The sequence below is a fragment of the Triturus cristatus genome, chromosome 2_2, assembly GCF_964204655.1.
Source record: "Triturus cristatus chromosome 2_2, aTriCri1.1, whole genome shotgun sequence".
NCBI lineage: Eukaryota > Metazoa > Chordata > Amphibia > Caudata > Salamandridae > Triturus > Triturus cristatus.
This window is the reverse complement of record NC_140582.1, coordinates 1,248,257,082-1,249,319,584: the sequence shown is the minus strand read 5'-3', so window position 1 is coordinate 1,249,319,584 and position 1,062,503 is coordinate 1,248,257,082. Positions and strand designations below refer to the sequence as shown.

Here is a 1,062,503-nt window from a genome sequence, read left to right as displayed (position 1 = left end):
ACCCACGCCATAGCGCTCTTTCTCTCTGGTCTGAAAGCATCCATCCACCCAATAGCTCAACTCCAGTCTGCTCTGATGGCATCCACCCACACCTTAGTTTTCTTTCTCTCTGGTTTGAAAGCATCCATCCATCCAACCGTTGGCTCACCTCCTGTCTGCTCTGGTGACATCCATCCGTGCCTTAGCTCTCTCTGTACCTGGTATGAAAGCATCCATCCATCCATTCATCCACCCACTAGCTCAACTCCAGTCTGCTCTGATGGCATCCACCCACAACTTAGTTCTCTTTCTCTCTGTTCTAAAAACATTCATCCATCGGCTCACCTACTGTATCCACTGGTGACATCCATCTATGCCTTAGCTCTCTCTGTACTTGGTCTGAAAGCATCCATCTATCCTGTAGCTAACCTCCAGTCTGCTCGGATGGCATCCACCCACTCCTTAGCTCGCTTTCTCTCTGGGCTGAAAGAATCATCCATCCATTGGCTCACCTCCTTTCTGCCCTGGTGACATCCATCCATGCCTTAGGTCTCTCTGTACCTGGTCTGAAAACATCCATCCATCCATCCAACCATTGGCTCACCTCCTGTCTGCTCTGATGATATCCATCCACGCCTTAACTCTCTGTACCTGATCTGAGAGCATCCATCCATCCATCTATCCTCTAGCTCACCTCCAGTCTGCTCTGATGAATTTCACCCATGCCGCAGCTCTCTTTGAACCTGATCTGAAAGCATCCATCCATCCATCGCCTCACCTCCAGACTGCTCTGCTGTCATCCACCCACTAGCTCACTTCCAGTCTGCTCTGTTAGCATCCACCTAGCTCCCAGCTCACTAGCTTTGGCAGCATCCACCTAGCTCCCAGCTGTCTTCCAGCCAGCTCGGGTAGCATTGACTCAGCTCCCAGCTCTCTTCCAGCCAGCTCTGGCAGCATCTGTGAGAAAGTGCCATCTTTCTTGCATGGTATGCCCCCACTTTTTGCTAAATTGCTGAATGTACTTTGACTGAGTGTGCCCTAGACTCCTGCCAATCAGGTGCCCAGGGCCTATGTTCCCTCCCTAAAAACACAAAACACAAATTGGCAAACCCTGGCCACATGTCAGCCCCTGGTAAATGGTACCCTAGGTACCCAGGGCCTTGTGACCAGGGAAGGCCTCTAAGGGCTGCAGCACTCATTGTGTCACCCTTACAGGCCCTGTACCCTTACACACACACACTGCCCTTGCAGGCTGGGTGTCCGGGTACAAGACAAAACAAAGAGTCGACATGGCACACATCCCTGTGTGCCATGCCCACCACCTACACTGCCATGGCATACATCAGCCACCCCTCTAGCTGGGTGCCCTATGCCAATGGTGTGGGCACAGGAGCAGGAGTCCTGTGCCCCTACAGTACCTAGGTCCATTCCTGGGCACTGTAAGTGCAGTGCTGCCATTTAAGAGTACATGGTGCTGAGAGCTCGTCAAACACGAACTCCACAGCACCATAATGGCAACACTGAAGACTGAGAAGTTTGGTATCAAACTTCTCAGCACATTAAACCCACACTGATGCCAGTGTGGGATTTAATGTACCAAGCGCCCCAGAGGGCATCTTAGAGATGCTCCCTAAAACCTAACTTACAATCCACGTCTGTTCTGAGGCTGCCTAGGCTGCCACACAGCAGACATGTTGCTGGACCCCTGGGTAGGAGAGCCCCTGCTCTCCTGGGTCTGCAACAATGCACATCCTGGGCAAGGTGCTAAATCTCCTCCCCCAGGATGGGCAGGGGAAGCTTCAAAGGCATGCCGCCTCTGTGAGCTTCCCCAGGCCACTGCAACCCCCAACACTGGCAGGAAGCTTGGCCGGAAACCCCAAATAAGGACAGGGGATGTGCCAGCCTGCCAACCCCACCCCTCAGGTGGGGGAGGCGAGGTGAAGCACATCTCCGGGCTCTCCCCATCTTGAAGATGGGAAGCCCTGCCCAATCAGGACTAGGCTACTGCCCCCCTCCCACAGGAGAGAGGCAGGATAGGGGGTGTACCCACCCCAGGACAGGGACCCATTGGTCCCTGCCCTTCACCTACCTGTTACGCCCCTAAATCTAGTATTTACGGGCACTCTGAACCTTCCTTCCCCAGATTTCAGATTCCGAAATATGAAGAAGAGCTAGAAGAAAGTAGACCTGCCCTGCAGCTGCTAAGAAGAGGAAGACACCAACTGCTTTGGCCCCAGCCCTACCGGCCTGTCGACCCTCGAACCTGCTCCTGCTCCAACCCGGCATCTCTTGTGGCCAGCAACCTCACAAACACCGGAGGACCTGGCTACCTTTTGACTCTAAACCCCTGGGACTTCCATGAGTAGAGGCTCTACTCAAAATCAACTTCTAATCCCTGGCAGCAGCCCGGAACCGCGATCCCTTCACACTCTGCACCTGCCAAGCCTGGCCACACGGCGACTGTGACCCCGAGTCCGGCACCCAAGGACCTCCCTCGACACTCCTGAAGAAGCCTGCAGCCTCAGAACCAGGTGCCCCCCCAACCGCGATCAACAGAGGGTAAGATTTCCCGACACCAAAAGGCACCCCGGCACCTGGTGCCCCGCGGCCCCCTGTGCCCAATCCTGGGGTACCTACCTATCCTCCAACTACCCAACTTAACTCTGGAAGTGGTGGTGGCACCTGAAGAATCTTCGTCCCCGAGCTTGCAGTCTTTTTCTAAACCGGAGATTTCCCACTGAAATCAATTGAGCGCCCGAAGGCTCAAAAGCACCCTGCACCCAGCCGCCCGAGTGGCCCTGGCAGTGCAACCTCTACACCCATCTACTTCCCCACTTGCCCTGAGTAAGTGACCAGGAGCCCAGCTCCAACAGCCGCGTGGCCTGCTCGTCAGCAGCCACCAACCAAGGCCCCCCCACCTCTCATAGGATAACATTAGGCCTAACTCTCTCTGCACCCGGCCGCCCTTGTGCCGGTGAGGGTGAACCAACTGTACCTACCTGACCCTGGGAGACCCGTGAGTCTATGCCCAGAAACTTAACTCTGCCAGTCGAGTACTTACCTTTAAACCGATAACTCAATTTTCTCCATAGGGTAACATTGACTGGTTTTTCCTGAAATTTCTTGTACGTGTAGACTTTTCAAAACTTAAAATATTCACCAAAAGTCAGCCGAGAAACGAAAACGAAAAAACTCACCTACTATTAGGTGAGCTCGCAGTGCTGGATCTTGGTGCCCAGCACTGACTCTGAAAAATACTTACAACTGTACTTACCAGTAACCAAATTTTCTCCCATAGGAAATCATTGACTGTTTTTCTGTGAAATTTCTTCTAAGTGTCAATTTCTGCAAACTTTAAATATTCTTTAAAAATCGTATAATTTCTGAAAACGTAATTACTCACCTGTTTTGGATAAAGGTCCCAGTACTGAGTCTAGGCACCCAGTACTGGATTACTAAAGCAACAAGAACATACTATACCTGCAACTTGAATTTTCTGCCATAGGGAATCATTGACTGTTTTCTATGAAATATTTTCTAAGTGTCAACTTTTAAAATAGCAAAATATTGTCTAAAAATCATCACAGTAATTAAATCGACTTTTATCACTTGATTCCAAGTACTGACCCAGGACTGAATCTAGGATCCAGTCCTGGAAATCCAAAAGTAATCTGTTGCAAATAACTTGAAACTTCCATTGAGCTCAATGCATTATTGTGTTTAAAATTGTGTTGCCTATTGCAACCACTTGTAACTTTCTACAAAAGTCAATTGCATATTTCAAAAGTATCTATATAAAGCATCTCATTCTGAGAAAGTATATTTTAATACCTATTGTTGGTTTTAAAATAAAACAAGCATATATTTTTCATATATAAACCATTGGCCTAGAGGTCAGTTATTGAGTGTGTAAGACCATTTGCTGACTGTGTGCGTGCAACAAATGCTTTACACTGTCCTCTGATACTGCCTTACTGCTCGACCAAGCTACCACTTTAGAGAGTAAAGTTATATCTAACTTTAGCCTCTGCCAAACCTCTGGGGACTGTGGACTCTGTACACCCTGTACCTATTTGGGAACAGTATATACAGAACAGTAATAAATAACAAGCGCACTCCAATTTGTGAACATTGTATACTGTTGATCAAGGTCGTGGTGCTTAAGGGTTAATCCTTCTGAGAGCAAGGATACATGTAGAACAGTAAAAGCGCTGTCCTCCGTGGAGGGGCGTCCCCCTTTAGCACTCTGGCATATTGTTTGCACGTTTCATTGACTTACAAACAACTATTTGTAGTGGCTATAAATAAATTTTTATTTGTTTAGAATTGGACTTTATGTGTTTCCTTTAGTATTTTCAAAACAAATCATGTCATTTGACTGTAGTTAATCCAAACTTTTGTTGTCCACACTTTATTAACATCTTGCATCACTTCTGGATGTGTTACAATTTGTCATGAGCCCAATGCATTTCGGGCTGTAGCCCTTCTTCAGGGGAAAAATCTCTGAAAATAAAAAATGTTAGAAGTAATGTACTTGTCAGTCAAGGCACCGAGTTTAATCGATTATGGTTAAAATGATCTTTGAATGTTGTTAATGGCATTAGGTGCGCTGTGGAAAGTAAATGTGACTTAGTTGAAAGTGCAGAAGATAGTGTGGAAAAGTAACCAAGCTTGGTAGTGGTTAAATTAATCAACTGCGTTTTATCGCAACGTGCATCAATAAAAATAAAATTTGTGCTAAAAATCATACATGATATGAAATTAGGAATTGTCGTAACCGGAACAATACGACTCAGTTATACCGTAAAGTGCGCGTCTAGTATGTGAAATGAAAAAAAGGTGTGCGGTATTATAAGTGGAGACGTTATAATGCCTGGAAGGAAGACGGTGTAAAGACTGGTAATTAGAGCGATCGCCGTTAGCAGTCTACTTACTGTGTGTGTGGAAAACAACTTGTAGAAATAAATCATCTGTGGAACAGAAGAAAAGTTTTTGAAGACCGAGAAAGAGAAATCTGTTGAATACTAAAATGTACGTCTCTAAACTAATGAAAGCTTACCTAAGAGTTACGAACAGAATTCGAAAGCTGGTGAACGCCATGTAGACTTCTGTAGTATACGGAAGTAAAGAGGTGTGACTCTATATGCCTATGTCACCGCATCACGTGACCGTTAAACGTGTTTTTTTCAAACATAAACTGCTTAAATGTTTAAGAAGAAATGTTTACCCGAGTGTATAAATGGTAAAAGAAACTTTAGAGCAAATCTTGATAATGAGATATGACAAAAAAGGTCACGAATTGTGTAATGCGTAGATACGATATCTTAGAGATATTTGCTACGAATTCGAAAATAGATTAGAGAAAAATGTAAAGATGCATGGATATAAGGGTACCTGGAAAAATATAAAATCGCTGTTCGATATTTGTCAATGAGTCACGTGATCATAAAAATCGAAGATTTTGTAGTTCGAACTGTACAAGTCCTTAAAGATGCTGAATAATGGTGTGTCAGGAATCTGTATGCAGCAGCATAGCATTGTGGAGGTTAATGGAAATTAATAAAAAAGATCCAATAGGGGAATGTGTTTGGACATTGTCTAGAATCAAGTGTGAAAAAAGTGAAAAAAATGAAAAAAGTGACATAAATTACTTGAGTGTGGCAACTCGCTAAAAAAAAAAAAAATTTATAAATAAATCGTACAGTGTAATAAGTGACAGTGATTAACATCAACTGTCAACAAACAATTAATACTGTATATTCTCAAAGAAAGCAACTCAATTCAAGTTTTTCGTTGAGTCCATGAGGGCTGGTAGTGTTCATACGATAAATCCACGCTGTCTCCCGTTGTAGTAGGAATTTCGTATGATCTCGACCAGGAATGACTGTAGTTTGTTCCAGGACACAGAAAGGTAATTGACTGATGTTGTGCTTAAGTTCATTGAAGTGGACTGCCACTGGAGATTTAGTGTTGCTGGTACGAATGTTGCTCTTATGTTTATTAATGCGTATCCTCACTTTGCTTTCAGTTTCCCCGATATATGCTAGTCCACATGGGCATGTTAAAAGATATATCACGTTTGTGCTATTGCAATTTGCAGTCACTTTCAGTTTGATAGGAATCCCTGTGTGTGGGTGCCGAATGGTGTCTCCTTTAATGATGGCATTGCAATTCCCGCAGTTATAGCACGGTGAAGTGCCTTTGAATTTGCATGGCTTACTGACCGGGCTCTTCAAAATTTGTTGGAGATTACGGGTGCGTTGATACGCAAATCTAGGATGGAGTTCAAAAATACCATTGAAATCTGTTTCCGACTTTAGCATGGGCCATATTTTAAAATTATTTGTTTGATCCGAAAACTCTCAGTTGAAAATTTTGACACAGATGCCAATCTTTTGGTTTCATTTACTTTGTGTTTGGGTTAGGAGTAAATCTTTTCTGGTTTTGGTTTTTGCTTTGATTCTGGCTTCTTGCACGATTTTGAGAGGATATCCTCTATCCAGAAATTTATTAATACAAACATTTGCACTGTTTTCATATGTTTCTTCATTTGATGATATTCTTTTGAGTCGCAATAGCTGATAGTAGGGAAGGTGTTTTTATAATGAAGGCTGATGGAACGAAGAGAAATGAGGTAGATTGTTTCTGTCCGTACGTTTGGCATAGACCTCAGTCATCAGTTGTTTATTAGAAATCTTGAAAATGGTGTCTAGAAAGTTGATTTGCTGAGTGTTGATAGATGCTGTAAATTCAATTCTTTCATCTACTTCATTTAATTTAGCTACGGCTTGTAAAAGAGATTCTTCAGAGCCATTCCAAAGTACAAATATGTCATCAATATATCGTTTGTATGTTATTAAATGGTTTTGCCATATTTCTTGATTTAAAATGTCTAATTGAAAACGATACATGAAAAGATTCGGGTAGGTGGGGGCAGCACAATTGCCCATGGAAGTGCCCGATGACTGTATATAGAATTTGTCTTGCCATTTGAAGTACGAGTGATATAACGTAAAATGTAGTAATTCCATAAAAAATACTTTCAATTAAAGATCTTTCTCACTGGTGAGTAATATTGATTCAACGGCCATGATTCCCAGATTGTGAGGAATGGAAGTATACAAAGATTTGACATCGATGGTACATATAATCGTGTGATCAGTGATTTTGGATTTCAAACTTTCCAGTATGTTTAAAAAATCTGTAGTGTCCTTGATGTACGTGGGCATATTTTGTACCAATGGTTGTAGATGTCTATCCAGGTATTTACCAATTGGCTCATGGATGGAATTTACTGTAGACACAATGGGTCTGAACGGCGGTAATGTGGCATGCTTGTGTATTTTCGGAATCATATATAGGTAGGGGATTGCAGGATTCTTCTTTAAGAGATATATTCTTTGTCATCCTTTGTGATGGTGCCATTATCTACGTATTGGTTAAGAATATTTGTTAGGATGTTCTGAAATTCATTGGTGGGGTCAAAGTCGATAGGTGTGTATGTGTGGACGTCCTCTACATGTTGATTGACATGTTGATTGACATTTTGTAAGTAGTAGCTGGTGTCTAAAAACACCTATCGACTTTGACCCCACCAATGAATTTCAGAACATCCTAACAAATATTCTTAACCAATACGTAGATAATGGCACCATCACAAAGGACGAAAAAGAATATCTCTTAAAGAAGAATCCTGCAATCCCCTACCTGTATATGATTCCAAAAATACACAAGCATGCCACATTACCGCCGTTCAGACCCATTGTGTCTACAGTAAATTCCATCCATGAGCCAATTGGCAAATACCTGGATAGACATCTACAACCATTGGTACAAAATATGTCCACGTACATCAAGGACACTACAGATTTTTTAAACATACTGGAAAGTTTGAAACCCAAAATCACTGATCACACGATTTTATGTACCATTGATGTCAAATTTTTGTATACTTCCATTCCTCACAATCTGGGAATCATGGCCGTTGAATCAATATTACTCACCAGTGAGAAAGATCTTCCATTGAAAGTATTTTTAATGGAATTACTACATTTTACGTTAGATCACTCGTACTTCAAATGGCAAGACAAATTCTATATACAGTCATCGGGCACTTCAATGGGCAATTGTGCTGCCCCCACCTACGCAAATCTTTTCATGTATCGTTTTGAATTAGACAACATTTTAAATCAAGAAATATGGCAAAACCATCTAATAACATACAAACGATATATTGATGACATATTTGTACTTTGGAATGGCCCTGAAGAATCTCTTTTACAAGCCGAAGCTAAATTAAACGAAGTAGATGAAAGAATTGAATTTACAGCATCTATCAGCACTCAGCAAATCAACTTTCTAGACACCATTGTCAAGATTTCTAATAAACAACTGACGACTGAGGTCTATAACAAACCTACGGACAGAAACAATCTACTTCATTTCTCTTCGTTCCATCAGCCTTCATTAAAAAACACCTTCCATACTCTCAGCTATTGCGACTCAAAAGAATATCATCAAATGAAGAAACATGAAAGCAGTGCAAATGTTTGTATTAATAAATTTCTGGATAGAGGATATCCTCTCAAAATCGTGCAAGAAGCCAGAATCAAAGCACAAACCAAAACCAGAAAAGATTTACTCAAACCCAAACACAAAGTAAATGAAACCAAAAGATTGGCATCTGTGTCAAAATTTTCAACTGAGAGTTTTCGGATCAAACAAATAATTTTAAAATATTGGCCCATGCTAAAATCGGAAACAGATTTCAATGGTATTTTTTAACTCAATCCTAGATTTGCGTATCAACGCACCCGTAATCTCCAACAAATTTTGAAGAGCCCGGTCAGTGAGCCATGCACATTCAAAGGCACTTCACCGTGCTATAACTGCGGGAATTGCAATGCCATCATTAAAGGAGACACCATTCGGCACCCACACACAGGGATTCCTATCAAACTGAAAGTGACTGCGAATTGCAATAGCACAAACGTGATATATCTTTTAACATGCCCATGTGGACTAGCATATATCGGTAAAACTGAACGCAAAGTGAGGATACGCATTAATAAACATAAGAGCAACATTGTACCAGCAACACTAAATCTCCAGTGGCAGTCCACTTCAATGAACTTAAGCACAACATCAGTCAATTACCTTTCTGTGTCCTGGAACAAACTACAGTCATTCCTGGTCGAGATCATACGAAATTCCTACTACAACGGGAGACAGCGTGGATTTATCGTATGAACACTACCAGCCCTCATGGACTCAACGAAAAACTTGAATTGAGTTGCTTTCTTTGAGAATATACAGTATTAATTGTTTGTTGACAGTTGATGTTAATCACTGTCACTTATTACACTGTACGATTTATTTATAAAATTATTTTTTTTGTTTTGCGAGTTGCCACACTCGAGCAATTTATGTCCCTTTTTTCATTTTTTTCACTTTTTTCACACTTGATTCTAGACAATGTCCAAACACATTCCCCTATTGGATCTTTTTTTATTAATTTCCATTAACCTCTGCAATGCTATGCTGCATACAGGTTCCTGACACACCATTATTCAGCATCTTTAAGGACTTGTACAGTTCGAACTAAAAAATCTTCGATTTTTATGATCACGTGACTCATTGACAAATATCGAACAGCGATTTTATATTTTTCCAGGTACCCTTATATCCATGCATCTTTACATTTTTCTCTAATCTATTTTCGAATTCGTAGCAAATATCTCTAAGATATTGTATCTACGCATTACACAATTTGTGACCTTTTTTGTCATATCTTATTATCAAGATCTGCTCTAAAGTTTCTTTTACCATTTATACACTCGGGTAAACATTTCTTCTTAAACATTTAAGCAGTTTATGTTTGAAAAAAACACGTTTAACGGTCACGTGATGCGGTGACATAGGCATATAGAGTCACACCTCTTTACTTCCGTATACTACAGAAGTCTACATGGCGTTCACCAGCTTTCGAATTCTCTTCGTAACTCTTAGGTAAGCTTTCATTAGTTTAGAGACGTACATTTTAGTATTCAACAGATTTCTCTTTCTCTGTCTTCAAAAACTTTTCTTCTGTTCCACAGATGATTTATTTCTACAAGTTGTTCTCCACACACACAGTAAGTAGACTGCTAACGGCGATCGCTCTAATTACCAGTCTTTACACCATCTTCCTTCCAGGCATTATAACGTCTCCACTCATAATAACGCACGCCTTTTTTTTTATTTCACATGACGTGCACTTTACGGTATAACTGAGTCGTATTGTTCCGGTTATGACAATTCCTAATTTCATATCATGTATGATTTTTAGCACAAATTTTATTTTTATTGATGCACGTTGTGATAAAACGCAGTTGATTAATTTGACCACTACCAAGCTCGGTTACTTTTCCACACGGTCTTCTGCTCTTTCAACTAAGTCACATTTACTTTCCACAGCGCACCTAATGCCATTAACAACATTCAAAGATCATTTTAACCATAATCGATTAAACGCGGTGTCTTGACTGACAAGTACATTACTTCTAACATTTTTTATTTTCAGAGATTTTTTCCCCTGAAGAAGGGCTACAGCCCGAAATGCATTGGGCTCATGACAAATTGTAACACATCCAGAAGTGATGCAAGATGTTAATAAAGTGTGGACAACACAAGTTTGGATTACCTACAGTCAAATGACATGATTTGTTTTGAAAATACTAAAGGAAACACATAAAGTCCAGTTCTAAACAAATAAAACGTTTATACCCACTACAAATAGTTGTTTGTAAGTCAATGAAACGTGAAAACAATATGCCAGAGTGCTAAAGGGGGACGCCCCTCCACGGAGGACAGCGCTTTTACTGTTCAACAGTATATACAGGGCCACTTTCTCACATTGGAGGATCAGCGGTGGGATAGAAACTTGCATTTGTTGGACTACTTGGTTGCCATCTGATCACACGACAGAACTCTTAAAATTGCCATTAGAATTCTGATTGGTCTTTTCCAAAAACACTAAAAGTCTTGCTAGGGCCTTGCTTAAGTCCCATTAGAATTTTAGAAAAATAAAAGTCACTATAGTCAGGGTAGAGGTTTAGAACTGTCAGGTTAGAATGACTCAAACAAACCCAGCTATTAGTGAAAATAATAACATGGACCTGGTGGAGGAGCTCGACCTCACACCTTACTTGCACTTGTCTTTCAAGGAATTGAGGTCCTTAAGCAAACTTAAAAATACACCAATGGGCCTGCATCCAACCAAAGTAGGGCTCCAGGAGCTCTTGGCTGAGTGTGCTAAGGACCACCCATCTGAACATGGTGATGGCCAGTCAGATGAGGAAAGGGAAGAAGAGGAGGTGGATAATAACCCCCCCCCCCCACACTATTCCCTAGGGAGGAGAGGGCCCCCATACCCTTTAATCCAAGAATTAGCATCTGGGGACCTAGAGATCACACAGGTGACTCTGGTACCAGAGAGATCACTGGGGGGCCCACCAGTGAAGAGGACAGCCTTTTAGAAAGGCTGGCCAAAAGATTAGAGCTAGAGTCCAGGTTCCTGGCTCTAGAAAAAGAAAGGAGAGAGATGGGTTTAGCACCCATCAATGGTGGCAGCAATAATAAAAACAAGGATAGGGAGGAAACTTCTGACCTTAAAATCACCAAAGGGATTGTCCCTAAATTTGAGGAAGGTGATGACATCACCAAATGGTTCACAGCCTTTGAGGGGGCTTGTGAAATAAGAAGAGTAAAGAAACCTCTCTGGGGGGCACTCCTGTGGGAACTGTTCTCTGGTACCTGCAGAGACAGGCTTCTGACCCTCACTGGGCCAGAAGCAGGATCCTATGACCTCATGAGGAAAGCTCTGACTGAGGGATTTGGATTCACTACTGAGGAGTATAGAATTAGATTCAGGGGGGCTCACAAAACCCAGACCCAGTCCTGGACTGACTTTGTAGACTTCTCAGTAAAGACACTGGATGGTTGGTTAGCTGGACATGGTGTGCAGGATTCTACTGGATTGTACAATTTATTCATGAAGGAACATATATTAAGTAATTGCACAAATGAAAAGATGCATCAGCATTTGGTAGACCTAGGTCTAATTTCTCCCCAAAAATTAGGAAAGACGGCAGACCACTGGGTTAAGACTAGGGTGACAAGGACAGCCACTGGGGGTGACCAGAAGAAGGTGATCACAAAGCCTCCCCAGGGGAAAGGTGGTGAGAATCCCCAAGATAAAAAGTCTGAGTCTTCCAAAGGGCCCCAAAAACCTGTTCAGGTGGGTGGGACCCAAACTACTCCCTATGTGCCTCAACCCTATAGGGGGAAGAACTTTGATCCCTTAAAGGCCTGGTGTAATAACTGTAAGAGGTCAGGACACCTAACTGTAGATAAATCTTGCCCCCACAACAAAGCCCCTAAGGCACCCAGTACAGCTGGGGCAGCAAGTATACAGATGGGATCAGAAGTGTAACCTGAGCAAATCTGGGAACACACTGAAGCAAGTCTAGTCTCCCTGGGAGAAGTGGAGTCTGCCACTGCAGCTGTGTGGCCACCCAACTTAAAGAAATATTTACAGTACCCCTGGGTGAATGGAACTAGGGTAGAAGCTCTGAGGGATACAGGTGCCAGTGTCACTATGGTGAAAGACACACTGGTTTCCCCTGAGCAATATTTGATTGGGAAGTCTTACCCAGTCACCAACGCTGACCGTGTCACCACTAGTCATCCCATGGCCATGGTGACATTAGGCTGGGGGGGTGTTACTGGCTAGAAACAGGTAGTGGTCTCTCCAAAGTTGCCAGCTGCATGTCTGCTTGGAAATGATATGGAAACCTCAGCCTGGGATGAGCTTGAGCTAAAGGCCCATGCAGCCATGCTGGGCATCCCTGAATTGGTGTGTGTGCAAACCAGAGCACAGAGCAAGAGGAAGAGTGAAAAAATAGGTCTGTAGCCAGAAATAATGGCCCAACCAACCAAGAGAAACGGTAAGAAGACTAGGGAACCAGCTTCTGTACACCACAACATTCAGGACCCCTCTCCACAGGGAGAGGATTTGGATACCCCTGAGGGAACCGAGCCCATGGAGCTTGACCCTTACCAGGTTGAACTCTTGGGCCCAGGGGGACCCTCTGGGGAAGAGCTGTGCCAGGGTCAGCGAGACTGTCCCACTCTTGAAAGCCTGAGGCAGCAAGCTGTTTCAGAAGCAAAGGGAGATGTCAGTGGTACCCACAGAGCTTATTGGGAAGAGGGATTACTGTATGCTGAGGCAAGAAACCCCACTCCTGAAGCCACCAGGAGGGTGGTAGTACACCAGAAATACAGGGAGTTCCTCCTAACTTTGGCTCATGACATCCCCCTAGCTGGACATCTGGGGCAATCCAAAACTTGGGAAAGGCTAGTGAGTCACTTTTACTGGCCCCAGATGCACCAAAAGGTGAAGGAGTTTGTCAGCTCCTGTGTCACCTGTCAAGCCAGAGGCAAGACAGGTGGCCACCCAAAGGCCCCCCTCATCTCACTACCAGTGGTGGAGGTACCCTTTGAAAGGGTAGGAGTGGACATTGTGGGTCCACTTGAACCTCCCACAGCCTCAGGGAACACATTTATTCTAGTAGTAGTGGATCATGCTACTAGGTACCCTGAAGCAATTCCACTTAGGACTACTACAGCTCCTGCAGTAGCCAAGGCCCTCCTGGGTGTCTTCACCAGGGTAGGGTTTCCTAAGGAGGTGGTTTCAGACAGAGGTTCCAACTTCATGTCTGCTTACCTGACACACATGTGGAAGGAGTGTGGAGTGCAGTACAAGTTTACTACACCCTATTATCCAGCATTTACGAGGCACTTTGGTCCTTCCTGCTGCTCCTGATCGGCGGATTTCTTTGCCTGCCCCTGTTGCCCTGCTCCCTGCAGCCGTCCCGTTCTCCCGCCGCTGCGTGACAACCATCGCAGCCGCAGTGGGGAGACGGGACCACACGCCCCAGCAGCCCTAGCGGACACAATCACCTGGCCAATAGGAGCGCGCCAGGAGGCGTTTAAATTTTCGGCGCAGCTCCGGCAGAGCGGGTCAATTATCCAGCATTTACGAGGCACTTTGGTCCTTCCTGCTGCTCCTGATCGGCGGATTTCTTTGCCTGCCCCTGTTGCCCTGCTCCCTGCAGCCGTCCCGTTCTCCCGCCGCTGCGTGACAACCATCGCAGCCGCAGTAGGGAGACGGGACCACGCGCCCCAGCAGCCCTAGCGGACACAATCACCTGGCCAATAGGAGCGCGCCAGGAGGCGTTTAAATTTTCGGCGCAGCTCCGGCAGAGCGGGTCAATTATCCAGCATTTACGAGGCACTTTGGTCCTTCCTGCTGCTCCTGATCGGCGGATTTCTTTGCCTGCCCCTGTTGCCCTGCTCCCTGCAGCCGTCCTGTTCTCCCGCCGCTGCGTGACAACCATCGCAGCCGCAGTGGGGAGACGGGACCACACGCCCCAGCAGCCCTAGCGGACACAATCACCTGGCCAATAGGAGCGCGCCAGGAGGCGTTTAAATTTTCGGCGCTGCTCCGGCAGAGCGGGTCAATTATCCAGCATTTACGAGGCACTTTGGTCCTTCCTGCTGCTCCTGATCGGCGGATTTCTTTGCCTGCCCCTGTTGCCCTGCTCCCTGCAGCCGTCCCGTTCTCCCGCCGCTGCGTGACAACCATCGCAGCCGCAGTGGGGAGACGGGACCACACGCCCCAGCAGCCCTAGCGGACACAATCACCTGGCCAATAGGAGCGCGCCAGGAGGCGTTTAAATTTTCGCCGCTGCTCCCGCATCGCGGGACCGCGTGCGGGTAGCGCCGGGAGAAGCCCGGGACAAAGGCGGGACCGTCTGTGGCCGTCCGGGGCTGACAGAGGCTGGGCTGGGCCACCCCCTATGGTCTTCCGATTACATGGACTTGCTGTATAGGTAAGACTGGGTGGAAAATTAACTACTCGCGTTTGCGTCTGTGAGCTTTGGGTTTTCTATGAGGATGGGGAAAACTGTGCCTATTAGTGGACCCATCCGGCCTAATACCAGACAGAATACATCTACTAATACTCCTCTCCCAAGTCTAACAGCCATAGATCGCATGCTTCAGAAAACCATCGGGGTTGTTGCATCAGCAATAGAGAACACTGAAAGACGCCTCTCACTCCCTATTGGCTGTGCCCTTCCTGTATTGCCGGTTGATTCATCTACTACTATGGCTAATTCCTGCGATTCCATGTTGTTGACCTCCTATATTGGATTACCAGGCCCTCATAAAATTACTGAACCTTTAACAGTGACTCATATTGCACAATCTGATTTGTCGCCCAGGGTAAGCAGACTCTTGACCACACCGGTTCTTCAGGGACAGGACTCAAGTACAGAATTTCAACCACCTAATGACATTATTGATTTAGATGGTAATATTACTAATTCGTCGCCTAATGTTTCACAGTCGGCCACGACCCATGTTGCTATTTCACCGGTCAGAACTAGAGGGCAAAAGGCCAAAAGCAAGTTAAAGCACATCGAGAAAGATCAGTCTGCATATAAACATAGGGGTAAAACCCGCAGGAATTATCCTAAAAAGCCAGGCAACCTTTTTGGCCGTAAGGGGGAATTACCTGTAACTCAGTCAAATGCTCCTGATGTTCAGTGCAATGATATTGTACATATGGTTGGCAAGGATGGCTTTTGGGAAAAAATGGAAATTTTATTTTCGACACGCATAGGGCCTATTTTAGAGAAAATGTGTGATTTAGAAGTACGGATGGACTCCATTGAACAACACTTAACACAAATTCCCCACTTAATTAAGATTACCCAATCTTTACTGGTTACCCCGCAAACGGAACCCACTATAAATAAACCCGCATCTAGAGCTGATTCACACATGACTATGGGTGTTAAGGACAAATCAAGAGGTCCAGTTATCCATCATTTAGCCCCTAGTACTTTACCCCATAGCACCAACAATAATAGTTGTAATTTAACTGTTCAGGGAAATCACGAAGGGAATGGTATAGCTCCGCTGGAAAAAGTTGCCACCCCTATGGAAGGCACCGAGAAGCTAGGAGGCTCAATAACAGATCAGTCAAGGGGCACACGTCAATCTGAAGATTTCAAAAGTAATAATGTTCCTTCTGTCATGAATTTGCCACCCGAGTGCGGAGCATATGTCGCAGTTTTGTGTAATATCCCCAGATTACGGAAAGGGCAACTTGAAACAAATGTTTCTCTTAAAAACAAAACCCTTTATTGGTTAAGTAAAAATTGTGGGTTCTCAATCCTAGATGCAGACCAGATCTTGCTTACTCAAAGAGTGGGTTGGATAGGCCCTACATCTAAAGGTTTTGAAGGGGACTGTGTTATATTCAATTTTGGATCACCTTTTTGGGTTCATAAAGTTTTATCTAGAGCCCCCCCGCCTTCCAGTTGGGAAAATAATACTACCCTCTTGCCACTTGCCTATTTCTACAAATTCCCTGTTTTCAACAACTCAGTTTTTGGTCATAGGGTACCTCGCGTTAGGAACAAGTGGCTGCCTATGGAACCAGCTGCTAGTTCTGTGTTTTCCCCTTTACCACTCTATAATAGGTTCCAATGTCTGACACAAATGGAGGATAATGATTGACATGGAACTTTAATAGGTAATACAGTGGGAAATACAGATAAGGGGATTACGGTGAACCCTAACATATTTACGAGGCAAAGTGAAGTCATTATTAACCGTCAGGATCTTATTATGATGAATGGGTCACCGGTTATAAATGACTCTAGTGTGCCTGATATCTTAACAGCTAGCATACTTAGAGAGCCTATCACGAATATAGAAGTACCTACAAATAGGCATAATGATAAGATCGCCAAGATTCAAGAAGGGTATTCATTAACAACCTGGAACATCGCAGGTCTTGGAAATAAATTAGGTACTCCCTTCTCGCTGGATTTTATTAACCGTGGAAGTGACATAATTTGTTTCCAAGAAACATGGAGTACAGATTGCGTCACTGTTGAAGGTTATACCTCATATTGTGTTAATGTGACACCCTCTCCAATGGGAAGAGCCAAGGGTGGACTATTGTTGCTTATCTCAACTAAATTGATTGGATGTAAAATTATTTCTTATTCTTCCATTGACAGTTATAGTCAAGTTTTGCGCCTAACATTCCCTGTTGGAAAGGATCTGGTTCTAATTAATTTTTACAATAATAATTTTCGCAGGGATAGGGGAGCTTGCTTAGTTTCACTGGAAAAAGAATTGGATAAGGTATTAAATATTTCACCTAAGCTGACTGTTGTTGTGTGGGTAGGTGATTTTAATATCCAAGCTTGTCCCACCACATTTATTAATTCTTGTGGTTATATGAAGTCTTACTCAACCACCGCAGGGACTAAGGATGATATGCTACATTTTCCACATTGTGATTACGGCATGACTCTTAATGCTCTAATGGCCAAACTTGACCTTGAGCTATTGGATTGCACCGAGAGAAAGGGCCATATTAAATGCCCATCATTTACTGGCCGAGATGCAAACAGTAATATTGATCACATCTTATTAACTCGGAATAGTCCATATGTGGACCTTTGGATAACTGAACAGGTGGTTAGTGACCACAATAGTATTTCCATAGTCCTGTTGGCATGGGGAAACAAACTGACTAATAATGATTATACAATTACAGATATTTTCCCTATCAGGCCGAACGGTACGAGAATCAAATGGGATGGTGTAGACCCATATAAGATCCAATCGGTTGTGGTAAATAGCTGTAGAGACAGTATTAATTACTGTCTAAGGGATGAGGTTACCTCTGGTAAACTATGTATGGAATTTTCTAATATTAATAGGGTGGTAAGCGATATTTTAACTCGGAAATCCAAAGGCCCAAAACATGTTGGTAAGAAGTGGTTCAATTCTGAATGTACGGAGATATTAACTAACTTAAAGTTAGTTTTAAAGTCCAAGCCCCGTGACCAAATCTTAGTCCGTAAATTACGATATGCTTATAAACAAGCTGTCCTTGCCCATAAAAAGGCGATGAGAACAGATGCCTGGGATAAGCTAGGCTTCGCAAGTGACACCGGAAATGTAAAACTATTTTGGGAAATTATAAATAGTCCCTTTTTAAAGGATGATCATATCCCTGAGCTGACGTCCCATGTTAATTGCACGGAGTGGATAGAACATTTTTCTAATATTTTTAATCCAGATAAGGATTTTTTAGATCAGTTTTTATCAAATGATTCTATTTGGCCACTTATGCCATTAATGATTGGCGTCGATGAGGTGCGTGAAGGGATGGCAAATAGTAAAGGGGGCAAGGCACCAGGTCCGGATGGTGTCCCGATCGACTTATATAAAGCCGAAATAGATCTCTGGGCACCAATCCTGACAAGAATTTTCAATGCTGCATCCGAGGGGAATTTTCCAAAATCATGGGCTGAATCATTGATTGTCCCTCTACACAAGAAGGGATCACGATCTGAAGCAAGTAACTACCGCCCTATTTCATTGTTAGATTCTTCAATTAAAGTACTAAGTAGGATACTATTAAAAAGACTGGAGGACTGGGCTGCAGATTCAGATGTACTGACCCCAGTTCAATATGGGTTCAGGAAAGGCATTGGGACTATCGAGCAATGGCTTAATTTGGATTTGCTTATCAACAAATATACCACAGTGAAAGGAGGTAACTTGTTTTTATGCTTCGCTGACTTGAGCAGCGCATTTGATCTGGTGGACCACTCGCTCCTTTGGCCAGTACTGCTTGACCTTGGAGCACCGGAGGAGATTGTATTCTTTCTAGCAAGGCTATATGAAAAACTCTCTTGCAGTGTACGCTACGGGCCCACTGGCGAGCGAACTCCCTTCTTTACCGTGCGTAGAGGCATAAGGCAAGGATGTGTTATGGCACCCTTTTTATTCTCTCTCTTTATTAATCAAATTGCATCTATTTTAAACAATATCTCAGCCGACGCCCCCAAAATTGACAACATGGTCGTTTCAGTATTGTTATACGCGGACGACGCTGTCCTAATTTCCCGCACCCCTTTGGGTCTACAACGTCTCATCGACGCTTTTACTCATTTTATAAATGGCAGGAAATTGTTGATTAATAAATCTAAGACTTTCACAATGACATGCGGTAAAAATTTGAAGTCACTATGTTCCTTTTTCCTAGAAGGTTCAAAGATCCAAGCTGTTAAGACATTTTGCTATTTAGGTATTAATTTTGATGGCAACGGCAAATGGACTAATGAGCAAGTAAATATTGGACATAAAGTAAATAGGAATTCTAATGGTATTTTTCGTTTTGCAACGAAAATAGGGGACTATAGAATAAAGGACATGGTCACCATATATAATGCGAGATGCGTTTCTTCAGCTCTATATGGAGCTGGATTATGGGGTTATTCCTCTACCGCCCAACTCCAGATAAATGAAAACAGCTTCCTTAAACGACTGTTATGTGTCCCGGCTGCAGCTTCCACAGACTTGATTCATCAGGAAACTGGCCTCAATTATATTTCTGATCTGGCTGCAGTACGCCCCCTATTACTATGGCGTGCAATATGGCACAAAAAGGAAACTGCGTTCACACAGTCTGTAATTAAAGACTGCCTTAAGTTAGATCTATGTCATCGTATTCCGTGGTTAAATTATATTACTTCTTGGTATAATACTTTGTTTGGAATTAATATTCATTCAGAGTATATAATACCTCTTTCTAAGAAGGAAATTAAAGACACCTTTATATTGTACAAGATGGAAGAAAGAAGTCAACTACTTCGGTCTCAAAAAACTTCTGTATTTTATAGGCAGCTTAGCCTTAAGAGTGGGCTTCAGTCGTACTTGGTGGATGTGACTAATAAATCGCACCGTTTTGTTTTAGTACGTTTAAGACTAGGCATTGTACACCATCTAGTATCCTTCCCTGTAATAGGGGCAGGTTCTAATTCAAACTGCCCATGTGATAACGTTTCTAAACAAAGTTGTTGCCATTTCCTGCTATTTTGTAAATTTTATGTTTTCTTAAGGAAGTTTTATTTGAAACCTATCTTTTTAAAATATAATATCCGTTCAACAGCTGACGCTATGAACTTATTATGTTCCCTCCAAAGCCCAGACGTCTGCTTCTATGTTGCATCTTTTATTTTGAAATGTAGAGCTGCCAGGAAATCCATAATTTTATGATTTGAGAAACGTGTTCTATAATGGCTATCATGTATACGTGTATAAGTTACTATGAGTATATGGTGGTGCTCTAGATAGCCTCATGTTTCCACATGCCAACTCACACATAGTTGTAATAAACTAGTGTAAGGTTATCCTGTTACGCTTGAACTGGTGCATTAGTGTTACTATGGCATGGGGGTGTCTTTTACCATGTCATGGATTTCATATTTAGGCACACGTCACTTTATTTTTGGTATGGAATGATTCCTAGATCATGGAATTCTTGTTCCTTGAGTAACAATATACTAATGTAAATATGTATGCCTACATTTTGTACTATGCACATATCACTTTATTTGCAAGTGGAGTTTATAATTCGTTTGATTCTAAGTTTACCGTGCAACATCTAATAATCTATAAGCGACATTTGTCAGATTTTTTTTTTTTTGTTTTTACTAATGTGTATTTAAGTATGGTTCTTTATCAGTCCGTGCGAGATACTGGTCCCGGTTCAGTGATCTATCATTAGTCTGTAATTAAGTCAAATATATGTCATACATTTTTAATATGTATTATTATGTGTGTTCAGCTTATGTGGTTGTATTTATACTAACCGAATAAAAGCTTTTTGACTTGACTTGACTACTACACCCTACCACCCACAAACCAATGGCCTTGTTGAGAGATTCAACAAGACATTGAAAGGTATGATCATGGGTCTCCCTGAAAAACTCAAAAGGAGAAGGGATGTCCTATTACCATGCCTGCTTTTCACTTACAGGAAAGTACCACAGAAGGGAGTAGGTTTATCACCCTTTGAACTTCTGTTTGGTCATCCTGTAAGGGGACCACTTTGTCTTGTATAAGAGGGCTGGAAGAGGCCTCTTCAAGAGCCCAAACAAGACATAGTGGCCTAAGGTCCAGAATGGCTGAGTACATGGAAAAAGCATCCAAGAACCTTGAGGCCAGCCAGGAGCTCCAGAAGCACTGGTATGACCAAAAAGCTGCACTGGTTGAATTTCAACCTGGGCAACAGGTGCAGGTTTTGGAGCCAGTGGCACCAAGGGCCCTCCAAGATAAATGGAGTGGCCCTTACCCTATCCTAGAGAGAAAGAGTGAGGTCACCTATTTAGTTGACCTGGGCACTAGCAGGACACCCAAAAGGGTTATCTATGTGAACCGCCTTAAGCTCTACAATGACAGGGCTGACAGGGTGACTGATGAGGAACAGGAATCAGAGAGTGAACCTCTCCTTCACCTCCTCTCCTACAGCCCACAAGATGGGTCAGTAGATGGTGTGATCTTTTCAGACACCCTCTCTGCCCAACAGCTGACTGACTGCAAGCAAGTCTTGCAACAGTATGCTAGCCTCTTTTCCCTGACTCCTGGTCTGACGAACTGGTGTACCCATGATGTGGACACTGGTGACAGTGCACCTGTCAAGAACAAAATCTATCGCCAGTCAGACCAAGTCAAGGAAAGCATCAAAGCTGAGGTCAGCAAGATGCTGGAGTTAGGGGTCATTGAACCCTCTGAGAGCCCCTGGGCTAGCCCAGTGGTTCTGGTCCCCAAACCTCATCAACAAGCTGGAAAGAGAGAGATGAGGTTCTGTGTGGACTATAGAGGGCTCCACTCTGTCACCAAGACAGATGCTCACCCTATTCCAGGAGCAGATGAGCTGATAGATAAATTAGGGGCAGCCCAATTGCTCAGTACCTATGACTTAACTGCAGGGTACTAGCAGATTGGCATGGCCCCAGGAGCAAATGGAAAGACAGCATTCTCCACCCCTGATGGGCATTATCAGTTTACTGTAAAGCCCTTTGGGCTAAAGAATGCCCCTGCTACCTTCCAGAGGTTGGTGAACCATGTCTTGGCTGGGCTGGAATCCTTTAGTGCAGCTTATCTTGATGATATTGCTGTCTTTAGCTCCACCTGGCATGATCACCTGATCCACCTTGGGAAGGTTTTAGAGGCTCTGCAAAATGCAGGTCTCACTATCAAGGCACCCAAATGCCAGATAGGGCAGGGCACTGTGGTCTACTTGGGCCACCTTGTAGGTGGAGGCCAAGTACAACCCTTGCAACCCAAGATCCAGGCCATCATGGACTGGATAGCTCCAACCCAGACCCAAGTCAGGGCATTCCTTGGCTTGACTGGGTACTACAGGAGGTTTGTGAAGGGATATGGGTCCATTGTGACCCCCCTCACAGAACTCACCTCCAAGAAGATGCCCAAGAAGGTTAACTGGACAGTTAGTTGCGAAAAGGCTTTTGACACCCTGAAAGAAGCAATGTGCTCAGCACAATTCTAAAAGCTCCAGATTATGCCAAGCAGTTCATAGTGCAGACTGATGCCTCTGAGCTAGGGATAGGAGCGGTCCTATCCCAGACCAATGATGAAGGCCAAGACCAACCTGTTGCTTTTATAAGCAGGAGGCTACTCCCCAGAGAGCAGCGTTGGAGTGCCATTGAGAGGGGGGCCTTTGATGTGGTTTGGTCCCTGAAGAAGTTGAGGCCATACTTGTTTGGTACAAACTGACCACAGACCTCTCAGATGGCTAATGCAGATGAAAGGGGAAAATCCAAAACTACTAAGGTGGTCCATCTCCCTACAGGGAATGGACTTTGAAGTGGAACACAGACCAGGGACTGCCCATGCCAATGCAGATGGACTTTCCAGGTTCTTCCACTTAGACAATGAAGACTCCATAGGGCAAGCTTAGTCTCATCACCTTTCGTTTTGGGGGGGGGGGGGGGGGGGGGGGAGGGGTTGTGTGAAAAAGTGCCATCTTTCTTGCATGGTATGCCCCCACTTTTTGCTGAATTGCTGAATGTACTTTGACTGAGTGTGCCCTGGACTCCTGCCAATCAGGTGCCCAGGGCCTATGTTCCTTCCCTAAAAACACAAAACACAAATTGGCAAACCCTGGCCACATGTCAGCCCCTGGTTAATGGTACCCTAGGTACCCAGGGCCTTGTGACCAGGGAAGGCCTCTAAGGGCTGCAGCACTCATTGTGTCACCCTTAGAGGCCCTGTACCCTTACACACACACACTGCCCTTGCAGACTGGGTGTCCGGGTACAAGACAAAACAAAGAGTCGACATGGCACACATCCCTGTGTGCCATGCCCACCACCTACACTGCCATGGCATACATCAGCCACCCCTCTAGCTGGGTGCCCTATGCCAATGGTGTGGGCACAGGAGCAGGAGCCCTGTGCCCCTACAGTACCCAGGTCCATTTCTGGGCACTGTAAGTGCAGTGCTGCCATTTAAGAGTACATGGTGCTGAGAGCTCGTCAAACACGAACTCCACAGCACCATAATGGTAACACTGAAGACTGAGAAGATTGGTATCAAACTTCTCAGCACATTAAACCCACACTGATGCCAGTGTGGGATTTAATGTACCAAGCACCCCAGAGGGCATCTTAGAGATGCCCCCTAAAACCTAACCTACAATCCACGTCTGTTCTGAGGCTGCCTAGGCTGCCACACAGCAGACATGTTGCTGGACCCCTGGGTAGGAGAGCCCCTGCTTTCCTGGGTCTGCAACTATGCACATCCTGGGCGAGGTGCTAAATCTCCTCCCCGAGGATGGGCAGGGGGAAGCTTCAAAGGCCTCTGTGAGCTTCCCCAGGCCACTGCAACCCTCCACTCTGGCGCGAGGCTTGGCTGGAAACCCCAAATAAGGACAGGGGATGTGCCAGCCTGCCAACCCCACCCCTCAGGTGGGGGAGGCGAGGTGAAGCACATCTCCGGGCTCCCACCGTCTTGAAGATGGGAAGCCCTGCCCAATCAGGACTAGGCTATTGCCGCCCTCCCACAGGAGAGAGGCAGGATAGGGGATGTACCCACCCCAGGACAGGAACCCATTGGTCCCTGCCCTTCACCTACCTGTTACGCCCCTAAATCTAGTATTTACGGGCACCCTGAACCTTCCTTCCCCAGATTCCAGATTCCGAAATCCGAAGAAGAGCTAGAAGAAAGAAGACCTGCCCTGCAGCTGCTAAGAAGAAGAAGACAGCAACTGCTTTGGCCCCAGCCCTACCGTCCTGTCGACCCTCGAACCTGCTCCTGCTCCAACCCGGCATCTCTTGTGGCCAGCAACCTCACAAACCCCGGAGGACCTGGCTACCTTTTGACTCTAAACCCCTGGGACTCCCATGAGTAGAGGCTCTACTCAAAATCTACTTCTAATCCCTGGCAGCAGCCCGGAACCGCGAACCCTTCACACTCGGCACCCGCCAAGCCTGGCCTGTGCCGGAGTGAACAAAGACCACGAGGACGACCACACGGCGACTGTGACCCCGAGTCCGGCACCCAAGGACCTCCCTCAACACTCCTGAAGAAGCCTGCAGCCTCAGAACCAGGTGCCCCCCAACCGCGATCAAGAGAGGGTAAGATTTCCCGACACCAAAAGGCACCCCTGCACCCGGCGCCCCGCGGCCCCCTGTGCCCACTCCCAGGGTACCTACCTATCCTCCAACTACTCAACTTACCTCTCGAAGTGGTGGTGGCACCTGAAGAATCTTCAGTCTTTTTCTAAACCGGAGACTTCCCATTGAAATCAATTGAGCGCCCGAAGGCTCAAAAGCACCCTGCACCCAGCCGCCCGAGTGGCCCTGGCAGTGCAACATCTACACCTATCTACTTTTCCACATGCCCTGAGTAAGTAACCAGGAGCCCAGCTCCCACAGCCGCGTGGCCTGCTCGTCAGCAGCCACCAACCAAGGCCCCCCTATCCCTCATAGGATAACATTGGGCCTAACTCTCTCTGCAACCGGCCGCCCTTGTGCCGCTGAGGGTGAACCAACTGTACCTACCTGACCCTGGAAGACCCCTGAGTCTATGCCCAGAACCTTAACTCTGCCAGTCGAGTACTTACCTTTAAACCGATATCTCAATTTTCTCCATAGGGTAACATTGACTGTTTTTTCCTGAAATTTCTTCTACGTGTGGACTTTTCAAAACTTAAAATATTCACCAAAAATCAGCCGAGTAACAAAAACGAAAATACTCACCAGCTATTAGGTGAGCTCCCAGTGCTGGATCTTGGTGCCCAGCACTGACTATGAAAAATACTTACAACTGTACTTACCAGTAACCCAATTTTCTCCCATAGGAAATCATTGACTGTTTTTCTGTGAAATTTCTTCTATCAATTTCTGCAAACTTTAAATATTCTTTCAAAATCGTATAATTTCTGAAAACGTAATTACTTACCTGTTTTGGATAAAGGTCCCAGTACTGAGTCTAGGCACCCAGTACTGGATTACAAAAGTAACGAGAACATACTATACCTGCAACTTGAATTTTCTGCCATAGGGAATCATTGACTGTTTTCTATGAAATATTTTCTAAGTGTCAACTTTTAAAATAGCAAAATATTGTCTAAAAATCATCACAGTAATTAAATCGACTTTTATCACTTGATTCCAAGTACTGACCCAGGACTGAATCTAGGATCAGTCATGGAAATCCAAAAGTAATCTGTTGCAAATAACTTGAAACTTCCATTGAGCTCAATGTATTATTGTGTTTAAAATTGTGTTGCCTATTGCAACCACTTGTAACTTTCTACAAAAGTCAATTGCATATTGCAAAAGTATTTATATAAAGCATCTCATTCTGAGAAAGTATATTTTAATACCTATTGTTGGTTCTAAAATAAAACAAGCATATATTTTTCATATATAAACCATTGGCCTAGAGTTCAGTTATTGAGTGTGTGAGACCATTTGCTGACTGAGTGTGTGCAACAAATGCTTTACACTGTCCTCTGATACTGCCTTACTGCTCGACCAAGCTACCACTTTAGAGAGTATGGTTATATCTAACTTTAGCCTCTGCCAAATCTCTGGGGACTGTGGACTCTGTACACCCTGTACCTATTTGGGAACAGTATATACAGAGCCACTTTCTCACAGCATCCACCTAGCTCTCAATCAATCAATCAATCATGACATTTGTAAAGCGCACTACTCACCCATGAGGGTCTCAAGGCGCTGGGGGGGGTGGGGGGGTGCTGCTACTGCTCAAAGAGCCCGGTCTTGAGTAGCCTCCTGAAGGCAAGTAGGTCCTGGGATGGGGAAGGTGCTCCAGGTCTTGGCGGCGAGGTGGGAGAACGATCTGCCGCCGGAGGTCGTTCTTCGGATGCGGGGGACGGTGGTGAGAGCGAGGTTGGCGGAGCGAAGCTGGCGGTTCGGGGTGTAGAAGGTGAGTCGGCTGTTGAGGTATGCTGGTCCGGTGTCGTGGAGTGCCTTGTGTGCGTGGGTGAGGAGCTTGAAGGTGATCCTCTTGTTGACGGGGAGCCAGTGCAGGTCTCTCAGGTGGGGGGGTGATGTGGCTGTGTTGGGGGATGTCGAGGATCAGGCGGGCAGAGGCGTTCTGTATGCGTTGTAGTCCTTTCAGCAGTTTGGCCGGGGCTCCCGCGTAGAGGGCGTTTCCGTACTCCAGCCTGCTGCTGACGAGGGCCTGGGTGACCGTTCTTCTTGTGTTGGTGGGGATCCACCTGTAGATCTTGCGGAGCATGCGAAGGGTGTTAAAGCAGGAAGAGGAGACGGCGTTGACTTGTTTGGTCATGGAGAGCGTTGAGTCGAGGATGAACCCCAGGTTGTGTGCGTAGTCAGTGGGTGTCGGTGCTGCTCCCAGGGCGGTCGGCCACCAGGAGTTATCCCAGGCTGAGGGGGTGGAGCCGAGGATGAGGACCTCCGTATTGTCCGAGTTCAGCTTCAGACGGCTGTTCTTGTTCTTTATCCATTCGGCGACGGCTTTCATCCCTTCGTGGAGGTTGGTTTTGGCGGTGATGGGGTCCTTGGTGAGGGAGAGAATCAGCTGTGTGTCGTCAGTGTAGAAGATGATGTTGAGGTCGTGCAGTCTGGCGACGTGGGCGAGCGGGGCCGTGTAGATGTTGATGCTCTCTTCCAGCCAGCTCAGGTAGCATCCACCTAGCTCTCAGCTCTCTTCCAGCCAGCTCTGGTAGCGTCCACCTAGCTCCCAGCTCTCTTCCAGCCAGCTCTGGTAGCATCCACCTAGCTTTCAGCTCAGGTAGCATCCACTCAGCTCCCAGCTCTCTTCCAGTCAGCTTTGGCAGCATCCTCTCAGCTCCCAGCTCTCTTCCAGCCAGCTCTGGTAGCATTCACCTAGCTCCCAGCTCAGGTAGCATCCCCTCAGCTCCCAGCTCTCTTCCAGACAGTTCTGGTAGCATCCACCTAGCTCAAATAGAATTCACTCAGCTCCCAGCTCTCTTCCAGCCAGCTGTGCAAGCATCCACCAAGCTCCCAGCTCAAGAAGCATCCACCTAGCTCCCAGCTCTCTTCCAGCCAGCTCAGGTAGCGTCCCCTCAGCGCCCAGCTCTCTTCCAGCCAGCTCTGGTAGCATCCACCTAGCTCCCAGCTGAGGTAGCATCCACTCAGCGCCAGCTCTCTTCCAGCCAGCTCAGGTAGCATCCACCTAGCTCCCAGCTCTCTTCCAGCCAGCTCTGGTAGCATCTACCTAGTTCTCTTCCAGACAGCTCAGGTAGCACTCACTCAGCTCCCAGCTCTCTTCCAGCCAGCTCAGGTAGCATCCACCTAGTTCCCAGCTCACTTCCAGTCAGCTCTGGTAGCATCCACCTAGCTCCCAGCTCAGGTAGCATTCACTCAGCTCCCAGCTCTCTTCCAGCCAGCTGTGCTAGCATCCACCTAGCCCCAGCTCTCTTTCAGCCTGCTGTGCAAGCATCCACCAAGCCCAAGCTCTCCTCCAGCCAGCTGTGCAAGCATCCACCAAGCTCCCAGCTCAGGTAGCATCCACCAAGCTCCCAGCTCTATTCCAGCCAGCTCTGGTAGCATCCACCAAGCTCCCAGCTCAAGTAGCATCCACCTAGCTCCCAGCTCTCTTCCAGCCAGCTCAGGTAGCATCCACCAAGCTCCCAGCTCTCTTCCAGCCAGCTCTGGAAGCATCCACCTAGCTCCCAGCTCAAGTAGCATTCACTCAGCTCCCAGCTCTCTTCCAGCCAGCTCAGGTAGCATCCACCTAGCTCCGAGCTCTCTTCCAGCCAGCTCAGGTAGCATCCACCTAGCTCCCAGCTCAGGTAGCATTCACCAAGCTCCCAGCTCTCTTCCAGTCAGCTCTGGTAGCATCCACCTAGCTCCCAGCTCAGGTAGCATCCACCAAGCTCCCAGCTCTCTTCCAGCCAGCTCTGGTAGCATCCACCTAGCTCCCAGCTCAGGTAGCATTCACCAAGCTCCCAGCTCTCTTCCAGTCAGCTCTGGTAGCATCCACCTAGCTCCCAGCTCAGGTAGCATCCACCAAGCTCCCAGCTCTCTTCCAGCCAGCTCTGGTAGCATCCACCTAGCTCCCAGCTCAAGTAGCATTCACTCAGCTCCCAGCTCTCTTCCAGCCAGCTGTGTTAGCATCCACAATCTCCCAGCTCTCTTCCAGTCTCCAATTCTCAAATCTTATGGTGTTCTTGCTCACTGCACAATTAAATGAGGGAAGATTCTCTCAAATACTACCTCCCTCCGTGTCTCCTCATTTCCTTCTGCTTTCTCTCACTTTCTGTTTCACATCTCCAGCTTCCCTGCTCTCTCTCTCAGTCCATTTCCCTTCTCCACCTCATTCTTCCTGTGATTTCTCCCGCTGCCTATTTCCCATTTCTACCTCCATATGCCCTCTTGTGCTGTTTATTTCCCATCAACGCATACCTGCCACTCAGTCGGAATCTATTATTCTTTCTGCCCAAACCCATTACTATGTAGGTCTATGCCAGCATCTGTGATGGTCTCCTGTTCATTCCTCAGCCTATCTGAGCGTCTCTCTCCATGCTGGCCAGTGTCTCTCCAGCCTTATGGTGCCATCAAGCACTCTACAAACAACTTGACAGCCTCTGTCCATATCTCAAGCCCTGCATCTGTATGTCTCCCAATATTCTCTCTCGTAGTCTCTGCCTCGCTCTCTCTTTCATCTATTTCAACCTTTCTACCACTTCATCCCAGCCTCGGAGTCTCTCTTTCTGTCTCTACCACTCTATTTCAGTTCTTTCTCCATTCTAGCCATTCCCAATATTAGCCTTTCTCTGTGCCAAACTCTATCATAACAGTCTCTACATCCCACCCTCTATCTGTCCTCTGTCCTCTCTCTCTCTGCCTTTCTCTATTCTGGCCTTTCTTTTTTATAAAGGAAACACAAGGAGATGATGGACGGAGTGCTGAAACTTTTCAGACACCCCCCCCATCGTTTTTTAGCTCACTTCGCCACCCCAGTTCATTTTCTTTTTTATAATCTTGGCTTTGCACCCAGGTCCTGCAGCCAACCCCCACTATGAAAAGCAAGGACGCAGGGTCTGGAAAATGAGTACATCATAAAAAAACAATAAAATTCAAAGAGAAAAACCCCGTTAAAAACTGGGTTAGGATTCTGGGTCAAACAACAAAACCAATGAACTTCTCCAGTTATGGTTTGTAAGACACACAATGTACAATCCAGCTCACATCGCCCACCACCTTTAACTCGTGCTTGAGTGTGGGGGTTTGTACATGGGGCGCGTTGTGAGATGCAAACAAGAACAGGTGAGTTGGAGTGGTTTGTCTCTGAGTCAGAACTATAACTAAGTCTTTCCTAGTTTTTATTGATGCTCTGCGTTTTTCATAATAACCTTTCTTTCCAACGCCCACTGTGAATGTACCCCAGCCGTGCGCGACAGGTGTAGGTTACAGGTATTCACCTGTGGCGAGGCAGTGTGCATAAGCCCCTGCTGGCAGCCAAGTCCCACTATGCACAGCCACTGGCCATATGTCCGAAGTCATTGGGTTAGCCGCAGGGCTTGGCCACACCCAACCGTCCACGCACGCCCAACTCTGGCTGTGCCATAGTTTTCTTCCTCCCTCTTTCACTTGCGCTCTCTCTCCCTGGCTCTCTCCCACCTGCCTTTTTTCTAGGTCTGTGTCTCCCTTTCTCGCTACCATACACCTCCTGTCCAGTCTGGCGTAAATCCATTCAGTAGTGTTTGCTGGAGGTGCGAGTAAAAATTCTTATGGAAGCTAAAATGGGAAAACTTTTTATCCACTCCCTTAACTCTGGTCCCCTACACAGAACTGCCATGCTGGACTTTAGCCGACTATGCCAAATGAATGTCAAATTGGGTGCAGATCTGTCCATGGAGTCAAACGTTATAGGCAGAACAAAAAAGTCCTTTCCCTGAACCATGACTTCACAGAGGCCTCTACCACTGTGTAATATATATATATATATATATATATATATATATATATATATATATATATATATGTCCAGTGTCTGTCTTTATCGCTGCATGGATTCCAAACGTTGCCTCTCCTGTCTCTAGTACAGCCTCGGTCTCACTCTCTCTTCCTCCACCAGATCCTCCCTTTAGCTTTATTGATTCAGGGGTTCCCTCGTCTGTAGAGGGGCTGCGCGTGCCATGGTGCCACCGAGGGGATATGTGCGTTGCTCACCAGCTCGGTGAGGGTGTGTGAACCCGGTTTAAGCTGGCCCATTCAGCAGCAGGTGAGGCACTGTTTGGCTCTACAGGGACAAAGAAAGCCCATCGTACCACTGAAGGAAGTCTATCCAACCTTGTTCGCTGTCCGTCGCTTCCAGAGCCCAACGCAGCTTCCATACTCCAGGGCCATGGACCTCACTTTGCAGGAGTTTCCTGCTCCAGCGCATCACACTGAGCACGCATCCCACCCACACAGGACATCTTTCAAGAGTGCCTCAAAAGTGTGAAGGAAAAACAGCTCGAACTGTTCGGTAAATTGAACTGCCGCATCGAGGATTTGGACAAACATCCATCCATGTCGTTATTATGCCCTGTGGGGCCCGCCATCTTTGTGCAGCGGATCAGCTGTTTTCTGCATCCGGTTGCTCCCATTTCTTCCTTCTAGGCCTGAAAGTAAAAGCACGTGCTGTCAAGTCTCTGGGATACTTGAATTAAAGAGGAATTGCAACCATTGTACCACTGAGGCTCCTAAGAGTTGAGCAGCCCAGGCCGTTGTTTTGGGACTTTGGAGCAGAACTCAGCCTTCTTACCTCCCCAGGTCCTTCCTACTTGGTAGTTCCTAAAGATGCAAAGAAAATGAGACAACCTTCCATCGACATACGGGCTGCATTATGCAGACTGAGGTGCCGAAAGTTAAGAGGCGGGCACCTAAATTAGGATCTGGGGGGCAATTGAGGCAGAGAGTGACTTGACTGCCGATCCTGGAGGATACCAATGTTCTTATTGCAACACAGATACGAATAATCCTACCGGAGCCCAAGAACCTGGAATCCGGGCGCGTGCATAGACAGAGATACAATCGCAAATAGCGTTGGCCATCTTTATTGTGGCCAATCCCATCTAGAGTCCAATGGTCCACAGCAATGGTCACTTCGTAATGGGAACGCTTACATTACAGATAAATAAAAGGCCCTCTCTGCATGATCATATCTACAGGGCTTATTTGAATCCTGCTAACAGAGTCAACAAGGACTCACAAATGGTCAGCAGCAAGTAGTGATGGGAAGAATCATTACATTGCACCCGAAGATTCTCCCGAAGACGCGCACATGACCCAATGGAGGAAGCTTTCAGCAGGACACCCAGAGTAGCTGTTGCAGTATTGAAATGGAACCCCACAGAGCCTGTACAGAGACACAAGATAGGTTCCCTGCAACATCACCACCTCTAAAGCAAGAGCCCCCCCCCTTCCAGGACACAACTCTGACAGAGTACCGTCGGCGTTCAGAAGGACAAGGACAGGATAAAAAAGAGGGTTATTTCAACAATTCAAAATAGGACTGTGGGGCTATGAGATAAAAGTGAGGCATACAGGGCACCAGCCCTAAGACTCACTCTTCTCCCTGCACCCCTCAGTGGCTCTTAGTACCAAAACTCCCACCCGTTAACTTTCACAATGATCCTGACCAATCTCACATCACTTGTGAAAAGCTGCTCCAAATCTGCAGTCAATGCATTTAAGATCACCTATTCTCCGAATCTCTCAAAATACTCTCTGAAAAACTTTAACCACCAGATCCTGCGAGGATTTCCAGAAGCCCTATCCGCAGACGAATACCATTCCATTTAGAAAGCAACCCTCAAAATGGACCCCCTCCTCTTTATGCACAACACTGACCTATGGTCCAGCTCTTTACAAAAGAATCTGCATGTCTCCTTATTGTCTAACAACCCCTTAGGACATAAACGTAAATGTATACCAACCCACCACTTAAATGGTAACCATGCGAGTTTTATCTTTAAAAGCAGGAAAATCATGGTCCAAGCAAATGTAATGACCTTGGCTATGGTCGAGCAACTCTTTCTCTCTTTTCTCTATTCTTAATCCTCTTTCCTCTTACTCATGACTCTCCGCCTCTGGACAATACACCACAAACTCTGCTCACAGCCCCTTCAGTCCCTTCTCCAGTCAGTCCACTAATCAAATCGCTTCACCTCGGCCTCCTTCACTCTCTGGCCTCCCCATCACTAACAACATCCCCCTTCCTTCGAAGCTCATATACCCCACCCCTTTAACCAGAACTTCCCCAACATCATATCTTCCCCTTAACATTCCCCTCACCCATCCCTTATCTCATTTCTTCCCTGCCCTCCTAACTTTTAACTACCCACCCCCCCACTACCTTCCTCTTACATCATATCCCACTAGCTGGGTTATTGCCAGTCGCCATTGCTAGCTGTATCTCTTCCACTCTCACCGACCTCCCTCCACCTACCATTCAACCCACCTCCCGCCCTCTTTCCCAGCATTCTGACAACTCTCCCCCAACATCCCGATATTATCCGGGCAACCTGTCCCTTCACCCACACTGTGAAAACTCCCCCAACTACCGGGGATTAAGTAGCCAGCCTCCCTACCTTAGTACTCCCTCTACCTCACCTACCCTCCACCAATCTGCAGCTACCCATTACCGATAAATCACCCCTCCCCCTTCTCTCCCCCCCCCCCCATGCTGACTTCCTCTTTTCTCTACCACCATCACAACATCTAAATCACAAGCCTAGCTCAAGACTGACCTTGAAAGGTCAACACAAGCCCCCTACCTTCTCTCCAGTTCCAAATGAACCCCATCTCAGAACTCATCTCCACTTGATCCCATCTGACGAAGAATCAACATCCTAACAAAACCTTTTTCACTGCCGAATGATTCGCTTGCAAACCACAAATGTTGCCCACATCAGCATCGACACCCTTTTCTGAATAACAGCTCACAGAGACTGCGTATTCCCAGCGACAACCGCTCCCCAGGACCCAGTCAGGCAAACTCCTCCATCGATGAGAAAGAACTGCGCACTCTCACTGAAACCTACGAATATCCAAAATCCACCGACAAGAAGCCACACAACAAAGCTGAAGGCTACCTACCCTTTCAACCATGAACCACAGATCTCCCAACACCCCACACATGACCACCCACAATCACAAAAACTCCATCCAAGTGCCCATCTCACCCCGGGACACCCCTGTGCCCAAACAGACCAGCTCTTCTATCAGATGTCGGCTTCATAACTTCTGCTTGGCAGCTACGCACTGCCTTGAGATTTCAGAAACGATCACAAGGTTCACCCTGGACATCATGTTTCTCAATGAAACCTGGCTAAATGACTCCACAAACAGTATACTGAACCTTCTTTTGCCTCCCCTCTTTTCTCTGCTGCAGCCGGAAAGACAGACACAGTGGGAGTTTAGTGGCCATTCACAAAAACTCATTACATTGAAGACTCCTTCCCTTGAATCGTTTATTTCCTTCCATTGCATGTCTCTGAAAATCTCCTCCAGTAATTCCTTCCAGTCTCGTAGTAAACGTTAGTTACTGCCCTGTGGCGAGATTAGCACTTTTTAATCTGAAGAACGCATGGAGTTCATCGCTTCCCAATCAATTAGCTCTTGCAAATTATCTTCCTGGGTGACTTCAATCTTCACTAGGTTACCAACGGCAGCAAATTAATGGACACCTTCTCCTGCCTTATCAGCGACTATGATCTCCTGCAACGTTGCCAGACACCCACATACTGCAAGGCCTACACTCTGGATCCCACCCCTATAATCTGATGTCCTCATGCCATGAGGAATCCCATCACAGTGACCTTTACTTACATTACAACCTCTGGTGAACCAAAGAAGGAGAAAATCTGGTTTAAGGACAAAAGAAACATCAATATTAAGATCATTGCAAACAAGGCTCACTCGAAGCTCATCTCTCAAAGCCGCCTGCATGGAACCCTTGAAAGAGGAGTTTGTACCTCTCTAGAGCAGCAGGCCCAAGCCTTCTCTTGCTTGGTTCTCAAAAGACCTTTATGAGGAAATTAAAGGACCTAAGACAGCTTGAAAAAGAATGGAGACAACCAACTTCTCGCTGAGTTTGGTTAGGCTGAGAACCGTAAGAATAAGCTACAAAGACCTAATTTTCAGAGCTAAAGCCACACATACCAGATTATTATTATTTTTTTTTTTTTAGAGTTTTATATAGTGCGAACTAGACCCGAGACATTGGGTATCAGAGCGCTTTACACAGATCTCTTCTAGAACCAGCAAAGAACAGACCTAAACTTCTTTTTGAAGTGATCAAGCAGGCAAACAACCCTTCTTGTATAGCCACACCCATGTCCTCTGGGGCCAATTACTTTGTAGAGTTTTCTGACAAACAATAAAGGCCAGGAACATTTCCTTGTTAGCCACCTTTGACAATATAGCTGAGGATAATTTAATCTGAAAAACACAGTGGTCCTGGTCTTTTATTCTCCTACATTTCAGAGTATTTGAAGACCAATGCTAAAGTGAAACCATCAAACCACCTTTCTGATGCTATCCCTGCATCCATCAGCAAAGATCCTCCCCTGTTGGTCCACCCTGGTAAATTCTTCCCTTGAGCAAGGTACCTCCCCAAACGTTTGCCTAATCTCTCCTCTTTAAAAGCTGATCACTGGACACAGAAGTCCTACACAACTTCCGTCCAGTCTCCACCCTTCGCTTCTTTGGTAAGGTGAAAGCTGCGTAGCAAATAACCTCCGAGACGCTCCAATCTGGCTTCAGACAGGGTACAGCACCGATACGGCAAGTCTATAGATCGTTGATAGCTCACTCACAATCCGTGAATCTGGAAACTCAGGTCTTCTTGTTCTCCTCAAGCTCTAGACTGCCTGTGATACAGTTCATCAGTATTCTTTGATTAGCACCCGAGGAGTCAAATAGGCATTGAAGTGGTAGTTTTCGATTAGGTTATCTCCTATCTGACGTACCACTTATAACTAGTGAAAATTGGGAGCTCCGTCTACAACCAAGTCAGCCTGAAACAAAATGTTCCTCGACGCTTGAGCCTTTCACAAACCTTATTTAAACTCCTGATGGAGATACTTTGTGAGACCCTTAGGAACTCTGGGTCCGCTTCGACCTGTTTGCTGACAATACTCAGATCGACCGGACCGTTTCATCCCAGGGTGACATTACCCTTCTCTCCAACACCCTGGGAAGTATTCGAACATGGATGTCAACTCACCACCTTAAACTTAACCCCGCAAAATCAAACTTCCTTCTCATATATCAAAAGAAATTCAACCTATCTGAACAAGAATAGACAGAATCCCTCTCTGCCCTGGAATACCAACCTACAATTCTTCAGAACACCAGGTCGCTTGGCTTTATCCTGGACAGTCGGCTCAAACTCCAGAGTGAAATCACAGCCATGGCCTCGAACGCCTGGTTCGAACTAAGGCTTCTCCAGGGGATCAGGCAGCTCATTCCAGAACAGGACTCAAAATCAGTTCAGGAGCTGGTTCTCTCCAGACTAAAATATGGAAACTGGTTCTTATTGGGCATCCTGAAAGCACGCTACGCTCCGCTTACAGCAGCTGTATATGCTGTGGCCCCTGTTAATTTGGACACAAGAAAGTTGACCACGCCACTCCTGGTCTGCTCTTCTTTCCTGTTGAGGCAAAAGGTCAGTGCAAAGCTGCGACACCACAAACAGGGGCCTGCATTCCTCTCCACCCATCTAACTGGAAAATTGAAAATCTCAGGAGTAAAATATGGTTCAAGAAACGCACAATCTCTTCTCTGGAAACCTCCGACTTTCAAATGAGAGTGATACATAAACCAATCATTCTCGGAAGTGCCACGAGAATCTACAACTTCCTTCCTCTGACACTATATATGACCCATGCCATACTACCTTTAAAAAGGAACTTAAGACTCTCCGCTTTGAAAGGCACGTGAGCTAAAGCTGCGATGTTCCACGCACTCTTGAATGTCTGTTTGTCTCTTTTCCTGTGTTGTATCTCATATATATTCTTGCGATGATTGTTGGCAACTGTAGTCTTATAAAGTACTCAGCACAAAAATAAATAACTCTCTCCACCTTTGTGTGTCCTCCTTCTTCTCTGCCCGCCTCTGTCTTTCTCTCTCTTCAAAGTTATGCCTGTCGTTCTGTCTCTCCCCCAGCCTCAGACACACATCTGGGAGCTTTTATTGCACAAAATGCAGTGGTATAAAAAACCCCTATTTCACTGGAAACAATGAAATATGTTATTTAATTTTTCCAACTGAAATATGGGTTTTGTAAACATAATGATGCCACCGAAACCATTCACTAGGACTATAGGCAAGGTAATCTAAATTATGCAGCAAGTTTATCCAATTTATGTGGCAAAAGGGATCAATAATGCACATGTTCTCTACCAGTATTTGTATCAATTTGGCAAGTCCATAATTATAGGGAATAAGCTGCAGCCAAAGTGACATAATCCACTGGCCCTCCCCATTGGCTGCTATTTTATCAGCCATGTATTCATGAAAGGTAAACCCAAACACTGCAAATCCTCTTCCTCTATTGCATTACCATCCTCTCTCTCTCTTCCCCAGCCTGTCTCTCCCTCTCTCTTCCAATGTTTGTCTTCCCTTCCGTCTCTAGTACATCTTCATCTCTCTTGCTCTCTCTCTCCCTCACCCCTTCCATCTCTGGTCAAACCTCTCCCTGTCCTTCCCTCTCCCACCCTCAGTCTGTCTTCAGCCCCCTATAGAGATATATTCTAATCTCTCCCTGTCCAGTGTCTCTAGCCCAACCCCCATCTCTCTCCCAGCCGGTCTGTCTCCTGCCTCTCTAAAGAGATATATTCCAACCTCTCCCTGTCCAGTGTCTCTAGCCCAACCCCATCTCTCTCCCAGCCTATATGTCTCCTCTCTATAGAGAAATATTCCGACCTCTCCCTGTCCTGTGTCTCTAGCCCAACCCCCATCTCTCTCCCAGCCTGTCTGTCTGTCTGTAGAGGTTGGGCTAGAGCAACCTCCATCCCTCTCCCAGCCTTTGCCTGTCTCCCTCTCTATATAGATATATTCCAACCTCTGCCTGTTTTATGTCAATAGTCCAGCCTCTGCCTCTGCCGCTCTCTCTCTCACTGCACATTCCATCCTCTGCATGTTCTCTGTCTCTATTCCAGCCGCAATCTCTCTCTCTTTCTCTCTCTCTCTGCCTATCTCTCCTTCTCTCAATTCCATCCTGTGACTGCCCTTTTGTCTCCATTCAGCCTCGTCTCTCTCTCTTACGCTCTCGCCCCCTCCATCCCAATACAAAGCTCTAACTTTCTTTCCTTCCTCTCCCAGCCCATGTCTCGCTCCCCCTCTATGTAGCTATATTCCAACCTCTGCCTGTCCTATCTCTCTGTCCCACCCTCGGACAGCTCTTTGGCCACATCCTCATCTCTGTGGCTTCTCAATCATGTGCGTCCTTCTTCTCCAGACCTTGAGTTAACGTCTCAACCCTCTTGGCTGTCACTCTACCCATCCCCTCCTTCTAGCTCTATCTGCGCCTCAGCCTTTGTTCCTCAAACCTTTCTCTGTTTCTGTTCATGTCTGGCTCTCTTATGTCCCATTCCGATATCCCCTGCATTTCTACCACTGTCCTAAACATTTCTGTACCATTCCTGCCTCAGCCTCTATCCACCCTGTGGCCTTTCTTCCTCATAATGCGCATTACCCCAAAGGGGCATCTTAGCGCTGAATAAAGATGCTTATTGTTACTAAACTAAATGGTAGTCATTTTATTGAGTTGTCCCACCTGGATTTGAACCTGTGACCATGAGGTCAAACACAGGCCCCTACAATGGGCAGCTACAATGAACGCATTAGTCCCCTAAGCCAGCAGATCCTCAAACTGTTCTCTTCCTATTCATGTCTAGCCCTCTTACGTCCCATTCCTATGGCCTCAGCATTTATGCCACTGTCCTAAACATTTTCTGAACCATTCCTGCCCCAGCCTCTATCTGCCCCTTTTCCTTTCTTCCTCAAACTTTTCTATTTCTGTTCCTGTTCATGTCTAGCCCACGTATGTCCCATTCCTATAACCCCTGCATTTCTATCCCTGTCCCAAACCCTGCTTCTATGCCATGCCACCTATTTCCACCTTAGACCCCCACTGCCCTGGTGCCCTTCAGCCTCTCGGTCTGTCCTGACCTTCGCATTTCTACCTCAGACCTTTAGCGATGGTGTTTCTGGCACCTACCCCAAACCCATACGTCTGCCCTTACTCTACCTGTTCTGGTGCTCCGTCGGCCCCTCTGATTCTGCCCCAGTCATTTAGCCCCCCAAGTGTTCTGTTCTTTACCCCTGCCCCAATTCCCCTATATGTGCCCCAGCTCTGCCTGCTATGCAGCTATTTGGCCCATATCTGTCTTTGCTCCCTCTCCCAGCCCCTGCCCTAGTCTCTACTCCAGAGTCTCTGTCCTATGCTTTTACTCCTTTGCCAGGCACCTTGTGTCCCTGCCCTCTCGTACTGCCCTATCAGCTGCCCACTCCCTGCCAATTCTAAATAGTGCTTCTGTCCCTACCTCACGTTCTCTGCCCCACCTCTGCCCCTGCTCAAGCCCCTGTCGTATGTCTTGTACCATGGCTTCAGCCCCTGTCCTATGTCTTGTACCATGGCTCCTGCACCTGTCATCTGACAAGCCCTATGCTCCCTGCCCCATCTCAGATTCTGCTTCTGCCCCTACCCCGTGTTACTTGTGCCATCGCCGCCCTTACAACAGCTCCTGTCCTATGTCTTGCGCCATGGCTCCTGCACCTGTCCCAAGCCTCCAGTACCTATCCTCTGACCAGCCCTCCGCTCCCTGCTCCATCTCAGATTCAGCTTCTGCCCCTACCGTGTCCTTGACCGACCCTGACTTCAGCCCCTGCCCCCCACAACACGCTGCCGATCAAATGCCCTTACTCTAGTCACTGCTTGTGTCCCAACCCCACCGTACCCGTCCCGTGCTTCTGCCGCCTGGTCCACCCTTCACTCCCTCAGCTCCTGCTCGCAATGCCCTCTGCACCCTGTCTGAGCCCTGCTCCTGTCCCAATCAATGCCTCTGTCCCATGCTTGCCCTCACTCCAGTCCCTGCCCATGGCCCATGGCCCCTGTCCTTTTCCCCATGCCTCTTGTCCCTATCCATGCCCCCTGTCCCATGCCTGCCCTCAGTCCAGTCCCTGTCCCCTGTCCTTTTCCCCATGCCCCCTGTCCCTATCCATGCCCCCTGTCCCATGCCTGCCCTCAGTCCAGTCCCTGTCCCCTGTCCTTTTCCCCATGCCCCCTGTCCCTTTCCCCATGCCCCCTGTCCCATGCCTGCCCTCAGTCCAGTCCCTGTCCCCTGTCCTTTTCCCCATGCCCCCTGTCCCTATCCATGCCCCCTGTCCCATGCCTGCCCTCAGTCCAGTCCCTGTCCCCTGTCCTTTTCCCCATGCCCCCTGTCCCTTTCCCCATGCCTCCTGTCACTATCCATGCCTGCCCTCACTCGTCCCCTGTTCTTATCCCACCCCAGCACCAGCCTGCACCCTATCCGATCCCGGCTCCTGTCCCATCCCAGCCTTCACTCTAACCCCTGGTCCTGCCCCGCCCCTTGGATCCCATGCTCTCGGCCCCAGCCCCGAGGGTCTCACCGGCGGCTGCGGGGGTGCTCCGGGCTCCCTTCCCCTGTCCCGCTCTGCCCTGTCCCTGCCCTCTCGCCCCGCCCTCCTTCTAGCTCGGCGCCCCGCCTCTCTGTGTGTTTCCGCTGTTCCTTAGCAACCGCACCACGCGGTGACGTCAGCTCGAACCGTTCCTATGGCTGCAGAAGAAGCCGCGCGAGAGAGGCGAGCGCCGTGGACATAGTAAGCGGACCAGCAGCGAGTGGCGCCTCCCACTGCGGAGCCGCGCGCAGGGGCCGCCACCTTGTAGCGGAGTTCACATGTCCTGCAGTCTTCGAAAGTGCAGAACACGTATGAAGGAGTGAACAGCGAAAGACGCCATTGTTTAACATAAGAGTACTCACTGGAAACTAGTTTTCAGTCTGTGTGTTCGTCTGCATTTTAATGTACGTTTACACTACAAGTTAGTGCACAGATACTTTGTGAGATTTTGTGTTTTCTTAATATAATAAGATAACATATTTGCTCCGCTCCTTCGCTGCTATGGCTTTTAACCCGGACCGGTCCCAGCCGCTCCCAACTGGGGTCCCTTCACACTAAGACGGCCACCGCGAGTCAGCCGGCCTCAGCCCAGTCCGTCCTCTCTGTCTATGACGTGCGGCCCCGCCCCCTCCCCGCGAACGCTGAGCAAAGAACCGACGAAGGTAAAGCAGCGGCGAAGAGGCGGAGCCCGGCCGGTAACCACGGGGGAGCGCGGAGGTAAGCGACGTGCACATCTTACGGGTCGACATGCAGAAAAAGGCACAGCCTGGGGGTGCAGACAGGAGCACAGCATGGGAGTGCAGAGAGGGGCACAGCATGGGGGTGCAGACAGGAGCACAGCATGGGTGTGCAGACAGGGGCACAGCATGGGAGTGCAGAGAGGGGCACAGCATGGGGGTGCAGAGAGGAGCACAGCATGGGAGTGCAGAGAGGGGCACAGCATGGGGGTGCAGAGAGGAGCACAGCATGGGGGTGCAGACAGGAGCACAGCATGGGGTGCAGACAGGAGCACAGCATGGGGTGCAGACAGGAGCACAGCATGGGGGTGCAGGGAGGAGCATAGCACGGAGGTGCAGACAGGAGCACATTACGGAGTGCAGACAAAGGCACAGCATGGGGGTGCAGTGGGGAACACAGCATGGGGGTGCAGTGAGGAGCACAGCTGGGGGGTGCAGACAGGATCACAGCATGGGGTGCAGGGAGGAGCATAGCACGGAGGTGCAGGGAGGAGCACATTACGGGGTGCAGACAAAGGCACAGCATGGGGGTGCAGTGGGGAGCACAGCATGGGGGTGCAGAGAGGAGCACAGCATGGGGATACAGACAGGAGCACAGCATGGGGGTGCAGAGTGGAGCACACCATGGGGATACAGACGGGAGCACATCATGGGGGTGCAGACAGCGGCACAGCATGGGGGTGCAGACAAGGGCACAAAGTGGGGGTGCAGACAGGATCACAGAATAGGGGTGCAGTGAGGATCACAGCCTGGGGGTGCAGACGGGATCACAGCATGGGGGTGCAGTGAGGAGCACAGCATGGGGGTGCAGTGAGGAGCACAGCATGGAGGTGCAGACAGGAGCACAGCATGGGGGTGCAGACAGGAGCACAGCATGGGGTGCAGTGAGGGGCACAGCATGGGGGTGCAGACAATGGCACAAAGTGGGGGTGCAGACAGGATCACAGAATAGGGGTGCAGTGAGGATCACAGCCTGGGGGTGCAGACGGGATCACAGCATGGGGGTGCAGTGAGGAGCACAGCATGGGGGTGCAGTGAGGAGCACAGCATGGAGGTGCAGACAGCACAGCATGGGGGTGCAGTGGGGAGCACAGCCGCAGACAGGATCACAGCATGGGGGTGCAGACAGGAGCACAGCATGGGGTGCAGTGAAGAGCATAGCCTGGGGGTGCAGATAGGAGCACAGCATGGGGGTGCAGTGAGGAGCACAGCATGGGGGTGCAGTGAGGAGCACAGAATGGGGTGCAGTTGGGAGCACAGCATGGGGGTGCAGACAGGAGAACACCATGTAGTGTAGTTCCTATATCCCTGATTGGCTCTGCGCATTGGAATAATATACACTATTGATTTGACATAGGACTGAGGTCAGTATGTCTCTATCGAGTACATTAAACTCAATTACTTGTGTGTGCCAGCTAACTCAGAAGTCACTAGAAACTTCTCAAATATACAAGGGGTTAGTTTCTGACAACCGCATAAACATGACAACTTTGTTTCCCTTAGAGTCGGAACAATCTCAGAACCGTGGAAACAATAGATAACAGTTTCACTCAGTCAATCGTGCATGCTTCGTTTCTACAGAGTTGTACAGAAATAGAGAGACGGGCGTTTCAATAAAAGGGTTTATTGAACAGTCTTATTTCTCATACAAGAGATATGAACTGCTACAATCGTAAAACAGGCTGCGAAGTACACTATGTACAGAGTTAGCAGTAAGGTAAAATAATACTGCAATAGCATGGTTTGTAGCTATGACATATATAAATCAAAATACATACATAAATAACATAAGCTAAAATGTGAAACTCATCTGATGCTTCTAAATTGTTCTACCCCAGAGTACCTAACTTAAGCGCAGTACGAGGTTTGAAGTAGGTGCCATTTCTAAAGTATAGCTAGCTATATTTTAGTTTAGCCAAGAGTTGCCAAAAGTTTCTCTAAGTTCTAGTCTGCTCCATACCTTAGAATGTGCGAGGTTGGAATCTCTTTCCGGGACTTGATATCTAACACCCTGGAGCTGGATTCTCTGTGAGGAGGATGACAGCGTCTGGTCAGTGCATCAGGCTGGGACTCGATCTCCTTCCGAACTTGCTGTGGCGTATCGCAAGTAGGCAGTCGAGCTGGACCGTACCGGAACCGTGGTTTGCCAGGGCAAGTGCAGGTATATTTATACCTTGAAGGTGTTTAGGAATGCCTATATTGACGTAAAAGTCTGGCATCGGAACGTCATGAATGAACCCCTAAGGGATAGATGTTCATGCATAGTAAATGAGCTCTTGGAGAAATCAATATCTAAGCAAGGGAAATTCCTAAAGGCTTAAGAGTCTGCTTTTCCAAGAACTCGTCGTGACGTGGATGGACGGATGTAGGAGACCATGCCTGTATTTGGTTAGCATGGACAATGCCTAAATAAGGGCTGGGTTTTCTATGCCTAAATAAGGGCAATATGAATTGTACCTATATAAGGGCATAAATCGTGAAACCTATATAGGGAATCTTAATCTACACACAACACCCACTCCAGTTTCGTATGAACGACATTACTAAATCCTAATCATACTAAACATGTCTAAAAGAGAGTATCGCATGATAATCTAAAACATGCTAAAACATATCTAAAAACATATGTCCTAAAAATGCATTTACAAAAACCATTGCTATGCATAAGGTGCTGTACATATTATAAGCAATGTTTCATTCTAAGCATATGCGTGCATTGAAAATGCCAACAAGAATGAACCAGAAATATATACATATGATGAAATGGCTCGTTAATACAGAAGAAAAAGGGCCAAAACCATTTCATATCAGGTTAACACAAATCAATTGGTGATGTGACAAGGTGACATATTGTCCCTGGAAGATTCTCAAAGAATTCTGTTCTCTATGAATAGTTCTACTATAAGCAGATTGCTTGTGCCAAAAAATGAAAAAAATACAAATTTGTAGAAAAAAAATTAATCATAGGAAAAAGTTCCAAAGGTAGTCCCTTGTCTGAAAAGAACAAAGGCCAAATTCAAAGTCTCATCGGAACACTGTGTGCCTGAATCAAAAGTCAGTGTGTGGGCCTGGAGAAAACATGAAATCTTCTAATCCTGTAGACAAAAATTCGTCTACCGATGTAGGTGAAAGTTGGAATACCTTGTTTAGAAGATTAACTGCACATAGATGTGAACTATCGCCTTCATTATTGGTTGCATCAGCAATGTTCGAATCGGATGTTGTAGGAGAGTAGGATCTGCTTCACATGGGTACCCCCACTTTTTGCTGGTGTTTCACTGTTTTTCGACCTTAGTCTGGCTGTGGCCCTGCTAATCAGCACCCCAGCCTAGCTGCTTCCTCTCTAAAAAGTTTTCCATGTACATTAGGTACATTTTTAATAAGATTCTGGAGTGCCTTTTAAGCCCCCAGTATATGGTATACTATGTACCTAGGGCATAGGTACCTCAGAGGCCTACCAGGGGCTGAAGCATGTATTATGCCACCCCTGGGAAACACTCCAAAATGACACCACAGGTCTCCTACTGCAGCCTGGGTAAGGTGGTGCCTGCACCACTTACTGTGGTATATGCTACCTATATCACTACCATTGCTCATACATATAAAACCTATAAGTCACTCCTATGGCAGGCCTTAACAATCCTGAAGGCAGAGTGCTTGGTTTTTATGTGAGAGGGTGCCCCTACATGAGCAGAGCCCCTCTGCAGTGTTCGGAGTACCTCCTTTGATGCTGTTTTTGGTGCAGCCTGACCATATACTCTCAAGTGCATTATAACCTCGCGGTAAATGCTAACTTTGGACTGGCTGCACGGAAACATGTCGTGTTTGGTGTCAAACACTTTGGAATACTACCCCCGCCAGGTCTGGCAGCGGGGGTAGCATTCCACCCTTCTAGAGGGAGAGACATGTTCACACTGGTCTGCCCGGTAAAGACTTTCTGAAGCCCTGGCATCACAAAATGGATGCCACAGACACGGATCTGGCCTCCTGCTGCTGACCGAAACTCCGACAGGGGAGGCCTGGACAATAGGTTTCCTGTCTCAGGGAGGTGTAACCACCTCCCCAGACAGGCAGCTGTGTATTGGGGCTGGGCGGGAGCACTCTCTGGTGCTTTGAAGTCCTGCACTGGGGGCACACTTGGTGTCCCTGTGCATAGTCCAGTTCAAACCGGTTGCAGGGGCTACCTGCCCCTGCTCTGGCGCGAAACTGGACAAAGGTAATGGGTGTAACCACCCCTCTTTCCAAACCCTCCCAGTGGGTCCCTAGAGTATGTCCAACCCCCAAACTTAGTATAAGTACGGGAACCCAGTCCTTGAGACTTTAGATTACCCTGGACGAAACTCTGCAACATATATCCTGGACCTTCGACTTTCTATTTTTGCTAGAAGACTGAAGAAATCCCCCTTGGGGTCAAGGAGTGATTCCCCTGCTTGGCAGGCACCAAAGAAGCAACTGTCCGGTCCGCAACTCTGAAGCTCCCGCCGGACGCTGAAGACTTTGCATCCCCAGAGCTGGATTTCCAGACCTCCCCGAGGCTACCCCGTGTCCACAGCAAAGCTGAGGCCCGTGGGTGACGTGGAACCGTGACCCCTGGACACCGTGATCTTTTGCTGATCCATCATCTTCCTGGTCTTCCTCGAAATTGTGCTTTGGGCTCCGAGTAGCCCCAGCCTTGAGCACCTCCTGCACCGAAGATCTCTGGCCTCCACTCCACGAGTGACCCGTGGGCCAGTTTCAAGTGCGACCGCTCGAGGCTCCTTCACGATCGCTAGCCCGTTGGCTAGTGGGTCCCCATGAAGGCAACTCCTCTTCTGATTGGGCTTTCCTGGTTGCTCCAGACGTGCCCCGACTTACCCTCGCTGGGTGAGTCCCCAGACCTTGCTGGTCTGCACCGACGTCCTTTTTCTATTTCCATGTGACTTGCCGTTGCCAAGGCTTGTTGGGTCCAATCTGGTCGCCAACACCGCAGCACCCGACAGACTTCGTGGGAGAGCTCGAATCCAGCTCCTGGTCATCGTCGACGCCTCCTGGAACTCGTGGCTGAAGAGTCAAGACACCCGTCAACTCACCTGAAGCACCCGACATCTGTGGGCATTGGACTATCGTGCCCCTGGTCACTGGTAAGTGACCCAGACTCTGTCCCCTCTGCTTTCAGGTTCCTTCCATCCTAGATCCAGGCTTGGATCTCTTAGGACATTTCTCCTCTTCACTGCAGCAGCACTTCTTTGCCAGCTTCCATTGAAAACGACGCCACGACCCGACACCATTTGACACTTATGCACCTGGATTCCCTGGGTGAGGTAACTCGAGTACTCCGGTGTCCCCGTGGGTGTTGGCCCTAAACACCTCTAACTCCAAAAGGGTTTGCTTGTAGTCGTCCTCTAAGTGTCCATAAACTCTTAATTTCCAACCGCGACTTTCCCCATAGAAGTTAACGGCGATTCGCGGCTGTGTTCTCACACTGCATGCGTCCCGTCCCCCGTGGGTCCCCTGTGTCACTACCTTGGGTGGTTCCTTGTGGTCCAAGCACTTCTACAGGCTCTTGGCATTGTGTCTAGTTCAGGTGTGGTTCATATACCACTTTATTGATATATGGTTTGGTACGCCCCTAGAGCCCAAACGTGTATTTGTGCTTTTACTGTTGAATACTGACTTGTAACTTAAGTGCTTCGAACTCCAGCCTCATAAAGAGACTAGAGGGGTGTGTTTTATCTTAAATACATATATTTTGAATATATACCTGGTGTGATTGTCCTTTCATTTGATCATTCAAGAGGTTATAGACTGGTAAAACAAGCTGCTTTACATTCCTTCAAGACTTAGCCTGAAGGCTGCTCTCCATAGCTACCACTAGGATAGCTTTCAATAAAGGTTGTCTTTAACCTATCACCATAAGGGGTTGTTTGGACTGATACAAGGTGCGTACTAGATTTAGTGGACAGCATATATCAGGCCAACTTCTCACAGATGTTACCTGCGTGCCTGATGTTTCCTCACGTACCTCAGCAGTAGCAATTTGCGTCTGTGAGATCTCAATGAATGCCTTCATCAGGATTGGTAGCCGCTGGGGACAACACAGAGCATGGGCCGTTACCGGGTCCAGCAGAGTATCGATATCCGTAGGCATTACTGATTGGAGTGTTAGACAGATGTCTAGCACGCATTCTTCACCGCAGAGCAGGCAGCGTAGAACAGGTAAGATGCAATCTTGCCAGAGTGGTCTGAATGACAGAAACCATGTGGTGTTTAATTCTCGTAGACGAGGTAAACCCAAAATTTGGACGATGCGCTCACGACGCTTCATCTCCAATAGAGCTCTCTCTATGGTGAATTGGGCTTCGATGGTGAGTTGACTTGCCATATTGTAGCAGTAAGAGCAAAACTAGGATCCCTGCAACGAGTGCTAAAAGGAGTCCGCCAAACACAGAGTGCACAAAGTTTGGAAAAATTCTGAGGATTGCTTCAAAAGGTGCTAATAGTCCTGCTCACACGGTCTTAAATACATGTATAATACCGGTCGTATCAGACATGTTTAATATACGACCTAACATTTCTGAGAAATGTACAAGGCAGTTTGTATACAAAAGGGTATGTATCTCCGCAGAAGTCCTTGCAACTTGGAGATCATAGGTTTCTTTGGCCGAGGTCAGTGGCACTGTTTTTTGTAAAAGAATGGCTTTCATTCTGCTTAGAGTATCAATTCGTATAGAAGAGATGTTCAGTGAAGGCCACAAAGGCGACTCCCTGACTGTGTCTAGTTGTGGAAACAAGACTTGCATACAGCAAGTGACCCTGGATGTAACCGTAACTAGATATGGAATACCTGGCAACATGCCACAGCAGCTGTGATCATTCAACATAATAGAACTCCCATTAGAAAGTTGGCCAAAAATTGGATTAATCACTGCAGCCGGTGAACCTTGCAGGTGACAGGATAAGTTTGTAGTGGAACCATCACAGTAAATTAATACCCTGACAAAGGAGAGAACTGCTTAGTGTGTGTTCACAGTTTTCACCGCTTAGAAACACTTCACGTCCCCCACTCCAACATCTGTGTGTGTAAGGTAAATCCCATGATGTCTTGATGTATCCTTTACCCAACCTTTCATATTTGCCAACTGGTATATGTTTTAGGCAATATTGAAAATGGAAAGTTGTAACAGGCAGCGTAATCTTACCATGTATGATCCACTTAGTAGCTGGTTTTTCTGCCACCGTGAATGGTAATTTTTCCAGTTTTTCAATGCTCAGCATAGTGTAGTCTGCTCCCCTTTGCGCCAGTCTGATCTGTTTATCAGTGAGATTGAATTCTGAAAACAGTGACGTAGTATTGATTAAATGCCAAGGCACATAGCCTGCACGCAAGTTTTGTAGCGGCCAGCCCAAAAGAATGATAGAACGTAGCTGAGACTGACCATGTTGCAACATGACCAAGCCTTGTTCCATGATGTCTATGACAGAAGACACAATGCTGTCCAATGAATATATTCTGGACCACAGAGTTGTTAACCCATTGTCTATTACAGAGAGAGTTTACTCTAAATTAATACGATCAATTTCTCATATTCGTTCTACAGTCTCTGCTTTGGTAACCTTCTATTCTTCATTATAAGCAGCGTAGATACCGGCATATATGAAACGTTTCTGACGCGGTTTTCTTGGTCCTAGCAAGAATTCCCTAAGGTCTGCACCTTCTTGAAGTAAAGTTAGGTGTTGTTTTACATCCTTCAGTGTAGTTTTTTGTAGCCAATCAAGGTATAGTTTCCCTACACTGTATGTTGTTACTACCCCTGTATGCTGTCTTTGAACATAGCGTGGGTCTGCCCTATTGATAGTGAAACCCTGTGTTTTGTTCAGGAACAGATCTTGACAGTTATTCGTGTCTGTGGGCCAGAGCAACCATTTTTTCCATTCTGGATCTGATCTGTTGTGATGCAAAATATTATGTACGTCGACCTCCCCCTGTGTTTTGCTATTGCTTGCAGGTATAGGTATGGTCGGTGTGTTCATGTCTTTGATCCTGGCTAATCCAAGGCAAGACGTTTGCTGGACAGTGTCATTCAAAAACATAATTTGTTCAGGGATGATACAGGCTCTAAACAAAGCTTCTGCCCCCTGCACTTGCCAATCTTTTGTACCCCAGACAGTTTTTGTCTCAATGTTGTCTTTCCAAAAGTCGAAACCCTGTTTAGACAGTTGGGCAATAAAGGCTGCAGAATAAATCTGTTTCGTATTGGTTAACATATTTTTCGTTCCTGTCTTGTTCACATTTTTAAAGTAACATTTTTCTGGATTAGACAAATTATAGCCTGAAAATTATGGAAATTTAATTGCAAAAGTTTTTGGACTACCCTGTGGATGTGTAGGACAATGTTCCCATTGGTTATACATAAATACATTTCTAGGTGTTGCAGTTTTATGCAAGAAATGATGACCATAGTGGTTATAACAATACATTTGTTCATAGTCCGATGAACCCTCTAAATATTCATGATTTGTGAATACAGTTGACATCTCTAGATCAGACATCATGTTATTAACAGTCTCGAAGTCCCAATCATCAGAAAAGGTACTAGAGATAATAAAGTCACTTAATGAAATCTTAAATAAATGTGGAATCTTCAAAAGTTCCGACGGGCCAAAAATGTCATATTCGGTTTGGTCCCAAACTATACCATCATGTATAGGAACGGCCGTGATGTTCACTGCTGACAAGTCTCTTGCTTCACGATGGGATGATTTGTGTGGCTGGAGAAGTAAGTTCACTCTTTTACTTGCTGTGTCCACTTGAATATATCTGCCATTTAGCAGCATACCCAGAGTTAATGCCAGAGCTAACCAAAGTAGAAAGAAGAATATTCCCAAAGCAATCCATAGTTCAATCCATGGTGAAACCACATAAGTCTTTTTCAGGAGATGAAAACAATCTGTTGCTTGTTCTTTAAAAGTTCTTTGTGCTGGCATCGCTTCAGGTACGCTGGGATCCTCAGAAAACGTATCAAAGTTCATGAAATAGCCAGAGGCAGTTCTGTCAATGGTTGGAATTGCATCAGGATTTGTTGAATTCGCTGGAACCATTTGATCACTTGTTACTTCGATGTAGATGTGTATCAGGACGAACTGTTATTTGGGTTTCAAGAGGTATAAGTTCCATGGCATTGTTGCTTAGTACTTTACTTCTCGCTGTAGAATCTTCAAAGGTGATGAGTCTCTCAGTTTGAACCTCTTAGATTGTAGCTAGAGGAGTGCGTCTGCTCCATTGTCGGAGTCCACTTGGCCTACTGTTTAGTATTGGCCACATAGTGTGGTTTGATCAGGTCGATGGACACAAATATTTTCTCCTTTTTACCAGCAAGGGGCGGCAAAAGTACTGTTCTTGATCCGTGGATTGCTACGACAGGTACTGGTTGTCTGTAAGAAGGCCCAAATTCCTTCTTGTCCACGATCTTTTCTCTGACTAGATCACCAAGCTTTGGTATCCAGACAGGCTTTGCTGGGACGGCTGGTTTTTCCTCAGTGATGGTTGGCTTCAGGATCACGTTGCTTTGTTTTGTTCTTAGTTCATTTAAGTCCTTTAAAACAGCCAAACGATCTTTGATATCAAATTTCTTACTTTCCATCACTGTGCCTTGCATATCAAGGTCCGGTACCAACATTCTAGTTCCAAATAGAACTTCGTATAGAGTGACACCCCCTAGAGAACTTCTTGGCAAGTTATTAAGTGCGCGCTGGACCCCATAAAGGTGTTTGACCCACCCATCACCCAAACCTAATACCCTAGCTGTTGCAGACTGCTTTATGTCCCGTTTTTTCTTTCCACAACATAATTTCCCTCAGGATGGAATGGAGAAGAATACCGCAATGCTACACCCAAACGGGCCATGGCTTCTTTGTAAACTCGAGAGCTAAACGCAGGACCCTGGTCAGAATGTAGTGTGCCAATTGCGTAGGTGCCGATAAAGACTCGCAAATCTTTTATAACAGTTCGAGCATCAGCCGAGCACTGAGGCCACATCCATAGGAACCTAGAACACGAATCCACTGCGACCATGATGTACTTATAGTTACCATCCCTTTGTAAGGGACCGCAGTGGTCCAGGTAAACGCATGCTAATGGTTTATCTGAAATTAACAGGGGCGCCTGCGCAGGATGTTTCACAGTAGTTACTTTCATCTTCTGGCATATTTCGCAGTCCATTATCTCTGTTTTAATAACAATACTGTGGCGGAAACAACTGCATGGGCAGAGGCGATCCCTTCATGTGCTGCTAGGATTAGTCCTAATCTATGTTCCATGTTTGGTATTACCCTAACCCCCTCTCCAGGGATTCGAGCAAACAGAACATTGTTCGCATCAATTATATATGAGTATTTGAGTGGAAACTTTTTAGGTAACGCTGCACCGCTGCCTTTGCTTGAAGCATTGACAGCCAGCATTATTTCACTGTCTATTTTCGTTTTTGAGCCAGTGATTGCAGCTATGGAAGCCGTTTGCACAGCCCCCTTTGCGGCTTCATCAGCCAAAAAATTCCCTTCAACGTGAACGCCATCACGTTGATGACTCAGCGTGTGTATCACGTGAGTGTTTTGTAGTCCGTTTCGCAGCTGAACTACTTGTTCCCAAAGCATTTTATGCTCAATTGTGCCACCTTTCGCATCCTTGAAACCATTTTGAAGCCAATTCTGTAAATATTCATTATAAGATTGAACACAGTAAAAAGAATCGCACACTATGAGTGTGGGGAATTCGCGATCCGTGTTTTCAAGTTCCATCTTGAATGCTTGTAGTTCAGCTCGCTGAGCTGTACAATCTCTTAGAGATTGCGTTTTTGTGACCATTGGTCTGAATTTGCCATCGCGCATACGACCTTTAACGATTGTGCATGCTGCACTGTAAGCTTGCTTACTCTCCGTAGCGGGTTGTGAAGATCCGTCCGTATAAATTATATAAATTCGTACTGATCAAGAGGGAGAATTTCAGTAGGCAGAAGACATTCGTGTTCATATTGCAGGAATGCTTGTGTTTTTAAATAAGGATCAAAAACCTATTCAACATCAGTTGCAGCAAGAGAATTAACCCATTGTATCCATCTCGGATGTAAAGCTTTTGCATTTGGAATTGTAGCCTTTGTGACTGCCTCTAAGGCTGGTACAGGAGTCACGACCATCATGCGTTTCCCCTGTGCTAGGGCTCTTTCTTTTGATACAGCGGTTTGAACTGCTGTCAGAATCTTTTCTGTAGAAGTGAATTTCATTTCTGCTTGGGGATTTGTATGCAATTGGTACTTTTTCACCTTTGTTAAAAGTTAAGTAGGTGAATCCGCATTGACCTGGAATGATTCGGATCACTAAGTTGCGTACGTTTACGCGTGTTTGTAAGTGTTTTGTTGCTAACATGTCTACTTGAAGTGAACGCAGGATATCTAGTGTAGTGTAGTTCCTGTGTCCAATGTGTGATTTTAAAATCAGGTTTGATTAATTCGTAGAGAGGTTTAACCCTTTCTGCGTAGTTTAGAATGTACGTTCTTCCAAAATTTAGGAAACCTAGAATCGACTGTAAGTTCTTCAGCGTTTTTGGAGGTTGGAGCAGCGCACACTTTTCTAAAAAGTTAGCTGCCAGGCTTTTTCCTTCACTTGATAGTTCATATCCAAGGAAAAGGACGTTGGGCTGGGCAATTCTGGACTTTTTAAAGTTGAATTTGTAACCCTCAGAGGCGAAACCCAATATAACGGTGTTCACCCTGTTCAAGTGTCTGTCCAGGTCATCGTCTGTCAGATATATTTCATCGACATATGACAATGCCTCGTCATCATAAATTTGTAGTAACTCTGATACTCTTGCTGGAAATAACCCTGGGCTGTTTTTGAACCCCTGTGGGAGTCGGCAAAATTGACGCTGGGTCCCCATTATTGAGAAAGCGGTCAAATATCTACTTTCAGGTGCAATGTTTTGACAAAAGAAACCATATGAAATGTCTAATGTTGTTTTGTACTTTTTACGCACAATGTTATTCATTAATGCTGTACTGTGTGCATTTTGCAGTGCAAATGTTTTACATCACGAGTTTAGGTGTCTGTAATCCAAAATTAGACGATATGTATTGTCTGGTTTGGAAACAGGAAACAAAGGATTGTTCATTGATGAGGTACATGTTTCAATCACCCCCTTGTATTCAAGTTGATCTAAGATCTCCCTGACTGGTTTTTTAGATTCTTGCTTAACTGGGTACTGCCTTTGTGCAGTTGGTTGATTTTTTAACTGGATTTTGTGGTGAGGTGAGTCCTTATCCCATCCTACATGATTCTTGTATAATGCTGGGGCCTGGGCCACTGCCCATTTCCTGGCATAAGTATATTTTAAGCGTACTGGAACATCGTTAGAGAAGGCTGGCATTATGATGTCTTCGCCATGTGGGCACTCCCTGACAAATTCTGGTGGCCAGTCTTGTTCCGCTAGAAGTATATCATAACCCTTTGAAAGATGCTCCCAAATGAGTGCTTTCACTTTTCTTGGTATGTCTCCCTCCATCCGGAGTGTTATTTCATATAACCTATGCGGAGAACTAACCCTGGTGTCTGCAGTTTCAACTTGAATGTCCTCATTCATGTCCACTGTCTCCAGAAGCCCCTTCAGGTTCTGGCGAGCTACTGTAACTTCTGCTGTGCTGTCCAACATTGTCCAAACCCATTCTTTGTTCTTGAGTTGTGTTCTCAGAATCCTCGGCATATCTGATCTTCAGACCTGCTACCTTCTTCTTAAAGAATTGAGGTTTTTGTTTGTTTTTTTGAACGTGTTGATCGTCCTCTTCTTTTGGATGTCTGTGATGATATCTGAAAGGTACGAGAGGAACGTGTATCATTATCTTGATATCTGTCAGGTTTTCTTAAATTATCCCTATTCCTGAGGTTGTACCTCCTTTCAGAGGGCTCCTTCTGTGGAAGAGACCTACCTCGGGATTGAGAATGCTTCTCTTTGGAATGCTGTTTGCTATTTTCCCACTTCTTTTTAGAAGAGGTAGGAGTGTTTTTAGGGAAGACCTTATCAGGACTTTCAGACAGTTGTGGTTAAACTGGTTTCCCTCCCAAACTGTCTCTGCCTAATTCTTCATAGGATTTTTCAATTATTCTGGCTAGTTCTTGAGGTTGTTCTGTTACATCAAATTCCCTTAATTTCTGGCGGATCGCCACCGATGCTGCTTCTCCTTTAATATTAGATAATATTATTGTGGAGACCTGGTCGAAATTTTTCAGTAACTTCATACCTAAATTCAGAGCAGGCTCTGCCCCGTATTCGTTTTGAATTTGTTTCAGGACATCAGGTATTACCGCCATGGACGGTACACCATGTGTTTTCGTGTAGATTGCAGCAAAGACTGTGCCCCAAGTGGTGCAGTCTTCCAGATGTGGTGTGATCCTCCTCAGTAAACAGATTGTTAGGATTCTGTGTTTCTCATAAGGGCTGGTATTAGGAAATACTGCTTCGATTTGAGTAATTTTTTTAGCTATCCAGAATGGAATTTGTTCACGTTTTGTGGGCATTTTACCCATGACTGCATGTAAAGTCTGTGAAGTGATTTTTAGTGTATTCCCCTGATGAGGGGCTGGATTTTGAATGGTTAATGGTGGTTCGACTGTGAAAGTCCGCATGACATATTGAGCCAATTGTCTATAAACTTTGATTCGCTCCTTGAGTTGAGCAAGTAATTCTACGTCTGCTATTTCTTCAATGTCAGTATGAGGTGTGTAGCCGGCTAAAATCGGCCATGTTGCTCCTGGTCTACCTAGTGGACCGAGCCTGGTAATGTGATTGTAATGTTTTAGGGCGCCTTTAAACCAGAGCTCATGCTCCTGGTATGTGAGTGGAATTTCAATATCCTCAAAAGGAAGATATTCCTCCGGTGGATCATCTTCTTTGTAGAAGTGAAACAAGTGTGATTCTAGATTTGATTCAGGGAATACTATCCATGAATAGAATACCTCTGTCTGGTGAGATTCATGTGCCTCTATCACAAAAACTGCTCTACCACCTCTTGGTGTTAGACCATGTTTTATAAGTTTTAGAGTGATGGCTTTCCTTAAATTTGGATGGATGATTATAGCATCCTCGTCGATTTCTTGAAAACTTGTACGATTAAAAGCTGCTGTGACTTGGTCAGCCGCAGCTCCACCAGTATCGGTGTTTGTGCTGTTTTCGGTCATTGTTTAATGAAAGTTTCAGAGCAAGTTTCAAGGGAACTAAGATAAAGTGCACAATATTTTGGAACACTGTATCCTTCAACGTTGAACAAACCAAACAGCTAATACATAGGATTTTTGTCCTACTCAGCTATGGCGGATATTAACCCTACCCACTCCAGACGTCCTATGGAGTATTATGATTAGGGGTCTCTGAGAAAAGCACGACTGAGTTACTCCAGTATCTAGAGTTAAATTAGTGCCTTACCAAACATTGGGCGCCATGTAATGTAGTTCCTATATCCCTGATAGGCTTTGCGCATTGGAATAACATACACTATAGATTTAACATAGGACTGAGGTCAGTATGTCTCTATCGAGTATATTAAACTTAATTACTTGTGTGTGCCAGCTAACTCAGAGGTCACTAGAAACTTCTCGAATATACAAGAAGGGATTAGTTTCTGACAACTGCATAAACATGACCACTTTGTTTCCCTTAGAGTTGGAACAATCTCAGAACCGTGGAAACAATAGATAACAGTTTCACTCAGTCAATCATGCATGCTTCGTTTCTACAAAGCTGCACAGAAATAGAGAGACGGGCGTTTCAATAAAAAGGGTTTATTGGACAGTCTTATTTTTCATGCAAGAGATATGAATTGCTACAATCGTAAGACAGACTGCAAAGTACAATATGTACGAGGTTAGCAGTAAGATAAAATAATACTGCAATAGCATGGTTTGTAGCTATGACATATATTCATAAAATACATACATAAATAATATAGGCTAAAATGTGAATACTCATCTGATGCTTCTAAATAGTTCTACCCCAGTGTACCTAACCTAAGTGTAGTACGAGGTAAGAAGTAGGTGCTGTTTTCTAAAGTATAGCTAGCTATAGCTATAGTTTTGCCAAGAGTTGCCAAAAGTTTCTCTAAGTTCTAGTCAGCTCCATACCTTAGAATGTGCGAGGTTGGAATCTCTTTCCGGGACTTGATATCTAACACCCCGCAAGGGGAGTCAGAAACACTGGAGCTGGATTCTCTGCGAGGAGGATGACAGCGTCTGGTCAGTGCATCAGGCTGGGACTCGATCTCCTTCCGAATTTGCCGTGGTGAACCGCAAGTAGGCAGTCGAGCTGGACCGTACCAGAACCGTGGTTTGCCAGGGCAACTGCAGGCATATTTATACCTTGAAGGTGTTTAGGAATGCCTATATTGACGTAAAAGTCGGGCATCGGAACGTCATGAATGAACCCCTAAGGAATAGATGTTCATGCATAATAAATGAGTTCTTGGAGAAATCAATATCCAAGCAAGGGAAATTCCTAAAGGCTTAAGAGTCTGGTTTTCCAAGAACTCGTTGTGACGTGGATGGACGGATGTAGGAGATCATGCCTGTATTTGGTTAGCATGGACAATGCCTAAATAAGGGCAATATAAATTGTACCTTTATAAGGGCATAAATCGGGAAACCTATATACGGAATCTAAATCTGCACACAACAAGCATGGGGGTACAGACAAAGGCACAGCATGGGGTTGCAGAGAAGAGCACAGCATGGGGGTGCAGACAGGCGCACAGCATGGGAGTGCAGTGAAGAGCACATCATGGGGGTGCAGACAGAGGCACAGCATGGGTCTATGCAGTTGGTATATTTGTACAGGGATGGGTCCTTCTCTGCAGCAGGGGGTTGTACCCCATGATCTATGCAGTTAGTACATTAGTGCAGGGATGGGTCCTTCTCTACAGCAGGGGTTGGACAAGTGATCCATGCGGTTAGTACATTTGTGCCGGGATGGGTCCTTCTCTACAGAAGGGGTGTTGGACAAGTGATCCATGCGGCTAGTACATTTGTGCAGGGATGGGCCCTTCCCAGCAGGAGGGGGTTGGACCCCATGATCTATGTGGTTAGTACATTAATGCAGGTATGGGTCCTGCTATGCAGCAGGGGGTTGGACCCCATGATCTATGTGGTTAGTACATTAGTTCAGGGATGGGTCCTTCTCCGCAGCAGGGGCTTAGACAAGTGATCTATGCGGTTAGTACATTGTGTACAGGAAAGAGTCCTTCTCCGCAGGAGGGGGATGGACACCATGATCTATGTGGTTAGTACATTTGTGCAGGGATGGGTCCTTCTCCGCAGCAGGGGGTTGGACCCCATGATCTATGCGGTTAGTACATTAGTGCAGGGACGGTCCCTTCTCCGCAGCTGGGGGTTGGACCCCATGATCTGTGTAGTAGATTAGTCAAGCCATGAGGCCTTCACAGCACCTTGGGGTCGTACGCTGCGATCTTTGTGGCTAGCACATTTCTACAGAGATGGTTCTTTCTCTGCAGATGCTTGTTCAGAACCATAATCCAGAGGTTCCTTCTCATTCTTATATGTTCATATTATTTATTTTATGCTTCCGTCTTTCGCTTTGTGAGAATCATTCGTGGGTGGTGGAGTGCCCAGGTTCCTGAGAATCATTTGTGGGTGGTGGAGCGCCCAGGTTCCTGAGCATCATTCGTGGGTGGGGGAGTGCCCAGGTTCCTGAGCATCATTTGTGGGTGGTGGAGCGCCCAGGTTCCTGAGCATCATTTGTGGGTGGTGGAGCGCCCAGGTTCCTGAGCATCATTTGTGGGTGGTGGAGCGCCCAGGTTCCTGAGCATCATTTGTGGGTGGTGGAGCGCCCAGGTTCCTGAGCATCATTTGTGGGTGGTGGAGTGCCCAGGTTCCTGAGCATCATTCGTGGGTGGTGGAGCACCCAGGTTCCTGAGCATCATTTGTGGGTGGTGGAGCGCCCAGGTTCCTGAGCATCATTCGTGGGTGGTGGAGCGCCCAGGTTCCTGAGCATCATTTGTGGGTGGTGGAGCGCCCAGGTTCCTGAGCATCATTTGTGGGTGGTGGAGCGCCCAGGTTCCTGAGCCTCATTCGTGGGTGGTGGAGCGCCCAGGTTCCTGAGAATCATTTGTGGGTGGTGGAGCGCCCAGGTTCCTGAGCATCATTTGTGGGTGGTGGAGTGCCCAGGTTCCTGAGCATCATTCGTGGGTGGTGGAGTGCCCAGGTTCCTGAGCATCATTTGTGGGTGGTGGAGTGCCCAGGTTCCTGAGCATCATTTGTGGGTGGTGGAGTGCCCAGGTTCCTGAGCATCATTCGTGGGTGGTGGAGCGCCCAGGTTCCTGAGCATCATTTGTGGGTGGTGGAGTGCCCAGGTTCCTGAGTATCATTCGTGGGTGGTGGAGTGCCCAGGTTCCTGAGCATCATTTGTGGGTGGTGGAGTGCCCAGGTTCCTGAGCATCATTTGTGGGTGGTGTAGCGCCCAGGTTCCTGAGAATCATTTGTGGGTGGTGGAGCGCCCAGGTTCCTGAGCATCATTCGTGGGTGGGGGAGCGCCCAGGTTCCTGAGCATCATTCGTGGGTGGGGGAGTGCCCAGGTTCCTGAGCATCATTTGTGGGTGGTGGAGCGCCCAGGTTCCTGAGCATCATTTGTGGGTGGTGGAGCGCCCAGGTTCCTGAGCATCATTCGTGGGCGGGGGAGCGCCCAGGTTCCTGAGCATCATTCGTGGGTGGGGGAGCGCCCAGGTTCCTGAGAATCATTTGTGGGTGGTGGAGCGCCCAGGTTCCTGAGCATCATTCGTGGGTGGGGGAGCGCCCAGGTTCCTGAGAATCATTTGTGGGTGGTGGAGCGCCCAGGTTCCTGAGCATCATTCGTGGGTGGGGGAGCGCCCAGGTTCCTGAGCATCATTCGTGGGTGGGGGAGCGCCCAGGTTCCTGAGAATCATTTGTGGGTGGTGGAGCGCCCAGGTTCCTGAGCATCATTCGTGGGTGGGGGAGCGCCCAGGTTCCTGAGAATCATTTGTGGGTGGTGGAGCGCCCAGGTTCCTGAGCATCATTCGTGGGTGGTAGAGTGCCCAGGTTCCTGAGCATCATTTGTGGGTGGTGGAGTGCCCAGGTTCCTGAGCATCATTTGTGGGTGGTGGAGTGCCCAGGTTCCTGAGCATCATTCATGGGTGGTGGAGCGCCCAGGTTCCTGAGAATCATTTGTGGGTGGTGGAGCGCCCAGGTTCCTGAGCATCATTCGTGGGTGGGGGAGCGCCCAGGTTCCTGAGAATCATTTGTGGGTGGTGGAGCGCCCAGGTTCCTGAGCATCATTCGTGGGTGGGGGAGCGCCCAGGTTCCTGAGAATCATTTGTGGGTGGTGGAGCGCCCAGGTTCCTGAGCATCATTCGTGGGTGGGGGAGCGCCCAGGTTCCTGAGAATCATTTGTGGGTGGTGGAGCGCCCAGGTTCCTGAGCATCATTCGTGGGTGGGGGAGCGCCCAGGTTCCTGAGCATCATTCGTGGGTGGGGGAGCGCCCAGGTTCCTGAGAATCATTTGTGGGTGGTGGAGCGCCCAGGTTCCTGAGCATCATTCGTGGGTGGGGGAGCGCCCAGGTTCCTGAGAATCATTTGTGGGTGGTGGAGCGCCCAGGTTCCTGAGCATCATTCGTGGGTGGTAGAGTGCCCAGGTTCCTGAGCATCATTTGTGGGTGGTGGAGTGCCCAGGTTCCTGAGCATCATTTGTGGGTGGTGGAGTGCCCAGGTTCCTGAGCATCATTCATGGGTGGTGGAGCGCCCAGGTTCCTGAGCATCATTTGTGGGTGGTGGAGTGCCCAGGTTCCTGAGCATCATTCGTGGGTGGTGGAGTGCCCAGGTTCCTGAGAATCATTTGTGGGTGGTGGAGCGCCCAGGTTCCTGAGCATCATTCGTGGGTGGGGGAGCGCCCAGGTTCCTGAGAATCATTTGTGGGTGGTGGAGCGCCCAGGTTCCTGAGAATCATTTGTGGGTGGTGGAGCGCCCAGGTTCCTGAGCATCATTTGTGGGTGGGGGAGCGCCCAGGTTCCTGACTGGCTTGTTTTTCTCTTCCAGTTTGATCCCAAGATGTATCGCAAGGACAAGAGTATTCAGATCAAGAGCAGCGCCTCCGCTCTGTACAATAACCTGAGTGTGCTGCCCATCCTGGACAAGAACCTCACCTACTTCACCGTCGTCCACGGAAACACCGTGAACATGGTGAGCGCCTCAGGGGACGGCCTCAACTTCTCGCACCGCCAGCTGCAGTCCAAGGAGGGCAGCGTGGCGGTCAGCTCCTCCATGATCACCCAGGTGAGACTTTGGCCAGGGGCGGTGAATTAGTGGAGGCTTGGCGAGAGAGCCCTGGCGAGGATGTGGCAGGTACTGCCATGGCCAGAGATCCGAGACGAGGGTGTGCCAGGTACTGCCTTGACCAGGGAGCCATCACAAGGGTGTGCCAGGTACTGCCATGGCCAGGGAGCCCTGATGGTGTGCCAGGTACTGCCATGGCCAGGGAGCCCTGGCTAGGGTGTGTCGGGTACTGCCAGGTGCAGAGTGGAAGAATAACTCTAGGGGCCTGACTTGGAGTTGGGTGGCTATGAATGTTTTATATTATTTGTGAAGCCACATTCATCCGAAGGCTCATCTGTGCAGGGAGTGCAGAATTGACAGGAGAACCCAGAGGCTGAATGTCCTTAATCATACAGAAAATGGCATGGAGGGAATTCCACCAGTGGGTCCTTCACACTTGGCCTTTATTCCTGAGATTGTAGGATTTCTCACTAATACCACTGGATGCTGATTCTTGACAAGGACCTTGGAACTCAGCACAACACAAGTTCAGGTTTGAGGCACAAAGGCTGCCGCGTTCCAGCAGGGGATCGGGTTAGGATCTCCAGCTCCGGTGTGCATGGAACCTTGTGGAATGTGGGACTGACGAGGCATGAGGCACTGAACAGCTTGCCTGGTGTCCCAGCCATCTCTGGCTTCTGGTCCAAGTTCTCTGTTGAGGGGTCGTCCTCTTGCAGCGCAGCTAAAGCAGTGTGCCAGGGAAAGAATCCAGATGTTACATGAGCAATGTCAGCAAGGTTAATGAACATACTAAACGTGGAATACAAACAGGGAGACCCTCTGAAAGGCCGCTGGCTACGAGAAATGATTGATCTTTCATCATCAACGTGAAAGATGCTCCGGCTTCCCGTTACTATGTTGTGATCAAACGGGCAGGTGCAGTGGCAAGGAGTGCCCCAGAGGCGGGTAGGATCACGGGGTGAGTGCCCCAGAGGCTGGTAGGATCACTGGGTGGGTGCCCCAGAGGCTGGTAGGATCACGGGGTGGGTGCCCCAGAGGCTGGTAGGGTCACGGGGTGGGTGCCCCAGAGGCTGGTAGGGTCACGGGGTGGGTGCCCCAGAGGCTGGTAGGGTCACGGGGTGGGTGCCCCAGAGGCTGGTAGGGTCACGGGGTGGGTGCCCCAGAGGCTGGAAGGATCACGGGGTGGGTGCCCCAGAGGCTGGAAGGATCACGGGGTGGGTGCCCCAGAGGCTGGAAGGACCACGGGGTGGGTGCCCCAGAGGCTGGTAGGGTCACGGGGTGGGTGCCCCAGAGGCTGGTAGGGTCACGGGGTGGGTGCCCCAGAGGCTGGAAGGATCACGGGGTGGGTGCCCCAGAGGCTGGTAGGGTCACGGGGTGGGTACCCCAGAGGCTGGAAGGATCACGGGGTGGGTACCCCAGAGGCTGGAAGGATCACGGGGTGGGTGCCCCAGAGGCTGGTAGGATCACGGGGTGGGTGCCCCAGAGGCTGGTAGGATCATGGGGTGGGTGCCCCAGAGGCTGGTAGGGTCACGGGGTGGGTGCCCCAGAGGCTGGAAGGATCACGGGGTGGGTGCCCCAGAGGCTAGTAGGATCACAGGGTGGGTGCCCCAGAGGCTGGTAGGATCACGGGATGGGTGCCCCAGAGGCTGATAGGATCACAGGGTTGGTGCCCCAGAGGCTGGTATGATCACGGGGTGGGTGCTGGTATGATCACGGGGTTTGTGCCCCAGAGGCTGGTATGATCACGGGGTGGGTGCCCCAGAGGCTGGAAGGATCACTGGGTGGGTGCCCAAGAGGCTGGTAGGATCACGGGGTGGGTGACCCAGAGGCTGGTAGGATCACGGGGTGGGTGCCCCAGAGGCTGGTAGGATCATGGGGTGGGTGCCCCAGAGGCTGGTATGATCACGGGGTGGGTGCCCCAGAGGCTGGTAGGATCACGGGGTGGGTGCCCTCAAATGCTGGTATGATCACGGGGTGGGTGCCCCAGAGGCTGGTAGGGTCACGGGGTGGGTGCCCCAGAGGCTGGAAGGATCACGGGGTGGGTGCCCCAGAGGCTGGTAGGATCACAGGGTGGGTGCCCCAGAGGCTGGTAGGATCACGGGGTGGGTGCCCCAGAGGCTGATAGGATCACAGGGTTGGTGCCCCAGAGGCTGGTATGATCACGGGGTGGGTGCTGGTATGATCACGGGGTTGGTGCCCCAGAGGCTGGTATGATCACGGGGTGGGTGCCCCAGAGGCTGGAAGGATCACGGGGTGGGTGCCCAAGAGGCTGGTAGGATCACGGGGTGGGTGACCCAGAGGCTGGTATGATCACGGGGTGGGTGCCCCAGAGGCTGGTAGGATCACGGGGTGGGTGCCCCAGAGGCTGGTAGGATCACGGGATGGGTGCCCCAGAGGCTGGTAGGATCACGGGGTGGGTGCCCTCAGAGGCTGGTAGGATCACGGAGTGGGTGCCCTCAAATGCTGGTAGGATCACGGGGTGGGTGCCCCAGAGGCTGGTAGGGTCACGGGGTGGGTGCCCCAGAGGCTGGAAGGATCATGGGGTGGGTGCCCCAGAGGCTGGTAGGATCACAGGGTGGGTGCCCCAGAGGCTGGTAGGATCACGGGGTGGGTGCCCCAGAGGCTGGTAGGATCACGGGGTGGGTGCCCCAGAGGCTGGAAGGATCACGGGGTGGGTGCCCAAGAGGCTGGTAGGATCACGGGGTGGGTGACTCAGAGGCTGGTAGGATCACGGGGTGGGTGCCCCAGAGGCTGGTATGATCACGGGGTGGGTGTCCCAGAGGCTGGTAGGATCACGGGATGGGTGCCCCAGAGGCTGGTAGGATCACGGGGTGGGTGCCCCAGAGGCTGGTAGGATCACGGGGTGGGTGCCCTCAGAGGCTGGTAGGATCACGGGGTGGGTGCCCTCAAATGCTGGTAGGATCACGGGGTGGGTGCCCCAGAGGCTGGTATGATCACGGGGTGGGTGCCCCAGAGGCTGGTATGATCACGGGGTGGGTGCCCCAAAGGCTGGTAGGATCACGGGGTGGGTGACCCAGAGGCTGGTAGGATCACGGGGTGGGTGCCCCAGAGGCTGGTATGATCACGGGGTGGGTGCCCCAGAGGCTGGTAGGATCACGGGGTGGGTGCCCCAGAGGCTGGTAGGATCACGGGGTGGGTGCCCCAGAGGCTGGTATGATCACGGGGTGGGTGCCCCAGAGGCTGGTAGGATCACGGGATGGGTGCCCCAGAGGCTGGTAGGATCACGGGATGGGTGCCCCAGAGGCTGGTAGGATCACGGGGTGGGTGCCCCAGAGGCTGGTAGGATCACGGGGTGGGTGCCCTCAGAGGCTGGTAGGATCACGGGGTGGGTGCCCCAGAGGCTGGTAGGATCACGGGGTGGGTGCCCCAGAGGCTGGTAGGATCACGGGGTGGGTGCCCTCAGAGGCTGGTAGGATCACGGGGTGGGTGCCCTCAGAGGCTGGTAGGATCACGGGGTGAGTGCCCCAGAGGCTGGTAGGATCACGGGGTGGGTGCCCCAGAGGCTGGTAGGATCACGGGGTGGGTGCCCTCAGAGGCTGGTAGGATCACAGGGTGGGTGCCCCAGAGGCTGGTAGGATCACGGGGTGGGTGCCCCAGAGGCTGGTAGGATCACGGGGTGGGTGCCCCAGAGGCTGGTAGGATCACGGGGTGGGTGCCCCAGAGGCTGGTAGGATCACGGGGTGGGTGCCCTCAGAGGCTGGTAGGATCACGGGGTGGGTGCCCCAGAGGCTGGTAGGATCACGAGGTGGGTGCCCCAGAGGCTGGTAGGATCACGGGGTGGGTGCCCTCAGAGGCTGGTAGGATCACGGGGTGGGTGCCCCAAAGGCTGGTAGGATCACGGGGTGGGTGCCCCAGAGGCTGATAGGATCACGGGGTGGGTGCCCCAGAGGCTGGTAGGATCACGGGGTGGGTGCCCCAGAGGCTGGTAGGATCACGGGGTGGGTGCCCCAGAGGCTGGTAGGATCACGGATGGGCGCATTGGAGGCTCCTGGAGGGTACAGCTGCTTAGAGAAGAGGTCTGTGGCTGGTGGTGGTTTCACCTCTCCATTATCTGCAGGCCAGGCAGACTCAGGCCTTCAGGTCCCACATACAGGGGTTTCCTGCTTTCTACTGAAATAAGAAGGGTTCGAGTGGCTGATCTGCTCACCTGGATGCACGGGTTCAAACCCCCTCCTCAGCACTTGAGCAAAAGCAATGTGCACCAGCATCTGACTGCTTCACATCCCTGTGCCTTAAATGGAATGTGATGTACAAAACCCACTGTGCTTCCTAGTACTGCGCTAGTTGCGTGTTTCCACCTCCTCCCTGTCATATCCATCTATTTGGGATCAGTCCTCACGCTGCAGCGAGACGTATGTCCTCCTTGAAGCTCTCCGCTGCCGGTAGTAGGTACATCCATGGTATATGAATAGGTCTCTGGTGAGCTCCCGCCATCAGATCAAGAACTCACTAATGCGAAAGAGGTAAGGGAGGCGGGAGAGGGGGCTGGTCAGATCCTTGTCCATGCCATCAGATCAAGAACTCACGAATGCGACAGAGGTAAGAGAGGCGGGAGAGGGGGCTGGTCAGATCCTTGTCCATGCCATCAGATCAAGAACTCACTAATGCGAAAGAGGTAAGGGAGGCTGGAGAGGGGGCTGGTCATATCCTTGTCCATGCCATCAGATCAAGAACTCACTAATGCGAAAGAGGTAAGGGAGGCTGGAGAGGGGGCTGGTCAGATCCTTGTCCATGCCATCAGATCAAGAACTCACTAATGCGAAAGAGGTAAGGGAGGCGGGAGAGGGGGCTGGTCAGATCCTTGTCCATGCCATCAGATCAAGAACTCACGAATGCGACAGAGGTAAGGGAGGCGGGAGAGGCGGCTGGTCAGATCCTTGTCCATGCCATCAGATCAAGAACTCACTAATGCGAAAGAGGTAAGGGAGGCGGGAGAGGGGGCTGGTCAGATCCTTGTCCATGCCATCAGATCAAGAACTCACTAATGCGAAAGAGGTAAGGGAGGCGGGAGAGGGGGCTGGTCAGATCCTTGTCCATGCCATCAGATCAAGAACTCACTAATGCAACAGAGGTAAGGGAGGCGGGAGAGGGGGCTGGTCAGATCCTTGTCCACGCCATCAGATCAAGAACTCACTGATGCGAAAGAGGTAAGGGAGGCGGGAGAGGGGGCTGGTCAGATCCTTGTCCATGCCATCAGATCAAGAACTCACTAATGCGAAAGAGGTAAGGGAGGCTGGAGAGGGGGCTGGTCAGATCCTTGTCCATGCCATCAGATCAAGAACTCACTGATGCGAAAGAGGTAAGGGAGGCGGGAGAGGGAGCTGGTCAGATCCTTGTCCATGCCATCAGATCAAGAACTCACTAATGCGAAAGAGGTAAGGGAGGCTGGAGAGGGGGCTGGTCAGATCCTTGTCCATGCCATCAGATCAAGAACTCACTGATGCGAAAGAGGTAAGGGAGGCTGGAGAGGGGGCTGGTCAGATCCTTGTCCATGCCATCAGATCAAGAACTCACTGATGCGAAAGAGGTAAGGGAGGCTGGAGAGGGGGCTGGTCAGATCCTTGTCCATGCCATCAGATCAAGAACTCACGAATGCGACAGAGGTAAGGGAGGCGGGAGAGGGGGCTGGTCAGATCCTTGTCCATGCCATCAGATCAAGAACTCACGAATGCGACAGAGGTAAGGGAGGCTGGAGAGGGGGCTGGTCAGATCCTTGTCCATGCCATCAGATCAAGAACTCACGAATGCGACAGAGGTAAGGGAGGCGGGAGAGGGGGCTGGTCAGATCCTTGTCCATGCCATCAGATCAAGAACTCACGAATGCGACAGAGGTAAGGGAGGCGGGAGAGGGGGCTGGTCAGATCCTTGTCCATGCCATTAGATCAAGAACTCACAAATGCGAAAGAGGTAAGGGAGGCGGGAGAGGGGGCTGGTCAGATCCTTGTCCATGCCATCAGATCAAGAACTCACTAATGCGAAAGAGGTAAGGGAGGCGGGAGAGGGGGCTGGTCAGATCCTTGTCCATGCCATCAGATCAAGAACTCACTAATGCGAAAGAGGTAAGGGAGGCGGGAGAGGGGGCTGGTCAGATCCTTGTCCATGCCATCAGATCAAGAACTCACTAATGCGAAAGAGGTAAGGGAGGCTGGAGAGGGGGCTGGTCAGATCCTTGTCCATGCCATCAGATCAAGAACTCATGAATGCGACAGAGGTAAGGTAGGCGGAGAAGGGGCTGGGCAGATCCTTGTCCATGCCATCAGATCAAGAACTCATGAATGCGACAGAGGTAAGGTAGGCGGAGAAGGGGCTGGGCAGATCCTTGTCCATGCCATCAAGATTCTGGTGACACATCTCAGTCCTCTTTCGGCTGCTTTTGTGCTGGTGAATTCTGAGCATTCTTAATATTGTTTTTCACCTCATTCATTATTCCTCGATTACATGTCATGCTGCAGTGACCTCTCAACGCCTCGCACCCGGTCTGTGTTTATCTTGTGATGCAGTGTGGCTGTCACCCCTTCAGTGTGCTGACCCTCTCACTTACCTTACAGGCGTCCTGGTGCGTCCTGCCGTATCGAGTCCTGCTGGTGCTCACCTCCCAGAAGGGGATCCAGGTAGGGCCTGCTGCCAGTGTGCCCTCTGCAGTGAAAGAAAGACTTGATGGGGTGAAAAGGGATGAATGGCTAACCCCTGCTGTATCTGTCGCCTTTCTCATGTGCTCCTCTTTGGTGTGTGATCTTGGGCATAACAGACCAACTGACGAGTGGAAGTTCCGAGTAGTGACTGGATGGGGTGCGTGGGAGTGTGCGCTCTGTTTCTCAGCTGTGTGGACCATTATCTATGTCCCAGTCGATAGTTCAACAGTGAAGTTGTTCAATGCATTCAGTATTGACTGTTTCACCAAGTGTATATTCATGCTGTGATGTTAACTTCTCATGGTGAAAGGACCCTTAAAACAAAAACCTCCTGCCTGAAATCTGCTCTCACCTCAGTAATTTCCTATTTTGGAATCCGAGTGGTACTTTGCATCTTCTGCCCTCCCCACTGTGCACATGCCAACCTCCCTTCATGCTGGTTACCAACCAGGAAGTGTCCATCTCTGGCCTACGTCAGACCTGAGAATCTGCCATGGAGTGTTCGTCTCAGTGTGGCCCGTTCATGTCTTTGCAGCCATCAGTTTCTGTGCATCTCTGCACTTCATGCCCAAGAGTCCCCAAGTTTCTGTGCATCTCTGCACTTCATGCCTAAGAGTCCCCAAGTTTCTGTGCATCTCTGCACTTCATGCCCAAGAGTCCCCAAGTTTCTGTGCATCTCTCCACTTCATGCCTAAGAGTCCCCAAGTTTCTGTGCATCTCTCCACTTCATGCCTAAGAGTCCCCAAGTTTCTGTGCATCTCTGCACTTCATGCCCAAGAGTCCCCAAGTTTCTGTGCATCTCTCCACTTCATGCCTAAGAGTCCCCAAGTTTCTGTGCATCTCTCCACTTCATGCCTAAGAGTCCCCAAGTTTCTGTGCATCTCTGCACTTCATGCCCAAGATTCCCCAAGTTTCTGTGCATCTCTCCACTTCATGCCTAAGAGTCCCCAAGTTTCTGTGCATCTCTCCACTTCATGCCTAAGAGTCCCCAAGTTTCTGTGCATCTCTGCACTTCATGCCCAAGAGTCCCCAAGTTTCTGTGCATCTCTCGGCACCCTGTTTCATCTCTTGACACCCACCAGATGCTGTGCTCCTGTCTACGCTACGTCTTGCCAGGCCACACAGTAGCTACTGGGAATTCCTCCTCTGCACTTCACCTCTCGGCCTCAGCTAGATATGACGCATCTCTGTCCATCTCCTTTCATGTCTGGGTATCCATACGTCACTATGCATCTCTCCCCGCCTCGTTTCACGTCTGGGTATCCATACGTCACTGTGCATCTCTCCCCGCCTCGTTTCACGTCTGGGTATCCATACGTCACTGTGCATCTCTCCCCGCCTCGTTTCACGTCTGGGTATCCATACGTTACTGTGCATCTCTCCCCGCCTCGTTTCACGTCTGGGTATCCATACGTTACTGTGTGTGTGTCTACTGTGCTTTGTGTCCAGGGTTCACCGGGTACCATCTGCCCTCCACTCCATCCTTGGGAGTGCGTTGCTATGTAGCTCCTTTCTCTTTCTCCTGTGGAATGCAGCCAGCGGATGCTGAACACCGGAGGCAGCAGCTGCTTCTCTCAGTGTCTCTCGCTCTGAAAAGCCTCTGCCCTTCCGTGCATTCACTCTGCCGGGATATTCTGTCCAGCTTCGATCTTTCTCTATACACAACCCAAGCACACAAAGGCAATCACACACAGCTAAGAACATCACTCAGAATATCAAACGCACACCTTATTCTGTTTGGAAACATATTTACCATAAGACGCCCACACACAATAAAGAGCTTCTTCTGCCGTGAGCGCCGCGAGCTGCCATGAATGTATGTCACAAGCAGCGGCTTCCATCACACGTCGGCTCCCTCTTCTGCCGTGAGCGCCGCGAGCTGCCATGAATGCATGTTCCAAGCAGCGGCTTCCATCACACGTCGGCTCCTTCTTCTGCCGTGAGCGCCGCGAGCTGCCATGAATGCATGTCACAAGCAGCGGCTTCCATCACACGTCGGCTCCCTCTTCTGCCGTGAGCGCCGCGAGCTGCCATGGATGTATGTCACAAGCAGCGGCTTCCATCACACGTCGGCTCCCTCTTCTGCCGTGAGCGCCGCGAGCTGCCATGGATGTATGTCACAAGCAGCGGCTTCCATCACACGTCGGCTCCCTCTTCTGCCGTGAGCGCCGCGAGCTGCCATGGATGTATGTCACAAGCAGCGGCTTCCATCACACGTCGGCTCCTTCTTCTTGCGCGAGCGCCGCGAGCTGCCATGAATGTATGTCACAAGCAGCGGCTTCCATCACACGTCGGCTCCCTCTTCTTTGCTGGTGGGACCTCAGCCTTTAGAGCATTATATTCCATGTGTGGAACACTTACCATTCTTGGCACCCACCAACCGCTGCCCATCTTTTCATGTCACTTCATTTCTTGGTACCCACCTCCACTTCAATTAACTCCGAGCGGAAAATTATAGTCTGGATTTTGTGTTCTGATCTTTCTTTTAACACTTATGAGATTGTCCGGGCGCTTTCCTCCTGTTGCACACCTCTTTAACGGGTTACATTTCCCATCATTTACAATATACTGTCCGTCCTGCCAAGCAGCACGCATCAGGTGTTAGACTAACGCATTTCAGTGTGGTGCTCTGCATCACTGCGCTGACATGCATTGTCACGTATTATAGGTTTAGCGCCTGAGCTGTCACTCGAGCCGTTAGTGCTGCATGAAACTGTTAGTGGCAGCTGGCAGTGCACCATGGCATGCGCGCTCTACGACCACAGGCTTGGGGCTAAGCTGGCAGTGCGCCGTGGCGTGCATGCTTTGCGACCGCAGGCTTGGGTCTCACCTGGCAGTGCGCGATGGCATGCTCGCGCTGCGCCCATGGGCCCGGGGCTCAGCTGGCAGTGCGCCGTGGCATGTGCGTTGTGCGACAGCAGGCTTGGGGCTCAGCTGGCAGTGCACCGTGGCGTGTGCACTGCGCCCGCAGGCCTGGGGCTCAGCTGGCAGTGCACCATGGCATGCGCGCTCTACGGCCACAGGCTTGGGGCTAAGCTGGCAGTGCGCCGTGGCATGCGCGCTCTACGGCCACAGGCTTGGGTCTCAGCTGGCAGTGCGCCATGGCATGCGCGCTCTACGACCACAGGCTTGGGGCTCAGCTGGCAGTGCACTGCGCTCGCTGGCTTGGGGCACAGCTGGCTGCTGAACTAGTACCCTTCTACAATGTATCCTGCGAGAACTCAGATTTAGTTCTATAGCGTGGCTCATAGCCTGACGTCATGTCGAGGCAGTGTCCCATGTGCACTACCGAGACCGAGAGCCCAGTCAGGTTGTGTGATTCAACAGTCTAAGGTGCAGCAGGCATGACCTGTCCTTCTGCTGGAGTTTGTTTTGGGAGTGCGGCTGGCCTCTGGTTTGCGACAATCATGGCGCTCGCAGCGCTGCCTGTGCGCTCACAGCGCTGCCTGAGTACTTGCACCGGCCTCTGCGTCGTGGCTCAGCCGCAGTATTAAAATCGATGGGCGGGTGGCAAACCCTCACCTGCCACAGTGGCTCGCGGCCTGAGCCTGCCTCGCAGAGAGCTGCTTCAAAGTTGAAGTAAGTTTAGTGATACAGTGTGCAGGGCAGTAGCCACCCGAGAGTGTGTGTCAATTAGCAAATTCCTTTTTGGCAGCGTGCGATCAGGCAGCTGCCTGCAGTCAGTGGGTGCAGGTCGTACAGTGTGCCACATTACAACATATAGTTACTCACTGTACTATGGTGACACAGGTCAGCAGTGGCGGCTGGTGACATTTCAAAGTGGTAGGGCGAGCAAACCGGCTGTACAGAAACGCCCAGGCTGGTGCTGTTGAGGCAGGCTCCCTTTCTGCATGCACAATGCTCCCAAACCCTCCCGGATGTTTTAAAACCCACAAGTCTCCGGTGTACATAAAAAGGGTTACCTGTAGATCACCAAGTACTCTCTGGCTCAGGGAGGCCATGCCTGTCTTGCTCGGTGCGCTCCCTCCACGTGCGGCACAATGACGCACCGGCCTATGGTGTCCTCCTCGGACACTTAGTCCGAATCTATAACGAGTGAGTGTTGTTGCAGGACAGAAATGCGCGCGTGCTGTACAATATTTACTGTGGTTTTGATTTGCTCCCCAAATTAAGCAGCAACTGCTGCTCGAGACCCCAATGCTGTAATGTGGGGAAGTCCGCACCGGAAATCCTGATCTTTGGGTTCACAGTCAGAAAATATCCCATTGCACCTTCGTGTCTGCTGTAGAAATATTGGGGAGCCTGCAGCTGGCCAAACATTCGATATATTTCATTCACGATGTGATTATAAATATGAAATAGTACTTAGACATGTCAATGCAATAGAAATAGCCAGACTGGTTCATTTTGTTCCCCAATGGATTCAACACGATAACAGCAGGTGAATTAGAGAGGATAACATTATGGGATTAATCCGTCTGGTCAAGCTCTCACTGAAGTCACGTCTCCAAACTTGGGAAGGTCAACATCATGTTCCACAACATGGTGGAGGAAACAAACAGTAATCATTTATCAGGGCGCTTGTGGTGCAGACATTGTTATTTGCATGAGGCACTATGTAAGGGACCACACTTGGTGATGCAGCTGTCGTAGCGAAGATTTTCCTAATGATCAATTTGATTTGTGTTACAATTTCAAGCCATTCTTGCAGTTACTGGTATGTGCCACTTTACTCACACCCGGTCGCAGCCCGCATGACGGGCGGGTGGGGGGGTGGAAATGGGGTCATCGCGGGGTAGGGGGAGGTGGGAGGGGGTTAATGAAAGAAAATATAAAATAAAACTCACCGTCCCGCTTCTGGATGGGACCCGAGTCCACCTCCCGCCGTCCCCCGTTTTCCAATTCCGACCTGCAGCCCTTGTCGTCAAGGAAAGGCAGCCTCCCTCCCTCCCCTCCCCCAATCACAATGCTGCAATGGCAGCGTTGTGATTGGTGAGGCACAGCGGAGCGCGCCCCACCCGGGCCATTTTCTCTATGTAGGCTGCTGCACGCAGCAGCCTACATAGAGAACAAGCATTTACAATGCAATAGGTCTCGCAGTTTCATTGTTTTGAGTAAATGGGTTTGTAAATGACATTGTTTTTTATATTGTTTGTTGTAAAAATGTATTTAAATGATTGTAATGTAAAATGCAAATAGTGTTAAAATCTGTAAATGGAATGAGCGGCAGCAGCCAGGACGCAGATTAAGTTGCAGCAGTCACGAGCCCCGCCGGTGCTAGCAACACTAGAAGGGCCCAGGGAATTTAGGGGAAGCGAGAGCGGCGGAGCAGCCAGTAAAGAGGAGCAGCCGCTGCCAGGACGGCTCATCAGGGACTGACGCTCCCACTACCCTCTCTCTCCACCACAAACCACCAGCTCCTTCCTGCACGCGAGAATTCACCACAGCGGACCACCCTCCCCTCAGCCCGTGGCAAAGCGGACGGTGCAACTCAAATCTTAGAATGGCGGCTACGCTTTCCCAACAGGTCCTTTAACATCATCTCTGTCAATTGTGTTTTACGTAATCCAACCCTGATTGAAAGAAATCTGAATTATGCTGTTTCTGAGAAATAAGGCAACATTCTTTTGAAATGTGTCTTTAAAAAGCACTGTTTCTGTGTGACAAAAGTAGCCTAAAATGCACATACATGTGTGAGTGTTTTCAGTATAGACACATACATGCGTGCGCACACAAACATATGACATGTTTTGGTACTTTTATTACACACAATACAGTGGTGTCAACACAGATAATTCGCAGAACCTATGAAATACAGAGAACATTTCACGTGTCCCAGTGAAATATGGGTGTTGTCTTCATAATGGCATCTCTGACATTGCTCACTGTTTAATCAACAATACATTGGTGAGCGCGCAGCAGAAGGCGTGTCCAGGTACCGGCAGGGCTTCGCTGCGCTTTGCAGAGAGCAGCTTCGACAATCTCCTCCTCCTGCAGACAGGTTATTCTTTTTACAGCATAAAGGGTCTTTATTCTAAAATTCTACATTCTTAACTACACAATTAATTAGTGTCTGCTTCTTTTACAAAAGAGAGCCACAGTGGAGTCCAAGTATTTACTGCATCTTTTCAATAAACATCTCCTTCTTAAAAATACATTTTCTCAGGAAATGCACCTCATGCTACGCATGAAACATAAAAATGTATAATGTATAACATGTATCAATGTCCTATGTTGCCATTTCGGGCTCTGGCGACATTTACAAACCACGGGTCCTTCACCGTCAGGGTATGATGCCACCAGAAGCCCGCGGAGGGATTACTGGTCCATGGATAATTGTTTATCTTTTTCTTTTATTGAATTCCATAGGTGCCACCGTTACAGGAGAGGGCGAGCAGCTCCGTCCAGCGAGGTGACGAGTACACGAATTTGGGGTACAGAAGGTAGTGGGGTGAAGTGTGCCAGGGTGAGAGGGTGCCCCCTGCTCTGAGCGCCAGCTCCGCCGGCCCCCCTGTGTGTCCGGGCCCCTCAGGGAATAAAGAAGGCTCACCAGCCGGCCGCGTGCACTCCTCAGGGTGTGTTTGTGTGTTCAGGGGGAGTGTGCGGGATCACCTGTGGCAGAAGGCAGGCAAATACACTTACCAACCGTGCGACCGTTTAGAACACAGACTACACCCCCAATTTTACACACACAGATAAACGCAGACATGTATATACTCGCATGCATGCTCACGTTTACACAAGCACACATATGTAAAAAGGTATCAAAGCAAAATCCAATATTTTTCTTTTTGCACTACCAGACATTATAAGTCGTGGTGTTGTGCGTTTGCAGCCTGCTCCAGGGGGAACAGTGAAAACAAACCATCGCAGTACAGAGAGTCCATAGTGTTGTAGTTAAGGGCGCGCAGATAACAGAGAAGTTCAGAAACCCTACTTGGCTGCTTATTGATGGAAGAACGTATGAGGAAGCAAGATGAAACCCGGGCCGGGGGAGGCGAAGCCGGACCCATGAGGGGCCTGGGCCAAACACCGTCCGGGGGCGTGAAGCCCCTCTCTGGAAAAGAAATAGCCCGTAAGTGCGAGCCCCCGAATCGGGGGCCAAATGGAGGAGGGGGGGATAAATAGGGGCTTCTAGGCCCATGGAGAGACAAAGCAACACCCCCCCTTCTCACAGGGAGGCAGAAGAAGAATAGGGAGAAACCCTACCGTGACAGGGATGACGACGCTGGGAAGGAATTGGAATACGGCAGGGCTGGTTTCACGCCCTTTGTGACCGGGGGATTAGAGAGCCAGGACTGAAACAGCAGGCCAGACCGGGCTGCGTTTTTCACCTTCCAGCAGCGGTAACCGTCGTCGGGCTGGTGGGAGCAGTATAGGAAGAGCCTCCACCCCCGCCATATGCTCAAGCAGTGTTTTCTGGTGGGCTATCAGCCGGCGGGAGCAGTGGAAAGCGTGCCTACACCCCCGCCAAAGCAGCAGCGGCGGTTCGCCTGAAGTGGACCGCTTAGATTGGCAGCATTGCAAAGGCAGCGTGTACCGAGCCAGCACCTCCGCAAGACAATGGAAAACAACGGTGGAGCAGCGGGGCAAGCAGCAATCAACAGCCGGCCTGCGCGCTACACCAAGCTCCCGTGGAAAGTGAAAGAAGGCATCACCAGCCGCGTTGAGCCCGGGAAATTAAAGGGCCAGCGCATAACACAACTCGGCTCAGAAGAAGGAAGCATGAGCACAGTTTAAACTGCTAGCTTTCCTTTTCCTTGTGTGAAGTCACCGGCTGGAATACCCCTGTCCACCCCGTGCGCCTTTGAGCTCTGTGCGGGGACAGCGAGTCTACAGCGTGTCTTGCTCACGCTGCTTGCCCCCTGCCTGGCAGCAGAAGGCAACATGTCAGGAATAAGCAGCAGCGCGAACAAGTAACTTTTGGAAGTGGAACAAGGCGAGGAGAGAGAGGAGGGGGGCCATGCCCCCAACCACGACCGGCGCTTACACACGTTCGTCAAGGAGGGGTAAAAAACAGATGGCACACTGCACGCAATTAACTGCGAGCAAGTGGACGAAAACTGTAGGAGAAATTACACGGAGTTGAAGCCAATATACAGATTACTTTAAGTCTCGCTGAGACAGCGCACGCGCTGCCAAGGCGAGACCTAAAAAGGGAAAGTGGTTGGTCCTGCTTGAGGGCAGGTGGGGGGGGGGGGGGGGGAGTGGCTTGCCCACTGTTGTGGGTATTGACTGTTTCAGTGAGCAAGCCACTTCCCCCCTGCCCTCGAGCAGGACGGCCCACCACCAACCACGCAAGCCTGCTTTCTCGCCGTGCGAGTAGGCAGAAACATAAAATGGTAGTTATTACCATTTATGTTTCTGCCTTCTCGCACTGCGAGAAAGCAGTGCGGCGATGCCCCCACGCCCCAATGGGGGAGCCGCCACTGTGCACTCACCAAGTGCTTGCACTATGGGCGGAGCAACGGAGGTCTGACCTGCATTGGGGCGTGGGGGCGTCGCACCACTGCTTTCTCGCAGTGCTAAAAAAGCAGAAACATAAATGGTAATAACTACACTTTTATGTTTCTGCCTTCTCCCACAGCGAGAAAGCAGACGTGCCTGGTTGGGGGTGGGCGGTCCTGCTCGAGGGCAGGGGGGGGGGGAGTGGCTTGCCCACTGTTGTGGGTATTGACTGTTTGGTCACCTATCACAACGCTGCCCTTGCAGCATTGTGATTGGTGGAGGGGAGGGAGGGAGGCTGCCTTTCCTTGACAACGAGGGCTGCAGGTTGGAATTGGAAAACTGTGGATGGCGAGAGTCGGACTCGGGACCCATCCAGAAGCGGGACGGTAAGTTTTATTTTATATTTTTCTTTCATTAAACCCCTCCCGCCTCCCCCTCCCCCCCCCCGCGATGACCCCATTTCTTCCACCCCCCACCCACCCGTCATGCGGGCTGCGACCGGGTGTGAGTAAAGTGGCACATACCAGTAACTGCAAGAATGGCTTGAAGTTGTAACACAAATCAAATTGATCATTAGGAAAATCTTTGCTACGACAGCTGCATCACCAAGTGTGGCAATGGGGTCCCTTACATAGTGCCTCGTGCAAATAACAATGTCTGCACCACAAGCGCCCTGATAAATGATTACTGTTTGTTTCCTCCACCATGTTGTGGAACACGATGGTGAACTCCCCAAGTTTGAAGACGTGACTTCAGTGAGAGCTTGACCAGACGGATTAATCCCATAATGTTATCCTCTCTAATTCACCTGCTGTTATCGTGTTGAATCCATTGGGGAACAAAATGAACCAGTCTGGCTATTTCTATTGCATTGACATGTCTAAGTACTATTTCATATTTATAATCACATCGTGAATGAAATATATCGAATGTTTGGCCAGCTGCAGGCTCCCCAATATTTCTACAGCAGACACGAAGGTGCAATGGGATATTTTCTGACTATGAACCCAAAGATCAGGATTTCCGGTGCGGACTTCCCCACATTACAGCATTGGGGTCTCGAGCAGCAGTTGCTGCTTAATTTGGGGAGCAAATCAAAACCACAGTAAATATTGTACAGCACGCGCGCATTTCTGTCCTGCAACAACACTCACTCGTTATAGATTCTGACTAAGTATCCGAGGAGGACACCATAGGCCGGTGCGTCATTGTGCCGCACGTGGAGGGAGCGCACCGAGCAAGACAGGCATGGCCTCCCTGAGCCAGAGAGTACTAGGTGATCTACAGGTAACGCTCTTTATGTACACCGGAGACTTGTGGGTTTTAAAACATCCGGGAGGGTTTGGGAGCATTGTGCATGCAGAAAGGGAGCCTGCCTCAACAGCACCAGCCTGGGCGTTTCTGTACAGCCTGTTTGCTCGCCCTACCACTTTGAAAGGTCACCAGCCGCCACTGCGAGTGCAGGCAGCTGAGATGGATGCGTAACTGTTCATGTTTTTGGCGCCTCAGATTCCCTTCCTGTTGGGCTAGGCCACATGGACAGAGAGAGGCCCCGGAGTCCTGATACTCTCCAGATTGAGTACTGGAAGGGAGGGGCTTGCCAACACTATGCATCAGTGAGAGTGTTGTTGGGGGCTCATATCCTGGTTGGACCGGGTCGTACATGGCAGAGAGGCCCTGGAGTGATGCTCTAAGGAATGTGTCCCCATCCGCCTCTGATACTCTTAACTCGACACTGTGAAAGATCTGACTGAGCTGTTAGTGCTGGTCTTAGTGTGTTTTACTATTTAAAGTTTTGTCAAGTTGGGCAGGTGTTGTACTTGGTCTAACCTCTATGAACATATGGGCTTTAAAAGTATATTGTTTATTTTATAATGCAGATGACAATCTGTTGCATCCAGTAAGTATTTTTGTATTTAACTGCACAAGTCTTGATACGTGCTGAGAACTTGAATAAAGTCCTGCCTCTGAAAGACTTGTTCAATGTTTAATATCATGGTTACACATTTGTTTAACAGTACGATCAGGTTACCAGGGCACTAGGGTAGTGCCCTTCCATTTCCGGTGCTTTGCAGCAGTTTCAAGATCTTCTTGGCGTTTCTTGTTGCTCAGTTATGATATTTATATGTTTCCCTCATCTTCATTGCTTGATTTTGCTCGCAAGAAGGTGTCACTCATAGTCGAACTGTCCCTCATAATTGCACTGAAATGATGAAAATGTCACACATATCAATCTGAAACCTTGGGAGCTGTGGACTGTACATGTTTCAGGTGTTTGAGGACTGACCTTTGCCCTCACTATTCTTTCAAAAGTTGACTCATATCAGTATTCTTGGCTTTCACTAGGTACGTTTCTTGAGGCTGTGGGCGGAGTACTGCCTGGTACTGTGTTTAGATGGTCGGGAGGTAGGTCTGTTACTGAATGAAATAATGTCATTCTGTGTGTATGGTTTTCGAGCTGTGCAGAAGGCGATTGCTTGCTCTTTTTTCTCCGTTGTTCCATCCTGCTGATTCCTCTGCTTTTTGGTACAGTTCTTACTTGAAAAGCACTTGTTTTTCAACTTCCATAGATGTACGAGTCCGATGGTTCGATCATGGTCTATTGGCATGCGCTGGATGCTCTGGAGACACCGCCAGGTAGGTGTGAATTAGCCACAGTCTTACTGAAAGGAGTGATTTACAAACTAAAGTGTTGGATGGTGGATTTATGAGTGAAGTATGGAGCACGTCTGTGTAGTATCCTGTGTATCGCCACTGTCGTAGAACGTTGGTGTGCTTGTGCTCCTTGGAAGCCTCAGAGCAGTTTGAGAGAGGATGAAACCCTGATAAAGCATTTACAGGTAACGGTGTACCCAAGGGCCTAAGGAGTCCAACCAGAATTCACCATCCTCTACCAGAGCGGCTCCTGAGTCTTTGAGGAAGGTCCTCCCACAAGCCTTAACACCCTTCCATTGTATACCAATTGCCATCAACACCTCGCATCATAGAGTTTGAAAAAATCCTCTATGAAATGTCCAAAATTGAGTCCTGCACGGTATTGTCCCCTGTTTTCAGTTTAAAGGCTCGGACAGCAGCGACGCTGAAAATCTGAAGCCTTTATGGTGACTGCTGTCTTTCAACACAAGCTGATTTTCCTACTGCTACTTATTTTGAGCTCTCAGCGAAGGCAAACCTGCCTTTAGAATAAAGGAAGAGATCCCCTGTAAGAAAGTAGTGTTGGTTGGAGTTCATTTGACTTTCTTATCCTGGCTCAAGTGGAAGTGAGTGCAACTTAAATACATCTTGGACGGAGCAGATGTTACCAGACTCAGTGGCCACAGAAAGTGTGCATTGAAAACAGACAGACCTTTCTAGTTACCTGAATAGAGTATTTGAGTCTAAAGCTTCAGTGAACAGTTCGCACTCTGCCCTGAACGTCTCACTCCTATCGGATACTTTTGTTGTGGTTGTGGGAGGGTGGATGGTATGTTGGCTTGTTTTTGAGTTGTTGTCTTTTGGGGGTGCGGGCTGTGCTGATGTGCAGATCTGCTCTGTAGATGACAGACGGTGTATGCTGGGGGGTGAACTTTGTTTGGTGTTATACAGGTCTTCTTCAGATGACAGCGATTGTCTCGGTTGCTTAGTGTGATGTGATATTTACCTTGCCTAAGTTGCTGAGCCCATGACTGAGTAGGTGATCGTGGAAGCTCCATAAAAGTCCAGTGTTGCGCTGTGCACTCAGTCTCCGCCTCTCTTTTTCAGCTCAGGCAGTGTTTGCGCGAGGGATTGCTGCCGCGATGGGACGATACATCTGTGTTGGTGAGTACTTGTCATTTGTTTTTTTGTCACGTGTCAGGAAGGGAGTAGCACGGGTTGGTTCTTCATGGAGCTTAGTTATGAAATTGGAAGAGGTGTTGCTATGATTACTTACTGGTAATCCCCATTACTCTTAGTCCTACTCATCCTCGACCCGGTCATCACTAATGAGGTATTCCACTTGACAGGAAACAAAACAGGAAACGCTTTTAGGCTCCACCCACCCTCCCGTCAGGGGCTATAAGTACATAGCCAACAGAAAGCACTTGCTGACATACCAAGCAACAAAGGCCTGAACAGGGAGGGCGGGCGGGAAGCATGACTGGGTCGAGGACGGGTAGGACTAAGAGTAATGGGGATTACCGGTAAGTAATCATAGCATTACCTCTACGTCCCTCGTCCTCGACCCAGTCATCACTAACGAGGCATACCAAAGCAACCCCACAAGCAGGCCTTTGGTGAACCACACAGACAACAGAGACCGAACACAAAAGTGGAGTGCAGCAAGTGATAAAACTTTATTAAACACACAGAATCAGGGAGGGGGAACAGCTCCCACAGCACTTAACACACCACAACCAAAATTGGTCCGGTCAGACAAAGCACAATTCAGACGATAGTGCAGCACAAAAGTAGAATCAGAAGCCCAAGTCCCAGCACGACAGATCTCATCAAGGAAAACCCCATGAAAGGCAGCCCAGGAAGCAGAAACACCCCTAGTGGAACGGGCCTGAACCCCAGAAGGGCAAGGCATACCAGAGCCCGGATATGCCAGAGAAATGACAGCCTTGATCCAGCGACCCAGAGTAAGACGAGAGGCAGCCTTACGCCGACCAGCCAGACCAAAGGTCACACAGAGGGAGTCTGAAGAGCGAAACCCCGCAGAGCGGGTAACATAAACTGACAAAGCATGCCTCACATCCAGGGAGTGAAGCAACAGCTCAGCAGGTGAGGAAGGAGAAGGACAGAAAGAAGGAAGAATCAACTCCTGAGAGCAATGAAAACGAGAGCAAATCTTTGGAACAAACCCAGGATCCAAAGAAAGGACCACCGCGTCATCAAGGAAACGCAAAAAGGGAGGAGAACAAAGCAAGGCAGTGAGCTCACCCAACCGCCGAGCAGAAGTCACAGCAACCAAAAACGCCACCTTAAAAGAGAGGAACTTAAGGTCCACCGACTCCAAGGGCTCAAAAGGAGCGGACTGCAGAGCGCCCAAGACCAAAGAAAGATCCCAAGGAGGAACCGGAGAACGAGCAGAAGGAGATGACAGAGAGAAACTCTGGAACAACCGGGAAACCAACAACCCATCCGAAGACGGGAGCGAAGCTGGATCCAGGAAAGCCCGAACAGCAGTCCACTGCCCCTTCAGAGTAGACAAGGCATACTTCTTCCGAAATCCATCCAAGAAAAACTGAAGGATAGAAGCGATAGGGCAAGAGATAGGAGACAGACCAAGCCCCGAACACCAGGAGGAGAAAGAAGCCCAATGTTTTGAGTAGGAGGACAAAATGGACTTCCTATGGGAGCCCTGCATCACAGTGATGAGGTGGTCAGGCAAACCCAAGACCCCAAGAGAAACCCGTTCAACCTCCAGACCGCCAGGGTGAGAGGGACCAGGAGGGAGGGAGAGGGCGACCTCAGGGGAGATTGGTAGCGGGGTAGAATCCAAGGAGGACCCCCCGCCAGACTCAACAACAATGGGAACCAGGACCTCGGAGGCCAGTGAGGCAAGACAGTCACCACCCGGGCACCCACCCGCTGGACCGTCAGCAAGAAGGCCGGAATCAGGAGAAAGGCGTACAGGAGCCAAGTGGGCCACCGGAGAGACAACACCCCCACCCTCCAAGCACCCAACTCCAGAGTCCTGGAACAAAATAGGGGAAGCTGCACATCTGTCCTGGAGGCAAAGAAGTCCAGCTCGGGAGTCCCGAACCTCCGACAGAGAATCCTGAAAATCCTGAGGGAGAGACACAGGGTCAGAGAAGACGGAAACCTGCGACTCAAGGCATCCGCCACCACATTGTCCACACCCCGATATGCTGAGCAGCGATGGCCAGAAGATGACACTCCGCCCAACCCGCAATTGCACAGACCACCAGATTCAATGAAGGACTGCGAGTACTGCCCTGGTGGTTGATGTAAGCCACAGTTACTGAGTTGTCGGACCGCACCAGGACATTGCACACCAGCAGACGATCCTGGCAGAAACGAAGAGCATGGTCCACCGCAGACAGCTCCCTCCAATTGGAGGACCGGAAGGACTCCGACCGGAGCCAACGAGCCTGAACAGCCCACTGACCCAGAGTCGCCCCCCAACCAGACGCACTGGCATCCGTTGTCAACACCAACGGAGGCGGCAGGTGAATCCACATCCCCCTGGAGAGATTGGAGGAATCCAGCCACCACTGGAGAGCAGACACAACTTCCAGACACACTGGCACAGAGAAAGCATAGTCCCGAACCGGAAAGAGCACCTAACGTTGAAGATGCCACAGCAGAGGCCGAAGATGAACCCTGGCCCAAGGCACCGTGAAGACAGTTGCAGCCATATGACCCTGAACCTCGAGCCACTGAAGGAGGGGAGCTGCAGCCTGGGACAACAACCTTCGCAACAAGAACTGAAGGCGCAGAAGCCGGGAATCCGGAAGGAACACTTTGCCCAGGACTGAATCGAAGACGGCCCCTATGAAAGACCTCCGAGTGGCAGGAATCAGCTGGCATTTTGGAAAGTTCATGAGAAACCCATGCTGCTCTAGCGTACGAATGGTCAAGGACAGGTGCTGAGACAGGACCGCAGGGGAAGGAGCCTGGAGCAGCCAATCGTCCAAGTAAGGAAACAGCGACACACCCAGGAGGTGAAGACGGGCCACCAAGGGAGCCACCACCTTGGTGAACACGCGGGGAGCAGACCGGCGACCAAAAGGAAGAACACATAACTGCCAATGACGACCCTCCAGGCAGAAGTGCAGGAACCACTTATCCTCCAAAGCTACAGGCACATGAAGATAAGCGTCCTGGAGATCCAGCGTAGCCAACACCCAGCCGGCCTGAATCAAAGGTATCACCCGTTGCAAGGTCTCAATTTTGAAAGGGATCTTCCGGACAAACAAGTTCAGACTCCGGAGATTGACGACAATCCGAAAAACCCCTGTGACCTTCGGAACAAGAAAAACAACAGAATAGGTCCCCAGACCCCACTCCAACCGGGGTACAGGCACAATCGCCTTCTTCAAGAGTAAAGGGTGAACACCATCGATCAAAGATTGACGTCGAGACAGGTCCAAGGGCGACGGAGTCCGCACCACACCAGAGGAAGGAGGAAGGGACAGAAACTCAATCCGATACCCCCGGACCAGGATATCCAGCACCCACTGAACAGAGGTCGTCAGACGCCAAGCAGGAAGGAACAACCGCAGCCTCCCACCAACCTCTGGAGGAACACCAGCATGACCAACCCCGGGGGCAGCATAGTCAGGAACGCAGCGGACCCTGTCCAGCATCTCGGGGGGAGGGGGGGAGCCTTCTTCTGAAATTTCCGGGGAAAACCCCTACCAGCACCTTTTGGGCCCTTAAAGGAGGACTGCTGAAACCGGGAAGGCTGATGAAAAGTCTTGGCATGAGAGAAAGCAAAATCCTTACGAGAAGGCTTTCGACGGAAGGAAAAGGAATGCTTCCGCTCTTTGAACACCTTGTGAAGCTTATCCTCAAGAGAGTCTCCAAAGAGACGAGGGCCAGTAAAGGGCAACCGTAAAGCCATGGACCTCTGCGCGGCGTCCGTATTCCATTCCTTCAGCAACAAGTTCCAACAAGCGGCAATAGAGGAACCACAGGACAAGGCAGAAGCACGCACAGAATCGAAGGCAATGTCCGAGAGTAATTCGGCTTGATGTTCCATGGATTCCAGCAAGTCCGGGCTACTGCCTCCCTCCTGCATTGTGGAAAACAAAGTCTTAAAGTCAGTCAACAGTGATTGAGCGACATAAGCGCCATAGACACCAGAACAGATAGCAAGATGAGAGCCAGCATAAGACTTCCTCAACGCAGAGTCAATCTTCTTATCCACACCATCACGCAGAATATTATTATCCGCCATAGAAGGACGACCAACCAAACTTGTGACAATGGAATCCACATGCACCGACTCAGGAAACGATTCCTTCATGTCCTGCAAAGGATACAGTTTGGACATAAAGCGCGGCGTCATAATGTGATCCGGATCCTTCCATTCTTTCAAGAGGACATCCATCACAAAGGGATGGATAGGAAGAGAAGTAGTAACAGGCTTGCGAAATTGCGGCAGAACAGCATCCGAGGAAGTACTGGCCACAGCATAATCAGGAAACCCCATGTTCTCACGTACATGAGAAAGAAGGTGAGGCAACAACTCCTTGGAAACATATTTGCCTTTCAGATCCACCGCCCCCAAGGAAGAGGCATCGGAAGAATCCGAGGAAGAAATGTCCGAATAGAGACCACCCCAGCAGAACGACCCTCAAGAGACTGCTTGGAGGACTTCAGATCAGACAAAGTCTCCAAAATCAGGTGCTTCAATCTGCCGTCATCCAACCTGGCCCGCTTCACTGCAGGGGCAGAATCCCCACTGCCAGCAGGGGAAGAGGAAGAGGAAACAGGAGACATATGCTTTCGCTTCTTGTGATGTTTCCCCATCATGAACACCAAACACAGGACCCAGCGCACACAACCAACATAGGCAGGAACAGACCAGAATGCGACCCCCCTCTACATTTAAACAAAAACAAGCCGGAAACCGCCCTCAATCAACCGGCATGGCAAAACAGCTGAGCATAAACCAAAAGCGAGGTGGGAGGGGGCGTGGCCAATCCCCAAACTACAAAACACCACCCATCACGGCCGCCGAAGGCCGAAAATTCGTCAAGACTTCAGCGAGAAGGCCACGGAGCACCATGGAGCAGCAGAGCACCCGGAGCCCACCCGGGCGCACCACATCAGCAGCGGCACATAGGGAAGCAGAACAGAGCACTCGGAACCCAACCAGAGTGCTTCCAAAGACCCGCTGCACATGGAGCGCCAGGACCCCACCTCAGGCGCGCCACAAAGGCCGCGCCCGAGCGGCCTGAAAAGCAGCACATCGGAGCACTCTTAGCCCAACCCGAGTGCACCGAAAAAAGACTCGCCGCACACGGAGCGCCCGGACCCCACCCCGGGCGCTCCACAAAGTCCGCGTCTGAGCGGCACAACAAAGAAGCAGACCGGAGCACTCCGAGCACAATCTGAGTGCCCCGAAAAGACGCGCTACACAGGGAGCGTCCAGATCCCAACCCGGACGCTCCACAGAAAACGCCAAACACAGGACTCCTCAGGCAGCCCAAGGCAGGTTGAAAAGAGGACTCAAAGCCCCAAACCAGCTGCAGCGGTCGACAGGTGGGACCACGTTGCAAGGGAGGAGCAGCAGGGAAGGACTCACCCGACCATAGGACCCCAGGAAACCAGCGAAGCCCAGCAGAACCGGTAACCAGGAATCCAAAGGAAGCCAAGCAGTCCGACTCAAGTAGCTCCCACGAAGGTCCATGAGCACCCCCAGAGCCCAGCAGAGGAGGAAACTACAGGACAACACGAAAGGTAAGTGCCCAGCACCTACCTAAGCGTCCCCGTCGGGTCCACCGACAGGAAACAAAAACAGGATGTGCTTTCTGTTGGCTATGTACTTGTAGCCCGTGGCAGCAGGATGGGTGGAGCCTTAAAGCGTTTACTGTTTTGTTTCCTGTCAAGTGGAATACCTCATTAGTGATGACTCGGACGAGGGACGTAGAGGTAATGAGGTCTTTGCCACAGTCTGCAGTGAGAGATCTTCATTGCAAATGCTTCCCATTGGGTTAACGTAGATCCAGGGTGCTAAGAGTTTGGGGAGCACCTGACGTTCAGTCTAGTCCCATGATCAACTGGTGCATTTTCCCTGGTGAGAGAAGGCTTCGTGAAGGAGCTGCTCTCTTTGGGGACTGTTTCTTGGTAGTCGTTAGCACACTGTGTCCTGCTCATCACATCCACTTGAATCCAAAGACGTCACACTTGCCTTTTCAGTAGCAACGATGCATCTAGTTTAAGCAGTCACTTGAAAATTTCGAGTAAAGGCCACAGAAAAAAATCTCTCTTCGGTGTTTCTTCTTCTTCTTTCACTCTGTTTTCCAGTTGGCTCACCGAGTGGCCCTGCCAGGACTTTGTTCCCTCCCTCTTATTAATTTAGATGTTAGTGTGCTGGTGGAAGGGCTTTGGTTTCATAACTCTACTTTTATTTTTAATGCTTCTTCTATCAACAATGGTGTTGCAGTAAAATCGTAATTTTAAACTTCAGCTGCACCTTGCTCTTTGGTAATTCTTTTTAAGAAATGCCATCTGCTCGTAAAACAAGGATGGAAATCCTTTTGTATCTTTACTTATGAATGGATAGTTGCCTTGTTAATACAGAGAGCCTCGGAAGACTTAAGTGGCTCCGTTATTGTGAATGGACTTTGCCATACCGCTCAGTCCTGGAGAGCTGATTCTGGTGACCACCATCTTGAGAGCAGCACCTTTGTTGACTCTGTGCCAACTGATGCTTGGATTGTTGATCCCTGAGGATGTGAGCATGCACCTCGTCAGCCTCTGCGTTCCCCATGTATTAGGACTGTGATCCTAAAATCGGAGTGAGGGCACGAATGTCATGCAGCAAGATGACGACCCCGGCAGGTGGGAAGCTATAACCGCATGCGCTGCGCTAACCGAGCACAGTAGTGCAAGCGGAGAAAGAATAACGGCACCACCCCGTTATAAGCTAGATTTGTGAACCACCCTACAGTTTCTAAGTATTGCAAGTCTAGATAAAGCCATTGCCAGTTTAATGCAATCCACCATAGGCCATTTTAAGGCTGTTTCCATTTTTGCTCATTGTTGGGGGTGGTGAGCGAAAACACCTTAAAATCACCCATATTCTATTCAAATTACCATGGTTACCACCTCAATACTGAATATAATTCAGGCTCTGTTGCCTTGTCAATGCTAGTTTGGTGCAGGGAGGTCAGGGTGGACAAAGTTTACACACACCGCAAGCAAGGATCTGGCCTGGCCTGGCCTCGCTAAACGTTTATCACAGTAGCTTTTATTTTTTAATTTCAAACGTTTGTTGGAGTACATACAATTTGATGTATGTGTGGGACGTGAGTTAAAAAGTAGAAGCTTACTGTAAGCAGTGTTGTATGTGACTTGTTGCATGTGATGTACGGTTGTATGTGAGTTCATGGAAACCATTACTAAGAAACCATTTCAGCAAAACTGTTTAATGTACATTTTTAGGATGAATGGCATTTACCATTTCATAGAAACCAATTCATAGAATATCTTTTTTTTTTTTTAAGAAATTGCCTTTTGCGTGCTTATTTCTTACGGGAAATACAGAGGCTGCAGGTTTTACTTTCAGAAACAGTTTTGTCAGAGGTATTTATTTGAGTGTTTTGCTTCACTGGACATTAATTTTGGATTTACATCCTTTACATTGTCAAACAATTATTTTGGATGCTTTTAATTCACTAAGTCCTTACCACCTCTAAATCCCATCCATCCATGACCCCCTCAGAGCCCCAAAACAACATCCATTTCTACCCCATAAAAATCCCTCAGCGCACCTAAACTACGCCCATCATTGACTCATAAATTCCATCCATCTCTTAACCCTGAAAGTCCTTTCTGACACTAAGCTCCAACCATCCATGACCCATAAAACCAATCTTTACCCCTAAACTCCACCAATTACTGAACCCTAGAAACTCCCCGTAATGACTAAACCCCAGCAATCTCTAAAGCTTTTAAACATGTCACAACCCAAAAACTCCACCCGGCTTGGAATCCTTAAAAAAAAACCTTACCACTCCTAAACACCACCCATCCCTGAGCCCTAAAAAACTCCTCTCCACCACCAAACTCCACCTGTTCCTGAACCCTAAAAGCCCTTTGCCCCAGCTAAACTTTACCCCTTAGTATACCTTGCAAATCTTCACCAGTCCTAAACTCCACCCCTCAATGAACCCTAAAGCCCCTCAATACCCCTACACTCCATCCATCCCTGAGCTCTAAAATCCTGTCACGAATACTAAACTCCAATCTGTGAAATCTAAAAAATCTTCACCACCCTTAAACACCCGCTATTCAAGATCACTAAAAAACCTTCACCACCCTTAAACACCCGCTATTCCAGATCACTAAAAAACCTTCACCACCCTTAAACTCCACCCAACCGTGAACCTTTAAAAACCCCTCCTAACCTCTAATCCTCTTTCATCGCTAATGTAATTTTTGATTTTTCCTTAAAATTATCTTTCCTTTAAAATGTATCTTTTAATATTTGATTTATTTGTATTTCCTAAAATTTCTTTCCTTAGAATTAGCTTTCTAGGATCTTGTTTCCTCCAATGTGGTTTCTCATTTTTTCCATTAAATCACATACATCAGTGATGTACGGCAATTCCAGCAATGAGAAGGAATATGCTACTTACCAGTATGCATCTGTTCTTGGCATGTAGAGCTGCAGATCTACACACTTGTGCATAGATCGCCATCTGGTGTTGGGCCCGGATGTTTGCAGTTGTTTTTCCTTTTGGAAAGTCTTTGGAAGTCACGAGATCGGTGACTCCTCCTTTGGATCGTATTGCGCATGGACTTCGGCTCCATCCTCAGATTGTTTTTCGCCAGTAGGGAAATGATGGAGCTTAGTAAGAAACAGGAAAGATGCCCATGTGTGTTGTATCTAAATAAGATAAACTGGAACAGATAAATGTAGCCGGGGAGGCGGGTGGGCGTGTGTAGATCTGCAGCTCTACATGCCAAGAACAGATGCATACTGGTAAGTAGCATATTCCGTTCGAGGCATATGAGCTGCAGATTACACACTTGTGCATAGATTATATAGCAGTACCCACCCTTAGCGGCGACCACCCGTATCTGTTGCAGTGGTTTGAAATAATGTTTTGAGTACAGCCTGGCCCACACTAGCTTGTTGTTTAGTTTGCACATCTACACAATAGTGTTTGGTGAAAGTGTGCGGTGTTGACCATGTAGCTGCTTTGCAGATATCATCTAATGGGATGTTTCCTAGAAAAGCCATTGAAGCCCCTATTTTACGTGTAGAATGGGCTTTAGGGGGAACGGATAGTGTTCGTTTTGCTTTATGGTAGCAAATTTGAATACATTTGACAATCCACCTAGCTCTCCCCGACCTGGAGATGGGGTTGCCCTTGTGTGGTGGAGAGAAAGAGACAAACAGTTATTTGGTCTTACGGAAAGGTTGTGCTCTCTCGATGTAGTAGAGTAAGGCTTGTTTGACATCTAGTGTGTGTAGAGCTCTTTCTGCAATGGTTTGTGGTTACGAGAAGAATACTGGTAGCTCTACAGATTGGTTTAGGTGAAAAGGAGAAATGACTTTAGGGAGGAATTTTGGGTTGGTACGGAGAACAACTTTGTTATGGTGCATTTGTAGAAAAGGTTCTTGAATGGTAAATGCTTGTATCTCACTGACCCTTCTGAGGGAAGTGATGGCTACGAGAAAAGCGGTTTTCCACGTTAAAAATTGGAGTTCACATTTGTGTAGAGGTTCGAAAGGAGGTTCCATTAGTCTGGTGAGAACGATATTTAGGTTCCACACAGGTGAGGGTGGCACTCTGGGGGGAATTATTCTTTTAAGGCCTTCCATGAAGGCTTTAATGGCAGGTATTCTAAAGAGTGATAGATGTTGCTTGTTTTGTAGGTAAGCTGCTATAGCTGCGAGGTGCAGGCGAATGGACGTATAGGCTAGATTACACCTTTGTAGGTGGAGTAAGTAGCCTATGATGTGTTGAATGGAGACGTCTAGGGGATTGATGTTGTTGTTGTGACAATAGACAACAAAACGTTTCCACTTGGCGGCATAGCACGCTCTAGTGGTGGGTCGCCTAGTTTCCTTGATGACGTTCATACAGTCAGGGGGAAGATTTAGATAACCGAATTCTAGGATTTCAGGAGCCAGATCGCAAGGTTGAGCTGAGCTGGGTCCGGGTGTCTGATCTCTCCATGGTTCTGGGTTAAGAGGTGTGGAGAGAGGCGTAATTTTTGGTGCGGTACTACAGACAGTTCCAGCAGTGTGGTGTACCACGGTTGTCTGGTCCAAGTTAGAGCTACTAGGATTAGTGTGAGGGAGTGTTGCTGTAGTTTGCGCACCACTAGTGGGAGAGGCGGAAAAGCGTACGCAAATCTGCCTGACCAGTTCATCCATATCGCATTTCCCTTGGACAATGGGTGTGGATATCTGGATATCTGGCGGCGAAGCTTGGGCATTTGGTGTTTTCGTGGGTGGCGAAGAGGTCTATCTGTGGGTGCCCCCACATCAGAAAGTACGGGTGTAGAACTTGCGTGTGAAGTTCCCACTCGTGGATTTGTTGTGTTTGTCTGCTGAGCAGATCTGCCATAGTGTTTTGGACTCCTGGGACATGCTGAGATAGGAGAAAGATTTTCTGGAGTATGGCCCATCTCCATATGCTCTGTGCTAGCTGAGAGAGCTGTGGAGAGTGTGTGCCGCCTTGTTTTTGAATATAGTACATGACTGTCATGTTGTCTGTGCGGATTAGGACTGCCTTGCCTGAAATCTGTGTTTGAAAAGATTTTAGGGCTAAGAAGATCGCTAGTAACTCCAGATGGTTGATGTGGAGCAACTTTTGTTGAGGTGTCCATGTGCCCTGCACGGTGAGATGTAATAGATGAGCTCCCCAGCCGGAGAGCGATGCGTCTGTGGTTAGTACTATCTGGGGAACCGGGTCCAGGAACGGTCGACCTTTGGAAAGGTTTGTGGTGGTCCACCACTGCAGAGAGCGATGGGTACGGCCGTCTACCAACACCAGATCTGTTAATTGACCTTGGGCCTGGTTCCATTGGTGCGCTAAGCACTCTTGGAGGGGACGCATCTGGAGTCTTGCGTGAGGTACTATGAAGATGCAAGAGGCCATCATCCCTATTAGTTGCATAAACACTTGAGCTGGAAGGGAGTGTTGTGCCATGAATTTTGCGCGCTGAGCCTGAATGCTTGTAATCCTGTCAGCATTGGGGTAGGCTAGCGCTTTTGAGGTGTCTATGGTGGCACCGAGGTATTGTTTTATGTGGGATGGTTGTAGATGGGACTTCGCGTGGTTTACTGTGAAGCCCAGTTGGTGAAGTAGCTGGATAGAGGCATGCGTGTGTTGTACACACTGGTTGTATGAACTGGCTTTTATTAGCCAGTCGTCCAGGTATGGGAAGACATGGATGTGTTGTCTCCTGAGGTGTGCTGCCACTACTGCTAGGCACTTGGTGAATACACGTAGTGCTGTTGTGACTCCGAGCGTTGTGCACTGGAATGTGGAAATAAGCATCTTTTAGGTCTAAAGTGGTCCGGAAGTCGTTTGGGAAAGCAGTGAAAGTACCTGCTGAAGCGTTACCATGTGAAAATGGTCTGAGTGTATGTATTTGTTTAGGGGCCTGAGGTCTAGGATGGGCCGCAGAGTCTCGTCCCTTTTTGGTATGAGAAAATATAGGGAGTAGACCCCCATATTTCGTTGGTTGATAGGAATGTGTTCTATCACCCTTTTCTGTAGGAGTGAGAGTACCTCCTGCTTTAGTAGTGTTAGATGTTCTTTTGACATTGGGCGTTGTCTGGGTGGAATGTTTGGGGGGGTAGATATTAGTTCTAGGCAGTAGCCTGACCGAATTATTTGTGTTACCCATTTGTCTGAGGTGATGGTGGCCCAGACAGGGAGGAAATTATGGAGTCTGCCCCCGACTGGAGTGGGATGGTCTGGGGGAGTGGAGGGAAGTCATTGGGTAGGTTCGGTGGCAGAGCGGGTGGTGTTTGTCTTTCCTCTGCCTTTGTTATTTTTGCCCCTGTAGCCGCCTTTTTGGTAGCCCCTTGTAAAGGTGGACTGAGTAGGGGCTTTATATGAAGTGGAAGCGGTGTCGGAGGAGTAGCCTCTGGACGTGCTCCGAAAGGAAGAGCGGCGAAAGGAGCGCCTGGGAGGGTGTGATTGTAAAGCTCCCATGGATTTTGCCGTGTCTGTGTCCTTTTTCATCTTCTCTAGGGCCTCATCCACTTTTGGGCCAAACAGATGTTCCTGGTCAAAGGGATGGTTGAGGATGGAGGCCTGTACCTCCGGTTTAAAACCTGAGATCCTTAGCCAGGCATGGCGACGGAGGAGGACACTAGTATTGATGGCCCTGGAGGCTGTGTCTGCTGCATCTAGGGCACAACGTATGGAGGTGTTAGTAATGGTTTTGCCCTCCTGAATTAGCTCGTTGGCCCTAGGTTTGTATTTATCAGGGAGATGTTGCATTATGGCTTCTAATTCATCATAATGGGCCTTGTCGTACCTGGCTAGTAGCGCTTGTGTATTAGCGATACGCCATATGTTGGCAGCTTGGGATGCAGTACGCTTGCCTGATGCGTCCACACTGTGGAGGGTGTTGAAGCAGTTGGAGGTGACGGCGTTGACCTGTCGGTTAATGGTGAGGGATGTGTCAAGTACGATGCCAAGGTTATTGGCGTGGTCTGAGGGGGTCGGTGGGCTTTCGAGGGCGGTCGGCCACATGCTGAAGGGGTGGTTCCGAGGATGAGGACTTCTGTCTTCTCAGCGTTGAGCCTTAGGCAGCTGTTGGTCATGTAGACTGCGATGTCCTGCATTCCTTTCTGGAAGTTGAGTTTGGCGGTGGTGGCATCTGTGGTGAGAGAGAGGATGAGCTGGGTGTTGTCAGCGTAGGATACGATGGTGAGGCCGTGTTGGCGGACAATGGCGGCGAGGTGGGCCATGTAGATGTTGAAGAGGGTTGGGCTCAGTGATGACCCCTGCGGGACTCTGCAGGTGATTTTCGTGGGGTCGGAGAGAAAGGTGGTATTCTGATTATTTGGCTTCTTCCGGTGAGGAATGATCGGATCCAGTCTAGGGCTGTTCCTTGTATGCCGACATCGTGTAGTCAAGCGATGAGTGTGCGGTGGGAGACGGTGTCGAAAGCTGCTGATAGGTGGAGTAGGATGAGGGCTGCGGTATGGCTTTGGTCCAGGAGGGTGCGGATGTTGTCTGTGGCGGCGAGTAGGGCGGTCTCGGTGCAGTGGTTGCTTCGGAATCCGAATTGGGATGGGTCAAGGACGGCGTTGTCTTTGATGAATCGTGTCAGTTTCCTATTGACTGTTTTTCTGCAACGAAGGGGAGGAGCGAGATGGGCCGGTAGTTCTTGAGGTCGGTGGGGTCAGCTGTGGGCTTCTTGAGCAGGGGCCTGACTTCTGCGCATTTCCAGTCTGCTGGGAAGGTGCCTGTTTCGAAGGTGGTGTTGATGGTTCGTTGTAGTTCGGGTGCGATGGCGGTGGCGGCTCTGTGGTAGATGTGTGGAGAGCAGGGGTCAGTGGGGGCCCCTGAGTGGATGCCTTTGATGGTCGAGGCGGTGTCTTCAGCCGTGATTGGCATCCTGATGGAGATGGTTGGCTGGCTGATGTGTGTCTGGGGGGTGGGCCAGCTGTGGCGTCTGGTCGACAAAGTTGTCGTAGAGGTTTTTGATCTTGAGGTGGAAGTAGGTTCCAAGCTTATCGCAGAGGTCTTGGGACGGGGTGGTGTCTGTGGCTTAGATGCGGGGGTTGGTGAATTCCTGAATGACACTGAAGAGTTTCTTGGAGTTGGTGGAGATGGCAGGGATTTTCTGTTATGGATGAAAGTCCTCTTAGTGGTTCTGATTCGGTTGTGGTAGTCAGTCATGGCGTCCTTGTAGGTGGTGTAGTTTTCGGGTATCTTGGTGTTTCTCCAATTCTTCTCCAGGCGTCTACAGGTGTGTCTGGCTTCTTGGAGATCGGTGGTGAACCAGGCGGCTTTTCTGGGGCACTGTTAGTTGGGGTTGCATAGCTGGCGCAGTTGGAGATCTAAGTGTGGAGTTCTCTGGCTGCGACGTTGGCGTCGGATGCCGAGGTGTGGTTGTCTCGGGTGAGGGTGGAGTTGAGTTGCTCGTCGGTGACCTTGCTCCAGTTCCTTTATGGTGGGCATGGGGCTGGGTGCCTTTGGTTTGTCGCCGGTGAAGTGTACACAGTGGAGGTCGGTCCATGGGGGTTGCATTGTGTGACTGGAGAGAACGCTGTTTCCTGCAGCGAAGATGGGGTGGAGGGTGTGTCCTGCCCTGTGGGTTGGTGTCGTGACAAGTTGTTTAAGTCCGATGTTGGCGAGGTTGTCACGAAGGGTGGTGGAGTTGGGGTCGCTGAGGTTGCCGAGGTGGAAGCTCAGGTCTCGGATGAGTATGTAGTTCATTGAGGTGATGGTGTGGGGTGCGATGAGGTCGGTGATGGTGGCGGTGAAAGGGGGCCGTGGGGGTCTGTAGACGAGGTTTCCGCATTGTGTGGATTTGGGGCTGGTCTGGATCTGGAAGTGCAGGTGTTCAGCGGAGGGGAAAGTTTCGCTGGCGGTGGTGAGGCGGGGGGTGTTCTTGTGGGCGATGGCGAGGCCCCCTCCCGGGTGGTTGGGGCAGTCCTTCCTCTGGATCTTGTATCCGTCCGGGATGGCGGTGTTGATATCGGGTGCGTAGGCGACATTGGTCCAGGTCTCCGTGAAGAAGGCGATGTCGGGTGAGAGAGAGTCAAGTAGGTTCCAGATCTTCACGGCGTGTTTGTGTACCGAGCGGACGTTGAGGAGGATGCATCTTAGGGTGTCGCCGGTGCTGGCGTCGGTAGAGTTGGAGGCTGAGGTGGTGGTGAAGGTCTGGCGGCAGTGGAGGTAGGAGAACTGGCCATGGGTCATGTTTGATGAGGTCTGTTGGCAGTTTCTGAGTCTTCCGGGATTGAGTGTGGGGAGGGTGGCTGTGCTGTAGCGGAGGGTGGGCGAGATGCAGGGTCCCTGGCGCTGGTCGCGGTTGGGTCGTGGACGGGCACAGACGACCGTGCAGCGGCCACCAATAAGTAGGGGAGGGACGATCAGCTGGGAGGCGGGAATGGGCAAGGACAGGGGGGAGGGGCCGCAGGGGCAGCAGCGGCGGGAAGAGGGAAGCGGGAAAAGAACGGGCACAAAACCAAAATAAACAATTACAAAAGGGAAAAACAAAAACAGATACAATTCCCAAATACAATTCTCAACAATTGAACAATTAGACGCAGGGAGATGGAAACCGGCAGAGGCAGCAACAGGCAACACGCAGGGCAGACAGAGGCCTTGAACACCTCCCAGAAGGGGGCTGGGGGGCTCTGTGGCAGTGAAAGTAGAGCAGAGCTGCTGGGGAGAGAGCAGGCCAGTGACTGAGGGTCAGAGGTCTTACTGGCACTTCCCCGCAGCGGCCGCCATGAAGTAGGGGAGGGACGATCAGCTGGGAGGCGAGGACGGGCCGCAGGGGCAGCAGCGGCGGGAAGAGGGAAACGGGAAAAGAACGGGGACAAAACCAAAATAAACAATTACAAAAGGAAAAAACAAAAACAGATACAATTACCAAATACAATTCCCAACCCTTGAACATTTAGATGCAGGGAGATGGAAACCGGCAGAGGCAGCAACGGGCAACAAACTTGGCAGACAGCTGCCTTGAACACCTTCCAGGAGGTGAAAGTAGACCGGAGCTGCTGGGGCGAGAGGAGGCCAGTGACCGAGGGTCAGAGGTCTTACTCGCACTCCCCCGCAGCGGCCACCATTTAAGTAGGGGAGAGGGGAGGGACGATCAGCTGGGAGACAGGAACGGGTGAGGACGGGGGAGGGGCTGCAGGGGCAGCATCGGCAGGAAGCGGGAAAAGCACGGGCACAAAACCAAAATAAACAATTACAAAAGGGAAAAACAAAAACAGATACAATTACCAAATACAATTCCCAACAATTGAACAATTAGACGCAGGGAGACGGAAGCCGCCAGAGGCATCAACGGGCAACACACAGGGCAGACAGCGGCCTTGAACTCCTCCCAGGAGGAGGCCGGAGGGCTCTGCGGCAGTGAAAGTAGAGCGGAGCTGCTGGGGAGAGAGCAGGCCAGTGACCGAGGGTCAAAGGTCTTACAAATTGCTTTGTGTTGAAGGTTTATTTCTGTGTAAGTTAAATGCTTGTAGAATCTGCACATTTCTAATATTTGTTCTCTGAAATGAGTCCTAGTTTCTGTAAGAATGCTGGATGGAGTACAGTAGGACCTATGAAGACCAATTATCTGCACTAGGGCAGCACAGGCATCATTTTTTGCAGTGGGAGATAAATATTCCATGCCATGCTGCATGGGTGAGGGAGGTCTGCCTAGTGTCCTTAGATCGTTGTTCCATTTTTCCTGTAGGGGGCGCTGGCTGGTAGTGGTCCTCAAACTCCGTATGCTTTAGAGGCAAGGTGACCAGATTTGTACAACATGTTTACTACAGTTGGAAGATCTGGAGGTTGTAGTCAACTGAGTTTGGAGATGGCTGTTTTTAGTTTTTAAGCCAGTGCATTCCAGAAGAGTGTCTTGCACTCAAATTTCAGTTTTTTTATGGTTCCAAAGAGACATGAGGTTCAATTTAATCATTTTGCTCTCAAGTGTTAATCTAGTGTTAAGAGAGCTTGACTTTGCTTTCTTTAATTGCCTTAGAGTGTTCGGTTTAGAAGCAATGCTTAGTTGGTGTTGAGAGGATATGGGGTGGGGAGATTTAATCTTTTTCAATCATTACCAGGTTTGGGGTGTATGCCAGGGAACCAATGAGCTCCTTGGCAGATGAGACAGCGTCTTTGGTATTGAAAACCTCCCTGGTGTTTCTCCAGTGAGTTTTTTTAGAGAAATTCTATCTGCTTTGCCAAGCCAAATGAATTCTGAAATGATTTTAGAAAATGCTTGATAGGAGGTTAATTCTGGCAATAATCTTCATTTTTACTGTTTCACCTCTTCCCTACCATGATAGAACATTCAAGGACCTGGCTTCTAGCAGGTTTTCGATGTTCGATAGAATAACATTTTCATTATAATACTCTGTGATTTTGTTTTTAAAGCTGGATGTGAACCAGTCACCAAGGATTTTTATGTAAGAGACTTGCTCATGGGGGTCCACCCTGGAATCTTGGCTGAGTGGTATAGACAATTTAGAGGTAAGACCTCAGTTTTGTCCTTATTGAGAGTGTAGTATGGCGCCAGACGTTGCGGAGTACGGCTCGATGACCTGCACTAGAGCTGGAATGGAGGTTTGGACTTCACTGGTAAAAAGCAGAACATTGTCTGCTTAGGCTGCTGTTGTAAGGGCACCAGAGTGGAGGCATATGCGGATATGCCTGCGATGTTATGAGACAAATTGGCTTTGAGGAGTAGTACGATGGTGAGGGGACAGCCTTGTCCTCTGCCTTGGCTCAGCGGGAAACTGTTAGATAGGATGTTATTTACTCCGCTCGTGGCTACGGGTTGTTCGTTAAACCCCATTACCATTTGTATGTAGGATTGGCCAAGATCACATATTTTAGTGCGGAGCATAGGAAAATGGATGAGACTTTATCTAACGCCTTGACTGCATTCCGTGCCGTGGCGGGCACAGACGGGCTTGCCAGCGGCGCGTCTGCTGCACGACCGTGCAGCGGCCACCAATAAGTAGGGGAGGGACGATCAGCTGGGAGGCGGGAATGGGCAAGGACAGGGGGGAGGGGCCGCAGGGGCAGCAGCGGCGGGAAGAGGGAAGCGGGAAAAGAACGGGCACAAAACCAAAATAAACAATTACAAACGGGAAAAACAAAAACAGATACAATTCCCAAATACAATTCCCAACAATTGAACAATTAGACGCAGGGAGATGGAAACCGGCAGAGGCAGCAACAGGCAACACGCAGGGCAGACAGAGGCCTTGAACACCTCCCAGAAGGGGGCTGGGGGGCTCTGTGGCAGTGAAAGTAGAGCAGAGCTGCTGGGGAGAGAGCAGGCCAGTGACTGAGGGTCAGAGGTCTTACTGGCACTTCCCCGCAGCGGCCGCCATGAAGTAGGGGAGGGACGATCAGCTGGGAGGCGAGGACGGGCCGCAGGGGCAGCAGCGGCGGGAAGAGGGAAACGGGAAAAGAACGGGGACAAAACCAAAATAAACAATTACAAAAGGAAAAAACAAAAACAGATACAATTACCAAATACAATTCCCAACCCTTGAACATTTAGATGCAGGGAGATGGAAACCGGCAGAGGCAGCAACGGGCAACAAACTTGGCAGACAGCTGCCTTGAACACCTTCCAGGAGGTGAAAGTAGACCGGAGCTGCTGGGGCGAGAGGAGGCCAGTGACCGAGGGTCAGAGGTCTTACTCGCACTCCCCCGCAGCGGCCACCATTTAAGTAGGGGAGAGGGGAGGGACGATCAGCTGGGAGACAGGAACGGGTGAGGACGGGGGAGGGGCTGCAGGGGCAGCATCGGCAGGAAGAGGGAAGCGGGAAAAGCACGGGCACAAAACCAAAATAAACAATTACAAAAGGGAAAAACAAAAACAGATACAATTACCAAATACAATTCCCAACAATTGAACAATTAGACGCAGGGAGACGGAAGCCGCCAGAGGCATCAACGGGCAACACACAGGGCAGACAGCGGCCTTGAACTCCTCCCAGGAGGAGGCCGGAGGGCTCTGCGGCAGTGAAAGTAGAGCGGAGCTGCTGGGGAGAGAGCAGGCCAGTGACCGAGGGTCAAAGGTCTTACAAATTGCTTTGTGTTGAAGGTTTATTTCTGTATAAGTTAAATGCTTGTAGAATCTGCACATTTCTAATATTTGTTCTCTGAAATGAGTCCTAGTTTCTGTAAGAATGCTGGATGGAGTACAGTAGGACCTATGAAGACCAATTATCTGCACTAGGGCAGCACAGGCATCATTTTTTGCAGTGGGAGATAAATATTCCATGCCATGCTGCATGGGTGAGGGAGGTCTGCCTAGTGTCCTTAGATCGTTGTTCCATTTTTCCTGTAGGGGGCGCTGGCTGGTAGTGGTCCTCAAACTCCGTATGCTTTAGAGGCAAGGTGACCAGATTTGTACAACATGTTTACTACAGTTGGAAGATCTGGAGGTTGTAGTCAACTGAGTTTGGAGATGGCTGTTTTTAGTTTTTAAGCCAGTGCATTCCAGAAGAGTGTCTTGCACTCAAATTTCTGTTTTTTTATGGTTCCAAAGAGACATGAGGTTCAATTTAATCATTTTGCTCTCAAGTGTTAATCTAGTGTTAAGAGAGCTTGACTTTGCATTCTTTAATTGCCTTAGAGTGTTCGGTTTAGAAGCAATGCTTAGTTGGTGTTGAGAGGATATGGGGTGGGGAGATTTAATCTTTTTCAATCATTACCAGGTTTGGGGTGTATGCCAGGGAACCAATGAGCTCCTTGGCAGATGAGACAGCGTCTTTGGTATTGAAAACCTCCCTGGTGTTTCTCCAGTGAGTTTTTTTAGAGAAATTCTATCTGCTTTGCCAAGCCAAATGAATTCTGAAATGATTTTAGAAAATGCTTGATAGGAGGTTAATTCTGGCAATAATCTTCATTTTTACTGTTTCACCTCTTCCCTACCATGATAGAACATTCAAGGACCTGGCTTCTAGCAGGTTTTCGATGTTCGATAGAATAACATTTTCATTATAATACTCTGTGATTTTGTTTTTAAAGCTGGATGTGAACCAGTCACCAAGGATTTTTATGTAAGAGACTTGCTCATGGGGGTCCACCCTGGAATCTTGGCTGAGTGGTATAGACAATTTAGAGGTAAGACCTCAGTTTTGTCCTTATTGAGAGTGTAGTATGGCGCCAGACGTTGCGGAGTACGGCTCGATGACCTGCACTAGAGCTGGAATGGAAGTTTGGACTTCACTGGTAAAAAGCAGAACATTGTCTGCTTAGGCTGCTGTTGTAAGGGCACCAGAGTGGAGGCATATGCGGATATGCCTGCGATGTTATGAGACAAATTGGCTTTGAGGAGTAGTACGATGGTGAGGGGACAGCCTTGTCCTCTGCCTTGGCTCAGCGGGAAACTGTTAGATAGGATGTTATTTACTCCGCTCGTGGCTACGGGTTGTTCGTTAAACCCCATTACCATTTGTATGTAGGATTGGCCAAGATCACATATTTTAGTGCGGAGCATAGGAAAATGGATGAGACTTTATCTAACGCCTTGACTGCATTCTGTGCCAGGGCTGCTGCTGGGGAATGAATATATTCCACAGTGGCGGTTGAGTTAGGTCAGAGTTTCCATAGGAAGAGTCTTTTTTTGTTTCGCTAATAACTTTGTCTTTGTTTAAAGTATCTTCACAAAACTTTCCTAAACAAAGGTTCACATATCTCAGTTTCTTCCAGGAAAGTCTCAGGGTGGTCCATCAATCGGGGCCCCAATAAAAAAGTGGGGTCCCAAAACTTAGTTTTCCCAAGTTAATTCCCATAGAAAAACTAGGGAATTGATACAAAAATATTTGCTGAACTGAGTTACACCTACTTTGGCAGAAAGTTAGGACTTTCCTCCGAAAGAGTGTTTTTCATTATTTGGTTTAAATCCGTTCAGCTGTTTTTGAGAAATTGCTATTTAAAGAGGTGCTGCTCACGTTGTTATTCTCCGGGATTAACATCTACTTCGAGAAGGTGGGAAATGTGAGTTCGAAGCAGGTGCTGGGTGGGGTGGTGGGTTAGGGGAGGGAAGATAAGGGAAAAAAGGTATCCTGGTGTGGGGGAGCAATACATGCTCTCACCTTTCCGAAAAATGATCGGGCAGAGAATGGGACAGGGGCTTGACTGCAGCTAAAGTTTCAAGCAATTTTTACCAGATAGAATTTCTGGCCTGTAAAATTGCGTCCATTGTTCCAGCACCTTACAAATACCAGGCCTGTCGGAGGCCAGGCCAGATGGAGCGGTATACCAGGTGGTGATACTGCTCGGCCTGACTCAGAGTGAGAGGTATTTTCAAGCCCAATCATTGGGTTGTACTAAACTGGTATGTACGAGGTTGGTGTGTGCAACATGCCTGAATGAAGGCGATATGAGAAATTAATCCTAAGGCAAGAAAGTAAACATAAACCAGGAATTCCTAAATCCCTTCCCCAAACTCTCTCCAAAGGTCCTAAGAGGTCTGTGATGGCCACAAAAGAACAACTCCTGCCCCTTTCCTGTCCCCTTAGCAGTATAGGTTTACATTTTTGAGTGTTCTATTTCTGTAATATTAAAAGAAAATGACTTTCTAACTATTTCTGTAACAGCAAAGAAAATAACATAGCGTGTGTAGCTATAGATACCCGTGCTCTGCATGATACTGTCACCTAGTGTTGGGCTTGGGTGTTTGCCGTTTGTTTTTCTTCGAAGAAATCTTTCGATTCACAAGGTATAGTGACTCCTGTGTCTCTAATTGGGAGTGCACATAGGCTTTAGATCCACTATTAGATTGTTTTTTTCTGCCATCGTGTTCAGACATGTACCGTATTCGGAGAGTAGTAGCACCTACATCCGGACCGTTTCGACTCCCATTGTCACAGAACAATCTTCACAGATCCCGTTTCATCGTAGTTCAAAGAACTTCGACAATCGCACTCACATCGATGCCTTCCTCTGGGACCTTGGACCCTTCTTGAGGCCGAGCTCCCTTCGTCTCTGGTGCCCCCTCGATAAGAATGGCAGGTTGGGTGAAGCTAAGCTCCTGGACTAGATGGTGGCTTGCTAGCCTAGTTCTCGCCGGCCCTCGGTTACCGGGCCTCCTCTCGCTACCATCCAGAAGGGCCACCACAGGAAAGGGGTGCCCTGCTCGCAGGGGGCAGCCCCCACTTTTGGAGCCTGAAATGCCAGCTTTTGGGGCCGCGGCTCTGCCATTCCGAGACCTTTGCGAGCCCAGGCTGGAACCCGCTGGCTCACTCGCACGGCTGCGCCACTGACCCCATGGGTGGGGAGGAGCCGCTGCAGCTATGCCTACAACCCAGGGAGGCTGTTAAAGCTACTCTGCCACCCAGACACTGCAGGGACTGAGCAGAGACAGCGCCGCCCTGGGTCCATGATCTCTTCGTGCCCTTGTGAGGGACAGTGGCCTGGGTGGGATCCGGGGGGGGAGGCCTGAGATGAGCCACGTCACCTTCACTGCCTGATTCTGCCAATAAAAACTATGGTGCCCAACGCACCCTGAGCAGCTGTCCTGCCCGGCACCAATGGTTCCAAGGTGCCACAGGGTTTCCAATGGCCTACCTGCTCATTTGTAGGGGGGCATGGGCGCCTGCGACCTACATCTCCTACTTCTGTTGCTACTCAAGTGATAGAGATGAGGGGGCATAGACAGTCTTTCACGATTCTGGAAGCCACCTCCCCCACCCCCTTTTTTTTTTTGCCTGCCCGCTCAGCTGGCCAGATTAAATGGGCCACAGGTGCCCCCCTCATTGGAGTGTGGCGTGGTGGATGTTGTGGACTGCCTTCCTTTCCTTTGTGTGGGCTTGGTTGCCCCCTCCTGTGACATCTGAAGGACACTGTTACTGCAAGCCGTGCTTGTAGTAACAGTGCACGGGGTTTCAGAGGCCGGCATGCTTTACACCCTGAGGGATGTCACATCGCTGGCCCTGACCTGGTGGTGTGCTTGCCCTCCTCCTTCGAGATGCGAAAGGGGAGAAAATGCCTGGCCGACACACCTTGGATGTTCTGTCCCACCACGCTTGCACCACTCCCACCTCTGTTGAGTGCTTGCTGCCCCCAAGCCTCCCCCATTTTCTTTCCTGTAAGGCGCTGATCCTGGACTACCCCCGCCCTCCTGGGCACCCATTCAACATGTCGAAGTCTATAAGACAGCTCCTTTTCCACAGGTTGTGACAGGGAAGCAGTCTAAGTCAGGGAAAGACGAGGACCCCTCGTCAGAATCCGCCTAGGATGTCATCCTGAGCGAACTCTGAACACTCAAGAGCACGCACTCGGAGATGGGGGAAACCCGTCCAAGACCTCAGCTGACACGCAGAGTATTCGTCAAGACATCGCCTCTTTCATTGCCAGCTTGGCTACGCCTGAATCCCACTTAGACCAGATCAGTGACAATATTGAGGCCTCCGTTGATTGGAAACTGGACAACTGGCACCTCCAGTGGACATTTGTGGAGTTGGAGGACCGATCCTGGAGGGACAACGTTCGGATATCAGGGGTACCGGAAAAATAGAAGGGGACATCATTGGATTCCTGGCTGCTTCTTGCCAGAGACAAGGGGGGTATGCAGTTCCTATTAGGATTTGTATTTCTAATTACGTCAGACAAGTTAAAAAGTCAGCAGGGAGCATGACTCTTGAGAAACAAATGCCCTTACACACCTAGGTTGGTGTCATGCTTCATCATTGGGCTGCCGCTGTAATGCCCTTCCGACACTGGTGATGGCTCCAACTTCATATGCCTTCTCTTCTTCGATCCGCCACTTGCTGCAGGTGTGGCTCTATGGACGGTGTCATCGTCCTTCTCCTCTGGGACTGCCTTTTTGTGACGACCTATTGGTCCTCTATCACCATTACCATAGGGCCAACAGTTCCTCTCGCTGGGGCTCTGAAAGCTCATATTGCTCTTCTGCATGACTTCACCCAATGCCCTGCCATCATGCATCAACAGCCCAGATGGCTGGCCTCTGCCCTGGACACCGCCAAGAGCTGCATCCTGAGGCCACACGGCAGTTCCACCCCGGAGGACTGGTTACTTGAGTTACTTCAAGAGACTGCTTCCGAGTAGGTAATTGTCAGACTTACTGACCATTACAGTAGGTTCTTAGACACATGGAGACCCTGCCTTAACAATTCCAGTTTGACACCCCACTCCTCCACCCCAACCGGTTTGGTTTACCTTGCTTGGCTTTCCACACCATCAACTTGTCTCCCCGTACTCAATCTGGCCTACCCCATGTCTCCATCCCTGCCACTTACCTTACATTGCTCCCTTCTCCCTCACACAGTTGCAACCCTTTTCCTATGGCGCTCGGAGTATTGACTCTGCTTTCAACCGGTGCGTGGTTTAGACTTCCTGCCCTGCCTCATCTGACTTTTCAACCTGTCTCGATGAGGGCGGCTCGTGTAATCACTGCCCTACCCTATCACCCGCATCCATCAAACACAATGATACCCTGAAGAACTGTTGTTCAGTAGCCCCATCTTCCTTTCTTTCCACCTCTCTCTCCCAGACTGCTCTCAGAGACTGCTTTTATCCTACCCCCCTTCCCCATCTCTCCTCCCTCTCCTGTCTCCCCAGTCGATCACTCCTACTTCAGGCCTGATGGGTCCTTCTTGTTTCCTTTTGGCCCTTGATGCTTAGCCTTAATGTTGGAAAAGGACCCTTTGGCTAGGATCCGATCCCCTGTCTGGCCCCACACTCTTCCAGTGGTTCTCACATTGTTTTGTCATTGGATGTGATTCTGGGCCATATGTAGGAAGCCAAATTGCGGTCGCAAATGCTGAAATTCGCCGATTTTCAGCGTTTGCGATCGCAATTTGGGCAGTGTGCTATGTAGCACACAAAAACCCACATGCAAAATAAGGAATCGCAAAATTTGCGATTCCTTATTTTGCTAATGCATTTAAGGAATCCCAAATTGCGATTCCTTAAATGCAATGTAGGAAGCACCCAAGTTGTGCAATTTTGGCTTAAGGAATCGCAAATTACCACCAACTTCAGGTTGGTGGTAATTTGCGATTTCTTTGAAAAATGCACTTTGCATTTTCAAAGTGCCCTGTGGCGCACATACATGCCCTTAGCGCATGTATGTGCGCCACATGTGCACACATGTTTATTTCAGGGGTGCAAAAGGGTGTCCTATTGACACCCTTGCAACCTTGAAATTGCATTCTCAATTTGCGATTCTCTAATTGAGAATCGCAAATTGAGAATGTCTTCCTATTCATTCCTATGGGCCTTCTAGCCCATAGGAATGAATGGCAAGGTATTCCTTATTTGTAAATCTCAATTTGGGATTCGCAAATAAGGAATAGGTGGGAATCGCAAAATATTTTGCTAATCCTACCTACATTGCGTTTTGCAATTCTCTAATTGCGATTCCCTAAAAATTGCAATTAGAGAATCGCAAAACACGTTTTACCTACATATGGCCCTCTGTCATTAAGCACAGAGGTTATCTGGCTCATACCATGCATCATTCCTGCTTCTTTCAATAAAGAAAGTAACAAAAAAACGACAGGCCAGTGATGGAATGGACAACCTTCCAATATTTCCCACAGTACCACGCAAAGTTCCTCTGGACTAACCACCACAAGTCTGCAATCAATGCCTCTCCCATGTGACAGGTCTGCCTCACCTTTCAGCCAAAGCAGACCCTCCAATACGGACCTGAGTGGAGTTGCACCAGTGGAGTTGGAGAACGCAGAGATGGGAAGGAGACTGCAGTCCAACACCTTTAGTGAATGAGAAGTTAAGTTAACGGAAGAAGCAAGCCCTTCCAAAGCCCGATTGGTAAAGTCCACGTAAGCTGCAGCCCTCCTTCGAGCCGATGGTGTCATGGACTCTGGCATCGAAGGTGAAGCCAAAACCGACTCTAGACCTGCAACCGACCTCAGCACCGAAGCCCACATAGGCATCAAAGGCCACATCCGCACCAAAGGCCTCGACGTTGAAGACTCCGTCGACGCCAAAAGTGGCATCTATGGCTGGCTCTGGCCACTCCTGAGCAGCCATGCAGGAGAAATTGGACGTTTGTCAAAAACAGCTTTTCATCCATCCGAAAACTGGAAAAATCTCCTTGAAGCTACCACCAAAGTCGCGGGAGCCTCTGCCAAGGAAGAGGAAGTTATACTTTAGGGAACAAATTGCCTTGGAATCTACAAAGCATATTAGACATAGGGACGGAGCACTAGTCCCCTCCTTGCTCGACCTTCTCCCTCACCACTGCCTCCCTTACTGTCAGCATACACGCCATCCTTGCTCGACCTCCTCACTCACCACTGCCTCCCTCACTGCCAGCATACACGCCATCCTTGCTCGACCTCCTCCCTCACCACTGCCTCCCTTACTGTCAGCATACACGCCATCCTTGCTCGACCTCCTCACTCACCACTGCCTCCCTCACTGCCAACATACACGCCATCCTTGCTCGACCTCCTCCCTCACCACTGCCTCCCTCACTGCCAGCATACACGCCATCCTTGCTCGACCTCCTCCCTCACCACTGCCTCCCTCACTGCCAGCATACACGCCATCCTTGCTCGACCTCCTCCCTCACCACTGCCTCCCTCACTGCCAGCATACACGCCATCCTTGCTCGACCTCCTCCCTCACCACTGCCTCCCTCACTGCCAGCATACACGCCATCCTTGCTCGACCTCCTCCCTCACCACTGCCTCCCTCACTGCCAGCATACACGCCATCCTGGCTCGACCTCCTCCCTCACTGCCAGCATACACGCCATCCTTGCTCGACCTCCTCCCTCACTGCTAGCATACACGCCACTTCCTGCGGCTTCACCGAAGAGGTCACACTTCCTTCAGGGAGTGTAGCCCGAGGTATCCATTTGAACTATACAATACCCCTTTAATCCTGAATCTTTGAGAGAACCTGTGGGACACTATTTTTTTTTTTGGAAAACTCTTTTTATTGGCATTTGTAATAAAAACATTGCATACATTATCACGATTGGAAATGCAGTAGGTGTGGGCCCGTGAACAGGAGTGTACAGACACTTCATTTGTGGTTAGCGGAACTCGCAGGCCTAGGGTGTTATAATCCCCGCTTTGTCTCTGAGTTATAAACAGGCTACCGATGCCTGTGCCTGGGCCCAACCCACTAGTGTGCACTATGGACGCCGCACTATGCGGGGGCTAGTAAGTGTATCTATATCCCCTTTGTGGTATATCACGTAGGTCATAGCAGTGCAGCCACCTGGTAACTGTTAACAAACTGGGGGTATGTAAACTGGGGAGTGCACCATATCTTGAAGTAGAAGCAGTGTGAGTCTGGCGTCGGAAACCTGTGGGACACTATAATGTCGATTCGGAAGGTGATACAGACCCTGATCTGTACCTGGTAAAACCTCTACCCCCCCCCCCCCCCCCGAGACTACCTCGTACCACGATGTTATACATGGGGCAGCTACTTTTCATAAAGTACATTTGTACGTCATCCAGGAAGACAATGGCTTCCTGGTCAAAACACTTTCAAAGACCCAATGCGCTGCAGTTCCTTCTAATGCTGAAAGGGGTGTTTAAGACCGCGCACAAGACATTCAGTGAGCCAGTCAAGGCTCAAACCATCACCCCAGGGCCAACAATCTTCACCCAAAGATCCCACTACTTCCGTGGCCACGTTCCCTCGGACTCCATCGCGGTCTGGATGTCACAGAAACGCACCAAGGTACAGGGGATGCTCCACATCCTGACAAAGAGAGCAAAACGATAGATGCAGTGGACAAGGGGGTGGCAGTACAATCTACTACACACTGGAGGATTGCCATCTCAGTTGGCTGGTTCTACCGATACAACAGGGCACATTGGGATGACCCGGAGGAACTGTTCAGACTCATCCCGAAGAGTATAGGCAGGGTGGGCAAGAGTTGGTTACAAAGAGCAAGACCACCTCAAATGCCATCAAGACTGCAATCTCAGCATCTCCCCCGAGCATGACGCAGCCGACACTGTGGCAGGGGAGTTAATGCCAGCATCCTAGCCCTGTGTCTCTAGCTTTAAGCCAGAAGTACAGCAGCATCTGGTGAACCTGCTGCTCAAATGTTAACACTTATTCGAATGGGAGGTAGATCAGATGCTTGAAAACAGAACAACATCCCAGGGAGGAAGACAGATCCAGTTTTCCAGGTTTTCGTGTCAGCTGCGGACGCATTCTTGGTATTCTCGGCGAGTGAGAGCAGGCGCGAGGGGTGGAAGACGCTGCTGCTCCTCGCTGCTCGCTGCCCCCCATTGTTTCCACTACTTTCGCCCCGGCCCTTCGGTTTCCCAGACGGCTACTCAGACGTCGTGCAGAGACGCAGAGCTGCGGAGCCTTCATGCTAATCCTGCTCCTGGGGGATGTTTCCTGTGGCCCAGTAGCGGCAGTGGAGGAACGCGCCTGGGGGCAGAGTAAGGACTAAGGAGCACAGGCCGCTGAATTGAGCACTGAACTGAGCGCTGAATCGAACCAGGTCTTCAGAGGCACAGAGGTTGAAGGCAGTGGAGGAACGAGTCCGGATTGGAGTACGGAGTGCTGGCTGTGCTGGGCCCTGTGAGCTCAGAGCACAGAGCACTGAGCACTCTGAGCGCTGATCTGAACCACGGTCGAGCCCCAGGACTTCAGAGGCATTGGAGAAGTTGAACGTGAGCTGGGCAGCGTGCAGGAAAGAGAGAGCAGGTCGCGTTCGAGTTGGGTGGGATGAGAGCAAGTCGGGAGCGCGGACTCTGCTATCAGAGACCGTAGAGTGTTGTGCCCGGGTGCGCCGTGGAAGCGGCCCAACTACGTTGGGTGCAGCTGTGGTCCCCCCCCAGTGTGCCCTGCTCCTGATCTTGTTTCTGAAACTCCCCACCCTCCCCCATGCAAGCCAGGGGAAAAAACACGTACCTGTTGCCTCATATCCCAACCATCAGAGATTGGGCCACAGACAGAGGTCATTGGCGACCTACAGAGGGGTCAGTGTTGCCCTGCATGATTAGATATCCTTGGAGTTGCTCACTGGTGCAGTTGGGGCATAATTTGTGTTGCAATTGGTAAAAAATAAAACTATATTAAGAATTGGATCACAAATATTAAGAAATACCAGTCATGCGCTCAGGAAGGGAAAGATCATCGGCCCTCCCACAAGACAAACAAGGAAAGCCCAAGCGCTAAAAGGTACTAAGAAAAGTTAAAGCACAATCTAAAGAAGTGAACCAGACGTTAATCTCACCAATTGCACTGATGTTTGAAAAATCCTTAAATGTTCCACATAAATTTGACTATATGCAAGACCCGACTGGAGCTCTGATGTCAATCCACACGGAAACAGAAATATGAAATCTACAAACTCCTATTAAGCCAATTAGTAACTTGGATGTAAGTATGCAAACAGTTGGTCAAACCAGGAATTAGATAAGAACTCCCACATTGTGGACGTAGAGGGCAAAACGACAGACCAAATGACTAATTAAATTACCGACCTTGAATTATTAAATATAACATCATATTGCCAAATGGAACAAAACGATATGGATGTTTTGGAAACATCAAGGGTCGCGATGTCGCAAGAAGAGATGACCGGGAAAAACCGAACAACATCAACTAAGTTACCTATAGAGGTTAATGTCGAAATAAGAAAATAATTGTCCCAAGCGGGGACTTGATATACCGAAACCAGATCGTAGATCAAAATATAAGTGACAACATAGCTGAAATCACCCAGGAAACTCAAATTAGAATAAAAGGTTGCACTTTTTCCTCACCTGAGACAACCACGACGTCAGGAAATAATGGAGTCACAAACTCGGAAATAAAATGTCCAGCACAGGAAGAACAGGGAGATGAATCACTCAATCAACCACTTAAGCAACAAAAAATATTGACAAGTTATGATTATGATATAGGAACTATGGGAGAGACTATACAAGTTACAGGTGCAACTACAGGAAAAAAATTGGAAATTGCACATTTTGATAGTGCTAATAGCATTAGAAATAGCGAAATGTTACATAGTGGAAATGGCAGGAGCAAACACATTGATGTGGCCGGTCTAAAAGAATTACCAAAAACGCAAGAAAACTCTCGGATCATCCGAAAAAATTCCTTTTATGGTAAACATGAACTTCAGTGGGATCAAAAAACTAAAACCATAGAAAACCAGGATCTGGGGTCTATTTGGGATATTTTCTACCAAACTTCGTCATTAACTCTTGAAGCAATGACATTTCAGTCGAATAAAATGGACATTCAAATTGAATTATTGGGATCAATGGCAAATGCGGTGGCTGGAATAGATCATAAACTAGCTGAGCTAAACAGTTTGATAATTAGAGCCCAAACTGATGCATCTAAAACTTATTTTGATTGCACTTGTGCACCAATAATAAATAAACTAACAACAATACCGGATGTTATTAATGCCATACTGGAAGACGTCAAAGTGAGCCTTCAAATGAAACAGGATAAGAATACAGAGAATATAGAGAATACGTGTTCAATATTGGAAAATAATTTGGCGACGACGAAGGATTCATCCAGTGCTATAATAGATTTAGACGCCCATGATAAATTAAGCCCAACAATAACCCTGAATACGCAACGGGAGAAAAACAAGTTATCAGGAGGCGAACCATCGGGTCATCTTGTAGAAAAGCTAATTAAAGACCTAGAGGATAAAGAAGTGGACTTGACATCGTTTGAAATGACAAAAAGACATAGGAAAAAATTACGCAAAGCAAAAATCAAAGCTAAGATGGGGAACATAGTAACTACACACCCTCAAGAGGAAATTCCATCCATTATGGCTTGCAAAGAAAAATACAGTTTGGAGGAAACAACAGGTAACCAAAAAAATGACATAGGTAGAGACCAGTCTTCATCAGCAAAGATAATGAATTCTCAGTACTTCGACATTTTTGTGAAAAAAGGCAAACAATCGATCATTCAAAAAGCCCCGCAAAGAGACTTCCAAACAGGTATAGTTATGACAACAGACACCGTTAAACGATTACCTGACGACCCTGTAAAATAGGGGAAAAAAATACTATCATGGGAAACTCCATATAGTCAGCAGGGAAACTGGTGTGTAGAAAAAAAGACCAGTGAAGACATCCAAAGTGTATTGCTAAAAAACAAGGAACATGTAAAGAGTCCAGTAAATCTAAAGATCCGGTAGATCTCAAGATGAAGAACAAATAAATAGCAGCCGTTCAGCTCAAAGATCACTTCAAGGGGATCATAATACAGTCCCAAATCCAAGTTTGAACAGAATACAACAACCGAGCTACCAAGCTTTCTCAAACTGTGAACAACAGAATAAGAAACTTAACCTCAAATTTGTGAAACATATCGACATGATGGATCAAACAGAGGATAACACATACACATCGAAATGGGAACACCTCGTTATTGTTAGACGTGGCGAAAATAAACAAGTTATAAATCAGGACCAGCAAGTTTCCGAAGAAAACATTGAAAATGAATTACCAGCTAAAGAGTCGGTACAAATAATTTTGAAACCAGTATACGATTCCCGAGGTAAACAAGACACACTGAATAGAGGTAATGTTCTTTGCCTCTTTAAATCGATTCCATCATTAGCGAACGTGTCAACTAATGACATTGAATGTGTTGGATTCTTACAAAATACGGAATGTACCCAGCCATTAACTTCAATAACTGTACCAACTCCCTCTACAGCGGAACGGATCATGAACGAACAAGAAATCTTTCGTAGCTGGGGGATAATAATTAGCAAGCCTGCGCCAAAGGTATATCCAACTCCGCTGATTGAAGCAGAAAATCTAATATCAAGGGACAAAAGAAAAAAGGGTGCCCCAGTCTTCTCTATATTAAAAAATCCCATAGGAAAAACAGATCAAGATGTTGAAAAGCCATCGGTCGATAGTAAAGTAGGAAAGGCTAGAGGTATTAATGAGAAATGGATATCAATGGCTTTACATGAGAATCACGAACAATGACAAAATAAACAACAAAATACAATTGAAGAATTAAGGAAGGACAGCAAAAGAATAACTATGTGCTCATGGGATATAAATGGGATAAGTAAAAAGGTAAATAATGCTAAACTAAATGCAATATCTAATTCCTATCAGATCATTTTACTACTGGAAACAATGGCAACTGACCCCTTTACGTTACGGGGATACAAAGGATACTTTGAGCCTGCAATAAAGCAAAATAAACATGGTCGCCCTAGTGGTGGTTTAGCAATATTTATATCCATTGACCTGAAAGTGGAACACGAGCAGCTGGTTACAAATAATTGCAATGTCCAAACGGTAATGCTACGATATAAAACGAATGAACAAGAAAAATCCTTAATGCCGGTCAATATATATATTCCCCCTACACAGAATTCGAGGAAGAATATGTGTACTACTCTGATCAGTTTCCTACTGGAGCAAATGATGGATGATCCTTTTGTAGATTTTATATTTACGGGCGACTTTAACTTAAATCTGTTAGTACCTTTTATAAGAGACAACACTACACAGTCGCTAGATCAACAATGGCTTATTCCGGAGCAAACAATGGATACAATAATTAAGTCCAGCCAAAATAAATTAAGAATACATTTTGTCTCACTCGCGGGGCTCCCTCCCGCCGGACCAGCATCTGGCTACCATCGTGGTTATCCACAAGGAGGGCAGACCGCGGGACCGGGTTACATCCTACCGGCCTATCTCGCTTTTAAACGCGGAGCCTAAAATCCTCGCCAAGGTGCTCGCTAACCGGCTGGTCGGCGTGGTGGGCGATTTGGTCCACCAAGACCAGTCCGGCTTCATTCCCCATCACAATACGGCCCTTAATCTGCGGCGCTTGCACGGGGTGCTCGCGCGTGTTCCGTTCGTGCGGGAGCCGGCCATCTTGGCATCCCTGGACGCCACCATGGCGTTCGACACGCTCGAGTGGCCCTACATCTGGGCGATGTTGGCGAAATTCGGATTTGGCCCGGGATTCATCAGTTGGGTCAAATTGTTGTACTCGGACCCATTGGCACAGGTGGTGGTGAATGGTCGAGTCTCGGCCCCATTCGTGCTGGGACGGGGCACGCGACAGGGTTGCCCCCTGTCGCCGCTCCTTTTTGCATTGGCCCTGGACGGAGTGGCTGCGGTGGCACCCTTCTATCCGAGGTCTCCGTTGGACCCCCGAGTATGAGGACCGCGTGTCCCTCTACGCTGACGATATCCTTTTGTACCTAGCCTCCCCGCGCAAATCACTGATTGTCCTGGTCGATGTTCTGCGCTCCTTTGGCCGTAATTCTGGCCTTGTCATCAACTGGGCTAAATCCTGTGTCTATGTGCTTTCCGGGGAGGCTCCTGTCCTCCCTCGGGGCTGTCCGATCCAGATTGCCTCGCAGGGATTTCGATACCTGGGGGTCTATATCACGCTGGACCCGGTGGCCCGCTACGAGCGAAACTTGCTTCCCCCCCTCCAGCGCTTGAAGGAGGACGTCGCGCGCTGGCGGCGCTTGCCGCTTTCGCCGCTCGGCCGGGCGGCATTGTTCAAGATGATGTCATTGCCGCGCTTTTTGTATGCTCTCCAGAACACTATGGACTTGGTCCCGGCGCGCTACTTCCGTGAGGTGGAAAGCTTACAGCGCCGTCTGTTTTGGGACGGGAGGCCGCGTATAGCCCTGGCAAAATTGACGCTCCCGTGGTACGACGGAGGGATTGCCCTCCCGGATATTAAGCGGTATTACTGGGCCTCCCAGTTAGCTGCAATTAATCACGGCTTCTATGGGCCCGCCCTAAACCCGGCATTTGAAATGGACAAAATGCTCCTGCCCGGTGGCGACTACAATCGAGCGCTTTACACTAGCGTGCCCGATTCCCGCTTGACGGGACCCACGCATGTCATGGTGCGAGTATGGCACGCGGCTAATGCAGCTATGGGATGGAAGGACCGTTTGACCCGGGCGTCACCGTTGTATGCGTCGGAGAGGCTTGGTTCTTTGTGGACCTCGAAGGGCTTCGAGAGGTGGGACATGATAGGCATCAGTACAGTGGGAGATCTCTGGACGAGGGGAGGATTCAAGACATTCGAGACGCTGCAGGCGGAGTTTCAGCTGCAGGGCAGTGAATACTTTCGCTACCTGCAGGTCCGTCACGCACTGGGTTCCGTCTTCCCAGACGTGGCCTCCATCCCGGAGTCCTCCCCCCTGGAGGATAGAGTGCTAGATGGCCACGTTCCGGACAGCACGATCTCCCTCATTTATAAGAAATTGATAAATGACCGCTCGGGCTTACTGACTGGCCTCCGCGAGGCTTGGGTTGCCGATGGGCTGGAGTTGGACGACGAGGACTGGATTTCCGCGGTGGCCTCTCCGAAGGAGGTGGCCATCCCGGCTCGCCTTCGCTCCGTCCAGCTTAAGATACTCCACCGGGTGTATATGACGGGGCCAAGGCTTCAGCGTATGGGCTATGCCGAGGATGGATTGTGTAAGCGTGGGTGTGGTGCTTTGGCGACTTTTTTACACATTCTGTGGGAATGTCCGAGGGTGGAGCGATTCTGGCGTGGTGTGCATGAGGTCCTGCGAGCGGTTACACATGTCGCGCTGTTGCCTGAAGCGAGGAGATGCCTGCTGAATGTGTGGGAACCGACTGATTACTCGGTTCCGCAGACGCGATGGGTGACTCTGGGATATATGATAGCTAAACGTGACATTGCTCAGCTGTGGGGATCTCAGAGGCCCCCGGCGGTGTCGGCTTGGAAAGAACATATGGATTGGTGCATGTTCCGAGAAAAGGTGGTATATGTGGCGCGGGGTAAGCCTGGGGCATGGGTGAAGATATGGGGCCCCTGGAACGCCTACCGCGGGGGTATTTGCGAGCCGCCTTTGTTGCCTCCCGCGTCACCAGCTCCATCCCCATAGTTGACCCCCTCCCTCAGCCCTGGGCACATTGTTCTCCCAGTCCTGGATCAGTTTCCCTCCCCCCCTGGATTTCTTTAGATGGTTGGGGTTCCCCACTTGAGGAGCACATGTCGTCATTTTTGATCGTGGGTTGCCTTGCGGGTGTGGTTTTATGTTGTTGTGTTGTAGAAAACGAAACCGTATTGTGGGTTCAGAGTTATGTGGCCCACGTGGTTGATACCTCCTGCTTTATCGTCTATGCAAAGCCAAGTGCCTTATTAGTATGTATGTCATGTGCTTTTGTCACTTTAGCGGCCGGCCGGAAGGTTGTAGGCCCATACTTGTATATATTTGAGATTGCAATAAACGGTTTCAAAAAAAAAAAAAAAAAAAAAAAAAAAAGAATACATTTTGTGAAGGACATGGAAGCAATGGGATTACGAATACTAAATGGGAGATTCCAGATGGATTCACCACCAGCGTGGACGTTTTATACACATAACTCAAAGTCACGAATCGACTACACGATGGTATCATTGAACATCTTTAACAACTTTTCCTCGTATTACCTAAGGAAGGTGCCAGATAGTGATCATAGTCAGCAAATAATCACTACAACATTTTCAAGTATAAAACATCAATCGTATCTATCAACGCAAGGACAGATCGGAACTATCAATCCTAGGAAACTAATTTGGAAACCGCACAACAAAGAACACATCAATGAATTAGCACAAAAACTGGTTAAAGTATGCTTTGAAGTCAAAACCATGAGGTCCGCAATTGATCAATGGGTAAACTTCACACGTAAATCAGTCGAACCATACGATCCTTCATCCAAAACTGTGAATAGACAGGTAACCCAAATGAAAAAAAGGGAAATAAAAATTAATTTCACGCATACTGTACGAAAAATTAGACGGACTCGAAATAATCTCAGGAAAGAGTTAACCAAGTTTCCAAATAATAAAGAAATAACAACTAAATTTAAAATTACAAATCAAATTTTGAGGAAATTAATTTGGAATGAAAAAAACGTTTTTTGCTTGTAACCAAACAAATTCAAGGGAGTTCTGGAAAGTGATAAACGGACTAGTAAGACCGGACAAATCTGTTGTAGCATCTGTGTTAACCGAGACTAAATGGGTTAACTTTCTGATAAACCATCTAAATCCCGATGGGAAAATAAATAATAATTAATGTAACCACAAATGGTTGGAAACATTAAATCCAGAAAATGACAGTGAGATTGATACAACACAACAACAAGTATCTAAACTAAAAAAAAAAAATATGGGGCACCAGGGCCAAACGGCATCGTCTAATAACTCTGCAAGATACAGATGCTAAACTGTTTGCGGGGACAAACACATTCTCCCGCCTAATCAAACAGGATTTATTAAAGGTCTAGGAACAGCTACGAACATTTTAGCCCTATCTGTACTAATGGACAAAGCAATTTTAACAAAACAACCTTTGTATTTGTGCTTTGTCGACTTTAGATCGGCTTTTGATTGTGTGGATAGAGAACGCCTGTGGAAAAAATTACAAAAGCAAGGTATCCCAGACCCACTATTAAAGCTGATTCGACTCCTACATACCGATACTTGGGTCAGAGTGCGGATGGGGGATGGTCAGACATTAACTAACGAAATATCAACAACAGGAGAACTAAAGCAAGGGTGCGTATTGGCCCCATTACTTTTTAACCTGTTCTTAGCAGATCTAACAGATGGTAATAAACGAAACAAAGACTAAAGTTATGGTGATTACAAAAAATTCAAGGCTGAAACACAAATCTAAATGGTTTTTGGAAAAACGGCAATTAGAACAAGTAGAAACGTATAAATATTTGGGTGTCTTATTCAATGACAATGGAATTTTTCTTCCTCTAAAACTTGATATTTACAGAAAGCAAACGCCTTGACTGCTGCATTTAGGACTATACAGAAATCAATAAGCAATCTGACTTATCGCCCCTTCCTAAAGTCGATATCAGCAAAATTGCTGCCTACTTTAACATATGGTATTGAGGCTTTAAATGGAAAAGACGCAGTTATCATCAATAGCGCGGTCTCAAAAACCTTTAAAACCATTTTTCTCCTGCCTAATAACGCATCACAAGCTCAAGTAAGGCTGGAAGTTGGCCTAAATAACCAGCTGTATGCAAGAAAAGGACAAGCTATTAATGTATGGAACAGAATAAAAAACGACCATGACAATCTAATGTCCCAGTTACTATGGAAGGAAATAAGTGAAAATAGGAAATCATCGGCCTGGAAATATGTAAATGCAGCACTAGAAGAATTTGAGGTTAGGTCGATTTGAGAATCTACCATAACTCGGGAATCATTTCAAAAAGCTATTAAAAAAAACACAGATCATTTATCGCTGATAAGAGACAAAGACATATTTGTAAAAAGAAAACATGCATGGCCAATAATAAATGGGTTTTCAAATAAAGAAGGTACAGTAATACTTGGATACACCATGGTCGCTGAAAAATAAACACGTTTTTACTAAAGCACGATGTGGTGTATTAATGGGATTACGGCACTTCCCACCTTGGAAAAAAGTAGAAGAGGACACATTATGTAGGCTGTGTAAATCTGGGGAGGAGAATATTATGCATCTATTGTGTCTCTGTCCTGAATTGAAAAACGAAAGAATGAGTATACTTAAGAGACTATTTAACAGCCGAGGAGTAAGGACGTGTAGACAAGCAATGACACTATGTTTGTCTTCGGATGACATACTCGTGAACTCTGCATTGGTAACATTTTATTGAAAGTATGGAAAAAATTAGATGAGTATAATTTAAAATCTATAACCACCATATTTTAAAAATCTTGATGTAATGAATTTTATCAAATGTACTTTAGTCAAAAAATGTTATTGTATTTTATATATCTGTTGTTTTAAATGTATATAATGGACTATTATATGAATTTGTATTATTGTAAGATTTTAATTAATCAAACAATAAAGGATTAGTTACTTTTTTTTTTAGATGCTTGTAAAGCAAGACCGGTCACATTACTGGAGAGGGCAGTAAAATGACTTTCCTGGACTTTTTACGCCTCCTGTCAGCGGCAGAAACAACAATATCCCCAACAGTCAACACAGAGGTATTCAAGATGAAGTTACAGGGGGAGGGGCAAAGGAAGCTCGGCCAAACGGCGGACTCTTCCAAGCAGTGGCTCTTCCTCCCCCACGCCCCCCCTTAATCACACTACACCTGCCAGGGGAAACGACAGGGGTTTGTCCCGCGCTGAGAACAGATGTCCTCCCACCTCTGGATCCCCGCCATTATAAAACATGCTCTAGTAGCCTCCATTTCAGAAAGTGTGGCATTCACGTATAACCCTACTTAGACGATTCGCTGATCAAGAGTGAAAGCAACAGTGTCTCGCTTGCACCCACGTCACTATATCCCTCCTCCACAATTTGAGCCTCTCTATAAGTACCATTAAGTCCCACGTTCAGCCGCTTCAGATACAGCCCTTTCTGGGGGCTTTACTCAATACAGTCACCAGCAAGGCTCTCCCCAGTCAGGCACAGGTGAAGCGTTTCAGCAGATTTCTCTTTTTCAGCCAAGTTATCAACTAAAGGTCAAAACAGTTATGTGCCATCTCGGAATGATTGTGCCTTCCGTAGTTATAGTTCCCAAGCCACACTTCACATGCGTCCGCCCGCAGCAATGCCCGGCAGCACAATAGTCCCAAGCGGAGGGTCAGTGGGAGGACATAGTGTTGATATGGGCAAGTAGGTATCACTCTCTGCAGTCGTGGAACAGCAACAGTCTGTTGCAGGGCCAGCCCTACATACACCGTTACTGTGGGCGCCTTGCTCTTCGACTAGGGAGAGCATTTTCAGCAACTAACCATTCAGGGCATAAAGTCACCCCAACAAAGGCGCCTCCACATCACTTAACTCTAGCTTCTGGTCATTCAGCTAGCTCTCAAGGCTTCTGTCACCAGGTTCAGCACAAAGTAGTTTTAATAAAGACAGACCGCATTTCAGCCGTGTATCATCTTGAAAAGCAAGGCTGCACAGACTCTATGCAGCTCTCGGTGCTAGCACAAAGCATTTGGCATTGGACTCTTCACCTTCTGATATGCAGACCTGTTCAGGATGCAGCAACAAGTCCATGAGTGGGAACACCACCCACAAATCCTACTCCCATACTTCCACCATTAGGGGGCTTCCCGAGGTTGACCTCTTCGCCACACCGAATGCGAAATGCCAAAGCTTCACCTCCAGGTTCACACACCCACAGTCCATGGGCACTGCTTCATGGAGGAACTGCTCCGGGATCTTTGCCTATGCTTCGCCTCTTCTCCCGCTCCTTCTGTATGTGGTCAGATAGCTTTGGCAAACCTCCTTCACCCTCATCCTTGTGGCTCCCGCTTGGGCCAGGCGACCATGGTTCTCAACCTTTCTAGAGATGTCAGTCGTTCTCCATGAGAAGCTCCCCAACAGGCTGGACCTTCTCACGCAGAACCAGAACACCCCAACCCCAGGCAACTCAATCTAGCGCTCTGGTTCCTGAGGTCCTGGAGTTTGGCTATCTCACCTCCCTCAAGTGTGTCTATCCTCAAAGAAGCCCACAGGCTCACTACGCGGGCCTGCTACCCTGCCAAGGGGGAAAGGTTTGCTGCATTCCTAAGCACATAGACCTGCTTAAACCTGCAGCTCAGGATCTTATCTGCTACCGTCTTCATTTACAGGAATCAGGTCTAGCCTACAGTCCACACGCCTACACTCAGCCACTACTGCAGCCTACATGCAGAGGAGGAAACACTCTTCTTTATTCAAAATCCCTGTAGTCATGGCTTTCATGGAAGGATGCAAGCAATTTGTTCTACGCTGAGTACCCTCCGTCCCTGTCTGGAGCCTTAACGTCCTTACCAGTCTCATGGGCCTCCTATTCAAGCCCTACATGTATGCCCATTACAATTCCTTTCCTGTTTTCCTTGTCGCTAAACATCTTTAAAGTGTGTTAGCAAATTGCAAGGCCTCGCTCTGTAAGTCTTTCTTTCAAAGTTCATAACAGAATTGTTCTTAGAACCAACCCTAAATTCCTTCCTGCGGTGGTTTCTCCCTTCCTTCTCAATTAAACCATTGAGCTTCCGGTCTTCTTCCCACAGCTGGAGTCTCTGGCAGCGAGGGCCTTTCACACCCTTGAGGTCAAGCGTGTGCTCACATATTACAGCAATAGGACCAAACCATTTTGCAAAACTCAGCAACTTTTTCTTGCTTTTGCCAAACCAAACAAGGGGCCCGGGAATAGGCAGATGGAGTTCCAAATGTATTCAAACCTGCTTGATTATCGCTAAAAGACATTTGCCTCACCCACCCAGGCCTCATTGTCTCACAAAAAAGGAGCCACTGGTGCCTCCTTGGAAACATACCCATAGCCGACATTTGTAAGGCAGCTTCATGGTCAGCTCCGCACGTTTACTTGGCATTACAGTGAGGATGTCTTAGCACACCAACGCACAAGATGTGGCTAAGCTGTACTAAGAACTCTGCTTCAGTCTTCTGTGACGTCCTCCAGCTAAGCAGCAGTTAGGAGAGAGCTGCTTTACCGCCTCTGTAGAGCGAGTGTATCTACAGCCACACATGCTACGAATTGAATATGTTAAGTATCCTGTACGCATCTGTTCGTAGCATGTAGTGTTGTAGATTCACATGTGCCCACCCGCCTCCCTGGAAGACTTTCGCTGTTGCAAAGTACTTTTTTTTTTAACTTAAAGTCTGTATGCATATCTTTGTGCCTGGTAACCACACTTTCCTTTCTAAGGTTCCATCTTCACACTTATCTCATATGCGAAAAACAATCACAAAATGGCCGGTGCCCGTGCGCATCGCCAACTAAGAGGAGTCATCATACCTCGTGACTGGAAAGACTTCTTAGAAGAAACAACTGTTGCAAACATCCGAGCCCCACACTATGTGGCAGGAGTATGCAGAAGGTGTAAGTACAGCCACACGTGCTAGGGACAGAGGTGTACTAGTTAAGTTGTGTATACCTTCCGATGACTATCCGCAGGCCGCATATGGCATTCATCGAAAACAGCGTTACCTGGAGATTACTGTAGGACACCAGCCAACGAATGACTCTAGTGCTTGGATTGGAGCCTTCTGCAGGACAAGGTGATCTCAGAAGAGAGAACATAAAGGGCTCAACAACTTGCATTTGCTTAGAACTATAGCAGTGAGGGAAAGCATTGTTCAGTTTATATATGTTGGCTCCATGAAATATTCGACAGCATGAGTGTTATGAATGAGACCTGCTCCTTCTCGAGGTGGGACAGCAGTCACATGGCCATTTGTGTCTCTGAGACACTGTCTCAAGATCGGAGACTCATGGAATATGCGGGTTATACCCTTGACGGACACTCAAACCTTGGTGGCTCACACAGGTGCAAGTGACATTTCTGTCTTTAGTCTGCTGCAGAGTGCCAGCGATGTCTTGCAGTGCATGACTGGGTCTTTTTTGGGCATATCCTTGAATAATGCTGCTTTTGGAACCGTTCGGTGTGTCTTTCTTGACTCGCCTCATATGTGCTAGGACTCAATCAGTATACTGGCACATTATGAGTCTCAAGATCATTCCCCTGGAGATTTAGAATTTTTAAGGAGGGACATTTAATCTCAAAATCTGATTCTGAGGGTAATTCGTGGCCTTTTCGATGCTCCTGTTTCCAAGAAGCCAGCAGGATTGAGAGATTGCTTTGTCCCTTCACAGAGATGCCCTCTCCGCTTGTGGCCTTCCAGCTCTCGCTCTGACGAGTTTCCATCACACGATGAACTGATCGCCTCTTTCTCCTTTACTAGAAGCACGTAAAAAGCGACGCAATAATGCAGTGAAGTGGCTTGTTCTAGGCCAGAACGAGGAAGGGGTTTACCATCCTACTGTTGTAGTATCTAGTAATGCGTGCAGCGGGGGCCTCACCCACAGGTACTGGAATGCTGTTCATCACCCGTTAATATTATCAGATGCTTTTCAGACTTCTCTTTTATGAACACTAATGTTTGGCATTTGGTGATTGTTACGTTTTCCAAGAGTCACTAATCAATCGCGAGTCTCGTCATACGTTTCAAAAATAGGAAATCCATTGAGCTACTGCTGTGCCTTCTAAAGGAATTAAGATTTTAGAAACCAGTGCATTAGGTAAAGAGTTAATGTAGGACTTAGACTGCGGATATACCCTAGACGTGACTCTAAGGGAGGCCATGCCGTGCTGCCAGAGATACGAGGCTGCGAGAGCCAAGATAATTCAATCCTGGGCCACCAAGATATGTACTCTGAAGAGCTTCTGAGGGATGTTAAAGCTGGGTGCTGAGTGCTTACATGTCCTTGGTTTGCAGGGACCTCTTCGGGCCTGGTGCTGGTCTTTGACATCCCCAACAAGGGCACCAACATCACTCTGGCCGAGGTGCTGGCGGAGCACCGTGACCCCATCACAGACATCGCCTCCGAGAGCTGCGACATGAAGGTAGGTGAAAGCACCGCTTTACTTGGCAGGGACCAAACAATTTCTGGAACCCTACATTTCAGACCACTTTTTAAAGTATTATTTATTGATTGATTGGTTTTCAAGCCGAAGGCATCAGTTCCCAGGTACTCCATCATTCACATGTCGACATTGGCATTTGTCCCCTTGAGATGACCCTTTAACACACTTTCATTGAACTCTGTTTAATATTACATTCATTGGATTTTCCCATTTCTTTTTCCCATCTCACATCCCCTTGCTACCTAGTTAGAGCTCACCAGGTGTGTGTATCCTGCTCCCAGTCACAAATTGGAGCCATTACCATATCACCTCAAAAGTCCCTCCATGGCACCCAGTTAATAGTGATTTTCTGCAGGCACCCCCTCGCTGTGCGTCTCCATTCCATGGCCTGTGTGCTCCAGTCCATATTCATGGCCCGCTGGTACATAGTCAGGGGCGGCTGACTTCCCCGAACTCTTTACACTGTTTCTTCTCGCTACTATTAATGCTACTTTGAAAAACTGCTGCATACATTTTGGTGGTGTATAGTTTCCCCATATTCCTAATAACACTAAGTGAACATTAGGTTCATTTTATCTCCAGAGCAAACAAAAGGAGATGATGGACGGAGCGCTGAAACTTTTCAGACACTCACCCCAGTCACAGATCTGGGCTGAATCCAAGGGCCTTGGGGAAGACTTGAGTGCGTGCAGCTGAGACGCCGTGTAGGACCGTGCGGACAAGGTCCGGTGCTCACCACCTCTGGCCCTGACACAGCAAACACCAGGAGATGATGGACGGATCGCTGAAACTTTTCAGACACTCACCCCAGTCACAGATCTGGGCTGAATCCAAGGGCCTTGGGGAAGACTTGAGTGCGTGCAGCTGAGACGCCGTGTAGGACCGTGCGGACAAGGTCCGGTGCTCACCACCTCTGGCCCTGACACAGCAAATACCAGGAGATGATGGACTGAGCGCTGAAACTTCTCAGACACTCACCCCCAGTCACAGATCTTGGTTGAATCCATCATCGTTCTTTAGCTCACTTCCCCACCTCAGTTCAGACCCACCTATATGCAATTCAGTCTTGACCCTGTGCCTCATGGGAACAGTCCAGCCCGAACTGCCAAGCCATGTCTTCCCTGGACTGGAAACAAGCATCCTGGGACCGGTTTTGGGTCCCATTTTTAGCAGCCAGATTCTGGTGTAGTAAGTTCCGTTTAATATCTTTGGCTGCGCTCGCTGAAAGCCAGCTCTAATTCCCACTTCTCTGTGGCATTTACATGCCCCCTCCACTCAAGCTTCTTCCACCAATATCCCAATCATTTGCTCCCATTTGATTTTGAGGGTGTCATGCAGTCCTAGGCAGTTATTTATGAGTGTCCTACATATGAGCGAAATATCGTGCTTATAAAGGGGGCTTCCGACACCCTGTTTTCCACAGGTGATGCCTCTTGAAGTGTGTCTGTTAGTACATGTTTAATCTGAAGGTATTTCTGTCTCTGACTGTCCACTCATTCAAACTGGCTTTGTAGCTCTTCGTTGCCAAGAGTCCCTGGACTCCCCACACGTCCCCTAACTTGGAGGTGCCCAGAGGTCTCTGTTCCTGAAACCTTCCGGTCCTTTCAGCTTCACCAGTACCCTGAGTCCCATAATGTTGGCTCTAAAGCGAGCTTCCTGCCCCATCCATCCCCTGATTTGCCTTCTGCCACATTTTGATCAGTGTTGCTTTCAGGGAGGGGGGCTGTGACCACGGTCTCTTCCCACCTTCAACCCCATTGAGAACCCCCTTGGCTCCATCGCTCTGCTGTCGGCCGGAGCTGTGGGTTCCTTCTGTGAGGCAAACACCCACCAGCAGTTGAGCTGACCTCGCTCCCTCGCATGGGCTTCTGGTCAGGGACAATAACGCGACCATGGGGGCACCACCATGCCACAACAGTCATCTTGTCACACTGTACACTCTAAAAGTTGATATCTGGAACCCTCATATGGGGTGTTTTGTAGCATGGGTAGGAGTACGGTTACTGGAATCATCGTGTACAGTGCAGCGGTGCCTGGTACGGGGAGCAGGAGCTGTCTCCAGTGTCCCACATCTGTTTTATTGACCTCCAGAATTCTTACCAAGTTGTCACATAAAGTCTTTTGGATTTTGATATATATACCCAGGGCCACGGGAGTTATGCACTTCTGTGGCAATTTTAGCATAAATATGGATTTGCCCCAAAAGCCATTATTTGCTGCCTAATCTGCTGATTTTACCCCAAAAATGTTGTGTCTAGCTCAGACGCATCATGAGTTACACAAAATATGGCTAATCAGGTTGCTGCATCGCCGTAACGCTTTCTGCAGAGGTTGACTAGTCATCTTACGGTTGCTTATTGCTGCACTTGGGTGTTAAATTGGTATCAATTAAGGTGTCATATTTTCTCAGATACAATTACCAGGTGTAGAAATGAAAAAAGAATTAGGTAAAACTATCACAAAATGTGCTGCATTATAGAGCAAAATGTGCCTTTTATTGCAGCATAATTTAGTCAACCCTACCGCACGATTTGGTGCTGCTCTGCCACATGATTAAGTGGCCCTGCATATATCCCTGAATGTCTGAACCCATCCAGTGCCCACGTGCCCACTGGAGGCTGCCAGTACTATGAGGAAACACAACCGATGTGTGCCAGTTCATGGACACACATGAGTATTTCCCAAGCCTGTGCAGTATTTTAGAGTCTTGGTTGTTGCTCTTTCAGGGTCTACTAGACAGAGGAGCGGGTGATCTGCGAATAGAGAGGCCACATCTTCCCAGTCTGGGTCTGTCTGAGTCCTTGGATCAGGGCATCCTCTGTCACTCCGTTGCAAGCGGTTGTGTCGCCACCGTAAACAGGAGGGGGTAGAGAGGCAGCCCTGTCTATACCCAGGCCTAGATGAAACTTCCTCGACAGGGGAGCGTTAACTTGAGGCCTGATTTAGATCTCGGCGGACGGGTTACTCCATCACAACAGTGATAGATATCCCTTCGAAATATAAATCCCAATATATCCTATGGGATTGTTACTTCATCACAACCGTGACGGATATCCCGTCTTTAGAAATATACATTCCATTATATCCCATGGGATTGTTACTTCATCACAACCGTTACGGATATCCCGTCTTTAGAAATATAAATTCCATTATATCCCATGGGATTTATATTTTGGCGGACAGGCTATCCGTTACCGTTGTGATGGAGTAACCCATCCAAATGGGTTAGTGTGCAGTAGCCTGAGCTATGGCGGCTATTTTGAGTCGAATGCCTTTTCAGCACCCAGCGCCTGTAGCACGGCAGGGTCTCGTATTGTGTCCTCTCTCGCCAGGCATCCACGCAGGTGAGAGTGATACGTAGATCTCAACTGATCGATGGCTCTCAGTTTATTGATTACTTAGGAAAGGTGGTTTGCAAGAACCTTTGCCAATATTTTGGTCTCTATGTTGAGCAGAGGGATAGGTCTGTATAAGGTGCATTCGTCCGCTGGCCTTCCTTCTTGTGAATAAAGATTGTGGGGACTGTTCTATGGTGTAGTGGCAGGCTCTCCTCCCGCTTGGCATTATATCACATATGTATGATAGGAATACTACTCGTACATTTAAAGAAATCTCGCGGTAGGCCGTTAGGCCCAAGGGGTTTCCCACTCTTGCCTCTACAGTTTCTTCCATCTCTATTTTTTTGCCTAAAAACTCCCTGTCTCCCTGGAAAAGAAAACCGTTGGAATATCTGCTGCAAGAGCACTTTTCATTGTGGTTTGGTATAACTGTCTGTGAATTCTTGTGCTCTGTCCTCAGCAGAGTTTACCAGGCCGCTTGAGTATTTTTTCACGCTACTTGGCCCATGTCTAACTCTCTTCTCATTTTGCTAACCAAGCTAGAAGCTTCCCCTCTTTATTGACGACTTTCTGTAGCCGATGTTGCTTCACCCCAAGCAGTGGCCCTGCGTCCCCGTGGGCCGCATTGAAACATTAATTGCTGTGACCAAGGTGCTGGTGCACCGAAACGCGTAAGGCGAGAACAAAAAATCAGACACAATAAAGCTGGTGTGTCTTAACTATCTGCTGCTTAGTGCGCTTTCGAACAAGGACTAACAAGGACGAACAAGGCCCGGTGGCGAAAACGCGTTTGTGTTAGCTTACATCGATGGAATAAGCTGGAATAAACATTTACATTCCCTATGAGCCCAAGTGTGCAGCCTTGTTTGTCTTCTGACATCGGTTCCTGAAAGAAATACGTTGCGGAGCCACCTCTGCGAGCTGCTGCACCCGTGCTGTTAACAGCGGCGATTGGTAGGCGGTCCATGCTTTTGGATATATATATATATCCACACCAAGGTGTATTCGAAGAACGAGTGGGTGTATGAGTGTCTGTATGGATGATTTAGTGGGTGCGTGAGTGACTGTATAAGTGAGGGATTAAACGTGTTTTAGTGAATGCATGGCTGAATGACTAATCTATGTGAATGTCTGTATCAGTCTGTCAGTTGGTGTGTAAGTGGCTGCATGGGTTGGTGAGTAGCTACAAGTGTCTATATGGTTATTGATTGGTTGTCTGAGTACCTGTATGGGTGCCTGAGTGTCTGTGCTGGTGGGTGTGGGGGGGGTGTGACTCCCTGCATGAATGTGTGAGTGAATGATTCACTGGGTCTGCAAGGGGCTGTAAGCATGCTTTTCTCAGCCCCCGCTTGACGAATCACCCCGAAACTTTCAAGCCAGGAGCTGACCTGACCGCCCCATTCATTTTGAAAATTCGTGAAGATTCGTCAAACGATGCCAAAGATATTGGCAAATCAAAAAATGCTTTTCCTATGGAAACTAGGTCCTAACTATAGCTACCTACTGGCGACCACCAGTAGGTAATATATATTTGAATTAGTAATATGATTAAAATCTTACTTGACTTCCAAAGAAGCTGTTGACTCTGGGGAACCACCACCATCCCCCTCCCTTTCAAAATGATTCTACCACGGTCAGATGAATATTGAGCGAGGAAAGGCTGGATTTGGTCTCCCCCTGCCCCCCTCCCCCCCTCAGAAGCTAAAATATCTCCCCCTGAAAATCCCAAAGAAATTACAATTTGACATGGGAGCCCCTCAGGAACAAGCTTTTTCAGAGTCGTTTCTCCGGGGGGTCTTTATTCTATACATTGTTTTTTGTATATTTGCCGTTTCTACTGGAGCTGTCCTTACTGCTAGCTTTGCACGTGGCCGATGTTAAGTGACGTAAATATGTGTCGTGAAGATTCATCATAACAGTGAACTGAAGGAAGGAACCTGCGCCCCTCGGTCCCACCAATGCCATAACACAGATTGCATCAATGCAGCATTACCTTAAATGAATATACATCCTTGAAAATATTTAGTGCTCATCATAATCAGATATATGATTGGGTAGATGAACAAATTTCAAGACTTCAGAATATGAGGGCTGAACACTGACTTTAAATCTGCCTATTTGTGGGAAAAGGCGGCCCTCCCCAGCACCACCTATGTTTCCTGCCTCAGAAGAAATGTCTGTCCCACTCCCTCAAGGCTGACAGGGTGAAATAAGTTAACTGAAAGTGGTGCTCTGATGGGCGTGCCTTCATAGCCATGGCTGCATATTATATGACAGACATCATCTTTAAATGTTGGCTCTTAAGTAAGTAAACGTCTTCTAAATGTGCTTTAACAAGACATCTTTCCCTCGACCTAAGATAGTGGTTTTTTCAAAATACCCCTGAGTTTGCATGGCTTCCTTCCAGTGCTAAGAGGCCGCCTTGGTCTCTTTTCACAAAATGTACAGTGGTGAGGCTCTCTGTAGATACAGTGTTGGAAGAGTGTTTATGTGGCTTTCTAGGTCACCTGACTCCAGGAAACCCTAAGTTATTGTATGTTGTGAGTCGCTAAGACACAGTGCTGAGGGTTTTTTCTCTGACATCTGTCACTAACCCATTACAATCCTTGTTCCAGGATTGCGAAGCAGACCTGGTCACTGCTGACGACTCTGGGGTTCTGTGTGTCTGGAAGTCGGGAGAAGATTTCAAATTACTGAACAAGATTTCCGCATACGGGTAAGGCTCATCGTCCAAGGGCCAGAGTCCTTTCCTCAAAGCCTCTCTCTCTAGTCTTTGTTCTTAGTCTTTCATCAAATAGTTGACCCCAGTAAGCTTTCACTGTTTTTTCTATTTCTTTCACTCATCTCTGCCGGTGACTGACGCTTGGCGGCAATGTCTCGTGCAGGGTGTGCCTCTCTGCGGATGTGGTTGACAAGCAGGGGGCATTTCTGCACCAGTCTGTCAGATGCCTGTTAGTTTCGTTTTTAGTTTTTCGACCAAAAGATCCATAGGTTGCCAATCTGGTGGGAGCTTCAATAGAGTGGTTGAACTTTGGCCAGTTACACACTCTTGACAACGTCTTGGAGCATGACGTACGCAGGAGATAAGATGGAAGGAAGACACAGTAGTGTCAAAATATTCAGGCGTTAAGTTTGTTTTTTATAAGATGAAAGACAGTTAATAGTAACAAGGGCAATTATAGATAAGCTAGCATCTCTCATCTGTCACTTTCCAGACTATAGGTGGTCTGTGAATTGATCACGATCCTCGTAGGTAGGGAGGAGGGTGGTTTTGGTCCTAGAGACAGACAGACAGACGGACACACACAGGTAGTATAGCAGTGTACTCCTGTAATTACCGTATACTGTCTTGGTAGCAAATTCTACTCTCACTGGTTATTTGGGTGGGCTCAGAGACCCTAGGGAGTCATTTCATTCAAATACAGATGGGCAAACAAGAAGTGCCTCAGCAGGTGTGAATGAGCCATATAGTTAAATGAATGAAGTGTGAAACTGACCTCCACTCTGTGTACGACACATGGCACAAGTGAGGGGTGCTAGACCCTAAAGGGTCCGTATTTGGAGATCGCTCGTGAAGAGCTGTTGAGATGCCGGAGGCTTGCACCAAACATGCTGATAAGAGAGATTCAAGGTCTACATGTGTGTGTTGTGGAAGTGAGGAGCAAGGAACGGAGGATTCAGTATTGAAAATCTGCAGTACAGTATATGCAAACAAGGAGGGGGCATGTTCCAAGACACAGACCACCATCCACTTTTGCTCAGATACACCTGTGTAAGAGTGAAAGTAATTACCCTGAGCCACCTCCATTCCTCCCAAAGTAAGCAAATAAAGGACTGGCTTTGAGGTTGCTTGTATGCCAAGAACTACTCATCGCCAGGGAAAATATATGAGTAGAAGTTACTTTTAGGATACTGACAATTTAATGGAAAAGAAAAAGGCAGGGCAATGAGTTTGCCAGGCAAGCAGTGACTACCTTCATTAGAACCCTTACACCATAACATCCGGCGACTCAAGATTCCAGTGGAATCATGAGCAACAAGCAAATCATAAACAAACTAATCCCTGGTGAGCCAGAACTTCTGGCTTCTGTCCAGTTTCAGCCCCCTCTGAACCCCTTCTTCCCGGCCATGTCACTTTTACCTCCGGGTACAAACTTTTCTCTGGGAAGGTCATGTCCAGCGAGTCCTTGTCCTTTGCTTCCAGCTGCGGATTGTGTGTGTTTCCGCTTTGTGAAGGTACTAGACGTGGTGGACATGTCTTCACCAAGTTGGGCTGGAGGTTAGAGGGTTTGGTATGTTTCATGGTTGTAGATCCGTGATCGCTGCAGGAGTGGATCACCGGTCACCATACTGGACCCCACACAGCTCGCATCTGAGTAGCACAGAAGATAATCTTTAAAGAGGTGTGGGAGGCTTCACACAGATGTGTTTTCTTCTTTAGGGGTACCTGTGCATCAGTGAAGATGTGGAACGGAGTCATTGCGGCGGCGTATGGCAGTGGACAGATCCGTGTCTATGATGCTGCCACTGGGACAGTTCACGCAGAAGTCAATGCCCACGCACGCTGGATTTACGCTTTGGATATCGCACCAGATTCTGGAAAGGTAGGATGTGATAATCTCCTCTGCTGTGATTTTCTTTTGAGGTCTAGCCTACAGGCAGCTTTTAGCTGTTTGTTGTCGATGACCTATTGTTTATAACAACTTGTTTTGGGCAGCCCATAACTTAATATTGGTTGGCTTTCTTGTCAATCTCATTTGTTTGCTTTTTATTTGATGGCTTTCATTCCCTTTCTTATGATTTTTATCTCGTCTGGAGCATAGTTTCTTTCCCATCCTGTTTATTAGATGATTGCGTCCTTCCTCTGCTTCATTTTGGAAAACTACTTTTTTTTTGCTTTCAGCACACCCCAGGACTGTGTGTGTTTTTTATGTCTCCTCTTCCCCCGTGTGTCCTGCCCTTCCTGTTCTCTCTCTGTTGCTCTCCCTCACTCCAGCTTGTCCATTGCTTCTCAGCCCGCATTTGATTTTGCCAAAACTTGTCTTTCCAGGAGTTGCTAAATATTGTATCCAGTCCGCCTATAACATTCACTTAGACCAACAACTCATTGTCAGTGAAATTGCTCTTCCACCCCCGCAGCTGCACCATCAAGTGAGGCCCTCCTCCACCCACAGGTTATACCTGCGGCCTTATCCCTGGTGGTCCAGTGGACCTCTGTCTCCTTCTCTCGCTCCGCTTTTCCTCTCCGTTTTCACTCGTTTTTGTTTTTTTGCAGAGTTTTATATAGCGCAAACTTGACCCGAATCCAATCAGGTATCAGAGCGCTATACATAGCACCAGTTACGTTACGTTATATTCATTTTTTGTTAGGCACAGGGAGATTAAGTGATTTGCCCAGAATCACAGGATGTTTAGCGTCATTATCGAGACTCGAACCCAGTTCCCCAGGTCCGAGGTCGAGCGCCCTACCCGTTATGCCAACTCCTCTCCCCTTTTACCCTCATTTCAAGCTCTCTCTTCACTCTCCTATCTCTTCATCCACTTTCCCTGCACTTTCCTCCTTTATTCCCCTTTCATTCTACTCCTTTCCCTTTTTCAGACCGTTTTCCCCGCCGCTGCTGCCCCTGTAGGCCCTCCCCGCCAGCATGACCAGCGCGACTGGCCCAATCCAGTTCCCCTCCCGCTCCCGCCTCCCAGCTGTCCAGCCCTCCCCGACCCCTACTTAATGGCAGCCTCTGGTGCGCCAAAGGCAAGCCCGTCCGCGACCAGCGCCAGGAACCCTGGACCTCCGCACCGCCAAAGCTATGACCCAGCGGCACTCCACGCACTCCACCCAGGCCGCAACAACAACTGCAGGCTAGCATCACCAGCCGACACCCTCGGACCCCTCAGCTGTCGCCACTGCCGGCACACCTGCAGCACCACCAGGAACACCAACCCAGCACAACCCGCCCGCAAGAACACAACCGAACCGAAGACCCTGAATGCATCCTCCTCAACGCCAGATCACTCCACAGAAATCTGGGACCTCCTCGACAGCACCTGTCATAGCATTCTTCACCGAAACCTGGACCAACACCACCTCGGGACCGGACATCGCCATCGCCATTCCCCAAGGATACAAGATCTCCAGGAAGGACCACGCCACCTGCCCGGGAGGAGGAATCGCCATCGTCCACAAATCTACCCTCCGCCTGAGCACACTCCTCAACGAGCCCACAGACCTGATGGAACACCTTCACTTCAAGATACTGGCCAGCCCTACCACCACCCTCGGGGAACCCTCATCTACCGACCCCCTGGACCCTGCGGACCATTCGCCAACTCCATACTGGACATCATCTCCCCGCATGCCATCGCATCCACCAACTACACCCTGCTGGGAGACCTCAACTTCCACCTCGACAACCAACTGGACCCCAACCCCACATCCCTACTGGACAACCTCCACAACATTGGACTCCGCCAGATCGTGAGCGAACCAACGCACTCAGCAGGACACACCCTCGACCCCCTCTTCACAAGTGGAAACTCCATCACTTTCAACCACACCACCGAACTTCCATGGACAGACCACCGATGTGTCCACTTCACCTTCAGAACACCCACCATCCACAGACAGCAGCACCTGCTCCCACGAAGAAACTGGACCAAAATCACCGACGATCAGCTCACCTCCTCACTCAGCAACTTCACCCCAACCATCGCGGAAGACAAAGACCCCAACACCGCAGCCCGAACTCTGCACATATGGATCTCTGAGAACACCATAGCCCCTCAAGAAAAACAACAACACTTGCTCCAAGAAAGCCAGATGGTTTACCACTGACCTTCGAGAGTCCAGACACACGTGCCGCCGCCTCGAAAATGCCTGGAGGAACTCCAAATCCACAGAGGCACACAACGACTTCAGAGCCGCCACCAACGCCCTCCACCAACTCATCAGAAAAACAAGAAAAAAAAGCAATTGAAGACAGAATCGCCACACATGCGCACAACAGCAGAGAACTCTTGAGCATCATCAAGGAGTTCGCCCAACCCACCAGCGAGTCTACTGACATCCCTCCCTCACAAGACCTCTGCAACAAACTTAGCCCTTCTTCCACCTGAAAATCAAGAACATTTACGACAACTTTGACGAAGACAACCAACACACTGAACCCTCACCAGCCACCCCCGACACCCTGAAGCCAACGAATGACAACTGGACAGCCCTCACTACCAAAGACACACTGAAGACAATGAAGTCAATCCCCTCCGGGGCCCCCACAGACCCCTGCCCCCACCACATCTTCAACAGAGCCGCCGACACCATCGCACCCATGCTCCGCCACACCATCAACCGCTCCCTGAAGAATGCCTCGTTCTCCGACGACTGGAAACATGCCGAGATCAACCCCCTCCTGAAGAAGCCCTCGGCGGACCCCACCGACCTTAAGAACTACAGACCCATCTCCCTGCTCCCGTTCCCAGCGAAAGTCATTGAGAAAGCCATCAACAGCCAACTCGCCACCTTCATCGAAGAGCACAACATCCTCGACTCCTCTCAATCCGGCTTTAGAAAATACCACAGCGCTGAAACCGCCCTCCTCGCCGCGACAGATGACATCTGTTCCCTACTGGACAGAGGAGAAAGAGTAGCCCTCATCCTACTCGACCTCTCAGCGGCGTTCAACAGTCTCTCACCACACCCTAATACGCAGACTTCACGCCGCAGGGATCCGGGATAAGGCCCTCGACTGGATACACTCCTTCCTCTCCGGCAGAACGCAGTGGTTCAGACTCCCCCCTTTCCTCTCAGACCCTACACCAACCACCTGCGGAGTCCCCCAGGAGTCCTACCTCAGCCCCACGCTCTTCAACGTCTACATGGCTCCGCTCGCCCCCATCGTCAGAACCTACGGACTCAACATAGTGTCATACGCAGACGACACCCAACTCGGCCAGACACAACTTTCAAGAAGGTATGGAAGCCGTCGCCAAATGGATGAAAAGCAGCTGCCTACAACTCAACACCGACAAAACAGAAGTACTCATCATGGGCCCAAACCCCGACACCTGGAACGACACCTGGTGGCCCCCTGCCCTCGGAAGCCCATTCACCCCCACGGACCACGCACGGAACCTTGGAATCATCCTGGACTCCGAGCTCAAAATGGAGCCCCAGATAAACTCCGTTGCATCCTCCTGCTTCCACACCCTCTGCCTCCTACGTAAGACCTTCAAATGGATCCCCCTTGGGCACAGAGAGACCGTCACTCACGCCCCCGTCACCAGCAGACTCGACTACGGCAACGCACTCAACGCCGGAATAAACAAAAACCTCACCCGCAAGCTACAAAACATCCAGAACGCCGCCGCAAGACTGGTCCTCAACCTGCCAAGACACTGCCACATCTCCCAGCACCTACTCACACTCCACTGGCTCCCCATCGAGGCTAGAATCACCTTCAAGGTGCTCACCCACGCACAAAAGGCCCTCTACGACACCGGACCAGCATACCTGAACAGCGCACTCAAATTCCATGCACCCCAAAGGACCCTATGATCAGCCCAGCTCTCCTACGCCGTGGTCCCCCGCACCAGAAAGACCAGATTGGGAGGCCGCTCCTTCTGGTACGCCCATCCGCTCAACCTCAGACAGACATCGCTAACCATCTTCACGAGAAACCTCAAAACCTGGCTCTTCGACAGACCCCCTCCTTGATGTACTGGCACCTGCACCCCCCCTAGCGCCTTGAGACCCTTATGGGTGAATAGTCACGCTTAACAAACACCTGACAAGCCTTGGACCTGTCACCTTACTGTTGTTGTACTGCTTGTACCTCTCCGGTCAAACTGTGTGTTTGTTGGACAACATAAATGTCAGGATTTTGCCAGACTGTTTCCATGCACACCCTCAAGATGTGTTGGCCCATGTCCCTGATAACTCACAGTGCACAATCTGCACCCCAACCTTACAGGGTAACAAATGTGTGTGAAACCTCCGAACATGACAACCCTGATCCCCAAGGAAATCGTGGTAACAGATCTAGAACCCTTTCGTTTGCACTCTTATACATAACCAAAGATATACGCAAGAAGTACTCAGCAAGGCGTTTCAGTATTTAACCCAGATCTTTTGACTGGAAGTGAATGCATGATTTATTCAGCATTCCGTCCATCATTTGTTTGCGAATCACTTTTCGCCCTAATTGGGATGGGTATGCCCAGACGTGGGTCCCTTGCTCACTTTGCCACTGGATTCAAGCTAGCCTGGTTAATGAGGGGTAATACCCCGAAACCGGACCCAGGATGCTTGTTTCTGATCCAGGGAGTACCCGGCTTGGCGGTTCGGGCTGGACTGTTCCCATGAGCCACAGGGTCAAGACTGATTTGCATATAGCTGGGTCCAAATTGGGGTAGCGTAGTGAGCAGAAGAACGATGGATTTAGCCCAGATCTTTTGACTGAGGGTGAATGCATGATTTATTCAGCATTCCGTCCATCATTTGTTTGCGTATCAATATTTATTTAAGCACTGTGATTCTTGTATAAAATACGTATGCTGAAATAATCAATACAGTGAAATAGAGTAGCGTAATTAGCATTATGAGAATAGTGAAAAAGATTAACAATTCCACCAATGTGCTAAAGCAGTGAATATATGAATACTGTGTATAGTGTACTCGTACCTAGCACACTCTAACCTACTTTGGCCTAGGGCGGGTGATATGCCAAATCCCTGCCAGGTGGTCTAACTTCCCCATAACCTGCGGGCCAGTGTCATCAGGCTGTCCGTCTTCGTGTAGAGCTGGGTCAGTTGAGTACTCCTCTGATCTAAACAAGGAAGTGGTTCTGTATATATAATAAACAGCATTCGTTTGACCATGTCGAAACCCAAGTCAGGCCGCAATTGTTTACTCTAGTTCGATAGGTTTGTCACCTACCAGACAATAACATAAATGACATTTGCGCAGTGAACTTTATCCCTTGTACTGACAACAAAAATAGTCGCAGCACTCCATAGAAGTTATATGTTCTTTGCGATTTTAGTCTAATAAGTCGTATTCAGGAAGTGTTCGATCTAAGCTTATTTATTGTCAAGTTCCTCCAAAAAAATCACTTTGGTACATCCAGCATCATATGGTATAGCCAACATGTGTTTTGTCACATGTATGACCTCTTCAGGGCTCCTATTGTGATCTACCTCAAAGTTCCAATAGAAATTCTATGCAGGTAGTTGGCCAAGTCCCCAGTAATATCTTCATGAAGTAAGTTGCCTCTGCTATATGAATAGCCAAAAACCACACGTATTTATGCCTTCATGCCTTAAATGATGATATCGGGAATGTCAGGGTCCTGATCTAATCTGTGAGTACGGGAGATATGATAAAGTCCCGAGTCCCCGCACAGAATCATGGAAGCAAACACACAACAAGGCAAAAACACCAAGGTCCAGATGAAGTACAGCAGAACAGTGTGGCAGACATCTGAGACATTCGCTCCCCAGGGCAGGGACAGTCAGCAGAATCAATGAGCCAGACTTAGGTGATGTGTCCCTATCTTAGATCCAGACACTATTCCACAGTGAGATAGGAGTAGGGCTTGAAGACACCACCAAACTCCAAGTCAGAAAGGGTTCAGCAGTAAGAGAAGCACAAGCTTAGGAGACTCCACCTTTCCCAGGGGCTACAGCGTAAAGGGAGTACTGTTATGAGATGACGTGGTCCCAACATCAGAACAATTCACTGGCATAAGACAGGAGCAGGCCTAGGACCCCCCTCCCCTTTTTGTGATCCAGAAAAGAAGCTGTAATAAGATAGGAGTAGGCCTAGGACACCCCCTTTTGTGAGATCCAGAAAATAAGCAGTAATAAGATTGGAGCAGGCCTAGGACACCCCCTTTTGTGAGATCCAGAAAATAAGCAGTAATACGATAGGAGCAGGCCTAGGACACCACCCCTTTTGTGTGACCCAGAAACATCACTGATATCCAGAAAAAGAGCAACCATAAGAGAGACCCATGCTTAGGTGACAGCAGCCTCCCCTAAAATACAGAAAGAGAGCTGGTGTAAAAGACCCATGCTTAGGGGGCACTAACTCCCCTGAAATCCAGAAAAAGAGCAGCTGTAAGAGACCCATGCTTAGGAGGCACTAACCTCCCTGAGATCAAGAAAAAGAGCAGCTGTAAGAGAGACCCGTGCTTAGGAGGCACTAACCTCCCTGAGATCAAGAAAAAGAGCAGCTGTAAGAGACCCATGCTTAGGGGGCACTAACTCCCCTGAAATCCAGAAAAAGAGCAGCTGTAAGAGACCCATGCTTAGGAGGCACTAACCTCCCTGAAATCAAGAAAAAGAGCAGCTGTAAGAGGCCCATACTTAGGAGGCACCAGCCTGCCCTAAAATCCAGAAAAAGAGCAGCTGTAAGAGGCCCATACTTAGGGGGCACTAACCTCCCTGAGATCAAGAAAAAGAGCAGCCATAAGAGAGACCCATGCTTAGGAGGCACCAGCCTCCACTAAAATCCAGAAAAAGAGCAGCTGTAAGAGAGACCCGTGCTTTTGAAGGACTAACTTAGCTGAAATCCAGAAAAAGAGAAGCTGTAAGAGAGACCCATGCTTCGGAGGCACCAGCCTGGCCTAAAATCCAGGAAAAGAGCAGCTGTAAGAGGCCCATGCTTATGAGGGACTAACCTCCCTGAAAACAAGAAAAAGAGCAGCTGTAAGAGACCCATGGTTAGGAGGCACCAGCCTCCCCTGAAATCCAGAAAAAGAGTAGCTGTAAGAGGCCCATATTTAGGGGGCACTAACCTCCCTGGAATCAAGAAAAAGAGCAGCCATAGGAGAGACCCATGCTTAGAAGGGACCAGCCTCCACTAAAATCCAGAAAAAGAGCAGCCATAACAGAGACCCAGGCTTAGGAGGCTCTAACCTCCCTGAAATCCAGAAAGAAAGCAGTTGAAAGGGAGACCCATGCTTATGAGAGACTAACCTTGCTGAAATCCAGAAAAAGAGCAGCCATAAGAGAGACCGATGCTTAGGAGGCCCTAACATCCCTGAAATCCAGAAAAAGAGCAGCTGTATGAAAGACCCATGCTTAGGAGTGTCTCCAGCTTCCCCTAAAATCTAGAAAAAGAGCAGCTGTAAGAGAGACCCATGCTTAGGAGGCACCAGCCTGCCCTAAAATCCAGAAAAAGAGCAGCCATAAGAGACCCATGCTTAGGAGGCACCAGGCTGCCCTAAAATTCAGTAAAAGAGCAGCCATATGAGAAACCCATGCTTTGGAGGCACCCATCTCCCCTAAAATCTAGAAAAGGAGCAGCTGTAAGAGAGACCCATGCTTAGGAGACACTAACCTCTCTGAAATCCCGATAAAAGCAGCCATAAGAGAAATCCATGCTTTGGAGGCACCCATCTCCCCTAAAATCTAGAAAAGGAGCAGCTGTAAGAGAGACCCATGCTTAGGTGACGCCAGCCTCCCCTAAAACACAGAAAGAGAGCAGCTGTAAAAGACCCATGCTTAGGGGGCACTAACCTCCCTGAAACCCAGAAAGAGCAGCTGCAAGAGAGACCCATTCTTAGGAGGCACTAACCTCCCTGAAATCAAGAAAAGAGCAGCTGTAAGAGACCCATGCTTAGGAGGCACCAGCCTCCCCTTAAATCCAGAAAAAGAGCAGCTGTAAGAGGCCCATACTTAGGGGGCACTAACCTCCCTGAGATCAAGAAAAAGAGCAGCCATAAGAGAGACCCATGCTTAGGAGGCACTAACCTCCCTGAAATCAAGAAAAAGAGCAGCTGTAAGAGACCCATGCTTAGGAGGCACCAGCCTCCTCTTAAATCTAGAAAAGGAGCAGCTGTGAGAGACCCATGCTTAGGTGACGCCAGCCTCCCCTAAAACACAGAAAGAGAGCAGCTGTAAAAGACCCATGCTTAGGGGGCACTAACCTCCCTGAAACCCAGAAAGAGCAGCTGCAAGAGAGACCCATTCTTAGGAGGCACTAACCTCCCTGAAATCAAGAAAAAGAGCAGCTGTAAGAGACCCATGCTTAGGAGGCACCAGCCTCCCCTTAAATCCAGAAGAAGAGCAGCTGTAAGAGGCCCATACTTAGGGGGCACTTACCTCCCTGAGATCAAGAAAAAGAGCAGCCATAAGAGAGACCCATGCTTAGGAGGCACCAGCCTCCCCTTAAATCCAGAAGAAGAGCAGCTGTAAGAGGCCCATACTTAGGGGGCACTAACCTCCCTGAGATCAAGAAAAAGAGCAGCCATAGGAGAGACCCATGCTTAGAAGGGACCAGCCTCCACTAAAATCCAGAAAAAGAGCAGCTGTAAGAGACCCATGGTTAGGAGGCACCAGCCTCCCCTGAAATCCAGAAAAAGAGTAGCTGTAAGAGGCCCATACTTAGGGGGCACTAACCTCCCTGGAATCAAGAAAAAGAGCAGCCATAGGAGAGACCCATGCTTAGGAGGCACCAGCCTCCTCTTAAATCTAGAAAAGGAGCAGCTGTAAGAGAGACCCATGCTTAGGTGACGCCAGCCTCCCCTAAAACACAGAAAGAGAGCAGCTGTAAAAGACCCATGCTTAGGGGTCACTAACCTCCCTGAAACCCAGAAAGAGCAGCTGCAAGAGAGACCCATTCTTAGGAGGCACTAACCTCCCTGAAATCAAGAAAAAGAGCAGCTGTAAGAGACCCATGCTTAGAAGGGACCAGCCTCCACTAAAATCCAGAAAAAGAGCAGCTGTAAGAGACCCATACTTAGGGGGCACTAACCTCCCTGAGATCAAGAAAAAGAGCAGCTGTAAGAGACCCGTGCTTAGGAGGCACCAGCCTCCTCTTAAATCCAGAAAAAGAGCAGCTGTAAGAGGCCCATACTTAGGGGGCACTAACCTCCCTGAATTCAAGAAAAAGAGCAGCCATAGGAGAGACCCATGCTTAGAAGGGACCAGCCTCCACTAAAATCCAGAAAAAGAGCAGCCATAACAGAGACCCAGGCTTAGGAGGCTCTAACCTCCCTGAAATCCAAAAAGAAAGCAGTTGAAAGGGAGACCCATGCTTATGAGAGACTAACCTTGCTGAAATCCAGAAAAAGAGCAGCCATAAGAGAGACCGATGCTTAGGAGGCCCTAACATCCCTGAAATCCAGAAAGAGAGCAGCTGTATGAAAGACCCATGCTTAGGAGTGTCTCCAGCTTCCCCTAAAATCCAGAAAAAGAGCAGCTGTAAGAGAGACCCATGCTTAGAAGGCACCAGCCTGCCCTAAAATTCAGTAAAAGAGCAGCCATAAGAGAAACCCATGCTTTGGAGGCACCCATCTCCCCTAAAATCTAGAAAAGGAGCAGCTGTAAGAGAGACCCATGCTTAGGTGACGCCAGCCTCCCCATAAACACAGAAAGAGAGCAGCTGTAAAAGACCCATGCTTAGGGGGCACTAACCTCCCTGAAACCCAGAAAGAGCAGCTGCAAGAGAGACCCATTCTTAGGAGGCACTAACCTCCCTGAAATCAAGAAAAGAGCAGCTGTAAGAGACCCATGCTTAGGAGGCACCAGCCTCCCCTTAAATCCAGAAAAAGAGCAGCTGTAAGAGAGGCCCATACTTAGGGGGCACTAACCTCCCTGAGATCAAGAAAAAGAGCAGCCATAAGAGAGACCCATGCTTAGGAGGCACTAACCTCCCTGAAATCAAGAAAAAGAGCAGCTGTAAGAGACCCATGCTTAGGAGGCACCAGCCTCCCCTTAAATCCAGAAAAAGAGCAGCTGTAAGAGGCCCATACTTAGGGGGCACTAACCTCCCTGAGATCAAGAAAAAGAGCAGCCATAAGAGAGACCCATGCTTAGGAGGCACTAACCTCCCTGAAATCAAGAAAAAGAGCAGCTGTAAGAGACCCATGCTTAGGAGGCACCAGCCTCCTCTTAAATCCAGAAAAAGAGCAGCTGTAAGAGGCCCATGCTTATGAGGGACTAACCTCCCTGAAAACAAGAAAAAGAGCAGCTGTAAGAGACCCATGGTTAGGAGGCACCAGCCTCCCCTGAAATCCAGAAAAAGAGTAGCTGTAAGAGGCCCATACTTAGGGGGCACTAACCTCCCTGGAATCAAGAAAAAGAGCAGCCATAGGAGAGACCCATGCTTAGAAGGGACCAGCCTCCACTAAAATCCAGAAAAAGAGCAGCCATAACAGAGACCCAGGCTTAGGAGGCTCTAACCTCCCTGAAATCCAGAAAGAAAGCAGTTGAAAGGGAGACCCATGCTTATGAGAGACTAACCTTGCTGAAATCCAGAAAAAGAGCAGCCATAAGAGAGACCGATGCTTAGGAGGCCCTAACATCCCTGAAATCCAGAAAGAGAGCAGCTGTATGAAAGACCCATGCTTAGGAGTGTCTCCAGCATCCCCTAAAATCCAGAAAAATAGCAGCTGTAAGAGAGACCCATGCTTAGGAGGCACCAGCCTGCCCTAAAATCCAGAAAAAGAGCAGCCATAAGAGACCCATGCTTAGAAGGCACCAGGCTGCCCTAAAATTCAGTAAAAGAGCAGCCATATGAGAAACCCATGCTTTGGAGGCACCCATCTCCCCTAAAATCTAGAAAAGGAGCAGCTGTAAGAGAGACCCATGCTTAGGAGACACTAACCTCTCTGAAATCCCGATAAAAGCAGCCATAAGAGAAATCCATGCTTTGGAGGCACCCATCTCCCCTAAAATCTAGAAAAGGAGCAGCTGTAAGAGAGACCCATGCTTAGGTGACGCCAGCCTCCCCTAAAACACAGAAAGAGAGCAGCTGTAAAAGACCCATGCTTAGGAGGCACTAACCTCCCTGAAACCCAGAAAGAGCAGCTGCAAGAGAGACCCATTCTTAGGAGGCACTAACCTCCCTGAAATCAAGAAAAAGAGCAGCTGTAAGAGACCCATGCTTAGGAGGCACCAGCCTCCCATTAAATCCAGAAAAAGAGCAGCTGTAAGAGGCCCATACTTAGGGGGCACTAACCTCCCTGAGATCAAGAAAAAGAGCAGCCATAAGAGAGACCCATGCTTAGGAGGCACTAACCTCTCTGAAATCCAGAAAAAGAGCAGCTGTAAGAGGCCCATACTTAGGGGGCACTAACCCCCCTGGAATCAAGAAAAAGAGCAGCCATAGGAGAGACCCATGCTTAGAAGGGGCCAGCCTCCACTAAAATCCAGAAAAAGAGCAGCTGTAAGAGACCCATACTTAGGAGGCACCAGCCTGCCCTAAAATCCAGAAAAAGAGCAGCCATAAGAGACCCATGCTTAGAAGGCACCAGCCTGCTCTAAAATTCAGTAAAAGAGCAGCCATATGAGAAACCCATGCTTTGGAGGCACCCATCTCCCCTAAAATCTAGAAAAGGAGCAGCTGTAAGAGAGACCCATGCTTAGGAGACACTAACCTCTCTGAAATCCCGATAAAAGCAGCCATAAGAGAAATCCATGCTTTGGAGGCACCCATCTCCCCTAAAATCTAGAAAAGGAGCAGCTGTAAGAGAGACCCATGCTTAGGTGACGCCAGCCTCCCCTAAAATACATAAAGAGAGCAGCTGTAAAAGACCCATGCTTAGGGGGCACTAACCTCCCTGAAACCCAGAAAGAGCAGCTGCAAGAGAGACCCATTCTTAGGAGGCACTAACCTCCCTGAAATCAAGAAAAAGAGCAGCTGTAAGAGACCCATGCTTAGGAGGCACCAGCCTCCCCTTAAATCCAGAAAAAGAGCAGCTGTAAGAGGCCCATACTTAGGGGGCACTAACCTCCCTGAGATCAAGAAAAAGAGCAGCCATAAGAGAGACCCATGCTTAGGAGGCACTAACCTCTCTGAAATCCAGAAAAAGAGCAGCTGTAAGAGGCCATACTTAGGGGGCACTAACCTCCCTGGAATCAAGAAAAAGAGCAGCTGTAAGAGACCCATGCTTAGGAGGCACTAACCTCTCTGAAATCCAGAAAAAGAGCAGCTGTAAGAGGCCCATACTTAGGGGGCACTAACCTCCCTGGAATCAAGAAAAAGAGCAGCCATAGGAGAGACCCATGCTTAGAAGGGACCAGCCTCCACTAAAATCCAGAAAAAGAGCAGCTGTAAGAGACCCATACTTAGGAGGCACTAACCTCTCTGAAATCCCGATAAAAGCAGCCATAAGAGAAATCCATGCTTTGGAGGCACCCATCTCCCCTAAAATCTAGAAAAGGAGCAGCTGTAAGAGAGACCCATGCTTAGGTGACGCCAGCCTCCCCTAAAACACAGAAAGAGTGCAGCTGTAAAAGACCCATGCTTAGGGGGCACTAACCTCCCTGAAACCCAGAAAGAGCAGCTGCAAGAGAGACCCATTCTTAGGAGGCACTAACCTCCCTGAAATCAAGAAAAAGAGCAGCTGTAAGAGACCCATGCTTAGGAGGCACCAGCCTCCCCTTAAATCCAGAAAAAGAGCAGCTGTAAGAGGCCCATACTTAGGGGGCACTAACCTCCTTGAAAACAAGAAAAAGAGCAGCCATAGGAGAGACCCATGCTTAGGAGGCACTAACCTATCTGAAATCCAGAAAAAGAGCAGCTGTAAGAGACCCATGCTTAGGAGGCACCAGCCTCCTCTTAAATCCAGAAAAAGAGCAGCTGTAAGAGGCCCATGCTTATGAGGGACTAACCTCCATGAAAACAAGAAAAAGAGCAGCTGTAAGAGACCCATGCTTAGGAGGCACCAGCCTCCCCTTAAATCCAGAAAAAGAGCAGCTGTAAGAGGCCCATACTTAGGGGGCACTAACCTCCCTGAGATCAAGAAAAAGAGCAGCCATAAGAGAGACCCATGCTTAGGAGGCACTAACCTCTCTGAAATCCAGAAAAAGAGCAGCTGTAAGAGGCCCATACTTAGGGGGCACTAACCCCCCTGGAATCAAGAAAAAGAGCAGCCATAGGAGAGACCCATGCTTAGAAGGGGCCAGGCTCCACTAAAATCCAGAAAAAGAGCAGCTGTAAGAGACCCATACTTAGGAGGCACCAGCCTGCCCTAAAATCCAGAAAAAGAGCAGCCATAAGAGACCCATGCTTAGAAGGCACCAGCCTGCTCTAAAATTCAGTAAAAGAGCAGCCATATGAGAAACCCATGCTTTGGAGGCACCCATCTCCCCTAAAATCTAGAAAAGGAGCAGCTGTAAGAGAGACCCATGCTTAGGAGACACTAACCTCTCTGAAATCCCGATAAAAGCAGCCATAAGAGAAATCCATGCTTTGGAGGCACCCATCTCCCCTAAAATCTAGAAAAGGAGCAGCTGTAAGAGAGACCCATGCTTAGGTGACGCCAGCCTCCCCTAAAATACATAAAGAGAGCAGCTGTAAAAGACCCATGCTTAGGGGGCACTAACCTCCCTGAAACCCAGAAAGAGCAGCTGCAAGAGAGACCCATTCTTAGGAGGCACTAACCTCCCTGAAATCAAGAAAAAGAGCAGCTGTAAGAGACCCATGCTTAGGAGGCACCAGCCTCCCCTTAAATCCAGAAAAAGAGCAGCTGTAAGAGGCCCATACTTAGGGGGCACTAACCTCCCTGAGATCAAGAAAAAGAGCAGCCATAAGAGAGACCCATGCTTAGGAGGCACTAACCTCTCTGAAATCCAGAAAAAGAGCAGCTGTAAGAGGCCATACTTAGGGGGCACTAACCTCCCTGGAATCAAGAAAAAGAGCAGCTGTAAGAGACCCATGCTTAGGAGGCACTAACCTCTCTGAAATCCAGAAAAAGAGCAGCTGTAAGAGGCCCATACTTAGGGGGCACTAACCTCCCTGGAATCAAGAAAAAGAGCAGCCATAGGAGAGACCCATGCTTAGAAGGGACCAGCCTCCACTAAAATCCAGAAAAAGAGCAGCTGTAAGAGACCCATACTTAGGAGGCACTAACCTCTCTGAAATCCCGATAAAAGCAGCCATAAGAGAAATCCATGCTTTGGAGGCACCCATCTCCCCTAAAATCTAGAAAAGGAGCAGCTGTAAGAGAGACCCATGCTTAGGTGACGCCAGCCTCCCCTAAAACACAGAAAGAGTGCAGCTGTAAAAGACCCATGCTTAGGGGGCACTAACCTCCCTGAAACCCAGAAAGAGCAGCTGCAAGAGAGACCCATTCTTAGGAGGCACTAACCTCCCTGAAATCAAGAAAAAGAGCAGCTGTAAGAGACCCATGCTTAGGAGGCACCAGCCTCCCCTTAAATCCAGAAAAAGAGCAGCTGTAAGAGGCCCATACTTAGGGGGCACTAACCTCCTTGAAAACAAGAAAAAGAGCAGCCATAGGAGAGACCCATGCTTAGGAGGCACTAACCTATCTGAAATCCAGAAAAAGAGCAGCTGTAAGAGACCCATGCTTAGGAGGCACCAGCCTCCTCTTAAATCCAGAAAAAGAGCAGCTGTAAGAGGCCCATGCTTATGAGGGACTAACCTCCATGAAAACAAGAAAAAGAGCAGCTGTAAGAGACCCATGGTTAGGAGGCACCAGCCTCCCCTGAAATCCAGAAAAAGAGCAGCTGTAAGAGGCCCATACTTAGGGGGCACTAACCTCCCTGAGATCAAGAAAAAGAGCAGCCATAAGAGAGACCCATGCTTAGGAGGCACTAACCTCTCTGAAATCCAGAAAAAGAGCAGCTGTAAGAGGCCCATACTTAGGGGGCACTAACCTCCCTGGAATCAAGAAAAAGAGCAGCTGTAAGAGACCCATGCTTAGGAGGCACTAACCTCTCTGAAATCCAGAAAAAGAGCAGCTGTAAGAGGCCCATACTTAGGGGGCACTAACCTCCCTGGAATCAAGAAAAAGAGCAGCCATAGGAGAGACCCATGCTTAGAAGGGACCAGCCTCCACTAAAATCCAGAAAAAGAGCAGCTGTAAGAGACCCATACTTAGGAGGCACTAACCTCTCTGAAATCCCGATAAAAGCAGCCATAAGAGAAATCCATGCTTTGGAGGCACCCATCTCCCCTAAAATCTAGAAAAGGAGCAGCTGTAAGAGACCCATACTTAGGGGGCACTAACCTCCCTGAGATCAAGAAAAAGAGCAGCCATAGGAGAGACCCATGCTTAGAAGGGACCAGCCTCCACTAAAATCCAGAAAAAGAGCAGCTGTAAGAGACCCATACTTAGGGGGCACTAACCTCCCTGAGATCAAGAAAAAGAGCAGCCATAGGAGAGACCCATGCTTAGAAGGGACCAGCCTCCACTAAAATCCAGAAAAAGAGCAGTCATAACAGAGACCCAGGCTTAGGAGGCTCTAACCTCCCTGAAATCCAGAAAGAAAGCAGTTGAAAGGGAGACCCATGCTTATGAGAGACTAACCTTGCTGAAATCCAGAAAAAGAGCAGCCATAAGATAGACCGATGCTTAGGAGGCCCTAACATCCCTGAAATCCAGAAAAAAAACAGCCACAAGAGACCCATGCTTAGGAGTGTCTCCAGCTCCCCCTAAAATCCAGAAAAAGAGCAGCTGTAAGAGAGACCCATGCTTAGGAGGCACCAGCCTGCCCTAAAATCCAGAAAAAGAGCAGCCATAAGAGACCCATGCTTAGAAGGCACCAGCCTGCCCTAAAATTCAGTAAAAGAGCAGCCATATGAGAAACCCATGCTTTGGAGGCACCCATCTCCCCTAAAATCTAGAAAAGGAGCAGCTGTAAGAGAGACCCATGCTTAGGTGACGCCAGCCTCCCCTAAAACACAGAAAGAGAGCAGCTGTAAAAGACCCATGCTTAGGAGGCACTAACCTCCCTGAAACCCAGAAAGAGCAGCTGCAAGAGAGACCCATTCTTAGGAGGCACTAACCTCCCTGAAATCAAGAAAAAGAGCAGCTGTAAGAGACCCATGCTTAGGAGGCACCAGCCTCCCCTTAAATCCAGAAAAAGAGCAGCTGTAAGAGGCCCATACTTAGGGGGCACTAACCTCCCTGAGATCAAGAAAAAGAGCAGCCATAAGAGAGACCCATGCTTAGGAGGCACTAACCTCTCTGAAATCCAGAAAAAGAGCAGCTGTAAGAGGCCCATACTTAGGGGGCACTAACCCCCCTGGAATCAAGAAAAAGAGCAGCCATAGGAGAGACCCATGCTTAGAAGGGGCCAGGCTCCACTAAAATCCAGAAAAAGAGCAGCTGTAAGAGACCCATACTTAGGAGGCACCAGCCTGCCCTAAAATCCAGAAAAAGAGCAGCCATAAGAGACCCATGCTTAGAAGGCACCAGCCTGCTCTAAAATTCAGTAAAAGAGCAGCCATATGAGAAACCCATGCTTTGGAGGCACCCATCTCCCCTAAAATCTAGAAAAGGAGCAGCTGTAAGAGAGACCCATGCTTAGGAGACACTAACCTCTCTGAAATCCCGATAAAAGCAGCCATAAGAGAAATCCATGCTTTGGAGGCACCCATCTCCCCTAAAATCTAGAAAAGGAGCAGCTGTAAGAGAGACCCATGCTTAGGTGACGCCAGCCTCCCCTAAAATACATAAAGAGAGCAGCTGTAAAAGACCCATGCTTAGGGGGCACTAACCTCCCTGAAACCCAGAAAGAGCAGCTGCAAGAGAGACCCATTCTTAGGAGGCACTAACCTCCCTGAAATCAAGAAAAAGAGCAGCTGTAAGAGACCCATGCTTAGGAGGCACCAGCCTCCCCTTAAATCCAGAAAAAGAGCAGCTGTAAGAGGCCCATACTTAGGGGGCACTAACCTCCCTGAGATCAAGAAAAAGAGCAGCCATAAGAGAGACCCATGCTTAGGAGGCACTAACCTCTCTGAAATCCAGAAAAAGAGCAGCTGTAAGAGGCCATACTTAGGGGGCACTAACCTCCCTGGAATCAAGAAAAAGAGCAGCTGTAAGAGACCCATGCTTAGGAGGCACTAACCTCTCTGAAATCCAGAAAAAGAGCAGCTGTAAGAGGCCCATACTTAGGGGGCACTAACCTCCCTGGAATCAAGAAAAAGAGCAGCCATAGGAGAGACCCATGCTTAGAAGGGACCAGCCTCCACTAAAATCCAGAAAAAGAGCAGCTGTAAGAGACCCATACTTAGGAGGCACTAACCTCTCTGAAATCCCGATAAAAGCAGCCATAAGAGAAATCCATGCTTTGGAGGCACCCATCTCCCCTAAAATCTAGAAAAGGAGCAGCTGTAAGAGAGACCCATGCTTAGGTGACGCCAGCCTCCCCTAAAACACAGAAAGAGAGCAGCTGTAAAAGACCCATGCTTAGGGGGCACTAACCTCCCTGAAACCCAGAAAGAGCAGCTGCAAGAGAGACCCATTCTTAGGAGGCACTAACCTCCCTGAAATCAAGAAAAAGAGCAGCTGTAAGAGACCCATGCTTAGGAGGCACCAGCCTCCCCTTAAATCCAGAAAAAGAGCAGCTGTAAGAGGCCCATACTTAGGGGGCACTAACCTCCTTGAAAACAAGAAAAAGAGCAGCCATAGGAGAGACCCATGCTTAGGAGGCACTAACCTATCTGAAATCCAGAAAAAGAGCAGCTGTAAGAGACCCATGCTTAGGAGGCACCAGCCTCTTCTTAAATCCAGAAAAAGAGCAGCTGTAAGAGGCCCATGCTTATGAGGGACTAACCTCTATGAAAACAAGAAAAAGAGCAGCTGTAAGAGACCCATGGTTAGGAGGCACCAGCCTCCCCTGAAATCCAGAAAAAGAGCAGCTGTAAGAGGCCCATACTTAGGGGGCACTAACCTCCCTGAGATCAAGAAAAAGAGCAGCCATAAGAGAGACCCATGCTTAGGAGGCACTAACCTCTCTGAAATCCAGAAAAAGAGCAGCTGTAAGAGGCCCATACTTAGGGGGCACTAACCTCCCTGGAATCAAGAAAAAGAGCAGCTGTAAGAGACCCATGCTTAGGAGGCACTAACCTCTCTGAAATCCAGAAAAAGAGCAGCTGTAAGAGGCCCATACTTAGGGGGCACTAACCTCCCTGGAATCAAGAAAAAGAGCAGCCATAGGAGAGACCCATGCTTAGAAGGGACCAGCCTCCACTAAAATCCAGAAAAAGAGCAGCTGTAAGAGACCCATACTTAGGAGGCACTAACCTCTCTGAAATCCCGATAAAAGCAGCCATAAGAGAAATCCATGCTTTGGAGGCACCCATCTCCCCTAAAATCTAGAAAAGGAGCAGCTGTAAGAGACCCATACTTAGGGGGCACTAACCTCCCTGAGATCAAGAAAAAGAGCAGCCATAGGAGAGACCCATGCTTAGAAGGGACCAGCCTCCACTAAAATCCAGAAAAAGAGTAGCTGTAAGAGACCCATACTTAGGGGGCACTAACCTCCCTGAGATCAAGAAAAAGAGCAGCCATAGGAGAGACCCATGCTTAGAAGGGACCAGCCTCCACTAAAATCCAGAAAAAGAGCAGTCATAACAGAGACCCAGGCTTAGGAGGCTCTAACCTCCCTGAAATCCAGAAAGAAAGCAGTTGAAAGGGAGACCCATGCTTATGAGAGACTAACCTTGCTGAAATCCAGAAAAAGAGCAGCCATAAGATAGACCGATGCTTAGGAGGCCCTAACATCCCTGAAATCCAGAAAAAAAACAGCCACAAGAGACCCATGCTTAGGAGTGTCTCCAGCTCCCCCTAAAATCCAGAAAAAGAGCAGCTGTAAGAGAGACCCATGCTTAGGAGGCACCAGCCTGCCCTAAAATCCAGAAAAAGAGCAGCCATAAGAGACCCATGCTTAGAAGGCACCAGCCTGCCCTAAAATTCAGTAAAAGAGCAGCCATATGAGAAACCCATGCTTTGGAGGCACCCATCTCCCCTAAAATCTAGAAAAGGAGCAGCTGTAAGAGAGACCCATGCTTAGGAGACACTAACCTCTCTGAAATCCCGATAAAAGCAGCCATAAGAGAAATCCATGCTTTGGAGGCACCCATCTCCCCTAAAATCTAGAAAAGGAGCAGCTGTAAGAGAGACCCATGCTTAGGTGACGCCAGCCTCCCCTAAAACACAGAAAGAGAGCAGCTGTAAAAGACCCATGCTTAGGAGGCACTAACCTCCCTGAAACCCAGAAAGAGCAGCTGCAAGAGAGACCCATTCTTAGGAGGCACTAACCTCCCTGAAATCAAGAAAAAGAGCAGCTGTAAGAGACCCATGCTTAGGAGGCACCAGCCTCCCCTTAAATCCAGAAAAAGAGCAGCTGTAAGAGGCCCATACTTAGGGGGCACTAACCTCCCTGAGATCAAGAAAAAGAGCAGCCATAAGAGAGACCCATGCTTAGGAGGCACTAACCTCTCTGAAATCCAGAAAAAGAGCAGCTGTAAGAGGCCCATACTTAGGGGGCACTAACCCCCCTGGAATCAAGAAAAAGAGCAGCCATAGGAGAGACCCATGCTTAGAAGGGACCAGCCTCCACTAAAATCCAGAAAAAGAGCAGCTGTAAGAGACCCATACTTAGGAGGCACCAGCCTGCCCTAAAATCCAGAAAAAGAGCAGCCATAAGAGACCCATGCTTAGAAGGCACCAGCCTGCTCTAAAATTCAGTAAAAGAGCAGCCATATGAGAAACCCATGCTTTGGAGGCACCCATCTCCCCTAAAATCTAGAAAAGGAGCAGCTGTAAGAGAGACCCATGCTTAGGAGACACTAACCTCTCTGAAATCCCGATAAAAGCAGCCATAAGAGAAATCCATGCTTTGGAGGCACCCATCTCCCCTAAAATCTAGAAAAGGAGCAGCTGTAAGAGAGACCCATGCTTAGGTGACGCCAGCCTCCCCTAAAATACATAAAGAGAGCAGCTGTAAAAGACCCATGCTTAGGGGGCACTAACCTCCCTGAAACCCAGAAAGAGCAGCTGCAAGAGAGACCCATTCTTAGGAGGCACTAACCTCCCTGAAATCAAGAAAAGAGCAGCTGTAAGAGACCCATGCTTAGGAGGCACCAGCCTCCCCTTAAATCCAGAAAAAGAGCAGCTGTAAGGGGCCCATACTTAGGGGGCACTAACCTCCCTGAGATCAAGAAAAAGAGCAGCCATAAGAGAGACCCATGCTTAGAAGGGACCAGCCTCCACTAAAATCCAGAAAACGAGCAGCTGTAAGAGACCTGTTGGACATGGCCCATCTGGCATGTCCGCCCCTGAAGTTTTTATGGTATATGTAACCTGGGGATGGTGATTCCCCCTCTGAGTGAGTGTGAGGAGAGAGCGACCCACCCTTCCATAGGAATACATGGGGAATGGATGAGTCCTCGGTAGTTCCCGGTGCGTAGGGTGTGCCGGGTCAAGTCTGGTATGTATGAACTCGTGAGGTTGAATGCTGCGCAACGGTATATGAGGTATGAGTGTGTCTAGTGTAGAAGCCCCCCTTTTGGAAGTTGGCATATTTGTGGAATATGTGCCTGGCGTATGATTGGCCGGGGCTGGCTGGTGAGCCTGGCCCCCAGGATCTGGGAGGGTCTGCCCGGTGGTGAATGGAGTGTTTAGCATACTGATGTGAGGGGAGGAGTGAGCCTGGGTCTGCTTGTGGATTGACTGGCTGGTTTGAGTGTCATGAATGAGGCTGGGTTTTCCCCAGACACTGCTGGCTCCACCCCCTGGGGTGCGGCTGATGTTCCTAGCCTGGCCAGTGTAAAGAATCCCCCACAACCAGTTCCAGCTGGTTCTCCCCCTGCCTGCCCCTTCAGACCAAGAATGTGTGTATAAAAAGGGTGCTGTGACACTCTGGACTTGTTCTTGTTCTGACTTGAATCTGCCAGGGGCGTGCTGCTGCTGGGGCCCAGGGGAAGGTTTGCCTCCCTGGGCCCTGCCCAGCCCCTGGTTGCCATGGATACCTGGAAGACCTCTTTGCTGGGAGCTTTTTGCTCCATTCCTTTATGCCTCCAGGACTTTATTGACCTAGCGCCTGGATAGCGCTATCTTCTCCCCCAGGAAGGAGGAACATGTGGGCCTTGGCAGCGCTGGGCTGCGATCTCCGCCGAGGGAATCCCGACGTAGGGATTCCCCCCGTGATGCTGGTCTCGCGGGTGCCCACCCCGCTGTCTTTGAGCTAATTGTATGCAGGTGCCCACCCTGCGTCTTCATTGCTGTGGTATCACTAATGCGGGTGCCCACCCCGCTCATGGTTGTTCTATTGCGGGTGCCCACCCCGCGATCATTGAAGGAGAAATCACCGCCGCGGCCCGAGCTTCAGTTCAAAACCGCCGCCGAGTCCGCGGCCCGCCTGGTTGTGGGCGGGGCCGCGGGACGGAAGCGGAAGTGCCGCCATTGTGACGGGAGGCGGCCACCGGGAGCTTGCGAGGCTCCACTGAGAAGTTCCGGCCCGGAGAGGAACGGAGTCCCCGGAGAACGGCCCGGTGAGTACATACGGGCTGGGGGACTCCACACAGGTGCTGGGGGTGCGGGGGCAGTGCTCACAAGCCCCGGGAGGCTCCGACGGTGGAGGCATTATTTCTCGAGCCGGTGAGGCTCTGGGGGACATTGTTCTTTGGTGCTGAGTAAGAGCCCCGAGAAGGCTCCAACGACGGGGCGATCTTTGAAAGAGCCCAGCGAGGCTCCACCCACAAGGGGCACCAGTTGTTTCTTTACGGAGCGGCCCCAGATGGCAGCGGGTCGCTCCCCCTTTGCCCCCCAGTAACGTTTAGGGCCACGAAGGCCCTAGGGGGCATTCCGATTGTTTTATAGCCCAGAGAGGGCTACAGAGGCACGCCGGTGCCTGAGTTCGTTCCACAGCTGCCCAGCACTTAGTGGGCAGCTGCCACGTTTAGGTTGTGCCCCTCTGAGTTTTGGACTGGGCCTCCTGCGCAGTCTTGCCCCTGACTTTGCTGGACACAGGGCGTCTTAGCCTGGACAAGGCCAGTTGGCCTGGGGACTGCCACAGGTGGTGGCATATGAGTTCTGGCGCAATTGTTCCTTGCTCTACACCTCTGAAGGTGTTCATACATCATGTGTAACGTTCTATTACCCCTACAGGTATGGTGATACTTAGGTGGTTGTTTGCTTTCTCCTAGTACAGGTAGTGCTAGTGAGGTCCTGATTCCCTGCGCAATATTTCTCCTAAGGTGGTTAGGGTTGCGTAGGTGGTACTTTCCAATACCAGTAGTTACCGGTTGTGGCTACATGTTATTTTGTGCTACTGTGATATTATTCCTATGTTCTAAGTGCTAATTTCTACAAAGTGCTGATTCCGGACAGTGGTCCATGTGGCCCTGTCCCCTGTATATATAATCCCTTGTAAATTCTCCCCGTGCCTGTGGGCACCTTGTAAAGTGTGTGTCTTTATTTAATGTGTGGTGTATAATACAGAGGCTATTTTTATACAATACCTTGTGTAGAGTTTCCTTTGTGGTGGGCCTGGGGTGTTGTTGCTGGGTGCGTGCGCAAATGCTTCACATGTCCTCCGAGATAGGCCTGGCTGCCCGCGCCGCGTTACCTAGAGGGCGAGCAGGGGTCGACCTTTCATAGGAGTGGTGGTCTCTGACTGGCTGGGGCGCCAGCCCTGGCCGTCCGGGGGCCCCATTTCCTACAAGACCCATACTTAGGGTGTACTAACCTCCCTGAGATCAAGAAAAAGAGCAGCCATAGGAGAGACCCATGCTTAGAAGGGACCAGCCTCCACTAAAATCCAGAAAAAGAGCAGCCATAACAGAGACCCAGGCTTAGGAGGCTCTAACCTCCCTGAAATCTAGAAAGAAAGCAGTTGAAAGGGAGACCCATGCTTATGAGAGACTAACCTTGCTGAAATCCAGAAAAAGAGCAGCCATAAGAGAGACCGATGCTTAGGAGGCCCTAACATCCCTGAAATCCAGAAAAAGAGCAGCTGTATGAAAGACCCATGCTTAGGAGTGTCTCCAGCTTCCCCTAAAATCCAGAAAAAGAGCAGCTGTAAGAGAGACCCATGCTTAGAAGGCACCAGCCTGCCCTAAAATTCAGTAAAAGAGCAGCCATATGAGAAACCCATGCTTTGGAGGCACCCATCTCCCCTAAAATCTAGAAAAGGAGCAGCTGTAAGAGAGACCCATGCTTAGGAGACACTAACCTCTCTGAAATCCCGATAAAAGCAGCCATAAGAGAAATCCATGCTTTGGAGGCACCCATCTCCCCTAAAATCTAGAAAAGGAGCAGCTGTAAGAGAGACCCATGCTTAGGTGACGCCAGCCTCCCCTAAAACACAGAAAGAGAGCAGCTGTAAAAGACCCATGCTTAGGGGGCACTAACCTCCCTGAAACCCAGAAAGAGCAGCTGCAAGAGAGACCCATTCTTAGGAGGCACTAACCTCCCTGAAATCAAGAAAAAGAGCAGCTGTAAGAGACCCATGCTTAGGAGGCACCAGCCTCCCCTTAAATCCAGAAAAAGAGCAGCTGTAAGAGGCCCATACTTAGGGGGCACTAACCTCCCTGAGATCAAGAAAAAGAGCAGCCATAAGAGAGACCCATGCTTAGGAGGCACTAACCTCTCTGAAATCCAGAAAAAGAGCAGCTGTAAGAGGCCCATACTTAGGGGGCACTAACCTCCCTGGAATCAAGAAAAAGAGCAGCCATAGGAGAGACCCATGCTTAGAAGGGACCAGCCTCCACTAAAATCCAGAAAAAGAGCAGCTGTAAGAGACCCATACTTAGGAGGCACCAGCCTGCCCTAAAATCCAGAAAAAGAGCAGCCATAAGAGACCCATGCTTAGAAGGCACCAGCCTGCTCTAAAATTCAGTAAAAGAGCAGCCATATGAGAAACCCATGCTTTGGAGGCACCCATCTCCCCTAAAATCTAGAAAAGGAGCAGCTGTAAGAGAGACCCATGCTTAGGAGACACTAACCTCTCTGAAATCCCGATAAAAGCAGCCATAAGAGAAATCCATGCTTTGGAGGCACCCATCTCCCCTAAAATCTAGAAAAGGAGCAGCTGTAAGAGAGACCCATGCTTAGGTGACGCCAGCCTCCCCTAAAATACAGAAAGAGAGCAGCTGTAAAAGACCCATGCTTAGGGGGCACTAACCTCCCTGAAACCCAGAAAGAGCAGCTGCAAGAGAGACCCATTCTTAGGAGGCACTAACCTCCCTGGAATCAAGAAAAGAGCAGCTGTAAGAGACCCATGCTTAGGAGGCACCAGCCTCCCCTTAAATCCAGAAAAAGAGCAGCTGTAAGAGACCCATACTTAGGGGGCACTAACCTCCCTGAGATCAAGAAAAAGAGCAGCCATAGGAGAGACCCATGCTTAGAAGGGACCAGCCTCCACTAAAATCCAGAAAAAGAGCAGCCATAACAGAGACCCAGGCTTAGGAGGCTCTAACCTCCCTGAAATCCAGAAAGAAAGCAGTTGAAAGGGAGACCCATGCTTATGAGAGACTAACCTTGCTGAAATCCAGAAAAAGAGCAGCCATAAGAGAGACCGATGCTTAGGAGGCCCTAACATCCCTGAAATCCAGAAAAAGAGCAGCTGTATGAAAGACCCATGCTTAGGAGTGTCTCCAGCTTCCCCTAAAATCCAGAAAAAGAGCAGCTGTAAGAGAGACCCATGCTTAGGAGGCACCAGCCTGCCCTAAAATCCAGAAAAAGAGCAGCCATAAGAGACCCATGCTTAGAAGGCACCAGCCTGCCCTAAAATTCAGTAAAAGAGCAGACATATGAGAAACCCATGCTTTGGAGGCACCCATCTCCCCTAAAATCTAGAAAAGGAGCAGCTGTAAGAGAGACCCATGCTTAGGAGACACTAACCTCTCTGAAATCCCGATAAAAGCAGCCATAAGAGAAATCCATGCTTTGGAGGCACCCATCTCCCCTAAAATCTAGAAAAGGAGCAGCTGTAAGAGAGACCCATGCTTAGGTGACGCCAGCCTCCCCTAAAACACAGAAAGAGAGCAGCTGTAAAAGACCCATGCTTAGGGGGCACTAACCTCCCTGAAACCCAGAAAGAGCAGCTGCAAGAGAGACCCATTCTTAGGAGGCACTAACCTCCCTGAAATCAAGAAAAAGAGCAGCTGTAAGAGACCCATGCTTAGGAGGCACCAGCCTCCCCTTAAATCCAGAAAAAGAGCAGCTGTAAGAGGCCCATACTTAGGGGGCACTAACCTCCCTGAGATCAAGAAAAAGAGCAGCCATAAGAGAGACCCATGCTTAGGAGGCACTAACCTCTCTGAAATCCAGAAAAAGAGCAGCTGTAAGAGGCCCATACTTAGGGGGCACTAACCTCCCTGGAATCAAGAAAAAGAGCAGCTGTAAGAGACCCATGCTTAGGAGGCACTAACCTCTCTGAAATCCAGAAAAAGAGCAGCTGTAAGAGGCCCATACTTAGGGGGCACTAACCTCCCTGGAATCAAGAAAAAGAGCAGCCATAGGAGAGACCCATGCTTAGAAGGGACCAGCCTCCACTAAAATCCAGAAAAAGAGCAGCTGTAAGAGACCCATACTTAGGAGGCACTAGCCTGCTCTAAAATTCAGTAAAAGAGCAGCCATATGAGAAACCCATGCTTTGGAGGCACCCATCTCCCCTAAAATCTAGAAAAGGAGCAGCTGTAAGTGAGACCCATGCTTAGGAGACACTAACCTCTCTGAAATCCCGATAAAAGCAGCCATAAGAGAAATCCATGCTTTGGAGGCACCCATCTCCCCTAAAATGTAGAAAAGGAGCAGCTGTAAGAGAGACCCATGCTTAGATGACGCCAGCCTCCCCTAAAATACAGAAAGAGAGCAGCTGTAAAAGACCCATGCTTAGGGGGCACTAACCTCCCTGAAACCCAGAAAGAGCAGCTGCAAGAGAGACCCATTCTTAGGAGGCACTAACCTCCCTGAAATCAAGAAAAGAGCAGCTGTAAGAGACCCATGCTTAGGAGGCACCAGCCTCCCCTTAAATCCAGAAAAAGAGCAGCTGTAAGAGGCCCATACTTAGGGGGCACTAACCTCCCTGAGATCAAGAAAAAGAGCAGCCATAAGAGAGACCCATGCTTAGAAGGGACCAGCCTCCACTAAAATCCAGAAAAAGAGCAGCTGTAAGAGACCCATACTTAGGGGGCACTAACCTCCCTGAGATCAAGAAAAAGAGCAGCCATAGGAGAGACCCATGCTTAGAAGGGACCAGCCTCCACTAAAATCCAGAAAAAGAGCAGCCATAACAGAGACCCAGGCTTAGGAGGCTCTAACCTCCCTGAAATCCAGAAAGAAAGCAGTTGAAAGGGAGACCCATGCTTATGAGAGACTAACCTTGCTTAAATCCAGAAAAAGAGCAGCCATAAGAGAGACCGATGCTTAGGAGTCCCTAACATCCCTGAAATCCAGAAAAAGAGCAGCTGTATGAAAGACCCATGCTTAGGAGTGTCTCCAGCTTCCCCTAAAATCCAGAAAAAGAGCAGCTGTAAGAGAGACCCATGCTTAGGAGGCACCAGCCTGCCCTAAAATCCAGAAAAAGAGCAGCCATAAGAGACCCATGCTTAGAAGGCACCAGCCTGCCCTAAAATTCAGTAAAAGAGCAGCCATATGAGAAACCCATGCTTTGGAGGCACCCATCTCCCCTAAAATCTAGAAAAGGAGCAGCTGTAAGAGAGACCCATGCTTAGGAGACACTAACCTCTCTGAAATCCCGATAAAAGCAGCCATAAGAGAAATCCATGCTTTGGAGGCACCCATCTCCCCTAAAATCTAGAAAAGGAGCAGCTGTAAGAGAGACCCATGCTTAGGTGACGCCAGCCTCCCCTAAAAAACAGAAAGAGAGCAGCTGTAAAAGACCCATGCTTAGGGGGCACTAACCTCCCTGAAACCCAGAAAGAGCAGCTGCAAGAGAGACCCCTTCTTAGGAGGCACTAACCTCCCTGAAATCAAGAAAAAGAGCAGCTGTAAGAGACCCGTGCTTAGGAGGCACCAGCCTCCCCTTAAATCCAGAAAAAGAGCAGCTGTAAGAGGCCCATACTTAGGGGGCACTAACCTCCCTGAGATCAAGAAAAAGAGCAGCCATAAGAGAGACCCATGCTTAGGAGGCACTAACCTCTCTGAAATCCAGAAAAAGAGCAGCTGTAAGAGGCCCATACTTAGGGGGCACTAACCTCCCTGGAATCAAGAAAAAGAGCAGCTGTAAGAGACCCATGCTTAGAAGGCACTAACCTCTCTGAAATCCAGAAAAAGAGCAGCTGTAAGAGGCCCATACTTAGGGGGCACTAACCTCCCTGGAATCAAGAAAAAGAGCAGCCATAGGAGAGACCCATGCTTGGAAGGGACCAGCCTCCACTAAAATCCAGAAAAAGAGCAGCTGTAAGAGACCCATGCTTAGGAGGCACCAGCCTCCCCTTAAATCCAGAAAAAGAGCAGCTGTAAGAGGCCCATACTTAGGGGGCACTAACCTCCCTGACATCAAGAAAAAGAGCAGCCATAAGAGAGACCCATGCTTAGGAGGCACTAACCTCCCTGAAATCAAGAAAAAGAGCAGCTGTAAGAGGCCCATACTTAGGGGGCACTAACCTCCCTGACATCAAGAAAAAGAGCAGCCATAAGAGAGACCCATGCTTAGGAGGCACTAACCTCCCTGAAATCAAGAAAAAGAGCAGCCATAAGAGAGACCCATGCTTAGGAGGCACCAGCCTCCTCTTAAATCCAGAAAAAGAGCAGCTGTAAGAGGCCCATGCTTATGAGGGACTAACCTCCCTGAAAACAAGAAAAAGAGCAGCTGTAAGAGACCCATGGTTAGGAGGCACCAGCCTCCCCTGAAATCCAGAAAAAGAGCAGCTGTAAGAGGCCCATACTTAGGGGGCACTAACCTCCCTGGAATCCAGAAAAAGAGCAGCTGTAAGAGGCCCATACTTAGGAGGCACTAACCTCTCTGAAATCCAGAAAAAGAGCAGCTGTAAGAGGCCCATAATTAGGGGGCACTAACCTCCCTGGAATCAAGAAAAAGAGCAGCCATAGGAGAGACCCATGCTTAGAAGGGACCAGCCTCCACTAAAATCCAGAAAAAGAGCAGCCATAACAGAGACCCAGGCTTAGGAGGCTCTAACCTCCCTGAAATCCAGAAAGAAAGCAGTTGAAAGGGAGACCCATGCTTATGAGAGACTAACCTTGCTGAAATCCAGAAAAAGAGCAGCCATAAGAGAGACCGATGCTTAGGAGGCCCTAATATCCCTGAAATCCAGAAAAAGAGCAGCTGTATGAAAGACCCATGCTTAGGAGTGTCTCCAGCTTCCCCTAAAATCTAGAAAAAGAGCAGCTGTAAGAGAGACCCATGCTTAGGAGGCACCAGCCTGCCCTAAAATCCAGAAAAAGAGCAGCCATAAGAGACCCATGCTTAGAAGGCACCAGGCTGCCCTAAAATTCAGTAAAAGAGCAGCCATATGAGAAACCCATGCTTTGGAGGCACCCATCTCCCCTAAAATCTAGAAAAGGAGCAGCTGTAAGAGAGACCCATTGTTGGAAGGCGGACCCCGAGGAGTCGGCGAGACCACCAAGGGGGGCCCTCACACTGTACGAAGTAGCCGAGCGCTGCCGAGAAGTCTCCTGAGAGATCCTTCTCCTATCACGTACTAGCACAGTAACACCACCACACAGGACTCAAGGAGGTTGTCTCAAGACAAGCAATTCTTTATCAGCAATAAAAAGGTTACGAGGTCAATATTTACACGAAGGGATCGAGGGATCCACCAAAAGTCTCAGTGTCTCTTTGGAAGGGTAGGGGTAGCGGGACAGTCTTTGGCAGGAGTGCGGTACGAGGGTACCTGGGGCCCAGTTCTTCTCCTCAAGCTGGAGGACCTCCGGATCTCGGAGGGGTCGAGCCGCGACGGCGTCAGCAGGGCTCCGGCGTACAGTTCGTGGAGAGCCGCGATCCAATCAGCAGGGCTCTCAAGATGGTTTCTGCTCAGCTCGAGCCGCGACGTCGTCAGCAGGGCTCCGAGGGAGGTTTCAGCGAGGTTGGGCCGCGACAGCGTCAGCAGGGCTCCGATGTTCCAGGTGGTTTCAAAGTGTTCACAAGAAGGAGCCGCGACGCAGTCAGCAGGGCTCGTGATGGTTCCGACAAGAGTTCTTCTCCGTAGGGTCAGCCGCGATTCAATCAGCAGGGCTCTCGACTCCGGGATACAACTGCCGATCTGTGGCGGGGTCGCCCCAGATATAGGTCTGGAGCCCTTTGATGTTCGGACCCAGGCGCCCGGGGGTGGCGGACAGGCCGGGTGGAGGTGGCCAGACGCCCAGCAGGAGAGGCGCCAGGCCCAAGGGAGTTGCAGGGCGATCACACCTCGAGAGGGGAGGACAGTTGGGGGTCCCATCGATACTGTCCTCCGCCGGGGGCGATGAATGGTTCCTGCGCACCCCCTGGCCAGTTCGTGGTGCCCCGATGTCGGGGCTTCGCTGGGGTCGAGGCCGGGTTGAGCGGGGCCGCGCTGGCTGGCGCACAGAGTCACGTGGATGCCAACAAGATGGCGGAGCCATGAGAGGTATGCGACCCCGTGCAGCTCAGGATGAAGGGCCTCGGTGCAGTTCAGAAGGGTGGCCCGTGAAGGCCGGGGCGGGGAACGGGCACAATCCCCGGGGGTAAGGACCATGCCACGAGGCCGGGTCCAACAGGCATCCCTCCCAGCCGAAGGCATGGAGAGTCACCCATCTCCTTGGGGATTCTCCTCGTCAAGGCGGAAGAAGCGGGACAAGCCGTCGGCGTTGGCGTGGTCATTGCCGGGCCGGTGTTCAACGTCAAGTCCATCCCTTGTAGCGAGATGGACCATCGCAGCAGCTTGGGGTTCTCGCCCCGCATTTGCATTAACCACCGCAGGGGCCGGTGGTCGGTCTGGACCCGGAAGTGGGTACCGAAGAGGTAGGGCCGGAGCTTCTTGAGGGCCCACACTACAGCGAAGGCCTCACGCTCGATGGTGCTCCATCGTTGCTCCCGGGGCAGTAGCCGTCGGCTGATGAAGGCCACTGGTCGGTCGGGCCCCTTTTCATCGGCCTGGGACAGGACGGTCCCGATCCCATACTCGGAGGCGTCCGTCTGCACCACGAACTCCCTATTGTAGTCAGGGGCCTGCAGCACCGGGGCAGTACACATGGCTGTCTTTAGGGCGTCGAAGGCTGCTTGGCAGCGGGGTGTCCAGTGCACCTTCTTGGGCTGCTTTTTGGACGTTAGCTCTGTGAGGGGGCCAACAATGCTCCCATAGTCCCGGATAAACCGCCGGTAGTATCCGGTGAGACCCAGGAAGGCCCGGACAGCGGTCTGGGTAGTGGGGGGTTCCCAGGCCTGGATGGCATCTATTTTCGGTTGGAGAGGGGCCACCTGCCCGCTCCCTACTTGATGGCCCAGGTAGGTCACGGATCCGTGGCCGATCTGGCATTTGCTGGCCTTGATTGTGAGCCCTGCCCGCTGGAGGGCGGCCAGGACGGCTTTAATGTGAAGGAGGTGCTCTGCCCAGTTGTTGCTGTACACGGCAATGTCATCTAGGTAGGCCGCGCTGAAGGCCTCAAGCCTGGCCAAAACCTTGTTCACCAGTCTTTGGAAAGTGGCCGGGGCGTTCTTCATTCCGAAGGGCATCACCCGAAAGTGGTAATGCCCATCCGGGGTCGAAAAGGCGGATCTTTCTTGGGCGCCGGGGGTGAGCTGGATCTGCCAGTACCCGGCGGTGAGGTCCAGCGTGCTCAAGTAGCGAGCGGCCCCTAAGCGGTCGATGAGTTCGTCGGCCCGGGGTATAGGGTGGGCGTCCGTGTTGGTCACTGCATTCAGGGCTCGGTAGTCCACGCAGAATCGTAACTCCGGGGGGTGGCCGGGAGCTGCGGCCTTTGGCACCAGGACGACAGGGCTGGCCCACGGGCTGTCGGAGGGTTCGATGACCCCCAGAGCCAGCATCTTCGTTACTTCGGCCTGGATGCATACCCGCACTCGGTCGGGTACCCGGTAGGCTCTGTGTCGCACGGGGGGGCTCTCCCCGGTATCGACGTCGTGGACGCACCAGTGGGTCACCCCCGGGGTGAGGGAGAAGAGGGCTGCGTAGTCCTGCAGCAGTTGCTGGCAGTCGTTGCGCTGTTCCGGAGTCAGGGAAGAGGCGAGTTGGACACCTTTGATTGATCCATCATGGACGTTGGACTGCAAGAGGTCGGGCAGGGGCTCGGAGTCGTCCTCGCCCCCCTCGTCGGTCGCCAGTAGCAGGCTCAGTTCGGTCCGGGCAAAGTGGGGTTTTAGCCTGTTAGCATGTAGGACCCGGAGGGGGTTCCGGGGGGACTCCAGGTCGACCAGGTAGGTGACGGGACTTTTCCTCTCCACCACCTTGAAGGGCCCGGTCCACTTGTCCTGGATGGCGCCGGGTTCAACCGGGGCCATGACCCATACTTTCTGACCTGACTCGAATTCTATGGTAGAGGAGTTCCGATCGTACCACCGCTTCATGTCCTCCTGGCTGGCCTCGAGGTTGGCTTCGGCCATGGCTCGGAACTTGCGGGTCTGGTTTCGGAGGGTCAGGAGGTATCGGTAGACGTCAGGAGGGGTGCCTTGGGGCTTCGTCTCCCAGCCCTCCTTGACCAGGCTGAGCGGTCCGCGGACCGGGTGTCCGTACAATAGTTCAAACGGGCTGAACCCCAGGGACTTCTGCGGGACCTCCCGATAGGCAAACAGGAGGCACGGCAGCAGGACATCCCATCTCCGCCTGATGGGCTCTTCCAGGCCCTGGATCATTCCCTTTAGTGTTCTGTTGAACCGCTCAACCAGTCCGTTCCCCTGAGGGTGATAGGGGGTCGTGAACTTGTATGTGACCCCGCACTGCTGCCACAGGGACCGCATGTGCCTGGAAATAAAGTTCGTGCCTCTGTCACTCACCACTTCGCGGGGAAATCCCACTCGGGAGAAGATCCCCATTAAGGCCCGGCCTACCACGGGGGCCGTTATAGTTCTTAGCGGGACCGCCTCCGGGTACCTGGTGGCGTGGTCCACGAGGACCAGGATGAAGCGGTGGCCCAGGGCGGTCTGGGGGTCCAGGGGCCCCACGATATCGATTCCGACCCGTTCGAACGGGGTGCTGACGGCTGGAAAGGGTTGGAGGGGGGCCTTGACCCGACCCCCCGTCTTCCCGCTGGCTTGGCAGGTCTGGCAGGACCGGCAGTGGTTGTCCACGTCTCTCCGCATCCGGGGCCAGTAGAAGTGGGTCACCAGACGGCTGTACGTTTTGTCTTGCCCCAAGTGTCCGGCGAGGGGCACATCATGTGCCAGGTTGAGCAGGAACTCCCGGAAGCGGAGGGGAACCACCAACACTCGGCTGGCCCCGAGTTCTGCCACTTTTTGCTCACTGTATAGCAGGCCCTCGGCCCAGTAGACCCAGTGGGTGCCGGTCTGGTCCCCGTTGGTTTGGGCGGACGCTTGCTGGCGGACCCCTTCGAGAGTGGGGCAGGACTGCTGCTCTTGTTGGAACTGCTCCCGGGTGGGGCCCCCTTCGTGTCGCCATTGTGTCAGCTCTGGTAGGGCGCACGGGGGAACCATCTCTTCGGGGGAGGATTCACTAGGTCCAGGGTCGGTGTCCGCCTCCCCCTCGCTGCTGGCGGGAGGGGGTGCGAGCCCCTCGGGCTGGGCGGCCCCGGAGGCCGAGGATGAGCGGGGGGCCCGGGCGGTCATGGACCGGGTGATGGCGCAGGCCCAGTCAGATAGTCCCAGCATTCGGAGGTGCTCTCGTTGCTCTACTTGAGCCCAGGGGGAACTCTCCAAGTCGTTCCCCAGGAGGCAGTCGACGGGGGCGTCGTCGCGTACCGTCACCTTCAGCAGGCCCGTCACCCCTCCCCACTCGAAGGGGACCAGGGCCATCTGGCACAGGCTTTCGCTGTTGTCGGCCGTCCGGACGGGGCACAGCACATTCGGTAGGATCTGTTCGGGGGTCACCAGGTGGCAGCGGACAGCGGTGACACTGGCGCCGGTGTCACGAAGGGCTTCGGCCCGTTGTCCATTGACCGTGACCTGCTGCCGGTACTTCTGGGTGTTGCTTGGGATGGGGGTGCAGGGCACCATCTCGCGGCTACCCAGGCAGACCAGGGACATGGCTGCCGGCTCCCATTCAGTGGTCCCTCGGTTGAGGGTCTCCTCTTCCTCTTCTTCTCCTCCCAGGGCGGCGGCCCGCCGGCCCCGTTTCTTCGGCTCAGGGGGCAGACCGGATCGCTGGCATAGTGTCCGGTTTGTTGGCAGCCGTAGCACGTTACTGGTGGCCGTGGTCCGGATCTGGCCGGGGGCGCCCCCCTTCGGGCTAGGCTCGGGGAAAGTTGTAGCTGCGGTGGCCCTCGAGGGGGGCTCCGGCGGGAGGGTCTCGGTTCCTGTTCGGCCCTCCCCCGCGTTGGCGGGGGGGCCCGGTGGGGTTCCTCTGGTACTCCCCCATTGAGTTCCGGGGGACCCGGGAGTTGACCCATCGATTGGCCTCGACGGCGAGTTTTCGCGGGTCGGTCATTTTGCTGTCGAGGAGGTGCTGTCTCAGTTCCACGAAGCAATTGTTGGAGAGATGTTCCCACACGATGAGGTCGACCAGCTGCCCGTAGGTGGTTACTTTGCTACCTTTGATCCACCCTTCTAGGGCCCGACTGAAAAAGTCCACATACTCCACCCAGGTGGTACCCGGGATTTTCTTGCAGTCTCTGAACCGCTGGCGGTACATTTCCGCGGTTAGCCCGTAGCGGGTGAGCAGGGCCTCCTTCATGTGATCGTAGGAGGTCATCACCTCCTCCGGCAGCTGGAGCAGTGTGTCTCGACCCTCACTCAGGAACCGCCCCCACAGGCCCGCGCCCCAGTCTTTTCGGGGCACCCGATGAGAGGTCATGGCCACCTCGTAGGCCTTGAACCATTGTTGGATGTCGTCATTCTTGTAGTACTCCTTGACGACCTCTTTCGGGATATGTACCTTGGTCTCGGAAGGCGGTAGAGGGTCTCTAGTACTGGGGGCGTTGGTCCCTCCGTTCTTGGCCTTGATTTCGAGCTCCTTGAGACTGCGCTCGTGCTCAAGGGTCAGTTTCTTTTCCTCCAACTCCCGGTGTCGTCTCTTCTCCTCTATCTCCTCTTGAAGCCGTAGCTGCTCTAGGGCCAGTTTCTTTTCCGCCAGCTGGAGTTCGTCGTCCAGCCGCAGTCGTGCGAGCTCTAGCTCGTGGTTCTGGACCTTCTCCCGCTCTCGTATTTCTTCTTCGGAGAGGCCAGTTTCTAGGCTCTTTCTTCCTCCGGTTGCCGGAGTCAGTGCGGTTGATGTGGTCTCAGTCAGGGGCAAGGGACCCTCTTCCTGGGAGGGGCCCGCCCCGGCCTCCAGCCATGTCTTCAGAGCTTTCTGCATGTCTTCTTTGGTACCTAGGCCGGTGGTTGCAATGCCTTTGTCTTTGCAGAACTGTTTTAACTCTTTGTGCGTATATTCTTCCAGCCGTTCGGGCTGGAACTCCATTGTCGCGTTGTTTTCCTGGCTGCTCATGATTACTGTACGTTTGGATGGGTAGCTAGTGGGTACTGGCTGGTACGTACTGCGTTCGGCTCGGATCCCGTCGCTGGCCACCAAATGTTGGAAGGCGGACCCCGAGGAGTCGGCGAGACCACCAAGGGGGGCCCTCACACTGTACGAAGTAGCCGAGCGCTGCCGAGAAGTCTCCTGAGAGATCCTTTTCCTATCACGTACTAGCACAGTAACACCACCACACAGGACTCAAGGAGGTTGTCTCAAGACAAGCAATTCTTTATCAGCAATAAAAAGGTTACGAGGTCAATATTTACACGAAGGGATCGAGGGATCCACCAAAAGTCTCAGTGTCTCTTTGGAAGGGTAGGGGTAGCGGGACAGTCTTTGGCAGGAGTGCGGTACGAGGGTACCTAGGGCCCAGTTCTTATCCTCAAGCTGGAGGACCTCCGGATCTCGGAGGGGTCGAGCCGCGACGGCGTCAGCAGGGCTCCGGCGTACAGTTCGTGGAGAGCCGCGATCCAATCAGCAGGGCTCTCAAGATGGTTTCTGCTCAGCTCGAGCCGCGACGTCGTCAGCAGGGCTCCGAGGGAGGTTTCAGCGAGGTTGGGCCGCGACAGCGTCAGCAGGGCTCCGATGTTCCAGGTGGTTTCAAAGTGTTCACAAGAAGGAGCCGCGACGCAGTCAGCAGGGCTCGTGATGGTTCCGACAAGAGTTCTTCTCCGTAGGGTCAGCCGCGATTCAATCAGCAGGGCTCTCGACTCCGGGATACAACTGCCAATCTGTGGCGGGGTCGCCCCAGATATAGGTCTGGAGCCCTTTGATGTCCGGACCCAGGCGCCCGGGGGGGGGGCGGAGAGGCCGGGTGGAGGTGGCCAGACGCCCAGCAGGAGAGGCGCCAGGCCCAAGGGAGTTGCAGGGCGATCACACCTCGAGAGGGGAGGACAGTTGGGGGTCCCATCGATACTGTCCTCCGCCGGGGGCGATGAATGGTTCCTGCGGCACCCCCTGGCCAGTTCGTGGTGCCCCGATGTCGGGGCTTCGCTGGGGTCGAGGCCGGGTTGAGCGGGGCCGCGCTGGCTGGCGCACAGAGTCACGTGGATGCCAACAAGATGGCGGAGCCACGAGAGGTATGCGACCTCGTGCAGCTCAGGATGAAGGGCCTCGGTGCAGTTCAGAAGGGTGGCCCGTGAAGGCCGGGGCGGGGAACGGGCACAATCCCCGGGGGTAAGGACCACGCCACGAGGCCGGGTCCAACACCCATGCTTAGGAGACACTAACCTCTCTGAAATCCCGATAAAAGCAGCCATAAGAGAAATCCATGCTTTGGAGGCACCCATCTCCCCTAAAACCTAGAAACGGAGCAGCTGTAAGAGAGACCCATGCTTAGGTGACGCCAGCCTCCCCTAAAACACAGAAAGAGAGCAGCTGAAAAAAAGACCCATGCTTAGGGGGCACTAACCTCCCTGAAACCCAGAAAGAGCAGCTGCAAGAGAGACCCATTCTTAGGAGGCACTAACCTCCCTGAAATCAAGAAAAAGAGCAGCTGTAAGAGACCCATGCTTAGGAGGCACCAGCCTCCCCTTAAATCCAGAAAAAAGCAGCTGTAAGAGGCCCATACTTAGGGGGCACTAACCTCCCTGAGATCAAGAAAAAGAGCAGCCATAGGAGAGACCCATGCTTAGAAGGGACTAACCTCTCTGAAATCCAGAAAAAGAGCAGCCATAGGAGAGACCCATGCTTAGAAGGGACCAGCCTCCACTAAAATCCAGAAAAAGAGCAGCCATAACAGAGACCCAGGCTTAGGAGGCTCTAACCTCCCTGAAATCCAGAAAGAAAGCAGTTGAAAGGGAGACCCATGCTTATGAGAGACTAACCTTGCTGAAATCCAGAAAAAGAGCAGCCATAAGAGAGACCGATGCTTAGGAGGCCCTAACATCCCTGAAATCCAGAAAGAGAGCAGCTGTATGAAAGACCCATGCTTAGGAGTGTCTCCAGCTTCCCCTAAAATCCAGAAAAAGAGCAGCTGTAAGAGAGACCCATGCTTAGGAGGCACCAGCCTGCCCTAAAATCCAGAAAAAGAGCAGCTGTAAGAGACCCATACTTAGGGGGCACTAACCTCCCTGAGATCAAGAAAAAGAGCAGCCATAAGAGAGACCCATGCTTAGGAGGGACCAGCCTCCCCTGAAATCCAGAAAAAGAGCAGCTGTAAGAGAGACCCATGCTTAGGAGGCACCAGCCTGCCCTAAAATCCAGAAAAAGAGCAGCTGTAAGAGAGACCCATGCTTAGGAGGCACCAGCCTGCCCTAAAATCCAGAAAAAGAGCAGCTGTAAGAGACCCATACTTAGGGGGCACTAACCTCCCTGAGATCAAGAAAAAGAGCAGCCATAAGAGAGACCCATGCTTAGGAGGCACTAACCTCTCTGAAATCCAGAAAAAGAGCTGCTGTAGGAGATACCCATGCTTAGGAGGGTCTCCAGCTTCCCCTAAAATCCAGAAGAGGGGCAGCTATGATAGGGACATATTTGGAAGCAAACAGCCTCCCCAAAATCCAGAAAAAGCACAGTGAGGTAGGAGCAAGCACTTAAAACACCTTCATCCTGGCTACAATGAGAGACATAAGCAAACTGGACGCCCCCTTACTAGGATCCCGAAAATAGTATTTTGTCCGATGTGAGACAGAACCCCCCTTAGAGGTGGCAGTAAGAGTATGGAGTCTGGCATGACAGACTGACTTCTTCAGTGATGGCAGTAATGCCATGGAGCCTGGCGAGAGATAGACACCTTCAGCGTAGACCTGCCTGGCAGTAGCAATGTCTACACTGTCAGCATTTTTTTATTTTATGTATTTATTTATACATATTTATATAGCGCAGACATTACCCTAAGTGGCCAGAGCGCTTTACTAGGGAAATGTTTTGTGATATGGAAGTTACAGGTGGTTTAAGATATACCATGCAAATTAGATAATTACAAACGATTAAACATATAACAATGTAAATCATTACATAAAACAGAATGTACCAAAGCCATAAACAGGAGGAGGTGGTATACAGAGAGCATAGAGGTACATATGGCCGTAAAAAGGGTGAGGTAGTATACAGCTGTAGAAAGGTTGAGGTAGGCTACAGCCGTAGAAAGGTTGAGGTAGTATACAGAGTGCACAGAGGTACATATGGTCGTACAAAGGTTGAGGTAGTATACAGAGTGCACAGAGGTACATATGGCTATAGAAAGGTTGAGGTAGTATACAGAGCTTCCAGTGTTACATATGTCCGTAAAAAGGTTGAGGTACTATACAGCCATAAACAGGGTTGAGGTAGTATACAGCGGTAACAAAGTTCAGGTAGGATACACCTGTAGAAAGGCAGGGGTAGTATACAGAGTGCACAGAGGTACATATAGCCGTAGAAATGTTGAGGTGGTATACAGCCGTAGAAAGGTTGTTAGTATACAGCTGCAGAAATGTTGAGGTAGTATACAGATGTAGAAAGGTTGAGGTAGTATACAGCCGTAGAATGGTTGAGGTAGTATACAGCCATAGAAAGGTTGAGGCAGTACACAGCCATGGAAAGATTGAGGTAGTATACAGATGTAGCAATGTTGAGGTGGTATACAGCCTTAGAAAGGTTGAGTTAGTATACAGCTGCAGAAATGTTGAGGTAGTATACAGATGTAGAAAGGTTGAGGTAGTATACAGCCGTAGAATGGTTGAGGTAGTATACAGCTGCAGAAATGTTGAGGTAGTATACAGATGTAGAATGGTTGAGGTAGTATACAGCTGCAGAAATGTTGAGGTAGTATACAGCTGCAGAAATGTTGAGGTAGTATACAGATGTAGAATGGTTGAGGTAGTATACAGCTGCAGAAATGTTGAGGTAGTATACAGATGTAGCAATGTTGAGGTGGTATACAGCCGTAGAAAGGTTGAGGCAGTACACAGCCATGGAAAGATTGAGGTAGCATAGGGGTCTGTGCCAAGAGTTGATTACAGAGTTTTAACTAAAGTACCGTTGGAAGAGGAAGGCTTTTAGGTCCGTTTTGAAAGTAGTCAGCGAGGTAGCAGTGCTCACAATTTGGAGTTACTGAATTCCAGATTCTGGTTGTGCTTCCTGAGAAGGATTGTGCCATCAGCCGTTCCCTTTTAAAGGACGGGGGTTCAAGGAGCATTGCTTTGGCGTTCCGGTGTGGAGCCTCCCGATAGCTTGAGTGTGTCCACCAGGTAACGGAGAGAGGATAAGTGCAGGGCTTTATGGGTGAGGCAGGCCGTCTTGTAGATAGCCCTCGCCTCATTTGGCAACCATCGGAGGGTGATCAGCATGAGGGTGATCTGGTCATTTCTTTTGGCCCTGTAGACGAACCGTACTGACAATTGTAGAATGATTTTCAAGGGGATGAAATGGTTTTTGGAGAGATCCGCTAGGAGAGAGTTACAAATACATACTCTATTCTGGAGAGCGCCAGTGCCCGAGCGAGAGACTGAAGATCATGTTCTGAGACAGACGCCTTCAGGGATTGCAGAAAAATCTGAAGTGAAAATTACTCTCTTAGATTTCATTAACTCCATGGAGCCTGGCACTAGAGGTGGGCACCTTCAGAGATAAGAACATGGAGTGCGGCGTGAGAGACCGACCCCCTTCACAGAGGAAAGTAACATTATGGGGTCTAGCTTGAGAGAGGACCTCTCCCTTGAATGAAACAGCCACATTTAGAGGTTGTAATAACAGTGTGGAGTCAGCCATGAAAGAGACAAACAAATAAGAGTATGGAGTGTGCTGTGTGAGACTGACACCTTCAGGGATGGCAGTAATAGCCGGGGATCTGTCACCAGAGACCAGTCCCTTCAAAGATGGCAGTAACAGCAGGGGATCTGTCACCGGAGACCAGTCCCTTCAAAGATGGCAGTAACAGCAGGGGATCTGCCATCGGAGACCAGTTCCTTCAAAGATGGCAGTAACAGCAGGGGATCTGTCACCGGAGACCAGTCCCTTCAAAGATGGCAGTAACAGCAGGGGATCTGCCATCGGAGACCTGTCCCTTCAAAGATGGCAGTAACAGCAGGGGATCTGCCATCGGAGACCAGTCCCTTCAAAGATGGCAGTAACAGCAGGGGATCTGTCACCGGAGACCAGTCCCTTCAAAGATGGCAGTAACAGCAGGGGATCTGCCATCAGAGACCAGTCCCTTCAAAGATGGCAGTAACAGCGTTGAATCGGCCATCAGAGACCAGTCCCTTCAAAGATGGCAGTAACAGCAGGGGATCTGCCATCAGAGACCAGTCCCTTCAAAGATGGCAGTAACAGCAGGGGATCTGTCACCGGAGACCAGTCCCTTCAAAGATGGCAGTAACAGCAGGGGATCTGCCATCAGAGACCAGTCCCTTCAAAGATGGCAGTAACAGCGTTGAATCGGCCATCAGAGACCAGTCCCTTCAAAGATGGCAGTAACAGCAGGGGATCTGCCATCGGAGACCAGTTCCTTCAAAGATGGCAGTAACAGCAGGGGATCTGTCACAGGAGACCAGTCCCTTCAAAGATGGCAGTAACAGCAGGGGATGTGTCATCAGAGACCAGTCCCATCAAAGATGGCAGTAACAGCAGGGGATCTGCCATCAGAGACCAGTCCCTTCAAAGATGGCAGTAACAGCAGGGGATCTACCATCAGAGACCAGTCCCTTCAAAGATGGCAGTAACAGCAGGGGATCTGCCATCAGAGACCAGTCCCTTCAAAGATGGCAGTAACAGCAGGGGATCTGTCACCGGAGACCAGTCCCTTCAAAGATGGCAGTAACAGCAGGGGATCTGCCATCGGAGACCTGTCCCTTCAAAGATGGCAGTAACAGCAGGGGATCTGCCATCGGAGACCAGTCCCTTCAAAGATGGCAGTAACAGCAGGGGATCTGTCACCGGAGACCAGTCCCTTCAAAGATGGCAGTAACAGCAGGGGATCTGCCATCAGAGACCAGTCCCTTCAAAGATGGCAGTAACAGCGTTGAATCGGCCATCAGAGACCAGTCCCTTCAAAGATGGCAGTAACAGCAGGGGATCTGCCATCGGAGACCAGTTCCTTCAAAGATGGCAGTAACAGCAGGGGATCTGTCACAGGAGACCAGTCCCTTCAAAGATGGCAGTAACAGCAGGGGATCTGTCACCGGAAACCAGTCCCTTCAAAGATGGCAGTAACAGCAGGGGATGTGTCATCAGAGACCAGTCCCATCAAAGATGGCAGTAACAGCAGGGGATCTGCCATCAGAGACCAGTCCCTTCAAAGATGGCAGTAACAGCAGGGGATCTACCATCAGAGACCAGTCCCTTCAAAGATGGCAGTAACAGCAGGGGATCTGCCATCAGAGACCAGTCCCTTCAAAGATGGCAGTAACAGCAGGGGATCTGCCATCAGAGACCAGTCCCTTCAAAGATGGCAGTAACAGCAGGGGATCTGCCATCAGAGACCAGTCCCTTCAAAGATGGCAGTAACAGCAGGGGATCTGCCATCGGAGACCAGTTCCTTCAAAGATGGCAGTAACAGCAGGGGATCTGCCATCAGAGACCAGTCCCTTCAAAGATGGCAGTAACAGCAGGGGATCTGCCATCAGAGACCAGTCCCTTCAAAGATGGCAGTAACAGCAGGGGATGTGTCACCAAAGAACAGTCCCTTCAAAGATGGCAGTAACAGCAGGGGATGTGTCATCAGAGACCAGCGCAAACACAAGGAGATGATGGACGAATCGCTGAAACATTTCAGACACTCGCCCCCAGTCACAGATCTGGGTTGAATCCATCATCGTTCTTTAGCTCACTCTGCCACCCCAGTTCAGACATGGCCATATGCAAATCAGTCTTGACCCTGTGCCTCATGGGAACAGTCGAGCCCGAACTGCCAAGCCATGTCTTCCCTGGACCGGAAACAACCATCCTGGGACAGGTTTCTGGGTAACACCCTTCATCAGCCAGGCTAGCTTGAATCCAGTGGCAAAGTGAGCACGGGACCCACGTCTGGGCATACCCTGCCAACCTAAGGTGGGTCAAGACTGATTTGCATATGGCTGGGTTCAAACTGGAATGGCATGGTGAGCAAACAAATGATAGATTTAGGCCCAGATCTCTGTACTGGGGTGGATGTATGACATTGTTCTGCATTCTGTCCATCAATTGTTCTTTTTGCAAACATCAGAGACCAGCGTCGAATCTGTCACCATAGAGCAGTCCCTTTAAAGATGGCAGTGACAGCATGGAATCTGTCATCAGAAGCCAGCCCCTTTAAGGAGGACAGTAACAGCATGGAGTATGTCATGAGAGAGAAAACGTCGGAGATGGCATATATAATGTTGCTTTTTTTTTCTTTCTTGCCACTTCTTAAGATGTTCCTCTTTGTTTTTCTTGGTGCAGTTGCTGTCTGGAGCCGAGGACTCATTCGTACAGATCTGGAAGCTCAGTCGGAGCCCGGAGACGAACACCATTGAGGTACCTTGGGTCTTCACGTACACACTGGTGGGGCGGTGAGGGGGCTGATTGAAATATGAATGGTTGTCCATCCTCTTCCCATCATTTCAAACTCTTGAGGACTACATCACCAGGGAGGGTTCGTGGGGCATCCGCGGAATCTCATCTGTCCGATATCATTCCATCTGTGAATATTCCCCGTTCTTTCTTTAGTCATATAATTCACATAAATGAAATAAAACAGAGTAGAAGAGAACTCTCATAATTTGGGCCATGGGTAGCTCCGTGGTCCCACTTGGTCCCTGTGTCTTCACAGCCTGATGATGTTTCCTTGGTCCTGCCCCGCATCCCCCAACTCTTCTTGCCCAGAGATGGGCTTTTCTTTGCCTCTTCAGGAGATTGGCCCAGCCTGTGGTTTTAGCTTTCACTGCAGTTTGCTCGGTGTCCCGGGGGCTCTGACAGGTCACTCTCTAGGGGGTTGGGTGGTCTCCAAGCATCGTACCAAACCGATGAAGAGCCGTCTTTCGAATTATCGCTTGGATCACAGTTTAAAATTCATAGATCTCTGCAAAGTAAGAGGGACGCTGTACCCTGCACATACCTAGCGGCGCTGTCACCTCTGCTCTTCGGGCCCTCCATCGTAAGGTTGTCACCGTTGATGTAAAAACATATACCAGTGATACTGCCGGTGACGTATGTTGCAGGACTCCATCCGCAGCCAATCAGCACACCTTATAAACATTTAAACATTTGTGGAATGGAACAGAGCAACTAAGCTCAAACTCTCAAAGCAGCCCTCAAGGAGCTTTCTCACATTAAAAGGTTTGTTAAAAAAAAAAAAAAAGTGCAGGTAGTGAATTTTCCAAGAAGTTGACTAAAAAGCCATAGGTTTTGTAGAAAAGTATGAATTGGGGCTCCAGAAATATGCTTCCATTAAGAACAGCTTCAAGAGGAGGACATCAACAAATTTTTCTGCAGCTCAGTTTCCCAAATAATTTGGCTAAAATCCCAATTTTCCGATGTCTGACGTCTCCATGCCTCCTATATGTTTCGTATAAAGCATCTCTCTGTACGCCTGCCTCCCTCCTTCCTCGACACCTTCCAAGCAGATCGTGGTTGATGAACGAACATGCCCCCCAGGGCAGCGGGCGGGCCTTCAAACATCTGTCGACGATTCTCCACCCCCATGACAGCACAGGGGTGACCCCTCAAGGGTCAGGAGAAGGAAGAGTAGAAACAGCGAGAAGTGAACACCAGCGTGGCCTCTGTAAGGAAGGAAACGATGTCCCATCAGGAATCGATCATTACAAGTCATCACTAAAACATCAGCTTGAAATCATTTCCAAGCCCACACACGTTTGCCTACAATTCTATCTTTTGTATGAAGGTACACTGATGCTAGACTTTTATTGTGTGACTGCATCAGTGGCTGTCCTGCAGCATCTTTGCCCACGACTGCCCTCCTATCTGCCCTCCTCTCCCCTCAGACTCCACTCTGCATTTCTTTGTGTGTAAATAAAATATTGAAAAAAACTTTTCATTATTCCAAAGCTAAAAGTAGGCGCTGTCAGTGCTTATTTTTTTGTGGCCTGATTATTCCAGTGTCTTGCTAGAAAACCTTTATTAACTCGGGATTCAGAACTGATTGTTGCCTTTTCATCCACATGACTCGCATGCAAAGCCGCGTCCCCCTGAAGTATGGGAAGATGATGTACTTTACATTAATGACTTTAATCAGAGGTTTTTTTCTGTTTTGCGGTTGTGCCATATATTTTGCTGCTACAGAGTTGGAGGAGACTGTGTTTTCAGTGACATAACACATTTTCTAGAAAAACAGGTAAAATATACAAGAGCGGCAGTCTGTGCTACCCAAATGTGTCTCTAGGTACCACCATCTGTCCGTTTTAGGGTTGCTGCAGTGAAAGCATTATATGCATGCATTCTCTAAACGCCAGAAAAACACCTTCTCTGACAGATATTCACAGGCTGAAATGCATAAACACCGAACAATACAATGCATAAAAACTGAGAACACTTCAATAGACTCTTTATTTCCCAAAAATAGACACTGCAAACAGAAAACGCAATAAATATCATGTCGGGCGCCCGTGTTTAAAAAGTACCACACCTGTTCTATTGAACAAGAAACAGTACACATATTCTCTGTGGCACCCTCGTGTACATGTCACCACATCATTACAGGCAATCGAGTCAAGCGACATACTGGCATCACTAGTTGTGTGGGCACAGGGCTCCGGCTGCAGCCAGTGTGCCAGTGCAGAGTCTTGCATCACTAGTTGTGTGGGCACAGGGCTCTGGCTGCAGCCAGTGTGCCAGCGCAGAGTCTTGCATCGCTAGTTGTGTGGGCACAGAGCTCCGGCTGCAGCCAGTGTGCCAGTGCAGAGTCTTACATCACTAGTTGTGTGGGCACAGAGCTCCGGCTGCAGCCAGTGTAGAGAGAATCTTGCATCACTAGTTGTGTGGGCACAGGGCTCCGGCTGCAGCCAGTGTGCCAGTGCAGAGAGAGTCTTGCATCATTAGTTGTGTGGGCACAGGGCTCCGGCTGCAGCCAGTGTGCCAGTGCAGAGAGAGAGTCTTGCATCACTAGTTGTGTGTGGGCACAGGGCTCCGGCTGCAGCCAGTGTGCCAGTGCAGAGTCTTGCATCACTAGTTGTGTGGGCACAGGGCTCCGGCTGCAGCCAATGTGCCAGCGCAGAGAGTCTTGCATCCCTAGTTTTGTGGGCACAGGGCTCCGGCTGCAGCCAGTGTGCCAGTGCAGAGTCTTGCATCACTAGTTGTGTGGGCACAGGGCTCCGGCTGCAGCCAGTGTGCCAGTGCAGAGAGAGTCTTGCATCACTAGTTGTGTGGGCACAGAGCTCCGGCTGCAGCCAGTGTGCCAGTGCAGAGAGAGTCTTGCATCACTAGTTGTGTGGGCACAGGGCTCCGGCTGCAGCCAGTGTGCCAGTGCAGAGAGAGTCTTGCATCACTAGTTGTGTGTGGGCACAGGGCTCCAGCTGCAGCCAGTGTGCCAGTGCAGAGAGAGTCTTGCATCACTAGTTGTGTGGGCACATGGCTCCGGCTGCAGCCAGTCTGCCAGTGCAGAGTCTTGCATCACTAGTTGTGTGGGCACAGAGCTCCGGCTGCAGCCAGTGTGCCAGTGCAGACTCTTGCATCACTAGTTGTGTGGGCACAGGGCTCCGGCTGCTGCCAGTGTGCCAGCGCAGAGAGAGTCTTGCATCACTAGTTGTGTGGGCACAGGGCTGCGGCTTTAGCCAGTGTATGGTCTTGCATCACTAGTTGTGTGGGCACAGGGCTCCGGCTGCAGCCAGTGTGCCAGTGCAGAGTCTTGCATCACTAGTTGTGTGTGGGCACAGGGCTCCAGCTACAGCCAGTGTGCCAGCACAGAGAGAGTCTTGCATCACTAGTTGTGTGTGGGCACAGGGCTCTGGCTGCTGCCAGTATGCCAGTGCAGAGAGATTCTTGCATCACTAGTTGTGTGGGCACAGGGCTCTGGCTGCAGCCAGTGTGCTGGTGCAGAGAGAGTCTTGCATCACTAGTTGTGTGGGCAAAGGGCTCCGGCTGCAGCCAGCGTGCCGGTGCAAAGAGTCTTGCATCACTAGTTGTGGGGCACAGGGCTCTGGCTGCAGCCAGTGTGCCAGTGCAGAGAGAGTCCTGCATCACTAGTTGTGTGGGCACAGGGCTCCGGCTGCAGCCAGTGTGCCAGTGCATAGAGAGTCTTGCCTCACTGGTTGTGTGGGCACAGGGCTCCGGCTTCAGCCAGTGTGCCAGCGCAGAGAGTATTGCATCACTAGTTGTGTGGGCACAGGGCTCCGGCTGCAGCCAGTGTGCCAGTGCAGAGAGAGTCTTGCATCACTAGTTGTGTGGGCACAGGGCTCCGGCTGCAGCCAGCTTGCCAGTGCAGAGAGAGTCTTGCATCACTAGTTGTGTGTGGGCACAGGGCTCCGGCTGCAGCCAGTGTGCCAGTGCAGAGTCTTGCATCACTAGTTGTGTGGGCACAGGGCTCCGGCTGCAGCCAGTGTGCCAGTGCAGAGAGTCGTGCATCACTAGTTGTGTGTGGGCACAGGGCTCCGGCTGCAGCCAGTGTGCCAGTGCAGAGAGAGTCTTGCATCACTAGTTGTGTGGGCACAGGGCTCCGGCTGCAGCCAGCTTGCCAGTGCAGAGAGAGTCTTCCATCACTAGTTGTGTGGGCACAGGGCTCCGGCTGCAGCCAGTGTGCCAGCGCAGAGAGAGTCTTGCATCACTAGTTGTGTGGGCACAGGGCTGCGGCTTTAGCCAGTGTAGAGTCTTGCATCACTAGTTGTGTGGGCACAGGGCTCCGGCTGCAGCCAGTGTGCCAGTGCAGAGTCTTGCATCACTAGTTGTGTGTGGGCACAGGGCTCCAGCTACAGCCAGTGTGCCAGCACAGAGAGAGTCTTGCATCACTAGTTGTGTGTGGGCACAGGGCTCTGGCTGCTGCCAGTGTGCCAGTGCAGAGAGATTTTTGCATTTTGCATCACTAGTTGTGTGGGCACAGGTCTCCGGCTGCAGCCAGTGTGCCAGCACAGAGAGAGTCTTGCATCACTAGTTGTGTGTGGGCAAAGGGCTCCGGCTGCAGCCAGCGTGCCGGTGCAAAGAGTCTTGCATCACTAGTTGTGGGGCACAGGGCTCTGGCTGCAGCCAGTGTGCCAGTGCAGAGAGAGTCCTGCATCACTAGTTGTGTGGGCACAGGGCTCCGGCTGCAGCCAGTGTGCCAGTGCATAGAGAGTCTTGCCTCACTGGTTGTGTGGGCACAGGACTCCGGCTGCAGCCAGTGTGCCAGCGCAGAGTGTATTGCATCACTAGTTGTGTGGGCACAGGGCTCCGGCTGCAGCCAGTGTGCCAGTGCAGAGAGAGTCTTGCATCACTAGTTGTGTGGGCACAGGGCTCCGGCTGCAGCCAGTGTGCCAGTGCAGACAGAGTCTTGCATCACTAGTTGTGTGTGGGCACAGGGCTCCGGCTGCAGCCAGTGTGCCAGTGCAGAGTCTTGCATCACTAGGTGTGTGGGCACAGGGCTCCGGCTGCAGCCAGTGTGCCAGTGCAGAGAGTCGTGCATCACTAGTTGTGTGTGGGCACAGGGCTCCGGCTGCAGCCAGTGTAGAGAGAGTCTTGCATCACTAGTTGTGTGGGCACAGGGCTCCGGCTGCAGCCAGCTTGCCAGTGCAGAGAGAGTCTTCCATCACTAGTTGTGTGGGCACAGGGCTCCGGCTGCAGCCAGTGTGCCAGCACAGAGAGAGTCTTGCATCACTAGTTGTGTGGGCACAGGGCTCCGGCTGCAGCCAGTGTGCCAGTCTTGCATCACTAGTTGTGTGGGCACAGAGCTCCGGCTGCAGCCAGTGTGCCAGTGCAGAGTCTTGCATCACTAGTTGTGTGGGCACAGGGCTCCGTCTGCAGCCAGTGTGCCAGTGCACAGAGAGTCTTGCATCACTAGTTGTGTGGGCACAGGGCTCCGGCTGCAGCCAGTGTGCCTGTGCAGAGACTTGCATCACTAGTTGTGTGGGCACAGGACTCCGGCAGCAGCCAGTGTAGAGTCTTGCATCACTAGTTGTGTGGGCACAGGGCTCCGGCTGCAGCCAGTGTGCCAGTTCAGAGTCTTGCATCACTAGATGTGTGGGCACAGGGCTCCGGCTGCAGCCAGTTTGCTGGTGCAGAGAGAGTCTTGCATCACTCGTTGTGTGGGCACAGGGCTCTGGCTGTGACTCTGCAGTGTGCCAGTGCAGAGAGAGTCTTGTATCACTAGTTGTGTGGGCAAAGAGCTCCGGCTGCAGCCAGTGTGCCAGTGCAGAGAGAGTCTTGCATCACTAGTTATGTGGGCACAGGGCCCCGGCTGCAGCCAGTGTACTGGTGCAGAGAGAGTCTTGCATCACTAGTTGTGTGGGCACAGGGCTCTGGCTGCAGCCAGTGTGCCAGTGCAGAGAGAGTCCTCCATCACTAGTTGTTTGGGCAAAGAGCTCCGGGTGCAGCCAGTGTGCCAGTGCAAAGAGAGTCTTGCATCACTAGTTGTGTGGGCACAGGGCTCCGGCTGCAGTCAGTGTGCCAGTGCAGAGAGTCTTGCATCACTAGTTGTGTGGGCACAGGGCTGCGGCTTTAGCCAGTGTAGAGTCTTGCATCACTAGTTGTGTGGGCACAGGGCTCCGGCTGCAGCCAGTGTGCCAGTGCAGAGTCTTGCATCACTAGTTGTGTGTGGGCACAGGGCTCCAGCTACAGCCAGTGTGCCAGCACAGAGAGAGTCTTGCATCACTAGTTGTGTGTGGGCACAGGGCTCTGGCTGCTGCCAGTGTGCCAGTGCAGAGAGATTTTTGCATCACTAGTTGTGTGGGTACAGGTCTCCGGCTGCAGCCAGTGTGCTGGTGCAGAGAGAGTCTTGCATCACTAGTTGTGTGGGCAAAGGGCTCCGGCTGCAGCCAGTGTGCCAGTCTTGCATCACTAGTTGTGTGGGCACAGAGCTCCGGCTGCAGCCAGTGTGCCAGTGCAGAGTCTTGCATCACTAGTTGTGTGGGCACAGGGCTCCGTCTGCAGCCAGTGTGCCAGTGCACAGAGAGTCTTGCATCACTAGTTGTGTGGGCACAGGGCTCCGGCTGCAGCCAGTGTGCCTGTGCAGAGACTTGCATCACTAGTTGTGTGGGCACAGGACTCCGGCAGCAGCCAGTGTAGAGTCTTGCATCACTAGTTGTGTGGGCACAGGGCTCCGGCTGCAGCCAGTGTGCCAGTTCAGAGTCTTGCATCACTAGATGTGTGGGCACAGGGCTCCGGCTGCAGCCAGTTTGCTGGTGCAGAGAGAGTCTTGCATCACTCGTTGTGTGGGCACAGGGCTCTGGCTGTGACTCTGCAGTGTGCCAGTGCAGAGAGAGTCTTGTATCACTAGTTGTGTGGGCAAAGAGCTCCGGCTGCAGCCAGTGTGCCAGTGCAGAGAGAGTCTTGCATCACTAGTTATGTGGGCACAGGGCCCCGGCTGCAGCCAGTGTACTGGTGCAGAGAGAGTCTTGCATCACTAGTTGTGTGGGCACAGGGCTCTGGCTGCAGCCAGTGTGCCAGTGCAGAGAGAGTCCTCCATCACTAGTTGTGTGGGCACAGGGCTCCGGCTGCAGTCAGTGTGCCAGTGCAGAGAGTCTTGCATCACTAGTTGTGTGGGCACAGGGCTGCGGCTTTAGCCAGTGTAGAGTCTTGCATCACTAGTTGTGTGGGCACAGGGCTCCGGCTGCAGCCAGTGTGCCAGTGCAGAGTCTTGCATCACTAGTTGTGTGTGGGCACAGGGCTCCAGCTACAGCCAGTGTGCCAGCACAGAGAGAGTCTTGCATCACTAGTTGTGTGTGGGCACAGGGCTCTGGCTGCTGCCAGTGTGCCAGTGCAGAGAGATTTTTGCATCACTAGTTGTGTGGGCACAGGTCTCCGGCTGCAGCCAGTGTGCTGGTGCAGAGAGAGTCTTGCATCACTAGTTGTGTGGGCAAAGGGCTCCGGCTGCAGCCAGCGTGCCGGTGCAGAGTCTTGCATCACTAGTTGTGGGGCACAGGGCTCTGGCTGCAGCCAGTGTGCCAGTGCAGAGAGAGTCCTGCATCACTAGTTGTGTGGGCACAGGGCTCTGGCTGCAGCCAGTGTGCCAGTGCATAGAGAGTCTTGCCTCACTGGTTGTGTGGGCACAGGACTCCGGCTGCAGCCAGTGTGCCAGCGCAGAGAGTATTGCATCACTAGTTGTGTGGGCACAGGGCTCCGGCTGCAGCCAGTGTGCCAGTGCAGAGAGAGTCTTGCATCACTAGTTGTGTGGGCACAGGGCTCCGGCTGCAGCCAGTGTGCCAGTGCAGAGAGAGTCTTGCATCACTAGTTGTGTGGGCACAGGGCTCCGGCTGCAGCCAGTGTGCCAGTGCAGAGAGAGTCTTGCATCACTAGTTGTGTGTGGGCACAGGGCTCCGGCTGCAGCCAGTGTGCCAGTGCAGAGTCTTGCATCACTAGTTGTGTGGGCACAGGGCTCCGGCTGCAGCCAGTGTGCCAGTGCAGAGAGTCGTGCATCACTAGTTGTGTGTGGGCACAGGGCTCCGGCTGCAGCCAGTGTAGAGAGAGTCTTGCATCACTAGTTGTGTGGGCACAGGGCTCCGGCTGCAGCCAGCTTGCCAGTGCAGAGAGAGTCTTCCATCACTAGTTGTGTGGGCACAGGGCTCCGGCTGCAGCCAGTGTGCCAGCGCAGAGAGAGTCTTGCATCACTAGCTGTGTGGGCACAGGGCTCCGGCTGCAGTCAGTGTGCCAGTGCAGAGAGTCTTGCATCACTAGTTGTGTGGGCACAGAGCTCCGGCTGCAGCCAGTGTGCCAGTGCAGAGAGAGTCTTGCATCACTAGTTGTGTGGGATAGGGCTCTGGCTGCAGCCAGTGTGCCAGCGCAGAGAGAGTCTTGCATCACTAGTTGTGTGGGCACAGGGCTCCGGCTGCAGTCAGTGTGCCAGTACAGAGAGTCTTGCATCACTAGTTGTGTGGGCACAGAGCTCCGGCTGCAGCCAGTGTGCCAGTGCAGAAAGAGTCTTGCATCACTAGTTGTGTGGGCACAGGGCTCCGGCTGCAGCCAGTGTGCCAGTGCAGAGTCTTGCATCACTAGTTGTGTGTGGGCACAGGGCTCCAGCTACAGCCAGTGTGCCAGCACAGAGAGAGTCTTGCATCACTAGTTGTTTGGGCACAGAGCTCCAGCTGCAGCCAGTGTGCCAGCGCAGAGAGAGTCTTGCATCACTAGTTGTGTGGGCACAGGGCTCCGGCTGCAGCCAGTGTGCCAGCGCAGAGAGGGTCTTGCATCACTAGTTGTGTGGGCACAGGGCTCCGGCTGCAGCCAGTGTGCCAGCGCAGAGAGAGTCTTGCATCACTAGTTGTGTGTGGGCACAGGGCTCCGGCTGCAGCCAGTGTGCTGGTGCAGAGAGAGTCTTGCATCACTAGTTGTGTGGGCACAGGGCTCCGGCTGCAGCCAGTGTGCCAGTGCAGAGAGAGTCTTGCATCACTAGTTGTGTGGGCACAGGGCTCTGGCTGCAGCCAGTGTTCCAGTGCAGAGTCTTGCATCACTAGTTGTGTGGGCACAGGGCTCTGGCTGCAGCCAGTGTGCCAGTGCAGAGAGAGTCCTCCATCACTAGTTGTTTGGGCACAGAGCCCCGGCTGCAGCCAGTGTGCCAGTGCAGAGAGAGTCTTGCATTACTAGTTGTGTGGGCACAGGGCTCCGGCAAGTGTGCTGGTACAGAGAGAGTCCTGCATCACTAGTTGTGTGGGCACAGGGCTCCAGCTGCAGCCAGTGTGCCAAAGCAGAGTCTTGCATCACTAGTTGTGTGGGCACAGGGCTCCGGCTGCAGCCAGTGTGCCAGTGCAGAGAGAGCCTTACTGTCAGCGAAGACATCCAAGCTGCAGATCAATATATATACTTTATCGTGGTATAGGTTTCTGAGGGCGCCAGCTGCTGAATCTGTGTTACTATTTTAGAGATGGGATTGTCCAGCTTGGGAGTCAGTTCTTAAGTTCCATGGTTGAGAGGTTGTAGCAGACTCCTTCTCTAGTCAGTTTGTTGGTGCTGTGACTTCACAAAAGTGCTTTTCCAAAGCCAGTCCTGCATATTAAACCTTTCTCCTGCCCTCTCTGTCTTTTTTTTCCCTAGATTGAACACTGCCATTCAGAGTGTGTAACTGATGCTCAGATCAGCGGCTCTCGCTTCTGTGACCCGGAAGGAAACGCCTTTGCCGTGACCGGATATGACCTCAGTGAAATCATCCGATACATCCAGGTTTAGGGGCCTTGCAGTAGACTTTCTCCAAAGTACAAATGACTTTGAAACACAATTGAGTTCAGCATTAGGTGGGAAAAGGGGCTGCGTGAATGTGCAACTCTAGGAGGCGGACGTCAGAGCTGCTGGGCGACTTCAACAAAAGAGCAAGTCTGCGGCACAACCAACAGGGTGTGAAGGACTCAAGGCACCAAGGAATGTCCACGATAAGTGGACGCAGCCTGCAAGGCAAAGTGAAAAAGATGTCCTCGTCCTCAAAACATGGTCCGCAGCGAAGCTCAAGAAAGGCGGTCACTCCAAGACTAACTGCGTGGCCCATTGTCTCCTGATGCTCAGTGAGACTGAGTGATCCATCGTTGACTGAGTTGAGGAGCCTGGAGCGAGCCCCGGGGTCCTTTGCTGCAGCTGTTAGAGTCTCAGATGTGATTGACTTCTGGGCCATGATGGTGTGGCCTGTGAAGTGTTTGCCGTGTTCTTTCGTCTGGGTTTCTCTCTTGCTTTCCTTGAGTGATATTTATTGAGGTGCCGTACCACTGATGGTTTCCCTTCCTCGCTGTCTCCTGCGCGCTGATGTATTTGTTTCTGGGTAACCCACTCCCACATTTTGCTTTATTCTGGTGTTTGAATTTGTACCCAGTTGGTGACTTTAAATTGTGGCTCCAATTCTTTCAACCCCCTAAGCTGTCATACAAGCAGTAGTATTTGTGAAGTTAGAATAGATTAGAGGGGCAGCTCCATCTCTGCCTGCAGTCCCCAAAGCCAATAGAAGGCCAACTTCTCAGGACCTTGCCTCAGACAGTGCTTGGACCTTTGTCTGTACAGACTGCGCTTAACTAGATATCTGCATCTCGGAACAAGCCCTTGGTCCAGCAGGACAGATGGAATTTGTTGGTGGAGCCAAAGGATCTTTGGCGAGCTCCGCTTGTACTTCTCCTTTGATGAACCCCACAGTCCGCTGCTCCACGCGTCCCGCGCCCACCTCCAGGCTGTCCTGCTCAGGTCCCATTAGAGAGACTTGTGAACGCACACATCGGAACTCAGCACTTGTCCTTTGCATCTTCCACTGCACCACCGATGGAGCAGCGTCTAATCTGCAGGTTCCAGTCCTGGTGGTCGCACTCATCCTCCCGACGTCAACTGAATGCGTAGCATTGAGTACTAGCACCACCTGGTACCAGAGCTCATGGGAAAGAGCTACCATTCCTACCGTAGTCCAAAAACCCAAGTCCTGGTTATTTTATTGACACTGGTGTGAACCGCACTGCCCTGTCAGGTAGTGGAATTCAAAGTGCTTAGTACTTCCTGTTGTTATAAATCTTCTCCCTTTAACAGAGTCTCAAAGCTCGCACTGGGTGGCTGTAGTATGGGAAAGGTTGGGTGAGTCACAAAGCCGACGGTCTTACTCAATGGAAACCATGCCACACCTGTGCCCTAAACTGCGATGCCATCGCGAGATCCTGCCCCTTCAGTAGCCTGGAGTAGAACTGGTGGCAACTGTGGGACGTCTTTCCCTCAGTGGAAGGCATGAATGTAAAGAGTGACCCACTCTGGAGACATTGCATGCCATCCGCTTATCTCAAAGTCCCTTGCGGGTGACGACGCTTGTAAACAAGCCAGGGGTATCCTTTCAGCTTCCATAAGAGCAGCTTCGCTAGCCTGTGGCTTCTCATCTAACAGTGAAGGCACAGTGTCTGATGCAGGACCGACTGAAGGCCCAAGGTACCTCTGACAGGATGTTTTCTCTCACCACACAAGCTTTACAGTATGCCAGTGTCTCCATACAGTGCTGGCGCGTGGTCTGTCTACACATGTGAGCAGAGTCGCTAAACAGGCTGCACACTACCTTTTCTCTCCTCCTCATCTGCATGCACAACAGAATGAAATTCGAAAGAGAATTCTGCCACAGGAGATATGCGTCTTGCTCTCCGAGGGTGCCAGAGAGACCCTCCGAGAAAGGCGTTGGTTACTATTCCTGATAGTTCCTTGTCCAGAAAGGTTTGTTGGTGTCCAGGAGATGACACCGTTTCTGGTCACTAATGCTCAGTTGCAGGGCACAGTCAGTGCACTGAAACTCTGAGTACACTGGGCTCAGGGTTGGGGACAGCGGCTACCTAGTGCCCCAGTGCACTCAACGGGCCTCCGCATGTGGTCAGAAGTTGCGGTGGGGGCTGTATCTCCACAACTGATGTCAAGAGTCTCTGACGGCACTTGGGGGAACCCACCAGAGAGTGTAGCGTATCATTGGTTACTAGCCTTGTCAGGGGAGCTTACCCAGTGCTTTAAACTGCAACATTTCCACAAAGGCTACAGCTTGGACTGAGTCCCAACAGTTCTGGCAGTAGCGCGCCCTCCCTCTCTCAGCCAATGAGATGAGTCCAAAACCAAATCCAGATTTCCTTGGACTCCAGGGACTGCTGTAGAGGTGAGTGCAGGCACCATCTGGCAATAGAGGACAGAGTAAGCTCTTCAGCGTTGGATGGCGATGGGCCGGCACCTTGACCCAGATGGTGCTGAAGGTTCCTGGGCACCTGGGATGAGCATCCGTCTTAGTGACGGGGTTGAGCCCTTGTTATTCCCAACAGAAGTGCAGGTCAGTCGATCCTTACTGTGGCGTGAGAACCACTGGCCAGGCCAAAGACTTTAGTCCCACATCTAACTACCACCTTTTTATGCTCATCTGAATATTTCCTGACATTCTGTGACCAGTATCAATGTTATGGACTGACCGGATTGAACGATGGGTTCAGAGGAATACTGGTCACAGTGAGCCGCTCTTCCTTGTGTTTTGCCAGTGGGGCTGGTGTCGGATCTGAAGCAAGTCAGGGAAGGGCTCCCCACCATCCCTGACCTCTCCAATGGATGCAATCAAACGCTGCCTCCGGAGGTTCCGGCCTATTCCAGTGGAACACTCTAAGCACATCCGTGCTGCCACCTAAGTCCGCTAGACACGGATGTCTGAAATGTTCTTTCAAACTTTGCTGGTGCCGTTCCATTGGTCCTCAAGAGACCAGGAACAGACTGGCTTCAGGATCATACTGTTCCTTTATCCATCACCTCCTGGCTGGCAGGAAAGCCATCTTTGCTTTTGTTGTAAGGTGGCCCATATTTCTATGGAGGTGGGTGGGCACATCGCCCGCCACTTCATGGGCAGGTGTCTAGGGTTGTCCTTCCAATCTTCCTTTACAGTTCTATAGGGCCACATAGCACTTCCCTCGTGAGGGGTTCTTCTGAAGCCCTCATTGTTTTCAGGGTCTTGTTGAACTTTTCCATAAAACCATTGATCAGGGGGTGGTAAGAAGTTGAAAACTGATATGTAATACCCTCTACACGCCACGTGGCCTTTACGTAGGACAGGAAGTTTGTGCCCCTATTACAAAGCACAATCCAACTGAATTTTCCAATGAGTTCCTAGCTTCCATAGGGGTAAATACTTGTTGAATACACTTTTTGCCAGAGGTTGTGGGAGGCTGTCGGATACCAACAGCGTCAATCACCACTATTTCAAAAGGGTGCCCACATCTGGTAACAGTACAATCGGTGCCCTGGTCTTACTGCCTGTTCTAGCTTCAGCACAGAATGATCTCATAGTAATCCCCAGGGTCACTCTTTCCCCTTCAGGAAACCCTCCCTCACCTTAGCAGAGGAGAAAGAGAGGAACTAGTCGGTTACCTCCACTGTCTCCGAAGTATCGTCTTCGGGTAATATACCGACAGAAGACGCCCTATTTTATTGATGACGTGCGTGTATGTATGCATTGGTGTTAGTGGAGCTCGAACGCTGCGGAGTGCTGAACAGGGGGACATGGGCTTCCCCAAGATACAATCCTCAGGGGAAAGTTCAGGGTGCTTGCCAGGTCAGAGGTGGGTCTGCATCTTTTTTCTGAATTGTAGAGTTGGAGCTGATGTCAGTAGGGATGCTGTTCCAGATGATGGGAGCATGAAGAGAGAAGGCTTGCCTTCTGGCTTTTACCTTCTTGCAGTGTTGTCTCCAGTCTGGTGATATTGGGCTAGTTTAGCTCTTCTTGTCAGTCCCATCGTAAGTGCGGATGTTGCAGTATCTTTACTAGTACATCCTGTGGCTTATTGTGTTGCAAAATCCAAAAGATATTGAATGTAAACCATCAGATTTCCATTAAAATTATGTTAGAGTGAGTTCTACAGCATTTTATTTATATCGCCATCCATAAAGTTAAAAAGAAAGGCGACATGTTCCTGCATTCAGCTTCTTACCTATTCGCTCAGGCATCGAAAACTGGTGAAACGCGCCAACTTAGGTTATCGGTGAGTAGTTCTAAAATGCGAAAGTTCAGGAAACCAACTCAAGTCATTAGCTGCCAGCATTCACAATTGAAAACACTGTTTTTATTAAAAGAAAGGTTAGGTTTGTTACCAGGTTGGGCCCAGGGGCTTCTTTGTCTGGCAACAGCTCTAGAGCACTGCCCGTCAGTGCCAAGTGATTCCACTTCCATTCAGGAAGGGACAATGCTAGCATCAAGATGGCATTCCAGGCACAACCGAGGTGGACGGAGAGGAACCGAAAGACGTTGAAGCCAGCCCATGATACTACAAAGTAAAAGTTAGATACCTAGGAACCTTACTATGAACGCCACCATCTCAGAAGTAGGAGAGGGGGGCGGTGAGGAATCGGGGAGGGGGGTGTATACACCATAAATATAGTTCTTGAAGGTAGGTAACTGTTTCTTCTGATAGATACTTCTTCCTGCACATTTCACATCCTACAAATTTGCCCCAAAGCAGTAGTGCCTGACCCACCTGGCAATGACGCTTGGCAAATGTATATATTGAAGGCGTGACTACCAGGAAAAATATCGCCCACAGGATTCCTGGTCAGGGCAGTAGAAGCCGCCACGGCTCTGTTAGCCCGTGCATAGCGTATTCTTCAATGGTGAAGGCATAGCAGATCTTAATGCAGTTTAGAACACTGAAGTGTTGGGAGCTCCATTGAAAACAATGGAGTGCTTCGGGCTTCTAATGTCCAGATCTGAAAGAGACACGTTAGTGATAGATTCCTTACCTTCGAATATCCCCTGGCGTCAGACTGGATCTGGAAAGTTTTTCGTCAGCAGTACCCCTGCGCATCGGTAGGCGTCGTCGTGCGGCTACAGGTACGTTGCTGGCGTCGGAGCTACTTAGATGCGCCCACGCGCGCTGACGTCAGTTCTTTCTTTTTCCGCGTCAGCAAGTGCAGATCCGAGAGAGAGCGGTACTCCTAGTCATATTTTTGACTTGTTTTCTGAGACTTGTTTCTCTTGTTTCTCGAGTACTTGACTTCTGGTGCAGTAGGGATGCCCGGGTCTCAGTCCTGTAGGGACTGCCGTCAGAACATGTCAGCGGAGGACCCGCATGTCGTGTGTGTCTTCTGCTTCGGGCACGTCCATCACCCCGAGATGTGCCCCAGTTGTCGGGCCATGGCGCCGAAGACCTTAGGAGCGTTCCCGACAGTTCTTTGTGACCCGGCAATTGCTCCGCGCCACTCAAGGTCACGCGCCCGTGGGCGGTCGAGGGGCCGGTTGCGGTGCCTACACCATCACTTGTAGCTTCGGGGTCAGGTAAGTCGAAGCGCCATACCAGGTCGAAGACGCGGCCTCGCTCTTTGCCTACCCTTCACCGGTCACGGTGGAGGGGGGCGGGTGGTCACTCCCCCGCGGCTCTGGTGGAGCCTCTATTGTTGCCTGCATCCTACCCGCCTTCTCCGGGGCCGTACGCGACTCCGGAAGGAATACAAGTGTTCCTATCAGCTATGGGCCGTTTATTTGCCCCTTCGGGTCCCTCCGGAGCGCCTTTGGGTGGTTCTGCCCCTGTGCAACCGCTTTTGGCCCTGGCAACGCCGGCAAGATACCCTGGGACACCGTTGGCTCCGGCCCTGGCCCCGCCGTTGGCTCCTGGCCTCGGACCCGCCGTTGGCTCCTGGCCTCGGACCCGCCGATGGCTCCTGGCCTCGGACCCGCCGATGGCTCCTGGCCTCAGGCGCCGCTGCTGGCTTCAGCGCCTATTGTCTAAAAATTCCTAGCCCGGGAGAGGACATTTTCTCAATTTCCCAGGCCTCCTCATTCTTCTCGGCCTCTCAAACAGCCGACGGCCAGCGGCAATGAGTGGGAGGGGTCTAGGGACCCTCTCGCAGATCAGTGTGGGGATGCGCCACACTAGGATGCCAATGTGGAGGATCTGAGCGATCTGGAGTTTATCTCCACGCCCCGGTACACTTGCCTCTTTCTCCGTGGCTATGGAGCAGGATGGCACATTTTCTGGGGTGTTGCGCAGGGCGGCTGAGGCTCTTAACCTCAAACTCCCTACGGTGTCTCTCAAGACCAATCTCCTGACTGAGGTGATTCGGCCAGAGGCCTCCTGCACGGAGCCGCTGGTGCCCTTTAATCAAGCACTTACAGACTTCCTCTGGGCGCCTGGTCCGCGCCTTCCACAGGTGAGTGGCAGCAGCGGTGGGAAGGGGCGGTCCTGCTGAGTGGCAGCAGCGGTGGGAAGGGGCGGGCCTGCTGAGTGGCAGCAGCGGTGGGAAGGGGCGGTTCTGCTGAGTGGCAGCAGCGGTGTGAAGGCGCGGGCCTGCTGAGTGGCAGCAGTGGTGGGAAGGAGCAGGGCCTGCTGAGTGGCAGCAGCGGTAGGAAGGAGCAGGGCCTGCTGAGTGGCAGCAGCGGTAGGAAGGGGGGGCTGCTGAGTAGCAGCAGCGGTGGGAAGGAGCAGAGCCTGCTGAGTGGAAGCAGTGGTGGGAAGGGGCGGGGCCTGCTTAGTGGAAGCAGTGGTGGGAAGGGGAGGGGCCTGCTGAGTGGCAGCAGCGGTGGGAAGAGGCAGGGCCTGCTGAGTGGCAGCAGTGGGTGGAAGGGGCGGGGCCTGCTGAGTGGAAGCAGTGGTGGGAAGGGTTAATCCCAGCTGGACGTGATGTGAGGAGGAGATGACAACCGGAGGATTTGTCTCCGAAAAACGTTATAGTTTCCTTTTCATTTCTTTTGTGTATGTAATTGTATTTATGTGCTTTTTAAAAATGCATTAAACATTTTTCCCGCCCCTCTAAATCGGGGGACTTTCCAGCCGCCACTGCAAAGCATTTAAGTATCTGACTCCTGGACCTAAGTAATTGCCACCCTAAAGACAGTCTTCAGGGTCACAGGAACAAATGTGCATTGGTTTGAAAAATAATACCATGAAGAAAGTCAGAACCAAATTTAAGTCCTACTGTGGAACAACAAAAGACATCAGCAGAAAAACATACTGCAGACCTTGTAGGAAAGAAGCCAGCAGGGGTTACCTAAACAAGTAAAGCATATAAAGGCAGACAGTGTGGCCTAGTGGCCCTTCATGGTTGAATTCTCCAAACCCTGTTGAGCGAGGGAAAGAGGAAAGCACAGGATGTCAGATAGACCATCCAGTGAAGACACTCTTGGTGGTAAGTTTCTAGACAGTGAAGAGGGCGCCTGCTTCCCCTCGCTGTCGGCTACAAGCCCTTTACTGGCACCTCTCAATCTCCACGCATGCAGGCGACGCATCGCGCTTTTAGTTGGAGGGCCTGACCAGCCTGCTCTGGATGCATATCTGCTTTGTCTGGGTGAAGATGGGACGCTGAATCCAGAGGTCAAACCGAACACTTTATCAAAGCCTCCTCGCTCAATCTAGGGTGATGACAATCGGCTGTGCACCACCCTCTCACCTTCAGGAGAACCTTTGTGATCAGCGGAATCTGAGAACATGCAAAAAGCAGGCCCTATGATTGCCACTCAGCAGGCATGCCCACACTAGCATGTGGTGCAGAACAGAGGCAATGCAGGAAAGCCACAGCCACAAAAAGCTGTAGTGTTGCCCAAAAGAGCCTGCACAACGTGCCTGAAATGGCAGGAAGAAGTCCCTTTGGTGCTAGGAAAAGAACCCCAACACATTGATTCCTTGTTCCAATGGGGAACACAGGCCTGATATCATCAACTTCTCCAGACGAGCACCCCAATGGAGGCCTGTGACTACAAGACTCCAGGAGTGACCCAAGTGGGGCTGGAGGTGCACAGCCACTATTCGATGGATGTGGTGCTTCTAAGGACACTGGCTGTGGTGCTTCCAATGGCACTGGTCATGGTGCGTCCAATTGGACGTGCTGCGTCCAATGGCACTGGAGATGGTGCTTCCAATGGCTCTGGCCGTGGTGCTTCCAATGGCGCTGGCCGTGGTGCTTCCAATGGCACTGGACATGGTGCTTCCAATAGCACTGGACGTGGTGAGTCTAATGGCACTGGAGATCGTGCTTCCAATGGCGCTGGCCGTGGTGCTTCCAATGGCGCTGGCCATGGTGCTTCCAAATGCAGTGGACGTGGTGCTTCCAATGGAACTGGACGTGGTGCTTCCAATGGCACTGGATGTGGTGCATCTAATGGCACTGGAGATGGTGCTTCCAATAGCACTGGACGTGGTGCGTCTAATGGCACTGGACTTGGTACGTCTAATGGCACTGGAAGCGGTGCCTCCAATGGCACTGAACGTGGTGCGTCTAATGGCACTGAACATGGTGCATCTAATCGCACTGGCCGTGGTGCTTCCAATGGCACTGGACGTGGTTGCGCTCCAATGGCACGAGATGTGGTGCTTCCAATGGCACAAGACGTGGTGCATCCAATGGCACTTATGTTTTCAATGGCACTGGACGTGGTGCATCTAATGGCACCAGACGCGGTGCATCTAATGGCACCAGACGCGGTGCTTTCAATGGCACTGGCTGTGGTGCTTCCAATGGCACTGGCTGTGGTGCTTCCAATGGCAGTCGACATGGTGCATCTAATGGCACCAGACGCGGTGCTTCCAATGGCACTGGCTGTGGTGCTTCCAATGGCACTGGCTGTGGTGCTTCCAATGGCAGTGGACGTGGTGCATCTAATGGCACCAGACGCGGTGCTTCCAATGGCACTGGACGTGGTGCTTCCGATGGGACTGGAGGTGTTGCGTCCAATGGCACTGGACATGGTACATCTAATGGCACTGGAGATGGTGCTTTCAATGGCACTGGCTGTGGTGCTTCCAATGGCAGTCGACATGGTGCATCTAATGGCACCAGACGCGGTGCTTCCAATGGCACTGGCTGTGGTGCTTCCAATGGCACTGGCTGTGGTGCTTCCAATGGCAGTGGACGTGGTGCATCTAATGGCACTGGACATGCTGCGTCCAATGGCACTGGACATTCTGCTTCCAGTGGCACTGGACATGCTGCTTCCAATGGCACTGGACATGCGTCCATTGGCTCTGGACGTCGTGCTTCTAATGGCACTGCACATACGGCTTCCAATGACATTGGACATGCTGCGTCCAATGGCACTGGACTCGCTGCTTCCAATGGCACTGGACATGCTGCGTCCAATGGCACTGGACGTGGTGCTTCCAATAGCACTGGACACAATGCTTCCAATGGCACTGGACATGGTGCTTCCAATGGCACTGGACGTGGTGCTTCCAAGGGCACTGGACATGGTGCTTCCAGTGGCACTGGACATGCCTAAGATGTGCAAGTGTGGGACTCATCTCTAATGCCAATGCATCTTTGACTGCCATGTTGTTGCAGCATGTTGTGCTTCTGGTTCTGGCGGTGCAAGCTGATCCTCGCCTTCGGATGGGTCTCTTGAAGGTCTAGTTGGTAGTTATGGAGTACCATGACTAGGACTTGTAGGATGACCTTGGTCTCATAAGCAATGCTTTAAAGGCAGACGCTGGATCCTATTGCTCATCGTCCGACGTGAGCGAACCTTTTGCCTCCACTTGGGCAACACACTTCATTATTTGCTTTCTTTTATGTTTATCCCCTTACATTTTCTTCCTAGTGATACCAAAATGGTTTGCCAGGGTCAAGATGGGCATGGTGTGGTACTGTGTACAGGTGCCTACACAGTAACAAGGCATTACATTACATCATAGGTGGTTGTGAAAGTTAAAGACCCACCACTGGAAAGATGCTGTGCCTACTGTGAAATGAAAGGAGGCTGAATGCTTGACCACCTTACACCGCTCCAGCACAGGTTACAACGCTCCAGCACAGGTTACAACGCTCCAGCACAGGTTACACCGCTCCAGCACAGGTTACACTGCTCTACCACAGCTGCCACTGCTCCAGCACAGCTTACACTGCTCCAGCACAGCTTACACTGCTCTACCACAGCTGCCACTGCTCCAGCACAGCTTATAGTGCTCCTACACAGCTTACCCTGCTCCACCATAGCTTACTCAGGTGCTCCAGTACAGGTTACACTGCTTCAGCACAGGTTACACTGCTCTACCACAGCTGCCACTGCTCCAGCACAGGTTACACTGCTCTACCACAGCTGCCACTGCTCCAGCACAGCTTATAGTGCTCCTACACAGCTATTCCTGCTCCACCATAGCTTACTCTGCCTCAGCACAGGTTACACTGCTCCACCATAGCTTACTCTGTGCTCCAGTACAGGTTGCACTGCTTCAGCACAGGTTACACCGCTCCAGCACAGGTTACACCGCTCCAGCACAGCTTACACCGCTCCAGCACAGGTTATACTGCTCTACCACAGCTGCCACTGCTCCAGCACAGGTTACACTGCTCCAGCACAGCTTACACTGCTCCAGCACAGGTTACACTGCTACAGCCCAGGTTACACTGCTCTACCACAGCTGCCACTGCTCCAGCACAGCTTATAGTGCTCCTACACAGCTTACCCTGCTCCACCATAGCTTACTCTGCCTCAGCACGGGTTACACTGCTCCACCATAGCTTACTCTGTGCTCCAGCACGGGTTACACTGCTTCAGCACAGGTTACACCGCTCCAGCACAGCTTACACTGCTCTACCACAGCTGCCACTGCTCCAGCACAGGTTACACTGCTCCAGCACAGCTTATAGTGCTCCTACACAGCTAACCCTGCTCCACCATAGCTTACTCTGCCTCAGCACAGGTTACACTGCTCCACCATAGCTTACTCTGTGCTCCAGTACAGGTTGCACTGCTTCAGCACAGGTTAGAGTGCTCCACCGTAGCTTACTCTGCTCCAGCGTAGCTTGCACTGCTCCAGTACAGGTTACACTGCTTCAGCACAGGTTACTTAGATCAGCGCAGCTTGCACTGTTCCAGCACAGGTTACACTGCTTCAGCACAGGTTACAGTGCTCCACCATAGCTTACTCTGCTCCAGCGTAGCTTGCACTGCTCCAGTACAGGTTACGCTGCTTCAGCGCAGGTTACACTGCTCCACTACAGCTTACTCAGATCAGTGCAGCTTGCACTGCTCCAGTACGAATTACACTGTTCCAGCACAGGTTGCACTGCTTCAGCACAGGTTACACTGCTTCAGCACAGGTTACTCAGATCAGCACAGGTTACACTGTTCCAGCACAGGTTGCACTGCTTCAGCACAGGTTACACTGCTTCAGCACAGGTTACACTGCTTCAGCACAGGTTACACTGTTCCAGCACAGGTTACACTGCTTCAGCACAGGTTACAGTGCTCCACCATAGCTTGCTCTGCTCCAGCGTAGCTTGCACTGCTCCAGTACAGGTTACGCTGCTTCAGCGCAGGTTACACTGCTCCACTACAGCTTACTCAGATCAGTGCAGCTTGCACTGCTCCAGTACGAATTACACTGTTCCAGCACAGGTTGCACTGCTTCAGCACAGGTTACACTGCTTCAGCACAGGTTACTCAGATCAGCACAGGTTACACTGTTCCAGCACAGGTTGCACTGCTTCAGCACAGGTTACACTGCTTCAGCACAGGTTACTCAGATCAGCACAGGTTACACTGTTCCAGCACAGGTTACACTGCTTCAGCACAGGTTACTCAGATCAGCACAGGTTACACTGTTCCAGCACAGGTTACACTGCTTCAGCACAGGTTACAGTGCTCCACCATAGCTTGCTCTGCTCCAGCGTAGCTTGCACTGCTCCAGTACAGGTTACGCTGCTTCAGCGCAGGTTACTCAGATCAGCACAGGTTACACTGTTCCAGCACAGGTTGCACTGCTTCAGCACAGGTTACACTGCTTCAGCACAGGTTACTCAGATCAGCACAGGTTACACTGTTCCAGCACAGGTTACACTGCTTCAGCACAGGTTACTCAGATCAGCACAGGTTACACTGTTCCAGCACAGGTTACACTGCTTCAGCACAGGTTACAGTGCTCCACCATAGCTTGCTCTGCTCCAGCGTAGCTTGCACTGCTCCAGTACAGGTTACACTGTTTTAGCACAGGTTACTCTGATCAGCGCAGCTTGCACTGCTCCAGCACAGCTTGCACTGCTCCAGCACAGCTTGCACTGCTCCAGCACAGCTTGCACTGCTCCAGCACAGCTTGCACTGCTCCAGCACAGCTTGCACTGCTCCAGCACACGTTTGTTGTTTTCCCCTCCAGGTGTATGAGGCTAACTCTTCCGAGCATGCCTCTGCCGCAAGAATTACTACTTTCAATCACCCTTGAAAAAGTGACTGCTCTATTCATCTGTTCTGAAGATGAATAAAAACCTCCCTCTGCAAATGGAGCAGGTATCCTGAAGGCTTATTGTAGGAATCCTCATTTGTTTTAATAGTAACTATCCAATGGCCGGGAGGCTAAGACCTCTCCGTCAGCTGCGTTATGGTGGCGTGGTTACCGGATGGAGACTTGGCTTCAGAAGAGCAGCTGCTGAGCCTCTCGCTCCTGGTCACTGGCCCTACTGATGCTGGTCAGTCTCTTTGTGCCAGTTCCACTCTGATGGTTACTGTGCCAATGATCCTTTACATTTTCCGCCTGGAGTGGACTCGTTTGTTGCAGACTCTCAGGCAGGGCAGGGTTTCAACTCCTTCATCAGCAAGTGCCAAACAAATCCTTGACACCACGGACACCTTCGGTGTTGCCAGGTCCCCTTGTTGCCTAATAATCTGTGATCAACTTATACAACAGAGTTGGCAAACCAGATGCCAATCTTTAGCAGCTTCTTTACGTATCACTTACAAATCTCTTGATATAAAGCTTCACGTCGAGCTTGATATGGCCGTCATTCGAATGGAGAAGGCCTGACATATCAGCAATGCAGCAGGTGGGCTACTTATCACTTGACCAAAGCGCGAGGCCAGCCCTTTCGCCACCACCTTGGCTTTTCTATTCAATAGACGGATGGATAGGTCTACAAGATCTACACTCCTCGGTGGTCTACTCTACCCATTTTATAACTGAGAACTATTGTTGCTCTTCTGAGTTCCCTAGTAAAACTGCCCACCCTCTGCACCTCTCAGGGGTTCCCCTATCTTGTCTCTTGTATACCTAGAGAATTCTGTGAGAAGCCATTGGGCGAGGGGATCGTCCCGCTTCAAATCTGCTTGATTTCTTCCATTAATCCCACCAGCTGCATGGGCAGCCCAACGAGTGCTCCAGTGCCTACTTCTAAGACTGGGATAGGTACATCCTCTACAAACTCCTCCAGGCAGGCTCCTGGCTCCCGGCGCCACAAGTAGAGTAATACACTAAGGAAATCTTCAAAGGCCCGGGCGATATTCGCTGCCGAGTCCACCACCCCCTGCCTGATGTGGTGATTTTGTGAACCCATCTTTGTCCCTCCTCTCTTCTGATCAATTTCCCTGCCTTGTTGCCTATCCTGTAGTTTGAGTTACTTACTTCTATGGTGTGCCTTCACCTCCTGCTCAACCAGTTTTCGGCACTTCTCTTTGGTCAAGGCACTACACTCCTTGCTCTCTAGAACTCCCAACAAGTTGTTTGTTGACTGTTCATCATCCTTCCAGTCTCTGCATTTAATTATCTCTTTTACAATGCAACACTTGAATCCTTCCTTCTCACTGCTTGAATTAATCAATAACTTTTAGCTTCCACAATAAAAAAACAAAGCATGAAAGACCAATGAGGCTACACCAAACTTCATAGACCATGCATAATTAAGTGATGATTTTATAAAACCAATTTAGATTTATTTTTGAATGAATATGAATTCAACTGACTGAGGCACAACATGGCTTATGGATGAGTTCCTGAATATGCAGAGGCTGCAAATACAGATGTTTCCAGGACATCAGATTATGGGCTTCCAAAACCACAACTTTGATCCCTATGCAGAACAAGTTACGTACCTTTGGTAAAGCACTTTCTGGTTACAATTCCTCACCTTCTGAAAACTCCCCAGATGTCAGACTTGATCCGGAAACTTTTCAGCAGTACCTCTGCACACCAGTAGGTGGCACCGTGTGGCTCTTCACCAACGCCGTTGTGCTCTAGCAATGATGTGCGGAGCCTACATAGGTGCAACTCCAATGCACTGATGTCCTTTAATTTCAAGAGTGTCCGTGCCCCGAGGCGCAGAGGCCCAAAAACAAATTGGTGTGACCAGTGGACAGACTCCTAGACTTGGGACCTTATTAACTGATAGAGTATAAGCAGAGAACGGGGAGGACGGGAGGGTCGGTGAAGAATCCGCAGCCAGAGCACCACAGAATAGAAGGTATCTTGCTCTCCTGATAGAGCTTCCTAGCCGCAGAATCCTCACCTTTTGAATAGATACTAAAGCTGAACCTATTTGGAGGCGGGCCTGTGGATAGGCTCAAACCAGAAAGTCCTGCAGGACCGAGCGGGCAAAATGCGCTTTTCGGTTAACCTAACAGCCCAGACATTGGTGCTTTGTGAACGTAAGGCGAGATGCCCAAGTAACCGCCTGGCAAATATCCGGGACAGGGAAGACTTGTGCCAACGCAGTGGAAGCTGCTTTGGCCCTGGTAGAGTGAATATGCAGTCCTTCCGGAGGCCGCTTCATAGCCAGCGCATAGCGGTTCTTAAATCACAGCATGAGGCAGTGGGAAATGGTTCTCTTCTGCAGAACTCGGTCTTCTTTCGCTCAAGAGACCCTCACAACGAGTTGATCATTCTCCCAGTGTTCTTTGGCATCATCGATGTAGAAGCTTAGCGCTCTTTTGGGATTCAATCGATGGAGCCTCTCCTCTTCTTTGGAGGGGACAGGTGGAGCATAAACGCCAGCAAGGTGATATTCTGGCTGACGAGGAAAGACTTCATAGTTTTAAGTAGGAAGGATGACCTTGTCTAGGAAGATGCTGATGTTTGGCAGTTTAAAGAGCTTGAATCTTGCTTATGCCGCACCAATGTTATGGCGTCAAGGAACACTGTCTTGGGCTACAAGGAGTAGCTGGGAAGCATCTCGAAGAGAGTGAACATCAGAAATCTAAGGACCAAGTAAAGGTCTCACTGTGGCATGACACCGGGAGAGGGAGGACACAAATGTAAACCTTTCAAAAAGTGCATAGCAACCAGAGGCAAACAAGGCGAGCGGATCTGGCAAATGCAAAAAAGGTGCGAGAGCTCAAAGTTACCCTTTAACTGTGCCTTGCTGGGCTATGGATAAAACAAATAGACTACCAGATATTCTAGTCTGGAGGGGGTCTATCTGCAAAGTACAGCACAAAGCCACAAATGTGTACAAATGACAGGCATATTCACACGCCTGGCTGTCAAGATAACATCAACCACCTCTGGAATATTCCAAATTGGAACTACCCGCGACTTCTCCGACTTAACTATGGCACGGCCATGGAACGCCTCGCATGCAATATCACGAGCTGGATAGCTTTGCCTTTATCAATGGCTGGTCGTGCCTCCCTGATAAAAATGGTGGTACTCCCGCAATTCTTATATTTATTTCTGAATATTCCATACCATCCCGGGCAACATTTCTTCGCCTCACTAAGAACAGAGGTGCTGAGATAATTTTGGGGAGGTAAGCAACCCCGCTTGCAATGGACAGTCCTCATGAGACCATACGCGCAGGGTGAGTTTGATATACCAGACTTTGAACTATATTTTGAATGTGCGCAAGCGCACTATGCTTATTTCTGGATGTACCCCCCACGTTGCATGCCCCAAATTGCGGCCGAGAATTGGCTGGCTGACCCGATCCTGCTAAGTGGGATGATTCATGAGCCCACTCCTGCCAGAAACGTGCCACCCACCCTCTCACAAGTACAGTAACCGTGTGGCATAAAATCGGGCGTCGTCTTAACGCCACACTCATCTATTTGCCGCTACTGCCTCTCTCCTATCATCCCCAGATGCCATTACTACAAGAAACGGGGTTTCATAAACATTGTGCCCGACTGAATATTACTACATGGGGAGAGCTCTTCATACACGGGAAGTTTTGCTCAGCTGCGCAATTCTTCCGGCTGACGAATCACACTCCGCTAGACACATTTTTATATTTATGGTTACAACAGGGAATGCGGACCGTTATCCCGGGGTTTCCCCTGGAACCGGAGCCCCTAGCGCCGTTACATCGCATGCCGAGTGCTCATGGCCCCGGGCACATGGTATCTACTTTATATCATAATAAACGTCTCCAACAGCCGGAGCTTACGCATGCGGCACTGCAACACTGGTCCACAGACTTGGGTACTGACTTAACACTTGAACAATGAAGATACTGCTGTATGCAAGTTGCACGCATTTCCGCCAGTTGTAGATTGCGTATTATTCACTTACGATACATACAACGTATATATTGCATGCCCACGAAGCTATATAGATTCAACCTGAGAGACACAGATAACTGTGGTAGCCCAGGGGCCGGCTTTCTGCACCTGGCGTGGGAATGCCCACAGGTTTCGGAATACTGGGTGAAGGTCTTTGAGGCACTCACACAAAGGACATCCGATGCCATTGAATGTAGTCCACTCCTGGCACTGCTGGGGTATACTGAGCGGCTTCCAAGGTCCTATCGCCGTTTTGTCACACTTGCATTATTGTTAGCAAAACGTAGAGTCGCGTGCAGATGGGGTAGGGGACGTGCCCCCAAATTCAAAGACTGGATAGATGATTTGATATATAGTCAAGACCAGGGAGCCATCTATGCGGAATCGTTACCTCGCAAATCTCGACCCAAGGACATATGGGGACCCCTTAAACAATACCTCCTACAACACTACTGAAAACACTACATGAGGCGAAAGGTAGATCCTGCTGCAATGACCACTGGGAACTAAGCTAAAGGATGTTGTAGCGGCTAATGAGGTGGGAGGAAAAGTGTAGCTGCTATGCTTTATCTCCGCTGGGTGGGGGGAGCTCACGGAGATATAAGATGTGGGTCTTGTGTGGGGAGCTGGGGATATTGGTCACGTGATGAGCTTCCCTTCCTGAACAACACTAATTTGGATATTTATGTGGACCACTGGAGTAGACATGTGAGATGTACTTAACACTGGACCAGAGAAATGTACGATGGCCGTCGACCTAACTACTATGTGAATATGATGCATGTACTATGTGAAATGTGTCACTGCTGTATATTACTCCAGCCTGTACCATTTGCAGATGTGCTGCATAGAATGTCTGTTGTCTCTTGTTCTCCATGACTAAAACCCAATAAACACAGTTATAAAAAAAAAAAAAAAAAACACCTCTGGAATAAGGTCAACGGTGTTCAGCTGTCGCCGCACAATCTCCAAGCATGAAGGCGAAGACTGCAAAGGCCAAGGTGCAGAACGCTGTATTGTTGCTGCAACATTAGATCTTTCTGGGGCAGCCTGATCGGAGGACAGATGCTAAAGCCCAGGAATTCTGGACACCATACTCGCCGTGCCCACCCTGTAGCCATAAGAAGTCTTTGGCATGGTCGGTCCTAATCTTCTTGAGAGCTTAGGGCAGAAGTGGTATTGGCAGACATGCATACAGGAGGCCTGAGTTCCACTCAAGGTGGAACGTAAATTTGAGTGGGTGACAGATTGGAAACTTCCAATGCCCAGATCTGTTGACATTGCGCATTCTTTGCGGTGGCTGCTGGTCTAGCCAAGGTTCTCCCCATTTGGCACAGGGTCTGTGACCCCTCCCCCCACCCTGCTTGTTGCAATAACACATGGCAGTGGTGTTGTGCATGAGCACCTGTATGCTCCCCTCAGCCTCTCCTTAATGGATGGAAGGAAGGCTTTCAATGCCAAGCAGATGGACCTCAGCTTCTGAAGGATGATATGAAACTGAAACTCTGCCGGAGACCCCAGACATCTGATCTCCACCTCTCCCAGATAGTCACCCCATCCAAGAAGCGATGCATCAGTCACCACTGTCAGCTCTGGGTGGGGAAGGGAAAGTGTCATTGTGCACCACTGCAGATCTTTTGCAGTCTCCTCCAAAATCTGAATGCAGTTGGAGATGCCTTCTTGATGTTGGGCATACAGACTTCAGATCGCACTACAGAGCCCGCATATGCCGCCTGTCGTGCTTGACCAGCAGGTTGCAGCAGGCCATCAGTCCCAGCAGCCTCAGAGTTGACCTCACTGAAATCCAGGACCGAGGCTGAAACGTTGGAATCATAGTCTGAATGTCGTGGACTCTCTTCCCCGGGGGAAAGGCATAAAACCAAACCAAGTCCAGAATGGCTCCGAGGAGTCTGCATGAATTTGGCACGTGGTAGTGGACACAAATTATGACAGCAGATTCGCTGTAATATGAAGGTGGTTGGAAACTGCTTGGGCAAGACCACCTTTAACAGCCAGTCGTTGAGGTAGTGGAAGACTGGCACCCCTGACCTCCGAAGGTGCTGCCACCACCCTTTTGTAAACACCGGAGTGGCACTAGTGAAACCAAAAGGGAGCAGAGCAAACTGAAAATGCTCCTGACCCACTAAGTCCCGCAGATAGTGACGGTAGGCTGCAGGACTATGAATGGAAACAGACTTCCTGCAGATCCAACACCACCTTCCAGTCTTGATGGCAGACAAGACCTGGGCCAGTGTAAGCATTCTGAATTTTTCCTTCCGGAGCAAGGCGTAAAGAACGCGCTGGTCCAAAACAGCCAAAGGCCTTGGTCCTTTATGGGCAGCAAACAAGTAGCAGGAATAACAACCACCCTCTTGATAACACCTTTGACCAAAAGGGCTTGCACTTCTTGCTGAAAAACAGAGATAGTGCTCCGTGAGTCGCTTAGGGAAGGTTGAAGGTGTAGCGGCGTGGAAAAGAAATGTAGGGCATAGCCCTTCCGAACAATCTCCAGGACCCTTAGACCTGCCCACCTGGCAAGAATCATCAGACCCTGCCTCCCACAGAGTGGTTGTGCTCTGCTAGAGGTATGCTAAAGGGGTTTGGTATGTGGGTCTGCAAGGAGGGGGTGGAAAGGGCGATCAGTGGACCTTGGCCGTGGAGTGGGCACTACAGCCGCTAATCTGCTTTGCGCCTTGTGGAGGTTGGATGAGTTGGTGGGACTCTCTTCGTCAGCTGTTGTGCAGCGAGTGCAGATCCTTCTTTTCCATTCCTCTGTTGCTGAGACCTACGCCTCGCGGCCCCCGCTCCGCGGGGGCCGCTCGCAGACCAGGTCAATTTGCAGTCTTGTGTAGCTGGACCAACACCATAGTGCCTGGAAGCACCAACGCGGCTAAGTCGAGCCAGCATCTCATCAGAGGACGTGAGGCGGGACTGCGAGGACCAGCAGGCAGCGCGGCGCTGATCGGCCGCAGCTGGTCCTCTTCCCGCCCCTCCACCGGTCAAATACACCTTGCCGAGTGAGCTGCCTGGGACTCTCTTCGTCAGCTGTTGTGCAGCGAGTGCAGATCCTTCTTTTCCATTCCTCTGTTGCTGAGACCTACGCCTCGCGGCCCCCGCTCCGCGGGTGCCGCTCGCAGACCAGGTCAATTTGCAGTCTTGTGTAGCTGGACCAACACCATAGTGCCTGGAAGCACCAACGCGGCTAAGTCGAGCCAGCATCTCATCAGAGGACGTGAGGCGGGACTGCGAGGACCAGCAGGCAGCGCGGCGCTGATCGGCCGCAGCTGGTCCTCTTCCCGCCCCTCCACCGGTCAAATACACCTTGCCGAGTGAGCTGCCTGGGACTCTCTTCGTCAGCTGTTGTGCAGCGAGTGCAGATCCTTCTTTTCCATTCCTCTGTTGCTGAGACCTACGCCTCGCGGCCCCCGCTCCGCGGGTGCCGCTCGCAGACCAGGTCAATTTGCAGTCTTGTGTAGCTGGACCAACACCATAGTGCCTGGAAGCACCAACGCGGCTAAGTCGAGCCAGCATCTCATCAGAGGACGTGAGGCGGGACTGCGAGGACCAGCAGGCAGCGCGGCGCTGATCGGCCGCAGCTGGTCCTCTTCCCGCCCCTCCACCGGTCAAATACACCTTGCCGAGTGAGCTGCCTGGGACTCTCTTCGTCAGCTGTTGTGCAGCGAGTGCAGATCCTTCTTTTCCATTCCTCTGTTGCTGAGACCTACGCCTCGCGGCCCCCGCTCCGCGGGTGCCGCTCGCAGACCAGGTCAATTTGCAGTCTTGTGTAGCTGGACCAACACCATAGTGCCTGGAAGCACCAACGCGGCTAAGTCGAGCCAGCATCTCATCAGAGGACGTGAGGCGGGACTGCGAGGACCAGCAGGCAGCGCGGCGCTGATCGGCCGCAGCTGGTCCTCTTCCCGCCCCTCCACCGGTCAAATACACCTTGCCGAGTGAGCTGCCTGGGACTCTCTTCGTCAGCTGTTGTGCAGCGAGTGCAGATCCTTCTTTTCCATTCCTCTGTTGCTGAGACCTACGCCTCGCGGCCCCCGCTCCGCGGGTGCCGCTCGCAGACCAGGTCAATTTGCAGTCTTGTGTAGCTGGACCAACACCATAGTGCCTGGAAGCACCAACGCGGCTAAGTCGAGCCAGCATCTCATCAGAGGACGTGAGGCGGGACTGCGAGGACCAGCAGGCAGCGCGGCGCTGATCGGCCGCAGCTGGTCCTCTTCCCGCCCCTCCACCGGTCAAATACACCTTGCCGAGTGAGCTGCCTGGGACTCTCTTCGTCAGCTGTTGTGCAGCGAGTGCAGATCCTTCTTTTCCATTCCTCTGTTGCTGAGACCTACGCCTCGCGGCCCCCGCTCCGCGGGTGCCGCTCGCAGACCAGGTCAATTTGCAGTCTTGTGTAGCTGGACCAACACCATAGTGCCTGGAAGCACCAACGCGGCTAAGTCGAGCCAGCATCTCATCAGAGGACGTGAGGCGGGACTGCGAGGACCAGCAGGCAGCGCGGCGCTGATCGGCCGCAGATGGTCCTCTTCCCGCCCCTCCACCGGTCAAATACACCTTGCCGAGTGAGCTGCCTGGGACTCTCTTCGTCAGCTGTTGTGCAGCGAGTGCAGATCCTTCTTTTCCATTCCTCTGTTGCTGAGACCTACGCCTCGCGGCCCCCGCTCCGCGGGTGCCGCTCGCAGACCAGGTCAATTTGCAGTCTTGTGTAGCTGGACCAACACCATAGTGCCTGGAAGCACCAACGCGGCTAAGTCGAGCCAGCATCTCATCAGAGGACGTGAGGCGGGACTGCGAGGACCAGCAGGCAGCGCGGCGCTGATCGGCCGCAGCTGGTCCTCTTCCCGCCCCTCCACCGGTCAAATACACCTTGCCGAGTGAGCTGCCTGGGACTCTCTTCGTCAGCTGTTGTGCAGCGAGTGCAGATCCTTCTTTTCCATTCCTCTGTTGCTGAGACCTACGCCTCGCGGCCCCCGCTCCGCGGGTGCCGCTCGCAGACCAGGTCAATTTGCAGTCTTGTGTAGCTGGACCAACACCATAGTGCCTGGAAGCACCAACGCGGCTAAGTCGAGCCAGCATCTCATCAGAGGACGTGAGGCGGGACTGCGAGGACCAGCAGGCAGCGCGGCGCTGATCGGCCGCAGCTGGTCCTCTTCCCGCCCCTCCACCGGTCAAATACACCTTGCCGAGTGAGCTGCCTGGGACTCTCTTCGTCAGCTGTTGTGCAGCGAGTGCAGATCCTTCTTTTCCATTCCTCTGTTGCTGAGACCTACGCCTCGCGGCCCCCGCTCCGCGGGTGCCGCTCGCAGACCAGGTCAATTTGCAGTCTTGTGTAGCTGGACCAACACCATAGTGCCTGGAAGCACCAACGCGGCTAAGTCGAGCCAGCATCTCATCAGAGGACGTGAGGCGGGACTGCGAGGACCAGCAGGCAGCGCGGCGCTGATCGGCCGCAGCTGGTCCTCTTCCCGCCCCTCCACCGGTCAAATACACCTTGCCGAGTGAGCTGCCTGGGACTCTCTTCGTCAGCTGTTGTGCAGCGAGTGCAGATCCTTCTTTTCCATTCCTCTGTTGCTGAGACCTACGCCTCGCGGCCCCCGCTCCGCGGGTGCCGCTCGCAGACCAGGTCAATTTGCAGTCTTGTGTAGCTGGACCAACACCATAGTGCCTGGAAGCACCAACGCGGCTAAGTCGAGCCAGCATCTCATCAGAGGACGTGAGGCGGGACTGCGAGGACCAGCAGGCAGCGCGGCGCTGATCGGCCGCAGCTGGTCCTCTTCCCGCCCCTCCACCGGTCAAATACACCTTGCCGAGTGAGCTGCCTGGGACTCTCTTCGTCAGCTGTTGTGCAGCGAGTGCAGATCCTTCTTTTCCATTCCTCTGTTGCTGAGACCTACGCCTCGCGGCCCCCGCTCCGCGGGTGCCGCTCGCAGACCAGGTCAATTTGCAGTCTTGTGTAGCTGGACCAACACCATAGTGCCTGGAAGCACCAACGCGGCTAAGTCGAGCCAGCATCTCATCAGAGGACGTGAGGCGGGACTGCGAGGACCAGCAGGCAGCGCGGCGCTGATCGGCCGCAGCTGGTCCTCTTCCCGCCCCTTCACTTGCCCTTCTATATATTTTTTGCTGTAACAACGCGCACGCGGGACGCGCGCGGGGCGACTACCGGGGCGAAGACCGGGCAAAGAGCGGGCCGTTTAAGGCCGTTCAAGGACGGCAGAGGACGGCCATGGCCCAGAACTTTTGTGACTTCACCCCTGAAAACCAATACCCAAGATGTCGACCATACGCAACAGAACACGAAGTTGCGCGAAAAAAGCTACGGCGGTAGCTCAGGTGACTGGTCCTATTGATCTCTTTATTTCACGCGTACATGAGACTATTGACCAAAGTATTGTTTTATTGGAAAAAAGAGTCTCTATGGACCTTGATAACGCTAGGCGTTCATCCCTGGGCCCTTTGGCAAAGGCTAAATCTCCTGTTCCGCAGAATGTGAATAATTGTTCATTATCTATAACCCTGCCCACTAATCATGTCTCGACTGTACCGAATACTGTAGATCTATCGGTTGCCCCACCATACTCGGATCTGTCTTTTGAAGACCTGGAGGTCACACCAGATCTCGAAATCTGTCAGTCACCTGACAAAGTGGAGCCGAGTCTGAGTGGGCATAAGGATGCGGAAACAGTTTCTGTACCTATTGCTCCACGGGGAAGGGCTTCTAACCCCCATAAGGCCATATTGAAGGGCAAAAGTAAAGTAAAAGCCCCAGCTAGGAATCATAATTTGATCTCCCCTACCCCACAATTGACATCAGGTATCCCGTGCTGGGTGCAAAATATGGTAATAGACTTACAACAAGACCTAGAAGCCACTTTAGCAGCTCAAATTAAGCCTTTAATTTCTAAAGTGGATAGGCTTACTTCTCTAATACACTCCAAATGGCCACAAAAAAAGCAGGTACATGTGCCTGTCCAGTCACAAGGGACCATAGAATCAACCCCTGAATGTCCAACGAGCACTCAGGCCCCCAAAGGTGTATTAAATAAGGCTCAAGGTACTACAGTCCATGGGAACCCAGTTATACTCCCTAAGCCGCAAACAGGGAATATTCCCGCTCAACCAATATCTGCTCAGATTACAAAGGGGAATACTCCTGTCCAGGCGATTCAACATCCTGTTGTTGTTGCTAATATTGCTACCCCCACTATCCAAGCTAAAGAAGTAGCAGGGAAACCTAACTCAACTTCTGCACCTCCCATTATAAACAAACCTGATGGGCCCAAACTAAAGCAGACACGTTTTAGGTCCATAAACCTACCACCAGAGGTTTCCCCTTTTGTAGTCGTGCTGACGGCGGTTCCCCCATTGAAGGAGGGAGTAAAAGAATCGTTTACCGAGCTTAGGAACAAATGTGCTCAATGGCTCCATTTACATAAACCCCTACCTAACAACATGAACGGTGAAATTCTTACCGTGCGTAGAGGGGATTGGGTGGGCAGAAGTAAGAAATCAATAGCAGGGGACGTAATAACTGTTAATTTTAGGGATGTAGGGGCAGCAAGTTACGTGTGTAATGCACCCAACAGCGGTCCTGCGACCCAAATTAACTCACTTCCCCTGTCTTATTTTCTATCAAAGCCTGTACGACCTAACACTCCCTGCCCCACTTTTCAAAGCAACAGTGGACCTGGATATTTTCCACAGCAACCTGCTAAATCTTGGTTGCAACCACCTTATCCGCCCCCTTTTTTCCCACATCATGTTAATTTACAGCAGCAGCCCCCAAATGCCCCACCTTTTCCTATGCATCAAGCAAAAGCCCATTGGCAACACCCTTTTCATTTTCCGCCACCTTTACCCCAGCCAGTTTACCAATGGCCGCAATCTTTTCAGCCACCCCAATTGGATAAATATTCTTGGCAACAAATGTGGCAGGACCCGCCCCACTCTCAAGACCTCATGTCCTCGCAATTCGCCCACCCAAATAGATATGCCGTGCTAGATGAGGTAGATTGACTCAGCTCACTAGAAGCATTGGATCTAAACAACCCTAATTTTGAGATGGAGTATTCTTCTTTTTCCCTGGCCAAGCCCCCAGTTGTACCCCACGAATCTATTGCATTGTCATTATTAAGACCTTCCCAGCACATAGGCAATCAGGGTAGCCTGGATATCTGTACAACTACTGCAAGCCCTAGCCTAAGTTCGGTTACCATCCTTCGGGAAGAGGGTCCTGCTTTATTATCACCAGTAAACCAGCAGGAGTTATCTGTTGCTGGTAATGCTGGGAAACCAGCAGGAATCTCTCTTATTTCCTGGAATATTGCTGGTCTTACTAGTAAATTGGGTACACCCTTTTGGACCAGCTTTTTGGGCGAGGGTTTTGATTTAATTTTATTACAGGAAACTTGGTGTCCAGACCCTATTAATATTGAAGGGTATGTATCTTTTTGTCTCAGAGCAACCAAATCTAATTCGGGTAGGGCTAAGGGAGGCCTTTTATTGTTAGTGTCAACTAAGCTGCGTGACTGTACGGTCAAATATAGTACAACCGTGGGGACGCACAGCCAAGTTATAAGGGTGGAATGCAGAATGAACATTGATTTAGTTATTGTTAACTTCTATAACAACATTTTTGACGCAACCAGGGGGGATATTTTACTGCCTTTAGAAAAGGAAATCATTAAAGCTCTAGATATCTCGAAAAGAAAGGCTGAGGTGGTATGGGCTGGGGATTTTAATTTGCAGCCTTGCCATCTATCTAACGGGAATATCTGTGGCTTTGATGTAGCATTAAATAGCCATTGGAGAGATCAGGGGGGGAAGGAGGATTCCCCCCATTTCCAACACTGCAGTTACGGTTCTACCCTAAATAATATGCTAGCTATGCTAGATATGACCCTGTTAAACTGCAATGTTAACAACCGGGCAATAACATGCCCTACATTCACGGGCAGAGATGCAGGTTCATTTATTGATCATATCTTGTTGTCTAGCAGTGGAGACTACACTGATTTATATGTGAATGAAGAAAGTCTCAGTGACCATAATAGCCTACGTGTTACCCTCTTGGGGCATGGCACCTCAACAGTTTCAGGTGGTAAATGTACAACCGATATAGTGCCTACTAGACCAAAGGGCCTTAGGGTTAAATGGACCGGTGTAAATTCCAAAGTTAAGCAGAAGGAGGTTGTCACCCAATGCAAGAATCAAATTAGTTATTGTCTGGATGATGACAGTGATTCTGGCTGTTTAATAGAATGTTTTGTATCTTTGAACATTATTATTGAGGGTATCTTCACTAAGACCCCGGCAGCCAATAGTGGTCAAAAACAGGGGTGGTTTGATAAGACATGTATCGTCGCCCTCCGCAACCTAAAGAATGCGCTAGGCACCAAACCTCGTGTTAAGAATGTGATACAACACCTCAGGGCTAGTTATAAATTAGCCATTATTAAAAGGAAAAGGGTATTACAGTCTGAGGCGTGGGACAAGCTGAGGGAGGCTGCTGAAACTAAAAACAGTAAACTCTATTGGGAAACGATTAATAGTCCGTTTCTCAGTAGAGAAAATGTTCCAGAACTGACCTCATACGTGGCTTGTAGCGACTGGGTTAATCATTTTTCCAAAATATTTAACCCTGGAGGATCAACTTCTGAGTTACCTCCACCAGATATAAACCCATGGTTGCCCCTTTCGTTGGCTATAACATTGGAAGAATGTCAGGAAGCAATTTCTTTGAGTAAAGGAGGCAAGGCACCTGGCCCCGATGGGGTCCCGCTGGATTTATATAAAGATGAAACAGCGTTATGGGCTCCCATTTTGACAAGGATTTTTAATTGTGCGGCTGAAAATGAATTCCCTTCTACCTGGGGTCAATCGATCATCATTCCTTTACATAAGAAGGGCGATAAGTCAGAGGCCTCTAATTATCGCCCAATTTCATTACTGGATGCTTCTGTAAAGGTGATGAGCAGGATTTTGCTGAAGAGGCTAGAAGACTGGGCAACTGATTTTAACATCTTAACTAAAGTCCAATACGGTTTCCGCAAAGGTCTGGGTACACTGGACCAATGCGTAAATCTAGACCTTTTAATCAGTAAATATACTGTGGCCAAAAGTGGCAACCTCTTTTTATGTTTTGCTGATTTGAGCAGCGCTTTTGATTTGGTTAACCATAGTATTCTTTGGGAGGTTCTGCTTGATGCAGGGGCACCAAGGGAAATAGTGTATTTTTTAGCCAGATTATACGAAAAACTTTCATGTAAAGTCCGCTATGGCACCCTTGGCGAATGTACCCCGTTCTTTAAAGTGTCTCGGGGCATTCGTCAGGGTTGTGTTTTAGCCCCGCTTTTATTTTCCCTTTTTATTAATGGTGTAGACCGATCCTTGACCAACATTTTAGCAGATGCCCCCCTGATTGGTGGTAAACCTGTTCCGCTGTTACTTTATGCGGATGACGCTGTTCTTTTATCTCGAACACAGTTGGGCCTACAGCGCCTTATTGATAATTTCACGCAGTTTATACAAGCTAGGCAGCTTCGTGTGAATAAAACTAAGACATACGTAATGTCATGTGGTCAGGCAGCCAAGCAGGTAAAACATACTTTCTTTCTAGATAAGGAAAAACTGACCTCTGTTAAATCTTTTTGTTATCTGGGAATAACATACAGTAATAGTGGGTCCTGGAATGCGGAATTTGATGCCGTAAAAATAAAAATGTTACGGTCCACTAGTAGTATTTTTCGTTTTGCCTCTAAACTTGGCTCACGAAGCATCTATGATATGATGAACATATATAACGTATGTTGTGCTTCCTCTGCTCTGTATGGGGCAGGGGTATGGGGTCACTGTGAGGGTATTTCCCTGCAGAAGGAGGAAAACAAGTTCTTAAGGAGGTTATTATGTGTTCCCCCTTCCGCCTCCATACAGTTGATCCATGACGAAGTTGGGATCGAGTACATCTCTGACTTAGCAGCAGTTCGGCCACTTTTATTGTGGCGATCTATTTGGGCTAAACCGGAGACCCGATTCACTCAGGATATTATCCTTGACTGTATAGGTTTGGATCATTCCTCACGGGTATTATGGTTAAGATACATCCATCATTGGTATCTACTTTTGTTCAACATTAATGTGTTCCGTGAGCCGGAAAAGGTTGTATCCATTTCAAAAAAAGAAATTAAGATAACGTTCCTTAATTTTCGTAAGGCTGAGCGAGACAAAGCTGTTGGAAATCTTGCTACTTTGAAATTTTACAAAGATTTAAATTTAGCTTCTGGACTACAATCCTATCTTGTATTTGTGACCCGCCCTTCCCACCAGTATGTATTAACACGGGTCAGATTGGGTATAGTACACCACTTGGTTGCTTTTCCAATCACAAAGACTAGTTCAAACACACCTTGTCCGTGTGACGGTACTTCTCGTCAGAGTAGTTGCCATTTTTTACTTTTTTGTAAATTTTATCAGTATTTTAGGCTTAAATACCTTAAACCAATTTTTATTAAATACAACATTTGTACCACACAAACAGCATTGATATTTTTATCTTTACTAGTGAACGAGGAGATTTGTTTCTTCTTGGCTACTTTTATTTTAAAATGTACAGCTGCCAGGAAAAGTATTGTACTGTAATGTTGTTTACTGACCAGTCTGTACTTGTGTTATACAGCTGCCAGGGTTTATTCATGATGAAATTAATGTTATTATCCCTGTCTGTATACATATGTTTTATTTCTCTTTGAATTTCATACCAATGTCTGTATTAAGGTATTTATGCAGTGCCCCACAGTATAGAATGATTATTTAATAATTTTAATATACAGTTCCCAGTAAAGGCCTAGTAAGTAATTTCTACTGACTCCCAGTTAGTCTATGTAAGAACGTCGTACATTTTATAAAAACATGTTGATCTATAGAGGCATGATTACTTTTCACTTGCTGCACTTTAGCTTTTTCCATTTTTTAGGAAAGATTATTTGGTGATTTTAATGTTTCAATTGTGTTTTTGCTTGTATGATTTGTATGTACAAATCGAATAAAAAGCTTTTGAACGAACGAACGAGTTGGTGGTATGGTGCGACTCTGCTGAAGCCGCGAAAATTGATGTAGGGCTGATGTGGCTGCCGAGGTGGGGCAGACAAGCCAAGGGAGCATATCACGGCACTGCTCTACTTGAACTGCTCCAGAGCCGAGTCTGCCTTGTCTCCAAAAAGGTAGGTACGTCGACCAAGATGTCCATGAGGGATGACTGAACATCGCCTGAAAATCAGACAGGCCGCAGCTACGCGTGGCAGTGAATAGCGGCACTGGTGCCAGTGGCCCGCACGAGGAAATTAGTAGTGTCCAAGCCACTATGAATTGTAAACTTGGCCGCGTCACGACCATCTTGTAAGGCCTGGACAAGGATAGGTGGAAGGTCTTCAGGGACCCATAGGTGGACTTGAGCCATCAATTTCCAAAATGCATGGGAATAGCGCTCCAGCAGGCACTCACTGATCGGAGCAACAAGCTGGTGGATGAGAAGACTTCTTTCCAGAATGTTTCCACCCGTTTTGACTCTTGAGTCTGAGGGAGTAGTACGGAATGTGTTTGGGTTAGTCTGACTTGCAGATCCCTGCACCACAAAGCATCCAGGAGAGAGGAGATAAAAACGCAGGAACTTCCGGGGCTGGGCGGTGGCGTTGGGCAATGTGGCGATTGATTGGGGGGTCAGAGCAAGTTTGACCCATACTACCAACAAATTATCTATAAGAACCTCGTTAAAAGGCATGAAGGACAGTGGCCTTGTTAGACCTTTTGCCGCCTGGGTCGGTCCCGGTGATTGCCACCCTAAACTGGCTCCAGGTAAGAGCTGGGGGGGGGGGAGATCCCTGCGTTTGCTGCCCCGCGACAGCCACAGCTAAAACCGGGGGTAGGCCACCACCCCCAAAACCCCAGAACTTGTGCTGCCTAGGGCGGACTGCTCCCCGCTCTCCCTTGCTACGCTACTGAAGAGGGGCTCAGTGGACGTTTGCTCCGGCTCTCCTAAGTGGCAGGTGTAGGGGTTGGGAGGATACCAACTCAGGGTAGGTATAAAGAACACTGGTCTCCTGCAGGTCATCATTCCAACTCTCCTTGTCAAAGGTTGGCTAGTCTCATCACCCACATCTTCATCTTTCTCCAAATCTGGGCCGAACAGGGAATGTAGGGTGTGTTGGAGGCCGATCTAGCAGGAGAAGCAGGCCTCTACAGCAGTCAAGTGCAGCATTGGTTGCGCTCAGACCGGCTCGGCATCAGAAACGACAATTTGGACCTCATCTTCGGGCGATGAAGTTGGTCTCAAAGTACCGGGAACAGGCATAGACTGTGGTATCAGAAGTGGAGGAGAGACTGGAGCCAGAGGCGGCCCCGTAAGTAGCTCGGAAGGTCCAGATGGTGCTGAACGCATACCTGCCAGCGGTAATTCAGATGGAGAATCTGTCGGCTCCATGGGGCCCTCAAGCGCACCAGAGGAAGTCCGCAAGAATCAAAAGAGTTGGAAAATGGTCTCACAGAACTCTATCTGTTTAGGAGTAGCAGGCAGCCCTGTAAACTCAGGTTGTACCGGAACAAGTTGCAGGATCAGCTCTGAAGTCGAATGGCTTTGAGAGAGAGATCGAGATGTATGGCGCCACCACAGAGCCATCTCAGGAAAGTGTGAGTGGCGGGAAGGGGCTGAGTCTCATTAAACTTTCTTGTGCTTTTCCTTTGACTTATGCGAAGACTTTGAGCGAGATGAAGACCGACTTCTGGAACGACTCCTGCAACTTCTGGATCTCGAACGGGACCAGAACCGAACTTTCGACTTTGACTGGTCTGGTCGCTGAGTCTTCCGGTGCTTGGAGATATATTGTTTCAACTTGCAGTCTTGTATGGTGCAGTGACTGTAGGCTTTAAAGTTGCGGCTCGACCACAGGCAGATCTGATGAGGATTGATCACAGACATTTGCTTGCAACAGTCCTTACAGGGCTTAAAACCTGTCATTTAGGGAGATGACGTCCCTTTCACACAGTAAAACAAATTTTTGATCGAGGTAAGGAGCTCAAAGAGATGAGAGGTAGCTCTGTATCCATGTCTGGTGGAAGAGTGGCGCCTCTCTAGGCCCTGCACATCATTTGCGGAATGGCGCCACCTACCAAGAGGCACTACTGAAAGGTTTATGGATCCAGTCGAAAGGTGAGGAATCTGTGGGTAGAGGTATCTAGCAGAAATACTTGAATCAAAAGAAACAATCATCAGAGCCTTCTCTTCTACGTCTCATTGTGCCACTCAAGAACTTTACAAAGAAAACACAGGGAGTCATAAACCACATTACAAAATATGTTTATTAAAGGTTAGATGGTGAAATACTGAAGGGTGATTGTTTAACACATAATACATTTGACTTTGTTACAGGTCACAGTGGTTTTGAAATGTTCCATACAAACAGGGTATCAGATCCTGATTGCAAGAAGCCCTTAAGTTTATAAAGTGAACTGGTTTAGTCTGTTGTTGTAAGTAAAGGTTGTGCATGGCAAGGTCCTCAACAGAGCACGCTATAAAAGTGTAAAAGAACTGAGCAGTTCACCATAGCTCCCACCCCTCCCCCATATACACTGCAAATACGCCCACATACGTACAAACACACATACACCACTGTCACCACACGGAACATGCCGCATTAGAAAGGACAGTGGAGGCACGCCAAGGAGTGGTGCACTAAGGAAACGTGAGGTACGACGAAGCACCTGAACCATTCGACTCCCTCAATTGCTCCACCTCCTCCAGTAGGGGGCGATGCCCGTCCTCCCCCCACTCATTACAACAAGGGGACTTTTAGCCACGTTGCCTATTGTTGCCTTCAGTAATATCTTGAATAAATATATAGATGTTTCAAGACCCCTTAAGATGTCCTCAAAAACAGTCATGCCATAACATTTTAGAAGAATTCACCAAGATTGTAAACGTGACATTTCTGCCATGGAGGAGAATCAAAAACAGATCCAAGCTGAAAGAGCCGGACTGGATGAAGGCTCTTCCTTAACGTCTGGAGCTGCATGGGACTGCTGGGGTTAATCGACAAGGCTTATACACGAAGCTACAGATGAGTGTCGGCTAACCTGGCACTGAGCACCTTTGCAGCTGCAACGAGAGCTTCTGCCTCAGTTCAAGATCTCGATCAAGCCCAGTTGTAAACTACATCTCTAAAAGATGCTCCGCATCCAAGGCACGAGAGAGAAAGCCATCAGTTTAGGAAAGCCAGAGTGCAAAGATGTAATGTGAACGGGGTGAGAGGTGGCTGACAGCATGGATCTGGAAAGCTGAGGGTGTAAGGATGTAATGTGAACGGGGAGATAAGTAGGTAGCGGACACAGCATGGATCTGGAAAGCTGAGGGTGTAAGGATGTAATGTGAACGGGGAGAGAGGTAGCGGACACAGCATGGATCTGGAAAGCTGAGGGTGTAAGGATGTAATGTGAACGGGGTGAGAGGTAGCGGACACAGCATGGATCTGGAAAGCTGAGGGTGTAAGGATGTAATGTGAACGGGGAGATAAGTAGGTAGCGGACACAGCATGGATCTGGAAAGCTGAGGGTGTAAGGATGTAATGTGAACGGGGTGAGAGGTAGCGGACACAGCATGGATCTGGAAAGCTGAGGGTGTAAGGATGTAATGTGAACGGGGAGATAAGTAGGTAGCGGACACAGCATGGATCTGGAAAGCTGAGGGTGTAAGGATGTAATGTGAACGGGGAGAGAGGTAGCGGACACAGCATGGATCTGGAAAGCTGAGGGTGTAAGGATGTAATGTGAACGGGGTGAGAGGTAGTGGACACAGCATGGATCTGGAAAGCTGAGGGTGTAAGGATGTAATGTGAACGGGGAGATAAGTAGGTAGCGGACACAGCATGGATCTGGAAAGCTGAGCGTGTAAGGATGTAATGTGAACGGGGAGATAAGTAGGTAGCGGACACAGCATGGATCTGGAAAGCTGAGGGTGTAAGGATGTAATGTGAACGGGGTGAGAGGTAGCGGACACAGCATGGATCTGGAAAGCTGAGGGTGTAAGGATGTAATGTGACCGGGGAGAGAGGTAGCGGACACAGCATGGATCTGGAAAGCTGAGGGTGTAAGGATGTAATGTGAACGGGGCGAGAGGTAGCAGACAGCATGGATCTGGAAAGCTGAGGGTGTAAGGATGTAATGTGAATGTGCGAGAGGTAGCTGACACAGCATGGATCTGGAAAGCTGAGGGTGTAAGGATGTAATATGAATGTGCGAGAGGTAGCTGACAGCATGGATCTGGAAAGCTGAGGGTGTAAGGATGTAATGTGAATGTGCCAGAGGTAGCTGACACAGCATGGATCTGGAAAGCTGAGGGTGTCTTTCACAGGAAGCATGTGCACAAGGATGGACAGGTGACCAGACGACGGACCTGGAGATCTTTAACCATAATCTCCTTTTCTCAAACCTAATTGTGCTTTCTTCTGTTAGCACTATGAGATCTCCTCTCACCCTCATGGTTGAACCCTTTCTTGCTACAACCTGGGATATTACCTCATGCAGGAAATCAGGGAAGAGGGACTGTGCTACTGGGTTTTTTCACGGTAAGGAAGGTTTCTTTTTAAAACTACACTTTCTCCAATTTTCCATCTCTCATTTTACTGTGGCTTTTAAATGGGTTTTTGGGAGAATTATATCAAACTGGTAGCGCTTTTTGTATAGAAATCACACCCAAACTAGCTGGCATTTTAATTTACGTTCTTGAGTAAACATTGGATTGAATTCAGGTCTGATGATCATTCTTTGGTATACATTTTGATTTGTCTGATGTTTGATGTCATGCATGGTCACGGTAGGAGGAGGGAAGGGATCTCTCACAGCACCCATCCCTGATTTTGTACACATTGCAGTCTGTTTCCTTTGCAGTACTGCACCTGAATGACAAATATCGACCCAACGTTTGCGCAGGTGTGGTCAATTTGTGGAGAACAGCTATTGTCTCCCATGGGTCCCTCGTCTAGATTAGTATCTCTTGGGTTAGTTGACCAATATTCTTCAGAGAAAGGAGATTAGAGTACAAGCAGCTATGATGCAAAAGAAACTGGAGCTTTGCCTTACTCTGTGCTCACCAACTAGGGTGCACAGGAAGGCAACAGGCCTAAAACACTTACGGACAATCGTACTGAAAGGGTGGTAGCACCAAATCCAGCACCAGTAAATACATCGTGCACCCAAGCAAGAAATCCATCTGGTGGGCAGAGTAAAAGGGGCTAACGTTGGTAAAACAGCTGAAGTGGCGCACTAAGAAGCCCGTCATCTCCCTACCACAGTCTGACACTTCCTACGGGGTGGAAATGAATATGCGCGGTGGAAAGAAGATCATTATGAGGCAAACAAATTCAGTTTAATCAGGAGATGTTTAAATAGGATCTTACATTTTGAGAAGTGACAGACAGCTGGGTAACCCTGTTCTCCTGACAGTCTTAGGTATTGTAATTGCCTGACAGTCAAACTTACAGAAAGATTTACGAAACGAGGACTAGACAATGGTATGACCCCCAGAGTGCGAACGACTCCAGTAGATTAAAAACAATGACTTAATAGTGAAAGACAGCCCATGCTCCAAACAGAGGCCCTCCATGGACTATGGATGCAAGAATACACTCCAAAGAGCAGCAACCAGAAACCAAGCTCATTCAACTGCATGCAATTCAGGAAAACGCAATTCATCAAATCCGGACCGAAAAATGTAATTCATTGCATCCACAATACAAATACCACAGGCTGAGCCAATCAAAGTCTAACCAACAGCCCAAACCACAGCAGATCCCTCCCAAAGCTTTAAGGGATCCCTCAGTGCACTCATAGCCTCCTAATATCGAACACACAAGATAAACCGTAGCAGAACCATCTAAAAATCTTAAGCGGTTCCTTAATGGAATTGGCGATCAGAGCCTCTCAGCATGAAAGCAGCAAGGTAAACCCCCAGCAGAAGCATTCCACAACCTTACGTGGTTCCTTAATTCAATCCGAACCCTCCAGCATGAAAGCAGCAAGGTAAATCCCCAGCAGAACCGTCCTAAAACCATATGCGATTCCTTAATGCAATCAGAGCCCCCTAACATCAAACCCGCAGGGTAAACCTCAGCAGACCCCATTCTAAACCGCAAGAGACATACCTACGAGATCCAGAAAAGCAGAGACTTGCCTTATGAACTCGGAACAGAGACACATTCTCTGAGCCTACAAATAAATTCAGTATATCTCTTAAAATGCGGAACAGGAAGATGCAGATAGCAAAGTCTGGAACTGCAAGGGACCCGTCTTCTGAATCTAGACTCAGAAGGGCAACGTCTTTTGAAATGAAATTTAACAAGGTCTTTTTAGCAAGCCCTAACTGCGATCTACCAGGAATACAAGAGCACAACTCCAAATAAATAGAACATGAAGAGAAATAATCCCATGCACCCAGAAACCAAAGGCCTCTTAAACCTAATCTTTGTACAAAAGTATCCCTCTCTTCATCCCAAATAATAAGATTTTGTATGTAACAACCACCTCCATGTTCTCTTGACTCGGGACCAGCCATCGCCATCTTTAGAAATGCAGAATCCCAAACCAGAAGCTGTTCACAGCTAATTCATAAAAACAGTGAGCACAGTTTGCACTACTTGGTGCAGGCAACATCACCACCCTCCTGAATAGCAACAAAGAGCACTGCAAGTGGTTCAAATAGCCCCCGCCACCGCTTGAAGGGAGAAAGAATAGTCAAAGAGATCTTTGAGACCAGACCCTACACGGCGTGTCACAAGTCCTCAGATCCCTCTGCGTAGGCTCCATATGAATGTCCAAGCCCACTCTCCATCTCCCTCATATTACAGAAGAGCACGTTAAATATAGCTCCTCATGAGAGACAGGCCGAGGGTACTTACCCCGGGCACCCATTCACAGCTTATCTAGGTCCTGTCACCTTGCAGAATTACTCCACACACGCCTTAAACTCAAGCAGCCGAAGAGCCCACACTCCTGTGTGAGTTGTAGAACAAGAACAGGGAAGGAATGGACCAGGGAGGACCCTTCTCGCGTACTGTCCACCTGCTGAAAAGGCACCGTGAGGTCAACAAGGAGTTAAAGCGGAGGAGCCAAGGTTAGTTTTGTAAACTTGAAACTGGAGAACATTACTGTAAACCTCGGATAGATACAAAGATGGGGTATTTAAGGATTGCCTTGCGAAAGGTGCAGGCAGCGAGTGGCTCAAATGAAGCCCGCAAGCATCCCCAGCACACTCATAACGCACACAAGGAATGCATTCATCTGCTGTAGGGCCCCTGCAGTGGTTTGTGTCTGTGTTTTGGCATTTTGCTAAGAGAGCCCCCTCATATAGCTAACATGGAAAGGGCACTCATGCTACAAGTAACGTGTGTGATGTGCAGAGAGTAGAGCTATAAACGTAGCACCGGGCATATTATCTGCACTGGAGCATCTTAGCAGGTGCCCCTTGACCAGACTCGGAGATCCTACTCAACCTCCACATTCTTCAGAGTCCTTTTACTTCATGAGGAAGGAATCACTCAACACTGTGAGTATCCCCTTTCTTCAGAGGAAATGTAGCAAACTGGACACGAGTCCCTGTCCACGTAAAACTGGAGATCCATCTTGGAACGGGCAATGCAGGCAACCCTTAGATGTTGTGTTCACAGCTTGAAGTGCAGGGCTAGTGATAGAGGACAGCCATTCTGTCCACCCATCTTCACATTGTGCTTTCCGTGGATTAAACATAGTGATGCGAGCCATAATGCTATTAACGTGTGGCAAATGGGGCACATACCGCTCCATTAGCCAGTTAAATAATGACATGCTTTAACTGGAAGCTTCCGAGCAGCCCTTTCTGAGAAGAAACGCTGACCACGTCTTGGTTCTGTATGCTGTGGTGACACCCTGCTAACAAGGCAGGCATATCTAACCAATTGTTGAGCAAGGCTCATCATCCAGCCGTTTTCCCACTCCTACATCACATCACACCAGCGAGCGGAAGCTCTGGGTGTCAGGATCGACTCTGCGTCACATTAGTACACTTGGAAAGAAGGTGGTGTGAAATCACTTCCAAACCTTCCCCATTGACTGTAAGCGCAGCCACATGACTCGGCCAATTGAGCATGATGAATCTCCGCCATCAGTCCAAAGATTCCGCCACCTTTTCCATTGTGACCGACCCAGGTCAGCAAAGGCACAAGCAACTCTCAACGCAGAAAAAGCCAAAGCTGAGCATCGATTCATCTCTCCATTCAGGGAATCTTCACCACATCCACGCACTATGATCCACACTCACGACACGTGGGGCGAAGACGAAGATGGCCGCCAGAAGCACCACTTGCTCTTGTTGTGCTGCTTGTGAAGGATCTCTTCCTCCCGCTCACGCTCCTTCTTGGAGCGCAGGTAGCGGTCTTCCTCCTTCAGGTACCAGACCGGAGGCCAGCGGTACTTCTCGAAGTGACTTTTGTTTTCTGCAATGGAGAACACAAATTGGAAGTAGTTAGCAGAGGGAATCTAACAGGAAAATCAGCAAAGAGTGCACGGAAAACAAGGACCACCATGTTCTCAACATTCTATTTGCGGCCGCAGCAGCCTTCCCAGATTGCATTTGTTGTATAATACGCTGCGAGCAAGGATCGTAGCTCCTAGAGGCGGGCTAGCAAGAGAATGCACGCGCAAGAGCAGAGCCAGGAGCCATGCGAACACAAGCCAATCCCACAAAAGAAGAATGTTTTCCAAGATGTTTTCTAAGACCCTAGTCATACGCCAAGATTGCCTCTCACTCACAACCCCACACATTTATCTGTGTAGAAACACGCTCTCTCACCCACTCTTTCTTACTCACCCTCTTTCAGTCTTATAGTTTTCTTTATCTATCTTAGACTCATTCTCTTCTCCGCCCCACTGCGTTTTAGACTCAGCATCTCTCTTACTTTCTTTCTCTCTCCCTAGCTTTCTTTCTCTTTCTGCTCCTTTTTTTTCTCCTCCTGCAAATCAGTAAGAGGTTTCAAAGAATCAAAAAAACATACTACAACTTACCAAGTAAGCTTCTACTCTTAGGAAGTAGCGCTTTAGATTCACACGATCTGCATATTCCTACCATCTAATGTGTGGCTTGGACGTTTGCTAATTGTCTTTCCTCAAATAAGTGTTTCGAGTCACGAGATATAGGGAGACTTCTCCCTTAGACAGCAATGCTCATGGGCACCGACTACATGTTAAATTGTTTCTTGCAGTGGGGAGAGTAGCATGGAGTGGTCAGAGTACGGTGCACATGAATACGGCAAGAAAGATTTTAACTGATTACAGATATCTTGTATTTCTTGGAGACATATTAATCTTCCAGGGAGGAGCACAGGTGCATGTGACTCTACACTACACCGTACAAACAGATGCTTACAGGGTAAGTAACATTTTCCATTGGTAGCCTGTGTTGCTATAGATTCAAATGCTCTGCACAGACTGTAAGGAAAATGCTACTTACCAGTATGCATCTGTTCTTGACATGTAGGGCTGCAGATTCGTATACTTTTGCATAGATCGCCATCTGGTGTTGGGCTCGGATGTTTGCACTTTGTTTTTGTCTTGGAAGAAGTCTTTGTAGTCACGAGGTAGGTGACTCCTCCCTAGGACGATAGCGCGCATGGGCATCGACTCCATCCTTAGATTGTTTTTGCCACGAAGGGTTAAGATGGAGTAGTAAGAAGTAGAAAGAGGTGTCCATGTGTAATATATCGAAGTAAGATAGCCCTGCAACAGATGGAGGTATCCGGGGAGGCGGGTGTGCGTATACGAATCTGCAGTTCTACATGCCAAGAACAGGCGCATACTGGTAAGGAGCATTTTCCGTCTGAGGCATATGAGCTGCAGATCGTATACTTTCGCATAGACTATACAGAAGTTACCTCCTTAGCGGTGGCTACCTGTATCTGTTGCAGTGGTTTGAAAAAGTGTTCTTAATACAGCCTGGCCCACACTAGCTTGTCGTTTTGCCTGCACATCTACACAATAGTGTTTTGTGAAGTTGTGTGGTGTAGCCCACGTTGCTGCTTCGCAGATGTCATCTAGGGGAATGTTCCCTAAGAATGCCATGGAAGCCCCTAGTTTGCGTGTGGAATGAGCTCTCGGGGGAATGGTTAGTGTGCGTTTGGCTTTGATATAGCATATTTAGATGCATTTAACAATCCACCTTGCAATTCCTGCCTTTGAGATGGGATTGCATTTATGAGGTGGGGAGAAAGCCACAAAGAGTTGTTTGGTCTTTCTAAAGGATTTTGTTCTTTCAATGTAGTAGAGTATCGCTCTTTTTACATCTAACGTGTGAAAAGCCTGTTCTGCTACTGAGTCTGGTTGAGGGAAAAACACTGGGAGTTCTACAGACTGGGTAAGGTGGAAAGCAGATTAGGTAGAAATGTAGGGTTAGTCCTAAGAACCACTTTGTTATGATGGATTTGTAAAAATGGTTCTTGTATGGTTCACTAATTCTTCTGTGATGCAATAGCAACCAAAAAAGCTACCTTCCAAGTGAGGAACTGTAGTTCGCATTTGTGGAGAGGTTCAAAAGGAGGACCCATGAGTCTGGTAAGGACCACGTTTAGGTTCCATACTGGAGAGGGTGAGACTCTGGGTGGAATTATTCTCTTAAATCCTTCCATTAAAGCTTTGATAGCGGGCACTCGAAACAAAGACAAATGTACTCTGTTTTGGAGATAGGCTGCTATGCAGCTAGATGTAGCCTAATAGATGAATATGCTAGGTTACATTGTTGTAGATGCAAGAGGTAGCAGATAATGTTTTGAATAGAAGCATCTAGTGGATTGATTTTGTTGTTTGTGCAATAAATGGCAAATCGTTTCCATTTTGCTGCATAGTATGCTCTAGCCTCTTTCAGGATATTCATACAGTATGGCGGAAGATTTAGGTAGTCAAACTCTAAGACCTCAGGTGCCAGATCGCAAGGTTTAGTTGATTGGGATCTGGATGTTTTATCTCTCCATGGTTCTGAGTGAGAAGCTTGGGTGAGAGATGTAGTTTTTGATGAGGAACTACTGATAGTTCCAGTAAGGTTGTCAACCATGGTTGTCGGGCCCATGTTGGAGCAACCAGTATCATTGTGAGGGAATTCTGTGTGAGTTGTTGAACCACTAACGGAATGAGTGGGAGAGGCGGAAAAGCGTAAGCAAATTTGCCGGACCAGTTTATCCATAGAGCACTGCCTTTGGACAACGGGTGTGGATATCTGGATGCGAAGGTTGGGCATTTTGTGGTTTGATGTGTGGCCAACAGATCTATTTCTGGGTGGCCCCATTTGTGAAAGAATGGAAGAAGGAACTTGAGGATGAAGTTCCCATTCGTGGATCTGCTGTGTTTGACGACTGAGCAGATCTGCTATCTGATTGTGTACACCTGGGAGGTGTTCTGCAGGGAGATGCATGTTTTGCGGAGTGGCCCGTCTCCATATGCTCTGAGCTAGGTGTCAAAGCTGCGGAGAGTGTGTTCCCCCCTGTTTCTGTATGTAGTACATCGCTGTCATGTCTGTACGGACCAGGACAGCTTCGCCTAGGAGGTGGAGTTGAAAAGATTTCAATGCTAGGAAGATTGCTAACAATTACAGGTAGTTTATGTGGAATAGTCTTTGTTGGGGGGTCCACATGCCCTGGATGGTATGGGTTTGAAGATGAGCTCCCCAGCCGGTGAGCGATGCTTCTGCTGTTAGCACTGTCTGTGGAACTGGGTCGTGGAACGGCCGCCCTTTGGAAAGGTTTTGTGTGTTCCACCACTGCAGAGAGCGATGGGTGTAGTCGTCCACCAACACCAGATCTGTCAGCTGACCTTGAGCCTGGTTCCACTGACGTACCAAACATTCCTGTAAGGGACGTATTTGGAGTCTCGCATAAGGGACGAGGAGAATGCAGGAGGCCATCATCCCGATTAACTGCATGAACACTCGTGCTGGTAGTGAGTGTTGAGGCTGGAATTTTTGGATTAGATCCTGTGTGGCGCTTATCCTGGCTGGAGTGGGATATGCTAGAGCTTTTGAAGTGTCTATTGTAGCCCCTAGGTATTGTTGTATGCTGGACGGTTGGAGATGGGATTTGGCGAGGTTTACTGTGAATCCAAAGCTGTGAAGCAGTTGAATTGTGTTGTGTGTGTGAAATGCACACAGCTGCTGTGTGATTTGGCTTTTATGGGCCAGTCGCCCAGGTAAGGGAAGATATGGATATGCGGTCTTCTTAAGTGGGTTGCAACTCCTGCGAGGCATTTGGTGAAGACTCTGGGTGCTGTGGTTACCCCGAATGGGAGGACTTTGAATTGGTAGTGTTGACCGTCCACCACAAACCTGAGATATTTCATGTAAGCGGGGTGAATGGGAAAATGGAAGTGGCGTCTTTTAGATACAGAATGAAGAGAAAGTCGCCCTGTTGAAGTAGTGGGAGCACCTGTTGGGAGAGTGACCATGTAAAAGTGGTCTGACTGAATGTAGAGGTTTAGGGGTCTGAGGTCCAGTATGGGCCTGAGGGAGCCGTCCTTTTTTGGGATTAGGTAATACAGGGAGTAAACCCTTTGGCCTTGATGAGACGAGGGGACTGGTTCTATTGCATGTTTTTGTAATAGAGAGAGAACCTCTTGTTTGAGAAGTGTTAGATGTTCCGAGGACATGGGACGCTGTCTGGGAGGAATGTTTGGGGGGGTAGATGTAAGTTCCAGGCAATACCCATACTGGATAATTTGTCTTACCCACTTGTCTGTTGTGATGCAATTCCAGACAGGTAGGAACTGTAAGAGACGTCCCCCGACAGGAGTGGGATGATCGGGGGGGGGGGGGGGGGAAGTACAGAGAAGTCACTGTTTAGTGGTGGTGGGGAGGGTCCGGCATTGTTGCCACAACCTCTCCCTTTATTATTGTTGCCTCTGTAGCCACCACAAAAGTATGCTTTCAGGGAGGTCTGAGTGGGGCTCTTGTAAGGAGGAGGAGAGATGTTCTGAATGCATGGTTTTGGAGCTGGCTCTCTAGAAGGAGCGGCGAAAAGAGCCTCTAGGTGAAGGAAACTGTAAGGTCCCCATAGACTTAGCAATTTCGGTATCCTTCTTTATCTTTTCTAGGGATGTGTCCACTGCAGGACCGAAAAGATGTTTCTGATCAAACGGTTGATTTAAAATGGCAGTTTGAACCTCCTGCTTGAATCCAGAAACACCGAGCCAAGCGTGTCTACGCAACAAGACGCTAGTGTTAATTGCGCGAGATGCGGTATCGGCCGCATCGAGCACCTATTTGATTGAACTGTTGGTAATAAGTTTGTCCTCCTGAATAAGGTGTTGGCTTTTTGTTTGTACTGGTGAGAAAGGTGTTCCATGAGCTTCTCAAGCCCGTCGTAGTGAGCTCTGTCGTACCTGGCCAATAAAGCTTGTGCATTTGCGATCCGCCAATGGTTTGCAGCCTGCGACGCAATACGTTTCCCGGATGCGTCAATTAATTTGGATTCCTTATAGGAAGGGGGGTGTGTCGCCTGTACTCTGAGTTTGCACGCTTTCGTGCGGTATTTACCACAAGGGAATCCAAGGGAATCTGACCTTTGATGTAAATTGGGTCATTGGGAGCTGCCTTGTATTTTTTATCCACCCTAGGATCGAGAACCCTGGTTCCGACTGGGTCCTTAAAAACTTCTGGGGCGTGTTTTAACAAGCCTTTTAACATTGGAAGGGTGCTTGTTGATTTTTGCGAGGGTGCGAAGGTTTCCAGCAAAACATCTCCATCTAATGGGTCGGAATGTAAGGGGACCCCGTGGTATTGGGCAGCCCTGTTGATTAGTTGCGTGAACCCAGTGTTGTCATATGGTGGTGATGGCTTAGATGGATAGAGATCCGGATTATTATGTGGGTCGGGATCTGTATTGTAGTCACCCCAAGTGTCTACGTCATGTGGGATGTTATGTCAATCATCATCCCCATGTGGGTCTATATCTCTACCTGGGTCATCCTCACTATCTGATGGTGGAGGTGAAAAGATAGGTTGTGGGGAGTGTGGTGGATAAATCAATAGATGTGGATTAACTGGAGGGGGAGAAGGAGGTGGGGTCGTTTTAGTGCCCATGACCTGTTTGAGAGGTATAGCATGTTCTTCTGCAGTGTCCAGTTTCCTCTTTTTCAGAGGCTTGGCGACTAGTTTGCCTGTGTTTGGATCAATAAACAGTTTTTTGCTTTGGATCTGCCAAATCAGGTGCAGGCTGCGTGGGCAAAATGCCTTTGTTTGGTGTCGAAGATTTTGGGTCCGAACCTTCTTTTGAGGGAGCTTGTGAGGCTTTCCGTGGGGTCTTAGTCTCTTTAGGTTTTTGCGGCACCGAAACTTTTTTCGGCTCAGACTTTTTTTGGAGTCAAGCCTTTTTCGGCTCCGAAGATTTCTTCGGTTCCGAGTGTTTGTACTTGCTATGCTTCGATACCGAGGGCTCTGGCATTGAGGCTGTCTTCGGCGTGGACAAGTGTTTGACTTGTTGCTTTGGTGCCGAGGAGGACTTTCCGGTGTCGGAATGGAGTTGGCACGAGCCCGAGTCGGAAGGGTTATGTTTAGGTTTCATAGCCGGCCCGAGGGCGGGGCGCGTCTGAAGCATGTTGCCGGTGTCAACCCGAGCCATAGGGCGATGGTGTTACCGGAGCCTTCGGTTTATTTTTCGGGAGGGGGGTTTCAGTACTCACAGACTGCTGAGCCGGGGTGACTGTCTCCTCATCGGCATCTGAGTCGTCGGTCTCGGAGACGTGTTCATCACCTGAATCGAAGCGCTTCCGCAAGACATTTCGTGACATCGAGCCCAATGATCATGGATGGTTTTCTTCAACCTGAACGATGCACAGGCCTTGCAATTTTTATCTTCGTGCTCTGGGGAGAGGCAGAGATTGCACACCTCGTGCAAGTCTGTGTGTGGGAACTTAGCACCACACCCGGGGTATTTTTTGAAAGGAGTACTTTCCATTGACTGCAAGCGTGGTCGGCGCGGAGAGGCCCAACGGCCCGCGTCGAAGATAGAGGTTGAGGAGTTTGTTTCAAGATGCACGTCGAAAGGGAACCCGATCGAGACAATACCGTCGAGTGGAGAGGGATTGCGTATCGATGGGGATTCGAAACCAATATCGACCCTTGAGCGCAGCAATTCACATCTGAACCCGATGGCGGAAAAAAACAATCTAAGGATGGAATCAAAGCCCATGCGCACTATCGTCAGAGGGAGGAATCACCTACCTCGTGACTACAAAGACTTCTTCCAAGACAAAAAAAAAGTGCAAACATCCGAGCCTAACACTAGATGGCGATCTATGCAATAGTATACGATCTGCAGCTCATATGCCTCGAACAGTAGTATTCCCCTACCAGCACAGGCTACTGTGAGGATGATTCCGATGTCTGAAATAAGGTCCTTTGGACCACCTGTACATCTATAGCCTGTTGTCTAGCTAGAATATCACACAATAGTGCTTAGTGAACGTGGGTGGCATTTGTGAGAAGTTGGCCTGGTATATGCTGTCCACTAGTTATAGTGGGCACCTTGTACCAGTCCAAACAACCCTTATTGATGAATAGGTTTAAAGACAACCTTTATTGAAAGCTATCCTAGTGGTATTTATGGAGAGCAGCCTTCAGGCTAAGTCTTGAAGGAGTGTAAAGCAGCTTGGTTTACCAGGTATAACCTCTTGAATCACTAAATTAAAGGAGAACCACACAAGGTATATATAAAATATACGTATTTATTTCTAAACACTCACTACTAATCTCTTTATGAGATTAGAGTCCAAGATACATAATAATACAGTTCTAAAATGACAATAAGTAGCACAATATACACTGCGCCCCGGGGGGGACCACACCATATACTAAGAAAGTTGTATAAGAACCACGACTTGACTAGACCCAGTGCCTAGAGCATGTAGAATCGCTGGGATCCCAAGGAACCACCCAAGGTAGTGACACAGGAGACCCACGGGAGACGCGTGCAGTGTGAGAACACAGGCGCGAGCCCCGTACTATTCTCTGGGAAAGTCGCGGTTGGAATTTTAGAAGTTAAGGACACTTAGGAGAGGACTTTGAGCAAACCCCTTTAGACTTAGGGGGTTCTAGGGCCAACACCCACGGGAGCACCGGAGTACTCGAGTGACCTCACCCAGGGAAGCCGGGCGCATAGGTGTCAAATGGTGTCGGTAATCTTCGTTGATTTCAATGGCGATCTGCTGCAAAGTGCTGCTGCTGGGAAGAAGAAAAGTGTCCTGGATCGAAGATCAGACGAACCTGAAAGCAGAGGGGACAGAGTCTGGGTCACTTACCAGTGACCAGGGACACGATAGACGAATGCCCACCGATGTTGGGTGTTTCAGGTGCTAAGAGGTATGGCTTGAGTCTGCAGCCACGTGGTGTCGACTACGACCAGGAGCTGGATTCAAGCTGTCCCACGAAAAATGTTGAGTGCTGCGGTGTCGGTGCTCGGATTGAACCCAACAAGCCTTGGCAACAGCAACCCATGCAGGAAGAGAAAAGATGCTTCGTTGCGGACCAGCAAGGTCCTGGGGACTCCCCAAGCGATGGAGAGTCAGGGCACGTCTGGAGCAACCAGGGAAGCCCAATTAAAGTTAGAGTTGCCTTCACAGGGACCCACCAGTCGACAGACCAGGGATCGCGAAGGGACCTCAAGAGGAATCACACAATACCAGCCCACGTGACACTAGGTGAGTATAGGCCAGTAATCTTCAGTGGAGACACTGCTCGGGGTGTGGACTACAAGTAGCCCAAAGCACAGCCTCAAGGATCGACGAGAAGCATATGCACTTGCAAATGTGCACAGTGTCCAGGGGTTCCGGTTTCACGGCCCCCATGAGAGCTACGGGTCTCAGCTTTGCTGGGACCTCGGGTCGGCCTCTGGGAAGTCTGGGAACCCACCTCCTGTGTTGCAAATTCTTCGGAGTCCGGCAGGAGCTTCGGAGATGCAAACCAGTCAGATGCGTCTTAGGTGCCTGCCTTGCAGGGGAGTAACTCCTTTACTCCAAGGGAGATTCTTCAGTCATCTAGCACCTTGTAGATCGTCGAAGTTCCAGGATTATGTGTCAGAGTTTCATCCAGGTAAATCTAAAGTCATGTAGCCAGGGGTTCCTATCTTTTACCCAAGGAAGGAGTGGGACAAACTCTAGGGACCCACCTATGGGAGGGTCAGGAAAGAGGGGTGGCTATACCCATTTCCTTTGTCCAGTTTCGTGCCAGAGCAGGGGCTGGTAGCCCCTGCAACTGGTTTGAGCTGGACTATGCACAGGGGCAACAAATGTGCCCCCAGGGCAGACTTCAAAGCACTCTTGGAGTGCATCCACCCAGCCCCAATACACTAAAGCCTGTCTGGGAGGTGGTTACACCTCCCTGTGACAGGAAACCTATTGTCCAGGCCTCCCCTGCCGGAGTTACATCCAGCAGCAGGAGGGCAGACTTGTGTCTCTGGCTGGCAGCATTAATTTTGTGATGCCAGGGTCTGTTAAGCTGGTGCCGGGTCTCTCCCTCTAGAAGGGTGGGATCATATGATTCCAAGGTGTTTGACACCAAACACGACATGTTTCCATGCAGCCATTCCAAAGTTAGCATTTACCATTTGGTTATAATGCACTTAAGAGTATATGGTCTGGCTGCATCACAAACAACCCCAGAATAAAGGTTCCGAAAGCTGCAAAGGGGCTCTGCTCATGCATGGGCACCCTCTCACATGAAACCCAGCACCGTCTTCAGGTTTGGTAAGGCCTGTCATAGGGGTGACTGATCGGTTTACATGTGCAGTGATATGGAGAGATATAGTGAACCTATATCTCAGTAAGGGGTGCATGCACCACCTTAACCAGGCTGCAGGAGCAGATCTGTGATGTCATTTTGGAAGGCTTCCCAGGGGTGGCATAATACATGCTGCAGCCCCTAAGAGGCCCCTGGGGTACCCATGCCCGGAGAACATAGTATACCATATACTAGGGACTTATAAGGGTACCCCAGAATCCAATCTGGAGTGTATCTAAAGTACTGGTAATCAATTTAGAGAGGAAGCAGCTAGACTGGGGTCCTGGTTAGCAGAGCCCCATACAAAACTAAAGTTAAAAAACAGTGAAACATCAGCAAAAAGTGGGGGTAACCATAAGAAGCAGATCCTACTCTCCTACAGCATTTACCAAGTAGCTTCTTTCCATATGTCAGCTAGGGGAATATTTCCCAGGAAGGACATATTTGCAGCATTCTTCCATATAGACTGTGCCTTGAGTGTGACAGGGAGAGTTTAATTGGTCTTGACCATCCATCTAGCAATGTCAACTTCAGACATAGGGTGGCCCCTTTACAGTTTTCCAAAAGCTACAAATAGCTGATGGTCTTTTTTACGGAAAGACTTGGTTCTCTCTATGGAATAAATGAGGGCACATTTAACATCTAGGGTGCGGAGAGGTCTCTGCAACCTAGTCTGGTTGAGGGAAGACGTCTGGGAGCTCTGCGGGTTAGTTGAGGTGGAAAGGGCAAACCATCTTAGGGCCAAACTTAGGATTGAGCCTCAGCATTACACGGTCCTTGTGAATCGGAAAGAAGTATTCTCGTATCGTGAGGCTTTGCAACTCCCTAATGCGTCTAAGGCCATCTGCCAGGAGAGGGACTGGAGGGGGCAAGAGTCCAATGGCTCAAAAGGGGACCTAAAGTCTAGTGAGGACTATGTTAAGATTACTTATTGGGGTGAGTGACCCTTTTGAGATCCTCCATGAAGGCTTTAACCACGTGTATGCGGAAGAAAGAGGAAAGTAACCATGCAAGCTGCAATGGCTGCTAGGTGAAACTGTATGGCTGTGTAGGCTAGACCTGACTTTTGGAGATGTAACAAGCAGAGGATGATATCCTGGACTGCAGGTTTAAATAAATGCATGCCTTTGGGAATGCAGCAATGGTCAAAACCTTTCCCCTTTGCAGGCTCGTGTGGTTGGTGAGCCAGATTCTCGTAAGATGTCCCTTCACTTCTGAGGTAGACACCAGTATGCAAACTCAAGGATCTCGGTGCCGAATCACTACATTGAGCTGCTTGGGGTCTGGTTCTCTGATCTACCCTTTGTTCCGGGTGGGATGTTGTGGTCTTTTGGGCACCTTCTCATGTGGAATGACTTGACATCTTGAGGAGAGCTGAAGACAAAGCCTGACTGGCGCTGGAGGGGGCTACGAGGATTTCGGTTTGAGAGGTTTGGCGCATCTTCCACACCACAAAGGGAAGGAGCAGGAGAGGTGGAAAGTTTAAGCAAGCATCCCTGAAGAGTTCAGCCATAGTGCGTTGTCCTTGGACTATGGTTTCCTGGAGGCGAAGCTTGGTCACTTTGTGTTCTTGGGGGGTGATAAAGAGCTGTATGTGTGGAGTGTCCCCCTAGTGTTGGAAGTAGTGGAGCAGGACCTGTGGGTGGAGTTCCCACTCGTGCACTTGTTGATGCGTTCTGCTTAGCAGACCCGCCAGGTCGTTGTCCACCCCGGGAGGTACTTAGTCATCAAGTGAATGTGGTTGCGGAGCCAAATGGTTTGCAGCGAGAGGGAGGGAAAGGAAGTTCTGCCCTGATTTTGTGGGTATAACATTGCAGTCATGTTGTTAGTCCTGACTAAGACTACCTTGCCATAAATGAGTGTAAGGAGGGCTTTGAGAGCAAGACGAATCCCTACGAGCTTGAGGTAGTTGATGTGGTTGCCTGCTGGTGAGATCCACCCTCCCTGTACAGTGGTCTGATTGAGAGGAGTGCTCCAATGGACTTCAGAAGCATCCATGGTAACGGTGTCTTGTGCAACGGTGTCCTAAAAGGCCTGCCCGGCAACAGATTGTTGCTGTTCTACCACCTCAAAGAGCGATTCATGCTAGCTTTTATCGACACTAGATCCTTCATGTGACCCCCCTCTTGTGACCACTGTGGTGATTAGCACTGCTGCAGCAGACATGTCAAGTTGTGCTTGGAGCACAATGGCCGTACATAAAGCTATCATGTCCAGGGGGCACGTGACCGTTCTAATTGTGAGATGACAGTGAGGCTGAAAAAGAGATATGAGCTGGTGGAAAGCTGAGACTTAGGGGGACTGGGATGGACTTTACCTGTTACCCAACTGAGAACCCCCCGGATCAAACGGTGCCTCATAGGGGTCAGTAGAGTGAAAGGAGCTCCCTTTCCATAAGAGGAGCGAGGGGAAGCCTACTGAGTGTATGGAGGTGGTGGTAGTGGAGGAGGAGGAGGATGTGCAGATCGGAGAAGGCTGGGGGCCCTGTCCATGTGTCTCTTGTGCTTGATAGCTGGGGGAGGCTCCAAAGCCAGCTGTTCCTCAGCGGTCAGGTTCTTTTCTGAGGCAATGTCTCTGTGAGGCTGGGAAGCAGCTTTGTGGAGTTGTTCCCAGTATGAGCAGGTATAAAGAGTTATTTCTGCCTCACTGCCAGCTCCTCCTGGAGCCTCTGGAGCGTGGACTGTTCTGAGCTCATGTGGATGGCATTTTTGGGTCCACTGACTCTTCGCATCCAAGAGTGGCATGGGTGCTGATTGCAGTGGCTTCAGAACCAGAGCTGGTTTAGGACCAGGCATCGAAGAGGCCCTCAGCTTCCAGGGGGACCTAGGCTCATGCAACATCTTTGTGTTCATCAGCAGAGAAGTGTTGGTGCCCGTGAGTGGAAGTATTATTGGCTCTGAATTCGTAGGCCGGAGCCAACCAGAGCTTGAAGGTGCTGGCGCCTGGAAAGCTGAGGCTTTTGGGGGGGGGTTTGACACTGGACCCCTTGGCAGTGGTGCTCTACCTCCACCCACGGCCGTTTGGGAGACCTGGTGAGTGTTTTGGTGCAGACAATACTCACAGTCCTGGGTAAAGTCTTAGTCTGGGGTCTGGAAGGCAAGCAGGTGGTGGAAGCTTCTTGTCCTCAGGGTCTGAAGAGAAAACCACCTCTGGCTGACAGCTGCTAGAGTGGCATGCCCAGCGGACCTGCTCCATCACCTTCCTCGACATTGGGCGAGTGATGTTCCCCAAAGGTATCGTGTGTGTCATCTCATCAGAGGCTGCTGCTGTACCTTCTGACAGCCCCACCTTTTATCCCGCTGGTAACGAATTCTGCTTTGAACTGAAAAAAAGGCATGTCTTACACGAGATGTCCTCATGGTCAGGATATAAGGAGAGGTTAAACAACCTGTGGTGGTCGGTCCACGGTGGATTGACAGGGCACTGCGGACAATACTGAAAAGGAGTTCTTTAAATCACTCTGGATACATGAAGTCCTGAGAAGAGGGGTGCACAGCCCTGAGAAGGGTGTATGGCCCTACAGGTTAGGCGCTGATGATTGGTTGGTGCCCGAGATACGACGTCCAGAGAACGTAGGCAGTAGACTTTCTTCTACTGAAATAAAATTTTAAATGACCAGTTGGGCTCGACGAATAGCAAGATGCGTCACCAAACTCAGAGCCCAGTCGGTACACGTACATGTTCGACAATCTAAAAACAAACCAACATGGGGAGAGGAGTTGACCTAACGGCTAGGGCGGTCGGCCTCGAATCTGGTGAACTGGGTTCGAGTCTCGGTAACGACACTGAACATCCTGTAATTCTGGGGAAATCACTTAATCTCTCTGTGCCTAACAAAAATGAATGTGTCCTCATGTAATGCAACTAGTGCTATGTAAAGCGCTCTGATATCCAATTCGGGTCCAGTTCACTCTATAAAAACTCTGTAAAACGAAAAAAAGCATGGAGTCGCCTGTGCGCTGCCATCTAGGGGCCGCATGATTCAAAAGACTTCTTTGAAGAGAAACAACTTGAAAAACATCAGAGCCCAACACTAGATGGTAGGAGTGTGCGCAGCATCTGTACGTAGGGCAACACATCCCTGCAGTGATGTTAGCGAGATGACTGGAAAGGGCATCTCTAACAGGAGAAGCATAACGCGCCCAACACTGCTTCTTTCTGTGATACACGTGCAAGCAGCCCAAGATGCGGGGGTCGGGGGCGCCGTGGCTACAGAAGAGAACCGGCTGGCAAGTGCAACAGCCTTTTTTGCATTTTGAGTAACCCATAATCATAATGCAAAAGGCTTGCTCAGATCTTGTTCAAGCCTTTAGTGCCTACTTCATCGCTAGTATTTACACATACAGTGCAAGTTAAGCCATTGTGGTCACCATGTCTTTATGTTCCTTTATTGGGGCAGAGGCTTGTACAGACTTGTCTAAAGCATGAGATGACATCCATCAATGAGGGTGTCTAAAGAACCCACGGCAAAGTGACAATTGTTCAGTTGAAACAAGGATTAGAATTTGCAGGGGACTGTGGTCCTGTACTGCACAGGGTGTGTGTGCTGCCACAGGGTGTGTGTGCTGCCGGCTTCTCAGACAACATATCTCGATAAGAGGCAAAAGGCTAAGATGCCCAACTACACTTGGTCTTAGGTTGAAGATTCTCCGAACAAATGAAGGGGCAAAAGAATCTATTCCCACTTTGTATATCATGGTAATTCAGACTACTTTCACTGTTTCTGAAACACGCCCTCCTCCCTTGCTACAGGAATCTGACCCTAATAAGCACACAAAATCTCACCCTCTACAACATGTGATCTACAACATCTTGCAAACTTTCAACTGCTGAACCTGTATGCTTTTGTCGAGAGTAGTTCTTCGCTGTGAAGTTTCACATAAGACAGTAAAAAGGAGAGACAAATGGAGGATGGTGGAAGCCATTTGGAATAAGAACTTAAGACCATTTACTTATTTGGTAGTGTTGTGTATCGAGCCGTCCTGCAAGAATGAAAGTGGAAGCAGCCATCTTGAATGAGTACTCTAGGAATTCCAAGACCAAGAGAAAGGTTGCTCTGTTAATGTTCGGCTAAATCCAGCCTCAGTCTTTGGTTTTACACAGTGAACATATCAGAACATGCACATGTTAAACAGCAGATTATGTATGTTAAAGGCTGCTGCTGTTGCCGTATATTTCAAGATGAAAAATCAAACCCAAAATACCTGAACAAACCCAGCAGCCTCTTAGCCAAAGGAAGTCTCTTGATCTGCCTCCAAATGGCATTTTATAAGGAAATAAAGGCAAACAGAATGCAGCTGCTGCAGAGCATGTCTCTTGCTGAAGAAAACAGAAGAACCTTTCTCTTTTAGGTTTATGTGATAGACTCTGTTAATACAGGTTCAAGGTCCTGGGAAAAGTAATGGAATGGGAACAGTCGTGCAAATGGCAGTAACAAGGTCACCTCTTACTTCCAGCAGCTGCCAGTGCAACAGAGGTCTCACTCTTATTCTAAACTAATGGGCACAAGAGGAAAGACCTCACTGCTATAGCAGATAAGGATTATACTACTTATACAGTAAGCATCTATTTGCAGCGTGTAGTGCTGCAGATTCACGTGCTCTGCACACTCCTGCCATCTGCGGTTGGGCTCGGACTTTACAACTTGCTTTTCTCGTCGAAGTCTTGCTGACATGACCTCGATATGCCTCTTTGAGTGAATGCGCATGCTTAACGGCTCATTGTTCGATTGTTCATTTTTTCCAACCATTATGTCGAGTGAGGATGGAGCTAGTGAAGATATTGAAAGGCTAAACCATATGTGTAAGGTTAATAAATAAAAAAAATGAAAATATGTTCATATCTGAATATATAATGTATATACATGAGAATCTGACACCAGTGAATGCCTGCTGAGGAGGTGGGAGGGCATATGTTAATCTTCTGCACTACATGCTACAAAGGGATTCTTACAGGGTAAGTAAACTCCGTTCGTAGCATGTGTTGCTATGCATTTTATTATTCATCGCACAATTCCTGCTTCGCAAACTGCATTTCCCTTTCTAGGGTTGGACGAAGCAACAAACTGTTGTGTTTTCCTAAAGGGTTTAGTCCTATCAATGTAATACAAAAGAGCTCTTAACATCCAGCGTGTGAAGTGCTCTTTCTGCAACTCTCTCTGGGTTTGGGGAAGAAAAAAAAAACACACAGGGAGGTCAAGTGTCAGGTGTAAGTGAAAAAGCGAGACAACTTTTGGGAGGAGCTTTGCATTTGTCCGCAGTTGGATCTTAACTTGGATAACCTGAAAGTAAGGTTCTTCTACGGTACAAGCATGTACCTCACTAACCCTTCTCAGTGAGGTGAAAGCCACTAGGAAAACAACCTTCCATGACAGGTACTGCAGTGGGCAGGAGTGTAGTGGTTTGCAAGGCGTGAACATTAGTCTTACAAGTACCACATTTAAATTCCATGATGGCACCTGTGGAGGTGCTATTCTTCTATGCCCTTCCATGAACGTCTTGATGACCGGTGTACGGCAAAGGCATTGGTGCTTACGATTTTGCAGGTATGCTGCAGTTGCAGCAAGGTGCACTCGTATGGAAGTATATGCTAGGCTTGATTGCTGCACGTGTAGCAAATAACATACTATTTGTTGTATTGTGGGAGCACAAGTGTTCAAGTGCTGGGCCATACAGTAATGTACAAACCTTTTCCATTTCGCTGCGTAACAAGCTCCAGTTGTTGAACGCCTCGCCTCTTTAAGAATGTCCATATACTCTGGAGGCAGCTGTGAGTATCCAAACTCTATGACTTTAGGAGCCAAGTTGCGAGGTGGAGTTGTTTAGGTTTGGGATGACTGAACCTGGCGTTGCTGTGAGTGAGAAGGACTAGGGTGTTGGGAAGCCTCTTGTTAGGTACTAGGGATAGTTCCACAAGTGTGGCGTATCAGGGTTGTCGCGCCTAGGTGGGAGCCACTAGGATCATCTTGAGAAATGTCGGTCTGAGTTTCCTGACAAGATAAGGAATGAGAGTGGGAGGCGGAAAAGCATAGGTAAATATTCCTGACCATTTCATCCACAGTGCATTGCCTAGGCACTGTTGGTGGTAGTGCCCAGAGGTGAAACTTTGGCATTTTGAGCTTTCTGTGGTGGTAAACAGGACCACATCCTGCGTCCCCAACACTGGAAATAGCACTGAAGGACTCGAGGGTGGAGTTCCCGCTGAGCAGGTTTGTCACAGAATTGTCTATTCCTACCAGATATTCAGCTAGAAGGTGGAAGTTATGGCAAAGAGCCCAATGCCAAATCTCCTGAACTAAGCAAGACAGTTGTGTTGAATGGTGCCTCTGTTTTGGTATGTAGGACATTGCCGTCATGTTTGTTCTTAGGAGGACAACTTTTCGAGTTACATTGGTCTTGAAGGCTTTTAGAGCTAGCTGAATCGCTATCAGTTCTAGCACGTTGATGTGTAGTGTCTAGTTGGGGATTGGTCTAAGAACCCTGGACCAACATGCCTTTTATATGCGTCACCCACCCTATAATTGGAGTATCTGTGGTGAATTTCACTTGCAGGTTCGGGTCCAAAAATGGTTTGCCCTTGAGGATATTATCTGTGCTCCACCATAGCAATGATCGATGGACTGTGGGCAGAATCAACACTAGATCCTCAAAAACGCCCTCTGCTTGTGACTACTGAGATGATCGACATTCCTGTAGTGGGCACATCTGAAGACTGGTCTGTGGTACAGTTGCTACACAATAAGCCATCATGCCTGCAGGCCTTTCTGTCTGCTTGAACTCTATCAGCCAACTGTCCAAGTATGGGAAGACATGGATGTTGTGTCTTCTCAAGTAGGCTGCTACAACTGCCAGGGATTTGGTGAAGACTCGAGGTGCTGTAACCCTGAAAAGCAACACCTTGAGCTGGTAATGGCGTCCACTTACCACACACTGGAGATAAAGGCGGTTTGCTGGATGAATGGGGATGTGAAAGTAAGCGTCCTTCGAGTCAAGTGAATGTGAGAGGATTTATAGAGCGCACAGTTACTCATGAGTGCCCCTGCGCTATACGGTCTGTGAAAAGAAGCAGACACAGAGATTTTGCCATAAAGTCACCTTCTTGAAGCAGAAGGATCTCCCCCTGTAGTGTTACTATGTGGAAGTGTTCTGACAATATGTAATGATGGAGTAGGCCGAGATCTAGTCTTGGTCTCAGTGTACTGTCCTTTTTGGGGATCAAGTAGTATAGGCAATACACAGCTGTGCCGAGGTTTCTATTTGGAACTGGTTCTTCAGCACCTGTTGACAACAAGGCTTTTACCTCCTCCTTGAGAAGGTGAAGATGTTGAGGGTCTGTCTGCGTGGTGGAATGTTCTGGGGGTGAGAAGTGAGTTCTAAACAGTATACATGCTGAACGATGGAGAGCACCCATTGGTCGGATGTTATTTCCAGCCATAGGTGGAACTGCTGCAGGCTTCCCCCGAAGGGTGTTGTGTGATCGGGGGGAAGTTGTGGTGAGTCATTGTTTAGAGGTAGAGGCTCCCTTTCCGGGAGTACCGTTACCTCTACCTTTTTGGCTAGCCCCTTTGTATCTTCCTCTAAAGTAGCCACTAGCACTCTGCTGGTGGTATGCTTGAAGTTGCTTTTGGTAAAACTGAGTGTCAGTGTTGAAAGTTTTGGCTGCACCCCTGCCCTGAAAACTGCAAAAGGACTGCTAATTAGGTGCTGCTGAATGCAGTGCCCCCATAGATTTTGCAGTTACTGTAACTTTGTTCTATTTTTTCCAGAGTATCTATCTCTGGGCCAAAGAGGTGTTCGCCATCAAAAGCTACGTTTAAGAGGTGTTGCTGAACCTCGAGTTTAAATTCCGAGATGTGCAGCCAAGTATGTCTGCATAGCATAATGGAGGAATTAATTCCTCGAAGAGCGGTATCCTGGGTGCACCCAATAGTAGGATTTGTTTACCCTCAGAAAATAATTCTTCAGCTCTTTGCTTATATTGTTCTGGGAGATGTTGTACCAGCTCCTCCATGTCATCCCAGCGAGCCCTGTTATAAAGAGACAGCAGGCCTACTGAATTGGCTATGTGCCAATGACTGGTATGTCCTACGCCACACGTTTTCCTGCCGCATCTATACATTTACTCTTCTGCAGGAGGAGTGTCACCTGTAGTTTGGGAGACTATCCTTTTCCTAGCTGTTGTAACCACTAGGGAATCAGTCATAGGGTGTCCCGTAATGTAGAGAGGAGCGCTGGAAGAAGGCTTGTATTTGCGCTCTACTGGAGGCGTTAATACCCTTGCCTTAACTGTTTTTTTACATATCTCAGTAGAGATCCTGAGCATTCATCCTATCATAGAAACAGAACGCTCAGTCTTGAAGAGCGTTTCTACCAAGAAATCACCTCCTCTGTGGTGTGCATTTGGACTTTATGATAGTTAGCTGCACGCTTTAAAAAACTATGGTATGATGTGGTGTCATGTGGTGGTGATGCCTTGACTGGGGCGTGGATACCAATATCAGTGTCTGGAGGAACAACATCATATGCACCCCAAAGTTCTGGACTACCTGGGGCACTCTCTGAAAGTCATCATCATGAGTGTGATGTGTAGGGCTCCCTGTGTCTATGTCACCTATGTGTGTGACAATGGTGACATGATTGCGGTGATGTGTGAAGTGGCATAGGGCTAGTTGCCTTATGTTCCATCACCTTTTTCTTTGGAGGAGCCTGAGACTAAATAGTGCCCTGCTGCGTCAGTTTATGGCTTGGTTTTTACGATAAATGTTCCGACTCCAAAGGCCTTTTTCTGACAATTAGTCCATGGAGGTTTTCAGACATTGCCCCCTGAATCAGTGTTGACTGCCTCATGGGCTTTCTTATGTGGCAATTCAGAAGGGGTTTTTGTGGTCTGATGCTCCTGTGGGTCCGATCCACTTGCTGGCCTCAGTGCCGATGTTTTTTTTGGGTGCTGGATTCGATGACGTGTGCTCTGTATGTTTAATCAACATTCAAGATTCCTGGCTGCGGGAGGTTGCAACACTAGTTGGCTTTCAGAAATGGGACCTAATTGGTGTCACTCGCTTGGGAGATGTGCAGAAGGGTGAGCACTTGTCCTCCTTCCAAGAGCTGAAGCAAACATATTCCCTGCAACCCACCCAATTCTACAAATACCTCCAATTGCGACATGCCCTTGCCCTCCACATTCCCGACCACACGTAAGTCCCGGAGTTTAGTCCTATGGAAGCTAAGCTCCTCATGGGGAACCTAAGGAGGGGAGAAAAATCCCAAATCTAACGATCACTGATAAAGACCACCCCATCCACACTAGAATCCCTTAGGACCGGATGGGAACAATGGGTCGGCCATATAGAGGAGGAAGACTGGAGAGATGCATTGATGGCCCCTACGGTATTAACCATATCGGGCCAGGCTCTGCCTCATTAAAATTTACTACCTTCATTGCGCATATCATACTCCTGTGAGGCTTCATAAAGCGGGCTTCCTCCCATCCCCAAAATGCCCACATTGTGAGGCAGAACCAGCTGATTTTTACCATATGGTCTGGTCCTGCGCCATCCTTTCCAAATACTGGTTGTCGATAGTAGTGGAATTGAGTGACATACTGGGTTGGATGGACCTCCTTAGTGCGCCTCCCCTTCTCCTGGGGGCGATGGATGGGTTGGATGGTTCCTGTACTTACAAGTTACTCCTTCAGACAGCCACATTTGTGGCCAAAAGAGACATTTCAGCGGCGTAGAAAGACTCAGCAGCTCCCTCTCCTGCAAAATGGCACAAGGGAGGGGACTGTTTATGAGGCATGACACGGCCTGGCCAAACATGGACGAATATGGGGCAAATGGTTGGTCCTGTTGGGCTGATAGGTCACAGACGATGGTTGGGAGGGCTGGGTACCACTCTAGATTTTATCCGTTCCTGGGCCAGACGGCGAAATGTTCTATGAATGTGCAGAAATGTCTAATATGTCACAGTGATGCTCTGTTCGGTTTATCGCTTATAAAATTCAAGTTTTTGCTAGACTGAGGAGGTGTGCAGCGTAATGGCTTGACCGGTGTCGGCTGTGCAGGCATAGATGGCTTTGTTGGCAAGGAGTACTCATTTGGCTTCGAAGACTGTGCACAACCTTCCATTTTGTTCCCGAGTCCAATTAGGATTGACTATGCTTTTGTCCTGTCTTGGCTCCAAAGGGAGCTCTCAGTGTCTGAAACTAGGGCGCGCCACAGCGGTGTTGGCAGTAACGGTGTTGTGTTTGTGTGGGCCTGGTGACCCTGGGTACTCAGGGCCCTTGGAGTTGTCTTCATCCTGGACCCAGTCCTCATAGTTGTAGGGTCGTCTAGGAGTTCCAGAGGTGGCCGCAATGGTTCATTCTGCTTCTCCTCCTTGCGCTGATGATACTAATCAGAGGCGACAGTGCCATACTGCACAAGACGGTGCCACCTTCGGTACTTTCTTCTTCCTTACCACCTACGCCAATGTGTTCTTCCTCTGGGGAGAATTCTGCCTCCATCTCCATGGTGAGAGCTAGACGTTGGTCACTTCAAGAGCAAACAGTTTTCTTGCTTTTGGACAGGTTACAGACCATGCAATCCTGTTTGTTATGTTCCGGCAACAGGCAACGGTTGGAGAAGTTCTGTTGCTCTGAGTATGCGTGCGTTGTCCTGCACTGAGGGAAGTTTTGAAAGACTGTCTTTTTTACCTTTTATCACCTGGAGCCGAGCATTTTTGGCAGCGTGGAGGAAGGAGCATGCTCGAGGCAGCCACCTCCATACAAAGAAGATCACCGGATACAAAGTCGACGTCCTGAGCCAAGTATCACTGTACGGTTTTGATTCCGTTCCGCCTAAGTCGTCAGGGCTCCAAAGTTGCATGGAGCTCCAGCGCCATCTGTCCAAATCCGATTGCGGAAAAAATCATACTAACAATGGAGCCGTTAAGCATGCACATTCACTTTAAGAGGAGGAGTATCGCCATCACGGCAGCAACAAACACTTCAATGAGAAAAACAAATTGTAAAGTCCGAGCCAAACACTAGCTGGCAGGAGTGTGCATAACATGTGTATCTACAACGAACGCATGCTATGAATGAGCCCTGCACAGCTGACATCAAGTACTTCTGTGCACAAACTACCCTACCCTCTGCAGACCCCCCTGTTAATATAGCACGTACAGTGGCAACAGTCCAGCCCAATGGCTGGAAATATAACAGAGCCCTGGACTGGCATAATCAGTCAGCGTTGCCTTATTTCATTCCACTCCTAGGCCCCAGCTCTCTGTTTACCACAAATAGGTAGGCTTGCCAAAGCAAGGAAGGGAGGCTCTAATACAAGACCAGGGGCTCAATTATGAGGAGTCTACATTACTAACTCTAGGAGCAAAGATGAAACAGTGTACAGAACATGGATGAAAAGAAAAACACATCACAATACAAATAAACTGCAGTCAGCAGTCTAGTGTCCTGTTGGCTTCATTACCAAAACACTAATAAGTAGCCATCTTTAAGTATTACCATCCCTGCAGAGCACCAATCCTCCACTTCTGTGTTGCTCTGGCAGAGAAGTATTATGTGCAGACTATCCAGTTTTAGGTTTAAACATATAATAACTGATAAAACCTCACAGAAAGGGAAACCGTCCCCATCATTGTAAACATATTAACACTGATAGGAAAGGAAAGTGAGGGTGAATGAGTCATTTTTAGATCTCGCCTAGGCAGCGCTCGTGCTGGGACTTCGAGACATGCTGTATTCAGGATATGGGAATAAAGCTCCGCCTACTTTCCGCCCATCTTTTTAATGGGATCCTGTCCCTGTCCTTTGTAAATGTGGCTTTTCATTGGTGATTAGGCTTAGTAGTCCCTCTTTAGCACCACTTTGTCTCTTCTTGTAACCTCCCCTGAGGACAACCCTGTTACATGTGTTATTACGCCCTGGGTTTTAATTACAGCCTCAAGGCACTATTTTCTTAAAGACCTTCAGACAGGACACTCACTTGGCCCTAAACTAGGTTGGCAGGGGTTACTTTACTCGCTAGCACATATCAAATTTATATTAGACCCTCTATAAATTTCCCTTCATCAGCTCCACAAAGAGTACAACCTTGTCCGGAATTAATATAAGAATTCTTTTGTCACATTTCAAAGCTACTAATTGTACATATGGACATAGCTATTTGAATGTACAAGTGGTACTGTCCTTGATGCAGTGTGTAGGGTGGATGTCCCATATCTTCCACAGGGTGCAGTAACATATGTGACCAAAAGTTTATGATGCTCACTAGGGACCTCTAGGATCAGCTTCCGGTACTGCACCTAGACATGCAGTGTTGGTGCCTTGCTCACTCGGGACCTCTAGAAGCAGCATGTGGTACTGCACCTAGACAAGCAGTGCTGGTGCCTTGCTCACTAGGGAACTCTAGGAGCAGCTTGTGGTACTGCACCTAGACATACAGTGCTGGTACCTTGCTCACTCGGGACCTCTAGAAGCAGCTTGTGGTACTGCACCTAGACAAGCAGTGCCGGTGCCTTGCTCACTAGGGACCTCTAGGTGCAGCATGCGGTACTGCACCTAGACAAGCAGTGCTGGTGCCTTGCTCACTAGGGAACTCTAGGAGCAGCTTGTGGTACTGCACATAGACATGCAGTGCTGGTGCCTTGCTCACTAGGGACCTCTAGGAGCAGCTTGCGGTACTGCACCTAGACAAGCAGTGCTGGTGCCTTGCTCACTCGGGACCTCTAGGTGCAGCATGCGGTACTGCACCTAGACAAGCAGTGCTGGTGCCTTGCTCACTAGGGACCTCTAGGAGCAGCTTGTGGTACTGCACCTAGACATGCAGTGCTGGTGCCTTGCTCACTCGGGACCTCTAGAAGCAGCTTGTGGTACTGCACCTAGACATACAGTGCTGGTACCTTGCTCACTCGGGACCTCTAGAAGCAGCTTGTGGTACTGCACCTAGACAAGCAGTGCCGGTGCCTTGCTCACTAGGGACCTCTAGGTGCAGCATGCGGTACTGCACCTAGACAAGCAGTGCTGGTGCCTTGCTCACTAGGGAACTCTAGGAGCAGCTTGTGGTACTGCACCTAGACATGCAGTGCTGGTGCCTTGCTCACTAGGGACCTCTAGGAGCAGCTTGTGGTACTGCACCTAGACAAGCAGTGCTGGTGCCTTGCTCACTCGGGACCTCTAGGAGCAGCTTGCGGTACTGCACCTAGACATGCAGTGCTGGTGCTTTTCTAACTAGGGACCTCTAGGAGCAGCTTGCGGTCCTGCACATAGACATGCAGTGCTGGTGCCTTGCTCACTAGGGACCTCTAGGAGCAGCTTGCGGTACTGCACCTAGACATGCAGTGCTGGTGCCTTGCTCACTAGGGACCTCTAGGAGCAACTTGCGGTACTGCACCTAGACATGCAGGGCTGGTGCCTTGCTCACTCAGGACCTCTAGGAGCAGCTTGCGGTACTGCTTCTAGACATGCAGTGCTGGGGCCTTGATCACTAGAGACCTCTAGAAGCAGCATGTGGTACTGCACCTAGACATGCAGTGCTGGTGCCTTGCTCACTAGGGACCTCTAGTAGCAGCTTGCGGTACTGCAACTAGAGAAGCAATGCTGGTACCTTGCTCACTAGGGACCTCTACGAGCAGCTTGCGGTACTGCATGTACATTTCCCTTCATCAGCTCCACAGAGTACAACCTAATCTGGAACTAATATCATAATAATAATACAGCCATTTATAGAGCGCGAACAGCTACCTCCAACAGAGGTGTCCCGGCACTATAGCAAAAGGTAGCACACGTGGGTCAAGCAAAATAGCCAATTGCCCATGAAGGGCTAGTCTAGGCTAAACAGTCATGTTTTTGCTGCTTTCCTGAATTGAGCTTCGGAGACAATCTGGCGAAAAGCATTAGGCAGTGAGTTCCAGAACATGGACACTCCGACAGTGAAAGATCTGCCACCCATCCGCGCTTTCCAAACACGTGGGGTGCAAAGCAGGTTCTGAGAATTAGACCTCAATGCACAAGTCTGCTGGTAGGCGAAAGTCGTCGTTTCAGGTAGCTGGGGCAAATACCATGGATAGACCGGAAGGCTAGGGTTAAGGCCTTAAATTGGATTTGTTTAGCCACCCTCAACCAGTGCAATTCCCTGATATGCGGAAAGATGTGATGACGAAATAAAACACGTCTAATCAGTCTCGCAGCCGCATTTTGAACCATCTGAACCATTTGATAATTCTTTTGTCACATTTCAAAGCTATTAATTGTATATCTGGACATAGCTATTTTAATGTACTTGTGGTACTGTCTTGCATGCAATGCATTATGGGTAGGGTGGATTTACCAGATCTTCCGCAAGGTGCAGTAACATATGTGACCAAAAGTTTATAATGCTCACTAGGGACCTCTAGGAGCAGCTTGTGGTACTGCACCTAGATAAGCAGTGCTGGTGCCTTGCTCACTAGGGACCTCTAGGAGCAGCTTGTGGTACTGCACCTAGACAAGCAGTGCTGGTGCCTTGCTCACTAGGGAACTCTAGGAGCAGCTTGCGGTACTGCACCTAGACATGCAGTGCTGGTGCCTTGCTCACTAGGGACCTCTAGGAGCAGCTAGCGGTACTGCACCGCTCCCTTCTATGGATGTCATTGTTACACTGCACCTTGTGGTGTCATTACCTCTATACCTCTCCCTCCTAAGGATGATATTGTTACACAGATATCCAACCCGTCTTAGGGTGTCGTCATTACAGATATCCTGATCTCCTACTTGGGTGTTACATGTACACCTATCCTGCTCTCCGTTTATGAAACAATGGGGCACAATGACAGACACGTCCACCCCATCTCTTCAGGTCTTCTTACCTGGCGTCATGTACTTCATCTCTCTGGGGTATTTTCGGCAGACGCTATTGTAGTTGGTGCAGATGTAGTGCAGGCACCAATCTGCCAGCTGCTTGGCATTATGGAACTGGAAGGGAGAAAGAGGCCAAGAATCAGCAGGGTACCCTAAGCACAGCCACCCAACACATCATGCCTCTCCACAAGGTCTCTCCTTACCTATCACTCCATTTACCCACCACCCATCCCACCATCTCACCCATCACTCCACCTCACCCGCCACCCATCACTCCACCTCACCCGCCACCCATCACTCCACCTCACCCGCCACCCATCACTCCACCTCACCCGCCACCCATCACTCCACCTCACCCGCCACCCATCACTCCACCTCACCCGCCACCCATCACTCCACCTCACCCGCCACCCATCACTCCACCTCACCCGCCACCCATCACTCCATCTCACCCGCCACCCATCACTCCATCTCACCCGCCACACATCACTCCATCTCACCCGCCACCCTTCACTTCATCTCACCCGCCACCCATCACTCCATCTCACCCGCCATCCATCACTCCATCTCACTCGCCATCCATCACTCCATCTCACCCGCCATCCATCACTCCATCTCACCCGCCACCCATCACTCCATCTCACCCGCCACCCATCACTTCATCTCACCCGCCACCCATCACTTCATCTCACCCGCCACCCATCACTCCATCTCACCCGCCATCCATCACTCCATCTCACTCGCCATCCATCACTCCATCTCACCCGCCATCCATCACTCCATTTCACAGTTATCACCCAGACTCGTACTCCATGCAGTGCAGGTATCAACCAGACTCTATTCCATGGAAAAGCAGGTATCAGCCAAACTATAACCCAAGGGACTGCAGGCATCACCCAGACTCTAACCCAAGGGACTGCAGGCATCACCCAGACTCTAACCCAAGGGACTGCAGGTATCACCCCGACGCTAACCCAAGGGACTGCAGGCATCACCCAGACTCTAACCCAAGGGAATGTAGGTATCGCCCAGACTCTAACCCAAGACACTGCAGGTATCACCCAGACTCCTACTCCATGGACTGCAGGTATCACCGAAACTCTAACCCAAGACAGTACTGGTATCACCCAGACTCTTACTCCATGCAGTGCAGATATCACTCAGAGTCTAACCCAAGGGACTGTAGGTATCGTCCAGACTCTAACCCAAGACACTGCAGGTATCACATAGACTCTAACCCAAGGGACTTCAGGTATCACCCAGACTCCTACTCAATGCACTGCAGGGATCACCCAGACTGCTACTCCATGCAGTGCAGGTATCACCCAGGCTCTAACCAAAGGGGCAACAGGAATCACCTAGAGTCTAACCCAAGAGACTGCAGGTATCACCCAGACTCCTACTCCATGAACTGCAGGTATCACCCAGATTACTACTCCATAGACTGCAGGTATCACATAGACTATAACCCAAGACAATGCTGGTATGACCCAGACTCCTACTCCATGCACTGCAGGTATGACCCAGACTCCTACTCCATGCACTGCAGGTATCACCCAGACTCCAGCTCCAGGCACTGCAGGTATCACCCAGACTCCAGCTCCATGCACTGCAGGTATCACCCAGACTCCTGCTCCAGGCACTGCAGGTATCACCCAGACTAACCCAAGGGACTGCAGGTATCACCCAGATTCTAACCCAAGACACTGCAGGGTATCACCCAGACTCTAACCAAAGGGACTGCAGGTATCACCCAGACTCCTACTCCATGCACTGCAGGTATCACCCAGAATCCAGCTCCAGGCACTGCAATTATCAACGATCAATGTTTATTCAAGTTCCATGTCTGTATGGACTCTTAGTACGACCCACACCCTGCTCAAGTGTATTTATCTCCAAAGTGCCTAGTCGCCGCACTCACTGAGACAACCCTGCACCAATGGCTTTGGCTCACCAGCCTACACAGTGCACTTGGTGAGACAGTCGGACACTGGACGTACCACACCGGGGAAGACAGGCCAACCTAACATTCCACCACTGGTCTGTCAAAATGAACTGTACATACTACACATAAGGGGACATCCCACACTAACATCTCATTTCTGGTCCCTCTCAGTGCGCAGAGTGAGACAGCCCGCTCTAACGTCCCATCTCTGGTCCCTCTCAGTGCGCAGAGTGAGACAACCCACTCTAACGTCCCATCTCTGACCCCTCTCAGTGCGCAGAGTGAGACAACCCACTCTAACGCCCCATCTCTGACCCCTCTCAGTGCGCAGTGAGACAACCCACTCTAACGTCCCATCTCTGACCCCTCTCAGTGCGCAGTGAGACAACCCACTCTAACGTCTCATCTTTGACCCCTCTCAGTGCGCAGTGAGACAACCCACTCGAACGTCCCATCTCTGACCCCTCTCAGTGAGCAGTGAGACAACCCACTCTAACGTCCCATCTCTGACCCCTCTCAGTGCGCAGAGCGAGACAGCCCGCTCTAACGTCCCATCTCTGGTCCCTCTCAGTGCGCAGAGTGAGACAACCCACTCCAACGTCCCATCTCTGGTCCCTCTCAGTGCGCAGAGTGAGACAACCCACTCTAACGTCCCATCTCTGATCCCTCTCAGTGCGCAGAGTGAGACAACCCACTCTAACGTCCCATCTCTGGTCCCTCTCAGTGCGCAGTGAGACACAGCAGGCTAAGAAGCCATAAAGGACAGAGGTCCAGGGGCCGTATTATACAAAGTGCTCCGGGGGCGCAACGGGCATGTGCACCCACTTTGCGCACCCCGGGGAACTTTGGTATTATATATAGGGCCGCAGATGATTATACAGCCCTTTCTGTAATTCAGATAGCACTGGGGCACATGAAGTGCCAGCGCTATCACTAGAGGGTGTTCCCTCATTAGCATGGGGGCATGGCCCCATGCAAATATGGGAACCTCTTTGCCTCTGTGCAGTATTATAGACACGGGCGCAGAGGCAAAGTAGTTGTCAGGATATGCACTGACAGCGTGCCACCACCAAGGTGGCGCACTTTCAGTGCGCCACCTGATGGCAGCCCTCTAAAGAGGGGAGAAGGGGGTTCTATGGACCCCCAGACATCCCCTTGCAGGCAGGTGTAGTCACTCACTGCCCCTGCCTGCAAGAAGTGCATGTTGGCTGACGCCTACACAGCGAAACACGGACCAGCCTGAAGCAGCCACTCAGTATTCCACTTGAATGCACTGCCCTCAGGGCAGCACAACTTTGCTACTGCCCTGGGGGCAGCACATTCAACATAATACAGTACACTCTTCGTGTTAGCACAGAGTGCAGTGGTGACAAGGAGAGTGCGCCGTATTGTATAATAAGGCCCCAGGTCTACATCCAGGCCTGCGCAGCAGGCAGCTACGAAGGTATAACAGGGGTTAAGAAGCCATAAAAGCCAGAGGTCCAGGTGTTCACGCAGGCCTGTGCAGCAGGCTGCTGCGAACGCATAACAGGGTGTAAGAAGCCACCCAGAGCAGAGGTCCAGGTGTACACGCAGCTCTGCGCATCAGGCAGCTGCGAAGGTATAAGAGGGTTTAAGAAGCCATAAAAGCCATAGGTCCAGGTGTACACGCAGGCCTGCGCAGCAGGCAGCTGCAAAGGTATAAGAGGGTTTAAGAAGCCATAAAAGCCATAGGTCCAGGTGTACACGCAGGCCTGCGCAGCAGGCAGCTGCGAAGGTATAAGAGGGTTTAAGAAGCCATAAAAGCCATAGGTCCAGGTGTATGCAGGAGCCTGCACAGCAGGCAGCTGCAAAGGTATAAGAGGGTTTAAGAAGCCATAAAAGCCAGAGGTCCAGGTGTACACGCAGGCCTGCGCAGCAGGCAGCTGCGAAGGTATAAGAGGGTTTAAGAAGCCATAAAAGCCAGAGGTCCAGGTGTACACGCAGGCCTGCGCATCAGGCAGCTGCGAAGGTATAAGAGGGTTTAAGAAGCCATAAAAGCCAGAGGTCCAGGTGTACACGCAAGCCTGCACAGCAGGCAGCTGCAAAGGTATAAGAGGGTTTAAGAAGCCATAAAAGGCATAGGTCCAGGTGTACACGCAGCTCTGCGCATCAGGCAGCTGCGAAGGTATAACAGGGGTTAAGAAGCCATAAAAGCCAGAGGTCCAGGTGTACACGCAGCTCTGCACATCAGGCAGCTGCGAAGGTATAAGAGGGTTTAAGAAGCCATAAAAGCCAGAGGTCCAGGTGTACACGCAAGCCTGCACAGCAGGCAGCTGCAAAGGTATAAGAGGGTTTAAGAAGCCATAAAAGCCAGAGGTCCAGGTGTACACGCAGGCCTGCGCAGCAGGCAGCTGCGAAGGTATAAGAGGGTTTAAGAAGCCATAAAAGCCAGAGGTCCAGGTGTACACGCAGGCCTGCGCATCAGGCAGCTGCGAAGGTATAAGAGGGTTTAAGAAGCCATAAAAGCCAGAGGTCCAGGTGTACACGCAAGCCTGCACAGCAGGCAGCTGCAAAGGTATAAGAGGGTTTAAGAAGCCATAAAAGGCATAGGTCCAGGTGTACACGCAGCTCTGCGCATCAGGCAGCTGCGAAGGTATAACAGGGGTTAAGAAGCCATAAAAGCCAGAGGTCCAGGTGTACACGCAGCTCTGCGCATCAGGCAGCTGCGAAGGTATAAGAGGGTTTAAGAAGCCATAAAAGGCATAGGTCCAGGTGTACACGCAGGCCTGCGCACCAGGCAGCTGCGAAGGTATAAGAGGGTTTAAGAAGCCATAAAAGCCAGAGGTCCAGGTGTACACGCAGCTCTGCGCAGCAGGCAGCTGCGAACGCATAACAGGGTGTAAGAAGCCACCCAGAGCAGAGGTCCAGGTGTACACGCAGGCCTGTGCAGCAGGCAGCTGCGAACGCATAACAGGGTGTAAGAAGCCACCCAGAGCAGAGGTCCAGGTGTACACGCAGCTCTGCGCATCAGGCAGCTGCGAAGGTATAAGAGGGTTTAAGAAGCCATAAAAGCCAGAGGTCCAGGTGTACACGCAGGCCTGTGCAGCAGGCAGCTGCGAACACATAACAGGGGGTTAAGAAGCCATAAAAGCCAGAGGTCCAGGTGTACACGCAGGCCTGCGCAACAGGCAGCTACAAAGGTATAACAGGGGTTAAGAAGCCATAAAAGCCAGAGGTCCAGGTGTACACGCAGGCCTGCGCATCAGGCAGCTACAAAGGTATAACAGGGGTTAAGAAGCCATAAAAGCCAGAGGTCCAGGTGTACACGCAGCTCTGCGCAGCAGGCAGCTACGAAGGTATAAGAGGGTTTAAGAAGCCATAAAAGCCAGAGGTCCAGGTGTACACGCAGCTCTGCGCAGCAGGCAGCTGCGAACGCATAACAGGGTGTAAGAAGCCACCCAGAGCAGAGGTCCAGGTGTACACGCAGGCCTGCGCAGCAGGCAGCTGCAAAGGTATAACAGGGGTTAAGAAGCCATAAAAGCCAGAGGTCCAGGTGTACACGCAGGCCTGCGCATCAGGCAGCTGCGAAGGTATAAGAGGGTTTAAGAAGCCATAAAAGCCAGAGGTCCAGGTGTACACGCAGGCCTGCGCATCAGGCAGCTGCGAAGGTATAAGAGGGTTTAAGAAGCCATAAAAGCCAGAGGTCCAGGTGTACACGCAAGCCTGCACAGCAGGCAGCTGCAAAGGTATAAGAGGGTTTAAGAAGCCATAAAAGGCATAGGTCCAGGTGTACACGCAGGCCTGCGCATCAGGCAGCTGCGAAGGTATAACAGGGGTTAAGAAGCCATAAAAGCCAGAGGTCCAGGTGTACACGCAGCTCTGCGCATCAGGCAGCTGCGAAGGTATAAGAGGGTTTAAGAAGCCATAAAAGCCAGAGGTCCAGGTGTACACGCAGCTCTGCGCATCAGGCAGCTGCGAAGGTATAAGAGGGTTTAAGAAGCCATAAAAGCCAGAGGTCCAGGTGTACACGCAGCTCTGCGCATCAGGCAGCTGCGAAGGTATAAGAGGGTTTAAGAAGCCATAAAAGCCAGAGGTCCAGGTGTACACGCAAGCCTGCACAGCAGGCAGCTGCAAAGGTATAAGAGGGTTCAAGAAGCCATAAAAGCCAGAGGTCCAGGTGTACACGCAGGCCTGCGCAGCAGGCAGCTGCAAAGGTATAAGAGGGTTTAAGAAGCCATAAAAGGCATAGGTCCAGGTGTACACGCAGGCCTGCGCAGCAGGCAGCTGCAAAGGTATAAGAGGGTTTAAGAAGCCATAAAAGGCATAGGTCCAGGTGTACACGCAGGCCTGCGCATCAGGCAGCTGCGAAGGTATAAGAGGGTTTAAGAAGCCATAAAAGCCAGAGGTCCAGGTGTACACGCAAGCCTGCACAGCAGGCAGCTGCAAAGGTATAAGAGGGTTTAAGAAGCCATAAAAGCCAGAGGTCCAGGTGTACACGCAGGCCTGCGCAGCAGGCAGCTGCAAAGGTATAAGAGGGTTTAAGAAGCCATAAAAGGCATAGGTCCAGGTGTACACGCAGGCCTGCGCAGCAGGCAGCTGCAAAGGTATAAGAGGGTTTAAGAAGCCATAAAAGCCAGATGTCCAGGTGTATGCAGGAGCCTGCGCAGCAGGCACCTGCGAACACATAACAGGGTGTAAGAAGCCACACAGAGCAGAGGTCCAGGTGTACACGCAGGCCGCACATGCACTAGACACTTTTACACTTCACGGACACATTGGACCCTGGCCTGATTACAAAAGGCACTTTACTGTTTTACTGCAGTCTTGTTACAGCAAGGACATCATCTCTGGCCTGCCTCGTGCACGTATGTAAGCCATTGCAGAAGCCTGAAAGCAGCTCATGAGAGACCTAATGCTCCCTTTCAATCAGAAAAGGGAGGGGCCTTAATGAACAAGTTACTTTCCTTTGGTAACGATATATCTGTAAGAGACATACATTAGTTATGGATTCCTCACCTTAGATTTACCCCCAGGCGTCAGACTGGATCTGAGAATTTTTCTTTAGCAGTACCTCTGTGCGTCGATAGGTGGTGTTGGTCGACTCCGCGTTCGTCGTTGGCGCCGTGGTTGCCGGAATGACGTTGCGGTATCTACTTAGACGCCTCCCCTGCGCGCTGACATCAGTTCTTCACACGACATTCCATGGCAGAAGCGCAGAACCATGCAAGGTACTGACCACTGGTGCATGAAAAGTAGGGCCCTGAAAAGGCAGTCCCTTACCCGTAGAAGTCAGTTCGCAGAACGGGGAGGATGGGTGGGGTGGTGTGGAACACATAACTAATATATGTCTCTTAAAGATATATCATTATCGAAGTTAAGTAACTTGTTCATCTGAAAGAGACTATTAGTTAAGGATGCCTCACCTTAGAATAGATACCCCAGCAATACCAACCCCAGAGGAGGGTCTTCAAACTAAGTTCACACCAGAAAGTCCTGGAGAACTTAACAGCCAAAGAAGCCATCTCTCCAGACTCGGCGGTCCAGGCAGTAGAAAACGTGTGCAATGATGCCCACGCAGCTGCCTGGCAGATGTCATGAAGGGGGACTCCACGCGCCAAAGCAGTAGAGGCTGCCGTCGCCCTGGAGAAATGGGTGCGCAACCCCACTGGAGGTTCTTTTTTCTCTAAGGAATAGCAAATTTTGATGCAAAGAATGACCCATAGAGAGATGGTCCGTTTTTGCACGGTCCAACCTTTCTTGGCGCCCACATAGCCAACAAAGAGCTGGTCATCCACCCGGAATTGCTTTGGGCTTTCCAGATAGAATGAAAGCGCACGTTTTGGATCCAGACGGTGGAGCCTCTCTTTCTCTTTAGAAGGATACGTGGGCAGGAAGGTGGGCACTGTGATGGTCTGTCCTATGTGGAAAGAAGTAACCACTTTGGGAAAGAAAGAAGGCCTACAGCGAAGGACAACCTTGTCCGGATGAACAGCCAGGAAAGGAGGTTTGGAAGAAAGAGCCTGAAGCTCACTCATCCTGCGAGCAGTGGTGATGGCAATCAAAAAGGCAGTTTTAAGTGTCAGAAGTCTGAGAGGACAGTTATGTAGCGGCTCGAAAGGAGCGCACAACAGATAGGTCAGAACCAAGTTCAAGTCCCACTGGGGCATTACGAAAGGAATTGGGGGAAACAAGTGAGTAATGTCCTTAAAGAAGCGATTTACAATAGGGGACTTGAAAAGAGAAGGCTGGTCAGGAAGCCGCAGAAAGGCTGAAATGGCCAAGACACAGCTTTTTAGAGTGCCCAGAGCAGAGCCCTGCTGGGCCAAAGAAAGAATGAAGAGGAGAACCTCGGAAAGAGGGGCAGAAATGGGATTAATAGCCTTTGCTGTGCACCATGCCACAAACTTGTTCCATCTACAGGCGAATACCATTTTGGTGGAGGGACGTCTGGCTGCTAAGAAAGCGTTACAGACTTCAGGAGGAAGGTCGAAAGCTGTCAACTGCTGCCGCTCAATCTCCACGCAAGGAGGAAGAGGCTGGACAGGTTGGGGTGGAGGACCGTCCCCTGCTGCTGCGACAGAAGATCCTCCTGAAGAGGCAGTCGGATCGGAGGATGAATGGCCATGTACAAGAGCTCGGGATACCAGACTCTTCGTGTCCAGTCCGGAGCCACAAGAATGACTTGGGCCTGGTCGCTCTTGATCTTCTTCAGCACTATGGGCAGAAGTGGTATAGGCGGAAAGGCATACAACAGACCGTAACTTCACTCGCGACGAAAAGTGTCGACCTAGCGAGTGCTGCCTTGGAAACTCCAACACGCAGAACTGATGATATTGCGCATTCTCTTTGGTGGAGAATAGATCTAACCAACGCTCTCCCCACTGCTGAAAGAGACCTTGCACCACCTCTGAGGGAAGATGTCATTCGTGATCCATCATGAACCGGCGGCTGAGTTTGTCCGCCATAGCATTCAAAGAACCTGCCAGGTGTTGAACCACCAGGGACATGCTCCGATGATCCTGCCATTTCAAGAGACGAAGTGCCTCCTGACATAGGGTCCACGGCCCCACCCCGCCCTGTTTGTTGCAGTACCACATGGCGGTGGTGTTGTCCCTGAACACCTGCACTACTCTCCCTTTGACAGAAGGAAGGATTGCCTTCAGGGCAAGAAGGATTGCCCGAAGCTCCAGAAGGATGATGTGGAGTCTGGGCTCGGCCGGAGACCAGAGGCCTCTCATCTCCACCTCTTCCATGTGGCCGCCCCGACCCAGAAGTGATGCATCTTTTACCACTGTGAACTCTAGCTGGGGAAGGCAGAGGGACCTGCCGTTAACCCAATCCCAGTTCGTTAGCCACCACTGCAATTGATGTGCAGTGACCTCTGAGATCTGGATGCAATTGGAAAGATTCCCCGGATGCTGTGCCCACTGGAACTTCAGGTCCCACTGCAGAGCCCGCATATGCCACCTGGCATTGTCCACCAGCAGGACGCAGGAGGCCATGAGGTCCAGCAGCCTCAGGATCATTCTGACAGAAACCCGGGACAGAGGCTGTAAGATCGCAATCATCGCCCGAATATCCTGGACTCGCTGCTCGTTAGGATAAGCCCCAAACTACGCAGTGTCCAGAACCGCTCCGATGAAAAGGAGTGCCTGAGAGGGAATCAGGTACGACTTTGGCACGTTAATGGTGAACCCCAACGAATGCAGGAGGTCGGCCATCGTCTGGAGGTGGGAGATGACTGCCTGGGGCAATCCCGCCTTCAACAGCCAGTCATCGAGATAGGGGAAGACTGGAACCCCTGATCTGCACAGATGAGCTGCTACCACCGCAATCACCCGAGGGGCGCTGGTAAGGCCAATGGGAGCACGGTAAACTGAAAGTGCTTGTGGCCTACTGTGAACCGTAGGTAACGCCTATGAGCCGGCAGGACAGGGATGTGAAAATAGTCGTCCTGCAAGTCCAACACTACCATCCAGTCACCAGGGTTGAGGGCAGACAGGACCTGAGCCAATGTCAACATTTTGAACTTTTCCTTCCAGAGGACGCAGTTGACGTTCCTGATATCCAAAATAGAACGCAGGCCTCTGTCCTTCTTTGGCACCAGAAAGTAGTGGGAATAACAACAACAACCTACTTCTGGGGTAGGAACTCGCTCAATGGTTCCCTTGGCTAAGAGAGCTGTAACTTCCTGTTGGAGAAGGGCCAAGTGATCCTCCGACATGCGATGGGATTGAGGTGGCATGGATGGAGGTGTAGGCTCGAAGGGGAGGGAGTAGCCCCTTCGGACTATCTGCAAAACTCACCTGTCCGACATGATGTTGAGCCAGTGGGGGGAGGTGATGGCGAATCCTGCCGCCCACTGGCGAATGGTGGCCCTGAAAGGTTGGACTAGGAGGGCTTGGAGGCTGCTGCAGAGGGGGCACTGGTGGACTGGCCTGCCCGCTGGCCCTAAGACCCACGATGTGGGTCCCACGTCCCCGGCCATACAGAGGCTGAACAGCTTTCGCAGGCCAGTGGCTCTGGGCGGAACGCAGCGGGGCACCCCTTCTGTAGCCACGAAAGGGGCGAAAAGCAGACTGCACGGGGCGAGAGGTGGAAGGGAGGCCCAAGGACCTGGCCGTAGGCCTGGAGTCCTTAAAGTGCTCAAGCGTGTTGTCTGCTTTGTCGCCAAACAAGCGACGGCCATCAGAGGGCATGTCCAAAAGTGTAGCTTGGACATCACCCGAAAAACCAGTGGACCTCAGCCAGGCATAGCATCTCAGGGCTACTGACGTTGAAATCATCCTGCCCAGTGAGTCGGCGGTGTCCAGCCCACATATTATGGCGAACTTCGCTGCGTCTCTGCCTTCAGCAACTGTACGGAGAGCACGGCCCGGCCTCCTCCGGGCACTGTGGCAGCACCTGCGCGACTGTGTCCCACACCGAGTGGGAGTAACAGCCCAAGAGACATGCAGTGTTCACAGACTGCAGTCCTAAGCTTGAGGAAGAATACATCTACTTCCCAAGGTGGCCCACCTTCTTGGATTCCCTATCAGGAGGTGCGTTAGGGAATGCGCCCTTGGAAGTAGAGGCTTGGACCACCAAGCTCTCAGAGGTAGGGTGTTGGGAGAGGAAAATGGGGTCGGCCGGGCCGGGCGGTGGCATCGGGCAATCATTATATCCATAGGAGCCCCGTGTTTAGCTTAGACCAAGTGCCCAAAAGGATGTCTGTGAGGGACCTTATTTAACGGCAGCAGGGGCTCTGAAGAGGCCGCTGCCGGTTGAAGCACCTCAGTCAGGAGGTTAGTCCTAACCGCCACTGTAGGAAGCTCAAGGTTTAAGGCCTCTGCCGCCCTACGTAAATCCACTGCGTGCCATGCACCCTCGTCTGTAGCCACGGTAGGGGGAGAGAGCATGCCAAGGTCTGGAGAAGTGTCCAGACCACTGGCCTCACCCAACTTATCCCTCCAGTCCGGTTCTTCCAAATGGTCTGCCAAAGGGTCCCCAGACCCCCTCCCAGTCCTCCTCACCCTCCTCTGGTAGCCACTCAGGGCGATAGGGAACACCAGGGAAGAACAGGGGTACATTTTACCGGGCGAAGTCAGTCTGGCTCCTGGTCCACATCTAGGGGGAGGCTGGGGTCGACGTTGGCTGGGGACACAACCAGCGTCGGAGGGGGCGGAAGTGTAGCCACTGAATTCGGTGCCTGATGTTGACCAGCGCCGATCGGATCCAGGCCTGGATCCCTTGGGGGCCTGCGGTGCCAGAGCCCCCAGCAGAGTCCGCGGGGCCCGAAGGTACGCCGGCGGAGTCGGGCTTCCCAAAAATAGAGTGGAGGGCTTCGTAAAAGCTACGAAGTTGGGCTGGGGTCGCCCCGGGTCCCGGAAAGGGAGGGAAGCTCGTAGCCGACCCACAGGCTCTGCGGGTGGAGCCAGATGACTACCATCCGCATCCCGACTCGTGTCGGCCGACAGACGGGGAGAACGCGAAGAGCAACGGTGCTTCTTTGCCTTCTTTTTGTGCTTCGACTTACCTGAAGACAAAGACCTCGACGAGAAGTTGTGGTGATGGCTCTGTGAGCGGTCTCGCGACCTCCCTTTTGACCGGGATTTCGTGCAGCGCAGAGCGGACTGCCGGGGATCCAGAAGCTTTTGGGACCGCTCCCGCAAAGACTTCAGGGCCATGACCCGGCAGTCGGAGTACGACTTCGGGTCGTGGTCGAGCTCCAGGCACAAGAGGCACACATGATGGGGTCCCTCACCGACATCAGCTTGTTGCAGGAGCCACAAGGTTTGAAGCCGGTCTGCCGAGATGACATCCATGTGCAGCAGGAGTCGAAGGACTCAAAAAAAGAAGTTCACTAAAGTTGCAAAAAGAGAGTCAAATAGTGACTCGAGGTACCGCTCTCTACGGATATACGCTAGCTGGAGCGGAAAAAGAAAGAACTGACGTCAGCGCGCAGGGGCGGAGTCTAAGTAGATACCGCGACGTCATTCCAGCAACCACGATGCCAACGACGAATGCGGAGTTGACCGACGCCACCTACCGATGCGCAGGGGTACAGCTGAAGAAATATTCTCCGGATCCAGTCTGACGCCTGGGGGTAATTCTAAGGTGAGGAATCCATAACTAATAGTCTCTTTCAGATATCAAAATCTAACCCACAATCCAATTCATACCCTTTTTTTATTTGAAAGGTTTCATATAGCGCTAACAAGACCCGTCTGGGTAGAAGAGCGCTGTACAGCAAAGCAGGTAGGTTAAGGTGATACAGGAGAAAATAAAAGAAATAAGCGGATACAACAGATGCACACTGCAAACACCTCTTATTTCTACTGACACTCCGTCGCCTGCCCCCACTCTAGAAAGCATTGTTAAAGATACACCTGTTGGCACCCTGGGGCCTTTGGCACCCCAGGATGTGAACCTCAGTCCCCAGGCACACACACATCTTGCATGGGCTCCCTCTTCATCTGGGTTTGTCGATGGGCGGTGATGCTGGGGGCGTTAATGATGGTGGTGGCGGTAATGGTGGTGGTGATGGTAGAATGTAGATGTAGAATATGATCAGAGCAGTTAGACCCATCACTTACATCTGGGTTTTGGACGGTATTATGTCTGCATTTGAGATTACAAGGTCCTGAAAGTCACGTTCTCGAAGACATACTCGATGTTATATTGATCTCTTCACACAAGGGCGTGGGTGGGAGGTGTTGGTAGTGTGCATGTGGAATGAGATTATAGCACGCTGAGGCTTAAAGCACGGTCAGGTATGTCAAGTGGTACTGGGCCTAGGACTACATTATGTCTGCATTTGAGATTAGAAGGCTGTCAAAAGGGTGATGTGTTGAAATTGTTTAACAAAACTGTTAGCACTTGCAAAGGTTGCGAGTTCAGAGGTTGGAAAGCTGTCAGCTGAGAGTAGAAATTGAGTAGTGAGAAGGTCCACTCCTTCCTGAGCAAGGATTGTGTTCATGCCCCTCCCTTGGCAGAGACCTCGAGGCACTCACAGCGTGTGGTACAACTGCCTCCCTGCTGTGTCTTCCTGGGAGATGCTCCCTGCTGTTACCTCTGGTCCTAAACTGAAGCGTTCTTTTGGGACAGGACTACCAGACTTCTGTGGCCAGCAAGCAGAGGGTTGACTTGGAGCTGAGCTGAAGAGGCGAGCTTGGTCTTACAATATTGTGGTATCTGAGACTTCCCACATTGCATTTCCCCCTGTAGTACTTTGTAGGTGTTTGTCTAATGCGCTACGTGTCTTACCTGAGCCATGTCTAGGTAGATTAGCACCTGTCCATCGATGTCCACCCCCTGGACATAGGCCCTGAGGAGCTCGTCCACTGCGTGCTGCTCTGGAAAAGAAAATCAGGGTTAGGGCAGAAAGAAACCTATGGCCGCATCACAAGACAAGTGTGCCTGGTGCTACCACACGACCTAGACGGTCATTTAAGGCAGTGCTTGAGGAAAACACTTCTTACCACAGCAGAGGCTCGAGGTGGTAGTGTTTGACAAGAAGGTCTGTGCATATTTGATGTGTGGCATATGGTGGTGGCGGTGGTGGTCCATTCTCCTTTTTTGGGCTGCTATGCTTTCGTGCTGCATTATTGGAATGTGATGATGTTGTGTAGCACTGCAGTTGAGTGGCCTTCTGTTTTAACTCTTCTGTGGTGCAGCATGCTGTGTTATTACGTTGCTTTAAGTGTCTCATTGTATATTGTTCTGTTGTGCACTTTACAAACATCAACAAACCCTGCTATTTTCCAGTCCAAATGATACATGCATGGATAATCCTTTGACTTACGTGGGCCTGACCCCAACCCTAAGTCACAAGCCCACAGCTGAAGTTAAGGGACATGGCAGATGCAGCGCTCTCTTTAAAACCCCACAATGGATGGTGATTTCCAAATGCATCTTTATGCTAAAAATGATTTAAAAGATCGCCCAGTATCTTACACAGAATGCCCTCGAAACCGTTCAAATGGCTGTAGTCGTTTCTGGATTCCATTATTGCAACTCAGCCTATCTTGGTCTGACTGGCACGCTTACACCCAGACTACAAGTTATTCAAAACCAAGCAGCTTGCAAAATTCACCACCTCCCATGGAGTTCATGTTAGTTGAGTATTGAACGTCTTACACTGACTTCCTATAGAGCATTGTAGGAAGCTGGCTCTGTATACACTGTACCAAAGTGAGGTACAGTGTGCACAGAGTCCAGTGGAACCCCAAAGGTAGGCAGAGGTAAAATTAAATAGTACCTCACTCTGTATTTGTGGTAGTGTGGTCGAGCAGTAAGGCAGTATCAGAGGGCAGTGTTAAGCATTTGTTGCACTCACTCAGGTAGCAAATAATTCACACACTAAAAGACTGAACTGCAGACCAGTTGTTTTTGTATAAAAATATTATTTTAGTTATTTTATTTCCTAGAACCAAGCAAACCTGGCACAAGTAAGTAAGTAATTTGCAGTAAATGTAGTTTATAAACAGTTTGAATTGTAATTGTATATGCACTTTGTTTTGACTTCCAGGATGGTTGCAGATTAATGCAATACTTTGTAAATACAGTACACAGACTTGAATGGGATTTTCAGTAAAATACCAGGTAAATTACTTTTTAGATTACTTTGTTTACTCAGAGTAGTATACCTGGACTCTACTCTGGGACATTTCCTGTAAACAGGTAAGTAAAATCGTTTTGGTCAAATAGTACAATTTTAAAGAATTTCTTTAGAGTTTCAAACTCCACACTTGGAAACTTTTCAAAGAAAAACAGTCAATGTTATCCTTTGGAGGAAAATAAGTGTTATCGGTATTCGGTAGTGGGAGTTGAGGTTCTGGAGGTAGACTCAGGGGTCCACCATGGTCACGGATGCACTCTTGTTACGCCCTCAGCGGCACTAGGGCGGCCGGGTGCAGATTGCTGAGGCCCAATGTTATCCCATGGGGACAGGAGGCCTCCGGTTGGTGGCGGGGGAGAGAGGGCCTCCGTTTGGTGGCTGCTGGCCACAAGGTTGTGGGAGCCAAGCTCCTGGTGTTAGGCTCAGGGCAAAAGGGGATCCTGTTTATCACAAAAAGTGCACCCGCAGCGTCCCATGGGCGGTAGGGTGCAGGGTGCTGTTTTGGCATTGTGTGCCCTCTTGTTTTCAATGGGGATTTTCGGTTTTCAGCTTGCAGTCTCGGACCAGGAAGACTTCCGGGAGGAACCAACAGCTGGACAGGTAGGGTGGAGGTCTTGGAGACGTAGGTGCACCTCGGGTTCTCTTCTCCAGGGCGCAGTGTGGCTGGATGCAGGGGTGTCTTTTGAGGTCGGATTTAACATTAACGGGCCACTCGCGGTTGGGAGGGTCTTCGTGCAGAGGCTACAGGCAACTTTGGGGATTCCTGGAGGGGTCAACGCACAGTGGACTCGGACTCTGGAGTGCTGGGGGACCTTGCTGGGACCGGTGGGCCACTTGAACTCGGGCCATAGGCGACAGGTGCAGTGGTGGTTCCAGGCGTCAGGTTTCTTTTTCCTCAGCAGGCTCGGAGTCTTTGTTTGGTGTTTCTTCTGTAAAGAGCTGCTGTTCACAGGAGATCGTGTCTTTGTTGAAGGCAGACAGTCCTCCCAGGGGTTCTAGAGACTGCTGGCAGCAGGACAAGGCGATTTTTTGGCGCAGGATCTCTGGAAAATGCAGACCGGCCGGTAGGGCTGGGGACAAGTCAGTTGTTGTCTGCAGTCTCCTCTGCTGAGCATCTTCTTTAGTCCTTTTTCTTCTTAGGATGCGGGAATCTGCTTTCTTGGCTGCCCCCTAAATACTGTATTTAGGGGGTGTTTTAGGGGTCTCGAGGTCAGTAGCCAATGGGCTACTGACCTGAGGGAGTGAGCACAATCCCTAATCCTGATTGGGGAGTGCCTGCCATCTGCAAGATGGCAGGCACTGAAGAGTGGGCTTCACCTTGCCTCCCCCACCTGAGGGGTGGAGTTGGCCGAGGTGGGCACACCTTCTGGGCTGGCTAGTTTTTAGGTCGAGCCTGGAACAGCGCATGCGCTGTTGCTCGACTTTTAGTAAAGGGGATCTCGAATGTGCTACCCAGGCATTTGCTGGCTGGCTACAAGCTTGAGTGCACGCGCGGCCATCTGCCTTTCCTGCGTTTCCTTTGTTGTCATGGGTAATTAAGCGCCTCTCTCCGGGCACCCTTTCATGTCATAAAGCTGGCTCCTATCTTGACATAAATGGCAACATTAACGTAACGTTCGTAAAACCCAGAACCAATGTTTTAACATATAAAATGATTTACTTTTATCATGCTGATTAGTATTATATTAGCCAACAACATTAATTTAGTTGAAGGACACTGTTCTCCTAAGGACAACTGCTGTATTCTCCACATTCCAAGATGGCCGCCAAATGCTCATTTTTACCGAGGACATACCCATGCGAGCTAGGGCTGCTGATTCGTGTTCTGCTTTTATGACGCTGAACTGGAGGAGCATTTCAATATTTTTTACTTGACACTTATGAAAGGAGCAAGTACTGCACTTTCACCTGCTGCCGCGGTAGGAGTCCCCGAAGCAATACACTGCCCACCGCAGCAAAAAATGTTTACGCCGCGCTGCTGCCAACCACGGATCTGCTTCCGGACCTTTGAACAAACTCTTCCGGTGCTAGGGCTGGTACAGCAGCGAGTGTGCTAGACCTATTCCTACTATAAAAGACTGAACCGCTCCTGGTATACCATAGACATAAACATAGGACACTTTCTTTCGGAACTTTTCTAGAAATAAAGAAGGATATATTTCCCTTAGAATGACGACTTCTATCTAGTACAAGTAGTAATTCATTGTTAGATCTCCGAGATCCAATCTGAAAGGGGGAACATGTCAAATCGATATGTTTACCAAAGACAGGAAACGTGTAGTGAATTTGCTGGTTCATCATGCACATGGAAGAAGAACGCCAAAGCAGGGTTGTGAAAAGCGAGTGCTGACTTTATATGATTAACTAGGACGCCATGGAGCCCTTCAAAAAGGGCATTTCAACAGGCCGATATATTTTGCAGCAATAGGATGTATAAATATTTGCAAGCAGCTTGTTGTGTCTGCTGTTACTAGTTGTAGAAGTAGGTGCTAACCAAGAACAGTGGACGTTGCTTTTCAGGATGTAAAATGCACCAGACACCAATAACAGTAACAGTAAGGTTTCCATTATTTAGAAAAGAAAACATCAGTGTTCACAGTTGCAGCGATTAGGATTTGTTACAATCTTTCATGAAAGTAGTCTCGTTTAAAAAAAATAATTATTCTCTGTTCATAAGCTCAATATTGATAATGTTCTGATAACTCCTGGTACCATAACGTTGGACTTTCGAGTGGCTACAGGCAGCGACACTCGCAATATATTCTCCGAGTCCTGGAAGGCACGCTGTGGTACTACCGCTTCAGAATGGGGAGATGCGACGACAATATTGCCGCCATCTTACAGTTCCTAGTCACATGTATTACTGTTGAAGACTAATACCCAATTGGGCTAATTTCCCAGTGTATCATGGCCGCCTCCTAGTGTAGTGTGTTTGTGGAATTCACGTTTATTTTACTGATTTTCTAAATCCGTAGCTGTGCACCTTGGAGAGTCTGGGTTTGGCTGCAAGGAACAGTCGCCATGGGCAAGAGAAGGAACGACAAGTAATTAATAGCCTGACCAAGAAGCAGAAGCAACATCTAATAGAGTTCGGAGAGCAGCACCCCTTTTATGACAAGTGTCTTACCATCTTTTAGAGACTTGAGATTTTTCCTAACTGTTCGCGTAGTGTTTTTAGGTCGAGCCTAGAACAGCGCATGCGCTGTTGCTCGACTTTTAGTAAAGGGGGATCTTGAAAGTGCTACCCAGGCATTTGCTGGCTGGCTACAAGCTTACGTACGAGTGCACGCGCGGCCATCTGCCTTTCCTGCCTTTCCTTTGTTGTCATGGGTAATTAAGCGTCTCTCTCCGGGCATTCTCATGTCATCGCTCATTACCTCTTCTGCCCTCCACCGCCCTTGGCTGATTTATCCCAGTTTTTTTAAAGACATACTTTTAAAACTTCCATTACTACCCTGGTTACAGAATATTAATTGCAATTTAATAAAATTAAATAGCAAGACAAATGCACGATTATAAGCAATTTCACACTGGCAACATCCAGCGCTACGCTGCTAGAAAAGCACTGCTACTTGCAGTATAAGGCTTCTCGCTGGACTCCTCCCAGCCCCGAGTTCGTCTGCATGAAGCTACTTCATTGTATTCAGTGCATATGATTAGCCTCGGCGAGAGCAGCACCCCACTGAGAAAACCCCATTTTACATGTCTGAGAGCATCCGCTTCCACGACAATATGTCTATTTAATGCCACTGCATAACAGGCTGAATTATATGCTGCGCACTGCCAGTTCAGATAGGCTATGCTCTTAAGGTATTACCGCAGATTCCCCTTCAGCCGTGCATTATTATTATGCCATCACATTGAAGAGACCCCTTGAATATCTAACTTTCCACTACAGGGGATGCAAAGACGCGCTCCTGCTATGCAATTCAGATCAGACGACACGTGAAATTCAGGAGATTGCCCGTCATAGCGTTTGAAGCTCTGTTGGTATGAAGGAGAGGGAGAGAGGTCAAACGGATCTTTGTTTAAACTACCACCTTTACTACAGGTTTGATTATTTATATTTCAAACGTAGAATCTAACTTCTTACTAGGTGGAAAAATGCTGCCAGCATTTCCACAATTATTGGAGATCCATACTTTTTTTTTTATAAGCGCCTAATACCGCATTTCTGCAGTTTTCGGCACTTTAAATGGCCGGTGCTACTAATACTAACTTTAATGCTACAGAGTTTAGCGACCTCGGAATCAGTCTTGCCGGACTGAAACTGATAGCCTACAGATCACTGCACTTCCATCCTCCCACCTTGGAAACCGATGGGTGCAAGGCTAGCGGATGTATGCATTAAAGTGGCTCAAGACAAGTTTGCTCAATGCAGCGATTTGAAATGAATAAAGTACGAGGAATGGAGCATGTGAAGCATGTGACGTGTACTAACTGAACACCCATCTCGGCAACACTGGCAAGGACATTTAGTGCATGCGCACTTGCTTTACCTTAAGAGAAACTATCCCCCACCTCCCACCCACCACACAGCACCACAACACAGTCATTTTCACACTCTGCAATGTAGTGCAGGAAACCCTAATGCCTCCACTTCATGGAAGAATCCGCCCCTCCAGAAAAGCCTACTTCCACTACCAAGTTAAACCACAACAATCCAGTGGCCTCCTGAAGCAGGACCTGTAGAGGCGAACTGACTGCGGCTGGCATGCAGCGGCCATCCGACTCCAATGCTGCCAATCGGCCCCATATTTCCACCCAGTTCCAAGCTTTCCTGCGTGGCTGATTGCTTCACAGATTTTAGAGACCTCACTTCAGATACATATGGTTTATAAGCATTGGCAAAGCTAATGGCATGGCTTGCATTTGGAGTTCTTGCAGCAGTGCAGAAATTGTGCGCTGGAAAATGAACAATGCTGTATTCTATAGCCAATGCGCCCATGCCAAGGAATTCAGTGTGTGATGATTCAGAACTTGAGGATGCAAATCGTACCTCATGTACTGCGACTGCAAGCATTGCACAAGAGACTGAAAGATACAAGAAACAGTCAGTGACATTTAGTGAGAGCTAAACTCCCTGGGAAGAGCCAACGCTCACTCTATGTAGGTTTTGCTTGACAAAAGAGCTGCCAAACCTACATAAATAGCATGTATGCAAAGGGTGAAAAATTAAGATTTATCAGCCACCTGCTATCTAGAACACATACAGATAATGTGCACTTGATAAACATTAAATATATTATAAACGGGGATGGATCCAACTTTACCTCAATTTTTTCTGTACATTGTGGTTTTTTTTCAAAATCCCACATTTTATGAAAACACCGACATTGCCACAAGTCGTTGACCCACATATTAACAGAACGTTTTTACGCAGGCGAATTGTGCTTTGCCAGTTTTGGAAATATGACACTTAACACATTGCAGGCTACCACAGAAATGGAATCATGGCAAGATCATTTTGAAAGTGGCTGTACCAGGAATAGAAAGTGCAACTCCTTTCACATAACATAAGGACCCTCCCCTATTCACAGTAAAACCCTAAAGCCTCCTAAGAGGAAGGGTGTATGGAATAGTTCCAAAGCAAATTGGAACGAGTTCTTACAATAGTGTATGTTGGCCCTAGGGGTCCTAGAAATACGATTGGAGTGAAGTAGCATTTTCGGCTACAACAGTAAGACAACAAGCATTGGCATAGCTAATAGGTCTCGCCTTTGGGACCTTATAAGTGTTTAGTTATCCAGCACAATATCCTTGGTGCAACAACATCAAGTGTTACATGGCTAAACACTTATAAGGTTTAAAGGTGAGACCTATTGGCTATGCCAATGCTTGTTCCTGCCTGTCTTCCTGCCAAAAAGGAGAGGAGATGGGAAAGGGGCCTGCTCCTGATAGCAGGAGAGGCTGTGGGTCGCATTACAAAGGCTGCCAGGCCTTTGAAGCTCCCCTGCCACAGATCTAAAAGGACAAGAACTAACGGCGGACTCCAAGTGTCGCACTTCTTTGTTGTGTTCCCCAAAAAAATATATAAGAGTGTAATTCTAATAGGTGTGCATCAAAATGCTCTTGTATCCGCCGTTAATGGACACAGACTGCCAAGCAGATAGAAAAATTCAGAAAAGATTGGAGCAGTGCACCACCAAATAATCAATTACAGTCACACCAAATGGTCTATTTTCTTTCCATAGAAGAAGTCTTTATTGTAATTATCCAACCATTAAAATGGAAAACGTCTCAGCCAACGCGTTTCGTTCAAAGAATTGAACTTCGTCAGGGCGTACTAGAGAATATGTCTTAATCCCACAGTAGGTCCACTGTTTATATCGTGGGTAGTCCGTCTCGAAATAAAGAGCCTATAACGTGGACATGGTGTTTCCAGGTAAATTCATAATATCTGGTGTGTCTGGTGTACAAGAGAATGCCTCCTTGATAAGGGCACTACAATAATTTCACGAGCCTGCGACAGTCCGCGTTCCTTCCTCAAAACGCCTCCGGGTGTATAGTCGCATCCAAGATGACTGTTCCTGACCTGGGGAGATGTGAACACTTTTGCCCAGGAAAGGCTTTGTTTCTGGGCTCAGGAAGCGAAGGCTCCCACCCTAGGGGTCCAGAAACATGTCTCGTGGTGGCAGGCTGGTGTGTACCAGTCAGGGAACCCACCAGAGGCTGGTCGTTTTTCAGGGGGGATCTCAAAGATGCTCTCTGTGTGCATTTTTCATTAAATCCCACACTGGCATCAGTGTGGGTTTAATGTGCTGAGAAGTTTGATACCAAATTTCCCAGTCTTCAGTGTAGCCATTATGGTGTTGTGGAGCTCGTAATGACAAGCTCCCAGCACCATACACTCTTAATGGCAGCACTGCACTTACAATGTCTAAGAATGGACTTAGACACTGTATGGGTACAGGGCTCATGCACCTGTACCCTCACCACTGGCATAGGGCACCCAGCTAGAGGAGTGACTGATCTATGTCAGGGCACTGGGTTGTAGCGTCGACTCTTTACTTTGTTCTGCACCAAAACACGCAGCCTGCAAAGGCAGTGTGTGTGTGTGTAAAGGTACAGGGCCTCTAAGGGTGGCACAATAAGTGCTGCAGCCCTTAGAGGTCACAGTGCCCTGCATACCTGTGGTACCATTTACCAAGGGCTAACCTGTGGCCAGAGATGCCAATTCGGTTAGTTTTGGGGTAAGAACACAGGCCCTGGGAACCTGATTGGCAGGGACCCAGGGCACATCAATTGAAAGTGCAATAGTAGTCTGGCAAAAAGTCAGGGGGTTACTGCAACAGAAACCCACTTTCCTACAAGCATTGAATAAAAATTCAAAGTCTGTTGCCTTACCCTTCAGGCCGCAAAGGGCATTGGCGCCCAAATCATAACTAAAAGATTTTAGAAATACATTCCCACTAGGGAGCTTCGCTCCTCATTCGCCAATTGCCCGTGTATTCCCAAATTCAGTAAAAAACGAATTGGATGACGCAGTATCTCAGATCAGGCTCCAGCTCTCTGGAATTATCTGCCCTTACACCTGTGCATGGAACCGACAAAAGACTTTTCAGGAGCATTTTAAAGACGGGGCTCTTAAAAAAAACAAAAAGACTACGATGAGTTACTCTATTGCCTGTGACTGCCGTTGCCCCAAGAAACCAATGGTGAACGTGTGCTATATGAAAATCTTTAACATAGAACAATCAACCATTTACCACTGTCTAAGGTGGTAAACTAGCGACGGTCTGGCTCTTCAACTACTTAAGATGTCCAAAACTGTGACAGAGAGGCTGATGGACTCACTTTGAAAGATGGGTACTCCATCACAAGCATGATAGATATCGCGTCTGCCTTATACAGACGAGTATTCCATCACAAACATGACATGTATGGCGTCTGCCTTTATATGGACGGGTACTGCATCACAAACATGCCAGATATCATGTCTGCCTTATACAGAAAGGCACTCCACCACAAACGTGAGAGATATCGAGTCTGCCTTATACGGACAGGTACTCCATCACAAACATGACCGATATCGCATCTGCCTTATACGGATGGGTATTCCATCACAAACATGTTAGATATCATGTCTGCTTTATACGGACGGGTATTCCATCACAAACATGACCGATATCGCATCTGCCTTATACGGATGGGTATTCCATCACAAACATGTTAGATATCATGTCTGCCTTATACGGATGGGTACTCCATCACATGCGTGTCAGATATCTCGTCAGCCATATTACAAGGGCCACAGGATATAATGCAATTCTAATAAGGCAGATGGGATAAGCTTTCCACTTGTGACTGAGCAACTCCTTCACCACACTCTAAAACAAGCCCCCAGTCTTGACTTGGCGCTCACAGTGCTCGCTTTATGTGATACACCCCCTCATTCTTGGCGTTCAACATCTCATGCCTGATTTGAGTGCAAGGTGAACCAGGGGTGCATCAGGGGTACTGGCAATGATGGACTGTGGGCCAGCCAGCTATCCAATCAGAGCCAACTGAGTAAGAGTGTAATCCAGGCCTGTGTCAAGAAGGCTCAGGTGAGCTGATCGATACCATGGTCCCGTCCCTCTAGGTCTTCTACAAGTGATGTGGCACACAAAGGAGATTAGAGTGGGAGGGCCAATCGCTGCAGGGTCCTGAGTTTCCTTCCCTAACCTATTCGCGCTCTTCCTGAAGAAAATGCCCTTTCACATAAACCTTGCCTTAAACCCAGTGGGCCCAGGGAGGAGACTGAAGCTGCAGCTCTTTCAGGCCCTGCAGCTGCTTGTATTTTTGTATTTGTGTCAGTCTCTGTGGCTTATGGTGGTTTGGAGTGGAACTGTACAGAGCCTGACGCTGATCGCTTACACAATGATCTCTACAGACAGGCCACCACCCACTCATCACCGGTCAAGGCACAGATGTCTAAGTCTGCTTTTCTGCAGGATCTTTGTAGAAGGTGGCAGAAGCAAACGGTGGATCAACCAGTCAAGGTACAGAGTGCCAAAGATAGCTTCTCAGCAGGACCTCTGGAGACGATGGCAGAGGCCTCCACTGGTTAAACTCTGGTCAAGGTATAGAGCACCCAAGAAGAGCTCTTCTGTAGGACCTTTGTAGAAAGTGGCAGAGCCCTCCACCGACTCAACACCGGTCAAGGTACAGAATGCCCAGGAGAGATTCTCTGCAGGATCTTTGTAGAAGGTGGCAGAGCCCTCCACCAGCTCAAAACCGGTTAAGGTACAGAGTGCCCAAGACAGCTACTCAGAAGGACCTTTGGAGAAGATGGCAGAAGCCTCCAATGGTTCAACGCCAGTCAAGGTACAGAGCACTCAAGAAGAGCTCATCTGTACAACCTTTGTGGAAAGTGGCAGAGCCCTCCACCGGTTCAAAACCGGTCAAGATACGGAGTGCCCAAGAGAGCTTCTCTGCAGGACCTTTGTAGAAGGTGGGAGAGCCCTCCACCGGATCAACCCCAGTCAAGTTACAGAGTGCCCAAGTGCCCAAGACAGCTTCTCTGCAGGACCTTTATAGAAGGTGGCACAGGCCTCCACCGGTTCAACTTCAGTTAAGGTAAAGAGTGCCTAAGACAGCTTCTCTGCAGGACGTTTGTAGAAGTTGACAGAGGCCTTCACCAGCTCAACCCCAGTGAAAGCACGAGCGCCCAAGACAGCTTCTCTGCAGGGCCTTTGTAGAAGGTGGCACAGGCCTCCACCGGTTCAACTTCAGTTAAGGTAAAGAGTGCCTAAGACAGCTTCTCTGCAGGGCCTTTGTAGAAGGTAGCAGATGGGACTAGGAGAGAGGCTGACAGATGATGCTGCCCGCACTCTCCAACCTCAGCTCTAACCTTTAACTACCGTTTTGTCATAACATCCATCACAGAAATGTTTCACGTGTGACATTCCACTGACTAAGTAAGTTTTCATTCTAGGAGATTAGGATACAGTGGATAACCCCTTCCTCAGGACAGATCCTGGCATGTTTTCCCAAAAGATCTAATTTCCTTGTGTTCAGGGCAACAATGTCACGGCAGCAGTAAATCCCTTCTTACAGCACGAGAATCAGCAGTGTGGCATTCTGATGACACCGCTGGCGTAGCTGGGATCCGGGCGCGTGAAACAAGAGACAGATTTCAGCAGTTTTCGGAAGTGTTCCCAGGATTTGAAGTAGGCCTTACTGCAAAGGCGATACAGTGATGTTTTTAACACAGACAATAAACAGATACAATCACGCTGCACTATCACAGTACGTACGTTACAATGCTAAAAGACATTACGCAACATCTGTGATGAAACAGTGGATGCACAGGACAATATTCTCTGGGTTTGACAAGCTATGCTGTTCTAAACCGCATGTGGCTGTGAGGATCTGAACTCTCTATGGTAAGCAGGTAACTAACTCTCACATCAGGACCATTCTAACAGGCCCCATACGTCTCTTTGGAGGCTCTGGTCATTAGCACCTTAAAGTATTGACAACAAGCCATGAAACCTATTCACTCGTTGGCGGCATTGGCAGCTTATGTAAGAGGTGCCATGAGGGGGTGGTACAGAAGAGAGGTCCTCGGTGGTGCTTCTACGGGGGCTCAAGGTGCCATGAGTCAGGTGGGCGTGGAGTGATACAGCTGGGTTCATTGGTGGTGCTTCTATGAGGGGTACAAGCATGAGAGAACAGAATTTACAGTGATCTGGTGCCAGGGCAGCATATACCCCACCGCAATGTGAAAGCTTGAGCCAGAGTCGATGACGAGAATTTATATCAGCCATGGAAAGGAAAATGCTACTTACACAGTATGCATCTGTTCTTGGCATGTAGAGCTGTAGAATCTCATGCTTATGCATAGATCTCCATCTAGTGTTGGGCCCAAATGATTGCACTTTGTTTTTCATCAAATAAGTCTTCCTAGTCACGAGGTAGGTGACTCCTCCTTTTGGTGATAGTGCGCATGGTCATCGACTCCATCTTCAGATTGTTTTCCCGCAGAGGGTGAGAGAATGGAGTAGTAGTAAAGAATAGAGATGTCCATGTGTATGTATGAATAGTAACAAGAGAACTACAGCAGTTATAGGTACCTGGGGAGGTGGGTGGGCGCATGAGATTCTACAGCTCTAAATACCAAGAAAAGATGCATACTGGGTAAGTAGCATTTTCCATTCGAGGCATGTGAGCTGTAGATCACATGCTCTGCATAGACTATACAGCAGTATCCCGAAGCGGTGACTATCCTTTAACTGTTGGGGTTGTCTGAAATAACGTTTTAAGTACTGCTTGGCCAACATTAGCCTGTCGTCTTGCTAACATCTACACAATAGTGTTTGGTGAATGTGTGTGGTGCGGACCATGTTGCAGCTTTGCAGATATCAAGTCAAGTCAAGTCAAGAATACTTTATTCGGTTTAAAAGACAAAAACCATGAAAGCTACAACATCAAGTTACAGTAATAAATTATACACATAGAATATAAAAAGGAGAAGGGTCTAAGTTAAAATACATCAAAAACCCAGTGTTTTCCTAAGTTTAAAAACATTTTTTAAAAAGCTTAAAACTACGGTAATGGTAAGAACAGTGTCCATTCTCTGAAGTTCTAAAAAAGCTAGACGATATTTATTGATTTTCCATTCTTTGAGGAGTGGAGTAATGTATGACCTACGTGGTATGGTATAAAATTTACAAAAGAATAAAATGTGGATGTCTGACTGGGGTGAGGAATCATCACACGGACATAAAGACAAATTTGGCAACCAAGAATTCATTACTGGGAAGGACAAAAGTCTAAAAACGTTAGTCAATCTAAAACGGGTCAGGATAAAACGATCATAATTTGACATCGGCAATGTTAAGTATGGCTGCACATTATTACTAGATAGCAGAGGAAAATGCAAAGATACAGTCTTTTTCTTCATTTCCACTTGCCTTCTATTTTCCATAAGATATTCCAGGGATAACCTAGACAAAAAGTTCCTGGATACACCATCCATTGAAAGTGGGTCTTCAAAATATTGTAGGCAACCAATTTTACCGAAGAATGATTTGACGTAATTTAGCCATTCTAAACGACCCACGTTTTCCAGTTTTAAAACATCCTGAAGGATGGCCCGATTCATGGTACACTCATTAGTTGTCCAGATCCTATGCCACAAAAGAATAGGTTGGATTCTGATTAAATCAGATATATAGGTTAGGCCAAGTTCAATGTGGCAAATATAGGTCGCGACACTTTGGGGGACTGTCAGGACGTGCCTCAAGAACCTATTCTCAACTTTCTGGATTAAATCAATATTAGAGTAGCCCCAGAGACCTGAGCCATACATAGCAACCGATGTACATGTAGCGTTATAAATTGTTAAAATTTCTTTAATCGGTTTCTTTCCCAGTTTATTAATAAAATTCTTTAAGGCCATTATGGTTTTTTGGAACAAGAGGGTTCTGGCCTTTACCGCATGAGACCACGCCCCATTTTCGTGAAACAGAACACCAAGATAAGGGAAAGTAGAAGTAAATTCCAGGGGAACATTATTCAAAAACATCCTTTTTGTATGCTTACCAGGTTTTTTACCACAATTCATTGAGAAGGTTTTACTACAATTAACTTTTAAATCTAAGCTAGACATAAAAATCTCAAAAGATTGTATCAAGCTTTGTAGTGCCATGGGAGTGCGAGCCATTAGGACTGCGTCATCCGCATACAGGAGCGCGGGGACAGACCTCCCCCCAATCCTAGGCATGTCCCCGCACCCCCGCAGAAGGTGACGCTCAAGACCATTAATATACACCAGGAATAAGAAGGGGGCCAGGACGCATCCCTGGCGCACGCCCCGGCCCACCTGGAATCTCCTGGTGCATTGGCCCCCATTGCCATAGCGAACCGAAGCTGTGGCACCTGAATAAAGATCTTTCAGAAAGCAAACAATAGGATCTTCCACACCTATCTCTTTTAAAATTGCCCATAGTTTAACGTGGGATACACAATCAAACGCCGACGAAAGGTCGACGAACGTAAGGTACAGACACTCACCCTTTATCCTCAAATACTTTGATTGTATAATCATTAGGTTTAGGCACTGTTCAATAGTGCCGATACCCTTTTGGAATCCATATTGTAGGTCACTCATTATATCATTCTCCACTGCCCAACTGTGTAGTCTAGCCAGGATAATTCTCCCAAGGATTTTAACAGATGAGTCCAATGGGGAGATTGGTCTATAACAGGCACAGCATTGTCTGTCTCCCTTCTTGTAGATAGGTACAATGACCGAGGTGAACCAGGACGGGTTTAAGCCCCTAGCCAGAGCTGCGTTGAAAAGTTGCACCAGCATGGGACCCCAGAGCTCAATGTTTCCTTTGTACAAGTCAGCAGGGATCCCATCAGGCCCTGCAGCTTTGCCGCCCTTCATTGCATTCAGGCCCATGTTAACTTCCTCCAGGGTTACTACCAATTTTTCAACCCCGTCACCTATATGGTCCCCAATGACAGGATTAGTAGTATGGGGATTATCTTGCGGGCTATAAAGACTAGAGAAATGCGCCACCCAATCCTCCTCAGTAATAGCAATCTCTATACGCGCTTTAGTATTATCGTAAAGGAAAGGAGTATTAACGGCCCTCCAGAATGCAGATGCATCCTTCTGTTGTGATGTTTCACATAGCACTTCCAGGGCCTCCTTTTTTATGTCCATTTTCCTATTTTTTAAGGCTTCATTATATTTTTTCCTGCAGCCTCTTATTTCAATAGGGTTACGTGGTATTCTGTGAATGGCTCTTTTCAGGATAGTTAAAGATCTAGTACAAGCGTTATCGAACCAGCTTCTCTTACCCTTTACCCTGTTATTTGCCTCCACCCACAAATGGATAGTGGAGGCTATTGTATTAAAGTGTTCAATTATCAGGTCACTGCTGGATTTATCATCTAAGCAGATGGCAAAACCGCCAGGGCAAGCGTTCAATAGCTTGTCTAAGAACCTTTCCGGGACAACCTTGTCCCATTTTAAATTGTACCCATTTTGTCTACCGAGGACCACGTCTGAAGCTATATGTGTAGGGGCACAGCCTCTTGCCGATCAGGAAAAAGATTTTCGGCCAGCATAATCTGAGGCAAATGATCACTTACTGGCAGGTCCATAATACTGGACTTAATGAATTTATGGCTGCAGCTATATGAAGCAATAATGAAGTCAATGGTAGACAATGCACCTTTACCGATAAATGTAGGCACGAAAGTGGTGGGTTTTTGGGCAATTTCATTTACGAATCCTAAGTCATACATAAACAGTATATCATTTAGTAAATCCCCAGTCAGAGAATGTTCAAAATGAGTTAAATTAGATTCCTGCTCTATCGTTAACCCGCATAGACCCTGTTTACCTTTAATGCAGAGTTTACAATTAAAATCCCCCCCCAAACAAACATAACTTCTCTATCGGTTTTGTCTATTTCATAATGTATGTCCTCCCTCAGCATTGCTAGGACGCTGGGGATTTCTTTCCTTGGTATATTATTATAAAAATTAATAACGACGAAATTGAGTCCCTTCTTGTTCCTTAAAATAATTAATTGATAAAAACTTGATTTTGGGGAAAACCAGATCCCATCATATTTAAGCTGGTTAGAGACAAAGGTTAATAGACCACCCTTAGCTCTTCCATGGGTACCCCCCACAGCCGGGGTAAAGAAACTTCTATACCCATTAATATTCACTGAGTCTAAAGACCAGGTTTCCTGAAGAGCCAGGATGTCATGACCGTCTATGATAGTACCCCAGGATGGGTTATTGATTTTCTCCCTAAGACCTGCCACATTCCAAAATAGGAATGCGCAGGTTTTCCTAATTACTTTGATTACTTTGATAGTGGAGAAGTGTAGCTCACTGGTTAGAGGAGGCATACCCTGAAGCAGAGGTCAGACCCGGGACCAGGGTTCAATTCCCGACGCGGCAGGGTCCGGAGCCCAATTGTCCATGGACTCGATAATTCTCGCTTCGGTGCCCACTCTAAGCACGAGTTCACACTATGCAGCTCTGGGCAACAAGCTTGCTTAATCTCCACAACGGCCCCCCCGCGGCGGGATGCCTGGCTTTCACCTTGGGGATGCCCAGTATGGGTTATCTCACAGGGAAAAACCAGGACGGGTTCCCAATGCAAGCGCCAAGATGCCCAAGGGTAAGTTGAGCGCTATATAAGAACACATAATAATAATAATAATAATTCCCCGATTACTTGGAGCACCATAGGCCCTTGCCTCCTCAAATTGGTTATGGCAGGGGCCTCCCATAAATCCCCCATCATTTGGGTTAAGTGTGTATAAGGCCTTATGGCTATTCTCATAGCTGACCTTCCTCTTATTAGCGTAGGTCATACTATGGATAGTTTGTACATACATAGTATCCTCAGTATAATGTAGTGACCCCTGTTCATTGGTGTTCTCCTGGATTTTATCGTAATGTACACCTAAACTAGTAGATAGATTATTGCGGGCAACTTTCTTGCGTCAATCCACACATTCTAGACCAGAGAAAACATCAAACCGGTTTTGAGTTGGTAGGTTATAGGCAGGCAAGGCAGTGCCTCTGTTTTCCCACGAGTAGTTATTCAGGCCTCTAGTGGGAGAATAGGGCTGTCTGAAATGACGATTAAATGAGCCACATGGTTGTGCAGAAAATGTTCGACTGTGGCCATAATGATTAAATACAGGCCTATTAACAGTCTGCCATCTATCCTCCTGGTTTGACCGATGTTGAGCTGGTACGTATGGGTAGAAATATTTAAGATAGTGTGTCGAGATGGTATCACTACTACTATGGTCATACCAATCCCCAATGTGTCTGACTGCTCTATGGTCTTTAAAGTTTACGATAATTACGTCCCCTTTTTTGTCTTTGGGACGCAACCCTACCCATTCACAACGCCTAACATGCAGTATTTCCCCGTTAATATAGGCGGGCAAAGGTCTATTCTTACGCAACCAATAAATAACTTTATTCCGAAGGCCTTGATAGTCTTCCCTGATCTCAGTACGGAGCTCAGGGACGCCAGCTAATACAATTGCATAAGGGGCAGCTTCCGGAAGAAGGTCCACTATGTTGTGGGATTGCCAGTTTTTATTGAGGTTATTTCTAAACCCACTATCCTTAATAGGCGGATTGTCCATATTTTGTAGTGAGACTAATTTTGGATCTAGAGTCAGGTTGTCTGTCGTGTTATCAGTTGCTTTACTTTGTGCAATTTTTTTCGTTAATGAAGGCGTTGTTAACACTTTGGTTGGTGGAGGACAGGATGGCAGTTGTCCAGTCTGAGTAGATGTTATGGTAATGGGATGGCTTAGTGGGCCAGAAATAGTGTTAATCGGTGCTTTGGCAGGTAAGTTGCTATTATTTTAGCCTGTCACCAGGCCAGAAAGTGCAAGGGTGTTGTCTGCAAGCTTTTTCTCAATAGAGTCCAAATGCGTGTTAGTTGTCAAAATGTTCTCCAGGAGAGGCTGAATTAGAGGCTGAATTTGAGATTTTACCCTGTGTTCAATTTTAACCAAAGTGTCTCTCTCACTAGTAGAGCAGTAATTAGTCTCTAAGGGCATCATATGAGGGGTCAATTGATCCATCGCCTCCCTCAGGATAGGAGTTATGATCTTCTGCAGGTTCTCAGTTAACCATTTTAAAGTTAGTCCTCCCTTACTTTTCTGACAATTAGTCCCTATAGATTCCTCATTAAATGAAATTAGGGGCGAGGCAGTTGAAAAACTGAGCAGATTTGGAGAGCCTTCATCAACGCTGCTAGCACAAAAGCTCAGTAAAGATTCGCAAGCTTTGACGGGCGTATTTAAGGGGGAATCTGCTACACAAAGATTGTCCGGGGCTTCCCCTGTAAATTCCTCTAGTTCAGAATTATGTGATATAATAGGAACTAATGGTAAATTATTTGAATTAAACATGGAAAGTGACGCCGTCCCCAATTGCCCCAAATCGGCGCTTCTTCCCAGGAATAACTGCGTTGGGGGACAGCTTTTATAATTAGAAGTTACTAGCCTTTTTTGAGCATGCTTCCCCCTATGTCTGCGTTTTACTTTTTTATATTTTCTAGTCGATTTAGCAGATAACGGGGCATGCTCTAAAACGACCCTAGGGTTAACTGGCAGACCAGCATGCCTTTCATTGTGCACCTGAGCAGAAGTCACACCAACTTTATTTACTCCACAAGTAGAATTACTGGCCACCGACAGAAGGGATACTTCTTCAGGCAGCATAATGGGGCTCCCTTTGCCCAAAGAGGCCCTCCTGTCATTATTAATCTTGTTGACCTTTTTGATAAGGTAATTATCCATTGGGCCCATCCCATGCAATAACTTGTCGCCTTTACCTTTAGTCATCGGGCCAACTTGTTTGCAGGCCACTGATACAGATACAGTTCAGAAACACTGTAGTTCAAGGAAGACAGCACACCCACTAGTCCCGCAAAGAGTCAACACAGGTAACCCCTTCAAGTAACAAAACGTGAAACGTGGACTTACAGGCAGCCTCGAAGGTATAGGTCATACGGCGACAGAGTCTCTGGCCCAGACCAGGCCTCCTCAGACCTCTGAGGGCCACAGAGGGCCCGCCCTTTGTCCGGGCTTCGTCTGGCGCGTCCCGCTCGCGTACCGCGAAGCGGTTGCCGTCAGGACTTAAATAGGGCGTCACAATACTGTGGCAAGTGGGCGGGGAGAAGCACAGGTGCAGCAACGCACGGTCTCCTGGGAATCGGAGTCCCGTGTAGTGCCTTCTCCCCACGTTGGTGTGGCCACACGCGGCAACTAACGGCAAGCGGAGCCCCTCCTAGGGCGACAGCACAGCAGGCAACAACAGCGACCAGGTAGGTGTGGGAGCGAAGCGGGACCCGCGCCAGCGGGTTCCGCGAGGTGTTTTCTGCGTTCTGTGGCAAGTGGGCGGGGAGAAGCACAGGTGCAGCAACGCACGGGCTCCTGGGGATCGGAGTCCCGTGTAGTGCCTTCTCCCCACGTTGGTGTGGCCACACGCGGCAACTAACGGCAAGCGGAGCCCCTCCTAGGGCGACAGCACAGCAGGCAACAACAGCGACCAGGTAGGTGTGGGAGCGAAGCGGGACCCGCGCCAGCGGGTTCCGCGAGGTGTTTTCTGCGTTCTGTGGCAAGTGGGCGGGGAGAAGCACAGGTGCAGCAACGCACGGGCTCCTGGGAATCGGAGTCCCATGTAGTGCCTTCTTCCCACGTTGGTGTGGCCACACGCGGCAACTAACGGCAAGCGGAGCCCCTCCTAGGGCGACAGCACAGCAGGCAACAACAGCGACCAGGTAGGTGTGGGAGCGAAGCGGGACCCGCGCCAGCGGGTTCCGCGAGGTGTTTTCTGCGTTCTGTGGCAAGTGGGCGGGGAGAAGCACAGGTGCAGCAACGCACGGGCCCCTGGGAATCGGAGTCCCGTGTAGTGCCTTCTCCCCACGTTGGTGTGGCCACACGCGACAACTAACGGCAAGCGGAGCCCCTCCTAGGGCGACAGCACAGCAGGCAACAACAGCGACCAGGTAGGTGTCAGTGAGGTATCAGTAATAGGAATATTCCCTATAAGGCCATAGTAGCCCCTAGTTTACGAGTGGAATGTGCTCTGTACTGTAAGAGTCCTTTTGGCTTTTTGATAACAAATCTGAATACATTTGATAATCCACCTAGCAATTCCTGATTTGGAACTAGGATTGCCTTTGTGAGGTGGCGCAAAAGCTACAAAGAGTTGTTTGGTTTTACGAAATGACTTTGCTCTTTCAGTGTAATACAAACGAGCTCTCCTGACATCTAAGGTATGTAAAGCTCGCTCTGCAACAGAGTCCGGTTGAGGGAAAAATACAGGTAATTCAACCGACTGACTGATGTGAAATGCAGATACAACCTTAGGTAGGAATTTAGGGTTGGTACGAAGAACCACTTTATCTTTATGTAACTGGAAGAAGGGTTCTTCTATGGTTAGTGCCTGTAGTTCGCCTACTCTCCTTAATGAAGTAATTGCAATGAGGAAAGCTGTTTTCCAAGTAAGGAATTGTGGTTCACATTTATGCATAGGTTCAAATGGCGGACCCATGAGCCTTGTGAGAACTATGTTCAGATTCCATACTGGGGCAGGGGGAAGTCTTGGTGGTATCACTCTTTTTAGCCCTTCCATAAATGCTTTGGTGATGGGCACTCGAAATAGTGATAAATGTTGCCTATTTTGAAGGTAAGCCCCTATAGCAGCAAGATGCAGCCTAATGGATGTATATGCCGATGCCGACTGCTGCAAATGCAACAGGTAGCATAGTATGTTCTGAATAGAAGCATAATGAGGGTTGATGTGTACATAGCTGTCATGTTGTCGGTTCGGACCAACACAGCTTTGCCAGAGAGGTGATCTTGAAAGGCTTTGAAAGCTAGAAAGACTGCCAGGAGCTCTACATGATTGATGTGGAGCACATTTTGCTGTTGAGTCCACAACCCTTGTACTGTGTGTTGTTAAAGATGAGCTCCTCAGCCAGTTAGGGACGTGTCCGCTGTTAACACGGTCTGCGGAATTGGGTCTATGAACGGCCGTCCTTTTGATAGGTTTTGTGTGTTCCACCACTGCAGAGAGCGATGAGTACGGCCGCTTACCAACACTAGATCGGTTAATAGACCTTGAGACCGATCCCACTGACTGGCTAAACACTCTTGAAGTGGACGCATGTGTAATCTGGCATGGGAAACAATCATGGTACAAGATGCCATCATTCCCAGCAGCTGCATGAACACTCAAGCTGGAAGTAACTGAGTGGGTTGAAATTTGAGTGCCTGAATGTTTCAAATTCTGGCTGCATTGAGATACACTAGAGCCTTTTCAGTATCTATGGTGGCTCCTAGGTAATCTTTAACCTTGTTTGGCTGAAGGTGTGATTTTAGCTGACTGAGAACCATAGCTGCTTGCGACACTGCTGATAGGTGCTGGCTTTGATGAGCCAGTCGTCCAGATAGGGAAAGACGTGTATGCTTGGTCTTCTGCTTTGCGCAGCTACGACCGCCAGACATTTTGTGAAGACTCTGGGGGCAGTGGTGACTCCGAATGGGAGCACTTTGAATTGGTAGTGCTGACCTGCTACCACAAACCTGAGAAATTAGCGGTGAGCCGGAAGGATGGGGATATGAAAGTAGGCATCCTTTAAATCTACAGTCCAGTAGAAAGAAAATTGCCTTTTTGCAGGAGAGGCAGTATTTGCTGCAGTGTTACCATGTGGAAGTGGTCTGACTGTATGTAAAGCTTGAGTTCTCTGAGATCCAATATGGGTCTGAGAAAGCCGCCTTTTTTCTCTTTTTTTAAGATTTCAACAAGACCTTTACTGACTGTTTGCAAAGTTGCCACAGCAGGGTGCCTACATCCCAGCAGGCCGGCACTGCGTCCCGTTTGAGTTCACATCGGAGGGGGTATGGGAAGAATGACAGCAAGCCGCCTACAACCCATCGGGCCGGCCGCGTAAGGAGGGCATGCAAGTTAGTCAGCCAACTATTCAGGTCTCTAACAAACATAAATATCCCGAAAACGTGAAAAAGCCACAGTTCTCTTGCCACTGGTCTTCATCTGGGTCGACCATCACTGCCACATTCCCCCGCGATGTGCCACCCTCCCACTCCACCGCCGCTCCCATACCCACAGATTGCACAGCACCAGACAGACCGCCTCCTCCAACATCTCATGAGTCTACCTCTTCTCCGTGTCCCTATCCCTCCCGGCTGCCCTCCTCCTCCGGTAGCTGGACTGAGCTTATGTCATCAGTATCAGTATGTTTCAGGAGGTAAGTTTGCAGAGGGGCCCAAATGTCCTGTGGGCGAGTTGTAGGTGGCATAAGTATGAAGCTGGTCTTGAAAGTGTATAAGATCGTTCAACCACTCCTTAAATTTTGGAGCTCTTCCTGTCCCTCAACGGCATGCAATTCGTCTTTTTGCTAACAGAAGGGCCAGAGAAGTGTATTTTCGGATCTTAACAGGCAATTGCTCAGTGTACCCCAAGAGCGCCACAAGGGGGGGTATCAGGCACGTGCACCCCGGTCATCTCGTCCAATGCGCTAAAGGCCTCCCTCCAGTATTTTCGGATCAGTGGGCCATCCCAGGCCAGGTGTCCAAACCCCGCACCCTCCGCTCCGCATCGGTCACAGCGGTTGGTGTCACGCAGCCGGGGGCGGTGCAGTCGGGCAGGTGTATAATAAAGTTGGTGTAGATATCTATAATGTATGAGTCGTAATCAGCTGTTAGCCGAGATTTCGCCAGTCTGCCGACAGCAGAAGGACCACTGTTCTTCCGTGAGAGGGTGTCCCATGTCTTCATCCCACCTGTTCTTGGCCGGGGCGGGCGGGGTCCCTCTCCCTCTGTGTAGTGGTGTATAATTGTGGGACTACATGCTCTGGGGAATCCTGTTGTAGTAGGACGTGCAGGGGTACCATGATGGGCGGTTTGAGTGGGAAGCAAGGCGCGAGGGCACGAACATCCTGTCTGAGTCGCACATAGTAGAAGCGTTCCAGCGGGGTGGGGGAGGAGGCTCCCAAAAACTCTTCAATGGTGCATAAAGTCCCTTGTGTGTACAGTTGACCCCAAGTGAGCTGAGAGAGCTTCCGTAACATCCAACAGCATCACCCCTCCTGTGTAACAGTTATATTGTGCCGTCCCCGCAGAGGTGCCAAAGGTGAGCATAATAAGGGGCTCTGGAGCTTTTGCGCCAGGTCCCGCCAAGCGCGAGAGGTGCATTGGACAGTAGTGGATGCCAGGTGTCTAGGTACCGTGGGGGCGCTCAAATATGCTGAATAAGGAGTGGGAGCCATATGCCCATCTACCACTGCCAGATGAGGCATGTATGGGGGGGTGTATCCAGTAGGCCGCAAAGTGAGCCTGAGCGCAGATAAAATATAATTGAATGTCAGAGACCTCCAGACCTCCAGCGTCAAAGGGACGTGAGAGGACCTCCCAAGCCCGTCTGGGCCGATTGTACACCGTTAATAAGGATCCGTGCCTGCAGGCCTGAGTACAGCAGGTTGATCCAGGCCAGAAAGGGGGGGGAACCCCATTCGCTGCAGCGCGAATGCAAGGTAGTCCCATTCCAGGGAATCAAACGCCTTAGTGGCGTCAAGGAATATTGCTGCGGCGTTTTTCTCCGGATCCATGTCCTGCAGTAGCGTGAACAGTGTGCACAAGTTGTGGGAGGTGCCTCTAGTAGGTACAAAGCCCGACTGGTCTGGGAGGACCAATGCGGTCATCAGGGGGCTGATACGGTTGGCAATTAATTTGGCTAGGATTTTCGCATCCACGTTTATTAAGGAGAGGGGCCTGTACGAATCACAATACTTAGCATCTTTACCTGGCATAGGTATGGAGATAATGTGTGCTTCTCGCATAGAGGGGGTAAGAACGCCAGACTCCCTAGCCTCTTCGAATACGTGTCGCAAGATCGGGATGAGCAGGTGATGAAAGGTTTTATAGAATTCCGCCGGGAGGCCTTCCGGCCCCGGGGCCTTCCCAGATGATAGCTGCATTATAGCGGTTACCATCTCATCATCCTCGTAATGTCGTAAAAGAAATTTCTGTTGGCCATCCCCCAACCACGCAATCGCTGTGTCCTCAAAAAAGGACAGTAGAGTGGTCTCTTTGAGTCTTATACAGACATTTATAAAAGCTTCGGAAGGTTGCCACTATATCCGCCGTATCCCTATGGATCTGATCATCCTCATCCTCAATTTCTAGAACTGTATTCGAGAACCGCAGGGGCCAGAATTAGGCATGCCAACGCCCTACCCGGCCTGTCTCCCGCTCCATACTGGCGTGCCCTAGAGTACTTTCCCCTGAATTTACACTCACTTTCCGCAGTGTCCTGGTACTCATCCAGTGTACTCCTAAACTGTGCCTACAGCTCGGGCGTCGGGTTGTCTGTAGTTGTGTTTCGATATGTTTGAGATCGCCCTCAAGCCTACGCAGTCTGGCCCTGATGTCTTTCAGGATTCCCCCGCTCTTGGCAATGCACAGGCCGCGAATGGTTACTTTAAATGCCTCCCAAATCGTGGAGTAGTGCACGACCGAGTTTTCGTTGCGCGGGAAAAAGTCTATGATCTCCTGTTCAAGCTCTTGTTTAAAGACTGAGTCAAGCAGGTAAAGTGGATTCAGGCGCCAGTTCAAAAATGGAGAGCTTTCATGCGTAGTGGTAAGAATGATGAGCACCGGGGAATGATAGGAGTAAGTGCGAGGGCGATGGAGGGTGTGTGTCAGCCACGGGATAAGCCCTTTAGTGATAAGCCACATGTCAATTCTGGACCAGGAGGCCCGAGCAGTGGTGAAGCAGGTCCCTTCCCTCTGTAACGGGTGCATATGTCGCCACGCATCAACAAGCTCATGATCAGCAACAATCATTTTTGAAAGTAGATTGGGATGTGGACCAGTGGTGTGGTTGCGAGTGTGAGCGGTCGAGAGCGGGCTCAATGGTGACATTTAGGCTCCACACACTTGCTATGGGGAGGAGACCTATTTCCAGGATTTCCCCCCAGAGTAGTCTGAAAAATTCTGGGTCATCGGAGTTGGGCCCATAGCAGGAGACAAATGTGAAAGTCTGTGTGGCTAATCTGCCCCAGGCAATGGAGTATTGACCCTGCTTGTCTACCAGAGACCCTATAGGAGGGTATGGGAGAGTTTTCCTCACGAGCATGCACGTGCCTCGGGCATACGATGAGTAGGAAGAGAAGCGGACATAGCTGGCCCAGCGTGATGCAAATGTAGGGGTAGCGCTAGGATTAAAATGTATTTCCTGCAGCATCGCGCAGTGTATATTGTGACGGTCTAGATAAGCTAGGATGTGTCGGCGCTTGCGTGGTTCTCCCAGTCCCCGTACGTTCCATGTGAGGAACCGGTATGCTGGATGAGTCGGGGGATCAGTCACGGCGGCAGACATGGTAATACATATTCATCAGCAATGTGTGTCGAGTGGCAGTCGCATAACGGTTTCGCAAACAGGAACTGATGACCAGTGGCTTGTGGCAAGTCGTTAAACTGTACGGTTCTGTGGCAAGAAGTGAACTTCCCCCTCCCCCCTCCCACATCAGCAGCCCAATCCTGCCGTGGTCCCCTTCCCTCTCTCCCACCCCACATTTCAGTGTCCCGAGAGACACCATAACTTCCTTCAAAACAATAAGACTGAGGGAGAAGATCAAACAACCAAACCATTTCTACCCCAGCAGGAATATACTAACAGTAGTTAGGGTTCACCTAATGGGTGGGTTCCAGAGGGCAACCAAGGCCTCCTCGCAGGAGCGAGGGCGTTCGTGCAACATGAGAAGGTCAGCTCGTGCCAGTTCATATATTAAGTCTATGGCTTAATGGGTGACCAATGCGAGGATATAGGTGTTCTTCAGGATAAAGTCATTACCAGCTTGCAGGTCACAATAATGGGACAGAGAACTTACCAAGTCCGTCCCGTCCAGGACATTGTAGTCTCAGCAGCGCTGGGGGGAGGGGGGAGCGCGCCCCAGGAGTCCATACATACCATCCCGTTCAGTGTGTGTGTCGCAGGTCTTCCCCTCCGCGCCCATCGACTATGACAAAGAGGATGCATCCAGGAAAGGGCATGTCGTGACGGCAAATTCCTGTCCACTCTACAATGATTAGTGCAGGGCCGGTGCTGCATGTCTTCACTCTATGTCGGAGGCGCCGCCGTGTTCTTCCAGGGGGTGGGGAGGAGAGGCGTGGGCCGCCGGCTGCTTTGGCAAGCTTTTAAGAAAGTCCTGTGCCTGTTGTGGGGTATTGAAAAATACCCGTTTCCCAGAGTGTGTGATTTTGAGCCGTGCCGGGAAAAGCATAGCGTAGGGCAGATTGAGCTGCTGCAGTTTCTTTTTGACAGGGATAAACTTTCTCCTCTGCTCCTGCACTGCCATGGTAAAATCAGGGTGGAGAGAGATGTCCATACCTTCAAAACGGAGCAGCCCATGTTCTCTGGACAGGCGGAGGGCAGTGTCGTGGTTCCGATAATTTAGTATCTGGGCTATTATCGGCCGGGGAGTGGCACCTAGGACAGGTCGTGCAAAAAGGGAGCGATGCGCCCGCTCCGCCACCAAGACCGTCGAGAAGGCCTCCCTTCCAAACAGCGTTATAAGGAGACGCTCAACAAAGTCCTCCATTCGCCCTGTAGCTGTCGTCTCGGATACGTCAAGGATTCGAATGTTGTTGCGGCGAGAACGGGATTCCAAATCCTCATTCTTGGCTGCTATTACCTTGAGGACCCTCTCCATGTCCGATGTTCGGGACGTGGTAGCAGTGGCAGTGTCCTCTAGGTCCGAGATATGGAGCTCTGCTTCCATCAGCCGGACTTCATGTTTGTCTACCCTATGCGTGACTCTGTCCAGCCTTGCATTCATGGAATCCATCTTGGATTCGATGGAGGTCAAGCTGGACTGCATGATGAGCAGGAGTTCCTTTAAATCTGCAGTGGAGGGGGGTTGGGGTTCCGCGTGGTCATCCTCCTGATCTGCCTGTGAGCGGGTGGCCTTTCGTGCTTCAAAATTCAGCTTTGGTTGGTGTCCGTCCGGCTTCCCCATCTTCAAGGGCTGGGATGCGTGATATTGTACCGAAGCAAAAGGGATGGGGTCCGTCCGTGATAGCCGGGTCAGTCACTTTCACGCCGCCCTGAGTGTATTGCGTGTAATGATTCTCTACGTGGGGCTCAGTTCATGAGTAGACCACTAGGTCCAGAGCAGCAAGAAGGTACGGCGTCTCAGCAGCGTCCTGCCTAGAGGGATTTCCACAGCAGCAAGGCCTATGTCCAGCCTACACCGGCAGCCGCGTGCTCCCAACAGCAGCGTCGTTCAATTCAGCCCCCAGCTCAATCAAGGCCTCATGTGAAATCCCAACAGATGGGGGGGGGGGGGGGAGGTGAGGGGGAGTGGGGGGCGGGGAAGGGAGAGTCGGCATATAGCCTCCAGCCCCCCAGCGGCGATAATGCAAGTTTGGCCGCACTGCGTGGCAGCGGGGAGAGACCTCCTCAGGCGAGCACACCCAGGCTTATATGGGTCCTGCACTTCCTTAAAGCCCTCTCAGAGGGCAAAAAGCGTTACAACAAACAAATGATGGACGGAATGCTGACAATGCATACATTCTCCCCCAGTCAAGAGATCTGGGTTAAATCCATCGTTCTTTTGCCCACTACACCACCCCAGTTCAGACATGGCCATATGCAAATCAGTCTTGACCCTGTGCCTCATGGGAACAGTCCAGCCCGAACTGCCAAGCCATGTCTTCCCTGGACCGGAATCAAGCATCCTAGGACCGGTTTCTGGCTATCAGCCGTCATCAGCCAGGATAGCTTGACTCCAGTGGCGTAGTGAGCACGGGTCCCACGTCTGGGAATACCCATCCCACTTAGGGCGAAAAGCGTTACAACAAACAAATGATGGACGGAATGCTGACAATGCATACATTCTCCCCCAGTCAAGAGATCTGGGTTAAATCCATCGTTCTTTTGCCCACTACACCACCCCAGTTCAGACATGGCCATATGCAAATCAGTCTTGACCCTGTGCCTCATGGGAACAGTCCAGCCCGAACTGCCAAGCCATGTCTTCCCTGGACCGGAATCAAGCATCCTAGGACCGGTTTCTGGCTATCAGCCGTCATCAGCCAGGATAGCTTGACTCCAGTGGCGTAGTGAGCACGGGTCCCACGTCTGGGAATACCCATCCCACTTAGGGCGAAAAGCGTTACAACAAACAAATGATGGACGGAATGCTGACAATGCATACATTCTCCCCCAGTCAAGAGATCTGGGTTAAATCCATCGTTCTTTTGCCCACTACACCACCCCAGTTCAGACATGGCCATATGCAAATCAGTCTTGACCCTGTGCCTCATGGGAACAGTCCAGCCCGAACTGCCAAGCCATGTCTTCCCTGGACCGGAATCAAGCATCCTAGGACCGGTTTCTGGCTATCAGCCGTCATCAGCCAGGATAGCTTGACTCCAGTGGCGTAGTGAGCACGGGTCCCACGTCTGGGAATACCCATCCCACTTAGGGCGAAAAGCGTTACAACAAACAAATGATGGACGGAATGCTGACAATGCATACATTCTCCCCCAGTCAAGAGATCTGGGTTAAATCCATCGTTCTTTTGCCCACTACACCACCCCAGTTCAGACATGGCCATATGCAAATCAGTCTTGACCCTGTGCCTCATGGGAACAGTCCAGCCCGAACTGCCAAGCCATGTCTTCCCTGGACCGGAATCAAGCATCCTAGGACCGGTTTCTGGCTATCAGCCGTCATCAGCCAGGATAGCTTGACTCCAGTGGCGTAGTGAGCACGGGTCCCACGTCTGGGAATACCCATCCCACTTAGGGCGAAAAGCGTTACAACAAACAAATGATGGACGGAATGCTGACAATGCATACATTCTCCCCCAGTCAAGAGATCTGGGTTAAATCCATCGTTCTTTTGCCCACTACACCACCCCAGTTCAGACATGGCCATATGCAAATCAGTCTTGACCCTGTGCCTCATGGGAACAGTCCAGCCCGAACTGCCAAGCCATGTCTTCCCTGGACCGGAATCAAGCATCCTAGGACCGGTTTCTGGCTATCAGCCGTCATCAGCCAGGATAGCTTGACTCCAGTGGCGTAGTGAGCACGGGTCCCACGTCTGGGAATACCCATCCCACTTAGGGCGAAAAGCGTTACAACAAACAAATGATGGACGGAATGCTGACAATGCATACATTCTCCCCCAGTCAAGAGATCTGGGTTAAATCCATCGTTCTTTTGCCCACTACACCACCCCAGTTCAGACATGGCCATATGCAAATCAGTCTTGACCCTGTGCCTCATGGGAACAGTCCAGCCCGAACTGCCAAGCCATGTCTTCCCTGGACCGGAATCAAGCATCCTAGGACCGGTTTCTGGCTATCAGCCGTCATCAGCCAGGATAGCTTGACTCCAGTGGCGTAGTGAGCACGGGTCCCACGTCTGGGAATACCCATCCCACTTAGGGCGAAAAGCGTTACAACAAACAAATGATGGACGGAATGCTGACAATGCATACATTCTCCCCCAGTCAAGAGATCTGGGTTAAATCCATCGTTCTTTTGCCCACTACACCACCCCAGTTCAGACATGGCCATATGCAAATCAGTCTTGACCCTGTGCCTCATGGGAACAGTCCAGCCCGAACTGCCAAGCCATGTCTTCCCTGGACCGGAATCAAGCATCCTAGGACCGGTTTCTGGCTATCAGCCGTCATCAGCCAGGATAGCTTGACTCCAGTGGCGTAGTGAGCACGGGTCCCACGTCTGGGAATACCCATCCCACTTAGGGCGAAAAGCGTTACAACAAACAAATGATGGACGGAATGCTGACAATGCATACATTCTCCCCCAGTCAAGAGATCTGGGTTAAATCCATCGTTCTTTTGCCCACTACACCACCCCAGTTCAGACATGGCCATATGCAAATCAGTCTTGACCCTGTGCCTCATGGGAACAGTCCAGCCCGAACTGCCAAGCCATGTCTTCCCTGGACCGGAATCAAGCATCCTAGGACCGGTTTCTGGCTATCAGCCGTCATCAGCCAGGATAGCTTGACTCCAGTGGCGTAGTGAGCACGGGTCCCACGTCTGGGAATACCCATCCCACTTAGGGCGAAAAGCGTTACAACAAACAAATGATGGACGGAATGCTGACAATGCATACATTCTCCCCCAGTCAAGAGATCTGGGTTAAATCCATCGTTCTTTTGCCCACTACACCACCCCAGTTCAGACATGGCCATATGCAAATCAGTCTTGACCCTGTGCCTCATGGGAACAGTCCAGCCCGAACTGCCAAGCCATGTCTTCCCTGGACCGGAATCAAGCATCCTAGGACCGGTTTCTGGCTATCAGCCGTCATCAGCCAGGATAGCTTGACTCCAGTGGCGTAGTGAGCACGGGTCCCACGTCTGGGAATACCCATCCCACTTAGGGCGAAAAGCGTTACAACAAACAAATGATGGACGGAATGCTGACAATGCATACATTCTCCCCCAGTCAAGAGATCTGGGTTAAATCCATCGTTCTTTTGCCCACTACACCACCCCAGTTCAGACATGGCCATATGCAAATCAGTCTTGACCCTGTGCCTCATGGGAACAGTCCAGCCCGAACTGCCAAGCCATGTCTTCCCTGGACCGGAATCAAGCATCCTAGGACCGGTTTCTGGCTATCAGCCGTCATCAGCCAGGATAGCTTGACTCCAGTGGCGTAGTGAGCACGGGTCCCACGTCTGGGAATACCCATCCCACTTAGGGCGAAAAGCGTTACAACAAACAAATGATGGACGGAATGCTGACAATGCATACATTCTCCCCCAGTCAAGAGATCTGGGTTAAATCCATCGTTCTTTTGCCCACTACACCACCCCAGTTCAGACATGGCCATATGCAAATCAGTCTTGACCCTGTGCCTCATGGGAACAGTCCAGCCCGAACTGCCAAGCCATGTCTTCCCTGGACCGGAATCAAGCATCCTAGGACCGGTTTCTGGCTATCAGCCGTCATCAGCCAGGATAGCTTGACTCCAGTGGCGTAGTGAGCACGGGTCCCACGTCTGGGAATACCCATCCCACTTAGGGCGAAAAGCGTTACAACAAACAAATGATGGACGGAATGCTGACAATGCATACATTCTCCCCCAGTCAAGAGATCTGGGTTAAATCCATCGTTCTTTTGCCCACTACACCACCCCAGTTCAGACATGGCCATATGCAAATCAGTCTTGACCCTGTGCCTCATGGGAACAGTCCAGCCCGAACTGCCAAGCCATGTCTTCCCTGGACCGGAATCAAGCATCCTAGGACCGGTTTCTGGCTATCAGCCGTCATCAGCCAGGATAGCTTGACTCCAGTGGCGTAGTGAGCACGGGTCCCACGTCTGGGAATACCCATCCCACTTAGGGCGAAAAGCGTTACAACAAACAAATGATGGACGGAATGCTGACAATGCATACATTCTCCCCCAGTCAAGAGATCTGGGTTAAATCCATCGTTCTTTTGCCCACTACACCACCCCAGTTCAGACATGGCCATATGCAAATCAGTCTTGACCCTGTGCCTCATGGGAACAGTCCAGCCCGAACTGCCAAGCCATGTCTTCCCTGGACCGGAATCAAGCATCCTAGGACCGGTTTCTGGCTATCAGCCGTCATCAGCCAGGATAGCTTGACTCCAGTGGCGTAGTGAGCACGGGTCCCACGTCTGGGAATACCCATCCCACTTAGGGCGAAAAGCGTTACAACAAACAAATGATGGACGGAATGCTGACAATGCATACATTCTCCCCCAGTCAAGAGATCTGGGTTAAATCCATCGTTCTTTTGCCCACTACACCACCCCAGTTCAGACATGGCCATATGCAAATCAGTCTTGACCCTGTGCCTCATGGGAACAGTCCAGCCCGAACTGCCAAGCCATGTCTTCCCTGGACCGGAATCAAGCATCCTAGGACCGGTTTCTGGCTATCAGCCGTCATCAGCCAGGATAGCTTGACTCCAGTGGCGTAGTGAGCACGGGTCCCACGTCTGGGAATACCCATCCCACTTAGGGCGAAAAGCGTTACAACAAACAAATGATGGACGGAATGCTGACAATGCATACATTCTCCCCCAGTCAAGAGATCTGGGTTAAATCCATCGTTCTTTTGCCCACTACACCACCCCAGTTCAGACATGGCCATATGCAAATCAGTCTTGACCCTGTGCCTCATGGGAACAGTCCAGCCCGAACTGCCAAGCCATGTCTTCCCTGGACCGGAATCAAGCATCCTAGGACCGGTTTCTGGCTATCAGCCGTCATCAGCCAGGATAGCTTGACTCCAGTGGCGTAGTGAGCACGGGTCCCACGTCTGGGAATACCCATCCCACTTAGGGCGAAAAGCGTTACAACAAACAAATGATGGACGGAATGCTGACAATGCATACATTCTCCCCCAGTCAAGAGATCTGGGTTAAATCCATCGTTCTTTTGCCCACTACACCACCCCAGTTCAGACATGGCCATATGCAAATCAGTCTTGACCCTGTGCCTCATGGGAACAGTCCAGCCCGAACTGCCAAGCCATGTCTTCCCTGGACCGGAATCAAGCATCCTAGGACCGGTTTCTGGCTATCAGCCGTCATCAGCCAGGATAGCTTGACTCCAGTGGGCAGGCCAGTCGTAAGGAGGGGGGTGTCCTCAGGAGCCAGGCCCAGGCTTCCCAGTCCGCAACGCCACAATGGAAGCTCCCCTTCAGTGCTCCCGCAGCGATGCCAGCAAGGATCCCCTGTCGGGCAGTGCGAGAATCGGGACTTAGGTGTTTCCTGCAGGGGTCCAGCAGCGCTACTTTCGCCGCCTCCCCAGGGCGCTCCACCGGCCCGCCGGCAGCCCGTGGATTTCTCTAGGCTGCAGGGGGGGGAGGGGTGTCACAGCCATCGTCACAGTGCGCTGCCTCCGCGCCTCTGCACCGGACCCTCTCCCCCTGCCTATTATGGGCAGGTTCCGTCCCGCTCTCTTCACTCCACGCCGGGCAGCCCAGGGGGTCCTTTCCTTCCCCGAGACCGCGCACTGCCACAGCGCGCATCTTACCGGGGCCTCCCTCGCTGCATTCTCCTCCCGTCCCGATGGTGTCACAGGCTTCGGGCAGGAGCGCAAACTCGAACAGGGGCGTCAGACAGCAGTTGCACCTTCCGGACGCCGCAATCAACACCTTCCTCGCAGCAGTCAGACTCCGCCTGCGCCCTCCTTCAGCCAGCAATCTGCCGCGGTCGCCGCCATCTTGCGGATCCCCACTCCGGGTTCAGGTAAAGGATCTCCGGTTTACCGCTGCGTCTGTGCAGTCATGTCGGCTCCAGCACAATGCCGCACCCCCTCTCAAGCCTTCCCAGTGCTCTGCTGTCGTTTTCAGCAAGAGAGGACGCAGATGCCAGGCGGATGGTGGCCCGAACAGCAAGAGCCTCATGCGAGTGTGGCCATCTTGCTTGGCGCCCTCTAGCGCCCCCAAAGCCGTCCTTCTTTGGAATCAGAAAGTAAAAGGAGGACCAGCCCCACCCCTGATGTTGAAGTGGTACGGGCTCTATGACTTGTTTTAGTAGCAAGGATTATACTTCCTGTCTGAGAAGGTCTAGGTGATCTGGTGGAAGTCTGTGCGACTTTGGAGGAATGCTTGGAGGAGTATTGATGAACTCCAGGTAGTAACCAGAATGAATAATTTGGAGAACCCATTTGTCTGTTGTTATGGACTACCACTTTGGTAGAAATTGTGACAGTCTTCCCCCCAAACTGTTAAGTGGTCAGTGGGAACTATGGGCAAGTCACTGTTTTGTATTAGATGGCGAGGTACATGTATTGGAACCTCTACCTCGGCCCCTGCCGTTGTTTCCTCTGTAATTGCCTCGATAGAAACCCTTGAAACCCAAGGGTTAATCACTGCAATTGTAGGTGGACGCACCTGAGGAAGTAGTTTTAGATCCTGTTCGATCAAAGGAGTGACGAAAGGAACCACGCCCTTGTGGAGACTGAAGTGCTCCAATGGATTAGGCCACTTCGATATCCTTCTTCATTTTATCCAAGGAAGTGTCTACTGCAGGCCCAAAAAGGTTTTCCTTGTCAAAAGGTGTTTAGTATGAAAGTTTGAACTTCCGGTTTAAACCCCGATATGCGCAGCCAGGCGTCTTAAAAGAACGCTAGTGTTCGCCGCTCTGACAGCTGTATCCGCAGCATCTTGGGGGCATCTCATTTGGTTGTTAGAAATTAACTGCCCCTCACGAACCAGGTCTTTTATTTGTGGTCCTGAGGGAGATACTGGAGGAGTAGTTCCATTTCATCCAGGTGTGCGCGGTCATAGCGCGCTAGCAACGCCTGTGTATTAGAAATACGCCAGAAAATTAGCAGCCTGGGAAGCTATTCTTTTCCCTGAAGCATCCAGTAGTTTTGATTCTTTATCTGGTGGTGGTCCATCTCCATTAGTTTTGGAGTTTTCCCTTTCCCTTGCATAAGAAACTACAAGTGAATCTAACGGTAGCTGACCCTTTATGTAGACTGGATCTGATGGGGCAGGTTTGTATTTTTAATCTACCCTCGGGGTAAGGATACGTGCCCTAACAGGATCCTTAGAGATGTTGTCTACATGTCTGGTCATGCCTTTTAACATGGGCAACATGTGTGTGGACCTTTGTGTGTTTTGTAGAGTCTCGAAGAGAAAGTCCTCTACAAGGGATTCTCGGTGTAGTGGGACTCCATGGTAAGTAGCAGCCCTACTTAACAACTCTACAAATCCTACACTGTCATCAGGTGGAGAGGGTTTGGTAGGATATATGTCACGGTCGTTATCAGTGGGGGACTCAGTGTTATAGTCATCCCACATGTCTCTAGGCTGGTCGTCGTCATTATTATATCCATCCCCATCATCCTGATTATCAGGTGTGTGTGGTGGTGAGTGCTCAGGTGAAGTTGGCACAGGTGTAGTCTGGGGTAAAGAAGGTGAAGAAAGAGCAAGAGGAGGAGGGGAAGGATTAGTCCCAACAGTTCTCTTCTTCAATCGTATATGGTATTCCTCTTCTGTAGTAGCACCTCTTTTTAAAGTCACTTTTGTGGTGATCTGACCAGTCTTTCGGTGTATAACCAGAACTTTTTTGTTTCGGATCCGCTTTTTCGGTCGCATCACCGAAAGCGTGCTTTTTTGGTGACTTCGGCGTCTGTGTGTTTCGGCTCTGAATGCTTCGGTGCCAATGATTTCTTGGCCGGGGTTTTCAGATCCAAAGTTTGTTTTGGTGCCAACGGAGAATGTTCAGTGCCAGACTTTTTCTTCGGCTCCGAAGTTTTCGACTCGGTGCCCGATTTGGCATGGAGCTTTTCAGAGCCGGAAGGCATTTTCCTATGCTTCGGTGCCGAGCCCGAAGGCGTGGCTTCAGAAGCTTGTTCTCGGCGCCCACCAGAGCCTGAGGGCAAAGGTTGGTGCGGAGCCTTCTTCTGCGATGGCAGTGAAAGGTGGGGAGAGGTAGGGGCTGTACTCACGGTACGTTGTATCCGAGTGATGTCTTCATCCTCTTTGGAGCCATCTTCGGAAACAAAGACGTCTTCCGGTTCTTCATCAGCTTTGATGGGCTCATCGCCTTCCTCCTCGCCCGAATGAGGTCCAGAACGGAACTTGCTTGTTGTCTCTGCATGTCCCGCCATCGGGCCTGACGATCGCGAAGTTTCTTTTTGGAGCGGAAAGCTCAGCACACGTCGCAGTGGTCTTCTCTGTGGTCAGGTGACAAACACTCGATATTTTGCGTGGTACCGAGGACAGAACTTGAAAGGAGTATGGAATACACGCCGAGAAGGAACGACGTCAAACCTGAGCGCAGTGAGATGCTTTCGAACCCGATGGCGGAAAAAAACAATATGAAGATGGAGACGATGACCATGCGCACTATCACCTAAGGGAGGAGTCCCCTACCTCGTGACAAGGGAAAACTTCTCAAAAAACAAAAGGAGGGAGAGGATCACTCTTATTCCCCCTGGAAATACTAGTAGAAACAACAAAAGAGTGATTGTTCAATAACTAGGAAAAAATTGCCAATAAAACAGCGTGGGAAAACAAATTTATTTTATAAAAGAACCCTCACTCACCAACCTGGTTGGTGACATGCTTCATCATAGGGTTCCCACCAGAGAGCCTCCCTGGTGTGCTTCAACGCCTGAGTTACAGCGGAGCAGGTTTTTGTTGGGGAGAGTGGTTGTATAAAGAGGTGCAAGTATTAAAAGGTGGCTTGTTTTAACCAAAAAACGATTTATTCCAGGCAAACCATCAACCGTTTAAAAGCAAGTGAAACGGACCTAGACTGGCTGGTTAGGATAGCCAGAGTTGTCCGATTTAAAATAAGTGGAAAGAAATGGTCAACATGTTTCAGCTTATTATTGCGGATTCGCTAAGCATTCTTCAGGACCAGGGGAGATTCCACAGCGGTATGTGCACGCTAAGGCACACCCTAACCTGTGGAACCGTGCAAGTGGTGAAACTGACGGTTCTACCAATGTGGCCTCCTGGGATTTCCTAGGCCACTGAACTCTGCAAAAGAAACAAACAGGACACACATAAAATTATAAATGTGAGGCGAAGGTCGACTGTTGTACACACATTCGTTTGGTGCAGAATAATTTGATAATCTCGTGCTGTGATTGGGGAAAAGTGAAATTTAAAATTGTACCACTGGTGCCCCTAACTCAGGCACTCATGTGCAGTGTTTAACAACCACTCCAGATTTGAATTTATCAAGGAGGGGTCCAACTACAGGGAAAAGCCTGTGATTTATATTGCCATTTAATTATAGACAATGTCAAGCATTGGTTTGCTAAATGGTGCCTTTGACCCGTACAGCGCTCGTAAAAGCGTACTCGTGGATAAAAGCACTTAGCATACAACCGATGCGCTAGCGATGTCTGGCAAGCGCTCGGGCATGTGCACATGCATGATAGAACTTTAAAAACAACAAGTAGCGTGGAAATAATGATCGGCTTACTAAAAAATGATATGCGTTTTACTTCATGGGTCCGTGAGGGGGGATCAATGTGCTATAGTATCTGAAACAAGGGATATGAGAGAATCAGGGACAGCAATTCAGACCCGATGATGGTTATTAGTCAGTCCCTGAACCCTAACTACACTTACTTCCATGCTCACACACTCCCGCGGGAAACCTCACGCTGTCCTCCTCGGCCCGAATATTACCGAGTATCGGCAAACCCGGATATAAGAAGCTGGTTCTCAATCACGTGACACCTGGACGGCGCGTGTGTCGTATTGCGTTTGGTTCACGTTTTGGCAAAACAACTAGAACGCGCCCCATAGAGGGCTACTGAAAAACTTGAATTGTTTACTCGGAAGACAATCGTGTGTACGGAGGCTTAGATAAATTGGTCTAGATTCTTGGTCATCTAGATCATTATAACAATGATCATGTTGGGGTGCATATCAATACAAATGGAACTCCCAGACCCATTACTAAACATTAGTATCATTAAGTCCTGTGTGGTGTGTGGACAAACGATAAATCCACCGCTGTTCCTTTTCGAAGAGTGACTGCTGTGTGTTTAGTTTCTCAATGATTTTCCGCACAACGCATTTGTAAACACCGTGGTACGATTTGTTGCCGCAAGAACAGCACAAAGCTTACTGACCACTTCTTACTTTTGAATCATACCACTAATGATTTGAGGTGGACCATCATTGAGAAGCTTAGACCAGGTCCAAACACACAGCAGTCACTCTTCGAAAAGGAACAGCGGTGGATTTATCGTTTGTCCACACACCACACAGGACTTAATGATAATATTCCTTGGGGCACTGTCCTCAAACGCTAAAGATGTTATCCAGTTTTTAACTTTGAATACTAGCCATCAAGCCTCTGATAGTACTGAAATGTTGCCCATCAGTTATTGGTTCATAATGTTAAGAAATGGGTCTGGGAGTTCCATTTGTATTGAAATGCACCCCAACATGATCATTGTTATAATTATCTAGATGACCAAGAATCTAGACCAATATATCTGGTTCATAATCGACACAGGCTGATTACATATAATCCTAACCGCCCCAATGTAATTGGTTTTAAGTTTGGGAATAACTCCTCTTAGCCTCCGTACACACGATTGTCTTCCGAGTAGACAATTAAAGTTTTTTCAACAGCTCTCTATGGGGCGCGTTCTAGTTGTTTTGCTAAGGGTGGTCCAATACATCTGGCTCATAATCGACACAGGCTGATTACATATAATCCTAACCGCCCCAATGTAATGGGTTTTAAATTTGGGAATAATAACTCTAAGCCTCCGTATACACGATTGTCTCCCGAGTAAACAATTAAAGTTTTTCAATAGCCCTCTATTCGGCGCGTTCTAGTTGCTCTGCCAAAACGTGAACCAAACGCAATACGTCACCCGCGCCGTCCAGGTGTCACGTGATTGAGAACCAGCTTCTTATATCCGGGTTTACCGATACTCGGTAATATTCGGGCCGAGGAGGACAGCGTGAGGTTTCCCGCGGGAATGTGTGAGCATGGAAGTAAGTGTAGTTAGGGTTCAGGGACTGACTAATAACCAACATCAGGTCTGAATTGCTGTCCCCGATTCTCTCATATCCCTTGTTTCAGATACTATAGCACATTGATCCCCCCTCCCGGACGCATGAAGTAAAATGCATATCATTTTTTAGTAAGCCGATCATTATTTCCATGCTACTGTTGTTGTTTTTAGAGTTCTATCATGCATGTGCACATGCCCGAGCGCCTGCCAGACATCGCTAGCGCATCGGTTGTATACTAAGTGCTTTTATCCATGAGTACGCTTTTACGAGCGCTGTACAGGTCAAAGGCACCATTTAGCAAACAAATGCTTGACATTGTCTATAATTAAATGGCAATATAAATCACAGGCTTTGCCCTGTAGTTGGACCCCTCCTTGATAAATTCAAATCTGGAGTGGTTGTTAAACACTGCACATGAGTGCCTGAGTTAGGGGCACCAGTGGTACAATTTTAAATTTCACTTTTCCCCAATCACAGCACGAGATTATCAAATTATTCTGCACCAAACGAATGTGTGTACAACAGTCGACCATCGCCTCACATTTATAATTTTATGTGTGTCCTGTTTGTTTCTTTTGCAGAGTTCAGTGGCCTAGGAAATCCCAGGAGGCCACATTGGTAGAACTGTAAGTTTTACCACTAGCACGGTTCCACAGGTTAGGGTGCGCCTTAGCGTGCGCATACCGCCGTGGAATCTCCCCTGGTCCTGAAGAATGCTTAGCGAATCCGCAATAATAAGCTGAAACATGTTGACCATTTCTTTCCACTTATTTTAAATCGGACAACTCTGGTTATCCTAACCAGCCAATCTAGGTCCGTTTCACTTGCTTTTAAACGGTTGTTGGTTTGCCTGGAATAAATCGTTTTTTGGTTAAAACCAGCCACCTTTTAATACTTGAACCACTTTTCACAACCACTCTCCCCAACAAAAACCTGCTCCGCTGTAACTCAGGCGTTGAAGCACACCAGGGAGGCACTCGGCCTCTCTGGTGGGAACCCTATGATGAAGCATGTCACCAACCAGGTTGGTGAGTGAGGGTTCTTTTATAAAATAAATTTGTTTTCCCACGCTGTTTTATTGGCTATTTTTTCCTACTTATTTAACAATCACTCTTTTGTTGTTTCTACTAAGGGAAAACTTCTTCCACAAAAACAAGTGCAAACATCCGGACCCAACACTAGATACGATCTTATGCAAAGCATGTGATCTACAGCTCACATGCCTCAAACATATCGATATGTTTCGGCAACAGTTTCATCTATGTTTCTTACCACTCTAATGCTGTACTTTTTTATGGAAAATAGGCGAACTCATGTTCTCTGGTGAATAAAGTAAATAGCAGGGAAGAGTTTCTAAATATTATACTCATTTCCCTCTAAACAGAGTTTTGTTAACTGATATGCATGAGCTTATTGTATTTCAAAGTAGTGGTGCATAGATTGGTGCACCTATAGATAGTTGACAATGTCCCCGAGGTAATCATACCAAACGTTCTCGGGCAAGTTGTAAATACCGCATAGTATGCATACAGCCCTCAAAATAATGATGACGAATGGGATGGATAAGAAGACCTGCTTATAATAACTCGTCTCATTAAATAATTCTTTCCCATTCGTCTCAGTTGTTTAGACCTCTTTTATGGGTGTCAAATTTGGACATGTAGTATTGTTCTCTTTTTAGGTCTCGCCTGACCCAGCGCATGCGCTGGTCTGGCGAGACTTATTGAGAGGGCTCCAAAAAGTGCTACCAGGCAGCCTAGACCTACAGTTCATGTGCGCGGGCGCGCGCGCCGCGCTTTACCACAATTATTTTCACTTTCGTGGCCGCACGGCCGCTTTGCATAGCCAATAGGTCTCACTTTTGGGACCTTATAAGTATTTAGTTATGCAACTGTTGCATGGCTAAACACTTATAAGGTCCCAAAGGCGAGACCTATTGGCTATGCCAATGCTTGTTTTTCCTGTTAGTTTCTGCATCTCCCCCCTGGCTCTTACCTGTATTTGTTCTAAAATCGCCCATTTAAAGTCTTCTATCGTATGGTTCATAGTTAACCAATGTTCTACCAGGGGAGCATTTTTACGTTTGTTGCGAATTGCCGACTTGTGCTCATTCAGCCTGACACATCTCTCTGGAGGTTTCCCCCACATAACCCTTGCCGCAGGGACAAATGATAAGGAGCATGCTTGGTCAAACTTTTTTCCCTGGGAATAGTGCTCTGTATTAATTAAACAACGCACATAATAGTATCTAGTTCTATTTCATACTGGGAACCAATCCGTATTAATCATATGTAATAATATTCGCTCATGAGAATAGTTATAAGCTCAGTGTACCGCCTATATTTTCAACCCATGGCAAATAGTTCAGTTCCTCACTAATAATACGATGTGTATTGTCTTTTTGTAGATCAAAAGAGATCACCTGGTAATAGAGAAAATTAATTCAACTAAATGAAAATAGTTGCTCCTTGCACTTAATGGATTTTGAAATTATAATTGCCAATAAGAGTCTGAATGGATCGTGCACCAAAAGGTGAGTCCAACAATACAATAGGTATTATTGGCTGCATTTAGCTGATACGGGGTAGTGAAGATCCTGTTTTACTTTCTCATGCCCTATTCGCCATGCCCTATGGTTATCCCATAATATACTTTGATACATTTTCTGTTAAGTAAGTACTTTGGATTATTAATCAGTATATATATTATCCCAGACACAACAATTGGTTTCTAATTTAAGGTGGTTGCCTTCATTCCAGAACCCTAAGCATGCCACGATTAATAAGTGGCTGTGAAAAGGTGTTATAAGTGGAGGACGTCATTACGACTCCACTCATCAAGATAGATTGCATCATCTTAATCGATACCAAATCTGCCCAATAGAAAGCTATGGTTCTTCTTTGGGTGCGGTCTAAATAATTTTTCTAAGAGCATTCCCCTGGAAGTTAGTCGAGGGTTTATTAGTGCAGCAACGGAAAATCGGGAGAATTGGACCAATGATTATTTGTTTCTTAGGTGTTTGAATAAAATATTTAGATGTGTTTTATAAATGTAAAGTGATTATGAGATTGTAAACACGTTAGGTGTTAAATGCAGAACACTCTTATGTAAAGTTACCCATATGCAACCGCATTTAAATCTTTTAATTGTATTAATAATTGAAAACTGTTTCTTTAATTGCTTGGTATGAGGAGTTATTAAACATAGAAATAGTTAATGTAGGAAGTCCTTCTAGATTGAGCGACTGCAAATACAAAGTTAATAGATCATTTTTCTGTTTATTCTAGAGTGATCATAGTTAAATAAATCAATAATTGTCCTGACAAAGGTGATGATAATTTGATTGTTTCACCGAAGCGCCGAGTCAACGGATATATTCAATTGAGAATATTATGCCCAAAGGAACATTATTCTTATTGATTCTTTCATTTTTTGGCCTTTTTAAATGATCAAGAGAATTTTATGAATTTATTACCTGTGTTATGTTTGTGGATACCTTTTGATGTATATAGTTGTAAAGTGTAAATATGTCTATCCATTGTTTTTCTAAAGTGAAAATGGAATAATAAAAAAAATATGTAAATAAAAAAAATAATAAAGTAAAAGTTGATCACAGATCTAAATGTATTTGCCTCTCTTTTTGGCCTAAGGACTGCATTCGTTTTTAGGTTGATACTAAGCAGGATGTTATTTGTTTTATCATAGTTGATTTTAATAATTTGCTCTGGTAATGATTTATAGACCTTTATTGCTGATTGAGTTCCACTCCTTCCGATTATTCAAATGTACAATTCAGGTGATATTGAAAAGGGAATCTCATGTTATTATTAGTATAAATACAGCCCGTCCCTTTTCTTTGGATTGGGGGGTGACTCCTCTGAGTTTTTGGTAGCTATGAGAATCAGGTCTGTTCCTGGTTGTCTGGCTTTTTCCGGTACCTTTTCTAGCACAGGAATTGGAGGAAAAGTGTATGCAAATTTCCCTGACCAGTTTAGCAACAGGGCATTCCCTTTTGATAAGTGGTGTTGAGAAGTGGAGGTGAAGAATTGGCCTTTCTTATTCTCCACTGTTGCAAATAGGTCTATCACGCAGGTGTTCACTATGTTTCTTCCCACCGGTAGGATGGATTTTGCTCTTTTCTTATCCATTTCTGGAAAATTGTTCATCAGTTCTTCGATGTCGTCCCACTGTTGGTGGCTATACCGGTTGAGGAGGGCACTGGAGTTTGCAATGCGCCATTGCGTTGCTGCCTCTTTCTCTCCACCATATCTATTCTTTTACTTTCTCTCTCTGGAGGAGTGAGCGTTGCTCTTTCTTCCTTCTGTGTTGACAATGATGGAGTCTGCCACTGTGTTCCTCTGAACGTAATTAGGGTCTTATGTGGAGGGTTTGTATCTTTTCTCAGCCCTTGGGGTTACCCCCTTTTCTGAGGGAGGCTCCTTGAAAGCCTCCTAGCCCTGATCCAGAATGCTTGGTAGCATTGGGAGGTATTGTGTCCCCTTGGTGGATGGTGTTAAAGTCTCTAGGAGGAAGCAGGAGTTTCCTTTCTCCTTCTCTAAGAGGACTCTGAAGGTATCAGCTGCTCTCTTGACGAGGCTGTTGTAGATGGCTATGTCGTCTGGTGGTGAAGCCTTTGAGGGATAGCTACAGACCTCTTCTTCAGGGCTTTCTCTGTCGAGGTTGTTCCACTCTTCCTTGAAGTTCCTTGTGGCTTCCTCCTCTTCTGAAATGTCTAGTTCCTCCTTTACATCCTTCTTGTGAGGTTTGCCGGAGCTTCGAGGGTACCCTCTTCTTCTTCGGCCTCTCTAACGCCTCCTTTCATTGAAGGAGTGCCCCCATTTCTGCCTCCAGGTGTCTTTTCTTCTCCACCTCGAGGGCCCTTTCGGGGTCTGAAGCCGGGGAGATCTTTTTGGGTGTGGTGGATTCTGCCTCTGAAGGTATTGGTTTGTCCTTCGCGGCCTCTTGTCCGGCACCTGTCTTCGTCAATGTCGACGTTCTTCCCTCATCAGTATGGGATCCGTGGGGTTCTTTCAGCTGTGGCAGACCCTCAGTCGTCGTTTTTTTTACACCTGGGCTACCTTTTGTGATTTGTTTACGAGGCCCTTGGTATCTGACGGGTGAGGGGTTTTTGTTACGTTGTCAGTTTTCTTCTCTACGTCCTTCACTCTCTTTTTCATGATACACCTCCTTTTGGCATTCCCTTCGAGGATCTCAAAGTCCGACCCTCAGTGTGTCAATTCTGCGGTCACCCCTTGTTCGTCTTCATCGCTTGAGAGGCCAGAGTCCCTCAGCGATACCTGTTGTTTCTGACCGACTAGCATGGCTGCATGTTGGTCCTCCCTCTGCTTTCGACAGGCCTTGAGAGACTTCGACACAAATACAGCAAAGGCCTTGCAGAACTTATCCTAGTGATTCCTTGGCAGGCAGAGGTTACAGACGTCGTGTGGATCGTGTTGTGCAAATTTGAAAGGGCATTTCCCATGGCTCCTACCTTGCCTTATTTCGGTCCATCTGCATCGTTGAGGAGGAGAATACACATGTGTCATACGGCATGCATGTCTGTCAGAAGGGACATGTACGTCAGTGCTGTGGCATGCGCGTCTCTCAATGGGAAGATGTACGCGAGTGCTGTGGCGAATGAGTCTGTCAGCAGGAGAATTAAAATGAGCGATGTAGCTTGAGCATCTGTAGGATGCACGTGTGCACTGCGGCACAAGCGACTGGCAGTATGAGGAAGCACGTGTGATGCGCAATGAGTCAGCAAAGAAACGCACATGAGTGCTGAATTATGCGCATCTGTCAGTAGGAAGCCAGTGAGTCCTGCAGCATGCACGTGTGTCAGAAAAAGGATACACGCGAGTGCTGCGCCATGAGCTTCTGGTAGTAGGAGGATACATCTGAGTGTTGCGACATAAGCGTATGAGTATGATGCATATATGTGCTGCACCATGCACGTATGGAAGTAGGACGATGTACGTGAGCGCTGCAGCATGAGTGCCTGTCAACAGAAGTATCCATGCGAGTGCTGCAACATGAGCATCTGTCAGTAGGAGGATGCACGTGAGTGCTGCGGCATGAGCTTCTCGCAGTAAGAGGATGCACGTGAGTGCTGCGGCATGAGCTTCTCGCAGTAAGAGGATGCACGTGAGTGCTGCGGCATGAGCTTCTCGCAGTAAGAGGATGCACGTGAGTGCTGCGGCATGAGCTTCTCGCAGTAAGAGGATGCACGTGAGTGCTGCGGCATGAGCTTCTCCCAGTAAGAGGATGCGCGTGAGTGCTGCGGCATGAGCTTCTCGCGGTAAGAGGATGCACATGAGTGCTGCGGCATGAGCTTCTCGCGGTAAGAGGATGCACATGAGTGCTGCGGCATGAGCTTCTCGCAGTAAGAGGATGCACGTGAGTGCTGCGGCATGAGCTTCTCGCAGTAAGAGGATGCACGCGAGTGCTGCGGCATGAGCTTCTCGCAGTAAGAGGATGCATGTGTGCTGCGGCATGAGCTTCTTTCAGAAAGAGAATGCATGCGAGTGCTGCGGCATGAGATTTTCACAGTAAGAGGATGCATGTGAGTGCTGCGGCATGAGCTTCTGGCGGTAAGAGGATGCATGTGAGTGCTGCGGCATGAGCGTGTAAGTATGATGCATGTGAGTGCTGCGGCATGAGCTTCCCACATTAAGAGGATGCATGTGAGTGCTGCGGCATGAGCTTCTGGCGGTAAGAGGATGCATGTGAGTGCTGCGGCATGAGCTTCTGGCGGTAAGAGGATGCATGTGAGTGCTGCGGCATGAGCTTCTCGCGGAAAGAGGATGCTTGTGAGTGCTGCGGCATGAGCTTCTCGCAGTAAGAAGATGCATGTGGGTGCTGCGGCATGAGCTTCTCGCGGTAAGAGGATGCATGTGAGTGCTGCGGCATGAACTTCTCGCAGTGAGAGGATGCATGTGAGTGCTGCGGCATGAGATTCTCGCAGTAAGAGGATGCATGTGAGTGCTGCAGCATGAGATTCTCGCAGTAAGAGGATTCACATGTGAATGCTGCAACATGGGCGTGTAAGTACGATGCATGTGGGTGCTGGGCTTGAGTGTCTGGCAGTAGGAGAATGCATGTGTGCTGCAGCATGAGCTTCCAGCAGAAGCAGGATGCTTGTGAGTGCTGTCCCATGAGTGTGTAAGTATGATGCATACGTGTGCTGCGGCATGAGCATTTGTCATTAGGAGGATGCATGTGAGTTCTGTCACATGATCGTTTCAGCAGGAGGATGCACATCTGTGATACAGCATGAGCTTCTGGCAGTAGGATGCACGCGAGTTCTGGCAGTAGAAGGATGTATGTGAGTGCTGTCACATGAGCGTTTCAGTAGGATGCATGTGTGTGCTGTAGCATGAGCATCTGTCAGTAAGAGGATGCATGAGCTTCTGGCTGAAGGATGCACGCAGGTGCTGTCATGAGCGTGTAAATACGATGCATGTGTGTGCTGCAGCATAGCATCAATCAGTAGGAAGATGCATGTGTGTGCTGTGGTGTGTCAGCAGGAGGATGCATTTGTTTGCTGTGGCATGGCGTCTGTCAGCTGGAGGATGCTTGTGTGTGCTGTGGCGTGGCATCTGTCAGCTGGAGCATGCATGTGTGTGCTATGGCAATGGCGTCTGTCAGTAGGTGGACGCATGTGTGTGCTGCAGCATGAGCTTCTCGCAGTAAGAGGATGCATGAGCTTCTGGCTGAAGGATGCACGCAGGTGCTGTCATATGAGCGTGTAAATACGATGCATGTGTGTGCTGCAGCATAGCATCAGTCAGTAGGAGGATGCATGTGTGTGCTGTGGCATGGTGTCTGTCAGCAGGAAGATGCATGTGTGTTGTGGCGTGGTGTCTGTCAGCAGGAGGATGCATGTGTGTGCTGCAGCATGAGCTTCTGGTAGAAGGATGATGCACACGTGATGAAGAAGGAGTGTCTGACACTAAGAGAACTTGAGTGCATGCAGATAAACGAGACTACCTGAGAGTATCTCCTTGGTTATCCATTCAGGGGAGCACAACTACCAGTCTTTACTCATTCTGAGGGCAATCACGGCTTGGAGACATGAAGCGCTTGCGGAATGAACATGCATGGACACTCACCTGTCAGCGCTTGTAGCCGTGGCAGGCACAGCCGGTTGGTCAGGATCAGCATCTCCATGGCATCCAGAGTGGCCGCAGGTGTGAAGAGCCCCAAGTACAGGTACTCCAGAACAGCACGCAGGCACGAGCAGCTAGTGCCGGGGAGCAAGACCTGGCAAGAGTGAGGAGTAAGATGGTTACGGAGACTTTCTCTACCACACTGTACATATTACTACCGGGAGCAGCTGTAGTGCCGAGATGGAGACGGCTAATCAACGCAGCGCTTGTGGCTTCTGGGTCTTGAAAAGTAAGTCAATAAGAAAATGTATATACAAATACGCATACATATTTGTATATACATTTTCTAATTTCAGCTTTCCTGTACTGTGGCAATAAACTCGAATTTGATCTTACCCTATAGTAATAAATGTTTGAAGTTAAGTTGCCCCAAAAAACACACATATATATATCTATATCTATATATATATATATATATCTATATATAGATATATAGATATATATATATATCTATATCTATAGCTATATATATATATCAGCATGCTCTCGCAGATTTAGATGAATCTCTCCAACAAATGCGAGTGAAGACCCGTAAATAGTGCGAAATTAATTATTTATTTATCACCAGATATGTCCATGACGCGTTTCGGCTGACAACGCAGCCTTGATCACATTATATACACACACATACATACACAATTTTTATTTATTTATTAATGTAATAGCAGTGAAAATAAGCGGGGTTTAAAGACAAATGTTATTTGGGGCAACTTAAGTTCAAACATTTATTACTATAGGGTAAGGTCAAATTCGAGTTTATTGCCACAGTACAGGAAAGCTGAAAGTAACAAATATTTCTTGCCTCACAGGTTGCAAATAACTACTTAACATAGGGAAGCAACTATTCCCAAGGTCACAACATCTCTTCAATGTTTATAGTAAGACTGGGGAGTGTAAAAGCTCAGACATCCCCCCTGAAGAATGCCCCTGAATTTACGTTGCTGCCAATTGAACCGCCCGCATCATGGCTTTAGGTAAATACACAAGGAAAAATGCCAAGGAAAAAATCATATATGCAGATGTTCAGAGTACAATGTGCCATTTATTACAATGTTTAGGTTGAGTCTGGGCAGTGCATGCGCAGCTATGCGAGGCATGCTGTATTCGGGTACGGACTTGAAGATCTGCCCACTCTCCACCCATCTTTTCAATTGGTTCCTGTTACTGTACTTTCTAAATGCTGGCTTCTGATTCGTTAATAGGCTTGTTAGTCCCTCCTTAGTAACGCCTTGTCTGCATTGTAACCTCCCATGAGGACTGGATTTCTTCCTTGTGAGCACGGTTTTCTTTCATTCTTTGTGTCCTAATGCAGAGGCGCCATGCTTTCCTGCAGCAGCTTTAAGACGTGCGGGAGGCACCTTTAGGTTCGAGAACAGCGGCCGCTCAGATCTGTTGTGATGCGCGTCTGCCGAAATGAACACAAAGTCACTAATGGCGCCCGCAGTTCGCAGCCCCTCATCCCCGTCCCGCCCCCGGGCGCATCGCTTTGGGTTCAGCAGGGTGCTAGTTTTGAGATCCGCGCCACGGGCGCCTGCTTTCACATGAACACGGGCGCCTGCTTTCACATGAACACGGCGGTGCTTCCTTTGGGACCGTGCCTTTGTTTTGTGCGAGTCCAACTGCCTTTTCACATTTTCACCAGCACGATGCACAGCGCGCTTTCCTATGTTTTTTGGGCTTTAGCTGCATGAACACCCATGACTCTGCACCTTTATTTCTTATTAACGCGCCCATATGCTTAACAAGCATTTGCAATGCAATACGTCTCGCATTTGCGAGGGTTTCAGCTATTGCCATTGTAAATGACAATGCCTTTTATTCATATATTGGTTTTTAAAACAAACTAAAGGCATTGTCATTCACAATGACAATAGCTTTAAATCTCACAAATGCTTGCCCCATTAGATTGCAAATGCTTGTTGAAGGATGGGAAGGGGTCTTTATCAAAGCTTCGCTGTTAGAAAAGGTAGACGGACCGGGAGGGTCGGCCGGGGTCAGGAGGAGAGGTCTCCGGGGAGAGCCGTCTCCAGCGATCGTACAGACAAGCAACTTCCCCCCCACAGACAGATATCACACACGGATAAGGTTCAGCGTTCTTTATAAGCACTTATTTAAGGTACGGTTGAATGGTACAAGGAGGTCTGGACTCAGGGGTCCCCTCGATTAGAGTCTCGCAAGGTAGGGAAGGGGGTAGCGGGGCAGTCTATTTACCAATCAGGTAGTTCTGATGAGATGATGATGAGCTCACAATCCTCGAGCTTGGTGGTTAGGTGGTACGGGCCGCGGCAGCGCCAGCAGGTCCCGGTGTGGATGGTCGATACAACGGGCCGCGGCAGCGCCAGCAGGTCCCCGGAAGATATACGGTCCGCGGCAGCGCCAGCAGGTCCCGGTGAGGATGGTCGTTACAACGGGCCGCGGCAGCGCCAGCAGGTCCCCGGGAGATATACGGTCCGCGGCAGCGCCAGCAGGTCCCGGTGAGGATGGTCGTTACAACGGGCCGCGGCAGCGCCAGCAGGTCCCAGGAAGATGACTGTTGCAGAAGGCCGCGGCAGCGCCAGCAGGCAGGACGATGGTTCACAAGAGCGGGCTACGGCAGCGCCAGTAGACCGTCAAGGTTGAGTTCACTCGGTGTCTCTCGACTCCAGGATACAACTGCCTTCCTGCTCCGGAGCTGCCTCAGTTATAGGGCTGGTGCCCTTTGATGTCCGGACCCTCGCACTTGGAGGTCGGAGGGTCCGGGATGAAGGTGTCCAGACACACAGCAGGGGGTGGAGCCAGTGCCTGGGGGAGCTGGGGGCGATCGGCACCTGGCGGGGGAGAGCCCTTGACAGTTCGTTCTCCCATTGACTTGCCAAGTGGTCCGCTCACCTCCTGGGTGGATGGTGGTGCCGGGATGTCGGGGCCGGCCAGGCCCGGGGTTAGGGTCGAGGGGAGGCCATGCGGCCGCGTGGTGCAGGGCCCCAGATGGCGGCTTGACCCGGCCGGGGAAGCCGGTGGGGCTGGACCCCGTGATGAGTAGGGGTCCGAGGGCAGAGGGTCCGTCGGGAGACGGAGTACAGGTGCTTGTCGTGGGGATATGCCAGGTGGGCCGGAGTTCGGGCCCTGTCGAGCGGGGAGGGAGCAAGCCGTCTGTGAGGCCTGTCCAACATGCGTCCCCCCCAGCTGAAGGCGGGGAGAGTCACCCATCTCCTTGGGGACTCTCTTCGTCGAGGCGGAAAAAGCGGGACAGGCCATCCGCGTTGGCGTGGTCTTGGCCTGGTCGGTGCTCCACGGTGAAGTCCATTCCCTGCAGGGAAATGGACCAGCGCAAGAGTTTTGGGTTTTCCCCCCGCATCTGCATCAGCCATTGCAGGGGTCGATGGTCGGTTTGTACCCGGAAGTGGGTACCGAAGAGATAGGGTCGGAGCTTTTTGAGGGCCCACACTACTGCAAATGCCTCCCTCTCGATGGTGCTCCAACGCTGTTCTCGGGCCAGGAGACGTCGACTGATGAAGGCCACCGGCTGGTCATGACCTTCGGGGTTCAACTGAGAGAGGACGGCTCCGATGCCGTGGTCGGAGGCGTCTGTCTGCACCACAAATTCCCGACTGTAATCGGGGGCCTGGAGCACCGGGGCGGTGCACAGGGCGGCCTTCAGCTCCTCGAAGGCCGCTTGACAATCAGGAGTCCAGTTGACCCGCTTCGGTTGGTTCTTGGATGTGAGACCCGTGAGGGGCCCCACGATGCTGCCGTAGTCCTTCACGAACCGCCGGTAGTAGCCGGTGAGCCCCAGGAAGGCTCGGACTTCGGTCTGGGTGACGGGGGGCTGCCAGGACTGGATGGCAGCAATCTTAAGTTGTAGTGGGGCCACCAGCCCGCTCCCCACTTGGTGCCCAAGGTAGGTCACAGACCCTTGGCCAATCTGGCACTTGCCGGCCTTAATGGTGAGGCCGGCCCGCTGGAGGGCGTGTAGGACCTCCTGGAGGTGACGGAGGTGGTCGGACCAGTGGCGGCTGTATACAGCGATATCGTCCAGGTAGGCAGCGCTGAATTCTTCAAGTCCCGCCAAGACCTGGTTCACAAGGCGTTGGAACGTGGCGGGGGCATTCTTCATGCCAAAGGGCATGACCTTAAATTGATAGTGGCCATCGGGAGTAGAGAAGGCTGACCGTTCCTGAGCCCTGGGTGTGAGGCCGATCTGCCAGTAGCCCGCCGTTAGGTCGAAGATACTAAGGTAGCGGGCGGCACCCAGCCGGTCGATCAGCTCGTCTGCTCGGGGGATGGGATGAGCGTCGGTCCGGGTGACAGCGTTCAAGCCCCGGTAGTCGACGCAGAATCTCAGTTCAGGGGCGGAGCCGGGGGCAGCGGCCTTGGGAACTAATACGACCGGACTGGCCCAGGGACTGTCCGAGGGCTCGATGACCCCGATCGTGAGCATCTTGGCCACTTCCTCCTGTATGCAGGCCCGTACCCGATCTGGTACGCGGTAGGCCCGGTGCCGGACAGGGGGACTGTCCCCGGTGTCTACGTCGTGCAGACACCAGGGGGTGACCCCGGGGGTGAGGGAGAACAGGGCAGCGAACTGCAGCAGGAGGTCCCGGCAGTCCTGGCGTTGCTCCGAAGTGAGGGCGTCAGAGAGCCGGACCCCGTCCACGGAGCCGTCCTTCTCCTGAGTCTTCAGGAGATCCGGGAGGGGCTCGGAGTCTTCTTCCGTGCCACTGTCTGTAGCCATCAAGAGGCTTAGTTCGGATCGCACAAAGTGTGGTTTGAGCCGGTTGGTGTGGAGGACCCGAAGGGGGTTCCGGGAAGACCCCATGTCGATGAGGTAAGTGACGGGGCTTTTGCGCTCGACCACTTTGAAGGGCCCCGTCCACTTATCCTGCAAGGCACATGGTTCGGTGGGGGACATCACCCATACTTGCTGCCCAGGCTCGAATTCAACGGAGGAGGCATTGTGATCATACCACCTCTTCATGTCCTCCTGGCTGGCCTCGAGGTTCGCCTTGGCCATCTCCCTGAAGCGCCGGGTCTGGTTTCGTAAGGCCAGGATGTATTTGAAGACGTCTGGAGGGGTCGTGAGGGGGGCCATCTCCCAACCTTCCTTGACTAGGCTGAGGGGCCCTCGCACAGGGTGCCCGTAGAGGAGTTCAAAGGGGCTAAAACCGAGGGACTTCTGGGGAACTTCTCGGTAGGCGAAGAGGAGGCACGGGAGCAGTACATCCCACTGGCGACGGAGAGGCTCTTCCAATCCCCCAATCATCCCTTTGAGAGTGCGGTTAAAACGCTCCACTAGTCCGTTCCCTTGGGGGTGATAGGGGGTCGTGAATCTGTAGGTGACCCCGCATTGTTGCCAGAGGGACTTCATGTATTTGGATATGAAATTCGTACCTCGGTCGCTGACGACTTCTCGGGGGAAGCCTACCCGGGAGAAGATCCCCATCAGGGCCCGGCCAACCACCGGAGCGGTCACTGTCCGTAGGGGCACCGCCTCGGGGTAGCGGGTGGCATGGTCCACTAGTACCAAGATGAACCTGTGTCCTTGCGCCGTGCGGGGGTCCAGAGGTCCCACAATGTCTATCCCCACCCTCTCGAACGGGGTGGTGACCACAGGGAAGGGTTGCAGAGGGGCTTTCAGCTTCCGACCACTCTTCCCGCTGGCTTGGCACGTGGGGCAAGATCGGCAGTGGTTCAGGACGTCATTCCTCATTTTCGGCCAGAAAAAGTGGGTCACCAGGCGACTGTACGTTTTGTCCTGGCCCAGGTGTCCAGCCAGGGGGACGTCGTGGGCCAGGTTGAGCAGAAAGTCTCGGAAGCGGAGCGGTACCACCAGAACTCGACCGGCCCCCAGCTCGGCGATTCTTTGCTCGCTGTAGAGCAGGTCGTTATCCCAGTAGACCCAGTGGGTTCCGGTGGTGTCCCCGGCGTTTTGGGTGCTGGCTTGTTGGCGGAGTCCCTCGAGGGAGGGACAGGTCTTTTGTTCCTGGCGGAACTGTTCTTGGGTGGGCCCCCCTTCTTGCCGCCACTGAGCCAGATCCGGAAGGTCCTGGTGTTGCGCGTCTTCTTCGGTAGTCGGGTCCGGGAGGTCGGACTCGCCGTTGTCCTCTACGGGGGCAACCGGGGGCGGAGGTGCTGGCCATTCGGTTTCTTCTGATCGGGGGGCGGCACGGGCGGCCATGGATCGGGTGGTTACGCAGGCCCAGTCCGGGAGGCCCAGCATCCCCAAGTGCTCTCTTCTCTCGACGGTGGCCCACGGGGAACTCTCGAGGTCATTCCCCAGGAGGCAGTCCACGGGGGCATCGTCCCGGACCGTCACCTTCAGTAGGCCGGAGACCCCTCCCCATTCAAACGGGACGCAGGCCATCTTACACATGCTCTCAGAGTTATCCGCCGAGCGGACGGGGCAGAGAATGTTCGGCAGGATCTGCTCGGGCTTTACCAGGTGACAGCGGACGGCCGTCACGCTGGCGCCGGTGTCACGCAAGGCCTCGGCTCTCTGTCCATTAATGGTCACCTACTGACCGTATTTTCTGGTGTTGGCGGGTAGGGGAGCCCGCGGAACCATGTCTCTTCCCCCTAAGCATGCCAGGACCATGGCGGCCGGTTCCCACCCTTGCTGGGCCGGCTCATACTCTTCGGGTCCCTCCGATGATTGCTCTTCCCCGAGGGCAGCGGCAGCTACCTGGCGGGGCTTGGGTGTTTGGTTCTGCGGGCAGCTCGGGTCATTGGCGTAGTGGCCGACTCGCTGGCATCGGTGGCACGTGACGTTGGCCCGGAACCCAGGACGCAACGGGGGGTTGCTCCGGCCGGCCGGAGGCGGGGTGCTGGCCACGGGGGTTGCCGGCAAGGCGTCTCTCCCTCGCCCCTGGCCTCCTCCTCCACCCCGAGGACGGTGCTGGCTTTGGTTGCTTCGATTCTGCTCGTGTGGCCCTCTCCGGCCCACTCGGGTGCTTTCCCATCGGTCAGCTTCGGCGGCGAGCTGCCGGGGGTCAGTCAGCTTACTGTCGAGTAGGTGCTGCCTGAGCTCGACGAAACAGTTGTTTGACAGGTGCTCCCATACCATAAGGTTGAAGAGTTGTTCGTAGGTGGTGACCTGACTTCCCTTGATCCAACCCTCGAAGGCCCGGCTGAAATAGTTCACGTATTCTACCCAAGTTGTACCTGGGATCCGGGTGCAGTCTCGGAACCTCTGGCGGTACATCTCGGGCGTGAGGCCGTAGCGGGCGAGGAGGGCAGCCTTCATGTGGTCGTAGGACGACATTTGGTGATCGGGGAGCTGTAGTAGGGCATCGCGACCCTCGTTGATAAATCTCCCCCAAAGTCCGGCTCCCCAATCACTCCGGTCGATCCGGTGGGAGGTCATTGCGATCTCATAGGCTTTAAACCACTGTTGTATGTCGTCTTCTCGGACATACTCGCGGACCACATCCTTGGGGATGTGAACTTTTTTCTCAATTGGCCCCGGGGTGTGTGGTCGCTCAGGCACCCCCAGTTCCTTATTCTGTTTGCGCAGTTCTATTTCCGCCAGTCGGCGCTCGTGCTCGAGCGTTATTTTTTTCTCTTCCAGCTCTCTCTGTCTCTGCTTTTCTTCTCGTTCCTCTCGAAGCCGCATATGCTCGAGGTTGAGTTTCTGTTCAGCTAACTTGAGTTCCCCATCCATCTTGAGTCGTGCCATCTCTAATTCGTGTAATCTGACTCTGTCTCTTTCTCGTATCTCCTCCTGCGAGAGGCCCGTTCCCCGTTCCTCGGGAGCCGTGGCGTTCCCCTCTGGTGTGATGCTGTTTTGGTCTGGTGTGACGCTGCTTTGGTCGGAGGGTCCTGCGACCCCAGTTTCTGTCCATGACTCAAGAGCGCGCTTTAGATCATCCTTGGTACTCAGGCCGATGGTAGCAATGCCAAGTTCTATGCAAAATTGTCTCAGTTCGCGGTGGTTGTATTCTTCTAATTTCTCCATTTGGAACTTCTCGGTGGAGCTGCTATCTTTGGTCGACATCGTGTTTTGTCGTGGGGTGAGCTACTCTCTGTACGATTACGCGTTGATTCGGATCGCGCCGCTGGCCACCAATGTTAGAAAAGGTAGACGGACCGGGAGGGTCGGCCGGGGTCAGGAGGAGAGGTCTCCGGGGAGAGCCGTCTCCAGCGATCGTACAGACAAGTAACTTCCCCCCCACAGACAGATATCACACACGGATAAGGTTCAGCGTTCTTTATAAGCACTTATTTAAGGTACGGTTGAATGGTACAAGGAGGTCTGGACTCAGGGGTCCCCTCGATTAGAGTCTCGCAAGGTAGGGAAGGGGGTAGCGGGGCAGTCTATTTACCAATCAGGTAGTTCTGATGAGATGATGATGAGCTCACAATCCTCGAGCTTGGTGGTTAGGTGGTACGGGCCGCGGCAGCGCCAGCAGGTCCCGGTGTGGATGGTCGATACAACGGGCCGCGGCAGCGCCAGCAGGTCCCCGGAAGATATACGGTCCGCGGCAGCGCCAGCAGGTCCCGGTGAGGATGGTCGTTACAACGGGCCGCGGCAGCGCCAGCAGGTCCCCGGGAGATATACGGTCCGCGGCAGCGCCAGCAGGTCCCGGTGAGGATGGTCGTTACAACGGGCCGCGGCAGCGCCAGCAGGTCCCAGGAAGATGACTGTTGCAGAAGGCCGCGGCAGCGCCAGCAGGCAGGACGATGGTTCACAAGAGCGGGCTACGGCAGCGCCAGTAGACCGTCAAGGTTGAGTTCACTCGGTGTCTCTCGACTCCAGGATACAACTGCCTTCCTGCTCCGGAGCTGCCTCAGTTATAGGGCTGGTGCCCTTTGATGTCCGGACCCTCGCACTTGGAGGTCGGAGGGTCCGGGATGAAGGTGTCCAGACACCCAGCAGGGGGTGGAGCCAGTGCCTGGGGGAGCTGGGGGCGATCGGCACCTGGCGGGGGAGAGCCCTTGACAGTTCGTTCTCCCATTGACTTGCCAAGTGGTCCGCTCACCTCCTGGGTGGATGGTGGTGCCGGGATGTCGGGGCCGGCCAGGCCCGGGGTTAGGGTCGAGGGGAGGCCATGCGGCCGCGTGGTGCAGGGCCCCAGATGGCGGCTTGACCCGGCCGGGGAAGCCGGTGGGGCTGGACCCCGTGATGAGTAGGGGTCCGAGGGCAGAGGGTCCGTCGGGAGACGGAGTACAGGTGCTTGTCGTGGGGATATGCCAGGTGGGCCGGAGTTCGGGCCCTGTCGAGCGGGGAGGGAGCAAGCCGTCTGTGAGGCCTGTCCAACATTCGCCTAGCAAGCGGTGGCCCCCTCTCCACACTCAGCAATGAACAGTGGAAATAAACAGCCTATTTCACACTTCGCACATACATGCACACACCCACACACACTCAAGCACACGTGCACAGACACACATACGTGCACACACACACAGGCAGTCGCGCGCGCGCGCACACACACAGGCGCGCACACCCACAAATTTACACATGCACCCTAAAAACTAGAGTTAAAGTGTCATCAATTGAACAATTTGAAAACCACTGCAGTTACACAGCTATAGTAGAAGAGCAAACCACAATTTTTTTGGACCACGTTAGTTATTTGTAGAAATAATGTTAATTTGTATGGTGAAAGACAACCAAAACTTGCCTTTCATAGAGTCTCTTGATATGCTGCGCCCAGTGCCCGCGTGGACGTGACCCGATCCACACACCCTTCGAGGGAGCACAGGTGTGTGTGTGGGCGCAGGTCACGCACCTCTCTCCATGTGCCCGGGCACTCGTGGGCATCACCCACTGCACAAGGTCACCGACACTGAGGAGCGAGACCAGGCAAAGCCCTGAAGGAGACAGGAACTACTAGAAAGGTTCTGCAGGTAGAGTCTATCTCACCCACTGCCCATCTCTACCTCCTCACCCCCTGCCCATTTATATCCTTCACCCCCTGCTCATCTCTACCCCTCACCCCCTGCATATCAAACTCACCCCCTGCCCATCTCTACCCCTCACCCCCTGCTCATCTCTACCCCTCGCCCATCTCTACCCTCACTCCCTGTCCATCTCTACCCCTCACCCCCTGCCCATCTCTGCCCCTCACCCCAACCCATCTCTCTAACCCTCACCCCTGCCCATCTATACCCCCCTCACCCCCTGCCCATCTATATCCCCCTCACCCCCTGCTCATCTTTCCCTCACACCTTGCCCATCTATACCCCTCACCCCCTGCCCATCTATACCCCTCACCCCCTGCCCATCTCTACCCCTCACCCCCCTGCCCATCTCTACCACTCACCCCCCTGCCCATCTCTACCCCTCCCCCCCAGCCCGTCTCTACTCCTCACCCCCAGCCCGTCTCTACCCCTCACTCCCTGCCCGTCTCTACCCATCACCCCCTGCCCGTCTCTACCCATCACCCCCTGCCCGTCTCTACCCATCACCCCCTGCCCGTCTCTACCCCTCACTCCCTGCCCGTCTCTACCCCTCACTCCCTGCCCGTCTCTACCCCTCACTCCCTGCCTGTGTCTTCCCCTTACTCCCTGCCCGTCTCTACCCCTCACCCCCAGCTCATGTCTCTACCCCTCACCCCCAGCTCATGTCTCTACCCCTCACCCCCAGCTCATGTCTCTACCCCTCACCCCCGGCCCATCTCTAACCCTCACCCCTTGCACCATCTCTACCCCTCACCCCCTGCCCATCTCTATCACTCACCCCCTGCTCATCTCTATCCCTCACCCCCTGCCCATCTCTATCCCACTTCACCCCCTGCCTATCTCTACCCCTCACCCCCTGCCCATCCCTACCCCTTACCCTTCTCTACCCCTCACTCCTCACCCCCGCCCATGTCTACCCCTCACCCCGTGCATATCTCTACCCCTCCCCCCTGCTCTACTCTACCCCTCACCCCCTGCCCTTCTTTACCCCTCACTCCCTGCCCTTCTTTACCCCCCACTCCCTGCCCTTCTTTACCCCTCACTCCCTGCCCATCTCTACCCCTCACTCCCTGCCCGTCTCTACCCCTCACTCCTCACTCCCTGCCCGTCTGTACGCCTCACTCCCTGCCCGTCTTTACGCCTCACTCCCTGCCCGTCTGTACGCCTCACTCCTTGCCCGTCTGTACGCCTCACTACCCTGCCCGTCTGTACGCCTCACTACCCTGCCCGTCTGTACGCCTCACTACCCTGCCCGTCTGTACGCCTCACTACCCTGCCCGTCTGTACGCCTCACTCCCTGCCCGTCTGTATGCCTCACTCCCTGCCCGTCTCTACGCCTCACTCCCTGCCCGTCTCTACCCCTCACCCCCTGCCCATCTCAAACCCTCACCCCTTCCCCATCCCAACCCCTCACCCCCTACCCATCTCTACCCCTCGCCCCCTGCCCATCTCTACCCCTCGCCCCCTGCCTGTCTCTACCTCTCACCCCTGCCCATTTATATCCCTCACCCCTCTCTACCCCTCACCCCCTGCCCATCTACACCCCTCACCCCCTGCTCATCTCTACCCCTCACCCCCTGCTCATCTATATCTCCCTCACCCCCTGCCCATCTCTACCCCTCACCCCCCTGCCCATCTCTACCCCTCACCCCCAGCCCATCTCTACCCCTCACCCCCAGCCCATCTCTACCCCTCACCCCCAGCCCATCTCTACCCCTCACCCCCAGCCCATCTCTACCCCTCACCCCCAGCCCATCTCTACCCCTCACCCCCAGCCCATCTCTACCCCTCACCCCCAGCCCATCTCTACCCCTCATCCCCAGCCAATCTCTACCCCTCACCCCCTGCTCATCTATATCCCCCTCACCCCCTGCCCATCTCTACCCCTCACCCCCTGCCCATCTCTACCCCTCACCCCCCTGCCCATCTCTACCCCTCACCCCCCTGCCCTTCTTTACCCCTAACTCCCTGCCCTTCTTTACCCCTCACTCCCTGCCCGTCTCTACGCCTCACTCCCTGCCCGTCTCTACGCCTCACTCCCTGCCCGTCTCTACGCCTCACTCCCTGCCCGTCTCTACGCCTCACTCCCTGCCCGTCTCTACGCCTCACTCCCTGCCCGTCTCTACGCCTCACTCCCTGCCCGTCTCTACGCCTCACTCCCTGTCCGTCTCTACGCCTCACTCCCTGTCCGTCTCTACGCCTCACTCCCTGTCCGTCTCTACGCCTCACTCCCTGTCCGTCTCTACGCCTCACTCCCTGTCCGTCTCTACGCCTCACTCCCTGTCCGTCTCTACGCCTCACTCCCTGTCCGTCTCTACGCCTCACTCCCTGTCCGTCTCTACGCCTCACTCCCTGCCCATCTCTACCCCTCACCCCCAGCCCATCTCTACCCCTCACCCCAGCCCATCTCAACCCCTCACCCCCAGCCCATCTCAACCCCTCACCCCTTCCCCATCCCAACCCCTCACCCCCTGCCCATCTCTACCCCTCGCCCCCTGCCCATCTCTACCCCTCGCCCCCTGCCTGTCAGTGTCTACACCCCTCGCCCCCTGCCTGTCTACACCCCTCACCCCCTGCTCATCTCTACCTCTCACCCCTGCCCATTTATATCCCTCACCCCTCTCTACCCCTCACCCCCTGCTCATCTACACCCCTCACCCCCTGCTCATCTCTACCCCTCGCCCCCTGCCCATCTCTACCCCTCGCCCCCTGCCTGTCTACACCCCTCACCCCCTGCTCATCTCTACCTCTCACCCCTGCCCATTTATATCCCTCACCCCTCTCTACCCCTCACCCCCTGCCTGTCTCAACCCTTCACCCCATGCTCATCTCTACCCCTCACCCCCTGCCCATTTATATCCCTCACCCCCTGCCCATCTCTACCCCTCACCCCCTGCCCATCTCTACCCCTCACCCCCTGCTCATCCCTACCCCTCACCCCCTGCTCATCCCTATCCCTCACCCCCTGCTCATCCCTACCCCTCACCCCCTGCTCATCTATATCCCCCTCACCCCCTGCTCATCTATATCCCCCTCACCCCCTGCTCATCTATATCCCCCTCACCCCCTGCTCATCTATATCCCCCCTCACCCCCTGCTCATCTATATCCCCCTCACCCCCAGACCATCTCTACCCTTCACCCCCTGATCATCTCTACCCCTCACCCCCTGCCCATTTATATCCCTCACCTCTTGCCCATGTCTACCCCTCACCCCCTGCTCATCTCTACCCCTCACCCCCTGCTTATCTCTACCTCTCATCCCCTGCTCATCTCTATCCCTCATCCCTTGCCCATATCTCCCCCTCACCCCTTGCCCAACTCTATCCCTCACCTCCTGCCTACGTCTACCCCTCACCCCCTGCCCATCTCTGCCCCTCACCCCCTGCCCCTCACCCCCTGCCCATCTCTGCCCCTCACACCCTGCCCATCTCTGACCCTCACCCCCTACCCATCTCTGCCCCTCACCCCCTGCTCATCTCTGACACTCACCCCCTGCTCATCTCTGCCCCTCACACCCTGCCTATCGCTACTCCTCAAGCCTTGCCCATCTCTACCCCTCACCCCCTGCCCATCACTATCCCTCACCCCCTGCCCATCACTATCCCTCAACCCTGCCCATCCCTATCCCTCACCCCTCACCCTCTGCCCACCCCATCCCCCTGACCCACTGCCCATCCCTAACCCGTCACCCCCTGCTCATCCCTACCCCTCACCACCTGCTCATCCCTACCCCTCACCCCCTACTCATGTCTCTATCCCTCACCGCCTACTCATGTCTCTATCCCTCACCCCCTACTCATGTCTCTATCCCTCACCCCCTGCCCATCCCTATCACCTTCACCCCCTGCCCATCTCTACCCCTCACCCCCTGCCCAATCCTACCCATCACCCCCTGCCCATCCCTACCCCTCATCCCTTGCCCATCTGTACCCCTCACCCCATGCCCATCTCTACCCCTCACCCCTTTCCATCTTTACCCCTCACTCCCTGCCCATGTCTCTACCCCTATCCCCCTCACCCCCTTCTCATCCCTACCCCTCACCCTCTACTCGTGTCTCTACCCCTCACCCCCTGCTCATCCCTACCCTTCAACCCCTGCTCATCCCTACCCCCTCACACCCTGCCCATTTCAACCCCTCACCCCCTGCTCATGTCTACCCCTCATCCCCTACTCATGTGTCTACCCCTCACCCCCTGCCCAGCTCTATCACTTTCACCTCCTGCCCATCTCTACCCCCCCTCACCCCCTGCCCATCCCTAACCCTCACCCCCTGCCCACCTCTACCCCATTACCCCCTGCCCACATCTACCCCTCACTCCCTGCCCACCTCTACCCCTCACCCCTTGTCCACCTCTACCCCTCATCCCCACCCATCACTACCCCTCAACCCCGCCCATCTCTACCCCTCGCCCCCTGTCCATCTCTAACCCTCAACCCCGCCAGTCTCTACCCCCGCCCGTCTCTACCCCTCACTCCCTGCCCGTCTCTACCCATCACTCCCTGCCCGTCTCTACCCACCACTCCCTGCCTGTCTCTACCCATCACCCCCTGCCCATCTCTACCCCTCACCCCCTGCCCATCTCTACCCCTCACCCCCTGCCCATCTCTACCCCTCACCCCCTGCCCATCTCTACCCCTCACCCCCTGCTCATCCCTACCCCTCACCCCCTGCTCATCCCTACCCCTCACCCCCTGCTCATCCCTACCCCTCACCCCTGCTCATCTATATCCCCCTCACCCCCTGCTCATCTATATCCCCCTCACCCCCAGACCATCTCTACCCTTCACCCCCTGATCATCTCTACCCCTCACCCCCTGCCCATTTATATCCCTCACCTCTTGCCCATGTCTACCCCTCACCCCCTGCCCATGTCTACCCCTCACCCCCTGCTCATCTCTACCCCTCACCCCTGCTTATCTCTACCTCTCATCCCCTGCTCATCTCTATCCCTCATCCCTTGCCCATATCTCCCCCTCACCCCTTGCCCAACTCTATCCCTCACCTCCTGCCCATGTCTACCCCTCACCCCCTGTCCATCTCTGCCCCTCACCCCCTGCCCATCTCTGCCCCTCACCCCCTGCCCATCTCTGCCCCTCACCCCCTACCCATCTCTGACCCTCACACCCTGCCCATCTCTGACCCTCACCCCCTACCCATCTCTGCCCCTCACAACCTGCCCATCCCTGCCCCTCACCCCCTGCTCATCTCTGCCCCTCACCCCCTGCTCATCTCTGCCCCTCACCCCCTGCCTATCGCTACTCCTCAAGCCTTGCCCATCTCTACCCCTCACTCCCTGCCCATCTCTACCCCTCACCCCCTGCCCATCACTATCCCTCACCCCCTGCCCATCACTATCCCTCACCCCCTGCCCATCACTATCCTTCACCCCCTGCCCATCCCTATCCCTCACCCCCTGCCCATCCCTATCCCTCACCCCCTCACCCTCTGCCCACCCCATCCCCCTCACCCACTGCCCATCCCTAACCCGTCACCCCCTGCTCATCCCTACCCCTCACCACCTGCTCATCCCTACCCCTCACCCCCTACTCATGTCTCTATCCCTCACCCCCTACTCATGTCTCTATCCCTCACCCCCTGCCCATCCCCATCACCTTCACCCCCTGCCCATCTCTACCCCTCACCCCCTGCCCAATCCTACCCATCACCCCCTGCCCATCCCTACCCCTCATCCCTTGCCCATCTGTACCCCTCACCCCCTGCCCATCTCTACCCCTCACCCCTTTCCATCTTTACCCCTCACTCCCTGCCCATGTCTCTACCCCTATCCCCCTCACCCCCTTCTCATCCCTACCCCTCACCCTCTACTCGTGTCTCTACCCCTCACCCCCTGCCTACCCCTCACCCCCTGCCCACCCCTATCCCCCTCACCCCCTGCTCATCCCTACCCTTCAACCCCTGCTCATCCCTACCCCTCACCCCGTGCCCATCTCAACCCCTCACCCCCTGCTCATTTCTACCCCTCATCCCCTACTCATGTGTCTACCCCTCACCCCCTGCCCAGCTCTATCACTTTCACCTCCTGCCCATCTCTACCCCCCCTCATCCCCTGCCCATCCCTAACCCTCACCACCTGCCCGTCTCTACCCCTCACTCCCTGCCCGTCTCTACCCCTCACTCCCTGTCCGTCTCTACCCCTCACTACCTGTCCGTCTCTACCCCTCACCCCCTGCCCGTCTCTACCCCTCACCCCCTGCCCGTCTCTACCCCTCACCCCCTGCCCGTCTCTACCCCTCACCCCCTGCCCGTCTCTACCCCTCACCCCCTGCCCGTCTCTATCCCTCACCCCCTGCCCGTCTCTACCCCTCACCCCCTGCCCGTCTCTACCTCTCACCCCCTGCCCATCTCTACCTCTCACCCCCTGCCCATCTCTACCCCTCACCCCCTGCCCATCTCTACCCCTCACCCCGGCTCATGTCTCTACCCCTCACCCCGGCTCATGTCTCTACCCCTCACCCCTTGCCCATCTCTATCCCTCACCCCTTGCCCATCTCTATCCCTCACCCCTTGCCCATCTCTATCCCTCACCCCCACCCATGTCTATCCCTCACCCCCACCCATGTCTACCCCTCACCCCCTGCTTATCTCTACCCCTCACCTGTCTCTACCCCTCACTCCCTGGCAGTGTCTACCCCTCAACCCCTGCCCATCTCTACACCTCCCCCCCTGTCCATCTCTACCCCTCACCCCCTGCCCATCTCAACCCCTCACCTCCTGCCCATCTCTACCCCTCACCTCCTGCCCATCTCTACCCCTCACCTCCTGCCCATCTGTACCCCTCACCCCCTGCCCATGTCTCTACCCCTCACCCCCTGCCCATGTCTCTACCCCTCACCCCGGCTCATGTCTCTACCCCTCACCCCTTGCCCATCTCTACCCCTTGCCCATCTCTACCCCTCACCCCCTGCCCGTCTCTACCCCTCACCCCCTGCCCGTCTCTACCCCTCACCCCCTGCCCGTCTCTACCCCTCACCCCCTGCCCGTCTCTACCCCTCACCCCCGGCTCATGTCTCTACCCCTCATCCCCAGCTCATGTCTCTACCCCTCACCCCCAGCTCATGTCTCTACCCCTCACCCCCGGCCCATCTCTACCCCTCACGCCTTGCCCATCTCTACCCCTCACCCCCTGCCCATCTCTACCTCTCACCCCCTGCTCATCTTTATCCCTCACCCCCTGCCCATCTCTATCCCACTTCACCCCCTGCCTATCTCTACTCCTCAACCCCTGCCCATCCCTGCCCCTTACTGTTAGAAGGCGACCTCAGAGGGGCCCGGAGGGGGCCCTGACTGCCCTGAGACCCACCCTCGAGGTATCGTAGCCGGGCACTGGCGGGAGACTCCTCAGGGGAGGAATCTCGTATCTAGGATCGTACACTCGGCACCGCACGACAGATAGACACCACACGAGGAGATCTTAAGAGCAAATCTTTATCAGATCGGAGTGGTAAGATCTTTATGATCAGCAAGGCAAAATATATACAAGTTGGAGGGGGTTAGCGGGACAGTCTTTTTGGGGGTATGGATCAAATGCAGGTGCGGATCCGGCGCACAGCTCACAATCCTCGAGCTGGGGGATACGCTTGTCGTCGTGGGGTCCGGCGGGACCAAGGGAGTCTGTGGGCGCTGCGAGATACTCAGCAGGCTCGGGTACAAGTTCGGAGGTCTTACGATCTTCGGGGAGCCGCGAGTCACTCAGCAGGGCTCAAGCACAAGTTCGGAGGTCTTACGATCTTCAGGGAGCTGCGAGTCACTCAGCAGGGCTCAAGCACAAGTTCGGAGGTCTTACGATCTTCAGGGAGCCGCGAGTCACTCAGCAGGGCTCAAGCACAAGTTCGGAGGTCTTACGATCTTCAGGGAGCCGCGAGTCACTCAGCAGGGCTCATGTGTTTCCAAGGCGAATCTGCCGGACAGTCCCAGAGCACCCCTTGTTATAGGGCGACTCCTCTTTGATGTCCGGAGTCGGTGCAGGCAGGGGTCTTGTCACCTGGGGGTCGCTTGCTGGGGGTTTCCTGCCATTGTCCTTTGATCCTTTCAGGGCCGGGTCGGGAGGAGCCCCAGACACCCAGCAGGCGTGGCGCCAGCCCTCGGGGAGGCCGGCGGGTCGATCGAAACCCATCTTTCCAGGGAAGCGCAGAGGTGTGAAGGAAACTGCTCCTCCCTTTCTCATCCCAAGGGGAGCGCGATGTCCTCCAGCCGGAGTGGCGCCTGTAGGCTAGGGTTGCACTGGGGCCGGGCTGCCATCTTGGGGCATGAAGTGGGCACGCGGGCCCGGGGTGGCCGAAGGAGGAAGGCCACGGACGGGGGAAGTCCGGGTCGGGTGTGTGTGTTCTGGTGTGAAGGATCGGCTAGGCCAGGGGCTCGGGGCTGGTGTGAGGTGCAGGGGTCAGGTCTGACTATGTTACGAGGGCCGGGTCTAACACGCGTCCCCCCCAGCTGAAAGCCGGAGAGAACTACCCATCTTCTTGGGGGTTCTCTTCGCTGAGGCAGAAGAATCGGGAGAGGCCATCGGCGTTGGCGTGGTCCGTACCAGGGCGATGTTCCACGGTGAAATCCATCCCCTGGAGGGAGATTGACCACCGCAGAAGCTTGGGGTTTTCTCCTCGCATCTGCATGAGCCATCGCAAGGGGCGATGGTCGGTCTGGACCCTGAAATGGGTGCCGAACAGGTAAGGGCGTAGTTTCTTGAGGGCCCAGACTACGGCGAACGCCTCGCGCTCGATGGTACTCCATCTCTGTTCCCGGGGCAACAGCCTTCGGCTGAGGAAGGCCACGGGCTGGTCTAGACCCTGGTCATTTACTTGGGAGAGGACGACCCCGATGCCATGCTCGGAGGCATCAGTTTGTACTACAAACTCTTTGGAGTAGTCGGGGGCCTGGAGGACGGGGGCCGTACACATGGCCGTTTTCAGGGCATTGAACGCCTCTTGGCAGGCAGGGGACCACTGTACCTTCTTGGGCTGCTTCTTGGACGCGAGTCCCGTGAGGGGACCGACCAGGGTGCCGTAATTCCGGATGAATCTCCGATAGTAGCCCGTGAGGCCCAGAAAGGCTCGGACCTCTGTTTGGGTAGTGGGGGGTTCCCAGGCTAGGATGGCGTCGATTTTGGGCTGTAGAGGGGCGACCTGCCCGCTTCCGACCTGGTGCCCCAGGTAGGTTACCGAACCTTGTCCAATCTGGCATTTACTGGCTTTCACGGTAGGGCGGTCAGCACCCTCCGGAGGTGCTGGAGGTGCTCACTCCATTCGGAACTAAAAACTGCGATATCGTCGAGATATGCAGCGCTGAATTTTTCCAGCCCGGCCAGGACTCTATTTACCAGTCGCTGGAAGGTGGCCGGGGCATTTTTCATCCCGAAGGGCATTACGCGAAAGCGATAGTGCCCATCCGGGGTGGAGAAGGCGGACCGCTCCTTGGCTCCCTCTGTGAGCGCAATTTGCCAGTAGCCGCAGGTGAGATCAAAGGTGCTGAGGAACCGAGCAGCTCCGAGCCGGTCAATGAGCTCGTCGGCTCGGGGAATGGGGTGGGCATCGGCTCGGGTGACCTCTTTGAGTCCCCGGTAGTCCACGCAAAAGCGGAGTTCCGGGGCGACCCCGGGGGCTGCTGCTTTTGGGACCAGGACCACGGGGCTGGACCAGGGGCTGTCTGAGGGTTCGATCACGCCTAGGGTCAACATTTTTGAGACTTCGGCTTGGATACAGGACCGGACCCGATCAGGGACTCGGTAGGCTCGGTGTCTCACTGGCGGGCTGTCCCCGGTATCCACATCATGGACACACCAGTCGGTGACCTTGGGGACCAGGGAGAAAAGGTCCGGAAACTGCCCTAGGAGCTGGCGGCAATCCTCACGTTGCTGGGGAGTGAGAGACGGCGAGAGGTTCACTCCCTCTACGGAGCCGTCTTTCTCCTTGGTGCACAGAAGATCAGGGAGAGGATCTGACTCTTCTTCGGACCCGTCGTCAGTGGCCAGTAGGAGGCTCAGCTCTGTCCGCACAAAGTGGGGCTTGAGGCGGTTCACGTGGAGGACCCGGAGGGGGTCCCGGGGTGACTGGACGTCTACCAAGTACCAAGTCTACCAAGTACGTGACCGGGCTCTTCCGCTCAACTACTTTGAAGGGCCCGGTCCATTTATCCTGGAGAGCGCAGGGTTTCACGGGGGCCATGACCCACACCAGCTGGCCCGGCTGAAACTCGACTAGCGCGGCGTTCTGGTCGTACCAGCGCTTCATCTCCTCCTGACTCGCCTCCAGATTGGCCTCTGCCATTTCCCGGAACCTCCTAGTCTGATTGCGGAGGGTCAGGACGTAACGGAACACGTCTCGGGGGGGTGCCGGGAAAGGCGGAGGTTGGGACTTCGGGGGACTAGCCTGGGGCTCTCTCTGCCCTCCCTGGTTTCCCCCCCCTCTCTGGCGGGGTGGTCCCTGACTGGCTCGGGGGTACTCCCCTACAGGGCCCCGGGAGACCCGGGTGTTGGTCCAACGATCCGCCTCGACAGCCAGCTTTCTCGGGTCCGTGAGCTTGCTGTCGAGCAGGTGCTGGCGTAGTTCCACAAAGCAGTTGGCAGCCAGGTGTTCCCATAACATAAGGTCGGTTAGTTCTTCCAGGGTGGTTACCTTGCTGCCCTTGATCCACCCATCGAAGGCGCGGCTGAAGAAATTCACATATTCCACCCAGGTGGTACCCGGGATCTTCCTGCAGTCCCGGAACCGCTGGCGGTACATCTCCGGGGTGAGGCCGTACCTTGTGAGGAGGGCCGCTTTCATGTGTTCATAGGAGGTCTGCATGGAGGTGGGTAGGTCGAGCAGGGTGTCTCTTCCTTCGCTCAGGAACCGTCCCCATAACCCAGCCCCCCAATCCTTCTGCGGGACCCGATGGGAGGTCATGGCGACCTCGTAGGCCCGAAACCACTGCTGAATGTCATCATTTTTGTAATATTCCTTGACCACATCCTTGGGGATGTGGACCTTCTGCTCCGTCGGGGCGGCCGCCTCCCGGTTCCCCGGGGGCCGCGCTTCTTCGCTTCTTGCTTTCGGTTCTATTTCCTTTAAGCTGCGTTCATGTTCTAGTTGAAGTCTCCTTCCCTCATGTTCTCGTTGGAGTTTCTTCTCTTCTAGTTCTCCTTGTACTCGCAACTGTTCTACTGCTAGCTTCTTCTCCGCTAATTTCAACTCGCCTTCAATTTTGAGTTTGGCTAATTCGAGCTCGTGATGGCGACTTTTTTCTCTGTCTGCGAGTTCCTCCGGGGATAGGCCCCCGTCTGGTATGAAGCCTCGCACCTGGTTGCTGCTGCGTTCTCCTTGGGAGGGTCCAGCTTCGTTGTGGGGCTCCACCGCTCCTTCTGGGCGGGAGGCTCCAGAATCCACCCAAGCTTGCAGTGCCTTTTGCATATCTTCTTTAGTGTTGAGACCAGTGGTAGCGATTCTGAGTTCCTTACAGAACTGCTTTAGTTCTCTGTGAGTGTACTCTTCCAGCTGTTCCACCTGGAACTCGGTACTGGCGTCGTCTTCTACGAGAACTACGGCGTTTCCTTCTGCCATCTTTGTCGGTAGTGCGTCAGTGTCAAGAATTCCTGTCATACAAGGGAAACACGCCCTTATGTAAACAGGAGAGCTGTTACATAACTCAAGGAAAACACGCCCTTATGTAAACAGGAGAGCTGTTACATAACTCAAGGGAAACACGCCCTTATGTAAACAGGAGAGCTGTTACATAACTCAAGGAAACACGCCCTTATGTAAACAGGAGAGCTGTTACATAACTCAAGGAAAACACGCCCTATAAAGGGAGGAACCGGGAGGTACAACGCTGTCGGATATTGTGTTCACACCGACGTACCTGCTTCGTGAAGAGCAGTGTTCCGGAGTGGTGCTCCAGTAAGGCAAGAACGGAGGTAGGTCGAGTCGTTACTCCCTGGGCCGTGTCTTGCCCCATCGTCACCTGTGAAGGACCCGGAAGCTCTACCGGTCAACCATTGAGCTTCGCTTTTTGACTCGGCTGAGTCCAAGCGCAGTGGCGCTTTTGCTGGTTGGAGTCGTAACTCCCAGCCCGACCAGAGACACAGGGACTGCCAGCTGTAACGCACACCAGGAGGTGTTTGCCGCGTTACAGACTCGGAAGTCCACAGGATCGATCGAGCGGCTGCTCTCGGTTCAGTCTTCTTGCTTGTGATTGGGGTATCGGTGACGCATCACCAGGAGGTGACTCCGCGTCCCGGTGCAGTCTGAGGAAGAGGTTGAGCGGCTGCTCCCTTCAGGTAGAGACCCCGGCTGGGTGTTTCCCTGACTCCTCGATTCTCCCCAACACTCTTCGTGCCCCTCACAGCCTACCGATTGGCATTGTCGGCCATTTCATTTCTGCCCTCTGTTGGCATACGCCGGGACCGGCGTATATGCAGAGGACGGTTAGGACCATCCGTGCTGTGGGCTGGTAACGTACTTAGCCTGGAGGATTCCAGTGACTATAACTTTTGTTTATTCTTTGTATTATATTTGCCTTCATTAAAACAACTAACCCTTCACTAGTGGTTGCGTCCTCATTGTCGTGTCTGTTAAACGATCCTGAGACGTTCAGGGCGTTACAAAATATCCGACCTTATTAACACTAACTGTCTCCCGGTCGATAACAGACATGGCAACACTTGATGATGTGCTGGCTGCTTTAGCGGCCATGCAAGTTGAAGTGGCTGCCTCTAGGCAAGAAACAGCCGATGTAAAAGCCAGACTGGATGCTATCCAATTGGACCCGCTCACGCCCAGCACCTCCCTCACGAATCAGACCCCTGCGGTAGTAGTGGAAATGCCGGTAGCCATCCCCTTGGCGACACCAGAGAGGTACAGTGGGGATCCTAACACAGTGCAGGTATTCCTCACACAAGTGGCGCTACATTTATCGTGCAAACCAAAGGCGTTCCCCACGAGTCAGGCTCGTGTGGCTTTCCTTATATCCTATTTGGCTGGAAACGCGGCACAATGGGCCGTACCTCTGGTGAGCAGGGACGACCCCCTCTTATGTGATTGGGGTGCTTTTCGCGAGGAATTCCTGAAGGTATTCGACAGAAGGGCTGACTCGTACACGGCGGACCGTGAAATGCTTGAGTTGAGACAGGGATCCAACGACCTGGTGCAGTATCTCAACGCGTTCCGAAGGCTGGTTGCGGAAACCAAGTGGCCTGTTGCTAAACAGACGGCGCTCTTCCATCAAGGGCTGTGCCATGAGCTCAAGGACGCCGTGGCTCATATTGACCCTCAACCCAAGACATGTGAGGGCCTTATCAACCTGGTATTACGGCTGGAACATAGGCTAAGTGAAAGAAAGGGGGATCATGGGAGAAAAGGAAAATCCCTTCCATCCTATGTGACGGTGGGAAGTCCTGAAACTTCCACCGCATCCAAGGGAGAACCCATGGACATCGGCGCAATACGAGCGAGCCTCACAGCCACGGAGAAAGAGTCACGCCGTAAACTAGGATTGTGCCTATATTGTGGCAAAAAAGGCCACTACGTACGTGAATGCCCTGCCAAACCGAAGACGTCACGTTATCGGGCCAACCGGTCGGTAACAGCCGTGGTGGACATACCGGCGGAAAACTAGAGGACTCCAAGACCAGAGAAGGGGCATCTCGGAGTCACTCATCCATCCCTTCACTTTCCAACTCGGTCACTAAGGGACAACGACACCTGTTTATCACGGTGCACGTGGGAGTGCATGACCAGTGGATACCCGTTGTGGCCATGGTGGATTCAGGGGCCACTGGCATGTTTATGGACCACAACGAGGCATGCAGGCTAGGGCTAGTGCTTCTTCCCAAAGCTGTACCCGAAGACGTCTATGCTGTAGACGGAAGGCGATTGGTGACGGGGCCCATCGGGCAGCACACGGGGGTCCTTCCGATGAGATATGGGTGGAACCATTTGGAACAAATCGATTTTAACATCATCCGAGCGCCCCAATATGGCGTCATATTGGGATTGCCGTGGCTACAGAAACACAACCCCTTTGTGGATTGGCCAACACATCGCATCGAAATGACGTCACCGTATTGCATCCTGCATTGTGGAATAAGAACGGAATCCCTTGACGCAGATGAGAGCGGAAGTCAGACGGTGGCTACAGCGGCAGAAAAAGATGTGGCTCTCCCCCAGGCTTATCACAGTTTTGAGGATGTATTTGATGAGGTGAAGGCGGAAGTGCTACCACCACATAGACAGTTTGACTGCCAGATCGACCTGGTGCCAGGGGCCAGCGTTCCCAGCGGCAGGCTGTATGCCCTGACGGAGCCTGAAAACGTGCATCTCCGGGGGTACCTGGATAAACTCCTCAAGCTAGGATTCATCCGCCCGTCCAAGTCTCCGGCCGCCTCGCCACTCTTCTTCATCCCGAAGGCTAATGGGGAGCTGAGAGCCTGTGTGGACTTTAGGGCATTGAATGCGATAACCATAAAAAATCGGTACCCCTTGCCTCTCATCAGCGTACTTCTGGAACAGGTCAAGAAAGCTCGTATCTACACCAAGTTGGATTTGAAAGGGGCATACCATCTGGTGCGCATGAGGGACGGAGACGAGTGGAAGACCGCCTTTAAGACCAGGTTCGGCCTTTTTGAGTACCTTGTCATGCCGTTCGGTCTGTGCAACGCCCCGGCAGCCTTTCAGTACTTTTTGAATGAGGTATTCAGAGAGGAGTTGGATATCTACGTGGTCGTATATATCGACGACATCCTCATCTATTCGTCCAGTGAGGAGGAGCACGTACACCACGTCAAAGCTGTGCTCCAAAAGCTGAGGGAAAACATGCTGTTTTGTAAACTTAGCAAGTGTGACTTCCACGTCACATCCGTGGAATTCCTCGGAGTGATGCCGAGTCCAGAGGGACAGGAGATGGCAGAACGAAAGATCAAGGCGGTGAAAGAATGGCCGGTGCCCCAATGCGTGAAGGACGTCCAAAGTTTCATTGGCTTCGCCAACTTTTACAGGCGGTTCATAGATGGATTTTCAGGAGTGGTGGCCCCAATCACACAGCTACTGAGGAAGTCCAAGGAGTTTGTCTGGTCCCCTGAAGCGAACAAAGCCTTTGAGGCCCTGAAAAGCGCCTTTGGTAAGGCGCCGGTGTTGGCTCACCCCGATCCGGATCTCCCCTACGTGGTGGAAGCGGACGCGTCGGATGTGGCGCTGGGGGCTATCTTGTCCCAACGCAACCACGACACAGGGGTGCTTCATCCCGTTGCGTACATGTCCCGCTGAAGGACGGGATACCCCTGAAGGGCAGGTGCCTATTGATACCCACGCCTAGGCTAAGGAAACAAGCATTCATCTGGTGCCATGACTCTCCATGCGCAGGTCATTTGGGCTTTGAAAAAACGGTGGCTAGCATGGGACGGCATTTCTGGTGGCCAACCATGAGAGTGGATGTCAGGAGGTGGGGACAGGAGTGTCCTACGTGTGCTACCATGAAGGCCGACCATGGCCGAACCCGAGGGCTCTTACATCCACTTCCAACCCCGGATAGACCATGGGATAGCATATCACTGGACTTCGTGGTGGGCCTACCGGTAGACCAGGGGATGACGGCAATACTGGTGGTGGTGGATTACTTGACGAAAATGGGGCACTTCATCCCCTGCAAGAGAGTCCCTACGGCCGGGGAATTGGCGTCACTACTGCTAAAGAATGTGGTACGACTGCATGGATTACCTGGGGTGATCGTGTCGGACCGGGGGTCGCAGTTTACTGCGCAATTCTGGAAGACTTGGTGCACTGCGCTGCATGTTAAGACCGCCCTGTCCACCAGCTACCACCCTCAAACGGACGGCCAAACCGAGCGCCTGAACCAAACGCTCAAACAGTATCTGCGATGTTTTGTGGACCAGGGCAGGGAAGAATGGGTCGACTTGCTATGGGTTGCAGAGATAGCCTATAACAACGCCACTCACAGCTCCACACAGTCATCTCCGTTCTATAGCAACTATGGCCAACATCCCAGGTTCTTGCCATTTCTACATCCGTTCAGAGAGGACAGGATTCCCGCCACAGCGGACAGGGTGGCACACATAAAAGACACATTGATGCGCTCAAGGGCTGTCCTAATAGAGGCCAAGAGAAGATACAAGGCTGCGGCAGATAGGAAGAGAAGGCCCGGGCCACTGTACCGCACTGGAGACTACGTCTGGATATCCACAAGAAACATGAGGTTTCGAAAGAACAGTGTGTTCCATCCCAAGTACATGGGCCCCTATCGAATTACCAAGTGTATGGGTCCCGTGAAGGTGTGCTTGCCCCAGTCATTGCGGATACACCCGGTCTTTCATGTATCATTGCTCAAACCAGCACCCTCCAAGCCGTCTGGGACACCTCTGCCGGTATGCGTGGAGTCGGAGGTGGAGTATGAAGTGTCGGGCATACGGGCGTCCAAATGGCGCAGGGGGAAGCTGTGGTACCTGGTTGCGTGGAAAGGCTATGGCCCGGAGGAGCATTCATGGGAACCGGCTGAAGGGGTTCATGCTCCGCGCTTGGTCTCCTTGTTTCATCGGCGTTTTCCTGCCAGCGCTGGACCCGTGGGGAGCCGCTGAGAGGGAGGATGTACTGTCAAGAATTCCTGTCATACAAGGGAAACACGCCCTTATGTAAACAGGAGAGCTGTTACATAACTCAAGGAAAACACGCCCTTATGTAAACAGGAGAGCTGTTACATAACTCAAGGGAAACACGCCCTTATGTAAACAGGAGAGCTGTTACATAACTCAAGGAAAACACGCCCTATAAAGGGAGGAACCGGGAGGTACAACGCTGTCGGATATTGTGTTCACACCGACGTACCTGCTTCGTGAAGAGCAGTGTTCCGGAGTGGTGCTCCAGTAAGGCAAGAACGGAGGTAGGTCGAGTCGTTACTCCCTGGGCCGTGTCTTGCCCCATCGTCACCTGTGAAGGACCCGGAAGCTCTACCGGTCAACCATTGAGCTTCGCTTTTTGACTCGGCTGAGTCCAAGCGCAGTGGCGCTTTTGCTGGTTGGAGTCGTAACTCCCAGCCCGACCAGAGACACAGGGACTGCCAGCTGTAACGCACACCAGGAGGTGTTTGCCGCGTTACAGACTCGGAAGTCCACAGGATCGATCGAGCGGCTGCTCTCGGTTCAGTCTTCTTGCTTGTGATTGGGGTATCGGTGACGCATCACCAGGAGGTGACTCCGCGTCCCAGTGCAGTCTGAGGAAGAGGTTGAGCGGCTGCTCCCTTCAGGTAGAGACCCCGGCTGGGTGTTTCCCTGACTCCTCGATTCTCCCCAACACTCTTCGTGCCCCTCACAGCCTACCGATTGGCATTGTCGGCCATTTCATTTCTGCCCTCTGTTGGCATACGCCGGGACCGGCGTATATGCAGAGGACGGTTAGGACCATCCGTGCTGTGGGCTGGTAACGTACTTAGCCTGGAGGATTCCAGTGACTATAACTTTTGTTTATTCTTTGTATTATATTTGCCTTCATTAAAACAACTAACCCTTCACTAGTGGTTGCGTCCTCATTGTCGTGTCTGTTAAACGATCCTGAGACGTTCAGGGCGTTACAGTCAGCCGTTCACGGTACGATCTCTAGATTATAGGCCCGAATCCCGTCGCTTGCCACCAATGTTAGAAGGCGACCTCAGAGGGGCCCGGAGGGGGCCCTGACTGCCCTGAGACCCACTGTTGGACAGGCCACACGAAGGGCTTGCGCCCTCCCCGCATGACAGGGCCCAAGCCCCGGCCTCCCAGGCGCGGCCCACGAGAATCACCCGCACCCCGTCTCCCGACGGAACTCCTGCCCTCGGACCTCCCTGTAGCACGGGCCCAAGCCACCCCCGGCTCCCTCGGCCGGGTCAAGCCGCCATCTTGGGCCCTGCGCCACGAGGCCGCGTGGCCTCCCCCTGACCCTAACCCTGGGCCTGGCCGGCCCCGACATCCCGGCACCACCATCCACCCAGGAGGTGAGCGGATCACTTGGCAGGTCAATGGGAGGACGAAGTGCCAAGGACTCTCCCCCGCCAGGTGACGATCGCCTCCAGCTCCCCCAGGCACCGGCTCCACCCCCCGCTGGGTGTCTGGACACCTTCATCCCGGACCCTCCGACCCCCAAGTGCGAGGGTCCGGACATCAAAGGGCACCTGCCCTATAACTGGAGCAGCTGCGGAGCAGGAAGGCAGTTGTATCCTGGAGTCGAGAGACACCGAGAGAACTCAGCCTTGACGGACTACTGGCGCTGCCGTAGCCCTATCTTGTGATCTATCGTCCTGCCTGCTGGCACTGCCGCGGCCTTCTGCAACATCCATCCTCGTCGGGACCTGCTGGCGCTGCCGCGGCCCGTTGTAACGACCATCTTCACCGGGACCTGCTGGCGCTGCCGCGGACCGTACATCGACCATCATCTCTGGGACCTGCTGGCGCTGCCGCGGCCCGTGTATCGACCATCTTCACTGGGACCTGCTGGCGCTGCCGCGGCCCGTACCAGCTAGACCACCTAAGCTCGAGGATTGTGAGCTACCCACCATACCACCTCCCCTTTCCCATCTTGAGAGACTTGAATCGAGGGGACCCCTGAGTCCAGACCTCCTTGTACCTTTTCATCGTACCTTAAGAAGTGCTTATAAAGAACGCTAACTCATCTCCTTGTGTGGTGTATATCTGTGGGGGGGAAGTTATTTGTCTGTACGATCGCTGGAGACGGCTCTCCCCGGAGACCTCTCCCCTTGTCCTCGGCCCACCCTCCCGGTCCGTCTAACACCCACCCTCGAGGTATCGTAGCCGGGCACTGGCGGGAGACTCCTCAGGGGAGGAATCTCGTATCTAGGATCGTACACTCGGCATCGCACGACAGATAGACACCACACGAGGAGTTCTTAAGAGCAAATCTTTATCAGATCGGAGTGGTAAGATCTTTATGATCAGCAAGGCAAAATATATACAAGTAGAGCACGGGCTCACAAAGTCTTGGAGGGGGTTTAGGGGGTAGCGGGACAGTCTTTTTGGGGGTATGGATCAAATGCAGGTGCGTATCCGGCGCACAGCTCACAATCCTCGAGCTGGGGGATACGCTTGTCGTCGTGGGGTCCGGCGGGACCAAGGGAGTCTGTGGGCGCTGCGAGATACTCAGCAGGCTCGGGTACAAGTTCGGAGGTCTTACGATCTTCAGGGAGCCGCGAGTCACTCAGCAGGGCTCAAGCACAAGTTCGGAGGTCTTACGATCTTCAGGGAGCCGCGAGTCACTCAGCAGGGCTCATGTGTTTCCAAGGCGAATCTGCCGGACAGTCCCAGAGCACCCCTTGTTATAGGGCGACTCCTCTTTGATGTCCGGAGTCGGTGCAGGCAGGGGTCTTGTCACCTGGGGGTCGCTTGTGGGGGGTTTCCTGCCATTGTCCTTTGATCCTTTCAGGGCCGGGTCGGGAGGAGCCCCAGACACCCAGCAGGCGTGGAGCCAGCCCTCGGGGAGGCCGGCGGGTCGATCGAAACCCATCTTCCCAGGGAAGCGCAGAGGTGTGAGGGAAACTGCTCCTCCCTTTCTCATCCCAAGGGGAGCGCGATGTCCTCCAGCCGGAGTGGCGCCTGTAGGCTAGGGTCGCGCTGGGGCCGGGCGGCCATCTTGGGGCATGAAGTGGGCACGCGGGCCCGGGGTGGCCGAAGGAGGAAGGCCACGGACGGGGGAAGTCCGGGTCGGGTGTGTGTGTTCTGGTGGGAAGGATCGGCTAGGCCAGGGGCTCGGGGCTGGTGTGAGGTGCAGGGGTCAGGTCTGACTATGTTACGAGGGCCGGGTCTAACACTTACCCTTCTCTACCCCTCACTCCTCACCCCCGCCCATGTCTACCCCTCACCCCCTGCTTATCTCTACCCCTCACCCCCTGCTCTACTCTACCCCTCACCCCCTGCCCTTCTTTACCCCTCACTCCCTGCCCTTCTTTACCCCTCACTCCCTGCCCGTCTCTACCCCTCACTCCCTGCCCGTCTCTACCCCTCACTCCCTGCCCGACTCTACCCCTCACTCCCTGCCCGTCTCTACCCCTCACTCCCTGCCCGTCTCTACCCCTCACTCCCTGCCCGTCTCTACCCCTCATTCCCTGCCCGTCTCTACCCCTCACTCCCTGCCCGTCTCTACCCCTCACTCCCTGCCCGTCTCTACCCCTCACTCCCTGCCCGTCTCTACCCCTCACTCCCCGCCTGCCTCTACGCCTCACTCCCCGCCCGCCTCTACGCCTCACTCCCCGCCCGCCTCTACGCCTCACTCCCCGCCCGTCTCTACGCCTCACTCCCCGCCCATCTCTACGCCTCACTCCCCGCCCATCTCTACGCCTCACTCCCTGCCCGTCTCTACGCCTCACTCCCTGTCCGTCTCTACGCCTCACTCCCTGCCCGTCTCTACGCCTCACTCCCTGCCCTTCTCTACCCCTCACTCCCTGCCCGTCTCTACCCCTCACTCCCTGCCCGTCTCTACCCCTCACTCCCTGCCCGTCTCTACCCCTCACTCCCTGCCAGTCTCTACCCCTCACTCCCCGCCCGTCTCTACCCCTCACTCCCCGCCCGCCTCTACGCCTCACTCCCCGCCCGCCTCTACGCCTCACTCCCCGCCCGCCTCTACGCCTCACTCCCCGCCCGTCTCTACGCCTCACTCCCCGCCCGTCTCTACGCCTCACTCCCCGCCCGTCTCTACGCCTCACTCCCTGCCCGTCTCTACGCCTCACTCCCTGCCCGTCTCTACGCCTCACTCCCTGCCCGTCTCTACGCCTCACTCCCTGCCCGTCTCTACGCCTCACTCCCTGCCCGTCTCTACGCCTCACTCCCTGCCCGTCTCTACGCCTCACTCCCTGCCCGTCTCTACGCCTCACTCCCTGTTTGTCTCTACCCCTTAACTCCTTGTCTTTCACTCCCTGCCCGTCTCTACCCCTCACCACGTGCCCATCTCTACCCCTCACCCCCGGATCATGTCTCTATCCCTCACCCCCTGCCTAACTCTACCACTCACCCCCTGCCCATCCCTACCCCTTACCATTCTCTACCCCTCACCCCCTGCTTGTCTCTACCCCTCACCCCCTGCCCGTCTCTACCCCTCACCCCCTGCCCATCTCTACCCCTCACGCCCTGCCCGTCTCTACCCCTCACGCCCTGCCCGTCTCTACCCCTCACGCCCTGCCCGTCTCTACCCCTCACGCCCTGCCCATCTCTACCCCTCACGCCCTGCCCGTCTCTACCCCTCACGCCCTGCCCGTCTCTACCCCTCACGCCCTGCCCGTCTCTACCCCTCACACCCTGCCCGTCTCTACCCCTCACGCCCTGCCCGTCTCTACCCCTCACGCCCTGCCCGTCTCTACCCCTCACGCCCTGCCCGTCTCTACCCCTCACGCCCTGCCCGTCTCTACCCCTCACTTCCTGCCCGTCTCTACTCCTTAACTCCTTGTCCATATCTAACCCTCACGTCCTACCCACCTCTATCCCCCTCAATCCTCCCCACCTCTATCCACCTCACCCCCTGCCCATCTCTATGCCCCCTCACTACCTGCCCATCTCCACCCTTCACTCCTTGCCCAGCTCTACCACTCACTCCCTGTCCATATCTATCCATCACTGCCTGCCCATCTCTCTCCCTCACTGCCTGCCCATCTCCACCCCTCACCCCCTGCCCATCCTCACCCCCTCATCTCCATCCCCCACACCCTGATCATCTCCACCCCTCAATTCCTGCCCATCTCCACCCGTCACCCCGCCCATCTCCACCCCTCACTTCCTGCCCATCTCTACCCCTCACTCCCTGCCCATCTCTACCCCTCACTCCCTGCCCATCTCTACCCCTCACTCCCTGCCCATCTCTACCCCTCACTCCCTGCCCATCTCCACCCCTCACTCCCTGCCCATCTCCACCCCTCACTCCCTGCCCATCTCCACCCGTCACCTCGCCCTTCTCTACCCCTCACTTCCTCTCCATCTGTATCCCTCACTCCCTGCACACCTCCACCCCTCACTTGCCTCCCACCTGTACCCCTCACCCCCTGCCCACCTTTACCCGTCAGTCGCTTCCCATCTCTACCCCTCACTTGCCTCCCCCACCTCTACCCCTCACCCCATGCCCACAACTACTAACCACTCACTTCCCACCTCTACCCCTCACTCCCTGCCCACCTCTACCCGTCACTCGCTTCCCACCTCTACCCCTCACCCCCTGCCCACCTCCCCTCACTTGCCTCCCACCTCTACCCCTCACCTCCTGCTCACCTCTACCCCACACTCGCTTACCACCTCTGCCCTTCACTCTCTGCCCCTACCCTTCGTTGGCCTCTACCTCCAGCAGCTCTTGTTAGCGGCCTCACCACCCCTGGGTCTGGTGGGCTCCCTGGGCCCAGCACACTGTCAGCTTGTACTGGTTTTCTGTGGCAGGCTGAGATTACAGCCCCGTCTTCCCTCAACAAGTTAAGATTTTCCATTTTATACATTTAAAAAAAAATCCCCTTGCTGGGCCGCCTGCCAACGTTGAGTAAATAAGGCGGCTTAAACTCGGCCAGGGCCTCAGGGCCCGAGTTCCAGGCTTCGCTTCTCCTTCCCTCCATGAGGGAGGGTCCGGGGCTGGGTGGCGGTGCCAGGCCGTTCAGGGCCCCGAACTGCAGCTGCAACTTTGTACAAACCTCAGAAGTGCAACATACAACCTGGAGGGAACCAGGTGGTACTCAGGAAGAGACTCCTGGGCTGGGGTGAAGTCAGTCACATATATGCCAGTGCCACTGTAAGGCTAGCAGTGTCAGAGAAGTCAGTCACGTGCCAGCCTGTGACAGACTCGAGGGGTTGGGAAGGGTCAGTCACACTCTGAAGAAACACAGTAGGACTGAGTTAAGCCTCCGTGTACACAGGCTCAGGCGGTCGGCAGCATCAGCCGACGGACCGGGGCCACCGAAAGACAAGTAGAGCTGGAAGGCTAAGCCACACTCTGAACATCCAGTGGGGCTGGGATAGAGTCAGTTGTTGGTCCAGACAGGCTAGTGTGGTTGAAGGGCCGTGGGCCTAGCGCAGTTGGCCGACAGGCTGGAGCCATTGAACGGCCACTAGGGCTGGTGTCCAAGGAGTCAGACAAGTCTCACTGCGCCCTCCTCTGGCCTCGCCCTATCAAGGAATACTCCAAATACCTCGGAATGCAGCCCGGCCTTCTTCCGGCAGCAGGAAAAAGCTTGAAACGGGGAATTGTATTCATTTAGAGAGTCTGGCAGGTGGTGAGGGGTAGAGATGGGCAGGGGGTGAGGGGTAGAGAAGGGCAGGGGGTGAGGGGTAGAGAAGGGCAGGGGGTGAGGGGTAGAGAAGGGCAGGGGGTGAGGGGTAGAGGTGGGGTGAGGGGTAGAGGTGGGCAGGGGGTGACGGGTAGAGATGGGCAGGGGGTGACGGGTAGAGATGGGCAGGGGGTGACGGGTAGAGATGGGCAGGGGGTGACGGGTAGAGATGGGCAGGGGGTGACGGGTAGAGATGGGCAGGGGGTGAGGGGTAGAGATGGGCAGGGGGTGAGGGGTAGAGATGGGCAGGGGGTGATGGGTAGAGATGGGCAGGGGGTGAGGGGTAGAGATGGGCAGGGGGTGAGGGGTAGAGAAGGGCAGGGGGTGAGGGGTAGAGAAGGGCAGGGGGTGAGGGGTAGAGAAGGGCAGGGGGTGAGGGGTAGAGAAGGGCAGGGGGTGAGGGGTAGAGATGGGCAGGGGGTGACGGGTAGAGATGGGCAGGGAGTGACGGGTAGGGATGGGCAGGGGCTGAGGGATAGGGATGGGCAAGGGATAGGGATGGGCAGGGGGTGAGGAGTAGGGATGGGCAGGGGGTGCTGGGTAGGGATGGGCAGGGGGTGCGGGTAGGGATGGGCAGGGGGTGCGGGGTAGGGATGGGCAGGGGGTGCGGGGTAGAGATGGGCAGGGGGTGACGGGTAGAGATGGGCAGGGGGTGACGGGTAGAGATGGGCAGGGGGTGACGGGTAGAGATGGGCAGGGGGTGTGAGGTAGAGATGGGCAGGGGGTGAGGGGTAGAGATGGGCAGGGGGTGAGGGGTAGAGATGGGCAGGGGGTGATGGGTAGAGATGGGCAGGGGGTGAGGGGTAGAGAAGGGCAGGGGGTGAGGGGTAGAGAAGGGCAGGGGGTGACGGGTAGAGGTGGGCAGGGGGTGACGGGTAGAGATGGGCAGGGGGTGACGGGTAGAGATGGGCAGGGGGTGACGGGCAAAGATGGGCAGGGGGTGAGGGGCAAAGATGGGCAGGGGGTGAGGGGTAGAGATGGGCAGGGGGTGAGGGGTAGAGAAGGGCAGGGGGTGAGGGGTAGAGAAGGGCAGGGGGTGAGGGGTAGAGATGGGCAGGGGGTGACGGGTAGAGATGGGCAGGGGGTGACGGGTAGAGATGGGCAGGGGGTGAGGGGTAGGGATGGGCAGGGGCTGAGGGATAGGGATGGGCAGGGGGTAGGGATGGGCAGGGGGTGAGGGGTAGGGATGGGCAGGGGGTGCGGGGTAGGGATGGGCAGGGGGTGCGGGGTAGGAATGGGCAGGGGGTGCGGGGTAGGAATGGGCAGGGGGTGCGGGGTAGGAATGGGCAGGGGGTGCGGGGTAGAGAAGGGCAGGGGGTGAGGGGTAGAGATGGGCAGGGGGTGCGGGTAGAGAAGGGCAGGGGGTGAGGGGTAGAGAAGAGCAGGGTGTGAGGGGTAGAGGTGGGCAGGGTAGAGGTGGGGAGGGGGCGAGGGGTAGAGATGGGCAGGGGGCGAGGGGTAGAGATGGGCAGGGGATGAGGGGTAGAGAAGGGCAGGGGGTGAGGGGTAGAGATGGGCAGGGGGTGAGGGGTAGAGAAGAGCAGGGGGTGAGGTGTAGAGAAGGGCAGGGGTGAGGGGTAGAGAAGGGCAGGGGTGAGGGGTAGAGAAGGGCAGGGGTGAGGGGTAGAGAAGGGAAGGGGTGAGGGGTAGAGGTGGGCAGGGGCAAGGGGTAGAGATGGGCAGGGGGTGCGGGTAGATAAGGGCAGGGGTAGAGATGGGCAGGGTCTCAGGGGTAGAGATGGACAGGGAGTGAGGGCTAGAAGTGGGTAGCGTGTGCGGGGTAGGGATGGCAAGGGGATGGGTAGAGATGAGCTTGGAATTTTCATTGACTATGTGAAAGTCAACTGTTTTCTTATTTGAAGGATATTGGATTGCACTTCCTTCGGCAGAACATGGATTAAAGTGTGTTAGAAGGGCTAGCCCCAGGGGAGGACAGAATCTGTGCTGGACCACCCTGTGCCCACCCTTCCGGGAGAAATAGCCGAGCACCGGTCGGAGACCCCCTTCAGGACTGGGCCTCACACCTAGGATCGTACACGCTGCTTCAGCACCAGGTAACACAGAGACACCACACCGTAGATTCTGGAATACGTATGCTTTATCTAGCAAAATCAGGATCTTTATGATCCGCAGGAGTATGTACAAGTAGAGCAAGGGCTCACAAAGTCTCGGTTGGGGTAGGGGTAGCGGGACAGTCTTAGGATCTGGGTGAATGCGGAAGCGTATCCGGCGCACAGCTCTCAATCCTCGAGCCGGGGGATACGAGATGATCTTTGGGGTCCAGCCGGACCGGAATGTGTCTTGAGTGTGTCCGCTCTGCAGGACTCGAGTCCGGGTGTCGGAGGTCGGACAATCTTCCAGGAGCCGCGAGTCACTCAGAAGGGCTCAGAGTTCTCTAGGGTGCAAGGTGAGCCGCGCCCACGTCAGCAGGCTCGGATGTCGTTAGGCAGAAGTCCGTCTCTGCCAGGTAGAGCCGCGACGCTGTCTGCAGGGCTCACCAAGGTTCCAAGAATTCCGTAGGATGTTGTGGGGATGTTCTTCAGCCGCGACCACGTCAGCAGGGCTCGTTCGTTCCAGGATTCAACTGCCGAGTGTCCCAGGGAGCCCCTTGTTATAGGTCAACTCCTCTTTGATGTCCGGAGTCCTCACGGGCAGGGGTCTTAACGCCTGGGGGTCGTTTGTTGGGGGTTCCTGCCACGCGGCCCTTTGATCCTTTCAAAGCGGGGTCGGGAGGGATCTCAGACACGCAGCAGGCGTGGAGCCAGCCCTCAGGGTGGCCGGAGGGCGATCGAAACCATCTCTTGGGAGGAGGCCAGGTGTGAATGAAAACTACTCCTCCCTCCCCTGCTCACCAGGAGCTCTCTCTCCCCCCAGCCGGCATGGCGCGACTAGGCCGGGGTTGCGCTTGGGTCGAGGCGGCCATCGGGGGTTCTGGGCCGGGTACTGGAGGCCGCGAGGCCGAGGGAATGGGAATGGGAAGGGTGCCTGGTGTCGGGAAGATGGAGGGGAGGACAGGGGTAACCCCGGGTTCCGGGTCGGGGAGGCTACGCTAGTCAGTGTAGTGTGGGGTGTAGGGGGTAGCCTGGTGTCGCTACGGGTCTGAATGGGCCACGCCATGAGGCCGGGTCCAACCAAGTGGACTTGAAATCGTCTATTGTTGGACTAAACATCGACTTTTTCATACAATTTGAGTGCTTGGATTATCCCACTGATGCGGTTCCGTTAAGGGAAGGGGCGCGGCCGCAATTAAAGTGAAAGTGCAGCATGGGACAGTTAAAAATAAATCAAAATAAAGTAATTTTTTTTTTAAAAACATGAGGCCATGTTCAGCGCCGCAAATAAACCAAAGGCACGGACGCCAGTGTATGAGTGTGGCGTGCCGTGGTATGGAAAAAAAAGAATTTTAAGCATTGCGGGAGAGAGTGTCCTGCCAGGTAGGAGAAAACCCATTTAAGCAAATAGTGCTCGAAGGCTGTACTTAAAGCCTAGCGAGTAACAACACATGTAACAGGGGGTGTCCTCATGGGAGGTTACAAAATGAGACAAGGCGGTACTGAGGAGGTACTACTAAGCCTATTGAACGATGAAGGGCCACAGTTTCCAAAGGACAATGACACAAGCCAATTAAAAATGTGAGCAGAGAGTGGGCGGATCTTCAAGTCCATACCTGAATAAAGCATACCCCGCAGAGCAGTGCATGCGCTGCCCAGGCTCGACCTAAACATGTGATCATGTATCTGTTTTTCTGCATCTGCACAGAAATCTTCAAGTAAAAACAGATGTGAGAACTCAATGATTTCAGGACACATTGCAGGGATTTTGTGCTAGTAGCACATCAAAATCGCCACATTGTCAGCTCAAGCTTTAATCCTCTCAAGATATATAATAAGACTAGACAACTCATCTAAGAGTATACTGGATCCAACTAGAATGAGACCACAAGGCCAGAAACTTGTTCTAAGAGCATAGTGGATCAAGATAAGATGATGTTGATACCAGAAAATGTGTGTAAACACCTACTAGATCCAGATCCAGATAAGATGAAATGATGGGGCCAGAGGAGGCTGAATCCAGACAAGATTAGATGATGCAGCTAGTGGAGACTGGATCCGGATAAAGTGAGACAATGCAGCCAGAGGAGGCTGAATCCAGATAAGATTAGATGATGGAGCTAGTGGAGGCTGGATCCAGATAAAATGAGACGATGCAGCTAGAGGAGGCTTGTTAGACCCGGCCCTCGTAACATAGTCAGACCTGACCCCTGCACCTCACACCAGCCCCGAGCCCCTGGCCTGGCCGATCCTTCCCACCAGAACACACACACCCGACCCGGACTTCCCCCGTCCGTAGGCCTTCCTCCTTCGGCCACCCCGGGCCCGCGTGCCCACTTCATGCACCAAGATGGCCGCCGGCCCCAGCGCGACCCTAGCCTACAGGCGCCACTCCGGCTGGAGGACATCGCGCTCCCCTTGGGAGGAGCAGTTTCCATCACACCTCTGCGCTTCCCTGGGAAGGTGGGTTTCGATCGACCCGCCAGCCTCCCCGAGGGCTGGCTCCACGCCTGCTGGGTGTCTGGGGCTCCTCCCGACCCGGCCCTGAAAGGATCAAAGGACAATGGCAGGAAACCCCCCAACAAGCGACCCCCAGGTGACAAGACCCCTGCCTGCACAGACTCCGGACATCAAAGAGGAGTCGCCCTATAACAAGGGGTGCCCTGGGACTGTCCGGCAGATTCGCCTTGGAAACACCTGAGCCCTGCTGAGTGACTCGCGGCTCCCTGAAGATCGTAAGACCTCCGAACTTGTGCTTGAGCCCTGCTGAGTGACTCGCGGCTCCCTGAAGATCGTAAGACCTCCGAACTTGTGCTTGAGCCCTGCTGAGTGACTCGCGGCTCCCTGAAGATCGTAAGACCTCCGAACTTGTGCTTGAGCCCTGCTGAGTGACTCGCGGCTCCCCGAAGATCGTAAGACCTCTGAACTTGTGCTTGCGCCCTGCTGAGTGACTCGCGGCTCCCTGAAGATCGTAAGACCTCCGAACTTGTGCTTGAGCCCTGCTGAGTGACTCGCGGCTCCCTGAAGATCGTAAGACCTCCGAACTTGTACTCGAGCCTGCTGAGTATCTCGCAGCGCCCCCAGACTCCCTTGGTCCCGCCGGACCCCACGACGACAAGCGTAACCCCCAGCTCGAGGATTGTGAGCTGTGCGCCAAATACGCTCCTGCATTTGATCCATTCCCCGAGAGACTGTCCCGCTACCTCCTAACCCCGCTCCAAGACTTTGTGAGCCCGCGCATATTGCCTTGCTGATCATAAAGATCTTACCACTCCGATCTGATAAAGATTTGCTCTTAAGAACTCTCGGTGTGGTGTCTCTTTGTCGTGTGGTGCCGAGTGTACGATCCTAGATACGAGATTCCTCCCTGTTAGACGGACCGGGAGGGTCGGCCGAGGACAAGGGGAGAGGTCTCCGGGGAGAGCCGTCTCCAGCGATCGTACAGATGAATAACTTCCCCCCCACAGATATACACCACACAAGGATAAGATTTAGCGTTCTTTATAGGTGATTTCTTAAGGTACGATGAAATGGTACAAGGAGGTCTGGACTCAGGGGTCCCCTCGATTCGAGTCTCTTGGTTTGGGGAAAGGGGGTAGCGGGACAGTCTGGTTACCAGTCTGGTAGCTGAGATGGTATGGTGGATAGCTCACAATCCTCGAGCTCGGTGTTCTAGCTTGGACGGGCCGCGGCAGCGCCAGCAGGTCCCGGTGAAGATGGTCGTTACACGGTCCGCGGCAGCGCCAGCAGGTCCCGGTGAAGATGGTCGTTACACGGTCCGCGGCAGCGCCAGCAGGTCCCGGTGAAGATGGTCGTTACACGGTCCGCGGCAGCGCCAGCAGGTCCCGGTGAAGATGGTCGTTACACGGTCCGCGGCAGCGCCAGCAGGTCCCGGTGAAGATGGTCGTTACACGGTCCGCGGCAGCGCCAGCAGGTCCCGGTGAAGATGGTCGTTACACGGTCCGCGGCAGCGCCAGCAGGTCCCGATGAGGATGGATGTTGCAGAAGGCCGCGGCAGCGCCAGCAGGCAGGACGATAGTTCACAAAGCAGGGCTACGGCAGCGCCAGTAGTCCGTCAAGGCTGACTTCTCTCGGTGTCTCTCGACTCCAGGATACAACTGCCTTACTGCTCTGGAGCTGCCCTAGTTATAGGTCTGGCGCCCTTTGATGTCCGGACCCTCGCACTTGGAGGTCGGGGGGTCCGGGATGAGGGAGTCCAGACACCCAGCAGGGGGTGGAGCCAGCGCCTGGGGGAGCTGGAGGGTGATCGGCACCTGGCGGGGGAGAGCCCTCGACGCTTCTTTCTCCCATTGACCTGCCAAGTGGTCCGTTCATCTCCTGGGTGGATGGTGGTGCCGGGATGTCGGGGCCGGCCAGGCCCAGGGTTAGGGTCGGGCTGAGGCCACGCGGCCTCGTGGCGCAGTGTCCAAGATGGCGGCTGATCCGGCCGGGGGAGCCGGTAGTGGTTCGGCCCCATGATACATGGATGTCCGGGGGCAGGAGTTCCGTTGGGAGACGGGGTTTGGGCCCTTGGGGGTAACACCTGGGAGTCCGGGGTTTGGGCCCTGTCGTGCGGGGAGGGAGCAAGCCCTTCATGTGGCCTGTCCAACATGCGTCCCCCCCAGCTGAAGGCGGGGAGAGTCACCCATCCTCTTGGGGACTCTCCTCGTCGAGGCGGAAAAAGCGTGACAGGCCATCTGCGTTGGCGTGGTCTTGGCCCGGTCGATGTTCCACAGTGAAGTCCATTCCCTGCAGGGAGATGGACCAGCGCAATAGTTTTGGGTTTTCCCCCCGCATCTGCATTAGCCACTGCAGGGGTCGATCTGTTTGCACCCGGAAGTGGGTACCGAAGAGATAGGGCCGGAGCTTTTTGAGGGCCCACACCACTGCGAAGGCCTCCCTCTCGATTGTGCTCCAGCGCTGTTCTCGGGCCAGGAGGCGTCTGCTGATGAAGGCCACCGGCTGGTCAAGACCCTCGGGGTTCAGCTGGGAAAGAACCGCCCCGATGCCGTGGTCGGAGGCGTCCGTTTGTACAATGAATTCCCGACTGTAATCGGGGGCCTGGAGCACAGGGGCGGTGCACAGGGCGGCCTTCAGCTTCTCGAAGGCCGCTTGACAGTCGGGGGTCCAGTTAATCTTCTTCGGGTGGTTTTTGGACGTGAGACCCGTGAGGGGCCCCACAATGCTGCCATAGTCCCTCACGAACCGCCGGTAGTAGCCGGTGAGTCCCAAGAAGGCTCGGACCTCGGTCTGCGTGACGGGGGGTTGCCAGGACTGGATGGCAGCAATTTTGAGTTGCAGAGGGGCCACCAGACCGCTTCCCACCTGGTGTCCGAGGTAGGTCACGGACCCTTGACCAATTTGGCACTTGCCGGCCTTAATCGTGAGGCCGGCCCGCTGGAGGGCCTGCAGGACCTCTTGGAGGTGGTGGAGGTGGTCGGACCAGTGGCGGCTGTACACAGCGATATCGTCCAGGTAGGCGGCGCTGAACTCTTCGAGCCCCGCCAAGACCTGGTTCACTAGACGTTGAAAAGTAGCTGGGGCATTCTTCATGCCGAAGGGCATGACCTTGAAGTGGTAGTGGCCATCGGGGGTAGAAAAGGCGGACCGTTCCTGGGCCCGGGGTGTGAGACCGATCTGCCAGTAGCCCGCTGTCAGGTCGAAGATGCTGAGGTAGCGGGCGGCCCCCAGGTGGTCGATCAATTCATCCGCTCGGGGGATAGGATGAGCGTCGGTCCGGGTGACAGCGTTCAAGCCCCGATAGTCGACGCAGAATCGGAGTTCAGGAGTGGTGCCGGGGGCAGTGGCTTTGGGGACCAGCACGACCGGGCTGGCCCAGGGGCTGTCCGAGGGCTCGATGACCCCGAGCGTGAGCATCTTGGATACTTCCTCTTGGATGCAGGCCCGCACCCGATCTGGCACACGGTAGGCCCGGTGTCGGATAGGGGGACTGTCCCCGGTGTCCACGTCGTGCAAGCACCGAGGGGTGATCCCTGGGGTGAGGGAAAACAGTGTAGCAAACTGCAGCAGGAGGTCCCGGCAGCCCTGGCGTTGCTCTGGGGTGAGGGCATCGGAGAGCCGGACCCCGTCCACGGAACCGTCGTTCTCCTGGGTCTTCAGGAGATCAGGGAGGGGCTCGGAGTCTTCTTCCGCCCCACTGTCTGTAGCCATCAGGAGGCTGAGTTCCGAGCGCACAAAGTGGGGTTTGAGTCTGTTGGTGTGGAGGACCCGGAGGGGGTTCCGGGGGGACTCCATGTCGATGAGGTAGGTGACGGGGCTCTTGCGTTCGACCACTTTGAAGGGCCCCGTCCAGTTATCTTGCAAGGCACATGGTTCGGTGGGGGACATCACCCACACTTGTTGACCAGGTTCGAATTCGATGGAGGAGGCATTCTGATCGTACCATTTTTTCATGTCCTCCTGACTGGCCTCGAGGTTCGCTTTTGCCATTTCCCTGAAGCGCCGGGTCTGATTGCATAGTGCCAGGAGGTACTTGAAGACGTCTGGAGGGGTCTTTAGGGGGGCCATCTCCCAACCTTCTTTGACTAGGCTGAGGGGCCCTCGCACAGGGTGCCCGTACAGGAGTTCGAAAGGGCTAAAGCCGAGGGACTTCTGGGGAACTTCTCGATAGGCGAAGAGGAGGCACGGGAGTAGTACATCCCACTGGCGACGGAGGGGCTCTTCCAATCCCCCAATCATCCCCTTGAGTGTGCGGTTGAATCGCTCAACTAGTCCGTTCCCTTGAGGGTGATAGGGGGTCGTGAATCGGTAGGTGACCCCGCACTGTTGCCAGAGGGACTTCATATATTTCGAGATAAAGTTTGTGCCTCGGTCGCTGACGACTTCTCGGGGGAAGCCCACCCGGGAGAAGATCCCCATTAGGGCCCGGCCGACCACCGGAGCTGTTACAGTTCGCAGGGGCACAGCCTCGGGGTAGCGGGTGGCGTGGTCCACCAGTACCAGGATGAACCGATGTCCTTGTGCTGTGCGGGGGTCCAGGGGCCCCACAATGTCTATTCCTACCCTCTCGAACGGGGTGGTGACCACCGGGAAGGGTTGCAGAGGGGCTTTGAGCTTACGGCCGCTCTTCCCGCTGGCCTGGCACGTGGGGCAGGACCGGCAGTGGTTGAGGACGTCATTCCGCATCTTCGGCCAGAAAAAGTGGGTCACCAGGCGACTGTAGGTTTTGTCCTGGCCCAGGTGTCCAGCCAGGGGAACATCGTGGGCCAAAGTTAGTAGGAAGTCTCTGAAACGGAGGGGCACCACCAGCACTCGACTGGCCCCTAACTCCGCGATTCTTTGTTCACTGTATAGCAGGTCGTTATCCCAATAGACCCAATGGGTTCCGGTGGAGTCCCCTGCGCTCTGGGCGCTGGCTTGCTGGCGGAGTCCCTCGAGGGAGGGGCAGGTCTTCTGTTCCTGGCGGAACTGTTCCTGGGTGGGCCCCCCTTCTTGACGCCACTGAGCCAGGCCGGGAAGGTCCTGGGGCTGGGCGACCCCTTCGGGCGTTGGCTCTGGGGGGTCGGTATAGTCGTTGTCCTCTACTGGAGCGACCGGGGGAGGAGGTGCTGGCCATTCTGGTTCTTCTGGTCGGGGGACGGCACGGGCGGCCATGGACCGGGTGGTTACGCAGGCCCAGTCCGGGAGGCCCAGCATCCCCAGGTGCTCTCTTCTTTCGACGGCGGCCCACGGGGAACTCTCAAGGTCATTCCCCAGGAGACAGTCCACGGGGGCATCATCCCGGACCGTCACCTTCAACATGCCGGAGACCCCTCCCCATTCGAAGGGGACGCAGGCCATCCGACACAGACTTTCGGAATTGTCGGCTGAGCGGACGGGGCAGAGAATGTTCGGCAGGATCTGCTCTGGTTTCACCAGGTGACAGCGGACGGCCGTCACACTGGCCCCTGTGTCACGTAGGGCTTCGGCCCGGCGCCCATTAATGTTCACCCACTGGCCATATTTCCGAGTGTTGGCGGGTAGGGGAGCCCGCGGGACCATGTCCTTTCCCCCTAGGCACGCTAGAACCATGGCGGCCGGTTCCCACTCTTGTTGTGCCTGCTCATATTCTTCCTGTTCCTCGGAGATTTGTTCTCCCCCCAGGGCGGCGGCAGCTACCTGGCGGGGCTTTGGCGTTTGGTTCTGCGGGCAGCTCGGGTCATTGGCGTAGTGGCCGACTCGCTGGCATCGGTGACACGTGACGTTGGCTCGGAACCCCGGGCGCATCGGGGGGTTGCCCCGGCCGGCCGGGGGCGGGGTGCTGGCCGCGGGAGTGGCCGGGATGGTGTCTCTCCCTCGCCCCTGGCCTCCTCCTCCTCCTCGGGGACGGTGCTGACCTTGGTTGTTTCGGTTTTGCTCGTGTGGCCCTCTCCGGCCCACTCGGGTGCTTTCCCACCGGTCAGCTTCGGCGGCGAGTTGCCGTGGGTCAGTCAATTTACTGTCGAGGAGGTGCTGCCTGAGCTCGACGAAGCAGTTGTTGGACAGGTGCTCCCACACCATAAGATTAAAGAGTTGCTCGTAGGTCGTTACGTGGCTTCCCTTGATCCAACCCTCGAAGGCTCGGCTGAAATAGTTGACGTATTCCACCCAAGTTGTACCCGGGATCCGGGTGCAGTCTCGGAACCTCTGGCGGTACATTTCGGGTGTGAGCCCATATCGGGTGAGGAGGGCAGCCTTCATGTGGTCATAAGATGACATCTGATGATCTGGGAGCTGCAGTAGGGCATCGCGGCCTTCGTTGACGAACCTCCCCCATAGGCCGGCTCCCCAGTCACTCCGATCGATCCGGTGGGAGGTCATGGCGATCTCGTAGGCTTTGAACCACTGTTGTATGTCGTCCTCTCGGACATACTCTCGGACAACATCCTTGGGGATGTGGACTTTCTTCTCGGCTGCCCCCGGGGTGTGCGGTCGCTCAGGCACCCCCGGTTCTTTATTCTGTTTCCGAAGTTCTATTTCCGCCAGTTTGCGCTCGTGTTCGAATGTTAGTCTTTTTTCTTCGAGCTCTCTCTGCCTCTGTTTTTCTTCCCGTTCTTCTCGGAGCCGCAGATGTTCTAGATTTAGTTTTTGCTCGGCTAACTTTAGTTCACCGTCCATCTTGAGTCGTGCCATTTCCAACTCATGTAATCTGGTTCTTTCTCTTTCTTGGATCTCTTCCTGCGAGAGGCCCGTTCCTCGCTCCTCGGGAGCTGTGGCGTTCCTCTCTGGTGCTACACCGTTTTGGTCGGGGGATCCGGCGGCCCCGGTTTCCGCCCATGACTCAAGGGCGTGCTTCAAATCGTCTTTGGTACTCAGGCCGGTGGTAGCAATGCCTAGTTCCATGCAGAATTGTTTAAGTTCGCGATGGCTATACTCTTCCAATTTATCCATCTGGAATTTCTCGGTGGAACCGCTCTTTGGTTGACATCGTGGTTTTGTCGTGGGGTGAGCTACTCTCTGTACGATTACGCGTTGATTCGGATCGCGCCGCTGGCCACCAATGTTAGACGGACCGGGAGGGTCGGCCGAGGACAAGGGGAGAGGTCTCCGGGGAGAGCCGTCTCCAGCGATCGTACAGATGAATAACTTCCCCCCCACAGATATACACCACACAAGGATAAGATTTAGCGTTCTTTATAGGTGATTTCTTAAGGTACGATGAAATGGTACAAGGAGGTCTGGACTCAGGGGTCCCCTCGATTCGAGTCTCTTGGTTTGGGGAAAGGGGGTAGCGGGACAGTCTGGTTACCAGTCTGGTAGCTGAGATGGTATGGTGGATAGCTCACAATCCTCGAGCTCGGTGTTCTAGCTTGGACGGGCCACGGCAGCGCCAGCAGGTCCCGGTGAAGATGGTCGTTACACGGTCCGCGGCAGCGCCAGCAGGTCCCGGTGAAGATGGTCGTTACACGGTCCGCGGCAGCGCCAGCAGGTCCCGGTGAAGATGGTCGTTACACGGTCCGCGGCAGCGCCAGCAGGTCCCGGTGAAGATGGTCGTTACACGGTCCGCGGCAGCGCCAGCAGGTCCCGGTGAAGATGGTCGTTACACGGTCCGCGGCAGCAGGTCCCGGTGAAGATGGTCGTTACACGGTCCGCGGCAGCGCCAGCAGGTCCCGATGAGGATGGATGTTGCAGAAGGCCGCGGCAGCGCCAGCAGGCAGGACGATAGTTCACAAAGCAGGGCTACGGCAGCGCCAGTAGTCCGTCAAGGCTGACTTCTCTCGGTGTCTCTCGACTCCAGGATACAACTGCCTTCCTGCTCTGGAGCTGCCCTAGTTATAGGTCTGGCGCCCTTTGATGTCCGGACCCTCGCACTTGGAGGTCGGGGGGTCCGGGATGAGGGAGTCCAGACACCCAGCAGGGGGTGGAGCCAGCGCCTGGGGGAGCTGGAGGGTGATCGGCACCTGGCGGGGGAGAGCCCTCGACGCTTCTTTCTCCCATTGACCTGCCAAGTGGTCCGTTCATCTCCTGGGTGGATGGTGGTGCCGGGATGTCGGGGCCAGCCAGGCCCAGAGTTAGGGTCGGGCTGAGGCCACGCGGCCTCGTGGCGCAGTGTCCAAGATGGCGGCTGATCCGGCCGGGGGAGCCGGTAGTGGTTCGGCCCCATGATACATGGATGTCCGGGGGCAGGAGTTCCGTTGGGAGACGGGGTGCGGGTTGCCCTTGGGGGTAACACCTGGGAGTCCGGGGTTTGGGCCCTGTCGTGCGGGGAGGGAGCAAGCCCTTCATGTGGCCTGTCCAACACTCCCCTGAGGAGTCTCCCGCCAGTGCCCGGCTACGATACCTCGAGGGTTGGTCTCAGGACAGTCAGGGCCCCCTCCGGGCCCCTCTGAGGTCGCCTTCTAACATTGGTGGCAAGCGACGGGATTCGGGCCCATAAACTAGAGATCGTACCGTGAACGGCTGACGCACTACCGACAAAGATGGCAGAAGGAAACACCGCGGTTCTCGTAGAAGACGACGCCAGTACCATGTTCCAGGTGGAACAGCTGGAAGAGTACACTCACAGGGAACTAAAGCAATTCTGTAAGGAACTCAGAATCGCTACCACTGGTCTCAACACCAAAGAAGATATGCAAAAGGCACTGAAAGCTTGGGTGGATTCGGGAGCCCCCCGCCCAGAAGGAGCGGTGGAGCCCCACGACGAAGCAGGACCCTCCCAAGGAGAACGCAGCAGCAACCAGGTGCGAGGCTTCGTACCAGACGGGGGCCTATCCCCGGAGGAACTCGCAGACAGAGAAAAAAGTCGCCATCACGAGCTCGAATTAGCCAAACTCAAAATTGAGGGCGAGTTGAAATTAGCCGAGAAAAAGCTAGCAGTAGAACAGTTGCGAGTGCAAGGAGAACTGGAAGAGAAGAAACTCCAACGAGAACACGAGGGAAGGAAACTTCAACTAGAACATGAACGCAGTTTGAAGGAAATAGAACTGAAAGCAAGAAGCGAAGAAGCGCGGCCCCCGGGGAACCGGGAGGCGGCCGCCCCGACGGAACAGAAGGTCCACATCCCCAAGGATGTGGTCAAGGAATATTACAAGAATGATGACATTCAGCAGTGGTTTCGGGCCTACGAGGTCGCCATGACCTCCCACCGGGTCCCGCAGAAGGATTGGGGGGCTGGGTTATGGGGACGGTTCCTGAGCGAAGGAAGAGACACCCTGCTCGACCTACCCACCTCCATGCAGACCTCATATGAACACATGAAAGCGGCCCTCCTCACAAGGTACGGCCTCACCCCGGAGATGTACCGCCAGCGGTTCCGGGACTGCCGGAAGATCCCGGGTACCACCTGGGTGGAATATGTGAATTTCTTCAGCCGTGCCTTCGATGGGTGGATCAAGGGCAGCAAGGTAACCACCCTGGAAGAACTAACTGACCGTATGTTATGGGAACACCTGGCGGCCAACTGCTTTGTGGAACTACGCCAGCATCTGCTCGACAGCAAGCTCACGGACCCGAGAAAGCTGGCTGTCGAGGCGGATCGCTGGACCAACACCCGGGTCTCCCGGGGCCCTGTAGGAGAGTACCCCCGAGCCAGTCAGGGACCACCCCGCCAGAGAGGGGGGGGGAAACCAGGGAGGGCAGAGAGAGCCCCAGACTAGCCCCCCGAAGTCCCAACCTCCGCCTTTCCCGGCACCCCCACCAGCTGTATCCGGCCCCCCCCTGAGACGGGGGCACCGGGTAACCATCACTTGTTTCCGTTGCCAGAAGCCCGGGCATTACGCCAACGACCCTGAATGCCCCATGGCCCCACGCACCAACCAGGCAGCACCCCCCGCTAGACAGATAGCCAATGTAGCCCTGGGGGAGGAGGTTGAGGAGGCCGAGGAGTGGGAACCTGCCGCTATGGCCCTAGTGTCCTTAGGAGATAGAGAGATGGTCCCTGGGAGCCTCCTGCCCATTAACACAAAGAAATATGGGCAGCTCATCACGATCAATGGCCACCAAGTAGAAGCCCTCCGTGACACCGGGGCCAGTATCACCGGTGTCCTCAGCCATTTAGTCCACGAGGACCAGGTCCTCCCCAACGTATTTTGCCCTGTCATTTCAGCCGACAACACAGAAAGCTTATGTAAGGTAGACCTGGTACCTTTCGAGTGGGGAGGGGTGGTCGGTAAACTGAAGGTCGCAGTGAGAACATCCCAGCCCGTCGACTGTCTCCTGGGGAACGACTTAGAAAGTTCCCCCTGGGGGCAAGTTGAGCGCAAGACCCACCTAGGGATGATGGGCCTCCCTGAGTGGGTGTGCGCCACCACTCGATCCATGGCGGCTCGACTGACCCCCCTGAGGGACGTCGACGACGCCCCGACCCCTGAAGATGGGATGGTCCCGGCCGAGGGCCCCCACATCCCCCCACCAGAAGAGTCGCTCGCCAGTGACGAACCACCGCCTTCCGACTCCACCCCAGACACCGAGTTAGGCGATCTGCCCGAATTAGCACAGTGGCGCCACGAAGGGGGCCCCTCCCGAGAGGAGTTCTGCCGAGAGCAGGCTACCTGTCCCTCCCTGGTCGGGCCCCGGAAACAGGCAGAGGCCCAGGCCGCAGCCGACCAGACGGGGACACACCAGGTCTATTGGGACAATAACCTTCTGTACAGCGAACAGAAGTCGGTGGAGCTAGGGTCCGGCCGAGTGCTGGTGGTACCCCTACGCTTCCGAGACCTCCTCCTGGGCTTGGCCCACGACGTCCCCCTCGCAGGCCACTTGGGTCAGGACAAAACATACAGTCGCCTCGTGACTCACTTCTACTGGCCCAGAATGAAAGCGGATGTAGAAGCCCACTGCAAGTCCTGTCCCATGTGCCAGGCCAGTGGGAAGAGTGGAGGAAGGCGCAAGGCTCCCCTCCAGCCCTTCCCTGTCGTCAGTACCCCTTTTGAGCGGGTCGGGATCGACATTGTAGGACCTCTGGACCCCCCCAACTTCCCAGGGGCACCGGTTCATCCTCGTCCTGGTGGACCATGCCACCCGTTACCCTGAGGCCATCCCCCTGCGCACCGTCACGGCCCCCGTGGTGGGCCGGGCGCTGATGGGGATCTTCTCCCGCATGGGTTTTCCCCGCGAGGTCGTGAGCGACCGCGGTACCAACTTTATCTCCCGATACATGAGGTCCTTATGGCAACAGTGCGGGGTGTCCTACAAGTTCACCACCCCGTACCACCCCCAAGGAAACGGCCTGGTAGAGCGGTTTAACCGGACTCTGAAGGGGATGATCGCGGGCCTGGAAGAGCCCCTCCGGCGTAAGTGGGACCTCCTGCTCCCCTGCCTCCTATTCGCATACCGCGAAGTTCCCCAGAAATCCTTGGGTTTCAGCCCCTTCGAGCTACTCTACGGGCACCCCGTCAGGGGGCCCCTCAGCCTGGTCAAAGAAGTGTGGGAGGCGGCGCCCCGAGGCACCCCCCGAGACGTGTTCCGTTACGTCCTGACCCTCCGCAATCAGACTAGGAGGTTCCGGGAGATGGCAGAGGCCAATCTGGAGGCGAGTCAGGAGGAGATGAAGCGCTGGTATGACCAGAATGCCGCGCTAGTCGAGTTTCAGCCGGGCCAGCTGGTGTGGGTCATGGCCCCCGTGAAACCCTGCGCTCTCCAGGATAAATGGACTGGGCCCTTCAAAGTAGTTGAGCGAAAGAGCCCGGTCACGTACTTGGTAGACGTCCAGTCCCCCCGGGACCCCCTCCGGGTCCTCCACGTAAACCGCCTCAAGCCCCACTTTGTGCGGACAGAGCTGAGCCTCCTACTGGCCACTGACGACAGGTCCGAAGAAGAGTCAGATCCTCTCCCTGATCTTCTGTGCACCAAGGAGAAGGACGGCTCCGTAGAAGGAGTGAACCTCTCCCCGTCTCTCACTCCCCAGCAACGTGAGGATTGCCGCCAGCTCCTAGGGCAGTTTCCGGACCTTTTCTCCCTGGTCCCCAAGGTCACCGACTGGTGTGTCCATGATGTGGATACCGGGGACAGCCCACCAGTAAGACACCGAGCCTACCGAGTCCCCGACCGGGTCCGGTCCTGTATCCAAGCCGAAGTCTCGAAAATGTGGTCCTGGTCCCAAAAGCAGCCGCCCCCGGGGTCGCCCCGGAACTCCGCTTTTGCGTGGACTACCGGGGACTCAATGAGGTCACCCGAGCCGATGCCCACCCCATTCCCCGAGCCGACGAGCTCATTGACCGGCTCGGAGCCGCACGGTTCCTCAGCACCTTCGATCTCACCTGCGGCTACTGGCAAATTGCGCTCACAGAGGGAGCCAAGGAGCGGTCCGCCTTCTCCACCCCGGATGGGCACTATCGCTTTCGCGTAATGCCCTTCGGGATGAAAAATGCCCCGGCCACCTTCCAGCGACTGGTAAATAGAGTCATGGCCGGGCTGGAAAAATTCAGCGCTGCATATCTCGACGATATCGCAGTTTTTAGTTCCGAATGGAGCGAGCACCTCCAGAGGGTGCTAACCGCCCTACGCCAGGCGGGCCTCACCGTGAAAGCCAGCAAATGCCAGATTGGGCAAGGTTCGGTAACCTACCTGGGGCACCAGGTCGGAAGCGGGCAGGTCGCCCCTCTACAGCCCAAAATCAACGCCATCCTAGCCTGGGAACCTCCCACTACCCAAACAGAGGTCCGAGCCTTTCTGGGCCTCACGGGCTACTATCGGCGATTCATCCGGAATTACGGCAGCCTGGTCGGTCCCCTCACGGGGCTCACGTCCAAGCAGCAGCCCAAGAAGGTACAATGGTCCCCTGCCTGCCAAGAGGCGTTCAATGCCCTGAAAACGGCCATGCGTACGGCCCCTGTCCTCCAGGCCCCCGACTACTCCAAAGAGTTTGTGGTACAAACTGATGCCTCCGAGCATGGCATCGGGGCCGTCCTCTCACAAGTAAATGACCAGGGTCTGGACCAGCCCGTGGCCTTCCTCAGCCGAAGGCTGTTGCCCCGGGAACAGAGATGGAGTACCATCGAGCGCGAGGCGTTCGCAGTAGTCTGGGCCCTCAAGAAACTACGCCCTTACCTGTTCGGCACCCATTTCAGGGTCCAGACCGACCATCGCCCCTTGCGATGGCTCATGCAGATGCGAGGAGAAAACCCCAAGCTTCTGCGGTGGTCAATCTCCCTCCAGGGGATGGATTTCACCGTGGAACATCGCCCTGGTACGGATCACGCCAACGCCGATGGCCTCTCCCGATTTTTCCGCCTCAGCGAAGAGAACCCCCAAGAAGATGGGTAGTTCTCTCCGGCTTTCAGCTGGGGGGGCGCGTGTTAGACCCGGCCCTCGTAACATAGTCAGACCTGACCCCTGCACCTCACACCAGCCCCGAGCCCCTGGCCTGGCCGATCCTTCCCCACCCGAACACACACACCCGACCCGGACTTCCCCCGTCCGTAGGCCTTCCTCCTTCGGCCACCCCGGGCCCGCGTGCCCACTTTATGCACCAAGATGGCCGCCGGCCCCAGCGCGACCCTAGCCTACAGGCGCCACTCCGGCTGGAGGACATCGCGCCCCCCTTGGGATGAGAAGGGGAGGAGCAGTTTCCATCACACCTCTGCGCTTCCCTGGGAAGGTGGGTTTCGATCGACCCGCCAGCCTCCCCGAGGGCTGGCTCCACGCCTGCTGGGTGTCTGGGGCTCCTCCCGACCCGGCCCTCAAAGGACAATGGCAGGAAACCCCCAACAAGCGACCCCCAGGTGACAAGACCCCTGCCTGCACAGACTCCGGACATCAAACAGGAGTCGCCCTATAACAAGGGGTGCCCTGGGACTGTCCGGCAGATTCGCCTTGGAAACACCTGAGCCCTGCTGAGTGACTCGCGGCTCCCTGAAGATCGTAAGAACTCCGAACTTGTGCTTGAGCCCTGCTGAGTGACTCGCAGCTCCCTGAAGATCGTAAGACCTCCGAACTTGTGCTTGCGCCCTGCTGAGTGACTCGCGGCTCCCTGAAGATCGTAAGACCTCCGAACTTGTGCTTGAGCCCTGCTGAGTGACTCGCGGCTCCCTGAAGATCGTAAGACCTCCGAACTTGTACTCGAGCCTGCTGAGTATCTCGCAGCGCCCCCAGACTCCCTTGGTCCCGCCGGACCCCACGACGACAAGCGTAACCCCCAGCTCGAGGATTGTGAGCTGTGCGCCGGATACGCTCCTGCATTTGATCCATTCCCCCAAAGACTGTCCCGCTACCTCCTAACCCCCCTCCAAGACTTTGTGAGCCCGCGCTCTACTTGTATATATATTGCCTTGCTGATCATAAAGATCTTACCACTCCGATCTGATAAAGATTTGCTCTTAAGAACTCTCGGTGTGGTGTCTCTTTGTCGTGTGGTGCCGAGTGTACGATCCTAGATACGAGATTCCTCCCCTGAGGAGTCTCCCGCCAGTGCCCGGCTACGATACCTCGAGGGTTGGTCTCAGGACAGTCAGGGCCCCCTCCGGGCCCCTCTGAGGTCGCCTTCTAACAAGGCTGGATCCAGATAAAATGAGACGATGCAGCTAGTGGAGGCTGGATCAAGTTAAAATGAGATGATGCAGCTAGTGAAGGCTGGATCCAGATAAAATGAGACAATGCAGCTAGTGGAGGCTGGATCCAGATAAAAAGAGACGATGCGGCTAGTGGAGGCTTGATCCAGTGCAGCTAGTGGAGGCTGGATCCAGATAAAATGAGACGATGCAGCTAGTGGAGGCTGGATCCAGATAACATGAGACAATGCAGCTAGTGGAGGCTGGATCCAGATAAAATGAGACAATGCAGCTAGTGGAGGCTGGATCCAGATAAAATGAGACGATGCAGCTAGAGGAGGCAGGATCCAGATGAGATAGGATGATGCAGTTAGAGGATGAATTTAGAGAACCTGAAGGAAGTGACTCGATTAGGGCCACCCGGGTCACCACTGACCACCTCTCAGCCTTCCATACTAAATGAAGAGTCAGAGAAACAGTGGAGAATATACACCAATAATCATTTATTGCATACGCTCGAGGCCCCGTCTCCACAGTCTCAAGAGAGTGTTACTGAGGAACTGTAAGCATAAATATACATCATATGCATTGCGTGGTCAACTAACAACACGCCAACGAAGGAATTTTCCAAAACAAATGTGGATGAACAGCATAAAGACAGAAAAAAAGCTTCTACTCTCGTATCTTGCACAACTCAGAACACTTTCAAGGCCGTTCCTCCCAGGGCTGCGATCAAACTGCCAGACAGGGGGAGAGGGCCTTTACCAAGGGAAAGCTATGCCCTGGCACAGACAATTCTTCATTGCAGAAACAAAACTTAGCAAGGAGCATTTCTCGGAATTACACAGGATTAGTTTGGCTCAGTACATAAAATGCGAGCACCAGCGAGCATAATCCACCAACCTAAGATGATGTAGCTAGAGGAAGCTTAATTCAGGTAAGATGAGATGATGCAGCTAGAGGCGGGATCCAAAGAACATAAGATGATGCAGCTAGAGGAGGTGGGATCCAGATATTGTAAGATGATGCAGCTGGAGGAGGCAGGATCCAGATATTATAAGATGATGCAGCTGGAGGAGGCAGGATCCAGATATTATAAGATGATGCAGCTGGAGGAGGCAGGAACCAGATATTGTAAAATGATGCAGCTGGAGGAGGCAGGATCCAGAAATTGTAAGATGATGCAGCTAGAGGAGGCAGGATCCAGATATTGTAAGATGATGCAGCTAGAGGAGGCAGGATCCAGATATTGTAAGATGATGCAGCTAGAGGAGGCAGGATCCAGATATTGTAAGATGATGCAGCTAGAGGAGGCAGGATCCAGATATTGTAAGATGATGCAGCTAGAGGAGGCAGGATCCAGATATTGTAAGATGATGCAGCTGGAGGAGGCAGGATCCAGATATTGTAAGATGATGCAGCTGGAGGAGGCAGGATCCAGATATTGTAAGATGATGCAGCTGGAGGAGGCAGGATCCAGATATTATAAGATGATGCAGCTGGAGGAGGCAGGATCCAGATATTGTAAGATGATGCAGCTGGAGGAGGCAGGATCCAGATATTGTAAGATGATGCAGCTGGAGGAGGCAGGATCCAGATATTGTAAGATGATGCAGCTAGAGGAGGCAGGATCCAGATATTGTAAGATGATGCAGCTAGAGGAGGCAGGATCCAGATATTGTAAGATGATGCAGCTAGAGGAGGCAGGATCCAGATATTGTAAGATGATGCAGCTAGAGGAGGCAGGATTCAGATATTGTAAGATGATGCAGCTGGAGGAGGCAGGATCCAGATATTCTAAGATGATGATGCTAGAGGAGGCAGGATCCTGATATTGTAAGATGATGCAGCTAGAGGAGGCAGGATCCAGATATTCTAAGATGATGCAGCTGGAGGAGGCAGGATCCTGATATTGTAGGATGATGCAGCTGGAGGAGGCAGGATCCTGATACAATTAGATGATGCAGCTGGAGGAGGCAGGATCCAGATATTGTAAGATGATGCAGCTAGAGGAGGCAGGATCCTGATAACGCAAGATGATGCAGCTGGAGGAGGCAGGATGCAGATATTATAAGATGATGCAGCTGAAGGAGGCAGGATCCAGATATTGTAAGATGATGCAGCTGGAGGAGGCAGGATCCAGATATTGTAAGATTATGCAGCTGGAGGAGGCAGGAACCAGATATTGTAAAATGATGCAGCTGGAGGAGGCAGGATCCAGAAATTGTAAGATGATGCAGCTAGAGGAGGCAGGATCCAGATATTGTAAGATGATGCAGCTGGAGGAGGCAGGATCCAGATATTGTAAGATGATGCAGCTAGAGGAGGCAGGATCCAGATATTGTAAGATGATGCAGCTGGAGGAGGCAGGATCCAGATATTGTAAGATGATGCAGCTAGAGGAGGCAGGATCCAGATATTGTAAGATGATGCAGCTGGAGGAGGCAGGATCCAGATATTGTAAGAAGATGCAGCTAAATGAGGCAGGATTCAGATAAGATGGTGCAGTTAGTGGAGGCAGGATCCAGGTTACGCAAGATGATGCAGATAGAGGTAGCTGGATCAAGATAAAATTAGATGATGCAGATAAAGAAAGGATCCAGATAGGATGAGATAATGCAGCTAGAGGAGGATGGATCAAGATAAGATGGGTATGCAGACAGAATATGGAGTTGGAAATGTCGACCTACACAAATATCGAGTTGGAAATATAGTGACACAAATATTGACAGCAGGAATATCGTGGTCTAGAATATCGAATTTAAGGTAAGAAATATCGTTTTCAAAAATATAAAAATCATTAATATCGTTTGCAAAAATATTGTTGTTTAAAATACTGATTTTTTAAAAAGTTTTATGTATTTTAGTTTATATTTTAAATGTATGTGACGTATGTTTTTTGTATAAGTATTGTTTATGCTTTTTAATATATGTGTTCAATTTTCAGTAGTTATCAATTTTATTTTAATTACATTTTGCGTTTTCCAGTTCCGAAGCAGGCTGTGGGTTTACAGGGGAATAGGGTGGGAAGAAATTTTATTATAATAAATTAATGAATATTTTTTGTTTAATAATATTTATTTAATTGAGATTTAATAGTGTTAATTGTGGGAAGTAATTTATTTGTAATTAATTGGTTAATTAATATTAATTTATTGGTTATTATAGTAATTGTGTAAGTTTTTTTTAGGTGCAGGTTGTGGGGTTTATAGGGGTAAAGGGTGGGAAATTTTTGATTAATTAATAATTAGTTGTTAAATTATATTAATTAATTTATTGAAAATTAACTTTGGAAATTGTGTAATTAAATTTAGGTGCGGGTTGAGGGGTTACAGGGGTAAAGGGTGGGAAGTAATTTATGTTAATTTATTATTAATTAGTTGATCATTGATATTAATTAATTGGATATTATATATGGAAATTGTGTAAGTAATTTTCGGTGTGGGTTGTGGGTTTATAGGAGTAAAGGGTGGAAAGTAATTTATGTTTATTCAATTAATAATTTGTTGATCATTATTAGTAATTGATATTTAATTAGGGTATTTGTTTATATTTTTTGTGTGTGGGTTTTACTTTTATGGGGGTAAAGGGAGGGGAGTAAATTCATTTTACCCACTTTATAATTAGTTGTTAAATACTATTAGTTTTTTAATTGAACATAAATTTTAAATAAGTAATTCATTTTTTTACAGTTTAATTTTAGCTGTGCGTTGTGGGGATTATAGGCGTATGGAGTGGGAAGTTAATTTTTATGAGTTTTATTTGTTTTTGAATTAATATTTCTTTAATTGGCAATTAATTATGTTAATTATGGAAGTAATTTAAAAACTTTTTTAGATGTGGTTAGTGAATTGTGTGGTGTTTTAGAGTAGAAAATAAAAAAGTAAATTTATGTAATCATTAATGTTTGTTTCTAAATAATTTGTAATTAAAAATATTTATTTGTATGCTTTTTTAAATTGTATTTAATATAATATTTGTAGGTATTTGTCATATGTATTTAACATTATATGGTTTTAATTTGTGTTAACTATTAAATTGGTATTTTAATTTAACATTTATATCTTTTTAAATTTTCTTTGTTTTTAAATATTTTAGTTAATATTTTGTTTGTTCTTAATTTTGAAATGACTGTACTGAAAATATTAATTGATACTACTCCGCTATCCAACATCTTCCCTACTGTTATACTCACTGGAGTGGGAATAGTAATTTTTACCCCTCTACTATCCAGCACTTTCAATACTGTTGCACTCACTGGAGTGTGAATAGTAATTTTTACCCCTTTGCTATCCAACACTTTCCCTATTGTTGCACTGGCTGGAGTGGAAAATTTAAGTTTAAAGATATATATATATATATATCAACAGAAAGCCAAAGGCGTTTCCCCGTTTCTGGAACCCCAAGCCCTTCAGGGTGGCCTCGCTGCATGGGCACGGAGAAACCCACAATCACACACTGTAAGAACAAGATGCGAGACCCAATACCTTAGAATTGGCTTTATTTCAAAGTCTTTGAGCAGCGCCTGTTTCCCTTTTAGTCCAACGAGCAGGTCCGTGAGCAAGGCATCCAGCCGAAACGTTGGACTAAAAGGGAAACAGGCGCTGCTCAAAGACTTTGAAATAAAGCCAATTCTAAGGTATTGGGTCTCGCATCTTGTTCTTACAATATATATATATATATTCACTGAAAAAACCATAGGTTTCAGGGGTGTTATAGTTAGCTGGACTTTTCACTTGTACAAAACCATTGAAATTCCCCCGTTATAGTTAGTTCAGCTAACTATAACTCGCGCGCCCGCAATGCACTGCTGATGACGTCACATATTACATCACTCATGACATGGTCAGTGACATCACTCATGACATCACTGATGACATCTCAAATGACATCACTGATGACATCACTGATGACATCATCCAGTGAATGTGTGTTATTCTGAAAATTAAATATGTTTTATATATGTATATCTCAAGGTCGATGGAAGAATAAATGGGTATATAAGTGTCTAAATGGATGATTTGTTTTTGAAAAATTGATTGTGTAACTGACTGATTAAGTGTATCATAGTGAATACATGGCTTAGTGAGTAATGTTTAAATATGTAAATATCTGTATCAGTCTCTCACTTTGTGTATAAGTGGCTGCATGGGTTGGTGAGTAGCTACATGGGTGTCTATATAGGTTATTAGTTGGTTTTTTGAGTATCAGTCTGAGTGTCTGCATGGTTCGGTGGGGGTATTACGTAGTGCATAGGTGCATGAATGAGTGACTCACTGTTTGTATGTGTTGAACACAGTATGTGTGCAGGACTGTATGGGTGGATGAGTGTGTGTATGGGTGTGTTAGTGAGTGAATGACTGTCTCAATAGTGTCTTTATGAGTAACTACATATGTTTTAAACTAGTATATGTGACTATTGGTGTATATATGTGAGTATATGTGAGAGTGAGAGATTGAAAGAGTTCCTGTATGAATAAGTATGTGTTTCTATAAGTGATTGTTTAAAAGACTAAGTATGTGTAAGTTTCCGTAGAAGTAAGTGTGGTGGTGTGTGTATAACTGTATATGCAAGTAAATGTATGTTTGATTCTTTATTAGCATGAGTGACTATGTGTGTGAGTAACTCTATGGATGAGTGGCATTGTGTAACAGGATGTATAGGTGTATGAGTACATATGATGAGTGAGTACATGTATGAGTGACTGTATTGGACTGTTGGTGAATGAGTGGATGTGTATGTGGATCTTAGAATTACTGAAGAGGTTGTTGTAACTGGTATTGGTATGTCCATTGTTTTTTAAAATTTTAGTCTCTATTTTTGAATGTGTGTATCAAAGGTTATATTAGGGTAAGAGGAGGTCTGCCACTCTATCACAAGGATGATGTCATCAGTGATGTCATCAGTGATGTCATTTGAGATGTCATCAGTGATGTCATGAGTGATGTCACTGACCATGTCATGAGTGATGTAATATGTGACGTCATCAGCAGTGCATTGCGGGCGCGCGAGTTATAGTTAGCTGAACTAACTATAACGGGGGAATTTCAATGGTTTTGTACAAGTGAAAAGTCCAGCTAACTATAACACCCCTGAAACCTATGGTTTTTTCAGTGAATTTCTGAGGTTTTTTAAATGCTAATTCCTAACTATAACGTGCCTGAAACCTATGGTTTTTTCTGTTAATTTCAAAGGTTTTTTAAATGCTAATTTCTAACTATGCCTACAGAGATAGGACATGTGAAGAAAGAAGAAAAAATGCACAGAAAGAAACAAAAGAAGTGCAGAAAGAAGCAACAGAAGTCCTCAAATACGAAGATAAGTGCAGGAAGCAGGATAACGTGCAGAAAGAACAAAAAGAAGAGCAGAAAGAAGCCTTGTTGCAAAATCATCCTGTACCCTCAACTTTTTCAGACGGATACTGGTGGTAACTGAGTCTGACTAACCAGTCCTAGAGCCAGTGCTATGTTAAAAGACACTTAGAATACAGTGAAAACACCTACATACACTAGGGAACATTATGCGTTGGGGTCCCCCTGTGATTAGCCTTACCTCCTCTATAAGCCCCTATAATATTATAGGGCATGGGGATTAAAACTACCTCTTAAAACAGGCCACAGGGCGTTTTTGCACACGTTAACTCAGGCCCCGTCCCCTCCTTTCACCATTGTGTAAACACGCCCTGTGTCCGTTTTTAGTTGGGAGATTAAGTTCATTTGAGTCCTGAGGGTCCCTAGGGTCCAACTAGCCCACTAGGTACCTCCAGTAAGTGCCACAGAGCTGCGTTGCAGAGAGGTGTAAAAAGTGGCACGGCCTGGACCACCTCTCTGCAATGCAGCTCAGTGGCGCTTACTGGAAGCACTTGGTGGGCTAGTTAGCCCCCAGGGGCCCTCAGTATTGAAGGGAAATTATATCCCCAATTTAAAACGTGCCATGGTGCGTGTTTGCACACGTCACCTCAGGCCCCGTCCCCTCCCTTCACCACTGTGTAAACGCGCCCTGTGGCTGTTCTAAGTTGAGAGATTAAGTCCCCTTGAATCCTAAGGGTCCCTAGGGTCACACTAGACCACTAGGTACCTCCAGTAAGCGCCACAGAGCTGCGTTGCAGAGAGGTGTAAAAAGGGGCTTGGCCTCAGAACACCTGTCTGCAGCGCAGCTCCCTGGCGCATACTGGAGATGCCTGTTGGGGGCGCGTTTGCAGAGTGCTGCATGGAGAGGGCATGGCCTCCGGCACGATGCCAGTCTTTTATTTATTTTATTTTTTTAAGAAGGGGGGCTGTGTGGTTCCCCTTCTTATTCTAATTTATTGGCCCTGATGACCCCATCCCCCAGGGCCTGTCTCCTAATTATATTTTTTTGACCCCAATCCCCAGGGCCGGCCACTGTTTTTTATTATTTTTAAAAAATATATATTTATAGACACACCTAGGACATGCTGGACAAACCGTACGTACCTATCACCATGACGATTTGCGTGATATTCATTAAAAGGCGACTATGCATGCAATTAATCCACGTGGAATGTATTTACACCACTAGTGAAGCTCTGACATGTCTGATGCTCTACCGTGCCTAATCCCGGTAGACACCCTTGTCGTTTATTTATACAAACATGGGTAGCTATTGACGGGCACATTTAATACACATGCACACCAAGCCATTCAAAGGGGATTCGACAAAAATTCGACCAAAACTATGCAAGAAACCCCCCTCACAGTTAATAAAACACACATCCACTGCCGGATGTGTAATACTTTTTATTTTACTCTCTGGAAAGGGGACGAACATCACTTGCGAGTCACAGCGCGCTCCTGACAGAGCCCAATGCTGTGTTACACCCACCATTGCCTGCCGAGTGCCACACACCTCTGTATTGTATTCCACTAGCTAGTGCATATGCTATGACACTCTCTAGCCCATGTGCACTGTAACACCACCCCGTGAAAATGTCATGCCACACTTGTCTTCGCACGGGTTATATTGCCCCATCTAACGTGCCTTCCTCGATGCCTATGTTATAACGCACAGTGCTATGCCATACATATTACAATTTGGGATCCATATCTTTGTCACAGTGCATATGCAACGTTACACTCCCCAGCACATATTTTATATTACAACTTTAGAGACTAGTTAGGTTACACAACACTGCCCTGTGCATATTACACTCCAAGGCGCATATCGCATAGCACGCGCTGGTGCCTGTGCTATCTCGCGCTCTCCAATGAATCTGTCATTGCGCACAATGTATTGCATATTATATTTCACGCCTGGTTCATCTTATATCACACTTTTTGGTGCATAGTTTATACCATACACTATATCTAGTTTTCATTTTCAATCGTGCTCTCAGGACTATGTTCTATATAACACTGTGTTCACCTACCCTTTTCACGGGCATTACATTTTGCGATAGGGGGTGGAGGGTCAGGGGGTGTTTTTGCCAAGTGAGCCCGGAGTCACAGTCACTAACGTCTTCTTCTTCCTGAATAAAAGTGAGATTATGCTGCATACTTGTTCATATTTTAAGTAGTTTGCACAGACACAATGTTTTAAAAACAATAAAGTTTCTAATACCCGCCTTCTCTGAACAGTTAGCTTGCTGCCCCATCCCCCTCCTCCCTATCCTCTGTTGTGTGAATCCATGGACTAGCCTCCTCCCTCCTGCCATGCATGGTCTGATGTGCTGCCACTGCCCTCAATTTAGTATGATGTACCAGTCCACTCCTCCTGCCCTCCATTGCCCAATTCTATGCCCCATCATTGACCTCCTGCTTAAACTCTGTGCTTAGCTTGCTGCCCCTATTCTCCTTCCCCCTGCCCTCCGATGTCTTTGTGCATGCCCCTGCTCCATCCTTTTTGCCCACCATGTCCCATGGACCTGCCACTCCTATCTACTCTGAGTGTTCTGTTGAGCTGCCACTCCCCTCCCACCTGCCTAGCATTGTCAGATGACTGTAACCTGTCCCTGCCACCTCCACCCTGCCTGTCCACATGCCATGCCTCTATCCTCTTCCTCCTGTCCTACATGGTCCATTGTACTGCCACACCCTTCTGCCCTCCCTGGTCTGTTGTGCTGCAACTGCTCCTCCTGCCTGCCCCGTGTGGTCTGTTGTGAGGCCCCTTCCCCTGAACTTTCTTGTCTGTGCACAGGTCCTGACCCTCCCTTCTATCCTCCATCGTCCTTTGTGCATGCCCCTGCACCCTCCTTCTTGCCCATCATAGCCATTGTGCTGCCACTAACCCTCCCACTTGCCATGCATGGTCTTCTGTGCTGCCATGGCCCCTCCCACCTTCCCTGTGTGGTCAGTTAGCTGCCCCTGACCCCCTCCCACCTTCCCTCCATGGTCTGTGTGTATGCCATCACAGTCTCACTGTTGCTCTTCATGTTGTGTCTTGCTTCTAGTGCCCATCCTGCCTGACCTCCATGGCTATCTTGCTGCTCCTGCCCTGCCCCCTTGCCCCCAGCCCTCTGTTTACATGTGCAGACCCCTACTCCCTCCCTCCTGGCTTGTCTGTTCCATTGTAATGCCCCTGATCCGTCCCTCCTGCCCTTTATGGTCTGTTATGCTGCAGCCTTCTCTCCTGTCTGTCCATTATGGTCAGCTAGCTACCATTGCCTCTTGCCCCTCTGTTCTCTGTTGTCCATGTGCATGGTCCTGTCCCCTCCCTCTTGCTTTCTATGGATTGTTGTGCTGCACTCCCGTCCTGCATGCCCTGTGTGGTGTATTGTGCTGCTGCAAACCCTGATGCCTGCCCTGCAGGGTCAGTTTGGTGCACCTCTCCATGTCTCTCCTGTCCTCTGTTATCCAAGTCCATGTCCCTATCCCATTTCCTTCCATGATCCAATGTACCATACTTGCGAACATTTTGAACTTGGTAAGAGGGAGATTTTGAAAAAAAACTGGGGTATTGATTTTCCCCTTTGAGTTACATTGAAAAAGAGGATATTGTAGACAGGAGACAGATCAAATAAAGCCCATTTGAGCTTAAAAACATTGGACGTTTCCTGGCTGAATCGGGTCTGTTGGCATGTATGGTTGTACTACCATTGCCTCTTCCTTCTGCCCACAATGGTCTATTACATTGCCACAGCCTTGAAGGAGGGTAGATTTTGTATCACAGGGGGCCCCTGGCCCGTTCTGTCCACACCTGAAGTATGAGACCCTTGTCCTTGCCCTGCCAGCCGCATTTGTAGGCCGTATTAAATTGACCAGCGGGTCCTGTGTTGCTATATAATTATCCTGAGACATCCTTACCACTCAGCCAGCATAAAACCCCTGTGTAGGCCCTTCTGTTCAATATGTAGGCCTCTTTGTTAAATTGACCATAGCTCTGCAATTTTAGTGTATAGCAGTCTGAAGGCAGGTCTGCGAGGCCTTCTGCTCCAAACTAGTAGCCCCCACCCTACCCGAGTGCTCCGTGCTCGGTATCAAAGTTCAACATCCCCCTGAAGCTGTCGACATACAGTAGGCTGCATCCTGGACTGGTACTTGCTTCCTGGGCAGGTTTCCCGCTTTTAAGGAAGTGGCAACCGCAGAGCGTCAAGTTAGGAGAACTGAGGAGATTTTATACATGAATATATTGAATTCCTGTACAATACCCATTATTTTCTGCTTGCTCTATGGAACTTACGATAAGCGATTGGCCTGAGAGACTGACCTTTTCACCCAGTCCATTGTCAGCATTAAGTGGGTAAATGACGAAATGTCTGGTAAAATCTGCAGACGAAGCTTTTGGGTAGCATACGTAGGTAGATGTAGCGTGCAAAGGAGCCCACAAAATGATATAAAAAGGGAGCACCCACAGATATCGACGGACAACCTCGCCGTCTGTATGTAGGTTAACAGGCTGTGCAGGTTTTCCCCAAGAACTGGGAGCTCTTGTCTTCCTTTGCTTAAAATGTCTTGCTCTGCTTTGCTTGAAGTATCTTATTCTATTTTACCTATATGAAATGTCATGTTATGTTTAACCATTGTTCTCTTTACTTTTGCATTTAAAAGATGTTGTATTGTAATTGCAGGAATGCTTGCTCTAAGAGTAAATGTGAGTGTCCCTAGGTAACATTTTCCTTGGTGTAACTTGTTTCTCATGATGCATTTATAGATGTGTTTTCTCTCTCTCTCTGTCAGTCCATTAATTGAGATACAGAGAATATCATGACAGCTGTATGATTATCTGGATTCTGTATTTTGTACTTTATGTCTCTATTCTGCGGTTTCTTTGAAGTTGCATCTTCTCATTAAACTGCCATTGTATTCTGCCTCCAATTCCATGTCTCATATGTCTGTTTTCTTCATTTTTGGAGCAAGCGTTCCTAGGCACCCCGGCTCAAATTAAGGTGCCCCTTTTGTCCCTGACTCACTCTCCTGCTCAGTTCTGTGGTGGCTCCCGGGGCTCTGGGGACCGCCCCTAGCTTCCTTGACCCGTAATAGATCTTCCCTCCAACAGCCTCTCTTGCAAGTCCTGTATGGTTGGTTTGTTGCCCCTGCCCCCCTTTCCACTGCCCTCCATAGTCTGTTGTGCTTCCACGGCCCTTCCTGCCTGCTCAGTGTGGTTAAATTGTTGCCTTTGCACCCTCATACCTGCCTTCAATTTTCAGAGTCCGTGCCCCTGGCCTCTGCCTCTCAACAGTATCCTAATGAACAACTAGATTGCTAACATTCTATATTTATTACAAAAGTGTGGAACGCCTGACATCATCTTGATGTAATCAAAACTGTAATACCTAGAGCATTCCTTTAGAAATTGCATATATGAGAGGGTCTTATTGGCATCAAAATTATGGTTAGTGCTCTAAAACACTAAAATAAGGACATATTTTCTGAGTTTTCAAATAGCGACAAAGCACTTTTAAATTATTTGTTATCTTTATGTTTTTTTATCTAGTTGACAACTTGATTAAATGTTGCACTTAGGGGAGAGGATGTGGTGTTACTTCCAGAACTGCAGACTTTGCAACTGGGGAACCAGGTTGAAGTTTCTGCTTCAGCTCGACATTCTGTGATTCTGGTCAAATAACTTAGTCTCCCCATGTCTACAACCAAAATGAATTTGTTCTTGTGTGATGTAACCAATGCTCATGTAAAGCACTCCAATACCTGACAAGTCTGCACTATATAACACTGCAAAAACACAAAATAATAAGTGTTTTGCACACTTCTGTCATTGGGCTATATTTGGGCTATATCTGGGTGATTTTGGGCTACATTTGGGCTCTTTTGTCTCCGGTGGCCATCTTGGGAGATTTATTTGTTATGAAGTTTCCTAATTTCCTCATGTACTGCAGTCTCCTCAGTCGGAAATGCTTTCAGTTTTTTACTTTGATTCAATCATGAAGGTATTCAGATATGTCACACATTTGCCATGAATTCTGAATGTTAGCACTCTAGTTGCTCATTAGATCACTGTAGTAAAACTACTGTTCACCATGGAAGTCTGCTCCTGGTATTAAAAGTGCATGTTTCAGTCTGCATGTCAGAATTTTTTAATGAAATAGAAGAGGATTTGAGAAGTCACTCAAAATGTGCCCTCATTTTCTTTCTTCAGCATTAATCATAATTTCTATGGCAAAATGAACCCCCTCATTGTGTTCCTTTTTATATTAAATGTTTTAAGTGTTACCAGTTTATTCCAATCAAGATGGCTTCAGGTGTGCCATACTTTTGTCATAATGAAGACAGTAAGTGCTCTAGTTGTTTTTAAGAACATTCTTGGACATTCTGTCATTGGGCTATACTTGGGCTACATCTGGGTGATATTTGGGCTACATTTGGGCTCTTTTGTCTCTGGTGGCCATCTTGGGAGACTTATTTGTTATGAAGTTTCCTAATTTCCTCATTTACTGCAGTCTCCTCAGTAGGAAATACTTTCAGTTTTTTACTTTGATTCCATCAAGAAGGCATTCAAATGTGTCACACATTTGCCATAAAATCAGAATGTTAGCACTCTTTTTGCTCATTAGATCACTGTAGTAAAGCTACTGCTCACCAGGGAAAACTGCTGCTGGTATTGAAAGTGCATGTTTCAGTCTGCATGTCAGGATTTGAGAAGTCACTCAAAATGTGCCCTAATTTTTCTTTCTGCAGCACTAATCATACTTTTTATGGAAAAATGAACCCCCTCATTTTGTTCCTTTTTAAATTAAATGTTTTAAGAGTTACCACTTTAATCCAAGCAAGATGGCTTCAGGTGTGCCATACATTTATCATAAGTAGGACGGTTAGCGCTCTAGTAGTTCTTTGGAACACTCTGGAAAGCTGCAGTAGAACACAAAGGAATCAACTGACAGTCTCTGCCCTTGTTGGATGTACATGTTTTACTGAGAATGTCAGACTTCATTCTCACATGACTGAGAAAGATAATGTGAATTTACAGAAAATAAGCTCTCAGTTTAGCTTATAGATCACCTTCCAAACCTCTGTGGTAAAAGCATGAGAAAATATTTTTCTCTCAATCATGATATCCCAGCAGAAGGCTTTTTCACATGGTGAAATCACCTTAGAACATACCACAATTCCTAAAATGAGTATGGTACCATCAACAAATGATTTATAATGTAACTAAAGTCTTAAAATCTTCTATTAACTGCAATGCTTTTTAATGAGGTGCTATCATGTATATTGGTCCCAAGATGGCTGCCAACACTTCTTGGATGAAGTGCTGACAGCCAATCAGATCTCAGGATGAGATGTGTGGTTAGGCTCCGCCCACATATATATATTGATTTAAATGCTATTTTCTCAGGAACTACTGAACAGATTTACACCAGACCTACAAAAGGCACTTCCTTGACCTGAGGACTACCTCTCTGCCAAATTTCAAGTAACTCTGTTCAGCCGTTCGGGCTGTAGCTGTGTCTAAAGGTCCTATGGAAAAATGCATGGGAAAAATGCGTTTTGGGACCCCCCTTTTTTCTCAGCCCCCGCTTGACGAATCCCCCCGAGACTTTCAGGGTAGGAGCGGAGCGTAGCGCCCCACCTATTTTGAAAATTTCGCGAGGATTCATCGACCGGCGCCAAAGTTATTCCAAATAGAATGTTGCGGATTTCCTATGGAAACAGGGTCCTAACTATAACTATCTACTGGCGACCGCCAGTAGATAATATATATATATATATATATATATATATATACACACACACACACACACACTTTGAGCGTGTCGCTTAATCCAAAGCCACTTTCTACGGGAGCCACGTGGCGGGGTAGCAAACCCCAAATATTCAAAACAAAGCCTGTAAGTGCGGCCGGATCCTTCTCTGCTCCAACCAAAAAAAACACAGTGCTGCAGCTCCAATAAATCAGCATGTTTATTTCACAGCACGGATGTGGGCGTGAACTTGGATGGGGGTCTCAGACCTGTAGCTTCTCTCTCCAAGACCCCCATCCAAGTTCACACCCACATCCCCAGCATGGTCCACAGTGAGGTACTTACATTTGAAAAAGCGGTCCTGAAGGAAGCGAACCAACTTGAGAAGAGGAGTTCATACAACAACTTACCTAACAACCTCAGAAGATCCAACTCTACCCTCAAGGAGGACAACAGCATCACTATAAAACCAGCAGACAAGGGGGGAGCCACAGTGATTAGGAACACCAGCGACAATGAGCGTGAATGCCTCGGACATCTGGATAACACAAAATACTACAAAAAAAATGGACACCGATCCGACGGAATCTCTCCTCACCCACATCAAGATCCTAGTGAACGAAGCTCTGACCGAGGGTTGGATCTCCACCCACGAAGCAGCCTTCCTTGTAAACACCACACCCAAAATACCATATTTCTATCTTCTTCCAAAGATACACACAGGCATTGTCCCACCACCTTGACGCCCTATTGTTGCGGGCTTCGGATCACTCCTATAACCTCTGGGCCAGTTCAGCGACTTCTTTCTGCGACCCTTGGTCCAAACGATGCCCGATTACCTGAAGGACACCAGCGATCTCCTGAACCTAATCAATGATATCAATGATGACAACATTGAAGAAATCAATTTCCTGCTAACCCTTGATGTTGAGGCGTTCCATACAAATACTCCCCAAGATGCCACCATTGACGGTTGTAGAGAACCTTCTACGGGAAGCTGACATCCCCACATCTGTGGACATCATTCTGGAATGCATAACCATTGCCTTGAAAAACAATTTCTTCATGTACAGGACTACCATCTACCACCAAGTACACGGCACCTCTATGTGGAGAACAATTGCGCCGAGTCTGGCGGGGATGTCTATGGCCCATTTCGAGTCCCTCTACATCTTCACGGACTCCAACCCTTTTCAAAAAATATCCTTATGTGGAAACAGTACATCAATGATATCATCATCTTCTGGAAAGGCCTGTAAGAGAGCTGTTCAACCTTCCATGACTGGATTAACGGGCTTAACCCCTACCTACGCTTCACCAAAACACAATCAAGCACGAAGTGCCTTTCCTTGACTTGTTGATTACCCTGGAAATGGACACTTGCATACCAGGACATACAAGAAGGAAACAGACTGCAACAGCTTCCTTTCCTTCGATAGCCACCACCCAAGGCCCTAAAAGAGACCCTACCATATTGCCAGTTTTTGAGGATCCGGCGGAATTGCAGTTCCATCACTGATTTTGATCGCAAGCAACTACTCTCACTTCTAACCTGAGAGAGAGGAATTACCCAGTGAATGCCATAAACAAGGCAAGAAAAAAAGTTAGAAACAACCACCGCCAGGGCCTACTGGAGACCAAGGAATACCAGAGTGATGACGTTATGACCTGTGTGATGACATTCACCCCCTTGTCCAACTAGGTCAAGAACATCATCTTGCGGAACTGGAGAATCTTAAACTCCGATTCTCTCAACATAGCCAAACCCAGGTTTGCATTAAAAAACCCACAAACTTAAGGGACCACCTGGTGAACACATAACCTCGTCCATGTAAAAAACTGACAGACACCACCCTGTGGAATCCACCACCTTTCACTAGACACTACCCCTGCGGTAATTGCAACGCATGTTCCTCCAACAAGCATACTAAGAAACTACAACTTGGGGACTTTGTATGGGAACAACGCCAACACACAAATTGGAATTCCAGAAATTGTGTGTACCTTATCTCCTGCCCATGTGACCTCTTCTAGGTGGGTATGACCACCAGACCTATTAAGACCAGGATCAGTGAACACAAAAACACAATACGGTGTGGACGCACGGCCACAAGAATGTGCAACCATTTAATTGAAAAAAGACTCCGTTGCCGACATAAAATGGACAATCCTTGAAGCAAATTCAACTTGGAACAACACCACGCTCCTGAGATGTGAACAACGTTGGGTACACTGCCTTCAGACAAACACTAGGGGTCTGAACGATGAGATTCCGTGGGCAGAACTCTGAGGTCTATCGGGCCTAGGCGCACCTGATGCGAGGGTGCCCTTCTAACCCTGAGGGGGCCTGCTTACATGACTGGAGTCCCGACGACCCCTCTGGAGACTCTATTATGTTGGCTCCGACATAAGATTACAATTGTCGCTTACACCATTCTCTGATCACCCACACCATTTACTTGGAAAATAGCCTCACCATATCCCACCCATACACGTGTCCCATACACCCGGGGCCGTGATCATGTACCCCCGGGCTACATCTCATGGACAGGGGCCATACAGATCAAGTCGGGCCCCACACTTCACTTAACAACATGATGCTGCAATTTTCACCACTGTTGTGTTTGTATCTTCCACTGCTAGTGCATATCCTTGTCTTGTAAAAGCCCTCCCCACTAGAGAGCTTTCTTATATACTCTTCAAAGAGGGCACCATGCATCTTCACCTGTGAGTGCATAATCGTGTCTTGCAAGAGCCCTCCCCACTGGAGAGCCCTAATATATCTTCTTCATATAGGGCACCATGTTGCTCCACGAACTTTTTTGCACTATGTGTCTTTATTTCACCACTTCTTTGTACGGGTTACACCACTCCAAATTGGCGCCTGTACAACTAGACCTCTTCAAAGGCACTCTAAGATGGCGCCCGTGCATGGGCACCACCGCGCTCCTCCACGCACCCGGAAGATGAGGTCCCAGAACTATATCATACGGCGGCGATGAGAAGGCCGGTAATATGCAGGCAGACGTGTTAAGGGGTAGGTGCTGACAGGTAATGCACCCAACGGCAACCGTAAGTACTAGAAGGATGATCAGACTTTCAACTACGATCGGGCCGTGCTCATATCCCATGTATTACTTTTGAGCGGCCATGACAACATTGTCTCCTTTCCGCATGTATCTTCTCATTTCAGCCAGTTACGGTGCAGGCGATTACACGTCCTAGCCAATGGAGCAACTAATTACTCCAGACTAGGGAAGAACTACTGCTGCATGCCTTGATACTGGTTTCTTTTGATAGTTCTGCACCCCTATGTCGCATTTTACGAATTAATGCACTTAGAATAGTAGTCATATCGTAATCTACATGTATTCATTATTACACCATCATTGTGAGTCCCTGGACATAGGAGATGATTTTATTTATCAGTCGAGTTTGCGCTCTACCACTAGCGCCCGGCTTAAACCACACAGTGTTCCGCTATGCCACCACCATGACCAGAATTTACTCTACCCCCTGACTTGCGCACCAAAGATGGGGTAGTACTACAAATGTATCCCACTCTGGAGTTGGTCGCTAATGTTATGTTGTCTGTCTGGGTTGTTGATCAGTGTACTTCCTTTGAATGAAAACAATTCAGATATGTGATGCACTCTACTGTCTGCCCACTGAGAGGATTATATGGACGTCCACTGTGTGCTTTTGTTTTCCAAATTTTCTCTTCTTATATTCCTAGGTTGCAACAGGAGCGGCCAATCAATAGAGCTGTAGCCACCTTGTACTTGTCCACAAGGGTGGTCTGCTCCTTTTGAGCAGGGTTCTTGACCCACTCACGGTCTTTTCTGACCCACTTGTAACTCACTTCATTAGTCCTGAAGGAGGGCCACGGATCGTTTTAACCACTTAGACGGCGTAAAACATGTTGACTTAATAGTTACTGCGGCACATTATGCCCCATCGGTAACACACGACCTACGGGTTTTTTAACCTGGCAAGGGAATCTGCATATTAAACTTATTTCACCCTGTTATCCCTTAGCTAGTTTTATCATTCACTCACTCACGCATTTGTTCTCTCAGAACCCTTTATCTCACACCCTCACTTATCATATGGCAGTACCAAAAAAAGATCTCTACCAAAGCGCCCTTCGGGAGACCCTTGCAGCGCTGGCCCGACGAGGAGCAATCACCCTATGATGAAGCATGACATCCTTCAGGGTGTGTGAGGGCATCAAGAGACAAGACTTGCGCTTGCCTCTAGCCTGCGGGGTGCATACCTAGGCCCTTATTTGATTCCTCTTTTTTTTTCTTTGTTGTGGGTGACTATTTCGCCCAACCCTGGAACAGTAACCCAGTTTGAATTAAGACTAACAAAGGGAGCACGGGTACTGGACCATAATTAGCTCCTAATCCCCCCCTTCTCTCTTGATACATACCCCCATTTTTTGCCTGGTGCTAAGCTGTATTTGACTAGTCTGACTGGGATCCTGCTAATCAGAACCCCAGCCTATCTGCTTTCTCCTCAAATTGTTGTGTTCAGTACTTGGGTACATCCCAGATTGGATACCGAGGAACCCTTATAAGTCCCTAGTATATTGTACTAAGGTACCAAGGGCATAGGTACCCCAGAGGTCTCCCATGGGCTGAAGCATGTATTAAGCCACCCATGAGAGACCATTCAGAATGGAACTACAGGCCTGCCATTGCAGCCTGTGTAAGCTGGTGCTAGCGCCACTTACTAAAGATAAAGGTTTCCTACATCTAGGGTCACTGCACTTAAAACCTATAAGTCACCCCTATAGCAGTCCTTTCCAATCCCGAAGGCAGGGTGCTTGGTTCTAATTGAGAGGGTGCCTGTGCATGAGCAGGGCACCCCTGCAGCCTACGGAGTCCATTCGCCCAGGTTGTCAGTGAAGCAGCCATATACTATATAGAGGGGAACCGCGTATTTACACGATGAACATCTCGAAAACAGCTGCAATGAATCCCATCATGTTTGGTATCAAGCATGTCGGAATCATACACCCACATGTGAGGTATGATTCCAAGCACTGGAAGAGCTCTCCTAGGCTCTCAGTGTTCCTGTTACCAGTCTTCTTGACCCAGACAGAACAAAATGGTTGCTGACGACCAGAGAGACAATTCTGCGCTCCTGCTGCTGAACCAAGCTCGAGCAGGGGAAGGCAGAACAATAGGCATCCTATCACAGGGAGGTGTGACCACCTCCCAGACAGAATGTAGTGTATGGGGGGGGGGGGGAGGGCTTGCCAGCGCCACTCAATCTGTATGAGGGGCACATTTGGTGTCTCTATGCATAGTTCACTTCAAACCTGTCCTGGGAGCTGTTGGCTCCCGCTCTGGCACAAAACTGGACAAAGGACATGGGATATCCTGAGCTCCTCGGAAATCCAAAGGTTCTGCAACACAGGTGGTGGTTTTCCACAGCTCCCGAGGCCTGCCCTGCCCTCTCACCAAGTTTGAGGCCAGTATCCCTTGTGGGGATTGCAATAACCGAACCCCTGTGCACTATGTCAACTTGAGGCTGCAAAGGCTTGTTGACTTTTTTTCTAAGAAGATCTTTGGGCTCCAAGTAGCCCAAATCTCAAGCACCTCCAGTGCCCAGAATCTTTAGCCACACTGCATCATGTGCATCATGGCCTGAATCTTTTGTTGAGCTGCTTGGGCTGCTTGAGGTGACTCCAGTCTGTGGGTCCACTTGAGGGTCACTGTTGTTTCTTTTGGGCTCCCCTGATTGCTCGGGGCCTGCCCTGACTCCCTTGCTTTTGGTGAGTCCCCTGGACCGTGCTGGTCTTGATGTTGCGCCTTCATTTTTTGCGTTGATTGCATTTGCCATGGCTTGTTGGTTCTCCCGCTGGACACCAACCCCTTACAATTTGACATCCTTCATGGGACAGCTCATGCACAGCTCCTAGTCCTCGTCAGCATCGCCTGGTCCTCACAGCTGCAGAGTCAAGGTCATCGCCATCCATCCTGCAACACCCGAAATCGGAGGGCATTCGTCTTCCAAGTCTCCTGATCACCCCTGAGTGACATAGACTCTGTCCTATCTGCTTGCAGGTACCGCTCATCTAGAATCCATCCTCAGATTACACCAGACACTTTCTCCTTCTTCAGCAGCAGCACTTTTCTGAAGTCCTCCACTGGGTTCGACTGCAGTTTCTGACACCACTTCACACGTATGCACCCGGCTTTCCATGTGGAGGTAACATGGGTACTAGGGTAGCCACGAGTGGGGTGGCTCTCCAACCTTTTATCTTCCACTGGGTTTCTTCAGGGCCAACTGGGAAGGGTTCTCAATCATAAAAAATCCAACCGCGACTTACACGTAGAGTTGTACAGAGCAGGCAGTCGTGTTCCCACACTGCACTTGCTCTCCGAGGGGGTCCTAATCTATTCACCTTGGGTATTTCCTTGGGTCCCCAGCACTTCTACGTCCTCTCGACACTGTCTTGATCCGAGTCATGGTTCTTATACCACTTAGAGAGCTGCTAAGGTTGTCTAAGGTCTCCTAAGTCACCATAAGGGTTGTCTGGACTGGTGCAAGGTGTCCACTTACATAAGTGTACATCATATACCAGGCCTGCCTCTCACAATGGTGTGCAGCAGTTGGCATTCAAGCCTGCATTGTTTTACCAGATAAATCTTGGTGTTGATTAATTGAAAAACCATCACTAATACTAGGCACATATAATATAAGCTTACAATAAGTAAGTTCTACCGAACTTAGGGTTGGGTAGTAAAGGGTATAGCACACCCTTTCTCCAACCTCAGAGAGTTTAGTTCCCACTAGGTTAGGTAGGTGCAACACCACACTTGGTATATCTTCCAAAGGTGATGGCCCTAGCAGCTCTCCAGGACAATGGAGTGGACCACACACCATACTTGAACAAAAGGGTGAGGTCACTTATCTGGTGGACCTTGGCACTCCCAGAAGTCCCCATAGGGTACTTCATGTAAACGGGCTAAAACCTTTTGTTGACAGGGCTTATATGGGCTTGCTCATGGCAACTAAGGAGGGACAGGAGGAAGAGAGTGATTCTGTCCCTGATATTCTCTCACAAAATCCTGATGATGGATCAGTTGAGGGAGTAGCCTTGGCAGGCAGCCTCACTGATGAGCAGCAGATCGATTGCAGGAAGGTGCTTAACCAATTCTGGCATATGTTCTCTCTGACTCCAAGTCAAACCACCTGTTGTATCCATGAAGTGGACACAGGTGAGAGTTTACCTGTCAAGAATAAAATCTCCAGACAGACTGACCATGTCCGAGATTGCATCAGGACAGAAGTCCAAAAGATGCTGGAGTTGGAGTGATTCAGCCCTCAGGCTGCCCGTGGGCTAGCCCAATAGTCATAGTACCTAAACCTCACACCAAGGGTGAAAAAAGACACATGAGGTTTTGCGTAGACTACAGGGGACTCGATGCAGTCAATAGGACTGATGCTCACCCAATCCCTAGGGAAGATGAGCTTATTGACACTTTGGCACCAGCCAAGTTCTTAAGTACATTTGACCTTACTGTTGGCTATTGGCAAATCAGACTAGCTGAAGATGCCAAACCAAAAACAGCATGTTCAACCCCTAGTGGGCATTATCACTTTATTGTAATGCCCTTTGGCTTGAAAAGCGCACCTGCCACATTCCAAAGGTTGGTGCATAAAGTTCTCACAGCCCTGGAAATCTATAGTGCAGCATATCTAGATGATGCAACTGTCTTTAGCTCCACATGGGGGGGGGGGGGGATCACCTGGTCCACCTGAAGAATGTTTTGGAGACTCTGCAGAAAGCAGGCCTCACTATCAAGGCTACAAAGTGCCAGATAGGGCAGAATAAGGTTGTGTACTTGGGCCACCTGGTAGGTGGAGGCCCAGTTCAACCACTACAGAGCAAAATTCAGAACATAATGGAATGGCTTGCTCCAACGACCCTGACTGGGTAATACAGAAGATTTGTCAAAGGGTATGGGTCCGTAGTGACTCCCTTGAATGATCTTACATCAAAGACAATGCCCAAGTAAGTTCAGTGGACAGTGAGCTGTCAGAAGGTGTTGGACCCGGCCTCGCAGAACGGCCCGCCGTGCACCCGCACCACCGAAACCTGGTACCTGCCGCCCCAACCACCCGGCCCAGCCGGTCCTTCCTACCAGAACACCCACACCCGGCCCGGACATCCCCGTCCATGGCCTCTCTCCTTTCGGCCACCCCGGGCCCGCAGGCCCACTTCATGCGTCAAGATGGCCGCCCGGCCCCAGCGCGACCCTGGCCTAGAGGCGCCACTCCGGCTGGAGGACATCACACTTCCCGGGGGATGAGAGAGGGAGGAGCAGTTTCTATCGCACCTCTGGACTCCCCTGGGACGATGGGTTTCGATCGGCCCTCCGGCCTCCCTGAGAGCTGGCTCCACGCCTGCTGGGTGTCTGGGACTCCTCCCGGCCCGGCCCTGAACGAGATCAAAAGACAATAGCAGGAAACCCCGACAAGCGACCCCCAGGTGACAAGACCCCTGCCTCGACCGACCCCGGACATCAAAGAGGGGTCGACCTATAACAGGGGGTGCGTCGGGTCGGTCCAGAGATTCGACGCTGGAACAACGTAAGCCTGCTGAGTGACTCGCGGCTCCTGAATGATCGTAACATCTCTGAACTTGCGCCTAAGCCTGCTGAGTGACTCGCGGCCCCTGGAAGATCGTACCACCTCTGAACCTGTGCCTAAGCCTGCTGAGTGACTCGCGGCTCCTGGAAGATCGTACCACCTCTGAACCTGCGCCTAAGCCTGCTGAGTGACTCGCGGCTCCTGAAAGATCGTAACATCTCTGAACTTGCGCCTAAGCCTGCTGAGTGACTCGCGGCTCCTTGAAGATCGGACACCCCTGAACCTGTACCTGAGCCCGCTGAGTGACTCGCGGCTCCCCCAGACTCTCCCGGTCCCGCCGGACCCCGACTACGACCCCGTATCCCCCGGCTCGAGGGTTGTGAGCTGTGCGCCGGGTACGTCCCTGCTTGAACTTTTGCCAAAGACTGTCCCGCTACCCCCCTACCTTTCCGAGACTCTTGAACCCGTGAATACCTTGTACATATTTGCCGTGATAACCTACTTGATAAAGATTGTTTCTGAGAACAACCGGTGTGATTACTCTGTGTCGTGTGGCGCCAGAAGTACGATCCTAGCTGCGAGATTCCTCCCCCTGGGGAGTCTCCCGCCAGTGCCCGGCTACGATACTTTGAGGGTGGGTCTCAGGGTAGTCAGGACCCCCTTTCCGGGCTCCTCTGAGGTCGCCGTCTAACATTGGTGGCAAGCGACGGGATTCGGGCCCATCACCTAGAGATCGTACCGTGAACAACGGACGCACCACCGACAAGGATGGCAGAAGGAAGCGCCATGAGCCCCGCAGAAACCAACGCCAACAGGGTGTTCCAGGTGGAGCATCTAGAGGAATATACACACAAGGAGCTGAAGCAGTTTTGCAAGGAACTTAAAATCGCTACCACTGGTCTCAACACAAAGGAAGATTTGCAGAAAGCACTGAAAACCTGGGTGGAGACCGGAGCCTCCCGCCCGGAAAGCACGGGGGAGCGCCCCGACGAAACCGAACCTCCCCAAAGTGAAAGCAGCAGCAATCAGGTGCGAGGAGGTGTACCAGACGGGGGCTTCTCCCCAGAAGAACTCGCGGACAGAGAGAGAAGCCGCAATCATGAACTAGAGCTGGCCAAACTCAAAATTGAGGGCGAGTTGAAGCTAGCGGAAAAAAAGCTAGCGGTAGAACAAATGCGTGTGCAAGGCGAACTGGAGGAGAAAAAGCTCCAACGAGAGCATGAAGGAAGGAAGCTCCAGCTGGAGCACGAACGCAGCTTAAAGGAACTCGAGCTCAAGGCCCGAAACGAGGAAGGGAGGCCCCCAAGTAACCGAGAGGCGGTCTCCCCAGCGGAACAGAGGGTCCACATCCCGAAGGATGTGGTCAAGGAATATTATAAAAACGATGACATTCAGCAATGGTTTCGGGCCTACGAGGTCGCCATGACCTCCCATCGGATCCCAGAGAAGGACTGGGGGGCGGGGTTGTGGGGGCGGTTTCTGAGCGAAGGAAGGGACACCCTGCTCGACCTACCCCTCTCCCTGCAGACCTCCTACAGCCACATGAAAGAGGCTCTCCTCACAAGATACGGCCTCACCCCAGAAATGTACCGTCAACGGTTCCGGGACTGCAGGAAGATCCCGGGCACCACATGGGTGGAATATGTAAACTTTTTCAGTCGGGCCTTCGATGGGTGGACCAAGGGCAGCAAGGTCACCACCCTGGCCGAACTCACTGATCTCATGTTGTGGGAACATCTAGCTGCGAACTGCTTCGTAGAACTACGTCAGCATCTGCTGGACAGTAAGCTCACAGATCCCCAGAAGCTGGCTGTGGAGGCCGACCGCTGGACCAACACCCGGGTCTCCCGGGGCATGGTAGGAGAGTACCCCCGAACCAGTCAGGGACCACCCCGCCAGAGAGGGGGAGGGAACCAGGGAGGGCCGAGAGAGTCCCAGCCTAGCCCCCCGAAGACACCACCTCCACCTTTCCCGGCACCCCCTCCACCAGTAACCGGGCCCCCTGGGAAACGGGGACACCGGGTGACCGTCACATGTTTTCGCTGCCAGAAACCCGGGCACTACGCCAATGACCCAGAGTGCCCCATGGCCCCCCAAGTCCCCCCGACGAGACAGATAGCCAACGTAGCCCTGGGGGAGGGAGTAGAGGAAGCCGAGGAGTGGGAACCCGCAGCAATGGCCCTAGTATCCCTGGGAGATAGGGAGATGATCCCTGGTAGCCTCCTCCCCTCCAACACCCAGAAGTATGGGCAACTTGTCAAAATCAATGGCCACCAAGTAGAGGCCCTGCGAGACACCGGGGCCAGTATCACCGGTGTCCTCAGGCACCTAGTCCCCGAAGAGCAGATCCTCCCCAACGTCTTTTGCCCTGTTATATCCGCAGACAATCGAGAGAGCATGTGCCAGGTAGCCCTGGTGCCATTTGAGTGGGGAGGGGTGATAGGCAAACTCAAGGTGGCCGTAAGAACCTCCCAGCCGGTCGACTGCCTTTTAGGGAACGACCTAGAGAGTTCCCCATGGAAGCACGTGGAGCGTAAGGCCCACTTGGGAATGATGGGACTCCCCGAGTGGGTGTGCGCCACCACCCGCTCTATGTCCGCCCGACTCACTCCCCAGAGGGAGGTCGAGAGCACCCCGATCGAAGAGATCAGAACAGTCCCCGCCGAGGGTCCTTCCGTCCCCCCCTCAGAAGGGTCCGTCGCTAGCGATGAACCCACACCATCCGACCCTGACCCAGTCCCTGAGTTAGGCGATCTACCCGAGTTGGCCCAATGGCGCCACGAGGGCGGACCCACTCGGGAAGAGTTTTGCAGGGAGCAAGCCACTTGTCCTTCCCTGGTCGGGCTGCGGCGCCAAGCCGAGGGCCAAGCCGCAGGGGACCAGACCGGGACGCACCGAATCTATTGGGAGAATAGCATCCTGTACAGTGAGCAGAAGTCGGTGGAGCTGGGATCGGGACGGGTACTGGTAGTACCCCTCCGCTTCCGAGATTTCCTCCTGGGTTTAGCCCACGACGTCCCCCTCGCCGGTCACCTGGGACAGGACAAGACGTACAACCGTCTTGTGACCCATTTTTACTGGCCTAAGATGAGAGCAGCAGTAGAGGCCCATTGCAAGTCCTGCCCCACGTGCCAGGCTAGTGGAAAGAGTGGAGGGAAACTCAAGGCTCCCCTCCAACCCTTCCCGGTCGTCAGTACCCCCTTCGAACGAGTCGGGATCGACATCGTGGGACCACTGGACCCCCCCACCTCCCAAGGCCACCGTTTTATCTTGGTCCTAGTGGACCACGCCACCCGATACCCAGAGGCTATCCCCCTGCGCACCATTACGGCCCCTGTGGTGGGCCGGGCCCTGATGGGGATCTTTTCCAGGGTGGGGTTTCCCCGCGAGGTCGTGAGCGATCGCGGCACTAATTTCATCTCAAAGTATATGACGTCCCTGTGGCAACAATGTGGGGTGTCCTATAAGTTCACTACCCCGTACCATCCCCAAGGAAACGGCCTAGTAGAAAGATTTAATAGGACTTTGAAAGGGATGATCACTGGCCTAGACGAACCCCTCCGGCGGAAGTGGGATGTCCTGCTCCCTTGCCTATTGTTCGCGTATAGAGAGGTCCCCCAGAAGTCCCTAGGATTCAGCCCGTTTGAGTTGCTCTATGGGCACCCCGTCCGAGGTCCCCTCAGTTTGGTAAAGGAAGAGTGGGAGGCGACACCCCAGACCACTCCCCGAGATGTGTTCCAATACGTCTTGGCCCTCCGGAACCAGACCAGGAAGTTCCGAGAACTGGCCGAGGCCAACCTAGAGGCGAGTCAAGAAGAGATGAAACGCTGGTACGACCAGAATGCCACTCTGGTTGAGTTCCAGCCGGGCCAGCAGGTGTGGGTCGTGGCCCCCGTGAAGCCTGGCGCCCTCCAGGACCGATGGACTGGGCCGTACAAGGTGGTGGAGCGAAAGAGTCCAGTTACGTACTTGGTGGACGTCCAGTCGCCACGGGACCCCCTCCGGGTCCTGCACGTGAACCGACTCAAGCCTCACTTCGTGCGGACAGAACTGAGCCTCCTGCTGGCCACCGATGACGGGGCCGAAGATGAGTCAGATCCCCTCCCGGACCTCCTGTGTGTCAAGGAGCAGGATGGCTCCGTGGAGGGAGTGAACCTTTCCCCAGCCCTCACTGCCCAACAACAAGCGGACTGCCGCCAGCTCCTAAGACAATTTGCCGACCTCTTCTCTCTGACCCCCCGGGTCACCAACTGGTGTGTTCATGACGTGAACACCGGGGACAGCCCGCCGGTGAGACACCGAGCCTACCGGGTTCCTGACCGGGTCCGGGCCTGCATTCAAGATGAAGTCTCGAAGATGCTGACCCTGGGGGTGATTGAGCCCTCTGACAGTCCCTGGGCCAGCCCCGTGGTCCTGGTCCCGAAGGCAGCGGCCCCCGGTGTCGCCCCCGAGCTCCGATTCTGCGTGGATTACCGGGGGCTCAATGATGTTACCCGAGCCGATGCCCACCCCATTCCACGAGCCGACGAACTCATTGACCGACTAGGGGCAGCTCGGTTCCTCAGCACATTCGACCTCACCTGCGGATACTGGCAGATTGCGCTCACCGAAGGGGCCAAGGAGCGGTCCGCTTTCTCCACCCCCGACGGGCACTACCGCTTCCGCGTGATGCCCTTCGGGATGAAAAATGCCCCGGCCACTTTCCAGCGACTGGTGAATAGGGTCCTGGCCGGGTTGGAACAGTTCAGCGCGGCATATCTAGACGATATCGCCGTCTTCAGTTCGGAGTGGAGTGGGCATCTCCAGCACCTCCGGAGGGTGCTAACCGCCCTGCGCCAGGCAGGCCTCACAATAAAAGCTAGCAAGTGCCAGATCGGACAAAGCTCCGTAGTCTACCTGGGGCACCGGGTCGGGAGCGGCCAGGTAGCCCCTCTACAACCAAAGATCGACGCCATCCTGGCCTGGGAACCACCAATCACCCAGACGGAGGTCCGAGCCTTCCTGGGACTCACAGGATACTACCGACGCTTCATTCGGGGATATGGCAGCCTGGTCGGCCCTCTCACCGAACTCACATCTAAAAAACAGCCAACGAAGGTGCAGTGGACGGCTGCCTGCCAGGAGGCTTTCGATGCTCTAAAAAAGGCCATGTGCACTGCTCCCGTCCTCCGGGCCCCCGACTATGCCAAGGAGTTCCTAGTCCAGACCGATGCCTCCGAACATGGCATTGGGGCCGTCCTGTCCCAAGTGAATGACCAAGGCCTAGACCAGCCCGTCGCCTTCCTCAGTCGGCGGCTGCTGCCCCGAGAGCAGAGGTGGAGCACCATAGAGCGCGAAGCCTTTGCCGTGGTCTGGGCACTCAAGAAGCTACGACCCTACCTGTTCGGCACGCATTTCAGAGTCCAAACTGACCATCGGCCCTTGCGGTGGCTCATGCAGATGCGAGGAGAAAACCCCAAGCTACTGCGGTGGTCAATCTCCCTCCAGGGGATGGATTTCACCGTAGAACACCGCCCTGGTATGGACCACGCCAACGCTGACGGCCTCTCCCGGTTCTTCCGCCTCAGCGAAGAGAACCCCCCAAGATGATGGGCAGTTCTCTCCGGCTTTCAGCTGGGGGGGACGCGTGTTGGACCCGGCCTCGCAGAACGGCCCGCCGTGCACCCGCACCACCGAAACCTGGTACCTGCCGCCCCAACCACCCGGCCCAGCCGGTCCTTCCTACCAGAACACCCACACCCGGCCCGGACATCCCCGTCCATGGCCTCTCTCCTTTCGGCCACCCCGGGCCCGCAGGCCCACTTCATGCGTCAAGATGGCCGCCCGGCCCCAGCGCGACCCTGGCCTAGAGGCGCCACTCCGGCTGGAGGACATCACACTTCCCGGGGGATGAGAGAGGGAGGAGCAGTTTCTATCGCACCTCTGGACTCCCCTGGGACGATGGGTTTCGATCGGCCCTCCGGCCTCCCTGAGAGCTGGCTCCACGCCTGCTGGGTGTCTGGGACTCCTCCCGGCCCGGCCCTGAACGAGATCAAAAGACAATAGCAGGAAACCCCGACAAGCGACCCCCAGGTGACAAGACCCCTGCCTCGACCGACCCCGGACATCAAAGAGGGGTCGACCTATAACAGGGGGTGCGTCGGGTCGGTCCAGAGATTCGACGCTGGAACAACGTAAGCCTGCTGAGTGACTCGCGGCTCCTGAATGATCGTAACATCTCTGAACTTGCGCCTAAGCCTGCTGAGTGACTCGCGGCCCCTGGAAGATCGTACCACCTCTGAACCTGTGCCTAAGCCTGCTGAGTGACTCGCGGCTCCTGGAAGATCGTACCACCTCTGAACCTGCGCCTAAGCCTGCTGAGTGACTCGCGGCTCCTGAAAGATCGTAACATCTCTGAACTTGCGCCTAAGCCTGCTGAGTGACTCGCGGCTCCTTGAAGATCGGACACCCCTGAACCTGTACCTGAGCCCGCTGAGTGACTCGCGGCTCCCCCAGACTCTCCCGGTCCCGCCGGACCCCGACTACGACCCCGTATCCCCCGGCTCGAGGGTTGTGAGCTGTGCGCCGGGTACGTCCCTGCTTGAACTTTTGCCAAAGACTGTCCCGCTACCCCCCTACCTTTCCGAGACTCTTGAACCCGTGAATACCTTGTACATATTTGCCGTGATAACCTACTTGATAAAGATTGTTTCTGAGAACAACCGGTGTGATTACTCTGTGTCGTGTGGCGCCAGAAGTACGATCCTAGCTGCGAGATTCCTCCCCCTGGGGAGTCTCCCGCCAGTGCCCGGCTACGATACTTTGAGGGTGGGTCTCAGGGTAGTCAGGACCCCCTTTCCGGGCTCCTCTGAGGTCGCCGTCTAACAGAAGGCATTTGATTACCTTAAGCAGGCCATGTGCACTGCTCCCATTCTGCAAAGCACTGACTACTCTAAAACATTCATTGTCCAAACAGATGCATCTGAGTTGGGGGTTGGGGTTGTGTTGTCACAACTTAATGCAGAGGGCCAGGATCAACCAGTAGCTTTTATCAGCAGAATGTTGACACCCGGGGAGAAAGGGGCTGCTATAGAGAGGGACACCTTTGCTGTGGTCTGGGCCCTGAAGAAGCTACAGCCATACTTGTTTGGCACTCACTTCATTGTTCAGACAGACCATAAGCCCCTTGTATGGCTTAAACAGATGAGGAGTGAAAACCCCAGACTTACCTGGGTGTGGGTCCCTAGATTCGTTGTGGGATAAGATTCATATCAGATAACACTGCTCTCCTACAGTCTGTGCACTCTGGACTTCGTTTGGGCCTGACTTAGTCTCCCTTCCAGTCTGTTGCCTGTGCATCATACAGGAACCTTCCAATGCCTGTGAAGCATCAAAGACACTTGAAGGAATCTCCCTTGGAGTGAAGGAGTCACTCCCCTGAATTCGCAGGCCCCCCAATTGGTCTGCTGATCCTGAGCTCCTCCAGACTCCGTGGGCTCTGCAACACAGGTGGTGGTTTTCCACAGCTCCTGAGGCCTGCCCTGCACTCTCACCAAGTTTGAGGCCAGTATCCCTCGTGGGGGTTGCAATAACCAAACCCCTGTGAAGCGCGACAACTTGTAGTTGCAAAGGCTTGTTGACTTCTTTCCAAGACGATCTTCGGGCTCCAAGTAGTCCCACTCTCGAGCACCTCCAGTGACCAGAATCTTAAGCCACACCGCATCTTGTGCATCGGGGCCTGCATCTTTTGGTGAGCTGCTTGAGGTCCTCTCGCGACTCTAGTGCTTCCAGCCTGTGGGTCCACTTGAGGGTCACCATTGTTTATTTTGGGCTCCCCTGACTGCTCTGGGCCTGCCCTGACTCCCCTGCTTTTGGGGAGTCCCCTGGACCTTGCTGGTCCCGACTTTGCTCATTCATTTCCTGCATTGGTTGCATTTGCCAAGGATTGTTGGTGCTCCCGCTGGACACCGACCCCTCATCATTCAACATCCTTCGCGGGACAGCTTGTGCACGGCTCTTGGTCCTCTTCAGCATCGCCTGGTTCTCACAGCTGCAGAGTCAAGGTCATCGTCATCCATCCTGCAACACCCGACATCTGAGGGCATTCGTCTTCCAAGTCTCCTTGTCACCCCTGAGGGACAGAGACTCGGTCTCCTCTGCTTGCAGGTACCACTAATCTAGAATCCATCCTCGGATTCCCCCAGACACTTTCTCCTTTCCTGAAGTCCTCCATTGGGTTCGACGGCGGTTTCTGACACCACTTCACATGTATGCACCTGGCTTCTAGGCTATCCACGGGTAGGGTGGCTCTCCAACCTTCTGCCTTTCACAGGGTTTCTTCAGGGTCCACTGGAAAGGGTCTTTAATCTTGCTAAATACAACCGCGACTTACACATACGAGTTGTATGGAGAACGCAGTTGTGTTCCCACACTGCACACGCTATCCGTGGGGTCCTTATCTACTCACCTTAGGTCCCCAGCACTTCTCTGTCCTCTCGACCCTGTCTTGATTCAAGTCATGGTTCTTACACCGCTCTCTTAGTATATGGTTTGCCTCCCACCCCCCGGGGGTATTTCGTGCTGTTTACTGTGTTTCTTTGCTAAAGTATTGTGTGCATTGTGCATATCTCCAGGTTGGAGATATTTCTGTGTGTTAGAGAGTATTATATAATGAATACATATTTTTATAAATACTTTGTGTGGTTCTTTTTCACTTAATCTATATTATAAAATTGCATTCTGGAAAACAAGCTGCTTTACGCTGCTTCTGGACTAAGCCTGAAGGCTGCTCTCCACATCTACCACTTAGAGAGCTTTCTAAGGTTGTCTAAGACCTCTTAAATCACCATAAGGGTTGTCTGGACAGGTGCAGGGTGTCCACTTACATATGTGTACATCACATTCAAGGCCAGCCTCTCACAAGACTGGATCCAGATAAGATGAGACGATGCTGCTACAGGAGGCTGGATCCAGATAAAATGAGATGATACAGCTTGAGGCAGCAGCATCCAGATGAGCTGAGATGATGGAGCTAGAGGAGGCTGGATTCAGAAAAGATGAGATAATGCAGCTAGAAGGGGCAGGATCCAGATAAGATGATTCAGCTAGAGGATGCTGGATCTAGTAGAGATGAGATGATGCAGCTAGAGGAGGCTGGATCCAGATGAGATGAGACGATGCAGTTAGAGGAGGATCGATCCAGATGAGATGAGAGGATGCAGTTCGAGGATGCTGGATCCAGATGAGATGAGACGATGCAGCTAGAGGATGATGGATCCAGATGAGATGAGACAATGCAGCTAGAGGATGATGGATCCAGATGAGATGAGACGATGCAGCTAGAGGATGATGGATCCAGATGAGATGAGACGATGCAGTTAGAGGAGGCTGGATCCAGATGAGATGAGATGATGCAGCTAGAGAAGGATGGATCCAGATAAGATGAGATGATGCAGCTAGAGGATGCTGGATCCAAATAGGATGAGACGATGCAGCTAGTACAGGCTGAATCCAGATAAGATGAGAAGCTGCAGCTAGAGGAGACTGGATGCAGTTAAGATGAGACAAAGCTGCTAGAGGAGGCTAGATGCAGATAAGATAAGATGATGCAGCTTGAGGAGACTGGATCCAGATAAGACAGGATGATTTAGCTAGAAGAGGGAGAATCCAGATAAAAAGATGATGCAACTTAGAGGTAGGATCCAGATAAAATATGAAGACTGGATTCCGGAAGTTACCAGTTTTCTGGAATTATCAAACAGTAAGGAGTTCAAGCCTTCAATTTGATCTTGCGCCTCCCTGGGTAGTTTTTGGAGGGAGATAAAAAAAAAAATGGAAGCCTTTTATCTTGGATATTTTTTTTTTTAAAACAAATTTTCTATTAGGTTATCTCACAATATATAGGGGTCGCAGCCGCACCTTGGCCACAGCGATGTAGGTTTAAATCATATCAATAACCATATTTCTAACAAATAACAACACCTACCAAACATGTAGGTGTCAAACCATAAACTTACAGACAGGTTCCGGTCTCCAAATTTGTACCAGCGGTGCAATCATCATAGTGTGCCACATTAATATACTACTTACACATGTTTTAAAAACTCTCATTGGGGATATACCGATACAGAAAAACACAACAAGACAATTCTCAGGGGTAGATTCAGGGAGGGGGTGGGGGTGGGGGGGGGAAGGTCAATACCGCAATAATCCGCCCATGTGGTCCATATTTTGCAGTGTTTAGCGGGGCATCCACGGGCCTCGAAAACGGCGATCTCAGCCTCCATACATTTGTGCAGTTCAGTTTTCCATTTACGCAGGGTCGGGGGTGATGTTGCCTTCCACATTTTGGCTATATCTCTTTTGGCCACTGCGAGAGCTAAAAACAAGAGGTGTTGTTTATACCTATACCCTCCTATATCATCCGTGGAATGTAACAAGAAAAGGCGGGGGTTGAGCAGGAGATCCCAGGACAGCACCTCATGGAGACACGAGCGAATTCGGCGCCAAAATGGCTGTAACGCTGAGCAGCTCCACACCGTGTGTAGGAAGGTCCCCTCCTCCCCACCACACCTCAGGCATACAGGGGACTGAATAACCCCCCATTCGCTATAGACGTACCCTAGTGTAATATGCGAGGTGTAGATATTTAAATTGGATAAGCCGAAAGCGCATGGACACGGCTGCACCCCTAGGGCTGGCGATGGCTTCAGCCCAATCATCGTCAGTGAGGTCAGGTATGTCTGCTTGCCAAGCAAGCCTGGTCTTGTCCAGTGTGGTGGGTGAATGGGTTGTCAGTGTCTGATAGACCTGTTTGATCTTGTGAGGTCCTAGATCCCCTGTAAGCAGTCACCCCTCCAATGGTTGAAACTCAGGGAGGGATTCTAATGTGTGGATCTGGGGACGAAGTGCGTGTCGGAGCTGAAGGAACTTATAGAATTGTGTTTTGTATAAATCAAAATCGGTTTGTAATTGCTGAAAAGATTTCATGGTGGTGCTGAGCATTAAATCGCCAAGAGTCGAAATCCCGACACGGTCCCACCCTTTGAACCACGTTAATGATGTTACGGAGCGGAGATATGTGCCCTGCCATAAGGGGGTCATTTGAGTAAGCGTCCCCTTCCATCCCATCTGTCGGGTCTTGGAGCGCCAGAGCTGTATCACCACTCTGCCGGTGATCGAGGCGAACTGTGCTGTATAATAAATGACGGAGTGGGACCTGATCCATAGCAGAATGTTCTGCTGAATATGCAGGATCCGTGGGGGAGCAGTACCACCGTTTGTTTATTACCATCATATGGGACGCTACATAATAGGCATAAACATCCGCTGCGGCGATCCCGCCGCAATATGTGGATTGTATACATGTGCGGAGCGCCACTCTGACCGCCCCACCGTTCCACATGAATTTATTTTGTATGGCTGCTACTTGTGCAAACCATGTACGCGGAATGGGGAATGGGTAATTCTGGAGACGATATAAAATACGGGGCAGTGATACCATTTAAAAATGGCTGAGCGCCCGTACAGAGAAAGAGGGAGAGAGGACCACACAGAGGTTTCGTTAGGAAGACTAGCTGTCAAAGGGGAGATATTATGAGCCCAGGAGACTTTTGGACAATGGGAAATATATATGCCAAGATACTTGAAGCCCTCCGTCGCCCGGGAAAGCTGCGATGCCCAGGTGTCGCGTCCTTGATGTCCGCACACCGGAAAGAAATAGATTTGGCGGGGTTGGCATGGAGGCCCGAGGTACCTCCAAAAACCCTAAGGATTTCAAGTATACGAGGGCCCGAGTTCCAAGGATTGGTCATGAAAAAGAGGACATCGTCCGCATACAAAGCTATACGGTCAGAACACGACTGGGACCAGTTGAACCCCCGAAGGACCGGATCGCTCCGAACCCACACCACCAGGGGCTTTATCGCAAGAGCAAACCCTGTCTGGTGCCCCGCTGGATAAAAAGGGGCTGTGAATGGTGACCCGCATCTCGGACCGACGCGGTCAGTTCCGTATATAACAATGGCACATAGGCCATGAAACGAGGCCCCAAGTTTATTGCCTCAAGGAGCTGAAATAGATACACCCAACTCAGGGAGTCAAACGCCTTATCTATGTCGGCAAGAAGCAAAGCAGCTGTCCGACCCAACGTCGGGGCTGCTGCCATGGCATTGTGTACCCATCTGATATTATGTCGAGTAGCCCTGTGTGGCATAAAACCTGATTGATCTGGGTGGATCAAGTCACTAATGCAGCTGCGCAGGCGATCAGCCAACACCTTCCCCAGCAATTTTGGTTCAAAATGTATGAGGGAGATGGAGCGGTACGAGGACGGGTCCTCCGGAAGCCGGCCCGGCTTATGAAACAGTACAATTTCCGCATGCCGCCAGTCCCTAGGCAAGATGGTAGACTTCACAGCCTCTTGTATTGTAGCCAATAGATGGGGCCCCAGCGTGTGTATATTGGGCCTGAGGAATTCCATTGGGAACCTGTTGGGCCCGGGATGGAGGGCATTAAGGGCCCCAGTGAGTTCTTCCGTGGTGATGGGAGCGTCCAGTTGTTCCCGGAGGTGATCCGGGAGCCGACGGGGAGGGGTATCCACCAAGAACTCTGCGATCAGCTCCGGTGAAATTTGTTCATGCCTAGTATAGAGTGCAGTAAAGTGTCTGGCGAATTCTGCAGCGACACCCTGTGGTGTCGTGTGGAAGGACCCATCGGTGCCACGAATGGCGGGGACTACTGCCGGAGACACATCTGCTCTGAAAAGTCTATAGAGCATCTTACTGAACTTATCGCCCCAGTGATAAATTCGGTGTTGGGAAGCCTCCCATATCTCTTTTGCTTCTCACCCATGAGGTGCTGCCGAAGGTCCCGCTGCGCCTGCAGTAGGTTCCGGCGAAGAACTGGACAAGGGTCAGTATTGAGTTGCAAAGCCAGTGTCGCTTGACGTGTCTCTAGAGCCTCCAACTGCTCCCGCCGCGCCCACTTTTCATTCGTGCGGTAACTGATCTCAACCCCGCGAACCGTCGGTTTTAGGGCTTCCCATAGAGTGGTCCGAGAGGGAGCTGTGGGGCCGTTCTCCTCCAAGTATGTGTTAACTGCGGTGTGCAGCATATCTTGGTATGCCGGGTCCCGAAGGTGCCATGGTGACATCCGCCACCAGAAGTGGGGTTTACTGGAGAGAGTATGAAAATGTAATCGCAGCGGTGAGCGATCAGAAAGCCCCTGGGGCATATGAGTTATATGAGAGAATCTGTGCAAGTGTATCCGAGGAGCGAAGAAATAGTCTAGCTGCGATTGTGAGCCATGTACCGTGGAGCGATAGGTAAAGTTAAGTTCGAAACGATGATATTCGCGCCATATGTCAGCCCACCCCAGGGTACTGACCAGGGTATGCAATTTTGTCTGGCCTGGTAGGGGTGCACTGACCGGACTGCGCGGACGATCCAGTGGACCCATGGTGTCATTCCAGTCGCCCCCCAACAATGTCAAATTCTCATGCCCCATGTTGCGACTAGTTTGTCAATAAATGCAGTCCCTAATGGAGGGGGCGCATATATACTGCCTATGGTGATCCGCTCCCCTGATAACGTGCATGTAACGAAAAGGAATCTGCCACCCAAATCCCCCTGATGTGTAATGTATTGGAAGGGGACCCTACAATGGATGAGAATAGCCACCCCCATGGATCCACGAACAAAGCCGGCGTGATACACATGATAAAAGCCAAATCGAGCTAGACAGGGCGTCTTGGTGCCTAATAAATGGTTTTCCTGTAAAAATAGGATATCGGCCCCATACCTTTTGGCCTGGCGTAAGATTGCGCCCCGTTTCACCTTGTTAACAAGGCCCCTGACGTTCAAAGATACCATGGTTAGATCCCCAACCGAAGTAGCCTCACCTGACACTAACACCCCTTAGGGTAACAAACACATCAAAAGGAGGATGGAGAGCATGACCTGTCTGTGGAAAAAAACATAGTACAACAAACACAACAAAACCAAATTCCCATAAAACCCCCCACCCGACACTGCCCAGAAATAGGAGTATCTTGTCGCGGTGTGTAATGTGGAGACTCCCAACTGGGATACCTCCCGCACCCACACCAATGAATCCCTTCCCACCCTATAAACATACCCAACAAGGGGGGGCACTAAATCTGTGGCCTTGCAACCCCATGGCCATTCCCCACACACTCCCAGCAGAGACTGAGAATAAAAGGTTACTATATAACCCAGCCCCCAAGTCAACTTGCATTTAAGAGGAGAAAATCCCTCTTCTGGATCATCGCCCAGGGAAGGCCAATAGGAAAGAGTCACTATATAGACCAACCCCAAGTCAACTTGCAATTAAGATGTACACACGTCATCAAGGTGGCCGCTCCGAGCTTGCCGATCTTCTGCTGGACCCAGAGCCACGTCTTTTTTGGGATTTATTGCGCCTCGGGCGGCGAGTGCGAGAGCAGCGAGAGGAATCCGAGTCCACTACAGGCAGAGAGTTAGGTCTTAGCTGTGGGCGTTCATCAGTCCATGCAAAAACAGCCTCAGGGGTATCAAAGAAAAAGGATTTGGAGTTGTAAATCACCCACATCCTGGCTGAATATAGCAACATGTATTGCATGTTCAGCTCGCGTAGCCTGCGCTTCGCAGACATGAAGGATTGGCGCTGTTGATGAACCAGGCACGTATAGTGTGGGAACACCATGATGGGGTAGGAATCATACTGGAGGCCATCCTTATGTGTTCTGGCGAACCGCAAGATCGCATCACGGTCAGCATAGTTCAGAATCTTGGCGATGACCGGCCTTGGGGCCGCCCCTGAGTCAAAGCTCGATTGGCTCGTTCCACTACAAAGGACGTTGACAGGAGATCCTTTGGCAAGATGTCCGGGAGTCATTTGGCGATGAAGGTGGTCATCGATCTATCTTCGCATCCCTCCCGCAGGCCCACAAAGCGTAGATTGTTGCGCCATGCGCGTCCCTCCGCCTCCTCCTGCCAGGAGAATCGCACTGTCGGGTGTAGCAGGGCAACCATCTCCTCCCGTGGCCCCTGCAGCAGCTGTCGTAAATTGATCAATGGTGCCCTGTTTGGGGCCAGCACCCACGGGACCGCCCTTGCCCATCTCCAGTGGACCCAGGTGCGAGAAGAGACAGCGACACGGTGGAGGATCCGACCCCGGTCTTTAGCCCAGCAGCGTCAATAAAGATGAATTCCCACACAGCCCCCAAGGCGACCCGCCGGTCAGGAGATAGTGTTGGCCCCAATCGTTGAGCGCGCTATGATGGCACACGTACTCTGATCTCCTCCCCACCGAGCCACACCACTAGCTGCAGGAGCAAGACCCCGGGGGTCCACATCCAGCAGGCGAACGCCGGCTGCACTCACCAGTAGGGGGAAAGGATCAGCACGCCGGTCTCTGTGCCTCAATATGTCCCAGGCCCGGCTGAAGTCCTCCAGGGCCTCACACAGTGCCGGTCACCCCTGTAGGAGAGTGGCATCGACTGCATAGTTGCCCCAACTTTTTGCTGATGTTTTGACTGTTTTTTACTCTAGCCAGGCTGTGGCCCTGCTATCCAGGACCAAGCCTATCTGCTTCCTCTCTAAACTGATGTGAGTACCCTAGGTACATCCCAATTGGATACTGAGGACACCCTATAAGCCCCTTGTAGATGGTACCCTAGGTACCCAGGACGTGGGTCCCTCAGAGGTCTACCAGGGGCTGCAGCACTTATTGCGCCACCCCTGGGACAGCCATACAAACTGACACCACCAGACCACTACTGTAGTCTGGGTAAGATGGTGCTTGCACCCCTTACAGGGATATAGGTATCCTGTATCCCACTTAATACAACACATATATCCTCATAGGTCACCCCTAAGGCAGGCCTTGCTAATCCTACAAGGCAGGGTGATGAGATATGTGTGAGGGGTACCCCTACCTGAGTAGAGCCCCTCTGCAACCTTCGTAAAACTATTACTGGGTTGTTTGTAGTGCAGCCATACCATATACTCTTAACCGCATTATAAGTAATCGCGATAGCGTGATAACTCGAGAATGGCTACACAGAACCATATCGTGTTTGGTGTCAAACATGTAGGAATCATACCCCCAATCCAGCCATGGGAGTGAGGGCATGATTCCCCCCTGCTAGAGAGGCGATTTGGGAAAAGCGGCAGAATTTAGACACCAATTTGAAAGTGCACACGTAGTACAAAATGGATGCTACCCGCCACCCACACGACTCTGGCTGCCTGTTGCTGGGCAGAACTTCAGCCACGGCAGCTGGACAATAGGGATCTTGTTGCAGGGAGGTGCTCCCACCTCCCCAGACAGATTATGTGGATTGGAACTGGGTGGGTGCACCATAGGATGTCTTTCAGACCTGCACGTAGGCTTCTCCAGTACCTACTTCTGCATACACCGCCTCAAACCGGTTCAGGGGCATCCTGTCCCCGGCCCAGGCGGAAAACCACACAAAGGGGAGAGGGTGTAGCCACCCTTTCCCGCCTGAACTCTCATTGGTGGGCTCTGATCTGGACACTCCCCTAATCTTTGGATAAAGGTGAATACAGGGTCCCCAGAGCCTCAGATTTTTCTTGGACTTTATAGACTTGAACTTCGACTGACTTGCTGCCGCACAGCTGAATGAAGAAATCTCCCTTGGGGTAAAGGAGTTACCCCCCTGCTTGGCAGGCACCTGAAACACTGCAAGTGACCCGGTTGGAACTTCGCTGCTCCTACGGACATCGACGACTCTTTCCTACCTTGAGGTGGGCTTCCACGCATCCCAGAGGCCAGTGAGCGTGCACAGCAAAGCTCAGCACCGTGGACCCCGTGGGTGCCGAGATCCCCAATACCCCAGGACACCGGCCACCTCTTGCACAGCACACGAACCCGACGAGTGGGGAAGTTGTGCTTTGGCCCATTATTGAGCCAACCTCTCAGCATCATCTGTGCCAAAGATCGACGCCCTTGCCCGCTCCGGCGACCCGTGGGCGCATCTTTACGCACGCCAAATTGATGCCTCCCGCGGTCCCTTGTCTCTCGACTGGTGGGCCCTGGCGGAGGTCAATCTTTACTTCCAAGAGTTCCCCTGGTTGCTCCAGGCCTGCTCTTCAGTCTCCTCGCTGGAGACCTCGCTCAGACCTTGAGGGTCTGCACCAGTAGCTGTTTTGTGATTCTTGCGTGGGTTGCGGTTGCCAAGGCTTAGTGGATCCAATCCAGACACTAACACCGCAGCAACCCTCATCCTTCGTGGGACAGTCGCCCTCCAGAAGCTGGCCTTCCTTGAAGCCTCCTGGACCCCATGGCTGACGATCCAAGCTACCCACCTTCCACATGTAAGCACCCGACATTGAAGGGCTCTTTCTCCTGAGCCCCCTGGTCACTGTGCCGTGACCCAGACTCTGTCCCCTCTGCTTTCAGGTCCTTCTCTTCAAGATATACATCTTCAATCTTCACGACATCGACGACGCTTCTTGCTAGAAGCGGCTCTTCACGTTTTGCCATTGAAAATCAGCCCGCGACCCGACATCGAAAACGACCTGGGGCAGGTAACAGTGGTACCTCGGTACTCTCGTGGGTGTGGCCCCTTCAAAAGCTTAACTCTAAAGTCTTGAACTTGAACTCCTGCTAGAAGTGTTTTAAATCTTGTAAAATTCAACCACGACATTCTCCATAGGCTTTAATAGAGATCCCGACAGTAGCTTACACCACTGCACGCGTCTCCCGTGGGTCCCCTTCCTCACTACCTTGGGTGGTTTCACAAGGGGCCAGCGACCCGAAATGCCCTAGGCATAGTCTGTAGAATTGTCGTGGTTCTTATACCACTGTTTAGGTCTCGCCTGGCTATCGCGTAAGCGAGCGCTCAGCGAGACTTATGTAGGGGCTTCAGAAAATGCCCCCAAAGGCGTCCCAGGCGGATCGGGTGGCGGTTACGCGCACAACCACGCGCATTCCATTTGCCACCAGATACTTCCTACGCGTGCGCCGCCTCACGCATTCAGAGGGATTTAGTAAGGGGCACAAGACCTTAGGAATGCGGTTTATGGCCAGTGCATGTGAGGCATTCAAGCGCTAAGCTGGCATCGGACTTGAAAGCAGCAGACTGCTTTCGCCAGCGCGCGCTCCGCCTCACTTCCTGCATCCCCTCTTACAACAATTAACTTTCGTTATAACTCACACCCCATATGCTCGTTCCCTCCCACCCTTCCTTTGATGTCCGCTTTTCTTGTTGTTTACAAACCACGCCATACACTGCTGCACGCCGCACACTGCTGCACGCCGCACACTACTGCACGCCGCACACTACTGCACGCCGCACACTACTGCACGCCACACTGTGATGAGGTCGCTGTTTCGGCCGTAGCCGATACACCCAACATGGCCGCCGAGGCGGCCACAACAGGAAGAAATAGCAGCGGTCTAGCGGGGGCGGCGCCTGCCGCCGGAATCGTAAAAACGGAAGAAGAGGAGGGTCGAGGCTCTCGAGGAGAACGCCGGTGTACGGACGAGACGCGGAGCCCGGAGGAAGAGAAGACAGCGACGGAAGCGCCATCCTCGAGCGAGGACGCCCTGCAGGACGTGCTGGAAGGAGGCCACGCAGAGAAAAAAACCACGGGGACAGGGGACGCCCTCCCCTTCAAGGCGAAAGAGACCGGTCCTCCAACAGAAGAGAAGAAGGCGGGTTCTCCCCATACCACGGCCCTGGAGGGTCGTGGAGACAGGCAAGTGGCCTTTACTCCCTCCTTTTTAATTAAGAAGTGGTGGGCGGGTCGGAGGGCCACAACCGACGGAGCACCATAAAGGACCCTCACCCTAGGCACGGCACAGCTAGGGACACTGGTGGCGGTGTGCACAACCCTACCCCTTTGTATACCAATAGACAAGTGACTAAAAGCTCCTTTTATTTCTCTGTCTTTTCCCTTATTTTGTCCCGACTGATCTCCCGGAGCTGCTTTACCTCGGTTGCCACAGTCCAGGACCAAGAAGTGAAGACAGAGATGACCGACCCTCAAAAACAGAATGACATTTGTATTTTCCTTAGCCTCCACGCTACTTGTTTGTTTTCTTTGTTTTTCCAACCCAAAACTTTATTGGTCGCTGACAATAAAACAAAGAAAAGTAACTCGCCAAACAGTCCTACCGCCCCTATTTTCTCCAGCAGGGACAAAAGGGGAGGGAAGGGACCGACCCAGCAGGGCGACATTCTTACACACACACTGCTGCACGCGCCACACTGCTGCACGCGCCACACTGCTGCACGCTGCACGACACTGCTGCACGCTGCACGACACTGCTGCACGCTGCACGACACTGCTGCACGCGCCACACTGCTGCACGCTGCACGACACTGCTGCACGCTGCACGACACTGCTGCACGCTGCACGACACTGCTGCACGCTGCACGACACTGCTGCACGCTGCACGACACTGCTGCACGCTGCACGCCACACACCGCTGCACGCTGCACGCCACACACCGCTGCACGCCACACACCGCTGCACGCCACACACCGCTGCACGCCACACACCGCTGCACGCCACACACCGCTGCACGCCACACACCGCTGCACGCCACACACCGCTGCACGCCACACACCGCTGCACTCCACACACCGCTGCACTCCACACACCGCTGCACTCCACACACCGCTGCACTCCACACACCGCTGCACTCCACACACCGCTGCACTCCACACACCGCTGCACTCCACACACTGCTTTTATGCGAGTTTATGCTACTGACATTGTAAATGACAATGCCTTTTATTTGTTTTAAAACCAAAACATAAATAAAAGGCATTGTAATTTTACAATGCCAATAGCTCAAACTCTTATAAATGCGAGACCTATTGCATTGCAAATGCTTGTTTGATATATGGTTTGGTCCCCCCCCTGGGGCCCTATGATTCCAGTGCTATTTATTGTAACTATCAATGCTTGTTTGAATTGTATCATTACCTCCAGCCTCATAAAGAGACTAGTGGGATTATTCTTAGAATAAATACATATATTTTATATATATATACACCTGTGTGGACTACTCTTTCATTTGGTTATTCAAGAGGTTATCTATGGTAAAACAATAAGCTTAACACTCCTTCAAGACTTAGGCTGAAGGCTGCTCTCCACAGCTACCACTAGGATAGCTTTCTTTAAAGGTTGTCTTTTAACCCATCACCTTAAGAGTCGAATTGGACTGGTGCAAGGTGTCCCCTATAACTAGTGGACAGCATATGCCAGGCCAACTTCTCACATTGGTGTGCAGCGGTTGGATTCAAGCTTGCCATTGTTTTACCAGATAACAAATTGAATTTCTAAAGTGAAAGCCACTTGGTACTAAAGGTACATATAAATTTAAGCTTAGAATACAATAAGTTCTACTGAACTTAAGAGTTGTGTGTAGAGGGCTTAGCACACCTTGACTACAACTCAAGAAAGGGTTCAGTAGGCCACACCTAGTGTAGGTAGATACACCAGTACCACTACACTAGAAATGTCTTTAGGTTCAGGAACCCATAAGGCCCTGGAAGGACCACAGAGGGTCCCAGTCAACAGGTATGACAACCTCTCTTTTGCTGAGCTTAGGGAGATGTGCACTACTAGACAACTGAAGACAAACAAAAGGTGCCAACACTCAGCGTCTCAGGGAAATCCTGCTTATTGCAGACTTCAAGCAGACTCTAGTGTCTGAGGGGGTAGACAGGTTGGGTGGGTATCCCACAGAAGAGGACACCCAGGTGGTGGACTCTGATGAGGACCAGGAAGAGGAAGTTGAACTTGACCTGGATGAACCAGACCACTCACAACATGGAGGTGATGGCCTAAGAGGCACTCCCTCCATCACTAATGGGAAAGTGGTGGATCCAAACAGAAGGAACAGATCCCCCTCAGAGGAGTCTAACCATTCTGGGAGATCCAAAAGGACCTCTGCCTCTTCTCAGAGAAGAGAATTCTCCCAAGAGAGGAAATGTAGATTGATCCAGTTTGAGCAAGCCAAGCTTCAGCTCAGAAGAGAAGAGTTAGCATTAGACAGGGAGTCCCTGGAGCTTCAGAAAGCTTTAAGTAAATGGGGCCTAGAGACCCCTGGTTGCAGTAATAATACCCCTAGAGTTAGAGAGAAAGCTCCTGACAATAGGAACCTGCATAAGATTGTGCCCCCCTATCAGACAGGGGATGGCATCCATAAGTGGATCACTGCACTTGAGAGGGCCTGTAAAGTAAGTTCAGAGGGTCCCAGTAGAGCAGTGGGCAGCAATCTTATGGCTCTCCTTTGCAGACAAAGGTAGAGACAAGCTCCTCTCTGTAAGAGAAGAGGATGCAGATGATTATTATATCTTGAGAGATGCTTTGATAGATGGGTTTGGTCTAACCACTGATCAATACAGGTTAAAGTTCAGAGATACCCAAAAAGCACAGAATCAAGATTGGGTAGACTTTGTAGATTGTGCTACTAAGGCTCTGGAAGGTTGGTTAACTGGCAGTAAAGTAAATGATTACCAAGGATTATACAATCTCATCATGAGGGAGCAGATCCTTAATAATTGTCAGAATCAGCTATTGCATCAGCACCTGGTGGACTCAGATCTGACCTCTTCCCAAGAATTGGGAAAGAAGGCAGACAAGTGGGTCAGAACCAGGATCAAGCAAAAGGTCCAGCCCTTGGGGGGTGCAACTAAAAAGGAAGATGCCAAAAACTCTGAAAAGGGAAAAGACCAGCAGTATTGAAACAGGCCCCCAAAAATCAGCATCTGATAACTCCCAATCCAACAAAGCTAAGCAGCCAAGGAAGCCATGGTGTAAAATCTGTAAACAGAAAACCCATTGGACTTCAGACTGTAATAAGGCCAAAGACACCACAAGTACCACTACACCTGCCCTTAAGGCATCTGTTCCCCCTAGTCCAGGTATAGGTGGTGGTACACAGAACAAGGGTATAGTAGGGTTGACCCTGGGATCTGGAGAGGACTCTGGCCTAGTCAGAATGCCTACTCAGGCTGTATTGGTTTGTGATGGGGACCTGTCCCTATTTGTGAGTCCCAGTGGTCTGGGCAAATACAAGCAACAGCCTAGAATAAATGGAAGGGAGTCTCTAGCTTACAGGGACACAGGGGCTAGTGTCACCATGGTGACTAAGGACCTTGTGGACCCTAGCCAGACCATACTTGGAGAAACTTACCAAGTGACCAATGCAAGCAATGCAAGTAATAACCATGCTCTGTGAGTTGTTAACTTCTCTTGGGGAGGGGTAACTGGCCTAAAGAAGGTTGTGGTGAGTGCAGAACTACCAGTAGAATGTTTGCTAGGGAATGATTTGGAGACCTCAGCATGGGCTGAGGTGGAGCTGACTACCCATGAAGCGATGCTGGGTATCCCTGCAGAAGTGTTTGCCCTGAGAAGGTCAAAAGCTAAGCTGACAGAATCTGAACAGGCCTTGGATCCTGGAAAAATGGACCAAGGACCTTCCAAGAGAAGGAGTAGCAGGGGTAAGGCAGTGCCTTCCCCCCAGAATAAGTCTGAAGAGACTCTTACAGCAGAAGAGGATCTGACACCTGAAGAAGGAACTGTCCCAGATGAACTTGAGCCTGATCAGGTTGAGTTCTTGGGGACAGGGGGACCTTCTAGGGCAGACTTGAGCCTGGAGCAGCAGAGCTGCCCCACTCTTGAACCCCTCAGACAGCAGGCTGCTACTGAGGCTGCTGGGAATGCTAGTGGAACCCATAAGATATATTGGGATGATGGACTCCTTTACTCTGAGGGTCGAGACCCCAAGCCTGGTGCAGCCAGGAGGTTGGTCATACCTCAGAAGTTTAGGGGTTTCCTACTCACACTGGCCCATGATATTCCCTTAGCAGGACACCTAGGCCAAAATAAGACATGGGACAGAATTGTCCCTCACTTTCATTGGCCTCAAATGCGTGAGGACTGTAAGTTTCTGTAGCTCTTGCATTACCTGCCAGGCCAGTGGCAAGGTAGGTAAATCCACAAAGGCCCCCCTGATACCACTACCTGTGGTGGGGGTTCCATTTGAACGGGTAGGGATTGACATTGTTGGTGCCCTTGACCCACCAACAGCATCTGGGCACAGGTTTATTCTGGTGGTAGTGGATCATGCCACCAGATACCCAGAAGCTATTCCCCTTAGGACCATCACAGCACCTGTGGTGGCAAGGGCCCTCCTGGGAATCTTTTCCAGGGTGGATTTCCCTAAGGAGGTTTTGTCTGACCGAGGTACAAACTTTATGAGTAGCTACCTCAAAGCAATGTGGAAGGAGTGTGGTGTCAACTACAGTTTCACCACACAGAGATTTAACAAAACCCTAAAGGGTATGATCAAAGGGCTCCCAGAAAAGCTTAGGCGAAAATGGGATGTTCTTCTGCCCTGCCTTCTCTTTGCATACAGGAAGGTGCCACAGAAGGGGGTTGGTTACAGCCCTTTTGAACTTTTGTTTGGTCACCCTGTCAGAGGGCCACTCTGTCTAGTGAAGGAGGGATGGTAGTTACCTCTCAAACCCCCTAAACAGGATATTGTGGACTATGTACTTGGTCTCCGCTCCCGGATGGCTGAGTATATGAAGAAGGCGACAACAAACCTTGAGGCAAGTCAGGAATTGCAAAAAGCCTGGCATGACCAAAAGGCTGTACTGGTGGTGTACCAGCCAGGACAGAAGTTATGGGTGTTGGAGCCAGTGGCCCCAGCAGCCCTCCAAGACAAATGGAATGGACCCCATACCATATTGGAAAAGAAGGGCGAGGTCACCTACTTGGTGGACCTTGGCACTCCCAGAAGTCCCCACAGGGTACTTCATGTAAACAGACTGAAACCATATGTGGACAGGTCTGACAAGGGCTTGCTAATGGCAACGGATGAGGGACAGGAGGAGAGTGACCCTCTCCCAGACCTGCTCTCTCACAACCCTGATGATGGGTCAGTAGATTGTGTAGCCTTGGCAGGCAGCCTCACTGCCCAGCAACAGTCTGACTGCAGACAAGTTCTCCAGTCATTCAGGCATATGTTTTCACTGACTCCAAGTCAGACCACCTGGTGCACTCATGAAGTGGACACTGGGGACAGTCTGCCTGTGAAGAATAAGCTCTACAGGCAACCTGACCATGTCAGGGACTGCATAAGGACAGAAGTCCAAAAGATGTTGGAATTGGGAGTCATTGAGCCCTCAGACAGCCCTTGGGCTAGCCCCGTAGTCCTGGTACCCAAACCTCACACCCAAGGCGGCAAGAGAGAGATGAGGTTCTGTGTAGACTACAGAGGACTCAATGCAGTCACTAGGACTGATACACATCCCATTCCCAGAGCAGATGAGCTCATAGATAAATTGGCCTCAGCCAAATATCTGAGCACATTTGATCTGACAGCTGGCTACTGGCAGATAAGGTTAGCTGAATATGCAAAAGCCAAAACTGCATTTCCTACCCCTGGTGGGCATTATCAATTTATTGTAATGCCCTTTGGTTTGAAAAATGCACCTGCCACTTTTCAAAGGTTGGTGAACCAAGTCCTCTCAGGCCTGGATGACTTTAGTGCAGCATAGCTAGATGATATTGCTGTCTTCAGCTCCACTTGGGAAGATCACCTGATCCACCTGAGGAAAGTTTTGAAAGCCCTGCAAAAGGCAGGACTCACTATCAAGGCTACTAAGTGCCAGATAGGGCAGAGTCAGGTTGTGTACCTGGGCCACCTTGTAGGTGGAGGCCAGGTTCAACCACTACAGAGCAAAATTCAGACCATCATGGACTGGGTTGCTCCAACCACCCAGCCTCAGGTCCGAGCTTTCTTAGGCCTGACTGGTTATTACAGAAGATTTGTCAAGGGATATGGTTCCATTGTGACCTCCTTAAATGACTTAACCTCTAAGAGGATGCCCAAGAAAGTTCAGTGGACTGTCAGCTGTCAGAAAGCTTTTGATGACCTAAAACAGGCAATGTGCTCTGCTCCAGTGCTCCAAAGCCCCAACTACTCCAAAGAATTCATAGTTCAAACTGATGCTTCTGAGGTGGGGGTAGGTGCTGTATTATCACAACTGAATGAAGAGGGCCAGGATCAACCAGTAGCTTTTATTAGCAGAAGGTTGACCCCCAGAGAGAAACGTTGGTCAGCTATAGAGAGGGAGGCCTTTGCTGTGGTCTGGGCCTTGAAGAAGCTGAGGCCATACTTGTTTGGCACTCACTTCATTTTTCAAACCGACCCTAAGCCCCTCCTATGGCTAAAACAGATGAAGGGTGAAAACCCCAAACTACTCAGGTGGTCCATTTCTCTACAGGGGATGGACTATACAGTGGAACATAGACCTGGGAGCAACCATGCCAATGTAGATGGCCTCTCCAGATATTTCCACTTAGAACATGAAGACTCAACTGGTCAAGGTTAGTTTAATGTCCCTGCGTTTGAGGGGGGGGGGTTATGTAGGAGAGTGGCATCGACTACATAGTTCCCCCCAACTTTTTACTGATGTTTTGACTGTTTTTTTACTCTAGCCAGGCTGTGGCCCTGCTATCCAGGACCCCAGCCTATCTGCTTCCTCTCTAAACTGATGTGAGAACCCTAGGTACATCCCAATTGGATACTGAGGACACCCTATCAGCCCCTTGTAGATGGTACCCTAGGTACCCAGGGCATGGGTCCCTCAGAGGCCTACCAGGGGCTGCAGCACTTATTGTGCCACCCCTGGGACAGCCATACAAACTGACACCACCAGACCACTACTGTAGTCTGGGTAAGGTGGTGCTTGCACCCCTTACAGGGATATAGGTATCCTGTATCCCACTTAATAGAACACATATATCCTCATAGATCACCCCTAAGGCAGGCCTTGCTAATCCTACAAGGCAGGGTGCTGAGATATGTGTGAGGGGTACCCCTACCTGAGTAGGGCCCCTCTGCAACCTTCGTAAAACTATTACTGGGTTGTTTGTAGTGCAGCCATACCATATACTCTTAACCGCATTATAAGTAATCGCGATAGCGTGATAACTCGAGAATGGCTACACAGAACCATATCGTGTTTGGTGTCAAACATGTAGGAATCATACCCCCAATCCAGCCATGGGAGTGAGGGCATGATTCCCCCCTGCTAGAGGGGCGATATGGGAAAAGCGGCAGAATTTAGACACCAATTTAAAAGTGCACACGTAGTACAAAATGGATGCTACCTGCCACCCACACGACTCTGGCTGCCTGTTGCTGGGCAGAACTCCAGCCACGGCAGCTGGACAATAGGGATCTTGTTGCAGGGAGGTGCTCCCACCTCCCCAGACAGACTATGTGGATTGGAACTGGGTGGGTGCACCATAGGATGTCTTTCAGACCTGCACGTAGGCTTCTCCAGTACCTACTTCTGCATACATCGCCTCAAACCGGTTCAGGGGCATCCTGTCCCCTGCCCAGGCGGGAAACCACACAAAGGGGAGAGGGTGTAGCCACCCTTTCCCGCCTGAACTCTCATTGGTGGGCTCTGATCTGGACACTCCCCTAATCTTTGGCTAAAGGTGAATACAGGGTCCCCAGAGCCTCAGATTATTCTTGGACTTTACAGACTTGAACTTCGACTTGCTGCCGCACAGCTGAATGAAGAAATCTCCCTTGGGGTAAAGGAGTTACCCCCCTGCTTGGCAGGCACCTGAAACACTGCAAGTGACCCGGTTGGAACTTCGCTGCTCCTACCGACATCGACGACACTTTCCTACCTTGAGGTGGGGCTCCAAGCATCTCAGAGGTCAGTGAGTGTGCACAGCAAAGCTCAGCTCCGTGGACCCCGTGGGTGCCGAGATCCCCAATACCCCAGGACATCGGCCACCTCTTGCACAGCACACAAACCCGACGAGTGGGGAAGTTGTGCTTTGGCCCATTATTGAGCCAACCGCTCAGCATCATCTGTGCTAAAGATCGACGCCCTAGCCCGCTCCGGCGACCCGTGGGCGCATTTTTACGCACGCCAAATTGCTGCCTCCCACGGTCCCTTGTCTCTCGAGTGGTGGGCCCTGGCGGAGGTCAATCTTCACTTCCAAGAGTTCCCCTGGTTGCTCCAGGCCTGCTCTTCAGTCTCCTCGCTGGAGACCTCGCTCAGACCTTGTGGGTCTGCACCAGTAGCTGTTTTGTGATTCTTGCGTGGATTGCGGTTGCCAAGGCTTAGTGGATCCAATCCACTAACACCGCAGCGACCCTCATCCTTCGTGGGACAGTCGCCCTCCAGAAGCTGGCCTTCCTTGAAGCCTCCTGGACCCCGTGGCAGACGATCCAAGCTACCAGTCTTCAACCTGGAAGCACCCGACATTGAAGGGCTCTTTCTCCTGAGCCCCCTGGGCACTGTGCCGTGACCCAGACTCTGTCCCCTCTGCTTTCAGGTCCTTCTCTTCAAGATCTACATCTTCAATCTTCACGACATCGACGACGCTTCTTGCTAGCAGCGGTTCTTCACATTTTGCCATTGAAAATCAGCCCGCGACCAGACATCGAAAACGACCTATGCACCCGGCTTCCCTGGGGCAGGTAACAGTGGTACCTCGGTACTCTCGTGGGAGTGGGCCCTTCAAAAGCTTAACTCTAAACTCTTGAACTTGAACTCCTGCTAGAAATGTTTTAAATCTTGTAAAATTCAACCGCGACATTCTCCATAGGCTTTAATGGAGATCCCGACAGTAGCTTACACCACTGCACGTGTCTCTCGTGTGTCCCCTTTCTCACTACCTTGGGTGGTTTCACAAGGGGCCAGCGACCCTAAATGCCCTAGGCATTGTCTGTAGAATTGTTGTGGTTCTTATACCACTTTTTTGATATATGGTTTGGTCCCCCCCTGGGGCCCTATGATTCCAGTGCTATTTATTGTAACTATCAATGCTTGTTTGAATTGTATCATTACCTCCAGCCTCATAAAGAGACTAGTGGGATTATTCTTAGAATAAATACATATATTTTATATATATACCTGTGTGGACTACTCTTTCATTTGGTTATTCAAGAGGTTATCTATGGTAAAACAATAAGCTTAACACTCCTTCAAGACTTAGGCTGAAGGCTGCTCTCCACAGCTACCACTAGGATAGCTTTCTTTAAAGGTTGTCTTTTAACCTATCACCTTAAGAGTCGAATTGGACTGGTGCAAGGTGTCCCCTATAACTAGTGGGCAGCATATGCCAGGCCAACTTCTCACATTGGTGTGCAGCGGTTGGATTCAAGCTTGCCATTGTTTTACCAGATAACAAATTGAATTTCTAAAGTGAAAGCCACTTGGTACTAAAGGTACATATAAATTTAAGCTTAGAATACAATAAGTTCTACTGAACTTAAGAGTTGTGTGTAGAGGGCTTAGCACACCTTGACTACAACTCAAGAAAGGGTTCAGTAGGCCACACCTAGTGTAGGTAGATACACCAGTACCACTACACTAGAAATGTCTTTAGGTTCAGGAACCCATAAGGCCCTGGAAGGACCACAGAGGGTCCCAGTCAACAGGTATGACAACCTCTCTTTTGCTGAGCTTAGGGAGATGTGCACTACTAGACAACTGAAGACAAACAAAAGGTGCCAACACTCAGCGTCTCAGGGAAATCCTGCTTATTGCAGACTTCAAGCAGACTCTAGTGTCTGAGGGGGTAGACAGGTTGGGTGGGTATCCCACAGAAGAGGACACCCAGGTGGTGGACTCTGATGAGGACCAGGAAGAGGAAGTTGAACTTGACCTGGATGAACCAGACCACTCACAACATGGAGGTGATGGCCTAAGAGGCACTCCCTCCATCACTAATGGGAAAGTGGTGGATCCAAACAGAAGGAACAGATCCCCCTGAGAGGAGTCTAACCATTCTGGGAGATCCAAAAGGACCTCTGCCTCTTCTCAGAGAAGAGAATTCTCCCAAGAGAGGAAATGTAGATTGATCCAGTTTGAGCAAGCCAAGCTTCAGCTCAGAAGAGAAGAGTTAGCATTAGACAGGGAGTCCCTGGAGCTTCAGAAAGCTTTAAGTAAATGGGGCCTAGAGACCCCTGGTTGCAGTAATAATACCCCTAGAGTTAGAGAGAAAGCTCCTGACAATAGGAACCTGCATAAGATTGTGCCCCCCTATCAGACAGGGGATGGCATCCATAAGTGGATAACTGCACTTGAGAGGGCCTGTAAAGTAAGTTCAGAGGGTCCCAGTAGAGCAGTGGGCAGCAATCTTATGGCTCTCCTTTGCAGACAAAGGTAGAGACAAGCTCCTCTCTGTAAGAGAAGAGGATGCAGATGATTATTATATCTTGAGAGATGCTTTGATAGATGGGTTTGGTCTAACCACTGATCAATACAGGTTAAAGTTCAGAGATACCCAAAAAGCACAGAATCAAGATTGGGTAGACTTTGTAGATTGTGCTACTAAGGCTCTGGAAGGTTGGTTAACTGGCAGTAAAGTAAATGATTACCAAGGATTATACAATCTCATCATGAGGGAGCAGATCCTTAATAATTGTCAGAATCAGCTATTGCATCAGCACCTGGTGGACTCAGATCTGACCTCTTCCCAAGAATTGGGAAAGAAGGCAGACAAGTGGGTCAGAACCAGGATCAAGCAAAAGGTCCAGCCCTTGGGGGGTGCAACTAAAAAGGAAGATGCCAAAAACTCTGAAAAGGGAAAAGACCAGCAGTATTGAAACAGGCCCCCAAAAATCAGCATCTGATAACTCCCAATCCAACAAAGCTAAGCAGCCAAGGAAGCCATGGTGTAAAATCTGTAAACAGAAAACCCATTGGACTTCAGACTGTAATAAGGCCAAAGACACCACAAGTACCACTACACCTGCCCTTAAGGCATCTGTTCCCCCTAGTCCAGCTATAGGTGGTGGTACACAGAACAAGGGTATAGTAGGGTTGACCCTGGGATCTGGAGAGGACTCTGGCCTAGTCAGAATGCCTACTCAGGCTGTATTGGTTTGTGATGGGGACCTGTCCCTATTTGTGAGTCCCAGTGGTCTGGGAAAATACAAGCAACAGCCTAGAATAAATGGAAGGGAGTCTCTAGCTTACAGGGACACAGGGGCTAGTGTCACCATGGTGACTAAGGACCTTGTGGACCCTAGCCAGACCATATTTGGAGAAACTTACCAAGTGACCAATGCAAGCAATGCAAGTAATAACCATGCTCTGGGAGTTGTTAACTTCTCTTGGGGAGGGGTAACTGGCCTAAAGAAGGTTGTGGTGAGTGCAGAACTACCAGTAGAATGTTTGCTAGGGAATGATTTGGAGACCTCGGCATGGGCTGAGGAGGAGCTGACTACCCATGCAGCGATGCTGGGTATCCCTGCAGAAGTGTTTGCCCTGAGAAGGTCAAAAGCTAAGCTGACAGAATCTGAACAGGCCTTGGATCCTGGAAAAATGGACCAAGGACCTTCCAAGAGAAGGAGTAGCAGGGGTAAGGCAGTGCCTTCCCCCCAGAATAAGTCTGAAGAGACTCTTACAGCAGAAGAGGATCTGACACCTGAAGAAGGAACTGTCCCAGATGAACTTGAGCCTGATCAGGTTGAGTTCTTGGGGACAGGGGGACCTTCTAGGGCAGACTTGAGCCTGGAGCAGCAGAGCTGCCCCACTCTTGAACCCCTCAGACAGCAGGCTGCTACTGAGGCTGCTGGGAATGCTAGTGGAACCCATAAGATATATTGGGATGATGGACTCCTTTACTCTGAGGGTCAAGACCCCAAGCCTGGTGCAGCCAGGAGGTTGGTCATACCTCAGAAGTTTAGGGGTTTCCTACTCACACTGGCCCATGATATTCCCTTAGCAGGACACCTAGGCCAAAATAAGACATGGGACAGAATTGTCCCTCACTTTCATTGGCCTCAAATGCGTGAGGACTGTAAGTTTCTGTAGCTCTTGCATTACCTGCCAGGCCAGTGGCAAGGTAGGTAAATCCACAAAGGCCCCCCTGATACCACTACCTGTGGTGGGGGTTCCATTTGAACGGGTAGGGATTGACATTGTTGGTGCCCTTGACCCACCAACAGCATCTGGGCACAGGTTTATTCTGGTGGTAGTGGATCATGCCACCAGATACCCAGAAGCTATTCCCCTTAGGACCATCACAGCACCTGTGGTGGCAAGGGCCCTCCTGGGAATCTTTTCCAGGGTGGGTTTCCCTAAGGAGGTTTTGTCTGACCGAGGTACAAACTTTATGAGTAGCTACCTCAAAGCAATGTGGAAGGAGTGTGGTGTCAACTACAGTTTCACCACTCCTTATCATCCTCAATGCAATGGGCTTGTTGAGAGATTTAACAAAACCCTAAAGGGTATGATCAAAGGGCTCCCAGAAAAGCTTAGGCGAAAATGGGATGTTCTTCTGCCCTGCCTTCTCTTTGCATACAGGAAGGTGCCACAGAAGGGGGTTGGTTACAGCCCTTTTGAACTTTTGTTTGGTCACCCTGTCAGAGGGCCACTCTGTCTAGTGAAGGAGGGATGGTAGTTACCTCTCAAACCCCCTAAACAGGATATTGTGGACTATGTACTTGGTCTCCGCTCCCGGATGGCTGAGTATATGAAGAAGGCGATAACAAACCTTGAGGCAAGTCAGGAATTGCAAAAAGCCTGGCATGACCAAAAGGCTGTACTGGTGGTGTACCAGCCAGGACAGAAGGTATGGGTGTTGGAGCCAGTGGCCCCAGCAGCCCTCCAAGACAAATGGAATGGACCCCATACCATATTGGAAAAGAAGGGCGAGGTCACCTACTTGGTGGACCTTGGCACTCCCAGAAGTCCCCACAGGGTACTTCATGTAAACAGACTGAAACCATATGTGGACAGGTCTGACAAGGGCTTGCTAATGGCAACGGATGAGGGACAGGAGGAGAGTGACCCTCTCCCAGACCTGCTCTCTCACAACCCTGATGATGGGTCAGTAGATTGTGTAGCCTTGGCAGGCAGCCTCACTGCCCAGCAACAGTCTGACTGCAGACAAGTTCTCCAGTCATTCAGGCATATGTTTTCATTGACTCCAAGTCAGACCACCTGGTGCACTCATGAAGTGGACACTGGGGACAGTCTGCCTGTGAAGAATAAGCTCTACAGGCAACCTGACCATGTCAGGGACTGCATAAGGACAGAAGTCCAAAAGATGTTGGAATTGGGAGTCATTGAGCCCTCAGACAGCCCTTGGGCTAGCCCCGTAGTCCTGGTACCCAAACCTCACACCCAAGGCGGCAAGAGAGAGATGAGGTTCTGTGTAGACTACAGAGGACTCAATGCAGTCACTAGGACTGATACACATCCCATTCCCAGAGCAGATGAGCTCATAGATAAATTGGCCTCAGCCAAATATCTGAGCACATTTGATCTGACAGCAGGCTACTGGCAGATAAGGTTAGCTGAATATGCAAAAGCCAAAACTGCATTTCCTACCCCTGGTGGGCATTATCAATTTATTGTAATGCCCTTTGGTTTGAAAAATGCACCTGCCACTTTTCAAAGGTTGGTGAACCAAGTCCTCTCAGGCCTGGATGACTTTAGTGCAGCATAGCTAGATGATATTGCTGTCTTCAGCTCCACTTGGGAAGATCACCTGATCCACCTGAGGAAAGTTTTGAAAGCCCTGCAAAAGGCAGGACTCACTATCAAGGCTACTAAGTGCCAGATAGGGCAGAGTCAGGTTGTGTACCTGGGCCACCTTGTAGGTGGAGGCCAGGTTCAACCACTACAGAGCAAAATTCAGACCATCATGGACTGGGTTGCTCCAACCACCCAGCCTCAGGTCCGAGCTTTCTTAGGCCTGACTGGTTATTACAGAAGATTTGTCAAGGGATATGGTTCCATTGTGACCTCCTTAAATGACTTAACCTCTAAGAGGATGCCCAAGAAAGTTCAGTGGACTGTCAGCTGTCAGAAAGCTTTTGATGACCTAAAACAGGCAATGTGCTCTGCTCCAGTGCTCCAAAGCCCCAACTACTCCAAAGAATTCATAGTTCAAACTGATGCTTCTGAGGTGGGGGTAGGTGCTGTATTATCACAACTGAATGAAGAGGGCCAGGATCAACCAGTAGCTTTTATTAGCAGAAGGTTGACCCCCAGAGAGAAACGTTGGTCAGCTATAGAGAGGGAGGCCTTTGCTGTGGTCTGGGCCTTGAAGAAGCTGAGGCCATACTTGTTTGGCACTCACTTCATTGTTCAAACCGACCCTAAGCCCCTCCTATGGCTAAAACAGATGAAGGGTGAAAACCCCAAACTACTCAGGTGGTCCATTTCTCTACAGGGGATGGACTATACAGTGGAACATAGACCTGGGAGCAACCATGCCAATGTAGATGGCCTCTCCAGATATTTCCACTTAGAACATGAAGACTCAACTGGTCAAGGTTAGTTTAATGTCCCTGCGTTTGAGGGGGGGGGGGGTTATGTAGGAGAGTGGCATCGACTACATAGTTCCCCCCAACTTTTTACTGATGTTTTGACTGTTTTTTTACTCTAGCCAGGCTATGGCCCTGCTATCCAGGACCCCAGCCTATCTGCTTCCTCTCTAAACTGATGTGAGATGCCTAGGTACATCCCAATTGGATACTGAGGACACCCTATCAGCCCCTTGTAGATGGTACCCTAGGTACCCAGGGCATGGGTCCCTCAGAGGCCTACCAGGGGCTGCAGCACTTAGTTTGTATGGCTGTCCCAGGGGTGGCACAATGACACCACCAGACCACTACTGTAGTCTGGGTAAGGTGGTGCTTGCACCCCTTACAGGGATATAGGTATCCTGTATCCCACTTAATAGAACACATATATCCTCATAGGTCACCCCTAAGGCAGGCCTTGCTAATCCTACAAGGCAGGGTGCTGAGATATGTGTGAGGGGTACCCCTACCTGAGTAGGGCCCCTCTGCAACCTTCGTAAAACTATTACTGGGTTGTTTGTAGTGCAGCCATACCATATACTCTTAACCGCATTATAAGTAATCGCGATAGCGTGATAACTCGAGAATGGCTACACAGAACCATATCGTGTTTGGTGTCAAACATGTAGGAATCATACCCCCAATCCAGCCATGGGAGTGAGGGCATGATTCCCCCCTGCTAGAGGGGCGATATGGGAAAAGCGGCAGAATTTAGACACCAATTTAAAAGTGCACACGTAGTACAAAATGGATGCTACCTGCCACCCACACGACTCTGGCTGCCTGTTGCTGGGCAGAACTCCAGCCACGGCAGCTGGACAATAGGGATCTTGTTGCAGGGAGGTGCTCCCACCTCCCCAGACAGACTATGTGGATTGGAACTGGGTGGGTGCACCATAGGATGTCTTTCAGACCTGCACGTAGGCTTCTCCAGTACCTACTTCTGCATACATCGCCTCAAACCGGTTCAGGGGCATCCTGTCCCCTGCCCAGGCGGGAAACCACACAAAGGGGAGAGGGTGTAGCCACCCTTTCCCGCCTGAACTCTCATTGGTGGGCTCTGATCTGGACACTCCCCTAATCTTTGGCTAAAGGTGAATACAGGGTCCCCAGTGCTAAAGATCGACGCCATAGCCCGCTCCGGCGACCCGTGGGCGCATTTTTACGCACGCCAAATTGCTGCCTCCCACGGTCCCTTGTCTCTCGACTGGTGGGCCCTGGCGGAGGTCAATCTTCACTTCCAAGAGTTCACCTGGTTGCTCCAGGCCTGCTCTTCAGTCTCCTCGCTGGAGACCTCGCTCAGACCTTGTGGGTCTGCACCAGTAGCTGTTTTGTGATTCTTGCATGGATTGCGGTTGCCAAGGCTTAGTGGATCCAATCCACTAACACCGCAGCGACCCTCATCCTTCGTGGGACAGTCGCCCTCCAGAAGCTGGCCTTCCTTGAAGCCTCCTGGACCCCGTGGCAGACGATCCAAGCTACCCGTCTTCAACCTGGAAGCACCCGACATTGAAGGGCTCTTTCTCCTGAGCCCCCTGGGCACTGTGCCGTGACCCAGACTCTGTCCCCTCTGCTTTCAGGTCCTTCTCTTCAAGATCTACATCTTCAATCTTCACGACATCGACGACGCTTCTTGCTAGCAGCGGTTCTTCACATTTTGCCATTGAAAATTAGCCCGCGACCCGACATCGAAAACGACCTATGCACCCGGCTTCCCTGGGGCAGGTAACAGTGGTACCTCGGTACTCTCGTGGGAGTGGGCCCTTCAAAAGCTTAACTCTAAACTCTTGAACTTGAACTCCTGCTAGAAATGTTTTAAATCTTGTAAAATTCAACCGCGACATTCTCCATAGGCTTTAATGGAGATCCCGACAGTAGCTTACACCACTGCACGTGTCTCTCGTGTGTCCCCTTTCTCACTACCTTGGGTGGTTTCACAAGGGGCCAGCGACCCTAAATGCCCTAGGCATTGTCTGTAGAATTGTTGTGGTTCTTATACCACTTTTTTGATATATGGTTTGGTCCCCCCCTGGGGCCCTATGATTCCAGTGCTATTTATTGTAACTATCAATGCTTGTTTGAATTGTATCATTACCTCCAGCCTCATAAAGAGACTAGTGGGATTATTCTTAGAATAAATACATATATTTTATATATATACCTGTGTGGACTACTCTTTCATTTGGTTATTCAAGAGGTTATCTATGGTAAAACAATAAGCTTAACACTCCTTCAAGACTTAGCCTGAAGGCTGCTCTCCACAGCTACCACTAGGATAGCTTTCTTTAAAGGTTGTCTTTTAACCTATCACCTTAAGAGTCGAATTGGACTGGTGCAAGGTGTCCCCTATAACTAGCGGACAGCATATGCCAGGCCAACTTCTCACAACCTCCCACCAGGGAGGCCTCACATGGGCCCAGCAACAGAGCAGGAAAACCAGCGAGGGCCCTCTCAAATCACCACTGGCACTTGTGCATCACGTGCCTAGGGCAGCCGGTGCAACAAAGAGGCCGCCGTCCCCACCGCTGAAATCAGTGGGCAGTCCGGGGAAGGCCCGACGCGCTCCCAGGCACCGGCAATCACAATGCTGGCCGTCGCAGGGAAGGGAATCCCAAGGATCGGAGAAGAAGGAGTGGGGTTGGGGAGGGCTGAAGCAGCAGTCACGAGGCGTCACAGGGAGCAGGGAGCAGGGCGCGAGCCTCCCGCTCACCTCTTGAGGCCGCGACCCGGCTCCAGCGCCGTGCCGCACCAGCCGTGTGTGGTCCAATCTGCCAGGGCACGCCACCCCCACCGATCGAGCCGCAGCAGGATAACCTAGAGGGCGCCAGTTAGCCCATGGTCCTCTCCGGTGTGTCTCTGCCCTCCGGGACCCGGACAGACTCCAGGGATCCGCTAACCCCATGTACTCCGCCCGCGCGGGGAAGATGGCGGCCCTGAGAAGAAGGGGGGGAGGGAACCAGCGTCGCCTCCTTTGTTCAGGCTCTCCGGCGCCGGCTTCCACAAGTGGCACAGGGCGCCCGGCAGCGGACCTCGTCGCTACCCCCTTCGGCTCCGGGCGACAGCCCCCGCGGCTATAACCCACAGGCTCCGGTCGGGCTGCTGCGAAAAAAGCATGCCATAGTGCGCCAGGCGGGGATGTCAGGAATCAGCAGCCACAGCGCAGCTCACCGTCTCATCGGAAGTAGTGTCGCGGTACCAGAACGTAGGGGCAGCCGTAACATCGATGTGAGACGTCTCTGGGCAGGATCAAGGTAGGATTTTGGGCGGATTATGGCGTGGATGGACGGAGCTCGATCAGGCTACGTCCACCATGTTGGCCTGCCTCTTGGCTACTATTTCGATTAATGTGGCTACATTGAAACCTCTATTGAACCATTCACTCAAAGCCCCAGTATATAATTCAGCATGTTGTAAACCTATACACTAATAATATTATTGATGATCACAGTGGGTCTAAACTTTTCAGTAAGCACAGGCATCTTGGTTGGTGGGCAGAGAATGGAAATGAGACCCCACATGAGTTTCGAAAAAGAGAAGAAACACACGAGCCATATTAATGCAACACTTCCAGGAACTAGCAGGGAGTTGTCAGACCACTTCTTGCGCCCAAGCCCCGTACTCCACCCCTGATGCTCCAGCTCAGCATGGTGTTCTCAGCTTCCTTTGGAATTTAAGGCTCAGGACTTACTGCCTACTACCCGCAGAACCACCTCATTTGTTCAGCTCCTCTCTAAAGCCCAGGCTCAGTACTCTGCTCTTGATGCCTTTAGTCCAGCAGGGTGCTCTCAGCCCTCTTCCCATGCCCACGGCTCAGTACTTTCTCCCCTATTGCCCCCAGTCCAGCAGGGTGGTCTCACAGCCCTCTTCCCATGCCCACAGCTCAGTACTGTCTGCCCTCCTGCCCCCAGTCCAGTAGGGTGCTCTCAGCCCTCTTCCCATGCCCAAGGCTCAATTCTCTTTGCCCTGCTGCCCTCAGTCCAGCAGGTTGTTGCCCTTTTCATGAGCCTAAGGATCTGTAATCTCTCCTCTGCTGCCCCAAGTCCAGCAGGGAACTCTTAGCTCTCTTCCCGTGCCCAAAGCTCGGTACTCTCTCCCAAGCTGTCCACAGTCCAGCAGGGAGCTCTCTTCCCAAGCTCAAAGCTCAGTACTCTCTCCCCTGATGCCCCATTCCAGCAGGGAGCTCTCAGGCCTCTTCAAATGTCCAAGGCACAGTATTCTCTCCCCTGCTGCCATCTGTTTAGCAAGGTATTGCCTTTTTCATGAGCCCAAGGCTCTGTACTCTCTCCCCTGCTGTCCCAAGTCCAGCAGGGTGCTCTCAGCCCTTTTCCTGTGCCCAAGGCTTAGTATCTCTCCCCTATTGCCCTCAGTCCAGCAGCTTAATATCAGCCTTCTTCCCATGCTGCCCAAAGCTCAGTACTTTCTTCCTTGCTTCCCCCAGTCCAACAGGGTGCTCTCAGCTCTCTTCCCGTGCCCAAAGCTCAGTACTCTCTCCCATGACCCCCGTTATCTCCACTTCCAGAAACTTCTCAAGACCTGGCTATTCCAACAATCAGCCTCATAAACAGAAGCTACAACCTCTGTCTAGACTCTAGCGCTGGGATGCCCTTGGGTAGCTATGTGATCTACAAATGCTAAATAATAATAATAATGATGCCCCCAGTCCAGCATGGTTCTCTCAGCCCTCTTTCCGTGCTCAAGGCTCAGTACTGTCTCCCCTGCTTCCCCCAGTCCACCAGGGTGCTCTCAGCCCTCTTCCCGTGCCCAAGGCTCAGTACTCTCTCCCCTGCTGCCCCCAGTCCAGCAGGGTGCTCTCAGCTCTCTTCCCTTGCCCACGGCTCAGTACTGTCTCCCCTGCTTCCCCCAGTCCACCAGGGTGCTCTCGCCCTCTTCCCATGCCCAAGGCTCAGTACTCTCTCCCCTGATTCCCCCAAGTCCAGCAGGGTGCTCTCAGCTCTCAGCCCTCTTCCCTTGCCCAAGGCTCAGGACTCACTCCCCTGCTGCCCCCAGTCCAGCAGGGTGCTCTCAGCTCTCAGCCCTCTTCCCTTGCCCAAGGCTCAGGACTCACTCCCCTGCTGCCCCCAGTCCAGCAGGGTGCTCTCAGCTCTCAGCCCTCTTCCCTTGCCCAAGGCTCAGGACTCACTCCCCTGCTGCCCCCAGTCCAGCAGGGTGCTCTCAGCTCTCAGCCCTCTTCCCGTGCTCAAGGCTCAGTACTCACTCCCCTGCTGCCCCCAGTCCAGCAGGGTGCTCTCAGCTCTCTTCCCGTGCTCAAGGCTCAGTACTCTCTCCCCTGCTGCCCCCAGTCCAGCAGGGTGCTCTCAGCTCTCAGCCCTCTTCCCTTGCCCAAGGCTCAGTACTCACTGCCCTGCTGCCCCAAGTCCAGCAGGGTGCTCTCAGACCTCTTTCCGTGCTCAAGGCTCAGTACTCACTCCCCTGCTGCCCCCAGTCCAGCAAGGTGCTCTCAGTCCTCTTCCCGTGCCCAAGGCTCGGTACTCTCTCCCCTCCTGCTCCCAGTCTGACAGGGTGCTTTGAGCTCTCTTGCCCGAGCCCAAGCCTCAGGACTCTCTCCAGGGCGTCCCCCAGTGCAAAAGGGTGCCCTCAGCTCACTTTCCATGTCCAAGGCTCAAAGCCCTCTTCCCGAGCACAAGGCTCGGTACTCTCCCCCTGCTGCCCCCAGTCCAGCAGGGTGCTCTCAGCTCTATTCCCAAATACAAGGCTCAGTACTCTCTCCCCTGCTGCCCTCTGTTTAGCAGGGTATTGCCCTTTTCACAAGCCCAAGGCTCGGTAATCTCTCCCCTGTTGCCCCAGTCCAACAGAGCGCTCTCAGCCCTCTTCCAAAGCACAAGGCTCAGTACTCTCTCTCCCATGCCCAAGGCTCGGTACTCTCCCCCCTGCTGCCCCAGTCCAGCAGGGTGCTCTCAGCCTTCTTCCCATACCCAAGGCTCAGTACTCTCCCCTCCGCTGCCTCTAGTCCAGCAGGGTGCTCTCAGCCCTCTTCCCATGCCCAAGGCTTGGTACTCTGTCGCCCCTCCTGCCCTCAGTCCAACAGGGTGCTTTGAGTTCTCGCTTACCCGAGTCCAAGCTTCAGGACCCTCTCCCCAGCATCTCCCAGTGCAAAAGAGTGCTCTCAGCTAACTTTCCGTGCCCAAGGCTCGGTACTCACCCCCCTGCTGCCCCCAGTCCAACAGGGTGCTTTCAGCACACTTCCAGAGTCCAAGGCTCAGTACTCTTTTCCCTCTGTTTAGCAGGGTATTGCCCTTTTCACAAGCCCAAGGCTTGGTACTCTCTTCCCAACTGCTCCCAGTCCAGCAGGGTGCTTTCAGCACTCTTCCCGGGTCCAAGGCTCAGTACTGTCCCCCCAGCTGCCTTTAGTCCAGCAGGGTCCTCAAAGCCCTCTTCCCGAGCACAAGGCTCAGAATCTCTTAAGAATAAATCTGTTTCGTGGTTAAATAAACAGTGTGGGTTCCCTGTACAATTATCACATCAGATATTAACTACCAGGAGAGTCTCATGGATAGGGCACTCACGTAAAAACACTAAGGGGGACTGTGTCATAATAAACTTCAGTAGTCCATTCTTAGTTAATAATGCTCTATTAAGAGCTTCCTTGCTGCCACATACTGAGCAGGGTATTACTCTCCGCCCACTGGGATATTTTTATAGGCATCAAACAAAGCAATCTATTAATGATCCCTCTAGGGGCAGAGTATTCAGCACTGAAGGGCAGTTTCTCCATGGTGTTGCTACATTTAACCGTTTTCAACCTCTGAGTGACTTAGACTCAAATGATTGACTTGATTTTAATTGGGATCCTCCTATATCCATTACGGAAGCTCCCATTCTGACCATGGAGGAGGACCAGGGGGTAAATGAAATCCAATTATGTACGGGGGCTGAGGGCACCCTAAATGTTATGACTATAGAGAGGAATGTTAATGATGGAAATATGGATAGCTCAGCTGGAGTGCCATCCCAGCTTTTAGGTACGAGGGTCCTTAGCTGGAATATAGCCGGGCTTAACAGTAAAGCACAAGATCCCCTGTGGAGGGACTGCTTATTAGGTTGTGAAATTATTAGGCTACAAGAGACCTGGGACACGGAAAATACCTTTTTGTTGGATGGGTATTCTGCTTTCTGGTCAGCTGCGGTGGCCTCTTGTAGGGGGAGGGCAAAAGGCGGACTCTTAACCCTCATCTCATTGAAACTTGAGGGTACTTATAGTAAAGTGGAGACAGGATCGCCTTATTGCCTCGCAGTGGAAATTCAAACTAACTCAAACGGGAACTGGCTTATTGTCAATTTTTATAATTCTTTTGCTAAGAGTACGCCAAATGAACATTTAGTCAGTCTATATGATTTCTTGGAAACGTATAATGATAATAATAAGAATCCCTATTCGGTTATAGTGCTTGGTGATTTTAATGTTCAGCGTTGTTTAAGCAATTGTTTTGTGTGGGACAGTTTAGGTCCATCAAACCAAGAAAATACTCATTTTGAACATACCCCGCAGGGCATGTACCTAGAGGAGCTCCTCGCTGAAAATGCTTTGGTTTATCCCGCTAATCATACAGTTGATATCCCAACATACAAAGGAAGTGGCTTGGGCTCCACCATTGATTATATTTTTGTAAGTACAATTCTAGTAGACAGTGCGAGTCAGTACAAGGTCAATTGGTCTATTTATGGTGATCATAATCCTGTCCAGGTGACCTTGTCTGACGACTTAAGGAAAAGAGAACTTGACACTCTCGCTGCTGGAATTTTGGATGTAAGGCCCACTGACCAAACACGTCGTCTGAAATGGTGCCGAGTGGTACCAAAGGACTTCAATGAAAATTTGTTGGGAAAGGTTGGGGATGAAATGTCTACCTGTCTGAAAGACGGGATCACTGGCGATGAGGTCCTGGCAGCCTATGGCAAAATTTGTTCCCAGGTCAACAGTGACCTTAAAAAAGTATGGAAGGTGCAACCCATGAATGGGGAGAAATGGTTTGATCACAATTGCTCAATAGCCCAACGGGAGTTAATGAGAGCATTGAAAGCTGTGCCATCTGACAAAGCTGTACTTAGGAAAGCTTATAAAAAAGCTCAGAGTAAGCGTAAAAATGAAATCAGGAGGAAGCATGGAATGAACTTTTATCTATAGATGTAATTAAAAATAGTGCCAAATTTTGGTCCGTGGTCAATAAGCCTTTTTTTTCATGGCAAAAGTAATAATGAGCTTGACTGCGGCATTCAAGAAAAAAATGGTTTAGTCATTTTAAACAGGTGTATGATGGAGATGGGATAAGGGTGGCCCCGACACTAAACTTGGAGAGCTATACTTTGTCCTTTACAGAACTAGAAGTTACACAGGCCATCATGCAAATGACAAGTAATAAGGCTCCGGGACCCGATGGAGTCCCGGCAGACCAGAAGCTCTAGTAAAGGGGGACATAAAATGGTGTAAGGAAACTTTTATGCACATAGCTACTATGGATCGGGAAGGGAATGAGCTGGCAAAGGTAACTGTCAGGGCTCACCAGCTATGTAAAACAACACCATCCATGGAACCATACCTAGGATATGTCACAAATGCTAATCACCGTTTTTTATTGACTAGATTTAGACTAAATCAATTACATCTACTGTTTGGAGAAAAGAAAGGTTGGAAAAGGGTAGAGGATCTCGGCCCTTGTTCCTGTGATAATTTTTCACCACAGGATGTCACACACTTTCTTTTCTTCTGTGAGCACTTTATTGATATCAGGAAACGCTTCTTACTCCCAATTTTAAAAAACAAAGGCTTTGTGCAGGTGAGACCTGCTCTTCTCCACCTTCAAATGTTAACCGAGGTTTGGGAAACTTTTAACATTGCGAATTTTTTATCTGTTATTAGATTTCTGAGGAATTGAATTGTGTCCTCTTTTAAATGCTTTTAAAATGGAATTGTTTCTCTTTTTTAAATTGTATATTTAGCTGTTTTTATATGTTTTTAGGTGCTATCGATTATTCAAAATGAAACCTGTATTTTTTAAGTGTTTTTATTCATTATATTGTAGCATGCTTTTATGGTTTGCACTTAAACCGAATAAAGACTTTTGACTGACTGGCTCAGTACTCTCTCCCCTCCTGCCCTCAATCGAGCAGGGTGCTCTCAGCCCTCTTCCCATGCCCAGGGCTCAGTACTCCCTCCTTTGCCGCCCTCCATCCAGCAGGGAGCTCTCAGCCCTCTTCCTACTCTCTCCCATGCCCAAGGCTCGGTACTCTCCCCCCTGCTGCCACTAGTCCAGCAGGGTGCTCTCAGCTTTCTTCCCATGCCCAACGCTCAGTACAATCTACTTTGCTGTCCCCCGTCCAGCAGGGTGCTCTCAGCCCTCTTCCCGAGAACAAGGCTCAGTACTCTCACCCATGCCCAAGGCTCGGTACTCTCCGGCCTACTGTCCCCAGTCCAGCAGGGTGCTCCCAGCCCTCTTCCCATGCCCAAGGCTCAGTACTCTCTCCCCTGATGCCCCCAGTCCAGCAGGGTGCTCTCAGCCCTCTTCCCATGCCCAAGGCTCAGTACTCTCTACCCTGCTGCCCCCAGTCCAGCAGGGTGCTCTCAGCCCTCTTCCCAAGTCCAAGGCTCAGTACTCTCCCCCCCCCCCCTGCTGCCCCAGTCCAGCAAGGTGCTCTCAGCCCTCTCCCCGAGTCCAAGGCTCAGTACTCTCACCCATGCCCAAGGCTCGGTACTCTCTCCCCTGCTGCCCCCAGTCCAGCAGGGTGCTCTCAGGCCTCTTCCCGTGCCCACGCCTCAGAATTCTCTCCCCTGCTGCCTCTAGTCCAGAAGGGTTCTCTCAGCTTTCTTCCAATGCCAAACGCTCAGTACACTCTGCTTTGCTGCCCACAGTCCAGCAGGGTGCTCCCAGCCCTCTTCCCATGCCCAAGGCTCAGTACTCTCTCCCATGCTGTCCCCAGTCCAGCAGGGTGCTCCCAGGCCTCTTCCCAAGTCCAAGGCTCGGTACTCTCTCCCCCTACTGCCCCCAGTGCAGCAGGGTGCTCTCAGCCCTCTTCCCAAGTCCAAGGCTCAGTACTCTCTACCCTGCTGCCCCCAGTCCAGCAAGGTGATCTCAGCCCTCTCCCCGAGTCCAAGGCTCAGTACTCTCACCCATGCCCAAGGCTCGGTACTCTCTCCCCTGCTGCCCCCAGTCCAGCAGGGTGCTCTCAGGCCTCTTCCCGTGCCCACGCCTCAGAATTCTCTCCCCTGCTGCCTCTAGTCCAGAAGGGTTCTCTCAGATTTCTTCCAATGCCAAACGCTCAGTACACTCTGCTTTGCTGCCCCCCGTCCAGCAGGGTGCTCTCAGCCCTCTTCCCATGCCCAGGGCTCAGTACTCCCTCCTTTGCCGCCCTCCATCCAGCAGAGAGCTCTTAGCCCTCTTCGCGAGCACAAGGCTCAGTACTCTCTCCCATGCCCAAGGCTCGGTAATCTCCCCCCTGCTGTCCCCAGTCCACCAGGGTGCTCTCAGCCCTCTTCCCAAGTCCAAGGCTCAGTACTCTCTCCCCTGCTGCCCCCAGTCCAGCAGGGTGCTCTCAGCCCTCTTCCCGTGCCCAAGGCTCGGTACTCTCTCCCCTCCTACCACCAGTCTAGCAGGGTGCTCTCAGCCCTCTTCCCATGCCCAAGGCTTGGTACTCTGTCCCCCCTCCTGTCCCCAGTCCAACAGGGTGCTTTGAGCTCTCTTTTACCCGAGTCCAAGCCTCAGGACTCTCTCCCCAGCGGCCCCCAGTGCAAAAGAGTGCTCTCAGCTAACTTTGTGCCGAAGGCTCGGTACTCTTCCCCCATGCTGTCCTCAGTCCAACAGGGTGCTCCCAGCCCTCTTCCCATGTCCAAGGCTCAGTACTCTTCCCCCCCTACTGCCCCAGTCCAGCAAGGTGATCTCAGCCCTCTTCCCATGTCCAAGGCTCAGTACTCTCTCCCCTGCTGCCACTAGTCCAGCAGGGTGCTCTCAAGCCCTCTTCCCGAGCCCACTGCTCGGTACTCTCTCCCCTCCTGCCTCCAGTCTAGTAGGGTGCTCTCAGGCCTCTTCCCGTGCCCAAGCCTCAGAACTCTCTCCCCTGCTGCCTCTAGTCCAGAAGGGTTCTCTCAGCTTTCTTCCTATGCCCAACGCTCAGTACACTCTCCTTTGCTGCCCCCCCGTCCAGCAGGGTGCTCTTAGCCCTCTTCCCGAGCACAAGGCTCAGTACTCTCTCCCAAGCCCAAGGCTCGGTAATCTCCCCCCCTGCTGCCCACAGTCCAGCAGGGTGCTCCCAGCCCTCTTCCCATGCCCAAGGCTCAGTACCCTCTCCCCTGCTGCCCCCAGTCCAGCAGGGTGCTCTCAGCCCTCTTCCCAAGTCCAAAGCTCAGTACTGTCCCCCCAGCTGCCCCCAGTCCAGCAGGGTGCTCTCAGCTCTCTTCCCTTGCCCACGGCTCAGTACTGTCTCCCCTGCTTCCCCCAGTCCACCAGGGTGCTCTCGCCCTCTTCCCATGTCCAAGGCTCAGTACTCTCTCCCCTGATTCCCCCAAGTCCAGCAGGGTGCTCTCAGCTCTCAGCCCTCTTCCCTTGCCCAAGGCTCAGGACTCACTCCCCTGCTGCCCCCAGTCCAGCAGGGTGCTCTCAGCTCTCAGCCTTCTTCCCGTGCCCAAGGCTCAGTACTCTCTCCCCTGCTGCCCCCAGTCCAGCAGGGTGCTCTCAGCCCTCTTCCCGTGCCCAAGGCTCGGTACTCTCTCCCCTCCTGTCCCCAGTCCAACAGGGTGCTTTGAGCTCTTTTTTACCCGAGTCCAAGCCTCAGGACTGTCTCCCCAGTGGCCCCCAGTGCAAAAGAGTGCTCTCAGCTAACTTTCTGTGCCGAAGGCTCGGTACTCTTCACCCCTGCTGCCCTCAGTCCCACAGGGTGCTCCCAGCCCTCTTACCAAGTCCAAGGCTCAGTACCCTCTCCCCTGCTGCCCTCTGTTTAGCAGGGTGCTTTCAGCCCTCTTCCAGAGTCCAAGGCTCAGTACTGTCCCCCCAGCTGCCTTTAGCCCAGCAGGGTCCTCAAAGCCCTCTTCCCGAGCACAAGGATCAGTACTCTCTCCCCTCCTGCCCCCAGTTCAGCAGGGTGCTCTCAGCTCTCTTCCCATGCCCAAGGCTCGGTACTCTCCCCCCTGCTATCTCTCTGTTGAGCCCTCTGCTTCACAAGGCTGGCTGGGTCTTCCTGGCATTCCCAGCCATGAGCTCAGGGCAGCCCCTGCCTTTCCCAGCCCTCTGCGAGCCAAGCACCAAAGGCTCTGGCAGACAAGAGGGCACAGCTGGGTCTCTAACCTTTTGGGAGGGGGGGGGTGACATCTTGTGATAGAGATAAATCAGGACCAGAAGCAGCCAGCAGGACTCGACCCATATGGAGGGGGTTTCACGTCAGGGCAAAAGGGGCCCATACTGCATGTGCTCTGTCACCAAGGCCTAGACTGCTACACCTTGGACTGGCACTGCTGTGAGGAGGGCACTACACAGGGCCATTTATAGGCACTGCCTGGCACTTCTGTGAGGCAGGCACTACATAGGGCCATTTATAGGTACTGAGCGGCACTGCTATGAGGCGGGCACTGCACAGGGCCATTTATAGGCACTGACTGGCACTGCTGTGAGGAGGGCACTACACAGTCCATTTATAGGTCCTGAGCGACACTGCTGTGAGGCAGGCACTTCACAGGGACATTTATGTGCAATGACTGGCACTGCTGTGAGGAGGGTACTACACAGTACCATTTATAGGTATTGAGTGGCACTGCTCTGAGGCGGGGACTACACAGGGCCATTTATAGGTATTGAGTGGCACTGCTGTGAGGCGGGCACTTCACAGGGACATTTATAGGCAATGACTGGCATTGCTGTGAGGAGGGTACTACACAGTACCATTTATAGGTATTGAGTGGCACTGCTGTGAGGCGGGCACTACACAGGGCCATTTACAGGTATTTAGTGGCACTGCTGTGAAGCAGGTCGCTTCACAGGGACATTTATAGGCAATGACTGGCACTGCAGTGAGGAGGGCACTACACAGGTCCATTTATAGGCAATGACTGACACTGCTGTAAGGAGGGCACTACACAGGGCCATTTATAGGCACTGACTGGCACTGCTGTAAGGAGGGCACTACACAGGGCCATTTATAGGCACTGACTGGCACTGCTGTAAGGAGGGCATGACACAGGGACATTTACAGGCACTGACACTGCGGTGAGGAGGGCACAACACAAACATTGATAGACTACGACTGGCACTGCTGTGAGGAGGGTGCGACACAGGAACATTTATATGCACTGACTGGCACTGCTGGGAGGAGGGCACGACACAGACATTTATAGGCAATGAATGGTACTGCTGTGAGGAGAGCACGACACAGAGACATTTATAGGCACTGACACTGCTATGAGGAGAGCGCGACACAGGAACATTTATAGGCACTGACACTGCTATGAGGAGAGCGCGACACAGGAACATTTATATGCACTGACTGGCACTGCTGTGAGGAGAGCACGACACAGAGACATTTATAGGCACTGACACTGCTGTGAGGAGGGCACGACACAGAGACATTTATAGGCACTGACACTGCTGGGAGGAGGGCACGACACGGACATTTATAGGCAATGAATGGTACTGCTGTGAGGAGAGCACGACACAGAGACATTTATAGGCACTGACACTGCTGGGAGGAGGGCACGACACGGACATTTATAGGCAATGAATGGTACTGCTGTGAGGAGAGCACGACACAGAGACATTTATAGGCACTGACACTGCTGTGAGGAGGGCACGACACAGAGACATTTATAGGCACTGACACTGCTGTGAGGAGGGCGCGACACAGGAACATTATAGGCACTGACTGGCATTGCTGTGAGGAGAGCACGACACAGAGACATTTATAGGCACTGACACTGCTGTGAGGAGGGCACGACACAGTGACATTTATAGGCACTGACCCTGCTGGGAGGAGGGCACGACACGGACATTTATAGGCAATGAATGGTACTGCTGTGAGGAGAGCACGACACAGAGACATTTATAGGCACTGACACTGCTGGGAGGAGGGCACGACACAGAGACATTTATAGGCACTGACACTGCTGTGAGGAGGGCGCGACACAGGAACATTATAGGCACTGACTGGCATTGCTGTGAGGAGAGCACGACACAGAGACATTTATAGGCACTGACACTGCTGTGAGGAGGGCACGACACAGTGACATTTATAGGCACTGACCCTGCTGTGAGGAAGGCGCGACACAGGAACATTATAGGCACTGACTGGCATTGCTGTGAGGAGGGCACGACACAGGAACAATTAGAGACACTGTTATGCACTGCAGTGAGAAGGGCCACATATCCAAGCGACTATGCGTATTGTGAGTGGAGGAAAAACAGGTGTACACCTTCTGAGTTGGGTGTCTCTGGCACCATACATCCTGGGCTCCTATATTCCCCATGACTTCCCGGAGTTTTGCTGTCATTCGTGGTTTCGTGCCAGCACGGGGTGGGAACCTGTCAAGAACGGGGATTAAGACACAATTAAAATCCCCCATCCAAAGTAGTGGAACCTCCAGCTCCGAGACCAGGACCTCCTGCAGGGACTGAAAAAAGTCTGGGTCGTCCGTGTTTGGGGCATAGGTGTTCAGTATGGCCACATCCTTACCATCCACTTTAGCTCTAAGGTTAGATACCTCCCATGAATGTCAGCTTCCACATATTGGATGGCAAATGGGACCCCCGGGGCCACCCACACTAGGACTCCCCTGGCATATGTAGAAAATGAAGAGGGGAAAACCTGTCCCCCCGCCATTTTTTCCCCAATTTCTGAGCCCTGTCGTCTGTAAGGTGAGTTTCTTGGAGGCATTCTATCGAAATCTTATGTCCGCGAAGGGAGGACAGGACCCTATATCTCTTAGTGCATGTACCCAGCCCCCTCAGGTTCCAGCTCAGGAATTTATACCCCATGTGTCGTGAAGTGACCAACCCCTTTGTGTTGCGCGTCCCATGTAGCCACACCGGCCCTGTGCCCGAAATGCTATACATACGATGCCTAAAAAGAACCAACAACCCCCCCCTAAAAACACCCTCCCACTCCCAGGAGCAATTTACTGACAACAACGTAACATGCAGAAATGCCCTTCCCGTGCTAGTGCCAGGACGTGCACAGCCGACCCATGAGCCCAAACAGGCTGAACTACCCAACAAAAGGAGAAGAGAACCCCCTTCCCCCCCAAGTCCAACTCCCGGCTCAGACCAGCCACCTCATGGCATAATTCAAAGTCTTGGACTGCCTGAGTATGTACCCGGGGAACCCCCAAGGCAGAGTAACCGGCAAACCCCACCAAAGGCATGCCACAGCAGCTCAAATTCTGTAAGGAAGGCACCCAGATCCCAGTGAGGAAAGAATTGCTAGGCCTCTAAGGACCGGCCCCCTCCACCTCTCCCCCCAACAGTGGAAAAAAGAAAAAGGATATCAACTGCAGGGCGATGCCGTAGCGGATGCAGAAGGGTCCATGACTGTTTCTGGAATCACATGGGAAGTGGACAGGAGAGTCTCCGGCACCAAGCTCTCCACGGGAGTCCCTGCCACAGTCCCTGGGGGAGGGCCGTCCGAGTCAGAGGACTCCACTCGCAGGGCGCCGTCGTCTCCCACCGTGATCTGCTGTCTCTCTCCCGGAGCGTCAGGGACGGCCAGACTCCCGCGTCGGTCCCTGCGGCTTCCAGAAGGTCTAGTCCCCCAGGTTCGCCGGGATCCCCTCCGCTCGGATGGGGGGAGGGCATCCCCTCTGATCTCCAGCCACTCCCATCCCTCCTGTGGATATTCGAAGAAATGGGCATTCCCATTCGTGAGCACCTTGAGATTCGCAGGGTACAGGAGCATGTACTGTAGGTGGAGTTCACGCAGCTTCTGCTTGATGCCAAGAAAAGACTTCCGCTGTTCCTGCACCTGGCGGGTGTAATCCGGATAAATGGAGACCTTGGCGTTGTCGAAAGTGAGGTCAGGCGCTTCTCGCGCTGCTTGCAGGATACAGTCCTTGTCCCGATAGTTCAGGATTTTAGCAATGAGGGCCCTGGGGGGAGCCCCCGGCCTCTGCGGAGGGACCAGCGCCCTGTGAGCCCTCTCAACCACAAATACCTCTGACAGACCGGTGGGGCATAGCTTAGTACGCATCCAGTCCTCCAGGAAGCACTCCACATTACCCTGCTCCGAGTGCTCTGGAATGCCTAGGACTCTGATGTTACTTAGACGCGCCCGTCCCTCCGCCTCCTACGCACGTCGTTCCAGCGCTCCAGTAATGTTGGTGAGCTGGGAAACCTGATGCCTCAGGGTGGCCACCTCCCCCTGGAGCTGGACGATGTCAACTTCTGCTGTGGAGACCTTATCTGACACCTTCCGCAGATCTGCCCGTAGTAAAATTAACATCAATAGAGACAGTCTCAATTTGTTTTTCCAAGGCGGTGCAGGACCACTGTATCGCCTCCAGGAGCTTGGCTCAAGACGGCTCATTGGGGGTATCGCCCTCACCCTCTGGGCCCGTCTGACGAGTGATTCGCTGCGTGGCAAGGCGTTGTGTGGTGTACTGTGTGATGGTGTTGGGGTTGGAGGCAAGCGGCAGCTTGTCCCTGCCCATGATGGAGGACCCAGTGGAACGCCAGGCGTCCGCAAATGTAACGATCAGCTAACACAATGTCCCTTCACAGGGCGAACGAAAGCGGACTTACGTCCCTCCTCAGATGCCACCAGGAGCAAGGGGGGCCAGGTCAAGCGCGTTGCCGTCCAGATAAACCAGGGAGCCCAAGTACGCTACTCTCCCAGGAAGGGGTCGAGCGAGCGTCCAGCAGTGACCCCAGGGCTGCTCACCTCAAAGCCGGCACCAGCGCGAGGAAACCCGACCTGTTGTCCACTAGTGAGGGCCCCCACAGTTCTCCCAGGCCCCAGAGACGTCTCTGCAGTCTTCTCCAGACAGGCAACCAGTCCAACCGTAGTTGTCTTCAAGCAGGTAGGCCGTATGGGAGTTTCCAAGGGTGGTCGGGCACCTCCACGACCTCCGCAAGGGGCAGGCAGAGAGAGGGGCCCAGCCAGGCGTCGTCTCATACGTGACAGGAGTACGTTTCCTGGGGCATGGCAGCCCCCTCTTGCTCCCTGGAGGCCCACCCTTGTGTGATCCATCACTACGAGGTCATCTGCTGATTTCCTCATTATACTTCCCCCGCTCTTTTAAAGCTCCCTGGAGGCCCACCCTTGTGTGATCCATCACTACGAGGTCATCTGTTGGAGGCCCACCCTTGTGTGATCCATCACTACGAGGTCATCTGCTGATTTCCTCATTATACTTCCCCCGCTCTTTTAAAGCTCCCTGGAGGCCCACCCTTGTGTGATCCATCACTACGAGGTCATCTGCTGATTTCCTTATTATACTTCCCCCGCTCTTTTAATGCTCTCTGGAGGCCCACCCTTGTGTGACCCATCATTACGAGGTCCTCTGCTGATTTCCTTATTATACTTCCCCCCCCCCCCCTTCTCTCGAGTGCTCTTTGGAGGCCCACCCTTGTGTGATCCATCACTACAGTATCATCTGATGATTCCCTTATTATACTTCCCCCGCTCTTTTAAAGCTCCCTGGAAGCCCACCCTTGTATGATCCATCACTACGAGGTCATCTGCCGATTTCCTTATTATACTTCCCCCCGCTCTTTTAAAGCTCCCTGGAAGCCCACCCTTGTGTGATCCATCACTACGAGGTCATCTGCCGATTTCCTTATTATACTCCCCCCCCCCCCCGCTCTTTTAATGCTCTTTGGAGGCCCACCCTTGTATGATCCATCAGTACGAGGTCATCTGCTGGAGGCCCACCCTTGTGTGATCCATCACTACGAGGTCATCTGCTGATTTCCTTATTATACTCCCCCCCCCCCCCCCCCTCTTGAGTGCTCATTGGAGGCCCACCCTTGTGTGATCCATCACTACAGTATCATCTGATGATTCCCTTATTATACTTCCCCCGCTCTTTTAAAGCTCCCTGGAAGCCCACCCTTGTATGATCCATCACTACGAGGTCATCTGCCGATTTCCTTATTATATTTCCCCAGCTCTTTTAAAGCTCTTTGGAGGCCCACCCTTGTGTGATCCATCACTACAGTATCATCTGTGTACTGAAGAGTTGCCAATCTCACCGTGCCCAGTCTCGGTGGAGCTAGACTTGCCTGTTTCAGCGCTCCCCCATATCTGCGGTGTAGAGGTTGAATATTAGGGGGGCCAAGACGCAGCCCTGCTTCAGTCCGTTGTTGGTTTTGAATCTTGCTTGGTAAGACTTGCAGCTCTGACAGGCACTGCTGTGCCGGTCACCTCACACAGGGAGTTACAGCAGACACTCACATGCACTGCTGTGTAGAAGGTCACCTCACAGAGGATTATAGCAAACATTGACAGGCACTGCTGTGCAGGTCACACGCATACAGGGTTACAGCTAATACTGACCGGCATTGCTGTGCAGGTGGCCACCTCACACAGGGCAACCAGGCACCTCAGAGAGAGGGTTACAGCTTACACCAACATGAACTGCTATGCAGAAAGCCACCTCACACAGAGGGTTACAGAAGACACTTACATGGAACTGCTGTGCAGGTCACTTCACACAGGGGGTTACAGCTCACACTAACAGGCACTGCTGTGCTGAAGGTCACCTCACATAGAGGGTTACAGCTTACACTAACATGAACTGCTGTGCAGGTCACCTCACATAGAGGGTTACAGCAGACACTGATAGGCACTGCTGTGCAGGTCACGTAACACAGGGGGTGACAGCTAACACTAACAGGCACTGCTGTGCTGAAGGTCACCTCACATAGAGGGTTACAGCTTATACTAACATGAACTGCTGTGCAGGTCACCTCACATGGAAGGATACAGCAGACACCGACAGGCACGGCTTTGCCGGTCACCTTACACAGAGGGTTACAGCAGATTCTCACATGCGCTGCTGTATAGAAGGTCACCTCACATAGAGGATTAGAGCAAACGCTGACAGACACTGCTGTGTAGAAGGTCACCTCACATAGAGGGTTATGGCTTACACTAACAGGAACTGCTTTGCACGTCACCTCACATATGAGGTTACAGCTAATAGTGCTAATAGTGCACTGCTGTGTAGAAGGTCACCTCACAGAGGATTACAGCAAACACTGATAGGCACTGTTTTGCAGGTCACACACATACAAGGTTACAGCTAATACTGACCGGTATTGCTGTGCAGGTGGCCACTCCACACAGGGAGTTACAGCTTACACCAACAGGCACTGCTTTGCTGAAGGTCACAGCTCAGATAGAGGGTTAGAGCTTACAGTAACAGGAACTACTGTGCAGAAAGTCACCTCATGCAGAGGGTTACAGCAGACACTGACAGGCACTGCTGTGCAGAAGCTCCTCTCACATAGAGGGTTACACCTTACACTAATAGGAACTGCTGTGAAGGTCAACGCACATACGGGGTTACAGCTAATACTGACTGGCACTGCTGTGTAGGTGGTTACCTCACACGAAGTTACAGCAGACACTCACAGGCACTGCTATGTAGAAGGTCACTCTAACAGGAAGTGTAGTGCAGGTCACTCAATCAATCAGTACTTGAAAAGCACAGCTTATCACCTGTGAATTTGTCCAGGGGCTAAGTTACTGGGCTCAGTGGAAAAGCAAGCTCGGGTCTCTTCCTTAAGTTCACCAGCAAGGCAGGAGAAGGAACAGCCTCCTCCACTGTGGCTTCGGTGGATGCGAGGCGTCTGCGCGAGGGAGTCAGAGTGAATGTCTCTGGATGGCGGGTGGAAGTTCAGGCGGTGGTTCATGTATGCTGGTCCTTGGTTGTGGAGGGCTTTGTAGGTGTGTGTCAATATCTGAATTGGTATTTTTTCTGGATGAGGAGCCAGCAGAGGTTCCTAAAATGTGGAGTGATGTGGATCTGTTTGGGCAGGTTGAGGAGAAGTCTGGCCGCTGACTTCTGTACCGTCTGGAGTCTTCTCATGAGCTCAATTGTGTTTCCTGCGTACAGTGTGTTGCTGTGGTCCAGCTGGCTGATGATCAGGGGAAGCCATTTGAAGATTCTGCATGGCTTGCTGAGAGCGTGGAAGCAAGCGGAGGAGACTGCCTTGATCTGTCGTTTCATTGTGAGTTTGCTGTCCAGGATGATGTCGAGGTTGCGAGGGTTATCAGTCGGTTGGAAATAGGTCTAAGTTTGGTGTGCCACCAGGTGTCATTCTGGGGGGAGGAATGGTTGCCAAAGATCAGCATTTCGGTCTTGCGAATGTTGAGCTGTAGGAAGCTGGCCTTCATCCTGTCAGTGACATTCTTCATGCAGTAGTGGAAGCTGGTCTTGGTGGTGGTGGGGTCTGCTGAGAGCGATAGGATAAGCTGGTTATCATCGGCGTGGGATATGATGTTGAGATCGTTGGTCTGACGATGTCAGTTAGAGGTGCCATGTAGGTGTTGAAGAGGGTGGGGCTGAGGAATGAACCTTGAGGGATGCCGCAGACTGTGCCCTGAAGTTCCGAGGTGAAGGGAGGTAGGTGGATTCTGTGCGTTCGTCCTATGATGAACGAGGCGATTTATCTGAGTGGGTTTTCCTGGAACCCGATCTGGTGCAGTCTCTTAATGAGTGTGGTGGGATACAATGTAAAACGCTGCAGAGAGGTCAAGGAGGATCAGGACTGCCAATTCTCCCCTATCAATTAGGCTGCAGATGTGGTTGGTGGTGATCAGGGTGACCTCGGTGCTGAAGTTGGCACGGAAACCGGATTGGGAGGAATCTAGTACGTTGTTTCTCTCCAGGTGATTGGTGAGCTGCTGGTTGATGGCCTTCACCAGGACTTTGGTGTGGAAAGGGAGCAGCGAGATGGGTCGGTAGTTCTGGAGATCGCTCGGGTCGGTGGAGGGTTTCTTGAGGAGAGGTCTTACTTCTGTGCGTTTCCATGCATTAGTAAAGGTGGCTGTGGTGATGGATCCGTTGAGGATGGTGGTGAATTGGCGACTGATGTCTTTACTTCCTAGGCTGAAGAGGCGTGGGGTAAGGGGTCCTAAGGTGCTCCAGAGTAGGAAATTGAAGTGTTCCATGATCAGTGTGTTGTCTTCAGTGGTGGTGCAGCAGATTTTTTCTTTTTGGATGATGGCGATGCCCTTTTTGTGTTTGTTGGTGTGGTCCTGGTGTGTCATCTTCTAGCCACTGGGCGTTGCAGTGGCGGAGTAGGGGGTTGAGCCAGGTCTCTGTGATAAAGAGCAGGTCGGGGCGAGGGCGGAGATGGTGGCCCAGACTTGGGTGGCATGTTTGCAGACAGGTCCTCTGTTAAGCAGGAGGCTATGGAGAGGTTTAGGGTTGGTCTCGGTTGGCGAAGTGGGAGAGGCGTTGGTTGCTGTGAGGGTGGGAGGTCTAAAGTTGCAGGTGAAGAGACAGCTGTGGCAGGGGAATGGTCCTGCTGTAGACCGAGGAGATGCGAACTGGCAGTTGTTGCAGCATACGGGCTACAGGGCTCGAAGGTCTGCAGCAAAGTACCTGTGGGTGACCAGAAGGCCAGGGTTCCTGGCGCGGAGTGTGATCCAGGCACGGATTGACACAGACGTGCTTGCCTTTTGTGCCCCCACTGGGCAACCTTGGCGCGACTGCACCGGGGCCTACATTAAGTAGGTCTTGGGAGAGGGAGGCGGCAGTAAAAACAGCACAGGTCAGGAAGAGCGGGTGGTGGATAAACAAAAACATACAAGTGACAAAGAATAAAGGAAACGCAAGATAAAAAGAATGGGCAATCAGGTGCTAAACGTAATCAGGCACAATAAAGTACCAGTAGTAACTACAAGGTAAGCAGGCACAGCAACCAGGAAGAGGCGCTACTGCTGAGGGCAGCGAGGGGCAGCTGGCAATGGGCCAGGTCACCTTACATACAGGGTTACAGCTACTACTGACTGGCACTGCTGTGCAGATCAACCAACACAGGGGGTTACTGCTGACACTCATAGGCACTGCTGTGTAGAAAGGTCACCACGCACTGGGGCTTGCAGCAGACGCTGACAGGCACTGCTGTATAGACGCGAACTGGACACTGGCAGAGTCAGTGTTGAGCAGAAACCCTTGCCAATATGCGGGTTGGGCAGAAGGACTTGACCCACTGGGTTGAATGCGGAGGACAGGTCCAGTAGGGTGAGCCCTGGTCTGCCATGTCTGAGCACTTCAAGACTCCATCCGGTCAGTGGTCTAGAAGGGGGACCCGCATCCACCTACATCAAGGAACCATAAAAAAAGTTTGTGCTCTAGAGGCGCTGTCGAGCTCCTCACACCAAGAAGCATACTCCTCTTACCACTGCTCTGTAGGACCCCAGTGACCTTTGCAAGCAAAGGTGTGTGCAAACCTCGGTAAGCTTAAAAAGTCACAGGCCTTTCTCCTGACACCAACATTTCCATACAGGCTCTCGCCAAGTCTACATGGTTCAAACACATACCTCTGTTTTCTATAATCTGAACTCCCCTGTTTAAGCAGTACACTGTAATGGGCGCACTGAGGCCTTGTTTAAGCACTACACTTCAGCCAACGCACTTAGGCACTGCATTTCTTACAATCCGCAAGAAAACATTTGACAGAAGACTTATGTTGACACCCAGTGCTTCATTTCTGGAGAATTTTGAATTTCATTTTATTTGCATAGTTACTAAAAACCATTGCAATACTGAGCTTCAATTAAAATCATAAGAATATGATAAAATATGAAGGTGCGCATTTATTGTTCCCCAAAAGCATTAAAACATTTTAATACGTTTGGTCACTAACAGTAAAAAGACGCCTTGGTGCTGATGCTGTTCATTGCCAATGGAAGCAATGCAGTCAGTGCAGAGCTTGTTACCGAATCAGCCAATGCAATCGCTACAGTAAGGTACGTTTCGAAGCCGCGCACCACAATGAGGGCCTCCAGGCTCTACCGTCGTTGGAACAGCCTCTGTTCTTTAGTTGAATAGACTATGCTAGGCTCACTAGAATGTGAAGCTGCCGGCAGTTCTTAATGACTAGACCTGCGCAGAGTGGTTTCTGATAGGCAGGGCCGGACTGGGAAATGAAAGCAGCCCTGGCCAAATTTGCCAGAGCAGCCCCTGTCCGGCGCGTAGCGCGCGATCGCAGCGAGCGAGTCCGACCGCTACTAGGGGGTTTTGGGGGGTTCTCCTCCCAAGAAAGTTTTGGACAACAACAGACCAAAATGGTGAATTGTAAAGCACATTTTTCATTACATATTCAATTGTATCAACTTTCAAAGCACAGTAAATAGTAGATAATGACCTCAACCCCTTCGCAGCGGCGCAAATTCCGCCGCGACGCTGGGGGGGTGTGGGGTGAGCGCGGCGCCGCCATGCTCTTGACGGAACCACGCCGTCATGAGTCACGGGCGAGCTGTGCTCATGACGGCGTGGTTCCGTCACGACTCCGCCCACTCTTCATTTCGCCCGCACAGGCGGGGAATCAGCGACGCGTGGGCGGAGCGGCCGCAGCATGACGGAACCACTCCGTCATGAGCACACGCCGCCCGTGGCTCATTACGGCGTGGTTCCGTCAAGCGCACGCAAGGGGTTAAAGCGCACCAGGTTACCCATTGTGGTCCCCGGACCCACAAAAACTTCTGGCATGCCTGAGAATCTGTGCATTTTTGAAGGCCTCTACATGTTGGTGCACGCAGATAGAAACAATGCAGAGCTGCGGTGCAGTTGCGGTTGACATGCATGATTCGCTAATATTTAAATAAAAATATTACGAGGACTGCATGTCAGAGATTGCAAAATAGCTTGCTGTGCGTGCCAGAAGTTGTGCTCAAGTTGTAACTACGATGCACACGTTCCGAAAATTTCAATTGGAAACAACAGCAAATAAAAATGTGCAAGTATGTGTACAAAAAAGCGACCACAGCAGAAAAAACACCAATGCCACATGCTTTTGGGTTGTATATTGCTTTCAGTTGCATCAGTGCATACAAAAACCAAATCTTTAGATTAATTGTTATAGCAGGCCCCAGGAGCCATGGGTTCATTAGCTCTCAATACTTTTTCACTCTCTCACCACACTTCCACCCAGGAGGAATCGCGTTAGCACTCAGAGGCTGCAGAACATTGATCCTCTCCAGAGATCTGAAGGATCCGCCAGTCATCTTGAAAAAGGAGGACTGTCTCCCACATGAGGGAAGCTTATGTCTGGAGAAACTTTAAAGGGTGGTTTGTCATTCTCTTTCCTTGGAGAGATCCTATGAAACACAGTAGCATCAAATTCCTCATACGAGGAATTATTTATTTTCTCTGGGTTTAGATGCGAAGGTGGTATGTGTAGAACCATAGCACCCACCTTTAGAAAGGTTTTCACCTTTTTCTTATATTTTTTGCCCGAAGGGAATATGTTCTGATGTCACACGTGAAGTCTATTTTGATTTAGAAGCTTTCCTCATCAGGGGTGTGGTGGAGCAGTTTCATGTGTCCTGCGGTAGCAAAGCACCTCTGCTGCGTACCCCAATACTGATTGCCTAATACTGTAAACGAGGGCACAAGCTTGCACACCATTGTACAGTATTTACCAAAGACTTGGGCTCTAGGTGCAGGATCATTTTCAGGACAGTTGGAGCACAGTTTTGAGAAAGGAGCAGTCGCCTACAGTATTGCTCAGGTTCAGTTAGACATGAATAGGCCATCCGATAACATTAAACCAGAACTTGGGAGAAAGTATGGTGGGGGGGTTGTACAAAATTTACTGACAAGAGGATGCTCCCAGAGGTTTCGCTCCGAATCATTTAGTAGAAAGCCCTGGAACATGTGGAAGCTACCTTCTTAAAGGGCCAGACGTGTTTACGGCTATGTGACTGTCTCTAGTATAGAGTCTTTTTACATTGCAAGTTCTTGGAAGATGCAATCAACAACAGAAATGACATTTAAAGAGTACTCTTTTGAAGCCTGAAGAATAACAAAAAGAAAGAATTTGTCCCACTCAAAGCGAGGGATCACTGGAGAAGTCAATCACTATGTACTGATCGATCAATGGAGAAAGTGGTGAAGTGGCGGGTGACATGACTAGGACGCAAAGCTCAATTGTCAAAGGGGACTTGCACTTTGAGGACACATTTTTTTCTTCAAATTAACAGTGTTCATTATGGGGGACTCTTTTTTCAAGCCCAGTCTGTTATTGCTAGTTATGACCACACAACTTTGGGCTTCTCTGTTATTGTTTTGTCTACATATGACTAAGTGAATCACTAGTCCAGTTCTTTACATCACTCTTCTAATTAAAGCACCACTCAGCCCGTTTACAATGTTACTATCATCCACACTTTGCACATGCACATAGGTATGTATACAGACCTGTTTCCAAACACAGAATGTCCCAAATACGCTTAAAAGTGGAAGCACAAGCCATTTGTCTGTGATCCATGGAGATTCTGTTATCAGCACTTCTCCCTTTTTCCACAAGAGCAGTTCAAACATGAATGGGAAAAATATCCTAGTTTGCAAAAGTTTTCTATATAATTATGACTCTACCATATTTGCCACATAATACAACATCTGCTACATTATCTGACAATTTTAACTAATAAATTGTTTTTAGCCCAAACGGATCAAAAGTTACTAAAAAATGTGACTTGTGCTGCTGCGAAGTGGACGGCCCTTTGCAAAGGTTGACTGATCACCTTTCTCACTGCTGTAGTTGTATGTTACACTGGTACTAATAAGGCAAAATCTTTCCAGAGATTGATAGCATGTGTAAAAATGTCAAAACAATAAAGTGTCAGAAAATATACTGCATTACGTTGCAGCCTTTTTTTTGCTGCATAATTTAGTCCACACTGCGGTGTAATTTTGTCTTCTTTTGCTGCATAATTCCAGTGGCCCCGAAGCAGGCAGCACGTCTTAAAAGTGCTTGTGCATGAAGCAGAGAGAATGTGAAGTTTGTGAACTTAGTTTAGTGTGCGTGCAAATCCTGTATTGCCAATCACTGGTGTTCCAGCTACTACTGCTAAAACAAGGCCAATAGCGATACCAATGGGTGAGGCAGACTGGCCTCAAGGGCAGGGCCGGCTTTAGCGCTGGTGGTGCCCTGTGCAAGTGTTTGTTGGTGCCCCCTAATGACCACCTCCGCCACAGAGTCCCTCAATTTCACCCTTTAACAGTGCCCCTCAAGTCTCCATAACCACTCTCTTTCTCAGAAGCATTTAATTTGATTTACAGCACCACTCATACCAGTGTAGGGTTTCAGAGCACTTTACATCACTCAGACTACGCAGAGACCATCAATTATATATGTGTAAATCACTGTATAGGAAATGTTACATAAGACAAAGGACTAAAAGGTGTAGAAGTCACATGCCAACCATACTAGTGGGCAATATAGTTTAATAGTGATTGGTCTGGACAAACACGAACTCAGAATTTAAAACGTAATACCATGGTTGGGGGTTCTCTTTAATAATCAGAATTGATTTCTATCCAAATGAACACTTTTTGCAACATTAGAATAATCAAAGACTGGGGGGAAAAAGATCATGCTCTAATTTGTACCTTGCAGTTTGCATGCAGCTCTTAGATGACAATAGCTCACTGTTCTATGTTAGGATTTTAACTTCTAAACTACAAGCAACCAAAAATCTGTCTTTCAAAATCAGTACCCCCTTGACCTATTTACATTATTTGCACTTTGTGATCGGCATGGTACATGTTCTTTACAGCAGGCACATTAACTTTCTGCGCAACCTTTCCATGAATCAAAACTTCCGCTAGACAAAACTCTGATCTCTCTCTAGGAAGAACATTAATCAACGGAGTTATCATAACATTTCTATTGTTGCCGAAAATTACTGGCGGCCAGGAGGGAGGCAGCAAGCACTTTTAAAACCATAATATACTTGCCACCCAAAGTCAGCACCCGGTGCAAACACACCGGTCGCACCACCCTAGAGCTGGCACTTCAAGGGTCCAGTGACCTCAGTGACAGAGTCACTGTTGCTCTAGTCTAGGGTGTGCTACTTCAAGCCTGTCCCCAAGACTGGAGGGGAACTTCAGTATGGATTGTGGTGGACAGGTCTCCAAGGTTAATCCACACTTGCCCCCACTAGGGTAAACCTGCTGGTGGTAAGACACCGGGGCTTCTATGGCCCTGCGGGGCCTTCTTAGGCCTAGTATGGGAATGTGCTCCCTCAGGAGAGTGGTCTGGGGGACTGGTCATGAAGGCTGAACCTGGTGCCTCAGTTCCAAATCCACAAGCTCTGACCATAGTGCCACATCCTCGCCCACACAGAGAGAAACTCGCACTGCCTTCAGCTACAACCTAATTGTGCCCTGCTATAAATAGCTGGATGTGACTCAGTTCAAATTACGCACTAGACAAGAGCAATATGCTGCCTAAAAAACATAACTACATCCGGAAAAAAGCAAACACCCATAGGGAATGCAAGATTAAGTAAAGAATGTAAAATGTAAGCAGGAACAACATGGTTACCTTAATGCGTTTACACTCACTATTCAGAAATCAGTGAGTGCTTGTGCCTCAAAAGTTAAGGACATGACTACAGGGCCCGGAAGGGACCCGCTTCAATGTCCATTGCTTGTATCCTTACAAAACGCGAGCAGTGTGCTTTAAAGAGACCACATCCATGACCACCGAGCCGCGGAACGCATTTTGTTTTCCAATCCACCCATCAATCCGGCATTGCAGTATCTCCAGGAGTCTTGCACTTCCTCGTTCAGGGAAAAAAATACTGTTCAACGAAAAGATAAAACAAAAGTAGCGCTTCACTGGCAAACTCTGTATAGTGGCGCTAATGTGTTTGGGTGTGAATAAAATCAATCTGGCCGCTTGTGAACACTGTCTTGCTTTATTTAGTTATTTTTCATAGTTGAACCTTTTATTTCTCTCACTCCTGAGGCTGTACTTTGGAATAGAATAAAGTCAGAAAAAGACAACATTTGCAGCAAAAGTATTTTTCGTTTTTGGATCCATTTCACAGTGAAACAAATAAACGAAAGTGGGAAAGAGGGGGTGAGAAGTAGGCCAGCCCAGCCACCACCTCGCTCCCTGCTACAAGTGAACCGGGCCGGGGCCTCCTTGCCCCTTCCTTAGGCCCCGGCCCAGGTACGACGGCCCCAGACAGCGCCACCACTGCCACCAGTCACCCATACATCAGATCTGGCCACGGCCAGGAACAAATAGCACTCACCTGCAGACAGGGGGAATTAAATCACGGGGTGCCCTTCTCTTTCCCTGTTCCTGACGGTCTCCCTCGCCTCAGAGTCACGTCACGACCACGATGATGCTGTAGACGTGCGCAGCGTGACAGGCCTCGGTCAGACAGGCTTAATGTAAGCACTGTGTTCTGTTGTTGGGGCCGATTTGGACCGACCATGACTCACGGAGTCACGTCAGTCCAAATCAGGCCCAAACAACAGAACCGGCCCCCTGTCACAGAACCGGCCCCCACCCCGTCCAGCCTACCGGGGGAATGCCCGGGATCACCAGTCCGGGCCTGCTGGTAGGCCTGTCCTGAATCCCAGATGAAGCTTGATCTTATGGTGTCATTTTTTGCTCGAGTAATACAAGAAATCCTCCTAGTCTACAATGTAGTTGTGGCCCTCTTGGATGGAAGCATGCCAGAGCTGCTTGCCTCCTTCAGCGAATTCCCTTTGGTTGAAGGGGATTGTTAGCAGCCGTCTCCTTTCCTGCCACATCTCCTTACAGGTACAAGTAAGATGGAGATCTCCCTGGCTGTTTTTGCACAGGCTGCAAGGAGGTGGGGGTGATGCCCGCAGCCACGGTGGAAGGTTCTGAGTGCCACGCGAGCATGCCATGGCGAAGCTTTAGGAATTATATTTTCCATTATTTTGGATATCCCAAATTAAAGTATTTTTGAGGGGCTAAGATTTGATTGTTTTTCCAGGTCATCCCGGCATGAGATCTGGCAGAGAAGGAGGCTTCATCCTCCACCAGGGAGACTTGTTTTAGCGATTTCCAGACCAGCTTCTTAAAGGCTAAGTGATGGATTTGCGTATTCCAGAGGACAGAGAGCCCAGGTCTTGCCAGACCCTCCTGTAGATGGCTTCTTGCAGGGGACTTCTCCATCTGTTGGAGGTTTGAATTGTTTGGGGCCGATAGTCTGATCTTATTCCAGCAGATGTATGCGTCGTATCTGGCCCATGATGGCTTCAATAGGTCAACCTCCAACCTTGGTTGCACTGGGGAGGTGTAGTTTGGGAGGCAGAACATGGTTAAATATGCTTTGACTAGAGTTCTATCCAGTAGCTTGGCGTCTCTACCTCTCATTATTTCACTGCCATAGGTTATTGTGGGTAGAATTTTAGCCTGTGCTACTTTCAGGAGGGTGCTTGGTGTTGGAGCAGTTAGTTTTGATATCATTTTTTCATTTCAAAAGCTTTTATTTGGTTGGAAGAATACAACCATATAAGCAAGCAAACAATAAAACATTAAATAAAATTACATAGCATGTGAGAAAACCTTCTTTAAAATACACACTGTATTTTTATGTATGGATTTGACCATTTTCCATGCAAAGCAGAGAAGCCTTCAGAAATAAAGTGCAAATTTCGCATAAAAGGACAAAATGTACTAAAAAACCATACATGTAAAGTGCAAAGAGGTGAAAAGAAATAATATTAAAGTGCGATATGCATCTAAAACAGAGCTCAAGGTTTGTAGTACATGGAGAATTACTAACAGTACAGGATAAATGTGCAAAATACGCAGATCAACGGGAGCTATACAAGAACAATTATAGACTTCCTTATAAATACACATTTTAACACGTAAGTTGCGGTTGAAAAACAAATGTCAGGGCTTTCCAGAGTTGTTAATAACTTCAATGCAGATTTGGTGGACCGAACATTGTATTTTAAAAAGATGGGTTTAAGATAAAACCTCCTAAAATGACTATAAAATTTACAAAACAATAAAAAATGGCAGCAGCTTTGTTTCGAAACATTGTCGCAGGGGCACATATTATCGGATCTGATTTTCATATGGGGGAATGAAACCAAATGGTGGACAATCCCCAGCCTTATGCGCGTTAAAACAAAGCGATGAGAATTACGTGTGACAAAAGAAAGGTAGGCCTGGAAACCTTTTCTCAGATTCAAATCACTATAAAGTACAGTAGTTGTTAAATTTCTAGACTGCTTCTCTCTGGCCGCATTCTTGTATGAGAGAAACTTCGATTTTAAGTCTTTCTTAGGTATCAGTCCTGAAGCCTCAGGGTTCAGACGGATATTACAGTCGAATAAAAGATTAAACCAATAATAGATATAGCTCAGCCAGGGTATACATGATGAGTTATCAAGCCTCAAACAGTCTTTGATAATTGATTGCGTAAAAATCGTTTCGTTTTTAGACCAGATAGAGCGCCAAAGTAATAATGGGCGTAGTGCAGCCAGGTCCGAAACATGGTCTTTGCCTACTTCCTTGTGAATTAACAGAGTAGATGCTGATGGGGGAACACATAATAGTTTTTTAAAAAACGTATTTTCATCATTCTGTAGTGCATTCACACTATGGTGACCCCACACGCCCGCCCCGTATAGTGCCGATGAAATACACCTGGCGTTATAGATTGTCATCATTTCTTTTATCCTCCGCTGACCCAATTTAGCGGCAAATCTAAAAATACTATTGGTATTTCTACTAATCTTTGATCTAACATTTTCATCCTCTTGTATCCATTTCCCGTCTCCTGAAAATGTTATTCATAGGTAGCAAAACCATTTGACCGTTTCAATCTTGGCTTTATCAATATAAAAGGTGGTGGTGGTTGATTTGACTTTCCTACCACAAGCCATTGCAAAAGTCTTGGTCTTGTTAACTACCAATTTTCTATCGTTGATAAATGACACGAATCTATCTATAAGGCGTTGTAACCCTACCTGTGTTCTTGATAAAAGTACGGCGTCATCAGCGTACAAAAGAATTGGGGTTACGCTCCCATCTAGGATAGGGGCATCCGAGGGTAGCTTACATAAAATTGAGTCAATTTGATTAATAAATAGTGAAAATAAAAACGGTGCTAATACGCAACCCTGTCGGATGCCTCTTGCAACTTTAAAAAAAGGTGTGCTCTCACCCTGGGGGCCATAACCGACCTTACAAGATAATTGTGAATAGAGCCGCGCCAGGAAATAAACGCACTCCTTTGGAGCATCAAGTTCTAACAAAATGTCCCACAAAATGTCATGATCCACCAGATCAAAAGCACTGCTCAGGTCTGCGAAGCAGAGGAACAGGTTCCCTTCCTTGGCAACAGTGTATTTATTGACCAAAAGGTCGAGGTTAACGCACTGCTCCAAAGTACCCAGGCCTTTCCTGAAGCCATATTGTGCCTTTGATAAAATTGAATTGTCTATGGCCCATTTTTCTAGTCTTTTTAGCATTATTCTACTCAGAATTTTGATAGAGGAGTCCAGTAAAGAAATGGGGCGGTAGTTACTCGCCTCAGACTTAGAGCCTTTTTTAAAAAGAGGAATAATTAAAGACTGGCCCCATGAAATGGGCAACTGACCCTCTGCAGTTGCATTAAAAAATCTGGTTAAAAGGGGGGCCCACAAATGCGGTTCAGATTTATAGAGATCCAGCGGGACCCCGTCTGGGCCGGGGGCTTTACCTCCTTTGCTATTGTTTAATCCCTCATAAACCTCCTCATGGCTTATGTTCAACGGTAGCCTGGGCCAAGAAAGGTCCTTATCCAGTATTAAATCTAAAACAATCCCACCTGGATTAAAAAAATTTAAAAAATGTTCCATCCATGAATTACAGTCTACATGTGAAGATAACTCTGGGACTCTGTTATTTTTTAAAAAGGAGCTATTGATAGTCTCCCAATAAAGTTTGCTATTTTTTGTGTCTGCGGCTAAATTGAGGTTATCCCAAGCCTCTTCTTGAAGTTCTCTTTTCCTCTTGGCAAGGGATAGTTTATAATTAACTCTACAGCTTTTGACATTAGTGGAGTTACGAGGTTTGGCATTCAAAGCTACTTTTAGATCATGCAAAGCGCGAGTACAACTTTTATCGAACCAACCTGAATTCGTTTCTTTTCCCCCCTTATATTTCCTAGTCAATAAACTATCTATCATTTCATTAATCAAAAATACGCTATTTAATATAATATGTGAATTGACTTCCTCGCCAAGACAGTACTCTATTTCCTTGCTGCATTTATCCAGCAGCTCCTTGAGTAGTTTATGTGGGACGATCCTTGACCACCTGATCCTCATTCCATTTGGTCTTACAGCTTCAACAGAGTTCATGCAGTTGCTATCGTTTCTTAATTTATTACCCCAACAGTGCAACGATATAGAAATACTGTTATGGTCGCTCAATACTTGTTCGTTGACCCATAAATTAGAATAAGCAATGTTGTTGGAGAGCAAAATATGATCAATGTAAGTATTAGCTTCTCTTCCTGTAAAAGTAGGACAACTGACATTTTCTCTATTTTTTGTACAACTGAACATATCCAAATCGTGTTTTGCTATCATATTATTTAAGGCCATGCCATACGTACAATGTGGAAAATGTAAGTAGTCAGCATCCTGTTTATTTCCACTCTCCCTTCTTAACCCACACAAATCACTCATGGCAAACGTACATGGGCTTATGTTGAAATCGCCCACCCATAAAATAACCGACTGGTTGCCTAGGAGCTCCAATGCCCTCTCTAGTTCCATATCCAATGGGGTCAAGATTTTACCTCTCTCTGCGGTAAAAATGTTATTATAATAGTTAATCAGAACTAAATTTTTGCCTTTGTCAAACTCAAGACATAACACCTGAGAGTGGACATCCACTGAGATGCAGCTTCTAGTTTTACAGGAGTTGAGGTTAGTAGATATCAACAATAGAAGACCTCCCTTTGCCCTGCCAATAGTGGAGCTCACTGCATTCAAACAGTATGAGGAATATACCTCAATAAAAATAGACTCCTCTCTCCAGGTTTCTTGAAGGCATATTATGTCATAGCCTATGTTAATAAAATCTTTCCAAAAGGGGGTGTCCAGTTTCCTGTTTATGCCTGCTATATTCCATATATTACCATACACTGAGACCTACAACCAAATCGGGATTGGCGATTGTACTGCCATTTATCATATCTTCATTGGTTGCGGAATTAGAAGGAATAACATCCAAATTTCCATTCCTTTTAGTACAAGTAGATTTAAAACTGTCAGTTACGCTATCAGCTTCTACTGAAATTAATTCAAGAATATTAGATAACTGTACGATTTCTGCTGTATTAGGTGTGTGAAAGGTAACCTGGTTATCACAACACATCTCTCCCTTCTTATTATTAAGAGCTTCATTTATTATGGGGGTAAGAGGATTACTATCGAAAGCAGAGCCTTTAGCAGGAATGTGTCAATCAATGTCCTCCATGGATTCAAGAACTTTAAATCTATTATATGTGGGGATGGAAGAATTATAGCATGGTCTCGCCATATTTATAAGATTAGGATTCATTGGATAACTGGGTTCCAATAAATGTCTGTAAAAATAGCCTAACGGTAGTAGAGTAGTATTACATTCCCATGCAGAGGGTAACGGAGCATTTTTAAGAGTGTTTCTGGCCCAGGAGCAGGTTTTAAAGTTTATTACGACACAATCTCCCTCAAAAAATGTTCTAAGGGGACCTATCCAACTTACTCTTTGTGCTAATATAATCTGACTGGCCCCTTCCATAGGGAAGTTACATTTGTTGGCCAACCAGTGGAGCGTTTTATTCTTCAGTGTATCATTGTTATCCACTTGCCCATTTCTTAGCTTGGGAATATTCACAAGTACTGCTACATACGGACTGCATTCCGGGGGCAAATTAATGCGAGGTGGCATCTTTCCAGCATTTTTTGAAGTCGTATAGACTTCTTTCTCCAAACATGCTTGATCCACAGGTGCAATATTACCATTAGGTTGTCCTCTCTGATTGATTCTTTCTGTTAGATTCCCACCCGCCGGTAAGAGAGGGTTGTTAAGTAAACCTCCCTGCAGCTGGCTTGTGGGGGTCTTTCCTTTGATGGTATTAAGGGCATCTATATTCCTTTCATCCGTACCCATTGATATAATAGGAGCTTCTATTCCTATATTTTGTGAGTCACGCATCCCAACTTTATTAATGGCTCCTCTTAATTTATCAACCTCCCTGGCTAAATTATCCACTTTTTCATATAATGGTCTAATAAGTTCAGCAAGTTTATCGCAAATAGCTTCTGAGTTAAAGGTTTCCAGGGCGCTTTGGTTAGCCCTTGTGCGTGTAATAACCTTATTCTCAGTAGATGTTAATTTTTTCCCTCTTTGCTTTGGCCCAATGCCCGGCCCCGTGGTTTTTCTCCGTGCCCCTTTTTTGTTTCCCAGTGGGGATATTATTGAAACCGGACTGGCTTATGTAGCAAACAGTCTAGGGGAATTAGAAATATTCGAGGGGATGCTATCATTTACGACATCTCCTTCGGTGATAGTCAATGCTGAAGGTGCTTCGTTATTACCTAGGTTGCTTTGGTTACCTTGGTTAATTGGAGGTAGTGCGCTTGAACCCATAGACAGTCTTTTTTCTGTGCGTTCTATTTCCTGGGTAAGAGCACTAACTGCTTTTACCAGGTAAGTGTCAATAGTATTACAGGCTAAATCTGCTGATGCTTTAGCTCCTCGTCTAACCATGACTGATGTTATAGTGAGCGTTCCTCCTTGACCCTGATTAATACTTATACTACAACACAGTCATATAGTTCGCAATACAAACGGTCTGGATGCACAATGGGTGGCACAGTACTATACGTTCCAGCAGTGCGTTATCTGCCCACATCAAGGGGGGGGGGGCCCGGCCCGACCTCCTTCGTCCTCCGACGGCCTCAGACGGCCCGCCCTTTGCCCGGGCTTCGCTCGGCGCGCCCTACGCGCGATCCCACGACGCGGGCCCTCGCGGTCTTTTCAAACGCCTCTGGGCGCAGAAACAGCGTCACGTCGAGCAGGGCAGGCTGGGGAATGAAGTCTCCCTCCTCTCTGTGGCCGCTATGTGGCAGGTTGCGGCAGCGGGAGGGATGACAACGGAGACAGCGGCACGTTAAGCAGGTCAGTAGGTTGTTGCAGTGATTCCCCAAATGGACAGGCGAGCATCCACTCCACCGGCCCTCGCGGTCTTTTCAAACGCCTCTGGGCGCGGGAACAGCGTCACGTCGAGACGTTCTAAGATGGCCGCCTTCGCTGCACGCGGTCGCACATCGGTTGTGACGCGCACTGGCGCCCCCGCCTGCAAGGAACGAGAGTCGTCGAAGCCCAGGGTGGGCACAGGTGTGTGTCTGCCGGATGCGGCCCCGGAGGGCGGGGACTGTACAGCCAACCTGTTTTGATATCAGATTTTTTAAAGTTAATGCGAGCACCAGCCCTTCTCTTTTGATCTCATCTTGCTGTCGTATAAAGGATCCTTCATTATCTATGTAGACGCCTATGTACTTGTAATCCGCCACTGGTTCGATTTGTGTGTCACCCAGGTGCCAGGACCTCACTTGTTTTCCTCCTGATATTAATGAACACTGTCCTTATTTTCTTAAGATTAATTGTCAAATCGTTTTCTCTGGCATAATCCTGCATTTCGTTAAGAAGTTGTTGCATGCCGACTGCTGTGTGGCTAAAAATTACGTTGTGTGCATACAGGAGGTAAGAAAAAGTAGTGCCCCCCAGCCTGGGCGCATGGGAGCTGTGTGAGTTGAGTATCTGTGGTAGATCTGCCATAAATAGATTGAATAAGGTAGGCGCCAGCACACAGCCCTGTTTCAGGTGGTTGTTACTCTTCTTAAGTGGTGGGTCCCTGCTCCCAGTTTCACTGGTACCCAGGTGTCGGTATGGAGGAGTATTAACATTTTTAAGAGGGCTTGTGGAATGCCCAAAAGAGCTAGCTTACCCCACAATCTTGCCCTATCAACATTATCAAAGGCGGCAGCGAAGTCAATAAAACAGAGGTGCAGCGGCATTTTCTTGGATATTGCTGCATCAATAAGCGGAGAGACTGTCAAGATGTTGGTTGTTGTACCTGTTTTTTTTGCAGAATCCTATCTGATTTAATGGTATTAAATCGTTGGCATCAGCCCAGGCTATGAGTTCCTCCAACACCGTTCCTGCAAGGTATTTGGCCTCGTTGTCAATCAGTGCCACCAGTCAGTAATTACCAGGCAAGGCCTTGTCGACGCTTTTATGGAACAGGACTATCGTGGAGCCTTTCCATGAGTCAGGGATTCTGCCAAGTGACTTCCGAGAATAGTGGTTGAAGTATACTTGCCCACTCTGCCGCCCTCTGTTTGAACAGGGCCAGCGGGATTCCGTTCGGGCCCGGGGCGATCTGATGCCTAATTAGGAGCAACTCCGCAGCATTTATCTCGTCTTCCGGCAATTGATCTATATCAGAAGATGTTTGTAGGACTCCCTCCTTTGCTAAAGTGTCTTCCGAGCTTTCTCCGAGTAAGATCCTGTTTTGGGAGATTGATAAAGAATTTGATCATTGAAGTGATTATTTTAAGAAACAGCCCCGGGTTTCCACTAGTATGTGTGATGCTGCGGGTGCATAATATTATTTACCATTTTCCAAAAGCGGGCGCTATTGTTGTGTTTTTTTTTGTAGAGGAGCTTTGCCCGCATCTCTTCTTGATTTTTATTGATGACCCATTCCAAGTTGGATATATGACTCTTTGCTGTCAGTTGTGAGAGTACGAGATTGATTGCTGTTCCAGACAGGGACTCAATATTTTCTGACGCAAATTTAATTCTCTTGCAGTTTGACATGTCAGTGGAGCCCCAGAGTGGTGCTGGCTGAATGCAAGGAGGTACAATTGCAGCGATGAACATTTCTTGTGGACGATGATCACTGTCCCCCTTGTCTCCCATTCTGAAACAGAGTATGAAAGGAAACAGCGAGAGACTGACGAACGTATAGTCCAGTATAAGGCCCTGCGGATTTAATGTTTTGGGTCCTCTAGCAGGCGTCTGTTTTTGTTGTTGTTCTTTCCATGGGTGGGGCCACGTTGAGTTGGTATGTTACAATTTGAGGATTGGAGGCTCGCTTTGTTGCCCTCTGATGTGCCCAACAAATATTGATTCAAGTCCCCTGACAGAATGAGGTTGGGTGTTTCTACATTACTTATATAAATTGTTAGTTGGTCGATTAGCTTGGCAGAGTGAGTTGCTTTATGTTTTGGGTGGATATATGCATTAACAATCACAACATCGTCCTGTGCCCCTGGCAGAGAGGGAGAGTTTAACTGCTGCGGCGACCTCTGTGGCAGGGCCGACTGTTGCTGCAGACGTTATGGTAGTTGTAGATACACAAGTTGCCAGCCCTCCTGAGGAATGCCCAAATTTCCCACCCTTTGTGGCTTGTGTGGCAAAGCATAGAAACCCTTGTAAATGTAGTGGTTCTATAAGCCATGTTTCCTGCAGCAAGATTATGTCGAACGAGTTGAGGTATTCCAGAAATTCCGGGTCTAAGTTTTTTTTTGCCAAGATACTGACGTTCCATGATCAGAGGCGAACAGCTGGCTTTTTTGCTCTGGTGCCTCCATCTGATTGCCAGTGTTGTCATTGGGTTTCTGAAGAGGTGGTTATGGTGCTTGTTATCAGCTCGAGATTCGGATGACTGCTTCGGGGAGCTGTTTCTGCCTGGGGGAAGGCGTGCAGGGTGCCCAGAGTGCGAGCCCTTTGTTGAAGAGATTAGCCCAGTGCCCCTCTGAGCACAGAGATGGGGGGCCTTGGGCAGCTTTTGGCTTCAGACTTTGGGCTGGGGATTAGAAGAGGCAATGGATACTCTGAGTTTTGATGAGGATTAACACTGATACCCCAAGCAATGAAGGTATGGTACTTGTCTAATACTCACTGCGGTTGTTTTCCACATAGCCCTAGTTGTCTCAAACATTGATGGGTTTTCAGGGTGGAGGAACTCCATCGAAAGGTCAGTTGAGCTTAGATCTGCAAGATTGGGTGTAGCACATAATAGTCTCAAAATGTTCCTCTTGTTCAGGGTGTCACGATTCCCTTTTGAGGTATACTTGGGTTTGAGCAGCATAGAGCTGGAACCTGGCAACATTCTGTTCGGGGCTTGCATATACTTTGATAGTTTTCTGGTGTGCAGCTCAATGGCATGTTGGCAGTTGAGTTGGACGTCCTCCGTCGATTGTGGTTTCTGTCCCTCTCTAAGGGAGCTGTGTTTGATTTCGTTCCTTGTCATAATGGTTGGCGCACCTGGTGGCGTCTGTTTCAGTGAACACAGGGTGCCCTGAAGCAGCTGGTCAGAATCCTGCTGTATGTGCCATCCAGTTCTACACAGCACCGGGTTTTGAGCAATGCGGCTCTAACAAATTCTTGTCCGGTCATGGTTAGCTTGGTGGAAAGAGGCAGTCCTCATAATTGCATCCTTTGCAGACTCCTGATCTCTTGCTGCTGCTAAATCTGACACTGTTTGAGGTGCATCCTGTCCCTCAGGCTGAGTTAGAAAGGTTGGTGGCATTTGGGGCATTAATAGGAGTGCTGGACTGGGGTCAGAGTTGTCTCTTTCTCTGTAAGAGCCGGTTGTTCCCAGTAGCGGGTTCCAGTTTCCTTTGTCAGCTTGTGGGCTCCTGGTGGTGTGACAGGGAGGCGATACTTCTGAGTTAGAGTGGATGCTGGTGTGTAGCGGGAACTTGTGCTGGTTGCTCCCGTCTTTCAGGTTGGTGTTGATTATAGGGCACTGCAAGCTGAAGATAGGAAAAAAAAGCTGCTTGATTTGGAAGAGGTTTCTGGTTGCTGCCTTTCCTGCTAACGACGTTGCTTGGTGTTTGTCTTTGTAGTGAGTGGTACATCATGGTCTGTCGTAAACGGTTCACTGACAGTGCCGAAAGCCCCCTTTCTTCGCTGGGTGACTGGGTCCTCACGCTTGATATTCTGATTGATTGGGTTGGCATGCTCTCCTCTTTCGTTCCCGGGATCTAAGATCAGGCCTGAGGAGGTGAATGATTCATTCCTCAAATCCTTAAGCACCGTGGTAAGCATTGATGGGAGGGTCGATAGCTTGTCCACTATCTGACTGCGACCACAGCTAAGATGCGCCTCCGATTGTGCTCTTCTTATAAGGCCATTGAGAGCCCCCACTTTTTTTTTTATCAATGACTGTTGTGAAAAAGGCCCGGGTGTTTAATAGAGTGAGCTGGATATCGATCTTATCAGACTGGTATTGTAGCGCTGCCACTGACAGTTGCATGGTTTTTAGAAAGGCAGCCCAGGTGCTGCCAGCTCCACCCCCTTGGGCTCCCCTTTAAGCCCTTACCGGGGGGACCGTTTATCATCGGATGCGTTAGGCTGGGGCTTCTTCATGGGGGGTGCACCCGATTGGCAGTCTGGCGAGTAGGGTGCTAGCAAATCCTCCCATTCTTGAGTGCTCAGATAGGAGAGGGACACCCTTCCTTCTTCCTGCACTACTTATAGCGCGATAGCCGGTGGTCTGGAGGTGGCTCCTTCCTTTGCTGGCCCTCTCCTTTATTTAATTCCACTATGTTGCTGACAAAGCTGCTGTCTCTGCTAACCAGGCCGCCGGCCTCCTGTGACTTTGAGGCGCCTAAAGAAGGTCCTGGTGTCTTGGGCCACCGCTGGCCCAGACATTTCCTTGGCCCCCTTAGTAGGGCACCAGGCCTGCTAAGAAGCCAAGCAGATGGTCGGCCCCCTCTGCTGCCGCGGTCCCTGTCAGGGATTAGTTGACGCTCTTAAGGGGGGCTTTGCTCCCCTCTGCTGTGGCTCTGGCCTGAATTGTTGATGCTGGGGAGGATGGAAAGGTGGCCGCGTGCTAATAATAGCAGCGGCAAGACCTGCAGCCGCAATTTTAAAGACCTGGCGAGTGGGACCCTGCCGGTCGGCGCAGGCCACACCTGGAACTAACAGGACCGCCTCCGCGTCTGTCTGGGCGCTCGCTCTCCGCCGCAGCTGTCTGACAGCAGCCGCATTCGCAAGTGCAGGCAGGGTGTGCTCTTTCCAGCTGCAGGATCATAGGTCTAGCCCTGGTCAGGTTGGCTCAAACTCCCCCTTCCCCCCCTGGAACTCGTAGTCGTTAGTTGAGGGGGAGCCGATTGTCTGCTTGAGAGATTGGGTCAGCGACCTGCCAGTCCGTTCCTCCACAGGCGGAGAAGGTAGAGGTGAGGACGGGGTGAGAGCAGAGTGAGAGCCGTCCAGGAGAACTACCAGCGTCTCAGCAGTGTGCTCTCAACAGCCAGTATCCTCCACTCCTCACTCCTCAGCAGCCCTAGGGCTCAGTTCGGTTAAGTTTCGGCTCCACCACAACCACAGACCGCCAACCCTCGATGATGTCCATGGAAGTTAAACTGGGTCGGCAGGGATTAAAGCAGCGGTGTCCCAGGCTCAAGATAGCATCCGCTCGCTGTACACCCGTGTGTGACATCACAGCTCCCTGAGTCACAAAATACCGCTCAGCTGTCCCACACAACTGCCTCTCAGGTGGACCCGGCAGAGAGGATAGGCTGGTAAGGTCCAGCAAGGCCAATCTAGGCAGGGGAAGGCAGGCTAAACAAGGCAAGGACACAGTAATGGCGACGGCAGCAGCTCCGACTTGGCTCCGGCTCCCGCTCCCGCATGGGCTCCTCTCCTCAACGTAACGTAGCGAGCCACACACCACTAAGGAGAATTGAGTGAAGTCTTATGAACGTGGTGGTTGACTTGTCGGCTGAAGTTCACATCGTGTTTTGATTCACGCAATGTGCTACTGTCAAAGTAACTTAATTATCTTTATCCCTATAGATCAGAAGTTCCTTTACGTCCTCTGGTCGCTTCTGAATGCCTCAGTCATTTCCCGAGAGACACTGAAGCCTCCATTACATCTGCAAAGTCCTCTTAAGAAAGACTCAGGGCCATCATGGATGAATCAGAACACCACACTGTGTGAAGCACCCATACCTGCATGTGACATGATGATGATAGCCATTGAAAGGGAGCAGCAAATCACACCGAAGGTGTATCTCGCCGCTAGCTTCACCAGGACCCATCGACATTAGGCTAGAACAGCCAGGTTTTCAACAGCTTCTTCAATTGACCAAAATCTGCACAGTCACGTACATGGGCAGGGAGTTGGCTCCATGCCCTTGGCGCGGTGTAAGAGAAGGTTATCCCTCCATGTCTGGAGAGCTGAATCCCATGGACAGAAAGGAGCGCTTTGCCACTAGATCTAAGGGTACGTGCCAGGCAGTAATTGCATAGTTTGCTTTTCAGGTAAAGGGGAGATCTTCCAAGGGGGGTTTTGTGGACAAGACAGCTGGTCTTAAAAAAGGTATGCTTCCTAACCGGTGGCCAGTGCAAAGATCTTAGGATAGGAGATGAAGGTGAACCTGCTGTGAGATCAATCAGGTAGCCGTATTTTGTACAATCTGCAGTTTTGTCATAAGAGTGTCATTGACTGCCATCGACTGGGCATTACTGTAATCCAGGCGACTGATAGCCAGCGAAGGGAGCCAAGGAAAAACCTTCAAGGTGCGCATAGTGGCAAAACAAGTCCATCTTATTGCAGCAACATGATCCCTCATTGTCGAATCATGGCCAATCTACATTCTTACATTTTTCAGTGAAAGGCAAGGGGTTGAGGCAGTGCAGAGCTCCACCGGCCACCAGTCTGGTATCTAAAGTTGGTGCACTTTGCTAAATAACAGGACCTCCGTCTGCTCACCATTAGGCGGAAGACTGTTTTTGACCATGCAAGCAGAAATATCTTTCATGCACTTTTGGAAGAGATGCCTTCAGTCTTCAGTGTCCTGTCCTATAAGACAATAATCTGCGTTTAATCAGCGTATGAGAATACCTCAAAACCATGGGTTCTCACCACCTGCACCAAGGGAGCCACGTAGATATTAACCAATGTTGGTCTCAATAATGAGCTTTGAGGCACTATCTTGGTGAAAGGAACCTGCCAAGATTTAATGGAATCCAGTTTCATAATTTGGGTCCGATCTATTAGAAAGTCAGCTAACCACTGCAGAGCAATCTCACTGACACTGATCTCATGCAGTCTGCCAATCAGAACTGGTGTCGAAAGCCGCTGAGAGGTCTAATAAAACAAGCATGGCAGAAGCACCACCAGTCAAAGAAAGACGGACAGTCAGCCACTGCCACAAGTGCAGTTTCAGTACTATGCGCCGCTCGGAAACCAGATTGAGAAGGATCCAAGATTGTATAGTCTTCCACGTATGTCATAAGCGGTTTGTTTACATGGCTCTCAAGAATTTCTCAGTAAAGAAAGGAAGGACATTGGCTGATAATTGCTCAAATTTGCGGGATTAATATTGTTTTTCTTTTCTGTAAAGGAATTACCAGAGCTGTTTTCCAAGCCAATGGTACTGTGGCATATTCAAGAGACAGATTGAGTAAAGACTGCACCGCTGGGGCAAGTTCAGATGACATTTTAGCCAACGTTCGGGATGGGGGTGTATGGCAGACATCCATTGGCGAGCCAGCTTTGGCTGTCTTCAGAGGAGATGAGACTTACTCTTTGGTCATGGAAGTGACTCTACCCAAAGGTGGAAGAGAATCATTATAGGGCGACAGTGGAGCAATATAATTGAACTGCTCTTGCTTAATCGGAAATTTCCTATATATCACTTCAACTTTTTCCTCAAAAAATGTGCAAGGAATTGCAGATTTGTAGCAAAGCAGGTATGACAGAGAAGTATGCATAAGGGTACATAAAGTCATTAAGTATCAAAGAATTAGCAGCATTAGTTTTTTGGTTACAAATTAAGCTGCATCTAGTTTTCTTAATAAGAGCGTGGTAGTCAGTTAGTGCGGATTTGTAAGCTGTTCTATCTTTCAAATCTTTAGATCCGCGCCAGCGTTTCTCCAATTTTCTATAGTCTGCCTTCCACAGAGATAAGCCAACAATGTACCAGGAAGCATGGGGCCTGCCAGAGGTGTGTTTGGATGTTTTTAGGGGTCCAATGTTATCAAAAGCTGTCAAAAGAGTAAGATGCATATGACAATCCCGTAGTGCAGTATTCTAGAGCTGACCATCCTAGTGCAGACTACCATAGTATTCCACGGCAGACCACTTTAGCGTTCCAGAGCAGACCGCTACAGCATTCCAGAGCAGGCGGCTACAGCATTCCAGAGCAGGCGGCTACAGCATTCCAGAGCAGGCGGCTACAGCATTCCAGAGCAGGCGGCTACAGCATTCCAGAGCAGACGGCTACAGCATTCCAGAGCAGACGGCTACAGCATTCTAGATCAGACGGCTACAGCATTCTAGAGCAGAGTATTCTAGCACTCTAGAGCAGAGTATTCTAGAGACAGATCACTATAGTATTCTAGAACAAATCATTCTAATATTCTAGAGCAGGCACTATGCTATTCTAGAGCAGACCATTCCAGTATTTTACAGCAGACACAATATTTTTAGAGAAGACCATTCTTGAGACCACTATAGCAGACCATTCAAGTTCACTAGAGCCGACCACTACAACATTCAAGAGCAGACCACAATAGTATTCTAGAGCAGACCACTATAACATTCTAGAGCAGACCATTCTAGGATTCAAGCGCAGGCCATTCTAGTATTCTAGAGCAGACCATTCTAGTATTCTAGAGCAGACCATTCTAGAGCAGGCAATTCCAGTATTCTAGAGCACACCATTCCAGTATTCTAGACTGCTATAGTTTTCTAGAGCACCCAATTCCAGTATTCTAGACCAGACCACCGTAGTATTGTAGAGCAAACCATGATGGTATTCTATAGCACACCACTGTAGTATTCTGGAGCACACCACTGTAGTATTCTGGAGCACACCACTGTAGTATTCTGGAGCACACCACTGTAGTATTCTGGAGCACACCACTGTAGTATTCTGGAGCAGACCACTCTTGTATTCTAGAGCAGACCACTCTTGTATTCTAGAGCAGACCACTCTTGTATTCTAGAGCAGACCACTCTTGTATTCTAGAGCAACCACTCTTGTATTCTAGAGCAGACCACTCTTGTATTCTAGAGCAGACCTTTCTAGCATTCTAGAGCAGACCATATCAGTATTTCAGAGCAGATCACAATAGTATTTTAGAGCAGACCACTATAGTATTCTAGCGCATAATATTCTAGTATTCGAGCGCAGACTATAGTATTCTAGAGCAGGCTACTATAGTATTCTAGAGCAGGCCACTACAGTATTCTAGAGCAGGCCACTACATTATTCTAGAGCAGGCCACTACAGTATTCTAGAGCAGGCCACTACAGTATTCTAGAGCAGGCCACTACAGTATTCTAGAGCAGGCCAATACAGTATTCTAGAGCAGGCCACTACAGTATTCTAGAGCAGGCCACTACAGTATTCCAGAGCAGGCCACTACAGTATTCCAGAGCAGGCCACTACAGTATTCTAGAGCAGGCCACTACCGTATTCTAGAGCAGACCACTATAGTATTCTAGAGCAGACCACTACAGTATTCCAGAGCAAGCCACTACAGTATTCCAGAGCAGGCCACTACAGTATTCTAGAGCAGGCCACTACAGTATTCTAGAGCAGGCCACTACAGTATTCCAGAGCAGACCACTAAAGTATTCCAGAGCAGACCACTACAGTATTCCAGAGCAGACCACTACAGTATTCCAGAGCAGGCCACTACAGTATTCTAGAGCAGACCACTACAGTATTCTAGAGCAGGCCACTACAGTAGTCTAGAGCAGGCCACTACAGTATTCTAGAGCAGGCCACTACAGTATTCTAGAGCAGACCACTACAGTATTCTAGAGCAGACCACTACAGTATTCTAGAGCAGGCCACTACAGTATTCCAGAGCAGACCATTCTAGCATTCTAGAGCAGACCATTCTAGCATTCTAGAACAGACCATTCTAGAGCAGACAACAATAGTATTTCAGAGCAGATCGCAATAGTATTCCAGAGCATATCATTCAAGTATTCTAGAGCCGACCACACTATAGTATTCTAGCGCACACTGTTCCAATATTCCAAAGCAGACTATAGTATTCTAGCGCAGAACATGATAGTATTGTACAGCAGACTACTATAGTATTCTAAAGCAGACTATTAGAGTATTCTAGAGCACACCACTACAGTATTGTAGAGCACACCACTACATTATTCTAAAGCCAACTATGATCGTATTCTAGGACACACCACTACAGTATTCTAGAGCAGACCACTATAGTATTCTAGAGCAGACCACTAAAGCCTTCTAGAGCAGACCACCATAGTATTCTAGAGCAGAGTATTCTGGGCCATTCTAGTATGCTAGAGCAGACCATTCTAGTATTTGGGCTCAAACCACTATGGTATTCTAAAATAGACCATTCTAGTATTTACAGAGCAGACCATTCTAGCTTCTAGATCAGGACATTCTTGCATTATAGAGCAGGCCATTCTAGAACAAACCATTCCAGCATACTACAGCAGACCATTCTAGTATTCTAGAGCAGGCTACTATAGTATACTAGAGCAGGCCATTCCAGTATAACAGACAATTCTAGTACTCTCGAGCAGACCACTAGATAATTCAAGAGCAAACCACTACAACATTCTAGAGCAGACCATTATAGTATTCTAGAGCAGACCCTTAAAGTATTCTAGAGCAGGCCACTATAGTATACTAGAGCAGACCATTCTAGTATTCTAGAACAGACCATTCTAGTACCCTTGAGCAGACCACTAGAGCATTCTAGAACAGACCACTATAACATTCTAGAGCAGACCATTATAGTATTCTAGAGCAAACCATTCCAGCATACTAGAGCAGACCATTCTAGCATTCTAGAGCAGGCCACTATAGTTTACCAGAGCAGGCCATTCCAGTATTCTAGAACAGACCATTCTAGAACTCTAGAGCAGACAGTGGAGCATTCTAGAGCAGACCATTATAACATTCTAGAGCAGACCATTATAGTATTCTAGAGCAGACCACTACAGTATTCCAGAGCAGACCATTCTAGCATTCCAGAGCAGACCATTCTAGCATTCTAGAGCAGACCATTCTAGCATTCTAGAGCAGACATCAATAGTATTTCAGAGCAGATCGCAATAGTATTCCAGAGCATATCATTCAAGTATTCTAGAGCCGACCACACTATAGTATTCTAGCGCACACTGTTCCAATATTCCAAAGCAGACTATAGTATTCTAGCGCAGAACATGATAGTATTGTACAGCAGACTACTACAGTATTCTAAAGCAGACTATTAGAGTATTCTAGAGCACACCACTACAGTATTGTAGAGCACACCACTACATTATTCTAAAGCCAACTATGATCGTATTCTAGGACACACCACTATAGTATTCTAGAGCAGACCACTAAAGCCTTCTAGAGCAGACCACCATAGTATTCTAGAGCAGAGTATTCTGGGCCATTCTAGTATGCTAGAGCAGACCATTCTAGTATTTGGGCTCAAACCACTATGGTATTCTAAAGTAGACCATTCTAGTATTTACAGAGCAGACCATTCTAGCGTCTAGATCAGGACATTCTTGCATTATAGAGCAGGCCATTCTAGAACAAACCATTCCAGCATACTACAGCAGACCATTCTAGTATTCTAGAGCAGGCTACTATAGTATACTAGAGCAGGCCATTCCAGTATAACAGACAATTCTAGTACTCTTGAGCAGACCACTAGATAATTCAAGAGCAAACCACTACAACATTCTAGAGCAGACCATTATAGTATTCTAGAGCAGACCATTATAGTATTCTAGAGCAGACCACTATAGTATACCAGAGCAGACCATTCTAGTACCCTTGAGCAGACCACTAGAGCATTCTAGAACAGACCACTATAACATTCTAGAGCAGACCATTATAGTATTCTAGAGCAGACCATTCTAGCATTCTAGAGCAGGCCACTATAGTTTACCAGAGCAGGCCATTCCAGTTTTCTAGAACAGACCATTCTAGAACTCTAGAGTAGACACTGGAGCTTTCTAGAGGAGACCACTATACCATTCTAGAGCAGACTATTATAGTATTCTAGAGCAAACCATTCCAGCATACTAGAGCAGACCATTCTAGAGCAGGCCACTATAGTTTACCAGAGCAGGCCATTCCAGTATTCTAGAACAGACCATTCTAGAACTCTAGAGCAGACACTGGAGCATTCTAGAGCAGACCACTATACCATTCTAGAGCAGACTATTATAGTATTCTAGAGCAGACCAATAAAGTATTCTAGAGCAGACATCTATAGTATTATAGAGCAGACATTCCAGTATTCTAGTGCAGATCACTACAGTAATAAAACCAGAGAGAGAGTGGCAGGGTAAAAGCTGCGCAAAACAGTGCATCATAGTGTCCCAAAAGATGCATTTGCAGTGGCGCTCCAAGAACCAGAAAAGGCCACAAAAACCCTTCCCACACTTGAGGACAATTCCCCAAAGTAAATCAACAAAAGCAGCCCTGAGCACCAGATATCGATTTAAATTTTGATAGTTCACACAACTTTTGTTGTTTTCTTATCATATATATATATATACACACAGCGGGGAAAAAAGTTGTAACCTTATTTTCATAAATATCCAGCGAAAAAACACAAACTTGTAGCCAACATGTGTTTCGTGTTAAGGTATTTCAAGCGATGACTTCATCAGAGCTACCAAACAAGCAATATTCTCATGATTATTACTTTTGTGCATTTCCTGTACCTACTCATCCATCCCCACCATGAGTAGAAGTGTCCTTTAGGTTGCAAATGCTTCTGCCGTTGCCAGAATTACTGCACATGATGATGTCACTTAAATGGTAGGATATTGCTCAAGATTAAAGAAACAAAATGCAGCGCCATGTGTCCACGCGAATAAAGGAAAGCAAAGTGCAGATTCAAATACAAACGCAGATCAGTGTAGGGAGAAGAGATACATTATCAGAAGCGATCCTAAGTAGATCTCATGTGGCAACTGATATTATATTTATTTAAATGTACAGCAGAGCGCCAACTGTGTCAAAGAATATGTCGCATACAAACTTACCCTAACAAAATGATTCCAGGTAAGACTTCCAACATAAATACTGTATATCCTTAGTCTCAAAGTTGTTTCTTTCATCTTGAGCACTATCCTACCATTTAAGTAATACTGTGTTTTTTGCTGGATATATATGAAAAACTGAAAAAAAAGAAAGAACGACGACGATTTTGTGTGTACTATCAAGCTTTGAATCGATATCTGGTGCTCAGGACTGTTTTTTGCAGCTCACTATATTATTCTAGAGAAAACCATGATCGTTTTCTACAGCAGAGAACCATGGTGTTCAATAGCTGACCACAACACTCCTGTTTCTTGATAAGTGCTCCTACCAGCTTGGAGGGATTCTCCCTCCTAGCATACTTGGTTTTGTGTTCTAGAGCAGACCAGTATAGTATTCTAGAACACACCATTCCTGTATTCTATAGCAGACCACAATACCATCCTGGTGCAGACCACAATACCATTCTGGGGCAGACCACAATACCATTCTGGGGCAGACCACAACAACATACTGGGGCAGACCACAACAACATTCTGGGGCAGACCACAACCACAACAACATTCTGGGGCAGACCACAACCACAACAACATTCTGGGGCAGACCACAACCACAACAACATTCTGGGGCAGACCACAATACCATTCTGGAGCAGACCACAATACCATTCTGGAGCAGACCACAATACCATTCTGGAGCAGACCACAATACCATTCTGGAGCAGACCACAATACCATTCTGGAGCAGACCACAATACCATTCTGGAGCAGACCACAATACCATTCTGGGGCAGACCACAATACCATTCTGGGGCAGACCACAACAACATTCTGGGGCAGACCACAACAACATTCTGGGGCAGACCACAACAACATTCTGGGGCAGACCACAACAACATTCTGGGGCAGACCACAACAACATACTGCGGCAGACCACAACAACATTCTGGGGCAGACCACAACAACATTCTGGGGCAGACCACAACAACATTCTGGGGCAGACCACAACCACAACAACATTCTGGGGCAGACCACAATAACATTCTGGAGCAGACCACACTACCATTCTGGAGCAGACCACACTACCATTCTGGAGCAGACCACAATACCATTCTGGAGCAGACCACAATACCATTCTGGAGCAGACCACAATACCATTCTGGAGCAGACCACAATACCATTCTGGAGCAGACCACAATACCATTCTGGAGCAGACCACAATACCATTCTGGAGCAGACCACAATACCATTCTGGAGCAGACCACAATACCATTCTGGAGCAGACCACAATACCATTCTGGAGCAGACCACAATACCATTCTGGAGCAGACCACAATACCATTCTGGAGCAGACCACAATACCATTCTGGAGCAGACCACAATACCATTCTGGAGCAGACCACAATACCATTCTGGGGCAGACCACAATAACATTCTGGGGCAGACCACAATAACATTCTGGGGCAGACCACAATAACATTCTGGGGCAGACCACAATAACATACTGCGGCAGACCACAATAACATACTGCGGCAGACCACAACAACATTCTGGGGCAGACCACAACAACATTCTGGGGCAGACCACAACAACATTCTGGGGCAGACCACAACAACATACTGCGGCAGACCACAACAACATTCTGGGGCAGACCACAACAACATTCTGGGGCAGACCACAACAACATTCTGGGGCAGACCACAACCACAACAACATTCTGGGGCAGACCACAATAACATTCTGGAGCAGACCACAATAACATTCTGGAGCAGACCACAATAACATTCTGGAGCAGACCACACTACCATTCTGGAGCAGACCACACTACCATTCTGGAGCAGACCACAATACCATTCTGGAGCAGACCACAATACCATTCTGGAGCAGACCACAACAACATACTGCGGCAGACCACAACAACATTCTGGGGCAGACCACAACAACATTCTGGGGCAGACCACAACAACATTCTGGAGCAGACCACAATAACATTCTGGAGCAGACCACACTACCATTCTGGAGCAGACCACACTACCATTCTGGAGCAGACCACAATACCATTCTGGAGCAGACCACAATACCATTCTGGGGCAGACCACAATAACATACTGCGGCAGACCACAATAACATACTGCGGCAGACCACAACAACATTCTGGGGCAGACCACAACAACATTCTGGGGCAGACCACAACAACATTCTGGGGCAGACCACAACAACATACTGCGGCAGACCACAACAACATTCTGGGGCAGACCACAACAACATTCTGGGGCAGACCACAACAACATTCTGGGGCAGACCACAACCACAACAACATTCTGGGGCAGACCACAATAACATTCTGGAGCAGACCACAATAACATTCTGGAGCAGACCACAATAACATTCTGGAGCAGACCACACTACCATTCTGGAGCAGACCACACTACCATTCTGGAGCAGACCACAATACCATTCTGGAGCAGACCACAATACCATTCTGGAGCAGACCACAATACCATTCTGGAGCAGACCACAATACCAGTCTGGAGCAGACCACAATACCAGTCTGGAGCAGACCACAATACCAGTCTGGAGCAGACCACAATACCAGTCTGGAGCAGACCACAATACCAGTCTGGAGCAGACCACAATACCAGTCTGGAGCAGACCACAATACCAGTCTGGAGCAGACCACAATACCAGTCTGGAGCAGACCACAATACCAGTCTGGAGCAGACCACAATACCATTCTGGAGCAAACCACAATACCATTCTGGAGCAGACCACAATACCATTCTGGAGCAGACCACAATAACAGTCTGGAGCAGACCACAATAACAGTCTGGAGCAGACCACAATAACAGTCTGGAGCAGACCACAATAACAGTCTGGAGCAGACCACAATAACAGTCTGGAGCAGACCACAATAACAGTCTGGAGCAGACCACAATAACAGTCTGGAGCAGACCACAATAACAGTCTGGAGCAGACCACAATAACAGTCTGGAGCAGACCACAATAACAGTCTGGAGCAGACCACAATAACAGTCTGGAGCAGACCACAATACCATTCTGGAGCAGACCACAATAGCATTCTGGAGCAGACCACAATAGCATTCTGGAGCAGACCACAATAGCATTCTGGAGCAGACCACAATAGCATTCTGGAGCAGACCACAATAGCATTCTGGAGCAGACCACAATAGCATTCTGGAGCAGACCACAATAGCATTCTGGAGCCGACCATAATAGCAGTCTGGAGCAGACCACAATAGTATTCTGGAGCAGATCACTAACAGTCTAGGAGCAGACCATGTTATTATTTTAGTGTAGACCATTCTAGAGCAGACTACTACGGCTTTCTAGAGCAGACAACTATAGTATTCTAAAGCAGACCACAATTGTATTGTTATGTTATTTATATTTAATATAACGTACAACTCACCTGGGGGCATCTCGGCACTGTTGCGGAAACTGGGATCGGAAAGGAAGAAAGGAGATCCGAATAGGTGGGATTTGAGACGTTTCCTAAATTTGCAGTAGTTCGGACATGTGCGGACATGAAGTGGAAGCTTGTTCCAGTACTAGGGAGCAAGATAAGAAAAAGCCTTTCCTCCGCTGCGAGTCAGACGAATGCAAGGAAAACACAATAAGGCTTTATCACAAGATCTTAGGCAACGGCCTGGAGTGTAGGTTTTGATTTTTTGTTGCAGGAATAACTGGCCTTTTACTTTAACAGTATTATAGGTGAGGCAGCAGATCTTAAAAACAGGATCTTTTCTTCACTGGAAGCCAGTGCAGTTCCCTCAGCAACAGAGCCAAAGCCGTGCCTGATGAGCGATTGAGAACACGTCTGGCTGCAGAATTCTAAACCACCTGGAGTTTCGCAACTAGGGTCTTGTTGACATCCACTAGGAGGGCGTTGCCGTAGCCAACCTGTTTATTACCAAGGCTTGGACTAAAGTCTTACGGGCAGAGGTTAGAAGGTAGGGGAAAATTCTGCGCAGAAGGCGCATATTATGGTAGCATACTCCAGAGGTGGCCAAGATATATTCTTTCATTGTTAGTGCTTGGTCAAATTTCATGCCAGTATTTTTTACTGCTTGTTTGGGTACCGGAATGGAGCCCAATTGGTGAGGTCACCAATCTTCTGTCTAAATAGAGGCAACTTTCCCAAACAGCATCAGCTCCGTCTTATCTGCATTTAGTTGGAGATAGTTCCTGTTGATCCAATCAGAGATGGCTAGCATAACCAAGGTGAAACGTTTTTTTTGCCGCTATCAGGTCAGGGTCAAATGTGAACTGGTTGTCATCCGCATATGAGATTATTTCTAAGTTTAAACAGTCGGCGATCCTGGCCAGGGAAGTCATATAGATGTTAAACAGAGTAGGTCTCAAACAAGAGCCCTGCGGAACACCCTTGTCCATAATTGACTTACATAAGGAAATGGGCCCAGGACGATGGTTTGATGTCTATCTTCTCAAAAAATGATGGAGCCATTTTAGTGCAAGGCCTTGCATGCCGATCTCTTGCAGCCGTTCCAGCAGCCTCTTGTGAGAGACTGTATCAAAGGCTGCTGAGAGATCCAACAGACTGTATCAAAGGCTGCTGAGAGATCCAACAGCACACGCATTACTGGGTTACCTGCGTCCAGTTCACGGCGCAGGGAATCTGTCACGGTCAGGAGCACCGTCTCCGTGCTATGGCCTGGTCGAAAGCCAGATTGTGAAGACTCTAGGATTTGGTTAGATCCTCGGTAGGTAACTTGTTGATTAGACCTTCGAGCTGTTTACCCAGAAGAGGGAACAGAGATACATGCCGGTAGTTGGCCAAAGATTTTTGATCCAGGGAGGTTTTTTTTTTTTGGATAGGACGTACACATGCCGTCTTCCACTCAGGTGGAATGGAGCCTTTTTTTAGCGAGCAGTTAAAGATCTTTAGGATCGTCGGGGCAAGGTAAATGGCCAGCAGAGATTTTATTTGGGGGAGTGAGGGGGGCAGATGTCCAGAGGGAAGCCTGACTAGAGCAGACTATGAAAGTGTTCTATAGCAGACCATGATATTGTTCTAGAGAAGACCACGATATTGTTCTATAGCAGACCATGATCATATTCTTGTGAAGACCACAATAGTACTCCAGAGCAGACCACAATAGTACTCCAGAGCAGACCACAATAGTACTCCAGAGCAGACCACAATAGTACTCTAGAGCCCACCACTATAGGATTCTAGGGCACACCACAATAGTACTCTAGAGCCCACCACTATAGGATTCTAGGGCACACCACTATAGGATTCTAGGGCACACCACTATAGGATTCTAGGGCACACCACTATAGGATTCTAGGGCACACCACTATAGGATTCTAGGGCACACCACTATAGGATTCTAGGGCACACCACTATAGGATTCTAGGGCACACCACTATAGGATTCTAGGGCACACCACTATAGGATTCTAGGGCACACCACTATGGGATTCTAGGGCACACCACTATAGGATTCAAGGGCACACCACTATAGGATTCAAGGGCACACCACTATAGGATTCTAGAGCAGACCCAGACCATTACCGTATTCTAGAGCAGACCATTCCAGTATTCTAGAGCAGGCCATTTTACTTCTCTAGAGTAGGCCATTCTAGTTCTCTAGAGCAGACCATTACAGTATTCAAGAGAAGACCATTCTAGAGCAGACCAATATAGTATTCTAGAACAGACCACTATAGTATTTTGGAACAGACCACTATAGTATTCTGAAACAGACCACTATAATACCAAGCTAACTACCCCAAAATAAACACTCAATATAAAAATCTACAATAGGAACCGTGTAATATGGTTCTATATTGCTATTTGGGGGGGGTCTAGTGTTATTTATAAGCCTCTGGCCTTGTGGTTTGTGACAACTGGAACGAGAGATATGCACACTACAGCAAGCATATACATGAACTATAAGACTGATAGCAAGAAGGAAGAAATTAAAACATTTTACCAAAACTAATGTGCAGATACGATCACAATAATGAAGAGGAATCAGTTGGCAGGAAATGAGTTTATCTTTTAACAGGCAACGCTGGAACAGAAAAGAGGTCAATAGTAAGAGGCCATTAAGTGTGTTAAAGAAAGGAAATGAATGTGAAATGTAGGGGACCTTCCAACAAACTTGCCTCTGCCGTTTTGGATTCCTGAGGACACTCTGTGAAACTTTGTCCACGCCTCGCGGAACCCGCTGCGCGGGTCCCGCTTTGCAGAGGGGCGCTTTCCTGGGCTGAAGCTGCTGCGGGGGTACACCAGGGGCCGAGGGCTGCGAGCAAGAGGGCTGGGACTCCATTTCCCAGGAGCCCCAGCAACCCGCGCCCGCTCCACCTGGGCTGCTCTCCCTCCCCGCCCCGCCCCCAACGACCTGCTCACCTCCACCACAGCTATAAACTAACGCGTGAGTACCGCTGCGCGGGAGCGCGCGGGAGCTCGCCGGGAGAAGCCCGGGACAAGGGCGGGACCGTCTGTGGCCGTCAGGGGCCAAAGGAGGCTGGGCTGGGCCATACCCCTTATCCTTTTCACCCAAACTCTGGTTGAACTCTGCTTGTGCATAAGGTGATGCCCTCACCTGAAGCACGTGAAACTCCAGCAAGGGAGGGGGGTAGCAATACTGGGACGCTGGACAATTACTTCAAACCCGCCAAAGGAGATGGGGGCAAAGAAAACTCCCTAGAGAGACGTAGGGCGGACCGTCGGCGATCCATTGAATCAATGAAGAGTAGACCCCTGACTGAAATTATCCCGTATCCTATCTCTCAAGACGAGGGTACTCCCCCCAATAGCTTGAATCCGACGACCCTTGAGGACTTCCCCCTCTTACTTCGGGAAATCCCAAGCACCCCTGGCATGCTGCCTGAAAAAGTCGCAGACACAATTCCACTCTTGTCATCTGACACTCCAGTTAACCTGGTTATCCAATCTCCCCCCTCGAATATAAATAAGAAGAGCAAGCCAAAGCAAAGTGTTGTGGTGGAGATGCACATGCCTCCACCTAGCAAACGCAGTAGGAAGTCCATGGGGGGGCGCGGGAAAACCAAACTATCTCACCTAGATTTTGGCAAAAAACATAAAAATGCACTCCAATCTGGGAAGGACAATGAGACTGCGCCTATCGCTGTCCCCCCCAAAGATCCAAGCCCCAATACAGCTGCTATTAACAGCGATCCAGTGGCCAACACATCCAACACAAACCCCCCTCTCACATCTATAGGGAGTATAGAATTCTTGTTTCGTTCCCTCTTGCAGCCTATTAGTGACAGCCTGAAAAAGGTTGAGATAAGGCTGACCATACTAGAGACATCCCTAAATACTTTAGTTAGTAAGCAATCCAAGAATGTGGGACCTCATCTCCCTGTAGTAAACGCCCCTAAAACAGGAGCTTTACAGGGTACCAACATAGTCCCCTCCCGGGGTGCTCCTACTCCTCCCCCCCCTGCAGCAACTAATGGCTATTCCAGTCCAGCCACCGCGTAATAATCCAACTTATAGGCCTTTACAACCAACAGACTCTGCCCCCCAAAGCTCTCAGACAGGGACCAATGATGGCCTCCCCGAAGCTGGAAGCACCCTCCTTCTTCCCCCGGGGCGACCAGTCCCAAGACCACGGAGACCAGATCTGCCGCCAGAAGCTAATAATCTAACGGTGGTGTTAGCAGGTGCTCCTCAACTAAGAACTGGCGAAAATGAAGATTACCAATCCCTAAAGAAAAAGGTGATCAAGTGGCTAAATTGGAACCGACCCTTACCATCTCATTTTAACAACGAGATTATTATGGTTAGAAGGGTCCCTTGGCTAGGGAAGACCAGAAAAACAATAATAGGGGACTGCATTCTGGTAACTTTTAAAGATCCGGGCACCGTCTTGCATATCTGTGAAGGAGTAAATCGTTCATTGGATTCCACCATCCAGACCCGCCCAGTATCCTTTTTCTTCCCTCCTATTCGCATGCACTATGCTCCTCTGCATGACGAATGGATAAGGGTGGAACGTAGACGCGGACACAAAGCTTATGCACAGCACCCTAACTTCCAAGTGCCTGATACACCCTATTTCCACTTCAATCGTTTTAACTGCTTGAACAGCTTGGATGGGGTTGACTGACTCTCTGATCACAGCCCAGTGACTCTGGATAATGGCACCGACGGATTTCCTGATCCATCTCCCCCGATCGCTGGTAAAATTCCTGGTCTATTGAATGTCACGGTGACCCCGGACAATGGCTCTTGCAGACCCTCTGATCCACTCGCCCGTAGTGCTGGCAATGTTCCTGAACTATTAAATGGTCCAGAGCTCCTGGATAATGGCCCCTGCAGTCTCCCTGAGCCATCTGCCCCCACCGTCGGTAATGTCCCAGAACTATTGATCGAAGCGGCACCTGTAACCATCTCCTCCAACCCTTCTGGCACGGCAACTGACACCTCCGAACACCTAAGGCTAATCTGCTGGAATGTTGCTGGACTGGCCAACAAACTGGGTGACCCGGACTGGGTAAATTACATCGAGACTGGAGATGTATGTATGTTCCAGGAAACCTGGGCTAGAGAGAATTATGGTCATCAAGGCTACATGTCCTTTTCCATCCCAGCTAGGTGGGAAGGCAAGGGCCGTCCGTCAGGGGGGCTGACGATCTGGGTTGCATCTCATCTAGGCTGCACGGCAACACGGCTGCCGGCTAACTCAGAAGACATTCTTGTGGTTTCATTATCCTGGCCTAACCAAGCCAAACTTGTGTTAATTAACATCTATTCTAGGCCAGTGGGAATTGCAAAGGAATCACCGACCATAGATGAACTCACGAACTTTATATCTGAACTACCGAGTGATTCATTTTATGTGGTGGGAGGGGATTTTAATTCTCATTTTGAGCCACTTCCTGGTCTTTTGGAGGGGTTCTCATCGGAAGAAGAGGCCAGATGGGCAGTCCCCCCAGTGGAAGCTCCCCCCCCGAAGGCTTGGACCCCACTTGCATTACAAATCACAGCTCTAACCCTAAAGTTCGGAATCAGAGCCTGTAACGGGCGAATGAAGTCAGATATACCCAGTAAAACCACCTACAACAGACTGGGAAGAGAGTCCCGCCTGGATTATGTCCTGGCCCAAATAGTGAAGTGGCCGACCATTCAGGATTTTAGGGTTATGGACCGGTCAGATAGCGACCATAATGCGCTCGAGCTCGACCTGGTCACCCCTGGCCCTCAAGCTCCTGTGACCAATGTAGAAGGGAACAAACCTGCGCTTCTCCTGGAAAATAGTAGGAGAAGAATCAGGTGGGAGCACTTGGTTACAAGTAAGAACAAACTCCCCATGCTCTATGACGGGATAACTCCCATCTTGGAAACTGTGGGGAGTTTGGACAACGAGGCAAGCAATAATGATTCCCGGGCTAAATTGTACAAGGCTCATGAGGACCTTATAAAGGCTGCGGCCCCTCATCTCTCTAGTAGCTCACGAAAACCTAGACAGGGGCGACAAGGCAAAACAACATGGTATAGTCCGGCATGCAGAAGGGCAAAAGCGGAACTCCTCAGACTTATTAAGGAGGGACTAGGGGGGGATAGCCTAAGACAAAGCAGGCGGGCTTACAAGAAACTAGTTACCCACGCTAAGGCCGAGTGGGAGGAAAATCAGTGGGAAGAACTTAGCAAGGCCCTAGCGACCCAAAACCAACGTCTGTTCTGGAGGATAGTGAATGGGGGGTCGGGGCATCTTCAATCGGCAATAGAGCCCAATATTGCCCCAGGGGTGTGGCAGGCTCACTTTCAGTCTCTTTACAGTTCTGAGCCGGGAGAATCTCCTACTGTCACCGAGGTTGGTTGGCCAGGCTATGAAGGAGAGCTGATAACGCTGGGCGAGGTCACCGCTGCCATCTCAGGTCTTGCTTCTGGAAAGGCGCCAGGACTGGATGGCTTACCTGGGGATATGTTTAAACAGGAGCCCATTGTATGGGCCCCCTACCTTACTGCCCTTTTCAATGGAGTTCTAAGCGGCATGGAAATCCCTGGTACTTGACTGGGGGCAGAGGTGGTCCCTATCTTTAAAAAGGGCTCGCCTCTCCTCCCGGCCAACTACAGACCCATCAGCTTAATCGACGTAGCACAGAAGCTGTTTGGCAGGGTTTTGCTGAATCGCCTCCAGGATTGGATGGAAGAGGTGGGTGCCCTTAGTCCCTATCAGGCGGGATTTAGGAAGGGGGTATCCACAGTGGACCAGGCTTTTAGGTTGAATCTCATCTATTGGAGGGCAGCAATATTCGAGGGCGGCAGTCTGTACACAATTTTTGTGGACTTACGGGCCGCCTTTGATCTGGTGCCCAGGGGAAAACTCTGGAGCGTCTTGGCAGAGATGGGCGTCCCCCCGGACATCCTAGTAATCTTACAGAGGCTTCACCATAATAATTATGCCCGAGTGAGGTGTGGGAGGTCGGGGGAATTGACCGATAGATTCCCCGTTGACCGAGGGGTAAGGCAGGGTTGTGTGTTGGCACCGACCCTGTTTTGCCTCTTCGTCAACGGGGTAATCGCCCACCTAAATGCCACCGATTATACTGACGCCCCCAAACTTAATGGCAGCAGGGTGCCCGCAATCATGTTTGCGGACGACACCCTGCTGCTATCTAAAACCCCCATGGGGATACAGAGGATCCTTGATTCATTTGTAGCCTTCTGTACGGACAGAGGGCTAGAAATCAATGCGGCCAAAACTAAATTCATGGTTTTAAATCCGAGCCAAAAATTGCGGCCGAATCCGCAATTGGGAGTAGCACGGCTCGAGAGGGTTGTCACCTTTGAATATCTAGGTGTGACTCTCAATGAAACCATGACTTGGGGATCCCACCAGATTAGGGCGAACCTTAAACTTACACAAATTACTGGGGGTATCGCCCGGATGATGACCGGCTCCTCATACCGCCCGCTGGGGGCCCTAATTCAGATATACAAGGCCCAGGCCAGGGGAGCGATCATGTATGGGGCGGAACTGTGGGGACACACACCATGCCATAGCCTGTCATTAATAGAAAACAAGTTTATAAGACAGATAACCGCGCTTCCCCCCAGTACCCCGCTCCTCCCCTTGAGGCTTGACCTCGGTCTACGACCATTATCTGATGAAATAAGCCTGAGACCAATAGCCTTCTGGCGTAGGTTGTGGAGCAGTAATGATCTTGCAGCATACAGGGCGGAACTGGCTGAATTATTGAACCACCCAAAAGCGCTCCGTATCCCTTGGGTCAAAAACATCCAATCCACCTGCATGGAACTAGGGCTCCCCGACTTATGGACTGACCCTGCGAATGCCGCACTGAATATCTCTAAAAGGTCCCTGACTAACGTATACCACGAACGCAAATTAGCTAGGGCCCGAGTTACCCAGGCAGAAGGGTCTCTATCCTCTGTGTTTTTGCAAAGCAAGGACCTTTATAGGTTTGAGAGGGTATTGGATCCTATCTTTCCGGTACTTGCTAGGAAGCTGTTTCTCCAATGGAGATACGGCTCACTGCCCTTTCGGTCCTTTACAAGTACTTGGTCATCGCCCCCCACTACGACGCAGTGCCCGGCTTGTGATGCCTTGGAGGAAACCGATTTACACGTGGCCTTCTTCTGCCCAGCCTACAGGGCAGCACGGAAATACTGGCTTCTTCCCTTGATTAGGAATATGGGCGGCAGGGAATATGCTCCAATGTATAGGATTTTAAAATCTGATCTCTCTGGTCCAACTGTCCTCGCATTATCAAAATTTCTTACTAATGTTTGGCATACGCGCAACCGCATTTTAAAGGTGTTGGGTCCCCCTTAAAATTTTAGATGCACAGTTTTTATTGTATTTTTAACATATGTACTTCCAATGTTTTAATGTTTGGATTTATTGTGATTGTATATGTGTATTGTTTTTCTTTTATGGCCAAATGGCCGAAATAAAGATTGGAAAGAAAAAAAGAAATGTAAGCATCACCAAAAGAGGTGAATGAAAATCTGCGAAACTACAGGGACAATGGGATCGGTGTAAGAGGAAAGGTAGGATAGGAACACAAAGAGACCCTTGGGAGACAGCACAGGAAAGAAATCTAAAACATTTCGTCAGGATAGAGAAAAGGCAGAAGAGAGAGAAAGAGAACTAAAACAGTCTTCTCATGAGAGTGAAAGGGCATGAGACGAGAGAGAAGACTAAATCACGTTAGGCCTAGGCCAGTAGTTCAAAAGAGTGATTTAAGGTAGAGTTATCTGAAAAAATTATGGGGACAAAACACAACAATGTACAGACACAGACATTCGCCTGACGGCTTCCTGATGAAGGCATTTTGCCGAAACGTGCGTAGCAACATGTAAGGCCTCCAGTACTATGTTTCATGGTTATCAGTAACCTATGAATTAACGATACAGAATATTAGGAATCTCATGCTGAATTGTGTAGTACTTGAGATATGAATATTTTTTGTATCTTTTAGACATAGCACTTGTGGACATCAAATAGCATCAGAACACGATGTCACAAAGTACGAGTGCGAGTATGTCTGCAGAATATTTTAATTAGAGTATGTTTTGACATATTCAGCAATTTGCATCAAATAAACATTTTTCTACTTTTGATATAAAATGCATAGCGTCCGATATGTTTTGCATTGCACGTTATTGTTTGATCATTTCATTTAGTTAACATTGTTGCGTTGTGTCCATAATTTGTTTGTATATTCACTTGCTATACATATTTCTTTAAACATTTGTTGTACTATTCCGTGCTCTTGGCTGCCATCTTTACGCAGGGGACCCCTTTCTTCTAAGCTATTAAGGTAGAGTTATCTACAGAATTAAAATGAACAGATATATGACAGAGACCAGACACAGCTAAACATATTGAGCTAAGCTTGATGGCACACTGAAAACAGAGAACTTGCAGGGACTGGCAGAAGAGAATATACGATACATAAAGACATCAGCAGCCCTGCAACTTCTGGGCAGCCCTGCCAAGTACCACACATCAGGCGTTAGACTAACTCATTTCAGAGTGTTGGTCCAATTCACTGCACTGAAATGCAAAGTTATGCACTATCGCGCCTCCTCAGATGTCAAAGCATGAGTGCTGCTAATGCGCCATTACTGAATATGAGCTGGAGCAGCAGCTCGCGGTCGTGGTACGTGCTGCTCCTGGCAGGCTTGTGGGGTGGCCAAGCTGTGAGCAACTCTAGCTGCTGCTACAATGCAACACTTCATTGCAGATTCACCCGACACCGCGCATCACAGCACATTACTGACACTGTTTTACAACTGACATCAGGAGTCAGTGCCCAATGGCTAGTACAGAGACAGTGTGTTCAGGACATTTGCCTCTGCCTTTAGAAGTGTCTATACCCCCCTCTTTTTTTTAAACCGTCTGGACTGTAACATTGCATTAGATGCCTTTGAGGCCTCCATGATAGATGCTCTTGATTCAATCGCACCACGGAAGCTGGTAAAAATTCAGACCAGGGTATCCCCCGCCCCTTGGCACTCTCAGAAGGGAAAAAGCCCTTTGCAGGGGTAAAGAAAGGAAATGGAGGAAATCCAAATCCGACCTAGATGAACAGGGCTATCGAGAGGCCCATAGAATCTACCTAAATAGCTGCAATGCTGCTAGGAGAGCTCATTCAGGCGCTCGTATACTGGAGGTCAGGGAGTCCTTGAGGGAACGCTTTACTATGTTGAAGGAGTTTACTAACCCAAAGGCGAAAAATCCACTCCCGCCGCCCACACGGGAATTATGTGATCACCTAGCGACCCACTTCACTAACAAGATTGATATAATATATCGTTCTTTCGGGTCTGTGGGGGTGGTTGATGATGTCCTTTTCAGGAAACTCCCTGCTCCCAGAGTTTGGACTGTTTTTACACCATCACCGGTGAGCAGGTGGGTGCCCTATTAACGCAGGCTAAATCGGGCTCTACCCTTGACCCTGTTCCTCCGGCAATTATGTCTGAACTAACCCCGGTCTTAGAGGATATTCTCGCTGACATCTGTAATATCTCTCTAGCAACCGCCACATTCCCACGGAAATGGAAGACCGCGCGTATCAAACCTCTGCTCAAGAAAGCCTTGGCGGATCCTTCGGACTTACAGAACTAAAGGCCAATCTCTCTTCTCCTCTGCTGTTCTAAGGTGATGGAGACTCTAATCAATCGACAGTTGTCCCGCTATTTAGAACAGAATAAGATTCTGGACGCTTCCCAGTCCGGCTTCCGGACATCCCATAGCACTGAGGCAGCCCTACTGGAGGTTATTGATACGCTAAGAATGTCACTTGACAGGGACACACCAGCTATGCTGGTGTTGTTAGATCTGTCGGCAGCCTTTGACACCATCTGAATCTATTGAATAGGCTCCGAGAGATTGGGGTCAGAGGTCTGGCTTTTAAATGGATCCAGAATTATCTGTCCGACAGAACACAATGCGTCCAGTTGGACTCTTGTGTCTCACATGGCTGCAGTTGATAAGGTTCCACAGGGCTCTATATTGAGCCCAACACTGTTCAATCTATATGTAGCCCCCCTAGCCACTATCATCAGAAATCATGGATTTGAAACCAAATCCTATGCTGACGATACGCAGCTGATCATACATGACCCTGAGGTGACCAAAGCTAAGTTTCTAAACTGCATGACGGGCATTGCAATTTGGATGAGGAAGAACTTCTTACAACTGAATTCTTCCAAAACCGAGATACTCCTGTTCGGCAAGGCAAAAAATGTGTGGACCGCGGAGTGGTGGCCACCAGAATTAGGAGAAGCACCCTCCCCTAAAGAATTGGCCAAGAACCTAGGAGTAAGAATCAACAACAAGCTTTCCATGGAAGAAGGTGAAAACTCTTACAGGCACCTGCTTTGGCATCATGCGGATGTTGAGATCTTTCCCTGGATCCCGCTAAACGCCAGAAAGACCCTCATCCAGTCGCTTCTGATTAGTCGTCTGGACTATAGAAACGCTTTGCTGGTAGTAATTAGGGAGGACCTGCTATCTAGACTGCAGGTAGTACAGAATACAGCAGCGCGGCATGCCCTTAATAAGCCAGCATTAACTCCTTCCCTGCCTCTCCTACGTCAACTCCATTGGCTCCCTGTCAGGAAATGAGCCCTTTTTAAGCTGCTGAGCATGGTTTTTAAATCCCTGCATGGTTTGGGTCCGGTTTACCTTACGAACAAAATAGGACGCTACCAACCTGGACGGTGCCTTAGATCCAGTAACCAGTGCCTGCTTCGCAGCCAGAGGATCAGGAAAGTGAAAATGGGTGGCCGCGCTTTTTCCTATCTGGCCCCCAAACACTGGAATGAGCTTCCTGAACTAATCCGTTCCTACCCCAACATGCCACAATTTAAGAAGATGCTTAAGACATGGCTATTCTAATCGAGTTTGTTCCACTTGACCTCCTTTCGGGCGCCGAGAGATCCCCTTGGGGATGATTTGTACGCCTTACAAATGAGTGTAATAATAATAATAATGAGTTCAGAGACACACTTTAATAGGCGGGTTAGTACTGTCGCCCGAACGTCCGACCGATGTTCATGAGCATATTTTGGCTGCTCTGCTGGCGACAATCATGGCAGCGCAACATGCACGTTACAGCCGGATCCTAGAGCACACCAGCCCTCAAAACAATGAATTCATCATGCCCGGCGTTGTTGCAGGCTGGGAGAGTCCGATTAGTTGCGGCTACCAGACGCATTTACCCAATTGCTGCTTGTCGCTTTGCTCGCTGGCAGCCGGTTCAAAGAGCGGAAATTAGTCCCTTGAGTGAGGATGAGGTTACTAAATCCAGTTGCTTATGCTGCTATTGATGCCTAATAAAATTTGCTTCTAGCGCACTGCAGTCATGATCCTTCATCGTGTGCTGCCACGTCTGCACAACAGTTTTCAGAGTGATTAGTGAGTCGTAGCACAGCAGTATTAACTCAATTTGGGTCGGATGAGCCGCCACCACTGTGGTGCCCACTGGCACGGTCCGGACCGTGCTGGCGCTAGCAGGCGAGACAGTGTGTGCTAGGCTGAACCAGAATCATTGCCGCAGGGGAGTGGTCCATGGCAAGAGTTGTTGCGGCCACAGGGCCCACCAATTGCCATGGCACCGGCTCACCTCAAAACTTGAAGTAAGTGTGCCTGCCCAAGACTGAGGCACTGGTATGTAGTAGTTCAGCTAACTTGCTATGGCTGTTATTAATAAATAAAATTAATGCTTCAATCATTCTGAGCTGCCTGCCACCCTCCCCCCCCTTGCATGGCCTTTAGTGTAGTGAGTCTGAGAATTGTGCAGTCACGCAATCTGATTCTGCTCAATTTTCAGCTGCTTGCAGTTAGCACACTTTAGATCAGTGACTTCTTAGAGTTCCTCGTTGCTCAAATGGGTGTAATTTCTGATATGTATGTTTCCGTTTCCCTCGTCTTCATTGCATGTTTTTGCTGGCAAGAAAGTGTCACTCAATCTTACTCAAAATTACACTGAAATTATGAAAATGTCACACATCACAATCTGAACCCTTGGCAGATATATGTAGGCTCCAGACTGAAGTAGGACATGAAAGGCAAGGTGCAGTTCTATAGGTGTCTGGTATGTAGGGCTCTAAATATTGTAGAATGTGTGGTACCCACCACCTCCTGAAGCCAGTAACTACCATCAGAGGACAGTCTTTTGGTAACTCTCCCAGGTTTTGATACCTGGACTAAACATCATTGTCTGAGGGGTCTCCACTTACCTCCTCGGTGAAGCTTTCCCTGAAGTAGCCACGGAACAAGGCGACCATCCAGTCACAGCTGGCGATGAGCAGAGGTTTATGGGCCGGGACCAAGCCATCGTCCACTCGGAACACCACATCTGACAACAGCAGAAAAGGAGACACAAGAGTGTGTGAGACCATGGGGACAGAAAGGGTGATAAAGAACATATGTTTTACCAACATGAAAACAAACAAAAAAAAGACCAGAAGTTAGTGATAAGAATTAAGAGCTAGAAGGACTACTAAGAAAGAGTGGGGGAATTTTACAGAACGTTAAATAAAAAACAAATCCAAAAAAAGGAAGAAAGTAAAAAAGTAATAAAGCAGATGAAAAGTTACGGGCATTTAATAGAGAAAAGGAATAAGAAGGATGAAGAACAATAACACTGGGTACAGAAAACAAGGTCAAGGGTGTGGAGAGAGGAAAGTGGGAAGGAAGAATATTAAGGTAGAGAGAAAGATTTCAGCCTCTGTGGGAAAGGGCAAAAGGAGGGCGCATCAGCACACAATCAAGGGGGAAATAAACCAGCACTGGCAAAGCCAACACATCTATTGGCTTTGAAAATGCCTTTAGGCAATGGTGTACAGCTTCAGTAAAAACTATTTTGGAGGATGCTGTGCAGCATGACAAAAAGAAAAAAGGCACAATGATGCAGCTGTTATGAGCCCCAATGTACCCCAAAATAAGCCTAAGTAGATGCACAACCTTTTACCTACAATTGTCATACCTTGCTCTACCAGAACGGTTCTGGTGCTGACCTAACTATATGCGAATAAATGTTGATTTTGTTTTCTTCGCCTCATTTATTATGCATAAGAATTCTTAGTATCGCACAACAGGATTACCATCTTCTGTATAAAAGCTCCGTACAAAAGCCACCACTATCGTCATCCTTGAACTATAGGCCCACAGTATCAATTAGGTAGATCCCCTGAGGGTACCTTTTGGGTATATAAGCACCACATCTTTGCTGGGCATACCAGAGGAGAAGCTTCCATGCTGACACTAGACGCTGAGGTCCCTACATGCAGACACTCCAGCACGCAGTGGTCTGACATCTCTCGCGGGGTGTCCATCTCGAGACCAAGACGGGGTCCTTTATTCTTCCCCATCAGGTAATGGGGTTGGCTCGTTCCTAGTGGGATTCTTGGCTAGGTACACTTAGTTAGGGTTTGCAGCTTAGGAGTACTCATGATTACTGCCATGTATCTATATGCCTGCATATTTTCACTGTTTTAGGACCATAGTAGAATTCTACCTTTTATTTACTCTGTTGGTTCTTATAATTGTATATATATATATATATATATATATATATATATATATATATATATATATATATATATATATATATATATATATATATATATACATATCTGTTTCCGACTAATGGTTGTTGCAGCACACATATTTCATACTAGAATGACGCTGGTTCAATAAATGCTTATTTAAAACGTCCCCATCATTTATCCTGCATATCTCTCTGAGAAAAGGTGAGAACGAGTGACTGAACGAAAAGTACTGAACTGTTTCAACGATTCCTGAGAGGTCAGGGTTGTCATGTTCAATAGTTGTCAGAAACTATTCGCTCCCTGGTAAGGTTGTGGAGGTCTTATAGTGGCACTGTGAGCTAGCTGGTCTACAGACTAACATAACATTTGAGGGAGTCTGGAATCAGTCTGGACACCAATCCCTTAGTTTATTTAAATGAACAGATCCTATATAGATTTATAGGAACTACACAATATGGTGCCCGTTAGTTTGGTTCTTATTTAACAGTAAAATCTGAGTAATTTAGTTGTGCTTTCTCAGAAACCCCCTCACATTTACCCAGAGACGTGGGGAGGGAATATCTGCCAAAGCTGAGTAGGTATACCCTATGTATTGGCTGTAGGTATATTCAAGCTTGAAGGATTATAGTTCCTTATACTGTGCACAGGCCTTTTCTCCATTTCCTTGAAATTCCATTCGCAATGTCTGTCCAGGACGGCACTACAAATGCAGGGGAAGAAGAGCAGGAAGGTGCTTTGAACATTTCAGAGAATTGCAGAAATGCACTTGCTTTAAAATTTGCAGAATATGGATACGCCACCATTGAGCGGCTACCCGCGAGGCACGCACCACGTGCGCCCTACTAACCCAACCGAACGCCTGCACGAGTGACTGCAATCCACCACTGCTCCAGGATCCCTGCATATTGATGCGGATCTCCCCATATCTTCGGTGTACGAGAGCAATTCCTCCATTGGACAACCCAGCACACCACATTGCATACCATCCCTACTTTGCAGTGGGCAATCCCTCAGGCATGTAAATTAATGTCCTGATGATGATCCTCAATTCTATGTATGGATCGAAACATCGTCGACTTCGTGACACCCTAACACAATGATATTTATTATTTTCCAATGTGTAATGGTGTCAACCTTCATATGTGCTTCTTGAATTGTTGAAACCATTGCAAGCACCAAACTTTGCCTGAGCCTTTTTTGTTTAGTTCGTGTCTCACTCGAGAAAATAGTTTGTTCCAACATCATTGTTTGTCTTTACAAATATTTGCTACATTAAAAGATTCCGTCCGGCTGGACAACACAATATATATCTAACTGTATTTCATATTGCTCCTTTCACATTGTTTTTGTGAGGGACCACTGTGTTCATAGCAAACTGTTACCCATGGTCCCTGACCAATCCCCTTGTCTTTAAATAATATGGAGTCCCAGCATTAGGTGGGACTGTTACCTTCGTTACTGAGGCACATGAAGCATTCAGGACCGAGGTGTTCTATTCTTGGGTTAAGTTTCCACTAGCAGATGGCACATACACATACATTTCACACCTGTACTGCAGATGAACCACCTGAAGAATATTCTGCATACTAGGACATAAAAGTCCTGTTAACTTACCAAGAGCATATAAATTGGTTTAAAGGTGCCCTCCAACATACTAAAGATATAGAGAGACTCTGTCCGCTCAGCAGAGACGGCATGACTTGGCTAGTCTTATCTGCTTACACACCGCATCCAGTAATTGATACAATATCAGCAGCAGTCTTTCATCCACTTCACAAAGAAATAATAAAGCTATACAGAAATCTTACACAGTTAGTTATGCGAAAAATCACACTTCAACCCACAAGGTTAACTCAAGAAGGTCAAATACAAGGGACCGCAACTAAAATCACCCCACTAACGCTGAACGCGATTATGGGAAGAATGCCCACTAAATGTGAGCCAATGACATTTTGGATAGCACAGAAAATAGCACAGCTTGAGGCAGTGTTTCCACCTCCAGGCCCACAAGAAAAACACAAAATACTGACAATCTGTTTGCCAATGGGAATAGATCCCCTGATAGAGGATTGTACCACATGGAGTACAGTCTTCGCTTCCTTCTATACCAGAACACATGGTACCCCTCAATTGCAGTTATACCAGAAGTATTGAAACAAATACAGAACGAGTATGGGGCAGATCCTGCCCTGGAAGTAGGGCTGAAATGGATAGGCAATTTTGCCCAGGTATCAACAATTATGTTAGCCAACATAAAAATGGAGGCAGCTGTGGTGGCTATACGCCAACGCTTGAAGGAATGCACTCCTGCACAACAGGGGCAAAAATTACCACAAATTAGCGAAGATACCTATGCTTTGCTAGGTAGAGATAACTTGGGTGCTAGACCTGTGAAACCACAATTATTGGGTAATCCTGAAAAGGACAACTCAAAGCAAACACCAGATTCTTCTAAAAAGAAATGAGATAATAAACCATCAAAAAATAAGCAGAATACATCCCAATCACGGGAAGGGTCTCCTCAACAGGAGCCCTCTGACAGGAAATATAACCTTAGATATCGTGATAATATTTAAAAACCTGACCGGTATCAGGATTCTGACACACATTCCTCTTGTTCATTTCAGGGTTCATCAGAAAACTCCAAAAGGAAAGAATGGTCAGAACGCAGAGCAGAAGAGCGAGAAAAGCCAACAGACACACATCGCACTTCAGACTATATTATCAAAAAAGAAGATAAACCAAAAAATAAACCTCTATTTAAAAAAAGAAGGTGGCAGGCCTTAAAATAATAAATGCCCAGGATACTGAGGACCCTAATACTAAACGGGGAATGGGCTCTGACGATGCTAGACTGTGCAGCAGTAGTAACAATAGCTCGCCAGAACCTGGTGGAATTTCTAGTGACCACAGCGTTGAATGAACATTTCATGGTGGAAACACCAGATACTAGCTTAAGTGGCCCGCATCAAATAACGCTCCAAATAGAGGGGGACATATCAAGAAAAGTGAAAGGTCTCTTTTGGGAGAAACTGACATATGGATACGATATCGTATTGGCTGAAAAAAATTGACCACCTGAATTTGTAATTGACTGCCCAAAAGGAGAAGCCGTAATGTTATCAGCCTTCGACGACCTCGTTCCAGAATCACTTAAACATTCATATGCGCAGGAGTGGGCAGTAGCGCTAGCTCCTACATTATACCGCAGTCATGTAGGGTGGGATGCTGAGTCACCTCACCATGAAATCCCAGTTAAAACTACTCCTAAGGCAGTACCCTATAAAACAGGACTCAAATAAACAAGTCAGGGAGATCTTAGATCAACTTGAATGCCAAGGTGTGATTGAGAATTGAACCTCTTCCATGAATAATCCTTTGTTTCCCGTAATGAAATCCGACAATTCATACCGTCTAGTTTTAGACTACAAGCATTTAAACACATGCACAAAAACACTTACAGTACAAAATGCATACAGTGCTGCATTAATAAATAACATTGCGCCGAAGAAATACAAAGCAACGCTAGATATCTCAAATGGATTCTTTTATCAAAATATAGCGCCTGAAAGGAGATATTTGACAGCATGTGGCTCTCAACGCTAATTTTGTAGACTGCCCCAAGGGTATAAGAATAGCCCTGGGTTGCTTCTCAGCAAGAGTATCAGAGTTACTTCAACATTTTGATGAGGAGGCATTGTCCTATGCAGATGATATTTATCTGACGGACAATGAATTATTGGGTCATTTGAACAGGATGAACACCACAATTCTGGGATTCACCTCCGAGGGCTACAAATGTAACTTTAAAAAATCAAACATTGCCCACCTCGATGTCCTATTTTTAAGATAGAAGCTCTCAAGATAAGTAAAATGCCTAGCAGCTAAATTTTTAGAACCATGTGCGCTGATCCAACCTCCAAGGACTCTGAAAAAACTACAATCCATTTTAGGATTCCTACATTTTGGTAGAACATACATTTTGGATTACACATAAAAAGAAAAACCTTTCTAAGACTTAATTAGACCAGATTTTTCAGTCCGACATTGGACACAGGAACATACAGAAATGATCAAGCTGACTTGATAGCTTGTAAACATTTGCACACACATGTAAACACCACAAGTTTAGTGATCCGTGTAATAGCGGGTCAATCAGGATATACGTACCCAACCTTCAATGAAGACGAAACAGTACCAATTGCATACAAGTCACATTTGTACACAAACGCTGAAATATGTTTTGCATCCTCAGTAAAAATACTGATAGCAGTACAGACTGCTGTAGTGAGAGAAAAAGCACTAGCTATGGGGAAACTGATAATTGTTGGGACTCCAGTACCAACCTTAGAGGCTGTTACCAAAGCAAGCGTTCCAAACGTGAAAGCACTGCATCCAAGATGGATAGAGTGGGCTAATTCGCTCACTGCAACAGATGTAGACTACAAGTTTGATTCTACATTAAAAAGACAAGCATTCCTGCAGTGAACAAAAATATTCTTTCCCGAATGAAATAATGCCTTTAGATCAGTATGAATACATAATTTACACTGACGGATCTGCCCAGCCAGCCGTAAACAGCAATACAGTGCAGCATGTGCGATGTAAAGGGACGTATGCGGGACAGCAAGTTCCGTCCTTGCAATACGCAGACGCGGTCTCTTGGAGATTGCACGGCACAGCTGGCAGAACAAAAAACCCTGATACTGGTACTATAAAATACGGATTGGGTATTCCCCACACTTATTGTGTGCGATTCGTTTTACTGTCTCCAGTCATACAATATCTTCACTATTGGAGCCAAAATGGGTTTAGAGATTCTACAGGTTGTACAATAAAGCACAAGTTGCTTTGGGAACAAGTGGCAGAGCTGAAATAAGGCTTGCCACAGGCTCACGTGATTCATACACTGAGTCATCAGCGTGTTGGCATACACGTTGAAGGGAATTCATTGGCTGATGAAGCCGCCAATGCGACAGTGAGAACTGCTGCTGTTGCTGCAATCACTTGTTCTAGTACGAGGATAGACGGACAGATAATGGTAACTGTCAACGCTACATGTAATAATAGCTCAGCCTTGCCAAAATGATTCCACTCAAGTACTCCTACAAGTTAGATGCAAAAAACATTCCATATGCTCAAATTCCAGGAGAGGGGGATAGAGTAATACCAAACATGGATCGCAGATTAGGTATAATTCTAGCTGCACACGAGTGTCTCAGTTCAGCTCATGCAGGTATTACTGCAACAGTTTCACTTCTGAAACAACGCTATTGGTGGGCAGGTCTTAAGAAGCAGACCAAGTGCTTTGGCCCTAAGTTTGACATCTGTCAACAGATGAAGGGTTCCACCGTAGCACGTCCATCACAGACAGCACTACTGATATCAGACAGACCTCTCGCATGTGTCTATTTGGACCACTGCGGCCCCTTACAATATGACTGGGCTTACAAGTACATCTTGGTGGCAGTGGATTCATGCTCTAGATTCCTGTGGGTTTGGCCCCAGCATTCGGCTGGCGCTCAAACGGTTATAAAGAATTTGCGAGTCTTTATAGGGACATAAGGAATAGACATTACATTCTGACCGTGGCTCTGTGTTCAGCTCTCGATCTTACAAAGAACCCATGGTAAGTTTGGGTGTGGTCTTGTGGTACTCCTCTCAGTATCATCCCAAGGGAAATTCAATAGTGGAGAGGAAAAAAACTGAACTTAAAGCAATCCTATACAGTAAGGGTATTAGGCTTGGGTGGCAGTTGGGTCAATCAGCTATATAGGGTCCAGAGGGCACTCAATAATATGCCAAGAAGTTCCATAGGAGGCCGTACTGCATACCGTACTGCATACACAGTCTTGTTTGGGACTAGAATGTGGGTACCCAACCTCGATTGTGGCAGCACAGTTGCACAATAAAAAGCATTTGACATCAATGATTGTTTGGCTGTTTTACAGGAACTCAATGAATTCCGGGCACTACAAATCAATGTCAAAGTAAAATGCACCGCCACTGGGGAAGTAAAAGCTGTTCTGGAAAGACCTGCCTGGGTCCTGAAGATTGGGGGCTTGATCAGAGAAAAGATTGTGGAAAAACAGAATTTGGGCCATGCTACAGAACGCCTGTACCGGTCCTAGCTGTGAAAGGAACAAGAACAGTACTTCACTGCCCCCTGTCGGCAAGAAAGAAAAGAGATTCTTCTCTAGTGATCTGACCAAACCACACTATGTGGCCGATAATAAATAGCAGGTCGCATGGTTTCCCGGGTAGCCACCAAATTCCTCGAGCTACCATACAGGAAGTTCAGACAGAAAGATTAATAACATATGAAGGTTCTACTGTACGAAGTAATGGAGTTACCAACAATGGACTGGAACTCGTGCCTGTTGAAACTGAACAACAAAACACAAATGAAACACAGATCTCAATTCAGCCTAATACCGACATCTGTGTGAACCAGTCAACTATGAGCTCTAGAAAGCCTGCTGAGCTACCAAAGATAGATCGAACGGCACCTGGCTACTTCATGGATTTTGACATCTTTTCTCTGGATCAGAGTGAACCTGAGTCACCGCCAGCTTCTGTTTCACACAAAGAAAAAATATATGATCGCTACCTTTGGCTGAAAAAGACTTACTTTGTTTCTCCCTGGCAACAGCTTTGGATTACAATTGTTGTACTTTTACTAGTCCTTCGGCTAGGTGTAGTAACTATCTTTTTCCTACTCCTGAATGGACATTTTCTTCCGCAACGCTCAGCACTGCAACATGTAAATTTGGTCCTGAAACCACATACATCATCTCATTCTGAACAAAGAGACCTGTCCTTAGTGAACATTACAGCAGTTCCGGAAGGAATGGTTTGGGATAGGGTTGCATATGATGTATATGGTCAAACTGAACTTTTAAAAATACCTCACTTATTTAAGATTTCCGTAGGAGATATCATCACCTCCAGTACTTTCTCTGATGATTGGGACTTTGAAACTGTGAATAGTATGCTGTCTGATTTAGGACAATCTGCTGCATTTTCCAGTAATGAACTGTATGATAAAACATCTGATTTTGATACCATGTTTTATTATCAGCACTATGGTAATCATTTCTTACACAAAGCAAGAATCCCACATAATTTTTTCTCTTACCATCAATGGGAACATTGCCCAACACCACCGAAAGATAGTTCACAAACGTTTGCTTATTTTTCTGGGGTTAACACATCAGACCTGACCTCTCATTATTATAGGATTGCATCTACACCTGCATAGAAAAATATGCTCACCAACATGAAACATATATACTCTGCAGCCTTTATTTCCCAGCTGTCTGAATATGGTTTTGACCTATGGAGAAACGCTATAGACACGAAAATCTGTCTGGGGGACTAAAGTGTGGCAAGTTCAGGGAACTGAGGCCTTATTTAGAGTGTGCCTCATATCAAATCAGATGTTCAACAGAGTGCAACAGACTTCCTGTGTTGGACTAGACAAGGTCAAGGACTTGAACCCACCGCGGATTCATTTGCTTTCACACTTTTAGGGTTAGCAAAATGAGACATACCATCTTACTACTTAAAATTTATCACACCCCAATTGGGAGGGATGGTTGGTTTGGCCTATCGACACAAATAGGTGTCAGTCAAGATTCAGGAGTACCACCGAAGGGTTTAATATACAACGCTATGTACAACGAGAACACTCGGGGTGGTGACAACTTACAGTGTTGGGAAGTTATGCCTAGAGTGGCTAGAAGCGTCACCACTATCCCAGGTGAAACAACACTTGTCCCTACTCTCAGACGAAATAGATCTTGGTGATTTTTGTTAGGTCCCTAGAAGCCATGTCGAAAATGCTTCTTATACGCTATTTACAATGAGATTTAGAAAATCTATCAGCAGGAGAGGCTGCTCAAAGATTGTGTGAGATTGACAGGGTTAAGATAGAAAAGGCTTTGGAAGTGGTCATCAATGGTATGACCACACTAACATCTAGGATTTATTCACTGGGCAACATGGTGTCTTCTGATATATATTGAATATGCTACTTACCAGTATGCATCTGTTCTTGGCATGTAGGGCTGCTGACATTCATATCTGTGCATAGATCGCCGCCTAGCGTTGGGTCCGGATGTTTGCACGTTGTTGTCCTGGAAGAGTCTTCGAAGTATCCTGGGATAGGTGACTCCTCCCCTGGACCACAGTGCGCATGGGCATCCTCTCCATCCTCAGATTGTTTTTCGCCATTGTGGCAGTGATGGAGTAGATACAGAAAGTGATGACCATGCTTACAGTAATTCTGAGAGCTGCAGCTGCTACAGGCGCCGGGGAGGAGGGAGGGCGATATGAATGTCAGCAGCCCTACATGCCAAGAACAGATACTGGTAAGTAGCATATTCAGTTCGAGGCATGTGGGCTGCTGAATTCATATCTGTGCATATAATACATAGCAGTACCTCCTATTAGCGGCGGCTACCAGTGCCAACTGCAGCGGTCTGAAAAAGAGTTTTGAGAACAGCCTGTCCTACAGCTGCCTGCTGTTTTGATTGCACATCTACACAATAGTGTTTGGTAAATGTGTGTGTAGTGGACCAGGTGGCTGCTCTACATATATCATGCAAAGGGATGTTTCCCAGGAAAGCCATGGAGGCCCCTAACTTGCGTGTTGAGTGGGCTCGTGGGGGAATCGTTAATGTGCGTTTAGCCTTTTGATAGCAAATTTGAATACATTTAACGATCCATCTGGCTATACCTGCTTTGGAGATAGCGTTACCTTTGTGGTGTGGGGCAAAGGCAATGAAAAGTTGTTTAGTCTTCCTAAAGATCTTAGTCCTGTCGATATAGTACATGAGGGCTCTCTTCACATCTAGTGTATGGAGTGCTCTTTCTGCGACAGTTTGTGGGTTTTGAAAGAAAACGGGCAGTTCAATAGTTTGATTCATGTGGAACTGCGATATCACCTTGGGCATGAATTTGGGGTTGGTACGTAGTACGACCCTGTTGGCGTGAACCTGTATAAATGGCTCTTGAACGGTTAGTGCCTGGAGTTCACTAACTCTTCTTAAAGAAGTGATCGCTACTAGGAAAGCTACTTTCCAGGTAAGGAATTGAATCTCGCATGAGTGTAGAGGTTCAAAGGGTGGACCCATCAGGCGTGTGAGGACCAAGTTGATGTTCCACATCGGAGCCGGTGGGTGGCTTGGAGGAATTACTCGTTTGAGTCCTTCCAAGAATGCTTTGATGGCAGGCACTCTGAATAAAGAGAGGTGCTGCCTGTTCTGGAGACAGGCTGATATTGCGGTCAAATGGACACGTATCGAGGTGTACGCCAGATTGCATCGGTATAGGTGTAAGAGGTAACAAATTATGTTTTGGATGGATGCGTCTAGCGGGTTAATGTCATTATTATTGCAATAGATGACGAATCTTTTCCATTTGGCTGCATAGCAAGCTCTGGTAGTGGGTCTTCTAGCTTCCTTAATGATGTCCATACAGTCAGGTGGCAGGTTTAGGTAGCCAAACTCTAGGACTTCAGGAGCCAGATTGCCAGGTTCAGCTGTTGCGGATCTGGGTGCTGAATCTCTCCATGGTTCTGCGTCAAATGCGCGGGTTTGATCCGCAGCCTTTGATGCGGCACCACGGAAAGTTCGAGAAAAGTGGTGTACCATGGCTGGCGTGCCCACGTTGGAGCAACCAGGACGAGTGTCAGTGAGTGCTGTCTGAGTTTGCGAGCCACCAGCGGTATCAACGGTGCTGGGGGAAAAGCGTACGCAAATCTGCCGGACCAGTTCATCCATATCGCATTGCCCTGCGACTGTGGATGTGGGAACCTGGCGGCAAAGCTTTGGCATTTTGCGTTTTCGCTTGTGGCGAATAGGTCTATCTCTGATGGGTGTAACTCCCACTCGTGCATCTGGTGGCTGTGTCTGCTGAGCAGATCCGCCATCTGGTTGTCCTTGCCGGGGAGGTGTTCCGCCATGAGGAACATGTTCCTCTGAATGGCCCACTTCCACATGCTCTGAGCCAGATGAGACAACTGTGGAGAGTGTGTTTCTCCCTGCTTTTGTATGTAGTACATGGCGGTCATGTTGTCCGTCCGGATCAACACGACTTTGTTGCACAAGTGTACTTTGAATGCTTTCATTGCCAGGAAGATTGCCATCAGTTCTAGAAGGTTGATGTGCATCTTCTTTTGTTGTGTTGTCCATAGTCCTTACACTGTGTAGTTGAGTACATGAGCTCCCCATCCCTGGAGAGACGCGTCCGCTGTCAGTATTATCTGTGGAACAGGCTCTTGGAACGGTCGGCCCTTGCAAAGGTTTTGTGGATTCCACCAATGCAGAGAGTTGTATGCCCGACCGCTCACCAACACTAGGTCTTTTAGTTGTCCGTGAGCCTGGTTCCATTGACGTGCTAAGCACTCCTGAAGCGGGCGCATATGTAGTCTCGCGTGTGGGACTATGAAAATGCAGGAGGCCATCATGCCTATCAACTGCATGAACACTCGCGCGGGGAGGGAGTGTTGTGGTTTGAACTTGGAAATCAGCATTTGCATGCTGTTGATTCTCACTAAATTTGGCTGAGCTGTGGCCGCCAGAGTGTCTATGGTCGCACCTAGGTACTGTTGTACGTGTGCGGGTTGGAGATGTGATTTTGGGTAATTTAGTGAGAACCCCAGACTGTGAAGGAGGTGAATGGTGCGGGACATGTGGCTGGCACATTGCTGGGCTGACTTTGCTTGAACAAGCCAGTCGTCCAGGTAAGGGTAGACGTGTATGTGCTGCCTCCGTAGATGTGCCGCCACAGTAGCTAGGCACTTTGTGAAAACTCTGGGTGCTGTTGTGACGCCGAAGTGAAGAACCTTGAATTGGTAGTGCTGCCCTTGAATAGTGAACCTGAGATATTTCCTGTGTGATGGGTGAATGGGTATGTGGAAATACGCATCTTTGAGGTCTAGTGTGGCCAGGAAGTCTCCCTGTTTGAGCAGTGGGAGGACTTGTTGCAGGGTGAGCATGTGGAAATGCTCCGAAAGAATATAGCGGTTGAGGGGTCTCAGGTCTAGTATAGGTCTGAGTGACCCGTCCTTTTTTGGTATTAAAAAGTACAGGGAGTACACCCCTGTACCTTGCTCGTGGACGGGTACGACCTCTATTGCGCCTTTTTGCATTATGCTTAGCACTTCCTGCTGTAATAGCGCTAAGTGCTCTGAGGACATAGGACGGTGTTTTGGGGGTATTGTGGGTGGAGTAGAGGTTAATTCTAGGCAGTAACCGTGTTTGATAATATCTTTGACCCACCTGTCCGTGGTGATGGAGTTCCACGTGTCCAGGAACTTTTGTAACCTTCCCCCGACAGGTGTTGTGTGGTCGGGAGGAAGGGAGAGGGCGTCACTGTTTGTTCTTGGGAGAGGATCTGGTATTGCCGTATCCGCGTCCTCTGCCCTTTGTGCTTGAACCACGATATCCACCCCTGGTGTTTTTATCGTAGGTACTTTGGGTGTTGCCCTTGTTGTAGGTTTGCTGTGACCCCTGTCCTCTACCTGCTCCTCTATTACCGGGGCGACGAAAGGAGCCACTCCGAAAGGTCTGCTTTTGGAGAGCCCCCATGGACTTTGCAGTGTCTGTGTCCTTTTTTATTTTTTCTAGTGTGGTGTCAACCTCTGGCCCGAATAAGTAGTCTGGGTTGACCGGCTGGTTGAGGATGTTATTTTGCACCTCAGGTTTGAATCCGGAGATTCGTAACCAGGCGTGTCGTCGTAACATGACGCTAGTGTTTATGGCTCTGGCAGCTGTATCTGCGGCATCCAGTGCACACTTGATGGATGCGTTTGTGAGGAGTTGTCCCTCTCTGATGAGGATCTCTGCTCCCTCTTTGTATTGGTCAGGGAGATGTTGTAGTAATGTTTCTAGTGTGTCATAATGCGCTCGGTCGTAGCGAGCCAGGAGCGCTTGAGTATTGGCAATACGCCATATGTTAGCTGCTTGGGCCGCAACCCGTTTGCCGGAGGTCTCTAACACCTTGGACTCTTTGTCCGGGGGAGGGGCATCCCCAGTCGTCTGCGAGTGCGCCCGTTTACGAGAATTCGCGACTACTATGGAATCTAGAGGCAACTGTCCTCTAATATAGGTAGGATCCCCAGGCGCTGACCTATATTTTTTGTCGATTCTGGGGTTTATTACTCTGGCCCTGGTGGGTTCTTTGAAAATGTCCTTTGCTGGTTTGAGGACACCTTTCAACATGGGTAGAGTTTTAACATGTTTTTCTGAGGATGCGAAAGTGTCCATGAGAAAATCGTCCTCGATGGTGTCAGAGTGGAGTTGAACACCATGATTGGCCGCAGCACGTTCAATGAGGGCGTTGAATGCGGCGGTGTCCTCTGTGGGAGACGTTTTTGCTCCATAGAGTTGCGGGTCCTGTGTATCCATAGGTGCACCCGAGTCTACAGGGTCATCCCAAGCTTGGTCAGGGTCCTGTTAGCCTTGAGGGTCCATCTCTCCGGGGTAGGGGACGTGGTCACCCATGTAGTCCTCCAAAACGTCTGTGTCGGAGTGTGTCGGAGAGAAGGACTGTGGATCTTGGTAAGAGGCATGGAGAGGCTCGTAAAGAAGTGGTTCCGAATCCACTGGCAGCTTTTTCTTTAGTGGGATCCGGTAGGAGTCCAAAGCTGGCTCAGAAGTTATCCTCCTTTTGTGAAGCATCATTCTGCCTGTTGCGGCATCGATGATGTGTGAAGGCGACGTCTCCGTAGGAGAGTGTTCTGCAGGGGTGATCCTGGTGTGGGTGACACGTGTTCTGATTTCGAACAGTTTTGGCGCCGTGGATGGTGGCAGGCCAAAAGTGATGTTGGCCGGTGCCGGAGAAGCTTTTTGAGCCTTTTTCGGCTCGGAGCTTGATGTGTCCTGGAGGGCCGCCTTATCTTTGATGCGTTGCAAGGATGCTGAAACTTGCTGCACCTGGAACGCCGACGGTTCTTTGGCGCCGACCGGTTCCGTTGAGGCAGGCGTGGACGTCTTCGGTGCCACGGGGTCATCGAGTCGAGGAGAGGTAGTAGCTGTCGACGGCGTCGATGATTGTGCCTTTGGTGCTGTTTTGGAAGTGGTGTGAGATCCAGCAGCCATTTTGACCTTTGTGGTCGGAGCCGATTGTTTCGGTGCCGGGAGCCGAGGCGGCTTGGCGGTACCGATGGTCTTTTTCCGTGCGTCGACGCTGACGTCGGCTGCTGCAAGCTCGGCACCGAAGTCCCGTTTGGTGCGGTCGGTGCCGACGGGTTTGGCTGGCGTCGAAGGCGTGGTGGGCTTCGATCCGACCAGTGTGACTTTCAGTTTCGGTTTCTGCTGAACCGAGACGGCTTTCGGTTTCGGTTTCGATGAAGGGAAACCAGCCGTTTTGGGTAGTATAGGCTACCGCTTAATGTCCGAGGCCGGGCCAGAGGGCGGGGCCGAATGGATGCGGGATAGGTCTTGGGTAAGGCCCGAAGGCGATCCCTCGACCGGAGCCACAGACTGACGCACTGGGATATCCAAAGTCTGTTCGGGTAGGCCTTGCTCGTCACCGGAGCTACTCTCTTCGGCCCCTAAGGCCTCATTGTAGTCTCCTACCTCGGTGTCGGCTTCGTCTCTGTGGAAGAGTTGTTCTTCGACGTCTTCCGATCCGGAGTCGTGTTCGGAAGCGGGGCTGGAGGGTAGGTTCTCCACGTCTTGCACATCTTCGTCCTCGGCGTTGAAGATGTCAGTCGGGGCCGGTGCCGCTTGCTGCGCTTCGAGCCTCGCTGCTCGACGATTCCGGAGAGTCTTCTTGGATCGGAATCGGGCACAGGCCATACATGTGGACTCGTCGTGATCCGGTGAAAGGCATTTGTTGCACACCGGGTGGACGTCGACATGGGGATATTTCGCATTGCATACAGGGCACCGCTTGAAGGGCGTCCTCGATTCCATCGTCGATGTCGGGTCGATGGTCGGGTATGATGCGAAAAAGTTGGTTTCTGGAAGTTAGTAAACTAACAAATAACTATCGATACCAATCGGGAACAGTACCGACGCGAACTAAAGGCCTTTTGGCCTGTAAAAAGTTTTTCCTAACTTGAGTCAAGATAAGCACATCCGAACCCAATGGCGGAAAAAAACAATCTGAGGATGGAGAGGATGCCCATGCGCACTGTGGTCCAGGGGAGGAGTCACCTATCCCAGGATACTTCGAAGACTCTTCCAGGACAACAACGTGCAAACATCCGGACCCAACACTAGGCGGCGATCTATGCACAGATATGAATTCAGCAGCCCACATGCCTCGAACATATATATTGGTACAGGATTTGTCTATATTACAACATGAGCAATCGCAGTCGCGATCCATTCTATTATTAAGCTGGATGCTACATTTGTTGCACTCTGATCACGTGCCCTGGCAGTAAATCAATAGTAGGGCTCTGTTTTCTGCATATATGATCTGACAGAAAGACAGAGAACAATGGCATGAAGGGGTGCAAAATATACAAGGTTGAACATTGAAAAATTGGACCAATCAACTTTTGCGGTGGCTGAGCCACCTTCTACAGATTGGTTAAGCCATGGCTATATTACACTGCCAGTCACGACATTCCAATTTTAATACGGTCTACCATACCACTAGGTAGGCAGGTACGAAGCAATGAAACAGGGATTTATACATGAATCTTGGCATTTACCGTACAGATTCAGATGAAGGAATGGGGACACGGACGTGTTTGTCAGTGGTTCAAACTGTGAGAGTTCTTTAAGTGGGTCTCTAATTTGTCAGGATATTGGGCTTCACAGAGCATGCAATGCTTCAGTTGCAAACGTGTTGCGTCACTTAAAAAGATGCCCAGCTGCCGTGATTCCTATGGTGTTCAAATTGCTCTCAAATGGGAGTTATTTAATGTTAAATGATAAAGGTTGTTGTGGGATGCTGCAAGGCATCGCATATCTAGTCACGGTTAGTCCCAGGGTTACTTGTATGCAAGTGCTGTTTCCACCGACCCACACAGTCAGAGAGGAGCCACTGTGGCCTTCATGGAATGTTTCCTTTATATGGTTTGATTCTCTGAGCAGACTGATAGCCATGCTTTTACAGAAGGATGTGGCCTTAACCTTAGCCCGAGAGACCTTTGATCTCCAGGTTGCATGTCTTCAGCTGCGATACGGGCTCTAGTCTGAATGTACTTCCTGCTGCATTTTGGGGAAATGGTACATCGTATCTTTAACACGTCTGATACTAGTGGGATTGTGCAACTATTTAAGAGCATAGGTTCTGGACTATTGAGCACCTTTCAGACTATCTTTGGAGTTATTTCATCATTTATACACTCCGTATTGGGAAATGTTTTTGAAGGGCTTCCACTGGTCCTACTACTTGAAGTGGGCATCCTGATTTAACTTTTTCTGCTACGCAATGAAAACCCCAGTTTCCAAATAGATGAAAAAAGCACTCCTTGTGCGACGATGCTGTGAATGCAAGGCACTCCATCTGGGCACCCCTTGGCTTAGGGAGCTAATCAAGCATTGGTTCCTATCATTCAGATCAGTCTGGGTTGACTGCGTCTTGCCTGTGCTCCGCTGCCTATTCTGCGGATATGAAGGCATATTGGATACATGTTTAACACTTCATCAGTTCTGCCTATGGACAGAGATGTACTACTGTACCCATTAAAGGCCCACGTATTGCAGTGTCCTCAGCATATTCCAAAGTTGATGTCGGCATTCTTAGAGCCACCATGGCATACTTTAGCTCTAGTCGGATAGGACACAGGGTCTGCAACAGGCTCACAAACATCAAGTGCTTCCTCAGCAATGGCTGTGGTAACTAGAGAAGATCACCTTTGCTCCATTGGCCTGATCCAAGAGGCTTAAGGCAAAGTCAGAGAGAACAAGGAGTGCACGCTTATTATGAGATGGTAGGGGAATAAAAGGGCAGACCAGACTCAGCAAACTAGATGAACGACGGAAGGATAGACAAAGAAAAAAGATAGAGATTGGGTGAGAGAAGGTCTGATGAAGAAAGAACAACCAATGGTAAAATGGTAAGGGGCAAACAACTCAAATGATGTAGCACAGCCTCCAAAATGTATATTTAAATCAATGAAACAAGATTATATTACAAATATATGGAAACTGTATTATGGCTGTAATTTAATAGAAGTTAATCACAGTATGAAATAATTTCCTCGGTCTATTGTGGTGCCCAGTACACCACCACTTTAAAGAAGAGAAAGGACCCCACGCGTGGGCTCCAGCCACCCTCAGACTGCACACCATCTTCCACCCGGCCTTCAGTACCCCAGTTAATTTAGCCCACTGATGTTGATGTAAGTTTACACAGAGAGCGAGCTGAGGGCGGTGGGAGGCAGAAGGGGTAAATAATTCAAACTTATCCTTAAGAGGGAGTGCTACATTGATGACGATTGCCAGAAAGAGTATATGTGATAAGACCACCAGTATCACCAGCCATGTTTTAGGCTAAAATAGCCTGGCTAAAGGGACATAAACCATGGAGCAAACATTGAGCTATCAGTTACAGGCTGTCAAAAGCTGCTCTCAGGAAGACCTCAAGGGGAAACCATCCTCGTCTTGTAACATGAGCCTGTCCAATTTGTGGTTTTGGCCAGCCTTCTGAATAACGGTGAGGTAGTGTCATTAGGCAGGGACACTTTGGCAGCCTAGGGCACTAGGGGCTCGCCATGAGGGTCTAGCGGCTCTTAAGGACTGCCCATGTATAAGAATGTATGGACTGATGTCTCATGGAAATTAGGACTCAAAGGCCAAGTAAGTGGGCAAGGCTTAGAGGGTGATGGAGGGGTTCCTTGGAGAAAGCTGTGGGTGGTGGGGTGGGCCCCTCTCGCTACATGCCTTGAGGAGGAGAGGCTATAGTGACTCAAAAACTAGCTCCTCCTCAAAAGTGTGCGACTGCTTCTGAAGGATGCGTGAAAGCATATTTAAAAGTTCGCCTGAGGAAGAACTTCCAGATGCCATGGTGTATGAACAGGGTCCTCTATTTGGAATCCGAGACCTCTGGCAGCTGCAAGGAGTGTTTGAAGTCCGCATAAAGGCGTTTTTGGTGCCTGCCTGGGAGTTATTTTCGGCAGGGTATTTGGTGTCGACCTTGGCTCAACACCTCAGGGTGAAGATGGAACTGTCAGCCATGACTCAAAGCTCTTCCTCTGCTCCTCGACACCTCAGTGTGGAGGCAAAGTTGTCAGCAAGCAGGCAAATCACTCTTGGTTGGAGTCTTGACAGGCATCGAAGGCTGCTCTCGGGACTGACTGGAAATAGTAAGTGAAGCCAGACCTTAAGGTTTTTGCCTCTTACTGCTTGGCTTGGGGCTCAATGTCAGAGTCCCTCAGAAGCCAAAGCTCTGCCCTGGCCTGGGAGTGCTTATAGGATGGCCCTTGAGTGTTGGCGTTGGACCTGTGGATCTAGGCATTGGTCTTTGGGTCAAGATTTCAAAGCTGAAGGTTCAACATTCTTGTGATCCCCCTCTGCGGCATTCGAAAAACTGTCTCAAGCTTGGTGTGCCCTGTGTTGCTGGAATGCCCAACGGGCCTGCTTCTTGTTCCTAGACATCGAGAGGTTCTTGTTCCGTGAATATTTCAGAGGGCTTAGGAGACAGTAATTGCTGCGTTTTAGGATGTGCTCGGCTTTTCTACTATAGTACTTGGTTGTCTATTTGCCTCTGAAAGCAAGGGAGAATTTTAAGAAGGTATCATCACAGTCTGGAGAGAGGCAAAGGTTGCATTTACCATGAAGGTCCAAACACGGCTACTTGGTGTTGCATCCAGTGGACGGGAGTATGTGTCATAGCACCCTCCCATAGGCATTTTCCAAAGGTATGTCCTGTATTTGCTCGAAGGTTGTCAAATGCTAGTCGGTGTTGGCAGTCAGGTCAGGAGCACAGAGGGGCTTTGGCTGCGACCCGTTGAGGAAACAGCTGGTTGTGAGAAAAGATCCTCCGGTTGTCTTCTGAGTCGTTGGTCCCAAAATCTTGGAAAGCTAGTCCCAAAGTTAGATAGCAAGAATGTGTAAGTCTCGGAACTTGCACTTGAAACGCCCAAACTCAATTTTGGAAGAAAACAATCAGAGTTGGAATTCAGACATGATGTAATGGTAGAGGGGCCTGAGCTTGAGCCTGTGTCATCATGTACTATGGACAAGGGGAGGAGTCACAACAGGTCTTGTGACTCGAACGTCTTCAAACAAAAACAAGCTGCTAGCGTCAGGGCCCAAGACTAAATGGCAGGATTATGCAGAACATGTGTATCTACAGCCACACATGCTATGAACATATTGTTTGAGTATTTATCGTCGCAAACGAGTATACTTCTAGTAAGTAGTAGAATCCAGTTGCAGTGCCAGAATCATTCACTCCGCCAGTCAGAATTTTCTTATGCATATAACCTTAATGGACAACAGATTTCTGGCATGTTGTGTCCATCACTGTTTGACATATGGCATAAGAGCTTGGTCTATTCAAACTGTCAATCTACAGAACTTCCTCCTGTGAAAATAATAAGCAGGTATCTTGTCTTTTGTTGTTCAGGAGAAAATGTAGAAGGAAAATGTTACTTCCTCAGTAAGCATCTGTTCGTGGCATGTGTGGCTGTAGATACCCATGTTGTGCATAGACTGTAAAGCAGTCCTCCCAGAAAAGGGGTGGCAAGTCGTAGAAATAGCAGAAGATTGACAAAATGTACAGAGAACAGCCTAGACAACATTGGCATGAGGGCGGGCTAGCACATATACACAATAATGCTTTGTAAAAGTACATGGTGAAGATCAAGTAGCTGCTTTAAAGATGTCATCTATAGTGATGTTCCCCTGGAAGGCCATAGAGGTTCTTTTTTACTGAGTGGCGTGGGCCAACTCTTTTGAGACCCTCCGTAAAAGCTTATACGACTGGAATTCTAAAGAGGGAAACGTATTGCCTGTTCTGAAGTTAGGCGATTACAGCAGCTAGGTGTAGTCGGACAGATGTGAAATCTAAACCACAAGTTTATAAGTGAAGTAGGTGCAGAGATATTTCACTTTGACTGCTAAGGGAGTCAATATGTTTTAAATAACATTTGTAGACAAATCTCTTCCAAATGGTAGTGTAACAGGCACAAGTAGTAGGCCTGCATGCTTCTTTAAGAATGCTCATGCATTTGGGTAGAAGATTTGGGTAACCAAATTCTAGGACTTCAGGAGTCAGCTCCTAAGATAGAGAAATCAGGCACCCAGACCCCAGGTCTCTCAATGTGTCTGTGTGAGAATGGCCGGCCTGTTGGGGAGCTTCTGTGCAGGACCACAGAGTTCGAGAAGGGTGGTAAATCATGGTTGGCATGGCGGAATCCACCAGGATGAGGGTGAGAGAAGTCTGCCAAAGCTTTCAAACAACAAACAGAAGTAGTGGGAGAGGAGGAAAAGCGTAAGCAGATATCCCTGGGCAACTCATCCATAAGTGCATTGACCCGGGACTGTGGGTGGGGGAACCTAGAGGTGAAGTCTTGGCCTTTTACTTTTTCTGCTGTGACAAGAAGGTTTATCTACGATAGACCCCAATACTGGAAGTACTGGAGGAGGACTTGTGGTGGATTTACCACTTGTGGACTTGTTGGTGCATCCTGCTGAGGATGTCAGCTGAGTCGCTGTCGACTCCCAGAAGGTACTCCGCTAGGATATGGCTCTTGTGTCAGAGAGTCGCGGCCAGATGCTCTGGGTTAGATGAGAGAGCTGGGTATATCTGGTGCTCCCTTGATTTTAAAGATAATAGATGGCTATAATGTTGTCCATCTTGATCAGGACTATTATGCCAATCAAGTGTGGAAGGAAAGCTTTCAATGCAAGGTGAACAGCTAGTAGTTACAGGTAATTGATGTGGAGACTCTGGTATATGGATTCCCATTCGTCTTGGACAGTCAGATCCTTTAAGTGTGCAACCCATCCAGTAAGGGAGGCGTCCGTTGTATTGGTCCTCTGTGGAACTGAGTCGAGGAAAGGCCGCCCCTGCAACAGGTTGTTGGTGTTCCACCATTGCAGGGAGTGACAAGTGGGGCAGCTGATCAACACTAGATCGTCCCAATTATTCTCCGCTTGCGACCACTGATGTTCCAAGCACAACTGCAATGGATGCATGTGTAACCTGACATGGGGGTACTATGGCAATGCAGGAGGTCATGTCAGGGAGCTGGATAACTGTCCTGACAATGACTTGTTGGCCAGATTGAAAGAGAGGGATTGTGCCTTGAATGTATCCGTCAATCAATTGTGTGTCTTTTGCTTTCTCGCCCTAAGTGCGCCAGGTATGCTCAGACGTGAGTCCTGGGCTCACTGTGCCACTGGAAGAAACAAGTTACTTACCTGTAACTTTGGTTCTCCAGTATTGGTATCTTTCATAGATTCCCATAGCTTGTATCATTCCCCGTCGTCGGAATGGGAGTCTCTGTATCCAAAATAACATAGCAGTAGGTACAAAAGCGAAAGAAAAAAGGCCTAGGCCTCATTCCCTTTTGTAGCATGTAGCATATCTACCGCTTTTTGTATAAGAGACCAAAATAAAGCAAGAACCAATCAGATTAGCCTCACCCCACAGAACATTCCTGAGAGAACCTCAGAACCTCAGATTTTCGTAGCCGTTGTTTAACAGTACAACCAAACCTTGCGAGGGCTGAGCTTTCCCAGGGGAGGAGGGTGGGCGCATGGGAATCTATGAAAGTTACCAATACTGGAGAACCAAAGTTACAGGTAAGTAACTTGTTTCTTACTCCAGTATTGGAACTTTCATAGATTCCCATAGCTTGTATCAGAGTAGCTAGCAGTAAGAAACACATTTTGCCTCTCTGGGACATCTCATTGTGTATTACTATACATCACCGTACTTTACCTTGTGTTTTTTTTTTTTGCAACATAAAAGTACCATGCAATCACATAAGAACAGTACACAGCAAAATGTGCAAGAACCATACAAAGGAAGGAGGGAAGAAAGGAAAGCTCACCACTCAATGGAAGAGGTACCTCAGGACTGCCTGGCCCACAGCCGAGTCTTCCTGCGCCAAGGTCTCCAGACAGTAATGTTTTGTAAAGGTGTGCACGCTGCTCCAAGTCGCAGCTCTGCAGATGTCTTTAATCTGGACCCCCGCAAAGAGCCGTAGAAGAAGCCATGGACCTCGTCGAGTGTGCTCTAATTCTGCCACCTACAGGCTTGTCCGCTGCAGCATGAAAGAACTGAATAGCACTGGAGATCCATCTAGCAATACCCAGTTTGGACAGGGGTAACCCTTTGCGGGGAGCACTGAATGCAACGAACAGTTGCGAAGATTTTCTAAAGGTTTTAGTACGGTCCAGATAAAACTTCAAGCACCACTGCACATCCAGCGAATGAAATGCCCTTTCCGCCGGTGTAGATGGTTGAGGAAAGAAAGCCTTGAGAATCACCGGCTCATTTAAATGAAAGTCCGAAGGCACCTTTGGGATGCACTTTGGATTAGTCCGTAGAATGACAGTATTCCTTTTGAATTGGAGGAAAGGTGACTGAATTGTCAGAGCTTGCAATTCCCCAATACGGCGCGCCGACGTGATAGCAAGAAGGAGTGCCAGCTTCCATGAGAGGAACTTCAGATCCGCTCGATGAACCGGTTCAAAAGGAGGCTTCATCAGCTGGGTGAGAACCCAAGTTCAAATGCCATGTGGGAGGTGGAGGCCTCACGGGAGGATAAACTCTAAACAGTCCCTTGAGAAATTGCTTGACAATTCTAGAGGACCAAAGAGACGGGCCAGAGGCAGTACGTCTGAAGCGAGAAACTGCAGCCAAGTGCACCTTTATTGAGGAATGAGCCAAACCTGCCTTAGCTAAGGACAGGAAATAAGGAAGAACCTGATGAGGCTGAGACAAAAAGGGATCCACACCTTGCTGATGGCACCAGATGCAAAAGCGCTTCCATTTGAGAAGGTAAGTCTTGTTAGTGGAAGGGGCTCTAGCCTGAGAGAGAACATCCCTTATGTCGTGCGAGAGAGGAAGATCTAGGAACTCTCGCTGCTCAGGAGCCATGCTGAGAGGTGCAAGGAACGAGGATCCGGATGCCAGATCTGGCCCTGGGACATTGTGAGAAGATCCGGAATCGTTCGCAGAGGACGAGGAGGAACCAGAGACAGAAGGTGAAGCTCCGTGAACCAAAACTGCCTCGGCCATGCCGGGGCTATTAAGATCATTCTGCAAGGTTCCGCTTTGATCTTCGTGAGTATCCTCGGTATTAACGGAATGGGGGGAAAAGCGTACACAAATGCGCTTGACCAAGCTATCGAAAGCGCATTCCCCAGTGATCCGCGATGGTGAACTTTGCTTGCGTAAGACCGGCATTTCCGGTTCTCCGGGGTGGCGAAAAGATCTATCAAAGGTTTTCCCCACTGGCAAAAAATGTCCTCCAAGACCATCTGGTTCAGTTCCCACTCGTGCCTGATGGAAGAAAGCCTGCTGAGCCGGTCCGCCTTTTCGTTGAGGACCCCTGGGAGGTGTTCCGCTGTGAGAGATATGCCGTGAAGGATCGCCCATTCCCAAATCCTCTGGGCCTCCTGTGACAACGGAAGAGACCTGGTGCCCCCTTCTTTGTTGATGTAATGCATGGCCGTGGTGTTGTCCGTGTGGACGAGAACCGCGGAACCCTGCAACCGCGGCAGAAATGCTTGAAGAGCCAGGCGGATCGCTCTGAGTTCCAGGAGGTTGATATGAAGGAGGCGGTGCTTGGGTAACCAATGCCCGCTGACCTGCAAGTCCTGAAGCACCGCACCCCATCCTTCCAGGGAGGCATCTGTTGTGACAACATGAGGAGCCGGATTGCTTGCGAAGGATAGACCGTGGGACAAATTCTCCTCCTGTGTCCACCACAAGGCGGCTTCCCTCATTGCCGCCGTAATCTGCACCTTGTTGTCGAAAGAGCCATGAACTTGTTGCTACTGCATGTCTAGTTGTTCTTGAAGAGATCGCATCCGTAATCTGCAATGGGGTATCAGAGGGATGCATGAAGAGATCACGCCTAGCAGGATTTGTAACGGCGTACTGAAAGACACCTTCTTCTTCTCAATAGATGCGCCAAAGATTTCAGCTTGCCTTGCCTCTCGACAGTGGGGGAAGCCTTGTTGAGAGACGTGTCCAAGATAGCCCCTAGGAACCTTGCCATCTTGGATGGGCAGAGCGACGACTTCTCTCTGTTGAGAGTCAGACCCAGATTTGTGAACAGAGCTGTACACGCCCGACAGTTTCCTCCGCTATGAGCCTGGACGGAGCCTTCAGCAACCAGTCGTCCAGGTAGGGGAAGATTTGATAATGCTGCTTCCTGAGGAAAGCTGCTACCGGTGCCAGCACCTTGGTAAAGATCCTCGGAGCAGAACGAAGTCCAAAGGGTAAAACCCTGAATTGGAAATGGCTCTTGGCTACTGTGAAGCGTAGAAACCTCCTGTGAGCCGGATGAATAGGGATGTGAAAATACGCATCCTCGAGATCGAGAGTGGCCATGAAATCTCCCTGGTTGAGGAGACGCAAGATATCCTGGAGACACACCATCCGAAAGGATTGACAGATGAGATAGGTGTTGAGCTCCCTGAGATCTAAAATGGGTCGCCATTTCTCCGGCGTCTTCTTGACCAGGAAGAACCTGGTGTAGAAACCATCCCCCCTCTGAGACAGGGGAACCGGTTCCACTGCTCTCTTGAGGAGCATCTGATGTATTTCGAGCCTTAAGAGACGCAGATGTTTTGAAGGCATGGCGACAGGGGGCTTGGAAGGTGGCATATGAAGAAACTCCAGCGTATGACCATCTTGAATGATGTTGAGGACCCAGATGTTATCTGGGCCCAGTTGTGGAGGTAATGGAATACCCTGCCTCCCACAGGTGTCAACGGAGAGGAGGGTACAGTAGGCAGAGCCAGAACGCCGCTATTGTCTTTTGGAGGAGTCACGACCCTGGCGAGCCTGTTTCCCTCTAGTGGTGGAACGAGAGAAAGACGAGAACTGGCCTTGTCGTTGTTAGTACTGCGGGCGATACGACTGAGGTGTCGAACCATAAGAAGAGTACCTCTGTTGTTGGTACGAGCCTCTGTAGGACGTGGTACTCTTCCCTCTGGCCCCACGGAAAGGCACTTTACGATATTGGAGAGTGCCGAGAGACCTCACCGTTTCCGTATCTTTTTTAATATCCTGGAGGGCATCATCGACATGTTTCCCAAACAATGCCTCCCCATCAAACGGGAGCTCCAAGATCTTGTTCTGAACATCCGGTCGGAACCAAGTCGCCCGGAGCCAGCCCTGCCGACGAAGAATCGCCGCACCTGCCAGTCCACGGAAAGCGGTAGTGGCGATGTCCATGGCCAGTCAATCACTTCCGCCGACGTAGCCTCCCCCTCCTGAAGAATTTTCCTGGCCTCCGTCTTGGCCCAAGTAAGGCGAAAGGTCGCACCACATTTGGCGATCGTACCGGCCAAGGATCGCCAATGCATTAGCTGCCCTTACCAAAAGACTGGCCATAGAGGAGAAACGTTTCCCCGCATTATCAAGGCGCCTGCCTTCTTTATCCAGAGGGGTGGTGAGTGGCGCCGAAGGGTTACGCGACTTGCGCTGCGCCGCCTGGGATACTACTGAATCCAGCTTCGGCTGACCAATCAAGGACGCTGGACTGTCCTCAGGCGCCTTGTATTTCTTCTCCAGGCGCGGCAAAACCGGAATCAACGTAGCCGGGTTCCTCATAGCCTTCAAACCCTCGTCCCAAAGATGGCCAACAATGGGAATCGAACGAACCACTTTCCTGTAGGGCTCCTTAAAATCATACAGGAAGCATTCCGCTGGGGCAGACGGCATAGGAAGCTGGAAGCGACTGGAGGCTCTTTCCATCAGCTTGTGGAAACCCCAATATCTGCCGGGGGAGAATCCACTGGATCAGGAGTCGGTGAAGCCGGATCCGGAATGACATAGTCCTCCCACTCAACACACTGATTAGTCTTGTTGCCAACATCTGGACCCTCATCAGAGGAATCATCCGGAACAACCTGGATCACTGGAGGCAACCCTGGGCTGGAAACTTGCAGGTGAGAAGCCACCTGAGGCGGTTGCCCCGGAGAAAAGTCTGTAGGAGCCGATGGAGTAGGCACAGCATGCACTGCAGACGAAGTCGAAGATAGAGGAGGAGGGGCGTGAGAAAATCTCCTCCGATAATCATGTAACATGCCCTGTAGATCCGCCAGGAGTGAGGAAGGAACCACAACCATACCCTGGCCGGCGCTGTCCTGACGCCCATAGGATGGTGGATAGGAGTACCCAGGCGTGTAGTCAGCCTCCGAATCAGTGTCCTGACATTTCACGAGCAGTTGTGAAGGACTATGGGCATAACCACAAGAATCCTGATCATCCCCATCAGAATCTTCTTCTTCCAATAACAATGCGGGAGGCAAGGGGGTCACCCTCCTTGGAAATGTCATATCTGGTGTCAATCGCCTCAAGGAAATTGTCATTTTCTCCGTCGACGAGGTCGTCGTTGGCAGCTGCACCGTCGACGACTGGATCGTCGACGAAGATATGGGCGTCGTCGACACTCGCGCCGTCGTCGGTGTCATAGTCGACGTCGTCATAGCCCTCGTAGACGACACAGTCGTCGCCACCACCGTCGTCGCCACCATCGTCGACACTCTCGTAGACGCTGGCATAGTCGTTGACACTCCCGTCGACGCTGGAATAGAAAGCACCGTCGACGAGCCCGTCGACGGCTGGACTTTAAGCTGAGATTTAGAAGTCTTCGTCGACGGAGTCTTCAACTGCGTCGTCGTCGACGATCTAGATTCCTTTTCCGACCTCTCTGAAGACAGCGAAGAGGGTTTCTTGAACGCCACAGTGAATACCACCACTGCTGGGGCAGTAGAAAGTCCTTCCCTCTCCTTTACACCGTGGTGAGGAGATTTACTCGGACTCCGGCTCTCAGACTCACGGGGAGTCTTTTTTAGGCCTTAAGAGGGCAGTCAGAGGATGGCGAAGGGGAACCCCTACCCCTTTTCACTGACCTGCGAGAGGAGGTGCCAGATGAAGAGTCCTCACTGTCACTGGATGCAGCACCCTTCCGTGACTTAAGCTTCTGGAGCCACGTAAAAAGACGACCCTCACGGTCCCGGAGGGTCTTTGTAGAAAAGGTGCGGCAGATCTTGCATTCCGCAGCCTTATGTTCCGGGTACAGGCAATAAATACAATACTTACGCCTGTCCTCCACGTAAAGCCGTTTTTTGCCACAGGTGGAACAAGGCTTGAAAAGGGCTTTCTTCTCCTTGTCAGACATCCCAGAAGGAAAACAGCAACAAGTTGGAAGCAAAATATTTCTGAAAAAAGCAGTCAACAAAGTTGAAGTGAGCAGAGCTCAAAGGAGACTCCCTAAGCACAACGTGCGGTAGAAAATCTGAGGCTCTGAAGTTCTCTCAGGAAGGTTCTGTGGGGTGAGGCTAATCTGATTGGTTGTTGCTTTATTTTGGTCTCTTTTACAAAAAGAGGTAGATATGCTACAAAAGGGAATGAGGCCTAGGCCTTTTTTCTTTCTCTTTTGTACCTACTGCTATGTTATTTTGGATACCGAGACTCCCATTCCGACGACAGGGAATGATACAAGCTATGGGAATCTATGAAAGTTCCAATACTGGAGTAATCAAGCTATCCTGGCTGAAGAGGGGTGCAACCCCGAAACCGGTCCTAGGATGCTTATTTCCGGTCCGGTGAGGACCTAGCTTGGCAGTTCGGGCTGGATTGTTCCCATGAGGCACAGGGTCAAGACTGATTTGCATAAGGCCAGGTCTAAACTGGGGTGGCATGGTGAGCAAAAGAATGATGGATTTAACCCAGATCTCTTGACTGGGGTGAATGTTTTGATTTGTTCTGCATTCCGTCCATCAATTGTGTGTCTTTTGCTTGAATGTATCCTGGCAGCATTTGCATAAGCGATGCCAACATTGGAGTTGAGGATTGCCCCCAGATAGAGCTGTATCTGGAGGGGTTGGAGGTGGGATTTTGTAGCGTTAATGGTGAACCCTAGTCGGTGAAGAAGGTTTATTGTGGGCTGAGTGTGTTCGTGACAGTTTTGATGGGTGGCACTTTTGACAAGCCATTCCAGAAAGAGGAACACATGAACACCCTGTCTGTGCAGTTTAGCAGCCACCACCGCAAGGCACGTGGTGAACACCAAGGGTGCAGTGGTGACCCTGAAAGGGAGCACCTTGAACTGGTAATGCTTTCTGCAGACTACAAAACTGAGATACCAGAGACGTGCCGGGTGGATTGGTGTGTGGAAATAAACATCCCTAAGGTCGAGAGCGGCCATGAAGTCGCCCTGTTGTAGCAGAGGGATGACATCCTGAAGAGTAACCATGTGGAAGTGCACTGAAAGAATGTATTGGTTTAGGGGCCTAAGGTACAGCATGTGTCAAAGAGAACAGTCTTTTTTGGGAATGACCTAATGGTCGAGGATGGGTACTTTGGCTTCTTTGAAGAAGGAGCACTTGAACCTCTTCCCTGAGTAGCCTTTGATGTTCTGAGGAGAGCTTGTGTTTGTGAGGTGGAATGGTGGGAGGCGTGGAAGTGAAATCCAGACAATAACCACATTGAACAATATTCAACACCCACTGGTTGGCGGTGGTGTTCTGCCAAGCGGGAAAGAACCTTTGAAGACATCCCAACAGCTGTTGTATGCTTAGGGGGAGGAGAGGCACGTCAGGGCATAGTGATGGTGGCAGCCCCTATGGGGGAGCCACCTTTACCTCGCCTTTTGAATTGTCGCATTGTAGAACCCTCTCTGAAGTATCCTCTGGGAGAGGACTGTTGGGCTTGTGGCCAGCGGTATTAGGTGGTGGCCTAAGTCTATGAGCCTCCACGGTAGGGCGTGCAGCGAAAGGAGTCACAAGGGGTAGGTGTTTGAAGGCCACCCAACGTTTTTGCGGTCTCTTTATTTTTTCCTAACATCTGGTCAACCTGCAGTTAGAACAGATGTTGGCCATCGAAGGGCAGATTGAGTAACTTTTGCTGGACTTCTCTTGACTAGGGGTGAATGTATGATTTACTCAGAATTCCGTCCATCATTTGTTTGCATAGCACTTTTCACCCTACATGGGATGGGTATGCCCAGACGTGGGTCCCTTGCTCACTGTGCCACCGTATTCAAGCTAGCCTGGCTGATGAAGGGTAATACCCAGAAACCGGTCCCAGGATGCTTGTTTTCGATACAGGGAGGACCTGGCTTGGCAGTTCGGTCTGGATTGTTTCCATGAGGCACAGGTCAAGACTGATTTGCATATGGCTGGGTCTAAACTGGGGTGGCATGCTAATCAAACAAACAATGGATTTAACCCGGGTCTCTAGACTGGGGGTGAATGTATGATTTATTCAGCATTCGTACATCATTTGTTTGCGTAGGACTTACAGCTTACAGCTGGAGATATGGAGCCAGGCATGCCTGGGCAGAAGGAGAGCGGAGTTGACCCCCCCCTTGCAGTTGTGTCCGCGGCACATGGTGCAGAGCGGATGGTGGTGTTGGAGATCTGCTTTTTCTCAGAGATGATCTCCTAACCCCTTTGCTGGTTATCCCCGGGGAGATGTTGGAGGGGCTCCTCCATTTCATCCCAATGGGCAGGGTCATATCTAGAGGGCAGCCCAATGGGATTGGCAATCCACCAATGGTTGGCACGGCTACTCTCTTACCTGCAGCATCTATTAGTTTACCTTCTATATCTGGTGGAGGGGCATTACCAATAGTCTGAGAGTCAACCCACTTTCGGGTGGTAGTGGCCACAAATGAACAGAGGATCAGAAGGGTAAGCTTTTTATTTATTGTACACCCTAGGTATAATGGCTTGGGCGCAAACAGGGTCGTAAAAGATGTCAGGGTGTGACGGAGCATGCCTTTAAGCATGGGGAGGTACTTAGCAGAGCGGTAGGTGGAGGACAGGGTCTCAAAATGGAAATCCTACTCTAAAGGATCAGTGTTTGGATCCACGTCCTAGCATGAACCTATTAGTAGGGCTGCCTCCTTCCACACCTTGTGGAAGGAGACAGCCCTATTAATTAGTTCATGCTAGGACGTGGAGCCTTTAGGAGGGGAGGGGCAGGCAGGAGTCAGTCAGGATCTATGTCCTCTTGTGGGTAAGCATCATAGTTGTCCCAGGGATCGCCCTGCGGAGGAATGTCGAAGGTATTCATCCAAGTCTGAATGGAGTGATCCCTGAGGTGAATAGGGAACAGGGTCGCCTAGCAAAGGGGGTGGGGAGGGTAAGTGATGTGAAGCAGGATGAGGTGGTGGTGGAAGAGTGAAGCGCAAAGGGCTTGTAGCCTGGTCCACTTTCTTGCACTGTTTGGGTGGAGGTGGTATGTCCAAGGCTTCCTTGAAGGACAGCTGCCATTTGGAAGGTTGGGCAGCAGGTCCCAGAGGGAAGGTGAGTATCCGGCCAATGTGGGGAAGTATCATCAGGTGTTTCTGCCAGGCGTTGATCTCCTATTGAAGTTTATGGAGAATGGGCTCAAAACCCCCCGAGCTGTGTCAGGTCTTGCTGCTCGGCACTGACGGTCTCAGCTCTGATGCCAATTTCAACTTGGATTTCTTTGAGGCTTTGGGGGTAGTACTGTACTCACGGCTGGCTGCGCTGGTGGAAGATTCTTAAGCTCATGATCAAAGCCGTCTCTAGTCGGAGAAGTAAGCCTCCTCATCTGCGGCTGATGGTTGTTGGTGTTCCCCACTCGATATCCTCCAAGCTGAAAGGTCCAGGGACTCATCTCTGCCCCAAAGCAACATCTCAAGACGTCAAGCCCGATGGTTGCGGGTGGCTTTTCTTAGAAAGGAAGGAGCAGCAGATGGTGCAAGCAACCATGTTATTATCAGGAGACAGAAACAAATACAGACCTGATAGAGATTGGTCTGTCGATATGTTATGTGGCAGCGAGGACAGAAGCAAAAAGGTGGCTGTTCCAACACTGAGGACATGGTGGGCAGGGGGCGAGAGGTGGTAGGATGCAGTATGGAGACGGAAGGAGGCCCTGAAGAGCGAAGGCCCATGTGGGCCTGATGTCGACAGAGAGCTTCCTGGTCGAAGCAGGAATTGTCGACCTGAAACTAATGTAAAAGAGAAACGTGGTTGAAACAAAACCAACGGAGGGACGAAACCCGTGTTAACAGAGTACCACAACAGTGGCAAACCTGTGCACAAGTCCGAACCAGACGGCCGAAGGAAAACAATTTAACAATGGAGTCGAAGACCATGCGCATTACCAGCATAAGAAGGAGTCACAGTACCTTGTGAGTCGAAAAACTTCTTTGAAAAAAATGCCTTGCACACATCTGGGCCCAACAAAAGATGTCAGGAGTAGGCACAGCATGTGTATCTATAACCCCAAACATATATTTTTTCCTAAAGGTTGCTTTTCTTCTTTCCTTTGTGGTTTAGTTGTGTTCCTGTGGGTACATATAGATATAACAGCACCATAAAACTCTTCCCGGTTATGACGCGTGCACTTACGATTAACATAACAGTCAGTCATTCTTGCACCTCGTTTGTTGGAGCTTGCCTCCTCAGTGAATCACGTTAAAAAGACACGCTGCTGACCTGAAAGTAGAAACGTCCCCTGCCTTTCAGTCTGTGATTCACATGGTAGGTGTGTTAGAATAAGAATTTCTTAGCTGTGTTGTTTATATATTGTTCTGCATAAGTTAGCATTTGCTGCACCATTTTATGTTTGGCCGTCATTTTGACCCATGAGCGAAACTAATCTCTCTCTGCCTCGGCGAGAAGTAGCTTTGGTAATTTTCCTTTTTTCCAAGGTTGGGCCCTGCTGTACAAATGAATACACTGTTCTTATTAGCGCATACCTTTCCCCCTAGAAAGAGGCCTGCTCCCACTAGTCCAGTGATGGACACAGGCAGAACGACCTTGGCATAGAGATAGTGTGTGCCCGGTCTCAGGATCGAAACTTATCCTTCTGTACCTCCTTTGTGTAGCTGCCTCTATCTGGAAATTTCCAGTCTGCGCGTGCCTTCATTAGTTCTGAATCGTACATAATGTATCACCATGTTTTCTGATGTCAGTCCCTCTGCAGCAATCCACAAAGACCGGGCAGATTGAACTGAGCTCGAGTGTACCTGAATAAATATACTTGGTTAGTATTCTCTGTCTGACCGACTCTTCATATGTATGGAAGGCTGAGAGGTGGTCGCAAGTGACCCGGGTGGCCCTAATCGGGTCACTTCCTTCAAGTGTATTGCAAAAAAACTATAGAACAATGTCCTGTTATACAGACACTTGTCCAGAAATAGCCTCTTTGTGAGGGACGTCAGCAATGTGGGTTGTGGGTCACTGCCACGTATTGCTCATTGCATGCATTGATGCTGAAAGTGTATAAACGCAAATTAACTTAGAAGCTAAAGGCTAAAGTCCAATGGAGGCCGGGAACTTTCAATACATGACTCATGGATGGTTTCTTTTAACCTATATCGGAGTGACTGTAGCTAGAAGGTATTTGTTCACCATTCATGTTCCCGCCTTTATTGTGCAAGTGTTTCTCTGCACCAGATCATGGTGACTTAGGCCTACCTCAATGGAATGTCACATGTCGGAGTCAGACCAGCGGTTCATATCTTTTGCTCCCTCCATAGAAGCGAAGTGCTGTTCTTTCTTAAAGTGCTATTGGACAGATATACAGTCTACCATGGAATCAACATGGGACGCACAGTGCTCAAGGTCAGCCTCATACTGTGTTAACGAACAGGTTACTTACCTTCGGTAACAATATATCTGTAAGAGACATATATTAGTTATAGATTCCTTACCTTTGAATTACCTCCAGGCGTCAGACTGAATCCGAAGAATTTTTCTTCAGCTGTACCCCTGCAGGTCGCTAGGTGGTGTCGGTCGACTCCGCGTTCGTTGTTGGCGTCGTGATCGCCAGAATGACGTTGCAGTATCTACTTAGACGCTGCACCTGCGCGGCGACGTCAGTTCTTTACACGACATTCCAATAGAGCCATGCAAGACACTGACCACTGGTGCACAAATCTAGGGCCCAAAAAGGGCGTCCCTTACCTGTAGAAGTCAGTTCGCAGAACGGGGAGGATGGGTGGGGCGGTAAGGAATCTATAACTAATATATGTATCTTACAGATATATCGTTACCGAAGGTAAGTAACCTGTTCATCTGAAAGAGATTATCAGTTATAGATTCCCTACCTTAGAACAGATACCCCAGCAATACCAACCCCGGATGTGGGTCTGCGAACCAAGTTCACACCAGAAAGTCCTGGAGAACTGAATGGCCAAAGAAGCCGTGTCTCCGGACTGGACTATCCAGGCAATAATGTTTAGTGAACGTGTGCAGTGATGTCCACGTGGCTACCTGGCAGATGTTACTGAGGGGGACTCCACGTCCCAAAGCAGTAGTGGCTGCCGTCGCCCTGGTGGAATGGAAGCGCAGTCCTTCTGGAGGTTCCTTTTTCGCCAAGGAGTAACAGATCCTAATGCAAAGGACGACCCATTGAGAGATGGTCTGTTTTTGTACAGCCCAACCTTTTTTGGCACCCACATAGCCAAAGAGTTGATCGTCCACCTGGAATTGTTTTGTGCGATCCAAATAAAAGGATAATGCACGCTTTGGATCCAGACAGTGGAGTCTCTCCTCCCCCTTGGAAGGGTGTGGGGGCGGGAAGAAGGTGGGCAAAGTGATGGTCTGTCCTATGTGGAAAGAGGAAATCACTTTAGGAAGAAAAGACGGTCGAGTTCGAAGGACAACCTTGTACGGATGAACAGCAAGGAAAGGAGGTTTAGTAGAAAGACCCTGAAGCTCACTCACCCTGCGAGCAGAGGTGAATGTAACCAGAAAAGCAGTCTTTAAGGTCAAGAGTCTGAGAGAACAATTATGTAATGGTTCGAAAGGAGCACACAAAGTAAGTTAAGACCAGATTCAAGTCCCACTGGGGCATCACAAAAGGAATTGGGGGAAAAGAGGTGAGTAATGCCCTTAAGAAATCTATTTACAATAGGGGACTTGAAGAGCGAAGGCTGATCAGGAAGGCAAAGCAAGAACGAAAGATAGCCCATATGAGTGCACAGAGCAGAGCCCTGCTGGGCCAAGGAAAGAATGAAGAGGTGAACCTCTGAAAGGGGGGCAGAAAAGGGATCCACAGCCTTTGCTTTGCACCATGACACAAATTTGTTCCATCTACAGGCGTATACCATTTTAGTGGAAGGACGCCTGGCTGCCAAGATGACATTACAGACTTCGGGAGGAAGGTCAAAAGCTGTCAGTCACCGCTCAATCTCCACGCAAGGAGGTGGAGGCTGGACAGGTTCGGGTGGAGGACCATCCCCTTTTGCTGCAACAGAAGATCCTCCCGAAGGGGCAGTCTGATCGGAGGATCGATGGCCATGTGTAAGAGTTCGGGATACCAGACTCTTCAAGCCCAGCCTGGAGCCAGATGGTGCTTGACCATCTTCAGCACTCTGGGTAGAAGTGGTGTAGGCGGAAAGGCGTATAGAAGACCGCAACTCCACTCGGGATGGAAAGCATCGCTGAGCGAGTGCTGCCTTGAAAATTCCAACGCGCAGAACTGCTGACATTGCGTGTTGTCTTTGGTGTCGAATAGATCTAACCAAGGCTCTCCCAACCGCTGAAAGAGACATTGCGCCACCTCCGAATAAAGACGCCATTCGTAATCCATCATGCACCGGCAGCTGAGTTCGTCCGCCCTAGCTTTCAGAGAACCTGCTAGGTGCTGAGCCACCAGCGACATGCCCAGATGTTCCAGCCACTTCCAGAGATGACCCCACCCGCCCTGTTTGTTGCAGTACCACATGGCAGTGGTGTTGTCCTTGAACACCTGCACTACTCTCCCTTTGACAGATGGAAGGATTGCATTCAGTGCAAGACGGATCGCCCGAAGCTCCAGAAGGTTGATGTGGAACCTGGACTCTGCCAGAGACCAGAGGCCTCTGATCTCCGCTTCTCCCATGTGGCCGCCCCACCTCAGAAGTGATGCATCTGTCACCACTGTGAACTCTGGCTGGGGAAGGGAGAGGGACCTGCCGTTGACCCAATCCTGGTTCGATAGCAACCACTGCAATTGATGTGCGGTGCCCTCCGAGATCTGGACGCAATCGGAAAGATTCCCCTGATGCCGTGCCCAGTGGAACTTCAAGTCCCACTGCAGAGCCCACATATGCCACCTGGCATAGTCCACCAGCAGGATGCAGGAGGCCATGAGGCCCAGTAGCCTCAGAATCATTCTGACTGAAACCCGGGATAGAGGCTGAAAGATCGGAATCATAGCCCGAATATCCCAGACTCGCTGCTCGGGAGGATAAGCTGGGTCCAGAACCGCTCCGATGAAAAGGAGCTTCTGAGAGGGAATCAGGTGTGACTTCGGCACATTGATGGTGAACCCCAGCAAATGCAGAAGGTGGGCCGTAGTCTGGAGGTGGGAGATGACAGCCTGCAGAGAGCCCGCCTTCAACAGCCAGTCGTCGAGATAGGGGAAGACTGGAACCCCTGATCTGCGCAGATGAGCTGCGACCACCACCATCACCTTTGTGAACACCCGAGGGGCGCTGGTAAGGCAGAAGAGGAGCACGGTAAACTGAAAGTGCTTGTGGCCTACCGTGAACCGTAGGTAACGCTGATGGGCCGGCAGGGCGGGGATGTGAAAATAAGCGTCCTGCAAGTCCAACGCTACCATCCAGTCTCCAGGGTCAAGGGCAGACAGGACCTGAGCCAGTGTCAACATTTTTAACTTCTTCTTCCAAGCGTTTGACATTCCAGAGATCCAGGATAGGACGCAGGCCCTTGTCCTTCTTGGGCACCAGAAAGTAGTGGGAATAACCACCATAACTTACTTCTGGGGCACAAACTCGCTTGATGGCTCCCTTGGACAAGAGAGCCTTAACTTCCTGTTGGCGAAGGACCAGGTGATTCTCCAACATGCAACAGAATTGCAATGGAATTGAGGTGGTATGTCCGGAGGGGTATTCTCGAAGGGGAGGCAGTAGCCCCTTTCGGACTATCTGCAAAACGCACCTGTCCAACGTGATGTTGAGCCAGTGGGGGAGGTGATGGCGAATCCTGCCGCCCACTGGTGATTAGTGGCACTGAAAGGTCAGACTAGGAGGGCTTGGAGGCTGCTGCAGAGGGGGCACTGGTGGACTGGCTCGCCTGCTGGCCCCCAGACCCACGACGGTGGGTCCCACGTCCCAGGCCACAGAGGCTGGACAGCTTGCGCAGGCCTGTGGCTCTGGGTGGAACATGGAGGGGCACCCCTTCAGTAACCACGAAAGGGGCGAAAAGCAGACTGCGCGGGGCAAGAGGTGCAAGCGAGGCCCAAGGATCTGGCCGTAGCACTGGAGTCTTTAAAGCATTCGAGCACGTTGTCTGCTTTGTCCCCAAACAGGTGAAGCACATCACCTGAAAAGCCAGTGGACCTCAGCCAGGCGTAGCGTCTAAGGGCTACTGACATTGAAATCGACCTGCCTAGGGAGTAGGCGGTGTCCAGCCCACATCGGATGGTAAACTTTGCTGCGTCTCTCCCTTCGGCCACTGTATGGGAGAGCATAGTCCAGGCCTCCTCTGGGCACTGCGGCAACACCTGCACAACCATGTTCCACACAGAGTGGGAGTAACAACCGCAGTCCTAAGCTGGAGGAAAAAAACAATTTCTTCCCAATATGGTCCAGCTTCTTGGATTCCCGATCAGGTGGTGCGTTATGGAACGCGCCCTTGGAAGTCGAGACTTGGACTACCAATTTCTTAGTGGTGGGGTGTTGGGAGAGGAAAATGGGGTCGCCCGGGGCGGTGGTGTTGGGCAATCATCCTATCCACAGGAGACCCTGTGTTGGGTTTGGACCAAGTGCCCAAAAGGAGGTCTGTAGGGGCCTCATTGAAACGCAGCAGGGGCTCTGAAGAGGCTGCTGCCGGCTGAAGCACCTCCGGCAGGAGGTTAGTCCTGACCGCCACATTAGGAAGGTCAAGGTATAAGGCCTCAGCCGCCCTATGCAACACCACTGGGTAAGATGCACCCTCCTCCATAGACACGGTAGGGGGAGATAACTTGTCAAGGTCTGGGGAGGTGTCCAGACCACTGGCCTCGCCCAACTCCTCTCTCCAGTCCGGTTCCTCTAAATGGTCTGCCAGAGGGTCCACAGTCCTCCTCAACCTCCTCTGGTAGCCACTCAGGGCGATGGGAACGCCAGGGGAGAACAGGGGTACAAAAGTACTGGTTGGCGTCTGTACTGACGTCGATCGACGCCAGTCCGCCTCCGTGTCCACATCGAGGGGGAGTCTGGGGTTGTCGTCCGCTGGGGACACAACTGGTGTCGGAGGGGGCGGAGGTGTCGCCATTGGATTCGGCGCCAGTGAAGGTGTCATGAGGTCGACTGGGGCCGATCCGGATACAGGCCTGGATCCCTGGGGTCCCAGCAGCGCTGAATCTGAAGCCGCCGGCATCGAAGGCCTAGGGCCCCCAGCCGAGTCCGTGGGGCCCAAAGGAGCGCCGGAGTCGGGCTGTCCAAAGGTGGAGTGGAGGGCTTTGTAAAATCTTCGAAGTTGGGCAGGGGTCGCTCCGGCTCCCAGAAAGGGAGGGAAGGCCGAACTCAACCCAACAGGCTTCGCGGGTGGAGCCAGACAACTACCTATCACATCGGCCAGTGTACGGGGAGAACGCGAAGAGCGGCGGTGCTTCTTCGCCTTCTTCTTGTGCTTCGACTTACCCAAAGACGAAGACTTCGTCGAGGAGTGGTGGGTGGTGATGGCTCTGCGGCCGGTCTCGCGACCTCCCTCTCGAACGTTATCTCGGACTTCCGTTCGTGGTCGCGCTCCAAACACCAAAGGCACATGAGATGAGGGTCCATAACAACATCAATTTGCGACAGGAATCGCAGGCCCTGAAGCCGGTTTGAGGACGAGACATCCCTATGTGCACCAGGAGTAGAACGCCTCGAAAAGATGTTGACAAAAAGTTGCAAAAATCAATCTATCAGTGGAATTGTAAGCACGCTACTCACCCTTGAGGGTCTCAAGGTGCTGGGGGTGAGAGGAGTCAGAAGTTCGTTCAGAGCTTTCCTGGAGGAGCTCAGGGAAGGGGCGTGTCTGATGTCAATCAATCAATCAATCATCGCATTTATATAGCGCGCTACTCACCCAGAGGGTCTCAAGGCGCTGGGGAAGGGGGGTCCGCTACTGCTCGAACAGCCAGGTCTTGAGTTGCTTCCTGAAGGCGAGGTGGTCCTGGGTCAGGCGGAGGTGGGTGGGGAGGGAGTTCCATGTCTTGGCGGCGAGGTAGGAGAAGGACCGTCCCCCTGTGGTGGCTCTTTGGATGCGGGGGACGGCGGCGAGGGCGTGGCTGGTCGATCGAAGCTGGCGTTTGGGAGCGTAGAAGTTGAGGCGGCTGTTGAGGTATCCTGGGCCTTGGTTGTGTAGGGCTTTGTGTGCGTGGGTGAGGAGACGGAAGGTGATTCTCTTGTTGACCGGGAGCCAGTGCAGGTCTCTCAGGTGTCCGGAGATGTGGCTGCGACGGGGGATGTCGAGGATGAGTCGTGCTGAGGCGTTCTGGATCCGCTGGAGTCTCTTCTGGAGTGTGGCGGTGGTTCCGGCGTAGAGGGAGTTGCCGTAGTCCAGACGGCTGGTGACGAGGGCCTGGGTGACCGTCTTCCTGGTCTCGGTGGGGATCCACCGGAAGATCTTACGTAGCATGCGCAGGATGTTGAAGCACGACGAGGAGACGGCGTTGACTTGTCTGGTCATGGAGAGGGAGGAGTCCAGGATGAAGCCCAGGTTGCGTGCGTGGTCTGTTGGTTTGGGTGCGCTGCCTAGGGCGGGGGGCCACCAGGAGTCGTCCCAAGCGGCGGGTGAGGATCCCAGGATGAGGACTTCTGTCTTGTCCGAGTTCAGTTTCAGGCGGCTGTTCTTCATCCATTCGGCTACCTCTTTCATCCCTTCGTGAAGGTTGGCTCTGGCGGTGGCGGGGTCGTTGGTGAGGGAGAGGATCAGCTGGGTGTCGTCGGCGTATGAGATGATGTTGAGGTTGTGCTGGCGTGCGATGTCTGCGAGGGGGCTCATGTAGACGTTGAAGAGGGTTGGACTGAGCGAGGAGCCTTGAGGGACGCCGCAGATGACTTCAGTGGCTTCAGATCTGAACGGAGGGAGACGGACTCTCTGTGTCCTTCCGGCGAGGAAGGAGATGATCCACTCCAGTGCCTTCTCCTGGACTCCGACGTTGCTGAGGCGTTGTACTAGGGTACGGTGGCAGACAGTGTCGAAGGCCGCGGAGAGGTCGAGGAGGATGAGGGCCGCTGTTTCTCCGTTGTCGAGCAGCGCTCGGATGTCATCGGTGGCTGCGATCAGGGCGGTCTCGGTGCTGTGGTTGGCCCGGAAGCCAGACTGCGAGGGGTCGAGGGATCCGTTCGTCTCGAGGAAGGCGGCCAGCTGCTTGTTGACGGTCTTCTCGATGACTTTTGCAGGAAACGGGAGCAGCGAGATGGGGCGGTAGTTCTTGAGGTCGGTCGGGTCGGCCGATGGCTTCTTGAGTAGGGCGCTGAGTTCGGCGGGCTTCCAGCTCTCCGGGAAGGTGGCGGTGTCGAAGGAGGTGTTGATGATGTCCCGCTGGTGGGGTGCGATGACAGCGTCGGCTTTGTTGAAGACGTGGTGAGGGCAGGGGTCGGTCGGAGATCCGGAGTGGATGGAGTTCATCGTGCGGACGGTGTCTTCGGTGTTGATCGGAGTCCAGGTTCGGAGGGTGGTGTTGGGGGGCGTTGGTTCGGTCGTGGCGTTCGTCGGTTGAGTGCTGAAGCTGTTGTGTATGTCCGCGATCTTGTTGTGGAAGTAGGAGGCGAGGGAGTTGCAGAGGTCTTGCGAAGGGGTGATGTCGTTGTTTCCGGCGTTGGGGTTGGAGAGCTCTTTAACGATGTTGAAGAGTTCCTTGCTGTTGTGTGCGTTGTTGTCCAGTCGTTCCTTGAATGCAGTTTTCTTGGTGGCGTGGATCAGTTGGTGGTGTTTTCGGGTGGCGAGCTTGAGGGCAGTCATGTTGTCCGGTGTTGGGTCTCTGCGCCAGGTTCTCTCGAGGGCTCGGCAGTTCTTCTTGGAGCTCTTGAGTTCATCGGTGAACCATGGGGCTTTCTTGCTGCCGGGTCTGCTAGGCGGGGTCCTCAGGGGGGCGAGCTCGTCTGCGCAGTCGCTGATCCACTTCGTGAGGTTGGTGGCCGCCTGGCTAGGGTTCGTTGTGCTGGTGGGAGGGTTCCTGTTCAGGGAGGTCGTGAGCTGGTCGGCTGTGATCTTGTTCCAGCTCCTGCGTGCAACCTGTTGCTGGTGGTGGTGGGTCGTGGTCCTTCCGAAGCTGAAGTGGACGCAGCTGTGGTCCGTCCAGTGGAGTCCGGTGGCGTGGCTGAAGGCGATGTCCTTGCTGGATGAGAAGACGGGGTCGAGTGTGTTTCCGGCGTAGTGGGTGGGGGTGGTCACCAGCTGCTTGAGTCCCAGGTTGGCGAGGTTGTCCAGCAGGGTGGTGGTGTTGCGGTCGTTGTTGTTCTCCAGGTGGAAGTTGAGGTCCCCTAGGAGGATGTAGTCAGCGGAGCAGAGGGCGTGCGGGCTGATGAAGTCGGCGATGTCTTCGCTGAATTGTGTGCGTTGTCCCAGGGGTCTGTAGATGAGGGTGCCTCTGAGGGTGGTCTTGGGGTTGATGTGGACCTGAAAGTGCAGGTGCTCGGCGGTTGCGAGGGTGTCGTCGGTGTTGGTCGTGATGCGGATGGTGTTCCTGTGGACGATGGCGATGCCGCCTCCGGTGTGGTTGATGCGGTCCTTTCAGATGATCTTGGAGCCGTCTGGGATGGCGATGGCGATGTCGGGCGCTGAAGAGGCGTTCATCCAGGTTTCCGTGAGGAAGGCGACGTCTGGTGAAGTAGTGTCGAGCAGGTTCCAGAGCTCGACGGCGTGTCTGTGGACGGAGCGGGTGTTGAACAGGATGCACTTTAGATGGTTGCTGCTGTTGCTCGTCGAGGTCTTGAGCACTGCTGGAGTGGTGCAGGTCCGTATGCAGGTGAACTTGCAGGCATTGCAGCAGAAGGGTCCGTGGGTGCGTCTCGGGGTGGCTCGGTAGCACCCCGGGATTCTTCCGGCGTTGAGTGCGTAGAGTTCGGTGGCGTCGTAGGTCCGGCGGGTGGGCTGGGATCTGCGGGGGCCAGGGGTCCTGGCACTGGGCGCGGTCGAGGCACGGACGGGCGCAGACGGGCTTACCTTTGGCGCACCTTCAGCGCGCAGTCGGCGCTCCCGCTGCGCGCATCCGCTGCGCGGTCGCTGAGGGGGCGACATAAGAAGGGATCCGGGAGGGCGGGTCAGCTGGGAGGCGGGGTCGCGTCCACCAATCGTCTGGCGAGGGGGCGGGGCCGCAGGCAGGAAGCGGCGGGAAACGTGAACAGGCTGAGCGGGCGGCCCTGCGGCGGCTGGGGCGCTGCTATCGGCGGCGGTGAAGAACACACTCAGCAAGGAGCTCTGGAGCAGGAGCGTAGAGGAGCGAGGGGGCAACCAGGTCAGAGGCGCAGTGGTCGCTCGATGTCAGTCGGGAGCTCGTTGCAGGTCTTGGCCGCGATGTAGGAGAAGGATCTTCCCCCTGCTCTGCGGAAGCGTGGGGTTTCAATGAGGAAGAGGTTGGCGGAACGGAGGTTTCTTTTGGGTACGTGGAGGGTGACTCCATCATTGAGGCATTGGGGTCCGGTGTGTAGGCATTTGAAAGCGTGGGTAAGTATCTTGAAGGTGATCCTTTTCTCGACGGGGAGTCAGTGGAGCTTGGGTAGGTGTTGATTGATGTGTTCGTGGTGAGGGATACCGAAGACGAGTCGAGTGGCGGTGTTCTGCATCAACTGGAACTGGCGAATTAGAGACTTGTTGATACCGGAGTAGAGGGCATTTTCATAGTCCAGCCTTCTGGTGATGAGCGCATGAGTGGCTGTCTTCCTTGTCTAGAGGGGGATCCATTTGAAGGTCTTGCGGAGGATGTTGTAGCAGCTGGAGGTGACAGCGTTGACCTGTCTATTCATGGAGAGGGAGGAGTTGAGTACGATGCCGAGTTTTTGGTGGGGGTCGGGGTCTGACGAGGGCAGTGTACCACCAGGTGTGGTTCCATGCCGATAGGGTGTTTCAGAGGACGAGGACTTCTGTCTTATCTGAGTTGAGTTTTAGGCAGCTGTTGCTCATCCAGGCTGCGACGTTCTGCATTCCTTCCTGGAAGTTGAGTCTAGTTGTGGCAGGGTCCTTGGTGAGGGAGAGGATGAGCTGGGTGTTGTCTGTGTAGGAGACTATGCTGAGGCCATGCTGTCGTACGATGTTGGCGAGGGGAGCCAAGTAGATGTTGAAGAGGGTAGGGCTTAGTGATGATCCCTGTGGGACTCCACAGTGGATATCTGTGGGTTCGGAGAGGAAGGGAGGTAGTCTGATCCTTTGGCTTCTGCCGGCGAGGCACAATCGGATCCAGTCGAGGGCGGTGCCTTGTATGCCGGCGTTGTGTAGTCTGGCTGCGAGTGTGCGATGAGAGACGGTGTCGAAAGCTGCGGATAGGTCGAGTAAGATCAGGGCTGCGGTGTGGCCTTAGTCGAGGAGGGTGCGGATGTCGTCGGTAGCGGCGAGAAGGCTGGTCTCGTGCTGTGGTTGCTGAAGAATCCGGATTGCAAGGGATCGAGGATGGCGTCATCTTCGATGAACTTAGTCAGTTCTGCGTTGACAGTCTTCTCTGAGACTTTTGCCATGAAGGGGAGGAGTGAGATGGGCTGGTAGTTTTTAAGGTCCGTTGGGTCCGCTAAGGGCTTCTTGAGCAGGGGCCTGACTACTCCGTGTTTCCAGTCGTCGGGGAAGATGTCGGTCTTGAGGGCGCTGTTGATGGTGCGTTGTAGTGCGGGTGTGATGCCTGTGGCAGCTCTGTGGTATATGTGTGGTGGGCAGGGATCTGCGGGGGCCCCGAAATGGATGCTTTTCATGGTTGCGGTGGTCTCTTCGTCGTGATCTGTGCCCAGGAGGAGAGGATGGGCTGGTTGCGGGGTCAGAAGAATGGTTGTTGAAGTTGTCACAGAGGTTCTTTATCTTCATGTGGAAGTGGGATCCTAGTTTGTCGCAGAGGCCTTGGGAGGGGGTGATGTCAGTGGTTTCGCTGCGGGGCTTGGTTAATTCCTGGATGATGCTAAAGAGTTCATTGGAGGTGCTGGAGTTGACGAGGATTCTGTTGTGGGTGAAGGTCCTTTTGGTGGTTCTGATGCGTTGATGGTATTCCGTTATGAAGAGAGTCAAAAAGTGACTCGAGGTACCGCTTTCTCCGTCTCTGCACTGGCTGGCACAGAAAAAGAAAGAACTGACGCCAGCGTGCAGATGCGGCGCCTAAGTAGATACCGCTATATCATTCCGGTGACCACGATGCCAATGACTAACGCGGAGTCGACCGATGCCACCTACCGACGCACAAGGGTACTGCTGAAGAACAATTCTCTGGATCCAGTTTGACGCCTGGGGGTAATTCTAAGGCGAGGAATCCATAACTAATTGTCTCTTTCATATATTAGGCATGCAGGCCCAGATCACAAAAATGCCTGCATTCTATTGCACATATGCCCCCTACATTCCAGAAGACTCATGGTCCAGGCACTTGTCCTTTCTCTCCTGGACTTTAGGAACTCTATCGGGATCCCCAAAATCACCCATCAAAAAACACCAAGTGGTGCAGAATGCATCTGCTCGAGTTCTGCGGAACATTCCCAAACACAATTCTGCCCAGCAGGCCTTGGCCACCCTGCACTGGCTACTGATCAAACTAAGGATAAAATTCAAAGCCCTTTGTATAGCTCCCAGGGCACTCCAATCAGAAGGCCCTACTATCCTCAGTCCTTTGGTATCCCATCACATGCCTAACAGAGCCCTCAACTCCACCAACACCCACTGCTCCATTTATAAAAAGAGCCTGAAGTGACGGGCGGTCGTTCAGATTCACGGTTGCCAAATTATGGAACATCCTCCCCCCTCACAATGAGACTTGCAGACAACTACTTCAAATTCTAGAAACTTCTTAAAACGTGGTAATTTGATAACTAGATGCTGTCCGGGCACTAAGGTGGATGTTGTGTCATTGCTAGCGCTGGTTGTTATGAGCTTTATGAATGCGAATAGAACCTTAAGTCTTCATGAAATCTATAACTATGTAACGAAGACAAAGGCATGTTTTAGCCTATTGATTTTCCACCTACAGAAATGCATTTTTGGATGAAGACACTCTGTAAACTAGGAAGTTACCCTTTTTCACCCATGGGATCTGATCAGCCAAATTTGAGGTAAATGTCTATCCTGATCTACCAACGCTGCTCAAGAATAACCTCCTGCAGCACTAGCATCACACATCATCACACAAAGTGCATCATTCACCTGCACAGGAAATGACATCACCGAATTTCCCAGCATCCATCTGGACAGGTATTAACATTACTGGTGTTCCTGCTAAAACCATCTTTAAAAGAAGAAGCCAAGCAAGAGGAGTTCATTTCCCATCACCCATCAGCACAGCAAATTACATTACGGTACTCTGCACCTCTCCCCCTCCCCCTCCCAGGACCACCTTAATAGCAGCTGCAACACGGACGTGCGGAGAAAGTGCGCCAAAAGGGAGCCCACCAGCGATACTCCACAGCACTCCTTAGGTCACTCGACCCCAGACACCTTTCTCCCCAACAGCTACAGCACCTCAGACCATGGTAGGAGCTTTCACCTGCACCCACTGCCAGTTCTTCAGCAGCCCCCCACCGACACCCCCCACAAAAATACTAACAACCACCTCAACGCCCCTTCCCAACACACATACGAAACAAGCAAAAACAAAACATACGCCCTCACCCTACACCACACGCCACATAAACCCTGTACATCAACACTTACTTCCAATCACTCAGCAAAACACACAATCGAAATATGACGCACCTGACATCCTCCATCACAGACACCTGGCTCAAACCCAACATCGGGTCGTCCAGCTTGACTCAGACCAGCACATGGTGGGAAACAAACTGTACGCCATTTCACCACAAGCAACAGCATCAAATACAACTCCAACACATGGCTCACATGGACCACTCCATCATCCACTTCCTAATCAAAACACCTCAAGCCAACACCCCTACCAGGTTCAGCATCCCAAGACATAGCTGAGGGCAAATCATAGAAGCAGACAGGCTTAGGTCCCTCAACCTAGCCCCAAAGACAACCTCAATAAGAACATCAACAACTGGAACAATAATTGAGCTGACTCATTTGCACCCAATCAAACCTAACAAGCATAGTAGAAAAAAACAAGCAGGCCAGCTGGTACACAGAAGACCTCTGAGGCAGTAAACACCGTAGACCGCCAGAAAGGAAACAGCGTCCCAGCCAAAACCCCATCAACCATTTTATTAATTAATCAATCCACCTTTGTATAGCACAGCACTCTCACCCCTAGGGGTATCTGTGCGCTGTGGATGAGACGTCAGATTAAAGGTTAGAAACGAGTAGAAAGAGGCACAATAAATGTCAGGAACAATCACACCTACAACAACTTCGCACACAAATTCACCCCAACGAACTCATCGCAAACCTACCAACCACAAATTAAAACGGCCACCTGAGCGAATGGACAATGCTCACCAGAAACGACATAACGGCAATCCTGCGGACTATCCACTCAGGGACCCCAACTGACCAATGCCCCCACCACATCTACAAACTGGGAACATCACTAATCAGCACCAGCCTGACCCACATCATCAATGCCTCCATCACGCCCGCCACTTTTGTGGATGAATGCCACCCTCAAGAAGCCCTCAGTCGACCTGAATCAACTAATCAACTTCAGACTAATCTCTCTGGTCCCCTATTCAGCCAAAGTGATTGATAATGCCAACAAGAAGCAATTCACAGGGGGCATGGTCAGGATGCCGAACATGGTGGCTGCTCTTTCTTGAGCTGTGCCACCGTTCCTCACCCATCCGGCATTTCCGATGGGCTAGTAGAACCTAGCACTATTTGAACCCGCAGGGGGTTGTGGCACGAAGGAGAGGGCCTGAAGACCCTGTGGCCGTATGCCGGATGGTAGTCGATTTGGTCAAGGTCTGCTGGGGGTTGGAGCCATTGGGTTCAGTGGCTGTGGGTGGGGTGGGTGAGTCTTAGGATGGGAAGCTGCCATAGTTCTCCTTGATCTTGCAGTGGAAGAAGGTGGTGAGGTTGTCGCAGAGGTCTTGAGAAGGGGGGATGACTTCTATGTGCTGGGTTTAGCTAATTCTTTGACCACAGCGTAGAGTTCTGGATGTTCTTGATGCGTTCCTCGATGGCTGCTTCCTTTGTTGTTCTGATGAGGCAGTGGTGAGGGGTGACAGCGGATTTGAAAGCTGTGTGGTCTGCTGTGTACTTGTGGCTCCTCCATCTTTTCTTGAGCCATCTCCAGGTGTGCCTGTACTCTTGGATGGCGGCTGAGAATGAGCAGGGGCTTTCTTGGAGGGATGCCTGTCTGAGGGTTTCCTGAGAGGGGCTACTGTGTGGGCGCAGTCGAATATCCAGCGGTGGTGGTTCCGTGCTGAGGTGTTGGCGTCCATGGATGTCTGTCGGGTCTTGCTGAGGGAGGTGGTGAGCTGATCTTCGGTGACGCAGCGGCCACCATTAAGTAGTGTGAGAGGGAGGGCTGGACAGCTGGTAGGCGGGAAAGTGGGATTCGGGAAAGATGTGATGGAGGGGGGCGGGGTCACGGGGACGGGCAGGGACAAGGAGAGAAAAATGTGCAAAAAGACGAAGAGTAACAAAAAGTTACAAAGGAGAAAAAGATGAAAAGATGAAAGGAAGGTTAAAAAAAGAGATCAGAGGAGAAAAATGCATAAAGCAGAGAGACAGAGCAGCAGAAAAGCAGAGAGACAGAGGGCAGGGCAGAGCAGAAATGCCCCCCACTGGACCACCAGGGATGAGGCGCAGACGGGTGCCTACAGGTGGAGGTGGGCCTCGAACACACAGACCTGCCAGGGTCAGGGGCAGTAGCTACCAGGCAGAGCTGTGCTGGAAGGGAATCAGTTCAGTGACCAGGTCACTGGTCTAATTAAATAACAATTGAAACTTGGGGATAGCACTCCACCGCTGATGGAACACTAGCTCCCCACATGAATCGTCTTCAGAATAATCTCCATCACATATAAGGCCAACGGAAGATAACTTCTCCAAACCTGATAGGCAAATAAACTACCTTCAGTTGACAATAAACCAGATGCCAGAACATTGTTCGACTAGACACCTCCGCATACCTCTCTCCCCCCCCCCCAAAAAAAAGAAAATAAACCTTTTCCATTTCTGCTCAAGCATCAGAACTGGATCTGCAGACCCCCTCTTTGGGGAAAAATGCATCTACACACTAGAGGCGTCACCACCCACGAACATCATGCTTCATTGTAAATAATCCTGAATCATAACTCAGGGCTGCCGCCCTTCTTCAATGCTCTGTTGCTCTCCAGTTAGGATTGCACTTTAAAAATACCATGTTTATACACGCATAGATACCCATGGGTAATGGTTTGTTCCTTCTAAACCCTCCATTATCATAGGGTATTTTCTGCACTTGTAACTTTTGTGACTGATTTTTTTTCTCCTAGCTGCCACTGAGGACACATTAACAGGAGTTACCATGAGCCCTATTTAGGAGTTCGCGGTCTTGAACTACCTTCGACTATTCCTGGGGATACTGCTGGTCTTGAACCGGAACTAGTGGCTCCAGGCTTTCCAATGGTGAGGTTTGGTACCATGACAAGGTGCTCAGATATAAATATATATATATGATATATCCCGCCTCGTGTAACGCTGTAAAGACAAAAATGAGCCACCCTATATTTATCTCCAGTTCAAAGTGCTGCCCTTCGGGGTCACCCCAATACCCTGCAGTAGTAAGCACACACCTGTGAAGACCGGGCATTCATGTATTCCCATACCCTGATGATTGGTTGATAAAGAGCAAAATACACAGCAGTGCGTACACACACCCAAGCCACAATAGATCTCCCGCACAGACTGGGCTTTACCATCAATGCTGTAAAGTCCCCCTACAACTACTTCAAAGTCAACCCTATCTGGGAACCATCCTTCATGCAGAGTTTGGCAAAGCCCATCCCAGTTCGGCAAGAGTCCAGTCCTTCCATGCACTGCTACCTCTTTTTCAGCCAAATCAACAGGTCAAAGTCCCAACAGTCATGTGCCTCATAGGCATGATGGCCTCTTGCATCACCATAATACCCCTAACAAGAATACGCAGGCGCCTGCTACAGGAATGCTTATCACATCAGTGGTCTCAAAAGGAGGTTCATTGGGAGAATCGAGTGCAGTGGTGGAACACCAATAACCTGTGAAGAAGTGCCCCTTTTGCAACCGAGTTCCGCAGATCACAGTTACAACGGACGCATCTGAGTGGGTGGGGGGGCTGCACCTACAAAGCCTGACTGTTTAGGACTAGTAGGGCCTCATTTAGGGGTCTCCACATCAACTAGCTAGAACTGCTAGCTGTCGATCTAGCCCTCAATGCCTTTCTTCCCCCTAGTGGGCAAGTTAGCCCTCGAACTCGCACATAGCACTATGGTGTAGACGGATTAGCCCGTCAACAAGCAAATGCTGGTCTGTCTGAATTGCGCACCCTCTTTCAGTCTTCTGCATCTTCCACAGACTAGCTACAGCTTAGGGGAGGACTGCTTTAAAGTATAAGCACAGCATGAGTATCTACAGTCACACATGCTTCAAAATAAAGATTATAACTTACCATGTAAGCATCTATTCGTGGCATGTAGGACTGCAGATTCACATGCTCTCACCCTCCTCCCAGACACCTCTGGCTGTTGCAGCTTTCATTACTTTTTGACTTCTCTCACATGGTCATCTTTCTATCTCTCTCTTGCCTGTGTCTCTCCGCTCCAGTTTCTTCCTCACCCACCACCTGGAGAACAATCTAACAATGGAGCTGATGACCATGTGCATTGCAAGCAAGGGTGGAGTCATGGTACCTCGTGAAATGGAGTGACCTCCCTACTAGTCTTCACTTCAGCAGCTGCCTTAGATCTTTCCGCAAACTACTGAAGCCCCATCTATATGCCTATTAGCTCGTCAATTCTTTTTCCACTATCACGTTTACTGAGTTAAGCGCTCCTAATAAATTTAAGTCAAATAAATTCTGCGCTGAATTAACAATACTCCCGAATATTAATTCCTAAGGGGCAGAGATTCTATCATCATTCCTTTGAGGTGACGGGAGAAATTTGAAGTGAATCAAGGATTCCATGCTTGTACAGTCACCCCGCTATGGAAATGGCTGCATCTAAAGTGAACCTGGGTGCAAACTATGCTTGAATGATGAACACCTACACACTCCTATACTCGGATCCAGCGAGATTTACTAAGTAGAGCTCCCCACGCTTTCCACCCACAACATCTCTCAATCCTGATTCACTGTTTACTACCTGTACCAAGTTTTCAGCATAGTCCTAAACTTGTGATCTGCACAAAGTCCTAATGGGAACAGTCTGACCTAGCTGAAATATTTGGTTTCTTTGCCACGAAGATGGCAATCAGGGATTAAAATGTGTTAGACCTGGCATCCTTGGCATGGTTTCCTCCTAACTTTTTCCCCTCACACCTCCTGTTTTTGCTGACATTGTTTTTGCTGACCTTAGGACTCTGCACATGTTATCACTGCCAACCAGAACTAAAGTGCTTGCGCTTGTTCTCTAAAGCATGGTAACATTGGCTTGTACCCAATTAGCATATTTAATGTATTTATAAGTCCCTAGTAAAGTGCACTACATGTGCCCAGGGCCTGTAAATTAAATGCTACTAGTATGCCTGCAGCACCGATTGTGTCACCCACTTAAGTAGCCCTTTAACATGTCTAAGACCTGCCACTGCAGAACCTGTGTGTGCAGTTTTAAACTGTCATTTTGGCCTGGCAAGATACAACTTTTGCCAGACCCAAACCTTCCTTTTTAATATATATGTCACCCATAAGGTAGGCCCTACACAGCCCCAAGAGCAGGGGGCAGTATATTTAAAAAGTTGGACATGTACTTTCAAGTTTTACGTGTCCTGGTAGTGAAAAATTCTTACATTTGTTTTTCACTACTGCAAGGCCTGTCCCTCCCAAAGGATAACATTGGATTTGCCTTATTACATTTTGTAAGTGTAATTTCCAACTGGGAAGTGTTGACTGTTTAATGATTGGCGTCTCTGCAATCCTAATTTAAAATCTTAATTAATGGTAAAGTTGGATTTAAAATTACAATTCTGAAAATGCTGGTTTTAGAAAGTCGGCATTTTCCTGCCTTAGCCATTTGGTGCCCGCAGCCTGTGTCTGGTAACATGCATGGGTGTAGTTGGCAGTGGGGTTTTGTGTATTCCCCGAGATAGCCACACACAATGGGAGATTGGGATTAACTGGATAGGTCATCACTGGCAGGATGGGAGGGAGGAGCTGGGCTCAGCCTCACTTACACCTGAATAGGCTGTTTCCTGTCTCCACCCGAATGGCTGCATATCTCTTGTAGTTAGTCTGGAGCCACGATCCTTGCAGGGAAGGCAGGGCATCTGTGCACTTCTAAGGCATGCCTCCAGAAGCTTCTCCCCACTTCCAAGGCACAACTGTGTTTAAAATAAAGATCTCAGACACCAACCATTCAGTACACTTCTGGATATGTGAATACTCTGCCAGGAAGGAGGACTGCTGCACTACTACAACGACTGCCACTCTGTTGGAATGCTACTCTGAAGAAGCTGCTGCTCTGTTGTGTTGACCTGCTGTGCTCTTGCCTGAGGAAGAAGAACTGGACCTTCAACCCACCTTGAACCGAGGTGCCCAGAGTGAGTAAAAGGGCTAGTCTGCTGGACTCCGGATATGAGCCTCAGGGACATGAAATGCTCCCCAACAGCTCCTGGACCCATCTTCAGCTAATGCCTGACCCCCAAGTCGTGCCCCACATGTCCTGGACCCTTGGTCTAGCTCAGCGGGCTCGTAAACCAAGCTTTTGGGCAATTCACCACCGCTAACAGGCCTGTTTGCACTGGAACTACACTGCTCGCAAGGGAATTCAGGGCTAGCTGCCACCAGTCCGTCTCGTCACACAGCAAGCATTGATGCCATGGAAGACAGCCACTGCGAAGCTCCAGCTGCCCCTTCGTTGCTCCCGGCCCGCTCTTCGCACCACACCGACCGCAATGCTCTCCTTGCTCCTGGCGACCCTTTCTAATGCAAATGGGATAATTGGCGCAAAACTTCAGTAGGTAAACCTTCAGCAGGACTAATTTTGGACTGTATCTGACCCACAGTCCATCGCAATCGGCCTGAACATATGACTTTGACCCAGTCCAGCACAACCAGATAGCTGCAGTTGGTACTCAATGTGCTATAGTGCAGTTAATTGTTTTTAAGATTCACACCTCTGGTTCTACTGATTTTTTTTGTTTTGATCTTGTTTTATTAACTTTTGCTCTATTTTTCTAACTTTGTGTGGGATCTTTTTGTGGGGTGTTTTCAGTTTTACTGTTTGAAGTGTTGCACATATACTTTGCACACTGCCTTTAAGTTAAGCTTGACTGCTCTGTACCAAGTTACCCGGGGGGTGAGCACAGGTTAATTTGGGGTTTGCTTGTGCCTTACCCTGGCAAGGATTGTGGTTGCTGCTTGACCAGGGGTCCCACTCCAGTCAACTAGTAACCCAATTTCTAACAAGATGAATAATGGAACGGTTGCTAGTTAAACAGTTGCCTGAATGTAACTTGGTATTTTCAGAACCGGAAACAATATACTGTGACCTGGCCTTGCCCAGCTTCTCTTGTAACAAGGATCTTGCATTGCTACAGTCTTCGGCTGCCTGGTGGTTTCTATACCGTGTGTATTTCTCAGTATATAGTGCTGTATTAAACAACACGCAGAAGCAACGGAAAGGTAGCTCTCTGACACAGACAAATCCCCTAATGTTACTATACAATAGTTTCTCCTTCAAGCATCTCTAGATACAGAATGAGCCAAAGCAAGTGTCAGAGCCCAGGGCATCAAACTGGCTATCTTTCAACATGGATCGTATGCAACCTATGTCTGCTACAGCTGAGTGAGACAGCGCAAGTGTCGGAGCCCGGGCATTAAACTGGCTATCTTTCGACAGGGATCGTATGCAACCTTTGTCTGCTACGGCTGAGTGAGACAGAGTGTGTGGCTGCATTTGTTTTCTTCAACACTTCATACACAGCACGTTTTGCAGAGTGTCAGAGAGGAAATCTTAATGAGCTTAGATAAAGCCATTAGTAAGGTTCATCTGATATCACCTAAGACGACTGTGGATATGAGAATCTTCGGTCACTGGGCTGGTGGTCAAGATTGGTTGCTCAAGTTCTTCCTATTACTGAAGCCTGCCCTGGATCTTCTTTCTATCGGGTGCTCTGGTTCTGCAGGGCAAGCACTCTGCTACACATTCAGGCTTGGTCTTGGTCCATATCCATGCAATGCTACATCCAGCCTACCACAAACACACAACCACACTCTGTTCTCACATTACCTGAAAATACACCTTTGCTGAGGCACTCTTTAATGCGGTTGGCTCGCCGCACGTGGAAGGCTTTGGTGATCTCCTGGTTCATGAAACTCTCCTTATTGAGCACGTTCTCCACCATCATTCTGAGATCAAAGACTTCCAGAACCTCTGCGATAGTTGCAACTTGCATCAGGTCTGCCCTTCCCTGGTCCAGACGACCAGTGTACAAGTACTCCAGAACAGCCCGAAATGGGCTTGCCTGGATGGTGCAGTCCATGTAAACAACAGTCATCACTTTCTCCCGCTGAGTAAGCGGGTCCGCCACAATTTCCAACTGCATGCTGATGAACCCTCGCCCCCAGCTAGACAATTTCCTCCCCAGCACCCCTGGCTCCAGGTCCCACCCTAGGGGGTTTTTCCTCAAATGGAACTGGTGTCCCCCATGTCTCAAGGCATCATCGCTTCTGGAAGTTCTTAGGGAGGCCTGTGGTACCCCTTGTAGACTGTGGTCCCCCAAGAAATCCTTGTCAATGTCTAAGCTTTTAGTCCTAATGGCAGGCTCCTTGGCCCCTCTCCGCTCCCTGACCGGGCCCTGGCTCACCTGATCTGCACACCTGTCACTGGTGCTTGTACTGAAACCAGAGGATTCATCTGCCAAGGCCTGCTCATTCGTGGTCCCACCAATGCTCATATCTAGGGTGAAAAGATCATAGAACTTTGAACAGGAAGTGGCCAGGTAAACTTTATGAGCAAACACTCTCTGCCCGCTCTGAAGAAGAAACATCACATCGGAGCACAGCGGGGTGCAGAACAGCATGGCAGGATCCCTTCCATCGCTGGCCGGAGGGTCTGGGACATGGATGATTGGAGGGGGAGGTTTTGGAGGCAGGAATGGAGCCTGCAGCAGAGGCCGCTGCACCTTCTTCAAGTGGGACTTCCAGAACTGCAGGTGCCTCCTGGCGATCAGTGCAGCTCGGATCGCATTGTCAAAAACATCCTTGATGCCGAACTGAGCAACTACGCTGGTCTCGTAGTAAGGAATTCCAAGCTCCTTAGCTACTTCATGGCCGGTCTCAGGCGGAAGGATGTCACTGGGTTTGATGGGTCTAGAAGATGAAAGCAAAGTACATGATTAGTCAAGAGTGGACAACTGTCTATCTGTGCTCCGATTTAACGATCATTACTTCCAGTACAAGGGCAATTGAAAACAATGATGCATGGCTGTATCTGTGACGCAATACTTTCTGGCCTTTTTACCCAACCGCTCCTTTTGATGGGACTCAGTTAATATCATTCTGTCTCAAGACTTAACATCAAAAAGGCAGGGACTTGTACTTGCAAGAAAATTTGCTCTAATGTGTTATGATGCTGTACCTGTTGAGCAGGATTTTGCCAAAAGTCCCTATTAGTTGTAATGAGTAGCTCTGGCAATCATGGACCTCTGCTATGCTGGACCATAAACTCATGCATTAAAACGAAATTCTGCCTTATGGTGCCTGTATCATTAAATGTACTTCACTACTTCTATAGATGGGGGAGGGAAAGATTTTATAAATAACAGTTTTCAGTTACTCCGAAAAAAAGAAATCAAACGTATGGTTCTTATATGTGACATGAGTGGCAATTACGTGAACAGATGCGTGGATATGTAGGACAATCTATATACACACACACACACAGACACACACATATATATATATATATATATATATATATATACATATATATACATACACACACACACAATTATCAATCTCCTTTGCATACCCCGAAATAATCCAGCACTCCAGAGGGGGTAAGTTTACTCCATCTTTATTAAAATGATGGCATCCACGTGTTCCGGCTGTCACACGCAGCCTTGTTCACGATGCATCGTGCCACTTTTTACAACTTTAAATACACATCCTGTTTTAACATAGAAATAGACATAGGACAAACCCAATGCACATTTAAGCCTTATAACACAGTAACAGTGAGTGCCATTTTGGAGTGGGTTTTTGTTGTTATACTTCATCTAGTTTTTCATGCAAGTGTATTCGCATTTCAATAACCTTTTTATACAATGTATAATTAACACTGTTTTACTAGTCTTTTCAAGATTGAAGTAAAAACATTTATAAGCATCTAAAGTTTTTTTTTAAACTATGCTTTACAATTTTCTCCTCTACACGCTCTGTATATGTTGAAAATAACTAATTAAATTTCAATTCAATGTGAACATGGCTTAGTTAAAGTGCTAGGTGCTACAGTATCTTATTAAAGTGCTAATATATATATATATTTTTTCACCACACATCCAATCCGTCCGGAGTAAAAAGGAGAGCACTCGCAGGTCCTTGCTTAAGATGTCATTTTAATCATGCTAAACACCCCCCTTCCGCACTGACAGATGCGTTTCGGCAATCTGACTTTCTCCATGTCGGTGAAACACCATTATAAAGTGCAAAAGTGCATTACGCGAGTTAAAAACATGAAAATAAAAGATGGCTTAATAAAATTACTACTCAATGTAGGATACATGGTGGCCATCTTTAAACATGTTCCAGACACAAGCAAGTCAATGCATAATAAGTACTCCATTATTATATATACATATGTGTAATTTGTAGGAGAGTATCATCTGCTTCTTATAGTTAACCCCACTTTTTTGCTGATGTATCACTGTTTTTGACTTGGACTGACTGGGATCCTGCTATTCAGGACCCCAGTCTATCTGCTTTCTCCTCTAAATTGAATGCATGTAATTTAGGTACACTTCAGATTGGATACTGGGGTACCCTTATCAGTCCCTAGTATATGGTACACCATATACCCAGGGCATAGGTACCCCAGAGCCCTCCCAAGGGCTGAAGCATGTATTGCGCCACCCCTGAGAGGCCATTCAAAATGACACCCCAGGTCTACTACAGCCGGCTGTGTAAGGTGGTGCATGCATCCCTTACTTAGATATTAGTTACCTATATCTATTCTAAATCACTGCACTTATAAACCTATCAGTCACCCGTATGGCAGGCCTTATCAATCCTGAAGGCAGGGTGCTGGGTTTTATGTAAGGGTGCCCCTGCATGAGTAGAGCCCCTCTGCAGCCTACAGAACCTATTTTCCAGGGTTGTCTGGGATGCAGCCAACCATATATATTTAAGTGCATTATAACCTCGCTGTAAATGCTAACTTTAAAACGGCTGCTTAGAAACATGTCGTGTTTGGTGTCAAACATCTTGGAATCATACCTCCCCGCCAGTAACTGGAGAAGGAGGAGGTATGATTCCACCCTTCTAGGGGGACTTGTGTGAAACACCGGTACACCCGGTACCAGCTTTTTCAACCAGGGCATCACAAAATGGATTCTGCCAGCCACAGACACGAGTCTGCCCTCCTGCTGCTGAGCCAAGCTCGAGCAGAGGAAGGCCTGACAATCGGTTTCCTGTCACAGAGAGGTGTGACCACCTCCCAGACAGGCTTTAGTGTATTGGGGCTGGGTGGGTGCACTCAGTGCCAGAACGTCTGCACTGGGGGCACATTTGGTGTCCCTGTGCATAGTCCAGCTCAGACCAGTTGCTCTGGCGCAAAACTGGACAAAGAACATGGGTAGCCACCCCTTTGTCCTGACCCAGAGTTTGTCCCACCCCTTACTTGGGTATAAAGTAGGAAACCGGACTACAGGACTTTAGATTTTACCTGGACTAAACTCTGCAAGCAGAAACCACGTACTTCGACGGTCTACACTTCGCTGGATGACAGAAGAATCTCCCTTGGAGTAAAGGAGTTACTCCCCAGCAGCAGCAGGCACCTTAACACATCCGACCGGTTTGCATCTCCGAAGCTCCTGAGGACTCCGAAGAATTCTGCAACACAGGAGGTGGGTTCCCGAAGTGTCGGAGTTCGATCTGCAATCCTGAGACCAGTATCCCTCATGGAGACCGTGCAACCCGAACTCCTGTGCAACCTGTACTTATGCAGAAGCATATGCTTTTTGGCGATCCCGGAGGCTGTGCTTTGGACTACGTATAGTCCTGACCCCAAGCAGTATTTCCACCGAAGATTTCCAGCCTCCACTCCACGAGTGCTCCGTGGGCTGGTACTTCGTGATTCAGCTCGAGGTCCCTTCGCGATCCCTGGTTCGTTTGCCTGTGGGTCCTAGCGAGGGTCACTTTGAATTTCCTTGGGCTTTCCCGGTTGCTCCAGACGTGCCCTGACTCCCTATAGCTTGGAGAGTCTCCTGGACCTTGCTGGTCCTCACCATAACTTGTTTCCTCTGCCCGCGTGGGTTGCCGTTGCCAAGGCTTGCTGGTGTTCAATTTGGACACTGACCCCACAGCGCTCGACATCCTTTGTGGGACAGCTCACCTCCGGACTTTGGTCATCGTCGACGTCTCCTGGTCTCCGTGGCTGCAGAGTCAAGCATCCTATCTTCACACCTGAAGCACCAGACATCAGTGGGCGTCCGTCACCTGAGCCCCTGGTCACCCTGAAGTGACCAAGACTCTGTCCCCTCTGTTTTCAGGTTCTTCTCAGCTCGGATCCAGGTTTGGATTCCACCGGACACTTTTCATCTTCCCAGCAGCAGCATTTCTTCGCATCACGCCATTGAAAACAACAAGGGTTTCCGACACCACTTGACCCCTATGCACCCGGCTCCGCTGGGATAGGTAACACGGGTACCTCGGTACTCACAAGGGTGCTGGCCTTAGAACCTTCCATGTTCCAAAGGGTTCGCTTGAAGTCCTCTCCAAAGTGTCCTTAAACTGTAATTTTCCAACCGCGACTTGTATGGAACTCGCATCTGTGTTCCCACACTGCACCCATCCTCCGTGGGTCCCAGCGATTCCACGTGCTCTAAGCACTGTGTCTAGTGAAGTCGTTGTTATACCACTTATTTAGTATATGGTTTGATCTCCCCCGGAGCCCGCTGTGTATTGTGCTATTTGCTGTTGTTCTATGGATTAAGTATTGTGTGACTTGTGCTCTAATCTCATAAAGAGGTTAGTAGAGAGTATTTACTAATAAATGCATATATTTTATATAACACTGATATTGTTCTCCTCTCCTTTGGTCATTCAGGAGGTTCTGATCGGGTAAAACAAGCTGCTTTACATTCCTTCGAGACTTAGCCTGAAGGCTGCTCTCCACAGCTACCACTAGGATAGCTTTCTATACAGGTTGTCCTTAACCTAATCATCAATAAGGGTTGTTTGGACTGGTACAAGGTGCCCACTTTAATTAGTGGACAGCATATACCAGACCAACTTCTCACATAATTGATGAGTGGTTAAAAACACATTTCATAGGTAAGAAAATCTAATAAATATTTAAGCTTATAATGCGAAAATTTCTACTATGAAAAGTTAATATAAAAAAGATGGCTTGTAAAAAAGTTTGGTTTCCCCTCTCTTTTTTATCATGAATTGATTGCCGCTTTTGCAACCACTTGGAGTACTTGCAGGTTACCACAATTGCGCCCTGAATGTGCAAACCTGTATAATGGAATAGGTGAAGAAAACTGGGGCCTAGATGGAAATGATAAACATGATTGTTGGGAAATGGACTATGGGTATTCTGTCGCTAAAAGAAGATCAGTATAAGGAAGCCAGGGGCAATACAGATTAAACAACATCATTCCAGATGAGCCCATATTTCCACGTCGATGTTGAGGCCAAGGGGCTCTGGTTTGCAGATCAATGATGTGTTTGGATTCTAGAGCCCTCAATGCTCTGGTCCTACCCCCCCCCCCTCTCATTCTTGGGACCTCATCAATACAGAAAAACTGTAATAGGTTGCAGTCACTATTGTGCATTTTCTCGAAGTGACGAGCCACCGAGTAAATCAGGTCTTTTTTTGTGATGGCTTGCATATGTTCCAGTATACGTTTTGTGGCTTGATGGATAGTGCTACCCACATATCTCTTGCGGCAGGGACATTCCAAAACATATACAGTAAATTCCGAATTGCAATTCAAAAGTTGATTGAGGCTTCTTGTTTTCCTTATTGTTGTACCACTTTCCAGAGTGTTAAAATCTAGTACTTTCTGGCTATGTTTGCACGCCTTACAATTTAGGCACGGATAGAATCCTCTCACCTTTGATGTTTGCTGTACTGTTGACCTAAAATGGCTTTGCACTAGGTGGTTGCCTATAGATTTAATGCGTCTATATGTGATCAATGGATACACTGGAATAACTTTTTTAAGGCTAATATCAGTTTGAAGAATATGCCAGTTCTTTTAAAATATTTGGACCACTTCTGAAGATTTAGCATTACAGAGCGTGGTCATTCTGGCTGGAGTGACCGTTGGTTCAATTTCAGGTTTAAGGATCTTGGGTATCAGTTGTTGAAGTCTGTCTATTCTGTCAGTTTTATCAGATGCCTGATGTAAAATGTTTGGGGAATATCCTCTGTTCTTAAACCTCTCAAAGGCCTCTTCTCTTACCTTTTCATACTCTTTAGAGGTTGTACAGTTTATTTTTAAAACAGAGGAATTCCCAATATGGGATACTGTTAATCATACTCCTCGGGTGGGCACTCCTGGCATGAAGAAATGCATTTCCCGCTGAGGGTTTTCTCTACAGGCGGGTCAGAATTTAAGAGTTCTCTATATAGACATCTACATCTAGGTAAAAGACACTGGTGTTGCTGATATTGCCACTGAATTTTAAATTGAGGCTGTTGCGATTACGGTAAGCTACATACTCCTCAGCAGCACGACGGGTTTCCTTCCACACCATGAACAGGTCATCGATGTAGCGGGCCCATAATACGATGTGATCCATCCATCGTTCGGGTACATCCCTCCAGACCACGTGCTTCTCCCACCAGCCAATGAAAAGATTTGCATAGCTGGGGGCGAAGCACGTGCCCATCGCCGTCCCGCGCTGCTGCTTGTAAAGTTGGCCTAAAAAAATATAAAATGTTTTCAAGGCAGAAAGTCAGCATTGTCAACATCACCTCATTGTGTTTCATATATTTCAGGGGTCGCTTGTTGAGAAACCATTTAACAGCCTCTACACCATGTTTATGATTGATGCAAGTGTAGAGGTTGGTGATGTCTAATGCAATGAGAAGCATGTCTTCCTCCCAGCTTACACCCTCAATGATTCTCAAAAAATCACCAGTGTCCTTAATGTAAGAACTAAGAACTCTAACCCACGGTGCCAAAAAGGAGTCTATATAGATAGAGCAGTTCACTAGCAGACTGTTGATAAAAGCAACAATAGGTCTCCCTGGTGGTCTACTGGCATATTAATGAATTTTGGAGAGGTGATAAAAGTAGAGATTACAGGATATTCACAAAGTAAAAAATTTTATTCGTCTGTGTCAATCATACCCTCCTCCCTCCATGACATTAATAGTTGATGGAAAGTCTTAATACAATTTGCATAGACAGTTTTATTTGTTGGCAAATAGGATTCACTATCTTTGAGTTGGCTTAGGGCTTCTGCTACGTAATGTTAACGAGAAAAAACAACGTTTCCACCCTTATCAGAGGGCTTTATTATTATTGAATCATCATTTCTCAATGATTGAATAGCTTGCCATTGTTCAAATGGAATGTTGTAGTGCTTGTACTTTTTGAAGTTGTCATTTCTTAGCTTCTTCAAGTCAGCAACAACTGCGTAACTGAAGACATCGATAGTGTCAATGGCTGTTTGAGGCATCCTTCTTGATTTTCTCTTCAGGCCACTTTTGCCACCCATCTGTGTAATACCTGCTATTTTGGTTTTCGTTTAGATGGCTGTTGGTAGATATCAGAATTAGGCTCCGAGGCCTCTAGGAGTTGCATTGTTAAAAGAGTGTCTAGATCAGAACCAACGAGTAAATCCATTTCATTGGCAGTGTCAATATCTTGATTTAGGGTTGTTTGTGGACGTAACAGATGAATTTTTTGCAGCTTCAATTTACGTGTGTATTTGAACAGGTCCACCCTAGTTTCAACGAAATCAAAATCAGCAGTGGGCCAGAAAGTTAGTCCCAGTTGTAGTACTTGCGTTTCTGCATTGCTAAGGACTGTCTGAGAGGTTGATGACTGTTTTTGTTCTTACCAGCTATATATATATATTACATTATGCTACGTGTATTTGCAAAGCACACTATATCCCGTTAGAGTATCCAGGTGTTGATCAGGTGTGTGTGTGCGTGGCATTGCCTATGATAGTTTGGCAACTGAAAAGTCAGGGCTTCAACTTCTTGCGGAATTCAGGAAGAGAGGAGGGGGCTCTGTTCACGCTTTAGGAGCGATGTAAGAGAATGACCGTCCTCCTGATCCTGTTCTGTGTATGCATGCGAGGTGTGCAAGTAGGAGGCCTGCGGAGTGGCGGTGGCTGGTGGAAGGAGATGCGATTGTTCAAGTAGGTGGGGCCTAAGGTGTGTAGTGCCTTGAATGTCTATGTGAGGAGTTTGAAATGAGTGTTTGTGTTTCAGGACCCAATGGAGCTCTCTCAAGTGTGGTGTGATACGAGTTCCGTGTGGGAGGTTGAGGATAAGTCTGGCAGCAGAGTTTGTGGGGAGGGGCGGGTTACATTTCACATGCATTTACACTGACAAAACAGAAACCAAATATATACAACTGAACAGGATTAGAGCAACAGATCAAATTTCATCACAAGCTGTGCTGCATCCAGGCCTGATCACTTACCACTGTCACAAGGTCTTAATTCCTGGAAAGGCAGAGGCTCAGTAGTTCTGCACACACTGATGAGGGGTAACTCGAGGGCATGTGGCACACAGTCTAGCAATGAAGGTGGTTCCTCCACTCAAATGAGTGATGGTGGTCTGTAGTGTTACGAAGCACCCATCCGGTCATCATTACATAGCATAGTTTAGTCTAGTCTAGCACGGACGTAGAAGAGGAGGCACTGATGGACAGTAGGGGGCATGTTTATTGGAGATCATCAGCAAGATTATTAGTCACTAGTCTTGATAAGGGGGGATATCTTTGTGGGTCCTCTTAGCTGCCAGTGATCAGACTTCCAGGACTGGAGGTTCATCATCTTTGGATCCTTTTAGCTGCCAATGTGCTGACTTCAAGGACTTCAGGTTTATCCTTGCTGGGTCCTCCTAGTTACCAGTGAGCTGCCTTCACGAAAACCAGGTTCATCCTCGCTAGGGCCTTTTGCCTTCCAGTGCTCTGCCTTCACTGACCCAAGGCTCATCTTCACTGGGTCCTCTTGACTATCAGAAAGCTGCCTTCAAGGACTTGAAGTTCAATCTTGCTGCCTCCAGTTTTCCTGAATTCATGTCACCACACTGGGTCTGTTGGTTAAAGCTCGGGGTCCATCTTGGAGTAAACCAGCAACCAGATACCACCTTAAATATCCTTGGTTTCCTTAAAAAATGGTTCTCCTTTCAATACCCATGTCTGTCCTCCTTCGAAAATCTTTATATGCACCCCATGGCTAGTCAGATCTAGCATGGCCTCCTTGATGCAGCCCAGAGTGGGTGTGAGGTGACAGGGCAGGCTATTACTACAGAGTGATCATGAACGTACTACACTCCTGCCATCGATCATAAGGGATACATGAAATCAGGGGCCCACAGACTCATCAAAATACTTTCCTTTCTCTGGTGGCACCATTCTTCATTTTTAGAGGGTTCGGCTCTTCGCCCATCCTCAAAGGTCAGATCTTCTGACCAAACTCATGGACCAAGTAGTGACCATCTTTATGGGTGTGTGAACGCATGCCAAAGAGCGCTCCTGAATATTTATATTACTGGTTTCTTCCTCTGTCCCTTGCCTGCTCCATCTGGGCTTCTTTCCCAGTATATTGCACAGTTTCAGAAACTTATGGGGGACTTTCAGTTTCTTCTGTACCTTCCCTTCCATGAGACCTGGCATCCTATTGCCCAAACTCCTCTTCTGTAAGGTGTCCCTCGGTCTACCCCTCTCATCACCCTGGTTAGGTCCCGCCTAACAGCGTGCATGGGCTGTTGCTGCGAGGGGTATTGTATACAGTAAGGGGCTTGGAGCCCGCCCATTACATCACTTCCTTTTATTTATCCGGAGCAAGAAAAAAGTACCAATTGATTTAATTTATTTAGTGCCCTTTAATTTGAGAGAATACAAGCTGCACTTCGTAACTCTCACATGTTATGTTAAGGGATTTATACAGCGCATGGCTGCTCCGGCGACGGGGCGTCCCAGCGCCACCCAGGTACATGTTGCAAAAGACAGCAGAAAGGGAGAGAGGTTAAGCTGGGAATAACCAGGTCTTTATAGCATTTCAGAAGGCCAGGTGATTCTCAATACCTCTAATAGATACAGGGAGAGCGTTTTAGAGTCCGGATGCCAGAGCCTTAAAAGATTGTCCCCCGGCTCTAGCTCATGGGACTCGGGGGTACAGGCTAACAACTGGTCAGCTAAACGCAGGGTACGTCTTGGAAAATACAGCGTTAGCATATCCGCTGGGACAGGGGGCGCCTGCTGGGTCCGAATTTTATGAACAACGCACAGCATCTTAAAATGGATTCTTTTTTCCACAGGCAACCAGTGTAGCTTAGGTAGAAGCTTGGACACTGAACATGATTTAGGGAGAGCCAGAAGAGTACGATCTGCCGCATTTTGTGCTCTATGAAGGCGCTGAATACTGGATATATTAGCACCTAAATATAGCATATTACCATAATCCAGCCTGGATAAAATCGTGGCCTGAATAATAGTCTGACGAGTTTTTGAGTCGAAGAAGCCAAGAAGGGGCTTTAAACCTCGCAAAAGCCAAAAACAAGTCCCTGCGACCGATTTTGATTGTGTTTCGAAGGATAGTCCTCTATCAATCCATATTCCCAAATTTTTCACTGTGTCCTTAGGCAGGGGTGTAGGTTTCAGCTTGTCAGGCCACCATTGCTCCGACCACAAATTACTGTCTCTCCCAAATAATAGTATTTCAGATTTGCTGGCATTTAACTGCAAGCAATTTGCTGTCATCCAATCCGCAATGACCAGTATATCCTTCTTAAATATAACAAGGTTGTTTTTGCATTTCTTAGAAAAAGAGATAACCAATTAGATGTCATCAGCATACGACACCAATGACAACCCTCTGCTTTTTGCTAACACTGCTAAGGGTTGCAAGTAAATATTAAAAAGCGTGGGGCTCAATATTGATCCCTGTGGCACTCTGTAATGAATGGCATACTCCTGTGAGCAGTAGGGTGATACAGGGACCTGGAAAGTTCTACCATCCAGAAAAGATCTGAACCAGGCCAGGGCCATATCCCCAATCCCTATCTCCCGCAAGCGGCAAAATAGTATCTCATGTGATACCATATCAAAAGCTGCACTTATTTCAAGGAGAATCAGAGCTGTGTTGTTTCCTTCGTCCAAGTGACAAGATATGAGCTGTATAGGACCAACCTCATGTATGAGAGGATATGAGCTGTACAGGACAAGTTTCATGTATGAGAGGATATGAGCTGTATATGACCGGTCTCATGTATGAGAGAATATGAGCTGTACAGGATCACTCATTTATGAGAGAATATGAGCTGCACATGATCACTCTATACTTGAGTGATCCTGTACAGCTCATATCCTCTCACATGTGAAAGTGATCCTGTACAGCTCATATTCTGTTATGCATGAGACTGGTCCTGCACAGCTCATATCACCTCATACAAGACCAATCCTGAACAGCTCATATCCTCTCACATGTAAGACTAGTCAATTCAATTCAATTACTTTATTCAGCTTATTGATATAAAACCATAAAAGTATACATTGTACATCATAATCACAGGATGAATTATATACAGTTCATTTAACACACACTTATAAGAACATTCTCCATGAGTGCATCATTATAGAATTAATATCGAGAAGATATCGGATTATTTTGGGTATTCATAAGTTAAAGCCTTTAGGTGTGCCAATTCTTTCCTTCTTCCTATGGCCCTTGTAATATAAGTTATAACAGGCAGATCTCACTTTTTCCCAAAGAGCATGAATAATTAAAAGCATCCTGACAAAAAAAAACAGTTGTACCTCTTTTAAAAAGGGGGACTAAAAGCCGTTTCCTAAGATCTTTATAAAAATTACAATATAAAATAGAGTGCATTGAGCTCTGTCGTGATTTACCATTACATTGACAATTTGGGAGGTTTTTAGACCATGCACTGCTTTTTGGGAAGGCAAACTGTACATGGAGTATGTCTCAGCGCAATCTAGTGAGATAGAATCTTTGTTGACTGTTTTTAACAATTGTCAAATAGTTTGGCTAACACTCAAACATATGGTGTTGTCAGCAGCAAGCCACCGTACATTTTTTTACTCTTAATTCTCTCTCCTTTTCTCTTGGTTCCATAAGTATAGTCCTGTAAGACTAGTCCTGTACAGCTCATACATGAGTCTGATCCTGTACAGCTCATATCCTCTCACGTGTGAAAGTGATCCTGTACAGCTCATACACTCTCATACATGAGTCTGATCCTGTACAGCTCATATCCTCTCACGTATGAAAGTGATCCTGTACAGCTCATATCATCTCACTTGTAAGACTGATCCTGTACAGCTATCATCTCACATGTAAGACTGATACTGTCAGGATTTCAGCCAAAGACAAAACACGTGTTGGCAAGTGGAAAGTCCAAGCGTAAGGGCCAAATTGGATAACTGAATAAGGACCTGTTCATACCATGACCTCAACACCAGAAGAATTCTTAGAGTGCTCGGAGAACTTTCTAAAACCCAATTTAGAATGTTTTCCGGTAGAGGAAGATCAGGTAACTCTCCCTTCTCCAGAGCACCAAACTATATTTGGACACCTATGAAATGGACTAACATATTTTGGCTTTTGCCTGAGGATGAAAGAGGAGGCAGGAGAGTATACAGGAGGATATGATGAGTGGCCTGCCTGCAGACTCGTTGGACTGAAAGGATAATGTTACTTTCCCAGTAAGCATCTGTTCTTGGCATGTAGAGCTGTAGATTCAAATGCTTTGCATACTCCTGCCATCTAGTGTTGGGTTTGGATGTTTGCAAGTTGTTTTTCTTCGAAGAAGTCTTTCCAGTCACAAGGTAAGGTGACTCCTTTCGTTGATAATGTGCATGGGCATCGACTCCATTGTTAGATTGTTTTATCGCAGAGGGTGAGAATTGAGTTAGTAAGTGTAGAATAGAGATCTCCATACGTATGTATGTAAAATAATAACTGCAACAATTACAGGAGACTGGGGAGGTGGGTGGGTGCATGTGAATCTACAGCTCTTCATGCTAAGAACAGATGCTTACTGGGTAAGTAACGTTATCCGTTCGAGGCATGTGAGCTGTAGATCACATGCTTTGCATAGACTATACAGCAGTACCCCCCCAAAGCGGTGGCTAGATAGTAGTTGTTGTAGTTGTTTGAACCAGTGTTTTAAGTACTTTCTGGCCTACATCAGCTTGTTGCCTCGCTAACTCATCTATACAATAGTGTTTGGTAAATGTGCGCGGTGTAGACCATGTTGCTGCCTTACAGATGTCAGCTAGGGGAAAATTCCCAAGGAAGACCATAGTCTTCCCAATTTTGCGAGTGGAATACGTTCTGGGGGTATTGACAAGGTCCTTTTTGCTTTCACGTAACATGTATGGATACATTTCACGATCCATCTTGCAATGCTTGATTTCGACATGGGATTGCGTTTGTGTAGTGGAGAAAAAGCAACAAAGAGCTGCTTTGTTTTGCGAATTTTTTTTGTTCTTTTCACGTAATATAGTAGAGCTCTTCTAACATCTAGTGTGTGTAGAGCTCGTAATGCTATAGAATCAGGTTGAGGAAAGAACACAGGTAACTCAACTGATTGATTGATTGATATGAAAGGCAGAAAATAGTTAAGGAAGAAATGTATTATTGGTTCGAAGAACCACTCTATCTTTATGAAGCTGGAGGAAGGGCTCTTGTACGGTTAATGCCTGAAGTTCACCAACTCTCCTTAGTGAATTAATTGCTATGAGGAAAGCAACCTTCCATGAGAGGAATTTTAACTGACACCTGTGCATTGGTTCAAATGGTGGACTCATTAGCCTTGTAAGGACTATGTTTAAGTTCCACGCTGGTGCAGGTGGGACTCTTCGTGGAATCTCTCGCTTTAATCCTTCCATAAAGGCCTTAATCACTGGTACTCTGAATGGAGAGAAGTGTTGTCTGTTTTGTAAGTATGCAGCTACTGGGGGGCGTGGATTCAGCGCAAGGCGGAATGGCTGCCTCTTGAGGGAGCTCCGCAAACCAGATTCCACTATTCGGCTAATACCACGCATTATAGACACCTGCGCTGTTTAAAAACTACATGAGACGGTGACTAGTACCTGTGAGCGGGATCGGGTAAACTTTCGATCCCGTGGCTGCTCCGGAACCGCCTAAATCGATGAACGAGCCCTGAGTCAGCCAAAGAGAAAATGGCGCCCGTCCGCGGCCCAGCCGCCTAGGAGCGATGCGGAGTGGAAACGGTGGCGGGGAGCGAGTCCTTGATAAGTTGATTCCTGAGGGTAGGATCGCCTAACTGTAAAGGACAGTGTGCTGCCGACGGTGACCGATCGCTATAATAAAGCGGCACCCAGCGCGACAGGAGCTGCGACCGGAACAGAGGGAGCCCTGGAGATCCGTGGTTGCCGCAGCGCGGCAGGTGAAACCCGGCGGAGAGTGGTGGGCGGTCCCATCCTGGACAGAGCCTGGTGCGACTGGTGATCCGAAGTGGACGCAGTAAGTAGGGCGTGTGTCGCAGGCTGGGCCGATTGTTGGTCGGGCGGCGCGGCCCCAATTAGATGCCCCTGTAGTAGTGCATGGCGGTGTCTGGCGGGCCGGGACTGCCTGACTCTCCGTGGCACAGAGGTGCGATAATCTCACTGCTGGTGGGGGGCAGCTGTACGGGCCTGACACTGCGGCGCGGGGGCTCCGGTTGATGTACCTTAGTGCAGAAGCTGGCCTGCTTTCGCAGGTTGGCAGGCGTGGGGCGCTGCTGAAGCTTTTGCTCTGCGGGGGGGGGGGGGGGGGGGAAGGTCGAGTCCACGCCCTGTGAGCGCAAGGGGATCCCGGTGTGACCTGTAAGCCTCCTAGCGGCGGACCAGCAGTCAGTGGCGGATATATTGCAGAGCGGGGGTGCCCCTACCCTTACTGGTCAGCAGCGGAGTACTGCAGCAGCGATCGCCAGAATGTTAAATGGTCTGGTTGAGTGTGACTTGGTATCAGCATAGTCTCACCTTGAGTGGTGGTGATCCTGGCGGTCTGTCTGGTCGTGCGTTGGGCGGCAGTGAATGCAGACAACAAATAAAATCTGTGTACTTGAACAAGTCGACCCCCTTTGTATAGCGGCGACGGGCGTCCTTGTGAGTTCCCAGAGTCATCTGCCTGCTGGGGGGTACTGCGGATTTGTTGAGCTGGTGTGGAGTTGACCCATGGTCACAGCGGACTGGAACACTGGGACTGTGCTCACCTGGAGTGACGAGGCTGTATGCCGCACAGCACCCTGCTCCTATCGCTACCATTATGGGAAAGTCTGACACCAAACAGTCAAAGCTCCAGTTCGAAAATAAACGCAACACACGCGCAAGCGACGCCATGGGGGATCAGTCCGGGATGCAGGGTGCTTCGGGGATAGTGGAAAAATGGAGGACGACACCAGGACTCTCCTATTAGAGTTGCGATCTGGGATGAAGTCAATTGATAGTAAAATAGATGTGCTAGCGACTGGACTGGATGTAGTGAAGAAGAAGGTGGATAAGCATGAGCACAGACTAGACGTCCTGGAAAACAGGCTATCAGACACGCAGGTTTCGTAGGCAGAATCCCGGACTCAAATTATACAAATGGAGAAGGTGCTGGAGATCATAAAGGCAAAGAATGAGGATTTAGAAGCGCGCTCTAGGCGCAACAACCTTCGCATTATTGGCCTGCCTGAATCCACCGCCATATCCAAAATGGAGACATTCATTGATGAGCTACTGCGCGAACTGTTTGGCTCGGTATTGTCCACAGTAATGATAGTTGAGAGGGCACACCGTTCCCTGGGCCCCAGGCCTCAACCGGGTGCGCCACCACGCCCAATAATTGCGCGCCTACTGAACTATGCCGATAGGGACGCCATCCTGAGGGAGGCCAGGGCTAGGGACCCCATTACATACAGGGGGGACACTTTATCCTTTTTCCCCCCCGACTACACCCCAGTGGTGCAGGCAGCGAGGAGGGAGTTTGTGCTGGTGAAGAAATTACTGCAAGCCGCCTCAGTGCCATAAGCAATGTTGTACCCTGCCAAACTGAACATAACTCACGAGGGTCAGGCGCACTTCTTCACGGACTCTAAGTCAGCCTTAAATTTTCGAAGCATATTTGTAAATCCAGGCTCCTGCAGGGTGGGACGGGAAGCCCAACAGCTTCATCCAACTTAGAGGAAACAGATTAATATAGGTGGCATTGCTCTCACTTTGATGGGCACGGGTGGATTTTTGGTGGAGTCACGGTCTATTGCTGATCTGATCTTACATGTTATACCAGTAGCAGACAGGGGATGCTTCCCCTATACATAGGTTATCTGTTTTCATGTAGTTATGTTAAATTGTACCTAGTCAGCATATTAGATGCTGACCACATTCATGGTTGTAAGCGCACAGGTGTGCCACACAGTTATAATCTGGCAACCTCACCACGGCGTGAGAGTTCGCTGCCGTTCCTCTCCCCCTAGCGGGTGTTCCCCATCTGTTGAGCTGTATGGAAGACGGGGTTGATGTGTGGGTGGGGGGTAGGTTTTGGTCTCGACCTAATTGGGAGGTTGGAGTGGGTGGGGGGCGGGGAGAGTGGGGTATATGTTGTATTTTTTTATTTTTGTGATTGTTGCACTAAAGTCGGTTGGAATGAGAGCTGAACAGTATGATGGGATAACAATGCGGAACTGACATGGCCCTTCTGCAGCCGTATGAGTTAATTATAGAGTGGTCATGGATTACTCGGGGTCGCTATGGGTGAGAGATATCGAATGTTGACCTGGAATGTGAGGGGACTCAACTCTCCTAAAAAAGTACGACAGGTACTAGCCTATTTGAATCGTCATGCCATACATATAGCTTTGTTGCAGGAAACACACTTGACTAAGAACACAGAACGAGGCATTGCAGGGAGATGGGCGGGTTTTAAGCTGGCGGCTTTGTTTTCATCATATGCTAGAGGCACGATTATATTGGTCAAAAGGGGAGTAGCATTTGCACCCGTTCGAACATATGTTGATGAAGAGGGGCGATGTGCAATTGTACAAGGGAAACTGGGAGGTTCGTTGGTGATTATAATTAGCATGTATGGGCCCATTACAGATGAGCCAGAGTGTTTTTTGCGGATGTATACTAAATTGAGGGATTGGCCAGAGGCTGATACCTTGTGGGGGGGGGGGGGGGGGGGGGGCGGGGAGGGGGGGGGGAGGACTTGAACACCTATTTAAATCCTGGCTTGGATAAGTCTAATCCACTGTCACACCGCACTCCCAAAGTAGCCCAATGTGTTAAGTGTGCCATGGAAGAATTTGGGTTGAGTGATGTGTGGAGAGTGAGAATCCCCCTGGTGAAAGAGGGGACGCATGCGATGCCATTGCACAACAGTTGGTTGCGACTGGATTATTGGCTGCTGGGAGGGGATACCATAGATTGGGTGCGGGAAGTGGCGAACTTACCGCGTACATTGTCGGATCACAATCCTGTGCAGTTAGAAATAGAGATCCTGACGGCTTTGCGTCGCCCATTCACATGGCGGCTGCGCTCCGAAACATTGCTTGACCCGGTGTACGAGGCCACAGTACGGGAAGCTATTGAACAATATTTAGCATTTAATAAGGGCTCGGCTATGGGACTTTTTAAGGCGACAATCAGGGGAGTGTGCATTGGCACGGCAGCAGGTATTTTGAAAGATATTAGAACACAGCTTCACAGAGCCGAGAATGTACTTCGGGAATTGGAACGTAGCTACACAATGGCTCCGTCAACTGACACCTTGGCCCGTATAAATGAGCTGATTATAGAATATGACACATTAGCTGAAACTGAAATAAAATATCTTTCACGCAGACACACGGCGCAACGATACGGAGAGGGAGGGAGACCGGGGCGCACACTAGCAAATAAGATTAGCGATCGCATGGAGCAACCTCACATAGATAGGATCACGGACCCGCATGGGGGGTACATTACCACCCACTTGCCATTACAGAACAATTCCGAGATTTTTATGCCGACATACACATCCAAAGGTGGAGCAACGACGGCAGAGTTTGAGGAGTACCTAGAGGATGTGGCGTGCGCCTGGCTGTCAGATACCCATAGGGAGTATTTATGTGTGCCTATAGATGTGGAGGACATTAAGGCAGCTATACTAGCACTTCCCAATGGAAAAGCACCTGGGCCAGATGGCCTTACGGTGGAATTCTATAAAACGTATGCAGACTTGCTTGCTCCATATTTATTAGGTGTATGCTGAGGCACATGAATCCGGGAAACTGCCACCATCATTGCGGCAGGCATTGATAACTCTGCTCAAAAAAGACAAGCCCCCAGACAGATGTGACACTTATCGCCCTCTGTCACTTATTAACATGGATGCCAAGATACTGGCCAAGATCTTAGCGGTCAAGTTGCAACCCCTGATGCCGTGCCTGGTGCTGCCTGATCAGTCGGATTTTATACCCAACAGATTCACGTCCCACAATATTCAGACTATATTTTCCATGTTACGTATACTTGAGAGCCAAGCATGTCGGCCACGGCAGTACTGCTGGACGCAGCGAAGGCGTTTGATTCGGTTGAGTGGAATTATAGGTTTTTTATTTTACAGCGTATGGGATTCCCTCCTCTATTTATACAGTGGATAAAGGTGCTTTATGCGGATCCATCAGCCAGGGTTCGCGTTGGCGGTTTGACGTCCGACCCGTTTGATATAAAGAGTGGCACTCGCCAGGGATGCCTGCTGTCTCCACTGCTTTTTGCAATCATACTGGAACCACTAGCGTGTGTCATTAGGCAGAGACATAGGGAAACAGCACTAAATTTTAATTATCGTCCAGTTGCCATCTCGCTATACGTGGATGATATGGTGCTTTTTTGTTCGTGAACCCTCCCGGTATCTGGCACAACTGCTACGGGAGTATGTTAGGTTTGGCCGTTTGTCGGGCCTCTTAGTTAATTGGGATAAATCCATTGTCATTCCGCTGAAGGAGTCTACTCAACAACCGGATATGGATTTCCCGCTGGTATCGTCTGCGGACCCGGTAAAATATCTCGGAGTCTGGATTCACAGAGACCCGAGCACAGTGATACGGGAGAACTATGGGAAAGCATACACCAGGCTGGAGCAGCAGGTGAATGTGTGGGTCTCTTTGCCGCTCTCTTTGGCGGATCGTATTGCACTAATTAAGATGGTAGTCTTACCGCGGTTTCTGTACTTTATTGTTTATTAACATCCGGATGGTGCGGACGAAAGGGTTTTTTAATACTCTCCGAGGGGTCCTGCTGCGGCTGGTTTGGGGAGGCAAAACTGCTCTAGTAAAATGGTCGATTCTCACCAGTGATTATAACAAGGGAGGGTTCGGAGCGCCGGATTTTTATGTCTACTATTTGAGCGCACAAGCTCAATATGTGTTCTATTGGATGAGGCCACATGCGTTTACTCCACATGTCGCAGTGGAGGAGGGGGATGTCTATCCAGTGCCCTAGCACAGCATGATCACACACCAGGCACGGGAAACTCCGAGAACGGAGATAAAATGCATTGGACGCAACCATAGCCGCCTGGCATGCTATAGTGCGTCTGGCACACAAATTGCGGCTATACGCACCAGCCATGTACATAGAGCACCATGCTGTGTTATGAGTGACTCACAAAGCTCCATCGATGCGATTGCTTAATGAGGCAGGCTTTCAACTGATGCAGGATATATACCCAGAAGGGTCGTTTATTACACCAGATGCCTTACAATACATTAGTAATCCACCATTGCGGTTCAGATTTGCGATGCACAGACTGCGACATGCGATTAGAGTTCACTACACTACATACCCTCTGGAACCTCCCACATTGTTGTCCCTACAGTTTGTACTTACCACTCCTACTAATATGAAACTGATCTCCAGGTTATACAGGATAATCAAGTAAGAATGTATAAGCAAACCGGACAGAAGTTGGGAGAGATGGAACCCCTGTCTATCTGAGCCGATATCGGAGAAAGATTGGAAGTATGTATGTGAGTTAACAGGTACACTTATCATGAATGGAAACTTGCGGATCATACATTTTAAATATATACATCAGGTGTATTATACTCCTGCACGGTTGCATAGCTTTGGACTGCGTGAATCTGACTGTTGTGAGCAATACGGACAGAGGGACACTGATTTTCTGCACATAGCTTGGGGATGTAGGAGGGTGAATGAGTTCTGGGAATCAGTGGTGAGAGACAAAGACCATGGTAGCGGTGGAGCTCGATTGCACTCCGCTTGTCTGCCTACTGTGCGCCACACGTCAGGGGAGTGAGTGGTAGATTTGTAAGATTGGCCCTACTTATGACAACACGGAGAGTGGCAATTACGTGGGGGGGAAAAGGACCCCGAAAGTGGGACACTGGATAAAGGACTTGATCTATTGCAAAGATAACATGGAAACGTATGCGGAGGAATTACCAACAATCTCGTGACCAAAAGACATTTGGGAGCCATTGCGTCTGTTTCTTTTGAATAGGGCAGCTGATTGAGCAGGGAGATGCAAGTTAGATATTACAGGGGGTGGCGATGAGAGGCCTGGAAGGGCGACATGAATGTAGGGATGGAAGATGCTCTATTATTCCATCACGACTTTGTAACCAACATTCAAGGAGGATATTTATTTTTTATTGTTTGATTTTTAATTTGGAGTTACATTTTTTTTGTTGGAATTGTGGGGAAATTTATGATTTTGCTTATTCATGCTTAATTTCAATATGTTGGATGGGGGTGTATTGTAATGTCATTTTGTTTGCTTAATGGAAAATTAATTGAAAACAAAAAAAAAAATTTTTAAAGTATGCAGCTACTGCTGCCACATGCAAGCAAATTGATGTATGTGTTAGTCCAGATTGTTGTAAATATAACAGGTAACAGAGGAAGTTCTGTACAAAGTATTAAGAGGGTTGATTTTGTTACTGTTAGACTAGATAACAAACCATTTCCATTTTGCTGCAAAACATGCCCTAGTAGTCAGCTTTCTAACCTCTTTTAGGATATCCATACAGTCTGGTGGTAATTGTAAATAACCAAACTCTATGACTTCGGGAGCAAGATCGCCAGGTTGAGTTCTTTGGGATTTGGATGCCTGATTTCTCCAGTGAGGACACTGGGGGTGAGATGCAGCTTTTGGTGTGGAACTACGGACAGCTCAAGCAGGGTGGTGAACCAGGCTTGATGTGTCCATGTGGGAGCAATGAGAATCAGCTTGAGGGATGCTTGCCTGAGCTTCGAACTACCAGCGGAATGAGTGGGAGAGGCAGAAAAGCGCAAGCAAATATCCCTGACCAGTTCATCCATTTGCCATTGCCTTTGGAGAGCGGGTGTTGGAACCTGGAGGCGAAGCTTGGGCATTTTGCATTGTGGCAAACAGGTCTATTTGAGGAAATGCCTATTCCTGAAAGTAGAAGAGGAGAACCTGAGAATGAAGTTCCCACTCATGGACTTGCGATCTGACTGCTGAGAAGGTCTGAAATCTGATTGTTTTCTCCTGGAAGAGGCTCTACCAGGAGATAAATCTTGTGGTGTATAGTCTGTTTCCAAATGTGTTGTGCTAGGCATGACAGCTGGGGAGAATGTGCCCCCCCCTGTTTTGTATATAGTACATAGCTGTCATGTTGTCAGTGCGGACAACAACAGCTTTTCCTATTAGGTGAATTTGAAAGGCTCTGAGCACTAGAAACACTGCTAGTAGTTCTAGGTGATTTATATGAAGTCTTTTGTGCTTTAGACTCCACAATCCTTGGATTGTGTGATCGAGTAAGTGAGCACCCCAACTAATGAGCAATGCGTCTGCTGTTAGCACTGTCTGTGGAACAGGGTCGATGAAGGGCCGCCCTTTGGATACATTTTGTGGGTTCCACCACTGCCGAGAGTGATAGGTGCGGCCATGTACCAAGAGTAGATTGGTCATTTGACCCTGTGACTGGTTCCACTGACTTGCTAAACATGCTTGAAGGGGACGCATGTGAAGTCTTGCATGGGGAACAATTATAATGCAAGACGCCATCATCCCTAGCAGTTGCAGGAATGCTGTTGCCGGCAGCGATTTGTTGGGCTGAAACTGAATGAGAAGAGACTGAATTTTCAGAATTCTGGCTGCATTGGGAGAGGCTAGAGCTCTTTGAGTATCTATGGCGGCTCCCAGATAAGTCTGTGTGCTGGAAGGCTGTAAATGGGACTTCAACGCATTTACTGTAAACCCTAGTTGGTGTAGAAAGTGGATTGTGGCTCGAGTGTGTTGGACACACTTCTGGTAAGTACTGGTTTTGCTGAGCCAGTCGTCCAGGTACAGGAAGACATGGATGTGCTGTCTTCTCAGATGAGCTGCGATTACTTCCAGACATTTGGTAAATACTCTGGGAGCAGTGGTGACTCCAAACGGTAGTACTTTGAATTGGGAATGCTGACCCGCTATCACAAATCTGAAATCTTTGCGATGAGCGGGGTGAATTGGAATGTGGAAATATGCATCCTTTAAGTCTAGAGTAGACATGCAGTCGCCCTGCTGTAGAAGTGGGAGCATTTGCTGAAGTGTCACCGTGTGGAAATGTTCTGACAGTATGTAGTGGTTTAGTTCTCGGAGGTCCAGAATAGGTCTCAAGGGGCTGTCCTTTTTGGAGATTAGAAAATGCAGGGAGTATACGCCTGACCCTTGATATTGTAATGGTACAGGCTGAATGGCTCCTTTTAGCAAAAGGGACTGGACTTCCTGTCGGAGCAGGTGTAAATGTTCTGCTGACATTTTGTGAGAACGTGATGGAATGTTTGGAGGATTGGCGGTAACCCCAGGCAATAACGATGTTGGATAATTCCTAACACCTATTTGTCTGTAGTTATGGATTGCCAAATGGGGAGGAATTGTGAAAGACATCCCCCAACAGGTGTTAAATGATCAGGGGCGAGGGTAGGTAAGTCACTGCTTGTTAGGGGAAGGAGCATGACGTGGTGTGAAACCTTTGCCTCTACCTTTGCCATTATTCCCTCTGTGTCCTCCTCTAAAGAAGCCTCTTGTAGTGGAAGACTGATTGTTCCCTCTGTAGGAGGCAGCAGAATTGTCGGAGGATGTGGTTTTGGACCCACCATGGTAGAAGGAGCGACAAAAGGAGCCACGATTGGAAGGAGATTGTAAGGCTCCCATTAATTTAGCTACCTCAATGTCTTTCTTCATTTTCTCCAATGCCTGATCTACTTCGGGTCCGAAGAGATGCTTTTTATCAAATGGAGTGTTTAAGATGTTTTAAACCCAGAAATCCTTGACCATGCATGCTTCCTGAGTAACACACTAGCGATAATTTTGAAGCTGCGGTAACAGCAGCATCTAAAACGCATCTAATAAAGGAATTGGAGATGACCTTTCCTTCTTGTACTAAATCTTGAGCTTTAGCTCTGCGCTCATCTGGGTAATACTGGAGCAGTTGCTCCATTTCGTCCCAGTGCCCTCTATCACATCTGGCTAATAGCACCTGGGTGTTGGCAATGCGCCAATGGTTCGCTGCCTGGGCCGCTACTTTCTTACCAGAGGTGTCTAATAATTTTGACTCTGTCTGGACGGCGAGCATCCCCCGAGGTTTGCGAATTGGCCCGTTTACGGGCATTAGAGACCACCAGAAAGTCTAGTGGTAACTGCCCCTTAATAAAGGCTGGATCTGACAGAGCAGGCTTATATTTTTATCTATTCTGGAAGTGAGAATACGAAAACGAACAGGGTCTTTAAATATGTCATTGGCATGTCTCATCTTACCTTTGAGCATAGGGAGAGTTTGACTAGATCGAGGAGTACTAGATAGAGTTTCAAACAAGAAATCTTCTTCCAGGGATTCTTTTTGTACTTGCACCCCGTGATATTCTGCAGCTCTAGCGAGTAATTCTAAATACTACATGTTGTGGTCAGGAGGGGAAGGCTTTGCAGGGTAAGGGTCTGGGTCATTGCCTGTACGTGAATCAGTATTGTAGTCTTTCCAGGGATCTACAGGTAAATGAGTATCTCCATCAGGCTGTGGTGGTGGAGAGTTAGTCAGTGTGATAAGTAAATGTTCTAATGCTGGAGAAGGTGGTGAATGTGTAGGGGAACGTGGTGGATGAGGAGGAGAAGGGTTGGTACCAACATTCTTCCTCTTTAAAGGAATTGTATAACGTATGTCCTCTGACTCAGGTTTGCGCTTTTGAGGCAGTTTGGTAACAAGATGTCCTGTATCAGGATTAATGTAATGTTCCTATTGTTTTGGGTCCGATTTGGAAGGTGGGATGTCGAAAATCGGATCCTGCAACTTCAAAGGAGCATTTTTAGTTTTTGGCGCTGAGGACTTCTGTGCCGGGATGGGATGACTTTTCGGCGTTGAAGGTTTGAGTTCCCGAAGCAGTTTTAGAATTTCGGCGTCAAGTGTTTTTGGCTCCGAAGCAGTATTCGACTTCGAGCTCGAAGGTTTCGGCTCGGTGCCTGACTTCGGCAGATTTGATCCTGAGGCAGAAGGCATAGTGATGTGTTTTGGTAACAAGCCGGGAGGCGGGGCATCAGAAACCTCTTCTCGGTGCCGACCGTGGCCCGAAAGTGGAGGGGGAACCGAAGTCTTTCACTTGGTCTGAGTTGGATTTCGGGACAAGGGGTGTTCAGTACTCACGGGACATTGACCTTGCAGTATGTCGTATTCCATCTGCGAGCCGGATTCCGGAATAGAAACAGGCTCTTCCTGTTCCTCTTCGGCCACTTGTGCATTCAGTGCACAAGTGGCTGAAGATCTTCTTGCTCTGATCCTTCACCTAAGATATCCAGCATGTATTCGACGTTCTGGCTTTGCATTTCATGACGTCGAGCTCGACTGTCAAGGAGCGTTTTCTTCTATGTAAATAATCTGCATGTGTCGCAGTCCTGTTCGTTGTGTTCTGGAGATAAGCACAAGTTGCACACTTTGTGCGAAACCGTGCGCGGATACTTTGTGTGGCACCAAGGACAGAATTTTAATGGAGTCCGTTCCATCGACTGCTAGGTGGACTGGAGCAGTTAGGCCCGACGGCCTTCCACGATTCTTTCGATCTAAACGGAAATTTTATTTGACCGATACGATGAGAAGTGGTATACTAGTACGATACAATACTGACGCGGATATAGTGGATTGCGCACCTAAGGGAACCCGAAGAACGGGTTCGAACCAGAGACCAGCAATTCACGTGTAAACCGATGGCGGAAAAAAACAATCTAACAATGGAGTCGATGCCCATGTGCACTTTCATCGAAAGAAGGAGTCACCTTACCTCGTGACTGAGACTTCTTCGAATAAAAACAACTTGCAAACTTCCAGACCCAACACTAGAATCTACAGTTCACATGCCTCAAATGTTCATTTTTTCCCAATGGTTCACGGGAAATGAAGTTCTGTTATTGTGTTGTTAACATGGCTGCTGATGAATAAAACTGAAATAAAAAGAGCATAATTGTCACCTCTGTGTCCTTAATAGAATATAAACTTTCTGTTATGATAGCCAGGACATTTCTCATTATTAGATTGGTTGTGCAGGGAGTCTGTCCTCTCACTAGTGAGAAAGCACCTCTATGGCTTCTACTTTCACAAAAGTGAGGCTTCCTTTTGACGTGATAAACTCTAAAGGAGATCTGTCTTTTTTTTGTATATGAGCATGCTTTCAGAAAAACTCAAAAAATAACAGTCAATAGACTCAACTAATCAAGTTTGTGGGCTGCAGAGGGCCTCCCTTCAAGACAGAACACTTTGCTAGTCTTGTCTGTCAACCCTTGAGCTCTGAGCAGAGGGAATTGCAGGCCAGTGAGAGGGCCCAGAGAGAATTGAATGTCAAAACTCCCCAAAAAGATGGGTGAGTGATTAAATGGCGGATAAGAGCAGAACGATGGCACCCTTATTACCTGAAAATGGTACCCAAAGACTGCAGAAAAGGCAAAAGAGCCTCCCTCTGCTTAGCATAGCAAATGTCAGTGAGCTTTTCCAGTCTGATCATCACCTGCCAATCTCATGCAACCGGCACAGTGAGAGTGAGGGAAAGTGGCGATCTACATTATTACCGGCAGTGCCATGCGAGTCACACAGTGAGAGCGAGAAAAAAAGGATATTTGTATCAACACACAACAATTTCATGCAAATCACAGTGGGCGAGGAAAGAAGGCTGTCTGGGTCACCACCCGCCAATCTCATGTAAGCAAAACAGTGAGAGCCAGGGACGAAGGCTGTGTGGATCATCACCGGCCAATCTCATGCAAATCACAGTGAGAGCGAGGGAAGGCGGCTCTCTGAATCCTCACCGGACAATCTCATGTAAATCACAGTGAGAGCGAGGGAAGGCGGCTCTCTGAATCCTCACCGGACAATCTCATGCAAATCACAGTGAGAGCGAGGGAAGAAGGCTCTCTGGATCATCACCTGCCAATCTCATGCAAATCACAGTGAGAGCGAGGGAAGAAGGCTCTCTGGATCATCACCCAACAATCTCCTGCGAGCAAAACAGTGAGAGCGAAGGAAGAAGGCTCTTTGGATCATCACCGGACAATCTCATGCAAATCACAGTGAGAGCAAGGGGAGAAGACTCTCTGGATCATCACCCGCCAATCTCATGCAAGTCACACAGTGAGAGCGAGGAAAGAAGGCTGTCCGGATCATCACCCGCCAATCTCATGCAAATCCCAGTGAGAGCAAGGGAAGGCGGCGGCTCTCTGGATCATCACCCGCCAATCTCATGCAAATCACAGTGTGCGTGAGGGAAGAAGGCGATCTGGATCATCACCTGCCAATCTCATGCAAGTCCCACAGTGAGAGCAAAGGAAGAAGGCTCTCTGGATCCTCACCCGCAAATCTCATGCAAGTCACGCAGTGAGAGCGAGGAAAGAAGGCTCTCTGGATCATCACCCACCAATCTCATGCAAATCACAGTGAGAGCATGCAAAGAAGGATATTTGGATCATCACCCGCCAATCTCATGCAAATCACAGTGAGAACGAGGGAAGAAGGCGGTCTGGATCATCACCCGCCAATCTCATGCAAATCACAGTGAGACCATGGAAAGAAGGATATTTTGGATCATCACCCAACAATCTCCTGCGAGCAACAGTGAGAGCGAGGGAAAGCGGCTCTCTGGATCATCACCCGCCAATCTCATGCAAGTCACACAGTGAGAGCGAGGAAAGAAGGCTGTCTGGATCATCACCCGCCAATCTCATGCTAATCACAGTGAGAGCGAGGGAAGGCGGCTCTCTGGATCATCACCCGCCAATCTCATTCAAATCACAGTGAGTGAGGAAAGAAGGCTCTCTGGATCATCACCTGCCAATCTCCTGTGAGCCGCACAGTAAGACCGAGGCAAGAACACTATCATGATCATCACCCATCAATCTCATGCCAGCCATACACTGGCTGCAAGGGAAGAACACTATCTGGAAGATGGACAAGGACAGCCTTCCCTGCTGTGAATGGAATCTCCGGATGGATATGGGAGCTCTGCATGCTGTGAGTTAACTGCCAACTCCATACCACCCGATACCAGCAGAGAATAAATATAATAGGACAATATAACAATAAAATAATGTTACTATTATAAACCTCTGCAAGGTTACACCAGCCAAAAAGGTGTTTAAGGCGAGGAACTGAAATCAACTCAAGACAAAAGTGAGCCCATGCACATGAAATGCTTGAAACAAGACTCACGTATCCGCAAGTCATACACGTTGATCCGCTCAACTTGACATATTGGAAAGTTAAACTCCCAAATCCGTGGTGATAAACATAAGTGTACATGTAAGAGTATATCTCAAAGCAAAAGAATAAAGAATACATTATATAGGAACGCAAACTTAAAGAAATACAAAGATCACCGGTTTCTATTATCATAAAATCAAGTAGATTTGGGAGAGGAGTTGGCCTAACGGCTAGGGCTTTCAATCTTGAATCTGGGGAACTGGGTTTGAGTCTCGGCAATGACGCTGAACATCCTGTGATTCTGGGCAAATCATTAATTCTCCCTGTGCCTAAAAAAAATGAATGTGTCCTCATATAATGCAACTGGTGCTATATAAAGCGCTCTGATACTCGATTCGGGTCAAGTTCGCACTATACAATCTCTGTAAAAAAAAAAAATAATAATTATGTACTGAATATTGGAACGAGTACGAAAAAAATATATACTCACTGGAAAAACGGTGCCATATGATTACAGCAACAATAACACCACAAACCGAAAGTGCAAAATCGAAGATGATAGGTAATGTAGTCATGTGACAAAAGGTAAGGGAATATAACTGAGTAAGAAAAAAGCATCTACTCAGAAAGATGCAAGTGGTTTTATAGCATTTAAATAATATAGTTTAAAACAACAAAAAGAGCTGAGCAGTTATTACTTTTTTCGGAAAGCATTTATTTGTAAGTTATAATTTTACATTAAGAGAAGACAAGAGCATTCAGATGGCTCACTCATGGAAGATCGCATCACTCATGATATTACAGCAGGAGAAGACAACAAACAAAAACCAGCTGACCTGAAAATCTTTTTTAATCCTCATGAACCAGCATATAACACTAGGGAAGAAGTGAGGAGGAAGAAGTGCGTGTGAGACTGGATGAACTGACTAGCATTGCCAGGAAGAGAGACATCGACGTCTACAATGGCAGCTATGGAGGCGGAACTCATGGAGTCAAACGGCAGAGAAGAGCAGTGTCTGGCTCCGCTGGCGACCTCGGCTGTGCCTCTGCAGCCAGATACTGTTGGTAACTTGGCGATGTAAGTGGGATCCCTTGCCCTGCTTAAAGGAGCTTTGTGGAACATTTTAATGGTAGAGGGTTGTAGGAAGCTGGCTCTGTATATAATATACTAAAATGGGGTATAGTGTGCCCAGAGTCCAGTGGAACTCCATAGGTGGACAGAGGTAAAAGTAGATAGCACCTTACTCTTTCTTTGTGGTAGTATGGGCGAGCAGGAAGGCTGTATCAGAGGGTAGTGGGAACACACTCACTCAGCAAATTATGTCACACACTAAGAGACTGAACTCAGAATAATTTGTTTATATCAAAAATATAATTTAGTTATTTTATTTCTAGAACCAAGCCAAGCCTGGTGCAGGTCAGTGAAATAAATGCAATGCAAAATCTTATGCAATGTTTTACAGTTGAATGCAGGTTCAAGTGCAGTTGATTGGGGTGTGCTGTTGACAAAATCGAAACAATTAACTTTACCGGGGTGTTGGGTCTACTGCTGCTCCACACTCTCCTGCTGCCCTGTGGGTCTCTCCCCGCCGCCGCGCCTCCTTGCACCGGCGCGGTCGCAGAGCGGGAGGGACTACCACTCCCAAGAGCCTTTGCGGCAGGAAGCCGTCATTGACACCATCGATTTGGCGCCAGGAGGCATTTAAATTTGGAGGACTCTCCCGGCAGAGCGGGTGTGCTGTTGACAAAATCGAAACAATTAACTTTACCGGGGTGTTGGGTCTACTGCTGCTCCACACTCTCCTGCTGCCCTGTGGGTCTCTCCCCGCCGCCGCGCCTCCTTGCACCGGCGCGGTCGCAGAGCGGGAGGGACTACCACTCCCAAGAGCCTTTGCGGCAGGAAGCCGTCATTGACACCATCGATTTGGCGCCAGGAGGCATTTAAATTTGGAGGACTCTCCCCGCGTCGCGGGACCGCGCGCGGGCAGCGCCGGGCTAAGCCCGGGCAAAGGGCGGGCCCTCTGTGGCCCTCAGGGGACCGAGGGAGACGGGACGGGCCATCCCCATTGTATTCTTCTCCAGCCCAGGACAAAGCATTGAGGTGATTCCGGTATCCTATCCGTGTACCAAATGATAGCTCGTACGGATAAGTGTAATATCTAGCTGTATTGTAATACTGTGGGATAGTTTGTAAAAAATGACGAAAGCCAGAAAGACTCCTGTGGCTACAAGATCATCTACCAGAAAAAATCCCGCCCCATCTACACCCTTGCCATCCTTAACAGCTATTGACCTCATGTTACAGAAAACTATCAGTGTAGTAGCTGATGCGATCCAAAATACGGAGAGACGCCTCTCCTTGACCCCGAATATGTGTTTCCCAAATCTCTCAATGCACACCACTGAGCACAATAACACTGTGGAGTCAACTATAAATGTGGATGATTCACTCTTGCTGCAATCTTTCTCGGGGTTACCGAGTGGTAAAGGTTGTAGAAATGATACACCCCCAGGTCTAATCACTCTAAATGGTAATGAAAGAAGTCCTTCGACCATTACCAATGGTGGGGCTAGTCCGTGCCTAGTACAATCAGGAAATACGTTAATAAACTCCCCAGGGGAGGTACTTGCTGAAAGTTCCCCCCTGGCTAGTATAATAGTAACAGATAAGTCTCCTTCCCCCAAAAAGAAGAAAAGGCGTAATGGGAGAAAAACCAAATCTATTATGAGGAAGATCTATAAACCCCTGGGTAACCATAAGCCCTCAGCTAAAGATGTATGGTTTAATTTTAGATTGGCTAAACCAATAATGAGTACATCTAACATGACTATAACACCCGTCAAGCAAGATTTACCAATAGCCATAGAAAATCAGCCAAAAACTAATAAACCTCACACGGATGAGATAACCCAGACTGAAGGGATAAGATTAACTGATACATCTTATTTGAAAGATTTAGAACGGTTGGTTAGACTTCTCCTTCAACCTATAAACGAGAAAATTACTAATATAGAGTTACTTCTAGTAAAACTTGAGAAACATCAAGATAATGACCAGATTGCTAACCCTAAACCTCCTTCTGCCTCTGCACAGACTGACAACACAGAAACTGTCAGTTGCAATACGGCAATTATTAATTCCATGGGAGTTAATGTCCAGAGTGACCAACCACAACACATAAGACCACAAAAAGAACCAATAGTGTTGCCGAGTGTATCTCCTATGTTGGTATGTTCTATAGCTGACAATGACGAGAGCGAATGGGCCACAGAAGATTCATCTCAAGTAGCACCTGCCGTCCAAGCTAAGCCCGTTAGGACTCCACCAGTGGTACCCCTAGCCACTAATATACGATCAACAGGAAATTCTATGCAGCCCCCACAAAATAAAAAACCCATTTATATTAATCTCCCTCCGGAATCCCAATTACACACCATAGTAATGATAGGTGTCCCGCAACTAGAAAAGGACAAGGCGGAGAGATATGGGGACTTGAAAAATAAAGTAAGTCATTGGTTAACCACCCATAGACCGATCCCCAGACACATTAGTGGTAACATTTTAAATGTCAGGAGGGTCGACTGGGTGGGCCACAGATTTAAATCTACTGAGGGGGACTGCATTGTTGTTACTTTTGCTGATAAGCGTGCAGTAAAGCACATTATTGGCTGGAAAGATGACACGATCAATAGTTTGATCCGCACTAAAGACTTAAGTTATTTTTATCCCTCAAGTGATCACAGCATTAATAAGTTGTCTATACACCCTATCATTGAGGAAGAGGAAAATTATGTCACCTATAATTCACATTTTAACGGAGAAATACCGATGAAGTATGATTTTTATAATACAGGAACTCACAGACAGCATAGAAGTGATATATCCGGGGGGCCCAGAAATGTTAACCATCCAGTTGCTTATTATGATAGACGGGAGGCCTCAGATGGTCCATATTGCTATCAAAATTATTTTCAATTAATACCTCCTAACACATATTTCAATGTACCTACCTCAAATAGGTTTGGTGTTTTTTATGAGCAAAATGGACTGGAGGGGGTTGATTGACTGTATGCTGCAGCAGCAATACCTACGCTTGCTGATTCCTCATTAAACGATTTTGACCACGATGATATTATTTTCCATCCAAATAAAGAATTAGACAGCAATAATCTTGTAGAACCAGACACAGATCTTTTATTACCCAGGTCCGTATCCTTTGATCATGAGCATTTTAATATACTGCATCATCAGCCTGAAGCACTTAATGTCCACCCATTTAATGTAGAATTAAAGCCCTCTGCAGTAGAAACCCCGGGAGTTACTGCCGATGAACAACCAAACCAGTTACTAGAATCTATTAGTAACGAGGCTCCCATGAATATAGAGAATGATGATGTTTGTAAAATGAGTTTGGTTTCTTGGAACATTGCAGGCCTGGCAGATAAGATTTGTGACCCTGCCTGGCTGGCATTTGTCAAAAAATACGCGATTATATGTCTCCAAGAAACATGGCTGGAAGAAAATATTGCCTTCATTGAAGGGTATCAAAGCTTTCTTAGGCCAGCATCCCCCTCAACTAGCGGCAGAGCAAAAGGGGGCCTGGCCATTTTTATAAACTTGGCCCTTTCTTGTGATATAACTAACCACCAAGATGTAAACAGTAACTTCCAAGTGCTTGTACTGAAGAGAGGCAAAAATGCTTTGACTTTAGTTAATTTTTATAACGCCACATCTAGCCAAGGGGAGTGTAACATATTGTTGTTGAATGAAATGCTGAAAGAAGGAACAGGCATATTACCTTGTAAAGTACTGATTGTAGGAGATTTTAATGTACATCCATGCGGTAACCCTCGAGATACCCCAATGGGATCCCTTGGGTGTAACAGCATGGATGGTTTTCACTTTGATCATACTAGACGCGGCTCTCTTCTTAATGATCTGCTCAATGAAAATAACTTGTTTGTAGCCATGTCCTTGGTCCCAGAGTCCGAAGTTTACGATGTTCCGACGTTTAAAGGGTCTCGTCACGGGTCTTTTATTGACCACATATTATTATCTGCAGACCTTGTTAACCAGACCTCTTGCTTTACTATTCACATGAATGTTTATAGTGATCACAACCCCATTTCTATTAATTTGAATGGGGGTATATTTGAATTACGAAAACAATGTAAAGATGGGGGAATTTTACAATGTATAAATGGTAAACGTCGCTTGAAATGGCATAGGGTAAACCAAGAAAATCTCTACAATGATATTAACAAGTTATGTGGCGAGGAATTAGCGGCCTGTGTTTCATCTTCTATGTCCCCAAAGCAAATTTTAGCTACTTTTGAAGGTGTAGCGTTAACAGTAAGCTCTATGTTATTAGTTCCAGTGAATGGGCAAGTTGATAGTCACCCTAAATGGTTTGATCACGCATGTTCCGTGGCAAGCAGAGACTTAAGAAAGGCGTTAAAAATCATACCTAGAGATCTAGGCGAAATCAAGATCCTCCGCTCCACTTATAAAAAAACATTAGAAAAGCGGAAAAAGGAAATTAAGGCCAGTATCTGGGAGTCTCTGCTTGACCCAACTGTCCTGGGAAATAGCAGCAAATTTTGGGAGATTGTCAACAAACCTTTGTTTGACAACCCAAGTGATACTGCAATAGGCACAAACATCCCAGAGGCAGATTGGGTGTCCCATTTTAGCGCAATTTTTAAAAGCCATGATCAATTTTTAGATCACGACTTCTTAATCCCATTGGAGAATCCTCCTTGTTTTTCAGTCAACGAAGTAGAAAAGGCAATCCAAGGTCTAACTAGCAATAAGGCACCTGGTCCGGATGGCCTTCCTCCGGATCTTTTTAAATCTTGTATTCGGTTATGGGCTCCTATCCTTACGAACGTAATAAACGCAGCTGCAATTTCTGGGTGCCCAAAATCCTGGGGACAATCAACTATCGTCCCCGTGTTTAAAAAGGGTGATCGTGGTAGCCCGTTATGCTACAGGCCAATATCTTTAATTAACTCTGTAGCAAAAGTGGTAGGGGGTGTGATTTTGAACAGGCTTACAATATGGGCAAATGAGAAAAATATTTTATCCTCAATACAATACGGCTTCAGACCTGGCCATTCAACAGTAACCCAGTGCCTGAACCTGTATTTAATTGTAAGCAAATACACTTTAGCCCGCCAGGGAACCATACACATGGCTTTTATGGACCTATCGTCCGCATTTGATTGTGTGGACAGAGGTAAATTATGGGACATTATGCTAAAAATGGGCATTGATCAGAACTTAGTTCATGTCCTGATTGATTTGCATTCAGATACAAGAGCCAACGTCCGTTACTCCCAAGACTTGAAGGTGACAGGGGACATCAGAATAAATAGGGGCGTCCGCCAAGGATGTATTTTAGCACCATTTCTCTTCAATTTGTACATAAATGAGCTGGAGGACTGTTTGTTGAGAACAGGTGCAGACTACCCCTATGTAGGTAGAAAAGGTGTCCCAGTCTTACTCTACGCGGACGACGCTGTCCTTATTTCAAGGACCGCAATTGGTCTCCAAAAACTTCTGAATTCTCTCTTTGAATTTATGGAGTCCAGAGGCTTAAGTATCAATAACTCAAAGTCCTACACTATGAAAATAGGCCAGGGGTCGCGCAAACCTAATTCTTTTTATACAAATGGGGAAAGAATTCCAAATTCCAAAACCTTCTCATACCTCGGGGTCCTCCTCGACGACCAACTAGAGTGGGGCCCAGCTGTCGTTAAAAAGAAGGGAGAAGTAATACGTGTCAATGCAGCAATACTCGGCTTTGCAAGAAAAATGGGCAACAGCCCGGTGGCCGCCTTGCTCAAATTATATCAAGCCAAAAGTGTTGCCATCGCCTGCTATGGCAGTGAGATATGGGGCTACTGCCAGACACGAGCCCTGGAGGTTGCAGAAAATAATTTCTTAAAGAAGGTATTGAGGCTGCCAAGGGGCACCGGAAATTTCTCGGTACACGAGGAGTTAGGTGTACCATTTCTGAGTGACAGAATAGCAGCAAATCCCCTATTATGTTGGCTGAACTCCTGGCTTAACGACGATATACCTCTTACCCATGCTATATTAGAAGAAGCTCTAACCTGGGAAGGTAGGTTCAAGGTTCCGTGGCTGAGGTACATTAACGACCGTCTAACCGAAATGGGGCGGCCGGATTTGTTCTCATCCCCAAACTCTATAACCAAAGCTGATGTAATTTTTGTGAAAAAGACATTCATGTCTACTAGGTACCTTGCCCGGGAGGAGGGCGAGTTGATGAAAGACAGTGTAAGGAAACACGCCCTACTTAAAACATGTCCTCAAATGGAACCATATCTATCCTGGCCTATGTCTGGATATGAACGTTATCTCTTGACAAGGTTCCGTTTTGACTTATTTCATCTCCTGTTGGCAACACCAAGAGGAGCCCATCGAGGTCAAGTGTTACCTGCTTGCGGCTGCGACGGGAAGTCTCCGCAAGATTTGGCACACTTCTTATTTATTTGTCCTTATTATACAGTACCTCGGAAGTTGTACCTAAAGCCTTGTCTAAAAGATCTACAATTTACTCAGATCAAACCAGCACTTTATTACCTCCAACTCCTGAATTGTGATTGTACCTTGTTTGTATGTAGCTTCTTGAAACTAGCTATTATTTTCAGGAAAAGTATGGAAGGTTAATTGTGCTGCTACTATCGTTGTACTTTTTAACCCTTTTAACTTTGTATAACTATTTATATTTTTAACTTGTTGCACTTTATGTGTTATTCTGGTTCTACAATACCCACGCATATTACCTTGTGTCCCATAGATGAAATGGATGGTTCTTTTTTATTTTATATCAATGGAATATGTTATGTCTGTATGTTTTTAAAATGTACTTTTATGAATGTAATGCTTACATTCGAATAAAGATATTTGAACTGAACTGAACTGAACTGAATTACAGGTAAGTCAATGTTTCGAAATTACTTTTCAGTTACTTTACAAATTACTTTGTATGTTACTTTTCAGATTACTTTTTAAGTTGGTCTTTCTACTCATTCTGATATTCCTAGATATCATACTGGGACATTTCCTAGAGAAAAGTATATTAGTTTCTGTACATTTTCAGTTTTTCAGTGTTTCATACAAACTAACTCCACACTTAACCCTTTCTGTGCCTATGACGAGCTGGACTCGTCATGGAGCACAGTCTCCATGTGCCCATGACGAGTCCAGCTCGTCATGACACCCACCCACCCACCCACCCTGTGAGTGGTCTATCCATTTTTATTTTTACTGTGAAGGCAGGGGAAGACCTTCACCTGTCTCCCCACAGTCCCCACCCCGCGTCATCAATGACGTCAGTGCGCGAGCCGTGCAGACGTCATTGGAGTTTTCCCCTTTGTTCTCCGTCGCACAGGAAGCCATTTGCTTCCTGCGCATCGGAGAAGAAAGGTGAGTTTTGGGGCTGGGGAGAGGGGATATCAGCGATCAGTGGCGTAGTTAGGGTGGGGCGGCGGGGCACTATTTTGGGGAAGGACAAAGGCATTCAGAAAAGGCTCGGCTTGCTTTCATGGACGTTCGGGGACGACCAGAGAAGGAATAGGACTCGGGTAATGTCCTCTGCTGGCAGCTGTCCCCCCTCTCTTCCTATTATTCCCTCTCTTTATGTCTTGCTCCTCACTTACTGAAAACCGTGACTTGAAGAAACGGTTCACAACCTCTATTTCCTTCTTTCAATTAGTTGCTTCCCTGGGAAATGGATCCAAAAAAGAAAAACACTCTTCCGAGAAATGACCTTTTTCTGACATATTTCTATTCCAAAATGCAGCAGGATGGAGAGAAATAGAAGGTTTTAAATATGAAAAATAAATACATAACTAAATAAAGCAAGACAGAGGGGTTACAAAGTGGCCAGATTGGTTTTATTTACATCCAAATACATCAACATCACTTTACAGAGTTTGCCAGTGAAGCGCTACTTTTATTTTCTCGTCTTTCTTTGAACAGCATTGTTGTTCCCAGGTGGGAAAGTGTACCATTCCTGGAGGTACTGCAATACGTGGCTGATGGGTGGATTGGAAAACACAATGTGTACCATGGCTCTGTGTTTTATGGATGTGGTCTTTTTAAACCATACTCCTTACGTTTGGTAAGGATATAAGCAAAAGACATTGAAACGGTTCCCTTCAGGGCCCTCTAGTCATGTCCTTAACTTTTCAGGTAAAACCACTTGCTGATTTCTGAATAGTGAGTGAGAGATCGTTAAGGTAACCATGTTGTTTCTGCTTACATTTCACATGCTTTACTTAATCTTGCATTCCCTATGAGTGGTTGCTTTTACTTTTTTTTTTAGGCAGCATATTACTCCTATCAAGTGCATAATTTGAATTGAGCCACATCCAAGTGTTTATAGTGGGCACAATTAGGTTATAGCTGAAGGCAGTGCGAGTTTCTCTCAGTGGGGAAGTATGGTGTTCAGTGGGGGAGAGGATGTGGCACTATGGCCAGAGCTGTCGAATTTGGAACTGGGGAACCGGGTTCAGCCTTCATGACCAGTCCACCAGACCACTCTACTGAGGGAGCACATTCCCATGCTAGACCTTAGAAGGCTTGATGTCTTAGCACAAGCAGGTGTACCCTAGTGGTGTCAATTGTGGGTTAACCTTGAAGGCCTGTCCACCACAATCCATACTGAAGTTCATCTCCAGTCTTGCGGGCAGGCCTACGAAGCAGCACACCCTAGAGCAACAGTGATCCAGTCGCTTTGACTCTGTCACGGAGGTCACATGAACCTTGAGCAGGTTAGGGCGATGCGAACGGTGTGACCTCACTGGGTACCTATTTCGGGTGGGTGCATAGTGTTTGCAAGTATATTATTGTTTGAAAAAAACTTGCTGCCTCCTTCCTGGCCTCCAGCAATTTTCAAAAACAATAAAAATGTCATGATAACTTTGGTGATTAATGTTCTTCCTAGAGAGAGATGGAGTTTTGTCTAGTGGAAGGGTTGACTCCTGGAAAGGTAGCACAGAGGGTTAATGTGCCTGCTGCAAAGAACATGTACCATGCAGATCACAAAGTGCACTGTTTTAATGGGGGGACCATGATGAATGGTCATTTAATGTCAGCTGTAGATGATGGATCCCTGAACAGTGTCATGTATGTGCATGTTTGCATTGTGCTGAGGGGATTACCAGGTAATTATTCACGCAGCTCTCTGATGGATGTCACATGCGGTTTTTCTGAGTCCCCAGATAGATCTTGCAGTCTGTGTGTTCTCTTTTGTACTGCCAGTCACCGGTGTATTCAACTGTGTAGCCTTGGACCGTGTCATGTATGTGCATGTAACTTGCATGATCGAGGTAACATTTATCGCGATACTACGTGTCTCTCAGACCTCTTTCAAGTGGTTGCCGTACTTTTTCCCCAGCACCCCCCCCCCACTCCCCAGGGGCGGCAATCTGAGAGATAGCCCCGGGCGCCACAAGCTCTAGCTACGCTTCTGCCCCCGATGTCTTTTATGCATTCCTGCTGCACGATCGTGCAGCAGGAATGGCCACTAGCGCCAGGGTTTTTTTCTTTTTTTATGTTTGGGGTTGTTTGGGGGAGTGGCCCCTTAGGCAAGGGTCGCTTCCCTTATGGCCACATTATTTTTTTTATATTTTAAAGTGCAAACAAAAACAAAGAGGTAGCAGACGATACGTTACAAGAGGAAAAAGTGATTTGTGCATGTTACAAAAGAGTACAAAATACAAGTAGAGGTAAAATACTGCACTAAATGGCAGACACTCAGAAAACAAGAGCAAACGTTACGTTACATGAGGCAATGGTGGTAATTGTGCATGTATCAAAAGCAAACAAAATACAAAAGGTAGCAAACAATACGTTACAAGAGGAAAAGTGACATGTGTGCAAGTTACAAAAGAGTACAAAGTACACGTAGAGGTATAAAAGTGCAATAAATGGCAGACACTCAAAACACAGGAACACACTGGGAAGGCACTTCTATAGGCATGGAGAATAGAATTTCCTATAATGTAAATACTTCCTTCAGATAATAGAGAGGGTGTGAATTAAGTTTGGAAGTGTCTTTGCAGGAGGAGAGCTTTGAGGTCAGTTTTGAAGGACTGGGAAGAGGGGGTGGTCCGGAGCTGAGGCTGAGTTCCAGATTTTCGCCGCGTTGCCTGTAAAGGATTGGGCCATCGATCTTTCCTTCTTGAAAGTGGGAGGTTCAAGCAATACATTTTGCGCAGTACGTGATGGTCTGGAGCCTCCAGAGACTTTCAGTTTAATCGCCAGGTAGCGAGGGGAGGAGGAGTGCAAGGCTTTGTGGGTGATACAGGCATTCTTGCAGATAGATCTTGCCTCGATGGGAAGCCAACGGAGGGTGGATAAAATGGGTGCGATGTGGTCGCTTCTTTTGGTCCCTTATATGAAACGAGCTGCTGAATGGAGAACATATTTACGGGGGGACAGGTGGGATTTGTGCAGGCCAGTAAGAAGAGAATTGCAGTAGTCCAATCTGGAGAGAACCAGCGATTTGAAGGTCTTGCTACGGGAAGAAGCGCCAAATCCCACAAAGAAGGCACAGGAATTGATGTGGGAGAGTAGATTGAGTTTTTTGTCGAGTATGACACTAACGATTGTGCGCTGTCAACAATGATGGATTTTTTGTTAAGTAGATTCTTCTGATCCATCCATGATAGAGAAAGTGAGGAGGCGAGGAGGAGGAATTCAGTTTTGGAGGGATTCCGAATCAGTTGATGAGTTAACATCCAGTTTTGAATGGATTCGAGAGTAGAGTTTAGGATGGAGAGATCGTTAGTGGATGTGTCTGGGGGGGGCAGATTTTTAATTTACTATTGTATTTGTTGCTTGGGGGAGCGGCCCCTTGGACAAGGGACGCTCCCCTTTATAGGAGGATGATTGTGGCCATTTCTGCACTCTTTGGGTGGAAGGATAGCAGTATGTTTTTAGGCTCATCTGCCCCCAAGGGGGACAGAAGCCACTAGACACCTGTTTTTTTAAAAATTTTTGTGTTGGGGAGTGGCCGCAAGGATTGTTCACCTTTTACGGGAGTGAATATTTAATTTATACTCTTAGGTCCACCTACCCCTGATCTTTGTTGGTGGATTGTGTGTGGATTGGTGCATTATATGCATATGTGACATTAATGTTTTTTTCTCCTTTTTATTCTAGTCTAAAGCTTTTGATTCCTGTTCCCGGTTTCGACAGCGGTTCTGCAGTTTTGTGTAGTTGCATTTTTTTGGTAAGAAATTTTATTTTGTTGTATTTACTCCAAATGAGTAATATTGTAATGTTTGAATCAATTTTTTTGTAAGTGATGTCATAATGGCAGCATATTTAGTTAGTGGTTTGAGCATGAAATTCTTTGCAATGTGTTTTGCATTGTCTTATGTGTAATTTCTTTTCTCTTTCTTTTTTAGTGGGATATTGTTGATCCATACGGTGTCTGTGCAGAGTAGTTGGTGGTGAGTAGTTTAGCTGCCTCTGGCAAGTGAGCGCTATTATTTTGGAGTATATATGTGTTTTTGATAAAGGTGCTTTTTGTTTATTACTTATTTTACAAAGTGTTTGTTGTTGTTGACTTATTTGACAAGTTACCTTTATTAGTAAGCATTATGGCTAGCCGTAGAATGACTGCTCAGCAGGTGGTTGGTATGCTTCTTGAATCTTCCTCTGAGCATGATTATGAGACTGACAGAGCGTCTGAGGGAGAGGAGGGAGGGGAAGATTCTGGCAGTGAGTTTTCTCTCCACATGGAATCATCGGATGATGAAGGTACTCTCAGTGTAGATGAAGGTACTCTTGGTGTGGATGAAGCAACTCTCAGTGCGGATGAAGTGCCTGTCTTGGAGGAGGAAACTGCTGTGCCGATGGTGCAAGAGGCATCTGGATTGCAGTCTGAGGCTGCTAGGCTTCCTACTGGAAGTGCTGGACTTTGGGTTGATCCAAACATGGTGTAGCCGGTGTTGCCTGCCTTTAGCGGTGATGCAGGTTGTAGAGTGGATTGTGAACATTTTTTGCCTATACAGTTTTTTCAGTTGTTTATGGATGATGTATTTTTGGGAGAGATTGTTGAGCAGACGAATTTGTATGCTGAACAGTTTTTGAGGGACAACAATGACACATTTAGGCCCCAGTCTAGAGCTACGTGGTGGACTCCCACAAATCTGGAAGAGATTAAGAAGTTTTTGGGTTTGACTTTATTGATGGGTGTGGTAAGGAAGCCAAACTTGGCTTCATATTGGTCTACTAGCCCCTTGTTGGCAACTGCCATATTTCCTGCAGTTATGGCTCGTAATCGGTATTTACTTTAGCTACGTATGCTGCATTTTGTTGATAATTCTATGGCGTTGCCACGAGATTACCCTGACTGTGACCGTCTTTTTAAGATTCGGCCCGTTCTTGATCACTTTGTAGATCGATTTTCTGAGATCTATACTCCAGGGAAAGAAATATCTATTGATGAGTCTTTGGTCTTGTTCAATGGCCGTTTGATTTTTAGACAGTACATCCCTAGCAAGAGGGCACGCTATGGAATTAAGCTGTATATGTTGTCTGAGAGTAGGACAGGATATGTTTTAAATTTTCGTGTGTACACTGGTAGAGATTCTACTATTGACCCCCCAGGTTGTCCGTCCACTTTTGGAGTTTCAGAGAAAATTGTGTGGGATCTTGCTAGAAGACTGTTTAACAGAGGCTACCACTTGTACCTTGATAACTTCTAAACTGCTGTGCAATTATTTAAGGGATTGTATAAAGAGGACACTTTTGCATGTGGCACAATCCGCTCTAACCGTAAAGGTTATCCGAAAGAGCTGGTTTGCAAAAAACTTCACAGGGGGCAGTGCAGTTCCTTGCGTAGTGATGAACTACTAGCTGTAAAATTTGTGGACAGGAGGGATGCGTACATGCTGACTACCATCCATGATGAGAGTACTTCACCTGTGGCCGTTTGGGGTCAGGTTGCTGAAAGTGCGCAAACCTGTGTGCATTCTAGACTAAAAAAAAGCACATGGGTGGTGTTGACAGATTAGATCAGAGGTTGAAACCTTACACTGCTATTCGGAAGGCTTATGTTTGGTATAGGACAGACTGACTGCTACGCTAACGCCACGCTGTGTTTTTAAATATCGCTGCTGCTGCTGCAATTATTGTTAAGTTTATCTTTTAAAAATTGTATATTTGCTGTTCTGTTGCTACAAAATTCTTTTGCCTGTCCCCCTACTGCCCGCATTGCCTGCACTTAAAATTGTGACAGCACCACTCACCATTTGGGTGTTTGTATCCCATCACGATCCCGACCGCCATCTTGAGAGTAGGGCTGAGACGCCCCCAAGACGTTTCTGGGGCTGCGCTCTAGTTGGAACGAGCACCGCCTGGCAAATGCTATTTAGGGGTCAGTTGGGCGGCGCGCGGTCGACAGACTGACTGCTACGCTAACGCCACGCTGTGTTTTTAAATATCGCTGCTGCTGCAATTATTGTTAAGTTTATCTTTTAAAAATTGTATATTTGCTGTTCTGTTGCTACAAAATTCTTTTGCCTGTCCCCCTACTGCCCGCATTGCCTGCACTTAAAATTGTGACAGCACCACTCACCATTTGGGTGTTTGTATCCCATCACGATCCCGACCGCCATCTTGAGAGTAGGGCTGAGACGCCCCCAAGACGTTTCCGGGGCTGCGCTCTAGATGGAACGAGCACCGCCTACCACACGCTATTTAAGGGCCATTATGGTCGCGCGCAGCGTTGCGCCGGAGGAGCACCAGAGGAGGAAAGCCCGTCTGTGCCCGTCCGGGCCAGGACGGGCCAAAGGGCCACCCCCCCGGCCGTCCACGGGTCTACTCACCTGCTACCCTTAGATCTCTCCGACCAGGTATAACCACGCTGGATGGGACAACATATGCCAGTCTTCGGTCGGAAGCTTTGCTACAGGTAAAGGACAGACCTAACTACACTAGTACACAAGGTCTGATAATGGCCACGCTCAACACACGTTCTCTGCATAAACACCATCTGGAGGTATTTACACTTCTGGGCGAGGGCGAGATAGACATCCTTGCACTCTCAGAAACTTGGCTGGGTACCTCATCTACACCAGACATTTTAGCAGCCCTACCTCCTAATTTCGATGTTCTGTGGTATAACCGCCCCAAATACAGCAGAGGGGGAGGGGTAGCAATTATGTTCAAGAAGAATCTTAAGGTGACACAGATTATTGCAGAAAGCTGTGATTGCGCAGAATTATTAGGGATAAAAATATCATTAAAATCCTCATGCATCCTGCTACTGTTAGTATATCGTCCACCGCAGAGCTCACCAGAATTTAATGATTCCTTTTTTGAACTACTGACAGATCTGGCCTCCAGATATAAGTCCCTCGTAGTGGTTGGGGATTTTAACTATCACTGGGACAAGGTTCCTAGGGGGCCCATTGCGACTGAGTTCGGAACTAACCTTGCCGCTCTCCATCTAAACCAACTTGTAAAGGGCCCCACCCATGTGAAGGGCCACACTCTCGACCTTGTTTGGTCCTCCCTGTCACTGATGAAAATCCTGGAAGTTAGCCTTTGCATCTGGTCAGATCATTATCTGATCAAGTGCTGGGTTCCGGGAGACCCCTTATTAGCGGCCCCTCCACAAATAAGGAGGAAAGTCCGCCCTTGGAAGAAGATTGAGGCTGATTCCTTAGTTTCGACTCTACTCTCCTCCCCCCTCCCAAGATGAAGCAGGTGAATCTGGACTCATATACTACGACCATTACGACCTGGATTCGATCTGCTTTAGATAAGCTTGTCCCAGAACGACTGGAGCTCACTCGGAAAAAAGGAAAAGGTGCTCCCTGGTTTGATGCATCTCTTAGAGAAGAGAAGCAAGCTCTCCGTAAGGCGGAGCGTAGGTGGAGACTGAATTATGGGCCAGCAGAGTCACTAACGTATAAATCACTTCTAGCCAGCTATAAACTGGCTATCCTGGCAAGGAAATCCGCCTTCTATGAGAGTCGTATCAGGGAGGCCACAAACAAACAAAGGGAAACCTTTGTGACCCTAAGGGAACTCACGCAGCTAAATGATAAAAGTTGCGGGCTGGGTCAACTCGACTGTGACACCTTTCAAGGATTCTTCCTTCAGAAGGTACAGGATATCCTGAGGGATATTGCCACGCTTTCAGATAGTCCGCCACTGCAACCAAGCCTAGACACCCAGCAGCCAGCTGGGGCTTTGAATAGCTTCCCTGATATTGATGGTAAGCACCTGACAGAACTGGTCAGTTACATCAAATCGGGATCCACTATAGATCCCTGTCCCCCGAATATCTTTAAAATGGCTCTGCCAGGTATTCAACCCCAGCTGCTGCACCTACTGAATGCCCCTCTGGAAGCGGGCTACCTTCCAGCATCTCTGAAGGAAGCCAGAGTTTCCCCACTTCTGAAGAAAGCGGGTACTGACACGAAGGCATTGAAAAACTATAGGCCCATCTCTCAATTGCCTTTTCTAAGTAAGATCTTGGAAAAACATTTCTTGAACGCCTTGGCCAGCTATCTGGAAGAACACCATCTACTTCATGCCAGGCAGGCGGGCTTCCGGCCACAGCACAGTACAGAACTGGTTATGGCTACGGTCACCGATGAGTTACGAATCAGAGCAGACAACAAACAACCATGTGCCCTGATTCTGCTCGACCTGTCGGCAGCCTTCGATACGGTCAGCCATACCATCTTGCTGGACCGCATTGCGAAGCTGGGGATAGCTGGCCAGGCGTTCAAGTGGTTAGAGTCCTTCCTATCAGGCCGCACTCAGAGGGTTCAGATAGAGGACCAGTTGTCCGGGATTAAGGATGTGACATGGGGGGGTGCCTCAGGGGTCCGCACTTTCTCCCTTACTATTCAACATCTATCTGCAACCTCTGATGGAAGAACTCACGCGTAGAAACTGCGAGATCTTTAACTACGCGGATGACACGCAGCTATTGGTGCAGCTGGGAGAAACACAAGAAGCCCAGGAATCAGTAAGGAATCTGCTTAGATTTACGGTCAACTGGATGACCAATAATTTCCTCAAAGTGAACGCCGAGAAAACGGAAGTGTTGGTACTTACCAACAAGGCTAACCCATGGGATGATTTGTACTGGCCCCCAGAACTCTGTAAAACTCCCATCCCCGGCACAGTAGTGAAGAGTCTCGGCCTAAAGATCGATGCGGATCTTACCATGGCCCCCCAAGTGTCGGCTGCGGTGGGTTCTTGCACGGCCGTGATGCGGCAGTTACGTAAGCTTACCACCATTCTTTCAGCTTCTACGCTGCAAACCATCGTCTCAGCGACTGTTATCTCGAGGCTTGATTATGGTAATGCTTTGTATCTGGGCCTATCGCAGAAGCTGCTGAGGAAACTGCAGGTTGTGCAGAATGACGCAGCCAGGCTGATCTTCTCTCTCCCAAGAAGCTCACATGCAACTATACTTCTTCGCAAGCTGCACTGGCTGCCTGTGAAGTTTAGGGTCCAATTTAAATGTCTCTGCATGGCCCAGAAGGTTCTCTTTGGCAACGCCCCAGAATATATCAAGCAACGCCTGAGGAAGTATGTTCCCTGCAGATCCTTACGATCTGGTTCAGCTTCCAATCTGGTCCAACCCAGATTTAATCTAAAAACCAAAGGAGGCTGTGCCTTCTCAGTACTCATTCCCCAACTTTGGAATGACCTTCCGACCAGTCTGAAGGAAGACTCACAACTACTCTCCTTCAGGAAAAAACTGAAGACACCTGTTTGGAAAGGTAATATCTTCAGTTTAATTGGAGCAGGCAGCGGGCACTGAGGAGTCAGTATGTTTGTGGTTTTTCTGTTGAGCGCTTAGAGACCGGTGGTGATAGGCGCTATAAAAGAACCCTATAACATAACATACAAGAAGTTGGCCATCCATCCATATCTTCGAATTAGCAAGTTTCAATGCTTTTATTGTGTTCAAGGAGTGTTCTCCTGCGTCAAAGTTGACACTTCTTCAGTTTCAGCACTCTGTGATAGCTAGCCTTGTTGTTGTGGAACAGGCAAGTGTTCCTAGATTTGGAGTGGTGGAGGATGTGGCTCGATTGAAAGATCACCACTTTCCTGATTACATTCCTCCCACATCTTCAAAAGATTTTCCCACTAGGAGATGTAGAGTCTGTTGGCGAAGAAGTACGCGGAAGGAGTCTCGTTATTTCTGTCCCGGGTGTCCTTCTAACCCTGGGCTGTGTATGCCTGCTTGTTTTAGAGCGTACCACACGCAAAATAAATTTTGGGAGCTTCCATGAGTGGTAAAGTGAACTGCCTGGTCTGTATTGTTAAAAAAAATTATTCTGTTTCAAGGTTGGCATTAGTGCAATGTATTTAGTTTCAGATTTTGTGTTAGTAGATTTGTATCTATTTGCAATTTATTTGTGTTTTTTTGTATATAAAATCCTAAATGTGATGGCGGTGTGTGTAGGTTGGCGCTTGGCTGGAGGTGTGCGTGGACTGGCGCTTGGCTGGCGGTGTGTGTGTTCTGGAGCTTGGCTGGCGGTGTGCGTGGACTGGCGCTTGGCTGGCGGTGTGCGTGGACTGGCGCTTGGCTGGCGGTGTGTGTGGACTGGCGCTCGGCTGGGGGTGTGTGAGTAGTGACTTGCTGCTGGTCACTACACACACTGCTAGCTGAGCGTCACTCCACGCAATCCATCAGTTTGTGTAGTTGCTGTGTCAGGAATGTGGGCGTGTGGAAGTGATGGGCCCTTGAATGGCGCTGTCTGCTGGTGTGAGTGTTGTAATGTGATGGGCCCGCGGCGTGAATGTTTTGTATGTGTCACACGTATGAAAGGTGTATGAATGGCCTGTAAAGAGGTTGGTGCCTTGTCGTGGCTTTACAGCTCACGAGCTGTGAGTCAATGGTTCAGTTTCTCGTCCTTTCAATTATTAATAGTGCATTTCATTTTTGTGAAATCACTTGCTAATACAATTGTATATACTGAACCATTACTCACCCTCGTGACAAATCCAACCAGTATGTGTGTGTGCTTTAGGATTAGATGGCTGTGCAGGAATCTTTGTCTTTTTAGTCTTCCTGAAGCAGGGTGTACCTTGTACCTTTTTGTGAATGTTGTGATGTGTTGGTTTTGTGCCTGGTGGTGTGAATGGTCTTGTGTGTATCACGTATGAAAGGTGTGTGAATGGCCTGTAAAGCGGTTGGTGCCTTGCCGTGGCTTTACAGCTCACGAGCTGCGAGTCCTTGGCTCAGTTTTTTGTCCATTTAACTATTGACAGTGCATTTCATTTTTGTGAAATCTCTTGTTAATAAAATTTAATATACTGAACCATCACTCGCCCTCGTGCCAAATCCAACCAGTATCTGTGTGTGTGTTTGAGGAATAGATGGCTGTGCAGGAATCTTTGTCTTTTAAAGTTTCTCTGCCAAGGTGTATGTTCCATGTAAGAATAACCCACCAACTGTAGATATTGTCGTAAACCCATGGGAGTTCATGGTGATGTCTCTCTTGTGAATTCCAAAAAGTTATTTTATCCACAATGTCCTGCAAACCTCAAAATGTCTTTCAGATTTTCCTTGCAATATTGTGCCGAAATTCTCACGCTGTAGAAACAAATAACTAATTATCTCAAAACCACCTGGTTTTTGCAAGGGGGGTCACTTGGGTTTTTGGCCCGGTGCTCGGCGGCCATCTAGGGAAACCTACCAAAACCATACATTTCTGAAAACTAGACACCCGGGGGCTTCCAGGGAGGTATGGCTTGCATGGATCCCTCAACGTTTCCTTACCCAGAATCCCCTGCAAACCTCAATTTTAGCTGAAAAAATAGCTTTTCACACATTTTTGTGTGGGAAAGTTGTGGCATCACCGGGCTCACTCAAATTTCCCACCACCCAGCGTTCCCCCGGGTCTCCCAGTAAAAATGGTGCCTCACTTGTGTGGGAGGCCCAAGTATCCGCGACAGGGAGGGGATTCTGGGTAAGGAAACGTTGGGGGATCTACGCAAGCCATACCTCCCTGGAAGACCCCGGGTGTCTAGATTTCTGAAATGTATGGGTTTGGTAGGTTTCCCTAGATGTCCGCCGAGCACCGGGCCAAAAACCCAAGTGAACCCCCTTGCAAAACCAGGTGGCTTTGAGATAGGCAATTTTGATGTCGCCTCACTACGTTTTGGGCCCTTGCCTGCCGCGGGTACTTGGGCCTCCCACACAAGTGAGGCCCCATTTTTACCGGGAGACCTGGGGGAACGCTGGGTGGTGCAAAATTTGTGTGAGCCCGGTGATGCCACAACTTTCCCACACCAAAATGTGTGAAAAAAGTGATTTTTTTCAGCTAAAATTTAGGTTTGCAGGGGATTCTGGGTAAGGAAACGTTGGGGGATCCACGCAAGCGATACCTCCCTGGAAGCAAACGGGTGTCTAGTTTTCAGATATGTATAAGTTTGCTAGGTTTCCCAAGGTGCCCGCAGAGCTAGGGTTCATAAACTACAGCTAGGCACTTTGCCAAAAAAGGGTCATTTTTCACTGCGAAATTGAGGTGTGACCACGTTGTGTTTTGCGCCATTTCCTGCCGCGGGCACTAGGCCGACCCACACAAGTGAGGTACCATTTTTCTCGTAAGACTTTGGGGAACGCGGGGTAGGTGGAAATTTGTGGATCCATGCAGATTCCGGAACTTTCCACCACAGAAATGTGGGGAAAATTTGATTTTTTTGACAATTTTTAGGTCTCAATAACACAGATCAATGTGGAGGGAGGTCCAAGGGAATTTTTTTTTGAAAAAGATAGACCAGCAGGTTGTGTTTCCCCTAGAGAACAATATAATAAACACTGAAACAACCCGGGTCTCAAGCTGAGTAAAGATTCAACACTAACAGGCCAGAGTATTCCCCATTCTTGATCTGACAGCTCTATAAGAGAGAACCTCCTTAAACAGGACCCATCAATCACTTAAGGTGGTTAATTTTTATCATCATTTGGGTCTGTGCACTTCAACATGCCGAACCAGTTCCTGAAATAGTGATCTGGTCACGTGCAAAGAAGACGCAACAAAAGAGGATTGTCGTCAGATCTCCCAAAGATTTTATCAGGGATAACATTGTACCCATAGATCAATGAAGGAGATCCTAAAGTCAGCAGTATTAAATAATAATAGTGTGAACTAAAAATGGCTAAGGGTGCTCAAAAGTTCTTTATTAATAGAGAACCCTTGTCATATTTAAAAAGCAATATGGCAATCCAGCACAAATAAGTTTGTCATTATGCTAATGTCCATAGCAAAACAGTCAACATGTTTCTGCCCATTTTAGATCAAAAAGTATCAGGGCTTTCATCAGGACCTATGATACTGCTGTGGTTCAATGTGAAAACGTGAAAAAAGAAATCCAAAAGGGAGTTTGTGTGAATAAAATATTCCTACCGCACCGGTCAGTTCAGAAGCAATCAAAACCGGATACCCATATAAATTGGGTGTTGCCCTCACCTCAACCTGGTCTCAACTCAGGGAAAGGGGCCCCGCTCCATCCGTCGGTACCCCGGGGCGGTCTTTGAACCAAGAGGGCAACACCCAATTTATATGGGTATCCGGTTTTGATTGCTTCTGAACTGACCGGTGCGGTAGGAATATTTTATTCACACAAACTCCCTTTTGGATTTCTTTTTTCACGTTTTCACATTGAACCACAGCAGTATCATAGGTCCTGATGAAAGCCCTGATACTTTTTGATCTAAAATGGGCAGAAACATGTTGACCGTTTTGCTATGGACATTAGCATAATGACAAACTTATTTGTGCTGGATTGCCATATTGCTTTTTAAATATGACAAGGGTTCTCTATTAATAAAGAACTTTTGAGCACCCTTAGCCATTTTTAGTTCACACTATTATTATTTAATACTGCTGACTTTAGGATCTCCTTCATTGATCTATGGGTACAATGTTATCCCTGATAAAATCTTTGGGAGATCTGACGACAATCCTCTTTTGTTGCGTCTTCTTTGCACGTGACCAGATCACTATTTCAGGAACTGGTTCGGCATGTTGAAGTGCACAGACCCAAATGATGATAAAAATTAATCACCTTAAGTGATTGATGGGTCCTGTTTAAGGAGGTTCTCTCTTATAGAGCTGTCAGATCAAGAATGGGGAATACTCTGGCCTGTTAGTGTTGAATCTTTACTCAGCTTGAGACCCGGGTTGTTTCAGTGTTTATTAATTTTTAGGACTCGCCTGACCCAGCGCATGCGCTGGTCTGGCGAGACTTATTGAGAGGGCTCCAAAAAGTGCTACCAGGCCAGCCTGGAGCTACAGTGCATGTGCGCGGGCGCACCCGCTGCGCTTTACCGCGATTACTTTTACTTTCGCAGCCGCATGGCCGCTTTGCATAGTCAATAGGTCTCGCTTTTGGGACCTTATAAGTATTTAGTTATGCAACTGTTGCATGGCTAAACACTTATAAGGTCCCAAAGGCGAGACCTATTGGCTATGCCAATGCTTGTTTAGGTTTGCAAGGGATTCTGGGTAACAGACCCTGGTGGGAGGCAGTCAAGTCACCCCATCCTGGATTCCCCTGGGTGTCTACTTTTCAAAAATGGGATAGGTTTGCTAGGTTTCCCAAGGTGCCCGCAGAGCTAGGGTTCAAAAACTAAAGCTAGGCACTTTGCCAAAAAAGGGTCATTTTTCACTGCAAAATTGAGGTGTGACCACATTGCGTTTTGTGCAGTTTCCTGTCGCGGGCACTAGGCCGACCCGCACAAGTGAGATACGGTTTTTCTGGGGAACGCGGGGTGGGTGGAAATTTGTGGATCCACGCAGATTCCGAAACTTTCCACCACAGAAATGTGGGGAAAATGTGTTTTTTTGGACAATTTTTTTAGGTTTGCAAGGGATTTTGGGTAACAGAACCTGGTGGGAGGCAGTCAAGTCACCCCATCCTTGATTCCCCTGGGTGTCTAGGTTTAAAAAATGTATAGGTTTGCAACATTTCACTAGGTGCTGGCAGAGCTAGTGTTCAAAAACTACAGCTAGACACTTCGCAAAAAAAGGGTAAATTTTAATTGTGAAATTGTGGTGTGTTCACGTTGGGTTTGAGCCATGTGGTAAATATTTTAATTACCGGGACTTAATTTGATACAGAAACATAATAAAATAGCTCAGTAAATAAGAGGCAGAATCCGTGGTATTAGAGGTTCGGAATGGGCTTTATTCCAATGGTCGATTATAATCGGTTGCTCCAAGTTCCATCACCACGAAGGTTCAGGAAGTGAAGTACATACGTTATTGACAATCAATTACTTTTATACAATAGGCATTACAGTGAGGCCAATGCAAGAGGCGTAACAATTGATAGCAAAGATAACATTTCACATGTGTAGCAAAAATAGGCGTAACTGGGAGTGATTTAAAGAACGTCATCAGATGTGATGTCATAAGAGGGCGGTTACATGAAAGAATTTCGCAATGTCAGCAGAAATACTTGACAGAAATGCGCGCGCAGCAGCATGACGTGTGATTGACGTGCAACTAGGGGGTGAAGGGGACTTGACATTTAACTCTACATGTGGCGACAGATGTCTGGAGGGTCACGTCAACCTAATCCCAAATCATATCTAACATCCTATGTTTAAAGAACTGTGTTATCCAGAAGAGAGGTCTCTCAGAGTAGAATCTTATTCTATACTGACTATACTGAATGTTAGTGCGTGTACAAGCGTCTAAGTGTCTACACTAGATACGAGGGCAGGAGTCTTCCATAGTAACAGGGCTATGAATTACTTGCATGAAGACAGAGAAGCCGGGCCTTTGCTCGGTAGCTGGAAGAATGTTTACTTAAGCTACTAGACAGGAATGCATTGGGCAGGGAGCGGAGCAGATAATTTTCGAAGGTGAAATACAGTTCTTGGCAGGCAGCAAGCTGATGTCAGGCTTCGTGAGCCGTGCAGGGAATGAGACAAAGTTCATGGTCACAGATGCAGGCTCGGACTGGAGCTTCAGAGACAGAAAGCAAGGAAAGCTTGATGACAGAATCAGGGCCTACTTGCCTGGACTGAAAAAATGGCATAAGTGAACCATATAAAGGCGGTGGCCTTTTGTACTTAGGAATGGAATATCCGGCCTATTCATGGCGGATCTGAAAGAGGACATGTTAACGGTGGACGCACATGTATTTGCGTCTTCATAACTGGAACTGGAGGGAACATACATGTACTTGTAACATGTACATAGAACCGTTGGGGTCCAAGATAGGGGACATAACTGACCAGAAAAATCCATATTTCCACATTCCCTCCTTGTCCCCTACTTGCCCGTCAAGAGACATCAATCTTCATCAATCCATTGATCTGTTCATATAGCATCATTTGTTCTTCTTTCTTCTTCCGGGATTTTGAACGAAAATCTTGATGTGGAATGCACGATGTGGCACACAGACCACAAATCGCTGGTCCACATTGCAGGCATAAGCAGCAACTGAATAATATGAGAAGGCCAATACCTAGGAAGGATAGAACTCTCCATCCCCAGGCTGATAACACGCTCCAAAACCAACCGGACCAAGTCCAGGTGCCTGGATTCTGGTGTATCTGGCTTACAATCTTATGAAGGCGGGTTATGGCTTTATATACAGATGGCGAATTTTCTGGTATGAATATGCAACAGCTTGATCCGATGACCCTACAAGCTCCGCCCCTATCAGCCAGGATGACGTCAAGGACAAGACGATTTTGAAGCACAACAATCCGCATGGCAGACTGCTCTTCTGTTAAATTGCCTAGGGCGGAAATAGTTTCGTTCACTACTGCTTCAAGGGTTCTAGTCAATCTACGTATCAGCTTACTATTAGTAACGGTACCTATATAGGGAAAGAGACCTTTATTGAAATCTGTGTATTTTTCCCATGCTGTTTCAGTGTAGTCGACTATTGGGAGATCTCTCCTTTCTCTATTGTGTACTAAATGAGTATTTCTGTGATAATCAGGAGGAGCTAGAAAAACAGGTGGCAAAAGGAATCCAATGTAGCAGGTACCATCCCAGTCTAGAGGCAAACGTACATATGCCGTCTGACCACATATAAAATAGGAATGGCGGGAAGCTCTAAATGTCGACTTGCCTTGATCACTAAATTCTATTACAGTGGTGCATCTACTATGGCCCATATGTATGGAACCATTCTTTCTTACACATAATTCACCTTTTACTGGAAATACTGACATGGCGGGCAAACTTGGAGTGACTTCGGATTCGACATTCAAGATCAAGAGATTAAGCGTAAAATTACCTAATCCATATACTTCGTTTTCTAGATCAGTTCCTGTTCTTTTGGGAAGTCCCTCCTTGTTGGGGTGGCAGACTTTAAGTAAAACTAAGTTCAGATTTCCCCATACCCAGTTGTCTTGATAAACTGCAGAATTTGAATCTAAGGAATTGATTAAGCTAAACCATGCTCCACAGGAGCCATTGTGTGTGAACGGGTATGGAAAAAGAGGTAGAATTCCTTTATAGTTCTGATAGGGAGGGAGTCGGCCACATATCCAACAATTTGTAGCATTGCTAACCTGATGGGAATGATGTAACATACTAATAAAAGTGTTATTGCGCAGCGCAAATCTGTATGACAATTCAAGCGGAGGTAATTCACTAAAAGAATGTTCAGCAGTAACATTGTAAACATGTCTAGAAATAGGATAATATATGTGCAACAATATACTTGTAGTAATTAAAAAAAGACTTAAGAAAAACAAAATTATTAATGTCACTATGCAATAACTACGCAGTGATTTACAGTACGCCTGTCGTTTCAACATTTTTCGGGTGTTTTCTCTATTCAGGTCCAAGGGATACATGTCAGAGACAATTCAACCGCTTCACCTTGGAGAGGACTTAAACAATCAAATTGCTCGACTGATTGGACCTGAGTTTCAGTTTATAATGTTCAGAATTACTTCTTTCAACAAGAGGAAGTTTTGAGTCAATGGGTGAAGACACACGAGGTGTGGTATTCACATCTGATTGTAGTCCATGAAATTTCTTGATATGACTTGAGTGAATCCAGCCTTTTCTGCCCTCGATCTTTACGGCTGTCCTTGTGGTGAGCAACACCAGCTGAGGCGACCTCCACCTAGGATCCAGCTGAGTCTTTCGATCAAAGTTCCTCACTAAAACGAGATCCCCCGGAATTACGTCATGGGGTTTCACTTCAGTGTTGTCAGGAAAAGCTGCAGCTACCTGTGAACGACAAGATTGTAGTGCAGACATCAAGGAAGCCAAATAATCTGTCAGCATATTACAGTCAATATCAGTTATTTTACGTGGTATAGGCGTCCCCCACATATTTGGTGGTCTGCCAAAGATCACCTCATACGGAGATAGCCCTGTTCGAGAGTGTGCTACCATTCTCATGTAAAAGAGTGCAACTGGTAACGCTACTACCCAGTCAACACCTTTCTCCCTGCATATTTTGGACAATCTTATTTTCAGAGTCTGATTATGTCTTTCTACGAGACCTGCTGCTTCGGGGTGTCGGACACAGTGGAATTTCCACTGATAGCCTAACAAAAGTGAAACGTGTTTCATTAATTCGGATGAGAACGGCTGGCCGTTGTCTGAGTGAACAACACGTGGTAAACCGTATCGTGGGAAGAATTCTCGAACCAACTGTTTGGCAGTAGTCGGGGCAGTGTAATCTGAAACCGGGTATGCCTCCGTCCAACGGGAAAGAGCACAAACAACTACGAGAACATATTTGAATCCTCGACATCGTTCCATCTGGATATAATCCATCTGGAGGACTTCAAAAGGGTGATCAGGAGGCTGAAATCCACCCTGCTCTACGGGAATGCTTTTTCCTGGGTTGAACTGACAACAGATCATACAGGTACGAACTTTTTGTTTGGCTGCTGCTCGTAAATGTTTATTGAACCAAATGTGTTGAATGCTATCTAGCATAGCTTTTTCTCCTAGATGTGCGGGACTATGTACAGTGTTAATTATAACCTGGACCATTGAATCAGGAAGGAACCACACAGACTTTTCCTTCGTCATCCATCCTTGATCCGTTTGGATCCCTCCTAATTCAGTCCATTTCTTTATTTCTTCTGGTGTAGCATGTGTCTGTATATCAATTACGTCAAGAGTAGGATCTTTAACCGTCATACAATGTGTTGGCGTCGGGACTATTGTCTTTGTCATGTCGGATGTTTGAGTTTGAGCAGTCTGTTTAGCTGTTCTGTCAGCTAGATCATTGCCTTGAGAAATGATATCAGTAACTTTCGTATGAGCTTTACATTTCATAATTGATATTGCAGTTGGTAGATGTATTGCATCTAATAAGGCATGAATGAGGGGTCCGTGCTGAATGTGGGCACCGTGAGAAGTTAAATAACCTCTCTCTCGCCACAGCACGCCGAAGTCATGTACAACTCCGAATGCATAACGTGAATCAGTGTATATGTTGACTTTTTTATTTGTGGCTTGAATACAGGCTTGTGTCAGAGCGACGAGCTCTGCTGCTTGAGCGGACAAGGTATTTATGCAATTTGTTTCAATAATTTCAGTATCTGTTGTGACTGCGTAAGCGGCCACTAACTCTCCTGTACTTGTTCTCATACATGAACCATCTACATACAACGTCAGGTCTGGGTCTGACAATGGGACATCTGTCAAGTCTTGTCTGGGTTTCGTCGTGATTGTAATAACATCACTACAGTCATGAGCTAGTGGGTCTGTTCCATTTACAGGTAAAAGTGTGGCAGGATTCAATGTGTTACAACGTCTGATTTCTATATGTGGCTGAAACAGTGTTAACTCGTACCCTGTAAGTCGCGCTATCGTCAAGTGTTGTGTTTGCGTTCTATTCACAAGAACCTCCACTGCATGTGGTACTTGTACTGTCAATGGATGTCCTAACACTATGGCATCGCTTTGTCTGATTGCTAAAGCTGTCGCTGCCACTGATTTCAGGCACGCAGGCAGAGCCTGAGCTACGGGATCTAATGTACTAGAAAAATAAGCACACGGTTTGTGTGATCCTGCTTGTTCCTGTGTGAGTACTGACAAAGCAGTACCTTCTCGTTCTGTAACAAAGAGTGTAAAATGTTTTCTGTAACATGGTGTTGCTAAAACAGGTGCTTGGCATAGAGCTTTCTTTAAGCTTTCAAAAGCTAGTGTGTGTTCCTGAGTCCAAGGGAGGACAGTCGATGTGGCTGCCTCCTGTGTTGTTAATTGAATGAGTGGTTTTGCTAGAAATGCATACTGAGGGATCCACTGCCTACAATATGAAGTGAGGCCTATGAAAGCCCGTACCTCCTTTTGTGTCTTGGGTATTGGCATGTTAGCTATTAACTGAATGCGATCTGGTGTAAGCTGCCTTCCCTCCTTGGACAGCGAGTGTCCAAGATAAACAACTCGCTGGACACAGAATTGCAGCTTAGAAGGGGACACCTTGTGCCTCTTTTCGCCTAGAAATTGTAAAACTGTCAGTGATGCTTTCTCACATTCGGGTTCGCTTCTCGCGGTGATCAGCAGATCATCGACATATTGAAGCAAAGCAGTGTTAACTGGCATGTGGATACTGTCGAGTTCTCGTTTCAGTGCTTGGCTATAGATGCTGGGGCTTTCTGTAAATCCTTGAGGTGCGCGTGAGAATTTAAAGCTACGTCCATTTAAACTAAATCCGAACAAATATTGGCTTTCCGGATCTATTGGGACGCTGAAAAATGCATTCTTGAGATCAATTACAGTAAAGAATGTTGCTTCGGAATCAATAGCTGTCAGTAATGAAGAGATGTCTGGAACTACGGGGTATTGTGGTACAATACATTTATTTAATTCGCGCAGATCAATAACCAATCGATATACTGGCGGGGCCTTCGGATCTGTTCGTTTAAGAATCGGGATTATCGGTGAATTACATACATTGGAGTCTGTTTCCACAACCACTCCTTGGGCAATAAGTTCGTCAATGATTTGCAGTAATGCCACTACAGCATCTGGGGGTAACTTGTATTGTCGCATTCGTGGTAGTACCACTCCTGCCTTTAGTGTGACTCGATATGGTGTAATATTCATGCAACCAACATCAGTAGGGCCTTGTGCCCATAGATGTGTAGGTAAAGTCTGCAGTCGGGAATCCATGTCTCTAGACACATAATGACCTTTAAAATCACGTAAAAACAATCTTACTCCTTCCGGAGAACAACATATTATAGCTCCTAGAGCTTTCAGTGTTTTGATTCCTAACAAGTTTTCTGGACATGATTTAGTAAGCAATAAATCTGTAGTTCGGGTCAAAGGTCCTATCGTAAGTGGAAGAGGCTGTGATACTTCATTAACAATAGGTTTTCCTGAAAAACCAAGGGATATATTCTGTGAGCCTGAGAGGGGTGCCCCTGGAACTTCACTACGTTTTATGGTTGTTCGACTTGCCCCTGTATCGAGTAAAAATTTTCTATCTTGGCCTAATAATTCACTATGTACATAAGGTCCTTCTTGGTCTACAGGGACCTCAATAAGGGGTAAGTCAACTTCCCTCTCTAGGCTGTTTCATGCATATCGTTGATAATCAGGATAGTCATACTGTGCGGTCTGGTACAGCTGTCGTGTCGTGGTTTGTGTGGCAGCAACAGGCAGCGCTGGTGCAGCTGGCACAAACTGTATAGACTGTGGTGGAGCTGGCATGGCTTGTGCATGTTGCGGAGCTCCTTGTTCATTCTGATCCTGTCTGGGTGGCCGTGGTCTTTCTTTTGTATTACCTATGGCGATATTATGTTTTAAAACTGGACAATCGTGTACGTAATGACCTGGCCTTTTACAGTAATTGCATGTCCCTTTTACAGGTCCTGTTGAATCACCGGAATGTGTCGTACCCTTTTTATGTCCTTCAGCTGGAACTGTCTGAGAGACTAGCATTTTCATTTTCGTGTCTTTCATGCGTCTCTGTTCATGTTCTTGTTCTTCTCTAATTCTATTGTAATGGTACTGTAAAATATGTAACATTTGTGATGGGGTATTACCTTGCCATGTACTCTCGAATTTTAATACTCTATTCTTCACTTGGGGCAAAGAATTTTCAACTAATTTTGTCACAAACAGATGCGGGTATGACTCGCTACTTGCTTTTATACCACTATTTATACCAAAACATTTTTCGAATCGGGCATAGAAATCACTAGTGTCTTCATCTTGCTTTTGTTTACAGGCTGAGATTGCACCCCAGTCTTCCTTTTTCGTGGTTAATAAGCGTGGCAGTACCTGTACTAGTAAACCTGGTAGTGCTTTAGTTTTGTCCCCAAGCCCCGAACCTGGACCTCGGGCCTTTTCTTCATTTTCTAATGCTGTCCAATCTATTTTTTGGTCTCCCACCTCCCACTCTTTTTCCTTGAGTTTTTCATAAATGCCAGCAGGCATCAATACCTTTAATATTGTCATAATGTCGGGATAGGTATACTCTCCCATGAGTAACATGTCTTTAATTTCTCGGTGGAAACCCGCTGGGTCTTTGTCATGACTGGGTACCACTTTCTTCATTTCTAACAATTCTATTTTTGATATGGGCGTATATACATATACACGTTTAAACTCATTGTCCTCGCCTTTTATTGGGTGTACTTCTCGTAAGGGATTCTGTCTGTCCATGTAATACGTGGTTCTTTCCTTAATGGGCAGTGAGACATGTTCTGGGCATATAAAAAGAATGTACTGCTTTCTTGATTCTAGTATTTCTTTAATTAACTTAGTACCTGAACCTCTCCATCTATTCGTGAGTAATTCAGTCAATATATCAGATAAGGGACCAGGATCTGAATGTTGGCTTTTATATAGTATAAGAAGTTGTTGAATCATATAAATCCCAGCTAAACGCTGTTCATCTGGGGTGAGATTCAAAAATGTGTGTGCTACTGTATCATCATCATATTTTCCGGGACTGTCAATCCAATGAACGGCTGACCTGGCTAATTCTTGTTCATCCATAGAATCGAGAAAATGATAACCCCTCCGTTCTCGGAGTAATTTGTCAGCGGTTTGGAACGAATGCTCGGAGGACCTTATATTTATTATAGGTGTATGAGAATTTCTGTTATTTTCTAGACATATCGGACGTATCGGGTCAGTAAGACATCTGGTACTATTACAAGATCTTCCTCTACCTACATAGGCTATGGTTTCTGACTGTCCTGTGGGCAGTCCTGATCCTTCCTCCTCATTTTGTTCAAACTGGTCTACCGCTAATCTCTCTTCGTGTAGGCGTTCTATTTCTTTACGGATCTTTCGGCACATGGCTATTATACAGTTTTGCTTATCATGTCTCCCTTCTGATATATTCTGGCTCCATCTGGTAAGAATTTGCATTGCTTCCGGGTCTACCCCCGGTCGGTCTTGATTTCTGATCACACAATTTATGAGAAAACGTAACAGTTCCCCCTGTATCTCCACTTTCTGGTATTCCATAGCTCTGTTAATACATTCAGAATCTCGCCCTGTTTGGACAAAATGGTATATATTATCTAGATGCGCAGTCATTCCTGGTAACTTCCCTAAATACACCGCGGCTCGTCTGATACGTAATGATGCCATGATCATTTCGTCCTCTTTGCCAGGCACAGGGTCATATCTACAATCTACAAGAAGTTCCTTAAGCGTACGGGCATTTATGAGTTTGGGGGTACGTGAATGTGCTGACTCTTGAAAAGTAAGTTTATTTATTCTAGGTGGCGTAGAAAAAATATTGGTAGCACCTCCGGTAGCCCCGTCTGGGGTATCGGGTGTGAAAGGATTCGTTGAACGTGATACAGCGACTATAGGTGTGGACACAGCCATAGAAGTAGCTGTAGGAACAGATGTAGAAACAGATGTGCTTGCCGGAACTTGTGTCAGGACTTGTTGCTGTAGAGATACGGGTACTGGATCTTGGCGTTGAATATCCCTGGCAGGCGGTCTATGCGGGGCGGGATTAGCATACTCGGGAGCTGCGTCATCTAAATATGAGGAAAGAAAAACATCTTCTGCGGTTCTAGGATGCCCCTTAGGATGTACTTTTATTGGAAATAATGGGGGTGGCAAGTCTTTTGGTATCCCCGCAGTAGCCTTAGGTAATCCCTCGGCCAGAAGGGGATACATACCCTTCATAAGGGCATGTCTTTGTCTGTCTACTTGTTCTGATTTCACTCGTGCACCTTCTTCAATTAATAGATTTTCTCGGACTTCATTTGAATTCTCTTTACTCTTCTCTTCCTGTCTACGTGCTTTTTCTGTACGTCTATACGATTCTTTACGCCATAATTCAATGGCGTCTTTCTGTGATTGTCTAGCTTTCTTTTTCCATAATTCTTCCTCTACTTTCACGATGCACTCTGCATTCCAGGTCCCAGCTGCGGGCCACCTCTGACTTTCTGGTAATTCCTTAGTGTAGTCTACCCATAAATCAAGAAATAATATAGCGTCTAAGCCATGTTTATGATACATGAAGTACCCTGGAGTGTCCCTAGGAGGAATAGGAACGGCTTCCTCGAGTACCCCTTTTCTTGTCGTGATCTGTCTTAATTTCGAAAAGAGCGGCAAATTGAAAACTGATCTGATACTTGATTTTGAACAAACTTAATACAGTAATCACAATAATGAACAGTCATTCATACCACAATATACAGAACGTATTTAAAACATTTAACATTTAACATTTAACTGGGCAACAATGATGATGACGATTAAGAAAACTTAATCACTAAACATAATACTCGACTTTAACTGAATTATTCTGAATTCATATACTTGACATACTAGATATACTGCTAAACAGTACAGATACACTGCTGAAACAGTGCAGACCGGATTTGTGTACCCAAATCCGTCTTGACCGGCACAACCTATGTGCACGTCAGAACGCCTCCCCAGTAATGGTACTCACCGGGTAGCTCGGAAACGGAAGGCCTCGGAAACTGAACTGAACTTGAACCGGACTGGACTCGACTTGAACACTTCGGAAGCCGAACTTGACTTGGGACTTCGGAAACTAGTGGGCCTCTGTATACCTCGGATCTTGCTCTCTCAGCTAGGCTCTGGTCGGGATACTTCGCACTTCTCACCGCCTCGTCTGGGTGTTGATCGCAGCCTCAGTCGCCCCCGCTTGACCGGAGGGAGATACAGGAAATCCTGCTGGTACGCGTTATTGTCCGTCCAGCTGTGGCAGGAGACCGGGCCTGCAACGCACCGCCGGCGCGTGAGATGAGAAAGTGTCCCTGTTCGGGCGCCATTTATGTGGTAAATAATTTAATTACCGGGACTTAATTTGATACAGAAACATAATAAAATAGCTCAGTAAATAAGAGGCAGAATCCGTGGTATTAGAGGTTCGGAATGGGCTTTATTCCAATGGTCGATTATAATCGGTTGCTCCAAGTTCCATCACCACGAAGGTTCAGGAAGTGAAGTACATACGTTATTGACAATCAATTACTTTTATACAATAGGCATTACAGTGAGGCCAATGCAAGAGGCGTAACAATTGATAGCAAAGATAACATTTCACATGTGTAGCAAAAATAGGCGTAACTGGGAGTGATTTAAAGAACGTCATCAGATGTGATGTCATAAGAGGGCGGTTACATGAAAGAATTTCGCAATGTCAGCAGAAATACTTGACAGAAATGCGCGCGCAGCAGCATGACGTGTGATTGACGTGCAACTAGGGGGTGAAGGGGACTTGACATTTAACTCTACATGTGGCGACAGATGTCTGGAGGGTCACGTCAACCTAATCCCAAATCATATCTAACATCCTATGTTTAAAGAACTGTGTTATCCAGAAGAGAGGTCTCTCAGAGTAGAATCTTATTCTATACTGACTATACTGAATGTTAGTGCGTGTACAAGCGTCTAAGTGTCTACACTAGATACGAGGGCAGGAGTCTTCCATAGTAACAGGGCTATGAATTACTTGCATGAAGACAGAGAAGCCGGGCCTTTGCTCGGTAGCTGGAAGAATGTTTACTTAAGCTACTAGACAGGAATGCATTGGGCAGGGAGCGGAGCAGATAATTTTCGAAGGTGAAATACAGTTCTTGGCAGGCAGCAAGCTGATGTCAGGCTTCGTGAGCCGCGCAGGGAATGAGACAAAGTTCATGGTCACAGATGCAGGCTCGGACTGGAGCTTCAGAGACAGAAAGCAAGGAAAGCTTGATGACAGAATCAGGGCCTACTTGCCTGGACTGAAAAAATGGCATAAGTGAACCATATAAAGGCGGTGGCCTTTTGTACTTAGGAATGGAATATCCGGCCTATTCATGGCGGATCTGAAAGAGGACATGTTAACGGTGGACGCACATGTATTTGCGTCTTCATAACTGGAACTGGAGGGAACATACATGTACTTGTAACATGTACATAGAACCGTTGGGGTCCAAGATAGGGGACATAACTGACCAGAAAAATCCATATTTCCACACTGTCGTGGGCACTATGCCTACCCACACAAGTGAGATACCATTTTTATTGGGAGACTTGGGGTAATTCAGATTTGCAAAGCACCCGTTATTACCTATTGACTTTCAATGCATTTCTGCTTTCCAAATGAAAGACTTTGTGTAAAAAAGAAGTCATTTTGAAAAATGACTGATAATTCTGATGCTAGTATGATTATTCCCAATTTCGAAAATGTGCAAATATGTACTGTTTCTAAACTATATAATTTGTTCCCATTTTAGAAATACATAGGTGTCTTTCATACCGATTTTTCCATTTATACATTTCCCCACAATAATTGCTTTATACCGGGAACATAATAAAAAACCATTGCAAATTGCTGCTCAGTTTTTGGCTCTGGGTTCGTCGGGTTCTTGGTGAACCTACAAGTCCTATATATCCCTACAACCAGTAAGGTCCAGCAGATGTAACAGTATATTGCTTTCAAACAGCTGTCATAATTAGAAGAAGTTACAGGTGAAAACGTTGACACAAAAGGCTGTTTTTTTCAACTAATTTTCAATTTTTCCTATATTTAACTGTCACTTTCTATAAAGAAACCTTGATGGATCTACACAAATGACCCCTTGCTGAACTCAGAATTTTGTCTACGTTTCTAAAATGTATAGCTTTCCAGGATCCATTATTACGTTCACACCCATTTCTACCATTAACTGGAAGGAGGTTGAAAGCACAAAAAAAGCAAAAATAGGCTATGTCTCAGATAAATGCCAAAACTGTGTAAAAAATGTTGGTTTTCTGTCAAAAGTCTGTCATTCCCTAAAAGCTGGGAAAATTGTGATTTCAGCCCCACAAACCCTTTTTTGATAACATTTGCAGGGGAAAACCCAGACGCTTTCATTTACAGCCCGTTTTTTCCCATTTTTCCCCCAAAAAACAAAAATGTGCTTATTTTGGCACATTTCTGTGACTCCTCCAGGGGAATACACAAAGCCTGAGTACCTTTAGAATCCCCATGATGTTGGAAGAAAAGGATGTAAATTTGGCGTGGATACCTTATGTGGTCAAAAAGTTACAGGGGCCTCATCGCGCACTACCCCAAATAGCCAAAAAAAGGCTTGGCACAGGAGGAGGAAAAGGCCTGGCAGCGAAGGGGTTAAAACAATTTTGAAGGAAAAACAGTCAATGTATTCCTATGGAGAAAAATTAAGTTAACAGTTTGAAGGTAAGTACAAGTTTGCGGGAGTTGGTATTTCGGGGTCAGACCCAGGGTTCCCACCAGGGTCAAGGATGCACTTCTGAAACACCCTCAGCGGCACTAGGGCAGCCAGGTGCAGAGTGCGGAGGCCCAATGTTACCCAATGGGTGTTAGGGGGCCTCTGGTCGGTGGCTGCTCATGAGCAGGCCACAGGGTTGTGGGAGCAAATCTCCCGGTGTTCGGCTCAGGGCAAAGGGGGATCCAAGTTAGCACCCAAAGTACACCCCGCAGTGGCGCAGGGCCGGCTGGGTGCAGTTTTGGCATCGGGAGCCCTGTTTTCAATGGGGATTCTCTGGTTGCAACAAAGACTGCAGGCTCGGGTCCAAAGATCTTCCGGAGGTGACCACCGGTTGGAGAGGTAAGTTGGTATGCCTGGGGATGCTAGGACACCGTTGGTTGGGCCACCCAAGGCCGTGGGACGTCGGGGAAGGGTGTCTTTAGGCGTCAAGTTTTCTAACCAGCTCCGGTTGCAGGAGTCCTCCAGAACGAGACTGCAGGTGTTGTTTGGAGAGTCGAGGCGGGTCAGAGATCACCAGATCTCAGTCCAGGATCACCGGAGAAACCTCCTCGTGGTGTTGGGCCACTCGAACTCGGGCTATAGACGTCAGGTGACGTGTTGTGCAGACTCAGGGTTTTGGCTGGGGCCAGAGTCTGTTGGTGAGCTAATCGGGTGCTCACGGGAGACAAAGGCTTCGGTTTGGAAGGCAAGGCAGGTCCCTCAGGTTCTTGAGGCTGCTGGCTGCAGCAAACACCCGGATTTTGCTTGAGCAGGTTCAAGGTGGGGACAGGCTGGTAGGGCTGAGGCCAAGTCAATGGGCGTCCTCCTCCTCTTAGTTTCAGCACTGCTTCTTCGGTCCTCCTTCGTTTCTTCTTTGTCGGTTCTTGTATGTCTGAGGAGGCAAGGTTCAGGGGTGCCCCTTAAAACTAGATTTAGGGGCGTTACAGGTAAGTAAAGGTTGGGACCAATGGGTGCCTTCCTTGGGGTGGGAACACCCCCTATCATGCCACCCTCCAGTGAGAGGAGGGCATATGCCTCTCTACGATTGGCTGGGTCTCCCCACTGCAAGATGGCGGGGACTGAGAGGTGGGCTTCACCTCACCTTCCCCACCTGAGGAGTGGAGTTGGCAAAGGTGGATACACCTCCCTTGGTTTTCCCGCTGATTCTCCCGCCCAAAGTGGGGGACAGAACCGGTGAGAGCCAGTTGTTGGAAGCAGCAAAGGGCTGCGTTAGCTCACAAAGGTGGCAAGCCTTTGAAGTTTCCCCTCCGTGGACCATGCCCATCCTGGGGGAGGAGGCTTGGCACCTCCTCACAGGATGTGCATTGTTCCAGACCCCCCCCCTCCCCGAGAGCAGCAGGCTCTCGACACAGGGGTCCAGAAACATGTCTGGTGGTGGCAGCTGGTGAGTAGCCACTCAGCCAGGACACTAGTGTTAGGTCATTTTTCAGGGGGCATCTCGAAGATGCCCTCTGTGTGCATTTTTCATTAAATCCCACACTGGCATCAGTGTGGGTTTAAAATGCTGAGAAGTTTGATACCAATCTTCTCAGTTTTCAGTGCAGCCATTATGGTACCGTGGAGTTCATGATGACAAACTCCCAGCACCATATACTCTTAATGGCAGCACTGCACTTACAATGTCTAAGAATTAGCTTAGACACTGTAGGAGTACAGGGCTCATGCACCTGTACCCTAACCATGGATAGTGCACTCAGCTAGAGGGGTGGCTGACCTATGTGAGGGCAGTGGGTCGTAGGCATGACACACAGGGATGTGTGCCATGTCGACTCTTCACTTTGTTCTGCACCAAAACACGCAGCCTGCAAAGGCAGTGTTGTGTGTCGCTTTAGATACCCGTATATGGGTCTATTGAATCATGCCCTTATATAGGCACAATTTGACTTCTCCTTATTTAGGCATAATATTCCAGTCCTTATTTAGGCATTGGCCATGCAGATCCAAATACAGGCATGGTCACATACATCCGTCCATCCCACGTCACAACGAGTTCTTAGAAACCAGACCCTTAAGCGGTTGGGATTTTCCCTGATGGGATTATTGATTTCTCCAAGAACTCATCTATCATGTATGAACTACTATTCCGTAGAGGTTCATTCATGACGTCTTCCTCTGCCCGACTTTACGTCAATGCTAGCATTCCTAGACACCTTCCAGGTATAAATATACCTTCACTTGCCCTAGCAATTCACGGCACGGCACAGCTCAGCTATACGGCTCGCCACGGCAAGTCCTGAAGGAGTTAAGAGTCCCCGCTTGACGGACTGAACAGATGCCGTCTTCCCTGCACGCAGAGATTCCAGCTTCCAGTGTTCCAACTCCCCTTAGAGTTAGAGTTCGCGATCTGGAAAGAGATTCCCACCTCTCTCATTCTAAGGTATGGAGCGGACTAGAACCTAAGGACATTCTTGGCATCTCATAATATACTAACTTAAGCTCAGACCAGCTATAGCTTAAATCAGCACCTACTTCCTACCTCGCACTACATTCAAGTACACTGGGGTAGAATATTTAGAAGCACCAGATGAGTATCCACTATTAGCCTGTGTATTTATGTTTATGTATATAGATATAGGTCATAGTTAAAGACAATGCTGGTGCAGTTTTACTTCTTCTTACTGCTGACGCTGTGCATATTATATCTTGCTTACTGTCTAATGATCGTGACAGCTCAAATCTCTTACACGAGAACTAAGACTGTTCAATAAATCCTTTTTTATTGAAAATGCTTGTCTTCCTATTTTCTGTGTTACTCTGAAAAAACTAAGCATGCACCATTGACTGAGTGACACTTATCTATTGTTTCCACGATTGTGAGACACGTTTCGATTCTGAAAGGAAACCAAGTTGTCATGTTTATGCGGTTGTCAGAAACGAATCCCCTCTTGTTCATTCGAGAAGTTTCTAGTGACCTCTGAGTTAGCTGGCACACAAGTAATTACGTTTAATATACTCGATAGGAGCATACTGACCTCAGTCCTATGCACAGAACTATAGTGTATATTATTCCAATGAACAGAGCCTATAAGGGAAATAGGAACTACACTACAGCAGTGTGAGAGTGTAGTGGTACAGGACCTCTAAGGGTTACAAAATAATACCTGTGGTACCATTTACCAGGAGCTGACCTGTGGCCAGAGATGCCAATTGGGTTTTGTCTCAATGCAGTTTAGGGCAAGAACATAGGCCCTGGGTACCCGATTAGCAGGAGCCCATGGCACACTAAGTCAAAGCACACCAGCAATTCAGCAAAAAGTGGGGGCAACCATGCAGAAAGAGGGCACTTTCTTACAAGGGTGGCTTGATGTTTAATATACCCACCTCTAACCCTTTAGAAGTTTTTCATCAACGAGCTGAATACAGCCTTTAACACCTCATGACCTACAGCACTCAGCAGTGAGCAGTAATGCAATCCTACTTTCAAGCCACGGTTGAGGTGGAACTGATAAAACTACAACTATCACTGTCCCTAGTTTGGTAACTATGCTCTGTCCTGGAATTGGTTCAAGGTGAATAGTGAAGAGAGACCAGGCTCAATCTTGAGGTATTTCATGGTTTAGATCAATGCTTTTCAAATTTAAATGGAGACAAAGTCTCTGACGTCAAATGAGTGTTAGAATGACAATTTCCAATGCCTTCCCACACACCTTTTGGGGCCCCACTGCCTCTTTCTGCGATGACATACAAGAGGTGCAGAGCTGATACTACCCAGGAGGAGAAGTTACAATTCATATCAGAGTCCAGCACACTACGGGCCCAGTGACAAAAACAACTTACGCGGATGGACTAGTTTATGTCTTTATGAGAAAGGAGACACCTTTCCTTCTTTCCCAGAATATGCTGTTCTTCTTTCTGACCAGGCTTGTAAACCTAATGGGGACCAAATATCTGCCTTGCAAGACCTTCAAGTTCAGCATCCAATGCTGCTTGAGTGGCAGCTGAGTAGCCGGTTTCTCCCACTGGCAGATTCTCCCGTCACATGGCCCATAGGGACATTGTCGTCTTCACTAAGTTAGCATGAGAACGTTGCAGCTTGCCTGCTGCTTTGCACATGTTACTACATGTCTTTATTTTTTGCAATATTCTCAAACACTCCGTTCACATGAGAACTCATCGCTGTGTTCGCTCTCGGCATGTTCCTGGGATTTTGACTGAACATTATGTGCAAGGTTCCGAAAAAGCAAAGTCCTGGGCACACGTTTATAGAGTAAAGACAATGGTTGTTAAAGTTTTAAGCATTTGGAGAGTTGTCATGTAAAGTCCACTCAATTAGACCAAGTTTCCTGTTTAATCTTAATCGCAAAAGGACACAACCAGCCAACACATGTTTCGTCACAAAAGGGAAGTATCCCGTGACTTCTTCAGGGTTGTATGAGGAACCGTCGATGTCTTTGGGGAGGGTATGTAGGAAGGTGGAATCTGACTGCATGGTTACCCCCACTTTTTCCTGGTGTTTTGCTGGTTTTTGACTTAGACTGGGGTCCTGATTAGCAGGATCCTAGTCAGACTATATGCTTTCTCCCTAAATTGGTTGTTCATGTACTTTAGGTACACTCCAGATTGGATTCTGGGGTACCCTTATCAGTCCCTAGTATATGGTATACTATGTACCCAGGGCATAGGTACCCCAGAGGCCTACCAGGGGCTGCAGCATGTATTATGCCACCCCTGGGAGACCATTCAAAATGACACAACAGGTCTGCTACAGCAGCCTGTGTAAGGTGGTGTATGCACTCCTTACTTAGATATAGGTTCACTATATCTATTCCATATCACTGCACATATAAACCTAACACTCACCCCTATGGCAGGCCTTACCAATCCTGAAGGCAGGGTGCTGGGTTTTATGTGAGAGGGTGCCCATGCATGAGCAGAGAGCCCCTCTGCAGCCTTCGGAACCTCTATTCTGGGGTTGTTTGTGATGCAGCCAACCATATATACTTAACTGCAGTATAACCTTGCGGTAAATGCTAACTTTAAAACGGCTGCATGGAAACATGTTGTGTTTGGTGTTAAACACCTTGGAATCATACCTCCACACCAGTAACTGGTGTGGGAGGTATGATTCCACCCTACTAGAGGGAGAAATATGACACCACTACACCCGGTACCAGCTTTCCTGACCCTGGCATCACAAAATGGATGCTTCTAGCCACAGACACAAGTCTGCCCTCCTGCGGCTGGACGAAACTCCGGCAGGGGAAGGCTGGACAATATGTTTCCCGTTACAGGGAGGTGTGACCACCTCCCAGACCGGCTTTAGTGTATTGGGTCTGGGTGGGTGCACTCTGAGAGTGCTTTGATGTCTGCCCTGGGGGCACATTTAGTGTCCCTGTGCATAGTCCAGCTCAAACCGGTTGCAGGAATCATTTTCTCCTGCTGTGGCGCGAAACTGGACAAAGGACATGGGTGGAGCCACCCCTCTGTCCTGACCCTACCATCCCATACTGGTTCAGCGATAAATCCCTGGCACATGCGTGGAATCGAGCTGCAAGCAGCAATGTCTCAGAGAAAGCACACAACTAACTGAAACAATAGCACCATAAAGACAAACATTGAAACAAAATCAAATCAAGTTAGTCAAGGACACAATTACAAATAGAAATGATGAATAAAAGAAAAAGAATTTATAAAATTGACCAAAAATTATTTTTTAAATCCCCAAAAGAAGTCCAATAGGAAAACAGGAAAAGAGTGTTCAAATGTTATCCTATGAGAAATGAAAGGAAAAAGAAAGAACAGCATTGTGAATGCAGTTTATTTTCATACAGCAGTGCTACCCGAAGATAAATACAAAAGCAACAGCTTCTTCTGTCATCAGAGACATGATTACTCCACAGCCACAGAAGGAAAGTAGAAGACAGAAAGCAAGAGAAATACCCAGTTCAAATGGGGGCTCTGGCATTATTCCAGGTCGGCCTCAGGGCCCTTTGCACCCTCTGGCCACAGATAAATACACTTGTTATTCTAGCTTACAATAGCTGGGTCCAATAAGATGCAAGAGCAGAAGTTTCACGACCACGTTGAGACGATGGTCCAACCTCCTCAGAGACAACATGCTGCACAGTGCTGGGAAGGCACTATCCTCTTCACTGGAGCGGAACGCTACTCATGATCCTTAAACTACCCAAACAAATCACCAGGTGTCTACTGCCAGCTCCTCAGCAGTGTGATATATGTATCTAGGGCCTTTCGTGTGAACATAGCTGTAGCAAAAAAGCCATTAGTGTTGCCTGAATCGAATATCTTTCATAGTGGACATCTGGCTCAACCGTGTCAGGCTCTAACCTGTCCCCTAACATCACCGTGGACTGCACCGTGCAGTCTTCGAGCTTTGGTCCAGGATGACTCAGCTGTGGCAGGCTCAAACCTGCCCCCTTAACCCACGAGCACTGCACAGTGGAGTCTAACCTGTCCCCTAACCCCACTGCACAGTTCAGTCTACAAGCTTTGGTTCAGTATGACTCAGCAGTCTACAAGCCATGGTCCAGTATGACTCAGCAGTCTACAAGCCATGGTCCAGTATGACTCATCCATGTCAGGCTCTAACCTGTCCCCTAACCACACGTGGACTGCACAGTGGAGTCTACTGAGCTTTGGTCCAGGATGACTCAGTCATGTCAGGCACTAACCTGTCCCCAAAACCCACTGTGGACTCCACAGTTCAGTTTACGAGCTTTGGTCCAGGATGAAAGCCGCATCAGGCTTTAACTTCTACCCTAATCCCACCGCGGACTCCACAGTTCAGTCTACGAGCTTTTATCCAGGATATCTTAGTCGTGCTAGGCTCTAACCTGGCCCCTAACCCCACTGTGTACTGCACAGTTCAGTCTACAAGCTTTGGTTCGGGATGACTCAGCCGTGTCAAGCTCTAACCTGCCCCTCAACCCCAGCGTGGACTACACAGCTGAGTCGTTCAGATATTGGTCCAGGATGACTCAGCTGTTTCAAGATCCAACCTGTCCCCTAACCCCACTGTGGAATGCAGTGTTCAGTCTATGAGCTTTGTTCCAGAAACTCTCAGCCGCATCCGACTCTAACCTTTGCCCAAACCCCACCGTGGACTGCACAGTTCAGTATACGATCTTTTGTCCAGGATGACTCAGCCGCATCAGGCTCTATCTAACCTGTCCCCTAATCCCACCGTGGACTACACACTTCAGACTACGAGCTTTGCTCCAGGATGATTCAGCATGATCAGGCTCTAACCTGCCACCTAAATCCATTCTAAACCGCACAGTTCAATCTATAAGCTTTGGTTCAGGATGACTCAGCCACATCAGGCGCTAGCTTGACACCCTAATCCCAACGTGGGCTTCACAATTCAGGCTACTGAGCCTTGGGCCAGGAGGACTCTGCCATGTCAGGCTATCACCTGTCCCCTAAATCAACCTTGGACTGCACAGTTGAGTCTACTGAACTTTGGTCCAGAACGACTCAGCTATGTCAGGCACTAACATGTCCCCTAAACCCACTGTGGACTACACAGTATAGTCTACTGAGCTTCGGTCCAGGATGACTCAGCCATGTCAGCCTTTAACATGTCCTCTAAACCCACCCAGGACTGCACTGTTCAGTCTAATGAGCTTTGATCCAGGAAGAAATCTGCATCAGGCTCTAACCTGTCCCCTAAACCCACAGTGGACTGTACAATTCAGACAACTGAGCTTTGGTCCAGCATGAAAGCGGCATCAGGCTCGAACCTGTCCCTTAACCCCACCAAGGACTGCACAGTTTAGTCTAAGAGCCAGGACCAGGATGGCTCAGCCGTGTCAGGCTCCAAACTGTCCCCTAAACCACAGTGGACTACACAGCTCAGTTCACGAGCTTTGGTGCAGGATGACTCAGTCGTGTCAGGCAGTAACATGTCCCCTAAACCCACTGTGGACTACACAGTTGAGTCTACTGAGCTTTGGTCCAGGATGACTGAGCCATATCAGGCTCTAACCTGTCCCCTAAACCCACCATGGACGACACATTTGAGTCTACTGAGTTTTGGTCTCGGAGGACTCAGTCGTGTCAGGCTTTAACCTGTTCCCAACTGCATCTTGGACTGCACAGTTGAGTCTACTGAGCTTTTATACAGAATGACTCAGCCGTGTTGGGCTCTAACCTGTCCCCTAAACCCACCGTGCACTGCAAAGTTCAGTCTATGAGCTTTGGTTCAGGATGACTCAGCCCTGTAAGACTCTAACCTGTCCCCAAAACCCAACTTGGGCATCACAGTTCAGTCTATGGAGCTTTGGTCCTGGAGGACTCGGCCACATCAGGCTCTAACCTATCACCCTACCCCACCGTGGACTGCACAATTGAGTCCATCAAGCTTTGGTTCATGATCACTCAGCCACGTCAGGCTCTAACCTTCCCATTAACCCCCACTGTGGACTGCACAGTTCAGTCTACTGAGCTTTGGTCTAGGAAGACAGGCGTGTCAGGTTCTACCCTGCCTTCTAAACCCACTGTGGATTGCACAGTTCAGTTCATGAGCTTTGGTCCAGGATGAGTCCGTCGTGCCAGGCATTAACATGTCCTCTAACCCCACTGTGGACCACACAGTTGAGACAACTAAGGTGTGGTCCAGGATGACTCTGCCGTGTCAGGTGACTCAGCCATGTCAGGAGCAAGCCCTCTGACCTCCTGGTCATGGAACTCTGCGCAGCTTCATCGTTGCACCGCTGTTATCCAGCACCTCTCTACCCCAAGGTAGGTGTTTGAGGACCTCTCCACTCGCAGGCCTCTGCCTGCGCCTCATCCCTGGTGATCCAGTGTGAGAGCCTTGCTCTTCTGCTGGTCCGCTCAGCCAGCCTTCTCTGTTTAGCTCTGTCTTTTCTGTCTGTCTGGTCCTGTTCGGTTTATTGTGCCGGTTTCTCTGTTGCTCTTAATACCTTTTATTGTGCTCTTAATCTTTATTGTGCTTTGTTGTGTCCTCTCTATGCCCTTGTGTTCGTTTTCTCTCCCCTTTCCTGCTGCCCCCGCGGCCCATCACCCCCTGTTGGTCCACTCCCGCCTCCCAGCTGCGTTCCCTCCCCGTCCCTTACTTAACGGCAGGCGCTCTGCGGCTGTGCCGCTGGCGCGCCAAAAGTGCGCCAGAGTCAAGCCCGTAAGCGCCCATCCACGACCCGACTGCGACCAGCGGCAGGGACCCTGGTTCTCCGACCTCCCACTGCTATGACTCAGCTGCCTTCCACACACTCAACCCCGGAAGAAACAACTGCCAGGTGTCGACGCCAAACACCACCCATGGCCAGTTTTCCTGCCAACAAACCTTCACCAACATCCGAACCTCCACGGCAAACGCCCACCCTCCGGACACCAGCACACCTGAACCCTTGAGATGCATCCTCCTCAACGTACGCTCCCTGCACAAACACGCAGTAGAGATCTGGGACCTCCTCGAAACCCTCTCCCAGACGTCACCTTCCTCACAGAGACCTGGACCAACTCCACCTTCGCCCCCGACATCACTACCGCCATCCCCGACGGATACAAGATCCAGAGGAAGGACCGCCCCAACCACCCAGGAGGAGGACTCACCATTGTGCACAAGAACTCTCTATTACTCCCCACCTCCAGCACGAACAACTCCTCGTCCCCCACGGAAATCCTACATTTCCATATCCAGACCAGCCCCAGAACGACACTACGCAGCACCCTCGCCTACAGACCTCCTTGACCTCAAACCGCGTTCAGCACTACCATCCCTGACCTCATAGCGACCCACGCCATCGCCTCCATGGACTGCATACTGCTTGGAGACCTGAACTTCCACCTCGACAAACTCAGCAACCAACTCCACCGCCCTCCTGGAAACCTTGCCAACATCGGACTGAAACAGCTTGCCAAAAACCGCCACCCACAAAGCAGATCACTCACTTGACCCCATGTTTGCAGGAGGGATCATCATCGACTTCAGCCATACCACGCAACCACTTTGGACAGACTCCTTCGAAAATACCACTACTCACAGGCCTACACCGCACCCTCCGCAAAGGAATTGGAGCAAGGTCACCGAGGAGCATCTAAACTCCACCCTCAATCATGATCCCCCTCCCACCACAACCAACGTCATCTCTGCAACAACAAACTACACAGATGGATCACCAACTGCACAGACAAGCTGGTCCCCCTCCGTATCTCCGACAGACAGCGCCCTATGAAAGCCACCTGGTTCACCACTGACCTCTGGGAATCCAGACGCACCTGCAGATGTCTCGAGAAAGCATGGAGATTCACGCAAACCCCAGAAGCTCAAACCACCTACAAGAACGCCATGACAGAATATCATCAACGCATTAGATCCACCAAAAGGACCTTCATTCAGGACAAGATCCTTGCCAACTCCAGCAACTCGAAGGAACTCTTCAGCATCATCCAGGAATTCACCAAACCCCCTCCCCCCCAGCAAAGCCTCAAACGTCACACCCTCTTAGAACCTCTGCAACAAACTCGGCTCCAACTTCCACCTCAAAATCAAGTCCCTCTATGACAACTTCAACAAATAGACACCAGACGGAGAAATTACATCTACCTCTAGAAACGCCAGTCAACCTACCATCTCTGCCTGGACCACAGTCACCACTGAAGACAACGCCATGAAGAGCATTCACTCAGGAGCCCCCACGGACCCATGTCCGCCACACATCTTCCACAGAGCCACTGCCACCATAGCACCCGAGCTACGACGCACCATCACCGTCGAATCCGGCACTTATCCCAAGTGGAAATGTGCAGAAGTCAAGTCCCTCCTCAAGAAGCCCCTCTCTCCTCCCTTTTGAGGCTAAAGTCAACAAGAAGACAGTCAACATCCAGCTCACGAAATTCACTGAAACCAACTCCAACCTCGACTCTTCCCAATCTGGATTCCGCAGCAACCACAGCAACAAGACCGTCCAACTCGCCGCCACAGACGACAACTGCAGCCTCCTCGATCAGGGCCACACAGCGGCCCTCATCCTACTAGACCTCTTTGCAGCCTTCAACACCATCTCCCACCGCACTCTCACTGCCAGACTCCATGAAGCTGACATACAGTAAACTGCCCTAGACTGGATCCGCTTATTCCCCACCGGTCAAACACAAAGAATCAGACTACCGCATTTCCTCTCCAAACCCACAGAGATCAACTGTGGAATACCGCAAAGATCATCGATTAGCCCTACGCTCTTCAATATCTACATGGCCCCCCTCGCCGCCATTGTCAGACAGCATGGACTCCGCATAGTATCCTACGCCAATGACACCCAGCTCATCTTCCCGCTCATGAAGCAACCAGACACCACCAGACTCAGCTTCCAGGAAGGAATGAAGAACGTCACAGCAGTCTGAAGCTCAACTTGGAGAAAACAGAAGTCCTCATCCTCGGACCCACCCTCTCAGCATGGAGCAACACATGGTGGCCCACCGCCCTCGGCAACCCCCCCACTCCCATGGAGCACGCCCGGAACCTCAGTATCATATTTGACTCCTCCCACACCATTACCCAACAGATCAACGCCATCTCCTCCACATGCTTCAACACCCTCCACATCCTTTGCAGGACCTTCAAGTGAATCCACCCCCCAAATCCAGAAAGACCGTCACCCACGCACTCCTAACTAGCAGACTGGACTACGGGTACGCCCTCTACGCCAGAATCAACAAATCCCTGCTCAGAAAACTTCAGACCATCAGAACACCGCCGCCAGACTTGTCCTCGGCATCCAACGACATGAGCACATCACCCAGCACTGAAAAGACCTTCACTGGCTCCATATTGAGTAGAGAGTAACCTTCAAGTTACTCACTCACACATACAAATCCCTCCACATCATCAGCCCCCAATACCGAAACAAAAAAGTCTCCATCCATGTACCCAACAGAAACCTCTGCTCCGCCGACCGTGCCGAAACCCCGTGCATCCGCAGAGCCAGAGCAGGCTCGAAGAACCTACTCCTACATTGCGGCAAAGACCTGTAATGAGCTCCCCTTAACCCACTGTGGACTGCACAGTTCAGTCTACTGAGCTTTGGTCCAAGATGACAATTGCGTCAGGCTCTAATCTGTCCCCTAACTGCACCCTGGACTGCACAGGAGTCTACTGAGCTTTGATACACAATTTAGTCTACTGAGATTGGTCTAGAATGACTCAGCCGTGTTAGACTCTAACTTTCCCCTAACCCCGCTGTGGACTGCACAGTTTAGTCTTTAAGCTTTGGTCAAGGATTACTCAAACGTGTCAGGCTCCAACCTGTCCCCTAATCCCACTGTGGACTGCACAGTACAGTGTACAAGCTTTGGTTCAGGATGACTCCAATGCGTCAGGCTCTCACCTGTCCCAGAAACCCAGCCGTGGACTGCATGTTTTGTCTATTGAGCTTTGGACCAGGATGACTCAGCCGTGTCAGGCTCTAACCTGTCCCTTAACCCCACCATGCACTGCACACTTCAGTATACAAGCTTTGGACCAGGATGACTCTGCCGCTTCAGGCTCTAACATATCTCCTAACCCCACCGTTGAGTGATTTATATATCCTGCAGGCGTGGTACACTTTAGACATCTTTGAGGAAGACCTAGTCTACCAGACATTGCCCTACCATACTGTTTTGGGGGAAAATATATTTGGAAGTCAACAATACACAGATAAACGTGAGCAGGCTTGTTTGGGGTGGCACTCAAGATCCGCATTGGAGGAGACCAAAAAAGAGGAACGGATGTCAAACCGAGTTAACAGTGCTGATGTGCAATTGTGTCATCACTTTTGCACAGAGCCCCTGCAGTGTTATTGCAGGAAGATTCCTGGATCCAATAAGACACCTGGGAGTATTGCAAATGTGAGGAATCTGTGGTTAGAAGTACCCATCACGAGTCATTGACTGGGACTACACACAATGTTTGTAAGCACTGTAGTAAAACCCTGCAGAGTCACCAAGTTTAGAGTTAATCCGCTGACAGTTCCTTAGGACAACATTGGCTACAAATCCAGTGATATATAGTGCCTATAAATCGAAATGTTATAAAAACGTTTGGGGTTGCATCTTAGTTCTATTCCTATTTGAAGTAAATCACTGGGTGGACACTCAGTTTATTGTGACTTATGTCTGTGTTATCAGTCTGTGAGTCTCTACAAGGCCAGCTTTGCTATCACCAGAAAGGCAAGTATCTAAAAGGAGTAACTTAGCTATCGAAGAGGAGAGTAATAGTATTGATGACTTTGGTAGTTAAGTTTAACATTACAGTACTCGAACGAGATGCTTCGCAGTTACCTGTGGCTGCCCCAGGGTACCAAGAAAAGTCCTCCCAGTTTTCATGTAGTGTGAGCCTACAAGGTTTAAGACCCTCATTTTATGTGGATCCACTCAATGTATGGCTGGTCTGTGTGGTATAAGCCTCTACTGCTCATGTAGTGCTGGCCTAGACGTAGAGCCAGCTTCAACTGATTTCAAGCACCACTGCCTCTGAAGGACAAACCTCTGCTACCTGCAACTAGCTTGTGTCTTGGCCGTGCAAGCCTCCGATGCCCGGCTGCAGTGGGCAAGGCTCTGTAGACGGAGCACTGCTGTGGTTATGCAGTGCTTGCCTCAGTATCAGTAAGCCAAGGCAGCTGGTGATAGCAAAGCCTGCCTTGTAGAGACTCACAGACTGATCTCTAATGCAAACCTTTGATTTTCTCATGGCCTCTGCCTCTGCTGTCCTCGTGCACCATGGGCCTCGGTATAGAACTAACCTCTGCTGTTCTTGTGCAGTGCTAGCCTCTGTGTACCATTTACCTCTGCTGTCCTTGTGCACCACCAGCCTCCGCGCAGTACTAACCTCGTTGTTCTCGTGAGTACCATGCACCTCTGCTGCCCTTGTGCAGTGCTGGCCTCTTCTTACAAAGCAGCTTTGCTGTCTTAATGCAGGGGTGGCCTCTGCGTACCATGCATCTCTGTTATCACCAAGAAGTTGTGGGTGCTGTGTGGCATGCAACTCTGCTGCCCTTGTGCGGTGCCGGCCTCTTCGTGCCATGCAGCTTTGCTGCCTTTATGCAGAGGTGGCCTCTGTGTACCATGCATCTCTTATCACCGAATAGTGCTGGGTTCTGCGTACCATTCATCTCTGCTGCCCTTGTGCAGCACTGGCCTCAGTTCAGTACTAACCTCGTTGTTCTCGTGCAGTGCTAGGTTCTGTGTAGCATGCACTTCTGCTGCCCTTGTGCAGTGCTGGCCTCTCTTAGTAATGCAACTTTGCTGTCTTTGTGTATCATGTACCTCTTATCAACAAGCAGTGCTGACTTATGTACCATGCACCACTGCTGTCCTCGTGTAGGCCTAGCCTGTGTGCTATGCACCTCTGCTCTCTTCGTGCAGTGCTGACCATTGTGCAGGACTAGGTTCTGTTGTCTTGGTTCAGTGCTGGCTGTGTGGAGAACCAACCTCACCTGCCCTCATGCAGTACTGGCCTCTGTGTATCAAGCATCTCTACTGGACTTGAACAGTGCAGCTCTATGTGTACCATGCACCTTTGCTTTTGTATGTAGCACTGGCCTCTGTGTAGAACCAACCTGTGCTGCCCTCGTGCAGTGTTGGCCTCGGTGTACAACTAAACTTTGCTATCCTCGTTCAGTGCTGGCCTCTGTATGGTTGAAGCCTCATTCAGTGCTGGCCTCTGTATACCATGCACCTCTGCTGTGTGCAGGAAGTGTGGTCTCTGCAGCATGCACCTCTGCTGTCCACAGGTAGAGCTGGTCTCTGCAGCATGCACTTCTTTTGTCCTCGTGTAGCACTGGTCTCTGTGTAGAACTAAACTCAGTGTCCGTGTTCATTGCTGGCTTCTGTATACCATGTACCTCTGCTGTCCTCGTTCAGTGCTGGCCTCTGTATACCATGCACCTCTGCTGTCCGCAGGAAGCGTGGTCTCTGCAGCATGCACCTCTGCTGTCCGCAGGAAGCGTGTTCTCTGCAGCATGCACCTCTGCTGTCCTAGTGTAGTGATGGCCTCTGTGTACAACTACATTTTGCAGCCCGCGTTCAGGGCTGGCCTCTGTATTCCATGCACCTCTGCTGGTCTCTACAGAATGCTCTCATTGGCTTCTGTGTATAACTAACCTCTGCTGTCCTGGTGCAGTGCTGGCCTCTGTATACCATGCACCTCGGCTGTCCGCGGGTAGCGCTAGTCTCTGCAGCACATGCCTCTGCTGTTCTTATACTGGTGTGCATGCAGTGTTGGCCTATGCCGCCATCCTTCACTTCATCCAGCATGTGCCAGATGTTGCTGAAACTTCAGCACTGGCTCTCCTCACCACCTCTTGCCACCCACACACCAGACTGTATGGTCACTATATAGTAGCCTGCATCATCTGCCCAGCTCCACCCAGTGAGGCCTGTAAGAACGGATGCTCCCTGCAGCATTCACCAGCTCGCATAGTTATTAGCAACTCAGGAAGGGGTCCAAAACATGACAGAGAAACTTTTGGAAAACTAGAATTCTTCACCTTACAGCACACAATATTTTCAGTGGTTTTAAGAGCAAACCAATGCAATCCTACATTTAAAAACCAAACCATGAAAAATTATACAGTAAGAAATAACAAGAAAACAAACCAATCACCATGATGATGCACAAACGAGCACTTTTTCATTATAAGGAAAAGGGCAAAAGATTTGGTTGGATGATAATAGAGTACAAGGCATTGGATCCGAAAGCAGAAACCTCCAAATGCATCAAAACTAGAGCTAGCAGAAACTCAAAAATACAAAAACAAAAAAAAGCAACAAGGAAGATCAGCCTGGCTTTAGTTGAAGCTCTGAAGCCAGGATGGCCTCGTATGTAGTGAGAGATTCAGTCTAAATGTGGTGCCCAAGGTAGAGCAGGAAAGCAAGGCGAACCGAGGTCCCACCTCCCATAATGCCTTACTGAGGGTAGTATTATTTTAAAGAGATTTGATAGCGCTGTATTAACATCCGTATGGTCTCACAATGCTTTTGGGTTCAGGTTCCTTCGTACCAGGATCTTAAGGATTCCGCTACAGACCGGTAGGACCTTCTGCAGTGTGTATAGTTAACATGTACTGAGCATGTTCAGTTGCGGTGCGGTTGCAATGTGGTCTTAGTGTGATCTGGGGCATAGCTGAAGATATTGAACATTACTCGTACCTCCCTTCTAAAGAGTTGGAAAGTACAATCCGATAATCCTATAAATAAGTCTATCTGTGAGACTTTGGGTGGACATTGTTGTAATGTGATATCACTGGAGAGAAATATTCTATGTAGAGAGTCGGGTACAGTTGCGAGCTTGCAGATCCCTACTATATAGTTAATGCTCCCTCTTATCCGTTTTTACTGATTTTTACAGATAAATACAGACAGAAAAGTATTTATTTTCCAGTCTGTCTTTATTTTTAAATGTGGATAAAATCAGAAATTAGGTTACTTGTTGAGCGATTCCACATGCTATCAGACATGACTGCCAGGGCAACAGGTGTGCGGATTGACAAGTTAGCGAGTTAAAAAACGAGAGTAGCTCTGGTAGTGACGCTTAAACTAGGTTGTGCACGTGCTTGCTACTAACATATGCATGTTTTCATACCAGTGTATTCATTGATCATCAATGGGTGTTCAAATTATTGAAATTTGTCAGGCATCCAAGTAAAATTATTGATTAAATAAATATGGAAATGTACTAGTTTCAGCTTCATTTTTTCAAAACAAAATGGATAAACAGACTGAATTAGCAAAAAATATGAATAAATACAAATGGAAATGCTGCAAAAATACACACCCTAAAGCCAAAAGCCCTAAATATAGTGCCTCCGAGCCGAGTTGGAACCATGTGTGTTGATCTGACATGTTCATTAGACGCTGTGATTATTATTAAAGGTGGTACTACTGTGAGCCTGGAGATAACCCAGTATATAACATATCTGAGCTGTGCTGGACGCATGCGTAGATCTGACGTGCTCTGTTCGGCGGACTGATTATCATTAATATGGGTGGACTTCTTGTGAGTTTGTTGATATCCCATTATGTAACATATCCCAGCTGTGTTGGACTCATGCTTTGATCTGAAGTGTTCTGTTTGGTCCAGTGATTATTACAGAAGGTACTCTTGTGAGCTTGAAGATCACCCATCATGTTACATATCTGAGCTGCATTGGACGCGTGTTGATCTGACATGCTCTGTTCGGTGCAGTGATTATTAATATAATAGATTGTACTCTTGTGAGCTTTACAGAGAACCCATTAACAGCCTCATGCATCAACCCAAAATCCAGTCGGTAAAATACCGATTCGGTAATAGCTCCTGGTATTAAGTAAAAAATACCCAATCCCAATGCATCAACCCAAAAGCAGAAATCGCTATTTAAGGAATCCTTAAATAGCGATTCTTTAAATAGGGATTCCTTAAATACCGATTCCTTAAATAGGGATTCCTTAAATACCGATTCCTTAAATAGGGATTCCTTAAATACCGATTCCTTAAATAGGGATTCCTTAAATACCGATTCCTTAAATAGCGATTGCATTTAAGGAATCCCAAAGTGAGATTCCTTAAATGCAATGCATCAAAGTTAAAAAATTAGCGATTTCGCTAATAGGGGGAGCAAATTACCATGAAGATGAACTGCATGGTAATTTGCAAAAACTTTGAAAAATGCACTTTTGTGCATTTTTCAAAGTTTCATGTTGCGCACACACATGCCCTTAGAGCATGTGTGTGTGCAACATATGTGCACATATCATTTTCAGGGGTGCAACAGGGTGTCCTTTTGACACCCTGGCACCCTTGAAAGTGCTCCCGCTATTAGCGATTCGGTAATACCGAATCGCTAATACAGACTGGCTTTACATTCATTCCTATGGGCCTCCAAGCCCATAGGAATGAATGGGTAGGTATTCCTTATTACCGATTCGGTATTACCGATTCGGTAATAAGGAATATTAAGGAATCGCTATTTGAATAGCGATTCCTACATGCATAGCCTTTTGCTATTCCTTATTAGCGATTCCTTATTTTTCGCTAATAAGGAATCGCAAATGGCATTGTTGATGCATAGGCCCCTAAATAACATATCTGCGCTGCATTGGACGCGTGCTTTGATCAGACGTGCTCCGTTCGGCGCACTGATTCTTAATATGGGTGAACCTCTTGTGCGTTTGTGGATATCCCATTATGTGACATATCCCAGCTGTGTTGGACTCATGCGTTGATCTGGCGTGTTCTGTTTGGTCCAGTGATTATTACAGAAGGTACTCTTGTGAGCTTGCGAATAGCCCATTATGTTACATATCTGAGCTGCGTTGGACGTGTGTAGGTCTAAGACGCTCTGTTCAGTGATTATTAATTTTTATTATTATAGATTGTACTCTTGTGAGCTTGCAGATAACCGGTTATAAAATATATCTGAGCTGCATTGGACGAATGCATTGATCATATGTGCTCTATTCAGCCTAGCGATTATTATTAATATGTTTGGTACTCTTGTGAGCTTGCAGATAACCCATTATGTAACAAATCTGAGCTGCGTTGGATTTTTGTGTTGATCGAACGTAGTAGGCTAGAGGCTGTAGTTGTTTATTATTATGCTGGTACAGCATGTACCACCTCACAAAGTGATGTTACTGCCCCCTCACTACTCCACAGGGAGATCACAGATGGTGCTGGATTAAAAAAACAGGTCCACTTGTTAAAGTGCATTCAGCCATCCATAACTGGGGCTCTTTACTTCCCAGTCCGGCATTCATAGGACCACGTGTTGTATAAACTGTATCCTCTTCAAGTACCTAGGATGCGTTAATTGTTCACTCCTTTATCAAGGGCATTCCTGCCCAGGAGCCTGCGCTTCAGGGATCCAATCATCTTGCCCATTCCAGTTCAGTAGCAGAAGAAGAAAAAGTTTGTGAAGAAGTTCAGTTTAGTTCCTTTGGTCCTGAAGAGCAGTCTAGGGAAAATGAGGATTTGGTATGTGCAGGTGTGGAGGAACAGGACACAGGTATTAGTATTGATAACTTTACGAAAGAGAATGCATAGTTTTACACAGTTTCTTCAGAGAAACCAAACGGTTTTGTATTTGTTGTCGACGCACTCACTACAAAAGCCAAACTCGCAATGTTGTTTTGTTCTCAAGAGCTCAGAGATAAGTCGCAAGAATTTGCTGTATATTTATTTGTAGAGGAACGCTTTGCCTTGCCAACATGGCAAATAATATGTAAGTATTGTTATGATAAGTTATAGGATAACAAAATGACAGCCACAGCAATGCATAACAAGTTAGCATTGGTATCAATTCCAGAAGAACTTTAGCATTACATTTTTATGAATCAATTCTCACAATAGTTTGTATGGCACCAAAGACAGTGAAGCTGCCACCAATGGAGTTACAGAAATGCCTTAAAGGAAGAGTGGTCTACTTACCTTTAGATTTTAAACGGAATATTGAAACTGTGCATGTAGAGAGAGATGTTGATGAAACACTTATCATTCTTGTAAATGGCGTCCCTATCAAAAACAAAAAAATCTGGCAAAAGTGGATGTTAATAAAGTTTAAAAAGCCACATTATACCTCAAACTAAATAATATTTTTTATAAAAATGTCGATGTTCTTGGATATTTAAGTTATATGGAGGATGAAATATTACCATCAAGTGGATAGATTGAAAAAGTGGATTGCTCCACATCAGAAGAATTATATGAACACTATAGCATTCATCCACTGCATTCCGAAGAATTTATTGGCAATGCTATTGATCTCTTTCAAAAGGAAAAAACAAAAGGAGTTCCCATGAGTATGTGGGAGAAAAGTTCAGAGGCTTGCTGTTTTGCACATTTATTTCTCACTGGAGTAGATGGCCAGTATGATGACCACACCGTACAAATAACAGCAACAGAGTACAGGTCGCCCAGATTATATTCCAAGGACACTAGATTTCGCCAGTGTATTCCATTAATATTCCAACTATTATTGGACTATCATATGGTGTAAATCACATACTGAAGACAGGAGTTAATATACAAAATCTATCTGTAAAGGAATTTGTTGACAAAGTTCATGGAAAGATGGAATACAATTTGATTAATTTGATGGCATGCCAATGTGGCACCAATGAGTATTGGCATTGTGGTCATTGGCAACTGAAATTTATGTTGAGAAACTTAGGTGCCTCTACTTGGTTTGTAGTTGGGCAGAGTACGCGTAGGATGACTTACTTGTATTTTTTTTAGAGAAGCAAACTCAAACATAAAGGACATCAATGTGAAGACAGCAGGAGAATTTTGCTCTTTGAAGTACCAAGCTAGAGGTGCCCCTCCTATTCATATGCTGTTATGGATAAAAGATGCACTGAGATTTGGAAGAGATAGTGATGACTGTACTCTCCTTCATACAGCGGTATGTGACATGTGCTATCCCAAAATACAGTGGTGATATAGGCTTTAGACAGTAAGTTCTGCTCTTTCAAGAACACAGATGTGGAAAGTACGGTTGTCGAAGATACGGGCCAAAAGGAATGTTTTACACAATGTGTCGTTTTGAATTTCCAAGACCTGTCATTTCTAAAGGAAGAGTGAACAGTTTTTTATCTGAAGTCAGATCTACACTGACACGAAAACCACCGAAAAACACATACAACCTCAGAAGAACAGGCCTCCAAGTATAGTAATGACTACAATTTGGTGATTCTAAAAATGTGGAATACAAATATGGATATACAATTTGTTGCAGACAACTTCATCATGGTTGCTCGTTATGCATCACTCCAGACATTACAAAATCAGAGAAGACAGATGAAGATGTTGGAGATTTCTTCAGAAAAGTCTCTAACGAAGAAATTGTACAGCTTCAGCTTGAAAATGCTTCCACATAGGGATATAGGCTCCTATGAATGTTGTGACCGGTTGAGCTCAGCCAGTTTGTACTCGAAGTCAAGGGGAATTGTTTGGGTAAGTTTAGGCCTTGCAAGCACACAAAACAGTCTTAAAGACTTTCCTGGAAATTCAGTACCTAGCACTGACCAGGAAAGTACAGACATTGTGAAAACAAATATGATGGATACGTACTATCCAAGAAGGAATCCACATCTAGAAAACGTGTCTTTATGAAATACTTTAACACTACAGATATAGAAACAATGTAACAGAAAAAGTAGATGAAGGGAAATATGAAGTAGTTGGCTGTGATGGCGGTTTGATCAGATACACGAAAGGAAGTCTAATTAACCATAGAAAACTTAGCTACCAAACTCCTGATTAAAGAGTTTTTCTATTTGGCACTTCCTCAAATCTTCAAGCGTTGGCGTTCTGAATCGGAATTACTCAAAGACTATGACTGCTACGAAGATTCTTTCAACGTTGTGAAAGACAGCATTCAGTGTTAAATGATGAGATTGAACAGAAGGAAACAACTGCCGAGATAGCTAAGGACAGTTCACAAAGTAGCCAAAGTTCAGGACCTCTAAGTCAAGACCCCTTTGGACAACCAATTATTGAAAATGAAGCTGCTATAGTCATAAATAAAGTGGAGACTGCAATGCAACAAGCAAGACAGGAAAGTGTTGATTTGGAACAGTTAGTTTGACAACTGAATGATGAGCAAAAATAAATATACAAGGAGGCAAGAGAGAAAATAGAGCATGGGTTTTTTCATAAGAAGAAACAGTGTACTTGCACATCATTTAAGTCAATACTTTTAGATGTCCGTGGTCAAGCTGACACCGGGAAAAGCATTTTAATTGAAGTAATCATTGCTTTCTACTACAACATACCCCTGTGAAAGGACAGAATGTATTCAAGACACTTCTCCATGATGAAACTCGAAATTCTTTGGTAAGTATTGGAAACAAAGATTTTCTTAAGCTTCCAATACAAAGAAGTACTTAGGAATATGCGGCAAGCATCTGACTTAAACTACAGAAATATTCTCAAGGATATTAGAGTAGGAATTTGCACCAAAGAGGGAAAATGTCAATTAGAACGTTGACTTGTTAAGAAAGTGTTTCCTACAACCAAGAAAACAGCAGAGCAAATGTTTATTTTCACTCAAGAAGAAAAAGTGATTGTCTGCTCAATGCCTAAACTTCAAGAGTGCTCCTTCTTTAAAGAAGAATTGCTAAAATCGGAGAAAGAGGAAATTTTGCAACTTACAGCAATAGGCAAAATGGAACACCAGGGTGTGACAGTACTCCTAAAAGAAAAACTACAAGCAAAACAGGATTCATTGGAAAAGTCTGTATCTAGAATGGTGGGATTAGAGAAATATTTAAGTGTTTGCAATATTGTAGAGTAATTTTGCATAGCAATTTAAATTTTGAGGAAGGATTAGTAAATGGTGCTATGGGTTAAGTGATTGATGTAATTAACTTTCCAAATATGAATGAGGTTGAATAAATAGCAATAACATTTTAATAGATTGATGGCGTAAAGAAGATTGGAAGGTGTATTGTATGCTTTTTGCTTGAAAAAAACATGTATGTTCAGCGTCAGCAGTTTCTAGTTACTCCAGCATATGTTGTGCCTATCCATAAATCTCAAGGTTTAAATGCAGACACAGTTTTTATTAATACTGGTAGTACTGTATTTAAAGAAGGTATGGCATATGTAGGGTTATCTCGTGTTAGAACATTGTCCGGTTTGCATTTGACTGCTTTTGATGACAGCAAAGTAAGTGCTGATCCAAGTTGTGCTAAAGAATACAATCGGTTAAGAAGTGTATATGCTCCTCATTTAGGACAGTATCCCATTATGCAAAACATACCATCTATCCAAAATGGAAACTTACAAAGGACTGTAGTGATGTTGTTGAAATGAAGAAAATGATGCAGAATAAGGAAAAAAATTTGACAATGAGACAGCTATTGTTGGATACCAGTTGTCAAACCCTTCCGGTGTAAACTACTAAGCAAATGCTATTCTCAATGTATTCTTTCAATTGCCACATCTTGTAAATGCAATTGAACAGAAACCACAGAAGAGACTATGTTCTGCACTGTGTGCTTTTCTACAATTTTACATAGTAATGGGACTGTAATACATTGTGTTTCAGGCATTTGAGATGTAGTGGGTAAATGTACTGGATCAGTACAATTTAATCAAAATACTCAACAAGATGCACAGACGTTTATAATGGTCATACTTGGAGTTTTAGAGAAAGAAGAAATAAGTATTGAGTTACTCATGAAACCATGAGTGTAAAGAATGCTCTTTCACGTCAAATACACAAATAGATTAATAGTGATTTCTTTATTTACCACTACCAGGTAGCGAAACCGTGTCTTGACAGATTGATCAAAAAAAGCTGACCAAAACATTATCTGCCCAAATTGTCGGTCAGATGTTATGTTAAAATTGCATGTACGAAGATGTGGAAAGTATCTAATATTAATACTACAATGATGCAGAGCAGATGGAAGTAAACTGGAAACAGATTACAAACTACAAAGATGGACAAATATCAATATCTGGAAGAACTTGTAGTACTGACCATCATCTTTCACGAAAGACTTAGTGTTATATCTGGACACAATATGATCTATTTAAAGAGTGAAACTGGATGGACAGAATGTAATGACAGCAACCTTAATTCAAACAAAAACTGCCTTTCAAGCCACCAAATTCTTATCTTTTGGTCCTCCAACCAAAGGTCTATGGAGGACTACTGTTAAAAAAGTGGTATCCAGTATTTGTTCTATATGGATCGTCCGTGCTTATGAGCTCATTCGACCTACCAGGGGTGATGTCTTTACAAGGATCTCCATAATTTCAGTGTACTTTTTATCTATTAGTAGTATTGTACCAACTTCAATAATAACGGAGTTATTTTTAAGAAATGTTTGTTTAGATTAGTTCATTAAATATAGGTAAAAGAATTGATTCAATTATTGTAGTGAGTGCAATGCATAGTGGGACTTATTTGTAGTGATATACTGTGCAGTTCTGTTTTATTTTCTACAATCTATAGGATTGTTTTTTTCCCCACTGTTCAGGGATAAATCTTTAAACAGTACATAATTTATGGTGCACAAGTATAGAAGCTGAGCACAGTAAAAAAAAAAGGGAAAATGACATGCATTAATATAAAGTGAGATACTATTACAGCATAAGGAATGTCTACTGTTTTGTTTATAATGTGAACTTATGCATTGGAGAAATTAAAAGTTTCTTGCATAATTTTGAAAAATGTAATACTAACTTATATTTGTTCTTTTTCTACAGATGAATGGCACCATTTATTGGACAAATGTAATGTAATTACTTCTTTCTGTGTTGTTCAACAAACTTACATTGTCAAGGTACACACCAAGGGAGAGGATGATGCAGCCACTGAGACATCCAGTCACACACGCAGTCACACACCGGTACATGCACTCACACACCCACTCACTCACCCACACAGCCAGTGGCACACCGACTCACTAATACAGCTATTAAGGTTCACTCAAACATACAGATACTCACACACCCACTCAGTTACTCATACAGATACCAACACATGCACTCACATATACAGCCACTGACACAAGCACACACTCACCCATACAGCCATTCACACACCCAGTTGCTCACCCATACAGCCCCTCACATACATTCACTCACCCATTCAGCCATCTACACCCACTTACTAAACCCATACACCCACTTACTCACCCATACAGCCATTCACACACCTACACACTTAACCATACAGCCACTCAAGCACGAGTTACTCACCCATACAGCCACTCACACAGCTGCTCAAACACACAAGCACACACTCACCCATACAGCTAGTCACACATGCACCCACTCACTCATATAGCCAACCAGACACCCACTCACATACCCATACATGACTCACACAGTCATTCACTCACTCATACAGCTAGTCACACACACTCACCAATGCAGCCACCAACACACACTCATTCACCCATGTACTACTCACAGGCCACTTACCCATACAACCACTCACATACCCACTTACTTACCCATACAGACTCACATACCCACCCACCCACCCAGCTAACACACATGCATACTCACCAATACAGCTACTCATGCATCCTCTCACTTACCCATATAGCCCCTCACATACAAATTCACTCACCCATAAAGCCACCCTCACATCCACTCACTCATCCAGACAGCCACTCACACACCGACTCACTCACCCATATAGCCATACATGTATCAACTCATTCACCCACAGTCACTCATGCACCAAGTCACTCACTCATACCACAACTCACACACCCACTCACTCAACCAATACAGTTACTCACACACTCACCTATTGGAAGAAGTTGGCTCTATATATAGTGCACTAAAACGAAGTATACCATGTAGTGAGTCCAGCGATATACAGAGGTAAATGCAGATGATTCTAAAGCTTTTTCTATGGTAGTGTGGGCGAGCAGTTAGGCTTATGAGAGGGTAGTGCTAACCATTTGTTGTACTCACTGAGGCAATAAGTGATACACACACAAGAATAAATCTGAGATGAATTTAGAAAAATATAGATTTTTATGTAAAGTTTAAGACCAAGAAAACAGTTCTAGGGTAAGTACCTTCGGAGTTACGATTTTTCAAAGTTCAGAAAATATATCACTTTTGTGAATGCACATAAAATCAGGCCCAAAGTTCCAGCAGGATAAGTGCGGAAGCATCTGGGTTCGGCGAGAGAAGAGTGCTGAAGGTCTTGGAAGCTGGTGTGCAAAGAAGAAGGGGGCCACTTGAAAACGCACTGCACAGGAGGACATACAGGTATGTTCGATAGGGGTCTTTTGAGGGAGGAGGTCGCAAAGGCTTGGACACCATGGGAGCACAGATGGTAGGTCGGTGCCGGGGCCGGTGGTGCAGGGTGCAGAGCGAACAGGTCAGCTTGGCGTCGTGCCCCTTGAGGTCCTCGCGGACCGGAGCACGGAACATGGAGAGGTGATCTCGGGACAGCTGGGCCTATCTGGAAGTTGGTCTTGGGTGTCTTGACATCCCTCAACAGGTGCTTGCTTCCGGTGTTTTGGGAATCCGGTGTGGACTCTTCTTCTCGGTGATGGCCTTTGGGGTCCAGTACCCCAGGTATTGGTACACTGTAGCTTCGGTAGTTCATTGTGTCTCCAAACTTGGTGTGGAGACGGATCTGACCCTCCGGAGCGGTTATACATTTTCTTGCTTCAGTGCTGCGTCGAGGTAGTCGAGGGGCAGCAAGTCGACAAACCGGACTTCACGGGATCGGTGCCTGTGGTTTGCAAGGGAGTGAATCCTTCACTCCAAGGGAACTTCTCTTCAATTTCTTGAAGGTTAAAAGGTACTCCGGGGTTCTTGGAGTCCGTTCAGGGTCAGTATGACACAGCAGGAAGAAATTGTCGAGCCCTTCAGGCAGCAGGCAGGGTTTGGTGCCTTTTCCTTCTGCAGCATGGCTTCAGTTCTCGTGCAGCGGGTCTTCTTTGTCTTGATCTTCTCTTGTCTGTCGAATCTGATATTCAGGTCTTGGGGTGCCATCTAAATACTGAATTTAGGGGTGTTACAAGAGGGGGTAGGTAGTAGCCAATGGGCTACCTACCATTAAGGAGTCTACTCCCTCAAGTGACCACTTCCTGTGGGAAGGTACACTACCCTAGCCCTGATAGGTTGTTTCTCGGCCATCCCAAGATGGGGAATTTTAGGAGAGGGGTTCCCTTCGCCTGTCCCGCCCTAGGGGTGGTGTAGGCTAAGTGGGTACCCGCCTCCAAATCTAAAACATTTTCCCGCCTTTCCTCCCGCCAACAGTGGAGTAGAAAAGAGGGTTTTCCTACCAGGAAGCCCATTCTGTCCTGGAAAAGGTGTGAAGCACCTATGCCCAGAGCAGTCATTGTCTCTGTCCTATGAGAATACTGGCTCTCACCCCATGAGGTCAGAACATGTCTGGTGGTGGCAGACTGGTGAAAACAAGTCAGAGACCACACCAGTGATAGGTAGGTTTTCAGGGGACCCTTCAAAGGGTATCCTTTGTTAAATTATTAATACATCCAACACTGGTATCAGTGAGGATTTATTAAGGCAATATGTTTGGTACCAAACATCTTGAAAGCAGTGAATTCATCATGGAGCTAGGCAACTCGTTTTTGACAAGTATCCAGCCCATGTACTTCTTATGGCTTGCCTGCGCACTTACAATATTTCAGGATAGACTGAACATTGTTGGGGCATTCCTGCTCATGCTGATATGCCCCAACATAGGATATAGCACACCCTGTCTTAGGACAAAAGGCCTGCAGTAGGGGTGATTTACCTATATCTTATGGATGGCACACAGACTTGTGTGCCATGTTGACTCTTCGGATTGCTCTGCACCAGGCCACCTAATCTACAATGGCAGAGTGCATAGCCTTGGTGAGGGGTCTCTGGGCTGGCAAAACCAGTACTGCAGCCCCAAGCAGCCACAGAGGACCTACTCGAGTCCTCATGCTCTAGGTACTAGGGGTACCGTTTACTAAGGACTCACAGGGGCAGCTCAAGTGGTGTCAATCATGGTACAGGAGAAAGATCTGGCACTGGGATCCTGCTTAGCAGGGACACAGTGCATTTACAAATCGAAGTCACATCAGGCAAAAAGTGAGAGCAACATGCAAAAAGAGGCCCTTTCCTACACCTAGTGAGAGCGCGGAGAATGTCTGGAGTACAGTCCTAGTGAGAGCCCGCTAAGCATGTCTGTAGTAGAGTCCTAGTGAGAGACCGCCGACCATGTCTGGAGTACAGTCCTAGTGAGAGACCGCTGAGCACGTCTGGAGTACAGTCTTAGTGAGAGACTTGAGCATGTCTGGAGTACAGGACTAGTGAGAGACCTCTGACCATGTTTGTAGTACAGTCATAGTGAGAGCCCGCTCAGCATGTCTTTAGTAGAGTCCTAGTGAGAGACCGCTGAGCATGTCTGTAGTACAGTCCTAGTGAGAGCCCGCCGACCATGTCTGGAGTACAGTCCTAGTGAGAGACCGCTGAGCATGTCTGTAGTACAGTCCTAGTGAGAGCCTGCTGACCATGTCTGGAGTGCAGTCCTAGTGAGAGACCACTGAGCATGTCTGTAGTACATTCCTAGTGAGAGCCCGCCGAGCATGTCTTTAGTAGAGTCCTAGTGAGAGACCGCTGAGCATGTCTGTAGTACAGTCCTAGTGAGAGCCCGCCGACCATGTCTGGAGTACAGCCCTAGTGAGAGACAGCGGAGCACGTCTGGAGTACAGGACTAGTGAGAGCCCGCTGAGAAGGTCTGGAGTACAGTCCTAGTGAGAACCCGCTGAGCAGGTCTGTAGTACAGTCCTAGTGAGAGCCCGCTGAGCATGTCTGTAGTACAGTCCTAGTGAGAGCCCACTGCCCATCTCTGTAGTACAGTCCTAGTGAGAGACCGCTGAGCATGTCTGGAGTACAGTCCTAGGGAGCGCGGAGTATGTCTAGAGTTCAGGACTAGTGAAGTATTCGCTGGGCTGGAGTACAGGCCTAGTGAGAGAACGCTGAGCATGTCTGGAGTACAGTCCTAGCGAGAGGCCACGGAGTATGTCTAGAGTTCAGGAATAGTGAAGTTTTCGCTTGGCTGGAGTCCAGGCCTAATAAGAGACCGCTGAGCATGTCTGGAGTACAGGATAAGTGAAAGTATTCACCGGGCTGGGATGGAGGACAGGCCTAGTGAGAGACCGCTGAGCATGTCTGGCGTACAGGATACATGAAAGTGTTCATCGGGCTGGTATGGAGTACAGGCCTAGTGAGTGACCGCTGAGTATGTCTAGAGTTCAGGACTAGTGAAGTATTCACTGGGCTGGAGTACAGGCCTAGTGAGAGACCGCTGAGCAGGTCTAGAGTTCAGGACTATTGAAGTATTCACCGGGCTCGGATGGAGTACAGGCCTACTGAGAGACCGCTAAGCATGTCTGGAGTACAGTCCTAGCGAGAGGCCACCGAGCATATTTGAGTACAGTCACAGTGAGAGAATGCTGAGCATGTCTGGAGTACAGGACTAGTAAATTATTTGCTGGACATTTCTGGAGAACAGGATAAGTGAAAGTAATACAGGAGTAGTTGTGTCTGACATACAAGAGCTAGAGAAGTAAAGACAACACTAGGCTAAGGTATAGGAGGGAGCCTGTCTGGAGTTCAGTAGTGGGATAGTCAGATGCAGGAGTTAGGTTGGTAAAGCAGTTCTCTTGGCCGACCCGAGTACAGCAGTCAGGTTAGTAAAGCAGATCGCAGGGTATGCCTAGAGTGCCAGAGTGCCAGTTTGGAGCACAGGAGACAGGCTAGTGACGCAGGTCTGGAGTACAGGAGACAGGCTAGTGACGCAGGTCTGGAGTACAGGAGACAGGCTAGTGACGCAGGTCTGGAGTACAGCAGACAGGCCAGTGACGCAGGTTTGGATTACAGGAGAGAGGCTACTGCAGCGGGTTTGATGTATAGAAAAAAGAAGCTAGTGAAGCTGGTTTGGATTACAGGAGACAGGCTAGTAAAGCGGGTCTGGAGTATAAAAGACAGGCTAGTGAAGCAGGTCTGAAGTACAGGAGACAGGCTTGTGACACAGGTCTGGAGTACAAGAGACAGGCTAGTGAAGCAGGTCTGGAGTACAGGAGACAGGCTAGAGACACAGGTCTTTAGTACAAGAGACAGGATAGTGAAGCAGGTCTGGAGTACAGGAGGCAGGCTAGTGAAGCAAGTCTGGAGTCGAGGAGACAGGCTAGTGAAGCAGGTCTGGAGGCGGGCTAGTGAAGCAGGTCTGGAGTACAGGAGACAGGCCAGTGACGCAGGTCTGGAGTACAAGAGACAGGCTAGTGAAGCAGGTCTGGAGTACAGGAGACAGGCTAGAGACACAGGTCTTTAGTACAAGAGACAGGATAGTGAAGCAGGTCTGGAGTACAGGAGGCAGGCTAGTGAAGCAAGTCTGGAGTCCAGGAGACAGGCTAGTGAAGCAGGTCTGGAGACGGGCTAGTGAAGCAGGTCTGGAGTACAGGAGACCGGCTAGTGAAGCAGGTCCGGAGTACAGGAGACAGGCTAGTGAAGCAGGTCCGGAGTACAGGAGACAGGCTAGTGAAGCAGGTCCGGAGTACAAGAGACAGGCTAGAGAAGCAGGACTGGAGTACAGGAGACAGGCTAGAGAAGCAGGACTGGAGTAGACAGGCTAGAGAAGCAGGTCTGGAGACGGGCTAGTGAAGCAGGTCTGGAGACGGGCTAGTGAAGCAGGTCTGGAGTACAGGAGACAGGCTAGTGAAGCAGGTCCGGAGTACAAGAGACAGGCTAGAGAAGCAGGACTGGAGTACAGGAGACAGGCTAGAGAAGCAGGACTGGAGTAGACAGGCTAGAGAAGCAGGACTGGAGTACAGGAGACAGGCTAGAGAAGCAGGACTGGAGTACAGGCTAGAGAAGCAGGACTGGAGTACAGGAGACAGGCTGGTGATGCAGGACTGGAGTACAGGAAACCGGCTGGTGATGCAGGACTGGAGTACAGGAGACAGGATAGTGAAGCAGGACTGGAGTATAAGACAGGATAGTGAAGGAGGTCACTGGGCCCATCTGGAGTAAAGCATTGGGACCTGCAAACATGTCCATCAGGTATGTCAGGGTTTGTTTCCTGTGGCTTCGAAGGAGGGTGAGGCAGTGACATGTGGACTTGGAGATGAAGACAAAAAAAGTAATTTTCTGCTTGAGTTTTTGGTAGTTTAGGAATCTGGATAGACGATAAACTGATATTATTCCGATGCTGACAAGTCTTAAAATAGGAGGACAAGAGTTGGAAGTGGCCGTCTGAGGAATCTGGGACAGTAAGACTCCTCCTCAAACGTCCCGGTTTACTAGTCGTGCAAATGCAGTTCATTGGGATAAATGACTAAATATACTGACCGGATTCCTGTTTTTGGATGAACAAAGAGCTTACACTAAATTAAAGTTAGGCCTCATGTGAAGGTGAAATCCACCATAATAAGGTCCATTGCTGAGGGTCTTCCATGGGCCTTGAACAGCAGCGTCAATGGGGCGCAGCTCTACACCGCTCTCTTCTGAGCAGAGGGAGCAGCAGTAAAATGTTTGCAGATTAAACTGCTGGTGGGTAAACCGGACAGAAACCTTTAGCACTAAAAGTGTGTTTTATGGTTATGTCAAGATAATTTAATTAATGGTATCAAATGCCGCAGCAAGATGTTCAGAGAACCAGATGCTCTTAAGGGTGAAACCAAGCGCTCCCGGGGCAGAACCAAGCACTCGACGGCCAGCACCAGGTGCTGTGTGGCGAGGAACCATGTGCTCTATAGTGAGGCGAGAGCTCCGTGGGGCAGAACCCAGCGCTCCCTCGGGGCAGAACCCAGCGCTCCCTCGGGGCAGAACCCAGCGCTCCCTCGGGGCAGAGCCCAGCGCTCCCTCGGGGCAGAGCCCAGCGCTCCCTCGGGGCAGAGCCCAGCGCTCCCTCGGGGCAGAGTCCAGCGCTCCCTCGGGGCAGAGCCCAGCGCTCCCTCGGGGCAGAACCCAGCGCTCCCTCGCGGCAGAACCCAGCGCTCCCTCGCGGCAGAACCCAGCGCTCCCTCGCGGCAGAACCCAGCGCTCCCTCGCGCTCCCTCGCGGCAGAACCCAGCGCTCCCACGCGGCAGAACCCAGCGCTCCCTCGCGGCAGAACCCAGCGCTCCCTCGCGGCAGAACCCAGCGCTCCCTCGCGGCAGAACCCAGCGCTCCCTCGCGGCAGAACCCAGCGCTCCCTCGCGGCAGAACCCAGCGCTCCCTCGCGGCAGAACCCAGCGCTCCCTCGCGGCAGAACCCAGCGCTCCCTCGGGGCAGAACCCAGCGCTCCCTCGGGGCAGAACCCAGCGCTCCCTCGGGGCAGAACCCAGCGCTCCCTCGGGGCAGAACCCAGCGCTCCCTCGGGGCAGAACCCAGCGCTCCCTCGGGGCAGAACCCAGCGCTCCCTCGGGGCAGAACCCAGCGCTCTACAGGCAGCACCAGGTGCTGTATGGCGAAGAACCTTGTGCTCTATAGTGAAGCGAGCGCTCTGTGGGGTAGAACCATGCGCTCCCTGGGGGCGGTACCATCACGCGCTCTCTGGGGGCAGAACCATCACGCGCTCCGTTCCCTGGGGCGGAGCCAGGCGCAGGGATGCTAAATATTTGTGTGTTCGAGCTTAAAACATTGACCTCTATATTATTTCTAAAAGTTATTTTCAGATCTAAAGGAAAAGTGTTTGAATGACCATAAATTAAAGTTTTAGGTAAGTGATGGCGTTGGGCTTCACTCTCAGAACTCTGAAGAATATTTCATCTTTTTGAGAAACACCGAGAGGTTTTTCATCTTTGGACTGAAATGTAGGACACAGCATTTCTCTCCCTGTGCCACATTACAGCACGCAGGAATCATGAGCATCAATAGGATCCTAAAACATGGCAGCAACTTTCTGAAGAAAACCACAAACATGGGACCATAATGTAAAAAAGAAAGGTTTCCTTTCACACATCTGCTGGCTTTATCAACACCACCACTAGAAGCCACACCGGGCTGTTTGGACGAGATCACTCCTCCAATGAAGGAAGCAAGAGATCCCTCAAGACTCAAATCTGATCTTGTACATTTCCTTCTGAGTTTGAGCAGCAAGACAACTATTGTTGAGGTTTCCACACACAAATTGCCTTCACAGATAAGCAGTGCATTTATAGAAATTCCACTGCCAAATGCGGTCTGCAGGAATTACACCTCTGCTCACATCCTATATATTCTTATCCACAAACGCGGATTCAGTGTGCGACCAACCTTTCTCGTTATAGCCACAAAACAAGCGCCCGGTGGAGCTACGTTAACCTGGCAACAAGGCAAACATGAAAGTAGCACTCTGTTCCTACCAGCTGAGAACACAACACCTGATGTTCTACTAAAAACGCTGGGTCAAAAGGGCTGGGAACTGAGAGATCTTTTTCTTGGCTGGAATGCATAGAGAATAACATTCAAGCTGGCACCTGTGGACCTGAAGAACCAGGTGCTCCACTTCGAGGTTTCTTTATATATGGGCTCAGAAACTAACTGGATATTAATTGTCCGACTCTTGTGGCCTTAAACCAAGCCACCTCATTATTCAAAACAACGAGCAGGTGCGGAAGCATATGGCCAGCATCCACTAAGAATCATAGAAGGGCTCACAATTCCAATCGAGGCCTGGCAGAGTCAAAGACAAACCTTGTGGCCTTGCAACCGCTGCATTCAGCAGGTGTTCTTAGAAGAGAAACAAGAGAATATCATGAGCCCCACCTAAATCTCTAACTGGGATCTATTAAAAATACTAAATCCTGGAAAAATGAAAACATGAGCTTGCATTATCAGAAAAAATAACACCCATCATTACTGCTGCTTCCTTCTGCGACTCATCCTACACTGGCAAACATTGTCAAAAAGTGACAGGCAATTTCAACTATCTTATACTATGAAGATTTATATGGTGCGCAAATTACCCAGGGGTACCCTGGCAACTAAGCAGGGGGGGTACCCTGAATGGGGGCCTAATGGAAAAGCCAGGTTTTTTGCATCTTGCTAAATTCTAGGTGGGAGCTGAAAGAAGGTTACTTCAGGCTTTAGGAGGCATGTAAGAAAAGGTGCGACCACCAGCTTGGCTCTTGTGTTGTGGGAACATGGGCGAGCGGGAGGCTGGCACAATGTAGCTTTCTGTTCAAGATGTAGAAGCGGATACCGGTGTTCATATATGCAAGCCCTTGCTTGTGTACTGCTCTGAAGGGGGGGTTGAGGAGTTTGAAGAGGCCACATTTGTGCACGGGAGCCAAGGTCTCGATAGGGAGGTTGAAGGGGAGTTTCGCTTCTGCAGTTTGAATGGCATGGACTCTCTTGGTGAATTGTGCAGTGATTCTGACATGGAGGAAGTGTCTGCAGTCCAGCTGGTTGGTGATCAGTGCTCGAGTGATGGATCTTCACATGCTTAGTGAGAGCCATCTGAAAACTTCCCTCAGGAACTTGAGGGTGCAGAAACATGTGGAGGAGACCGTGCCGGCCCGGTTAGACATTGAAATTTGCTTGTCCACCACGATCCTTAGGTTTCTTGCTCAGTTAGATGGGAAGGGGGTTGGTCGAAGGTTGAGGACCATCAGGCTGAGGGCCAGAACAAGATGTATTTTCTAAAAGGATCACTTGCGCCTAGCCAGAGTTGAGTTTCAGACAAATAGTCTTCACCCAGTTTGTGACCTCAGATATGCAGCTTCAGTCAGGCGTTGAAGGTTACGTCAAATAGGGAGATTATGAGCTGGGTGCCATCTGCGTAGAATATAATGTTGAGGCTAGAAGGTCGGTCGATGTCGCAGAGAAGGGCCATATATATACTTTCTGAGAAAATCTGCATTAGCAAAGAGCCTTGATGGGACTGAGCATATCAGGTTGGTGGCACAGCAAGAGTATGAGTCCCAAGAAGAAGGAACTGATCCAGCAAAGGTTGGGTAACTCGGTTGACAATCCAGAGGCATTGGATGAGGTTCGGCTGAGAGACAGTGTTGAAAGCAGCAGAGAAGTCGAGTAGGATGAGAGCTGCTGTGTCTAATACATGAAGCTCTTCAATCCTACCTTAATGGACATCAGATTTAATTCTAATAAAATGTAGAGGCAGTTTCCAAATTTTTGAGGGAAAAATTATTTGGTGGAAAAATAGAAAATTACTGATTAACTTTTTTTTTTTTTTTTATTGACATGTTTTTATTAGGGTTTTGCATACGTTACATTGCATCACAAGAAACATTCACTGGTAGAAGCGTGAATTATTGTCCCGGAACTTCATGGACCTTTTCGTAATTTATTGTGTGTGGATGCTGCAGTCCATTGATTGTTGAGATCTTCTGAGATGGCTCAAAGGGTCTGCCCCCCATAGGTCGGTCTTATCTGACTCCCCTGCGTATCCTCCTGGTAGTGCCTGCAACTGTCGTCTCGCGCAGGGTCAACCCTACCTCCCTAGCTAGGTCAATGCAGTGGTCCCTTCCGTCCTTGATTCCCTATCATGTCATATAACTAGGACCTCGGCGTGTAAACCGCCAACTGGGGTTATTGCCGCCTACGGGGCGGCTTGGGAAGGGCCTTTGGGTGGGTGTAAGGCCCGGAAACTTGGTAGGGCAGGGGAGGGAAGGAGGTAGTGTGTGAAGGGTTGGAGGGGGAGAAGGGGTGCGGGATCGGCAAGCGAGAAGGTGCCGTGGTAGATTGTGTATGGACTGGTGGTACTCATGTGCGGTGTGCTCTGGGGTTCGTTATCAGGCGAGGGGGGGGGCAGGCTCCCTGTTCGCCATGTAGGGGGGGGGGGGCTGGGTCCGTGGCCACTCACGTGTCAAGGTAGGCCGCTTGTCTTATGGGTTGCCTGCGTCCCCCGTCGATCCGTGGCGGTCTGGGGAGGCCTGCGAGTCCTGGGGGATGGGTTGTGTCATGTCCGGGGCTTCCCCCGTCGCGCATGTTTGCTTAAAAAGGATGAGGAGTTGCGCCCACTCCATGGAAATCGGGCGTTTGCGGGCTCCCTTCGCCTCCTCTTCTCGTAGCAGCTCCTCCTCTGCTGCTCCCCATTTAAGCACCGCTCCCACCCATGCCGGACCGGATGGTCCCTCTGGGGCCCTCCAATGCATTGCTATGTTCCTCTTCGCGAGGAGAATGGCCAAGGAGATAAACTTCCTTTGTGTCTTCGCGGACTTTCTTCTTGGGGTTATTCCCAGCGCACATTCCTCCCAGGTGGAGGCGGTCTGTATGTCAGTCGTAGCCCGAACGGCTCGGTGTACTCCTCCCCAAAACCGTTGTATGGAAGGACAGGCCCAAAACATATGTTTGAAATCGGCATTCACTTGACGGCAGCGGGGACATTCGAAGCGCGTATCGGGGTAAAACCGGTGGAGTTTGTCTGGGGTGAGGTATGCCCGGTGTAGGATATTGAATTGAATATTTTTGAATCGCGCGTTCCTGGACACCTTTTTTGGGGACTCTAGGGCCTTATGCCATTCTGCCTGCGTCGTCTTCCCATGTTTCCCGGAGTTTGTCCAGGGACACGTCTGTTAGCTCCCGAATCGCTTTATAAAGCCAGGTGATAAGGTGGCTGCCTGCTCCCATACGCAGCACTGTGTGTAACACCGGATGCGTCGGGGGTTCCCTGTCTTGCGGGTGCCAGAAGCGGCCGCCACTTTCCAGCAATTGTCTATGTTTCAGGAATTGCCCCTGGGGGAGGTCATACCACTCCATCAGTTGCGCGTACGTCCTCAGTTGTCCCTCTTGGAACAGCGCTTCCACCTCTGTGATCCCATGGTCCGTCCACACTTGGAGGGCCCTCGCGGTGTGGTATCTGTCCCGTTGGGGGAATCCCACAAGGGGGAGTAGAGGGGAATAAAGTGGCTGGTCCTTTGACATACGGTGGATCCTCATCATGCATATTACTGATTAACTTGTTAACAGTTTTAAGGTAGACAAAGATTTGAATATTCAAAGACATGGAAGTGATAGGACTTAACTTTATTTTCTTTGAAGGCAGAGAACGAGGTAGAGATGGTTAGGTAGGCTGATCTCCTTACATGATCTCCTTACAGATACATTTTATAATTAGGCACATGCAGTTAGCAAGTACACATGGACAGGTAACAAGTGGGAAGGAATATGCTACTTACCAGTATGCATCTGTTCTTGGCATGTAGAGCTGCAGATCTATACACTGTGCATAGCTCGCCATCTGGTGTTGGGCCCGGATGTTTGCAGTTTGTTTTTTCCTCTTGGAAAGTCTTTGAAAGTCACGAGGTTGGTGACTCCTCCTTTGGTTCGTATTGCGCATGGGCTTCGGCTCCATCCTCAGATTGTTTTTCGCCAGCAGGGAAAGATGGAGCGTAGTAATAACAGTAGAGAAACCCATGTGTGTTGTATCTAAATAAGATAGACTGGAACGGATACAGGTAGCCGGGTGGGCGTGTATAGATCTGCAGCTCTACATGCCAAGAACAGATGCATACTGGTAAGTAGCATATTCCGTTCGAGGCATATGAGCTGCAGATTATACACTGTGCATAGACTATATAGCAGTACCCAACTCTAGCGGCGACCACCGGCATCCGTTGCAGTTGTTTGGAACAGTGTTTTTAGTACAGCCTGGACCACACTAGCTTGTTGCTTGGTTTGCACATCTACACAGTAATGTTTTGTGAAAGTGTGCGGTGTTGACCATGTCGCTGCTTTGCAGATGTCATCTAGTGGTATGTTTCCTAGAAAAGCCATAGAAGCCCCTATCTTCCTTGTAGAGTGGGCTTTAGGGGGAACGGAGAGTGTTCATTTTGCTTTGTGGTAGCAAATCTGTATGCATTTTACAATCCACCTAGCTATCCCGGATTTAGAAATAGGGTTGCCTTTATGTGGTGGAGAGAAAGAGACAAATAGCTGTTTGGTTTTTCTGAAAGGTTGTGTTCTTTGGATGTAGTAAAGTAAAGCCCTTTTAACATCCAGTGTGTGTAAAGCCCTTTCCGCAACGGTTTAAGGTTGTGAGAAAAAGACTGATAATTCTACCGACTGGTTTAGATGGAAGGGAGAAATGACTTTGGGTAGAAATTTTGGGTTGGTGCGGAGTATCACCGTGTTATGATGCATTTGAAGAAAGGGTTCCTGTATGGTGAGTGCTTGTATTTCACTAACCCTTCTAAGGGAAGTGATGGCCACTAGGAATGCTGTTTTCCATGTGAGAAATTGCAGCTCACATTTATTTAATGGTTCGAAAGGGGGTCCCATTAGCCTTGTGAGAACTATATTCAAGTTCCAGACAGGTGAGGGTGGTACTCTGGGTGGAATTACTCTTTTGAGGCCTTCCATAAAGGCTTTAATGGCAGGAACCCTGAAAAGTGATAGGTGCTGCCTGTTCTGTAAGTAAGCAGCAATTGCTGCGAGGTGTAACCAAATGGATGTATATGCCAGGTTACACCTTTGGAGATGGAGCAAGTAACATATAATGTGCTGTATGGACACATTTAGAGGATCGATTGTGTTGTTGTGGCAGTAAACAACAAATCTTTTCCACTTTGCAGCATAGCATGCCCTAGTAGTAGGGCGTCTAGCTTCCCTGATAATATTCATGCAATCAGGGGGAAGGTTAAGGTATCCGAATTCTAGGACCTCAGGAGCCAGATCGCAAGGTTGAGCTGAGCTGGGTTCGGGTGCCTGATCTCTCCATGGTTCTGGGTTAGGAGGCATGGTGAGAGGTGTAGCTTTTGGTGTGGTACTACTGAGAGTTCCAGCAGTGTGGTGTACCACGGTTGTCTGGCCCATGTTGGAGCTACTAGGATCAGGGTTAGGGAATGCTGTTGTAGCTTTCGCACCACTAATGGAATTAGTGGGAGAGGTGGAAAGGCGTATGCAAATTTGTTTGACCAGTTCATCCATATCGCATTGCCTTTGGACAATGGGTGTGGATACCTGGCGGCGAAGCTTGGGCATTTTTTGTTCTCGTGGGTGGCGAATAGATCTATGTGTGGATGCCCTCACTTCTGAAAGAACGGATGAAGAACTTGTGGGTGAAGTTCCCATTCGTGAATCTGTTGCGTTTGTCGGCTGAGCAGATCTGCCACGGTGTTTTGGATTCCTGGGACATGTTGGGCCAGGAGAAAGATTTTCTGTGGAATTGCCCATCTCCATATGCTCTGTGCTAATTGAGAGAGCTGTGGAGAGTGTGTGCCCCCCTGTTTTTGAATGTAGTACATGGCAGTCATGTTGTCTGTGCGAATAAGGACTGCCTTGCCTGCAATCTGCGTCTGGAAGGATTTTAGGGCTAGGAAGATTGCCAGTAACTCCAAATGGTTGATGTGGAGTAACTTGTGTTGCGGAGTCCATGTGCCCTGTACTGTGAGATGTAACAGAAGAGCTCCCCAGCCGGAGAGCGATGCGTCTGTTGTTAGTATTATTTGTGGAACCGGGTCCAGGAACGGTCGACCTCTGGAAAGGTTTGTGGTGTTGCACCACTGCAGAGAGCGATGGGTGCGACCGTCTACCAACACCAGATCTGTCAGTTGCCCCTGGGCCCGGTTCCACTGGCGTGCCAAACACTCTTGGAGTGGACGCATCTGGAGTCTTGCATGGGGAACTATGAAGATGCAAGAGGCCATCATCCCTATCAGTTGCATAAACACTCTTGCTGGGAGAGTGTTGAAATATGAATTTCTGACGCAGAGCCTGTATGTTTGCAATCCTGGCAGGATTGGGATAGGCTATGGCTTTTGAGGTGTCTATGGTAGCACCGAGGTATTGTTTTGTGTGTGATGGTACCAGGTGGGACTTTTGGTGGTTCACCGTGAAACCTAGCTGGTGAAGTAGTTGGATCGTAGCGGCGGTATGTTGCACACATTGTTCGTAGGACGTGGCTTTTATTAGCCAGTCGTCCAGATCTGGGAAGACGTGAATGTGCTGTCTTCTGAGGTGTGCAGCCACTACCGCTAGGCACTTGGTCAATACCCTTGGTGCTGTTACCCCGAACGGGAGCACCTTGAACTGGTAGTGTTGCCCGTCCACCACAAATCTGAGGTATTTTCTGTGAGAGTGGTGTACTGGGATGTGAAAGTATGCGTCTTTCAAATCCAGAGTGGTGAGAAAATCGCTCTGGGAGAGGAGCGGAAGAACCTGTTGAAGGGTTACCATGTGAAAATGGTCTGAATGTATGTAAGTGTTTAGAGGTCTGAGATCTAGGATAGGTCGTAGAGTCTAGTCTCTCATTGGAATCAGAAAGTACAGGGAGTAGACCCCTAAATTTTGTTGATTTATCGGGACCTGCTCTATGGCTTCTTTTTGCAGGAGGGTGATCACCTCCTGTTTTAGTAACGTAGTATGTTCTTGAGACATAGGGCGTTGCCTGTGTGGAATGTTTGGGGGGGTAGATGTTAATTCTAGGCAATACCCTGAACGAATAATTTGGGTCACCCATCTGTCTGAGGTGATTGTCTCCCAGACGTGAAGGAAATGTTGTATTCTGCCCCCGACTGGAGTGGAATGGTCTGGAGGGAGCGGGGGAAAGTCATTGGGCAGGAGGTGTGGCAGAGCGGGCGGTATTTGTTTTGCCTCTGCCCTTATTATTATTGCCTCTGTATCCGCCTCTTTGATAACCCTTTGTGAAGGTAGACTGAGGAGGGGATTTGTAGGACGTGGATGCACTATCCGAGGAGTAGCCTCTGCCCGTGCCCCGAAAGGAAGAGCGGCGAAAAGAGCGCCTGGGAGTGTGTGACTGCAGGGCTCCTATGGATTTCGCCGGGTCAGTATCTTTTTCATCTTTGAGGGCTTCATCAACTTTGGGGCCAAATAGATGATCTTGGTCGAATGGGTGGTTTAATATAGAGGCTTGTACCTCAGGTTTAAAACCTGAAACTCTGAGCCAGGCATGGCGACGGAGAAGGACACTGGTGTTTATGGCCCTGGAGGCTGTATCTGCTGCATCTAGGGCACAGCGTATAGAGGTATTAGTTATTGTTTTACCCTCTTGGATCAATTCTTTAGCCCTATTCTTGTACTTTTCAGGGAGATGGTGCATGATGGTCTCTAGCTCATCATAATGCGCCCTGTCGTATCTGGCCAACAGCGCTTGCGTATTGGCGATACGCCATATATTGGCGGCTTGTGACGCAGTGCACTTCCCTGACGCGTCTAGGAGCTTGGACTCTTTGTCAGGTGGTGGTGCTTCGTCTGACGCCTGAGAATTTGAGCGCTTCCTAGCTGTAGATACCACTAGGGAACCCAATGGTGCAGGGCCTTTAATGTATGAAGGGTATGTGGGGGCGGCTTTGTATTTTTTCTCTATACGGGGGTTTAGGACCCTGGCCCTGACTGGGTCTTTAAAGACCTCAGGTGCATGTTTAATTACTCCCTTTAACATAGGTAGAATGGCAGTGGACCTATGTGCATCATCGAAGGTGTCTAGGAGAAAATCTTCCTCCACTGAGTCAGTATGTAACTCCACCCCGTGGTAGTGTGCAGCCCTTTGCAACAAGTGGTGAAAGCCTAAGGAATCTTCAGGTGGGGATGGCCTAGATGGGTAAAGGTCATCCTGTGTGACATCTGGGATGTCCGGATTGTTATAGTCGTCCCATGGGTCTGGAGATCCAGTAAGGGTGGGGTCTTGTGGCACATCTGCTGGATCATAATAAGGGTCTCCCAAATCGTCTGGGACAGGAGACAAGGTTGGGGAACGATGAGGTGGAGGGGGTGGAGGTGGGGAGGGTGGAGGAGGTGGGGAAGGCACCCTGAAAGGAGAGGTAGCAATGTCTTTCCTCTTTGGAGGTGGAGGTGGAGCTGGTTTGTCCAAGTGTCTCTTTTTTGAAGACAATGTCAAGTGTCCAGTTTTTGGATCCTTGGTGAGTGTCATTTGCAGAGGATCCGGCGTGAAAAGTTCTTGTGACACTGGTTGTTCGGTCGGCGCCGAAGTTTTCGGGGCGACGGCTTTTTAGGCTTGTCTAAGCCGTGCTTCTTTGGGACCTCCGATTTTTTGATCGGTGCCGAAGAAGGCTTCGGCACGGGAGTGTCGGTGCAGAGGGCCTTGTGAAGTTTGGTCGGCGCCGGAAGAGCAGGTTTCGACACACAGAAGGCTTTGGTGCCGGGTTCGGTGTGGAGGTGGAGGCCGATTTTTTCTTCAGTGCCGAAGGGTGTTTTTCGGTACCGGTGGTCGGCTGGCTCGAGCCCGAGCTGCCGGAAGGCTTAATAGGCTTCTTTACCGGGCCCGAAGGTGGGGTGTGAGAAGCAGTATCCTTGGTCTTGCCTAGGCCCGGAGGCGAAGGTGTGACCGAAGCCTTTTTGGGTATCGGCGTGGGAGGGGGTATTGTACTCACGACCTGCTGCGCCGGGGTGATGTCCTCCACATCTGAGTAGTCGGCCTCGGAAGCGCTGACGAGGTAGTCGTCCTCCTGTTCGATGTTCTGCTGTCCCGGAGCTTCGACGTCGTCCCCGAAGATGTCGACTGGAGCGGAGGTCGAGGAGTGCGCCATGTTGCGTCTAGCCCGTCGATCTCGAATAGTCTTTTTAGAGCGAAAAGACTTGCAGGCAGGACAGTCTCGGGCCTCGTGTTCTGGGGAGAGGCAGAGGTTGCACACCTCATGAAGATCGGTGTGGGGAAACTTGGACCCACATCGAGGGCACTTCTTGAAGGGACTTCTTTCCATCAGCCGAGACCGGAGCCGGAATAGGCCCGAAGGCCGCCGTCGACGACCGGAATCGAAGAAGTGCCGAAGAGAAGGTGATTAAGATGATTTATTTATCTGAAGAGGCTCGATGAGAGAGGATTTTTGCGTCGATCGTTGAACTGGAAAGTTCGGAACCGGAGCGCGAAGTATTACATCCAAGCCCGATGGCGGAAAAAAACAATCTGAGGATGGAGCCGAAGCCCATGCGCAATACGAACCAAAGGAGGAGTCACCAACCTCGTGACTTCCAAAGACTTTCCAAGAGGAAAAACAAACTGCAAACATCCGGGCCCAACACCAGATGGCAAGCTATGCACAGTGTATAATCTGCAGCTCATATGTCTCGAACCTATTGTTTTCCTAACAAAGATAACTTTGGGCGAAAAGCAGTGTGTGAAGCCTGAAAAAACTTGTAGATTGAAATGGTAATGCGGAGGCATTTCGGAGAATTATCTGTATAAAGGGACAAGGGAACAATGACATTGGCACGTGGACAAGAAATCAAGCGTTTCGCAATATCTGCCGATTTGGATCATTTTGTAATAGATCAAAGAATATGATGTACACGGACATTTTAAGACTCATTAAGCTGTTGATGAGGTGAAACATCAGAAGAGCCCAGAGGACTCTAGTGAACGAGAATAAGATTATAAAAAGAAGGAAAAGAGTAGTTAAGAGGAGGTGATTAGACTGAAGATATAGTGAGAGAAGAAACAACAAACAGTGAAAGTAGCTTTGGATAAAAGAAAAAGGGACGAAGATTCAAAGAACGTTGATCCATTTTTGAAGCGGACAATGACAAACAAGAGAAGAGATAAGGGAAAAGGAAAATAAAACCATTGAAAAAGATGAATGAAAGAAATTCTGAGAAGAGCGCCTATGTTGGTAGTGGTCCTTGGACCAAAACAAAGGCATCAATAGTGACACATACAAAAAAAAAAAAAAAAAAAAAAAGAGTTCAAAGAGGCTCAAAGGATGGTCAGTTCTTTCCCGATGAGGAACATCTTGACGCTGCCTATGATGGATGTATTCCTGAAACTGATGAGGAGTATAAATGCGATGAGTATAATGAGAAGGAATACACCAGATTGTCACAGGTGAGGTAAAGAATCTAAGCTAAAGTGATGTTCACTCCCTTGCTGCGAAGTCTACCATCCTGAGCATAGCGCTCCACCTACCTGCCATCCTGTGCACCCGTGAGGAGTCTGCAGCCCCAAATCCTTCGTGGTTGTTTGTTTCCCCTGCCGCCTTCTGTCATCCGAGGCCGCAGTAGGGGGAAACTACAGGCCCCAGCATCCTCCCTTGCTCCGCCCATTGCCGCCGGAAAACGCGCCCGGAGGCGCTATATCTACCGAGGCTCCCTCGGTGGAGCGGGGGGCCCTTGCTGCGAAGTCTACCATCCTGAGCATAGCGCTCCACCTACCTGCCATCCTGTGCACCCGTGAGGAGTCTGCAGCCCCAAATCCTTCGTGGTTGTTTGTTTCCCCTGCCGCCTTCTGTCATCCGAGGCCGCAGTAGGGGGAAACTACAGGCCCCAGCATCCTCCCTTGCTCCGCCCATTGCCGCCGGAAAACGTGCCCGGAGGCGCTATATCTACCGAGGCTCCCTCGGTGGAGCGGGGGGCCCTTGCTGCGAAGTCTACCATCCTGAGCATAGCGCTCCACCTACCTGCCATCCTGTGCACCCGTGAGGAGTCTGCAGCCCCAAATCCTTCGTGGTTGTTTGTTTCCCCTGCCGCCTTCTGTCATCCGAGGCCGCAGTAGGGGGAAACTACAGGCCCCAGCATCCTCCCTTGCTCCGCCCATTGCCGCCGGAAAACGCGCCCGGAGGCGCTATATCTACCGAGGCTCCCTCGGTGGAGCGGGGGGCCCTTGCTGCGAAGTCTACCATCCTGAGCATAGCGCTCCACCTACCTGCCATCCTGTGCACCCGTGAGGAGTCTGCAGCCCCAAATCCTTCGTGGTTGTTTGTTTCCCCTGCCGCCTTCTGTCATCCGAGGCCGCAGTAGGGGGAAACTACAGGCCCCAGCATCCTCCCTTGCTCCGCCCATTGCCGCCAGAAAACGCGCCCGGAGGCGCTATATCTACCGAGGCTCCCTCCGTGTCGCGGGACGCACGCGGGCGCCGCCGGGCTGAGCCCGGGCAGAGGGCGGGCCGTCTGTGGCCGTTAGGGGCTGCAGGAGGCTGGGCTGGGCCACTCTATTGACCAATCGTTTTGGACCTCTACATGTGAGTAACGCCAGTTGAGACATTGTGGAAATTGAGACTATAGCCTAATTTTCTTTCCCGTGACTTTTTATCGGACTTGATGTGGATGTTGGGTTTATTAACTCTATGTGAGGCATAGTGACTGCGTCGCAGAAGGTGGGTGATTAAAACAACCCACGGTAGTTGTATAGATACTGACCCGCAGCTGGGGGAAATATGGCTGGCAAAACACAGACACGCTCGTTAAGAGCCAAGCGAGGTATTGCCGAGGTTTCCCAGGCACAGAAAGAGGATATCAGCTCGGTATTCCCAGTTATAATGCAGCCCACAGCCATTGACCGCATGTTAAAAAGAGCGCTAGGGGCTGTATCTAGTGAAATTGAGCGCACAGAGAGGCGCCTCTCCTTAACCCCTGACCCCGTCGCAAGTATACAGGACCAGGAGATTCTGCTCATCTCACCCCCTAGCCCCCCCCGGAAACTAGTGAGAGGGACATTCCATGTGCCCAACCCATGTTAATTAGTCACGAGAAGGATCTAGGCCCTACCAAACGTGCCACCACACGCATAAAAAAGAAATGTGCTCCTAAAAAGCGTAGGATTATTAATAGCTTAGCCACCTTTACTAACCCAACTAATAGAAACCCCAGTGGGATTGAGCAAGCTACACAGACAAATTTCCAAACAGAGGCCCCAAGCTGGTTAAATAAGATCATGTTAGATCTTCAGGCCCATGTAGAATTACTAATTATAAATCAATTAAAGCCGGTGACAAGCAGACTGGATAACATTTTAAGTGAGTTAAAGAATAGAGCGTCAAAAGACAGCCCATTAGGTGCCTCAAGTACCATTATTAGTCACTTAGAGACCCATCCAGTAACTCAAAGGGTGAATAATTTTAATGATAGCAGGAACACACACATAATTTCAGCACAAATACATGACCCTCCGATCCCTCATGGACAAGTGGCGAGTAAAAACACCTCTAGTGAGAGCAAACGGCGCCCGGATAATGGACTAGGCAAACAGAAGTTAGATGCACAGTCTCGACCCCCGGCTGGCCCTTTAAATGAGGAAGCTGCCCATGAAGAGAGGCCCTTCCCCACACATAAGCGATTCCCCACGATAAACCTTCCCCCTGAGGCGTGCCCGTTGGTTGTTGTGTTTGCAGGGGTTCCAGAACTAAAAGAGGCTCAGAAAGAATCCCATGAGGAGTTAAAAAATAAACTCATCTTCTGGCTTAACCAGAATAGACCAATTTCTAACAACCAGGATGGGGAAATTCTTTTGGTCAGACGTGTGAACTGGATAGGGAGGAGCCCGAAAAATATCGAGGGAAACTGCATCATTGCAAATTTCAGGGACAGCAGGGTGGTCGAGCATATTCTGAGACTGGGACCCCCGGGATGCATGACAAGTATAAGGCCCCTGTCACTTAGTTATTTTTATTCAAGGCAACAGGTACTAAAAGAGGGACAGCAAAGCGTTTGGAGACGTGCGGAGGGACGACACTCTGGCTCAAATAGAGGCCCAAATCTCTTGCAACAAGCAACTGGGTTATGGGATGGGGGACACTCGTGTTGGGTAAACAGGTTCACCCCATTAAGGTCACTAGAGGAGATTGATTGACTATTTGACTCTCCCTCTTCCTTAGTACAGGCTGATATGGACCTCACAATAATTGATCTGGTAGACCCGTTAGAGGAAGTTTCTCTGGGACATGGTTTTCCCACTGAAGATGGGTATCCAGCACCAGGGGGGGACAGGCCCATGACCTTAGTTAAAACTCGAGGAGTCCTAGATACTCTTGATGTGGGTTGCGCACAAACACCCCCCGAGCTAGTTACTATTTACAATCCCTCGGAAAGGAAACAGGGGGGCGAATTAACATCAGTCAAGAATTGGAAGCGGTAGGGCCCGTTACCATTGAGAAAGAGGGCTTGAGATCTATCTCGTGGAATATAGCAGGTATTGCAGGGAAATTTAACAACAAGGAATGGCGACAGTTCATGGCCTCTTTCAATATAATCTGCCTGCAAGAGACTTGGGCCACAGATAACACTCACTTCCAAATAGCCGGCTATAAATGTTTCTTCACACCTGCACAGAAAACCTCCTCGGGCAGGGCTAAGGGTGGCCTGCTAACATACATTGATTTAAACATAGAAGGCAAGTGGTCTAAGGTGGATTGGTTCACATGGAACATACAGGCCCTGAGGTTTAGAAATAAAGGGTTCGGTCTTGTTTTGTTCAATGTGTATAATGCCATTGCCTCGGAAAATGACTCCACTATTCTGAAGGAACTGGATGTCAGGCTGAAACAAGAACTTGTCCCAGTTCAGGGCGTTTCGGCAGCTTTGTTAGTAGTTATGGGTGACTTGAACTGTCACTTATGCCCGGGGCTGTTCCCAATCAGTGCTAATTGGTCTAAATGCCCCATAGAAAAGGGTCCCCATTTAAGTCACTCTTTTAGAGGCATGGAATGGGGCTAGTTGACTTACTCCTACGACCTTGAGCACACAATTGATATGATTACTCTGGGACCGGACGGCACTCTCCCCCCCACTTTTAAGGGGAGAGGGTGCTCGTCATATATAGATTATATACTTGTCTCAAGAGGTTTAAAAAATCGCATTTCCAAGGCAGATATTGAGTGGAGCCCATTTAGTGATCATAACCCTTTGGTCATGGAGCTCCTGTATCAAGGAAGGCAAAAAATTAAGCCAGTGGATGGCACTATCATGGAATGTGTGACGGCCCAGGGTAGAAGGCTCAAGTGGGCAAAAATAGACGGGCCCAGATTTTACAAAGCCCTGATGGAAAAAGGCAAGTCTCTCATTGAGGAGTGCTTAGACCCGTCGGTGGTAGGGGCTCGCCTTATAAAAGTGTTTGACCAAATAACGTGTTTGGTGGACGGACTATTGTTGGCCAAGGCTCCTAAGAAAAGTCACTCAAACTCACCAAAATGGTTTGATAGGGGATGTACTCGAGCACTGAAGAATCTAAAATTGGCCCTGAGTGGCAACCCGAGGGAACAGGCTGTAGTAAAAATATGTAGATCAGCATACAGGAAGGAGTTAAAAAGACGGAAAGTCACGCTGCAGGTAGAAGCATGGGCGTCCCTGAGGGAGGCATCTGAAAACAGGGATATCACTGAATTTTGGAGATTAATAAACTCCCCTTGTTTTCAAGACAATAATGCCCCGGAGATCGCCTCAAATATCCTACCCGAACAGTGGATCGCTCACTTTGAGGGTCTATATAATCATGGGTAGGAGATTTTATTAAAGGAGAAGGGGATGAACTCGGTGAGTAATCAAGTGGTATTCTCCCTGGAAGAGATCAGATTGGGTATCGAGGGACTTACTAAGAACAAAGCCCCGGGCCCAGATGGGATCCCCCCAGACCTATTTCTGAGCCAAGTGGATCTTTGGGCTCCTATTGTAACCAGAGTGCTAAACGCAGCTATAATGGCCGGTTTGCCACGATCATGGTCAACGGCCATTATAGTCCCTATTTTCAAAAAAGGCAATAAAGATGACCCTGAATGTTATCGGCCTATCTCTTTGATAGATGTCACTGCCAAAATTTTGGGTAGGGTAATTTTGAACCGCCTGACTGAGTGGGCCGAGGACAATAATATCATCTCAGATGTCCAGTATGGCTTCCGGACTGGCAGGTCTACCAGTGACCAATGCCTGAACCTATACATGCTGGTAGCAAAGTACACTAAAACCAGCAACGAAGCTATGTATTTGGGGTTCATGGACTTGGCCGCTGCATTTGATCATGTCAACAGGAACAAGTTATGGGCAATGATGAACCAGCTCGGAATTGACCCCGGGTTAATTCATATACTGAGGGAATTACATAGCGAAACTTCGGCTAGGGTACGGTATAACAAAGATGGGGGACTGACAGAATCTTTTAGTTGCACAAGTGGAGTGAGGCAGGGATGTATCTTAGCCCCTTTCTTGTTCTCGTTGTATATTAATAATTTGGAACAATGCCTCAATAACTTAAAAGCAGATTGCCCAAGGGTTGGGACCCGCAACATTCCAGTGCTGCTGTACGCAGATGATGCGGTCCTGCTGGCATGGACCCCCAATAGTCTGCAGATTCTTATTGATGGGTTCGTTAAATTTATGGAGACAATTGACCTGTCTGTCAACTTAAAAAAATCATATGTAATGACAGCAGGCCATAGGCCATTGACCGGTTTCACCTATAGAATTGGCACCCACATTCTTGAAAGGGTGCAAACATTTTCATATCTAGGGGTGCTATTTGACGAATCTTTAAAATTTACATCCCTTGTGCAAGAAAGAGGTGGAAAACTGGTGGCATCTTTTGGTGCCATCTCCGGCTATGGGAGGAAAGTTGGCCGTTGGTGCCCAGAACAAACAATAAATTTGTATGGCTCGATGTGTTGCCCAAAAACTATGTATGGGTCAGAAGTATGGGGATTCATAAATCTGGATGGACTGCAAAGGGAAGAAAACAAAATATTTCGCTCAATACTGAACGTTCCCAATTGCACGCCAGCTATTATTGCCCACAAAGAACTTGGAAGACCCTACATAGAGGATTTGATTAAGTTTAGACCAATCTTGGCCTGGCTTAAATTATGGACGAACCCTGAAGCTGCACTGAGTAGGTTGATCATACAAGACTGCTTGGGAAGAGACAAACACCTGAAAATCCCATGGATCAACTATATTAAGAACACTTTGGAAAATATGGGTCACCTAGAGATGTTTCTCAACCCTCTATCGATTACAGCACAGGATAAGCTAAAATTAAAGAGAAGCTTCCTGGAATCAAGAGTAGTGGCTAGGAGTACACTAGAAGGGAGCAAACCCTCGGTGAGCACCCACAGTAGGCTTGAAACGACTGGTGGGATGGAACCGTACCTCTGTGTTCTTTACAATGCCCAAGAGAGGTTTTTAATGGTACGTTTTAGGCTCAATTTTTTACCTTATTTATTAGCTGATCCAGCTGGTTTTAGTATGTCAGTTGAGCAGAAGGGTGCCTGCGGCTGCGACAATAGGTCTCCGCAGGACACCTTTCATTTTGTATTATTATGTCCTATTTACAGTCTCCCCAGACGCAGATTTTTAAAAGGCATTCTTAAAAAGGAAAGATTTACTAGAGCCAAGGAGGCATTGATTTTTTTTACAAAGGGCCAGTGACCCGTTAACTTTATGTGCAGTGACAAGTTTTTTAAAATTCGCATTTAGACTTAGAGTCTCTAGAGGGCAGCACTAATCTTGATGATTGTAGAATTGTTAATTGGTTAGATCTAGGAACCCCACCCATGAGGATTGTACGCGAGCAATGAATTATTTGTACATATATAGCGTCATTCAATGTTCTGTATATTGATTTAATACTGTTTTAATTGCATAAATGTGTACTCTTTTATGATGATTTTTAACCATCGAATAAAGAACTATTGAATTGAATTGATGTTGACTCCCAGCACATTCGCCACCCACTAAGCACAAATTGTTTACCAAAGAAGCATGCAGAGGTATATATGAAAGAATGGATGAGAAAACTCCTGGAGAAGGACGGAAGGAAGGTCATGAGAGTTGAGTGCTCATGACCGGAATTCATAACAAGTTTGTGCAACACAATTTGGATACAGAAATTATCCCTTTTCTAGCTAGATTGGGAAGGAATCCTGAAGCATTTTGAGGGTAACATTTTACATGTGCTAGGTTCTGTAACAAGGATTTTGTACATGGAAGAGGATGCATATACTAAATGGACTTATGTGAATGTATAAATGTATATTTTTAAAGAGGCTGGAGCTAAAGATCAGTGAAGTTTTTTGAGGAACACAAATGCAGGATTGATATGTGAAAGAAGCAAAGCTGTTCTAAAGCAGATCGCCCTAAATTAGGGAATGCAGATCGCCCTAAATTAGGGAATACAGCTAACAAGGAAATTTGTTTAGATGTGAAGGGCCTTCTGTTTGGAGAAGGAATGGTAAAATGCATAAGAAAATACATGGTGACTTTAATGGCCTTGTATAAGGCACACAACGTCCTATGGAGAGTCTTTTGAGGGGAAAGTATTCCCCAAGAGGTCTGGGAAAAAGGGGAGATTTAGCAGCTGGCCAAGGATTTCAAAGGTCCTGTGATAGCTTAAAAGACAGGATCAGTCAGAGTCGGTCTTCCTTAGAAAGCTTTTTCTCACCTAGAGGAAGAGGCATGAGAAAAAGAGCAGCGGGAGGAAGAGCTCAAGTTCAAAATAATAACAAAAGAGGATGGAGAGAAGTTCTCTTTTTCACGCTTAAAGGAGGGAGGCGCATTTCAAGTAATGTGAACCATAACAACAGAATCATGGGTGTTAGAGAGCACTGCGGGTTGTAAGAAAGAGATGGTAAAACAACCAATTTAAAGAAAGGAACCCAGTGTTAGTATTTTCAAATGGAGAACGGGAGCTGGTGAACCAGGAGGTGCAACAAATGATGGAAAAAGCAGCAGTAATCAGTGTACCGAAGGAAAGGAAAATGTATGCGAGTAAGCTCTTTTTGGTAGATAAGATCAGGAGTGGGTGGCCGGCCATAAATTTAAGAGAATTTAACAAGTATGGTGTGTACAGACATTTCAAGATGGAGAGTACACATATGTTACAAGATCTACAAGAATTGAGAGGACTGATTAGTGAAGTTAGATCTAAAAGATGCCTATGCCGATAGTGTAGGAAAGTCAGACGGTCAAGTCAACTTTACCAGTTTGTGAGCATGCATTTGGTCTTTCCTCCGCACCAAAGTATTCCATGAATTAACTGGCTCAGTTTGCTGATTACGTAAGCGAAAGATGAGTCGGAATCCTAGTTTATTTAGAGGACCTTTAGAGGACATTCTGATATTGTTTCAAGGAAGTGCCCATGAATTTGGTGAAGGAGCTTCTGCAGAGGATTTCTTTTTTTTTTTTTTTTTATTTTTTTTTTTTTTAATTAGGAGAAATCTTGCCGGGACCAACAAAAGCTGTGGAGTTTCAAGTGAACACAGAAACAGCAGTTGAACAACTGCCGGCACGGAAGGAGCACATGATAAAGTCAAAAACATGAAATATGTAAAACAAGCATTGGCATAGCCAATAGGTCTCACTTTGGGACCTTTTAAGTGTTTAGCCATAATCTACTGGCCGCTGACTAGGACACGTCCTGGTACGTCGACAATAGCTTATGAGGGTAACTCAGTGTATCATGATTCTACACAGAAATTAATTTTAATATATTTTTTTTTTTTACATTTGTGAAGGAGATGACCCCTACTCCTCCATGCTAAGAAGTGAGCAGCTGATGTCAGCTCCAGCCCATGGCCCGTAGGAAGACTTCAGTGAGTTTCTAAGAAGTGAAGAAGTGTAAGAGAGGGGTTTTTCTCGTCAACATGCCTAGCTTTTCGTCTGTTGTTACGCACAAACACTTTTGCAGTAGTCAGTTTGATACACTGTGGTATTCCTGGTAATAAAGCCCGCAAGCTGCCTTGAGACCTCTGGTGCTCTAAGCCACTGAGGTGTCTTGCTGTCCTTTGAACTTGCAATATGTAGAATGCTCACAGATCTCTGAAGTAGAGATTCAAAAATTGTCTTTCAGTTCATAACACTTCACAGTATTTCCATACTACATTAACCTGACAGAATGAGAGTTATCCTAATATGCCATTTATGGTAAGTGTAAATAACCGAGGTTACTAATACCAACTTTAGCAGCACTCTATGTATCGACCTCTATGTATCGGCTAAACCCTCGCGTTCACACCTTGCCAAAGCTATAGTTTGTGAACTGTATCAGACAGCACCCATGTCAATGCGAGCGCCTAACTCGCTGAGCCGAGACTGCCATACAGCTACATTTCACAGAGCAAGGGATTGTTAAACTGAAGACCGGAGCCTGATGACCTTACAGTCAGTGCAAATTGTAGTTCCAAACAACAGCGGACACAGTGACCGCACTTCCCTGTGATATTTCCTAGTTGTGTATTGCAAATAGTCAATCTGGTCGAGTGTGCACAAAACTACTCCAGCACTTGCCGCCGTTGAGTGCCAACTGCTATGCAGACAAATGAGGAAATCAGACTTTTGGAGTGGTGCACCGCTCGGTATGGAGACAAGTGGTAGTCAATGAGTCTTATGATATTAAAAGTCTTGAGTAATCCTTTATTTTCAAAAAATTGCCAGCCAACACGTTTCATTCATGAAAATGAACTTCTTCAGGGCAGGAGTTCACGTTCCTGGTTAAAGAAACAGTATTGTAGGGTGGTAGTCGGAGCTGCACGGGCCACCTTGGTAAGGGCCGGTGTGCGCTGTATTGCAGTCCTGAGAGGTGTGAATGAATGCAGTCGCTCAGCCTGGTTATACAGTAAGGGCTGAAATGAGAGATTAGCATTTGATTTCGTTTGGCATGCCGTAGAACCCGATCTGTGTTCTTATCCATAACCGGAGTCACTGAATGGGGCTTCGATTCCATTACCATTCCCCGACGTTCATTGTGTTGCGCAGCCACCTTCTTCCAGCACCGTCTAAAATTGCATTTTCTCTCCTCAGAACGTTGGCTTTGAGAGCTCAGAGAAGCAGCAGGGAGAACAAGTGCGGCCGCAAAAGTGAAAGCGACCACGCTATAAATTAGTAAACTGATCAACGACCAGCTGCCAGCTTGCGCGCCGATGCTCGCTCCCGAGACCCAAAGGTCATGGGAGTAAACGTTTAGAGGAAAGGCAGGACATGCACCAGTCTTTGCCCATTTGCATGCTTTCATTATTGAAAGCCACATGCAAAGGCCAATGGAATGTGTGGGAGAAGTCCGACCCACACGGAGAAGTCTCTGGGAAGTCTGGAGTGATTCCAGGAGGCCCTCTCCTAGAGCAACGCATGCGCGCTGCGCTAGGCTCGACCAAAAAACGAACGTGTACTTTAAGGTTGTTGGCACAGCTAATAGGTCTTTGATCATCAATGATTCAGGAGCTGCTGTCCAGATCATTACAATACATAGATGAGGCTTCAGAGAGGTTTATCTTATAAAGACAACATGGAAGTTTCTCAGAAGGTCAGAGAGGAATTTACATTGGTGGTTAAAATATCTGGAGGCATGGAATGGTAGGGCAATATTTGGAGTGAGGTCAGAAACTGCAATTGAGTCAGATAAATGTTTAGAAGGATGGATGCCCTGTTGGGGCAGGGAGCGACAGCGGGCAACTCTAACTTGCCAGAGAAGATGATGCTTATTAATATTGTGGGAATGAGAGCGTGTTTTCTGGCGTTACAGAAGTTAGAGTTTTCAAACACAGATTATGAGATCCTCAGCCATCTTGAGTTTCGACAATATGTCAGCTGTTCAGAATATAAATCCAGCAGAGGACTGGAGGTGAAAGCAGTTGCTGAAACTAGCAAAGGAGTTAGGGGAGTTTTGCCTGGAACATAAAACAGAATTAAGAATGGAACGTGTGCTAGGCATAGTGAATCAGGTGGCGTTTAAAATCCAAGATTTCTAAGAGATTTCCGCAACTGAGTAGAATGAGGTGTGCCGTCACACAGTCATAAAAAGTAGGATTTATGTGAGTCAAGACTGACAGCTCCACTTTAAAAGAGTTTTCGCTGGAGACCAGACCAAGGTGCATCAGCACTGATGCATTTCATCTCTTTGCCAGAAGGAAAGAGGTCATGGGTTATGCGGTCCCATCATACATGATGACACAGAGGGTCTGATAGCGGTGAGGAGACAGATAATTAATTGCATTAGTGGCCCCTTTTTGGGTGGCCTTGAAATGGTTTGTAGGAGTGTTGGCGCTAGCTATGGAAGAGGTGGATCTGATTTATGACAGAATCAGAACAGCGGAACGTCCCGTCCAATTAACAGAACATACAGCTTTGAACCTTCTTGCCTGGAAGAAATCAGGCAGTCAAGAGGATTCAAGGAACGCTCACCAGAGGCTTCAGAATTATTCAAAGACTCATGGCTCCAGGAACTAGAGAGACAGAACCATGAAACAAGTGTGTTTGCTGTGAACGGCAACTGGTGTGGATCTCCTGGACGCTACTGTGGTGATGCGGTACATTTTTAACATAGTAGTTATCAAAAGGTTGAAAGTAGGGAACTATAAATTGTTCTAGTTTGGCAGTTTCAGCAGCATATTCTGTGAAGGAAGGACAATCAATTGGTGTGGAGTTGTTGATATGTACAGTTATGAAAGGTGCAAAGATATGGAAACCTCCAAAGTCACAATATGGTAGCACTTTTTAATTTGTTTGCTAATATTGATGTAGGCAATGATGCATGTGTGCATAAAAACGAAATCGAATCACTGTTGGCGAATTCACCCGAAATGATCTCGCCATCAACCCTGAGTCAGAAATAAATGATCAGGCAGGCCCTGCAACCTAGGCCTGAGGTAACGGAGTGACAGATCGCAGGCGGGGTGGCACGTAACAAGCAGAAAAAACGTGCAAACAGGAAAAATACAGATTAGTCCCACAGATAGGCAGCAGCACCACAATGGTCCGGGGAGAATGGCCCTAAAAAAACACATATGGCCAGAGGGCCGCGCATCCTAAAACATCATAAAGTTAGAGGCCACATTAAGTTAGGAACACTAGCCCAATCAGGACACACCACATGCAGTGATCACGCGCTCCCCATTCCAGACATCAGGACATATTACCCACTGGCCCTCTTTGTGTCCACGCAACGTCGAGACCCACCTGCATTTTAGATCAGGTGGGAGCTATTTATGACTTCATGACTAGGCCCAAATAACTCTCCCTAAACAAAATTTGCTAATTGCTTTATAATACGCCAAGAAATGTATATAAAGGAGCTCAAAACTATTGTACTTTCAGTCAGTCCTCAGACCCCTTTCTGTATGCTGTACTCCTGGCTGCAGTATTTAATTAAGACAGCTGTTCCTGTTTTTCCAAACGCCTCTTGTCTTTGTTTTTTCATGGCAAATTCGAGCAACATTTTGTTGAGCCAGCTAGGCGAGATTGGTGCTTCGAACCAGACTGCAGACGAAGAAAAGGACCCAGCTCTGACAGATTCACATCTGCGCTGCTACGAAGGTGAGCAGATGCCACAATTGAATGAAAGTTCTGCTGAATCCGTGGGGCAGAGGTCCATCCTGAAGTTGCCATCAGTGGGTAAGAGACTACATCTATTCCCTAGTCCCAGCATTTGCTGTATGGCAAACTAGGAATAAATGCAAAACTTTAACCTGAGCGCCCTGCTACTGACCGAAATCTGACATATTTATGTGTCTGAAGGGAGTAATCGCAAGGTGGCCTAGGAGGCGATCCCGCAGATGTCACCCTTCCTCAATAGCCAGCACACTAGGAAACATGAAGGTGGTTAGTCGCCTGGACTGCTGGGCATGAAACAAATGGTGTGATTGTACCCTGGGTGTGATACTGCAGCTAGGCCTCTCCACCTGGACCGCTGGGCGAGATACAAATGGTATGCAAAGACTCTGGATGTGATATAGGGCCAGCACCTTTCTCTTATTTTTTAGACAAAGGATTTTCTCAGTGCTAACGGTTTCTTAACACTGTTGGTATCTGAAAGAAGTGAGAGGTGTTATTCGCTTGGACCACTGGGCATGATACAGATGGCATGCAAGACCCATGGGTGTGATATAGGGTGTAATTCGAACATTAGGAAAAATGTGGACCTCGGAGATTAGGTGTAGCTTGTGCTTGGCTAAGGAGGGCCTGTGGTTGTCAAGTGTTCAGCGTATCCGCATAAATTGTTATCTTTCCATCACAGCCAATATTGACAGACTATTGAGCTCACTTAGTCCTGTGTACCGCACACAGCCTCTCCTCGTCATTGGGAAGCTTGCGCTTAGGAGCAGGCTAGGGTATTTTTGTGACAAAGTCAAAAAAAAAATTCTCTGTCAGTTTTTTCTTTCTTTTTCTTCATTGTGGTTGTCAATTCATGCATTCTTGATGTTGTGGTCTTGATAAATTGTTGCAACTGCATTTTTGTCTTGAATGTTGTGTTTTGTTAACCCCTTCAGCGCGGCGCGGATTTCCGCGCTGTGCTGAAGGTTCTGTGCGCGGGCGGGGCCATGACGGAGCGGTTCCGTCATGCGCACAGCGTAACCGACGTGCATGACGGAACCGCTCCGTCATGCGCGTCGAAGGGGTTAATGACTTAATGTGCTTAAGAAGGTCCGCTAATTCTTACAATCGTTTTACATATCTGCTATTTTCCTGCTGAATTCACACGTTTTGAACTAACAATTGCACTTTCATTCAGGTTCTGACCCGTCATATGCGCGTTTTGTGAAATGTCTACTTTGATGCATCTGCATATATAGTATTAAGCATGTAGAAGTAGTTCTAACCAGTATTCCCGTCTATTTATTTCCCCAACAATCAGCGTAGAGTAGAATCTATTATTTTTTGATCCACAGAAGCTAAAGCGTATGACTCCCTTAAAAAATTACCAGCTATCATGGAATCGCCGCAAAAGCACATGCAAACTGGGTTCCCCACACAGGTTAAAAACTTAGTAAGTAGTGCCGCAAACGGCATGCACACACTAAGGCACACACCTTCACCTGGCCAGAGGGAGCAACCTTCAACACTAACACAATCAAACACATGTGCACACACATTCGGACCAAATATGTAGGGCAAAAGAAGATCAAAAGAGGCATTGTTAGAACTATTGGACATCTTTGCGGAGGCCCAGACCAACAATCCTGTCCTAGAACCTGCAAATAAGGCATCACACCACCCCCTCCGTATGTAGGAATGGAGGTGCTCTCTCCATTACCTGCCATCCCTGCATTAGATTATACCAATCCACCAGTCGAGGGAGCAGGAGGGTCCCCCACCAACCAATAAACTACTAGATCCAGACAAGGGAGGCCATTAGGCTACCAGGCGCAGGCATTACCTAGTCCAGTGCAAGAGCCCCCCGAAATTCAACCCCCATCCATCGCATTCGACCCATTGAACCCAAGTGACATGGAGAGTGTGCACACCCACTCATCTGGGGAAACGCACTCGGGTGACCAGGAGATTAATAGCAGGCCTGGACAGTGATACAGCTAGTGGGGGTGAAGAAAAGGGCCCCAGCCCTCGGGATACTAGCTGTAGGAGAGTAGGATCTGCTTCACATGGGTACCCCCAAGTTTTGCTGGTGTTTCACTGTTTTTCGACCTTAGTCTGGCTGTGGCCCTGCTAATCAGGACCACAGCCTAGCTGCTTCCTCTCTAAAATGGTTTCCATGTACATTAGGTACATATCTAATTGGATTCTGGAGTGCCTTATAAGCCCCTAGTATATGGTATACTATGTACCTAGGGCATAGGTACCTCAGAGGCCTACCAGGGGCTGCAGCATATATTATGCCACCCCTGGGAAGCACTCCAAAATGGCACCACAGGTATGCTACTGCAGCCTGGGTAAGGATGGGCTTGCACCCCTTACTGTGGTATAGTCTACCTATATCACTACCCTATATAGACACATATAAACCTATAAGCCACTCCTATGGCAGGGCTTGACAATCCTGAAGGCAGAGTGCTTGGTTTTATGTGAGAGGGTGCCCACGCATGAGCCGAGCCCCTCTGCAGCTTTTGGAAATATTTCCTTATGGCTGTTCTGTGATAAAGCCATACCATATACTCTTAAGTGCATTATAACCTCACGGTAAATGCTAACTTTGGGATGACTGCATCAAAACATGTCGTGTTTGGTGTCAAACGCTTTGGAATACTACCCCCCCCCTCCGCCCCCCCCGCCAGTTCTGGAGACGGGGGTAGCATTCCACCCTTCTAGAGGGAGAGACATGTTCACACTGGCTAAACCCGGTAGGACTTTCCTGAGCCCTGGCATCACAAAGTGGATGCCTCTGCCACAGACACGGGTCTGGCCTCCTGCTGCTGACCGAAACTCCAGCAGGGGAGGCCTGGACAATAGGTTTCCTGTCGAGGGGCGGTGTCCCCACCTACCCAGACAGGCTGATGTGTATTGGGGCTGGGCGGGAGCACTCTCTGGTGCTTTGAAGTCCTGCTCTGGCGCGAAACTGGACAAAGGAAATGGGTGTAACCACCCCTCTTTCCTGGCCCACCCATAGGTGGGGCCTTAGAGTTAGTCCATCCCCTAAACTCACTATAAGTATAGGAATCCAGTCCCTAGGACTTTAGATTATCCTGGACGAAACTCTGCAATGTACATCCTGGACCTTCGACGTTCTATCCTGACTAGAAGACTGAAGAGATCTCCCTTGGGGTCAAGGAGTGACTCCCCTGCTTGGCAGGCACCAAAGAAGCAACTGACCGATCTGCAATTCTGAAGCTGCCGCCGGACACCCTGGGCCAGCTTTAAGTCGATCGCTCTAGGCTCCTTCGCGATCACTAGCCCGTTAGCTAGCAGGTCCCCACGAAGGCAACTCCTTTTCTGATTGGGCTTACCTGGTTGCTCCAGACGTGCCCTGACGTACCCTCACTGGGTGAGTCCCACAGACCTTGCTGGTCTGCACCGCAGTCCTTTCTCTGAATTCCAGTGACTTGCCGTTGCCAAGGCTTGTCGGTTCCATTTTGGTCACCGACACCGCAGCACTCGACAGACTTCATGGGACAGCTCGAATCGGGCTCGTGGACTTCGTCGACGCCTCCTGGACCTCGTGGCTGAAGAGTCAAGACACCCATCAACTCACCTGATGCACCCGACATCTGTGGGCATAGGTCCACCCTGCCCTAGGTCACTGGCAAGTGACCCAGACTCTGTCCCCTCTGCTTTCAGGTTCCTTACATCCTAGATCCAGGCTTGGATCTCTCCGGACACTTCTCTTCACGGCAGCAGCAGTGCTTTGCAGGCTTCCATTGAAATCGATGACGCGACCCGACACCAAAAGACACCTATGCACCCGGCTTCCCTGGGTGAGGTAACTCGAGTACTCCGGTGCTCTCGTGGGTGCTAGCCCTAGAACTTCTTAAGTCCAAAAGGGTTTGGTCCTGACTCGATTAGAAGTGTCCCTAATCTTTCAAATTCCAACCGCGACATTGCCCATAGAAGATAATAGGAACCCGCGGTTGTGTTTACACACTGCATACAGTCCCCGTGGGTCCCCTGTGTCACTACCTTGGGTGGTTCCTTGGGGTCCCAGCGATTCTAGAGGCAATAGGCCTAAAGCTTATATCAGTCGTGGTTCTTATACCACTTTTTTGGTATATGGTTTGGTACGCCCCTAGGGCCCAAATGTGTATTTGTGCTGTTACTGATGCTTGCTCACTTGTAAACTAAGTACTTCGAACTCTAGCCTCATAGAGACTAGAGGGGTGTGTTTTATCCTAAATACATATATTTTAAATATATACCTGGTGTGGTTGTCTTTTCATTTGATCATTCAAGAGATTATAGACTGGTAAACCAAGCTGCTTTACATTCCTTCAAGACTTAGCCTGAAGGCTGCTCTCCATAGCTACTTTCACATAAGGTTGTCTTTAACCATTCACCATAAGGGGTTGTTTGGACTGATACAGGGTGCCCACTAGAACTAGTGGACAGCATATATCCGGCCACCTTCTCACACTAGCGACAAAGGGGGTGTGCTGCTGGGCCCGAGCACAATCATGGGCTGACCCAGAGTAAAATAATAGAGAAGGAGAAAACTTTGCTTGTCCGTTCTGCGACCTACTAGCAGCCTGGACTAAGAAGGGGAACAGATTTGGATGGTCCAGGCATAGGGGAGAGTCATTTGAGCCAGAAAACCTGGCTACGGGCGAGGATTGCATCAGATACGGGAGGGAAAATCTTAACTGGAATTTTCCCTACATGCAGCAATGCCTCATAAGACGGGAAAGTAGGCAAGTCCAGGAAGAAAGGAAAGAGAAGAACAGGAAAATGTTGGGACTGAACCAGGACATCATCACAGAGTCACTGAGATGGAAGCAGGCGATCCTTATCAGAATAGCTGTGGCCGCAATGGCACCGAAGGCAGCAGCACCAAGGGGGGTACCAGAGCAGAAATTCAGGAAGGATTTAGTATGTAGTAGCAAGTTTTGAGGAAGCAGTACATAGAACTCCCAAGGCCGGGACCGGCTTGCGATGCTCCCTTCTCTCCCAGAACCAGACAAGCTGCAGGCTCAATACAGGATAGTCCAGCATCCGGTGGGCGACACACACTCTCCAACACTCACATGCCCCATGCTGTCAGTGACCCAACAGTCAGAGGAAGAACCAATTGTAACAGTGTGGGTGAATACCACACTATATAGCTCCTAATTGACTTAGGGGCTACAAAGTTGTGTTTAAGGGAAAGGATTGTTACCCTATGCAAAGACTCCATGGACACACAGGGGTTCTCCTGCTAGGTTGAGGGTCCCCTTCACAAAACCCCTGGAGACAGACGTGGGAGGCAGCTGCGCAAAAGGGCAGTTATATTATCACCCCTCATCCCTAGACTAATCTCCTAGGTAAAGACTTAATGGGCAAACTAAATATGACCATTCATTACTCAGAAGACGGGACAATAAACTGCTCAACCCCTGGGGTTACCGCATCAAGACTCATGTCTTTAACCCACCCTACTATCACGCAGACAGGCCGATAAGGGCAACACCCACAGCCAGGTGGCATTCACTAACACTGTACCCACAATCATTGCCAATGCAATGGAACTGCATGGTTAAAAGCTACAGTTGCCCCATGTATTTGAGTTCATCAGGACGGGTCACCATGATATGGAACCCCAGAAGCAGGTGCTGTTTTGCTGGTAAGTCATCGAGGTAGAGAAGAATACAAAGTACTGCTGGCCACCGACAAAGTGATTGCAATGTGGGTATGTATCCCCTTCGTTCTGCCGGTCTCTGCATACGGGAGCCAACTGACAGCCAGCTACTCAGTTAGTGTCCCGGGGAATCAGAAATAATCTTTGCCAACCCGATTAAGGTTAGGGTGTAACTGCAGAATAGGGCCCCATTGCCCATGCCAGTATTAGCAACGTGGCAGAAGCAAGATGTCAGCAGTACCACCATGGGCCAAGGGACCCTATGACATGGGGGATCAGCAACACAGTCAAACCCGTAAAGATAACCCTGTGAGAAGGGGCCACCGTGACCCGGGTACACCAGTACCAGCTCGCCAAAGAATATGATGAGGGCAGAGCAGGGACAATTTAAGCACCAATTAATCAGGAGGACCTCCACGTGGGGGTCTCCCCCGGTGAAAAACCGATTTTCCCAGTCAAAATGAGTAAGAGAGGATCCTGGAGCCTGATGCAGGACTTGCGCCTCTTCAATGACATTGTGGAGAATTCCCTGTAGTGCCAGAACCCCTCCATCATATTGAGACACATACCCGCAGACGACTGATATTTTTCCTTGATAGACATCAAAAACGCAATCTTAAGCATTTTGCTGCACCATGACAGTCAGTATCTGACTGCGTTTACATTCCGAGGGGTTCAGCTGCTGTAACGGAGACTGCTGCAAGGGTATTGTGAGTCCCTCAGTATCTTAAATAGAATACTGAGGAAGGATCTTGCTAACTTATGATCGAAAAGCACCCTGAATCAGTACGCTGATGGAAATCTTGGTATGCAGTCGCTTTGAGGACCTATGTCGCCAGGGCACAATAGCTCTCCTGACTGCACTTGCTGAGAGAAGATACAAAGTGTTGAAAGGGAAGCTGCAGTATGTACAACTGGTTAGTTATTTGGGACAACTAATCTCAGCGGCTGGCCGACAGATCATGGCGGAACCCACAGATTCTATCTGGCTATGCCACCACCAAAAATGAAGAAGGGTATGCAAAGGTTTTTATGACTATGCAACTATGACCGGCAGTGGGTATGACTACAGTGCACTTATTGCCCCCTTACTCGAAGCAATGAAAAAGGCGAGGACCGGCCATGAAGAACTAGTGTAGACACCTGAAATACATAAAGCCTTCATCAAGCTTAAAACAGGAATAACGCACTCCACTGTGTTAGGAAGTGTTAGGAAGGCCTGATTATAAAAAGGGATTCTTCTTTTTCAGCCAAAGCAACGGGTGAGTCATGTCAGCCGTCCTCACATCAAAGTACTCCTTGGGGCACAAACCCCTTGAGTACTACAGTGGGCTCCTGGACTTAGTCATGTAGGGTCATTTCTCATGCGAGCTGGCACTAGCAGCAGCAGCCTTTACAATCGACCAAAGCACTTCCATTGTGATGGGAGCACCGCTGACGCCTTATTCAAAGCATTCAGTGTTTCAGTCATCCAAAAGAGAAAACACACTGACTACTCAACCGGTATCAGGTTACGAATAAATGCTCTCCCGACCTCCTCTAAAAATAGTCCAGTGCCACCTAGTTAACCAGGCCACCTTCCTAGCCTATGAGGTTCTGGAGGGGGGAGGGGATCCATGACTGTGTAACATACACCCCTAAGGGGATTGGTCAGGCAGAGGAGGATGCCATCTTAGATAGGGAGCCATTGTTCATCGATGGGTCCTCCACGAAAGGCCAAGAGATGGGTGTAAGACATTCAGGAGCAGCAGTAGTAATGCACCCTCAGACACTGCAAGCAACAGTGCAGCTAACTCACCCCCCGCCCCCATTTCCCAGCAAAGGTGGCGAAGCTGACAGCAATAATTTAAGCCCTCATCCAAAGCTCAGGAAAAACGTCAAACATCTACTCCAATTCAGCTTAGGTCACAACCACATTGCACTCTAGTATAGGAAGGTGGAGAAGGCAAGGTTTTCAGAAATCAGATGGCACCCCTGTCGCCCACAGGGACCTCCTAGACTTAATCATTGATGCACTGACCCTGCCTGAACGTGTGGCTGTGGTAAAATGTGCCACTCATACTGGGAGCAAAGACTTTGTATCTCGGGGGAATGCACTTGCAGAACAAATTGCAAAAAGGGCTGCTTAAGGGATGGTCAAAGAAACACACGTACTCCCTTTACAGCAGGCACTAGAAACGTAACAACCACAAGACAAGCCATACACAGCAGGGTTGTCTTGAGGGAGGTACAGGAATCAGCATTGACCGACGGAAGAGAGTGATGGTTAGCCCGGGGCTGCACAAAGACGCACATGACCTTATATACTGACACACACCCACAGGGAAACCAGTCCTGCCACAGAGCTTAGTTGGCATAGTTTTATCCCAATTGCACACAGCAAAAGACAACATGATAGAGGAACTCCAGAGCGACTGGTTCATCCCTAACCTTACCGAAGCAGTAACCATGCAGTTAAACGGATGCACCGTCTGCCAGTTGTACTCACCGAAACCTATACTCACTCAAGGTTGTGTCATCGGCTATCCCCAGGCGGACGGGACCTTTAAGGGGTTACACATCGACTTTATCAATATGATCGATCGATGTACCAACTATCAATACCTAATTGTAGTGGTAAGCCCGTACTCCAGGTGGATCAAAGCCGGCCCCTGTGCACACTGCGATGCCAAGGCTGCAGCAACGTTCCCCGTCAGGGAAGTAATACCTTGGTGGGGGGTACCAGGCGTCATCCAATCAGACATTGGAGTGCACTTTGTCAACTCCATGTTCAGTCACATCTGCACCCTTTTAGGCATAACACAAACTAGCATCAGTATATCACCCCGGCGCAGTGGAGCGACTCAATGGCCTGTGTAGAACAATAAGTAAAATCTGTGCCAGCCTTAATAAGAAGTTACTCCACTGTCTGCCCTTAGCCTTGTTCACGCTACGGTACATACAGAGCAGCGATCACCATCTTACACCACACCAAACTGTAACCGGTAGACTGATGGGAACCCCATCCCAAAAAACACGGACCAAATTAGGCACTACGGTTAGCTAACAGGCACTAGGGGACAAATTGCATGTGTATCTCTCTGAATTAATCAAGACAGTTAAGTTCCATCTAAACAGGTAACTCTAAGGGCACCACTGCCAAGCTACCGTTTCAAACACCTCTAATAGGGCAAGCAGTGTTTATCTGAAATGTTGTAAGGGAATGGAATCAGCCCAAGTCTGAAGGACCCTACAGTGTGACTTCTGCAACACCTACTGCCCTCAAGGGAGAGGGAAGAGAGGTATGGGTCCACTTTTTCCGACATACGCCTGAAACCTTCCACAGCAAACCCCCACCCCCATTAACTTTTTGCAAACTTTCATCAGACTCTTTCCAACCTTTCTAAAGTAAAGAAATTCCCTAATCACCAGAGGAATACAGACATCTTTCGTGGATCCATCCCCACGACCTACAATGTCCAACAAGTTATGTATTATTGTACAATTGTATACCTTCTGTTTAATGTGGGTTTGGCAGCATCCATTTGTTGCCAAAGACCTGCCTAGTCAAATGAAGTCCACCCCGACATTTGCACAGATCTTGCATAGGGACCTCTCCCATGTCACTTATAATTACACTGAATTCAACATTAGCATTCCATACGCACTACACAGCGCACTCTTACACAACACATGATATCGGCACATGAACACCGCTGGCACCCAGACATCAGCCAGGTCATGTTCTGCCTGCTCACTGTTACCACATGCAGAAGGTGCAGACAGGCTTTATTTGTCCCAAGAGACAGTTAATTGCCTTCCCCATTCCTGTCTGGAGGAAGTGTTTAGGTGGATGTCGAACTCATCCCTTAAACTGAATGGCTCAAAGACCGAGCTTATGATCTTAGGTTAATCCTCCTTCTCTCTGTCCCCTAGTAGCTGGCCTGACTGCATGGGAGATCTTCCCAGCCCGAAGAAGGAGATTAAGAGCCTGGGGGTGTGGCTGGAGCAGGACCTGACGTTTAGAACACACGCCAAAAAGGTCGCGGGTGTATGTTTTGGTATGCTCCGGTCTGCCCGCAGGATTCTGTCACTCCTCCCTGAGACATCCCGTAAGCTGCTTATACAGGGGCTCATTATTTCGAGGCTGGATTACAGCAATGCACTCTTTTTGGGCGCGCCGGAATCTACTTTCAAGAAGTTGCAGCAGGTGCAAAACGCAGCGGCCAGATTGTTGATCAATGTCCCCAGAAGGCAGTCCGCCAAACCGGCACTGAAGGCGCTTCACTGGCTTCCGGTGCGGGAAAGAGTAACCTTCAAAGCACTCTGCATGGCACAGAAGATTCTGCAGGGGAAGGGTCCAGCGATCCTGAGGAATATGATCCAACCCTATAAAGCAGCAAGAGCCCTTCGCTCGGATCATAAATTCCTCCTCCAGGCTCCTAGAGTAAGGCGAGCCCGCACCGGAGGGAGAAGGTTCTCAGTGAATACAGCCTCCGCTTGGAACTCGCTCCCACTCGTGCTTCGGGCAGAGATCAGCACTCTGCGTTTTCGCAAACTATTAAAAACTCATCTTTTCCCAGTCTAGTGGGTCATGTGTTGGCGGCGGTTGATCTATGGACAGCGCTGGGATGCTCAAGGGTAACCGTGCGCTATATAAAACTCCATATAATAATAATAATAATAATATAATACCTGTACCTATGTAGGATTAGGGCCAAGATACAACCCATCAAAAGAGAACCATATAGAGTAGTAGTGAACATCACCCGTTCTTGACCAATCCAACATCACTGTAACTCTTCACTGATCCTAGCAAGATTCACAGTTAGATAGGATACGCAGACAGGGCATCATAGGGGAGGATACGGTTTGGCCCCAAGACTTTCCAGAAAAGAGATTCTTGGAGGTAGCAAAGCCACTGCACCAGTGCACAAACGCATCTGCTCAAGCTTCCGCCTGTGGTCCCCGGCTGTTCCTCATCGTGTCTGGGGCAGTCTTCTTTAATAACAAATGGACGCCAGACATGGAGTTCCAGTGTAGGGCCATTCACCTCGATTACGAAGGGAAATGAGTCTCGTAGGGGAAGGTTCAACACCAGCATAGACAACCCATGTCAGGAAATATAGAATTCCAAGATAGATAGGTACACGTGGTTAGAATGGAAGGGACAACCCCTAAATGTACGGAAACGTACTCTGTATTCCTTCTGTTTCAGAGGCAAAAGAAAGATTCCATTCAGCACATATGAGAACTGTGGAGTAATACTGCATGTACCAGTCATGCAATGGGGCACCTCCATGCGGATAGATAAGTACTGGCAGTCCGACTAGTTTGCCTACACCCAGCTCGACCCCGGATGGCCTGGCCTGTGCTCCCTGGTCACCATACACACCCTACCCAGTCACTCCTGGAGAAGATCTGTCAGAGTTGTGCCAACATCCGCTACAGAAGAAAACAATTCTATTGCATTAGGCTTGAGAGACAAGAACTGCTGATTATTTTGGGTGGGCTCAGTTCAAGGACATTCCATAAGAATTCAGACTGTTTTCTGACACACACGTCTATGCGGGATGGTCGATACCCTTCTTCACTGTGCAGACAAAGGGAAAGCCTGCTGGTTGCAAATAAGCAGATGGGAAATAATGAAAATGATGAACAGTACTGAGCTCGGCCTTATGGCAATCAAGGAAGAAATAAGAGCCATCCGACTCATGGTTATGGAACATCGATATGTGCTGGACTTGATGACCGCAATGGAGGGAAGGGTGTGTGCCAAGATCGGTGCATCATGTTGCTCGCTTTTCCCAGGCAATGACCCAGCCAATGAGACTCTTACACTTGCCATCCAAGCACTGCCCCGTTTCCAAACCAATATGCGTAAGGAAGGAGGTGCCACTGAAAAGGACTGATACATTAGCTGTTTTCCTGGTTTCTCCGGTGGGTGACAGGACTGTCTACGCCATTGCTGCCTATTTTCATTTTTGTACTGTTTTTGTGTAGTTTCCTACAAGTGGGGGTTTCCTGCTGTAAAAACATAGTCTTCAAATTGGGTGGAACGCAATTAACTAGGGAAGTAGTAATAGTTAAAACTGACACAACAAGCCTCCAATAATGTGACTGTCATGAAGTATGGGGTCAATTATGTAGTTGAAAATTCAGCTGGAGGGGGGAATGTTAATATTGATATTGATGTATGCAATGATACATGTGTGCATACAAACAACATTGAATTACTGTTAGTTTCTTTTAAGATTTGCATACAGTCTGGTGGCAGATCTAAATATCCAAACTCTATAATTTCAGGAGCCAAATCACTAAATTGGGCTCCTTTGGGTTTGTGTGCCTGATTTCTCCATGGCTCTGTGTGAGAAGGCTGGGGTCGAGATGCAGCTTTTGATGTGGAACCACTGATAGTTCGAACAGTGTGGTGAACCAAGGTTGACGAGCCCATGTGGGGGCCACTAGAATTAGTTTGAGTGATGTTTGCCTGAGCTTTCGAACAAGAAACTGAAAGAGTGGGAGAGGCGGAAAAGTGTAGCCAAATATCCCTGACTAATTCATCCACGAGGCATTGCCTTTGGAGAGAGAGCGTGGGAAACTGGAGGCAAAGTTTGGGCATTTTACGTTGTCCACTGTGGCAAGCAGATCTATTTGTGAGAAACCCCATTCTCGAAAATATGGAAGGAGAACTTGGGGATGAAGTTCCCACTTGTGTATTTGCTGACTACTTCTACTGAGGAGGTCGGCAATCTGATTGTTCACCCCTGGAAGGTGTTCTGACAGGAGATTAATTCTGTGATGAATTGCTCACTCCAAATGGTCTGAGAGAGGCATGTCAGTTGTAGAGTGTGTGTCCTCCCCTTCCCCCTGTTTTTGTATATAGAACATAGCTGTCATGTTGTCCGTGCGGACTAAGACAACTTTGCCTATGAGGTGAGACTGAAAAGCTTTGAGTGCTAGAAATACTGTAAGAAGCTCTTTTTGTGTAGATGTTTGTGCTTGGTGTACTGGATTGTGTCATCTTGGAGATGGGCACCCCAACCTGATCGAGATGTGTCTGCTGTTAGCACGATCTGTTGAATAGGGTTGATGAAGGGCCGCCCTTTTGATACATTTTATGGATTTCACCACTGCAGCGAGCGATGGGTGCAGCCGTCTACCAACACTAGATCTATCAATTGACCCTGTGATGTATTCCACTGACATGCTAAGCATTCTTGTAGGGCACGCATGTGCAGTCTTACATGAGGCACTATGCTATGCATGACGCCATCATTCCTAGCAATTGCATGAAGGTTCAGGCTGGTAATTTTTAGTTGGCCTGAAACTGAAGCAACAGAGTTTGAATATTGTGAATTCTTGCTGTACTGCGAGACGCTAGAGCTTTTTGAGTGTTGGGAGTGGCTCCCAGATAAGATTGTGGTTGTGAAGGCTGCAGGTGGGACTTTGATGCATTTACCATGAAGCCCAACTGGTAGAGTAAGTATAGCATGACCTGACTGTGTTGTAGACACTTTTGGGTGTGTGCTAGCTTTGATGAGCCAGTCGTCTAGGTACGGGAAGACGTGCATCTGTTGTCTTCTGAGATGAGCTGCCACTGCTGCTACACGTTTGGTGATCACTCTTGGGGCAGTAGTTACTCCGAAAGGAAGTACTTTGAACTGATAGTGTTTGCCTGCTATCACAAATCAGAGGAATTTGCGAAGAGCTGGATGTATGAGAATATGAAAGTATGCGTCTTCTAAGTCCAGTGTGGACATAAAATCGCCTTGCTGTAGAAGCGGAAGCACCCGTTGAAGTGTTACCATATGAAATTGTTCTGAGAGTATGTACTAGTTTAACAATCTAGGATTCAGAATGGGTCTTAAGGAGCCGTCCTTTTTGGGAATTAGGAAATATAGAGAATAAATCCATGAACCTTGGTAGTGTAACAGTGCTGGTTCGATGGCTCCTTTCTGTAAGAGGGATTGCACCTCTTGAATGAGTAACTGTAAGTGGTCTGACAACAGTTTTTTAAGTGCGAGGTGGAATGTTTGGAGGATTGTCGATAAGCTACAGGCAATAATCATGAGTTATAATGCCAATCACCCTTTTGTCGGTTATTATGGATTGCCAAATGGGGAGAAACTGTTGAAGTCTTTCCCTGACAGGTGTTAAGTGATCGGGGGGGAAAGTGTGGGCAAGTCAGTGTTTGTTAGGGGAAGGGGTTTTACGTGTTGAGGCGCCTCTGCCCCTACCTTTGAGATGGTTTGCTCTGTAACCTCCTCTATAGAAACCTCTAGAGGGAGAGGATTAGGTGTGGCCTTTATAAGAGGAAGCATTTGGGTCCGAGGATGCGGTTTTGGACCCTTCAATGTAAAAAGAACAACAAAAGGAGCCTCTATTTGATGGGAACTAAAGTGTTCCTATGGACTTTGCCACTTCTGTATCTTTTTTCATTTTTTCTAGGGATTGGTCGACTACAGGACCAAACAGGTGTTCTTTGTCAAAAAGGATATTTAAAATGGATTGTTGTACCTCAGGTTTAAAACCTGAAATCCTAAGCCATGCATGCCTTCTGAGGAGAATGCTGGTATTTATCTTCCCAGCAGTGGTGTTAGCAGCATCTAGAGCATATCTGATAGTAGAAGTAGAAAAAAATGTGCCCTCTTGAACTAACTCTTTTGCCTTGTTTTTGTGTTCTTCTGGGAGATATTGGAGCAGTTGCGCCATCTCATCCCAGTGTGCTCTGTCGTACCTAGCTAGCAGGCCTTGTGTATTTGCGATGCACCAGTGATTAGCAGCTTGAGCGGCTACATATTTTCCTGAAGTATCTGTGGGCCTAGATTCTTTATCTGGGTAGGAGCATTACCAGAAGTTTGGAAATGTGTAAAGGAACTAAATGTGGAGAAGAGGGTGGAAATGGAGGGGATGCTGGAGAGGGATAAACAGGACTGCCAGCCACATCTTTCTTCTTCTTTAAAGGAGTCATAGTGAGAGTCCTCAGAAGGAAGCTTGCGTTAACTGGAGATTTAGCATGAATATGTCCTGTATCAGGATGGACATACATCTTTTTAGGTCGAGCATTCGTGACCTCTTGTATATACTTTAGTATATACTTATAAGTGTATGTACTTTGTAGGCTCTGGAGATCAGCCCTAGAACTGGTCTGCTTCCGCTTAGGGACTTTTTTTTCTGTTCAACTGCCTCTATTTCACTGTCTTGATAGAAAACGACCAGCAGAGGTCAATAAAATATTAGAATTGCTTTCTGCTGAGGGACTTTCTTTTTTTAATTTTTCTGGCAGCTGCCTGCATTTACCTTTCTTGATAGAAAACAACCGGCAGAGGTCAGCAAAATACCCAAATCACTTTAGCATTCTCTAGGTTCCAGAAATTGTCTTCCACGAGCACCCGTAGACAATATTTTCAAATCTTGGATTTTCAGTGATATGATCACAGATGGCCCTGATTTTATATTAAAAACAGAGATTGGACTATACCATTTCCCACTGAAAGGCAACATTTCTCTCCATTTGTTCCCATACCTGGTTTGTCACGCAGTTTGGTGCTTGCTTTACCTCCAAGTTGAAGAACAGTAGATGTTTCAGCACCCAGGCTAATGTGCTGCATAGCTAAATACATATAAGGTCCCAAAGGCGAGACCGATAGCATTGCAAATGCTTGTTTTGTTTGGAATCGAGTTTGGCAAGAACAATGTTCAAATTAGAGTCAGAAGGTTCGAAACTGCTCTCTTTTGATTTCAGCACCTAAGGTTTTGATGTCGGGATGAGCATGCTTTTAGGAGTAGAAGATTTAGGCTCCAAAACATGCTTTCCTTTCGGCATGGAGGATTTTCTGCTCCGAACCGGATTTGGGATTCGAACTGGAAGGTATCTGATCCAAAGAGGATTTCGGTCCACTCTGTCCTGAGCCAACAGGCTGGACTAACAATTTTGGTGCTGAGCCGGAAGGGGGCGTCAGAAACATCATTCCGGTGCCGACCTTGGACAGAAGGCAGAGGTGATGCCGAAGCCTTGGGAGTTTTGGGTTGGGTCTAAGGGGAAGAGGCCATTGGTACCCAGCGGAAAAGGCATTGGTAGAAACCGCTTTGAAAGACGAAGCCTTTATGAGCCAATCGTCCAGGTTTGGGAACACCTGGTGACCTGAACGTCTTAAGAAGACTGCCGTCGGTGCCAGTGACTTTGTGAACACCATGGGAGCGGACTTTAAACCAAAAGGGAGTACTTTGATAATGGCTCCCTGCCACCTTGAACCTGAGAACTTTTTGATGTTGAGGGTGAATGGGAATATGAAAATAGGCATCGAGGAGATCGAGAGATGTCAGAAAATCCCCTTTCTCCATTTGAAGAAGAAACTCCTGAAGAGAGAGTATCCTGAAAGATGGACTCTTTAAGAACTTGTTCAGCATTCTGAGGTCCATGACCTGCCTCGATTTCCCATTTTTTATGAGAAAGAAGTGGGAATAAAACTTGCTGGTTGAGGAATACTTCCTCTATAGCCTGCTTGAGTAGAAGCAAATGTATTTCCTTCTTGAGATCTGGAAGGTGACGGAGCAGAACTTTGCGCGGTGGGACATTTGGAGGACGCTGAATGAATTCTAGCGGGTGGCCATGATGGAAAATGTCTAGAACCCATCGGTCTAAAGAATTGAAGTTCCATTTCTGAAAGGATGCGGAGAAGTGATCGTGGTGTGGGACTATTGTAGCAGGGGCCTGATGCACTTCATTGTCTCCTATTGGAGTCTTGGAACTTTCCAGCAGATTGCTGCCTCTTGTGTACTGCCTGTCTCGAATAAGTCTGAGCGGTGTTGGACTGAAAAGACCGGTTGTATGGCTGGGATGTAGTCTGCGGATCTGGTTGGTACCGCTGCTGAAATTGCGGATGAGATAAGAAATGCTCCCAACCTCTAGCCCAAAAGGACTGAAAGAAGCGCTGCTGGAGATTGCCTAAGGCTTTGATTGTATCCGTGTCCTTCTTGATAGATTGTATCTCCTCGTCTATGTGCTTACCAAATAAGCACTCCCCATCAAAAGGCATATCTAAAACCTTGGCCTGGACCTACAGATGAAAGGTGGTTGCTTGTTACCATCCCTGACGATGATGGACAGCCGCTCCTGTCATCTGTTGAAATGCAGTGGATCAAACGTTCATGGCTATCCCAATGAGCTTTGAAGAAGCCTTTTCTTCCTCCCAAAAAATATCTTTTGCCTCTTTCTTTTTATCCTCTGGCAGATAGTCCAACAGAGTTGAGATGTCCGACCACATCTGCCGGTCATATCTCCCCAAAATGGCCATGGGATTAGAGGCTCTAATGGAGGTAGCCGCCAAAGCCGAGAACCTCTTTCCAATATTGTCGAGGCGACGACCCTCCTTGTCCGGTGAGGCAGTGCAGGAAGATGCTAGATTCTTGGCTCTTCTCTGTGCTGCCGGCCTAAGTTGGCAGGGCATGCCCAGACGTGGATCCCTTGCTCATTTTGCCACTTGCTAGATTGTTTTCCCGCAAGAGGTTAAGAACGGAGTAAGTAAGAGTAGTACAGAGATGTGTATGTAATGTAATAATGCAAAACTGCAACAGCTACAGGTGCCCGGGGAGGTGGGAGGGCGCATGTGACTACAGCTCTACATGCCAGGAACAGATGGTTAGTGGGTAAGTAGCATAATCGGTTCGAGGCATGTGCGTGTGCTGTAGATACACATGCTTTGCATAGACTACATAGCAGTATTCTCCCAAAGCGGGGGCTAACCAGTAGATGTTGCAGCTGTTTGAAAAAGTGTTTTTAGCACTGCCTGGCCTACATTGGCTTGTTGATGTGCTAACACATCTACACAGTAATGATTGGTAAAAGTGTGTGGTGTGGACCATCTTGCCTGGATGGTACCTAAAAAGGCCATAGTTGCTCCTATTTTACAAGTGGAATGCGATCTGGGAGGTATAAAGTTTGTTTTGCTTTAGCGTAGCAGGTTTGAATGCAGTTAACAATCCATCTTGCAATACCAGATTTAGAAACGGGATTACCTTTGTGAGGTGTAGCAAATGCAACAAACAGTTGTTTTGTTTCGCGAAAATCTTTAGTTTTTTCAATGAAGTAAAATAGCGCTCTTCTGACATCAAGAGTATGAAGAGCTAGTTCTGCTACCGAATCTGGTTGAGAAAAGAATACAGGCAACTCAACTGATTGGTTCATATGAAAAGCAGAAAACACTTTGGAAAGGAACTTTGGGTTGGTCTTGTCTCTATGAAGTTGAAAGAAGGGTTCTTCTAAGGTTAAAGCTTGTAGCTCGCCAATTCTCCTCAATGAAGTGATTGCAATGAGGAAGGCGACTTTCCATGAAAAACTGTAGCAGACACGTGTAATGGCCCAAAAGGTGGCCCTATGAGCCATGTAAGCACAATGTTCAGATTCCAAACTGGTGCTGTAGGTATCCTGGGTGGTATTATTCTCTTAAGGCTTTAATTACTGTAACCTTGAACAAAGATAGATGTTGCCTGGTTTGCAAATATGCAGCTATTGCTGCAAGATGCAAACAACCGGAAGTGTAGGTTAAACTAGTACGCTGTAAATGCAGAAGGTAACAAATTATATTTTGAGTAGATGCATATAGAGGATCAATATTATCAGTATAATACAGAACAAATCATTTCCATTTAGCTGCATAACATGCTCTGGTAGTAGGCTTTCTTGCGTCCTTAAGAATGGTCATGCATTTTGGTGGCAAGTTAAGATATCCAAACTCTATGACATCAGGGTCCAAATCGCTAGATTGAGCTCATTGGGGTTTGGGTGTCTGACTTCTCCACAGTCATGCATGAGAAGATTGAAATTGAGATGTAGATTTTGATGAGGAGCCACTGATAGTTCTAAAAGTGTTTTGAACTACGGTTGACAAGCCCAAGTGGGAGCTGCTAGAATCAGTATGAGGAATGTTTGGCTGAGCCTCTGAACTAGAAATGGAAGGAGAAGGTGAGGCAGAAAGGATAGGTAAATATCCCTGACCAATTCATCCATAGGCCATTGCCTTTGGATAGAGGGTGTGAGAACCTGGAGACGAAGTTTGGGCATTTTGAGTGGTCCACTGTGGCGAAAAGATCCATTTGTCCCCATTGTTTTTTTTTTTTTTTTTTTTTTGAAAAACCTTTGACATTTCAATCATTAACAAGTATGGGCCTACAACCCCCCGGGGCCGGCCGCTAAGCAATCAGAACAATAAGAGCAAATGTAAACACAGGCGGCACCTCGGAGAGCAGGATCTTCATTCCAACATAGTCCGGCCAGTGAGCCGCGCAGGTAGGACACCAGGAGAAAAAGGGTTTTTCATTTTATAATGAAACAAGACAGTAGGATCAGGTGCCAAACAATTTCCCAACAGCGATAAGGGGCAAGAATAATCGACGTAAGCAATAAGCAGCAATCTATTGGATCAATGGCGCAGACACGGGAAATTCCGGATGAGGAAGAATATCAAAAACAGTTGCGCCTGCAGGCCCCGGTACCTAACGCCCAGAGAACACCCCGGAAACTGTGGCACACATGAAGAGGCGACGATTCACAACAAAGGAGGTGTACCGCGCTGATCCCAGAAAAGAAGAAACAAGAAGAAGCGGAGAAGAAAAAGGAGGCCATGGAAAAAGAGATAAAGACTAAAGAGTCCCCTCCCCCAACCCCCCACCCTGCACCTCTGCAAATGAGTATGGCCCCCCCCCCCAGCAGTGTGCCTGTCGCCCTGGAACTAGACCCGAAATATAGAAGAAACAGGGAAAAAGGAGTAAGAAAGAACCCCACCAGACGGGGGGGGGTGGAGAAAGTATAATAAACTGGAGGAGGGCCTTCAAAACATACCCCCGGCTTCTCCCTCCCGCACGGTGAAGTCTCCCCACAGCAAACAATAAGCAGCACCAAATCGACCATATCAAAAAAGAGGAATGGGGAGCATTATGCACCAACTATGCTAATAACCATGAGAGTACGCTACCATGAGTCCGCCCGTCCACTAGATGACCACCCCCGAAGGATCAGCCTCATCCTTGACCACTCTTTGCAATTCTGCCCATGCCTACCCCTCGACCCAGCACCATGTCCGATGTTCCAAGGTAAAGGAGTGTCCAAAAACAAACGGGAAGCGACGCACACAGGTGGGGTGGAAGTCTCTGAGTACCAACACAGTCCGCATCATGGAGGGACGTCTTTCCCAGTGCTGCCCCAGGATCTGCACTGCACACAAGGTCCAGGAAGGCTGAATCAGCCAAAGTAGACAAACGTTGCTGGAATTGTCCCTGGGTCGCCGGAGGCCGTGCACGGGACAAGGCCACCACCTTCCACTCAGGTCCAATACCTCCGGAACAGATCAGACCCTCAGTTAGCCGATCACACGGTAGCATACTGTCCGGAGTGTCCGGCTGTGCACTAATCGCAGGGGTGGCCGCAACATTATCCTCCTGTGTGCAGTGTGGGAAGCCCCTGTGTACCTGTGGACCAGCATGCCGCCACTGTCCCAACGCTGACGCCACACCATCGAGCTTACTCCCCAAGACCCCGGCGCCACGAGCCAAGGAGAAATGAAGGGCACCAAGGGCCTCTAGGAGGTCGCCGTATCCCGGCACAGCTCTCTGCGATCGCTCCGCCACACTCCCAAAAGTCACACACTCCCAATCCTGCTGCGACCCAGTGGACAGGATGGTAGGCTGCATAGCAACAAGATGGCCGCCGGGAAGGCCCGACTCGTATTGGGGCCGGGACCCAGGGACAAGCGCCTCGAGGTCCACGTCGCTGAAGACAGGGGTCCGGGGGCAGGCACAAATTCCGCCGTTGCGTGGTCACGGGCAACAGTCGTCCCCGCCACGGACCAGCTCCCGCGAAAAGCCGGGAGCAGCCCGCAAGGATCAGGGCGAGCTAGGGGCGGCGTCCGGGCAGCTCACCGTCAAAGGCAGGGGCAGGCACCGAAGAATCTGAGAATTGCACCCCCGGGCATGTCCTCGGTCCGCTACGCTTAGCAGTGGGAGCGACTACGGCAAAATGCAGGCCGAGGGCAGCACCGCTCCGGTGGACCGACTCCACCCAGTCACCACAGGCCGCTGTTGTTAAGCTGCCACCCGGCCAAGGCGTCCACTCGAGGTCCCGGCTCCGGGGCTGCACGGGCCGCAAAGTTCAACTGCAGATTTCTCCGGCGGTACGGCAGCCAGAAACCTCGGAGGCACACAATCGGTTGCCACTCTCATTTACAAACACGATCTCATAGCGCAGACTGAGGATCTCGTGCAGGATATCCGTGCGGGATGCGGAGGTTCACGGAGCCGGGAATCTACGCTGCCGTCCCGGTCGCCATCTTGGCTCCTCTTCGTCCCCATTGTTAAAAGTATGGAAGGAGAACCTGGGTATGAAGTTCACACTCGTGAATTTGTTGCTGTCTTCTGCTTAGGAGGTCAGTAATCAGATTGTCCACTCCTGGGAGATGTTGTTCTGCCAGAAGATGGACTTTGTGATGAATTGCCAAATGCCAAATTGTCTGAGAGAGGCGTGGCAGTGGCAGAGAATGTGTCCCCCCTGTTTTTGTACTTAGTACATTGCTGTCATGTTGTCGGTGTGGACTAGGACAACTTTCCCTATAATGTGAGACTGAAAAGCTTTCAGTGCTAGACATACAGCTAGAAGTTCTAGATAGTTGATGTGCAGAGCTTTGTACCTGTTGTCCCAAAGGCCTTGAATTGTCAAGTTGCGAAATAGGCACCCCAACCCGTGAGGGATGCATCTGCTGTTGGCATGATCTGTGGTACAGAGTCGAAGAAGGCTGCCCTTTTGATAAGTTTGGTTTGTTCCACCACTGCAGGGAGCGATGGGTGCGGCAGTCTACCAACACTAGACCCGGAGACTGATTCCACTGACGTGCTAAGCACTCCTGCAGAGGATGCATGTGCAATCTTGCATCAGGCACTATTGCAATGCATGATGCCATCATCTCTAGCAGTTGCCTGACCGTTTTGACTGCAAAGTATTGATTGGCCTGAAACTGTATTAGTAGAAATTGAATATTCTGAATTCTGGCTGCATTGGGAGAGGCTAGAGCTATGCAAGTGTTTAGAGTCGCTCCCAGATAAGATTGCAGTTGTGAAGGCTGAATGTGAGACTTCTGATCACTGTCCGTGAAACCCAATTGGTAGAGTAAGTCTAATTAAGTCTGAGTGTGTTGTAGACACTTTTGGTGTGTGCTGGCTAAACCAGACATCTAGCTATGGGAAGACATGAATCTGTTGTCTTCTGAGATGTGCCGCCACTACTGCCAGACATTTTATGAATACTCTGGGAGCAGTGGTTACTCCGAATGGGAGTACCTTGAATTGATAGTGGTTTCCCGCTATCACAAATCTGAGGTATTTACGATGAGCTTGGTTAACCGGAATATGAAAGTATGCATCATTCAAGTGTAGTGCGGACATAAAATCACCTTGCTGTAGCAGTGGAAGGACCTGTTGCAGCATAACCATGTGGAAATGTTCTGAAAGTATGTACAGATTTAATGTCCTTAGATCCAAAATTGGTCTTAAGGAGGCATCCTCCTTGGGGATTAGAAAGTACAGAGTACACACTCCTATACCTTGGTACTGTAATGGACTGGTTCTATAACTTCTTTTGTTAAAATAGCTTGTACCTCTTGTTTGAGAAGCTGCAGGTGTTCTGACAAGAGTTTGTGAGTGCGAGGCAAGAACCATGTTGGATAATGTCTAGCACCCATTTGTCTGATGTTATGGATTGCCAATTGGGGAAAAATTGTTGAAGACTTCCCCCTACAGGTGTTAGATGATTCGGGGAAGCGTAGGGAAGTCACTGCCAACTGGGAGAAGGGGAGTTACGTGTTGACGTGCCTTTACCACTACCTTTAAAATTGTTTCCTCTGTACCCTCCTCTAAAGAAACCTCTACCGGAAGAGGGTTACGTGTTGGACTTGTACGAGAAAGTGCTAGGGTCTGAGGATGTAGTTTCAGACCCTGGTTTATTGAATGAGCGACAAAAGGAGCCTGTGCTTGAAGGAGATTGAAGTGCTCCCATGGACTTCGCCACGTCTGTTTTTGAAAAAAAATAAATCTAAAGCCTCATCAACCTGAGGTCCGAAAAGATGTTTGTTTGTTAAGAGGAGTGTTTAAAATAGACTGTTTTACTTCCGGTTTAAAGCCAGAAATTATAAGACAGGCGTGCCTACGTAAAATAATGTGTAGGCAGCATCAAGAGCACATCTAACAGAAGGGTCATAAATGTGCTTCCCTTCTTGAACTAGCTCTTGTTTTTTTTCTGGTGCTCTTCTGGGAGGTACTGAAGTAGGCCTTCCATCTCATCCCAGTGTGCTCTGCCACACCTAGCTAGTAGGCCGTGCGTGTTGGCAATGCACCAGTGATTAGCAGCTTGAGCAGCTACCCTTTTACCAGATGCGTCAATAAGCTCCGATTCTTTATCTGGGGGAGGTGCATCTCCAGAGTTCTGTGAGTTCGCTCTTTTACGAGCGTTGAAAACTACCAGTGAATCTAGAGGCAGCTGTTCTTAAATAAAAACCGGATCAGAGGGTGATGATTTATATTTTTTATCAATCCTAGGTGTTAAAATTTGTGCCCGAACAGGGTCTTAAAAATGTAATCTGCATGTCTCATCATGCCTTTTAGCATAGGGAGACTCCGACTAACTATGTGAAGACCCTAGTGTCTCAAACAAAAAATCATCATCTAAGGTCTCTTTATGCAGTGTAACCCCTTGATATGCTGCTGCTCTGGAAATTAGCTCCAGATAGGAAACATTATCATCTGGAGGTGAAGGTTTTGCAGGATAAAGGTCTGGCTCATTATCCATGAGAGGATCAATATTATAACCATCCCACCGATCTGTAGGTAAAGGAACATTGTCATCGTCATCATTATCATCACCATCTCCTAAATCAGGCTGTGTGTAAGGAGATCCCTGTGGCGTTATGTGTAGTGGATCAGAGGCTGGCAGTATTGGTAACAATGAAGACGGTGGAAGTGGTGGAGGGGACGGAAACGTAGGAGGGGTAGGACTTGTAGCAATGTCCTTCTTCCTAAGGGGGATCTTGTATCCAGCGTCCTTTAAACTGACTTTCCTTTTGGAAGGAGTTTTGGCTAATATTTTTCCAGTGTCTGGATTGATTTAAAGCTTTTTCTGCTTTGGATCCAATCTGTCTTTCAAAATGTCTAAGATTAGTTCAGGGGAATCTGAAATATCTTCTTTGGATGTAGGCGCCGAAAATTCCGGTGCCATACCGGACTTGTCCTTTTTGTCCTTCGAAGCGGAAGGTTTCTGCTCCTAAGAGGAATTTTGGTTTGAAACCAAACCAGATGTGTCTTTTGGAGCAGAATGTTTTGAGTCCGAAGACAATCTGTCTCGGCTCGATCCCAAGCCGGAAGGCTTGACTACTTGTTTAGTTGCAGGGCCCGAGGGCGGGACGTCAGAAATTTCATCTCAGTGTCGACCAAGGCCCGAAGGCAGAGGTGGTGCCGAAGCCTTATGTTTAGTGGAAGATAGCTTATCGGGTACGGGGGTTTTAGTACTCACGACCACCTGTCCCGCTGGAATATCTTCAGACTCCAATTCAATCTCTAGGTCAGAATCAGATTTTGCGACAGAGAAAGCCTCCTCTCCTTCCACAGCTGTTGCTTCATGTTTGGATTCTTCTCCGAAGATATCCGGAGTATGTGGAGTGCTTTGGCGATACATTTCTCGTCAAGCCGGACTATCTCAAAGACTCTTTTTCGATTGGAACGACAAAACAGGACTCACAATCTTCTTCCTTGTGCTCCAGTGAGAGGCACAAGTTACAGACTTGGTGTAGATTAGTGTGAGGGTACTTGGAGCGGCACCGAGGACTGAATTGAAACTATGTCCGTTACATCGGCAGAAGAATGGAGCGACGTGGCTACGCCCACAGGCCGCCCACAATGTTTTTGACCGAAGATGAGACTTTCCCGTTCTAATGGATACGCGGAGAGTGGGAAACGCGTATGATAACAATACCGTCGAGGGTACAGTGGATTGTGCACCGAGGGGAACCCGAAGGACGGTTTTGAACCGGAGCGCAGCAATACACGTCCGAACCCGATGGTGGAAAAAACTATCTAACATTGGAGTCGATGCCCATGCGCACTATCACTGAAAGGAGGAGTCACCTTACCTTATGACTATGAAAGACTTCTTCAAAGAAAAATTACTTGCAAACATCCGGACCCAACACTAAATGGCATGACTATGCAAAGCATATGTATCTACAGCACACATGCCTCGAACATAATGTTTGCAAATGATGCAAATAAAAAGATTTTAAATTATATAGCAAGTTTTGTTTACTAATCTCAGATACACAGCAGAAAGACTGCAGAAGTAAGATTTAAGGAGAATGGGAAATCATCAGAAAAAAAGTGTAAGATGACCTCACAAAGGGAGAAATACCAACATTTTTACCTAGCCATAAAATTCTTCATGGCCTGATGGAGCAGTGAATAAGAAATCGTAAGTGAATTGCTGACTGAAAGGACAATGATTCACAAAATGAACAATCCAGTTCTTGGTCAAGAAGGACAATTTGGGACAGCTTTGGAGAACCACAACTTTACACAAGCAGCATCACTGAATGAAGTTAACGAAACATTCATCAATATGTTGATGACACAGATTGATCTGACGAATCCACCACTGACATATATTGTCACACACAAAGATTGCCTTCCAAGCTACACAAATGGAAGATACTCTTTTAAGGGAAACAGCCTTTACAACAAGGATTTTACCTCGTTGTACCTTTACCTCGCATTTAACGCGCATATTTTTACCGCGAATATGCATTTAAAACGCATGCCAATACCAGGTGGGCCCTGCACAGACTCTGTTTGGTTGTACTGGTTCTTAGAATCACTTGTAGCCTTACAGTCAGAAATACAACAAGCTTAAGAAATGAGTTCTAATAAATAAATTAAAAAAGGCTCTGTTGGTACTGGTACCCTTTTAATTAATGTCATGAGCAGGTCCTCGTGCCTGCTCACCCTGCGACAGTTCTCCTGTCCAGCCTGTCCACAGTCTGCTACCCTCTGCTGCCTGCTGCCCTCTGTTGTGCTTCCTCTGCTAGTTTCTTGCTCTGTTTTGCCTTATCTGCTCATTTTTCTGCCCTCTTCTGCCTTTCCTGCTCGTTTTTCTGCCCTTTGTTTTGCCATTTGTTGCTAATTTCTTCACTCTTCCCACCATCTCAAGACCTGTTGCAGGGTAAGCGGACAAGGAGACCTCGCACCCCAACGCCCAGATACCCCCAGGAGGGATAGTGCTGCACTCTACAAATGCTGATTGATTTCATAGAGTAAGGCTTGTCCACGTCCACACAGACTGCAAAGGCTGCATCTGATGCATGCAGCACGTTATGCCATCAAGAAATAAGCCTTTCCTTCCGCACAAGGAGTTCAGACAGATCATTCAGGCATTTGCAGAATCCATCATTGATTACGGTAACTCCATCTTCATGGGCACCCCAGAATCATCACTCACCCCCATGAAGGTTGTACTCCACTCGGCTGATAGTCTCATTTCGGGTCCAAGGATATATGACATCAATCCTGGCCTAGAGAACTTTCTTGCCTCCCTTTGGTTACTAAACAAATTTTAGGCAGGGGTGTGGATGTCCTATAGCCCGATGCCCAGGACATATTGTTTGGGGTCAAGGGCAACAAGTTCTCATGTGTATTTTGTCCTTGGGACAAGTAGGCCCAACTCCCTGCAGCACAAACCCTTTGGCTGCCAGTTTGCAGGACCACATTATGGATCAGGGAAGGGTATTGTCAAACGTTAAGGTAATGTGTGTCCATGTGTTAATGCTGTTCAAACTGGTATTTATGGTTCATTAATGCAAAGCCTTTATTATTAGGGTGAGTGCTCAGAGTAAATGTAAGCTCAGCCTGCACTACTGACGGTGGTTCCAGTATAAATGTGTACACAGGTTTTCAAAGTTTAGTAATATGAGGCTATGTATTAATGCTCCCAGAATGCCCTCTGATTATATGCAAATATTATCAGAAGCATGAAAGCAAGATTGATGATTGTTTGCTTTCAAAATAAAGTGTTCACAAGAAAATGCAAGTAGGAAAAAAAACTATTTACTAAACTACTGTAAGATTTTAGGTACCATAGATTTGCAGCATCATTTATTAACATCTTGATGTATGCCTGTATTCCCCAAAATATTCATAATGGAAAATCGGGGTAACCAGTTGAAATACGATTATGGGAAACAAAAACAAACAAGGATTGCCAAAGCTAGTAAGTCTGAAATTGGTGGTCAGCCTTTTGATTTTGTCAATGCGTGACGTGTTTAGGCATGGTTTTTGTGAAACATTATCAGTGTGGGAGCTGCTGGGCCCTCACCATTCTAACAAGCACTGGTAAAAGCAACAACAACAAAAAAAAAAAGGTCTCATAAAGAACACATTGCCACAGCAGTTCCAGGCACTGAAATACAACTACTTTGTGAACCAATATGCTCTTTGTAGAAGAGCAGAATACTGTCACTCACAGTGAAGCCAGTTGATAGACCGAGAGAAAGAGAGACAGAATTTTACTAAACACAAAAGGTCATGGTTAACGCCAGGCCTAATTAGAGACCCAATTATTAAAGGAAGTCTCAAAAGTGTATACATGGTATATATCATTGCATTAAGTGCATATATACAGTTTCTGTGAATTCACAAGAATTTACAGAAGTAGTCCAAGAAATAGTACTCCTAGAACATATTTGTGAACTGCATTTTAGCATGAGCAAATATGCATGCGTAGATTAGCTCATTTGAAAATCTGAATGTTTCAAGTTCACTTTTCCTCCAACCAATTTTTTCCCAATCCTGGAAGAAGTTTAACATCTGCCACTGTCTCTTTTTGGATCCAGGCGGTGAAGTCTCTCCTCCTCCTTGGAAGGGGGAGGGGGGAGGATAAAACACAGGGAGAGTAATGGACTGTCCTAGATGGAAAGGAGTAACTACCTAAGAGCAGCCCTGGTCCTGAGGACCATCCTTTCAGCATGTATGGTAAAAAACAGGGGGTTTTAACAGAGCCTGAAGCTCACTCACCCCCCTGGCTGAGGTAATGGCTACCAGAAAGACTTTTAAAAGACAAGATTCTCAAAGAACAACTAAGTAAGGGTTCAAACTGGGAACCCATCAAGAAAATCAAAACAAGATTTAAATCCCATTGAGGCATAACAAAGGGGGAAGGCGGAAACCTATTGGTAAGGCCATTAATAGAACTCAAAACAATGGGAGATTTAAACAAAGACGGCTGATCCGGCAAACAAAGAAACGCCGACAAAGCCGACAAATTGCCCTTAAGAGTGGCCACAGCACAACCGTGCTGAGCCAAGAAAAGTGAAAACTGAAGAACACCCGACAAGTGAGCCTTTAAAAGATCAATGAACCTCTCTCCACACCATTTAACAAATCTAGAACATCTGTAAGAATAAATAGGCTTAGTGGAGTGTCGCCTGGACGATAAAATAACATCCACCACATCCGGCGGGAGAGAGAAGGAACTCAGGTTGCCCTGTTCAATCTCCAGGCATGAAGGTGCAAGCTCTGGGGGTGTAGAACCTGCCCCTGCGACTGCGAGAGGAGGTCTGCCCTGAGAGGGAGACGGAGCGGAGGGTGCGATGAGAGATGAAGTAGATCAGTATACCACACCCTTCTTGGCCAATCTGGAGCGATCAATATAACTTGGCTCCGGTCTTGGCGAATTTTCCTCAGAACCTGAGGAATCAAGGGTATGGGAGGAAACGCGTAAGGGGGGTGAAAGCTTCAATCCATCTGAAACACGTCCCCCAGCACTCCCTGCATCAGATCCTGGAGACTACAGAACAACAGGCAGTGCACGTTCTCGTGAGTGGCAAATATGTCCAAACGAGGGAACATCTCAAAGATGTGATGGACCACCTCCGGATGAAACCGCCACTCGTGATCGGCCGAAAAATGCCGACTGAGACTGTCCGCACGAACATTCAGCACACCGGCTGGATGATTTGCAAACACACACATCTGATGGTTCTGAGCCCAGGACCTGAGTCGCAGCGCCTCGTGACAGAGACGATACAACCTTACACCTCCCTGTTTGTTGGTGTACCACATCGCGGCAGTGTTGTCCGTCAGGACCTGAACTGACTGACCACGAAGGGAAGGGAGTAAAGCCTTTAGTGGCAAACGTATCGCCCGCAATTCCAGATGGTTGATGTGAAGCAACCTTTCCTCTGGAGACCAAAGACCTTTGACCTCCAGATCCCCCAGATGAGCTCCCCACCCTAAAGTGGAGGCAGCCGTGATCACTGTGGTCACCAGCGTAGGAGGTTGAAAGGGCTTTCCTTGAGACAGGTTGCCCGGCACACTCCACCAAGTCAGCTCCGCTGTAGCGTCTCTGGAGATTCTAACTGATTCCCTGATATCTCCGTTGTGCTGATACCACTGCCTGCGGAGGAACCACTGAAGTGCCCTCATGTGCTAGCGCGCATGACTGACAAACAGAATGCAGGAAGTGAACAGACCGAGCAGGCAAAGGACCTTCAGGACCGGAACAACTGCTCCATCGCGAAACAAAGCAATCATTTCCTGAATGTCGAGAATTCTCGGAGGAGGTGGAAAAGCTCGACACAGTAGTACCCAGTACCGCCCCTATGAACAGGTTGTGCTGAGAAGGCACCCGGTGAGATCTGGGCACATTTATTGAACAACCCAAGTTGAGCAACTGTTGAGCTGTCACTCGCAGATGATGAAGCATCATCTCCAGCGACTGCGCCTTGAGCAGCCAGTCGTACAGGTAAGGGAAAACCGGGATCCCCGACCTCCTGAGATGAGCTGCCACCACTGCCATCACCTTTGTGAAGATCCGACTGTTGAGCTGTCACTCGCAGATGATGAAGCATCATCTCCGGCGACTGCGCCTTGAGCAGCCAGTCGTCCAAGTAAGGGAAAACCGGGATCCCCGACCTCCTGAGATGAGCTGCCACCACTGCCATCACCTTTGTGAAGATCCGAGGTGCAGTAGTAAGACCAAACGGTAGGACGGCAAACTGGTAGTGCTGCGACCCTACCGTAAAACGGAGATACTTCCTGTGCGACTTCAGGATGGGGATGTGAAAATACGCATCCTGCAAATCGATCGACACCATCCAGTTCTCTTGCTGCAGTGCCAGAAGAACCTGAGCAAGCATCTTGAATTTATCCTGTTTGAGGTAAAATTTCAAGACCCTGAGATCCAAGATCGGACATAACCTGCCATCCTTTTTGGGAATCGGGAAATACTGGGAGTAGCATCCCTGACCCCTTTTCTGCTCCGGAACCACCTCTATCGCACCTTTTTGTAATAAGGCAAGGACCTCCTTCTACAGAAGAAGCAAATGATCCTCCAAACAGTAACCTTGAAAAGGAGGGTAAGGAGGAGGAAATTCCCGAAGGGGAAGGGTGTACCCATTCTCTACAATGTTTAAAACCCAAAGGTCTGACTTGACCGATTTCCAACCCTGCAGAAAGTGAGACAGCCGACCCCCTACAGGACGCACAAGTACCAGGATGGGGGATCTAGGGCTGATTTCCTGCGTTACCAGGGGGAGCAGGGGAGGTAGAGGAGACAGAGGAGAGATTGCGGCCCAACCCAAGTTGGCGACCCGTCTCTTCCTCTGTAGGACTTATAAAGAGGAAGACCTTCTAAACCCTCGGTACTTCTTATATCAAACCCCCTTAACTGAGTTTGCAACCCTAAGGATTTTGCCGTGGCTTTGCTATCTTTGAACCTCTGAAGTGCGGAATCAGCCTTCTCCCCGAAAAGTTTTGAACTGTCAAAAGGGCAAAATCAAGAAGGTTAGCCTGTACATCTGGGTAAAAACCAGAGGATCTAAGCCAAGCCAGTCTCCTCGTAACTATGGAGGAGCTCATAACCCTGGCCTCCGAATCAGCTGTATCCAGGCCAGACTGTATAACCTGCCGAGCAGCAGCCTGAGCATCCGACAGAACCTCCCTAAAATTTCCCTGCTCCTCATCAGGCAACTTGGGCGCCAATTGCTTAGCTGAATCCATCAAAGCATGTAAGTAACATCCCAACAAACAGGTTGCATTGGTTGATTTAAGTGCCATGCTAGAGGAAGAAAAGACCTTCTCAGCCGATTGCTACAACTTTAGAGTCCCTGTTGGTAGGAGCCTGAGGAAAAGTGTCTGAAGACTGTTTTGAACAGGACGCCTGTACCACCAAACTTTCCGGGGACGGATGTGAAGAAAGAAAAGTCGGGTCTCCTGGAGCAGTGGCTCAACTATCGAAGATGGTGTATGCAAAACCTCTGTGAGCAAATTTGGCTTATATTCTGCTGTAGGCAGTTGCAAGTCCAAGAGCTCCGCAGCCTTTCTGATAACAGTATGATAAGGAGCCACCTCTTGAGGTGGAGAAGCGCAAGAAGAAGAAAGCTCCCACTCTGGGGAGGTGTCCAGGCCACTCGCCTCCTGAAGCCCTTCAGAATCATCGACAGACTCCTCTATCTCACCCTCTTTAACCTCTTCTCTCTGATACTGTTCCTCCTCCAACAGTCTCTGCACCTCTCTCCTTGAGCGCAACCTCGGTTGCGGTGTCCGCGGTGCCACACGCGGCTCCGACAGCTCCGGAGCCGGCATCGAAGGAGGATCCGATGGTGGAATAGGTGCCATACAAGGCCAACCAGACAGAGTCGGGGACTCCATATACGGCGTAGAAAATCTCAGAGCCAGAAACTGCCATGACGACGCCGTCTGCATAAAAGGCACGAAGGGTGCCTGGGCATATTGCTGAGGCACGCCCAAACCCACAGGTGCTCCGGAGGGGAAGGCTGCCTTGGCAAACACGCCATACATTGCATTTAAAAAATGCGTAGGATCTGAACCCGGAGTAGGAAACTGAGGATATGAAGCAGAGTCAGTATCCATACGAGGAGCATCCGACGTTGGAACAGTCAGATCCACAGTCGGAGTCACAGGTCCAGTCTCGTGTACAGGAGAAGGATCATCCTGAACTGGAAAGTCCTCTGACTCCAGAGAGCCCCCAAGCGTCTGCGACCGCGCCGGAGTACCTTTTGGAGAAGGAGATTTTCCGGAGTCACCTGAGGAGATGGCGAAGGCGAAGAAGACAAAGTCTTTTTGACGACGTCGAGGAGCTGGAGAAGGTGATCTCGAAGTCTTCCCCTTCGACGAACGGCGCCGATAGCCATGCCTCCTCTTCTTCTTGTGTTTCCTCGACTTCGAAGTATGCAATGTCGACGACTTCAATTTGGGCCTTTTTCGCCCTCTTCTTCTTCCTTGCTTTTGCCATGAAAAGCTAGGAAAAAGTTTACGCAAAATGCTGGTGCAGGGGATATTTAAAAGGTGAGGAATCCACAGGCAGATGTAGCCATCAGAATGGCATTCTAACCCTTGAACTGTTGCTTACCACTACCATCAGCCCCAGTATGTAGACCTGTAGAAATGTAGCAACATAAGGGAATTGCTAGTATTCAAACACTATTATGGTACGAGCCCTGGCATAATTAGAGATGCTATATCAGAACTCTTATATAATAAGATTGCTGACGTAATTTGTCGCCGCATTACATGGCACAAAAGGGACAAGTAGATTTATGAAGCAACCTGCCCCTTGGACAAGTAGATATTTTATATAATTCCACACCCCTGGTTAGGTATCCTATATTAACTATAAAGCACTACCATCTGCAGTGGCTGGATAGCTTCATGATGCCTTCGGCTTATCTAGAATATACATGAATCTTACAAGGTACAGCACATAATTCTAAAAACAAGAAACACAAACCCAACATGCCATGGATCAATAATTGCTTGACAAAGCAGCAGCACTCTGGAACTCTTTCAGTAAACTCACAGAACTGAAAACACAAGTGTTCGAGTTTAACTGGAGTGACTATAGTCCCGCTAACGATGCATTGCCCTTACAAATGTAATGCAAATTTTCTCTCATTTTCTCTTTCACGCTGGCCTACTTTTCCATCCTCTGTCTGACAGATTTGTACTCTACCTCAGAAGACTCTCCGACATATCCCTTTAACCTGTATATCCTCAATGTACCAACTTTTTACTCCTGCCTTCCAACACATCTCCTCTACTCCTCCACCTTTGCCAGCCCATCTTCTCTCTAACTCTTACTTAGCTGAGCCTGTGTTATCTTTCACTATCTCTTCTCATTTGTGCCATGCTCGGTGATAATGTAGAGCTACTTAACATTTGGCTTGTTACTGGGCTTATCATAATAGTTTCCCATGTCACGACGCCATAAACTTTGTTGTTCAAATGTACAGCGCATTGATGCTTGTGGCGAGCATGCTTTGTGAGAATGCAAAATAAAAGTAAATGAAATAAGAAGTAGGAACCAGTAGAGGAAAGTAGCGCGCTGGCAGGCACGTGGTGGCACAGCTGGCAGGCACATGTGGAGGCGCAGCTGGCAGGCACATGTGGAGGCGCAGCTGGCAGGCACATGTGGAGGCGCAGCTGGCAGGCACATGTGGAGGCACAGCTGGCAGGCACGTGTGAAGTTTTTTGTGTGGAGTTTTATACAGCGCGAATTAGACGCAGAGGTATCAGCGCTTTACATGAGCACCAGTTACGCTACAGACGAACACATTCATTTTTTTGGTAGGCACAGGGAGATTAAGTGATTTGCCCAGAATCACAGGATGTTGAGCATCCCTGCCGAGACTTGAACCCGGTTCCCTAGCTCCGAGGTCGACCGCCCTAGCCGTTCGGCCACATTCTCTACCCCGCAGGAGGAGGGAACGTGTGGAGTTGCAGGTGGAGGGCACATGTGGAGTTGCAGGTGGAGGGCGCGTGTGGAGTTGCAGGTGGAGGGCGCGTGTGGAGGTGAGCTGGCAGGCAGGTGCAGGGCGCACTTAGTGACAGCTGACTGGCACATGTGGAGGTGCAGGTGGTGGGTGCATGTAGAGACGTAGACGTTTGGCGCATGTAGAGGAGCACTTGGCAGGCAGAGGTGGAGGTGGCGGGCACATTTGAAGGTGCAGTTGGAGGGCGTGTGTGGAGGTGCAACTGGCAGGCACATGAAGGTGAAGGTGAAGGTGATGGGCGCATGTAGAGACACAGCGGTTAGGCGCATGTGGAGGTGCAGGTGGCGGGCGCATGTGAAGGTGCAGGTGGCGGGCGCATGTGAAGGTGCAGGTGGCGGGCGCATGTGAAGGTGCAGGTGGCGGGCGCATGTGAAGGTGCAGGTGGCGGGCGCCTGCGAAGGTGCAGGTGGCGGGTGCATGTGAAGGTGCAGGTGGCGGGCGCCTGTGAAGGTGCAGGTGGTGGGCGCCTGTGAAGGGGCACCTGGCAGGCGCATGTGGAGGGGCACCTGGCAGGCGCATGTGGAGGGGCACCTGGCAGGCGCATGTGGAGGGGCACCTGGCAGGCACATGTGGAGGGGCACCTGGCAGGCGCATGTGGAGGGGCACCTGGCAGGCGCATGTGGATGCGCATGTGGTGCCGCATGTTGAGGTGAGGGTGGTGGGCGCATGTAAAGGGGCACCTAGCGGGCGCATGTAAAAGGGCACCTGGCGGGCACCTGAAGGGCCCATGTGGATGGGCACCTGGCAGATGCATGTGGAGGTGCAGCTCACAGGCGCATGTAGAGGCGCAGCTGGCAGGCACATGTGGCGGTGCAGGTGGTGGGTGAATGTAGTGACGCAGCTGGCAGACGTGTGGAGGTGCAGCAGGCAGGCACACGTGGCGGTGCAGCTGGCAGGCACACGTGGCGGTGCAGCTGGCAGGCACACGTGGAGGTGCAGCAGGCAGGCACACGTGGCGGTGCAGCTGGCAGGCACACGTGGCGGTGCAGCTGGCAGGCACACGTGGAGGTGCAGCTGGCAGGCACACGTGGAGGTGCAGCTGGCAGGCACACGTGGAGGTGCAGCTGGCAGGCACACGTGGAGGTGCAGCTGGCAGGCACACGAGGAGGTGCAAGTGGCGGGCACACGAGGAGGTGCAAGTGGTATGCCCATGAGGTGTAGGTGGTGGGCGTATGTGGAGGTGCAGCAGGCAGGCACATGTGGAGGTGCAGGTGGTAGGCACATGTGGAGGCGCAGGTGAATGTGGGGGTGCAAGTGGTGGGCGTAGGTGGTGGGCGCATGTAGAGATGCAGGTGGTTGGCGTGTGTGGAGGTGCAACTGGCGGGCACACGTGACGGTGCAGGTGGTGGGCACATGGAATGATGCAGCTGGGTCTGGGAGGCATATGTGGAGGTGCAGCTGCCAGGCACATGTGGAGGCACAGCTGCCAGGCACATGTGGTGGCACAGCTGGCAGGCACATGTGGAGGCACAGCTGGCAGGCACATGTGGAGGCACAGCTGGCAGGCACATGTGGAGGCACAGCTGGCAGGCACATGTGGAGGCACAGCTGGCAGGCACATGTGGAGGCACAGCTGGCAGGCACATGTAGAGAAGCAGCTGGCAGGCACATGTAGAGGTGAAGAAGGGGGCACATGTAGAGGTGCAAGTGGCAGGCACATGTGGAGGTGCAGTTCGGGGGCATGTGTGGAGGTGCAGGTGGTGGGCACGTATGAAGGTGCAGGTAGTGGCCACATGTGGTGTTGCAGGTGGAGGGCACATGTGCAGATGCAGGTGGTGGGTACATGTGGGGCTGCAAGAAGTTGGCACATTTACAGGTGAACATGGTGGGTGAATGTAGAGGCGCAGCTGGCACGGACCGCGGAGGTGCAGCTGGCAGGTACATATGGAGGCGCAGCAGGCAGGCACATGTGGAGGTGTAGCTGGCAGGTACATGTGGAGAGCAGGTGGTGGGCACATGAAGTGCAGCTGGCAGGTACATATGGAGGTGTAGCTTGCAGGTACAGGTGGTGGTGCAGGTGGTGGGTACATGTGGAGATGCTAGTGGTGAGCACATCTAGAGGTGAAGATGGGTGAATGAAGAGGTGCAGCTGGCAGGCACATGTGGAGGTGCAGCAAACAGGCACATGTGGAGGCAAATCAGGCAGGCACATGTGGAGGTGCAGGTGGTGGGCGCATGTAGAGGCGCAGCTGGCAGTCACATGTGGTACATGTGGAGGTGCAGCAGGCAGGCACATGTGGAGGTGCAGGTGGTGGGCGCATGTGGAGGAGCAGGTGGTGGGCGCATGTGGAGGCACAGCTGGCAGGCACATGTGGAGGTGCAGGTGGTGGGCGCATGTGGAAGACCAGGTGGTGGGCGTATGTAGAGGCACAGCTGGCAGGCACATGTCGAGGTGCAGGTGGTGGGCACATGTAGAGGCTCAGCTGGCAGGCACATGTGGAGGACCAGGTGGTAGGCGCATGTGGAGGACCAGCTGGCAGGCACATGTGGAGGTGCAGGTGGTGGGCACATGTAGAGGCTCAGCTGGCAGGCGCATGTGGCAGTGAAGCTGGCAGGAACATGTGATGGTGAAGCTAGCAGGCACATATGGAGGTGCAGGAGGTGGGCATATGCAGAGACCCAGCTGGTAGGTACATGTGGATGTGCAGGTGGTGGGCACATGAGGAGGTGCAGATGGTGGGCACATTGAGAGGCACAGCTGGCAGGCACATGTGGAGGTGCAGGTGGTGGGCACATGTGGAGGTGCAGGTGGTGGGCACATGTAGAGGCACAGCTGGTGGGCACATGTAGAGGCACAGCTGGCAGGCACATGTGGAGGTGTAGGTGGTGGGCACATGTAGAGGCACACCTGGCAGGCACATGTAGAGGCACACCTGGCAGGCACATGCGAATGTGCAGGTGGTGGGTGCATGTAGAGACGCAGCTGGCAGGCATATGTAGAGTTTGAGCTGGCAGATGGAGGTGCAGGTGGTGGGCACATGTAGAGGCACAGCTGGCAGGCACATGTAAAGGTGCAGGTGGTGGGCACATGTGGATGTGCAGGTGGTGGGCACATGTAGAGGCGCCACTGGCAGCACATGTGGAGGTGTTGGTACTGGTCACATGTAGAGGAGCAGCTGGCAGGCGCATGTGGCAGTGCAGCTGGCAGGAACACGTGAAGGTGCAGCTGGCAGGCACATATGGAGGTGCAGGAGGTGGGCACATGCAGAGACAGCTGGTAGGTACATGTGGAGGTGCAGGTGGTGTGGACATGTGGAGGTGCAGGCGGTGGACACATTAAGGTGCAGGTGGTGAGCGTATGTAGTGACGCAGCTGGCAGGAACGTGTGGAGGAGCGTGGTGGGTGCATGTAGAGGTGCAGCTGGCAGGCACATCTGGGGGTGCAGGTGGTAGGCACATGTAGAGGTGTAGATTTCAGGGTGCATGTGGTGGCGCAGCTGGCAGGCAAGTATGGAGGTGGTTTTTACGGCACATGTGAAAGCGCAGCTGGCGGGCGTATGTGGAGGCGCAGCTTGCAGGCGCATGTGGAGGAGTAGCAGGCAATCGCCTGTGAAGGCGCAACTGGCAGGCACGTGGTGGCACAGCTGGTGGGCACATGCGAAGGTGCGGGGCACATATAGCAGTGCCACAGGCAGGAATTTGTGGAGGTTCAGCTGGTGGGAGCATGTGGAGGCGCAGCTGGCGGGAGCATGTGAAGGCGTAGCTGGCGGGAGCATGTGAAGGCGCAGCTAGTGGGAGCATGTGGAGGCGCAGCTGGCGGGGGCATGTGATTACTGGACTTTCTCTTTAAAGAAACAAATCCATCATAAACACTATTGCATCTCCTCAGCCGCCTGCTCCTATGCAAAGGAGGTGGACCCGCATACCAGAACAGCCGCCTATCCTTCCACGCACCCAAAAGACACCTCCTCGCTGCCCAGCTCGCCCTGGCCACCATCCCACAGATCCGCAAGACCAGAACTGGAGGTAAGTCCTTCTCCTTTCTTACTGCCAAGTCCTGGAACATCCTATCCCTCCACCTCAGACTATCTCCCATGCAACCCCAGTTCAGGAAGGACCTCAAGACCTGGCTCTTGGAATGACCCCAGGCACTTAGACGGATCATCTCCCCACCTCCACCCAGCGCCTTGTGACCCTCACAATAGTTGTATTTTACCAACCCTTGATTGATTGAAAGGAGTCAAAATGCGAATGATGATTATCCAACAAAAACACCAGTAAGTGGTGTCTGCCTCCACAAGAGGTCTAGAAGTAAAATGTTTTCTACAAAATAGCACTGAAACACAAGCTGCAGCCTAGATGGAGGATACATGCGAACCTTATGAGCTGCCATTACATCTCAACCTTCATTACATCTTCTAGAAATAAAGAAATCCATGCTGCTCCACACCAGGTCTAGATTACATTCCCACTGGAACATCAACCTTATGGCCACATCCTCTTCACCAGAAAAATTGTAAAGCCCTCTTTTCACAACATCGCACCCTCACAGTGCTTGTGTAAACTAATACAACAGAAAAAGTGTAGAGAAGCAATTAACTTCTTAATGTGCATTCTTCAAACCACATGAATAAAGACATTATTGCGGTGAGGAGGGCAACTCAGGGAATCCATCTTGCCTGTCCTGCTACCCCTAACAGAGCACTGTGAATTCTATTTTTCATACTCTTTTGATCACTCACATGATTTTTTACCAATCTTCGTCTTTACTACGCTACACTTCCCAGAGTTGCTGCTACATTGTCTCTACTGTTCCCTCCTTCTCTACCACTTAGACAGTGGAGATTAGTACTCGCAACCCACCACTGCCACATCCACTGGGGCCCAGATTTACAAAACAGTCACGTAATGCAGCACAGCCGCCACAAATGCTGCGTTGCGTGACAGGGAGGAAGCAGGGGAGAGACCTAGTCACAGAGATCTGGCGCTCTCCTACCACTTCCTAGCCCCGGCACAGATTTCAGCTGCTGTGCACCAGGCACACACCTTAGCCCCATAGTTCTAGGGTGTCTACGGGAGTCTAGCATAGGTACAAAGTACTATGCTTAGACACACTTTGAAACTTTTCTGACTTTGTATGTGTGCTGCACCAGGCAGTACGCATACAAAGTAAGAAAAGAAAGGAGAAATAAAAAAATGTTACCACCATTCTTTCAGATGGCGTTAACCTTTGCCGAAAAAACCCTGTCAACTATTGTTTGTAGATGGGGTTTTGTGTTAAAATGGCATAGCTGGTTGCATGTTGACGCCTATGTGCCACCAATGAAATGCCCCCTTGGCACTTAGTAAAACAAAGCAGTGCTTCGCACCGGCTTGTGATGCTTTCAGGGTACTTTCCAGCGAAACACAAACTTTGCACTTTTAGTTAGTGTTAGTTAGTGTCACTTTTGTGACGCTAACCCAGCGCAGAATCTTTGTAAATCTACTCTTAAGTATTTTGGGAAAGATAATTTTTTTCACAGGGCATACTACCCCGTTTATCTCGTTCCATCCATTCTTGTTTCTCCAAGGTCCCGTTTTTCCATCTCTTTACTTTAGCATTACAACCAGTTCTGACTTCTGCAGACAAGATACGTTGTACCCCAGATTGAATACAGTAAAGGACATTTAAGATGAAACATTGAGATTTGCTTTAGTTAGGTAAACCTAAAACATGAAAATTAAAACTGGATGATTTTCAATCTTTCATGTTGAATTCCTAGCTGAAGGAGCATTAGCAGGTTCTGTTTACTCTGCTGATCCTCCTGTGAGTGTCGAAGATGCAATTGTGCGGCATTTAATACCACCCCAAGACACCTCTGGTATCAGACAGTTTTGAGAAGGAAGAGGTTTCTAAACCCTCTCCAGCCGGTCAGATGTGTCTCACATTTTCCAGAAGATTTCTGATACAGGCTTTGGACACCCATGAAAGCTCTCCTCTGGACTATCTGCTGACACAGGCCTTGGGCTCCCATGAAAGCTCTCCTCTGGACTATCTGCTGACACAGGCCTTGGGCACCCATAAAGCTCTCCTCTGGACTATCTGCTGACACAGGCCTTGGGCTCCCATAAAAAGTTCTCCTCTGGACTATCTGCTGACGCAGGCCTTGGGCTCCCATGAAAGCTCTCCTCTGGACTATCTGCTGACACAGGCCTTGGGCTCCCATGAAAGCTCTCCTCTGGACTATCTGCTGACACAGGCCTTGGGCACCCATAAAGCTCTCCTCTGGACTATCTGCTGACACAGGCATTGGGCTCCCATGAAAGCTCTCCTCTGGACTATCTGCTGACACAGACCGTGGGCACCCATAAAGCTCTCCTCTGGACTATCTGCTGACACAGGCATTGGGCTCCCATGAAAGCTCTCCTCTGGACTATCTGCTGACACAGGCCTTGGGCACCCATAAAGCTCTCCCCTGGACTATCTGCTGACACAGGCATTGGGCACCCATGGAAGCTCTCCTCTGGACTATCTGCTGACACAGGCATTGGGCACCCATGAAAGCTCTCCTCTGGACTATCTGCTGACTCAGGCCTTGGGCACCCATGAAAGCTCTCCTCTGGACTATCTGCTGACACAGGCCTTGGGCACCCATGAAAGCTCTCCTCTGGACTATCTGCTGACACAGGCCTTGGGCACCCATGAAAGCTCTCCTCTGGACTATCTGCTGACACAGGCCTTGGGCACCCATAAAGCTCTCCTCTGGACTATCTGCTGACACTAGCCTTGGGCACCCATGAAAGCTCTCCTCTGGACTATCTGCTGACACGGGCCTTGGGCACCCATGAAAGCTCTCCTCTGGACTATCTGCTGACACCGGCCTTGGGCAACCATGAAAGCTCTATGCTTGACTATCTGCTGACACTGGCCTTGGACACCCGTGAAAGCTCTCCTCTGGACTATCTACAATCGATATTTCACCTTCTGCTGATTAATCCTCTACCTACTTAGCCTGCACTTCTCAAGCTCTGTGCACTCTGGCCACACAGTATAAAAAACATTGTGCTCAATGGATGAGAGGACCCAAGGGCCGCCCTCTGCCAGCTGTAGGACAGAGACTGAGAATCTCAGAGGATAACAAAGGGCTTCAGCGTTGAATGCACCTCATGCAAGACCCAGAGCTGGGTGTCAGCCAATGTTTTATAGCACACTGGTCTCTGGGTTCTGTTGCTTCCCCATGAGACAGGGGTATTCAATAGATAATAACCTGTCAGATTGCAAAAATGAGACATGTCAATGGCCAATCACACAAGGACGGGTATACTGAAGTGATTAGTAGTAGTAAGGTTTACTAAATTAGAAGTAAGACAGTAAACACAACTGTGTACAGTAAAGCAGTTGTGAGTATGCACAGTCAATTGACAACATAAACACAGGAGCATACACAAGACAAAACAGACACAGAAAGAGGGAAGACAGACAAGAATGGTGGCAAGACGACACTTCAAGAGCTGACAAGACAGGTCGAACTTCTCGGAGGTGGTGGTACACGAAGAAGTCAGTCCCAGATATGCAGTCACTCGCCACCAGCTCAATCAGCTTTGTAAAAGATTCCTCCAGGGACACAGCACATCTAATGCTCTGGCTGCACAACTGCTGGTCATACTTTGAGCAGTTTGTACGTAGTAAGGAGATTAAAAGTCCTGAACCAGCTTACAGTGGAAGTCCATGAGCTCAGTCCAGCATTACTCCTTCGACAAAGGACCCGGGAAGGTAGCAGAGAGAGGAAAGCCTGAGAGAAGGGGGATGGGTCTTCCTAAATTAAACCATCTATTTGTTTTCCAAAAGGAATCTTGTTCTTGCATGCCCCCAAAAGTGCATACAGGCAATTGCGAGCCAGCACAATTGCAAGATCATCTTTTTGCAGATTGTGTTAATAGAGCATGAGGTTAAGCTTATGTGTCCTCATAGGACATCTAATCTCAACGGCCAATAACCAGCAGACGATGGGAAACAAAGAGGGAGAAGTACCGTTGTACCGACTGTAAGCATGCAATCATCTCCTACAACAAAAAGGCTTTTGCTACAGAGGGTGAGGGAAAAGGGTCAAACATGCTGGGATCTTTAAACAAAGTAACATATCAATAAGGCAGAGTAAAGTGTGCAGCAACGGGTCATTGTCCAAGACACCAGACTGCAATGACCTGGAAGCCCAAAACGAACCTGACACCAGGCACTGCTCACACCAGGGCTCCTTGGAGGAGGGGCCCAGTCTACCTCTCCTTGCTGCCAACATTCACCTCTCTTCACAAAGCAAGCTAGCCTGACCTTGTAGGCAATATCTGACTGTCTCTAGCACCACAATGGCACAACTGTACAAAACAAAATGCCAAATCACTTCTCTATATGGATTCAGGGCCCAATGGTGGGATGAAACCTCCAATTTGTTGATTTGACAGACGTGACCAGGGCACCTCTTTGTAATTAATGCATACAGGGTCCACACCATACATGCGTACTGCAGATAAAGTCAACCTCTTATCTCTACACCCAGACCTTTTGACCCATCATTGTTGGGCAGGAAATGCTTAAAAATGAGTCACATTGTGTGGTGCCAATTGCTTGGCAACTGGTCATCTACTCGCACTCGGTCTCAGCTCAGCTACTTGACTCTATAGTGACACAGGCCAAAGGTCCACTTGGGTGCATTTCTTCCCGCCTCCTCAGAAGCACAAGGTTGAATGAGAATGCACTACCTTGGTATGCGACCCATCCTTGGAGACAGCTGCTTATGATAGTGGACTATGGGGTGACAGTATCTGCTGTGGGCCGCACCCACTACTTGGCATTCCTCTAGCTTACAATGCTGTGTCATGCCCACCGGTACTGCCGCAGTGTGCGGTCCCAGTTTAGGCACGCTGGCTTCCCCCCCAGGTGGGAATCTGTCTGTGCTTTATGCTCTTTGGGGTAGGCAATTCACCCAGATCCCCCTGCCTTCGTTCTTCTTACTTCGCCAGTGGCCGCCGGGCTCGATTTACAGCATCAAGATCAGCGTAGCGCAGGTCCAACTGGCATCCCACTAGGACGATCGGCGTGCGTGGGCAGAAGTGCTTGATCTCGGTGTACCACATGGTCTTCACATGCCGGAGAGAATTGGGATTTGCCAAGGAAAAGCATAGGACGACCACATCAGACCTGCAAGAGAAAAAAAAGAACAGTTCAATGCATGTAGCCTCAAGGATGACAAATGTACATGGAAGAGAAGTAATACATGGCTTTAAGACGTGAGATATGTGCAGGTATCTAGACAGTGTTACAATTAAGGCTCCTTTAAGCGTTGCCTGGAGAAGGCACTGCACTGGAGAAGGCACAGCACTGGGCAACAACAACTTTTCCGGCATTTCTGAGCCCAGAACTATTGGCTCAACAAACTCCGCACTCACATAATTCCTGGCTTGAAAACAATGGACCCAGAGCTTTGTGTAGAGGAGAGGGTAGCCACTCCACCTAGCCCTTGCCCACATACAGCAGCATGAGGGAGCAGAAAAAGTGCCTCAGCTGAATCTGAAGTCACTGTGCCCTTGTGCTACCCTAGCACCATGGCTGAGAGAAGAGGTCTCCGCTCATTTACCAGCGCTCTAAGTAGGTAATAAGTGTGTGTGTTTCCATCTGGAAGGGTGAGATATCTGCAGAATTGGACCTGGTGTGCCCGCATCCATGTGTTATTCTCCATTCCGGGGGATAAACCTCAATAACTTGTAGCTTAGCAAGGGTGCTCTCTTTGGCCACCTTACAAATTCCCAGGATATAAGTGCGGATGTCTCGCATGCTTTCTGGGGAACAGGTAAACAGGTCTAAAGAGAGCACTCTTATAAACTAAAAACTGCAGAACTCCTCCTATGAAATAAAGACTCTTGGTCTCAGGGGTTTACAACTGTAATTCATACCAGGAAAACCAAATTAACAAAGCACCCTTCAATGCGGAGTATTGCAATCCCGAGTCTAACCGAGCTTAGACGCTAGAAAAGAACTCAAACCGGCAGTTGTATCATAACATGCTCTAAACCTTTTCATCACGTTAGAAGCATAACATGGTTATTACAGCTTGGTCAACATGTGTCCACTTAAAAATTAATCTTTTGCTGCGGGTCTGTTTCATCTGCCTGTCCTGATCTCTTCGTAGTCTCCTGTCGCTGAACCTGTGAGTTCAGGACTTGTGTCTGGACATTTTGAACTGCATTGAAATTTAGGAAAAATGCCATCACAGCACCTTATCAAAAACGTATCTGAAAATAAACTTGATGCTCTGTCATGTGGAGTGTTAGTGATTACTGGGGATAAAACAAATGAAGAACGGCGGCTGGGTAATAAACAGCGCACACAGACCTGTTGTTCCAAATGATATTTCACAATGTGATAAACCAATCAGCACAGCATATAATATTATAAAGATCCAGAATCTGGGGTTCTGAGGGATGGGGGATAGGGAATGCCCCAGAGTGGACAATATCCACGGTGGATCTCTGCACATTCCACAATAAAAGAGTTCCAATCTTAAGGAAAGAAACTTCTTGTGTTCAAAATATTTTATTGAATTTTTGTTCAAATACAACTAAAAGATAGACAGCACATAAAATATTATGATTAAGCAATAATACCTAAATAACATTGTATATCGTAAGCAAAATCATGGAAAAAATTATCTTAGGTAATGAGAAAATACATAATCAAAAAATACCAAAAGGGAGGATAGAAGGAGGGAAGGTACAAATATACCAATTGACGTAGAAAATGCAAACAGAGCTACTATATGCCATTATAAAACTAATCATATTAAGTACAAATCTGAATTAAAATTATTCATACAGCATTAAATGGATAAATATTCATCAACAGGTAACCAAAAAGATTGATAAGAGAAAAAATTATGAGTGATCCCCTTCATAGATAATTGAGCACCTCTTCTGGAAAGAATAACCCATGACCACCAAGCATTAACAGATAAAACAGAGACATCTTTCCAACAAAAAGTAATGGATTTTAAAGCAGCCGAAATAAGAAAATTAAAAAGTTTACTCTCTAAATCATGTATGTTTTGTGGAAGAATGGCAGATTTACAGATTATTAACTGATAGGAAAGATCAAGTTGAAATTTAAAAATCTTAATGATATCCCAAACTTCAGACCAAAATTTAAAAACCAAAGGACAATCAAAAAGCATGTGTTGTAATGAGCCAGGGTGTGATTTACAATGCCAACAATCAGGAGAGGGGAGAAGTTTAGCTTGGAACAAACGTGATGGAGTCCATATACGATTATAAAGGATATAAGAATTAGTTTGGTAGATTGAAACAGGCAACCACCCAGATATACTATTAAGCCAAATATCTTTCCATGTGTCAGTGGTCAAGGAAAGTGAAAGTTCATTATTCCAAAAAGTGGAAATCATCTCTATATTGCTACCTAGAGTATCAGATAATTTTTTATATAAAATAGACACCCCATGAGATGATTTTGAAACTGTTTGAATATAAATTGCTAAATCAACTGTAACATTAGAGGGGATGGCATTATGAAAGGAGTCTAAAATTGAATTGCACAAATATTGATACTTAATAAGATCAGATTTAAATAAACCAAAACTTGTTTGCAATGTTTCAAAAGAAATAAACGTATTATTAGAGTAGACATCTTTAAGATAAAAAATGCCAGCCTTAATCCATGAAAACCAGAAATTAACATTCCTGTTCAATTTAATAACATTAATATACCATAAAGATAATTCAACAGTGTTATTCATGGGAAAAAGAAAAATCAAGTCAAGATCATTAACCCCTTGTGTGCCCATGACGAGCTGGACTCGTCATGGGCCGCGGTTGCGCTGTGCCCATGACGAGTCCAGCTCGTCATGAACCCCGCCCGCTAATGCAACGGCCGGCACAGGGCGGGGAAAGGGTGTGGCACACAAGGGGTTAAATAACATTTTAGTGGATTTAATAATAACTGACTTTTGAATAAATGGGGCATTATTATGCATGGACACCAAAGTAGGTAAAGGAAATGGATTCGTAATTGATTTCTCAATACGGAGCCACGTAAGAGAATTATTTAAAAAGGAGCAATTAAACCATAATGAACTTTGTTTTAAAATAAAAGCTTTATGATAAAGAAAAAAGTCCGGGATACCAAATCCAGCATTACGTTTAGGAACTTTTAATTTTTTATACGCAATACGAGGAGGTTTGTTGTTCCATAAAAACTTTGACAAAAGTTTATCAACATCTTTATAAAACTTTAATGGAAATTGAGTAGGAACCATGGCAAGGGTATAGAATATTTTAGGAGCTATAGTCATTTTAAGAGAATCCATCCTACCCCACCATGAAAGATGTAATGCTGACCATTTAGACGTTTTGTCTTTAATATAGTTTAGGATGAAATCACAATTTAGATTGATTGTCGATTTTACGGAAGAGGAAAATAAAATTCCAAGATATTTTATCTTATTCTTTTGCCAAATAATTTCCTGCATGGGGAGCATATCAGGAGTGCAATAAACATTTAAGGGAAAAAATTCAGTTTTATTAGTATTTAAAGTGTATCCAGAAACTGCAGAATACCTTGTAATAATATCCATTAATGAGGAAAAAGAAGATATAGGGTCACTAACAAATAAAAGAACATCATCCGCATAGGCAAGGGTTTTAACAGTAACATCCTTAATAGTGATTCCTTTAATATAGTCACAATTTCTGATTAGGTTAAGAAAAGGTTCAATGCCAATTAAAAATAAGAGGGGAGAAAGAGGACAACCTTGTCTTGTACCTCTGAAAAGCGAAAATTGAGTTGAAATTTGGCCATTAATAAATAGACGAGCAGTAGGGGCAAAATATAAAGCTGAAATCATACGAATAAAGGTATCTCCAAAATTAAATGAGGACAACGTATGGAATAAAAATTGCCAATGAAGTTTATCGAGTGCTTTTTCAGCATCGAAGGCTAAAATTCCAGATGGCATCAATAACGTGGGACTTTGTTCAATAATATGTAGCAAAGTTCTCGTATTATTAGCAGAGTATCTATTCTTCATAAAACCAGATTGGTCAGGGTGTATAATAGAATCTAATATGGGGCCCAATCTAGTAGCAAGTATTTTGGCATATAATTTACAGTCTTGGTTAATTAAAGATATGGGACGATAATTAGATACTCTGGTGGGATCTTTATCTGGTTTTGGAAGTACTATAATTAAAGCTTCTGTAAAAGAACCAGAAGTAGTTCCAGTGGATCCAAAAAACGTAAAAAGTTGATGCAAAGATGGGAAAAGGTGTGACTGAAATTCTTTGTAGAATTCCGCAGGGATCCCATCGGGACCCGGAAATTTGTTCTTTTTAAGAGATTTTATAGCTGATAGGATTTCATCTTTGGTAATAGGTGCATCAAGTCTAGTTTGATTAGATTGTGAAATCTTGGGTAATTTACATGATTTTAAAAAGGAGTCCATTAAGGAAACCTCCAGAAAATCTGGTTTATTATATAATGCCGAGTAGAAATTCATAAATTCATTAACAATTTCATTGTGAGAGAGAGCAATATTACCATGAGGACCAAGAATTGAGTTGATTTGAGTTTTATCTTTTTTTATGCGCAAATAATTAGCTAATAGTTTACCGGATCTATTGGCATTAAAACTAAATCTAGCTTTAGCATTAGAAATTTGAATACCTGCCCTTTTACTAAGGATTGAATTAAATTCATAGCGCAATTTTTGTAGTTTAAATTTATATTGAGGATTGTTGGATGTAAAAAAAAGTCGTTCAAATTTCGCAATTTGTTTTTGTAAGTTTTTCACAGTAGCATGAAAGGTTTTATTTTCATGGGCCATAATAGATATTGTGACGCCCCTAATATAAGCTTTGAAAGCATCCCATCTATTTATCATAGAAGTAGACCCTTCAGGATTAAGTATAAAATATTCTTGAATAGTAGCTAAAAGTTTGGGCTTGTTATACTCATTCAAAATTACACAGGTGTTCATTCGCTATCTAGATTGTTTAGTAAAAGTTGACTCCAAGTTCAAAACCAAAGAAATTATCGCATGGTCTGAAATATCAATGTTACCAATATGAGGAGCAGTTATTGAACCAATTAGGTGCCTGGAAACCAATAAACAATCAATTCTAGAATGGGAATTATGAGGGTTTGAAAAGAATGTGTAACATTTTTCTGTAGGAAAATGTAACCTCCAAATGTCAACTAATTTAGTGGTTTGAATAAATGATTTGAAAGCAAAATATACCTTAGAAGGGCGAAACTTGGTAAGAGATTATCTATTTAACAAGGGGTCAAAGATGACATTAAAATCACCTCCGACAATTAAAGGAACATTATCAATCTTTAGAACCTCTGTTGTAAGATTAGACCAAAAAATATGATCATCTGCGGTAGGCCCATAAACATTTAATAAATATAGAACTGAGTCATGAACTTTAATTTTAACGAGTATATATCTACCATCCTTATCAGATGATTTACTCAAAATTTGACAGTGTAATTTTTTTGCAAAGAGAATAGCTACACCATTTTTTTTTACCATTGGCAGGAGAAGAAACAATAGCATCTACCCATTTCTTCTGCATACAATCTAAAATGTTATCATCTATATGAGTCTCTTGTATAAAACAAACATCAGCTTTGCAACAACCAAGGTAATCTAAAATTTTTGTACGTTTAACTGGATGGCACAATCCTTTAACATTTAATGAAATTACTTTAATATCATGGATATTAGCCATAACAGAAGAGAAGAGAAAAGAATACAAGAAGTGAAGGATGAAAGAGGATCAAGAAAATGAGAAACAGGTAGCTCCATAGACAGAAGAAGGAAAGGAAAAAATGAAAAAACATAGAAAAAACGACAAACAGAAGACATACATGTGAAATGTGAAACGCACACACGCTGTACAAGCATGACCGAAACCGCTGGAGCCCAATAAAGAGAAACTTTATAACTGAGTTAGAAGAAAAAACATAACTGGCAAAAATCAAGTAGCAGAGTCATTGGTATCCATAGAGTGCAGAGACTGCTGATCCAAAAAATGCTTCAAATCTTCTGGACGTTGAAAAGATTTCGAAAAACTATCCTTCCAAATGCGCATCGTCGATGGATCAAAAAGACCATATTTGTAGCCTAAACTGCGAAGTTGAGGGCGAAGAGCCGTGAATTCTTTGCGCATTGAAACAGTTTCTTTGGCATAGTCTTGATGAATAAATATTTTATTTCCATTAACCATCAAAGAAGGGATTTCTCTAGCTGCTTTTCTGATTAAAACCAAATGGCGGTGTCGAAGAACTTTGAAAATCATTTGTCGCGGTTTTGTATGTTGAGGGTTCCTGTGTGAGGGAGTCCTGTGGGCTTTATCAATTTCAAACTTTTCTGAGAATTTAATTTGTAGAAGACCAGGTAATAAATTCTCCAAATATAATCTACAGTTATCCCCCTCAACATTTTCAGGAAGATTAAATATGCGTAAATTATATTGTCTGTTACGATTCTCCAAATCCAATAATGTTGAGCACATAGGAGAAATTTTTGTCACCAGTGGAGTAAATGAGTCAAGTTTGACCTTATTATCGTCTATTTTGATGGAATTATCTGATATTTTCATTGAAAGGCTGGCCATATCTTTACGCACATTTTTTACTTCAGAGGCAATGCTATCTGTATTGACTCGAAGTGCCTGAATTTCCTCCAATATTAAAGACAGCGAAGGTTCAGAAGACTCCACTACTTTTGATTTAGCAGGAGGAGGTGAAATTTGCTGCCTCCTTTTATTAACAGAACTCTTATTCTCCATTTTAAAGTAAAAAGAGTCAAAAATATAATTGCAGACACAAAATAACGAAGGAGGAAATGAGAGCTGTGGAAAACACCAAGGAATGACTGGTGCAGCAGCTAAAATGCGCTGGGGGAGTGGTTAGGCCCAAGACAGGCCCTTTCCTAGAAGCTTGCTCCGCCCCCTTGACTGAAAGCCTGGCTGTACCTGAAAGCTGTGCAGGGAGCAGGAACCAGGCGAAAAAACCCACTTCCGCCGTGCAGAAACGCTTGAATTTGCTCCACAGTGCAGGTGAGAGCTTTATAACCACAGCGACCTCCTCCAGGGCATTATTCTGACAGGAATCGGCGTTAAAATTGGCAAAAACGGGCCGAAAACGCGCGTAGACTTTCACGCAGCGGCCATCTTGGCTCGCGCGTAAGGAAAGAAACTTCTTAGCATTTGATTCACAGAGATACGAGCATCACCTTCTTCATAACACTACCAAACTTGACTGCCTCAGGGCAAGGAAAAGTAAAAATGCATTAAGATATAGTAAAACTTCTGGGAAAGAGAAAAACCCTCACCCAAGTGTCATAAACCAAAAGTACCATTAGCCATAAGGAAACAGTGTACTAAGAGAGGAACTGAAGAGAGTTTTTCATATAGGTTATTAATTTAAGGTCCTGCCATTCTTGTGACAGATCTATTCCAAACACCATATATGTTACAGAACAAATTAGAATTCACCTAATGTGACGCACGAGATCTGTTAACACCCACAAGTCTTAAGAGGTATATAAAATAGAAAAGTGAAAGCTGTGTAAATAGACACAAACACCCCAAAAACAATGCTTAACTGTTCCTATTATTAACATTTAGGACACTATCCTTTGCAAAGTAACAAGGCCTATCTCTTTATACACTGTAAAACAATACCAACAACTCAATACCATTAGAAAAGCCAGATAAGCCCTCATCACCGTGTGTCCACAGACTCAAATCTGAAAAAGGTTCACTGTAAGTTAAGTCTGTGTATGAATATCATGTCTAAAATAAACAATCGAAAAATATGGTTTGAAAAAAAATGATTTTGTAATAAGCAGTAAATTGCTGTGTACTTACAAGAATTTAACTCGAGACACGTGAGAAAAGACAAGACAAAAAAACATATGGGAACTAAAGAAATAATTTGATGATTTACATCTAGTGGTTCAGAAGCCAGTAAATCTCTTATGCATAAGCATTTTTTGATGGTAGACATGGAGGTTAGGGAATATGTTACCCCTCATCCCAGTAAACATCGTACGATAAAGAACATTGTTAGTCCCAGTTACGTTGGATTACAGACTATTATGCCTTCATAATAACAAGTTTTTTTTTTTTTTTATGTGTGGGCATTGTGCGATCTGTAGATTACCAAGAGACAGGGTAAAAACATTTTACTAGATATAAAAGTAGTCCAATTTAGGAGATTAAATGCAATATTAACTGTGGAACAAACTTTGTGGTACACATTTTAATTTGTAAATGGATCTATATCGGTAATACGTTTAGACCCTTGCAAGACAGAATTTCTTCGGTAAAGCTTTGTCTGGTGGATACAGTAGCTGCCTGTGGATTCCTCACCTTATGAATATCCCCTGCTCCAGCATTCCGTGGAATTTTTTCCTAACTCTACACGCCGACGAGGACGTCTGCTCCACTCGCGACTAAACATGACGTCACCGGAGCCATAAGAGAGCCTCGTCGGCGTGATGTCAGTTCCACCCATTTTTTCCGTGCCTCCGAGGCAAACAGGTGGACTGACAACAGATTCAAAGTATACACAGTACACAACATTTGAACAAATATACACAGTACAAAATCAAAGAGGAAAGCTAAAGAACATAAGCATTTCCTATAAATGTACCAGATAGAAATAAGATACAATGTAAAACAACAAGCCAAATAAGGCATCCTTTAAGGTATACAAAGGTGTACAGCGGGGAGGAGGGTGGGTCAGTGAGGAATCCACAGGCAGATACTGTATCCACCAGAAAAAGTGTTACCGAAGGTAAGTAACTTGTGCTTCTGATGGATACATCTGCCTGTGGATTCCTCACCTTATGAATAGATTCCCACAGCAGTCCCGCTCCCGGAGGAGGGTATCCATCCTTTTATACCAAAAAGCCCTGCAAGACTGAGCGTGCAAAGCGGCCCTCCCTCCTCATTTCGAAGTCCAAGCAATAATGCTTTGCGAAAGTGTGGAGGGAAGCCCAAGTCGCTGCCTTACAAATATCCACTACAGGAACACCTCTGGACAGAGCAGAGGTGGAAGACTTGGCTCTAGTAGAATGAGCTCTAATACCCTCAGGTGGTTCCTTACCAGCAAGGGCGTAGCAGATCTTGATGCACAAGATGATCCACCTGGAGAGAGTGCGCTTCTGCACAGCCTTGCCTTTTGATCATCCAACGTAGCCCGCAAAGAGCTGATCGTCCATACGCAAGTCCTTTGTCCTGTCCAAATAAAAGCTCACCGCTCTTTTAGGGTCCAGGCGGTGAAGTCTCTCCTCCTTGGAAGGGTGAGGGGGGAGGATAAAACACAGGGAGAGTTATGGACTGCCCCGATGAAAGGGAGTAACTACCTTGGGCAGAAAAGCAGCCCTGGTCCCAGGGGGTTTGACCTAAGAGCCTGAAGCTCACTTACCCTCCTTGCTGAGGTAATGGCTACCAGAAAGACTTTTAAAAGACAAAAGCCTCAAAGGACAGCTATGTAAGGGTTCAAACGGGGAAGCCTTCAAAAAAGTCAAAACAAGATTAAGATCCCATTGGGGCATGACAAAGGGAGTAGGTGGAAACCTATTGGTAAGGCCTTTGATAAATCTCAAAACGATAGGAGACTTAAATAAATAAAGACGGCTGATCAGGTAGACACAGAAAAGCCGATAAGGCCGACAAATAGCCCTTGACCGTGGCCACAGCACAACCCTGCTGAGCCAAGGAAAGAGCAAACTGAAGAACATTCGACAAGTGGGCCTTTAAAGGATCAATGGATCTCTCTCCACACCATTTAACAAACTTAGACCATCTATAGGAATAAATCAACTTTGTGGAGTGTCGCCTGGAAGATAAGATAACATCCACCACGTCCGGCGGGAGAGAAGGAACTCAGGTTGCCCGTTCGATCTCCAGGCATGAATGTGCAGGCTCTGGAGGTGGGGGTGTAGAACCTGCCCCAGCGACTGCGAGAGGAGGTCTGCCCTGAGAGGGAGGCGAAGCAGAAGGTGCGATGAGAGGTGAAGAAGATCTATGTACCACACCCTTCTTGGCCAATCCGGAGCGATCAATATGACTTGGACCCCGTCTTGGCGAATCTTCCTCAGAACCCGAGGAATCAAGGGTATGGGAGGAAACACGTAAAGGAGTTGTGATCTCCAATCCAATTTAAACGTGCCCCCCAGCGCTCCCTGCAGCGGAAACTGGAGACTGCAGAACATCGGGCAGTGTGCGTTCTCTTGGGTGGCAAACAGGTCCAACCGAGGAGAACCCCACATCAAGAAGATGTGAAGGGCCACCTCCGGATGAAGCCGCCACTCATGATCGGCCGAGAAATGCCGACTGAGACTGTCCGCACGAACATTCAGCACACCGGCTAGGTGATTTGCAAACACACAAATCTGATGGTTCTGAACCCAGGACCAGAGTCGCAGAGCCTCTCGACAGACGATACGACCCCTACACCTCCCTGTTTGTTGATGTACCACATCGCTGTAGTGTTGTCTGTCAGGATCTGAACCGACTGACGGTGAAGGGAGGGAAGGAAAGCCTTTAGTGCCAAAAGTATCGCCCGCAATTCCAGAAGGATGATGTGAAGCAACCTTTCCTTTGTAGACCAAAGACCCTTGACCTTCAGATCCCCCAGATGAGTACCCCACCCTAGAGCGGCAGCATCTGTAATCACTGTGGCCACCGCGGAGAAGGCTGAAAGGGCTTTTCTTGAGACAGGTTGCCCTGCACACTCCAAGTCAGCTCCGCTGCAGCGTCTCTGGAGAATCTGACTGACTCCCTGAGATCTCCATTGTGTTGAAACCACTGTCTGCGGAGGCGCCACTAGAGTGCCCGCATGTGCCAGCGTGCATGGTTGACCAACAGTATGCAGGAAGCAAACAGACCGATCAGGCGTAGAACCTTCAGGACTGGAACAACCGCTCCACCGTGAAACAAAGGAATCATCTCCTGAATGTTGAGAATTCTTTGTGGAGGAGGAAATGTTCGACACACCGTAGTGTCCAGTACCGCCCCTATGAACAGGTTGCACTGAGAGGGCACCAGGTGAGATTTGGGCACATTGATTGAAAAACCCAAGTTGAACAACAATTGAGATGTTACTCGCAGATGATGAAGCACCATCGCTGGCGACTCCGCTTTGAGCAGCCAGTCGTCCAGATAGGGGAAAACAGGAATCCCCGACCTTCTGAGATGAGCTGCCACCACTGCCATCACCTTTGTGAAGACTCGAGGTGCAGTAGTAAGACCAAACTGGAGGACCGCAAACTGGTAGTGCTGCGACCCAACCGTAAAACAGAGATACTTCCTGTGCGACTTCAGAATGGGGATGTGAAAATACACATCCTGCAAATCGATCAACACCATCCAGTCCTCTTGCTGCAGTGTCAGAAGAACCTGAGCAAGGGTCAGCATCTTGAATTTCTCCTGCTTCAGGTAAAAATTCAAGACCCTGAGGTCCAGAATCCGACGTAACCTGCCATCCTTTTTGGGATCAGGAAATACCGGGAGTAGCATCCCTGACCCCTTTCCTGCTCTGGAACCACCTCTTTCGCACCTTTTTGTAGTAATGCAAGGACCTCCTTCTGTAGGAAGAAGCAAATGGTCCTCTAAACAAAAACCTGGGTAAGGAGGAGGAAATGCCCAAAAGGGAAGGGCGTACCCATTCTCTACAAGGTTTAAAACCCAAAGGTCTGACGTGACCGATTTCCAACCCTGTAGAAAGTGAGACAGCCGACCCCCTACAGGACCCACATGATCCAGGATGGGGGATCTAGGGCTGCTTTCCTGCAGTACCAGAGGGAGTGGGGGAGGCAGAAGAGGAGGAGGGGGAGAGATTGCGGGCAGAACCACGTTGGCGACCTCTATAAGACTTAGAGTGGATTCTGCTGCTGCTGCTGAGGTTTTCGGAAGCTGCGAAAGGAAGACCTTCCAAAGCCACAATATTTTTTATAGCCAAAACCTCTTTACTGGGTTTGTAATCAAGGATTTCGGCGTGGCTCTGCTATCCTTAAACCTTTTCAAAGCCGAATCTTCCTTTTCCCCCAAAAAAGTTTAGATCCGTTAAAGGGCAAATCAAAAAGAGTGGCCTGGACATCAGGGGAAAAACCAGAGGACCGAAGAAAAGCTTACCTTCTTGTAGCTATGGAGGAGCCCATAACCCTGGCCACTAAGTCAGCCGTATCCAGGCCTGATTGAATAACGTGTCTAGCCGCAGCCTGAGCATCCGAAAGAACCTCCATAAAGTTTCCCCTCTCCTCAACAGGTAACTTGGGGGCCAACTGTTTTGCCGAGTCCATCAAGGCATGCATATGACAGACCAACAGACAAGTAGCATTGGTCGATTTCAGTGCCATGCTAGACGAAGAGAAGACCTTTTTAGCGGACTGCTACATTTTCATAGGATCCCTGTCAGCTGGAACCTGAGGAAAAGCACCTGAAGATTGTTTGGAACAGGATGCCTGCACCACCAAACTTTCTGGAGATGGATGAGAAGAGAGAAATACTGGATCCCCTGGTGCAGTCCTATATCTTCTAGCCACAGCCTTAGAAACAGCAGGCAAAGAGTGGTTTACGCCAAACCTTGAGGATAGGCTCCAATAAGGCTTCATTAAAGGGTAACAGAGGCTCAACCGTAGAAGGAGAATGCAAAACCTGTGTCAGCAAATTTGGCTTATATTCAGCAGTAGGGAACTGTAAATCCAAAAGCTCCGCAGCTTTCCTTATAACCATATGGCAGGGAGCTACCTCTTGAGGAGGAGAAGCCCTTGTTGAAGAGAGTGCCCACTCAGGAGAGGTATCCAATCCTCCTGAATTCCCTCGAATTTATCTAGAGACTCTTGCAACTCGCCCTCCTCTACTTCCTCTCTACGATACTGCTCCTCTTCCAACAGCCTCTGTGCCTCTCTCCTTGAACAAATCCGCGGACGCGGCGATGGTGGCAGCGTACGCGGCACAGACTGCTCCGGAGCCGGCGTCGAATGAGGTTCCGAAGGAGGCATGAGATCCGTACGAGGCCGAGAGGAAGGCTCACCAGACGGCGCCGGGGATTCCATCAACGGCCTTGAGACTCTCTGTGCCGGAAATTACCATGACAGCGCCATCGGCATGAAAGGCACGAAGGGTGCCTGGGCATAGTGATGGAGCACGCCAAAGTTGAAAGCCAGCGGACCCACGGGACCAGAAGGTGCTCCGGAGGGGAAAGTCGCCCTTGCAAAGACTCCGTACATTGCATTAAAAAAATGTGACGGATCCGAACCCGAGTCGGGAACTGTGGATATGGATTCGAGCCAGTATCCAAACGGGGAGTATCCGACATCAAAACAATCGGATCCACTGCAGAATCCACCGGTTCATTCTCAGGCACAGGAGAAGATGGATCATCCTTAACCGGCTCTGCGTCTGAAGCCGGTGAATCCCTCGGCGCCGGAGACTGCGCCGGAGCGCCTCTAGGCGAAGGACACTTCTCCGGAGTGGCACAAGGTGAAGGCAAAGGAGATACAAAGTCTTTACGGCGATGTCGAGGAGCAGGCGAAGGCAACCTTGAAGCCTTACCCTTCGTCGAATGGCGCCGAGATCCAGGTCTTCTTTATTTCTTATGTTTTCTCGACTTCGATGTATGCAAAGTCGACTTTGACTTCTCTCTTCCTTCTTTCTTCGCCTTGTCCAGAAATAACTTGGCTTCCCGTTCTTTAAGCGCTTTTGGATTCACTTTCCTGCAACAGGAACAGTCCCCCACGTCGTGATCCGACGACAAGCACCATAAACAATCTTCATGGTGGTTAGTGATGGAGATTAACCCCCACATTCCCTACAAGGCTTAAACCCAGACTTCCTCGAAGAAGACATTGCAACCGTTAAAGCTGAAGGAACAAAGTAACTCTACAAAATATGGAGAGTGCTAGAAAACCGTTCCGAGTCGCCGGTGCAGAAAAAAAGGGAACTGACGTCATCACGCCGACGAGGCTCTCTTATGGCTCTGGTGACGTAATGCAGAGTCAAAAGCGGAGCCGACGTCCTCGTCGGCGTGGAGAGCTAGGAAAAAATTCTGCAGAATGCTAGCACAGGGGATATTCATAAGGTGAGGAATCCACAGGCAGATGTATCCATCAGAACTTTAGAGCAGTTAAGCAGGGAGATGAACACCTTACTTACCTTCGGTGAAGCCTTATCTTGTAAAGACTATCTAGCTGCAGATTCCTTACCTAAGAATTATCACCAAGCGTCAGACTGGATCTGGAATTAATTCGTGAGCAGTATCCCTGCGCGCCGGTAAGTGCTGTCATTCGGCTCCACATGGCGTCTTCTGTGCCAGAAGTGACGTGTACGGTACCTATATAGGCACCACCCCAGTGGACTGATGTCAGTTTCCTATTGCGACTTTCCACGCCAAGAGCTCAGAGCCACAAAGAACACTGACCACTGGTGTGGAAAACTAAGGCCCTAAAACGGTAACAGCCCTGAGGCTAGAAATCTGTTCACAGAACAGGAAGTATAGGTGGGTCAGTAAGGAATATACAGCTAGATAGAGTCTCTGCCGAATAAGGCATCACCCAAGGGAAGTAACTTGCTCATCTGATAGAGACTTCTAGCTGCAGATTCCTTACCTTAGAATACATACCCAAGCAATACCTCTCCAAGAGTGAGTCTGAGAAACCGTTTCACACTAAAAAGTCCTGCAGGACCAAACAAGCAAAGTGCCCATCTCGATGGACCGGCCTGTCCAGCCAGTCATGCTTGGTGATTGTGTGCAGAGAAGCCAATATTGCTGCATGCAAGATATCCAGGAGAAGAACTTTGTGTGCTAACGCAGTGGTTGCAGCCTTAGCTCTGGTGGAATGAGCACACAAACACTCAGGGGGTTCCTTCTTGGCCAGTGTGTAGCAGATTTTAATGCAGAGCACAATCCATAAGAATATGGTCCATTTCTGCACAGTTTCACCTTCTTTGCTTCGACATACTCCACAAAGAGTTGGTCGTCCACCCGGAACTCTTTTGTACGGTCAAGGTAGAAAAAGCTTTTTCTGGGTCCAGCTCGTCTTTCTCAGAAGGATGCAGCGGAGTGTAAAAGGTAGGCAGGGTGATGGACTGGCCTACATGAAAAGGAGTGACAACTTTCGGCAGGAAGGAAGTTTGAGTGGGACGAATTAGCTTGTATGGGAAGATGTTTAGGTATGGAGTCTTAGATGACAAAGCCTGGAGCTCACTGACCCTCCGGGCAGATGTTATTGCCATTTGACAGAAGGTCTTGATGGAAAGGAACAGGAGAGTACAATTGTGCAGTGGCTCAATATGAGCACACATCAGAAAGGTGAGCACTAGATTGAGGTGCCACTGAGGCATATGAAGGGTGAAAGTGGAAACATGTTTTGAAGACCTTTCAAAGACCTATTCACAATAGGGGATTTGAACTGAGATGGCTGATCTGGCAACTGCAGAAATGCTGAGATGGCAGAGATGTAGCACTTTAGGTGCCCAAAGCAGAGCCCTGCTGGGCAAGAGAAAGAATAAATAGAAGTACCTGAGAAAGTGGAGCGGAAAGGGGGTCCAACTGTGTTTTTTTTTTTTTTTTTACACACCAAGCCACAAACTTGCCCCAGTGGAAGGCGTATACCATCTTGGTGGAGGGACGCAAGGCTGGCAACATAACATTGCATACTTGGAGTGGAAGGTCGAAAGTTGTCAGCTGTAGCTGTTCAATCTCCACGCCTAAAGGTGGAGTGTTGCCAGGTTCGGGGGGAGAACCCGCCCATGCTGCTGCAACAGAATATCCTCCCAAAGGGGCAGCCTGATTGGAGGACCAATGGCCATGCTCAACAGCTCAGGATACCCAAACTATCCAAGCACAATCCAGAGCCACAAGGATGACTTGGGCCCATTTGTTCCTGATCTTCTTGAGAACTCTGGGCAGTAACTATAACTCGTGGCCTAAAGTAACTATAACGTGTGCCGCCACCATGCACAGTATTATCAACAATGATGGCATTTCAGATATCAATAAGGATGTTATAAATGTAGTCAATGAATAGGTCCTGAGTGACTTAATATGCATGAGTAAAAGCAGTGCATGGTGAGGGTGCAAGTTGTAGTTACTTCAGGGCAGGGGTCATAGTTACTCCAGATAAACTAGAACTGGTGAATTGCAGTGGTTTTGCTAGTTTCAAATGGTATGTTTTACATGACATTTTCACCCAGCTATAACATCCCTTTAACCTTTGGTTCTTTCAGTGAATTATTTTATTTTTTTAACAGAGTAAGATGTCCATCATAATGCAGGGCAGGGGCTGGATGAAGGCCTGGCCTGGATTTGTCCGTTGTGCTGCCCCTGTCCAAGGTTGCTGGTCATGCCCCCTCCTCCTTGCCCTACACTGTCCAAGTCCATACCCCTGCCCCCTCATTCCATCCCTATGGGTCTGTTCTGCCCTTCCTGCCTGCCCTGCACAGCCAGCTTGCTGCCCTTACCTCCTGCCCTGCATGGTCTGATGTACTGCCACTGCCCTCCAGTTAGCTTGATTTCCTTGCATACTCCTCCTGCTCTCCGTTGCCCAAGTCTATGCCCCTATCACTACCGTCCTGCCCTCTGATGTCTGTGTGCATGTACCTACCCCCCCTCCCTTCTGCTCACCATGTTCCATGGAGCAGCCACTTCTCCGCCTGTCTACTCTGAGTGTTCTGTTGAGCTGCCACTGCCCCTCGCACATGTCTGGCATGGTCAGATGGCTACCGCCTGTCCCTGCTCCTCCACCATTGTTGGAGTTCCATGCCCCTATACCTTTACTTGTGTCCTCCATGGACCATTTCGCTGCAACTCCCTTCTGCCCTCTCGTCTGTGCCCAGCCTCTACACCCGCCTTCTGCCCTCCACAGTCCTTTATGCATGCCACTACCCCCTCCCTCTTGACCACCAGGGCCACTGTGTTGCCACTAACCCCTTGCCATGCATTGTCTTTTGTGCTGTTACTGCCTCTCCCACCTGCCCTAAGTGGTCACCTTGCTGCTGCTGACCCCCTTTCATATCCCCCCGTTGTCCGTGTGTATGCCATTATAGTCGCCCTGTTGCTCTCTATGGTGTGTTGTGGTTTCGGTGTCTATCCCGCCTGCCTTGCATTGTCAGCTTGCTGCCCTGCCCCTTTTCTCCCTGACCTCCGTTGTCTCATGTGCAGGTTCCGTTCTTCCCTCCTTCTTTCCTCGTCAAGTCCATTGTCGTGCCACTGTCCCCTCCCTCCGACCCTTCATGGTCCATTATACTTCAACTGTCCCTCCTGTCAGTCCAGTATGGTCAGCTTGCTGCCCTCGTCTCTTCCCCCCCCAGATCTCCGTTGTCCATGTTCATGGCCCTGTCCCCTCCCTATTGCTTTCCATGGTCCGTTGTGCTGTACTGCCGTCCCGTATGTCTTGCATGGTATATTGCGCTGCTGCAACCCCTGGCACCAGCCCTGTAAGGTCAGTTTGGTGCCCCTGCCCAGCTTCCTCCTGCCCTCTATTGTCAGAGTCCATGTTCCTACCCCATTCGTCCTGCCCTCTGTGGTCCCATGTACCATACATGCCAACATTTTGAACTTGGTAAAGAGATTTTGAAAATATATTTGTTGGGGGAATTAATTTTCCTCATTGACTTACATTGAAAAAGAGATTTTAGGTGGAAGACAGATTTTTGGGCTTTTAAACATCAGGAGTCCCTTGCCTGAAATCAGGTCTTTTGGCAAACATGGCTGTTCTGCCACTGCCTCTCCCTTCTGCCCTCAATGGTATTTTGTATTGCCATAGCCTCTCGTGTCTGCACTGCATGATTGGTTTGCTGCCCTTATCCCCATTCCTCTGACCTCCATGGCCCGTTGCGCTGTCTCCGCCCCTTCCTCCCTCCCTTCAATTGTCAGAGTGCATGCCCTGACCTCTGCCTCCCACAGTGTTCTAATGAACAACTAGATTGCAAACATTCTGTATTTATTACAAAAGAGTGGCAAGCCTGAGGTCTCGATGTAATCAAAACTGTAAAACCTAAAGTATTTCGTTTCGAAATTATAAAAGGAGGGAGTCTTTTTCCCATAGAAATTAGTGCTCTTAAATCGAGGATACATTTTCTGTGTTCTCAAATAGCGACAAAGCGGTTCTAAATTATTTGCTACCTTTGTTTTTTTTAATCCAGTTGTTCACTTGGTTATTTGTTGCACTTAGGGCAAAGGATATTGTGTTACTGCCTGAGCTGCTGACTTTGTAACTGGGGAACAAGGTTCAACTTTTGGCTTTGGCTCAACATCCAATGATTCTGGGCAAATCGTTTAATCTCCCCATGCCTAAAGCCCAAATTAATTAGTCTTTGTGTAATGTAACTGATGCTCCTGTAAAGCACTCCAATACCTTCGGGTCAAGTCAGTCCACACTATATAAAACTGCAAAAGAAAAGAAAAAAAATGTGTTTTGCACACTTCTGTCATTGGGCTATACATGGGATATACTTGGGCTCTTTTTTCTGTGGTGGCCATCTTGGAAAACTTTTTTGTTAAAAAAGCTCCCTATTTTTTTTAAGCTTTCAGTTTTCTACTTTAGTTCCATCAAGTGCCACATTGTTCAGATGTACCACACTTTTGTCATAAATTCAGAATGTTAGCACTCCAGTTGCTCATTAGAAAACTACAGTAAAGATGCTGCTCACCAGAGAGTTAACTGGCAGTCTGCTGCTGGTGTAAAAGTGCATGTTTCAGTCTGCATTTTTATGAAATAGAAGAGGAAGATATTTGAGAACTCATTTAAAATGTGTCCTAATTTTGCATTCTACAGCACTAACCATAATTTCTGTGACAAAATAAACCCCTCATTGTGTTCCTTTCTAAATTAAATGTTTTAAGATTTTGATCCAATCAAGATGGCATCAGGTGTGCCATGCTTTTGTCATACATAAGACTGTTCGCGCTTTAGTTGTTATTTACAGCACTCTGGGAGGCTGCAGTAGTACAGGGGTATCAGCTTACTGCTGCTGCTGTTGGAAGTACATAATTTTCTGAGAATGTCAGACTTTATTCTCACATGGTGGAGGAAGATGTGTGAATTTACAAAAAATATGCTCTCATTTTAGCTTCTGGATTACCTTTCATAACCTCTATGAGAAAACAGTTCTCTCAAACATGATTCATAAAATCCCAGCAGAAGGCTTTTTCAAAATGTAAGATCCCCTTGGAACCCAGTACCATCATCAAATTATTTATTGTGGAGTTGTCTTAACCTCCTAGGGATGAAATTTAGAACCAGGTTGGTGGGTGAAATGTTTCTCTTTGAAGTGGAAGGGTGGTTGGAGCTCAGAAGCTGTGAGAATGAGCTGGAGGTACCGGTGAATATATCTTACTTCAATAAAGATTATATTCCTTCCTACACTGCGTTAGAGTGGATCCTTACACTGGCGACGAGTTAAACCCGGTCTGCGCAGGGGACAGACAACCAGTACCTCCACCCCTGAATTTTGATGTGCGGAGGAAAACGGCAGAGGAAAAACATTTCTACTGGGTGCCATTCTGCTGCACTGTGTGCCAAGGCATTGTGAGCACTTTGTGAGGCAGCAGAGTGTGAGCTGTCTACTACGAAAAGCGGCACCTTCCCAGCTTAAACCTTGTGCACTGTTTAAAAAATGACTTTCACTGAAGTACTTTCATCTCTCCAAAGTGCCGTTAACTATGGCTACTGCCTGATATTGCAGATTGGAGTGCGTGATCAGGGTCAATTCAATTTGCACTGACTGCGGCATTAAATTTGCGCATCGGGCTTGCGATACGATTGCTGTGTGACTTGAGTGCTACCATGGTAAAGTGCTGTGCAGTGGTAGAGTACTGATATGCTGTTAACTTTGCAGCCGTGCTTCTGCCCAACTTTACCTTCTAGTTGTGCATAATGCGAGGGCAAATCTGCAGCACCCAACATTAAAGAGCAAAGCTTACGTAAAATGGACTTCAAAGAACTGTTGGGGGCACACCTTCAAACCCTGTCTCGTGGAGTTCTCTGTGCCTCCATCTACATTCCACACGACTCTGTCCTGCTATGTCGGTTGTGCTCTAATTCCTCGAAAAACTGCACGCACAACCACATATGGCGGCGACCATTTTAGGAGGTTGAGTGAACCTCCTTGGTCGTCTGTATCCGTCCTGTTCCAGAAGCCTGCTGGCATCTACTTCCTCGGAAAACTGCAAGCGCAACCACGTACGGCGGCGGCCATTTTAAGGGGTTTGGTGAAACCTCCTTGTGATCCATTGAATATACAGTGTTTCAGCATGAAGTCTCCACGTTTTTCTCTACAACTGCCTTCTTCGATGACCAGATTACTCTGATTGATCCACTAACTGCATGCAATCTCTACCAAGTCTACCCACGAAGTATTGGTTTGTTATTTTGATGTTTGTGTTTTAATTTGTTATTTATTTTAACAAACAACCTCTTTTGCAGGTGGGACTTTTGAAATAGACCGTGTTTTGGCAATAGTTTTGATATTGTGTGTGCACTCCAATAGGTATATTGAGGAGATATATATATATATATACCACTCCTGGTGAGCCTCCCATTCCTTGGAAAGAATGGAAGGCATTGCTCCTCATCCATCTGTTGGCAACTGGTGCAGAAAAGTATAGTCCTGTGCGCAGGCAAGCTATCCTACTTCATCACTTGAGAGAGGAGGGGTGGCGCTTATATGAAGACCCCCCCTGAGATTCTTTAGGGATGAAGGATGGTCAGCCAAATAATGTTTACGAGATGACAATGCAAATACTGGATATGTGTTTCATTACTAAAGTTAATATAGTTTGAGAGAAACAAATTTTTCAGTCGTGTGCAAAAGATGGATGAGGATATTGCGACATATGTTGTCACATTAAAAGGACTTTCTCTAACATGCGGATTTGAGGGGTTGGGGGATTACCTTATACGAGATCAGATAGTTAGATGCACCAATAACAAGAGGATGAGGGAAAAATTGCTTATAAAGGACCCTACATTGGAGGAAGCGATTCAGATCGCTAAGAGGTTAGAGCGCACAGACTTGTGGATCAAGGAACTAGACAAGTGTAGTAGTACCATATCGTCAAAGGAACAGGTCTCAAGTGCCAGAGGTACATTCATCTGTTGATGAGACTAAAAAGGTAAAGCCTACCACAAAACTGCAGTCTTCTATCAAACCTAACAACACCTGGAGAGCTGACTCTGTCACCCCAGGATTTAACACAAGGGTCATTAAATGTTATTGTTGTGGTGCCCCTGGCCACATAGCTTCCAGTACCAAGGGCATGGCCAGGAATATAACATGTAGGGTATGTGGTAGGAGGGGACATCTTGCCAAAGTTTGTAGAGTTAAAACTCAATTTGGTCAAGTTCAAGAAGTAGGTGACACGAGTGAAAGTGTCCACAAATTGATATGGAGTGTGGAGGATTGTGGTGTTTCTGGGGAATCTCATAGCAGCCCTTGTGTACTAAGTTGTGACATTGTCAGAGAAAGCACAGACAAACTGTACTATAGGTTTGAATGTGTGTGATGTCATGATGTTGGTCTGATCAGGAAGTCTGTACACGCTATTGTCTAGGGAAACGTATTGCAAGGCATGGAGAGATGAGGTGCCTTTGCGGGACTACTCTGACATTAAGGCTTTTGGATACGGTGGGAAAACTACAGCGATTCTGTGGTTGAGGTGGATGGTAATCAGTTTAATGGGAATCAGGGCTCAAATTTACTAGGCTGGCGTCATCAGAAAGACCTCAACATCATTTTGAATCCCAATACCATTGAACCAGTCATGACCACGGTGGTGCACGTTATTGATACTTACGAGACAACCATAATGGAGAGGTATTCTGGAGTTTTCTCTGGTAAGTTGGGGAAGCTTAAGGATTTCTCGCACAGAATCATTCTGATAAAAAATGCTATGCCTGTTGTGCAAAAAGTTAGGAACGTGCCACACTTAATGAAAGAACCCCTCCAAGAGAAGCTCAAGAAGTTATTAGCACAGGGAATATTGGAACCCTTTGAGGCCTCAGAATGGTTAGCACCCACCGTAGTTGCACCCAAGGATGAGGGCAAAACTTGTCTATGTGTTGACTTGCGCGACCTGAACAAAAATATTTGGGTTGATAGACAACCCCTGCCCAATATCTCTGAAATGCTGATGGTCATGGGCGGGGGGGAAGAGTTTAGTGGGATTGACATGTCTGCAGCGTATCACCAGATAGATCTGCATTATGAATCTAGATACCTCATGTCGTTTGTTACACCACTGGGGTAATTCCATTGCAGTAGGATGCAGTATGGCTTGGCGTCTGCCTCAGCGGTGTTCCAGAGTGTCATGCAGCAGATATTTGCGGGATTGAGAGATGTTCTCTGTTTCCAAGATGACGTTTTGGCTGTAGGAAGGAATAGTATGCATCATGATGAAGTGATAAATGAGGTGCTGAGGCGAATGGAGAGTCATGGTCTAATGCTAAAGAAGGAGAAGGGCCAATTGAAAAAGAGTTGTGGGACATATTTGGGGCACAAAATAACTAAGGCTGGAATCAAACCTAAGAAGAGCGTGGTCTCAGCTGTGCAGGACGCCCCCTACTCCCCTTAACAAGCAACAGTTAAAATCTTTCCTTGGTCTAGCAGATTATTGTTCCATGTTTGTGCGGGGTTTCACAAAGATTGTAGAACCATTGAGACTATTGATGAAGAAGAGCGCCGTGTTTGAATGGGACGAGGCCTGCAATGAGGTGTTCTGTAAGGTGAAGACCTGTATACTTCCTGCCCGACCCTTGGCCACTTTGATGTCAGAGCCAAAACTGATTTCACTACTGGTGGTGGTGCAGTAGGGATTGAAGCTGTGCTGACCCAGGTATATGAAGGTCAGGAAAGGATCACAGGGTTCATGTCCAGAAGACTTCGGGACGCAGAAGTGTCCTATTCAGCGATTGAGAAGAAGGCTCTAGCATGTTGTTGGGGAATAAAACATTTCAGGTATTTTGTTTGGGGTTTACCTTTCAAGGTCCACACTGATCAGAAGCCCCTTATTCATTTGTTTAAGAGAAGTAGGCGTTTAGAAGGTAGTGTAACCCCCAGGACCTCCAAGTGGATGCTATCTGTCCTGGTGTACAATTTTGAAGTGGAACACGTGAAAGGTTTAAAGAAAGTGGTGGCTGATTATTTGTCTAGGATGCCAGTGGATGAAGTTGAATTGGGGGTGGATGAAGAAATTGAAGTGGTAAGGGGCAGCAGGGAGGAACTGGCCCTTGATAAAGAGGAGTGGGCGACTGCCATGTCGGAAGATGATGTCTTACAGGGTATGATGAGGTGCGTGTCTGAAGGTTGGAATGAGGATCTGATGGAGGACGTCTGCTTCAAGGGTTATAGCCATGTGGAGGCTGAGTTGAGTGTATGTGATGGGAGATTATTGAGGAGGAGTCGGTTTGGGCCACCGGTGGGACTTAGTAAGAGGATTGTTGACATCGCGCATGAGGTGCACCTGTGTAGGAATATGACTAAGAGGAGTACGGCAATCTTTTTGGTGGCCTGGCATGGATGGCGACATTGAATAGGTTGTGAGGGAATGCTATGCATGTGCGAAGAGCGATAAGACTAAAAACGTAAGACCACCCCCTCTGGCCTGTGAGGCTCTTCCCAAGCGGCCTTGGGAAAGGGTGGCGATTGATGTCTTGGGTCAAATATCCAAACTTGGATCACGTAGCAAAGTTGCGATGGTTCTGGTGGATTACCACTCCAAGTGGTTTGTTATTAAAACCACCGATTGCATTGACACTGAGAAGGTAGTAGGGTTTTTAAAGAAGGTGTTTATGAACAAAGATATTCCAAAGACCCTAGTATCCGGCAACAGTGTACAATTAGTAGTAGAGGAAGATGGAAGAATTCTTGTGCAAACTGGAGATCAAGCATGAAAAAGTAGCTTTGTTCAGGCCTCAAGCCAATGGATTGGTTGAGAGAATTAACATAAAAAACATACAACTCTCACTCTCGAATGGGCTATCCTGGTTTGAAGAATTGAAGAAATTGGTGTGCTTATATAGGGTGATGCCACACTCAGTGACTGGAGTGTCACCGTTCATCTCTCTCAAGGGGCGGGAGCCTGGTGTGAAGGAGGTCCCAGATTGGCTAAAAAACAAAGATAGTGTGTGGGTCGATTGTACTGCTGTAAAGAGTGATGTGACCCAGAAGCAACTTGTTGCAATGGAGTATTACAATGCCAGGAAAGGTGTCAAGGTGCCTGATACAAAGGAGGGCGATTGGGTTGCGGTTGAAAGGAGCGGAATGGTCACCAAGGGTGAGAGCAAATTTTCTAAACCTGTGCAAGTAAAAACAGTGAAGAAGAATATTCTCATTTGAGCTGATGGTTCTGCTTGGAGTGTGGGTAATGTCTGTAAATGTTGTGCTCCGCAGCCATTTCCTGGCGACTAATGTACTTGCTTCCCATTACCCATGACGATTTTCAACATGTCTGTTCATATACTGTTAAAGGACTGACAATTGTGTTTTACTGTGTATAAGGGGGAAGATGTGTGGAGACGTCTTAACCTCCAAGGGATGGAATTTAGAACCAGGATGGTGGGTAGAATGTTGCTCTTTGAAGGCAAAGGGTGGTTGGAGATCAGGAGCTGGGAGAACGAGCTGGAGGTATCTGTGAATATATCTTATTCCAATAAAGATTATATTCTCTCCTACACTGCGTTAGAGTGGATCCTTACATTCATATTGTAACTAAGATCTGTTATCACCATTTATACCTTCTCGTTTTTGTGACTCTCAAAATCTAACATTCACTACAATGCATTTCAAAGGGGCACATGTCCCAGAGTCCTGTAACTGCTGCCACAGCATGTTGTGGCCAGCCAATAAAGGAGGGTCCCATTCAGACACTCTACCTACCCCACATGCCCTTTGGGGTCTGGGTGTGCTCACTCTGCCCCCTTACATATTTTTATTTATTTATTTACACGACACAGGGACTAAGTCCCTGAGCCTTGTAACGGATGGCAAAAACATTGTTCAGGTTGAAACCAACCAGCCAGGATTGACCTTTCCCCTTTAAATTGGCCAATCAGGGCATATCTGGATACCAACTGTCCAGATATCTATAAATGCTGAAACTTAATTTCTCCAAAACTACTGAATAGATTTACACCAAATCACATAAAGCAGCTTTCTGGGCCAAGATCTCGCTTCCTGCCGAATCTGGGGTAATTCCGTTCAGCAGCTTTTGCGGTAGTGCTTCTGAAAAATGTCCATGGAAAATACATAAGGGGTTTGTGTTTTGGGCCCCCTCCTCTTTTTCTTCGTTCCTGCATGACGTATCACGCGAAACTTCCCACCAAAAAGATAGACCAAAAATTTTTTGGGGAAGGTTTCGTGAAGATTCGTCAAACGGCGCAAAAGATAATAGTAAAACAGTAAAGGCATTTCCTTTGGAACACTGACCTAACTATAACTACACAGTGGCGACTGCTACTGTGTAATAAATATGAATATATATATATACATACATATATATATATATATACATACATATATATATATATATACACATATATATATATATACACACATATATATATATATACACATATATATATATATATACATACATATATATATATATACATACATATATATATATACATACATATATATATACATACATATATATATACATACATATATATATACATACATTACCTACTGGCGGTCGCCAGTAGGTAGTTATAGTTAGGACCACGTTTCCATAGGAAATCCGCAACATTCTATTTTGAATAACTTTGGCGCCGGTCGACGAATCCTCGCGAATGTTTCAAAATAGGTGGGGCGCTACGCTCCGCTCCTACCCTGAAAGTCTCGGGGGGATTCGTCAAGCGGGGGCTGAGATAAAAGGGGGGTCCCAAAACGCGTTTTTCCCATGCATTTTTCCATAGGACCTTTAGACAGGGCTACAGCCCGAACGGCTGAACAGAATTACTAGAAATTTGGCAGAGAGGTAGTCCTCAGGTCAAGGAAGTGCCTTTTGTAGGTTTGGTGTAAATCTGTTCAGTAGATTCTGAGAAAATAGCCTTTAAATCAATATATATATCTGAGCCAGCTTACGGTGCGCTTACCGTACGCTTACCGTACGCGTACGGTGGCGTGCGCGAGCGCGATTCTGATTGGCTCTTAGATCTTAGTAAACATTCGAATCGGCCGAAACCAGGAAGCGGCGGCCGCCATTTTCTCTCTCGCACTGAGAGTGATGTTTAAAATATAAAGGACAAAAACATGTAAAGGGGCTGTTTAGACAGCTCCCACACACATAGCCATGTTGAGGGAGTCCCCAAAGATCCCTCAAGGGCAAAAACGGAATTTTTATTTTTTCGCTAATTTCGCCGATTACGCTTACCGTACGCGTACGGTAAAAAATTATAAAAAAAAAAAAATTATCCACACTCTCCCCACCCCGTGTGCAATTGCTGGCCGAAGGCCACCAATTGTGCATGGCTTATTAGAGATGAGATAAACTATAATATTTAAAAACATAATAAAAAAAAAAATTATCCACACTCTCTCCACCCAGTGTGCAAATGGTGCCCGAAGGGCACCATTTGCGCATGGCTTATAAAATTTACGAAAAATTAAAATATTACCTTTCAAAACGAAGTGCATCATATGTCCTCCATGTGCGCACGGTGCGCGAAGCGCATCGTGCGTACATGGCCCATCTAGCGTAACGTGGGCACGCGGTGCGCGTAGCGCACCGCGTGCCCACCGTGCGTGCACGGCACTAACTGCGTAAAGTGGCCGCGCGGTGCGCGAAGCGCACCGCGTGCTTACTGTGCACGCACGGTGCGCAATGCGCACCGTGCGCGCACGGAACGAACTGCGTTAAGTGGGCGCGCATGCCACGAATGGCGTAAAGTAACTTAGCATTTAAAAAACCGTACAAATTCACTGAAAAAACCATAGGTTTCACACACGTTATAGTTAGGAATTAGCATTTAAAAAACCTTGCAAATTCACTGAAAAAAACCATAGGTTTCACACATGTTAGTTAGCGGAAATTTTACTGATAAAAAACCAATGAAATTCCCCCGTTATAGTTAGTGCTGGCAACTATAACTCACGCGACCGCAATCTTCTGCTGATGACATATGTGTCTTTATGAAAAAAAAATATTTGTAATATATGTATAGCTAAAAATGTATGGAAGAAGACATGGGCAAATAAGTGTCTAAATACAGTATTAGCATCAGCAGAGGATTGTGGTCGCGTGAGTTATAGTTGCCTGCGCTAACTATAACGGGGCAATTTCATTGGTTTTTTATCAGTAAAATTTCCGCTAACTATAACATGTGTGAAACCTATGGTTTTTTCAGTGAATATATATATATATATATATATATATATACATACATACATACACACACACACACACACACACTTCTTTGTTACTGAAAAAAAAACAAAGGTTAAACTAACACTGCTTATATGTTCTCACATATTACATCATACATGACATGTTCAATGACATCATTGATGACAGTGGGCTATAACTTTTCATACTAGAAGGTATTTAGCATATAGACCAAACTTTCCATAACATGAGCGTAAACCTTTGCAACAAGCAGAATATTAATCATAGCTGCGAAGTCGCCCATCACAGTAGACCTTGTGCTCTTTCATTTTACTGGTATTTCGGCACTTAAAGGTATTGGCTCTGTAGACATTAATGAGGTCAGCAACTTGTTAAACCCTGAAATACCACTCAAAAACTGGGTTTGATTATAATTCACCTTAATGAGATGTGCCTGTCAAATGCCTCGTCTGACGAAGAATTTTAAGAGAACGGCTACTGTTCTATACATCAGCCAATCTTCGCACCGGGATACTCGTGAGTAGCCGAGCGCGCTACAAGTGGAATATAACATAACATAGCAGAACATTAAAAAGTACACACTATCAGACCCTATAAACAACCCTCCGTAGTATATAAACCTCGCCATCTCAGAATCCTGACATGAGCAGAATTCTGTACACCATATTAACAGCGCTTATAATCAATCCACGATTTAAACCATCTGTGAGTAAGTCACCCATAGATCATACATTCTACAGCATTGTATAACGTCGCAGTATTTTCAGTGACCTTTTGGAAAAACAATATATGCATTTTATAAATATCTAGTTTATAAAGAAGTTGTCTCTAATACACAACAAGACAGCTCTTTAATGCCGGCATATACACAAAAATCCACAGGTGAGTAATGTATTTTAATGAGAAGCTTTAGTTCTTCTCACAAGTTTTTAGTAGCACGCCTTTCAATTAAGGAACAGCCTATTTGAAATGCAAATGTGCAACACAAACAAATTGTGCTCCGTCTCTACCCGGCTTTAATGAAGTACTGCCAAAAAGTCCCTGTGTCTGAAGTATACAACTTTCAACATACTGAATGAGACTATCCTCCAGTAATACACTGCTTCGATTTGAAGAGCAGCAGCTCGGATGATGTCATCAATGATGTCATTTTCGAAGGCATCAATTATCTTATTTACAGCCGCGGCCGGTGCATTGAGGCTGAGGGGCCATGCCGCCTCACCTTTTGCCCCTAAGAACAGTGTCTGACGGACACTGTTCATTTTCAGGTCAGGAAGCCAGGAGCCAGAAATGCACTAAATGTGCAGAGGATGTCACAGCTCCTGTTGGCGTAACCTCATCTCAGCAAAGGACCTTGAGGACCTCCAGCTCGTGACGAGGAGAAGCATCACTCATTGCCTCGCAGCTGTATGCTTCAGTTTTAAGCTCTGGAGCGCCTAGGGTTGAGTGCCAATCAGTGACACTTCATCACAGAGTGGGGAGGGGTCAGCAGTCTCACTAACCCCATATCATTCAGTGATGACGTTGGGACTGCTGCCTTCCCTCATTGGCTGACCATGTGTCAGCCAACGAGAAAAGGCAGCAGCCTCAAGCCACCTGGCACCTCCGAGGTAGAGCTGCAAGTAAGTGCGATTCATTTTTTAAATTAATGTTTGGTGCGTACGTGCATGTATTTTTTATTTCAAAGTATTTTATTAGTTTTTTTCAAACAAATACAATAGTATTTCTGTCATGGGGTTAGCCAAACGTAGTGTGTATGCGTTGGTTACAGGTGCTTTAAGGTAAGTTGTATGCTTTAGCTAATCCCCTCTATCTTGACCTGCTGGGAAATTAGGTAAAGGCTGATAGAGAGAAACAGGAAAGAAAGAGGTGAAAGGAAGGTATGAGAGAGGTTCTGTAGAACTGAGCCTAATAGGGGTTTTAGTCATGTGACAAATCTGACACCCCACTAGTTAGTCCAACCAGACCCCCCCCCCCCGAGGTCCATTCGGCCCGTGGTGGTAACATCCAATTCGCTTCGTCCCCCGCCGAGGGGAGGGGAGGAGGGAGCCGGACTGGCTTCAGGAGGGTTCGTAAAGAGTCTAGGTACACGTCGAGTGACTTCCACAACCCCCTGGTGCTGGCCTCCAGGGCGAGTTCTGCAAAGTAATGTTATCCGCGCCTCTGAGGTACGTCACCCAGTTGAGCCAGCCCTTGTATGAGGTCTTAAACGTGTCCTTCCAGTTGGTGAGGACCATTTTCACTGCCGCAGTGAGAAACAGGTCCAGTAGGTCTATCATGCTCCGATCGTAGTGCTGTGGTCATGAATGCGGTGGCGAGGGAGGAAAATTCAGCTGCAGCCCAGTACGTTATTTATGAACCCAAAGATTTTCTCCCAGAACTTTGAGTGATGGGCAATAGTAGATAAGATGTGCCAGGTCCCCCTTTTCCTTGCTACAGTTCCAGCACAACTCATCTTCCCTGAGGCCTAGTGAGAATAATCTAGCGGGGGTCCAGAAGGCTTTGTGGAGTAGCCAGAATTTTGTTAGCGCTAGTACCGGGGTGATTTTATTAAGTGAGGCAGAGGACCATAATGTAGCCTGTTCTTGCTCGTTAAGTGAGGTATTGCCTTGTTTTACCCAGTAATTAGTTGTCTTTTCATTAATTTTGGTGGTGTTTGGGCATAGCAGTTTATAGAGGTGTGATACCTGATGACCTAGTCTGTTGATCTTTGCTAAATACTGTGGGATTGACGGTTGGGCTGGTGATAGTTTGGCTTTGGATAGGGTGGTTTTGATTTTCAGGAAGTTGTAGACCTCGATGTCTGACAGGCTATGTCTAGATTCCAGTACGGAAAACGTGGTGGGGTAGCCCCCATCCTCTAGTTGGGCTGGGTGGGAGATTCTTTTATCCATGTGGCGAGGGCTAGGCATTTTCCCTTGTATCTGATCTTGCTATTGGCCCAGAGTGACTCCATCTTCGAGTCCTTTATGCTGAGCTCCATTTTCTTGTCTATTTTTAGAAAGACAATTTTTGTGTTTTTAAAAATGGAGCTGGAGGCCTGAGGATGTTTGTTAGCTGTTAACAGCGCCATTGGGTTTAGGTTGTTCAGTATGGCTCTTTCGAGCTGTAGCCATACCGGTGTACAACCATGAGGAGGTGATACCCAGTAGGCCCCTTGTTTTGCCAGAAACGCAGTTTGGAAGGTTCTAAAGTCTGCTAGATTTACCCCTCCCAGTTTTTTCTCCAGTCTTAGTTTTTTTATGCTTATCCATGCCTTCTTCCCACACCATAAGAATTTAGTAATCAGGTTATTTACTTTACGGTGAAAGTCATCTGTGAGCAGGAGTGGGAGCATGCTGATCAGGTAGTTGATCATCGGGTGATCATCATTTTTTTTTTTTTGAAAAACCTTTATTGATATTTCAATCAATAACAAGTATGGGCCTACAACCCCCCGGGGCCGGCCGCTAGACAATCAGAACAATAAAAATCAAATGTGAACACAGGCGGCACCTCGGAGAGCAGAGTCTTCATGCTAGTATAGTCCAGCCAGCGAGCAGCCCAGGTAGGACACCAGGAGAAAAAGGGGTTTTTCATTTTATAATGGAACGAAACAGTAGGATCAGGTGCCAGACAATTTCCCAACAGCGATAAGAGGCAGGCAGAATAATAGACGTAATCAATAAACAGCAATCTATGGGATCAATGGCGCAGACACAGGAAATTAAGGATGGGGAAGAATATCATAAACAGTTGCGCCTGCAAGCCCCCGCCCTAACGCCCAGAGAACAGCCCGGAAACTGTGGCACACATGAGAAGGCAACGATTCACAACCAAGGAGGTGTACCACGCTGATCCCAGAAAAGAAAAAACCAAGAAGAAGCGGAGAAGAAAAAGGAGGCCATAGAAAAAGAGATGAAAGACTAAAGAATCCCCTCCCCCAACCCCCCACCCTGCACCTCTGCAAATGAGTACGGCCCCCCCCCCCAGCAGTGTGCCTGTCGCCCTGGAACTAGACCCGAAATATAGAAGAGACAGGGAAAAAGGAGTAAGAAAAGAACCCCACCAGACGGGGGGGTAGAGAAAGTATAATAAACTGGAGGAGGGCCTTCAAAACATACCCCCGGCTTCTCCCTCCCGCACGGTGAGGTCTCCCCACAGCAAACCATAAGCAGCACCTAAGCGACCATATCAAAGAGAGATGGGGAGCATATATGCACCTAATATGCTAACAGCTATGCCATGAGAGTACGCAACCCCGGAGTCCGCCCGTCTACTGGATGACCACCCCCGAAGGATCAGCCTTATCCTTGACCTCTCTTTGCAATTCTGCACATGCCTACCCCTCGACCCAGCGCCATGTCCAATGTTCCCAGGTATAGAAGTGTCCAGAAACGACCGGGAAGCGACACACACAGATGGGGTGGAAGTCTCTGCGTTCCAACACAGTCCGCATCATGGAGGGACGTCTTTCCCAGTGCTGCCCCAGGATCTGCACTGCACACAAGGTCCAGGAAGGCGGAATCAGTCAAAGCAGACAACTGTTGCTGGAATTGTCCCTGGGTCGCCGGGGGCCGTGCACGGGACGAGGCCACCACCTCCCACTCAGGTCCAATACCTCCGGAACAGATCAAACCCTCAGCCAGCCGATCACACGGTAGCATACTGTCCGGAGTGTCCAGGTGTGCACTAATCGCAGGGGTGGCCGCGACATTGTCCTCCTGTGTGCAGTGTGGGAAGTCCTCGTGTACCTGAGGACAGGCAGGCCGCCACTGTCCCAACACTGATGCCAAACCATCGAGCTTACTCCCCAAGACCCCGACGCCACGAACCAAGGAGAAATGAAGGGCACCAAGGGCCTCTAGGAGGTCGCCGTACCCCAGCACAGCTCTCCGCGAGCGCTCCGCCACACTCCCAAAAGTCCCACACTCCCATTCCCGCTGCGGCCCAGCGGACAGGATGGTAGGCTGCATCGCAACAAGATGGCCGCCGGGGAGGCCCGACCCGTGTTGGGGCCGGGACCCAGGGACAAGCGCCTCGAAGTCCACGGCGCTGGAGACCGGGTTCCGGGGGCAGGCAAAAATTATCCGTTGCGTGGTCACGGGCAACAGTCGTCCCCACCACGGACCAGCTCCCGCGATAATCCGGGAGCAGCCCGCAAGGATCAGGGCGAGCTACGGGCGGCGTCCGGGCAGCTCACCGTCAAAGGCAGGGGCAATCACCGGAGAATCTGAGAATTGCACCCCCGGGCATGCCCTCGGTCCGCTACGCTTAGCAGTGGGAGCGACCACGGCGAAATGCAGGCCGAGGTTAGCACCGCTCCGGTGGACCGACTCCACCCAGTCGCCGCAGGCCGCTGTTATTGAACGGCCACCCGGCCAAGGCGTCCACTCGAGGTCCAGGCTCCAGGGCTGCACGGGCCGCAAAGTTCAAATGCACATTTCTCCGGCGGTACCGCAGCCAGAAACCTCGGAGTCACACGGTCGGGTGCCACTCTCGTTCACAAACACGATCGCATAGCGCAGACTGAGGATCTCTTGCAGGATATCCGTGCGGGATGCGGAGGTTCACGGAGCCGGGAGTCTACGCTGCCGTCCCGGTCGCCATCTTGGCTCCTCCGGGTGATCATCATTTTGATCGTTTCGATTCTGCCCCACCAAGTTATAAATATCGGGGACCGTGCCTCCAGGAGTTTCTTTATTTTTTCTAGCAGTATTTTCTCATTGTGGCCTAGTGTGCTCATGTGTTCTTAGTCAAAGTGTATGCCTAGATATTTGATAAGCCCCGTTTGCCAGGCCAGGCTTGAACCCCCTAGGGTGTCCCTAGTGCAGTGGATGTTGAGGGGTTTGCATTCGGATTTGTCCCTGTTGAGCTTATATCCTGAGTGACCTGAGTATATCTCTATGGTGTCTATCAGGGCCTCAATTGAGGTCTTTGGTTGCTCCGTTACTAATAGGATGTCATCCGCGTATGCGGCCAGTTTTATTTCATCATTAATGTTGACCCCTTTTATTTTCGCGTTTAACTTGATGTCGCTGATCAGGGGTTCTAATGCCAACAGAAAGAGTGAGGGGGACAGTGGGCAGCCCTGTCTAGTGCCGCGTTGTAGTGAGAGTGGTTCAGAGAGTGACCCATTAATGACAATGCGTGCTCTCGGATCCCCGTACAGGGCCATCACCTTCCGAATATAACCTTCCCCTAAGTTGAAGAATTTCATTCACTGTTCCAGGAAGGTCCATGATACCCTGGTGAAGGCTTTCTCGGCATACAGGGCGATAGCCTCCGCTGCCTCTGATTTCTTAGCTGTGTGTTCTAGTATGTGGCAGAGAAGTCTGGTATTGTCGTTAGACATTCGTGTTCTCAGGAAGCCTACTTGGGAGTTGCTTATTAAGTTGGGTAGGACGGGATTTAGTCTGGTTGCAAGGATTTTTGCATACATCTTGCAGTCCATATTAATTTGGGATATGGGCCTGTAGTTCTTGGGTAGCAACTGATCCTTACCCTCCTTTGGGATTACTATTCTGTTAGCTTCGGACATGGATTGTGAAACCAACCCATTCTCCGCACAGTGATTGAAAACCCTCTTCATGGTAGGTTTTAGCTGCTCTAGAAAGGCCTTGTAAAAGGTGGCTGTGTATCCATCCGGGGCTTTGTTATCCTTCATAGATTTGACTGCCATTTCAATCTCGGCGGTGTTAATTTCTTGCCCTAAACTCTCCGATTCTGCCTTGGATAACTGTGGGAGACCAAGTCTGTTAAGGTATTTCTTGCACGCCTCCAGATCCAGGATCTGGTCGTTTTGATAGAGTTCCTGGTAAAACTCTTGAAAGGTCTTGAGGATGTCTGTGTCTTGTGTGGGTTTTGTTGTGTGGGTCTGTGATGGACGAGATGATAAATTGGTTGCGCTTATGTTTCAGATAGGAGGCAAGTAGTTTCCCCGCTTTGTTTGCTTCGCAGAGGTTAATGGCCTTATATTTGTTAAACCACAGCCCGGCTCTCTCACTCAGGATCTTATTGTATTCGTATTTTTTTCTACTTAGATCCGTTAAGAGTTTGGTATCGTGAGTGGCCCTAGCGTGGCTCATTTCTAGGCTTTTGATGTCTTGCTCAAGTTGGGTCAGCTGTGAGTTTGTGTTGGTTTATCTTGCCTTTAATTTCGATTATTGTGCCCCTGATGGTAACCTTCAGTGCGTCCCATAGGGTGGTGGCGCTAGTCCCCGGAAAATCGTTGTGCCGAAGGTATTCCCTTATTGCCTCCTCAATTTTGTTCCTGTTTTCGGGGGTAGCTAGGACGTCGCTGTTAAAACGCCACGTCCGGGGGATGTCTACGTTGTGGCATCCGCTCAACTTTAGGCTTATACAAGAGTGGTCTGACACTAACCTAGGCGCTATGTCAGAATGTTCCATTAGGTGTGGGTGTGGGTGTGGGTGTGGGTGTGTGTGTGTGTGGGCCTGTGATTAGTATGTAATCTATCCTGCTGTACAAGTTGTGTGGGTTAGAGTAGAATGTGAAGTCCCTTGTGTCCGGATGCTGGAGCCGCCATGGGTTCTTGAGGTTGAATTTGGAGCATATGTTCTTTAATGTAGTGTGTGCACTTGTGGGCTGGTACTGGCATGGTGACTGTCTATCCAATATGTGGTCAAGAGGCATATTAAAGTCCCCCGCCGCCACCATGAGATCGTTCTGTGGGAGGCTCTCGAGCTTTTGCGACACTCCTTACCAGAAGTTGGGGTCGTCTGTGTTTGGGCCGTATATGTTAGCTACGTGTATACACTCTTCTTCCCTTCTCAGGTGTGTTATCAGAAGTCTGCCAGCCTCGTCATGGAGCTGTGATTCTAGTGTTAGGTTGGAGTTTTTAGGTACCAGTGTGATTACCCCTCGCTTCTTCCCATCTGCCGGTGAGCACGCTACTTGAGATCCAGTTACCTTTCACTAGTCTGACATCCCCCATGGATATTTTGGTTTCTTGCAGCAGGACCACATCTCCCTTGGTCTTAGCTAGGTAGTCTAGGATCTTCTTACGTTTAATAGGGTGGTTGAGCCCTTTGACATGGAGGGATACTATCATTAGATCAGCAGCCAAGTTGAGATTGTTGGTGGGTGCGATTATCTGGAGTGAGTCCTGTCTGGTGAAACCAGTCTAAGTCCCCAGCTCTCTATTGTTGTGCCTCCTCCCCTCCCGCCTAACCAGGCACTCGCTTGTCGAGCTATTGGTGTCTGCCTTGCGTTGGCCATAGAGTTAGCTCTCTCTCTTCTAGCAGTTACGGGTGTCTGGCCGAACCTTCTCATTAAGGAATGTGAGAGTAAAGAGGTGAAAATCGAAAGGAAGACAGAGAAAAAAGTAAACAGTCAAGTGCCCCAACCTTCTCCCCCCCCGCCCCCCGCTTACTTCCCCTCACAGAAACATCGTATGCTGAGCGTGCGACAACAGGGTCGCCGTCCCGTCTCCCTGGGAGTTGTTGGGTGATAGTTCTGTGCTTCCATGATCCCAAAAGTCTGCATTTCCCGCATCTGTGCCATGAAACGTCTGCGTAATCCCCACCCTTGAGCCCTTCTAGTAGAAAAGGATATGGCAATTGTCTTGGTTACAGTGCGTGACATCATGTAAGTGGGCCGATCTGCCTGTTCTCCAGCGCTTTCCGGTGTCTGTTGTAGGGGTTGCGGTGAGCCAGCTTGCAGAGGTCTCCACTGAGGTAGGTGATGTTGACGTAGTACGTCTTTGGTGTAGACCCTTGTGCATGATTGAGTCAGGTTTAAGGTAGTGTTTGGGTCTTTGACCCCCCCCCCCCGCACAGGAAGTGCTCTCCTCTGCGTTGCCTCGAGGATCGGGAGCCTCCATCCACTGGCTGGTGTTGGCTGGAACGGTCGAGGTACTGGTCCGGTTGTGCCCGCTTTTGCGTGTCCTGCAGGGCCTACGGTGAGACTAAATGATTCAGGCATCTTTGAGGTAGTTAGAGCACGTTTCTTGAAGTTGAGGTAACTAATGAGGTAGTACGCGTTTTGTGTTTCAATATTTCTTTTTGAGGATCTGCAAGTCTTTGTGCAGGCTTTGCTGCAGTAAAAGGTGATTTTTTGGGGTCGAGATAGCTAATGAGGTAGCTCAAGTTGTTCCAGTAGATCATTAGGAGTCCTTGAGCAGGCTCATTTAATTCCTCGTTCAACAAAAGGAAGGAGAGTGAAAGGTGGGCAATTTTTAACGAGGTCCTACACATAGGCCCTAAGTGACTGTATCAACAAAAGATGTGTAGTTCCTGCAGGACAGGAAGTCGACAGGGAATAAAGTATTCCAATTCAGACTTCAACCTAGTGAAAGTAAGTGCACAAGGGAAGGGAATCCCTTCAGGGTGGAACTAAAACCCTCACACACCCAGCAAGCTAGGTGTCATGCTTCATCATCTGGGTTCTGCTCCTCGTCGGGTCGGCGGTGCAATACCCGACGGGCACCCATACAGGGGCTCTTTGTCGGAGATCTTTTGTTCCCTGCCGTATGGTGCATGCGTGTGAGGGCCCGGGAGTGTAGATGTAAGTGATTAAAAAGGTTGGTTAATCTGAAATTGAAGTTTATTGGCTCAGTCAACCACCTAATTAAAACGGGGAGTGAGTGGCGTAAAAGCTATATATGCTCACAATGGATGAGTGGCTAGCTACGCTCGACTCTTATGGTCAACATGTTTCGCGCGCATTGAGTCAGGAGGATCTCGTGGCGCTTCGTCAGGACCTATAATGAAGTGAAGTGTGCTCGAAAAAAACTATCTACAGTGTGGTGAGAAAAGAACAAGGGTGAGAACAAATATGTTGGTCAACCCTTAATAGGCGCCCCTACCTTATGTATTGATTTAAGAGGGGGTCACCAATTTATGTTAAAAAGAGCTCCTCATCAGGTGCATGGCGCGTCCACAGGGGGAGAAACACATTCGTTCCTACACAGACATCCCCTGGAGGTTATTCAACCTGCCCGCGTCGCCGAACCCGGAAGCTGGTCTTTAATTCCTCCCCAGTTCCGGTGAGGCTCTCCTTTTGCTGGTACCTGCTTGAGAGGTCTCCATTTCCTGGTTTGTCGGACCGTCTAGGTATCTGGCAAGCTCTCTCGGGTCGAAGAGTTGAGAGCATCCTCTGCCATTTATCCTGAATTTTGCAGGGCCAGCAACCGAGAACTGGATGTTATTCTTCTTCAGTTTATCCCATAAGGCTAGGAAGCCTCTTCTGGTATCCACCGTGTGCTTGGAGTAGTCTTGCGTGAAGATGATCTTCTGCCCATTCCATGAGATCTGGCGGTTTTTCCGCGCAAAATTGAAAATGGCTTACGTGTGTTGAGATCTCAATGGTTTGCAGATTATTGGGCGAGCCGCGCTCTTTGTTGTGGACCTGAAGGTGGGTATTCTGTAAGCTCTATCTAGCTCGAACTGGTGGTCAAATTTTAGGTTTGTAATTCGGGGGACCATATCTTCTAGGATGGCCAGGCATGAGCCCGCTTTATCTTCTGCTCCCGCCGGGACTCCTAGGATTTTTTTTGTTCCCCTGTCTGTTGCGGTCTTCCAGTTCCGCAGTTTGTTTCTGGAGTGATGCTGTGATTTTAGTTAAGGTTTTCAGCTCTTTGTTTACTTTTAGGTCCGCATCTTCGATGTCACTTATTCTTTGTTCCGCTGCGGCCAGCCTATTGTTAGCTGTGTGCATATCTGCCCTGACCGCTGCTAGCTCCAGTTGCATTGCATCTGTGGTCTGTTTTGTGGTCTTGGCCAGATCATAAACGTCTGCCAGTTTTTTTAGGATCATCTCTAGGGTGCCGTTGATGTCTGGTTTCTGCTTGATTGGTGAGTCGGATATTGCGGGTTCGCCCCTGTTTTTCTTTAGCTCTCGGAGTCTTGCCTCACTCCCCGCCATGTTTGCTAAACCCCTCTTCTCCTGGTGAAGTTCAAATCTCCCCTCTCTCCTTGCTGCTCCATCTGGGCCTCTATGGGCTCACATTCTCTTCGCTTGTGACTGCCGGGGATGCTTGGGCTCCACTGTTGGTTTACTGTTTGTTTTTCTTGCTGTGATTGCGGTCTGGGTTCTCGCTAGAAGTCTTCTGGACCACACCCTTTTGATTGGGCCTTCTCCTGCACCCAGGTACTGCCAGGGCTACTTCCGTCCTATCGTGTCGCCAGTTTCTTTTCCCGGTGCTCCCCTCTGTCACTTACACGTCTCTCCCACTTTGCTTCCTTTATCTCGCACCTCCTTGCTTTTCTCTATCCAAAGACCACAGTGGGGTTTATTATTCTGTACTCCAGCCCTGGCTCTCCTTTGCTCCCCCTTTGGCGGTTATTTCTTATCGGGGTCTTATCAGGGTCAGTTGTGGAGAGCTGTGGAGAGTCTTGGTTTACTGTGCTGTTTACCGAGGCACCTGTGAACCCCTCGTCTCCTTTCTCCCGCTCTGCTCTGCTGGCTCACTCCTCACCTCCTTCCATTAGCCCCCGCCCTCTCTCCGTGCCACTTTTTACGAGTTCGCCGTGGCTAGCGTGGTTCCCCCGGTATCTCTGCGCCAGTTACCCACGCTGCTTATCCACACGCTCCGCTTGCTGTAAGGTGAGTTTCTCCCACCGCCTCAGTCTTGCGCTCTTCTTGCTGTACTTACAGTGCTGTTTTGTCCGGGGGAAGGGCTCCTTCCGATTTCTTCACTTCCTGCCCTGTTAGTTAGACGCCCTGTATTTCTTCTGTACCCGATCCCTGACCTCTCCCCGCGATGGTCCGGTCAGTCCTGCTCCTCACTTAAAATGGCGGCGTTGTTGTTTCCAGTGCTGGTCCTGGAGACTGGCTGGCTGAGTTTCGGTTTCAACTTTCGGATTAAATGTCCGCCATTATTCTTCTTTGTTCCTCTAGACTCCCCTGGTCTGTGGTGGCAGTGCCCCTTATCTCTTCCGGTGCCCGCCGAACACAAGGGTTCTGGTAGGCTGGGCTGGTTTCGCTCATCTTTATTTGTGTTTTCTCTACGCTGTTTTCTCTGCGCGAGTGTGTTGGAGATGCAGCGCCTCCTACTCTGCTTCTCACTCGTCCGCAGCTGCGGGTCTGCACCACGGTCCTGTGTAGTCACACACATGTACCGGACCCTCAGGGTGTGGTATCATAGTGCTGTGTAGCCTGACGTTCTTTCACCACACTCCCCCTCAGTCTATCCACACAGCAGCCTCTAACTCGGTCTCAGCTGGTTCATTTGGTAGCGGACCCTACTTCGTCTCGTCATGCCCCTGCATTGGCAAGCAGCAGGCAACCAGCAAGTAGACGGTGGGCTGGGGGTGGCAGTGCGAAGGTGCCATGGCGGCGCTGAGCTCCCTGCGTCCTGGGCTCAGTGTGTGCTGGGTTTCGGTTTCGATTTTGTAGCCGCCATCTTATGTTCCCCTGTTGGTTGTTGCGAGAACATAAACCCGGCAATTTCACCCTTACTTTTGGTGCGGGCATCTCGACGTTGCTGTCACCGTCGGCCGCAGGCTTTCCGAAGCACGAGAATGTCCTTTTGCCCCATTATTGCCCGGTGCGGCTGACTCAGGCAAGCATCCTCCTTGCCGTCCAAGCCACGTCCCAGATGCGTGCGTGTATGTATGTATGTATGAATATTTGGTAATGAGTGTTGTGAATGGATGTGTGTGTATGCGTGTGTGCGCGTAAGGGAATGCATGGCTCAGAGTGTGTATGTGTCCCATCTGTCCCCCTCCCTCCTAAAATTACTGTCCGCAACTGGTCATTTAATGTCATGAGTGATGTAATATGTGAGGTCATAAGCCGTGCATGGTGGGGTGCAAGTTATAGTTAGCTCACTTAACTACAACACGTATTTCAGTGTTTGTTTGGTTTTTAAACATCAGTTTTTATTACTGCCTAGAAAGTAACATTAACCTTTGGGTTTTTTTAGTGAATTGGTTTTTTTTTTTTTTATCATGTTCACCCAACTCCTTCACTGAGCATAATTTTAAGCAGTGTGGGGATGTCCACAGGGCTGCCTGTGGCCAGGCTTTGCACTCAATCTCCTGCAAATTATATTGGGTGCCAGGCCACAGACCCCCATCCCACACTTCTGCTTTTTTTTGGGTAGTATTGCATTACTCCCACAGTACCGTAGCTCAAGAATCACCCACTGCACTGAAAAACAGCTCCAGCTTCGCCTATTAAAGTTTCCGCAGTCTTGCTGTACCAGTGCTCTTGCGGGAGTCCCGCAGAACTTTATGGGGGATGCACTGGGTCCAGCGAGACTCGGGGCACAAAATGTAGTTATTTTTTTAAACTTTTTTAGCCCATGTAGGGGGGTTGTATGACGTTACAACGTATGCCGTTGCAACGCATGCCTTTTCCACGCATGCGTTACAACGCGAATGCCATTACCACGCATATCCTTTACCACGAAAATGCCTTTACCATTGTAAAACTATGCATGATAATGGCATTTTCATGGTAAAGGTTTTCTCCGATCCCTGCCCTAATTCCTTACAATGTTCCATTGCGCCCTCCTTTTTTATAATACCCCTTCCCTGTACCCCTGTGAGACCCTCTGCCCCCATTCCTTCTATGAATTACACCTGCCCGTAACTAAGATCCTCCTTACCTCCACACGCTCTCTCCACTCCAAGCACTTCCGATTTGCGCTGCACGTCGTCGGAAGTGTCTTTCAGTTTCCTCTAATGGATATGCGTGGAAACTGCCGCATTGTAGTGGCTGTTTCCCAGGTAGTGGGGCTCTGGTTTCCTCCGTATGAGTGCCATAAGGACAGGGTGCCCCTACCATGCCCCTTACATGTTTTTTCTAAGCTAGGCCAGAACATAGGAATTGAGTCTCTATGCTGCAACATTTTTCTTCATATTGCAGCCAGCCAATCAGATTGCTGGGCCCAACAGGACCAAAAAGACTGATGGGGATCCCTCGAGGCCAATCAGACAGTGCAATTTTTTCAGTATGCAACACCGTTGGAGTGCTGCAGAACTCTGTGCTACAAACCGTCCAGAAATCACTATAATTGACATCAAATGACAAAAAGCACAGTTCAAGAGTAAGGATCTAAAGTTGTAGCATATTTGGAGTTATTCCTTTCAGCTGCTTATTTCTGTATTGTCTCCTACGTTAGGGAACCCCTCATTTTTCTCAGCCCCTGCTTCACATACAACCCTGAAACTTTCCCTCAAGGAACAGAAGTGGATGAACATGTCTTTTGGAAAGTTTTGTGAAGATTAGTCAGAAGACATCAAAGTAATTAGCAAAACAAGAACACAAAACGCTCTTCCTAAGGAAACTCTGACCTAATGTCTACACAGTGCCGGCCGCCAGTGAGATGCACTTGAGCAAACAGCACAGAGAGCAATAGCTTATTACTTCCTGCACATCTGCATATGTGGCTTATGCTGCATCATCAACAGAATGTTGTAGCTGCCATTTTGAGGACTCAGGGAATGAGTCCCTGTTCCCTTAGTAAACCAAAAGGTACAACAGGATAGAGTAGGAGCACCCTGCCTCCTTAGGCCTGGTTGGGGTTCAGGGGCCAAAGGAATATGCTACTTACCAGTATGCATCTGTTCTTGGCATGTAGAGCTGCAGATCTACACACTTGTGCATAGATCCCCATCGGATGTTTGCAGTTATTGTTCCTCTTCGAAAGTCTTTGGAAGTCACAAGGTCGGTGACTCCTCCTTTGGATCGTATTGCGCATGGGCTTCGGCTCCATCCTCAGATTGTTTTTCGCCAGCAGGGAAATGATGGCGCGTAGTAATAAACAGTGAAGATGCCCATGTGTGTTGTATCTAGAAAGAGATAAACTGGAACAGATAAAGGTAGCCGGGGAGACGGGTAGGCGTGTGTAGATCTGCAGCTCTACATGCCAAGAACAGATGCATACTGGTAAGTAGCATATTCCGTTCGAGGCATATGAGCTGCAGATTACACACTTGTGCATAGATTATATAGCAGTACCCCACCCTTACCGGCGACCACCCGCATCTGTTGCAGTGGTTTGAAATAATGTTTTGAGTACAGCCTGGCCCACACTAGCCTGTTGCTTAGTTTGCACATCTACACAATAGTGTTTAGTGAAAGTGTGCGGTGTTGACCATGTAGCTGCTTTGCAGATATCATCTAATGGGATGTTCCCTAGAAAAGCCATTGAAGCCCCTATTTTACGTGTAGAGTGGGCTTTAGGGGGAACGGATAGCGTTCGTTTTGCTTTATGGTAGCAAATTTGAATACATTTGACAATCCACCTAGCTCTCCCCGACTTGGAGATGGGGTTGCCCTTGTGTGGTGGAGAGAAAGAGACAAACAGTTGTTTGGTCTTACGGAAAGGTTGTGTTCTCTCGATGTAGTAGAGTAAGGCTCCTTTGACATCTAGTGTGTGGAGAGCTCTTTCTGCAACGGTTTGTGGTTGCGAGAAGAATACTGGTAGTTCTACAGATTGGTTTAGGTGAAAGGGAGAAATTACTTTAGGGAGGAATTGTGGGTTGGTACGGAGAACAACTTTGTTATGGTGCATTTGTAGAAAAGGTTCTTGAATGGTAAATGCTTGTATCTCACTGACCCTTCTGAGGGAAGTGATGGCTACAAGAAAAGCGGTTTTCCATGTTAAAAATTGGAGTTCACATTTGTGCAGTGGTTCGAAGGGAGGCCCCATTAGTCTGGTGAGAACGATGTTTAGGTTCCACACAGGTGATGGTGGCACTCTGGGGGGAATTATTCTTTTAAGGCCTTCCATGAAGGCTTTAATGGCAGGTATTCTAAAGAGTGATAGATGTTGCCTGTTTTCTAGGTAAGCTGCTATAGCTGCGAGGTGCAGGCGAATGGACGTATAGGCTAGATTACACCTTTGTAGGTGGAGTAAGTAGCCTATGATGTGTTGAATGGAGACGTCTAGGGGATTGATGGTGTTGTGACAATAGACAACAAAATGTTTCCACTTGGCGGCGTAGCACGCTATAGTGGTGGGTCGCCTAGCTTCCTTGATGACGTTCATACAGTCAGGGGGAAGATTTAGATAACCGAATTCTAGGATTTCAGGAGCCAAATCGCAAGGTTGAGCTGAGATGGGTCCGGGTGTCTGATCTCTCCATGGTTCTGGGTTAAGAGGTGTGGAGAGAGGCGTAATTTGTGGTGCGGTACTACCGATAGTTCCAGCAGTGGGGTGTACCACGGTTGTCTGGCCCAAGTTGGAGCTACTAGGATTAGTGTGAGGGAGTGTTGCTGTAGTTTGCGCACCACTATTGGAATGAGTGGGAGAGGCGGAAAAGCGTACTCAAATCTGCCTGACCAGTTCATCCATATCGCATTGCCTTTGGACAATGGGTGTGGATATCTGGCGGAAAAGCTTGGGCATTTGGTGTTTTCGTGGGTGGTGAAGAGGTCTATCTGTGGATGCCCCCACATCTGAAAGTACGGGTGTAGAACTTGTGGGTGGAGTTCCCACTCGTGGATTTGTTGTGTTTGTCTGCTGAGCAGATCTGCCATAGTGTTTTGGACTCCTGGGACATGCTGAGCTAGGAGAAAGATTTTCTGAGGTATGGCCCAGCTCCATATGCTGTGTGCTAGTTGAGAGAGCTGTGGAGAGTGTGTGCCGCCTTGTTTTTGAATATAGTACATGGCTGTCATGTTGTCTGTGCGGATTAGGACTGCCTTGCCTGAAATCTGTGTTTGAAAAGATTTTAGGGCTAAGAAGATCGCTAGTAACTCCAGATGGTTGATGTGGAGTAACTTTTGTTGAGGTGTCCATGTGCTCTGCACGGTGAGATGTAATAGATGAGCTCCCCAGCCTGAGAGCGATGCGTCTGTCGTTAGTACTATCTGGGGAACCGGGTCCAGGAACGGTCGACCTTCGGAAAGGTTTGTGTTGGTCCACCACTGCAGAGAGCGATGGGTGCGACCGTCTACCAACACCAGATCTGTTAATTGACATTGGGCCTGGTTCCATTGGCGCGCTAAGCACTCTTGGAGAGGACGCATCTGGAGTCTTGCGTGAGGTACTATGAAGATGCAAGAGGCCATCATCCCTATTAGTTGCATAAACACTTGAGCTGGAAGGGAGTGTTGTGCCATGAATTTTGCGCGTAGTGCCTGAATGCTTGTAATCCTGGCAGGATTGGGGTAGGCTAGCGCTTTTGAGGTGTTTATGGAGGCACCGAGGTATTGTTTTATGTGGGATGGTTGTAGATGGGACTTTGCGTGGTTTACTGTGAAGGCCAGTTGGTGAAGTAGCTGGATAGTGGCATGCGTGTGTTGTACACACTGGCTGTATGAACTGGCTTTTATTAGCCAGTCGACTAGGTATGGGAAGACAAGGATGTGTTGTCTCCTGAGGTGTGCTGCCACTACTGCTAGGCACTTGGTGAATACACTTGGTGCTGTTGTGGCTCCGAACGGAGTACTTTGAATTGGTAGTGTTGGCCGTCCACTTAGAATTTTAGGAACTTCCTGTGAGCGTTGTGCACTGGAATGTGGAAATAAGCGTCTTTTAGGTCTAAAGTGGCCAGGAAGTCGTTTTGGGAAAGCAGTGGAAGTACCTGCTGAAGCGTTACCATGTGAAAATGGTCTGAGTGTATGTGTTTTTTTAGGGGCCTGAAGTCTAGGATGGGCCGCAGAGTCTCGTCCCTTTTTGGTATGAGAAAATATAGGGAGTAGACTCCCATATTTTGTTGGTTGGTAGGAACGTGTTCTATCACCCTTTTCTGTAGGAGGGAGATTACCTCCTGCTTTAGTAGTGTTAGATGTTCTTGCAACAATGGGCGTTGTCTGGGTGGAATGTTTGGGGGGGTAGATATTAGTTCTAGGCAGTAGCCTGACCGAATTATTTGTGTTACCCATTTGTCTGAGGGGATGGTGGTCCAGACAGGGAGGCAATTTTGGAGTCTGTCCCCGACCGGAGTGGGATGGTCTGGGGGGAGTGGAGGGAAGTCATTGGGTAGGTGCGGTGGCAGAGCGGGCGGTGTTTGTTTTGCCTCTGCCTTTGTTATTGTTGCCCCTGTAGCCGCCTCTTTGGTAGCCCCTTGTAAAGGTGGACTGGGTAGGGGCCTTATATGAAGTGGAAGCAGTGTCGGAGGAGTAGCCTCTGGATGTGCTCCGAAAGGAAGAGCGGCCTAAGGAGCGCCTGGGAGGGTGTGATTGTAAAGCTCCCATGGATTTTGCCGTGTCTGTGTCCTTTTTCATCTTTTCTAGGGCCTCATCCACTTTTGGGCCAAACGGATGTTCCTGGTCAAAGGGATGGTTGAGGATGGAGGCCTGTACCTCCAGTTTAAAACCTGAGATCCTTAGCCAGGCATGGCGACGGAGGGGGACACTAGTATTGATGGCCCTGGAGGCTGTGTCTGCTGCATCTAGGGCACAACGTATGGAGGTATTAGTAATGGTTTTGCCCTCCTGAATTAGCTCGTTGGCCCTAGGTTTGTATTTATCAGGGAGATGTTGCATTATGGCTTCTAATTCATCATAATGGGTCCTGTCATACCTGGCTAGTAGTGCTTGTGTATTAGCGATACGCCATATGTTGGCAGCTTGGGATGCAGTACGCTTGCCTGATGCGTCCAAGAGTTTAGACTCTTTGTCAGATGGTGGTGCTTCGCCTGACGCTTGGGAGTTGGCCCTTTTACGTGCTGTGGATACTACCAGAGAATCTAGTGGTGCTGGCCCTCTGATGGAGGAGGGATATGTAGGGGCGGATTTATATTTCTTTTCAATGCGCGGGTTAATGAAGGTCATGACTGGGATGTCTTATTTCTGACTGAAACGTGGCTTAGTGAGGATAATGTGACTGCAATAGCTTTGGCAGTGCCCCTGGGCTACACAATGTGTCTCGCTAACCGAATGGGTGGAAAAAGAGGTGGAGGAGTATCTGCTATAATCAAAGAACAGTTCACATTAACATCCTCGGCCCCTACGCTGATCGCGGGTATGGAGGGATTACACTTCTGCATTTAGGTGGGCCCTCAGACCTCCTTAGCAGGTCTAGTTATCTACCGCCCACCTGGGGGGAATGATTCTAATCTTACTGCCCTGTTGGACGTGATAGTGCAGAGCTCCCTCCTCCACCCTTACTTCCTTGTAGTGGGGGATTTTAACATCCATATGGACAGAACGGACTGTGCCCAAGCAGAGATACTAAGGGCCACTCTGATTGCCGCCAATCTGAGCTTAATTAATAAGGGCCCCACACACAGAGCGGGTCACACACTCTATCTCATCCTTTCTAATATTGAAAAGGTGATGATGGAAGAAACCCTGCCATTACTCTGGTCTGACCACCTGCTTATACCTTTTTTAATAAATCTGGCAGCTGACAGACCAATGCCAAGCAAACGAGTTTTTATGAGAAGGCAATGGACGAAGCTAGTCCCCTCCGCTATGGGCCCAGTGCTGGCTAAAAAAAACCCATGCCAACACTGACGCTCTGCGGATTCATCAATGGATTGGGAATATGATTTCGTCCATTGCTCCAGCTAAACGCGCTGTGTCCAAAAGGGACTCGCCTTCTGCTCCATGGTTCTCACAGGACCTTAGAATTGAGAAGGCAAAATGTAAACGGTTAGAGAGGCTGTGGAGGGTAAACTATGGGACCCAGGAAAGAACTCAATATAAGGTGGCTTCCCATAAATTTCAGAAGGCGGTCAGAAAGGCAAAAAAACAGTTTTTTGCAGTGTCGATTGAACAGGCAGAACATTCCAACAAGGAAGTCTTCAAGGTGGTTCAGTCCTTCTTCAAACCTAGATGCATTGAAAGGGAGATACCGCCTTCGGTCACTCTCTGTAATAAAATCTCGGACTTCTTTGACCAGAAGATTAAGAGTGTTTACGACTCATTTGGCCCAGAGCTAACAATGGAGAAAACAGATCAGTTTGCTAAAGTGTTGACAAGCGGACCGTTAACCTGTTTTCAACCAGTAACTCTGCCCGCGGCCATGCAGGAATTAAGGTGCTGCAAGTCGGGCTCGCCGGACGACCCTTGCCCCCACAAACTGTGGTGCACAATGGCGGATTTTGTGGCCCCGTCCCTACAACACGTTTGGAATACGTCCATTTCTTCGGGGGTCTTCCCAGATATATGGAAACATGCTACCCTCCTCCCACTAAAGAAAAAGCCTAATGGAGATCCTAAGGATCTCAGCAACCTTCACCCTATTTCCCTACTGGCTGCCCCGGGCAAGATGCTGGAGAAAGTTATCCAGCGGCAGCTTAGCAAATATATAGAGGACAACAAGATTCTGCACGAGACTCAGTCAGGCTTTAGACCCGGCTTTAGCACCGAGACAGCTCTAATCGAGGTGGCAGAGTCAATAAGATGGTCGTTGGATTCAGGAGACTCAGCTTTGCTGGTGCTCCTGGATCTTTCGGCGGCTTTTGACACCGTCGACCACGCAAGGTTGTTGATGCGATTGTCAGAAGTGGGCATACAGGATCAAGCGCTGGACTGGTTACACTCATACTTGTCCCAGCGAACCCAGAAGGTGGCCTTGGGGACCGCTTCTTCTACACCCAAGCCGTTAGGCTGTGGCGTACCTCAGGGCTCGGCGCTCAGTCCACTATTATTTAATATCTATATGGCCCCACTCTTCACACTTATCGCTAACTGGGGGGTCAAGGCAGTATCCTATGCCAATGACACCCAGCTTGTGTTCCCATTTGCAGAGGTGTCAGAGGCAGCCCTGTCAAGTTTTAAAGGCTGTCTCCATGATGTGGCACGCTGGATGAACACTAATAAATTAAAGCTTAATGCGGATAAAACGGAAGTGCTTTACTTTGGCAAAGGCACCCCGCCCCCCTCTGAGCTTTGGTGGCCGATGGCAATGGGTTCCCCCCCTTCCCCCAGTCCCTCGGCAAAAAATCTGGGAGTGCGTTGGGACAACAATCTGTCCTTTGTTTCGCACACACAACAGCTGATGGGTTGTTGTCTGGGTAAACTTAGGAATCTTCGCAAAATCCTGCGACTTCTTCCGGTGCATTGCAGGAAAACGGTAATCCATGCGACAGTCACATCTAGATTGGATTACGCGAACGGCCTGCTCCTGGGCTTGCCCAAATACTTAACTCAACGTCTGCAAGTGGTCCAGAATGCGGCTGCGAGACTGTTAATGCATATTCCATTCAAGCACTCTGTCTCTCCGCATCTTCGATCACTTCATTGGCTACCAGTAGCCCACAGGATCAAATTCAAGGCTCTTACGCTAGCCTTCAGATCCTTGTTTGGCTCATGTCCAACTTATTTGAGGGATCGGCTGCCAAGATACACGCAGTCCCGCTCTCTCGGTTCCAACTACCGGATCCAGCTAGTAGTCCCTCGAATAAAAAGGGCTTGGCTGGGTGGTAGAACGTTTTCGGCCAATGTAGCAAGGCTTTGGAACTCACTCCCCCCTGAGCTCCAACAGGCCCCCTCTGAATCTGGTTTTAAAACAATGCTGAAAACCTGGCTCTTCACCCAACCTCGCTAATTGACTGACTAGCACTTCGGTATTTGTTTCTCTGCCTGCGTTTAGCGCCGGGACACCTCCTCGTGAGGTAACTGTTCGCGCTCTATAAAACTCTGTATTATTATTAATGACCCTGGCTCTGACTGGATCTTTAAAGACCTCTGACGCATGTTTTATAACTCCCTAGAGCACAGGCAATATTGAGGTAGTCCTATGTGTGGTGTCAAACATATCTAGGAGGAAATCTTCCTCCACGGGGTCGGTATGGAGATCTACCCCGTGATAGTGTGCTGCCCTTTGTAATAGATGGTTGAACCCCAGTGAGTCTTCTGGTGGGGAAGGTCTGGAAGGGTAGAGATCATCCTGTGGGACGTTAGGGATGTCAGGTATATTATAATCGTCCCATGGGTCTGGGGAGCCTGTGAGAGTGGGGTCCCCTGTAGGTAAATCTTGGGGCACGTCTCCTATGTCATCATATGGATCCCCCTGATCATCATCATCATCCGGAGAGGGTGTTGGGGAATGATTAGGTGGGGGCGGAGACGGTGGAGGAGGGGAAGGTGAAGGGGCGGTAGAGGTGGGGAAGGTATTCTTAAAGGAGAGGTAGCAGAGTCCTTCCTCTTTGGAGGTGGAGGCTGAGCAGGTTTTTCCAGCTGTCTCTTTTTGATGGAGAGCACCAAATGTCCGGTTTTAGGATCCTTGGTTAGTGTTTTTTGTAATGGATCCGGTGTAGAGAGTTCTGGTGATGTTGATTGGTCCGACGGTGCCGAAGCCGTTGGTTTTTTGGCTTTATCTGCGCTAGTTCGTTGTTTGGAACTATGCTTGGAAAAGTCTGATTGTTTGGTCGGCGCAGAGGTGGATTTCGGCTTCGAAGTGTCGGTGCCGGTGGCCTTGTGTGCTTTTGTCGGTGCCGAAGATGGTGTCGAGGAGCTGGAGCTGGTTCTCGACAGAGTGTTTCGGTGTGGGGCTCGGTGTCGAAGCGGAGGCCATTTTCTTTTTCGGTGTCGAAGAGTGTTTATCGGCACCGACGGTGGGCTGGCTCGAGCCCGGCTTCTTTACCGGGCCCGAAGGTGCGGTGTGGGAAGCAGCGTCTTTGGTCTTGCTTAGGCCCGGAGGCGAAGGCGTGACCGAAGCCTTTTTCGGTGCCGGCGAGGGTGGGGGGGGGGGGGGGGTAGATTAGTACTCACGACCCTCTGTGCCAGAGTGATGTCCTCCACATCTGAATTGTTGGCTTCGGAGGCACTGACGAGTCCCTCGTCGGTGTGGTGTTCTTCTGGAGCGTCGACGCATTCCTCGAAGATGTCGTCCGGAATCGCCGTCGACGAGTGTGCCATGGTTCGAGTGTGCTTCGGTCTCGAATGGTTTTCTTGGACCGGAAGGACTTGCACGCCGGACAATATCGAGCCTCGTGTTCAGGGGAGAGGCAGAGATTGCCTACTTCGTGGAGATCGGTGTGGGGGAACTTGGACCCACATCGAGGGCACTTCTTGAAGGGAGTCCTTTCCATTCGCCAGGACCGGAGCTTGGGTAGGCCCGAAGGCAGTTGTCGACGACCGGAATCGAAGGTTTTTGCCGATGAGAGGCGCGTCGAGTGGGGAGATCGCGATCGAAAACAGTACAGCGAGTTGGGGTGAGAATTGCGCGTCGATCGTCGAACTGGAAGCTGTTCGGAACCGGAGCGCGAAGATCACATCCGAGCCCGATGTCGGAAAGAAACAATCTGAGGATGGAGCCGAAGCCCATGCTCAATACGATCAAAAGGAGGAGTCACCGACCTCGTGACTTCCAAAGACTTTCCAAGAGGAAAAACAACTGCAAACATCCGGGCCTAACACCAGATGGCGATCTATGCACAAGTGTGTAATCTGCAGCTCATATGCCTCGAACATATGTTTTTCTTGTTGCTGGTCCCGCTGAACTCCTGCGAGACCCAATCACTGTCCCACCGGTGGTCCAGCGGGAATACCACATTATTTGGAAAAAGGGGAGTGGGGCTCTATGGGGGGTTGACTGCCCATGGGGATTGGAGGCAGGGAATGGCCACAGGCCAGGCTCTGCAGCCAACCCCAATCCACACACAGCTGAAGGAGGTCAAGCGTGCTCAAAAAGCTTACACCCATTAGCAGTAAAAAGGCTCTGAAAACTAGGTTTAGATGCCTTTTACTGTACACCTTCCAATATGATGTGTGTATACCAAACTGTCTAATATCAGTGATATCATCAAATATATAACTTGAGAGGTCATCGGAGATGTAATATGGGTGGTCATAGCAGTGAATGCTGGAGGACAAATTAAAGATAGCTCAGTAAACAATAACTGGTGAATTTCAGTGCTTTTTTGTTTTGAAACTATAATTGTTATATAATGACAAGGCCCGACTTTAACGTCACTTCAACCTGTACTTTGTTCAGTAAATTTCAATATTTTTAATGTAAGCTAAAATCTTAAGTGTAAACATTGTTACTGGACTACCAACAGAGGCCCCCTCCCTTACACTCACTACTGGACCGCCAACAGAGGCCCCCGCCCTTACACTCACTACTGGACCACCCATGTAAACTCTTGACCGTAATACAATCACTACAACATTCCCCCATGGAGATCCCTCCTTACACTCACTACTGGACATTCCACGTAAACCCTTGACCTTACAATCACTACGACATCCCCTATGGAAATCCCTCATCTTACACATCCACTGGACCACCCACAGAGGTCCTCTCCTTACATTCACTACTGAACCACCCACGTAAACTCCTGACCTTCCAATCACTACAACATCCCCTATGGAGATCCCTCCTTACACTCCCACTGGACCACCTACAGAGGCAGGCTCCTTACAGTCACTACTGGACTACCCATGTAAACCCTTCACCTTACAATCACCACGACATCCCCTAAAAAGACTCCTCTTCCACTTCCACTGGACCACCTACATAGGCTGTCTCCTTACACTCACTACTGGACCACCCACGTAAACCCTTGAGCTTACAATCACTATCATATCCCCTATGGAGACCACTCATCTTACACTCCCACTGGACCACCTACAGAGACCATCTCCTTACACTCACTACTGGACCACCCACTTAAACCCTTGACCTTACAACCACTAATACATCCCCTAAGGAGATTCCTCATCTTACACTCCCACTGGACCACCCACAGAGGCAGTCTCCTTACACTCACTACTGAACCCCCAACGTAAACCCTTCACCTTACAATCACAACGACATCCCCTATGGAGACCACTCATCTTACACTCCCACTGGACCACCTACAGAGGCCATCTCCTTACACTCCTACAGGACCACCTAGATAGGCCATCTCCTTACACTCACTACTGGACCACCCACGTAAACTCCTGACCTTACAATCACTATGACATCCCCTACAGAGATCCCTCATCTTACACTCCCACAGGACCACCTACAGAGGCATACTCCTTACACTTACTACTGGACAACCCACTTAAACCCTTGCCCTTACAATCACTAGGACATCCCCTATGGAGAGCCCTGATCTTACACTCCCACTGGACCACCTACAAAGGCAGACTCCTTACACTCACTACTGGACCATCCACGTAAACTCCTGAACTTACAATCACTACGATATCCCCTACGGAGATCCCTCATTTTACACTCCCACTAGGCCACCCACAGAGGTCGTCCCTTTACACTCACTACTGAACCCCCAACATAAACACTTCACCTCACAATCACTACAACATCCTCTATGGAAATCCCTCTTACACTCCCACTGGACCATCTATAGAGGCCGTCCCATTCTCTAACACTCACTCATTCTTGGAGTATCTACAGAGGCCCTCCCAACCTCACATTCACTCTTGGATAACCTATGGAGACCCTCGTCTCCTTGTCCTCACCACCGGAACATCTACAGACCCTCATAACCCATCCACTCACCCCAAATACTAGATCACCTATGGAGATCCTCATACTCCAGCCACTAACCCAGAGTACTGGATCACCGACAAAGTCTTCTCCCTTAACATTCATCCCAAATGCCAGATCACCCAAGAGATCCTTATAGAACGTACATGTAATTAGGCGTCCTTTCTGTTTAGTAATTAAAAGCAGCTATTTTTAAGGATGATGGCATCACCCTGTACCCTTGTACCCAGCAGGGTCAGAACTAGCTTAAGGGCAGAGGGAAGGGTAGCATCTGCTAAGTAGTAGGGGAAGGGATGAAGGCAGAAGACGATCTCTCGCAGTTTCAGGTACTCCCTTCAGCTTGTGGAATGGGGCGGAATCAGACACAGGTGTGGAGGGGGTGAAGGAAGAGGGATATGGAAAAAGCTTCCAGGTCTTCCCTTCTTCAGCCTTGTGGTCAGGTAGATCTCATGCTTCCAGGTCCTCTCTTCTGCAGCCTTGTGGTCAGGTAGATCTCAAAAGCTTCCAGGTCCTCCCTTCTTCAGCCTTGTGGTCAAGTAGATTTCTCATGCATCCAGGTCCTCCCTTCTTCAGCCTTGTGGTCAGGTAGATTTCTCATGCTTCCAGGTCCTCCCTTCTTCAGCCTTGTGGTCAGGTAGATTTCTCATGCTTCCAGGTCCTTGCTTCTTCAGCCTTGGTCAGGTAGATTGCTCATGCTTCCAGGTCCTTGCTTTTTCAGCCTTGTGGTCAGGTAGATTTCTCATGCTTCCAGGTCCTCGCTTCTTCAGCCTTGTGGTCAGGTAGATTTCTCATGCTTCCAGGCCCTCCCTTTAGCCTTGCGGCCAGGTAGATTTCTCAAGTTTACAGGTCATATCTTCTTCAGCTTTGTGGTCAGGTAGATGTTAATTGTAGCTTGTAAAGCGTATAATCACCGTCAGGTCTCTAAGCGCTGTGAGAGAGAGCCCTACCCTAGTGCATGGTGGGGAGAAGATAGAATAAGTTGTGCCCCAGGCTTCCACAAAAAGGAGTGTTTTTAACTTCTTCCTAAATGGGAAGAGGGCATGTTCTTTACGCAGATTCTCAGGCAGCTTGTTCCATAGCAGAGGAATAGAGGTTGAGAATGCTCGACCTCCTTTGGAGGCCATGTTAAAACGGGGGCATGCCAGCAAGCCAGCCTCCGAGGAACGGAGCGACCTGCTCAGTGTGTAGCTTACCACACGATCTTTAATGTAGGCAGGGGCCTATTAATAAATGGCTTTGTGTGCGATACAGAGGCCCTCAAACCTGGTTCTCTGCCTGACAGGGTGCCAGTGAAGCTGGCGTAGGAGGGGGGTGGCGTGGACCTTCCCATGAAGTCTAAAGATCAATCTGGCGGCATCATTCATAATCAGATCTCAAAAGCTTCTAGGTCCTCCCTTCTACAGCTTGTGGATGGAAATAATGAGGGCAAAAGGAGATAGCTCAAGTTTCCAGGTTCCGCCTCCTTCAGCCTAGTGGAAAGGGAGATCTCTCAAGTTTCCGGGTCTTTTCTTCTTCAATTCTAACAAACAAAAGGAATCCACCTGAATGAGATTGGTTTGGTCCCTACAATGGTGGGGAGCACACTGTTCTTTAAATACCCCTCACACACCAAAAGGGTCCAAATCGTAAGTACCTGCAATGAGGACTTGCTACAAATTGGCTAATTGCATCATGAGCCTGTAATACGGCTACAAATTGGCTAATTGCATCAAGAGCCTGTAATACGGGAGCCGTATTACAGGCTCATGATGCAATTAGCTAATTTGTAGCAAGTCCTCATTGCAGGTACTTATGATTTGGAATCTAGTAATTAGGCACATTTAGTCTAGTTTCCGCATTTATATCACATGTATTGTTTGTAATTCAACGACAATACACAACCCTGACGTGAGTAAGGTGGGGATCTGTGCACCCAGTCCTGAAGAAGAAGCTTTACGCATCGAAACATGTCAACGCACACGAGCGGTATTGTACATTAAATATAAAATACCTCCACCACACCCCTTTTAGCAATACCGGCATGGAGGTTTATTAAAATATTTTTAGCCATCACATGCCAGGTATTTTTTTTAACATTCACGCATTAATTCACATCTGACCCCACCACTCACTTACCATCTAAACCCTCATGCACCACACATAGTTATTACAGCAGTGCTCCCGCGTAGTCGTTGGTTAGTAGCAAGCCGCATTCCGTAGAGGGATGCGAAGACCCCTACGATGAAGCATGACACCAAGGGCCCTTTTAGTGTGAGGGGTATTTAAAGAACACAGTGTGCTCCCCACCATTGTAGGGACCATACCAATCTCATTCAGGTGGATTCCTTTTGTTTGTTAGAATTGTGGCCAGGGAGATCGAATCCACTTGTGTGTCCAGGTGGACACTTCCTCTCTCCACTCCCCCTTTTGTTATATTTATTTTTAACTTTTCTTCTTCAGCCTTGTTGTCAGGGGTGGTGGCGAAGAAGACCCTGAACACTGCATATATCTCAAGCTGTTAGGAACTGGATACGATCTAAATGATAGCAGAAGTTACAAGGACCACTGCTCGTGCCCACCCACATGTATCACGAGCTGAGAGCCACAAGGGAAGGTCGCAATCCCCGGATCGCAGCTCTATGAACTGGCAGAGCTGCCTCCCAGGCCTCCCAGACCTGGGGGTGCTCACTTGGACCTACACTGTTTTCTTCAGCCCCTGGATCTTGTTCCTCACCACATGCTACCATGCGGCAACCGGCACCACGGTTGCTGAACCCCAACCACTTCCACTCTACCTGGCCCATCTCAAGGAGATGGGCAGACACAAGTGTACGGCAGGGCAGTGAGGGCGGCAGGTGGCCACAGTTATGCTACATGCTGAGCCATGTTTGGCTGCAGTCTGGTATCCTTGGACCCGCTGTGGAGTCCCTTTCGCTGCAAAGGGCCCAAGTACTTTCATAAGGTTCTAGAAGTTTCGATGTGGTTACTGGCTGCTTACAAACTGATTTTAAAGCCCTAGGGCCAAACTAACCCAGCAAACCAGCAAATTGCTGAGCGAGTGAGCTGACTTGCAGTGGACCGCCAGCATTGAGGCCAGAAACTTTTATAGAGACTTTATAGCCGTAGCAGCTGTCTGTCCTGTCCGTCCTTTTTGTGTGGGTGGAGGCGGGGCTGCAGCAATACCAGGGGAAGGAGGTAAGTGGGCAACTGCTGTTGCTGCCCCGGTATTTGTTTCATTGCTACACTGCCGGATGTTTTCTGGTGGCCACGTCACCGCTGCTTTTGTCCATTTTTCTTTCATTCTTCCCTTATTTTGACCCGTACCCTGTTCTTAACTATTATGCTTCACCCCACCTGCAGTCCCATGTGAAAATGAAGTGTGCTGGTGGTCCCCATCCTTATATCGCCCCCCCCTTCCACAAAACTACATCAATAGACTGGATGTTGCAGAGGGCAATAGAGGTGGTGTTCACTGAAATTTAACTGGCAGAGAGGAGACTCGAAATGGGGGCAGGGGGCATGCCTAAGCCACTGTACTATTTATTTGAAACAACTGTTGCTATTGACACCCTTGAGGTAGAGCCCGAAGGGGCCGATGGGTTACTCACCCACCGCCTGGTGCATTGAATAGAGCCCACTTCTCCGAGGCTGTCTGAGGAATTTCAACAAACAGCAACAAAATGCAGAGAGCATTCCGGAACAAACAGCGCAAAACTGGCGCTCATGTTGATTCCGTTTCTATTAATCCCGTGCCCGCTCAGCCACCGTGTAACTGTTAAAAAGGGGTCTTGATTTTTATCCAAGCTGATGCGGCTCAAATGGTGGTGGAGATAGTATGAAAAAGGCTGCCTTGTGCTTGGAACATTCACCTATACTGGCGTGCCTTGCAACCACTTAGCAAATTTGTAAAGACACTCAGAAAATCCAGCTCCAAATTCAGCAGCCCACAGGGGAAGCGGGATTACCTAATCAATCCTGCCCTGTCTCGTACGAACACTGGCCCTAGTCATGTAAATAGTAGTTTCCCTCCTTCCCCTCCTACTGATCATTCCCCAACTCCCAGAGCAATCCAACCATTTGATGGCCAGCCCACCATTGGGGGCCAACGAGGGATCCAACCTAGTTTGAAGAGAAGCAGCATGGAGAACCATGGCTCAGTTAGTTACAAGCCTCCAGTCATCAACTTGCCACCTGTGTCCTGCCCTATGAGGCAATTCTGTTAGGAGTACTCGAATTGCGAGAAGGGCAGAGGGAGAAGCATGAGAAACAGGCCAATAAATGTCTGAACGGGCTTGTGAAAAACAAGACCTTTCTGGTTTCACTGGCATATACCATTCTTCTAACATGCAGAGTTGGGTGGATTGGCCAGGTCCGGGTACACCTTCCAGGGGACTGCGTTATTATTAACTTTAAAGATCCCAATTTGGTTTGAAGGCTACTATTTCAAGATGTGCACAGACAGGTGGAAGAGTTGAATAATGCCCTTTAACCTCCGGGCTATTTCTACCCTAGGCCGCTGCTTTTGCTCCCACCTAATTTCTTCCCTGTGACCAATACTGTTCTAACAGGATCTACAACATACCAGTTTCAAATCGATTGATATACTGGGCAGTCGATTAGCTAACTGATAGAGTGGGTCCTCAGAGCAATAGCTTTTCAGAGGGGGCAACTAATGGCTGCCACGAGGTTGGGTCTCTTCAACTGGAGGGTGGGAGTAGAGCTAACATCTCCCAGATTGGCAAAACCAGGGCCCAAACTAACCAACACTGCGTCCCAACGTAAATCCTTTAATTGTTCCCCCCACAGTAACCCAACTAGATCCCCAATCCCACGAGACCGCTGCACGCTGCCATTTGTGTTCTGCTGCTAGTGGAAAGGGCATCATTCCTCACCTGGAACATAGCAGATATTAAATCCAAGCTGATGGATGCGGATTGGGAGAGATTTTTGAGGGGATTTCAAACTGCTTTTTCCAAGAAACCTGGGCAGTTAACAAGGTTCACAAGCAAGGCTACTCCACAAACAGTATTGATGCCCTCCTCTATATAGCAGGTGGACCGTCGGACGGTCTGCTCATATGGGTTAAAACTTCCCAAAATTGCTCGATCAAGGTCATAGATATTTAATCCCCCACGACCTCCTTACAATTAACCTGTCCTCAAAGCAGCGTACCCCCTACCTCCTGGTTAATGTGTACAATAGGTCCTCCCGTTTTAATAAGTTATCGCAAACTATGATCATTCTTAAGACTGTTCTAGAAGACTATGGGACAGGTATCCACAAGGCTATTGCAGGTGATCTTAACTGCAGCTTTGAGCCCCACCAACCCCAGCTTGATGTATTCCAGCTTGAGGATGAATGTTGTGGGGTTACCCGCTATTCTTCAGCCAAAAAGAGTGCAAAGAGGAGTGCAACTGCCGTCCAAATTTCAGACTTTACAGCCACCCACAGTCTAAGAGCTTGCAATGGGTGTGCCCAGTCAGATCTTCCTGCCAAGCCAACCTTTGAGAGGGGAGACTACTCCTGTAACATTGATTATGTATTACCCAACCTTATGATATGGCATGAGTTGGTAGCTATGGTGATTATCCATCGCCTGGAGAGCCATCACTTACCTCTTGCCCTCACATCAAGGATAAATCTCGTCTGGGGATAACATCCCTTAACAGTGTGGCCCTGAGCAACAACAGGCGCAAAGTACAATGTGTGGATATTGTAAGCAATAAGGCTTCATTGAAAAAGAGATGTCTGGTGCTTTCTATAGATCAGGCTAGCACTCCCCTCCAGATATTGGCCACGCAAGAATCATTATTTGGGAAACAAACCTTTCTTGGCCGCCTGCGTTGATCTTCGCGCGGTATTTGACCTTGTCACAAGGGCGAAACTTTGGGAGGTGCTCACGGAAATTGGGGTTCTCTTAGGGCTGCTGATGCTGATTCTGAACTTGTACACTGATAAATGTGCCAGAGTCAGATGGGGCCCAGGGGGCGAAACCACAGAGAACTTTCCAATAGGGCATGGTGGTCGGCAAGGGAGAGCCCTTACTCCCACATTATTTTTTATTATTCATTGATGAAAGCATACTATATTTAATGAATTGTGTGAGTGATGCTCCCAAAATACCAACTCCACTATTTGCAGATGACATACTTCTTTTATCTAAAACTGTTGGGGGTCTTAACGTCCCTTTTGGGCGAGTTCAACCAATTTTGTAGAGACTATGTCCTTGAAATAAAGTACATGATAGTCACACACAGCAAGAAAGTTCAAGGGAATGGGGCTTTAGATGGAGCCACTTTGGATAGGGTGTAAGAATTAGACCATCCAGGGGTGAGACCGTCAGATTCCACCAGTTAGTCAGCGCAGATAGGAAAAAGCTCCATCTCCCTTAAGCACAAAGCCGGGTATATTGTCAGATTTGCTAATAAAGCCTTTTCCTAGCCGGTCTCACCGGCACTGGAATATTTAGGGTCCAAGCGTGAAGTACTACGATTTATAGTTCAAATTTGTGGGGAGACTGCAATCTTGATGTGTTAGAAACAGGTGAAAATTCCTTCTTTAGACCCCTACTGAAGTTGCCAAAAAGGAAAACACTACTTCCCCTATGGTTTGACCTAAATGGCAAATTTCAGACAACCTATTTTATTCTGGGCAAGGATCTGGCTATCCAGGTAACTTGTGCCAGAGCGAGCCTTACGGAAATGTTAGCTCACCTACTGGCCCTTAGGATCCCCTATATAGCACATGCTAAACTATGGCTGGTTAAGCTAGGATTGCCCGAATTCTGGCTTCAACCAACATCAATGACCAGCAGCTCCCGCGGTCTCATTATAGGCCACTACGGGAATGTTGTCCTTCGCTATAAAATTCCTGGTGTTCCCTCGGGCAGTCTAACGGACCAGTATCTTCTGTGGTGCATACACCAAACAGTGTGCCAGCTGGATTATCCCTCTGTGTCGCCTCCTTGGGCTTGTTGACAGGCATAATGCCATGAGAATATGTAGGGCAGACTAGGAGCTGTGTTGTTAACTCGGCAGCCAGCTACTTAAACTCTATATGTCATCTCAGAAAGCGAGTTAACAATACTTAATGCACCATGCACCTAAAGTTTAATTAGGTTTATGGCCCGTTTTAAGTGATTTTTAGCTTATGTTTAAGAACAGCTATTAGATAATAGGGTTTTGTCCAATGGCCCTATCATGTTTCTTGTTCTCTGGAAATAGAGTTTCTTTTAATGCTGTTTGTCAAATTGATATGTTTATACTCTAATGCTTTTATACCTATGCTGCTGTGTGTACTTTCATGTTTTTTCATAACCAAAACTAACGTCAAATAATGATGATGATTCAGTATTGCCCGGCCCGGTAGGGCTTATGGACACACAGCAGTCAAGGGCAAGAAGAGCCTGAAGCTGAAAGAGCTGGTTTCGAACTTAAGAGGCTCAGTGTCAAATGTACTTCGCTGCTGCGCTCAGAGGCACTTTGCTGCTAGGAAAGCGTCACTGAGTGCAGGATCCTATAGTCATCTGGCCTTGTCCGGTTCTCTGGGCACAGCCTTCTATCCTACCTGCAAACTCAGAGTTGCCAAGTGTCACTCTCCAGAGGTGAACAGTGTGGGAAGTGTGTCTGCCTTGGAGGCAAGAATAAGAGGCTGTTTTTCAGGACCGTATAGATCTTCTCCTCAGCATTTTGCCACAGAGGAGAGAAGAGAGGTGGGTAGAAGGCGGCACAGGCCATGTCAGACCAAATGATCTGTTTCTGATACTGCCCACTTGGTGATTGCACTCTTGCATTTTATTATTCAGAAGGAAAGTTCAGGAAAGGATTTTTCTTGCTCATGTCTCACCATCTTTCCTAGTCCCGCTGGCTTCATCTCTCCAATGGACACCTCTCAGAGCCCAGAGACCTATTAATAGTTCGGGCTTGCAGCAGTCCCTGCACAGGATCTCAGCGTCTCACAAACACCTCCTCCACGAGGTGTTTCCTGCAGCATCTGCTGCTCTCAATTCACTGCTGCCACAGTAACAGGGCCTAGTACAAGCAGACAAGATGACAGGGTGTTCTACCACGAGCAGACAGCATGGCATGCTTGGTGCTGGGGGACTACCATGAGCAGACAGCATGGCATTCTCGGCGCAGGGTGTACTACCACGAGCAGACAGCATGGCATACTCAGTGCAGGACGCACGAGCAGAGAGCATGGCATACTCATTGCAGACCGTACTACCACAAGCAGATAGCATGGCATACTCAGTGCAGGTGGCACCACAATGACCAGATAGCATGGCATACTCAGTGCAGGCCGTACTACCACGAGCAGATAGCATGGCATATTCAGTGCAGGGGGTACTACCACGAATAGACAGCATGGCATACTCAGTGCAGGGGGGACTACCATGAGCAGATAGCATGGCATACTCAGTGCAGGGGTAACTTGCAGGAGCAGACAGCATGGCATACTCACTGCAGGGGGCACTACCATGAGCAGATAGCATGGTATACTCAGTGCAGGCCGTACTACCATGAGCAGACGGCATGGCATACTCAGTGCAGACCGTACTACCACGAGCGGACAGCATGGCATACTCAGTGCAGGACGCACGAGCAGAGAGCATGGCATACTCATTGCAGACCGTACTACCACAAGCAGATAGCATGGCATACTCAGTGCAGGTGGCACCACAATGACCAGATAGCATGGTATACTCAGTGCAGGCCGTCATACCACGAGCAGACAGCATGGCATACTCAGTGCAGGCAGTACTACCATGAGCAGACAGCATGGCATACTCAGTGCAGGGGCCACTACCATGAGCAGACAGCATGGCATACTCAGTGCAGGGGGTACTACCACGAGCAGAGAGCATGGCATACTCATTGCAGACCGTAATACCACAAGCAGACAGCATGGCATACTCGGTGCAGGCCATACTACCACGAGCAGACAGCATGGCATGCTCAGTGCAGGCCATACTACCACGAGCAGACAGCATGGCATACTAAGTGCAGGGGGTACTACCATCAGCAGACAGCATGGCATACGCAGTGCAGGCCATACTACCATGAGCAGACAGCATGGCATACTCACTGCAGGGGGCACTACCATGAGCAGACAGCATGGTATACTCAGTACAGGCCCTACTACCACGAGCAGACAGCATGGCATACTCAGTGCAGGCCGTGCTATCATGATCAGACAGCATGGCATACTCCGTGCAGGGGGTACTACCACAAGCAGATAGCATGGCATACTCAGTGCAGGGGGGACTACCACGAGCAGATAGCATGGCATTCTAAGTGCAGGGGTTACTTGCAGGAGCACACAGCATGGCATACTCAGTGCAGGGGGTACTACCATGAGCAGATAGCATGGCATACTCAGTGCAGGCCGTCATACCATGAGCAGACAGCATGGCATACTCAGTGCAGACCGTACTACCACGAGCAGATAGCATGGCATGTGCAGGGGGTACTACCATGAGCAGACAGCATGGCATACTCACTGCAGGGGGCACTACCATGAGCAGATAGCATGGCATACTCAGTGCAGGGGCCACTACCATGAGCGGACAGCATGGCATACTCCGTGCAGACCGCACTACCATGAGCAGACAGCATGGCATACTCAGTGCAGGGGGCACTACCATGAGCAGATAGCATGGCATATTCAGTGCAGGGGGTACTACCACGAGCAGACAGCATGGCATACTCACTGCAGGGGGCACTACCATGAGCAGACGGCATGGCATACTCAGTGCAGACCGCACTACCACGAGCGGACAGCATGGCATACTCAGTGCAGGACGCACGAGCAGACAGCATGGCATACTCATTGCACACAGTACTACCACAAGCAGACGGCATGGCATACTCAGTGCAGGTGGCACCACAATGACCAGATAGCATGGTATACTCAGTGCAGGCCGTCATACCATGAGCAGACAGCATGGCATACTCAGTGCAGACCGTACTACCACGAGCAGACAGTATGGCATACTCAGTGCAGGGGGTACTACCATCAGCAGACAGCATGGCATATGCAGTGCAGGCCATACTACCACGAGCAGACAGCATGGCATTCTCAGTGCAGGGGTTACTTGCATGAGCAGACAGCATGGCATACTCAGTGCAGGGGGTACTAACAGGAGCAGATAGCATGGTATACTCAGTGCAGGGGGTACTACCACGAGCAGACAGCATGGCATACTCAGTGCAGGGGTTACTTGCATGAGCAGACAGCATGGCATACTCAGTGCAGACCGTACTACCATGAGCAGACAGCATGGCATACTCAGTGCAGACCGTACTACCATGAGCAGACAGTATGGCATACTCAGTGCAGACCGTACTACCACGAGCAGACAGCATGGCATTCTCAGTGCAGGGGGTACTACCATGAGCAGACAGCATGGCATACGCAGTGCAGGGGGTACTAACAGGAGCAGATAGCATGGCATGTGCAGGGGGCACTACCATTAGCAGATAGCATGGCATACTCGGTGCAGGGGGTACTACCACAAGCAGATAGCGTGGCATACTCAGTGCAGGGGGTACTACCACGAGCGGATAGCATGGCATACTCCGTGCAGACCGCACTACCACAAGCAGATAGCATGGCATACTCCGTGCAGGCCACAAGTCCACGAGCAGACAGCATGGCATACTCACTGCAGGGGGCACTACCATGAGCAGACAGCATGGCATACTCCGTGCAGACCGCACTACCACGAGCGGACAGCATGGCATACTCAGTGCAGGACGCACGAGCAGACAGCATGGCATACTCATTGCACACAGTACTACCACAAGCAGATAGCATGGCATACTCAGTGCAGGCCGTCATACCACGAGCAGATAGCATGGCATACGCAGTGCAGGGGCCACTACCATGAGCAGACAGCATGGCATACTCACTGCAGGGGGCACTACCATGAGCAGACAGCATGGCATACTCAGTGCAGACCGTACTACCACGAGCAGATAGCATGGCATGTGCAGGGGGTACTACCATGAGCAGACAGCATGGCATACTCACTGCAGGGGGCACTACCATGAGCAGATAGCATGGCATACTCAGTGCAGGGGCCACTACCATGAGCGGACAGCATGGCATACTCAGTGCAGGCCGTCATACCATGAGCAGACAGCATGGCATGCTCAGGGCAGGTGGTACTACCATGAGCAGACAGCATGGCATACTCAGTGCAGGGGGTACTAGCATGAGCAGACAGCATGGCATACTCAGTGCAGGCCGTACTATCATGAGCAGACAGCATGGCATACTCAGTGCAGGCCGTCATACCACGAGCAGACAGCATGGCATGCTCAGGGCAGGTGGTACTACCATGAGCAGACACAGCATGGCATACTCAGTGCAGGGGGTACTACCACGAGCAGATGGCATGGCATATACTCAGTGCAGGCCGTACTACCACGAGCAGACATCATGGTATTCTTGCCGCAGGGCGTACGACCATAAGCAGATAGCATGCACTCAGTATGCCATGCTAACTACATAATGATCATTACGGTGGCACAGATCACAGCATTACACCAGAGTGCATCCTAACTACATTATGCTCATTACGATGGCGATTACACAGATCACAGGATTACACCAGAGTGAATATTAACTACATGATGATAATTACGTTGGCAATTACACAGATCACAGGATTACACCAGAGTGCATAGTAACTACATAATGATCATTATGATGGCGATTGCACAGAACACAGCATTACACCAGAGTGCATACTAACTACATGATGATCATTACGATGGCGATTACACAGATCACATCATTCCAGAGTGCATACTAACTACATGATGATCATTACGATGGCGATTACACAGATCACATCAGAGTGCATACTAACTACATAATGATCATTACAATGGTGCTTGCACAGATCACAGCATTACACCAGAGTGCATACTAACTACATAATGATCATTACGATGGCGATCACACAGATCACAGCATTACACCAGAGTGCATACTAACTACATGATGATAATTACGATGGCGATTACACCGCATTACACCAGTGTACACAGATCACAGCATTACACCAGAGTGCATAAAGCTGTTACTTGTTTATATCGCTGGATGGCTTGTGAAAAGTTGCCCGCCTTCGGAGGTTGAAGCAACAATGGGAGGAGGATATGGAAGGGTAAATTCCTGACAAAGTCTGGGCTGAATTGCTTGAGCGCCTATGGAAATGCTCCAGGAACGCCGATTTCAACAGATTCAATTTTTTATTTTGCACAGAGCTTATCTCACCCCAGTCAAAATTGAACAATATTTGAAAACACTTGCAGCACCCTGCCCCCGCTGCAACGGAGAGGGAGCGGATTTCTGCCATATGATGTGGGACTGCCCCCGGATTGGGCTTTATTGGCGGGAAGTGTGGACAATACTTTGTGATGTTACTGAGAGGGATATTGAATTTGGTATAGGTCCATGTTTATTACATTGGTTCCCCCATACTTCTAAGACAAAAATAACTAGTAAATGTATAGACCTTGGGCTGGTCCTGGACAAAAGGTTAATTACTGCTCATTGGAAGGCTCAGCGGGGGCCGATTGCAGAGGTGGAAGGCTGAATTTATTCGGTGGGCAGAGTGCGAGGCGGTTCTCCGACTGCCAACGGCTGGTCGAGCTCATAGCGATAAAGCAATGGACTCTGCCCATGCCTGAGGAGCCTTAACGGAGCTGCTAAAACCCACAGACTCCGATACTGATGTGGACTCTGTGCTTAGTGACTCGCACGGCCTGCCCTCCTCACTACCTGTTTAGAACAGTGTTGGAGAATGGATGTTACCTCTATTAGCCTACCAACTGTCCTATGCTATGAAAGTTTGATGTGTACCTTTCAATTGCAGGGTTATTGTGTTGTGGACACTGAGCTGAATGTCCAGTTATGTCTCAAGCTATCACGTCATGCCAGGGGAGTTGTGGGAGGGGGTTGGTGGGAGGGAGGAGGGATTGTTGCGTGTTATAGGGTTTATGATTTCGTGCTCATTTTCTTTACCATGCTCCAGAGCTTCCGAATATAATATCTGTTATTGCCCTTTATCACATAGTGCCTTGCTATAGAAATGCGACGGTGGGCCTTGTTAGTGGACCACCAAACTATTCTCCAGTATCGTATTGAGAACTCCCAATTGTACCTGTGGATTAACGGAGAGACCGTATAGGGAGACATGTGTATTAGGGAAGGTATATGCGAGCGGAAGCTCATGTTTGAATTGCTTTAGATTGATATAGGATGATAATCAATAAACATTTTACAAAAAAAAAAAAATAGATTACGCCAGAGTGCATACCAACTACATGATGATCATTACGATGGCGATTACACAGATCACAGCATTACACAGATCACAGCATTACACCAGAGTGCATACTAACTACATGATGATCATTACGATGGCGATTGCACAGATCACAGCATTACACCAGCGTGCATACTAACTCCATGATGATCATTACGATGGCGATTACACAGATCACAGCATTACACAGATCACAGCATTACACCAGAGTGCATACTAACTACATGATGATCATTACGATGGCGATTGCACAGATCACAGCATTACACCAGAGTGCATACTAACTACATGATCATTACGATGGCAATTACACAGATCAGATCACAGCATTACAGCAGAGTGCATACTTACTACATAATGTACAAAAGGTGTCAGTCATTACAAATGATGGGTTAAGCTTCGCCACGTAAGCCTCCATCTCTTATACCTTGATCTGAGTTGGATTGAGACCGTACATACCTTACAAGTAATACAGGCGGGACTGCAGATTCATCTCCAAGGTGAGCTTGGTGCTGATTGAGGTAATAAATCTTTTTGAGACTTCTCTTGAAGGCAAGTGTGGAGGGGTTGACTTGCATTTGTACAATCTGATTTTTCCTTCTTGAATCTGGGTGGCTCCAGTAGCAGCGGGTCTGAGCTGGCTGCATATGGACAGCCATCCACCCGATCTGGTCAATTTTGGAGTCCGGTATTTTGGCGTTCCAAAATGAAGCGCTTTCTGTGTAATTTGAGGTCTTCAAGATATATTACAGTTCGACTGAATGCCATTTGAGCATGAGGATTGTGGGAGTAATGTGATCAAAACGCCGCATACCTGAGACAAGTCTGGCTGCTGCATGGACTGTGACCTTCATAGGACCAGGTGAACTTTTGGGGTGCCGGTGAGGGTAGCATTTCTATTTTCAAGTCTAGATACGACAAGCATCTACACCACATTTTTGAGGTCTCATTTCAGGATAAAAGGTTTGACCTGCTTGGGGAGTCTCGGGTTGTACGTGGCATTGCTAACTGTAGGATTTATGTAGATTTCATGTTACGCTCGTGTTTAGTGCTATTCCCAGCGACTTAGGGCAGTCAATGGCTTTGGGAGTGCAGTTGGGCTCATCCAGAGGGATGGTCCAGCTTTGGATTGGAGCAGACCTGCTTTGTGGAGAGATTAGTAGTAATTGCGTCTTCTGTGGGTTGAGCTTTACGTGGGCGAGGGACAGCCAGTGCTGTGCTTTTTAGAGCGTGGTTTATCCGCAGGACAACATCAAGATGAGAGTTTCATGTAGCGCTGCGTGTCGTCTGTGCATAGAAAGTATGCACGGTTGGTGTGCTACAGGATGAAGATCAGGGGCTCCATGTAGAGAGTGAAGAGTGGGGAATAGGCTGGAGCCACGAGGAAGCCCTTCATTGCTAGCGCTTGGATTTGGGCGGGAGTCTTTTAGTTTGATTAGTTGTATGCCATTGTTGAGGTATGATGAGAAACATTTCACTACTGTGCCTTCGATGCCGGTGTGTGGTTTTAGGGTGCTCATATGATGTTGTGCTTGACCATGTCAAAGGCCAAGGAGAGGTCAATGACTATGAAGAGCTCCCTAAAAAGAGCATCCTAGAAATGTTAGGGACATTGAGAATGGTCCTTTCTGTACAGAAGCTACCATGATCCCTAACTGCAGGATGTCAGGTAGGTCACATTCTTCCATCTGTTGAGTGAATTGGGACAATACACATTTTTAAAGACTTTTTCCAGGATGGGAAGGTTGGTGACACAGTGGAAGTTGTTCAGGTCTTCAGGGTCTGCTCCCGAGTTCTTGAGGAGAAGTGTGATCTGTCCTAACTTCAAGAAGTCTTGGACTCTACCTTGCATCTGCTTTTCTCACGACAGTCCGTCTCCAGTTTCCCTCACTGGTGGGCTGCCTGCACGTTTCCCACCCACACCATGTGCGCCCTGGTTCCTTCTGTAGGCAAGGACTGCCCCCTGCCTAGAGTCAGCCTTAGTCCCTACTGAGCTGGGTAGCTCTTTCTGCTCCTGCAGTCCCTTAGAAGACCTTCTGATTGATGTGGAAACCACCACCCAGGGAGCTTCTCCTCCCATTTCTTCACCGTCTTCATGAAGCATCCTCTAACTTGTCCCATCAGATCCTCCATGGGTCAATTCACTCCCACTTGGATGATCGTTTCAAATTCCTATCCCGCCAACACCACTAATGGAGTTCCTTCTTCCTGGACTTTCCTTCATACTTGATCCTCTTTGCTCCCCCAGCCTCCTAAAGAGTGGGAGGGGCGGCAGGGTGTTTGCACTTCACTGGCGATTTGAGCCAGCCAGAGGTGTGGTGGAAGGAGAAGGTGCGGGCCTCTAACATTGCTTTGCTAGTACAATCTAAGATCAAGAGTGTACTGGAATATAAAAGTGGATGCAAGAATGGTACAACAGGGCAAGCTTCTCGTAAGACTTAGTGCATGCACAAGTTTCCCCAACATACGCACAGAGTATGTGCAGTAGCACTCGAAGTTCCCACATAAAGACATACACACAAGCACAGTTTCAGTATCAGCAGTGCGAGATTCACTCACATCTACACAGGCAGACACACGCAATCACACGTATGCAGCAGTGCAAGCTTCCTCCTTACTTATGCATACACAGGTACAACATTGCAATTGGCACCAGGGCATGCTCTTACATGTTGGCATTATACCTCTGAATCTAGTAGCAGCTTTCACAAGTTACATGCTCACCAACAAAATTCACTTGTGCAACGAAAAGCAAAGATTCCAAAGCGGCTTTGGCAGGAAGCATAGCACCAGATAACGAATGAGAGCCCATTATTAGTGACTTGAGCCCAAGAGACAGACTGTGGCTCCACAGATGGTCCTCAGCCTCTTTAAGTGCCATTGGCACCAGTGCCCAGATCCCAGCAGAAGCAGATGGACCCTGCCAGTTACCCCAGCAGGCATAGACAGCACTCTGGCGCTGGGCGAGCTCCTTTGTTGGTACCTGCAGGAGTGCCGGGCACCAGTAGAAGAGCATAAAGGCTAGGACTGGCAAAGCAATGGGTTTGTCACTCCGTGCCCTGTGACGCCGCACAGGTTTGCCACAGCTCATACCTGCACTGCTGACTGCTTGCACGACGGCCCGAGATATCACCAGATTAATTCAAGCATTCCATTCATCACGGTTTGTGTACTTTAGTATCACGACTTGCACGTAGCGCTGCAGTGTGAGTGGCAGATGTGGGCTTGGCTATGTTCTGGGCTTGCCCCTTACTGCCAGAGAGCCAGAAATGCAATGTTTGAAATGTTATTGACATTTAAATATATATAAAGCGATGTCGCCTAAAGGCATCAATGCAGCAGCACTGGAACACCAACATGCAGAAGGGAGAGGAGAAAATGAAGAGCAGGGGATGGCAGTAAGGCAGAAAGGTCATGAGAGAAAGAGGGGAGGCTTGAAAGTAGACAAAGAGGTCAAGTGGAAGTGGATTCCAACGTTTAAGACCAAAGATCCGAAGGTGTCAGCTTCTGTTTCTTCATTCCTTTATCTAGGAAACCTCTAGAGGGCGACCAAGCTAGAGCATAGGGTTCTTCAAGGGGGCAGGAGAGCCTCGCTTGGTCTATCAAGCAAAGTACCTTGAGATGAATTTGTGCTTGGACGAGGAGTCAGCCCTTCAAGACATGATCACACTTAAGAGGAACCCAAACCAGTTGGTCCCGTCCTCCATGTTCTGCATGCTATGTAGTCTTGTAATACACTATGGCGCTGCTGCAGCCCTGGCTAGGCAGGAGTTATTCACCCACCGCGTGAGAGGAAGGCAGACTCTTCTTCAGCATGGGTAGAATGAGCAGACCTGTAGACCGTGGCTAGAGGAGTAGTTGTTGCTAATTCAAGCTCCTGTATTACTTTCCTTGGTGATCGAGGGGGAGGGTGTCAGTAGGGTAGTAGGCCCATCCATGAGGGCCCAAATCAGTGGTTTTCTTCCAATAAAGAGGAATTCGGTCTGGTCTCCTTTCATCTTCGAATAATGGTTGGCTAGCCCGTTGTGAATGGTCACTAACCCCAGTTCTATGGCAGACTGCCCAGGCTCTCTGACATGTTGCAGAAGGAGCGCAGGTGCTGGGTGTCATTGGCATGTGAAAGAGCTTGAAGTCGATGGGCCTGTAGTTTCTCCAAGAGCTACATGCATTTCTTAAATGGAAAAGACAAAGGTGTAGAGCCTTGACGGACCACTCATACGCACTGCAGAAGCCACTAGTTCCACCTTATTGGCCACATTACACATCAGACCATCTACCTATATGGTCCATCACATAGAAATAGGTCTATATGAGCAAAATGTTTCAGCTCTCATTTCGGCCGTTACGGCTTCTAATTGGCTGGACCAAGTTTAACCCTTTTCAACATGGCAAAGCAATGATTTGCATAAAACAGTATTACTACTCTGTTAATATCACTGTAACCTGCAGAGGCAAAGAAACCAAAAGAACAGCTCTGGCAATTACATAAATCATGAGGCTTTCTCTAACCTTCTGTCACATGGCCCTTTTGTAGACAAAAGCCTCAGAACAGATCCCACAGTAGTGGCTCTAACGCTACACTGTGTCGAAGCGTAATAAACACCAAGCTCCACTGTGTCGAAGCGTAATAAACAACAAGCTCCACTGTGTCAAAGCGTAATAAACACCAAGCTCCACTGTGTCGAAGCGTAATAAACACCAAGTTCCACTATGTCGAAGCGTAATAAACATCAAGTCCTGCTAGGCAAACTTAACCACCGTCCAGCAAACAGACCTAGAGAGGCAGGAGCTCTGTGTTAGAACCAACCTCTAAAACAACTATCAGAACACTCGGTTCATACTGTACAATAAGGTTGGAACAAGCGTGTCACTCAGTAACCATCATCCTTCGTGTAGTACCACCACCACACTAAATTCAATTTAATGACACATTCCTGCTCTTAGATTATGCACAATCTAATGCCCAGATTAATCAGAACAGGTTGAAGAGAATGCACTCGTGGAAATTTACACTGATGTCAATCTGAACAATGTTTTTCAACTTGTCCCCATGATGCTCATTGAGGGTGAACATTGTCACTTTGTGCACATTTGCCTTTTCATTTCATGGTCGTCTACAGGGCTGCCACCCACCATCATGTAGTTATTGCAAATGCTATTTCTGAGCTTTAGATCCAAATACATTTTGAAAACTCAGCTCAATCCTAGCCACCGCAGGATAAAAGAAAACAATGGAAGAAAATACACTGGATCTCGATATCAATAGAGGATTCTGACCCTGGGTAGGCTTTATAAGAAATCCATCTTTCTCTTATGTTACTCCCTATTTATTCCGCTCATTGTTATTGAGGTCTGCATTGGCTATACCTCTCGAAACGCGCCCAGCTGCACAGACTCTGCTTTGAAGGACAACTGTTTTTATTCTCAAATTGACATAGCTAGGACTGGTAATTCAACTCCTTGTGCGCCAATGCTCTGTGCTGCTGCACAAAGTACAAATGTAGGGTGAGGGATTGAAGGAGAATCTTATTCAACCCTAAAATGTAACAAAGGTTTTCTGCTGGTAGTCTTCTGGCAGTCTTGGACTAAAACTTTAACTTTGTAACCTTTTATAGAAAAGTGCTTACAAAATCCCATTTGTGGCGTATAGGTGATCTAGTATGAAGAGATCACTGGCATGGTCACATGCATACTTCTACTACTAGTTAATCCAATTCTTGTTAACAACCTCACAACAGTTCTTAGTGGACTGGCTCCCATGCTCCATTGTGTTAACGTGTACCAAACACCGACTACACTAGGCTGACATAACCACCGTATAGCAAGCAGAGCTCGAGAGGCAAGAGTTGTAACCAACCAATAAAACAACATTATCACATGTCTTAGCTGAATAAAGTGCTTGTTAGCCAGCCACATCTTCAGATCTAATTCCGGTCATTCCTAGCAGCTGAACAAAAGCGACCCGATAAAAGACTTGGAGAGGCAGGGGACATCAGCCTCTTTGTCTCAGTGTTACTTCTCCGTACGGCCAGTTCTTGCCGCTCTCTTGTTTACAGTAGTGGATCAGGAACTCCATGGGGCAGAGCAGGAAGAGACCCGAGGTTACAAACCTCTTTCAATGCCTGTTAGGAGCAAATGGGCGGGCTTAGGGTGGAGTTAGGAGACTAGCAGAGGTGTGCTCAGGTGCACAAAGGGTCCCCCAAAGGGTCCACCGTTTTGGTTTCTGCAGCGTTAGGCACGATGAAAGCTGGAAGCACATTCCTAAATCAGGAACTACAAATACTTTTAAGAAGGTAGCCTGGAAAGGTTGGTCTTACTGGCACAAGTCATCAGAAGAGAACTGTTTGTAACATAGAAACAAATTCTTTGCTTACTCCATAAAGAAATGGCTGCCACCCTAGCTGTGCTCTGTGGGTGGGAGAGTCTTCAGCTCTACATTGGGTCCAGAAGGCTGCAGAATGACTCATGGTGCAAGCTCTAGCGGACCACAAGGGACGAACAGTGCATGTCCTTCAAATGAAGCTTACTTGAGCCCTTATAACTTCCATGGGTGTGGGTTTGCATAAGATTATTTGATCAACGGGAACGGGTGAGGACTGGTCGAAAATGAATGCTATTGTTTTTATCTAAACTTGGGCTGCTGGGCGCCCGCTCCAACTGGAAAGAATGGCTGCTGTCTGAAGAACCAGTCCTTAAGATGTTAAGATTGTTTTCCAAGGTAATTTATTTTTTAAATCATGCACATTCCCTATAAAGTGAGGTATCGCTACTGCAATAAAGTATAATCTCTCTTCCGCTTGAAGGGGGTGCCATGAGGCTCACAGAGACCAGATTGAATGGACGACTATCTCTGTGGGTCCAGTTTTAAACAAAAAATAGTTCAGCATGCTGGTGACTTTTACCCACTTGGTTTTTGCTACAACATTTGATCCTTACATCGGGTTTTGGTTTATCGCTGTATGACTTTACTTCTTTAAACTGATGTTGACCTTTCAGTTCTTTATTTTTCTTGTCCATGGCTGTGCATGTACGCCATGCAGCTCTCTAATGGGAGCCCTAATGCCCGCACCAAGGGTGAGGGGGAAGTCCTCACAAACACCTCTTTACCGTTCCGAGATCAGTGTTTGACCTTGTGGGAGGTCACTGCTCACGTCAAGACTGATTCTTCTCCCCCACAGCAGAACAGTCTGACATCCTACAGGGTCCAAAGCATGAGTCGAGTCATCAAAATGTTTTAACATGTCCGAGTCGTAATCAAGTACATACGATTAGAAGACTGAATTGAGTGACATATATTAACCATATATAAATAAGATTTTGGTCAAGCACAGACCCTGAAGTGAATTACTTCAATGTGCTCACAAAATGGATGGCTAATGAAAATGATGTATATTGCAGTAAAGCAATAGGCTGTGGATCACACAATTTGGTCAAATGGGGAAGCTGGGATTTAAATCCATGATTGCATTTTGTGCAGTTCAGAGACTGTAGACTCTCTTCCATTGATTATAAATGGCCAGTGCTTTGTGTACATTATTCAATTACTGTTATTCAATTAGTGCTAGTATATGGAGTTCAATAAATACACTTGTCACACCTCAAATCAAACTGACACTAAATACATCTAAACACATGAATAGTCATAATATTTAAAGATGGGTTTCTTTGGAATGTTTTCTCAGACACTGAAGATTAAACACAGCGACGAACATGTTGCTGGTTGCAATGGATGTAAAACTCCTATGCACTTGCATTGGACACAAAGTTGGAAATTAGTGTATGCAACATTTCCTATATACAAAACCCGACAAAATTATAATTGCATAGTGAGATGTTAATTGATTTAACTTCATTTATCATAATGAATACCCATCAACAAATTAAGGGGACTGCGATGGGCTCACATTTTGCTCCATTGCATGCTTCCCTTTTCATGGGGATATTTTGAGAGGGTATGCCGAACGAGTGGACCTGCAGGAATCTGACAATGACCTTTCACTATGGCCGAGATATACATCTTTGTCATATGGTAAGAGAACAGTGAGAAACAAATTGAGTTTCACAGAAAAAACTCATTAATAATGATACAAACAGACATTTCAATGGTGTTCAGTACATTAAGTATTACCTTCTTGGATAGTGAACTATGCATAGCCCTGAACAAAATTAAAAGTAGACCCTCCAGAGAGCCCACCTCAGTAAATAGCACACTTCATGCAACATCAGCTCTCCCGAAACACCAGAAGAACAATATTCCTTTTGGAAAATTTCTCAGAGCATGCAGATTGTGAAGCAGAGATGATGATTACACTGAAGAAACACAGATCTTTGAAAGTCGATTTTTACAAAGGGGTTACACCAAGCACAATATCAGCACAGCTAAAAATAGAGCAGCTAGCCAGTTTAGATATTACTTCCTACATAAAAGAAGCATATATGGCAACCAAGAGTTGGAACAAAAATAGCAATTAATAACTAATTTCACTCAGGAAACATCGGCACATCCTATGGTTGGATAGGAAGTTATCCAAACATATAATTAAAAAAGCCAGGGTTACGCTGTGGACTTCCGTCGAGGCGTCTCCAGAATGGCCGTTCACGCGCACACCTGCGCCTGAGGGTGTCTGTCTCCACGATGGAACCACGACCCCTGCCAGATCTGAGACACCATCTACCCTCGCCCCATATCAAAGAAAAATAGCAGGGGTGCATTCTGAGGCTCTGGAAAGGCCGGGGGCTGACACTCTCATAGTAACAGTTCGGTTAAATAACTCTGTATATTTGGTATAAAGCAAGCCTGCCTCTACCTGCTTTGAAACGCTTTCTTTTTGCCAAATCAAACAATACAGGGATGTTGATACTGAGTGTCTAGATTTGTGTAGTGGGAGAGACCCAACAGGGAGGTGGAGCCTATAGTCTGAAGTCTATAGTGAGTGGCAGCAACTAAAGAAGGTCTGATGATGCAGCTTGTGGTTACTGATGCTTAATAAGGCAGTGCAGCGCCTTCGGGTCTAGCTAGCGCTATATAAAACTTATAAAACCTATAAATATAACTAAAAAACCTACCATAACTTTCAGGAGAGGAGAGGTAAATGTTTTAGGCCCAAGTGACACTATATAACATCCTGCCACCCCAATGCCATACAGGGGTGTAACAATTACTTATCTAACAGGTTTTTTCAAATGTGGGAGTTGTAACTGTTGACCGTACACTAGGAATAAACACTGCACCTTTTAGGATGCTTGGAAACCCCATCAATATAAGGTTCACAACTTCTTGAACTGTTACACAGCAGACTGTATATTTAATTGTATGTGCGTGCAACAAGATATATGTGGCCTCAACGAAAAGGGCTGGAAAGGAACACTGGAAAGAGCACGCAAGAGCCTTCAAGAAATGGAACCCCTAATATCCCATGTCAACACATTTTCATAAGTCAGAATGCCAATAACGCACAGATCACATCTGATTCATAGCAATTTGTACTATTTAAAAGACGAGGAGGCAATAGAGAGCAAGGACTAAGGGAGGCAACGTTTCTCGATTTACAAGTTGCCATCTTGTCATTATGGATTTAACACGGATGAGGAGCTACATATTTTCTGGATAGGAAGGGTATCTTAATGAAACTCTTTGAGACCCGCTGAAAGATCCTCATATATGGAAGCATTAGATGAAAAATAATATGTTAAACAATGGAATACTGCATTATATTTTTCTCATTAATATCATGATATATCACTAGAAGGACCAACCTAATTATGCTGCTTATTTTATGAATTTCCATTATTTTCTTTTTTTATTCTTCTCTTTTTCATTCACTTAATTCACACCGCAAACTCGGTCTCTACTCGTTTCTGATATTCTCTTAAAAAAAGATAAATGCATGGCATAATGCCCAAGGTTGCATGCATGTTTCATGTTAGATGAGCATCACTCGCTTTACTACAAACACCTCTGAACAAGAAATACCATTCCTTGATCTCTTTATAATTCGCACTGCCACAGGATTGGAAACAAGGACTTACAAAAAACCCACAGATAGTCCTAGTCCGCTACTTTTTAGTAGCTTCCATCCCAAGGCACTACGCGAAAACTTGCCTTATGGTCAATACCAAGACTGAGGCGCAACTGCAGCAAGCTGGAAGATTTAAAAACACAGGCTTCTGAGTAGACATCCCACCTAGTTAGACGGGAATATCCACAGAAAACCATCCAAACTGCATGCAAAAGGGCGCGAAATACGAACAGGGATATACTCCTAGAGACAAGAGAAAAAGCGGACACTAAATTGATCACGTGTCACCACATTCACCCCTGAATCCAATATGATCAAAAAGATCATAAATAAACATTGGAAGATCCTTAATATAGGCGACGCAGTAGCTGATCCCCCGAGATTTGCGACAATCTAAAAAACCTACTCATCAGGACAAGACCCAACAAGACAAGCCCGGCGGAGCGTGGCGCGCGCGCTTGGCGGGGGCGGGGGAGCGCATTCCAGGCGGGGGAGCAGACCCTTTGAAGTGCGATGCCAAACGGATTGCATGACGGCACGATGCGCGTAATTGTGCGCATGCTCGCCATGCAATCTGCTTTTCGGATCACTTTTAAAAGCCCCTTACTATAGTCTCGCTTTGCGATCGCTTACGCGATAGCAAGGCGAGACCTAAAAAGGAGCCACCCACGAGAAACCAACTCTGGGATTTACCACCGGTCACTGGCCACTTTCTGTGTGGTCAATGCATAGTCTGTCCATTGAAAAACACAAGTAAAATGGTTACCTTTACTGACACTTTCACCTGGCATCAAAGGGCTCACATGAATTACAACACTCGCAATTGTGTATACCTAATCTCTTGCCCCTGCAATCTCAAATATGTGGGCATGACAACTCGCCCCTTAAAAATTAGAATTTCAGAACATCGCAGAAACATCAGGTGCAAGAGAAACAATACTAAAATGTGCACTCACTTTAAAGAGGTCAACCACTCTGCCAACGATGTGTTGAACCATTTTGGAATCATTCCCTTCGATCAGTAAAGAAGCACTCTTTAGAAAAGAGCAAAAATTGATTTTCAAGATTTCTAGCAACATCAGGGGACTTAATGATGACATCCCATGGGTGGTACTTAACTCCTAACCCTTTTGTCTCCCCAATTTCACATATGGAACAGTACTCACCCCTTGGGCCGGTATCAAGAATACATTCCCCTTAGTCCTCGTCACCGGCAGCATGGGGATCACCGTGCAGACCTAGATAACGACCAGCACACGCCACGATGGACTGAGCTAAGCATAGTGCCTCTTATACACATAGGGACCACTCATCTCACTAACCCGGTAACCCATTCTCGTCAGCCATGAAACAGTTTGCGGGTAGTGTATTACGTAGTGCCTCCCATACACACAAGTGCAACCAGCCCCATCAGTCTGTGAGACCTTCTCTTCATGTTCAAAGCAGGTTCTAAAAGACGGTGGGTGCCACTATTAATAACTTAGAATGCCATCCTTTACAGGCCATACATATCGCGCCTTCAAACCAGAACAGACAACTTACATACAATTTTACCTTCAAAATCTTGTGATTAAATTGAAAAATGCACATAACTCTTGACGCCAAAGCGCTAAATTGAAGCAGCCTGTTATGCTCTAATTGTACTGGGCGCTATAATAAACAATAAGTGTTTTTGAAATATAGTGAAGGTCAAGTACAAATATGTGTCTCAAAGTTTTAAATCTAAAAACCCAATTCCAACATCACCTAAATACTCCTACAAAGATGGCCGCCCTCCGCACCGGTCGAATCTTTTGACGAGTGCGTTATGACGTAATACACTCATACTGCAACGTTCGGGGACAGAGCCACAGGAGCCAGAGCAGGGGTAGAATTCACGCTAGTTGCGTGCCACCCTAATGTAAGTACCATGCCTTACTGAGAGAATCCGAACTGAAGTATCGGTATGATTTTTTACTTGCTTAAGCGCTGACACAAGCGGACTCCCGCCGCCTTCTTATCTTCCCTTCTGTAGAGTTGAGCAACGAGGTGCTCTCTTGGCTAACCCGTCTGGTTGTGACCATATTACCACGGGTAAGTTGGTGTGCTGTTTTAAAACACACACCGATGTTTATATAAAAAACACACACCAATGTTTTTTTAGAACACACCCCTATGGCTTGCTTCATTTGCACTATCTAGCTCATAACAGTCTCTTGGTATCAGCGAAAAAACGACTAAACTTTATATTGGTAATATGAACAATGCGCATAAGTCCAACTGCACTATTGAAAGCAGTGAGCACCAACACTGTTTTAAAACCATGTCCTTTTTTGAAATTCGATCATGACCTCTGATAGAATAAATTGTCAAAATCGCCACGTGATTCCTCTGACGGTATATGACTTGATATTCAGAGTCACAAGTGTGTTCACCCCACTCACTTAGAATGTATCCACCAATATCCCTCTTGGGGCAACTGCATGCCAACTAGAGCATAATTGATGTATATCATTTGTTGGCCATAACTGATCCTGGATTTTCTAGGAGTGCATATCTTTTCATAGATCTCACCTGTCCAGGTCAACCTCCTGGAACATCACAAGCAACGTTGGTGAAAATTACGGTACTCTACACCAGCCTTGCGGTAGTGTTAGAGTTTGGGCGTACCTTACTCCTTTAACTACCCGTCCTGAAGAATTGCCGATTGACCCGTTAGGGGCAGAAGGCAAGAAACATGTCGACCTTACTCTCACACTAGACCCTCTAGGACCATCAATTCCAGATAGGGTTCACACATTTTAGTTAGGTTAGTACACCCTAGAATAAAGTCAGTTCCATATAGGGCAGTACTTAACCTATTTTAAGTCACCACGCACACTCATTTCACTACCTCTACCACTTACCCTCACGTACCAAACGGCTGTTCTTAAAAGATCTCTGGCAATGAGCAACTTCGCGGGAGCCAGTCGGGCATTGCAGCGCCAGCCCGACGAGGAGCACAGCTCAATGATGAAGCATGACACCCTACGGGTGTGAGGGCAATCCATAAGAGACCATTGCACTCCTCAGGAACTGCATATCCCCTTGATTAACGCACTTACTAGGAGCATTGTGCAGGACCTTACCAAAAGCTCCAGGTTCCTTTCTCTTAATAGACATCACTCGAGTGCACCATCAATCCCAACCATTTAAGGGTCACCTCCATGAACTTGTCTTTAACTTGGCTAGAGCCTGCCTATATTTATCATTTTATAAACTTAATTAAGAAATAGAAACACCAATATATTCACATGGTACGGCTACATAAATACTATTTTTAATTAAATTGTATGCAATTCACATTACTACATATCTTCTGAAAGTAGGTCTGTCCCAAATGTTAACTTTGTGTTGTCTACGGTTTGTGAGAACAAGAGATCATTTCGCTCAATCATTTCCTATTAATGCATGTATTTTTTTCATTATTCATTTGAATGTTTTGTCTTTTTTTAATAATTAGTTTTTATTGATTTTTCACAACAATTATCCAGACATTGTAATGCGAGATATGAACATATTCGTACATGGCATAGTTACATATAGTGACAACAAAGTCATAAGAGTACACATTTGTATTGCAGAGGATCTAGGAGAGTCCTAAGATGTCATTGCGCAAAAGTCTTTAAATCGTAGCGTGAGTCCCTGACAGCAAAATATTTTGTTAATTTACAACACACTCCCCTACATCAGACAAGACCAGCATAACTTATCTTGGTTAATCAAATCTAACATTTCCTGTTACAGCTATGCCACCCTAACAAAACTTACCCAACCCTCCCCCTCACCGCAAGCTCGGCCCAACAGTTTCCAATAGCAGCACAATCACATGCCCAATTCTTGAACCTGCTTGTATCCCAAGTCCACAGCCAGTCCGGTTTGTAACCTGCATTCCTGCTATAGTGAAGAATAGACCCCCCGGCACTGCAAGGAACCTGCGCGATCTTGGACTATGGTCCAAGTCCCTAACAGTGGGAAGCATGACCCCTCAGTAGGATAATGTAGATCGCTGCATATTCCTCCATCATTGCATTCCAACTCATCGATATCGGTGTTTTACGTAGGCCTCTATACTCCTCACGTTTTAGTTCAGCCCGTTCCGCCCTACCCCATCTGACCACTTCAGTATGCCAATCCTGTAGAGATGGAGCCCTAGCGGCCTTCCACCGTGTGGTAATGGCCCTTCTAGCCAGTAGGAGCGCCAGATTAGCAAACCTATAAATAGGATTACCCTTATTCATTTTAATGTTTTTGTTTACATTTTCATTTAGATGTTATAGAAACAATATTCATATGGAATTTGATTTCCTTTTCTTCCTTTTGAGCCTTTTATTTGTCTTCCTCATTGTTGTCGATTTCTTGTAAATGGTTCATTTTTGTATGTGTCTTTGGTTATATAAAGTCCTGATGAAGTAAATGATCTGTAAGATTGTGAAACGTGTTGGCTTTAGTTCTTCGCTTTCACTGTAATAGGAGCAATCCTTCCTCACAGAGCTGAAAAGAATTAAAAATTACTACCTCCACAAAACGCTAGGCCTTAGAACCTAATTCAAGCACTGTATCTTATAATGAGTTTCCTCTGAACCCGTCGCCCTTGCAGCGACAGAACATGCCGGTCTGGAAGATGCTGCGCTTCACATGCACTTCCTTGAAGACCTAGAACCTAAAAACCAAACTTTGGGAGGTGCAAGACCTTCTCCTCTTTGCCACGTATTTAATTTCAGTGGTTGAGGTATTCAGCCTCCCCTAAAATCAAGTGTTTATAAACCAGTCAGCGGAGCCAGCCATAATGCATTTCCTGCCTTTCCTTCCTCTGCTAGTTCCCCTAGACTGACCAACAGAATGAGCTTGGGAGAGGCTCAACACCTCAGTGACTGCAACTCCCAAAGAGACCGCACCTCAGGCTACAGAGCTTCAATGAGACAGGCGATGTGCAGCGTGGCTTCAGCAAGGCATGTTATGTCTGCCACTGTTCAGATTCCACTTCAAAATCTGGGGCGGGGGGAGGGGGGAGGGGGGAGGGGGGGAAGGGGGTTATGAATTTTCATTGCTCGCCCCCAAAAAGAATCTGGGAGGAATAAGCCCCACCTGCCCAAGGTTTCTACGCCCATGTGCATAAACTATATTATTGCTCAAAGTCCTAAGGCAGGCCTCTACCGCAGGGTTCAGGACGACCCATTACCAGCTGCACCTGCACGCTGCATGTTAATCATTCACTTTATCCCAATATTGACAGATCTACAGTTAATACTGTACAAACAGAGAACGCACCGCAAAAAGAAAGAAAGAAAACTGCTCTGCCTCGAATGATGTGTGGGTAAAAAGTAAACACAGGAAAGAAGTTGCTGCCACATCTGCTCTACCAGCAGAGCTAGTCCACCCCGCTGCACTCATTTGAGTAACTGGGACCTTCTCACTAAGGATGAGTTGTACTTGAGAGGCAACGTGTGCTCATCTCAGTGCTTTTCTTTGCACTACAGGATGCTCTAACTTCATGTGGGACCAGGACTGGCAAAGCCAACACATCAGATGCTGCATCATGGAAGATGGTCCTTGTTCAGTAAGGACTAGATGCACTAAAGGGTGCATTGGACTGTGCATCAGGGGGGCAGTCCTTGTCCAATGAAGACTACCACAAAGAAGGGTGCCTCGGATTGTGCATCGGAGGTGGTGGTCCTGGTCTAACAAGGATGAGCCGGACATAGAGGTGCATCGGGGGTGGTGCCCCCTTGTCTTATGAAGAGGAGCCGCACATAAGGGTGCATCAGGGGCGGTGGTTCATGTTCAGTGAGTACAAGTCATACATAAGGGTGCATCAGGGGCGGTGGTTCATGTTCAGTGAGTACAACTCATACATAAGGGTGCATCGGACTGTGCATCGGGGAGTGTGGTCCTTGTCCAATGAGGAAGGCTGTACATGGTGCATCAGACTGTGCATCGGGGCCGTGGTCGTTGTCCAATGAGGAAGGCTGTACATAAGGGTGCTTCAGACAGTGCATCAGGGCAGTGGTCCGTGTCTAATGAGGAAGAGCCATTCATAAGAGTGCATCGGACAATGCTTCAGGGCGGTGGTCCTTGTCCAGGGAGGACGAGCTGTTGTACATAAGAGCGCATCTGACAGTGCATCGGGGGCGTTGGTCCTTGTCAAGTAAAGACGAGCCACACATAAGGGGTGTATATGGGTTGGTGGTCGTTGTCCAGTAAGAACAAGTCACACAAAAGAGTCCACTAGTGGAAACAGAGGAGTCGGAGAAAGTGCACAGAATAAAAGGCGGGAGACTCAAGTTGTTACTTTAGTCTGGAATGAGTTCCATAGCTGTGGTGTTGGTTGGAGTCCAACTCGAAGGATTCATCCACAGTAAATTTGTTAAAAAAATGTATTCGCAAAGTTAATTACAACCGTTGCAGCACAAAAAAATATATATTTAATAAAAAATCTGTCATATACATACATAAAATGTATTCCCTCATGATGCTTATGTCTTAAAACTATGCTGATGAAGCTTACTAGTTTTGAGCAACTATAGCAGCATAGTAACTTGTCAGTTATATCTGCTTAGGTTATAGGTTAAAAATGTCTTCAAAGTTGCCTGGCACATTAGCTTATACTTTTTCTGGCTAGGTTCTTGATGTCTCCATTTGTGGCATTTTGCTTCTGCACAGTCTCTGAAACTTTACTGCTCTGCAGTTCAGTTGTGGATCGCTAGGTGCAATGCGTGCCAACAGGGCTTGCCTCCTTGTTCGAATCCCTCGTAGATTAAACAGTTGTTTCAACACTTTCTTTCGTTCTTTGAGCAGTTCATTACAGGAGCATAGTAAATGCAGCATCTCTTCCTGAGCTGTTCAGTATAATGGGCACACAGAGCCTGCTTTATTGCGTAGCCATGGTGGGAGATGCTGTGCGCAGGGAAGCAGGCCAAATCTATATTTCATAAATGCAATTTTTATATTTTTGTCATATCCCAGGTTGAGAGAAGCTTGGGCACCCGGCTTCGTGTATGTGTTCAAAGTCATCCAACCATGGTCTCTCTTTGAAAGTGCGGCCTGGACAGTAGTTTCACCGTCTTCCACACTATTTTTTTTAAAGGTTAGGGTGGTTGTCGATGTTTCCCAAAGTTGATTTAGCCCTAATTTGTGTAAACTGCTGTGAAGATATTTCGCAGTTTGTGATGTAGCGTGCGTTTGTAGCGCTTTCCACAGCTGTTCGTTTAGCGTTCCCCGAGGAGTTTTTCGGACTTTATCCCATGCAGTGACGAAGGTCTGGCAATTGTTTGTTTCAGGACGCCAAACTCAAGTCTGATTTGCCCGGGTGAAGTGTATTTCGGCAGCCCAAAAATGACCCTGAACGCAGTTGTTACCGTGGCATCAAGTGTTTCCGCGGCCCTGCCTTTCTGTGCCTCGCTGCCGTAGGGGATTGTTGGTAAGAGTTTTGCACGAACCACCTCTGCGAGTGGCAGGAACGATGGGCCAGATAATTTACATAAGGTTTTTAGGGAGATTGCAATTATTAAGCCTTTATGCCTTATACTGTTCTTCTGTGCCACGAATTGACCGCCAGTATCCAGCGTCACGCCGAGATATTTATATTCTTGTGTGTCTTCTATTCTGGTCTCTCCCCAAAACCAGGTTGCAGTTTGTCGCCTTTTTTCCCCCAATTATCATTGTTCTTGTTTTGTCCAGGTTGATCGTTAAAATCATTTGCTTGGGGGGGGGGGGGGGGGGGGGGGGGAGTCCTGCGTTGTATTTAGGAGATGTTGTAGCCCTACTTTTGTTTTGCTGATCAGGACTAGGTCATCTGCGTAAAGGAGACAGGGTAGTGCCGTGTCTCCTAATTTCAGGGCGTGTGAATTACAGCTGATTAGCAGCGGGATTAAATCGGCTATGTACAGATTAAAGAGGGTGGGGGCTAAAACACAGCCCTGTTTCATGCCTTTTTCCATTGGAAAATGTCTTGACAGGAAGGTTCCATTACCCAGCTTCACCTGTAGCCACGTATCCGCATGCAGATTTATGATCAAGTTGAGTAGGGGCTGAGGAAGCCCCCATCGATGTAATTTGGACCAAAGTCTGATGCGATTAACATGAACAAAAGCAGCCTTGTAGTCGATGAAGCAAAGGTATAGAGATGACTGTGTAGCCGCGACCTTAGCCATAAGCATAGCCATGCTTAATATGTTTGTTATTGTTCCAACTGATTTTGTGAAGCCGGTTTGTTGTAGAGGAATAGCGGATTTTTCTTTCACCCATGCCCGAAGGTCCTCCAATAACAAGCCTGCAAAGAATTTTGCTTTGTTGTCTAATAGAGCCACTAAAATGGTAATTTTGTGGTTCCGACTTGTCACCGGATTTATGGATTGGGGAAATCATTGAGCCTCTCCATGAGCTGGGAAAGATGTTCAATGTTCTGGTTTCTCTGAAGAGCGGGTCCAGTGCTTCTGCCCAGAAAGTTGCCTCCGGTTTGTAAAGTGCTGGTGGAATTCCGTTTGGGCCAGGAGCACCTTCTCTTCTCCCCTTTCCTATCTGCCTTTTGATGGCGTTAATTTGGATAGTTTGATGGCCGTCAGTTGGTGGGTCTGGCCCTGATTTCCCCAGAGTCGGCGAGATTGATTTCGGCCCAGGCCTTGAATGTCGTTTGGTAGTCGGGTTCATTTTGACAAGCTTGGCACTGCTCGCTGTATTCAGTGCCTTGTTGAAAGTGAGACCTGAGGTGTTTTACCCAGATTTCCTCTGTGATGTTTGTGGAAACGCCATCGTGATTGTGGTGAATGAACTGGTTTATGGTACTCCAAAATCTGGAGCCATTGTTATGTTTAACGTCGGCATGTAGTTTAACCCATAGATCCTCCTCCATAGCTCTGTTCGCGTCCCTTTTTAGTTTTTTGAGGACTCCCCTTTGTTTCCGTAATACTTGTAATTGTGTTTCATCGCTGGTCTTGTGTCGAAGGTGTCTCAGTAGTTGTTGAATCCTTTATTTTGCAAGCTTAATTTCTTGCTTAGCGTAATATGATATTGGTTTAGTGCCGCTGAATCTTTGGAGGTTTGGTCTTAGTCGCATATGCCTCTATCGCTGATAGGAAGTTTCTCCATTTCTCCGCTTCACCATCTCCGACCCTCGCAGTGTAATGTTGTTTTGCAATTTTAAAGCATCTCGCTTCCTGCAGCTATCTTGAATTTAATTCTTCTAGGTTGATGGTGGCAATTAATCCTTGAGGTTCCCGGCAGCGCTCGAATGTTAGAGTGACTGTTCTCAGTTCTATTTCTTGGGGCCGATGAGCACTATCGTCTTTGTTGCCCAGCTGGAACGATGCAATTTGTTGAAAGAGGCCTAGGGAGACGAAAGTATAGTCCAGAAGCGAGCTTGTTTTTGTGGAGCTATACGTCGTCACGGGAGGATTGTCTTTCGGTGATCTACCATTTAATGCCCGCAGGTTAAGATGTTCCAAAACCTCCAAGGTAGTTTGTCCTATTTTGGTTTGTTTGCACGCATGAGGTTTACCTTGCTGCAGGATATTCCAGGTAGTGTTTTGCAAAAGAACTTCTTCGTCCAGGGAGGATCCCATTAGATTGTGGTTTAAGTCCCCGGTTAAGACTAGGTCAGTTGTGGGTCCCTCACTTTTACATGTTTCCACAAAGTTGCACATTTCCTTAACTAGTTTGGTTTTATTTTTAGGTTGGATATACACATTTAGCAGCATGATGTTAGAATCCCTTTTATTTAACGATGGTGATGAGAAGGAAATGGTGACTGCTAGAGTTGACTGCATTGTGAAACCAAAGATGCGAGCAGAATGGGCGACTGTATTAGCGACATATGTGACCGAGCCTCCTTGCCGATGGCCGTATTTTGCTCCCCTGGTGGCATTTACAAAGAAGCGCAGAAATCATTGAAGATGAGGCGGGTCTATTACCCGAGTTTCTTGTAGTGCCGCTATGTCGAAGGCCCTGACATAGGTGACAAAATCCAAATCCGCTAGTTTGTTGGCAAGACCATTTACATTCCAGGAGCAGATCCGTACTGTACCTATTGGGTTTACTGTGTTTTGCGGGCAATTGTCTTGTCAATCTCTTGTATTGTTTATGGTTCTTGCGATCCATCGTGTCTTCTTCCCGAGCTCGCGGTGTGAGGGGGTCATTACGGCTTCTTGATTCCTCAAGTTGGTGCCGCTTGTCAATATTACAGTGCCCTATGGCTCCTCTCAGCCGGCAGCCATCTCAGGGGCCCTCAGGCGTTCTGGGATTCACAGATCGGGATATCCTGGCTTAAAATACGGGGCAATGGTTATACCCTAGGACTTTAGGATGCCGCTTTCTTTGAGTATTTTATGTACTATTATGGGAGAGGTCCATTTTACCTGCCTTTAGGTCCCCGCAATTAATAAATTCTATTGACTCCAATTCTGTCGTCGTTAGGTCTGTATGAGAAGTTGGCCTGGCATATGCTGGTCACTAGTTATAGTGGCCACCTTGCACCAGTCCAATTCGACTCTTGGTAGATAGGTTTAAGACAACCTTTTAAAGAAAGCTATCATAGTGGTAGCTGTGGAGAGCAGCCTTCAGGCTAAGTCTCTGAGGAATGTAAAGCAGCTTGTTTTACCTTATAATCTCTTGAATTACTAAATGAAAAGGACACCACACAGGTATATATATCAAATATATATGTATTTATTTCTAGATACACTCTACTAATCTCTTTATGACATTAGAGCCCAGATACACATTCAAATGTCAACAATTCTCAATAAATTAAGCACAAATATGGCTGTAGCCCTAGGGGCGTACCAGACCATATACTAAAAAAATGGGTTAACAAACTCGACTTGCAAAATGAAAAGGCCTAGGGCCTTGGGAATCGCTGGGGCTTTACTTCTGCAGTGTTAGCAGGTAAGTAATCAGCCCACGGGAGACGCGTGCAGTGTCTAAACACAGCCGCGGGTTTCCTATTGGTTTCAATGGCGTAAATCGCGGTATGTATTTTAAAGTTTTAGGGCACTTCGGAGAAATCAACAAGCAAGCCACTTACAGGGTAAGTATTTCGAGGGCCAACACACACTTGGGCACCGGAGTGCACGAGTTACCTCACCCAGGGAAGCCGGGTGCATAGGTGTCTGGTCGCGATGCTGTTTTCAATGGAGATCACTGAAGACTTGCTGCTTGGGACGACTGGAGAGGTGTCCGCTGGAATCCGAAGATGGATTGAAGTTGAAGAGGACCTGAAAATTGAGGGGACAGTGTTCAAAGTCACTTGCCAGTGACCGGTGGCCAGCAGGTTGGATGACCACTGATGTTGCGTCGTTTCAGGTCGTCTATGGTGATTTGTCGATTCGCTCACGAGGTCCAGGAGGGATCGACGATGACGAGCAGCTGGATTCGGAGGGTCCCACGACTTCTGCAGCTGATGGCGGTGTCGGCAACCGGATTGGAGCCAACAAACCTTGGCAACTGCAAGTCTCGTGTGGAGTGAAGATTGACGATGATGCAGACCAGCAAGGTCTGATGGACTTACCCAGCGAGGGTAAGTGAGGGCAGGCCCGGAGCAGCCAGGAGAGCCCTTGAAGTCGATGAGAAAGTCTTCGGGTGAGTCACTAGCCAACGGGCAAGCAACCGCGAAGACGTCTTTGCAGGAAAAGTGCCACAAGAGCCCACGGTCACTCGGGACGGGGTAGGCCGCTGATTTTCGGTACCAGACCTGCTAGGGACTTGGACTACAGATGGTCCAAAGCACAAGTTCGTAGAACGTTGTTTAGGGTTTGCACTCGAAATCAGTGCACGGTTCCCTGGTATTGCTGTTGCTTGTCACTCGTGGGGTCCAGATGCCACAGCTTCGCTGGGGACTCACAATGGCCGTCGAGAGGTCAGGAAATCCGCTTCAGGGGACGCAGGGACTTCGGACTCCGGCGGGAGCGGTGAAGTTTGCAACCGTTGATCAAAGTTACTGGTGCCTGCCAAGCAGGGGAGTCACTCCTTGACTCCAAGGGAGATTCTTCAGTCTTCCAGAGATAGTGGAACATCGAAGGGCCAGGATTCTTCTTTGTAGGGCGTCGTCCAGGGTTAATCTGAATTGCATTGGCAATGCTTGGTATATTATAGTGAAGATAGGGGAGGGATTAGCTCTATGACCACTCCTCTAGGAGGGTCAGGGTAGTGGGTGGTTACACCCACTTCCCTTTGCCCAGTTTCGCGCCAGAGCAGGGGCAAGTAGCCCCTGAATCGGTTTGAGCTGGCATATGCACAGAGGAGCCTACTGCTCCCCCAGTGCAGGACTTCAAAGCACTCTAAGAGTGCACCCACCCAGCTCCAATACACTAAATCCTGTCTGGGAGGTGGTGACACCTCCCTATGACAGGATACCCTTTGTTGGGCTTCCTCCACTGCGAGTTTCGGTCAGCAGCAGGAGGGCAGCCCAGTGTCTGTGCTGGTGGCATCCATTTTGTGATGCCAGGGCTCTAGAAGATTTCTACCGTTTAGTACAGTGGGTACATGTTGTCCCCTCTAGAAGGGTGGGATCATACTCCCACACCAGTTACTGGTGTGGGTGTAGGATTCCAAGTTGTTTGACACCAAACACGACATGTTTTAATGCAGTCATTCCAAAGTTAGCATTTACCGCGAGGTTATAATGCACTTAAGAGTATATGGTTTAACTGCATCCACAAACAGCAGCAGAGAATAGACTCTGCCAGCTGCAGAGGGGTCCTGCTCAGGCAGAAGCACCCCCTCACATAGTAAACCAAGCACCCTGCCCTCAGGATTGTTAGGGCCTGCAAGAGGGGTGACTGATAGGTTTATATGTGTGTGTATGGTGAGATATAGGAACCTATACCTCAGTGAGGAGTGCTAACACTACCTCACACAGGCTGCAGTAGCAGGCCTGTGGTGTCAGATTGTGAATGCTTCCCAGGGGTGGCATAATACATGCTGCAGCCCCTGGTAGGCCTGTGAAGTACCAATGCCCTAGGTACCTAAGGTACCATATACTAGGGGCTCATAAGGTACCACAGTATCCAATCACTAGTGCATCGAATATCTACACCAAGTTGTTTTAGAGAGATCAGTGAGACTGGGGCCCTGATTAGCAGGGACCCAGCCAGACTATAGTCAGAAACCAGTGTATACATCAGAAAAAAAGTGGGGGCATCATAAGTGCAGATCCTACTCTTCTACAGTCTGCCAATGAGGTTATGTGAGATAGTAACCACAGTATGTTGCCTCGGTCCAGAAAGTCGTGCCTTCCTTTAGAGGTGTATTCATGCGTGAACCATGTTGCGTTTGTTTCCCTCGCCCCTGCCCAGATAGAGACGTCATTGTGTTTTTTAAGGTGGGCCGGCTGGCCTAGTTTTATGGGCATCCCAGTGCAATTTGGTTCACTTCTGTGGGGCCTAGACTGATTCGATTTTGTGTTTCAGATATCGTAGAATTTTTGATTGTTATCTGTGGAGCTGAAATACCTCCCTTTTGGCTGTGTGTTCGCTGAGCGGAATATCCGGGTTCCCCTGGTTTGTGTACCTCCCAGCAGCGACATTGTCGTTTATAGTGGATACCCATGGGATGTCGAACTGTCTAGAATCCTGGTTGGTCTCCAAGGTTTGGGTTCTCTCATCCCTTCTTAAACAATTCTGGTACTGATATGGTTTGCGGTGGGATTTCCCACCAAGCGCAATTGAGGGGGGTCAACTCCCGCAATCTCATGTGCGTCCTCAGGTGCACTAGTTTCTTGCTTTCTGCTTGGTAGGGCTTGGGCGCAGTTAGACAGGTTTGCAATGCTATTAATTACTTCTGGTGAAGGGATGTTCTGTTGCGCTGTCCCATTGAGCACTGGTGGTGTCCTGATGGGCTGTTGCTTTGTCCCTTCTTGCACTAATGGTGTCCCAAAGAGTCGTTGAAATCCAGTCCTGGTGAGTCTTTGTTTCTGGTTCCGGCCTTTCCGTTTGCAGCGTGTGGCTGTGGCTAGGTGACGATCATATTGTTTGTTTGCTGTTGTCGGTGTTGGTATTATCTTCTGGTTGTTCAATTAAAAAATAGATATTTGCTCCTCATTGACCGGCCCAAGCTGATGGATTGCTACTTCTTCATCATGACCAAGCAGGGTTTGCCCTTTCAAAGCCTGCATATTAGCGTTGTTTGATTACTTTTTTACTTGTGCGCATAAATCCGTCAGCATCGCTGGAAGGGCTGCCAGTTTGTCCACAATTGGGATGCATACGCAGGTTCGAAAGTTAGCTAGGGTATGGTCCTGGGTACTTTCCAGCATTGTGCTCAAATTTCCCAATTTGCCGTCTATCAATACCACAGACTGCCAGGGTGTTCAACAGGGATAATTGCAAGTCCATTTTGTCTGTCTGGTATTGCAAAGCCTCAACCAGGAGCTGCACAGTTTTAAGCAGGCTTGCCCATGCATCCCCTTGGGCAGTTCCTTGCCCGTCCTCTTTAAGGTTGCCAGCCTCACTGCCGGTTTTGTTGCCATGGTCTGTTTTTTGCATTTTCCCATGGTGTACTCTGATTTCGACGATTGTTATAGTGGGCAGCACAAATGGCCACATCCACAGAAGATGGATCAACAGGAGGATTCATCCACAGGCGATGGAGCCACAAGAGGTGACTGGGGGTGAATGTTTGCATTGTCCAGCATTCCATCCACCAATAGTTTCTTTCGCATATGTTTCCCTAAGTGAGTAGGGTATTCCCAAACGTGGGTGCCGTGCTCACTACGCCACTGGATTCAAGCTAGCCTGGCTGATGAAGGGTAATAACCTGAAACTGGTCCCAGGATGCTTCTTTCCGGTCCAGGGAGGACCTGGCTTGGCAGTTTGGGCTGGACTGTTCCCACAAGGAACAGGGTCAAGACTGATTTGCATATGGCTGGATCCAAACTGGGGTGGTGTATTGAACAAAAGAATGATGGATTTAACCCAAATCCTTGTGACTGGGGTGAATGTTTGCATTGTCGGGCATTCCGTTTCTTTCTTTTGCACAGGATTCATCCACAGGAGGTGGATCCACGGAAGCATTTTGTGACTTGCTCTGAAGGTGTCATTGCATTCAAGTGGTTGCCACAAGGCAGGACAAAACAGCACCACTACCCAGAGCATAGAGAAAGGGAGGATATCACTGAAGCCGCACAAACATTAGACTGTGGACAGCTGCCACCGCCTACTGCCTCTGCCACTAGGAGAGGCAAAAAGAAACTAATACCTCCATATGCTCCAGTATTTATTGGACAATTTCTTGGAGAGCCCCAAAGTGGGGTAAGGCTGTCCCTCTGATGACATTTACAAGGTTGTATCTCAAGGAATGTAAATCCTTCAAGATATGGAAAAACGTAGCTACATCTGGACGCATGAGGATTCATAACACTTGTTGTTTTGCGTTCCTTAGATGGTCCAAGGATGACACAGAGACCCGCGCTAGCCAAGCCCAACCATGAACTAGGCCATAATCTCATTACTGCTCCCACCAGTCTGCCTGGGCTACAAGAGGCTGAAAGGCACTCACACTGGGTCCTCATCTTTTATGGAGCCAGAAGTCCCCAGCGACACTCTTAGTGCTCTGCTCCAGAGAGTGTTGCTCATGACACCCTCATTGCTCAGCTCCTGAGAGTGTAGCTCATGACACCCTCTGTTCTCAACCTCCTGAAAGTGTCCTTTTAGACACCATCAGTACTCCGCTCCCAAGACTTCCTAAACACAATCTCAGTGCAAAGTACTCAAGACGGTCCCCAGAAACACCCTCGGTGCTCAGCTCCTGAGTGTCACTCATCAATCAATTATTCAGGTTTCTTTTAAAGCAAGAATACTCACCCATAAGGGTCTCAAGGTGCTGAGTGGGGACTTGGGGGTGGATCTGCGGCTCAAAGAGCCGGGTCTTGAGGTTTTTCCTGAATTGCGTCAGACGGCAATTGCCTGAGGTGCATAGGCAGGAAGTTCCAGATCTTTGGAGCAAGGTAGGAGAAGAATCTTCCTCCAGCCGTGGTCTTGTGGCGCCATGGGATGGCAGCCAGGGCGAGTTGGGTGGAGCAAGATGTCTGATGGGGAGTGTAGGAGAGGCTATGCAGGTCCAGCATTGTGGAGGGCTTTGTAAGTGTGCGTGAGGAGCTTGAAGGCACTTCTTTTGTTGACAGGTAGCCAGTGAAGGTCTCAAGTGGCTGGTGGTGTGGCTGCGGCATGGGATGAGTCTGGTGAAGGCATTCTGGATATTCTGAAGATGCTTTAGGAGTTTAGGTGGTCCAGACATAAAGCACGTTGCCGTAGTGGAGTCTGCTGCTGACAAGCACATTGGTGACTGTTTTCCTGGATTCGGTGGGGATCCATGTGAAGATCTTATGAAGCAGGCGGAGTGTGTGGAAGCAGGAGGACGAGACAGCATTGATTTGGCATTTCATCGAGAGTGAGAAGTCCAAGATGATGCTGAGGTTTCATGCGTGGTCCGTGTGTGTGTGTGTGGGGGGGGGGGGGGGGGGGAGAAGGGTTCTGAGCGCTGCTGGCCATTAGGAGTCGTCCCAGGCGGAGAGGGTGGAGCAAAGGATGAGGACTTCGGTATGGTCTTAGTTCAGCTTGAGGCAGCTGTCCTTCATCCAGGTGGCTAATGCCTTTATTCCGTTGTGGAAGTTGCTCTTCGCGGCTGTGGGTCCCGCTGTGAGGGAGAGCATCAGCTGGGTGTCGTCAGCGTGGGAGAGGATATGGAGTCTGTTACTTCTGACGATGGCTGCAAGCGGGGACGTGTAGATGTTGGAGTGTGGGGCTCAGGGAGGATCCCTGAGGCACTCCGCAGCTGATCTCTGTGGATTCTGCGTTGAACAGTGGAAGTCTGACTCTCTAGGTTTGGCCGGTGAGGAAGGAGCGGATCCATTCTAGGGCTTTGTTGCAGATGCCGGCGTCATGGAGTCTTGCGCAGAGGGTGTGGTGGGAGATGGTGTTGAAGACGACAGAGGTCCAGGAGGATGAGGGCAGCAGTTTCGCGTCAGTCGAGGAGGGTGCAGATGTTGTCTGTAGCGGCAAAGAGAGCGGTCTCGGTCCTGTGGTTGCTTCTGAAGCCCGATTGAGAGAGGTCCAGGATGTGGTTTGTTTAGCTGAACACAGAGTTAGAGGTTGATGGCTTTCTCAATGACTTTGGCTGGGAATGGGAGCAGAGCGGTGGGTCTGTCACGGGAGCATAGTGGCTCAGATGGGTCATGGGAGCCAAGGGGGCTCATGAGGGCCACGAGACCCCAGGGGGCTCTTGAGGGCCACGAGACCCCAGGGGGCTCTTGAGGGCCACGAGACCCCAGGGGGCTCATGAGGGCCACGAGACCCCAGGGGGCTCATGAGGGCCACGAGACCCCAGGGGGCTCATGAGGGCCACGAGACCCCAGGGGGCTCATGAGGGCCACGAGACCCCAGGGGGCTCATGAGGGCCACGAGACCCCAGGGGGCTCATGAGGGCCACGAGACCCCAGGGGGCTCATGAGGGCCACGAGACCCCAGGGGGCTCATGAGGGCCACGAGACCCCAGGGGGCTCATGAGGGCCACGAGACCCCAGGGGGCTCATGAGGGCCACGAGACCCCAGGGGGCTCATGAGGGCCACGAGACCCCAGGGGGCTCATGAGGGCCACGAGACCCCAGGGGGCTCATGAGGGCCACGAGACCCCAGGGGGCTCATGAGGGCCACGAGACCCCAGGGGACTCATGAGGGCCACGAGACCCCAGGGGACTCATGAGGGCCACGAGACCCCAGGGGGCTCATGAGGGCCACGGGGCTGATGAGGGTCACGGGGCCCCAGGGGGCTGATGAGGGTCACGGGACCCCAGGGGGCTGATGAGGGTCACGGGACCCCAGGGGGCTGATGAGGGTCACGGGACCCCAGGGGGCTGATGAGGGTCACGGGACCCCAGGGGGCTGATGAGGGTCACGGGACCCCAGGGGGCTGATGAGGGTCACGGGACCCCAGGGGGCTGATGAGGGTCACGGGACCCCAGGGGGCTGATGAGGGTCACGGGACCCCAGGGGGCTGATGAGGGTCACGGGACCCCAGGGGTCTCATGAGGGTCACGGGACCCCAGGGGTCTCATGAGGGTCACGGGACCCCAGGGGTCTCATGAGGGTCACGGGACCCCAGGGGTCTCATGAGGGTCACGGGACCCCAGGGGTCTCATGAGGGTCACGGGACCCCAGAGGGCTCATGAGGGTCACGGGACCCCAGAGGGCTCATGAGGGTCACGGGACCCCCATGAGGGTCACGGGTCCCTCATGAGGGTCACGGGACCCCAGAGGGCTCATGAGGGTCACGGGACCCCAGAGGGCTCATGAGGGTCACGGGAGCCTAATGGGGTCAGGAGGTTAAGGGGGCCCAGGGGGGCTCAGGATGGTTAAGAGGGCCCAGGGGGCCTCAGGATGGTTAAGAGGGCCCAGGGGGCCTCAGGATGGTTAAGAGGGCCCAGGGGGCCTCAGGAGGTTAAGGGGGCCAAGGGGGGGCTCAGGAGCCAGGGGGGCTCAGGAGGTTAAGGGGGCCCAGGAGGTTAAGGGGGCCCGGGGGGGGGGCCAGGAGGTTAAGGGGGCCAGGGGGGGCTCAGGAGGGCCACGGGAGCCTAGGGGGCTCAGGAGGGCCACGGGAGCCTAGGGGGCTCAGGAGGGCCACGGGAGCCCAGGGGGCTCAGGAGGGCCACGGGAGCCCAGGGGGCTCAGGAGGGCCACGGGAGCCCAGGGGGCTCAGGAGGGCCACGGGAGCCCAGGGGGCTCAGGAGGGCCACGGGAGCCCAGGGGGCTCAGGAGGGCCACGGGAGCCCAGGGGGCTCAGGAGGGCCACGGGAGCCCAGGGGGCTCAGGAGGGCCACGGGAGCCCAGGGGGCTCATGAGGGCCACGGGAGCCCAGGGGGCTCATGAGGGCCACGGGAGCCCAGGGGGCTCATGAGGGCCACGGGACCCCAGGGGGCTCATGAGGGCCACGGGACCCCCGAGGGCTCATGAGGGTCACGGGACCCCCGAGGGCTCATGAGGGTCACGGGACCCCCGAGGGCTCATGAGGATCACGGGACCCCAGAGGGCTCATGAGGGTCACGGGACCCCAGAGGGCTCATGAGGGTCACGGGACCCCAGAGGGCTCATGAGGGTCACGGGAGCCTAATGGGCTCAGGATGGTTAAGAGGGCCTAATGGGCTCAGGATGGTTAAGAGGGCCCAGGGGGGCTCAGGATGGTTAAGAGGGCCCAGGGGGGCTCAGGATGGTTAAGAGGGCCCAGGGGGGCTCAGGATGGTTAAGGGGGGCCCGGGAGGTTAAGGGGGGCCCGGGAGGTTAAGGGGCCCCGGGAGGTTAAGGGGGCCCCGGGAGGTTAAGGGGGCCCCGGGAGGTTAAGGGGGCCCCGGGAGGTTAAGGGGGCCCCGGGAGGTTAAGGGGGCCCCGGGAGGTTAAGGGGTCCCCGGGAGGTTAAGGGGTCCCCGGGAGGTTAAGGGGTCCCCGGGAGGTTAAGGGGGCCAAGGAGGTTAAGGGGGCTCAGGAGGTTAAGGGGGCCAGGGGGGGTCTCATGAGGGTCACGGGACCCCAGGGGGCTCATGAGGGTCACGGGACCCCAGAGGGCTCATGAGGGTCACGGGTCCCTCATGAGGGTCACGGGACCCCAGAGGGCTCATGAGGGTCACGGGACCCCAGAGGGCTCATGAGGGTCACGGGACCCCAGAGGGCTCATGAGGGTCACGGGACCCCAGAGGGCTCATGAGGGTCACGGGAGCCTAATGGGGTCAGGAGGTTAAGGGGGCCCAGGGGGGCTCAGGATGGTTAAGAGGGCCCAGGGGGCCTCAGGATGGTTAAGAGGGCCCAGGGGGCCTCAGGATGGTTAAGAGGGCCCAGGGGGCCTCAGGATGGTTAAGAGGGCCCAGGGGGCCTCAGGATGGTTAAGAGGGCCCAGGGGGCCTCAGGAGGTTAAGCGGGCCAAGGGGGGGCTCAGGAGCCAGGGGGGCTCAGGAGGTTAAGGGGGCCCAGGAGGTTAAGGGGGCCCGGGGGGGGGGGCAGGAGGTTAAGGGGGCCCGGGGGGGCTCAGGAGGGCCACGGGAGCCCAGGGGGCTCAGGAGGGCCACGGGAGCCCAGGGGGCTCAGGAGGGCCACGGGAGCCCAGGGGGCTCAGGAGGGCCACGGGAGCCCAGGGGGCTCAGGAGGGCCACGGGAGCCCAGGGGGCTCAGGAGGGCCACGGGAGCCCAGGGGGCTCAGGAGGGCCACGGGAGCCCAGGGGGCTCATGAGGGCCACGGGAGCCCAGGGGGCTCATGAGGGCCACGGGAGCCCAGGGGGCTCATGAGGGCCACGGGAGCCCAGGGGGCTCATGAGGGCCACGGGAGCCCAGGGGGCTCATGAGGGTCACGGGACCCCAGAGGGCTCATGAGGGTCACGGGACCCCAGAGGGCTCATGAGGGTCACGGGACCCCAGAGGGCTCATGAGGGTCACGGGACCCCAGAGGGCTCATGAGGGTCACGGGACCCCAGAGGGCTCATGAGGGTCACGGGACCCCAGAGGGCTCATGAGGGTCACGGGACCCCAGAGGGCTCATGATGGTCATGGGACCCCAGAGGGCTCATGAGGGTCACGGGACCCCAGAGGGCTCATGAGGGTCACGGGAGCCTAATGGGCTAAGGATGGTTAAGAGGGCCTAATGGGCTCAGGATGGTTAAGAGGGCCCAGGGGGGCTCAGGATGGTTAAGAGGGCCCAGGGGGGCTCAGGATGGTTAAGAGGGCCCAGGGGGGGGTCAGGATGGTTAAGAGGGCCCAGGGGGCTTCAGGATGGTTAAGAGGGCCCAGGGGGCCTCAGGAGATTAAGGGGGCCCAGGGGGCCTCAGGAGATTAAGGGGGCCAAGGGGGGCTCAGGAGGTTAAGGGGGCCAAGGGGGGCTCAGGAGGTTAAGGGGGCCAAGGGGGGCTCAGGAGGTTAAGGGGGCCAAGGGGGGCTCAGGAGGTTAAGGGGGCCAAGGGGGGCTCAGGAGGTTAATGGGGCCAAGGGGGGCTCAGGAGGTTAAGGGGGCCAAGGGGGGCTCAGGAGCCAGGGGGGCCCAGGAGGTTAGGGGGGCCCAGGAGGTTAGGGGGGCCCAGGAGGTTAGGGGGGCCCAGGGGGGCCCAGGAGGTTAAGGGGGCCCGGGGGGGGGGCTCAGGAGGATAAAGGGGCCAAGGGGGGGCGGGGCTCAGGAGGGCCACGGGAGCCTAGGGGGCTCAGGAGGGCCACGGGAGCCTAGGGGGTTCAGGAGGGCCACGGGAGCCTAGGGGGCTCAGGAGGGCCACGGGAGCCTAGGAGGTGGGTCAGGAGGATCACAGGAGCCAAAGGGGGGGGGGGGGAGGGTCAGGAGGGTCACGGGAGCCTAGGGGGCGGGGGGGGGGAAGGTCAGGAGGGTCACGGGAGCCTAGGGGGCTCAGGAAGGTCACGGGAGCACAGGAGGTTAAGGGGGCCCAGGAGGGCACAATAGGGTCACAGGAGCCAAGGGGGCTCGGGAGGGCCACGGGGGCTCGGGAGGGCCACGGGAGTCTAGGGGGCTCAGGAGGGCCACGGGAGCCTAGGGGGCTCAGGAGGGCCAAGGGGGCTCAGGAGGGCCCAGGGGGGCACAATAGGATCACGGGAGCCAAGGGGGCTCAGGGGGGCCACGGGAGCCTAGGGGGCTCAGGGGGGCCACGGGAGCCTAGGGGGCTCAGGGGGGCCACGGGAGCCTAGGGGGCTCAGGGGGGCCACGGGAGCCTAGGGGGCTCAGGGGGGCCACGGGAGCCTAGGGGGCTCAGGGGGGCCACGGGAGCCTAGGGGGCTCAGGGGGGCCACGGGAGCCTAGGGGGCTCAGGGGGGCCACGGGAGCCCAGGGGGCTCAGGAGGGTCACGGGACCCCAGGGGGCTCAGGAGGGTCACGGGACCCCAGGGGGCTCATGAGGGTCACGGGACCCCAGGGGGCTCATGAGGGTCACGGGACCCCAGGGGGCTCATGAGGGTCACGGGACCCCAGGGGGCTCATGAGGGTCACGGGACCCCAGGGGGCTCATGAGGGTCACGGGACCCCAGGGGGCTCATGAGGGTCACGGGACCCCAGGGGGCTCATGAGGGTCACGGGACCCCAGGGGGCTCATGAGGGTCACGGGACCCCAGAGGGCTCATGAGGGTCACGGGACCCCAGAGGGCTCATGAGGGTCACGGGACCCCAGAGGGCTCATGAGGGTCACGGGACCCCCATGAGGGTCACGGGACCCCAGAGGGCTCATGAGGGTCACGGGACCCCAGAGGGCTCATGAGGGTCACGGGACCCCAGAGGGCTCATGAGGGTCACGGGACCCCAGAGGGCTCATGAGGGTCACGGGACCCCAGAGGGCTCATGAGGGTCACGGGACCCCAGAGGGTTCATGAGGGTCACGGGACCCCAGAGGGTTCATGAGGGTCACGGGACCCCCATGAGGGTCACGGGACCCCAGAGGGCTCATGAGGGTCACGGGACCCCAGAGGGCTCATGAGGGTCACGGGACCCCAGAGGGCTCATGAGGGTCACGGGACCCCAGAGGGCTCATGAGGGTCACGGGACCCCAGAGGGCTCATGAGGGTCACGGGACCCCAGAGGGCTCATGAGGGTCACGGGACCCCAGAGGGCTCATGAGGGTCACGGGACCCCAGAGGGCTCATGAGGGTCACGGGACCCCAGAGGGCTCATGAGGGTCACGGGACCCCCGAGGGCTCATGAGGGTCACGGGACCCCAGAGGGCTCATGAGGGTCACGGGACCCCCAGAGGGCTCATGAGGGTCACGGGACCCCCAGAGGGCTCATGAGGGTCACGGGACCCCCAGAGGGCTCATGAGGGTCACGGGACCCCCAGAGGGCTCATGAGGGTCACGGGACCCCCATGAGGGTCACGGGACCCCAGAGGGCTCATGAGGGTCACGGGACCCCAGAGGGCTCATGAGGGTCACGGGACCCCAGAGGGCTCATGAGGGTCACGGGACCCCAGAGGGCTCATGAGGGTCACGGGAGCCTAATGGGGTCAGGAGGGTCACGGGGGCCCAGGGGGGCTCAGGATGGTTAAGAGGGCCCAGGGGGGCTCAGGATGGTTAAGAGGGCCCAGGGGGGCTCAGGAAGGTTAAGAGGGCCCAGGGGGCCTCAGGATGGTTAAGAGGGCCCAGGGGGCCTCAGGATGGTTAAGAGGGCCCAGGGGGCCTCAGGATGGTTAAGAGGGCCCAGGGGGCCTCAGGATGGTTAAGGGGGCCCAGGGGGCCTCAGGATGGTTAAGGGGGCCCAGGGGGCCTCAGGATGGTTAAGGGGGCCCAGGGGGCCTCAGGATGGTTAAGGGGGCCCAGAGGGCCTCAGAATGGTTAAGGGGGCCCAGGGGGCCTCAGGATGGTTAAGGGGGCCAAGGGGGGCTCAAGAGGTTAAGGGGGCCAAGGGGGGCTCAGGAGGTTAAGGGGGCCAAAGGGGGCTCAGGAGGTTAAGGGGGCCTAGGGGGCTCAGGAGGGTCACGGGAGCCTAGGGGGCTCAGGAGGGTCACGGGACCCTAGGGGGCTCAGGAGGGTCACGGGACCCTAGGGGGCTCAGGAGGGTCACGGGACCCTAGGGGGCTCAGGAGGGTCACGGGACCCTCCTAGGGGGTGGGTCAGGAGGGTCACGGGACCCTAGGGGGTGGGTCAGGAGGGTCACGGGAGCCAAGGGGGGGGGGGGGTCAGGAGGGTCACGGGAGCCTAGGGGGCTCAGGAAGGTCACGGGGGCACAGGAGGTCAAGGGGGCACAGGGGGGCACAATAGGGTCACAGGAGCCAAGGGGGTTCAGGAGGGCCAAGGGGGTTCAGGAGGGCCAAGGGGGCTCAGGAGGGCCACGGGGGCTCAGGAGGGCCACGGGAGCCTAGGGGGCTCAGGAGGGCCACGGGAGCCAAGGGGGCTCATGAGGGCCACGGGAGCCAAGGGGGCTCATGAGGCCCACGGGAGCCAAGGGGGCTCATGAGGCCCACGGGAGCCAAGGGGGCTCATGAGGCCCACGGGAGCCAAGGGGGCTCATGAGGCCCACGGGAGCCAAGGGGGCTCATGAGGGCCAGGGGGGCACAATAGGGTCCCGGGAGCCAAGGGGGCTCAGGAGGGCCACGGGAGCCTAGGGGGCTCAGGGGGGCCACGGGAGCCTAGGGGGCTCAGGGGGGCCACGGGAGCCTAGGGGGCTCAGGAGGGCCACGGGAGCCTAGGGGGCTCAGGAGGGCCACGGGAGCCTAGGGGGCTCAGGAGGGCCACGGGAGCCTAGGGGGCTCAGGAGGGCCACGGGAGCCTAGGGGGCTCAGGAGGGCCACGGGGGCTCAGGAGGGCCACGGGAGCCTAGGGGGCTCAGGAGGGCCACGGGGGCTCAGGAGGGCCACGGGAGCCTAGGGGGCTCAGGAGGGCCACGGGAGCCTAGGGGGCTCAGGAGGGCCACGGGAGCCTAGGGGGCTCAGGAGGGCCACGGGAGCCTAGGGGGCTCAGGAGGGCCACGGGAGCCTAGGGGGCTCAGGAGGGCCACGGGAGCCTAGGGGGCTCAGGAGGGCCACGGGAGCCTAGGGGGCTCAGGAGGGCCACGGGAGCCTAGGGGGCTCAGGAGGGCCACGGGAGCCAAGGGGGCTCATGAGGGCCACGGGAGCCAAGGGGGCTCATGAGGGCCACGGGAGCCAAGGGGGCTCATGAGGGCCACGGGAGCCAAGGGGGCTCATGAGGGCCACGGGAGCCAAGGGGGCTCATGAGGGCCACGGGAGCCAAGGGGGCTCATGAGGGCCACGGGAGCCAAGGGGGCTCATGAGGGCCACGGGAGCCAAGGGGGCTCATGAGGGCCACGGGAGCCAAGGGGGGGTCAGGAGGGTCACGGGAGCCAAGGGGGGGTCAGGAGGGTCACGGGAGCCAAGGGGGGGTCAGGAGGGTCACAGGAGCCAAGGGGGGTCAGGAGGGTCACGGGAGCCAAGGGGGGGGTCAGGAGGGTCACGGGAGCCAAGGGGGGGGTCAGGAGGGTCACGGGAGCCAAGGGGGGGTCAGGAGGGTCACGGGAGCCAAGGGGGGGTCAGGAGGGTCACGGGAGCCAAGGGGGGGTCAGGAGGGTCACGGGAGCCAAGGGGGGGTCAGGAGGGTCACGGGAGCCTAATGGGGTCAGGAGGTTAAGGTGTGCCTATGGGGGCTCAGGAGGTTAAGGTGTGCCTATGGGGGCTCAGGAGGTTAAGGGGGGCCCGGGGGGGGGGGCTCAGGAGGTTAAGGGGGCCCAGGGGGGGGGCTCAGGAGGTTAAGGGGGTCCAGGGGGGGCTCAGGAGGTTAAGGGGGCCCAGGGGGGGGGGCTCAGGAGGTTAAGGGGGTCCCGGGGGGGCTCAGGAGGTTAAGGGGTCCCGGGGGGGCTCAGGAGAGTGAGGCGAACATGGGGGGGGGGGGGGGGTTTAGGAAGGTCATGTGAGCCTGGGGGGGTGGTGGGTGGGCTCAGGAAGGTCACAGGAGCCTAGGGGGCTCAGGAAGGTCACAGGAGCCTAGAGGGTTCAGGGGGGGGGGGTCACGGAAGCCTATGGGGCTTTGGGGGAGGGGGGGGTGTCACGGTAGCCTAGAGGACCAAGGAGGGTCATGGGAGACTCTGACTCAGGACCACAAATAAATAAGAGAGTATCACGTACAATTTAAACTCAATGTGACAATCATGGGAAGTACGAGGAGTTAATCAGAGAAGTCGTCACACTTGTCTGGAAAGAAATGCTGTAGCAACACGGGTGCAGCAGGCAAAAATTTCAGGTTTTGGAAGAGCCGAGCCAGAGGCATTTCTTGGCTTTAAGAGCCAACGCATGAGCCGAACTAACAAACATGTAAATCAGGCAAGAAATACCCCATGAAAAATATAATAAAGATTTTGAAGAGAAACTAAATATTTTGTACCATACCTATGGCTGAAGCACACAGGGGACAGCCATGTCTCTGCACGCCAACCTCTGGCACCTATGAGGCAAGGGCCCGAGAGGCTCAGGGTGTGCCAAGTGGCAGGCGCATTCCTGTCCTCTTGAAGGCTGGCACTTGAGACCTTAGCATCCAGAGGTGTGCATGATGTGCCCTGACCTCTGTGCAGACTTGGAGGGCAGAGGCAGAAAAAGAGGGTGCCTGATATACAGAGCCTTGGAGTGCTCTGTGCATTCTTTGCGGCTCTGTGCAGCCCTGGAGGGGCCCTGTGCAGCCCTGGGCTGCTCCGTGCCACCTTGAACACTTAAGCAGTAAGGAGGGGTGAAGGAACTCTTAATTCTTTCCCATCACCACCATCCTTCACGTTTTTAGCTCTAGCCGGAGAGTCCAGGAATAAATTGTTGAGCAAGGACACCACCGGACTAATTTTCACCTTCACTGCACTCTTCTTTCAGTGATCCCAGAATTACATCTGTAAATCATTTGTTTTGTTGTATTGTCTTCCCCTCACTTTTGCTCCACCCCAGGCATTGGTCTGAGTGGGGGTGTATTGAAGCAGGCCCAATGATGAAGTATGCCACAATTTTGTGAGTGAGGGCAGTATTTTTTCACTGAACACGTGTGTGTTATAGTTATATGATTGGGGAGGCCAGAGTAGAGAGATGTTGCCTTTCCCCCCTTCCGTTTGTGTGATAAACAGTAGGGAGGGGGGACTCTGTGCAGTCTGGGAGGGAGGGGCTGGGGGGCCTCTGTGCAGCCTTGTGGGGCTCTGTGCAGCCTTATGGGGCTCTATGCAGCCCTGGTGGGGCTCAGTGCAGTCCTGGTGGGGCTCAGTGCAGTCCTGGTGGGGCTCAGTGCAGCTCTGGAGGGCTTTGTGTACTTGTGTAGCTCTGGAGGGCTCTGTGTAGCCCTGGAGGGCAGAGGCAGTAGTGAAAGGCACTTGATACACAGAGGAGAGAACCTCCACTGCAAATAGCACTAGAAGCAATTGGTAGAACTTAGTTCTCAAATCGTTTAACAGTTTTGAAACAGGTTTTTCGTCACTATTGTAAATATAGGGCGGCTTGACACCAGGCCCCGTCTGCCCTTCGCCTGCCAGATTACTGGAGCCAGACCGTCTCTAGTACTGCTCTTGCTAAGTCGGTACCAGTCCCCGGATTAGATAACGGGTGCACTCTCCCAGTTTGTGCCGTGGTGTATCTTTAAAAAGGTAAGTAGACTGGGCCCATGCACTCAATTACTGTTAATGCCCTGCCCCAGGGCAGGCACAAACGCTGGTCTCCCGGGGGTGGGGGGGTGGGGGGTGGGCTATACAAGTGAAAGGCGCCTCTTCCACTGTGCAAAGGGTAACCAGAGTGCACTACAGCAGACAGGGGCAGAGAGATGCACCCACCTGCAGCTGCATATATGGCAGGCCCATAGGTCCCCCTTTCCTCCCTCCAGAGGCGCACCCATGGACTGCCACCTGACGAGCTCTTTGCACAGTCAAAATTATGGACACAGGCGCAGTGGTAAAGTCTTTACATCACTTCCATGGGGTCATGCCCACCCCCCCTTCCCTTTAGAGAGCACAGGCACTATCTCTGTGACCGAGCAGGCCGCAAATGCATCTGCAGCACCTTCTGGAATACTACAGTGGCCTGAGGGGGGGCGGGGCGGGGCCCACGGTACTGGGGGCACAGTACTCGGCACAATGCCATACACAGTGCCATCTCTAGAAGAGAAATGTAAGGAGGGTACACAATGGACCACAGATAGAAGTGCTGAGCGTACATACATATATATTTATACATATTTAAATATTGGTTACACACTGTTGGCCTCCACTGTGCGGTTTTTGTAAGGTCAGTGTTTCCATTGGAAGAGGTTTTTTTGTTTTGATATAACTTTCGCACAGTTTGACAAATCTCCCTCCACAAAACTTTCCTAAAAAGTTCTTCCATCACAGCTCCTACCTGGCAACTTAAGGGGAGCCAAAAAAAAAGTGGGTCCAAAAGGAAAATGCTACTTACCCATTATGCATCTGTTCTTGACATGTAAAGCAGTAGAGTCACATGCTATGCATAGCCTGCCATCTAGTGTTGGGTCCGAATGTTTGAACTTTGTTTTTGTTCGAAGAAGTCTTTTCAAGTCACGAGGTAGGGGACTCCTCCTTTCGGTGATAGTGCACATGGGCATCAACTCCATTGTTAGATTGATTGCTGCAGAGGGTGATAATAGTGTTAGAAAGAGTAAGATGTAACTGCAACAGGTATAGGTACCCGGGGAGGCGGGTGGGGGCATTTGACTCTACAGCTCTACATGCCAAGAACAGATGCATACTGTGGTAAGTAGCATTTTCCGTTCGAGGCATGTGAGTTGTAGATCACATGCTGTGCATAGACTATAAAGCAGTTATCTCCCAAAGCGGTGGCTAACCTCTAGCTGTTGCAGTAGTCAAATAGTGTGTGTAAAATACGTGTTCTGTCAATGTGTGAGGTGTAGACCATGTTGCAGCTTTGCAGATATCTATGGGAATATTTCCTAAGGAAGCCATAGAAACCCCTAGTTTGCGTGTGGAGCGCACTCTAGGGGGAATTGTTAGTGTTTTTGCTTTCGCATAGCATATTTGAATGCACTTGCCTATTCACATTGCAATGCCTGTTTTTGATATAGGATAGCCTTTATGTGGTGGAGCAAAAGTGACAAATAGTCGTTTTGCGGAAAGGTTTAGTCCTTTCTATATAGTAAAGATTTGCTCTTTTCACATCTAAAGTGTGTAACGCACTTTCTGCCACAGAATCTGGTTGAGGGAAGAACACAGGCAACTCAACCGTTTGGTTGATATGAAAGGCAGAAATGACCTTTGGTAGAAATTTAGGGTTGTCCGAAGAACCACTTTATCTTGGTGTATTTGTAAGAATGTTTCTTCTATGGTTAGCGCCTGAAGCTCACCCACTCTACCCCTAGAGATGTGATAGCTATGAGGAAAGTTACCTTCCAAGTGAGAAATTGTATTTTACATTCATGCAATGGCTCAAATGGTGGACCCATCAGCCTGGTGAGGACAATGTTGAGATTTCACATTGGAGAAGGTGGAATTCTTGGAGGAATGATTCTCTTAAGTCCTTCCATAAATGCTTTAATGACAGGCATTCTAAAAAGAGACACATGTCTGTTCTGTAGATATGCAGCTATTGCAGCAAGGTGTAAGCGTATAAAAGAGTATGATAATTTAGAACACTGCAGATGTAGTAAATAACAAATTATGTTTTGAACTGAAGGGTCAAGTGGATCTATCGGATTGTTACTGCAGTATATTAAAATCGCTTCCACTTTGCTGCATAGCATGCTCTTGTGGTAGGACATCTAGCCTCTTTGATAATATTCATGCAGTCTGGCGGAAGATTAAGGTAGCCAAACTCTTAAGATTTCAGGTGCCAGATCGCAAGGTTGAAATGGCTGGGATCTGGATGTCTCATCTCTCCATGGCTCTGGGTGATGAGATTGGGAGTGATGTGTAGTTTTTGGTGAGGGACGACTGAGAGCTCCAACAGGGTGGTGAACCATGGTTGACAGGCCCATGTGGGAGCAACTAGAGTTAATGTCAGGGAAGCCTGTCTGAGCTTCCGAACCACTAATGGGATGAGAGGGACAGGCGGAAAAGCGTAGGCAAATATCCCTGACCAATTCATCCATAGTGCATTGCCCTTGGACAATGGATGTGGATGTCTGGATGTGAAGCTTGGGCATTTTGCGTTTAGGTTTGTGGCGAACAGATCTATGTTCGGAAAACCCCACATTTGGAAGAACAGGAGGAGAACTTGAGGGTGGAGTTCACATTCGTGGATTTGTTGTCTTTGACGACTGAGCCGATCTGCAATCTGATGGTTTACTCCTGGAAGGTGATCGGCAAGGAGAACAATTTTGTGACATATCGCCCATCTCCAGATGGTCTGTGCTAGTTGTGACAGCTGAAGAGAGTGTACGGAGCAGGACAGCTTTGCCTACAAGATGAACTGGATACGCTTTGAGCACTAGAAAAATCGCTAGCTGCTCTAGCTGATTTAGGTGAAGCTGCTTTTGCTGCAGGCTCCATATGCTCTGAATTGTGTGCGTCGGGAGATGAGCTCCCCAACCAATGAGCGATGCGTCTGCTGTTAGCACTAGCGGTGGAACCAGGTCTATGAAGGGCCACCCTTTTGAAAGGTTGTCTACTTCACCACTACAGAGAGCAATGAGTGCGGCCGTCCACAAACACTAGATCTGATAAGAGACCCTGAGTTTGGTTCCACTGACGTGCTAAGCACTCCTGAAGGGGACCCATGTGAAGTCTTGCGTAAGGGACAATTAGGATGCAAGATGCCATCATCCGTAGCAACTGCATGAACACTCGAGCTGGCAATAAGTTTTGAGGCTGAAACTGACAGCGTAAAGTTTGCATGTTGCGGATTCTGGCCGGATTAGGATAGGCCAAAGCCTTTTGTGTGTTTATTGTGGCTCCCAGATACACCTGTGTGTTGGATGGTTGGAGATGGGACTTGGACAGATTTACTGTGAATTTAAGATCGTGGAGCAATTGCACTGTTTTGCGAGTGTGACGTAGGCAGCTTTTTTGCGAGCTGGCTTTTTTGAGCCAGTCATCTAAGTATGGGAAGATGTGGATGTGTTGTCTTCGAAGATGAGCTGCAACTACTGCCAGGCACTTGGTGAAAACCCTGGGTGTAGTAGTTACTGCGAATGGGAGCACCTTGAAGTGATAGTGCTGGCCTGCTACTATGAACCTGAGGTATTTGCGGTGAGCAGGGTGTATTGGAATATGGAAATCGGCAACCTTTAAGTCCAGAGTAGACAGAAAGTCGCCTTGTTGAAGGAGCAGAAGTACTTGTTGTAGAGTGACCATGTAAAAGTGGTCCGACTGAACTCTGGTCCCTTGTTGTTTTAATGGGATTGGTTCTATCGCTCCTTTCTCCAACAGAGAGAGAACTTCTGTTTTTTAGAAGGGTAAGATTTTACAGTGACATTGCCTTAGATTTGTGCTCATCAGGCAGAAATTGCATAATGAGCCCTATTATATCCGGCTAGCAAAGCTTGAGCATTAGCGATGCACCAGTGATTAGCTGCTTGTGAGGCTACCCTTTTGCCAGAGGCATCAATTAACTTGGAGTCCTTATCAGAAGGGGGCCTCAACTGAGGTCTGTGAGTTAGCTCTCTTGCGAGCATTAGAAACCACAAGAGAGTCTAAGGGCAGCTGACCCTTGATGTAAGCTGTGTCAGTAGGCGCTGGCTTATATTTCTTCTCAACCCTGGGTGTGATGATTCTTGCCCTTACAGGATCTTTAAACACCTCATCTGCGTGCTTAAGCATCCCTTCAAGCATTGGTAGTGTTTATGTCTTTTCTGAGTGGAGCTGAAGGTCTCAAACAAGAAGTCCTCCTCTGAAACCTCCTTATGTAGCTCCACCCCATGGTAATGAGCAGCCCCATTAAGAAGCTCAGTGTAGCCTATATGGTCGTCAGGTGGTGATGGCCTGATCGGGCATAAAACAGGGTCAGTATCTGTATCCGTATCATAATCCTCCCATGGTCAACATCTTGTGGCCTATCCTCATCTCCATCCCCATCCCCATCCTCTTCATCCTGTGGTTCAGGTGACCGTGGTGGTGGTGAATTAGTGGGTGTGATGAGTAATTTAGGATTAGTAGGTGAAGGAGATGGCACATAAGGTAGAGATGGGTTTGTACCCACATTCCTTTTCTTCAGGAGCATGTGGTGCTCATCCTGTTGGGCCAATTTCCTTTTTTCAGGCAATTTAGCATGAATATGTCCAGTACCTGGGTTAGTAACCGGTTCTTTTTGTTTCAGATCCAAAAGGTGTAACATTGGACCGAGGCTCTTTTGTCGGAGAGTCTTTGTCTTTACTTAAAGTTTTCAGCGTCGAATGTTTCGGCTCTGAACTCTTCGGTACCGAAGATTTAGGCTTTGATAAAGAAGGAACGTAGACCAGGATGTGCTTGGATTTCGGCGCCGTGGATTTCGGTTCGGGCCTGCATGGGGCCAGCTCTAGCCCGAGCCGGAAGGCTTTTCTTTGTGTTTCAGTGCCGGGTCCGCGGGCAGGGTGCTCAAAACTTTTTTTCTGTGCCGACCTTAGACCACAGGCAGAGAAAGGACCAGAGCCCAATTTGTATTTGGTTGTTGGGGCACGGGGATTTCTGTACCCACGGTACACTGACCCGGTGCAACTTGCTCCTCTTCTTCCATGTCAGAGTTGGCCTCGGACACAGAGACATGTTCCTCTTCCTCGGCTCCTTGAGGGTGTGTTTCTTCTCGGTCGGAATCTTTGCCAAAGATGTCCGGTACAGAGCCACCTTGGTGTTGCATCTAGTGACGTCGAGCCCGACTGTGACGAAGCGTCTTCTTTGATCGAAACGATCAGCACGCGTCGCAGTCTTTCTTGTCGTGTTGCAGGGACAAACAGATTGCACACTTCGTGCAGGTCGGTGCACGGAAACTTGGCGCGACATCCGGAATAGAGCTTGAATGGAGTCCGTTCCATCGGCTGCTAGCGAGCCCGGTGCGGGTAGGCCCAACGGCCTTCCACGAGTTTTCTGATCGAAGATCTTTAAGTGGAAACAATACGAAGGGAATGGGAAACGCGATCGAGAAACAATACCGTCGAGGGTAGTGGATTGTGCATCGAAGGAAACCCGAGAAACGGTGCTGAACCGGAGCGCAGTAATTCATATCCGAACACCATGGCGGAAAAAAAACAATCTAACAATGGAGTCGATGCCAATGCGCACTATCACTGAAAGGAGGAGTCACCTACCTCGTGACTGGAAAAGACCTCTTCGAACAAAAACAAAGTGCAACATCCGGGCCCAACACTAGATGGCAGGCTATGCACAGCATGTGATCTACAGCTCACATGAATCGAACACATTGTATACCAAATTTGGCAAAAAGTTAGAACTTTTCTCAGAAAGCAAGCTTTTTGTGATGTATAACTACGTTCAGGCTGTTATCAAGATAATTTTGTTAAAAGAGATGCTCGAGATTAAAAAAGAGGTATATTTCTGATGGTTGGTCCTGCAGGGGTCATGCAGTGCAGAAAAAATAAAATAATAAAACAGGGCAATGCGATTGCCCGGTGGACCTTATTCTCTGCAAAACAGAGAAAAATGTTACAGTCGCCATTATAGGACTTGAGGGCTCGGTGCCCACATCCTGAAAGTGTTTTTGAAAAGTAGTACGGGGTGAAGGCTTTGGATATCCTGACCCTATGGAATATGTGGGGACGACCCACAGGGTTCCCTCCCCTCCCCAGTGCCACTGGCATTTGAGAGGTCATCATCAATGATGTCATTTAACAGGTTATAAATGAAGTAATATGTAAAGTCATAAGCAATGCATGGCGGGGGCGCAAGTTATCGAGTTATACTCTATAAACTGTAACTGTTGAATTTCTATAGTTTGGTTTTTAATTGGTAGTTTTTTGTGCTATTTCAAAACTTAACTATAATGGCACTTTAATCTTTGTTTTTTTTCCCCACTGAATTTCTAACTTTAAAAAAATTATAGAATAAGTTAAGATCTTATTACCCTACTTAAGTAGAACGTCACTTTTACCATTTTGGTTTTCCAGTGAAAAATTATACAAACATACACGAGTGTATGCTTAAAATGTTTATATCTGACTTTGCATGCTTGTCTACATCTATAGCACAGGGTCACTGGATTTATACAATTCTGCAGCACCGGCCTTTGCCGTATTTACCACATTATTCACATCTGCTGCATGATCTGCAGATTTTTACGAAAATAATTGTAGTTCATACGAATCAAAAGTCACTAAAAACACAGCAACACATGTTGTAGTGCAGTGGAAGACCCTACCCAAAGGCTGGCTGGTCTCCGTTCAGTTGCTTATTGTTATATATGGGTGTTAAACTGGCACTAATGAGGTGAAACCTTTACCCAAGAAGTGTTGACATGTAAAAAAATACAGTGATAAAATAATGAAGCAATACTGTTCTAAAACGTGGCACAAACATTAGCATCTTATATATTCACATGCTTGAATCATTCCGCGTCGTCGGGCTGGGAAACCCCGGTACGTTAAAATTGAAGTATACAGTGTAAAACTTTAAAAAATTTAGTATATAATGTAAAAAAAAAAAAAATCATAGGCCTGAAACATAGTATGTTTAGTAACACATCTACCTTATTTGAAAGAACCCAAACTTCAGCCAGCGAGATGGAAGCTTAAGCACTCCTACACCCCTTAGAGGCCACCATAGCTCAGATTTCAAAGCACAAGTGTGAGAATAAAATACAATGAGCCTTTGACCCGGGAGAAGGGAGGGTCAGACGTGAATATATAAAAGATATGGAAGTTTGAGAACTGGAGTTACAAGTAAGTAACTGATTTCTTCTCCGACACTGGATCTTTCATATAGTCACATGCTTGAATCAGAATTGCAAGTAGTACACATTGTAAAATACAATAAAGCAGGAAGCAGGCTCACCTTTAGAAAAACAAGTTTCTCAGGACTGCCTGTCCCGCTGTTGTGTCGGCTTCTGTGCCCAAGCCTACGCAGTAATGCTTCGGGAACGTATGCCTTCTCCCACAGGTGGCTGCAAAGCAGATGTCCTTCAAGGAGACCCCAGCATACAGTGCAGCAGTTGAGGCCATGCCTCTGGTGGAATGCGCCCTCACTTTTCCCTGGAGAGGACGATTGGCTTTGGCATGACAGAAAGCAATGCAGGCTGAGAGCCAACGTGCTATTCCCCGTTTGGACACGGCATGACCTTTTATTGGTTGTGCAAACTATACAAATAGCCTGGTCTGATGTGTGCATGTCCTTTGTCTTGACTACATAGAATTGGAGACATCTACTCAAGTCTAGAGAATGTAAAGATCTTTCTGCTGGATTAGGTTAGAAGAATCGAAGAATAACAGGCTCCTTCAAAGGGAAGTCGGGCATTTTAGGAATACATTTTGGGTTGATTCGGAGTATCACTTTGTCCTTAGTGAAGAGGAGAAAAGGTTCTCTGATAATGAATGTCTGAATCTCTCTCACTCTTAGCAGATCTCAGAGCCAGGAGTAGTGCTGCCTTTCATGACACACATTTTAAGTCCACTCTATGTATATGCTCATCAATTGTTTAATAATCCTTAGGGAAAACAGTGGAGATGCCAAGCTGTCAGTCCTTATAAATCTTGAGATTGCAGCCAGATTGACCCGGACTAAAGATATTTGAGACCCGTTTCGGACAAACAAATATGGCAGGATCTTCGCAGGCTTTATTTGAAGCAGATGATGATCATTATTGCTGCACCAGACACAGAAACGCTTCCATTTGGCATTGTTAGTCTTATTGGTCGCTAGTCCATGGGCCTGCGCCAGAATCTGTTTACATTCTCGAGAAAGACCCATACTGGTAAAGGAGCGGCTGGAGGAGGTGGGAGGATGGGAGCAGCAGGTAAACCCATCTTGAGTTTATTACAAGATTGAATGACAATTATTTAGTAAAAGTATCCATCATTTGTTGCAGCGTTGTAAGTCTTATTGGTCGCTGGTGCATGAGCCTGCGCCAGAATCAGTTCACATTCTTGCAAAAGATCCAAATGGCCAAATTCTAGATGGTCAGGAACTATGCTGTCAAGTTCAGCGACTTTGGATCCTGGTGGAGAATCTCTTCATGATGTCTGGACAACATCCTGGGATGCACCTTCAAAGGAATGGCTGGACGTGCTGCCAAATGCAGCAGCTTGCTGTACCAGTACAGGCGAGGTCACGCCAGAGCAATGAGGATCAGAGTGCAATTCTCTACCTTTGCCTTCTTCAACACCCTGGGGATCGTAAAGGTGGAAAGGCGTAGGCAAATATCTTGGACCAACTGATTGAAAGAGCATTGCCCATCGACCCTGGATACCAAAACCTGCTTTGAAGCACGGGCATTTCTGGTTGTTCGGAGTGGTAAACAGATTGATTGTGGGGTGCCCCCAATGACTGAAAATGTGCTCCACCTGTTTGTTGCAGTTTCCACTCGAGATAATCTGTCATTTGCCGGCTGAGCACACCCACCTGATGTTTCGTGCAGATGTTCCACAGCAATGCCTATCCTGTGAGAAATGGCCCAGTTCTACAGCAGCTGAGCTTCTTCTGAAAGGATCCTGAACCGCGTTCCTCCTTGGTTTGGCTATGTAGAACATGAATGTTGTCTTCTCTGTTTTGACTAAGATAGGTTAACATGCCAATCTGGGGAGGAATGCTTGTAAACCTAGCCTTTTGGCACAGAGTTCCAACACAATAATGTGGTGCCTCTTCTCTGCATTGGACCAAAGGCCTCTGGTTGGGAGAACTTGCAGGTGAGCTCCACATCTGTCCATGGACACACCTGTGGGAAGTAATATCTCTCTGTTATTGGCAGGAAAGAAAGACCTGCATTTAGGTTTTCTGGAATCCTCCACCACAGAGCTTGTTTCACATGCCTTGTGACACGGACCATATCTTTCCGTAGGCCTTTGACCTGATTCTACTGCAAATCCTGCTTTTGCTCAACAGGTCTCATACGAAACCTGCAAAACGGAATGAGGCCTATACATGATGTCATCAGGCCTAATGGTGACTTGTATTGCCTTAATATAATTGATTATTTTCACTAGTCTTTGACATCGTTTAACTTTCTCACTTTTTCTGCCGATCGAAAGGCTTTTCCCAAATGAGTGTTGTCTTACTGCCAGAAATTGGATCTGTTTGGGGTTCCAACAATGACTTTTCCCTGTTCAAAGTGAGACCTAATCTCTGAAAAAGACTGATGCAAGCATTCGTGGAAGCTGTTGCTCTTTTCCTGGATGACGCTTTGACTAACCAGTCGTACAGATATGGGAACACCTGGTGACCATGAGAAACAGAGGGGGTGTGCAGTTCCTAAGGGTGGGGTGGGAAGGGAGGTCTTTTCTACAGTGTGCCCTCACACATCCCAAAGGATGTCATGCTTTATCATTGGGCCTGCTCCTTGTCGGGCCGGTGCTGCAATGCCCGATGGGCACCCGCGAAGGGGCTCTTTGGTGGAGATCTTTCTGTAGATGAAGCCGTTGGGCGAGTGCGAGTGTGTGGGCTGGGTAGCGCAGTGAGTGAGTGGTTTAAAATAGGTCCAGAGCAGTCGTCACTAATTATTTTTATTACCAGGGGGCACTAGCCTAATTAAAAGTAAGAGGCCCTAGCTGGATGTAATGATATAATAGGGCTAATGTGGTGCATAGGGTCGACATGTTTCATGCCAAGTTAGCCCCTAACGGGTGATGGTTCATCAGGACCAAGAGTGTGATTAAAAAACATGTCTGAGCACTACCGCAAGCCTGGTTCAGCGATTCGTGACTGATAACCAGAAGCAGCAGAACGCCCCGGGTTGAATAATCCCAAGGTGAAAGACCTAAGGGAAAGGAGAGGGAGGTCAAAAGGAGAGCCAGTCTAGTTTAGAAATAGTTAATAACTGTTAGAAGGCACACAGTTGTTTGTGCTACAAGTGGCAACGTTTGAGAGTGGGTGAAAATGGCAGTAGTTACAGTAGTGGCTACATAGTGCATTAAGTGTTAATATTGGTGCGTGTACCACCAATGATTGGAACGGTGGTGTCGCTAACAACCTAGCTTCAATGCTTGCAGTGGCTAAGGTCATGCGTGAGACTAGAGTCGACAATCAGTGCCAACATTTGCTGATGCCTAGATTGGAAGATCATGTCATTGGCAATGTTTAAAATACGCATGTCACACGTGAAGAATAGTAATCACAAACACTCCATCACAAGTATTCATGCAGTATATACAGCGAATCAAAGAATCGTGGAAACGTGGCATGTTAAGACTAGTAATCACCAGCACTCCCACACAATAGTTCATGCGGCATATATAATGTATCTCAAAATCACGGAAATGCGGCGGGTACTGCCAGCCGGGAATTCGCGTACCAGAAATAGCATCTATACAAAGCCAATGGCGATGGTCCCACTAAGGATGTGCTGGTAATTTAAAAAGGTGGTACACGTGGGGATGAGGTCAGAGGTGCTGCAAGGCACCTTGTGCGCCACCGGTAACTCAACCGTAACCTAGAATAAAAACCTCAAATCCTTTGTAGCAATCTTCATGGCGCCTTTGAAGAGAAGCATGACAATTTCCATCTGCAACTCCTTCAGATGAAGATGATGTTCCTTACTGGTCGACAACCTGGGCTTTTCTAATTAACTTCAACATTTGGCCTAATTGAACAATTCATCTCACCCATTTGTCAGACGTTATGTTGTTCAATGTGGGAGCAAAAAGGAACCCACATAACATTTGAGGACCGGATATAAAAGGGGGGTGTCTGGGAGTCAGGCTCTCTTCTCGTTGCCATTAGTTCATGTTTGTGAGGAACCGCTCTCCCTTGCTGAAGGCCTCCCATAAGCTAGTATTTGGCTCTGATGTGAGGAGTATCCTTGATCATATCCAGACTGTCTTTGAGGATAATAAAGGCGCCCTTGACCCCTGTACTGACTGAATCCTGCTCTGAAATGTTGTGATCTTCAAGAGCCACAAAAATTAGACATTCTGAATCTGTAATTCTGCCAAGGTCCAAATGCCTTTGCAGTATTAGTGTTGGTTTTAAGGCCTGTGGAGCTTCATCAACATGCTTACCAAAAAGAACTAGGCCGTCAAGAGTCAAGTTTCAGATCTTAGACTGGACATCTACCTGTTTTAAAGATTTTAAACATATTCTATCAAATAGTGATTTTGGAACTGTGATTCTGTGATATTGAATTTGCACTGCACCAACTTACCAGACTGCATTGATCACTTTCGGGGGTTTGGGGGAGGAGGTATCCGTGACTAAAAGCAGCCGGAAGCAGCAGGAACTTAGATCGGTGGTCTAGTCGCTCATGTGCGACGGCGGCAACCATAAAAAAGGGGCCACAGCGCCCAGTCTGCGCCCGTCCGTGTCTGGCAGGGGCCAGACCCCCTGCTTCACCCATTGTCTGTTCGAACTACAAGCACAGGTATTCTAGGGAGAAAATGCTAGACATTGCTGACTGTCTTCCTTGTATTTCTGCTCAATGTGTCCAAGCTTCGCCAGGGACCACGCAGGGTCCTTTTTCATGTTTAAATTGTAATTGGAGCAGTAACACACCTTGTAGTCGGGCACCTGAAATCCACACTGACAATGAGCCCCACATAAAATGCATTTATTTCAATGCCAGATCAGTGCCAAAGCACTCAATAGAGATTTGGGATTTATTGAAGGAAACACAGCCAGACTTTGCATTTATTACAGAACCGTGGCTGGATGACAATAATACTCCTGATATTGCCACTGCCCTGCCTATGGGTTACAAAATCTTGAAACAGGAGAGTGGCCAGGAGAGGATGGGTCGTTGCCATACTTTTTAAGGATTGCTATAACTGCCTACATGAATCTGTGACTCGGCTAGGGAAACATGAGATTTTAGTGTTTGAAATACAGAAGGGCTCTTACACCCTATTTGGAGGTGCGATCATTTACAACCCTCCTGGTTATAAGGAAAACTTTATCCCTCCGCTTCTTACCCAGCTGTTCCCCGCATGTTTGAAATATAAGAGTTACCTAGTAATAGGTGACTTCAGTGTTCACTATGAGAACACAAACGACTGTGCAACTAAGCACCTTAGCAGTGATATGGAGATCTTGCAGCTAAAACAATGGATAGGTGAATCCACCCATATTGCTGGGCACATCTTGGACCTTGTTTTCTCCAATATAGAGTCTATTGACATAAAGAAATTAGACCTTTACTATGGACAGATCACTCTCTGATCACATTCACCCTCAGTCTCTCCAAGAAGTTTTTTCGCCCTCATATTTCGGTAGCAGGAGTAAAGAGGGCTTGGAGGCAGGTCACTCCGGATACATTTAAGCGGCACTTTAATACCAGGGACCGTGATGATCCCGAACCAATAACAGGAGGGATGAGTGCAGAAAATCTTCATGATAAAATTCTGAATACCTTGATTTCTGCGCCCCCATATAGGAAATAAACATCAGGCCAGAATCAAATCAGAAAAATGGTACTCTGTGGACCTCAAGATACTGAAAAGAAAATGCAAAACCCTCGAGCACAGATGGAGGATGTCTAAAACAGACACAGACAGTCGTATAAGGCTGAAATGAAAAGCTACAACATTGCAATTAAAAATGCAAAAAAGACCTACTTTTCCAATTGTGTGGCCATGAATAGCGGCTCACACAAAGAACTCTATAAGATAGTTAAAGAGCTTTGTAACCCATCTGGTTTGTCGCAAAACCTTACTCCGTTGCATGAGGACTGCAAGGCGATCAGTAGGTTTTTTGTGGACAAGATTGAAGGGATATATGCCTCCCTTAATGTACAGCAGCCGCCTGACGATTTAAAACAAGAATTTGTTTTATCCCAATCCAGATGAACCAGTCCACCTTGACAGTTTCTTCCAATTCACAGAACAAGAGGTGGAAAAAAACTATGATGGAAGTCAAATCAGGATCCCCACAAGACCCCTGCCCTCATTTTATCTTTTCTCGGATTGCCTCAATCATCTGCCCCCATGTTACCCAAGTTCTTAATCAATCATTATGCATAGCAGTATTCCCGGAGATCTGGAAGAAGGCCAGAGTTGTCTCTCTGCTAAAAAAAAGTAGGTACTGATGCTCTCAACCCAGCCAATTACTGTCCCATATCCCATCTACCTTACCGATCCAAAGTGAAGGAGAAATTAGTGAATAAGCAGCTGACTCATTATCTTGAAGCCAATGAACTTCTGGATATCTCCCAGACGGGTTTTCAGAACCAACAACAGTACTGAGACACCACTCTTAGCAGTACTGGACAACATTAGATGTGTGGTAGACTTGGGCAAAGCCGCTGCCCTGATTTTATTAGATCTGTCGGCAGCGTTCGACACTGTCTCACGCAATCTCCTGCTGAAAACTCAATCCACAAAGGGTATACATTCCAACGCCCTACAATGGCTCCATTCATCTTTGACCAACCAAACACAAACTATACAGCTAGGTATCTTTTCCTCCACTCCATCCCCCATCAATCATGGCGTACCACAGGGTGCATCGTTGAGCTCCACGCTTTTCAATATTTATGTGTCTTCTCTGGCGAAAATATGTGGAAAATGGAGCATCAATATATGCTCCTATGCAGATGATACCCAACTGATGGTTACCTTAGACAGACAAGAAGACACTAGGATCAGACTCACTGGCTGTCTTATAGAAATGGCAGCATGGATGTCTGACCACTGTCTGAAACTTCATGCAGATAAGTCCGAAATCCTACTGTCAACAGCTCCTAAATAAAAACCTTTTAATCAGAAAGGCACCTGCACTAGGAGGCAGGCGGTGCTGGCCTGCTGAAACCCGGCGAACACACAACTGAACTGTAGATTAGCAAAATTCCTTATGCTGGCCGAACACAAAATGCCCAAAATTTGACACATCAATCACAAAGCTCTGAAGCTGTAAGACATCCTGCAGATGGGAAGAGGCCTTTTGATTTAACTTCCCCAAAGATGGATCACCTGCATCTTAATTAAGAAGCTTGCAATAAGTCCAGAAAATCGGAATCAGGAGCGAAACATTTTGTGTCTGCACCCCACTCCACCTGTGAACTAATGACATTCGACAATGCTGCTATCATTAACTCTGATTTTAAATTGTAAAGTAATTTTCTATTTTGGGTTTTAACTGGTTTTACTTGAAGAATTTTTCTGATAATATAGCATCCAAAAAGGTGGGAATTGGCTGAGGAATTCAGATTGAATATTTGTCCAAATTCCTTGCTTTTAAATGTTAATATTGCAATGTTTTTTATTAACTATGCAAAATAAAGAAACTGAAACCGATGGTATGAGTGTATATGTATATGCAAGGACTCCCCCAAATGGATACATTTTGCAAACTGATCTGACAGAACTATTTTCTAATATAACGGTTGATCACATTTGGTATACATTCTGTGTGGGAGTGTGAGGGGGTGGGGAGAGAGGTCATTTTTCCAGAGACAATTTGAGGAGAAGGCCTCAGCTTTCAAACGTGTACATTTCTGTCCCTCGGAAAAGCTCAGACCAGGAACTGGCCTGGGGAACTGAACTGCATGGGGCATTACTGAGTCTGTAGGAGCAGGAATGCTAAAAGACTGACTTGATGGGCATTACGGAGTCTGACGGGGGTTGGCTACAGGGCATTAATAGATCAGGAACTCACCTGGAGGCTGGCAGGGCATGGGGCATTACTGAGTCTGACGAGGATTAGTTACCAGGCATTATTCAGATCAGGAACTCACCTGGAGGCTGGCAGGGCATGGGGCATTACTGAGTCTGACAGGGGTTAGTTACCGGGCATTAATTAGATCAGGAACTCGGCTGGAAGGACATGGGGCATTATTGAGTCTGACGGGGTTGGCTACAGGGCATTAATAGATCAGGAACTCACCTGGAGGATGGCAGGGCATGGGGCATTACTGAGTCTGTAGGGGGCAGAAGAGCTGAAATCCCAGCGGCAGAGAGAAGGGCCCAGGAGCACCCCGGGTCAGAAGAGAAATTAGGGGTGAACAACTAAAGGGCAATAAATCAGGCGAGCAGGGTGCCAGAGTGGCCCTGAAGGGGTGTAGAGTGCTCCAGAGTGGGAAGGGGCGGGAGGGATGTTTGACAGAATGGGGCATTAGTGGGTGTGAACATGGAAGGAGGGGTGAACAACTGGAGGGTGTTTGAAGAGCATGGGGTATTAGTGGGTCTGAACATGAGAGGTGAACAACTGCAGGGTGTTTGAAAGGAATGGGGCATTAGTAGGTCTGAACATGGAAGGAGGGGTGAAGAGTATGAAGGAGGCAGGAGGGCGAATATCTACAGGGCATTAGATCCGGCCAGGGGCTTCCATGTAGACAGGGGGGCAGGGGGTCACAGTGTGTATGAAGGGCACAGAAGAAAGGATCAGCTAGCTGGTACCAGTGCACGAGAGGGACAACAGGGGGCCGAGGGGCATGGGACCGCCTCACAGGGAAGGTTGGGCAGTGGTGGATCTAGGGAAATATGGAACACATTAGCACTGGTTTGTCAAGGTTCAAGAAGGCATTTCTTTTTTATGCGGACGCCATTCTAGCTTGCATAACCTATTTATATGGCAGGACTAATGCCCCTAAAGAGGATTCAAAAACTCAAGTACCTTAAAAGCAAGCATTGACAAAGTCAATGTATCTGGCTTGGGTTTTGTGACTAGATCTGCTGAGAATTACCCAAAGCTTTGGTGAAGAGAGACCCACGCAAGTGCGGCCATTGGGTGGCAAGCCTCCAGTGTGAAGCCTTACTAGAACTAGAGAAGCTACTCCTGCTGGTGACAGTCTGTGCCGGCTGTGTGTGCACCAAAGAGCTAGATTGTCACTTTACCAAGGTCATAATGCAAAGTCAAAGACAGAGTTCAACCATCCGTGAAATGGTATGGCCCTGTATTGATCACATCAGAGCTCAAACAACTGCATTTATTGATCAAAGATCAAACACCACAACGGGTTTCCAGGTCCAGTAGCAAGCTCTGGACAAAGAGAAGGGGTGCTGCTATTCTAGTTACCAGGATAGCAGTTATTAACATTTTGACTTCTGTGGACCCCTACTAGACTCCGGGTACCCCACATAACCATTCCTGGAATTCAGGAACTGGCAATGAGTTATTACTCGAAATCCGTGACCCCGGCCCAAGCAACCTCTAAGACTTCACTGTCAAAACAATACAATACACTAAAATGCAGAAACAAGTATACAACAAACAAAGACACACAATAGGAAATATTGGTTTAATTCACAAATACAGAAACATCGAAATTTTAATTTTCTTTTTAAGTGAAAAAGACCAATTGATAAGCTAGACTAGCAGATCATTTTGCCTTTTTCACTTGTAATGTTTGCTCTGTTTTTGCCCGCACTTCATACGAGGCCTCCCATGCTATATTCCGTTTGCTGCACTTGGCACTGCTCTTACCAATCGAGTTAAGGAAACCAACTTAATGTTTTGTCTCCAATTTTAAATTACTTCACATTTACAGAAAGTCTTAACACTTACAATTGTACATACTGCATCCATAAATATATATTATTATTAACCTTCCAATAGTTAGTTTCGCAACAGTCACAGATCCTTGGAGTAGGTGTCGCAGATCACAGGCTCCTATAGGCCCACTGCAGCTGTTCATACCCACTGGCAGGATTCCCAGGTCCTTCTCACCCCACTCTTACAGATCTTCAGACGTGGTGGAACAACCAACCATCTAGTCTTGCATCACCACGCAAAATCTTAGGAAGGAACTAACCCAAGCTCTCCAAAAACGTCAAGCAAAATACCATCCTAACATAATTTCAATCAGGGTTCAAACCCCAGGGGTGCAGACTGTGCACCAGAGAAGATCTGCTTCTCACCTTAAACGAAGGTTGAGAGCTGTATGGATACTCCTGAGCCTTTCAGCAGAATCCACTACTGACCACAAGAATGTAGCAGGAAGACTGAAGCCATGGCCAGTGTGCCTGGGGTGGGCTACACCCCCCCGACAAGAGATGAGCTCATCTCCTGCACTAGAATAAACAAGCCTGGCGAGGTCCTGGACTGATCATCCCACTCCTGCAAACACCATGAGATGCTCACGAAAATCTAAGCAACTCTCACCCTGTAAGAAAATGTACATTTTTATTAAAATCTAGAAAGCTGCATAGGGTTTCAACGTAAACAATTCATTGCAGATTGTGATGGATCTGATAAATTGTACTCTGGATTTACATCTGGGTGTAACGCTGAAGGAGTTATCCTTAAAATGTGGAAGATGCACAACATATACGGGACAAGGGTGGCTCTAGCATACATATCCCTCTAGACCTATCAGTGGTGTTCTATAATGGGAGAAGCTAGCTTGGTATATGATGCACACTTACGTAAGTGGGCACCCTGCACAAATCCAGACAACTCTTATGGTGATTTTAGTGGTCTTCGACAACCTTAGATAGCTCTCTAAGTGGTAGCTGTGGAGAGCAGCCTTCAGGCTTAGTCCAGAAGGAGTGTAAAGCAGCTGGTTTTACCAGTACATAGTCTATAGGGATAGATTAAGAGAAAAAGAACCACACAGTCTATTTATAAAAATATGTATCTATTAAAAGACACTCACTAACACAAAGATATCTCCGAGCCAGAGATATACACAATGCACACAATACTTTTCAATAAAAACAGGTAAGTAGCACAAGTACATATTGGTCACCAGGGGAAGATCAAACCATATACTAAAATAGTGGTATGCAAACCATGACTCGAGTCAAGACTATACCCAGAAGACGTAGACGTGCCGGGGACCCAAGGAACCTTGGTTGTTATGGCCAATCCACGACCAAAATTGCATATGTTTTTGATTTAGAGAAATCGTTTGTGTCGATAGCCTTGCACTTTATTGCAAAAAGTTGTTTCTTGGCATATTTGTTGTAAATTTGTGAGGTATTGTTATATGTTGGTATGACAAGTGTGTGTATTGATAGAGTGAGTGAAGTTTTAAATCAGTCAGGATATATGGGGTAATGAGAGTTTGTTCAAGTTTGTTTTGAATGTAAATAAATATGTGCTGTCGTTATTTGTAAGGATAAAAGGAATATGCTACTTACCAGTATGCATCTGTTCTTGGCATGTAGAGCTGCAGAGTTGTACACTTAGCATAGATCGCCATCTGGTGTTGGGCCCGGATGTTTGCAGTTTGTTTTTCTTCTTGGACAGTCTTTGGAAGTCACGAGTTTGGTGACTCCTCCTTCGGTCCGTACTGCGCATGGGCTTCGGCTCCATCCTCAGATTGTTTTTCACCAACAGGGAAATGATGGAGCGTAGTAATAACAGTGAGAAACCCATGTGTTGTATCTAAATAAGATGTACTGGAACGGATACAGGTAGCCGGGGAGGCGGGTGGGCGTGTACAACTCTGCAGCTCTACATGCCAAGAACAGATGCATACTGGTAAGTAGCATATTCCGTTCGAGGCATATGAGCTGCAGATTGTACACTTAGCATAGATTATATAGCAGTACCCAACCTTAGCGGCGACCACCGGTATCCGTTGCAGCTGTTTGAAAAAGTGTCTTTAGTACAGCCTGGCCCACCCTAGCTTGCTGCTTGGAATGCACATCTACACAGTAGTGTTTTGTGAAGGTGTGCGGTGTAGACCATGTGGCTGCTTTGCAGATGTCATCTAAGGGTATATTCCCTAGAAAAGCCATAGAAGCCCCTAACTTTCTTGTAGAGTGGGCTTTAGGAGGAACAGATAATGTTCTCTTTGCCTTTTGATAGCAAATTTGTATGCATTTTACAATCCACCTAGCTATCCCTGATTTCGAAATGGGGTTGCCTTTATGTGGTGGAGAGAAGGAAACGAACAATTGTTTAGTCTTCCTGAAGGGTTGCGTTCTTTGTATGTAGTATAGCAACGCCCTTTTCACATCAAGTGTGTGTAAGGCCCTTTCCGCAACAGATTGAGGTTGCGAGAAGAAGACAGGTAATTCCACCGATTGATTGAGATGGAAGGGGGAAATGACTTTGGGCAGAAACTTCGGATTTGTGCGAAGTATGACCTTGCTGTGATGCATTTGTATGTAGGGTTCCTGTATGGTGAACGCTTGTATTTCACCAACCCTTCTAAGGGAAGTGATAGCTACAAGGAAAGCTGTTTTCCAGGTGAGAAACTGTAGCTCACATTTGTGCATTGGTTCGAAGGGCGGACCCATTAGTCGTGTAAGAACTAAATTTAGATTCCATACAGGGGAAGGTGGTGCCCTGGGAGGAATTACTCGTTTAAGGACTTCCATGAAGGCTTTAATAGCGGGCACTCTGAAGAGTGATAAATGCTGTCTGTTTTGTAGATAAGCAGCGATCGCTGCTAGGTGTAGGCGTATGGATGAATATGCCAGGTTACACCTGTGAAGATGGAGCAGATAGCATATGATGTGCTGTATGGATGCATCTAGAGGGTTGATTGTATTATTACGGCAGTAAATTACAAATCTTTTCCACTTTGCGGCATAGCATGCTCTAGTGGTAGGACGTCTGGCTTCCATGATGATGTTCATGCAATCAGGGGGAAGGTTAAGGTATCCGAATTCTAAGATTTCAGGAGCCAGATCGCCAGGTTGAGCTGAGCTGGGTCCGGGTGCCTGATTTCTCCATGGTTCTGGGTTAGGAGGCATGGGGATAGGTGCAGTTTTTGATGTGGTACCACTGATAGGTGTAGTAGCGTGGTGTACCACGGCTGCCTGGCCCACGTGGGAGCTACCAGAATGAGTGTGAGGGAGTGCTGTTGTAGCTTCCTGACCACTAATGGAATTAGTGGGAGAGGTGGAAAGGCGTATGCAAATCTGCCTGACCAGTTCATCCATATCGCATTGCCTTTGGACAATGGGTGTGGGTATCTGGCGGCGAAGCTTGGGCATTTTTTGTTTTCGTGGGTGGCGAAGAGGTCTATCTGAGGATGCTCCCACTGTTGGAAGAATGGGTGAAGAACTTGTGGATGCAGTTCCCATTCGTGTAGTTGTTGCGTTTGTCTGCTGAGCAGATCTGCCATGGTGTTTTGTACGCCTGGAACGTGCTGTGCCAGGAGAAAGATGTTTTGGGGAATTGCCCATCTCCATATGCTCTGGGCTAAGCGGGAGAGCTGGGGAGAGTGTGTCCCCCCCTGTTTTTGGATATAATACATTGCAGTCATATTGTCTGTGCGAATGAGGACTGCTTTGCCTGAAATCTGTTTTTGGAAAGATTTTAGGGCTAGAAAGATCGCCAAGAGCTCCAGATGGTTGATGTGGAGCGATTTTTGCTGTGGCGTCCATAGACCTTGCATGGTGAGGTGTAGGAGGTGCGCTCCCCAGCCGGAGAGCGATGCGTCCGCTGTTAGAATCACCTGAGGAACCGGGTCCAGGAACGGCCGCCCTTTGGAAAGGTTTGTGGTGTTCCACCACTGCAGAGAGTGATGTGTGCGGCCGTCCACCAACACCAGATCCGTCAGCTGACCCTGGGCCTGGTTCCACTGTTGTGCTAGGCACTCTTGAAGTGGACGCATGTGGAGTCTTGCATGGGGCACTATGAAGATGCAAGACGCCATCATTCCTATGAGCTTCATAAACACTCTTGCTGGAAGAGAGTGTTGAGGAAGGAATGTTTTGCGTAAGGCTTGAATGCTTGTGATTCTGGCTGAGTTTGGATAGGCAATACCCTTGGAGGTGTCTATAGTGGCCCCGAGATATTGCTTTGTGTGAGATGGTATGAGGTGGGACTTTTGGTAGTTCACCGTGAAGCCTAGCTGGTGGAGCAGTTGGATGGTGCTGTTTGTATGTTGCACACATTGGTTGTAGGACGCGGCTTTTATCAGCCAGTCGTCTAGGTAAGGGAAGACGTGAATATGTTGATGTCTGAGGTGTGCTGCTACTACTGCTAGGCATTTGGTAAACACCCGTGGTGCGGTGGTGACCCCGAAGGGGAGAACCGTGAATTGGTAATGTTGCCCGTCCACCACGAACCTGAGGTATTTCCTGTGAGACGGGTGTATTGGAATGTGAAAGTATGCGTCTTTCAGATCCAAGGTTGTGAGAAAGTCTCCCTGGCAGAGGAGTGGGAGGACTTGTTGTAGGGTGACTGTTGGACAGGCCACACAGAGGGCTGGCTCCCCCCCCGCACGACAGGGCCCGAGCTCCGGCCCACCCGGCATACCCCCGCGACAAGCCCCTGTACTCCGTCTCCCGACGGACCCTCTGCCCTCGGACCCCTACTCATCACGGGGTCCAGCCCCACCGGCTTCCCCGGCCAGGTCAAGCCGCCATCTTGGGCCCTGCACCACGCGGCCGCGTGGCCTCACCTCGACCCTAACCCCGGGCCTGGCCGGCCCCGACATCCCGGCACCACCATCCACCCAGGAGGTGAGCGGACCACTTGGCAGGTCAATGGGAGAACGAAGCGTCAAGAGCTCTTCCCCCGCCAGGTGCCGATCGCCTCCAGCCGCCCCCAGGCGCTGGCTCCACCCCCTGCTGGGTGTCTGGACACCTTCATCCCGGACCCTCCGACCTCCAAGTGCGAGGGTCCGGACATCAAAGGGCACCAGCCCTATAACTAAGACAGCTCCGGAGCAGGAAGGCAGTTGTATCCTGGAGTCGAGAGACACCGAGTGAACTCAACCCTGACGGTCTACTGGCGCTGCCGTAGCCCGCTCTTGTGAACCATCGTCCTGCCTGCTGGCGCTGCCGCGGCCTTCTGCACCCTTCATCTTCCTGGGACCTGCTGGCGCTGCCGCGGCCCGTTGTACCGACCATCCTCACCGGGACCTGCTGGCGCTGCCGCGGCCCTCTGCAACCTTCATCTTCCTGGGACCTGCTGGCGCTGCCGCGGCCCGTTGTACCGACCATCCTCACCGGGACCTGCTGGCGCTGCCGCGGCCCTCTGCAACCTTCATCTTCCTGGGACCTGCTGGCGCTGCCGCGGCCCGTTGTAACGACCATCCTCACCGGGACCTGCTGGCGCTGCCGCGGACCGTTCATCTTCCCGGGACCTGCTGGCGCTGCCGCGGCCCGTTGTATCGACCATCCACACCGGGACCGGCTGGCGCTGCCGCGGCCCATACCACCTAACCACCAAGCTCGAGGATTGTGAGCTCATCACCATCTCATCCGAATTGCCTGATTGGTAAATAGACTGTCCCGCTACCCCCTTCCCTACCTTACGAGACTCTAATCGAGGGGACCCCTGAGTCCAGACCTCCTTGTACCATTTTACCGTACCTTAACTAAGTGCCTATAAAGATCACTGAACCTTATCCGTGTGTGATATCTGTCTGTGGGGGGGAAGTTACTTGTCTGTACGATCGCTGGAGACGGCTCTCCCCGGAGACCTCTCCTCCTGACCCCGGCCGACCCTCCCGGTCCATCTACCTTTTCTAACATTGGTGGCCAGCGGCGCGATCCGAATCAACGCGTAATCGTACAGAGAGTAGCTCACCCCACGACAAAGCACGATGTCGACCAAAGATAGCAGCTCCACCGAGAAGTTCCAAATGGAGAAACTAGAGGAGTACAACCACCGCGAACTGAGACAATTTTGCATAGAACTTGGCATTGCTACCACTGGCCTGAGTACCAAGGATGACCTAAAGCACGCCCTTGAGTCGTGGACAGAAACGGGGGTCGCAAGACCCTCCGACCAAAACAGCGTCACACCAGAGGGGAACGCCACGACTCCCGAGGAACGGGGAACGGGCCTCTCACCGGAGGAGATACGAGAAAGAGACAGAGTCAGACTGCACGAATTAGAGATGGCACGACTCAAGATGGATGGGGAGCTCAAGTTAGCTGAACAGAAACTCAACCTCGAGCAGATGCGGATTCGAGAGGAGCGAGAAGAAAAACAGAGACAGAGAGAGCTGGAAGAGAAAAAGATAACGCTCGAGCACGAGCGCCAATTGGCAGAGATAGAACTGCGCAAACAGCATAAGGACTTGGGGGTGCCTGAAAGACCACACACCCCGGGACCAACTGAGAAAAAAGTTCACATCCCCAAGGATGTGGTCCGCGAGTATGTCCGAGAAGACGACATACAACAATGGTTTAAGGCCTATGAGATCGCAATGACCTCCCACCGGATCGACCGGAGTGATTGGGGAGCCGGACTTTGGGGGAGATTTATCAACGAGGGTCGCGATGCCCTGCTGCAGCTCCCCGATCACCAAATGTCGTCCTACGACCACATGAAGGCTGCCCTCCTCACCCGCTACGGCCTCACGCCCGAGATGTACCGCCAGAGGTTCAGGGATTGCACCCGGATCCCAGGTACCACTTGGGTGGAATACGTGAGCTATTTCAGCCGGGCCTTCGAGGGTTGGATCAAGGGAAGTCAGGTCACCACCTACGAACAGCTCTTCAACCTCATGGTATGGGAACACCTGTCAAACAACTGCTTCGTCGAGCTCCGGCAGCATCTACTCGACAGTAAGCTGACTGACCCCCGGCAGCTCGCCGCCGAAGCTGACCGGTGGGAGAGCACCCGAGTGGGCCGGAAAGGGCCACACGACCAGAACAGAAGCAACCAAGGCCAGCACCGTCCTCGGGGAGGAGGAGGAGGCCAGGGGCGGGGGAGAGACGCCTTGCCAGCAACAACCGTGGCCAGCACCCCGCCGCCGGCCGGCCGGGGCAACCCCCCGTTGCGGCCTGGGTACCGAGCCAACGTCACGTGCCACAGATGCCAGCGACTAGGCCACTACGCCAACGATCCGAACTGCCCGCTGAACCAAACGCCCAAACCCCGCCAGGTAGCTGCCGCTGCCCTGGGGGAGGAGCAGTCGTTGGAGGGTCCCGAGGAGTGTGAGCCGGACCAGCAAGGGTGGGAACCGGCCGCCATGGTCCTGGCATGCTTAGGGGGAAGAGACATGGTTCCGCGGGCTCCCCTACCCGCCAACACCAGGAAATACGGTCAGTGGGTGACCATTAATGGACAGAGAGCTGAGGCCTTGCGCGACACCGGCGCCAGCGTGACGGCCGTCCGCTGTCACCTGGTGAAGCCCGAGCAGATCTTGCCGAACATTCTCTGCCCCGTCCGCTCGGCCGATAACTCTGAAAGCATGTGCAAGATGGCCTGCGTCCCGTTTGAATGGGGAGGGGTCTCCGGCCTACTGAAAGTGACGGTCCGGGACGATGCCCCCGTGGACTGCCTCCTGGGGAATGACCTCGAGAGTTCCCCGTGGGCCACCGTCGAGAGAAGAGAGCACTTGGGGATGCTGGGCCTCCCGGACTGGGCCTGCATAACCACCCGATCCCTGGCCGGCCGGGCCGCCCCCCGATCAGAAGAAACCGAATGGCCGGCACCTCCGCCCCCGGTTGCCCCCGTAGAGGACAACGGCGAGGCCGACCTCCCAGACCCGGCCCCCGAAGAAAACGCGCAACCCCAGGACCTTCCGGATCTGGCTCAGTGGCGACAAGAAGGGGGGCCCACCCAAGAACAGTTCCGCCAGGAGCAAAAGACCTGTCCCTCCCTCGAGGGACTTCGCCAACAAGCCAGCACCCAAGCCGCCGGGGACACCACCGGAACCCACTGGGTCTACTGGGATAACGACCTGCTCTACAGCGAGCAAAGAATCGCCGAGCTGGGGGCCAGTCGAGTTCTGGTGGTACCGCTCCGCTTCCGAGACTTTCTACTCAACCTAGCCCACGATGTCCCCCTGGCTGGGCACCTGGGCCAAGATAAAACGTACAGTCGACTGGTGACCCACTTTTTCTGGCCAAAAATGAGGAATGACGTCCTGAACCACTGCCGATCGTGCCCCACATGCCAAGCAAGCGGGAAGAGTGGCCGGAAGCTTAAGGCTCCTCTACAACCCTTCCCGGTGGTCACCACCCCGTTCGAGAGGGTGGGGATAGACATTGTGGGGCCGCTGGACCCTCGCACGGCACAAGGACACAGGTTCATCTTGGTACTAGTGGACCATGCCACCCGCTATCCCGAGGCGGTGCCCCTACGGACCGTGACCGCTCCAGTGGTTGGCCGGGCCCTGATGGGGATCTTCTCCCGGGTAGGCTTCCCCCGAGAAGTCGTCAGCGACCGAGGTACGAACTTCATATCGAAGTACATGAAGTCCCTCTGGCAACAATGCGGGGTCACATACAGATTCACGACCCCCTATCACCCCCAAGGAAACGGACTAGTGGAGCGGTTCAACCGCACTCTCAAAGGGATGATTGGGGGATTGGAAGAGCCTCTCCGTCGCCAGTGGGATGTACTGCTCCCGTGCCTCCTCTTCGCCTACCGAGAAGTACCCCAGAAGTCCCTCGGCTTTAGCCCCTTTGAACTCCTATACGGACACCCTGTGCGAGGGCCCCTCAGCCTCGTGAAGGAGGGCTGGGAGTTGGCCCCCCTAACGACCCCTCCAGACGTCTTCAAATACCTCCTGGCCCTACGAAACCAGACCCGGCGCTTCAGGGAGATGGCCAAGGCGAACCTCGAGGCCAGTCAGGAGGACATGAAAAGGTGGTATGATCACAATGCCTCCTCCGTTGAGTTCGAGCCTGGGCAGCAAGTATGGGTGATGTCCCCCACCGAACCATGTGCCCTGCAAGACAAGTGGACGGGGCCCTTCAAGGTGGTCGAGCGTAAAAGCCCCGTCACTTACCTCATCGACATGGGGTCCACCCGGAACCCCCTGCGGGTCCTCCACACCAACCGGCTCAAACCACACTTTGTGCGCTCCGAACTAAGCCTCCTGATGGCGACCGACAGTGGTACAGAAGAAGACTCCGAGCCCCTCCCGGATCTCTTAAAGACTCAGGAGAAGGACGGCTCCGTGGATGGGGTCCGGCTCTCCGACGCCCTCACTTCGGAGCAACGCCAGGACTGCCGGGACCTCCTGCTGCAGTTCGCTGCCCTGTTCTCACTCACCCCCGGGGTCACCCCTTGGTGTTTGCACGACGTAGACACCGGGGACAGTCCCCCTGTCCGGCACCGGGCCTACCGCGTACCAGATCGGGTACGGGCCTGCATACAGGAGGAAGTGGCCAAGATGCTCACGATCGGGGTCATCGAGCCCTCGGACAGTCCCTGGGCCAGTCCGGTTGTATTAGTTCCCAAGGCCGCTGCCCCCGGCACCGCCCCTGAACTGAGATTCTGCGTCGACTACCGGGGCTTGAACGCTGTCACCCGGACCGACGCTCATCCCATCCCTCGAGCAGACGAGCTGATCGACCGGCTGGGGGCCGCCCGCTACCTTAGTATCTTCGACCTGACGGCGGGCTACTGGCAGATCGGCCTCACACCCAGGGCCCAGGAACGGTCAGCCTTCTCCACCCCCGATGGCCACTATCAATTTAAGGTCATGCCCTTTGGCATGAAGAATGCCCCCGCCACATTCCAACGTCTTGTGAACCAGGTCTTGGCAGGGCTCGAAGAATTCAGCGCTGCCTACCTGGACGATATCGCTGTATACAGCCGCCACTGGTCCGACCACCTCCGTCACCTCCAAGAGGTCCTCCAAGCCCTCCAGCGGGCCGGCCTCACCATTAAAGCCGGCAAGTGCCAAATTGGCCAAGGGTCTGTGACCTACCTGGGGCACCAAGTGGGAAGCGGGCTGGTGGCCCCACTACAACTTAAGATTGCTGCCATCCAGTCCTGGCAGCCCCCCGTCACCCAGACCGAGGTCCGAGCCTTCTTGGGGCTCACCGGCTACTACCGGCGGTTCGTGAAGGACTACGGCGGCATCGTGGGGCCCCTCACGGGACTCACATCCAAGAATCAACCGAAGCGGGTCCACTGGACTCCTGATTGTCAAGCGGCCTTCGAGGAGCTGAAGGCCGCCCTGTGCACCGCCCCGGTGCTCCAGGCCCCCGATTACAGTCGGGAATTTGTAGTACAGACCGACGCCTCCGACCACGGCATCGGGGCCGTCCTCTCTCAGCTGAACCCCGAAGGTCATGACCAGCCGGTGGCCTTCATCAGTCGACGTCTCCTGGCCCGAGAACAGCGTTGGAGCACAATCGAGAGGGAGGCATTTGCAGTAGTGTGGGCCCTCAAAAAGCTCCGGCCCTATCTCTTCGGTACCCACTTCCGGGTACAAACCGACCATCGACCCCTGCAATGGCTGATGCAGATGCGGGGGGAGAACCCAAAACTCTTGCGCTGGTCCATTTCCCTGCAGGGAATGGACTTCACTGTGGAGCACCGGCCAGGCCAAGACCACGCCAACGCGGACGGCCTGTCCCGCTTTTTCCGCCTCGACGAAGAGAGTCCCCAAGGAGATGGGTGACTCTCCCCGCCTTCAGCTGGGGGGGACGCATGTTGGACAGGCCACACAGAGGGCTGGCTCCCCCCCCGCACGACAGGGCCCGAGCTCCGGCCCACCCGGCATACCCCCGCGACAAGCCCCTGTACTCCGTCTCCCGACGGACCCTCTGCCCTCGGACCCCTACTCATCACGGGGTCCAGCCCCACCGGCTTCCCCGGCCAGGTCAAGCCGCCATCTTGGGCCCTGCACCACGCGGCCGCGTGGCCTCACCTCGACCCTAACCCCGGGCCTGGCCGGCCCCGACATCCCGGCACCACCATCCACCCAGGAGGTGAGCGGACCACTTGGCAGGTCAATGGGAGAACGAAGCGTCAAGAGCTCTTCCCCCGCCAGGTGCCGATCGCCTCCAGCCGCCCCCAGGCGCTGGCTCCACCCCCTGCTGGGTGTCTGGACACCTTCATCCCGGACCCTCCGACCTCCAAGTGCGAGGGTCCGGACATCAAAGGGCACCAGCCCTATAACTAAGACAGCTCCGGAGCAGGAAGGCAGTTGTATCCTGGAGTCGAGAGACACCGAGTGAACTCAACCCTGACGGTCTACTGGCGCTGCCGTAGCCCGCTCTTGTGAACCATCGTCCTGCCTGCTGGCGCTGCCGCGGCCTTCTGCACCCTTCATCTTCCTGGGACCTGCTGGCGCTGCCGCGGCCCGTTGTACCGACCATCCTCACCGGGACCTGCTGGCGCTGCCGCGGCCCTCTGCAACCTTCATCTTCCTGGGACCTGCTGGCGCTGCCGCGGCCCGTTGTACCGACCATCCTCACCGGGACCTGCTGGCGCTGCCGCGGCCCTCTGCAACCTTCATCTTCCTGGGACCTGCTGGCGCTGCCGCGGCCCGTTGTAACGACCATCCTCACCGGGACCTGCTGGCGCTGCCGCGGACCGTTCATCTTCCCGGGACCTGCTGGCGCTGCCGCGGCCCGTTGTATCGACCATCCACACCGGGACCGGCTGGCGCTGCCGCGGCCCATACCACCTAACCACCAAGCTCGAGGATTGTGAGCTCATCACCATCTCATCCGAATTGCCTGATTGGTAAATAGACTGTCCCGCTACCCCCTTCCCTACCTTACGAGACTCTAATCGAGGGGACCCCTGAGTCCAGACCTCCTTGTACCATTTTACCGTACCTTAACTAAGTGCCTATAAAGATCACTGAACCTTATCCGTGTGTGATATCTGTCTGTGGGGGGGAAGTTACTTGTCTGTACGATCGCTGGAGACGGCTCTCCCCGGAGACCTCTCCTCCTGACCCCGGCCGACCCTCCCGGTCCATCTACCTTTTCTAACAGTGACCATGTGAAAATGGTCTGAATGTATGTAGGCATTTAGAGGCCGGAGGTCGAGAATGGGTCTGAGGGTCCCGTCTTTCTTTGGTATTAAGAAATATAGGGAGTAGACCCCTAGATTTTGTTGATTGACGGGGACCTGCTCTATAGCGTGTTTTTGGAGGAGTGAGAGTACCTCTTGTTTGAGCAGTGTGGAATGTTCTTGAGACATTGGACGGTGCCTTGGTGGGATATTGGGTGGGGTAGATGTTAGTTCGAGACAGTACCCTGACCGAATGATTTGGGTCACCCATTTGTCCGATGTTATGGACTCCCATGTGTGGATAAAGTCTTGTAGTCTGCCCCCGACCGGAGTGGGATGGTCTGGGGGGAGCGGAGGGGAGTCATTGTGCGGGTGGGGTGGCAGAACGGGTGTTGTTGGTTTTGCCCCTGCCCTTATTGTTATTGCCTCTGTAGCCACCCCTTTGATTGCCCTTTGAAAAGGTATTTTGAGGAGGGGACTTGTAGGAGGTAGAGGCGTTATCGGTGGAGGAGCCTCTGCCTGTGCCACGAAAGGACGAGCGTCGAAAGGAACGTTTAGAGGCTTGTGTTTGGAGTGCCCCCATAGACTTTGCTGTGTCTGTGTCCTTTTTCATCTTTTCCAGCGCTTCGTCTACCTTTGGCCCAAAGAGAGTTTGTTGGTCAAAGGGGTGATTAAGTATGGACGCCTGGACTTCAGGCTTGAACCCTGAGATCCTGAGCCAGGCATGGCGACGAAGCAGGACACTTGTATTTATGGCTCTAGAAGCAGTGTCGGCTGCATCGAGGGCACACTTAATGGAGGTGTTTGTAATTAGTTTACCCTCCTGTATCAGGTCATGAGCCTTGCGCTTGTGTTTTTCTGGAAGGTGCTGCATAAGAGTCTCTAGTTCATCATAGTGTGCTCTATCATATCGCGCAAGCAGTGCTTGTGTGTTTGCAATGCGCCATATGTTTGCAGCTTGGGAGGCGGTGCGTTTACCAGACGCGTCCAGGAGTTTAGATTCCTTGTCTGGCGGTGGGGCTTCTCCTGAGGATTGGGAGTTAGCCCGCTTTCTAGCTGTGGAGACAACTAGGGAATCTAGGGGAGCAGGGCCCTTAATGTATGCAGGGTCTGTGGGTGCCGCTTTGTACTTCTTCTCTATTCTAGGGTTCAGTACTCTGGCCCTGACAGGGTCTTTGAACACCTCTGTAGCGTGCTTGGTGACACCCTTAAGAATGGGTAAAATAGAAGTGGATTTGTCTTGTATGTCAAATGTGTCCAGTAGGAAGTCTTCTTCCACTGGTTCACTGTGCATGTCCACCCCATGGTAGTGTGCTGCTCTCTGCACTAAATGATGAAACCCTAAGGAGTCCTCTGGAGGAGACGGCCTGGATGGGTATAGGTCGTCTTGAGGTATATCTGGTATATCAGGGTTATTGTAATCCTCCCATGGGTCTGGGGTCCCTGGTGGAGTGGGATCCATTGGGACGTCCGCCGGGTAATTGTCCGGGTCCCCATCATCCGGATCTGGGGATGGGGCCGGATCGTAGTGAGGTGGAGGTGGCGGAGACCTGGGAGGGGGAGGGGGTGGAGGTGGTGGAGGAGGTAGGGGAGGCGGTAGTGGGGAGGGCACTCTGAGGGGAGAAGTAGCAGAGTCCTTCCTTTTGGGTGGTGGAGGAGGAGCCGGAGTATCAAGGCGTCTTTTCTTGATAATTAAAGTCAATAGTCCAGTCTTTGGATCTTTGGACAGAGTCTTTTGTAGAGGGTCTGGTGTAAACAGAGCCAGTGGCGTCGAATCGTCCGTCGGCACCGGTGATTTCGGAGCCGAGGACTTCGATGGTTTGTGTGCGCCATGCTTTTTTGGGGCCTCCTGTTTTTTCGGCGTCGAAGGAGTTTTCGGCGTCGGAGCGTCGGTGCCGACAGATTTATGTTTGTGTTTGGTCGGCACCGAGAGTCCAGGCTTCGGCACCGGTGGCTTCGGAGTCGAGCTGGATATTGCTTTCTTCGGTGCCGGATGCTGTTTTTCGGCACCGGGCGTCGGCTGGCTCGATCCCGAGCTGCCGTGAGACTTTGGATGCTTCGACACCGAGCCCGAAGGTGGGGTGATCGAAGCTTTGGTCTTGGTTTTGCCCAGGCCGGCAGGCGAGGGAGTAACCTGAGTCTCTTTGGTTTTGGGCGCGGGGGTGGGAGGGGGCACAGTACTCACGGCCCGCTGCGCCGGTGTGATGTCCTCCACGTCGGAGTCGTCGGCTTCGGAAGCGCTGACGACGTCTTCTTCCTGCTCGGTGTGTGTTTGCCCCGAAGCTTCGGCGCCGTCTCCGAAGATGTCCGGTGGAGCTGCAGACGATGAGTGCGCCATGGTGCGTCGAGCTTTTCGATCCCGGATGGTTTTCTTCGATCGAAAAGACTTACAGGCGGGGCAGTCTCTCGCCTCGTGTTCTGGAGAGAGGCAAAGATTACACACCTGATGGAGGTCGGTGTGGGGAAATTTAGACCCACATTTTGGGCACTTTTTGAACGGAGTCCTTTCCATCGGCCGGGACCGGAGTCGAGGAGGGCCCGAAGGCCGGTGCCGATGTACGGGATGGAGAAAAGTGCCGCTTCAAGAGATGAAGATGATGATGAAGAAACTCGACGATACAAGGATTTTCCGTCGAGGCTGGAACCGTAGAAGTTCGAAGCCGGAGCACGAAGTATCACATCCGAGCCGATGGCGGAAAAAAACAATCTGAGGATGGAGCCGAAGCCCATGCGCAGTATGGACCGAAGGAGGAGTCACCAAACTCGTGACTTCCAAAGACTGTCCAAGAAGAAAAACAAACTGCAAACATCCGGGCCCAACACCAGATGGCGATCTATGCTAAGTGTACAATCTGCAGCTCATATGCCTCGAACATATGTTTTACTAAAAAGTGAAAGATGTTTTGTGGTGTTCAAATCTTTTTTATGTATTGATGAAAAAATATTAGGATTTAATGCAACGGCATAGGCGGTTGCTGTGTCATTGTTTTCTTCAATGCACGTTTAAAAGAATTGTGATGTACTAGCAGTATTGGCATTCTCATTGTTTTGCATCATGTAACAAGGTAAAAACTTTAAAGTGAGGCATGTCTCTTAGATCGGTGCATTCCACACATATGCCCCCCCCCCCCAGGGTCACATCCTCCACCCCACCCCCTGCAGTCATACAGCTGTGCCTCGCCAAACACCCCAGGATCAACAGGTCTGCTCCGACTGCCAAACCAGTTGCCATGCCAACTGTACAAGTCTCACAGCCATTACTGAGTCTTTTACTATCTCACATCCACTTTCACCAGAGTTTACAAATGTCACCACCTCCACCAAAGCCCTCACTGCTTTTCGCTCAGACCTTTAACCATCCACATCCAGTGTGATATAGTGTTGTACCACCACTCGGGACGCTGAGCACTGCTTCTGCCCTGCTTCCTCACTGACATACTCCGGCGCTGTCTTGGCATCCGTGCATGGGAGTCCCGTGATGCAGGGGCCGGGATCCCACCATGCCCTCTGACTTCCAGCCAGTCCCACACATCCTCAGGCATTGTGAAAAAATAGGATCTACCATCATTTAAAACTAAGAATTTGTCTCAGTTGCTGAATCCACTGCATGTCGTCCAGGGAAATTTGGATGGGTCAGTCCTCAAAACAGCATCCCCCGACCCCTGCAGGATAACGTCTCTGTCCTTATATTTAAAGATGTTGGCAATCCTTGTTCTTGGTGGCCCAACCTGTTGAGGACAAGTTCCCAGTGCCCTATGGGCACACTCACCCATGAAGATAGAGGATAAACTTGCCTCCGGTATTGTTGTACAGACCCACTGCTCAACAAAAAGTTCTGGATTAACACCCTCCGCTCCCTCGGGGACCTCCACAAAGCGCAAGTTGCAGCAATGGGAGTGGCCCTCCAAGTCTTCAGCGCACATCTCCAATTTCTGCTTTTGATCCAGGAGGCTAGCTACCGAGGTCCTGAGGGCAACCACCTCCTCCTGAAGTTTGTTCTCTTTTTGTTCTGTTGCCAAGGGCCACTCAGCCACCTTTTGGAGATCAACCTGCAGCAGATTCACATCCACACAGAGTCAATCTTGGCCTGTACGTTTGCACTGGAGGCCTCAATCACTGCAAGGATCTGCGCCCCGTGGATCCTGGTGGCTCATGGAGGCCTCCCCTCTGGTCCATCTGAGGTCTCCCTCCAGCCCTGGGTGCCATATATTTGTCCTTTTTTCTCTGCTGGGCTCCCCGCTTCACCCTGTCCGTACCCATCTTAAGGAGACCTCGAGTCCCCCACATGGACCTCAGGTACCAGGAAGGTACGACACAGCGCCTCTGCCATCCCACAAAGTGTTGGGGTCCCACTGAGACTCCGCCATTTCACAGAGGTAGGGCTGGCACCCACTGTCTGGGACCACCTTTGCCGCACACCGCCACCAGTCAGCTCCTCCTGAGATGCTCATTGGTGCCGCACTTCCAGCAGGTCCCCCAAACGCAGCTAAAGACCCCGGTCACTCCGTGGGTCCCAGATGAGACACCTCCGCTCCAGGTCACATGCACCTCCGCTCCCTCATCTGTAGCACAGTCCAGGCCTTTCCAGCCTCCAGTTTTCCCCCTGCCAGTTGGAGACCCCCTCGTCTTCCTCGGGGGTCTTCACCACCGTTCCAGGCTTCCTGCAGGCAACAGTCAGTGAGTGTCTGTAGTTCCCACAATTATCCGAGCCATCCGGTGGGGGGGGCCTGCGCCTCACCACTGCTGCTCCTCAAGGATCCACTCAAACTCAGGGGTGTCCCCACGTGTTTCCTCGCACATCTCACAGACATTAGCTAGTCCGGATCCAGGTCCAGAGTCCCTGCAGACCTCCAGGCGGTCCCCAAGCAACTGCAGGCCTGGCCTCCAAGTAGGCCGATTGCGCTCTGCGCCCGCACCATGCCACCTCCGTGAGCCTCACTACCGCCTTCTGCGCACCTCTGAGCCAGGCCTCACCGCACAAACAGGGCTTGCCTCAGGTCGCCCCTTGTGGCCCCTCCAGCACTACTGCGGCAGCCACAGTCCACCTTCACAGGTCTCCCGATTCACCATCCGGGATAAGTGCAGCGGGCCCAGGCCTTAAACCTTGGCAGTTCTCCATCGGCTGCCGTCGTTCACCAGTCCCACACACTATTCAGGGAGAGTGGGGGGTGGGCGCCACCACACCCATCAGCACCCACAGCAGCAGTCCGGGACTCTGGGCACACATTCAGTATTCCACACCTGAAGGTCTAGGCCTAGAGTTCACAATAATGCCGCTATCTCACACGGTGGCGGCCGCTGTCCCAGTGTGCTGGGCCAGCCCTAGACAGGGCTCAAAATGTGCCTGGCAGTCCTCTGCATCGGACGCTGTCAGCACAGGGGCAATCCATAGTAGTTGTGCAGCACGATACATGAATTGGGGTGGGAGCTCCTCACTAGTGCTGGCTAGCAGCCCTCTTGTCGGCAACATCCCCGCTGACTATCATCGTAACTAGAAAACCAATTCAACAAATGCAATTGTGCAATAACCTCTAGACCCAGGAATGCCACAAGGCTTCATCCTTGGAATAACTACCAGCACCCCTGAGACTGGACCCTCTTGAATCGTCTCTTTGCAGATGGTGCATACAAATCTCCCCCCGAAAGATAAGCTCTAGAAGACATTCAATCATTAACAACCTTTCACCACCTGCAATTAAACTCAACTGAGACCAAACTCTTACCCCATCGCAGAGCTTGATTCTTGTCCAATCCTGGCTCTACTCACTTATGGCACTTGACTGAAAACCTCACATCATGGAAGGTGCACAACCTATGACCTTCAAGCTAGATACAAATCTCATTCATAGATTGTCCCAAGCTGCTTGACACCCCTTTGAAGGAAGCCCTGCAAGCAGCAACAAAGGTGTGCTCAGGAGTACAACGCTTCAAACACCAGAGTCACAACACACTTACGTGGCTCCCTACTGAACCTCGGAGTATATTCAACTCGGAGTCATGCACCTTGGCAAAACTAAATACCCGGCACAAAAATTAAACACCTCAGATTGGTGGAGTTCTGAATCCATTCCACTTAATTCACCTCTGTTCAAAAAACAAAAAACACTTCCGAATTGTTTGCAGGAATTTTATTCCATTTGTGCCACTTACAAACCCTGCTATTAAGACATTAAAATGGAACTGATGCATCTATTACTTCAACGATATCTCCAGGGTGACGTCGTACTGTACAATCTATGTTTTTCTGCTTCCACTCATTTACTCAGATTATTCCCAACATGTATCATTTTAACACCTTCTATTTATTGTTTATGTTTTGATATTGTGTGTCAGTAAATAGCAACTGAAAATGCATCTTTAAATGCGGCAATTCTCAGGTAGCTGGTTTCTAAGGATGATGTTTTCTGAGGTTACGGTCTGTTACTTCTCTATTGAAATACCATTTTTATACTTTAAAGCGCTTTGACACCCCTCTAGTATAGCATGTGTTATTTAAAAGTCCAAGTAAATAAAAAGCAGCACAAGGCGAGCTTGAATTTCAATATTCTGGAGTGGGAAACTGCCATGATAACGCGGGCTATGCCACGTGTGCCGTTCCCCCGCATATCGGGAGAGGACGTGGTGAGGTAAGTGGGGCTGGGGCCGGATTTTGGGGGGGGTGGAGGGTAGTTTATAAGGGTTGATGGTAGTTTTTTGGGCTGGGGGGTCGGGTTTGTTTTCACGGCTCAGGGCGGGTGGTTGGGGTACTTTTAAGGGCTTAGGGATCGGGTACTTTTTAGGGCTGGGGGGGGGGTCGGGTACTTTTTAGGGTGGGGGATCAGGTGCATTTTTAGGGCTCGGGCGGGTAGTTTTCAGGGCTCTGGGGGGCGGTAATTTTTAGGGCTCTGGTGTAAACGTTACCACACATATCCCCATACCAGTCATGCCTTTAACACAAGATTGTGTGGTAAAGGCATCAAGAAATCCAGAAGCGCAAGGACATTCCTTCTCATACCTCGCAGCCAAGACCTGGAACGACCTTCTGAAACATCTCAGGACCTCCCCCTTCTTCACGGACCTCCGAAGTAACCTCAAGACTTTGTGCTTTCAGACAAAACAGACATGATCGACTCCCCCCTCAGGCATGCCCTACTCAGTGCCAGAATACCCTCAAGGGTAATTAGCCGCGCTCAACAAATTCACAAAACATTTCAGAGGACAGGGATGGTAGGGTCCGAGGTGTGATTTGGCCAACATGGGAGGTGTTGAGTGCGGTGTGTGAGGTTTAAAGACTACAAATTTCACTGCGTCTAAGCATGAAGTGTTCCCTCACCCCAATAATTACTGCTTTCAACCTCTCCCACCTCTATCACCTTTATTGGACACTTATCAAATGTAACTTTTTCTTATCACTCACGGTCTCTTTACACCACTTAATCTTCTTTGAAAAGAGCGGTTTTCTACTATATAGCTTTCTGTAGGTCATCTAAGTTTTTGGGATCTTGCACAGAAGTTTAGTTGTAAAGTGGCCTTACGGCCATGGATCTGGCAGTTTCTACTCCCTGCCAGCACACACCGGTTCCTATTTTTATTCCCTGATCCAGGTGGAGAGCTTGCTGTTTTCAGTGCTCTGCATGAGATGTTAATGCCAGGGATGAGCTCACTTTGGCTTTAAACAAGCAGAACCAAGTTTTCTTTAGTCATGAGCTGTGCTTCAGCACCAGTAATTGCATGCGTCTCTTCAAACAATGCTCCACTTTGTGCCTTGGTTTTTTTGGCAATAGTGTTTTTTAACATTTCATGAGTTCTGCCTTTGTACTCCTCTCCTTCAGGTCTTCATCCCCAGGGAGACAATGTCGTACCGGTCATTGAGACCCACCGCTTATCATTCCTGGCAGAGGTGTGCTGTACATGCAGACCAGAAGCCCGGCCAGGCTACATGATATAGTTTTATATGAGTCAGCCCTCTGTCTGTCTATGGTCCACATGCTCCACCGTCTCAGTTTATTAGCGTCCGCCCTCTGTCTGTCTTTGCTCCACCGTCTCAGTTTATAAGCATCAGCCCTGTCTGTCTAAGCGCCACCTGCTCCACCTTCTCAGTTTATTAGCGTCCACCCTGTCTAAGGTCCACCTGCTCCACCGTCTCAGTTTATTAGCGCCCGCCCTCTGTCTAAGGTCCACCTGCTCCACTGTCTCAGTTTATTAGCGTCCGCCATCTGTCTGTCTAAGGTCCACCTGCTCCACCGTCTCAGTTTATTAGCGTCCGCCCTCTGTCTAAGGTCCACCTGCTCCACCGTCTCAGTTTATTAGCGTTCGCCCTGTCTGTCTAAGCTCCACCTGCTTCACCGGAGCGGAGGAGAGCAGAGCAGAGCGCCCTCTGTCTGTCAAAGGTCCACCTGCTCCACCGTCTCAGTTTATTAGCGTCCGCCCTCTGTCTGTCTTTGCTCCACCGTCTCAGTTTATAAGCATCAGCCCGGTCTGTCTAAGATCCACCTGCTCCACCGTCCCAGTTTATTAGCGTCCGCCCTCTGTCTAAGGTCCACCTGCTCCACCGTCTCAGTTTATTAGCGCCCGCCCTGTCTGTCTAAGGTCCACCTGCTCCACCGTCTCAGTTTATTAGCGTTAGCCCTGTCTGTCTGTCTAAGCTCCACCTGCTTCACCGGAGCGGAGGAGAGCAGAGCGCCCTCTGTCTGTCTAAGGTCCACCTGCTCCACCGTCTCAGTTTATTAGCGTCAGCCCTGTCTGTCTAAGCTCCACCTGCTTCATCAGAGTAGAGCGGAGCAGAGCAGAGCAGAGCAGAGCGGAGCAGAGGAGAGCGGAGCAGAGGAGAGCGGAGCAGAGGAGAGCGGAGCAGAGGAGAGCGGAGCAGAGGAGAGCGGAGCAGAGGAGAGCGGAGCAGAGGAGAGCGGAGCAGAGGAGAGCGGAGCAGAGGAGAGCGGAGCAGAGGAGAGCGGAGCAGAGGAGAGCAGAGCAGAGCGCCCTCTGTCTGTCTAAGGTCCACCTGCTCCACCGTCTCAGTTTATTAGCGTCAGCCCTGTCTGTCTAAGCTCCACCTGCTTCACCAGAGTAGAGCGGAGCAGAGCAGAGCAGAGCGCCCTCTGTCTGTCTAAGGTCCACCTGCTCCACCGTCTCAGTTTATTAGCGTCAGCCCTGTCTGTCTAAGCTCCACCTGCTTCACCAGAGGAGAGCGGAGCAGAGGAGAGCGGAGCAGAGGAGAGCGGAGCAGAGGAGAGCGGAGCAGAGGAGAGCGGAGCAGAGGAGAGCGGAGCGGAGGAGAGCGGAGCGGAGGAGAGCGGAGCGGAGGAGAGCAGAGTGGAGCAGAGCGGAGCAGAGTGGAGCAGAGTGGAGCAGAGTGGAGCAGAGCGGAGCAGAGCGGAGCAGAGCGGAGCAGAGCGGAGCAGAGCGGAGCAGAGCGGAGCAGAGCGGAGCGGAGCAGAGTGGAGCAGAGTGGAGCAGAGTGGAGCAGAGTGGAGCAGAGTGGAGCAGAGTGGAGCAGAGTGGAGCAGAGTGGAGCAGAGTGGAGCAGAGTGGAGCAGAGTGGAGCAGAGTGGAGCAGAGTGGAGCAGAGTGGAGCAGAGTGGAGCAGAGTGGAGCAGAGTGGAGCAGAGTGGAGTGGTGGCGAGAGGAATGATGTAGAGTGGAGTAGCGTAGAGTACAGTGGCGTAGAATGGAGTGGTGTAGAGTTGCATAGCGTGGAGTGGTGTGGAGTGGCGTAGCGTGGAGTGGCGTATCGTGGAGCAGCGTAGTATAGAGTGGCACAGAGTGGTGTGTTGTAGAGTGGAGTGGATTAAAGGAGAGTAACTATCTTCATTATATCTAAAGAAAACGGGATGTTGCACTTAGAATTATTTTACTAGTAAGAAACGTGTAAATAACGATGGAGTGGAATGAACAAAATGCAATAAGCTGGTGGTAACTTTTCGGGTATGGGGAGATAGTCTCGCAGCTCACAAGATTGTTCACATAATAATTATTCATGTATAAAATTAACAAATAATCTTTTATATAGAATTGAAACGTTTCACGATATAGTCAAAGATGGTTAAAAACATATATGCGTTTGAACTTTCAGATACCCCTGATGAAGGGAAACTGTTCCCGAAATGCATTGGGTTGTTGGAATAAAAAAAAAAAAGGCATGTGTGTGAAGATTGAGGCGACACTGCGAGGCCTCCTATGGGAAACTGGGCCACCCCGCATCGCAATGCAAAAACTCACAATGGGCTGGTACGATGGTGGGATAGGATTGCCGGACATACGCCTCTATTACCAAGCAGCGCAACTGATCGCGATCAACCAGTGGGTGTTTGGAGCCCACGATGATCCTAGTTTCCGTACTGACCGCTGGCTTTTGGGTAAGGGAGGGTACAATAGGGCACTATACTCAAATCACAAAAAACTAGACTGGACTGGCCCTACGGCCCGGACGGTGGAAACCTGGCACAGGCTCCAGCGCCGTATGGGTTGGCATGGGCGGCTAACTAAGGCCACCCCACTCTGGGAGCCCGATTGTTTGGGGCGTCTGAGTACCTGCACAGGTTTCGATAAATGGGACCTTATTGGTATATCTACGGTGGGGGATGTATGGATTAAAGGCAAGAAGGCGTTGTTTGCGGAGCTTCAGCTTAAATACCAGCTCGCACCCTCAGAGTATTATCGATACCTTCAAATCAGCCATGCTATCGACGGCGCCCTCCCCGCCGGTACCCCCCTTCCAGACTCCTCTCCTTTGGAGGACAGGCTGTTGCTGGATCCAATGGACCGCAGGGCTATCTCCTTGACCTATAGAAAGTTAGTTAATAATCGTACTGACCCACTGCAGAAGTTACGGGCCAGGTGGGAGACGTACTTGGGGGAATTGGCTGACGAGGACTGGACTGGCTCTATGGCTTACCCTCGTGAGGTGGCGATGCCGATGCGACTTCGCCTTGTTCAGCTCAAAATTGTGCACCGGGTGTATTTCGATGCCAAACTATTGTATAAATTGGGTAGACGTCCAGACGCGCTCTGCCTACGGCATTGTCACCAGACAGGGACATTTCTGCACATACTATGGGCATGACCCCTCATTCAGCAATATTGGATAGCAGTCACCCAACAGATGGCGAGGTCAATAGATAAGCTCATCGCCCCTTCTCCCCAGCTTTGCCTCCTTAATGTGTGGGAAGCTACAGATCTCGTTCAGGTGGAGCAGGAGTGGGTGGCGGGGGGTGGGCCATTGCAAAAAGGAATATTGCCCAGAAGTGGCGAGTAGATACCGTGCCGCTGTTGCGCGACTGGGCCACAGATATGGATCAGGCCATGGTGGCGGAGAAAACGGTTTACAAAAGTCGAGACTGTCCGCGGAAGTGGGATCGCAAGTGGGGACGCTGGAATAAATATCGGGGAGACATCTGTATCTCTCCTACGGTGGAACTTAGAAGGGAGAGACAAGCTATCCTGGATACAATAGGGGCAGACGCGGTGACCTAAAAGCTTAAGACCACCATTCGTATGCTGTATGAGGGGGGCTCCCCGATACCAATATGTGTATGTAATCACCTCTGTAATGCTTCACTGATCCGCCTGATGCAAGGCTTACTACCCTGAGTGTATCGCTTGTTGTTTCTAAAGCCCGGATGTATATTTTGCCTGTGAAGGAGCTAATTAAGTGTCATGACTGCTGCAATGTTGTGGATTTCATTTTCAATAAAATTGTCATTTAAAAAAAAAAAGGGCATGTGGAACTCAGTTTGCACTCCTGCGCCTTTTTGAATACCGACGTAAAACAGATATTGAATTGAATAAAATGAATTGAAAGAAGATAAATGGATGAAAAGTAAAGGTGAAAATGAAAAAATATACACATGAACTTGATTCATTGGATTCAAATGATGTTTGGCTGTGCAGCTTGGTGGAATCAAGGTTGGTTCCTTCGTGGATTTGTAAGTTTGCAGCGCAACGAGACGAAGCGCGGAGCAAGTTTTGCACGCCGCTAAAACGTTAAAATATTTGAATGGTGGAACTTTGGTTTGAAAATTGGATTACCAGGTGTGCATCTCATTCATATTGTTTCTTTAAAGGAGAGAAGAACAGAGTAGAGAGGAGTGGCGTAGAGTGGTCCAGAGAGGCATGCCATAGAGTGGCATAAAGTGTAGTAAAGTGGCGTGGCAAAGAGTGGCATTGAGTGGCATAGAATAGAGAGGCATAGAGTAGAGTGGCGGAGAGTGGAGTGACGAAGAGTTGTGAAAAGTAGAGTGGTATGGATTAGTACAGTTGTTGGTGTAAGTAGTTTAAAGAAAGAACTAAACTTAAAATCATTGCAAAGGTACAAGGTATAGAGGGGATAAACAGCTGAAAGGCAACGAAAACAGACGCACGCTGGCAAGCATCATGAAGTGTAAATGTGTTGTTAGTGTGGCATTTGGACGTTATATAGGCTTAACCCAACCCACTTAAGATGTATTTTTATTTTAGTTGTACGAGTAAGCTAAAAGATGCAGACACAGATATACCAGGTCCAAAATGCATTTGAAAACAGAGCGAATGGAGAAAGAAAAGCAGCAGGACAACTGGAAGCAGAGGAAGTGCCTGAAACACTTGCGTCAATCACACGGACACTATTTTGGTTAACTCAATCTGTGCTTGGTCCATGTTCTACAGAAAGAAAAGGACATGACACTCGGCACGCGCTGGCCAATTAGGAGGAGCTAGCAGAGAAGAGTAACAATGAAGTCAACAAACGATTAGCAATGGCTGGGCTCCAAGCCCTTTATGGAAAGCAATAAGCCCTCACAAGTGAGTGCACATGCAGTGCCTGCGGCGTCACAGCCACATCTAAAAGGACTTTGGAACGCGTCCTTACCAGGCCCTGTATTCATCTGATCAACTTTACAGGCAAGAATACGGTTCACTTCTCAGCGACATTTGTAAAAACCCATCTGGGAATCTACGTTCGCAATGCAGTCCCAGTTTACATTTCACTTGTTTTAGGAGTGTTTTCATTTCTATGCAAAACAGTCGCCTTGCATAGTGTCTACTCTGAAGCGAGCCATCTCCAGGCATCTGGGTGAATTCAGGCCCAATGCAGAGCTCTGTAGATGATGGTGAAGGCAGTTGAGTTTTACACTGCTTGTTGGTAGGCAATAAAGGTATACAGAACATATGTCCATCCAATCATTGGCGTCTCAGAAAGATGGTAAATCGTTTCCTTCAGGTAATCTAGGTCAGTGAGGCAGTTACAGTTTCAGTTCACGTTTTCCTTCATCTTGCATTCCCTGACAGTAAATGATTTTTCCAGATGTTGTATTTCTGCACTTTTGTATGCACCATGAGAGTCTTACGCAGTGCTTACTGTGCACTTAGCCGCCTCTAGTGTTCTGTACGAGTTCCGTCTGCGGTGGGTGTGCCTAACAGGACACAATTGAGAGTTCTGGGGTTGAGGCTGAAGGTCTGTGGTAAGGTGTTAAGGAGAAGTGTTCATCTAATCCTTGGCCTCTCTGCAGAGCGCAAGAAACGAGGTCCTATTCGTGTGCCAACTGTAATCTACAATTTACATGACCGAATGAAGGACGTGTACACACAACTGTTGAAATCTCAACTGTGCCAGAGGTGGTGTTTCGAACGGAGTAAAAGAGTGGGGAGGGGGTGTTTGTGAGAGACCGAGGGTGTGGTAAAGTGGAGGTGACCAGAGAACCTACATACAGGACAGAGTGAAGAGACAGTAATGAAGAGAAGGAGATGGCGTGTGAGATGTGCCGATGGAGGATTTCAAGGAGGTGTTGGAGAAAAAGGGCATTCTGTGTTTAACAGACTGCAAAAGAAAGCACTGTGAGGAGAGAACAGGAGAGATTGAGACACCAAAGACAACTACCCCGTCCACTGAACTTTGTAATGTTTAATTTGCAGTGTTATAATATATCAATTCAGATCAATCACAATAAAAGTATCGTCATTACTCATTTATCAGATACCAACAACAAGCAGCGACAAAGCCAATAGGTCAGGTTTGCTTCATGTGCATGCTTGGCGTTGAGTAATAAGTCTGGATGCAGTAACAGAAAACTCGGAGAGAGACTAAAGTAAGGGCCAGTATGCACACTTAGTGTAGCACAGGGTTTTAGTCCATGTGTTAATCCACACCTCTTGGAAAGGTTTCCTTGTTACGCTTCTTTGGCCACGCCCCTTTTAAAGCCCTTCCCTCCACCATTTTGATCCCACTTAAATCACTGCACATCTCTGCAGCTGCTGGCCCATTATTTGTGAAACTATCCCAGGAAGCTGCAGCCTGACACCAGCTCAGCTCCACGGCTTCTTCTAATAAATGTCCCTTATTACACTGGGCGGGGGCAGTGCCCACCCCTACCGCAGGCACAGTGTGACCCCAGCCTGTCACTCACACCTTTCGCTATCTGCTCAGCTCCACAGCTTCTTCTAATAAATGCCTCTTATTACACTGGGCGGGGGCAGTGCCTGCCCCTCCCGCAGGCACAGGGTGACTCCAGCCTGTCACTCACACCTTTCTCAATCTGCTCAGCTCCTTCTAATAAATGTCTCTTATTACACTGGACGGGGGCAGGTGTCCGCCGCTCCCGCCGGCACAGTGTGACCCCCAGCCTGTCACTCACACCTTTCACTATCTCCTCAGCTCCACGGCTTCTTCTAATAAATGTCTTATACCGGGTGGGGGCAGTGCCCACCCCTACCGCAGGCACAGTGTGACCCCAGCCTGTCATTCACACCTTTCTCAATCTGCTCAGCTCCTTCTAATAAATGTCTCTTATTACACTGGACAGGGGCAGTGCCCGCCGGCACAGTGTGACCCCCAGCCTGTCACTCACACCTTTCACTATCTGCTCAGCTCTACGGCTTCTTCTAATAAATGCCTCTTATTACACTGGGCAGGGGTAGTACCCGCCCCTCCCACCAGCACAGTGTGACCCCAGCCTATCACTCACACCTTTCACTATCTGCTCAGCTCCACCGCTTCTTCTAATAAATGCCTCATTTTACATTGGGAGGGGGCAGTACCTGCTCGTTCACAGACTGACCTCCTGCTATCGGAGGGGTATTACAGGACCTGTGTTAATGTTACAATGATTTGTAGAGCGCAAACATATACCCTACATTGTCAGAGCACTAGCACTGTGGGAGAGAAACATCAATCCTCAGCGAAAATGGCTTCATAAAAGCCATGTTTGCAGTGCTAACAGGAGCAGGTTATGGATAGTCTGAATGTGAGGGGAAGGTAGTAAGCTCCATTCCTTGGCCGTAATGTTCACAAAAGCTCTTCCTCCCCAGCTGGTTCGTTTAAACCTTTGAACTAACAATTTCCGAGCACCTGAAGAGCTTCAATTTCTCACCGGACAATCCCATCTGAAAGATTGTTGAAGGAACTCTGGGTCAGTTCCAAGAAGAGCCTCGTGGGCGAGGCAAAGGCGGCCAATGAAGATGTTTGATGGCGTGTGATGCCCATTTATGTTTAGGGATCCCAGTCGGTATTCTGACTGCAGCAGTTTGTAAGACGGAAGTCTAAGAAGGTGTTGAAGCTGCATGTTAGCATATAGGACACTGCAGTCATCTCATTTGGCTAGCACTAATGCTGTAATCACCGTTTTTTGGTTGGTGACAGGGACAAAAGAAAAAAATCTTTGAGTATCCTCAGAACAAGGAAGGCTGAGGACGTGACTGCATTAACCTGCAGTTCAAATGTCAAGTGATTATCCATAACCACTCCCAAGTTCCAAATCTTAGTGACTGGGGAGGGTAGGGCTCCCAAGTCCTCTGGCCACTATGAGGGCGCCCATTGGGACGGGTGGTTTCCAAACAGGATGACCTCCGTTTTCCCCCGAGTAAGGTTTTAAACAATTTAGGTTAATCCAGTTGCCAATAGCTACCATACAGTCATGGAAATTTACACCAGTTTGGTTATTAGGAGAAGATATTGCTACCACTAATTGGGTATCATCAGCATATGAGGTAAGGTCCAGCCCAGGAGATCTTATAAGAGTGGCCAAGGGTTTAACATAAAAGTTAAACAGCGTGGGGCTGAATGAGGACCCCTGCGGGACACTGAATGGCAGGTGGAAAGGCTTAGACAACAAGCATTGGCATAGTCAATAAGTCTCGCCTTTGGGACCTTATAAGTGTTTAGCCATGCAACAGTTGATGTTGTTGCACCAAGGATATTGTGCTGGATAACTAAACACTTATAAGGTCCCAAAGGCGAGACCTATTGGCTATGCCAATGCTTGTTCCATGTTCCCACTCTCGGTCCTCCTGGTGCTTTCCAGATGCTGTGCAGCATTGATAAAGAAAAATAGATGAAACAAACTCCTGCGTCTTTTTGTGTTCTACAAAATGACACGGGTGCTTTACTTTTTTTTTGTTGAAAAGAAAAAAAAAACAGACAGATTTGACCCAATGACGTTCTGCTCCACAGTCAAATTGTTTTTTTTTTTTTTTTTTACTAGCCTCAAAATAAAGGAGAGTTTTGTTGTTCCCAGAGAAGGAAGATATATTTTCACCCACCGGCCTGAGAAACCTTAAAACCGCAAAACCAAAAACAAATCCGTAAATTTTATGAAACATCTGACCAGCAACCATTCAACACAAAAAAGGACTAGTTTGAAAGTGATTTACACATATTTCTTTGAATCTGAAATTTATATGAAATCTGCCTATTTTGATAAAATATGTGTTTCCTTGTGTTAGAACTCCACAGTGTATCTAAAAATACGCTGCACAATTAAAGAAAATAAAAAGAAACTTGCCTATTGTCAAAGCAGATATGTTGGGAAGGAAGGGAGTCGGGATTAACACCTTTGCTTTACATTTTGTGGCAGTGAGAGTTGCCACCTGCCCAATTTTTGCAGATGTGACATGTATCGTAATGTCCTGGCCAGTACAAAATGAGGAAAGGAACACTGGGGAGGGTGGGTGGAATGTTGAAGCAGTATGGGAGGGGACTTGAAAGCTACGGAGGGGAGGGTTAGAAAGGATACGAAAGCAAATATGGTGGCCACAGGTGGTGATAGCATTGGGGAGAAGTACACAGGCATGCTCAAGGAAGGAGGGCAAGGAGGAGCAGGGGACAAGAGAGAGTAACACGGAGTGCAGCGGGCAAGATAATCACGAGGGCGATTAATAAACAAGCGCGCGCATATCTGCATCGAAGCAAAGACTACACGAAAACAGGATGTCGAGCCGGCAAGAAAGTGAAAGCTACAGAGACCGCGAGCAGACAAATGTAAACAAGCGCGCGCGGCCATGCTAAGTACAAACAGATGGCCTCTGCGAGCCGTTGCTCGCTCCCTCAAGGTGGATGCTGCCACAAGTGCAGGCCGATTCCAAAAAGTAATCTCCTAGAGCAGCGCATGCGCACTGCGCTAGGCTCGACCTAAAAATTGATCCAGGGCCACCACTAGTTTTCTTTCGATAGAAAAGATTCCAGTTGTTTAAGAGCTGACCCCTCGATACCAACAGCCTGAAGACGGTCAACCAAGAACTTGTGATCGACCGTATCAAAGGATGCTGATAAATAGAGGAGAAAGAGTGCCATGCTACCACCACAATCAACTATTACTCTGATCTCCTCAGTAATTTTGATAAGGGCAGTTTTGGTGCTATGACCACTTTTAAAACCAAATTAGATGGCATCTAGCAGCTGATGATCAGATAGAAATTGAGCTACTTGCTGGTTCAAGGCCTTTTCCATTATTTTAGCTGGAAGGAGTGTAGGACGATAATTGTTTGGGTCACTAGAATTTAGATTTGACTTTTGTTGCAGAAGGATGGAAGCCTTCTTCCATATTGCATGGAAATATCCTGATTTAAACATGAAATTAAAAGTACTAGTCACCAGGAGGCCACTGTTTCTGTGACCAAGAGGACTAGAGTCCATGGGCGAGCCTTATTTAGTGGCTCTTATAAATGTGGTCACCTATTGTATCGATAATGGGGGAAAATCACTGAATTTAGGGCATTCCTCAGGTAAGGTCAATTGAGAAGGGCCTTCAGCACTAGTGGCCAAATTTTGATCAAATTTATTAAAGAGTTGGACAAATTTGTTCCTGAAGAAACTGCCCTAGGTATTGCAGAAATCTACCTGGGAAAGATGCCTGAACAAATTCTTGGCCGCAGTTATTTTTTGCATAAAGAAGATCTTTTTCTTGAGCACAAGTGCTTTATCCTTTCTCATGCAGGGCTTGTATTTCTCTTTTTCTGCCCTATTGTACTCCTTACTACATCGTCTCTCTTGTCTTCTGCATGACTGTTTCTGAAGTCTAAGATTCTCCGTAAACCCTGGGGTAGAGGGTTTACCTCTCTGTAAATTCCAGATTTAAAGAGGCGTGGAGACTGCTAAGGCTGAATGAATCCATTCTGTGTATTTCAAAGAGGAGTCATCCAAATTGTCAGAGGGGGAAGGCATTGTGTCCCATGAAGTTTTATTAAAGACATCTACCTGTATTTATTTGATGCACGAGATTTAAGAGCATAACCAAGGGGTTTGTCAGGGCTGGATTTCTGTTTAAGCTTTACGTTGAAGGCGGTCAGGCCAAATTCGTGGAATCTGAACTTTAATGACTACACAGGAGCTATTGGGAAATACTCCATCTAGAGTGTGCCCTGCTCTGTTAGCAGGATTTTTAATTAATTTAGACAGCCCGAAACCCTTGAGGGTCTTAGTGAGGGCGAGAGTATCGCTATCTTCGGAGTTTTCTAAATACAACTTAAAATTTTTGAGCAAGATAATGTCCTTGGCTGTCAGACCTTCCTCTAGGAGTAACCCACATTTTGTTTGAAAGTGTTCCTTAGTCCAGGGCGGCGATAAACTAAGATGCCCCCTAAAAAGAAAGTACCACATTAAATGTAAAGGCTTCACATTTGGGTACTGGCACTTGTTCAATGACCCCAGACAGAATGTTCTCACGAATCATGGCAAGACCCCGCCCTGTTCCATAGGTCTATGTACATGGTGTAGGATGAAGTTGGGAGGGGGGTCGCTGCTGCTAGGTCAGGTCCAGACGCTTGGTCAGCCAGTAACCCATGCTATATCAAGTTGATGACTATCCATAAAATCCAGAAACTCAAATTGATGATTTATCAGAGATGGAGCATTAAGGAGTGCACATTTAACATTTAAGTGGAAGTGACTGCGGTTGTACTAGAAGCTGGGCAGGTGTAAATATTTGACTTTCCATTTAGCCATGTGAGGTTGATGCCACAATTGGTACAGACAGTCTTTGTCTGGAGAAGCAGCGCAAGGGTCTAGGCATAAAAATCCCTGGGTCTTACCTTTGGTATTCAATCCAGAGAGCGCTTCCCTCGAGTAGGATGTACTAGATGAATAATGGGGGCCAAAACGGGCAGGGGGGCTGGCGCTGAGCGAGGTCTGAGCACGGACAGGGCGCCGACGGGCTTGCCTTTGGCGCAGATGCACTTCCTGCTGCATTAAATGTCCTTCGGGACCAGTGGACGTGGTCCAAATGCATGTGCTTTGCAGCGCGCTAAAGAATAACAGGTAGGGAAAAATAAACAGCCAAACAATGGTCCAGCGACCCTGTTTACCCACTTGCTAGGCTCCCCTGGGAGTGATAATTACTAGTAAGTCAGGTAGAAGCAAAATAAACAGGATGAAGTCAAAGCATAAAAGGATTAAAAAGGGTAAAGACCCTGAAAAGATGGTAGCGGAGGTCAGCATGTCGCCTACGGTGTGAATAGCGCCTAGAATCATTTCAACCAGTCACAGGATGCTCACAGATGATTTGTGCAACCAAGAAGCACGTATTGGCACCTTGTGCCCGAGGACTTGGAAAGGTTGGCACACGGCCACACCAGACGGTGTCCTGCGTGCTCGGTGCCTGAAGAGGTGGAGAAGCTAAAGTTACAAGTTCCCCCAAGACTTGGAAGACTTCACTGAGGGCTCAACCTGTCCCACTTCATAGAGACTTAAAACATGGCTCTCTTCAACTGCTACTGTGAAAAGTGCCAATTCAGTCACAAATGCACAGATATCGGGAACGAAACAGCTGGCCTCAGCAGAGGCATCCTCTCTCCAGAGGTGATAAGTGCTGTATACATACGCACGGGCAGAAGGGCCTTGAAGGTGCCAGGGAGTCAGATCTGATGGGCAAGCCAGGCATTCGGAAGCTGGGTATTCTTGTGCTATGAAAGCAGACATTCTGCATGGCTCACAGGCACCATCCAAGTGTGGGCAGGTATCTGGTGCCAGTCCAAGGCTCTTTATCAGAGGTGCCAACGCTGCTAGCAGACACATTCCGCGCAGTGCAACACTTGGCTCCTGTGCCCTCCTCCTCCCTCTTCTGGCTCAAGTAGGAAATGGAATCAGGGCATCGGATCTCCTGGTGACGCTGGAGGGAGAGGAGGCCAGCACCAGGGAGGCTACTCTAGTGCTGGATCCAACCAGCTGATGCTGGTAGCTGGGCCCGACCCCCATACATTGGTAATTGAGCTTAACCTGCCGACACCAGTAACTGGGCCTAACCCGCCCACACCGGCAGCTGGGCCTGGCCCGCCCACACCGGCAGCTGGGCCTGGCCCGCCCACACCGGCAGCTGGGCCTGGCCCGCCCACACCGGCAGCTGGGCCTGGCCCGCCCACACCGGCAGCTGGGCCTGGCCCGCCCACACCGGCAGCTGGGCCTGGCCCGCCGACACCGGCAGCTGGGCCTGACCCGCCGACACCGGCAGCTGGGCCTGACCCGCCGACACCGGCAGCTGGGCCTGACCCGCCGACACCGGCAGCTGGGCCTGACCCGCCGACACCGGCAGCTGGGCCTGACCCGCCGACACCGGCAGCTGGGCCTGACCCGCCGACACCGGCAGCTGGGCCTGACCTGCCGACACCGGCAGCTGGGCCTGACCCGCCGACACCGGCAGCTGGGTAGTCACTGATCCGAGGACTGGGGTTCTGGTTTTGGGTCCGAGAATATGGTCTGAATCTCGAGGGGCACATCTGCACCTCCCTTGATGTGTGCTGATCGACAGACCCTAGATTCTGTTATCTGTAGCCATCATCAGCATCTCTCAAAAGATGCCATTGTAAGACCAATAACAAACAAGCGCCTGAGGCCACAGACAGCTCCATTTCACAGGGTTCATCTGAAGAATTAACAACTGGCACATGAAATGCACCTATCTGTGGGGCACAGGTGGGGGTTCTACAAGAAGCGCTGTAGATAACTGGGGGCACAGACTTTCGATGGACTCATTCCACCAACGAGCAATTGTGACCGTGACTCCGACACATGTAGACAGCGCATACTTGCGGTTTACAGTCACCAAAGGTTGGGCGGGTATTTAGGAGGGGACTTCAGAAGATGCTTGTGTTCATCCTTTTAGGTTTACTGCCCGGTTGTATATTTTTATCTAAAAGCACCCACTTCATCAATATTTGAAATTGACTGCCAATATTTTAGTGTGCTAACTTATCTATACTCTGTCTAAAGTAGATTGGACTACCATCAGCTACTCTGCTGCTCGACATAACCTGGACTACATCAGCCACTCTGCTACTGGTTGGATCGTTCTCTTCCACTGCTAACTAGTGACCAATCAATCTCACCTCTATTAAAGTGATACTCTAGATGTCCCCACCAGATGGTCCGTTCTAGCATAGGCGCCCGCTTTCATGAAGGCTTTGCTGACTGGTTATTTTGTGTGAATAAGGTGCCATCCCCAACTCAAGCTAATCTAAAATTCAGGTCATCAGGCCTGGTATTTCTAAGGCTCAAAACAATCCCTCTCAAGCTGTGAGATCAGCTTTCCACGCTTTCTGTACAGACGTAGCGGGTGTCAGTTAACTCTTAAATTACCACTCCGCTTCCATCCTAAGAGTCTCCTTGGAATGTCTTTCTTTCTTAGAAGAATCCCAGGTTTCCCTTATCAAGGCTGATGTAAAGGGAAACTATCCCTGTTTTTTAAATCCTTTGATGTTGTGTTCCTTCCTGTCCTTACCCTGCTTTACAAATACACTCTAGTCATTCCTTTACACCTTTGGCCTTTCAAAATCAGCTAACATGCAAACCATTTCTGTCTTGCCTGTCGCCTCCAAAGTTCTGAAGTCCAGTGTGGCTCTCCAACTCTAAGATGTATTTGAGATTACCAACCTCCTTCATGGGTGTGGAGTCCGCTTCCACTGTGAATGCGGGACCAGTGGCACCTTCCACTGATGATGGCTGTGGGTGGCGATGTGGTTAGTGCACTGATTCTTCTCAGTTTCTCAGCTCAATTTAATACAGACCTCAGTGGTGCTTCGCAGTTCACGGTCGTCTGCGTGAGGTCTTTGGAAGGTTCAGATACTTGTTCTCTGAACACTTGACAAGCGATCTCTGTTCCTCTAGTCCTCTAAGCCTAGAGCTCTCACTTGTGAGAATCGTTACCGTCACCCAATCTTTTCAATATCTAGGTTAAGTCTCAACTGAGGTCATGGCTTCAACTTACATATGAATGCCAATGCAAGACCACTGGTTCTCTGGTTGGTTGAGGGCTAGTGTGCCACAGTGCCTAAGATACAACTGTTACAGTGGCGTTAACAAGACTGGATGAGTAACAACTGACTCGAAATCATTTTGACAAATCAGAGGTATTGATCATTGGTGGAAGGAAGGGCAACTGGGGCAGATCTTTCGTGCTTCAGACCGGATCCCAGAAATACTGTTAGGAAACCGAGAGTCAAGCTGGATTGTATTGTATTTGCTTTTTTCCTGAGGAAGATGCTACACAGGATACTTCAGTCTCTAACTCACAAGCCGGATATCTGTGGTTGCCTCCTCGTTTGACCACAGTTATACAATCAATTCTCAATATCAGGATAAGCTTCAGTCTTGTCCTCATTTTCTGCAGCTGATTTAGAAGGAGGAGGAGTGTCTGTTCATGGAGGATAGAAGGTTCTACACTTTCTTCACTGCCTCCCGGTTGCTTCTTACGACTCATTCACAACTGGATTTCTTGTGTGCACCGGTATCTTTAGATTTGCTTACTAATTCTTTAGGGATCAAATCTATCACCATCAACGTAGTCAAGTCATGAGCCACATCAACTGAAACACGCCTATGCTCAGCCACCTCCTTCCATACAGCAAGTGCTGTACTGGCTAGCACGGATAAACTCTTCAGGAATTACGTAGTACTTGATAAAGGACACCTCTAACCTAAACCTCAGATGCAAGTCTGCTTGGGGGAAAATGGCAGGTTAACAAGCGCCAATAACGGTCAAAAGGCCTTCTCTAGGGAAACATCAGCCCCTCTCCTGCCATTACCGAGAGGTCCTCACTTGAAATCAGCCCTGGCACCTCCAGGGCCCGTTCTAGATTTATGAGCTTGAAGTTCGCTATAGAAGAACCAGAAAACGAGACTCAAGTGCACAAGCCAGGTTATTTTCCCAGCGTGGAGTGTCACGGTCATTCCCACAATTAGTACCAACTGTTGGATCACGATAGGTGAAAAAGGCCTACCTCTGATCAGATTGTACAGCAGAATCATACTAAAAAGGTGACTTTTATTCCTCCGGGTATCAAAGCATAGACAGGGATCTGCTAAATCACACTAAGTGAAAGATGTTTACACTCTGGGTACTGCTGCAGGACAGGGAAAAGCAGAATCAAGCATAGTATGGTGAAATCATATCAGGCCGGTTAAGGTTGTACTTTGGATGACGCTGCATGAACAGAAATCACCAGAATCATACCAACAGGTAGTTTACAATCCATATGAGGCAGCACAGACAAGAGTAAGAAGAACCGTGCCGAGTGGAAGCAGTTTATATGCTGGACTAGCATGAAGACTCATCTAGATGACGTTTATACTCCAGGTATCGTGGCATGGACATGGATGTGCTGAACCAAGCAGACCATGGGAGAGGTTTACAGTGTGGGTGTACAGGGACTGCACCACAGACAACACGCCGCAGAACGCAACCTGAAAAGCAAAGCTCTATGTGGGGTGAGCCTGCAGCGCACATGGATTTGAACAGTGAATAGGTTTAAAAATAAGAAAAAGAGCAACCTCTCAGGAAAGAGAGAAACACGCTGCTCAATGTTAGCAGACAGGTGCCTGTGCGTGTCCTGTTGCCACTTACTGCAAACAGGACAGAATACGTAACAGACAGAATACGCTGCGACGGTGAGGCTAAAAAGGAGGGCATGTCAGTTTTAAAGGGCAGCCTAAAAGCCTACAGAAACCTGGTTTGACAGCACCACGTACTGGGGTTCAGCAGAGAGGCCATGGATCAAGCCTGGGTTGCCGTTCCACCCCAATGGTGCAGTGCTGTAGGTCAACCCCTACCAATGTTGGGTTGAGGGTCTGTTCCAAATGAAGCTAGGCTTAAGATGAACCCCTAGCGATGTTGGCTTGAGGGTCTGTTCCAGATGAAGCTAGGCTTTAGGAGAACCCCTAGCGATGTTGGCTTGAGGGTCTGTTCCAAATAAAGCTAGGCTTAAGATGAACCCCTAGCGATGTTGGTTATAGGGTCTGTTCCAAATGAAGCTAGGCTTTAGGAGAACCCCTAGCGATGTTGGCTTGAGGGTCTGTTCCAAATAAAGCTAGGCTTAAGATGAACTCCTAGCGATGTTGGCTTGGAGGCCAGTCTATTCTGAGGGGAGGCCTCGCAGACATCAGGAGAGCTGTCCACCCATTCCAAGGTTAGTTAAGAAGGCCATTCTTATTCTCATTCGGAGATAAGTTAGAAGGTCTCTCCTTACTAAGGCCAAACTGAAGGCCAGTCCTTGCTGAAGACTGGTTGGATAGCAGTCCCTGCGGAGGTTAGGCAGAATGTCAGTCCATGCAGAGTTTAGGTTACATGTCCGTCCCAGCTGAGGTTAGGTTGGATGTCAGTCCCAGCTGAGGTTAGGTGTCAGTTCCAGTTGAACACAGGTTTTATGTCAGCCCCTACTAAACGTCAGTTGGAAGTGTGTCCCAGCTGAAACTAGGCTGGAGGTCAGGCTTTGCTGAGGTTAGGTAAGAGGTGCACTGTAGGTGAGATTAGGAGAGGTGAGATGCCCCACCCCCGTTCTGAGCCTAGGTGGGTGGTACACTCCTATCAATGTTATACGAGAGATCCACCCCTTCTGAGGTTTGAAGAGCGATCCACCCCTTCTGAGGTTTAATGAGATCCACCCCTTCTGAGGTTTGGTGAGATCCACCCCTTCTGAGGTTTGGTGAGATCCACCCCTTCTGAGGTTTGGTGAGCGATCCAACCCTTCTGAGGTTAGGCGAGGGGTCCACTCCAAATGTTATACAAGAGACCCAACCCTTCTGAGGTTTGGTGAGAGATCCACCCATCTGAGGTTTGGTGAGAGATCCACCCATCTGAGGTTTGGTGAGAGATCCACCCATCTGAGGTTTGGTGAGAGATCCACCCCTTCTGAGGTTTGGTGAGAGATCCACCCCCCTTCTGAGGTTTGGTGAGAGATCCACCCCCCTTCTGAGGTTTGGTGAGAGATCCACCCCCCTTCTGAGGTTTGGTGAGAGATCCACCCCCCCTTCTGAGGTTTGGTTAGGGATCCACCCCCCCTTCTGAGGTTTGGTTAGAGATCCACCCCCCCTTCTGAGGTTTGGTTAGAGATCCACCCCTTCTGAGGTTTGGTGAGAGATCCACCCCCTTCTGAGGTTTGATGAGAGATCCACCCCCCCTTCTGAGGTTTGGTGAGAGATCCACCCCCCTTCTGAGGTTTGGTGAGAGATCCACTCCATCTGTTTGGTGAGAGATCCACCCATCTGAGGTTTGGTTAGAGATCCACCCCTTCTGAGGTTTGGTGAGAGTTCCACCCCTTCTGAGGTTTGGTGAGAGTTCCACCCCTTCTGAGGTTTGGTGATAGTTCCACCCCCTTCTGAGGTTTGGTGATAGTTCCACCCCCTTCTGAGGTTTGGTGATAGTTCCACCCCCTTCTGAGGTTTGGTGAGAGATCCACCCCCCTTCTGAGGTTTGGTGAGAGATCCACCCCCCTTCTGAGGTTTGGTGAGAGATCCACCCCCCTTCTGAGGTTTGGTGAGAGATCCACCCACCTTCTCAGGATAGGCAAGGGGTCCACTCCTACTAATGTTATACCAGAGATCCACCCCTGAGGTTTGGCGAGAGATCCACTCCACCCGAGGTTTGGTGAGAGATCCACCCATTTGAGGTTTGGTTAGGATCCACCCCCCTTCTGAGGTTTGGTGAGAGATCCACCCCTTCGAAGGTTTGGTGAGAGATCCAACCCTTCTGAGGTTAGGCAAGGGGTCCACTCCTACTAATGTTATATGAGAGATACACTCTATCTGAGGTTTGGTGAGAGATCCACCCCCCTTCTGAGGTTTGGTGAGAGATCCACCCCCTTCTGAGGTTTGGTGAGAGATCCACCCCCCTTCTGAGGTTTGGTGAGAGATCCACCCCCCTTCTGAGGTTTGGTGAGAGATCCACCCCTTCTGAGGTTTGGTGAGAGATCCACCCCCCTTCTGAGGTTTGGTGAGAGATCCACCCCCTTCTGAGGTTTGGTGAGAGATCCACCCCCCTTCTGAGGTTTGGTGAGAGATCCACCCCCCTTCTGAGGTTTGGTGAGAGATCCACCCCCCCTTCTGAGGTTTGGTGAGAGATCCACCCCTTCTGAGGTTTGGTGAGAGATCCACCCCTTCTGAGGTTTGGTGAGAGATCCACCCCTTCTGAGGTTTGGTGAGAGATCCACCCCTTCTGAGGTTAAGCGAGGGGTCCACCCCTTCTGAGGTTAAGCGAGGGGTCCACTCCTACTACGGTTAGATGAGAGGACTACAGAAACAGACATCAGGTTAGAGGTCCAGGTCACATCTATTGAGGATCGGGTGATGTTCCTGCCGTTAAATTAATGCCCACACTTGCACAGGCAGGTAGATGTGAGCTCACCCCCTTCTGAGGTGAAGACAGCGGTAAACTCCTACTTAGGGTAGGGTAGAAATCTAACGCTGCTAAGGGTAGTCTAGAGGTCTCGTCTACTTAGGATCGACCTCCATTACTGAGGTCAGTTTGGAAATGTGTTTATACTCCAGCGCACAGCGGGTCAGTTTGTTGGATCTTGTTTGTGGTGGGAGATGGGACACATTTTTGGCATCAGTTTTTTCTAAGGAAGCACAAGCCGTGACAGCGCTGCAGAATTGATCGTCTTCTAATGGGAGGCAGATTGACACACTGTGTCAGAGACACACTGCTGTGTTAAAGACACAAGGCATGTGCACCCCTTGCTCGAGCCAAAAGAAAGGTGCTAAAAGAAACTAATACTCAACAGTATTTGATACCCATCAACCGAAATGCATTCATGCAGTAAAGAGAGCCCTGCATGCAGCATTGTCTCTAACTCCTATTGCGTGTCAGTAATGCAATACAACAGCAAGTGCTTTCCAAGAAACCTGAAGCTCATTAAAAATACAAGAGCCAGTTCCTATCCTGGCACTAGATGAAAGGACCCGCCCTAAGCTGCATGTACTGTCCAGCTTGCAAGTAATGTTTCCAATCCTAATTAAAAAGCATTTACTGTGCTTGACCTCCAGACCTTGTAATCAGAAAGCACAAACCAGGTATCAAAGATAGCAGGTATGATGGTATTTATATGAAGCTGTCCTGTTAAGAAGTGGTAAATGTGTGAGCAAATGGACATTAGTGAAGTCCTGCTGCTTGATATACTAAATTGCAGAGAATGAAATATGTAGGTAGACATAGAACCTTCACCCACACCTTATGAAGGTAAGAAGTCCGCGTAAAAGCCAAAGAATGTACAGCAAGCTCGAAAAAAGTGTTAAAGGGGACCGCAGCCTGACATGTATGCCCCAGGGCAATAAGTGAGCTCAGAAGAGCAGTAGGTATTTTAGTAACCTGTTGAAGTCTAAGTCCCCAGAAAGTTCCTCTTATCCCATGGATAGTACCTCTTCAAGCACCAGAAGCGACTCTCCTCCCACCAGGACATGGTGCGATACTCCTCCAACCTGGCACTCATGCTCCCAAGTCACGATCCATCTCGTATGAACATCTTGTGCGGATCCACACTCCTTGCTCCTGCTATATCCCTACAACCGGTTAGTGCCAGAGGCAGGTGGGCAGCCCAGTGGATGGGGAGGGGACAGAAGGAGATGTGAAGGTGGATGCAGTCGAGTTCTGTGCACTGATTCAAAGTTGGAGAATAAACCGCACTAAACCAACCAAAAACCTTGATATCAGCCCCAAGGGTTCTCAACAGGAGCTCGGCACACACTTACAATCAAAATTCTGTCTGCACCAACCCCACTCAAGCACAAAAATGCACGGTCAATGAGCAGCCTCCATCTTTTGTTCAAACAACAAAGTCACAAGAGATTTGGGGACTTGGTGTCTTTGGATCCTACATCTCATCCACGGCTCCTTACCATTTCACGTCTCTGCACCTTTATTTCCTTCGTACATGCACTTCTCTGGAGAGCACAGAAATCATTCATGTTTCAGTTAGTAATCACACTCCAAGGAGAACCTCACAGTGGTGAGCATCCTTATGTCTGCTCACAGTGCATATGAACTATAGATATCTAATATATCTATATATATATTTTTTTTTTCCATATGAAAACAAAGATGTGAGCACCCTTACTTCTGCCCACAGCAGTAAGCACCCTTACTTCAGCCCACAGTAGTGAAAATCCTTACTTCTGCTCAGAGTAGTAAGCACCCTTACTTCTGACCACAGCTGTAAGCATCCTTACTTATGGTCACTTCTCTATTTCCGAGCATCAGCAAGTACAAAGTATGGATCACTCAGGCATTTGAGGTCTGTAGCAGCGGTTAAACTGAAGACACCTACAAAGCAGCGTCTTTCCAGTTTCGACCAGGAACATGATGGTCTCCCAATTTAAAAAGGCTACACGGGGGAGGGGGGGGGGGTGTAGGAGCATTCACAGGACAACTGCAATGCTAAGGAATAAATTGCCTTTTACACTAAAAACAGCTCCTTCTCTTCTCAGTTTCAGAAAAGCCTTAAAAACCTGGCTTTTTACACAGGATGGATAAAGCATCTTACCCTCCTGCTTATCACATTGGCTATTTCTGTTAACCTTGATCAGAGTTCTATAGGGCCAAGAAGCCCTCGGGCATAAGCCGCGCTTTATAAGTTTTATTTACATTACATTACATTCCCCCAGGGCCTGGCCATTTACAGATGGGAAAGAGGCGCTGCGCAGTCCCTTTCCTGGGCCAAGTTGGGCCTAAGGGACCCCATCCCCTGGGGCCCGGCCATTTAAAGTGGGTGTGTCCAGGGTTCCCACTCTCCCCTGGGACTGGGGGGAGGGGGGGGGGGAGCATGAAGGCCCCCGCGGTCCCTGCCAGTTCTCTACCTCCTGCGGGAGCCGGCATTGCTATGACACACAGGGAGCTGCTAACATGCAGCTCCCTGTGTGTCAAAGCAAATGCTCTGCTTCTAGAGAGCGAGAGCATTGTTTATGCTCTCGCTTGCTGGAAGCAGAGAACACTTTGCTATGGCTTGGTGACAGTGGTAAAGTTCGAGCCAAGCCATAGCAAACAGCTATGTCACAGGGGTGGGCACCCAGGGACATAGCAGGATCAGGACCTGGAGGGGGGGGGGAGGGGGTAGCAGTCATCAGGGCCATCTATGGCTCCTGGAGGGGGGGCCCCCTCCTTTCTTCCATTTTGCCCAAGGGAGTTTGAGAGGACCACCCCATTCGAAAAGAAAATAAGCCCCGAGAGGTTGTGGTCTCCGAGGTCTCCCCTGCCTTCAATTACAAAGAAGCATGGGAAGGTGGCCGTCCCCCGGGCAATGTTAATCCCCAAGAGAGGGAACCCGTGCACACCCCTCCCCTATTAAAACAAATGCCCCTTTATCTGGCCCACTTTAAAAAAGAAAGCGTCTTTCTCATGGAAATGTGATAAAGAAGTATCTCCTACAGGGACCCAACTCTTGGTCGCTACTGAAAAGTTCAATCTTTAGCAGTTTCATCCTCCATTTTCCTCAGGCCCAGAGGCACAGATAACGAGATGGCCAGATTTAGGGGCTCCAAAAACAACATCAAAAGCAAGAGGGGAACAAACACATAAGAAAAATACCAGCTGGGGATCACTGGATCAACACAGAGCTCCCAATGATAATAATGCAGACAGCACAGGAAGGCTCCATGAGCATGCAAAGCTTAACAGCATGAAAATACCTTTATTCCAATTAGCAATAAACTATTACCTTATATCCTCAGAGTACTAAAGTGTCTGAAAATAGCTTTCCTTTAGTAATCACTTGCACTGAAACACCAATGAATGATAGTCCTTTAGTTATTCCCATGAACAACTTCTACACCAATCCAGAAGGCCCCATGGGACTTCCCCATATCAAGATAAGCCTGCATACCCTTTTCTGCAAATCCCGTGGTCTCTGCCCCCATCACAGTTCCTCCTCTTTCCCCACAAGGCCATCAGGTTAAGTAAAGTGAGCCTACTCTATTGTGCTGAGTCCAATGCACTACCTGCTTTTATTTCATGGTAGTAATGGAGGACCGCCTCACATGCAGTGCAGAAGTATCTAATTCACAGACCCTAGAGGTAAGCATCTCAGCCACCACGGGCCTTGCCAGAAGGTTGTCTGTGGTCAAGCACGATGTGTGTTTAACTCACCATCTTCAGAGCTCACAGGATCTGTTACACTAGGTCTTTCATGGACCACAGAAAACCCAGCTTTGTGGAGAATCACGTCAGTGATCAACTAAACAGATGTCTGGTTACAGAAGGCCTTCAGGGTGATTACAAAAAGTAGAATCATTCACTATACAGTCCAGTTTCTTTTATGATCCCTACAGTGTGCCACAATACACGAGCCTTATTCACTGGATGGTCCTACCTGCCATAGGCAAAGCGTCTGTCCTTATGGTGATCGCCAAAGGTGTCCCAGAGCCGCAGAGATACGCTGACCTCATCTACGACGTCCCGAGACCTTTCCAGCACCTGCAGAGTGTGGAACAATTACTGATCTTTAGCATCTGAGCTATGGACCACACTCTCCCATGCACACCCTGCTCTGTTGTCCATCACGGTTCAAACAATCTTCCACAGAGATCTCCTGCTTCCAGCCTCAGCTTCTTCACTCATTCCAGAAGGCTCAGCTTGACCCATCACACTTTACAAACGCTGCTGCTCTGTTACCAAGGGCTCTTCCACACAGATCTCCTGCTTCCAGCTTCAGCTTCTACTTCACTAATTCCAGAAGGCTCGGCTTGACCCATCACACTTTACAAACGCTGCTGCTCTGTTACCAAGGGCTCTTCCATAGCATTCGCCTGCTTCCAGCCTCATCTTCTTCACTCATTCTAGAAGGCTCACCTTGACCCATCACACTTTACAAACACAACACTGCTTTGTTACCAAGGGCTCTTCCACACAGATCTGCTTCCAGTCTCAGCTTCTTCACTCATTCCAGAAGGCTCGGCTTGACCCATCACACTTGACAAACACAACACTGCTCTGTTATTATCCAGAGCTCACAGATGGTCCCTGCTCTACACCCTCATGCACTACCCTCCCAATGGTTTTAAGGACTCTAATTATGCCTCTCATCCTCCTTTGATTATACTCTCCCCTGTCCTTATGCATTCTCCTGACCATGCACCTGTGCCATATGCATTTTGGCATGCGCACCTCTTAGTTACACTGAGCTCCTGAGTGCACTCTATCATGTTCTCTCAACTCTTAGTATCTTTCTGCTCCTTTTTACTCATTCTCATCTCCACTTTCTGTGCCGCTTGTTCATTTTCTCACATCCGCTCTTCTCATCAAGGTCCTAACACCTCTAAACCGTCTCACTCCTGCTCGGTGCAAGACATTTCTGTTCACATACCGCATTCTTCAAAGATGCGCATCATACCTCCATGTTCCACCTGCTGGGCCCCTCTTACCTCTTGGCAGACGCGGTACTGGTCAATGGCCCAAACAGTAGGCACGTGCGTGGCCAGCAGCTGGTACTGAGTGAGGGTGGCATTGCAGGCTCTGGCACAGATGAGACGTGTCTTCCCCACTGCATTATCGCCGACCACCACACATTTAATGGTTTCAACATTGGGTCGTTCATAGTCCAAATCAATATCCATCGGATGGCAGCTAGGGAAAAAGCAAGAGATTGGACCTTTCAATGCACAAAGTCACCATCAAAGGGGCGCTCAGAAGATCATGGAATTAACCATAACGAGGGAGAGCGCATCTCAACTTCCTCCCCCAAACCACTCGGCGTATCCACAAAATCACTCTTAGGGCTTCCTTCCCCAAAAATCGAACTAGGTAGGTTGAACTTTCATGTCCACAGTTAAAGATTACCAATGGAGAGAATGAGCATTCATTCAATTTCCTGGGCAGCAGCACCATGAAGGAGGCCTTTCTCAGGTCCAATGAAGAGTGAGTGACAGGTGACCGTGTGTTAAGGTTCAGCAATGCCATGGACAGATATGGTAAACCACAAGACCAACGGTTGAGCCCTTCGTAAACGCCATCCACACCTGAGAAGAACAAAATACTCCTACATCCGCTAGTATTTATACTACATGCTTGGCTGGTTTCAAGGGGGATTCATGGTCCACTCGCTGACTTGCCTCGCTGGTCACTAACTCATCCATGCTAATAAGTAGGGGACTCCCTTGCAGCTAACGTACAGACTCTTTCCAACCTGCATTCCTTCAGAGTCCTTAAATCCCATCTTTTCCAACGTCATCACACAGAGTGCACCTAACATTGCCCAGTGTTTATGATGCAATGATGAATGCAGGGTTCAACTCATTGCTACGGTCACAAGGCACTTGTGTTTTATTGTTGATACTGTGCACTCCTTTATAATCCAACTGCACTGCTGTGTGTTAGAAGCAAAGTCGACTACTTCCTACTTGCACAGTAGTGTTACAGAAAACTAACAAAGCAATAAGTAGCCTTTTCTACCCGGTTCCTGGCTCTACAAGACTGCTATAAAAGTCATCCTCTCAACACGGTCACCTACAATTCAACCCTTCCATCCACACGCCGTGAACAAAACCACTAACAACCGCTGCACACAGCGCATCTCACCAAACCATCTCAGACACCTCTTCCTCAACACATAACTCACACCAAACCCAGTAACTTCTAATACACTGGAGAAATTTAAACTGCTCCTGCTGTGTTGTGCTACTCGTCTCTACCAATCACCCCGAAACACCCACTGATGTTTCCATGTACCAGCAGCCCCTAAACACCCACTGATGTGTCCATGTACCAGCAGCCCCTAAACACCCACTGATGTGTCCATGTACCAGCAGCCACTAAACACCCACTGATGTGTCCATGTACCAGCAGCCCCTAAACACCCACTGATGTGTCCATGTACCAGCAGCCCCTAAACACCCACTGATGTGTCCATGTACCAGCAGCCCCTAAACACCCACTGATGTGTCCATGTACCAGCAGCCCCTAAACACCCACTGATGTGTCCATGTACCAGCAGCCCCTAAACACCCACTGATGTGTCCATGTACCAGCAGCCCCTAAATACCCACTGATGTGTCCATGTACCAGCAGCCCCTAAACACCCACTGATGTGTCCATGTACCAGCAGCCCCTAAATACCCACTGATGTGTCCATGTACCAGTAGCCCCTAAACACCCACTGATGTGTCCATGTACCAGCAGCCCCTAAACACCCACTGATGTGTCCATGTACCAGCAGCCCCTAAATACCCACTGATGTGTCCATGTACCATCAGCTCCTAAACACCCACTGATGTGTCCATGTACCAGCAGCCCCTAAACACCCACTGATGTGTCCAATATACCAGCAGCCCCTAAACACCCACTGATGTGTCCATGTACCAGCAGCCCCTAAACACCCACTGATGTGTCCATGTACCAGCAGCCCCTAAACACCCACTGATGTGTCCATGTACCAGCAGAACAGAACAGAAGGATTCACGCACTTATTCATGAACTGCTTCTGTTCCAAGTAACCCTGCTTGTTGCAAACAACAAACTACTGTTGATATGTGTTGCAATTCTTCATATTCGAGCTGTAATTCACAAATATGATCAGGTTATTTCGAATAACCGACAATTAAGCAGCAGTGCCTAAAACAGGAATTACATGTAACATATGAAAGGTATGATAAGCTCATAGCCGATCAACTGGGTCACACCAAAACCAGGTCGGCAACAGCGAACACAGAATGAGCAGTAAATTGGGCAACCACAGTCCTAGTCTAGGCTCAGAACAGTTATGGCTACCGTTGTTAATCATTGGCTACAAAGATGCTCCCAAAGATGCTTCCTGGAGGCGAGATGTGGGGTAGGTTCTCGCAGTTCAGCAGGTAGCCCCAAGATGAAGCTGTAGCCCCGGAGAAGGGTTGCTTCAGGGCTTTGCATAATCTGAGCTTGGGGAGCCGAGAACCGTCATCTCTCAGCCCCAGTCAGCCCCCGTTTGTTAAACCATCAACACACTTCTTAGAAGTGCCGGACAAGAAAAGGACGTACGATCAACTGGGTATAAGATAGTAAGGGCAGACAGGAAGCCCCACTAATGATTGCATCATTTTACTACATGAGACTAAATCTAAGCCACTTCTAGATCGAATTACTGTAGATTTCGAGGAGTGTGGACCCCCCAACAAGGAACAGACACAAAATCATCCCCTACACGAGAAGGCCCCTGAGCTGGGCACAGTGCTGCGGCAACAAATGATGGACAGAATGCTGAATAAATCAAACATTCTCCCCGAGTCAAGAGATCTGGATTAAATCCATCGTTCTTTTGCTCACTATGCCACCATTTCCTCTTAGTGAATTGTTGTAAAAACGTTTTAAAGAGCAGGCAGTGGTCCCACGAACCACTGCCTACTCTTAGAAAATGAAAAGAAAACTTTTCATTATTCTTTTTGAAACGTATCCCGTTTTTAGGTCTCACCTGGCGTAAGACTGCGCAAACATGCGCAGTCTCGCTGGCGAAATTTAATGATTTGAGGAGATTTCTCTAGTGGGCTTTAAGCCCCGCCCCTCTTTTCCATTGGCTGGCGTCACCGTTTATGCTAAATGGTGGCCAGCCATTGGAAAAGAACGTCTAGTGAAGTACAATTTTCTCTTTTAGAGCTTTAGAGCCGTCCCAGTTGGACTGGCTGCCCCGACTTACTGCTGGCGTAAAAGTTTTTTTTATCGTTATGGGGCCAAACACATGGCAGCAAGATATGGATAAGCGCACAACATAAAATTGTAACAGTTTGTAAGGTTGTGGCGTGCTGCTGGGGTATCACTCTTTGATCCAGAGTGTCGAAGCAAATAACCAAATAAGCGTATCCTGAAGGTAGGAGACGTCCCCCTGCGCACAGCTCAAAGCCCCTGGGAACAGGGGTTAGTGAGGTTTCAACACTCAGTGTTCATAAGTTTAGAAAGAATGAGATACAGCAAACTTTGATTGGATGTTTCAGTCGATATTTAGTGAATCATATCAGTGAATAATCATCCATTTGAATCCAAATGTTAATCATTACAGAGATTGGCCCAATGCATTTCGGTCCCGAACGGACCTTCGTCAGGGGACGTATCTATAAAGTATGATAAAACACAAGAGTCAGGAAGTCAACTGACGAGAATATAGCTGTCATTACATTAATAAGTTGAAGGTGATTAGGTGTTCAAATGTGTGGCTTAATAGTATTAATCAAACATGCACGGTGAGAAATAACAAAGCGTCTGTGGATCAAAGCTGTGAGGTCCGGTTAGTCCGTAGATATAACGGTGTGAAAAACTAAACCGAATGTAACGACGTGATCGGGTGAAGTCATAAGTCGTAATGGGTGAAGGAGTGACTCTATGGAATGTAATCGTGAGTTTGTTAATGGTGGTCGGTATAAACAGGATTCTAAACAAAAAGAAAAAGAAAAAATCGTGTGCAAACGGGCTATGCCGGTTCAAGTGTACTAGATGAAAGCTGTGGTGCTCGAGCACAAAATATACCAGTGCACTGCTGCGTTAAGAATAACGTGGTTTAGAAATAAAATATAACTGCTGAAATAAGGAGGTGAAGAAAAACTTACGAAACGCGGTGCGCTTCCATGGTGCTCCGGCTATCTCGTGGTTAACATTAACGCGAACGCAGAAACGCGCTTCCGAGGTGATTTTAGTAACGTGCCAAATAAATAAAGAAAGAGGACTACTCTAGACGGATAGGTGCGGGCGCCATATTGAGATGACGGAAATAACAGGGAAGAGTAACAAGAACAGTGTGCTTGAGGTGATGATAAATGTAGTTGAATAAAAACGATGAGAGAGAAATAAAAGTAGAACAGTGAAGAGAAATAAAAAAGGATGGGTAGATGAGTAAACAGTGAAAATAGGATGAAAACAGTTAAGGCTGGAATAACAGGGTCTAAAACAATGGAACATAAGAAGCTGAGGTGAAGAGATCACAGGTAACACAAGAATTCCATGCGGTCATTGAGTCCATTCGGCTTCATTGAGTTCAACAGTTTGATCCAATGATTTTCCCTGCGGAAAAGCAGATTGTGGATGTCTCTTCCTTCTTTGGGTTCCACAGTTTCAAGTACCATGAATTTCAGTTGACTGATGTTGTGATGGAATTCAGTAAAGAGTGCGGCTATGGTGGATTTTGTGTTGTTGGTACGGATGTTGCTCTTATGTTCTAGAATCCTAGTCTTCACTTTTCTTTCAGTTTTGCCAACATACACAAATCCACAAGGACATTTGAGAAGGTAGATAATGTTCATGGTGTTGCATGTAGCATTAACTTTGAGGTTGATTTTGTGACCCTTCATAGGATGGTTGATGAAGGGACCGGTAAACACGTTGTTGCAGTTGCTACAATTGTAGCAGGGTCTGGTTCCTTTGTATGTCGTAGATGAGGATATGTCGATGGGTTGAGTGAGGATTTCTTTGAGATTTTTACCTCTTCTGAATGCAAAAATGGGTTTGTCTTTGAATAGCCCTCTAAAATCCGGTTCTATGGTCAGTATTGGCCAATGCCTTAGAATTAATCTTTTGTAATGATTACTCATGGTGGAAAATTTTGATACCACAACTGCTCGTTGGCTGGTGGGTTTGACCGATTTGGTTAAGAGTTGATTTCTGGAGATTGTGGAACAACGTTGTGTGGCTTGTGTTAAAACTTGTTGTGGATATCCTCTTTGGGAAAACTTGTTGAGCATCTTTTCCATTTCTTGGGTGCAAGTGTCGGGCTGTGAGACAATCCGTTTTACACGTAGTAGTTGTGAATATGGTAGGTGGTTTTTGAGTGCTGATTGATGAAAGCTGTTGAAGTGTAACAGGTTGTTACGGTCAGTTTTTTTGCGGTGTATAGTAGTGTGAGAAGTTGGCCTGGTATATGCTGTTCACTAGTTCTAGTGACCACCTTGTACCATGCCAAGCAACCCTTATGGTGTGGTTGTAAGTCAACCTTTTCGGACTAGCTGCCCTAGTGGTAGCGTAGGCTAAGCAGTCTTTGAGGCTAAACTCGTGATGCGTGTTAAGCAAGCTGTTTTACCAATAGTAACCCCCTTTTATACCAATGAAAGGACACCACACAGATATATATTCAAAATATACATGTATTTATTTCTCAAAGTAACCCCTAGTCTCTTTATGAGCACAGGAGCACAAATCGTCAAACAAGATTATCACAGAATACACAGAAGTTGCACTTTATATGGATAGGCCCTGGTGGCCACTCAAACCATATACTAAAATAGTGGTATAAGTACCACGAACAGAAAAGGGAAAAGGCCTAGGGCCTCTAGAATCGCTGGGCCTACAAGGAGCTAACGTCAGTTAGTGACCAGGAGGTCCACGGGTGGCGTGTGCAGAGCAAATAGTCACACGCGGGCTCCCATAGGTTTCAATGGGTGCGTAAAAAGTACAAAGTTACTGCAAAAGGAATCTTCCGGATGACCTAGGAACTTAAGATTTGGAACACAGGCACTAGAGATGTAATACTACACTTGGGCACAGGTGTGCCAGCTTTACCTCACCCACAGGAAGCGGGTGCATAGGCCTCGTAGTGCGTCGGGTTTCTTCTATCTGTTCCGTGGGGCCTGTAGACAAAAGTGCTGCAGGCGGTCGGTCGGGAAGAGATGCAGTGGATCCAAGAGTGGATCGGAGATGTTGAAGACCTGTAAGCAGAGGGGACAGTGTTCACAGTCACTAGCCAGTGACCAGCGTGGCACCAGGTGGGTACCAGGCGATGTCGTGTGCAAACAGGTGATGAGGGGTAGCTTGTCTCCGCAGCCACGTGGTCCCTGAAGGTCGACGACGTCCAGGAGTCGAGTCACGAGCTGTCCCACGCAGGCTCTCGCTGTCGGCGGTGTCGGCGACTTGATCGAAGCAAACAAGCCTTGGCAAAAGCAATTGTTGTAGGCAAGGAGTTTAAGCTGTTGGTTCTGACCAGCAAGGTCAGAGGGATTGCTCCTTTGGAGGGGAGCAAGAGCCAGTCTGGAGCAACCAGACCAGCGGTGTTTGTCGTAGATTTCGTCGCCAAGATGGCCACTAGCCAGCGGGCCAGCAACCGGTTAGGCGCGTCGAGTGGCAAAATGCAGAAGGGCCCCACGCAGATCGTGGAGATGCTGGAGGGCTCACCTTTGGTGCAGATGCTGCTCGAGGGTTGGGCTTCTCAGGACCCAAAGCACAACTTGGAGGGAGCCTCGGTTGTTGCACTGGTCAGCTTGTCGTAGTCGTTCCAAGATGGCTGGCTCCACGTGTCTCGGTGCCTCCACGGGTCTCCTCTTTGCAGGGACTGTGGATCGGGCGGTGAGAGGTCTGGAGGTCCAGGTCTTGTCAGTCTCTGGGCTCGGGCTCCGGCGGGAGGCGGCGGCAAAGCAGACGGTGATTCGCTGGATGGTGCTTGCGTTAGCAAGGTGGTCACTCCCTGACCACAGGGGAGATTTTCTTCAGTCTTCTGTGCAGCAGAATGTCGAAGTTCCCGTCTTCTTCTTAGTTTCAAGTTGATTCCAGGATGTCTAAAGTCTTAGGACACAGCTCCTACCTTTATTCGGATTCTAGGGGCCGGACTACCTGCTAGGTCCCTCCCTATGGGTGGGACCAGGAAGGGGGGTGGTTACACCCCCAATCCTTTGTCCAGCTCGCCCCAGGCCCGGGACTGGTGTGCCCCAGGACCGGTTTGAACTGGCATATGCACCGAGGCTCCTTGTGAGCCACAGGCATGTCTGGTTTCTTTCAAGCCCTACCTGACCAATACACAAAATCCTGTCTGGGGTGGTGCACGCACCTCCCCTGGCAGGAAACCCTTTGTCCACACCTCCCAAGCTGGAAGGACTCCCAGCAGCAGGAGGGCAGACTTGTGTCTGTGGTGGCAGCATCCATTTTGTGGAGCTGAGGCTATGTCTGATTTTACCCGGGTTTCAGGCACTGTACATGTCGTGTCCCTCTAGAAGGGTGGAATGCTAACCCCGTCGCCAGAATTGGCGAGGGGTTAGTATTCCAATTCGTATGACACCTTACTCGACATGTTTTGATAAAGCCAAACCAAAGATAGCATTTAACCGCGAGGTTCATAATGCACTTAAGAGTATATGGTATGACGATATCTGGAAACAGTAGAAGGAAGTTGTTCCGACCACTGCAGACAGGCTCAGCTCATGCCAGAGCACCATCTCACATGGAACCAAGCACTCTGCCTTCAGGATTGTTAAGGCCTGCCATAGGAGTGACTTATAGGTTACCAGGTGTCCCATTTAAGTTTAGGTATAGGTATACTACACCTAAGTAAGAGGTGATTACACCAACTTACCCCAGCTGAGTGATCAGCCAGTTGTGTCAGATTGTTAGGCCAAGCCTGGGGTGGCATAATACATGCTTCAGCCCCTGGCAGGCCTTGGATACACCAATGCCCTGGGTACCTAGTGTACACTGGTACAGGGGCTGACAGGGTGATCCAACCAATTGGGTATGTACCTAGGGTACATGGAGTCCATTTTACAGAGAGAGCAGATAGCCTGAGAGCCTGAATGGCAGGATCTCAGGCCAACTAAGTCGAAAAACCAGCTAGACACTAGGCAAAAATTTGGGGGTAACCATAGTCAGATATCCACCTTCCTACACAACCCCCCCCCAAACGAAGGGAGATAAGGCTGACCTTGACCAGGTAAGCCTATATTGCCCAAGTGGCCATATAAGGAGGAACCAGCACTGGCATGGTTACCCCCTGTCTCATGGTCCACTAAGCAATCCCTCACCCTAAGGGTATCAGAGGGTCTCCACCATAGGGAATCTCTACCTGTGGTGTGTCTTGGCAAAGTAAAAGGCTGGTGTTGAGATGGAGTACTGAAGTGAGTGTCCTCAAAGTGAGGCCTCAGCTTCCTCCAATCATCCTCCACCATGGATGCCTTTCTTTCTTTAACTGAGTTGCACTGTGCTCTCAGGGTCAGCCTCTGGCTACCTAAAGCTGGAGGCTGGGTCCCTTTTGTGGGCTTACTGGAGGGACAGGTCAGGTTTGGGGCCCTAAGGTCCCATGTTTGCCTGTGCCCAACAGAATCCCCCTGGGGGAGGTCCCTAACTACCTGTAAAGGAGATCCCTCAGGAATGTTTTTACCCATCACCTGACTAGGGCTACTAGCCAGGCAATCCTCATTCTTTTGATGGGGGGGTTCTTGTGGACAGGGGCCCTCTGGGGGTCCACTGGCCTCCCTGACCTCTGCAGCCCTGGGCTGACTGAGGCAGGGTAGAGAGAGGCAGGCTACCTGCACCAGACTGGATCCCACCTTGGAAGGGGCCACTGACATCAGAGGCTCTGCCAGGCCAGGCCTGGCTACCTCTGGGGCAGTTCCTTCACAAGGGGTGAGGTCAGATCCCTGAGGAGGCTGACCTTTTCCTAATGTCTGGGGAGAGGGAGACTTTTCTTCCTCCCCACTACTCTCAGTTTGTGTGGAGTGATCCATTGTTTCAGGCTTCACTACACCTATGTCAGTCTGAGTATAGGCTGAGACCATTACAGCCTTGCCAACCTTTTCAGGGGGGCACTCAGTTTGTGTTTGAGCTGTGACTGTCACAGCTCTGCCAGTCCCTACAGGGAAGTCTGTCTGTGCCTGGGCTGTGGCTACCACTGCCCTTCCAACCTTTTCAGGGAGGAAATCTATTTGGACAGGGGTTGTGAATGGCACAACCCCCCTACCCTTTTGTGAAAGGCCTACCATTTTAGAATGGGTGTCTTGTTCAACTCCAGCCCAAGCTGAGAGTTCTAAGTCATTCCCCAGTAAGCAGTCTACAGGCAAGGTTGGGGACACTGCTACCCTTTTAGGGCCAGTGACCCCTCCCCAGCTGAGACATACCTCTGCCATGGGATGACTGTTCTGTTTGCCATCAATGTTAGTCACCTGGTAGGAGAAACCGGGCAAAAGCTGCTCAGAGGGAACTAGCCAATGGGCCACCATTGTGATGCTAGCCCCAGTGTCTCTGTAGGCCTCAGCTTTTGTACCATTGATGTAGGGCTCCTGTCTGTACCTACCCAAAGTGTTGGGACAGGCAGTGAAGTTGGCAAACCCCATGCCACCATCACAGACAAGAGTGGTTGCTGTAGGGGAATTGGCTAAGCCAGGGTCCCCCTGTGTTCCCCAAGTAAACCCACCCAGATTTCTGGGGGCACTCCCACCACCTGGGGGATTACTGCTGACAGTAATAGGTGGTGTGACAGGAGTAATTGGAGGAACAGTTTTGTTTTTAGCCCTTGGGCAACCGCTGTCAGTTTTCCAATGCCCAGGAGTTTTACACTCATGGCAGTAGGGCTTTTTAGCTGTGGTAGAGGAGGGAGCTTGGGACCCACCACCCTGTGTGGAGTTTTGGGGCCCTGAGGACGGTTTCTCTTTTTCTTTATCCCCACCCTTCTCTTGAGGCTTGGTGGTATCTTTCTTTTGGTCACCACCCTGGTTTTTAGGCCTGATCCTGGTCCTGACCCATTTATCTGCCCTCTTTCCCAATTCTTGGGGAGAGGTCAAATCTGAGTCTACCAGGTGTTGATGGAGAAGCTGGTTTTGACAATTACTTAAAATCTGCTCTCTCATCATCAAATTGTACAATCCTGTATAATCAGACACCTTACTTCCCAGCAACCAACCCTCCAAAGCCTTAGTGGCACATTCCACATATTCAGACCAGTCCTGAGTCTGTGTCTTCTGGGTGTCTCTGAACATTAACCTGTACTGTTCAGTGGTTAAGCCTAACCCATCAACTAGGACACTCTTCAGGACTCTGTAATTTCTGACATCCTCTTCTCTAACAGTGAGGAGTCTATCTCTGCCTCTCCCCTCAAAGGAGAGCCATAAGATTGCTGCCCACTGGTCTTCAGGAACCTGCTGCACTTTGCAGGCTCTCTCAAGAGCAGTCATCCATTTGTGGATGTCATCCCCACTTTTGTAGGGGGGCACAATCTTGGACAGGTTCCTATTGTCAAAGACCCTATCTTTGTCCCTAGGGACATTGCTGCCACCAGTGGGTATAGACCCACTCTCTCTATGCTGCCTAGCCTTGCTCAGTTTTTCTTCCATCAGGGCTACTTCTAGCTCCTGCTTCCTGATCCTCAGCTGGGCTTCCTGCATTCTGGCCTCATGTTCCCTCCTCTGAGGGGTGGTCAGTCTCCTTCTGGAGTGACCTTGAGAGCCTCTAGAGCCATGGGAAGCATTGGAGTCACCTGAGCGATTCCTTTGCCTTCCAAGCCCTGTGTTAAGTCCACTGGGGAGATCCAATGGGGTGAACCCACTGTCAGTCCCCAATAGCCTTAGTTTAGCTGGGCCAAGTATAACACTTGGCACTGGGCTAGTTCTCCCTTCATCCCCACTCACATCTGTATCCCCATCACTTTCTTCCTCTGTGGTAGGCATCCCATCTAAGGGGTGACTATTGGGAAGGGGTACTTCAGTGGCATCTTTAGAAGGGGGGCCTCCTGTTCCTGTCCCTAAGGGGGCTAACTGGGAAGCTTTCTTGAGTGCTCTCTGATTCTCATCATTCTGTAAGAGCTCTCTGAGCTCAGCAGAGTTTGGGTTCTTGGGCTGTTTAAGGCCTCTAAGAGTTGCCAAATGCCTGAGCTCATTCTGATTAAGGGTAGCAAAGCTGGATGGTGCCCTCTGGGGGTCACTCTCAACAGAGATGGGTACAGTGGACCCCTCTGCCCCGGCCATTGCTCTTAAGTGTGGGTGGATGTGTTGCAATCTACCTACACTTGGGTTTACCTACTAAACCTATCTAGTAGTTGTAGTCAGGGTGTGCTACTCCCTTTGCTCTACAACAACTAAGTTCAGTAGAACTTAAGTATATCTAATCTTGTTTTATATGTACCTACAGGTACCTATGTGATCTTTCAATTGGTAACCAAGAGATTACAATGGTAAAACACAGCAAGCTCAAATCCAACCGCTGCTCACCAATGTGAGAAGTTGGCCTGGTATATGCTGTTCACTAGTTCTAGTGACCACCTTGTACCATGCCAAGCAACCCTTATGGTGTGGTTGTAAGTCAACCTTTTCGGACTAGCTGCCCTAGTGGTAGCGTAGGCTAAGCAGTCTTTGAGGCTAAACTCGTGATGCGTGTTAAGCAAGCTGTTTTACCAATAGTAACCCCCTTTTATACCAATGAAAGGACACCACACAGATATATATTCAAAATATACATGTATTTATTTCTCAAAGTAACCCCTAGTCTCTTTATGAGCACAGGAGCACAAATCGTCAAACAAGATTATCACAGAATACACAGAAGTTGCACTTTATATGGATAGGCCCTGGTGGCCACTCAAACCATATACTAAAATAGTGGTATAAGTACCACGAACAGAAAAGGGAAAAGGCCTAGGGCCTCTAGAATCGCTGGGCCTACAAGGAGCTAACGTCAGTTAGTGACCAGGAGGTCCACGGGTGGCGTGTGCAGAGCAAATAGTCACACGCGGGCTCCCATAGGTTTCAATGGGTGCGTAAAAAGTACAAAGTTACTGCAAAAGGAATCTTCCGGATGACCTAGGAACTTAAGATTTGGAACACAGGCACTAGAGATGTAATACTACACTTGGGCACAGGTGTGCCAGCTTTACCTCACCCACAGGAAGCGGGTGCATAGGCCTCGTAGTGCGTCGGGTTTCTTCTATCTGTTCCGTGGGGCCTGTAGACAAAAGTGCTGCAGGCGGTCGGTCGGGAAGAGATGCAGTGGATCCAAGAGTGGATCGGAGATGTTGAAGACCTGTAAGCAGAGGGGACAGTGTTCACAGTCACTAGCCAGTGACCAGCGTGGCACCAGGTGGGTACCAGGCGATGTCGTGTGCAAACAGGTGATGAGGGGTAGCTTGTCTCCGCAGCCACGTGGTCCCTGAAGGTCGACGACGTCCAGGAGTCGAGTCACGAGCTGTCCCACGCAGGCTCTCGCTGTCGGCGGTGTCGGCGACTTGATCGAAGCAAACAAGCCTTGGCAAAAGCAATTGTTGTAGGCAAGGAGTTTAAGCTGTTGGTTCTGACCAGCAAGGTCAGAGGGATTGCTCCTTTGGAGGGGAGCAAGAGCCAGTCTGGAGCAACCAGACCAGCGGTGTTTGTCGTAGATTTCGTCGCCAAGATGGCCACTAGCCAGCGGGCCAGCAACCGGTTAGGCGCGTCGAGTGGCAAAATGCAGAAGGGCCCCACGCAGATCGTGGAGATGCTGGAGGGCTCACCTTTGGTGCAGATGCTGCTCGAGGGTTGGGCTTCTCAGGACCCAAAGCACAACTTGGAGGGAGCCTCGGTTGTTGCACTGGTCAGCTTGTCGTAGTCGTTCCAAGATGGCTGGCTCCACGTGTCTCGGTGCCTCCACGGGTCTCCTCTTTGCAGGGACTGTGGATCGGGCGGTGAGAGGTCTGGAGGTCCAGGTCTTGTCAGTCTCTGGGCTCGGGCTCCGGCGGGAGGCGGCGGCAAAGCAGACGGTGATTCGCTGGATGGTGCTTGCGTTAGCAAGGTGGTCACTCCCTGACCACAGGGGAGATTTTCTTCAGTCTTCTGTGCAGCAGAATGTCGAAGTTCCCGTCTTCTTCTTAGTTTCAAGTTGATTCCAGGATGTCTAAAGTCTTAGGACACAGCTCCTACCTTTATTCGGATTCTAGGGGCCGGACTACCTGCTAGGTCCCTCCCTATGGGTGGGACCAGGAAGGGGGGTGGTTACACCCCCAATCCTTTGTCCAGCTCGCCCCAGGCCCGGGACTGGTGTGCCCCAGGACCGGTTTGAACTGGCATATGCACCGAGGCTCCTTGTGAGCCACAGGCATGTCTGGTTTCTTTCAAGCCCTACCTGACCAATACACAAAATCCTGTCTGGGGTGGTGCACGCACCTCCCCTGGCAGGAAACCCTTTGTCCACACCTCCCAAGCTGGAAGGACTCCCAGCAGCAGGAGGGCAGACTTGTGTCTGTGGTGGCAGCATCCATTTTGTGGAGCTGAGGCTATGTCTGATTTTACCCGGGTTTCAGGCACTGTACATGTCGTGTCCCTCTAGAAGGGTGGAATGCTAACCCCGTCGCCAGAATTGGCGAGGGGTTAGTATTCCAATTCGTATGACACCTTACTCGACATGTTTTGATAAAGCCAAACCAAAGATAGCATTTAACCGCGAGGTTCATAATGCACTTAAGAGTATATGGTATGACGATATCTGGAAACAGTAGAAGGAAGTTGTTCCGACCACTGCAGACAGGCTCAGCTCATGCCAGAGCACCATCTCACATGGAACCAAGCACTCTGCCTTCAGGATTGTTAAGGCCTGCCATAGGAGTGACTTATAGGTTACCAGGTGTCCCATTTAAGTTTAGGTATAGGTATACTACACCTAAGTAAGAGGTGATTACACCAACTTACCCCAGCTGAGTGATCAGCCAGTTGTGTCAGATTGTTAGGCCAAGCCTGGGGTGGCATAATACATGCTTCAGCCCCTGGCAGGCCTTGGATACACCAATGCCCTGGGTACCTAGTGTACACTGGTACAGGGGCTGACAGGGTGATCCAACCAATTGGGTATGTACCTAGGGTACATGGAGTCCATTTTACAGAGAGAGCAGATAGCCTGAGAGCCTGAATGGCAGGATCTCAGGCCAACTAAGTCGAAAAACCAGCTAGACACTAGGCAAAAATTTGGGGGTAACCATAGTCAGATATCCACCTTCCTACAAGTAGTTTCTAGCTTGTTGTGAATACGACTGATTTTAACGTCGAGAAATGTGGCAGAATACTCTTGCATTTCGAAGGTGAATTGAATTCTTTCGTTGATGGTGTTCAAGGTGTTGAGTGCTGCCATGAGTTCAGAATGTGCTCCTCTCCAAATAAAAAAGATATCGTCAATGTATCTGAGAAAAATGATGACATGATTTTGCCATGTGTTGTTATTCAGTATATTTTCAGTTTCTAATTTTTCCATGAAGATATTGGCATATGCCGGTGCGGCACAATTGCCCATCGATGTACCAGTGAGCTGTAAATACCATTGGTCTTGCCATTTGAAGTAGCTATGATAAAGGGTGTAGTATAGTAGTTCTAAAAGAAACAATTGTAGTTGAGGATCCAGGTTTGAATGTACAAGCGTGTGTTCGATGGCGGAGATGCCTACATCGTGTGGAATGGAAGTGTACAGAGATGTCACATCGACAGTGCATAGCCAGTATTCGTTGTTGTCATCCAAGGTGATGGTATTAATTTTGTTGATGAAGTCTGTGGTGTCTCTGACATAGCTACTCATGTTTAATACAAAAGGTTGTAGGTATCTATCCAACAGTTTTCCGATGGGTTCGTGTAAACTACCTCTGGTGGAGACGATAGGACGAAAAGGAGGTTTTTCGATGTTCTTATGTATCTTTGGTAGCATGTATAAGGAAGGTGACCGGGGATGGCTTTTCAACAAAAATTTGTATGCCTTCTCTGGAATCACGCCATCATTGAGAGCTTTCAGTAGAATTTCTTGGAGAATAGATGTGAATTGTTCTGTGGGGTTGTGAGTTAACTTCATGTATGTGTCGGTGTCAGATACGTGATTTAGTACTTGTTGTGTATAGAACTCCGTATCCATGATAACTAGTGCTCCTCCCTTGTCGGCGTTCTGACATGTTATATTGGGGTTGTTGGCTAGTTTTAGGAGGATGTTGTACTCTTTGACCGAAAGGTTTCGATGTTTAGATTTCTTAGTGAAAGGTAGCGATTGTAAGTCCTTTTCCACCAATGTCTCAAAGGTGTCCAAGCTTTTGTGGCTAACGGGAGCCATGTAGGTACTGGGTGATTTGAGACCTTTTAAGAAATCACTTTTCTGAGGTTCTTCAATTTGAGTAACATTTTCAAAGACATTTTGAAGTTGTAGGTTGCCCATCAGTTTGAAAAAACTGATTTCCAATTCCAAGGTGTTGGTATGGCAGGTGGGTACAAAGGATGTACCTTTTTGTAGGGTTTTAAGTTCCATGGAGTTCAATGAGTAAGAGGAAATGTTGATAACCAGGTTGTCGTCATCTAGGGTCTCCTGCCCCCTCTGACGTTTGCTGGTAACCGGAATGGTCTTCGGTTAGAGTGGTTCCTTGTCTTTTTCTTTGGCTCCTCCTGGGTCGTCTTAGTCCCCGGTGTCTTCTAAAAAAGAAGCCAAAGTGCCGGGGGTTGGTGCATCCGGGTGAATTATTGACGAAGGCGGTCGCATGGGTGGTTGATTAGATGGTCTGGTTCTGGTTTCGCTTCCAGATGAAGAGGTATCTGTATCAGTGTTGTGAGATGGTCGAATCTGTCTGCGTCTTGCGTATACTTCACCATGTGTAGACCTCTCCCAATTTGTAATCAATTGTATCGCGTTTATATTTGCGAATTTTCCTCTCGATTTCCACAGAATATTTATCAAGTTGTATGTTGATGTCTTCTAACATTTTGGTAAAGTCGTTGGGATCCATCATATTGGTAAGTTCAGATTTGATTGTTGAGATGTCCTTGGAGAGATCTTCCAACACCTTCGAAAGCTCTTCGATGATTAACAAGATAAGATCGAGGGAGCACTTGTTAAGAATGGCGTACCATCTTTCTACAAATTTGGGACTATGTCTGCAGAGAAGAGGTTTCAAAGCAATTCTCGGGGAATTCTCTGTGCACGATGGTATTTGATGAGGGTAGATGCGTGTAATCTTTGGTTGATTTCTCGCCTTGATAGGTATAATAATTGTCGAATGTTGCTATCTTTGTTTTTGATGCTTCATGAAGGTGTGATTTCTTCCTGAATCAATGCGTAAATTTTAGAAACATCGTCTTCAACGAAGGCAAAGGTGTCTGCTCGTAATTCTGTCATGTTTGAAATGTCGTCAAAAGCCATGTTTAAAGGTGGGTGGTGTGCTGCTTATCAAGAGCAGAAAATGAGACAATGAGAGCAAGATATGGACCGAAATGCATTGGGCCAATCTCTGTAATGATTAACATTTGGATTCAAATGGATGATTATTCACTGATATGATTCACTAAATATCGACTGAAACATCCAATCAAAGTTTGCTGTATCTCATTCTTTCTAAACTTATGAACACTGAGTGTTGAAACGTCACTAACCCCTGTTCCCAGGGGCTTTGAGCTGTGCGCAGGGGGACGTCTCCTACCTTCAGGATACGCTTATTTGGTTATTTGCCAAACACATGGCCCCATAAAGATAAGAAACCAGTCAGGCGAGCCAGTCCAACTGGGACGGCTCTAAAAGAGAAAAAAAAGCGGGAGGCGTTGTTTGTTTTTATTCCCGTAGTATAATACAAAACGTGTTGTCTGATATTTCACAAAGCCAGAAAACTGTGAAATACGATAATATTTTAGAGGCTTCCTATTGTTTTACTGAATAGAAAGCTGTGCTTGTGGTTATGCTCAAGCCTTCTTCTCTTTACAAAGCGGCGGAGGACCGAGGGGTTCCTGACTTTCATTTCTACAAGGAAGGACAAAGCACTTTTTCACGATTCAGTTTAACTCGGTTGCCGTCCGTTCTCTGTATCGCTGCGCTCTCGCCATTGCCTGGGTAGGAAGGGAGTGTCATCATAATAGAGTGACGTCATTGACCTGTGCCGTTGCTTGGTCTGTGGATAGTGTTTGGGGCTCACGCCCCCGGTTTTGCTAGTGTACCGGCCGCTACCCCAGGCCCGGAGGAAAAGAGGTGGGGGAAATAACGAGGCCGCAGGCATGACTTTGCGAGGTTAGTAAGAAAGCGGGACTCTAGCAGCTGTTGGTATTTTTGTGCATTAGAAAGATTTTATTTCAGAGAACTGGTGGGGGGGAGGGGACGTGGTGAGCATGTTCGCGGGACGTGTAGTTTTGTGTGTGTGCACCACATCAATAGTGCTATTGACATTTGTATATGTTGTTAACCCCTCGCATATTTAGTCTGTTCTTCATTTTTTGCTCCTCTCATTTCATTCAACAATTTAATGATTTTCTTACTAGACCTATCAAAAATGTGTGCTCAGTGTGTTGCACTCGAAAATAAGGGTCGTCCAGCTTCTCTCTGCAAATTGACACTCACTGCAACTTTTAAAAGTTGGTGTTGCGGAGGGTACTTCTTAAGTGAGTAGGATATTGTTAATGGTGCGCATTGAGTGTTAGCATAGAGTTGTTGTGGCATCGTGTGATATGTGTTCTTGTTTACAAACACAATAACGTAGCAAATGGAGAGGCAACATCCCACCATCAGTTACACCAGTAATTCCATAAGTCCTAAAATTAAGGGAGAAAGGAGATGGCACGCGCGGTCAGGAGATGTACACTCCGTACGCGTGCACATCCTGGACCATGACGAGGCATAGCGTGGGAGGCATCCCGCACCACGATTAGTGGACTCATTCTGTGTCAGAATGCCCACTTTCTTGCTGTTTTTTTAAAGCAAGTGTAGCCCATGTGATGTACCAGGTCAGGAACGTCGAGCGTAGCTTCCCGTTGATGTTCACCGATTCCCTGCCTGCATAAAGTACTTATGACCATTTTCTTGGGATACTGGCTTATAACAGAGCTAGAATCGTGATACTTGCTGCTGCTTTTGGATATTTAGGGCATTTGTCTAGGCACCCCCATCTGCTTAGCCTTCCGGCAACAACGCTGTGGCAAAATAAACGTAGATACAGCGGTGCTGCCATTTTGTTACCTGTATAAAACACTGTAAAAAACAAGCATTGAAAATGCAATAGGCCTCGCCTTTTATTAAGTTAAAGCCATTTGCTTTGCTAATGGTATTATATAGCAAAGCAAATGGCTTTAACCTAATAAAAGGCGAGGCCTATTGCATTTTCAATGCTTGTTCTTTATGAAAAACGTGATGCATTTAAAAAACAAAAAAAAAAAACATTGCATTATTTAAAAGCAATCACAGACATGGTGGTCTGCTGACCCCAGAAGGCCACCATGCCCGTTATTTTAGCGATTCCCAATGGGTCACAAATTTCAACCTCCCTCACTGATATTAATAAGGTAGGTCTATCTGGGGCACACTGGGGTTTCCTAAATGTGTTCAACACACATCTGTACATCGTTGTTTGCTATTACCTGATAGCGAATAAAAACAAATTACTATTAGGTAATCGCAAACAAAGCTATGTACACGTGGCATAAAGTGAAGCAGATTACCCCAAATCCCATTTTAATAAATTAGTGGATCTGACTACGTAGGTGGTCAAACAATTGGTCGCAAAAGTCAGGCTGGTCCTAGTGCAACATGTACTAGCAGTAAATCACCACCTGTAGATAGGTCCTGGCTGCAGCGCTATCATGTACCTTCCTTCTACAAAGCAACAGGGTGACAGCCAGCACTCTGCACTACCGCTAATAAAAACCAAAAAGATGGAAGACAAGCCATCAAAACCCTTGCATGCAAACATTAAAAGAGAGGCGACACTTGGTCGACCCCGGCAGTACTATCCCAATAGCAAAGTGGCCATGTGCGCCGTCACCTGGCTCCCACCAGTTAAAGGGTGTTAACCAGTAGCATCTAGAGGTGTGGAAATGGGGTGCCGCATGCGTCTCCTTCATACAAAGCGCAACCAAAGAAGCGTCAAGCTCTGGAAGTGAGGTGAACGCGCGAGGTGCGTTTAACCTGACACTTAGTTTGTTGCCAGATGTGCAAGTATTAATAACATGCCGCTCATATACTGGTGAATCATGTTGATATTGTACGGTTATGAGCTCAAGGCATGAAAGCTGGAATAGTCTGAGCGTGTGCCGGAGTACCATGGATCTGGTTGTCTACCACATTTCGAATATGAAGAGCGTCTTATCTACTTTTCACTCATAATGGATTATGATCGTTGAGTTATTACCAAACCGTGAAACGAATCGGCTGGCTAGAACATGTTCCGCGAGAAGCACTTCAGACTAAAACAAGAATTTGTTTGCCGGACTATGAGGACTCTGATGATTCGTTTGGGAGTGCTCACAATTGCAGTTGTAACATATTACATATGGACATCTTAGCAGTGATAGTTCAGCAGTTGTTCAGTGTTTCAAAGAAGTAAATAGATGAAGATGCATGTTGACTAATTTTTAAGAATTGTCAATAAGGAGATTAACGTGTTCTTTTTGACAACATTAAATAAGGAGACTTCTTTTCAAATCAATCTGAAGAGTATTTAAAATGAGCATGGAAAAATGTTAGCGAGAAAAACTTTACACATCCAGGGAGCCCAAATATTGGGTTTAGGCAGGCAGAAGCTGTACATACTGTTTCTAAGGCCACATGCAGACACCCCGGAACCAGCAGGCAGGCCGTGGTGGCTTGCTGGGACATCTTAGCTGCTACATACGTAGAAAGACAGACGAGAGAGAGAGACGAGCAAGAGGATGGAGAACAAATGCAGGGAAACTCTAAAGAACTGTTAAAGTGTTGTACTTCTTTTTAATATTACGTTTATTAGGTGCTGTTGTTCCCACTATTTGTTTTTTAGTCACAAATATACACATGATATGGACTAGGATAGGATTCTGTATGAATAAAAGTCATAAAAATGTATTCCTAGTGTGTTCTTAAGTGTCTCAATTCATGATGAAAGGGGATTTGACACCTACTAAGAACAACTACTCCGGTGAGTCTCATAGGCCTGACTGTTGCGCAGACAGCGCTATCACCATGTGGTGCGCAGGTGGTCTGTGAATCACAGTCTTCCTGGTTACCTGCCTCCAAGGTCTGGACAGTCAAAGCTCAGGACATATTTTGAAACCCTTTCAGTGAACGGATCAGTGGTTAGTTCAACCATGTGCTCTCCCCGACTGTGGAATACATGGTTATTAATAGTCACTAACGGGGTGTGGGGCTGAGATGGCCTGCCTACAATGATACCTTCCATGTTCTACCACTGTATCTCTTGAATGTTTCATGTCCCAACCACTAAACCCTCCCTGAAACTGGCTGCGTGTGACCCTGTGTGACGAGGAGAGCCAACGAGGTGACACTGAGAACCCACTAGACAACGCTGCGAGCCCACCTCTAACGACTGACTGTGGGAATGTTTACCTCTCCCCTCTGTCTCTCCAACATACGAACACTTGGAAGCCTGAGCCTTGTACCCGGAACCAGGTAGAACAAAGTGGACAGTGTTTCTTTAACTGGGCCGACGTATCGGCCGGCTCCGCCCACCCTCATGACGAAGACGGCAGGCAGGAGGAGTTCAAATGCCGGAAGAGCTGAGATGGACGACGGCACGAACCCAGAGGAGGAAGAACGAGAGACGAAAGAATACACGGACGAGAGACCTGATTTCAAGAGGAGTGAAGGAGGAGGCTACGGAGGGGAGACCCCAACAGATCCAGAGCCAGGAGGCCAACGACCCTGTGACCCGCCCCGCCACGTTTCCGGAGAAGCGTGGCACCAGCAGGTACGCGCTCAAATCTCTGCTTGGGGCTTTAAGAAAAGGCACTAATACTTCTAGGAGCCGCTTCTCACAGAACCCTTTCCCTCACTTTCCGTCACCTAGGTCTAGTGTCTATAGCACAGTGTGACTCCTCACTCCCTTTCCCTCGTAACAGTGTGAAGTGAACACTGTACTGACCCCAGTCTCCCTTCTCTTTTGTTTCGGTCTTCACCCTGAGGTTGGCCTGAGGGACCGTATTCCCGGTGGGAGCAACAATCTGGAGCATCCCGGGCGACGAAAGCCAACCCGGAGAGTACGGACGCCTACAGAACCGGAAACCGATTTTCCCTTGCCATACTATCGCCCTGTCCGGCACTTAAAGAAGGTTGTGCAACCATTAAAACAAGAGTGTCACTACAAGTTTGCCTCCGTGTTTCCCTCGCACCCGCTACACCCTGGTCTATGGAGCCACTACTGGATCGGTCTGGATTGGAGTCTGGTGTGAAAGGTTAGAGGTATACAGAAAGCCATCATGCCAATGCAGGGTCTGTGTTACTGTTTCTATGCACTTTTTGGCACATTGCGTGCATGTTGAATTTCTCAACATGTGGTCCAATTAGGGCTCCAAGCGCGATGTTACAACTGAAAGGCATTTTGTAAACACCCTGGGTGCCCACTTCAGTCCAAAGGGGAGAACCTTGAATTACTAATGTAAATAGCTTACTACAAGCTTGAGATATTGTGTGTGCTTGAGGTACAGTGGCCACCCTTTAGGTCTCTGTCACGTAGCTTCCTTCATTTAGGAGAAGTCCAAGATAGGACTTGGCGTACACTCACAGATTGTGGTCCACCTTTGATAGCTCGGCCGGTGCATCTTTTTCTAGCAGGTACCTTGCCTGCCTTTGCTGTATCCCGGGCCTCCATTTGCTGAGGAGTCTCATCCACAGTAGCTTCAAAGTATGGCACTCCATAAAAGCCATGTCGATGACTCTCGCCTGTACTTTCTGCTTGACCCCAGGCATTCATAACCATGCATGGCTGCCTGCTGGCCGTATCCGCTGTGTCCAAGGCCACGTTTAGGCAAGTTTCAGAGATGGTCTGGATGGATCTGCATCAGGTCTCATCTCTTGCCAAAGCTGGGGTCTGTGCCTGTTCAGTAGGCCACTGGATTTGGCTTTCCGCTGCTCTTTTCCTCTTGTAGACCACCAGCTCCACTCTTAAGCTTTGTCTGGTGGTGAACCAGTCCCAAATTAGTGTTCTTGGTTTATGGACTTCGTAAGAATGACATTCTGCTTTTCTCTAGCAAGGATTTGCATTGATCAACAACATAAGCGCCCTTCCCCGACACCCTGATCCAAAGTTCTTAAAGATCTGGTGACAGCCAGACCTAGCTATACGCCACTGAACGACACTCCAAATCTTGCGGTGCGGTACTATGCCTGTGGTTTCTTCTATGGTCATGCTGTTTATGTTTTCTCCTCTACCTTCCTGCTCGCCATTCCGGTGAAGCTGAGATTAGTTCAGCAGATCTCGGAATTTGAGGCTCTATGAGGCATCGCAGCATCACAACCAGAGCCTGTGTGCCGAGCAAAGCTTTAAAGATGCTTGCTGTGAACTGATACATACCACTGTGTACAAACGTTATGTGGTGTTTACATGTTTTGGTACTTTCAGCTTTGTCATCTGCGACCCAGGATTGATAACCTTTGACCTCAAAGAGGCCCTCTAAGCGGCAGCCTTTGTTGTACTCTAGCCAGTATTTAATAATTAACATCATAAGGAACAATGCCAGCTTGGCCCTGCCAGCCTTCACACTAGTAACTTGCAGGCTATGCAGGGATCTCTGAGCAGAGATTAAGCGGTCTTCGTGGCGGGAGAGCTTTCTCTCCAGACTGTCCACCCTAGGCGCAAGAATGGAGTCATGACATCTTCTCAGGAAGACTGGAGCCATGACACCTTCAGAGGTATTTCAGACTTGCGGGGTGGTAGCTCCATCCCCGTGGAGTACTTGGACCCGCGTCTACGCTCATGTGGGAGAAAGAAGAGTAAGAGGACAGACCCTGGCCCTACACACACCCTCGGGTAGAACTGGCCTAGAGATGCCTCCAGTTCCTCCTGTGGGGACAACCTCTCCGGCAGACCTAGAGGCAGGGAGGGGTACCAGTTGATTTTAATTACGTATTGCAGCAAAGAACAGCGGCTTTGCAACCATACACATGACTGCTAAAAGATCTGTGTTACTGCCTACTTTAAGAAAATATTAAGAAATTAGTCCCCCACACCATTAGAGCTGAAATCCAACTTATTCCATTAGGATTCAACAATAGCTCTTTGAATCCCCAACTCCCCGCCACTTGTGGGGTGACACACTTATTAATGGGTGGCACTTCTCCATTTTCAAATAAGGGAGGGTTTCAATGCTTGACCAGAATGTAAGGCTTGGCGTAGCTGGGCCCAGCCAGACTTTAAGGACTTGGAAGGACCCCACCATCCCAAGGAGTACCAGCCCTTGCCTAGAAGATCAGGTCTCTCCCGCCTGTCACAGAGGTCAAAAGACAGCAACAGGAAGCCGCTAGAGACCACAAGCAGGCAGCACTTTTCTATCAATCAATCAGGGGTTTATAAAGCGCTATACTCAACTGTGAGGGTCTCAAGGCGCTGCCTCCCTCCTAGAATAGAGGCCAGGGGCAGACGCCACCTTCCCATGGAGCGTCCATCCTTGCCCAGAGGCAGATGCCACCTTCCTATAGACCAACTATCCTGACCTAGAGACAAGAGGCAGATGCCACCTTCCTACAGAGCGTCCATCCTATCTCCCAGAGACCAGGGGCAGATGCCACCTCCCCATAAACCATCCATCCTGACCTAGAGATAAGAGGCAGATGCCACCTTCCTATGGAGCGTTCATACTGGCCCAACGACCAGAGGCAGACGCCACCTTCCTAGGGAGCGTTCATCCTGGCCTAGCGACCAGAGGCAGACGCCACCTTCCTAGGGAGTGTCCATCCTGGCCTAGAGACCAGAGGCAAACAGCACCACCCTATGGAGTGCCCGTACTGGCTTAGAAAACAGACGCAGACACCACCCTAAGGAGTCTCCGTCCTGCCTTAGTATCCAGAGGCTGACACCGCCACCCTATGAAGCGTGCATCCTAGCCTAGCGCCATGGCGCCACTTTTCTATGAAGTGCCCCTTATGGCCTAGAGAAAAGAGACAGGCACCCACCACCACCCGATTGAGTGTCCGTCCGGCCTTGGAAACCAGAGACAGACACCACCACCCCAAGTAGCGTCCATCCTGGCTTAGAAACCAGAGGCAGACACCAACACCCTATGAAGAATCCGTCCTGGCTTGGAAACGAGAGACAGACACCACCACCCTTGGGAGAATCTCTCCTGCCCTAGAGACTGGGGGCAGATGCCACCTTCCTATGGAGCAACATTTCTGGCCTAGAGACAAGAAGCAGACACCACCACCCTATGGAGTGTCGGTCCATGCCCAGAGGTTCTGGTCTCTTCTCTGATGGCCACAGAAGCTGAAGGGCAGCTGCAGCAATCCACTGGAGACCACCATGTTATGGCCTAGAAGTTCTGGTCTCTTCTCTGCTGGTTAAGGTTGTCAAAGGCGAGCTGCAGGAAGCCACTGGAGACAACGCCACTACCCTAAGAAGCATCCCACTGGCCTGAAATTCGAATCTCTTCTCTGTTGCTCACAGGGATCGAAGGATAGTAGCAGGAAACTGATATAGACAAGAGGCAGGTCACTAGTGTAAGGACAGACACGGCTACATAAAATCCAATCGGCCGCGCTGCTTCATTAGCCTATCGCTAATTAGCGTATTGACAGGGCCTGGACTCCATTTCCTTGATTAGGGTCAATGGGAGTGGCACAAATGAATTCCCAGAGGCACAAATGCAGTACGTCACTGGTTAGGGAAAATCGCTCCACTTGCTGCTGGTGCTGGCAGCTGAGGCACAGGACAGGGCTCCTGAGCTGAAACGGCGCAGAGGGTACTAAGGCAAGCAGGGAGGTCGGGCCTGCTGGAGAACTCAGCCACTGTTGGTCTACATGGTCCTGGGCTCTGGTCCACGAGAGACACCGTGAGAAAAGGTCACATACCGCAAAGAAGCAGCTGAAGGCTAGTCAAAGATGGTAGGCCTCCGTATCCCAGCCTGGCCTTACCGGCTGCAAACACCTGCCTCGGGTATCACTAACCAGCACTAACTGGAGAGACTTCTACACACATGGATTGTAAAACATGGGCAGATTTCCAACTCCCAGCCTGGCTTTACCAGCTGCAAACACCTGCCTCGGGCATCACTAACCAGCACTAACTGAGAGACTTCCTCAAACATGGATTGTCGAACATGGCAGGTCTCCGTATCCCAGCATGGCCTTACTGGCTGCAAACACCTGCCTCAGGTATCGTGAACCAGCACTAACTGGAGAAACCGCTACAAACATGGATTGTCGAACATGGCAGGTCTCCGTATCCCAGCATGGCCTTACTGGCTGCAAACACATGCCTCAGGTATCGTGAACCAGCACTAACTGGAGAAACCGCTACAAACATGGATTGTAAAACATGGACAGGTCTCCATCTCCCAGCCTGGCCTTATTGGCTGCAAACTCTTGTTTCAGACATCTGGGACATGCACTAACTGGCAAGATCACTGCATCTAGGCAATTTCAAAGATCACACTTCTTGAAGCACCACAAACCCCTAGAATCTGCCAAGGCAATCATAGGAACTAGAACGTAGCAAATTATGTTTTCCATCAGAACATTTCAGACAGTAGCGGCGTCTGCAGAGCCCAACGGAGAGTCGAGGTGTGGACAAAAAAAAAAAAAATGAAGTCACCAAGTACACAGTCCCTTGCTCTTAATATATATGGGATAAAGTACCCCCGTCGTACATTAGAAGGATAATGCAAATCACCGAGGAGTTCCATGACTATATACAGGAATACTCAAACTAACTAAACCATGCTCACAATGAGTCACACAACCCATTTAGACCCTCAGGCGGGCATTTGATTTGATTGTCTCAGCTTCCTCCTGGTCATGCAAGCCTTAATCTTGTTCTGCTACAATGTCCTGTACCTAGATATGTTTATCTGGACGCAGCTATTTGTTTGATCTGTATGCCTATATGAACTTCTATGGAACGACCCTGCATTATATGTAAAGTGCTCCGATACCTTCGGGTCTAGCTAGCGCTATATAAAACCTATATAAAAAATTAAATTAAAAACGAGGTCATAGGCAGAGTTCCTTTATAAGGTTATGGAACTCTGAGGCAGTTGCAATATCCTTATCATGTACGGCAGGGGGTTTCTTATAATATATGGCAACGCCATCACCTTTCCCACAAACCATTCAAATCCTTGGTGCGTAGCTCTTTCATATGAAGGAGAGAGCACATTTGCAAACAAGAATAAAAATAGAACCTCTAGTGTAAAATTAAACACAAAAAAAACACTTCGATATTTGTTGCAAAAAGATATTAGAATCAGTTTACTACAAGTCAGTTTTTTTTTTAGAAAAAAAAAAAAGATGCAGTAGTTTGAAGTGTAACAAAATGCAGAAAGATTCTAACTTTTCTATAATTACCAAGGAGTGCAAAAATAAACATGCGGCATAAATATCACTTTATGCTTGTCACTTCACAGCTAGAAAAACAGAGCAGAAGAAAAAACAAGCATTTGCAATGCAATAGATCTCGCATTTGCGAGAGTTTAAACTATTGGCATTGTAAATGACACTGCCTTTTGTTTATCGGTTTTGATAATTAAACACATAAATAAAAGGCATCGTCATTTACAATGTCAATAGCTGAAACTCTTGTAAATGCAAGACCTATTGCACTGCAAAGAAGCGGCCGCCATTGTTCAGGGCTGTTTGAAAAGTGAAAGCGCGCCTGGTGTGCTGAATGTTGCATGAAAGTATGTCATGACAGCAGTAGGAGAAACTCATTAAAGAAAATAATGCTTACAGACTCAAAATCCATACGGTGTAACAGAAGCAAAAGGGCCAGTCCTCATGGGAGGTTACAAACGAAGGCGGTACTAAGGAGGGACTAACAAGCCTATTAACGAATCAGAAGCCAGCGTTTACCAAGGACAATGACACAAATCAATAAAAAATATGGGCGGAGAGTGGGCGGAGCTTTAGCTCCATGCTTAAATAAAGCTGCCCAGGCTCGACCTTAAAAAGTAATGTTTCCTTATTGTTCAAGAGAAACTGACACAGGTCAGTCACACAGTACCAGAGAGTACTAACTGAGAGTATTTTGAATGTATCGCTTATAAAATTACTCTGAACACTTTTAAGACAATCGCATTTTAAATATAAAACTTTTAGAATCAAATGTTTTTTTAAAACCCGAAATTGAATTGAATGCTTACTCACTGTGGGAAATCCTGACTTACCCCGAACAGTAGAACGGGAGCAGGGCGGGGCAGGACCAGTGAGCACAGCTGAGAGGACCCGCCCTCGTGGGGAGCGAGGGACAGGTCAGCGCTCTAGTAGTTAAGCAAAAGCCTACTTATGGCACCCACAGCACAGACACAACAGTCACAAAGTAACCGGGATCAAGAATAAATGGCCAAAATCCCTACCTGACAACGTAAGGATTGAGTTAGAGGACAAAGCACCGAGCCTGACAGATGACGTAGAAGAGGCTAATAAGATTTGGGCTGACGGGCTCAACAAAGTTGCAGACCAACACCCACAGAAAACCAGACAAAGTAAACTTGATGTTAGGATTAAAGTTCCATTGTTCAATGAGCAATTAAGTCTGACAAAAAAAATCATGTAAAAGAATGGAAAGGTTGTGGAGAAAAAACTCTGGTCCCGCCATCAAAAGTCAATATAAGGCAGCTATTAGACAATACAATAGGGAGATGATCCAAGCACAGACCAAATTCTTTGAAGAAAAAATTTATACGGGACATAATTGCTCAAAAAGAACTATTCAAAGTAGTACGCTCCTTAACATCCACCAACCAAGAAACAAACCTCCAATCTTCTTCCAATGAAAGGTGTAACCAGGTGGTGAACTTTTTTTTAAAACAAGGTGGAACTACTGTATGAGAATTTGCAACAAAATAGAAACATCATAACAGCTAACTCCTCCCTCCCCACGTACGAAGACCCAAGTATTAAAACGGGAAGAGGACTAGATCATTTTACAGAAATACAAGTAGAGGACCTGACCTCAACCCTGCAAAGGATTAAATCTGGCTCGTCCCATGATCCAATTACACCAGATATCCTGCTACAGGCAGGCACAAGAGCAAAATCAACCACTGCAGCCTTGGTGTCACTCTCCCTATCCCAAGGTGTGATCCCAAAATCATGGAAACATGCGATCATAAGGCCATTATTAAAGAAACCCCAGTTGGATCCAGCTGAACCTGGAAACTTACTACCCATTTCGCTCTTACCATTGTTAGGCAAAATTGTTGGAAAAAACGTAAATCACAACTTGTCCCAATATCTTTTAGAAAATCAAAGGTTACACAACACACAAATGGGTTTCCGTCCCCAACATAGAACAGAGTCAGCTCTGTTGGTGGTAACTGAGGAACTAAAAGAAAGTGTTAGACCAGGGGTGCACAGCGGCCATCGTGCTCCTAGGTCTGAGCGCCGCATTTGATATGGTGGACCATTGCATATTGATCAATAGGCTAAAGGAAGAAGGTATCACAGGCACAGCAATAAAGTGGCTGACTTCATTTCTGAAAGACAGATCATTCCAATTGCTGGAAGGGGACTATCTACTCGATACCCTCCAACTACCATGGGGAGTAACACAGGGCTCTGCACTGAGCCCCACACTTTTTAATATTTACATGCAACCTCTTGCAGGGATAGTACAAGAATTTGGTCTATCCATAGTGTTGTATGAGGACGATACACAACTTGTATTATCAGTGAAGAACGACCCCCACTCCCTACACAACCACCTAGGGCCTTGCATGACATGAATAGCTGAATGGATATGTAAATGTTCCCTTAAACCGAATGGGGATAAAACGGAACTTATGTTCCTGGGAAACAAAACAGTCCCCAGGAATCTTATAAGCTGGCCTACTCAGTTGGGGGAACCACCAACTTCCAAGACTGCCATCAAAAACCTGGGAATCTGGCTAGACGAAAATTTAAGCATGGAGACCCAAGCAAAGAAACTTTCAGTCAAATGTTTTAGCTTACTACATATGCTTCGAAACATTCTCCCCATCCTACCTGAACAATCTCGTAGAATTGTGATCCAAGCATTAATCATGTCACAGCCGGACTACGGGAATTCTCTGTATCTGGACGCACCAAAAGATGTCATTAACCGGGTGCAGGTAGTGCAGAATGCCGCAGCAAGGACCCTGCTACAAATCCCGAAACAGCAGTCAGCCAGGCCAGCCCTGAGGACACTTCACTGGCTTCCAGTCCAGGCGAGGATCAAGTTCAAGGCACTGTGTATCGCCCACAGAGCCATGAATGACAGAGGACCGGCCTTAATCAAAAAAACGTAGCAAATTATGTTTTCCATCAGAACATTTCAGACAGTAGCGGCGTCTGCAGAGCCCAACGGAGAGTCGAGGTGCGGACAAAAAAAAAAAAAATGAAGTCACCAAGTACACAGTCCCTTGCTCTTAATATATATGGGATAAAGTACCCCCGTCGTACATTAGAAGGATAATGCAAATCACCGAGGAGTTCCATGACTATATACAGGAATACTCAAACTAACTAAACCATGCTCACAATGAGTCACACAACCCATTTAGACCCTCAGGCGGGCATTTGATTTGATTGTCTCAGCTTCCTCCTGGTCATGCAAGCCTTAATCTTGTTCTGCTACAATGTCCTGTACCTAGATATGTTTATCTGGACGCAGCTATTTGTTTGATCTGTATGCCTATATGAACTTCTATGGAACGACCCTGCATTATATGTAAAGTGCTCCGATACCTTCGGGTCTAGCTAGCGCTATATAAAACCTATAAAAAAATTAAATTAAAAACGAGGTCATAGGCAGAGTTCCTTTATAAGGTTATGGAACTCTGAGGCAGTTGCAATATCCTTATCATGTACGGCAGGGGGTTTCTTATAATATATGGCAACGCCATCACCTTTCCCACAAACCATTCAAATCCTTGGTGCGTAGCTCTTTCATATGAAGGAGAGAGCACATTTGCAAACAAGAATAAAAATAGAACCTCTAGTGTAAAATTAAACACAAAAAAAACACTTCGATATTTGTTGCAAAAAGATATTAGAATCAGTTTACTACAAGTCAGTTTTTTTTTTAGAAAAAAAAAAAAGATGCAGTAGTTTGAAGTGTAACAAAATGCAGAAAGATTCTAACTTTTCTATAATTACCAAGGAGTGCAAAAATAAACATGCGGCATAAATATCACTTTATGCTTGTCACTTCACAGCTAGAAAAACAGAGCAGAAGAAAAAACAAGCATTTGCAATGCAATAGATCTCGCATTTGCGAGAGTTTAAACTATTGGCATTGTAAATGACACTGCCTTTTGTTTATCGGTTTTGATAATTAAACACATAAATAAAAGGCATCGTCATTTACAATGTCAATAGCTGAAACTCTTGTAAATGCAAGACCTATTGCACTGCAAAGAAGCGGCCGCCATTGTTCAGGGCTGTTTGAAAAGTGAAAGCGCGCCTGGTGTGCTGAATGTTGCATGAAAGTATGTCATGACAGCAGTAGGAGAAACTCATTAAAGAAAATAATGCTTACAGACTCAAAATCCATACGGTGTAACAGAAGCAAAAGGGCCAGTCCTCATGGGAGGTTACAAACGAAGGCGGTACTAAGGAGGGACTAACAAGCCTATTAACGAATCAGAAGCCAGCGTTTACCAAGGACAATGACACAAATCAATAAAAAATATGGGCGGAGAGTGGGCGGAGCTTTAGCTCCATGCTTAAATAAAGCTGCCCAGGCTCGACCTTAAAAAGTAATGTTTCCTTATTGTTCAAGAGAAACTGACACAGGTCAGTCACACAGTACCAGAGAGTACTAACTGAGAGTATTTTGAATGTATCGCTTATAAAATTACTCTGAACACTTTTAAGACAATCGCATTTTAAATATAAAACTTTTAGAATCAAATGTTTTTTTAAAACCCGAAATTGAATTGAATGCTTACTCACTGTGGGAAATCCTGACTTACCCCGAACAGTAGAACGGGAGCAGGGCGGGGCAGGACCAGTGAGCACAGCTGAGAGGACCCGCCCTCGTGGGGAGCGAGGGACAGGTCAGCGCTCTAGTAGTTAAGCAAAAGCCTACTTATGGCACCCACAGCACAGACACAACAGTCACAAAGTAACCGGGATCAAGAATAAATGGCCAAAATCCCTACCTGACAACGTAAGGATTGAGTTAGAGGACAAAGCACCGAGCCTGACAGATGACGTAGAAGAGGCTAATAAGATTTGGGCTGACGGGCTCAACAAAGTTGCAGACCAACACCCACAGAAAACCAGACAAAGTAAACTTGATGTTAGGATTAAAGTTCCATTGTTCAATGAGCAATTAAGTCTGACAAAAAAAATCATGTAAAAGAATGGAAAGGTTGTGGAGAAAAAACTCTGGTCCCGCCATCAAAAGTCAATATAAGGCAGCTATTAGACAATACAATAGGGAGATGATCCAAGCACAGACCAAATTCTTTGAAGAAAAAATTTATACGGGACATAATTGCTCAAAAAGAACTATTCAAAGTAGTACGCTCCTTAACATCCACCAACCAAGAAACAAACCTCCAATCTTCTTCCAATGAAAGGTGTAACCAGGTGGTGAACTTTTTTTTAAAACAAGGTGGAACTACTGTATGAGAATTTGCAACAAAATAGAAACATCATAACAGCTAACTCCTCCCTCCCCACGTACGAAGACCCAAGTATTAAAACGGGAAGAGGACTAGATCATTTTACAGAAATACAAGTAGAGGACCTGACCTCAACCCTGCAAAGGATTAAATCTGGCTCGTCCCATGATCCAATTACACCAGATATCCTGCTACAGGCAGGCACAAGAGCAAAATCAACCACTGCAGCCTTGGTGTCACTCTCCCTATCCCAAGGTGTGATCCCAAAATCATGGAAACATGCGATCATAAGGCCATTATTAAAGAAACCCCAGTTGGATCCAGCTGAACCTGGAAACTTACTACCCATTTCGCTCTTACCATTGTTAGGCAAAATTGTTGGAAAAAACGTAAATCACAACTTGTCCCAATATCTTTTAGAAAATCAAAGGTTACACAACACACAAATGGGTTTCCGTCCCCAACATAGAACAGAGTCAGCTCTGTTGGTGGTAACTGAGGAACTAAAAGAAAGTGTTAGACCAGGGGTGCACAGCGGCCATCGTGCTCCTAGGTCTGAGCACCGCATTTGATATGGTGGACCATTGCATATTGATCAATAGGCTAAAGGAAGAAGGTATCACAGGCACAGCAATAAAGTGGCTGACTTCATTTCTGAAAGACAGATCATTCCAATTGCTGGAAGGGGACTATCTACTCGATACCCTCCAACTACCATGGGGAGTAACACAGGGCTCTGCACTGAGCCCCACACTTTTTAATATTTACATGCAACCTCTTGCAGGGATAGTACAAGAATTTGGTCTATCCATAGTGTTGTATGAGGACGATACACAACTTGTATTATCAGTGAAGAACGACCCCCACTCCCTACACAACCACCTAGGGCCTTGCATGACATGAATAGCTGAATGGATATGTAAATGTTCCCTTAAACCGAATGGGGATAAAACGGAACTTATGTTCCTGGGAAACAAAACAGTCCCCAGGAATCTTATAAGCTGGCCTACTCAGTTGGGGGAACCACCAACTTCCAAGACTGCCATCAAAAACCTGGGAATCTGGCTAGACGAAAATTTAAGCATGGAGACCCAAGCAAAGAAACTTTCAGTCAAATGTTTTAGCTTACTACATATGCTTCGAAACATTCTCCCCATCCTACCTGAACAATCTCGTAGAATTGTGATCCAAGCATTAATCATGTCACAGCCGGACTACGGGAATTCTCTGTATCTGGGCGCACCAAAAGATGTCATTAACCGGGTGCAGGTAGTGCAGAATGCCGCAGCAAGGACCCTGCTACAAATCCCGAAACAGCAGTCAGCCAGGCCAGCCCTGAGGACACTTCACTGGCTTCCAGTCCAGGCGAGGATCAAGTTCAAGGCACTGTGTATCGCCCACAGAGCCATGAATGACAGAGGACCGGCCTTAATCAAAAAAATGGTTACACGCTATACACAGAGTAGGACCCTAAGGTCATCAGAGGATCTTCTTATGCAACAGGGCAGAATAGAAAGAGCAAGATGGGGAGGAAGGTCCTTCAAGCACTTGGTTCCTAAAATGTGGAACACACTACCCAGGGACATGCGCATGAAACCAACAAATTAGCATTCAGGAAAAGACTCAAAACATTGCTCTTTCCCTAAAAACACCCGATCTCAGGCAACTTTACTTAGTCCACCATCGTTATGTTTCTTTAAGCGCTGGGAAGCCCAAGGGCAGCTATGCACTTCACAAATCCATAAACAAACATAAATAGCTGCTTTAATTGTGCTCTGACCTGGCCAGACTTTCCCCTTGACTGCCAGCTGAGCTCACAAGTCGCCTATTATAAAGAAACCAGAGGTGGGTTCTTATACTGGGATTGCAGAATCCCTGTATTATAACTTAATATCTTACACTGCATTCTTCATGCGTAAATACATATTTTAAGCAATCCAGGATTGAGAGCATCAAAAGGGGCTCTGTTTTTCGATCTATGACATCTTCATCTGTTTGAGTTTGTTCACATTACAAACAGCTTCTTGCATAGTGAAGCTACAAATCTGGCTCAAGGAATGAACACTGACAGAAACCGGTGAACTGTTCCTAATGTTATCAAATATACCAATATTGTTAGCTGAAAGTAAAAGGGAAATAGATATCCAAGATGAGGGCCTTCATCAAACTAGAGAAAACTCAGTTAACGGGGACTTGAAGAGAAACAGTTGGAGCCAATTCGTCCAACAAGAACAGATATGTCTGAGGGATTCAACTTCACACTAAGCAAAAAGGTACAGCGTAAATAATACTTTGTAAAATATGAACAATAAAGATGCGGTATACCTACAGTTAAGAAAAACCAAGAATGACCATCATAAATAAAACAAGCATTGGAAAAGCCAATAGGTCTGGTGTCATCTGCCAGCCTTTTGGCATTTCTTGTTATCTCATGGGTTTTGCAAAACTTTGCTGTTTGGGAGGCTGGCAAGCTTTTGTCAATCTAAAAAAAACAATAGTCACTAACCACAGGCAAAACTGTTTTAAAGCACAAAAAAGCAAACAATACCATAGTACTCCCTGTCACTGACCGAAACTACTTTGTACACTGAAGTGCTCCTTGTGAACGAGCAGCCTGACGTGAAGTCAGCGAATGGCTGAAGTGGGGGGGGACACGCTGCCCCTTTATGCATGCTCGAGTGGGTTGAAGATAAATGTGATTGACACAACCACAGACAAATGGAAAATCCCTATAATTATGTCACACCCATAATTTTAGTAAAATAAAAAGGCCTTGCTAACACAGACCTAAGAATGCCAATCATTAGCTCATTGGCTGGCAGCCTTTTGCCTTTAAGAAAGAAAGAAAAAAAGAAAAAAAAGAAAAAAGGAAAAAAAAGGAAAAAAAAGAGGAAAAAAAAAAAAAGAAAGAAACAAACAAACAAACAAAGGAAAGAAAAAAACTATATTTGTTTTTTTCGTATGTCAAGTGCTACAAACTAAAAATGGTAAAGGTGGTTTTTCTTCCTGGGCAAAGTTCTTCACTGGCAGACTTGCGTCCAGAATGAATGTGTTCTGAGTCACTGCTCACTTATAAATTCCAATGTTTTCTGTAGCTCCCAATAGCTTAATACCGACCAGCTTCAAATGGACACAATCGGTTATGCTGTGAAGTTCCTTTTGGAGTGTCCTTTATCTGAGAAAGTCAGATAAACAAAGGACTTTCCCAAAAGGAATTTACAATAGCATTGGCAGGAGACAGGAACTGATAAAGCATGGAATGCGGCCTGTGTTGACATCTGGTATAAAGCGTCCTGCTGTCACAACTCTAAACACCAAAGTAATACATTGAAAACAAAAACATTGGCACAGAAGTCACCTAGCTTGTGTGCGGATGTGCTGCTTGTCAAAGAACAAAATGCAGTCAGAGGGAGGTTATGTAGTGGCCGAAGTGGGCCGACCCCCTGACCCATCCTGTGGTGGGCAAAAAGCAGAAAAATGGGAGAGAATGGCACAACAGACTACTGGATGAAGGAAGCTGGCTGAAAGCCCCTTCAAATAAGTATATATAACACACACACACACTTTTTTTTTTTTTTTAAATCAAAGGGTCTTGGCTCACGCCAGATCAACAAAAAAAAAAAAGGGAAACACGGAGCTTCCCAAACTTGCCCACTTGGCACCCTTAACATAAGCAGTGTCAAACTCAGGGATGCAAAAAGAGTCTCTGCATCTGAGAGTCAGGGGTGGCTTCTTCTGCAACACACATGCAAACCCAGCAGATGCCTGCATCAAGACAATGAAAGTACTTAGTGCCAGTTACATTCAATAGCTGGTTCTAGAGAGCACCAAAGGACTGGCCTGACACTACAGCTGGACAGAATGGAAACAGAGACCTGCTCCGCTTTATCGCGGTTCTCCCGTTTGCTGGTGGCACAAGTGCAAGGCTCTGGGACTACCATGACTCTATGGTGACGTCACAAGTCACCAGGATGTGCTTCCCACCCCAAGTCACCCAGGGGAATGAACATCTACACAGACACAGGGTCCAGTCAACTACAGCGGCCCCATCTGCAGCATGTTGAGGGAGGACTCTAGAGCAAGGACGGGCATGAGTGCGCATGTCAGAAAGACGTTAAGGCACAAGTATGCGCAGGAAAGAGAATCGCACACAAGGCCACAAACTAAGGTCAGAGCACACTAGACTTTGAAAGCTGGACATGGCTGCTTCCTGGGCCAAAACTAAAGTGCAACACGGAAGGAGCGAGTGAAAAGCCACCCGAACGCTCCCCTGGCAGAGACCTACAAAGTGGCCAAAGAAAATACAAGCCACGTTTGCCTCAGACTGAAGATAACTAGAAGAGAGCGCGCGGCCACCCATTCCTCAGAGTCAAGGGAAGAGCTGCAGAAGGGGTGGCCACGTTCTCCTCAGAGTGAAGGGAGCAACAAAGACTTCACTCCTCGGAGTGAAGGCAACTATAGCAGAGAGAGCGGCCGCATTCTCTTCAGGGTGGGTGAAGGAAACTATAGCAGAGAGAGCGGTCGCATTCTCTTCAGAGTGAAGGCAACTATAGCAGAGAGAGCGGCCGCATTCTCTTCAGAGTGAAGGCAACTATAGCAGAGAGAGCGGCCGCATTCTCTTCAGGGTGAAGGCAACTATAGCAGAGAGAGCGGCCGCATTCTCTTCAGGGTGAAGGCAACTATAGCAGAGAGAGCGGCCTTCTCTTCAGGGTGAAGGCAACTATAGCAGAGAGAGCGGCCTTCTCTTCAGGGTGAAGACAACTATAGCAGAGAGAGCGGCCACATTCTCTTCAGGGTGAAGGCAACTATAGCAGAGAGAGCGGCCGAATTTCTTCAGGGGAAGGCAACTATAGCAGAGAGAGCAGCCGCATTCTCTTCAGAGTGAAGGAAACTAAAGCAGAGAGAACGTTCGCATTCTGTTCAGAGTAAAGAAAACTATAGCAGAGAGCGGCCGCATTCTCTTCAGAGTGAAGGCAAGTATAGCAGAGAGAGCGGCCGCATTCTCTTCAGAGTGAAGGCAAGTATAGCAGAGAGAGCGGCCGCATTCTCTTCAGAGTGAAGGCAAGTATAGCAGAGAGAGCGGCCGCATTCTCTTCAGAGTGAAGGCAAGTATAGCAGAGAGAGCGGCCGCATTCTCTTCAGAGTGAAGGCAAGTATAGCAGAGAGAGCGGCCGCATTCTCCTCAGAGTGAAGGCAACTATAGCAGAGAGAGCGGCCGCATTCTCTTCAGGGTGAAGGAAGCCCGGCCACACCCTCCTCAGAGTGAAGTCAGAGTGAAGGAAGCCCGACCACACCCTCCTCAGAGTGAAGAAAGCCCGGCCACACCCTCCTCAGAGTGAAGAAAGCCCGGCCACACCCTCCTCAGAGTGAAGGAAGCCCGGCCACACCCTCCTCAGAGTGAAGGAAGCCCGGCCACACCCTCCTCAGAGTGAAGGAAGCCCGGCCACACCCTCCTCAGAGTGAAGGAAGCCCGGCCACACCCTCCTCAGAGTGAAGAAAGCCCGGCCACACCCTCCTCAGAGTGAAGAAAGCCCGGCCACACCCTCCTCAGAGTGAAGAAAGCCCGGCCACACCCTCCTCAGAGTGAAGAAAGCCCGGCCACACACTCCTCAGAGTGAAGAAAGCCCGGCCACACACTCCTCAGAGTGAAGAAAGCCCGGCCACACACTCCTCAGAGTGAAGAAAGCCCGGCCACACCCTCCTCAGAGTGAAGGAAGCCCGGCCACACCCTCCTCAGAGTGAAGGAAGCCCGGCCACACCCTCCTCAGAGTGAAGGAAGCCCGGCCACACACTCCTCAGAGTGAAGAGAACAATAACAGAGGACGTGGTCACACACTCCTCAGAGTGAAGAAAGCCCGACCACACACACTCCTCAGAGTGAAGGAAGCCCGGCCACGCTCTCCTGAAAGTGTAGGCAACCACAGTACAGAGCATAGCCGGTCTCTCCTAAGAACGAACAAAATTAAAGTAAAGAATGCAGCTGCACGGCCCTCAAGAGTGAAGGCAACCACAGCACAAAGGGCAGCCATGCTCTCCTGAGTGAAGGCACACAGCACAGCCACGCTCTTCTCGGAATAAAGGAGACCACAGCAGTGTGAGTGGCCTCCACTGTGTATCAGCAAAAGGGAACTACTCCTGGGTTCTAGCTGCAGGAGACCTTTACCTAGAAAGCACAGCTTGCTATTAAGTTGCAGTGACTCTCTAGATGTTTAATAAAAGACAGGTATTGTGGGTGAGAACTTACTATAGTTTAACACAACAAACATGGATGGAGTACTGGCTGCAAGTTACAGAAGCAAGTCTAGTGAAGGGCAACTTTCTGTCATGGAAGCAGGCTTGAGACTAAGGACCAGCGGATGCTAATATAGGTAGCAGAGGTGAGCAGCAGGCTTCACTGGGCAAGGTGGATGTGGACAGTCCTGGTGCCTGTTCTCTAACCGTGACAGTATAGCACCTGTCACTACGGCTTCCACAGTCTCAATGGGACAGTACAGGTACCAGCAGTGGCTGGTGTTGACAATGAGTTGCAGGGAGGAGTGTTTGAGGGGGTATGGGGTAAATGGGTCGGGGGACGACATTTTTTAAAAAAAAAATTCTTACCTGCAGCGAGCTGCTACTCTCTTCCACAGGAACAAGATCCCAAACTCTGCTGCGACCAATACGAACGCCGCTCTGGGACAGTACTGGTGCCGGTCTGTATGGCTGCTGTTCTCTAACTAGGATAGTATAGCACCTGTCACTATGACTTCCACAGTCTGACTGGGACAGAACTGATGCTTGTCTGTATGGTTGCTGTTCTCTAACTGCGACAGTCCAGCACCTGTCACTATGGTTTCCACAGTCTTACTGGGACAGTACCGGTGCCCGTCTGTATGGCTGCTGTTCTCTAACTAGGACAGTATGGCACCTGTCACTAGGACTTCCACTGTCTTACTGGGACAGAACTGGTGCCTGACTGTATGGTTGCTGTTCTCTACCCGGGACAGTCCAGCACACATCACTGTGGTTTCCACAGTCTTACTGGGACAGCACTGGTGCCTGTCTGTATGGCTGCTGTTCTCTAACTAGGACAGTATGGCACCTGTCACTATGACTTCCACAGTCTTAATGGGACAGAACTGGTGCCCGTCTGTATGGTTGCTGTTCTCTAACCGGGACAGTCCAGCACCTGTCACCATGGTTTTCACAGTCTTACTGGGACAGCACTGGTGTCTGTCTATATGGCTGCTGTTCTGTAACTAGGACAGTATAGCACGTGTCACCATGGCTTAAACCGTCTTACTGGGACAGTACTGGTGCCTGTCTAGTTGCTGTTCTCTTATTTTTCTCATACTGGGACAGTACCATTACTGCCATTATCTGATTTAAAACACTCCACTTCCCAGTGCTAAGAGGCGCTGCATGAAAACGTAGCCTTCCTGATTAACAAAATACGAGGTCCACTCCCAGCCTTACATGTTTAAGTCGAGGGTTTTACATCAGACTGCTATAATTTGGCGGCAACTTCGTTTGACACCCCATATGAGGATTCTAATTTGTACAATATATTGAGCGGATGCAACCTTTCTCACCAATAGCAGGGCTATAGCTAGTGGTTGGATCGGTTTTGCACCCATCTTAGAAGCCGCTCCATTTGGAGTGGGCTCTTTGGTCCCTCTGTCCTTTGCCCTGACCATCTGGCTGCATCTTTTGTTGATCCGCTACCACTCAGACCTCACCATTGTTGCAACACCATTGATGTTTTAATTCATGTGGGGTTGGCCCCCGTCTTCCCCATTTCTTTCTGTACTACTTTACCCAATCTGTTACGTAATGCCCTGAAGACGGTGGTACTATATTTAGTCTTGCACCGAAACGTGCGTCTCAGCCACTACAAACTAAATATAAAACCAGAAGACTACATTGCCTATATAAGAGAAAAGGGGCCTACAACCATAATCTAAGAGAATTCAAAAATATAAGTTTTGATGTGAAATAAATAATCTGAAAAAGACATGATTGAATTGTTTAACTAAATACTAGGCTGTTTTCACTAGAACTAAAATTATTGGATTATAACAAGATACATATTTGGACGTATATTCTGCATATAATGCTACTGTCTTGTTCCATATGTTGTACTATTTTTAATGGTCCTCAGTTAAAATGAATGAAGTATGACTGGCACGTGTGTGAGTGGGGATGCGATAGTGTGGCTTGAGTGGGCTGTCGGGCGGCTTAGCTAAAAGATAATATATTTGGCTCATACATTATGTCTCCATACGTTTTGTTAAGTTTAAATCAATTTGAATTCTTATATGATTTTGTATACTATTATGTCAACAAACGTGAAAAGTATAAATATTGCAGAAAACATTTACTCAATTAACAAATAACTTCATTTTGTATGCTTTGGCACAAGATTATACTCTATGTCAACACCGAATGAGTTACACAGACACTAACCAGTTGAGTGGTCATATTTATATGTTCTTATAGCTCCAACCCAACAGATGCCACCGCCTGCTTCTTTAACCACCCTGGTATGTTTGTGCTTCGTGTGCGGTGCTTGTCCGAGGATACGGAGTACCAGTACTCACTCCAAGGTATGCGCAAGAGTACTGGTAGATCACTAAATCTGTACTGCATGAGCAGAGAGACTGGCAGCACTTTACTTTACTGTATGCCTGTTTTCGAATCGGGGCTGTAGTCTCCTAACCCTAGTCTGTACAAGGAAACCCGTACCTCTCTCCTCACTTCATTTGGAAGGAGAAAATATACATTACACACCCGAAGATGCGGTCATTGCACCGAACAAAGAAAGTCTCCAGTGCAACTTAAATCTCCTGGATGAAAACTGGAAAACACAGGCCATGGCACAAACCTGAACAAGAGCTGTCGGAAAGGTTTGCTGGTTGTACTTCAGTGCTGGCAAAAGCAATAAAAAAAAAATGCCCACTGCAGTGTACACTAATTTAAAACAAACAGTGGCAATGTCAGTAAGTCTGGCTAAAGAAAGAAAATTATTTGTGTGTCATGGATGGGTTTAGGCATTCAATAGGTCATCATAGGCGCACTCTGTTCCTCATCTTGGCGCAAATGCATCCATTCATCCATCCACTGACTCATTTCTACAGTCACCCTCTGAAACAACCACAAAAATACTCAATAACATATGCAAGATAAATTAGAATAAAGCATGTAGAAAAAATAAAATATGCAGCGGTCTAAACATGGCGGGCATATGCTTGCAATTACAAAAGAAAATATTGTGGTGGGTGTCTGTCTTGCAAAGGTATTGAACATGGTCTACCGTTCTTTGGAAGTTCCAGCATGACTGCACACTCAACACCATGTTAGCCATCTTGAAATGCTAAAGTTATGAAACACTTTGGACAACTGCATTCCATTAGGGTTGCCTGATTAGAGGAAGTGGCCACATGGGATGCGGCGCATTACTGGTGAAAGAAGCAGCGAGCATGCGACTTGTTAGTACTGCCTGGAGAGCTGCAGTATCCTCCTAAGAAAGATTAAACCAAAAAGAGGAGAAGCTAAGCAATGAAATCGAATTATAACAAGCATTTACAATGCAATGGTCTTGGCATTGTTAAAGTTAGAGCTATTGGCATTGCTCATGACATTATTTTTGTTTATGTTGTTGTTTTTAAAAGATTTAAAGAAACGGCATTGTTATTTACAATGTCAATAGCTTAATCACTCTCAAATGCTCCTGCAAGGGAAACGCTTTGTGTGCTCTTGCACTCCCCCCCCACCCCCCCACCACTCCCACTTGTAGCGCGAGGCGCGCGCTTGTTTAAACTAACGATGTGTATATTCACAAAGCGCTTACAGGCTGTGAAGTCAAAGAGCTATGAACACCCACCTCTGCGGCCCCCTTCTCTTCCTAAATCCATTGTTTATTTTTTTGCAGGTTGATATAGCGCAACCTCTACCCGAAGGTATTGGAGCGCTTTAAATGACCACCAGTTACCTTACACAAGACACATTCATTTTTTATAAACACAGGAAGATTAAGATATCACAGGATGCTGAACCAAGGCCGACACTCGAACCCTGTGCGTCAGCTCCAAAGTCGACTGCTCTAGCCCTAAGTCTACGTCCTCCGTTTGAATTATAGGACCCACTGACCTGCCTCTTGACCTCGACCACTTAGGAGACTTTGAAGGCGAATTGGTTTAAGTTCTCGTGTGCCCTGATCCATGCGTGAGCAGCTCGCCGAGTTCATGTTTTTCGCTGTGCCTTCTAAGACTTGTAGCCCTACTTTAACTCATTCTTACAGGAGAATTATAAATCCGAACCTCTAACAAAAATACAATCTGGGTAGGATAAACTACCCTCGCAAGGACCAAGGAAACTACACGACCCATCATGCATCTGAGCTCACACTCATCATGTAAGCAGAACGCGTTGCCCCGAACAGTCATAGGTTGTTAACTTTAATCTCCCCCCTCACAAGTACTCCCAAACGTTCCCTTCCCACCACAGCCGCACCACAATCACTGCCAACTTCAGTGCTGAAAGGAGGTGCAGTAAAGGGGTAAGCTCAAAGATGCTAGATCTGCCGGAGAGAAAAGAACCAATGTATAGTGAATGCTAACATTGTGAATACAATCCTCGAGACAAATAAAAGCTAAGATAATACAATTATAGAGCATTTATTTCCCCCCTCCCCCGCCCCTTTCATGGTATCATCTAGATTGCTGTTGAACAGTGGAGGGAGTGAGTAGAATGTCCTTCACATTAGCAGCCTCAGAAGGATTAAAGGCTGTGTCACCTGCAGGACTATTTTTATCGACCTCGGAAAGATGACATGCCTAATTTGAATTATGATATTTATTATCTCCTAGGCCACTCGAATGACGCAGAGAGGGAGGACCAAACTAGGAGGCAAAAAAGGCAACTATGCAGTATAATGAGGCACTTTTTTATAGTATTGCTTCATTATTTTGTGGTTTTTTATACTTGCTAACACTTTCTGGCCAAAGATTTGACCTCATTGGTACCAGTTTAACAACCAAATATGGTCATAAACAACTGAAGGATGGATAACCAGTCAACCTTTGCGGGTGGCATTCTATTGTGCGGAAACAGGGGTCGCCACATATTTAGTAACGTTTGATGCGATTCAGCTAGATGCATTGTTTGGTTAAAATCTGCAGATACAGCAGTGGATGGATCAAGTGGCAAATGGGGCAAATCTATAATTATGTGGAAAACGCTGCGGCTGCAGAATCGCATAATTCAAGTGGCCCTGATTATATAGATCTCCGAAGGATAACAGGTTGAGTTTCACATATGGCTGTAAATATATCGACCTCGTAAGGATTGCGGCCTATATCTGCCCAATCATGACAGCCTGGGTTTAACGGTACTCTTTGCAGTAGGGTCCCAACACACTGAGCTGCCTTTAGAGGGGTGACCTATAGCGCCTTGCCCATCACACGAGGGCACTGTGGGAGTTGCCAAGACTTGAAGGTTCGCCACCGCAGCGCCTCATGAATAAGGCACATCCTCCCGGCCTGGCAGAGTCTGGCGGCTCTTAAATTGCATCAGAAGCTTATTAGCAAACAATAGAGCGCACAAGGGGCCGGGAGGGGCCGCGGGGGGTGGAAATGGCGCTGTAATTGGATAGGGCGGATGTACTGTACTTAAAATTAGGGGGGAGGATCCGTGTCAAGCACCGGTACTGTGCCATAGCTGAGAGCTCCGCAAGGCTAACTGCAGGGGAAGAAGAGTGCACCTGTGGCACCCCACACACTCACCTCGCACTCCCAGCTGGACCGCGCCCACTCTTCAGCGGATCCTTCGTTCTCCACCCGCTGCAGCTGAGGGTGCAGTGCACAGAGGAGCCAAGGGCGCATAAGGAGCGGCGTGGCAGGGACGGACCCTTGGACCTCCTTTCTGCAGCTCTGCCAACACAGAGGACATCCTGGGGTACGGGGGACCCCAACAGTGCGGCTCCAGTGCAGGAGGATGCAGTCTTCCAAGATAAGGCTTAATATTGGAGCTTAGACCGTTCCCGGGGAATCTGGAACTTTGCACCGGGAGTTAAAGTGGTTTGCGCAAGATCACACGATTGGTGTCAAGTGGAGAAACCAGGATTTAAACGTGTTATGGTTTGTGACCTGAGTTGGAAACGTAAACATCAGAGCACACCTCACCAAAAGCTCCAGGTTGCAAGGATAGGGCAGCGAGAGCCATGAACACCGCCGCCTTTCTCCGAGGCGAAGCAGAAATGCCTCGGAGAAATGCAGCGGCGGTTTCGGATTCGGGGGCGTGTTTTTCTTTTCTCTCCTCTTGCCATTGGCTGGAGGAGAGAAAAACACGCCCGGGGAAAAGTAGCAAAAAAACACGCCCCCGAATCCGAAAATGACGGGGCTTGTTTTGCGAGACAAAGACTTCTCCAATGGCTGGCCAGCATTAAAGAGGCCAGCCAATGGAGAAGAGGAGAGAAGAGGGGCGGGTTCAAGCCCCTCTTCTCCAAAACATTAAATCTCGTAGCGAGACTGCGCAAGCGCAGCCTTCGAGCCGAGACCTAAACAGGGCGCGACTAAAAAGTGGAAAGAAGAGCACGGAACACGCCCCCGAATCTGAAAAAGTCGGAGCCTATTTGGAGGGACGGCTCTCTCCTCCAATGGCTGGCCTCCGTTTAGGAAGCCAGCCAATGGAGGAGAGCTAAAAAGAGAGGCGGGCTAAATAGCCACACTAAGCATCATAAGATCTCCGGACTTCCGGTTCTGCCTTCGGCAGACCGGACGGTCCCTCGACCTATAAAGGAAAACATTGAATACCAAAGAACTGGCCCGACATTTAAGTGCACTCATTTTCAGGTGTATGTGCACTTGATCTGAAACTGAACCCATTCACAGGGCAAGAGAGCCAATAACTGATGAATTGATCAGAAACTCAACCCATTCACAGGGCAAGAGAGCCAATAACTGATGACTTGTTCAGAAACTCAACCCATTCACAGGGCAAGAGAGCCGATAACTGATGACTAGATCTGAAACTGAACCTATTCACCTGGCAAGAGAGACGCGATGACTATCTGAAACTGAACGCATTCACAGGGCAAGAGAGCCGATAACTGAGGACGATCTGAAACTGAACCCCTTCGCAGCGCAAGAGAGCCAATAACTGATTAATTGATCAGAAACTGAACCCATTCACAGGGCAAGAGAGCCGATAACTGATGACGATCTGAAACTGAACCCCTTCGCAGCGCAAGAGAGCCAATAACTGATGACTCCAGGCAGCATGCGGTCACTGATGGAAGCAGAATGTAAATCACACAGAGCCAGGCCATTGGCAGCAGGCTGATCCAAAGGCCCTCCATGTATCTAAATAGATTTATATTTTTATCTTCCGAAGAGATTCTTTTAAGAATTATCAAAATGGAAATATTCCACCCTTATGGTTTGTCAGATGGATGGTGATGCCAAAACGTCCTTAGACCACTTTGCGTAATTACGCACAATTTGATGTAAAAATGTACGTCAACGCTCAAGAATAACAGAATGCAAACAGATGTTGTTTGCAATGCTTGTATTTATAAGTGTCCTCATGCCAAATTTGAAACACGGACGCATTTCTCATTAAAATATAGATCAAATGATAGTTTTTCACTCCTTGTAATTATATGTAATTTTGCATAATTCCACGACTTCTGAACACCCCTAAACATGAGCAGCTGTTCATGGCACATACGGTTTTTTGCACTTTAGGCACAAAATGAATATTTGTATAAAAAATTGATACAAGGACGCATTTTCATGCTAAAAATTAGTGCCCACGGAATCGCATATTGTGCAATTTTCCTGAAATGTTGCATAATTACTTGAAAACAAATTAGGTGAATTTCAAACACTTCTACAAAATAACTGCCTACAGGAGCAGTGTAGGGCAATCAACCCTTAAAACGTTTTTGCCTATAATACATTTTTTTCACAATAAATAAGTCAGGCCTACTTGCTTTGTTGTAACAGTACATTAAAAGCAGATCACTCCTAAGTAATTGGACATTACTCTTCCCCGTAAAATGATGAGGCCTTTAACCTTTCCCATTGGCTTGACTTTCCAACCAACACAGGCCTACTGAAGTGCATGTAAGATGACAACTGTAAGAAAGCCGCCTCTTCTGTATGGTCACCACAGATTTTTCACCTTACGCTGGACCCTATATTTTTGCTAGCTTTAGCCCTCTGTGCACTTTGCCCCTGCTAATCAGGAGTAAAGTGCCTGTACTCCCCTTTTAAACATCCCCAAATTGGCATACTCATAATTGGTCTATGTAACTTGCCTAAAAGTCCAAAGTATGAGGTACAAAATGTACCCAAGACCCAGAAGTTAAATGCCACCGGTGGATGGCAGCACCTATTGTGCCATAGACTACAGTGGCAGTGCAAACATGGCTTCAGGGATAACACTGCAATTCAGCCATTCAAAATAAACCTTTTTGACAGGCAAAAACCTCCCTTTGAAATATGAATAACTCACACCTCTGTAGGCCTTGCAGGCCACAAGGCAGGATGCATGGTATTTAAAAGTAAGGCTTGTAGAAATGCATTACCACCATGTCCTTACAGTGACTGGCACATAAAAGCTATTCCAATGTGGAAGGCCGAGCTGTCCTATGTACACAAAACCAGTGTACAGATTATTACTGTAGCTCAGGAATGGGACCAGCTAGAATAAAAAAAATTTTAACAGTTCTTGAAAATTCAATTAAATGGTGGAGTTGGATTTTTGATAGGAAGTTACTTTTTCCCACCAGAAGCTCCTGGATGCGGATATGCATTGGCTCTTCAGATTCTCCCGACCAGCGATTAGAATTGAATAGTTGCCTGCAACCCGAGAAGAGCCCTGAACGCCTGGCCCTGCTGCCTGTAACCCAAGAAGAGCCCTGAACGCCTGGCCATGCTGCCTGCAACCCGAGAAGAGCCCTGAACGCCTGGCCCTGCTGCCTGCTACCCGAGAGGAGCCCTGAACGCCTGGACCTGCTCCCTCTTGTATGAAGGACAAAGTCGACTCCAAGGGTCATAAGGCTGACATCCTGTCCAAGCTTTATGGATCCAACAACCTGCAAGAGGCCATTGCAGGAAGGAAGCACCCAGGTTTCCAGTGACAACTGGATGTTGATTAGACCCTGATGAGGGCCTCTACTTCAAACCCTGTGACTCTATAAGTACCTGCCCTGAGGTCCTCTGGGCTTTAGTAGTGTACTTCTGTGGTAGACTGGTACTTAAAGGACGAAGCCAGGAGGTAAAATCTTTGACCAGGACGAACTTGGTTGGTTTATCGACCCTCGCGGTCAGTTTTAAATTGTGCCTAGGTCTTGGTCTACTGCGACACACTGGCTCACCTTAGTAGATTTTTGGCATTTTGTTGATTACATTGTATTCTATTTTTTTATTTATTGTTTTGCATTTTTACTTTATTGCTGTTTTGGTACTGCACAAATACGTTACACATTGTCTTAAGGTAAGTTTGTCTGCTTTCAGCCAATGCTATTAGAGGGTGGAGCGCACGTTAATTTAGTAACTTTGAGGATTCACCCTAACAAGGGATGTGATCATTCCCTGAGGTAGGTAGTCACCCACCCGAATTAATAATACAATTTCTGCCAGCAAACATCATGCATACAGTTACAAAATGACAAATATATACAGAATTATAGTTGCCACAACCATGTAAATCTCTTAAGGCCAAAGCAAGAATCATCACAGTGAACATCTACTCCCACAGTTTGTTGAAGTGGGTGATCAACAGCAAAACACTAGCTTACTACAGTAATCTGTGAGAGTGCATGCAATTAAATACCCATCTACAGCCTCTGAGTAAAATAGTGTTAGAGTGATCTGCCATTACAGGCCTATTGGCTTTAACAAATGCTTTTCACAATCAATAGGACAGGCCTATAGACTTTTCTCATACCTTTCCTTAATAAGCAGACCTGATCTACGGCATCTGGCATAACGTTCCCTGCGCACTAATCCAGCCTATAGACTTTATAATTGACTTGCCACCATAACCAACTCGGGCATATTATACCAGGTATAATCCTCCCCACAAGGATTCTCGCTGTGCAAACCTTCCACACCCACGGTTTGTCAGAGGGGGGAACAAATGCCAAAAACTGTTGCCTGCTATAGTGAAAACATACCTATAGGCCTGAATACAGAGTAATAACAACACACCCGAAAGGCCTACTGAATTGAACATATGCTTTTCACAATCAATATATCAGGCCTACTGGCTTTTTTGAAACTTTTTATGACAAACAATCAGTCCTATAACCTTTATCATTGGATTGTTACCACAACCAACTCAGACATACTGTGTTGAGCATAAGCTTTCGCACAAAGCAACCATCAGGAACACAATAATACTATTAGGAATTCACACAAAATCACGGTTATCAAAACATTAATTATAAAAACCCTGCTAATAGAAATGGAGCCTGTTAAGAATTACCACGTGCATGTTGTTAATCCCCATACTATGTTCCTTTGCCTACTACGGTCATCTGCGGGATTCAGTGTAAGAGAAGAGCTGCCTGCACGCTTTAGCCCAGTGTGATAACACCCCGCTACTCCCCCACAAGCATAGAGCCTTTTACACATGCATTTCACAATAAGTAAGCTGGACCTACTTGCTTTGTTGCAACATTTCACTACAAACAGATCACTTGTAAGGCTCTTTTCCCAGTGAACGGATAAGGTCTGTGGAAGCACAAATTCAGCTCAATCAAACACGCCACTCAAGGAAACCAACATGTGGGTGGAGCCTAAGCTGCTCTACAGTAGTACTCTGAAAGCTCTGTTTTGTCAATGTTTTTTTTAGGTCTTGCGTGGCGTTGCAGCGCAAAGCGCTGCTCCGCCTCCCCGAGAGATTTTGTAAGAGAGGACTTTCAGAAGAGGGCTTTAAGCCCCGCCCCTCATTTCCATTGGCTGGCGTCACCGCTTATGCTAAACGGTGGCCTGCCATTGGAAATTAGGGTTTTCTGTTCATGCCCTTTGTCTCCGAGCTGGACTGGCTCGCCTGCTTTGCTGCTGTCGCACAGAGATCCCCATGCTCCGGCAAAGGATTCACGGGGTTTGACGTCACTGCAAGCATGCAACACCCACTCTTGTTGTCTTGCTTGTGCCTGGAATCTACGTATTCTTGTAGTTCACGTGTACTGGATACACAAGATCTATACCAAATCTCAGCAAGGAGAAGACGCTGCCGAGATTGTTGCTTCGGGCAGACAGGCATTCATTACTGACAGCCTCGCTACGCAGTCCCGAGTGGACATCCCCTCAGGCCTCGAATCTTTTCGACGTTACCAGGCCTGAAACGCCAACTCCAATACACGGAACTCAACAAGAGACGTTATTTAGCCATTATCATAATCAAGTCACTTTAGGCGGCATCCATTCTTGCGTGGGCTTTCCCTGTGCAGCCAGCACCCCTCCCCCCCTTACTACGTGTCACACACAATTATCTGCGCCCTCCTGCAAGGGTATTCTGGAATGGGAATTTGTGCCTGGGACACCTCACGCTCGTTATCGCCGCTCTTCTCCTTGCTCCTCCACCCCTCCCCTCCCCCAACCCCAGGCTGCACGACACCTCATGCTTGTTATCACCGCTCTTCTCCTTGCTCCCCCCCCCTTCCCCTGAGGCTGCCACAGAGCGTGCATGTAGGACAGTCACACTGTAAAACCACCATATGGCCCACAGCCTCCCAGTGCCCTGCTGTATTTTTATGGCGGCCGAGCACATCGCCGAAAGTAAGTTTACACCGCTCCTCGTTTTGCATTTCAAATGCTTGTTTTTTAAGCAGCGCAGCAAGCCGCATGCTAAATGCAGTCGCCCTGACATTTCTTTTCTATTTCTTTACTTTAATTACAATCTCGGCACCCACTCCGTTGCCGTGATTTCATCAAAAGTAAAGAAATAGAAAAACATTTTATTTTCCATTTCTTTACATTTGATGCAGTGATAGGTCTTGCGTTTGCATTGTAACAGAACGGAATATTCTCTCCTCCTCTCACTCTGTGCAAATCCAGCCCTGCTGCCGGGAGCAGAGGTCACGGCAATAACCAGGTGGGGCTTATGACTTATTTCCTAATGGAAGTTGTATTTATAAATTTGTTCCTTGAAGTTACAGCACATTGAAATAGTAATTTTTTTTTACACATAGTGGTTCGAGGGTACACACTCCCACAGGAAACAGGTGCTACTTACGCCATTATCTTTGCTGGGCTGAACTGACAGTCTGACGAGTGGCAGGGACAGTGTGAGTGGCTCGGTCCCACCATCGCGGTTGGTATTAGTTAGTTCTCTTAAGTTGCAATAGTGACAGTGTTGAATATAGAACTTCGTACCATCCTTCTGCCATTTCTAAGAGCCGCATGTAATCAGTGTTACAACTGCTTATTATAAAGGCACTCAGCATATCGACATCGAAAGGATGGAAGGCTGGGTTGGCCTTGCATGAATTCACGCTTGTGATCATAACACAGATCAGGGAAGAGTATTTAACTAACTAAAACGTGTTTAAATCACTTGTCCCTGTTGAGAAGGGCCTCCCTCCGTCTCCCAGTGAGTAAGGACTGGTGCTTCAAATCCAAACATTCAGAAAGCAAAACACTCATAATGAGTCATTCTTGCGGCAGTACCAAATATCTGGAATTACATTTCCCCTAACCGGCGGAAGCACTGGTCATGTATTACGTTCAAGAGAGAAATGAAACAGCTTCCATCCCAATGTCAAAATAGCTCTGTAAACCCACCCCCATCCCCCTCCAAGCTTCCCGAATCAGGGGTCTTGTGACCCACTCCATCACTTCCCCTCGTTCGTTCAGACAGCCTCTTGCAGAACATAGTATCTATTTTGTACGTGAACATTTTTGTATACAGGAAATTTGGCTGCACCGAGGATGAGCCGATTCTCTCCGACAAGTAATACTTTCGGATCAGTGTCAAAATGAAGCTCCGTGTTGCCCCTTTTTTTTATGTTTTTGCTAAGTTTGTGCACATTCTGATGCTCTCTGCTCCAGGGTCGTACGTGATGTGCTGGTCCTCGTCAGGTTCTCTCTTTGACTTCTAGGACTTGTAGTCTTGTTTCTTTCATTATAAAACAAGACTACATATCCCAGAATTCAAAGGAAAACGAACATTTGCAATAGGTCTTGCATTTACGCAAGTTTAAGCTATTGGCATTGTATATGACGATGCGTTTTATTTATGTTTTAAAACCCAAAACACAAATAAAAGACATGGTCATTTACAATGCCAATAGCTCAAACTCGCATAAATGCGAGACCTATTGCATTGCAAATGCCTGTCCTGCATTGGAAAGGGGTTAATGACAGAGTTGATGCCCGGCATCTCCGAGCATTAAACAGCACGCGAAGGTGGCACACGCGCTAACTAAGAATTGGTTTCCTGAGGCGGCGACCTGCTTTAACTTAAGTAAGATCCAAGGTAAAGAACAAACCTCCCTTCGATGTGCACATTTCCATTTTGGCAGAAGGACTCAACTCTCATTAACCCCTTTCCAATGCAGGGTTAAATGCTGAAATGTATACACCGAATGACCTATCGACCAAAGACACGTTCAGACATTCCCGAGAAGTAGCTGTATCCAGCAGTTTCAACGTGTCCAATAAGCACACAGCCCCGAAGAAGACCTTCTTTTAAATACACCACTGGCACACCGTGAAGGTCGAAACGCGTTGGTGTATGGCACATCTATGAGCGTGTCTAAGAGCGGTTACTTACTGTATAAATTGGCGCGTATATGCATGGACTATCAATGATTATAATCTATGACTTCATGCGCGGAACAAGCTTTGACCACCTTTTAAAATAGGGCCTAGCAGTATCGGGTCAAACTGCTGATACGAGGGTGGAAATCACATTTTGCCCTATTAATATGAAAGTGTTGGACACTAGACATGTAATGTTTTCATTGTAAGGTGTTTTTGACCAAAATGAATTGAATATGAAAGATGATACCTTGTATAGTACAAGTTATTTACTGTTTTCATGATCCATGTCATGAATAATTCTATCGACGTGATCTAAAGTTTGTTGTGTACACAATTGAAGTATCCTCGAATTAGTAGTAGTCAAGTCAATGACGACTGGAGAACCAAGTTACTGGTTCTTTCTTCAGAATAGCAACAGTTTGATGGTCTTGGGGCATTTTCTTTATGATAGAATATGAATAGATTCCCGCCCCTTTAGTCCTCAACTGGATCACTCTCCACAGATGATACACACATGGAGTAGACAGTGGCACAGAGTGCAGTGGTGTAGAGTAGTAGAGAGAGCAGTGGTACGGAGTACAGTGGTGCAAAATAGAATAGAGGGGTGTAGCGTGCAGTGGTGCAGAGTAGAATGGCAGTTTAGTGGCAGAGAGTGCAGTCTTGAAGAGTAGCATGTCGAAGAGTGCTGTAGAGTGGCATAATGTAGAATGGCGCAGAGTCCGAGCGGGGCGGGTCAGAGTCCGAGCGGGGCGGGGCAGAGTCCGAGTTGGGGGGGGGGGGGCAGAGTTATACAGAGTAAGTAGAGTATATTGGCACAGAGTGCAGTGTTGTACGGGCCAGCTGCTGAGAGCCTGGGTGTGGCCTAGGGGCCAGCTGCTGAGGGCCTGGGTGTGGCCTAGGGGCCAGCTGCTACCTTCAGAAGCGGAGGAGGAAGGTTTGTATGTCGACTTCGCCACTTGACTGAAAGTCGGGTCATCTTAAGCGAATCACCTAATCTCCTGTGCATCAAAGATTAACGTGCGAAGGGTAATGTAGTTGTGTCATCAAAAGATGGGTATCACAAAATCCTGTATTGACGGGCGTAGCTGGGGGAGCGGGAGGTGGTGTCTGGGGTGTCACACTCCCCTCTACCCCCAATAAATGAATTTTGTGGTAAATAGTTGGGCACAGGGGCATTTAGTCGGGTACTGTGATGTGTGTCGGATTTCACCAGGACTTTTTACACACAAACGCACACACACGGCCCCTCTCTGTTCTGAGAAGGTCCATAAAAGGCGGTTCTTTTACAACATATCGTGTTTCTCTCCCTTGGTACCTCGGCCAATCCGCATCCGTCCCCCTTAAGCCCCTCTCACGCGCCCTGCTGGCCCTATAACGTATGTTAGCATCATATGCCAGCGTGATTGTTGGAAAATGGGACCCCCCCCCACCCCCATCTCATGACCAAGCTACGCCCCTGCTGTACCGCATTAGAAGCCCTCAATGAGGGGCACTGCACACCAGCGGTTTAAATCCTCCCATATAATCCCGAAGAAACACGTTCAAAGAATAAAGACGACACGGGCCCGTTAGTGCAAGGGGTCGGAATAGAATACAAGGTCCCAGGAAGAATGTGGAGAGTTTGGACATCAAATCTAGATGAAACTTTCAGACGCTAGCGGTGCAAACTGCAGGCCGGAGACAAGGGAAGAGAAAATATAAGAAGGCCCGAGACTGCGGGGCTCCGGAGACAAGGCACAGGACACAGGCCTCTGCTCCTGAGACTGCGGGGCTCCTGAGACAAGGCACAGGACACAGGCCTCTGCTCCTGAGACTGCGGGGCTCCTGAGACAAGGCACAGGACACAGGCCTCTGCTCCTGAGACTGCGGGGCTCCTGAGACAAGGCACAGGCCTCTGCTCCTGAGACTGCGGGGCTCCTGAGACAAGGCACAGGACACAGGCCTCTGCTCCTGAGACTGCGGGGCTCCTGAGACAAGGCACAGGACACAGGCCTCTGCTCCTGAGACTGCGGGGCTCCTGAGACAAGGCACAGGACACAGGCCTCTGCTCCTGAGACTGCGGGGCTCCTGAGACAAGGCACAGGACACAGGCCTCTGCTCCTGAGACTGCGGGGCTCCTGAGACAAGGCACAGGCCTCTGCTCCTGAGACTGCGGGGCTCCTGAGACAAGGCACAGGACACAGGCCTCTGCTCCTGAGACTGCGGGGCTCCTGAGACAAGGCACAGGACACAGGCCTCTGCTCCTGAGACTGCGGGGCTCCTGAGACAAGGCACAGGACACAGGCCTCTGCTCCTGAGACTGCGGGGCTCCTGAGACAAGGCACAGGACACAGGCCTCTGCTCCTGAGACTGCGGGGCTCCTGAGACAAGGCACAGGACACAGGCCTCTGCTCCCGAGACTGCGGGGCTCCGGAGACAAGGCACAGGACACAGGCCTCTGCTCCTGAGACTGCGGGGCTCCTGAGACAAGGCACAGGACACAGGCCTCTGCTCCTGAGACTGCGGGGCTCCTGAGACAAGGCACAGGACACAGGCCTCTGCTCCTGAGACTGCGGGGCTCCTGAGACAAGGTACAGGACACAGGCCTCTGCTCCTGAGACTGCGGGGCTCCTGAGACAAGGCACAGGACACAGGCCTCTGCTCCTGAGACTGCGGGGCTCCTGAGACAAGGCACAGGACACAGGCCTCTGCTCCTGAGACTGCGGGGCTCCTGAGACAAGGCACAGGACACAGGCCTCTGCTCCTGAGACTGCGGGGCTCCTGAGACAAGGCACAGGACACAGGCCTCTGCTCCTGAGACTGCGGGGCTCCTGAGACAAGGCACAGGACACAGGCCTCTGCTCCTGAGACTGCGGGGCTCCTGAGACAAGGCAAGGACACAGGCCTCTGCTCCTGAGATTGCGGGGCTCCTGAGACAAGGCACAGGACACAGGCCTCGGCTCCTGAGACTGCGGGGCTCCTGAGACAAGGCACAGGACACAGGCCTCTGCTCCTGAGACTGCGGGGCTCCTGAGACAAGGCACAGGACACAGGCCTCTGCTCCTGAGACTGCGGGGCTCCTGAGACAAGGCACAGAACACAGGCCTCTGCTCCTGAGACTGCGGGGCTCCTGAGACAAGGCACAGGACACAGGCCTCTGCTCCTGAGACTGCGGGGCTCCTGAGACAAGGCACAGGACACAGGCCTCTGCTCCTGAGACTGCGGGGCTCCTGAGACAAGGCACAGGACACAGGCCTCTGCTCCTGAGACTGCGGGGCTCCTGAGACAAGGCACAGAACACAGGCCTCTGCTCCTGAGACTGCGGGGCTCCTGAGACAAGGCACAGGACACAGGCCTCGGCTCCTGAGACTGCGGGGCTCCTGAGACAAGGCAAGGACACAGGCCTCGGCTCCTGAGACTGCGGGGCTCCTGAGACAAGGCACAGGACACAGGCCTCGGCTCCTGAGACTGCGGGGCTCCTGAGACAAGGCACAGGACACAGGCCTCGGCTCCTGAGACAAGGCACAGGACACAGGCCTCGGCTCCTGAGACTGCGGGGCTCCTGAGACAAGGCACAGGACACAGGCCTCTGCTCCTGAGACTGCGGGGCTCCTGAGACAAGGCACAGGACACAGGCCTCGGCTCCTGAGACTGCGGGGCTCCTGAGACAAGGCACAGGACACAGGCCTCTGCTTCAAAGACGAGAGCTGTGGAGGCTGAAACACAAGCACATCACCAGGGCACACCGACTGTACTGTGCACAACTGCACACCCAGGACAGGGGCAGTGCACACCCAGGACAGGGGCAGTGCACACCCAGGACAGGGGCAGTGCACACCCAGGACAGGGGCAGTGCACACCCAGGACAGGGACAGAGCACACCCAGGACAGGGACAGAGACACTACACACAGCACACCCAGGACAGAGACAGTTCACACCCAGGACAGCCAGGCCAGGACGAAGCAAATTGAGGGGTTAACAGCCCGTCACCTGTCAAGAGACCTCCCGAGGACGACGGCTCTACTGATACCTGTCAAGAGACCTCCCGGGGACGGCTGCTCTACTGATACCTGTCAAGAGACCTCCCGGGGATGGCTGCTCTACTGATACCTGTCAAGAGACATCCCGGGGACGGCTGCTCTACTGATACCTGTCAAGAGACCTCATGGGGTCGGCTGCTCTACTGATACCCGTCAAGAGACCTCCCGGGTCGGCTGCTCTAATGATACCTGTCAAGAGACCTCCCGGGCAAAGTACTTCAGAAAGAGAACAAAACCGGTTCAGAGAATCTGTACTATGGCCTAATAGATAGGTACTTGATAAAGAACAAGACAAACCTGGAACAAAAGTACTCAAGAAGAGTTAAAGGTATAAGGATAGACCTTTCATGTTTATTTTACCTTTTTTATGTCGAAAAGTTCATTTTTCAATTTATACAAATATATTCATCATACAAATAACATATATGGATATAATCCAAACAATCACAATACATCAATAAATATGCATTAATCAAAAAGCAAAGTAGGTGCCCCGCTAGAACCTAAACTCAACCATACATACATTCAATCAGAACCACATTCATAACATCAAAACACATTGTGGGTGAACACAAATGATCCTAGGGTGTTCAAATGGATGAATTGCTTGTATCTCATCCAAAGAAAGCCAGATGGAACTTCAGAGAAGAGAAGGTCATCGAATCAAGCGCCAACGCGCGTTTCGGTATAGGGCCCACAAGGGAGCCCCACCTTCATCAGGGCGTAGACCAAGGATAATAGGGGGCACACACAAAATTAAAACAGGCGTTTTTGGGAGGCCATGGATAATTCGCCTCCAAGCTGCAGTGGCAACACAAAACAGTGTCCTTTAGGAGCGTCAGGTAAGGCTTACTGTTAACAAAGGTTTTCTATTTTCCTAATGGGGAAAAGCATAGTAGTGGCGCTTAAGTCGTGAGCGCCAAAGATCTACTAGCATTCGAAGTGAATCCAACGTATGCGCAAACCCGGAATGTCCCAGTGGAGCTCTTTGGAAGATAAAGGTGTGTGGGACTTCAAAGGTTTGAAAATAACAGATGAATAACTAGTGGTCCATGTCCAGCGTAATATTGACATACATCAATAAAGTTTTGGTTCACGAAGGGTTGGGATCCCCAAAATAGTCCGTGTCAAAGGTTCGGAGAAGGGACAGCGTCTATCTCCTTCACGGTCCCGGGGTCGGCTGCTCTACCGATACCGGTCAAGAGACCTCCTGGAGCCGGCTGCTCTACTCTACTGATACCCATCAAGAGACCTCCCGTGGACGGCTGCTCTACTGATACCAGTCAAGAGACCTCCCTGGGACGTCAAGAGACCTCCCAGGAACGGCTGCTCTACTGATACCTGTCAAGAGAACTCCCGGGGTCAGCTGCTCTACTCTACTGATACCCATCAAGAGACCTCCCGGAGACGGCTGCTCTACTGATACCTGTCAGGAGACCTCCCGGAGACAGCTGCTCTACTGATACCGGTCAAGAGACCTCCCGGGGACGGCTTGTGAGACCGGCCTCGTGGCGTGGGCCCTCCCGACCAGCAAGACACACTATAAACACGCCGAACCTCGTGGGCACGGCCTTTCGGCTTCCGTGGACCAACATCCCGAGGGCCGAACAGATCCCCAACACGCATGCCCGGCCGAGGGAGAACGACACCCCCCCCCCAAACCAGACCGAGAGGCGCCGACTCTGTCACACCTCTGGTCTCTTCCCCGAGGGAGGTTTCGATCGGCCACCAGGCCCCCGGTGAGCGGGCGCCTCTCCTGCTGGGCGTCTGGAGTCCCTCCCGGACACATCTGAATAGATCAAGGGGCTGAGCGACAGGAAACCCCGACACACCGCCCCCAGGCACCAGACCCCTCTCCGCGAGGACCCCGGACTTCAAAGAGGAAGGGGAGTATAACAAGGGGTGCTGAAGGGACGAGAGGCAGAGAAGACCTGGACTGACGAGAGCCTGCTGACCTGGTCGCGGCTCGATCGCTCACCGAACAGAAGATCGCTATCCGAACTCTGAAACCACCTGAGCCCTGCGGACGCTGTCGCGGCTCCCCGAACTCTGAAACCATCTGAGCCCTGCTGACGCCGTCGCGGCTCCCCGAACCCTGAGACCATCTGAGCCCTGCTGACGCCGTCGCGGCTCCCCGAACTCTGATCCATCTGAGCCCTGCTGACGCCGTCGCGGCTCCCTGAACTAAGACCCTCCGGTGCCTGCTGAGTGACTCGCGGCCCGTTCCTCCAAGAAGATCGGTAGAGATCGCCGAGAGAAGCAACATCCCCTCAGCTCGAGGATTGAGAGCTGGGCGCCGGATAACTCGCAGAGACACTGATTCAAAGACTGTCCCGCTACCCCCTTTTTCCCTCATCACAAGATCGCTGCCGCCTGTGGCATTTACTTTGGTACCTGCTTACCGGATCATAAAGATCCCTGACAACTACCGATAAAGACTTATTACCTTATAAACGACCTACTGTGTGGTGTCCCTCTATCCGAAGAGAGAGTAAGCGCAGTGCATGCGATCCTAGGTGCGAGACCCTGCCAGGCAGGGCCTCTCTGCTCTTGCTCGGCCTAATTCTGGGAAAGGTGGGCCCCAGGGTGGACGGGAGCACACTCCGCAGCCTCCCCGGGAACCGCTTTCCAACACGGCTGCTCTACTGATACCTGTCAAGAGACCTCCTGGGGTCGGCTGCTCTACTGATACCTGTCAAGAGACCTCCCGGAGCCGGCTGCTCTGCTGATACCTGTCAAGAGACCTCCTGGGGACGGCTGCTCTACTGACACCTGTCAAGAGACCTCCCGGGGACGCTGCTCTACTGATACCAGTCAAGAGACCTCCGGGGGACGGCTGCTCTACTCTACTGATACCTGTCAAGAGACCTCCCGGGGACGGCTGCTCTACTCTACTGATACCTGTCAAGAGACCTCCCGGGGTCAGCTGCTCTACTGATACCCGTCAAGAGACCTCCTGGGGTCGGCTGCTCTACTGATACCTGTCAAGAGACCTCCCGGAGCCGGCTGCTAAACTGATACCTGTCAAGAGACCTCCCGGGGTCGGCTGCTCTACTGATACCTGTCAAGAGACCTCCTGGGGACGGCTGCTCTACTGATACCTGTCAAGAGACCTCCTGGGGTCGGCTGCTCTACTGATACCTGTCAAGAGACCTCCTGGGGTCGGCTGCTCTACTGATACCCGTCAAGAGACCTCCTGGGGACGGCTGCTCTACTGATACCTGTCAAGAGACCTCCTGGGGACGGCTGCTCTACTGATACCTGTCAAGAGACCTCCTGGGGTCGGCTGCTCTACTGATACCTGTCAAGAGACCTCCCGGAGCCGGCTGCTCTACTGATACCTGTCAAGAGAACTCCCGGGGACGGCTGCTCTACTGATACCTGTCAAGAGAACTCCCGGGGACGGCTGCTCTACTGATACCTGTCGGGCTCGGCTACGGTCACAAAAAATGACTACCAAGACCCAACCTACAAATCCTACCCCACAGACACACAATCTGAACGAATCCGAGGACAGGAAGCGACAGCAGGGACTGCACACCACACCCCAGAGAGAGAGATCCGAGGAAGCACAAGCAAGCCATCACTGGTTAAAAACACCCCAAAGTCCGGCTACAAACCACGGAGAGGATAAACAGTGCCAGAAATACTTTCGCATGTGTTGTCTCACAAACACACTGAAAGCCTCGACTGGCAAGGAGAGCGGCCAGGAACAGTGGAAGAGCAGAAAACACTTCTATGCGCATCACCAAGAGGGCGCTGTGCATGAAACACATCTACGCTTAGCACCAAAAGGGCACTGGTATGAAACACGTCTATGCGTATCACCAAAAGGGCGCTGTGCATGAAACAGGTCTACGTGCATCACCAAGAGGGCGCTGTGCATGAAACACGTCTATGTGCATCACCAAGAGGGCGCTGAGCATGAAACACCTCCATGCGTAGCACCAAAAGGGTGCTGTGCATGAAACACGTCTATGCGCATCACCAAAAGGGCACTGTGTGGGAAACACCTCCATGCGTATCACCAAAAGGGCACTGTGCATGAAACACCTCCATGCGCATCACCAAAAGGGCACTGTGCATTATACATGTCTACATGTATCACCAAAAGTGTGCTGTGCATTATACATGTCTACATGTATCACCAAAAGTGTGCTGTGCATGAAACAGGTTTATGCGCATCACTAAAAGGGCGCTGTGCATGAAACAGGTCTATGCGTATCACCAAAAGGGCACTGTGCATTATACATGTCTACGTGTATCACCAAAAGGGCGCTGTGCATTATACATGTCTACATGTATCACCAAAAGTGTGCTGGGCATTATACATGTCTACATGTATCACCAAAAGTGTGCTGTGCATGAAACAGGTTTATGCGTATCACTAAAAGGGCGCTGTGCATGAAACATGTCTATGTGTATCACCAAAAGGGCACTGTGCATGAAAAATGTTTATGCGTAGGACCAAAAGGGTGCTGTGAATGAAACATGTTTATGCGTTATCACCAAAAAACACTGTGCATAAAACAAGTGTGTACATATTTCCAAAAGGGCCACTGTGCATAAAACAAGCCTGTGCATATTTCCAAAAGGTCCACTGTGCATAAAACGAGTCTGTGCATATTTTCAAAAGGGCCACTGTGCATAAAACAAGCCTGTGCATATTTTCAAAAGGGCCACTGTGCACAAAACAAGCCTGTGCATATTTTCAAAAGGGCCACTGTGCATAAAACAATTCTGTACATATTTCCAAAAGGGTCACTGCGCATAAAACAAGTCTGTACATATTTCCAAAAGGGCCACTGTGCATAAAACAAGCCTGTGCATATTTCCAAAAGGGCCACTGTGCATAAAACAAGCCTGTGCATATTTCCAAAAAGGGCCAATGTGCATAAAACAAGTCTGTACATATTTCGAAAGGGCCACTGTGCATAAAACACCCACTGCATCCAGGGTGCCAATCCTCAAGCCTAGATGCATGGAAGAGCGTCTCACACCCACTGCATCCAGGGTGCCAATCCTCAAGCCTAGATGCATGGAAGAGCGTCTCACACCCACTGCATCCAGGGTGCCAATCCTCAAGCCTAGATGCATGGAAGAGCGACCACACCCACTGCATCCAGGGTGCCAATCCTCAAGCCTAGATGCATGGAAGAGCGTCTCACACCCACCGCATCCAGGGTGCCAATCCTCAAGCCTAGATGCATGGAAGAGCATCTCACACCCACTGCATACAGGGTGCCAATCCTCAAGCCTAGAGGCTTGAAAGAGCGTCTCTCACAACTCCTCCATCCAGGGTGCCAATCCTCAAGCCTAGATGGAAGAGCGTCTCACACCCACTGCATCCAGGATGCCAAACCTCAAGCCTAGATGCATGGAAGAGCGTCTCACATCCACTGCATCCAGGGTGCCAATCCACAAGCCTAGATGCATGGAAGAGCGTCTCACACCCACTGCATCCAGGGTACCAATCCTCAAGCCTAGATGCATGGAAGAGCGTCTCACACCCACCGCATCCAGGGTGCCAATCCTCAAGCCTAGATGCATGGAAGAGCGTCTCAACCCACCGCATCCAGGGTGCCAATCCTCAAGCCTAGATGCATGGAAGAGCGTCTCACACCCACCGCATCCAGGGTGCCAATCCTCAAGCCTAGATGCATGGAAGAGCGTCTCACACCCACCGCATCCAGGGTGCCAATCCTCAAGCCTAGATGCAAGGAAGAGCGTCTCTCACACCCACTGCATCCAGGGTGCCAATCCTCAAGCCTAGATGCATGGAAGAGCGTCTCACACCCACTGCATCCAGGGTACCAATCCTCAAGCCTAGATGCATGGAAGAGCGTCTCACACCCACTGCATCCAGGGTGCCAATCCTCAAGCCTAGATGCATGGAAGAGCGTCTCACACCCACTGCATCCAGGGTGCCAATCCTCAAGCCTGGATGCATGGAAGAGCGTCTCACACCCACTGCATCCAGGGTGCCAATCCTCAAGCCTAGATGCATGGAAGAGCGCCTCACACCCACCGCATCCAGGGTGCCAATCCTCAAGCCTAGATGCATGGAAGAGCGCCTCACACCCACTGCATCCAGGGTGTCCATGACCCTTAACCAGGGGTCGGAGTGCATTAAAAAAAAGTTTTATAAACTATGGGGACTGTGATGCCGAGTAAATGGGGAGGGGGCGGGGTCGGGGGCGTTGCAAAAATTACTCAAGATACTCTGTAAGTATTGTGTTAGTCTTTCTCCATCATGTAACTGCATATCAAAAAATGCACACCTTAAAATAAAAAATAAATGCTAGTTAAACAAATCAGTGGGAAACGCATTGCTGAAAGTTAGGAAACCTCTATTAGTGCAGATGCCTGCCTGTGTGCAACCAGAGAGCCACAAAATGTAATGGTTGGAGCAGCTGGTAATGGTGACGTGCTACAAGAACGCGGTCTGTGATAGAAAGCGCTGTGAATATGTAAGGCATTCATTTAAACCCAGTAGAAGATAAACTGGCACAAAGTGTCCAAAAATAAGCAGGTTCAAGATCATAGATTCCAAAATATATATGTTAGTTATACGCAGGCGCAGGCACTGCAGGCGCAGGCACTGCAGGCGCAGGCACTGCAGGCGCAGGCACTGCAGGCGCTGGCACTGCAGGCGCAGGCACTGCAGGCGCAGGCACTGCAGGCGCTAGCACTGCAGGCGCTAGCACTGCAGGCGTTGTGTACCTGTCCATTGAGGTACACACTGCACGGCTGCCTGCTTGCACCATGAGCACACACCTCTCAAGATGAATCCATCTTTACTATTAGGAAGCTTCGAGTGACTCCAGAAAGTCCAGATAATAAATACCCAGCAGCCTCTACTTTTGCGGATTACCCAACTGCACTGATTTACATTTCCAGCAGGCACCCTGGCAGGAAGGCTTGTTTAGCTGTCTGTCCCTCCCTCGGCTTCACAGCACAGAAGACCCCCTCACTTCCATCTCCGCTGTCAGCACAGGAGACCCCCTCGCTTCCACCTCGGCTGTCTGCACAGGAGACCCCCTCTCTTCCATCTCCGCTGTCAGCACAGGACACCCCCTCTCTTCCATCTCCGCTGACAGCACAGGAGACACCCCCTCTCTTCCATCTCCGGTGTCAGCAAAGGAGACCCCCTCTCTTCCACCTCAGCTGTCAGCAAAGGAGACCCCCTCTCTTCCACCTCAGCTGTCAGCAAAGGAGACCGCCCTCTCTTCCACCTCAGCTGTCAGCACAGGAGACCCCCTCTCTTCCATCTCCACTGTCAGCACAGGACACCCCCTCTCTTCCATCTCCGCTGTCAGCACAGAAGACCCCCTCTCTTCCATCTCCGCTGTCAGCACAGAAGACCCCCTCTCTTCCATCTCCGCTGTCAGCGCAGGACACCCCCTCTCTTCCATCTCCGCTGACAGCACAGGAGACACCCCCTCTCTTCCATCTCCGGTGTCAGCAAAGGAGACCCCCTCTCTTCCACCTCAGCTGTCAGCAAAGGAGACCCCCTCTCTTCCACCTCAGCTGTCAGCAAAGGAGACCGCCCTCTCTTCCACCTCAGCTGTCAGCACAGGAGACCCCCTCTCTTCCATCTCCACTGTCAGCACAGGACACCCCCTCTCTTCCATCTCCGCTGTCAGCACAGAAGACCCCCTCTCTTCCATCTCCGCTGTCAGCACAGAAGACCCCCTCTCTTCCATCTCCGCTGGCAGCACAGGAGACCCCCTCTCTTCCATCTCCGCTGTCAGCACAGAAGACCCCCTCTCTTCCACCTCAGCTGTCAGCACAGGAGACCGCCCTCTCTCCCATCTCCGCTGTCAGCAAAGGAGACCGCCCTCTCTCCCATCTCCGCTGTCAGCAAAGGAGACCGCCCTCTCTTCCACCTCAGCTGTCAGCACAGGAGACCCCCCTCTCTTCCATCTCCGCTGTCAGCACAGGACACCCCCTCTCTTCCATCTCCGCTGTCAGCACAGGAGACCCCCTCTCTTCCATCTCCGCTGGCAGCACAGGAGACCCCCCTCTCTTCCATCTCCGCTGTCAGCACAGGAGACCCCCTCTCTTCCACCTCAGCTGTCAGCAAAGGAGACCGCCCTCTCTCCCATCTCCGCTGTCAGCAAAGGAGACCGCCCTCTCTCCCATCTCCGCTGTCAGCATAGGAGACCCTTCTCTTCCATCTCCACTGTCAGCACAGGACACCCCCTCTCTTCCATCTCCGCTGTCAGCACAGGAGAACCCCTCTCTTCCACCTCAGCTGTCAGCAAAGGAGACCGCCCTCTCTCCCATCTCCGCTGTCAGCACAGGAGACCCTCTCTCTCCCATATCCGCTGTCAGCACAGGAGACCCCCTCTCTCCCATCTCCGCTGTCAGCACAGAAGACCCCCTCTCTTCCATCTCCGCTGTCAGCGCAGGACACCCCCTCTCTTCCATCTCCGCTGACAGCACAGGAGACACCCCCTCTCTTCCATCTCCGGTGTCAGCAAAGGAGACCCCCTCTCTTCCACCTCAGCTGTCAGCAAAGGAGACCCCCTCTCTTCCACCTCAGCTGTCAGCAAAGGAGACCGCCCTCTCTTCCACCTCAGCTGTCAGCACAGGAGACCCCCTCTCTTCCATCTCCACTGTCAGCACAGGACACCCCCTCTCTTCCATCTCCGCTGTCAGCACAGGACACCCCCTCTCTTCCATCTCCGCTGTCAGCACAGAAGACCCCCTCTCTTCCATCTCCGCTGTCAGCACAGAAGACCCCCTCTCTTCCATCTCCGCTGGCAGCACAGGAGACCCCCTCTCTTCCATCTCCGCTGTCAGCACAGAAGACCCCCTCTCTTCCACCTCAGCTGTCAGCAAAGGAGACCGCCCTCTCTTCCACCTCAGCTGTCAGCACAGGAGACCGCCCTCTCTCCCATCTCCGCTGTCAGCAAAGGAGACCGCCCTCTCTCCCATCTCCGCTGTCAGCAAAGGAGACCGCCCTCTCTTCCACCTCAGCTGTCAGCACAGGAGACCCCCCTCTCTTCCATCTCCGCTGTCAGCACAGGACACCCCCTCTCTTCCATCTCCGCTGTCAGCACAGGAGACCCCCTCTCTTCCATCTCCGCTGGCAGCACAGGAGACCCCCCTCTCTTCCATCTCCGCTGTCAGCACAGGAGACCCCCTCTCTTCCACCTCAGCTGTCAGCAAAGGAGACCGCCCTCTCTCCCATCTCCGCTGTCAGCAAAGGAGACCGCCCTCTCTCCCATCTCCGCTGTCAGCATAGGAGACCCTTCTCTTCCATCTCCACTGTCAGCACAGGACACCCCCTCTCTTCCATCTCCGCTGTCAGCACAGGAGAACCCCTCTCTTCCACCTCAGCTGTCAGCAAAGGAGACCGCCCTCTCTCCCATCTCCGCTGTCAGCACAGGAGACCCTCTCTCTCCCATATCCGCTGTCAGCACAGGAGACCCCCTCTCTCCCATCTCCGCTGTCAGCACAGGAGACCCCCCTCTCTTCCACCTCAGCTGTCAGCAAAGGAGACCCCCTCACTTCCACCTCAGCTGTCAGCACAGGAGACCGCCCTCTCTTCCACCTCAGCTGTCAGCACAGGAGACCGCCCTCTCTTCCACCTCAGCTGTCAGCACAGGAGACCGCCCTCTCTTCCACCTCAGCTGTCAGCACAGGAGACCCCCTCTCTTCCATCTCCGCTGTCAGCACAGGAGACCCCCTCTCTTCCATCTCCGCTGTCAGCACAGGAGACCGACCCCCTCTCTTCCATCTCCGCGATCAGCCAGGGAGACCCCCTCTCTTCCATCTCTGCTATCAGCCAGGGAGACCCCCTCTCTTCCATCTCTGCTATCAGCCAGGGAGACCCCCTCTCTTCCATCTCTGCTATCAGCCAGGGAGACCCCCTCTCTTCCATCTCTGCTATCAGCCAGGGAGACCCCCTCTCTTCCATCTCTGCTATCAGCCAGGGAGACCCCCTCTCTTCCATCTCTGCTATCAGCCAGGGAAACCCCCTCTCTTCCATCTCAGCTGTCAGCACATGAGACCCCCTCTCAGTACAGTGTCCCTCACACCCCATCTGTAGTATCCCTCACACCCCGGGGTGTCAGTGCCCCTCACACACACCACTCTGTAGAGTCCTTCACACCACTTGGGTTTCAGTGTCCCTCACACCCCCTCAGTACAGTGCCCCTCACACCCTCTCTGTAGTATCACTCACACCGCCGGGGTGTCAGTGCCCCTCACACCCTCTGTGGTATCCCTCACAACACCGGGGTGTCAATGCCCCTCACACACCCCACTCTGTAAAATCCTTCACACAACTGGGGTGTCAGTGTCCCCCTCACACCCCCTCTGTAATATCCCTCACACCCCCTCAGTACAGCGTCTCTCAAACCCCCAGGGTGTCAGTGCCCCTCACACACCCTCTGTAGTATCCCTCACTCCTGGATGTCAGTCCCTCACTACCCCTCTGTAGTATCCCTCACCCCGGGCTGTCAGTGCCCCCTCACAGTCCCTCTGTAGTATCCCTCACTCGGGGTCGTCAGCCCCTCACACCCCCTCTGTAGTATTCCTCACCCCTGTATGTCAGTCCCTCACACCCCCTCTGTAGTAACCCTCACACCCCCGGGGTATCAGTACTCCCTCACACCCCCACTGTAGTAACCCTCACACCCCCGGGGTATCAGTACTCCCTCACACCCCCACTGTAGTATCCCTCCCCCCCGGGATGCCAGTGCCCCCTCGCACCCCCTCTGTAGTATTCCTCACCCCTGTATGTCAGTCTATCACACCCCCTCTGTACAGTATCCCTCACACCCCCTCTGTACAGCATCCCTCACACGCCTGGGGTGTCAGTCCCTCACAACCCCTCTGTAGTACCCCTTCACCCCCTCTGTACAGTGTCCCTCACACCCCCTCTGTAGTGTCCCTCACACCCCCTCTGTAGTGTCCCTCACACCCCCTCTGTAGTGTCCCTCACACCCCCTCTGTAGTGTCCCTCACACCCCCTCTGTAGTGTCCCTCACACCCCCTCTGTAGTGTCCCTCACACCCCCTCTGTAGTGTCCCTCACACCCCCTCTGTAGTGTCCCTCACACCCCCTCTGTAGTGTCCCTCACACCCCCTCTGTAGTGTCCCTCACACCCCCTCTGTAGTGTCCCTCACACCCCCTCTGTAGTGTCCCTCACACCCCCTCTGTAGTGTCCCTCACACCCCCTCTGTAGTGTCCCTCACACCCCCTCTGTAGTGTCCCTCACACCCCCTCTGTAGTGTCCCTCACACCCCCTCTGTAGTGTCCCTCACACCCCCTCTGTAGTGTCCCTCACACCCCCTCTGTAGTGTCCCTCACACCCCCTCTGTAGTGTCCCTCACACCCCCTCTGAACAGCATCCCCCACACACCCGGGGTGTCAGTCCCACACACCCCCTCTGTAGTATCCCTCACCCAGGGATGTCAGTCCCTCACACCCCCTCTGTAGTATCCCTCAGTCCGGGCTGTCAGTGCCCCTCACACCCCCTTTGTACAGCATCCCTCACACGCCCGGGGTGTCAGTCCCTCACATCCCCTTCTGTAGTACCCCTCCACCTCCTCAGTACAGTGTCCCTCACACCCCCTCTGTACAGCATCCCTCACACCCCCGGGGTGTCAGTCCCTCGCACCCCCTCTGTAGTAACCCTCACCGCAGGTTGTCAGTGCCCCCTCAGACCCACTCTGTAGTATCCCTCACCCGGGATGTCAGTGCCCCCTCACACCCCCTCTGTAGTATCCCTCACACCTGGATGTCAGTCCCTCACACCCCCTCTGTAGTACCCCTTCACCCCCTCTGTACAGTGTCCCTCACACCCCCTCTGTAGTGTCCCTCACACCCCCTCTGTAGTGTCCCTCACACCCCCTCTGTAGTGTCCCTCACACCCCCTCTGTAGTGTCCCTCACACCCCCTCTGTAGTGTCCCTCACACCCCCTCTGTAGTGTCCCTCACACCCCCTCTGTAGTGTCCCTCACACCCCCTCTGTAGTGTCCCTCACACCCCCTCTGTAGTGTCCCTCACACCCCCTCTGTAGTGTCCCTCACACCCCCTCTGTAGTGTCCCTCACACCCCCTCTGTAGTGTCCCTCACACCCCCTCTGTAGTGTCCCTCACACCCCCTCTGTAGTGTCCCTCACACCCCCTCTGTAGTGTCCCTCACACCCCCTCTGTAGTGTCCCTCACACCCCCTCTGTAGTGTCCCTCACACCCCCTCTGTAGTGTCCCTCACACCCCCTCTGTAGTGTCCCTCACACCCCCTCTGTAGTGTCCCTCACACCCCCTCTGAACAGCATCCCCCACACACCCGGGGTGTCAGTCCCACACACCCCCTCTGTAGTATCCCTCACCCAGGGATGTCAGTCCCTCACACCCCCTCTGTAGTATCCCTCAGTCCGGGCTGTCAGTGCCCCTCACACCCCCTTTGTACAGCATCCCTCACACGCCCGGGGTGTCAGTCCCTCACATCCCCTTCTGTAGTACCCCTCCACCTCCTCAGTACAGTGTCCCTCACACCCCCTCTGTACAGCATCCCTCACACCCCCGGGGTGTCAGTCCCTCGCACCCCCTCTGTAGTAACCCTCACCGCAGGTTGTCAGTGCCCCCTCAGACCCACTCTGTAGTATCCCTCACCCGGGATGTCAGTGCCCCCTCACACCCCCTCTGTAGTATCCCTCACACCTGGATGTCAGTCCCTCACACCCCCTCTGTAGTATCCCTCACACCTGGATGTCTGTCCCTCACACCCCCTCTCTAGTATCCCTTACCTCCCGGGTGTCAGTCCCTCGCACCCCCTCTGTAGTAACCCTCACCGCAGGCTGTCAGTGCCCCCTAAGACCCACTCTGTAGTATCCATCACCCGGGATGTCAGTGCCCCCTCACACCCCCTCTGTAGTATCCCTCACTCCGGGCTGTCAGCCCCTCACCCCCCCTCTGTAGTATCCCTCACCTCCCCCCCCCGGGGTGTCAGTCCCTCACACCCCCTCTGTAGTATCCCTCACCCCCCCCCCCGGGGTGTCAATCCCTCACCCCCCCTCTGTAGTATCCCTCATCCCCCCCCCGGGGTGTCAGTCCCTCACACCCCCTCTGTAGTATCCCTCACTCCGGGCTGTCAGCCCCTCACCCCCCCTCGGTGGTATCCCTCCCCCGCCGGGGTGTCAGTCCCTCACCCCCCCCCGGTGTCAGTCCCTCACCCCCCCCTCTGTAGTATCTCTCACTACCCCTCAGTACAGTGTCCCACACACCCCCTCTTTAGTATCCCTCACCCCGGGATGTCAGTCCCTCACACCCCCCCCCTGTAGTACCCCTCCACCCCCTCAGTACAGTGTCCCTCACACCCCCTCAGTACAGCATCCCTCACACGCCCGGGGTGTCAGTCCCTCACACCCCCTCTGTAGTACACCTCCACCCCCTCAGTACAGTGTCCCTCACACCCCCTCAGTAGTGTCCCTCACACCCCCTCAGTAGTGTCCCTCACACCCCCTCAGTAGTGTCCCTCACACCCCCTCAGTAGTGTCCCTCACACCCCCTCAGTAGTGTCCCTCACACCCCCTCAGTAGTGTCCCTCACACCCCCTCTGTAGTGTCCCTCACACCCCCTCTGTAGTGTCCCTCACACCCCCTCTGTAGTGTCCCTCACACCCCCTCTGTAGTGTCCCTCACACCCCCTCTGTAGTGTCCCTCACACCCCCTCTGTAGTGTCCCTCACACCCCCTCTGTAGTGTCCCTCACACCCCCTCTGTAGTGTCCCTCACACCCCCTCTGAACAGCATCCCCCACACACCCGGGGTGTCAGTCCCACACACCCCCTCTGTAGTATCCCTCACCCAGGGATGTCAGTCCCTCACACCCCCTCTGTAGTATCCCTCACTCCGGGCTGTCAGTGCCCCTCACACCCCCTTTGTACAGCATTCCTCACATGCCCGGGGTGCGAGTCCCTCACACCCCCTCTGTAGTACCCCTCCACCCCCTCTGTACAGCATCCCTCACACCCCCGGAGTGTCAGTCCCTCGCAACCCCTCTGTAGTATCCCTCACACCCCCGGGGTGTCAGTCCCTCACACCCCGTCTGTGCAGCATCCCTCATACCCCCGGTGTGTCAGTCCCTCACACCCCCTCTGTAGTATCCCTCACACCTGGATGTCAGTCCCTCACACCCCCTCTGTAGTATCCCTCACCCCGGGATGCCAGTCCCTCGCACACCCTCTGTAGTATCCCTCCACCCCCTCAGTACAGTGTCCCTCAAACCCCCTCTGTAGTATCCCTCACCCAGTGATGTCAGTCCCTCACACCCCCCTCTGTACAGCATCCCTCACCCCCAGGGTGTGAGTCCCTCGCATCCCCTCTGTAGTATCCCTCACCCAGGATGTCAGTCCCTCACACCCCCTCTGTAGCATCCCTCACACCCCTCAGTACAGTGTCCCACACACCCCCTCTGTAGTATCCCTCACCCGGGATGTCAGTCCCTCACACCCCCTCTGTAGCATCCCTCACACCCCTGAGGTATCAGTCCCTCGCACCCCCTCTGTAGTATCCCTCACACCTCCGGGATGTCAGTTCCTCACACCCCCTCTGTAGTATCCTTCAACCAGGGATGTCAGTCCCTAACGCCCCCTCTGTACAGCATCCCTCACACCCCCAGGGTGTCAGTCCCTCGCACCCCCTCTGTAGTATCCCTCACACCCCCGGGATGTCAGTCCCTCACATCCCCTCTGTACAGCATCCCTCACACCCCCGGTGTGTCAGTCCCTCACACCCCCTCTGTAGTATCCCTCACACCTGGATGTCAGTCCCTCACACCCCCTCTGTAGTATCCCTCACCCCGGGATGTCAGTCCCTCGCACCCCCTCTGTAGTATCCCTCACCCGGGATGTCAGTCCCTCACACCCCCTCTGTAGCATCCCTCACACCCCCGGGATATCAGTCCCTCGCACCCCCTCTGTAGTATCCCTCACACCCCCGGGATGTCAGTCCCTCACATCCCCTCTGTAGTATCCCTCACCCAGGGATGTCAGTCCCTCACGCCCCCTCTGTACAGCATCCCTCACACCCCCGGGGTGTCAGTCCCTCGCACCCCCTCTGTAGTATCCCTCACACCCGCGGGATGTCAGTCCCTCACACCCCCTCTGTACAGCATCCCTCACACCCCCGGTGTGTCAGTCCCTCACACCCCCTCTGTAGTATCCCTCACACCTGGATGTCAGTCCCTCACACCCCCTCTGTAGTATCCCTACCCCGGGATGTCAGTCCCTCGCACCACCTCTGTAGTATCCCTCACCCGGAATGTCAGTCCCTAACACCCCCTCTGTAGCATCCCTCACACCCCGGGGTATCAGTCCCTCGCACCCCCTCTGTAGTATCCCTCACCCAGGGATGTCAGTCCCTCACGCCCCCGGGGTGTCAGTCCCTCACGCCCCCTCTGTACAGCATCCCTCACACCCCCGGTGTGTCAGTCCCTCACACCCCCTCTGTAGTATCCCTCACACCTGGATGTCAGTCCCTCACACCCCCTCTGTAATACCCCTCCACCCCCTCAGTACAGTGTCCCTCAAACCCCGTCTGTAGTATCCCTCACCCAGGGATGTCAGTCCCTCACACCCTCTCTGTACAGCATCCCTCACACCCCCGGGGTGTGAGTTCCACGCACCCCCTCTGTAGCATCCCTCACACCCCTCAGTACAGTGTCCCACACAGCCCCTCTTTAGTATCCCTCACCCAGGTCTGTCAGTCCCTCACACCCCCTCTGTACAGCATCCCTCACACCCTCTGTAGTAACGCTCACCCCGGGATGTCAGTCCCTCGCACCCCCTCTGTAGTGGCCCTCGCACCCCCTCTGTAGTGGCCCTCACACCCCCTCGGCAGACCCCTCACCTCTAGGGCCCCGCCATCAGCCCCCGCCTCCCACTGGCAGTAACAGTCTGCCTCGGTAGCTCCCCCCCGGCTCACCTCAGGCGGTGCGGCTCCGCAGGCGCTGCTCCTCGGCCGCTCGTGCCCCCCAGTGCCGCTCTCTGCTCCCGCCGCGGCCGCAGCTCTCCATTGTGTGCCGCCGCCGGAGCCCTGACTGCCAGCAGGCCCGGGGCGTGGCGAGGGGCGGGGCCAGAAAGGAAGGCGGGCGCTGGGCGAGAGGGCGGGGTCAGAGAGCTGGAAAGCCAATGAGAGAGGCGGGGACAGCGGGGTGGGCGGGTCCTGTGAGGAGGGCGGGTTCTGAGAGGGGCGGGCTTGCGGGGTGGGAAGGGTCAGGGACCAGGGAAACTATCAAGAGAGACGGAGCCTGCAGGGAGAGGCGGGGTCAGAAAGAATGGACACCAGTGGGAGAAGCGGGGCCTGCAGGGGCGGGGTCACGGACAAGAAGCACCAGTGACAGGGCCTGTGACGAGGGGCGGGGCAAGCTTCGATGTAAGCTATGGGTGGAGGGTCCTGCGGGGGAGGGCGGGGTCAGAATCATGGAAGACAAAAAGGAGGCGGGGCCCACAAGGGAGGGGCGGGGTCATGAACAAGTGAACCAAGGCGGAGGGGAAAGGGGCGGGGCAGAGCGAGGGGCAGAGTCGCCTCGAGGAGCACTCACATGGAGGGGCGCGGCGGGCAAGTGAGGGCGGAGTCACGAACAAGAGAAAACACAGAAAGAGGCGGGGTAAAGACGAAACGAAAACAAAAGGCTGGGAGGGCCTGTCAGGATAAAGGGCGGGACTAAGAGTTAAAGACGGCTGCGAGGGTGGTGCCAGTCGTGGTAAACAAACACGAATGGGTGGAGCCTCCAGGCATGGCCAGGGTCACGTGCACAACAAGTGGCGAAAGGCAGCCCATCAACCCAATCACTAGGGAAGGCGGGTCCAGGCAGGCGGGAGCGTCGCTGTGAACGAGCAAATATGTGACATGAGTAGGGCGGGGCCAGTTAAGAGACTGCACGAGGGCGGGCCAATAACGGTAAGAAAACTCAAGGGAACGTTAAGGGGCGGAGCAGATCCATGGGCGACACTTAAGAGGCGTGGCTAAGGGAAGGGGCGGGGCAAAGGCAGATTACTGAGGTTCATTTGGCATCCAGAGGGTTGGCATATGCGGGGAGGAGGCGTAGCCCTTCAAAGAAGGCGTGTCCAGCTGAGAGAGAGAGGAGGGCGAATGGGAGTGACAGCTGCTGTCAAGGAAACTGAGGCGGGGCTTCAGTGACAGCAGAATCACGGGAGTGGCGCGACGTGCTGGTCTTAAAGTGCGGGGCTTTCTGGACGGAGCCGGGACTACGCCATAGTCAGCAATGATTTCCTGGACAGACAGAGAACAAATCAGAGTAGGGTGAGCCACGAGCCTGGGCGGGCCGAGGAACAATGGAAAATATTCGAATCAGTGCGGGGGCGGAGCCAGCTAAACAATGGAAAATATTATAATCTCTTCGGGGTGGAGCCAACAAAATAATGGAAATATAGTCAGTCTGGGGGAGGAGCCGTAATGTTCCTACACACTTCCAGAACAAATGCCACCAACCACCAGGTATCTTGTATAAGAGGCAATTCACTTTATTTCACACTATGGGAGAGCGCCGGGCATACCGCGACTCCGCGGTCTTTTCCCCCACTCGCGCATGCGCTCATTCACATTCGTCCTCGCGCGCGAGAAGTAGAGCGCAACACTACATATCTCCCTCTTATTATTACACAAAGAATTTGTAGTCCACACAGTCCCTCTGGTAGCTTCGCTCCCCCCTAGTTCAAAGTCTCGGAAGTGGTTTGGTCTTACCACCACTCTGCCTGCTCTAGTGCGCCTTACCAGAGTGGAGAAAGCTTCCTTGGTACCGTCCTCTGCGGGGCTCCCCGCCTTGTCTCTCGGTGTACCCGGTTCTTCTCTCCTCGGGGTCACACTCTCCTCTCCAAGCTGTTCCTCCATCTCCGGCGTTACTTGATCTCCTGTCTCCTCACAGTTTCCTTCTGCCCTCATGTCCCTTTCTTCGGCCGGGTTACTTCCTTCATTTTCTCTTGGCTTTAGGTCTTGTGTCCTCTCGTTCTCCTCTGGTGGCCATCGTAGGATCTTGTTACATTTAGACATGCGGTCTTGGGACCACACGTTCCCATCACTGAGCAATGCTGCTCTATCGTACACTTCTTTCACTTGTAGAGGTGGGCTGTATTTGCTGTCTCCTTTCCTTTTCCTTATAGCTAACCTGACTCTCACCCATTCCCCTCTCTCCAGGGTTGTTGCCTTCACTTTTCTCCTCTGATTGTAGTACTCCATATATATTCTCTGGGCCTTCTCTAGATTGTGCTGTACCACCGGAGGGGACCATTTGCTAGTGATAGTCTTTTCTCTCCATGTTATGTTGTCTTTGGTGAAGGGATGTCTTCCTCTCAAGATTTGGAAAGGGCTATACCCCGTGCCGGTGGGGGTGATACGGTATGCCCATATCATATTCTGTACCTCTTTCTCCCAATCTTTGCCCATCATGATGGCTGCTTGGATGGACCCCATTATGACTCTATTGAATCGCTCCACCTGTCCATTACTCGACGGATGATACACGGAGGGGTGTTGTATTTTGATTCCGTTCCTCTCTGCATACTTGTACCACTTTTCAGAGGTGAATTGCGGTCCATTGTCACTCAGGATGGTTCTTGGGATACCTTCCCTGAGGAAAACTGACGTTAGGAACTTAATCACTGTCTCCGCATCCATTACTTCTTGGACGTGTATTTCCGGCCATTTCGAGTACTTGTCGACGAGGACACACAGATATTTGGGCGTTCCTTGGGTGTCAAGCACAGGTCCCAGAATGTCCACTGACACTTCTTCCCACGGGTCACTCTGTAGTGCGAATTTTCCCAAGGCCGGTCTTAAGGGATTCAGCTCTTTGTCCGCTCTTTGGCATTGCTCGCATTCTCTTACGTGTCTTTCCACCTGGACGTCCATTCCTGGCCACCAATACATGTGCTTCGCTCTCATCTTGGTTTTCACTATTCCTAGATGTCCTTCGTGCAATAGCGCGACCAGACGAGGAACTAACGCTGCCGGGGGAATACCTTTATCACCTCTGTACAGGAATATCCCTTTATCCCCCACTGACAGCTCCTCTCTGACTTCATAGAATTTCCTGAGCGCTTCCCGCAACCGTCTTTTCTCAGGCCATCCATGTACTATGCGCTCTTTGACCTCACTAATCTCCCTATTTTCTTCATACGCTTGGGTCCACTCCTGATTACTTATCACTCTTTCAGGATCTTCCATCACCGATACCATCTCTTCCTCTTCTGTTGATGGGTTGGGAGCTCCTTCCTTAGCTGCCGCTCTACTGAGGTAATCTGCTACTTTGTTTCGTGTCCCCGGTATGTACTCTACATCATACCTGTACTCTAGTAATTTCAGTGTCATCTTAGCGATGCGTGGCACTCACATGCCCGCTCGAGGTGAGCACTTTGACTAACGGCTTGTGGTCTGTTTTGAGTTTAAACCTCGTGCCCCATAGGTATTGGCGGAACTTCCCCATGGCCCACACCACCGCTAGCATCTCCTTCTCGATTACACTATATTTCTGTTCTGTGGGTGATGAAGATCTTGATGCGAAACTGAGGGTCTCCGTCGTTCCTTCTCTCCTCTCCTGCATGAGGACTGCTCCCAATCCTTTCTCACTGGCAACCGTCGTCAATATCGACTGTCCAAGCGGGTCATATCCCTGCAGTGGTACGGCTTGGCTAATGTCATTCTTCAAGGCCTCAAATTCCTTTTGTGTTTCCTCTGTCCACTTGAACGCTGTTTTGTCCCATATCAACTGTAGCAGGTGGTGTGTCTTGGTGGCAAAGTGTTGCACAAATTTGCTATAATATTCTGCCATCCCTAGGAAGGATCTCACCTCTTCTTTGTTGGATGGAGCCATAGCATTGCAAATCGCTTTCACATTTGTGCGTTTAGGCGTGATGCCCTGTCCTCCTATTTCATGTCCCAAGTAGGTGACGGACGTCATTCCTAGTCGGCACTTTTCCCATTCTGCAGTCAGCCCGTTGTTTTCTAGCACTCAAAGTACTTTATCTAGCTTCTTATCGTGATCCTTCCTGTCTGTCCCCATCACCAGTATGTCATCCTGGAAGTACTGAATACCCTCGATGTCCTTGAAGAGACGATGCATCAATTTCTGGAACACCGCCGCTGCTGAAGCAAGACCAAAAGGCATTCTGCGGAATTGATAGCATCCGAAGGGTGTTATAAAGGATATCAGTTTCCGGCTTGTTGGATGTAGATCTATCTGATGATAGGCAGAAGTGAGGTCAATGGTAGAGAACCACTTTACCCCCTTCGTCTTGGACAACATTTCTTCAATGCGCGGCAATGGGAATTTTTCCACAATTAGGCACTTGTACAGTTCTCGAAGGTCTACACATAGGCGGACTTTGCCATTCGGTTTCATTGCCACCACCAAGGGGGCTAGCCATTCCGAGCTGTCTATGGGCGCGATAATTCCATTCTCTTCTAATCTGCGTAGTTCCAGTTGTACTGCTTCTTTTATGGCTAGAGGCACGTTCCGGACCTTGTGGGATACCGGCTTGGAATTCTCTTTGAGTACAATCTTGTGTGTGAATTTCTCCAGTTTGCCAACTTTCCCGCCAAATACCTTTGGGAATTTGCTTTTCATCTCTTCCAGTTCCGGCCAGCTCCCTGGAGCTGTCATAAGCACTTGCGTGTCCCCTCCGGGGTCTAACTTGATCCTTAGGTCACCTTGATCCATGCATCCTAAGACGGGCCCTTTTCTGCTACGTATAATTTGCACTCCGCGCTTCTTCCTCTAAATTCAAAGTTCAACTTCCTGTATCCCACCATGGGAATGGGTTCGCCTGTGTACGATACTGGTCGTATATCCGGTGGTTCTAACCTTGATTCCAAACTGGGCTCGAATTCTTCCTTCCACACTGCTCTTTGGACGATGGTGTATGGAGATCCCGAGTCTACTACAATCTCGATTCTCACTCCTCCTATCACCATGTCACAATGCGGTTTGCGGGAGCGCTTGCACTCAATGCCTAGCGCTCTCTCCTCCACGCATAGTACACTGTCTTCCTCATCTTGTTCTTCTTCTTCCTCCTGTTGATCCTGCATAACGTACTTCACCATGGGTCTCTTCGTTTTCCAGCAACAAGCCTTTTCGTAGTGACCCATTATACCGCAGAACATACATTTCGCTCTGAACGCTGGGCACCGTTTGTCTTGGGCTGTATGCGCTTGACTTCCGCACCTGTAGCACGTGGTATTGTTGTCTCTATTCTGCTTCCACGGTTGTCCCGGTTTCCCTTTCCACTTATTTTGTCCTTTCCCTTCAGACGACATGGCTTTGCTCCTTCCCTGTGGTTCAGCGTCGTCCACCTTGTTCACCATGGTCTTCTGGAGGGTCTCCCTTTTTGCCGCGTCAGCACATCTTTTCGACAATTCCGCCTTTTTTACCATGGTAATTACTTCTTTAAGCGATGCTTCACCGTTTGTCCACAACTTGTCCTGCACTGTTTTGTTGGTGGTGTGCTTGACTATTTGATCTTTTATGAATTCGTCATGCAGGGCTCCATACTTGCATGTCACGGCCAACTTTCTCAACGCTGCTACATAATCATCTATGAATTCGCCAGTTTCTTGTTTCCTCTGCTGGAAATTGTACAGGTCAATGGAGACACACACCGCAGGACGGTAGTGGTTGTCGAGATCTTCTATAGCGTGCCTGAATACGTCATCATCGGCATTCGGTCTGGGTGTGGGCACCAGGTTCTGAAAGACCCTTATGCCTTCCGGGCCTAAGTTGTGCAGGAGAATCCTTCTCTTCCTCGCGCTGGGGAAAGCCTCCCCATTTTCGTCTTCTAGGGCTTCAATGTAGTTCTTGAAGTACTCTCTCCAATCCTCCCACTTCATTTGAGGTTCTCCAGGCCTCGGCAGAAACGGGATTGGCGTAGTTAGTGAAGATGCCTGCGTGCTCATCGTAGTACAAAAGGGGGTGGTGATGGATGGAGCATCAGAACCAATCAAACACTCACACCCAGTCAACAGATCTGGGTTTGATCCATCACCGTTCTTTAGCCCACTCTGCCACCCCAGTTCAGACATGGCCTTATGCAAATCAGTCTGACCCTGTGCCTCATGGGAACAGTCCAGCCCGAACTGCCAAGCCATGCCTTCCCTGGACCGGAAACAAGCTTCCTAGGACCGGTTTCTGGCATTTCAGCCGTCTTCAGCCAGGCTTGCTTGAATCCAGTGGCAAAGTGAGCAAGGGACTCACGTCTGAGCATACCCTGCCAACTTATGGCGAACAAAGCAGTACAAAAGGGGGTGGTGATGGATGGAGCATCAGAACCAATCAAACACTCACACCCAGTCAACAGATCTGGGTTTGATCCATCACCGTTCTTTAGCCCACTCTGCCACCCCAGTTCAGACATGGCCTTATGCAAATCAGTCTGACCCTGTGCCTCATGGGAACAGTCCAGCCCGAACTGCCAAGCCATGCCTTCCCTGGACCGGAAACAAGCTTCCTAGGACCGGTTTCTGGCATTTCAGCCGTCTTCAGCCAGGCTTGCTTGAATCCAGTGGCAAAGTGAGCAAGGGACTCACGTCTGAGCATACCCTGCCAACTTATGGCGAACAAAGCAGTACAAAAGGGGGTGGTGATGGATGGAGCATCAGAACCAATCAAACACTCACACCCAGTCAACAGATCTGGGTTTGATCCATCACCGTTCTTTAGCCCACTCTGCCACCCCAGTTCAGACATGGCCTTATGCAAATCAGTCTGACCCTGTGCCTCATGGGAACAGTCCAGCCCGAACTGCCAAGCCATGCCTTCCCTGGAGTGAATGTATGACATTGTTCTGCATTCTGTCCATCAATTGTTGTTTTTGCTCATCGTGGCGCGTCTTTCTGGTTCCGCCCCTGGGCCTCTCGGACTGCCTGGCGCGTTCGCGCTCTCACTTTGCGCCTGATCCTGTCGGGCTTCTCCTGCTCCCCTGTCTCCGCGTACTGCTGCCTCTGCCAGGCCCCTTTGGATTGGTGTTATTCTCCATCCTTCTCTTACTCTCTGCCCCAGCTTCTGGTACTTTGCCTTGTGGTTGGCGTCTGTCCCTTCTTACTGCCACTGCCACGCTCTCCCGCTGTTTTGTACGCCGTGGTGGTAGCCTTTCTTCCTGTGGTCCTCGGTGATGGCTTCCAGACCGGCCAGTACTTTCTGGTGTGGTGGCTGGGTTCTGCTGGGCTTCCTCACCACGTGTTTTGTCCAAGCATCCCACTCTTGTCGCCACTGTAATGTTCCTACACACTTCCAGAACAACACTTTATTGCACACTACGGGAGAGCGCCGGGCATATCGCGTCTCCGCGGTCTTTTCCTCCCACTCGCGCATGCGCAATCGCTCATTCACGTTCGTCCTCGCGCGCTACGTCACAACGTAGCGCGCGAGAACTAGAGCGCAACACTACAGGAGCCAGCGAAACAATGGAAAATATTCTTATCGGTTCGGGGGCGGAGCCAACAAAATAAAGGAACATTTTATAGTTAGTCCGGGGGAGGAGCCAGCGAAACACTGGAAAATATAATCAGTCTGGGTGGGGGCTGAACTAGTGGGACAGCGAAACGTAATAAGTTCACGGGTGGGGTTACAGGAACAATTACCTTATAATCAGTCTGGGGGCGGGGCCAGAGATGCAATGAAATATAATTAGTTTGGGCTTGGACTAGAGGAACAGTTAAATATATTCAGTCGGGGGCAGAGATACAATGAAACAGATGTTAATTAGTCCGGGGGTGGACCGAGAGGATCAATAAAACATAACCAGTCCAGGGGCGGGGCTAGTGGAAAAATTAAACATTATACTCCGGCCGGTGCAGAGGTTAGAGGAACAATGAAACAGAACAATAAATCAAACAGTTCCTTTATAGCGCTGTTTATAACCCGTGAGGGTATCCAGGCATTGTGCTGCGGTAGTGCAGTTGAAAACCCCGGTCTTGAGTCTCGTCTGAAGTCTGTTAATGATGCGGTTCGGTGGGGGAGGGCGTTCCAGGAGTTTGCTGTGAGGTGGGAGAAGAAACGTCCCCTGGTGCGGCATCTACAGATGCGCGGTGTCTGGGCGAGGTGGGCGGAGCACAGGTTTCTTGATGGTATGTGGAAGGTTAGACATAGATTCATGTATGCAGGTACTTGGTTAAGGAGGACTTTGTAGGCATGGGTCAGGAGCTTGAATTGACATCTCTTCTGGATGGGGAGTCAGTGGCAGTCTCTCAGGTGGTGGGAGATGTGGGTCCTCTTGGGCAGGTAGATGAACAGTCTGGCTGCTGTCTTCTGGATTGTCTGGAGTCTTCTCATGAGTTCTCTGTTGGTTCCTATATAGAGTGCGTTGCGTAGTTGAATCAGCTGGTGATGAGGGCTGGCTTCATTGTTTTCCTGGTGTTGATAGGGAGCCATTTGGAAATTCTGCAGAGGTGTGAAGAAGCAGGCTGAGTTCGCAGTCCAGGGTGATGCTGAGGTTGTGGGCCTGGTCTTACGGAGTGGATGCCGAGTTCCTAATGGCCACCAGGAGTCGTTCCAGAGGGTGGTGTGTCTGCCGAAGATCAGCACTTCAGTCTTGTCTGTGTTGAGCTTCAAGCACTTGTCCTTCATCTAGAATGAGGCGCTCCTCATGCAGTTGTGGAAGTTGACTTTTGTTGTGGTGGGATCCACTGAGAGCGAGAGGACAAACTGGGTGTTTTGGGCGTAGGAGATGATGTTGATGGGGTTCTGACGATATTTGCTAAAGGCGTAATGTAGATGTGGACAAGGGTAGGACTGAGGGTCTCAACCTTAAGGGACACCGCAGATGGTGCGCTTTGATGGACGCCGCAGATGGTGCGCTTGGGCTGCGATGTGAAATAAGGGAGGCGGATACTCTGGGTCCGTCCTGTGAGGAACAATGCCATCCATCTTAGAGCATCGTCTTTGTTTCCGATGTGATGTAGTCAGCTGATGAGCATATGGTGGGAGACGGTGTCCTAGGCTGCAGAGAGGTCGAGAAGGATCCAGACGGCTGATTCTCGTCTGTCGAGTAGTGTGGGGATGTCTCAGTTGCGACAATCAGGGCTATCTTGGTGCTGTGACCGGCTTTGAAACCTCATTGGAAGGGGTCGAGTAGGCTGTTTCTCTCCAACTGTTCAGTGATTTGGAAGTTAATGACCTTCACCAGGACTTTGGCTGGAAACAGGATTAGTGAGATGGAGCAGTAGTTGGAGAACGCTGAGGATTGCAGAGGGTTGCTGCGTGTTTCCATGCATCTAGAAAGGTGACTGTGGTGATGGAGGCATTGAGGATGGTGTTAAGCTGGTGACTGATCTTGTTGCTTCCAAGGTTGAGGATTCGGTGGGGGCATGGGTTGGTGGGTCCTCCAGAGTGAATGTAGTTAATTAAGGCAGTAGTGTCTGGTGTGCTGAATTTTTCCCATGAGATGAGCAGGTGGTCATCGGCTGTATTTATGGGAGTGAGGATGCTGAAGAGGTCGGTTGATTGATGATCAAAGTTTCTGTACATGGTGTCAATCTTGTTGTGTAAGTGGTCTGCCAGGACGTCACAGAGTTCCTGTGTGATGGAGTTCAAGCTTTTGGTGGCTGGTGGGCAGGTGATCTCTCTGACGATGGTAAAGAGTTTTGTGGTCTGGTTGGCACTAGCGTCAATCAGTGTTTTAGCTCCTCCTTTTTCGTGACTTTGAGTTGGTGATGGTATCTGTTGAGGGTGGTCCTTAAGGTGGCTCGATTGATGTTTCTGCTGGTGTGCCATCTTCTTCTTTCCAGTTGTTTGCACCTTCATTTCGCTGTGCTGAGTTCCGGGGTGTACCAGCAGGCTAGTTTGGTGGGTTTGTGCGTTCTGACTGGTTTGGTGAGGACGACTTGGTCGGCCTCTCTGGTGATCCAGGCGTTGAAATTCTTTACTGCTTGAACCAGGATGGTGGGGACGTCGGGCTTGGGAGCTGCTGAAAGGGTTGGTCCATTTGTGATGCGTGGCCTTGGTCAAGCTGCAGAAGGTGGTGCTGTGGTGACTGGGGGTGGTGCGTGGCACTTCGGCAATGGTGAAGTGTATTATGGAATGATTGAACCAGGTGAGTTCAGGGGTGAGGCTGTATCTGACTCTGTCTCTGGATATGTAGGTGGGGTCCAGGATGTGTCCTGCTCTGTGTTTGGGGTCTGAGACCAGCTGCATGAGGCTGATGTTGTTCATTTGTTCTAAGAAGTCAGTGGAATTGGTGTTAGTGGGGTCGTCCAGGTGGTAATTACGTATCGTAAGTAGTGTTCGGATTTGATGGCGAGCGGGCTGATAAATTCTGTGATGGCCGGCACATGGTCCTGGGGGTCTGTGTGCGAAGGTGCCTCTGAAGGTGGTTTTGTTGTTGGTGTGGAGGTGGAAGTTCAGGTGTTTCATAATCAGCGTGGTTTCGTCTTCAGCAGTCATGCAGATGATGAATTCCTTGTGTACGATGGAGATGCCACCTCCGTGTTTGTTGGTGCGCTCGCAGGTGCTTCATTTTGTAGCCGTGGGGTGTTGTGATGGCGATGTCAGGGGCAGATGTTTTGGTGAGCCTGGTCTCAGTGATGAAAATCACCTTGGGGGCGAGGGTGGATATGGTGTTCCAACTTCTGTGTTTTTTTTTCAGAGCAATCTAAAGTTGATCATATTACATACTACAGGGCCAGAGATACAATGAAACATATTCTAATCAGTCGGGGGGGCAGAGCTAGAGGAACAATGAAACATAATCAGTCCAGGGGTGGGGATAAGAGGTACAATGAAACATATTTTAATCAGTCCGGGGACGGGCCTAGTAGAAAAATTGAACAATATAACCAGTCCAGGGACAGGGTTAGAGGAACAATTAAACATATAATCAGTCTGAGGGTGGGGCTGGAGGAACAATGAAACATATTCTAATGAGTCCCGGGCAGAGCTAGAGGAACAATGAAACATAATCAGTCTGGGTGAGGGCTAGAGGAACAACGAAACATTATAACCAGTCTGGCTTTGGGGTTGGAGGAACAATGAAACAATCAGTCTGAGGGCAGGCCTAAAAGAAAAATGAAACTTTATAAGAAATGTAGGGTGCGGCTAGAGACACAGTGTAATCAGTCCAGGGGAGGGTCTCAGGGGCGCAGTCAAATGAACAACAGGGGTTGGGGAATCATATCGCCCGAGCCATGTTGTTTTTTGTGACGGGCAAGAAGATTTAATGTCTATTTTGTCCGATGGACAAGTAGACATTAAATCACGTACGTAATACAGGCCCAGAGTACCCACAGCCAATCAGAAAGGCTGGAAGAGAGCCAGAGACCCGTTAGAGGCTTCTGATTGGCTAGCAGCCCATGACTGGGCTCGAGCCTAGCCAGTGATTGGCTGGGGGAGTGAAACGTCAGTCTCACTCAGCTAGTGGTAGTTTGTAGCCGGCCGTTGCGAGGCTTACAGTTATATTAAAAATAAGCACTGCCATAATGACTGCTAAGAAGGTGTATCTTCTTGCAACCAACTCACTCTAAACATTAATAGAAACTCACTGCCTGATGTCACGGAAAGCGTCTAGTGAGGCGTCCTTGTGGCTGCAGGAAGGGCGGGCTCATATTTACCTAATCGCTGCTATTGGAGCAGTGCCGAAGCCGTGCTGACTGAACCTTTTAATTGGTCAGCGCAGAGCAGATTAAAACACCACTTTCGCGCCAGGCATGCTGCAACAATCCTAACGGAACGAAGGCTGAGAGGCTGCCTTTGAGCAGGTCGGTGTGCAGTGCTTCTCCCGGTATCATGGCGAGTGACGGCAGCAAATAGGAGCAGTAGAGGAGACCGGCAGTGTGTGTGCGCTGCATCACTGCCTGTTAGTACTGGAGTGCAGACTACGAGCATCGCCAGCCTGTGTCCAGCACCTTAGTGCGGCATCTCCTCAGCCGCAGGATGGCCTGGCTGTGCGTCATGTCATCGGTGCTTTGCAGAGCCGAACTTGAACTTAAGGTACACAATTACGAGACTTTTATGTTGAATATATGTCGGGCGGGGAGTATCTCCCTCGAAGTATCTGCACTTGCTGCTCCCCTGCCCCCACCCTTTACTAAGAGGACTCCTGCCTCGCCACCCCCCTTCTCCACCCCTCTTCTAGGTAATGGAAAATACGAGAAGCTTTCAGTAGTGACCTGTCACCCCGTGATCTTAAGACCTGAAAAGCAGTTAAACTGACATCACACACAGCAGTGGTGATTAGCAACACAGCGGCATCCCCGGGGGCTAATTACTGCATAGGGTAAACAGCGTTTACTTCGCATGCGATTCTTCGCATGCCATTACAACGCGGACGTTAGTACGACCGCGTTGTTAGTTCGTATACCATTACTACGCAAGTCGGAACAGCGACTTGCGTTAGGGGGGAGAAGGTGTTGGATTTAAAATCCAACACCTTCCCTAGTGTCCGCATAGACTGGAGTTGGAATAGTAAATTATACTATTCCAACATCCAGCGTCCCCTACTGCAATTCGTTGTTCCGAATTGCGTAGTAAAGGTATGCGAACTAACAACGCGGTCGTACTAACGACCGCGTTATAATGGCATGCGTACTAAACGCATGCTAAGTAACGAGTGATATTCCTGCATAGCCCCTAAAGCCAGTGGTGGCAAAAAGCAAAGCCACCAAATGGACACCAAAGCCTCACCGATCGACTCCAGCGCACACTTTAGTGGGTAAAACCAACATAGGATTGAGTGGGACAGTACTCTCTGATACCGGAATGTAGACGTTATATACAAATTATAAAAAAAAAAACCAATACATTACTCTATTGCTGTTTTGCAGCTGAATCGATCAGGTATGTATATTGTTTCCTAGAGCTGCGTCGTATGCTTCAAAGCACTACATCAAAAATAAAGAATTCTGAAATACTAAAATTATATTGTTCTCAAGGGGTGAACATTACCCAGTGAGTCCGACTCCACCACGGTATTATCTCTACTATTTCCCACCAGAGGCCAAGGCCGTGCTGCCTGGAGGGCGCATGAAGGCCTCAGTCACCGTTCCCTGTGTGACTGTGTTGATATGTGTGCATGCATGGGTGATTCATTTGGGCATGTGTCTTGCGCAGATAAGGTCATGGTTTCACAAGAGCATCGACTCGCTATTGTGAGCATTTGCATTGCTCCTCCCTTGCTTACCTTGTAAGGTTTTAAGAGAGTGTAATGTAATGCCAGAAAGATCATATTGCTCATGGGTGTGCCAAACTCTGATGCAGAAATATGTATGTGGCCCGCAAGTCATTAGAATGTTTGTAGATGTTCCGGCTTATCTATTCATCCTTCCTCTGACAAAAAGGACAGACTTCAGCCGCCAGTTTGTTAAAAGGGTCTCCCACTTCAAATGTGAAAATATGGGGATTTGTGGCCACATCCTTCTTTTACTTTCTGGTGCCTTTTTAAGGATTCTCCTTCCCCAGTAGTCGAGGCCCTCAAGTAAACACGTCAGTTTGGTGTGCGTGGCCTGTTCATCAGGTACGAGTGCTGAAGGCTCAATAAATGGAAATGTTGTGCTGCCGTGGAGGTGCAGGGGTGTTGCTATTCTTGTTCTAAGCCATATCCTCTGACTTTTTCTATGACGAAATTCCTAGTAAGTAAGAGGGTTTCCAGCCTGATGGATTAATTTGAAGAAAGGGCAGGTAGAAGCTCAAAGCCAGCCTTGTTTGAAATGACCCGCAGAATCCAGGGAGGGTAAGGCCTAGATGAGTTATGGTAGCGTGGGGATCAATAACTGAACTACCAAAAAAAGTGATCTTGCCTCAGATTATCTCCCTGAGCAGAAGTAGTTATCATGGATACTAAGACTTTAACATTTGCACAAACTGTGTTCACTTCTTGCCTGTCAAGATCCTTAGAATTATGTACCAGCATTCCTGCGTCTCCCACCTCTAGATCGATTCATAGTTACTCAGAAGGCTGGCCATAGACTTCAGTGTAGTGTGCCCTGCACAACCAACATCAGTGGAAGTGACACTTTTCACACTTCTGCTCTGTTAGCAGCAACACGTGCTACTATGCCACAGGAATGTGATAAAACTGGAGGATAAGTGCAGAAACTGGCAGATGCTTTTATAACCTGCATTTAATTTTCATTAAAGCTGTCCATTATAGTACTACCTGAAGGTGAAAGACCCAAAAAAGTTAAACAATATTTTGGTTTTTTTTGCTACTGCTTTGACCGCACCCCCAGACTCATTCACCCTGCATCCTTTTTGTGCAGCATAACTGAGCCCTTTCTTTTATAATGCACTTCTTCGACCATTGAGCCTACAGCACCTTCTCCAGCCTCACATCCTGTGCCTGCTACCACTACTGCGCTCATGCTGCCCCTGCTACCACCGCTGCGCTCACACTGCCCCCTACATACAGTATTCAGAACACGGCATGAGAAGGAGTAGGGCCAGGGCCTCCTGTCACAGACTCAAGACTGGGAAAAGGGAGCAAATAGTCACCTAATGCGAAGAGAGAGTGGGGCTACTTCATCACCATATTACCAACCACCACCTCTATGCCAATCACACACACACGCATACCAACCCTGCTCCCGACCCCACTCCCCCCAGTTACAGCCAGAGCTGCCGATTTCAAACCTTGGGACCACGTTCGAGTCTCAGCGTTGCTAAACATCCAGTGATTCTGGGCAGTTCCCTTAATCTGCCCATGCCTAAATAACATGAAGATGACCGTGTGTAAATATAACTGGTGTTCATTAAAAGCGCTCGCCTTCGAGTCATGTTTGCGCTAAATCAAAAACCTGCAAAAAATAAACGCCCACACGAGGCTCACATTACAAGCTTGGTGCTTTCCTTTCACAGATGAAGCAGACTCCCGGTTTAAAGGTGAAAGGCAAGAATTGATGTAGGGACGGGAGTAGGTGGGACAAGTAGATTTTATAGGACATGTAGATATCAGTGGCATTTTGTCCCTTGGCCAAGTAGATTATTAAAAAAATTCCACACCCCTGAATCATAAATAATATAAAATTTCCTAACTATTGAGAAGGAAAGTTTCAATTCTATTAAGGACACAGAGGCGAGGATTATACATTCTTTCTTCACTTTAATTGAAATAGCAGACGTTTCACATTTCATTTCTCAAATAAGCTTCCCATGCAACTTTTTGAATAAACTGTACCAAAATAGCCCAATGTCCACCAATAACGTAACTTAACACTGTATAACTGGTATTAATACCCCTTCCTTTTCCTCTTTCTTCGTGTCAGGGTCTTAACCATTGTTTCTTCTACACGTTTTGTTTCTGGTCTGTGCCTACAGTAAAACAATGTAAAGACTGTTATCCTACTCCTTAAATTGTTCTTGAAGTACTTGCAATTATACCCTGGTAAATTAGCACATCTTAGTAATCATACAGACTCTGTATGCTACTCTCCTTCAAACATAAATGCACAAAATGTAGCGTCTTCCCAGGCTGGTAACCCACCAATGACCAGGCCACACACAGAGCTTAGTATTACACGTATTTAGTCTACTAGCGTAACTGCAAACTCAACATTCTAAGACAAGCTTTCATGGCATTGCACTTTGATATCTACATCACAGCTCAATAGAGTCCCTTAGGCAGCCCCCCGGCCGACCTGGACCTTCGCGGTGTGACCCCCTTCCCCCGGCAACGGTCTGGTGTCCTCTGCTGGGCCTTGAGCAGCTATACACAGATATCCTAGCAGCGAGAGCCCTCCCGGGGCTGGCATTCACTAAAGGGACCGCAATAACTCAGGATATGTGGGGCGTCCTCCAGGCCCATAAACCAGGGACTAATTCCCACCCAGACACTAAAATTGGACAGAGGGAACCTACCGCAGCACCAATAGGCCGTGCGGGTCCGGTAAGGCCCACGGCAGGCGGTGGTAGCTGCGACACTCCTCTGATTAGTATGGATCCTTCATCAGGCAGAGACAGAAGGAGAGTGCCAAACCTACCTGGGGTCCTTAGAAACTGCAAAGATGGCCACCAGGGTACCCAAGGACAGCCACCAAACCAAGTTGGATAAATACACGGTCTCGAAGGAAACCCCAGCCCAAGATGAGATAACCACCTCACTCCCACCTGCGGCAGCTGACCCTGTTGCAGAAGACACACACACACTTCGAGATGTAATGGCTGCCATCCAGGGAGTACGATCATCTCTAGAACACAAGATAGACACCATTAACACAGAACTCACACTTGTCAGAGCTGATCTGCAAAATATTGGGGACAAGGTTAAAGACATGGAAATAACCACGGCAACACTGAAGGGGAAAGCAACCTCTCTCAAAGCTCAATTGAATGACCTGAAGACAGTCGCGGCAGACCTGGAGGCCTGCCTGGAAGATGCAGAAGGTCGCTCAAGGCAAAATAATGTCTGCATACTTGGAGTCCTTGAGAAAGCGGAGGGCCCAGCAACTGATCTATTTGTGGAAGACTTAGTACTGAAAAACCTGAAGCCCCGTGGACTCTGCAAATTCTTCTGTTGAGAGGGTACATAGGGTGCCGGGAAGTCGTCCCCAGCCGGGGGCCCCACCGGCCCCCATTATAGGGTGAACTTTCAAGATCGAGATGTAATCTCACAGATGGCGCGGATGCCCCCTTACTGAAATACAACAACGCCACCATTACAATTTTTACCAACTTTACCCTCAAAGGCCAAAAGATGAGACGCTCCTTTCTGGAGGTCAAGAAAGCCTTGAGGGAAAAAAAGATCAAATACTCAATGCTTTTCCCATCCCGTCTGAGGGTGATAACCGAGGCTAAAACACGTTTTTTTGCCTCACCAGGGGAGGCCTGGGAGTGGCTGTAGGGGTAGAGAAGGGTCCCTGGAGCTAACGCACGGCACCAGCAAGACAGGTCCCACCGAAGAGAAGAAAAGAGGAGCGGTCAGCAGGACTAGAACAAGCGAGGTAGCCGGGGAGACTCTCCCCACCTTGAAGTCACATGAACAGACACTAGTGACTCTGCATTTGATGTGCCCTATGTCACGCTGGAAACAACTTAATGAAGAGGATATGGTTAGACGGGGGGAAGGTGATGGCTGTTTTCCCTCTACAAAGTTATTTGTTTTCTTACTGAAGGATAAGAGGTGCTCTGCATTGTTGAGGAAGTGGGCAGGTCAAGGCCCGCTTGACAGGAAGGGGGATAATGTTGGGAACTAGTTACTGTTTTTCTTATTACACCGAGTACTTCAGAATTAGACTTACCGCAGAAGATGCATACGATTGACAACACTTGCTCAGACAACAGCAGGAGACACCCATGTCAAACACAATAGATAAAATACAATTACGTATATTGTCATGAAACGTCAACGGTCTGGGTGACAAAATAAAGCGGGGAATTGTACTCCAATACATAAAATGCCATTCACCTAGAGATGTCTTCCTCCAAGAGACACGTATGACTGATAACAAGAGTAAAGCACTAGACAGATGGGGATACAAAATGCTGGCTCATGCCAGCTACACATCCGGTTCCCGAGGGGTGGGAATATTGGGAAAAAGGGCGATGGCTTTTCAAATTCACACAACTCAAGTTGACAAACAGGGACGTTACGTGGCAATTGCGGGTACTTGGGGGGGGAACACCCATGAACCTTATCAGCGTATATTGCCCACCAAAACTCCAGGAAGCCACAGTGGGGGAGCTAAGTGAAATGTTTCTTGCCCTCCCGGAGGGTGCGCTCTGCATAGGGGGTGACCTGAACCTAGCTCTTGACGCCACAGACTGATGGCCTGCTCAACAGAGTTTGGGGGGATGATTCCTGTTAGGAGGATTCCTTAACGCTATGGGCCTAATCAATGTATGGCGAGCCCTTCACATGGCTCCCTTTCCGGAATAGATTATCTCCTGACTTTGGCTGAGGACTTGCTGCACTTCCGAACTTTTCAGCACTTACCAAGAGGCATTTCAGACCACGCACCCATATGGGCTATCTAAGGGGGGGACAAACCTACACCTTTACCAATACATGCACCTCTTCAAAGTTCCAAAAATCTGGAAGGCATAGAAGTAGCCACTAAACAGTACTTTACCGAGAATGAGGCCTCAGTGGACTCAGCTGTGGTGCTCTGGGAGGCATACAAAACGGTCATCAGAGGTCAGGGAATATCCTATGGCGTGGGTCACAAAAGAGAAAAAAAGGGCGCAAATAGAAGCTATTGTAAAAAGACATAAGCCTACTCGAGGCTCAACTTACAAATACAGACAACACTGACACTTCCCATAGATTGACCCTTAAACATATGGAATATCGTGGGCTTGCAAGGGCAGAAGCCAAAGGGAAGCAAAGAGAGACTAGACTCTCCATTGTGTCTATGAATATTGAGACATAGCTGGAAGACTCCTGGCCTGGTTAGATAGGAGGGAAAAGGAGAACAATTGGGTTCACAAACTACAGTCCAAGGTGGGTAAATACATAGCGGACAGAGTAGAAATAGCAGAAGAGTTCGCCACATATTACAAACACCTCTACTCCCCACCCGGGTATGCGACCCTTGAAGATTGGTGCGAGTTCCTAAAAGACATTCCACACCCGATCCTTACAACTGCAGATATGACCCTCCTTGAGGTAGACATAACCCAAGAGGAAATAATACAGGCAATGTGTGAATTAAAAACGGGCAAGGCGAATTATATAAACACAATGCCACAAAATTAGCTCCATACCTGCTGGGGAGGTGGGAAGAAAGTAGAAAACAGGGAATCCTCCAGAGTGACCAACGTACAGCCACAATAATAGCTATCCACAAAGCTGGGAAACCCCCAGGAGACTGCCTCATATAGGCCCATGCAAAAACAACAATTGATGGACAGAATGCAGAACAATGTCATACATTCACCCCAGTACAGAGATCTGGGCCTAAATCCATCGTTATTTTGCTCACCATGCCATTCCAGTTTGAACCCAGCCATATGCAAATCAGTCTTGACCCTGTGCCCCATGGGAACAGTCCAGCCCGAACTGCCAAGCCAGGTCCTCCCTGGACTGGAAACAAGCATCCTAGGACCGGTTTCGGGCTTTCAGCCCTCGTCAGCCAGGCTAGCTTGATTCCAGTGGCATGGAGAGCAAGGGACTCACGTCTGAGCATACCCTTCCCACTCGGGGTGACAATTGCAAAAACAACAATTGATGGACAGAATGCAGAACAATGTCATACATTCACCCCAGTACAGAGATCTGGGCCTAAATCCATCGTTTTTTTACTCACCATGCCATTCCAGTTTGAACCCAGCCATATGCAAATCAGTCTTGACCCTGTGCCCCATGGGAACAGTCCAGCCCGAACTGCCAAGCCAGGTCCTCCCTGGACTGGAAACAAGCATCCTAGGACCGGTTTCGGGCTTTCAGCCCTCGTCAGCCAGGCTAGCTTGATTCCAGTGGCATGGAGAGCAAGGGACTCACGTCTGAGCATACCCTTCCCACTCGGGGTGACAAATGCAAAAACAACAATTGATGGACAGAATGCAGAACAATGTCATACATTCACCCCAGTACAGAGATCTGGGCCTAAATCCATCGTTTTTTTGCTCACCATGCCATTCCAGTTTGAACCCAGCCATATGCAAATCAGTCTTGACCCTGTGCCCCATGGGAACAGTCCAGCCCGAACTGCCAAGCCAGGTCCTCCCTGGACTGGAAACAAGCATCCTAGGACCGGTTTCGGGCTTTCAGCCCTCGTCAGCCAGGCTAGCTTGATTCCAGTGGCATGGAGAGCAAGGGACTCACGTCTGAGCATACCCATGTCTAAACTGGGGTGGCGTAGTGGGCAAAAGAACGATGGATTTAACCCAGATCTCTTGACTGGGGGAGAATGTCTGCTTTCTCAGCATTCCGTCCATCATTTGTTTGTTGTAACGCTTTTCGCCCTAAGTGGGATGGGGATTCCCAGACGTGGGACCCGTGCTCACTACGCCACTGGAGTCAAGCTATCCTGGCTGATGACGGCTGATAGCCAGAAACCGGTCCTAGGATGCTTGATTCCGGTCCAGGGAAGACATGGCTTGGCAGTTCGGGCTGGACTGTTCCCATGAGGCACAGGGTCAAGACTGATTTGCATATGGCCATGTCTAAACTGGGGTGGCGTAGTGGGCAAAAGAACGATGGATTTAACCCAGATCTCTCGACTGGGGGAGAATGTCTGCATTGTCAGCATTCCGTCCATCATTTGTTTGTTGTAACGCTTTTCGCCCTAAGTGGGATGGGTATTCCCAGACGTGGGACCCGTGCTCACTACGCCACTGGAGTCAAACTATCCTGGCTGATGATGGCTGATAGCCAGAAACCGGTCCTAGGATGCTTGATTCCGGTCCAGGGAAGACATGGCTTGGCAGTTCGGGCTGGACTGTTCCCATGAGGCACAGGGTCAAGACTGATTTGCATATGGCCATGTCTAAACTGGGGTGGCGTAGTGGGCAAAAGAACGATGGATTTAACCCAGATCTCTTGACTGGGGGAGAATGTCTGCATTGTCAGCATTCCATCCATCATTTGTTTGTTGTAACGCTTTTCGCCCTAAGTGGGATGGGTATTCCCAGACGTGGGACCCGTGCTCACTACGCCACTGGAGTCAAGCTATCCTGGCTGATGACGGCTGATAGCCAGAAACCGGTCCTAGGATGCTTGATTCCGGTCCAGGGAAGACATGGCTTGGCAGTTCGGGCTGGACTGTTCCCATGAGGCACAGGGTCAAGACTGATTTGCATATGGCCATGTCTAAACTGGGGTGGCGTAGTGGGCAAAAGAACGATGGATTTAACCCAGATCTCTTGACTGGGGGAGAATGTCTGCATTGTCAGCATTCCGTCCATCATTTGTTTGTTGTAACGCTTTTCGCCCTAAGTGGGATGGGTATTCCCAGACGTGGGACCCGTGCTCACTACGCCACTGGAGTCAAGCTATCCTGGCTGATGACGGCTGATAGCCGGAAACTGGTCCTAGGATGCTTGATTCCGGTCCAGGGAAGACATGGCTTGGCAGTTCGGGCTGGACTGTTCCCATGAGGCACAGGGTCAAGACTGTTTTGCATATGGCCATGTCTAAACTGGGGTGGCGTAGTGGGCAAAAGAACGATGGATTTAACCCAGATCTCTTGACTGGGGGAGAATGTCTGCATTGTCAGCATTCCGTCCATCATTTGTTTGTTGTAACGCTTTTCGCCCTAAGTGGGATGGGTATTCCCAGACGTGGGACCCGTGCTCACTACGCCACTGGAGTCAAGCTATCCTGGCTGATGACGGCTGATAGCCAGAAACCGGTCCTAGGATGCTTGATTCCGGTCCAGGGAAGACATGGCTTGGCAGTTCGGGCTGGACTGTTCCCATGAGGCACAGGGTCAAGACTGATTTGCATATGGCCATGTCTAAACTGGGGTGGCGTAGTGGGCAAAAGAACGATGGATTTAACCCAGATCTCTTGACTGGGGGAGAATGTCTGCATTGTCAGCATTCCGTCCATCATTTGTTTGTTGTAACGCTTTTCGCCCTAAGTGGGATGGGTATTCCCAGATGTGGGACCCGTGCTCACTACGCCACTGGAGTCAAGCTATCCTGGCTGATGACGGCTGATAGCCAGAAACCGGTCCTAGGATGCTTGATTCCGGTCCAGGGAAGACATGGCTTGGCAGTTCGGGCTGGACTGTTCCCATGAGGCACAGGGTCAAGACTGATTTGCATATGGCCATGTCTAAACTGGGGTGGCGTAGTGGGCAAAAGAACGATGGATTTAACCCAGATCTCTTGACTGGGGGAGAATGTCTGCATTGTCAGCATTCCGTCCATCATTTGTTTGTTGTAACGCTTTTCGCCCTAAGTGGGATGGGTATTCCCAGACGTGGGACCCGTGCTCACTACGCCACTGGAGTCAAGCTATCCTGGCTGATGACGGCTGATAGCCAGAAACCGGTCCTAGGATGCTTGATTCCGGATCAGGGAAGACATGGCTTGGCAGTTCGGGCTGGACTGTTCCCATGAGGCACAGGGTCAAGACTGATTTGCATATGGCCATGTCTAAACTGGGGTGGCGTAGTGGGCAAAAGAACGATGGATTTAACCCAGATCTCTTGACTGGGGCAGAATGTCTGCATTGTCAGCATTCCGTCCATCATTTGTTTGTTGTAACGCTTTTCGCCCTAAGTGGGATGGGTATTCCCAGACGTGGGACCCGTGCTCACTACGCCACTGGAGTCAAGCTATCCTGGCTGATGACGGCTGATAGCCAGAAACCGGTCCTAGGATGCTTGATTCCGGTCCAGGGAAGACATGGCTTGGCAGTTCGGGCTGGACTGTTCCCATGAGGCACAGGGTCAAGACTGATTTGCATATGGCCATGTCTAAACTGGGGTGGCGTAGTGGGCAAAAGAACGATGGATTTAACCCAGATCTCTTGACTGGGGGAGAATGTCTGCATTGTCAGCATTCCGTCCATCATTTGTTTGTTGTAACGCTTTTCGCCCAAAGTGGGATGGGTATTCCCAGACGTGGGACCCGTGCTCACTACGCCACTGGAGTCAAGCTATCCTGGCTGATGACAGCTGATAGCCAGAAACCGGTCCTAGGATGCTTGATTCCGGTCCAGGGAAGACATGGCTTGGCAGTTCGGGCTGGACTGTTCCCATGAGGCACAGGGTCAAGACTGATTTGCATATGGCCATGTCTAAACTGGGGTGGCGTAGTGGGCAAAAGAACGATGGATTTAACCCAGATCTCTTGACTGGGGGAGAATGTCTGCATTGTCAGCATTCCGTCCATCATTTGTTTGTTGTAACGCTTTTCGCCCTAAGTGGGATGGGTATTCCCAGACGTGGGACCCGTGCTCACTACGCCACTGGAGTCAAGCTATCCTGGCTGATGACGGCTGATAGCCAGAAACCGGTCCTAGGATGCTTGATTCCGGTCCAGGGAAGACATGTCTTGGCAGTTCGGGCTGGACTGTTCCCATGAGGCACAGGGTCAAGACTGATTTGCATATGGCCATGTCTAAACTGGGGTGGTGTAGTGGGAAAAAGAACGATGGATTTAACCCAGATCTCTTGACTGGGGGAGAATGTCTGCATTGTCAGCATTCCGTCCATCATTTGTTTGTTGTAACGCTTTTCGCCCTAAGTGGGATGGGTATTCCCAGACGTGGGACCCGTGCTCACTACGCCACTGGAGTCAAGCTATCCTGGCTGATGATGGCTGATAGCCAGAAACCGGTCCTAGGATGCTTGATTCTGGTCCAGGGAAGACATGGCTTGGCAGTTCGGGCTGGACTGTTCCCATGAGGCACAGGGTCAAGACTGATTTGCATATGGCCATGTCTAAACTGGGGTGGCTTAGTGGGCAAATGAACGATGGATTTAACCCAGATCTCTTGACTGGGGGAGAATGTCTGCATTGTCAGCATTCCGTCCATCATTTGTTTGTTGTAACTCATATAGGCCCATAGCACTCCTAAATGTTGAAAGCCAAGTGTTAGCAAAACTCCTATCCTCCCGTCTGTTAAAAGAGATCCCTAGACTGGTTCACCTGGATCAGTCTGGATTCATGCAGGGGAGAAGTACTGCGCTCAATCTCAGGAGACTCCAGGAAAGGCTTAGGAGGGCGCAATTCATACAGGAAGACGCTGTGATCTTGTCCCTAGACACACGGATGGCTTTGGATACCATAGAATGGCCATATCTATTTGGAGTGTTGGCAAACAGTTCCTCAGCTGGGTACGACTCCTCTATTCTGAGCCACTAGGCCAAGTAGCAGTAAATGGAGAAACATCCAAAACATTCATCCAAAGCATCATGCACCGCGTCCCATCTCACACAATCTGCATCAACAATAAAACAACTTTTTCATTCCAGATTATAAATCTTCCAGAAAGGTGACATAGGAAATATAGGTAACACGATTATACTATACAGAGCTCTCCGTAACATGCATTACACAGAATCAAAGCCCCAGAATTGGGAGAAAAGAATTAGTTCACAAAAGTGATTTTTCCATCTGAAGAGATTGCAAAACAGATATAGGGACAACAAGAGCAACTACTGAGTTGGAACACAGTAACAACTCCTCAAAAGGAGAGATAGCGCACATGTTGGAAGCCAACTCCCTCCAAAATAAGTGACCCCTACAACCTACCTTAACGGAGCAACGTAATGCGCCAATAGTAAGTAGGTCTCTTTTAAGTGGTGCGAAGGGTGCGGAAGGTCAGTTTAACCTAAACGACCATATACACAAAAGGACCTGCCCCGTACACCAATCTTTATTTTCAGCACAGGGACACACTCAACACTTTCTACTCAACGTGCTGGCTAATGCACAACTTGTTGCTTTTTAGCCGTCTTTGCGGCCCTGATACCCAGTCGTTACGGAGTTCTAGTGTCTCTGGCTATATAAATACCTGAAAACTAGGTGTGTTTGGCAAAGTGTTTCCCCTAGAGGACTGTGGTTACCCCACCACTGTGTGTGAGAAGAACAGAGGAAGAAAAAGCAACCTCACATTCACCAGAACCATCCAATATGGTATCTGTTCCAATGCCTCAAAAGAAAGAGGTGCAAAAAAGTGAGGGGACTCAAAAGAAATCTAGAGAGATTCAGTCATGAATGGGCCTTTCCGTATGTCGAGGATAGTTATTATCAACAACCCCCAGAAGTCCCACAATACACACGTGGGTCCAGAGGGGGGCGCCGGCAAGGCAAACGAACATTTAACAACTGGACGTTTGATAACACTAGCAGTGAAGAGGATGATTGTAATGAACAACCCTCGACCTCTGCTTCCACGTCCCACTTTAACCAGAGAGTTAGATTTAACACCACAGAGAGGCCCAACGAAGACCTGGGAGCTATGCTGAGGGATTTTTTAGAACAGCGCCCCCAAGATCAGAGAGGGACCAACTACAGGGGGAGGGCCAGAGGCAGAGCACGCCACAACAACAACCCATTGTGGCAGAATTTTTTACCCAGGATTACCCGCAGCAGGGGCAGGATACCCCAGTAACGAGGGAGGAGAATGACATTGTGGTCAATTTGTCTTCATACATCTTGACAATAGACGAGCACAGGGTCTTAAACAAAGGCCTTGGATATGTCCCCACTCCCAAACATGACAGCTTTAAGCTGCGGGGCGAATTGTACGGGTTGATGAGGAAGATCAAACTCAGTAAATTCTTCCAGGGTAAAGAAACTGAAGCACCGTCGGTGTTCTCTACCAATCTGCGACGACCGTCCCAATTCTGCCCCCCCAACCACTCTATCGGCCCTGAAGTCCTTGTTTTTGAACAAAAAATCATGCAGGACATTAGTATTTTCGAAGAACAACAGCAGAGCCACAGCCGCAGTAACATGACAAAGGCTGACTGGGTGGCAGTACATTCCCTCCAGCAGAATCCTAGTATCACCATCAAACCTGCCGACAAGGGGGGGAGCGGTGGTGGTGCTGGACACTGCGGACTATGAGCGGGAGGTGGCCAGATGGCTGGATGTACGACATAACTACCAACCTCTCATGAGAGACCCCACTAAGAACCTACAGTCGACCATACAAACCATGGTCGCGGAAGCTAAAGCAAAAAAGTGGATCACGGTTAAGGAAGTGGACTTTTTGATCAACGAAAAACCCAGGACCCCTGCGTTTTACATCGTCCCAAAAATCCATAAGGCACAGAGGCCACCTCCGGGACGCCCTATAGTATCGGGGATTCAATCTGTCCTGGAACCGCTATCCCAGTTTGCAGATTTTTTCTTGAGGGAATGTGTGATTACCCAACCCTCTTATGTACAAGACACGACATCAGTCTTAAAAATCTTGGACGACATTGTGTTTGACCCTCAACATCAACTGCTGGTCACAATTGACATCGAATCGTTATATACCAGCATCCCCCAGGAAGCAACGCTGGTGGCAGCAGCACATGCCCTGGGTGAATGTGAATGGTTTTACGATGTCCCTCAAACCTTTGTCCTCCAATGCATTGAACTGGCCTTCACAAAAAACGTTTTTGTCTATAAGGACCAGCTATACCTGCAGGTGTCCGGTACATCGATGGGGGCTACATTTGCCCCCAGTCTGGCATGTATCTATGTGGGCCAATTTGAGACCAACCACATCTTTCATTGCACCAATCCCTTCCAGAGGAACATTGCCCTCTGGAAGAGATATATCGATGATGTGCTCTGTATTTGGACAGGCTCTGCTGTAGATCTTGACAGGTTTCTTCAGTGGCTCAATGGCCTCGATGAATGCCTTAAATTTACCTGGACCATCAGTAATACCACAGCCACATACTTGGATCTTGACATCAGTGCAGCGAACCGGAAATTGGTCACCAATGTCCACCAGAAACCTACCGACAAGAACTCCCTCCTTCACTATAGATCCTATCACCCTAGGGCATTGAGGGACAATCTGCCGGTGGGACAATTCCTGCGATACCGCAGGAATTGTTCTAACATCGAGGACTTTGTACAACAAGCAGAAACCTTATCATGCAAACTGGAGGCCCGAGCTTACCCTACTAAGGTCATCAAGCAGGCTAAAAAACGAGCCCTCAATACCCCACGAGCGGCCCTCTTGGAGAGAACACCTAAAACCCCAGGAGAATGTATTCCCGTAGTCACCACTTTTGGCCCCTTGTCAACTCAAATCAGACAAGTGATCAGGAAACACTGGCCATTACTTCACACTCCTACCATGACCATGCCCCAACCCCGTTTTGCCTTTAAGCGCTCTACCAGTTTACGCGATCGCCTTGTGCACTCACGACCTAAGTGTGAGATTAAGTCCACAGGGATCCCGCCGGGACATTATCAATGCGGCGGCTGTAATGTATGCGAACTAACCACTCCAACTAAGAGTGTTATATTGGCAAATGGCAAGAGTTGGTATTTGAATGCGTTCAGCAATTGTAATACGAACAACGTTATATACAGACTGACATGTCCATGTGGCCTCTACTACATTGGATTGACCACGCGAAAAGTGAAGGTTCGTGTGCAAGAACATTTGAATACCATCCGGACGGGTAAATTAACCACAAAGCTGGTCCAGCATTGCACGACAGCCAGACATGGCCCTCACGAACTACGTTGGGTAGTACTGGAGCGGGTCTGGGGTGATAGCTATAACATGAACGCCAGATTAACAACGAAGGAGGCACGGTGGATCTACCAGGAGGGAGCAGATCGACATGGCCTCAACGATTATATAGAGTGGAATCAGGTTGCAAATTAATATTTACATCACATTGCAACCGCATCCAAATGAACTGCATTATCTATATCACCAAGCACACACATAGTGACAGGTTGGTTAGGGCAACCTATGTAGCCCCGACTCATATCCCGCAGGACCATTCATGGGAGAGCATCGGTAATTATTTGCATTACACGTTAGTAAGACCGGTAATGTAGATACATAATCGTTGATGGGGTTTGGAGTTTGTGCTATGCTGCAGCTACTAACTAACTCAGTAAGCCAATTGAGTAGGGTGATGTAAGGGACAATGACATAAGTATACCATACACGCATCTCCTAGTATGGGTATGTTTCACTGGGGACATAAGATGGCCGCCATTGCCTTCAATGCACGTGCATGCCAATAACACCACACACGCAATTCTTCTGCTATGTTGTAGCCATTAATTAACACATTAAGCCAATTGATGGGGTTTGGAGTTTGTGCTATGCTGCAGCTACTAACTAACTCAGTAAGCCAATTGAGCAGGGTGATGTAAGGGACAATGACATAATTATTCCATACAGGCACCTTTCGTATGGGTATGTATCCCTGTGGACACAAGATGGCCGCCACTGCCTTCAATGCACGTTCGTGCATGCCAATGACACCATACACGCTAGTTCTGGTTTACACAAGATGGCCGCTACAGCCTTCAGTACACGCTCGCGCATGGGCATAACCAACGTGCGCGTAGCATTTAAACAGGAAAGGGCCATAGAGCCCGTGATGAAGGTTTGACAGAACCCGGAGCGCAACACTGACGAGGTGAGACCGACATCGGGTTGTGGGCGGGAGACTGAATACAGAGTAAGGTGAAGATAGATACTCTTAGTTTTCGCTAGAGGTCATCGAGCATATCTAGCCTTTTCGATTTTGGAGAACGGGGTGTTGTCATCGGAGAGCCTACTCTGGAGGTATTCCGTCACTATAAACTAACTATATACAGACACTACAACTAGGAAGGTATATGGTTAATACCACGAACGCGATGAGGAAGCGAAGTGCAGTCTTTTATATGGCCAGCCTAACATGAGGGGATGTGTCTGGTAAAAAACGACACAAGTGTGGCAGCTACATGGGGCAATTATAGGATTTCGAGCAGCCGGTTATTACAGGGTAGTGGGCCCACACACAGCTAGTAACAAACATATGTGTGTATGTTGTGGAATATTGATATGCAATGTGATAATTTTCCGTTTCTATGCATTTTAGATATATGAATCCGCGGGTTGCGGGTAAGCAGCTCAGGAGCATCTGAGGTAGCACAGATCCTCCCATTTTGAGGGGTGAGGTATGCTGTAAGTGAGCAACCCCAACGGTAAATATGATTGATACAAATGATGTAGGCATAGTGCCAATTGCAGTTAATTAATGCAAACTGCCAAAATGTCTGATTGAATGTATGTCTCCTCGTTATGAGCAACTGGGGTGCTTAGCTGAATGAATGTGTGTCTATTTTATGTTTCCCGTAGGTCCTGACAGATACCACACTGGTCAGAACAAGCAAAGCAGAGAGGCTAGTCGACCCTAGCCCTGTAGAAGTTGCCGCCAATCCATACAGGCAACGAAACATGTTGGTTTTAGTGGACAGCCACACAGCACTGAATAAAAGTCTCATTTAGCCAGTGTGGTATTGCCCGGTTTTAATCGGGAGTATTTTGGGTCCTGATCAGACTCATTCTCCCTTGTCTTAGGGTCGACACCCACTTCTTTCTCCTTTTTTTCCTTGGAACATAGACACATCTTAGATTATTAGTTCCACTTCACATTAGGTATTAGAACAGACACTAGACCTTTGGTTCACTCTTTATTTTCATTTCGGACTGCAGTTGCCGATGATGAGAAGGTGAGGTAGCGGGCGAGTACCTGTCTGCATATACCTCGTGGGGGTTCGTCCGTGAGGTACTGCCGTCCCCCTCACTTTTTTGCACCTCTTTCTTTTGAGGCATTGGAGCAGATACCATATTGGATGGTTCTGGTGAATGTGAGGTTGCTTTTTCTTCCTCTGTTCTTCTCACACACAGTGGTGGGGTAACCACAGTCCTCTAGGGGAAACACTTTGCCAAACACACCTAGTTTTCAGGTATTTATATAGCCAGAGACACTAGAACTCCGTAACGACTGGGTATCAGCGCCGCAAAGACGGCTAAAAAGCAACAAGTTGTGCATTAGCCAGCACGTTGAGTAGAAAGTGTTGAGTGTGTCCCTGTGCTGAAAATAAAGATTGGTGTACGGGGCAGGTCCTTTTGTGTATATGGTTATGAGTGGGGGGCGACCTGCCCTTATGACCCCCTTGGCTCCATTTTTGTGTATAACCTAAACGACCACCAGTTAACAGTAGAAAGTAACACTGATAACAAAGGCATGATTGCAAAACAAAAGCGAAGCGGGTGAGGACTGATCATGGCATTCTGCCTCCTTAAATCAGCACTTCTGCAGGGACCCCAGGCAACAATGATACTCCTTGACCACTGAACATAGGAGGCTTTTAGACATTCACCGGGAACCCCAAACACATGGACACATATGATAGAATCTGCTGGATTGCCACCTGGTCGGCATTACTGGCATTTGAAAGACCCAGCCAGTATAACAAATACAAAAATAAATGCCAGACAGTTTTTCTTTCACTTATCAGTATGTACTTCAAACCGCAATGTAAGAAGAAAGCACTTTAAAGCATCAGTCTGCCTGCTGCCGCAGCAGCCTGGTGCCCCCCTATCCAGCCCGCCCAAAGTAGACACTCTCAAGATAAGTGCTTAGCCTGGCACACACTCCCCAGCACTTCTGGACTGCTAGTGTAGTCAGGTTAGTCACACATACTCTCTCTCTGTACAGAAGTTCGCTTGTCTGATCTCTGGAGCATATGCATTAACCTACTAGGCCGCCCTTCCACTTAGTTGCACTGATAACCAAGAGGGATGTTTTTTCTTAATATTTCAGATGCACAATTCCACACAGAGAACAAATGTGTGGTAAACACAGGGAAGTTACCAGCCTTGCAGCTAAAAAGCTTCTGTTTTCTTATAGGTACAACAAATAATGTTTGAAATGCATTATATAAACAGAAAGATGATCAAAGCACCACTTCTCTCCCTCTTGAATTAACATCCTACTTGTACTTTAGAGTTCATCTTTAATGTTTGGAAAGAGTGTGTCCTTCTACTCATGAAAAAAATCACTATTAAGTGTCACACATGTGGTCACTTAATGCCAGTGCCAGTGGTTTCCGGTGCTCGGCACCGGCATCTATTTGTTAACACCGGCACTATGGCAGTCTGCAGCATGGTGGCGTTGTTAGCCTAATTTAGAGATGAGCACATCGACGGTTATTCATTAATTCATTACACATTAAAAATGACTAATACCTGCCGCCCAAACCATTCTTATAGCTTTGTGGACCCGGAATAGCCCTAATTACCACCCTTGTACGAGAGCGATGGGCAGTCGTTGTGTTGGTTATGCCACTGGCAGTGCTCGCAGAGGCAATGATTGGTGCAGGCTGTAGTGGCCTCCTGACAAGGGCCCTGGCACTTATTCATTTATAAATTAAGCACTGCTTAATCCCACTCATAAGCACCTTAAAATCATGGAAATGTCACAAAGAAGCAATCTTAAAACTTGGCAGCTATGAGTGCCCTTCCATTTCTGGTGCTTTGAAGCAGTTTTAAGATCTTCTTAGAGTTTCTCTTTGCTTAAATGCGTGTAATTTCCGATATTTATATGTTTCCCTTGTCTTCATTGCTTGATTTTGCTCATGAGAAAATGTCACTCAAGTCGTTGAATGTCACTCATAATTACACCGAAATTATGGAAATGTCACACATAAGCAATCTGAAACCTTGGCTGCTATGCAGTACTCAAGCCTTAGAGCTCCGGATTAAATCCGGAATGGGGGCCCCTCCGTGTACATTGCAGGGGGGCCCCCTCAGCTTTCATTACGCCACTGCGATATACACAGGTATTACTGGGCCGCACAACGAACCTCTATCAACTAGTGGGTAAACTTACCGGACAACGAACATTCGAACACGATGGACCATTGGATGATGCTTCCTGGCAGATACCTAAGAGCCCTATATATGTCGCCTCCGAATTCACAGCTACAGAACCCCACAAACATTACAATCAAAACCTGGCACACAGCCTATAAAATGTATGGTTGGGAAAGCAAATTGACACCGTCTACCCCCTTGTGGGACACAAAGGCCTTAGGGACATTAGGAAGATATCCGGGATTAGATAAATAGGACCTCATAGGCCTATCAAAAATTGGGGACCTGTGGGTGCGGGGCACAGTACTCTCTTTTGCAGACCTCCAGAGGGATTATAATCTGGCAGACTCAGAATCCTTCCGATACCTGCAAATTAGACATGCATTGCAAGCCGTAATCCCCACGGGAGACAAACCTCCAGAGTACTCCCCACTTGAAGACCAACTGCTTGATGGACATATGAACTGCAAAGCGACCTCACTCACATATACAAAACGAACAACCTACCCGACACACTCTTACAACTACTGGAAAAATGGTCACTAGATGTTGGAGGCCTAGATGATGATGAATCGTCGGAGGCGTGAGCCTCACCTAGAGGGGTTGCTATTAAGGCAGGATTTAGGTTGATCCAACTTAAGATATTACACAGGGTTTACTACGCCTGCACTACATTCTTAAAAATTGGTAGAACACAAACTGGGAACTGTCACCGTATGTGTAATCAAAAGGACACCTTTTTTCATATTATTTGGGAATGCCCTATCATACAACCCTATTGGAAGGCAGTGATAACTAAAATGAATAAGGTTTGGGAGGCGATGACAACTCCAACGCCAAAATGGTGCCTCCTGAATAGCTGGGAAGAATTAACTATTACAGCAATGGGGAGAATCTGGATGACGTTGGGGCTGATTGTCGCCAAACAAAATATAGCTTGAAATTTAGGAGCGGCAGTGTCTCCAAGCTTCAAAGACTGGTAAAAGGATATGGACACATATATGGTGGCAGAAAAGACAGTTTATACTAATAGAGATTGCCTTGTGAACTGGGTTAAGGTTTGGGGTAAATGGAATGACGTACGTGGAGGGCTGTGCACACCCCCACACCTCCCCGGAAGGGCTCTGTAGGAAAGTAGTATCTGCTTCTGTCGTTACCCCCACTTTTTGCCTGGTGCTAAGCTGTATTTGACTTGTCTGACTGGGATCCTGCTAATCAGGACCCCAGTCTATCTGCTTTCTCCCTAAATGGTTATGTTCCGTACTTAGGTAGACCCCAGATTTGATACTGGGGTACCCTTAAAAGTCTCTAGTATATGGTATCCATGTACCCAAGGCATAGGTACCCCAGAGGTCTCCCATGAGCTGAAGCATGTATTATGCCACCCATGGGAGTGGGTTGTCAGTCAAGCAGCCATATACTATATTGAGGGGCACTGCATAATTATTAGGCCTGGGCGGTAAATTCCATTCCGCTAACGGAATTTGGGTAATTTCGCATTCCGCGGAGAAGGCGAAATTGCCCAAAATTCCGCGGCTTGGCGGAATTTTTTGCTTGTTCGCGCTTTCAAAATGCGTGTTCGCAAGATATTTCCCCCCCCCCCCCGAGCACGCAAACAGCATTTGCGTACAGGAAAAAAGCATAGCGAACTGGAAGAACAAGCAATTCCGCGTGTTCCCGGAACTCTGCGTGCTCGCGGAGATTTTTGACCATCTCGAAACTGGCTGTAACGAATCCTATCATGTTTGGTATCAAACATGTTGGAATCATACCCCCACATCGTAAACTTTGTGGGAGGTATGATTGCAAGCACTGGAAGAGCCCTCCGTTAGGCTCTCAGTGTTCGCGGTACCGGCCTTCTTGACCCAGACAGCATAAAATGGTGCTAACGACCAGAGACACAATTCTGCCTTCCTGCTGCTGAGCCAAGCTCAACCAGGGGAAGGCAGAACAATAGGCATCCTGTCACGGGGATGTGTGACCACCTCCCAGACAGGATTTAGGGTTGTGTTGTATGGTGGGTGCGCTTGCCGGTGCCACTCTGCATGAGGGGCACATTTGGTGTCCCCGTGCATAGCCCAGTTCAAACCAGTCCTGGGAGCCGTTGGCTCCCGCTGTGGCGCAAAACTGGACAAAAGACGTGGGAGTAACCTCCTTCCTGCCCAGACCCTCCCCTGGGAGGGTCCCCTTAATCGTCCCAACCCTTTCCATAGGTTACTTAAGGGCTTACCTGGGTGTAGGTCCCTAGATTCATCGTGAGACAAGATTCAGAACAGACACCACTTCTTCTTCTACCGTCTGGGCACTCTGGACTTCGCAGGACTTTGTTTGGGCCTGACTTTGTCTCCCTTCCAGTCTGCTGCATTGTAAAAATGTACCTTTTTAGGGGTACACTGGTGCAGGATCACCCTTTTGTCCACGGGTTCAAAGACCAACAGAATAGAGATCAGCACTGGAGTTGGAATAAATAACAAGTTTATTAACCACTCATGAGTGGGACAACATCCACACAGCACTCTCAAGTGCTTCATGAGGTAGTACACTGAAGTCACAGAACACAGGTCTTTTATACAGGTTTTCTGCTATGTAAGCATGTGAACAGAAATAGGAAGAACACGTTTTAGGAATAGCTATCAGCAAACAAGGGCAGATGAAAAACCATGTGGTCAGCAAAGTGGGAGGGGGGAGCAGGAATGCTTATAGCCGCAGTAAATGGTCGACAGTTAACATCTGAGACCAGGTGCACTGACAACCATAAACCCTCAGCACGCACATTGCTTTAGCTGAGTCAGGAAGTCAACAAAAATAGATAACACAAGCAGAGTGGAAATAATTATGAAAGAAGCTTAAATGGACACCATAGCCAAAATGGCTGTTGCTTATGCTAAGTAAAATATTACATGTTTTCCACAGACGGCCCTTTTAGCATAAGCTAAGACATTTTCTTATGCTTTAAAAGGGGTACAATAAATATCATGTATATCAATCAGCATCATATCCCTGACTTCTCGGTCTATTGCTAAATGGGCATTTACATTTTGGACATTCGTTTTAGATGGTAGACAAGTAGTACAAGTGGAAATACAGAGGGAACAAAGCATCGGCCCGCGTTGGATACATAAACAACAAGAGAAGAGAATTGCAAAATTATGAACAAGGCTGATAATATTTTCAATCCTCATACGGAAAATACATTCCAGAACCATCCAGCCCAAGTCCATGTTTCTGAATCTTGATGTATCTCAGTGGCTATTTTATGCATTTTGGAAATGGCATCATAAACGGAAGGGGCATGCTCAGGGATAAAAACACAGCAGCTACTCCCGATAATGCGACATGCTCCACCACGATCAGCTAGAACCACGTCTAGCACTATTCGGTTTTGCAAAGTCATTGTAATTTGGAGGTCTTCTGTAATATTCCCCAGCCCCATTGCTGTCTTGTTAGTCACAGCCTCTACTACACGGGTTAGGCGTCTAATCTTCCTACTATTTAAAGCCGCACCAACAAAGAAAAAGAGTCCCAAATTAAAGTCAACATATTGCTGTAATGCAGTGTCAGTTTGATCCACTTAATCATTATTTATAGTTCTTTTGAATCGGTTCAAAGAAATGTCATTAAACAGTTTTTGATCTTTATGATAAGATGCAGGTACTAGGAACACAGGAGGAAGCAAGAAAGATACATAACAAGTTCCAGACCATCCAATTGGTAGATGGTAGTAGCCTTTACTCCCACAAACGAAATAAGTGTTGTGTGAGGACAGGAAACTGCTATTGTTTGTTCCAGTAATGTTCAATACTGTGGTACAGTCACTTTTTCCCACTGGAATACTACCAAAACTGCTCACACAAAGATTTGCTCGGGCTCTTGTAACAGCAATAACAAAAGGCCCGTTACCCTTGGCCGTTCAAGTGTTGGGGAAACATAACGTGTGGAGGAATTTCCTTTGCGATGCTCCTCCATTTCCCATACAGTTCCTTTGGCTCGTGGGTCCCCTTCCTCATCGGGGTAACAAACTTTATTACGTTTTGCATTAAGTCCTCCTACATCAGCTAGAGTAATATTAGCTATTTCAGAGGCCCACAACAGTGCGACCCAGGCTCTACAGGAGCCATTATGCGAGAATGGCAAGGGAATGAGAGGCGTTCCTCCCTTCTTCTGATGGGCTGGCATCATTCCACATACCCAGCAGTTGGTAGTGTTTGTAGTATTGTGAGTATGATGCAACATTTGTATGAAAGTGTTATTCAGATATGACATATGGTGTTTCTTCTCATGATAGGGAAGAGTAAAATAATAATGTTCGGTGGGTACAGGAGTAGTAGCAGTTTCAACCTGGAGCAACTTCCTCCACAATCCACATAATAACAGCAATGATGACAACAGTCAAAGTTAGTCCAATCGCGAGCATTATATTTTTACTACAGACTTTTGCAGCATCCAGTTTCTTCTCCTCAAGCATGTTCATTTCGTCGGTGAACAACAAAACAGATGGTGCCCTAAGGTCCTGGGCAGGCGTTGGTTTCTTCACTAACGTTAAGACAATTAGTCACTAAAAGGCTACCCCCCTTTGTAGTCAGTCTTTAACCACCCAGGACAGCGGCTCAAACAGTCTCTTTCTGCGTGGAATTGTAACGCTCCACCAAGCCTGCTGATTTTGGGTGAAAAGCGTCATGAAATTTCTGCTTAATCCCTAACCTTTTCATGACATATTCGACAACTTGCTCAATGAAGTGAGGTCCATTGTCTCTCCATAAGACCCGACAAATGCCAAATCGAGGAAAGAACTCCTTTAGGAGAACTTTCGCTCTCGTGAAAGCTGTATTATCCTTCGTAGCATACGCCTCCACCCATTTACTGAAGGGACAAACCACCACCAGGACATATTTCAGATTATTACTGCACTCAAACTGAATGTAGTCCATTTGCAGGACCTCAAAGGTGCAGTTGGTGTCTCAAACCCTCCTGTTGGAGTTCGCGTTCCTTTTCCAGGATTATACTGAAGACAAACCAAACAAGACTGGACCATCTTTTTAGCAGTGCCGGCAATATCAGGATGATCCCAAACTTGCATAAGTTGTTTTGCCATTGAGGATGCTCCATCCAACATGTGCCGGCCCATGTGCCATGTGAATCATGGGGTATAAGTAGGCTGTAGGTAACTTCCATTTGGTCATATCTTTATTCCTCCAACAGCCCTTGTTGTGTTTCGATTTAAATACCCGTAAATAGGTTTCCCTGAATCATGTCCTTATATAGGCACAACTCGTTTTGCCCTTATTTAGGCATAGAATCCCAGCCCTTATTTAGGCATGAGCCATGCTAACCAAATACAGGCATGGTCACCTACATCCATCCATCCCACGTCACAACAAGTTCTGAGAAACCAGACCCTTAAGCCGAACGGGACTTTCCCTATCTAGGATTATTGATTTCTCCAAGAACTCATCTATTATGTATGAACTATTATTCCTTAGGGGTTCATCCATGACGTCTTCCTCTGCCCGACTTTACGTCAATGATAGCATTCCTAAATACCTTCCAGGTATAAATATACCTTCCCTTACCATGGCAAACCACGGCATGGCACGGTGGTTACACTGCACGACTTGACTGTGCGGTTCGCCACGGCAAGTCCGGAAGAAACCATATCCCAGCCTGACCCACTGACCAGACGCTGTCATCCCTGCTCGCAGAGAATCCAGCTTCCAGTGTTCTGACTCCCTTCGCGGGGTGTTAGAGTTTGAGACCCGAATAGAGTTTCCCACCTCGCTCATTCTAAAGGTATGGAGCTGACTAGAACCTAGAGGGACTCTTGGCATACCAGATTTAAACAGCACCTACTTTTACCTCGCACCACACTTAGGTTAGGTACACCGGGGTAGGACTATTTAGAAGCATCAGACGAGTATTCACATTTTAGCCTGTGTCATTTATGTATGTATATATGAATATATGTCAGAGCTAAAAGACAATGCTATTCTTCTTACTGCTTACGCTATGCGTATTGTATTTTGCTTTCTGTCTAATGATCGTAACAGCTCATATCTCTTACACGAGAAACAAGACTGTTCAATAAACCCTTTTATTGAAACACCCATTTTTCTATTTCTGTGTACCTCTGGAGAAACTAAGCATGCACAATTGACTGAGTGAAACTGTTATCTATTGTTTCCGGCGATTCAGAAACGCGTTCCGATTCTAAGGGAAACAAAGTTGTCATGTTTATGTGGTTGTCAGAAACTAATACCTTCTTGTTTATTCGAGAAATTTCTAGTGACCTCTGAGTTAGCTGGCACACACAAGTAATTAAGTTTAATGTACTCGATACTGACCTCAGTCCTATGCAAAAACTATAGTGTATATTATTCCAATGCGCAAAGCCTATAAGGGAAATAGGAACTACACTACATGGCGCCCAACGTTTGGTAAGGCACTAATTTAACACTAGATACTGAAGTAACTCAGTCGTGCTTTTCTCAGAGACCCCTGCTCATAATACTCCATAAGACGTCTGGAGTGGGTAGGGATAATATCCGCCATAGCTGAGTAGGACGAGAATCCTATGTATTAGCTGTTTGGTTTGTTCAACGTTGAAGGATACAGTGTTCCAAAATATTGTGCACCTTATCTTTGTTGCCTTACAACTTGTTCTATATTTTTCATTAAACAATGTCCCAGAACGGGGATAATACAGAGGCTGCGGCTGACCAAGTCGTAGCAGCCTTTAATCCTACAGGTTTAAATGAAACCGATGAGGGTGTTATACACATCCATCCAAATTTAAGGAGAGCCATCACTCTAAAACTTATTAAACATGGCCTAACACCAATAGGTGGTAGAGCAGTTTTTGTGATAGAGGCACATGAATCTTTTCAGACAGAGGTATTCTATTTGTGGATTACATTCCCAGAATCAAATCCAGTAACACATGTGTTTCACTTCTTCAAAGAAGATGATCCACCTGAGGAATACATTCCCTTCAAAGATGTTGAAATTCCACTCACCTACCAGGAGCATCAGCTCTGGTTTAAAGGCGCCCTAAAACATTACAATCACATTACCAGGCTCGGTCCACTAGGTAGACCAGGAGCAACATGGCCGATTTTAGCCGGCTACACACCTCATCCTGACATTGAAGAAATATCAAACGTAGAATTACTTGCCCAACTCAAGTAGCAAATCAAAATTTACAGATAATTAGTCCAATATGTGATGCGGACTTTCACAGTCCAACCACCAAAAACCATTCCAAATCAGACCCCTCATCAGGGGAATACTCTAAAAATTACTCCACAGACGTTACACACAGTCATGGGTAAAATGCCCACAAAACGTGAACAAATTCCATTCTGAATAGCTCAAACAATTACTCAAATTGAAGCAATATTTCCTAATACTTGCCCTTATGAGAAACACAGAATACTAACAATCTGTCTACCTATGGGGATCACACCACATCTGGACGACTGCACCACTTGGGGCACAGTCTTTGCTGCCATCTATACCAAAACACATGATGTACCGTCTATTGCGGTAACACCTGATCTCCTGAAACAAATTCAAAATGAATACGGGGCAGAGCCTGCTCTGAACTTAGGTATGGAATTACTGGAAAACTTTGACCAGGTCTCAACAATAATATTTTCTAATATTAAAGGGGAGGTAGCATCAGTGGGGATCCACCAGAAATTAAGGGAATTTGATGTAACAGAACATCAACATGAACTACCCAGACTAATAGAAAATCCTATGAAGAATTAGGCAGAGACAGTTTAGGTGGGAAACCACAACTGTCTGAGGGTCCTGAAAAAGACTCAATTAAACACAATCCTACATCTTCTAAAAAGAAGTGGGAAAACAAAAAACAACATTCAAAAGAGAAACGTTCTCAATCCCGAGGTAGGTCTCCTCAAAAGGAGCACTCTGAAAGGAGGTATAACCTCAGGAATAGGGATAATTTGAAAAAACCTGACAGGTATCAAGATACTGATACACGTTCCTCTCATACCTTTAAGACATCTTCACAGACATCCGAAAGAAGAGGACGGTCAGATCACAAAGAAGAACGCGTGAAGTCCAGAGACGATCAACACGTTCAGAAAAACAAACCAAAACCTCAATTCACCAAGAAAAAGGTAGCAGGTATGAAGATCAGACATGCCGAAAATCCTGAGGACAACACTCAAGAACGGAGAATGGGCTCAGACAATGCTGGACAGTGCAGCAGAAGTAACAATAGCTTGCTAGAACCTGAATGAACTTCTGGAGATAGTGGACTTGAATGAATACATAACAGTTGAAACTGTAGACACCAGGGTTAGTTCTCCACAAAAGTTATATGAGATAACACTCCATATGGAGGGAGACATACCAAGAAAAGTGAAAGCACTCTTTTGGGAGAAGCTTTCAAGGGGTTATGATATACTTCTAGCAGAAAAAGACAGGCCACCACAATTTGTCAGGGAGTGCCCACACGGCAAAGACATCATTATGACAGCCTGCAACCATGTTCCTATACATTTTAAATATACTTATGCCAGGAAATGGGCAGTAGCCCAGGCCCCAGCATTATACAAAAATCATGTAGGAGGGGATGAGGACTCACCTCACCATAAAATCCAATTAAAATGTCAACCTACTGGACAAAGGCAATACCCAATTAAGCAAGAAGCTAAAAAACAGGTCAGGGAGATCTTAGATCAACTTGAATACCAAGGGGTGATTGAAACATGCAATTCATTAATGGACAATCCTTTGTTTCCTGTTTCCAAACCAGACATTACATATTGTCTAGTTTTGGATTACAGACACCTGAACACTTGTTCTAAAACATTTGCTGTGCAAAATGCACACAGCACAGCATAAATGAATAATTTTATGCGTAAAAAATATAGAACCACATTGGATATTTCAAATGGTTTCTTTTGTCAAAACATAGCACCTGAAAGTAGGTACTTGACAGCTTTCTCAATAATGGGAACCCATTGTCAATTCTGTCGATTCCCACAAGGGTTCAAGAACAGCCTGGGGTTATTCTCAGCAAGAGTAACAGAGTTACTACAAATTTATGATGACGAGGCATTGTCATATGTCGATGATATTTATCTGACAGACGATGACCTGGATAGGCACTTGAACAGAGTGAATACCATTATATTGGTCTTCGCTTCTGACGGCTACAAATTTAATTTAAAAAAATCTAGAATTGCCCATCTCAATGTCCTTTTCCTAGGATAGGCACTATCAAGTGATGGCAAAAGCCTGACAGCGAACTTTTTAGAAAAGTGTGCGCTGCTCCAACCTCCAAAAACGCTGAAGAATTTACAGTCGATTCTAGGTTTCCTGAAGTTTGGAAGAACTTACATTCCAAATTACTCAGAAAGGGTTAAACCTCTCTACGAATTAATCAAACCTGATTTCAAAATCAAAGATTGGACACAGGACCACACAAATATCCTGCGTTCACTACAAGCTGACTTGTTAGCAACAAATCACTTACAAACACGTGTAAATATACGCAATTTAGTGATCCGAATAATTTTGTGTCAATGCGGATTCACTTACTTAACTTTTAATGAAGGTGAAAAAGTACCAATTGCATACATATTACATTTGTATACACAAGAGGAAATGTACTTCACTTCAACAGAAAAAATTCTGACAGCAGTTCAAACCGCTGTAGCAAAAGAAAGAGCTCTAGCACAGGGGAAACGCATTATTATCGTGACTCCAGTACCAGCCTTAGAGGCGGTAACAAAAGCGAACATTCCAAATGCAAAAGCTTTACATCCAAGATAGATACAATGGGTTAATTCTCTTGCTGCAACAGATGTTGAATATGTTTTTGATCCTTACTTAAAAACACAAGCATTCCTGCAAGACGAACACGAATGTCCTCTGCCTATTGAGATTCTCCCTCTTGACCAGTATGAATTCATAATTCATTCTGACGGATCAGCACAACCCGCTACGGAAAGTAAGCAAGCTTACAGTGCAGCCTGCGCGATCGTTAAAGGTCGTATGCGCAATGGTAAATTCCGACCGATGGTCACTAAAACACAATCTCTAGGAGATTGTACAGCTCAGCGAGCTGAACTACAAGCATTCAAATTGGCACTTGAAAATACGAATCGCGAATTCCCCACACTTATAGTGTGCGATTCTTTTTACTGTGTTCAATCATATAATGAATATTTACAGAATTGGCTTCAAAATTGTTTCAAAGATGCAAAAGGTGGCACAATCAAGCATAAAACGCTTTGGGAACAAGTGGTTCAGTTGCGGACTACAAAACACTCACCTGATACACACGCTGAGTCATCAACGTGATGGCGTTCACGTTGCAGGGAATTCATTGGCTGATGAAGCCGCGAAGGGGGCTGTGCAAACGGCTTCCGTAGCTGCGATCACTCGTTCAAAAACGAAAATAGACAGTGAGATATTGTTGGCTGTCAATGCTTCAAGCAAAGGCAGTGGTGCAACTTTACCTAAAAAATTTCCACTTAAATACTTGTATATAATTGATGCGAACAACGTTCTGTTTGCTCGAATCCCTGGACTGGGGGATAGGGTAATTCCAAACATGGAACGTAGATTAGGACTAATCCTAGCAGCACATGAAGGGATAGCCTCTGCCCATGCAGGTGTTTCCGCCACAGTATCGTTATTAAAACAGAGATATTGGTGGCCTGGCATTAGGAAAGAGACCAAAAACGATGTTTTGGAATGTGAAATATGCCAAAAGAAGAAAGTCCCTACAGTGAAACGTCCTGCGCAGACGCCCCTGTTAATTTCAGATAAACCATTATCTTGCATTTACCTGGATCCCTGCGGTCCCTTGTAAAGGGATGGTAACTATAGATACATCATGGTCGCAGTAGATTCGTGCTCAAGGTTCCTATGGATGTGGCCTTAGTGCTCGGCTGACGCTCAAACTGTTATAAAAGATTTGCGAGTCTTTATCGGCACATACGCAATAGGCACATTACACTCTGACTAGGGCCCTGCGTTTAGCTCTCGGGCTTACAAAGAAGCCATGGCCAGTTTGGGCGTTGCATTGCGGTACTCTTCTCCATTCCATCCTGAGGGAAATTTGGTTGTGGAAAGAAAAAAACGGGACATAAAACGGTCTATAACAGCTAGGGTATTAGGTTCGGGTGATGGGTGGGTCAAACATCTTTATGGGGTCCAACGCTCATTAAACAATTTGCCAAGAAGTTCTCTAGGGGGGTCACTTCTTATGAGGTCCTATTTGGGACAATAATGTGGGTTCCTGATCTCAAATGTAAAGGCACAGTGGTGGAAAATAAACCATTTGATATCAAAGATCGTTTGGCTGTTTTACAGGACTTAAATGAACTAAGATCGAAACAAAGCAACGTGTTCCTGAAGCCAACCACCACTGGGGATAATCCATCCGTCCCAGCAAGGCCTGTCTGGATCCCAAAGCTTGGGGATCTAGTCAGAGAAAAGATCGCGGACAAGAAGGAATTTGGGCCTTCTTACAGACAACCAGTAACTGTCCTAGAAATCCATGGATCAAGAACTGTACTTCTGCCGCCCCTTGCTGGTAAAAAGGAGAAAAGATTTGTGTCCATCGACCTCATCAAACCACACTATGTGGCCAATATTGAACAGCAGGCTAAGTGGACTCCGACCAAATAGCAGATTCACTCTAGCAACTATCCAAGAGGTTCAAACTGAAAGACTCATCACCATTGAGAATCCAACAGTTAGAAATGAAGTACTAAGCAACAATGCTATGGAACTCGTTCCTCTTGAAACCCAAATAACAGTTCGTCCTGATACACCTCTCTACACCAACGTAGCAAGTGATCAACTGGTTCCAGCGATTCCAACAAATCCTGATGCAATTTCAACCATTGACAGAACTGCTTCTGGCTATTTCATTAACTTTGATACGTTTTCTGAGGATCCCAGCGAGCCTGAAACGACACCAGCTAAAAGAACTTTCAAAGAACAAACACACAACTTTTTTCAACACGTGAAAAAGACTTATCTGGTTTCACCATGGATTGAACTATGGATTGATTCTGGAATATTTTTCTTTCTTCTTTGGCTAGCTTTGGTAATAATTCTGAGTATGTTGATAGATGGAAGATATATTCATTTGGACACAGAAAATAAACATGTGAACTTACTTGAAACCACACAAATCATCCCATTGTGAAGCAAGAGACTTGTCAGCAGTGAACATCACAGCCGTTCCTATACAAGATGGTATAGTTTGGGACAAAACGGATTATGATATATTCGGTCCATCGGAACCTTTGAAGATTCCACACTTATTCAAGATATCATTAAGTGACTTTATTACCTCCAGTACCTATTCTGATGATTGGGACTTTGAGACTGTTAATAACATGATGTCTGATCTAGAAAGATCTGCTGCATTCTCTAACCATGAATACTTAGAGGGTTCAACAGACTATGAACAGCTTTTTTGTTACAACCACTATGGTCATCATTTCTTGCATAAATCTGCAAACACCTAGAAATTGATTTATGTATAACCAATGGGAACATTGTCCTACACCATCAAGGGGTAGCTCAAAAACGTTTGAAATGAAGTTTCCATATTTTTCAGGGTACAATATATCCAATCCAGAAACGTTTTACTTTAAAAATGTGAACAAATCAGGAACGAAAAATATGTTAACTAATATGAAACAAATTTATTCTGCAGCCTTTATTGCCCAACTGTCTAGACAGGGTTTCGACTTTTGGAAAGACACAATTGACACAAGATCTGTCTGGGGTACAAAAGATTGGCAAGTCCAGGGGATAGAAGCTTTGTTTAGAGCCTGCAAAATCTCACGGCAGATAATGTTTTTGAATGACACTGTCCAACAAACGTCTTGCCTAGTGTTAGCCAAGATCAAAGACATGAACACACCATCCATACCTAAACCTGAAAGTAATAGCACTACACAGTGGGTGGTCGAAGTACATACTATTTTACAAAACAACAGATCAGATTCCGAATGGAAAGCATGGTTGCTCTTGCCCACAGACACAAACATCTGTCAAGAAAGATTCCTGACAAAAACACAAGGTTTAACAATCAATAGACCAGACCCACGCTATGTTCAAAGACTGCATCCAAGGGTAGTAACAACATACAGTGTAGGAAAATTATGCCTTGACTGCTACAGACATCTACACTAGAGGATGTGAAACAACACTTATCTTTACCTAAAGAAGATGCAAACCTAAGGGAAATCTTGCTAGGTCCAAGTAAACTGCGTCAAAAACATTTCATATATGCCAGCATCTATGCTGCTTATAGTGAAATATGGAAGGTTACCCAAGCAGACGCAGCAGAAAGAATACGAGAAATTGATCGTATTAATTTAGAGAAATCTCTCGCTGTGGTCGACAATGAGTTAACGACTCTGTCATCCAGGATATATTCATTGGGCGACATTGTATCCTCTGCTATAGACATCGTGGAACGAGATTTGGTCCTGCTGCGTCAAGGCTAGTCTCAATTACGTTCTATTCTGTCATTAAGCTGGACGCTACAAAACCTGCATGCAGGCTATGTGCCTTGGCATTTCATCAACACGTCTTCTCTGTTTTCTGATTATAATCTCACTGATAAACAGATTGAACTGGCACAAAGGGGAGCGAAGTATACAGTGGTGAGCATTGAACGACTGGAAAAATTGCCATTTACGGTAGCAGAAAAACCAGCTACAGAATGGATCATACATGGCAAAATAACTCTGCCTGTTACAACTTTCCATTTTCAGTATAGCCTTCCATGCCCGTAGGTAAATATGATGTTGGAGTGGGGGGCGTGAAGTGTTTATTAGCGGTACACACTGTAAAAATGCACTGAGAGGTTCACTCATATGTCAAGATATTAGTTTACACGGGGCTTGTAGCGGTTCCACTGCAAATTTATCCTGCCACCTGCAAGCTTCACCTGCCACTGAGATTAATCTAACGTTTGGACAACTTTCAAATGAGAGTTACCTCATGTTGAATGATCAGAGCTGTTGTGGCATGTTGCCAGGTATCCCATATCTAGTAACGTTTACTTCCAGGGTCACTTGCTGTATACAAGTCTTGTTCCCCCAAATAGACACAGTCAGGGAGTCGCCTTTATGGCCTTCACTGAACATCTCTTCTATACGAATTGATACTTTAAGCAGAATAAAATCCATTATTTTGCAACAAACCGTGCCTTTGACCTCGGCCAAAAAGCCTATGATCTACAAGTCGCAAGGACTTCGGCTGAGATACAGGCTCTGTTAAGGACAAATTGCCCTACACATTTCACAGAAATGTTGGGACGTATCTTAAACATATCTGATACGAGCGGTATTGTGCATGTATTTAAGACCGTATATTCGGGACTGTTAACACCTTTTCAAGCAGTCCTCGGAATCATTCCAAACTTCATGCACTCGGTGTTTGGTGGTCTGCCGCTAATTCTAGCACTCGTTGCAAGAATCCTTTTTTTATTCCTACTGCTACGCTATGGCAAGCCAATCCACCAGCGTCACTCCCAGCACCTTGGAGAATTCTCCTGGAAAGGAAGTGTCCTGAGCGCATAGTACAACTATTGGGGTTACCTCACCTACGAGAACTGAATACCACAAGGTTTCTGTCATTCAGACCAATCTGGCAAGATTGCATCTTACCTGTTCTGCGCTGCCTGCTTTGCGGTGAAGAATGCGTGCTAGACATCTGTCAAACACTACCATAAAGAAGTTAGTAGAGAGTGTTTAGTAATAAATACATATATTTTATATATACCTTGTGTGGTTCTCCTTTCATATGGTCATTCAGGAGGTTATAATCTGGTAAACCAAGCTGCTTTACATTCCTTTGAGACTTAACCTGAAGGCTGCTCTCCACAGCTACCACTAGGATAGCTTCAATAAAGGTTGTCTTTAACCTAATCATCAATAAGGGTCGTTTGGACTTGTGCAAGGTGCTCACTAGCATATACCAGGCCAACTTGTCACATTGGTGTGCAGTGGTTGGGATTCAAGCTTGCTATTGCTTTACCAGATAATCTCATTGAGTGACTAACTTAAAACTACTATAGGCACATAGGTACATATAAATCAAGACTAGAATAAAGTAAGTTCTACTGAATTTAGAGTTGGGTGTCAAGGGCCTAGCACACCTTTTCTCCAACTCAAGAGAGTTTAGTAGTTCCCACTAGGTTAGGTAAGTGCAACACCACATAACACAAGTATGTCTTTAAGAGCAGAAGCCAGTGGCTCATTGATCAACAAATATGACCATATCTCAATTCAGGAATTGAGAAACATGTGTGCATCTAGAAAATTGAAGACAGGGAAAAACCCTAGAACTCAACGCCTCATAGAGGCTTTGCATTTAGATGACCTTAGAAAGACCCCAGGGTCTGAGGAGGCAGGCAAGTTGGGTGGGACAGCAGAAGAGGAAATGCCAGGAAGACAAAACACCCAGAACCTAGAACTGAAGCTGACCAGGAGGATCAAGATGATTCTACCCTGGACAATCCAATCTTTCCTGAAGGTTTAGCAGCTTACCAAGAAGATCTAGATCTCCTTCTCAGGAATCTAATCATTCTGGTATTTCTGTAGGGACCTCTGTTTCTCATAGGACCTCTACTTTTAGGGAAAGGGAGTCCTCTCATGATAAGAAGTACCAACTGCTTGGGTTTGACAGAGCTAAGCTCAGAATCAAGAGAGAGCAATTGGCATTAGACAGGGAATCCCTGGAGCTCCAGAGAGCTTCACAAAGGTTGGGGCTAGAGCCCCATGGTGGGAGCAACAGTGTCCCTATAGGTAGAGAGCATACTCATGACCATAGGAACCTGAACAAGATTGTCCCTCCCTACAAGAGTGAGGATGACATCCACAAATGGATAACTGCACTAGAGAGGGCTTGTAAAGTACAGAAGGTCCCCCAGGGGCAGTGGGCCGCAATCTTGTAGCTCTCCTTTGCAGACAAAGGTAGAGACACGCTCCTCACTGTTAGAGAAGAGGATGCTGGTAATTATGCAGTCTTGAAGAGTGCTCTGATTGATGGGTTTGGCTTAACCACTGAACAGTACAGGTTGAAGTTCAGAGATACCCAAAAGGCACAGACTCAAGACTCGGTTGAGTTTGTAGATTGTGCTACTAAGGCTCTGGAGGTCTGGTTACTTGGCAGTAAGGTGTGTGATTTTAAAGGATTGTACAACTTAATTATGAGGGAGCAGATCCTTAATAATTGTCAAAATCAGCTGTTGCATTAGTACCTGGTGGACTCTGATCTGACCTCTCCCCAAGAATTGGGCCAGAAGGCAGACAAATTGGTCAGAACCAGAGTGAGGCAGAAGGTTCAGAACCAAGGTGGTGACTCGCAAGAAGCAGGATTCTAAAAACTCTGATAAGGGTGGGGAGAAGGGTAAAGACCAGAAGTCTTCTCAAGGGCCCCAAAAATCTGCATCTGGTGGGGAGTCACAATCCAACAAGGGAAAAGGCAAGAAGAAACCATGGTGTCAAATCTATAAACAGAAGACCCATTGGACAAGTGATTTACCAAGTCCAAGGACTCAACTCCAGCCACCATTGCCCCTAAGGCATCTGTTCCCCCTAGTTCAGCTCCAAGTGGTGGTACTCAGAATAAGGGTGTAGTAGGGTTAACCCTGGGATCTGAGTTGGACTCTGGCCTAGTCAGAGTTCCTACTCAGGCTGTACTGATCTGTGAATGGGGCAAGGATATTGCGTTCGTATTTGTCAGTCCCAGTAATGTGGGCAAATACAGACAGGAGCCTTTGATAAATGGAAAAGAGGCAATGATTTAGAAACTTCCGCTTGGGCTGAAGTGGAGCTGAGGAATCATGCAGAAATGTTGGGAATCCCTGCAGATGCGTTTGCTATGACCAGGTCACAGGCAAGAATGTCTACCACGGAATAGGCCCTGGATCTTGGAAAAGGGGACCAGGTGCCTTCCAAGAAAAGGAGCAGTAGGGGTAAGGCAGTGTCTGCTCCCCTGACTCAGAATCCAGACCAGTCTCTTGAGGGAACTGATCTCAGTTCTGACAAAGGAACTGTCCCAGATAAGCTTGAACCTGATCAGGTTGAGTTCTTGGGGTCAGGGGGCCCTTCCAGGGCAGATCTGAGCCAGGAGCATCTGAGCTGCCCCTCTCTTGAACCCCTTAGACAGCAAGCTGCTGCTGAGGCTGCTGGGAGTGCTAGTGGATCCCATAGGATCTATTGGGATGATGGACACTATACTCAGAGAGTAGAGACCCCAAACCTGGAGCCACCAGGAGGTTGGTTAAACCTCTGAAGTTTAGGGCCTTCCTATTGACACTATCACACAACATCCCTTTAGCAAGTCACCTAGGCCAAAACAAGACCTGGGACAGACTTGTCCCTCGCTTTCATTGGCCTCACATGTCTGAAGACACCAAGTTTTGTCGCTCCTGTGTCACCTGTCAAGCCAGTGGTAAGGCAGGTGGTGCAACAAAGACCCCGCTGATGCCACTACCTGTGATGGGGGTTCCCGTTGAGAGGGTTGGGATTGATATAGGTGGTCCCATGGATCCTCAAACAGCATCTGGGCACAGTTTTATACTGGTGGTGGTGGACCATGTCACTAGGTATCCAAAGGCTATTCCCCTTAGGACCATCACAGCACCTGTGGTGGCAAGGGCCCTCCTGGCAATCTTATCCAGAGTGGGTTTCCCTAAGGAGGTGGTATCAGACAGAGATGCAAACTTCATGTCTAGTTACTTGACTGCTATGTGGGAGGAGTGTGAAGTCAATTACAAATTCACAACCCCTTATCACCCACAATGCGATGGGTTATTTGAAAGGTTCAACAAAACCCTCAAGGGCATGATTAAAGGTCTCCCAGAAAATCTTAGGCGCAGACGGGACATACTTTTGCCCTGCTTTCTCTTTGCCTACAGAGAGGTTCCACAGAAGGGGGTTGGTTACAGCCCATTTGAACTTCTGTTTGGATATCCAGTTAGGGGTCCATTGTATCTAGTGAAGGAGAGATGGGAGATACCTCTCAAACCCACTAAACAGGATATTGTGGACTATGTACTTGGTGTCCGCTACCGGATGGCTGAGTACATGAAGAAGGCAAATAAAAACCTTGAGGCTAGCCAGGAATTGCAAAAGGCCTGGCGTGACCAAAAGGCTGTGCTGACTGTTTACCAACCAGGGCAGAAAGTATGGGTGTTGGAGCCTGTGGCACCAGCAGCCCTCCAAGATAAGTGGAGTGGCCCCCATACCATAACTGAGCAAAAGGAAGAGGTCACCTACCTGGTGGACCTTGGAACTCCCAGGAGCCCCCATAGGGTGCTTCATGTCAACAGGCTCAAACCATATGTTGACAGGGCTGACATGGGCTTGCTCATGGCTACTGATGAGGGACAGGAGGAAGAGAGTGATCCACTCGCTGGCCTGCTCTCTCAGAACCCTGATGATGGATCAGTTGATGGTGTAGCCTTGGCAGGCCGCCTCACTGTCCAGCAACAAACTGATTGCAGAAAAGTTCTCAATCAGTTTAAACATATATTTTCACTGACTCCAAAACAGGCTACCTGGTGCACTCATGAAGTGGACACTGGGGACAGTCTGTCTGGTAAAAATAAGATTTACAGGCAACCTGACCATGTCAGGGACAGCATCAGGGCTGAAGTCCAGAAGATGTTCGAGTTGGGAGTTATTGAACCCTCAGATAGCCCTTGGGCTAGTCCAGTAGTCTTACAGGCGCATGCACCAAGGTAGGATTTTGCGAGTCCTTAATTACGATTATTAAGGAATCACAATTAAGGACTCACAAAAGCCTATGCATGTAGGAATCGCTATAAAAATAGCGATTCCTACACATTCCTTATTTGCGACTCGCAAATTGCGAGTCGCAATTAAGGAATGGCTTCCCATTCATTCCTGCGGGCCTACAGGCCCATAGGAATGAATGGAAAATTGCATGCACAATTTGCGAGTACCAATTGGTACTCTCAAATTGCGCATGCAATTTCAAGGGTGTCAAAGGGACACCCTGTTGCACCCCTGAAATTGATCTGTGCACAAATGTTGCGCAGACATATGTCCCAAGGACATATGTGTGTGTAACCTACAATCTTTGAAAAATGCACTTTAGTGCATTTTTCAAAGTTTTTACAAATTACCATCAAGTTCAACTTCATGGTAATTTGTGCCCCCTAGTAGCGAAATCGTCACTTCAAAGTGCAATCGCAATTTGAGAACTCGCAATTAATTGCGAATTCTCAAATTGCGAGTGCCTTGAAACTTGATGCATCACAAATGCCCTTTTTGCGGGCGCAAACAGACGATTTTTGCGAATCTCATCGTTTGCGCTCGCAAAAATGTTTGATGCATGTACTTGTTAGTGCCTAAACCTCACAATAAAGATGGTAAGAGAGTGATGAGGTTTTGTGTAGCCTACAGAGGGCTCAATGCAGTCACTAGGACTAATGCCCATCCAATCCCTAGGGCAGATGAGCTTATAGATACTTTGGCCTCAGCCAAGTTTCTCTGCACATTTGACCTGACAACTGGCTACTGGCAGATCAGACTAGCTGATGATGCAAAGCCAAAGACAGCATTTTCTACACCTAGTGGGCACTACCAATTTGTGGTGATGTCCTTTGGTTTGAAAAATGCACATGCCATTTTTCAAAGGTCGGTGAACAAAGTCCTTACAGGCCTGGAAACCTATAGTGCAGCATAGCTAGATGATATTGCTGTCTTTAGCTCCACTTTGGAGGATCACGTGGTCCACCTGAGAAAAGTTGTGGAGGCCCTGCAGAAAGCAGGCCTAACTATCAAGGCCACCAAGTGCCAGATAGGGCAGAGTCAGGTTGTATACAGAGGCCACCTTGTGGGTGGAGGCCAAGTTCAACCATTGCAGAGCAAAATCCGGACCATCATGGACTGGGTTGCTCCAACCACCCAGACTCAGGTCAGAGCTTTCTTGGGCCTGACTGGGTACTATAGAAGATTTGTCAAAGGTTATAGATCCATAGTGACCCCTTTGAATGACTTAACTTCTAAGAAAATGCCAAAGAAAGTTCAGTGGACAGTTAGCTGTCAAAAGGCATTTGATGACCAGAAACAGGCCATGTGCACTGATCCTATTCTGCAAAGTTCTAACTTCTCCAAGCAATTCATTGTCCAAACAGATGCATCTGAGTTGGGGGTAGGGGCTGTGTTATCACAATTGAATGACGAAGGTAAGGATCAGCCTGTAGCTTTTATAAGCAGAAGGCTGACGCCCAGAGAGAAACGTTGGTCAGCTATTGAGGGGGAGGCCTTTACTGTGGTTTGGGCTCTGAAGAAGCTGAGGGCATACCTGTTTGGCACACACTTCATTGTTCAGATAGACCATAAGCCCCTCTTATGGCTAAAAGAGATGAAGGGTGAAAACCCCAAACTTTTGAGGGGGTCCATTTCCCTACAGAGGGTGGACTATACAGTGGAACATAGACCTGGGAGTAACCATGCCAATGCAGATGGACTCTCCAGATATTTCCACTTAGAACATGAAGTTTCAACTGCTCAAGGTTGGTTTAATGTCCTTACGTTTGGGGGGGTTGTGTAGGAGAGTAGGATCTGCTTCTTATAGTTACCCCCACTTTTTGCTCATGCTTCACTGTTTTTCAACTTAGTCTGGCTGGGATCCTGCTGTCCAGGACCCCAGCCTAGCTGCTTTCTCTCTAAATTGATTGCATGTAGTTTAGGTACACCACAGATTGGATTCTGGGGTACCCTTATAAGTCCCTAGTATATGGCATACTATGTACCCAGGGCATAGGTACCCCAGGGGCCTCTCAGGGGCTGCAGAATGTATTATGCCACCCCCGGGAGACCATTTAAAATGACACAACAGGACTGCTACAGCAGCCTGTGTAAGGTGGTGTATGCACCCCTTACTTAGATATAGGTTCCCTATATCTATCCATCCATTCCACTGCACATATAAACTTATCAGTCACCCCTAGAGCAGGCCTTAACAATCCTGACGGCAGGGTGCTGGGTTTTATGTGAGAGGGTGCCCATGCATGAGCAGAGCCCCTCTGCAGCCTTCGGAACCTATTCTCCGGGGTTGTTTGTGATGCAGCCAACCATATACTCTTAAGTGCAGTATAACCTCGCGGTAAATGCTAACTTTGAAACTTTGCATTTGTCACCCCGAGTGGGACAGGTATGCTCAAGCGTGAGTCACGTGCTCTCCATGCCACTGGAATCAAGTTATCCTGGCTGAAGAGGGGTGAAAACCCAAAACCGGTCCTAGGATGCTTGTTTCCAGTCCAGGGAGGACCTGGCCTGGCAGTTCGGGCTGGACTGTTCCCATTGGGCACAGGGTCAAGACCGATTTGCATATGGCTGGGTCCAAACTGGAATGGCATGGTGAGCAAAAAAATGTTGGATTTAGGCCCAGATCTCTGTACTGGGGTGAATGTATGACATTGTTCTGTATTCTGTCCATCAATCGTTCTTTAAACTTTGAAACGGCTGCATGGAAACATGTCGTGTTTGGTGTCAAACACCTTGGAATCATATCTCCCCGCCAGTAACTGGCGGGCACGTATGATTCCACCCTACTAGAGGGAGAAACATGGCACCACCGGTACACCCGGTACCAGCTTCACAGAACCCGGGCATCACAAAATAGATGCTGACAGCCACAGACACGAGTCTGCCCTCCTGCTGCTGGATGAAACTCCGGCAAGGGACGGCTGGACAATAGGTTTCCTGTCACAGGGAGGTGTGACCACCTCCCAGACAGGCTTTAGTGTATTGGGGCTGGGTGGGTGCACTCCGAGAGTGCTTTGATGTCTGCACTGGGGGCACATTTGGTGTTCCTGTTCATAGACCAGCTCAAACCGTTTGAAGGGGCTATCAGCCCCTGCTCTGGCCCGAAACTGGAAAAAGGACATGGGTGTAGCCACCCCTCTGTCCTGACCCTCCCATTGGTGGGTCCCCAGAGTTTGTCCCACCCCTTCCTTGGATATAAAGTAGGAACCCCTAACTACAAGACTTTAGATATTACCTAGACTAAACTCTGCTACAGAAACCAAATATCCTTCGACGATCTACGCTTTGCTGGACAACAGAAGAATAACCCTTGGAGTAAAGGAGTTACTCCCTGCAAGGCAGGCACCTCAATGCATCTGACTGGTTTTCATCTATGCAGCTTCTGACGGACTCCGAAGATTTTGCAACACAGGAGGTGGGTTCCTAAGCTTCCCCGAGGCCGGCCAGTGCTCTCAGCAAACCTGAGGGGACCTTGCAACCCGACCCCCTGGATACTGTGCACATTTGCAGCAGCATATGCTTCTTGGCAATCCCTGAGGCTGTGCTTTGGGCTACTTGTAGTCCAAACCCCGAGCAGTGATTCCACCGAAGATTACTGGCCCATCGTGAGCTGGTATTTAGTGATTCCTCTCGAAGTCCCTTCGCGATCCCTGGTCCGTCGACCTGTGGGTCCCTGAGAAGTGAACTGTAACTTTAATTGGGCTTACCTAGTTGCTCCAGATGTGCCCTGTCTCTCCATCGCTTGGGGAGTCTGCAGGACCTTGCTGGTCCACACCGAAGCATCTTTTCTTGCACCGCGTGGGTTGCAGTTGCCAAGGCTTGTTGGTCTCCAATCCGGACACCGACCTCCCAGCACTCGACATCCTTTGTGGGACAGCTTGCCTGCGGACTGTGGTCATTGTCGACGTCTCCTGGTCCCCGTGGCTGCAGAATGAAGCTTCACCTCTTCACACCTGGAACACCCGACATCGGTGGGCATTCGTCTATCGTGCCCCTGGTCACTGGCTAGTGACCCAGACTCTGTCCCCTCTGCTTTCAGGTTCTTCTCGACTCCGATCCAGGCTTGGATCACACTGGACACTTCTCCTCGGCAGCAGCATTTTGCAGCATCACGCCATTGAAAACGACGAAGACTCCAGACACCATTTGACACCTATGCACCCGGCTTCCCTGGGTTAGGTAACACAAGTACTCCGGTGCTCACATCCGTGCTGGCCGTAGAACCTTCTAGGGGGCATATTATCAAGGCGGTGCTATGAAATTATCGCCGCTTTTGCGTCCGTTTTCGTGCGAAAAGTGCGATAATTTCGTCGCCTTTTCAGCAAAGACACTCTATCTAAGGGTCGTTTGGACTGGTACAAGGTGCCCACTATACCTAGTGGGCAGCATATAGCAGGCCAACTTCTTACAGGGGCCTCTCCACTTATCTTGGAGGGCTGCTGGGGCCACACGCTCCAACACCCATACTTTCTGCCCTGGCTGGTAAACAGTTAGCACAGCCTTTTGATCATGCCAGGCCTCTTGCAATTCCTGGCTAGCCTCAAGATTTTTATTTGCCTTCTTCATGTACTCAGCCATCCGGGAGCGGAGACTAAGTACATAGTCCACAATATCCTGTTTAGGGGGTTTGAGAGGTATCACCCATCTCTCCTTCACTAGACACAATGGACCCCTAACTGGATGTCCAAACGGAAGTTCAAATTGGCTGTAACCAACCCCCTTCTGGGGAACCTCTCTGTAGGCAAAGAGAAGGCAGGGCCAAAGTATACCCCATCTGCGACTAAGCTTTTCTGGGAGACCGTTAATCATGCCCTTGATGGTTTTGTTGAACCTTTCAACTAGCCCATTGCATTGTCGGTGATAAGGGGTGGTAAATATGTAATTTACTCCACACTCCTTCCACATAGCAGTCAGGTAACTAGACATGAAGTTTGCACCCCTGTCTGATACCACCTCCTTAGGAAATCCTAGTCTAGAAAAGATTCACAGGAGGGCCCTTGCCACCACAGGTGCTGTGGTGGTTCTAAGGGGAATAGCCTCTGGATACCTAGTGGCATGGTCCACCACTACTAGCATAAATCTGTGCCCAGATGCTCTCTGAGGATCCATGGGACCAACCTGTCAAGGTTTTATTCCAAACTCCCAGGATCGGTGCGTTGCTCAAATGGGTCCACCTCTCAATCACTCCACCCTCTGATGCTATTACAGCGCAGAGGGTAAGAATGATTAAGCGAGGGAAGGAAAGGATGGGGACAGCGGGGAGGGAGACCTACAAGACAAGATAAAACACAATTACCAGCCTATTCTACTTCCAGTAATCCTTAACCAAAAACCCATAGCATTATGCTGAGCAATAACTACCTGTAAAGGAAAACAAACCGTGCGTTCTCGTAACCAAGTTCTCGATGAGGATATCACATATATGCAGGCTCTTTTACATGCAACATAAAGGAGAAAAATGCTCAATGTAAGTATTGATACACTAAACACTAACACACACAGACTGGCTCATACACACACTGTACCCACCTCAAGGAATGTTGTTACTTGCATCACAGAGGGGGTTGAACCTATCTCACACCAAAGCCCCTGCTAGGAGATAGAGAGAGCACAAGAGCATATACGGTATTATTAGGGATACTCATCAGCATAAATGAAATATATGCGGAAACTGGCATTAACCTCATGCCAAGCACTTCGTCTGTTCTTTCAGCACAGTTTAATTAACGTGAATCATGATGCCAAGCATTCCTCTGCTGTTTCAGCACAGCTAATAAATTGAATCTCATTTCCATCCATAACAGTAAGGCGTATATTGTTTTAAGGCACAACACTTCGGTACACTGCACACGTTGGAGGTATAGCTTCCCACCTCTATCATAAAGACAAATGTTATGCGCTTGAACCCAGCGTCTGATACACCTCCGTGTGAGGTTTCTTAACGTTATGCCCCCAGAGCGGTGACAACGACACCCTTACCGCCCTTCTAGAATGTGTCCAAATGAGCCAGGGTCCCAGAGCGTGGGTCTTCCTCGCTTCGCGTTTCCTCGCCGAACAGAATTCGCAGCACCGATCGCTGCCTCCGCCCAGCCTAAATGAATTCTGGGTAGGCGTGTCATTAGACTGCGCGCGCGCCTACCCGGAAGCAAAACATGGGAAATGTAGTTCTGCGGGCGAAACTGCCTGTGCCCTCGCCGTGTGCCCTGCTGTGCTCCTCAACTCCAGAGAGCATGACAGTACATCCCCCTCCCTACAGAGGTCGACGAAGACGCGTTTTATTAGGAAACCGCATGTGGAAGGTGCGCCCCAATCTGGGAGCATGAACACTTCTTGCTGGTTCCCAGGAATTTTCCTCCACGCTGTATCCTTTCCAGGAAATCAGATACCATAAGGAGGAACCCCTCATTTTGGAGTCCAGTATCCTAGAAACCTCATATTCTGGTTCACCGTCCACAAACACAGGAGGGGGTGATTTCTTTACCAGCGTGTATGAGGGTTTCAGCAAGGATACATGGAACACCGGATGGATCCTCATGGATTTTGGCAAGGCTAAACAGACTGAGACAGGTTTGATGCACTTTATCACCTTGTAGGGCCCTAAGTAGCGTGGGTTAAAGACGCTATATCTGCGGAATCGAATGTTCCTCGTGGACAACCAGACCATGTCGCCTGGCTTATAAAGGGGACTTTCCCTACGGCGTACATCTGCATGTCTTTTAAATCTTGTTTTTGCTTTCTGAAGATTCAACTGTGTCTTTTTGATAGTGTTTTGTATGTGTTTCACTCTGTTCTGTACTTCAGGTAATTGATGATCCATTCCAGGGTGTACCAAGGGCAAGAATCTAGTATGAAACCCGTAGTTGCTGTAGTAAGGGGTGTGATTGGTGGACTGATGGGTCGCACTGTTGTAAGCTGTTTCTGCCACCCACAACAGATCCACCCACTCATCCGTGTTTTCTTGTACATAGCACCGTAGGTACTGTTTTAGGGTTTGATTTAAATGCTCAGTCTGCCCGTCCGTTTGCGGATGGAAACTTGTGGATTTTGCCGATTTGATGTGCAAGGCCTCACACCACTCTTTCCAGAAGTGCGCCGTGAATTGAGACCCTCTATCGGTTACAATAGTGGAGGGCACTCCATGTAATCTCACAATTTGACTTAGAAGAATTTTAGCCAACTGCCCAGAAGTTGGTAGTGTTTTGCAGGCTATGAAATGCCCCATTTTTGTGAGACTGTCTACTACCACCAAGACTACAGTGTGCCCTTGGTCTTTAGGCAATCCTAATATAAAATCTATGGAGATGGTATTCCATGGAATCGAGGGAGTGGGTAATGGCTGCAACAACCCTTGACCTTTCCTGTGATCAGCCTTCGCTTTTGCACAGGTTTCACATTTCTGTACAAAAAGTGCCACGTCAGTCTTAACTGAAGGCCACCAAAAATACCTCAGAATCCTAGCCAGCGTTTTGATGATGCCATTGTGACCTGCACTGGGAACCATATGACACCAATGGAGCACTCTCTCTTGCAATGCTTTTGAGGGTATTAACATTTGTTGGTTTCTGATCGGCATCCCTTGTCGCATCTTCCATTGAGGATGTTCTTTGAGCCATTTCCTCCATGAGGGAGTCGTGCAAGCACGGGCCACAGAACGTAAAAACTGTTCAGAGTGCACCGCGCCTATGACTGGCTCAGGGGCCAATATGGAAAAGGTTTGTTTATTCTCCTGGCCATTCCCTGTTTCCTGTCTGGTAAGAGCATCCGCTTTCCCATTTTATGCATCTGGTCTGTAGGTAACGATATGATCGAATTCAGAAAAAAACAGCATCCAGCGCATTTGCCTGGGGGACAATAAGCGGGCTGACCTCATAAACTGTAGATTTCGATGATCCGTGTTTACTGTGACTACATGCTTGGACCCCATTAGATGATGTCTCCATGTAGAGAAGGCATCCTTAATGGCCAGTAGCTCTTTTTCCGCAATGGTGTACCTAGTTTCCGCCTCACTTAGTTTGCCAGACATGTAGGCTACCGGATGTAGCTGTCCTGCCTGTGCATCCCTTTGTGACAGGATTGCACCCACTGCCATGTCTGAAGCATCTGCTTCTACTACAAACGGCTTCTCAGGATCTGGATGAGCTAAAACCAGGGCTGAAGTAAAGGCTCCTTTCAGCTGAGTAAAGGAGGTTTCGGTTTCTGTAGTCCATTCAAACGGAACGTTTTTTCTTAACAGTTTAGTTATTGGTGTAACCATCTTTGAGAACTGTGGTATAAACCGTCTATAAAAATTAGCGAAGCCCAAAAAGCATTGGACTTCCTTTACATTGCTTGGTTGTGGCCAGTCTCGTACAGCTCTTATTTTACGATCAGACATTTCCAATCCATAAGGCGTAATGATTACTCCTAAAAACTCCACCCTCTGAACGTGGAATTCGCATTTACTCAGCTTGCAGAATAATCCATTGTCACGCAGGGCTTGCAGGACCAAACACACATGCTGGTAATGCTGATCCACTGAATCAGAATAAATCAAAATATCGTCAATATAGACTACTGTGAAAATGTCCAGATACTCCCGCAACACTTCATTCAGAAAGCATTGAAAAGCAGCGGGGGCATTACACAGCCCAAAGGGCATCACTGTATATTCAAACAACCCAAAATGAGTGCGAAACGCGGTTTTCCACTCATCCCCTTTCCTTACCCTAACTAGGTGATAAGCGCCTCTTAAATCCAACTGTGTGTATATTTGAGCTGTTTTCACCTGATCAAACAGAACAGGGATGAGAGGTAGGGGATACCGGTTCTTGAGGGTTTAGGGCTTTAAAATCGATGCACGCGCATTTTTCCCCATTTGCTTTTAGTATGAAAAACAAAGGGGAGGCTGCCGGAGACTTAGAAGGTCTTATAAATCCATTAGCTAGGTACTGATTCAAATAAGTTTTTGAGTTGCTCGTTTTCCGTGTCCGTGAGAGCATATATCCTGCTACACGTACCACCACACCTGGCACTAAGTCGATTTGTCAGTCATATGACCTATGAGGGGGTAACACGTTGGCTTGTTGTTCGTTGAACACGTCCCTATACTGTTCATATTGCACTGGTAAAGAAATGTCCTGCTCTGCTGTGGTAGCGACGTGCAGAAGGGTGGCTAAGGCTTTTACAGGAAAATTACGGGGTTCTTGACTGCCATGCTCCTTACATTGCGAACTATTAAAGAGAATAGTCCTGGCAACCCAATCTATGGAAAGATTGTGCTTGACCAACCAAGGCAATCCTAAAATGATGCCATACTGCGGTGCTCGTATGATGTTGAAGGTCAGGGACTCTACATGTGAAGGCGCACAGCGCACGGATAAGGCTCTTGTGGAGAAACCGTTGGGTCCCGTGCTCAATTCCCTCTCATCTATGGCCAAGACAGTTTCAGGTATGTTAGACCCGGCCCTCGTAACATAGTCAGACCTGACCCCTGCACCTCACACCAGCCCCGAGCCCACGGCCTAGCCGATCCTTCCCACCAGAACACACACACCCGACCCGGACTTCCCCCGTCCGTGGCCTTCCTCCTTCGGCCACCCCGGGCCAGCGTGCCCACTTCATGCACCAAGATGGCCGCCCGGCCCCAGCGCGACCCTGGCCTAGAGGCGCCACTCCGGCTGGAGGACATCGCGCTCCCCTTGGGATGAGAAAGGGAGGAGCAGTTTCCATCACACCTCTGCGCTTCCCTGGGAAGGTGGGTTTCGATCGACCCGCCGGCCTCCCCGAGGGCTGGCTCCACTCCTGCTGGGTGTCTGGGGCTCCTCCCGACCCGGCCCTGAAAGGATCAAAGGACAATGGCAGGAAACCCCCAACAAGCGACCCCCAGGTGACAAGACCCCTGCCTGCACAGACTCCGGACATCAAAGGGGAGTCGCCCTATAACAAGGGGTGCTCTGGGACTGTCCGGCAGATTCACCTTGTGCCTGAGCCCTGCTGAGTGACTCGCGGCTCCCTGAAGATCGTAAGACCTCCGAACTTGTGCTTGAGCCCTGCTAAGTGACTCGCGGCTCCCTGAAGATCGTAAGGCCTCCGAACTTATACTCGAGCCTGCCGAGTGACTCGCGGCTCCCACAGACTCTCTTGGTCCCGCCGGACCCCAAGACGACAAGCGTATCCCCCAGCTCGAGGATTGTGAGCTGTGCGCCGGGTACGCTCCTGCATTTGATTCTTATCCCCAAAGACTGTCCCGCTACCTCCTAACCCCCCTCCAAGACTTTGTGAGCCCGCGCTCTACTTGTATATATTTTGCCTGGCTGATCATAAAGATCCCACAACTCCGATCTGATAAAGATTTGCTCTTAAGAACTTCCCGTGTACTGTCTCTCTGTCGTGTGGTGCCGAGTGTACGATCCTAGATACGAGGTTCCTCCCCTGAGGAGTCTCCCGCCAGTGCCCGGCTACGATACCTCGAGGGTGGGTCTCAGGGCAGTCAGGGCCCCTTCCGGGCCCCTCTGAGGTCGCCTTCTAACATTGGTGGCAAGCGACGGGATTCGGGCCCATAATCTAGAGATCGTACCGTGAACGGCTGACGCACTACCGACAAAGATGGCAGAAGGAAACGCCGCGGTTCTCATAGAAGACAACGCCAGTACCGTGTTCCAGGTGGAACAGTTGGAAGAGTACACTCACAAAGAACTAAAGCAATTCTGCAAGGAACTCAGAATCGCTACCACTGGTCTCAACACCAAAGAAGATATGCAAAATGCACTGAAAGCTTGGGTGGATTCTGGAGCCTCCCGCCCAGAAGGAGCGGGGGAGCCCCACGACGAAGCTGGACCCTCCCAAAGAGAACGCAGCAGCAACCAGGTGCGAGGCTTCGTACCAGACGGGGGCCTATCCCCGGAGGAACTCACAGACAGAGAAAAAAGTCGCCATCACGAGCTCGAATTAGCTAAACTCAAAATTGAGGGCGAGTTGAAATTAGCCGAGAAAAAGCTAGCAGTAGAACAGTTGCGAGTACAAGGAGAACTAGAAGAGAAGAAACTCCAACGAGAACACGAGGGAAGGAGACTTCAACTGGAACATGAACGCAGCTTGAAGGAAATAGAACTGAAAGCAAGAAGCGAAGAAGCGCGGCCCCCGGGGAACCGGGAGGCGGCCGCCCCTACGGAGCAGAAGGTCCACATCCCCAAGGATGTGGTCAAAGAATATTACAAAAATGATGACATTCAGCAGTGGTTCCGGGCCTACGAGGTCGCCATGACCTCCCATAGGGTCCCACAGAAGGATTGGGGGGCTGGGTTATGGGGACGATTCCTGAGCGAAGGGAGAGACACCCTGCTCGACCTACCCACCTCCATGCAGACCTCCTATGAACACATGAAAGCGGCCCTCCTCACTAGGTACGGCCTCACCCCGGAGATGTACCGCCAGCGGTTCCGGGACTGCAGGAAGATCCCGGGTACCACCTGGGTGGAATATGTGAATTTCTTCAGCCGCGCCTTCGATGGGTGGATCAAGGGCAGCAAGGTAACCACCCTGGAAGAACTAACCGACCTTATGTTGTGGGAGCACCTGGCTGCCAACTGCTTTGTGGAACTACGCCAGCATCTGCTCGACAGCAAGCTCACGGACCCGAGGAAGCTGGCTGTCGAGGCGGATCGCTGGACCAACACCCGGGTCTCCCGGGGCCCTGTAGGAGAGTACCCCCGAGCCAGTCAGGGACCACCCCGCCAGAGAGGGGGGGGAAACCAGGGAGGGCAGAGAGAGTCCCAGGCTAGTCCCCCGAAGTCCCAATCTCCACCTTTCCCGGCACCCCCACCCGCTGTATCCGGCCCCCCCCTGAGACGGGGGCACCGGGTAACCATCACATGTTTCTGTTGCCAGAAGCCCGGGCATTACGCCAACGACCCTGAATGCCCCATGGCCCCACGCACCACCCAGGCAGCACCCCCCGCTAGACAGATAGCCAATGTAGCCCTGGGGAGGAGGTTGAGGAGGCCGAGGAGTGGGAACCCGCAGCTATGGCCCTAGTATCCTTAGGAGATAGAGAGATGGTCCCTGGGAGCCTCCTGCCCTCTAACACAAAGAAATATGGGCAGCTCGTAACGATCAATGGCCACCAAGTAGAAGCCCTCCGTGACACAGGGGCCAGCATCACCGGGGTCCTCAGCCACTTAGTCCACCAAGACCAGGTCCTCCCCAACGTATTTTGCCCTGTCATTTCAGCCGACAACACAGAAAGCCTATGTAAGGTAGCCCTGGTGCCCTTTGAGTGGGGAGGGGTGGTCGGCAAACTGAAGGTCGCAGTGAGAACCTCCCAGCCCGTCGACTGTCTCCTGGGGAACGACCTGGAAAGTTCCCCCTGGGGACAAGTTGAGCGCAAGACCCACCTAGGGATGATGGGCCTCCCTGAGTGGATGTGCGCCACCACTCGATCCATGGCGGCTCGACTGACCCCCCTGAGGGACGTCGACGACGCCCCGGCCCCTGAAGATGGGATGGTCCCGGCCGAGGGTCCCCACATTCCCCCACCAGAAGAGTCGATCGCCAGTGACGAACCCCCGCCTTCCGACTCCACCCCAGACACCGAGTTAGGCGATCTGCCCGAATTAGCCCAGTGGCGCCACGAGGGGGGCCCCTCCCGAGAGGAGTTCTGCCGAGAGCAGGCTACCTGTCCCTCCCTGGTCGGGCCCCGGCAGCAGGCAGAGGCCCAGGCCGCAGGCGACCAGACGGGGACGCACCGGGTATACTGGGAGAATGACCTTTTGTACAGCGAACAGAAGTCGGTGGAGCTAGGGTCCGGCCGGGTGCTGGTGGTACCCCTACGCTTCCGAACCCTCCTCCTGGGCTTGGCCCACGACGTCCCCCTCGCAGGTCACTTGGGTCAGGACAAAACATACAGTCGCCTCGTGACTCACTTCTACTGGCCCAGAATGAAAGCGGATGTGGGAGCCCACTGCAAGTCCTGTCCCACGTGCCAGGCCAGTGGGAAGAGTGGAGGGAAGTGCAAGGCTCCCCTCCAACCCTTCCCTGTCGTCAGTACCCCTTTTGAGCGGGTCGGGATCGACATTATAGGACCTCTGGACCCCCCAACTTCCCAGGGGCACCGGTTCATCCTCGTCCTGGTGGACCATGCCACCCGTTACCCTGAGGCTATCCCCCTGCGTACCGTCACGGCCCCCGTGGTGGGCCAGGCGTTGATGGGAATCTTCTCCCGCTTGGGTTTTCCCCGCGAGGTCGTGAGCGATCGCGGTACCAACTTTATCTCCCGATACATGAGGTCCTTATGGCAACAGTGCGGGGTGTCCTACAAGTTCACCACCCCGTACCACCCCCAAGGAAACGGCCTGGTAGAGCGGTTTAACCGGACTCTGAAGGGGATGATCGCGGGCCTGGAAGAGCCCCTCCGGCGTAAGTGGGACCTCCTGCTCCCCTGCCTCCTATTCGCATACCGAGAGGTTCCCCAGAAATCCTTGGGTTTCAGCCCATTTGAGTTACTCTACGGGCACCCCGTCAGGGGGCCCCTCAGCCTGGTCAAGGAAGAGTGGGAGGCGGCGCCCCGAGGCCCCCCCGAGACGTGTTCCGTTACGTCCTGACCCTCCGAAATCAGACTAGGAGGTTCCGGGAGATGGCAGAGGCCAACCTGGAGGAGAGTCAGGAGGAGATGAAGCGCTGGTACGACCAGAACGCCGCGCTAGTCGAGTTTCAGCCGGGCCAGCTGGTGTGGGTCATGGCCCCCGTGAAACCCTGCGCTCTCCAGGATAAATGGACCGGGCCCTTCAAAGTAGTTGAGCGGAAGAGCCCGGTCACGTACTTGGTAGACGTCCAGTCACCCCGGGACCCCCTCCGGGTCCTCCACGTGAACCGTCTCAAGCCCCACTTTGTGCGGACGGACCTGAGCCTCCTACTGGCCACTGACGACGGGTCCGAAGAAGAGTCAGATCCTCTCCCTGATCTTCTGTGCACCAAGGAGAAGGACGGCTCCGTAGAGGGAGTGAACCTCTCCCCGTCTCTCACTCCCCAGCAACGTGAGGATTGCCACCAGCTCCTAGGGCAGTTTCCGGACCTTTTCTCCTTGGTCCCCAAGGTCACCGACTGGTGTGTCCATGATGTGGATACCGGGGACAGCCCACCAGTAAGACACCGAGCCTACCAAGTCCCTGATCGGGTCCGGTCCTGTATCCAAGCCGAAGTCTCAAAAATGTTGACCCTAGGCGTGATCGAACCCTCAGACAGCCCCTGGGCCAGCCCCGTAGTCCTGGTCCCAAAAGCAGCCGCCCCCGGGGTCGCCCCCGAACTCCACTTCTGCGTGGACTACCGGGGACTCAATGAAGTCACCCGAGCCGATGCCCACCCCATTCCCCGAGCCGACGAGCTCATTGACCGGCTCGGGGCTGCTCGGTTCCTCAGCACCTTCGATCTCACCTGCGGCTATTGGCAAATTGCGCTCACAGAGGGAGCCAAGGAGCGGTCCGCCTTCTCCACCCCGGATGGGCAGTATCGCTTTCGCGTGATGCCTTTCGGGATGAAAAATGCCCCGGCCACCTTCCAGCGACTGGTAAATAGAGTCCTGGCCGGGCTCGAAAAATTCAGCGCTGCATATCTCGACGATATTGCAGTTTTTAGTTCCGAATGGAGTGAGCACCTCCAGCACCTCCGGAGGGTGCTAACCGCCCTACGCCAGGCGGGCCTCACCGTGAAAGCCAGCAAATGCCAGATTGGGCAAGGTTCGGTAACCTACCTGGGGCACCAGGTCGGAAGCGGGCAGGTCGCCCCTCTACAGCCCAAAATCGACGCCATCCTAGCCTGGGAACCCCTCACTACCCAAACAGAGGTCCGAGCCTTTCTGGGCCTCACGGGCTACTACCGGAGATTCATCCGGAATTACGGCAGCCTGGTCGGTCCCCTCACGGGACTTACGTCCAAGAAACAGCCCAAGAAGGTACAGTGGTCCCCTGCCTGCCAAGAGGCGTTCAATGCCCTGAAAACGGCCATGTGTACGGCCCCCGTCCTCCAGGCCCCCGACTACTCCAAAGAGTTTGTGGTACAAACTGATGCCTCCGAGCATGGCATCGGGGCAGTCCTCTCCCAGGTAAATGACCAGGGTCTAGACCAGCCCGTGGCCTTCCTCAGCCGAAGGCTGTTGCCCCGGGAACAGAGATGGAGTACCATCGAGCGCGAGGCGTTCGCCGTAGTCTGGGCCCTCAAGAAACTACGCCCTTACCTGTTCGGCACCCATTTCAGGGTCCAAACCGATCATCGCCCCTTGCGATGGCTCATGCAGATGCGAGGAGAAAACCCCAAGCTTCTGCGGTGGTCGATCTCCCTCCAGGGGATGGATTTCACCGTGGAACATCGCCCTGGTACGGACCACGCCAACGCCGATGGCCTCTCCCGATTCTTCCGCCTCAGCGAAGAGAACCCCCAAGAAGATGGGTAGTTCTCTCCGGCTTTCAGCTGGGGGGGGACGCGTGTTAGACCCGGCCCTCGTAACATAGTCAGACCTGACCCCTGCACCTCACACCAGCCCCGAGCCCACGGCCTAGCTGATCCTTCCCACCAGAACACACACACCCGACCCGGACTTCCCCCGTCCGTGGCCTTCCTCCTTCGGCCACCCCGGGCCAGCGTGCCCACTTCATGCACCAAGATGGCCGCCCGGCCCCAGCGCGACCCTGGCCTAGAGGCGCCACTCCGGCTGGAGGACATCGCGCTCCCCTTGGTATGAGAAAGGGAGGAGCAGTTTCCATCACACCTCTGCGCTTCCCTGGGAAGGTGGGTTTCGATCGACCCGCCGGCCTCCCCGAGGGCTGGCTCCACGCCTGCTGGGTGTCTGGGGCTCCTCCCGACCCGGCCCTGAAAGGATCAAAGGACAATGGCAGGAAACCCCCAACAAGCGACCCCCAGGTGACAAGACCCCTGCCTGCACAGACTCCGGACATCAAAGGGGAGTCGCCCTATAACAAGGGGTGCTCTGGGACTGTCCGGCAGATTCGCCTTGGAACACCTGAGCCCTGCTGAGTGACTCGCGGCTCCCCTGAAGATCGTAAGACCTCCGACCTTGTGCCTGAGCCCTGCTGAGTGACTCGCGGCTCCCTGAAGATCGTAAGACCTCCGAACTTGTGCTTGAGCCCTGATGAGTGACACGCGGCTCCCTGAAGATCGTAAGGCCTCCGAACTTATACTCGAGCCTGCCGAGTGACTCGCGGCTCCCACAGACTCTCTTGGTCCCGCCGGACCCCACGTCGACAAGCGTATCCCCCAGCTCGAGGATTGTGAGCTGTGCGCCAGGTACGCTCCTGCATTTGATTCTTATCCCCAAAGACTGTCCCGCTACCTCCTAACCCCCCTCCAAGACTTTGTGAGCCCGCGCTCTACTTGTATATATTTTGCCTGGCTGATCATAAAGATCCCACAACTCCGATCTGATAAAGATTTGCTCTTAAGAACTTCCCGTGTACTGTCTCTCTGTCGTGTGGTGCCGAGTGTACGATCCTAGATACGAGGTTCCTCCCCTGAGGAGTCTCCCACCAGTGCCCGGCTACGATACCTCGAGGGTGGGTCTCAGGGCAGTCAGGGCCCCTTCCGGGCCCCTCTGAGGTCGCCTTCTAACAAGGTACCTCTTTCTTAACTAAAGGCAGCTGTAAGACATCTGACAAGGTCTCATCCATAAACAACCCAGTGGCCCCTGAGTCTATCATAGCTTCCAGGTCTATCCACCCATTAGTCAACTGGATACCGATCGGGATCCTAAAATGTTTTGATGTACTGGCCTGCATATCCTGAGTGGTAGGGATCACTAAACTGCTCAAAAAGCCCTCCCCTAGTACCTTTGAGCGTTCTAGTTTTCCGACTTGGAGGACACGGGTACACTCACGCTACCAAACCCGGGTTTGTTCTTGGGTTTAGCTAGACAATCCCTTACGAAGTGTCCTTTTTTGCCACAATACAAACACAGTCCATTCTTGCGTCTTTGGTCTTGTTCCTCCTGTGACAAAGGAGCCCTAACCGTCCCTATCTCCATAGGTTCAGGCCCTCCGGCCGTGCTGGGTTTGGAGAACCTTGGTCTTTCGTATCGAGAAAAAACCCTATCAGGTTTTTTCCTATCGGTCTTACGATCATTCATCCTGCTATCTAACCTCAAAGTGTAACGCCCTGAACGTCTCAGGATCGTTTAACAGACACGACAATGAGGACGCAACCACTTGTGAAGGGTTAGTTCTTTTAATGAAGGCAAATAAAATACAAAGAACAAACAAAAGTTATAGTCACTGGAATCCTCCAGGCTAAGTACGTTACCAGCCCACAGCACGGATGGTCCTAACCGTCCTCTGCATATACGCCGATCCCGGCGTATGCCAACAGAGGGCAGAAATGAAATGGCCGACAATGCCAATCGGTAGGCTGTGAGGGGCACGAAGAGTGTTGGGGAGAATCGAGGAGTCAGGGAAACACCCAGCCGGGGTCTCTACCTGAAGGGAGCAGCCGCTCAACCTCTTCCTCAGACTGCACCGGGACGCGGAGTCACCTCCTGGTGATGCGTCACCGATACCCCAATCACAAGCAAGAAGACTGAACCGAGAGCAGCCGCTCGATCGATCCTGTGGACTTCCGAGTCTGTAACGCGGCAAACACCTCCTGGTGTGCGTTACAGCTGGCAGTCCCTGTGTCTCTGGTCGGGCTGGGAGTTACGACTCCAACCAGCAAAAGCGCCACTGCGCTTGGACTCAGCCGAGTCAAAAAGCGAAGCTCAATGGTTGACCGGTAGAGCTTCCGGGTCCTTCACAGGTGACGATGGGGCAAGACACGGCCCAGGGAGTAACGACTCGACCTACCTCCGTTCTTGCCTTACTGGAGCACCACTCCGGAACACTGCTCTTCACGAAGCAGGTACGTCGGTGTAAACACAATATCCGACAGCCTTGTACCTCCCGGTTCCTCCCTTTATAGGGCGTGTTTTCCTTGAGTTATGTAACAGCTCTCCTGTTTACATAAGGGCGTGTTTCCCTTGAGTTATGTAACAGCTCTCCTGTTTACATAAGGGCGTGTTTCCCTTGAGTTATGTAACAGCTCTCCTGTTTACATAAGGGCGTGTTTCCCTTGAGTTATGTAACAGCTCTCCTGTTTACATAAGGGCGTGTTTCCCTTGTATGACAGGAATTCTTGACAGTACATCCTCCCTCTCAGCGGCTCCCCACGGGTCCAGCGCTGGCAGGAATACGCCGATGGAACAAGGAGACCAAGCGCGGAGCATGAACCCCTTCAGCCGGTTCCCATGAATGCTCCTCCGGGCCATAGCCTTTCCACGCAACCAGGTACCACAGCTTCCCCCTGCGCCATTTGGACGCCCGTATGCCCGACACTTCATACTCCACCTCCGACTCCACGCATACCGGCCTAGGTGTCCCAGACGGCTTGGAGGGTGCTGGTTTGAGCAATGATACATGAAAGACAGGGTGTATCCGCAATGACTGGGGCAAGCACACCTTCACGTTCACGGGACCCATACACTTGGTAATTCGATAGGGGCCCATGTACTTGGGATGGAACACACTGTTCTTTCGAAACCTCATGTTTCTTGTGGATATCCAGACGTAGTCTCCAGTGCGGTACAGTGGCCCGGGCCTTCTCTTCCTATCTGCCGCAGCCTTGTATCTTCTCTTGGCCTCTATTAGGACAGCCCTTGAGCGCATCAACGTGTCTTTTATGTGTGCCACCCTGTCCGCTGTGGCGGGAATCCTGTCCTCTCTGAACGGATGTAGAAATGGCAAGAACCTGGGATGTTGGCCATAGTTGCTATAGAACGGAGATGACTGTGTGGAGCTGTGAGTGGCGTTGTTATAGGCTATCTCTGCAACCCATAGCAAGTCGACCCATTCTTCCCTGCCCTGGTCCACAAAACATCGCAGATACTGTTTGAGCGTTTGGTTCAGGCGCTCGGTTTGGCCGTCCGTTTGAGGGTGGTAGCTGGTGGACAGGGCGGTCTTAACATGCAGCGCAGTGCACCAAGTCTTCCAGAATTGCGCAGTAAACTGCGACCCCCGGTCCGACACGATCACCCCAGGTAATCCATGCAGTCGTACCACATTCTTTAGGAGTAGTGACGCCAATTCCCCGGCCGTAGGGACTCTCTTGCAGGGGATGAAGTGCCCCATTTTCGTCAAGTAATCCACCACCACCAGTATTGCCGTCATCCCCTGGTCTACCGGTAGGCCCACCACGAAGTCCAGTGATATGCTATCCCATGGTCTATCCGGGGTCGGAAGTGGATGTAAGAGCCCTTGGGTTCGGCCATGGTCGGCCTTCATGGTAGCACACGTAGGACACTCCTGTCCCCACCTCCTGACATCCACTCTCATGGTTGGCCACCAGAAATGCCGTCCCATGCTAGCCACCGTTGTTTCAAAGCCCAAATGACCTGCGCATGGAGAGTCATGGCACCAGATGAATGCTTGTTTCCTTAGCCTAGGCGTGGGTATCAATAGGCACCTGCCCTTCAGGGGTATCCCGTCCTTCAGCTGCCATTCTCTGTGACTGAGGAGCCACCTCCGCCATGCGAATGACCTGATCCCTCTCTTTATTCCCCTCAGGAAAGTATCCGGTTGGATAACCCCCAATACCATCCTCGGGGAAATGATGGAACGCTCGGTTGCAGGTAATGGTTCCTTAACTGCAGATTGACGGGACAGGGCGTCCGCCTTCCGGTTTTCCGTCCCCGGCCGATATGTGATGCGGAAGTTGAACCCCGCAAAGAAGATCATCCACCGCAGCTGCCTGGGAGAAAGGTGTCTAGTGGCCGTCATGAACTGTAGGTTCCGATGGTCCGTGTACACCGATACCACATGTCTTGCCCCCATCAACCAATGCCTCCATTCGGTGAAGGCGTCCTTGATTGCGAGAAGCTCCTTCTCTGCAATATGGTAGTTGCGTTCGGCGTCGTTGAGTTTGCGGGACATGTACGCAACGGGATGAAGCACCCCTGTGTCGTGGTTGCGTTGGGACAAGATAGCCCCCAGCGCCACATCCGACGCGTCCGCTTCCACCACGTAGGGGAGATCCGGATCGGGGTGAGCCAACACCGGCGCCTTACCAAAGGCGCTTTTCAGGGCCTCAAAGGCTTTGTTCGCTTCAGGGGACCAGACAAACTCCTTGGACTTCCTCAGTAGCTGTGTGATTGGGGCCACCACTCCTGAAAATCCATCTATAAACCGCCTGTAAAAGTTGGCGAAGCCAATGAAACTTTGGACGTCCTTCACGCTTTGGGGCACCGGCCATTCTTTCACCGCCTTGATCTTTCGTTCTGCCATCTCCTGTCCCTCTGGACTCAGCATCACTCCGAGGAATTCCACGGATGTGACGTGGAAGTCACACTTGCTGAGTTTACAAAACAGCATGTTTTCCCTCAGCTTTTGGAGCACAGCTTTGACGTGGTGTACGTGCTCCTCCACACTGGACGAATAGATGAGGATGTCGTCGATATATACGACCACGTAGATATCCAACTCCTCTCTGAATACCTCATTCAAAAAGTACTGAAAGGCTGCCGGGGCGTTGCACAGACCGAACGGCATGACGAGGTACTCAAAAAGGCCGAACCTGGTCTTAAAGGCGGTCTTCCACTCGTCTCCGTCCCTCATGCGCACCAGATGGTATGCCCCTTTCAAATCCAACTTGGTGTAGATACGAGCTTTCTTGACCTGTTCCAGAAGTACACTGATGAGAGGCAAGGGGTACCGATTTTTTATGGTTATCGCATTCAATGCCCTAAAGTCCACACAGGCTCTCAGCTCCCCATTAGCCTTCGGGATGAAGAAGAGTGGCGAGGCGGCCGGAGACTAGGACGGGCGGATGAATCCTAGCTTGAGGAGTTTATCCAGGTACCCCCGGAGATGCACGTTTTCAGGCTCCGTCAGGGCATACAGCCTGCCGCTGGGAACGCTGGCCCCTGGCACCAGGTCGATCTGGCAGTCAAACTGTCTATGTGGTGGTAGCACTTCCGCCTTCACCTCATCAAATACATCCTCAAAACTGTGATAAGCCTGGGGGAGAGCCACATCTTTTTCTGCCGCTGTAGCCACCGTCTGACTCCCGCTCTCATCTGCGTCAAGGGATTCCGTTCTTATTCCACAATGCAGGATGCAATACGGTGACGTCATTTCGATGCGATGTGTTGGCCAATCCACAAAGGGGTTGTGTTTCTGTAGCCACGGCAATCCCAATATGACGCCATATTGGGGCGCTCGGATGATGTTAAAATCGATTTGTTCCAAATGGTTCCTCCCATATCTCATCGGAAGGACCCCCGTGTGCTGTCCGATGGGCCCCGTCACCAATCGCCTTCCGTCTACCGCATAGACGTCTTCGGGTACTGCTTTGGGAAGAAGCACTAGCCCTAGCCTGCATGCCTCGTTGTGGTCCATAAACATGCCAGTGGCCCCTGAATCCACCATGGCCACAACGGGTATCCACTGGTCATGCACTCCCACGTGCACCGTGATAAACAGGTGTCGTTGTCCCTTAGTGACCGAGTTGGAAAGTGAAGGGATGGATGAGTGACTCCGAGATGCCCCTTCTCTGGTCTTGGAGTCCTCTAGTTTTCCGCCGGTATGTCCACCACGGCTGTTACCGACCGGTTGGCCCGATAACGTGACGTCTTCGGTTTGGCAGGGCATTCACGTACGTAGTGGCCTTTTTTGCCACAATATAGGCACAATCCTTGTTTACGGCGTGACTCTTTCTCCGTGGCTGTGAGGCTCGCTCGTATTGCGCTGATGTCCATGGGTTCTCCCTTGGATGCGGTGGAAGTTTCAGGACTTCCCACCGTCACATAGGATGGAAGGGATTTTCCTTTTCTCCCATGATCCCCCTTTCTTTCACTTAGCCTATGTTCCAGCCGTAATACCAGGTTGATAAGGCCCTCACATGTCTTGGGTTGAGGGTCAATATGAGCCACGGCGTCCTTGAGCTCATCGCACAGCCCTTGATGGAAGAGCGCCGTCTGTTTAGCAACAGGCCACTTGGTTTCCGCAACCAGCCTTCGGAACGCGTTGAGATACTGCACCAGGTCGTTGGATCCCTGTCTCAACTCAAGCATTTCACGGTCCGCCGTGTACGAGTCAGCCCTTCTGTCGAATACCTTCAGGAATTCCTCGCGAAAAGCACCACAATCACATAAGAGGGGGTCGTCCCTGCTCACCAGAGGTACGGCCCATTGTGCCGCGTTTCCAGCCAAATAGGATATAAGGAAAGCCACACGAGCCTGACTCGTGGGGAACGCCTTTGGTTTGCACGATAAATGTAGCGCCACTTGTGTGAGGAATACCTGCACTGTATTAGGATCCCCACTGTACCTCTCTGGTGTTGCCAAGGGGATGGCTACCGGCATTTCCACTACTACCGCAGGGGTCTGGTTCGTGAGGGAGGTGCTGGGCGTGAGCGGGTCCAATTGGATAGCATCCAGTCTGGCTTTTACATCGGCTGTTTCTTGCCTAGAGGCAGCCACTTCAACTTGCATGGCCGCTAAAGCAGCCAGCACATCATCAAGTGTTGCCATGTCTGTTATCGACCGGGAGACAGTTAGTGTTATTAAGGTCGGATATTTTGTAACGCCCTGAACGTCTCAGGATCGTTTAACAGACACGACAATGAGGACGCAACCACTTGTGAAGGGTTAGTTCGTTTAATGAAGGCAAATAAAATACAAAGAACAAACAAAAGTTATAGTCACTGGAATCCTCCAGGCTAAGTACGTTACCAGCCCACAGCACGGATGGTCCTAACCGTCCTCTGCATATACGCCGATCCCGGCGTATGCCAACAGAGGGCAGAAATGAAATGGCCGACAATGCCAATCGGTAGGCTGTGAGGGGCACGAAGAGTGTTGGGGAGAATCGAGGAGTCAGGGAAACACCCAGCCGGGGTCTCTACCTGAAGGGAGCAGCCGCTCAACCTCTTCCTCAGACTGCACCGGGACGCGGAGTCACCTCCTGGTGATGCGTCACCCATACCCCAATCACAAGCAAGAAGACTGAACCGAGAGCAGCCGCTCGATCGATCCTGTGGACTTCCGAGTCTGTAACGCGGCAAACACCTCCTGGTGTGCGTTACAGCTGGCAGTCCCTGTGTCTCTGGTCGGGCTGGGAGTTACGACTCCAACCAGCAAAAGCGCCACTGCGCTTGGACTCAGCCGAGTCAAAAAGCGAAGCTCAATGGTTGACCGGTAGAGCTTCCGGGTCCTTCACAGGTGACGATGGGGCAAGACACGGCCCAGGGAGTAACGACTCGACCTACCTCCGTTCTTGCCTTACTGGAGCACCACTCCGGAACACTGCTCTTCACGAAGCAGGTACGTCGGTGTAAACACAATATCCGACAGCCTTGTACCTCCCGGTTCCTCCCTTTATAGGGCGTGTTTTCCTTGAGTTATGTTACAGCTCTCCTGTTTACATAAGGGCGTGTTTCCCTTGAGTTATGTAACAGCTCTCCTGTTTACATAAGGGCGTGTTTCCCTTGAGTTATGTAACAGCTCTCCTGTTTACATAAGGGCGTGTTTCCCTTGAGTTATGTAACAGCTCTCCTGTTTACATAAGGGCGTGTTTCCCTTGTATGACAGGAATTCTTGACACAAAGCCAAATTAATCAGATCAGTGCACGTGTCTGGTTGAGGATCTACCTGGGCTATCACGTCCTTGAGCTCCTCTTGTAACCCCTGGTGAAATAAGGCTGCCCTCTTCTCCTCCAGCCACCCAGTCTCGGATATCAATCTCTGAAAGGTGTTCAAATACACAACTAGATCTTTATTGCCTTGCCTCAGTTCCAGCAACTCCCTATCTGCTAAAAAACTATGGGCACGTCTATCAAAGACCTTCTCAAACTCTCTTCTAAAGCCGTCCCAATCGTACAATAAAGGATCATCATTACGAACCAACGGGACAGCCCACAAGGCGGCATCTCCCGCCAGATATGAAATAAGGAAAGCCACCTTTGCCTGATTAGTAGGAAATGCCCTAGGTTTGCAGGTAAACTGCAACAACACCTGTGTCATAAAAACCTGTACCTTACTCTCATCCCCTGTAAACCTTTCTGCAGCCGCTAAAGGTATAGGTGTGGGAAATTCCACTGATAGCGGTGGAGCTACTCCTGCAAAGAAACCTGAGGACCACGTGGCATGGCCACCTTTACTTGCGCTTACATCAAACGGGTTCCTTTGCAATTTGTCAACTCGGCCATGCAACGCAGCAGTTTTCGCCCTAGAAGCAGCTAACTCCTGCTGAACCATTACTAAGGCCGCCATAACATTCTCTAGAGTGGCCATCATCAACCAAACACCGATCAGGAGAGAATAAATTCTTGGGCTGCGAATTCTGTCAAGGTTTTATTCCAAACTCCCAGGATCGGTGCGTTGCTCAAATGGGTCCACCTCTCAATCGCTCCACCCTCTGATGCTATAACAGCGCAGAGGCTAAGAATGATTAAGCGAGGGAAGGAAAGGATGGGGACAGCGGGGAGGGAGACCTATAAGACAAGATATAACACAATTACCATCCTATTCTACTTCCAGTAATCCTTAACCAAAAACCCATAGCATTATGCTGAGCAATAACTACCTGTAAAGGAGGAAAAAAAACGTGCGTTCTCGTAACCAAGTTCTCGATGAGGATATCGCATATATGCAGGCTCTTTTACATGCAACATAAAGGAGAAAAATGCTCAATGTAAGTATCGATACACTAAACACTAACACACACACACTTGTTCATACACACACTGTACCCACCACAAGGAATGTTGTTACTTGCATCACAGAGGGGGTTGAACCTATCTCACACCAAAGCCCCTGCTAGGCGATAGAGAGAGCACAAGAGCATATACGGTATTATTAGGGATACTCATCAAAATAAATTAAATATGCGGAAACTGGCATTAACCTCATGCCAAGCACTTCGTCTGTTCTTTCAGCACAGTTTAATTAACATGAATCACGATGGCAAGCACTCCTCTGCTGTTTCAGCACAGCTAATAAATTGAATCTCATTTCCATCCATAACAGTAAGGCGTATATTGTTTGAAGGCAGAACACTTCGGTACACTGCACACGTTGGAGGTATAGCATCCCACCTCTATCATAAAGACAAATGTTATGCGCTTAAAACCAGCGTCTGATACACCTCTGTGTGAGGTTTGTTAACGTTATGCCCCCAGAGCGGTGACAACGTCACCCTTACCGCCCTTCTAGAATGTGTCCAAATGAGCCAGGATCCCAGAGCGTGGGTCTTCCTCGCTTCGTGTTTCCTCGCCGAACAGAATTCGCAGCACTGATCGCTGCCTCCGCCCAGCCTAAATGAATACCCGGAAGCAAAACCTCGGAAATGTAGTTCTGCGGGCGACACTGCCTGTGCGCTCGCCGCACGCCCTGCTGTGCTCCTCAACTCCGGAGAGCATGACACAACCATATCAATCCCAACTCTCTCAAAGGGAACCCCCATCACAGGTAGTGGTATCAGTGGGTCCTTTGTGGTACCACCTGCCTCACCACTGGCTTGACTGGTGACAGAGAAGCGACAAAACTCCTTGGTGTCTTCAGACATGTGAGGCCAATGAAAGTGAGGGACAATTCTGTCCCAAGTCTTGATTTGGCCTAGGTGACCTGCTAAAGGGATGTTGTGTGCTAGTGTCAATAGGAAGCCCTTAAACTTCAGAGGTTTAACCAACCTCCTGGTAGCACCAGGCTTGGGGTCTCTACACTCTGAGTAAAGAAGTCCATCATTCCAGTAGATCGTATGGGACCCACTAGCACTCCCAGCAGCCTCAGCAGCAGCTTGCTGTCTGAGGGGTTCAAGAGAAGGGCAGCTCAGCTGCTCCTGGCTCAGATCTGCCCTGGAAGGGCACCCTGTCCCCAAGAACTCAACCTGATCAGGTTCAAGCTCATCTGGGACAGTTCCTTCTTCAGGACTGAGATCATCTCCCTCAAGAGACTGGTCTACATTCTGAGTCAGGGGGGAAGACACTGCCTTACCCCTACTGCTCCTTTCCTTGGAAGTCGACTGGTCAATTTTTCCAGGATCCAGGGCCTGTTCAGTTCTAGACATTTTTGCCTGTGACCTGGTCATAGCAAACACATCTGCAGGGATTCCCAACATTTCGGCATGAGTCCTGAGCTCCACTTCAGCCCAAGCTGAAGTTGCTAAATAATTGCCAAGCGAGCATTCAACAGGGAGGTCTGCACTTACCACAACCTTCTTAGGGCCAGTTACCCCTCCCAGGGTGAAATTAACAACTGCCAAGGAATGGTCTGTCCTGACACGCTGGACCCCATTTTCTCAGCAAGCTCCCACGTCTTCTTCAACCACACCACCGAACTCCACTGGACCAACCACCGTTGCATCCACTTCACCTTCCGGAAACCCACCACACACCACCGCACCCAGCAGATGCCTCGCCGCTGCTGGAGCAAAGTCACTGAAGACCAGCTAACCACCGCCCTTGCCCGAAGCCCACCCGCAGACCCGACCGACCTCGACGCCGCAGCCCGCAACCTCAGACAGTGGATTGACGACTGTGCCAACACCCTTGCCCCGCTCAAGAAACCCTTCAACAGCCACACCAAGAAGAAAGCGAGCTGGTTCTCCGAAGATCTCCAGGCCTCAAAGCAAACCTGCCGAAAGCTAGAGAAGAACTGGATCCGCGAACAAACACCGGAAAGCTACGCAGCCCACAAGAACGCCACCCGCAGACACCACCACCTCATCAGATCTGCCAAAAGCACCTCCTTCAAAGACAGACTAGACAACGCACACAACAGCAAAGAGCTCTTCAACATCATGAAGGAACTCTCCAACCCCAGCTACAACACCAACGACATCCCACCCTCGCAAGACCTGTACGACTCGCTGGCCACCTTTTTCCACCGCAAAATCGCGGACATCCACGACAGCTTCAATGCCGTGACCACCACAGAAACCACCGAGACCTCCACCCCCATGACCACCACCCGCACCAACCGCCTGATCTCCTGGACCAACATCAACGATGATGAAATCATCAAGATCATGAACTCCATCCACTCCGGATCCCCGTCAGACCCATGCCCACACCACATCTTCAACAAAGCCGGCACCACCATCGCACCCCATCTCCGGAAAGCCATCAACATCTCCTTCGAGACAGCAACCTTCCCAGAGAGCTGGAAGCATGAAGAGATCAACGCCTTACTCAAGAAACCCAAGGCGGACCCCAAGGACCTCAAGAACTTCCGACCCATCTCCCTGCTTCTGTTCCTGGCAAACGTCATCGAGAAGGCCGTCAACAAACAACTGACCAGATTCCTCGAGGAGAACAGCATCCTGGACCCGTCCCAGTCCGGGTTCTGCAGCAACCACAGCACCGAAACTACCCTCCTCGCCGCCACCGACGACATCAGGACTCTGCTAGACAACGGAGAAACCGCGGCCCTCATCCTCCTGGACCTGTCAGCCGCTTTTGACACGGTCTGCCACCGCACACTATGAACATGCCTCCAGGACACCGGGATCCAAGAGAAGGCACCGGACTGGACTTCCTCCTTCCTCTCCGGCAGAACACAGAGCGTCCGCCTTCCCCCCTTCTGCTCCGAAGCCACCGAGATCATCTGCGGCGTACCCCAGGGCTCATCCCTCAGCCCAACGCTGTTCAACATCTACATGGCACCACTCGCCCACGTCGCCCGACTGTACGACCTCAACATCATCTCTTATGCCAATGACACCCAGCTGATCCTCTTCCTCACCAAAGACCCCCACACCACCAAAACCAACCTCCATGAGGGAATGAAGGCAGTCGCCGACTGGATGAGAAATAGCCGACTGAAGCTGAACTCGGACAAGATGGAGGTCCTCATCCTCGGATCAACCCCCTCGGCCTGGGAAGACTCCTGTTGGCCGACCGCACTAGGAACAGCTCCAACGCCGACCGACCACGCACGCAACCTAGGGGTCATCCTCGACTCCACCCTCTCCATGACGAAGCAGGTCAATGCCGTCTCTTCCTCCTGTTTCAACACCCTCCGCATGCTCCGCAGGATCTACAAGTGGATCCCCACCAAAACGAGAAGGATGGTCACCCAGACCCTCGTCAGCAGCAGACTGGACTACGAAAACACCCTCTACGCAGGAACCTCAGCCAAACTCCTGAAATGGCTCCAACGCATCCAGAAAGCCTCCGCACGCCTGATCCTCGACATCCCTCGCCGCAGCCACATCACACCCCACCTGAGAGACCTGCACTGGCTCCCCGTCAACAAGAGGATAACCTTCAAACTCCTCACCCACGCACACAAAGCACTCCACAACACCGGACCAGCGTACCTCAACAGCCGACTCAGCTTCTACACCCCCACCCGGCAGCTCCGCTCTGCTGACCACGCCCTCGCCACTGTCCCCCGCATCCGAAGAGTGACCGGCGGCGGCAGATCATTCTCCTACCTCACCGCCAAGAAATAGAACACCCTCCCCATCCGCCTATGGCAGACCCAAGACCTACTGGCCTTCAGAAGACTCCTCAAGACCTGGCTCTTCGAACAGTAGCAGCATTCCCCCACCCCTCAGCGCCTTGAGACCCTCACGGTTAAGTAGTGCGCTCTACAAATGCTTTGATTGATTGATTGATTGACATTGCTAGCATTGGTCACTTGGTACATCTCACCAAGTATGATTTGCTCAGGAGCCACAAGATCTTTTGTCACCATTGTGACACTTGCTCCTGTGTCCCTGAATGCCAAGGCATCTTTTCCGTTTATCAAAGGCTGTTGTCTGTATTTGCCCAGATTACTGGGACTGACAAATAAGGAGGCAATATCATGCCTGCATCACAGATCAGTACAGCCTGAGTAGGAACTCTGACTAGGCCAGAGTCCACCTCAGATCCCAGGGTTAACCCTACTACATACTTATTCTGAGTACCACCACTTGGAGCTGAACTAGGGGGAACAGTTGCCTTAGGGGCAATGGTGGCTGGAGTTGAGTCCTTGGACTTGGTACAATCACTTGTCCAATGGGTCGTCTGTTTACGGATTTGACACCATGGTTTCTTCTTGCCTTTTCCCTTGTTCGATTGTGACTCCCCACCAGATGCAGATGTTTGGGGCCCTTGAGAAGACTTCTGGTCTTTACCCTTCTCCCCACCCTTTTCAGAGTTTTTAGAATCCTGCTTCTTGGAGTCACCAGCTTGGTTCTGAACCTTCTGCCTCACTCTGGTTCTGACCCATTTGTCTGCCTTCTGACCCAATTCTTGGGGAGAGGTCAGATCAAAGTCCACCAGGTACTGATGCAACAGCTGATTTTGACAATTATTAAGGATCTGCTCCCTCATAATTAAGTTGTACAATACTTTAAAATCACACACCTTACTGCCAAGTAACCAGCCCTCCAGAGCCTTAGTAGTACAATCATGTAAACCTACAATATTTTATTCAGGTGAGAGCCTTTTGTTTCTAGGCCTGGCGATACACCAGAATTGCTATCAGTTCAAGTGTAATCATATAATAAAACCGGACTACCTCCAATGTTTAGCCTGCGATATTAAACTTCCAAACATTTTAGACGGGCCTATCAATTCACTGAGAGATGGGATGCCTCGAGATCAAACAGATACTGACCTACAGCTAGCACTTATTAATGCTAGGTCCCTGGTCAGACATAAATACGAAATTGCTGATTTTATCACAGACCATAAATTTGATATATTATTTGTCACAGAAACATGGGGTGATGACTCATCAGACTCTGGTTTTAGCATTGCAACTCCACAAGGCTACTGTATCTTTAGATATGATAGGCAATTTAAAAGAGGCGGCGGACTGGCATTGATCCATAGGGCTGAATTAAGCACCTTTTGCTCAATAATAGCCACACCGGACTGTCAGGACTCTTTTAAGGGTCTCCTGATCTATCTCCCTCCAGGCCCCAGATCCAACTTTTTAGTTAATCTCCACTCTTTGCAAGAGCGCAGTCTCCACTCTAACTTTTTTACAATCTTAGGGGATATGAATTTCCACCTAGAAACAACTGATGATAGAGATACGGAGGAGCTACTTGACACAACTGCAGAGTTTGGCCTTAGACAGTTGGTCTATGGTGCTATGCATACCGCGGGACACACCCTAGACGGCCTGTTCACTAACAACCTGGCCATTTCCAAGTTATCCACGCTCCCGTTAATCTGGTCTGACCATCATGCCATTCTTTTTAGATATAAGTTCTTATGAACTAACAGTCCTAATACGGTTAATTCAAAGATTACTGGCCGAGCGTGGCATAAACTTGATCTCACAACTCTGGTCAACGAGCTAGCAAAAAGTGAATCGGAGGTGGAGAAAGATGTAGAAATCTCAGCCCAAAAATATACCACCAGGCTTGAGACTAATTTTACAAATCTAGTCCCTAGCACATGGACTAATAAAAATAGAACACCATCTGCCCCGTATTTTTCTGAAGCTTTGAGAATAGACAAACAGGCTTGCCGAGGTCAAGAAAGGAAATGGTGTACAAATTATGAGCTTTTAGAAAAAAATCGATATAAATCCATGCTCTCAGAGTTTAAAAAAAAGCTGATTGGGGAGAAAACTCTCTATTATACATCACAGATAGAAAAAGCCGGTAGTTCCAGTAAAGAACTGTTTCGAACTGTGAAAAATCTGACCACAATCACAAAAGATGATTCTGTTAATTTTAATCAAGAATTCTGTGATGCTCTGGCTCTTCCCTTTAGTACAAAGGTAGACCAAATTTATGATCAGTTCACCCATTCTACACCAAAGGGTAAAAAACTTGAACGAGAAATCAGCGAAAAAGCCTCTCATTTTAATTTCTCAATGACTTCTCCCATGCGAATTACTAAACTGATCTCCATGGCCAAGTCATGCTCCCCGGAAGACCCCTGCCCTCCTAAGATCTTACAAAATATCTGCCATTTCATCGGACCACACCTATCTAAGATATGTAACCAAATGATAGAGCATGGATCCTTTCCCACTGTGTGAAAGCAGGTTTGTATCTTGCCCCTACTAAAAAAAGCAATTTGGATGTAACTGATATAGCCAACTATCGGCCTTTTGCAAGAATCCCTCTTCGGCCAAGATAACTGAGAAAACCATGAATGCGCAACTCTACACTTTTATTGCAACTAATCACATTCTAGATCACAGCCAGTTTAGAGCTAACCATAGTACAGAGTCAGCTCTGATTAAGACTACAGAAGAAATCCGTTCCTCATTAGACAGCGGTGGATCAGCGCCGCATTTGATACGGGAGTCCATTCTCTTCTGGCACATCGTCTACAAGCAATTGGGATAAAAGATAAAGCCCTCTCCCTGCTAACATCGTTTTTATCAGAGAGGACCCAATCAGTTCATCTGGGCAAATTTAAGTCGGCACCTTTTACCCTTCCATGCGGTGTTCCGCAAGGCTCATCGTTGAGCCCCACACTTTTTAATATTTATGTAGCGGAACTAGCACTTCTTATGCCGACGACACCCAGCTGGTGATCTCGACAGTGGACAAGGACATCAACTACTCATCAAAACTTCATGACTGTATGCTTTCTTTGAGACTTTGGATGAGTACTCACTGCTTGAGGTTAAACTCAACAAAACAGTGATTATGTTTGGAAACCTCTTTCCACCTTGGTCCCCAGCATGGTGGCCAGATAACCTTGGTCCTCTCCCTGCCCCGATGGGTAAAGCTAAAAACCTCGGAGTGATCATAGACGAGAAGCTTAGTTTTAAAGCTCAAGTATCTAAGGTTGTGTCTTCTTCGTTTTTTACGATTAAAACCATAAGGAAAAAATTGCCTTTTATTCCTAAATCCTGCAGAAAATTGGTTGTAACCTCCTTAGTCTTGTCTAAGCTTGACTATTGTAATTGATTATACATTAATGTGCAATCCACCCTCCTCAGGAAGTTACAGGCAGTGCAAAATGCTGCCGCAAGTCTGATTCTGGACATACCTAAATATTAGTCAGATCAGCATTGTGAGACCTTCACTGGCTGCCAGTCGGTCAGCGGATAAAGTTCAAGGCACTCTGCACGGCCCATAAGGCATTGCACAAAGAAGGGCCGAAATTTCTAGAGGACCTTTTCAGATGGTATTCTCCAAATAGACCTCTGCGTACGGCTAATGCCCATTTGATGCCGGTGGTCAGGATCAAAAAGATGAACTGGGGGGGGAGGAGTTTCACTTATAAAACCACCAAGGAATGGAATTCCCTTCCATTATATCTTAGAAAAATGTCCTCCCTTCTCGAGTTCAGAAAACAACTGAAGACCTGGCTCTTTTAGTAGCAGTAGCACTGAGTACAGTATGTAGCACTAGAGGCGCCAAGACACCTGAGGGTATTTGTGCGCTGTATAAATTTTATTAACATAACATAACATCTACAAAGTCAACCCAGTCCTGAGTCTGTGCCTTTTGGGTATCTCTGAACTTCAACCTGTACTGTTCAGTGGTTAAGCCAAACCCATCAATCAGAGCACTCTTCAAGACTGTATAATTATCAGCATCCTCTTCTGTTACAGTGAGGAGCTTGTCTCTACATTTGTCTGCAAAGGAGAGCCACAAGATTGCTGCCCATTGCCCCTTAGGGACCTTCTGTACTTTACAGGCCCTCTCTAGTGCAGTTATCCATTTGTGGATGTTATTACCACTCTGGTAGGGAGGGACAATCTTGTTCAGGTTCCTATGGTCAGGAGTATGCTCTCTACCTCCAGGGACACTGTTGCTGCCACCATGGGGCTCTAGCCCCAATCTTTGTGAAGCTCTCTGGAGCTCCATGGATTCCCTGTCTAAGGCCAATTGCTCTCTCTTGATTCTGAGCTTGGCTCTCTCAAAGTCAAGCAGTTGGCACTTCTTATCATAAGAGGACTTCATTTCCTTAGAAGTAGAGGTCCTATTAGAAACAGAGGTCCCTACAGAAATACCAGAATGAATTAGATTCCTGGGCAGGAGATCTAGATCTTTTTGGTAAACTGTTAACTCTTCCAGGGGGCATTTTTACGAGGCACTTGCGACGCATTTGCCCCGCGGCTGAGTCACTTCTGTGACGCAGCGGCGGCATAAACCAAGCGCCATGCTGTGATGGATTTACAACGTGACTCATCTAGGGAGATGCGTCACGCCGTAAACCCCTACGCCACATTATACCTGCATCAGGTATAATGTGGGTGTACCGTCGCAGTGTGGGCGGTTTGTCGCAGGAAAGCCTCGGAAAAGTGCCTGAGGGAAAGATTTCACTCTGCCACTTTTCCGACGCCGCTGCGTCAAAAGCTTGCGCCTGCTTGAAGCAGGCGTAAGGCGAGACGCAGCATGTTGGAGAGAGGCCGGGTTGGAACAGTGCTGGAGTTGCGTCGCGCCCGCGACACGACTCTAGCACTGTGCCAACCTTACGACGGCAGATACGACACACATCTACCTATCCGTGCGCCACGGTGCACCGCATTCTAAATGCCGCGCATCCTTGGTGGCGCACAGGTAGTTTTGCGTGTCGCAAGTTTTCTGGCGCATCCCTGCTGATTTGCAGCGATGCGCCAGACCTTCTAAATCTGCCCCCAGGTGGGGTAAATAAAGGACCACGGGGGTCTTCTCCCCCACCCTCAGGAAAGATTGGATTGTCCAGGGTAGAATTATCTTGATCCTCCTGGTCAGCTTCAGATTGTAGGTCCTGGATGTTTTCACTTCCTGGCCTGTCCTCTTCTGCTGCCTCACCCAACTTGCCTGCCTCATCAGACCCTGGGGTCTTTCTGAGGTCATCTAAAAACAACGCCTCTATGAGGCGTTGAGTTCTAGGTTTATTCCCTGTCTTCAATTTTCTAGATGCACACATATTTCTCAATTCCTGAAATGAGAGATGGTCATACTTAGTTAGCAAGGAGCCACTGGCTTCTGCTCTTAAAGACATACTAGTGTAGTGAGGTGTTGCACCTACTTAACCTAGTGGGAACTACTAAACTCTCTTGAGCTGGAGAAAGGGTGTGCTAGGCCCTTGACACCCAACTCTAAGTTCAGTAGAACTTACTTTATTCTAGTCTCGTATTATATGTATCTATGTACCTATAGTGGTTTTCAGTTAGTCACTCAATGAGATTATCTGGTAAAGCAATAGCAAGCTTGAATCTCAACTGCTGTACACCAATGTGAGAAGTTGGGCTGGTATATGCTGTCCACTAGTTATAGTAGGCACCTTGCACCAGTCCAAACAACCCTTATTGATGATTAGTTTAAAGACAACCTTTATTGAAAGCTATCCTAGTGGTAGCTATGGAGAGCAGCCTTCAGGCTAAGTCTCTGAGGAATGTAAAGCAGCTTGTTTTACCATATTATAACCTCTTAAATGACCAAATGAAAGGAGAACCACACAAGATATATATATAAAATATATGTATTTATTAATAAACACTCTCTACTAACCTCTTTATGAGATTAGAGAGTAAGATACACAATATTAAAGCACTAGAACGACAGTAAACACAACAATACACAGTGGGCTCCAGGGGGAGACCAAACCACATACTAAGAGAGTGGTATACAAACCACGACTAGACACAGTGCCTAGAGCACGTAGAATTGCTGGCACCCCAAGGACCCTGTAAAATCCCTCCTATTAATGAGACTAAGATGCAGATAAGTTGATGATAGTAAGTTTAATCCATGGAGATCCCATCCATCCAGAAGCTGGCCCCAACAACAACTGAACCAGTTTACATACAAAACTTGCCATGTAGAGTTCCGTGACATCACAGATGACACTACTAACATTCTTGACCTATCATCCAATTGAAGGATGAGACATTGTAAGAGTATGTCATATCCTTGACATACTACACACCTCCCTTCGTTACACAAAATTAAATTACACTAGTATTACATTTCTATACATAAAAGGATAAAAGAAATTCTTTAAACATAGTCTAATAAATAAGATGGTTTCTTACAAACTCTAGATGAAACACGATTCCTACCACCTTCAGGTGTCAGCGGGTGCGCATTACCATCACCTTCACTATGACATCCATTCACTCTTCCTTTTACTACTACAACTCTGTTCAAATTCCAGATTCTGTGGTCTTGAGTTTTTATGGCATTCCTAAACACCTTAATGACTTTCATGGGTTTCATAAACTTAGATACCGAATTTCCCACCAAGCCAGGACGTTTGATCATTACCAAGTCACCCACCACAACTTTGGTTGTTTTTACAGTTTTTTTTTCATCAAAGTAGGACTTTCTCAATTTACCTTTTTCTACATCTTTCTTTTTAATCAATTCATTGTCACACTTGCTTTCTTTACCTTTACCCAACTCATACCTATTAACCCAAGTAGGTTCTACACTGGTATTAGGGACTCTTCCTCTGAACAAAAGAAAAGGTGTCTTACCAGTGGTGGAATGAGGAGTTAATCTATACTCTTCAATTTTTTTAAGCACCTCATCTTTCCAATTTAAAGACAAAGATTTGGATAACGCAATTGTTTCTTTAATCACTCTATTAAATCTCTCCACCATTCCATTTGCCTCGGGATGATAAAGAGAGCAAGTTTTATGTGTTATGCCTTTAGATGCCAGAAAACTCTTCATCTCATCTGATACTAATTGCACTCCATTGTCTGTCAATATAGATTCAGGGATTCCCTCTTTGGAGAACAAATTACTCAAACATTTGATAATGTGAGACGAATCAATGGTTGAAAGAAAGAAAACATCAGGCCACCGTGAAAACATATCAATTACCACTAACACAAAAGTCTGAGACCCATTTGAATGTATTGGACCCAGAATATCTAAGGCGATGTCCTGCCAAGGATTCTCAGGACGTCTCCTTAAAACCATAGGCTGTACACGTGTGCTTTTAGACTTATCACTCAACGTGCATGGAATGCAATCACGAATCGCACGTTCCACTTCTATATCCATGCCTGGCCACCAATATGACATCCTCAACCGTTCTTTGCATTTTGTAATGCCTGCATGAGAGGAGTGAACTAGATCTATGAGTTCCTTCCTAAGACTAAGAGGAGGAATAAGTCTTGTTCCCCGAAATAAGAGGTCATTCTCTATCGACAATTCATTACGCACCCCCCAAAACCTTTTGGAGTCAACCGATCCTTGCTTGTTACTGTTCCAACCCTTCTTAACTAGATCTATGATTTCATTTAAAACAGTATCCATAGCCATTTCATCACACCACCTCTTCTCACAAATAATCTTATGATCAATGACACAAACTAGTTCATCAGAATCCTCACGATCATCTTCCTCGGATACAGATATGGGAGTGAGACGTGACAGGACATCCGCTACGTTATTCTCAACCCCTGGTATGTACTTAATTACAAAATTATACTCTTGTAACCCTATTATCCATTTGGTAATCCTGCTAGATATAGAATCCAGACCCTTTTTAGTGAATATCTCAACTAAAGGCTTGTGATCTGTCCTCACTTCAAAATCAATTCCCCAAAGGAACTTTTTCAATTTTTTTATAGCCCAATACACCGCAAGCGACTCCCGTTCAACAACTGAATATCTAGTTTCAGGGTCCTTGAGGCTGCGTGACAAGCACATAATAGTCTGCAAGCCTTCCACGCCTTGCTGCTGCAAGACAGCTCCCAATCCCTTTTCACTAGCATCAGTAATAAGTATTGGTTTAATCATCGGATTAAAACTAGCAAGCGAAGGAGCCGCCTTGAGTTTACCTTTAATGTCCTTAAATTCCTGCTCACAACTTTCCGACCAAATAAAGTCTACACCCTTCTTTAATAGATGTCTCATATTCATTGCACCATTAGCAAAATTCTTCACGAACTTTGAGTAATACTCTACTACTCCTAAAAACTTCATAAGTTCACCTTTGTTGGACGGCGAACTCATTTCTTGAATAGTATTAATCAACTCAACTTTGGGTTTTACACCATCACAGGTAATATTATGTCCTAGGTAATCAATAGAGTCCATTCTAAACTTACACTTTTCAGCTTTAATAGTTAAATTGTGGTCTGAAAGCCTTCCCAAGACCGACTTCAAGCGTAAGTCATGTTGACAGGTGTCCTGCCCGAAGACCAAAATATCATCTTGATAGACATACGTACCAGGTAAACCTTGAAGAATTTTCTCCATTACCCTTTGAAATACTGAAGAAGCCGAAACCAGCCCAAAGGGCATGCGTTTAAATCTAAATGTACCAAAAGGTGTTATGAAAGAAGTGTAGTCTCTACATGACTCCTCTAACTCTATTTGGTGGTACGCCGAAGTCAAATCGATTGAACTAAAGACTCTGGCACCACCCAGCAGGGACAGCAACTCATTTATATTTGGCAGGGGATATTTGTCAATCACTACACATTTGTTCAATTGTCTTAAGTCAATGCAGAGCCTCAGGTCCCCATTAGGCTTGCGTGCTGCCACCACCGGAGCCAACCATTCAGTACCTTCAACCTCCTCTATGATGCCTCCCTCTTTTAATTTTATAATTTCTTTCTGCATGTCATCCTTTACTGAAATTGGAACATTTCTTACTTTGCAACATACCGGAGTGGCATCCTTTTTAAGTATAATCCTGTGCTTGTAACCTTTGAGACATCCTAACTTCTTATCAAACACATTAGGATAATCTCTCCTGAGATCATCAACTATGTTGTCATCCTCTGCTTTCCTGATGGAGTTGATATCACTTTTGAATTGGATAGGAGGATCTCCATTAGGATCAAGAAAGACCCCGAGATCGCCTTGATGGATCCAACTGATGATGCTGTCACCCTTTTTAGATACATAAATTTTCCCTGAAATTAACTTTCCTTTGTACTCAATCAGACCTAAGAAATATCCATGCAACTTGATTGGCTCCCCCCCATAAGCCAAAGGTCGTATGTCAGGTTTAAGGAGTTTTACCTTGCCTTTCAACTTGTTCATATAAAATTCACTAGAAACTATAGTAATCTTAGCTCCTGAATCAAATAGAACTCTAGTTCTTGCTCCTTCAACCAAAATCTCATCACATGGTGAGTTTTTACTCTTTTCTCCAGTTACCACCTGCACTACAATCTGACCACATTCATAGTCTTCAGGGTTATATTCATCATAACTATAATCATGAACTTCTACTTTTTTTACATTGAGTGTACCTTTACTATTGCACATTGAAGCAAAATGACCTTTCTTTTTGCATTTAGGGCATAACAACCCTAAAGCAGGACACTTCGGATTGTTAGCTAAGTGTCCCATTTTCCCACACCTGAAACACTTACTATTACTCCATTTCTCATGCATTTTCTTCTTTACAGACATGGATTCTTTATGAGTCCTGTCATTACTTTTTTGATTTGCTTTGCTATCCCCTTTCACCTCTTGGACCTTACATTCATTAGTGAAATCTTTCTTTAATACAGCAACACATTTTATAGAATGTTCTATCCTTTTGGCAACAACAAGAACCTCATCCAAGGTAGGTTCATCGCGTAACCATAACTCTTCCCTAACCTTCTCAATATTACATCCAAACATGAACTGATCACGTATGCGTTCATCAGTTAGCCCATCAAATTTGCATGAAGATGCGAGTTTTCTTAACACAGTAATATAACCTTCCACTGTTTCTTCTTCAGCTTGCATTCTCTTAGCAAATGTATATCTTTCCAAAATAGTGCTCACTTTCGGTAAATAGTGTTTATCCAATTTTTTTATGCAAACCTCATAGTCATTGAGACCATTCGCCTCCTCTCGTGTTAAGTCAGGAAGATGGTCAAAGACATCTTGCCCCTCGGATCCCAAACAGTGCAGCAATAGAGCAGATCTTCTCTCTGCACTTAGTGAAGGACCGCATACCCTAGCATACCTTTCGAATACCACCTTCCATTTTTTCCATTTTATTTGAGGGCTGCCAGGTTCTGATAAAAAAAATGGAGCTGCAGTGACGTTTTGCATACTCAAAACACTTGAATTTACCTGAGTTTAAGGAATAAAATAGTTAACAACATACAAACAATAATACACTATAAACTCCAATAGCGAATTGCATGTATTGAATGCTGTGCGCGTCAGCGGGAAGAAGAGGACAGCTGAACGCAGAATGATGAATGAAGAATTCAACAGTTGTTTAAATGACGATAGTCAACTAGTACAACCAAGGTATCTTGTAAAGAAGAAGAAAAAAAAAAAAACTTCAGTTACCTTGTTATAAGGTCCAGTATAGCTGTGTACTTAGCTGAAAGCAAGTTTCATATTTGCCAGAAAAAAAAACAAAAAAATAACGAGAAATACACAAAGCAGAAACTGAAAGCCGTGTGCATCGGCGAATAATCTCTCGTTGCTTGGATACACAATGCACTAGCTCCAAATGGCTTCCGCGTACGTTGCGGAATGACGACACACACAAAGCGAGTTGTTGTGTTGCTTGGAAACGTGACGCTCTATCTCCAAGATGAGTTCCGCAAGCGAGATGACGACACACAGGAAACCACTAGTTCTCGCGAGATGATATCGAAGAAGAGCGGAGATTCACTTGAAGGCACCGCGAGATCCGAAGCATTCTGGTCTTTCCATTCTGAGAATACCAACAGGTACCGTTCCAATACGTTAACACTTGTTGTGAAACGAATAGATTGTCGATCTTTAAGATTCCGTCATGACTGATGAAGAGTGTCGCAATATTGTCAGAGTCACTTAAAAAAAAATAAAGTAAAGCACTCCGTATGGACAGTCCAGACGTAGAACAAAACTATGGTTTTCAAACCCAGCTAAACACTTGTGAACTATGTCGAGATCGCTCCAACGTAGCGAGGAGTTCTAAATCGTTCACAGGTTGCAAAAGCGATGTAAAGCACCAATCAGATACAAAATGAGTATCAGTACAAAGACGAGCCCGCATCGATTACGTATGCATCCATTAATACATACATATGCGGCGAAGCTCCCAGTCTTTACAGATAAAGAAAAAAAAATGAATAAGGTACCAAGTAATTCCACCAAAACCGAATTATTTACAGTTTCTTTAACTCTTGATATCCGATTGAGAAATGAAGATACATCATGTCTTCTCCTCCAGCAAGACACTTCCTGTTAGGTGATCTTCTTCTTTCTTTTAAAAAAAATTAACGAATTCCTCACCAATTATCCGTGTTGAGATCTCCCATGGGTGTGCTCTGCCGACTACGCCAGTGTAAAATCCCTCCTATTAATGAGACTAAGATGCAGATAAGTTGATGATAGTAAGTTTAATCCATGGAGATCCCATCCATCCAGAAGCTGGCCCCAACAACAACTGAACCAGTTTACATACAAAACTTGCCATGTAGAGTTCCGTGACATCACAGATGACACTACTAACATTCTTGACCTATCATCCAATTGAAGGATGAGACATTGTAAGAGTATGTCATATCCTTGACATACTACAGACCCACCCAAGGTAGTGACACAGGGGACTCACGGGGGACGCGTGCAGTGTGAGAACACAGCTGCGAGCTCCGTACAATCCTAAAGGAAAGCCGCAGTTGGAATTTTATAGATTAAGGATGCTTAGGAGAGGACTTTGAGCAAACCCTTTCAGACTTAGAAGGTTCTAAGGCCAGCACCCATGTGAGCACCATAGTACTCGTGTTACCTAACCCAGGGAAGCCGGGTGCTTAGGTGTCAAATGGTGTCGGGAATCTTCGCCGTTTTCAATGGTGAGTTGCTGCAAAGTGCTCCTGCCGTGAAGAAGAGAAGTGTCCGGTGTGATCCAAGCCTGGATCCGAGTTGTGAAGAACCTGACAGCAGAGGGGACAGAGTCTGTGTCACTAGCCAGTGACCAGGGACACGATAGACGAATGCCCACCGATGTCGGGTGTTTCAGGTGCGAAGAGGTGAAGCTTGACTCCGCAGCCACGGGGACCAGGAGACGTCGACGATGACCACAGTCCACAGGCGAGCTGTCCCACGAAGGATGTTGAGTGCTGGCGGGGTCGGTGTCTGGATTGGAGACCAACAAGCCTTGGCAACAGCAACCCAAGCAGTTGGAGAAAAGATGCTACGGTGTGGACCAGCAAGGTCCTTTGGACACCCCAAAGGCACATCTGGAGCAACCAGGCAAGCCCAATCAAAGTTACAGTTCCCTTCTCAGGAACCCACAGGTCGACGGACTAGGGATTGCAAAGGGACCTCAAGAGGAATCACTAAATACCAGCCCACGGTCAACCGTGGAGTGTAGGCCAGTAATCTTCAGTGGAATCACTGCTTGGGGTCTGGACTACAAGTAACCCAAAGCACAGCCTCAGGGATCGCCAAGAAGCATATGTTGCTGCAAATGTTCACGGTGTCCAGGGGTTCGAGTTGCACGGTCCCCACGAGGGCTGCGGGTCTGAGGTTTGCTGAGTGCACTGAGCGGCCTCGGGGAAGCTTAGGAACCCACCTCCTGTGTTGCAAAATCTTCTGAGTCTGTCGGGAGCTGCGTAGATGCAAACCGGTCAGATGCATCGAGGTGCCTGCCTTGCAGGGAGTAACACCTTTATTCCAAGGGTTATTCTTCTGTTGTCCATCAAAGCGTAGATCGTCGAAGGATATTTGGTTTCTGTAGCAGAGTTTAGTCCAGGTAATATCTAAAGTCCTGTAGTCAGGGGTTCCTACATTATACCCAAGGAAGGGGTGGGACAAACTCTGGGGACCCACCTATGGGAGGGTCAGGACAGTGGGGTGGCTACACCCATGTCCTTTGTCCAGTTTCGCGCCAGAGCAGGGGCTGATAGCCCCTGCAACCGGTTTGAGCTGGACTATGCACAGGGACCCCAAATGTGCCCCCAGTGCAGACATCAAAGCACTCTTGGAGTGCACCCACCCAGCCCAAATGCACTAGAGCCTGTCTTGGAGGTGGTGACACCTCCCTGTGACAGTAAACCTATTGTCAAGCCTTCCCTACCGGAGTTTCGTCTAGCAGCAGGAGTGCGAACTCGTGTCTGTGGCTGGCAGCATCCATTTTGTGATGCCCGGGTTCTGTGAAGCTGGTACCGGGTGTACCGGTGTTGCCATGTTTCTCCCTCTAGTAGGGTGGAATCATACCTCCCCCGCCAGTTACTGGTGGGGAGGTATGATTCCAAGGTGTTTGACATCACACACAACATGTTTCCATGCAGACGTTTTAAAGTTAGCATTTACCGTGAGGTTATAATGCACTTAAGAGTATATGGTTGGCTGCATCACAAACAACCCCGGAGAATAGGTTCCAACGGCTGCAAAGGGGCTCTTCTTATGCATGGGCACCCTCTCACATAAAACCCAGCACCCTGCATTCAGGATTGTTAAGGCCTGCCATAGGTGTGACTGATAGGTTTATATGTGCAGTGATATGGATAGATATAGGGAACCTATATCTAAGTAAGGGGTGCATGCACCACCTTACACAGGCTGCAGTAGCCGACCTGTGGTGTCATTTTGAATGGTCCCCCGGGGGTGGCATAATAACTGCTGCAGCCCCTGGGAGGCCTTTATGGTACCTATGCCCTGTGTACATGGCATACCATATACTAGGGACTGATAAGGGTACCCCAGAATCCAATCTGGAGTGTACCTAAAGTGCATGCAATCAATTTAGAGAGAAAGCAGCTAGGCTGGGATCGTGGATAGCAAGATCCCAGCCTGACTACGTTGAAAAACAGTGAAGCATCAGCAAAGAAGTGGGGGTAGTTATAAGAAGGAGATCCTGCTCTCCTACAGTCCTTACACTGTATTTCATCTTCTGAGTCCGTCTGCTAGGGGTAACCATGTGAAGCATGGGGGTGACTATAAGAAGCAGACCCTGCTCTCCTACAGTCCTTACACTGTATTTCATCTTCTGAGTCCGTCTGCTAGGGGTAACCATGTGAAGCATGGGCGTGACTATAAGAAGCAGACCCTGCTCTCCTACAGTCCTTACACTGTATTTCATCTTCTGAGTCCGTCAGCGAGGGGTAACCATGTGAAGCATGGGGGTGACTATAAGAAGCAGATCCTGCTCTCCTACAGTCCTTACACTGTATTTCATCTTCTGAGTCCGTCTGCTAGGGGTAACCATGTGAAGCATGGGCGTGACTATAAGAAGCAGACCCTGCTCTCCTACAGTCCTTACACTGTATTTCATCTTCTGAGTCCGTCAGCGAGGGGTAACCATGTGAAGCATGGGGGTGACTATAAGAAGCAGACCTTGCTCTCCTACAGTCCTTACACTGTATTTCATCTTCTGAGTCCGTCAGCGAGGGGTAACCATGTGAAGCATGGGGGTAAGTATAAGAAGCAGACCCTGCTCTCCTGCAGTCCTTACACTGTGTTTCATCTTCTGAGTCCGTCTGCGAGAGGTAACCATGTGAAGCATGGGCGTGACTATAAGAAGCAGACCCTGCTCTCATACTGTCCTTACACTGTATTTCATCTTCTGAGTCCGTCAGCGAGGGGTAACCATGTGAAGCATGGGGGAATTATAAGAAGCAGACCCTGCTCTCATACGGTCCTTACACTGTATTTCATCTTCTGAGTCAGTCTGCGAGGGGTAACCATGTGAAGCATGGGGGTGACTATAAGAAGCAGATCCTGCTCTCATACAGTCCTTACACTGTATTTCATCTTCTGAGTCCGTCAGCGAGGGTGTGAGAAGTTGGCCTGGCATATGCTGGTCACTAGTTATAGTGGCCACCTTGCACCAGTCCAATTCGACTCTTGTGGTAGATAGGTTTAAGACAACCTTTTAAAGAAAGCTATCCTAGTGGTAGCTGTGGAGGGCAGCCTTCAGGCTAAGTCTCTGAGGAATGTAAAGCAGCTTGTTTTACCTTATAATCTCTTGAATTACCAAATGAAAGGACACCACACAGGTATATATATAAAATATATATGTATTTATTACTAGACACACTCTACTAATCTCTTTATGAGATTAGAAGTCAGGAACATATGCAAACATCAACGTTTCACAATAAGTTAAGCACAAATATGGCTGGGGCCCTAGGGGCGTACCAGACCATATACTAAAAAAGAGTTTTAGGAATGTCGACTTGTAAGAGGACAAGGCCTAGGGCCTTCAGAATCGCTGGGGCCTCACTAATCCACCCAAGGCTGGTAAGTAAAGGACCCAGGGAAGCTGGGTGCATAGGTGTCTTTTGGTGTCGGGTCGCGGCGTCGTTTTCAATGGAAGCCGAAGAAGATTTGCTGCTTGTGAAGACTGGAGAAGTGTCCGGTGGAATCCAAGCTGGATTCAGAAGAAGGAAGACCTGAAAGCAGAAGGGACAGTGTTCACAGTCACTTGCCAGTGACCAGGGGCCAGGAAGATGGATGCCCACGGTAGTCGGGTGATTTCAGGTGATTCATGGGTGTCTTGACTCTTCAGCCACGACGTCCAGGAGGCGTCGACGATGACCAGGAGCTGGATTCAGAGTGTCCTACGAAGTCTGCAGCTTACTGAGGTGTCGGCAACCAGATTGGAGCCAACAAGTCTTGGCAACAGCAAGTCTCATGGAAAGTGAAGAAAGTCAGCGGTGCATACCAGCAAGGTCTGAGGGACTCACCCAGCAAGGGTAAGTCAGGGCAGGACTGGAGCAACCGGGGCAGCCCTTTGGTTTGATGAGAAATTCTTCGTAGGACCCACAAGCCAGCCGGCAAGGGATTGTGAAGACGCCTCGGGAGGATTCACTTCACAGGAGCCCACGGTCACTCGGGATGGGGTAGGCCTCTGATCTTCAGTGGAAATCCTGCTGTAGGCTTGGACCACACTTTGTCCAATGCACAAGTTCGCACAACGTCGTGAAGGGATTGCACTCGAAAATAGTGCACGGTGCCCGGGTATTGCTGTTCCTCGTCACTCGTGGGGTCCACTCACCTCAGCTCTGCTGGGGACTCACAATGGCCGTCGAGAAGTCAGGAAATCCACTTCTGGGGCTGCAGGGACTTCGGACTCCAGCGGGAGCGGGAAAGTTTGCAACCGTTGATTCAAAGTTTTGGTGCCTGCCAAGCAGGGGAGTCACTCCTTGACTCCAAGGGAGATTCTTCAGTCTTCCAAAGGTAGTGGAACGTCGAAGGTCCAGGATTCTTCTTGTAGAGCGTCGTCCAGGGATATCTAGTTTGCAATGGCAAGGGTTCCCTATCTTATACTATAGGAAATGCAGGAACTAGCTCTATGACCCCTCCTATGGGAGGGTCAGGGGAGTGGGTGGTTACACCCACTTCCCTTTGTCCAGTTTCGCGCCAGAGCAGGGGCAGGTAGCCCCTGAACCGGTTTGAGCTGGCATGTGCACAGAGGAGCCTACTGCTCCCCCAGTGCAGGACTTCAAAGCACTCTAGGAGTGCACCCACCCAGCCCCAATACACTAAATCCTGTCTGGAAGGTGGTGACACCTCCCTGTGACAGGATGCCTATTGTTGGGCCTCCTCCACTGCGAGTTTCAGTCAGCAGCAGGAGGGCAGCCTAGTGTCTGTGCTGGTGGCATCCATTGTGTGATGCCAGGGCTCTTTAGGATTCTACCGTGTTTCCACAGTAGGTACATGTCTACCCCTCTAGAAGTGTGGGATCATACTCCCACACCAGTTACTGGTGTAGGGGTATGATTCCAAAGTGTTTGACACCAAACACGACATGTTTTGATGCAGCCATCCCAAAGTTAGCATTTACCGGTTGGTTATAATGCACTTAAGAGTATATGGTTTAACTGCATCCACAAACAGCCACAGAGAATAGACTCTGCCAGCTGCAGAGGGGCCCTGCTCAGGCAGAGGCACCCCCTCACATGGAAACCAAGCACCCTGCCCTCAGGATTGATAGGGCCTGCCTTAGGGGTGACTGATAGGCTTATATGTGTGTGTAAGGTGAGATATAGGGGACCTATATCTCAGTGAGGAGTGCTAACACTACCTCACCCAGGCTGCAGTAGCAGGCCTGTGGTGTCAGATTTAGTCTGCTTCCCAGGGATGGCATAATACATGCTTCAACCCCTGGTAGGCCTGTGAAGTACCTATGCCCTTGGTACCTAGGGTACCATATACTAGGGGCTCATAAGCTACCACAGTATCCAATCACTAGTGCATCTAATATGCGCTCCAAGTTGTTTAGAGAGAACAGAGAGACTGGGGCCCTGATTAGCAGGGACCCAGCCAGACTATAGCCAGAAACCAGTGTATACATCAGAAACAAAGTGGGGGCAACATAAGTGCAGATCCTGCTCTCCTACAGTCCTTACGCTGTATTTCATCTTCTGAGTCCGTCTGCCAGGGGTAACCATGTGAAGCATGGGGGTGATTATAAAAAGCAGACCCTGCTCTCCTACATTCCTTCAATGGTTTTTCATCTTCTGAGTCCGTCAGCGAGGGGTAACCATGTGAAGCATGGGGGTAACTATAAGAAGCAGACCCTGCTATCCTACAGTCCGTACACTCTATTTCATCTTCTGAGTCCGTCTGCGAGTGGTAACCATGTGAAGCATGGGGGTAACTATAAGAAGCAGACCCTGCTCTCCTACAGTCCTTACACTGTGTTTCATCTTCTGAGTCCGTCTGCGAGGGGTAACCATGTGAAGCATGGGGGTAACTATAAGAAGCAGACCCTGCTCTCCTACAGTCCTTACACTGTATTTCATCTTCTGAGTCCCTCTGCGAGGGGTAACCATGTGAAGCATGGGGTGGACTATAAGAAGCAGACCCTGCTCTCCTACAGTCCTTACACTGTGTTTCATCTTCTGAGTCCGTCAGCGAGGGGTAACCATGTGAAGCATGGGGTGGTCTATAAGAAGCAGACCCTGCTCTCCTACAGTCCTTACACTGTGTTTCATCTTCTGAGTCCGTCTGCTAGGGGTAACCATGTGAAGCATGAGGGTGACTATAAGAAGCAGACCCTGCTCTCCTACAGTCCTTACACTGTGTTTCATCTTCTGAGTCCGTCAGCGAGGGGTAACCATGTGAAGCATGGGGGTAAGTATAAGAAGCAGACCCTGCTCTCCTACAGTCCTTACACTGTGTTTCATCTTCTGAGTCCGTCTGCGAGGGGTAACCATGTGAAGCATGGGCGTGACTATAAGAAGCAGACCCTGCTCTCCTACAGTCCTTACACTGTGTTTCATCTTCTGAGTCCGTCAGCGAGGGGTAACCCTGTGAAGCATGGGGGTAACTATAAGAAGCAGACCCTGCTCTCCTACAGTCCTTACACTGTGTTTCATCTTCTGAGTCCGTCAGCGAGGGGTAACCATGTGAAGCATGGGGGTAAGTATAAGAAGCAGACCCTGCTCTCCTACAGTCCTTACACTGTGTTTCATCTTCTGAGTCCGTCTGCGAGGGGTAACCATGTGAAGCATGGGGGTAACTATAAGAAGCAGACCCTGCTCTCCTACAGTCCTTACACTGTGTTTCATCTTCTGAGTCCGTCTGCGAGGGGTAACCATGTGAAGCATGGGGGTAACTATAAGAAGCAGACCCTGCTCTCCTACAGTCCTTACACTGTATTTCATCTTCTGAGTCCGTCTGCGAGGGGTAACCATGTGAAGCATGGGGGTAACTATAAGAAGCAGACCCTGCTCTCCTACAGTCCTTCAATGGTATTTCATCTTCTGAGTCCGTCAGCGAGGGGTAACCATGTGAAGCATGGGGGTGACTATAAGAAGCAGACCCTGCTCTCCTACAGTCCTTACACTGTGTTTCATCTTCTGAGTCCGTCAGCGAGGGGTAACCATGTGAAGCATGGGGGTAACTATAAGAAGCAGACCCTGCTCTCTTACAGTCCTTACACTGTATTTCATCTTCTGAGTCCGTCTGCGAGAGGTAACCATGTGAAGCATGGGGGTGACTATAAGAAGCAGACCTTGCTCTCCTACAGTCCTTACACTGTGTTTCATCTTCTGAGTCCGTCAGCGAGGGGTAACCATGTGAAGCATCGGGGTGACTATAAGAAGCAGACCCTGCTCTCTTACAGTCCTTACACTGTGTTTCATCTTCTGAGTCCGTCTGCGAGAGGTAACCATATGAACCATGTGGGTGATTATAAGAAGCAGACCCTGCTCTCCTACAGTCCTTACACTGTGTTTCATCTTCTGAGTCCGTCAGCGAGGGATAACCATGTGAAGCATGGGGGTAACTATAAGAAGCAGACCCTGCTCTCTTACAGTCCTTACACTGTGTTTCATCTTCTGAGTCTGTCTGCGAGGGATAAGTAACCATGTGAAGCATGGGGGTAACTATAAGAAGCAGACCCTGCTCTCCTACAGTCCTTACACTGTATTTCGTCTTCTGAGTCCGTCAGCGAGGGGTAACCATGTGAAGCATGGGGGTAACTATAAGAAGCAGACCCTGCTCTCCTACAGTCCTTACACTGTGTTTCATCTTCTGAGTCCGTCTGCGAGGGGTAGCCATGTGAAGCATGGGGGTGACTATAAGAAGCAGACCCTGCTCTCCTACAGTCCTTACAGTGTGTTTCATCTTCTGAGTCCGTCTGCGAGGGGTAACCATGTGAAGCATGGGGGTAACTATAAGAAGCAGACCCTGCTCTCCTACAGTCCTTACACTGTATTTCATCTTCTGAGTCGTCAGCGAGGGGTAACAATGTGAAGCATGGGGGTGACTATAAGAAGCAGACCCTGCTCTCCTACAGTCCTTACACTGTATTTCATCTTCTGAGTCCGTCAGCGAGGGGTAACCATGTGAAGCATGGGGGTAACTATAAGAAGCAGACCTTGCTCTCCTACAGTCCTTACACTGTATTTCATCTTCTGAGTCGTCAGCGAGGGGTAACAATGTGAAGCATGGGGGTGACTATAAGAAGCAGACCCTGCTCTCCTACAGTCCTTACACTGTATTTCATCTTCTGAGTCGTCAGCGAGGGGTAACAATGTGAAGCATGGGGGTGACTATAAGAAGCAGACCCTGCTCTCCTACAGTCCTTACACTGTATTTCATCTTCTGAGTCCGTCTGCGAGTGGTAACCATGTGAAGCATGGGGGTAACTATAAGAAGCAGACCCTGCTCTCCTACAGTCCTTACACTGTGTTTCATCTTCTGAGTCCGTCAGCGAGGGGTAACCATGTGAAGCATGGGGGTGACTATAAGAAGCAGACCCTGCTCTCCTACAGTCCTTACACTGTATTTCATCTTCTGAGTCCGTCAGCGAGGGGTAACCATGTGAAGCATGGGGGTGACTATAAGAAGCAGACCCTGCTCTCCTACAGTCCTTACACTGTGTTTCATCTTCTGAGTCCGTCTGTGAGGGGTAACCATGTGAAGCATGGGGGTAACTATAAGAAGCAGACCCTGCTCTCCTACAGTCCTTACACTGTGTTTCATCTTCTGAGTCCGTCAGCGAGGGGTAACCATGTGAAGCATGGGGGTGACTATAAGAAGCAGACCCTGCTCTCCTACAGTCCTTACACAGTATTTCATCTTCTGAGTCCGTCAGCGAGGGGTAACCATGTGAAGCATGGGGGTGACTATAAGAAGCAGACCCTGCTCTCCTACAGTCCTTACACTGTATTTCATCTTCTGAGTCCCTCTGCGAGGGGTAACCATGTGAAGCATGGGGGTAAGTATAAGAAGCAGACCCTGCTCTCCTACAGTCCGTACACTGTGTTTCATCTTCTGAGTCCGTCTGCGAGTGGTAACCATGTGAAGCATGGGGGTAAGTATAAGAAGCAGACCCTGCTCTCCTACAGTCCTTACACTGTGTTTCATCTTCTGAGTCCCTCTGCGAGGGGTAACCATGTGAAGCATGGGGGTAACTATAAGAAGCAGACCCTGCTCTCCTACAGTCCTTCAATGGTATTTCATCTTCTAAGTCCGTCAGCGAGGGGTAACCATGTGAAGCATGGGGGTGACTATAAGAAGCAGACCCTGCTCTCCTACAGTCCTTACACTGTGTTTCATCTTCTGAGTCCGTCAGCGAGGGGTAACCATGTGAAGCATGGGGGTGACTATAAGAAGCAGACCCTGCTCTCCTACAGTCCTTACACTGTGTTTCATCTTCTGAGTCCGTCAGCGAGGGGTAACCATGTGAAGCATGGGGGTGACTATAAGAAGCAGACCCTGCTCTCCTACAGTCCTTACACTGTGTTTCATCTTCTGAGTCTGTCTGCTAGGGGTAACCATGTGAAGCATGAGGGTGACTATAAGAAGCAGACCCTGCTCTCCTACAGTCCTTACACTGTGTTTCATCTTCTGAGTCCGTCTGCGAGGGGTAACCATGTGAAGCATGGGCGTGACTATAAGAAGCAGACCCTGCTCTCCTACAGTCCTTACACTGTGTTTCATCTTCTGAGTCCGTCAGCGAGGGGTAACCATGTGAAGCATGGGGGTAACTATAAGAAGCAGACCCTGCTCTCCTACAGTCCTTACACTGTGTTTCATCTTCTGAGTCCGTCAGCGAGGGGTAACCATGTGAAGCATGGGGGTGACTAGAAGAAGCAGACCCTGCTCTCCTACAGTCCTTACACTGCGTTTCATCTTCTGAGTCCGTCAGCGAGGGGTAACCATGTGAAGCATGGGGGTGACTATAAGAAGCAGACCCTGCTCTCCTACAGTCCTTACACTGTATTTCATCTTCTGAGTCCCTCTGCGAGGGGTAACCATGTGAAGCATGGGGGTAACTATAAGAAGCAGACCCTGCTCTCCTACAGTCCTTACACTGTGTTTCATCTTCTAAATCCGTCAGCGAGGGGTAACCATGTGAAGCATGGGGGTGACTATAAGAAGCAGACCCTGCTCTCCTACAGTCCTTACACTGTGTTTCATCTTCTGAGTCCGTCTGCGAGGGGTAACCATGTGAAGCATGGGGGTAACTATAAGAAGCAGACCCTGCTCTCCTACAGTCCTTACACTGTGTTTCATCTTCTGAGTCCGTCAGCGAGAGGTAACCATGTGAAGCATGGGGGTGACTATAAGAAGCAGACCCTGCTCTCCTACAGTCCTTACACTGTGTTTCATCTTCTGAGTCCGTCAGCGAGGGGTAACCATGTGAAGCATGGGGGTAAGTATAAGAAGCAGACCCTGCTCTCCTACAGTCCTTACACTGTGTTTCATCTTCTGAGTCCGTCAGCGAGGGGTAACCATGTGAAGCATGGGGGTAACTATAAGAAGCAGACCCTGCTCTCCTACAGTCCTTACACTGTATTTCATCTTCTGAGTCTCTCTGCGAGGAGGACGCACTAAGGATGAAGGTCAGAGTTGTCCCAACGAGAAGTGATGTGCACAATGTCCGCAGGTCTTTCACCGAGGTGTTCTGCACACTATAAGTATAATAGCAGCATGAAAGGCATGGATAATATGAACCGGTTTTGTGTATTGCGCCCCACAGTGGTTGTGCCGTTTCTTGGCGCTGTAAATTACAGGCACATGTGTTAAACCAGGTTTCATGTGGTGCAAGGGGGCGCGCATCGTCGATGAATAGAGATCCTCGGATGGGGCTGGTCTGTGCCCGCACTGCCTGCTCATTTCACCCCCCCACACACACACACACACCCCTCCCCAGCCCCCACTCACCCCTCTCACATCCAACAGCAGAAAGGAGACCTCTGGAAGCGTCAGTTCAAAGACCACCAGGACCCGGGGGTCCCCGCAGGGCTGGGAGGGGTGCACAGGGGTCTGTGCTGAGCCACCCCCCTCCCCCACTCCCCACCCAGAGGAGGGCCTCACAGATAATAAAAGGTGAAATGTGCCGTCGAAGCAGCCGAAGTGCTGACTGAGGCGACCCTCAAATGTGCGGGCTCAGGGCTTTCCAGCAGGATCTGCGAGGCCTGCATGTTCAGGGCACCAAGGGAGGGGGTGGCGCCCCCTCCCGCCCCTAACCTTGCATGGACACTGGCACTAAAGTATTACCAGAGGTGTGCGGAGGGAGGATGGGAGTTCCGGCCCCCTTTCCGTAACCCTGCATATTCAGGCCTGCAAAGGGGATGAGGGGGGGAAGGGGGGTGTGGGGGAGATGGTTCTGAGGGAACCCGTTCCCTAATCCAGCATGTACACTGGCAACACAGGGGCCCCCGTTCTTTAACCCTGCATGATCAGGGCACCAAGTAGATGGGCCCAGCGCCCCAATAGCTGAACGTCCATGTTCACTGCCATCAAAGAGGGGGCCCTGTACCCTAATCCCTTGATCCTATATGTTGAATGACCCCAAATAGATGGGCCCAGACCTCTACTCATAACATAAAATGACCCCCCCCCCTGCATATTGTGACGAGGGGCCCTGAGCATCCTGAGATTATTGGCCTTGGGATGAGTGGGGGCCCTCTGAAAGGTTGTGGAGGGTTGGGTGGTCTACATTACACCCCTGTACCCCCACTTCTCAGAACCCAGGGCACAAGTGCTAAAAAGAATTGGAGAGACTAACCAAGTCAGGTAGCATGTATGTGACATCACAGCGCATGACATCACAGAGCGTGACATCGCACGTGATATTACAGGAAGTGGCATCACAACCAATGACCTCACAGGAAGCGACATCACAAGAAGGGACATCGGATCTTAAGACTTCACGCATGTTTTAGCAGGCCTTTCATGAGTACACTAGAGCGCATTACAATACTTAACAAATTACATTTTGGTTACGGGTTTCCCTATAAGATGACGCAACCCCTCAGCAAAATCTGGGCCTTAACTTATACATACATTTTAAACTCTGATTCTAAGAAATAGGCAAAAAGGAGAAACGTGTCAGTAAAACTGTTCTGCTTAATTGTTTGAAAAGTCTGCATTTAAAATGTCTTATGGGGTTAAGGCACCTGCTGCAGGGATCTTTGTGTGCCCAGTAAATCTGAGGGGGTAATAATAATGGTAAGATAACTCTGGGGGTTAACCACTTGCTGCAGAGATCTGTGTTTTGTCTAGTCCCGGTTTTGAATCAAAGTAGCATAGAGGGTTAATGTGTAACACCTAGAGGACAGGTTTTTGTTTTATGAAAATGTGTAAGTGGGTTGCTGGTTTTAACACAGAGATCCTTCTGTACTTTCAGTTCACAAATTGTAACCCTTCTGACATAGCACAGTGGGCTCTGGAGGACACGGGGCTCCCACACCTCGTGACTCTCACCGTCTTATGTAGCACATCCTGTACATCCATTTACACACATATGAGTTCTTGTCAATGTGTAATGTGTACGTGTGATGTAAAGCGCTTTGACATTCTGGATTGGGATGAGTAGCGCTATAAAACAAGTAAACAAAATAGTTATTGTAGGAAAGTGCCCCTTTCTGCAGGGTTACCCCCCACTTTTTGACTGTTATCTGATGCTACCTGACTTGTTGAGCCCTGAGTCCCTGCCAATCAGGTTCCCCGAGACTGTACCATTGTACACACAATTGGCAACTCTCTGGCCACTGGTCAGTCCCTGGTAAATGGTACCACAGGTACCCAGGGTACTGTGACCAGGAAAGACCTCAAATGGCTGCAGCACTTATTGTGCCACTGTAGGACAGTAGGATCTGCTTCTAATAGTTACCCCCACTTTTTGCTGATGTTTCACTGTTTACGACTTAGTCTGACTGGGATCCTGCTAATCAGGACCCCAGTCTATCTGCTTCTCCTCTAAATTGATTGCATGTACTTTAGGTACACTCCAGATTGGATTCTGGGGTACCCTTATGAGTCCCTAGTATATGGTATACTATGTACCCAGAGCATAAGTACCCCAGAGGCCTCTCAGGGGCTGCAGCATGTATTATGCCACCCCTGGGAGACCATTTAAAATGACACAACAGGGTGCTGGGTTTTATGTGAGATGGTGCCCATGCATGAGCAGGGCCCCTCTGCAGCCTTCAGAACCTATTCTCTGGGGTTGTTGTGATGCAGCCAACCATATATACTTAAGTGCATTATAACCTTGCGGTAAATGCTAACTTTAAAACGGCTGCATGGAAACATGTCGTGTTTGGTGTCTAACACCTTGGAATCATACCTCCCCGCCAGTAACTGGCAGGGGAGGTATGATTCCACCCTACTAGAGGGAGAAACATGGCACCACCGGTACACCCGGTACCAGCTTCACAGAACCCGGGCATCACAAAATGGATGCTGCCAGCCACAGACACAAGTCTGCCCTCCTGCTGCTGGACGAAACTCCGGCAGGGGAAGGTTGGACAATAGTTTTCCTGTCATAATGAGGTGTGACCACCTCCCAGACAGGCTTGAGTGTATTGGGGCTGGGTGGGTGCACTCCAAGCGTGCTTTGATGTCTGCACTGGGGACACATTTGGTGTCCCTGTGCATAGTCCAGCTCAAACCGGATGCAGGGGCTATCAGCCCCTGCTCTGGTACGAAACTGGACAAATGACATGGGTGTAGCCACCCCTCTGTCCTGACCCTCCCATAGGTGGGTCCCCAGAGTTTGTCCCACCCCTTCCTTGGGTATAAAGTAGGAACCCCTGGCTACAGGACTTGAGATATTACCTGGACTAAACTCTGCTACAGAAACCAAGTATCCTTTGACGATCTACACTTTGCTGGACGACAGAAGAATCTCCCTTGGAGTAAAGGAGTTACTCCCCTGCAAGGCAGGCACCTCAACGCATCTGACCAGTTTGCATCTACGCAGCTCCTGAAGGACTCCCAAGATTTTGCAACACAGAAGGTGGGTTCCCAAGCTTCCCCAAGGCTAACCAGTGCTCTCAGCAAACCTGAGACCCGCAGCCCTTGTGGGGACCGTGCAACCCATACCCCTGGACACAGTGAACATTTGCAGCAGCATATGGTTTTTGGCAAATCCTGAGGCTGTGCTTTGGGCTACTTGTAGTCCAGACCCCGAGCAGTGATTCCACTGAAGATTTCTGGCCTGCACTCCACGAGTGTTCCGTGGGCTGGTATTTTGTGATTCAGCTCGAGGTCCCTTCGCGATCCCTGGTCCGTCGACCTGTGGGTCCCTGAGAAGGGAACTGTAACTTTAATTGGGCTTTCCTGGTTGCTCCAGAAGTGCCCTGACTCTCCATGGCCTGGGGAGTCCGCAGGACCTTGCTGGTCCACACTGAAGCATCTTTTCTCTAACCACGTGGGTTGCAGTTGCCAAGGCTTGTTGGTCTCCACCCGGACACTAACCCCCCAGCACTCGACAACCTTTGTGGGACAGCTCGCCTGCAGACTTTGGTCATCGTCAACGTCTCCTGGTCCCCGTGGCTGCAGAGTCAAGCTTCACCTCTTCGCACCTGAAACACCCGACATCGGTGGGCATTTGTCTATCGTGCCCCTGGTCACTGGCAAGTGACCCAGACTCTGTCTTCTCTGCTTTCAGGTTCTTCTCAACTCTGATCTAGGATTGGATGACACCGGACACTTTTCGTCTTCACAGCAGCAGCACTTTGCAGCATCACGCCATTGAAAACGGCGAAGATTCCCAACACCATTTGACACCTATGCACCTGGCTTCCCTGGGTTAGGTAACACGAGTACTCTGGTACTCACATGGGTGCTGGCCTTAGAACCTTCTAAGTTTGAAAGGGTTTGCTCAAAGTCCTCTCCTAAGCATCCTTAATCATTAAAATTCCAACTGCGACTTTCCAATAGGATTGTACGGAGCTCGCGGCTGTGTTCTCAAACTGTACGCGTCCCCTGTGGATCCCCTGTGTCACTACCTTGGGTGGCTCCTTGAGGTCCCAGCGTTTCTACGTGCTCTAGGCACTGTGTCTAGTTAAGTTTCTTAATATATGGTTTGGTCTCCCCCTGGAGCCCACTGTTTATTGTGCTAGTTACTGTCGTTCTAGTGCTTTAATATTGTGTATCTTGTTCTCTAATCTCATAAAGAGGTTAGTAGAGAGTGTCTAGTAATAAATACATATATTTTATATATACCTTGTGTGGTTCTCCTTTCATTTGGTCATTCAGGAGGTTATAATCTGGTAAATCAAGCTGCTTTACATTCCTTCGAGACTTAGCCTGAAGGATGCTCTCCATAGCTACCACTAGGATAGCTTTCAATAAAGGTTGTCTTTAAACCTATCATCAATAAGGGTCATTTGGACTGGTGCAAGGTACCCACTATAACTAATGGACAGCATACACCAGGCCAACTTCTCACAGCCACCCTAAAAGGCCCTGGACCTTAACACACACACACACTGCCACTTCAGGCTGCATGTTTTGGTGCAGAACAAAGTGAGTCGTGGAGATGGCACACATCCCTGTGAGCCATGCCTGCAATCCACTGCCTAGGTAGGCCAACCCTATAGCAGGGTGCACTAGCCCACAGGTGAGGGTACAGTAAGTGTAGTAAAGCCATAAAGATTATATGGTCTGTGAGTTGGTCACTACGAACTCCACATCAACATAATGACTTTACTAACAAGCATTTGCAATGCAATAGGTCTCGCATTTACGCGAGTTTGAGCTATTGACATTGCAAATGGCAATGCCTTTTATTCTTGTTTTTGAAACATAAATAAAAGGCATTGTCATTTGCAATGTCAATAGCTCAAACTCGCATAAATGCGAGACCCATTGCATTGCAAATGCTAACGGCTGTCCTGCAGTTCCCCCGGGGCACAAGCAGGCATCCACTTCTGTGAGGACGGCTGATCTGAGGAAAAAGACAGAAGTGGATGCCTGCTTGTGCCCCGGGGGAACTGACATAAAAAACAAAACAAACACGCGAAGCGGCATTTTGTTGCTATGGCAACAAAATGGCGTGGGACTGTCCACACAGTCCCACGGACACGCGCATGCTCATGCGAAGGAAGCGCGGAACGGCGAAGATATACTAAATAAATATGTATCGTTATTGGCGAAGAGGGGACAATTATAGAGGCCGCTGCCTCCGCAGATGGACCTCGATGTGTTTCCATTGCTTGGCGACTCTGTCCAGAATGCATGGCTCCTCTTGGGGGGGGGGGGGGGGTGTCGGGGTGTGTGTGGCTGTGTGTGTGTGTCTGTGTGTGTGTGTCTGTGTGTGTCTGTGTCTGTGGTGTTGCAGCGGATGTGTTTTGTCTGCACCCAGGCACCGGTCGTATGATTGTCTATCCGAAAAGACTCCGGGGGCGTTTAAAGAGCTACAGACGTGGATGTGTCCATTTTAATTGTTAAAGGTATTCTCGAATAGTGGTGAAATGAGCCTGTTTAAAAAAACTTACTTTCAGGAGATGTACGTGATAGGTTAAGCTAAAGTGTGGAATTTTAACATTTATGCCACCGTAATGTTTTCCTTTTAAGACAGTTTTTCCATTAAAGGCGCGCCACCGCACACACATTTGGAGGATACTGGAGTTATTGTTTCACTTCACTTTCTTTCCTCCTGTGCCTGATTTGACCTGGGAGTAATTTAGCTGCTTATCTGAGTGTGTGCTTTGCTGGATGTTGTGGGTGTCCGCAAAGTTAGGACGCGGGCGTTACATTAAACAAATGAGTTGTATTTTCTCTGGAGGCTCCTCCGACAGCTGTGTTTGCTCATGTGCTCCGATTGTGCGTGTGCACAATGGATGCATTACTTACAAAATGTACACGTGCATTAATACACGTTAGTTTAACTATCCAGCTTTAAGCACTACTCGCAGAAACAACCAGCTTCCTCAGCACTGTTTGGGAAAGCGAAAGCACGCCGCCATGCAAGCATAGGGACAAAAAATGCGTGCGCGTGTGCACAAAGGTGGCTTCGGGCTGTCCACATGAGCGTGCATTTATTTGTCCCTACGCGTGCATGTTTAGCTTTGCGGGCAGCGAGAGCAGCCATGTTTGTCCATCTGGACGTGCGTGCATTCAGCTTTGGCTGAATCGATTACAAAAGGTCCTCTCCTGGCAGAGAGCAGCGCATGCGCTGTTTTCACCAGGCGAGACCTAAAAACTGGGAAGTTTGGTACCTAATTCCTCAGAACATTAAACCCACACTCATACCAGTGTGGGATATAATGTAAAATGAACTCAGAGGGCATCCCAGAGATGCCCCCTGAAAGTCGACTAGCCCTGGTGTGGTTCCTGAATGGCTGTCTGCCATTTGCCACCACCAGACTGGTTTCTGGACCCCTGGGTAGAGGGCCTCGGGTCTCTGGGTCCAGAAAGAAAGCTCGTTATGGGCAGAGGTGGCATGCCTCCTACCCCAGGATGTGCTGGGTCCAGGTAAGGGGGAGCTTCAAAGGCCTGCTGCCTTTAAAAGCTGTCCCTGCCTTATACTACCCCAGCACCTGGCTCCCACCGGTTCTGGCCCCCACTTTGGGCAGGAGAATCAGTGAGAAAACCAAGCTAGGAAGAGAGGTGTGCCCACCTTTGTCAAACCCACCCTTAGGTGGGGGAGGTAAGGTGAAGCACACCCCAGTCCTCTCCATCCTGAAGATGAGGGGACTCAGCCAATTAGGAAGAGGCTCATGCCTCCCTCCCACACTGAGTGTGGTATAACAGGGGGTGTCCCCACCCCAGGGAAGGGACCCATTGATACCAACCTGCACACCCCTCTAACACCCCTAAATCTAGTATTTAGGGGCAACCCTTAACCTTGGCTAAACAGATTCCACGTAGAAAGAAGAAGGACCGAAGAGCTGTGCTGGCCCTGTAAGGAGAGGACACCTACTGCTTTGGCCCCAGCCCTACTGGCCTGTCCTGACTCCTACCTGCCTATAGTGAAGAAACCAGCATGTCCAGCAGCCAGTAGTTTCCCAGAACCAGGAGGACCAGCACTGCACTCAGTTTACAGACTCTGTCTCCCGTAAGCACCGGATTTGCTCAAGTAAAGACTTCAAACCAGAATCCGGATTCAGGTGACTCTGCGATTCTGCACCCGACGTCCACGGCCCGAGGTCGAGTGGCGCACCACCATGTGGAGGTCTCCCCAGTGATCCTGACATATGATCTGGTGATCCCCAACCTCCCTCAAGTCTCAAGATGACGCCTGCAGCCTCAACCTGAAGGCTACCGCCCCCAAACCGTAACCAGAGCTGGTAAGAAAACCCAACACCAGAAGACACCCCTGCACCCGATGCCCCATGGCTTTGGGTGGCCCAACCAACAGTGTCCAGGAATTCCCCAAGAACCGAACTTACCTCTCCAGCAGATGGTCCCCTACAGGAAGTGTCCCTGCCAGAGCCTGCAGCAACTTTGCCAAACCGAATGTCTCCATTGAGAATCACAGTGTTCCCGACGTATCCTGGGCACCTTCACCCGACCACTGCTGGTGGTGCAGCTCCTGTGCTGATTGTTGGCCCCAGCTGTACTGACCTTACCCCCAGGAGCTTTGCTTCCACACACAAGTGGTCTGCTCGTAAGCAGTCCCAAACCGAGGGCCCCCTTAGCCCGTTGGCTAACATCGGGCAGCTGCACTCTGCCCCCGGCCGCCCCAGTGCCGCTGGTGGTGCGATTCGAATGCCCATCTAGACCTTGGGGAACCTTAGTCCTAACCCCCAAAGCTCCCATTCGTGAGACGTTTACTTACCTGTGAAACCGATAACACTTTTCCCCCAGAGGAACCCATGTTGGGCCGAAAAATGTTCTCTGTGTTGAACCGATGTTTGTATGAAAAGAAAGTAACTCTGTTAGAACTTAAGAATTGTTGTATGTACCTGTAAGTGACCAATCCTAGTGTATGGTGTCTTGGCATATCACCTCGTACTCAAAGTAACTGAAAAGTAAACAAAGAGTAATATATGTAATTTCTATGTAATTTAAATTGTTTCAAAAGCATATACAAGCCTGCAGTGATTGCAAATGTAACCACAACTGCATTTCCTTGAAAAGTCTTGCACTTGAGAGTATATTTCCCTTACCTGGACCAAGTCCTGCTTGGTTCTAGAAATACAATAACAAGTCTACCTTTGGTCTGCTCACCTCGTTGGGCTGGATTCTGTCTCCGAGTGTGTGTAATCTTTGATTGAGTGAATACATTAAATGCTTAACACACCCTCTGGATAAGCCTAACTGCTGGCCCACGCTACCACAAAGAGAGCTGTTAGTACTTACCTAATTTAGCCTCTGCTATACCTCTGGGGACTCCCTGGACTCTGTGCACACTATGCCTTACTTTGGTATAGTATATACAGAGCCAGCTTCCTACAGTTATATTTAAATAGTGTTTATGTAATTACTGGAAGAGACCAACACATCTGACATTCCTACAAGGCGTGCACGTCTCTTGGATCCAGGGACCGAACAAAGTCAAAAGCTGCCTCCCTTAAGTACCTGTGAAGTGATAAGCTGCGAGCCTTTGTTTCCTCTCCATTGCATTTGCATCCTAGTGTGAGGCTCCAGTTAGTTCACTGCTAGGATATTCCAACAAAAGGAGGCCTGAGGGCCCCGTTTGGCTACTTAAATTTGGCAACGTGCACGCGCTGCTGAAAATGTGTCCTGGGGTCTAAACCAAGAAGAGTTTACAATATTTCTGTGGGGCCCAACCTGTTGGCAGGACGGACGGTGTCCAGCCTGTGAAAAGAGTGGGTAGACAGACGCTGTTTACTTGCGTGTACCCTCGACTTGTGCCTGACAGAACCCATGTGTGGACTGGCACCAAAAAGAGGGGCCAGCTCATTCCCCCCTTCCCTGAGCCTACATTATCAGTGGCACCAAAGAAGGGGCCACGCGCTCCCTCTTTCCTGGGCATCCATGTTTAGAGTGACCAGATGGCTCATGTCACCAGTACACCACCTTTCCATTACGGGCCTTTGCTTTTACATATCAGTGCAGTAGTCTTATTAGACCAGCACACCTGATAACATTGATATGTTAGAGGGAAGTCCAGAGATGGAAAAGTGGTGTCTGGTCACCATATGCATATCTACTTACACTGAGTGCCACAGCCCCAATTTCCTGAGCTTACAGGTTCCCTGCCACGAAAGAGAAGACCCATGTTCTCCTTTACCCCCCTCCCCCACACGCCATCCATTCCCCAAGCCCAGGAGTACACTGTCAGGTATACCAGCCAGAGCCCTGACTCAGCACCCCAATACTTGAAGGGTGGGGCACAGGTGCCATGGAACAGGATGGCAGCTTGTCTCAGAAAAGAGGCTTCTCGGATGACGAACCATTGCTTTCATAGTTACTGTACTCTCAAGTTAATGCACGTACAAAGGTTGTGAAACTCCTCTGTTGCTATCAATTGGTCAGAATGGATGGAGTTGTTAATATGGAAATCAATACATTCATCATGAAAATGAAATCTCGTCCTTGTCAACAGAATCGTCTGTTGTGAACTCCACATCAACCTCGACTCACAAGTATGTAGTCAGGCAGGGCCTGAGACCAAAGCCAGGGACCGCTGATAACCCGTCATGTTTTGAATAAACAAAGGACACATACTGATTGTAAATTGAGACAGTTCTCAGATCTTGTGTCTGTGACTGTTCTCCTGGCAGTAATGTTTAATTAAACAAACTGTTTCTGTTTTGCCAAACATGTCTTGTCTTCTTTTATTTAAGGGATTTCTAACTCAAGCAACATTTTGGTGAGCCAGATAGAAGCTGATTGGGACTTAAACCCGACTGCTGCCGAAGGAAGGACACCCCGCCCAGATGGAGTCACGATTGCGCAGCAAGAAAGGTGGGCAGACACCCTAGTTGATTGGAAGTTCTGCTGAATCCCTGGGGTGGAGGTTCGTCCTGAAGCAGCCGTCACAGAGCGTAAGAGGCTACATGAGAACCTCAAACATAGTCTACAGTAGTTTGGCATATGGTAAACTAGGGAGAAGCATAAAAAGATAATATGAGCGCTTGCGCCGCTGACAGAGTCTAGCATATTACCTATTTTATATGTCTTTATGGAAAGTGGCCGTAGCACAAGCCCCAATGCAAAGAGGCATGTTTTTAAACGTCTCTTCACCCTGTGGCATGCACCATGCAGTGTCTGCCACACGATGCAGGGGTGTTCAGGGGGTTCCCACAGGTGCCCCCTCGGGCCCAGAGCAGAGGGCCATGGGGAGAGGGCCCCTGCTAGGGTCCCCAATAAAGCCTTTTTGCCAGCCTTTCACGTCAGAAGAACAAAGTGAAATAGCTGGAAAGGTGGATCGTATTTCCCACTGCAGTGCCTGAGAAGGCATCACCTCCATTGTGGGGAATACAAACCAACCGACCGCCCGACGGGCTCCTTGATGGCCCTCGGAAGCTATTGGTTGGTCCCTGGGGTAATGCGGTCCGACCAACCGCATCGTTGTTCGGCGGTCAGACCGATGACAGAGATGTCGGTGCCGTCGGAGTCGGTCCAACCGACTTTGTAATCAGTCCCTAAATATGCAGGACAGAAGAAATACAAAAGAGAGTCAATGCTAGAATTATGGGCTTTCTTTGAAGAAGCTAAAACTGATAGCTCTATTTTCCCGTTAGCTAGCAAGGCGTCAGCACCTCCCCACCATATGCAGAGATGGATGCACTCACACCAGCTCCCCCTGCATTAGGATATTCAAATCCAGCAATAGTAGAAGCCGACAAGCCCCCCCACTGAAAGAGGGACCGTTAGGTCTAAGCCAGAGAAAACCAAAAGCACATGAGCCCAGACGTCTCCAGCCCCTAGTGCATAGGGAAGGTCCTCAAAAGCTCAACTCCCCATGCACAATGCTCAACACATGACACCTCAAAGGCAAGAAAAACACACACTCCCACTGGTTCAGAGGAGCGAAAATGAGTGTCAGAAAAGCTTGCATTGGTTCTCGATAGAGACTCAGGTAGCTCAGGAGAGGAAGGGAGCTCCATTTCTTGATTTGATTTGATTTGGATTTATACAGCGCATAGCTGCCCCAGCAACGGGGCGTCCCAGCGCTACCCAAGGTACAGGTGACTAAGAACCGCCCAGACAGAAGATGAAAGTTATGCAGAGAAAAGCCAGGTCTCTAAGGCTTTACAGAACGCCAAATGATTCTGGAGCCGTCTGATGGAAACTGGAAGAGAGTTCCAGAGTTTTGCTGCCAACACTTTGAAAGAGTGACCACCCGCTCTTAGTATTCGGGGGGTACATGCGAGTCCTTGATTGGCTGAGCGTAAAGAGCGACTCGGAACGTACGGTACTGGCAAAGCTGCTAGGACCGGAGGTGCTTGTTGGGTCATGATTTTATGAGAAAGACTCAGTGTCTTAAACTGAATTCTTTTCTCTATGGGTAACCAATGCAATCTAGGTAGGAGCTTGGACACTGAGCATGACTTTGGGAGTGCCAGCAAGGTGCAGGCTGCCGCGTTTTGAATTCTTTGAAGGCGCTTGATACAGGATTTATTGGCACCTAGATAGAGGGAGTTGCCATAATCTACCCTAGACAGGATCGTGGCCTGTAGAATAGTTTTGTGGATTTTAGGGTCAAAAAAATCCCAATAAAGGTTTTATCTCCCTCAAGAGTCCAGAACCAGTCTCTGTAACTAATTTGGATTGAGTGTCAAAGGACAGGGCTCTATCGATCCAGAAGTCTAAGTTCTTGACCGCCTCTTTAGGCAGTGGTGCAGGTTTTAATTTGTCTGGCCACCATTGCTCTGACCACATGTCACTGTCTTTTCCAAGCAGAAGTATCTCCGACTTGCTTGCATTAAGCAGCAAGCAGTTTGTAGTCATCAAATCAGCAATCACCTGCATATCTTCTTTACATTTAATGAGGTTATTTTTGCACTCCTTAGAAAACGCAATGACCAATTGGGTGTCGTCGGCATAAGACACCAATGACAACCCTGTTCTTCTTGCTACCACAGCCAAGGGTTGTACGTAAATATTGAAGAGCATAGGGTATTTCTTGGTAACCGAAGACGAGGCAGGGGCTACAGGGAATGCCCAGGTAGCCAAGGAGGAAACGGAGATTGAATTTGAAGGTGAAGTCAGACTAACTAAAGCAGTGCGTAGCTCAGAGCAAAACAGACAGGCCAGATGGTGCAAGCAAGAGAGGCACAAGATGATGCTCAAGAGAGAAAGGGCGCGCAACCAGGAGTTACAGCAAGAACACAGAACAGCACGCTCTTTACATGAGGGAAGTGAGTCCAGGAATAGGGTGCAGCACTGGGAAGAATCAGAGGTGGATGAAAGGCTACTTGCAGGACTCAGAGCCACACTGTCCAGTCAACAAAGGGGAGGGGCTGACCAAGAAATAAGGGAACAGGCTGTCTGGTACGTACTCACCCGCGACGCAGGAAAAACAAAATGGCACCTGTGTGTACACAGGAGGAAAGCAGTGACACAAATCCACGTGTGCACGACAAAGATAAAGTAACCCTGAGGGAGATGATAGCCAAAAAGGAAGGCAAGACTTTTGTGTACCCATTTTGTGACCTATTAGGAGACTGGACTGAGAAGAGGGACCAATATGACATGTCATGTCAGAGGGAAGGATCGTTGGAGCCAGAAGACATGGCAGTAGCGGAGGATTGCATCGGGCATGAAGGAGGAAGCCCCATTTGGAACTTCCTCTACATGCAGCAATGCCTTGCAAGATGTTTGAGGAGAAACCCATAGAGTCACCTAGAATGAGAAAGTTCCTGTTACTGCAGAAGGGCGTAGCGGGGATTATATACGTGCCAGGGGCCTAGATGGTTGAGTACAAAGTTGCCGTCATTGAATAAGGCAGGGAAATAGATTTTATGCTTCAAGAAGAACTCCTCAGATACCAACCTAGCGATAGGTGACATTAAGAGCCCGCTAAGCAGCCTAATTGGGGAGCAGACATACACAGTGTTCACCCATGCTCTAATTCCAGCAATCATGCTAACAAATACCCAGTATGAAGGGCTGCATTTAATATGCACAGGCACCGTATATGGACTGCCCTGAGAGAAATATTTCCAGACTGCCCAGATATAGGACGGCTGATGGCAGAAGTCATGAAGCCAGAGGAAAGCATAAACATTTTCCTAAATAGAATGAGGGAAAGAAGGGGGAAGGAAAGCAGACAGCCATGGGCCAACATGGGCCCACAAGTCACATTTTTCAATAATAGTTTGAAGAAATGGTTACCCACGAGATGTAGAACGGGCTTGAACAGTGTAGTTGGTTTAGATACCAAACACTGGCAGGAAATACAAGCTCATGTACTCCACTACTGTTGGAAATGGCTCTTTCTGCTGGGTCATCCCCAAGCCTTTTCTCTTCCTCCTCCTATTTTTCTGACCCTCTGTTTTTTTGGCTTCAGGGCCTCCGTGCACTTCACCACTGCTAATAAGTGCTAAAGTGCATGTGCTCAATCTCCCCTTAAAACTTGGAATGATTGGCTAACACCTGTTTGGCACAGTTAGTTTACTTGTACGTCCCTTGTAAAGTGGTATAACATATACCCAAGGCCTGTAAATTAAATGTTACTACTGGGCCTGCAGCGCTTCTTGCGCAACCCGCAGAAGTAGCCTTTCAAACCTGTCTCAGGCCTCCGCCAGTGCAGTGCCTGCGTGTGCAGTTTACAACCACTTTAACATGGCATTTAAAAGTACTTACCATAACATAAACTTAAGCAGGGTGCTTTTTAGGTAAAAGGTAGGGCATGTGCATTTATTGTGTGGCATGTCCTGGTAGTGACAAACACCCTATTTTATTTCTCACTACTGTGAGGCCTGCTCCTCTCATAGGCTAGCATTGGGAATTCCCTTATATGTGCTTAAGTGGTCATTCCTGATCAGAATGGAGTAGTGTATGCATGTTTGGTATGTTTAGAATAGTTGTGTGAAATCCTGCTAACTAGTGTAGTTGGATTTTTCATGACTATTTTAGAAATGTCACTTTTAGAAAGTGGGCATTTCTCTATTCTCATAACTCTCGCGTTTTGCAGCCTGACTCAAATACATATTTGTGCCTGGTTGACAGCTACACTTTGTGCATACTTTCCAGACAGCCACCACACAGGAAGCTCTGAGTGCATTTGCTTACTGTTAGCCTTTCTGGCCTGGGAGAGAGGGAGGCGGGGTGCACTACATTTGTATAGACTGCGTCCTGTCGTTACACAAAAGGCAGTTTACCCCCTATTGATGTCTGGAGCCAGGGCAGGGTAGGAGGGAAACTCCTGGAACTTTACAGACCTTGTTTGAAACTTCTCCTACCTTCTAGAGCAGGGCACCAGTGTATACATGCAGGGGCTCCGACCCCATAATGGGAGAAGTCTACTGGGACAAGGACACACTTCCAAGAAGAAAGACTCCTTGGCTGCTAGGAGGGACTGCCACTCTGCACTGCATTGCTGTGTTGGCCTGCTGCTGTGTGCTGACTTGAAGGATAGACTGTCACCTTGTTGCTGCTCTGTGTGTTGGCCTGCTGCCTGCTGTGCCTACCCTGTAGGAAAAGGACTGGAGCCTTCTAGCTGTCTTTGCCCCCCCAAGAGTCTCCAAGAGCTTGTTGGCTTGCCCCTGGTTGTACGGCGAGGTCCCCGGAACATCAAGGACCTCAACTTTATTGCCTTTTAATTGTGTGCTCCAAGCTACAGGAACATGGTTGGATATTATTAAAAGGACTGTGGCTCTAAGCACTCTAGTTTTTAGCCTTGATGATATGCTTGATGATATGAGGATGCGGGCGGACAGTGGCCAGTCCGTGATCTTGGTGCTGTTGGACATGTCAGCGGCTTTTGACACTGTAAACCACGGTATACTGTTGGAGAGACTTAAGGACCAGGGTGTGACCGGTCGCGCCCTTGACTGGCTTTGTTCTTATCTAACAGACAGGACACAGACAGTGTGCCTTCAGCCGTTCTCCGCTAACAAGTCTTCCTTACGACAGGGGGTCCCGCAGGGCTCAGGGATTAGTCCTGTGCTCTTTAACATCTATTTGCAGCCTCTCATTCCGCTTATTAGATCTTTTGGAGTGGAGGTGGTGAATCACGCGGATGATACCCAGCTCGTGTTTTCCTTGGAAGGGAATGATTCAATTTCCTTGGAAAGATTTCACGAGTGTATGACTAGCACCACGAAGTGGCTTAAGAAGAACTGGTTACAATTTAACAGCTCTAAAACGGAAGTGGTCCTGTGTTCTTCCAGAAGATCTGATCAGCCTGTTTTACCCATCTTTCAGCTGTCCCCTACTGGCGCACCTATTACCCCTTCTAGCACAGTACGCATCTGGGGGTGATGGTGGATCAGGATCTCCAACTGAATTCTCAGGTTAACAAAACGGTTGGCACTTGCTTCTCGCTAATCCGAGTGCTGAGAAAGATCCTCCCTTTTTTGCCTAACTTTGCTAGAATACAGGTTGTGAGATGCGTAATTCTCAGCAGACTTGATTACTGCAACTCTCTATATCTGGGTGCCCCTAACACCCTTATCGGGAAGCTGTACAGAATACAGGCCATTGCAGCGAAACTCGCTTTAAATAGGCAGCGAGGGACCTCAACCACATTAGCCTTGCGAGATTTGCATTGGCTGCCGATCCACCAGCGAATTCAATTCAAAGCTCTATGCACTGTCTTTAGGGCAGCTCATGGAATGGGCCCTAAGAACCTGCAAAGAAAATTCAGCTGGTATTCTCCAACTAGAAACCTTCGTTCTGCTTCTGCATTTCTGATGAATGTAGTCAGGTTCAGGCGGTCCAGAACAGGTGGCAGATCCTTCTCTGCTGCTGCTTCTCGGCTATGGAACACTCTCCCTTTGGATCTACGTCAGGACCAAAGTCTTATGGATTTCTGGAAAAAGTTGAAAACGTTTTTATTCCCTAGGCTGGAGTCATTTTTCCTTCTGATATTATCTCTCTGTTCCTCCCTTCCTGTGTCACACCTCGGCTGCCCCTATTAACTTCTGGTGGGGACTCTCTTTTTTAAGCGCCAGGATACCCATCGGGTGATAGAGCGCTATATAAGCACCACATTACATTACATTACATCCTCACCAGGGGGAAGCACCGAGGGCTGCAGGCTCCTGTTTTCCCTCTGTGTGCCGCACCGCAGCCGGGCTCCGCAACTTCTAGTTTTACCACTGGCCCCGGTGCGACGCCCGGCATCCCTGCAAGTGCCTACTCTGCCTGTTCTGCACATGATCGCCCTGAAGAGGATTTCTCAGTGCGGCCCCTATGTGGTTGCCAGGACAACAGCGATGGCGCTCAAAGCCTGCTGAACCGAGAAACGCGAGTGAGGCACCGGTTCCTTTCGCAACTAAGTGGGCTGGTAAACGGCACCCATTTAAAAGGTACTTGTAACTCCCTTAAAGGGAGCGCCCACATCAGAGTGTCGCAGCCCCTCCCCACTGGTTGCTGGAGAGACGAGGCTGCCAAAGACCTGATAGACTTCAGCACTGCTGACAGCCTAGTTGCCAGGGCAATGTCAAGGAATCTGTGGAAGTTAACCCTCAGAACAGAGACTGCCAACGCGGGTGGCCCCGCAGTACGGGAGGAGGTTAGCAGTGTTATCCAGTGGTTAAATACACCTCCATTGCTGCATTTAAACCAGACCCTAGAGGTCTTGGGATCACGCTGCACTCTACGCAGTGGAAGGCCGGTACTTTGTATTTTGGTATTCACAGAAGGCACTTACTCATTTCGGTATTCACAGAAGTTAGGAGTCCTAACTTTAGGACTCCTAAATGCCTTCTGTGAATACCGAAAGCCTTAAAATTAGGATTTTTCTCAGTTTAGTAGTAGTATAGTTAGGACTCCTAACTTTAGGACTCCTAAATGCCTTCTGTGAACACCGAAAGTCTTAAAATAAGGATTTTTCTCAATTTAGTAGTCCTAAAGTTAGGATTCCTAACTTTAGGACTCCTAAATGCCTTCTGTGACTCCCGAAAGCCTTAAAATTAGTATTTTTCTCAGTTTAGTAGTAGTATAGTTAGGACTCCTAACTTTAGGACTCCTAAATGCCTTCTGTGAATACCGAAAGTCTTAAAATAAGGATTTTTCTCAATTTAGTAGTCCTAAAGTTAGGACTCCTAACTTTAGGACTCCTAAATGCCTTCTGTGACTCCCGAAAGCCTTAAAATTAGGATTTTTGTCAGTTTAGTAGTAGTAAAGTTAGGAGTCCTAACTTTAGGACTCCTAAACTGAGAAAAATCCTAATTTTAAGACTTTCGGTATTCACAGAAGGCATTTAGGAGTCCTAAAGTTAGGACTCCTAACTTCTGTGAATACCGAAGTGAGTAAGTGTCTTCTGTGAATACCAAAATGAGTAAGTGCCTTCTGTGAATACGAAAATGGTAGTAAGTTTAGGATTTTATCTTAAGTTAGTTCTGTGAATCGGGCCCAAGATGTATTATTCTCACAATTTTATAGTTTTGTTTATATTGTTTAGATTCATAATATTATGATGCTTCTGTGAATTTAACATCATCATATTTGTATTTATTAATGTTTGTAATAAATAATATATTTTTAGTAAAAAGTAAGTTTATTATTCTATGTACTTTTTTATATGTATTAAATTGGTCTCTTTTTAGACTTTTCCAGTTTATTTGTTACAGTTGGTAATTTATTGTGCATATATATATATATATATATATATATATATATATATATATATATATATATATATACATATTATTTACTGGCGGTCGCCAGTAGATAGTTATAGTTAGGACCGAGTTTCCATAGGAAATCTCAAAATTCTATTTTGAATAACTTTGGCGCTGGTTGACGATTCCTCGCGAAATTTTCAAAACTAATGGGGCGCTCCGCTCAGCTCCTACCCTGGAAGTCTCGGGGTGATTCGTAAAGCGGAAATGAGAGAAAGGGGGGGTCCCAAAACACGTTTTCCCCATGGATTTTTCCATAGGGACTTTAGTCGCAGCTACAGCCTGAACGGCTTAACATGATTATGTGAAATTTGGCAGAGAGGTAGCTAAAAAGTCCATGAAGTGCCTTTTGCAGGTCTGGTGTAAATCTGTTCAGTATTTCCTGAGAAAAAAGCATTTAAATCAATATATATATCTGTAAGCGCGCAGCGTAGGCGCTGGGTGCGCGCACTCGGCAGTGCACGAGTGCACTTCTGATTGGTTGTAAGAAGTAAGTAAACATTCTAATCAGTGGAAATCAGGAAGCGGCGGCCGCCATTTTGTCTCTCGCATAAAGAGGGGGTGAGAAACAAAGGGGGAGAACGTGAAAAGGGGGCAGAGTGGGGAGATATTGACCCACTAGGCATTGTAAGGGGGTCACAGTAGGACCTTGTAGAGCAAAAAAAAGATTTATATTTTTAAAAAAAATATCGCAGAGTGCGCGCACCCAGCGCACACCCGAAAAAAACTTTTAAAAAAAAAGAATAAAAAATCGCATTTAAGTGTTTAGATATAAGGTGGCTCTAAAAAGAGCCCTTGTGTTCATTGTGTGTTTTTTGGTACCTACGAGTAAGTACCGATGCAGAGTCTAAAGTTCAAGAGGAAGACTCTGTTGCCTTCATCAGTGAAGTGTACACCATCTCCTCTATAAATGTCTTGCATGTTGTAACACAAGTTGTTGTGGTATATAGAACCCATACCATAGTCTCTGAGGAAAGCAGAAATAGATTTGTTGACGTGCTTCCTTGCTTTGTCAATCTGTGGACAAAATTGGTTGGACCAGTTCCACTTTTGCCTTTGGCATATATTAGAATATACAAAGGCAGTTTGTGGAAAAAGCGACATCAATTGCACAAAGGTGTCCTTAATAAGCATTTCCAGACCTACCCCAGTTAGAGTGCCTAGGTCATTACCACCACAGTGCACAATAAAAAGGTTAGGCTGTGGGAGATGTAGAAAGGTTTTCACCAAAGGCATTAATTGGTGCCACTTTAACCCTCTCTGACCAATCTATTTAATGTCTACATTTGGCAAAGCAAGGTCTCTCACCATACCTCTTTTTTCTGCAAACTTTTCACTCCAGAAGACATAGCTGTGACCTACAATCCACACTGTGAACATCTTCCAAGGAGATCTGGATGCACTCAGGAGGTGTCTTTCAGTAGAAAGGCAATATGAAATGAAAGACAGTTGTAAAATGGAGGCATACATATTTTTTTAACATAAAAAGAACACATTGGCTGATTCAAATCTTTTAACAGAAAAAAGTAGGCTGTATGTGTATATTTTTAGAAGCATGTTTTGTATTGGTTCAGAAAATTGTGTTCCCACAGAAGATTAGATTGGATTTGCTGTTAGGTTGGACAGGTGAACTACTCTTGCTCTTTGGATTTGAAACATCGTGTGCTGAACTTCTGACCTCTCTCCTCACAGCAGTGTTCCATGAGCTGTTGCTATGGTAGCAGGCAGAAGTCAAGTTGGGGGAAGGGTACATTTGGAAAGGGGTTGAAGTTTTCAACCAATAGAAATGTGTGATTTCATTTGAAAAAAAGTGGGAAGCACTGAGATTTGAAATTAACATGTATATGTGTGAAAAAAGAGAGGGAAACATTGCCATTTACTGGTTCTGGAGAGAGGAGAGAGGTGTAGAGCTCTGATATTCTGACTCTGATAGTCTGCTGTTTGAGTGGCACATTTCTTAAACAACTAACTAATTTTAAAGGTGAGTTATGAGTTTGAGAGGGGATGTATGTGGTGATTTTTTAGATAAATATTAGAATTGTGAATCTTCTTCAAAAGTTATGTTTTACATTTTGAGGTTTGGGAGATATTTAACTGTCTTGAACTTGTAAGATATTATGGAGTATGTTTTCACCATAAGTTAATGTGTACTGGTAACAATGAGGAATACTGTTTTGTGCCTACCATCAAACCATGAGTCTGTGTGCAGAGAAGAATTGTTGACAGAGATTTAATTTGTGTTGCTGTTGAAAAGTAAGACTTGCAGTTGAAAGAAAAGGACAGCTTCTTTTTAATTGTGATGGTTAGGATTTAGCAGAAATCACTTTGAAAGAAAAGAGAGGAAAATAGCAACACATTTGAAATTAGCATTAGTTCTGTAAGAATTGCAGTCCCAGGAAAGGGGCAGCCTGTGTTTTGTGCCTACCAACACAGCATGAGTCTGTGTGCATATAGGAATTGTTGTCTGAGATTTAATTTGTGAAGTTGTTGTTCTGTAAGAATTGCAGACCCAGGAAAGGGGCAGTCTGTTTTCAAAACACAAATTAACTCTTACCACACATGCACTGTTACATACATCCCAGCAGTCTTCATGCAGTTTTGGAAGTCTCTTTGCTCATCTGTCTTGCACCAGACAATACACAGTCTCCAGAAACACACTCTTGGCACACACGCAGCAGCTTCTCCAACACTCCCATGCGTACTACTCAGCTCTGTGTGCTGTTTCAGATAGCACTGTGTAACGCAAACACATTCAACGTCACCAAGGCTCATTTCCTTTGCTCTAGTGTAGTCACTCACCCAGGTTGCACATGCTCATGGTATGAAGTAGCTGTTAGGACATGTGCTCTTTTCTGCCTCTGTAATCTACAAGGAAAATGTGTCAGGCTGTAACAGTAATTATCACTTGCTCTACCACAGTAGTAAATGTGCTTTGAAATTGCCAATCAAATTCTGTTTTCTGCTTAGAATCACACCATGAGGCTGTGTGCGCACAGGAATTGTGGCCAGAGATGTAATTTGTGTTGCAGTTGTTCTGTAAAACATGCACTTGCAGGAAAGGGACAGCTTGTTTTCTTCAAATGTGGTGGTTAGCACTCAGCAGAAATCACTAAATCGCAAATGAGAGGCAAAAGCTAAAACATTTGAAACCAACAGGGTAGATTTTCCTTTCAAAATAGCAAAGGCACAGGTAGTTGCCATATGTTCAAAACTGAAAATAACCCTTAGTACACATGCACTGTTACATACATCCCAGCAGTCTTCATGCAGTTTTGGAAGTCTCTTTGCTCATCTGTCTTGCACCAGACAATACACAGTCTCCAGAAACACACTCTTGGCACACACGCAGCAGCTTCTCCAACACTCCCATGCGTAGTACTCAGCTCTGTGTGCTGTTTCAGATAGCACTGTGTAACGCAAACACATTCAACGTCACCAAGGCTCATTTCCTTTGCTCTAGTGTAGTCACTCACCCAGGTTGCACATGCTCATGGTATGAAGTAGCTGTTAGGACATGTGCTCTTTTCTGCCTCTGTAATCTACTAGGAAAATGTGTCAGGCTGTAACAGTAATTATCACTTGCTCTACCACAGTAGTAAATGTGCTTTGAAATTGCCAATCAAATTCTGTTTTCTGCTTAGAATCATACCATGAGGCTGTGTGCGCACAAGAATTGTGGCCAGAGATGTAATTTGTGTTGCAGTTGTTCTGTAAAACATGCACTTGCAGGAAATGGACAGCTTGTTTTCTTCAAATGTGGTGGTTAGCACTCAGCAGAAATCACTAAATCGCAAATGAGAGGCAAAAGCTAAAACATTTGAAACCAACAGGGTAGATTTTCCTTTCAAAATAGCAAAGGCACAGGTAGTTGCCATATGTTCAAAACTGAAAATACCCTTAGCACACATGCACTGTTACATACATCCCAGCAGTCTTCATGCAATTTTGGAAGTCTCTTTGCTCATCTGTCTTGCACCAGACAATACACAGTCTCCAGAAACACACTCTTGGCACACACACAGCAGCTTCTCCAACACTCCCATGCGTAGTACTCAGCTCTGTGTGCTGTTTCAGATAGCACTGTGTAATGCTAACACATTCAACGTCACCAAGGCTCATTTCCTTTGCTCTAGTGTAGTCACTCACCCAGGTTGCACATGCTCATGGTATGAAGTAGCTGTTAGGACTTGTGCTCTTTTCTGCCTCTGTAATCTACTAGGAAAATGTGTCAGGCTGTAACTGTAATTGTCACTTGCTCTACCACAGTAGTAAATGTGCTTTGAAATTGCCAATCAAATTCTGTTTTCTGCTTAGAATCACACCATGAGGCTGTGTACGCACAGAAATTGTGGCCAGAGTTGTAATTTGTGTTGCAGTTGTTCTGTAAAACATGCACTTGCAGGAAAGGGACAGCTTGTTTTCTTCAAATGTGGTGGTTAGCACTCAGTAGAAATCAGTAAATCACAAATGAGAGTCAAATGCTAAAACATTTTAAATTATTGAAAAGCTAAAAAACATTTTAAATGAATTATAATTACAAAAAGGTATTTTTTTTACAGTTTCTTGCAGGTATTGCTGAGCAACAGTGAAAAAATAAAAAAATGCCTTTAAGGACAAGAAAGAGGAAAGAAAAGCAACAACAACTATATCTGGACAAAACTGGAAAAAAAAATAGGAGGAAAAGCTGGTGATGGCAAAAAGAAAAAGTCTACTGGTAAGCAGAGTAGAGATTTCTTAAAAAAGATCTTCAAAAAACAAAAAAATGGAAACAATAAATGTAAAACAAACAGTGTTTTAGGTACAAAGCAACAACAGAGTCAACAGCAAAAAACAAAAGCTAATGTACAATCAGAAGTAAGTAAAAGTGATTTAACACGAAAATTAGATTTTAAAAACATTCGTCGAAAAATGTTTCAGAGAAGAGTGATGTTAAATTTGCTAAAGGATGTGAAAAAATATAAGAAAAAAACCAAATTTATTCAGAAAAAAAAATGTATAGAAAATATTGTAAGTAAGGCTTTGGAAATAAAAAGAAAACTTTTTATTTTAATTTTGAATAGGATGCGTAGATTAGATAAATTAGTCAATGCAATGAAGTCACAAAGCAAAAGGAAAAGAGAAGTGAAAAAAAGTAACTTTTGTAAAGTGTTCTTGGGAGAATGGAAGCACAGATCAAGTACTGAACCATTTTTTAATGAAGAGAGTTATCTTCAAAGTAATAGCTTGTTGCATGCAGTTGACACCAATGGTAGAGCATATGAAGTTAGAAATGGTTGTGTGATGGAAAAGGAGAAAATGGTTCCAAGAAATGAGGAAGAAGTGATGGCTGCTGAGGCTATGGGGAGACGTCCAAAAGCCCCAGTGTACACTTGGAATTGTAGTAGTATTTGTACTGTGCGTCAGGAATCTATTGATAAATTACGTGAGTTTCTAAGAGAATTTAGTAAAAAGAATGTAAAACAGAAGATTAAGGTGCTTCAAAGACTAGATCCATGCAGAGTGAGAGAGAATACTGGTTTGCAAGGACATTCTCTGGCTTGTCTATCTAGGAAAGTGTGTCAAAGTGTTTTTCACCATTTTAGGATGCTGGCTGTTCATCATACTGAAATGAGAAAGTTTGTGAGAACATTGTATTTTGCTAAAAGTCCAGCAGTAAAGTTAAATGAGTTAAATAATGCTCTGTTCCGTGGATCTGTATCAGATGTAGTGAAGGTTACTGATGAGATTCAGTTTTGTTACTTCGGTCCAGAACAAGAAAGTGCAGAAAAGGACACAGTTAATGAGGAAAATGTGGAAGAGAATGTAGAACTCACTGTTACTAAAAATGTTGAAGATGAAATGACAAAATTTACTATCATCTCCAATGAAAGACCAAATATTACTTGTATTTGTTGCCGGAAAAGCCATTACAAAATTCAAACAAGGAATGTTGATCTGTATAAAAAAAGTGAAAATGAAGATAATTATAAGTGGAAGGATTTTGCAACATATATATTTCTGGAAAATTGTTATGAATTGGGTGAAGATCAGCGTATTTGTAAATACTGTTATAATAAGTTAGAAGAAAATAGAATGCCGACCAGAGCTGTACATAATAATTTAGAATTGGATGCTATTCCTGCCGAACTTTCTGATTTAAATACATATGAGTCTATACTCATTCAATGTGTTCATCCGTTCCAGACCATAGTACGTATGGAGCCCAAAACTGGTAAATTACCTCCTTCAGATTTACTGAGAGGTTTGAAAGGAAGAGTGGTGTATTTGCCATTGGATTTGAAAAAAAATATGGAAACTATTGATGTAGATAGTTTGGAAACTGAACCATTAGTTATTCTGGTTAATGGTGTACCTACAAAGAATAAGAAGATTTGACAGGAGCTGGTAGATGTGCGGAAAGTACAAAGAACAAATTTATATTTGAAAAGGAATAATAAATGGTATGAATCAATTTATATAGATGAAGATGAAGAAGATTTACAAGAAGACACAGAAACACCAACTGGGCAAATTGAAAAAGTGGACAAGTCAAAAGAAGAAGAAATTTATGAACATTTTAGCATACCTCCTCTTCATTCTAAAGAAGTTATGGGAGACACTATTGATCTGTTTCAGATGAAGAAAGCAAAAGGAACTCCCGTTAGTGTATGGGAGAAGAGCTTGGAAGCTCGATGTTTTCCCCAGCTGTTTCCTACAGGAAAAGGTGGACGATACGATGATCGCCCAGAACAGATTCCAGCTTCTGAGTATCGGACTACAAGATTATATGCAGAAGATTCAAGATTTCGTCAAAGTATTCCTTATTTGTTTCATCTTTTATTTGAAAGCGACTTGTCTGCACTATCTTATGCAGTAAATCACATTTTAAAAAGTGGAGTACATCTACATAATGTGTCTGCTAAGGATTTTATGGACAAAGTGCAGCACCGAGATGATCATTTGGAAACACAATTGATCAATCTGATGGCTTGTCAGCGTGGGACGAATGAATATTGGTACCGACGCCATGGAGAATTAAAATGCATGTTATGGAATTTAGGAACTCCAACATGGTTTCTTACCCTAAGCTGTGCCGAGTATGCTTGGGATGATTTACTGGATTTTCTTCGAGAGGCAAATTCTAACATTAAAAACATCCAATACAAGACAGCAGGAGAATTGTGCTCATTGGATCCGGTTAATGTTTGCAGATATTTCAATCACAGATTTGAGGCTATGATGTCCTTCATCTGCAATAAAAAAAATCCACCTCTTGGAGAAGTTATGGATTTCTTTTGGAGAAAAGAGTACCAAGCAAGAGGTGCTCCTCATATTCATATGCTGTTGTGGATCAAGGATGCCCCAAAATTTGGAACAGATGCAGATGAAGCAGTTTTAAGTTTTATTGAAGAATATGCAACATGTGCTATACCTAAAAGCACACAAGAGAAAAAGTTAAAAGAGCAAGTTCTACGTTTTCAAAATCATCGGTGTGGAAAATACTGTCGAAGAAAGTACAAGAGCAAAGAAAAATTCTACACAAAATGTCGATTTGGATTTCCAAGGCCTGTCCTTTCAAAAGGAAGGGTAAACAGTTTTATGTCAGCTGTGCGACATACTATTACAAGAAAATCGCCAAAAAATACCTATAACCTAAGAAGAAAAGAAGAGTCGAAATACATAAATGACTACAACCCAGTCATTTTATCCATGTGGAATGCTAACATGGATATTCAGTATGTGGCAGACAATTCTATTGCTGTTGCTCGGTATGTCACATCATACATCACTAAATCTGAGAAAACAGAATTGAAGGAAATGTGGGAAGAGATTTCTCATGAGAAGACTGTCAGTAAGAAGCTATACAGTTTCAGTTTAAAGATGTTATCGCATCGAGAAATTGGATCCTACGAATGTTCAGATAGGTTATCATCTGCAAGTCTTTACTCGAAATCCAGAAGAATAATTTGGGCAAGTTTAGGTCTTGCAGGAATGCGAAATCGGGTACTGAAATCTATTCGAGAAATTGAATATTTAGCAGAGTTCGAACCAGAAAGTACAGACATTTTAAGAACAAACATGTTGGACACATATTACCCACAAAGAAGTCATCACCTTGAGAACATGTGTCTCTATGAAGTGCTGCAGAACTTTATGTTTAAACGGAATGTCACAGAAGATATCAACAATGGAAAATATAAAGTCATTGGTGAGGAAGGATGTTTGGTGAAGCAAACAAAAGGAAGTTTGATAAATCACCGGAAGCTGAGTTGCGACACTCCTGATAAAAAGGAATTTTACTACTTGGCACTTTTGCAGCTGTTTAAACCATGGCGTTCAGAGGACGAACTTCTTGGAGAATTTCAGAGCTATGAAGATTCCTTCAATGCTAGGAAAGACAGCATCGAATGTAGTACTTTCACAACTTATGTTCAAATGTTAAATGAAGAAATTGAACAAGAAGCAACAATTGCAGCTGAAGTAGCTAGAGACAGTTCTCAAGACAGTCAAAGTTCTGGGACATTCAGTCAAGATCCTCTAGGACAACCGATCATCGAAAATGAAGCAGCAATAGCTATGAACGAAGTGGAAACAGCTATGAATCAAGCTCAAGAAGATTTAGTAGACTTAACATATTTGGAGGAGCAACTGAATGAAGAACAAAAACAAATTTATGAAGAAGTCAGACAAAAAATTGATCACGGATTACTACATGAAAATAAAGAGTGCTCATGTATATCTTTTGAACCAATGAGAATGTATGTAAGTGGACAAGCAGGAACTGGAAAAAGTTTCTTAATTAACGTAATTAGAAGCTACCTACAGAAGAAAATGGAATCCATTTTGTCTTGTGTTGTTACTGCTCCAACTGGGTTAGCAGCGTATTACATCAAAGGAGTTACCTTACATCGTTTGCTAATGTTACCAGTAGAGCATGAGAACAAAATACAGTACCACAAACTAGCAGGAGAAGCATGCTTGGAAGTTTCAAGAGTATTGAAGAAAATGAAAGTACTCATTATTGATGAGGTAAGCATGGTATCAAACTTAATGCTTGCCTTTGTGCATTTAAGAATGCAGCAAATTCTGAAGACAGACTTTGACGTCCTATTTGGAGGAAAACACGTCATAGTTTTTGGAGATCTTTTGCAACTTACTCCAGTTAAAGGACAACCGGTATTCCATACTCTTACACATGAAGACACGAAAAAGTCATTAGGAAGTATAGGCAATGTAAATATTTGGACATATTTTGAGTATAAGGAACTCATTACCAATATGAGGCAAGCCAATGATGAGGACTATGCAAGTATTCTGAAAGATATAAGAATTGGACTACTCACAGGACATGGCAGAAAAGCATTACAGAGTCGATTGCTGAGTAATTTGTTTCCAACAGAACAAATAGTTCCAGAGAAAATATACAAGGAAATTGCGGAAAAAAATACTGTAATCTGCTTAATGCCAACGCTACATGAATGCTCTGTATTCAATGAAGAACTTTTGAAATTGGAAAATGAAGAGATCATAAAACTGGAAGCTGTGGATAAAATAGAACATGAACGAATAACTGTTATATTGACAGGCAAATTGGGTACAAAATTGGATTCTCTGGAGAAAAACATTTCAAAAACAGCTGGTTTGGAAAAGAATCTTTATGTGTGTATGAACTGTAGAGTAATTTTAAGACGTAATTTGGATGTAGAGAAAGGTTTAGTGAATGGAGCTATGGGAAAAGTTGTGGGTTTTATTAATTACCAGAAAAAAGTTGGAATTGAATGTTTAAAAATAAAATTTGATCAGATACAAGAGGTTAAAGACATTTGTCGTTGTTCAGTTCGTTTCTTGCTTGTGAAAGACTTATATGTGCGTAGGAAGCAGTTTCCGTTTTCTCTAGCATATGCTGTAACTATTCACAAATCTCAAGGATTAACTGTTGACAGTGCTTTTGTAAACATTGGATCTACTGTGTTTAAAGAAGGTATGGCATATGTTGCTTTGTCACGCGTGAAAAAATTATCTGGGTTATTCATGATAGACTTTGATGATTCAAAAGTAAGTGCTGATGCAAACTGTGTAAAGGAGTATAATAGATTAAGAAGGAGCTATGCTCCTCATTTAGGTCAGTATCCTGTGTTTGAAAAACGTGTTGTTTGTCGGAAAAGGAGATTTGAGAATATCTGTAATGAGGATGTACAGAAGAGAAAACAAAAAGAGAGTGATGAGACTGCAAGCAAAAAGAAAAAGGACAGTGTGGAAGAGGTTGTTGGTTGTCATTTTGAAAATAGCTCTGGTGTCAACTGCTACGCAAATGTAGTGCTGAATGTTGTATTTTATCTTGATTTTTTGCAAGAGCAGATAATACTAAATCATGAAAAAAGATTCTGTTCTTTGCTGAGTCTCCTCTATGAGAAGCTGAGTAATGATAAAACTAAAATAGAAAGTGCTTCTGATGTTAGAAATCTTTTAGATGTATGTTCAGGAAGTACACAGTTTAGTCAAAATGTCCAGCAAGATGCACAAGAATTCTTAATATATATGCTGATGGTACTTGAAGATGAAGGAGTAGAAGTAGAAAACTTATTTGGTGTCTCTTATAAATGGGAACATTGCTGTGAAAACTGTATGAACACATGCAGTAGTAATGTTGATTCTGAAAGGTTCATATATTTACCATTATCACAAAGTAAATCAGTGACTTTTAGTAAATTAGTTAAAGATGCCAATCATAACATGGAATGTTCTGAATGTAAATCTGACATGTTTTCCACGTTATTTTTACAGAAATACGGTCAGTATGTTATTTTAATGATGCAACGTTGTAGAGCTGATGGTTCTAAATTGGATACTTTAATAAAGAAGTTTATAGGACAACAATTATCAATTTCTGGAAAAACTTTTGTTACAGTTGCAATAATTTTTCATGAAGGACCTACTGTAACTTCGGGACATTACACAGTTTATCTTAAATGTGAAAAAGGCTGGACATTGTGTAATGATTCCCAATTGATTTTCAAGCAACGTTTGCCTTATGATTTACCCAATTCTTACTTAATTTTTCTGAAACCTAAATTTAAAAAAATAAAAACTGCATCTGAAGAAAGCATTTTTTGAAATTTTAAAGGATTATAATTGAAGATATCACTTTAAAAGGATTTTGAAATTACTATTTGGACTAAAGGAAAAGTAATAAAAGGATTTTGAAATTACTATTTGGCCTAAAGGAAAAGTAATAAAAACAATTGTGGACTTATTTGATAGATATTATTTTGGCATATGTGCTTTTGCAACAAGGTTTAAAGACGGAATATCTAAAAAAAATTTATTCATCTAGAGAGGTATTTGTAATATATATGTAATATTTGTAACAAGGTATATTTTAGTGTGGATAGTTTTGGGGCTTTTTTAAACAATCTTTCTGATTGTTTTTTTTTTGCCCGCTGTTAAACGATGAATAAAATTGTTTTTTTTTGCCCGCTGTTAAATGATGAATAAAATTGTTTTCACTATTTTGAGTGAAAATTAAAAAATTCTGAAAACAGCAAAAAAAGGGCAAAAAATTGCTTTGTAAAATATGTAAAAACATGTACTGCTTTATAAAATGTATGATTGAATATTAATATATTTTTTTCTTTTTTTTCAGAACTTGAAAGAAAAATTAAAAAATGAAATTCTGTTTCTTTGCAAATTATTATTTATCAAAATAAGTTTTTTTAAAAATAAGATAAGTAAAAAATATTTGTATTTCTTAATCCTTCCTTTTCATGATTCCTTTTCTTCACCTCTCTTTGTTCATTAAAATAAAAAAAATAAAAAAAAATTTAAAAAACCTCCTTGGGTGCGCGCAGCGTGCGCGCACCCCCCAAAATTTTTTTTTTTTAAAAATCCCCCAAAAATATTTTTGGGTTTCGTTTTTAGGTGGCTCTGAAAAGAGCCCTTGAGTTAATGTAGGGAAACAGGAAGAGAAAAACGAAAAAAAGAAAAAACATCTATGGCCTAGAGCAATGATGCGCATCAAATTTTCGCTGAAGGAGATCAAGACTGGTCTCCCCCACAGAAATAAGACTACCGCAATCAGTGCACCGTGTAGACAACCTCGCCAAACAAGGTGGTCCAACAAGAGGTGTAGAAAAAGGTAAAGGCACCTGTCAAGGGTTCAAGAGTATTCTTTCAGTATTCTTGCACAGAAACAGAGATGCTGATTCCCAACTCCCCTTCAAGGATATTTCTGCGGTCCAGTTTAATTTCTAGACCCACAAATCTACCCCCAAGGGGGAAGGGGGAGTGGATAAAATAATAAACAAGAAGAGACTGGTCCTGAAGCTTGTCTTCTCTCTTTCGTCTACTTCTTCGTTCTATCTGCAGACTGCGTGTCAACTGAGAGAATCTAAGAAACCAAGCATTAAGTTATTATTTCTTACACTTAGCTGAATTCTATATTCTATTCCGCTCCCTTGTTCTTTACCTACCCTTAGCTCCAAGCACTGTGCCCCTCTTCTATTATTCTTGTTACTATCTCTCTTTCTGTGCTTTCTTTTTCTTGAAAAGGCACCTCTGGAATTTACCTGTCAACAAGATATCACTTAATGTATTTATTTCCTATTTACCCCTTGAAACTCTCTTACACTTTAGGTAATCTAATTCACTTACTTGAGTGTGTATGCCTTTATCTTTGTAAGGACTCTTCTGAATACTATCTATTTTTCTAACGACTTTTCTTAACTGTTCTGGAATTCCCTTTTGACGACCTTTTCCTTCTTAGCAGGATATTGCCATTTATCTAGATTTTTTCTGGTAAGTACTGTCTTGTCTCTAACTATGTACAATATTTTATTTTACATTTCATTCAGAGTAATTCTATAATTTTCTGTGTGACTTAGCTTATGACTTCTTTCTCCCTTCAGGTTCTGGTAGCGCTAGGTATCCATCGACGAGTTGCCTTCACCAGCTGAAGCCGAGAAATTGGGAAGAGGCGCCACAAACTGTTACCTCAGCAAACTTCTCCTTCTCAACCTTGCTGCGAACTTAGACTGCTTCTGACTACTTCCGACGGAGGTAGCGGACGAGAAACCGGGCGAAACCCGACGAGGTTGTTCTCTGACTAAATCTGAGGAGCCTAAGAATTAACCTGCGTGCTCTGAAACTTCCTCAGTGAAGTGCGCGTTGGTTCCAGCGCGCGCGCCTCAAGCTGCCTCTGAACACCTGTGGGGAATAAATAAACTAGACCGCTGCGATGATTAGAAAGCGGCGGCCTTTCTTCGGTTCCATTTCTGATTCAGCCTGGTCCAGCCATTGCCTCTGGCCCGCATTCTTCTTCCTGACCCATAACTTCTGCCAAACACTGTACCCGCTATTGTCCAAGCGCCCCTAGGAGCCCTGACAGTACCCCCCAACAAAGGAGGTCCTCTCAATCGTGGCTTTGTAGGAAATCTTTGATGAAAGGATTTTACTAATCTCGGAGCATGCACATCGGACTCCAATTCCCAAGATCGCTCCTCTGGCCCATAGCCCTTCCAGTCCACTAAGTAGTACAATTTGCCCTTTACCTCCTTCGAGTCTAAAATCTCCTTGACTTCAAATTCTGTTCCAGATTCTAATGGAATGGGTTTCGGAGGCAAGTTTTTTCGCAGTTCTAGTGGTGCCTTTTTCAACAATGATACGTGAAACACTGGATGAACCTTCAATTGGGTGGGTAGTTTTAACCGATAGGTAACCGGAGACATCTTTTCTTCTATTCGATAGGGCCCTATAAATCTTGGTTGAAATTTCCTGTTACCTTTTAACCTTAGGTTCTTTGTACTTAACCAAACACAATCTCCTGCCTCTAAGGGAGGACTCTCTCGTCTTTTTTTATCTGCATAGGTCTTGTATTTTTTCTTAGCCTGTTCTAAGTTTTGTATGACCGTCTGATGGACTTGTTTCAAATGAGATACTAGGTCCTTCACTGCTGGGACTAGAACATCAGTCTGCCCTATGGTGAAATTTGGGTGTCGGCCATAGTTCAAGTAAAATGGGGAATAGCCTGTGGAAACATTCCTGGCATTGTTGTGTGCAAACTCAGCTGCCCATAAATAATCTGCCCACTCTCCATCTTGTTTCAAAAGATACAACTTTAGGTACTGCTCTAATTCTTGGTTCACCCTCTCTGTTTGCCCATCTGTCTCTGGGTGATAACTGGTTGGATACCTGGCTTCGATTCCCAGACCTTCCAGAAAAGCCTTCCAAAAATGGGATACGAACTGTGTACCCCTATCTGAAATGACAATCTTCGGAATTCCGTGAATCTTCACAATTTGTGTATTGAAGTGTCTGGCAAGTTGCTTAGCTGTGGGAACCCCTTTTAGAGCCCTAAAATGTGCCATTTTAGAAAATGTGTCCACCACCACTAGGATGGTGTTGTAACCTTGACTAAGGGGTAAATCTACAATGAGGTCTAACGTAACTGTATGCCATGGAAAGGGTGGTGTAGGCAAAGGTTGTAACAATCCCTTAGGAGCCTGCCGTTCTGATTTTCCCTGAGCACAGATTTCACAGGTCTTGACATACTGCTCCACGTCCCTGGTCATTTGAGGCCACCAATAAAGTCTTTTAATTAATTCTTCGGTTTTAGCTTCTCCTTTGTGCCCAGCTAAAAGAGCATCATGGCACTCGTACAGCGCTTGATCTTGTAACTCTTTGGTAGGCAAATACAAAGCTCCTTTAAAATATGGCAACTGATGTTGGATTTCCCTTCCAGTGCCCTCTTCGGCCCAACCTTGCATTTCTTCTGGACTCATGATTTCGATTATTTGTTTCTTCAGGTCAGTTGAGGTGGTGGCGCCAATGATTCTGGTACTTGGAATTATGGCTTGATTTTCCGTGTTACTTTTTTGGTTATTGGTTCCTAGTCTGGACAAGGCATCTGCTTTTCCATTCTGTGCCCCAGGTCTGTAGGTGATTACAAAGTCATAATTGGCAAAGTACAATGACCATCTAAGTTGTCTTGGTGTTAGTGTCTTAGCTGATTTTAGAAATTTTAATTTCGATGATCTGTGAAAACTATCACGATATGCTGAGCTCCCATGAGGTAGTGTCGCCACTCTTTAAAGGCGTCTTTAATGGCCAGTAACTCTTTTTCCGTTATAGTGTAATTTACTTCAGCTGGCGTTAGTTTTCTCGATCTGTAAGCTACTGGATGCAGCTGACCTGTTTCCTTGTGTCGTTGAGATAGCACTCCCCCAACTGCTAAATCGGAGGCATCAGTCTCAACATAAAATGGTTCCGAGGGATCTGCATGTAAAAGTATTGGAGCAGTGGTAAAGTCTTTCTTCAGAGATTTAAAAGCTTCTTCGGTTTCTTCTGTCCAATCAAAGCGAACTCCCTTCCTGAGCCAGAGAGCTGAATTGTGTGCACACCAGAACGCCATTGCCTCGAGGCGAGTGCACTGCTGCCACCGCAGTGAGAAAGGGAAGGGAAAGGAAAGCAGGCTGCCGGTCGGGCGGCCGGCCCTCGGCTTCACACCTGTCACTCGTCTCCATCTGCCGATTCAAACGGCTTACAGGCTGGTTGCTCCCTGCCCCTCCCTCCCCTGTGGTGTGCAGTGCAGACCAGAGCGCGGGAGCGCGACCGCAGGTGGCCGCCAGAACTCGCAGCCTTTGCAGCAGCGGCCGCGGGCAAAATTCGGGAACGGCCCGGTCGCGGCGGGAGCCCTCGGCAGGCAGCCGGCCGGGGGCCACGAGAGCTCTTGGTCAGCTCAGGGCCAGTCTGGAAAGCGGAGAGGATTGCAGCAAGGTCCTCTACAGCGGCAGGAGCATTCCAGAAGCCGCGGGAACACTCAGCAGCAGGAACAGTAGCAGCGAGGGCTTCCCCTGAGGCGGTGGGAGTCGCAGGAGCCACTGAGACCAGCCTGTACATCTGTGTATCTGCCGACGCGGGAGACAAGAGGTAAGAGGTGGAGGCAAGCGTGGCAGCCGTTAGAGGTCGCCGCTAAGTAAGAGCCAGAGGGTGCGGTCTGAGGGGTTGGTAGACTAGGTCTCCAGCTTGCAGCCCCCCTCGTGTGCACCGCTTGCTAACCCCCTCCATCCCCCTCCACCCCTCCGTGCCCTCAAAACAAAAAACACAGCTCAACCCAGGGGCCCACATCAGCACTAGTACTGGTATTCCCTCCCCCCCAGCACAATCAGGCACAAACAAGCCTAGCCCCAGCAAACGGCGCAAAAAGAGATGACGCTGAGGAAGACTAAATCCTGCACGGAGGATGAGGGGGAAGTGAACCCTGAGAGTCTAGCACAAAGAAGGGTAACCAGAAGCATAAGCACCCAAAAATCCCAGGATCTGGTCCCTGGCAATTCCCTCCCCCAAGGCCTTATCACTCAATTCTTTCAGGCCTCAAACTGCCCCTCACCTTTGGATGAAACGTCACAAGATCCCGCGACCAATGCCATACCGGGGATCCCAAAGATCCACCTGGACCTAAGGGACTCTTACGCCTGCGAGTCTGCTAACTTCGAATCACCTGGGAGCCTTGATGCTTGTTTTCAGCCTGAGGCCAGGACAAAGAGCCCGATTAGGGTCACTGCCGACATTCACGATAGGCCAAATCTGGGGGCAAACGTGGATTCAGATACTGGGAGGACAAGCGAGGCTGTCGCATCCTCCTCCCCAAAGAGCACAGGCACAGGCAAGGGTCTGAATGCAATTGTGACACCTAGGGAAATACAGAGGCCAATCCCCCAAGGTACGGAGGTTCCAACAACTTCGTTCTTACTAAAATTGGAACAGACCATTGAACGAACACTTGAAACTACCCCTATTAATTTAGGAAGAGCTAAGGCCCCGAGAACTGCACAAACGGAGGGTTGGAGTCCGCTGAGTTTAACTCATCACCAAGACTTAACCGACCCAATTGATGAACCCACCTCTAAAGACCTTAACTTGTCAGCAATAAGAGAAGTCCAGGACACAATGGCCAGGGCACTGCTATGGCAGTCCGCAAAGATGGAACTCCAAATCGATCTTTTGCAGTCGATAGCCCAGCATTTGGTGTGCCAAGATGATAAGCTGGCAAAGCTGGAAGTCCAACTTAACGTCCAACAAGCTCATGCCGCCAGCACCAATTCCTGTGACGTCTTAATTGATAAATGGGCAAGTCTACCTGAAGTCTTAAAAGAGATGCTTGCATTAGCCAAGGGTCAGGGCGAGACAACCACGCAAGAACAAGCCGCACAAAAGCCACCACCACAGACGACAGAGCATGCTGAAACAGCAACCCTTAGCACAACGGGCAATAGCGCCTCAAAGGTTCCCCTAGTAGGGCCCCGCATTAACTTTACTTTGGCTAATAAAGGGAATGGTGACCCCGAGGTCTCGGATCTCGAGACCGTTAGTGATGACCTGTCTGTTACTACCTCTCAGGTGGAGAGGGTCGAAGGAGCATTAGCAAGTGCCAAAGCCCCGTTATCAAGGAGAGCCAAAAAAAGACTCAAAAAACAACTTAAGAAGTCCAAAGCTAGAAGCAGAAACACACCCTCGGTGGTATCAACCCTGGGCGACACTGAAACTAAACGTATCCCTAAACCACTCTTCCCCATTTTCATACCCAAGCAGGTGTCTAAAATGGACAAGTCATGTGACGCACCTCTTGTTCGCGGTGAGGCCCAAAGTCAACAAATCCCTCTCATGGAGGGTCAAACCAATGAGCCTCTCCAACAAAGGCCT

The 1,062,503-nt window shown here is 49.0% G+C and overlaps 2 protein-coding genes across 2 annotated transcripts; one reads left to right on the top strand and one right to left on the bottom strand.

Annotated features, from left to right (window-relative positions):
• Positions 1-40,676: 40,676 nt before the first annotated feature.
• On the top strand, positions 40,677-184,849 carry WDR54 (WD repeat domain 54). The gene is made up of 10 exons (XM_085642947.1): positions 40,677-40,796; positions 59,890-60,126; positions 66,696-66,758; positions 77,759-77,825; positions 78,930-78,986; positions 120,765-120,892; positions 126,867-126,967; positions 128,693-128,855; positions 170,873-170,947; positions 180,575-184,849. Exons 2-10 carry the CDS (start codon positions 59,902-59,904, stop codon positions 180,704-180,706), a joined length of 1,011 nt encoding a protein of 336 aa, XP_085499073.1. The 5' UTR covers positions 40,677-40,796; positions 59,890-59,901; the 3' UTR covers positions 180,707-184,849.
• A 32,057-nt stretch (positions 184,850-216,906) lies between these two features.
• LOC146863513 (rho-related BTB domain-containing protein 2-like) lies at positions 216,907-925,667 on the bottom strand. Its single transcript, XM_085642946.1, has 10 exons — positions 925,534-925,667; positions 854,066-854,267; positions 853,015-853,118; positions 690,164-690,349; positions 528,852-529,933; positions 475,976-476,094; positions 303,034-303,184; positions 256,508-256,596; positions 242,865-242,970; positions 216,907-217,708 (listed from the first exon to the last, which is right to left on the bottom strand). The coding sequence occupies exons 2-10, from the start codon at positions 854,255-854,257 to the stop codon at positions 217,530-217,532; spliced, it is 2,208 nt and encodes a 735-aa protein (XP_085499072.1). The 5' UTR covers positions 854,258-854,267; positions 925,534-925,667; the 3' UTR covers positions 216,907-217,529.
• Positions 925,668-1,062,503: the final 136,836 nt, after the last annotated feature.

Coding starts and splice junctions, on each gene's coding strand:
- WDR54 (XM_085642947.1), top strand. CDS start 59,902: ATGTATCGCAAGGACAAGAGTATTCAGATCAAGAGCAGCGCCTCCGCT. Junction 60,127..66,695: donor GCTCCTCCATGATCACCCAG/GTGAGACTTTGG, acceptor CTTACCTTACAG/GCGTCCTGGTGCGTCCTGCC. Junction 128,856..170,872: donor TCGCACCAGATTCTGGAAAG/GTAGGATGTGAT, acceptor TTCTTGGTGCAG/TTGCTGTCTGGAGCCGAGGA.
- LOC146863513 (XM_085642946.1), bottom strand. CDS start 854,257: ATGGATATTGATTTGGACTATGAACGACCCAATGTTGAAACCATTAAA. Junction 853,119..854,065: donor AGTACCGCGTCTGCCAAGAG/GTAAGAGGGGCC, acceptor CACACTCTGCAG/GTGCTGGAAAGGTCTCGGGA. Junction 242,971..256,507: donor TCTACCTAGACATGGCTCAG/GTAAGACACGTA, acceptor TCTCCCTTCCAG/TTCCATAATGCCAAGCAGCT.